At 39.6% G+C, this 1153433-nt stretch overlaps 7 protein-coding genes, 2 non-coding genes and 6 pseudogenes across 11 annotated transcripts; 11 read left to right on the top strand and 4 right to left on the bottom strand.

Annotated features, from left to right (window-relative positions):
* The first annotated feature begins 118657 nt into the window (after positions 1-118657).
* Positions 118658-118821, top strand: LOC128591600 (U1 spliceosomal RNA). Its single transcript, XR_008381591.1, has one exon. It is a non-coding gene; the product is annotated as a U1 spliceosomal RNA (small nuclear RNA).
* Positions 118822-207419: 88598 nt separating this feature from the next.
* CETN3 (centrin 3) lies at positions 207420-225020 on the bottom strand. Its single transcript, XM_053586737.1, has 5 exons — positions 224889-225020; positions 222281-222416; positions 220278-220392; positions 213968-214159; positions 207420-207800 (listed from the first exon to the last, which is right to left on the bottom strand). The coding sequence occupies exons 1-5, from the start codon at positions 224903-224905 to the stop codon at positions 207757-207759; spliced, it is 504 nt and encodes a 167-aa protein (XP_053442712.1). The 5' UTR covers positions 224906-225020; the 3' UTR covers positions 207420-207756.
* A 49191-nt stretch (positions 225021-274211) lies between these two features.
* Positions 274212-275438, top strand: LOC128589129 (S-methyl-5'-thioadenosine phosphorylase-like; annotated as a pseudogene).
* An 18638-nt stretch (positions 275439-294076) lies between these two features.
* LOC128582906 (ubiquitin-conjugating enzyme E2 E3-like) lies at positions 294077-294984 on the top strand. The gene has a single exon (XM_053586736.1). The coding sequence runs from the start codon at positions 294235-294237 to the stop codon at positions 294688-294690; it is 456 nt and encodes a 151-aa protein (XP_053442711.1). The 5' UTR covers positions 294077-294234; the 3' UTR covers positions 294691-294984.
* Positions 294985-295446: 462 nt separating this feature from the next.
* MBLAC2 (metallo-beta-lactamase domain containing 2) lies at positions 295447-317716 on the bottom strand. Its single transcript, XM_053586733.1, has 2 exons — positions 317205-317716; positions 295447-298744 (listed from the first exon to the last, which is right to left on the bottom strand). Exons 1-2 carry the CDS (start codon positions 317656-317658, stop codon positions 298359-298361), a joined length of 840 nt encoding a protein of 279 aa, XP_053442708.1. The 5' UTR covers positions 317659-317716; the 3' UTR covers positions 295447-298358.
* Positions 317717-318228: 512 nt separating this feature from the next.
* POLR3G (RNA polymerase III subunit G) lies at positions 318229-370418 on the top strand. 2 transcript variants are annotated; one of them, XM_053586734.1, is made up of 8 exons: positions 318229-318365; positions 331718-331876; positions 342231-342360; positions 350791-350847; positions 353096-353146; positions 357781-357863; positions 362907-363056; positions 366511-370418. In XM_053586734.1, the coding sequence occupies exons 2-8, from the start codon at positions 331760-331762 to the stop codon at positions 366595-366597; spliced, it is 675 nt and encodes a 224-aa protein (XP_053442709.1). In that variant the 5' UTR covers positions 318229-318365; positions 331718-331759; the 3' UTR covers positions 366598-370418. The 2 variants fall into 2 exon arrangements, with proteins under 2 accessions (XP_053442709.1, XP_053442710.1); XM_053586735.1 differs by lacking the exon at positions 353096-353146.
* Positions 370419-372338: 1920 nt separating this feature from the next.
* On the bottom strand, positions 372339-385256 carry LYSMD3 (LysM domain containing 3). The gene is made up of 3 exons (XM_053586731.1): positions 385097-385256; positions 379885-380150; positions 372339-374357 (listed from the first exon to the last, which is right to left on the bottom strand). The coding sequence occupies exons 2-3, from the start codon at positions 380137-380139 to the stop codon at positions 373689-373691; spliced, it is 924 nt and encodes a 307-aa protein (XP_053442706.1). The 5' UTR covers positions 380140-380150; positions 385097-385256; the 3' UTR covers positions 372339-373688.
* Positions 385257-399031: 13775 nt separating this feature from the next.
* Positions 399032-399652, top strand: LOC128582890 (60S ribosomal protein L9-like; annotated as a pseudogene).
* Positions 399653-419702: 20050 nt separating this feature from the next.
* Positions 419703-1088703, top strand: ADGRV1 (adhesion G protein-coupled receptor V1). The gene is made up of 90 exons (XM_053586729.1): positions 419703-419820; positions 466470-466654; positions 470067-470216; positions 473631-473726; positions 475839-475943; positions 478257-478370; positions 481467-482032; positions 482416-482686; positions 483132-483461; positions 493228-493404; positions 495766-495989; positions 501039-501165; positions 501261-501446; positions 502557-502737; positions 503470-503633; positions 504695-504818; positions 505983-506249; positions 516508-516634; positions 517273-517490; positions 518392-519135; positions 523470-523843; positions 537261-537437; positions 558126-558306; positions 560803-561005; positions 565046-565175; positions 568555-568635; positions 570141-570280; positions 572520-573129; positions 584712-584927; positions 586373-586588; positions 587268-587512; positions 588741-588922; positions 590239-591050; positions 593224-593433; positions 600197-600327; positions 600907-601006; positions 601590-601769; positions 603096-603259; positions 605476-605569; positions 607633-607711; positions 607822-607960; positions 608563-608704; positions 612975-613237; positions 615076-615251; positions 616068-616192; positions 619254-619411; positions 619506-619649; positions 619972-620079; positions 626103-626367; positions 627086-627208; positions 642536-642758; positions 643305-643509; positions 647320-647466; positions 651404-651659; positions 653034-653236; positions 654977-655153; positions 655530-655712; positions 659293-659472; positions 663260-663424; positions 672615-672732; positions 674706-674829; positions 675836-675974; positions 676142-676327; positions 676918-677150; positions 679964-680112; positions 681714-681915; positions 682427-682646; positions 685130-685369; positions 686702-686851; positions 688667-689140; positions 701304-701447; positions 703819-703993; positions 706442-706577; positions 708218-709314; positions 722583-722700; positions 723894-724065; positions 731810-732052; positions 736852-737259; positions 738864-739048; positions 750654-750903; positions 751410-751549; positions 753015-753175; positions 760930-761030; positions 884466-884582; positions 898631-898809; positions 1002004-1002161; positions 1030136-1030257; positions 1076242-1076433; positions 1078895-1079072; positions 1088285-1088703. The coding sequence occupies exons 1-90, from the start codon at positions 419799-419801 to the stop codon at positions 1088401-1088403; spliced, it is 18915 nt and encodes a 6304-aa protein (XP_053442704.1). The 5' UTR covers positions 419703-419798; the 3' UTR covers positions 1088404-1088703.
* Positions 894144-895639, top strand: LOC128582784 (splicing factor 3B subunit 4-like; annotated as a pseudogene). The gene has a single exon (XR_008379230.1). The product of XR_008379230.1 is annotated as a splicing factor 3B subunit 4-like (transcript).
* Positions 900481-900972, top strand: LOC128582816 (histone-lysine N-methyltransferase KMT5B-like). Its single transcript, XM_053586730.1, has one exon. It carries the CDS (start codon positions 900481-900483, stop codon positions 900970-900972), a length of 492 nt encoding a protein of 163 aa, XP_053442705.1.
* On the top strand, positions 900997-901653 carry LOC128582800 (histone-lysine N-methyltransferase KMT5B-like; annotated as a pseudogene).
* Positions 1088704-1134172: 45469 nt separating the features above from the next.
* Positions 1134173-1135109, top strand: LOC128591024 (complex I intermediate-associated protein 30, mitochondrial-like; annotated as a pseudogene).
* Positions 1135110-1139259: 4150 nt separating this feature from the next.
* On the top strand, positions 1139260-1139366 carry LOC128592305 (U6 spliceosomal RNA). Its single transcript, XR_008381836.1, has one exon. It is a non-coding gene; the product is annotated as a U6 spliceosomal RNA (small nuclear RNA).
* Positions 1139367-1142310: 2944 nt separating this feature from the next.
* LOC128591008 (40S ribosomal protein S7-like) lies at positions 1142311-1145503 on the bottom strand (annotated as a pseudogene).
* Between the last annotated feature and the right edge of the window lie 7930 nt (positions 1145504-1153433).

Raw genomic sequence — 1153433 nt, 5'->3', positions numbered from 1 at the left:
ATTTGATATTGGATATTTCTTTTCTTCTACTGAGTTTAGGCTTAGATTGTTCTTCTTTTTCCAATTCCATAAGATCTCTTGTGAGATTGTTGATGTGCTCTCTTTCTGTTTTTCGAATGTAGGCATCTAAAGAGATGAATTTTCCTCTTAAAACTGCTTTTGCAGTATCCCACAGATTTTGGTAGCTTGTGTCTTCATTGTTGTTATGCTCAAGGAAGTTAATGATTTCCTGTTTTATTTCTTCCTGCACCCATCTGTTATTCAACAGAAGATTGTTTAACTTCCATGTCTCTCGGTGGGGTTGAGCATTTTTGTTAGAGTTGAGTTCCACCTTTAGTGCCTTATGGTCCTAGAAGATACAAGGTAAAATTTCAATTCTTTTGATTCTGTTGATATTTGTTTTGTGTCCCAGGATATGATCAGTTTTGGAGAATGTTCCATGGGGTGATGAGAAGAATGTATATTCTTTATCTTTGGGGTGGAGTGTTCTATATGTGTCTATCAAGCACAGTTGTTCTAGGGTCTCATTTAAATCTCTTATATCTTTGTTTAATTTCTGTTTAGAGGATCTGTCCAGCTCTGTAAGACGAGTGTTAAAGTCCCCTGTTATTATGGTATTATCAGATATCATATTCCTTAGACTGAGTAAGGTCTGTTTCAAGAATCTGGGAGCATTTAAATTGGGTGCGTAGATATTTAGAATTGAAATGTCTTGTTGTATTTTTCCCTTGACCAATATAGAGTGACCATCTTTGTCTTTTTTGACTTCAGTTGCTTTAAATCCACTTGTATCTGAAAATAAGATTGCATCTCCTCTTTTCTTCTGAATTCCATTAGCCTGGAAAATTGTCTTCCAACCCTTGACTCAGAGCTTTAATTTGTCTTTTGAAGCCAGGTGTGTTTCTTGCAGACAGCAAATGGATGGCTTGTGTTTTTTAATCCAGTCAACCAATCTATGTCTCTTCAGTGGGGAATTCAAGCCATTAACATTTATTGAGATAATTGATAAGTGTGGTAGTATTCTATTCGTCTTATTTTGTGAGAGTCCATTGCTTAGTTTTATCTTTTGCATCAGTGTGGAGGTTTGGTTCTGTCCTTTAATTTCTGAGTTCTTACTTTGCTGCTGATCCATTGTGGTGGACAGTGTGCAGAACAGGTTGAAGTATTTCCTGTAGAGCTGGTCTTGTTGTGGCGAATTTCCTCAATGTTTGTATATCCGTAAATGATTTGATTTCTCCATCAATTTTGAAGCTTAGCTTAGCAGGGTACAGAATTCTGGGCTGGAAATTGTTCTGTTTAAGTAGATTAAAGGTAGATGACCATTGCCTTCTTGCTTGGAAAGTTTCATTAGAGAAGTCTGCGGTCACTCTGATAGATTTGCCCCTGTAGGTCAACTGGCACTTACTCCTGGCAGCTTGCAGAATCTTTTCTTTTGTCTTGACTTTGGACAGGTTTATCACCATGTGTCTTGGAGAAGCTCAGTTAGAGTTGAGGCGACCTCGGGTCCGATATCCCTCTGAAAGCAGTGTGTCAGAATCTTTGGTGATATTTGGGAAATTTTCTTATATAATATTCTCTAGTATGGCTTCCATTGCTCTGGGGCATTCTTCTTCCCCTTCTGGAATTCCTATAACTCGTATGTTGGAATGCTTCACAAAGTCCCATAATTCTGACAGTGAACGTTCTGCTTTCTCGCTCGTCTTTTCTGCCTCTTTTACTATCTGAGTTATCTCAAAAACTTTGTCTTCTACCTCTGAAATTCTTTCTTCTGCATGGTCTAACCTGTTGCTCATACTTTCCATTGCATCTTTAAGTTCTCTGATTGACTGTTTCATTTCCTTCAGCTCTGCTATATCCTTTTTATATTCTTCATATTGTTCATCTCCTATTTGATTCTGTTTTTGGATTTCCTTTTGGTTATTTTCCACTTTATTAGCAGTTTCCTTCATTGTTTCCATCATTTCTTTCATTGTTTTCAACATGTGTATTCTAAATTCCCTTTCTGTCATTCCTAACAATTCTTTATAGATGGAATCCTCTGCAGTAGCTACCTCGTGGTCCCTTGGCGGGGTTGTTCTGGACTGGTTCTTCATGTTGCCTGGAGTTTTCTGCTGATTCTTCCTCATGGGTGCTTTCTTTTATCTGTTCCTTGCCCTAATTTTCCTTTCACTTCCTCTTGCTCTTTAAGTTCTCGTGCCTGTGGACTAAAGGTTACAGGACCAGGTGTGGCAAGGTTTAAGAGCAAAAAAGGGGTGAAAGAAAGGAGAACCGAGTGATAAGAAAAAAAAAAGAAAAATAGAGAAAGGAGAGGGGGTGGGTAAAAGGAATATTGACAAAAAGAAGAGAGGCACAGAAAGAGGGAGACAGAGCAATATAGGTGTACAGTAGGGTACTTTGATACAACCTTAAAAAAAGAAAACACCTTCTGGGGGTGCCCAGTTGGGTGGTTCCCTTGAGGTCAGCAGCTCTTTGCTAACCTGATCAGACACAGTACCCCAACTCCACCAAGTAGAGAGGAAAGACAAAAATGCTATAAATCAAACCAAAACAAGCAAACAGAAAACTTTACGGGATAAAATTGGCTGGAAAAACCAAATAATAGCGGTAGAAACACTAACAAAAATGAAGTTCTAATTATTGAAATAGGCAGCAATCGGAAATTATAATTAAACTAGAAAAATTGAGAAAGAAAAAGGATCTGTATGGAAAAGGTTGAACTTCAAAAACAAAACAATAATCCACAACATCAAAATAAACAAAAAAAACAACCAAACCCAAAAAAAAAAAAAAAAAAACACAACCAAAAACAAAGCAGTATGTATATGTTATTGAATATTGTCTGGGCAACACGTGGTCTTCTGGGGTATTTGATGTTAATCACAGTTCTGATACGACTGGAGGCTGCTAGTTTCTCAAAGCACAGCAGGTAGACACCCTAAATCTCTCTTCAGCCCACTTGAAAGGCACTTTGAACTTGTTCACTTACTGAGCAGAAGCTTTCTCAGGGAAGTGCTTGTCGCTGGAATCACTGCTGAAGTGGCTATCCACTTACCCTGTGTGTCAAAACTGGTCTCCCTCTGCCCCCGAGGGTTAGGGCTGCAAGGCGGCTCAGACCCTGCCCTTAGGCTACTTGGTCACTGGGTTACCAGCTCCCACCCAATTCCAGCTCTGCGACCCTGAGGGCGGAGCTTCCCGGGGCAGATCACTCACAATGTCTGCCTGTGAGCCAGAGCCAAACACTATTAGCTCCGTCTGGCTCAGCGGCTCAGACTGGGGCCCTTTCTCTGCACTCCCGCTCAGGCTCTCCCCAAGGCAGTTCAGCTGAGTGCCAAGTCCAAAGACACCAAAACAGTTCACAGGTAAGGCCTTTCTGGTTTGCAGTCTCGCTGCTACTGAACTTACAGTTGCGGGCGGGTTTAGACGGATTGAACTCACACGACCACTTGCTGGTTTTCCACTGTTTTAGTCCTCCTCTTGGGGTCCAGAAGTCTCCCGCTGACTGTCTGTATCCTCTCAGGGGTGATGATAGGCAGATCCCACCAGCCAGAGATACCTGGAGTCCTATATCCCCAGACTCACGGTGCCCAGATACAAGGAAGCTGTTTCTCGGCTGCCATCTTGCTCCGCCTCCACGGTGATTTTCTTCTTAATCTCCTCTATAACCCGTGTATCCTTCAGCATAAGGTTGTTTAGCTTTCATGTTTTTGTTGGGTATGCAGGTTCCTGTTGTTATTTAGTTCAACTTTTATTCCATGATGGTCTGAGAAGATGCAAGGAATAATTTCTATTTTTTTAAATTTTCTGAGGTTAGATTTGTGGCCTAGGATATGGTCAATTTTGGAGTATGTTCTGTGGACTGATGAGAAGAATGTTTATTCAGTTTTGGGGGAATGAAATGTTCTGTAGAGGTCTGTTAAGTCCAGATGTTGAATGGTTGAGTTTAAATCTAAAATTTCTTTGCTTAGCTTCTTTTTGGAGGATCTATCCAGGACTGCTAAAGGGGTGTTAAAATCTCCAACTACTATGGAAGTGGAGGAAATCGAGTTGCTCATGTCTGTTAAAGTTTCTCTTATAAATTGAGGTGCATTGTGGTTGGGTGCATAAATATTAATAATTGAGATCTCACCATATAGAGAATTACCTTTAACAAATATGAAGTGTCCATCCTTATCCTTAATTATTTTGGTTGCTTGAAAGCCTACTGTGTCTGCAAACAGGATTGCAATGCCTGCTTTTTTCTGCTTTCCATTTGCCTGGAATATAGATGACCATCCCTTCACCTTGAGTCTATATCTGTCTTTTAATGTAAGATGCGATTCTTGGATGCAGTAGATATCTGGCTTGAGTTTTTGCATCCAGTCCACCAACCTATGCCTTTTTAGAGGACAATTTAAACCATTCACATTAATTGAGAGTATTGACAAGCCTTTGGAGAGACCGGTGGACATTTTTAATGCTTTTGTGACTGTGTAAATTGGAATTTGATCAAACATTTTTGGAGTGGGTTTACTTTTGTGGTGGAGAATTACGCTGGTCTTTATGGAGGATAGGTCTAAGAAGGTCCTGGAGAGCTGGTTTAGTTGTGGCAAATTTCTTCAACATGTGAATGTCATTGAAGCATTTAATTTCTCCATCATAAATGAAGCTCAGTTTAGCTGGGTACAGGATTCTGGGTTGAAAGGTATTTTGTTTTAGGAGATTAAAAATCAATGACCATCCTCTTCTAGCTTGAAAGGTTTCAGCAGAGAGATCTGCAGTTATTCTGATATTCTTCCCTTTGTAGATAATGGTTTTCTTTTGTCTGGCTGCTTTCAGAATTTTCTTTTTCATATTAACTTTAGTGAAATTCATTATGATGTGTCTGGGGGATGTCTTATTTGGGTTGAATTGTGCTGAAGTTCTAAAACTGTCTGCTATCTGAATTTTGGAATCTCTTGGCATGTCTGGAAAGTTCTCCTTCATAATCTCATGGAGAAGAGACTCTGTGCCTTGTGAAGCCACTTCATCACTTTCGGGGATCCCTATAAGACGATTATTGGTTTTCTTCAAATTATCCGAGAGCTCTCTGAGAGAGTGGTCTGTTTTTGCTCTCCATTTCTCTTCTTCTTTGAGGGTTTGCGAGTGTTCAAAAGCTTTGTCTTCAATGTCAGAATTCCTTTCTTCTGCTTGCTCCATTCTGTTACTGAGGGATTCTACTGTGTTTCTCAGATCCTTGAGGGATGAAACTTCTGTCTCAATGTGTTGAAATCTTTGGTCATTTGGTCTTTGAATCCGTTGAATTCTTGAGATAACTTTTGGAATTCTAATTCGATCTTATTTGCTATCCAGATCCTGAATCCAATTTCTGACATCTCAGCTATTTGTGCATGGGGTCTTGTGCTGTTTCTGCCCCATTGATCCTTGGGAGAGTTGATCTACTCTGATTATTCATATTGCCAGAGTTTTTCTGTTGATTTCACCTCATGATTATTTTTCACCATTGCCTCTTGCTGTCCTCAGAGTTGGGGAGGTGTCTCTCAAAGATTAGACCCCAGCAGGATCACTCTATTGTTGCTGGACCTTTGTAGGGAGTGACCCTGTGTAGTTCCTCTGGGGCTGCTCTAGCTATAGAGTTCTGGTTGTGGAAGCAGCTCCGGTTTGTGACACACCCAGATCCTGCAACAGGGCTGGGGCTGGTGCACACAGTTCTGGGAGTGCCAGGCGCCCAGTGCCTTTGGCACAGAGAGCCCAAGGCTCCAGCAGTCTCTGGCCAGGAGAAGAGCTCTGCGCAGAGTCAGGGAGGGCTCCAAAGGGCACACAGCTACCAGAGTCCCTGTCCAGATGAATGGGCTAGTGTGGAAGCTGGGAGGACACAGGAGGGAGGATGCAGTGTTGCGTGCCTCCTGCAGTTCCTGGTCAGGGAATGTGGAGGCCCAGTGGGTGCAAGTCACCGATCGGGGGTCGCTGTGTAGCTCTTGTGGAGTTCTGGGCAGTGCCTAGCCCACGGTTTGAGTTTTCTATGAGCTGTGAGCAGGGGTTTGAGGTTTCTATGAGCTGTGACGTCACAGCACTCTACCCAGGGCAACAGCCCAAGGATCCAGTGTGCCAAAACCATCTCATTCTGCCTCTAAGGATTAAGGCTGTAAGGCAGCTCATTCCCTGCCTTTAGGCTGCTCTGTCAGTAGGTTACTTTGTTCTGCCAAATCCTTGCTCTGAGACACTTAGGGCAGAGCTTGCTGGGGCAGTTCTTTCACAATGGCTTCCTGCGCCCAGCTCAGTGGCTCAGTCTGGGGCCCCAGACAATGCCCAAAGTTCTCCACACTCCTGCTCAAGCTCTCCCCAAGGCAGTTCAACTGAGTGCCAAGTACAAGAACACCGAAACAGTTCATAGGTAAGGCCTTTCCGGTTTGCAGTCTCACTGCTGCTTGTACTTATGGTTGCCAGCGTGATTAGGTCGATCGAACACATGCAACCACTTGCCAGTTTTCCACTGTTTTTGTCCTCTTCTTGGGTTCCAGAAGTCCCTTGCTGGCCCTGTATCCTCAAAGGGATGATTATAGGTGGATCCCACCGGCCAGAGATGCCTGGAGTCTTGTCTCCCCAGACTCACTGTTCCCAGTTGCAGGGAAGCTGTTACTCAGCCGCCATCTTTAATCTCTCAAGTTTGTTTGTTTTGTTGTTTAACTTCAAACTTTTCAGTACAGATTTTTTCTTTTCTTTTTTTTCTTTCTTTTCTTTCTCCATTTTGCTAGTTTAAATACAATTTCCCATTGCTGCCTTTTTCAATAATTAGAACTTCATTTTTGCTATTGTTTCTACCCCTATTATTTGGTTTTTCACTCAATTTTATCCCATAAAGTTTTCCGTTTGCTTGTTTTAGTTTGATTTATAGCATTTTTGTCTTTCCTCTCTACTTGGTGGAGGTGGGGTACTGTGTCCAATCAGGTTAACAAAGAGCTGCTGACCTCAAAGGAACCACCCAACCAGGCACCCCAGAGGTTGGGGATTTTTAAAGATTGTGTCAAAGTACCCTACTGTACACCTATATTGCTCTGTCTCCCTATTTATGTGCCTCTCTTCTTTTTGCCAATATTCCCTTTTACCCACACACTCTCCTTTCTCTATTTTCTTTTCATCCTTTCTTTCTTTTTCTTTCTTTTATCCCTTCTGCTCTTCAACCTTCTCATCCTTCTGGTCCTATACCAAAAGGACTCATCAACACCTTGGTACATAGGCATTGGAACTTAAAGAGCAAGAGGAAGTGAAAGGAAAATTAGGGCAAGGAAACAGATAAAAGAAATCACTCATGAGGAAGAATCAGCAGAAAACTCCAGGCAACATGAAGAACCAGTCCAGAGCAACCCCTCCAAGGGACCACGAGGTAGCTACTGCAGAGGATTCCACCTATAAAGAAATGTTAGGAATGACAGAAAGGGAATTTAGAATACACTTGATGAAAACAATGAAGGAAATGATGGAAACAATGAAGGAAACTACTAATAAAGTGGAAAATAACCAAAAGGAAATCCAAAAATAGAATCAAATAAGAGATATGAAGATATAGCAGAGCTGAAGGAACTGAAGCAGTCAATTAGGGAACTTAAAGATGCAATGGAAAGTATCCACAACAGGTTTGACCATGCAGAAGAATGATTTCAGAGGTAGAGGACAAAGTTCTTGAGATAACTCAGATAGTTAAAAAGTCAGAAAAGAAGAGAGAGAAAGCAAAACATTCACTGTCAGAATTATGGGACTTTATGAAGCATTCCAACATACGAGTTATAGGGATCCCAGAAAGGGAAGAAGAATGCCCCAGAGGAATAGAAGCCATATTAGAGAATAATATAAATGAAAATTTCCCAAATATCACCAAAGATTCTGACACACTGCTTTCAGAGGGATATCGGACCCCAGGTCGCCTCAACTCTAACCGAGCTTCTCCAAGACACATTGTGATGAACCTGTCCAAAGTCAAGACAAAAGAAATGATTCTGCAAGTTGCCAGGAGTAAGCGCCAGTTGACCTACAGGAGCAAATCCATCAGTGTGACTGCAGACTTCTCTAATGAAACTTTCCAAGCCAGACGACAGTGGTAACCTATCTTTAATCTACTTAAACAGAACAATTTCCAGCCCTGAATTCTGTACCCTGCTAAGCTAAGCTTTAAAATTGATGGAGAAATCAAATCATTTACGGATATACAAACTTTGAGGAAATTCGCCACAACAAGACCAGCTCTACAGGAAATACTTCAACCTGTTCTACACACTGACCATCACAATGGATCAGCAGCAAAGTGAGAACTCAGAAATTAAAGGTCAGAACCTAACCTCCACACTGATGCAAAAGATAAAACTAAGCAATGGACTCTCACAAAATAAGACGAATAGAATACTACCACACTTATCAATTATCTCAATAAATGTTAATGGCTTGAATTCCCCACTGAAGACACATGGATTGGCTGACTGGGGAAAAATACAACAAAAAGACGTTTCAATTCTAAATATTTATGCAACCAATTTAAATGCTCCCAGAAACAGACCTTACTCAGTCTGAGCAATATGATATCTGATAATACCATAATAACAGGGGACTTTAACACTCCTCTTAGAGGAGCTGGACAGATCCTCTAAACAGAAATTAAACAAAGATATAAGAGGTTTAAATGAGACCCTAGAACAACTGTGCTTGATAGATGCATATAGAACACTCCATCCCAAAGATAAAGAATATACATTCTTCTCATCACCCCATGGAACATTCTCCAAAATTGATCATATCCTGGGACACAAAACAAATATCAACAGAATCAAAAGAATTGAAATTTACCTTGTATCTTCTCAGAACACAAGGCACTAAAGGTGGAACTCAACACTAACAAAAATGTTCAACCCCACACAAAAGCATGGAAATTAAACAACCTTCTGTTGCATAATAGATGGGTGCAGGAAATAATAAAACAGGAAGTCATTAACTTCCTTGAGCATAACAACAATGAAGACACAAGCTACCAAAACCTGTGGGATACTGCAAAAGCAGTTTTGAGAGGAAAATTCATTGCTTTAGATGCCTACATTCGAACAAAAGAAAGAGAGCACATCAACAAATTCACAAGCCATCTTATGGAATTGAAAAAAGAAGAACATTCTAAGCCTAAACCCAGTAGAAGAAAAGAAATATCCAAAATCAAATCAGAGATCAATGAAATTGAAAACAAAAGAATCATTCAGAAAATTAATGAAACAAGGAGTTGGTTTTTTGAAAAAATAAATAAAATAGATAAACCATTGGCCAGACTAAAGAGAAATAGAAAAGTAAAATGTCTAGTAACCTCAATCAGAAATGATAAAGGGGAAATAACAACTGATCCCACAGAGATACAAGAGATCATCTCTGAATACTACCAGAAACTCTATGCCCAGAAATTTGACAATGTGAAGGAAATGGATCAATATTTGGAATCACACCCTCTCCCTAGACTTAGCCAGGAAGAAATAGAGCTCCTGAACAGACCAAATTCTAGCACCGAGATTAAAGAAACAATAAAAAACCTTCCAACCAAAAAATGCCCTGATCCAAATGACTTCACACTAGAATTCTATCAAACCTTCAAGGAAGAGCCTATTCCTGTACTGCAGAAATTATTCCAAAAAATTGAGGAAGAAGGAATCTTCCCCAACATGTTCTATGAAGCAAACATCACCCTGATATCAAAACCAGGAAAAGACCCAACCAAAAAGGAGAATTTCAGACCAATTTCACTCATGAATATAGATTCAAAAATTCTCAACAAAATCCTAGCCAATAGATTACAGCTTATCATCAAAAAAGTCATTCATCATGATCAAGTTAGGTTCATCCCAGGATGCAAGGCTGGTTTAATATACGCACGTCCATAAACATTATCCACCGTATCAACAGAGGCAAAAATAAAGGTCATATGATCCTTTCGATAGATGCAGAAAAAGCATTCAATAAAATCCAGCATCCTTTTCTAATTAGAACACTGAAGAGTATAGGCATAGGTGGCACATTTCTAAAACTGATTGAAGCTATCTATGACAAACCCACAGCTAATATTTTACTGAATGGAGTAAAACTGAAGGCTTTTCCTCTTAGAACTGGAACCAGACAAGGCTGTCCTCTATCACCTTTACTATTCAACATAGTGCTGGAAGTTCTAGCCAATACAATTAATTAGGCAAGACAAAGAAATAAAGGGAATCCAAATGGGAGCAGAGGAGGTCAAACTCTCCCTCTTTGCTGATGACGTGACTTAGAGAATCCCAAAAACTCAACCATAAGACTCCTGGAAATCATCAAAAAATACAGTAATGTCTCAGGATATAAAATCAATGTCCACAAGTCAGTAACCTTTGTATATACCAATAATAGCCAAGATTAGAAGCTAATTAAAGACACAACTCCTTTCACCATAGTTTCAAAGAAAATGAAATACATAGGAATATACCTAACAAAGGAGGTGAAGGACCTCTATAAAGAAAATTATGAAAACCTCAGTAAGTAAATAGCAGAAGACTTTAACAAATGGGAGAATTTTCCATGCTCGTGGCTGGGAAAAAATCAACATTGTTAAAATGTCTATACTTCCCAAAGCAATCTACCTATTCAATGCCATTCCTATTAAAATACCAACATCATAATTTCAAGATTTGGAAAAAATGATTCTGCATTTTGTATGGAACCAGAAAAAAAAACGTATAACTAAGGCAGTTCTTAGTAATAAAAATAAAGCTGGGGGCATCAGCATACTAGATTTTAGGCTATACTACAAAGCCATAGTGGTCAAGACAGCATGGTCTAACTGTCCATGTTTACATCATTTTGTAGGTGTGTCAATCTGGGTGGGAAATCCTTAATATTTTCATGAAGCACTCCTGGCCATTTCTCACATTTTATTCTCTACAGAGAACATATTCATCATGGTGTGAAAGAATCAGAACTACAACTTGGGGTTCATTTGCTGGAAGTCTTCAGTGACAGCCCTAACCATTCATTCCTCTTCACTCATGAAGTCTTTTTCCAGGCCAATATCTTCCAGTGTTTTTCCTATGCTTTCTTTGAGGATTTTTATTGTTTCATGCCTTAAATTTAAGTCCTTTATCCATCTTGAATCAATTTTTGTGAGTGGGGAAAGGTATGGGTCTAGTTTCAGTCTTTTACATGTGGATATCCAGTTCTCCCAGCACCAGTTATTGAATAGGGAGTCTTTCCCCCAAGGTATGTTCTTGTTTGATTTATCAAAGATTAGGTGGTAGTAAGATGTTAGTTTCATTTCCTGGTTTTCTATTCAATTCCGAGTGTCTATGTCTCTATTTTTCTGCCAGTACCATGTCTGCAGTTTTTCTCATGATTATATTGAGGCTATGGATTTTTAGGCAGAAGATGACAGAGTAGCTAAAGGGCCATTTTCTTCAAGTCATATCAAAACCATGTACTATCAAGATGACTTATGGCTGCTGAAATTAACCATAATCACCTGTCAGTATAGTATTTGTTAGATTTCTCCACAGTAAAATTATTTTCTCCCATTTTAATACTTATTCTATGGAAGAAGTCACTCTGTACATCAGCTTACATGTTAGAATGGAGAGTTGTGTCACACTTCTTGGATGTTAATGTAGCTACATAATTTACAGTAGAACCTCTATGAGTTGACCATCCAAAGTCCTAACAAACTGGTCAACATACAGAGGTGGTCAACGTAAGGAACTAGTCCTATTGTGCTGATATATACATGTCTGGTCTATGAAAATTAGGTCAACTTAAGTTAGTGATCAGTGTAGGTAGAAGGCCAACTACCTACCAACTACTTCTACTGTATTTGAGAAAACGTGAGATTTGTGTTTTTTCCTTATTTATTTACTTTACTTCACTTCATATTGCATTAATCTCATAAATCTCATTATAACATATTTTAACAAAATGATACATTCAGAATGTGATATTGGACTTGGTAGAAGTCTTTATCAAGATTAAATCAATGTATATTAAAAACACAAGGTTTTATAAATGCAATCAAATAATCAGTTACAAGGACGGGCAAATGCTTTTGTTTGTGAAACACTATTATAATGACAAAGTATTCAGGTGTGCATTTTCTATTGCACAAATATTTACTTACACCCATCAACTGAACTACCCACAACAAAAACATGAAATATTTGAACAAATGAGATAAAGCAAACAGCTTTTTCAGTTTCTTATGTGACTGTAAATCTACAAAGATGGGAAAAAAATAGTTGTTGTATTGTATTGGTTTAATTCATAAATTTAAGCACAAAGCCAAGTACTGAGGATAAAAGCAAGCCTAAGATAATTAGCCAGTTTTCTCTCCAGAACTGACTTCCCAGGTACCTTCATTAATGGCTACTTCTTATTGTGAAGGCTGTAGGTGAGGGTGTAGCTTTGTGGCAACCATCCCAAGATCCTATTTGAATAACATACCCCAAAACACCAGCATACAAAGCTATGTATGCTGGTGTTTTGGGGTATGTTATTCAAATAGGATCTTGGGATGGTTGCCACAAAGGCATAAATAGGCAATAAATAGGTATGTTATTCAAATAATTGCTACAGGGAAGAGAAGCATAATTATGCAGCAGATAAATATGCCTCAAACAACATGGTATCATAGGTCCCTATGCCAGCAGTTCTCAACATAAAGGGCAGTGGCATTAGGAAAGTTGAGAACCACTGCACTGTGTGCTTTTTAGGGGCTGATGGGCATCCGAATTATTAATCTCCATTATTATGATTATAGAGAAAAAGCAGCATAGAGTTAAGTGGTCCCATTGCTTACCACAGATCTTCAATCCTGGACAATGCCCCCAAAATTTGTTACCGTGATTTCTTTCTTCAGTGGGTCCTTGGTCTCAGGAATTCAAGAATGAACCCACAGACCACAGATCAGTGGTAAGATAGGATTTTATTAGACAGAAAGGAATACAGAAAGAGTAAAAAGCACTAGAGCTTCTGGCAGAGGGAAAGACCCAAGTGGGAAGACCCTATGTGGGCTTTTTGTCTAGAGGTATTAGGTCTTGAGAATTCCACTTGTCCAAGACTTGGCAAATGGAAACATGTTTTCAATGTTAATGAGTGTTATCGACAAATGAATGAATGCAGTCCCTCCAGCTCAGGGCAAAAGGTCAGGGCTTTCTCTTCCTTGAAATTGCCCAGGCCTAGGAAAACTGGAGTCCCCAGTCCAGCCTCGAATGGGGAAGCCCTGTATCACTGTGAAGATACTCAGATAGCTTTTTTCACTAGGGTGCTTGAAATATTAATTATTGATACAAAAGTATTCCAAAAGAAAAATATACCTGAGATGTGCTCCTGGATGTGTCAAGATAGTTGTCAATGGGCATATACATTCTCTTTATTGCATCCAGTTTAATTAATAGTGCACATGTCAAATACATATTCCTACTATTCCAAAGACTTTTGTAAGCATTAAACATTAACATTTTACATATGCGGATGGAGAGGTTAAATCATTTCCCCAAGGTCACTCAATGCATCAGTGACATAATTACTAACTAGACCCTAGGCTTTTGGTACCCTGGTCTTCCTGCCTCCTCCTCTCCTTGAGGAAACATTCACCCACAATGCTGTCTACTTGTCTTTTATTCTTATTTTAAGAAAGAACATTGAAAAAAAGTATTACTTGCATTTTCCTTCAAATCAGATTAATCAGAAAATAAAATTAAAGCACATTTATTTAGAGAAAGCTACTCTTTCCATTAATGAGAATTTTATTAAATATAATAAAATATTTCAGGCAATTTCTTTCTTCCCGGTGTTTTTTTTCCCCACTCTTCCTTTCTGAGATTTATTGAAAAGCATTTTTATTAGAGCAATAATAGGCTCCGGGACATGCAATTATATTGAGATGCTGACACTTTCCTGTTAGTTGCAGCCTTTGGCCTGAGGCCAAACACTGAACCTAAGCCTCTGAGTTTCTCTGCGAGCAGCCCTGGCCTGCCACTCCATGCGTTTGGCCTTACAACCTCCAATTTTCACCCACTAGAGAGAGAATTAAATAATTTTTCCCTTCCATTACAATTGATCCAAAGAGATACTTGCATCTCTTCTTTAAGGAGACCCAAAAATTCCTCTGAAACTTTTGTAGGTTAGAGAGCTGTGAACAGACCTGATTAATATGAAGCCTTTGACTTCAGTTTCATGTGGGGAAATACCATGAAGGGTTCATTACTCTGTGAGTCATTCACAAACAGGAAATGCAAACGCTGGTGCCTTTGTCCTGAGTTTTCTTTATAGCTTTCACTTCTGTGCAATTTTTATTGCAAATCCTCTTCTTTCCAAGCTTTGAGCCAAAGCCTTTCGGGGTAAAAGTGTACATATCAACTATAAATAAAATACAGATCCAGACCTCTGGAACTTTTTTAAATTTCTAAGACAGGAATAAACCATCCTTAAAAAAGAAAAAAGGAGCCGCGGGAGAATGCTTCTGAATTCACTCCTGCTTTCTGTTTAAAGACACTGAGCTCCAATAAGGAAGGTGTGAGATCTCTTTTCTGGACTCTGCCAGGGACCTTCAATGCAGATCTCAACCTCCTTCATGAAACATTGTGTGTGTTGTTTAAAAAACCTACATACAGGGATGATGCCTGTGGCTGAATGGAGTAGGGAGCAGGCCCTGTATGCCGGAGGTGGCGGGTTCAAACCTTGCCCCAGCCAAAAACCACAAAAAACATACAAACCTCAAATACACACAGACACAGGATTTACCTATGCCCTCAAAAAATGCCTCTGGCCTTTTTGTGAACAAAAACAACGGTTGGTTCCCACCATCGCTAGCTCTGCCCTTCATTGGGCTGGTGACCTTCTCTGCCCTTCAGATCCTGTGCTAGTTCTAGGCAGTGTTTCAGCATTACTTCCTCATCAGGAAAGTGAAATCTGGAAATACTAATCCTTCCCGCCTGCCCAGCACGGGATGACAGGCCTTCCCTCTGGAGCTCTGTCTCCTACCTTCTTCCTTCTATCACTAGCCACTGTATCACTCATCTGTCTTCCTAAACCAGTTTCCTAAACTCATTACACACCAATATTTTACCACTTTCTTTAAATATTCTACTCATGGGTAAGAAATAATCCCCATATAATTCTGCTCTTATAAATCTCATTCAAGTGCATCTAATTTCCTTTGTCCAATTACTTCTCTGTTTTAATTCAGAGCCCTGAAATAACATAGACAAAGACAAAATGTAAGCAAGTAGAAATAATAAATTCTCTGCTAAATTACTGTGTGAATAAATATGCGGATTATAATTACCTTTTTGTACCAATAACAGTATTAATATTGAAGCTGTAGTCAGAGAATCATTAGGGTCACACAAATGGTGAATTACCAGATTTGAAATGCTCATTTTATTGGAATCTAGTTATATAAAATAAGACAAGGAACTTGAACATCTAGAATATATTGTTTCTGTTTACCCTAATTTTTACGCTGCATAAGAAATATACATTGGCCACATTGTATGTACAGGATGAATGACACTTGCTTAATTCAATACTCACATAATTCACAACTTACAAAGGATGGGAGTATGACTATTTGTAGCTAAGAGGTCACCTCAGAAGTAAAAAAAAATACAATTTTCTTTTTTTTGCAGTTTTTGGCCAGGGCCGCGTTTGAACCCGCCACCTCCAGCAGATGGGGCTGGTGCCCTACTCCTGTGAGCCGCAGGTACTGCCCAGAAAATACAATTTTCAATACTTAGTCTACTTGACCCACTAGGTTATAACCATGGAATTGTTGGCAGTTTTATTTTTAATGCAAGAAGAATCGTTACTTTAAACTCAGAACATAATGCTAGATTTTACTGGTGTTCTGAATGTATTTAGTCTTTTCCCATAATCCCAAAATGAGCAACTAGGACTCAAAAGTAAGGAAAAGGAGGAACCAATACCTCCGAATTTTATTTTATTTTATTTTTATATTTCTCACTTGTCTTCTTTTTTTATTCATTTATTATTAAATCATAGCTGTGTATATTAATGCAATCATGGGGCACCATACACTGGTTTTATAGACCATTTGACACATTTTCATCACACTGGTTAACATAGCCTTCCTGGCATTTTCTTAGTTATTGTGTTAAGACATTTATATTCTACATTTAGTAAGTTTCACATGTACCCTTGTAAGACGCACCGTAGGTGTAATCCCACCAATTACCCTCCGTCTGCCCATCCTCCCCCTCACCTCCTCTCCCTTTCCCCTTTCTCCATATTCTGAGGTTATAATTAAGTTATAGCTTTCAAATAAAGCTATAAATTAGTTTCATAGTAGGGCTGAGTACATTGGATACTTTTTCTTCCATTTTTAAGATAATTTACTAAGAAGAATGTGTTCCAGCTCCATCCATGTAAACATGAAAGAGGTAAAGTCTCCATATTTCTTTAAGGCTGAATAATATTCCATGGTGTACATATACCACAATTTATTGATCCATTCATGGATCGATGGGCACTTGGGCTTTTTCCATGACTTAGCAATTATGAATTGGGCTACAATAAACATTCTGGTACAAATATCTATGTTATAATGTGATTTTTTGTCTTCTCGGTATATGCCTAGTAAAGGAATTGTAGGATGGAGTGGCAGGTCTATTTTTAGATCTCTAAGTGTTCTCCAAACATATTTCCAAACAGAATATATTAGTTTGCATTCCCACCAGCAGTGTAGAAGTGTTCCCTCTTCTCCACATCCACGCCAACATCTCTGGTCTTGGGATTTTGTGATATGGGCTAATCTACTGGAGTTAGATGATAGCTCAAAGTAGTTTTGATTTGCATTTCTCTGATGATTAAGGATGGGAGAAGATATTTGCAAGTTATGTCTCTGACAAAGGTTTAATAACCAGAATCCACAGGGAACTCAAACATATTAGCAAGAAAAGAACAAGTGATCCCATCTCAGGGTAGGCAAGGGACTGGAAGAGAAACTTCTCTAAAGAAGACAGACGCACGATCTGCAGACACATGAAAAAAAAGTTCATCATCCTTAATACTGATGAAAGCAAATGCTATGTTCTGACTGACTCTTCTGTGCTTGTGAAGAGTCAGAAACACACATTCCTTGAAATCGGAGTTTTTATTATTTTTATTATTTTCTCTAATATTAACTGCAGCCAGTTGTAGCAGGAACACAGCCCATCCAAGCCCTTCACTTCCAGGAGCCACATTAAAACAGTGCTGAGTCATATCAAGTGGCACATCGGACCACAGTACACAAAGTGCTTTCATCCAGGGCTAGTCTCAGAGATGAACTGAGTTAGAATGAACAAGTGTAAGCTGTGCTGCATTTGGAAACCAACTGATGAGCACACACGTGCACAGAAGGAAGTAAAAACTCAGTGGAAATCAAACCAACGTAACGGATACCATGAACACTACGTGTGTCACTGGCACAGCTGTAGATGGGACATACGCATTACAAAAATGATTCCTATAACCTAAAACATTTGTACTCCCTTAATATTTTGAAATTTCAAAAAAGCATCAGCCTATGTCCAAAGATTAAAATTGATATTCCGGGGCGACGCCTGTGGCTCAGTTGGTTAGGCGCCAGTCCCATATACCGAGGGTGGCGGGTTCAAACCCCGCCCTGGCTGAACTGCAACCAAAAAAAATAGCAGTTGTGGCGGGCGCCTGTAGTCCCAGCTACTCGGGAGGCTGAGGCAAGAGAATTGCTTAAGCCCAGGAGTTGGAGGTTGCTGTGAGCTGTGTGATGCCATGGCACTCTACTGAGGGCCATAAAGTGAGACTCTGTCTCCAAAAAAAAAAAAAAAAAATTGATATTCCAATCTGTTTTAAGATATTTCCTTTTATAATTACATTAATTCATGAAATCAAAATGTAGCCAGGCATGGTGGCTCCTGCCTGAAATCCTAGAACGCTGGGAGACAGAGGCAGATAGATTGCTTGAGCTCAAGAGTTCGGGACCAGCCTGAAAAAGAGCAAGACCCTGTCTCTGCTAAAAATAGAAAAACTAACTAGAAAATGTGACAGATGCCTATAGTCCCAGTTCCTCAGGAGGCTGAGGCAAGAAGATAGCTTGAGCCCAAGAGTTTGCTATGAGCTATGATACCACAGCACTCTACCCAGGGCAACTGAGTGAGACTCTGTCTCAAAAAAATACAGAAAAGAAAAGAAATCAAAGTCAAAATGCAAATATCTGAATTCATGTGCATGATGTTATCTATGTAGTTAGTAATAAATTTTGTTTATTGTTGATAATTTATAAAAATCAAAAACTTAGATATAATAAAATGTAAGCTATAAATCAATAACAGTTATGCTAGCAACACATAGTTTATGAAATGACTCTGCTTCTTTTTTCCTTACTTCATTCAAGTCGTTTAAATTTTTGCTATAAATTTATTACTTAGATTTATATAAACAACCAACTTACTCAGTTTGGCTTCTTTTGTCTTTACTTAGAGGGAAAGAAAGTAATTTAACTCCATTTTTTCCCCCAAATTACAAAATAAACCATTTTTCACCTACAGAATTCCAAGGAGATTCTACTTATAGTTAACTCATCCTAGGCGACTGCTCTCATCGACTTTGTAGCAGATGACAGTGTGACTGTCTCAGTATTCTAATGATTTGTGATGTGAACCAAATTTAGCTACAGTTTGACTTTTCACTGTACAGATGCTTTATTTTGAATTAATCAAAAATAAAAGTAAAATCTGTTGTGCTGACCTGAGCAGACACAAATAATTTATAAAGTTTAAGAAGCTAATTTTACATATATATATACACAATCAAGTTACCCTAAAAATAAAATGGAAACAATCTGTAAAAATTGTTTCTCATATCTGTTTTGATAAAGGTTGGAAATAAAAAAAATAAAAAATAAAAAACATGAGAAATTCCAATCTCATAAGGTTTCTAGTTCAATATTTAAGGGAAAGTACAGGCTCTACATTCTTTAATACTTAACTCAAAATTCCTTTCCACATTTCAAAGGAAAGGAAATAGAAAAGGAGGAAAGGAAAGAAAAAAAGATTGAAGGAGGGGAGGGAGGGAAAAAGAAAGGAAGGAAGCTAACATCTTACAAAGGCTATCACAGATTAGTAAGATATTTGTTTGTGCAGTATTTCTGAGAGTAAATAGATAATTGTACAAAAATGGAAAGGCTATTGTTCAAAAATTGGAGCCACAAAGAGGTTTACTTTCTTTGTCAACAAATATTTGTGAAATGCCTTCAGCGTGCAGATGTTGTTCTAAATGCTGGTGAAACAACAATGAACCACATAAATAAAACTTCTCTCATCATAGAGCTTACATCCTCATGGGAGAGGCAGATAATTAACTACACAAACCAGTACATACCTCACTGGCAAATAGTAGTAAGAGCTATGCAAAAATTAAGCCAGGTGTGGGGATAGTTCTGTGGATAGATTGGTCAGAGAGTTGTCTCTCAAGAGGTGATCGATTTTCAGAGACCCAGGGGAGAAGGAGAGAACCAGGAAAGGATCTTTGGGAAAGTTCGCACCAGGAGAAGGGAAGGAAAGAGCTCTTCTCCCGGCATTCACAACTTCTAATCCATGTGCCAGCCTTTCCACATCTTACTGATCTAGAATAAAATTTAGTGTAATTTTATCAGTTTTTCGATGATAATTTCTTACTAAACTGTGTTTGCAGTGCATTAAAATCTACATCGGATAAATGTGTCCTCTTTTTAATAAATGTAACAACTGGAAACACAGCCCTGCCTTGGTAAGAAATAGACCTTAACCTCATTTTCCTGATGTGGAAACTGAGTACACAAAGGCTACCTTCCCTCTCTTCTACTAGGAGGTCCAGAACTAAGGGCAAATCTTAGCCTTAATCGGGCTACCTGGCATTGTGGGTATATGTATTCATCTCATTTCCTCTACTACACTGAGTTCCTGAGAAGTAACAAGTATGTAAACACTCACCCTCATCAGAGTCTAGTTGGGTGCCTTGCATAGAACTGGTGATCAATAAATATTTCGTAAATGAACGATCAATCTTCTATGTCAGTGACTTTGTAAAACTCTCCAGATTCTTTCAACCCCTAACAATCTCTTCAGTAAAGTTGTCATTGTTTCTCTTCGGGGAATTCTTCACTAAATTGGCAGGGGTCCACTTTACTTATTACTCAATACATGGTGATACGATGAAGCATGGTTCTTGCCAAATAGTTCACGATTCTTTCTAATTAGAAAGAACATGGTACATAGAGGAATCCAGTACCATGTTCATTTCATGCCTGGATTGTCCTGCTGGATTATGATACATAATGCTTTCAACAGAAAGTATTTAAGGCAGAAAGTATTTAAGGAAGAAACTTATGTTTATGGAACATATCATTGGCATGAAACAAATAATCAATATTGAAAGCAGCCAAAATTTAGACAATGGGTTCTCAAGAAAATACGTTTGTCTCTGTTGATTCAGCACATATGATACATTATTAGTCTTATTGCATTGTTATACTTGTAACATGTATAAACCCAAGTTAGGGCTACAAAGTCCACTATCGTTTATTCCGTATAATTTGCCAATTAAAACAAGGTAGAAAGCTATAGAGCGTGGGAATATATAGCTGGAGTCATTGACAGTACTTAAAGAAAGTTAATTCTTCCTAAATTTGTTCTTGCCTTGTATAAACAATATAAAAATAATTAAATCCTAGCAGAAAGGCAGTAATAAAAAAAAAAAAATGACCTGGTTTTCTGTGCCCAAGTTCCCAGTACTGTGCAGAGCAGAAGTTAAATGTCTCAGCTTTTCCACCATGCAATTCAGAGAATGTGGTGGGAACAGAATGTGAAGGCAACTCAGCTGGAAAACATCTTAGATGAAATATTTTTGTCGAGCACTTTTCTCATGTGAATTTGCCTCTAGTTTGGTGTATACCAGTCACCAGAGCATGGCATTCATTTTACCTCATGTCTTGAAGATTTTTTTTTTTTCTTATCAACAAACTGCTACATAAGCCAACAAGACTAAGTGAAAACAAAGTGACTGTGTTAAACAGGAGCTGTGGGTCTTACGAGGCAGCCAGACAAGAGTCAGGTCTTAACATCCTCAGAGGTCCATTCCTGTGATAAAACGACACGGAGGAAATTCCTTGAGGCCTCTGCCTAGCTGGCTTTCTCCTTAAAATCAGATTCATGGTTACCCACTAGGATTCATTTCTATTTTTTAAAGATACATGTCAAGTTTGATAGCTTTTTGTTCAAATTGAATAACAACTGAAGTATCAAAAGTATGTTTTCCCCAGATGTGCTCACATCTCAATAGGTTCTTTTTTCTATCCAGGCACGTACAACTGTTTATCAGATTCACAACTTGTAAAACTGCTGTCCTGGATGAGACAGAAGCTCATCCAGTGGGTGTCATCGGGCCAAAAATAGTTCACATACACTCGAAAAGAGAAGGGAGGCGAATCATATGAAAATGTGATAGATGGAAAAATAACCATTCTAGAAATTAACAAACTCTTTAAATGATCAAAACTAAATCTTGACCCCATTAAAAGGTTACATTCCCGAGCAGTGGTTCTCAATTGCTCTCAAATTCAATTATTCTGGGATGGGGGCAGGCAGCAGGATTTTTTTAAGTTTCACAGGTGATTCTAATAGGCAGTCAGAGCTGGGAATCAATGTACTGTATTAACAAGAGAAACTAAAATGGCAAGTGAGATATAACTCCAAATAGTCTGAAAATATAATTCTCAGAATACACTAATAAACCAAAAAAGAAAAAATAAAAGACCTTTACAAATCTAACCCCGGTTATCCAAATAGTTATTTAACATCATTTAACATGGAGGCGAATCTTCCAAAATTCTGTCAGTCCCTTCCACACACTCTCCCGCCCTACACAGTCTGGTAACCCCCCTCCCACAGAATACTGAAGTCTGGTTTTCTTTCTCACACAGGACACAAAGGGAACAAGACATCCCAAGCAGGTTATGAAGATGCTGGTACAGTCCCAGAAGCCATTCCTAGCAGATCAGCCTACAAAAAGCGGAGACCGTCTCTGCTGAAAATTTGTTAAGTTTTTCACAATTAATTGAGGTAATGGACTCCTTTGTTTGTTCAAGGACCCAGAATTTCACGTTTTAGTAACAGTCACTAAGATCATAAGATATGTAGGCAAAGAATGAATTGGCCAAGATGTCTTCATTCAGGCTTCACCTCTGATACCAATAAACCTACAGTTTCTCTGTGCAGTCATAGAGAAAAAAGGAAAGTCGACTGGATCAGTATTAAAACCTTTAAACCTCATTTAGAGTGTGTAAACAATTCTCCTTCACCTTAGTCAGAAAACTCATCTGTCCACTGTTATCCCTATTCCACAAAGAAATAAGAATATCGCCTCTTTGTTATACCCCCTAGGGGAAACCAAGTGTCAAAATGTACCTTCCAGATGGTGCCTGTGCTCAGTGGGTAGGGTGCCAGCCACATACACTGAGGCTTGCCGGATTTGAACCCGGCCCGGGCCAGCTAAAAAACAACAATGACGACTGCAACAACAACAAAAAACAGCTGGGCGTTTTAGTGAGCGCCTGTAGTCCCAGCTACTTGGGAGGCTGAGGCAAGAGAATGGCTTAAGCCCAAGAGTTTGAGATTGCTGTGAGCTGTGACACCATGGCACTCTACCAAAGGCAACAAAGTGAGACTCTGTCTCAAAAAAAAATAAATGTACCTTCCAACAAAAATAACTAAAGTTGAATACAAAGGACACAAGGAGGGCATTAATTTTTAGTATTTGCCTCTTTTTCTGGTATAAACCCCAGCCTGGCAGGGTTCAGGCTACCAAAGTGATGTCAGCCAGCTGGCAAAATCCCTGCAAATGTAACTACTGCCTCTAGGGAGGCCAAAGGAGGCGCCTTCCCCACAGCCCTGCCTGTTAGCGTCCAGTCCACCCCACCAACTCATGGTCGCGTATGTGCTAAAAGCATGACTCCACAGAAGTAATCAATACATATTCAAAAATGCTACAATACATCGAGATTACATTTCATGGGGAGACACAACTACCCAGCTTTATGTGACCTTTACTTCACACTGCTTCTACCATTTCTACACTCTCACGGGAATCGCAGAGATTGACAATCTCATTCTCTCATTCTTTTTTTTTTTTATTAAATCATAGCTGTGTACATTGATATGATCATGGGGCATCATTCACTAGCTTCACAGACTGTTTGACACACTTTCATCACACTGTTTAACATAGCCTTCCTGGCATTCTCTCAGTTATTGTGCCAAGACACTTACATTCCACATTTACCAAGTTTCACATATACCCTTGTAAGATGCACCGCTGGTGTAATCCCAACAATCCCCTTCCTCTACCTACCTCCCCCCTCCCTCCCCTCCCTTTCCCCCTTCCCCCTATTCTTAGGGTGTAACTGGGTTATAGCTTTAATGTGAAAACCCTAAATTAGTTTCATAGTAGGGCTGAGTACATTCTCATTCTCTCATTCTTAAGATAAGTTTTGTCAGTCGTCTTAATTTGGTTTTGTGGTATTATCCTGTGCCAAATGTCAGATTTTATATCTACCTCTTCAGATCCAGGAATTTCACAGGCCTGGGGGAACAATCACAACGCCCTTCTGAGAGTGTACAGATCATGGTTAATAAACAAGGCATTCTCCATGGAGCAGGACTGGGGCTAGTGTCACAGTGCAGAGTGCTAGGATGACATTCCAAAATTTCTCCTTAGGAAATAAACAAGGTGGAGGATATTCTGCAACATACTTTTCTTTCTTTTTTTTTTTTTTATTGTTGGGGATTCATTGAGAGTACAAGCCAGGTTACACTGATTGCATTTGTTAGGTAAAGTCCTTCTTGCAATCATGTCTTGCTCTCAAAAGGTATGACACACACCAAGGCCCCACCCCTCCCCCTCCTTCCCTCTCTCTGTTTTTCCTCCCCTCCGACCTTAATTGTCATTAATTGTCCTCATGTCAAAATTGAGTACATAGGATTCATGCTTCTCCATTCTTGAGATGCTTTACTAAAAATAATGTCTTCTACTTCCATCCAGGTTAATACGAAGGATGTAAAGTCTCCATTTTTTTTAATGGCTGAATAGTATTCCATGGTGTACATATACCACAGCTTGTTAATCCATTCCTGGGTTGGTGGGCATTTAGGCTGTTTCCACATTTTAGCAATTATAAATTGAGCTGCAATAAACAGTCTAGTACAAGTGTCTTCATGATAAAAGGATTTTTTTTCCTTCTGGGTAGATGCCCAGTAATGGGATTGCAGGATCAAATGGGAGGTCTAGCTTGAGTGCTTTGAGGTTTCTCCATACTTCCTTCCAGAAAGGTTGTACTAGTTTGCAGTCCCACCAGCAGTGTAAAAGTGTTCCCTTCTCTCCACATCCATGCCAGCATCTGCAGTTTTGAGATTTTGTGATGTGGGCCATTCTCACTGGGGTTAGATGGTATCTCAGGGTGGTTTTGATTAGCATTTCTCTAATATATAGGGATCATGAACATTTTTTCATATGTTTATTAGCCATTCATCTGTCTTCTTTGGAGAAGGTTCTATTCATGTCCCTTGCCCATTGATATACGGGATTCTTGGCTTTTTTCATGTGGATTAATTTGAGTTCTCTATAGATCCTAGTTATCAAGCTTTTGTCTGATTCAAAATATGCAAATACCCTTTCCCATTTTGTAGGTTGTCTCTTTGCTTTGGTTGTTGTCTCCTTGGCTGTACAGAAGCTTTTCAATTTAATGATGTCCCATTTGTGTATTTTTGTTGTTGTTGCAATTGCCACGGCAGTCTTCTACATGAAGTCTTTTCCCAGGCCAATATCTTCTAGTGTTTTTCTTATACTTTCTTTGAGGATTTTTATTGTTTCATGCCTTAAATTTAAGTCCTTTACCATCTTGAATCAATTTTTGTGAGTGGGGAAAGGTGTGGGTCCAGTTTCAGTCTTTTACGTGGGGATATACAGTTCTCCCAACACCATTGATTGAATAGGGAGTCTTTCCCCCAAGGTACGTTCTTGTTTGGTTTATCGAAAATTAGGTGGTTGTAAGATGTTAGTTTCATTTCTTGGTTTTCCTTCGATTCCGAGTGTCTATGTCTCTGTTTTTGTGCCAGTACCATGCTGTCTTGACTACTATGGCTTTGTAGTACAGACTAAAATCTGGTATGCTGATGCCCCCAGCTTTATTTTTATTACTAAGAACTGCCTTAGTTATACGGGTTTTTTTCTGGTTCCATACAAAACGCAGAATCATTTTTTTCAAAACTTGAAAGTACGATGTAGGTACTTTGATAGGAATGGCATTGAATAGGTAGATTGCTTTGGGAAGTATAGACATTTTAACAATGTTGATTCTGCCCATCCATGGGCATGGTATGTTCTTCCATTTGTTAAAATACTTTGCTATTTCCTTTCTGAGGATTTCATAATTTTCTTTATAGAGGTCCTTCACCTCCTTCGTTAGGTATATTCCTAGGTATTTCATTTTCTTTGAAACTATGGTGAAGGGAGTTGTGTCCTTAATTAGCTTCTCATCTTCACTGTTATTGGCATATAAAGGCTACTGACTTGTGGGCATTGATTTTATATCCTGAAACATTACTGTATTTTTTGATGACTTCTAGGAGTCTTGTGGTTGAGTCTTTGGGATTCTCTAAGTATAAGATCATGTCATCAGCAAAGAGGGAGAGTTTGACCTCCTCTGCTCCCATTTGGATTCCCTTTATATCCTTGTCTTGCCTAATTGTATTGGCTAGAACTTCCAGCACTATGTTGAATAGTAAAGGTGACAGAGGACAACCTTGTCTGGATCCAGTTTTAAGAGGAAAAGCTTTGAGTTTTACTCCATTCAGTAAAATATTAGCTGTGGGTTTGTCAAAGATAGCTTCAATCAGTTTTAGAAATGTGCCACCTATGCCTATACTATTCAGTGTTCTAATTAGAAAAGGATGCTGGATTTTGTCAAATGCTTTTTCTGCATCTATTGAGAAGATCATATGATCTTTATTTTTGCCTCAGTTAATATGGTGGATAACGTTTATGGACTTGCGTATGTTAAACCAGCCTTGCATCCCTGGGATGAAACGTACTTGATCACGATGTATGACTTTTTTGATGATAAGCTTTAATCTATTGGCTAGGATTTTGCTGAGAATTTTTGCATCTATATTCATGAGTGAGATTGGTCTGAAATTCTCCTTTTTGGTTGGGTCTTTTCCTGGTTTTGGTATCAGGGTGATGTTTGCTTCATAGAATGTGTTGGGGAAGATTCCTTCTTCCTCAGTTTTTTGGAATAATTTCTGCAGTACAGGAATGAGCTTTTCCTTCAAGGTTTGATAGAATTCTGGAGTGAAGCCATCTGGACCAGGGCATTTTTTGGTTGGAAGATTTTTTATTGTTTCTTTAATCTCACTGCTTGAAATTTGTCTGTTCAGGAGCTCTATTTCTTCCTGGCTAAGTCTAGGGAGAGCGTGTGATTCCAAATATTGATCCATTTCATTCACATTGTCAAACTTCTGGGCATGGAGTTTCTGGTAGTATTCAGAGATGATCTCTTGTATCTCCGTGGGATCAGTTGTTATTTCCCCTTTATCATTTCCGATTGAGGTTACTAGAGATTTTACTTTTCTATTTCTCGTTAGTCTGGCCAGTGGTTTATCTATTTTATTTATTTTTTCAAAAAACCAACTCCTGTTTCATTAATTTTCTGAATGATTCTTTTGTTTTCAATTTCATTGATCTCTGATTTGATTTTGGAGATTTCTTTTCTTCTACTGACATTAGGCTTAGATTGTTCTTCTTTTTCCAATTCCATAAGATGGCTTGTGAGTTTGTTGATGTGTTCTCTTTCTGTTTTTCAAATGTAGGCATCTAAAGCGACAAATTTTCCTCTCAAAACTGCTTTTGCAGTATCCCACAGGTTTTGGTAGCTTGTGTCTTCATTGTTGTTATGCTCAAGGAAGTTAATGATTTCCTGTTTTATTTCTTCCTGAACCCATCTGTTATTCAACAGAATTGTTTAATTTCCATGTCTTTGTGTGAGGTCGAACATTTTTGTTAGAGTTGAGTTCCACCATTGGTGCCTTATGGTCTGAGAAGATACAAGGTAAGATTTCAATTCTTTTGATTCTGTTGATATTTTTTTTGTGTCCCAGGATATGATCGATTTTGGAGAATGTTCCATGGGTTAATGAGAAGAATGTATATTCTTTATCTTTGGGATGGAGTGTTCTATATGCATCTATCAAGCACAGTTGTTCTGGGGTCTCATTTAAATCTCATATCTTTGTTTAATTTCTGTTTAGAGGATCTGTCCAGCTCTATAAGAAAGGTATTAAAGTCCCATGTTATTATGGTATTATCGGATATCATATTGCTCAGACTGAGTAAGGTCTGTTTCAAGAATCTGGGAGCATTTAAATTGGTTGCATAAATATTTAGAATTGAAACGTCTTTTTGTTGTATTTTTCCCTTGACCAATATAAAGTGACCAGCTTTGTCTTTTTCTGACTTTAGTTGCTTTAAATCCACACGTATCTGAAAATAAGATCGCAACCCCTCTTTTCTTCTGAATTCCATTTGCCTGAAAAATTGTCTTCCAATCCTTGACTCGGAGCTTTAATTTGTCTTTTGAAGCCAGGTGTGTTTCTTGCAGACAGCAAATGGATGGCTTGTGTTTTTTAATTCAATCAGCCAATCCATGTCTCTTCAGTGGGAAATTCAAGCCATTAACATTTATTGAGATAATTGATAAGTGTGGTAGTATTCTATTCATCTTATTTTGTGAGAGTCCATTGCTTAGTTTTATCTTTTGCATCAGTGTGGAGGTTAAGTTCTGTCCTTTAATTTCTGAGTTTTTATTTTGCTGCTGATCCATTGTAATGGTCAGTGTGCAGAAGAGGTTGCAGTATTTCCTGTAGAGCTGGTCTTGTTGTGGCAAATTTCCTCAATGTTTGTATGTCCGTAAATGATTTGATTTCTCTGTCCATTTTAAAGCTTAGCTTAGCAGGGTACAAAATTCTGGGCTGGAAATTGTTCTGTTTAAGTAGATTAAAGGTAGATGACCATTGTCTTCTTGCTTGGAACGTTTCATTAGAGAAGTCCGCAAGTCACTCTGATGGATTTGCCCCTGTAGGTCAACTGGCACTTACTCCTGGCAGCTTGCAGAATCTTTTCTTTTGTCTTGACTTTGGACAGGCTCATCACAATGTGTCTTGGAGAAGCTCGGTTAGAGTTGAGGCGACCTGGGGTCCGATAGCCCTCTGAAAGCAGTGTGTCAGAATCTTTGGTGATATTTGGGAAATTTTCTTTTATAATATTCTCTAGTATGGCTTCCATTCCTCTGGGGCATTCTTCTTGCCCTTCTGGAATTCCTATAACTCGTATGTTGGAACGCTTCATAAAGTCCCATAATTCTGACAGTGAACGTTCTGCTTTCTCTCTCTTTTTTTCTGCCTCTTTTACTATCTGATTTATCTCAAAAACTTTGTCTTCTACCTCTGAAATTCTTTCTTCTGCATTGTCTAACCTGTTGCTGATACTTTCCATTGCATCTCTAAGTTCCCTAATTGCTTCATTTCTTTCAGCTCCGCTATATCCTTTCTATATTCTTCATAACATTCATCTCTTATTTGATTCTGTTTTTGGATTTCCTTTTGGTTATTTTCCACTTTATTAGCAGTTTCCTTCATTGTTTCCATCATTTCCTTCATTGTTTTCATCACGTGTATTCTAAATTCCCTTTCTGTCAGTCCTACCATTTCCTCTGCAGTAGCTACTTTGTGGTCCCTTGGAGGGGTTGTTCTCAACTGGTTCTTCATGTTGCCTGGAGTTTTCTGCTGATTCTTCCTCATGAGTGATTTCTTTTATCTGTTTCCTTGCCCTAATTTTCCGTTCACTTCCTTTTGCTCTTTAAGTTCCTGTGCCTGTGGACTAAGGTTTCAATGAGTCCTTTTGGTATAGGACCAGAAGAATGAGAAGGTTGAAAAGCAAGAAGTGATGAAAGAAAGAAAGAAAGAACAAAAAGAAAATAGAGAAAGGAGAGGGGGTTGGTAAAAGGAATATTGACAAAAAGAAGAGAGACACAGAAAGAGGGAGACAGAGCAATATAGGTGTACAGTATGGTACTTTGACACAACCTTAAAAAACCCCACCCTCTGGGGGTGCCCGGTTAGGTGGTTCCTTGAGGTCAGCAACTCTTTGCTAACTTGATCAGACACATTACCCCACCTCCACCAAGTAGAGAGGAAAGACAAAAATGCTATAAATGAAACCAAAACAAGCAAACAGAAAACTTTCTGGGATAAAATTGGGTGAAAAATCAAATAATAGGGGTAGAAACACTAGCAAAAATGAAGTTCTAGTTATTGGAAAAGGCAGGAATGGGCAATTGTATTTATACTAGAAAACTGGAGAAAGAAAAGAAAAAATCTGTATGGAAAAGGTTGAAATTAAAAAACAAAACAACAACAACATCAAAATAAACAAAAAAAAAGCAATATATATATCTTGTTGAATATTGTCTGGGCAACAGGTACTCTTCTGGGGTATGAGATGTTAATTACAATGCTCATACGACTGGAGGCCTCCGCTGATTTCTCAAACCCCACAGGGTAGACACGCTAAGTCTCTCTTCAGCCCTCTTAAAAAGCACTTTAAGCTTCTAAACTTGCTAAGCAGAAGCTCTCCCAGGAAAGTGCTTGTCGCTGGAATCACTGGTGAATTGGCTATCCACTTACCCAGTGTGCCAAAACCAGTCTCACTCTGCCCCTGAGGGTTAGGGCTGTAAGGCGGCTCAGACCCCACCTTTAGGCTGCTCTGTCACTAGGTTACTATGTCCTGCTCGATCCTTGCTCTGCAACCCCTAGGGCAGACCTTGTTGGGGCAGTTCTCTCACAATGGCTCCCTGTGGCCCACAGCCAAACACTATTAGCTCTGTCCGTCTGGCTCTGCTGTTCAGTCTGAGGTCACAGACAATGCCCAAAGTTCTCTGCACTCCCACTCAAGCTCTCCCCAAGGCAGTTCAACTGAGTGCCAAGTCCAAAAACACCAAAATAGTTCACAGGTAAGGCCTTTCCGGTTTGCAGTCTAGCTGCTACTGCACTTACAGCTGTCAGCAAGATTAGACCAAACGAACACACGCAATTACTTGCCAGTTTTCCACTGTTTTTGTCCTCATCTTGGGGTCCAGAAGTCTCTCGCTGACTCCCTGTATCCTCAAAGGGATGATTATAGGCAGATCCCACCAGCCAGAGATGCCTGGAGTCTTATCTCCCCAGACTCATGGTGCCCAGATGCAAGGAAGCTATTACTTGGCCACCATCTTGTTCTCCCTAGGCAACATACTTTTCAACAGTTTTACGGTCCTATGAAATTGTGTGCAATATCAATAGCCAGACATATTTATCCTAATTTATGCATTTTGTGTAATAAAAGAAATCCTATTTTTAACAAATTTTCTTGAAGTCAGGGGAAAACTCCCACTCTCATGGATCCATGTTCAGTGGATACCAGAAAAATGATGGGAGAGAAAGGAGATGGGGGTGAATGTTTAATATTTGCTGGTTTGGGGGGTTAGTTATAACTAGTCACTCAATTCAGCTGTTTTTCAGCAAGTCCGTCTGGGTCTCCCAGGCAAGGCACGAGGCCTGGGAGTTGATGAGAGGGAGGTTTTCACTGCGCTGTCGGATGGCTTCTTTGTCATTTGTCCCTTGCTGAATACATCTGGTAACAGACAGTAGGAGGGCTTCACACCTAGTAGAAGAATCAGAACATCATGAGAGAAGAAACCCCCACTCAGCTACACCTGAAACAGAGATGATCTACTGCAGACTGAAACAGTGCAAAACGCACTCTCTCCCACAAAGCAAAGACCAATCCATCCTGCATTGGGCTTGGGGAAAGATGAGTTCCGGGATTGGCTGATAGTTGGATCTGGAGTGTATACATATCGGCTGAATTTCCGTGTGGAGATCGGCATCTGGCTGACCTTTAGAAGCACAAGTCCCTGAGTGGGATGGCTGTCCAGTGTGTAGAAAGGGTCTACAACTACTTTTGTGGTTACTTGTCCACTATTTGCGACTAAAACCAAAGAATAGTCTTGTACTTCCCTTCATTAACTTGAAAAAAATAGGAACATCTAGGCTCAGAAAAAAAATCAATAACGGTGATTATTTCAATTAAAAGTAGAATTTCTTATAGACAGTAATATCCTATTAAATTTTATGAGAAAATACCTGTTATCTTTAAAAATTCAGATTTTTTACTTTATTAATAAACACTAAATGTTATTCACTAATATTCTAATAATGCATAATATTTTTACAATTAATCACCAAATCTCTAAAGATTCAAATGTAAGTCATTAAATACATTTTTAAAATAAATTTCATTGTACATATTACACTTGAGGTTGGTGAGAGTGTGCACCCGAGGTGAACAACCACAGTTAAAAGATTGAACATGGGCTATTGCACATGGCAGTCTAAGGACTTTTTATCCCATTTTTTATCTATTTCCAAAAATGGGAATTTGGAAATCAACTATATCTGTTCAAAATCAACTCTATTATTTACTAGGTATGTGACTATCTCCTCTTCATTAGAAAAGACAGTAACAATTTTCATTGTTTGAGAGGCAATGTAGACGTAGAGAAGAAATGTCTCCATTGGTCAACCACACATAGCTGAAATTATAAAAAGAAATGAAATGTAAGACTATTAAATTATACATTAAATTATAATATTCCATGTAAAGGGCTGTTGCTAAATAATAATTATGATGATAATGATTCTAAAAGGTTTTAAATCTCTTGCCATATATTTCAGTCATTTGTAAATGTGGTCTTTATTTTTATTTCTTCTCTTCACAATTGACATCACAGGTTAAGACAGAAGGGTTAGGTCAGGCTGGCAGCAGGAATAGAATCTGGTCTATTTCTCCTCTTTCTTTCTTTCCTTTATTTTTCTTTCTCCTTTAGTTAATAGCTGCTTATTTCTTAATCTTTTAGGACCAAATGTGTGGCAGGTGCGAGAAGAGACAAAAGAGGGAGGAAAGCTCTTGCTTGGCTGCTCTGTCATGACAAGGTGCCAAGTTCTTGAGGCTCCGTGGAGGATTCCTAGGCTTGTTGCCTCCCGGTGCTTTTCCACCTTCCATGGAAATGTTCATCCCAGCCCCTCCAGCTGCAATTCCCTTGACCGAGGTGGCGCCTACTTACAGCTGGCTGGTCCTAACCTCTGTGGCACACCCCTAAGCCACTTGCTCTGGGGATCCCAGATAAGATACATCATCTTCTCTTCTTCGTGTTTAAATGACTCCCAGCTAGTTCCTACTGAATTTTTCCTATGGCTGTGATTCACGTGCCTTTGGCTCCCAATCAGAGGCACACACAGAACCTTTCCAGATGCAGTCCTTTCCCTCAAAGTCTGCTCAAACTTATTCCAATGTGAATCAGACATCCATCCGCTCTGTTCCCCAGTGGTAAGGAGCACCCAGCAAGTTCTCTGAGCTTCTGAACCTCTGAACCTCCATCACAGCAGATGACTCCTGTGGTTCCCATAGGGGCAAGATCACAGCACCCAGAGTTCTCTCCAAAAATTCTTATCAAAAATTCCTGCTGTCCCCATTTCCTTGGTTCTCAACATAGGTTTAAACTGTATTTCTCTGGTTCTCAGACAAGGGATAAGTCTCCTAAGTCATTCTTGAATCTGGTCTCCAATGTCTTCACTCCACTGCCAAAACTGAGAGAAAGGTCTTGTTCAGCCGCCTGTTACACACATCAAAATGCAACTGCCTCAGCCATAGTGTCATCTCCGTTGCGGGCTGCAGACTGCCTTCACCACAAAGGGGCAAATGACTTCTCCGAAGTAGCCATCAACCATTCAGCGGCATTCCAGTTCCCAATTATTTTTTCATTCCTATAATCATATTTTTGTTTTTGTTTTTGTTTTAGAGACAGAGTCTCACTTTGTCACCCTTGGTAGAGTGCCGTGGCATCACAGCTCACAGCAACCTCCAGTTCTTAGGCTTAGGTGATTCTCTTGCCTCAGCCTCCCAAGTAGCTGGGACCACAGGCGCCCACCACAACTCCTGGCTATTTTTTTGTTGCAGTTTGGCTGGAGCTAGGGTTGAACAGCCACCCTTGGTATATGGGGCCGGCACCCTACTCACTGAGCCACAGGCACCACCCTTCCTATAATCATATTTTAAATCTTCCAACTACATTTTGTTTTAATTTTTCAACTCACTTTGACCTTCTTACTTTTTTTAATATTTTTCTTTTTACCTGGATAATGTTTTTCAGTAATATTCCTAATCTCTACCCATTTTGAGTTAGAAGAAGCAAAAAGTAGATGCTGTTTTTTCTCTGCCGCTAATTTCGGATAAATTGCTAGTCTCACTGCAAGTAGTAATCGTCACCCATCCAGTTGTCTTTCACAAATAGAGCAAAGCAGAATCTGCTTCTAAGTTAAACAAAAAGCAGAAATCATAATGTCAAATTATAATTGGCATATCCCAGACATAATCAATATTGCCTTTTGCAAGTTCCTCCCACAGCTAAAGCAAACCCTGGTTAGTGCTGGCCAAATCTTGACTAATTTGGCTTCAAGTTATTATCATACTTAATATCTCTGAATCAACACTGATGACTAAGATAAAGTGAACTACAAGAAATGATCAGTCTTCAATGCAAAACTTTTTCACTTTGTGCCAACTGTTACTGGTGCACCTGTTTTATGTTCAGAGTGGGAAGAGAATCAAAAAGGATGTGGCCAATTTTGAAAGAGAGGCAGTGCTTTCAGCATCTCAGAATAGCTCAGTACATAGCGTGGCTTCTACTACTTATTCAGACTGGTTAAGCATCGGGTAATGCGGGCATGCAAATTAAAAAATGACCTACTTTCAGCCCACCTCATTCCTCCGGTTCCAGTTTCTTGTATAAGAATTGGTACTGCATCAAGTAGAGACAGAAAGAAATCAGAAACTCAGGAGGTGCACATGAAAAAATAACATGAAAGGACTTTGCAAAGGACTCTAGAAATAATCCAGTCCAGGCCCTGTTTTTCAGATGTAGGCCTCCACCCTTGATCCAAGTAGGTTATACTGAATATGCCAATGTAAACCTTCTGAGATCTGAATCTTAGGAAATTGGGAATAAATGGGATTTATATTAACTAGCGATAAATTATTCCAAAGTTGTGGTTCTAGAATCATGCGAGGGTGATAAATTGGCGATAAAATAGTAATTTAAAGGATTATTAATTTGAATAAACCAATGTCATTTGCCTAAGGAGCCCACACTGGAAAAGTGGAAATATGGAGAGTCATGTTCTGGATTTTTTCCACCAACTAACTGCATGAGAGTCACTGCCCTCCAAGGCTCAGACAAAACACAGGCCTAGAGGCACAGGTGAGGACTGAGCTGTCTGTGCAGAGCAGGTACAGAGTGTGAGTGACAGGAGGAGGGGCGGGCCGAGCATCAGAGTATCGTCCATTAAGGGAGGGGCACACAGCAATAAAACTGCAGGTGATTCAAATGTGAGGATAAATCCTTAGGAGTAAAAAATACTCAGGATTTTTGTATACCCAAGAAATACAAAGTGGAAAGTGTCTAGAAATGCAGATAGGTAAGAATGCATATCCAAAGAAGATTCTAAGCACCTATTAGCAGGATAGTGGAGAATGCAGTGATGTAATAATTTAACTGGAGGGTGGATGTATGTTCTGTTCTGTGGGTTCTTTTTCTATTGATCAAAATTTCCACTTCATTTAACCTCCACAGATAAATGTTTTTATTGACACGCCACTTTAAATAATACACCAACATTTTCTAAAACTATTAGCTCACCTTTTTTTGGCAATTGATCAATAAACTCATTTCAAATCAATACAATTCAATTTAATTTAAAAACCTTTTTTCAACAATTTGAGACAAGGTAACCAGGATACAATAATGAATAAAACACGAGACCTGTCCTCACAGAACTTATAGCCCACCCGTGGGAATACCTACTAAGCATTAAAAATGGGGTGACACATGCTATGGAAGTCTACTACATGGAGAATTCAACCCATTCTGTGGAATCTTCTCCTTGGTAAAGTATTATGTAAACTGAGATTTGAGACATGGCAGAGTTAGCCAGGTGGAAATATAAAAGTTGGAGGGGAGTGTATTTTTGGCCGTCACCACTCCTGGCTCAACTGGCTTTCACAGGAGTGAACTGCCCAAACCGCCTACTGAATCATGGAAAATAATATTATTATTGCCTTAAGTCATCCCATTTCAAGGGCATTTTATTATGTAGCTTTCTCAGGGACCAAAGTAGTGATTAGCTGAAAATGTTACTCCGATCACCCTGAGACACAATTCACGTCAAAGCCTGTTTTTTTTTAATGCTTTCACAGACTGGACTAAAACCTATGATACTGAATATGGCACTGAATTATTTTGTTGCCCCAAAGATAGAGGGCATTGTTAACAGTTAGCGGATGGGGCCCAGGAATGCCAGACACCTTGCACCGCAAGAAATTATTCAGCATTCCTCTTGACTTGCAAATATCATGCCAGACAGAAAAAAGGTGAAAAAACTTGAGACTACAACTTCAGGTTCTTTTCCACATTAACACAAAGTGTGCTTTATGCAGTTTTGATGTCAATGACATTCCGAGAATGCTAGTATGGAAAGCGACAGAAAATCACATTCCATTTTGTTTGGCATTTTACCCACCGTTGTTCATTGTTCTGGAAAATCATGTCACTGACAGCAATACCACTCCTGGTGTTTTGGCTCAGGTATAACACACCTGTGTCATTTTGCATCGGTACCCTCAAATCCACAGGAATTCTTCAAATCGGAAGAGGCACTGACTGTCTCATGATGTCTTCCAGCATCTCTGCTACAATGTTAACATGTAGAAAAAATGCACACGCTTTAATAATAATCTTTTCATTTAGCTTTCCTTTATCTTATATTTTAGTTGTAGCATTATTAATTTTTATGTTATCTCTGGAGTTTATTTCAGGAAAGCAGAGGGAACATTACCAAATGTACACTGTATAAAAAGAACTTTGGGCTCAGCGCCTGTAGCACCCTGGTTACGGTGCCAGCCACACACACTGGGCTGGTGGGTTCGAACCCGGCCTGGGCCAGCCAAGCAACGACAACTGCAACAACAACAACAAAAAAAAAAAATAGTGGGGCATTGTGACAAGCTCCTGTAGTCCAAGCTTCTTGGGAGGCTGAGGCAAGAGAATCGCTTAAGCCCAAGAGTTAGAGGTTGCTGTGAACTGTGATGCCACAGCACTCTACCAAGGGCAAGATAGTGAAACTCTGTCTCAAAAACAGAACTTTGGACCTCAGAAGATTGAGGCATAGCTATGAAGGAAAAAAAAATCATGGTAGCCCATCAAATTCTTTTTTCTTTTTTGAGACAGAGACTCTGTTGCTCTGGGCAGAGTGCTGTGGCAACCTCAATCTCTTGGGCTCTAGGAGTCCTCTTGCCTTAGCCCCTTGAGTAGCTCAGTCTACAGGCACCTGCCACAACACCCAGCTAGTTTTTCTATTTTTAGTAGACATGTTGTCTCACTCTTGCTCAGGTTGGTTTCAAGCTCCTGAACTTAAGCAGTCAACCATCCTTGGCCTCCCAGAGTGCTAGACTTACAGGGCTGAGCCACCATGCCCAGACTTAAATCCTTATAAGCATTTTTAAAATGTTGACATTTTAATAAAAAGATATTATCTTTGCATCCAATCGGTCATGTCCCCATTCTCAGACAATTCCATTTGTATTGAGAGATGAGTTAAAAGGTGTGATGTTTCCAGCAGCCTTTGTGCATTCAGCTTCTGACTGCCATAAACACAGCTCACAGGTACACTTCTCAATAGTTCTCTTCTATTCTCCTAATACAAGGACACAATCTCTCGTATGGGACCTTTTCGGTCAATAGTAAAGTCCAATCTTTTTCAACCATGGTTTCAATCACTTCTTTTATAGAACATCAAAATTGCCTTTTTTGAAAAACTCAAGCATGAATCAGCAGCAGAGCTGTACTCTGCCCCACAAGTTCTCTAAATTAACTTTTCTTGCTTTTCTTCACATTGTTTACCTTTCCTCACTGCTTTACCTGCTGATTATTCTCATAAAGGGACAAAAGATCTGTCCCTCTATCTCGAATTTTTTGACACTCCTCTACCTGCTATACTGACCACAATAATGTCCATCATCCTTCTCTCCTGGACACTAAATTTCAACTCAAGTGGCCTCTAAATCGACTCACCCGTCTCCTGATTTCTGCCTCTTCCCACATAAACACCTATAAACATCAACGCACATAGAATTCAGTTGAATTTTGGGCGGCGCCTGTGGCTCAGTGAGAAGGGCCCTGGCCCCATATGCCGAGGGTGGCGGGTTCAAACCCAGCCCCGGCCAAACTGCAACAAAAAATAGCCGGGCGTTGTGGCGGGCGCCTGTAGTCCCAGCTGCTCGGGAGGCTGAGGCAAGAGAATCGCCTAAGCCCAGGAGTTGGAGGTTGCTGTGAGCCGTGTGACGCCACGGCACTCTACCCGAGGGCGGTACAGTGAGACTCTGTCTCTACAAAAAAAAAAAAAAAGAATTCAGTTGAATTTTATGTCAGACACTTCCAAGAAAAAAATGCTTTTGAATACCTGGAATTTTTGTATAATTTAGGCAAATCACTTACCCCACCACCTTTTGCCTTAATATTCTGATATGCAAATTAGGTTAATAAAGAAAATTAACCTTACAGAGTTATGAGGATTAAAGGAACTAACATAGGTTAAGCATTTAAAATAGTGTTTACACACAGTAAGCACTATGTTATTATTAATATATACATACAATTTTAGAGTTATATTTTACTTCCTTTCAGTTCAACATTTAAACCCAATAATTTGAACTATACTTAGCAAAACATACTAATTCCCATTTAATTAGAAAATGTGCTGATTATACAAATATAAATATGTAGTATACAACTCTAGAATGCCCAAGGAGACAGGGAATCTGGCCTGTTTCCAAATGGAATTTGCATTGAACAGTCAGTGCGCACTGTGCTGGCCCCTGGGCATTCACTGGGGGTTTGGCCTAACTAAGGCAGGATGAGGCCTCCAAGTTGGCAGCATCATCTGAAGTTCCCTCCAGATTACAAGATGTGAAAAGCCATCCAGTGTGCTTCCCATGAGAACCTTCGATCTCATGGGAAAATGCTCCCCCATCTACGCAGTGGTTCTATATGTGTCATATTATTGTGGACCTTACAGCCCAGAGAAGATAAAAAAATCACCTTAAGGTTTACCCGCACGAACATTAGTCAGGATGTTTAATTCTCTCCCCTAGCTCTCAAATAGACTGGGGAAGGAGGGCAGGCAGACTAATAAAGTGACACCAGTCATGAACCCTGGCAAGCTGCCTACCCAGCCTCCCCTTCTTGACTGATAAGCTCATCCACTTGTGCACATGTCCAAAATAGAGTTCTACTTGCCCAGTAGAAGACCATCCATCCTCCATTGTGTACAACCCTTTCTCAGAAAAGGGGCAGATATTTGCCAAGTAGACAGTTTCACCAGCTAAGTTGAGTGTGAAAAGAAAAAACAAAACTCTGGGACAGCAACAAGACTTAAGTCACAGAAAGTGATGATTTAAGGAGGTGCTGGATGTTCCCAGTACAGGCGTTCCCAGCACAGGCGTCACAGTTTAGGCAAATGATTCGCACCTGTGTAAGAGATAAGGCCAGGAGCAGAGCAAGTACAGTACCTAGACCTGTGCTTTATTATTCAAAGTACAGCTGTTCAAAACAAGGGACACAATTGCCCACTGTCTTTTGCTTAGAAGAAAAAACTAGAGTCTTATGTTCAATTCTAGAGACCAATTTTCAAGAGTCATGTTGGCAGAATAGAAGCAGTGCTTCTAGTCAGAGAATACAGAAAATATTAACAGAGAAGCAAAGTCCGACCATTGCTCTACTTCACACCACAGCATAACCCGTCATGTTCAGAGGCAGTCCTCGGCTGTCATGAGATTTCATTTTTTTGAAGCATGACCTTGTGTTCCCTCAAGTCTTGCAACTTTCTTGGGTCTCCCCTACATTTAATTTTTTTTTAATTGATCTCATCTTAAAAAATGTGAACTGAAAATCCGATGGTCCAATGTCAACCCCATACCCAAAGATCCTCACGGTTCTTTGTAAGGCATCATTATTCTCCGGCTCACCCAACTAGGAGATCTCTCCAAGGCACCCAAAACAAAAGGCAGTGAGTAAAGTAGATTGTAACTCCAGGTTAAATGTAATAGGTCTGGATAAAGACAGAAATGCAAGGAAGTGTTATGCAAACCAAGTAACTAAAAACATATTCCTTACGTCCCTGTTCACTGAGTGCTTTCCGCATTCCCAGTGCACAGACTTTTTTCTAGCCCACATTTACTCTTCAGGGCCTGGCCTCTAGCCCTCTCACTTCCCCTTCCCCTCTCCCTTCTCCCTTTCTAGCCACTGTTTCTCACCTGTCAGTTTCTCCTTTACCCTCTTCCTTTCAGGAAGCTGTTGTAAAAATATTTTCTCCTGCAGAATCCTCACCTCCCAGACCACATCCTGGAGCCTGTCTTTTCACACTCAAATGGCCCAATTATCTGCGTTGCTAAGAAAAGAATAATTCTCTTCCAAAGAGGAAGTGTGATTAAAACTTTTAGACTAGCCTAATTTTTCTCCCCATTGCAGAAATCCTAATTTTTATCTTAGAAATTCCAGAATTTCTAGTAGAAATATATTCTACTCTAGAGAATATCCACCTTTAATAAAAGGTATTATATGAAGGGACTGTTCGTCAAATGAAGACAACACTGTGAATGCATTCATAGAAGAAAATTGAGACAAGTAGAAGAGAATTACAAGAAAATAGTGTTTTGCTCAAAAGAAGTTAAAACATTCACGGAGAGCTATTTGAAGTCTCATGAGCCTGAGGTGTTGGTAACCAGAAACAGACAAAAAGATACTAGAAGACCTAAGGGCAGAGCTCAGAGAGAATCATCTGCTATGTGGAAAGTAGACTCAATGACGTTTAAGGTCCTTCCCAACCCTTTGAGCCTATTTGCCTCATTTCGATGTTCAAGGCTAGGTCTCTGCGCACGCGCAGTACTGCCTGCAGTTTACAGAATAGTTTACTGTTTGGCTCAAACTCTTTCTGTATCCAAACATTTACACTTAAAATCCAATTGATAACATCAAAGCATGTTATAAATTCCAGTTCCTGGATAAAGGAAACAACTACAACTCAGACTTTACCTTCCAAATGCAAACAATGTAACCTAATCTTGTGTGACCCCATATTAATCTGAAATTTTTTAAACGGTAAAAATAAAAATATATTTCAAACTAAAAAAAAATTCCAACAATAGACACATTTAAGGAAGAGTTGTTCACACCTCTAATCTGCTTTATTGATTTGTATTGGTGTGTATAACCAAGATTTAATTATATGTATTTATTATTATGTTGATGCTTGACAAGAAAACATTTTCACCTAAGTATAATCTTATCTTAAGGCATACTATGTATCATTACACATACAGAGTTAAGGGAAAAAGAAAGACAGCTTTCAAACATTCATTATCAGCTGATTCACACAGGAAAATAAATAACAATCTCTGTATAGGAATTGTATAGTGGAGAATTCATGACATGGAACCTTCAATCTAATAGAAAAATACACCACAAAAAAAATTTCCTCAGAAGTCTTTTTATATCATTCATAATTATATGATATATTAGAATTTTACAAGATGATACCAATAATTTAAATTAAATGAACACTTACAGTTTTTGTTTACTGATCCTGAAAATCAAGTGGCAATTATGAAATGTAGAGTATTCCATATTCACATCCTGGGAAATACAACATGAAAATGGTTGGGTATCCAAACTGCTTTCAATTTCAGATAGTTTTCTCATGTGAAATTCAAGTTATCCTCAATATTTTATAAGCCCTCTTTCCTTGATGTAGCCCTTTTCAACCAACTGTCTATTAAGTATTTCCTAAGGTTAAAAGATACTAATTTCTAAATGTAGAATATAAACGTCTTAACACAATAACTAAGAAAATGCCAGGAAGGCTATGTTAACAAGTTTGATGAAAATATTTCAAATTGTATATAAAACCAGTGCATGGTGCCCCATGATTGCATTAATGTACACAGCTATGATTTAATAAAAAAAAAAAAAAAAGAAAGAAATCAATAGTACAGATGGGGGGACAAAGATACTAATTTCTACTAATATTTAGTGATACTTCTATTAATATTTCTATTAATTAACAGTGATATGAATAGTAATAATGTTATTAAAGCAATTAACAACATTTATTACACACTTACAATGCACCAAGTACAGTTATGCATTTGATTTTTTTTAATCAGTTATCTGCCATAATAGACTTAGAAATCAGTTTGCCTTGGTCACACAATTGATTAGTATTAATAGACCTGCATGACGGCAAAGGCCACATTCTTGATCATTATCCTGTACACTTTAGCTACACAGAAAGGTGAGCGCACAAAGACAATCCAGTAAAATCCTAGGGTGGAGGAAAGCACAGAATGCAAGTAAACGCTCCTTCCTCCACCTGGGAAGGTGGCCCCCCAGTCAGGGACAGGGCTCACTGGGGATAATGTTTGATCCCCGTCATAAGGAGGGACTTGCGTTATCCAGAAGACTGAAGATGAAAGGGAGACTCAGGGAGCAGGAAGGATGTGAAAACTCACAGAGTCACACAGGAGAGAGGAGTGTGTGAGAATCTGTATTTCCATGGACCTGAAATGGGAATCGTGGGAGATGAATACACAGGGAAGAGGGAGGCATCGGTTATGACTGAAAACTTTGACTTGTCAATAAATTTGATTTGTATTTGGAGATAATAAAAGTCACTGAAGAATCTTACGCAGGGGAATGAAGTGAGCAAATATATATTTAAGAAAGACCATTCTAACTGCCTTCATTGGCAATAGATATGGTGGAAGGAAGATGGATTCAAGAGAAAGGTTGAGGGACCAGGGAGGATGCAGAGAGGGATCAGGAGTGAGGACACAGGACCGTGTCCAGCTCTCTGGCTTGGCTGACTCAGTGGACGGCCGAGCGTGCACTGCAGTGAGGACAAACCGCGGAGGAACTATGGGGTAGAACAGACATTCTAATCTGCTGCGGACTGTGGGTACCTACAGTGAACAGCTGAATTTCAAAGACCCAAGTGAGATTTCTTAGCTTTCTACTAAGAAGTCAATCAAATTCAGAAGTCAAAAGAGTAGAAACAATAGCATTTGGTGTGTGAATTTGATCCCTTTTAGACTTGGAGAACAAGGGAAGGAGGAGAAAAATCCTCTTGAGTTCTCTCTCTCTCTCCTGGTTTATTTCCTACTAGCGTAGGAAGCAGTCCCTTATACGTGGTAAGAATGGTCAGCACTATGAAACCGTGAGTGGACGCAGAAATCCTGGACGAAAGCAGTCTCTGTAATGCAGGTTTCTACCTACTCAAGTGAGTACAACTAGAATATAAAAATTATAGCCAGAAGCTTTGGATGCTCTAAATTTCCTACCTTGACAGAAGGCTATTTCTTCATACTACAGATAATTTCCCTGTGACATCTACGTCATCTCCAATGTACAAACATTTTGTAATGCCTGGTCTATTATCACCTGTAAGATTTGCTGGGGTTAGTTTGTGGTACATGGAGGGTACCTGGCTAAGGAAAAGAGGACTACTACCAGCACGTAACTAGAAGCTGATCATGTTTCCAGAAATACTAATTGTAAATCAGCGACACTTTGGACAGTGAATTATACATGTTCTGCTCGGGGTAGACCAACTAGTGAGAGGCAGCCCTTCCTCAGGACTGACGTGATTGAATAACAGAGCAGATTGCCCAGTCCTCACCCCGCCTCTCAAACCAACACAGCCAGGCCTAGTGGCCCACAACACAATTTCCTGTTTTACAGAATTTATACACAGCAGGGGTCATTCAATATTCTACAGCCCAGACCGATTGCATTGAAAAATCCAGGGGACACCAAGCACATGGAAAGGTTGTGATGGCCCCTGTGCAGGCCCAAGTGACACTCTGTACAGCATCTCCAAAACTCTGCACTATTGATTATCATATAATTCTATGGGTAGTAAGTGGGGAGGGACGTCTCTGACAAATGAGACTTTCCTCCCAAACTCTTCCCTAATACACTTCGTCCAACAGGCATCTGATACATCAATTGTAATTCCAAATTGTATTCTGTGTCCTTCCCTCCATGTCCAGCTTCTGTTCCAAAGCACCGTCCTCTCTCAGCTAACCCGGCATGCCTGTGTCCTCACCAGGCTCACTCCTCTAGTACACTGTCCCCAGGGAAGGAGAGTGATGTTACTTAAAGAAAACTCCGATCATTGCACTCCTCTTCAAACCCACCAAAGGTCCTCTGTTCCCCTCATTCCCATGGCCAGCAAAGTCTCTGAGTGGCCTCCAGCGTTCCTGTCCAGCTGTGTCACCCGTCACCTGTGGAGGGCCCTTATACAATGTATCAATCAGGCACAAAAACAGGATGGCGGAGGCGTACTTTAGGAAACCTGCTTGCAGGCTGCGCCCTGGCAACAACCTTGCCGCCCGTGCCCTTTGCGCTCATTGGAGAGATACCTAGGTCAAGAAACCGCAATAACAGGATGTGTCCTAGAGTATATATACAGAGTGCTGTAAACAAGGTTAGGGCTTTTCCATCCTGCTCTCCCCGGACAAGGTTAGGGCTTTTCCATCCTGCTCTCCCCGGACAAGTTTAGAGAGCTTTTTCATCCTGCTCTCCCTGGACAAGGTAGAGAGCTTTTTCATCCTGCTCTCCCTGGACAAGGTAGAGAGCTTTTCCATCCTGCTCTCCCCGGACAAGCTGCTTGCCCCTGATAATAAACTTGCTGAAAGCTGTCTGTGTTGGTGTGTTCGTCCCTGCTGGCCGGCGGCCGAGCGACACCGACAGTCACCCACCGTCTCCCACTGACGGTCCGGCAGAGGCACACACCTTCTTGCAGCTCTTCAGTCTGCCGAGCTCTTTCCTGTGTCAGGGCCTTTGCAGGTGCTACTGTCTTTGACAGGAATTCTCTCCCTCCCAGTCTTTCACCAAGCCACTCCTCATTCCTCACATAACTGCTACCTCCTCAGAGAAGCTTCCTATCAGGTCCTATCATCAGAGATGGTTATCTCTCACCTCCTGTGCTTTATTGAATATTAATCACAAATCATAATTAGTTATTTCTATTATTTACTGACTGCGTCTTCCCAGATGATAAGCATTGCCAGGACAGGGGCTGTGTTTGTTCCGTCGACCCCGGGACTGCCTGCACCAAGCATGCTGCCTGTTATATTTGATGGACAACAGGTCAGGTTACAGGCTTAGAGAGTACATGGCTAGAGACAAATTTTTATAAATTTTTAGCACGTAGTAGACAGATACAATTGCTAGAAAACATGCGTAGTAAGAAGAAAAGCGCCAGAAACATAACTCTAGAGAAACCCCTCTGGGTGGAGAGCCAATGCACAGACAGGCAAGTCAATTTCCAGCCACCCAGATAAAAAGGGAAAATCTAGTAGTGTTGGTGGCAGTGACATTGAAGGCAGCAATGATAAAGAGAATTTCCTGTTTTCTACTCACCATTTGCTGCACAATTTCACTAACTTATTTTGATGTCAAACTTTGTTGCAGCTGAGTTCTGCCTCCTGAGTTTGTGAGCTATAGAACGTATAATCCTCCCCGTAAAGCCACAGGCAGTTTTGACGGTGTATCTGAATTCATTAACCTCTTGACTCTGGTACGAGTCCATATTCGCAAGTATGACAATGATTAAGTTAATGAGTTAATCATTCCCTTCTAGTTATAGTCTTTCTTAATTAGTTGATTTAAATTGGGGAGTGAAGGAAGAAGGGAAAGAATCTTCTGTGAAATCTATTTTCCTAATGCCAGATAAGATTTCTAAGGGCTTTCTTTTTTTTGAAAGATGCAGAAATGTAGATATCTTTTCAATGCCATTTACGACTTTTTTAAGCTACCGAGTCCTAAGCCGATTACCATATTTTAGCAAAAGAAATCACTTGGCAAGTTCTTCCCAAGTGCCCGCCCTGCTAGGACCATACCCTTAAATTGGGCCCTACCGGGAACACCGGGAGGGGAGAATGTGTCTTGAATTTTGCAGGGCTGTGAGTCTGATGTTTGCTAGTCACCTAACCAAAAATTAAGAGTGATGCATTACATTTTCAAGATCAACTGCGTTCTTTTATAGGACTTTTATAGTCTTTTATAAGACTTACAAGTCTTCATTCCCATGTAACACTCTGCCCCTGGCCTTAATTTAAAAAGTGTCACAATTTCTCTAATGTCTCCACATGAACTAGACCAGGCCCTACAAATGTCCTATCATTACCTCACGCAGACATTGTTCAAATAATATTCTTAGCATTTTAGTATTTTCCATTCTTGTTTATGATTTTCAAAGCCCTCTCAAGCAACCTTAAATAAATGTTAGATGTTAATCGCAAATGCTCACACTTCAATAATTTCTCTCTTGTCAGGTCACTTGTAAGTGCAAAGATTTTGAAATATCTTTGTTCCTCCCTCCTTATACAGCACACATAATTGAAGTGGTGCAAATTCATTCCATACCTTTAGTGTTCAAGAGACTTTTTAATTTCACATCATTGCATCTGTAGCAGAAAGAAGCAGAAAGATGATTAATTCAGTAAAAGAGGACTCAGCTAAACAAGTTAGAAGATGATACCAGAGATTGGTTGAGACTCTTAAAAGACTGGACTTCGGTCAGCTTGGCGCTGGTAGCTCAGCAGTCAGGCACCAGCCACACTGGGGCTGTTGGGTTCAAACCCAGCCCAGCCAACAATGACAACTATAACAAAAAAGTAGCTGGGCATTGTGGCAGGCGCCTGTAGTCCCACCTACTTGGGAGGCTGAGGCAAAAGAATCGCTTAAGCACAAAAGTTGGATGTTACTGTGAGCTGTGATGCCACAGCACTCTACAAGGACAACATAGTGAGACTGCCTAAAAAAAAAGACTGGACTTCCGTTTCTTCTTCTACTCACTTCCTGCCACTCCTGAAACATTTCTCATTTACTTTTATTCTGTCTCCTTCTCTCACTCTCTTTCTTCCTTTACCTCCCCGCCCCCATCATCTTTTTCTTACCTGTATCTTCACATCCTAAAATAAAAATCTTTTTTTTTTTGAGACTGAGTCTCACTGTGTTGCCCTTGGTAGACTGCCGTGGTGTCACAGTTCAAAGCAACCTCAAATTCTTGGGCTTAAGCAATTCTCTTGCCTCAGCCTCCCAAATATTTGGGACTATAGGTGCTCGCCACAACACCCGGCTATTTTTTGGCTGTAGTTGTCATTGTTGTTTAGCAGGCCCAGGCCAGGCTCGAACCTGCCAGCTCCTGTGTATGTGACCAGCACCCAACCCACTGAGCTATAGGCACTGCCCCTAAAATAAAAATCTTACTGGTTTGAATTGATATTTTTCTTTCCACTATATTTTATTCAAACTCCGAACCATTTCAACTTAAATGTTTTAGGGATTTTAACTACACATTAGGTTCCAGGACCCCAAATTGTCAAAATCAGAACTCCATGATGCTATCTTTTGGAAATGTTCAAAAAAGCATTCTTCCTTTGGAAGAGTTCTTAGATTTTATCTAATTGCCTACAAATTTTTACAAATTTATCTTCACTGTACAAACAAATATTAAGACCTCACTGAGAGTGAATTGCCACAATTCTCTTCAGTAAACTTAAGCCCCTTGTAATAAAGGCAGCAAGCTTGAACAGGGCAGGGATGTACTGAAAACTGGACCCTTTTTGGAAAAAGGTCAGTGATCCTGAGACTTCCCCCAGGTCTACAAAGAGGCCTCTTCACTCAGTTTCTACTTGGCCCCAACACTGTCCTCGGCAATGGAGATGGGATCTCAGGGGAGTTCTTAGGTCTCTGACAGAACCAAGAGGAAGAAAAAAGAAATGGTGAGGGAAAGAAAAGCAAGCAAAGCCCCAACCTTGCAACCCAACCTGTTTCCTCAGTTAGTTTCTGGTCTACATATTTTCCCACATATTTTGAAAAAAAAATAATATAGGTAGTATTATATATTAGAAATCAAAAACATGATTCTGAAAGGTAAAGACTACCTAATACTTTTCATTTTAATACAAAATGATGATTTTATATTGTTTATGTCTTTTATATTTATTTCTGGTTATGTTATGTTGTTTGTATTGTATCTAATCTACCCTGAAGGCAGAGACCTTAATGCAAGGCTACGCTCCCTTCATAGGCGTCACCAGGCACCATGCACCTACGTACCCGAAGGTTAAGATGAAATAAAATTAATCATCACTTAAAATTTTAGTAACATAGAAGGAAATTAAATGTTTTAGATTGCTTAGGAAAGACAACATCCATCTGTATTTCAGTAATAATTTGAAAATGTATTGAGAAGGTTCTTTGATAACTTTATACAAGTGTTTCCTGGTTACCTGCTATTTTAATGATAATTCCAGTCTACCTTCAGAGATATAGGAGGGATATGTGCACACACAGAGACATAGGAGGGAATGTGTACGTGTGTACACAGAGAGGTATAGGAGGGAATGTGTACGTGTGCACAAGGAGAGAGGTATAGGAGGGAATGTGTACATGTGCACACATAGAAAGAGATATAGGAGGGAATGTGTACGTGTGCACACACAGAGAGATATAGGAGGGAATGTGTACATGTGCACACACAGAGAGGTATAGGAGGGAATGTGTACGTGTGCACACACAGAGAGGTATAGGAGGGAATGTGTACGTGTGCACACACAGAGAGATATAGGAGGGAATGTGTACGTGTGCACACAAAGAGGTATAGGAGGGAATATGTACATGTGCACACACAGAGAGAGATATAGGAGTGAATGTGTATGTGTGCACACACAGAGAGGTATAGGAGGGAATGTGTACGTGTGCACACACAGAGAGGTATAGGAGGGAATGTGTACATGTGCACACACAGAGAGGTATAGGAGGCAATGTGTACGTGTGCACACACAGAGAGGTATAGGAGGGAATCTGTACGTGTGCACACACAGAGAGGTATAGGAGGGAATGTGTACGTGTGCACACACAGAGAGAGATATAGGAGGGAATGTGTACGTGTGCACACACAGAGGTATAGGAGGGAATGTGTACGTGTGCACACACAGAGAAATATAGGAGTGAATGTGTACGTGTGCACACACAGATAGATATAGGAGTGAATGTGTATGTGTGCACACACAGAGAGAGATAGAAAGGAATGTGTACGTGTGCACACACAGAGAGAGATAGGAGGGAATGTGTACGTGTGCGCACACAGAGAGAGATAGGAGGGAATGTGTACATGTGTGCACACACAGATAGGTATAGGAGGGAATATGTACGTGTGTGCACACACAGATATAGGAGGGAATGTGTACATGTGCACACACAGAGAGATATAGGAGGGAATGTGTACGTGTGCACACACAGGTAGATGTAGGAGGGAATATGTACGTGTGCACACACACAGGAATGGGGGGCCAGGGGAGAGCAGCACCTCTGCAAGCCTGATCAGCTATTTAGCTAAGGAGCCAGTGTGGATTCTTGTCGTAAGACTTTGTACTTAATCAGTCCCCAACCTGACACTTGATAAGTAAACTCTGTACTGGTTTGTGGCACTCCCCACCTCAGAATATGCTGTTAGTTGATAGTGGCTGGCAAGTGGGAGAACTCAGGGCAGAAGGTGGCTCCATATGGAAACAGGTACCACAGGGCTTTCCTCTGTAAGGTGCATACAAGTGAGGATAAGACTCAGAAAGCAACAGTCTGAAAACAGAGAAGAGTAGCAAAATTCATCCGGGGTGATCGGACAAAGAAAAATAAGTCCCCTACAAATAACATATAACTCAAGAAGCTGAGTCTGTGTAGCAAGGAAAAAGGGAAAAGAAATAATCTTTGTAAGTTCACAGATCAATATATACAATCACCATTGTACTAAAATGGGTGTTTTTCACACTAGCTTTCACAGTCACCGATTTCACCATCAAAATCAATTGATTCAAGCAGATGGATTGATTTCACCACCTAGATCCTTTCCATATGGATATAGTTTAAGAACATTACAAGAATGTTAAAAATCACACACACAGTCATTTTATAGATGATTGATTAACAATGAGATTTCTATCACAAGACAAAATGATTAAAATGATGTGGGTGTTGGTAGAAGCCATAAACGTAGTTTAAATACTGCTCTACACATGTGATAGCTTAATTACATATCTGGGTCTGTAAAGCTGTCCCTGGCAGGCTGAGGGGCAGGTTATCAGTGACACATGGAAGATCTCTGGGCTGGGAAAAGAGACTTTCAGGACACCGTATTCTCACTAGTTCTAAGAAGTCATTCTCAGTGAGAGGGACCACATTGGAAGAGGATTGACAGTTTAGACTGAAAACAGCTTTCAAAGAGACTAATCTTATAAAGTATTGCAAATGTTAAGGCCAACAGGAGTAGGTGTTCACCTGCCAGTCTCCGCCGTGCAAGATGAGAGCCTGTCTGTACTCACACATGCGCCGACTTAAAAAAAAAAATCACATAAAAAACAACATCTTTGCTACAGAGTCGTTTTTAACAAGTATTACAGAAAGAGCACCAGCTACCAAAAAGAGTTGCCAGGGCCAGAAGGAGCCATCAATCGAAACAGTTTACATTTTAAAGTTTTTCCAGGAAGAGTGAAAATGTCTCCTCTCCTTAATGGGAAACGGAGGAGCTGAAGGAAAGAATCTATTTGCTGCCTTCTGGGGCAAGTTCCTTTCTCTGGAGTGGCCCTTTGTCCCCCTGGCTGGTGCCAACAGATAGAGATGAACAGAAATGTGTGCCCAGGCTGGTGCTCTGAGCGGCTTTCTAGGCTGTGGGGTCAGGATAAAAAATCCTCTTCCTTGGATGAGTTTTGTTGTTCAGAATGGAGCCCTTTTGCTCTTGGGCAGGACCAAGGATAAACAGGTCACTCTGACTTCTACACTCTGCACTTCCTGACATCACTTAACCAACAGTTCTACAGATCAGCCTGAGAAATGTTTACTCCCGGAGATAATTCAGGAATTGACTCTTGTCTCAGCTTCATTTACAGCCTAGGAAATGAATGTTTGACAATGCTACACTTTAACCAGAGTGTATATTTATTTATCCCTTTTTAAAATATTTCCTTTATTTGAAAGAAAGAGCTTTTTGTATTTTTTTTTTTGAGGAGGGGGGCCTCCAGGAAAAAAAAAATTCTTAAAATCAGTAACAATTTTGAAAAGAAGTATAATCTAGATGTATACTTTAGTTTTTAGCTTTTGATTTTCTGCTTAATTTTTCCGTGTCATTTCTAAACATCAAATCTGATTTCCTGAATCCATGAGAATAAACTCCACACCTTCACTGTAAGTTCCAGAAGCAGATCAACAGGCAGGGAGCGCTAGTGTAAGACATAATGTTCATTTCAGAATTAAGAGTTGGGGGAAGAAAACAACAGACCCTGAGAAACAGACCCTGAGACCCTTTTCTCACTGATTTCTGTCCCACAAAGATAGTTACTTGCTCATCTCCCTCCCACATACCCCCACCATGCCAACAGTCCCACCACCAGATTCAACTGTCACGGTATCTCCGGCCAGCAGACAATTGTACAACCGTAATGAAGACGGGAATGCCCTGATGGCCCAGACGCACTGCCAGGACCATTTTCCTACACTGCAGTGTGAGTGCGAAAGGAAAAACCTGAAAAGACCCTCTTCCATTTTTGCACACACATGTAAGTGCGGTTCATTAGAGCTGCAAGAATTACGGTCACTTTCTTGGATTGACCAATTGATATAAATTACACAATAGCACTGAAAAGTGTTGCCCATTTCCACACCAACATCCTTTGTAAATACCGTTGGTTCTCAATGAACTCCGTGTGACCTCCTGGTCGGAGGCTGTCACCGGGTGATGTACATAATTCTCTCAACACTGATCCGTTACTTCTGCTCAGTGTTAGGGGTCAGGCCAATAGTGTAAAGTCAAAGATAATTAGCAGCCCTATCAATAACCAGCTACAGGATCGCTGCCTAAGTGACAGGCCAGAACAGCCAAAAATAAAGGAGGTAGCAACGTGAAGTGGAAGGGAAGAGCTGGTACTTTCTGCGGCTCCAGCAGCTGCTGTGGACTATCAGCATCACCAGGAGACCTCATTGCATTAGCATAAATTCAAATGACAAATGCACAGTGTTATTCAGAGACTCATTAATTTGCAATGGGTGCAGTGCTCATGACATATTAGTGCAAAATTCAAATGTCTTTGTAGCAATGTGAATTTAGTTGTGAGACCAAAGTCGCTAAAATGAAAATGTGTGGGGTTTTTTAGCAGTTTATTAAATTATGAACTGTGATGACTATATCCGTGCATCTTTTTAAGCAGATGAGGTCCAGCGTGCTCCAGCGGCAAATCGCACGGTTTGTGTTGATATTTTCCTGTTAGACAATTTCCAAGCAGCAAAGACACCAGACCCGCTGCGGGGCTCCGCGGCGCGCGGACTGAGAGCTCCCCCTTCTGGAGAAATGGCGCTGCCACGCTAAAAGAAAATCTGGCCATTTATTGTCTTCTTTTTATATTTTTAACAGGTTTGGATGCAAAGAATTTCCATGTCCACCTAAAGACAAATGAAAATAATTTAGAATCATCGATTGTAAGTGAGAGTGCGTGGTAACTTTTCCACACCACCCAGAAAAGTCGCCCTCAATTGAAATTGGCCTTATGTAATTTTGCACGAAGCTTCTCCTAGACTTCATTTGCAAGTATGTTTTTTTAAAAATTGCCTGATTTATATATACCAAGAATATAGGCAACAAAATAGTAAAAAAGAAAAAGTTATATTCGCATTGCATTTGCAATAGCATAAACAAGCATACAATTACTAGCATCCTATTGTGTAAAGAAAAAAACAAGCGTCTACATATACAGAGCCTTTTAAACAAAGCAACCAACTGCACATTGTATTCAATTTGGTTGAATTAGATTATGAACAGACTCAGACAAGGAAAGTCGGATCATACTTATTTGACATGTGTGTGGAGGGCTAGTTTTCTCTTTAACATAAGGAATCGTCTGTCTAATTATTTCAAGTTAGTCAAAGCTTATTTATCACTCACTGGTGTGCCTTTGAAAAATTGGCATGCCCTATAAATAATAACTCAGATTAGTACAATAGTGGGATGAAGAAGGTTAATTTGAAAGATTAACATTATCAAGATATACAAAATGGGAAGACCTGCTCTTCTCAGTACCCAAGACCCTTAGCCTCTTACAGTAGACGAGCATATCATTTTATATGATCTAAATACTTATGTTCACATCTAATACTCAGAAAACATACATGGAGTATTTTTCAGTGGAAGCTATAGCTTGCCAAACCACGTAGCATACCTCTGAATAAACTGAAAAGCATGTTTCCTTTTGGAAGCTTTTAGAAGAATAGAAAAATCCAAAAGTAAGAAATTAGTTCTTTGGCCATTTAAGCTAACAAATCTTCAGCAGATCTTTATGAAAAATTATGATTATCACTTTTTAACTTTAAATAAATTTTACAATGTTAAAATGGGGGGGTTACATCACTCTATTATTTCTTATAGACTTAATTATTTACTTCTTTGAGCATTCATCTTAGGTTGAATTTGGGAGGAAGGCCTTCCAGTGAAATCTGTGTACTTTTAAAACACATTTTGTGATCTCATGGCTGCTTTGTGTCATTTTCCGCCATTAAAAATAAGCTTATTGTAATCGTCCTACTTACCCGCCATTGAATTGGTCTTGAGTTATTTAGCACGCTCATTTTATCTTACAGTAACTGCTACAAGAAAGACACAGAGCTAATGAGGACTGAGAAGGATCACTGTGCATTAAACACGTGCAAGTCATATGTAACTGAGCAATATCAAATTTATCACTGTAGCCAGATGTCTAGGCACTGTTTTTCCCTAATGACTTTTCTTTTATCAAGTAATTAGGATCCCAGATTCACAGAATGTTAGAGCCGGAAGGGCCACTATTGATCATCGCTCATTCTATAGATGCAAGAACCAGAGTCTCAGAAAAGTTCAGCAGATTCTCTGAACTCTAATAGGTGGGAAGAGACAGAATTAAGACAGGAACCCAGGTTCTAGATATCCTTTCTCAAACCATCATGCAGAAACCCAGAGGACTTGTTAAAACACAAACTGCTGAGCCTAAGTCCAGAGTTCCCAATTCCATACAGCCCAAGGATTTGCATTTCTAACAAGTTGCAGGTAACGCTGCCCTAGCTGGTCCAGGGACCACACTATCAGAACTATTGGTCTCCAAACCAGTTTTTGAAAAACTGCTGGTACTTAGGTCACTATGAAAGTTTTGAGATAGACTGTGTTATGGTCCATTATTTCACTTCCAAGGAATACAGTTGAGAGTTTCCTTTCTGATTCACCTGTGCAAGTTTCAATTTGCTCAGCTTATCTGTCTTGCTAGGAGGGCTTCGTTTGTTCCCATCCATACAGATTTTACTTTTCTCGGTCTTTGTATATCTCACAACTTTTGTAATGACCTGCATATTTCTTTCTAATAACTTTTCTCTTGATGCAAACTCAAATTAATACTTACCACATTACTTTGTTGACATCTCTCTAACAGAGGTTACGAAAAGTCTGGAAAGGCGCACCCATAGCTCAGCAGTTAGAGCACCAGCCACATGCTCCAGGGCTGGTGTGCTCGAACCTGGCCCAGGCCTGCTAAACAACAACAAAAATAATAGCTAGACATTGTGATGGGCACCTGTAGTCCCAGCTACCTGGGAGGCTGAGGCAAGAGAATAGCTTAAGCCCAAGACTTTGACTTTGCTGTGAGTTATGATGCCATGGCACTCTACCAATGATGACAAAGTGAGACTCCCTCTCAATAAAAAAAAAAAAAAACGGAATAAAAGTCTGAAAGGATGCACAAAAAGAAAATAAAAACCAATGCACCCAAATTAGGTATTTAGGGGCACTAAAAGTGAAATACTCTCCAAGCTTCTGTTTTTCTAAATCATCACAGAATCTAGTAAGAAGGCCATTGTAGGGAAGATGGCCTTCTCCTCTGCTGCCTTCCGCCAGTAGCTATCAACATTTACAACAACACGGAAGTTTATCTTTTCAGTCTCTAAAATAAAATAGCATTCCCAGATCTAATGAATCAAACTGCAATTCATCATTGCCTATACAATATTAACAAATTTAGATTCTGAGAGCCAGAAAGAACAAGCTGCAGTGAAAGTGAGCGTGAACTCACCTGTGCCTGTAGTACTGGCTCAGAAGAACAGCCGTGTGTTCAGGAGGAACTTCACCAGGGCACGTGCTGTTTCTAAAGCCACAACACAGAATTCAACAAACCTGTTCAGCAGTCTGGTTGCACAGTTGTAAAATTACTTTTTTTCCCTGGTGAATGACTGTGAAGAAGATAATGGCCAAATTACATATATACACGTATTCCTTTTAATTTTTTTAATAGCATCAGTTTGGAAAAATGGAAGTGACTGACGGGGAAAATATTTTAATTATACACAAAAGCCTTGATATTTTTGTGTTATTCCTCCATTTTTATTGACGTGCAGATTCAATGCATAAGGTTTAAAGTAAATTGTCTTTTATCACTTTTCTAGAAAAATTTGATTTCACAGTATAGGCTTGATCCCATTTTATACCTTCAATAAAATGGCATTTGGGGGGAATAGGGAGAGGGCTCCCCAAACAACATTCCTATTTCTGGGGTTCTCTAGTAAGCTATTGTAGTAAAATCTGATTTAATATATTATTTAAATTTCCACAGAAAATAACCTTTTCATTTTTAACTAATTTTCAAGTATAAATGGTTTCCAAGCTGATTTCACTGTTTTTGCCTTTTACTTTTATGTCATGATACCCCTTTTTCAGATAGGTGGACCAAGCCACAGAAACACTAATATATCTTTTGTCAAGGTTACTGGTGAATCCAGGATGTTCCTGAACTTACTGCAGACCTAAATCAATATTTTCTCTTCACCATTATTTCCCCTAAGCCTTCCATGAATAGACCTAATCCTAAAATCTTTTTCAACTCTGGGTGTTTCCTTTATCATTTCTTCTTCAGGTTGGATAAAACAGACCTTGCATGGCTTAACATTTCTGAATTGCAGCTTAAGTTTCATTTCTCTCTGTCCAAAACTGAATTATTTAGTGTTTCAATCATACAAAAATGTAAGTGGCAAACATAAAATTAGTTTAGTCAGACCAAAAGCCTATGAGAATAGGATTATTCTTTACAGGACAACAGAGTACGTATTTCTTTAAAAAAAAAAGAAAGAAAGAAAGAAACCTGAATTCTGCCCATTAAAAAAAATATTACGTGTGATCAAATATCACAACTCAGAGGTTATTTGGCCAAAAGTATATTAAAATACATTTAAATGACTAAAATCTAGCCTCCCATGAAGACTAAGGCCGATAAATACTAGTTAATTCAGGTTAGCAGCTTTACAACTGCATTTTTATTTTTACCTTTTCACTTGAAAATATATGCATCTATACTATTTTTATCCCCAAGTAAAAATAAAACTAGATAGTTTTTCGTATATTAAGCAAATCTGTTTTACCTGTTTCTAAAATCTCTCTGATGTTTTTAAGATACTTATCTTAAACAGACTCTAGAAATCCAAAGCCAGTACAAATGAACACATGGAAAAATCTTTATTAATGAATACGTGAACATTCTCTGTACTAATTTAATATTCTGTATCCACCCATAATATTCTACAAAGAAGTATAGTTCCGTGTGTGAGTCAATAGTAAATTTAATTTTAATAAGAAATTAGTAAAATATGCATATTGCAAATGAATAAAGTACAGGTTTCTGTCATTTATAGTAAGATCTTATATTTCAGAGCTTAATAATGAACCTCCCTGGGGAAGATTTAATAAGGCAGGTGCTCTGGCATTTCAGACAGTTTTGCTTTTCTGTTTCTTGCTCTCGCTTTTTTTTTTTTTTTTTTTTTTTTTTATTTTACACCCCGGGGGAGAGGGGAGAACATCTCAGTAAGATTCATGACCCTGTATCAAGGATAAATCCAGCATAGTCTGGACCACCTAATCTGATCCAAATCTCCAACCCAACCCACTGTTCGTTACTGAGATTATGAAGTACAACATGGCCGGTGAAATTATAGGTTGGTGCCTTCTCTATTTGTCCTTACCACAAGAAGCACAAAACCAGTTTAGAGTAACTGACAATTGCACAGTGTTTCAAATTTAAAGATACACAAGTAATGTAGGGGTGGGGTAGGGTGGGGGTAGCTCTTAACTGTTCTTTTCTCCTACAGAACACCGAGCATCTAAAACATGTTCAATCCTGTTAATGCTTGTCAAAAATTTCACAGTTCAGCTTTGTTCAGATTTTTTACTGACTATGAAAAATCAATTTGGTGGAATTCAGATTCATAGAGATGGAAGAGCTGCAAGAGACCTCAAATAACCTTGTTCTACTAAGTCTACAGGTAAAAACGAGACCCAAGGAAATTAAGGGACTTACCCAAGGTCTCATAAGAGCTCAAGTCTGCAGATGCCCAGTCCAGTGTCCTTCCTTCTGGCTCACTACATCTATCTTTTTCTTTAATAATTAAACAATTTAGAAAAGCTATACAGTGTGATTTCACAATTAAGATAAAGCAGTCATATTATATCCAGGGTTGCATAGAATTTCACTTGGTATTTAGTCATTACGGTCCAATTGTAACATTATCTTTCAATTACAGAGATCAATTTTAGTTCATTAGCAAAACAAAATGCTTGCAGAAGGTCCGCACAAATTCTTCAAAGCTGCAATCTTTTTAATGTCAGAAATGAAATACATTTCATAAAAAAACAAAATGTGACGAAAGTACTTGAGGTTAAACCACAGCTGTGCGAGACTTACTGCCCTGTGTGATCACAGATCTGCTAAAAAAAAAAAATCATGATTCAAAGTTCTGTATAGGAAAATATGCACCATTACCAACTAATAATTACCATTTTCCCTTATTTCTTTGGTTTTGCAGCTTTTCCAAGAGCAATTCAGGGTCATAGGAGATTGTGACACAAGTGAAGCGTGATGAGGATAGATTCAATCAAGACGCCCTAGAGAATGCATAAAGGGAGGACTAGATTAACGCCTAAGGCTTACGAGAGAATTACTATCTATAGACAAAAACAATGGCCTAAACAATATAGCTGTAGGAATGATGGTTACTTCATCAGGCTTTCTGAACTGAGAGCATTAATTTCTATCCAGCCAAATCCCAACCAGCTAAACAGAACTGAGGACAAAGGGGTGACAATGCTACCAAGTCCAAGTCGATGCTCATATCCCCTTCATAAAACCGTGTTGGTGTATTTTGGAAGAAGTTATTTCCAAAATATATATAAATTTCTTGCTCCTTAACATGTTCAGTTATTGTCAAGTTATTTATTAAGAGTTTTTAAAATGATATGGATTTTTCAGGGTGAAATTGTTAAAATTTGTCAACCAGAAATATGGACTTTGGTTTTCCAACATATTTTTAATTACAGTTGTACTTTTTTTCTAAAGAAGAAACTGGTAGTCTACTCACATTATGATGTGATCACATTAACATCACAACTAATGATTCTTATAGCATAAATTAGGTTTGCAATAAATGGAATTTTTTTCCTACTGATATTCTGATATGGTCAGAAATTTACAACCAGAAAGATTAAGGGTTTTAAATCAGGCTTTTACACATAACCCTTTTCAATATAAATAATTTTTTTATAGATTTGGTTGTACAATTTAAATAACACAATCTCATCCTTCTTTGTGATTATTTGTTTCATGGGACATTATTCCTGAAATTTTCAATTACTGGAAATTCAAGAGGTTTGCCAAATTAAGAAGTTTACTATAATAATATCATAGAAAGATTACAAAGATCATTTTGTGCCCTATTGGAGTAGGCAGTTGGGAGGGAGTCTGGGTAGTAAGAAACGCTGGCAAGACCAAGTAAATTGAAATTGGGCTAAATAAGAGCTGTCAGATAAACATGAGGGAAAGCCAGAAAAAAAGGTTAAGAGAATAGAAAAGAGCCTTAAAAAAAAACTGGACGCAAAGCCTGGCCTAGAGAGTAAACTCCTGGGGCAAAAGTGAAACACCCTTGTCTAGGGGGTGAGAAGAGTAGAGGACCAATTGTGGGATCCTCGATAAGCACACACTGAAACAACGCTGGGCCCAGCAAGAAAGCCTCCAAGGAGAAGAACAAGAACTGGGCACTAGGGACACCCTGGAGGATACCTGCCCGGAGGACCAGACACCTTCACTATTTGAAGGCAAGTGAGCCCAGGAAAGTTTGCAGCTCCAGAAACTGACAGACAGAGGAAGGCAGGAGCTCAGCAACGAGAACGGTCAGTGAAAAGCCAACTGATGGCCCCAGGGCAGGAAGTGACACAGGCCTCACCCGGGCTTCCTGCAGGTTTGTATAACCCCGAAACTCCCGGGCAGCCCTGGCCCCTCTGTACCTCGTCTCTGACCCATCTGGCATGTGGAGGTTTAAGCCAGTCCTACTCCAACCTAGCAGAGGAAAAGCTACATGACAGTCCTTGCCTGCAGAGCCCGGAAATTGGTTTATCCCAATTACATAAATAGCTATGCTGTCTCTTCTGTTTTACAGATACTTCTGCTCCTGGTAACTGCTGCTGAAAACCCCAAGCCATTCTGCACAGCTCTCAATCCGTTCTGCATTGTTTACCTGTAAACCTAGTCCTTTAGATTACAACGTTTATCCCTGAAAGCTTTGTACCAAAAACCCCTAATATTGTCGATACTCTTGATCTTACACTTTATTCCATAAACAAATCCTTGTAATTAGGGAAGCTGATGGTCAGATTGTCCTGAGTGCTGCTATTACTTCTCGGAAATTTTCCGCAATGCCCTATTGTTTCACGATGTGTTTCCCAGTGTTGCCCAGCATTCTCCTCTTTTATTCATCTTTTACAAAGAAAATAGAACTGAGGAAAATACTTAGAGACATTTGTGTTCTCTTAATTTAGCTTAGACATTAAAAAAAAAAAAAAATCAACCCTGGGGTTTTGAAAACACTGAAGTGATTAGGGATGACAAAAAACTTTGAGTAGAAAAATAACAGACTATTTACTATCTTGAATAGTTTAAATATTCTGTTCTGGGTCAAGAACCCAGAAAAGATAACTTCTTTCAAAATTATTCTGATTTTAATTTCTCAAATGAGACATTTATGCATTTGCAGTAAACTGAAGACATTACAAAGAACTCTGAAGTGTCCAGGGATCACCCCAATCCAAACCCAAATCAGCTCCCCAAAGGTAGCACTGTCACCAGTTGTTGGTGTAATCTCAACTATTTCCTGTGCACTTATAAAGACATATAGATAAGTGCATACTTGCCTTTATATATACATATGCATACATATACACACACGTTATAAGTGCATCTGAATTTAGTTTTATTTGTTTGCCCTTATATAAACAGAGGGACGATATCTTTTAATTCTAGGATTCTACAATTTAATTATTCTGAGCAAAATAAAACATGTTCTTGGGTCTGTGGGCCTGGAAGGTAGCACTGAATTTTGTTTTGAAATAGAACACAAGCAGGAGCCTCTCCTGCTTCAGGAGGAAAACCTGTTCTATAGCCCTATCAAGTCTTTTGCAGCCCCAGACAAACAGCGTATCTTTAACCTCAGGCTCATCTGCAAAACAGCAATGTTTTTCACACTTGGGTACCTTGTACCTGATGAACCTCAAAAGCAAGTTTCAGAATCACATACCAGTTTGGTCCAGCAACCCACTAACTCATCTTTTATTGTCATCACTTGTTAAATTTGCAACACACACACACTGGTGCGCACACGCACACACTCACACTCAGCCACAAAGAAAATTAAACCCTACCCTTTTCTTCCCTTAGGAGGATAAAAGGAAATAAAAACAGGGAAATCAATAGTCTATATTTGCTGTGGTTATGTGCGTGTGTGTGTGTGTGTGTGTATACATATATATGTTTCTCCTTGGAAATTGCTTAAAAGAGTGTGGGTTTACAGAAAGTGTAAATAAATGGTTAGTCTCTCTAACCCCTCTAGAGACTTCACTTTTTTCCATTCTAATATTTGGGGGCTGATCGATTTGATGTTTGATTTGAAATGAAAAGGTTTAAATAAATGCTTGGAAACTAGACTGGATGGCAGTATTTAGCAGTCTTGTTTTCTTTACATAATGTAACACACTAATGGACTACATTTTTCTTTGCTTTCTGCTGTTAACTTTGAAAATAAGCAAGTTACTGTCCAAATCAGAGCCAAAAACACCACAGGGTTTCTGGCTGCGAAGGGACACTTTATGCACAAATGTGGGGAAGGAAAAAGTTGACAAACAGCCAGTTGGGAAGTGTGAAGAGATTATTTTTATTTCATGGTGTTTTCAGTGTGTAGTATCTCAGATGTTCAAAAATATATCACTATGCCTGAAAGTTTACAGTCCCCATAGTAGATATTACCCAGTGGACTGGGGAAAGTGGAAGAGAGGGGAGACTGTACTGGGGACACTCACCCCACTCTCTCCCTCTCTTTCCCTCTCTCTACTCCAAATCCAACAGGGTTAAAAACTAATTTCCCGGAAGTCAAGTTTAGGCACATTGGGATTTTAATGAATGAGACCATGAGATGAAACCCTTTAAAAAGCAAAACAGAAAAAATTAAAATAAAAAGATTTTGCCCCCCCTGATGCTGCTCTCTCTTCCTGGTTACTTTTAATTTCTTTCCCAGTCAAAAGAATCTGGTACTTGAGGGTCATTTTCCTTTGCTAATCATCCTCTTTCCAACATTGGACACCAAGGTATTATGTCCAAATCCAAGTTTATAATGTTAGTGTTTGGCCAAAACTGGAGGGGGGGGGGCCTTGAACTTGAATAAATTACAATCTACATTTTATTGTTGATTCTGTAAAGTAAAAAAAAAAAAAAAATCTCTACATAAATACACAGACACATGAACACACACACACAATTAAACGACTCTGGATCTTTGAAATGATAACAATGAATTACCCGACTAAAGTGCTGCCCGCAACATCTCCGTGAGGTTTCCAGTGTGTGACACACATTCTCTTCCGTGTGACACAGCCCCACACTGGTTTTGTTCATTAGTTCATTCCTCTCGGCGTCATTGCCTGTGATCATTTTATCAGGTATGATCATGACTTTACATTGTTATTTAGTTTTATAACATAGGAAACATTTGATTGAATAAAGTAAAATTGTAATTCTCTTATTTAATCAATAAAGGTGATTTGTTTGGAAGCATAAAGGGGAAGTTAATTTGTTTTACAAAATAAATGCCACCATAATGGAAAGACAAAAATACTCAAAATTCTCTTAATAAAAGACAGAGTAAAGAATATTTTCCTCTGATGTCCTGTAATAAGGAAGTATGGAAATATATTCAGTTGACCTTTGGATAGTCATGATTATAAACTGTTATTTTAATTGTGTCCCAATATTTCGTATCTATCCAAACCCCCTATAAAAACTATTTAAAATTAAGCAAAGCAATTATCACATATGCACTCAAAAGTACTCACATCTGTAGAATAACTTTTTTGTTGATATATAATACATCTGTTGAGAGAATATGTTGAAAGGCAGAGAGAGTTTTTGTGAAGTTGAGAAGAAATTTTAAATCAGTAATTATAACAGGTGGTAACAACACAGGTAACTTCCTTAGGTATTCCGTGCCCACCCACTAGTTGAAAAGCAAGAAAACCCAAGCTACATCTTGCTTCTTGGACCCTCCATCCAAAAGAAACCAAAGCAAATTACAGTTTCGAAGCTAGTCAACCTTCTGTACAGACTTCTGAAATAATATTGGTAAAATAGAATCACAGACTCCTATCCATTAGCTTTCCAAAGACACATGGTTCTTCTGTTCCTATGCAAAGAAGAGATTTATTTCCGGTAAATAAACTATTTCATGAGGAAAAATAAAAATAATTTTAAAAGATATGAATAATGCTTCTAAGAAAAGAAAGAAATCAGTGTGCTCATATCATTTTTAAGTGATTTAAAGGTCTTTTTTCTATATTAACAGTTTTTTATCAAAAGAAATGGAATAACCTGCTCTTAAAATATTGAAAAATGAGCTTCCAAAGATTAGTAGTGTTTGACAAACAAAAATCTTAAAAAACATAATGATGTGTCCTTTTGTAAATTTTTAAAATGGGTAAATTCAATATAAACTTCAGATATTAGAGGCACTCACAAGCACTAAGAGAAGGATAGGACCCAGAAAAAATTCTTAACCAAAAATTCCTGCCAGAGCCTACTTAGTTTATTGAATAAATAAATCCATTAGTGGAATAAGGGGTGGGAATGCTTCTTTCTTGAATATTCTTAGTCTAAGAATAAACAGACAAGGCTCGGCACCAGTAGCACAGTGGTTATGGCACCAGCCACATATACCGAGGGTGGCGGTACAAACCCGACCAGGGCCAGCTAGACAACAATGACGGCTGCACCAAAAAATAGCCGCTCATTGTGGCAGGCGCCTGTAGTCCCAGCTACTTGGGAGGCTGAGGCAAGAGAATTGCTTAAGCCCAAGAGTTTGAAGTGGCTGTGAACCGTGATGCCATGGCACTCTACCGAGGGTGATATAGTGAGACTCTATCTCAAAAAAAATGGTGGTGCCTGTGACTCAAGGAGTAGGGCGCCGGCCCCATATGCCAGAGGTGGTGGGTTCAAACCCAGCCCTGCCCAAAAACTGCAAAAAAAAAAGAAACAAAGAAAAGAAAAAGAATAAACAGACAAATGTACCCTGACCAAGTGTTAAAAAATGATATACGCACACCTTTGTGCTGTAACTTTTTGAGGAGATAATTCGTACATAGAACACCCCCAACTCCCTCCCCTTCATGGCCTCATTAGAATATTCTAGAGCTGTCCTGCCCATAAAACTAATTCTATGGTTTCTGAAAAAGTTTAACGTAGAATTCTCATACGACCCAGCAATTCCACTCCTCCATATATAACCCCCAAACTTGAAAACAGATTTTAGAACAGAAATGTGTACATGAATGTTCAAATGCACTATTCAAAAGATGGAAACAGCCCAAAGGTCCTTCAGCAGATGAACGTATAAACACAATGTGGTCCGTCCACACCATGAAATAGTACTCACCTGTGAAAAGTGACGAAGGATTGATAAAGGACACGGCTGAATCCTGAAAGTGTGACACTAAGGAAAAGAAGTCAGACACAGAGGCCACGTATGATATGATCTCGTTTAATAGCTGCCCAGACCGGGCAGATTTGCAGGGACAGGAGGCACTTCAGTGCTTGCGAGGGGCTGAGGAGAGGGGGAAATGGGAACTGATGGCTACTGGGTATGAGATTTCTTTGCAGGCTAATGAAACATTCCAGGCCTGCGTTGGAGCTAATGGTTGCATAGTATTGAGACTGTGTGAATGTCCTAAAAAGACATTAGAAGTATACTTTAAACTGGTTAAAATGGTAAGTCTTATGATATGTAAATTTTACTTCAATTTAAAAAAGAAAGCAAAACAACTGTGACCTGGCCCAGAAAGCCTTCAAGTTGGTATGACTGGCTCAAGTGACAAGGGACCCTGGCGGTTGTTCTAAAAGGTGCATTGTTTCTAAGTTAGGTAAAGTTCCTGCAGCCTCCCCACAGTGCCCAAGTTCACTCTTTTAAAATGTGGCAGTCATGGCCCTAAAGATAAAACCCTGCTATGTTAACTTTATTCGTCATTTTAACAGCAAGTATTTTTAAGAGATCTGGATTTTAGAATATTCTTCTTCTCAAGTTCAAGACTTTCCACCTCTTAACTTTTTAGCCATTGGATGAAACAAATTTCACAGAGAAAATGGTCACTTGGCTTCTTTAGAGGGCAACCATCTGTCTAGTTTTCTGGAAGATTTTCAGTTTACATCTATCAACCTGGTGTGATAATTAACAGAGTCCTTTTCCTCTCAACATGTCCCAGTCTGTGGGATGAATTATTTGGTCTCCCTACTTCAAGGGACCACTGTGATGCTTCCCTCACTGGTCTGTCCAACAGGAGTCTTACTGGTGCCAGCTTTGATCCAGTTCTCTGGCAAGTGAGATGTGATTTGTCTTAATATGCACATTCTGTTTGCCAAGACATAACATAGCGTCTTTGGACACACGGTCTCGTTTTATAATCTTTTGCTCTTGTTTATTCTTGCTATTCTTTGCTCTTGCTAATCATGGGTAGGAACCAAAATGTGAAGGACAGACAGCGTGTCCAGTGATGCCATGGCAGACTTTTCTTTTTTTTTTTTTTTTGTGGTTTTTTTGGCCAGGGCTGGGTTTGAACCTGCCACCTCCGGCATATGGGACCGGCGCCCTACTCCTTGAACCACAGGCGCCGCCCAATGGCAGACTTTTCTGTAGGAGAATACTTTTAAAAACAAACCATTGAGAAGATGCCTTCAACTTAATTTTGATAGACATGGGTATTATTTAATGATAATGTGTGAAGTAAATCTGAGTGAAATTTCACTCACTTATATCTACTCTCTGGGCTCAAGCCCCATAGATAATTATAGTTGTTGCCCTACAATACTCAGGAACATTCCTCTGGGTAAAAAAAAAGAAAAGAAAAAAAAAGTAGTCATCTTTTTGCTGTTTTAACCTACACAGTCTCAAAACTTATACAAGATAAGATCAGAGAAATAAGTGGGCTGAGAAGCCTGAAATGGGCTGAGGCTTTGGTAATAGTTTTCCACTGAACAGGTCAAATATAATACATTATGGCTTTTAAATAGCACTATCTGCTTTTTACTTATTACATCTGGAAATTTCTTGCTTCTAGAAATTTAGTGGCAGAATAGTGGCATCGGTGTTAGGATTTGGCCGTCAGAGTTATCTCAGGCAAAAGCTAATCAGGCAGTACTTGAGTTGGACTGATTTTTTTTTTTAGACGGAGTCTCACTTGGTCGCCCTCATGCCATGATGTCATAGCTCGCAGCAACCTCCAACTCTTGGACTCAAGCGATTCTCTTGCCTCAGCCTCCCAAGTAGCTGGGACTACAGGTGCCCACCACAATGCCCGGCTGTTATATTTAGAGACACAGTCTTGCTCTGGCTCAGGCTGGTCTTGAACCTGTAAGCTCAGGCAATACGCCCGCCTCAGCCTCCCAGCCGGCTAGGATTACAGGCGTGAGCCACTGTGGCCGGCCAAGTTGAACGACTTTGATTACTATAGAGGCTCACATTAGCCATCTAAAGAGAAGGGAGGTTTGTTGTGAGGTCACTCCTAGGTTTGATGAATCATTTACTCATTGCATCAGCGTCACCAGAGTTAGGTGTTCATAATTACCACCCTCCTTTGCATATTCCAAATGTATGCTCCCTCGAAATGTTTATTTCCTGTGGCATACCATGGTGCCAACTTTACAGCAGAGCGTCCTTTCAGCTTTAGCTCCTGCTCTTTTCATTAATTTAGTTCCAATAACTAAAGGAGCATCTAATTGGTCTAACTCATCTTATTTCTGTGGGATAGCTATTCTCATTTCAGATTTATGAGCCCTTTTTTATCCCCTCCACCACTGAGACAAACTGTTTTGGACAGAGAGGAAAGGCTAGTCATATCAGTTAAAATCAGTAAAAACCCCTCTTCAGAAATGAGAGGGACCCAGTAGCACCAAGAGGAGGATAAGATCCAGAGAAAATTCCTAACCAAAATTCCTGCCGTATTTCCTACTTAGATTTATTGAATAAATAAATCCTTTGGTGGAGGGAGGTGAGAGAATAGGAGACTTGGTTTGCCTTCCTGGGGCACTTTTTCTTTTGTATTTTCCTCTCATTCATTTCAGTTCATCTCCGTGAAAAACTATGTCCATAAAACTATGTCCATATGTTCCTGCCTCCCCCTCCATCCCATTTCACTTCCATATCCCACCTGCTTAGAACCCATTCTCATTAATATTTGCTTGTACCTAGATATCAAATGTTCCTGACATCAATTGTTAATTAGCGACAACCTGACACTATTTCCAGGAGTTGCTTTTAAATTAACAACTTCTTACATCTAATGGCAACGTAATGGGAACCTATCTGTACTATTAGAGACACACTTAGGAACAGAAATGCCTGCCAAGTACCTCCCTGCCCTCAGTTACATCCTAATTTTATTGACCTGGCCAGCTGAGGATTTTCTTGCTTTTCTAATTAACACAAATCAATACCCAGTCAAAGCACACTTTGCTTTATGTTCGTGTTTTTATAACCCTTGTGTCAAAGCACAAAGTTCATGCAATGAAGTCTGGTTTTTGAAAGCAATTTTGGAATTATAAACCCGAAAGTGAATGCAAAAGTCCTTTCTGCAGAAATAAAGGCCCGCCAGCAGGATAAAGCATATTGCTCATCTGTGGTCTTTGCTGCACAGTCTGCAAAGTATTTTCTACAAAATTTTAAAAGTTGCATAATATTTACTGAATAACTACTTAGCATAATATAGCACTACAGAATAATATATTTCTTTAATAAAAGCTATCTCCTTGCCCTTAAAGTGCCTATATTCAGTCGATGGGTTCCTCGGTATTTCCATTCAGGGTCTTGGGGAAAGTAGCAAGTGAACAGCCCTAGAAAGCTTCTCTGGGCAGAAAAAAAGAATCCCATGAAATTTAATGAGTTAAGAAAATATATTTTCTTATCTCTCTGGTGCCCCGAGTGAGGCTGTCAAATTCTCCCCCTTGTCTGTGTGGGGCTGTGGAAGCAGCCAAAGTTCAGGGGAGCGATGTGTGATATGCATAGGACGGTTGGGAGTGAGCGCAGGAGATAAAGGCACACCTGTCATATGAGCAGCGTGCTTGGACCACCTTTTGTTCTCTTCCTTTGTTCCCAGTAAACATCATTTGGGAAGTTGAAGGTCTGAGAAACAGAAGTTGAAAGACACCAGACAAGGAAAATAAGGGGCAGCAGATAAACAGCCTGACATCCCAGAACGTGTGGATTTTCCCTTTTCTGGGAAGCAAAAAATGTCCTCTTAAGGAAATTTAACACCTTCGTGCATATGTTTAATTTATCAACACTTAAAAAGCATAGTGATTGGCTCCGGCCCATAATCCTACACCAGGATTGCTTGAGCTCAGGAGTTGGAGACCAGCCTAAGCCAGTGTGAGACTCTTCTACCAGAACAACCTGAGATGACCTTGTCCACTGTGTCCATCCGTATTCACCCAGAAGCAAAAATAATCACTGGAACGTAGCAAATGTTCAATAAGGATTTATGGAAATAGTTAATTAATTGTAATAAAGCAACCAAGAAATAAATACTTTGAAGAGTGCCAACAATTTGGGAAGTCTTCTCTCAGAAGATTGTATCAAGTCACTCTGAAAAGAGGCAGAGTGGGATGGACCCTTGGAGTCAGATCCAGCAGAGTTCAAATCCCAGGTCAACCCCTGACAAAGTGCAAAACGATTTCTAGCTCAGCATAGTGGCTCGTGCCTATAAACCCAGTGACTCAGAAAGCTGAGGTGGGAGGATCACTTGGGGCTGGGAGTTCAAGACCAACCTGGGCAATACAGCAAGACCCTGTCTCTAAAAACATAAAAATTAAAAATTAGCTGGGCAAAGGGATACGTGTCTTTATTCCTAGTGACTCAGGAGACTGATGGAGGAGGACCACTTCAGCCCAGTAGTTTGAGGTTGCAGTGAGCTATGGAGATGCCACAGCTTTCCAACCTGGGTAACAGAGCAAGATTTCTTTTTTTTTTTTAAGTTGTTCACCTTCTAAAAAAAATTCTATGTTTTGTTTTTAGCCTGTTTAATAACCTCCTCTTAGGGGTTTTTGCTAGGATTAACTAAAATGATGTAACAGAGAGCTTCCCACATGGTAAAGTCACACTGTAAATTGTGCTATGAAGCTTTACAGAAGATTTGGGGCTCCTCAAAAAATAGTTTACATACAGCATATGACAAGAGAAATGTAAATCAAAACAAAATAGAAAAAAAATCTATAATTTTGTTTCGTTCAAGAAAATAACTTTACCTTGTCAATTCCCTTTTATATACACACAATATTTTTATATAATGGAAATCCTAAATTAGGTTCAATTTTGTAATTTCTTGCCTTTTTGAAAACCCAATTCAGAGATGTCTCCTTTTCTGTCTCTCTTTTTAATTTTCCTCAAGAGAGAATTGATGAAGTTACTGGTCTCCCCGGGTGTCTTTGAAGCCAAAAGCCTTACTACCTTCTTGTACTGCAATCTCTACATTAGCAATTTCATCTTGCACTCTGATATTATGAATGTCATGCCTTTCAAATGCATGAACCAACCCATATTTACACTAAAAATGTCTAGCCTTTGATCATTCCCCTTCCTTTTGTCTTGGAAATAACTGCTTCAGGTTTTGACTTGAAGAGTGGCCAATTCAGAAGCACAAAACTTTTTGTTTGATCATAAATCTAAAAAATTAAAAGTCTATGTTCTCACTGGAATAATGCTGGTAGCAGGGAGAAGAGTGAACCCCAGAGGCACATGGAAGGTAGAAAGCACAGTAACGTGACCCCAGAGCAGTGTAAGTCCCCCGAGTGCTGTGGCCACTCTGAGTGCTATGAAGAGACAACACAGGTCTAGTAAGAGAAGCATTGTAAACGGATAGATTCTGAAAAGTAGACAGGAGAAAGTGAAACTCTCCAAGTTTGAGATCTATCCAACCAATGCTAATTGTTTTTTCTTTATTTTTTTATTCAATCATAAACACATAGATCATGTATACATGCATTTATGGGGTGTAATGTGCTGATTTCATATAGAACTAGGAATGCTTACATCACACTGGTTAATATATACCTCATCTCATTTACTTGATTATTTTGTTAAGACATTTATACGCTATACTAATAGATCTGACATGTACCCTTGCATTATGCACCATAAGTGTGATCCCACCATTCACCCTCACTCAATCTGACCTCCCCCCTCCCCCCATCCACCCCTCCTCCCTCCTTCATCATGGGCCACAGTTCTGATCTATTCTTCATATGAAAGTGTGAGTGATTATAAATTGGTTTCATAATAGTACTGAGTACATTGGATATTTTTTCTTCCACTATTGAGATACTTTACTAAGTAAGATACATTCCAGCTCCATCCATGTAAAAGTAAAAGAGGTAAAGTCTCCATCTTTTTTTAAGCCTGCATGATATTCCATGGTATACATATACCACAATTTATTAATCCGTTCATGGGTTGATGGGCACTTGGGCTTCTTCCATGACTTGGCTATTATGAATCGAGCTGCAATGAACAATCTGGTGCAAATATCTTTGTTATAAAGTGATTTTTTGTCTTTTGGATATATACCTAGTAGAGGAATTGTAAGATCAAATGGCAGGTCTACTTTGGATCCCTGAGGTATGGAGAAATACCTCTTCCCAAAAGGGACGTATTAGCTTGCACTCCCACCAGCAGTGCAGAAGTGTTCCCTTTTCTACACATCCATGCCAACATCTGTAGTTGTGGGATTTTGTTATGTGAGCCAGTCTTACAGGAGATGGATGATATCTCAAAGTGGTTTTAATTTGCATTTCTCTGATGATTAAAGATGATGAGCATTTTTTCATGTGTCTGTAAGCCATGTGCCTATCTTCTTCAGAGAAGCTTCATTGTGTCCCTTGCCTACAATGAAATGGGATTACTTGTTCTTTTCTTATTAATAAATTTGACTTCTCTGTGGATTCTGGTTATCAAATCTGTGTCAGAAGCATAACCTGCAAATATTCTTCTCCCATTCTGAGGGCTGTCTGCTTGATTTACTTACCGTGTTCTTGGCTGTGCAGAAGCTTTTTAGTTTAATCAGATCCTAGTAATGTATTTTTGGTGTTGCTTCGATTGCCCTGGGGGTCTTCCTCATAAAGTATTCTCCCAGGCTAATTTCTTCAAGTGTTTCCCTGTACTCTCTCCATGAATCTTTATAGTTTCATGTCTTAAGGTTAAATCTTTTATCCAGTGAGAGTCAATTTTTGTTAGAGGTGAAAGGTGAGGGTCCAGTTTCAGTGTTCTATATGTTGCCAGCCAATACTCCCGGCACCATTTGTTAAATAGGGAATCTTTCCCCCAATTTACATTTTTGATAGGCTTATCAAAGATCAAATGATGACAAGTGTCTGTGTTCATCTTTTGGTTCTCAATTCTATTCCATACATCTACCTCTCTATTTTTGTGCCAATACCATGCTGTTTTGATCATTATAGATTTATAGTATGGTTTGAAGTCTGGTAGTGTGATTCCTCCTGATTTGTTTTTATTTCTGAGTAATGTCTTGGCTATTTGAGGTTTTTTCTGGTTCCATATCAAATGAAGTACTATTTTTTTCTAGATCTCTATAGTATGATGGTGGTGCTTTGATAGGGATTTCATTAAATTTGTAAATTGCTTTGGATAGTATGGACATTCTAACAATGTTGATTCTTCCTAGCCATGAGCACAGTATGTTTTTCCATTTGTTAACATCTTCAGCTATTTCTTTTCTCAGAGTGTCATAATTCTCTTTGTAGAGATCTTTCACATCCTTTGTTAGGTAAATTCCACATATTTCATCTTCTTTGGCACAACTGTAAAGGGAATAGAGTCCTTGACTGTTTTTTCAACTTGACTATTATTGGTATATATTGGTATATATATTGGTATATATAATGTCCATATTACCCAAGTTGGTATATATATGTACTGATTTGTGAGTATTGATTTTGCATCCTGAGATGCTACTGTATTCCTTGATCACTTCTAAGAGTTTTGTAGTTGAGTCCCTGGGGTTTTCTGGGTATAAAATCATATCATCTGTGAAGAGTGAAAGTTTGATCTTTCCTGACCCTATTCGGATATCCTTGATCACCTTCTCTTGCCTGATTGTGACGGCTAAGACTTCCATTACAATGTTAAAAAGCAGAAGAGACAATGGGCAACCTTGCCTGTTTCCTGATCTAAGTGGAAATGTTTTCAATTTTACTTCATTCAATATGAAATTGGCTGTGGGTTTTCTTTAGATGGCCTCTATACCTATTTTCTTAAGTGTTCTGATTATGAAAGGATACTGGATATTTTCAAAAGCTTGAGAAAGCATTGAGAAAATCATATAGTCTTTATTTTTTAGTTTGTTTATGTGATGTATTATATTTATATATTTACATATATTGGACCAACCTTGATACCCTGAGATGTGATGTATTATATTTATAGATTTATAATTTATAAATTATAGATTTAAATTTATAATTTATATATTAAAAAACAATAATTTTGTTTATGCAATGTATTATATTTATAGATTTACATATATTGAACCAACCTTGAAACCCACTTGGTCATGGTGTATAATTCATTTGATGTGTTGCTGGATTCTGTTTGCTAGGATCTTATTGAATATTTTTGCATCTATCTTCATTAAAGATATTCGTCTATAGTTTTCTTGTTGGGTCTTTTCCTGGTTTGGGGATTGGGGTGATATTTACTTCTTAGAATGTGTTGGGAAGTATTCCTTCTTTTTCAATGTTTTGGAAAAGGTTAAGTAATATAGGTACTAGTTCCTCTTAAAGGTTTGGTAGAATTCTGATGTGAAGCCATCTGGTCCCAGATTCTTCTTTTTTGGGAGATATTGTATAATTGATTCCATTACAGTACTTGATATAGATATGTTCAGCATTTCCAATTCTTTCTGTTTAAGTCTAGGAAGTTGGCATGCTTCCAAGTATTGGTGAATTTCTTTCAGATTTTCATTCTGAAAATAAAGTTTTGTATAGTATTTATTAAGGATTTTTTTTTAACTTCTGAGGTATCTGTTGTTATTTCAGCTTTGTCATTTCTCATTGATGATACTATGGACTTTAATTTTCTATTTTTCGTTAGGTTGGCCAATGGTTTATCAATTTTGTTGAATTTATCAAAAAACCAACTTTTGGATTCATTGGTCTTTTGAATTATTCTTTTTTTTCTATTTCTTTTAATTCTGCTCTAATTTTAGTTATTTCTTTTCTTCTGCTGGGTTTGGGGTTGGAATGTTCTTCCTTTTCCAGTTGCTTAAGAGTCCCATTAAGTTATTGACTTCCTCTCTTTTCATTCTCTTGAGGAAGGCTTGCAACGCTATAAATTTTCCTCATAGGACTGCCTTTGCAGTGTCCCACAGGTCCTGATAATTTATGTCTTCATTATTGTTTTGTTCAAAAAAATTATTAATTTCCTTCTTAATCTCATCTACGAGCCAGCTATAACTCAGCATAAGTTTATTTAGTTTCCATGTCTTGATATGAGTATGCACATACCTGTTATTGGTGAGTTCAACCTTTATGATGATCTGATAAAATACAAGGAATAATTTCTATACTTTTAAATTTGCTGGTGTTAGACTTGTGATCTAAGATGTGATCAATTTTGGAGGATGTTCCATGGGCTGATGAGAAGAATGTGTATTCAGTTTTGTTAGGATGAAATGTTCTGTAGATGTCTGTTAAATTCAATTGTTGTATGGTGAAGTTTAAGTCCAAAATTTCTTTGCTTTGGAGAATCTATCCAACACTGCCAAAGGGTTGTTAAAATCTCCAACTATTATGGTGCTGGAAGATATTAAATTGTTCATGTCTGTTAGGGTCTCCCTTATAAATTGAGGAGCATTCTGGTGGGGCACATAAATGTTAATAATTGAAATCTCATCATTTTGAGTGTTTCCCTTAACAAATATGAAGTGACCATCCTTGTCTTTCCTTACTTTTGTTGGTTTAAAGCCTAGTGTATCTGCAAATAAAATTGCCACCCCTGCTTTTTTCTGATTTCCGTTTGCTTGTATTACAGATGTCCATCCCTTCCCCCTGAGTCTATATTTATCCTTTAAGGTCAGATGAGATTCTTGAATGCAGCATATATCTGGCCTGAGTTCTTGTATCTAGTCAGCCAACCTGTGCCTCTTTAATAGGACACTTTAAGCCATTCACGTTAATTGAGAGTATTGATAAACCTAGTAGTATTTGGGATTTGGGGTGTCAAGTTTTTCAAAAGTCCAATGGACTTTTGAATCTTTTCACCACTCTGGAAATTGGATTTTGGTCAAGAATTTCAAAGTGAGTTTACTTTGGTGGTAGAGCATTGTGCTGATCATTATGGAGGATGGGTCTGAAGATATCCTGAAGAGCTGGTTTGGTTATGGAAAATTTCTTCAATGTGTGTATGTCATTAAAGTATTTAACTTCTCCATCATAAACGAAGCTTAATTTAGCTGGATACAGGATCCTGGGCTGAAAGTTGTTTTCTTTTAGGAGATTGAAGGTTGATGACCATCCTTTTCTGGATTGAGAAGTATCAGCAGAGAGACCTGCTGTCATTCTAATATTCTTCCCCTTGTAGATTATGATTTTCTTACATCTGGCTGCTTGCAGGATTTTCTCCTTCATATTAACTTTGGCAAAGTTAATTAAATGTGTATAGAAGATGTTTTATTTGGGTTGAGTCATGCTGGGGTTCTGCAACTGTCTGCTAACTGAATTTCAGTATTTCTTGACATGCTTGGGGAGTTCTCCTCAATTATCTCTTGGAGCAGAGTATCTGTGCCTTTCAGACTATCCAGAGAAGACTATCCTCTTCTCCTTCAGGGATTCCTATGAGTTTAATGTTTGCTCATTTGGAGTGGTCCCACAATTCCCTCAGGGAAAGATCCATTTTTGCTCTCCACTTCTCTTCCTCTTTGAGCATTTGGGAACATTCAAAAGCTTTGTCTTCAATGTCAGAGATCCTTTCTTCTGCCTGCTCCATTCTGTTACTGAGGGATTCTACTGCATTTCTCAGATCTTTGAAGGGTGCAAGTTCTTTCATCAATGTGTCAAAATCTTTGGTGATTTTGTCTTTGAATTCATTGAATTCTTGAGACAACTTTTCAATTATTCCTTGAATTTCTAATTCCATCTTTACCTCCATTCTGTCAATCTTATTTGCAATCCAAATTCTGAATTCAATTTCTGACATCTCAGCCATTTGTTTATGAATGGGATAAACAAATCTCCTTTGTTATTCTTTGTGATTCTTTGGGGGAGTTGATCTACTCTGATTATTCATATTGCCAGAGTTCTTCTGCTGATTCCACCCCATGATTATTTTTCACCATTTGGCTGAAGAAGCTGGCAAGGTGAAATGGAATTGACATCTCCTGGAGTTGTATTTAACCAGCCCTTTACCAAAGCACTGGTGATTTCAGCTTTTCCCTTAGGGCTTTACAAAGGTCCCATTCAGAACTACTGCCTGAAACTCTGGGCACATGCTTAGAGTGGTGGGGCTAGATGGAGCTGACCGGTATTCAGCTAGTCTCTGTCCAATCCCAGTGAATCGGTGGCTTTGGGCTGAAATTTCAGCTGTGGAGCTATATAAGCAACTAAGACACCCCCGCCTCCTCACAAAGCAGTTATGTCCCATAGTCGACAACTGGAAGTGGAGAATCCCACACTCCCACAGCAACACAACCAGGGTACAAACTTGGTGGGTCCCTGGGTGATTGGCCCAGGTCAAGAGTTCTAAATCAATTGTCCCAGGGGACACAAACACTGATCTGGTGGGAGAGTTCAAAAGGTCTTCAGCATCTAGGCAGTGGGGGGTCCACTGGCAGCTCAATTTTACCCCAGTGGTAGGGACCGTGGAGCTGCCACCACTGTGAGGGGCAGTGCTGCCACTGTTGGGGGTGGTGCCACTGGTCTGGGGTATTGCTGTGTATAGGTCACAGGAGCCACGAGCTAGAGGGCATTGCCACTGGCTGCAAGGGTCATAGGAGCTGGGTGGGAACTGGAGGGCAGAGCCCTCAGTCCTCCTTATCAATACTAATTGAATACCTATTATATGCCATGCAATGTACTAAGTGCTAGGACTATAATGATGATCAAAAATAAAGAAATGCATAAAATTAAAACCTAGTTGTGGTTCCCATACCCATACAATTTATAATCTACTATCAGAAATAGCATTGAATTTTAAAAAGACACAAATATGCATAAATTAACAGCTGAGATTATCATTGGAAAAATATGTGTATAGTGATATAAGATCATCAAATAATTGGGAAGAGCTTCAAGATGGATGACTAGAAGCATTTCACACCCACTTTCTCAGAAAAAACAGAATAGTGATAGACAGTAACACTTCAAATACATTACCCAAGAAAGAACATTAGAATTCAACAGAGAAGTAACAAGAAACACCAAAAGCATGGAAGAAGGAAGAGAGGCAGCCTCTCTGGCCAGGAGTGACTTCCCAAAATACGAAAACGGCTAGTGAGAAACTTCCAGCAGCTCACATGCCCACTGTGGAATTGTGCAATGCTGGCCATGGGAGAGCCCTTAGAGCCCTACAAACCCTGAAACTAACATAGGGAACTGCAGGAGACTATGGGACATAACTGCTCCAGGGAAGGATCCTGCACTTAGTCTCACTTCCTTTCTAAGATCTAAGTGGCTATAGCAAGGTACCATCTGCAAAGCTAGACTTTGGCAGACTGCATGCTGTCCTAGACCCAGTGACACCAGGACTGAGGCATTATGGAAATTGGGATTATTGGTGTAATCCCAATTGATTGGGAGTGAGCTGGGAGTGATTCCTCAACTGGACTAAGAAGTAAGCAAGAAGTACAGCGTGGGCTGTAACTGTTGATGCTAGGAAGACAGCGCTGCCAGGTCAGGGATATAGACATGAGCAGGGTGAAAATTCTGGCTAGAATTTAGTTGTAAGCTGGGTGTGGCACCTCAACCCAAGGCAGGGGTGTGAGTTAGGCACAGGCCACTGATTTGGGGGAATGGGCAAGACCCACTGAAATTGAAGAGTGAAAAGGATTTACATTCTCCACCTGCAGGCTCAGGCTGTGGCTTCCAAGAACAGCTCCACTAGCACCAGTGGCAAGGACTCAGTGTAGCTTCTGTCACCCCTCATTTGAGCACTCCACCTAGTACCTGAGAATGACCCTTGCTCTCACCACTGAGAGGCTTGAGAACAAGTTCCACCCATTTAGTCTGGCTTTGGCACCCACTTGAAGACAGGACAGATAGTCCGTGGTCCGGGGGTGATTGGGTTGGGCACCTGTACACTCCTCCTGAGAGCCCAAAGCAGTGATTCCCAGCCACTGCTACCTCATATAGAACCTACCTGCAATCACCACATGCATGTCTGGAGATTGGTCTTCACAGGCAATTGTGGTCCTGCCAACATCAATGCATACCATTCAGGACACTGAGAATTATCCCACCACTGCCCTGACATACCAGCTTCTCAGGAGCTCAAACCACCTCCTCATCTTCTCAGTCCATCTTCTCCAGTGCTGCCACCTGGAGGCCTCTGATAACCACCAATAGAAATTCCTGTATATACCACCCAAGAGGCCAAGGATAGACACATTCAGCCTACTAATACCAAAACTGGGGCCTGAGAGTGGATCCACCTGGCATCCCAGTCCCCAGGACAACCTTACTACAGCCTCCACTAATCACTTCACTCTAACCAACCATGAAAATTACAGATAGCACTAACATTGTTTACATCCAAAGAAATCATACAGAGACTACTGTATGCACTCAGAATCAAACCCAAAGTACCCTACACAAACAATACCATAGATACTTCTTCAGGAAAAAGTCCTATTCAATGAACATGAATTCAAAAATAGGAAGAAGTGACTAAAGCTTATGTGCAGATATCAAAATAAGCATACAGAAAATATGAGAAAGTAAGGAAATATGACATCTCCAAAGGCACACAATAATTCTCCAGCAATAGATATATATTAAAAAGAAATCTTCAAAAATCTCAGAAAAGAATTCAAAATATTGATATTAAAGAAGCTAAATAAAATTTAAAAATTCTGAAAAACAATACAAAGGAAAATAAAACAGAAAAATAACTCAGGATAAAAATGAGAAATTTGTGAAAGAGGTATATATTTGAAAAAATAATAACCAAATAGAAAATCTGGAACTGAAGAATTTATTTATGGAATACAAAATACATTTTGGGTGGGTGTGGCACCTCAAACCAACTCAGGGGTGTGAGCTAGGCACAGGCCACTGATTTGGGGAATGGGCAAGACCCACTGAAACTGAATAGTGAAAAGGAAATCATTGAAATCTTCAACAATTTACTAGATCAGACAGAAGAAAGAATCTTGGAACTTAAGGACAGGTCTTAGGAAATAATCCAGTCATATGAAAATAAAGAGAAAAATAAGAATAAAAAAGAATGAGCAAAGCTATCACAATATCCAAGTGAATTTATGAATTATCAGTATTTTTAAGGGTGAAGACACAAAAAAGGATTAGAAACCTGTTTAATTAAATAATATAGAAAAGTGTCTCAAGTCTAGAAACTTCCCAATCTCTAGAAAGAGATTTAAATATTAAGTTACAGCACGCTCAACAATCCCCAGGCTCATACAATGCAAAAAGTCTTCTCCACATCATATTACAATTAGGCTGTCTAAAGTCAAAAAGAAAAGTATCTATTCACCTTTTCAAAGAAACTCATCAAAATAACAGCAGATTTCTGCAGGCCCAAAGAGAATGGGATGATATATTCAAAGTGCTGCAAGGAAAAAACCCTGCCAGCCAAGAATACTATATCTGGCAAAAAGTATCCTTCATAAATGGAAGAGAAATAAAGTCTTTCCCAGACAAACAAATGCTGAACAAATTTGTTACCACTACATCAGCTCTTCAAGAAATGCTCAATGGAGTTATAAATGTGAAAAGAATGACATTCAATGCCATGAAAACACATGAAAGTACAAAACTCACTTTTAAAGTGATTACACAAAGGAGGAAAGGAAAGGACTCAAATGGTACACTATAGAAACCCACCAAACCACAATGACAGAGAATAAGAGAAAAAGAAACAAAGAACATATAAAGCAACCAGAAAACAACTAACAATATGAAAAAGTCTCACATAATAATCTTTAACATAAACAGATTAAAATCTTCACTTAAAAAATATAGAATGGCTACATGGATTTAAACAAACAACAACAACAACAAAATCCAACTATACAATCAATAACAATAATTGTGGGGACTTCAATACCCCACTCTTTGCATTAGACAAATCATCTAGATAAAAAATCCAAATAGAAACATTGGATTTAAACTGGATATTAGACTAAATGGATCAAATAGACATTTGTAGAACATTCTAGTTAATATACAGTCTTTATCAGCACATTGAATATTCTCTAGGATAAACAATATGTTAGGCCACAAATCAAGTCTCAACAAATTTTTTAAAATCGAAATTATATCAAGTATCTTCTCAGAACACAATGAAATAAAATTAGAAGTCAATACAAAGAAGAACTTTGGAACCCATACACACATTTGAAAATGAAACAACAGGCATCTAAATGACCCCTGGGTCAATGAAGAAATTAAGATGGTAATTAAAAAATTTCTTGAAACAAATGAAAAAGGAAACACGCATACTGAAGCCTATGGGACACAATCAAAGCAGGACTAGAGGGAAGTTTCTAACAATAAATGTGCACAACAAAGAAGTAGAAAGATTATAAATTAACTATATAGAAAGGTACCTAAAAGAATTAGAAAAGAAAGAAAACCATCAAACCCAAAATTAGCAAAGAAAAAAAAATAATAAAGATTAGAGAAGTACTAACTGAAATAGAGAGTAAAGATTATAAAAGATCAAGAAAACAAAAAGTTTCTTTAAAAAGATAAACAAATTGATAAAATAGGCAAAAAAGAAGGAAGAAGACTCAAATAAACAAAATCACAAATGAAAAGGAGGACATTATAACTGATATACCATAGAAATACAAAAGATCATCAGAGACTATTATGAACAACTATATGCTGAGGAATTGAGAAACCTAAAGGAAACAGATAAATTTTTTTTTTTTTTTTTTTTTTTTTTTTTTTAATTTGGCCGGGGCTGGGTTTGAACCCGCCACCTCCGGCATATGGGACCAGCGCCCTACCCGCTGAGCCACAGGCACTGCCCCGGAAACAGATAAATTTTTAAAAGATACAACCTACCAAGATTGAATCAAGAAGAAACAGAAATGTGAACAGATCAATAATAAGAAGCAAGATTGAATCAGTTATAAAAAGTTTTCCAACAAAGAAAAGTCCAGGACCAGTTGGATTCACACAACTCAATAAACATGGAACATTACATCATCAGAACAAGGGCAAAAAACATACAATCATCTCAATAGACACAACATCTTTTCATGATTAAAAACTCTGAACAAACTGGAATGGCAGGAACAGAACCTCAAAATAGCCATATAGGACAAAGCCACAGGTCTTGTCATACTGAAATGGGAAAAGATGAAAGTTTTTCCTCTAAGAACTGTAACAAGATAAGGATCCCCACTGTCTCCACTCCTGTTCATAGTACTAGCAGTCTTGGCCAGTGAATCAGGCAAGAGAAAGAAATAAAAGGCATCCAAATTGGAAAACAGGAAGTCAAACTGTCCTTCTAGATATGACATATGTGATCTTATATCTAGAAATACCTAAAGACCACACCAAAAAAATTCTTAGATTCAATGAATGAATTCAGTAAAGTTAAAGGATACAAAGTCAACATACAAAATTTAGTAGAATTTCTATACACCAATAATAGTCTAGCCAAGAAAGAAATCAGGAAAGTAATCCCATTTACAATATCTACATACACACACACACCAAAAAAATACTAGGAATATATTTAACAAAGTAGGTGAAAGATCTCTGTAAGGAAGAATACAAAACAGGGATGTAAGAAATTGAAGATGACACTAATGGAAACACATCCCAGGCTCATGAAGTGCAAGAATTATTATCATTAAAATGATCGTATTGCCCAAGGCAATCTACAGATTTATTGCGATCCCTATCAAAATACCAACTTCATCTTAAAATTCATCTTTTATGAAACCAAAAAAGAGTCTAAATAGTGGAAACAACTCAGAGCACAAAGAAAAATGCTTGATGCAATTACATTACCTGACTTCAAAATATATCACAAGACTATAATAACCAAAGCAACGCAGTACGGGCATAAAAATAGATACACAGCCGAAGGAAACAGAACAGAGAACACAAAAATAAAGCCAAATATTTACAGTCAACGGATCTTTGACAAAGTTGACAAAGAACATACACTGGGAAAGGATGCTCTCTTTAAAAAATGATGCTAGGAAAATCAGATAGCCATAGACAAAAGAATGAATCTAGACCCCTATTCCTCACCATAACACCTGCAACTCTGAAAATACTAGAATAAAACCTAGGGGAAACTCTCCTGGACATTGATGTAGGCAAAGATTTTATAGTTAGGACCTAAAAAGCACAGGCAACAACAACAACAAAATAACCCAGACAAATTGGACTTAATTAAACTAAAAACCTTCTGCTTTTACAGCCAAAAAAATTTTCCCCTGTCAACTAGGGGAATAAGCTATTCATCTTATAGGGAACTAATATCCAGAGTATACAAGGAACTCAAACAACTCAACAGGACAAAAACAAATAATCCCAATAAAAAATGAGCAAAAGACATTAAGAGACATTTCTCAAAAAAAGATATACAACAACCAAGTATATTAAAAAATTCTCCATATAAGTATTCATCAGAGAAATGCAAATTAAATCCACAATGAGATATTCTTTCACCCCAATCAGAATGGCAGTTATTTAAAAAAATAAAAATGTTTGTTGGGTTGCCAGGAAAAGGTAACTCTTATACCCTGTTCTTGGGAACACAAACTAATACAGCCACATGGAAAACAGTACAGAAATTGCTCAAAAAGCAAAAAACAGAATTGCCACTTGATCCACCAATCCCACTACTGAGTATCAACCCAGAGGAAAAGAAATCAATATACCAAAGGGATACCTACACTTGTATGTTTATTACCACACTATTCACAACAACAAAGATATGAAAACAATCTAAGTGTTCATAAATGGATGAATGAATAAAGAAAATGTGGGATATATATACACAATGGAATATCATGCAGCCGTAAGAAAGAATAAAAGGGTAGACGGCACACCTCTTGGGTATGAGACACAACTATAAGGGGGACTTTACCTCACAAATGCAAACATTGTAACCTAATTGTTTGTATGTTCACATCAACTTGAAATAAAAAAAAAAGAAATCAAAAAATAAAATAAAGAAAGTGGATAAGATAATGCTGGCAAAGCATATAGTATAGTGCCTGGCACAAAACACAGCCATTTGTAAGTGTTCCCTATTATTTTTTTTTTTTCTCAAGTATTTTTAATCCACAGCTACTTGAACCACTGATATGGAACCTACAGATAAAGAAGGTTGGCTGTATTTTTTTTTTAGAAAGACTAGTCCCATTCCAAGCTTTAGTCTCACATTCAATTGACAGTTTTTCCCTTCCTCACAGCTCATTCTTGATGCGTAGTTCAGGGTCCTGCATTTTGAAGGATAGGGTATAGTTTACTACCTTCCCTTTACATTCTCCTCTGCTGTTTCTGGTTTCTCAAGGGCAGAAAGAAATAGGTATTAAAGGGAAAGAGATAAAGTGCTGCCATGTGAAATCTTGTCTGTTAGAGTCCTTTATGTCATGAATGTCCAGATACTATCTCTTCGATGAGACCTATTTGCAGGTTCTCTGGAGACTATATGGAAACTTCTATACTCCAAATTCCTTGACCAAGGGTATGACAATCTCTAACTGTTCCCTTGGGATCTCACCCCAAGCTCCTATCCCATACTTTATATTCTCCTTTTGCTTGATTCTCTCCCTCTCAGACTGTCTTTCTGTAAAGAATACCTTCAGAACAGTTCAAGGGGGTTATACACACACACGCAGACAAACATACATTAGCCCACAGAAAACTCATTCTTGCTCTGCCAAACAGTGAGATTACAAGCTACCCCATTGTCAGGATGTGTTATCACAAGCCTTCATAATTCTCTAGGGAGAATCATTTTACCAGGGGCTAAGGAGAAGAAGAAAACAAAGCACTCCCCTCTGACCTATGATTCATTACCTCAGTGACTCCTTTTTAAATATATATAAGATAGGGAGATAGATGATTCTAAGATTAGATTGGCCCCCTTTTCTTTTTTTTTTTTTGTTTTTTTTTTTTTTCTCTTTTTTTTTTATTGTTGGGGATTCATTGAGGGTACAATAAGCCAGTTACACTGATTGCAATTGTTAGGTAAAGTCCCTCTTGCAATCATGTCTTGCCCCCATAAAGTGTGACACACACTAAGGCCCCACCCCACTCCCTCCCTCTCTCTTTCTGCTTCCCCCCCCCATAACCTTAATTGTCATTAATTGTCCTCATATCAAGATTGAGTACATAGGATTCATGCTTCTCCATTCTTGTGATGCTTTACTAAGAATAATGTCTTCCACTTCCATCCAGGTTAATACGAAGGATGTAAAGTCTCCATTTTTTTTAATGGCTGAATAGTATTCCATGGTATACATATACCACAGCTTGTTAATCCATTCCTGGCTTGGTGGGCATTTAGGCTGTTTCCACATTTTGGCGATTGTAAATTGAGCTGCAATAAACAGTCTAGTACAAGTGTCCTTATGATAAAAGGATTTTTTTCCTTCTGGGTAGATGCCCAGTAATGGGATTGCAGGATCGAATGGGAGGTCTAGGTTGAGTGCTTTGAGGTTTCTCCATACTTCCTTCCAGAAAGGTTGTACTAGTTTGCAGTCCCACCAGCAGTGTAAAAGTGTTCCCTTCTCTCCACATCCACGCCAGCATCTGCAGTTTTGAGATTTTGTGATGTGGGCCATTCTCTCTGGGGTTAGATGATATCTCAGGGATGTTTTGATTTGCATTTCTCTAATATATAGAGATGATGAACATTTTTTCATGTGTTTGTTAGCCATTCGTCTGTCGTCTTTAGAGAAAGTTCTATTCATGTCTCTTGCCCATTGATATAGGGGATTGTTGGCTTTTTTCATGTGGATTAATTTGAGTTCTCTATAGATCCTGGTTATCAAGCTTTTGTCTGATTGAAAATATGCAAATATCCTTTCCCATTGTGTGGGTTGTCTCTTTGCTTTGGTTATCGTCACCTTAGCTGTACAGAAGCTTTTCAGTTTAATGAAGTCCCATTTGTTTATTTTTGTTGTTGTTGCAATTGCCATGGCAGTCTTCTTCATGAAGTCTTCCCCCAGGCCAATATCTTCCAGTGTTTTTCCTATGCTTTCTTTGAGGATTTTTATTGTTTCGTGCCTTAAATTTAAGTCCTTTATCCATCTTGAATCAATTTTTGTGAGTGGGGAAAGGTGTGGGTCCAGTTTCAGTCTTTTACACGCAGACATCCAATTCTCCCAACACCATTTATTGAATAGGGAGTCTTTCCCCCAAGGTAAGTTCTTGTTTGGTTTATCGAAGATTAGGTGGTTGTAAGATGTTAGTTTCATTTCTTGGTGTTCAATTCGATTCCAAGTGTCTATGTCTCTGTTTTTGTGCCAGTACCATGCTGTCTTGAGCACTATGGCTTTGTAGTACAGACTCAAATCTGGTATGCTGATGCCCCCAGCTTTATTTTTGTTACTAAGAACTGCCTTAGCTATACGGGGTTTTTTCCGGTTCCATACAAAACGCAGAATCATTTTTTCCAAATCTTGAAAGTACGATGTAGGTACTTTGATAGGAATGGCATTGAATAGGTAGATTGCTTTGGGAAGTATAGACATTTTAACAATGTTGATTCTTCCCATCCATGAGCATGGTATGTTCTTCCATTTGTTAATATCCTCTGCTATTTCCTTTCTGAGGAGTTCATAGTTTTCTTTATAGAGGTCCTTCACCTCCTTCGTTAGGTATATTCCTAGGTATTTCATTTTCTTTGAAACTATGGTGAAGGGAGTTGTGTCCTTAATTAGCTTCTCCTCTTGACTGTTATTGGTGTATACAAAGGCTACTGACTTGTGGACATTGATTTTATATCCTGAAACATTACTGTATTTTTTGATGACTTCTAGTAGTCTTGTGGTTGAGTCTTTGGGGTTCTCTAAGTATAAGATCATGTCGTCAGCAAAGAGGGAGAGTTTGACCTCCTCTGCTCCCATTTGGATTCCCTTTATTTCCTTGTCTTGCCTAATTGTATTGGCTAGAACTTCCAGCACTATGTTGAATAGTAAAGGTGACAGAGGACAACCTTGTCTGGTTCCAGTTCTAAGAGGAAAAGCTTTCAGTTTTACTCCATTCAGTAAAATATTGGCTGTGGGTTTGTCATAGATAGCTTCAATCAGTTTTAGAAATGTGCCACCTATGCCTATACTCTTCAGTGTTCTAATTAGAAAAGGATGCTGGATTTTATCAAATGCTTTTTCTGCATCTATTGAGAGGATCATGTGATCTTTATTTTTGCCTCTGTTAATATGGTGGATAACGTTTATGGACTTGCGTATGTTGAACCAGCCTTGCATCCCTGGGATGAAGCCTGCTTGATCATGATGAATGACTTTTTTGATGATAAGCTGTAATCTATTGGCTAGGATTTTGTTGAGAATTTTTCCATCTATATTCATGAGTGAGATTGGTCTGAAATTCTCCTTTTTGTTTGGGTCTTTTCCTGGTTTTGGTATCAGGGTGATGTTTGCTTCATAGAATGTGTTGGGGAAGATTCCTTCTTCCTCAATTTTTTGGAATAATTTCTGCAGTACAGGAATAAGCTCTTCCTTGAAGGTTTGATAGAATTCTGGAGTGAAGCCATGTGGACCAGGGCATTTTTTAGTTGGAAGCTTTTTTATTGTTTCTTTGATCTCAGTGCTTGAAATTGGTCTGTTCAGGAGGTCTATTTCTTCCTGGCCAAGTCTAGGGAGAGGGTGTGATTCCAAATATTGATCCATTTCCTTCACATTGTCAAATTTCTGGGCATAGAGTTTCTGGTAGTATTCAGAGATGATCTCTTGTATCTCTGTGGGATCAGTTGTTATTTCCCCTTTATCATTTCTGATTGAGGTTACTAGAGATTTTACTTTTCTATTTCTAGTTAGTCTGGCCAATGGTTTATCTATTTTATTTATTTTTTCAAAAAACCAACTCCTTGTTTCATTAATTTTCTGAATGATTCTTTTGTTTTCAATTTCATTGATCTCTGATTTGATTTTGGAGATTTCTTTTCTTCTACTGAGTTTAGGCTTAGATTGTTCTTCTTTTTCCAATTCCATAAGGTCTCTTGTGAGATTGTTGATGTGCTCTCTGTCTGTTTTTCGAATGTAGGCATCTAAAGCGATGAATTTTCCTCTCAAAACTGCTTTTGCAGTATCCCACAGGTTTTGGTAGCTTGTGTCTTCATTGTTGTTATGCTTAAGGAAGTTAGTGATTTCCTGTTTGATTTCTTCCTGCACCCATCTGTTATTCAACAGAAGATTGTTTAATTTCCATGCCTTTGGATGGGGTTGAGCATTTTTGTTAGAGTTGAGTTCCACCTTTAGTGCCTTATGGTCTGAAAAGATACAAGGTAAAATTTCAATTCTTTTGATTCTGTTGATATTTGTTTTGTGTCCCAGGATATGATCAATTTTGGAGAATGTTCCATGCGGTGATGAGAAGAATGTATATTCTTTATCTTTGGGGTGGAGTGTTCTATATGCGTCTATCAAGCATAATTGTTCTAGGGTCTCATTTAAATCTCTTATATCTTTGTTTAATTTCTGTTTAGAGGATCTGTCCAGCTCTGTAAGAGGTGTGTTAAAGTCCCCTGTTATGATGGTATTATCAGATATCATATTGCTCAGACTGAGTAAGGTCTGTTTCAAGAATCTGGGAGCATTTAAATTTGGTGCATAGATATTTAGAATTGAAATGTCTTCTTGTTGTAGTTTTCCCTTGACCAATATAAAGTGACCATCTTTGTCTTTTTTGACTTTAGTTGCTTTAAATCCACATGTATCTGAAAATAAGATTGCAACTCCTCTTTTCTTCTGAATTCCATTTGCCTGAAAAATTGTCTTCCAACCCTTGACTCGGAGCTTTAATTTGTCTTTTGAAGCCAGGTGTGTTTCTTGCAGACAGCAAATGGATGGCTTGTGTTTTTTAATCCAGTCAGCCAATCTATGTCTCTTCAGTGGGGAATTCAAGCCATTAACATTTATGGAGATAATTGATAAGTGTGGTAGTATTCTATTCGTCTTATTTGGTGAGAGTCCATTGCTTAGTTTTATCTTTTGCATCAGTGTGGAGGTTAGGTTCTGTCCTTTGATTTCTGAGTTCTTACTTTGCTGCTGATCCATTGTGGTGGTCAGTGTGCAGAACAGGTTGAAGTATTCCCTGTAGAGCTGGTCTTGTTGTGGTGAATTTCCTCAATGTTTGTATATCCGTAAATGATTTGATTTCTCCATCAATTTTGAAGCTTAGCTTAGCAGGGTACAGAATTCTTGGCTGAAAATTGTTCTGTTTAAGTAGATTAAAGGTAGATGACCATTGTCTTCTTGCTTGGAAAGTTTCATTAGAGAAGTCTGAGGTCACTCTGATGGATTTGCCCCTGTAGGTCAACTGGCGCTTACTCCTGGAAGCTTGCAGAATCTTTTCTTTTGTCTTGACTTTGGACAGGTTCATCACAATGTGTCTTGGAGAAGCTCGGTTAGAGTTGAGGCGACCTGGGGTCCGATAGCCCTCTGAAAGCAGTGTGTCAGAATCTTTGGTGATGTTTGGGAAATTTTCTTTTATAATATTCTCTAGTATGGCTTCCATTCCTCTGGGGCATTCTTCTTCCCCTTCTGGAATTCCTATAACTCGTATGTTGGAACGTTTCATAAAGTCCCATAATTCTGACAGTGAACGTTCTGCTTTCTCTCTCTTCTTTTCTGCCTCTTTTACTATCTGAGTTATCTCAAAAACTTTGTCTTCTACCTCTGAAATTCTTTCTTCTGCATGGTCTAACCTGTTGCTGATACTTTCCATTGCATCTTTAAGTTCCCTGATTGACTGTTTCATTTCCTTCAGCTCTGCTATATCCTTTTTATATTCTTCATATCGTTCATCTCTGATTTGATTCTGTTTTTGGATTTCCTTTTGGTTATTTTCCACTTTATTAGCAGTTTCCTTCATTGTTTCCATCATTTCTTTCATTGTTTTCAACATGTGTATTCTAAATTCCCTTTCTGTCATTCCTAACATTTCTGTATAGGTGGAATCCTCTGCAGTAGCTACCTCATGGTCCCTTGGCGGGGTTGTTCTGGACTGGTTCTTCATGTTGCCTGGAGTTTTCTGCTGATTCTTCCTCATGAGTGATTTCTTTTATCTGTTTCCTTGCCCTAATTTTCCTTTCACTTCCTCTTGCTCTTTAAGATCTTGTGCCTGTGGACTAAGGGTTACAGGACCAGAAAGGTGAGAAGGTTGAAGAGCAAAAAAGGGATGAAAGAAAGGAGGACCGAGTGATAAGAAAAAAAAGAAAGATAGAGAAAGGAGAGGGGGTAGGGATAAGGAATATTGACAAAAAGAAGAGAGGCACAGAAAGAGGGAGACAGGGCAATATAGGTGTACAGTAGGGTACTTTGACACAACCTTAAAAAACCCCACCTTCTGGGGGTTGGGTGCCCAGTTGGGTGGTTCCCTTGAGGTCAGCAGCTCTTTGCTAACCTGGTCAGACACAGTACCCCACCTCCACCAAGTAGAGAGGAAAGACAAAAATGCTATAAATCAAACTAAAACAAGCAAACAGAAAACTTTATGGCGATAAAATTGGGTGAAAAACCAAGTGATAGCGGTAGAAACACTAGCAAAAATGAAGTTGTAGTTATTAAAAAAGGCAGCAATGGGAAATTATAATTAAACTAGAAAAATTGAGAAAGAAAAAGGGATCTGTATGGAAAAGATTGAAATTAAGAAACAAAAGAACATCAACAACGTCAAAATAAACAAACAAAAAAACCCAACCAAACAAAAAAAAAAAGAAAAAAAAATACACAACCAAAAACAAAGCAGTTTGTATATGTTGTTGAATATTGTCTGGGCAACACGTGGTCTTTTGGGGTATGAGATGTTAGTCACAGTTCTGATACGACTGGAGGCTGCTGATTTCTCAAACCCCAGCAGGTAGACACCCTAAATCTCTCTTCAGCCCACTTAAAAGGCACTTTGAACTTGTAAACTTGCTGAGCAGAAGCTTTCCCAGCTTTCTCGCTGGAATCACTGCTGAAGTGGCTATCCACTTACTCAGTGTGCCAAAACCGGTCTCACTCTGCCCCTGAGGGTTAGGGCTGCAAGGTGGCTCAGACCCCACCCTTAGGCTAATTGGTTGCTGGGTTACCAGCTCCCACCCGTTTCTAGCTCTGCTACCCTGAGGGCGGAGCTTGCCGGGGCAGATCACTGACAATGGATCCGTGTGACCCACCGCCAAACACTATTAGCTCCGTCTGGCTCAGCGGCTCAGACTGGGGCCCTAGACAACGGCCAAAGTTCTCCGCACTCCCACTCAGGCCTTGCCCAAGGCAGTTCAACTCAGTGCCAAGTCCAAGGACATCAAAAGAGTTCACAGGTAAGGCCTTTCTGGTTTGCAGTCTCGCTGCTACTGAACTTACAGTTGTGGGCGGGTTTAGACGGGTTGAACACACGCGACCACTTGCCGGTTTTCCACTGTTTTAGTCCTCCTCTTGGGGTCCAGAAGTCTCTCGCTAACTCCCTGTATCCTCATAGGAGTGATGATAGGCAGTTCCCACCAGCCAGAGATGCCTGGAGTCCTATCTCCCCAGACTCACGGTGCCCAGATGCAAGGAAGCTGTTACTCGGCTGCCATCTTGCTCCGCCCCCCGTTCCCTATTATTTTTACCATCATTTCCATTACCATGTCTGCTGTCCATATGTTAGCTATTTTCTTCTTTTCTGTCATGATATCAAATCAGATCAGGCCACTTTCTTCTCTCACATGAATCACTACAATATCTTCTTTCAAATCCATTCTCTACGCTGAATTCTACCCTTCCCACATAAAAGCATTTAAGGACTCCACCTCTGGTTACTTGCATATAGTATTGGTTTTAGATATGGCTTATTATGTATAAAGGATATAAGATTAAAAGGTAGGTATTATTTATTAATACACCTATCAAATATATAGGAAATACACTGTCATTACCACTTATTTAAGGGATAGAGATGATCTACATATTATAAGTTTAAAATAAAGTGTGGAATTTAAAACATAAGGAGGAATTAAAACATCATCTAAAGTAATTGTTATAATCTTAACTAAGAGTTACTGGTCGGGTCAGATCTCCAAAATGCCAAAAGCTGTATTGATCTGGAAAGACGAGGCACCTGTTCAGTGGAAGATGTAGGAAGGGCCAGAAATGTTAGCTGGAGACTCTGGCCACTTCAAAGGACACCTTAAACCAAACCTCTCCAGAGTGAAGTTCCACGAAGAGTCTCAACTTTCTGCTCCTGTTAACACAAGTGTCTTCCTTTCTCCTGGATCCAGGACCACAAGTTGCTTTCCAATGGGGTAAGAAATAAAGAAGGGAGGAGATAGGGAAGCAATAAAACTTTTGATTAAAGACCCCCCAAATCCTCTTCTTTTTATTTGAACTTACTCTAGATAGTCCCTAGACAAATACTTTCAGCTACAAAAGAACCTAAATGGAGGACTCTTCAAAATGAAGAGAAGCGTGAATATGATGGAGGCACCTTCCAGATAAAGCCCTTCCAATGAATCCAGACAATTCAAACTTCTGAGCACTCCTTATAGAAGAGCCTTTTATGATCTTTATCCTCTCAAATTCTTCCACCCTCACATCTCATTACAACTCCCAGCCAGTGCTCCAAACTTTAACCATAGCTTTTTTTTTTTCTTAGACAAAGTCTCATTTTGTCACCCTGGGTAGAGTGCTGTAGCATCATAGCTTGCAGCAACCTCACATTCTTGGGCTCCAGCAGTCTGCCTCAGCTTCCCAAGTAGCTGGGACTACAGGTGCCTGCCACAACACCCAACTATTTTTATAGATGGGATCTCTGTCCTGCTCAGCTGGTCTGGAACTCCTGCACTCAAACAATCCACCCACCTGGACCTCTCAGAGTGCTAGGATAACAGGCCACTACACCCGGCTTAGCTTTTTTTTTTTTCCTCCCATTTTTTCAAGATTCCGGGAAATAATTATATTCAGATTAATTTAAGTATACAGATGATATGGTTACATTGTTTGTGTTTCTAAGGTAAAATTCGAGTTGTAGTTGAGCCCTTCATCCAGGGGTTGTGCTGTCCACAGGTGAGAGTGTACTTGTCTTATCCTCTTTCCCCTTTCCTTCCTCCCTGCTCCCTTCTACTTGAATATACTTATGTTATTTTCTCATATGGGCATATAGTTGTTTATCTATCTGTTTCGTATTAGTATCAAGTACATTGGGTACTTGCATTTTCATTTTTGTGATACTTTACTAAGAAGACTGTGTCTCAACTCCATTCAGGTAAATACAAAAGATGTGATGTCACCATCTTTTTTATGGCTGAGTAGTACTCCATGGTATACAGATAGCACAGTTTATGAAGACGTTAATGGGTTGATGGTCACTTGGGTTGCTTCCATGTCTTGGTAATTGTGAATTGAGCTGCAATAAACATACTAGTGCAAATGTCCTTATGATATAATGATTTATTTGCTTCTGGGTAGATACCTACCAATGGAATTGCAGGATCAAATGAAATGTCTACATTTAGCTCTTCAGGGATTCTCCATACTTCCTTCCATAAAGGCTATATTAGTTTGCAATCTCAACAACAGTGTAAAAGTGTTCCCTTCTCTCCATATCCATGCCAACATTTGCAGCTTTGAGATTTTGTGATGTGGGCTATTCTCACTGGGTTAGGTGATATCTTGGGGTGGTTTTGATTTGCATTTCTTTGATGATGAGCATTTTTTCTTTTGTTTGTTGGCCATTTGCCTGTCTTCGTCAGAGAAGGTTCTATCTCTTACCCAGTGATAGATGGGATTGTTTGCTCTTTTTTTTTTGGTTAATTTGAGCTCTCTGTAGATTCTAGTTATGAATCCTTTGTCAGATTAGTAACATGCAAATGTTTTTTCCCATTCCAAAAGTTGTCTCTTTGCTTTGATTGTCGTGTCTTCAGCTGTGCGGAAGCTTTTTAGCTTAATTAAGTCCTATTTATTTATTTTTGGTGATGTTGCCATTACCAATCCACCTTCTTCATAAAATCTTTCCCCAGGCAAATATCTTGAATAGACTATGTCCCTGTCCTTTTACAGGCCTTGGTATATAGGCTGGTGTCTTTGCCTAGAATTTCTTCACTCCTTCCTATCAACTCATTCTTCAAAATGCAGCTTATACATCTCCTGGAAGCCTGTCCTAAATGCCCTGTCCTGGGTTTTGCATCCCTCTTAAATGTTCCCACAGCACCCCATTTCTACATTTATTATGTTCATCCATTGCCTGTTTAACTTTTTCCCCTACATTGTGACCCACCTAAAGAAAAAACATTGATGTCTTCGTTCATTTCTTTTTTTTTTTTTTTTTTTTTCAGTTTTTAGCTGGGGCTAAGTTTGAATCCGCCACCTCCATATGGGACCGGCACCCTACTCCTTTGAGCCACAGGCACCGCCCCATTTCTTTTTTTAATTCATTCACCAAATTAAAAGTTTTCTTTTAATAGCAGTGAATAAAAATAAAGCCCCACCCTCACGAAGTTTATCTATTTCATTAAAAATCTGGCACATAGTAATACCTGAGTAAAGGGGAGAGTGGGGAGATGCAGTTGTTCTTGTCATGGCTATTAATTGGGAAACCTCTGAGAACAACCTTGCCCAGGGCCTGGGAGTTTAGATTATTTACATTTTTTATAATATATCTTCATCTTTTGTTTAATGAAAAGTATATTCGGTATAGAAAATTCAAACACATATAAAAATACCCAAAAGTGAACAAAAAATTTAAAAACTCACATGAAACACGTATTAACATTTTGATGTGTTTCTTTACAGTATGTTTATGTATGGATGGATGTGTAATTTTTTTTTTTTTTTTTTTTTTTTGAGACAGTCTCAAGCTGTCACCCTGAGTAGACTGCTGTGGCATCATAGCTCACAGCAACTTCCAACTCTTGGGCTCAAGCAATTCTCTTGCCTCAGTTTTTCTATTTTTAGTAGAGTCAGGGGTCTCACTTTTTGCTCAGGCTGGTCTTGAATCCGTGAGCTCAAGTCATCCACCTCCCTTGGCCTCCCAGAGTGCTAGGATTACAGGCGTGAGCCACCACACCCAGCCAGGATGTGTAATTTTTTTTGGGGGGGGGCCAGGGCTGGGTTTGAACCTGCCACCTCTGGTATATGGGGCCGGTGCCCTACTCCTTTGAGCCACAGGTGCCGCCCAGGATGTGTAATTTTTTAATGGTTTCATTGAGACATAATTAATGCACCATACAATTCACCTATTTGAAGGGTGCAATTCGTGTTTTATGGTATGTTCACATGGTGATGCAATAATCACCACAATCGAAATTTGGGTCCAGCCTTAGTTTTCTCTGCTGCACACTGAAGTAGTAAGAGTTGTATTGGACCACATATTAAACGCACAAACACTAATGAAAGCTGATTAGCAAAATAAAGGTCTGTGCATATTTTCATGATATCTGATGACACCGATAAGCAAAAAACGTCCTCACAAAAGTTAGCATGTGGCCCATGGGCTGCAGATTGGACACCTCTGTTTTTAGAACATTCTTATTCTCCCAGAAAGAAAATCTATACACCTTTTAATAAGTCATCACTCCTCAGTATCCCCCAAATGCAACCCCTAATCCCCTGTCTCCATGTACGGGATATCTGCCTATCCTGGCCATTTCATATCAATAGAATCATACAATTTGTAGACTTTATGTTTTGCTTCTTTCAAACTCACCATTAGATTTGCAAGCTTCGCCCATGTTGGGGTATATGTCAGTACTTCATTTCTTTTTGTCGTAAATATATATTTCATTGTGTGGATACACCGTATTTCAATGATCCACTAATCAGTTGATGGACATTTGGTTTGTTTCCGCTATTTGGCTATTAGGAATAATGTTGCCATGGCCGTTCACATACAAGTGTGTGTATGGATGTATGTTTTCACTTCTCTTGTCTATAAACCGAAGAGTAGAATTGCTGGGTCATATGGTAACTGCCTTCTGTCCTGCTTTACAAACTACACGAGTGCTTCTCTCTTCAATAACAGAAATACTTTTAATGGCTGTATTTGTCTTCTCAGGCTGCTGTAACAAAATGTCACAGTCCAGGGGGCTTACACAATACAAATTTTATTTTGTCTGAGTTGCGGAGGCTGAAAAGTGCAAGATCAGGTTTCTGGGAGGGCTGGGTTTCTGGGAGGGCTGTCTTCCTGGCTTGCAGATGGCCTGTTTGTCCTCAGATAACCTTTTCTCTGAGCACATGCTGAGACAGGAGAGAGAGCACTCTGGTCTCTCCTCCCCTTCTTATAAAGACTTTAATCCTATCAGATCAAGGTCCCGCCTTTATAATTTCATTTAACATTTATCACTTCCTTACAAGCCCTGTCTCCAGTCACATTAGGGGTTAGGGCTTCAATGTATAAATTTGAGAGGCACAAAATTTACACAGCAATGGCTAAGCTATGGCCTACTGCAAAATTCTATGTGAAAATAATGCTCCAGGAACAAGATACTAAAGTTTAAAAACTTTTTTCGTTAAAATACATTATTTGCAAATTTCCTTTAAAATTCATTTTGTTGTGTTAGCTACATACCCTTCATGTCCAAGTGTGGATAAAAGTGTCTCTCTGAAATTTCTCACCTGCATCTACTTGCAATCTGGAAGAACAGACTTCACACTCTTTTCAAAAGATATTTAAATTTTCTGTGTAGCTCAACTGTTGTTGTCTCTAACTCCATTTCTATGCTAGAGAAAATGATGCCTTTTACACCATCGAGAGCCAGTATAATCTTGAAAGTTTTCATTTGAACTGATGAAGAAAAAGAGGCCATCCTAGAGTAGCTTTATTGGAAGCTTTTACTAAGCACAAAACCTTCAGATTTCCAAAGCAAACTAATTGGAACCCTGAAGCAGATGGGAAAAGCAGAAATTTCTGAACACCTCGGTGACCTCATTACAAGCATAATGAAGGAGGCAACGATGGAGTTAATTAGAAGCGAGGCAAGAAAAAGATTAAATGAGAGTACAAAAAATCCAAAATGTAACTCAGAGAAAGGGAGGCATTCAGCAAGAAATAGAATATGCTGATCTCTGCAAAACTATTCAGAACTGAAGGAGATGGGAGCTAGAATCAAACAAAAGGAATATGAACCAGGTGGCCACTGAGGATGGAAAGTCTGTAGAAAACACAAAGAGCAGGCACCTGGGAAGGAATTACCAGATATCTGCATCAAGCAAAAATAGAGAGCTGGGAGCCAGAGGGATTCAGCTGGCTACACAGAGGAGTTGCTCTTCGTTGGGTTGTGTCTGTGAGTGCGATGACAAAAACTCATGGATTTCTTAATAGTCACAGACAGACATTAGTCCAGATTTGTTCTTTAATCCTTAAGACCACATTAAACTATTGACACCTTTACCACTTTCTAACCTAAGGGCTATTGCTCTATCTACTGTGTTTGGAGACCACAAAAGACCTCTGAGGGTCGTTATTTTCACAAGCAGTATTTGCCCTTCAGAGTTAGGCTACTGCAGACAGCACATTTTAAGACTTGTTCATAAATTGCATTTTAGACATGCAGTTTGTCCATTTCTTTATGGCTTACACTTATTTTGAGAACAACAAGAAGACAGTTTTGTAGCTCTAAAATTCACATGTGAAGACTTATGGCAAACAAAGAGAACCATGCTTTCTGATCCAAATATAATTTTGTCACTTGTATATAGACTGGTGGTTTAAACTATGAGAAATTAAGTGGAGAACAGATCCAGAAATTATGCAGTTGACACAAACTTATAGCAACTTTAGCTTAAATTTTTATTTCTGAATCATATAGATTAGCTGGTTATAAATCTTCCACATATTTTTAAGTTGTATTTGAATAATCTGTGTCTCCATGCAGTGGTTGAATTGAACATGAAACCATAAAGTATTATTTCCTGTGGTTCACCTTAATTCCAGAATGGGGATAAACTTAGGGCTCTGTGTTCTGACTTTTATGTACTTTCCCAGGATGTCATCTCACAAGTATCATATCAGACTGACCCATTGCTTTTGTTATTGTCATACAGCTTTCTGTGTATCAAAAAGATATGATTTCTTCTGGCTCATGATTATTATGGGAACAATATAGAAAGTACATTTCTCCCATGCACCATATCTTTAAACCTCTCACAGAGCCATATTACACTGTAAAACTAACTGAAAAGTTGATGCTTCCTACCTCCATTACAACATAAAGGAAGAAATAAAATTTCAAAATATAAAGAAAGAAAAGAGTCATATTATTTTGAATGCAATTTTCAAACGGTTGATTCCAAGTAAGAGAAAGGTAATATCTCGTCAAAACATTTTTAAGAGTTTATACTATAACAGCCTATATTGCATTGTGAAGATTATGTAGGTCCTCATTTGTTTAACCAAGATCTTCCTAGTTCACTAAGCTCTCTAGTTACTGTACCTCAAACCCTCCAATTATCTGACAACCCAATTCCAAAGCCCAAAACCCCTCATTTCTTTCCTTCTGTTTCTTCTTAATGAAGTCGGATAGCCATGTTGATTGGCTTCTACAAACTTCTACAATGTGACTTTCACCCAGTTGCTTTTAACTTCCAAGGTTGAAGTCAATGAATAGTATCTGGAGTCATCCCCCACAGCGCACGGCTCCTCCCCCAGCAGTCTTCATTATGATTACCTTTGTTAACAACCTCAGTTCCTTATGCAGATTTCTTCTTTTGCCTGTCCTCTTGGTCTTGAAACTCTGTTTTGAACTGTAGTTATTTGTGCTTGGCTTTGCTTCCTTAATGATGCTTACTCAGTTAAGAAAGCAACATTATTTACTCTTTGAGGATAGGTCTTTAGTTACCTTTGATTCCTACACTCAAAGATACAGCTGCAGCCACTGAATGGTATCCTGACCCTTCACCTGCCTGGAAGTTCAGACCTGATCAGGTGCTGCAGCTTCTTGGTTTCTTCCAGATAGGGATGAATTTCAAGCATTATTCAACCTTACTCAGGCCCCAGCACTGTCCAATAACCTTTCTACCAATTCCTGAATTTTACCAAAGTTTCCTTCTGTGTCTTCCCAATGCCTACCATTCCCTAGAAAACTGCCCAACACTCCCACCCCTCATTTGCAGTAGATATCCTACTTCATCAATCCATCCAAAGTCATTCAACAACAGTAAGGCTGTTAACTTCTTAACGTCTCAGGGACTGGTACCACTTTCTCAAGAGCTGAGTTTGGAAATGCCATTCATAGGATTCCAGCAAGTATGGCAGAAACAAGATGGGCTCCAAACCTAAGCTATTTTTCTGGAGATCTGTTGATTATATTGGTTTTGTTTGAAAACCAGATGGAAAAACTTAATAAAGGAAAAGGCATGGAAGATTAAAGGTGGGGGAAAGTGTTCTGATATCTAACCGAGTTCATGGGAATCCTGAAGCAGATTTTAAATACTGATTAAAGGTGTGAAAGCCTCAGTCAGTAGAGAAAGCATCAGAGTAGAGAAGCAACAGTGAGCAGATCACACACACCAGCACCACAGGCAGACAGAGTAGGTGGGAGGGAGGCATTCCTCTCCTTCTACGGATCTGGGATGTGGGTGACAGAGACATCATGTGATGAAGAGGGCAGAATGGATGGGACTGACTTAGCCAAGACCAGGATACCAAGGCCTTTGCTCTCACAGCAGAGAGGAAGAAGGGAAGTAAGACCAGACTATTAACAGATTGTGCTTTGCTTTTAAAATAAATCTAGGATTCCATTGTTGTAGATTGACACAATTGGCTCTGGTCTTATTTTAAATCAGAATTACATGCTTGGAGCAAATGTGTTTCTTGTACAGTGAGCACATTTGGCAGCAGGGAGACATAATAATAATACCACAGTTATATCTGCATAATATTTCATTATAATGCTTTTTGGCAAAATACTTATTTAATTGTATAAAACAAATAGTACTATATATATATGGAAGACTATAAAATATATAGCAAAACATAATAATCAATACTATAACAGCATTTACTTCCAAGTCTTCACCAATCACCTGCTCTCTTCCCTCCAGGTATGAAATAACACAATTCTGACTTTTTAAATGGCTTTATATTCCTGCTTCTGAGACTACAGGACATAATCTCAATTTTGCAAAATGTTTCCAGTATATGTATATTTATATACATACAAAGATGTATATGATACATCTTTTGAAATAAGATTGCTTGATATCTTAAGTTTTCTGACACTAAGCATGGGTTAGATTTGAATAATAAACTGTTCTTTCATTTCAGTAAATTCTGTGGTTCCAGAGTTTAGCACCTAAAAGCCACATGGTGAGCTAGCTAAGGCCATACAGTACAATATAACTTCCAAACATAGCAAGCCAGAGACCATGGGAAAGCAATGAAAAAAAAAAATGGTTCAATGTGATATTGATTTGTGGAATTCTTGAGTTCAGAGCCAGAGTACCCCACTTAATCTATAGATCCAATCTAGGCATTCCTGGAATACACAGTTCAGGGCAGAGCTCACTAGAAATCAAGCAACATAAACTTTGACCAAATTACCTGTAAGATAAACATTTAGATGCAGGTTCGCAAACAGTGGTACCCATGTGCTTCAGTGAACCCTTAGACCTTCCTATAACATCAGTCTGGCTGTGAAAGGCCCCAACATACTCCAGCTGCCAGGTGGAGAATGGATGGCATTTAATAAAAGCAAGTTAAAGTTAACATTTTAAATCACTTTTCTTCCCTCGCATAGCAGTAGAGAGTGATTTAAAGCAAATGTTTTCATTGTACATTTCCTCTGACCGATCCCATTCCAGCATTAAAACAGTGCCTCCTACCACTTTGTCACTCCCACCTGCCACTGGTAAAGCTGTAGTTGTGTAGGCATAACCTGTGTGCATTTAGGTCCAAATTTAAAATACTCTGGAAGTTAGTGTTCCTTTCCAATATACTTTTCTATATACAAACAGGAAGAAGTTAAATCAAGGCAAAATCTGTGACTCTGAGGACTTTCTGTCTGGAATCTTTTTCTCACCATTTTTAATCTTCTTCATAAAACAAACTGTTTTGTCAAATAACAGCAGTCAAATTTTTAAATAAAAATAGCAAAGAACTGTAAATAAAGAACAGAAAAAAACAGCTCCTTGCTCCAAATTAATGCATTTCATATTACATTCCATCAGTGTAGTTAGAGCTTAGAAACATAAAGGGAGTATCCAAAGTAGCATGTAAACAATAAATATTATCTAAAAATGAAACACACTTTATTAGCTACTAGGGCTTTCTATTTCTTCTGGCTAATAAAGTGAAATTCAAATATTACATTTGAAGCTGAATCATAAATCCATCAAAGAGCTTATTTTCCCCAAATCCCAACTTCAAAACATATGGAAAATTGCCTAAAGGTAGAGAAAGTTGTTGCTTTTATCACACTGTGCATCTAAATTCCCAAGATGATTGATTTAACGAGGTTTGCACATTAGAAGCCTTTTCCATTGTTACAATAAGAGGAAATCACAAGAAAGATTAATGCCCTCCACATGGTGCCTCTGTATTAAAATGTCTTTGAAATGTCTTCACTCCAGGAGCCCTTCCTACCCATGCCAGTACTTAGGAAAGTTGGTCTCAGTGTAAAGAATTTATTAGTTATGGCCGATGAGGCTGTCCTGCTGGAATAAATCCCTGAGATACACTGCCTTTCCAAGAGATGTATAGACTAGTCAGTCCTGAACAAAATCTGACATCATGGCTTGGTACCAGGAGAGCACATCTCCTGAGATGCTCGCAAGGCAGGCAACCCACAGGTCTGCCAGGGCATCTACCCTGTTTCCCCGAAAATAAGACAGTGTCTTATTTTAAGGTGTGCTCCCAAAGATGCGCTAGGTCTTATTTTCAGGGGACATCTTATCTTTCCTGTAAGTAGGTCTTATTTTCGGAGGATGTCTTATTTTTGGGGAAACAGAGTAGGATCCTGCCGCAACACCGCAGTGTCACCACATGGGAAGCAGAGCCAGGTGCCCTCCTTTCACTGGGAAAGCTTCTCACACTCAGATCCTCCCCAGTGCATCCCCTCCAGCGATAGAATGTTTTCTGGCCCTCACCTCACCTCATCTTCACATGCACAGGAGAAAAAAAGCTTTCAGTCCATGCTTACAGTCTCTGGGATGGTGACAAACACCTACCCCTGTCTCTTCTCACACCACTGATTACATAAAAGAGGGGACTTCAGAGAATGATTGTCTTAAAAAATGACTATGCCTCATATACTCACATGTAACAAATAGCATTACCTGTGCTCCATATTGGCTAAGTGCTGAGATACACATGTGGAACAATTTCCAAACCAAACATATTATTATTTCCTTACCATGAAGTAAAATAATAAAGTCCAAAGTATGTAATCCATACAACGTCAAAACAAATTATAAGAAGAAAGCTCATAGGGAAAGCAACAGAACTGTCCTTGACAGATATCAAAATATTCCTGATAGGGTGACTGTGGGTGCACATCAAAACCATCATGGAAACAGCAAGGTTTCCATTTATCACTTCAATATTATTCCCTGTATGAAGCAATTCTGCTTCTTTGCCTTTGCTCCGTTCCCCTGGTCAGGAATGTCTTGTCTCTTCTCCTTTCATTCAACTAACACTGTCCTTAAGGACTCAACTGAAATCACACTTCCTCACAGCAACTCCCAACCCCACCAATCTCCCACATCTGTAAATTCCTGCAGTTTTTCTAATCACCACCTCATATTTCAGCATATATTGGCCCATACTATTTGCAAGTGTTTTCTCTTAATTAATTTTGTAACCCTGTTTAGCTTGCAAGCTTCGTGAGAGTAGGAACCAAGTCTTCTAGATGTCTACTTCTCACAACACTTATTAAAGGAATGAGAACATTTCTGTTCACACTTAATACACTTGTGACAATTTGATTTGTTCTGATGGCCTGTTACCAAAAGTCTTCATGAGGTTACAAAAAGTTGTGAAATGCAGAATGGAAAAGTGTTTATTTACAACTTTAAAGTAAACAAATGAAAACAGCCAAAAAGGTATGGAAAACATATGAAAAGATATGGAAACAAATGAAAACAGCCAAAAGATATGGAAAACATAAGCAGTGAGGGACTAGGTCATGAGTTTGAAACCATAAAAATTAGAATCAGGAAAAAAATTAGTAAGCTAACAAAATAGGAACAAACATTAAGTATTAACTCGTGGCTGTTTTACCTTACTCCAAAAATTATAGAATTGTTTTCTGAGCTTCTCTCTCCCATGCACTGAAAAATTAAGGATTAAGTAGATCACAGGATGTGGGACAGGTAGGAAGAAGCAAAGAACTGTACAGATGAGGCATTAAGGAGCCAGTCAGAACCCGCCAGCCATCATGGTGGGCACCCTCAGTCCCTGCTACATGGGAGCCTGCAGCAAGGGAATCACTTGAGCCCAGGAACTTGAGGTTGGTGTGAGCTATGAGGCCACAGCCCTCTACCCAGGGCACAGAATGAGACTCTGTCTGAAGAAAATAAATAAATAAAATAAAATAAAAAGCCAGGAAGAGAATTTAAAAAGGATAAAGAGAAAAACCATTCGGGTAGTTTCTGTAGGAGTGAAAACAAAGATCTGGATTCCAGTTCTACTCAGCAGAAAGATTTGGGAGAGTTATTTATACTCTTTAAATTACAGATTCCATATCTATAAAATTAGAAGAATAAAACATACGACACTGGATTGTTGGAAGGATTATGTGAGTTTCTGAGCCCACAGTTAACACTCAGAAAATGGAGTAAATATAACTATATTATCATCAATTACAGGCTTTGAAATTTTGATAAAAATTGAGAGGGGGAAAATGTACTTCAGTTCCTACTTGAAAATGTATTCCCCTTAGAAGTTACTATGTCCATGGGCAAGTTTTAAGAACTGGACATTATCAGCAGAGATAACTACATCACAGACGTCACGAGGGCTGGCAGTGCAGAGAGAAGCCAGGTGGGCCTTGAAGACACTGAACTTCCCACATTTCTTTTCTTCAAGTTAGCACATCACCCTTCCCCCTTTTTTGGCTATTTCTTCAAGCACTCCTAGTGTCTTCCTACCTAATTCCTGTGTTCACCCTTTCCTCATAATATCATTTTCACTTTTCATCTATCAAGTTGCCTACATATATTTCCCCCTAGAACATAGAAGGCAAAGATGCAAATAAGAAAAAAAGTTAGATTCTTTTTCATGTGTAGTAAATTAAACCATATGAAATTGCCATTTTGTAGGACAATTTTATATATGCATAATATACACCACGTATAAAATGTGTTTATAACAGTATGTCCATCTATGAATACTACCTTCTAATGTTCTTACATTTTTTTCAATAACCTCACTTTGCTAACATTAAGAAGCATATTCAAAGTGTGTGGAAATTTCAAAATCAAGCCATAAAACATGAAAGAAGTATGTATGAATATGTAATTAAGTTTCTGTGGATGAAAGCAATAGAAGCCAACTCTGGCTAACTTAAGCATAAAAAGTAATTTATTGAACACTATAGGATAGTTCATAGGATTTTTTTAAAAATCTGAAAATTCAGGTCTTGGAAAATATACAAGTAGAATAATCATGGATCTCAAAGGCAAAAATTTGCATTCAGATTCCTTGGGAAACTCCCAAAGAATGAAAAAGCTTTACTTTTTCATTCCTGTGTTCAAAATTCAAAGTTTAAGTAGCATCTGACCGGCGTAGTTTATGGCAACACCAAGTTTCTATTTAGTCTCTGACTGAACCAGAGTGAATGATGTTCCTTGGAATTGTTCTATGTGGAAGCTGGTGTTAGGGCTTATTGACCAACTGTTCCAACAGGGCTGATGGAGTTAAGGAAGTGAGACTTCCTTCTTCCCCCCCACAAAAAAAAATGTCAGGTTTACTTCCCAAAGATGAAGCAGAAATAAGAGAGGTCCTCCAGAGTATGTCTGCCCAATGTTGTCAGTGAAAGACATTCCTCTAAGTTGAATAACCTAGCCAAAAAAAGAGGAATTAAAACACTTATTTTTTCAACAGAATCAAAAGAATTGAAATTTTACCTTGTATCTTCTCAGACCACAAGGCACTAAAGGTGGAGCTCAACTCCAACAGAAACATTGAACCCCACACAGAGGCATGAGAATTAAACAACCTTCTGTTGAATGACAGTTGGGTACAGGAAGAAATAAAAGAGGAGATCATTAACTTCCTTGAGCACAATAACAATGAAGACACAAGCTACCAAAACCTGTGGGATACTGCAAAAGCAGTTTTGAGAGGAAAATTTATCGCTTTAGATGCCTACATTCGAAAAACAGAAAGAGAACACATCAACAATCTCACAAGCCATCTTATGGAATTGGAAAAAGAAGAACAATCTAAGCCTAAACCCAGCAGAAGAAAAGAAATATCCAAAATTAAACTAAAGATCAATGGAATTGAAAACAAAAGAATCATTCAGAAAATTAATGAAACAAGGAGTTGGTTTTTTGAAAAAATTAATAAAATAGATAAACCATTGGCCAGACTAACCAGAAATAGAAAAGTAAAATCTCTAGTAACCTCAATCAGAAATGATAAAGGGGAAATAACAACTGATCCCACAGAGATACAAGAGATCATCTCTGTATACTACCAGAAACTCTATGCCCAGAAGTTTGACAATGTGAATGAAATTGATCAATATTTGGAATCACACCCTCTCCCTAGACTTAGCCAGGAACAAATAGAGCTCCTGAACAGACCAATTTCAAGCACTGAGATTAAAGAAACAATAAAAAACCTTCCAACAAAAAAATGCCCTGGTCTGGATGGCTTCACACCAGAATTCTATCAAACCTTCAAGGAAGAGCTTATTCCCATACTTCAGAAATTATTCCAAAAAACTGAAGAGGAAGGAATCTTCCCCCAACATGTTCTATGAAGCAAACATCACCCTGGTTTTGATACCAAAACCAGGAAAAGACCCAACTAAAAAGGAGAATTTCAGACAAATTTCACTCATGAATATAGATGCAAAAATTCTCAACAAAATCCTAGCTAATAGATTACAGCCTATCATCAAAAAAGCCATACATCATGATCAAGTAGGTTTCATCCCAGGGATGCAAGGCTGGTTTAACATATACAAGTCCATAAACGTTATCCACTGTATTAACAGAGGCAAAAATAAAGATCACATGATCCTCTCAATAGATGCAGAAAAAGAATTTGATAAAATCCAGCATCCTTTTCTAATTAGAACACTGAAGAGTATAGGCATAGGTGGCACATTTCTTAAATGGTTTGTAGCTATCTATTTCAAACCCACAGCTAATATTTTACTGAATGGAGTAAAACTGAAAGCTTTTCCTCTTAGAACTGGAATGAGACAAGGTTGTCCTCTGTCACCATTACTATTCAACATAGCGCCAGAAATTCTAGCTAATACAATTAGGCAAGACAAGGAAATAAAGGGCATCCAAATGGGAATGGAGGAGGTCAAACTCTTCCTCTTTGCTGATGATATGATCTTATACTTAGAGAATCCCAAAGACTCAACCACATGACTCCTGGAAGTCATCAAAAAATAAATACAGTAATGTCTCAGGATATAAAATCATTGTCCACAAGTCGGTTGCCTTTGTATAACAGTCAAGATGAGAGGCTAATTAAGAACACAACTTTCTTCACCATAGTTTCAAAGAAAATGAAATACCTAGGAATATACCTAACAAAGGAGGTAAAGGACCTCTATAAAGAAAATTATGAAACCCTAAGAAAGGAAATAACAGAGGACTTTAACAAATGAAAGAACATACCATGCTCATGGCTGGGAAGAATCAACATTGTTAAAATGTCTATACTTCCCAAAGCAATCTACAGATTCAATGCCTATCAAAATACCAACATTGTACTTTCAAGACTTGGAAAAAGTGATTCTGTGTTTTGTATGCAACCAGAAAAAAAAACCCGTATAGCTAAGGCAATTCTTAGTAATAAAAACAAAGCCGGGGGCACTAACATACCAGATTTTAGGCTGCCCTACAAAGCCATAGAATTTGATAAATTCTATTCTATGGTCAAGACAGCATGGTACTGGCACAAAAATAGAGACATAGACATTTGGAATCCAATAGAAAACCAGGAAATGAAACTAATATCTTACAACCACCTAATTTTCAATAAACCAAACAAGAACATACCTTGGGGGAAACTTCTAAGGCCATTACACATTGAAGACAGTACTAGAGTAAGGATTCATCCCTGAAGAATTATTATACAAATAATATATTTGGATAACATAGGATAAGCTAACACTGAAATCATTTTACATGAAATTCAAAAATGAAATATTTTTTATTTTATATGAAAAATTAGTGTTTCATTTTTATTTCCAATACTTACACAAAAGTAAAAATCATATATCATTTATTCTGTATACATTATAATGTTTTTTTACAATACAAAACATTACTCTACTTAACATTTTTCCAATATGACTACATTAAATTATTTAATTATTACTAAAGTATTATTTACAATATCAAGAAGTATAACTGTGCTATAAAAATGTCCTTCACAATGAATAATATAGGTGGGTTATATTGTCAGAACCAATATAATATCAATATTTTATATGTACCTTGCTTTAATGTTGTATTAGAAGCAAATTGGAATCTATGCCCCAATTTCATGTTTTGAATATTAACTGTAGAAACTTCATGGATTTTTCTTTCAGGAGTTTCCTACATCTTAAGTAATCATGATTAAATTCTAAAGGGTTAAAAATGCTTATTGAAAATTAGTATTCCATTAGGTCAATATAAGAAAGTAAAAATGCATGACATTAAATTGATCGAAAACTCGTGAAGCTTGTGGGAAAAAATAAGAACGATACTTTAGTTTTAGCCTCAAACTTAGAATCACGCTTTTCTGTTAGAGAATATTTTGGCTTTAATATAAATATTTTTGTTAGTAGGCAAGGGAGCCACATATTTGGTATTAAGTAATTCACATTTTTTTTGTTGTTGTTGTTGGCCGAGGCCAAGTTTGAACCCGCCACCTCCAGCATATGGGGCTGGTGCCCTACTCCTTTGAGCCACAGGCACCGCCCTAGACTCACATGTTATAATGAAATGTTTGAACATTTAACATTTTTCTTCTAGTATGATATGACTGCATAAATAAGTATCTTGACTATATCTGTAAGACTTGTCAGAAAAATAATCCTAGTAATCATATAGGCAAGCTTAAATGAGTATTCTTTTTTTTTTTTTTTTTTTTTTATTGTTGGGGATTCATTCAGGGTACAATAAGCCAGTTACACTGATTGGAATTGTTAGGTAAAGTCCCTCTTGCAATCACGTCTTGCCCCCATAGAGTGTGACACACACTAAGGCCCCACCCTCCTCCCTCCATCCCTCTTTCTGCTTCCCACCCCCCATAAACTTAATTGTCATTAATTGTCCTCATATCAAAATTGAGTACATAGGATTCATGCTTCTTCATTTTTGTGATGCTTTACTAAGAATAATGTCTTCCACTTCCATCCAGGTTAATACGAAGGATGTAAAGTCTCCATTTATTTAAATAGCTGAATAGTATTCCATGGTATACATATACCACAGCTTGTTAATCCATTCCTCGGTTGGTGGGCATTTAGGCTGTTTCCACATTTTGGCAATGGTAAATTGAGCTGCAATAAACAGTCTAGTACAAGTGTCCTTATGATAAAAGGATTTTTTTCCTTCTGGGTAGATGCCCAGTAATGGGATTGCAGGATCGAATGGGAGGTCTAGCTTGAGTGCTTTGAGGTTTCTCCATACTTCCTTCCAGAAAGGTTGTACTAGTTTGCAGTCCCACCAGCAGTGTAAAAGTGTTCCCTTCTCTCCACATCCACGCCAGCATCTGCAGTTTTGAGATTTTGTGATGTGGGCCATTCTCACTGGGGTTAGATGATATCTCAGGGTTGTTTTGATTTGCATTTCTCTAATATATAGAGATGATGAACATTTTTTCATGTGTCTGTTAGCCATTCGTCTGTCATCTTTAGAGAAAGTTCTATTCATGTCTCTTGCCCATCGATATAAGGGGTTGTTGGCTTTTTTCATGTGGATTAATTTGAGTTCTCTATAGATCCTGGTTATCAAGCTTTTGTCTGATTGAAAATATGCAAATATCCTTTCCCATTGTGTAGGTTGTCTCTTTGATTTGGTTATTGTGTCCTTAGCTGTACAGAAGCTTTTCAGTTTAATGAAGTCCCATTTGTTTATTTTTGTTGTTGTTGCAATTGCCATGGCAGTCTTCTTCATGAAGTCTTCCCCCAGGCCAATATCTTCCAGTGTTTTTCCTATGTTTTCTTTGAGGATTTTTATTGTTTCATGCCTTAAGTTTAAGTCCTTTATCCATCTTGAATCAATTTTTGTGAGTGGGGAAAGGTGTGGGTCCAGTTTCAGTCTTTTACATGTAGACATCCAGTTCTCCCAACACCATTTATTGAATAGGGAGTCTTTCCCCCAAGGTAAGTTCTTCTTTGGTTTATCAAGGATTAGGTGGTTGTAAGATGTTAGTTTCATTTCTTGGTGTTCAATTCGATTCCAAGTGTCTATGTCTCTGTTTTTGTGCCAGTACCATGCTGTCTTGACCACTATGGCTTTGTAGTACAGACTAAAATCTGGTATGCTGATGCCCCCAGCTTTATTTTTGTTACTAAGAACTGCCTTAGCTATACGGGGTTTTTTCCGGTTCCATACAAAATGCAGAATCATTTTTTCCAAGTCTTGAAAGTACGATGTAGGTACTTTGATAGGAATGGCATTGAATAGGTAGATAGCTTTGGGAAGTATAGACATTTTAACAATGTTGATTCTTCCCATCCATGAGCATGGTATGTTCTTCCATTTGTTAATATCCTCTGCTATTTCCTTTCTGAGGATTTCATAGTTTTCTTTATAGAGGTCCTTCACCTCCTTCGTTAGGTATATTCCTAGGTATTTCATTTTCTTTGAAACTATGGTGAAGGGAGTTGTGTCCTTAATTAGCTTCTCATCTTGACTGTTATTGGTGTATATAAAGGCTACTGACTTGTGGACATTGATTTTATATCCTGAAACATTACTGTATTTTTTGATGACTTCTAGGAGTCTTGTGGTTGAGTCTTTGGGATTCTCTAAGTATAAGATCATGTCATCAGCAAAGAGGGAGAGTTTGACCTCCTCTGCTCCCATTTGGATTCCCTTTATTTCCTTGTCTTGCCTAATTGTATTGGCTAGAACTTCCAGCACTATGTTGAATAGTAAAGGTGACAGAGGACAACCTTGTCTGGTTCCAGTTCTAAGAGGAAAAGCTTTCAGTATTACTCCATTCAGTAAAATATTAGCTGTGGGTTTGTCATAGATAGCTTCAATCAGTTTTAGAAATGTGCCACCTGTGCCTATACTCTTCAGTGTTCTAATTAGAAAAGGATGCTGGATTTTATCAAATGCTTTTTCTGCATCTATTGAGAGGATCATATGATCTTTATTTTTGCCTCTGTTAATATGGTGGATAACGTTTATGGACTTGTGTATGTTAAGCCAGCCTTGCATCCCTGGGATGAAGCCTACTTGATCATGATGAATGACTTTTTTGATGATAAGCTGTAATCTATTGGCTAGGATTTTGTTGAGAATTTTTCCATCTATATTCATGAGTGAGATTGCTCTGAAATTCTCCTTTTTGTTTGGGTCTTTTCCTGGTTTTGGTATCAGGGTGATGTTTGCTTCATAGAATGTGTTGGGGAAGATTCCTTCTTCCTCAGTTTTTTGGAATAATTTCTGCAGTACAGGAATAAGCTCTTCCTTGAAGGTTTGATAGAATTCTGGGGTGAAGCCATCTGGACCAGGGCATTTTTTAGTTGGAAGCTTTTTTATTGTTTCTTTGATCTCAGTGCTTGAAATTGGTCTGTTCAGGAGGTCTATTTCATCCTGGCTAAGTCTAGGGAGAGGGTGTGATTCCAAATATTGATCCATTTCCTTCACATTGTCAAATTTCTGGGCATAGAGTTTCTGGTAGTATTCAGAGATGATCTCTTGTGTCTCTGTGGGATCAGTTGTTATTTCCCCTTTATCGTTTCTGATTGAGGTTATTAGAGATTTTACTTTTCTATTTCTAGTTAGTCTGGCCAATGGTTTATCTATTTTATTTATTTTTTCAAAAAACCAACTCCTTGTTTCATTAATTTTCTGAATGATTCTTTTGTTTTCAATTTCATTGATCTCTGATTTGATTTTGGAGATTTCTTTTCTTCTACTGAGTTTAGGCTTAGATTGTTCTTCTTTTTCCAATTCCATAAGATCTCTTGTGAGATTGTTGATGTGCTCTCTTTCTGTTTTTCGAATGTAGGCATCTAAAGCGATGAATTTTCCTCTCAAAACTGCTTTTGCAGTATCCCACAGGTTTAGGTAGCTTGTGTCTTCATTGTTGTTATGCTCAAGGAAGTTAATGATTTCCTGTTTTATTTCTTCCTTCACCCATCTGTTATTCAACAGAAGATTGTTTAATTTCCATGCCTTTGGGTGGGGTTGAGCATTTTTGTTAGAGTTGAGTTCCACCTTTAGTGCCTTATGGTCTGAAAAGATACAAGGTAAAATTTCAATTCTTTGGATTCTGTTGATATTTGTTTTGTGTTCCAGGATATGATTAATTTTGGAGAATGTTCCATGGGGTGATGAGAAGAATGTATATTCTTTATCTTTGGGGTGGAGTGTTCTATATGCGTCTATCAAGCATAGTTGTTCTAGGGTCTCCTTTAAATCTCTTACATCTTTGTTTAATTTCTGTTTAGAGGATCTGTCTAGCTCTGTAAGAGGTGTGTTAAAGTCCCCTGTTATTATGGTATTATCAGATATCATATTGCTCAGACTGAGTAAGGTCTGCTTCAAGAATCTGGGAGCATTTAAATTGGGTGCATAAATATTTAGAATTGAAATGTCTTCTTGTTGTAGTTTTCCTTTGACCAATATAAAGTGACCATCCTTGTCTTTTTTGACTTTAGTTGCTTTAAATCCACATGTATCTGAAAATAAGATTGCAACTCCTCTTTTCTTCTGAATTCCATTTGCCTGAAAAATTGTCTTCCAACCCTTGACTCGGAGCTTTAATTTGTCTTTTGAAGCCAGGTGTGTTTCTTGCAGACAGCAAATGGATAGCTTGTGTTTTTTAATCCAGTCAGCCAATCTATGTCTCTTCAGTGGGGAATTCAAGCCATTAACATTTATTGAGATAATTGATAAGTGTGGTAGTATTCTATTCATCTTATTTGGTGAGAGTCCATTGCTTAGTTTTATCTTTTGCATCAGTGTGGAGGTTAGGTTCTGTCCTTTGATTTCTGAGTTCTTACTTTGCTGCTGATCCATTGTGGTGGTCAGTGTGCAGAACAGGTTGAAGTATTTCCTGTAGAGCTGGTCTTGTTGTGGCGAATTTCCTCAATGTTTGTATATCCGTAAATGATTTGATTTCTCCATCAATTTTGAAGCTTAGCTTAGCAGGGTACAGAATTCTGGGCTGAAAATTGTTCTGTTTAAGTAGATTAAAGGTAGATGACCATTGTCTTCTTGCTTGGAAAGTTTCATTAGAGAAGTCTGCGGTCACTCTGATGGATTTGCCCCTGTAGGTCAACTGGCGCTTACTCCTGGCAGCTTGCAGAATCTTTTCTTTTGTCTTGACTTTGGACAGGTTCATCACAATGTGTCTTGGAGAAGCTCGGTTAGAGTTGAGGCGACCCGGGGTCCGATATCCCTCTGAAAGCAGTGTGTCAGACTCTTTGGTGATGTTTGGGAAATTTTCTTTTATAATATTCTCTAGTATGGCTTCCATTCCTCTGGGGTATTCTTCTTCCCCTTCTGGAATTCCTATAACTCGTATGTTGGAACGCTTCATAAAGTCCCATAATTCTGACAGTGAACGTTCTGCTTTCTCTCTCTTCTTTTCTGCCTCTTTTACTGTCTGAGTTATCTCAAGAACTTTGTCTTCTACCTCTGAAATTCTTTCTTCTGCATGGTCTAACCTGTTGCTGATACTTTCCATTGTATCTTTAAGTTCTCTAATTGACTATTTCAGTTCCTTCAGGTCTGCTATATCCTTTTTATATTCTTCATATCGTTCATCTCTGATTTGATTCTGTTTTTGGATTTCCTTTTGGTTATTTTCCACTTTATTAGCAATTTCCTTCATTGTTTCCATCATTTCTTTCATTGTTTTCAACATGTGTATTCTAAATTCCCTTTCTGTCATTCCTAACATTTCTATACTGGTGGAATCATCTGCAGTAGCTACCTCATGGTCCCTTGGTGGGGTTGTTCTAGACTGGTTCTTCATGTTGCCTGGAGTTTTCTGCTGATTCTTCCTCATGAGTGATTTCTTTTATCTGTTTCCTTGCCCTAATTTTCCTTTCACTTCCTCTTGCTCTTTAAGTTCTTGTGCCTGTGGACTAAGGGTTACAGGACCAGAAGGGTGAGAAGGTTGAAGAGCAAAAAAAAGGGCATGAAAGAAAGGAGGACCGAGTGATAAGAAAAAAAGAAAGAGAAAGGAGAGGGGGTGGGTATAAGGAATATTGACAAAAAGAAGAGAGGCACAGAAAGAGGGAGACAGGGCAATATAGGTGTACAGTAGGGTACTTTGACACAACCTTAAAAAACCCCACCTTCTGGGGGTGCCCAGTTGCGTGGTTCCCTTGAGGTCAGCAGCTCTTTGCTAACCTGATCAGACACAGTACCCCACCTCCACCAAGTAGAGAGGAAAGACAAAAATGCTATAAATCAAACCAAAAGAAGCAAACAGAAAACTTTGCGGGGATAAAATTGGGTGAAAAACCAAATTATATCGGTAGAAACACTAGCAAAAATGAAGTTGAAGTTATTAAAAAAGGCAGCAATGGGAAATTATAATTAAACTCGGAAAATTGAGAAAGAAAAAGGGATCTGTGTGGAAAAGATTGAAATTAAAAAAACAAAAGAACATCAGCAACGTCAAAATAAACAAACAAAAAAAAACAACCAAACAAAAAAAAAAAGAAAAAAATACACAACCAAAAACAAAGCAGTTCGTATATGTTATTGAATTTTGTCTGGGCAACACGTGGTCTTCTGGGGTATGAGATGTTAGTCACAGTTCTGATATGACTGGAGGCTGCTGATTTCTCAAACCCCAGCAGGTAGACACCCTAAATCTCTCTTCAGCCTACTTAAAAGGCACTTTGAACTTGTAAACTTGCTGAGCAGAAGCTTTCCCAGCTTTCTCGCTGGAATCACTGCTGAAGTGGCTATCCACTTACCCAGTGTGCCAAAACCTGTCTCACTCTGCCCCTGAGGGTTAGGGCTGCAAGGCGGCTCAAACCCCACCCTTAGGCTACTTGGTTGCTGGGTTACCAGCTCCCACCCGTTTCTAGCTCTGCGACCCTGAGGGCGGAGCTCGCTGGGGCAGATCACTGACAATGGATCTGTGTGACCCACCGCCAAACACTATTAGCTCCGTCTGGCTCAGCGGCTCAGACTGGGGCCCTAGACAACGGCCAAAGTTCTCCGCACTCCCGCTCAGGCCTTCCCCAAGGCAGTTCAACTCAGTGCCAAGTCCAAGGACATCAAAACAGTTCACAGGTAAGGCCTTTCTGGTTTGCAGTCTCGCTGCTACTGAACTTACAGTTGTGGGCGGGTTTAGACGGATTGAACACACGCGACCACTTGCCGGTTTTCCACTGTTTTAGTCCTCCTCTTGGGGTCCAGAAGTCTCTCGCTGACTGCCTGTATCTTCATAGGAGTGATGATAGGCAGTTCCCACCAGCCAGAGATGCCTGGAGTCCTATCTCCCCAGACTCACGGTGCCCAGATGCAAGGAAGCTGTTACTCGGCTGCCATCTTGCTCCGCCTCCGCCAATTGTCTAAATGAGTATTCTTTAAAATTAGGGTCTTTTGTGTCAAGATAGGTTACAGTATTGATAAGCATATGCTTATAATTTGGATATCACATAATAATATAATTCTTTGTTTTTCAACTATAAAATATTACTTTATTTGCAAATATTTACTGCCAAATAATTCTCAATTTTCATCTTTAAATATATATTTTACTAAAAACTAAAATTTAAGGAGGATGCTAAGAATCTGATGCTTAAGTAGAATAACAGTTAAGCTTATAGTAAATGTCAAATCCTAACGTGATGACCAAAGTAAACTGTGTATTTCCACACATACAGACTGTTAATTAGGGTAGTATTGAAGAGCACAAGGATAAAGGTTTGGGATTCAGATAGACCTGAACTGAATCTAGATTTCATCTTTTACTAACTGAGTGGTTGTGGTGTAATTGCAAAAGCTTTTTCAATGTAAAAATTCTTCATCTGTAAAATGAATATGGATTTTAAAAAAAACTATCTAATAGAATTGTTGTAAGAAGTATATGAAAGTGTACAACATGCTCGGTTCAGGCTTAGACATTACAAACACCCTGTACTGGTAGCTATGATGCTAAATTCAAAGAAGACTTTTCTGTAGCTTTTAGAAAGCTACATCTTAAAATACAGAATTATAGGCAGCACCATATCAGATTTTAGGCTGTACTACAAAGCCATAGTGGTCAAGACAGCATGGTACTGGCACAAAAATAGAGACATAGACATTTGGAATCAAATAGAAAAACCAGGAAATGAAACTAACATCTTACAGCCACCTAATCTTTGATAAACCAAACAAGAACATATCTTGGGGGAAAGACTCCCTATTCAATAAATGATGCTGGGAGAACTGGATATTCACATGTAAAAGACTGAAACTGGACCCACACCTTTCTCCACTCACAAAAATTGATTCAAGATTCAAGATTAAGGACTTAAATTTAAGGCATGACATAATAAAAATCCTCAAAGAAAGCATAGGAAAAACACTGGAAGATATTGGCCTGGGGAAAGACTTCATGAAGAAGACTGCCATGGCAATTGCAACAACAACAAAAATAAACAAATGGGACTTCATTAAACTGAAAAGCTTCTGTACAGCTAGGGAGACACCAACCAAAGCAAAGAGACAACCTACACAATGGGAAAGGATACTTCCATATTTTGAATCAGACAAAAGCTTGATAACTAGGATCTATAGAGAATTCAAATTAATCCACATGAAAAAAAAGCCAACAATCCCATATATCAATGGGAAAGAGACATGAATAGAACCTTCTCTAAAGAAGACAGACGAATGGCTAACAAACATATGAAAAAATGTTCATCATCCCTATCTATCAGAGAAATGCAAATCAAAACCACCCTGAGATAACATCTAACCCCAGCAAGAATGGCTCACATCACAAAATCACAAAACTGCCGATGCTGGCGTGGATATGGAGAGAAAGGAACACTTTTACATTGCTGGTGGGACTGCAAACTAATACAACTTTTTTGGAAGGAAGTATGGAGAAACTTCAAAGAACTCAAGCTAGATCTCCCATTTGATTCTGCAATCCCATTACTGGGCATCTACCCAGAAGGAAAAAAAAATCCTTTCATCATAAGGACCCTTGCACCAGACTGTTTTTGCAGCTCAATTTACAATTGCCAAAATGTGGAAACAGCCTAAATGCCCACCAGGAATGGATTTACAAGCTGTATTATATGTACACCACGGAATACTATTCAGCCATTAAAAAAAATGGAGACTTTACATCCTTTGTATTAACTTGAATGGAAGTGGAACACATTATTCTTGGTAAAGCATCACAAGAATGGAGAAGCATGAATCCTATGTAGTCAATTTTGATATGAGGACAATTAATGACAATTAAGGACATGGTGGGGTGGGGGAAGGGGAGAGCAGAGAGAGAAAGAAGGAGGGAGGGGTGGGGAAAGGAAGAGCAGAGAGAGGGAAGGAGGGAAGGGGTGGGGCCTTGGTGTGTACCACACCTTTTGGGGGCAAGACACAATTGTAAAAGGGACTTTGCCTAACAAATGCAATCAGTGTAACCTGGTTGCTTGTACCCTCAATGAATCCCCAACAATAAAAAAAAAAAAAAGAAAAACATTTAAAATTAAACAAATTTGAAATTTTTTAAAAAATTAAAAATAAAGAATTATGTATGAATTTTACTGCTGTCCTGGCATCAAATGAGTTAGAACATGTCAAAATTATATGATACCTCTATCATGTAAGAAAAAGAACTTTTGGTTTGGGAGCTCTAGATTTAAGATTTTATTGTGGAATCAGTTCAATATTATATTATTATTAAGTATATTATGCATATGCTTCCATTCTCCAGCATACACAAGTCAAAATGTGTAATTGTGTATCTATATATTTATACAAATACTATGTATTATACCTTCAAATACTGTTGCGTATAGAGTTAAGTATATAGTTATATGAAAGTATGCATAGATGTATATATGCTATATATCATGACTATAAAAAACTGTCGGTGCCGCTGTGGCACCCCGGCACAAATAAAACAGCCAGGACCCTGATAGAAGTACAAATACTTGCAAGAGGTGGACTTCCCATAAGTGCAGGGAAGCCCAGAGTAACCTCTGCCATGGCCTTGAAGCATTATACAACTGGGGGTGGGGTGGGGGGGGTCGCACATACTAGGATCACGTGCTTAATGATCTCTACATGCTCTTTCCCCACAGGCTGGACTCTCACCCTGTCGCACCACACATATTCAAGGTCCAACACCTGCTTGCTAACAAGCAACCGATCTAATCTCATTAATGTACTAAGTTGCTTGAGGGCTTGTCTCAGAGCTGCAAAACATCTCCTTGCTGGCTCAGAGATTGTCCCACTCCCAGCTCCTCCCTCAAGAACCCGTAACGGCTCTTACAAGCCTGATGCTCAGTCTCCTACAGAAAACTATTAAAAATAATGAATTTGTTATAACTTTTATATGCGGTATAGTAATGAGATTCATTTTCTTGACAGTAATTCACCACGGCTGAAATATTGTCCCAGTCGTTGATTCTTTTGCACATTGAGAGAACCTTAAATCTAACAAATCTACATTCTTTCAGAATTTTTTTTTTATTGTTTGGGATACATTGAGGGTACAAAGAATTAGGTTACTCTGACTGTGGTTGTTCAATAAAGTCCCTCTTGTAATTGTGTCCCACCTCCAAGAGGTGTGCCATGTACCAGGACCCCCGTCCCTCTCCCTTCTCCTTCCTCCCCAGTCTATCATTCCCCTACCACATCCCTATTATTAAATCATCTACTGCCTTCATATTAGAATTGAGTACATTAGATTCTTGCTTCTCCATTCTTGTGATGCTTTACTAATTTAAGAATGTGTTCCACCCCTATGCAGGTTAATACAAAAGATGTAAAGTTTCCATCTTTTTTAATGGCTCAATATACATATACCATGGTATACATATACCACAGCTTGTTAATCCATTCCTGATTGGTGGGCATTTAGGTTGTTTCCACATTTTGGCAATTGTAAATTAAGCTGCAATAAACAGTCTGGTGCAAATGTCTTTATTATCAAATGATTTGTTTTTTTCTGGGTAGATGTGTAGTAATGGGATTGCAAGATCAAATGGGAGGTCTAATTTGAATTCTTTGAGGATTCTCCATACTTTCTTCCAAAAAGGTTGTATTAGTAAGCAGTCCCGCTGGCTGTGTAAAAGTGTTCCCTTTTCTCGACGTCCACGCCAGCATTTGCAGCTTTGAGATTTTGTGATGTGGGCTTTTCTCATTGAGATTAGGTGGTATCTCAGAGTGGTTTTGATTTGCATTTCTCTGATGATAGGGACAATAAGCATTTTTTTAAATGTTTGTTAGTCATTCATCTGTCTTTGTCACAGAAGTTTCTGTTCCTATCTCTTGCCCAGAAGTAGATGGGATTGTTTATTCTTTTTCTGTTGATTAATTTGAGTTCTCTGTAGATTCTAGTTATCAACTCTTTGTAAGATTGATACCCTGCAAATATCTTTTCCCATTCTGAAGGTTATCTTTTTGCTTTATTTGTTGTGTTCTTCACTGTGCAGAACTTTTTCAGCTTAATTAAGTCCCATTTGCTAATTTTTGTTGTTGTTGCAATGGCCACTGAAGTCTTTGTCATAAAATCTTTGCCCAGTCCAACATCATCAAGAGTTTACTCCACACCTTCTTCTAAGATTTTTATCATTTTGTGTCTTTAGTTTAAGTCTCTTATCCATCTTGAGTCGATTTTTGTAAGGGGTGAAAGGTGTGGGTCGAGTTTCAGTCTTTTACATGTGGTTATCTACTTCTCCCACCACCACTTGTCAAATAGGGATTCTTTTCCACACTGTGTGCTTTTGTTTGGTTTATCAAAGATCACATGGCAAGTAGAGACTGGTTTCATCTCTTGGTTTTCTAGTCTGTTTCATATGTCTATGTCTCTATTTGTGTGCCAATACCATGCTGTTTTGATTACTATAGATTTGTAATATAGCTTGAAGTCTGATAGGGTGATGTCTCTTTATTTTTATTACTAAGAATAGCCTTAGCTATCCAGGACTTTTTCTGATTCCATACAAAATGAAGTACCATTTTTCCAGTTCTTCAAAACATCATGTTGGTATTTTAATGAGAAGCACATTGAATCTGTAGATTGCTTTGGTTAGAATAGGTATTTTCACAATGTTGATTCTTCCTAGCCAAGAGCATGTATGTTCATCCATTTGTTAGTGTCTTCCGTAATTTCTTTTCTTAGGGTTTCATAATTCTCTTTGAAAAGATCTTTCACCTCTTTTGTTAGGTATATTCCTAAGTATTTCATTTTGTTTGAAGCTGCTGTGAAGAGAATCGTGTCCTTGATTTGTGCCCTTGGCTGTTATTGGCTACTGATTTGTGGGCATTGATTTTATACCCTGAGACATTACTGTATTTCCTGATGACTTCCAAGAGTTTTGTGGTTGACTCTCTGTGGTTTTCTAAGTATAAGATCATATCATCAGTAAAGAGGAAGAGTTTGACCTCCTCTGCCCCCATAGTCAATCTTTTAGTCTGATCTTTTGTGACTTTAAGTATGTGAGCAAACCAGTGAAAAACCTGACCCCAAGTATTCGTGACATAATTCTTATTTTGTGTTAGAAAAAAGATCAAAGAAATTAGGACGTTATCAAGTTGGTAGTGAAAACACCAGCCCTTTGAGGCTAGAATATAGCTAAGTTTGGACAAAATCCCACATTCTGGAAATTTGACTCATTTATGCTGAAAAACTATCTTTCTAGTGTTCTTCTATGCTCAAACCCTACAAAGAGAAATTTCAAATATTGCCAAGGTGTCTGAGTAGCCAGAATTCAATGTATGCAGTACTCAGATTGCTCCCAAGGAAGAAGTCAGGCCAAGAGATTACAAGGCAAGGGAGGCCATTGAAGCAGAAGGAAGTAAGTCATCAAAGCAGCTGTAACATTAGACTTGCAATGGGATTGGCTGAAATGTAATAATAAAAATTCCAAGAACCGAGAGAGTACTCAGAGTACAGGTAAAAGGCAGGGTTCATTTTAGTGAATTCAGTTAACTTGGTAATGATCAAAATCCAAGGAGACAATCACATTCAGGTGGGCAATAATGTTCTACCATGCATTTTGGTTCTTACCCCACTAGCAATTTCTCTGCCTCTTTGTAACTAAGAGCCCCCTAATTCATTCAAGTATCAGTCAGCCATATTCTTCCCAAGAGACAGCTTCTACTCAACCCTAAGAAATTAGGCTTGTTTCATCCAAGCCAATCATAGTAACTCCCTTTCTCTTGCAAATGATTATTTTAAGAATAGCCATATGACACAAAACTCACTAATAAGGGGAGACATCTATGTTGGAAAGATGGGCAAATTTTGTCATTTTTTTTAAAGGATGGAAGAAAATGATAAGGGAAAGGAAGAATGGAGCATTTATTCTCTCTTTCCTATAGTTCAAGTAACCAAGTACTTTATGAGGAAGAGTTTTTTTTCCAAAATTCCAACTAATAAATTCATCTCTTAAGAGAATAACGAAGCTAGACACCAGCCATCAATATACGCTAAACATTATGTGAAAGTTGTAACAGGTGGATCTTAACAGACAATGTCTAAATCTACGGATGACTCTTACCATCACTAAAAGTATAACAACAGGCATTACCTATCCTGAAATCTAAGTTTGAGGATGTACATAGTATCACTTATGAAATATTCTTACAAAACAAAAGTGAATCTAAGTCTCTTCAAATCTCTATATTTAAATCTCTAGTTTGGAAGAGGAGGAGAGATGATCAAGTTAAATGTAATACAAGGAGGCAATCAGCTAAATCCAGAATGTGAGGTAGTCTACAGGATCAACCAGTTTCTTCAACAAAAGGAAGGAAAAGTGATTGTTATACTTACCTGGCAGGGGAGATACCATGATCACCAAGGTGATTTTCCCAGGGTGAGGCTTATCCATTGCACTCCGGATGTGCTGACCCCTGCGATTTCCCCAAATGTGGGAAACTCAACTGCATAATTTGTGGTAGTGGGGAACTGCATGCGCGCTTTCCCCTGTTTAAAAAAGAAAAGAAAAGAAAGAAAGAAAAATGATCGTTATAAATTAAAAGGAGTTTAACAGGGAAGCATAACAGCCAGTGCAGTGTATGAACTTTATCTGGGTTCTTTTTTTAAAATTTAGATAATTGGGCAAAATTGAGCTCAGATTGGTTTGTAAGTAAGTTTAAGGAATTATTATTATTATTACATGTGATAACAGTATTGTGGTTAAGTTAAAAAAAAAAAGTCCCGAGTTGCTAAAAATGCATGCTGAAATATTTATAGATAAAATATATGATGCTTGCCTTAAGATACTCATGCAAAAAAAAAAAAGTGTGGAAAACAGATTGGCAAAATGTCAGTAATTGTTGAAGCTGCCTTGAAATTTTCCAAAAATTGAAAGATTTAGACACATGGGAAAAATCTGACATGAAAAATGATCTAGCCTGTTCCTATTGCCAACTTCAAACATTACTATGACCATGAGGGGACAGCCAAGCAAAGAAAAAGAAAGAAATTCAGTCCTTGATGACATCATTAAGTTAGTGGATTAGCCACCCTGGAAATCATTTCAGTCTGTGATTTTACTATGTCAAATAACAATTGCTTTATTTATTTTATCTAATTTCAAAATGAGCTTCTTGTTACTTGTAGCCACATTATCCTGAGAAAAATGTTATATAAAATTATTTTATTGCTATTTTTGCATTTATTTTTAATTAAATAAGTAATTACATGCTCATTGAAATAAGTTATTATATGCTTACTGAAACAAAAACAATGAAGAAGGGGGCAGCGCCTGTGGTTCAGGGAGCAGGGCGCCAGCCCCATATACCAAGGGTGGCAGGTTCAAACCCAGCCCCGGCCAAACTGCAACAAAAAAATAGCCCAGTGTTGTGGCGGGCGCCTGTAGTCCCAGCTACGCGGGAGGCTGAGGCAGGAGAATCACCTAAGCCCAGGAGTTGGAGGTTGCTGTGAGCTGTGTGACGCCACAGCACTCTACCTGAGGGCGGTACAGTGAGACTCTGTCTCTACAAAAAAAAAAAAAAAAAATGAAGAAGAATAAAGGACCCAGGTTATTATTTCCCCTCATGTCTCCATCTCCTATCAGATCAACCATCATTGACATATTTTGTTTTAAATGTTACTGGAAGATCTGCTCCTATGTTTGCCTAGACGAAACTGTCCGTGAGGACTCCTTTGTGAGCCTGTGTGCCTGTGCGTCTGTGTCTATTCTCATGTAAGCCCTAATCCTTTTGGGACAAGGAATTTGTCTTTTCACTCACTTCTAATTATCTCCCCAAGTGGTGGCTACTGCAGCACTAAGATTTCACCATGCACTCAGTAAACACTTATTTGTAGGTGATATTAATGTTGATAAGAATAGCCAGGCTCAGTAGAATTATTTCCAAAATGCACAGACTGCACTCTCCAAGACTGCAAAGGCAATATTGTACCTTCCCCACCCCCTGCAGAAAAATAACAATAGATCACAACCAAAGATACCAGCAGGTGTGTGCCCTGCAAATGGCAAGCACGAAAACTGAAGTGACTGACATTCTGAAGACATTTTCCAGCAAGATAAATTGTCAAAGCTGAGAACATTTGAACAGCAGGGCACAGCAAAGAGGCAGTACATCTTCACATTTCAAGTCATTTGGCTGTGCACGGCAGAGTTACTTATAAAACTTAGGAAAGAGAAATCTACATTAACTGTTGAGCCATCCATAGGACTGCATTTGGTAGGGAGAGAGGGCATATGTGCCCATCTGTTCCGGATCTAGCTACCTTCCCAACCTTCCCTCTCTTGTCATTTTTAGAATGTAAACATTTTGAATGTAGGGAGGAACTGGGTTCTGTGGTATGTTCTGAACAGTTTCCAGCACTTTGAGCACTTAGAACATTTTTAAGGAATAACAACATTTTGCATTGGACTGGAGGGAATAGAACTTCCCCTTCATTTGCTAAAATGAGAATATCTTTTATTCACCAAAAGCTGTTCTTTGGCTGACCAATTTAGCAAAAGAATAAAGAACTCCTCCTCTCGGGCTCAGAAGAGACCTGTTCCTAAACAATGAAATGGTAATTCAGGAGATATGTACCAGCAGACAGCCAGTTTGTAAAAGTACTTTTCCGGAGTGGAGAGAGAGTTTCAAATGTAGAAACTCAACTGGACCCAGCCAGGTTCTGCTTCAGGAGACTGTCCTTAATACAAATAGGAAGAAAAGTGTTCAGAATCAGAGTGGCATTTATAAAAGGGCACAGAAAAGTTTTTAATCCTAAGTGCCTATGTTTTAAAAATGGGGGGTGGGGGGGTTGGTGTCTATATTAGAACCTTTAAGAATAGTAACCTGTTTTTTAAAAGTTGTCAGTTTTAAAATCCTACTTGGCCAGCGGTGCATCTTACAAGGGTATATGTGAAACTTGGTAAATGTGGAATGTAAGTATCTTGGCATAGTAACTGAGAGAATGCCAGGAAGGCTATGTTAACCAGTGTGATGAGAGTGTGTCAAATGGTCTGTGAAGCTAGTGAATGATGCCCCATGATCATATCAATGTTCACAGCTGTGATTTAATAAAAAAGAAAAAAAAAATCCTACTTGGAATTTACCCTAATATCAATACCTGAGATTACCCTAGATATCATCTTAAGTGTGAAACAAATATGAAAATAAAGTGAGTCATTATGCATTGTAATAATACAAAATTAGAAACAAATACTCATCAGTAAGGGGTCCAGTTGAGTCATCGGTGTGTCAATAGAGTGAAATATTATGGACCCGTCAAAAGAATGAGAAATTCTCTACATGATGATGAAAAAAATCTCATCATTGAAACTTATTGCTAAGTTTAAAATAAAACATACAGAAGAATATAAATACTATGATAACAGTGTTATAATAAAGAAAAGATAAATATTTACATTCAGAAAAAGTATATGCATAAAGAAACTCTGTAAGGGCACTTTGTAAAACTTTGCAGTGGCAGCTGCAAAGGCTGGGAATGGGGAATATGCAAAATCAGACTCCGAGGACAGATTTTCATGGGGTAGGTTTTCATAGTTTCTCTTTGAATCACATGATTAAAAACATGTTTTTAATTATGTCTCGTTTAAGCCTTTATGAAAACTTAGGATCAATTAAACAGGCCAAATTTTATCTTTCGGATTTTTTTTTTTTTTAATGCCTTCTCCCAAGACTTGCAAAAGAAAGGCAACAATGCCTGCCTGGTGGACCCACAAAAAAAAAAAAAAGAAAGAAAGAAAGAAAAATAGAGCAGGTAAAAAGGAGGTAAACGTACAATACACTATTTTCCCCTAGACAGCTGGTAACCTGAATATATAAATATTTGAAATGGTGAGTTGCTAATGTAAAATGAAAGATGTAACCTCAGGGGTAGACTTGAATTCACAAGGGAACAACTACAATTTAGAGGAATAAAAATACATCCAGTCAGACCAACTCTGAAACCCTGATTGCGTCCGCAGAGACTGTAAACAAGAAGTCCAGGGGAGTGACAGACATTATCAGATCTTCAACAGGGAATGAGAGTTTATATGTTCCACTCTATTTACGTCAGTAACAGTTATATTTGTGGAAGGTATAGATGGTCTCACCCAAAGGCCCTATTACACAGAAAATAAAAGTGAGGCACAAAGGGCAGCTCTCCCCACTGCCCCTGGTTAAAATAAATTGCTAAGAATGCAACCCAATCCAACGGTGAATGCCTAAAGGCCCCTATTCAAAGTTTTAGCCTAATCCCTAAAATCTTTTGTTGTGTCTTTATTTTTTGTTATTTCTCAAATGTTTTGAAAATAAGCACTTATAGTAGTAGTTGGGGAAATAAAAGTTGTATTAAGTTTTCTGTCGAGACAATCTGGGTCCTTCTCCCTCCATAGTAACACAAAACAAAGCAAAGTATTAAGTATCATTGTTGCCTTTGTTTTATCCTTGTATTTAAAAAAAAAACAAAAACAAAATTAAAGAAAATGGCCACTGATCTTTGGGCTAAATGAGAAATAAGCCAATATTAAGCTTAAAAATGCAATGAACATAAATAGTAAGTAAGCTAGCATTATTATATTTGCTATTTAATTTATAGATGTCAATTATAAATGTAAATCAATATGATGTAGGCATATTTTCTTATAAAGATAAATAATCCCACATTGTGAGTCACACAAAAATCTTTCACTTGGAAATGAAGTCACTTTTTAAAATCAGGGAAAACACACTTGGGAAGATTGGAGCATTTCCAAATCAACCACAGAAGCATAAACGTGGGTTAATAACGTACGTGTCATTTCAACTACGTGTTTGTGAGGTATCAGATGCATGAAAAACTGCCAAAAAAAACAAGTCGGGAACATGTCTCAACAAATTATTATTATAAGATGATTTATTTCTATACATGATTTTTAGTTTTGTTTTCAATCTTTCCTAAAATCCAAACTACGGTATATCACAGATAACATTATTGCATTAGTCTAACATCATTAAGTTTTACACTAGCTACCAACTCTCAGTAGCTGCAACTTGAGAACATTATAAAAGACCCTTTTTAACAACTGGGTGTGCCCCACCCCTGCAAAAAAGAAATTCAAATGCAAAAGTGAAATCACAATCGCTCATCTTGATATTTTGCCACTAAATATCTGAGGGTAGAGTAAAATCTCTTGAACAACAGAAGGCTCTAGGAGGGTTTTAGTAACAGAGGGGATTTCTGCTATAGCAGCAATGACAGATGATCATTTGACCTGGATAATCGGGGGAACACTGGTGATGATGAGGAGTTACAGTAACAGCCCTCCCTTGTTGAACAGCTCTAACTGTTAGTGGAAAGGTTTTCTTGTTTCAACCGTTAGCTCCCATGCCTTCTACCAAATATTCCAGAGAACACACGCAAAACTCTGTTTCTCCAACATGACAGCCATTGAAATATCCAAATGCTACATCTATGTACCTAGGTCTTTTTGCTTCCAACCCAAACATCCCCATGTCTTTCAAGTATTTTCTTACAACATATTTTCCAGACTCTCTCCCTTCTCAGTTTTTCTTTGATATTCTCCTATGTCAAAGTCCCTTTAGAGTGTGACATCTAGAGCTAAGTATAGTACAAATGTGGTCTAACCATAGATAACAGCACACCTCACCTAATACAGCCTAAGACTGACGTAGCTTAACAGTCACGTTACTTCTGTTTTTTTTTAATCTCACAGCGGATTTAGAATTAACCATAATGCTAAGGTCTTTTCAATATTATGTTTTCTGACTTTTTATATTGTTTTAATGATCATAGGATTTGACATTAATATCTGAAAGTTTTTTGTTGTTGTTGTTGTTTTTTTTTTGAGACAGAGTCTCACTATGTCACCCTCAGTAGAGTGCCGTGGCGTCACAGCTCACAGCAACCTCAAACTCTTGGGCTTAAGCAATTCTCTTGCCTCCGCCTCCCAAGTCCCTGGGACTGCAGGTGCCTGCCACAATGCCCCGCTAATTATCTGAAAGTTTTTTTTTGTTTGTTTTGTTTTTACTGATGTCATTGTCCAAGTGATACATACCATCCCGGTTTGTAAAACTTTTTTTTTTTTTTTTTTATTGTTGGGGACTCATTGAGGGTACAATAAGCCAGGTAACACTGATTGCAATTGTTAGGTAAAGTCCCTCTTGCAATCATGTCTTGCCCCCATAAAGTGTGACACACACCAAGGCCCCACCCCTCTCCCTCCATCCCTCTTTCTAATTATCTGAAAGTCCCTCTTTCCATTGAGTATTGATCCTCTCCTGAGTATTGAGACATACTTACTCTACTTCAAAGTTTATGTTAAACGTAATTTTTATAATTTTGGGCTCTATTTCCAAGACAATAAAAAGAGATTTTGTAGGTTGACTAGAGGGCTATGAAACTTCACTAGAGAAAGTCTTAAAAATTGACATTGGTGCATTCATCAACCAATTTTCTTTGAATATGTTGTACAGCCATACAATTTCAGTTCACTGAAATTTCACATTTTATCACATATTCAAAAAGCACGTAAAGAGGGGTTGTCAAATAACCAAGCTACTCTATACCATGACATAATGCCTACCCATCACTTCAGCAACCCATAGAGAAATGGAAATGGCATTAGTTACAAAGGACTTTTTGCTGGTGATTGCATGCTGCCACCCAGAGATTACATCCCACATTTCCATGTGCGCTGTCCCAGTTCATTCCTTCACAGAAAAAAAAAAAGAATTCGGGAGGGAGGAGGGCAGGGCCTTGGTGTGTGCCACACCTTCTGGGGGCAAGACATGATTGCAAGAGGGACTTTACCTAACAAATGCAGTGTAATATGGCTTATTGTACACTCAATGAATCCCCAACAATAAAAAAAAAAAAAGAAAGAAAGAAAAGAATTCATTTTCCACACATATTGACCTTGGAACTTGGAATTTAGAATTCAACTCTTATCAAATGTGAAATTTTATAAAAGCTTAGACATTAATGAAATTGATCAAAGTAGTTAAAGCAAAAAGATAAATCTAGTATGGTTACCCAGTCCCAGTGGAATCTGGATGCTCCTTCAACGAATTTTATCCATGTTGTGGCAAAATGTAAGCTATTCTAGAGAAGACAGCCTTCTTTTCAATATGTATCTTATTAATCTTATCCAAAGTTACATGTGTGTTTGTTTTTAAATGGCTTCTCTTTCTGTCAATATTTGCTAACTTCCTGGCAAATAGAAGGAAGGATCTAGCAGCAAAGTCCTCTTCCTTAGTTAGAATACTATTTACAGTGAACAAGAAAATGAACAAATATTCATTTCTTCATCCTTCTTCAATTCACTTCTTATTCAAGAAAAACAGCCGAGGGGATAGGGGAGGGGGCAGGGAGAACTTTGTGAAGGAGTAGCTTGGTCTTGTAACCCCCTCTATTGGGTATAAATTCTTTCCTTGGGTGACTTACAATGGGAACACTAAGAGGAAGCCAAAAGCGCTGGGAAAGAGGCGGACATACAACTGGAGCCACCTCCACCCACATCTGTCACATAAATTCAAGGACGGCCTGGACTGGCTTTTTATAAAGCCATTTTTAATGTTCAAAAAAGAGACACAAACTTCTCAAAATCCTATCTGTACACTAACAGAAACATAGCAAGCCAGTTAAAAGTCAGTGGTCTGGGCGGTGCCTGTGACTCAAGGAGTAGGATGCCGGTCCCATATGCCAGAGGTTCAAACCTAGCCCCGGCCAAAAAAAAAAAAAAGTCAGTGGTCTGTCTACTTGCAACATTCTAGAAAGCTTAATAAAAATTGAGAGAATTCATGTAAGTTATTTATCCATTTATTTTAAAAATATGCTCTTAATAAAAAATTTTCTAACATAAAACACTTTTTTCTAAAGGATCAAAATAAACTTCAGATCAATAGATTTCTAGACAAAAATGAACTGATGCTGGACATGGTGGCTCACGTCTGTAATCTCAGCACTTTGGGAGGCTGAGTTAGGAGAATTACTTGAGGCCCAGAGTTAAGGTCACTTGAGGCCTGGAGTTCAAGACCAGCATGGGCAATATAGTGAGACCCTCTCTCTACACACACATACACACACACCCCAAATTAACCTAATACAAAATCATCAATTGTGGTACAAGTACACCATGTAGAAATTAGATGGTCTAAGATGCTTACCATGACATTGTGTAGGGGAAGATGGACTTGATTTGACAAAGCAAACCTGCCTGTCATTAAAAATTTCTACAATTTCAGGTTATGAGACAGTCTAAAACTTTCTTCAAATATTCCCAATTTTTGAGAAGGAGTTTAACCTATAAAATTTCTAATTAAGGTGCATTCTTTTCCTAGACCTTTTCTTTTCACGTTAAGAAAAGTCATTTGACTTTTTCTAACTTGCCCTGTTCTGCCAGCTATAAATTTAAATGGCAGTATTGCTGAGCACCCTTCCCTCTTATTGAAAATTATAAGCATTAAGAAATTTCATTTCTATTTTTGTTTTGAGTCACTTTAGGAAAAGTTGGTAAGATGCTAGCTGTGTAACAGGGAAGGGAGTCTCTTCATCTTGGCTTAACTCTGTCCTTGCTGTCATCTCAATATGCCATTTCTGTGGTCTGGGGAGGGCTAGGAAGGAGGGCGGGTGTGGGGGTACCCCGAGCTACACAGGCTCTAAGTTCCTTGGATCCTCAAAGCTGAAAAATCTGCCATTTCAAAACTGTAAGCAAGGTTAAGTCCTTCAAGATGTGAAAATCATCTGCCCTTTCTTCCTTTGTCCTTGGAAAAATACCAGAACAAGTGAGTCCCTTCTATGTGAAAATGTTAACTAGGGATGTTTGAGACACTGTGGCTGCAAAGAGCCAAAATGCTCCCTGAAATAACGTCAAAGGGTGAGTTCAACCTCTGTAGACCCTTTCAAGAAAAATCCCTTTTCCAGCTCTGCACGTCCACTGCAGCAAACCTGGCCATTGTCGCCTTCCTTGTGGATGAGGGTACATGGTCAGTCTAATTATTGTTCACAAATAGCAGGAACTAAGAACTACTGGAAAGGTACCTGGTATTATATTATAAGGTAATATGATAAACCTGATATTATACTGGTTTCAAGGATATAAGAGTCAGACTCTGTATATTTTTAGAAAGCGCCGTGCTTCTGACGCACAGCCAGGCTTGAAAAGTCTTTTACCACAGCGCATTGTAGGAAACTCCCTCGTGGTATAATTTGAGATGAAATAACCCAAACTTTAAAAACAATCTTCTTTTGGGCTTTTATACTCTGGTGTGATTGTTTGGAGCAAAGACACACCAGTAACTAAGACTGGGGGTTCCCTAAAAAGAAGTGGAACCCAGCAGAAGCAGGGACGAGAGGGAGAGGCTGTGACATGCCTGTGAGATGGGGATGGTGACGATTTCTCTGCTTGTCTTGGGTCTTACAGGTCAGAGTTCAAGACCTTGGAGCATCAACATACTAGAAGGTGATCTTGGCCGTGGAATGAACGGAACTACATTTGGGAAGCAAAGCAGGAGGCAGCCACCTGGCGGGCCTGTGGGGATGGTGAGTGCAGAGGCAGAGGGACACGGCCCTGACAGCTTCACCTACACCCTACAATTTGGGGGTAGCTAAACGTGCATGCAGCGTGCACAAAACTGTCATCACCCTTCTAGTTCTCATTTTTTGTGCGTTCACAAAACAATAGTATTTCACCAGCTATCCGGGCAGCCTATCATAGCCTAGTCAAACTGACACATAAAATGATCGCACTGTCCCTAAATTGACTTACGAATTTAATGCAATTTGAATACAAATAGCAGCACTGTTTTCTGGGAGTTTTTTTCTGAAACAAAACAAAAATTGCTAGGTTTTCTAGACACTTCTCATTTATTTTTGTCAACAAGAAACAACTCAAGTTACTTTAAATATATAGAACAATGTATAAGATTTGCATATGCCTTAAGTTTTGCCAATGTACCGTATATTTTTTACTATTATGAAAAGAGTCTTGTCTTCAATTCTATCTAACAAGTTTATTTTTGTGTCTGCTAAGGCTGTTTATTTGTGTGTGTTAATTTCATACCCTGCTACCTTTCTGAGCATTTGTAATTTTTTTGAATAGATGCTCTGAGAATTTTCTAGTTATTTACCCATAGATTGAGTTTTTCTTTCCTATTTTTATAATTTAATTTTTCTTTTATTTAATTGTGCTAATTAACACTGCCAGTATAATTTTAAGCAATTGTGTTAAAATTGAGTGTCATTGTGTTATTCCTGACTTATACTGTGAATGCCTGTAGCGCTGATTTATTCTGTAAGATGTTGTTTTGGAGATGACAGACAAACAGGCACATGTTTCAGTCTCTATTTATATATTTTCTATATATATAAATACATATTCTATGTCTATATATTAATACATATATAGAAAATATATATAGATATTCCCATTTCCCATTTCCCAATTCCCATTTTATTATTTTAATAAGTTAGAAGTGGAGATTGAATTTTGCCAAATGCCTTCTGAAACTTTAATAGTTTGGCTATCAGGGTTATACTCACTTCATAAAGTATTAGATTATTAAATATAAAATGTGTGATTTTGAGTCAAAAATTTAGTTTATTATATCTCAAACAAGAAGCCGTACAATGAATCAAAGCATGTGCCTAAACTATCGACACCGGACACAGTTTTTTCCTCTTAATGGTAGCTTGTTTAGGCCAAGAGTGAAGAAGCCTAGAGAGTGAGTGGTGATGAAATAAAAGGCATTTTCTACAGCTTGTTGAAAATCGAATATTTTTCCTCAAGAAAAGTGATCCAAAGCCAGAATGAAGTGGTAGGCAGTTGGCAGAGAATTTCCAAGTCCAGCTTCTGTAGTTTGGGCAGCGCTGTTTGTGTGACAACTGATCGAGTGTTGTCTTGCAAGAGGGTTCGTTGGTCTGTCTCCATTGGCCAATCTCAGCTGCTTAATCCCAAGCATCCTCGTCATTTCATCCAGTTGGTTGCAGTCAACATCCACTGTAAGTGACTGAACAGGATTCATGAAGCTGTAGTGACCACTACCAGCACTGGACACCATCAGCTTTTTTTGATGAATACTCAGTTCTGGACTGTGCTTCCACACTTCATCTCTGTCCAGTCATTGTGCCAGACACTTGGAAATTGCCAAAAAGAATCCACTTTTTCTTGCAAAGAATAATACAATGCAGAAATGGTTCACCTTTGTGTCGTGACAGCAAAGAAAGTCAAGCTTCCAGATGATTTCTCTTCTGATGCTCGTCTAATTCACGCAGAACCCATCTCTCCTGCTTCTTCACCTTATTGGTTTGTTTCAAATGATCCAATATTCTTGGGAAAGGAACATCAAACCTTGCTGCCAATTCACACATAGGTTAAATGGATTCACTTCTGCTACAGCTGTCAGCACTCCGTTGTCTACCTTAGTCTCAGGTTGTTCACGTGGCTCATTTTAAGTTTAAAATCACCAGAGTGGACTTTCTCCACCACTGACATACTGTATGTCCATGAGTCATGTCCTTCCCAGACACTTCATTGACATTTCAAGCTGTCTGGGGGGTGCATTGGCTCGACAAAGGAACTCATATATTTAAAAAAACAAAAAATTGCATTTTTGACTTATCCATAAATATTCACAAATATTGCTCTAAACAAACAAAAAAAGTTCAAAAGATAATCACAGCCAAAATACACATTTGAAAGAATGAGGATGTATATCTTCATAATAAAAACAAAACAATAGGGTCAAAGTGAAATGTTACAGATATCAACTGTCAAACCCAGACATTTTGCTATGTTTTCTTTATTAAACAGAGACATCTTGAAAAAGAAGTCTGTTTGGCGGCGCCTGTGGCTCAAAGGGGTAGGGCACCAGGCCCCTATGCTGGAGGTGGTGGGTTCAAACGCAGCCCCGGCCAAAGACTGCAAAAAAAAAAAAAAAAAAAAAGAATTCTGTTTTAAAAATATTGAAAGCACCTTCTTTTTAAGGATTTTATAGAAATATGCCCAGAAAACATCTGATCATAGTAATATGTTAAGGGGCAGCCCTTTGACCCCTTCTGTATTTTTCCTAAACTCTCCCCATGTGTATTACCTTCATCATCCACTTTCAATCCAATTTCTACAATGTTCTATAGGTATTATATATTGCAGTTGAAAAGTATGATGCAACTTGATTATTTTTCCTCAGAAGTGACTTGAATGCCTTGCCTACTTATCAAGAGAATTTTTTTATTCTTTAAAGTCCAATCATTTTATTATTTTATTTCTCTATATCTTAATATTGATTTTAGATTAATTTTCTTAGGTATGCGTTATGCTTTTTCAATGTGAGAATCAAGTCTTATGCTATTTTAGAGATATTCCCTTGAAGTATAATTTTAAATATCTGTTGCATTATTTGGAGGTTTTTTCCCCTAAAGAAGTTTAATAATATTTGTGTGGCTCTCCTTTATCTTACTTACCTACAATTTTTCTCTCTAGTCTCTTATTTTTGTCTTATTTTTTACGTTTTGTCATTTTCTTCTTTATATCCTTGTTGTGTTTTCATACCCAGCGTCTCTTGTGTTTTTTGTCATTTTCTCTGCATTTCTGAAATAATTTTATCTTCTCCTTTCATTTCTTTCCTAAATTCTGTCAATTCACATTTTCATCTTCCCATAATCTGGCCATCTTTTCTCTGAGTTCCTTTATTTCTATTTCACGATCTTTTATAGCTGTGACTGCTTTATATAAATAGCTTTTCTTTATAATATAAAAACATTGTTGCAATTTTCTTCTGATTATGGTGATGTTTTTCTGGATAATTTTCCTCCATTGCTGAGCTCTGATTTTTCTGTCTTTTTTTGTGCCATCTTTGTTTAGATGCAGCATTTTTACTTTTTGTTCATAGTTGTATGAGTTTCTTCTTCCTGGCTCACCTATTATCAAGAGAACCTGATATGATGAGAGAAGAGAGGTAGGAACTGTGTTATAGTTCACCTGTGCAGCTGTCACGGCACTGCGCGATTTACAAAGAACAGAAATTTCTTTCTCGAAATTCTGGAAGCTTGAAAGTCCAAGATCGAGGTGCTGCTAAGTTCAGTTGTCTGGTGAGGCTGCCCTGGTACCCCGAATGCTGCTTTCTGTGTTGGGGAGAAGCCCTGTGTCCTCGCGTGGCAGGAGACACAAGGGCAAGAAGAGGCAAACTCTCTCCATCCCTCCCTTTGGTTATGTAAAGCCACCTAACCCCATTCGTGAGGGTGGACCTCTCAGGACTCACTCATCTCCTAAGGGCCACATTGCCCAACATTTTGCACTGGGGAGTAGGTTTCAACATAAATTTTGGAGGGAATAAAATCATTAGAACCCTAACAAGTTGTTTTCTCAGTTTCTGAGGTGGAAAAAAAAATCTGCCTTCTGATGTTACTGTGTCTGAGCTGTTGTATTCAAACACTTCTAATATCAACTGGGGGGTTTCTTCATACCAACCAATTCTTCAGTTCTCTCATTGCAGACAAGGTGTCTCAGAGTTCAGTTCAGTTCTGACACTAACTACCCAGCATTGGCGCAGACCCCACAGGTTAAGGGCTCAGTCCCATGAGATTGTCCCCACTGAAGATGCCAGTCACAAGTCTCAGGTCACCACCCACACATCTGACCAAACAACTATCAATTCAGGGCACCCATGACGCTTGCTCGGTTCAAAAATCTGCTGCAATGACTCATAGAACTCCGAAAAACGTTTTACTAACATTTTAAGCTGACTATAAAGCCGAAGATTCAGAAACCATTCAAGACACAGGAAGTGAAATGGAAAGATGTGTAGAGCTAGATATGGAGGACAGGGGATGTGGAGCTCCCGTGCCTCCTCTGGCTAAGCCTCCATCCAGCACTTCAGTGTGTCACCAACCAGCAGCTCTCCAAGCCCTGTTGTTTGGGGGATTTTATGATGATTTAATTATGCAACCATTTTTGTTGCACAGTAACATCAGAAGGTAGTATTTTTTGAGCTACAAAACTGAGAAGCAACTTGTTATGGTTTTAATGTTTTTATCCTCTCCAGAATTTGTGTTGAAACCTAGTCACCAACCCTCTTATCATGCGTTGGTCTTTCTGGTGACTAGCCTTGATCCTGAAGCCATCGAGGGGCCCCCAGCCACCAATCTTCTCTTTTAAATACCAAAGACACTCTGAACACTCTAGAGATTCCAAGGGTTTTAGGAGTTATGTGCCTTGAACTGAGGCAAAGACCAAATATACACTATTAATAGATTCCTATTGCGTCACCGTGTGACATGTATTTTCTTTGCTGTCTCTCATCACCATCCTGTTACCTTTACACTTTCTGCAGTTTTTCTCTCTGCTTCTCGAGGCACTTCTCCAAGCCTGGTCACGCTCAGTTCTACTCACAGCTGTTGGCCCTCAGGTAGGGCCCCTTTCTGTGGAGGAAAGGGGGGATTCTCTGACACGGCTTGCGTTCTGTTTCTGTAAGAAAATCTCACTCCCGGGTCTTTTCCACAGCACCTGCCACCCCACAACACTATTTGGCTGACCATGCTACTCTTCTGGTTTCACATATTTCTCCCCCAATTTGCATTTTATTTAGTTTGTGTGTTTTTCTTAGTATCCTAGTTTTATTGGATGCTATGGAGGGTTATGTTTTTGTTACTGTTTTTGTTGTTTCTACTATCACCTGGGATTCCTCTAGCACTAATTTTAAGTTATTATCTCTGTTTTCGTACCATGTATCATCCAGGATCCTTAGTATAATTCGATGAAACTGATAGCCAGATCTCTGGCAGGCTGTAGAAAACTAAGGGAAGCTGCTGAGCCCGTGTAGGAGATTAAACAGAAGGAGCCCTGAGCAGCCTGAGGGAGGTCAGCCATCTGAGACTGGGGAAGGCACGCTGAGTGGGAGGAGATTAGACTCAGAGGGTTCATCTGCGGAGTGGAAACAGCTGAAAATAGCGCAGGATGTGTTATTTCTGAAACCGGTAGGCCCACTCAGGCCCTCCCAGGTTCCTGTGGAGGTAAATAATTGCGGCTGCAGCTAAGGCAGAGTGCCCTCCACCTGCCAGGCACCATCCTCAGTGCCCTCCCTATGTCGGCCATGGCCCCAAGTCCCCTACTCTTCACTGGTACGTGACCTGTATTTGTCTATCATTTTGAAAAAGACAGAAAAGCTGACTTTTAAGGTGTTCTCAACTCAGGACTCTGCTTTCTTTTGTCTCCAGGGACTCATACTCAAAGCCATCATCATTTGAGCAGCAATATTAGGGAGATGACACATGTGCCACAAATCAACAGGTCAGGAAGTTTCACTTTGCTCTCACATATGAAGAACAAATAACTCCCTGGCACTTTGGAAACAAATGGGTCAGAAATCCTACTGTGTGGGAAGATTTTCATTTCAGTGAGAGAGTAAATGAGCTACTTTAAGACAGCAATGACTTGATGTGATCCACATTTTACACAGAAAACCCGATTTTCTTTCTTTTAAAATCAAATTTATATTAAAAATGTAATGGCTATAAACTAAGAGCCATACCTGTTCTGTTTGCTAATATGATAACTTTCATTTGTGTTCTATAAGAGGCATAAAATCTTGCCTCCTTGAAATGACCCTATAATGAAGAAAATGAGAATTTTATTTTTATTTTTTTTTTTTGGAGATAGAGTCTTACTATGTTGCCCTTGGTAGAGTGTCGTGGCGTCACAGCTCACAGCAACCTCAAACTCCTGGGCGTAAGTGATTCTCTTGCCTCAGTCTCCCGAGCAGCTGAGACTACAGGCGCCCCCACAACGTCCGGCTATTTTTTGGTTGCAGTTGTCATTGTTGTTTAGCTGGCCTGGGCTGGACTCAAACCTGCCAGCCTCAGTGCATGTGACCGGGGCCGTAACCACTGTGGTACACTGAGCCAAAATGAGAATTTTTTAACAACCACTAGTATAATTAGTGCCACAATCACGGGAGATGTAGACAATGCAGAGAGAATTCATGTAATTGATAAGAAATTACTAATCTGTCTCTTCCCCCACCTCAAAAAAGCTGATTTTTTGTGGTGTCTGGAAACATTCTACTCAGAGATGCCTAAAAAATGATAAATGATTACTTTGGTTCATATAATAAAATGTCCTAAAATTTTTTGAGGAAAGCTAACAGTCTCAAAATTTTAAATTTCTGCTCATTAAAAAAAAAAAAAATCATTAAGAAAATGAATAAGCAGGCCAGGCATGATGGCTCATGCCTGTAATCCTAGCACTCTGGGAGGCCAAGGCAGGAGGATCCCTTGAGCTCAAGATTTCAAGAACAGCCTGAGCGAGAGTGAGGCCCAGTCTCTAAAAATTAGCCAGGCATTCTGGCAGGTGCCGGTGGTCCCAGCTACTTGAAAGGCTGAAGCAAGGGAATCACTTGAGTCCAAGAGTTTCAGGTTGCTGGAAGCTGATGCTATGACACTCTACTGAGGGCAACAAAGTGAGACTCTTGTCTCAAAAAAAAAATTAAGCGGAGCATCTTACAAGGGTATATGTGAAACTTAGTAAATGTAGAATGTAAATGTCTTAACACAATAACTAAGAAAATGCCAGGAAGGCTATGTTAACCAGTGTGATGAAAATGTGTCAAACGGTCTATAAAACCAGCGTATGGTGCCCCATGATTACATTAATGTACACATCTATAATTTAATTTAAAAAATTAATAAATAAATAAAACTTAAAAAATAAACAAAATGAATAAGCAAACCAAACACTGGGAAAAAAATTATATTTATAATATGTACATCTGATGAAAGTCTTAGGAAATATAAAAACTTTCAAATAAAAGATAAGTAAGCTAATAAAATGTGAGCAAAATCTTAAACACCTCAAAAAAGATTAACAAATAGATAATAAAAAAGGTTTAAATGTGTTCAATATTATTATTATTTAGGAAAATATAAATGAAAACGATAAGAAGGCATCATTCCAAACACACTAAGATAACCAAAATAAAAAAGAATGACAACACAAAATGTTGGCAAGGATATAGAGCAACTGGAATTCTTATACATTACTCATAGGTGTAAATAGCATGACCATCTTGAGAAATGCATTGACAGTTTCTTATGAAGGCAAATGTACATCTACACGCATACATTTTTATCCAGGAATTTGACCTGTATGTATTTACTGCCCCCAAATTAAAACACATGTCCACAAAAAGGCAGAAACATCCATAGCCACAGATGGAGAAACAGTCCAAATGTCTATCAACAGAAGAATAAACAAATTATGATGAACTTACACTATTCAGCAATAAAGAGGACTGATTTCTGAAGCACATACAGTGTGGATGAAGTTCAAGAGCCTTATGTGGAGCAAATGAAACAAGGTACAGCTAATTCTATGATATCATTTATCTAAAGTCCGAGAATAGGCTGATGACAGATTCCAGAAAGTGATCAGCTCGTTAGAGGTGGGAGAGAGTGACTAGACCGGGATGTGAGGGAACTTTGTGGGGTGGAAATGTTGTATATCTTGATTGTGGCGGGGCTTATGTACATGGACACCACTATCAGTCCTGATCAAACCGGACACTTAAAACACATGCATTGCATTGTATGAGAGCACCACCTCAATAGAGAAAAAGGAAACATCGGCAATGATCGCTTTCCATTTATTTATTTACATCGTTTTGGAATAAAAGGAAGCATTATGATATATTTTATTTTAACATTTTTACTCATTTGAATTCAATTTATATCCTGCTGGAAAGGATGTTAAAGTCAATTATTTTTTCCATCTATAACAAAAGGAAAGATTATAGCATCTGGAGTGATCCTCAAGCTGTTTGGCCGATTAGGAAACAAATCTTTGTTTGAATTTTTGAATGTTCAAATATTTTATGAGCATGCACATGGACCTAATTGCAATAAAACACACAAACAGTCACAGGCTGGATGGACCTCTGGAATTTGGGACAGGCCAGACAAGGAAGAACGCGGGTCTGGGAGCTGGTGAACCTGCCCTCCCTCAGCAGAGGGGCTGTGTCCACCCCCACCAGTTAGCAGCCCCTCCGCTCTGCACCAGCTGCCACCCAGCCAGCCCTCCCACGTTCTGTGCTCTGCGTCTTTTGCCTTCTGCTTGCTCGTGATTTCTGCTTGCTCATGGCTTCTGCTTGTAACTTCAGCTCACTCAGCCTTACTGTTGCTAATAAAATAACCCCCCTTTCTCCATATATCTTCAGTATAATGTCCCCAAATAGAATATCTGAATTGGCCTAAATAGTCAACATCATCTGTGCTTTGATAGAACTTTCACACAAAATCACCTCATTAGGCCCTTCACTAGACAGACTGTAGACTAGCTGCATGGAGGCCCCTGTCTGTCCTTGAGCAAACAAGCTGTGACTTACAAACAGGGTGAGGTGACCCATCATAGCAAGACCCAGGTTGAGAAGCAGAATTCGGCTTTTCTCTCAACAGAGGGCTCCCTACATAAGCAAAGCAGTCTTCTCTAGATGGTGCAACAATCAGTAACAACTGTGATTGGCCTCTCCTATGTTGTTATTGCTAAATAATAAAAAAATACATCTGAAGACCATCGTGGTTTTTTCGGAGGGTGTGGGGGGAGACTGGCAGGAAGGGACATTCCCTGGAGATGATATTGAGCTTGCATTGAATACCCTGAAATTCATGGAAGTGAAATGAAGGATTTTAGCACCCTAAAAATTTTAGGGTGCTAAATTCCTTCATTTCTTGGAGGGTGCTTACAAAAAGGAGACCGGAAACCAGACCTAGAGTGAGACCTTAGTCACCCCACTGGAGTGAGGGGTCGGTTAGAGTGATGATAGAGCCCAGAATTACATGGGACCCCCTCCGCATCAGAAACCACTGTAAGCACTCTGAGTTACGGAGAATGCTAAGTCTCACACACAGTGTGAGGAGGTGAAGACTAGGGTACACGTGGAGTGAGTATTTGATCACCACTGGCCTAGCTCTGGAGTCTCTTAATCACTTCATTATTTGGCCTGTTTGTAGTTATTCACCAAGTTCTCCAGATAGAATCTGGTTGGAAAAGGGAGAACTGATGTCTATTTTAAGGGAGAAAACAAACTCCTGCCCGCAGTGGGTATCCTACTTCCGCAAGGTGACATTAACTGAAACTAGTAAGAAGACACTGGGAGAATGTTCCCTAGTCATGCACCTTGGAAACGAAATTTAAGTGTCTCTGGATCTGAAGGGAAAAACACATTTCTGTTACTCCCTGGATGTCACTGGTGAACAGGGCAGCCCTCAGGGGTGAGATGGAGCACAGGTCTGCACCATGCACCCAGCTCAGCTCAGAACTACCTGGCAGAGGCGGCTCTGTCACCTGCCACACGTGTGCCCCAGGCACCTGCCTGTCCTCACCTGACTCCACCTGCATCGGCACACAGCACCTGCCGTGCTCAGCGTATGTGTCCACTTGACTGAACCGTGGAGCACCCAGACTAGACTTTATTTCTGGGTGTGACTGTGCGAGTGTTTCCGGATGACATTAACGCTTGAATCAGTCACCTCAGGAAAGTCTCTGGCCCTCCTCTGTGAGGGTGGGCACGGGGCCATCTGTTGAGGCCTCAAGAGAACACAGGGCCGGGGAAGGAGGGCTTCAGGCCTTTCACTGGCCTCACTGTCTGAGCTGCCACATCTCATCTCAGAGTATCCTGTCCTGGAGCTGAGTTTACACGACCGGCTGGTCCTCGGGGCTTCAGACTCGGACTGAATTACGCCACCAGTTTCCCTGGGTCTTTAGCCTGCACATGGCAGAGGATGAGTTCATGAGACTTCTCAGCCTCCATAACAGTGTTAGCCAATTACTATATATATTGGCTCACATGATTTTTATGTATATACAAATATCCTATTGGTTCTCTGAAGAATCCTGAGTAATACAAAACCTACTGTACACCATGTAAGGGTACGTAATGCACCCCGTGGGTGAGGGCTCAGCTGCAACTTGAACTTTACCTTAGAAACACAAACAATGTATCCTAATTATTTGTACCCTCATATCAATCTGAAAATGTTTTAAACAATTAACAGAAAATGACCTAGAAATGGTCAAAGCATCTCCACTCCTGTTTTGAGTTGACACCACTCTGGTAAGGTAGGTGAGCCTTTATCATCCTCCTTCCACAGATTAGAAGATGCAGGTTCTAGGAGGTTGAGCAATCATCCAAGGCCACTTGGGGGTGTAAATTGTGAGGAGGAACGTGAACCAGGTTTCTGCCCCCAGATGCAGTGTTCTCCCCGCAGCACCTCACCCACATGCCCAGTGGGAGACAACTCCAATGCTTGCAAATAACAGCAGGGGACACTCTGTAGGTCTTTCTGGGTAGGTCTAAGATCAATAAAAGGCAGATACCAAGAATGCTAACAAGTATATGGAGGCCCCTGACTTCTGATTTCTTGTCCAGCAAATAAATTATAATGCACTTGATTTTGTATATATTTGCCTTCTGAAATCATCCATCTATTCATTTGGTCAATAACAACTGAATGCTAAAAGAAAATGTTTCATGTCTGTTAATTAAACACATGCCTGCAATTTCATGGGGGCAAATAAGAGATGTGAATTAAAATTAAGTGTATTTCCATTTGCAAGAACATTCCAATGGATTAAAATCAGTTGACCTAAACCCACACGAATGATCCACCAAAGTGATTTCAGAGTAGAATACTACATGCAATTAATAGTTGATTTTTGTGAAAACTTATTCTAAAAGTAAATTAAATAACTATATGATTTTAAAATATGAACAAAAGCATTGTTTAAATTTCCCAAGGAAGTCATCACTAGGATCCCCAGTCCCAGGCAAAACACGATCCTTAGTCACTCTAAATCTAATTGACAGGCCAAAGAGGCACACTCTGAAGACATTAGTTGAGTGAAAAGAACATTCCCCGTGAAGGAGACAGTAAGTTCAAAGGCCCTGAGGCAGGAAGGTGCTCAGGGAAGTGAGAGGTGAGAGCAGTAGACCTGCGAAGGGGGAGGTGTGACCCAGCAAGGTGTGTCAGGGACACGCTGGTTGTCCTCAGGGGGAGGAGGAAGGATCTCTCAGTGCCGCTCCCCTTCCTGAGAAGAAACTCACTCTGGATTCAGGCTGCTCTCCAGTATGACTTGTGATACTTCCAGAGAAGCCAAAGAGCAAAAGGGGACAAGAAGACAAGTTGGGGAAGAGGAGGGACAAAAAATAAGCCCAGCCCCAAACAAAGGCTCCATCCTGCAAATCCATCTCCTTTAGGCGATTTTAGGCTGAATCCCTGGAAGCGCCTATGCATTTATCCCAGCCCTCCATTTTTTCTTCTCTGATCCTGCTCGACTAGGCTCCTTCTGTTTGTTGACAACTCAGGGTTTTAAAGTTAGTACTACCACCAGGCATCCCTGCTAATGGAAGAAGTCCAGATTCTATTTGGCCACGAATACAATTACTCCCACAGAAGTGTATTTTTGCTCCCAGCTTCAGTCTTCTTTTTGCCAGGTAGATAATTTATACAGAGCTAGAAAAAGATTGTTTGGGGGCAAATGACACAATACATTTGTGACAGATAGACACAGCCTCCTATGTGCCACCAAGACAATAGCAGTTCACGTAACTTTCCAGCTCCCATTTCAGCATCGTTTTTAATTTAAATGGATTGATATTTCTTTGCCACCTACTAGCACAAGAAGGGTGTCGTGAGGACACTTTTAAAATGCTTTCAACTACCCAGATGAAAGATATTTTATGAGTAGTGTGCAGTGCTGTCACGGAGCATTCATTCTTCCTGGCCCTGTTGATATGTCTTTCTTTTTATTTTGCGCAAACATAATCACGCCGTGTACCCATTGTCTGCATACTTGGCAAATTCGCGCAAAGGTGCCTGTGTGCTCCTTCAGGTGCATCATCCATATTTATTGATAGTCAGCCAATAAGCTGGGCAGGGAGGCAGCCTGTTTTCTGTTTTTATTTTCTGCTGCTTTAGTTGCAGATGAATTAAATTGTCTCTCAGATGTTATCAGCAGCTGTCAAAAGCATACCTTACTCAAAGATCTATTTTGCATTCAGAAAGCACAAAATCACATAACATAAGTACCTCCAGCAGCAAACTCAATAGCTATCTGTAGCTGTTCATTAAAGGCTAACTGGACAATCACCAAATTCTTAAGATAGTTTCTGGGGACATTCCAGGAATGCGGAACCAGCATGTGACATATATGATTCCAAACAAATTCCCTCTAAATAATGGAAGAGGTCCCATTACCGGTGCTCCAGGCCTTGGGTAGCATGAGTCCTAGACACTCTCATATGAGGAGAAAGTTTAGGTTGGGGAGGGGGTAAAAGTGCGAAAGTGTAACCAGAAGAAATACAATTGATGGAGATTGCACAGACCAACGCAGGATGGGTGAGCTCCTGCCGGACAGGAAAATGAAGAGCAAAAAGGTAAATACCATATTTCAAAGAGCATTTTTTAAAAATATTTTAAGTCATTCAATTTCTGCGGATTCACAATTGCTACCTTGTTAGAACTCACAATCTAGCAAATGGGTATTCTTTAGAAATCCATCAGTTGTGTGTTTAACATAATGGGGATTTTTTATTTCGTTATTCTTTTTTTTCTTTTGTTTTCTTTGTATTTTGTTCTCTTTCTTCCAAAACAAGAGAGAGAGAAATATTTTACTAGTAAAAAAAATAGACACATAGGGAATAAACAAAGTTTGAGTTCCTAAACCTGGTTGTTCCACTTGAGATTCAATTAACCTCTATGCTTCCTGATTTCCTCATCTGTCGAATGGTTATACTGTTAGCAGCCTTCCCTCAACCCAGGGTGACCCCTTCCTAGGAGACAATGGATACAAAAACACTTTGGAAAATACATTACAATGTAAATATTAGGTAGAAATTATTATTTTCTAGTATTTGAACTATTAATTTGATTCTCCTTTCTGTCCATCAATGGTCACCCTGAATAAACTTGCAAAAACAAACCTGTGCATTTGCTTATGCAGTTGCAACCTGCCGCGTCCATGGGGGATAGGTTTATCTTTGTCCAGCCTCTGGCAAGCACATCGGTCCACCCTGTGTAGCCAGAGGGAAAGAATAGTCCTGAATAAAAAATAAGGGTCAATCGTGCAATGGACATTCACTTCTTCTGGTTCAGCCATCTACTTTTCACGATGAAAAACCACAAAACTCTATTTACATAGGAAGTACAAAAATAAATAAATAAAGAGGAAAAAGAAAAGAGAAAAACCTGAGCAATCATCACAGATTTCCTTCAAGGGAATATTCCTTAGTCTGTGTTTCAAAAAGGTATTTTTTGTTAAGAATTTTTTTTTTTTTTTGCAGATTTCTCAATATATAACCTTTTAATGATGTAACCTGCATCTCTATAAATTATATACCTTGTGTCAGAATCAAATGCTCTTAAAATATTATCAAAAGTTGCTAAATATATTTTGCACATTCCTTCCTAACTCTGTTATATGGTAATTGATACACAGCCCACAAAACATCTAAAAATACTTTTACAGCAAAATAAATGCCTGCAATTTCTTTCTACTCCATGATAAATGTGGACCACAGAAACCAATGTAGAAATTCATAAGTATAATTCAGGAAGTGAAGGAAAGGAAAGATAAAACAGTGGTCTCCACAACTCAACATTTAGTTCATCTCTCCCCAATTATAACCCACACGTAGTTCAAAGAGTTAGAATCCATTAGAATCATGCCTTTTCCCCCAGTGATATGAAAGTTGTTGTTTTTTTTTTTTTCCTAGGTCAGGAGATTGCTTTCCGTCTGAATTCAACACATACAAAGAAGTGGCAAACAACTTGGCCTTGCACTATTATTTCCCTGCCCCACATCCAGTTTCCCTTCCTCCTTCCCAAGAGAACGATGATTTTCCCTGGGTCTCTGTGACTTCTCTCCATGACTCAGGGGAGGGGAACCTGACTTCTTGCCTCGCTAAGTGTCCCTCTCCACACAGCAAACAGAACATTGTGTGATTCTCGAAACTGCTTTTGGTCGGTAGGACCTGACCTTAGGTATACCAATCAGACTGAAGGGAACATCTTGATTCTGTACCTGAAGTAGAGGATCTCCTTTTCTCTGGTTTAATAAGAATATGACCTCACTTACGCATGCAATCTAAAATAGTCAAAGTCATAGACGTTGAGGGTTGTCGTTCTCAGAGACTGGGGAGGGGTAGATGGAGAAAGGGGAGAAGTTTATCATGGGTGCAAAGTCTGAGGAAGAATAAGTTTTCATGGTCTATTGCATGAGGTGATGACTTTAATTAATAATAATGCCTGGCATATTTTAAAAATGCTTAAAGATTAAATTTTAAATGTTCCTATCATAAAAACTTGGTAAACAATATGTTAATTCACTGATTTAATCATTCCATAATGTAAACATCTATCAAAACATCACATCATGCACCATAAATGTATATAATCATTATTTTTCAATTAAAAAGAAAAATTTTAAGAAAGAAAGAAAAAGACAAGAAAAAAAATCATATAACGTTGATGGCCCTACTGGTAACTATAAAAGAAAACAGACGCAGGGTGAACCTGATGCTGAGTACAGCAGAGCACAGAGGCAGAAGGAACCTGGGTCTCCACAGACTTCAGACCAGCAGTTGTATGACAAGAAATCTGCCTTACTCCTGCCAGTCGTGGGAAATAATTGTCATTATTGTTTAATCCTTTTAGATTTGTTGTTACTTGCAGCCAAAATCATCCTATTATCAACCATGTTCCTGCCAAATTTTCTTTTATTCTGTGCATTGATTAATGAGTACACCTGCTAGGTAGGTACAAGCAAGGTCATGCACGTAGGTTTGTGTTCTTTGTAGAGAATGGAGGTGGCTGGCTGAGTGTGTCCAAGCTGCTGTCATCAGAGGGACAGGTGGCCGTGAGAAAGCTCCGCACAGCTCCATCTGAAGGCTATCAGGGTTAGCACTTCCTTCATGAAGAGGAGAAACCTCGTTAGTTTAAGAGTGTTAGGCTGTTCCATCTTTTTGGAAGAATCTTGTCACTCTTCTTCTCCACCTAGTCTGGCTGTCTCCTCCCCACCCTTCAGGGTTCAATTCCACCACATCTTCTGGGAAGCCCATCATCCTTTTTGACCCATAAAGACTAGACTAGATGCCTTTTCTGTGTGTTCCCACCACACTTTCAATCTGGTAATTACTTTGTGTTGGTTTGTGTTCCCCGCTACCATACAAGTCACCGCGGGGTTGGGGCGGTGGCTAATTCACTGCTATGTCATAGTATTTGGCATACTGTCTGCTGATCATAGATGCTCAGTAAGTATTTGCAGAATGAACACTGGTCCAGAACACTTTTCACAGAATGAGACAGAGTTGCAGCCTAAAATAGCCATGTCTTTTAGAAAATTAAGTAGAAAACATTTTGGGAAAAAGCAAAATTTCCGAAAAGACTTCGTGTGAGGTAAACTTTGAGTATTTGTAATTGCATATTCTAAACATTTTAATAAAGCCTTTGATTCAAGAAACAAATATACTAGGAAGGATGCTGAAAGTTCGAGGGTTTTTTTGAAAGTTTTTTTTAATCAGTAAATTTAGAAAGAAAAAAAAATCTGGGCTTATGTAGATGCAGTATTGGTTGTTGCCCCACTGCCTAAAGAGTTATCATCAGTTCCTGAACAAGAAGCAACTGATAATGGAGAGAGGTCAGGACTCATCCAATATCCTATGTAGGAGACACAAAAATCAAGAAATGTAAAATCTGTGTGGACGGAAACAAACGGAGCCCTCCCAACAACACCAATAAACCGAGCAAGTTGAAACTTGCACTGGTGGATCAGACAGAAAGAAGTCAACTGTGTTTCTTGGAAGTGAAATCATGGACCAGAACACGGTCTGTCTCAGAACTTTCATAGCGACTTAGTCGTTCTCAACAATTCTGCGGTGTCCATAAAGCCCCAGAGAAAAGAATCCTTTCAGGTAGTTTGGTCACGTGTAAATCCTGCTTGAATGAATGCTTTATATTCCAGATTCTGTTGCCCACAAATGACAATTAATATCATGTATGTAACTTTTAGTAATTATCATCCTTTAAAATGTCAATCCCATTACTCTAGATGTATATTATTCTAGAGGTCAATTACTACTTAAAATGGAAACAGGGACTACCAAAATTATTTTATCATGCTATAATTTTTGGTTGAAAATAATAATTACAAAAACTTAAGCATCACTAGAACTTGGAAGTCTCTTCCAAGCATTATTCTAATATTGGACTTTGTTAAATATAGAACTTGTTTTATGCCATTAGGAAATGTCAAAATTTTAATAATATAAATTGTAACAGAAGGCTTTCATTTTGCCTAATTAGAGCAAAGACATTTTTGGTTTGTTTTTAAAGTAGTATTTGTATTCATACACACCAATGCCCCAAAGAGGCCATGAAGGGCATGAAGAGCAGATTTTGTGGGAAATAAAGCAGAATAGTCATACAATGTCTCCGGAGTATTTGCATTTGGTTTTTATTTGATGTCTATTTTCATTTATTTCAAGTTTACTGACGATAACAAGATTTTCCGATTTTATTTCCATTGAAAGATTATTTCAGTTGTACACCTCAAGAGAATGCCCTCAGAATTTTTAAAGGCCAGTAAAGGAGCCCATAATAAGGATTCTTGAGCAGAACCTACTAAAAACGAGCAAACAAACAAACCAGGTTGAATGAATTTCTTTTGCAAGCTACCATTCCTATCTATTAAGTTTTATTGAAAGTCTGTTGTTGTTAGGACTCTGCCCCTAGGGTTGAGGAAGTGACAGAGACCCGCGTTCTATCTCCTAGCATCTGGAGCCTTAGTTTGTGGCAACAGGAAAAAAGAACAACAGAAAATAAGAGAAAGAGGACAGAGTGAGGGAGCGAGGCTGGCCTGATAAAGTTGTAGGCCTTTTTGATTCTCTCATAACCTGCACAAAAAATCTTGGTTCACCTTTACTGAGCACTTAAATCTGAGTTCCCTTAACTGGAATAGGCTGTTCTGTTATGGCATAATTTGTTGGTTGACTTTTTTTGGTGGGGAAGTCGTTCCCCCACTCCCAACCATTCCCCCACTCCCAACCATTCCTTGGACTATCAGCACTTTACTAGTGTTTACTCTGAAATAGTGAGTATTCTATAGGCTGCCTTCCCGCCTCCCCGGGGTCCATCCCTTCGTCTGCCCCTCCGTCTCTGCCTCCCCTTTCCTCTCTATAGGTTAGCAACTTTAGGAATGTTAAATATGAAATGATTCACACTATAAATACATGCAACCTATTTTAGAAAATAAAAAGCATGGATAGGAAGGAAAGTCTGAAAGTAGCTAATAAATTGTACCCACGTAACAGAGCAGGAAGAAGAGATTTAAGATTATCTAATTGACCAATTTAAGAAACAGAGAGGATAACGCTCCAAGAACAACGGCATTGGGACCTAAATGTCTGTGAATGTACATTTCACGGCACACCACACACGCCGAAAGTTTCCTACAAAGGGAAAGAAATAGAAGGAGGAGAAATCTGACCTCGAAAAGGAGAAAGGTGAAAGTTGACTATAATCCAGAGACTAAATGAGAGGCAAGGATCATTGAGAATGGTGAAAAGGGAACGTGAGAAATTAGAAGCTTGGGTAAATCCTCATCTCTGCAGATTTATCTGCATGAAGCAGAAGTGGGTGGTCAAGTGAGAGCAGGAGAGAGGAATTTATCCCAGGAAAGAACAACATCGTCATCAAACATGGGGAGGAAACAAGGGGTAAAACTGAGTAGAATGGAAGTGTAACTTGTAAGAATAACTGAACGGAATTCTGCTTATACACACACGCGCAGGAAATGTCCATTTAACAAACTCAACACAGAGCAGCAGAGAAGAGGCTGACTGTGGAGCTCCTCTACTGCGTGGAAGGGAGTCTTAGGCTCACGTCTCCCTTTGCTTCCTCAGACATTAATGTCAAAACCTAATATTGATATTAAATAAATCACTAAATCTTTGCTAAATTCTGTAATATGTAACTAGAAATAATTCTCTAAAGATAGGTGGATAAATGTAAATGCTCATAATAGTTTGCTGTGAGTACTACCATAAGCACTTTTTCCTTTTCTGATATTTCAATATCCAGCAGTGTATAATTATATAATGTCAACCTGTTATGTTTGAAAATAATACCCCCACAGGGGTTGGCTTATATCACAAGATCTCTGAATATGAATGTGGTTATAAGAATTTTCCTTTTGATTATACGTATGTAAAGGTAGTTTGTTGCTATAAATTGTGGTAATAGTACTTCAAATTTTATAGTCTGAGGATTTGGGGAGATGTTACTAAAAATAGGAGAGCTAAAATTCAATAACTAGAAAGCCTAAAGTTGTGGCTCTTTCTCTACTTATTATGGAGTATTTTAAAGGTACACGGTTTTCTTTTTTTAGTACTTCTCAAATTTTCCTTTGGTAACACAGAGAAAGATTATGCTAATATAAATGAGGCAATTACAAGAAGCATACAGTTGCATAATGAACTACAGTATATATAATTGGGAAAAAAATTATATCTAGAGCAAAGAAAAGACGGCAGTTAAAGATTGCTTTGAACTCTAATGAAAACACGCTATATTTAAAAAGATGACACAAGTGAGCTTCTTTTTGAATTTCTTTCTCAGGATATAACTGGACTCGTGTTTGCAAAACAGCAAGCTGTGTCTGGAGTGCGAGGCTAACTCATGACTTGGAACTGAATCTACAAATAGTTCATAAACATAACCCACTGAGCTAATCTCTGACTCACAAAGGCAGCCCATCTCAATACAAAGGGTAGACCAAGGAGAAAGGAAGCCTTGAAAGCCAGCAGAAAGAGACTGGGAGCTAATCTGTCAAAACACAAAAACTGCTGTAGAAATGTTGGTCAGTGTATTGATTTGTAATGAAACTTATGATGCTGGAGTAGTACAGCCCTCATTTTAATGAAGAAAATATTTATGATATTTAATATAAACTTCGGTGCATGTCAGCTTGAAATTGCTAATATATTTTTTTCTCTCTCACTTGTCAACCTAAAACTTCTCATGTAACCCCGTATACTGATGGTTCTCTTTTGGTTGTTTTTATTTCGTTTTAATAATACATTCGAGTGGTAGAAAATTCAGAGTACCTCGGGCTGGTTCATTTTGAATGCAGGTTTCCGATTCCATGATGTAGTCATTCAATAAATATTTAGGGAGACCCAATGTGGCCCAGGCCTTGGAGGAAGGGCCAGGGGCAAAGCTGTGAGTTGGACAGATGCAGTCCCAGCCTGCAGGGAGCCTCCAGTGCAGAGCTGAAGACCACGTCCAGGAAGGCAGGGCTGCCAGCGCCAAAGGGGCCAGAGCGCACCTCTCAGCATGGCCGGGGGCAGTGGCGTGTGAATAAGTGCTGGGGGGGTTGCCTAGGCAGAGGGCAAGAAAAAGGGGGGCCAAGGGTCCTGAAGTGAGAAATAACACATGAATTAGAGCAAGGCCAGGAGGGCTGTTACAACGGGGTCGGCAGCACTGGGCAAGAGTGGAGTCTGCTTCTGTCATTCACTGAGATGTCCTCGGTGGCAGCACACAGGGGTCGTCTTTGTTCTATCATCAAATTTCATCCACTCTAAGATTCCATTGACTATAAAATACATCTTCATCTTATATGTGACTTATAAAAAACAAATGCTGTTAATTAAACCAGGATACAAAATAGATTATATGACATGTCCTGATTCCAGAGAAGTTGAAATGCAAAATAAAAAGTGCACATTAGAACTGATAAAATACAATACGCTTGGAAACAATGGATTAGAAGTGGGAGACTGGGTGCGGAGTGGCTAGCAAGAAAGCTGTTGTCAAGGCTGCCCTGGTGCTCGGTGTGGGGCAGAAGCCGGGACCCGAGCGGTGGCAGTTAGGACGGAGAGCAATGGCCAGAAGGGAGAGCGGGTCAGGAAGGAGAACTGCCAGAATTCGTAACTGGCATCCATTACAGTGAAAAAGTCAGAGGCACTGGGTGCATGGTGGGTACTGAGTGGGACAGATTAGTGCAGAAGTTCTGAGGAGAAATCTGGCTAGAGACGGAAGTCAGCCATCTCCGGGCTGCAGCTGGTGAATGAGGTCAGCGCCCCAAAAGAGGCTGCTTTTTCCTGTAGGGCAGCAGTTTTGTAACCAGGGCAATGACTCCAGCTGCACCACTGGGGTTGAGTTGGGGATAGCGACCGTAGAAGATGGTGACACAGGTCCAGAGCTTCCTGAAGGAGTAGGGCAGAGGGCAGGGAGGCCTGAGTCAGCGGCCGGGAGGAAAAGAGGGCTCAGATCCACGGACACGGTAGAGGTGAAAACTCAGGACTTGGTGACTACGTTGGCTGCGGAGGCTGTGAGAGCAGACTGATCCACAGGTTCCCGAGTAGGCCAAGGCGCCGTTAACCACAGTGGCGGGGAAGGAAAGAAAGAGCAGCAGAGAGGCCGTGTTTGCCAGCAGGACAATCAGCTCAGCTTCAGGCTCTTTGGTCATTCACTGTGTCCTATGGGACATGCAGCTGAAGATGTCCACAAGCAGACAGAACACGGATGGTTCAAGCACAAAACCTCACCGTAGTGTCCAGCCTGGTTTTTTTCTGCCACACGCTGAAAGAAAAGGAGTTGTCTTGAGCCACATGTTAAATACACAAACACTAATGGAAGCTAACAAGCAAAATAAAAAGAAAAACTATGCATAATTTTCACAATATCTGACACCACAGAGAAGCACAACAACCCTTAAAAAATCTACACATGGCCCATGGGCCACAGGTGGAACTCCCCTGCCTCCCACTCCCCACCCCCTGGCTGGGGAAATGAGTTCATCCTTGAAGCCGCAGGAGGGAAGTCCTGACCTTCTTCATTTAGTTCAGGGTGAAGAGGGGGCACCCCACTCCCTCACAGTCAGGCTCCATGGTTAGAAAGACTTGGATTCTAGTCTTGGTTCCGCTGGTTACTGGCTGAGACATTTTGAGCCAGACATTTAATGTCTTTGAGCCTTGTTGGGTTTTGTTAACAATAAATTGAGAAAAATAGTTTTCTAAAGGTGTTTTGCAAATTAAATAAGATATAAAAATGCCTAGAACAGTGTTTGGCATGTGGAAAGAACTTGATAAATAGTAGCAATTTTTATTATATATATATATATATTTTTTTTTTTTTTTTTTTGAGCCAGAGTCTCACTCTGCCACCCTGGGTAAAGTGCCATGGTGTCATCATAGCTCACGGCAACCTCCAACTCCTGGGCTCAAGAGATCCTCCCGCCTTGGCCTCCCAGAGTGCTGGGATTACAGGCTTGAGCCACAGCTTTCCTGCATGTTTTGAGGTGCCAGTCAACTTTGGGACAATTTCTTCCAGCATTAATAATTATATTCATGTGTTTCTTCTTTCATCAGATATTTACTGGACACTGCTGGGTAGGAGGTAATGTAACCATTTACTTGCACCATACCCTCCATGCCTCATTCTAATCATCTAAATTGCTGCTGCTATTTCTCAATTTTTCTATGTTCCCGTAATGTCTGATTTCTCACTCTCCAGTCCGGGCTAAAATATCAACAAGTCCTCACACCCACATCAGGTCAGAGACCTGAAAGGTCCTGAGACAAACACACATGGGGCAAGGTAGGGCAGAGCCAAGTTTGAACTAAGATCTTATATTTCTGCAGAACTTATATGTTTAAAAGGAAAACGTAATTGCTGCATCAGAGAGAGCCAATTCCTCAAAATGATTTAAATCTCTTTTCTCTTCTACACTTGGAGGAAAATTACACCATCGATTTGTGATTCTTTTTTTCTAAGATTTGTAATTTTAATCCTTATTTATACCTTTCTTCCTTCAGGGATTTATTCATCTTTGCTAATGTTTTGTTATCCTTAAAAGGCTTTGAAACAGAGTCATTTTAAAGCTATTCTTGCTTATGCTTTTAATTTTCTCCACTTGGCGCTAACACCAATTTCTAAATTTTTATCCAGAGTTGCCTGTTGGAAACTGCCCTTGTTATAGAAGAGGGCACCATGAATTATAGCATAGCTACATATGCATGTACGCTTTTGTGGTTTCAGATTTCCTTTTGCTTAATGTTTTTAGAAACTTCCTCATTCTGCCCCCTTCTACGGAGCGATTGCTTAATCAGCTACGATTATACTTCTCTACATTGAAACAGTTCCCTTATATTTATTTAATTTTTATCTTCATCTGGTCTTTATATCTCAACAGGAATTAAGCAAGAATATCCTAAAGGTCACTCTCCTCCTTTAAAGACTTCCAAAATGGAAGCTGACAAGCAAAATAAAAAGAAAAACCTATGCATAATTGTTTTTTTCAAATAGTTTCTTTACTCATAGCTGACCACCCAGGATCCCACATGGACACAGAGATCTTCCACCAGTTTCTTTATGAAGAAACACACATATAAAATTAAAACACAAGCATGCATTTTCTGTATTGAGGACAGCAACACTTTTTGAGCCTGTTTTCATGTAATGTCAACGTGACATTCCCTTTTTCCTTTTTGAGACAGAGTCTCAGTCTGTCACCCTGGGTAGAGTGCCCTGGCATCAGCTCATTCACAGCAACCCGACTCCTGGGCTAAGCGATCCTCCTGCCTCAACATCCTGAGTAGCGGGGACTATAGGCACCCACCACAACGTGTGGCTAATTTTTCTATTTCTAGTAGAGATGGGGTCTTACTGGTCTCCACCTCCTGAGCTCAAGCAATCTACCCACCTCAGCCTCCCACATGCTAGGATTACAGGCAGGAGCCACCGCACCCACCCAGCTCAACATGACATGCCTTTGTTAACTAAGAATTTGTGATCTAACTGGGAGAGACAGAACTAATGGAACAGTTCAGGGATGACTACAAATAAGTGAACTACAAGTTTGTGAGAAAAGTAGATGGAGTAAACAGAATATACAAATAACCTGGGGGCAGTGGGAGGGGCAGAGTAAGTGAGTGTTTCTGACCTAACAGGCTGAATGAGCGTTCCCAGGGAGTGGGAATTTGAAAAATATGTTTAAGTTCATTCAACGTTTAACAAAAGAAAGTCACTTGGAATCTTTTAAAACAGGCATGGGGCCAAGAGTGCTAAGGCCAACGAACTAATCTGACTGATATCTAATTTATTCTCAGTTCAAACAACTTTATACAACATCACATGCTTTCATGTTGGCTTCCATTCTCTGATTACTGGGTATTTCTCCTGTAAACATGTAGCAGCTATAAGCCACATCACCTCTTGAAAGGAGAGAGGGAAGAGCAGACAAGCAGGTTTTGCCTGAAAGTAGGTAACAGCTTCAACACAGGAACATGTTCTTTTAAAGCTCTTGTGGAACAAAAAAGTTTGGACGTGACAAAAGTCCATCATAACTTCATTTCCTCAAGTGGAATTGTCCAATCAGCAAGGCCTTCTCCTTCCTTCAGCAGAAACACGGAAGCACCAGCTGGCACCGTTTTCAGATGGAGATGTTCTACAGAAACTTTCCAAGCATTACGCGTTCCATTTGTTGCAAAACATACAAATTATATTTTTTAAAAAGTCTCTTACTAGTTTCACGCAGACAAACATTAACCGCATAAATCATTAATTGTGTGGTCGTAGGTGGGGAAATTTTTACCAACAATCACCTGAAACAGGAGCAAAGGAAACAAAAGAGAATTCTGGAATAGCCCAAAAGGAAACAGAATAAGAAATTTTCCATAAATGTTTCGATTTTTGGGAAGAATAATTCCAAGGTTAAACAAGAAACATTATTCTCCATAAGAGAAAAGAGAAGTAATCTATTGAGAAATATAATTGTGACTTACAGAAAGGTTTCAATTATAGAAATTTTTTTAGAATTTAGTTTTAATAATTTCAAGCACCAAACAAAAGCTACAGTGAAAATTGTATACTATAGTACAGCTAAAATAGATTTTTAAAAATATATAATTAATGAGAGTGTAATAAGCATGTAAGAATTTACTGTTCAGTAGAGAAGGTGAAGGTATATTGCAAAAATTCATGAATTGCTTGATTTTGGAAAGAATTGGATTTCTTCATAGCTGTGAAGAATTTGAAAAGTCCAAAGTTAAAAAAATTTCATTTCAAAATGAGGACTTTGATGCCACAGACTGAAGTTTAATTCTAACTTTGTTATTTCAGCATTTTCTTTATGTGTATTAATACCTGCTGTAATATATATATATAATGAACCTAAAACGTCCTGTTAAGTACGGTGAATTGAACGCACCTGTTCTTTGTTTCTTCCCCTAAAATTCTAGATTTAAAAAAGAAAGAAGAAATGCAAAGAAAATCAGGCATAAATCCACAAGAACAACAAAAATGAAAGAGAAGAACATGAGAAACAAGATGACAAGATGATTTTAACTTTAAAAGGCAGATGGATGAAGGTTAAATGTCTTGACACACCAGAGAAAGCTGAAACCTAAGTCTGCAATCTAGTTTTGCCATAGAACCTGGAAAGTCTCAAGACTGGCAGCAACAAGTATTTCTGAAGTCTGGATGCAGAGTGGGACTGCAGACAAAATTTTAGATAAATCTCTCTCCTCCATCTGTGCTGAAGACTGAGGTTTACTCTCTGGGGAAGATGAACAGGGATGCTCTGAATTCAGCAACAGAAGATACAGCTGAAGACATGGGCAAGGTACCATGGTGAACACAGGGGCGTTGAGAAGAAGTCTGCATTCTGAATAACCTTTCTCCCCACCCCGTCCCCTACATGCCTCCTTGAACACAGACAGCCATACTTAAGCCCCCAGGACAAAAGATGTGAAGATGCTTCTCTGAACAAACTGTGCAAAAAGAAGAGACAAAAACACAGAAATGAAAAAGAAATAAAGTTAAAAATTAAGGGATCCAGGGCAGCACCTGCGGCTCAAAGGGGTAGGGTGCTGGCCCCATATACTGGAGGTGGCAGGTTCAAACCTGGCCCCGGCCAAAAACGGCAAAAAAAAATAAATTAAGGGATCCTTCTGGGAGGTCCTATATCAAATATCAGGAATTGCAGAAAGAGAAAAAATGGAGGGGCACATATTATTATTATTTTTGTGTGTGTGTGTTTTTTTTGGCTGGGGATGGGTTTAAACCCGCCACCTCCGGCATATGGGACCGGCGCCCTACTCCTTGAGCCACAGGCACCACCCAGAGGGGCAAATATTATTAAAGAATTAATACAAGAAAAAATTTTCAAATCCTGAAAGTCTTGAGTTTCCAAAATGAAAAAGTCTGTTGAGTTTCCCAAGTGAGAAAAGACCTACACCCAAGTGCACCACATGAAAATTTAGTATACTGACTATATAAAAAGTAGATACTAATAGTTTCCAAAGAAAAGAAAAAAAAATCAAATACAATTCAAGTCCACTTCCATCTGTGTATCTCCCCATCTAAGCCTTCCACCTACACAACTATAAAAGCTGTTTGAAGGCATTAGAAATAACTGAGGCAGCCAGGACTTAAAGGCCCAAGACCACAGAGGAAACGGACATGCATTGAGGTGAGCTTTACACTCACCACTTTTTCCCCCTCAAAGAATTTGCTTATTTCCACTGAGGGGCATTGAAACTGAATCAAGAGGATGGCCTACAGTTTGTGTCAGTTCCACTGGTTTAACAGGTTCAGATCCAAAGTCAAGGATACCTGCTCATAAAGTATGAGGAGCCAAAATCCCAAAGAAATATGATGACAGAGAGACAAAGAAAGATGATGACAGATGACATGTGTGATAGTTAATTCTGTGTTTTAACTCATTTGGGCTACAGGATGCCCAGATGGCTGGCAAAACATGATTTCTGGGTGCATCTGTGAATGTGTTTCCAAAATGAATCAGTAGTCTGAGTAAAGAAGATCCACTCAAACCAATGTGGACAGGCATCTTCCAATCCATTGAGGGACCAAACAGAATTAAAAAGCAGAAGTAGGGTGAATTTTCTCTCTCCTAGAACTAGAATATTCATTGTCTCACACTCTTGGACATCAGAGCTCCTAGTTCTTGGGCCTTCGGACTCCAGGACTTAAACCAACACTCCCCCACCACCCCCAGTTCTCAGGTTCCCAACCTTCAAGTGGGAGTTATACCATCAGTTCCCCTGGTTTCCAAGCCTTTGTGTTTGGACCGAATTACACCACCAGCTCTCGTGGTTCTCCAGCTTGCAGAGGGCAGAGAGTGAGACTTCTAAGTCTCCCTAATCATGTGAGCCAGTTCCCATAATAAATCTCCTCACGCTCACGCATACATATCCTATGGTTCTGCCCCTCCAGGGTTCTCTGGAGAACCCTGACTGACACAAGCTGACATCTCTTAGAATTTTTCCCCTCAAGGCATTTGCAGGTTCTTAAGATGCACAGAATTAGAAGCCATGAAACCAAGTAGAAATCTACAGTTAGAAACTAAAAATGAAGCAGAGTCTTCAATTGACTACAGCATTAAGACAAAATTAGAGTGCAAAGCCCACAAAAGGCAAGAGGTCTTGGTAAATGTCTCCAGACTTTTAGCTTAGCTTCCCAAAGAGAAATTCCCTTGGAGTACAAACAAACTGGGAGTAGACTCTCTTCAGGTGGACCACGGCAAGCCTCCTCCAACTGCCTACAGGAGGAAAGAACATTCTCTACGGAAAATAATACATTCATGGCTTACTAGTTATGCATAATATTAATAGTTATATGGTCATAATGAAGCAAATAAATGTATTTCAATACAAATGATTATATAATATTTTAGCAGGATAAGGAAGGGCGAAATATTTCTGTATTAAACATATGAGGATGCAAGAAACCCAAATCATAACCTTCTATAGCAGAAAGTTCAGTAAATAATATTTAAAACTGAAAAAGCAAGATACAGCAGTCACAGCTTCTGTTTAGATATACGGAAGCAAATAAGGTAGAAGCTCTACAGTTGACACCTCCTACATTGGCCACCTCCTTAAGTTGACCAAATTTTCATAGACCAGACGTCCCAGCACATGGGCATGGCAGTACAGGGGGCCTAGTTCCTTAGGGCGACCACTTCTGTATGCTGACCAGTTTGTTATAGTCCCTTGGGTGGTTAAAAATAATTTACAGCAGTGGACTCTGGAGAGAAAACATTAGGAGAAGAGAGAAATAAAATAGGGCCAGATTTTTTTATGAGCTTTAAAGTATTATTTGATTTGTTAAGCATGTGCTTAACTTTTATAAGATCAATTTGCCTTAATTTAATAAAAATGTAAAGAAAATCACTGGCAAAGTAACTGGCACATGGTAGGTACTTCATAGATGTTTATTACGTAAATTATATGACCTCAGAAAACGTGGTGACAAGCAAGTGACCTACATTTGTGGGGCCCAGGGTCCTTCTGGAAGGAGGCATTGCCTCACATGTCCCCCGAATGTGTCTTCTGCCCTCATTGGCTAGAGTGTCTCCTGACAAGTATTCAGAAAAAACAGTCCCTTCCCATAGCAGAGGGAGAAGCTGCCTACATAAGGCGATTTGGTAACATGAAAACATTACCTGCCTATAGATAACATCCCCCAGCGATCTGCCATAGGCCTGGATTTTTTGCAATTCTTCCAAGTTCATAGAGTCTGGCTACAAGCCAAATTGTAAGGTCAACTGGCTTCTCGTTAGCTGATTATCAAACCCTAGAGAAACCTTAATCCTGGTTTGACTATGCTAAGGGGTTCAGAATTACAGGGGCAGGTAAGATATTCTGTGTCAAAAGATGGAAGAGTTTATAAAAAAAAAAATCCCATAACATTCACACTTCCCTACAAGGAACAATTAATTCTTCTTAGGTAATCATATATCTGAGAAATGACATTTTTTGTGTGACTATTTATAGTTTCAAATAACATGGCAAACATAATATGTACCTGGAGAAAAAGAGCCAGAGTATAGCAGAAGCTCGGTGTTTCTTATTAGGATGGACGGATAAAGGAATGAACGTGTACTAGGATGACTATCAACTCAGAGGACAAGATATAATCACAGCACATAGAGCAGAATCAAAGACACACAGTGTCTGAAAACACGAGTGTCCAGACCTCACATACTCCTTCCCCACAGTTTTGAGGCTAATTCGGTCCAATTGGTTTACTTTATTTGGTGACAGGTCTTAGAGTTGGAAGAGATACTAGATTACTTGGTTCTCCGTATTTAAACAGATGAGGAGACAAGCGCTTTAAGATGTCAAGGTTGGGGAATTTCTGGGAAGGTAGGGGTGGCAGGGAGCAGTTGGGAGTCTCCCAAAATTTCAACATAAAAACAGAAGACAATTATGACGATAAAGCCAAACACCCACAGACCGAAGTCCAGAACAAAATAAGCAAGTGAGGTATCCCATTGAACCCCCAAATCAAGTAGATGGGGACAAACAGCAGCAGCTCCAAGGCCTATTGGTGTGGCATGTGGAGTCTGACACACCTGGAGACAGCAGAGCCCCCCAAACATCAGAACTTGTTCCTGCTCTAACAGGTGTTCTTATTAATAAAAATAAAAGTGCTGCTTTAGAGGTATTTGTAGATTTGATGGCTATCACAAAAGAGTGGTGAGTTGTCCTTATGCCTAGTCTAAAGATAAGGCTACACAAAACTGGAGTGTCTGTAAATCACTGGGTTATTACTATCTGTTAGTTTCTAGTATTTTAAAAATTGGGAGGATAAATAACAATCTTAAGGACCCTGCATGTGTGTACGTAACTTTACCTATATCCATCTAGCAACAATTCCATATAATCCTTCCTACTCTTTTTTGGCACTAAAGTAAATGATTCTAAAACAAAAAAATCATTATATTTTAATTTTTTTTATTCGAAACTATAAAACTGACCCTTCAAAATATGAATCTTTCACCTAAGTGCTCAGGTGTCCTTTTAGCAGCAGGAATACTTTCTCTCATCCCAAGAACACTGAAATTCTGTTTTCCCGTCAAAATGCATGAGAAGACCCCACAGTGCACATTGATATGGTGCCCCAAGGACATCTCTATTTATAATGTGAAAAATCTCAGGAACAAGTCTGGTTCCAGGCCATAGCGCTCCAAGGCAGAGCAGAGTGGTCTGTCCCAGGTGATTTTCTTAGGTAGCCCCCTACAATGCAAATTGAGCTGCCCTCAAGGCACCCTATAAATTTATAATAAAAGTCTAAATTTTAAAAAAACCCACACAAAAAATAACAAAGAAGTTTACTTCACTAAAATTAAAACTGGTCCCCTCACTCAAAGTAAGAAACAACAGCTATCATAAGAAGCAATGGAAGAGGCCTTCGCACTCCACAACACATTTTCCTGTCTGAATGAAGAAAGAAATTCTGATCTGAAGGAGCAGAAGTGGTTATGGCATCCTACATGCTTTGCAATCATCACATTGCTTGGTGGGGAGACAATTTGCATTAACAATTGTGTCCAGAGTTTATTTTAATAACTTTCTTCATTTTCTTTTTTTTTTTTTTTTTTAGAGACAGAGTCTTACTTTATCACCCTCAGTAGAGTGCTGTGGTGTCATAGCTCACAGCAACCTCCAACTCCTGGGCTTAAGCAATTGTCTTGCCTCAGCCTCCCGAGTAGCTGAGACTACGGGCACCTGCCACAATGCCCAGCTATTTTTTTGTTGCAGTTTGGCCAGGGCTGGGTTTGAACCAGCCACCCTCAGTATATGGGGCTAGTGCCCTACTCACTGAGCCACAGGTGCCACCCTTTAATAACTTTCTTATTACTTACTTTGCTATCTCCGGAAACACATCCTGGCAAGAATGCCAAGTAAATAGTTAAATTTAAAATCTTAAACTACCTTTCAAATTCTAGTTATTTGACACATCAGCTTAGGCCATGATAGGATGACAGGGAGACTTCCACCTTAAGAAAACTTGATGAAAATACTGGGAACAATGGTTTTCAGATGTTCACCAACAGGCAGTCCAGGAACGTGATCTCCAAGAAAAGAATGATACACAATTTGAGCTTTACCATTGCCCTGCTTATTACCTAAGACAGTTTCCAGTCCTCAAGGAAGGGAAGAGAACCCACCCTGAGCCCTGCAGTCTCACAGAGTAGAAGAGAGCCAAGACAGCTAGTATTTGTGGTCAAAATACTAGAGAGGAAAGGGCTACACAGAGCTTTCCAGAGATCTGCAGAGTCGCCTCACATCTTTGGCTGAGCCAGATCTACTGGATCACATCCATATTCCAGCACTTTGTGAGGCTGAGGTGGAAGGATTGCTTGAGTTTGAGACCAGCCTAAGCAAGAGCAACCCCATCTCTACATAAAAAAAAATTAGCTAGGCAGGATGTCAGGCACCTGTAGTCACAGCTACTTGGGAGGCCGAGGCAGGAGGATCACTTGAGTCCAAGAATTGGAGGCTGCAGTGAGCTATGATTACACCACTGCACTCTAGCCAGGGCAACAGAGTGAGACCCTGTCTCAAAAATAAGTAAATAAATAAATCTTTGGCTGAGTGCTGATCTGAACATGCAAGAGAAGAAAGTAACTCTTGCCAAATAAGGAGGCAATAGAAAACAGTCGGCCAATCACTTCCCACAGCTCCTACAGGTCTGCAAGGAGTTCCCGTTCCTACCGCCAGCCGGAGTGGAAAGACCTCATCATGCACAGAGCATTCAGCTGGGTCTTCCCCACCACCTTAGTACTGAGGCCAAATTAACCCTAGGCTAAACACTGCTCTGGATATGTCTAAGAAAGTTTAAAACAAGCTTAAAAAAAAAAAATCTGATTCTTAAGAGCTTAACCATATCCCAGGACAAGATGCCAACAGTATTTTAAGGAATAGAAAATATTCCAACACTAAAAACCAAAAACACAATATCCAGTATGCAGGCAGTCATGACCAGGCAATACAAGATACACACTTAGCAAAGATGACAGAATTAGCAAGATTAGTGTAAGAAGGAGAGAAATGGAAGATATCTTTTCAAATAAAAATTTTCTAAGAAGAAAACTTAGTACCCGATATTAAAAATACGCTAGATATGATTAACAGCATATTAGAAACCTCCATGAAAATAATTAATGAATTTAAACTTGCAGAGGTCCTCAAACTTTTTAAATCGGGGGCCAGTTCACTGTCCCTCAGACCGTTGGAGGGCCAGACTATAGTTTAAAAAAAAAAAAACTATGAACAAATTCCTATGCACACTGCACATATCTTATTTTGAAGTAAAAAAACAAAACGGGAACAAATACAATCACATACCTCATGTGGCCCGCGGGCCGTAGTCTGAGGACCCTGATACATGCAATAGGCTTGGCGCCTGTAGCTCAGTGGGTAGGGCGCTGGTCACATACACTGAGGCTGGCCGGTTCGAACCTGGCCCGGGCCAGCTAAAACAACAATGACAACTACAACAAAAAAATAGCCAGGCGGTGTGGCGGGCACCTGTAGTCCCAGCTACTTGGGTGGCTGAGGCAGGAGAATCACTTAAGTCCAGGAGTTGGAGGTTGGTGTGAGCTGTGACACCTCTACCAAGGGCTACATAGTGAGACTCTGTCTCAAAAAAATAAAAAATAAATTAAAATAATAAAACTTTTAAAGACATGCAATAGAAATGATCCAAAATAAAAATAAAGGTGAAAAAAGACAGGAAGAAAGTATCAGTGAACTCCAGGACACTGTCAAGTTGTCTAATAAAATCCAGAGGAAAGCTGAGAGAAGGGAGAAGAAAAATAGTTAAAGAATTAATGGCTAAAAATCTCCAAAACTTTGATAAATTCTAGTTATTTTTCAATTTACAGTATCTCTGAGAATGTTTTACATTTGATGAGCCTAACCCTTCGCTAGGGCAGACAAAAGCCAAAATTTCAAAGCTGGTACTAGGAAATCCAATATGACATCTTAACTATTTTACCAAAAAAAAAGAGAGAGAGAGAAAGAAAAAGGAAAGAAATAACAGCCCTAAGAAGTGAATTAAGGCTGAAATGTCATGTGGTATTTTAACCTTAATTCTAAATTTCCTTGTTCTAATCAATCTAAATCAGGCCCTAATGATATTTAAATGTAGCTACTTATAATTCCCATAATAGGCAAACAAAAGGGAGGTTAAAATAATTCTATTATTTTGCAATGATGAAACAGACTGAATATTTCAATTATTCTACTTATTATAGTACACACAGAACAATGCTCTGTAATCTGCTTCGATATATATAGGCTCTTTAACCACACCACGGTGGGACTAATACAGTCGCTGTGGTTGAGCTGCGCTCGCTGATTCAATGTTGAAATAAAGTACTTCACAGATTAGCTTAGTCTGCAGCACTTAAAGGTCAGGATTTATTGTAATGTAAATCACAAAGCAATTTTATCTTGACAGAGATTACATACTGTTACAATATTTCTCGCTGAATCTAGTGATGCGTTTGCTTTTTCTTTGCAACTGCTGTGCAAATTGGACCGTAGCCCAGAAAAGAAAAAGAGATGGCAGGCTGCTTTGGCTTTTTAGAAACAACTTAATTCTCTTCATTTTTCAATGTTCCAAAAGAAAAAAAAAAAAAAACCCTGAAAATACACATGAAATCATACATAGATCCTTGTAAACCACAAACCCTGAGCTCTAGTGCACACAGATATCTGTAAATGACCCTCTCTCAAATATTTTAATGTGTTTAGGAAAGGGTATAATTGCTAATGACTAACTTCTGGTCATTCATACCAAGTATCTTGATCCATTATCTAAGTTACCTCCATTTTAAGCAAACAAAAACAGTAAGAAGTTCTCTTCTTTCCATTGACAGAAATCACACAAAAAGGAAATTCCACGGTCATTGTCTCTATAACCAAGTAACAGAGATGGAATAGTAGAACCTGGGAGATTGTTCTTAAAGAAGGGATTGGGGCTGGATATCAGGAAGAATTTTTTTATTATCAGAGTATCAGATAAACTACTCAAAGTTTCAGGAATCTCTTTAGTCCTGAAATTCTCAAGACAAGACAAGCTCACTCTCTGTCCTACATCTTGTGTCTCAAAGAATCGTCAACACATTTAGAATTTTGCCAGTTTTTATCACTTCTTTACACATAGATTAATAATATACAAAAACAGACGATGGTGGAGCTCAGAATTCAACAAGGAATATATCCAAGTCTCCATTTCTATTTCGCTCACTTGGGCCACAATTAGATACTTACCTTCAACGCTGCAAAGCACTGGCTTTTCCTCGAGTGACAGGTGACTCATTATTGTACGGTTGTTCAGACACCATGTAGCATATACTTTCCTTTGGCTGTATCTTGTCAGGCAATGCTTACTGCCTATCAGTCATTCCAAGTCAACCTTCATAGATCTGTAAGCCAATTACAGTATGATTTGCTTAATATATTCCTTTAAGTCAATTCAAAATTTTACCTAAATAAATTTATTTTAAAATGAAACCTTTTCACTTCCAAAATTATACATTTGACATGATGGATAAAAAATAATGTTTGCCTCATACCACTTAATATGGTCGGCTGTGCCACCAGCTGTACACGTGCCACAGTTAGGCGAATGCCAGCCAACCAAGAGCTGTGAAAATAGGATACACACACCACGGTTCAAGTGGCATGTGGGCAATAAACGATATTCATAAGATGCAGGCATTTTAACAAATTGAATTTATTCACAGAATGCAAACATCCCCGTCTACAATAGCAAAGGCACTTCCCATCAGGGTTTACCCCTACACGTAGGTCAAACATGCATCCCAGTGTCCCTGGGACTGTCCCGGTGTGCCTGTAGTTGTCCTACAGGAATTGTAATCTCTACTCTTTCACTCTCAGTAGTGTCCTGGTTTAGATGATACCCAAAGGCATAGAGTAAGTCTCACTTTTTTGTCCCCCCAAAATGGGCAGTCAAAATGTTTCTCATTGGCATTTTTCTTACCTGCTGGACAGCTCTCTAGTATTGAAAAAAAAATTAATTGCACCTTGATAACACTTTGGACTTTACAAGATACAGTTGCCTTACTCAATCTTCGCAACAGCCCTGTGAATTGGGTATAAGTTACCAGGGGAACAAAGGTTCCAGGAGGTTTGAGACCGGCTCAACAGCTGTTGTAGGACGGACCAGAACTCACATCTAGGTCTCTACTCCATATCAAGTGATCTTGTCTAGGGAATTGGAAGGAAAGAAAACTTGGAAGGAGAGGAGTGGAGTTTGGAAGGGAGGAGTATTCTGAGAATGAGCCTGTTCCTTTCACTGTGGATTTGGAGAGATTAGGGCAAGAAATGGCATGTCTGCACTGATAGCATTTTGATTCCCATTTTAAAAGAAGACATTTTCCATTACAACTATGATATAAATATTGGTTAGGGTGCCCAGAGTCTATTCAACATACTATTTGTCTTAAATGAACTTAATGAACTTTTTTTGTTCTGCCCTAAAAACCTGACTGGATTCTTGATTACAATTGAAATTTTGTGTTTTCTTTTTTGATGCTGTAGTAGAGGAAAGGAGATGGGGGAGCAGGAGGCAGGAGGGGCAGGAGGCCCAGGGAGGGCCCGGAGCAGCCCAGTCCACCTGCCTGCCCTGCCCGGCTGCCCCCCAGGGCCAGCATCCTGCCGGCGCGGCTCTGCTCCCCGCGCACGGAGAGGGCGCAGCTCACATCACACCTCTGGTTCACACCCTGAGAAACGTCTCCTGAGCTGCAAAATACACTTTGAAGCAACTTTCTAAAAGGCACATCTATATTTACCAATGTGTTCCACATGATTAAACTGTGAAATGTGTCTCCAGTTTGGCAACACCTTAGGGAGATGTTGTGAGGTTTAGAAAGAAAACGCCTGCGAAGTGCCTGAAGCCCCCAAGGGAAAGCGCGCAGCGTCCAAGGTGCCGTCAGCTCCCGGACGCCACCTCAGAGCGCAGCGAGTCCAACGGCGTCAGCCGTGATGTCACAATGTTGTCACGCGGCATCACCCGCGGGGAGAGCGAGAAAAAGCTGTTTGAAAAGGGCCTCTCTCCCCCCAACTTCAGCTTGGGAAAGCATATGGTCCCCCAAACTAGTTCACAGTGAACTTCATCTCTGCCACTGCTGTAAATGAAGTATCTTCCAGGCAGATGTCAGTGCTGAAAGTTTGGTGCTCTTAAATACCAAATTTACATAAAATCTATATAGCTTTTTTCAAAAGTCTTTCTTGGTTGATGTAGGCTGATTGGCTGGGACGCACACTTCACTTACTTATTCCTGTAACTATAATACACTTCCAGATCCACTAATTGGAAAAACAATAATTTAGACTGAACTATGAATGACATTCCTGGAGGCCTCCCTGGTGGTAAATGTCACTGTCAGACTGAAAAAAAAGAAAGTTAAAAAGCTAACATATTCTTGAACTGGTAATTTCAATCCACCTTTTTAAAGGATAGGTTACCATTGATGCAAAACGTGTCATTTATAAATGGAATAAGAAATGAATTTTATTTACTCCCTAAAAACAATAGCAAAATAACCTACTGATAAAGCAAACCTGAGTTTATTTCTGGCCCCAGTGAGAGAGGCCACTAACTGGAAGCGTCTTAGCGATGTCTCAAGAAGGAAAGGCAAGTAGGCTATTTATGAGATCTGGGGTTCATGGGATAAGATGACTCTTTTGCTGTGAGATATGCTGGCTTATTATGATTGTGCAAATTTGTGATATATTAGTTTAGTACTGGTAGGCTCAGAGATGGGCTGATTTTGAGAAAAAGAAGAATGGCCCACATCATAAGGTCCAAAGCAACAGACATTGTCATGGACTGAGAGAGAAAGAAACACGGGTGGTGGGACTGCAAACTCGAACAACCTCTGTAGCAATGCATACATAGATTCCACAAAGAACTAAAAGGATTTGATCCAGCAGTATTGGGTAAATACTACAGGTATTTATTTACCCAAAGGAAAAAAAAAAAAAAACATTTTTATCATAAGGACACTTGTACTTAAATGTTACAGCAGCATAATCACAACCACAAAGACGTAGAAACAACCCAAGTACCTGAATGGATTAACAAATTGTGGCACAAGTATACCATGGAATATTATTCAGCTATGAAAAAGAAGGTGATGTTGCATGTTTTGTAACAACCTGGATGGAATTGGAGACCATTCTGCTAAGCGAAGTATTACAAGAAGGTAAAAACAAACATCACATGCCCTCAGTACTAAATTGGAGCTAGTAGATCAACACCTACATGCTCACAGAGGAGAAAAACTCAATGAAATTCAAGTAGTGGGGAGAGGGAAAGGGGTTGGGTAAATTCCAAAGTGAAGGACACACCTACAACTCAGACTTTAACTTATGAAAGTAAACTATGTAACCTACTTGTACGTACTCCCGTGTTAATGTGAAATTTTAAATAAAGGGTTCAAAGCAACTCTTGAAAACAGCTGTTTAATGCTGCTTTCATTTGATCAGTCTACAAAAAATGTGCTACATACCTCACTGTTGAATATCACTATGGTCACCTCTGAAGTACACCCCATGGGAAGCTGTACACTGTCCCCAGCCCGTAGTCCACACTTCAAAGCACTTTTTCTAAGATGAGTTCATGAACTTAATTGTCAGTCCTCATCCTGTAACAGCTCTGATGGCCATTGTATAAAAAGAGTTCCATATTGCTTTGAGGGGTGGACTAGGTGCAGGTGACAAAGCATAGCTCCCCAAGGGCCATAATTTGAAAGTGCCCTTCATGATATTCAGCAAAGAGGTATGTAGCACTTTTTCTAGGATAAGTTTGCAAACTTAATTGTCCAATCTCATATGTTTATATTTTTAGAAACTTTCTGAAATGAACAATGATCAGCAACTTTATTTTTCTGGCCAAGAATTTTCTAAAATAATAAAATCACGTTGATGAAGACAGTGGGGTAACAAAGTCACTTAATGAAGTGTCTTAATAGTGAAGTCATATAAATGTAAACTGTGAGCTATATGGATATAGATGGCTGGCTGGGCATGGTGACTCACACCTATAATCCCAGCACTCTGGAAGGCTGAGGCAGGTGGATTGCTTGAACTCGGAAGTTTAAGACCAGCCTGAGCAAGAGTGAGGCCCCATCTTTACTAAAAATAGAAAAATTAGTGGCAGGTTTGTGGCAGGTGCCTGACATCCCAGCTATTCAGGAGGCTGAGGCAGGAGGATCACTTGAGCCCAAGAGTTTAAGGTTTAAGTTGCTATGAGCTATGACACCACACAACACGCTACCCAGGGTGACACAGTGAGATTCTATCTCAAAAAAAAAAAAAAAAGCCAGATGGCTTTGGAGCTCAACACAAATACCACTAGTATTCTTCAAATTCAATCAGAAAAGACTAGCATACCAAAGCAGCTCCTTTTCTCAGAAAAGGTCTCATTTTGAACACTGAAGCAGGTAAAGCCTTTCTGTGAGACACCCCCATTCTTACCTTGTCATTCTTGCCGACCACCTTCTTAAAGATCACTGTCAATTCTTGGCTTAGAGACCATTCCCCTCTGTCACTTGATTTAGCATGTTTCTATGTATACAACATAGTTTAACAATTTTAGGACAAACCTCAAATTCTTCAGAAACACTTCATTGCTACTCCCACAATAAAAATACTAATCGTGACTTAATTCTTGTTAATAGTCTCCTTTGGTCTCTGGATATGATCTAAACTTCTCCACATGTCCACTGAATTATATTGCCTTTCGCTCCTCTGTCACTTCACCACATACATGAGTGTAGACATGAGCTCCGGGCACCAGTCACACAAAATTCTCTGCAATTCCAGAACATACTTGTTTCTCTCTTCCATCACTTCAGGGTTGTTTCTATCTGGAAAGTTCACCAGCACTAACCACTTCCTTCTTCTTTCCTGTTAAAGATCCCAGAGCCAAGAAATCAATTTTTCCAGGAAGCCCTTTGCAAATAGGAGGAAATACTCCCATCTGTGCTCCTTCAGTGCTTTACAGTAATTGCAAACGTCTCACTCCTCCCCTAGGAAAATGATGCTCATTACTTTGTCTTGAGTTGTCCATTGATTTGCTTCCCTTATCCTTCCTCACAGTAAGCTCCCTGAGGGCAAGCATGTGGTCTGGGCTATCGAGAGCACTCAAATGTATTTGTGTGTGTGTGTGAATATCAATTTTTAAACTTTAGTATTTCATAAATACTCAAAATATTTAAGGGTTGCCTATGGCCTTGAGGCTGCAGGTTCCCCACCACTTATAACTTTACAATGCACATGATAAGTCCTAAATTATAAAAATTAAATTTTCAATACTTTCTTGGCTATTCAAAAATCTTATTCAAACGTATTTTTTTAAACAGACAGTGAGTGAAAGAATAGATAAAACCTTAAGACTGTGATCCAAAAAAGTCATAAAACTGGACAGCATCTCAAATAAATTATCTGATGGTTCCTAAAAAACAAAGAATTCTCAAAGTATTAGTTCCAAATCAATAATAACATCTAAAAGAATTAAACCTAACATTTGCACAAACCATATTAATGAAACTTTAAAAGTATGAGAAAATAGTCTGCTGGAAAGGCACTTTCAGAGATTATTGAGACTAGCCTTTTGGAGAAGAATTTTTCAATACCTAACAAAACTACATATGCACTTACTCTGCAACCCAGAGTACATATGCACTTACTCTGCAACCCAATTCCACTTCTAGGAAGTTACTCTGAAGATACACTTACAACAAAAGAAAAAATACCCATGCACAAGGTTATTTATTGCAACATCATTTATAACTGCAAAATATTAGAAGCATCCTAAATTCCCGTTAAAAGAACAGTAGGTGAATAAACCATGGTACATCCACATCTCTATTAACTAACATGAAGTAACTTCCAGCGTGCATTGCTACATGAAAACCAGCATAATGTGTTTATGGAGTCTGCCGTTCATGCAAGAAAAAAATGGGAACACAAGAAAACATACATTGAGGGAAAAAAGGACATAGAAAAGATTAACCAGAAGCTAATGAAATTCACAACGAGATGGGAAAAGAAAAGAAAGAATAGCGGAGCAAGAAGGAGTAGAAGGGATAAGAGGGAAACATCTCTACATATTCCTTTTTGTATAATTCTGATTTTCAAAGAAATGATGTTGTTTCACATGCCCCCCAAATAAATAACTGGTTAAAATCAATAAACACTTAGAGAAATCCCAAAATGGACTATAAACAGCAATAAGTGAATTTAGCTGTGTTAGAAAGAAATAACATAGCCCTATTTACAGAGATCAAGAACAAAACAAACCTAAGGAACTTTGGAAAACATTTTTAATATATATTTAAAGTCTAAAGAAAAAAATTATACCCTAATTAACAAATTATGCTGAAAGTGAAACTGTCCTTATAAAATTAATTAAAACTAAGTTGCTAGGGTTTTTACCAAGGTCCTAAGTCTTGAAAAAGCACAGCTAGACATGACCCAGGTCCTGCTGCTCTTGCCCACTCCCCTATAGCTGTTCACTGCTTAATGGTCATATAGACTTTTGTCACAAAGTCTTTTAACTCCACTAAATCATTCCCATAGAGTGAGAAATCTGTTTCCTAAGATACTTTCCATGTTAGGCAGGGTGGCTCGTGCCTATAAGCCTAGCACTTTGGGAGGCCAAGGCAGGAGGATCCCTTGAGCCTTGTAATTCAAGATCAGCCTGAACAACATGGAAGACACTGTCTCAACTAAAAGTAAAGGGAAAAAAGAAATTACCCAGATGTGACGGCCCGTGTCTGTATCCACAGCTTCTCAGGAAGCTGAGGCAGGAAGCTTGAGCCCAACAATCTGCAGTGAACTATAATGAAGTCATTGCACTCTAACTGAGGCAATAGAGTGAGACGTCTCCGCATTAAATCAGTTGATCAGCAATCAATAGATAGATAAACAGATAGAAAGATAAAAGATATTTTTCAGAACCTGCATTTCAATAGGCCCATTGACATTAGCCAGTCCTGTGACCTCTGCCAAGGAACTGACTCCATCCAAGAATGGAGCTTCCACATCCCTATAATTCATCCCCCACCTAGCCAATCAGCTATGCCAAGTCCCTAGCCCCTAGCCACCAAAATCCCCTTAAAAACTTCATCCTAGAACACTTTTAGGAGACAGATTTAAGAGATTCTTCCTGTCTCCTCAGGATTATTACACTCTTTCTTTGCTGCAATCTCCACTGTTGCATTACACTGGTTTTATACTGCACAATGGGCAAAAGAACCTGGTGGTCCTATAACAAAAGTAGGTACATTACAGATTAGAGCAAATTGATACCTGTGGACAAAGAAAGCCAGGTATCTATTTCACCCCTGGAGAAAGGACCCACAAATAATGATGAGAGGAAGGCTAGAATGGGTCCTGCGTTGTTGGACTGGAATTGGAGATATCAAGAAGAAATCATGGTTTTTATTAAACATACACAGCAGAAGAAGAGACAGATGAGGTATTAATATTTATATACAGTATTTATATTTTATATTTATAAGCATCCATGCTCTGCAGTAAGGCCTAGAAGAAATGACATCTCAGCAGCAATGAATACACCTAATGCCCCCAAATCCTGGATTCTAAAGGTATCAATAAAAGAACCGGGTCTCCTTAAAGAAATGACTGATTCCAAGGTCAGGGCAAAGAAAGTTCAATATGAGCCTGGAGCACCCAATAGAACCAGAAAATAACAAAATGCTTGAAAAAGATTAGGAGCATGTTGAGAGGATGCAGGCTTCAGCTGGAAGAAGCTCCCAATGGCCAAATCTGGGACAATCTGAACAGCAATTATGATAAGGATTATAATCTATAAAGTAAAGTAATTTGGAATCCATGATTCCATTCGGATATAATTAAATAATCAAGTCAATAAGGGAAATGGGACAACTCTTCTTATAATAGATTGCTAATAATTAATACAGAAGGCATGTATAATAACAAATAATTAATAAATATAGGAGTAGACTCACCCTTAGGCAAATGCCACAGTAATAATTCTTGCAGACAGGGATCAATGGTTGCTGAAATTGGCAAGCTAAAAATATGACAGGAAACAAGATACAGGCATGCTCTCAAAGCTTCTCTCCACACTGTACTTATTAATTATAGACGGAAAGATAGTAACTTTACATTGAAAAAACCTGGTGGACACCACCTTAACCAAATGATCAAATTTAATGTATGTCTAATGAGATACATTGGACTTCAATTTTTTTTTTTTTTTGGACAGAGTCTCACTATGTCACCCTGGGTAGAGTGCAGTGGCGTCACAGCTCACAGCACCTTTAACTCTTGGGCTTAAGAGATTCTTTTGCCTCAGCCTCCCAAGTAGCTGGGACTATAGGCACCTGCCACAATGCTTGGCTATTTTTTTCTTTTTTAATCAGCCGGAGGCCCCAGCTAGGATCAAACTCACAGCCCTGGTCTATAAGACCAGTCTAAACACTGAGCTATGGAACCCAGCTGGATCTCTTAATAGAATGCACTTACAAGGATATCACTTCTATAGCATTTGTGCCAAAGATACATAAACCAAATCTAGTCATGAGAAAACATCCAACAAAATGAAATTGAAGGCCGTTCTACAAAACACTGAGCCAGCAGTCTTGAAAAGGGCCAAAACCATGAAAGACAAAGACAGACTAGAAAACTTTCGTAAATTTGAGACATGATAACTAAATACAATATAGGATCCCAAAGAACATTATGGGATAATTGGGGAGTTTTTATTAAGCCTGTAAATTAGTTACTAGTATTTCTAGCATTTTATTAATGTACATTTTCTGAGTTTGATGATTATAGTATGATCATAAAAGATTTCAGGAGTTGGGCGGCGCCTGTGGCTCAGTCGGTAAGGCGCCAGCCCCATATACCGAGGGTGGCGGGTTCAAACCCGGCCCCGGCTGAACTGCAACCAAAAAATAGCTGGGCGTTGTGGCGGGCGCCTGTAGTCCCAGCTACTCGGGAGGCTGAGGCAAGAGAATCGCTTAAGCCCAGGAGTTGGAGGTTGCTGTGAGCTGTGTGATGCCACAGCACTCTACCGAGGGCCATAAAGTGAGACTCTGTCTCTACAAAAAAAAAAAAAAAAAAGAAAGAAAAAAAGAAAAAAAAAGATTTCAGGAGTTGAGGAAGTAGATACATGTCAAAGTGACTTGCACACAGTCTGTGAAAAGAGTACAATGATTTATTGAAAGTTAAAATGTAAATATTCACAAACCAAAGTTATAAAGCTATTATTTTATCCATTTTAGAGATTAGAAAAATGTGTCATATGGATAATAATAAGGAACCCAGGATTAAAGCAAGATCTTCTGATTTGGACTGATGTCTGATCTCCCCATGACAATTGTAAAGGTATCTATGAATTTTTCTTATACTTCACTTCTATGAATTTTTCTTAGGGTCTACCACATAGCAAATACCAACCAAGACTCTTGAAAAGATACAACTATAAATATGGATTAATTTTTTAGAAAGAAAAATATACGGCACCAAGAATAGAATAAAGGTTATTGGATTTCAAAGGTCACATGTCTCTTGTACGTATGACCAGCATCAGATTAATTTAAGAGAAAAATAGTAAACTATAAAATATTATTCCTAAGGTATAAAGAAGTAAAGAGTATTAACCAATAAACCAAAAGGTTTATTTGCTCTAAATCGTAGCTCATGACTTAATGTGGGACTAGGAAGTCAGTGGGAAAGTGTGGCAAGTGTGTGTGAGTCAGAATATCTTGGAGATCATTTTCAAGGTCATTTTCAAGATCATTTTCAAACCACTCTCCCAGGACCTGCCACAACCCAAAGGAGATATCCTCATAAGGTTAGTCCAGCCCTTCTGGGTTGTGGCAGGTCCTGTGAGATTATTTTGTCTATTTTGTTTGTTTCTGTGTTCCCTTTCTTTCACTTTTTCTTTCATTTAATTAAAAATAATCATATAAAATCTGCACTTCTTTTAACAGATTCAAAATAGAGAGCCTTAAAGTTAACAATTCTCTTCTCCTCCTCCTGAAAACCCTACCCACTTTGAGTTAATAAATGATTTTTTTGTTTTGTTTTGTTTTGTTTACAATGGAGTCTCAAGCTATCACCCTGGGTAGAGTGCTATGGTGTCATAGCTCACAGCAACTTCCAACTCTTGGGCTCAAGTGATCCTCTTTCCTCAATTTTTCTATTTTTAGTAGAGACAGGGCCTCACTCTTGCTCAGGCTGGTCTTGAACTCCTGAGCTCAAGCAATCCACGCTCATTCTTCCAGAGTGCTGGGATTACAGGCATGAGCCACCACGCTCGCCAAGTTAATAAATGTTAATACTTTTGTTAACCTTTCCTCATATCTCTCTGGTCTATATAGGTAATTTTGATATGTAGTTCTTACAAGCACACATCCACAAATCTCACAAAACCTAAGTGAAATAAACAAGGTGACAAATGTGTAAAATTAAAAAAAAAAAGAAAGAAAGAAAGAAATGCTGTGGCAAGAGACAGCATAGAGAAAAAATACCTGACATTCAAATTAGTATCTAAAAAAATTAAAGAAATTTTATTTGACTTTTGATTTATTTTGCCCAGGTAGATAGGTTCAGCTTCCCCACCTGTTTTTTGAAGAGTGTTCAGAATCAAAGCATAAGCCATTATTTTATACCATGTGCTCTGCTACTATTAAGTAGGAAAAGGGAACCATTCTACCCGCTTCCTTATTTTAATCCTCCTTCTCTGCCTATTGTGATCATTACAAATAAATACTAAATACTGCCTACTTCGATTATGTTATCAGGGATAATTTCCAACACTAAGAAGAAGGTCCAGTTTTATGTCTGATGACCTTGCAATAGAGATTGGTAAATAGCTAGAGATAGCATTCCTTTGCCTTCCACGGGTTACCCTGGAAACAGGAGGAGGAATATAATTCTGGTTGCCAGTATCAGCTTCAGGTGGATGCTTTTATTTCACATAAAAGTTGGCCATTCTTTACAGAATTACATTAGCACAGATTCTTGCTAATGGTGGTTTGACAATTACTCATGTCCTATCGGGGGCAGCCACTCTAAAGTGGCTGTGAATGTTATTTAAATCTTCCTTTTAATTTACTTTTCCGCTTGTTTATGATGCTCCCTGACTGATAAATCCAGGTTACTTGAAGGAGAAGATCATGTCTTATAATTCTCTTATTTGCACCTCCTAAAGGATGAACCGTAGCACTTGCCTAAAAAAGGAAATAGAGTTTATGTAAGAAGTGCTCATTACCTTGCAATTTTAATTCGTGTTTTCTTTACTAAGGAAGATTGATCAATATTACATACTATGAATAGAAAGGACAACCAATTAATTAGGAAAACACTTTTAATCTTCTTCAAACTGCCTATTAGAAAAATGTAAACACAAAAGGCAATTTGAAAATGATAAATACCTTTAGTCAAGTTAAATTAATCTGAACAAACAAAAATTAGCGAAAAGTTCCATAAGAAAAAAGTAAACAGGAATGTAAGCAAATGTTTGTTTTATCTTTGCAATTACTTTATAATATAGGCATTATCATCCCCATTTAGCAGATGAGAAAATTGAGGCTCCAGAACTTACTAACTTTGCTCAGTCATTCAGCTGGTAAGTGGCAGAACTAGAATTCACATTCAGTTTCATCTCAAAGCTAATGATCTTTCTATCATGCAACAAAAACAAATACCTCTAATAAACTTGTAAACAATAAAACCAAAAAAGTTGAAAGAAGTTTTAATCATCTTAGAACTAAGAACGGAGCATAAGAGACAAGAAGAAGTCTTAGAAAGCCAAAACCAACACAGACAGCCCTGGCCTGACGGTAGGAAGGCCTGGGCTCCAGACCAGATTGTCCACCCTACTAGTGCTCCGACCTTAAAGCTGGACTTACAAACATCATTCATGAAATACTCACTCTCACTCACTGTCCCACTAAAAGGCACAAAGAATCCTTAGAGCAGAATCAATTAACCAACGATATTATGATAAAGCTTCACTTAATCAGAACCTTTAGAAGATTGTTTTAATACAATCCTTGGTTAACTAACCATGAATGAGAATATCTTCTTCATAGTTTCAAGATTGGCACTGGAAATCTTTCTAATTCTGTTTTACTAAGCAGAGCAAATGTTTTTGTCTAGAAAATCACTTGGAGAACTTAATATTCCACTCCATTCAGAGATGGGCCCTGGCCACCATATGTTACTCAGTGGCCACAATTAACTGGGCAGCGTATAGATGCTAGACCAAAGATTTTCCCATCAGATTCTCTTTCCAGGAAGTTGTATTTAGGATAAAGAAACTCCAGTTTATCTCTGACTGTGGTAAGAAATGAGGCTGCAGATGCAAATCCTGGTAGATGTGCCTTTGGGAGTCTATGGAAGGCCTTGTTAATGTTGTTAGTAACGTGGAAAGAAAAGTCTTTACCTGAGCAAAACAATAGTGTTAGAAGTAGGACACGTGGTATGAGAGGGAAAAGCGTGAAATTATAATCCAGCCATTCTCCCATGCCCAATGGTACATGGCATGATCACTGGGCAAGCATTAGGGTCCTGCTTGAGGTCTGAGATCATGAATTGAAAACAAAACAAATCAGTAACATTGTGGGGTTTTCGGGGGGGGGTGTTGTTTTTTTTTTGGCTGGAGCTGGGTTTGAACCCGCCACCTCTGGCATATGGGACCAGCGCCCTACCCTTTGAGCCACAGATGCCGCCCAACATTGTGTGTTTTTCAGTAATTACACCCAGCTTCATGGGGCAGGCACGCTACACAGGTGGAAGGTTGAATTTAATCAGAAATGTGGTTTTGGATCATTGAGGGCAATGAATCAAGAAAGAGGAAATGATCTCTAGGGTGTGTGTAATCATAACTGATTTAGAGAAGACATGAAAGTGGTGAGAAGTGAAAAGGCAGAAGAATCAATGGAGTAGAGGTCCTAGGAGGGTTATAGAATTATTGGAAGGGAGAAAGATGGAAACATAGTATATAATGGTCAAAGAGCGGTGTACATGAAACTGAGATTATAGAAGGGTTGTAGTTATTAGTCACAAACCTAAGTTATGCCTGTGGAAATTAATGATTAAGGCAAGTTGGAAGGCAAATTCACTGAAGAAAACAAATCCAAAGAAGTAAAAGGATCAAAATGTTGAAAAAATACTTACATTATTGAAATTACAAAGAACTAAGATCAGAAATAGTACCAGTGAAAGGGAAGGAAGGGCACCTGTGAATCCTGTGTAATAAAAAGTTTGGTTGACATTTCTTCCTTGTTCCTTGGAGAATAGTCCTGGAAATTTCCCAAGTGGTAGGAGTGCCTTTGCTATTCATGATGGGCTCTGATACTTCATGCTAATGAGATGATTTACCCTAAATACAACTTCCTGGAAAGAGAATCTGATGGTGGGCCTCTAAATAATTTGTGCCAACGAAATGACCTAGGTTGGGCTGAGCACCTGTATCTCAGTGGTTAGAGCACCAGGCTGGTGCACCTGGGCTGTTGGTTTTGAACCTGACCTGGGGCCTGCTAAACAAAAAAAAAAAAAAGGAAGAAATGACCTAGGATGCAAGCTGAATATACCAGAAAGACCAACCATGTGGCCAGAGGGTTAGAGCCCTGAGCCATATGATTTCATCCTGACTGTATAGGGAAGGGGGGGATGGAGACTAAGTGTAAACAGGGACCAAGGATTCAATAATTGTGCCTACAAAATGAAACCCCAATAAAAACTCTGGACACCGGGCGGCGCCTGTGGCTCAGTCCGTAAGGCGCCGGCCCCATATACCAAGGGTGGCGGGTTCAAACCGGCCCTGGCCAAAATGCAAAACAACCAGAAAATAGCCGGGCGTTGTGGCGGGCGCCTGTAGTCCCAGCTACTCAGGAGGCTGAGGCAAGAGAATCGCTTAAGCCCATGAGTTGGAGGTTACTGTGAGCTGTGTGAGGCCACGGCACTCTACCGAGGGCCATAAAGTGAAACTCTGTCTCTACAAAAAAAAAAATAAAAATAAAAAAAACTCTGGACACCAAAGTTTGAATGAGCTTCCCTGGCTGGTGACACTCTGTGTGTTTTAACACACATTCATGTGCCAGGAAGATGATGTATCCTGACTCCACAGGGAGAAGACACCAGAAACGTCATATTTAGGAGCCTCTCAGACCTTATCCTGTGTGTTGCTTCCTTTGGCTGATCCTGACTTGTACCCTTTTGTAACTGTAATCATAAGAAAGAAAAAATGGAGGTCATACAAATTCTGGAACTTCGTAATGACTATTTACGTGGAAAAGAAAAAAATCAATATTCTGAGAAAAACAGTAAATCAGACACATCCGGGAAAGTGAGTCTGGTCTTACGAAGGTGCTTCATGATTCTCTGATTCTCTTTCTGTAAGAGCAAGATACTTCTTTATAAGGGTGCTTTATAGACTAGTAAAGAAGATCTCTTCAGTTTGTCACAACTTACCTGAAACAGAATAGTCGTAAAGAAGGAGCCACAAAATCATACTTCAAAACTTCTAGTAACAGAAGTATATAAAATAAAATTAAACAAATAAATAAAAACACTAAGCATTCCTCAGGCTCCAAGGTCAAGGTCTCAAAGATCCTTTACCAACTTCTAAAGCAATGGCCCTACTTGTCAATGGCTTTTTTTTTAGACAGAGTCTCACTGTGTCTCCCTGGGTAGAGTGCTGTGGCATCACCACTCACAGCAATCTCAAATTCTTGGGCTTAAGCCATCCTCTGGCCTCAGCTTTTTTTTTTTTTTTTCTTATGGCTAAGCCTTCTTGGCTGAATCACAAAAGAATTCACAGGCTGCTTTTTGTCCTTCTGTTGGCAGCTTTTAGTATAGCAATAGGTCCTGCTGAAACAAGTGGCCCCACCTTGCGAACAGACTATGACTGATAAGGTCCACAGAAAAAGCTACGTCAGGCCAAGCAAGGGCTGTGACTCAGGCCTCCATCCTAACACTCTGGAACACCAGCATGGGCAAATTGCTTGAGCTCAGGAGTTCCAGACCAGCCTGAACAAGAGCGAACCTCCATCTGTACTAAAAATAGAAAAAGAAAAAGGGTGATGTGTTGGTGCCCATAGTCTCAGCTACCTGGGAGACTGAGGCAGGAGGATTTCTTGAGCCCAAGAGTTTGAGGTGGCTGTGAGCAACGCTGACACCATGGCATTCTAGCCTGGACACCAGAGTAAGACTCTATCTTGAAAAGAACGGAAAAGGAAAAGAAAAAGGGAAAAGAAAAGGGGGGAGGGAAGGAAGGGGAAGGGAGAAGGGAAGACAAAAAAATAACTTTAAAGACATCCCCTGCCCTAGAAGAGGTAGATACTGAAAATATAAACTACTTGATGTCTGAGATTTTAAAAATTAACTCTACCTGACTTACTAATGTATGATAACTATTTGAGTTAAAAAAAACTGTTCATTTGAAAAATTAACTATTCAGTGAATGATCTGTAGAATGAAAATTTGTGCTGTTATAATACCTGAAGATCATAATTTTTGCTTTATTTTTTATATTGTTCAACATGACTAGACTATGATGTGATAATAGACTATGATGTGAGATTTCTGAAACAAACCAGTTTAACACAACTAATTTAATTCTCTCTGTGCTAACAACTAAAGGTGGATCACAGGAGATTTCAATCCAGAATCACTAAGCAATCCAGGCCGTGAGCGCTCTGAGCATCACAGCAAGGGAAGTTGCCAGACGACACACAGGCATCTCATACTCCCTCCCACCTTTGGTTAACACATAGCACTTCTGCTCAAATTTCATTAGCCAAAACATGTGACACAGTCACCTAACTTAAGAGGGGTGGGAATTCAGTCCTTCCACATGCCTGGAAGCAGAGTGGGATACTCACAGATACAAGATGACATATTTTGCACTTGAGCACCCAGCAGTTCACATTTCTCGGTAAGAAGTAAAGCTCCTGCTCTCTCTCCATCTCATCTCTCTTCAGGCTGAAGTCTGGCCCACACACAGCCAGCACATCCAACCTAGAAATATACACCAAGAGATTCTGCCGCAGGAACCCGCAACCTTTCATATATCAGGGGAAGACAATTTGCATAAGCAAGGGAAATAGTGAGCCCTGGCTTTTCACAAATATCTTCTACTGCCAAAGTCTATCAACTGTACATTTTTCAATCAAAAGTACCCTGAAAACATTTTTAAAAGCAATGATCAGAAATTTCAGGAAACAAAAAAAAAATCAAGACAAAAGTACTCAGATTTCCCTCCCTAAAGAAATCCATTTCTTGAAATGGAGAATTTCTAAATACAGTTGACCCTTGAGCAATGAGAGGGGTTAAGGATACCCGTCCACTGAGGAGTCAAAAATGCACATTCCCTCTTCAACTCCCCCCAAAATTAACCAATAGCCTACTGTAATTGGTGCCAAAAGCTTTACCAATTACATAAGCAGTTGATTAACACGTTTTGTCTTACATACATTACATTTCTTATATACAATAAAGCAAGCAAATCAAGAGAAAAGGAAACATAATGAAAGTCATAAGGGAATGTACTTTCAGTTTATTAAGTGGAGCTGGGTCATCATAAAGGTCTCCCCCTCCTCATCCTCCCGCTGAGCAGGCTGAGAGCAGGAGGCAGAGGAGGGTTTGGTCTGGATGCCTCAGGGAAGGCAGAAGTGGATGAGGAGGCCAAGGGGCAGCAGAAGAGGTGGGCACGCTCATTTATGTATTATGGAAATAAATACACAGTCATTTCTGCCTGATTTTTTTTTCACTTGTTCATATCTCTAAAAATGTTTCTACACCATCCCAATTCTTCCCACCGTTTGCTTCAGTTCCAGCGCCCACACATCATAGAGAGTTCAAACAAGTCGAAAGCCATCTTGAATAAGCAGGACCTTCAGCCACATTGTCTCCGTCAGGCCATCTTCTGTTAATTCCTCAGGTGTGGTGTCTGTCGTTCTTGAATTTCCCTCCAGATCCATTTCCTGAAACCCTTCATTCCCCTACCTTTTTTGCCACATTCGCAATCTCTTTCATGATTTCCTTGATTGGCTGTGTCATAAATCCTGTGAACTCGTGTGCAATATCTGGATGGTTTTCCCCAGTAGGAATTTATGATGCAGTCCTTCCAGACTTTCATGATGCTCTCTCTGTCAGGGTTCTTGTTCATAGCACTGACAAGCCTTTCCACAGAGTACCATGTGTAATGAGCCTTGACGGTCCTGGGACCCCTCATCTGGAGGCTGATTATAGATAGACATTTGGGGACAAGTGGAGCATTCAGTGCCTTTGGGATTGAATTCACAGTGTTCTGGGTGGCCAGGGGCATTGTCCAATGTCAAAAGAACTTTAATACAAAAACAGAAATAATCCCCAAAAAAGGGTTTTCATTATCCAGGCCTCCTCATTGTACATCCAAAAGTCCAGCAGCTGGTATTGACCTTCAGGGCTTGGAGATTCGCAGCTTTATAAACAAGGACAGTCCTGATATCCCACCTGACTGTATTCGCACAAAGGACGAGAGTTATCTTACCCTTCCTGCCTCAGATTTTATTGCACACTTCTCTTCCTTACGAATAAGCATCCTGTCGTTTGTGGTATTTTTTTCCAGAATAAAGCACTTTTAATCTGCATTAAACATCTGTTCAGGCAGATATACTTTCTCTTGAATAATTTTCTTAAATTGTTGGCATCTGGGAACTTGTCTGTTGTCTCTCGGTTGGCAGAAGCTTCTTCCATTATCCTGACCCTTTTTAAGCCAAACCTCTTTCTAAAATTATCAAACTGGAAGGAGACAAGATGGCTGACTGAAGCCAGCTTTCCACAGAGGCTCCCGTTCAGAAGGAGAGTTAAAGGACAAAAATTCAGCAAGTAACCTGGTGGATTTGAGCCGCACTAAGAGAAAAGGTTGTAGAACGCACGTCAACCCGCTGAGGCGAGCTGCGACCACAAGGATACAAACAAAAGGTACAAAATCCATCACCAAGTGGACAGGAGTCCCCTCCCCCATGAGAACACCTCAGAGTGCCCCACAAACAACCGGGCAGAGTTCAAAGGTCCTCCCACTACACTCCATGGGAGAGACCCTCTAAAAACTGGACCTACATCACCTACTAGGGTGCCACGGCATCCTTCTGCCAGGCATAAAACTGTATAAACTGTATATAGTCTCTACCTGGATTTCTGAGCTCCCAGTGCTCCCCTTCGCTCACACTGGGGTCTGGAGGCCAGTCCCAGTCGGTCGGCGGAGAGGGGACTGCACCGGAGTGGCAGTTCCCTGAGGTACAGTGCGACAGCCGTCTTTTGGTGACAATATGGCCAGGCATAAAACTGTGCAAAGCTGTTTGTGTTCTCTGCCTGCAACCCCAGGCTTCCAGCGCTCCCCGCGCTCCCCTCTGCTCTCGCTCCAAGGTCTAGAGGCCTGTCCACCAGGGGTCCAGACTCTTGGGCAATTGCTCGAGGGGTGTAGACAGTGCTGGGCTGCAGCCTGTCGGTGCAGACTCTGGGATACGGGAGCGGAGAGAGGACGGTTGGCCAGAGGGGAGCTACACTGGAGCAGCGGTTGCCTGAGCCATAAGGCAACAGCCCTCTTTTGCTAGCAATATGGCTCACTACAGAATATTCTGAAGCCACACCCCCTGTCTCCCTGGGCAACCAGAGACTCTGAGTTTGCCTGAGGCAACTCCAACTTGCAAACCAGGGAAACTCCCAGGGCGGGGCTGACCCAGAGGTCTGCTTTACTAAACCTAAGATGCACCTGGCCCTCAGGGGATCGTCAGCCTATAGACAATACAAGAGCAAAGACAAGCTGATTTGGAACTCAATTCAGCTTCTCTTCTGCAGGGGAAACGCAGAGTTGTTTTGTTCTGTTCTGTCAGGAACATTAATCAGGGGTGAGACTGGACCTGAGTGAAAACCCCTAAACCTTCATCTAGCACCTGAGGTTGTCAGGCCTCACCTCCTCCTGCTGGAGAGAGGCAGAGCGAAGCGGTCTGGCAGACTTCCTTGTGATTCAGGCAGGTACAAACTCCTGGAGTACCGATTCACTACAGGCAACTGGGTCAGCCAACTGCAGGGCTATCAGCGACTGGGTGTGAAGTGGTGCAAGGTGGGGAAGGCGGCAGCAATCTTCCCAGACTGATTTATAAGCTGGGTGGCTTCTCCTGACTCCATGCAGCACTGGAGCAAGCCACACCAGAGTAGTCACCAGACCCCTGTGATCCAGTTCCCAGAGACCTCTTAAACTCTCTCACCTGAGACAGATGCAGACTGAGACAATTGATTTGGACATTTTTGAACTGAATCAAACACCTGAGGACAAATCAGGTCGTGCCCCAGATGCACGGTGGTAGGAAGGTTTGATTTTTCTTTTCCAATTGTTTGCTGGTGGGGGGCGGGGTGACTTAATTGCTGATATTTCTCCACAGCTGAGACTTCAATCCAAAGTATCTGTTTCACTAGGGTGGAACAGAAACCAGCTGAAAACAAGGCCAAACCATTTACCCCACCACACCAGACAGGGCCCCAGTTTCTCAGGCCACAACAATGTACGGGCACTCGACAAAGCCCCAGGGGAAAAAAATCAGAGGGAGTAAAACAACCATGGGGCGGAATCAGCGGAAAAACTCTGGTAACATGAATAACCAGAATAGATCGACCCCCCCCCCAAGGAAAGATATGGCAGATGCAATTGAAGATCCCATTCATAAACAACTGGCTGAGATGTCAGAAATCGAATTCAGAAATTGGATTGCAGACAAGATTAACAAAGTGGAATTAGGAATTCGAGGAGAAATTCAAAAGTTGTCTCAAGAATTTAACAAATTTAAAGACAAAACCACCAAAGACTTAGACACACTGAAGCAAGAATTTGCAGCCCTCAAAGATATGAAAAATACAGTAGAATCCCTCAGTAACAGAATGGAGCAAGCAGAAGAAAGGATTTCTGACATTGAAGATAAAAGCCTTTGAACGCTCCCAAACTCTCAAAGAGGAAGAGAAATGGAGAGCAAAAATGGATCACTCTCTCAGAGAGCTCTGGGATAATTCAAAGAAGGCAAATATCCGAATTATAGGAGTTCAAGAAACAGATGAAGTGGCCTCGCTGGGCACAGAGGCCCTTCTGCATGAAATTATGAAAGAGAATTTTCCAGACATGCCTAGAGATTCTGAAATCAGATAGCAGACAGCTTCAGAACCCCAGCACGACTCAACCGCAATAAGACATCTCCCAGGCATATCATAATTAACTTCACTAAAGTTAATATGAAGGAGAAAATTCTCAAAGCTGCCAGGAGAAAGAAAACCATTACCTTCAAAGGCAAGAATATGAGAATGACTGCAGATCTCTCTGCTGAAACTTTTCAAGCCAGAAGGGGGTGGTCATTGACTTTTAATCTCCTAAAGCAAAATAACTTTCAACCCCAGATCTTATATCCAGCTAAACTGAGTTTCATTTATGATGGAGAAATTAAATACTTTAATGACATTCATATGTTGAAGAAATTTGCCATAACCAAACCAGCTCTTCAGGATATTCTCAGACCTATCCTCCATAATGACCAACCCAATCCTATACCACAAAAGTAAACTCACTCAGAAACCTCACATCAAACTCCAATTGGCACACAGGCGAAAGGATGAAAAATGGCCACTGGACTTTTGAAAAACTCAATACCCAAAACTTCGCCAGACTTATCAATATTCTCCATTAATGTGAACGGCTTAAACTGTCCTCTAAAGAGGCATAGGTTAGCTGAATGGATACAAAAACTCAGGCCAGATATCTGTTGCATACAAGACTGACATCTTAACCTAAAAGACAAATACAGACTCAGAGGGAAAGGATGGTCGTCCATATTTCAGGCAAATGGTAACCAGAAAAAAGCAGGTGTTGCAATTTTATTTGCAGATACAATAGGTTTTAAACCAACAAAAGTAAGGAAGGACAAGAATGGTCACTTCATATTTGTTAAGGGTAATACTCACTATGATGAGATCTCAATTATTAATATCTATGCACCCAACCAGAAGGCACCTCAATTTATAAGAGAAACTCTAACAGACATGAGCAACTTGATATCCTCCAGCTCCATAATCGTCAGAGATTTCAACACTCCTTTGGCAGTGTTGGATCGATCCTCCAACAAGAAGCTGAGCAAAGAAATCTTAGATTTAAACCTAACAATCCAACATTTGGATTTAGCAGACATCTACAGAACATTTCATCCCAACAAAACTGAATACACATACTTCTCATCAGCCCATGGAACTTACTCCAAAATCAATCACATCTTAGGTCACAAGTCTAACCTCAGTAAATTTAAAGGAATAGAAATTATTCCATGCATTTTCTCGGACCACCATGGAATAAAACTTGAGCTGAGTAACAACAGGAATCTGCATACTCATACAAAAACACGGAAGTTAAATAACCTTATGCTGAATGATAGCTGGGTCAGAGATGAGATTAAGAAAGAAATCGCCAATTTTTTGGAACAAAACAACAATGAAGACATGAGCTATCAGAACGTCTGGGACACCGCAAAGGCGGTTCTAAGAGGGAAATTTATAGCACTGCAAGACTTCCTCAAGAGAATGGAAAGAGAGGAAGTTAACAACTTAATGGGACATCTCAAGCAACTGGAAAAGGAAGAATATTCCAACCCCAAACCCAGTAGAAGAAAAGAAATAACCCAAATTAGAGCAGAATTAAATGAAATTGAAAACAAAAGAATAATACAACAGATCAATAAATCAAAAAGCTGGGTTTTTTGAAAAGGTCAATAAAATAGATAAACCTTTGGCCAACCTAATCAGGAAAAAAAGAGTAAAATCTCTAATCTCATCAATCAGAAACAACAAAGACGAAATAACAACAGACTCCTCAGAAATCCAAAAAATCCTTAATGAATATTACAAGACACTTTATTCTCAGAAATATGAAAATCTGAAGGAAATTGACCGATACTTGGAAGCACGTCACCTTCCAAGACTTAGCCAGAATCAAGTGGAAATGTGGAACAGGCCCATATCAAGTTCGGAAATAGCATCAACCATACAAAACCTCCCTAAAAAGAAAAGCCCGGGACAAGATGGTTTCACGTCTGAATTCTACCAAACCTTTAAAGAAGAATTAGTACCTATATAACTCAATTTGTTCCAAAAGGTGGAAAAAGAAGGAAGACTACCCAACACGTTCTATGAAGCAAACATCACCCTGATCCCCAACCCAGGGAAAGACCCAACAAGAAAAGAAAATTATAGACCGATATCACTAATGAATATAGATGCAAAAATATTCAACAAGATCCTAACAAACAGAATCCAGCAACACATCAAACAAATTATACATCATGACCAAGTCGGTTTTATCCCAGGATCTCAAGGCTGGTTCAATATACGTAAATCTACAAATGTAATCCAGCACATAAACAAATTAAAAAACAAATACCATATGATTCTCTCAATCTATGCAGAAAAAGCTTTGGATAATATCCAGCATCCCTTCATGATCAGAACACTTAAGAAAATCGGTATAGAAGGGACATTTCTAAAACTGATAGATACCATCTACAGCAAACCCACAGCCAATATCGTATTGAATAGAGTTAAATTGGAATCATTTCCACTCAGATCAGGAACCAGACAAGGCAGCCTATTGTCTCCATTGCTTTTCAACATTGTAATGGAAGTTTTAGCCACTGCAATTAGGGAAGAAAAGGCGATCAAGGGTATCCATATAGGATCAGAAGAGATCAAACTTTCACTCTTCGTGGATGATATGATAGTATATCTGGAAAACACTAGGGACTCTACTACAAAACTCTTAGAAGTGATCAAGGAATACAGCAGTGTCTCAGGTTACAAAATCAACATTCATAAATCGGTAGCCTTTATATATACCAACAACAATCAAGTTGAAAAAACAGTTAAGGACTCTATCCCATTCACAGTAGTGCCAAAGAAGATGAAATATTTGGGAATTTATCTAACAAAGGACGTGAAAGATCTCTATAAAGAGAACTATGAAACTCTAAGAAAAGAAATAGCTGAAAATATTAACAAATGGAAAAACAGGAGCATAGTGAGCTTCTTCGACCGGCGCTGTGGAAAGACCTTCTGGAGAACACAGTGGCATTGGCTGTCTGGCTAAGAAACTATTGAAAACCTGATCATAAAAGATAATTCACCTAATGTTCCCGAGATACTTGATAGACTCTTCATGGACATAGCAAATATTAACAGGGAGTCTATGGCTGAAATACAGGATGCTTAATCCATAGGCATGAGAACTTAAAGAGCAAGAGGAAGTGAAAGGAAAATTAGGGCAAGAAAACAGAAAAAAGAAACACCTCATGAGGAAGAATCAGCAGAAACCTCCAGGCAACATGAAGAACCAGTCCACAACAACCCTGCCAAGGGACCATGAGGTAGCTACTGCAGATGATTCCACCAATAAAGAAATGTTGGGAATGACAGAAAGGGAATTTAGAATACATATGTTGAAAACAATGAAAGAAATGATGGAAACAATGAAGGAAACTGCTAATAAAGTGGAAAATAACCAAAAGGAAATTCAAAAACAGAATCAAATAAGAGATAAACGATATGAAGAATATAAAAAGAATATAGCAGAGCTGAAGGAACTGAAACAGTCAATTAGGGAACTTAAAGATGTAATGGAAAGTATCAGCAACAGGTTAGACCATGCAGAAGAAAGAATTTCAGAGGTAGAAGACAAAGTTCTTGAGATAACTCAGATAGTAAAAGAGGCAGAAAAGAAGAGAGACAAAGCAGAACGTTCACTGTCAGAATTATGGGACTTTATGAAGCGTTCTAACATACGAGTTATAGGAATTCCAGAAGGGGAAGAAGAATGCCCCAGAGGAATGGAAGCCATACTAGAGAACATTGTAAAAGAAAATTTCCCAAATATCACCAAAGATTCTGACACACTGCTTTCAGAGGGATATCGGACCCCAGGTCGCCTCAACTCCAACTGAGCTTCTCCAAGACACATTGTGATGAACCTGTCCAAAGTCAAGACAAAAGAAAAGATTCTGCAAGCTGCCAGGAGTAAGCGCCAGTTGACCTACAGGGGCAAATGCATCAGAGTGACCGCAGACATCTCTAATGAAACTTTCCAAGCAAGAAGACAATGGTCATCTAACTTTAATCTTCTTAAACAGAACAAGTTCCAGCCCAGAATTCTGTACCCTGCTAAGCTAAGCTTCAAAATTGACGGAGAAATCAAATCATTTACGGATATACAAACATTGAGGAAATTCGCCAGAACAAGACCAGCTCTACAGGAAATACTTCAACCTGTTCTGCACACTGACCACCACAATGGATCAGCAGCAAAGTCAGAACTCAGAAATTAAAGGAAGAACCTAACCTCCACACTGATCCAAAAGATAAAACTAAGCAATGGACTCTCACCAAATAAGACGAATAGAATACTACCACACTTATCAATTATCTCAATAAATGTTAATGGCTTGAATTCCCCACTGTAGAGACATAGATTGGCTGACTGGATAAAAAAACACAAGCCATCCATTTGCTGTCTGCAAGAAACACACCTGGCTTCAAAAGACAAATTAAAGCTCCGAGTCAAGGGTTGGAAGACAATTTTTCAGGCAAATGGAATTCAGAAGAAAAGAGGAGTTGCAATCTTATTTTCAGATACATGTGGATTTAAAGCAACTAAAGTCAAAAAAGACAAAGATGGTCACTTTATATTGGTCAAGGGAAAAATACAACAAGACATTTCAATTCTAAATATTTATGCACCCAATTTAAATGCTCCCAGATTCTTGAAACAGACCTTACTCAGTCTGAGCAATATGATATCTGATAATACCATAATAACAGGGGACTTTAACACTCCTCTTACAGAGCTGGACAGATCCTCTAAACAGAAATTAAACAAAGATATAAGAGATTTAAATGAGACCCTAGAACAACTGTGCTTGATAGACACATATAGAACACTCCACCCCAAAGATAAAGAACATACATTCTTCTCATCACCCCATGGAACATTCTCCAAAATTGATCATATCCTGGGACACAAAACAAATATCAACAGAATCAAAAGAATTGAAATTTTACCTTGTATCTTCTAGGACCATAAGGCACTAAAGGTGGAACTCAACTCTAACAAAAATGCTAGACCCCACTGAAAGACATGGAAATTAAACAATCTTCTGTTGAATAACAGATGGGTGAAGGAAGAAATAAAACAGGAAATCATTAACTTCCTTCAGCATAACAACAATGAAGACACAAGCTACCAAAACCTGTGGGATACTGCAAAAGCAGTTTTGAGAGGAAAATTCATCGCTTTAGATGCCTACATTCGAAAAACAGAAAGAGAGCACTTCAACAATCTCACAAGAGATCTTATGGAATTGGAAAAAGAAGAACAATCTAAGCCTAAACTCAGTAGAAGAAAAGAAATATCCAATATCAAATCAGAGATCAATGAAATTGAAAACAAAAGAATCATTCAGAAAATTAATGAAACGAGGAGTTGGTTTTTTGAAAAAATAAATAAAATAGATAAACCATTGGCCAGACTAACCAGGAATAGAAAAGTAAAATTTCTAGTAACCTCAATCAGAAATGATAAAGGGGAAATAACAACTGATCCCACAGAGATACAAGAGATCATCTCTGAATACTACCAGAAACTCTATGCCCAGAAATTTGACAATGTGAAGGAAATGGATAAATATTTGGAATCACACCCTCTCCCTAGACTTAGCCAGGAAGAAATAGAGCTCCTGAACAGACCAATTTCAAGCACTGAGATCAAAGAAACAATAAAAAACCTTCCAACCAAAAAATGCCCTGGTCCAGATGGCTTCACTCCAGAATTCTATCAAACCTTCAAGGAAGAGCTTATTCCTGTACTGCAGAAATTATTCCAAAAAATAGAGGAAGAAGGAATCTTCCCCAACACATTCTATGAAGCAAACATCACCCTGATACCAAAAGAAGAAAAGACCCAAACAAAAAGGAGAATTTCAGACCAATCTCACTCATGAATATAGATGCAAAAATCCTCAACAAAATCCTAGCAAATAGATTACAGCTTATCATCAAAAAAGTCATTTATCATGATCAAGTAGGCTTCATCCCAGGGATGCAAGGCTGGTTTAACATACGCAAGCCCATAAACGTTATCCACCATATTAACAGAGGCAAAAATAAAGATCACATGATCCTCTCAATAGATGCTGAAAAAGCATTTGATAAAATCCAGCATCCTTTTCTAATTAGAACACTGAAGAGTATAGGCATAGGTGGCACATTTCTAAAACTGATTGAAGCTATTTATGACAAACCTACAGCCAATATTTTACTGAATGGAGTAAAACTGAAAGCTTTTCCTCTTAGAACTGGAACCAGACAAGGTTGTCCTCTGTCACCTTTACTATTCAACGTAGTGCTGGAAGTTCTAGCCAATACAATTAGGCAAGACAAGGAAATAAAGGGAATCCAAATGGGAGCAGAGGAGGTCAAACTCTCCCTCTTTGCTGACGACATGATCTTATACTTAGAGAACCCCAAAGACTCAACCACAAGACTCCTAGAAGCATCAAAAAATACAGTAATGTTTCAGGATATAAAATCAATGTCCACATGTCAGTAGCCTTTGTGTACACCAAAAACAGTCAAGATGAGAAGCTAATTAAGGACACAACTCCCTTCACCATAGTTTCAAAGAAAATGAAATACCTAGTAATATACCTAATGAAGGAGGTGAAGGACCTCTATAAAGAAAACTATGAACTCCTCAGAAAGGAAATACCAGAAGATATTAACAAATGGAAGAACATACCATGCTCATGGATGGGAAGAATCAACATTATTAAAATGTCTATACTTCCCAAAGCAATCTACCTATTCAATGCCATTCCTATCAAAATACGAACATCGTACTTTCAAAATTTGGAAAAAATGATTCTGCATTTTGTATGGAACCGGAAAAAAACCCATATAGCTAAGGGAGTTCTTAGTAACAAAAATAAAGCTGGGGGCATCAGCATACCAGATTTTAGTCTGTACTACAAAGCCATAGTGCTCAAGACAGCATGGTACTGGCACAAAAACAGAGACATAGACACTTGGAATCGAATTGAAAACCAAGAAATGAAACTAACATCTTATAACCACTTAATCTTCGATAAACCAAACAAGAACATACCTTGGGGGAAAGACTCCCTATTCAATAAATGGTGTTGGGAGAACTGGATGTCTACATGTAAAAGACTGAAACTGGACCCACACCTTTCCCCACTCACAAAAATTGATTCAAGATGGATAAAGGACTTAAACTTAAGGCATGAAACAATAAAAATCCTCCAAGAAAGCATAGGAAAAACACTGGAAGATATTGGCCTGGGGAAAGTCTTCATGAAGAAGACTGCCATGGCAATTGCAACAACAACAAAAATAAACAAATGGGACTTCATTAAACTGAAAAGCTTCTGTACAGCTAAGGACACAATAACCAAAGCAAAGAGACAACCTACACAATGGGAAAGGATATTTGCATATTTTCAATCAGACAAAAGCTTGATAACTAGGATCTATAGAGAACTCAAATTAATCCACATGAAAAAAGCCAACAATCCCATATATCAATGGGCAAGAGACATGAATAGAACTTTCTCTAAAGACGACAGACGAATGGCTCACAAACACATGAAAAAATGTTCATCATCTCTATATATTAGAGAAATGCAAATCAAAACAACCCTGAGATATCATTTAACCCCTGTGAGAATGGCCCACATCTCAAAATCTCAAAACTGCAGATGCTGGCGTGGATGTGGAGAGAAGGGAACACTTTTACACTGCTGGTGGGACTGCAAACTAGTATAACCTTTCTGGAAGGACGTATGGAGAAACCTCAAAGCACTCAAGCTAGACCTCCCATTTGATCCTGCAATCCCGTTACTGGGCATCTACCCAGAAGGAAAAAAATCCTTTTATCATAAGGACATTGTACTAGACTGTTTATTGCAGCTCAGTTTACAATCGCCAAAATGTGGAAACAGCCTAAATGCCCACCAACCCAGGAATTGATTAACAAGCTGTGGTATATGTATACCATGGAATACTATTCAGCCATTAAAAAAAATGGAGACTTTACATCCTTCGTATAAACCTGGATGGAAGTGGAAGACATTATTCTTAGTAAAGCATCACAAGAATGGAGAAGCATGAATCCTATGTACTCAATTTTGATATGAGGACAATTAATGACAATTAAGGTTATGGAGGGGGAAGCAGAAAGAGGGATGGAGGGAGGGGGGTGGGGCCTTGGTGTGTGTCACACTTTATGGCGGGCAAGACATGATTGCAAGAGGGACTTTACCTAACAATTGCAATCAGTCTAACCTGGCTTATTGTACCTTCAATGAATCCCCAACAATAAAAAAAAAAAAAAAAAAAAAATGGAAAAACATACCATGCTCATGGATGGGAAGAATCAACATAGTTAAAATGTCTATACTACTCAAAGCAATATATAATTTCAATGCAATCCCTATTAAAGCTCCACTGTCATACTTTAAAGATCTGGAAAAAACAATACTTCGTTTTATATGGAATCAGAAAAAACCTCGAATAGCCAAGACATTACTCAGAAATAAAAACAAAGCAGGAGGAATTACGCTACCAGACCTCAGACTATACTACAAATCAATAGTGATCAAAACAGCATGGTATTGGCACAAAAACAGAGAGGTAGATGTCTGGAATAGAATAGAGAATCAAGAGATGAATCCAGCTACTTACCGTTATTTAATCTTTGACAAGCCAATTAAAAAAAAACATTCAGTGGGGAAAAGATTCCCTATTTAACAAATGGTGCTGGGTGAACTGGCTGGCAACCTGTGAAAGACTGAAAGTGGACCCACACCTTTCACCATTAACGAAGATAAACTCTCACTGGATCAAAGATTTAAACTTAAGACATGAAACTATAAAAATACTAGAGGAGAGTGCAGGGAAAACCCTTGAAGAAATCGGCCTGGGCGAGTATTTTATGAGGAGGACCCCCCAGGCAATTGAAGCAGCTTCAAAAATACACTACTGGGACCTGATCAAACTAAAAAGCTTCTGCACAGCCAGGAACACAGTAAGTAAAGCAAGCAAACAGCCCTCAGAATGGGAGAAGATATTTGCAGGTTATGTCTCCGACAAAGGTTTAATAACCAGAATCCACAGAGAACTCAAACGCATTAGGAAGAATAGAACATGGGATCCCATCGCAGGCTGGGCAAGGGATTTGAAGAGAAACTTCTCTGAAGAAGACAGGCGTGCGGCCTTCAGACATATGAAAAAATGCTCATCATCTTTAATCATCAGAGAAATGCAAATCAAAACTACTTTGAGATACCATCTAACTCCAGTGAGACTAGCCTATATCACAAAATCCCAAGACCAGAGATGTTGGCGCGGATGTGGAGAAAAGGGAACACTTTTGCACTGCTGGTGGGAATGCAAATTAATACATTCCTTTTGGAAAGAGATATGGAGAACACTTAGAGATCTAAAAATAGATCTGCCATTCAATCCTGTAATTCCTCTACTGGGCATATACCCAGAAGACCAAAAATCACATCATAACAAAGATATTTGTACCAGAATGTTTATTGCAGCCCAATTCATAATTGCTAAGTCATGGAAGAAACCCAGGTGCCCATCGATCCATGAATGGATTAATAAATTGTGGTATATGTACACCATGGAATATTATGCAGCCTTAAAGAAAGATGAAGACTTTACCTCTTTCATGTTTACATGGATGGAGCTGGAACCTATTCTTCTTAGTAAAGTATCTCAAGAATGGAAGAGAAAGTACCCAATGTACTCAGCCCTACTATGAGACTAATTTAGTGTTTTCACATGAAAGCTATAACCCAGTTACAACCTAAGAATAGGGGGAAGGGGGAAAGGGAGGGGAGGGAGGAGGGAGGTGGGTAGAGGGAAGGGGATTGGTGGGATTACACCAGCGGTGCATCTTACAAGGTATATGTGAAACTTGGTAAACGGTCTATGAAGCTAGTGAATGATGCCCCATGATCATATCAATGTACACAGCTATGATTTAATTTAAAAAAAGAAAATAATAATAATAAAATTATCAAACCATCCTTTGCTAGTATTAAATTCTCCAACTTCACATCCTTCACATGTTTCTTCTGCTTCATTTTCATATAATAACTTTGCTTTTTCTCAAATCAGACTAAAGTCTAGAGGTATTCCTTTCTTGTAACAATCCTGCACCCTCATAAAAGCTGCATTTTCAAGACGAGATAAAATGGCAATTTGTAATAAGTGTAAAGTTTTTACACCTGCTGGAATAGCTGCAGCAACAGTTCATGAGTTTTTCTTCTTGTTTTACAATGGTCCTTACTGCATTCATTTCTCCTGAAGTTGCAGGGCACTGCAGCTATGCTCTGTATCAAACAATTTGACTTTGCAGCGTCATGACTTTCTCTGCTTCTTGGAAGCACTTCCAGCATCACTCCTGGCACTTTGTATGGGTCTCATGGTGTTAGTCAAGGTTTACAGTATTTCACCAAACATGATGAAAAATGCATGACAATTCCATAGATCAACTTTACTGTGATACACAATCTACTGGAGAACCGACCGGCTTGCTCTGAGTTGATTAGCATCACATGGTGTTTGAAGTGGATACTCGTAACACTTGAGCTCACTGCCATAGCAACAGGAGGTGACAACAAAATTATTCTAGTAGTGCAGTGTTACTACAAATTTCTACAGTTACGATTTAATATGCATCTTTATGTCCATTTACATTTCTCTGGACTGCCAATGGTGCCGGGTATGGTCTCTAAGTGTGTGCACAAATTTTAATTTATTATAATAGTTTTTGCCTATTTTATTGCAGTAAATGATAAAACAGACTAATACCAACATATATTTTATGCACGTAAACTTACTTTTTTTTTTTTTTTATTGTTGGGGATTCATTGAGGGTACAATAAGCCAGGTTACACTGATTGCAATTGTTAGGTAAAGTCCCTCTTGCAATCATGTCTTGCCCCCATAAAGTGTGACACACACCAAGGCCCCCCCCTCCCTCCATCCTTCTTTCTGCTTTTCCTCCCCCCCATAACCTTAATTGTCATTAATTGTCCTCATATCAAAATTGAGTACATAGGATTCATGCTTCTCCATTCTTGAGATGCTTTACTAAGAATAATGTCTTCCACTTCCATCCAGGTTAATACAAAGGATGTAAAGTCTCCATTTTTTTTAATGGCTGAATAGTATTCCATGGTATACATATACCACAGCTCGTTAATCCATTCCTGGGTTGGTGGGCATTTAGGCTGTTTCCACATTTTGGTGATTGTAAATTGAGCTGCAATAAACAGTCTAGTACAAGTGTCCTTATGATAAAAGGATTTTTTTCCTTCTGAGTAGATGCCCAGTAATGGGATTGTGGGATCAAATGGGAGGTCTAGCTTGAGTGCTTTGAGGTTTCTCCATACTTCCTTCCAGAAAGGTTGTACTAGTTGGCAGTCCCACCATCAGTGTAAAAGTGTTCAACTTACTTTTTCTTAATTTTTTTTTTTTATATTTCTAGGCCATGTGGTTCATCTCCAAGTTTATTCAAATTGTTGCAAACCTCCCCCAAATTTTCGAGCATATTTATTGAAAAAAGTCTGCATGTAAGTGCACCCACGAAGTTCAAACCCATGTTGTTCAAGGGGCAACTGTGTTTGGGGAAAATGTTCAGGCCTTTGTTACAATAGGCCTCCCCTAAGGTTGTCCATTTAAGATTACAGTTTTACTCTGTTATAGGTAATGACTTAATGGGAATTTGTATGTATCAGTCTTTATGTTTATATCCAAGTATTTATCAGATTATATTAACAAAAATATAATAAATAAGTCATGTTGCTCAATGTAAGAAACCTCAGGTCAGGAGCTTTTATCTTATTTGCCCGTGGGTCAGTAAAGCCATGGGCACACATCAAACAGTCATTAAGAAAGTGCTAAATCAAGGGCTTTCCAAAATAAATAGCACTTTCAAATACAATTATTCCCACCAAAAATTGTCTGTCACATGTTGCCGTCGTGGTCTGATTCATTATTTAGCTGATTGATTTCCTCCTGATGCTCACTAAAGAGACAGGAGTATTTAACAGGCACTGGTCCTAGGAAGGGGTAGATAGGAGGACACAACTACTTTTCTCTCCAATTCCCCAAAATCTTTCCTTGAAACTTTCGTAGTGAACAATTTATTTTATTATCTTGAAGCAAGAAAAATAAATACACTTAATCGGCTAAATATAATTGTGTTTTCCTAAAGACTGGGTAGAAACTAGATGCTTGCAGATGAGAATAAGTACAACTGTGTGTGTACACACACACACACGCCTGCTAAAAGCCACAAAAACATCAATTACAGTTTCTCCCAGATCAAAAATTATTTTTCTTCAAATTAATCCACATCCAAAATGTATATATTATTTCCCATTTCAACATAGTACCATAATCCCAGAACAGCCTTTGACAAATCCTTTAGCTTTTCTGGCTCACTTTTCTCTAATAATCCAGCAAAGTATACATGTAGTAGTTTAATATAAAGCTTCTATATCTCGGTTCCTAAATTAAGGCCCCTCGCAGAACTTTTAATAATACAGTCTCACCCTCCTGGAATTATAGGCAGAGTTAAAAATCATTTCTCCTTTGCCTTTCAACAAATTCCAGTTCTCTCCTCTAACTGTGTGCATGTAAATTCTATTAATGCTAATGGAGGCAACACACTTGCAGACGGAGTTGAATATATCTCTAAATCACACTTTAATCTTTAGCTCCATAACTCTGGCACCTGTTCAAATGATACATGTGCCTCAAATACACACTGCATGTCTGTTGTTTCCTGTCTGGGTATTAAAATTTATTCATGTATTTTTAGTAGCTATTACAATATTTTGGCCAACAAATTTTGTTATTATTGTTATACATGTGTTGAGTTTTAACTGGGTGCTAGATGTGACCATAAACATTCCTGATTTATTATAATGCAATTAGAATGTAAATTTGATTCCTGACCAGGTTATATTTATTTTAAAAAATGGAAACTTTCTGTTGTTTTCCACCTGGTTCAACATATGTAGTAAAGAGAAAACATAATGCAAACAAAATAAATATAAGTAACCTAGTAGCTGGTTTCTGTACTAAATCAAGGTTATGATTATATAATAATAAACATTTTAATGCACGTGTTTTTAGAAACCCAGTTAGATGAGATCATACTTGGTTTATTTTTACTAAAAATGTTTTATTACCCATACTAACTTTTTAGGAAAAGAGTAGTTAGTTAAATAATTTTACATTGTTCTGCATAATCTTAATTGACGTTCTCTGGACACAAGCAAATCCAGCATTCGCCATTTCTCAGAAAGACCAGATGGCCTTCTCTCTTCTCATTCCTTCTTTTCTTTTCCACTTTCCCGCCGTGTTCCCCCAAAGGTGTAAAGGAAGATAATACTAATATGTAAGATATAGATAGCAAGGCCAAAATTCTATACTTTGGGGTGAGAAAAAAAGGTGATTTTTCTTGGTGACTGATGGAGCCCATACAAGCACATGACAGAAGCTTACCAACTAAATGCAATTCAGTCTAATTTCATTTAGCCAGTGAAAAGTTCAAAATTCCTGCCAAGACTTTTTTCTCTATCCTTCCCCTTCTTCCCTTCCTGAGTGAGGTGGGATGAAGCGTTTATGTCATCAGGCAGACTATGGCAGCAGAGGACCCCCTGCACTGCCCCCGACTTGGTCAGTTGTTTCGAATGGCTGTGCCTCAGTCACCAGACATAAAGTCCACCTTCTGTGGAAATTTCTGATTACATGCAACCTGCACGTCTTCTTTCAGCCATCTTATCTCCTACACAGTGACAGGTTTAAATGTGGCTTTATTCCAATTTCAGGACTTCTCTAAAAAGACTCACAACTTTCTAGGATATGTCATAAGAAGCTAGGACTAAGGGTCCCCTCGCTAGGAATCCGGGGTGTTTCTATCAACTCCTGGCCTACAATGCTCCACCCCACGTTAAACCTGAAGTGAGGACCCAGGAAACTTGCCCTATGAAATCAACTCTGAAACTAACAGGTGAAATCTTTGCTAGAGGCCTAAGTTTTGCATGGTACAGCCATACTTAAGAATTAACCAGTTTCTGCCCCCTAGCCTGCTTCTCTGTAATTGCTTATGGCTTAGAATTCTGGTCAGAAGAGGCATAACTTCTCTCATGTGGGGAACACCTCTATTGTGAAACCTAAATCTGCCTTTTAAGATGTTTCCAGACCCTGCATTACTTTGGGTCCAGTGACACCAACCAGACAGGGTTCCATCCCATAGAACTGACTCAGGGCAAGAATGCGGTTTCTACATCCTTAACTCAACCCATCAGCCATGCCTGTTCCTCCTCCCACTGCCCACCCAATTCCCCTTAAAATCTCCCGTCTAGAGCTTCTCAGGGAGATGGATCTGAGAAATTCCTGTGCCCTCATTGCCCGTGGTTACTAAACTCTTTCTCTGCAGCAGCACGGGCTGTCTCAGCCCATTGACCCTTTACTGCACAGGAGCAAAAAGGACCCAGTTGGGCAATAACACCAGGACATTCATCTCTGATCCTTCCCTTTCTCTCTCTCTGTGACAATAAATTTTCTACTTTCCCTTCCTGTCTAACCAAAACTGTCTCTAAAATGTATTTCTTTGTCCCTATTTCATGGCATTTTTCCTAACTTTGTTCAAGTATGGATCAGAGAAGCCTGAGCCCCTCCCCAATTTCAGAGAGTGAAATATAATCTGTATTAAACCAAATATGGAATTCAATTACTCTGGCTATTGCAATTACCACTGAGATAAGAGAAACCTGCTGGGGGCTTCTGGCAAAGTAATCCTTTCTTAAACAGAGAGGGCAAATGCATGACCTCTTAGCCCTCATATCCTTTGGGTATTGTTTTTGAGGATGCAAGTTTGTACAGAGATTGCTTCGGGCTAGGAGCTTTAACCTTGGGCCAGGTAGCACCTTTTAGCTCTCAGCTGTGAGCCTTTGGCAGTGGGCAATACCAGCCCCTGGGGGAACAATGCCTCCATCCTTGAAGGTCAAATCTTAGTGGTGCAACACGGCATCTACTATAGTCATCATCTTCGGCATTAAAAGGTTTCCTCAGTTACTTGGTGATCTTAATTTTTTCATATTTAAGAGTAATATTTAAGAATGGGGTACTAAAAAGTGATTTAGAAGTTCTGAGTACAGGCTGGCTACTGTCAGCCGTGATCTCTAGGATAGGGTATTCTGATACCCTGTTTCCCCGAAAATAAGACAGTGTCTTATTTTAAGGTGTGCTCCCAAAGATGCGCTAGGTCTTATTTTCAGGGGACGTCTTATCTTTCCTGTAAGTAGGTCTTATTTTCAGAGGATGTCTTATTTTCGGGAAAACAGGGTAGCTCATTTCATTGGGTTCCCCAATTTTCTTTTCTCTTGACTAGTCAGATTTCATAAAGAAGCGTCTTCTGCCCAGATTGGATTGTTAAAAATTGGGAGCCAAGTAAGGAGAGAGATTAGAGGGAGGGTCTGGATATTCAGCATACAAATGCTCCGTAGATCGCTTTGTCTTCAGTAAGTTATTCCCCTTCTCCTACCTGCTTCCCGTATCTCTCAATCCAGAGAGGTTTTGTTTTGTTGTATCCACTTTGGAGACTAAACCTCCAACATTCTGTCAAGTTGGGGGAGGGAATTTGCCTGGCTGTGCAATTGGGGATTTATTTAACTGCTTCTTAAAGAGGCTTTCAATGCTTTCAACCAATCCTCCTATATTTAGCCCCACCTTCAATCTCATTTCCAGAGGCACCTGGAAATGCCAGCTCCTGAACATTTTGGATATCTTGCAGTACAAAAGCCTCTCAGCTTTTTCTGCCATCAGCAAAGAATGTGGCTTTCTAGTCCGCTGAGTCAGCACCATTCATTCATTGGCTTTCTAGTTTCCAAAATTTTGCTATTTCTTCCGCTTCCGTTCTTTTCATCCTTGTGGGCATATGCCTTCTAAAAATATCCCTTACTGTCATTTTAAGGAGCAAAAGTGTGTACAATTACTTAAACTCTGACTTTCGTGTTCTCTCTCTCTTTCCTTCTCTCACTCTTTCTGTCTCTCCTACACATGAGCTTTGAAACAGGTAGGCTGTTCTACCTAAAGGTTTTCGGTGCCTCCCCAGTCTCAGCTTTCAGCCACCCAGTTGCTTCTTTGGCCTCCCATCCCAAGAAGGCAATCATTTTTATTAGTCCTTTATGTAGCCATCAAGAGTTTATTTATATATAAAAGGAAATATGAATAGATATTATTGCCCTCCTCCTATGAAATATCTTACTATATCTATAGTAAGATATCTTACTAAATATGAATAGATATTATTGCCCTCCTCCTATGAAATAGCTTACTATGAGACTGGTCTACACTATACAGTTTTCATTTAATATTGCTTGAAGGTCTTTGCATATCAGTATAGAGATTTTGCTCATTCTTTTTAATAGCTGCATACTATTCCAATTAATCACCCTCCTATCAAGGAACATGAGATTCATTTCCAATTTTTACTATAACAAACCTATAATGAATAATCTAAACATAAATAATTTTGCATGTATATACATATATCCAGAAGCTAAATTCCAAAAACCATGTTGGGTCAATGTATTTATATAATACTGATAAATATTGCCAATTGTCCTTCATGGAGGTTGTACCAATTTTTAATCCCAAGAGTAGAAGAGCATCTGGTTCATTTATTTTCCCTACTTCCTAGCATTTGACAGAGTATATTATAAAAATAATTGAACTGGGCAGCACCTGTGGCTCAAGGAGTAGGGCGCTGGTCCCATATGCCAGAGGTGGCGGGTTCAAACCCAGCCCCGGCCAAAAACCACAAAAAAAAATAAAATAAAATAAAATAATTGAACTAGCAAAAGTGGTATCTTAGTGTACTTGAAGTTTGCATTTCTCTTAGTATGAATGAAACTTTTCATATGTCTAAGATACATTTTCATTTCATTATGTGTAAAGTGCTTTCTATTCTTTATAATATAGAGTTAATCCTTTTATTTGGGAAGAAAAGTAGTGCATGTGTTTATGTGTGTGTACATGTGATCAGAATTTCAAAGGCCTTGATTATGCCATTGATGAGCCAAATTTATAATTATGGTATATTAAAAAAACTCGTGCTACATCTAAAATACCATGAGTTGATATTTATTAAGGACAGTGGAAATTATTCACTAGGTTATCTAGCCATTTCTCATACAGGAGAACATGTCTGTGATAGAAGGTCTACTAACTCTCAAATTATGATTTCGCTAGTCTAGTCTAGGTTGAAGAAATCTTCTTAGAACAATGGCTAGTCCATATCTGGAATATGTTAAAATTAACTGTGTATTTTAGAATATTGAGCTTAGAATCCAGACAGAAAACATATCATTAGCCAAATAACATGGTCATTCTCTGCCTCAATTTCCTGATCTCAATAAAGGGGGATTAGTAATATTGGTCCCACAGTGTTTACAAACTGTGTTCATCACTGAGAACCATTAATGTTAACTACTTCTAATCAGTGAAGTCAGGAAGAAGGCGTTCATATGAGTCAGGAAAACACCTCGAGTGTGGAAAATTATTGAGCTCTCCAAAGAAAGGATATTTGAACCATAAAAAAACTGAAGAATATTAGGAGATGCAAGAGTATAAATAGGATAGTGGCTCATACTCAGAAAGAATAAAATACACCATCCTTGCACCTCAAAGCGAGGCACCAAGACTGATTTATCCATTTTGTGATTATAAATATTGTAGTATAAAAATGTTTCATAAAAATTGTAAGCCTTTAAATACCAGACAAAAGCCAGGTGGAGTAGGGAATAAAATGCAGTGAATTAATAAATTTTAGAAAGATGTGTTTCATGAAAAAAAGTTTTTCCCACTTTCTGTAGGTAATCCTATGGATATTGTAAATACAAATTGTCCTCAAATAAAGGCTGAATTTATATTTTCATCTCATAGTCATTCTATTAAAAAAGCTTAACTCTAACAAATGAAGAAAACCTTGTACCTTATTTCTCCAATTTTATATTTTCGTTATTACGTAATATAAAAATAAAATAACATGAGAAATACCATTATGTGGAATTTGAAAGTGTTCTGTTATCAGACAGGTGTATGTGCTTTAAAAAAATAAAAATTATAATATATAGCTGTTGTGTAAAAGGTTTTTTCCTCAGATTCAATTTTTTAGTTGCAACAATAGGTCCCCCTAGTGGAGATTGAAAATATATTTTGCCCTATTTTCTGTCTTTAATTTGAGCAGTTGAATTAAGCACCGTTTCTTTCTTGAAGAAATGCAGAAGGAAAGGTTTAAGAGAAAAACTGGCTGATTAAACAAAGAGGTTAAAAGGCCTGTGGGTTGACTGACATCTCCACATATGAATTTGTGCTTAATAACATACATATTGTAGAAACCAAACTCCTCCCCCACAAAGTACACCCATCAAAACATAAACTCTGCCGGGCGCGGTGGCTCACGCCTGTAATCCCAGCACTGTGGGAGGCTGAGGAGGGAGAATCGCTTGAGCTCAGGAGTTCGAGACTCGCCTGAGCGACAGTGAGACCCCGACTCGTGAAAAAAATGGAAAAACCCAGCCGGGCGCCGCGGCGAGCGCCTGTAATCCCAGCGGCTTCCGGAGGCTGAGGCAGCGGGGTGCCCGCAGCCCGAGTCTGAGGTTGTGGTGAGCTACCACGCCCACTGCACTCTGCTCAGGGGCATAGGGTGGGACCCTGTCTCAACAAAAAAAAAAAAAACATAAACTCTTAGTTGGAAGAGATCAACAAAACTGAATATGCAATACAGTGAATCTTTTAAAAGTCAGAGCCGGGCGGCGCCTGTGGCTCAGCGAGTAGGGCGCCGGCCCCATATGCCGAGGGTGGCGGGTTCAAACCCAGCCTCGGCCAAACTGCAACAAAAAATAGCCGGGCGTTGTGGCGGGCGCCTGTAGTCCCAGCTGCTCAGGAGGCTGAGGCAAGAGAATCACATAAGCCCAAGAGCTGGAGTTGCTGTGAGCTGTGTGACGCCACTGCACTCTACCGAGGGCGGTAAAGTGAGACTCTGTCTCTACAAAAATAAAAAATAAATTAAAAAAAAGTCAGAGCCATAGATTACATGAATCTACTCCTCATACAGGTCTGTATCTATTCATGCCTACAAGGCAAATGGCTCCTCAAATGAGAAAGAAAATTCATTGTTCATTGAAAACTCAAAGAAAATTACCAAGCTGACGTGCTATGAGACTCACTTTTCATCGTTAGGTTACATGAGATGATACCCAAACAAGGGATATACAATAGAAGATAATTATATATAATTAATTTGCACTTGAGAAAACGTCTAACATCCCATGAACAGCCGCGGGTCCTCAAACTATGGCCGGTGGGCCACATGAGGCGGTGTAATTGTATTTGTTCCCATTTTGTTTTTTTACTTCAAAATAAGATATGTGCAGTGTGCATAGGAATTTGTTCATAGTTTGTTTTTTTTGAACTATAGTCCGGCCTTCCAATGGTCTAAGGGACAGTGAACTGGCCCCCTGTTTCAAAAGTTTGAGGACCCCTGCAAGCCATTGTCTAAGTCAAGCTCTCTTTTACTCATAGGCCCAGAACAAGTTTCCCGATTACACAGCAGCAGTTTAACGGGTCTGTAGATCAACAGCACTAAGCCAGAGCAGAGGTCTAGCATTTGGCCTCCTCAACAAAAGCTGGAAGCATTTGGCCTCCTCAACAGAAGCTCATCCTACTTCTGCCAGAGCCTCTTCTCTAGTCCCATGGGAGATAAGAGGCAGCTGAGGACACCAGAAGGGGTAAAAGGTAGCTAGTATCACCTGGGAGATGCGCCTTGTCCCAGGTCTCTGCCAGGCCTAAGCGTGATCAGTGAGCACACTCTCCCTTATGACCCCAAACTACTGACGTTGACTGTATAATCTGGTTTGTGAACTATTATTTCTAATTTTATAATCTTTCTGTATTTGTGCTGGAGAAGTTTGCTATAAATCTTTTAGTTTTTATTTTGGAAGAATCTTTGATTCTATGAAATGCCAGTGTGGCCATAAAGTTCGTGTGCAATTAAAATAGTGTGCCCTTTAAAATTGCATACGAACTTTAAGATCACCCTGTATGTCATAAATAAAAAGAAACTAAGAGTTCCTTAAAAACAGATTCAACTTTTATTAATATATCTCTGTTCGTATGAATTATCTTTGTTCATATGAATCTCCTTTAGAAGTGGAGACCCAAATCGCTTCTAGGAATTAAGTTTAGCTTTTTGAAAATAATTTTTAAAAAATCTGTGACCTTAATAGGTAGAAATATAAATCCCGATTTTTAAACTGGTTCCAACCAAATGTTAACAGGCTCCCTAAGAATACATTTCCTCCAAATGGACAGAGCACTGGCTTGTTCACTTACTTATGAATAGTCCAAAGAAACTAAGCCGAGTTTAGAATTTCCCCGTAAGCGATATGCTAGCTTCCTGGGTCTGGGCACAGTCAAGAGTTCCTTTGAGGCCCTAGGATCCCCGAACTTCCAGGATCTGATTGTAGAACAGCAGGCACTTCGGCGCCTAGACCAGCAATTCAAAATAGAAAATGAGTCTAATTATAACAATTAGTATTTTAATAAAACTTTGCAATTCACAAAATATTTTCACAAGTATAATCTCACTTATTTTTTTTTCAAAACCAAATGATACAGTTAAAAGAGATTTTGAATTTTACTTTTTTTAAAAATATTTCCCAGTTTTGTTCTTTTTTGTTTTAATCTTTGCCATAGTAGTGAAACCAGATTCTATTTGAACAAAATTTACTACTTTTTTTTTTTTTTTTTTTGCAGTTTTTGGCCAGGGCTGGGTTTGAACCCACCACCTCCAGTATATGGGGCTGGCGCCTTACTCCACTGAGCCACAGGTGTCACTCAGAACAAAGTTTACTTTTACAAAGGAAATTCTTAGAATCCAAACCTTGCTTCTCCCTCCCACATCTACTTTGATGGAGTTATTTTGGTTTTTGGCCAATGTTGAAAAAATAATTCCACCATTCCTTTAGTTTAGCAACAATTATCTCCCAGCAAGACAGGTATAGAAAAAAAATTCTCCTGGAAAGCTTCGTTTTGGCCAGCTATTCAGATTTAACTGAACATGTTTAATCTTAATAGAAAATGAAAAAGGAAAATGTAGACCTAACTCAAAGTATGGTTACATCTACCTTTTTGGCAGGAACTTCAAACGCATTAACTTTCAAGACTATTCAAATGCATATTTTCTACAGACTGATGACTTCGCCCGAGATCACCTCCAAACCTATAACCTGCTACTGAATCTTAGGAGGCCCTCAAAAGTACAATATATGATTTGAAAACATTTTTATCATTTAGCATTTAGTTGATGTATATTGAGTGATTTTTACTCTAAAGAAAGTCCAATAAGTCATCAGAATTTATGTTCTACAACAGTCCAAGTTTCCCTGCTGTCGAGCTTACCCAGACCTTTTGGAAGACTCTGGGGATAGGCACTCGATGGTAATGCCACACCGTGAAAATGGTCACTCTTTTCAGAGAGCACAGTGGTGTGTTGGACAAATGTTACAAGCATATTAAAATCAGAAATGTTGAACTCCGGGGATTCCATTAAGTATCACCAATTTCTCTTATGGAATAAAGAAAACCTACTTTTAAATATTTTAATTAAGTACAAGGTGGAGGTAAGAGTGCTGATCTTTGATTCTATGAAATGTCAGTAATCTTTCCCAAATCATCATATAATGAAAAAATATTTTACATATTCTCAGAATAGCACAAGATGTATAGGTTTCCAAAATTCTAATGAAAAAGATCATTTGGATGTTTATAGACAATTAGGTAATAGTATTAATAATTACACCTAATATTTAGAGTACACCTCATAGAAATAACTTATACATTCATGCATCTCAGATAAACCAGAGGCTTGGTTTTATTAGTTTTAGACTTTACTTGGCAACTTTTCATAGCATCTAGAATTACATTTTCAATGAATGTTTTAACTATGGTATGTACTCAATTCAAAATCAGGAAATGTAAACAAATTTTCTATTCCAATTCAAAACAAATTTCAGTTGAACAGGTCAGCCCAGGCCATTTACCCAAAATCTCCCAGATTCAACTAAGTTATCATCCAGATAACTACCGTGTTTCATGCCGAGATTTCCTGCTTATGAACAAAATTCTGAATACTTCATAATTCTATATATAAAATGACCTTTCCTGGTACCCCACCACCACCAATGCACCTCCACTGACACCAGCATGGGAGACGTTGCTAGACCATCAGGTTTAGCTTCGGAAACCGTCCCTCCTCCCCTCAAAGACCCCCACACACACACTCTTTTATCCACCATGCTTCTAAACCCAAGGTTTCTTCCATTTTAAGCAGTCCCTGAGACAAAATCTCCATGAAGATTAATTGGAAAAAAGGTTTTCCTAAATTTTACCCTCAAAATGAAAACCTTTTATGAATCTTCACTATTCAATCATATGTACTTTCTCAATATATATTTGCTTCACACTGTATTTTAATGTATTTATTTTCCAAACTCATCCATTCTTTAATGTATTACCTTCATGACTATAAAAAAGACAAATCTGGGCGGCGCCTGTGGCTCAGCGGGTAGGGCGCCGGTCCCATATGCCGGAGGTGGTGGGTTCAAACCCAGCCCCGGCCAAATTAAAAAAAAAAAAAAAAAAGACAAATCTATCCAAGATTATAACCTTCCAGAGGTCTGACACCGAACACTAATTCACATGGAATGTACAGCATATAATTCAGTGCCATACTGAACATGGATGTTTAATGTTTTTCTTCTGAGCTTCTGAATCCCAAATTCTCTGTCTTACATTTTGTGATGTTAAAAGGTCTGATCCTTTATGTCTTGAGAGAGTGTATAGAAGTTGCTGTAAGGAGGCAGAATCACTGAAGGTTGTAAGTGGGCGCCAAAGTAAGAGCTTGGGATCCAATTCCAATTCAGTTCTGTTACCTTAAACATGTTACTTAAAGACTTCCAAACTCTGGTTATGCTGTTTGTGATGTAAAGCTAATCCAACAGCATCTACCCCACAAGGTTATTAAAATAGATTACTTCTCTAAAATAATAGTGATTACTATTCCCAGACATTAGGTGATCATATGACCTGATTTGCCTGGACAGATGGTTCTGGTTTACACTTGTCCCAGAGTAAATAACTGCTCCTTGCCATCCTCCAAGCCCCTTCATTCTCAAAAGTAACCTGGTTCAGTGGTAAAATAACCAGCTGTGCTAGTTACTGAACTATTTTTTCCAGTACAGCTCCAAACTATTATTCTATTCTGTACTCATCTGTGTAATACCAGCACTGGGACCCGTAAACTACCTTTCTCCTTTGCTTCTGGAATTTTTGTTAGGCCTCACTAGTAAGAGGACTAGAAGATAGAGGCGGGGAGGTAGGAAGGGAAAGCAATCTCGCTGTTTCCCATTGGCTGGTTGCTCCGGCCGGCATCCCCAGAGCAGCAGCTCTCCATTGCCCTAGCAGCACTCGGTTCCAGCAGTCAGCTTTTTCTCGGCATTCCCACCACCCTCATCATTTCCCATCAACACTAGCACCCCCTCCCAGAGCGTCCTCCTCAAAGCCTGAGTCCCTGCTCTGCTGAACCCCTGCAAGTTTCTAGTAACCACAAGCTCTAGACGTAGGGGTGGTAGCTGCTTCCTGAAGGTGACTACCTTAGTGAGTCCTTTCTGCTTTTTTTGCTTCTCCAACACCTATTGGACCTACTCTTTATATTGTTGAAATATTCAGTTGTGCTCTTCCTCCTGTCTGGACAGTGGTTCTGATATTATTCAGAGAAGAATGGGATTGGGAAGGAAAGTTGGGAAGAACTTTTGCTTTTACTTTATAGAATGTTTTTATGTATTATCTATGTAATTCAAATTTAAGTACATATTGTGGTTTTTGAAATAATTTTTTCTTCATATTGATCTTCAGAACATCGTTAATAACCTTTAAAGAACAGATCACTATTAAATTTCCGAAAAAAATTGACTTCCAGAGACTAGCAGTAGATGGCTTTGTAGAGCTGAGGTAATAGCCACCATGTACTCTCCAAGGGATGTTTGCTAATGTTAAGGTCATTAACACTGGCACATGGACTCAATTTGAAAGTCTCCCTTTGGAAGTGCTGTATAAATTTCTTGCAGTAAATGAGTACCTGTGATATGAAAAATAGATACATTTGGTCTCAGTCCTCGGTTCCCAGCTCATAGCTCCCAAAGCCCTTCTATGTGTATGGTAATGGCTGGAGGAGGGGAACTAGGTGCCAGAGGAATCACCTGTGTGATTAGAAGGTTGGAATTTATGTCCCACGGCCCCCAACCTCTAGGGAGGAGAGAGGGGCTTAAACTGATCACCAGTGACCAACAATCTAATCAATGGATACATAATGAAGCCTCCATAAACACCCGAAAGGACTGGGTTTGGAGAGCTTTCAATGCTGAACACACGAAGGTGGGGCGCCCTGGGGAGAGAGCAGGGAAGCCATGAGGCCCTTCCTGTGCTTCTTTTTCTTCATCTGCACCTTTTATAATATTTTTCCAAATAAACCAGTGTATCTGTCTGTCTGAATTCTGTAAGCCATCCTAGAAAATCAATCAAGCCTGATGGATAGCACAAAACCCCAATTTTTAGCCAATTGGTCAGGAGCACAGGTCACAAAGCTGGGCTTGCGATTGGCATCTGAAGTGGGGAAAACCTGGTGGGACTGAGCCTGTAATCCATGGGGTCTAACACTACCTCTAGGTAGACAGATTTCACATTCCTGGAAATCAATATATTTCACCAAGACAGAAGCAACTCTTCAGTAAGAGTGACAAAATTTTTTTAATATCAAGTTATATATGTTGCTTGAATATTATTACTGCGATCACTGATTTCATATTCAAAATTAAGTTTTATTCTAGATCAGTGATTTTCAACAGGTATGCCGCAACAGAAGCTTAGGTGTGCTGAAAAAAATTTTAAAGATCATCAATTAAATTATTTTTAAAAGAAGTTTAAAGCACAGTAAGTATATTCTTTACCTTTTTGGGGGGGGATCAACATAATTTAAGTGTGCCATGGAAGTTTAACTAGAGGATCAAGTATGCCATGAGATAAAAAAGATTGAAAAATACTGCTCTAGATGAACAATTAACTTGCTTTCTAGATAACTGTTTGAAATGTCACCAGTTGTATTTTTCCCTACGGACTTTTTGTTCAGTTTCTAGTGGATATCCCTTAATACTCTAAAAGGTTCACAACACTTAAAGTGCCTCAAATTATACTGTACTTTAAATCTAAAATATGAAGTCTAAGGAAAGATGGTTGAAATAGTTAACTTTTTCCTTGGAGAGCCCAGATTTGAGTGAAGGATTGGTAAGGTACCATTTTTCTATGACCCTTCTCCATTACTGCTTGTTTCCCCTCGACACACACTGCTACCAGGCAGAAGAGCGCACCAATACCCACAAAGCCTGTCTCTACTGTTTCCTGGTGAATCACAGGATGTTCTTTCTTATAAGCCTTAAATTGTTTCTATGGTTTAGTTTTCTATTTTCATCATCGTGACGTTTGAGTGATAATTATCTTAACAGATTAAAATTCTAAAATTTTAATCTTTCACATAGTCAAGAAGCTAGATGATTCAAATTGTATTGATTCAATTAGTTTAAGGAAAAATTCAGATCTGTCATACTTATATTAAGATGTCAAGAGTTAAAAAAATGCAATACACGAAGATAAACAGGTTTATCTGCACAATATTTATTCCCTCCAAACTGAAAAACATGACTTTTAAGAAGAGAATTAAGCATATATTGAATCATCTTGTATTGAAACATAGAGTCAAACTTGGTGAAATCTTAGGTGATAGAAAAATGTCCTACTCTATTGCTATTTGTATTTCAATTTCTTTTTCAGAAACTAGAAAAAGTATAAAGAGATTTAAGAAATATGCTCTTAAGGATTAACAGATATGAGGAATCAAAATAAAAATTTACCAAACTATAAAATGTTAATAAAAACTTTATTATGCAAGTCTGAAAAATGTGTGCACAAAAATAAAAATGACTACTGTTAAATAAAAAAAACCTTCAAAGAATGCACATCACAATTCAAGTTTTTAAAAACTTTATATAAAATCTATATTATCAATACAAGGCTAAACTATTTGAGTACTAATAATAACGGTTCATACAAAGAAACAACAGTGGTAAAATACAAATACACAAGATGCTTATTTTTGGTCCTTTTGGAAAAAAGAACTAAGTTTCCTTTTTTACATGGCTCCAGGCACAAAACTAGATTGTAAGATGGTAACTGCAACATTCTTAGTGTTTATCCTTGTAATTCTTTAAATGTCACCAGTCATAATAGCGATGAACTCCTCTTGATTAACTGTGGTAAGAAAGAAAGAAAATGAAATAATCAGAAATACAAATATCTTACAACTACCATTATACACTAAGTATTTCTGAAATTTTATATTACACAAAGTTCTTAATAAATCAAGACATAGTTTTTGCTTTTAATTCTTTGCTAAGAAACTGAACAAGTTTATTAAAGAGAACTTCTTTAATAATAATAATAATACTACAGAAATACATTAAATGTGATAAACATTATAAATGAGTACTCTATAATATTAAAAGATAAATAAGTTACAAAAAAGCCAGTCATTGTCTTAACATTTATACACACTTGCTAAAACAGTTTTAAAAGCTTGACATTTTAAATTTCTTAAGTGGCTCAATAACTCTCTTTATAATTTTTATTCTACTAGTTCATTTAGCAAAACCTTCCCTCATAAGTAAACATAATTATATTATGCATATAAATTATAATTCTAAAAAATATTAAAATTAGAAAAAATGTTAAATTGTTATTTAACTTTTATATATTTAAAAGCCGATTTTAACAACTAAAAAAAAAAAATTCAAATGAGGCCACCACACTTAAAAAGTTCAACAGAAGCTCAGTGCCTGTAGCTCAGTGGCGAAGGCACCAGCCACATACATAGGAGATGGCAGGTTCAAATCCACCCAGGCCTGCCAAACAACAACAACTACAACCAAAAAATAGCCAAGCGTTGTGGCAGGCTTCTGTAGTCCCAGCTACTTGAGAGGTTGAGGCAAGAGAATTGCTTAAGCCCATGAGTTTGAGGTTGCTGTGAGCTGTGATGGCACAGCACTCTACCAAGGGCAACAAAGTGAGATTCTGTCTCGAAAAAAGAAAAAAAAAAGTATCAACAGAAACGGCAACTTGAAAAGATACAGATTTAATTTTAATTACCAAGGTAATACAGCAATTATAAAGTATAGATGTAAATGCAGAAAATAATCCCTAGGGACTGTTAGTTCACCAAAATTATTGATAAAATTCAATAAGGACCTTCAACTTATAAAGCTTATTGTTTATTTATTTTTTTTTATAAGAGACAGAGTTTCACTTTGTTGCCTTCGGTAGAGTGCCGTGGCGTCACAGCTCACAGCAACCTCCAACTCTTGGGCTTAGGTGATTCTCTTGCCTCAGCCTCCCGAGTAGCTCGGACTACCAGTGCCCGCCACAACGCCCAGCTATTATTTTTGGTTGATGTTGCAGTTTCGTCAGGGCCAGGTTCGAACCTTCCACCCTAGGTTTATGGGGCTGGCGCCCTACCCACTGAGCCACAGGCTCTGCCCAAAGCTTAATATTTAAAACAGCAACCTAGAAATAGGAAATCAGATAATCTAACTAAATTTGAAAAACTAATACACTAAAACATACCAATTAATAAAAATGTTCAAAAATACTTCCTCTTCATAAACAGGTGAGTTCATGAGCCCTAAGTCTTAATACACACCTGAGCAAGGCAAAAGTGATGGATGATGATTTTGACAATGGTAAAAGAACCCTCCACTGAGACACAAAAGATCTGGATTCTAGTCACAGCTCTGCATTTCATTTTCTTCCTTGAAAAACACTCAATGAGATGGTGTTTTAGGTTTTATCTAACTCGTATGTACCCTACATGGTAATATATGAAAATATTCCCTTGAAAAAAATCATTTGTTAAGTGCCTGGTGAGTACCAACATCATACTTACCCAGGTGTTGTGTATATATCAAAACAGACACCAGGCTTCCTAATCTAGAATATATTAAAACTGAGGTGAGGAAGACATTATATGATATTATAAAATTATTGTTAATTTTCTTAAGTGTGATTAGGGTACCATAGTTATAAAAGGTAAATTCTGGTTCTTAGTAGACACATACTAAAATATTAGCAGATTGGCTGGGTGCCAGCCCCATACACCAAAGCTGGCGGGTTAGAACCCAGCCTGGGCCTGCCAAACAATGACCACTACAACCAAAAAATAGCTGGGCGTTGTGGCGGGTGCCTGTAGTCCCAGCTGCCTGGGAGGCTGAGGCAAGAGAATTGACTGAACCCAAGAGTTTGAGATTGCTGTGAGCTGTGACACACAGCACTCTACCATGGGTGACCAAGTGAGACTCTGTCTCAAAAAAAATAAAAAAATAAAAAACCTCTGGACGGTGCCTGTGGCTCAAGGAGTAGGGCGCCGGTCCCATATGCCGGAGGTGGCGGGTTCAAACACAGCCCCAGCCAAAAATCACAAAAAAAATAAATAAATAATAAAAATAAAAAACCTCCAGTTTAAGCAATCTAGACTGAGGTATCTAGAACAAAACAGGAAGCAATAGTGTGTTCTTAAGAACATAATGCCAACAACTTTACAATAACTTCCCTATAATTATTTTATCAGGCTCGACACCTGTAGCTCATGCAGCTAAGGTGCCAGCCACATACACCGGAGCTAGTGGGTTCTAATCCAGCCCAAGACTGCCAAACAACGACAACTGCAACCAAAAAATGGCTGGGCATTGTGGCAGGCGCCGGTGGTCCCAGCTACTTGGGAAGTGAGGCAAGAGAATCGCTTAAGCCCAGGAGTTGGAGGTTGCTGTGAGTTGTGATGCCACAGTACTCTACCCAGGGGGACAGCTTAAGGTTCTGTCTCAAAATAATAATAATAATAATAAATTATTTTAACAACATAATAGAACCATAATTAAAATATTCAAAATCTGAAAAGTCTTTCTTTTATTACTTAAAGATCCAGAACTTTTTCTCCATCTGTAAATTTCAATAATTAATTTTAAATTAAACTTCATACAAAAATTCAAAAGTCACAAAATAATTTTTTATTAGTTTTATATGTACACATTTTAAAGTATAATAGCATTTCAAAAGTCTCTTAAACTATAGTCAGCGCTCACATCTATGAGTTCCACATCCATGGTTTCAACCAACTGCATATCAAAAAAATTTGGGAGATGGCAGGGCATGGTGGCTCACGCCTGTAATCCTAACACTCTGGGAGGCCAAGGTGGGTAAATTGCTTGAGCTCATTAATTTCAGACCAACATGAGCTAGAGCAAGGCCCATCTCTAAAACAATAGCTGGGTGTTGTGGCAGGCGCCTATCATCCTAGCTACTAAAGAGGCTGAAGCAAGAGAATCACTTGAGCCCAGGAGTTGGAGGTTGCTGTGAGCTATGACACCATAGTACTCTACCAGGGGTGACAAAGTGAGATTGTCTCAAAAAAAAAGAAAGAAAGAAAGAAAAAGAAATTCGAGAGAAAAAATTATAAAAAATAACAATAATAAAATAATATAGTATCACAACTACTTACATAGCATTTATATTATATTTGGTATTATCATCTAGAGATAATTTAAAATATAGGACAAGCACATAGCTTATATGCAAATAAACACTCCTCTATTTTATACAAGGGATTTTAACATCCATGGCTTTTAGTATCCTTGGGAGGTCCTGGAAGCAATGTTCTCTAGATACCCAGGGATGACTGTATTCCATGATATCATGCCTAAAACATAATACTTAGAAGTAAAAGTAGCTAAGGAAATTAAAGTAGCTACTTTCCTACCAGAGAGCCTCTAAGAAAATTAAAAGGAATCTGTGATATCTTCACACATTTGGTTTTATTCAACAATATCTTATATCAAGTTCTTATGTCTAAAAAACCTAGCCCAACGCCTAGCTCAAAATATTTATTAACAAAATTTTTCATATATCAATCTTTTCATAAATCTTAATACAAGTTGCTAACAATAAGTACTTCATAGAATTAAGTAGGTTCAGTACCTTAGAGACCATCTAGCTTTGAAAGGGAAAACAAATTTTAGCACTGGGAATGTCAGTTGAATATGTTGCCTATACACTGCTTCCTATAACGGTAAGTACCTTTTTAAACTCCATAAACATACCAAGAGACAATACACTACACTTGAAAGTACTCGAAAGTGCTTTGTCATCATGGAGATCTGAGTTTGAGGTCTGACTCTGCCATTAGCTTGATGATACCTTTGGGCAGGTTATCTCTAAGTTTTAGTTTCCTCAGCTATACATGTATATATGCATCTACTCTATGCTTATATAGGTACAATATTGTACTACTTTACAAAACTCGTAAAAATTAAGTTACATAATTCACAAAGTAACATGCTAAGCATATGTCTAACATATAGTAACTATTAAATAAATGTTAATATCACTATTAAAAGATGAGCCATTGTTGGCTTTTTACATGTTGCTTTCATTTTTCAAAAACTTACTATTTTATTTTATGTATTTTGGGGAAGAGGGTGATTTTTCTATCACCCCCACAGCTTTATGTCTACCTTGTAGTATACAGAGTGGCCATAAAGTTAGTATGGAATTTGCACACTTTTTTTTTTTTTTTTTTTGAGACAAGACTCTCACTATATCACCCTCAGTAGAGTATGGTTACGTCACAGCTCACAGCAACCTCAAACCGTTGCGCTTAAGTGATTCTCTTGCCTCCGCCTCCCAAGTAGCTGGGACTACAGGCACTTGCCACAACGCCCGGCTATTTTTTTGTTGGAGTTGTCATTGTTGTTTAGCAGGCCCAGGCTGGGTTTGAACCAGCCAACCCCAGTGTATGTGGCCAGCACCCCAACCACTGAGTTACGGGCACGGAGCCATTGCACACTACTTTAAATTGCACACAAACATTATGGCCACCCTGTATATCATATTTACCTTTAACTCTACATTTATCATGTTTATTATTCTATACATACAGTAAAAAAATAAAACATTTTCATTGCTGTTAAGATACTGAAAAGTGTGATCGTAAAGACAGAAAAATTACTTAAGTCCACAAAAAAGGCAACAAAGTATAATCTTTAGCAATTTAATATAAAAAGAAACCAGCCAAAAGAATACATATTAAGTGTATGAAAGTATCAAAACAGTCTGTTTCTCTAAATGCTATGGGCCCTCAATGGAATTCTCATAATTCATACAGATACCATTAGGAGAGGCTTTTGAGGAAAAAGATGTTTCAGATGTAACTGGGAGAATGAATACCATTTTAGCAGACAGAAACCGGCAATTAGAGCATTTTAAGATTAAGAGACTGCATGACAAAAGGCACACCATAAAACAATGTGTTGCCAAGATATCTTGTGGAAGTATGTAAATACAGAAGATGAGAGTTAAAGTAGAAAAGTGGAAGAATATAGTGGGAAATTACTTGAGATGGGCTGGGCACCTATAGCTCAGTGGCTAAGGCACCAGCCACATACACCAGAGCTGGTGGGTTTGAGCCCAGCCCAGGTCTGCCAAACAACAATGACGACTACAACCAAAAAATAGCTGGGCATTATGGCAGGCACCTGTAGTCCCAGCTACTTGGGAGGTTGATGCAAGAGAATCACTTGAGCCCAAGAGTTTGAGGTTGCTGTGAGCTGTGATGCCCGAGCACTCTACCTAGAGCAATATAGTGAGACTTGGTCTCAAAGAAAAAAAAAAAGAAATTACTTGAGATGAGACAGATCACAGCTTTGAACTTTGTAGGCAGCTAAGAATCACTCTGTTTAAATACAGAATGACATCATCAAATCTGTATTTTAGGAAAAGAATACCATCAATAGACTGAAGAAGAAAGAGATTAAAGAGCTATTCACTTAGAGGGCCATTAGGAAGCTACGAAGATTGCAAAGTGAAAACAGGAATCACATTTGCCTTTTTCATTGTGTAGAACCAGTCAGCACACAGGACACTGTGACCAGTAGGCAGCCAAGGAAAGAATAAATAAGGCCATTATAACATTTCTAATCATTAATGAGGATTTGAACTAAGACAGCTGCCATGGACAAGGAGAAAATATTACAAACATGTGAAGGGTAAAATCAATAATATTCAGTAATAGTTTAGAATTTAGAAGTACGTGTAGGTTGAGAGAGAAAGCATTAAAGACTGAAATTTTACTGAGAGGCTGAAATTTTGGTGAGGTTTTATCTTTAGAGTAAAAGTAAAGTACCTTCTTGCAGTACAGAACTTCATATTATAACATGTATAATTGGTTTTAAACATCTACTTCTAAATTGAATATATAAAATATTTATGCAAAAAGCCCATTACAAGAAATGAAATGTTTAAAAAGGGTCTTAAAAGTCATTTAGTGTTAAATATACCATCAAATACTTGGCAAATATGGTTTACTCAAAACTTACTTTCTCCATCACCATCTTTATCAAATTCTTCTATCATAGCCCGGAGTTCTTCATCACTCATGTTTTCACCCAGTTCTCTAGCAACACGTCGCAAATTCCTCAAGCTTATTTTCCCTGAATCATCATCATCAAATAGCTTAAATGCCTTCAGTATTTCTTCATGTGGATCTCTTTCCAATATCCAGTCTGTCACTACAGTTAAAAAAAATTTTTTAAATAAACCTGAATAATCACAAAGGCATTCATTTATTTATTTATGAAATCAACTAAATACTAGGTAAGAATTAAAGCTATGAATCTGTAAACATTTAGTCTACAATAAAATGTCAAATTGTATCCATAAACCTCAAAGAAATAAACTTGAAATTAGAAAAGCCAAATCCATAAATTACAATCTTTTTTATTATCAGTGATTTGTCATATTGTAAGAGTGAGCAAAACTGTATCACAAAAAAGCAAAAAATGAAAGGATCATAATTAGAAACATATTTACTTAAAGAGTGCTATTTATCAAGACTGCAGTAGGCACTACTGACCTCAAGCACTCACATAACCTAGTTGCAGAGAGATTTACCAACAATTAGAGCTAACTAGATAAAAGCTGTTTGCTGGTTAAACTTAATACTAACACTGATTCATCCTCAAATACAACTGAAAAACAAACAAAAATTACACAAGCTGAGAATTTATCAAGAAGAACTACCATCACTTATACAGGCACAATCTCATACATAATATTTCACTGATTATCTTCAGGATTGTAAGAACATCTTGGTTTTCAAAATGCAGGAAATAGTAAAAAGTCTTATCTGATTATAGTAATAAAGCAAAAAAAACTCTAGAAAAGAGATCTCTCTAAAGTCTTATCCATTTTGTTCACAAAGATAACTCTCAGACCACTAACCAAAAATAAATATAATTTCGACCCTTAATAGGTAATACATTTTAATTCATATTTTGATATTATAAATATAATCATATATAACATATAGTAAGCTTATAGTATTTTTGATTTTTCCAGTCTTTAATAGCCAAACAAAGTAAAAATCTATGGTATTAGATTTTTTAACTTACTAGATAAAATTCTCAAATTATCAAAGTAAACACCTCCAAAGTAATATTACATGCTATCTGCCATCATATGAAAAGGTATTTATGACTTTCACTAGGCCATTAAAAATAACTCAGTCCTTTTCAGGGCTGCAGAATGATCAAGAAGTGGCAACTGCTTATAGATGGAAAGTACTAGAATGTTTAATGAACCCAGAATGAAAAAATAAAAACACAATCCAAGTCTCCCAACAAGTTATTGTTGCTTTGCTGCTGTATCATCCATAGTCAGTTAAATAAGCACCTATTCAAGCTAATATTAGACCATCTACTCATATATTCAACAGTTTTCTTTTACCCAAAAAGACTTCCAAGTAACTAATTGAAGTATATTACTATATGTATGCAAATCATCAAGGCTCATAAATATTCAGTCAAAAAGGAGCTGGCATATCTACAGCCATAACACCAAAATAAAATACCACACTTAACTCTATGGCTCATACTCAACTCATTTTGAATTTAATCCCAACAAAAAAGCAGGACAAGGAAAAAAAGTGTTAAGAAATTTTCTTCACCAATTAAATAATTTACATGACAGGTGAACCAAAAAGGCAGCTTGCTGAAGTATTAATGTACTTAAAGAAGCAACAGGGTGATCTGGGGAACAGATGGGGCTCCAAGATGCATGAATTCCTATCCCACTGGTGCTTTGTGTTAGTTATTGCAGATTTATGTGTCTATATAATCTTTTATCAATACTCTCCATTAAAATGCAGCTTTTCTTGGAAATTATAAGTGTTCATCAATCTATGACAGCTAAAGTTATAAACATACTTTACAACTTTATGGTGACCCTCCTTCAGGCCTTCATGTTCTACTAAGGTTCTACAAAGTAGAATTTAATTATAGGAAACAGATTTTCAATGATCATAAGTCAATTGACACAGCGGCAGTTACAGCGGGTTCATCTATTTCACAAAACTCCAAATTTCTGTCCATGTAACTATTTTCAAATGATTTAACTATCAGAAATGTACTTCACCAGACCTTTCATATATAAAATTTGCTTAAGAACATAGTAGATTCAAAAATATCACATTAAAAATAAATTAAAAATCTTTAAAGGTAATGCTAGAACTATGGCTTCAACTACATTTCTCACAGGCTTTTGGAAATTCCTTTTCTTTTTTTAGAGACAGAGTCTTACTTTATCGCCCTCAGTAGGGTGCCATAGTGTCACAGCTCACAGCAACCTCCAACTCCTGGGCTTAGGCGATTCTCTTGCCTCAGCCTCCCGAGTAGCTGGAACTACAAGCGCCCACCAGAATGCCTGGCTATTTTTTTGTTGCAGTTTGGCCGGGATGGGGTTCAAACCTGCCATCCTCGGTATATGAGGCTGGCGCCCTACCTACTGAGCTACAGGCGCCACCCAGCTTTTGAAAATTTCCATCCCAACATACCACAGCTACTTTAAACTCAGCATGTTAGACTACAAACTCTTTCCACCATTACCATTACATTAAAAAATGGAGCTGCTGCTTCTATCCTTACCATCCCCCAAAAGATAACATCATCAACAACTAGTATCCCATATTTGAAAAGTATGAATCATTCTTAATCCCATAAACCTAGTCAGTGATGAGGTCCTATAGTACTGAGAGCAGTATTTTTTTACTCTTAAAGGTATTCCTTTTCTTTTCATGGTACCATCCTCAGCATAAAAAGTCCAGTGTTTTTTGTCTTCAGTCTCTTCCACCCTCCACTCATCTTCAATACTCTCATCAGTTATCTTTCTAAACCATTATCGTATCGCCTTCCTTAAAAATTGTTTATGATCCTCTGTTAAATTATGTAAGATTAACCTTGCATACGTTATGCAAGATTTTACCAATCTGGCCCAATGCTTCCTACCTTTCTAATCGTATCTAGTCGTATCCCCATCACCTAGCCCAGAGGACTACCGGCAGTCTCCCAAACATCCTACACATCTTTGTTGTTGTTTTCTATGCCTGGAATGCCTTTTCTCCATTCCTGCAATTTCTCCTTGGAATGAAATCCTATTCACATTCCCAAAGGCCTAAATTTAAAATGTCCTCTACAAACAATCTTCAATCCTGCATCAGGGATTAACAAATCTTTCCTGTAAAAGGTCAGAGAGTAAATATTTTAGGCTTTACAGAGGTCTATATATGGTCTCAATCTAAACTCACTCTGCCACAGCAGCACAAAACTGGCCTTATAGAATGGGTGTGGTGATGTACAAGCAGCAGCCAAATTTGGCCCAAGGCTATAGTTTGCTGACTCCTGCCCCAGATAACAATTCATCACATGTACTACAGCATATTAAAACCATAAACTTTTTGAAAGAAAAATGTTAGTAACTTCTTTTTTTTTTTTTTTTTGTAGAAACAGTCTCACTTTATTGCCCTTGGTAGAGTCCTATGCCATCACAGCTCACAGCAACCTCCAGCGCCTGGGCTTCAGCGATTCTCTTGCCTCAGCCTCCCCAGTAGCTGGGACCACAGGCACCCGCCACAATGCCCAGCTATTTTTTGTTGCAGTTTGGCTGGGGCCGGGTTTGAACCCACCACCCTCGGTATATGGGGTCCGCGCCCTACTCACTAAGCCACAGGTGCCGCCCAGTAACTTCTAATTAATCCCCTTCCCCATGCCAACATAGTACTTAATTCCAAATTATATAGGAATTATATAGGAATTTGTTATATAGGAATTGTTATACAGGAATTTGTTCCTATATAACAAATTCCAAAAAATTTAGAATTTGTTATATAGGCAAAATGAAGAAAATAATACAATAGTCTATTCTAAATAGGTAATTAATAAGTAATACATGCCAAAAATAGAGGAAATACAAACATGTGACTTATCTTGGTCTGTCTTTAAAGAAAGTAATTCCTAAAGCACCTATGTTACTCCTTAGCCTCAGGCTGCCTTAACTCTAAATTTATGTTAAGTTTATCTTAATGCTTTGTCTAGTACTGGAAAGAATTAGTTAAGGGCCAAACTTCATCCAAATATATCTGTAGGACAGTATCTTTAAGCAATAAATAATAGACATCACATAAAACTAAGACTCAAAGGCTCTGATTTAGAGTCATTTGTCCCAAAGGATAAAATATATATTAATCTGTGATCTGTTATTGGTTAAAAATAATCAACAAATGGGGGAATACATAGCTCAGGAGGCATGGGACTCTGATCTCTAATAAAAATCACAGTTTTTAAATTGTACTCAACTATGATAAAATAATTCATTTTGTAAAATTATTAACTATGATAATATAGTGCTTAACGTGGCCTTTAACAATGAAAAAAAGACAATGACAAAAATATACACAGAGCAGAATACTTGCTACATCCCCGTGATGCACATGATCATCTCCACCCACTGAGACAAATCAAAGACCATTTTTCAGAGTAATAAATGACAGCACACTCAGCAGCACTGATAACACGCTAGGCCTTTTTCTAAGCACTTTACGTATCACTAACTTACTTAATCCTCACAAGTGCCCTGAGAGAGTAACATTACCCACATTTTATAGTTGAAAATGAGGCAGAAAGAAGTAAAATGGTAAAATGACCAAGCTACACAGCTATAAAGCGGCAAAACCAAGATCTGAACACAGGGAATCTGGCCGAGGCAGTCCATGCTGAACCACGACACAGTGAACTAAGAGCACCTGAATCACAGCTCTTTACAAATAGTATCATTTCTACTATATCCTAACAACACATTTCTATAAATAAACAATCTAAATACAAACTTGAACTATAAAGCCTCAAAAAAGTCAGCAAACTGGAAGAATAAGGTAGCTCTCTCCCTCTTATAATAACTCTGCAAACTAGAGGGAAAAAAGCCTATGTTCCCAGAAGGAACAAGTTGCCTTCTAACAGTTATCTTTTAGCTCCTAAGTTGAGAATCTTCTGTGCTGTGGTTTCTTTCTCTTAGGTTTATCATTACTTTCCATATCCCGTTTTTGGTTTGAACTTTCAAATTAAAAAAAAAGAAAAGACTAATGATACAAATATAATTTTTTTCTATCTACTAATTGCCATTTCTTTTTGCTTTCCATATTGTTTCTTGCTATTTAAAATGAGGGGTTTGTGTGTATATAATCGAATATGTTTCCAAATTTCTTTAATATCTTAAAGTAATTATATGCTTGTATCATGACCCAGGGGTTTAGAAAGGTAACTTAAAAATAAACCTGAATATTTATACCTACTGTATATAATATTGTAGACAATATGTTTAAGTTAGAATAGCAAAGTCCTTGCCTTCCAGAATCCTCTATTCTGAAAAAGCCTGATATATATATATATATATATACATGTGCTATAAATAAATCACTAAAATCAACTGTACAAAAATTTAACCATATTAAGCCTATGATACATTTTCAGTTGGTGGTTCTAAAATGTTTTCTCCTTCTTCTAGTCTGCCAACTGCCTCCTTCACTGCAGCCCTCTCCCCACTCCATCTCTTAAACAGATGACTTTATTCACTGAGATCAAGGTCAACCAGAGTATGTAGCCCCATGAACTTTGTCAACTTGAAGGCATGTGTTGCATCTACAGCCAATGATCCTAACTGCTACCAGTTCCTCCTCTCCCACTTTCCCACCAAAAATCACATGCCAGAAAAAGGTCTTGGGAAATATTTTCCCAACAGCAGTATACCAAATTCTCTGTTTTACTAAACAAAAATAAGTTTTTATCACCTTTCTAGTTTTATCATATAATATAAATACACATTACTTGGTAGGGCACCAGCCCCATATATCAAGGGTGGCAGGTTTGAACCTGGCCCCAGCCAAAACGCAACAAAAAAATAGCTGGGCGTTGTGGCGGGTACCTATAGTCTCAACTACTCAGGAGGCTGAGGCAAGAGAATTGCCTAAGCCCAGGAGTTGGAAGTTGCTATGAGCTGTGATGCCCCAGCACTCTACCAAGAGCAATAAAGTGAAACTGTCTCAAAAAAAAAACACAGTACTTCCCTGGTTAGAATCTTCAGAACAAAACAAAATATAAAACTATAAATTTGACAGCAAAGCTATAAATATTTTTTCTTTACATATAAGGGGGGGGAAGCACCAATACACCTAAATAAGTGCCACGTTATACATTTATGTTCAGTAACAAAATTCTACAACCCAGAGACTTTAAAAAAATTGATATTAATCAGATAAGTTTCCTAACAACTGCAGATTACAAAGACTATTAAAATACACACCAACTTCATTAAAATCTTCAAAGGTGATTTTCCCTGTGGCTTCTCTGTCATAATCTTTAAGAATCTTCAGTACATCAGCCTTTTTTACATCAAACCCCAAGGCTCTCATTGCCACCTTTTGGATTAAAAGGGAAAAGCAAATTATAAAGCACTTTGTACAAAAGAAGTGATTTCCAATTAAAAAACTTGAGATGACAAATACCTTAATATTAAAAATATAATTACTGTGCATGTTTTACCTCTCTAAAATAACAAAGTGATAATGTATTTGCTCTTCACTATTGCAATTAAATAAAAATTTTTTCATTTATATATTGCTTTTTTTATATGACAAACTAATCAAGTGTTTACAGAATACACTTATGCACAAATAATTTTAAACACGCTATGTGTTCTCAAGGGATTAATAACCATAATAAGAAAAACACATGGCATAAATATTAAAACATTTTATGACAGAAAGGATAAAAACATTAAAGAAAGTACTATAATCAGACTGCACATGATTAGTTATCAAGTAGTCTAAGGACCATTAAAAAAACAGAGATCTATCTTGTTACTAGTAACAGGGAAGGAGAGACATGTACAGTAACTGGCTAAAGTAGCCTTTCTAGGACAGATTCACCTTGTTATCTGATGGATAAAAGAGGAGTATTAGGGCATTTAAGGAGAAAGGACGATTGGTATAGACACTGAAAGAAAGAATAGATTTGAGGGACATTGAATAGAGCAGTTTACTTTATCTGAATGGGAAGAGTTCAGGTGGAAGAAAGCAATTAGCAAATGAAAAAAAAAGTAGAAGGTCCTGGGCAGTGCCTGTGGCTCAAAGGAGTAGGGCACCAGCCCCATATACCAGAGGTGGCGGGTTCAAACCTGGCCCTGGCCAAAAACTGAAAAGAAAAAAAAAAACAAGGAAAAAAAAAAAAAAAAAGTAGAAGGTAACAAAAGTTTAGAGACCATTCAATAGGAAACAAGGAATCTGAACTTTATGTAGTATGCAATGAAGAGTCATTAAAAATTTATGAGCAAGGAACAATGTAATATGGTGAAAAGAATTTTAGAAGAATCTAAATCTAATGGTACTGTACAGGGTAAACTAGATGTAGAGAAAATACGCAGAAAGCTCCAGATATGAAATAAGGGCCCAAACCAAGATAGTCAATGCCAACAAATGGAAGAGACATCACAAAGGAAGAACTGACCAAATCTATGTAACTAAGAAACACATGGGAACAAGCACTACAGAGAACTGGAAGATTGAGAAGGCTACGCTTAAAGGCCTATCATTGCTTTTCCACATTCTATCCCGTCATTGCATAATTCCTACCCCTACTAGAAATTCTTATGCTTAAAAATCCCTTATAAAGTCACCAAAATTAAAACCATCAAAGAAATATTTACATTCACCTATCTATTAAGGCTATAAAAATCTCAAAGCGCTATCTTTTCCACTATATTAAATCTAAGACCCTACATACCGGTTTCTCCTCATGTCTTTATAAATAATTCTAGGCCTTAAAGCTGACATTTTTACCCATTAGCATGTCAACATCAGACAGCACTTTCTGTTGTTTGTACTACAGAAAGTAGATTATGACTGTCTTACTAACACGTTCAAACTTAAAAATTTAAAGACAAACAACAATCTCCCAATCTGGATAAAGTATGAGTCACCAAAGAATAACAATAGTGGGAAGAATATGGTAAGAACAGTTTAAATTCCATAGTTTGAAATCCTTTAATTGTGTGAATGAAAAATAAGCACCTTCCGTAGGAATATGTTTTTACACTCAAAATACTATTCATTTTACCATGTGAAAAAGATTTTCTAAAAGCTATGTTAAGGCTTATATTCACTTTTATTATAGCATTTAACTGTGAATGCTTAAAATGGCTTCACAGTTCCAAAATCAGTTTAAAATAATTATTTAGAAATGTATTTTAAGTAACTGTCAAATTGCAAATCATTTTAACAGAGATGTATATATTCCAAAGTATATTACCTTTAATTCATGATAATCTATTGCTTCATCTTTGTCTGTATCAAACAGTTCAAAAGCATCTTTAATTTCTTGTTTCTGTTCCTCAGTGAGTTCTCTTCTTTTTTTCCTCTTACTTTTGTCTATTACGAGCTCGCTTCTATGAAATGTAAAGAAAAAAAAGACTTAATCCACTTTTATGCAAATTAGCCAATCAATGATTTTCTAAATTTCAAAAAAGGAAGTATTTTGGAGAAAAGACAGAAATTTTTCCCATATGAGTCAATACCCTGCTTATTCCATAATTGAAACTGCTATATATTTGCACCTCCCAAAACTGAAGAATTACAGGTTATTATTAAAAGAAATAAGGACCAAACTTTTTCTCTTCCTAGCTTTGTATTTATTCTTATTACTATTACTGTGGAAGAAACACATGTATGAATAAGAAACATTACTTTTATGTCAAAAACCTCAACCAAAAAACAAAGTATTCATACATTATTCATATTATTCTACTAAAGTGTTAAAAAAAAACCAAATGAAAGAATTCATAATTGATCATTATATATTTGCTTTACTTTTGAAAGTCTTTATAATTAAGTTCTCAAAGTTTCGGCAAAAAAGGAATCATGTAACTTAATTATAAAGTATCTTCACACTGTAGGTTCAAATGTTTTCAGATTACACATTTCTAACAGTTTGGCACTTTATTAATGACTCTGGCCAGGGTGGTGGCTCACGCTTGTAATCAGAGAGGCCAAGGCTAGTGGATCACTTGAGCTCAGGAGTTTGAGACCAGCTGGAACAAAAGGCAGACCCCATCTCTACTAAAAATAAAACAAACTAGCCAGGCATAGTGGAGGCCCTGTAGTCCCAGCTGCTAGGGAGGATGATGCTAGAGGAGTACTTAAGCCCAGGAGTTTAAGGTTACTGTAAGCTATGATGCCACAGCACTCAACTATGGTGACAGAGTGAGACCCTGTCTCAAAAAAATAAAATTTTTGACTCTGAACATACTTTTTTTTTTTTGAGACAGTCTCACTATGTGGTCCTAGGTAGAGTGCCGAAATGTCACAGCTCACAGCAACCTGAGACTCCTGGACTTAGGCGATTCTCTTGCCTCAGACTCCCGAATAGCTGGGACTACAGGTGCCCGCCACAACGCCCGGCTATTTTTGTTGCTGTTTTTGAAGTTGTCATTGTTTTTTTGTAGTTTGTTCGTGAATTATTTTTTATTAAATCATAACTTTGTACATTGATGCATTTATGGGGTTCAGGGTACTGCTTCGAGTCATTGTTTTAGCTGGCACGGGCGGGGTTCGAACCCGTCAGCCTTGGTGTATGTAGACAGCACCCTACCCACTGAGCTACCAGCACCGCCCGACACAATGAACTTTAAATGCTAACAACGGTACATTATATTTGTACTTAATTCTACATAATGTCAAGAGTCTAGTCTCACTTAACATGTACATTATATAACAAACCTACAATAAACTATGGAAAAGGTTCAAGTAAATATGCAAAAATATTATTTTAAATCCAGAAATGTCTTAAGAGCTCCCCATCTAAAAGTACTCCAAATTTTTATTTTGTTTTGTTTTTATTTTTTTTTTAAGTGCTCCAAATTTTTAAATGGGGGTGCAACACTTGTTTAAGAACCAGTTTTGAAATACCTGGTTCAGATATTTCAAAATATTTCTGGCTCAGAATCCTTTAAAATTTTTAAATGTAAAGACCAGTTAACTGTATTAAAACACATTATCTACTTGTATCTTAAAGTATTCCAAGTTTCTGAATCTACAAAAAAAGGAAGAAAACAAAGGGGTGGGGGAGGCGACCATACAGAGACCTGCAAATGAGGTATAATAAGCCAGAGGGCGCTCTTTCCTTCACAAGGGACAAGGCCTGACACAATCTTGGTACTTCCCTTTTCTAGGACTCCGAGAGGCCAAGGCCGGGACAGATCCACATCTGACCCTGTCCAGGGAGGACCATGATCATCCGATCATCCCTTAGCGGAGCACGGAATTTTAGAGCGGCGTAACTACATAGATATGTTTAAGGTACAACGTCTAGATAGGGGGATAGGGCATCTGGCGGTCAGAGGTTATAACTGAATGAAAGGTAAGGAAACTCAAAAACCAGGAAATCCAAGGGAGAGATTGCCAGTTGAAGTCAGTAAAACAGGTCTCCGGTTACACCGTAAAGCAGAGCCTCTGGAGAAGTGCATGGAGGAGTTTTGTGTTTTTCCAAAATTTACAGGTGAGTGATCAGCAGGGCCCGGCCCAGGCATGAGGAACCGAAGGATGCTCTGCTGCCCGACTTCTCTCCTTAGCGCTGAGTAGAAACCTCGCGCCCACCTGACTTTCCACTACACCATTTTTGGCGGTCCAAAGCCCAACGCGCTGACAGCAATGACCACCTCAGGAGGGTACTAGGGTCGTCACCTGCAGGGCACCGGGGCCCCCAGGGTGAAGGGCCCGGGCAGGTTGCCATGGGCTCCTTTCCCTCGTCCCAAACTGCACCCGCTTCCTCGCCTCGGCCCCAAATGGCCTCCCTTCCGCATACACCCGCCCTGGGTCCCGCTCCGGGGTGTGGAGAGCATTGCCGCCTCCTTATTACCGACCTCAGAGCTAAACTCATTTTCTCTTCGGACAACCACGTCTTCTCAAGAACAATTTTTAACCCCTACCCAAAGCAGCTAGACTTAGCAAACCGTTCAACAGACACAAACGACTTCAGCGGCCTCGAGGACCGCCCTCACGATAGGCACGTATAAGCTGGATTGGTTGAATCCACCTAAAGTTCTGCCCAGTAAGACGGAAGTTTCACCAGTTCTCTGCTTTCATTGGGTAGGCATGATGTCAATCAAGATAAACCTTTCTGCCCTCTTTTGCCCCTCCCGCTCTTTAGATTGGCCGGACGCCTTTTCCCCGAATCCTTTGCGCTGCCGGCCTCTGAGTCCCGTCCTGGCGCTTCCGGAGGCGAGTGCTGAAATTCGATTGGCGCGTAGGGACCTGCGGTCGTGGGCGTGTGTCCCGAAATTAGGCGACAGTCTTCTGGGTGGAAAGGGAAGGGACGCTCTGCAAGCTATCCTCTGGCTAGAAAGAGCAAGTAACAGAGGAACGAGGTCTGGGAAACGCCGACAGCCTGTGTACGTGGGGAATTTATTTGAAACACAAAAGTAAATGCCACTTTCTTCATCCTAATTTCAGTAAATGTGATCTACATCTCCCGCCCCCTTACTAGCGGTCCGAGTGATTCTGGGGCAGGAGCTTTGGATTATCCCGGGGTTAGGTTATTAGGCTGTTTGCAATGAACCTGCATCTAAAGCGCCCTTCCCTCTCCTTTTCCTCCTTCGAACTGTTCGGAACGGATTTGTTGGGTTGTCTCGTATTTCATGGTGTCATAAGCTGTTTCTACACATATCCTCGCTGCCAAACCAGGTCTCCTGGAGCCTGCTTGGATACTTAAAAGGTTTACTTATCTGTTTTACCAGGCTCACTTTCTTTCAGGCCCGGTTTATCCCTTCCATCCCTTCCCCACTCTGTGCCTAGTAAAACTTCCGGTGCAGAGGTGATCGATGCACGAAGGGAATCCTGCCATGAAAATTCGCTAAGTACTGATCTAAGCTGCAGGTCTCATAAACTTGAAGAAAATGGCCTGAGGACGGGAGTTGAAAGGGAGGAGGAGGTTGGTCCGAAGGTAGTGAGTTATCTCCCTTGATAGTACGCAGTTACAGACCGAATACCTCCTTTTTTCTGCGGTTCTCACTACTGCGCTTGACCAGTCTTTAAAAACAAAGGGGGGAAGGAGGAGGACGTATAAACGCCATATGTATAAGGATGTATATGAAGGTTTAAAGGAGGTCTTAAGAGAACACGGGAATGTAGAGGACTTCTTAAAGGAGGTGGCATATATGTTAGGCATAGAAGGATAAGCTAAATTTAGACAAGTAAAGATAGTATGATGGAATAAAGCTAAAAATAAGTAGTTAAGGGATAGCACTCCTAAAAAAAGTAGAAAACTCTAAATTTTAAAGTACCTTTGTAAAGGATTGTTGAGTAAAAGGAAAAAAAAATTCCAGTTACACATGAAACAGTAAAGACATTGAAAAAACTGTTAAAATTTTAACATACAGGCCAAGATATAGGGAAAATCATTTTAATTAAAATAGGGTGAAAATAAACCAAGCATTAATTTGAAGATGTTAGAAATTAAGAACATGAGTCCTCAACAATGAATAAAAGAAAGAACAAAATAAACTTTTTCTTTTGAAATTAGGAGGAGAAATTACCAATGATAAAAAAGAAAAGGAACAACAAAATAAAAAAGGAAATTGAGGGATTTTGCAGCAATAAGCAGCAATGTCTAGTGAAATTCACAGATTTATAGAAAGTGTAGCAAGGAAGGGAATGGTGTCAGTAATAATTGTGGTCGTTTAAAAGGTTTAAAAATTATTAAAATACTTTACACAACTTCATTTTGCCAATATTAATGAAATAGTCACATTTCAAAGAAAACAAAAATAATGCAAGAAAAGGTGGAAAACAATATAGGTCAACTAACTATACACACTTCCCGGGGGTGGGGGGCTGAATGCCAAAGTTCTATATCCTCAAAAAAAAAAAAAAAAATTTCAGCCCACTTGGATTTATTATTGAGCTTTAAAAATTCTTGAAGAGCTAATTTCTGTTTTTAACTCAAACCATAGAAAATGATGAACAGCTTTTTTAGCTTAATTTTCAAAGCTACCACAATCCTCAGGATCCTAAAAAACATTCAAAATCCCTCAATGTAAGCTCAGTGGTGACAGTCCATACATGTTGCTCATTATTGGATCCCCACTGCCACTTGTATTTGGTGTTCATTTGTGAACGTATGTGCAAAATCATAGACGTTAGCAAAATCAATTTGATACTGTTTTAAAGGAGCATTTATCTATAACCAAATACTTTATTTTTAATATGCAAAGATAATTGAAAATAGAAATCTGTGTTAAATGCAATGCTAGGTTAATGAGATCTCAACTTTAAAAAGGTACTGAATAATATTCAACACCCCTTCCTAAAAGGTATATATTAATAAAGCAGGTATGGAGAGTACTTCTTTTAGCATCATGAACAACATACTTAAAATGAAACCCTACCATTTCTCAAACCTCATCCCTGAAACACTAGAATTTTGTAGGATGTTTCAGTCATTTTATGGAGAATGAGTTTCATGGGCAAATAATTTGAAAAAATAGATTGCAAAGTGTATTCGACAGGATATTCTTTTAAAGGAATAACAGAAGAGTCACACACATCACATACATATGTATATATATATATATTTTTTTTTTTTTTTTTTGAGACAGAGTCTTACTCTGTCACCCAGGCTAGACTGCCATGGTGTCAGCCTAGCTCACAGCAACCTCAAGCTCTTGTGTTCGAGGAATCCACCTGCCTCACCCTCCTGAGTAGCTGGGACTATAGGTGCCTCACTAATTTTTCTAATTTTAGTGGATGATGGGGTCTTTTGTTCAGGCAGTTTTGAACTCCTGCGCTCAAGGGATCGCCTCTGGCCTTGGCCTCCCTGAGTGCTAAGATTACAGGTATGAGCCACCATGCCTGGCCTGCTTCTATTCATACATAATTAGTGAGAACTAATGACATGACCACTTCTTGCTGCAGGGGAAGCTGAGAAGAGAAATCTCTAGCTGAAAAAGTGCCTGGCTAAAACTTGGGGTCAGATCATGCATTACTAAAGATAACACAAGTTTTTAGCAGCTCTGCCACAGATGCCATTAAAAACAGTTACCATATTATCCTTGAAATTCCCATTGGTGATATTATTAATTAACATTATTACCTGGAAAAATCCAAGAGTGCCAAACCACTAAAATTGATAAAAGAATTCATTAAAGTAGCTTATTATCAGCAAATTTTCAAAATCAATAAACATCTATAAATTATAACAAAATGATTAACAATAGCAATATGAACTTCCTAGAAAATTTTTTGTTTTTTTGAGACAGAGTTTCACTATGTCTCCCTCAGTAGAGTGCTGTGGTGTCACAGCTCACAGCAACCTCAAACTCTTGGGCTTAAGCAATTCTCTTGCCTCAGCCTCCCAAGTAGCTGAGAATACAGGCCCCTGCCACAACACCCGGCTATTTTTTTTGTTGTTGCAGTTGTCGTTTAGCTGGCCCTGGCCGGGTTTGAACCTGGGTGTATGTGGCCAGAGTCCTACCCACTTAGCTATGGGCACTGCCCCCTAGAAATAAATTTAACAGGAAATCTGTAGAATCAGTATGTGGGAAAATCACAAAATTCTACTAAAGGACATAAGATTTGAAAAAAGTTGACAGAGAAGCTATGTTAGATGGCAAGATTTTGTATTGTAAAAATGCAGAAAATATTCTAAATGTAAATTCAATGCAATTAAAATTAAAATTCAACAAAATTATTCTTGACTTCAACAAAATTATTCTAAATATCCCAGAATAACTGCATAAAAATAACATAAAATGGTAAAAAAAAAAAAAAATGAAGAAGAAGAATACAAAAATTGCTCCATAGGACACTAAAATGTATTTGGTACAATGGTGACTAGAGTAGATAGCCCAGAGAGAGAGCCCAAGGAAAATAGAAATTTCTGCTTTAAGAAGATACTAACAGGGCAGTGCCTGTAGCTCAGTGAGTGGGGCACTGGCCCCATATACCAAGGGTGGCCGGTTCAAACCCGGCCCCAGCCAAACTGCAACCAAAAAAATAAGCAGCCGGGCATTGTGGTGGGTGCCTGTAGTCCCAGCTAACTGGGAGGCTGAGGCGGGAGAATCACCTAAGCCCAAGAACTGGAGGTTGCTATGAGCTGTGATGCCACAGCACTCTACTAAGTGAGACTCTGTCTCTAAAAAAAGAAGACAGTAACATGAGTATTTGTATAGTCTCCCTCTTGAGTTGAGAAATTAATTTCTAATACTGAAGCAACCTGGAAAGGGACCAGGGTCAGCAGACTAGGTATTTCAAGTAATATCTGAAAGTTCAAAAGAAACAGGGGAACCTGTTGACAAATGAGACAGATCATCAGAGTGATCTCTCAGAATTTGCAGGAGGTGACCAAAGCTTCAGAGAGAGTTATTCTGCCTGGCAGAGACCCCAGGCAGAACAGTACAGTGCCTGGTAGAGTACAGGGAAAAAAAATCAGGAGGAGGCTAAATACAAAATGTTAATTTTGAAAGCTCTTTAGGAAACCACTGCACTTCAGTCCCTTAAATTCCCTTCCCCAGTATTGTCTTCACATCCATCTAGAACTCCACTCTTAAAAATGAAGGAAGAATCAAAAACCATCAGATGAAGAAAATTAACAGTATGAAAGACAAAATTAGAAAAAGAAGTAACTGACTCTGAGCCAGTTGAGGAACAAAAAAAAAAAAAAAATTGTAAGAAATTAATAAGTTTCCTAGTAGGTAGTCAAGAAAATATTGTATCAAAGAACAGAATACTCAGAAAAGGAAACATTTCAAGAAAAAGAAAAGACTGTTGAAAATAAATATAGAATTGTAGAAATTAAAAATTTAATAGAATGGTAAGGCAATTTAATTGAGAAAACATTTCAGAACATATAGTTCAAATAAAAACATGGATATTATTGAAAGAAAAATAGGGAGGATGAATTCATCATGTGACTAATCGGAATTTCAGAAAGAGAGCAACAAATGGAGGAGGAAGAGAAAATTGTCAGAGAAATAATGGACAAGAAATTTGGAGGAATTAAAGATTAACACAAATCTTCCGGTTGATAGAGTACACTTAGTGCTGAGCAAAATAAATGGTAAAAGAGACACACCTACCCAAATCAAGACATTTCAGAGTATCAAAAACAAAAGAAAACTGTCTAAAAATCTAACCTCTTATACAAGAACAAGCGTTGAACTAACCGAGACCTGCCTGAGCCAGAGCGAGACCCCGTCTCTAACAATAGCTGGGCGCTGTGGAGGGCACCTGTAGTCCCAACTACTTGGGAGGCTGAGGCAAGAGAATCGCTTAAGCCCAAGAGTTTGAGGTTGCTGTGAACTATGACACTACGGCACTTTACCCAGGGTGACAAAGTGAGACTTTGTCTCAAAAAAAAAAAAGAATTGAACATCAGATTTCTCATCAGAAACTGGAGACATCAAGGGACACCACATTCAAAATTGTAAGTGGAAATTATTTTGAAATTAAAATTGTGTTTTCTGTCAAGAAATAAATCATGTGAGAACATCATAATGATTTCAGAAAGTTCAATCATCATAGATTCTGAGAGATGTGCTCCAGAAAATAAAAGCGAAATTTAAAAATAAGATAGAATCAGATACAATAGTGTGGCAGACAGAATGGCCCACCAAAGATGTCCCTGCCCTGATGCCTGAGATTTGTGAGTGTGTTATGTTGCATGGCAAAAGGAACTTGAAAGGTGTAATTAAGGCTACCAACCTTAAAATGGAGAGATTACCTGGATTATCCACGGACCCAATCTAATCACATGAGTCCTAAAATTCAGAGAACTATCTCCACTTTGAGGCAGGAGAAATAAACCAGGAGAGGTTAAAGAGTTTTGAAGTATAAGGGCTCCATCACAATTGCTGACATTGAAAATGAAGAAATGAGGTCCTGAGTCAAGGAACACAGACTGCTTCTAAAAATTGAGATGAACCCCACACCAAGCCAATAGCCAGAAAGAAAATGAGGAACTTATGGGATGGAACTGTCAACAACCGAAAGAAGCTGGGAAGCAAATTCGCTCCCAGAGCCTCCAGAAAGGAGCTCAGTCCTGCTGACACCTCAGTAGGCCTCCGGAGACCCCAAGCAGATGACTCAGGTGAACGACTCTGTACCTGAACCTCTGACCCATAGAACTGTGTCATAATAAGCAGGTGCTGTTTTAAGTCTCTAAAGTTGTGGTAATTTATGATTATAGCAATAAAAAACTAATAGACCTCATAAGCCAGTGAAAAGAGAGATACAAGACCCTTAGAATGCAATTGACCTCAAATTAATTGATGGATACATAGAATTTTTCAAGAAGAAAAATTGCATGAGTTCCAAGCAACACATAGAAATGGATAAAGAGAAGGTGAATGCTTTCATTGGCATGGTGAATATTTATTTTTCATTGTAAAAGAAAGAACATAATTAGAAAATCTTTGAAAAGATTAATAAGAAAATCATGGCTTAAAAGTAGCATAAATGAAAATAATGTACCATCAAGTAATAGTGAATGTTATGAAGTACAACCCACTCTTCTCTCTTCAGAACCAAGGAACATAATCCCCCAGCTTCCAGGAGTTTTGACTGTTAAAAACTCATACCTCAGTTCCTCCTGGAATTTGCCCTCCACAAAATTTGCAAAAAATTACATAACTTTCCTGGCGGAAGAACACATCCAAACCCTGGTCAGTATGGAAGACAAAAGGCTGGGCCCCTTCCCTCAGCTGGCAGGAACACCGAAGTTCCTTTCCAGCTTCACAGCTCCCCATACAGCAGTCTAAGATTTCTGTTTGGATGGTATCATAGTTCACCTTCTCCCTCTGCCCAGTTCTGCTTCTATCCGTCCCTTATTTCTGAGAGGCCTCCACAATAAACCTTGTTTATGCAACTATCTATCTCACTGTCTTCTCCCCATAGAACTCAACCTAAGATGCCACAACTGCCAGAACAAGAACAAGACAAATATTGGATCATCACAAATAGTGTTAGGCAGCCCAGCCTTACAAACTCGAATTTTAAACGTGAAATAGAGAACTTATTTTTTTAAAAAATGAACTTCTTAGAAAGATAAAAGATTAAAACAGCCATAGATGTTGAAAGCTTTATTCATAATTGCCAAAACTTGGAAACAACCAAGATGCCCAAGATGTAGGTGAATGGTTAAACAGTGGTACACCCAGACAATGGAATATTACTGAGTTCTAAAAAGAAAAAACGTTTTTATGTCAAGCCATTAAAAGATGTAAAGGAAACCTAAAAGCGTGTTACTAAGTAAAAGAAGCCAATCCGAAGAGGCCATATACTGTAGGATCCCGACTATGGGACATCCTGGAACGGGCAAAAACTGGAGGCAATAAAAAGATCAGTGGTTGCCAGGGGTTAGGGAGAGATAAACACAGAGTAATTTTTAAGGCAGAGAGACATCATTATACGTTTATCAAAAACCAAGAAATGTACAACACCAAGGGTGAATATTAGTGTAAACTAGGGACATTCGGTGACAATAATGCATCAGTGTGGGTTTGTCAGTCGTACTAAATGCACCTCTCTTGTGCAGGATGCCGATAACAGGAGCGGTCGGGCATGTGGAAGAGCAGGAGATATATGTGTGCCCTGCACTTTCTACCCAATTTTGCTGTGAATCTAAAACTGCTCTAAAAGAAATAAAGCCTACTTTTTTGTTACGTGTATCACTTTTATAATGCTTGAATCATGGTTGTAAGTGTGCCCACCACTCAGACAGTGTTGATTATACCTGTTGGGTAGGTTTGTCACACTTCCCATCCCTCTCCCTCCTGCTTGATTTCCACTGAGTTTTACTTCCCTCTATACACACATGTGTTCATAGGGTAGTTCCAATTTAATAGTGAATACATGTATGTTTGTTTTTCCACTCTTTAGATATTTCATTTGCCATAATGGTCTCTAGTTCCAACCAGATGGTTGCAGAAGGCATTAAATCATCCTTCATGGCTGAGTGGTATTCCGTGGTATACATATACCACATTTTGTCAATCTACTCATGAATTGATGGACACTTGTATCAATTCCACATCTTTGCATTATGGATTGTGCTTCTTCAATAAACATTCAAATACAAATGTCTTTTGATAAAATGGCCTCTTTTCCTTTGGGTAAATACCCAGTAGTGGGATTGCTGGACCAAATGGTAGGTCTACTCTTAGTGCTCCAAGTCATCTCCACCCTGTTTTCCACAGAGGTTATACTGATCTGCAGTCCACCAATGGTGTATAAGCAAGCATCCCTTTCTCTCTGCATCCACACCAATGTTTTTGGACATTTTAATAACAACCATTCTGACAGAGGTAAGGTGATATTTCGTTGTGGTTTTAGTTTGCATTTCTCTAATGGTTAGTGATGTTAAGTACTTTTTCATATGTTTATTGGCCGTTTGTCAATCTTCTTTTGAAAATCTTCTATTCATGTCTTCTGCCCATTTTTTCATAGGGTTGTTTGATTTTTTTCTAATTGATTTGATTGAGTTTGTTGTAGATGCTGCTTATTATCCTTTATTGGATGTATAGCTTGCAAATATTTTCTCCCATTCTGTAGATTGTCTGTTTGCTCTGTTGATTATTTCCTTAGCTATACAGAAGTTTTATAATGTAATCAAGCTTCATTTTTGTTGTTGTTGCTATAATTGCCATTGGGTTCCTCTTCATAAATTTTTGCCCTGGCTAATATCTAGAAGAGTTTTTTCAACATTTTCTTCTAGAATTCTTATGGTTTCATACCTGACATTAAGTCTTTCATCCATCTTGCATTGTTAGTGGTGAGAGATAGGGATCCTGTTTCGTTCTTCTGAATGTGACCATCTAATTTTCCTAGCACCATTTATGGAAGAGGGATTCTTTTCCTCTCTGTGTATTGTTGTCTACTTTGTCAAAGATCAGTTGACTGTATGTGGATGGCTTTATATGGAGTTTTCTATTCTGTTTCATTGGTTTATGTCTCTATTTTTGTGCAAATACCATACTATAGTTTGAAGTCTGGTGATATGCTACTTCCAGACTTGTTTCGTTTGCTTAATATTGCTTTGGCTATTTGGGCTCTTTTCTGGTTCCAAACAGTGTAGAATTGTTTTTTCTAGATCTGTGAAATGTGATGTTGGTATTTTGATTGGGATTGCATTGAATCAGTGACTCACTTTGGGTGATACCGACTTTTTAACAGTGTGGATTCTACTGATCCGTAAGCATGATCTGTTTTTCCATCTCTATGGGTTCTTTCCTCAATGTTTCAGAGTTCTCTTCATAGAGACATTTCTCCTCCCTGGCTGACTATTTTCCTAGGCATTTTATTTTCTTTGTAGCTATTGTGTATGGCATTGAGTCTTTGATTTGACTCTCAGCTTGACTGTTATTAGTTTGTAGGACTGCTACTAATTTGTGTACATTGATTGGTTAAGACTGTGCTGAATTATCAACTCCAGGAATCTTAAGATCTATTTTTTAAAAAAGTAAAAAGACTTATTAGAGTATTTAAAGTTGGTTACCTATGACAAATGGGACACTGAAATCCTATTCCAATCCACATGGGAAAACAAGAGAAAATATTTGGAAGTCATGTGTCTGATAAAGGACTAATATTCAGGATGTATAAAGAAGAACAAAATACCAAGCAACCCAATTTAAAAATAGGCAAAGGACTTAAATAGACATTTCTTCAAAGAAGATACACAAATGACCTGTAAGGACACGAAATGATGCTGAACATCACTAATCGCTAGGGAAATGCGAATCGCAACCGCGGTGAAGCACCACTGCAAGCTCCACACCCTTCAGAACGGCTGGTAAAACAAGAAACAAACTTAGTATTTAAAAACACTTAAAATGCTTTAAAATACTAAGTGTTGGCTCGGCGCCCGTCACATACACCAAGGCTGGTGAGTTCAAACCCAGACCGGGGCCTGCTACACAGCGTTGACAACTGCAACAAAAAAATAGCTGAGCGTTGTGGTGGCGCCTATAGTCCCAGCAACTTGGGAGGCTGAGGCCAGAGAATCACTCAAGCCCAAGAATTTGAGGTTGCTGGGAGCTGTGACACCAAATCACTCCACCAAGGGCCGCATAGTGAGACTCTGTCTCAAAAATAAATAAAATAACAGACTAAGTGTTCTCAAGGAAATGGAGAAATTAGAACCCTTGTACATTATAGGCTGGAATGTAAACTGGTTAAAAAAAAAAAATGTGATCCACATGATCCAGCAACTTCACTTCCAGGAATATGCCCTAAAGAAATGAAAACAGGGACTCAAACAGATAGTTGTCCACCCATTTGTCCCGCAGCATTATTCCCAATAGCCAAAAGGTGGAAACAGCCCAAATGGCCATTGATAGATGAATGGATAAACAAAATATGACACATGCTATGGCGCATTATTCCACCTCAAAAAGGAATGCAATCCTAATACAAGGATGAATCTTGAAAACAGTTAAAAAATGAAAAGGTACTACAAATTAGACAAAGAAAATAAGACAGAAGAATGAGATAGGAGGTGACCAGGGCTGAGCACTGTAGATTTGGGAAGGTCTCTGAGAAAGAGGTCATTCCACTGTTCAATGATTGCCAGCCACGTCAGTTCAGTTCCTGCAAGGTCTGCATGACCAGTAGGATTAGATTAAAGACAGACTGGGAAATATCTGTAAAGGTTAAAGATGTGGCAAGCAGGAGAAGGGAGGAGGATCTTCAAACCTCAACGCAGTTCTGACACCTGGGAAGGAAAGCTGGAAGGGCCGGGGATTGCTCAGGAAGAACCGAGGGCAGCTGTGATGAAGTCTCAGGCCGGTGAAGACCCCCAGAGCAAAAGTTGCCTTTTACAGGAGTCTCGCCCTGAGCAAGAATGGCCCAGATCTGTATCCCCCAACCAACCCCAGTCATGGTGCTCCGCCATTGGCTGGGGGCAGCGCAGCGGCAGATGTGTTGCAGGACAGAGGAATCTGCCCACCTGCCACACAAGCCAATCAACAGAGAAGCCGGTGAGAGATCAACAATTTCACTTTTATGTACAGAAAAGCCAGCAATTCCAGAGAGCAGGGATAACTCCCCCAAAGAACTGCTGTGCCATCCTCTTTCCCTTTGTTACTTTTTATTCTCACAGTAAAAGTAAACATCAGCAATGTTATTACTCATTAGAGTAAACCTCCAACAGATTCCTCCCCCATAGGTTACAAAGTTGCACAATATCTTCCTACTTTAAGGTGGTTATATCTTGAAAGCATTCTTACTCTAGATTGAATTTATAGTGCCCTGGGTCCTTGACCAGTCCTATGGAGCCCAGTTCCCCAACTTATCTGTGACAGTAGGCGTTGGAAGCCCATCAACAATCCTCAGATGTCTGCATGCAGGCTCATCCGGCCTTGGTTAGGCCCTGAGCCTCAGCTCCTGAAGTCATTCAGGTTAACAGTGGCTGGTCACAGGCGCAGCCTGGGCATGAATGCCTGGGGGTCTGAAGGCACAGCTGCTGGAGGGGGTAACTCTGCTGCTCACAGCACCCTCTCAAATGGAGAGCTGAGGGGTTCACTTCATGCTGTCCCTGCAGCCTTGCAAAACTCTGGAGAGACAGGGTATCAAGAGGAGGAAATGCAAAGGCCCAAAGATAGGGAAAGGTTGGCATATTTGAGGAAGAGAAAGAAGTAAGTCTGAAGCATGAGAGTAGTAAAATGGTACAAGAAGTCAGGCTGAACCACAGAGTGCTAATCATAGGGAGCCTAATAGACCATGATCAGGAGCTAAATTTGGTTCCAAGTGTAGCAGCAGGTTTTAAGCCATGAATTATTATGATCTGATTTAGGTTTTAGATTCAAACTTCCTGAAACATTGATCTATATTTATAGCATCCATTTTCTCCCAACCCACACCAATCTAATTTACATCCTTACCCCTCTATTGAAAATGTTTTCACTGGGTTACTACAGACTTACTAACTGCTAAATTCCATCACTTCTTTCCAGTCCCATCTGGTGGTTCTCTGCACACACGTGCACATTAACCACTCCCTCCTTGCTCTCCTGGCTGCTTTTTACTACTCCTTCCTAGTTTCTTCGGATGGCCTTTTTAAAAACTTCCCATTCATTTAGTTTTTATCTAAAATGAAATATTTATTTTTTTCAGAATTATGTCCATAACACTTTCATACTATCTATAGGCACTCTCACCTGCTGAATTTCACGAACATGCTGATTACTCCAAAATTTGTCTCTCTCTCTTTTTTTTTAATCTAGCCCTCTAATGTCACTCTTTAAATCTAGATTTCCACCTTTGAATCATGCATTTTCCACTTCTGGAGCATAATATACCAAAACAAAAATAATTAACCTTCTTTTCAAATGTCTTATGTATTATCTGTAATGGTATCACCAGTTACTCAATTCACATAACTCATTGGAATAACATTTAATTCCTCACTAATGGCCAAAGTATATTTTTCAAAATTCAAAGATATGATATGATACAAATACAGAATGAATATATTGCCAATATCTACATCTTTAATGAGGAAGCAAGCAAGAGGGTAATGCTGGTTTACAGAAAATTAAAGAAAGTAGGGACCTAGCCAGTCGCAAAAGGCATGCTGAAATAAGTTTGCTAATCCACAATAGCCTACAAGTTAATGTTCTATAAGTCAAAATAAAACATAATCTTTGGAGTTACCTTCTCTACTGGACAAAAATGCTTGGTATCTCTATGGGCAAAAAATCTACAAGTTAACATTTTGCACTACCTTATCCCTACTCAATAGCAAATAACAAATCTAAGGTATATCACCTAGAGAATTAAGGAATCATTGGGTATATTTATTTAGCAATGCTTCAGTATAACAAATATACTGTCATCCTTTGGCCATATTTCCAAGTTCTGGATATTTTTTTCCCTTATACTTGCCCTTGATCCTAAAACACTGTTATGTGGTATTGGGACTATACTTTAAAGACAAATCTGTCCAACTTCAAGGCCTATCTCTTTGCTTCACTATGCATGTGAGTGGTTGGCAAATTCAAGTCGTACACAGAAGATGAGCAGAAGAAAGAATTGAGGAAAGGTCTCTGATTTTCAAATACTTTTTTTTTTGAGACAGAGTCTCATTATATCACCCTCCGTAGAATGCTGTGGCGTCACAGCTCACAGCAACTGCAAACTCTTGGGCTTGAGCGACTCTCTTGCCTCAACCTCCCAAGTAGCTGGGACTACAGGCACCTGCCACAACGCCTGGCTATGTTGTTGTTGTTGTTGTTGTTGTTGTTGCAGTTGTTGTTGTTGTTTAGCTGGCTCTAGCCAGGTTCAAACTCATCAGCCTCGGTGCATGTGGCCAGGTGCCATAACCACTGTGCTACAGCGCCTAGCCAGCTTTTCAAATAATTTAAAGAGGATGGCATTGGACATGAATACAATTCAAGGGGAAAATTAGAAAAACTAGACGGGCATCGTGGAGGTTGCTTTGAGATCTGAGGAAACCACAGCACTCTACCCAGGGCAACAGAGTGAGGCTCTGACTCAAAAACAAACAAGATAAATAGTGCTGTAGCAACTGATATCACACAATAAAGAAATGAACCTTGATTTCTACCTCTAACCATACACAAAAATTAGCTTCAGATGGATCACGGATCAATATGTGAAAAAAAATAAACTATAAAGCTTCTGGAAAAAAAGAGAATATCTTTATAACTTTGGGGTAGATGAGATTGTGTAGACAGGACTTAAGAAAACACTAATCATAAAATTAAAAACTAATAAATTAGACATTATCAAAATTTAAAATGTCTGCTCATCAAAGACATCAATAGAAAAGTGAAAAGGCAAGTTACAGACAGGGAGGAAAAAATATCACAATACATATATCTGACAAAGCATTTCAAATCAGTTATAAAAAGACTAAAACTGTGGGCGGCGCTCATAGCCCAGTGGGTAGGGCACCAGCCACATACACCGTGGCTGGCAGGTTTGAACACAGGCTGGGCCAGCTAAACAACAATGACAACTGCAACAAAAATATAGCAGGGCATAGTGTTGGGCGCGTGTAGTCCCAGCTACTCAGGAGGCTGAGGCAAGAGAATCATCTAAGCTCAAGAGTTTGAGGTTGCTGTGAGTTGTGATGGCACAGCACTCTACTGAGGGTGACATAGTGAGACTCAGTCTCAAAAATAAGTAAATAAATTAATAAAAATTAAAATACAGTAAAAAATAATGGATAAAAGACATGAATAGGCACTGTAACAGGCTAGTACACACAGGAAAAAGTATTTAACACCAGTAGTAATCAGGAAATATAAGGTAAAACCACAAAAGAAGTGCTATGTCCTCCCAAAAAACCTTCACAAGGCTGTTCATTGCAGCTTTATTTGCAATAACCCCAAACTGGAAACAATCCAAATGTCCATTAACAAATAAAAAGATGGCTGAGAGCCCGGGCTCCAGCCACATGCTCCAGGGTTACTGGGTTGGAACCTGGCCTGGGCCTGCTAAACAACAACAAAAAAAATAGCCAGGCTTTCTAGTGGGTGCCTGTAAGTCCCAGCTACTAGGGAGGCTGAGGCAAGAGAATTGCTCGAGCCCAAGAGTTGGAGGTTGCTGTGAGCTGTAACGCAATAGCACTCTACAGCAGGTGACAAAGTGAAACTCTGTCTCCGTGAAAAAATAAAAAAGTAAAAAGACAAGCAAATTTTGGCAAATTCGTACAATGGATATCAGTGATAAAAAAAAAAAAAAAAAAGAACTGCTTTTAGTCTTCGATGAGGTTGACACTGATAGCTATTGCTGTGAGTGAACTGAGTCAGGCATAACACTACACAGCACACATAAATGAGCATGGAGTGTATGATTTAATTTATATCAAGTTCAACAACAGGGAAAACTAAACAGTGTGTAGAAATCGGAATACTAGTTACCTATGAACAGGCAGGGATGGAGGCAGGAGCGGTGGTGTGTTCTGAAAAGGAGCACGAAGGAGCTTTATGGGGTCTTGGAAATGTTCATGTCTCGATCTGCATGGTGGTTACCCAGGTGTGTACACGTGTGACAATCTTCTAGCTGTCCACTTAAGATTAGTGTACTTTATGCCTTTTACTATGTGTGGTATCCATCAAAAAATCGTAGTCACGGTCCCTTTGGTTGAAATTTTTTATAAAACTAGGGAAAATAGATTATAAAGGGTTAAGGAAAAATGAAGCAGAACAAACGAACTTCACTTTCAAGAAATATGACTTGACAAAAAGGTGAAAATTAAAGAAGAAATAAAAATATCAATAAGCCAAAGAAAGTTATTTTTTAATTCCTTTAGAACCAGGAGTGATTTATCAGAGAGAATCGCCAGTAAAGAGGGAGAGGTTGAAGATGGGAGCAGAGGAGAGGAAGAGAATGCTGACCAGCCTGTTCTGTTCTATCTAATTAAAGAGGAGGAAGACAGCTACCTCATAAACTAGAGCAAAGAAAGAGAAGCAAGCAAGGAAACCGTGAGATAAGAAGATAATCTGGGGACTTCACGGTACATAGCCTGAACCTTCTTAGTAAACATGAGGACATTCACTAAAATTCAAATGTGGGGTAAAGATGACTGCAGGTAGAGAGCTTGACGAAATCAATTACCTATCTCATTAGCTGTGGAATTCTGGGCATGTTACTTTTCTTTTTGAGATTTCTCACCCCTAAATGAGGAAATTACATCCACCTCACAGATTTAATGAACTAATGTATTCAAAGTGTATCTGTATAAGGTAAGGAGTAAATACTAGTTCCCCTTTAAAAAAGACCAGAGCTGGTGGCACCTGTAGCTCAGTGAGTAGGGTGCTGGCCACATACTCCCAGGCTGGTGAGTTTGAGCCTGGCCCGGGGCCTGCTAAACAGCAATGACAACTGCAACAAAAAATAGCTGGGCATTGTGGTGGGCACCTATAGCCCAGCTACTCGGGAGACTGAGGCAAGAGAATCACTTAAGCCCAAGAGTTTGACGTTGCTGTCAGCTGTGAGCTGTGACGTCACAGCACTCTACCAAGGGTGACATAGTGAGACTGTATCAAGGAAAAAAAAAAGACCAGAGCTGCTGAAAGTCACCCCTCATGGTGAAAACAATGACTAATCTGTAGTCTAGATTTTTAAAAATCCAACAGAGGATAAGGACCCTATTACAGAGCACTTCTCTGACTTACATGGGGTCTATTGCAAAAGAGGCCAAAAATAAGTTGTGTCTAAATATTTAAAAAGTATAAATCAAGCTAGAAAATTATTAAGTAAAATATATTCAATCCTCCTTTTTTAATGAATACAGCTGATAATGACTTGTAGTCCCCAGAGTTTCATGCTGAGTCTTGATGAAGTAGGCCGGGCCAGCCAACCCTGCCTTCCCACACTGTGGGGGGCCTCCCAAGTATGTATGTGGATAATCCGACCTCCACACTCACCATTGGCCCCTGCACACTCCTGGGAGCAGGGCTGCACAGTCCAACGGCATCCCCTCTGCCTTCCACAGCCCTTCAAGACGGGTTCAGAAAATCTGGGCAGGAAATCCTGAAGATCCACGTACTGGCAGTTTCCTCCAGAAAGGGGGAGTGTGAGCTTTGGGGAGATAGTATCTCCTTTCACCTGAGTCTTCTCACTTCATGTGTAGGGGTGCAGCTGAAGAAGGGCCAGAGAGGGTTCCCCAGCCTGGAGCCCTAGGTAGGGGCCCCTCATGCCCAGCCATTCACAGTCAGGTCTAGGATTACTCACACCTCAGGTTCCCACAGTAAGTGCAGGTGGACTCTAGGAACATTGACTAGAAAGAGTAAAAGACTTAAGACCAGAGTATGCTAAAAAATACAATGGAGATAAACTAGAACCTGGAAACCCTTAAGAGATTCTTTTCTATGTAAATACAGTAAACCTTTTCAGTTATCTTGATAGATTGAAATCTTCCCTATAAAACCCTGCATAAAACTGAAAATAATTTCTTAATCTTAGATACACTCTTCAAATCATAATTTGTAGCTAGCAGTAGTCTGGAACCTACTTTTGTGAGCCTTGGCTAAAGAAAAAGAAATTGCATGCCCTCTCTTCTCTGTCTGGATTTATATTTCTTAAAATTAAGTAAATTATATTTGGATATGCATATTTGTGTATTGATAGAAAGTTTTTTTTGTTTGTTTTTTTTTATTAAATCATAACTGTATACATTGATATGATCATGGGGCATCATACACTCGCTTCATAAACCATTTGACACATTTTTATCACAGTGGTTAACATAGCCTTTCTGGCGTTATCTCAGTTACTGTGCCAAAACATTTACATTCTACATTTACCAAGTTTCGCAAATACCCCTGTAAGATGCACCACAGGTGTGATCCCACGGATCCCCCTCCCTCTACTCACCCTCCCCTTCCCACTTCCCCCTATTGTTAAGTTGTAGCTGGGTTATAGCTTTCATGTGAGAGTCCCAAATTAGTTTCATAGTAGGGCTGTGTACATTGGGTACTTTTTCTTCCATTCTTGGGATACTTTACTAAGAAGAATATGTTCCAGCTCCATCCATGTAAACATGAAAGAGGTAAAGTCTCCATCTTTCTTTAAGGCTGCATAGTATTCCATGGTATACATATACCACAATTTATTAATCCATTCGTGGATTGATGGGCACTTGGGCTTTTTCCATGACTTAGCTATTATGAATTGGGCTGCAATAAACATTCTGGTACAAATATCTTTGTTATGTTGTGATTTTTGGTCTTCTGGGTATATGCCCAGCAGAGGAATTACAGGATTGAATGGCAGATCTTTTAGATCTCTGAGTGTTCTCCATATATCTTTCCAAAAGGAATGTATTAATTTGCATTCCCACCAGCAGTGCAGAAGTGTTCCCTTTTCTCCGTATCCACGCCAACATCTCTGGTCTTGAGATTTTGTGATATAGGCTAGTCTCATTGGAGTTAGATGATATCTCAAAGTAGTTTTGATTTGCATTTCTCTGATGATTAAAGATGATGAGCATTTTTTCATATGTCTGAAGGCCTTGTGCCTGTCTTCTTCAGAGAAGTTTCTCTTCAAATCCCTTGCCCAGCCTGCGATGGGATCCCTTGTTTTTTTCTTGCTCATGCGTTTGAGTTCTCTGTGGATTCTGGTTATTAAACCTTTGTCAGAGATATACCCTGCAAATATCTTCTCCCATTCTGAGGGCTGTCTGCTTGCTCTGCTTACTGTGTTCTTAGCTGTGCAGAAGCTTTTTAGTTTGATCAAGTCCCAGTAGTGTATTTTTGAAGCTGCTTCAATTGCCCGGGGGGTTCTCCTCATGAAATACTCACCCAGACCAATTTCTTCAAGGGTTTTCCCTGCATTCTCCTCTAGTATTTTTATAGTTTCATGTCTTAAGTTTAAATCTTTAATCCAATGAGAGTCTATCTTAGTTAATGGTGAAAGGTGTGGGTCCAATTTCAGTCTTCTGCAGGTTGCCAGCCAGTTCACCCAGCACCATTTGTTAAATAGGGAATCTTTTCCCCACTGAATGTTTTTAATTGGCTTGTCAAAAATCAAATAGCGGTAAGTAGCTGGATTCATCTCTTGGTTCTCTATTCTGTTTCAGACATCTGCTTCTCTGTTTTTGTGCCAATACCATGCTGTTTTGATCACTATTGATTTGTAGTAAAGTCTGAGGTCTGGTAGTGTGATTCCTCCTGTTTTGTTTTTATTTCTGAGTAATGTCTTGGCTATTCGAGGTTTTTTCTGATTCCATATAAAACGAAGTAATGTTTTTTCAAGATCTTTAAAATATGACAGTGGAGCTTTAATAGGGAGTGCGTTGAAATTATATATTGCTTTGGGTAGTATGGACATTTTGATAATGTTGATTCTTCCCAGCCATGAGCATGGTATGTTTTTCCATTTGTTAATATTTTCAGCTATTTCTTTTCTTAGAGTTTCATAGTTCTCTTTATAGAGATCTTTCACGTCTTTTGTTAGGTAAATTCCCAAATATTTCATCTTCTTTGGCACTACTGTGAATGGGATAGAGTCCTTAACTGCTTTTTCAATTTGACTGTTGTTGGTGTATATAAAGGCTACCGATTTATGAATGTTGATTTTGTAACCTGAGACGCTGCTGTATTCCTTGATCACTTCTAGGAGTTTTGTAGTAGAGTCCTTAGTGTTTTCCAGATACACAATCATATCATCTGCGAAGAGCGAGAGTTTGATCTCTTCTGACCCTATATGGATACCCTTGATCGCCTTTTCTTCCCTATTTGCGGTGGCTAAAACTTCCATTACAATGTTGAAAAGCAATGGAGACAATGGGCAGCCTTGTCTGGTTCCTGATCTGAGTGGAAATGATTCCAATTTAACTCCATTCAATATGATATTGGCTGTGGGTTTGCTGTAGATAGCCTCTATCAGTTTAAGAAAAGTCCCTTCTAGACCAATTTTCTTGAGTGTTCTGATCATGAAGGGATGCTGGATATTATCAAAAGCTTTTTCTGCATCGATTGAGAGAATCATATGGTCTTTGTTTTTTAATTTGTTTATGTGCTGGATTACATTTATAGATTTACATATATTGAACCAGCCTTGAGACCCTGGGATAAAACCGACTTGGTCATGATGTATAATTTTTTTGATGTGTTGCTGGATTCTGTTTGTTAGGATCTTGTTGAATATTTTTGCATCTATATTCATTAGTGATATTGGTCTATAATTTTCTTTTCTTGTTGGGTCTTTTCCTGGTTTGGGGATCAGGGTGATGTTTGCTTCATAGAACGTGTTGGGTAGTCTTCCTTCTTTTTCTACATTTTGGAACAGGTTGAGTAATATAGGTACTAATTCCTCTTTAAAGGTTTGGTAGAATTCTGACGTGAAACCATCTGGTCCCGGGCTTTTCTTTTTAGGGAGGTTTTGTATAGTTGATGCTATTTCTGAACTTGATATGGGTCTATTCAACATTTCCACTTGATTCTGGTTAAGTCTTGGAAGGTGGCGCGCTTCCAAGTATCGGTCTATTTCCTTCAGATTTTCATATTTCTGAGAATAAAGTTTCTTGTAATATTCATTAAGGATTTTTTGGATTTCTGATGAGTCTTTGGTTATTTCGTCTTTGTTGTTTCTGATTGATGATATTAGAGATTTTACTTTTTTTTTCCTGATTAGGTTGGCCAGAGGTTTATCTATTTTATTGACCTTTTCAAAAAACCAGCTTTTTGATTTATTGATCTGTTGTATTATTCTTTTGTTTTCAATTTCATTTAATTCTGCTCTAATTTTGGTTATTTCTTTTCTTCTACTGGGTTTGGGGTTGGAATGTTCTTCCTTTTCCAGTTGCGTGAGATGTCCCATTAAGTTGTTAACTTCCTCTCTTTCCGTTCTCTTGAGGAAGGCTTGCAGTGCTATAAATTTCCCTCTTAGAACTGCCTTTGCAGTGTCCCAGAGGTTCTGATAGTTTGTGTCTTCATTGTCGTTTTGTTCCAAAAAATTGGCGATTTCTTTCTTAATCTCATCTCTGACCCAGCTATCATTCAGCATAATGTTATTTAACTTCCATGTTTTTGTATGGGTATGCAGATTTCTGTTGTTACTCAATTCAAGTTTTATTCCATGATGGTCCAATAAGATGCATGGAATAATTTCTATTCCTTTAAATTTACTGAGGTTAGACTTGTGACCTAAAATGTGGTCAATTTTGGAGTAAGTTCCGTGGGCTGATGAGAAGTATGTGTATTCAGTTTTGTTGGGATGAAATGTTCTGTAGATGTCTGCTAAATCTAAATATTGGATGGTTAGGTTTAAATCTAAGATTTCTTTGCTCAGCTTCTTTCTGGAGGATCGATCCAACACTGCAAAGGGAGTGTTGAAATCTCCGACGATTATGGAGCTGGAGGAAATCAAGTTGCTCATGTCTGTTAGAGTTTCTCTTATAAATTGAGGTGCATTCTGGTTGGGTGCATAGATAATAATAATTGAGATCTCATCATATTGAGTATTACCCTTAACAAATATGAAGTGACCATTCTTGTCCTTCCTTACTTTTGATGGTTTAAAGCCTACTGTATCTGCAAATAAAATTGCAACACCTGCTTTTTTCTGATTACCATTTGCCTGAAATATGGATGACCATCCTTTCACCCTGAGTCTGTATTTGTCTTTTAAGTTGAGATGTGACTCTTGTATGCAACAAATATCTGGCTTGAGTTTTTGTATCCAGTCAGCTAACCTATGTCTCTTTAGAGGACAGTTTAAGCCATTCACATTGATGGAGAGTATTGATAAGTCTGGTGGAATTTTGGGTATCGAGTTTTTCAAAGGTCCAGTGGACATTTTTAATCCTTTCGCCAGTGTGGAAGTTGGAGTTTGATCCGAAGTTTCTGAGTGAGTTTACTTTTGTGGTATAGGATTGGGTTGGTCATTGTGGAGGATAGGTCTGAGAACATCCTGAAGAGCTGGTTTACTTATGGCAAATTTTTTCAACATATGAATGTCATTGAAGTATTTAATTTCTCCATCATAGATGAAACTCAGTTTAGCTGGATACAAGATCCTGGGTTGAAAGATTTTTGCCTTAGGAGATTAAAAGTTGATGACCAGCCTCTTCTGGCTTGAAAAGTTTCAGCAGAGAGATCTGCAGTTATTCTAATATTCTTACCTTTGTACGTTATAGTTTTCTTTCGCCGGGCTGCTTTGAGAATCTTCTCTTTCATGTTAACTTTAGTGAAGCTAATTATGATATGTCTGGGGGATGACTTATTGGGGTTGAATCATGCTGGGGTTCTGAAGCTGTCTGCAATCTGAATTTCAGATTCTCTAGGCATGTCTGGAAAATTTTCTTTCATAATTTCACGCAGAAGGGCCTCTGTGCCCTTGGAGGCAACTTCATCATTCTCAGAAATTCCTATAATCCTTATGTTGCTTTTTTTCGAATTATCTGAGAGTTCTCTGAGTGAGTGATCCGTTTTTGCTCTCCATTTCTCTTCCTCTTTGAGAGATTGGGAGCGTTCGAAGACTTTATCTTCAATGTCAGAAATCCTTTCTTCTGCTTGCTCCATTCTGTTACTGAGGGATTCTACTGTATTTTTCATATCTTTGAGGGCTGTAAGTTCTTGCTTCAGTGTGTCTAAGTCTTTGGTGGTTTTGTCTTTAAATTCGTTAAATTCTTGAGACAATTTTTGAATTTCTCCTCGAATTCCTAATTCCATTTTATTAATCTTGTCTGAAATCCAAATTCTGAATTCGATTTCTGACATTTCAGCCAGTTGTTTATGAATGGGATCTTCAATCATATCTGCCGCATCTTTTCTTGGGGGGGTTGATCTATTCTGGTTATTCATGTTACCAGAGTTTTTCTGCTGATTCCGCCCCATGGTTATTTTACTCCCTTTGGTTTTTCCCCTGGGGTTTTATCGAGGGCCCGTACAGTGTTGTGGCCTGAGAAACTAGGGCCCTGTCTGGTGTGGTGGAGCAAAGTGGTTCTGTCTTGCTTTCAGCTGGTTCTGTTCGATCCTATTGCAACTTCTACTCTGGCTTGAAGTCTCAGCTGTGTGGAAAAATCAGCAATTAAGTCACCCTGCCTGCCCACCTCTGGCCCCAGTTGGAAAAGGAGAATCAAACCTTCCTACAATCGCACACCCAGGGCACCACCTGAAAAGTCCTCAGTCTATTAGCCCAGTTCAAAAGGTCCAAATCCGCTGTCTCAATCGGCACTTGTCTCGGGTGGGAGAGTTCAAGAGGTCTCTGGGAACTGGATCACAGGGGCCTGGTGACTCCTCTGACACGGCTCACCCCAGTGCAGCGTGGAGTCAGGAGGAGCCACCCAGCAAACAGAGCAGTCTAGGAAGGTTGACGTCTCCTTCCCCACTTTGCCCCTCCGTCGGACCCAGTCACTGGTATCTCTGCAGATGGCTAACCCAGTTGCCTGCAGTGAACAGACACTCCAGGGGTTTGCACCTGCCTGAATCACAAGGAAGTCTGACAGGCCCCCGCAGACTGCCACTATCTAGCAGGAGGAGATGGGGCCTGACATCTTTGAGTGTTTGATGCAGGTGATGGGAAGGAGGTGTTCACTCAGGCTTAGCCCCGTCCCTGATGGATGCTGCTAACAGAACAGAACAGAACAGAACAGACAACTTTGCGGGGTTCTGTCTCTGTCGAAATCGCCTACAGAAGACGGGCTGTTTTGAGTTCAAACGTCTTTGCTGCTGGAGATTTGCGTTCGAACACCTCTCTGGGTCGGCCCCGCCCTGGAAGTTTCCCGGGTTTGTGAGCCATGTCAGGAAATCCCCCGCTCACCGGTGGCCTCCTCTGGTTGCCCAGGGAGACAGGGGGTGTGGCCTCAGAATATCCAGAAGTGAGCGTTCTGCCGTTAAAGAAAAAACGGCTGTTGATCTACCTCCAGGGAACTGCTGCTCTGGTGTGGGCACTCAGGCGACCCTTTTCTCCTCTGTCCCGCGCCCCAGAGTCAGCACTGAGCGGCCGCAGTTTGTGCTGGGTCCACACCCCTCAAGAGATCCCCCAAGAATCAGAACTGTTGGGGGATGGGCCCCCAGACCCCAATTGGGAGTGGGGGGGGGAAGCTAGAGTTTCATTCAGTTTTACGCAACACTACGGCCCGGGGAGGGCTCCTGCACTGCACCACAGGGAAGTGCCGCCAAGGCTTGATTTCCCCTCAGCAGAGTGCCCTCTCCTCGCTCACGTGTCCCAGAGTCAGCGCTGACCTGACACAGCTCAGGCACTGTGCACTCCCCTTGAGAAATCACCCAAGGATCCGAACTCTGGGGGGATAGGCCCTCAGACCCCGAGTGGGAAGCTAGAGTCTTATTCAGTCTTGTGCCCCGTAATGTTGCCCGGGGAGGGTTGGTGCACTGCACCGCAGGGAAGTGCCGACGAGGCGTGACTCCCCTTCAGCCCGGTGCCCTCTCCTCACTCGCACGCCTCAGAGTCAATGCTGACCAGTCGCAACTCGGGGACTGTCCACTCCCCTTGAGAAATCACCCAAGGATCCGAATTCCTGGGGGACAGGCCTCCAGACCTCAGTGGGCGGGAGGGGAGCGCCGGGGATTCAGGGTTGCCGGCAAAGGATTCCCAAAGTTTTATTCAGCCCTATGTCCGGCAGGAGAACGCCACGGCACCCCAGTAGGGGAGGTAGGTCCAGTTTTTAGAAGGTCTCTCCCTGGAGTGTAGTGGGAGGACCTTTAATTTCTGCCCGCTTGTTCAATTGTGGGGCTCTTGAGCCGGTCTCATGGGGGAGGGGGACTCCCGTCCGCCTGGTGGTGGATTTTGTACCTTTTGTTTGCGTCCTTGTGATCACAGCTTGCCTCAGCGGTGTTGATGTACATTCTTCAACCTTCTCTCTTGGTGAGGCTCAAGTCCACCAGGACACCTACTAAATTCCTGTCCCTTAACTCTCCTTCTGGACGGGAGCCTCTGTTGAAAGCTGGCTTCAGTCCGCCATCTTGTCTCCCTCGATAGAAAGTTTTTGAACTCAAATGGTGTTCTTATTACAGCAGTGAGAAAAAAGAATTTGGCATTATTTTTTGATGAAATCTCATTAGTAATGAGGCACTAAACACGCTGGTAAATTCAATATAAAGGAGAATGTTATTCGGGTTATTTTTAGCTACCACCTACATACAGCATCAAGACAACATCAAGCAGGAGGGAAATAATGGTTCTTTTAGTTTAATAAACCATAATGTTTCTGAAAAATTCTTCTCTTTTCTCCCCAAATTGCCGCATCTAATTATAAAGTGACTACTGTGGCAACATCTGAGATGTGAGGAAAAAGAGAGCAGAGTGAGGAGAAGAAAGAAGAGAGGGAGAGAGGGAAAGAAAGAGAGGATGGAAGGGAGAATTAGGCCACACACACATAACACACATTAAAAAAAGAAAAAAGTATTTTACTGAAGAGTAGAATGTGGGAACTAATAACTAGAAGAGAAAGGAAACATTAAAAAATGTTTAGGACTTAAACAGTCACTATCCAAACGTTTAAGTGAAGGCAAACTTTGAATATAGATAAAAGAAACCATGAATCATAGCAGAAGTTTTAAAAAGAGAGTGTTGGGGGCGGTGCCTGTGACTCAAAGGATAGGGCGCTGGCCCCATATACCAGAGGTGGTGGGTTCAAACCCAGCCCCAGCCAAAAACTGCAAAAAAAAAAAAAAAAGGAGGGTAAGGAAATCTATATCTCCAAACCATAATAAACCCTGTAAGTAAAATTCAACTTTTCTTATCTTATATTCAATGGAATGTAAGTTACTGTGTACAATAAGAAGATATAAAGATTGTGTGTTTCCTATAATGTATTATGTGTTATTTGTTATACATGTTTTTTCTGTATTACAACTGTTTGAGAAGACAGTTCACACAAAAAGAACTACAAATATATTTTACACATATGAATTGTCCAGTTTATCTAAAAATGAGATAAACACTCAAAATTCCAATGAGGTAGAAATTTTTACCCACTGGATTTGCAACAAGTCCGAGATCTCAGTTTGGTAATACAGATTTGATTTACTATGGGAAGTGTAGCAGGACAAGGCTTCCTTACACATTGTGGATGGTTAATTGGCACAGTGTTCCCAAAGAGGCTTGGAGACAGTACATATCAAAATTTTAAATGCACATAACCCTTAGACCAGGGGTGTACTTCTCAGAAATCGTTCTTTAGACACACCTGCACTGTGCATATAGCATATACAGACTTTATGTAGCTTATTGATAGGAAAGATTGGAGAAATATGTGGGTGTCCATGAATAGAAAGCAGGTCAAATAAATTCATCTACATTTATATCACGGAATTATTATGCACCTGTTAAAAGTAATAAGGTAGATCTTTATGTAGTAATGCACAATATGTTTAAAATATATCATTTAAGTGAAATGGTGTATGATATACTTCCATTCGAGTTTTAAAAAATTAGTAATAAAAAGAGGCTCTTTAGCCAAAGATCACCAAAAGTACTCAGAGTTGGACAAGTTAGGTTTATTATTTTTGCTACAAGGGAGAAAGTACACCATCAGGTACTTGTGTGATGTCTCAGTAAGATGTGTGGGAAAGGGCTTATTAAGAATTTGGCTTCGGTTGGGTAATTTTGAGGATGATTTAAGGAAGCAATGGCTATGACTGAACATCTTAAATTTATCTACAGGGAGGACAGACCAATAGGAGGATAAAACTGTAGTTGGGTAAAGTTCAAATCTCCCCACTTGGCCTTTGATATCAGGAGGGGGATGGAACCATAATATTTTTCTGTACTGTTTGGCAGTAAATTGGTTATTTTCTAAAAAGTTTTCTTTCTTGACAGCCTGGCCTTTTCTCAGGCCCTTTGGCCCAGCAGGCAGGCCTCTGCTGGTGCTTTTTTTGTTTGTATCCACTGGCATTTTCAGGCTGCTGGTCTCTCCAGCACCCTATCCGCATGGCCAAAGTTGAGAATTAGTGAAAACCATCTTAAAACGACAGGTTTACCTGGTAATTTGAGAAAGATTTCTTCATTTAAACTGACTTTTAGTCTATCTCTTCCTGCTGGGCTCTTTCCTCACGTACACTTTACAGCAATCACAGCAAACTTACAGCCTTAAGACCAGATTTTACCCATATATTTTGTTCAACCTGTATAGTGTTGGCTGATAAAAATTTCTAAAATTTTAAATCTTGGAAAGAAAAGGACACACTTCATTTAGGGATACATATTACTAGTCTGCCTGCCCTCCCCTCCCCATCTTCACTAATACACTTTCCAAAAAATAGTTTTGTTTCTCATACATTCCTTGGAAAACTGTAGCTATTGAAGTACAGTATTTACAAAGTAGGATGTCTTTAATTGTCTTCAAAGTATCAAAATAATCTAGTATGTGAGAAGAATGGTTACTGAGGGTTTAGATGAAATAAAATTGGCCAGGGTTATGCTATTCTTTCTATACTTCTATGTGATTGAAAACTTCCAGAATAAAAAGATTTTTTACATCAAACCAAGGTGGTTTTTGTTTGTTTGTTTTTGAGACAGGGTCTCACTTTGTCGCCCAGGTAGAGTGCGGTGGTATCATATCTCACAGCAACCTCAAAAGCTTGGGCTCAAATGGATCCTCTTGCCTCAGCCTCCTGAGTAGCTGGGATATTGTGGCGTCTGCCACAATGTCCGACTAGTTTCTATATTTAGTAGAAACAGGGTCTGGGCCTTCCTCAGGCTGGCCTGGAGCTCCTGAGCTCAGTTGATCCTCCCTCCTCGGCCTCCCAAAGTGCTAGGATTACGGGCATGAGCCACCGTGCCAGGCCCAGGATGGTCTTTACCATTAAGGAACTTAACATACAACTTGAAAAGGCACATTACTCAAGGAGTGCAAACGTGGAAGGCGAGGGGAGAAGAGTATTCAGTGGCCAGGGAGAGGTGGCAGGACACAGCTTAAAGGTGTGCCGTGTGGACTCAGGAGGAAGGCCAGACTGCGGCCACGGCAGGAAAAGCATTCGTGGAGCGCCTGGAGCTAACGTCTGTGTGCTATGTTGTAAAGGCATTTTCTCATTTGCTGCTCACAATACATCCTGTGAGGTTGATAACAGAGGCAAAAAAAAAAAAAAAAAAAAAAAAATGACCCTGCTACTCAGGCAGGTTAAATTACTCACCTTGGGTACCTCTCCGGAGAGCCATTGCACTGGAAAACCAGCCTGCAGGGGGCCGAGTTAGAGATGACCACCAGCCAGAGACTTAGAGACCACCTACAAGCTAAATAAGACGTACAAAAAGTATGTTTAAAATGTTTGATTTTGTTGCTAACTTTTAAAAATCAGGAACAGAGACTTTGGGTTTCTGACTTTTCTTGAAGAACGGAAGACCTGGCGGCACAGGTGCGGCACCTCGCAGACGGGATGCTGCTGCCCCCTGTGGGCAGGACCGACTCCCTGACGCCGGAGTCCCTTTCTCCCTATGTACTGCGGTACTTGCGTTATGGCCTACTTTGGTATTTGAATTCATTTATATACTAATTACATTCAGCCTGGAGTGTTATGACTTTCTAGCGTGGGTCTGATCCGCGAGAGAGTGGCATAGAGTCTTAGAAATTCAATGTGATTTGTCCACCACATGCTGAGAACCACGCTCCAAACCACTTCTTTAGCAATTAATCCCATACTCCAAGCCTACTGGAACGTCTCTTGCAGAGTTTCCTTGTGCTTTAAATGCTAAGTGCCATATGAATGAGTGGTGTGATAATAAGTGCTTAGAGATTCAGAGGAAGGTACAATTATTTCTGTAGCCATTAAGACAAATATGTTTAAAAGTCGGTTTGAAATTTTCTTAGAAAAGAGAAAGCATTCCAGATGGAAAGGAAATCAAAGGAAAAAGCATGGATTTAAAAAAGCTTGAATACTTGCAGGGAGTAGAAGATGAACAGGGTATTTAAAACTGAGGCCCCTTCACCCAAGTCCCTCTCACTCAGAACTAGATAGAACCACAGAAATGTTAAAACTAGAAAAGAGCTAATAGATCACGATTGTAAGAGGGTCTTTACCTAACAAATGCAATCAGTGTAACCTGGTTTCTTGTACCCTCAATGAATCTCCAACAATTAAAAAAAAAGTTAATAGATGGTCTGTATTTGAAACTACTTTTTTTATTTATTTATTTATTTATTTTTATTTTTATTTTTTGTAGAGACAGAGTCTCACTTTACTGCCCTCTGTAGAGTGCCATGATGTCACAGGACTCACAGCAACCTCCAGTTCTTGGGCTTCTGCGATTCTCCTGCCTCAGCCTCCCAACCAGCTGGGACTACAGGTGCCCGCCACAACGCCTGGCTATTTTTTTGTTGCAGTTCGGCCGGGGCCGAGTTTGAACCTGCCACCCTCATTTTATGGGGCCGGCGCCCTACTCACTGAGCCACAAGCGCCACCCTGAAACTACTTTTTACAAATGACAACCAAGATCTTTAGAAATTACCTGATTTGCTGACACGGTGCAGTGGCTCACACCTGTAATCCTAACACTCTGGGAGGCCAAGGCAGATGAGTTGCTTGAGCTCATGAGTTTGAGACCAGCCTGAGCAAAGCGAGACCTCGTCTCTACAAACAGAAAAACTAGCTGGGCTTTGTGGAGGGTGCCTGTAATCCCAGCTACTTGGGAGGCTGAGGCAAGAGGATCATTTGAGCTCAAGAGTTTAAGGTTGCTGTGAGCTATAACACAAGGTCACTCTACCCAGGGCAACTGAGTGAGACTCTGTAAATAAATAAATAAATAAATAAAAGCTGGTTTGCTTAATGTCACACAGTTAGTAAGTGAGCGTTTGAGATTAGATCTGCTTCCCACTGTTCCCCTCCCGATTTACCTTTCAACTGGGTCATTTCTGTTACAAACAAGGAGAGAAAAATCCAAGTTGCTGCTGAGTTCTGGATGTATTATTTTTCTTAACCTGAAGTAGCAGTTTCCTTTTTCCTTTCATCACTCAGTTTCACTCAGATTCTTAACCAAATCAGGAATGTGCTGGGAGAAGATTTGGCAAATGGACCAAAGGACTAAGAATAGCTGACCCTGGGCGGCGCCTGTGGCTCAGTCTGTAAGGCGCCGGCCCCATATACCGAGGGTGGCAGGTTCAAACCCAGCCCCGGCTGAACTACTACCAAAAAATAGCTGGGCGTTGTGGCGGACGCCTGTAGTCCCAGTTACTCGGGAGGCTGAGGCAAGAGAATCGCTTAAGCCCAGGAGTTGGAGGTTGCTGTGAGCTGTGTGAGGCCACGGCACTCTACCGAGGGCCAGAAAGTGAGACTCTGTCTCTACAAAAAAAAAAAAAAAGAATAGCTGACCCTTCACACCACCTTCGTCCATTGTGCGATTTCATTTGACCTCCTTCAAAACTGATCTGCTCAGAGTCTAAATTCTGTGTGACTATCATGTTCACTATGAGAAAGAAACGGCATGAAAAATGTGTCTAAAGTGGGCAGGAGAAAGGAAGATGTGCTAGCAGGCATGTCTCAGGCTCAGCATTCATAATAACCAGGACAGGAATCTGAAAATAGTAGTCCGTTTCAGTGTTGCCTAAAAGGCACTGACAGGCTTCCTCTGGCTTTCACCCTGCAGTTGGTGATGCCTCATTTGCATCTTGGAATTCAGGACTGGCAATATAGCACAGCATTAAGATCGCAGGTTTGGATTGGAAGCCACGTTTCAGTATTCGCCAGCTAAGTGATATGGACAATTGATTTTACCTCTCTCCAAGCATCAGTTTACACATATAAAAGTGGTGACAGGAAAAGATCCTACATCCTTATTGAGTCATTATGAGGATTGAGTACCTTAATTTAGGTTTTCCCCAAAGCATGCTCTGAAAATAGGATTTGGGTGCAAGTAATTTATTTGGGAGGTGATCCCAGGAAACATGGTGAAAGTGTGATGAAAGAAGGCAGGGAAGGGAGGAAAGCCAATAATGGCTGTTTTAACACGTGCATCACCATGGCAAGCAGAAGGCGCATAATCCTATCAGGGATTGATCTTCATCATAGAGCGAGGAATCCAGGAAGGGTAGCTGTCCCCAACCTCACAGTCCTCACTGGTTGAGGATTACTCCTGGGGCTGTTAACTCCCAGGTACTTCGGGCCTCCCCCTGAGCACAGGTCGGGAACAATGCAGAGTACAGAGAAAGCCCCCCACCAGAAAGATCCAGAGCTTGAGGTGAAAAGCATTTCATTTTTACAGGTACTGTCTACCAAGGTTGAGGTGACGTCTAGAGGGGTCCGAGGGGATATGGACAAGGCATTAATTGACAGCATCTCCTTTACTGAGATAATGTGTTTGTGACAGTAGCGCCCGGAACACAGAAAGCACTTGGCAAGTGAGAGAGCTATTTAAAGTACAAAGTACTCAGCACCAACAAGGCAAAGTCTTCCAGATTAGAAAAAGCAGAAAGACTAGTACAGAGATGAGATGAATGGAATCAAGCCAGGAACGTGGAAGTTGTCATTCCTCCCCACCTTCTCTTCAACCCTCAACCCTCTATGTCCCATCAATTTGATCACTTTAACATCTCCTCTTTCTCTTTTTTTATATTTATTTATTTATATTTATTTATTTGAGACAAAGTCTCACCTTTTCACCCTCAGGAAAGTTCCATGGCGTCACAGCTCACAGCAACCTCAAACTCTTGGGCTCAAGCAATTCTCTTGCCTCAGCCACCCAAGTAGCTGGGACTACAGGCACCCGCCATAATGCCTGGCTAGTTTTATTTTTTATTTATTTATATTTTTATTAAATCACAGCTGTGTACATTGATACGATCATGAGACATCATTCACTAGCTTCACAGACCGTTTGACACACTTTCATCACACTGGTTAACATAGCCTTCCTGGCATTCTCTCAGTTACTGTGCCAAGACACTTACATTCCACATTTACCAAGTTTCACATATACCCTTGTAAGATGCACCGCTGGTGTAATCCCACCAATCCCCCTTCCCTCTACCCACCTCCCTCCTCCCTCCCCTCCCTTTCCCCCTTCCCCCTATTCTTAGGTTGTAACTGGGTTATACCTTTCATGTGAAAGCCCTTAGTTTCATAGTAGGGCTGAGTACATTGGGTACTTTTTCTTCCATTCTTGAGATACCTTACTAAGAAGAATATGTTCCAGCTCCATCCATGTAAACATGAAAGAGGTAAAGTCTCCATCTTTCTTTAAGGCTGCATAATATTCCATGGTATACATATACCACAATTTATTAATCCATTCCTGGATTGATGGGCACTTGGGCTTTTTCCATGACTTAGCAATTATGAATAGGGCTGCAATAAACATTCTGGTACAAATATCTTTGTTATGATGTGATTTTTGGTCTTCTGGGTATATGCCTAGTAGAGGGATTACAGGATTGAATGGCAGATCTATTTTTAGATCTCTAAGTGTTCTCCATATCTCTTTCCAAAAGGAATGTATTAATTTGCATTCCCACCAGCAGTGCAAAAGTGTTCCCTTTTCTCCACATCTGCGCCAACATCTCTGGTCTTGGGATTTTGTGATATACGCTAGTCTCACAGGAGTTAGATGGTATCTCAAAGTAGTTTTGATTTGCATTTCTCTGATGATTAAAAATGATGAGCATTTTTTCATGTCTGAAGGCCTTGTGCCTGTCTTCTTCAGAGAAGTTTCTCTTCAAATCCCTTGCCCAGCCTGCGATGGGATCCCTTATTCTTTTCTTGCTAATGCGTTTGTGTTCTCTGTGGATTCTGGTTAATAAACCTTTGTTGGAGACATAACCTGAAAATATCTTCTCCCATTCTAAGGGCTGTCTGCTTGCTTTACTTACTGTGTTCTTGGCTGTGCAGAAGCTTTTTAGTTTGATCAAGCCCCACTAGTGTATCTTTGAAGCTGCTTCAATTGCCCAGGGGGTTCTCCTCATAAAATACTCACCCAGACCGATTTCTTCAAGGGTTTTTTCCCTGCACTCTCCTCTAGTATTTTTATAGTTTCATGTCTTAAGTTTAAATCTTTAATCCAGTGAGTAGTTAATGGTGAAAGGTGTGGGTCCAGTTTCAGTCTTCTGCAGGGTGCCAGCCAGTTCACCCAGCACCATTTCTTAAATAGGGAATCTTTTCCCCACTGAATGTTTTTGTTTGTTTGTTTGTTTGTTTGTAGAGACAGAGTTTCACTTTATGGCCCTAGATAGAGTGCCATGGCATCACACAGCTCACAGCAACCTCCAACTCCTGAGCTCAAGCGATTCTCTTGCCTCAGCCTCCCAAGTAGCTGGGACTACAGGTGCTCGCCAAAACACCTGGCTATTTTTTTGCCGCAGTTTGGCCGGGGCCAGGCTTGAACCCACCACCCTCGGTATTTGGGGCTGGCACCCCACCGACTGAGCCACAGGTGCCACTCTTCACTGAATGTTTTTAATTGGCCTGTCAAAGATCAAATAACAGTAAGTAGCTGGATTCATCTCTTGGTTCTCTATTCTGTTCCAGACATCTACTTCTCTGTTTTTGTGCCAATACCATGCTGTTTTGATCACTATCGATTTGCAGTATAGTCTGAGATCTGGTAGCGTAATTCCTCCTGCTTTGTTTTTATTTCTGAGTAATGTCTTGGCTATTCGAGGTTTTTTCTGATTCCATATAAAACGAAGTATTGTTTTTTCAAGATCTTTAAAGTATGACATTGGAGCTTTAATAGGGATTGCGTTGAAATTATATATTGCTTTGGGTAGTATGGACATTTTAACAATGTTCATTCTTCCCAGCCATGAGCATGATATGTTTTTCCATTTGTTAACATTTTCAGCTATTTCTTTTCTTAGAGTTTCATAGTTCTCTTTATAGAGATCTTTCACGTCCTTTGTTAGATAAATTCCCAAATATTTCATCTTCTTTGGCACTATTGTGAATGGGATAGAGTCCTTAACTGTTTTTTCAACTTGACTATTGTTGGTATATATAAAGGCTACCGATTTATGAATGTTGATTTTGTAACCTGAGACATTGCTGTATTCCTTGAACACTTCTAAGAGTTTTGTAGTAGAGTCCCTAGTGTTTTCAGGTATACAATCATATCATCTGCGAAGAGCTAAAGTTTGATCTCTTCTGACCCTATATGGATACCCTTGATCGCCTTTTCTTCCCCAATTGCGGTGGCTAAAACTTCCATTACAATGTTAAAAAGCAATGGAGACAATGGGCAGCCTTGTCTGGTTCCTGATCTGAGTGGAAATTATTCCAATTTAACTCCATTCAATATGATATTGGCTGTGGGTTGGCTGTAGATGGTCTCTATCAGTTTAAGAAATGTCCCTTCTATACCTATTTTCTTAAGTGTTCTGATCATGAAGGGATGCTAGATATTATCAAAAGCTTTTTCTGCCTCAATTGAGAGAATCATATGGTCTTTGTTTTTTAATTTGTTTATGTGCTGGATTACATTTATAGATTTACATATATTGAACCAGCCGTGAGACCCTGGGATAAAACCGACTTGGTCATGATGTATAATTTTTTTGATGTGTTGCTGGATTCTGTTTGTTAGGATCTTGTTGAATATTTTTGCATCTATATTCATTAGTGATATCGGTCTATAATTTTCTTTTCTTGTTGGATCTTTTCCTGGTTTGGGGATCAGGGTGATGTTTGCTTCATAGAACGTGTTGGGTAGTCTTCCTTCTTTTTCTACATTTTGGAACAGGTTGAGTAATATAGGCACTAATTCCTCTTTAAAGGTTTGGTAGAATTCTGACATGAAACCATCTGGTCCCGGGCTTTTCTTTTTAGGGAGGTTTTGTATGGTTGATGCTATTTCTGAACTTGATATGGGCCTGTTCAACATTTCCACTTGATTCTGGCTAAGTCTTGGAAGGTGGCGCACTTCCAAGTATCGGTCTATTTCCTTCAGATTTTCATATTTCTGAGAATAAAGTTTCTTGTAATATTCATTAAGGATTTTTTGGATTTCTGAGGAGTCTTGTTATTTTGTCTTTGTTGTTTCTGATTGATGAGATTAGAGATTTTATTCTTTTTTTTCCTGATTAGGTTGGCCAAAGGTTTATCTATTTTATTGACCTTTTCAAAAAAACCAGCTTTTTGATTTATTGATCTGTTGTATTATTCTTTTGTTTTCAATTTCATTTAATTCTGCTCTAATTTTGGTTATTTCTTTTCTTCTACTGGGTTTGGGGTTGGAATGTTTTTCCTTTTCCAGTTGCTTGAGATGTCCCATTAAGTTGTTAGCTTCCTCTCTTTCCATTCTCTTGAGGAAGGCTTGCAGTGCTATAAATTTCCCTCTTAGAACCGCCTTTGCGGTGTCCCAGAGGTTCTGATAGTTCATGTCTTTATTGTCATTTTGTTCCAAAAAATTGGCGATTTCTTTCTTAATCTCATCTCTGACCCAACTATCATTCAGCATAAGGTTATTTAACTTCCATGTTTTTGTATGAGTATACAGATTCCTGTTGTTACACAGCTCAAGTTTTATTCCATGGTGGTCCAAGAAGATGCATGGAATAATTTCTATTCCTTTAAATTTACTGAGGTAAGACCTGTGACCTAAGATGTGATCAATTTTGGAGTAAGTTCCATGAGCTGATGAGAAGTATGTGTATTCAGTTTTGTTGGGATGAAATGTTCTGTAGATGTCTGCTAAATCTAAATGTTGGATTGTTAGGTTTAAATCTAAGATTTCTTTGCTCAGCTTCTTGTTGGAGGATTGATCCAACACTGCCAAAGGAGTTTTGAAATCTCCGACTATTGTGGAGCTGGAGGAAATCAAGTTGTTCATGTCTGTTAGAGTTTCTCTTATAAATTGAGGTGCATTCTGGTTGGGTGCATAGATAGATATTAATAATTGAAATCTCATCATATTGAGTATTACCCTTAACAAATACGAAGTGACCATTCTTGTCCTTCCTTACTTTTGTTGGTTTAAAGCCTATTGTATCTGCAAATAAAATTGCAACACCTGCTTTTATCTGATTACCATTTGCCTGAAATATGGATGACTATCCTATCACCCTGAGTCTGTATTTGTCTTTTAAGTTAAGATGTGACTCTTGTATGCAACAAATATCTGGCCTGAGTTTTTGTATCCAGTCAGCTAACCTATGCCTCTTTAGAGGACAATTTAAGCTGTTCACATTAATGGAGAATATTGATAAGTCTGGTAAAATTTTGGGTATTGAGTTTAAGTCCAGTGGACATTTTTAACCCTTTCACCAGTGTGGAAATTGGAGTTTGATCCAAAGTTTCTGAGTGAGTTTACTTTTGTGGTAGAGGATTGGGTTGGTCATTATGGAGGATAGGTCTGAGAATACCCTGTAGAACTGGTTTGGTTATGGCAAATTTCTTCAACATATGAATGTCATTAAAGTATTTAATTTCTCCATCATAAATGAAACTCAGTTTAGCTGGATACAAGATCCAGGGTTGAAAGTTATTTTGCTTTAGGAGATTAAAAGTCGATGACCACCCTCTTCTGGCTTGAAAAGTTTCAGCAGAGAGATCTGCAGTCATTCTAATATTCTTCCCTTTGAAGGTAATGGTTTTCTTTCTCCTGGCAGCTTTGAGAATTTTCTCCTTCATATTAACTTTAGTGAAGTTAATTATGATATGCCTGGGAGATGTCTTATTGGGGTTGATTCGTGCTGGGGTTCTGAAGCTGTCTGCTCTCTGAATTTCAGAATCTCTAGGCATGTCTGGAAAATTCTCTTTCATAATTTCATGCAGAAGGGCCTCTGTGCCCAGCGAGGCCACTTCATCTGTTTCAGGAACTCCAATGATTTGGATATTGACCTTCTTCGAATTATCCCAGAGCTCTCGGAGAGAATGATCTGTTTTTGCTCTCCATTTCTCTTCCTTTTTGAGAGTTTGGGAGCATTCAAAGGCTTTACCTTCAATGTCAGAAGTCCTTTCTTCTGCTTGCTCCATTCTGTTGCTGAGGGATTCTACTATATTTTTCATATCTTTGAAGGCTGCAAATTCTTGCTTCAGTGTGTCTAAGTCTTTGGTGGTTTTGTCTTTAAATTCGTTAAGTTTTAGAGACAACTTTTGAATTTCTCCTTGAATTCCTAATTCCACTTTATTAATCTTGTCTGCAATCCAATTTCTGAATTCAATTTCTGTCATCTCAGCCAGTTGTTTATGAATGGCATCTTCAATTACATCTGCCATATCTTTCCTTGGTGTGGGGTTGATCTATTCTGGTTATTCATGTTACCAGAGCTTTTCCACTGAATCCGCCCCATGGTTGTTTTACTCCCTTTGATTTTTTCCCCTGGGACTTTGTCGAGGGCCTGTACAGTGTTGTGGCCTGAGAAACTGGGGCCCTGTCTGGTGTGGTGGGGCTAAGTGGTTCTGTCTTGTTTTCAGCTGGTTTCTGTTCCACCCTAGTGAAACAGATACTCTGGATTGAAGTCTCAGCTGTGGAGAAATATCAGCAATTAAGTCACCCCACCCCCCACTGGCAAACAATTGGAAAAGAAAAATCAAACCTTCCTACCACCGTGCACCCAGGGCACAACCTAATTTGTCCTCAGGCGATTGGTTCAGTTCAAAAGGTCCAAATCAATTGTCTCAGTCTGCACCTGTCTCTGGTGAAAGAGTTTAAGAGGTCTCTGGGAACTGGATCACAGGGGTCTGGTCACTACTCTGGTGTGGCTTGCTCCAGTGCTGCGTGGAGTCAGGAGGAGCCACCCAGCCAATAGATCAGTCTGGGAAGGTTAATGCCTCCTTCCCCACTTTGCACCACTGTCACACCCAGTCACTGATAGCCCTGCAGTTGGCTGACCCAGTTGCCTGTAGTGAACCGGTACTCCAGGAACTTGCACCTGCCTGAATCACAAGGAAGTCTGCCAGGCTGCTGCGCTCTGCCTCTCTCTAGCAGGAAGAGGTGAGCCCTAACAACCTCGGATGCTTGATGAAGGTCAGGGGGTTTTCACTCAGGTCCAGTCTCGCCCCTGATTAATGTTACTGACAGAACAGAACAGAACAACTTTGCATTTCCCCTGCAGAAGAGAAGCTGAATTGAGTTCCAAATCAGCTTGTCTTTGCTCTTGTATTGTCTATAGGCTGATGATCCCCTGAGGGCCAGGTGTGTCCTAGGTTCAGTAACGTGGACCTCTGGGTCAGCCCCGCCCTGGGAGTTTCCCCGGTTTGCAAGTTGGTGTTGCCTCGGGCAAATCCTATACTCACAGTCTCTGGTTACCCAGGGAGACAGGGGGTGTGGCTTCAGAATATTTGGTAGTGAGCCATATTGCTAGCAAAAGAGGGCTGCTGTTTTATGCCTCAGGGAACCGCTGCTCCAGTACAGCTCCGTTCCAGCCAACCATCCTCTCTCCGCTCCCGTGCCCCAGAGTCTGCACCAACCAGCTGCAGCCCCGGCACTGTCTACACCCCTTGAGAAATAGCCCAAGAGTCTGGACTCCTGGGGGACAGGCCTCCAGACCTTGGAGCGAGAGTGGAGGGGAGCACTGAGAGCCCGGGGTTGTGGGCAGAGAACACACACAGTTTTACACGGTTTTATGCCTGGCTGTATTGTCACCAAAAGACGGCTGTCGCACTCTGCCTCAGGGAATCGCTGCTCTGGTGCGGTCCCCTCTCCGCCGATTGTCCTCTCCTCACTCCCGTGCCCCGGAGCCAGAGCCAACCAGCTGCAGTCCAGGAACCATCCATACCCCTCGAGAAATCACCCAAGACTCTGAACTCCTGGGGGACTGGCCTCCAGACCTCAGTGTGAGTGGAGAGGAGCGCTCGGAGCTCAGAATTCCAGGTAGAGACTATATACAGTTTATACAGTTTTATGCCTGGCAGGAGGATGCTGTGGCACCCTAGTAGGGGAGGTAGGTCCGAATTTTAGAGGGTCTCTCCCATGGAGTGTAGTGGGAGGACCTTTGAACTCTGCCTGGTTGTTTGTGGGGCACTCCGAGCCATTCTCATGGGAGAGGAGGACTCCTGTCCCCTTGGTGATGGATTTTGTACCTTTTGTTTGTATCCTTGTGGTCGCAGCTCGCCTCCGTGGGGTTGATGTGCATTCTTCAACCTTCTCTCTTAGTGCAGCTCAAATCCACCAGGTTACTTGCTGAATTTTTGTCCTTTAACTCTCCTTCAGGACGGGAGCCTCTGTAGAAAGCTGGCTTCAGTCAGCCATCTTGTCTCCTCCCCACCTGGCTAGTTTTAGTGATGAAGTTTTGCTCTGGCTCAGGCTGGTCTCAAACTCATGAGCTCAGGCAATCCATCCACCTCGGCCTTCTTTCTCTCTTTTCACCCAAGCAAGACTACTTTAAAGCAGGAATTTTACATCTCTTGTTTTTAAATATATCAACCGTCATTCTCTCATTCTTGCCTCACCCAACACATTCATTCAGCACTGTCTGAACACTTTTCTACCGCCCAGTCCTGATGAGGTCACTCTTTTCTTCAAATACGTCAATGATTCACCACTTATTTCTGGGTGAAATTAAAACTCTTTTTCTTAGGATACAAGACTCCTCACAACCTAGTCCTGCTTATTTGTTCAATCTCATCTCCCTTGTACCTGACTGTCAATTTCTAAATCCCAGACATAAGACTTACTGCCTTATACCCATAGATGCCACACTTTCTCACCATTCAGTGCTATTGCCTCTTTCCCAAAGCTCCTAATTTTCATTCAGGAATTCAAGTTGGTATCATCTTCTATGAGAAACTATCCCTGATACGTCCCCTTCCTTCTTGGTGTGGATCAGTGATCAAATGACATCTCCATTTATGTCTTAAAACTTGCCATTTGGGCTCGGCGCCTCTAGCTCAAGCGGCTAAGGCTCCAGCCACATACACTGGAGCTGGCGTGTTGGAATCTGGCCCAGACCGCCAAACAACTACAACTATAACCAAAAAATGCGGCCTATAGTCCCAGCTACATAGGAGGCTGAGGCAAGAGGATCACTTAAGCCAAGAGTTTGAGGTTGCTGTGAGCTGTGATGTCACCCACTCTACCCAGGGAGACAGCTTGAGACTCTGTCTCAAAAAAATAAAACAAAAAACTTCCATTTGTATTATAGATGTCTGTTTATTTGTCTTACTAATCAGACCCTTATTCTTCATAATCGGATACTGAGCATCTTCATTATTAATATGTACTCAAGGAGGCGTCTCCTTCTCGGTTTGTAGAGGAAGTCGGGGCCCTTCGTCTGGGGTTTCCGAGCCCTGCCCCTTCCAGGGTCAGGGGTGAGGCTGCACGGCGCCCCCTGCCGGTCGCGTGGCTGCCCACGCCTCGCTCCCTCGGCCCCTCCCCCCTCCTCGGCCCCTCCCCCGGCCCTGCCCACCCCCAGCTGCCCACCGGGGGGCCTGTGGTGTTTTTCCACTGCACATTCTTCGAGTTCAGCCTGGCCTTCCAGCTTTCCTTAATCACTTTGGCTGGGGACCCCCTTCGTGTTATCATCCTGGGACCCCTGGGCCTGGGTGCCTTCCTGATCTCCTCACCCTGTATTCCTCCATGTCCAGTTCTGGGCAGGACAATGCCGGTTGCCAAGAAAAGGGACTTCATTTAGCCAGTTGCCCTGGAGTTGAAATTAGTGGAGGCTCAAGGGTAGATGAGCTCTGAGATTCCCAGAACCCCATCCCAAGACTTGACATCTTGGTCTTTTTCTCAGATCAGAGGAGAACCACTTTTGGTGTGATAAAGACCCCAAACTGCCTTTTTTTTCCTTTTTTGCATGGGGGGAGGCAGAGGTATGTTGGAACTCTTCTAACCTCCTTGGATATTACTTTCTCTCTTCAAATTGCTCCTCATGACTGGGCTCATTTCTATCCATTTCCCCTTGATCCCAGGGCCCAGGGGGAAAGGAAGGAAGTGCATGTTTGGGAACTGGCATTACTGGAACTAACAGTTTTAACCTCCTTGACCGCCAGCGTTCCTCCTCTCCCAAAGGTGAAGCGGAGGGTGAGCTGGCCTACTCCAGAGCTAAGCGCCACTGGAGGAGTCAGACTACCTTGACATTGTAGGGAAGGAGAACAGATGTTTTCTAGTTTTTAACGGGTGTGGGAGAGATGGGGAAATTTTCTATGAACTGTAACATTTTCTGCTGAGTATAGAGTGTCCCATCCTTTTAATCAAGGTGATTGTGATTTTGACTAATAAAAAGGAGTTTGTAAAAAAATATAAAAGTAAAAAAATAAGTATCAAAGTGATTTTTATCCACACTGAAGCTTAAAAATCATTTTTCATACTAAGAGTTTCCTAAAGGGAAGAACCTTTTTCTTTGCAATCCTAGTGCCTAACACAGTTCCATAGCATGTACTTGGGTGCTCAACAACTAGTACTTGAATTAATAAATAACATTATTTAAGTTTTGAATATTTCCACTCCTTCACAGAGATTTTATCAGGGTGCCACCTGTGGTGATAAGCCTCAGGTTTTCTGTACAGAAGGTGTTGTAAGCTGGGCATCTCACTGTTGATCAGCCTGTCCTCCAACGAAGCGACTATTAAATTTGACTGGTTCTCAAGGAATAGGGCTCCGGTCCCATATGCTGGAGGTGGGGGTTCAAACTCAGTCCCGGCCAAAAACCACAAAAGAAAAAAGAAAAAAAAATTGACTGGTTCTACTTTTTCACCCTTGATTGCTTTAAAATCTTTTCCAGAAAAAGTATTTAGTCTTACTGGTTTTATTAATGAAGTCTGAAGAGTGGCTCTCAAGCTCAGATGTAGCAGAATGGCCTGGGAAAGCTTGTTAATGATAGAGATGTCTGAGCCCCAGTCCCAAAGATTCCAGTTCATTATTTGAGAAAGGAGGGGCAAGGCTCTGTATTTTTAATAAGATCTTGGAGAAGAAAACATCCCCTATAATAAACAGATCTACATATGACATAGACAGTTTAGAGAAATGGAAGACATTTCTACAAACAGATACGTTCTTACGTTTGATTTTCTCCAAATACTGTGACCTGTTGCAAAAGATGTTATCAGAATGCTTTATACAAACAGTTCTAGAAATTTAGTAGTATTACAGTATCATGCCTTGATTAGTTTGCCTAGTGATTTAGTGACCCTAAAGAGGATTCATTCTCTAATATTTTTTATTCCTCTTGGTAGTTGTAAAGGTAGACTGCATACTCAGCAAAGCCAGCCACGAAACTGGAGTGTGGCCACCCAGCTTTGACTTGTGTGTGTGTCCACATGCTTTCCTTCCTATGTGTAGCCTTCTTAGTAGATGACAAAATCAAGCCTTACTCCAAACCTTGAATCTGCTCTGATTTTTCACAACTAGAGGAGGATCTGTAGTTCCCTAATCACTGATGACAATTAAAGGGCTGCAGGATGAGGACAAGTGTACATCTCCCCCCCTCCTCCCTCCCATAAACTATCCAGAGCTGTCATGGCAGTCTCTGCCCCTGGATCATTTTTAGAGTAGCAGGTTTTATAACTTTACAGAGAGACCATAAACTGAACCTATCTGTTCCTCTGTTTAGTTCTTTATCTCCCATCTAGACTTTTATAGCTGCCCCAGAAGGTGTCGTGAAAGACCAAGCATCTTCTTAGTCCCAGGAAACACATATTCCATCATGGTACTACCCTGTGGGGCAGGGGTAAGAATGGAACTCTGTTCTATTTAATTCATTTTAAGCTATTATGGACCCCTAAGTGTAAAGTTTGCTTTAAAAGAGGAATTAGAATACTCAGTAATTGAAAAAGAAAATAGTCTCCTCTTCTTTATTTCAGGTTAATACAAGGGTACAAATGATTAAGTTACATTGTTTGCATTTTTAAGGTAAAGTTCAAGTTGTAGTGAAGCCCTTCACCCAGGAGGTGTGCTGTATACCCTCACATTGTGCCCATTAGGTGAGAACTTGCCAATACCCTCCTTTCTCCCTCTCCTCCCCACCAACTCCTTTCGTGTGTACATGTAGTTGTTCATATAGGTTCCCTGGTTTCATATTAATATTGAGTACATTGGATACTGGTTTTTCCATTCTTGTGATACTTTACTAAGAAGAATGTGTTTCAACTCCATCCTGGCAAACACAGAAGATGTAAAGTCACCATCTTTTCTTAAGGCTGAATAGCATTCCATGATATACATACACCATAGTTTATTAATCCATTCATGGGTTGATGGGCAGTGGGCTGCTTCTGTATCTTGGCAATTGTGAACTGAGCTGCAATAAACATTCTAATGCAAATATCCTGTGGTAAAATTTTTTTTTTCTTCTTTTGGTGATATTTAGCAATGGGATTGCAGGATCAAATGGAAGGTCTACTTTTAGTTCTTTGAGAATTCTCCATACTTCTTTCTGTAGAAGTTGTATTAGTTTGTAATCCCACCAGCAGTACAAAAATTTTCCCTTCTCTCCACATCCACGCCAGCATCTGCATTCAGGATTTTGTGATGTGGGCTATTTTCACTGGGGTTAGGTGATACCTCAGTGTGGTTTTGATTTGCATTAATCTGATAATTAGGGACGACGAGCATTTGTTCATGTTTTTTGGCCATTCATTTGGCATCTTTAGAGAAGTTTCTGTTCAAATCTCTTGCCCACTTATAAATAGGGTTGTTTACTCTTTTCTTGTTTATTAATTTAAGTTCTCTGTAGATTCTAGTTATCAGCTCTTTGTCATATTTATAGCATGCAAATCTCTTCTCCCATTTTGAAGCTGTGTGTTTGCTTTAGTTGTTGTACCATTAACTGTGCAGAAGCTTTTTGGTTTGATCATGTCCCATTTATTTATTTTTGGTGTTGCTGCTATTGTCAAGAGGGTCTTCTTCATAAAATATTTTCCCAGGCCAATTTTGCCAAGAGTTTTTCCAACACTTTCTTCTAGGATTTTTATTGTTTCATATCTTACTTAAATTTAAATCTTTTATCCAGCAAGAGTCAATTTTTGTCCATAGTGAGAGGTGCGGGTCAGTCTTCTACATGTGACTAAGCAGTTCTCCTAGCACCATTTATTAAATAGGAATTCTTTTCCACAGCACATGCTTTTGTTTGGTTTATCAAAGATCAGATGGTGATATGTGGCTGGGTTCATCTCTAGATTCTCTATTCTATTCCATAGATCTGTATCTCTCTTTTTGTACCACTACTGTGCTGTTTTGATCATTGTAGACTTGTAGTATAACCCGAAGTCTGGTGACATTATGCCTCCAGATTTGTTTTTATTTCTTAAAATTGTATTGGCTATTCAGGCTTTTTTTCTGGTTCCATATGAGAAAAAGAAAATAGTTTCCTCTTGACGATACATGGGCTAATGCTGATCTGAAACAACCAAGAGGAAACTTGGAAAATCTCTTTTTTTTTTTTTTGTAGAGACAGAGTCTCACTTTACCACCCTCAGTAGAGTGCCATGATGTCACAGGACTCACAGCAACCTCCAGCTCTTGGGCTTTCGCGATTCTCCTGCCTCAGCCTCCCAAGCAGCTGGGACTACAGGTGCCCGCCACAACACCCGGCTATTTTTTGGTTGCAGTTCAGCCGGGGCTGGGTTTGAACCCGCCACCCTCGGTATATGGAGCTGGTGCCCTACTCACTGAGCCACAGGTGCCACCCGGAAAATCTCCATCATGGTCAGAGGGAGACAGAATATTTGTGGGGGCTTTCATCTTCCATGCTACTGTTAGTAGTAAAATGTTGATTGTTTTATATAAAACTACAAAAAAAAAATCCATGCAGAAGATAAACGATACTTGTGAATTTTTTCAGTTTACCTATAAATAAAATTTTTAGATTATAGATATAATTTTTATAGGTTTAAATGTCAAAGTTTTTGGAGGATTTTATCAAAATATATTTTTAAATACAAGTCAATGAAAAATTTATATTTTGCTTAGCAAAATATTCCTTTGTAGCCAATTTTGTTGTAATAGAGCTATTTAATAAAAGCAAGGGACCCTCGCTTTGACTATGCATTGAAAACATTGCTATAGGGTGGCGCCTGTGGCTCAAGGAGTAGGGCGCCGGTCCCATATGCCAGAGGTGGCGGGTTCAAACCTAGCCTGGCCAAAAAAAAAAAAAAAAAGAAAACATTGCTATATAACTATATCATATATATCTATTTATTTTATATAATTTCTTTTTGAAATTTGTCAGAAACTATTAATTTTGTCTTTAATTTAATTTTATTATTTAGGTTAGGCTGTTTAACATCTGACAAATTCTTCAGTAAAGCATCATCTTTTATTAATATTTTCTTAAATTATGAAAAGGGTTTTGTGTGTTCTAATTCACATCCTACTGAGCTTAGTAGATAGAGAAAGTTACGTGGAAATAAAAAGATAAGTGGCCAAGTTTGAAGCCTTAATTTGAAAAAGAGTATTAATAATTGCTTTCTAAAAATAAGTATATTTAAATTCAAAGCCCCATAAAGAAAAAAAGTGAAACTTTGTGAGAAAAATTGCTTTGCTGAATTTCTTCAATTAAACCACTAGATGGCAATATATTTGTTTCTTTGTGAATCAACTACATGAATGGCTCTTGAAAAAAACAACTTTTTTTTTTCAAAAAATAGCTCTTATCTCAGCTACCAAATTGCTATTCCTCTATTCTAAAAAAGGAAAACTACAGAGGAGAAAAATTGAGCATTTCATTGTGTTTGGGTTGTAGTAAATTAACCTTCCTCCTCAGTAATCACAGAAGTCTAAGTCACTGAGATGGAAAGGAATGGCTTCACTTTGGAGCATATAAACGTCCGAGGTTTTAGGTCTGTGATGAGAATTCATACAAAAGACAGAGCTGAAAAAGTACTTTGAATCTGGCTTCATTTCTTTCTGCTAATATTTTTCTTTACTCACTTAATTTCCCCCTCTTTAAAACTTTTTTCCTCTTTCTGTATTAAAAGCCACAGCCAAGTGAGGAAGAAAAGTTTTGAGAGCAGATAACTCTTTTTTTTTTTTTTTTTTGCAGATTTTGGCAGGGGCTGGGTTTGAACCCGCCACCTCTGGCATATGGGGCTGGCGCCGTTGAGCCACAGGGGCCACCCCAAGAGCAGATAACTCTTGTGATGGAGATTCCTCTACCAAAGGTAATTTTTCAGCCTGCATGGAGAAATTATAGTCACTATACCCAAACTGCTCTGCCTCAGAATCTCTACTGGTAATTTTTGTGTAATTCAGGTTTGCATATTTAGTAACCTGAGTTTCTTTTTGAATTGAACCTACTAAAATATGATCATTAAAATGTTAGGCGTTTTACTGCTAAACATTAATATTCAAAAAGTAAAAAGAGGCCCTGTACCTGTAGCTCAGTGAGCAGGGCGCCGGCTACATGCATGGATGCTGGTAGGTTTGAGCCTGGTCCCAGCCTGCTAAACAACAATGACAATAGCAAAAAAAAAAAAAATAGCGGGGCGTTGTGGTGGGCACCTGTAGTCCCAGCTACTTGGAAGGCTGAGGCAAGAGAATCCCTTAAGCCCAAGAGTTTGAGGTTGCATGTTAGCTGTGACACCATGGCACTCTACCAAGGGTGACGTAGTGAGACTCTGTCTCACAAAAAAAAGCTAAAAGATATATATAATTTTTACTCTCATGCAAATATAAAATGAACAAATATGAAAGATTTTATTCAACTCATTAATTAACTAAGAAATCAGTTAAGGAAGAATTTCAAAAACCCGTATACACACACAATCAGCAATGCTGAAAAGACTCACAAATAGATGCAAAACTGGTTAATCTTCTATAGAGCAATAAAATGTAATGTTTGTGGTAATCTTTTCTATAATGATCAATAAAAGGATTTCTTGCCTTATGGAAACTTGCATTACTATGTATAAGTATTACTTGCATCACTATTACTTTTGTGCAAGTTACTGTCTGCCCATATTGAGATGTAAAATAGCCTCCTTCTTAGAAAGTGGGTCAAAAATAACACAACCTTATATAATCAGATAACTTCCATAACGTCTGTTAAACTCAGTAATCTCTTTTGCCGATTTCCTAGTGGTGGACAATTTTTCCTAACATTACCAATTTTTTTTGCAGTTTTTGGCGGAGGCCGGGTTTGAACCTACCACCTCTGGTATATGGAGCTGGCACCCTACTCCTTTAACCAAACTCCAGAATGGAACTGGGAATGTAGTATCACCTCAGCCTGCTTTATTCCTTTACTCCCTAAGTGGATTTCACAAAAATTTCCATTTTCCGAGAATGGAAAGTGTATTTTAACTGGCCACGGCCTCTGTTAGGCGTATTGGAAGGGGTCCACCACCACAATTGCCTGTTGGCCCCTGTGGAGACACCTGACCTAAACTAAAACCAATCAGATTCCTTTTTCTGAGACTTCCGAACCCGACCTTGGTGTCTGATCTGAAAAGTCAGGGCGAAACCTGACAGAACAGCAGATCCAGGCCAAGTGTGAGATAATTTATGGGGGCACAGGGATGCAAGTAACCCCAGAAGCACAGAAGAAAGCAGAGGCCATGAGAAGAAAGGAAAGATGGATTGTTAACACTGTTTTTCCATTTTGCAGGTGGCTTAACTATTAATTATTTCTTTAAATTTTGTTTTTGAAATGATCGGTTTTGTCTTTTTCGATAAACCTCCCTTCTATGTTCTGACTTTGTATATTTGTTACTTGCAACCAAGCAGTTGGTAATCCCCGTCCCCTGGAGGCAGCAGTGCCAGACGCAGGGAATTCTTTGGCAGGATGGAGAGACACGTTTGTGTGTCCTGAGAACAAGCTGTGGTCTCCACGGTGACCCTCACAGCTGAGTCGTAGGTGCTTTTTATCATCATGACTATGAAGTTTAAATTAAAATATTCCTAAAAAGAAATGAAATAGAGCCTCAGGATCAAGCTGAGCCTTCCTTGGCATTTCCTGTATGTCACTCCTTGTCACATATTCCCACTAAAAATAACAAATTCTTCCCGGCTTCTAGGTCTACATTTAAAGGTTATAATTTTTTTCATTTTAGCCCTAAGAAACAATATCATCTTACTATTTTATTTATTAATATTATTTTTTTGTTTTAGAGACAGAGTCTCACTTTGTCACCCTTGGTAGAGTGCCATGGTGTCACAGCTCACAGCAACCTCCAGCTCTTGGGCTTAGGTGATTCTCTTGCCTCAGCCTCCTGAGTAGCTGGGACTACAGGTGCCCGCCACAACACCTGGCTATTTTTTTTATTATTATTAAATCATAGCTGTGTACACTAATGCGATCATGGGGCACCATACACTGGTTTTATAGACTGTTTGACACATTTTCATCACATTGGTTAACATAGCCTTCCTGGCATTTTCCCAGCCATTGTGTTAAGACATTTACATTCTACATTTACTAAGTTTCACATATACCCTTATAAGATGCACCGCAACACCTGGCTATTTTTTGTTGCAGTTCAGGCGGGGCCGGGTTTGAACCCACCACCCTCAGTATATGGGGCCGGTGCCCTACTCACTGAGCCACAGGTGCCGCCTTCATCTTACTATTTTAAAAGTATTCCATTGTATTGTCTATTTCATGGCCAGGATTTTTTTGTTTTTTGTTTTTAAGGCAGAATCTCACTGTGTCACCCTTGGTAGAGTGTCATGGCATCACAGCTCACAGCAACCTCAAACTCTTCGGCTTAAGTGATTCTCTTGCCTCAGCCTCACAAGTAGCTGGGACTACAGGTGCCTGCCACAAAGCCCGGCTATTTTTTGTTGCAGTTGTCATTGTTCAGCTGGCCCGGGCCAGGTTTGAACCCACCAGCCTCGGTGTATGTGGCTGGCGCTGTAACCACTGTGCTACCGGGGCTGAGCCAGGCTCAGGTATTTTTAAAAGCTTGAAACAATCTAACCAGCTCAATGGAAACAATTTACCTCAACATTATTTGGTCAATGATTCAATTACTTTTTTTTCTCTTTCCCTTGTGTCTCATTTTTCCCAATAGCTTATCAGAATCTTTCTTTGGCTTGATAATATGTAGGAACACATTACAAATTATGTTTTATTTGTATATTCATTTATTCCCACAGAATATAATTTAGTGCTATGTATCTTGTTAACTTTTAAATAAGAATTGAAATTGGTTATAGAAAATGTATATATTAAGCACAAAACGTATTTTTTTTTTTTTTTTTTTTGCAGTTTTTGGCCAGGGCTGCGTTTGAATCCACCACCTCCAGCATATGGGGCCAGCGCCTTACTCCTGTGAGCCACAAGCACTGCCCACAAAACAGATTTTTTAAAACATATTTTTTCATCAATTATTTTACTGCCAAGTAGCTTTATAATTATATCTAAGCATACCAACTATATGAACAAAATTATGTTACAAATAATTAAATTTCTTTTTTTTTTATTAAATCATAGCTGTGTAAATTAATGCGATCATGGGGCACCATACACTGGTTTTATAGACCGTTTGACACATTTTCATCACACTGGTTAACATAGCCTTCCTGGCATTTTCTTAGTTATTGTGTTAAGACATTTACATTCTACATTTACTGTTTCACAGTAAGATGCACCACAGGTGTAATCCCACCAATCACCCTCCCTCTGCTCATCCTCCCCTCCTTTCCCCCTTCCCCCTATTCTTGGGTTATAACTGGGTTATATCTTTCATGTGAAAGCCATAGATTAGTTTCACAGTAGGGCTGAGTACATTGGATACTTTTTCTTCCATTCTTGAGATACTTTACTAAGAAGAATATATTCCAGCTCCATCCATGTAAACATGAGAGAGGTAAAGTCTCCATCTTTCTTTAAGGCCGCATAATATTCCATGGTGTACATTCCATGGTGTTTTCCATGGTCTTCCCTGCTGCTGCTCTTTGCCGGCTCAGTCCCCTTGGCCCTGCCACTCGTCCACTGCAGTCTCCCCAGCTCAGACATGGCCTCAAGCACTGCCACCTTCACAGTGAAGATTAGAATAATTAGTGGAACAGGCCTGGATGATCCAGAAATTTTAGAAGAAAGAACTGAAAAATACGTGGATACTCCATTTGGCAAGCCATCTGATGCCTTGATTTGGGGAAGATTAAAAATGTTGATTGTGTTCTGCTTGCAAGGCACACCATCGTGCCTTCAAAAATCAACTACTGTCGGGGCTGATCCGGACATGCCCCAGGATGAGAGCCAGCATTGGCGATGAGAGGAAGTCACTCTGAACCTAACTGGTAAACAACTTTGAGGAAGTCCTCCTGATTGGCCTGTGTAGGTGCATGCTGCGCTCGTGCTGTATGCCTGCTCCCGCTTTGGACTGTAACATGTGCATTTCCCGAACACGTGTACTCTACTCTGATTGGCTTAGGAAAGGTATATAAGGCTGCACAACGGTTCCGTGCAGAGAGGTTCCTAGTTCCCATTCCCGTTCCTGTTCTGTCCTTTGAGCTTGCTGCATAAAAGTTACCTTTGACTCTTCTTTGGTGTCCTCGTCTCTGCTGGTCGGCGGCGCTGCGACACCGACAAACTACCAGGCAAACATCTGGGCTTTGAAGGAAGAAGGATGTTCACACGTCATAGTAACCATAGCTTGTGGCTCCTTGAGGGAGGTGATTCAGCCTGGTGATATAGTCATTATCGATCAGTTCATCGACAGGACCACCATGAGGCCTCAGACCTTCTATAATGGAAGTTATTCATGTACCAGAGGAGTGTGCCACATTCCCATGGCTGAGCCATTTTGCCCCAAAACGAGAGAGGTCCTCATCGAGGCTGCTAAGAAGCTTAGACTCCGGTGTCACTCAAAGGGGACAATGGTGACAATTGAAGTACCTTATTTTAGCTCCCGGGCAAAAAGCCTTGTGTTCCGCACCTAGGGGGGCTGGGGGGGGGGGGCAGATGTCATCAACATGACCACAATTCCAGAAGTGGTTCTTGCCAAGGAGGCTGGAATCTGCTATGCAAGTATCGCCATAGCAACAGATTATGATTGCTGGAAGGAGCAGGAGGAAGCAGTTTCCGTGGACCAGGTCTTAAAGACCCTGAAAGAAATGTCGATAAAGCCAAAAGTTTACTTCTCACCACCATTCCTCAGATAGGGTACATGGAATGGTCAGAAACCCTCCATAATCTGAAGAATATGGCCCAGTTTTCTGTTTTATTACCAAGACATTAAAATAGCATGGCTGCCCACAAGAAGGTTTTCTAACTCCAGTTGCTTTGGAAATTTTTGCTTACCTTAAAAAACATGGTAAAGACAAGCAGCTTTCATGCCCTTGCCTATGGTAAGAAAGACAACATGTTGTGTGTATGAGACACTTCTAAAGGACCTGAATGGCTTCAGAATACAGAAGAAAAGCAAATGACCAATAAATGTGGGGAAAATTTTTACATTTTAGAAAAAAAAAAAAACTCCAAGAAGATACCATTCTTCTATTAAATTTGCAACAATAAAAGTTTATTTATAAATTTCATTGTTTTCCTAAGAACTTAGAATGCAGCAGTAAAAGGAAAAAGTCTCCTTAACTTCTCAACCTCTAATGACAAATTTCCTTGAACATTAGTTTTTAACATTAGTAAATATGTATATAAGTGGTAAAGGATATTGAGCTGGAAAGTATCTGTTAAAACTGGTGTTTTAGGGAAATTGTTCAAATGGTAGTGCCCAAGATAAAAGGCTGGGAGAAGAGCCACAAAGGCTGTAGTAACTCCTGTGAGATGACAGAACTCGGGAACAAATGGAAGATAGGGTGAAGAAAAGGGTCAATTTTGAGAGACATCATGAAGATGATGGCATTTTAAATAGAAAAAACTTGGAGTAACTGAGCTTTTGGCTCTGGATGCCTGTGAGAAAAATGGGAAAATCAAGAAAGCTACACTGTAGACTGAATGTTTGTCTCCTTCCAAAATTCTTTTTTTTTTTTTTTTTTTTTTTCACTCAAAGTACTTTTATTGTTGGGAATTCATTGAGGGTACAATAAGCCAGGTTAGACTGACTGCAATTGTTAGGCAAAGTCCCTCTTGCAATCATGTCTTGCCCCCATAAAGTGTGACACACACCAAGGCCCCACCCCCCCATTCCTCTTTCTGCTTTTCCTCCCTCCCCAATAACCTTAATTGTCATTAGTTGTCCTCATATCAAAATTGAGTACATAGGATTCATGCTTATCCATTCTTGTGATGCTTTACTAGGAATAATGTCTTCCACTTCCATCCAGGTAAATACAAAGGATGTAAAGTCTCCATTTTTTTTAATAGCTGAATAGTATTCCATGGTATACATATACCACAGCTTGTTAATCCATTCTTGGGTTGGTGGGCATTTAGGCTGTTTCCACATTTTGGCGATTGTAAATTGAGCAGCAATAAACAGTCTAGTACAAGTGTCCTTATGATAAAAGGATTTCTTTCCTTCTGGGTAGATGCCCAGTAATGGGATTGCAGGATCAAATGGGAGGTCTAGCTTGAGTGCTTTGAGGTTTCTCCATACTTCCTTCCAGAAAGGTTGTACTAGTTTGCAGTCCCACCAGCAGTGTAAAAGTGTTCCCTTCTCTCCACATCCACGCCAGCATCTGCAGTTTTGAGATTTTGTGATGTGGGACATTCTCACTGGGGTTAGATGATATCTCAGGGTTGTTTTGATTTGCATTTCTCTAATATATAGAGATGATGAACATTTTTTCATGTTTGTTAGCCATTCGTCTCTCATCTTTAGAGAAAGTTCTATTCATGTCTCTTGCCCATTGATATATGGGATTGTTGGCTTTTTTCATGTGGATTAATTTGAGTTCTCTATGGATCATAGTTATCAAGCTTTTGTCTGATTGAAAATATGCAAATATCCTTTCCCATTGTGTATGTTGTCTCTTTGCTTTGGTTGTTGTCTCCTTAGCTGTACAGAAACTTTTCAGTTTAATGAAGTGCCATTTGTTTATTTTTGTTGTTGCAATTGCCATGGCAGTCTTCTTCATGAAGTCTTTCCCCAGGCCAATATCTTCCAGTGTTTTTCTTATGCTTTCTTGGAGGATTTTTATTGTTTCATGCCTTAAATTTAAGTCCTTTATCCATCTTGAATCAATTTTTGTCAGTGGGGAAAGGTGTGGGTCCAGTTTCAGTCTTTTACATGTAGACATCCAGTTCTCCCAGCACCATTTATTGAATAGGGAGTCTTTCCCCCAAGGTATGTTCTTGTTTGGTTTATTGAAGATTAGGTGGTTGTAAGATGTTAGTTTCATTTCTTGGTTTTCTATTCGATTCCAAGTGTCTATGTCTATTTTTGTGCCAGTACCATGCTGTCTTGAGCACTATGGCTTTGTAGTACAGACAAAAATCTGGTATGCTGATGCCCCCAGCTTTATTTTTATTACTAAGAACTGCCTTAGCTATATGGGGTTATTTCTGGTTCCATACAAAACGCAGAATCATTTTTTCCAAATCTTGAAAGTATGATGTTGGTATTTTAATAGGAATGGCATTGAATAGGTAGATTGCTTTGGGAAGTATAGACATTTTAACAATGTTGATTCTTCGCATCCATGAGCATGGTATGTTCTTCCATTTGTTAATATCCTCTGCTATTTCCTTTCTGAGGATTTCATAATTTTCTTTATAGAGGTCCTTCACCTCCTTTGTTAGGTATATTCCTAGGTATTTCATTTTCTTTGAAACTATGGTGAAGGGAGTTGTGTCCTTAATTAGCTTCACATTTTGACTGTTATTGGCACATACAAAGGCTATTGACTTGTGGACATTGATTTTATATCCTGAAACATTACTGTATTTTTTGATGACTTCTAGGAGTCTTGTGGTTGAGTCTTTGGTGTTCTCTAAGTATAAGATCATGTCATCAGCAAAGAGGGAGAGTTTGACCTCCTCTGCTCCCATTTGGATTCCCTTTATTTCCTTGTCTTGCCTAATTAATTGTATTGGCTAGAACTTCCAGCACTATGTTGAATAGTAAAGGTGACAGAGGACAACCTTGTCTGGTTCCAGTTCTAAGAGGAAAAGCCTTCAGTTTTACTCCATTCAGTAAAATATTGGCTGTGGGTTTGTCATAGATAGCTTCAATCAGTTTTAGAAATGTGCCACCTATGCCTATACTCTTCAGTGTTCTAATTAGAAAAGGATGCTGGATTTTATCAAATGCTTTTTCTGCATCTATTGAGAAGATAATATGATCTTTATTTTTGCCTCTGTTAATATGGTGGATAACGTTTATGGACTTGCGTATGTTAAACCAGCCTTGCATCCCTGGGATGAAGCCTACTTGATCATGATGAATGACTTTTTTGATGATAAGCTGTAATCTATTGGCTAGGATTTTGTTGAGAATTTTTGCATCTATATTCATGAGTGAGATTGGTCTGAAATTCTCCTTTTTGTTTGGGTCTTTTCCTGGTTTTGGTATCAGGGTGATGTTTGCTTCATAGAATGTGTTGGGGAAGATTCCTTCTTCCTCAATTTTTTGGAATAATTTCTGCAGTACAGGAATAAGCTCTTCCTTGAAGGTTTGATAGAATTCTGGAGTGAAGCCATCTGGACCAGGGCATTTTTTGGTTGGAAGATTTTTTATTGTTTCTTTGATCTCAGTGCTTGAAATTGGTCTGTTCAGGAGCTCTATTTCTTCCTGGCTAAGTCTAGCGAGAGGGTGTGATTACAAATATTGATCCATTTCCTTCACATTGTCAAATTTCTGGGCATAGAGTTTCTGGTAGTATTCAGAGATGATCTCTTGTATCTCTGTGGGATCAGTTGTTATTTCCCCTTTATCATTTCTGATTGAGGTTACTAGAGATTTTACTTTTCTATTCCTCGTTAGTCTTGCCAATGGTTATCTATTTATTTTTTCAAAAAACCAACTCCTTGTTTCATTAATTTTCTGAATGATTCTTTAGTTTTCCATTTAATTGATCTCTGATTTGATTTTGGATATTTCTTTTCTTCTACTGAGTTTAGGCTTAGATTTTTCTTCTTTTTCCAATTCCATAAGATCTCTTGTGAGATTGTTGAAGTGCTCTCTTTCTGTTTTTTGAATGTAGGCATCTAAGCGATGAATTTTCCTCTCAAAACTGCTTTTGCAGTATCCCACAGGTTTTGGTAGCTTGTGTCTTCATTGTTGTTATGCTCAAGGAAGTTAATGATTTCCTGTTTTATTTCTTCCTGCACCCATCTGTTATTCAACAGAAGATTGTTTAATTTCCATGCTTTTGTGTGGGGTCGAGTGTTTTTGTTAGAGTTGAGTTCCACCTTTAGTGCCTTATGGTCTGAGAAGATACAAGGTAAAATTTCAATTCTTTTGATTCTGTTGATATTTGTTTTGTGTCCCAGGATATGATCAGTTTTGGAGAATGTTCCATGGGGTGATGAGAAGAATGTATTTTCTTTATCTTTGGGATGGAGTGTTCTATATGCATCTATAAAGCACAGTTGTTCTAGGGTTTCATTTAAATCTCTTATATCTTTGTTTAATTTCTGTTTAGAGGATCTGTCCAGCTCTGTAAAAGAAGTGTTAAAGTCCCCTGTTATTATGGTATTATCAGATATCTTATTGCTCAGACTGAGTAAGGACTGTTTCAAGAATCTGGGAGCATTTAAATTGGGTGCATAAATATTTAGAATCGAAACATCTTCTTGTTGTATTTTTCCCTTGACCAATATAAAGTGACCATCTTTGTCTTTTTTGACTTTAGTTGCTTTAAATCCACATGTATCTGAAAATAAGATTGCAACTCCTCTTTTCTTCTGATTTCCATTTGCCTGAAAAAATTGTCTTCCAACCCTTGACTCGGAGTTTTAATTTGTCTTTTGAAGCCAGGTGTGTTTCTTGCAGACAGCAAATGGATGGCTTGTGTTTTTTAACCCAGTCAGCCAATCTATGTCTCTTCAGTGGGGAATTCAAGCCATTAACGTTTATTGAGATAATTGATAAGTGTGGTAGTATTCTATTCATCTTATTTTGTGAGAGTCCATTACTTAGTTTTATCTTTTGCATCAGTGTGGAGGTTAGGTTCTGTCCTTTAATTTCTGAGTTCTCACTTTGCTGCTGATCCATTGTGATGGTCAGTGTGTAGAACAGGTTGAAGTATTTCCTGTAGAGCTGGTCTTGTTGTGGCGAATTTCCTCAATGTTTGTATATCTGTAAATGATTTGATTTCTCCGTTAAATTTTAAAGCTTAGCTTAGCAGGGTACAGAATTCTGGGCTGAAAATTGTTCTGTTTAAGTAGATTAAAGGTAGATGACCATTGTCTTCTTGCTTGGAAAGTTTCATTAGAGAAGTCTGTGGTCACTCTGATGGATTTGCCCCTGTAGGTCAACTGGCGCTTACTCCTGGCAGCTTGCAGAATCTTTTCTTTTGTCTTGACTTTGGACAGGTTCATCACAATGTGTCTTGGAGAAGCTTGGTTAGAGTTAAGGCGACCTGGGGTCCGATATCCCTCTGAAAGCAGAGTGTCAGAATCTTTGGTGATATTTGGGAAATTTTCTTTTATAATATTCTCTAGTATGGCTTCCATTCCTCTGGGGCATTCTTCTTCCCCTTCTGGATTCCTATAACTCATATGGGGAACGCTTCATAAAGTCCCATAATTCTGACAGTGAACGTTCTGCTTTCTCTCTCTTCTTTTCTGCCTCTTTTACTATCTGAGTTATCTCAAGAACTTTGTCTTCTACCTCTGAAATTCTTTCTTCTGCATGGTCTAACCTGTTGCTGATACTTTCCATTGCATCTTTAAGTTCCCTGATTGACTGTTTCATTTCCTTCAGCTCTGCTATATCCTTTTTATATTCTTCATATCGTTCATCTCTGATTTGATTCTGTTTTTGGATTTCCTTTTGGTTATTTTCCACTTTATTGGCAGTTTCCTTCATTGTTTCCATCATTTCTTTCATTGTTTTCATCATGTGTATACTGAAGTCCCTTTCTGTCATTTCTAACATTTCTTTATAGGTGGAATCCTCTGCAGTAGCTACCTTGTGGTCCCTTGGAGGGGTTGTTCTGGACTGGTTCTTCATGTTGCCTGGAGTTTTCTGCTGATTCTTCCTCATGAGTGATTTCTTTTATCTGTTTCCTTGCCCTAATTTTCCTTTCACTTCCTCTTACTCTTGAAGTTCTCATGCCTGTGGACTAAGGTTTTGATGAGTCCTTTTGGTACAGGACCAGAAGAATGAGAAGGTGGAAGAGCAAGAAAGGAATGAAAGAAAGGAGGAATGAGCGAAAAGAAAAAAAAATAGGGAAAGGAGAGGGGGTGGGTAAAAGGAATATTGACAAAAAGAAGAGAAGCACAGAAAGAGGGAGACAGATCAATATAGGTGTACAGTAGGGTACTTTGACACAACCTTAAAAAAAACCCATCTTCTTTGGTGGGGTGGTTCCCTTGAGGTCAGCAGCTCTTTGCTAACCTCATCAGACACAGTACCCCACCACACCAAGTAGAGAGGAAAGACAAAAATGCTATAAATCAAACCAAAACAAGCAAACAGAAAACTTTACGGGATAAAATTGGGTGAAAAACCAAATAATAGCAGTAGAAACACTAGCAAAAAATGAAGTTCTAGTTATTGAAAAAGGCAGCAATGGGAAATTATAATTAAACTAGAAAAATTGAGAGAGAAGAAAACTCTGTACAGAAAGGTTGAAATTAAAAACCAAAACAACATCAACATCAAAATAAACTAAAAAAAACAACCAAAAAAAAAAAAAACACACAACCAAAAATAAAGCAGTATGTATATGTTGTTGAATATTGTCTGGGCAACACATGGTCTTCTGGGGTATGAGATGTTAATCACAGTGCCGATATGACTGGAGGCTGCTGATTTCTCAAACCCCAGCAGGTAGACACCCTAAATCTCTCTTCAGCCCTCTTAAAAGGCACTTTGAACTTGTAAGCTTGCTGAGCAGAAGCTTTCCCAGGAAAGTGCTTGTCGCTGGAATCACTGCTTAAGTGGGTATCCACTTACCCAGTGTGCCAAAACCAGTCTCACTCTGCCCCTGAGGGTTAGGGCTGTAAGGCGGCTCAGACCCCACCCTTAGGCTACTCAGTCACTAGGTTACCAGCTCCCACCCGATTCTTGCTCTGCGACCCTGAGGGCAGAGCTTGCCAGGGCAGATCACTCACAATGGCTCCCTGTGGCCCAGAGCCAAACACTATCAGCTCTGTCTGGCTCAGAGGCTCAGACTGGGGCCCTAGACAATGGCCAAAGTTCTCTGCACTCCCACTCAGGCTCTCCCCAAGGCAGTTCAACTGAGTGCCAAGTCCAAAGACACCAAAACAGTTCACAGGTAAGGCCTTTCCGGTTTGCAGTCTCGCTGCTACTGCACTCACTGTTGCTGGCGGGTTTAGACTTATTGAACACACGCGACCACTTGCCATTTTTCCACTGTTTTAGTCCTCCTCCTGGGGTCCAGAAGTCCCTCGCTGTCTCCCTGTATCCTCACAGGGATGATTATAGGCAGATCCCACCAGCCAGAGATGCCTGGAGTACTATCTCCCCAGACTCACAGTGCCCAGATGCAAGGAAGCTGTTACTCGGCCACCATCTTGCTCTCTCTCCTCACCTTCCAAAGTTCTGATGCTGAAACCTAATCCCCGCTGTGATGCTATTGGGAAGTGAAGACTTCGGGAAGTGATTAGGTCATGAGGATGGAGCCCTCTAGAATAGGATTAGTGCCCTTCTACACGGAGAGCTCTTTCATGTCTTTTACCCTGTGAGGTTATAGCAGGAAGCTCACATGAGCCGGGAAACAGGACCTCATCAGACACCAGATGTGTCAGCACTTTGATCATAGACTTTCCAGCCAGACTGTTTCACTAGTGATTTCTACCAAATATTTAAGAATTAATGTCCATCCCTCTGAAATTCTTCTAAAAAAAAAAAATGAAGAGAGGGGAACTGGAAGAGGAGTAACTTAAAGTCTAGACAGAGCAAGAAAAAGAAATAAAAGGAATTTATTTAATAAAAGGAAAGGAGAAACTAAAATTGTCTCTGTTTGCAGGTGACATGTTATAGAGATAACACGAAAGACTCCACCAAAATTGTTAAAACTAATAAGCAAATTTATGAAGGTTGCAAGATACAAAATCAATATACAAAAATCAGTTGCAGTTCTACATATTAGCAAACTGTGCAAAAGAGAAATAAAGTGATCACTTATAGAATAACATTGAAAAAATAAAATACTTAGGAATAAACTTAACAAAGAAGGTGAAAAATCAATAAACTGCAAATTAAAAAACATTGATAAAAGGAACTGAAGCAGACACAAATAAATGAAAGATATTCAGAATTCATGGATAATAACCATGAATATTGTAAGAAAGTTTATACCTCCTCTAAGTGATTTACAGATGCAATGTCAGGCACTGCCAATTCTATCAAAATTCCAATGGCATTTTTCATAGACATAGAAAAACAATCCTAAAATTCATATAAAACCCAAGTTGTTAAAGCAATCTTAAGCAAGAAGGACAAAATTGTTTTCAAATTATATTATAAAGCTCTAGTTTTTTGTTTTTTTTTTTAAAGTATTGTACAGGCATTAAAACAGATGCATATATCATGGAAAAGAATAAATAGCCAAGAAATAAACCCAGGAATATATGGTCAATTAGTCTTTGTCAAAGGCTCCAATAGTACGCAATGGAAAAAGAATAGTCTCTTCAACCAATGGTATTGGGAAAAGTGGGTATCTACATGCAAAAATTTTAAATAGTATCCTTATCTTACAGCATACACAATGCTCAACTCAAACTGCTTTAAAGATGCAAATGTAAGGACTGAAGCCATAACGTTCCTAAGGGAAAACTCCACAACATTGGTCTTGGGAATAATTTTTTTGGATATGATACTAAAAGCACAGGCAAAAAAAGGAAGAATGAACAAGTGGGACTACATTCAACTAAAAGTTTCTGCACAGCAAAGGAAACAATCTACAAGATGAAAATGCAACCAAGGGAACAGGAGAAAATGTTTGCATGTCACATAAACAATAAGGGGTTAATCTCCAAAATAAGTAAGGAACTCATAAAACTCAATAGTAGCAAAACTCCAGATTAAAAATTGGCCAGCCACAATGACTAATACCTATAATCCCAGCACTCTGGGAGGCCAAGGTGAGAGGATTTCTTGAACTCAGGAGATCAAGACCATCCTGAACAAGTGTGACTTGCCACTGTTAACTTGAAGCCTATTTCATGTAAGTCATCGCTAATCAAGTTTTAACAAAGTTCAATAAGTTTACATGTTGACATTTAGAAATTATTTCTTTCTAAGACCTACTGTCATAGATAAATTATAAAACTGGACTTCATAGTACTAGTTAAAAATATAGGGCACTTTATGCACTTGGTAAATGTTAACTACTTATAAATTTAATTTAAAGTAAAAATACTTCGAAAATATAATTAAGATAAAAATATTGTGTAACTTTGTAACTTATAAGGAGGAATTTATTTAATATATACTATAATGATTAATAACATTACTAATACTATAAAAACATTTTTAAAAAGAAATAAAAAGATAGAACAGTTCTATAAAAAAGATGTTTCCATTTTTCTCCAGAATTACTAGCTTTTCTGTAAATAAAAATGAAATTGTTGATCCTTCTCCACTTGTCTGTTGACTGGCTTGGGTGACAGGTGGGCAGATTCCTTGGTCTGGCAACATACTTTGGTGACCACGAAGGGACCATGGCTGGGTGGCAGAGTGAGTAGAGACTCCTCTAGGGCCCTGCTGACTCGCCTGTCCCAGTGAGACCAGGACATGCCTCCCTGCCACTCCTTGGAGTTCTCACCATCACTTCAGATTGACAGAGATCCTTTCTACTTTTATTCAGGGGGTAGGTTCCCCATCTGGCTGTGCACAGGGGTTACAGTCCCCGTCTGGTTGCAGCCCAACCATGGGGGCTCAGTCGTCTGTTCCAGACCATAGCCCTTTGGGTCATCTTATAGATAAGATTTTACTGTAACATGGCCTGCCTTGAAATCTTAATCTTAAAAGTGAAAAGTGAGAAAAAATGGCCATTAAATAGATCCTCAAATTACTGTACGATTCTACAGTTAAAACTCTTTTGTCAAAGATCAGGGAAATGGAACAAAATCCCCCTGTTCAACTTTTATTCCAGTTTGTATATACACCTTTCAAGACCGAGATTTGATATATAAAGAAATTAAAATATCAGTTTGTTTTCCTATTTATAAATACCTCTAGATTGTTTCATTTTTTTAAGTTGGAGGGCAGGTCTGGGATGGTCTAACATAAATTTTGAAGTTGATGGCATACTTATAATTCACTTTTGGGAGGCCTTAGGATTATCTGAGAAAGACTGGCATTCATTTGCTGAACAATATGTGAATGGCAAAAATAAACCTGCCAGTGGCACCTGAATCTCAGTGGGTAGGGTGCCAGCTACATCCACGGAGGCTGGCAGGCTCCATCCCAGCCTGGACCTGCTAAAAAACAACAATGACAATTGCAACAACAACAAAAATCAACCTTGATGATCTCTTTCACATGTTTGTGTGTTTGTTTGTTTGAGACAGTCTCACTTCCTTGCCCAGGTTAGAGTAGCCTGGTAACTCATAGCAACCGCAAGCTCCTGGGCTCAAGTGATCCTCCTGCATCAGCCTCCCCAGTAACTGGGACTACAGGTACCCACCATAATGCCCAGCCAACTTTTCTATTTTTAGTAGAGACAAAGTCTTGCTCTTGCTCGGGCTGGTCTCAAACTCCTGAGCTCAAGTCATTCACCGCCCTGGCCATCCAGAGTGCTGGGATTACAGGCATGAACCATTGCACATAGCCTATGCTTCACACAATTGCAAGCAAGTCTAGTGTGGTGTAGCATGCTCCAGTGTCAGGAGCAGCAGGATTTTATTCAATAATGGTGAATGGACTCCTGTGCAGTGCTGGGAAGCCCCCTAATTGATGCAATAGAAGTTCAGCTACATGGCTACCTTGAGAAGTACAGCATTCTGGGTAGTGGTTTTCTGGATAGCTCCATTATCCTTCCTTTAATCTTCAAAACTGGCTTTGGCCATGTGGTGGGCAACTTATTCTGGCTTGTTTTATAGACTTCTTGTTTTCCTAAGAACTTTATTAATCATAGTTTAATCTTTTCCTGATAACACAGAATCTTGTTACCAACTATCACAGGATCATCAGTCAAGAAATTGAAGTACTTAATACTAATATGAAACCAATATATAAACAATATACACCCACACGGATGATAAAACTCAAGAGGGCGGGGAGAGGAGGGAGAGACAAGGAGGGAGGGGTAGGCGATTGGCCGGATCTCACCTAATGTGCACAAAGTAAGGGTGTTCACCACATCCCCTGGGCTCAACTACAACTTGAACTTTACCTTGGAAATGAGAACAATGTAATCTAAATATTTGTACCCTCATATTAATTTGAAATAAAGAAAAATTTTAAAAATAAAAGAAATTGAAGTGGCTGGAAGCAATGACTCATGCCTGTAATCCTAGCACTCTAGGAGGCTAAGACAGGAGGATCACTTGAGGTTAGGAGATACAGACCAGCCTGAGCAAAAGCAAGACTTCATCTCTACCAAAAGTATAAAAATTAGCCAGGCATGGTGGTGGGTGCCTGTAGCCCCAGTTGCTTGGGAAGCTGAGGCAGGATGATGGCTTGAGCCCAGGAATTTGAATTTGCTATGAGCTAGGCTGATGCCATGGCACTCTAGCCCCAGTGACAGAGTGAGACTCTTGTCTGAAGAAGGGAAGGGAAGGGAAGGAGAGGAAAGGGGAGGGGAGGGGAGAGAAGGGAAGGCAAGGGAAATTGAAATGGAAACTGGAAGTGGTAAGGTGAGAAAAAAATAGCCAAGGACAACAGATCAGGAGAACCATCTTATCGTGGCCTCCATCTATGATTGTATAAGACTACACTCATAAAATACTCTCTAGGGGGCTGGAATGACAGATTTGTAACTCTATCTGCCCCACATTTTCCAATATCACTGCAAAAAGTCATATAATAACAATTAGCGCATTTTTCCTAGTTAAGAAGTCAAATCAAAATTAGAAACTAATTTATAGAATTATCTTGAAAAATCTCTCTCTGGGACTCAAGATTATGCCTCCAAATTAAAGCCTTCTCTGCTTATAAGGAGTGTATAGTGGGTACGAGCGTGGACTCTGACGCCAGACTGCCTGGATCTTAATCCTGGTTCATTTATCTGTTCCCAGTGTCTATAAAAGGGTGGGTAGAGGCAAGATATTAATAGCATCTTCTTTATGTTACCCTATTGTGATAAGCAAATAATGCAAGTGAAACAAAATGTGTAGAGAAGGGCTATGAGGCAGCAGGGGCCCCACAGTCTGGGGAACCTTCAGAGAATGACCCCCCAACTGTTTCTCCTCCTTTTCCAAAACAACCATATTCCTTTCTTCATGCTCCCTCTGCCAGAAGTCACGTAGCTCTTTGTCTAGTTAATCTCTAGGAACTATTCAGAAATCCTTGTGATCTTTCTTTTTTTACCTTTTAACATATGTTAACAAAATTAAGTAGAAACCGTTAACAGGATGATTTGTTTTTGATAAAGTTATTTACATTTTCCAATCGTAAGACAAAAAATATGTCTTTTGTCTATGCTACTTCCCCATAAACAACTCTGCCAGATACTATAAAATAAAGTTGATTGTTGGTGTGGTGGCTCACACCTAGCACTTGGGAGGCTGAGGCAGGTGGACTGCGAGTGCTCACGAGTTCCAGACCAGTCTGAGCCAGAGCAAGACCTCGTCTCGGGAAAATAATAGCTAAATGTTTTGGCGCCTGCAGTCCCAGTTACTCAGGAGGCTGAGGCAAGAGTATCACTTGAGCCCAAGAGTTTGAGGTTCCTATAAGCTATGACTCCACAGCACTCTACCCAGGGCGACAAAGTGAGACTCTATCTCAAAAATAAATAAATAAACAAAATAAAGCTGACTTTGAGTTTTGGTGCTGGCTGCAGTCATCAGCTGTGTCAGACCTGCCAACCCCGTCTTTCATTTCTTGTGGGAACTACAGGCGCTGGCCCCATATACCGAGGGTGGCGGGTTCAAGCCCGGCCCTGGCCAAACTGCAACCAAAAAATAGCCGGGCGTTGTGGCGGGCGCCTGTAGTCCCAGCTACTCGGGAGGCTGAGGCAAGAGAATCGCTTGAGCCCAGGAGTTGGAGGAGAAATTTTCATAAGAAATTTCAGACTGGGGCAGCGCCTGTGGCTCCCACAGGTTGCTGTGAGCTGTGTGAGGCCACACACTCTACCAAGGGCCATAAAGTGAGACTCTGTCTCTACAAAAAAAAAAAAAAAAAAAAAAGAAGAAATTTCAGACTGGATCTTTAAAAACCACTATTGTTTACTATACTCACATTCTTAATTCCTTGCTCCCCAAAAGCATCAACTTTCATTCCTTTAACTTTCAAATCTTCTGGTGTAATTGTCTGTTTTTATACTGCTATTTCTTAATTTTCTTTTCTTTTTTTTAGTTTGCCATTATCCATTGATCTTCCACTATGGAAATATGTATTTAACTAGTTTTCAATCTATTCTCTCTCACCCCACCACAGATGCACACTTCCCATTTCCCCAATATCCCTGTATAGTTATTTGTTGACAACCTTTCCTTTCTTAAAATCTTTCAGTTTTTCATGAAGGCAATAATCTTTTTATTTTCCTATTTTTTTTTTATGTATTTATCACTCATTACATCATTCGGATAGTCTTCAGGTATGTAAATCTCTTCTTAATATGCCTTTTGATGTATGTATTTAAATGTATCAGTGGAGGACTTAAAAATTCTGTAGGAGAGAGTGGCAAGAAATTAAAAATTACAATGCCCCCATGCCTGTAATCCCAGCACTTCAGAGGCCTAGGCTAGTGGATTGCCTGAACTCACAGGTTTGAGACCAGCCTGAGCCAGAGCGAGACCTCGTCCCTAAAAATAGCCGGGCAGTGTGGCCAGCACCTGTCATCGCAGCTACTTAGGAGGCTGAGGCAAGAGAATCACTGGAGCCCAGGAGTTTGAGGTTGCTGTGAGCTGTGATGCCACAGCACTCAACCAAGGGAGACATAGCAAGACTCTGTCTCAAAAAAAGAAAAATAAAAAAGAACAAAATGAATAGAAAATAGCAGAAAGATAATAAGAAAATTAGAGCATGGGTCCAGGATTCCCATGATTCAAATAGTAAGTATTCTAAAAAATAAGAGAAAACAAAGGGAACAATCTATCAGTGAAATGATTCAAAAGCATTTATGAAAGTACAGAATATTAACTTTTAGACTGAAAGGACTGCTTATCAAATGAAGAAAGTTCCACACCACTCTACAAGTCATAAAGGGTGGCTCACTCCTATAATCCCAGCACTGTGGGAGGCTGAGGAGGGAGACTTGCTTGACCTCAGGAGTTCGAGACTTGCCTGAGAGAGAGTGAGACCCGGACTCCTAAAAAAATGGAAAAACCCAGCCAGGAGCCTGTAATCACAGCAACTTCCAGAGGCTGAGGCAGCAGGATGCCCATAGCCTGAGTCTGAGGTTACAGTAAACTATTGGACTCTGCTCAGGGCATAGGGTGGGACTCTGTCTCAACAACAAAAACAAAAGCAAAGAAATAAAAACAAAAAATAAGCAATGGAATAAAAAAAAAAAGAATAGACCCAGCAAGTTTTTATCTGGGGGAGAGTTGTGGTTAGACCACATATAAAAGGTAAGAATGCTGGAGCTATCTGACAAACTTGTAGTCCCTGCTACCAGGAGGCTGAGACGGGAGGACCACGTTAGGCCAGAAGTTCTGGGCTGTAGTGTGCTATGTCGATTGGGTGTCCACACTAAGCTGGACATGAATATGATGATCTCCTGGGAGTAGGGGACTAGGTTGCTCAAGCAGAGATGAGCCAGCCCAGGTCAAAAACGGAGCAGGTCAAAAGACAAGAATGATGGGAGTCTTTAAAGTTTTCCCTGGGTTCTAGAAGACAAATGAGGAATACTTTTTAAAAAACTGATTCCTTCCAACTTTGAATTCTAATTTTATACCCAGCCAAACTATCGGTCAAATGTGAGGGTAGAATAAAAACACATTCATGTACTACTGTGGTTGCTTTCAGGTGAAATAAGAAAGTAAACCACTTAAAAGGTGAAGAACTATGACTTACGGCACATGGTTTCTTTTTTTTTCTTTTAATTAAATCAAAGCTGTGTACATTGATATGATCATGAGGCATCATACACCAGCTTCACAGACCGTTTGACACACTTTCATCACACTGGTTAACATAGCCTTCCTGGCTTTCTCTCAGTTACTGTGCCAAGACACTTACATTCCAATTTACCAAGTTTCACATATACCCTTGTAAGATGCACCGCAGGTGTAGTCCCACCAATCCCCCTCCCTCTACCCACCTCGCCTCCCCTTCCCCCTTCCCCCTATTCTTAGGTTGTAACTGTGTTATAGCTTTCATGTGAAAGCCCTAAATTAGTTTCATAGTAGGCTGAGTACATTGGGTACTTTTTCTTCCATTCTTGAGATACTTTACTAAGAAGAATATGTTCCAGCTCCATCCATGTAAACATAAAAGAGGTAAAGTCTCCATCTTTCTTTAAGGCTGCATAATATTCCATGCTATACATATACCACAATTTATTAATCCATTCGTGGATGGCACATGGTTTCAACACAAAGCAAGACAAAGGAATTCCCAAGACATCACTGAGAAAGTTCCTCAAACCATAGAAATCTAGCAAAACCATTAGTATTGGAGCAGATCAAAAGGATCTAGGAGAGACTTTTTCATGTTGATGAAACTGGGTGTGCGTCAGGGGCATCTTAACATTCAGTATATAAACTTTCACTGCACATTAAAAAAAATAGCAGTATAAAAACAGACAATTATACCAAAAGATTTGAAATTAAAGGAATCAAAAGTTGATACCTTTTGGGAGTGAGGTTAAATTATGTAATTGTAGTGAATAATAATGGTAACTTACTTTTGCAAATTAAACAAAAGTCAATTTGAACACCTATCAGGCCCCTCCCAGGGCTTTGGAAAAGGGCCATGAAACTACCCCCATTGCTTTATTTCATGGTAAATCTAAATTAGTCTCCAATTTTTCCTGAAATGGGTCAGATAAGATTACTTAATAGTTAGAAAGGACTTGGGAGGGCTAAATTACCAACAGAGTTTGAATCAAAAAGACTTTCACCCTAACTCCCAGAGTCACCTTTACCATCAATTTCTAAGCCTTTTACAGGGGTTATGCTATAAGATTGCCTCTCAGCTTTCTTAATTCCAGGCCCAGTTTTCAGCTTTCTTGGGTTTGTCAAATCAGTTTTCATCCATCCACCATCTTTTCAGGGTCCAAAAATGTTCTTGTTCCTTTATCATTCTTGTTCCTATGAGCTTGTGCCACATTAAAAAAAAAAAAAAAAAACCTCTCCTGTCATTAAGAGTTTCAAAAAGCAGTACAGGGTAAGATGTATACTCAAACTGTCATTTTTAACCCGAAGACTGAATGTGCCAAATCACAGCCAAACATTTCCCTGCAAAACGGCTGGGGCACTTTAAATGCTCTTGGCAGCAGTGTGAAATACCCACTTGCCCTTAGCTATTCTCAAAACGTCCCAGTCTGGTTAAATTATCTATTTTAATTTTCATTTCCCTGACTACTAGTGAGGTTCACCATTATTTTATACATGTTTCCTCTTCTATGAATAATCGGTTGCTACCCCCAAATATGCCACTTTGGCATATTGATTATTTTAAGCTGAAAGCGACTGAGAAAAAGCAGACGCGGGAAGGCCTCTCTGACCTCCCCCTTCTTTGTTTTTTGTTTTTTTTGTAGAGACAGAGTTTCATTTTATTGCCCTCGATAGAGTGCTGTGGCGTCACAGCTCACAGCAACCTCAACTCCTGGGCTTAGGTGATTCTCTTGCCTCAGCCTCCCAAGTAGCTGGGACTACAGGCGCCCGCCACAACACCCAGCTACTTTTTTGTTGAAGTTTGGCCGGGGCCGGGTTCAAACCGGCCACCCTCGGTATATGGGGCTGGTGCCCTACTCACTGAGCCACGGGCACTGCCCTCTCCCCACCTTTCTACCTATAAGCACCTTCCCCTCGAGAAAGGTGCCCTCCCTCACATTACCATGAAGAGAACATCATTGTAACTGGAGACACAGGGTCGATGCCAAGATGAATCTGTACAAACAAACCTCCTAAAATAACCCTTACCATCCACTGGCTCTTCCCCTATATGTTTTTCTAAGCACTTTCCTATAATTTACCACCTCTAATCAAAATTCTTTGTCCTTTGTCTTGTCACATCTCCACAACTTAACATTTTTTCTTAAATGAAATATAAGCTTTTTGGGGCGGCGCCTGTGGCTCAGTGAGTAGGGCGCCAGCCCCATATGCCGAGGGTGGTGGGTTCAAACCCAGCCCCGGCCAAACTGCAACAAAAAAATAGCCGGGCGTTGTGGCGGGCGCCTGTAGTCCCAGCTGCTCCGGAGGCTGAGGCAAGAGAATCGCGTAAGCCCAAGAGTTAGAGGTTGCTGTGAGCCGTGTGACGCCACGGCACTCTACCCGAGGGCGGTACAGTGAGACTCTGTCTCTACAAAAAAAAAAAAAAAAGAAAAGAAATATAAGCTTTTAGGCCTACCTGCTTCTGTGGGTCTTCATTTCTTACATACAAATGCCTCTGTGTATGTGTGAAAATGCTAACGTAAAATAAAATGTTTGCATTTCTCCACTTCAACTCTTGGTCTGTCCACAGAACTAAAGAGGGCCTTTCCCCCCTTGCAGTGGTTATCTCCTCCTTATTGACTGGTAGGCATTCTTTATATTTGCTAATTTTGTTTCCTGTTATTCAACTCATAAATATTTCCTTCTAATCTTTCTCCCTTTTTTTGTTTGTTTGTTTCACTATGTTACCCTGGGTAGAGTGCTGTGCTGTCACAGCTCACAGCAACCTCAAACTCTTGAGCTCAAGTGATTCTCTTGCCTCAGCCTCCCAAGTAGCTGGGACTACAGGCGCCCGCCACAGCACCTGGCTATTTTTTTTGTTGCAGTTGTTCATTGTTGTTTAGCTGGCCCGGGCGGACCTCAAACCCACCAGCCTCAGTGTATGTGGCCGGCACTGAAACCACATGCAACAGGCGCTGAGCCTAATCTTTCTCCCTTTAACTTTTATTGTGTTGTCTAACTTCTGAGACATTTAAAATTTTGATGTAATTTTGCTTTTTGTTTCTCTCTAAAGCATTAAACATGACTTAAATTATCTTTTGATACATGTGGTTCTGGTTTTCACATTTAGGTCTTTTAACCCATTGGCATTTGTTTTTATGATGGCAGGGGCCATTTTTCTCACATCAATACTTTTAATATTCATTGAATCGTCTTTTATTCATTGATTTGAAATGCCATATTTATTAACTTTACTAAAGGCTTACAACATGGGTGTTTTTCTGTTTCTGAGTTCCCTGATCTTTCCTACAAATCTAGTATCTTTCTCACCATGAGTTTTCAAAACCACACTTCATATAAGAAACATCCTTGCAAGAAATTAAAATTTTCTAATGTTATAAAAAATAGCAGTTCGCGCTGGGCGCCCGCAAGCCGCGGCGGGGCCGGCCACGCTGCTCGCATCACTTGGCGCCCGGCGCCGCCCTCCCCACAAAGGGCCGCGGAGCTGCGTGGCCGCCGGCCGCGGCTCACCTCCGCGGGCGCGTAAATGTGTTGTACTTCTTGGGGGCTTTGTTTTTCCTCTGGGTTTTTTTTTTTTCCTCGTTATTTTGGACAAAATGTCGGTCCTTGATGTAAAAATTGAGCGAGGAACCTTGGTGGCATTGGGAGCTTTGCAGAAGGTGCAGTTTGGATTTTGCTTTTCTCAGGGTGGCAGCTCGGTCTTGGCCGGATGAATCTTAACTGCTGGCCGTGGAAACAACTAGAGCAGCTTTTTTCCAAGAGGTAACTGCACCAAGATGTCAAGTGATAGGCAAAGGTCTGATGAGAGCCCCAGCACCAGCAGTGGCAGTTCGGATGCGGACCAGCGAGACCCAGCCGCTCCAGAGCCTGAAGAACAAGAACAAAGAAAGCCTTCTGCCACCCAACAGAAGAAAAACACCAAACTCTCTAGCAAAAACACTGCTAAGCTATCCACTAGTGCTAAAAGAATTCAGAAGGAGCTAGCTGAAATAACTCTTGATCCTCCTCCTAACTGCAGTGCTGGGCCTAAAGGAGATAACATTTATGAATGGAGATCGACTATTCTTGGTCCACCAGGTTCTGTATATGAAGGTGGTGTGTTTTCTCTGGATATCACATTTTCGTCGGATTATCCATTTAAGCCACCAAAGGTTACTTTCCGTACCAGAATCTATCACTGCAACATCAACAGTCAGGGAGTCATCTGTCTGGACATCCTTAAGGACAACTAGAGTCCTGCTTTGACTATTTCAAAGGTTTTGCTGTCTATTTGTTCTCTTTTGACAGACTGCAACCCTGCGGATCCTCCGGTTGGAAGCATAGCCACTCAGTATTTGACCAACAGAGCAGAACACGACAGGATAGCCAGACAGTGGACCAAGAGATATGCAACATAATTCATATTATTTGTATGCAGTGTGAAGGAGCAGAGGCATCTTCTCAATGTGCTGCAAATCTTTATAGCCTTTACAATACGGACTTCTGTGTATATGTTATACTGATTCTACTCTCTGCTTTTATCCTTTGGAGCCTGGGAGACTCCCCAAAAAGGTAAATGCTCTTAAGAGTAGAACTTTGTAGCTGTAGATTAGTTATGTTTAAAACACCTACTTGCAAGTCTGGCTTCTTTGGGATATCAAAATGTATTTTGTGATGTACTAAGGATACCGGTCCTGAAGTCTACCAAATATTATAGTGCATTTTAGTCTAATTCATTATCTGTATGAAGTTATAAAAGTAGCTGTAGATGACTAGGAATTATGTCATTTGTATTAAACTCAGATCTATTTCTGAGTACGTGGTTCATGCTGTTGTGAAAAATGTTTTACCTTTGACCTTTGTCAGTTTGTAATGAGAGGATTTCCTTTTACCCTTTGTAGCTCAGAGAGCACCTAATGTATCATCTCAAACATAATAAACATGCTCCTGAAGGAAAAAAATAAAATAAAATAAAAAATAGCAATTATAGATTGAAATAAAATGTCCACTTTGATGTTTATTACACAAATGTTTACTTACACTTATTTGCAAGTTATGACAATCTGTGCAGGTCACATTCATATTACTATTACAGAAGAACAAATACACATATTCATTTATTTGTTCAGCTATCTCAGGATAACACACACAGTTTTTGTTTGTTTTAGGTTTCTCAGTTAGAAGAAAACATCCAGAGAGAAAAATGAATTTCTAAAGATCAAGTATTAACAATATAAATAATAAAAAGTACTTCTAAATGTCTTACATTTTAACAACTTTGAATTATACTTACATACTAATATTTCCAAAAATCATAAATTACAAGGGGCACTGTCAGGGTGAAAATATATTTTTTAAAAGCTTTAAAAAGATGAGTTATATGGTTTAACCTCATTTGATTTAGTCTTGGCACATATGGCATCTCAGAAAGTGAAAATACATTTTGCCAATTTTATGTTATTGTGCAAGTATGAGAGAAAGAGCAGCCTGGGGGCGGGACGGGCCAGTGTTCGCTTCCCAGCTTTATCCAAAGTTGTGTTGTTTGATGCTGGTCAATTACATCTTGGTGCTAGGGGCTATGACTAATTAAAATGCATATTTAAAATGTTCATCACGGGTACTCAATAAATGGTATCCTTTCCCCAATTTATTCACATTGAAGCAGTAGCAAAATATCACAGTCTTATGTTGCGGTACAATTTGAAAAGCTGAAAAAAATGGGAAATTAAAAAACAATGTGTTCTGAAAAATTGCACTTTTAATATGGAAATCCTTCAGTACATTTAAGTATTTTCTAATAAAATCTAGTGCCTACTATACCCTGATTTTTTAAAAAAAAAAGCCTAACATGATAAAAATGGCAAATGGTTAAGGACTTTTGGTTTTCCTTTGTGCTACCGATATAAAAATAATGGCTATATTTAAGGCTTATTAAATGATTGTAGTTGCCCTGAACCTAAGCTATATTTTTGATGTTACACTCATTTGAAACAGACCTACTGCCTTGAATGATCATCAAAGAGAAACTTCAGAGAAATTCCACATTTCAACCAATGAGAGCCTCCTTTTTTATTCTAAGTAAAGGTTCATTTGGTGGCATATGGCAGTTTAGCTTGTCTTTCATTAAGAATGACTCATATACACAATCACAGTCCATTTTTCTAATGCTAAATACATGGTGTTTGGGACATATGGGATTCCTGAAAATGCAATTTATATTGTCACAAGAAATAGACTACTATAGACAGCAATGCTTACAATACTACCCCTGTATCCTTTTACTCCCCACCCCACCTATCTAACAAATCATCCTTCCAAAACCCCTTCTCAAGGAAACTTTCTCTAACAAAATTTCACACCCTTCATTTATATCCCTTACAGTCATGTGTAATTTATATTAACTTCAACTTGCATATGTTATTATTTATGTTTTGTGTGCTTTCTACTTCTGGCTATAATGCTGTCTCTGATTTTTTAAGTTTCCACAGTGTTTAGCGCAGAGGTGTACATGTATGTATGTGACTGCATCTGTATACATGTGGGGTTGTATGTTGTGTGTACGTCTGTGTGTTGAATGAATAAATAAAGAACCTGGGTGTCTGTAGGGTAGACAAAGTTTTATAATTTTTCAGAAATCAGAATTGCTGGACCTTTCTATTATTAAAAAATATGATTTTCAAAGTTATCGCAGTTTAGTTTTAGACATGTCAAAAAAACCTTTATGAAATATTCCAAAAGGCTTTTTAATAAATTATGATTATTAACAGCACCAAACCTAAACATTTTACCAAATAGTGGTATAACCTTTCCTATGACTCTATGAATGTAGACTTCTCGAGACAGAATACTGAACAGGGATAGGTGTTGTGAATCAGGATAAAAAAGGCAACTCACTCTAAGTCAATATCTAATACACATTTTACAATTAATTTGAAAACCCTTCTTAGTAGATACCCATGCTATGTTAAATAAAAGAATACTTTATATCAGGATGTTGTAGATCTCTATAGTTGTTTTGATACTGTAAAACATTAACACAATACTGAAATTGCTATTTAGCAAGAAAAATTTTGCTTATCATAGCTGTTAATATTAAAATAGGATATAATAAAAATTATTCTCAATGTGTATACTTTCAAATTTCCCTGACAGTGTCCTTTTGAGAAATCTGACAATTTGCAGTTAGATTACAGACATTTGAAATTCACTTTTATGATCGAAAATATTACTTACATAATAACAAACAACAATTTATAGTAGCCTTTTACTGAAACACGGTGCAATTGATATTTAAAGCTCTGCAAAAAACAAAATTCGTTTTACTTTTCTTAAGTTAAATTACAAACATCATGTGTGCTATAATTACATGAACAATAAATAACAGCATAAAAATTCAGATCAGAAAAATGGAATGTTTCAGCTGTCATTCTAAATGTTAGTTTATATGTTCGTATTAAGTTAAAATGTATTTTAAATTCAAGAATCTTTATCTTTAAATAATATTCTAAAAAATATCAATTTTGGAGTATAAACATAAAACTTCATATTCCCTTCTTCCTAGATCATCTAGGAAACAAAATAAAACAGATGGGAGGCAAAGACAGTTCTTTCTCTTGCTATAAAATACTTCCTTGCTTTCCCATATATTTTTATGTCATTTCTAGAGCAAATATTACAAGATGACAGCTTTGGCAAATTATAAGCTTACTTAAATGGCCTCTTACTTGGAAGAAAGAAAACAATTCAAACTAAAGCATTTCCTTTTTTGGCTTATTCATTCTCAATCTCTTTTTTCTAATATACAATAGTGGTATAAAGAATAGTGAGCATTGTTGAAATGCTCACTATTAACCATTTAAATAGCACAGAATGAACTGGATTAATTTATATACTTAATCAAAATAGATTACTGGTATAGATACTAGGGTGAGGTCCTAGAATTTGTTACTCGTAGAGCTAAACTTGCAAGAGAACGTACAGCAAAAGTAGAAACTTTGTGACATATCCCCGCTTTTGAAATATAGTTGGAAGCCAATCGAAAAAGCCTTTCAGCACCAAAAGTATTGAAGTGCCCAGGAAGCACCTTCTCTACCAGACCTCTGTCCACTAATTCTATCAGACGTTCGCATGTTCCAACATAGTCACTTATCCTGCTATACGGGAGCCAGTCAATCAGGGACCCGTCATACACCACATCTCCACTGAAGAGAATCTTGCGGTCCTTGTCATGCAAGCAAATACTGCCTCTGGAGTGACCAGGCATGTGCATGACAGTGAGCTGTCTGTCACCAAGGTTGATCACATCCCCTGCAAAACAAAGCAAAGTACAGATAAACACGCTGTATACTTGACTTCAATCATTTGAAGAAAAGAAAAACGCTAAGTGGTTTCAAAGAAATCAGGATAACGCTTATTTTACTTTTATTTCATAAGGACCATATTTCTTAATGATGATTTAAAAATAAGCTGCCTATATCTCATTCCTGGTGTTTGTTAGACCAGTGCTGGCAAAGTAAGTAATGTGAATGTGGAACACTTCCTCTGCACGTTATTATGATATAAAAAATGATGATTCTGCAGTCAAATAATTTAGGGAACTCTCACTTCAGAGAAAATTAAGTAGCTTTCTTTCCTGCAAAATTTCTACAGCTTTTAATATACTAGTGTGTATTGTGGGTATACACAAGGTAGATACAGTTATACAACTTCTCAAACCTTTTTGACTGTGAAACTTTTACTTTTTAGACAAGAACATTCTTGGCACCAGTATCCTGTTGACGCAATTCGTTGTTGTTGTTCTAGTGAACTGTGTTATAGTATTTTGCCCCTTGCTGTGTCACTTTGTTGGAATACAGTTGTGAGGAATTGGTACAAATGATGATGCTCTGGCTAACACAATTACTGTGAGTATTAAACTGACCTTTATCTCCGACCTAGGAAACTCATGTCTTTTGTCAGAATCTATTAAGCTGATACCTTGCTGAATTGCAAGTAGGGTAAAATCTTAGAATTTTCACAGTTATTGTCAGTGGGGAGAAAATGAAGCTATATTGGCAAAAAATGGCTGTGTTTCACTGAAATTAAATCAGTATTAATGTGATATAAATTATGATAAATTAAAATATTCATATTGCAATTACTCATGTAAGCACACATTAAAAAAAACAAAAAAATAGTGCTAAAAACTTAATAAAGGAATTAACATGGTATAGTAACCAAGATTTGTTAAATATAAAAAGGAAGAAATTGTCAGAATGGATTAAAAAGCAGTCCATAAGAAAGAAACTATGAGGTCAAAGGCAAAAACAGGTTGAAAAAGTTTTACTATCTAAAACTATTAATGATAAAAGAACTAGAGTTCTTTGACTGAGCATATTAATGTAAGACAAAATAGATTTTTACATAAGAAATATTACTAAAGAAAAGAGATATTTTATAAAGATATACATAAAAAAATATAATACATTATGGCTCGGCACCTGTAGCTCAAGCAGCTAGGGCGCTAGCCACCTACACCGGAGCTGGTAGGTTCGAATCCAGCCCAGGTCTGCCAAACAACAATGACAACTACAACCAAAAAATAGCTGGGTGTTGTGGCAGGTGCCTGTCGTCCCAGCTACTTGGGAGGCTGAGGCAAGAGAACTGCTTAAGCCCAAAAGTTGGAGGTTGCAATGAGCTGTGATGCCATAGCACTCTACCCAGGGGCAACAGCTTGAGACTCTGTGTCAAAAAAAAAAAAAAAAGAAAGAAAGAAAAAATACAATATATTAAAAAAAAATCCTAGCAATCTGGGAGGCTGAGGCAGGTGGACTGCTTAAGCTTGAGAGTTCAAGACCAGCCTGAGCAAGAGCAAGACCCCATCTCTATTAAAACAATTTAAAAATGAAATGAAGAGGGGAGGAGACAAGATGGCTGACTGAAGCCAGCTTTCCACAGAGGCTCCCGTTCAGAAGGAGAGTTAAAGGACAAAAATTCAGCAAGTAACCTGGTGGATTTGAGCTGCACTAAGAAAGAAGGTTGTAGAACGCACATCAACCCCGCTGAGGCGAGCTGCGAACACAAGGATACAAACAAAAGGTACAAAATCCATCACCAAGCAGACGGGAGTCCCCTCCCCCATGAGAACGGCTCAGAGTGCCCCACAAACAACCGGGCAGAGTTCAAAGGTCCTCCCACTACACTCCATGGCAGAGACCCTCTAAAAACTGGACCTACCCCCCCCACTAGGGTGCCACGGCGTCCTCCTGCCAGGCATAAAACTGTATAAACTGTATATAGTCTCTACCTGGAATTCTGAGCTCCCAGCACTCCCCTTTGCTCACAATGGGGTCTGGAGGCCAGTCCCGGTCGGTTGGCGGAGAGGGGACTGCACCAGAGTGGCAGTTCCCTGAGGCACAGTGCGACAGCCATCTTTTGGTGACAATACGGCCAGGCATAAAACTGTGTAAAGCTGTGTGTGTTCTCTGCCCGCAACCCCAGGCTTCCAGCGCTCCCCGCGCTCCCCTCTGCTCTCACTCCAAGGTCTGGAGGCCTGTTCCCCCAGGGGTCCAGACTCTTGGACAATTGCTTGAGGGGTGTAGACAGTGCTGGGCTGCAGCCGGTCGGTGCAGACTCTGGGATACGGGAGCGGAGAGAGGACGGTTGGCCAGAGGGGAGCTACACAGAGCAACGGTTGCCTGAGCCATAAGGCAACAACCCTCTTTTGCTAGCAATACGGCTCACTACAGAATATTCTGAAGCGACACCCCCTGTCTCCCTGGGTAACCATAGATTCTGAGTTTGCCTGAGGCAACTCCAACTTGCAAACCAGGGAAACTCCCAGGGCGGGGCTGACCCAGAGGTCTGCTTTACTAAACCTAAGACGCACCTGGCCCTCAGGAGATCGTCAGGCTATAGACAATACAAGAGCAAAGACAAGCTGATTTGGAACTCAATTCAGCTTCTCTTCTGCAGGGGAAAGGCAGAGTTGTTCTGTTCTGTTCTGTCAGTAACATTAATCAGGGGCGAGACTGGACCTGAGTGAAAACACCTCAACCTTCATCTAGTGCCTGAAGTTGTCAGGCCTCACCTCCTCCTGCTAGAGAGAGGCAGAGCACAGCGGCCTGGCAGACCTCCTTGTGACTCAGGCAGGTACAAACTCCTGGAGTACTGATTCACTACAGGCAACTGGGTCAGCCAACTGCAGGGCTATCAGTGACTGGGTGTGAAGTGGTGCAAGGTGGGGAAGGAGGCAACAACCTTCCCAGACTGATTTATAGGCTGGGTGGCTTCTCCTGACTCCACACAGCACTGGAGCAAGCCACATCAGAGTAGTCACCAGACCCCTGTGATCCAGTTCCCAGAGACCTCTTAAACTCTTTCACCCGAGACAGGTGCAGACTGAGACAATTGATTTGGACATTTTTGAACTGAACCAATCACCTGAGGACAAATCAGGTGCTGCCCTAGGTGCACGGTGGTAGGAAGGTTTGATTTTTCTTTTCCAATTGTTTACCGGTTGGGGGCAGGGTGACTTAATTGCTGATATTTCTCCACAGCTGAGACTTCAATCCAAAGTATCCTTTTCACTAGGGTGGAACAGAAACCAGCTGAAAACAAGGCAGAACCATTTAGCACCACCACACCAGACAGGGCCCCAGTTTCTCAGGCCACAACACTGTATGGGCCCTCGATAAAGCCCCAGGGGAAAAAAATCAGAGGGAATAAAACAACCATGGGGCGGAATCAGCGGAAAAACTCTGGTAACATGAATAACCAGAATAGATCAACCCCCCCCAAGGAAAGATATGGCAGATGCAATTGAAGATCCCATTCATAAACAACTGGCTGAGATGTCAGAAATCGAATTCAGAATTTGGATTGCAGACAAGATTAACAAAGTGGAATTAGGAATTCGAGGAGAAATTCAAAAGTTGTCTCAAGAATTTAACGAATTTAAAGACAAAACCACCAAAGACTTAGACACACTGAAGCAAGAATTTGCAGCCCTCAAAGATATGAAAAATACAGTAGAATCCCTCAGTAACAGAATGGAGCAAGCAGAAGAAAGGATTTCTGACATCGAAGATAAACTCTTTGAACGCTCCCAAACCCTCAAAGAGGAAGAGAAATGGAGAACAAAAATGGATTACTCTCTCAGAGAGCTCTGGGATAATTCGAAGAAGGCAAATATCCAAATCATAGGAGTTCCAGAAACAGATGAAGTGGCCTCGCTGGGCACAGAGGCCCTTCTGCATGAAATTATGAAAGAGAATTTTCCAGACATGCCTAGAGATTCTGAAATTCAGATAGCGGACAGCTTCAGAACCCCAGCCCGACTCAACCCCAGTAAGACATCCCCAAGACATATCATAATTAACTTCACTAAAGTTAATATGAAGGAGAAAATCCTCAAAGCTGCCAGGAGAAAGAAAACCATTACCTTCAAAGGGAAGAATTAGAATGACTGCACATCTCTCTGCTGAAACTTTTCAAGCCAGAAGAGGGTGGTCACCGACTTTTAATCTCCTAAAGCAAAATAACTTTCAACCCCGGATTTGTATCCAGCTAAACTGAGTTTCATTCATGATGGAGAAATTAAATACTTTAATGACATTCATATGTTGAAGAAATTTGCCATAACCAAGCCAGCTCTTCAGGCTATTCTCAGACCTATCCTCCATAATGACCAACCCAATCCTATACCACAAAAGTAAACTCACTCAGAAACTTCGGATCGAACTCCAATTTCCACACTGGCGAAGGATAAAAAATGGCCACTGGACTTTTGAAAAACTCGATACCCAAAACTTCACCAGACTTATCAATATTCTCCTTTAATGTGAATGGCTTAAACTATTCTCTAAAGACGCATAGGTTAGCTGACTGGATAAAAAAACTCAGGCCAGATATCTGTTGCATACAAGAGTCACATCTTAACCTAAAAGACAAATACAGACTCAGGGTAAAAGGATGGTCGTCCATATTTCAGGCAAATGGTAATCAGAAAAAAGCAGGTGTTGCAATTTTATTTGCAGATACAATAGGCTTTAAACCAACAAAAGTAAGGAAGGACAAGAATGGTCACTTCATATTTGTTAAGGGTATTACTCACTATGATGAAATCTCAATTATTAATATCTATGCACCCAACCAGAATGCACCTCAATTTATAAGAGAAACTCTAACAGACATGAACAACTTGATTTCCTCAGCTCCATAATCGTCAGAGATTTCAAAACTCCTTTGGCAGTGTTGGATCGATCCTCCAACAAGAAGCTGAGCAAAGAAATCTTAGATTTAAACCTAACCATCCAACATTTGGATTTAGCAGACATCTACAGAACATTTCATCCCAACAAAACTGAATATACATACTTCTCATCAGCCCATGGAACTTACTCCAAAATCGATCACATCTTAGGTCACAAGTCTAACCTCAGTAAATTTAAAGGAATAGAAATTATTCCATGCATCTTCTCGGACCACCATGGAATAAAACTTGAGCTGAGTAACAATAGGAATCTGCATACTCTTACAAAAACATGGAAGTTAAATAACCTTATGCTGAATGATAGCTGGGTCAGAGATGAGATTAAGAAAGAAATCACCAATTTTTTGGAACAAAACAACAATGAAGACACGAACTATCAGAACGTCTGGGACACTGCAAAGGCAGTTCTAAGAGGGAAATTTATAGCACTGCAAGCCTTCCTCAAGAGAACGGAAAGAGAGGAAGTTAACAACTTAATGGGACATCTCAAGCAACTGGAAAAGGAAGAATATTCCCACCCCAAACCCAGTAGAAGAAAAGAAATAACCAAAATTAGAGCAGAATTAAATGAAATTGAAAACAAAAGAATAATACAACAGATCAATAAATCAAAAAGCTGGTTTTTCGAAAAGGTCAATAAAATAGATAAACCTTTGGCCAACCTAATCAGGAAAAAAAGAGTAAAATCTCTAATCTCATCAATCAGAAACAACAAAGACGAAATAACAACAGACTCCTCAGAAATCCAAAAAATCCTTAATGAATATTACAAGAAACTTTATTCTCAGAAATATGAAAATCTGAAGGAAATTGACCGATACTTGGAAGCACGTCACCTTCCAAGACTTAGCCAGAATCAAGTGGAAATGTTGAACAGGCCCATATCAAGTTCGGAAATAGCATCAACCATACAAAACCTCCCTAAAAAGAAAAGCCCGGGACCAGATGGTTTCACGTCTGAATTCTACCAAACCTTTAAAGAGGAATTAGTACCTATATTACTTAACCTGTTCCAAAAGGTAGAAAAAGAAGGAAGACTACCCAACACGTTCTGTGAAGCAAACATCACCCTGATCCCCAAACCAGGGAAAGACCCAACAAGAAAAGAAAATTATAGACCGATATCACTAATGAATATAGATGCAAAAATATTCAACAAGATCCTAACAAACAGAATCCAGCAACACATCAAACAAATTATACATCATGACCAAGTCGGTTTTATCCCAGGATCTCAAGGCTGGTTCAATATACGTAAATCTACAAATGTAATCCAGCACATAAACAAATTAAAAAACAAAGACCATATGATTCTCTCAATTGATGCAGAAAAAGCTTTTGATAATATCCAGCATCCCTTCATGATCAGAACACTTAAGAAAATCAGTATAGAAGGGACATTTCTTAAACTGATAGAGACCATCTACAGCAAACCCACAGCCAATATCATATTGAATGGAGTTAAATTGGAATCATTTCCACTCAGATCAGGAACCAGACAAGGCTGCCCATTGTCTCCATTGCCTTTTAACATTGTAATGGAAGTTTTAGCCACTGCAATTAGGGAAGAAAAGGCGATCAAGGGTATCCATATAGGGACAGAAGAGATCAAACTTTCACTCTTCGCGGATGATATGTTAGTATATCTGGAAAACACTAGGGACTCTACCACAAAACTCTTAGAAGTGATCAAGGAATACAGCAGCGTCTCAGGTTACAAAATCAACATTCATAAATCATTAGCCTTTATATATACCAACAATAGTCAAGTTGAAAAAACAGTTAAGGACTCTATCCCATTCACAGTAGTGCCAAAGAAGATGAAATATTTGGGAATTTATCTAACAAAGGATGTGAAAGATCTCTATAAAGAGAACTATGAAACTCTAAGAAAAGAAATAGCTGAAAATATTAACAAATGGAAAAACATACCATGCTCATGGCTGGGAAGAATCAACATAGTTAAAATGTCCATACTACCCAAAGCAATATATAATTTCAATGCAATCCCTATTAAAGCTCCACTGTCATACTTTAAAGATCTGGAAAAAACAATACTTCGTTTTATATGGAATCAGAAAAAAACCTCGAATAGCCAAGACATTACTCAGAAATAAAAACAAAGCAGGAGGAATTACACTACCAAAGCTCAGACTATACTACAAATCAATAGTGATCAAAACAGCATGGTATTGGCACAAAAACAGAGAGGTAGATGTCTGGAATAGAATAGAGAATCAAGAGATGAATCCAGCTACTTACCGTTATTTGATCTTTGACAAGCCAATTAAAAACATTCAGTGGGGAAAAGATTCCCTATTTAACAAATGGTGCTGGGTGAACTGGCTGGCAACCTGTGAAAGACTGAAAGTGGACCCACACCTTTCACCATTAACTAAGATAGACTCTCACTGGATCAAAGATTTAAACTTAAGACATGAAACTATAAAAATACTAGAGGAGAGTGCAGGGAAAACCCTTGAAGAAATCGGGATGGGCGAGTATTTTATGAGGAGGACCCCCCGGACAATTGAAGCAGCTTCAAAAATACACTACTGGGACCTGATCAAACTAAAAAGCTTCTGCACAGCCAAGAACACACTAAGTAAAGCAAGCAAACACCCCTCAGAATGAGAGAAGATATTTGCAGGTTATGTCTCCGACAAAGGTTTAATAACCAGAATCCACAGAGAACTCAAACGCATTAGGAAGAATAGAACAAGGGATCCCATCGCAGGCTGGGCAAGGGATTTGAAGAGAAACTTCTCTGAAGAAGACAGGCGTGCGACCTTCAGACATATGAAAAAATGCTCATCATCTTTAATCAGAGAAATGCAAATCAAAACTACTTTGAGATACCATCTAACTCCAGTGAGACTAGCGTATATCACAAAATCCCAAGACCAGAGATGTTGGCGCGGATGTGGAGAAAAGGGAACACTTTTGTACTGCTGGTGGGAATGCAAATTAATACACTCCTTTTGGAAAGAGATATGGAGAATACTTAGAGATCTAAAAATAGATCTGCCATTCAATCCTGTAATTCCTCTACTGGGCATATACTCAGAAGACCAAAATTCACATCATAACAAAGATATTTGTACCAGAATGTTTATTGCAGCCCAATTCATAATTGCTAAGTCATGGAAGAAGCCCAGGTGCCCATCGATCCACGAGCGGATTAATAAATTGTGGCATATGTACACCATGGAATATTATGCAGCCTTAAAGAAAGATGGAGACTTTACCTCTTTCATGTTTACATGGATGGAGCTGGAACATATTCTTCTTAGTAAAGTATCTCAAGAATGGAAGAGAAAGTACCCAATGTAATCAGCCCTACTATGAGACTAATTTAGGGTTTTCACATGAAAGCTATAACTCAGTTACAACCTAAGAATAGGGGGAAGGGGGAAAGGGAGGGGAGGGAGGGGGGAGGTGGGTAGAGGGAAGGGGATTGGTGGGATTATAGCAGCGGTGCATCTTACAAGGGTATATGTGAAACTTGGTAAACAGTCTGTGAAGCTAGTGAATGATGCCCCATGATCATATCAATGTACACAGCTATGATTTAATAAAAAAATAAAATAAAAAAATAAAAATGAAATGAAATGAAGTAACTAGTTGGCCATGGCATTCTACCAGGGGTCACTGGTACTACAAATAAAAAAGATGATCCAAAATTTGGCCTGAAAAAAATTGAGAAGGAACTAAAATTTTATAGTAAACAGTGCAAAACGGTTTGGTTGGGATTTCATTTTAAAGAATTACTAAATTTAATCTTATCAGTAAAGAAACTTTTTTTTTGAAAAATAGTCTTAGTCGCACTAGGTAGAATGCCCTGGCATCATCACAGCTCACAGCAACCTCAAACTCTAGGATTCAAGAGATCCTCTTGCCACACCTTCCCAAGTAGCTGGGACTACGGGTGCCTGCCACAACACCTGGCTAGTTTCCCTATTTTTTATTTACTTATTTTTTTTGAGACAGAGTCTCAGTATGTTGCCCTAGGTAGAGTGTCATGGCATCCCAGCTCACAGCAACCTCCAACTCTTGGGCCCAAACGATTCTCTTGCCTCAGCCTCCCAAGTAGCTGGGACTACAGGTGCCCGCCACAATACTCGGCTATTTTTTTTTTTTTTTGGTGCAATTGTCATTGTTGCTTAGCTGGCCCAGGCCAGGTTCGAACCCACCACCCTCAGTGTATGTGCCTGGCACCATAACCACTGTGCTATGGGTGCCAAGCCAGTTTTTCTATTTTTAGTAGAGTCAGGGTCTTACTTTGGCTCAGACTGGTCTCAAACTCCTAAGCTCAAGGGACCCACCTGCCTCAGACTCCCATAGTGTCAGGATTACAGGCATGAGACACTGTGCCCAGACTAAATAGTTTTTCTGATAGTTTACTAGTCAACCTTGGCCACAATTCAAGGTAAAATTACATTTAATAATATCATGGCATGTAAAGTGATATTTTCTTCTCATATAGATGGTCCTTTGCACAAAAACACTTAAGGGCTCAATTTTCCCAAATTTCTTTCTTAATATTTTGATTTTTTTTTTTTTGAGACAGAGTCTCAAGCTGTCACCCTGGGTAGAGTGCCATGGCATCACAGCTCACAGCAACCTCCAACTCTTGGGCTCAAGGGATCCTCTTGCTTCAGATTTTCTATTTTTTAGTAGAGACAGGGTCTGGCTTTTGATCAGGCTGGTCTAGAACTCATGAACTCAAGCAATCCACCCACCTCGGCCTCCCAGAGTGCTTAGGATTATAGGCATGAGCCATGACACTGGGCTAATACTTTGAATTTCTAATTATTTGCTTTTGTAGTACCATCTGTGTCATTATCTGTACCATTTTCCCTTTGCTCTCCTGTTAATTGATCTGCCTCTACACCAGTGCAACTCCAAAGTATGATCTGAGGAACAGTGAGCCAATAGCAGAAGCAGCTTTCCAGGTGTTTTTTATGCATACTGAAAAACAAGTCAAATCAAGCTTATAGAATTTGTCTGATGGTAAACATCACCTGAAATGCTTATGAAAAACACATATACCTAGACCCATTCTAGTTTTCAATTGTAGGGAAGAGTCTCTGGAATCTGTATGCTGATCAAGAAACCAAGGTGATTCTCATTATCAGGCAAGTTCAGAGGAGCAATGAAGTACACCAGTAGTTTTTAACGTCGGTGGCATCAGAGTCACAGGCAGAGCTTGTTAAAACACAGACAGGACAGATCCACAGTGCCCAAGAATCTGCATTTCTAACAGGTTCTCAGGCAATGCTGAGACTGCTGGCCCAGGACTACCTTTTAAGAACTACTGTTTATTATGCCTAAATTATGGGTAAAGTCTCTGAAAGAATTTTGGTTCTGATTGTACTCCAAGGACACAAAGAACACGAAGCCAGAGCCCTGGCATCTATCCTAAGCAGGTGACACGCATTTCAGGGCTTGAAAATGACCCCAGGAGAGTCTTACTTGGAAGCTCATCTTCGTATCTGGTCTTGTCTTGAAACCCAGCAATGACACTAAGATGTTATCAGACACTCCCAAATTTCTCCACGGTTCAGTCATAAGGGGCCAGAATTCCTTTACAGAATAATTAACCAGATTTAAGGTGGCTCTAGGGAATACAAACCACTGCCATTTACTATATGACTGGCAGGTAAGGCAGAGAAATGATTGCTAAGTTGATTTAATAACAGAGCTGCCAGATACCGATTACTTAGTGCACAGAAAGGTTGGCTTGTAAGAGAAGTTTGATCTTCAAAAGCAGCTGCAAAAAATTATCAATTTAGAGATGAACTGGTATAGTCAGGTGATCAGCTGCAAAAAATTATCAATTTAGAGATGAACTGGTAAAGTCAAAATCTTTAGCAACAGATAAGACATAAGTACCCAACCATCAAAACAGATACCAAACATAGACAAATGATGAGGCCATAGTGGCCGAGCATATTTAATTCTGCCATTATCCTGTGGCTTTAAACATGCTTCCCATATGCTAATAGTGCTCAGATGCGGAACTGCATGAAAACGTCTCGGACAAGAACCAGAAATGCCCGTGAAACGTAGCATAAGCAAGGCACACACACACACACAATCCTTCCAAGGCTTGCCCTGAGCTAGCTGTCCAGACTCGTCATACTAGACTTCCGGCTTCTCAAATGCCCTTTCCAATATTGCAATCCTCCATTTTTTAATGTTTTAACTCAAAGAAAAATATGTATATATTTTAAATAAAACATTTCTGAAGGGCTGAAATTTTCTTTTTTTTTTGCAGTTTTTGGCTGGGGCTGGGGCCGGCACCCTACACCTTGAGCCACAGGCACCACCCAAAGGGCTGAAAATTTAAGAAAAATTTCTTGGTTCCTTCCTTGCCCTATCTCCAATCTTGCACCAAAGAGGCAACCACTTCCAACAACTTTAGTGATTCCTTTTTTTTTTTTAGATAGAGTCTCATTCTGTTGCTCAGGCTAGTGTGCCCTGGTGTCAGCCCAACCCACAGAAAACTCAAACTCCTGGGCTCCAGTGATCTTCTTGCTTCAGCCTCCCTAGCAGCTGTGACTACGGGCGTGGGCTACCACCCCCAGATTGTTTTTCTATTTTTAGTAGAGACAGTGACTTGCTCTTGCTCAGGCTGGTCTCAAATTCCTGAGTTCAAAGGATCGTCTCACCTTAGCCTCCCACAGTGGTGGGATTAAGGCGTGAGGCACCACGCCCAGCCTCACGGTAGCTATTTCTTTTGGTAGTTACCTCTACCAGATATAGTTACCCTTAAATAATGTTTATACGCCATTTCTTGATTTAACAATTAGATATACTCTAATAATTTCATTCATGTATTATTTTTTGGTCTTAAAATTTTGTTACCTGGCACAGCACCTCAGCAGCTAGAGCACCAGCCACATACACTGAAGTTGGCGGGTTCGAACCCAGCCCAGCCTGCCAAACAATGACCATAACAACCAAAATATAGCCGGGTATTGTGGCAGGCACCTGTAGTCCCAGCTACTTGGGAGGCTGAGGCAAGAGAATCACTTAAGCCCAAGAGTTGGAGGTTGCTGTGAGCTGTGATGCCACCAGCACTCTACCAAGGGTGACACAGTGAGACTGTCTCAAAAAATAAAACACTTTTTGTTACCTATTAGTTGTCTTTCACTGTAAAACAGGATTTTTACCTCTATTCCCTACTGTTCACATATCATCATTCCCTAAGCATGTATTTTTCATCCTTCACCCTTCACCCCCACCCTGGCAAAAGAATTATGATTCAACCACTTCAATCTGGAGCCCTCGCCTCCTTCTGACTTTTGTTTTCATTAGATTTCCTGTTTACGATACTCTAGGTGTTGTGTCCCCCTTTCTTTACTCGCTCCCTTATTTTGAAGCAGAATATCCTAGTTATTTTCCTAGGAAGGAAAGAATTTTTGTGGGAAATAATTTAATTGAAAAGTGAGATAGATGCTGAATTCTTGGTTGGAAATCATTTCCAGTCAAATTTGAAGGCAAGAGTTCTTCTTTTCTAGCTTTGAAGTCACTCTGAATACATGATCCTTTTGTTTAAATTTCTGGAAGCTTGTGGGTAATCACTTTGGTTTGGATGTCTTTTCATTCATTGTGCTGGGAACTCTGTGGGCCCTTTCAATCTGGAAATTTACACCCTTTTATTGTGGGATATATTCTTGGATTGCTTTTCATACTCCGGGATTGCGTCTACTTCTTCTTCTCTCTCACTTCCTTTATCCTGTCTCTGTACCTCTTACTCCAGGATTGGATTTTCCAAACTGGGCTTCTACCTACCTAGCCTTTCTCTCCCTCTTCTCACTTTGCCTATCTACGCTAAGTTTTCAACTTTATCTTCCAGACCGTCCACTAAATAAATTCTTATATTTCAACTTCCAAAAGCTTGGGAGGGTGGTGGAATTATTCTGTTGTTTATTTTCAAACCATACTTATTATCTCCTGGATATCCTGAATGCAACAGCATGTCTTATCCCTTGATGATGATGACAGTCTTCCACTCTAACGTTGCTTTATGCAGTTTGTTTTAATATTTGATCTTGTGTTAGATTGTCTCTGATTTTTTATATTGTTTGGCTAGCTGTTTATTTATTTATTTTTGAGATGGAGTCTCAAGCTGTTCCCCTGTGTAGAGTGCCATGGCGTCATCATAGTTCACAGCAACGTCCAACTCTTGGGTTCAAGTGATCCTCTTGCCTCAGTTTTTCTGTTTCTGGTAGACACAGGGGTCTTGCTCTTGCTCAGACTGGTCTTGAACTCGTGAGCTCAAGCAATCCACCTGCTTCAGCCCCCCAGAGTGCTACGATTACAGGTGTGAGCCACCGTGCCCAGCCTGGCCGGCCATTTAAAAGTGAGGGGCACCAGGTAAAATGGCTATTATAAAAACAACAAAAAAACCCAGAAAATAACAGATGCTGGCAAAGATGCAAAGAAAGGGGAGGGAATGCTCATATGCTGTAGGCAGGAACATAATTTAGTACAGCAACTGTGGAAAGCAGAATGGAGGTACCTCAAAACACTAAAGATAGAAATGCCACATGACCCAGCAATCTCACTGCTGGCTACACATCCAAAAGAAAGGAAATCAGCATGTCAGAGAGCTATCTGCACTCCTTGGTTTGCAGCACTATTCAGAACAGCCAAGATACAGAAAGCAACCTAAGTGTCTACCAGCAGATGGATGAATACATGAAGCATGCATACAGACACATGGACTATTGTTCAACCACAGAAGAGAATGAAATCCTGTCATGTGCAGCAACAAGGACGGAGCAGGGGAACCCTGTGTTAAAGTGAAATAACTCAGGCACTAAAATACCAAGACTGCATGTTATTACTGGTGTGTGGGAGCTAAGAAAGTGGACCTCCCGGATGTAAAGAGTACAACTGTGGTTATTAGAGACTGGGAAGAAAAGGAGAGGATGAAGAAAGGTTGGTTAATAGATATAAAGTTATGGAAAATAAGTTCTAGTGTTCAATAGCACAGTAGAGCAACTGTAATTAACAATAATTCAAAATAGCTGGAAGACTTAGAATGACAAAAAAATAAATGTTTGCGGTGATAGCCTAATGATTTATTACACATTATTTTATGCATGCTCAAATATCATCTATATTCCATAAATATTTACAACTACTATGTATTAGCAAAAAGTGCAGGAAAAGGCTGGGCGCAGTGGCTTATGCCTGTAGTCCTAGCACTCTGGGAGGCCAACGTGGGTGGACTGCCTGAGCTCTAGGGGTTTAAGATCTTATCTCTAAAAGAGTTGGACGCTGTGGCGAGTGCTTATAGTCTCAGCTACTCAGGAAGCTGAGGCAAGAGGATCACTTGAGCCCAAGAGATTGAGGTGGCTGTGAACTATGACACCACGGCACCCTACCTACCGAAGGTGACAAAGTGAGATTCTGTCTCAAAAAAAAAAAAAAAGAAAAAAGTGGGGGACAAAACACTCCCTGAAGCATGTGCATGGATGGATTGTACAGACGTAAGCTTGGCTGCAGACAAAGATAGGCCAAGGAGTTCTTAGGGGTTCCTCAGCTTTGGCATCTTAATGTTTTTTTCTCTAGGACGATTTTCAACTGGTGGCCATGTGAGAGGATGTTAGTGTGCCACAGATATTTTACCACTAATAAAATTATTTTCCAAAGAAATTCAAAGCATGGTAAGTGGCTTTTTACTTCTTTTGATCAACATAATTTAAGTGTGCCACGGAATTTAACTATGGGTTCAAGTGTGCTGTGAGATAAAAGATTGAAAATCACTGCTCTAGGGGGCAGATTCTCCAGATAAAATTTTTCTGATTTCCAACCAGAGGAGTAAAGATCTTGCTCTCATCCTTCTGGGAAAATAGTAGGAGATACACACACAAACACACATACACACACTTTATTCCTCTTAAACCCTTGAGCTCAACAGAGCTTGGCATTCTTCATCAAGAAAACTCCTGTTCACCATCCCCAGAGGAAAAACTAATGGAGGGGAAACGGAGGATTTCTTAGGGAGAAGGGTTCTAGAGTTTTAACAGATTCTTGAAAGGTCTTCAATCAATTCTATTTATTCTAGTATTTTTCCCTTTGCCACCAGTGAGGCAGCAGCTATTGCTAATCCCTCAGCCTTTCGAGGACTTCTTCAGTGCAGTTCCGCCAGCCAGGGAGGATTTATACTTAAATTAGAGTCCCTTTACAATGGGGCTGTAGGGCTTTGGGAGGGAGCCAAATTAGATGTGTCTTTTCAGTCTGCTACCTTTCTAGAACCTGTATTTGTTTGTTTTAACCTCCCCAAATAACTTAAGTCCACTTGAAAACACTCCTCTGAGAAGGTATCTTGCTGACTCTGGGCAAACTGTTTAAATGTGCATAATAGGAAAAGATAAAAATGCCAGAAATTCCTATCATTTGAACATTGTGAAATATAGGCAAAATGATGTGTGCCCATTCAAGAGGTAAAGGCTTTATCAATTTAAGTCTATTGCTATCTTCTTACAGGAAGATACTACTTCACTGTTAGTAGGGTAAGCTGCAGGAGAGTGCACTGGATGAAAGACTATTCTCCTTGTCCCTCATTCAGTGCACAGATTTATGCTTCTCCCTGACAGGTGATGATCAATTCACTAAATGAAATGTAACAAACAAATGATTTCCGCTTCCTTGTGTTCTAACCAAAACAAAGAAGGCTATGCTGTTTGGATATGTGCTGTTCATGTGTGTGATGGTATATGAATTTTTAATATAAGTATTTTGTTTCCTCACAGGCATCTAAATTATGTTAATAGCAGGTTGGCAGGCCCTATCATTCAGAAGATACAGGAAATTAATATTTCTGAGAAGACAGGAAATTAGATACTACTTCAGAGGGTGAAGCATTTGGCTCCTAATGAAAAATAACTTTTGATAGCACAGTACTATCACCTTCAAAGTGTTTGGTAAATATTAAGCTTTCTTTTCACACCTTTGAAGGCGTAAAGACACCACATAGGTAATTTGCAGGCCCTGGGCAGTTCCAAAAATGCTACCCTGCTTCCCCGAAAGTAAGACATCCTCTGAAAATAAGACCTATTTACAGGAAAGGTAAGACGTCCCCTGAAAATAAGACCTAGCGCATCTTTGGGAACACACCTTAAAATAAGACACTGTCTTATTTTCAGGGAAACAGGGTAGTAGGATTCTGCCATCAACTAGGATTCGGGAAACCTGGGTTTCTGTCCCAGCTTTTTCCCAAAGAGGCTGTACAACCTCAGACATGACGGTCAGGCCATGATGGATCCTTTCTTCATCTATAAAACAGTAATCTCTATCATTTTTTCACTCCTGATTTCTCCTTGCTTTCACAGAGTCAAAAGCAAATAAATCAAATGTAATTTATTCTTTTAAACAATTTAAATAGAGGCCAGGCATGGTGCCTCACGCCTGTAATCCTAGGGCTCTGGGAGGTCCAGGCAGGTGGACTGCCTGAATTTACTGGTTCGAGACCAGCCTGAGCCAGAGCAAGACTCCATCCCTAAAAATAGCCCAGCGTTGTGGTGGGCACCTGTAGTCCCAGCTACTTGGGAGGCTGAGGCAAGAGGATCACTTGAGCCCAAGAGTTTGAGGTTACTGTGAGCTATCATGCCACAGCACTCTACCAAGGTCGACAAAGTGAGACTCTTATCTCCAAAAGAATCTCCCCAAAACCCAATTTAAATATATTTTAATACTAATATAAGATGCCAGAATTTACTCTAAATACCATTAATGGCATTGAAATCTTACGTCTAAAAGTATTATTTTTTAATCAAGAAACACAGTAAAAGTAAATATACTTTTAACCTAATGTAAATTAAATTTTAAGGTAAATGTACTTTTCTTTCATCTCAAATTAATGTAAGACTATCATCTAAACCAGATTTTTTTAATCTTCAGATTTTTTTTTTTTTTTGTAGAGACAGAGTCTCACTTTATGGCCCTTGGTAGAGTGCCGTGGCCTCACACAGCTCACAGCAACCTCCAACTCCTGGGCTTAAGTGATTCTCTTGCCTCAGCCTCACCAGTAGTTGGGACTACAGGCACCCGCCACAACGCCCGGCTATTTTTTGCTGCAGTTTGGCCGGGGCAGGTTTGAACCCGCCACCCTCGGTATATGGGGCTGGCGCCCTACCAATTGAGCCACAGGCGCTGCCCTAATCTTCAGATTTAAAACTTCAATGAAGAGCTTTGTTGGGTGAGGGGATGAGATATAGAATCTTGCATTTTTTTTATATGTCGAATGATCAAGATCTCATTTGCAAGATGAACCAGTTTTTGTAAAATATTTCATGATTTGCCATATTGTTTGATCATAAAAAGTGAGCCTTGTTGCAGAGCAGCTACTTGATTTTTCTACCACATAGAGGGCTATTTTAATAAACTAAATTGGAAATTAAAATTATTTCAAGATAGAAATGAAGAAAGGAGTTTCACATTATACCCAGTATTAACAAATTTGTGGGGTAACATTTATCTATGTTCTGCATGCTTTGATTTATTGCACCTGGGTTCAAACCCTAGCTTTGACCATGATCTTGCTCAGCCAAATAACTGGGGGTCAGTGGTCCCACTTTCAATATGCTGAGACAGTAAAATGAAATCAGAAGTATTCTAAAAATAAGTAAAATATATGCCAAACACTGGGGCTGTGCCTAATTAGCTCAAATATTTAAGTGCCTGTGTGGGGACAATGGGTTGAGTTCCTGTTCTATATTGTTTTATTCCATGAACTTCTCTCAGAACCCCATCCTGTCTTCACAAAGCCAAAGGACTAAAGCTACCTATGCGTTGGTCCACGTAATTTACCTCCACTGAAAATAACCGTATTAATCTATCTCAGGTTTTGCTTTTAATCAAATCACATATCTGTCATAATGAAAGGCTCATACATGTTCTACTTTTACGTTTACTATGAAGCTTTTTCTCTCATGAGGTGACATCAAGAACAGAAACCTATCTGAAAGATAAGGATGCATAAGACGATTGGAACCATATTCTGACGGTTTCCCAAGCCTACAGGTAGGAATCACTCATACCCGATGGTGACTGAACTGATGAAGTCCGCAGCTCTCAAAAGCACAGAGCACTACACGCACTCCCCGGGAGGTGTCATCCCTTAAGAGTCTACTCGCTACTAAAGCGTCTGGAAATGTCAGGTGCTCGGATAAAAATAATGGGCAATCTCTAGTAACAAGTCTTGGTCGTTTTACTAATGTAGCAGACTCAAGAAACTGACTGGGGTGGTAGTGCTGGCTTTCAAAGGAGTATTAGGAATGGCTACACAGCGCCAGAGCTGTCTCTGCAGAGAGGGCTGCGACGGCCCTGGGTCTGGCTGCGTGGGCTTTTCCTCAGGAAAGGGTGAACCAAAGGGGTACTGCGAGGTGCCAAAATAATTCCCCTATGGCCATGCAGGTCTGCAACATGCAGCATTCGGATAGTTTCTTCCCAATCCCCTCCCTTAGGAGAGATCGCGCGCCCGCGGGGGCCCATTACCATCCTGCAGGATGAGGGTGGGCTGCACCGCCTGTACCCGGAACTGCCTGGCCCTCCAGCCGGGGCTGGGCGCCCGCACCACCTCGCTAGCGGACAGCCAGGTCACGGTCTCAAAGTTGTCCCCGCGAGCCAGCGCCTCGGCCTCGGCGTGGTGCACCGCTACGCGGTCGAACTGGTAGAGGCCGCCGGAGTGGTCGAAGTGCACGTGGGTAGCCACGGCCAGCAGTGGCCTGCGCGCCGCATCGTCTTTGGCCCCGCAGTCCTGCAGGAGGCCGGAGGAGTACAGGTACTCGGGGAGGCTGCGTAGCCCCAGGCCTGTATCAATCACCACGTCCTGCTCGGAACCGCGCACCAGCCAGATGTTGGCACGGTTGCCCGACTCGTAGAAGCGTTCTTGAATCCAGAAGATGCCATCGCCCAGAGACTTGTGGGCGTACCACTCGAGCGCCGACATGCTGGGCAGGGGTGCGGCCGGGCGGGGGTGGTTGTGGGCGTGCGTGTGTCCCGCGGGCCGTGCACACACCGGGCGCTGCGGCTGTGTGGAGCGGTCTGCCCGCAGCCAGGGAGGAGGCGCAGAGAAAGGAGGGGGCGGAGGATGCCGGGACGCGGGGGGGAGGACCCGGAGGAGGAAGGACACCAACAGATCCTGCCCGGAGGGTCCCAGAGAGCCGACGCAGCGCCGCCCGCACCCGGCACAGGACCTGACGCAGCCTCTGTAGCCGCAGCACCGGGGAGTGTTAACGCAGGGGACACTGCGGCAGAATGGAGACCCAGAAGGCGACACTTTCCTCACCCTGGGGGTCTGACTGCGGAGGCTGGTATAGAGGCGTGGGAAGGACTGCGCCCACCGACCCACTGGCTCGCCGCAGCGCGCACTTCCAGCCGGCGCCGAAAGAGTCGGCCCAAACCAGTTGGACGAAAACTACGGCGCCTGCCAAGGGCTAAAAAGCTCTCTGCCGAGGGGGTGGGGCCTTGCCGGGGACTGGGCGGGACTAGCGGGTCCGGACTGGAGCGCGGCTCCCGGGCAGCGTGGAGGGTGGTGCGCGCTTCTCCCGAGGTGGAGCTGGTGCTCTGCAGCGCGGCGTCCTCTACCCGCGCCTCTTCCTTGGCTGCCGGCACGTGGGCTGCAGTTTTGCCCAAGCCACGAGACTAAGTGAGCAGGTAACGGAGGAAGCAATCGAGGACTTGGGAAGGGGTGGAGAGGGTAGAGGGAAGTTAAAGGGGCACTTGGAGACGGTGGGGGAATCGGTTAGAGATTGTTCAAGAGCCTCTTGATTGAGGGGCATTGGGACATTAGCTCTACCTCTCCTTCTCCTTCCTTTAAAATGTTTTTAAATCTTCATTTCCAGATCTTACCTAGTCTCTTCCTCCTGGGACTGTTTGCAGTGAGTTAGAAGGGAGTTTTATGCTCTTACTGATAGTAGGTGATTTACCAAATCCGGAGACTATACTCTTGCTTAAGCACTAATCTTTGTAGCGTATTGCAGCTAAGGACAGTACCTGTTTTCTTAACTGTTGGCACTTTATCCCGGGGAAGGATAAAGTTTGTCTTTCTTCTAAAAAAAAATAAATAAATAACAGTCTATATCCCTCCTCCATTTTGGGGGGCTAGTTTATCCACTCTTGGAAGAGGGTGAAGAAAGTTGGTAGACAGACTCAACTGAGGAAAGGTGGTGCACGTTGTGGGGAGGATGGGAATAATGAATAATGACTGGGCGTGGCCCTGCCAGCCACACAACTCACCCCCACCATGAGCATAACTCCCTGTCCCTGCTCCCACCTCCCAGCTACGGAAGCATCTATGTAGGCTTTAGAAATTCCTTTGAGAACTTGACTAACCTGTGTAATTGACCAGGAAAAATCATGAAGAGACCCATGAGACAGTATTATTAAAGATAATTATGAAAACCTTATTGCAGCAACTACTAATAAGCCTTTGTGGAAGTAGAAGTATACTCTCCTTCTCCACCCTCCTAAACTCTTTGAGAGGGATTCAGCCTTTCTGAATATTTTGCTAATATGGGTAGAGGTTATTCATTTGTTCAGTTAGGGGCTATCCTTATTCACAAGTCCCTGAGCTAGATGATGTGTGAAAAACAGAATTGTGTAAAAAAAAATCATGATCTTAATTCTCAAGAGTTTGAGGGAAGGTATATCTATATGCAAATACGTGCTTGCACCACAAAGGAATATGGGCTACGTACCACAGAGGAAATAGAAACCAAACACAGTAAGAACACAGATGGAAGGGATTATGGAGGAGTGGCATTTAGTTGGCCTTGAAAGACCACTTGTAGGGCATTTCTTAGCAGAGAAATACAGTGTTCTCTATAATTTGGGTATTTTTCCTCTAGAGGAATCCCACTAGCAGTCAAATGGAGTGATGCCCTTACTAGGCCACGAGCTCAGCAATAATTTACCTAGTGATCACTGGACTTTTTCCAGGCTCTGGTTAGTGGTGGGGCACAAAAAGGTGAATAAGTCTGCAAGGAAGCTTTCACACTTAACAGGCTCCTCTTCAGGAATCCACATTCCCTGGACAGTCATTTCTGCTTCTCTACCTGGCTCTTTCCCTCACTTTTGTCAGATTCATGCACAGATAGTATCAAATAAGAGAGGTTTTCTTCAGCCATCCTTTGCACAGTAGCACCCATATTTCCTGCCTTGTTTTTGTTCATATTACTTATCACCTCCTGACATTGTCCATGAAGTATATTTTACTCATAGTAAAATACTTTTACTTTTCCCATAGTAGACAATGAATTTTGAGAGAGGAGAGATTTTGTTTTGTTCATTGCTGTATTCCCAATACATAGAAAATGGCCTGGCACAGAGGGTGCTTAATACTTGAATGGATGATTGAAGAGCTTTCCTGTGGAGACAGAAGAGCTAAGAGTTACAACATGATTGTACAAAAAAAGACATTCAGAATAGAGGGATGCCTACTTCCAGTAGGGTAGAAGAAATGGTCATGCAGAAAGTGTCATTTGCACGGCATCCTAAAAGATACCAGGGCTTGCTTAGGTCAGTGTGGTAGGAAGGGCACTCCAGGCAGATGGAACAGTGCAGGCAAGGGCAGGTGTGGCTATAGCGTATGAGGCAGAAAGTGAAGTCTCCAAAGCTCTGTTAGTTAGACAGGTGACTAGACAGTGGATAGAAAGGGGAAGTCTGGCCATGGGAAGTTTCTTTTTTCTTTTTTTTGTAGAGATAGAGTCTCACTTTACTGCCTTCAGTAGAGAGACATGATGTCACAGGACTCACAGCAACCTCTAGCTCTTGGGCTTCCGCGATTCTCCTGCCTCAGCCTCCCGAGCAGCTGGGACTACAGGCGCCAGCCACAACGCCCGGCTATTTTTTGGTTGCAGTTCAGCAGGGGCTAGGTTTGAACCCGCCACCCTCGGTATATGGGGCCAGCGCCCTACTCACTGAGCCACAGGCGCCACCCGGAAATTTATTTTTTCTATTACAGAGGTCCAGGTGAAAGACTTGAGGGTTTGAGCTGAAGCAGAGGCAAAGGAAGGGGAACATGGGAGAGAGAACAGAGTTGATAGTCTTCTACTTTTACATCAGAGGGAGAGGATCAAAGGGGACAGAGATGGGACACAGTGACTTTTAGGGTCCTGATTGACACAAATTAGGGGTCATTGATCAGGAAAGATACTGCAACTTGACTTTTACTGTCTTATTGTTGTGGGGTGAAATCTGGAAGATTTTAAGCTCTCCTGTTGATTCCAATGTTCAGCTATGTCTTAAATCTTATTTAATTAATTAATTTTTTTTTTCGAGACAGAGTTTCACTTTGTTGCCCTGGGTAGAATTCCCTGGTGTCATAGCTCATGGCAACCTCAAACTCCTGGACTCAAGCGATTCTCTTGCCTCAGCCTCCCAAGTAGCTGGGACTGTAGGCGCATGCCACAATGCCCAGCTATTTTTAGAGATGTGGGTCTCGATTTTTGTTCAGGCTGGTCTTGAACATGAGCTCAGACACCAGCCTTTGCCCCCCAGAGTGCTGGGATTACAGGTGTGACCCATCACGCCCAGGCACAGTTTATTTGTTTTAACAGGAATGTCTTTCCAAGAGTAAGTTAGGATGAAGTGATGGTTGTGGATGTTGATGGACTTATGAACTTAAATTGGATCTTAAGGTGAAGGGGATGCAGCCAGGCTGGGAGGAAGAGAAAGTGGTTGCAGTGGAGACCCTAGGAGTCACAGACCAGGGAGCTGAGAGAGGAGGCTGCAGCCATCTCAGAAGAGCTCTCAATAACTAGGTGGGGAGTGTGGATTTAATTCACTAGCTGAGAGGGAAGATATGAGTAGCATAATCAAAGTATAATGTGGAAGAATTAAACAAGAAAAGCAAGGGTTACCACAAAGTTTGCAGTGAATCAGAAATGAGGTGGAAAGGGCTGAGCTGGATTATGGTAGAGAAATTGCAGAGGAAGGGATATTTTAAAGGAAGAATTAGATGATCTGTTCATTGCTCTCAGGCTCCTAGCACAGTGCTTGGAATGGTCAGTTTTGGTTGAGTCAGTGACTCAATGAAGTTGGGCCATATAGAGTGGAGAAAGATTTGGAGAAGACAGTCCCATAACATAGGTTATGTGTGTTTGTTCTTTTTATTTTTTTCGAGAGTCTCACTCTGCCCTGGGTAGAGTGCCATGGTGTGCTAGCTCTCAGCAACCTCAAACTCTTTGGTTCAGGTGATCCTCTTGCCTCAGCCTCCTGAGTGGCTAGGACCATAGGTGTCCACCACCATGCCTGGCTAGTTTTTCTAGTTTTAGTAGAGACGGGGACTTTGTTGCTCAGGCTGGTTTCGAACTCCCGAGCTGAGGCAATCCACCGGCCTCGGCCTTCCACCATGCCGGCCTGTAGGTTTGTGTGTGTAAGTTAGAACAGGAACATTTCCCTAGCACCTGTAATAGTCTCTGTTCATAAGTGCAAGTGAGTTGTCAGTCAGATGTTTGTAACTTGGGAACTGACTGTAATAGCCTCCGTAATTTTGAGTTGTAGGTAAGTCGGATATTAGTAACTCAGGGACTGCTGTGTAGAGAAAACCTATAAAGTTTTCATTCAAGAAGTTTGGTGGAATGAAAAAGAACAAGACAGTGGTTGAAGCAACTCACGGGATTCCCAGAGTGATGCTTAGGTCTCACTTGCAAGCTGTTTCTCCCATGATACCGTTACCAGACTCCTGGCTTTTTATCTCTGCGAGGAAGAAAATGAATATACCAGCTCCTCTGGGCATGGGGAATGTACTCATGATAACCATACTTAAAGATGAGTTTGTAGGCTGGAATGCCATGTAAATATTGAGGTGTCTGAAAGCTAGGATTGATTTGTTTTTTTTTTTTTTTTCCTGCCAAGGTCAGTCAGTACATCCATTAATAGCAATTTATGCACCCAAAGATAAAAAAAGTGGAAAAGTGGAAATTTACAGTCAGCAAAGTTTGATATTTCTCAAGGAGTATTTCATGAAGCAATGCTAGCTGATATACTCTCTTTTAGGGTGAGTTTTTTTTATATTTTTATTTTTTTGAGACAGTCTCACTATGTCACCTTCGGTAGAGTGTTGTGGCGTCACAACTCACAACAATCTCAGACTTTTGGGCTTAAGTGATTCTCTTGCCTCAGCCTCCTGAATAGCTGGGACTGTAGGCTCCCAGCTATTTTTTGGTTGCAGTTGTCATTGTTGTTCAGCAGGTCCTGGGTCGGGCTCGAACCCGCCAGCTTTGGTGTATGTGGCTGGTGCCCTACTTACTGAGCCACAAGCGCCGAGCCTTAGGGCGAGTTTTTAAAAATTTCTCATGGCCACCTCCAAAGATTCTGTTGAAGTAGATTTGAGGACTTAAGAAACCCCATCTGGGACTCTGTGTATAACAAGTCCTCGTGCTCGGTCAATCCTCGTGACTGCCAGGCAAGTCTGCTGAACGTTACCTGAAATTGTTCATTAGTTTTAGTTAATGGCAAATCCTGGACCTGGAGTGCAGTGCAAGGGTCTTGCCTGTGCCTGCTGGGCTTCGGCGGTGGTTTTTGGAGTGAAGGTGTGAGCCCTTCTGTTCAGCAGTTTCCAAACTTGGGAGACGGGCTTCCAGTGAGCTCAGCAAATGCTTGAGTGACTCAGCAGTTGAAACAAGGCCATTTGGATGTTTTCCCTTGTCTTCTAGTGTGGACAGATGGGATGAACTTTGCTATTAAAACAAGTACCATTCCTATAGGTAACTAGTGGATGGGGGAAACTGATCACTGGTAGAATGTCAATTAATAAAACAGATAAAAATGGTAAAATTTGCATATCACCATTTTACCATCCATAATGGAATAATGGCTCTACCCAGCAATCATCAGTGACTGCTAAAATCATTACGCCTATGATCCTGGCACACTGGGAGGCTGGGGCGGGTGGACTGCTTAAGCTCAGGAGTTGGAGACCAGCCTGAGCAAGAGTGAGACCTTGTCTCTACTAAACAGACAAAAACCAGCCTGGCATTGTGGTGGGCACCTGTAGTCCCAGCTACTCAGGAAGCTGAGGAAGGAGGATTGCTTGAACCCAGGAGTTTGAGGTTGCTGTGAGCTATGCTGCCACAGCACTCTACCCAGGGCAACAGAGTGAGACTATCTCTAAATAAATGAATGAATAGAATAGAATAGAATTATCAGGTGAAAATTAAGGGGCACCTTCTGCCACATGAAACAGGGCAGCATCCCTGAACCCACCGACCAGCCTGATCACTCAGAAGGAGACTTCCATGTGCATCTTGATATGATGCAGAAGGAAAAAGAGCATCATCTTCTATTATTCTTGAAAAAGAATCAAGCCCAAATCTGAGTAAGCCTTTAGTTAATCTGTTTGTTGGAAATACATGCAGTGAACCAAGGAATTAGTTAAACCCTGCCTCAGTTATACAATTAGTCAAATACAGAATATGGGGAAATGTACAACCTCACTACTGAGAGTGTGGTCTGCAAACCAGCGGTTTTGATGCCTGCTGAGAGCTTTATACACATGCAGATCCTCAGACACCACCGTGGACAACTGAATCAGAATCTGCATTTTATCAATATTCCTAGGTAATTCACTTGGACCTTAAAGTTTGGGAGGCATCTTCTATGACAGTGACCTATTTTCTTCAAGAAATAAGTGATTAGAAAAAAAGGAAGGGAACTTATTGCAGTTTAAATTAGGTATACAAAAGCAATTCATATAACCAAAACGTATGTACCCTCATAATACTCTGGGGGAAAAAAATTTTTTTTTTTTTGAGACAGAATCTCACTCAGTTGCCGGGATTGAGTGCTCTGACATCGTAGCTTACAGCAACTTCAAAACTCTCAAGCTCAAGCAAATCTCTTGTCTCAGCCTCCCAAGTAGTTGGGACTACAGGCGCCCACCATGTGCCTGGCTATTTTTAGAGATGAGGTCTCTAAATGCAAATCGTTGGGCCCTACCATAGACCTAAAGAAAAATAAACTCTGGGTGGGTAAGGCCAGCAATCTGTGGTTTTAAGAAGGCCTCCAGGTAATTCCAATGCATGCTAAAGTTTGTGAATCACTGAACTGAACCAATCAAATTGTCAAATTAAGACCTCTTGGAGCAAGGGATTGGGCAAGAGTTCTTTAAAAAGCTTCCCAGGAGGGTGGCGCCTGTGGCTCAACGGAGTAGGGCTCCGGCCCCATATGCCGGAGGTGGTGGGTTCAAACCCAGCCCCAGCCAAAAACTGCAAAAAAAAAAAAAAGCTTCCCAAGAGATTCTAACACACAGCAAGTATGAGCAGTCATTGAGAGAACCTCCCTGGTGGAAGTCCTGGCTGCAAAGTAAGTAGTAGTTGGGTTAAAATACACACGTTCAATCTGGGGCTTCATAAATCTTATCTTGGAGGTTTGAAATTATACAAATTCTCCTCGATGATTTTTTTTTTTTTGAGACAGAGTCTCTGTCACCCTCAGTAGAGTGCTATAGTATCATTATAGTTCACAACAATCTCAAAGTCTTGGGCTTAAGCGATCCTCTTACCTCAGCCTCCCCAGTAGCTGGGACTAGGCACCTGCCACACTGGCTGGCTGGTTTTTCTATTTTTGGTAGAGATGGGGTCTCCCTCTGGTTCAGGCTGGTCTCACATACTGAGCTCAGGTGATCTACCTGCCTCGGCCTCCGGATTACAGGTGTGAGCCACCTGCCCAACCTGTACTCAGGGATTGAAGGAAAGGTGCCTTAAAGGTGAGATTATGTAACTCCTATAAAACTACAGTCAGGATGTGGCAGTCCCAGTGTAATTCACTTACACAGTAGATCAGGACAAAGGGTTGCACTGCTAGAGGTCCAACAACTGGCAGTTTTCATGGCCTTCTACACTTAAGGCTCTAGTTGCACACAAAGAATCAAATCATACATTCAGCATTTCCCTGTGATGGAGTGGTGTTTCCTCTTTTCTATGAATCATTCAAGTAGGATGACGTTTGATTTGATACAATGGCTATGAAATTGAGAATATTTTATGGTATGATTCTGCACCATGTATTTTGTAAGCTCATCCTTACAAGCCTCCATATTTGAACATTTTCCTTCATAACTACTTGGACATTAAAAGTTGATTTTGGGCAGTGCCTGTAGCTCAGTGAGTAGGGTGCCGGCCCCATATACTGAGGGTGGCAGATTCAAACCCGGCCCCCGCCAAACTGCAACAAAAAAATAGCCAGGCGTTGTGGTGGACGCCCGTAGTCCCAGCTACTTGGGAGGCTGACGCAAGAAAATCGCCTAAGCCTAAGAGCTAGAAGTTGCTGTGAGCTGTGATGCAATGGCACTCTACTGAGGGGGACAAAGAGAGAATGTCTCAAAAAAAAAAAAAAAAAAAAGTTGATTTTAAGGTAGGGCTTGGCAGCTCATCCTGGGAGGCTGAGGTCAGCTAATTGCTTCAGCTCAGGAGTTTGAGACCAGCCTGAGCCAGAGGGAGACCCTGTATCTGAAAAATAGCCAGGTGTTGTGGCGGGCACCTGTAGTCCCAGCTACTCGGGAGGCTGAGGCAAGAGAATCAATTTAGCCCAAGAGTTGGAGGTTGCTGTGAGCTAGGATGCCACAGCATTCTATTGAGGGCAACAAAATAAGACTCTGTCTCAAAAAAAAAAAAAAGTAGAAAGAACAGTGTAATAAACACCCATGTATGCACCACTCAGATCAAACAATTATCAACGATGACTAATCTCACTTTATCTACACTTCGCCACTCCCACACATCCACCATGTTAAACTCTTCAGTACGTATCTTCACCAAGAGTTAAGGGCTTTAAAAGAAAATCGCGCCTGTGGCTCAGTCGGTAGGGCGCCGGCCCCATATGCCGAGGGTGGCGGGTTCAAGCCCGCCCCGGCCAGACTGCAACAAAAAAATAGCCGGGCGTTGTGGCGGGCGCCTGTAGTCCCGGCTCCGGAGGCTGAGGCAAGAGAATCACTTAAGCCCAAGAGTTAGAGGTTGCTGTGAGCCGTGTGACGCCACGGCACTCTACCCGAGGGCGGTAAAGTGAGACTCTGTCTCTACAAAAAAAATAAAATAAAAAAAAGAAAATTGCAATAACATTGCATGTAAAATTTTAACAATTCTTTACTATCATCTAAACACAGTGTTCGAATTCCTTCAGATGTCACATAAATGTTTTCACAGTGAGTTTGTTCAAGTGAAGAGACAAAAAAAATCCACAAATTACATAAAAAATTTTGGGCGGTGCCTGTGGCTCAGTCGGTGGGGCGCCGGCCCCATATACCGAGGATGGTGGGTTCAAACCCGGCCCCGGCTGAATGGCAACCAAAAAATAGCTGGGTGTTGTGGCGGGCACCTGTAGTCCCAGCTACTCGGGAGGCTGACGCAAGAGAATCGCTTCAGCCCAGGAGTTGGAGGTTGCTGTGAGCTGTGTGACGCCACGGCACTCTACCAAGGGCCATAAAGTGAGACTCTGTCTCTACAAAAAAAAAAAAATTACAGAACATTGCTGGGCACAGTACCTCACACCTGTTAATCCTCTGGGAGGCGTAGGCGGGTGGATCGTCTGAGCTTAGGAGTTTCGAGACCAGCCTAAGCAAAGTGAGACCCTGTCTCTTCTAAAAATAGAAAACCAGCCCTGAAGGTTTTTAATCTACCCACGTGATTCTACTGGCAGCCAGAGGTGAGAACTGCTTGCTTTATAGTGTTGGCCCTGTGATTAAAGTGAGCTGGAGTTTTTCAGGTTTTTGGACCAAAGTACTTTGTATATTCAAATCCTACACTGTCGAAAGGATAATGAAGAAGAGCCCCTGTCTTCTTAGGAGGTTCCTTCACCATTAATGTGGTGGAAGTGGGGAGTAATGTTAATGACCTTTTGTCCTGGGGAGGAGTAGGCCGTTTTGTGCAGTGTTGTGGCTGTGTGATTCTGAAGGGAGGGCGAGTGACTAGATGGAGAGATGAGACTAAGCGGAGGGGCTGGAATCCAAGCCATTCTCCGACTTCTGTCACGTGGCCCAGAGGAGACAGCTTCGCTGTGTTGGGCTCACAGGGCTGCGTGAGCCTCAGTACTCCCAGCTGGAAAAGGTGTAAAGAATGTGCATTGTAGGCTGGGCGGACTGTAGCTCAAGCAGCTAGGGCGCCAGCCACATACACCAGAGCTGGCGAGTTCAAATCCAGCCCAGGCCTGCCAAACAAAAATGACAACTACAACCAAAACAAATAGCCGGATGTTGTGGCAGGTGCCTGTGGTTCCAGCTACTTGGGAGACTGAGGCAAGAGAATTGCTTAAGCCCACAAGTTGGAGGTTGCTGTGAGCTGTGACACCATGGCACTCTACCAAGGGTGACAGCTTGAGGCTCTGTCTCAAAAAAAAAAAAAAAAAAGAATGTGCATTGTAATGCAGAGTTCCACTACAAGAATCCCAGAGTGGTGATAATCCCTGTTAACACACTGCCAGCTCAGCTCTCATGTTACAGTGTAATCATGTGTCAGACAATTAGTACAAGACATAGTATGTGATACTGTCCCCAAAGTTGGAGACTTTAATCATTTCAGCTGTCTTTCTCTGAACTTTCATTTTTTTTTTCTTTTTTGTTTTTCTACTTGGGCACAGACCTCTTCAAAGCTTTACTGATCTCATTCCCGCTTTTTTTTTTTTTTTTTTTAGGTAGAGTCTCACTCTACCCTGGGTAGAGTGCTGTGGCATCATCATAGCTTACAGCAACTTCCATTTTTTGTAGAGATGGGGTCTCACTCTTGCTTAGGCTGGTCTCAAACTCCTGAGCTCAAGCAATCTACCTGCCTGAGCCTCCCAGAGTGCTAGGTGTGAGCCATAGCGCCTGGCCCCATTATCATTTCTGAAAGGAAGGATCTCAAGGATCCTTTCTAACATAGTCTGAGATGAATAGTTTTTTTTTTTTTTTTTGAGACAGAGTCTCACTATGTTGACAGGCCTCGGTAGAGTGCTATGGCGTCACAGCTCTCAGCAACCTCAAACTCTTGGGCATCAGCGATTCTCTTGCCTCAGCCTCCCAAGTAACTGGGACCAAAGGCTCGCACCACAATGCCCAGCTATTTTTTAGAGACAGGGTCTCACTCTTGCTCACATTGGTCTCCAAATCCTGAGCTCAACTAGTCCACCCACTTCAGCCTCCCAGAGTGCTAGGATTATAGGCATGAGCCACTGAGACTGGCCTTTGGGATTAATTAATTATTTAAACTTTTAAAATGTATATGACTAACACTTTTCAATTTGATATGGAAAAGCAAGATGTCTTCTCATCAGCCAGCCTTTTCTTGTCCTCATATTTTATGTGTATCCGAGAGCCTGTGGCCAAACCACAGAGTGGTGGAGAGAATTGCATCAGCTGGCTGTGCAGTGGTCAGCACAGCATCTCAAAGTAGACCCAGCTCAGGCCACCATCAGCCGCCGCCCCCCCCACCCCGGTCAAATGTGGCTGCATGGGAGGGCTTCAGCAATTAGTTGTCACGTGTTTCTTTCTTTCTTTTTTTTTTTTTTTTTTGAGAAGTCTCATTATGTCACCCTCAGGAGAGTGCCTTGGCTTCACAGCTCACAGCAACCTCAACTCTTAGGCTCAAGTGATTGTCTTGCCTCAACCTCCCAAGTAGCTGACTACAGGTGCCCACCACAACACCCGGCTATTTTTTGTTGCAGTTGTCATCATTGTTTTAGCTGGCCTCAGCCAGTTTTGAACCTGCCACCCTCCATATATGTGGCTGGCGCTGTAACCACTGTGCTACAGGCACCAAGCCCTTTTTTTTTTTTTTATTGTCAGGAATTCATTGAGGGTACAAAGAACCGGGTTACATTGATTGCATTTGTTAGATGAAGTCCCTCTTATAATTGTGTCCCGCCCCCAAAAGGGGTGTCACACATCGAGACACCCCTTTTGGGGGCGGGACACAATTATAAGAGGGACTTCATCTAACAAAGATAGAAACACGCTCCCTCCTTCCCTCTCTCTGCTCTCCCCCTCCTCTGCCCCCCACCATGTACTTGGTCCTTAATTGTCCTCACATCAGAATTGAGTACATGGGAGTCTTGCTTCTCCATTCTTGTGAGGCTTTACTAAGAATAATTTGTTCCATTTCCATCCAGGTTAATACAAAAGATGTAAAGTCTCCATCTTTTTTAATGGCTGAATAGTATTCCATGGTATACATATAGCTTGTTAATCTATTCCTGGGTTGGTGGGCATTTAGACGGTTTCCACATTTTGGCAATTGTAAATTGAGCTGCAATAAATAGTCTAGTGCAAGTGTCCTTATGGTAAAAGGATTTCTTTTTCTTCTGGGTAGATGCCCAGTAATGGGATTGCAGGATCAAATAGGTGGTCTAGTTTGAGTTCTTTGAGGGTTCTCCATACTTCCTTCCAAAAAAGTTTGTGTTAGTTTGCAGTCCCACCAGCAGTGTAAAAGTGTTCCCTTCTCTTCACATCCAGGCCAGCATCTGCAGTTTTGAGATTTTGTGATGTGGGCCATTCTCGCAGGGGTTAGATTATATCTCAGGGTGGTTTTGATTCGCATTTCTCTAATCAGGGATGATGAGCATTTTTTCATATGTTTCTAGCCATTCATCTGTCTTTTTTATTTTTTTATTTTTTTATTTTTTTTTTTTTTGGTTTTTGTCTGGAGCTGGGTTTGAACCCGCCACCTCCAGCATATGGGACTGGTGCCCTACTCCTTGAGCCACAGGCGCCGCCCCATCTGTCTTTTTTAGAGACGGTTCTATTCATCTCTCTTGCCCATTAATATAAGGGATTGTTGGCTTTTTTCGTGTTGATTAATTTGAGTTCTTTGTAGATCCTAGTTATCAATCTTTTGTCTGATTCAAAATAAGCAAATATCCTTTCCCATTGTGTAGATTGTTTGCTTTGGTTGTTGTCTTCTTAGCTGTACAGAAGTCTTTCCAGTTTAAGTCCTGTTGGTTTATTTTTGTTATTGCAGTTGCCACACAAGTCTTCTTCATAAAGTCTTTCCCCAGGCCAGTATCTTCAAGTGTTTTCCCCATGCTTTCTTTGAGGATTTTTGTTATTTCATGCCTTATATTTAGGTCTTTTATCCATCTTGAATCAATTTTTGTGAGTGGAGAAAGGTGTGGGTCCAGTTTCAGTCTTTTATATGTGGATATCCAGTTCTCCTAATACAATCAGGCAAGACAAGGAAATAAAGGGCATCCAGATGGGAGCAGAGAAGGTGAAACTCTTTGCTGACAATATGATCTTTTTAGGGAACCCCAAAGACTCAGCACAGACTCCTGGAAGTGATCAAAAAATACAGTAATATGGGGCAGCGTCTGTGGCTCAAGGAGTAGGGCGCTGACCCCCTATACTGGAGGTGGCGGGTTCAAACCTGGCCCAGGCCAAAAAAAAAAAGAGAGAAATAGATACAGTAATGTGGCAGGATATAAAATCAATGTCCGCAAGTCAGTAGCCTTTGAATATGCCAATAACAGCCAAGATGAGAAACTAATTAAGAACACAATGTCCCTCACAGTAGCTTCAAAGAAAATGAAATATGCCCTAGGAATATACCTAGCAAAAGAGGTGAAGGACCTCTATAAAGAAAATTACAAAACCTTAAGAAAAGAAATAGCAGAATATTTTAACAAATGGAAGAACATACCATGCTCATGGCTGGGAAGAATTAACATTGTTAAAATGTCTATACTTCCCAAAGCAATCTACAGATTCAGTGCCATCCCTATTAAAATACTAACATTATACTTTCAAGACTTGGAAAAAATGATTCTTCATTTTGTATGGAAACAGAAAAAACTCCATATAGCTAAGGCAGTTCTTACTAATAAAAACAAAGCCAGGGGCATCAGCCTAGCAGACTTTAGGCTGTACTAGGAGGTCACAGAGGTCAAACAGCATGGCATTGACACAAAAATAGAGACATAGACAAACATGTTTATTTCTTTGTTTTAAATTGGCGATGCTGCTTAAGGGGTGGGGTTTTATATTCTGCTTTTAAATGTTGGTTCCTTTTTTATGTGGTTCAGTAAATCTTAGTCATGAATAGTGTCTTTCAGAGTTGGCTGCTTTTCTGGTGTAACTAGTTCCGATGGCTGGGAATAAAGGAAGAGGACGTGCTGCTTTTACCTTTAATGTCGAGGCTGTTGGATTTACCAGAGGTGAAAAGTTACCTGATGTGGTATTGAAGCCACCCCCACTATTTCCTGTAAGTACGTTGACAGCTGAGTTCTCACAAGGTCTATTTTCATGTTTCAGAGAAAATGGAAATTCCTATAGGACTTGAATATATCATACCATTATGATATCCTCAAATACAGAAAATAAGAGAGTGTGTTTCACTTCCCTTTAATTAAATATTGCCACTGTTCACCTCTGAAATTTTCCCCGTTTTTACACTGCTTTCTTAAATTATGGAAAACAAAAGTGCATATGGGCTCGGCACCCATACCTCAGTGGTTAGGGCGCCCGCCATATGCACCAGGGTTGGTGGGTTCGAACCCTGCCCACGCCTGCTAAACAACAACAATGACAACAATAGCAAAAAAAATCTAGACATTGTGGAGGGCACCTGTAGTCCCAGCTACTTGGGAGGCTGAGGCAAGAGAATCACTTAAGCCCAAGAGTTCACGGTTGCTGTGAGCTGTGATGCCACAGCACTCTACTGAGGGCTACATGGTAAGACTCTGTCTCAAAAAAAAAAAAAAATTGCTGGCGGCACCTGTGGCTCAGTCGGTAGGGCGCCGGCCCCATATACCGAGGGTGGCGGGTTCAAACCCGGCCCTGGCCAAACTGCAACCAAAAAATACCCAGGCGTTGTGGCAGGCACCTGTAGTCCCAGCTACTCGGGAGGCTGAGGCAAGAGAATCGCTTAAGCCCAGGAGTTGGAGGTTGCTGTGAGCTGTGTGAGGCCATGGCAGTCTACCGAGGGCCATAAAGTGAGACTCTGTCTCTACAAAAAAAAAAAAAAAAGGAGGTGGAGCAAAATGGCAGCCGAGTAACAGCTTCCTTGCATCTGGGCACCGTGAGTCTGGGGATATAGGACTCCAGGCATCTCTGGCTTGTGGGATCTGCCTATCATCACCCCTGAGAGGATACAGGGAGTCAGCGAGAGACTTCTGGACACCAAGAGGAGGACTAAAACAGTGGAAAACCGGCAAGTGGTCGCGTGTGTTCAATCCGTCTAAACCCGCCCGCAACTGTTAAGTTCAGTAGCAGCGAGACTGCAAACCAGAAAGGCCTTACCTGTGAACTGTTTTGGTGTCTTTGGACTTGGCACTCAGCTGAACTGCCTTGGGGAGAGCCTGAGCAGGAGTGCGGAGAACTTTGGCCTTTGTCTAGGGCCCCAGTCTGAGCTGCTGAGCCAGACGGAGCTAATAGTGTTTGGCTCTGGGTCACAGGCAGACATTCTGAGCGATCTGCCCCAGCAAGCTCCGCCCTCAGGATCACAGAGCTAGAATTGGGTAGGAGCTGGTAACCCAGCGACCAAGTAGCCTAAGGGCGGGGTCTGAGCCACCTTGCAGCCCTAACCCTCAGGGGCAGAGTGAGACCGGTTTTGGCACACAGGGTAAGTGGATAGTCACTTCAGCAGTGATTCCAGCGACAAGCACTTCCCTGAGAAAGCTTCTGCTCAGTAAGTGAACAAGTTCAAAGTGCCTTTTAAGTGGGCTGAAGAGAGATTTAGGGTGTCTACCTGCTGGGGTTTGAGAAACTAGCAGCCTCCAGTCGTATTAGAACTGTGATTAACATCTCAGACCCCAGAAGACCACGTGTTGCCCAGACAATATTCAATAACATATACATACTGCTTTCTTTTTGGTTGTTTTTTTTTTTTTTTTGGTTTGGTTGTTTTTTTTGTTTATTTTGATCTTGTGGATTATTGTTTTGTTTTTTAAGTTCAACCTTTTCCATACAGATCCTTTTTCTTTCTCAATTTTTCTAGTTTAATTATAATTTCCAATTGCTGCCTATTTCAATAATTAGAACTTCATTTTTGTTAGTGTTTCTACCGCTATTATTTGGTTTTTCCAGCCAATTTTATCCCGTAAAGTTTTCTGTTTGCTTGTTTTGGTTTGATTTATAGCATTTTTGTCTTTCCTCTCTACTTGGTGGAGGTGGGGTACTGTGTCTGATCAGGTTAGCAAAGAGCTGCTGACCTCAAGGGAACCACCCAACTGGGCAACCCCAGAAGGTGTTTTTTTTTTTTAAGGTTGTATCAAAGTACCCTACTGTACACCTATATTGCTCTGTCTCCCTCTTTCTGTGCCTCTCTTCTTTTTGTCAATATTCCTTTTACCCACCCCCTCTCCTTTCTCTATTTTTCTTTTTTTTTCCTTATCACTCGGTCCTCCTTTCTTTCATCCCTTTTTTGCCCTTAAACCTTCTCACCCTTCTGGTCCTGTAACCCTTAGTCCACAGGCACGAAAACTTAAAGAGCAAGAGGAAGTGAAAGGAAAATTAGGGCAAGGAAACAGATAAAAGAAATCACCCATGAGGAAGAATCAGCAGAAAACTCCAGGCAACATGAAGAACCAGTCCAGAACAACCCCGCCAAGGGACCATGAGGTAGCTACTGCAGAGGATTCCACCTATACACAAATGTTAGGAATGACAGAAAGGGAATTTAGAATACACATGTTGAAAACAATGAAAGAAATGATGGAAACAATGAAGGAAACTGCTAATAAAGTGGAAAATAACCAAAAGGAAATCCAAAAACAGAATCAAATCAGAGATGAACGATATGAAGAATATAAAAAGGATATAGCAGAGCTAAAAGAAATGAAACAGTCAATCAGGGAACTTAAAGATGCAATGGAAAGTATCAGCAACAGGTTAGACCATGCAGAAGAAAGAATTTCAGAGGTAGAAGACAAAGTTCTTGAGATAACTCAGATAGTAAAAGAGGCAGAAAAGAAGAGAGAGAAAGCAGAACGTTCACTGTCAGAATTATGGGACTTTATGAAGCATTCCAACATACGAGTTACAGGAATTCCAGAAGGGGAAGAAGAATGCCCCAGAGGAATGGAAGCCATACTAGAGAATATTATAAAAGAAAATTTCCCAAATATCACCAAAGATTCTGACACACTGCTTTCAGAGGGCTATCGGACCCCAGGTCGCCTCAACTCTAACCGAGCTTCTCCAAGACACATTGTGATGAACCTGTCCAAAGTCAAGACAAAAGAAAAGATTCTGCAAGCTGCCAGGTAAGCGCCAGTTGACCTACAGGGGCAAATCCATCAGAGTGACCGCAGACTTCTCTAATGAAACTTTCCAAGCAAGAAGACAATGGTCATCTACCTTTAATCTACTTAAACAGAACAATTTCCAGCCCAGAATTCTGTACCCTGCTAAGCTAAGCTTCAAAATTGATGGAGAAATCAAATCATTTACGGATATACAAACATTGAGGAAATTCACCACAACAAGACCAGCTCTACAGGAAATACTTCAACCTGTTCTGCACACTGACCACCACAATGGATCAGCAGCAAAGTAAGAACTCAGAAATCAAAGGATAGAACCAAACCTCCACACTGATGCAAAAGATAAAACTAAGCAATGGACTCTCACCAAATAAGACGAATAGAATACTACCAAACTTATCAATTATCTCAATAAATGTTAATGGCTTGAATTCCCCACTGAAGAGACATAGATTGGTTGACTGGATTAAAAAACACAAGCCATCCATTTGCTGTCTGCAAGAAACACACCTGGCTTCAAAAGACAAATTAAAGCTCCGAGTCAAGGGTTGGAAGACAATTTTTCAGGCAAATGGAATTCAGAAGAAAAGAGGAGTTGCAATCTTATTTTCAGATACATGTGGATTTAAAGCAACTAAAGTCAAAAAAGACAAAGATGGTCACTTTATATTGGTCAAGGGAAAAATACAACAAGAAGACATTTCAATTCTAAATATCTATGCACCCAATTTAAATGCTCCCAGATTCTTGAAACAGACCTTACTCAGTCTGAGCAATATGATATCTGATAATACCATCATAACAGGGGACCTTAACACTCCTCTTACAGAGCTGGACAGATCCTCTAAACAGAAGTTAAACAAGGATATAAGAGACTTAAATGAGACCCTAAAACAACTGTGCTTGGTAGACGCATATAGAACACTCCATCCCAAAGATAAAGAATATACATTCTTCTCATCACCGCATGGAACATTCTCCAAAATTGATCATATCCTGGGACACAAAACAAATATCAACAGAATCAAAAGAATTGAAATTTTACCTTGTATCTTCTCAGACCATAAGGCACTAAAGGTGGAACTCAACTCTAACAAAAATGCTCGACCCCACCCAAAGGCATGGAAACTAAACAATCTTCTGTTGAATAACAGATGGGTGAAGGAAGAAATAAAACAGGAAATCATTAACTTCCTTGAGCATAACAACAATGAAGACACAAACTACCAAAACCTGTGGGATACTGCAAAAGCAGTTTTGAGAGGAAAATTCATCGCTTTAGATGCCTACATTCGAAAAACAGAAAGAGAGCACATCAACAATCTCACAAGAGATCTTATGGAATTGGAAAAAGAAGAACAATCTAAGCCTAAACTCAGTAGAAGAAAAGAAATATCCAAAATCAAATCAGAGATCAATGAAATTGAAAACAAAAGAATCATTCAGAAAATTAATGAAACAAGGAGTTGGTTTTTTGAAAAAATAAATAAAATAGATAAACCATTGGCCAGACTAACGAGGAATAGAAAAATAAAATCTCTAGTAACCTCAATCAGAAATGATAAAGGGGAAATAACAACTGATCCCACAGAGATACAAGAGATCATCTCTGAATACTATCAGAAACTCTATGCCCAGAAATTTGACAATGTGAAAGAAATGGATCAATATTTGGAGTCACACCCTCTCCCTAGACTCAGCCAGGAAGAAATAGAGCTCCTGAACAGACCAATTTCAAGCACTGAGATCAAAGAAACAATAAAAAATCTTCCAACCAAAAAATGCCCTGGTCCAGATGGCTTCACTCCAGAATTCTATCAAACCTTCAAGGAAGAGCTTATTCCTGTACTGCAGAAATTATTCCAAAAAATTGAGGAAGAAGGAATCTTCCCCAACACATTCTATGAAGCAAACATCACCCTGATACCAAAACCAGGAAAAGACCCAAACAAAAAGGAGAATTTCAGACTAATCTCACTCATGAACATAGACCCAAAAATTCTCAACAAAATCCTAGCCAATAGATTACAGCTTATCATCAAAAAAGCCATTCATCATGATCAAGTAGGCTTCATCCCAGGGATGCAAGGCTGGTTTAACATACGCAAGTCTATAAACGTTATCCACCATATTAACAGAGGCAAAAATAAAGATCACATGATCCTCTCAATAGATGCAGAAAAAGCATTTGATAAAATCCAGCATCCTTTTCTAATTAGAACACTGAAGAGTATAGGCATAGGTGGCACATTTCTAAAACTGATTGAAGTTATCTATGACAAACCCACAGCCAATATTTTACTGAATGGAGTAAAACTGAAAGCTTTTCCTCTTAGAACTGGAACCAGACAAGGTTGTCCTCTGTCACCTTTACTATTCAACGTAGTGCTGGAAGTTCTAGCCAATACAATTAGGCAAGACAAGGAAATAAAGGGAATCCAAATGGGAGCAGAGGAGGTCAAACTCTCCCTCTTTGCTGACGACATGATCTTATACTTAGAGAACCCCAAAGACTCAACCACAAGACTCCTAGAAGTCATCAAAAAATACAGTAATGTTTCAGGATATAAAATCAATGTCCACAAGTCAGTAGCCTTTGTGTACACCAATAACAGTTAAGATGAGAAGCTAATTAAGGACACAACTCCCTTCACCATAGTCTCAAAGAAAATGAAATACCTAGGAATATACCTAACGAAGGAGGTGAAGGACCTCTATAAAGAAAACTGTGAAACCCTCAGAAAGGAAATAGCAGAGGATATTAACAAATGGAAGAACATACCATGCTCATGGATGGGAAGAATCAACATTGTTAAAATGTCTATACTTCCCAAAGCAATCTACCTATTCAATGCCATTCCTATCAAAATACCAACATCGTACTTTCAAGATTTGGAAAAAATGATTCTGCGTTTTGTATGGAACCGGAAAAAACCCCGTATAGCTAAGGCAGTTCTCTGTAACAAAAATAAAGCTGGGGGCATCAGCATACCAGACTTTAGTCTGTACTACAAAGCCATAGTGCTCAAGACAGCATGGTACTGGCACAAAAACAGAGACATAGACACTTGGAATCGAATTGAAAACCAAGAAATGAAACTAACATTTTACAACCACCTAATCTTTGATAAACCAAACAAGAACATACCTTGGGGGAAAGACTCGCTATTCAATAAATGGTGTTGGGAGAACTGGATGTCTACATGTAAAAGACTGAAACTGGACCCACACCTTTCCCCACTCACAAAAATTGATTCAAGATGGATAAAGGACTTAAACTTAAGGCATGAAACAATAAAAATCCTCCAAGAAAGCATAGGAGAAACACTGGAAGATATTGGCCTGGGGAAGGACTTCATGAAGAAGACTGCCATGGCAATTGCAACAACAACAAAAATAAACAAATGGGACTTCATTAAACTGAAAAGCTTCTGTACAGCTAAGGAGACAATAACCAAAGCAAAGAGACAACCTACACAATGGGAAAGGATATTTGCATATTTTCAATCAGACAAAAGCTTGATAACTAGGATCTATAGAGAACTCAAATTAATCCACATGAAAAAAGCCAACAATCCCTTATATCAATGGGCAAGAGACATGAATAGAACTTTCTCTAAAGACGACAGACGAATGGCTAACAAACACATGAAAAAAAGTTCATCATCTCTATATATTAGAGAAATGCAAATCAAAACAACCCTGAGATATCATCTAACCCCAGTGAGAATGGCCCACATCACAAAATCTCAAAACTGTAGATGCTGGCGTGGATGTGGAGAGAAGGGAACACTTTTACACTGCTGGTGGGACTGCAAACTAGTACAACCTTTCTGGAAGGAAGTATGGAGAAACCTCAAAGCACTCAAGCTAGACCTCCCATTTGATCCTGCAATCCCATTACTGGGCATCTACCCAGAAGGAAAGAAATCCTTTTATCATAAGGACACTTGTACTAGACTGTTTATTGCAGCTCAATTTACAATCGCCAAAATGTGGAAACAGCCTAAATGCCCACCAACCCAGGAATGGATTAACAAGCTGTGGTATATGTATACCATGGAATACTATTCAGCCATTAAAAAAAATGGAGACTTTACATCCTTCGTATTAACCTGGATGGACGTGGAAGACATTATGCTTAGTAAAGCATCACAAGAATGGAGAAGCATGAATCCTATGTACTCAATTTTGATATGAGGACAATTAATGACAATTATGGTTATGGGGGGGGACAGAAAGAGGGAAGGAGGGAGGTGGGCGGGGCCTTGGTGTGTGTCACACTTTATGGGGGCAAGACATGATTGCAAGAGGGACTTTACCTAACAATTGCAATCAGTGTAACCTGGCTTATTGTACCCTCAATGAATCTCCAACAATAAAAAAAAAAAAAGAAAAAGAAAAAGAAAATTGCATATGCATTTTCATGAATATACTGAGTGCTCACAAACCAGGAAAGAATCAATTATTACATCTTCAATTGCTATTATTGATGTATTCTGATATCAAAGTAATATTTTAAAAAGTCAGTTAGGTATTACAGTGGTTCTCAGTTCCCTCTCTGCCACACTTTGACTTCATGATTTTCTTCTCATCTGTAGCTATAGAATTTAATTTTGGTCCTTAGTATGCTACCTGGTCTTTTCACACTGAACTGATTTTTTGTTGTTTTTTTTCACTTATTTCCTTGTTTCATCAAAGTCATTTTGAATTTTGTTACTGTTTCCCAAAATTTTATTAGTGTTTGTACTACATTTAGTGTTGTTTTAAAGTTAGTGAGTGTAATAGAAACATAATTGATGTAATGTTTAATGTTTTTATGCTTACTTTAAAATGTAAGCCTACATTTCCAAATGAACATGTGCTACAGTATAAAAAATGGAAATAACCAGATACCCTTCCCTTCAGGAATCTTTTCACCATTTCAGGAGGAAAAGTTTTTTGTTTGTTTGTTTTTGAGACAGAGTCTCGAGCTGTCTCCCTGGGTAGAGTGCTGTGGTGTCATAGCTCACAGCAACTTGCACTCCTGGGCTCAAGGATCCTCCTGTTTCAGTTTTTCTACTTTAGTAGAGATGGGGTCTCGCTTTTGCTCAGGCTGGTCTCCACCTATTGAGCTCAAGCTATTCATCCATTTCGGCCTCCCAGAGTGCTAAGATTCCCGGCCGGACCCACCGTGCCTGGTGAAAAGTCCTTGGTTGAAGGCTTTATGTCAGCAGAGGACTGTAACTTGTATCCGGGGATCAAGGCACCTCCCTTAGGGAGTCTGTGCCTCTTGCTCCTGGTGTTTCACCTTTGGGATATTCAGCCTGAAAACAAAGACCCTTCACTTGAAGTGGACGCATAATGTTACTTTGCAGCGATTTCTCTTACAGCAGGCTCTTCTCTGCATGTGAGGCGATTACCTCTCACCACAGGGAATGTCAGTATATAGTTTTCCTTAATATTTTGCATAAAATTTAAATGCCTTCCTACTGGCTCAAAGGCTCTGATTGGCCTTTCTGCTGTCTCTCCAACCCTTTTCCTACCACTGTCCTTCTCATTCCCCATCTATGCTGGTCTCCTTGTCCCTTAGACCTTTGCCCCTTCTGGTTCCTAGCTGGAACCATCTGTTCCAGGGATGACTCCCTGATTTTATGCAGATCTCTGTTCAAAAGTGACTTTCCCAAGAGCCCGGATGGAGCTGGATCAGCCACCTCCATCCTCCATGCACTCTGTCCGTCCCTCTTCCTCTCCCTGCCTTCGTTTTCTTCATGTCACCAATCACTACCTGAAATTGTGTATCACTCATTTACTACTTACTTGCTGTGTGTTTCTGCCCTACAGTGTAAGTTCTATGTAGGCAGGGGCTTTGTTGCATCATACGTATCTTCTGTTATCTGACCACGTCTGGGTTATGGTAGGCATTCAGTGAATCAATAAATTTTTGTAGCATGAACGGATACATTTTGAATTCAATTTTTAACTTTTTTTTTGAGACAGAGCCTCAAGCTATCGCCCTGGGTAGAGTGCTGTGGCATCACAGCTCACAGCAACCTTCAACTTCTGGGCTCAAGCGATTCTACTGCTTCTACCTCCCAAGTAGCTGGGACTACAGGCGCCCGCCACAAGGCCTGGCTATTTTTTTTTTTTTTTTGGTTGCAGCCAACATTGTTGTTTGTCGGGCCTGGGCTGGATTCGAACCCACCAGCTCAGGTGTATGTGGCTGGCGCCTTAGCCACTTGAGCCACAGGTGCCGAGCCTGAGTTGAATTTTAAAAGCACATGTTATCTTTATCCTATGAAACCAGCAGTATCTTTACCATGTCCCCTGAAGATCCATTTGTTTATAGTATACTGTATATATGTATGTATGTGCACATGCATATGTATATGTATAATTTTTTTTTCCTTCGGAGACAGAGTCTCAAGCTGTTTTCCTGGATAGAGTACTGTGGCATCGTAGCTCACGGCAACCTCCAACTCAGGCTCAGGCATCCTCTTGACTCACTTTTTCTGTTTTTAGTAGAGATGGGGTCTTGCTTTTGCTAACACTGCTCTTGAACTTGTGAGCTCAAACAATCCACTCACCTTGGCCTCCCAGAGTGCTAAGATTATAGGTGTGAGCCACCACACCCGGCTATATGTATAATTTTTAAAAATTGAAATGTAGCTTCAGGCTCTTGCTTTGCCATTTACTTTTTGTTTGTTTGTTTTTTGCAGTTTCTGGCTGGGGCTGGGCTTGAACCCACTGCCTCCGGCATATGGGGCTGGTGCCCTACTCCTTGGAGCCACAGGCACTGCCCTGCCATTTACTTTTTATACAGGATTACAAGTTGTTTACTTCTCAACTTCTTCACTGTAAAAGGAGAAATGATAGTTAGTGCTGTTAATGAGATAGTAGATGTTGGATATCAAGTACAACTTGGTCATAGTGACCAGTTGCTAAATGTTAGCTGTTGCTATTATTTTTTGGATGGTGCTGCTCCCACCAGTGGCATCAGCACTAGTTAAGATTAATGGAAAACTAAAGTAGTTCTTCTCCTGTGAATACCTTGATTTTTAAAAATATCTTCACAAAGCAAGACCATACAGAATTAGTCGATAGACTATATGGAAAAATGATTATTAGTGTAGTTTGTAGAGCCAGTAGGAAAATTATGCATATTTCCTGCCTCTAAAATAAGCAATAAGCAAGACAGGAAATGAGCTAAAATTTACAGATTACAGAAAGTCAGCATTTTTTAAGTTGATTGTAAAATTTAATGCCTGTAAAACATAGATGGTATTTGTATAAAATGACATTTTCTAGAATATAGATGAAAGGGATCTTAAAATATTTAATTTACTTAAAAAACCCTTGTCTCTAATTTAACAGGATACAGATTATAAGCCAGTGCCACTAAAAACAGGAGAAAGTGAAGATTACGTGCTGGCCTTGAAACAAGAGCTGAGAGAAACAATGAAAAGAATGCCTTATTTTTTTGAAACACCTGAAGAAAATCAAGGTGTGTATTAGACTCTTTAATTAGGTGGTTTAATTTTTTTTTTTTTTTTGAGACAGAGTCTTACTTTGTCACCCTGAGTAGAGTGTCATGGTATCAGCCTAGCTCACAGTAACCTCAAACTCTTCAGCTTAAGCAATCCTCCTGTCTCAGCCTCCCAAATAGCTGAGACTACAGGCACTTACCAGGATGCCTGGCTAGTTTTTCTCTTTTTAGTAAAGATGGGGTCTCACTCTTGCTCAGGTTGGTCTCAAACTCCAAAGCTCAAGCTATCCACCTGCCTTAGCCTCCCAGAGTGCTGGGGTTACAGGAGGGAGCCACTGTGCCCAGCCGATTATATACTTCAGTTCACACTGATGTTTAAGCACAAGGTGTGTGATCATTTGATGCTGATTGATTTGATTCAGTCATAAAGGATTGGCTAACAAAAAAATTTATGTTGATTTGACCAAAAAATACGTTCAAATTTGTGATACTTTTCTTTTTAAAACTGCCTTTTACAGTAGAAATTTTATATGTTCAGTGAAAAACAGGACAGTTTTTTAAAAGTAAAAATTACCCATGCTCTGTCAAGAGAATGACTAATATTTGATCATGTATTCCAGAGGTTTTCTCCTGTGTCTGTAGTCTCTTTAAAAAATTGAATTCATATTAGTTACTATCTTCATTTTTTTACTCTATGTATTGGCATTTTCACATACTATTTCTTAGAAAATATGGGTTTTAATAACCGGTGTTTCATTGTGTTGATATAACATTAATTTTAACTAATTCCCTACTATTATTTCCAGGATCTGGCTTATAAATGATGCTGTAATTACTGCCATTAACTATACATCTTTACACGTATCTCTGTTTAATATTTAAATTTATTTAAAACCTTGGCTTTTTTGGTCACCATGTAAGTATGTCTTTGATAGGATATAAAATATAAAATATATTATTCGTTGGTGATACTAAGGGCATACAGGAGAAATTACAGTTGGAGAAAGCTTGGCAGTCTCAGCCTGGAAGTGGGAAGTGATTTTATAGGAAGGGAAACCATTCCTGAGTAGCACTTTAGCACAGTAGAACCATATCGATTTTCAGTCTCTGCCCTTGAGTGTTGAAATTAAGGAGATCAATACCATCTTTGAGTTTTCAAAACATCATTAAAACATGAGAAATTCGTATAGTATCATCTCATTCCATTAAATACTAAAAGTATATTCCATTTTTCTGTCTCTAAAAGACTTAAAATTGGCAAAAAGTCAAAAAAGGAAGTTGTACGTAGTGATCTTACATGTGCTTATAAGAAGCATTTTAGACAAATTCATTTAATTTTCTAAACATCGCTGCTTGAAGTTTTATAACAGTTTGATGAGAGATACTGAATTTTTTATTATGTTGCATGCTTTCGTCTATTTGAGTTAAAAAACGCAATTAAAGTTCTCATTTTAAAGATGTTTTTAAAAGTAAAATCAACTGAACTAGTATATATTCTTGCTAGAAAAAAATAATAGTGCAGTCAGAGGTCCTCAAACTTTTTTAACAGGGGGCCGTTGGAGGGCCGGACTATAGTTTAAAAAAAAAAAAAAACTATGAACAAATTCCTGTGCACACTGCACATAATCTTATTTTGAAGTAAAAAAACAATATGGGAATAAATACAATCACACTGCCTCATGTGGCCCGCAGGCCGTAGTTTGAGGACCCCTGCGTCTTTTCTCTGGGTTTGGGGACAATATTACTTAACCAAATGGGTGGTTTCTAAAGCACATGTCTAACATAAAGGTGTATCAGGTCATTAAGTCATTTATTGAGTCTTTTGGACCGGGACAGTAAGAGCATAATTTTTTTTTTTTTTTTTTATAGAGACAGAGTCTTACTTTATGGCCCTCGGTAGAGTGCCATGGCCTCACACAGCTCACAGCAACCTCCAACTCCTGGGCTTAAGCGATTTTCTTGCCTCAGCCTCCCAAGTAGCTGGGACTACAGGCGCCCGCCACAACGCCAGCTATTTTTTGGTTGCAGTTTGGCCGGGGCCGGGTTTGAACCCACCACCCTCGGTATATGGGGCCGTGGCCTTACCAACTGAGCCACAGGCGTTTGATGTTGATCTGTGGGAGTAGTTGGCTTGTACTGGGATTAAAGGACTACTTTACTTTTTTTGTTTTGTTATTTCCAATTGAGCTGAGGGTGCAATCAGGTTATCTGTTTGCATCTGTAAGGTAAAGGCTAAGTCGTGGTTGTGTCCCTCACCCAGGAGGTGTGCCGCCGGACACCTGGGCCTTGTTCCCAGTGGGAAGAGCCCAGCACTTTATGTCTGATAACTATGCGATAAAGTATTTAGAAATATAAGGAATCTTTTGCTTTTCTTTCTTTCAGGAGAAAACTCTTGTGTAGAATTTTTTAAATGGATACAAAGTAAATTTTACTTGCAATCTTCGTTTTTAACCTCCTTTTCCTGGGGCAGTATATTTATTTATTTTCCTGAGGCAGTTTATTTTAAAGAAAAGAAAATGTTGAAAATACATGTTTTTAAACAAAATATATACATTTACCATGTGTGTATATAGGTTTATGCAATCAATGCATTTACATGTATACACATACATATTTATATAATACATACAGTATGAGTGAAAAACAGCTGGCCAGACTGAAGAGAAGTTCCCAGGAATCAGAGGGAGCCATGTTCCATATATAGGTGTTACCTGAGTGCACCTTCACCAGCTGTCTGTCACTTGTCACCTGTGTGCTTTAAGGACAGACAGACTTGAGGATTACTGTGAAACACTTAAGTCTCTGGAGACCAGGGCAAACAAGTAGGGTGGGAGACCCCCGGTTTTCGTAATAGCCACGTGGTTGGTGGCTCAGGGTATTGTGATCCCCGATGGAATAAACACATTTCATGTTGCAGTATCTTTCAAAGTTCATTTATTTATTTATTTTTTTTAATTTCAGATTAATGTGAGCATACAAACAACTAGGTTACAATGTTTGCATTTGTTAGGTAGAGTCCCTCTTGTTGTTTAAAGTGAGCCATATACCCTTACATTGTGCCCTCACTTAATGTTTATGTTTTCAGGTAGAATTATAGAAAGTATTTTCCTTGTAATGAAATTTATTATTTCTATAATAAAGGGAAAACACCTGTGAATATTATTTTAATGAAGTTTAGCCACAGGGAATATAGAGATCATCTGGTCCAGTGATTTCCAGCTTAGGTTCCTGAACCACAAGACCTTCAGAGGTGGAAGCTTTTTTTTTTTTTTGAGACAGAGTCTCAACCTGTTGCCCTGGGTAGATGCTGTGGCGTCACAGCTCACAGCAACCTCCAACTCTTGGGCTTAGGCGATTCTCTTGTCTCAGTTTCACATGTAGCTGGAACTACTGGCTATTTTTTATTGAAATTATCATTGTGGTTTAGCTGGCCCGGGCCGCGTTTGAACCCCCCAGCCTTGGTGTATGTGGCTGGTGCCCTAACCACAGAGCTACGAGCGCCAAGCCCAGAGGTGGAAGCTTAATGGGGAAAGTGAGGATGATTCTGTAAGCCATTTTACATTTATCTACAATACAGCCACTAATAACAAGTCTGTTATTGAATAAATGGAGTTTGGCCTATTAATTCTTTCTATAACCTCAGGGTACCTGAGATCCAGTTTTAATTTTTGATCTTCTTTTTGAGCAGCTCTTAGTATTTGTAATACTGTTATTTATAACGTTTGTTCTTCATAGGGGTCTTCCAAAGAAAAGAGAAGTTTAATTTAAAAAAGAAAAGAAAACTCATTTTATCTTAACATTACCATGTCAGCCCATTGGAACCATTTTTTCTTTTCTTTTTTTTTTTTTTATTGGAACCTTTTTTTCATGAGTTTTTTTGTTTGGTTGGTTTGGGTTTTTTTTTTTTTTGTGAGACAGAGTTTCACTTTGTCGCCCTCGGTAGAGTGCCATTGCGTCATAGCTTATAGCAACCTCAAACTCTTGGGTTCAAGCAATTTTCTTGCCTCCGTCTTCCGAGTAGCGGGGACTACAGGCGCCCCCCACAACACCTGACTATTTTTAGAGAGGCTCTGGCTCAAGCTGGTCTCAAACTTGGGAGCTCAGGCAATCCACCTGCCTCAGCCTCCCTGAGTGCCAGGATCACAGGTGTGAGCCACCACACCTGGCTCCACTGGAACCTTTTATAACGCTAAATTATTTTTCTTATGTCATGAACATCCTGCTATTTCAGCATTGTAGGTACTATTTCATCATTACTCATCAAATATTCTCCTGAGAAAAAAAAACAGTAAAATATTAAAAAATGGAAGAGTAATAAAATTACATAGAAGGATGGGGCAATATTTTAATAAATCATCACTATTACATTATCCTTTAACTTTTCTGTCTTGTTATCCAAAGTGTTAACACCAGAGTTTAAGAACATATAAAGTAAGTTTACTGAGACCCTCATCTTCGTAGTTGTGTTGTTTTAGCTTATGTTGAATACAATCGAGAATTCAGATTTTTTTTATTTTCTGCCCATATGGCAAAGAGAATAAAATTAGCAGAGCAAGATGTTTCATAGTTTTTAGAGAATCACAAGATGAAGACAAAGTGATAGCAGCTCTCGGGACTCTAATGATGATGGTTAAATTGATTGTGTAAGCAAAATCTCAGCTTGGGAGTTTTCAGTTGGCAGAATCTTAGATGAATATTCTCAAATTCAGGAATCAGTGAGTAAGCATTGTAACTCTAAGAATTAAAAAGGAAAGAGGCTGTTCACATGCAATTAATCTGTGAAAAAGGACCTCATTGCATAGTCTTTTATAATAAAAACGTGGAACATCCTGTTTTTAAGATAATATGTGACCATGTGTTTCTTCTTCAATTTATTTGATGTGGTTTGTAACTGGACAGATACTGGGTTTAAAGTCCAGGGCAAAGATCATTGAAAGAAAACGGAATATAGAGGCTTGGTGCCTGTAGCTCACTGGCTAGTGTGCTGGCCACATTCACCGGAGCTGGCGGGTTTGAATCCAGCCTGGGCCTGCCAAACAACAATGACAACTACAACAAAAAAATAGTCAGGCTTTGTGGCGGGCGCCTGTAGTCCCAGCTACTTGGGAGGCTGAGGCAAGAGAATCGCTTGAGCCCTAGAATATAGAGAAATGAAACAATTTATTAGATAATGTTTATCATTGACAAATTTTAAATGTTTTGCAAGTATAGGGCAAAGAAGTTGGCTGGGTCATCCTCTCTTTGAGAATATTATAAGCCATCAAAGTTTTTTTTAAAGTATGCATTTTATTAAAAACCTGTATTTTCAACATTAGTTTAGTTTTTTTTTTAAAAAACATACTACCTCAATAAGGACATAAAAAATTAAGATTATAAGGAAAATTTACTTGGTAAATCCATTTGGGCAATTCTACACAAAAGTTTTCTCCTGAAATAAACCAAAGCAAAAGATCCCTTGTATTTCTTTTTCTAAATGTAAGTACATGGGGGTGGTGCCTGTGGCTCAGTGGGTAGGGCGCCAGCCCCATATACCGGGGGTGGCAGGTTCATACCTGGCCCTGGCCAAACTGCAACAAAAAATAGCCAGGCATTGTGACAGGTGCTACTCAGGAGGGTGAGGCAAGGGAATTGCCTAAGCCCAAGAGCTGGCTGTTGCTGTGAGCTGTGACGCCACGGCACTCTATCAAGGGTGACAAAGTGAGACTCTGTCTCTAAAAAAATAATAATAAATAAATAAATGTAAATACAAGAAGAATTGGAAGTAATGATAAGCTAGAACCCATTAGAAGTGCATTTATAACCTGGAATCACTTAGATGATATAAGTATGAGAAGAAGAACCAGAAGAAATGGTAAGTTAGAACCTGTTAAAGATGTACTTGAAATCTGGAATCAGAATATGCAAAATGCAGGTTCATACCTGATGGCTGATGCACAAGTAGCTGCCTTCAAAGAACTTTGCCCATTTGGGGTAAATTTACCTTCAAAACCAAGTAAAATGTAGAATGTGAATTTTGATCTGCTATATACTTAATTATCTTAGTAAAATTTCCAATAGTTTTCTTTTTTGCTTTTTTTTTTTTTGTTTTTTTATTTTTTTTAAAAAAGAGACTCTCACTCTGTTGTCCCGGGCTACAGTGCCATGGCCTCAGCCTAGCTCACAGCAACCTCCAACTCCTGGGTTTAAGTGATCCTCCCACCTCAGCTTCCAGAGTAGCTGGAACTACAGGCGCCCAACACCATGCCCAGCTCATGTTTCTATTTTCAGTAGAGTCTCAGTCTTGCTTTGCTTAGGCTGGTCTCAAACTCCTGACCTCAAGCAGTCCTCCTGCTTCAGCCTCTCAGTGTGTTAGGATTACAGGCGTGAGCCACTAGACACAGCCTTTCTTTTCTTTTAAATAACAGCTTTGTTGTGATGTAATCCACATATGTAAAGTTTACTTTTTAAAGTGTTCTGTTTAGTTTCTTTTAATATAGCTGCAGAGTTGTGCAGCTACCACCACTATCTAATTTTTAGGGCCTTTCATCATCCTGGAAAGATGTATCTGTCATACTTATCAGTAGTCACTCCCCGTCTTCCCTTCCCACCAGCCCATGGCACCAGCAGGGGGATTTATCTCTAGGGATTTATCTGTCCTGAACATTCTGTGTAAATGGAATCAAATGATATGTGTCCTTTTTGACTGGCTTCTTTCACTTATCCTGGTGTTCATCCACAGTACAGGATGGATCAGTGCTTCATTCCTTTTTATGGCTGAATAATATTCCATTATAGGATATAATTACCACTTGATGGACATTTGGGTTAATAACCCTTAAGGGAACTCTGAATAGTGCTTCCATGAGCATTTGTGCACATGGGTTTTTTGGGAGGTTTTTTTGAGACAGTCTCACTCTATTGCTCTAGGCTAAAGTGCTGTGGTATCAGCTTAGCTCACAGCAACCTCAAACTCCTGGGTTCAATTGATCCTCTGCCTCCGCCTCCCAAGTAGCTGGGACTACAGGCATGCACCACCATGCTCAGCTAGTTTCTCTATTTTTAGTAGAGATGGGGTCTCCCTCTTGCTCAGGCTGGTCTCAAACCTATGTGTGAGCTCAAGTAATCCACCCACCTCGACCTCCCAGAGTGCTAGAATTACAGGCATGAGCCACCGTGCTCAGCCCTTAATTTGGGTTCTAATAGTTGTTTTTCACTATCTCTTTATTCTTCGGTAAATTATTTGAAAGTAACTTAAAAATTTTTTAAATATAAAATGTCCATTGGATCCAAATAATAAATGGTTAAAAACTCTTTTTCTTTATATACTGAGGATTAAAGTTTTTCAAAATGTAGAATGTTTTAAAGACAATACTAAAAATTATGTCATTATAGTGGAAATTCTGGGAATCTCTCGTTTCTGCTGACCTCTTTTTATGAAAAACTTGAGAGCAAGGTTAAACATTTCACCTTAAGCCAGACAGTTCAATACCGATCGAAACATGGTCTCATGGTCTCTTGGTCTCCTTACCTTAGTTATTGTCATCTAAAACATGGCTTCATTACGTGGAAGTGTTGTCTTGACATAGAAGAAAAATGAGTCCATACTGATCCTTGATTTTGAAATAATCATCTTTTTTACTGCCTTCCCTTTTTCATGGCTCAGCTTCTAAAGTCCTTTTGGTTTCAAGCTCTTGCGTCGCCTTGCTCCTTGCCGACCCATGCTTCTGTGAAAGGGACTTTCTTGGTGGACACGGGTGGACACATCAGAGGCAGGCGGCACAGCTGTAGTTCTGTGGGTTTGGGCAGCTCAGACCGTCCCTGCAGTGTTTTCAGTAGTTGGCCTGGGCGGCCTGTAATTTGCTCATCTGTCTCACACAGGTAGTGCCTCACCAAGTCCAGCCTTACTACCCCTAGGCTTTTCCCCATTCTCCTCTGCAATGGATTGTGAAAAGTGGCTTGTTGAGGAACCTTCTGGAATGGTTATGTGTGTATTAAGTGCTAGAGGTGAGCAAGCAGCTCTCTACTCACACTTAGGTACTTAACATATCCCATTTGTCCCAAATTTAAAGTTTGGGAGCTGGAGGTCAATGTCATAAGGTTAAAATAGGAGATGCTGACTAGACCCCTCCTCCCATCCCCCATTCCCCTTGACCTTATATGCAAGTGGCTTACACAGGTAGTGTAACTTTGGGCTTTTGTGAATATTGTTGTGGGTAAGTCAGATTGTCAGGTTCTAAGAACCAAACCAAGGTTTACCCCCAGCCCATCACATCCAGCTGCTGCTTGCCACTTTTTAAGCAGGTCATTCTCATTGAACTTTTCACTGTGTGCTCATAAACTCATTATGTACAAAGGTACGAAACTGCCCATGTGTGAAATAAAAGGTGTTTCAGTTATCTTAAAGGAATAGCTTAAGTTCAGGTTTATTCTTGATTTTCCTAATGAATTCTTTATCTCGTTGTCTCCTAGATATTGAAAGATACAGTAAAAGATATATGAAGGTATACAAAGAAGAATGGACACCAGGTAATTACAAAACAGACTTAAGTCTTTTTAAAGGCTTTCACCCTACTCCATATTTTTTTAAAAATATAAGTTTTCTATTTTCACCATAGGAAAACTGAGTCTGGTTCCTTTCTTCTAATTAATTAATAATATAAATCTTGGCTCTGCACCTGTAGCTCAGCTGCTAGGGCACCAGCCACATACACCGGAGCTGATGGGTTCAAATCCAGCCTGGGCCTGACAAACAACAGTGACAACTACAACCAAAAAATAGCCGGGCATTGTGGCAGGCACCTGAAGTTCCAGCTACTTGGGAGGCTGAGGCAAGAGAATCGCTTAAGCCCAAGGGTTTGAGGTTGCTATGAGCTGTGATGCCACAGCACTCTACCCAGGATGACAGCTTGAGACTCTGTCTCAAAAAAAAAAAAAAAAAATAGTCAAAAAAAGATAATATAAATCTTCGGGAAATGAAGATGAAAAGATTTTTACACTTTAACAAGGAGGGGTTAAAGTGTTTTTTGTGGTTCTTACAATACATTTTTTTATAGAAATAGGACTTACTAAACCCTAGTATGTGGGTTTGGTCACTTTCTATAGCCATATCACAATTTTAATTGGTAATACCAAAAGTCACTTGCTTTGGGCGACACCTTTGGCTCAAAGGAGTAGGGCGCCGGCCCCATATGCCAGAGGTGGTGGGTTCAAACCCAGCCCTGGCTAAAAACTGAAAAAAAAAAAAATCACTTGCTTCTTTGTTCCTGTGTGATATTAGAGCTTCTGAGGAGAAAGTAAAATAATCTAGTTTTAATGATCTTTTAAGCTAAGCTCATGGATCTCCCTTACTTTTTTTTATTTTTGAGACAGTTTCATTTTGGTGCCCTCAGTAGAGTGCCATGGCGTCACAGCAACCTCCAAGTCTTGGGCTTAAGCGATTCTCTTGCCTCAGCCTCAGGAGTAGCTGGGACTACAGACACCTGCCACAATGCCCGACTATATTTTGTTGCAGTTGTCCTTGTTTAGATGGCCTGGGCTGGGTTCGAACCCCTAGCCTCCGTGTACATGACTGGTGCCGTAACCACTGTGTACGGGCGCCAAGCCAGTCTCCCTTACTTTGAAACAGACATGGTCTTTTTTCATTTGTTAAGATGGCTTTTCAACAGAGCCATTCCTAAGGGAGCTTTGTTTTTGGCCTTCTCCCTTAGTTATAGACAAGGTGGAAGGGGCTATGGAGGAGATCTCATCCAGCTTATTCAATTTGTAAATAAAATAGTAGTCATGTTAGAATGCAGGGTCTCTCGTTTTTTAATTGATTTTCCTTTTATGGTTTTGTCCTTGGTGTTATGTAGAAACTACCCTTATGTAGCAGCACGCATGGCACTGATGGGATGTCGCTTCCATAGGTTGGACTCTGTCTTTCATTGTTGATCATTGATGAGTTTGGGGCCCCCTGAAAACATCCTTTAGTCTCTCATCTTTTCCACTTCATTAGTCTCTCAAATGATACTGTCACATAATCCTCAATGAGTAGTTTATAAAAAGTAAAATACAGGCAAAACAAAATTTATTAGTTCAGGTAAAATGACTTGAGGCGTAGATGTTTTGCACAGTTCTTTATTTAGGAGGCAGTATTTTTTAATCTAATTTTATGTTGCTTCAACTTTCTACTTAACTGCATAAAAATCAGAAGAAAGTGAACAATTAGAGAAATTACCTAGGTAATATAGGCAAAGCACATTAAGCAAAAATACAATTAATTCCCTATTGTAGGGAATTCATTTCTCCATAGCTATTTATGTTTTTAATTTTAAAGTTTCAGATAGTTATTAGGAATTTTTTTTTTCATGTTGAGTGTGTTGAGATTATGGTCACATACTTTACCCTTTGAAAAAAAATTCTTCATTGCAAAAGAAATATTTATCAACTCCAGAAACTTACATAATACAGAATAGTCATTAAGTAAATAATTAAAACCAGTTGTAATGCTAACACCCACAAAGAACTACCTAAGATTTTGTTCCCAACAAATTTTATAGCACTATTTGAAAGTTATTTTAATGAACTGTTTATCTTTGTAAGAGAAAATATATCACTATCGGGTTATATTTATATTTTCTTTTGTTATAGTTCAGGCTAAATCTGTACAGTCACATACTAAGAAATTTTACTGTCTTGCCTGGACTGCTGTCCTTGTGTTCTTCACAGAGTTATGTCCAGTGCCATTGATTCCTAGTGAAACTGCAATTTTTGTTTTTTTCTTTAATACACATAGATTGGAGAAGACTTCCAAGAGAGTTGATGCCAAGGAAAAAATGCAAAAAAGGTACATTGACTAATGTAATCATAATTCAGGTAGAAAAAGGTTATTGCTTACATTCTATTAATATGGAATTGGCAACCTGAAGTTACGCCGTTTGTTCTGAATGCTTTTTCTTAAACTATTTTGACATTTTGATTGTTTTGCTTAAAGCTTGGCAGGTTTTTTGTTGATTTTGGGGGGTTTTTTGTTTGCTCGTTTAGTTGTCCTTTCTTTAATTGTGAAATTGTGGATGTGCTAGGAAAGACTTTTCAATTATGTAGATCTTTTTATTTACATATCTGCCAACTTTTTATGATCATGCTGGCTATACTCTAAGTTGTTAATTAAAACATTTTAAAACTGGGAAACCGGTAAAACAGAGCTTTATGTTGTGTGGAAAGATGGCAAAGTGAATGTTTACATTTTGTTTTTCTTCATTAATTCCATTCAATAAATAGTTGAGTATAAACTATTGCTGGACGCTGTCCTGAGGGGAATAAAACTGTGAGCAGAGTCTGAATAATTCTTGCCTTCATGGAGCTTGTAGCCAGGTGGAGTAAAGACATTAAGCATAAACAGGGTTGTTCTCATTGTGAGGTCTGGGAAGGGTTCTTTTGAGGACTGAAATTGGAGTTGAGATTGAAGGATTAGTAAGAATTTATTAAAGTAAAGTGGGATGAGGGAAATTAGAGAAAGACCAGGTTTGTCAAGAAAAATCATAAGTGCAGTTCTAATGTCTTTAGGATTCCTTTGAAATTTACAAACATGAATATGTTGGGGGATACTGGGAAAGGACTTCATAATAGAAATGGTTGTCATTAGCAGAGAGGCGATCATTAAGATAGTGAGAAAGGGTGAGGCTGTCTAGGGTGGAGTTAGAGAAGTAGAAGAAAGGGCCTGGCTTGGAGGAATGCCAGCCAGAATTTAATGGACTGGTAGAGGAGACTGAATCGGTCTCAGCAAAAGAGAGGAAGGAGGAGAGCCAGGATGGGGACTTAGAAAAGGGATGTTCAGAAGGGAAGAGCATTTCAGAAGGCAGTCAGCAGCGTGCTGAGAGGTCAGGTAAGATGAAGATCGGAGAATGTTAACTAATTTTTTTTTTTTTTTTTTGTAGAGACAATAAAGTCTTACCTTATGCCCTTGGTACAGTGCTGTGGCATCACAGCTCACAGCAACCTCCAACTCCTGCCCTTAGGTGATTCTCTTGCCGCAGCCTCCCGAGTAGCTGGGACTCCAGGCGCCCGCCACAACGCCCGGCTATTTTTTGTTGCAGTTTGGCCGGGGCCGGGTTCGAACCTGCCACCCTCAGTATATGGGGCCGGCGCCTACTCACTGAGCCACAGGCCTGCCCTATTTAATTTTTTAACATGTCTGTAATTGGTGACCTCAGTGAGAGCTTGTCAAAAGATTTGTGGAAGTAGAATCCAGATTCAAGAAGGTTAAACAGTTATGGGAACTTAACTGGAGACAGCTGGCATAGATGTGTTCGTAGAGAATTTTGCTTTGAGAAATGAAGAGAGCAAAAGGGAAGTATCCAGAAAAGTTGAGAACAATGGGGTCGGCCACTAAGAGAAGAGAAGAAATTCCCATTTCCCTTTTTAGCTGCTTTATTGAAGTATAATTGATACATAGTAAAGTGCACATATTAGAGGTACATTATGTTTAAGTTTGAGCATATATATTTAATATATATGTATTTTTATATTAAAGATATAGTAAATACTAATATTTAGTATTATATATTATATATTTAATAATAATATATAATAATATATTAATATAATATAATATTTAGTAATACATATTTACTATATAATATAATATTTAGTAATATATTATATATTTAATATTTAGTAATATATTATATATTTAATATTTTTATATTAAAGATATAGTAAATAACTAATATTTAGCCTGAATATAGAATATTTTGAGATATGATGATTTATGTCTTTTTATACTCTTGGTTTGTATTGGGCAAATCTATTATTTTCATAATAAAATGCATGTATATGAATAATACTGGTCATACCGTAGGGCACTGTTTCTCAGCCTTTTTTATCTCAGGGCACACTTGAACCTGTAGTTAAACTTCCATGGCACACTTAACTTATGTTGATCATAAAAAAGAGTAAAGGAAAGAATATACTTACTGTACTTTGAACTTCTTTGGTAAATAATTTAATTAGCATCTTAAAAAAATATTTTCAAGGCTGGGCGCCTAAGATCCTCTAATGGCATTGAAAATCATTGTGCTAGGAGATCATAGATCTGTAGCTGATTTTAAAGGTAAAAGGAATGTATTTATTTTGGAAAAAGTAATGTTTTCAGATAGATCCCTCAGGCTACTCATCACTGAGGCTTCTTACGTACATTAGTAAAAGCTTCCATTCCATCAGGATTCCCATTTGTTAAAAAAAAAATAAAACAATAGGGCGGCGCCTGTGGCTCAGTGACTAGGGCATCGGCCCCATATACCAAGGGTGGCAGGTTCAAACCTGGCCCTGGCCAAACTGCAACGAAAAATAGCTAGGCATTGGGGCAGGTGCCCGTGGTCCCAGCTACTTGGGAGGCTGAGGCAAGAGAATCACCTAAGTCCAAGAGCTGGAGGTTGCTGTGAGCTGCGATGCCATGGCACTCTACCAAGGGTTACAAAGTGAGACTCTGTCTCTTAAAAAAAAAAAAAAAAAAAAAGCCTTTCTTTTTCCATTTTGCCCTGATGTTTTTTATTGCCTCTTTTGTAATTTTTGTGTTGCTGATAGTCTTGTTCTGTCCGTTTTGTTGAGAAGGCCTTCATTGGTTTTCATGACAGTAAATAATACCAAGAGAGTCGAAAGTTAAAGATGGTTGTTTCTTTCTTTCTTTCTTTCTTTTTTTTTTTGAGACAGATTCTCACTTTGTCACCCTGGGTAGAGTGCTATGGCGTCACAGCAACCTCAGCCTCAACAATCTCTTGGGCTCGAGTGATCCTCTTGCCTCAGCCTCCCAAGTAGCTGGGACTACAGGCACCTGCCACAATGCCTGACTGTTTTTTAGAGACTGGGTCTCATTCTTGCTCAGGCTGGTCTCAAACTCCTGAGCTCAGGCAGTGCACCTGCCTTCGCCTTCCAAAGTGCTAGGTTACAGCGTGAGCTATCACAACTAGTTGAAGAACTAGCTTTCAGCAGGTATTGAAGGAAAGAAACAAACAAAAATTTCAAATACAGTACATGCAAATATTTGGCTAAAGATGGGGAAAAAATTTATGTTAAAATGTTAAGTTTAGAACAAATCAATTTTGAGAATTTGACACCTCCCCTAATTATGTATATAAGGATTAGATACTATGTAAAACCAGAATGATCACTAGCAAATAATGCTGAGTGGACCTGAGTCTTCAACTGACCTTTTTGGCTGAAAGTTAGTAATTTTTAGTAAGTTTATTTACCTGACCAATTTTATAGTACCCACTTAACAGATTTATGTGTTATTAAGATATATAATTTGATAAAAAGTCCATTGAGAAAAAACTTCACAATGTGAGTAAAATACATTCTTCACTAATGTTTTTGGCATCCATATTACAGTATTTATCAAGATCTTATTCATATAGGATGCTTTATTTTATGTGCTACAGACCGTATTAACCAGTCTTTGCTCTCAAGGAGATCAGAAGAAGTTATCCATTATTAAATCTTTTATTTAAACAAAACCTCACTAATATATACCTTTGGAAGCTCTCAGTAAGCTCAGGGACTCTCCAAGGGGCAATTTGGTGTGACAGTTAATTGTAATTCCATCAGTTATGGGTCAGCCAGCACAATCTAAAAATTCCTCTTCTATAGTCAAATGTTAATCTTCAGCAAAATTACATCTTCTGAGCTGCATTTTCCTCTTACCGAGTAATTTCTAGGTATTTTGGTAAGAACTGTAATACCTTCTGATCACAATGGTACAATTTTGTAGCATATCACAGTCCTTTGGTAACTTACTAGCAGAAGCGGTATGTGAAATACTTTAGATCTTTCAGTTTCAGAAGAACCTTAAAATGTATTTTTTTATGTGAGTTTAAAAAATCATATATCTCAAAACTGTTAAAACATTGTTTTCTTTATATGTTTTGAGTTTTCAGGTTCATATGATGGATGTGTATAGTTTAACTCTTCTAATCATTTCAAAGACGATCTGTGTTGCTCTGGGTATGAGCTTTTTCTCATTTCTTTCACCACTGGCAAGTGCCTGTTTATCCTGCACTTCCCTTTTTATTTTCCAAATCTGGTAAAATTGCTTTGCTTAAAATGCAATTCAGTCATCAGTGACTAGGCAGCTAGTCACGTGGATTATGGGAGACTGTCCTGTATCCCAGTACTTCTTTCTACCTGAGGTAGCATTATAGCAATTTTGACCCTAATATGAATTGCCAAAATAAATTTTCAATACCAATAAAAATATAATCTGGTTACAGTCTTATAATGTTCTTGTAAGTGATTGTCATTGGTTCTTCATGGTGACCTGTGATGGTTTATTTTGTTTGTTCGTTGAGAAAATTAATTCACTCTGGAAATTATGTGACTGCCTACTATGATGTACCACTGTGCTAGACAGCGTATGAAAGACAAAGAAATATAGCACGCAGTTGTTGTTACAGAAAAATGTGTTAACTGGTACTTTTACTTCAGCAGGCCCAAACTCCAAACAGGCAAAAGATAGAGGCAGAGGCACTTCACTCATTAATCCTTCAGATGTGTTGAAAAAAATTGAGGTAAGGTTTTCTTCTATGTTTTGTTTTGTTTTTTTGTGTGTGTGGTTTTTTTGGCCAGGGCTAGGTTTGAACCCGCCACCTCCTGCATATGGGACTGGCGCCCTACTCCTTGAGCCACAGGTGCCGCCCGGTTTTCTTCTTATTACAAAAGTGAACTGATGCAAGATTTAAAAAAAGGCCATGCCTCCTTGTACCTTGTTTCAACTTTTTAGCCTTCTCGCTTTTTAATAACATGGATTTGGCAGAAGTGAGCCTAGCACGGAAGGTAACTGGGAAGGGTAGAACTTGGTTAGCTGGGAGATGGGAAGGTTCCATCCTGTCCTCCTTCAGCCCTCAACTGACAACTTGCCTCCCCTTTTATTACCTGCTTTCTTTTATACTATATCCTCATTTTCTTCTTATATTTGAATTATGCAGGGGCAAAGAAACATGAAACCTTTTATGTAACTCTTTTAAAACTAAATAGATAATTCTTTTAAAAACCTCTCATTTTTCTTCCTGTTGGCGTACATTTTTGTGTTTATTTAATGCTTTTATTTCTGTGTTTTATGTGATATATAGAAGGCTGTAGCGAGGGACAGCCTTATCTTAATGGAACTCATTTTTGTATCTTTCCTTATTTAAATATTCCAAAAATAAGAAGATATAAAATTCAGAAGTTAACACATTGAAAGTTTATCTGGGCATGGTGGCTCATGCCTGTAATCCTAGCACTCTGGGAGGCCAAGGCGGAAGGATTGCTTGAGCTCAGGAGTTCAAGACCAGCCTGGGCAAGAGCGAGACCCTGTCTCTACTAAAAATAGAAAAACTGAGGCAAGAGGATCCCTAGAGCCCAAGAGTTTGAGGTTGCCATGAACTATGATGGCACCGTGGCACTCTCCCCAGGGCAACAGAGTGAGGCTGTCTCAAAAAAAAAAAAAAAAAAGATACTGAAAATCTGACCTCCCATTCTTGTCTCCAGCCATCTACCCTGTTTCCCCAAAAATAAGACATCCTCAAAAAATAAGACCTACTTACAGGAAAGATAAGATGTCTCCTGAAAATAAGACCTAGCGCATCTTTGGGAGCACACCTTAAAATAAGACACTGTCTAGGAAACAGGGTAGTTCCCTTTCTGTAGACAACCGGTATTACCAGTTTCTTAGAAATCTTTTCAGAAATAATTGCATGAATAGCAAATATAGATTGCTTTTATCTTTTTAATGACAAAAGGTAGCATGTTATACTGTTTACATTTTATCACTTAACAAAATATCTTGGAAACAGTTCCATATCAGGGTGAATAAAATTACCTGATTCTTTTTTTAGCTGCACTATCAGAAGGAACTGTAATTTATTTAATGCCTTACCAATGGACATTATATTGCATCTAGTGTTTTGCTGTTATAAATGATGCTGCAATAAATTCATGTTAAATATGCCATCTTTTTTTTACATGTGTAGGGAAGATTTCTAGAGGTATTTGTTGGGTCAGTTGTTACATGCACTGAATAAAATGGATAATTGTTACTGCACTGCTCTCCATGGAGGTGATGGTCAGTTACTGTCACTATCAATGCGTGCATTGTCCTGCACTGATGATGATGATAACGGTGGTAATGATAGTGGCTAACACAGCAAATTTATTCTAAACCAGGCTCTTTGTCATGGCCTGAAGAGTTCATAACAACAAAGAGAGGTGGATATTACTCCTTACTTACCTATGAGCGAGCTAAGGGCTTTAAAACATTTACTTGTCTGGCCATGTTGGCACAGCTACTTCGTGGCAGAAACTTACGATTTTGTTATTTTATATTTTGGGTTGGTACTTGAACTAGAAATAACACTTCTAAAAAATAAGGTCAGAAGGTTGGTGAAGGAATAGTGATAACTGTCAGGTTTAACTGTGGTGGAATGACGGGGTTACAGCACAGCCAACTTGTGTCAATTGAACACAGGTTCTGGCCGTTCTTGAAACTTCCTGAAACAAAGTTCCTAAGATAACACGTCCTGTCGGAAGATTGACCTGGACCTCAAGATGAGGTTCCTCCTTAGAAGAAGTCATGTTTCCTTATTCCCTACATTTAAACACCTTTTTCAGGACACACTTCAAAAACAGTCACAAGGTTTATTAAAATAGAACATCTGTAGCTTCTTATTTCTGCATGACATCCTGGAGACTCTATATAGTGCCTGCATAAGAGTTAAACTAGAAGAACTGTTGCCTGTACATAAATGAACTGTTTCCAGAGTTTTCTGTAGCGTATTCATTTTTTTTTTTTTCTTGGAGACAGTCTCACTCAATTGCCCTGGGGTTGAGTGCTATAATGTCATAGCTCACAGCAACGTCAAACTCTTTGGGCTCATGCAGTCCTCTTGCGTCAGCCTCCCAAGTAACTGGGACTACAGGTGCCTGCCACAACACCTGGCTGTTTTTTAGAGCAAGGTCTCACTTTTGCTCAGGCTGGTCTCGAACTCCTGAGCTCAAGTGATCCTTTCAGAGTGCTGGGATTACAGGTGTCAGCCACTGTGCCTGGCCTCAGAAAAAAAATTTTTTTTTTTTTTTTTTTTTTTGTAGAGGCAGAGTCTCACTTTACTGCCTTCAGTAGAGAGACATGATGTCACAGGACTCACAGCAACCTCTACCTCTTGGGCTTCAGTGATTCTCCTGCCTCAGCCTCCCGAGCAGCTGGGACTACAGGCGCCCGCCACAACGCCCAGCTATTTTTTGGTTGCAGTTCAGCCGGGGCTAGGGTTTGAACCCGCCACCCTCGGTATATGGGGCCGGCGCCCTACTCACTGAGCCACAGGCGCCACCCAGAAAAAAATTTTTTACATAACTGAGTTAAATAATTTTGTTGTCAATTATGAAATAATAGTAGGCTGATTTTTCAGATAACTCTGTTGTACACATTTAAGTATATCACTGCAATTTCCTTTCAACTATACAAACTTAATGAGTTTTCATTATCTGGTTATAATAGAAAAGAAAAAAATACCATATATTAACATTAATGGCATCATATACATGTTTGTCTATCTAATTACAGATGCTTCACAAGATCCATAAAACACTATTTGTTTACTTGCAGTTTTCCACAGGAATTGCTAGTTGGAAAAATTGCACACATTATAGTAGTAACTCACATAAGGCAACTTTATATAGGTCGTTATCAATAAAAACCATCTGATGGGCCGGGCAGAGTGGCTCACGCCAGTAATCTCTGCACTCTCAGAGGCTCTGATGGACAGATCACCTGAGCTCACTAGTTCAAGACCAGCCTGAGCTAGAGCAAAACCTCGTCTCTAAAAAATAAAAATAGCCGGGCGTTGTGGCGGGCACCTGTAGTCACAGCTATTCGGGAGGCTGAGACAAGATAATCACTTGAGTCCTAGATTCTGAGGTCGCTGTGAGCTATGATGCCACGGCACTCTACCAGGGCAACAAAGTAAGACTCTGTCTCAAAAAATAAAAGAAAATCTTCTATTACTTTGGTCTTATTTATTTTGCCCAAGTGGGGAAAGCAGACAGGAAAGGTGGAGTTTGAATTTTGATTAGAAATTGAGTTGTCACCTTTGGTTTCCTTAAATTCAAATTTGCATGTAATTAAAGATAAATATTTAAGAACCACTGAAGGATTAGCTACCTTATGGTCACTCCAGATATAAAGTATCTCCTCTCCATTGTAATCTACAAAGTAAACACATCAGAGATAGAGTATTTGCAGATTCATAAATTAGTGTTCTGATTACTGTTTAGGAATAATCACATCTTAGCTAAAGTGATTTTCTGTCTTAAGTATGAATATTGTTAGTAATATGTGAAATTATTACTGTACCCACATCTTAGAAAACTTGTGAAAGTCTATTGTTTATAAATATTGACCATAATGCAATTTAGTGAACAGATGACAATAATGAAAATAGGTCACTTTTTTTTTTCTCTTTTTTTTTGGTTTTTTTTGGCCGAGGCTGGGTTTGAACCCGCCACCTCTGGCATATGGGACCGGCGCCCTACTCCTTGAGCCACAGGCGCCATCCGGTCACTTTTTATTAAATGAAAAAATTGTTAGTAGTCATAATAGAAATACAAAGATGTATTTGTGTGCTGTGAGAACGCATCATGATGATTTTGACAGCGTGGATAAGTGATCGTGGAACCGTGGTTTTTCTAACTCTACATTTCCCCTTTGCCTCCTCTCTCAGAGTTTGTAAAAGTGTTGACTGTGGTTTCAGTTTTGATTTTCTCTTTCTTCTCAACGTGGCAGATGTAGTAAGCTGCAAAAATTTCTGGGAGTGGAAAGTAAATAATGAGTGAGAAGGACATGGATAATCTACAGCTAGGCTACTTTATTCCAGGAGGACTTGATAGTAATACTTTTAAATGATCTCACTTATAAACTAAAATACAAACATTTTTAAATATTTCCATTACATTTCTTTTCTCCTTTTATGTTAGAAGGAAAACAGGGTGGCGCCTGTGGCTCAGTGAGCAGGACGCCGGCCCCATATGCCGAGGGTGGCGGGTTCAAACCCAGCCCCAGCCAAACTACAACCAAAAAATAGCCGGGCGTTGTGGCGGGTGCCTGTAGTCACAGCTACTTGGGAGGCTGAGGCAGGAGAATCGCCTAAGCCCAGGAGTTAGAGGTTGCTGTGAGCTGTGTGACGCCATGGCACTCTACCGAGGGCCATAAAGTGAAACTCTGTCTCTACAAAAAAAAAAAAAGGAAGACAAAATATCCTTCTGAAAGTTCTCCATAAACTAAATCACCTCATATATTTTATAAGGAGAGAAATTATAAAAATAAAACACTGTGCACTAGAGCTGAGTTACCCCAGCATTATCTGAGACCCAAGTATTAAGTAACACAAGCAAAGACAATAGCAACCTAATGATAACACGGTGAGTTTCTGCTTTCTGGAGTTGATTCCTGGTGTCGTAGGCCAGAGGTAGTGGTGAGGTGGGATTAGAGTAAGCATCAGGTAACTGGCTTCTCTTAAGGCTGGGCAGGGAGGTCAGAGTCCAGTGGTTTCCATATAAACTAATGAAACTTATTATACCAGGAATTGGAAAAGCGAGGTGATGGTGAAAAATCAGATGAGGAAAATGAAGAGAAAGAAGGAAGCAAAGACAAAAGCAAAGAAGGAGATGACGACGATGATGAGGACGGTGCCGCGGAGCAGGAGGACTATGACGAGGAGGAGCAGGAGGAGGTACCAGCCCCCTGGAGGGGTGGCAGGGTTGGTTCAGCCTCAGTGTTCTCCAGTAAGGAGCGAGGCCCATGGTGTGCAGTTAAACTCACCAAACCAAAACCGAGTTGCTGGAAACCAGGAGGCGATTATCGTCACTGGCGTTGCCCTCTGAGAAAGGTGACAGGGTTTCAGCTTAGGTGATATCTAATAAGGAGCGAGGCCCATGATATGCAGTGAAAATCACCAAACTAAAACCAAGTGGAGGAGACCAGGAGTAGATTATCATCACTGGCATTAATTCCTTGGTATCAAGAGAATTATTACAGCACTGAAATGATAATGTTGCCGTATTAAATATAGGAGGTAAAAGTAACTTGGTAGACAACTTTAACTTTGTACAGGACATCTACGACTTAATGAGATCGATCAGATGAATGCAGTCACGATTTGTCGGCATAAAATGTTAAGTCAGCGGTGAAAGTGACGGGGGGCTTAGTCTCTCAGGCCCGTAAGCCTTTCTGCTTCCAGTTCCGGGGTGCGTGTGGATGTGTCCGAGGACACTGATAATTTAACCGCAGGTACTGGCTGAGTCAGGATTCTGTTTTGGATTTGAAATTTCCAACTTTTACACACATGATACATTTCAAAATAACCCAGAGTCAATCAAGATATTTTTGAGCAGGGTAACTCTGTTGGTCACAACCCCCTTGGCACTTTGCAGACACCTGTCACAGTGGCCCTGGGCTGAGAGTTTTTTCTGTGTTCTGGTGACCTTGTCTTCACTTTATTTCAGTTTGTTGTACTGTACTCTAAATCTTTGCTTCTCCTAAAACTACTCCAACTGTCAAATTTTTATTATATGTTTTAGTTATTTTATAGTAAATGTTGTATTCTTTTGAACTTTTCATTAATATGAAGGGAGAGATAGTGATTATCTTTTTATCTGTTTCCAAATGGCTAGCCAGCTGCCAGCCTCATATATTAAATGATTTGCTTTCTTTATAATTTGAAATTCTTCTTTTATCAGCTGTTAGATTCCCATATCTACTTAGATATACTATTTCTGGACTCTGTTCCATTGATTTATTTCTGAACCAACACTGAGCTACTCCGGTTAATGTTAAGTGTCTGATTATTTTTATGGGCCATGTTTTTTCTGCTACCCTTCTTTTTTCAGAATTTTCCTGAGTATTCTGTTTAAGTCTAGATATTTGAAAATTAAATATATTAGCTCAGTGCCTGTAGCTCAGTGAGTAGGGTGCCAGCCACATACACCAAGGGTGGCGGATTCGAGCCTGGCCCGGGCGTGCTAAACAACGACAACTGGAACCAAAAATAGCTGGGCGTTGTGGCGGGTGCCTCCAGCTACTCGGGAGGTTGAGGCAAGAGAATCGCTTAAGCCCAATAGTTTGAAGTTGCTGTGAGCTGTGACGCCACGGTACTCTACCGAGGGTGATACAGTAAGACTCTTTCTCAAAAAAAAAAAAAAAAAGAGAAAATGAAATATATCACATTTGTCTCGAGCTGTCTCTTCTGATCATTTGCCTTTTTATCCCCATTGCCCTCTGACATGACTGAGATGTTACTCTTTCTGATCCCGTTTTCCCTGTCTTAATTTCCTTAGGAGCCGGCTGGACCCTTGCACACCTTTCATGCCCATTCTTATTTACCGTTGATCTTGTCCTCCCAGCACACACCACACCAAAACAAGCTTTGACCATTTCTACTGTTTGCTTCTTTTTCCTTTCAAACCTGCTTATGGAGTATTTCTGATGAATCACCAACATTGACGCTACTAAAAAAACACTGGACCGTTTTGCTAGCAAACAAGTTTTCTGTTTTTCTTGTTAGTTTTCCATGACAGTTGTTTTAGATCATCATCTTTCTTCTTAATCCTCCTTCCTTACTCCCTTTTCTTTCACTTTAGTAGGTGGTAACACCTTCATTCAGGAAATGAGGCATCCAGAGCAGACTCCCTTCCCTTCGTGTCCTGTGCCTTCACACTCACTGCCCCTCTGCGGCTCCTTCATCCTGTTTCAACATGCTGGGGAAGAGATGTTCATGTCTCAAACCCAGGTGGCACATGCTTGCTTTGGAATGCCAGAGTATCCCTTCATTTCCACGTTTATATACAGATTGGCTTGTATATCCCTACAAGTGTCCTTACCAAGGTCTTATTTACAAGGTGGCCTCATCTGAACTCTCAACCACACCATGTCTCCCCAGTACACAGGTCCCAGCGTCAGCCAGGTTTCCAACATGGCTGGATTTCTTGGTACCGAGGAAGCCAGGCCAACTTCCTGGGATTGGGGAGGGCCTTAGCTGGATGTAGAAACTCACAGTATTCGGGGAAGACAAAGTAATGAAATATTATCTGAATAATGTAAGTTATCTTTCTTACATTATTTATATGTCTTTGCTCATAAAATCCCACCATCCAGATATTATAAAAGAAAACCTTCAGGAAAATAAGGGTGATTCAGGAGACTTTCTTTTGAGAATAGTTTTTATTTTTTACTGTAGACAATACATATGTGAAGATAATTTTTTATTATGGGAGATCTCAATCATGTATAAAAATCTAATAACTAGTAAAATAAACACCTGTGGTCTTAATCACTGAGCTTTAACAATGATTAATCCATAGCCAATCTTTCAACCCCTCATTCATTCACCCAATCTCTGCCTAACTCCCCACCTCTACCTGCCATCTGCTTTGGATTATTTTAAGGCAAATCCTTTTTCACTGATGGAGTCAAAAATAAGGATTTTTTAATAGTCTCAAAGTATCATTTTTAGACCTTATACAATGAATTCCTTAATATTCCTTAATATTACCCAGCATTAAAATTTTCATGATTGTCTCAAATAAGTTTATTTTTTCCAATCAGAATTCAAATACAATCTATATACTGCAACTGGTTAGTAACTCTTACATTTAATTTATATCCAGAAGGGTTTTTTGAATTCTTGAGCACAGATATCTTCTCAGGCATTCCCATGGCTGAAAGTCATGTGAAACGTCAGTCACGAGAAAAGGAATCTGCGAGGTCCCAGATAGATGAGCATTCTCTAGGTTTGGTTTGGTATCATAAAGTTTTGTCTTTTTTTTGATGGAAAGCAAAGTCTCTCTGCTTATGGTCAACTGTGCTTTGTGACTGAAAGCCCCAGCTCTGGTGCCATTAATGAATGTCACTGTAATTATTTTGTTTCTTGGGTGTCTGTACATTTGGTAGAGTAGTGTTTGCACTAAGGTGTAATGTGGTAGGAAATAGGATGAGCATCCCTTCATGTTCTCTTAGTGAGTCGGGGCCTGAGCACAGCAGGAGATGGTGGCCTTGAAGAAAGTGGTGCCGGTAGACACGAAAGGCTTGTATTTTTTCAGCAGGTAAAAAAGCAGAGACTTTTGAGACTGGTGTATTTTCTTCTAATAATTCATTTTAATGTTTACGGAGGAATATATCATTTCATTTAGGAAAATGACTACATTAACTCATACTTTGAAGATGGAGATGATTTTGGTGCAGACAGTGACGACAACATGGATGAAGCCACCTATTAGACATTCAAGGTTCAAAACGTATGTTTATAATGCAGCTTCTGAGCATCTGGACAGACTTATTTTCTATTTTATTTCTGATAAGGAATGAGTATTATCTTTCTGTTCCTCTTTTGTTGGACAATTATTTGCAACCAAAACATTCAGAAAGAACCACTTTGAGTTTACATACTAGTTACCTTACGGATTAGTCTCTGACGCTGACATTCCTTCTAAACACCTTTGCTGCCCCTCTTAGGTACTTAGCGAATTTTTTTTTTCCTACGATTTGGATTTGAATGTGCCTAAAGAATTTTTGCATCTCAGTCCATCTATGTGTACTTGAAAAAATCATTCTTGTTTAACTGCTGATCTTTTGTAAAACTATTACTAGTCATAGTCATATATTTCTGTAATCGGAAAGTTGATTTAATACAGCACATAGAGCACTTTAAAAACAAAAAAACTTGAAAATGATTTTATATTTTACTTTTACATGGTATGTTCTGTGCTACTACATTGCAAATAGATAAACCTACCTGAGCTCTTACAAGTGCAAATGTATGAGACTAGAAATTTTGAGGTCAAAAACATATAGGGAAGAAGGCCTATCAAAGCAATATAAATCTCACCGGCCACATTTCATGTAGGATATTATCAATACTTGAATTTGGGGTTAATTTAGTACCATACAATATTGGAGTTAATCATTCCACTATAATAAATTTGACTTCTTCAAGTAGTTGGGATTATGAAAAATTAGGCTGAGAGGTCTTGTTTTTTTTTGTACTTCATGGAGTGTGGAGTAAGTTCTGGTCATATAAATACCACTGCAGAATATATGTGTGTGAATTCTGTGAGGTGTAGCAGCCTCTGTTTCAGACAGTTTATAAACTTTACAATTAATTTATAGAATCACATAGAATGAACTCAGGTCATTTGGAAATTAAGATTGATCTTTTTTGTTTGACTTAAAAGCTAGCTCCCTTACCTTTTTATATTTTGGGGAAAAAAATAACCAAAAACCTCAGCCTACAAGACTCTCACAGATGCCAAAGACTTTTTAAAGAAATTCATATTATGTATTTCACATTTTATTTATTAATATTTCCCACCAAAACAAATTTTCTTTTTCCCCTTGGGGAGGATAGCACCTTTTACCCACTAACCTGGGAAATCAGAGTCCTAGACTCTATTTCTGCCTTTACTATTTATTTTGTTGTTGCAGTTGTCATTGTTGTTTAGCAGGCCCAGGTTGGGTTCAAACCTGCCAGCCCTGGTGTATGTGGCCGGTGCCCTAACCACTGAGCTACAGGCACCGAGCCTACCTGTACTATTAAACGCAACCTTCAAACTAGCTTGGCTAAGTTTTTGTGCCTTAGTTTCTCCCCTTATAAACAACCTCCTATAAAAAATTGTTTACAGCTGGATGCAGTGGCTCACGCCTGTAATCCTAGCACTCTGGGAGGTTGAGGCAGGTGGATCGCTTGAGCTCAGGAGTTGGAGACCAGCCTGAGCAAGAGCAAGATCCCCGTCGCTACAAATAGCCAAGCTTTGTGGCAGGTGCCTGTAGTCCCAGTTACTAGGGAGGCTGAGGCAAGAGAATCGCTTGAGCCCAAGAGTTTGAGGTTGCTGTGAGCTGTAATGCCACAGCACTTAACTCCCAGCAACTGAGTGAGACTCTGTCTCAAAAAAAAAAAAAAAAAAATTGTTCAAACACCAACCAACATTTACCATATGTATTCATTGTGTTAAGAGAAAGGATCATTTCTTAACCAGTTCTCACTGTCTAAAAGCATATAGTTTGGAAAATAACTGACAATACAGTTTTGAGACATAAACATGTTTTCCTCACAAAATATATTGTAATCTGATTTTCCCATCCTATGTTTGTGCGTAAAATTGGAGGAAACTTTTATTGTCTTGTGCCATTTTATAAAATAACTTTCTCAGGAAAGATTTTTAATGGTAATAGTTCCTCATATCAAGGTGTCTGAAGACCCGTCTTACTAGTTTAGTGCTGTGCTGATCATATTTAATTACTTGTTTAAAGGAATTGAAAATTGTATTAAAGATTCTAAATGACAAGCATGTCTAAGTGTAAAGAATAAATCTACTATACTTAGAGTAAAAACCTCACATAAAGTTGTCATTTGAGATTGATAATTAATCATAGATGTTTTATCCTCTGACTTTAGTACCAAAACCAAATGCCATTTAGTTCTTAGAAACATTGTCTCCGCTGTTTTGTTTACTTCAGAGATAACCACTTGAATCAGGCAAATACACTGAAGGGTATTTCTTTTCCTAGCTTTCGATTTATCGTCACCATTTCCGTCCTGCAGATAGTAGAGCAGCCTTTTCCCGGAGGCCCCAGTCATCTCCTTTACTTTCTTTCCCCCTTTGGAAGATCTTCTTACAATTTTAAAAGTATGCTAAATTGTGAAGAATCAGGATCTACAGGTTGCTTTACTAGCATGAATCTTGTTTTTCTGGCTTAAAATCTGAGAGTCTGAAGTTATTCCATGGGAAGATAAATGTTATTTTGCAGAGATAGCCTCAGATATATATATATATATGTGTGTGTGTGTATATAATATACATAAGTATTTGAAGTGTCTTTAAAATTGCTGTAATAAGCAAAACTGGTTGCTATAATGCTTATTTTTCTGTATTTGTTTACACATTAAATTCTTAGAAAACAAATTGTATCCTTGTGTCTTATTTTAAGATGTTTTATTTTGAATTTACTTAAACATATTTATTTGGTAAACTAATTTTTTAATACAGATTTTACTTAATAAAGTCTTTGTATATTGAGCAGGGATGGCTGTATCAAATATTCTTGAACTACCACCACAAGTAACAAAACTCTAAGCATGTGATTATGAAAAAAGTGATAACTTAGAAGATTTGGCAGACAACGTAGTATTCATGTGATCACTGGAATCTTAATGCAGAGGATTCTTATTAACCTTTCTTTCCATCACCACCCTCAAACGCACAGTGTCAATGGCTTTGTTTTAATATAAAATCTCTGTAGTAAAAATTTCCTTTTGTTTTAATTATTAAATCATAGCTGTGTACATTATTGCAATCATGGGGCACCATACACTGGTTTTCTAAACAGTTTGACACATTTTCATCACACTGATTAACATAGCCTTCTTGGCATTTTCTTAGTTATTGTGTTAAGACAATTATATTCTACATTTACTTGGATTAATAAATTGTGGTATATGTATACCATGGAATATTATGCAGCCTTAAAGAAAATGGAGACTTTACCTCTTTCATATTTACATGGATGGAACTGGAACATATTCTTCTTAGTAAAGTATCTCAAGAATGGAAGAAAAAATATCCAATATACTCAGCCCTACTATGAAACTAATTTATGGCTTTCATATGAAAGCTATAACCCAGTTATAACCTAAGAATACGGGGAAGGGGGAAAGGAGGGGAGGATGGGCAGAGGGAGGGTGATTGGTGGGATTACACCTGTGGTGCATCTTACAAGGGTACATATGAAAAAATTTCCTTTTTAACAAAAAACGTTATAAACTTTTTAAGATCAAAATCCTTTAAAAAATGGAAAAACAGATTATACTGAAAATTCTATTAAATAAATAAAAATACTTTCTCAGCATTTCTGCTATACATAATTTTTTTGAATGAATATCCTTGAGGTAGAGATTGTATCCTTAAAATTCACATATACAGACTATATGACTGATCCACAACTTCACAGCAATTTTTAGACGTCTTACCAGGTCATCTTCCCTGAGGAAAATCCCCCAAACTACATACAAACAATCCCATTCGTTTCATCATAGCAAGTGGGAAATGTAAAGTGGTAAAAAAATCTTGGTAAAAATTAGTAATGTGGCTCTATTTTCCTTAGCATCTCTGTATCAAATGGTTTGAAAGCAGAAGGGAAAAATTTGCTTTATTTAATTAAATTCACGGGCTTCCATTTTAGATTGAATATTAAAATAGAAACTTTATTACATTGTGCAGATCTTTTAAAATCTGAAAAATAAGGGGCAAAAAGTTTTAAAAACCACTTGTACAGATGTTTACATGCTAACATAATGTTCTACAGTTACATTTAGCATTTGTATAAAATACATTATACAAAAGATTTGTAGATTTTGCATACATAAAAAGAATTAAATAAAGCATTCAGATGTTTCTGTGATCTAAGAGTGCAATATGCACATACTTGGAAGAAAAATACTGATTTCCTGAGCAACACTGTTATAATCCAAAACAAGAATGAATCCCATTACAATTTATCATTTAAATAAAGACTTCTAAAAATTCCACCTTTACCTGGTAACACTTTGACTAGATCCTTGCTTCATGATATTTCTAAAACAAACTCTATCCTTCATGTTTCCAACTAAATTATTAGGAATCGTATTACACATAACTATTACTATAATACTTATAATTACTTAGTGGTTCATTTAAAGAACTCCTCAGACCACTGAATAAGCAGAGTCCAGAAAAAGTTGTAAAAAGTTCTTTGGAGATAATACTGCAGTCAGTCTTCTAATTCTTAATGTGGACAGCAGACTCTAACCCATCTTAACTTGTCTTTTGAAGACATGAATTTGTTGATTTTCTTAGGAGACAGCAAATTTAAATGGCATCCATTAATCATGCTTACCCAGACTTAAAGAAAAAGAAATCTGCCTTAAATACACCAGATTTTTCTTCACTTGCAACTCTAAATTTTTAGGAGAACCGAATGCAGTGGTTCTCAATTACTTATGCATTTGCATACATGCAAACACACACAAATGTAAAGCCTCGGAGTAAATTCAAATAAGAATTTCAACACAAAATAATAACAATAACTGCTTGTTGTTTAGTTATACAAAGTAATTTGAATTTGCTATAAATGTAATGGATACTTGTGTTAGTACTTTCTAAAAGTTAAAATTATTCTAAATGTATTCCGTGCTTAGGAAATTCTTTTCAACGATTATTAGAACCTATAATTCTATGTAAAACATGTCATAATTATATATAACATATAGAATTATATATAACTCAAATTATATCAAATTAATTAAAAAATATGTAATTCAAACAGAAAAAGGAAACTGCCTGATTGTGTCATGTTATTCTTCCTTCAAAAAGGATACTCTATGCAGTATCAAAATGTTTTTTAACCAGTTATACAGTATGCTTCATTACTTTAAAATTAAGCTACACATTTTGGAAATCAGACACTTCCACCACCATTTTACAACTAGCAAAAAAGAATAACTGACTCTATAATTTCATCAATTTGATGTAAGCAAAGTTTTCCAGATACCTAGCCTGCTCTACCCTAAAGTAAAATCTGCAGTTTCTTCCTTAGAACTTGATTTTTCAATAGGCTTAATAAATATGATATAAAGTGACCAGTTAACACTAAGAATAAATTTTATCACATTGCTCTTTTCAAGATGCCTAAGTCCCATTAGAGCAAATTTAAAATGTTTAAGAAATTTACTAAAGGAATCAATTTGCAACTTCTATTAAACACTTTCTGATAATTGTCCAATTAATTTGTGCAAGGACTTTAATGTTTAACTTCTTGTCATATCTTTTGATGATGCTTTTCTCCAGAAAGTACATAAAACTCCACTTACCAAAAATATTTATTCACACAATTTTGTATCAAGATTGGAATTTGAAATATAATACAACTGATTAAAAGGCTGGAAACATTAAAAGTTAGGAAATAATGCCCAGAAAATAAGGTGGTATATCTTAAAGTATGTACTTTATTATGTACAAAACATTCCAGACTCCACCAAATCTCATTTCTATTGAATCATTTTGGTTACACTTTAAAAACACTTACTTTTAAAAATTAAACGATGGACTGAGTATGGAAATGCTTATTTAGCCAGACTCTGGCTGACTTAACAGATCTTAAACTGTGGTACTAGCAAGCCCTTCCAACAATCCACACCTCCTATGGCTTCTGTTTCCCCAATTTGATGGTATAACAGGAAAAAAAAAGTCTAAGCTTCCCCTATTTTTGCTCAATGAACCATTTTCTTCTATAGACCTCAGAGGCAGACAATAAAGATTTGTTTTTGACCCAAGTAACTTGTGCTTGATAGTGAAGGTGGAGATGAAGTGATACAGACTGGCGTGAGTCTAACTAGACCATCTGAAATAGTGCTTAACTTTAAAACTTATATTTACTTACAAGAAGTAATATTATAAGGCATTAAATGTAATTAAGGCATGTTACTATATGTAACACAGCAAGGATTTATCACAGTATTTAAGGAATTATCCCCTAAATAATGCTAATCTGTGTAACACTTTTTATCAAACTATAAAAGTGCTTTCAAATATCAGAGGCAAATATAATCACTTTAAAAACGGAAGCAGAAGTGAGGTTTTAAAAAAGGTCTATCTTAAAGCTTTCTTTAAGACACAAAAACTACCTTTAGATCTTGACCTGTTCCAGTGTTCTCATGACCAGACAGCACCTTCCCAACAACATGTTATCTGGGGAACTTAAAATCAATCTATTTCTGAGCCTCTATTTCAGAAATTATCTATTATGTTCCAATTTCTGTTTTTACTTATGCTTTCACAGCACGTACTAACACTTTCAAAATGGTGGGTTAAGTATGTGCTATCATAAGGAATTTTAGAATCAAACTTTTTTTCAACTAAGTATTTTGGTGGTTCACAGTAAATTTTGTTCAGTTGCAGACATCTGATGTTATTCTTCTGCTTTGTAAATTTAATCTTAATAACCTTAAACTAAAATCTTTAAAAAATAATTTCAACGTAACTAGTCTTAAGAAAAATGATACGTCTTCCAAGAACTCCCTAAACACACATTTAAATTCATTTCTGCTTTAAGCATTAATAAACCACATTCATGAAATGACTGCTCTTAATATCAAGCAGAAAATGTAGAGATTTTTATACACAATACTTGTTAAATGGCTCAAAAAAATCTTTAAAGGTGTGAAAAGCATCTTCAATCTCCCTAAATTCTGCCTTTGCAGTGGTTACCGGATACAAGTGATTTACCACAATGCAGATACACACAGGCGACCATGAACTCTGTGATCAGGAGCTCACTGCTATGTTTTGTGTTGAGCAGGAAGTGGCTGAGAATCTTGACGGTAGAGTTTATGATCCTCTTGTTGGCTAAAGGGTATTCCTTTAGTTGGAGCAATTCCATTTTCCACTTCTCTCTGCTGGGATGGGGGTGTGATCCCTGAATGTAAATGTGAAGAGTCCACTGTGGAATGGTGACTAACATCCACTCTAGCTAAAATTTCATAATACAGCAAGTAAAATACAGGCGTTATTATGCCTACTATCAGCATTATCACCACAGCTGCCCACCACCCTATTCCCCAGTCTGCTCCATAGTACGGATCCTTACGTTGTGGAGTGTTTTTGTTATCAGGTTCAAAACGTACTTGCTGTGCTGTCAAGGCAGACACCACCTCATCAAGGTTCTCTCTCTTGTTGTCTGTACACTTTACTATTTGTTCTATGTCTCGGTCTACTTCTTTTAAAAAGCTACCAGCTGACTCACTGGAAGAAAAGGAATCATTAGCTGGCAAAATTTCCTGTTGTTCTGGAGAGTACAGAAGAGATGAATGACGTGAAGCCTGTCTTCCTTTTGGAGGACAAAGTGTTTCAGTCAAGGAACTAAACTTTTTTACTGGAATTTTGATGGATCTAAGAGCAAAAAAGTCTTGATCGCTGATGAGATTGTTAACCCTCTTGATATCTGCTACCTGTATAAAAAAAAAAGCAACAATCAAAATAAAAGTAGCAATACTCATCTCAGTTACCTCTGAAGGAAAAAAAAAACGTTAAACTTAATAATTAGTAGGATTAAGCTACCTACCACCATCCAGAGATTTTAATTTTATTTGCAGATAAGAATTCTATGCTTCTGATCTACCTGTCCTAGGAAATAACTTTTTACTATCATCCAGGTATGAATACCAATGACCAGCTACTTAAGTACATTCCAGAACCTTCTGCTGCTTCCTTTGGCAAATGGCACACACATATATTACAATTGCACTGGTTGTAAACAATATGTGCAGGAAGGATTACAGATACTTACGTTTGCTATTCCAATTTGGCAATAGGAATATAGGCAAATATTAACTTACCCAACTAAAACTAATAGATCAAAACTAAGATGCCATCAACTCATATACTTGTAAGGGGAAAAAAACCCCAAATACTATCAAACATATTGAAGACGCCACCCTTCCAATTTCAAAAATGTTAAACTATATGGAAAAACATATCCCTTAGAATAAAATATGACAATTTATGCCCCTAACTTGTCTTCTAAAGCCACTTTTCTCCCCTAACTTCAGTGTAAAGACATTATTCAACTACCTTCAACATCAGTCATTTTTATAAGCTTTCCCTACAAATGTTACATGTTCTTTTTTTTTTTTTTTTGAGACAGAGTCTCATTATGTCACCCTGGGTAGAGAGCTGTGGCATCACAGCTCAGAGCAACCTCCAACTCTTGGGCTTACACGATTCTCTTGTCTCAGCCTCCCAAGTAGCTGGAACTACAGGCGCCCACCACAATACCCAGCTATTTTTTGGTTGTAGTTGTCATTGTTGTTTAGCAGGCCTGGGCTGTACTAGAACCCGCCAGTGCCAGTGTATATGGTTGGCACCCTAGCCGCTGAGCTACAGTTGCCAAGGCATGTTACATATTCTTCAACCTGTTTGTATACCCTTCCACTGTAGGATAGATATGTCTGTATCTCCTATGCCATTTTGATGGTAGAAGAAGACAGTATTTCTCAAGTTACCAGTCAGGCTCTACCACCACCTTCATTAGTCCCATTCATCACTTCCATTATGCTTTAATCAGAGCCCTCCCTAATCATGTATCGCCTACACTGATGTCAGGCAGGTTCAGTGCATTTAGGATCAAAGTTAGATCTCAGGTTTGAACAACTTCATGGACAATCACACCATTCACTGTGACATGGAAGCACGGAATACTGCAGAGGGTGCGAAGAGGATAAATGCAGATTTCAAACATGATGGCTTTGAGGTACAAGTGGAAGATGTTTAGTAAGCAGCTGTACATACATGTCTAGAACTCACAAACATGATCTTGGCTACAGATATGTACATAGATTTGTGGATTATCAGCAAAATGGAAGCTACAGAATAGACAGGTTTACTAGAAAAAGATCAGCAGAAAAAGGCAACAAGAAAGGTTCTTAAAACACACCAACATTAGAGGGGTATATTGAGAGAAATCCATAAAAAAAGATTAAGACAGCCAGGAAAGCAGTACAGAGTGGTGGTTAAAAGCATGGATAGCTGGGTCTGAAGCACAGCTCTGACACTGAGCTGCATCATGTGGGGCCAGCTGCTCCACACCTTTGAAGGGGCAGAATGAAACATATGCCTTATAGGGTCGATGAGATTATTAAAGAATTAAAGAGTATGTAAAACACAACAGTGACATATGACATGTCACATGAACTATTAATTATTAATAGGAGGAAAACCAGATACCTGCAGGGTCAAGGTCAAGCAAAGAGGGTTTGTAAGAAGGTGTAGTGAGTTGTAGATCAGCAATCAAATAGGCAAAATTCCCGTGGAGTGTACCTGTCGGGAGGTTGGGAGAGAGGACTGAAGAGTAAGATGAAACAGTAAGATAAAAGGTGCTTTGTAATCTTACTGTCTTGTAGATTCACTGATGAGCCCCAAAGCTTGATGCCACTCTGAATGCTCTTTTGCTTGGTATTCTTATACTCAAAATTGTTTCTGAATTAGGCTCCCAAGGTTTAATAGTGACCTAAGTTCTCTCTGAATACCCCTGTAATGTTTTCTATGTCATGCTAACTTCCTTGGTTGCATTCAGGATTCCATCCTTAAACTTTTCGCTTCTCTCATCACTGTTTTATAACAGGCATATTTTTGGTAATTCTTTTTTATAACAGGTAATATTTTTGGTAAGACTATTTACAAGTGGAATATAGCATTCACTGTATTTTAAAAATGATTATAAACTCTTTTGTAAGGGTACTCTTTTTTTTTTTTTTTTTTGCTAGTTGTGCACCCAGCAAAATAAATGTCTGTTGTATCAACTTTCCCACTACTGTGGCCAATGCCATCTCTTCTCTAACGTTAAGCTGACTACTTTTCATCATTCTTCATTTCAAATGAGAAGTCAATGGATATATACTGTGATTTCCCCCCAAATACATTTTTCTATCAACTTCTCTACTGTTATAACAAATGATCACAAAATGATCATTATCTGCTCATCTTCATTTGAATTCTTCCAATAATCTCTTTATCGGATCCTTTCCAACTCACCAGCAGGCCCCTCAGCCATTTTGCATTACTCCTGTTAAAAACTTCCAATAGTGACGCTCTCTTTTTCTTTGAGACAGAGTCTCACTGTGTCACCCTCAGTAGAATGCTGTGGCATCACAGCTCACAGCAATCTCAAACTGTTGGGCTTAAGAGATTCTCTTGCCTCAGCCTCCCAAGTAGCTGGGACCACAGGTGCCTGACACAACACCTGTCTATTTTTTGTTGCAGTTGTCATTGTTGTTTAGCTGGCCTGGGCCAGGCCAAACCTGCCAGCCTTGGTGCATATGGCTGGCGCCATAACCAATGTACTATGGGCGCTGAGCCAGTGATGCTCTCTTACTACATGGATCAAACCGTCCTCATCTGTCTCACACAGCATCCCAGCCACTCTGTGCTACTCATTTCTGAAACACCCATTAAAACTCCTTTGTTGTTCAACTTAATTTCCTCCTTGAAATCTTCACACCACTGTCACATACCTGAAAACACTTTTTTCTTTTCATTGGAAATATAACCTCTTTTTAATTCAGATGGCATTTCAAATTTCTCCAAGAGAATTTTCCAGGTTCATCTGAAAGGAAAGCTAATGTCTTTCTCTAATAAATCTGCTACACCACACCCTTCCCTTGGATCTCTATCTGGCTATTTTTAGCCTTCCCTCTGACTTTCAAGTCTTAATTCCATTATTGACCTTCAAAGACACATTGTGTAATTTATTTCTCAATGATCTTATTTCTTTCTTTCTTTTTTTTGGTAGTTTTTGGCCGAGGCTGGGTTGAACCTGCCACCTCCAGAATAGGGGGCTGGCGCCCTACTCCCTTGAGCCACAGGTGCCGCCCAGTGATCTTATTTCTATACAAAACATGTATTAATATATTTGTATTAAAAATGAAACCAAGTATTTTCTGATTTAATAACAGGAATAATGTTGCCATACATAAGCAATTTAGGGAGGAAACCCCAATTACCTATAGCTCTTCTTGCTACATCAAAAAACGAACTTTGGTAAAATATTTTATTAAGTTTTTAAAACCAGATTTGTAATATATTTGTTTTGATGTATTGTGAATAATTGCAATAATTACTTCACCCAGAAAAATATATATATATAGTATCTATGGCCATAAAAATTTTTTTTAAAACCTCAATTTAAAGTTGCATCACGATTCACCCTGGCAAGTTCCAACTTGCTTGACTTAACAGATGTTGCTGGGAGGGCTTCATTTGTTTCCCTGTGTGGATTTCACATTTCTTGATTTTATGTATCTCAATACTTTCATAATGACCCACATACATCATGAAAAATTGGGGAGGAGAAGGAGAAGGAATGATATAAAATTTCATGATATTAAGAAAAGCTCTAATATACCTATATACTTTTTTTTCTATCAAGACTTCAGGTAACAAATCCTAGTAGTATTAAAAATTCTGTAGATGTGATTTGGCACCTGTAGCTCAAGCGGCTACGGTGCCAGCCACATACATTGAAGCTGGTGGGTTCGAATCCAGCCCAGGCCGTCCAAAAAACAATGACAACTACAACCAAAAAATAGCTTGGCGTTGCTGCAGATGCCTGTAGTCCAGCTACTTGGGAGGCTGAGGCAAAAGAATCACTTAAGCCCAAGAGTTGGAGGTTGCTGTGAGCTGTGACACCACAGCACTCTACCCAAGGCAACAGCTTGAGACTCTGTCTCAAAAAAAAAAAGAATTCTGCAGATGCATTTAAAGAATATTCTAACAGTCTTATTTAACTGTTAATATTGACAACATTCTGGAAATTACATCCTTTGTAACTATTTTGAGTCCCAAGAAGAATTTAAGAAATTCACTTAAAAATGTGTAAGAAGGTACCACGCACAGTGGCTCACACCTATAATCCTAGCCCACTGGGAGGCTGAGGCAGGTCTCTACTGAAAATAGGAAAATTGAGGCAAGAGGATCACTTGAGCCCAGGAGTTTGAGGTTGGTGTGAGCTATGCATGATGCCATGGCACTCCACCCAGGGCAACAAAGTGAGACTGTATCACAAAAAAAAAAAAAAAAAAAGTGCAAGGAAATACAAAAAAAAAAAAGTGCAAGGAAATACACAGTACTTGTATTTCAAAATTCTACTGAGAGTATGGCAATAGTTCTAAACCAGTGTTCTAACCACTTTCTGTATCAATGTGTTTACACGAAAATATATACTGCTAAAGACACTAGATGGATATAATGACACAGATATAAAATGGGTTCAAACAAGGAGAATTCAATATCTATTAAATTTTTAAAGGTACCTTTCCTTTTATGTGGCAATCTGACTTTTGGGAATCCACCCCACAGATATAAAGGTACTTTTAAACATATAGTTGTGATGACATTTACTATGCAATGTAAAACACCAAGAAGACTCTGACTATCCACGAGTTAGAATTTAAAATAATGAGTTAGCTCTGTAAGATTATAAGAGATGGTAATGGGGAATATCCACAATTATTTTAAAAATGGGAAATGCAAGTAGTATTCATAATAGAAACGAATTTTAAAAACACAAAGATTACCAGCCTCCCAAACACACAAAATATCTATCTAAGCACAAAAAAAGATAATAGAAAGAAACCATATTGAAGTGTTAACTCTGGTTATCTAAGGAAACCAGAGCTGGGAAAAACTTTCCCTTAAATATTTCTACATTCTCTTACCACAGAGTAAGAAGGTAACATATTTGGGTGTTTCTCAATACTGAAGATAAAATTATGGATTTAGACATAAAGAGAAATTCCAGTGTTAACTTCAGATTTTAAAAAGTAAACACTAACCAACATGACAGATTTCCATGCAAAGAAAAAAAGAGCACAAAAAAGAAGAGAAATATAAACAAGCTAAAAGGATGTACAATTTATTACCATGAGGGATGGGCTAATAAATAATTTATTCTGGACTGCATTATATAAAATTAGAACTCACCGTACAACAGTACTGAAGGGCTATTGCATTTAAAGTATCTCCTTCTTGTATATCTTTCGTCAATACAATAATGTCATCGAGTCTATCTCTCGATGTACTTCTTCTGACTTTCTCTCTTCCTCTGGATCGAAGCTCATATACTTCAGCATCCTCTTCCAAGGTATCGCTGTCCATACAATTTCCAAATGCATGTATTTGACCACTCAACTGAACTCCTGGAAGAGGAAAACTATGATTCTGATGCCTTCCTGCCATAATGGTAAAGCCTGGAAAAAAAAGAGAGAGAGAAAACTTTGGAATGAAGCTGATCCATGACTGATTTACATGCATCTTACATTCAAGGCACTTAATCTTTTTGGATTTTTTTTAAAAGAATGGTTTTATTTAAAAATTTAGGGCTCAGTCGGTAAGGCGCTGGCCCCATATACCAAGGGTGGCAGGTTCAAACCCGGCCCCGGCTGAACTGCAACCAAAAAATAGCCGGGCGTTGTGGCGGACACCTGTAGTCCCAGCTACTTGGGAGGCTGAGGCAAGAGAATCGCTTAAGCCCAGGAGTTGGAGGTTGCTGTGAGCTGTGTGAGGCCACGGCACTCTACCGAGGGCCATAAAGTGAGACTCTGTCTCTACAAAAAAAAAAAAAAAGAATTTAGGTTCAATTTTTGTTAACTATTGAAGTACAATAACATTTGGCAGTGGAGGTAAAGGCATGGGAGGAAGAGATAATCTACTCTTGATAGAGCCTTTATCACAAAACATGTGGAAATAACTGCATTTTTACAAAGGCAAATTGCTAGTTTTTTTAGGTAAAAAAAATTAACTTCCCCTTAGTCTAAGTTATGTGAAGAAAATTGGAGAAATAATTTTATTATCTTAAAAATCTGTGACTATATGTACAACTTACAATTCTGATGTAATTAAAATATGTTTTAAACCCACACAATACTTTTCTTTATAAATTCAAAACTTTCTTGGTTGAGAAACTGACAATTGACTCAGTATTCATATTACAGTATGGGCCTCCAATAAAGGTTAATTTAACCAGGAATTTTTCTTCTGGGGAAGCTTTTTACCCAACTTAAGTTAATGAGTGAGCCCCCATCAAATTTAATTTATAGTCCATAAAGACTATGAACAAATTTTAGGTCACTTTCTTCATTTACTTCAGAAAAAAAACATTGTAAGGCTGAGAACTGACCTAAGTTAAAACCATACGTCAATGAATACCTCTTGTTTACTTGCATACTCACTCTCAACTCATCTAGTGCATGTATTCTCATTAAAAAGGAAAATAACCTAAAAAACTAACTCCACATTCACAGTTTTGGCTTCATCTTAATTATTCACACACAAAAAAAAATAGAATGCTTTTTTTTGAGACAGAGTCTCACTATGTCGCCCTTGGTAGAATGCCGTGGCATCACAGCTCACAGCAACCTCAAACTCTTGGGCTTAAGTGATTCTCTTGCCTAGTAGCTGGGACTGCAGGTGCCCGCCATAACGTCCGGCTATTTTTTTGTTGCCATTGTCACTGTCATTTAGCTGGCCTGGGCCAGGTTCGAACCTGGCTCCATTGGTGTATGTGGCTGGCGCCGTAACCACTGTGCTACAGGTGCCGACCTGGATAGAATGCTTTTACTTATTGATGTAAGATGGAGGACACTTTGCAGATAAAATACTCGGGGTGTCACGTGGATCAGACATGAAAAGAGGGATGCTGGGGTTTAGGAGAGTGACTATGATTATGAATTCCTCTAAGACACCAAAAAGGAACTTCAAATAGACAAGTGGGGTATGTAGTCAAATTCGAGAGGTTTGGGTTAGAAATATAATTTTATGACTAATTTGCACAACTAAAGCTGCACATGTAGATGAGATTACCTGGAGCGACAGTACAGATTAAGAAAAGAGGACCCAAATTCTTGAGCTTTCAAGAATTCCAACGTTTAGGGCGGTGCCTGTGGCTCAGTGAGCAGGGCACCAGCCCCATATGCTGAGGGGACGGGTTCAAACCCAGCCCCGACCAAACTGCAACAAAAAAATAGCCAGGCGTTGTGGCGGGCGCCTGAAGTCCCAGCTGCTTGGGAGGCTGAGGCAAGAGAATCGCGTAAGCCCAAGAGTTAGAGGTTGCTGTGAGACGTGTGACGTCATGGCAGTCTCCCCGAGGGCGGTACAGTGAGACTCTGTCTCTACAAAAAAAAAAAAAAAGAATTCCCACATTTAGTATCTTGAAGGGATGATCAGTCTGCAAGGATGGAAAAGCAATGTCCGGAGGAAGAAAGCATGCAAGTGTTTTGTCATGGAAGCCAAGGTAAAAAACAAGGTGTGGAAGAAAGACTCAGTTCTTTTTTGAGAACTAAGTAAAAAAGAAAAGAAAAAAATATCAAAAAGACCAGCTCCAAAGGTCTGAATTTGTAAAAAGGATGATAATAGATTACACACAGGGTAAGTATCCCTAAAGCAAAACCTCAAAATTTGAAATGCTCCAAAATCTGAAAGTTTTCCACACTATCATGATGCCACAAATGGAAAACTGAACACCTGGCATCTCAGATTTTGGATTAGAGATGCTAAATTTACATAGGTATTTACATGGTGATGCTACTGTGCTGAACACATTATTTTTTCACAAAATTAATGGTTACGTCATACTTTTTAGAGTTAATTATCATGTGTAAGTACAAGAAAATGACTGCTTATCTGCCAAACATAAATTCAGAGTTAGGAATGACAGTTGTTCCTTGTGGACAAATGCCATGTATTAAGTGATATATATTAAGTGGCTGTGATAGTGACAACTTTGTTTTCTGATGATTCAAGGTATACAAACTTTGTTTCATGCATGAAATTATCTAAAATATTGTATAGGCTCAGCGCCTGTAGCACAGTGGTTACAGCACCAGCCATATAAACCGAGCCTGGCAGGTTCGAACCCAGCCCCAGCTAGCTAAACAACAATGACAGAGCGTGTCTGTGGCTCAAGAAGTAGGGCACTGGCCCCATATGCCAGGGGTGGTGGGTTCAAACCCAGCCCCAGCCAAAAACTGCAAAAAAAAAAAAAAAAAAAAAATAAGTCAATTGCAACAAAAGATGGCCAGGTGTTGTGGCGGGCACCTGTAGTCCCAGCTACTTGGGAGGCTGAAGAAAGAGAATTGCTTAAGCCCAAGAGTTTGAGGTTGCTATGAGATCTGATGCCACAGCACTCTACCAAGGGTGACATAGTGAGACTCTGTCTCAAAAATAAAAAAAAATTTAAATATTGTATAAAATCACCTTTAAGCTGTGTGTATGAGGTGTATGTGAAACAAATGAATTTTGTGTTTAGACTTGGGTGTATGCAAATCTTCTAAATCCAAAAATATCTGAAATCTGAAACACTTCTGGTCCCAACCATTTTGGATAAGGAGTAGTCAACCTGTTCAATATAGACATATGTTTTAATACTAGTTCATACAAATGAAACCTCATTTATACTTGAATCCAACCCTGAAAACCAGTTTCTGACCCTGCTCTAGGACAATACTGTAATTGTTTTTTGAGACAAGAGTCTCAAGCTGTTGCCCTGGGTAGTGTCGTAGTGTCACAGCTTACAGCAACCTCAAACTCTTGGGCTTAAGCAATTCTCTTGTCTCAGCCTCCCAAGTAGGGCGCCCAACACAACACCCAACTATTTTTTTTGTTGCAATTCTCATTGTTGTTTTAGCTTGCTCGGGCCAGGTTCGAACCCCCCAGCTTCAGTGTATGTGGTCAGCACCCCACCCACTAAGCTATGGGCACTGCCCTACCGTAATGTTTTAAAAACTCAAGGTTCCCATTCAGATAACATTGATAACTATTATGGTAGCTATGTATTAAGTAGATTTCCACTGTTTCTCATGCTGCTACATTATTACCAATAAAGATTCCTAACTTCACAGCCACCAAGCCAAGTAAAGAAAGTGACCATATTCGGTATCTGAAAAGCAGTAAAGAAAGTGACCATATTCTGTATCTGAAAAGCAGTTCTGAAGTCATGATCACATCTATTTCTCTAAAGATAAGTTTTATTTCCACTTATTTGACCAAGTCTTTTTTATCCTGTGTCTTTAATCTAGGGAATATTTGTGAATCCTGTGGATTTATAGGCTTATGTACATTTTTCTGGGAAAATATTTATTGCCTCATATTCTCAAAAGGTGTATATGATCAAAAAAGAAAGAATCACTTAATATACAGCAATTTACTTCTGGCTATACTGACCCAGTTATGCTACCCTGTTAAGACTTTTTTTTTTTTTTTGAGACATAGTCTCATCCTGTCACCCTGGTACAGTGCCTTGGCATCACTGCTCACAACCTCAAACTCTTGGGCTTGAGCTATCCTCTTGCCTTAGCCTCCCAAGTAGCTGGGATTAACTACAGGCACCTGCCATAATGCCAGGCTAGTTTTTAGAGACAGTGTCTGGCTCTCAAACTCATGAGCTCAAGCAATTCACCTGCTTTGGCCTCCAAGAATGCTGTTAGACTTTCTCTCCCTGTCTGCTCTCAGAACCTCAAAAGTGGGATAGCACAGTTAACTGAGATTCATTAAGCAATGCCCAAAAGCCAATTTAGGTATTTTTATCGTCTCTTCATGATGTTGCTCAATAATACAAATAATAATAAAGACTAGAGCGTCACCGGTTTCATGAACTCTTCACTCTTTTTTGTAATTAAATGCAAGCAGCAGAACACTGTACCACAAACTGGGTATTCTACATAATCAAGAACTGGTTGTGTCTCTAATGGAAGGGAAAAGCTGGACTTTGGCCCAGGCAGACAATTACATGGGCCAATACAGATTAGAAAGTACATAATATTCAGTCATCTGGCTCAATTCGTTCCACCTCTCAACTTTCCCGGGGCAGGAAGAAGGGCATGCATCCCCTCTTCAGAAAAGTGGTATACAGACTACACGTGACCCCAAAGAGAAATTGCCAATGGATAGTTTTAAAACATTAAGGCTCAGGAGTCCTTCCCTTGAGCCTCAGTCTCCCCGACAGTGTGCCTACGGGCCTTGGCGGGGATGATCTCGAGGGTCTTTCCTGTCTCGACGCGCGTCGGGGACCGAACCGCGCCCCGGTGCTCCCACCACCTCCGCGGCCGAAGGCTCCGTACCGCCTCCAGCCGGGAAGCAGCTGGGGCCCGACTCCGCCTGCCCGGACCGGGGCACCCTCACTTCCCGCCGCCATCTTTACCTGTCCCGTTAGCAGGGGGCCCGTAGAAAGGAGACAGCTACCAGATCTACCGCCACTGCTGATGTCCCCGGCAAGTTCATAGCCGAGCCTCCGTTTTCGGTTGCCCCTATCCACCTCCACCGCCGCCAACGCCGCCGCCACGTCCGCAAACCTGCCGTGCGTCATCGCGTCAAGTGGGCGGAGGTGGGAAGGGGCGGGGGAGGAGACGGGGGTGGGGCAGAAGCGCGAGGGCTAGCCCAGAGCCCGGGGCGTCCAACCACAGGCCCACGCTCGGCGCGCAGGCGCACAGACGCCGCCGGGCAGGGGGCGGGGTCAGAGTCCCAGCCCGGCCCTCTCCTCTTCCACTTCGGCCCCGCCTGCTCATTCCCGGCGGAGTATTTCTGCGTGCCGAATCCGCTGGACAGCCCGGCGACCCCGGGTGACTTGCTGGCTTGCTAGCTTCTCTTTTGTCCAGTGTCCACACGTCGCTGGCAGATTCTGTCCCGAGCACACTGCGGGGGAAGGGAGCGGGGCTGAGGATTTGTCAAGGAGCTGTCTTGTACGTTTTCTTGCTCTGCACCTGGAGTTTTCTCTAGGGTTGGGTAGGACACCTCAAAAGCACCGTGTTGACATCCCTATTTTAGAAGATTACCCTATGCGTGTTACCCTTTTCATGTTGAAACTTCTAGACTGCGGTAGAGGCGAAATACAGCAGAAAATCCCCGAGGGTGGGGGATGACTGAGGGGGAGTTGTTGCAGCCTTTGGGTTTATAGGTAAGGAAAGTGAGCCACCTAGAGTCAAGCCCTGGGACCTCATTCTCAGCCTGGAGGCGTCAAGGCTCTCAACAGAGTAAGCTAACTTATTTTGATTTGAAAATTAACTGAAAGTCATTGGCAGTCACCGATAAACTGTATGATTTTGTTTGCTAAGTTACAAACTCATGACTTCCTGTGTGATTTTTCTCACGAATGTACTGAATGACTGTGATGTGTTTGTGCTTATGTAAATAAACGTTAATCATTTTAATGATGTGTCTAATGGCTCCACGACCATGCTAAAGCTTATGACAATGTCCATGTTAGGTACATATACCCGGGGTGCAGGGTGCAGAGCACTTCTTTTCAAAATGTTCAAGGGAATACTTACACATCATGAAGGCTTTGAAGCTTTATTTTAAATTGTCTCAAAGGACGTGTTTTTGGGTTTTCTGGTAAGTGCTTCAGCAAAGGTTAGAAATTATGCTTTAATTTGAGGGGATAGGCACTGTGCTCCACAATGCTACAAAAAGAACTGCAGGAGAAGAAGATGTAATAAAATAAAAAAAATTAAAAAGGCTGTCGGGGTTGTTCTTGTATTGTTGCCCTTGTGACACCCCTGTCTGTAACCATTTATCACCGAGACATTTTCTCATCAGTAGACAAAGGATATATTCCCTACTTGATATGTAGGGCTTCAGCTGCTTAGCTCTCATGAATGCTAATAGGAACACAACCTTCTTTCTGCATATAGGTTACTTTTCTTATTTTAATATCAATAGGCAGTGGAATCCCTGTGAGAGCCACAGTGATAGAATTTCAAGCACTTCCATACATCAGACTTCTACCTGTGTTCTCTGTATGAATACTTTCTCAATGAAATCTGCATGCATGTTCTTGAATCATTATTTGTGGTTAACAAATATGCAGTAATTAAATGTTTTACAAAAAGGCAATAATAGAATTATATTTTATTATTAGAATACACAAAAGAAGCAGTTAGCCATGGATTTTGGCTGAGTTCCAAAAAGCTGGTCAATAGGAACAAATACTTTGCAAAAAAAGATGTCCTCAGTGCTCAGCAAAGCCAAAAGGATTTTTAGTGTTTTGAGTTCTCATTTGACACAGGCTCCATTACTAGGCTGCAGATGAAAGAATATGCAGTTTCTGGGAATATGTGTTTTTGTCACTGATGTTTAGGTTTTGTGAGATGCTCCAGAGTAAAATTTGTCAATTGATGCAAACTATTAGGAGTGTCATTTGGCAATATCTATCACAATTAGAAATGCAATTGACTAAACTATTACATTGCTAAGTAATTACCTTCAATTTACTTACAGATACATATGTATAAGATTTAATAGATATGTTCAGGAATGTTTACTACAGTAATAGCCAAAATGTGAAAATATTAGAACTGTTCCTCAGTAGCTGACTAGAGCTTCTGGTGCTTATATTAAAACAATGTAATACTATACTTTGGATCAAAGCAATGAGGTTAGTCTGTATATGCTGATTTATTCATGCATTCACCTAAGAAATTTTTGTTGAAGGAAAAGTATATGCAAGGTCTTTATTCTAGGCATTGGGGATATAGTGCTTAAAAACACAAAGTCCACTTACTCATGGATCTTGCATGACTGTAAGCATGTAGAAAGATCTCTAAAATACATTTTAAAGAGAAAAATAGTAATTCCTATACAGAAGGTGTAATCTTATTCCTTTGAAATAAAATTTTAAATGTACATCTCCCACTCTATATCCTCCCCCGCACAGTACACACCCATTTATATATCTACATAGGGAGATGCATTAATTTTTTTTTGTCTGGAAAGTTAATCAAGGAATTTTTAGCAGTGGTTGAAAGAACTAGATGTGGCAGGGGAGTAAGCAGAAGTTTTTGTGTTTTTTTTTTAAACAGAGTCCCACTTTGTCACCTTTGGTAGAGTGCTGTGGCATCTAGCTCACAGCAACCTTCAGCTCTTGGGCTTAGGCGATTCTCTTGCCTCAGCTTCCCAAGTAGCTGTGACTACAGGCCCCGACCATAATGCCTGGCTACTTTTTGGTTGCAGTTTGGCTGGGGCCGGGTTCGAACCTGCCACCCTCAGTATGTGGGGCCAGCGCCCTACCTACTGAGCCACAGGCGCCGCCCTAAGCAGGAGATTTTTGCCTTTTCCTTTTTATGTACCTATATAGACTGAAATTTTATTATTACATGCTTTTATTATTTAAAAGATTGAACATACTCTATTTTTTAAATAACTAGACTTGTTTTATCTATCTTTTAATTATTCCTGAATCTGCAGTCAAGCAGCAACCAAAGGGAACAGAACAGTGAATTCTTTTTATGTTTCTCCTTGATTTCCCTCTGACTTCTTTCAGCCCTGCCCTTTCACTTTCTCCTGTCTCATTAGCCTTTTCTTCCTAATTCTGTTTCCCAGAAGCAAAGCTGTCAAGATCTGTTGTATCATAAGAAAATATTTAATCTCAAGTGAATTTAAAATTGGATTATAGGGTGAAACTTTTAAAAACTTCCCTTCTCTCTAATATTCAAGCAATCTATATAGAAAGAAAATTATTGTGTCTCTTCTCTAGATATCTTGAAAAATAACCAGACTACATGATTAGATGTACCAGATGACCCCCCTGGTTGCCTTTTACCCTGTGTTTTTTTTTAAACATAGTGATTATTATAATTACAGCTTTGCCATAACGTGGATAAAAGAAGAATCACATCTGGCGGCTCAGTGAGTAGGGTGCTGGCCCCATATACCCAGGGTGGGGGGTTCGAACCCGGCCCCAGCTGAACTGCAACAAAAAATAGCTGGGCGTTGTGGTGGGTGCCTGCAGTCCCAGCTACTTGGGAGGCTGAGGCAAGAGAATTGCCTAAGCCCAAAAGCTGGAGGTTGCTGTGACACCACGGCACTCTGCAGAGGGTGACAAAGTAACACTCTGTCTCTAAAAAAAAAAGAAGAAGAAGAATCACATCATGTGTACTTCAGGAATCCAGAGGTGCCTATTAATGCTACTAAGTAATTCATGGATATGACTTGAAAATAACCATCACAATGTCTTCCTCCAAACAGACATCATTAAATTCGCTGCACAAATATTAATTATCCTTAAGGGTCCTCAAACTTTTAAACAGAGGGCCAGTTCACTGTACCTCAGACCGTTGGAGGACCAGACTATAGTTAAAAAAAAAAAAAAACTATGAACAAATTCCTATGCACACTATACATATCTTATTTTGAAGTAAAAAAACAAAATGGAACCAAATACAATCACACCTCCGCAAGTGGCCCGCAGGCCGTAGTTTGAGGACCCCTGCCCGGAGAAAGGAATAGGTACGTGCTTGTAATTAAGTAGAATATAACTTGAAATGCCTTGTTTCCCATGGCTTTACAATCACTGTGACCACACAAACAAATCAGTGAAGTAGATGTTCCTGGACCTGCAACATGCTTGGGTTTGTGCCTACTCCTCCAAAGATCGAAGATGGTCAGACAGAATTCAGTTAAGTCCATGACTTCACCAGCAAAGGAAACCATGAGGCACGACCCAGTAAATGGAACTGGGTGAGAGTTGGTGTTCTTCTCCCAGAAGCAGAGAGCAAGTCAAAATGGAGTCCAGACTGGACATCCAGTGAGCTTTCTTAGGTGTTGAGTAGTGCAGTCAGGAGTCAGGGAAGGAAGGTAGTGAGGAGAGAGTGGAAGAGGCAATGGCATCTTCTCATTCTAGACTAGGTCTTTCCAGATAGTCAGAGATTGCTTCTGTGACAATCCTCGGCCTAACCAACAGTATCCGAAAAACCAAGCAAGAAGTTCAACAGTATCTGAAAAACGAAACAAGAAATTCAAAAACCAAGCAAGAAGTTCAAAAGCAGGCTCAGCACCCATAGTACAATGGTTATGGCACCAGCCACATACCCCAAGGCTGGTGGGTTTGAAACCAGCTTGGGCCTGCTAAACAACAATGACAATTGCAACAAAAAATAGTCATGCGTTGTGGCGGGTGCCTGTAGGCCCAGCTACTGGAAGGCTGAGACAAGAGAATGGCTTAAGCCCAAGAGTTTGAAGTTGCTTTGAGTTGTGACACCATGGCACTCTACTGTGGGTGACATAGTGAGACTCTGTCTCCATAATAAATAAATAAATAAATAAATAAAATAAAGTTCAAAAGCAAAACTTTTGCACTCAAATAAAGAATAATAGGGTAGTGAGATGTACTACCTGAAGTGAAGGCAGTGCTTACCTGATAATTACATCTATTCATTCAACAAATATTAATTAAGCAGCTACTGTTTTCAAGCCCTGCTTTAAGCACCAGAGATCGGTAGTGAACAAATAGGCCCGATCCTTTTCCCTTGTGGAGTTTATATTCTTGTGGTGGAAGTAAATAAATGAAACAATGTGTTAGGTGGTGGGAAGGGAGTGGAGAAAAATTTAGGAGGCCAGAGGGCTTCAGATTGGAGGAGGATCCCCACACAGTGACAATTCTTCTGGAGAGAGGGGAGTTCTGCCTGGTGAACTGGGCACACAGCATGGGTGCTGGCATGGCTGGAACCGATGGCACTTGGCGGGAGCCACACCACACAGGACTTTGTAGGCCAAGGACTCAGGCTTTCACTTTGAGCAAGATGGGAAACCACTGGAGGACTCTGAGCAGAGGACATGATCTACTATTTGAAAGTATCCAATAGGTGGCCTGGAGTGGAAATAGGGAGGTAAGTTAGGAGGCTTTTGAATTAACTCAGGCCAGAGGGAGATGGCTTGAATCAGAGAGTAACACCAAATACCACATCAATTTGGATTAAAAATTCTTGATTTAAAAATATTTTTTCAAAGTCCCCAATTCCATGAGGATTCTCAATTCTGGCCTTAGAAATATTTTTCACTGGTTCTTTCTTGCATATTTTGATTAGTGATGATGCACTTAGGGTCTCTTTTCCCCATTAATTCTAAATAAGCCAGATTTGCCACTGTAGCAATTGTTGGATCTAAGTAATGTTTCCTTTGTTATTTCTCACCATGCTTTCTTTATTTACAGTTAAGATTGAGTTGAATATTTCCCCCTTCTTTCCAAGCTTTAATCCTATCTGGCTTCTAATCTCTTTGGAATTATTTGAAGCAAAAAATGCCTGGTGACTTCAAAGACTATTTCACACTTGGACTTAGTGGGATAGATAGAAAGAGTGGGGGAACCTTCCATCCTTTTCATGCAGAATAATGTGTTTGGCAGTGATGCATGCTGATCAATGAGCAATCAGTTCAGAAGAAACATACAGAAACTCATTTCTTTGATTTGTTATTTAGAAAAGTACTTATTTTTCTTTGGAGTAGTTTTCCATTTTTAATCTAATCTGTTACTTTGCAGGAGAGTCAATTTGTATTAATTGAAGCTTGATTAACTTCCCTTTTCTTACGATGTCCTTAAGATCATATTACATATTTGGCTATAAATAGCATAACACAATATAAATGAGTACTTGGTTTATAAAGAGTTCTAAATCTTATTGTTTGCCATTTCACTGGAAAATAAATATTTTACACCAGTTTTCTAAAGAAAATTTATGTATTCTTGGCTTTGTAAAAGAAAATTTGTATAGGCTTACAAATTAGGCATTCTTTGCTTACATAATAATTAATGAAGATGCAAAAGAAAAATGATTTGTTTTGTATACAAATATTACAGTTGGTCATAAGACAAAGCCATGAACTTATATAATCTGTCCTAGTAAAATTGATATGCCCTCCCATCTACTTTATCAACTGGGTGAGATAGAGTTTGGAAGTGGATAGATGACAACATAGAAAAGGGTTCATAGCAAAGTCTTTCTCTCTCTCTGTGCTAATGTCCATGTTCACCTTTTTTTCGGTACCTGCCCTTTACTCATTAAAATTCTGGTTTCATAAAACTAGAGGTAGATGTATTCCTTGATCACTTCTAAGAGTTTTGTAGTAAAATAAATAAATAAATAAATAAATAAACTAGAGGTAGATTGCTCCTGCTAGTTGTATGTGTATAATGAGAGCACCCTTAGCATTGCCAAGGGACTGGAAGACTTCAGCAAAGAAACTATGATAATGGTAACATCTATCTCTTCCAACATTTAGGAAGTTAAGGCTGTCTGTGCAAAACTGACAATTTAATAACTACACCAGCTGTTGTCAAAATGTGATTTGAGGACCCCTGCGAATCCCCAGGATTCCTTCATAGAGCCCACAAGTATCTTCACAGTAATCTGAAGAAGTCATTTGCCTCCTTCACTGTGTTATCACTTGCACTCATACTGAACCCTTAGAGTGAACTGAGGCTGTGGCACCAAACTGTTAGTCGTCATAACATTCTCTACTACTGCACATGCATTTAAAAAAAAAGTTTACTTAAAAATGTTCCATGATTGGGCGGCGCCTGTGGCTCAGCAAGTAGGGCGCCAGCCCCATACACTGAGGGTGGAGGGTTCAAACCTGGCTCCGGCCAAACTGCAAAACATAAAAAAAATAGCTGGGCATTGTGGTGGGTGCCTGTGGTCCCAGCTACTCAGGAGGCTGAGGCAAGAGAATCGCCTAAGCCCAAGAGCTGGATGTTGCTGTGAGCTGTGTGATGCCACAGCACTCTACTGAGGGTGACAAAGTGAGACTCTGTCTCTACAAAAAAAAAAAAAGTTCCATGTTTAAGTAGTAAAAAGTATTCATTGCATTAAATCTAAACTCTCGAGTACATGACACTTCATTATTCTTTTTGATGAAACTGGACATATGCATAAAGCTCTTCAGCTGCGTATCAAATAACAATGGATATCTAGAGGAAAAGCTCCAATGTCTAAGTGGGAACCGAGCAATCCATTCTTATCAAAGGGCACCATTTTTAGTAGAAAGGATGACTGACAAAAAAAACTATGGTCAATCAAAGATATTTAGTGGACATTTTCTTTAAAATGGACAAAGTAAACCAGTTACTTCAAGGAAAATAAGACTGGTTGCTACTCTTGATAAAACTCAAGTTCTCAAGCAAAAATCAGACTTTCAAAAAATTTTATTGCCTCTGTGATATTGGCAGCTTCCCAAAACTAAAAGAAGATATTAATAACGTGGTTTTTCAAGTATAATATAATAAAGTTTGTCAATACTTGGAAAATCTGTATAATTCGAAAAATCGGTGTTTTCCAGATAAGTAATGTGCAATGCTATGAATCATGCACAAATAAAAAAATTCATTCAAAGTAATGAATGAAAGCCAAGAGATTTTAATGTGATTAAGTATAAAAACTTACCAATTTATTTTCAGATGCTACATTGCAACTAACCTTTAAGAAACTACCATTCGGTTTCAGGGGGTGGAGCAAGATGGTGACCGAGTAACAGCTTACCTGCAACTGGGCATGGTGAGTCTGAGGAGAAAAGACTCCAGGCAACTTTGGCTGGTGGGATCTGCCTATACTCATCCCTTTGAGGATATATGGAGTCACCAAGGGATTTCTGGACCCAAGAGGAGGACAAAAACAGTGGAAAACTGGAAAGTGGTTGCATGTGTTCCATCGACCTATTCCCGCCAGCAACTGTAAGTACAAGCAGCAGTGAGACTGCAAACCGGAAAGGCCTTACCTGTGAACTGTTTTCGTGGTTTTGGACTTGGCACTCAGTTGAACTGCCTTGGGGAGAGCTTGAGCAGGAGTGCAGAGAACTTTGGGCATTGTCTACGGCCCCAGACTGAGCCGCTGAGCTGGACGGAGCTAATAGTATTTGGCTGTGGGCCGCAGGGAGCCATTGTGAGAGAACTGCCTTGGCAAGCTCCGCCCTCAGAGTCGCAGAGCAAGGACTGGGTGGGAGCTAGTAACCTAGTGACTGAGCAGCCTAAAGGCAGGGACTGAGCTGCCTTACAGCCTTAACCCTCAGGGGCAGAGTGTGACGGATTTTGGCACACTGGAGCCTTGGGCTGTTGCCCTGGGTAGAGTGCCTTGGCGTCACAGCTCATAGGAACCTCAAACTCCTGGGCTTGGCACCACCTGGACCTCCATAAGAGCTGCGCCCGCCAGGCGTCCGCAAGCCCTGACCAGGAACTGCAGGAACCACACAACCCCGCGTCCTCCCTCCCTACTGTACCCTCTCTGCCTCCACACCAGCCCGCTTGTCTGGCCAGGGACACTGGTAGCCGCGTGCCCTCTGGAGCCCTCCCTGCCTCTGCGCAGAGCCCTTCTCCTGGCCAGAGACTGCTGGAGCCTTGGGCTCTCTGTGCCAAACTCACTGAGCACCAGGCACTCCCAGAACCATGCGCACCACCTCCCACCCTGTTGCTGGATCCGGATGTGTCACACTCTAGAGCTGCTTCCACAACCAGAACTCCCTAGCTGGGGCAGCCACTGAGGAACTACACAGGGTCACTCCCTACAAAGATCAAGCAACAATAGAGTGATCCTGCTGGTGTCCAATCTTGGAGAGACATCTCCCCTTCTCTGAGGATGGCCAGAGGCAACGGTGAAAAACAATCATGAGGCAAAATCAATAGAAAAACTCTGGCAATATGAATAATCAGAGTAGATCAACTCCCCCAAGGATCAATGGGACAGACACAGCACAAGATCCCATGCACAAACAAATAGCTGAGATGTTAGAAATCAAATTCAGAATCTGGATAGCAAATAATGTCGAATTACAATTCCAAGCAGTAACCCAAAAGATATCTCAAGAATTCAATGAATTCAAAGACCAAATGACCAAAGATATTGACACATTGAGACAAGAAGTTGCAGTGCTCAAAGATCTGAGAAACAGATCTTTGTAGAATCCCTCAACAACAGAATGGAGCAAGCAGAAGAAAGGATTTCTGACATTGAAGACAAAGCTTTCAAATGCTCCCAAACTCTCAAAGAGGAAGAGAAATGGAGGGCAAAAATAGATCACTCTCTCAGAGAGCTCTGGGATAATTTGAAGAAAACTAATATTCGTCTTATAGGGATCCCTGAAAGTGATGAAGTGACTTCACAAGGCATAGAGTCTCTTCTCCATGAGATTATGAAGGAGAACTTTCCAGACATGCCAAGAGATTCTGAAATTCAGATAGCAGACAGTTTCAGAACTTCAGCATGACTCAACCCAAATAAGACATCCCCCAGACACATCATAATCAATTTCACTAAAGTTAATATGAAGGAGAAAATTCTGAAAGCAGCCAGATGAAAGAAAAACAACACCTACAAGGGCAAGAATATTAGAATAACTGCAGATCTCTCTGCTGAAACCTTTCAAGCTGGAAGAGGATGGTCATCAACTTTTTTTTTTTTTTTTTTTTTTTTGGTTTTTGGCTGGGGCTGGGTTTGAACCCACCACCTCTGGCATATGGGACCAGCGCCCTACTCCTTGAGCCACAGGCACCGCCCTGGTCATCGACTTTTAATCTCCTAAAACAAAATAACTTTCAACCCAGGATCCTGTACCCATCTAAACTGAGTTTCATTTCTGACAGAGAAATTAAATACTTCAGTTACATTCACATGTTGAAGAAATTTGCCAGAACTAAACCAGTTCTCCAGTATATTCTCAGACGTATCCTCCATAAAGACCAGCATAATCCTCCACCACAAAAGTAAACCCACCAAGAAAATTTTGATCACATTTCAACTTCCACAGTTGCAAAAGGATTAAAAATGTCCACCGGACTCTTGAAAGGCTTATCAATATTCTCAATTAATGTGAATGGTTTGAATTGTCCTCTAAAGAGGCACAGGTTGGCGGACTGGATACAAAAACTCAAGCCAGATATCTGCTGCATACAAGAATCACATCTTACATTAAAAGACAAATATAGTCTCAAGGTGAAAGGATGGTCATCTATACTCTAGGAAAATGGAAAGCAGAAAAAAGCAGGTGTTGCTATCCTATGTGCAGACGCAATAGGCTTTAAACCAACTGAAATAAAGAAGGCTAAGGATGGACACTTCATATTTGTTAAAGGTAATACTCAATATGATGAGATTTCAATTATTAATATTTATGCACCCAACCAGAATGCCACAGCCAATATCGTATTGAATGGAGTTAAATTGAAATCATTTCCACTTAGATCAGGAACCAGGCAAGGTTGCCCACTGTGTCCATTGCTCTTTAACATTGTAATGGAAGTTTTAGCCATTGCAATTAGGGAAGAAAAGGCAATCAAGCGTATCCACATAGGGTCAGAAGAGATCAAACTTTTACTCTTTGCAGATGATATGATCGTATATCTGGAAAACACTAGGGATTCTACTACAAAACTTTTAGAAGTGATCAAGGAGTACAGCAATATCTCAGGCTACAAAATCAACACCCATAAATCTGTAGCCTTTATATATACCAACAATAACCAAGCTGAAAAAACAGTAAGGACTCTTCCTTTCACAGTAGTGCCAAAGAAGATGGAATATTTGGGAGTATACCTAACAAAGGACGTAAAAGATCTCTACAAAGAGAACTATGAACCTTTAAGAAAAGAAATAGCTGAAGATGTTAACAAATGGAAAAATATACCATGCTCATGGCTGGGAAGAATCAACATTGTTAAAATGTCTATACTACCCAAAGCAATATATAATTTTAATGCAATTCCTATTAAAGCTCCATTGTCATACTTTAAAGATGTTGAAAAAATAATACTTCGTTTTATATGGAATCAGAAAAAACCTCGAATAGCCAAAACATTACTGAGCAACAAAAACAAAGCAGGAGGAATCACGCTACCAGACTTGAGACTCTACTATAAATCAATAGTGATCAAAACAGCATGGTAATGGCACAAAAACAGAGAAGGAGATGTCTGGAAGAGAATAGAGAACCAAGAGATGGATCCAGCTACTTACTGTTATTTGATCTTTGTCAAGCCAATTAAAAACATTCAGTGGGCCGGGCGGCACCTGTGGCTCAAGGGAGTAGGGTGCCGGCCCCATATGCTGGAGGTGGCGGGTTCAGCCCCGGCTAACAACTGCAAAAAAAAAAAAAAACATTCAGTGGGGAAAAGACTCCCTATTTAACAAATGGTGCTGGGTAAACTGGCTGGCAACCTGTAGAAGATTGAAACTGGACCCATACCTTTCACCATTAACTAAGATAGACTCTCACTGGATAAAAGATTTAAACTTAAGACATGAAACTATAAAAATACTTGAAGAAAACTCTTGAAGGAATCAGCCTGGGTGAATATTTTATGAGGAGGACTCCCCAGGTAATTGAAGCAGTATCAAAAATACACTACTGGGACCTGATCAAACTAAAAAGCTTCTGCACAGCCAAGAACATAGTAAGTAAAGCAAGCAGACAGCCCTCAGAATGGGAGAAAATATTTGCAGGTTATACCTCCAATAAAAGTCTAATAAACAGAATCCACAGAGAACTCAAACGTGTTAGCAAGAAAAGAACACTTGACCCCATCTCAGGGTGGGCAAGGGACTTGAAGAGAAACTTCTCTAAAGAAGACAGACGCACAATCTACAAACACATGATTAAAAAACTCATCATCCTTAATCATCAGAGAAATGCAAATCAAAACTACTTTGAGATATCACCTAACCCCAGTAAGAGTAGCCCACGTAACAAAATCCCAAAAACAGAGATGTTGGCATGGATGTGGAGAAAAGGGCACACTTCTACACTGCTGGTGGGAATGCACACTAATACATTCCTTCTGGAAGGATGTTTGGAGAATACTTAGAGACCTAAAAATAGACCTGCCATTTGATCCTATAATTCCTTTACTAGGTTTATACCCAGAAGACCAAAAATCACAACATAACAAAGACATCTGTACCAGAATGTTTATTGCAGCCCAATTCATAATTGCTAAGTCATGGAAGAAGCCCAAGTGCCCATCGACCTACAAATGGACTAGCAAATTGTGGTACTTGTATACCATGGAATATTATGCAGCCTTAAAGAAAGATGGAGACTTTACCTCTTTCATGTTTACATGGATGGAGCTGGAACATATTCTTCTTAGCAAAGTATCTCAGGAATGGAAGAAAAAGTATACAATGTACTCAGCCCTACTATGAAGCTAAATTATAGCTTTCACATGAAGGCTATAGCACAAGACTATGGGGAAAGGGCCAAGGAAGGGGAAGGGAGGGAGGGTATTAGGTGGGGCCACACCTAGGTGCATCTTAGAATGGGTACAGGCGAAACTTACTAAATGCAGAATACAACTGTCTACATATAATAACTAAGAAAATGCCATGAAGGCTACGTTGAACAGTTTGATGACAATATTTCAGATTGTATATGAAACCAGCACATTGTACCCCTTGATTGCACTAATGTGCACAGCTATGATTTAACAATAAAAAATAAATAAATAAAATTAAAAAGCCAGACACACACACACACACACACACACACACACAAAAGAAACTACAATTCATTGAGTCTTGTTATAGTATCAAAAACTAATATTCACAATAATCTTAAAATCCTTCTCCTAATTCCAGCTCTGTATATAAGTGAGGCATGATTTTTTTATATACTTCAGCCAAAGCGGCGTATAGAAACAGATTAGATGCAGGGCAAATACAACAATCCACTTGTCATTAGAGCTAGTAAATGACATTAGCAAAATTGCAGGATTGAAGATCAACACATGAACATTACTGGTATTTCTCTACACTAAAAGTGAAAAACCTGAAAAGGAAATTTTTAAAAATTCCATTTTCAAGATGGGTGGGTGGTGGGGATTCATGCCACTAACTGTAACACTTTGGGAGGCTTTGAGACCAGCCTGAACAAAAGTGAGACCCTGTCTCTACCCAAAATAGAAAAATTAGCCAGGCAAGGTAGCCTCCACCCATAGGCTCAGCTACTCGGGAGGCTGAGGCAGGAGGATAGCTTGAGCCTAGAAGGTAGTTCCAGCTTGCAGTGAGCTAGGATCATCATCCCTGAGGCCCTGGCAGTAAAGTGTGCGCACATGCACACACATTCATTTTCAATAATATAAAAAAGAATAAAAATACTTGGGAGGAACAAAACTGGTTCCAACCAAGGAGGAACAAAACTGATATGCTGAAAGTTATAAAATAATGCAGAAGGAAATTAATAAACATCTAAATAAATGGAAAGACATAGTGTGATGATGGGTTAGAAGACTTAATTACTTAATATCATTGAGATGTCAATAGCCCCAAGTATCTATAGATTCAAAGAAATCTCTATCAAAGCTCTTTGCCGCATCTCCGCGAGAATGAAGACCATTCTCAGCTATCAGACTGTCGACATCACTCTGAAAGGACGCACAGTTATTGTGAAGGGTCCCAGAGGAACCCTGCGGAGGGACTTCAACCACATCAATGTGGAACTCAGTCTCCTCGGAAAGAAAAAGAAGAGGCTCCGGGTTGACAAATGATGGGGAAATAGAAAGGATCCGGCTACTGTTCACACTATTTGTAGTCACGTACAGAACATGATCAAGGGTGTTACACTGGGATTCCGTTACAAGATGAGGTCTGTGCATTCTCACTTCCCCATCAACGTTGTTATTCAGGAGAATGGGTCCCTTGTTGAAATAAGAAATTTCTTGGGTGAAAAATATATCCGCCGGGTTTGGATGAGGGCAGGGGTTGCTTGTTTGGTATCTCAAGCCCAGAAAGATGAGTTAATCCTCGAAGGAAACGACATTGGGCTTGTTTCAAATTCAGCTGCTTTGATTCAGCAAGCCACAACAATTGAAAAGGATATCAGAAAATTTTTGGATAGTATTTATGTCTCTGAAAAAGAAACAGTTCAGGAGGCTGATGAATAAGATCTAAGAGTTGCCCAGCTGCAGCAAGACACCACATGATATTCCTTAAGATCTCTTTGTAATTTTAGCAATGCAATAAAAAATGCATTAATTTGGAAAAAAAAAAAAGAAATCTCTATCAAAATCCCAAGGACCATTTATGAGAATTGAGAAAACTGATCCTAAAATTCCTATCAAATGTCAAGGATCCTGCATAGCTAAAACAATCTTGGGAAAAAAAAAAGAGCTAAGTTGGAGGACTCACACTTTTCAATTTCAATACTTACTACAAAACTACAGTCATCAAAACAGTGTAGTGCTGGCATGAGGACGCACATGCAGATCATTACTAAAGAATGGAGAGTTCAGAAATAAACTCATACAACTATGGTCAGTTGATTTTTGACAAAGATGCTATAACATCATGTAAGGAGAGAATAATCTGTTTAACAACTGGTGAGGGGACAGTTGGATATCCATGTACAAAAAGAATGAAGCTGGATCCCTATGTCATAGGACGTCCAAAAATTAATTCAACTTGGAAGAAAGACCTAAATATAAGAACAAAAACTATAAAACTTTTAGAAAATGGGGGTGGCACCTGTGGCTCAGTGAGTAGGGCGCTGGCCCCATATGCCGAGGGTGGCGGGTTCAAACCCAGCCCCGGCCAAACTGCAACAAAAAAATAGCCAGGTGTTGTGGCGGGCGCCTATAGTCCCAGCTGCTCGGGAGGCTGAGGCAAGAGAATCGCGTAAGCCCAAGAGTTAGAAGTTGCTGTGAGCCGTGTGACGCCACGGCACTCTACCCGAGGGTGGTACAATGAGACTCTGTCTCTACAAAAAAAAAAAAACTTTTAGAAAATTACATAAGCATAAACTCTCATAATCTTGGATTTGGAAACAGTGTTTTAGGTATGACACAAAAGCACGGGAACAAAAGAAAAATACATCAACTGGATTTCATTAATACAACTTTTGGGCATTAAGACCATTATTATAAGAGAGTGAAAAAACACTCCATAGAATAGGAAAAAAATTTGTAAATCATATGTCTGACCTAATATCCAGAAATAAAGAACACTTACAATTCAATAACGAATGACTCAATTGAAACATATGCCAAAGACTTGAACAGACATGTCTCCAAACAAGGTATACAAGTGTCCAACAAGTGTTTGAAAAGATGCTCAACATCATTAGTCATTAGGGAAATGCAAATCAAAACCTGAATGAAATAGCACCTCACACCTACTGAGATGGTTACAATGACAAAGACAGACTATAACAAATGTTGGTGAGAAACTGGAATATGAGAAATCGGAACGCTCAGACATTGTTGGTGGGAATGTAAAATGATACAGCTGCTACGAAAAACACTCTGGAAATTCTTCAAAAAGTAAAAAATGAAATTAGCATATGACCCAGGAGTTCTACTCCTAGGTCTATGTACAAGAGAATTGAAAACAGGAGTTCAAACATAAACTTGTATGTGAATATTCATCGCAGCACTATTCATAATAGCCAAACGGTAGAAACAATTCAAATGTCCATCAGCAGGTGAGTGGTAAGTAAAATATGATATGTACATATGGTTTGAATATTATTCACCCATAAGGAAAGAAGTACTTCTATATGGGATATCATGGATGAACCTTAAAAAGACTGGTGTAAGTGAAAGAAGCTGGGCACCAAAGGTCACATTGTGTAGGATTCCATTTACACGTAATGTTCAGAATAGGCAAATTCACAGAGACAGAGCACAGATCGGTTGTTGGCAGCAGGTACGGGAAGGAGGAATAGGAAGTACATACTCTATGGTTATAGGTTTTCCTATTGGGATGCTGGAAATGTTCTGGAACTAGACAGTGAGGATGGTTGCACAATATTGTTAAAGAGGGACATTTTATGTTACATGCATTTTACCACAATTTTTAAGAAAAGAAAGACCAGGGTGGCACCTGTGGCTCAAGGAGTAGGGCACCGGCCCCATGTACCGGACATGGTTGGGTTCAAGCACTGCCCCAGCCAAAAAAAAAAAAAAAGAAGAAAGAAAAGAAAGGCCGGGCACGGTGGCCCGCACCTGTAATCCTAGAAGGTAAAGAAGCCACTTACCTTCTATTAAGCCAGACATTAAAGAGATTTTTGAAATAATAAATGATGTCACTGATCTCACTAAATATTTTTGTTTTGGAAAATATGTTTTCATAAAAACATTATTTTTATATTAACATGAAATGGATTTTTTACTTGAATTAATAAATACGTTTTAAAATGTTTTTAGTTTTAATGTTAATATTGTAAATATTGATAGCTATTACTCACATAATCAAAAGCTTAGGTCCTCAATTTTAAAGAGAGTAAAGGAGTGGTGACTAAAACATTTGAGCACCACTAAGCTACACGTTATGAGTTGCAACTTTAACGTTACCTAAGCCAAGTTACTGTGTGGGTTTTAAGGTTCAAAATACTTTCTAATATTTATCAGTGGGGAATCTAAATGTGAGAGATTAAAAAGCAGAACTGGAAAATTGGCTACCAAAATGTAAATTAGAAAGGGAGAAACTATGTTACTCGTGGGAGTCATAGTTTGAAAGGAGGAGTGGAGAAGATGAAGAATGGTACTGCAGGGGATTAACAGAAGCTGAGTGGGTTCACAGGGAGAATACGTACAGGACCCGTCAGCACGAAGGAAGAAAGGTTTAGGAGCACAGGTGGAGTCAGCTGCTAAAGTCATGGGGCTGGGGTTTGGGGTTGGGACCAATGAACAGGGGGTAAGCGGGCGTTGGCCTAAGACATTTACGATTCAGAACATTAGGGCAATTTGACATATATATAGTAATTTTAACTGTCATATTTTTAAATGTGGTTTTTTCTGTTGTCTAGGTAGTTATGCTAATAATACATAGCTCACACTAACCAATTGTTTATTACATGTCAAGTATTATTCTAAGATATTTATTATGTGTATGGCATGATACTTGTTACTTTTTAATACAATACTTTGAGGAATGATTTGTGAATAAGTGACAGACATCATGATAATTTCACCTTAAATACTTCAGCAAATGTCTCCAAAGAACAAGGACATTTTTCTACACAACAACACAATTATTACTCAAGAAATATAATAGTGATGTAATATTACTCTCTAATATTCAGTTCATATTTAAATATACAAGATAGCCCTAAGTATGTCCTTTATCTGGTTTTCTTTTTGTGTTTATTTCAAAATGAGCTCTAGATTTAATCAAGGCTCATGCATTCCTTTTGCCACACTTCTTTAATTTCTTTTAATCCAGTGTGCTCCCCAGCTCCCCTTCTTCCATCTCAATTTATTTTTGGCTAATGTGACCTTGGTATTTTTAAAAAATCTAGGCTGGAGTTGTTTTGTAGACTATACCTCAATTAGGATTGCCTTGGTTGTTTCTTTTTGATTAGAGTCAGGTTAAATGTTGTATCCTAAGAATCGCGCAGCGCCTGTGGCTCAGTGGGTAGGGCGCCAGCCCCATATACCAAGGGTGGTGGGTTTGAGCCCAGCCCCAGCCAAACTGCAACAAAAAAATAGCCAGGTGTTGTGGCAGGCGCCTGTAGTCCCAGCTACTTGGGAGGCCAAAGCAAGAGAATTGCCTAAGCCCAGGAGTTGGAGGTTGCTGTGAGCTGTGTGACGCCACGGCACTCTACCAGGGCAATAAAGAGAAACTCTATCTCAAAAAAAAAAAAAGAAAAAAAGAATCCTATATTAGTGGTTAGTGGTGTTGGGTATTTCTCAGTGCGTCTTATAAGAAGGCACATGATGCCTCATTATTGGTGGCTAGGCACGCTTCTGAGTACTTTACTCACTTAATTTTTAAGACAAACTTATACTGTAGCTCTTACCTTTTTTTTTTTTTTCAAGAGACAGAGTCTTACTTTGTCACCCTCAGTAGAGTGCCGTGGCGTCACACAGCTCATAGCAATCTCCAACTCCTGGGCTTAGGTGATTCTCTTGCCTCAGACTACAGGCACCCACCACAATGCCCGCTATTTTTGTTGCAGTTTGGCTGGGGCTGGGTTTGAACCCACCACCCTCGGTATATGGGGCCAGCACCCTACCCACTGAGCCACAGGTGCTGCTCTGTAGTTCTTACTTTTATTTCTTGTAGAATTCAGTTACTTTATATATAAGGACACTGAGAGATTAAGTAACTTGTCCAAGGTCACAGAGCAGCATCCTAAACTCAAATAATTGTTCCAGAATCTACAAGATTAGCTAATAACTACATTGTGAAGAAACTGATAACTGATCCTATGATTTGTAGCTCACTCCCTCCCTGCAGAGTATATACATGTGAAGGCATTGATCTTGAAGCCTGCAGTAAGAGTTCCTTTAGAGATAACTGTCACTGTGCTGCGGGCCCCACCTCCAGGCAAAAGTGGAGGAGTGTCAGGGAATCTCTTGGAGAACTTGACATGGAGTTTGAGGAACCTGATTTGTCCTGAGAAAGCCAAAGGGTGAATTTGACCCTGCCCTACAGGCAAAATAAAGGCAAGTGACAGTGCAATGTTCTGAGGAGCAGCTGTGGACAGGACACATCAGTCTAAATTTCCAAAGATGCCTCACTCACAAGAGGGATAAATGGACTCCTGTGACAAGCACCCGGGATAGACTGCGGAAGGGAGGGGAGAGGGGTGACTGCAAGTGGCCTGCCCAGGAGGGACAAGATCATGTCAGGCAGATATCCCCACAGATGGAGTCCTTAAAGAATTCATTAGGGAAAGAACATTTCTTTTCTTTTTTTTTTTTGCTTTTCTTTCATGTTTTATTTGTAGCACCACAAGAACCAAATTCAGTTGTAAAGCCAATAAAAGGGGGATGAATTTTGGCACTCTGGCTAGAATCAAGGGTCTAGATTTACAGTGCATTATATTTTAAACACCCATTGTTAATTGGTATTTGTTTTTAATATCCAAATTAGAAAGAACATTTCTTTACCTCTCTTAGCTCTTTTTCTGCCATAAAAGAGCATAGCGAAAGGGAGACGTTTGAGAGTTGGGAGGCATGATGAAAAAGAATAACCATGCTCTCTTTCCCCGCTGTGGGTAGCTTTATAACCTGGGTCGGACTCACGCAAAGACTAATGACCAGTGCTCAATAGAGGCTAAATTTTGCCTTGTACTGCCTGAGAGATGAGACTACTTGTTAATTGAAAGTGACTGTAAAACTTGGGATCTACTCAAGGTTTCATCATGGGATGGAAAAGAATGATGTTAAAGTGAAGGTTAAATGGGTTAGTCACGAGAAGGAATAAAATTGAGTTAATGCAATAAATTGCCTATTTAGCTATTGAACCCCTTTCCAGTATTTTTTCTTCAGGTTAGTTTTATACTGACCTCTGTGAAAGAACTACTTTTTCAGTAACTGCCACACTGTCCCCAACCCTTGACTGTACTTTGGGAGGAGTTGTTTAAAGGTTATTCTTCTCCTAGGGAATTGTCCAGAAGATTGTGCGCTATGTTTGTGCACTATGTTGGCTTTTGTGTAAACTACAAGCAGAACTCTTCAGTTGTTGGGTGGAGAAGATTATTGCTGGCACCATGACATTTTTTTCAGGACTGCCACCTAAATTCTCCCCCTCCAATAAGAGCCAGCTGCCAACCTCATTCATCTGGGAATAGACCAAACCTTTTATGGATATTGATTCTGCTCTAGCTGCTGAGCTCCAGAATATGGCCCTGCTGGGTGGCGCCTGTGGCTCAAGGAGTAGGGCGCCGGTCCCATATGCCAGAGGTGGTGGGTTCAAACCTAGCCCTGGCCAAAAACCACAAATAAAAAAGAATTAAAAAAAAAGAATATGGCCCTGCTGCCAGGCCCAGGAATAAGTCTTTAAACTTAGTTGTAAAGGTTGTTCTCAGTATCAGAATTCTTTTTCTCTTTCTGCTCAGTCCCATTCTGGCCCTCTTTCCCACCCTTTCTTCTCCTCTGTTCCTAAAATGAGCCAGCATCAAATCTCCCAACTTTGCTTTCTATTTCAGGGCAAGGCTTCTCTCTACAATCTGCAGGAGACATAATTATTTCTTTTTTTTTGTAGAGACAGAGTCTCACTATACTACCCTCGGGTAGAGTGCTGTGGCATCACACGGCTCACAGCAACCTCTAACTCTTGGGCTTACGCGATTCTCTTGCCTCAGCCTCCTGAGACATGATATTTCTGATTACAGGTGGGATGATCACCCACAGACAGGGTTTGCCCTTGTCCTCTAGTTCTAGAAGTACAAAGTCTCACTCAATCTCACTCCAGAAAGCCTTACTCTTCCCTCTCAGATCTTCCAGTCTCCTCAATATGCCTGTAGTAACTGCCTCTGCATCCCCACTCCACCCCTTCACGTCCCCCTGTGACTAAAGGAAGGGTTTCTGGCACTTGGCTTAAATCAGCATTTTGTAGAAGGGGCAATCAGGCAGAGCTGATCTGGTTCTTCACATGGGAAGAGTATTCTCCTTTTATCATCACAGATGGAGAAGGACTTCCTTTAAAGTGCCTCATGACAGCTGAACATAGGCCCAAAGAGGACTGAGGAATAAGACATTTTGGTACGGCTTGGCACCCGTAGTACAGTGCTTACAGTGTCAGTCATATACACTGAGGCTGGAGGGTTCAAACTCGGCCTGGGCCAGCTAAACAACAATGACAACTGCAACCAAAAAATAGCCGGGCGTTGTGGCGGGCACCTGTAGTCCCAGGTACTTGGGAGGCTGAGGCAAGAGAATCTCTTAAGCCCAAGAGTTTGAGGTTGCTGTTAGCTGTGACCCCACAGCACTCTATCCAGGGTGACATAGTGAGATGCTGTCTAAAAAAAAAAAAAAGACATTTTGGTATAAGCAACTTAAAAGAAAATCTTATGTAAGGGTGGAGGAAAAAATAACATGAATTGATTCTTATATTTATGGAATTCCATATGAGGTGGCTTAAAAAGTTTAATAACTTAAAATTAAATAAAGTAAAATAAATTAAAATTAAGTCAATGTTGGACAGCACCTGTGGCTCAGTGAGTAGGGCGCCGGCCCCATATACTGAGGGTGACAGGTTCAAACCCGGCCCTGGCCAAACTGCAACAACAACAAGAAAAATAGCTGGATGCTGTGGTAGGCACCTGTAATCCCAGCTACTAGGGAGGCTGAGGCAAGAGAATCACCTAAGCCCAAGAACTGGAGGTTGCTGTGAGCTGTGATGCCACAGCACTCTACCAAGGGCAACAAAGTGCGACTCTGTCTCAAAAAATAAAAAAAATAAGTCAATGTCTTTCATCCTATTGCGTGATGATGACAAAGAACAGAACAGGCTGCCATTTTAAATTAGGAAGAAAATTATGTATTGGGTTGAAATGTATGAAATTGCAATTATTCAACCATTTTTTCAGTATTTGGCCATTTTAACATAAGGAAATATCAGTTTCATGTGGTTCAGCCTAATGATGATGTTTTAAAGACATTTCTGATAGTATTTCCTTGCCATATGTGCTTTTCTGTTTTTATGATAATGTATATTGAGTCTAAGTTTTTCTTTTACGTTATTTTCAATTGCTTCACACTGCCAGTAGAGTGCGTTGGCTGCCTGGTGATATCAATGAAAATTTCAGGAATAAAATGCAGGCATACACGCATATGGTTATGATTTGCCTTTCTTGTTTTCCAGTTGCATGATTCAACTTGATGCTGCGTGATTCTTTTTCCTTTTATTCCATTCCATATGGTGGCAGAACAACTACCAAAAGATGAATACTTTCAGTACCTTTCATATCAAAGCTGCGGCTTTCACATTTTGTTCTATTGATACTGCATTTTGGCAGTGGATAAAGGGACACAGTTAAAGTCTGCTTATAATTGGTTTTATTTGGGAAAGATTTTCTTTGAACTAGTGGCCACCCGGGATTTTATAATTATCAGAAATTAACTAGCTCAGCATTTCTAGTAGGAAATATTCACAATTCACTTCCTTGCTTTTAGAGAAAAAGAAAAGAACACAGAAAAAAAAAAGAAAAGAAAAAGAACTAAGGAGTGTTAGCTCTGCATGGGACTGCTCTAATGCACTGCTAAAGCCCTATGTGTCTGCCTGATGCTCTCTCAAGCACAATCTTAACAAACCTTTTTACTTTCTCAGAACCCTACCAAAAAGATAAATTTTTTTTATTTTTCTGAAAAGTAAGACAATTCCTGTGTAAGTTTTATGATAGGCTCTGCCTCATATACAAGCTACAGACCAAGCTTCCTGTAAAGTATTCATACACATTGCAATATGGATTGGAAAGGTAGAGCGCTCCAAACTTAAGTCTGAAACTGTAGGCAGAAATGTGTTAAGTGGACCGGGCACCCACACATCAGATACAAACTTTGCAAGGCCCTGTAGGATCCCCGGACACACCATCAGTCAACCCACTCTTCCCCTGGCTTCATTTCTTACCTGGGCAGGAATAGACTGTGGGAGCTTTGTTTGCTGGTCTTTGTTTGCCTTCAGCCACGGATAAAATAAACATTGCCTCAGATTGAAGAAGTCCTGGGAAGAGCTTGCGGGTCCTGGGAGAGCTCTTCCTATAACCCAGCACAGATGACTTCATGGGGATATCCAGGAGACTCGTCCCAGTTGGATAATTGGCCTGCAGCGTCCCGTGCAGGTCTGTACTGGGCTGGAGGTTGCTGAGAGATTCTGCACCCTTGAAAAGGGATCTGAACCAGGACTAGTGAAGAGAAACCTGCCCTCTTTCAAGTTAGCCCTCTATGGCCCTGTATGTCAGTGAAGCCCCGAAGGCGCGTCAAAGTCTTGTCACGCAGGTCTATAGTCGTGAAGCCTTCTTATAATTTCATCTTTGGACAGATTTGATGAGCTCTGCACTGAACTTAGCCCAGTGATAACTGACAATGTACACGGAGAGTGCTGGGACTGAGAAATCAGATTCATTCTGTGACCCAATCCACTAGAAACTTATGTGATTACAAAAAAGGCTTTGAAGGAATCTCAGTATTTTAAAATAGAAAAGATGAGTTTGATAATTTTAGATTTGTTGAATGGGGAAGGCATTAATGCATAGAGATAATTAAATAAAAATATTTATTAGACAACATGCTTGTCCTTGTTCTTATTAATTAAGCTTCCAAATGGGGTATATAAAAATGGAATTTAAACAATTTCATACTGAAGATTTAAAGATTGTCCCCTACTTCTATCTTCCCCTCTCCCACACCTACCCAGAAATTAATGATTTGAATTCAACATTTGGAAAGTTTACTGCAAAATACAGAATGTTGTGGATATGTTAAACTCTTTTTACTGTATTATCAGGAATGTAAATGCAAGCTTATTACAACATAATTATGCAAGGAGTGGAAACTTTATGTTCTATCCGTACAAAGTGTAGACAGAAATCATAATCTTGGCCCAACTAGAACTCGATGTTAAGAATGAAGGATTTGTATGCCTTGTCTCCTCCCAAACCTCAAGTAATAAATCTCAAAAGCTTCAATATTGATTCAACAAAATGAACGGCTGAGTCATTTCAGGAGGACTCTGACAAGTGGACAAAAGCTGCCATGGTGACATTCTGATATGCAGTGTGGTTCCTGAGACTTGCTGGCTTCCTCCCCCTGCCATTAAAGAGAATCACAAGCCCTGGGAAGTACCACACAGCAGCCTGAACCAGAGGCAACGGGGAAGAAGAAAAGATTTAATTAGCTGTTCTCAAAGAATTGAATATTCCATGTACATTCATATCTGATTTATAGGAAATCCTTTTGTAATATGAGAAAAACTGTTTTGAGACAAGCTTCTTGCTAAGAAATAGAAATCATAATTGATTTTAAAAAGTTTCAAACAGTATTCTCTGCTAATGTTTTATAAATAGACCTTTGAGAATAAAATACTTTTAGCTTGGGAAGATAAAGAATTAAAATATTTCCCACAGGACATTATATTGTCCTGAATTCATCTTTAACTAAATAATGTAATAAAATTGTGTACATGGCCAGCATAAAAATAATTATTTGATTAATGCGTAATCAAATACTGCTGCTATAGATGTGTAGATGTGCAAGGCAACCAGACTTGTTAGAAAGCAGTAGAGCTACATAGTAGATACATTTGCTTTTTCTTCTTAGTATAAAATATATCTAGATATAGTAAAAGCAGATGCAATTCACATCAATGAAAAGGTATTACTTTAAAATTTCTAAAGGGAAAATTCTTTTAAATACGTGATTAGGAATTTATTAAATTTACTTATGTACAATTAAATTATTTTTTCAATCTTGGAGTGATTAACTCAGAAGGAAAACTTTCTCATTTGCATCTATATCACGGCTTAGACTAAGAAACCAATGTTTTTATTTTATTTCATTGTTTTTGTCAGTTATTGAAGGTTTGACTTTGTAGAATACTTCATTATCTCATTCAATTCACACACAAGCCTGTATAGTATTATAAGAATCTTTATTTTGTATATTAGGAAACTAAAATGTGAAAGATTAATAAATTTATTTAAGTTTATTCAACTTATCTACTTTATACTATCTCTTGACATCATCTGGACCTAACCAAATGATGCTTTTATTGTTGCTGTTGTATGTTTTAAAAATAGAAACTATACCACTGACTGATTTTACAAAACCTCCGAACCTCATAATCTATAAGTAGGTTCCTTGGAAAAAAATATTTTTATCTTAGGAAGATAAAGATTTAAAATATTTGCAGTAGAATGTAAAAATCTTATTTTTCATTTGCTTTTTACTTATTAGTTTTAGAAAAATTAAATACTGAGAGGTTAAAATTTAGAAAAAAGGGACATAACAATGTACACAAAAAGTGAAATATTAATTTCACATGGAAAAGCAAGAGTGAAAGTCTTTTTTGTTGGATTGTTGCGTTGTCATCACATATTTGGTTTACAATTCTAAAAAGCCAACTCAATTTATGTTGTCTGTGATGGTCTGGGTTGACTGCTAGCTTGTCAAACATCTCAGCCTTAAATGAAAGAAAAACTATTCCTTGTATACTCTATCTATGTAGGGACCAAATTCTTTATAGGGAAGCTTCCAACATGGCAGATCCAGGTTTCAAAATAGCTGCGATAAATTATGATAAATTGTTCACCTCCAGATAACCTGCCTATCTAGATAAGTAAGATCCAAAGGTTTTGGCAAGGCAGGAAAATATGGAGACCAGATTCCCAGGAGGTCTTCAGCCTCCTCTCCACAACTATCTGAGAAGCAACGTTCAGTGGCCCCAACTTGGCCAGACAAAACCAACCAGGGCTTGAGATGCTTCTCCTGTTTTAACTCCTTTCTGGGAAGGTGGGAGCCGCGTCCAGCTGGATGTTTGTTTGAGGGCTTTCTGCCCTTCTTCGTCCTGGCTCTTCTCTTCCCTCACACAATCGTACATGTAGCCATCTCAATAATCTTCTAATCCTTCCAGGCTTGCAACTTTAAGTTATTTTTCTGGTAGAAGCCTATACCCTTACCCCAGAAGGATTTACTCTCCTTGGTTTTCTTTTTCTTTCTTTCTTTCTTTTTTTTTTTTTTTGAGACACAGTCTCAATATGTTGCCCTGGGTAGAGTGCTGTGGCATCACAGCTCACAGCAACCTCCAACTCCTGGGCTCAAGCGATTCTCCTGCCTCAGCTTCCCAAGTAGCTGGGACTACAGGTGCCCACCATAATACCCGGCTATTTTTTGGTTGTAGTTGTCATTGTTTTTTGGCAGGTCTGGGCTGGATTCAAACCCTCTAGCTCTGGTGTATGTGGCTGGTGCCTTAGCCGCTTGAGCTACAGGCACCAAGTCTCTCTTCAGTTTTCTAAGACCTTCCTCAGCTTTTCAGCCTCCTCATAAAGTATGTGTTTTCCAGGGATGTCACCCCTGTAAATTTCCATGTAAATGGCATTGCCAGAGTTGTACAACTTCTGTAGCCCTGAAGTGATTGACATAGACAGGCATGGCCCAAATCATTAAGGACGCCAAACCCCAAGAAAACTCAGTCTCTTTGCATTAACCACCTCACTGGAATTCATATTACTTTGATTTCAGACCCACAGTCAGTTATTAATACTTCTTTAAAACTGCATTTCCAAAAGTGTATTTTGAATATTGCTGTGAACAAGAGAGAATAAAAGGTTATGTGATCAAACAAATTTGTGAAATAGTGACTTAACCGGTTTATACTACAGTACTCAGATCTTTTAATATTTTATTAAATTTTTGTTAAACTCTAATTTTAGTGATTTTCTAAGAATGTTTCCCACATTTGTGGTTTGATTACTGTGGCTTTCATCCTTTATAAGACTAGGGAACTGACATCTATAGTAACATTTTTAGAAATGCTGAGATGATGGGCTTACTGAGACATTTTTTTCAGTGGGGTTCAGACATGAGTCAACAGTACTGTTCATGGCCCTTTCTTCCACTGGGTAGCAAATTTATTAGGCAGATTCCATAAATCTAAGATAGTTTAAGACACCAATCTCAAGTCATATTTAAAGCTTCCTCATCTTTACAAGTGGAGAGACCAATCTGAAGTGTATGAAGTGTGTGTGTGCATGATGGTGATTCTGGTTTTAGGAATTCTGGTGATTCTTTCTACCTGTTCCTTTTCAAAGCCTAACTATTCTGGGTACTGACGGGTGGGAGGTAAAATAGCAGAAGGACAAACATCTCTTTGTTTAACATGCTTATGGCTATAGTGCCCTCTTTACAAGTTGTGGATGCTTCTCTTACAACATAGACTAGCTCTTCTCTGTGTGACCAGCATGAATTTCTCAAGAGCACGTGGGCAAGTTCTGGTGGGTTCTGTGAGTCCACCCTATAGCATTGAAATAGGTTCTTCCTTACCACCTCCTACAGCTATTGTCCAGAAGCAGACAGCCTCTTGTTCCCAGGGTCTCTACAGCTGAGGTTGTTCTCTTGGGCCAGGTATTGGCAAGATGTAGTTCATGAGCAGCTTTCATGGTACTGTGACAATCCACAGGAGATGGCTACCTCTGTACAAAGGTGGAGGTGAGGCTGCTCCCTGTACTCCTCTCTGTTTGGCTGTCTTTCTTCTCCAGGCTCTTTCCTGTCAGTGGTAGGGTCACAGTAGACCAATTAAGTCACCAACCGCCAACCCGAGAATGAGCTCCAGTCCCTCTCTCTCTTCCATGGTCTCCAATTTCTACCACAGTTCTTCTGGATGAGGTAGAAAAGCCAGGATCCCCCTGCAGGCTAAGTAAGTACTTACGGCTGCTTCTTCCTTTTTCTTTCACCCTGGGAGTGAGGCTAGAGGCAGGCATCTGTCCTCCGTTCAGTATTTCTATCTCTTGAAAAGCTCTGGAAACACAGTGTGATCCAAATGATTGGAGCTTTCTTCAGAAGTCACGTATTTGTTGTTTTCTTTAGTCCCATCTTGTGCTTAATCACCAGTTCCAGGGGAGCAGAGAATGAATGGCCCATTCAGTACTGGCTTATAATATCGCACAAGGTCCACACAGGTGTACACAAGAAGCAGTAATTGGTGCAGATGTTGAGAATAGGTGTTAGAATTTTTTAGAGGTTAAGAATAAGGAACTGAGGCAAGTCTGTTAAGGGCCAAAACTTGGATCAGAGCAAGCAAGAAGTTAGCCAGAATCTGGATAGATAGCACTTGTGACAGTCAGATGAAGATATTGTTCAAGAACTAGGCAGAGACAAAAGAAAAGGCACACTACCAAAACAAGGACTGGGGCAGGAAAGAGTCCGTATTTCTTGAAAAGAACCAGGGTTAGAATACATATAATATGTAATGCAAAGAGGGACCTTGGGGAAAAGGATAACAAATTCTGCCGCAAAAAGCTTCTTGAGAGCTGGGACTACATCCTTGTTTATCTTTACACCTCTGAGCCATAATACATCACTGGCAGCCAACAAATAGCTGTTGAGTGAATTAATAAATTTAGGACAACAGTACTAAAAAGTAACTTGACCCCCAACAATCTTCTGAGACATTTGTAAAAAGGAACTTGGTAATTAAGTAATTTTTCTTTCTGCCTAGAGCAGTGGTTGGTGAACTGTGGCCCATGGGCTATTTCTGACTGCCATCCATTTTTGTGGGTCAGTTTTATTGTCACACAGTCATGCCCATCTGTTTAGATTTTGTCACTGGGTACATTCATACTACCCTGGCAGAAGTAAGTACTTGGGCCAGGGACTCCACGGCTGACGAACCTGAAATTTTTCCTGTCTGGATCTTTATAGTAAAGTTTTCAACACTTGGCATAGAGGTTTAAAACTGTTTTTACCTGTTTCCTGGTGACTCGTCACAACATGGCTAACCCGGGTCCTATGGGCAGAGGTGATTGGGACAACCTGGTTGTCCTGCCAGAAGGGACATAGCAAGTCCCAGAGCTGAGGCAGGGTGGTTGTGAGAGTTCTGTCTGACCCACCAGGAAAGCCAATGTGATTCAAACAAGCGTCACTTTCCTCCTTTTCTGCACCGTCTTTCTTCATGTCTCTCTGCCTGCGCTGGTCACACTGCACTTTGGATCTGTCTTCTTTCTGCTACACGATGTGGGCTAGCTAAGGCCAAAGACCATATTTTGCCTTTGGTCATAGTCTGAGTGTCTAGTGATGCCTGTGAAGAAATAGGTACTCATTTAAAGTATGCATTGCAGCTAGCAGGATTGTGGTACCGTCAGAAGAAGAAGAAAAGCAAGCTGTGGCAGCTCAGAGACAGTATGTTTTTAGGTATTATTACACAGAAAATCAGTTAAATGAAAAGCAGTGTAGAACAGAGTGTGTAAGTGGGAGCACCAGGAGGTTAGCTGTGTGTGGAAGACTGTTTAGGAACTTCCTCATGAGAAAAACAAGTGTATGATCCTTTTTATTTTTAAAAGGCCCAAATTCTCAGGCTTTAGGTATTCTCTGTTATATGGATTCTCTAATCCTTTTAGGACAGGAAATTACTTCCTTCAGCTCACAAATTCTTTTTTTTTTTTTTTTTTGTAGAGACAGGGTCTCACTTTATGGCCCTCGGTAGAGTGCCGTGGCCTCACATAGCTCACAGCAACCTCCAACTCCTGGGCTTAAGTGATTCTTTTGCCTCAGCCTCCCGAGTAGCTGGGACTACAGGCGCCCGCCACAACGCCCGGCTATTTTTTGGTTGCTGTTTGGCCGGGGCTGGGTTTGAACCCGTCACCCTCGGTATATGGGGTAGGCGCCTTACCAACTGAGCCACAGGCGCCGCCCAGCTCACAAATTCTTATTCTGAGTCTGGCAGTGGGGCCTCCTCACTTATTTGCCTGAGTACATCACCATTCAACAAATGTTTGAAAAGCTACTACTATGCACCTGTCTCTTTGATAACTTGGATTTAAGCTCTGTTTATTTTTCATTATTGCTATGGTTTGATTATTTAACCCCTCCAAACTTCACTTTGAAATTTGATCCCCGGTGTTGAAGGGAGGGCCTAGTGGGAGATGTCTGAATCTTAGCACAGATCCCCGTGGATGGCTTGGTGCTGTCCACTCAGTTTTCTCTTCAGTGCTCGTACAGCTGGTTGTTAACAAGGAGCTTGACACCTCTCACCTTGGCCTCTCTTGCTTCCTCTCTTGTCATGTGATCTCTGCACATGCTGGCTCTGGTTGGCCTTTTGCCTTAAGTGAAAGACCCCTGAGACTTCACCAGAAGGCAATGGTGGTGCCATGATTTTTGTACAGACTGCAGAACTGTGAGCCAAGTAAATATCTTTTCTTTTTTTTTTTTTTTTTGTAGAGATGGAGTCTCACTGTACTGCCCTTGGTAGAGTGCCATGGCGTCACACGGCTCACAGCAACCTCCAACTCCTGGGCTTACGCGATTCTCCTGCCTCAGCCTCCCGAGCAGCTGGGACTACAGGCGCCCGCCACAACGCCCGGCTATTTTTTTGGTGCAGTTTGGCCGGGGCTGGGTTTGAACCCGCCACCCTCGGCTTATGGGGCCGGCGCCCTACTCACTGAGCCACAGGTGCCGCCCGTAAATATCTTTTCTTTATAAATTACCGAGCCTCGGGTCTTCCTTTATAGGAACACAAAAATGGATTAAGAAATTACAGAATTCTGAAATGGCAAACACTAAAATTTATTGAGAACATTACTACATATTGCTGTGCAAGTGTGTATAGGGTGTTGAGGCCACTGGGTTCTTTACATTTAGATCCAGGGTTGGTTAGAACCTGGCAGCTGGGAGAGAGAGGAGTCCAAATCCATAGCAAGCTTCCGACAATCCTATTTTTTTTTTTTTCCTATCTGAAACCCACAGTCCTAATAGAAGAAGCTTTTTTGATTTTTTTTTTTTTTTTGATATAGTCTGCTTTGTTGCCCAGGCTAGAGTGCAGTGGCATCATCATAGTTCACTGCAACCTCAAACTCCTCAGCTCAACCAATCCTCCTGCCTCAGTCAGCAAGCTTTTGACAGACAGATTTGGGTACTCTTTTTTGGGGGAGTGGGAGACAGGGTCTTTCTCTGTCACATAGGCTAACATGTATTGGTATCATCATAGCTCACTGCAACTTTAAACTTCTAGGCTCAAGCAATCCTCCTGCCTCAGCCTCCCAAGTGGCTGAAATTACAGGAATATACCACCACACCCGGCTAATTTTAATTTAAAATTTTTTTTAGGGTTGGGTATGGTGGCTCACACCTATAATCCTCGCACTCTGAGAGGCTGAGGTGGGTGGATTGCCTGAGCTCACAGGTTCAAGACCAGCCTGAGCAAGGGAGAAATCTTGTCTCTAAAAAACTAGCTGGGTGTTGTGGCAGGTGCTTATAGTCCCAGCTACTTGGGAGGCTGAGACAAGTGAATCGCTTGAGCCCAAGAGTTTGAGATTGCTGTGAGCAATGATGCCACAGCACTCTACCAAGGGCAACAAAATGAGACTCTCTCTCTCTCAAAAAAAAAAAAAAGGAATAAATAAATGAAAAAAAAAATTTCTTTTTGAGACAGAGCCTCGAGCTTTTGCCTTGGGTAGAGGTAGCATCACAGCTCACATCAACCTCCAAGTCCTGGGCCTAAGCAATTCTCCTGCCTCTGCCTCCCAAGTAACTGGGACTACAGGTGCCTGCCACAGTGCCCAGCTATTTTTTGGTTGCGGCTGTTGTTGTTTGGCAGGCCCGGGCTGGATTCAAACCTGCGAGCTCAGTGTATATAGCTGGCGCCTCAGCCACTTGAGCCACAGGTGCCAAGCCGAAAAAAATTTTTTTTTTTTAGAGATGAATGTCTCCGGCCATTGCCCAGGTGATGCTCCCATGTTGGCCTCCCAAATTGCTAGGATGACTGGTGAGAGCTACTACACCTGGCCTGTGGACTCTTGAAGTAATATCCTATTTCTATTTTTGATGGTGTAAGAGGATGTAGGTACTGCCTAAGCTTGGTTTTGCTGCTTTGGTGAAATTACTTTAAGCATGCCTCAGCTTAAATATGTGAAGCCTCAATTTTAAGAAATACCTTTATCAAGGGAATAAAAAGATCATTTGAGAAGATTTACAAGGCTTACTTAGTATGAGAGACTAATTAACTTGGAGTAGGGAGGAAAATTACATGACATCAGCACTTTCCTTACTGGGTTTAACAAAATGAGTTACCCTATACTATATGAAATTTAAAGTTATTGAATTGATTTGATGAAAAGAATCACGGGGGAAAGGCTTATCTCCACTGACATTGCATTTAAGTAGGATTGGGAATTGGGCTAACTTTGTCTTCAGAACTTTCAGCTTTCCTTTCAAAACCCTTCTTTCTCAGTGGCACCTGCCACCTGCCACCTCCCACCTCCAGGTCCCTAGTAATCCTTTCCCATTCTTTCTGTTTTCCTTATCAAAGCATGACTTGAAGAACAAAATCTCTCTAAGTCATAAATGATAAATTAGGTTTAAAATATCTCTGATTCACATGTATTTCTATTTTGTGTGGGATCAATTTTTGTGTTTCCTAAGGTTAACTGTGAAATAAAAAGAAATGAGCTCTGTGAAACTTTTTGATATGACAGCTGTCCAGGTCCTTTATAGAATCTTGTTATACACGGTGGCCATAAAGTTGCACACTATCTTAAATTGCACCTGAACTTTATGCCACCCTATGTAGGTGGGCCTCCTTTCCCTCTCTCACTCCTTTCTTTTCTCCTTCCCTTCCTCCCTCCCCTCTCCCTTCTCCTCCCTTCCTTTTTTTCATCTTCCTGTACTACATCCCAGAGCCGATTCTAGCTACTGGGTACAGAGCAGTGAATGAGGGAGACATGGAACCTACCCCCCATGGAACTTTCATTCTTATGGGCAGATAAAAACACCTAAATAAGACATTTATTAGGGTTATATTACATCAATTAAATAGAACAGGTAATGGCTAACAACAGATGTGGAAGCTATAGGACAGGCACCTCTAAGGAAGAGATAGTTGAGGTGTTCCTCACATAAGAGGCATGACAGGACCCAGCCATAGGAGGAGCTCAGAAACAGAGAGCCAGGCAGAAGGAAAGCTTGTGGACAGGCCTTGAGGCTGGAATGATTTTGCTGTGTTTGAGCCAAAAACAAAGAAGAAAAGGTCAGTGTGAAAGGAATACAGTGAAATGGGGGGAGGACAAGACAAGGATAAACAGAATAATGAGGGATCTTTTGGTCCATGCTAGGAGTCTGGATTTAAATCAAATTAGCATTGGCTGAATAATTTCAGTACTTTATTTATTTATTTTTGAGACAGAGTCGTCCTGGGTAGAGGTCCATGGTATCATCTTACCTCATAGCAGCTTCAAACTCTTGGTTGGGCTCAAGCGATCCTCTTGCCTCACTCTCTAGTAGCTGGGGCTTTAGGCGCCCGCCACAACTCCTGGGTAATTTTTTCTATTTTTAGTAGAGACGGGGGTCTTGCTCTTGCTCAGGCTGGTCTCGAACTCCTGAGCTCAAGGAATCCACCCGCCTCAGCCTCCCGAAATGCTGAACTGCTAACTTTTTTTTTTTTTTTTTTTTAGAGACAGAGTCTCTCTTTGTGCTGTGGCATCACAGCTCACAGCAACCTCTAGCTCTTGGGCTTAGGCTCTTGCCTCAGCCTCCCGAGTAGCTGGAACCACAAACGCCCGGCTATTTTTTTGTTGCAGTTTAGCTGGGGCTGAGTTCGAACCTGCCACCCTCGGAAAAGGGGGGCAGCGCCCTACTCACTGAGCCACAGGAGCCGCCCTGAACTGCTAATCTTTAATCTTGCTCCTGGTTAGAAACTTCTGTGATTCTAATATGCTGCATTTGCTTTAAAAATCTCTGGTGCAGCCAGGGATTTGCACAGTGACGATGTTAGTAAAAGCCTGATTCTTGAGCTTTTACTTTGAAGCCCCGGAAAAAAAAAAAAAGTAACATTTGTTAAGAGTTTGCTAAGGGCTAGAGATACTCGACGGCACGGTACTCTAAAGTAGTGTACTTCACACACCGTCTCATTCATCTAATCCTAACAGATGTAAGGGGCAGGAATTAATAATCCTATTTTACAAATGAGGAGACTGATAACTTATCTCAGATGCTGACCTCAATCCCTGCTTTGTAAGTGTAGTTGGGGGTAGATCCTTCATGTCTGATATTTCATGAATTTATGCTCAAATTTTCATAAGGTGAAAATCTCAATGACTGTTGGGTCAACGTCAGAAGAAATTCCCTTTTAGTATCGGAATAAAGACTCAGTAGATGGGTTTTTTTTCAGGAAGGAAAACCAGGAACAGTGGCGTACCCAGGGCAAAGTACCCTGCTGTCTACAAGGGGAGTTCTTTGTGGCCAAGGGCAGCTAATAGATAGAGAGTTTACCCGAAGCGGACGACTAGACAGCGCAGACCAGTCACTCACGCTGGGACGCGCGGGCAGAAACAGGACCAGGGCGCTCCAAAGCCCAGGCAGGTCGGCTTAGCCCCGGCTGGTGGAAGAGTCCATTAGGATGGCCGAGGTAGGGTGTTCCCGGCGCTGGAGCGGGGCCTAACTGCCCGCTGCGCCGAGCAGGGTGCGCTGCCGTGCGCGGCCGCCACCCCTGCGTCGCAGGTCAGGTGAGCGCAGCCCCGGGAGCCGGGGGTCCTATTGGCTCAGAGGGAGTATGCCGGGGAGGAGTAGAGGGAGGGGGCGAAGGGGCGGAGAATGGAGCCCTCCTCCTGACGGGATAGCGGGAGAAAGAATCTGCTGCCCGGGCGAGGCGTGGGGACCGGAGTGAGAGGCAGAGCGAGGGCGTGCGCCGGGCAGACCGGCGGGGGCCGCGGGGGACGCGCGGATGTCGGTGTTCCTGGGGCCAGGTAGGCTAGGCGAGGGCTGGTGCTGTGAGCATCCCGCCGCCTCCGGAGCGCTGCGGCATCCGCACCTGTTGCTGGAGGTGGCAGGCGAGGGCGGCCGGAGGGCGGGCGCTGCGGCTGACCCGGCGGGACGCCTGGGTCGCTCCCGCCCCCGCGGAGCCTTTGCAGTCCGCGGCGCCGGCTCCCCGCTCCCGCCCCGCCCCACCGCCTTTCCCAAAGCCGCCTGCTCTCAAAGAAGGTGGGAAGTGAATGAGCAAAGGGAAAAGTTCCTTCCTTCTCTTTCTGCCTGTGTGAAACTCGAACCCCAGCTTTAATTTTCAAAGTCTGGCTGGAAAATAACCGATCAAGAATGGCGCGCCATAGGTAATAATTGATAAAGGGAAGGTTGAGGTAGACTTAAGGAGTTTTATGTTCTAAAATAACCACTGTAAGGAAGAATTTCAGTGAAATATATTGATTTTTAGGGAGTTTAGAATTAGCCCGAAGCTGTAGAATTGTGTATGTTTATAAATTTTTAATGTATATTTTGATATATAAATTTTAATATATGAATTCGAACATATATTAAGCTTAATATGTACACTTTTAAATATTTTAAACTATCTTAAATTGATTTTTTCCCTTTAAACTAATACTAACAAATCGTGACAATATTCATACCGGGAAAAACTGATTTTCAGATGCAGTTGTTAACTTGCAAGTAACTTTTGTTTTAAACCAACTTTTCACATTTCATGACATCCAGTATTGCTGCACACTCTTTTAGAAAGTGATATCAAATTTTAAGGATGCTTAATTACTGAGAATTGGGCTAAGGATCAAAGACCTTAACTAATACATCATTATTAAACATTTTTGCTGAGGGCGGCGCCTGTGGCTCCGTGAGTAGGACGCCGGCCCCATATACCGAGGGTGGAGGGTTCGAACCCAGCCCTGGCTAAACTGCAACAAAAAAAATAGCCCAGCCTTGTGGTAGGCACCTGTGGTCCCAGCTACTCAGGAGGCTGAGGCAAGAGAATCGCTTAAGCCCAAGAGCTGGAGGTTGCTGTGAGCAGTGATGCCAGGGTACTCTACTGAGGGTGACAAAGTCAGACTGTCTCTAAAAACAAACAAACAAAAAAATTCTTTTCTGAAGTTATGAGTACCTTAAATTTTGAAAGTGCTTTTTCCTCTCCTTGTGTCACAAGGAACACACAAAAGAACTAGATAACTCCCCCCCAAAAAAAAGGATTTTAAAGAAAAGAAAAATAATGTTTTAGTCAGTATACAAATGAACACCAGCAATTTATTTTTTAATAATTTCCTAGGCTAGGGCGGCGCCTGTGGCTCAAGGAGTAGGGCGCCGGTCCCATATGCCAGAGGTGGCGGGTTCAAAGCTAGCCCCGGCCAAAAACCACAAAAAAAAAAAAAAAAAAAAAAAAAATAAATAAATAATTTCCTAGGCTAAGTGGCAAACTCTTCTTAAGCATATATAATTTGAGAAAAATACAGGCTACAGGGGCTGAAAAATATACTCTGCATCATGTTATAATAAACTATATTAGACATCTGTGATTAAGAATAACATCCTGCTTCTACCATTAACTTACAATGACCTTGGACATTCGCCTATCCTTCTGGGCTTTAGTTTTTCATTTATAAAATGAAGAGATTGGGTTAGGTGACTGCAAAGACTTATTTCAGCTAAAAAAATTATATAATTATGTCTCTTGGGTTTATAAGTTTTATGTAATATATGTCTTTTATATGATACTATATACTTTTATAGTAACCAAAAAAAAAAAAAACATGATGAATGAAAATAGCAGTCACTCCTTAGTGAATTCTGAGAATCCCTTTATACAGATTATTTTATTTAACACAAAACGACCATAAATTGAATAGTATTATCTTAATTTACAGATAATAATACTGAGGCATGGAAAGTTTAAGCTCCTTGCCCAAAGTTCCCCAGTTAGTAAAAGCTGGATCAAAGATTTTTCCTGAGTGCTTTTAGCACCTACACTATACTGAATGTGATGACTAAAAGTTAAAACTGCCTATAAACTGAGATCATCTTAGACTGAAATGTGAATCCATAATGGGGCAGAGGTTACAGCACTGTGTCATGACACTGTTAGATATAGAAATGATGTATCAGTCAATATTATCTTTTAATAACAACTATCGATTTATGCAGTATGTTTATTAAATTGAATGCCTATTATATTCCTTGTCAGAAAATGATATGAGATAGGTTTGGAACATAAATACTTTTTTTTTTTTTTTCCTGCGATTTTTGGCTGAGGCTGGGTTTGAACCCACCACCTCCGGCATATGGGGCTGGCGCCCTACTCCTTTGAGCCAAATGCACCGCCCAGAACATAAATGCTTTTATGGTAATGAAATAACTATTAAAAATAACATAGAAGGGCAGAAGTTAGTTTTAAACTAAAGTGTGTTAGATGTGTTTCTACTTGAAGGTGTCTGTGTTCAAGACAATAATATTACACCCAGAGAGAAAAGGTATTCAGAGCAGAATTAGCTGTGGCTGAACTCTTTTGTGAATATTCCCATGATGAATGAGAGTGGTATGCCATAATTACTGAACGTGTGGCTATATGCCTGGAATTCTTTTACGCTCTTTAATAGAATAACTTTATATTTAACCTTGAATTAAATAGTATTCACCTGATTTGCAGATGAAGAAACTGAGGCAGAAAGATCTATATGCCTTGGGAAAACCCACAAAAAAATACCTTTTATCTTACATTAAGTGTGTGATCTTTCATAGTTCGGAAATTCGCAGGCTGTGATCACAAGAAATCGTGAAGCATAGGGAGGAGACTTGGAGCCAAATTAGACCAACCTTTTTATTTTATACTTGAAGAAACTGAGGCCTATAAAAGTTAAGAGACTCACATACAGTTACATATTCTGTTTTTCTAATTGTGACTTTAGCCCATTCTCAACCTTCCTATGCTGAGGCCCTATTAACAGTTCTTGTGGGTCTCGACCCACAGGTTGAGAACCACTGCTTAGCTGCTTATACGTTCTTATGAACTAAGTGAAAAGTATCCTAACAGTTTAACTTGGTCATTATCTGTTTTGTTTACTGCCACTCAAAGACAAATGCCACTTCATGCTGTTTCTTAAATTGCCGCTCCATTTTTATGGAAAAATTTAACGTTGTACCAATTAAAATGCAAAATCTTTGAGTGCATTATATATTTCTCTAGTGTTTCTCGAGTTTAGCCTGGTGGTTAAGCTATTGAATTAATGGCTTTTTACTTATTTGCCTGTGACAAGTCATTGTTTTTTTGCACTGGGTTCAAAGTCTACACAATGAAATCACCATTTGTACTCCACATAAAGAACAACTAGACAATTTACAGATCCATATGAAGTGTATTGATTTCTTTAGAGGATGGTTTAATTTGATTATAAAATGCAATGTGTTATCATGGAGAGATCTGGAAGGAAGCATCTGGGTGCTTCCTTGATTTTCTTGGGAAAAATCACACAGCTACATATATACACAGTTCAACCAACCAACCTTCCCCTTTCCTCTCTCTCCCTTTTTGATTTGGGAATAAGTTTTTTTCCTGAATGTGAAGATAATGCAGTCATGTAGGAAATTCAAAACACATAAAAGCAAGGAAAAAAAAAATCACCAAAAGCACTCCAGTCGTAAGGTTTTGGTGACCATCCAGCCAGAGAAATGTTTTCTTCCCTTAACTCCTGTGGAATCCAAGTGAAGAGCTGAATTATTTATTGAAACGGTTTATGGTTTAAAGCCCTATTAGACTTAGTATTCTGTCATTCCCAGGCAGTTCAGACTCTATGTAAAGATATTTGTTGAAAAATAAAGATAAACATACTACTAATAAACCAGAAGCTACTCCATGCAGAATGGAGGAGTATGAAAAGTTGATTTCCCCACGTTGGTGCCTACTTTTCTCCTTCACAAGGCAGTACTGAAGGCACGGGAGGCATTTTGCATGTACAGAGGGTTCTCCAAAGTGCCATGATGTCAGGCCACACAGGGAGCCAGGGCACCCCGCTCTGTTGCCCTGATGGAGGTGTGGCAGAGGAGGAACAGGGTGGGGCTGAGGCACAGGAGCCTGTGGCAGTACAAAGGCTGTGTTTCTTGACTCCACTGTGACACACTATACACTTCAGAATGTACCAGACAAGCCCCTCCCCCAGCTGCCCGGCAGGTGGTCAGGGAACCCTTCTCTAGTGCAGTCAGGCGTAAGTCTGGCTTCACCTCACAGTGAGGGCAGGGGGCTGGTAGGGCATTTCTCATTCATTTATTCAGGATTCTGAAAACCTAGTATGGATCCTCTTCTATATAAAGGGGAAACAGTGGCTGTTGGAATAATTGTCCATAAACGAGTTTTGAAATAATACAAAATTATAAAGCATAAAGAGAGGTGAGGGAGGAGGTCATCTCTTTAGAGAGGGAGTGATAGCTCTTTCTATATGCATTTCAATGTAATCACGTTGAAAATATTTGTTTTACATATTATGTTATTTGGTATTTTAATTTCATAAATTTATTTGTTATTCAAAACTGCTGTTCTCGTGGCATATTTTCTTGGTTTATGCTATATATTTGTGCATGGAGTTCTTTTATGCTTTACTTTATTAGGGGCTTAACATGGCTTTAATCCAACCATCTGTTCACGTCTTGACACATCAGCACATTGGAGGTGCTGGTAGGAGCTAGTAAATTTCCCACATTTAAAGGTTAGGGAAAGAGCTACCTTTATGAATAGATTTCAAATGATTCTCAGCAAGACAATGGTGCAGAAGTGGAGTAAAAATGCATTTCATTCTCTAAAGCACAAAGTCCCCTGTCTCTCTTTAGTATTGCTGAAAGGCTTATTAGCATTTCAACTAGCCAATTTGGTTACATGCAACGAAGTACTTGGGTTTATAATTTGCTGCTCTCTGTCTGAGGCTGTTGAGCGCTAGGTCTTGTGTAATGCTCTCCAAGTAGCCTTCTCTCCAGCATAGTTATTGTTGCTGGTCTTAAATAACTAATCAACAGAGCGTTTTCCTTTCCTTCAACTGTAGGGTACCATAGGGCAAGGAAAATGAAAAAACAGGCGAATAAGGGGATGATTGTAATTATAAATAGTCCTTATTGAAATGTGGCACAGGATAAAAGATACAGAATAGCTTCAAGTAAAATGCAGTCCAAAAAGGCATTCTGTGTCATTGTTAATGGTTTGTTTCTGCATGCAGTGTACACAGGAAACATAGGAGATATGTATAGTTACCTATGTGTGTATACATACTGGCATAAATTGAGTTAATATGATCTAAAATTAACAAAGAAGGAGCAAGTTTTAATTATTTATATTGACTTTCTTTATGCAAAAAGAATTGTGGGGAATTCTGTTATAATAACTGAACAAGTGCTCTGAGGCATATTGTAGAAATAATTCAAGGCTTTGTATCTGTGGCTAATTTAAAATAAGATTCTGTTGGCTTCTTTAGTCATGAATTTTGGTAATTAGGTAATATTAATATACTTCACATATACACTTACATGCCTCTGAAGGATCACTGTATGTTATGATAATACTTTTGTTAGGATAATTGAAATGACATCCTATAATCTTATGTCTTGGGGCAGTAATTCACTGTAGCTCATCTTTTAACACAGAACTGTTTTTGCATAGTTACAGATGCAAATGTAAATATTTGGAAGCGAAATATTTCTTATTCTTCAAATAATATTTAATGGAAAGAAGGCATAAAAGAAAAAAGTATTTTAGATACAGGCCTTGCAAATGATCAGTATAATTCTGAGAACATATGTGAATTAATTGGTTGTCTTCTTATATTTTCAACCTGTAGTTATAAAGCCCTATCTGTAGTTAGAGTCATTAGTATTCATTCAACTGAATTCAGCAGTTTCGAAGAGCACATATCACACAAAGACAGCCCACTGGTCCTCTGCCAACTAGTGAAAATGTTCTGGAAAAAGTAAGACTTTATCTGAACTTTGAAAACTAATGGCAAAGAGGGACAAGGAAGAGGTAGAGAGAAGAACCTGGGGAGTAGTTTCGATCAAAGGTGTAGAAGGCCGGGTGCGGTGGCTCATGCCTGTAATCCCAGCACTCTGGGAGGCCGGGGCCAGTGGATTGGGAGTTCAAGACCAGCCTGAGCAAGAGCTAGACCCCATTGTCGATTAATGTGGAAGAGCACAGCAGGTTGGAGTTTTTTTTTTTTTTTTTTGTAGAGACAGAGTCTCACTTTACTGCCCTCGGTAGACTGCCATGACGTCACAGCACTCACAGCAACCTCCAGCTTTTGGGCTTAAGTGATTCTCTTGCCTCAGCCTCCAGAGCAGCTGGGACTACAGGTGCCCGCCACAACGGCTGGCTATTTTTTGTTGCAGTTTGGCTGGGGCTGGGTTTGAACCCGCCATCCTTGGTATATGGGGCCAGCACCCTATTCACTGAGCCACAGATGCCGCCCCAGGTTGGAGTTTTTAAAGAAGTAATTTGAGATACAGTTCACATATGAAAAAGACCCCTTACCTTTCAAAGTATGTAATTCTTTATGTATATTAAATATATAATATATATTAATTATTATTGTAATATTTAAATATATTTACAAAGTTGTGCAACCAGTGCAACCACTGTCTATTCCAGAACATTTGTATAACCTTGCAAAGAAACCCTGTTTCCAGCAGCTGTCACCCCCCATCCCATCTTTCTCTGCCACTCCCCAGTCCCTGCCAACCAGTAATCTATTTTCTGTCTCATGGATGTGCCTTTCCTGGACATTTTATATAAATGGAATCATGTGATATGTGGCCTTTTGTGTTTGTCTTCTTTCACTTAGCATAATGTTTTTAAGATTTATCCATGTTATACTCTGTATCAGTGTTTCAATTCTTTTTTATTGCCAACTAATATTCTACTATTATGGATAGACAACATTTCATGTATTTTTCAACTGGTGGATATTTGGGTTGGTTCTGCTTTTTAACTTATGAATAAGGCTGCTGTGAACATTTGTGAATAAGTTTTGTGCAGACATGTTTTTAGTTTTCTTGGTTCTATCTCTGGGAATGGAACTGCTGGGTCATGTGGCTACTTTATGTTTTACTTTCTGAAGAATGGCCAACTGTTTTCCAAAATGTATGTTCATTTTACATCCCCACAAACTATGTACGAGTGATCCAGTTTCTCATATCCTCACCAACACTTGTTATTGTCTGTCATTTTTTTTTTTTTTTTTTGAGACAGAGTCTCGCTATGTTGCCCTTGGTAGAGTGTTCTGGTATCACAGCTCACAGCAACCTCAAACTCTTGGGCTTAAGCGATTCTCTTGCTTCAGCCTCCCAAGTATCTGGGACTACAGGCGCCCAACACAGTGCCCAGCTATTTTTTTGTTGCAGGTGTCCTTGTTTATCTGGCCCGGGCTGGGTTTGAACCTGCCAGCCTGGTTGTATGTGGCTGGCACCCTACCCACTGAGCTACAGGCACCGCCTGTCTGTCATTTCGATTCTAGCTTTCCGAATAGGTTGGAATGGTATCTTGTTCAGATTTTGATTTGCATTTCCATAATTAGTAGCATTGGATATCTTTTTATTTTTCTTGCTTGCCATTTGTATATTCTTTGGAGACATGCCTGTTGAAGTCTGTTGCTCATTTTTAAATTGGGCAAGAGATTTGAATAGACATTTATTTTTTATTGAGTTATAAGAATTCTTTGTATATTCTGGATATTAATCCCTTATGAGATATATCATTTGCAAATATTTTCTTTCATTGTTCAGATTATCTTTTTACTTTCTTGGTGGTGTCCTTTGAAGGAAAAATTTTATTTTTGATGAATTAATTTACTTAATTTTTCTTTGGTTACTTGTGCTTTTGGTGTCATGTCTAAGAAACCATTGCCTAATCCAAGAGCACAAGGATTTACACCTATGCTTTCTTGTTAGGGTTTTATAGGTTTACGTTTAGGTCTTTTTGACATCTTGTATTACTTTTTTATGTTATGTGAATTAGGAGTCCAACTTCCTTCATTTGCAGGTGGTTACTACAGGCACCTTTTGTTGAAGTAATTATTCTTTCCTCATTCAGTTGACTTAGCACCACTGTCAAAAATCAATGGACAATAAATATATGAGTTGGTAGTAATACTCTTCTTGAGTTTCTCATTTTAATAATTTGAATCTTCTTTCTTTGTCAGTCTAGCTAAAAAGTTTGTCACTTTTGTATATTTTTTTCAAAGAAACAATTTTGGTTTTGTGAATTTCTTTCTTTTTTTTTTTTTGAGACAGGGTCTCACTTTGTGACCCTCAGTAGAGTGCTGTGGCATCACAGCTCACAGCAACCTCAAACTCTTGGGCCCAAGCCATTCTCTTGCCTCAGCCTCAAGTAGCTGGGATTACAGGCGCCCACTGTAACGCTTGGCTATTTTTTTGTTGCTGTTGTCATTGTTGTTCAGCTGGCCCAGGCTGGGTTTGAACCCGCCAGCCTGGGAGTATGTGGCCGGTGCCCTACTCACTGAGCTATGGGCACTGCTCAATTTTTTTTTCTATTGTATTTCTAATTACCTATTTTATTTCCTCTCACATTTTATTATTTCTTTCTTTCTGCTTGATTTGGATTTAGTTTGCTCTTTTTTTCTACTTTCTTAACATTGGAAGAATATGTTATTTGAGATATTTCTTCTCTTATGAAATGTGCATTTATGCCTATACGTTTTCCTCCAAGCATTGCTTTAGCTGCACTCTGTAAGTTCTGGTATGATGTGTTTTTATCTCAAATTATTTTCTAATTTATATCATGATTTACTTTTTGACCCCTGGGTCATTTAGGGATGTGTTGTTTAATTTCCACACATATTTTTATTTCCTACAGTTTTTCCTGTTATTAATTTTTAATCTCGTTCTCTTGTGGTTGAAGACATACCTTGTAGGATTTAAGCATGCTAAATTTATTGAGACTAGTTTTATGGCCACTTGTTATATGTGGTCTATTCTGGAAGCTATTTCATGTGTACTTGACGTGGTATGTAGTCTACTGTGGTGGGGCAGGGTGTTCCATAGATGTGTGTTAGGTCTAGGTTATAGTATTGTTTAACTCTTCTCTTTCTTGTTCATCTACCATTTAGTTGTTCTGGTTCTATCCATTATTGAACATAAGGTATTGAGGTCATTAACTTTTGTTGTTGAATTGTCTGTTTCTTCTGTCAGTTTGATAAGTTTGATTCATGTGTTTTGAGATTCTCTTGTAATGTGCATGTATGTTTATAATTGTTATATCTTTCTGCTAAATTGAGCCTTTGGTCATTATAAAATGTCCTTCTTTGTCTCTAGTAACATTTTCAGTCCTGAAATCTATTCTATCTAATATTAATGTCTTAGTTCATTTTCTGCTGCTATAATCGAATATCAGAGGTGGGATAATTTACAGACCATAGAAACTTAGCCCCTTTGCCTATCTGTCCTGGCAGTGGAGGCCCATTCCCTGTCCATGGGGAGTGTCTCCTGCCTTGCAGCCTTTCCTGCTCTGTAAGTCTATCTTTTCTTCCTCTAGACTTATTTCCGTGTGTGCTTAAAAAAATATAGAATTTTATTTGGCTCATGATTTTGGAGACTGAGAAGTCCAAGAACTTGGTTCTGGCATCTGCAAAAGGCTTTTCTGCTGTGTTACTCCGTGGTGGAAGGTGAGAGGGCAAGTGAGCACATGAGACAGAGAGGAAGTCAGGTTAAACTCATCCTTTTATCAGGAATCCTCCTGTGATAACTAACCCATTCCTCCAATAATGGCTCTGCTCTCAAGATCTAATTACTTCTTAACACATTAACTGTCACGTGAGTTATATTTGATTTATGGTCTTGTGAAGCATATATAACTCATATGTCTGTTGATCTGTCTTGACCTAATGAAACACGGTGGCCCCAAGGAAAACATTTTTTTTTCTGGTGTGGCAGGCAGTATGTTAAAGGTCCTCTCTCTCAACCGTGTTGCAACGGCAGGCAGGTAAAGTTCAAAATGAGTTTTGGACTCCAAGTTCAAACCATGGCAATTAACATAGTTACTTTAGCTTTCCTTTGGTTACTACTTGCAGGATATATATTTTTTCTGTACTTTAATTTTCAATCTATGTGTAGCTTTGAATTTAAAGTACATCACTTGTAAAGAGGGAATAATTGGGTCATTTTTTAAAATCCATTTTGCCAACTTCTGCCTTTTAATTGGAGATTTGATGTCTGCCATTTTCCTAATTGTTTTTTATGTCTTTTTTTCTTTCTCTATTCCTCTTTTTCTGCCTCCTTTTATTTTAAGTAGGTATTTTCTAATGTATTATTTTAATGTCATGGTTATTTCTTGTAATACCTTTTTTTATTGGTTGCCAATTACAATTAGCATCATAACCCACAACAATCTAGTTCAGATTAATACCAACTTAATCTGAATAATATGCAAAAATTTTCTGCCATATAAATCCATGTTTTCCACTCCCTTGTGCCATTACCATTGTACAAATTCATCCTTATACATTGTATGCTCTTTAGTACTGTTACTGCTTTATATAGTTGTCTTTTTAATCAGACAGGATAAAAAAGACCATTAACAAAAATATATTTATGTCATCTTTTATATTTATTCTTCACATAACCTGTTGTCATGCTTTTAATTTTTCTCATGTGAATTCAGGTTACCATGTACTGTCCTTTTTCATTTTATCCTGAAAGACTTCTTTTTGTATTTCCTCAAAGGAAAGTTTCTAGCAACAAATTGTCTCAGATTTTGTTTCTCTTAGAATATCTTAATTTTTCTTTCTTTTTTTTTATTATTAAATCATAGCTGTGTATGTTAGTACGATCATGGGGCACCATACACTGGTTTTATAGACCGTTTGACACATTTTCATCACACTGGTTAATATAGCCTTCCTGGCATTTTCTTAGTTATTGTGTTAAGACATTTATATTCTACATTTACTAGTTTCACATGTACCCTTGTAAGATGCACTGCACCTCCGCCCATCCTCCTCCCTCCATCCCCTCCCTCTTACCCATATTTTTAGGTTATAACTGGGTTATAGCTTTCATGTGAAAGCCATAAATTAGTTTCATAGCAGGGCTGAGTACACTGGATACTTTTTCTTCCATTCTTGAGATACTTTACTAAGAAGAGTATGTTCCAGCTCCATCCATGTAAACATGAAAGAGGTTAACTCTCCATCTTTCTTTAAGGCTACATAATATTCCATGGTGTATATATACCACAATTTATTAATCCATTCGTGGATTGATGGGCACTTGGGCTTTTTACATGACTTAGCAATATGAATTGGTCTGCAATAAACATTCGGGTACAAATATCTTTGTTATAATGTGATTTTTGGTTTTCTGGGTATATACCTAGAGAGGATTTATAGGATTGAATGGCAGATCTATTTTTAGATCTCTAAGTGTTCTCCACATATCTTTCCAAAAGGAATGTATTAATTTGCATTCCCACTAGCAGTGTAGAACTATTCCCTTTTCTCCATGTCCACGCCAACATCTCTGGTCTTGGAATTTTGTGATATGGGCTAATCTTACTGGACTTAGATGATATCTCAAAGTAGTTTTGATTTGCATTTCTCTGATGATTAAAGATGATGAGCATTTTTTCATATGTCTGTAGGCTGTGCGCCTGTCTTCTTCAGAGAAGTTTCTCTTCAAGTCCCTTGCCCAGCCTGCGATGGGATCACTTGTTCTTTTCTTGCTTATGCGTTTGAGTTCTCTGTGGATTCTGGTTATTAAACCTTTGTTGGAGACATAACCTGCAAATATCTTCTCCCATTTCAAGGGCTGTTTGCTTGCTTTGTTTACTGTGTACTTGGCTGTGCAGAAGCTTTTTAGTTTGATCAGATCCCAGCAGTGTATTTTTTGAAGCTGCTTCAATTGCCTGGGAAGTCCTCCTCATAAAATACTCGCCCAGACCGATTTCTTCAAGGGTTTTCCCTGCACTCTCTTCTAGTATTTTTATAGTTTCATGTCTTAAGTTTAAATCTTTAATCCAGTGAGAGTCTATCTTAGTTTAATGGTGAAAGGTGTGGGTACAGTTTCAGTCTTCTACAGGTTGCCAGCCAATTCACCCAGCACCATTTGTTAAATAGGGAATCTTTTCCCCACTGAATGTTTTTAATTGGCTTGTCAAAGATCAAATAACAAAGATCAAATAACGGTAAGTAGCTGGATTCATCTCTTGGTTCTCTATTCTGTTCCAGACATCTACTTCTCTGTTTTTGTGCCAATACCATGCTGTTTTGATCACTGTCTATTTTTAGTATAGTCTGAGGTCTGGTAGCGTGATTCCTCCTGCTTTGTTTTTATTTCTGAGTAATGTCTTGGCTAGTCAAGGTTTTTTCTGATTCCATATAAAACGAAGTATTATTTTTTCAAGATCTTTAAAGTATGACAGTGGAGCTTTAATAGGGATTGCATTAAAATTGTATATTGCTTTGGGTAGTATGGACATTTTAACAATGATGATTCTTCCCAGCCATGAGCATGGTATGTTCTTCCATTTGTTAACATTTTCAGTTATTTCTTTTCTTAGAGTTTCATAGTTCTCTTTATAGAGATCCTTCACGTCCTTTGTTAGATAAAGTCCCAAATATTTCGTCTTCTTTGGCACTACTATGAATGGAATAGAGTCCTTAACTGTTTTTTCAGCTTGACTATTGTTGGTATATATAAAGGCTACCGATTTATGAATGTTGATTTTGTAACCTGAGATGCTGCTGTATTCCTTGATCACTTCTAAGAATTTTGTAGTAGAATCCCTGGTGTTTTCCAGATATACCATCATATCATCTGTGAAGAGTGAAAGTTTGATCTCTTCTGACCCTATATGGATACCCTTGATCGCCTTTTCTTCTCTATTGCGATGGCTAAAGCTTCCATTACAATGTTAAAGAGCAGTGGAGACAATGGGCAGCCTTGTCCGGTTCCTGATCTGAGTGGAAATGATTTCAATTTAACTCCATTCAGTACGATATTGGCTGTGGGTTTGCTGTAGATGGCCCCTCTCAGTTTAAGAAATGTCCCTTCTATACCAGTTTTCTTAAGTGTTCTGATCATGAAGGGATGCTGGATATTATCAAAAGCTTTTTCTGCATCAATTGAGAGAATTATATGGTCTTTGTTTTTTTTTTTTAGAGACAGAGTCTCACTGTACTGCCCTCGGGTAGAGTTCCGTGGCATCACACAGCTCACAGCAACCTCTAACTCTTGGGCTTACGTGATTCTCTTGCCTCAGCCTCCCGAGCAGCTGGGACTACAGGCGCCCGCCACAACGCCTGGCTATTGGTCTTTGTTTTTTAATTTGTTTATTCTCTTTAATTTTTGAATGATAATTTTGTTGTATATAGTATTCTTGGTTAATGGTCTTTTTTTGTTAGCACTTTAATCATCTTCTTCTTCTGCAGACTGGACACTTTCCGTTGTCTTTTGGTTTACTAATTCACTCTTCTGCCTGCTCAAATGAGTTCTCAACTCCAGAACTTCTCTTTTTTAAAAAAGTGGTTTCCAGCTTAGTGCCCATAGCTCAGTAGTTACAGTGTCAGCCACATGCACCCAGCCAATAGTGACAACTGCAACAACAACAACAAAAATAGCTGGGTGTTGTGGCACTGACTGGTTCAAACCTGGCCTGTGCCTGCCAAACAATAACAACTACAACAAAAAAGAAATAGCCGGGCATTGTGGCCGGCACCTGTAGTCCCAGCTACTTTGGGAGGCTGAGGCAAGAGAATCACTTAGACCCAAGAGTTTGAGGTTGCTGTGAGTTATGATGTCACAGCACTCTACCCAGGTTGACAGCTTAAGACTCTGTCTCAAAAAAAAAAAGAAAAGAAAAAATGGTTTCTATCTTTTAATTGATATTATCCTTTTCGTGAGAAGTCACTTTTATGCTTTTTATCTTTAGTTATATAGGTATGGTTTCCCTCAGTTCTCTGAAAATATTTACAAGAATTGATACAAAGTCTTTGTCTAGTAAGTCCAGCATCTAATATGTTTCCCCATATTAGGACAATTTCTATTGAATGGTTTTCCCTGTGTATTGGCCATACGTGTTTATTCTTTGCGTGTTTGGTAATTGCATTTTTTTTTTAATTAAACCTAATCATTTTAAGTAACATGTTGTTTTGAAAATCAGATTCTCTCTTCTCTTAGAGACTGTTGTTGCCACTGCTTTTGTTGATACGTGTTTGTTTTGTGAATTTTCTGAAGTCATTTTTAAAGCACATATACTCTGTAATATATAAACACTGTAATCTGTGCTTAGTTAGCTTACTTAGTTAATGATTAGAAAGAGATTCTTTCAGATCATGGCAAGCAGTAAATCTCCCAGTTTTTGGTGATGAGCTCAATATGCACATTGGAGTGTGCCTTCAGCACTCAGCCAGGAAATTTTCAATTCTCCCTTATTCTTTACTTCCTTTTTGCACACAGCCTCCAAGTCAGCAAGAGGTGGCAGTGTAGAACTTCCACAGGTTTTTCGTGAGCATGAGCACAGCCCTACACCTGTGTGTCATCTTCTAGATGCCAGAAATATGATAGAACTTTCCAAAACTCCTATAGAGTATTCATTGCCCAGATTTTTCTTTTAAGCATTTGGTTAGCTTATTATTTGCCCCAGCCCCTATCTACAACTCTGGCAGCTGCTAGGTTAAATAATTTTTTTTTTTAATTAAATCATAGTGTGTATGCTAGGTTAAATAATTGCCTTTAAATGTATTTGAGAAGCAAACTTTGAGTCAGGCCAAGTAAAGAAACCCTGGTGATTGGGGTCTTACAAGGATCGACGGTCAAACCATGATGATCCCTTCTAAGTAAGGCTTTCCCGATGTCCCGCTCCATCCTGCTCCCTTCAGGGGATGTCAGGCTGCTGCGTTTCTCTATGATTGCAGGCTGTTGGGTTTTAGGGCAACCTTGGAGTGTATGAGTGTATGAGGGAATAGATCAAGTTTAAATGCAACAAAATACACTGGTTTTTTAGGAGATGCAGCTAGTTTTTTTTTTTTTTTAAATAAATGCTCCTTGGAATTATTTATGCCTTTGATTGATTTCTGAAGTTCTGCAAACATTGATTCTGACAATTTTTGCCAGTGTTCTAATTATTTTTATAAAGGAGAGGATCTAAGAGGTCCCTGCTCTTGGATTTGTCCTGATTTGGATTTTCAGAAGCAAGGCTCAGAGCCCTCTCACCCACCCCACTAGGTATTAGGGGAATCACTGTCAGTTTTTGAACACTATATTGATACACAAACAGTCTGGAAGATCATTTTCTTGTTGACATATGGGAGGTTGATTGGAATGGGCAGAAGAAAGCAAATTGACCAGGTGGTAACAGTGGGTATATAGTGATAGCGTCTTATTTCTAATAAACAAGGAAAAACGAGGGGTACCTAGAGGCCCTTACAGAAGATGTCAGCAGTGCTTAGTGGCCATTTTTGTGATTCTTTGTTTAAGCAGACTTGACTTCTGTAAAATAAAATGGAGGGAAGTTCTTCTGAAGAATGTTATCTTTCCAGTCAACCACTCATTCACCAGATATGTGTGGGATGCTGTACTGGATGTCAGGAACAAGAATGAACAGTTTTCAACGTAAAGAGTCTGTGAATTTTGGGACCAGCTTTGGAAAAAGGAAGGATCTTTTGTTCATTGAGAGAACAGAAAAAAAACAATAATAGAAAGTGGAAGGTGAATGACTGAATAGGAAGGATGTTGCATCAGGGAATCTATCCATCCCCCACCACGCACCCCCAGGGACAGTGGACAAAACAGCTGGGAGGCGTTTAGAAGGAATTTATCTCTTTTCTTCTATACATTCAGTTAAACTCAGGGTCAGGTTACAGGGTGAATGGATCACATATGGCCTGCAGGTTTATCACTTAGAACCCTTTTTGCATAGGCAGTTAAGGCCACCAAATTGTGAGAATAAAAAATAAAGGAATACTTTTCAAGCCATGGCTTCTCCTGCGGTACTGTGTTGTAGGTATTCCTAAGAAGGAAAGTGTGGGAGTGGCTGACATAATGATCGACCTATTCAGGATATGCCAAAGTCAGAAATGTGTTTGGAGGCTGTGCAGGTGGCTCACACCGGTAATCCTACCATTCTGGGAGGCTGAGGCAGGTGAATTGCCTGAGATCAGGAGTTGGAGACCAGCCCGAGCAAGAGCGAGACCCCATCTCTACTAAAAATAGAATAATTAGCCAGGCATTGTGGCAGGCATGGATAATCCCAGCTACTTAGAAGGCTGAGGCTAAAAGATTGCTCAAGCCCAAGAGTTTGAGGTTGCCATGAGCTATGATGCCACTGCACTCTACCCAGGGTGACAAAGCAAATCTCTGTGTCAAAAAAAAAAAAAAGAAATGTGGTTGAATGTTGTCTGATGCCTATTGAATGAATCCACTTACCTGATGACTTCTGTCTTTTTGGTGGGGGCTTATCTAAATTACAGTCATGTATCACTTTATGGTGGAGGTATCTTCTGAGATATGTGTTAGGCACTTTTGTCCTTGTGGGAACATCCCTGGTGGACTTAGGCAAAGCTAGATGAGACAGACTACTAGGCTGTGTAATACAGCTTATTGCTCCAAGGATACAAACCTGTACTGCCTGTTACTGTACTCAATCCTGTGGGCAGTTGTAACACAATGGGAATATTTGTGTATCTAAACATAGAAGAGGCACGGTAGAATGCCCTATTATACTCTTACTTGATCACTGTTGTGTGTGCATTCTGTTGTGGATTGGAACGTCATTATGCAGGGTGTGACTGTATATCGGATGCCAAGATAAAAAGTAATTACTTTTTCTTCTAAGACAAATCACTGAAGTTTTAAAGTGTTTTTTTTTTTTTTTTTTTAAATGAGGGAAGTTCAATAAATCACTTGATTGAGAACTGGGCTGTAAGTCCATATAATAAAAAATAAGCCACATTCACTAATGTATTATTAGATATTGTTTGTCAATGTTGTATATGGTTGAGAACCCTCAAAGAACTCAAGCTAGACCTCCCATTTGATCCTGCAATCCCATTACTGGGCATCTACCCAGAAAGAAAAAAATCCTTTTACCATAAGGACACTTGCACTAGACTGTTTATTGCAGCTCAACTTACAATTGCCAAAATGTGGAAACAGCCTAAATGCCCCTCAACCCGGGAATGGATTAACAAGCTGTGGTATATGTATACCATGGAATACCATTCAGCCATTAAAAAGATGGAGACTTTACATCCTTTGTATTAACCTGGATGGAAGTGGAACACATTATTCTTAGTAAAGCATCATAAGAATGGAGAAGCATGAACCTTTATGTATTCAATTTTGATATGAAGACAATTAATGACCTAGTACATGGTGAGGGGTAGGGGAAGGGGAGGTCAGAGAGAGAGAGAAGGAGGGAGGAGGGTAGGGGAAAGGAAGAACAGAGCGAGGGAGGGGGGTGGGTCTCGGTGTGTGACTCACCTTTTGGGGGCAAGACACAATTGTAAGAGGGACTTTACCTAACAAATTCAATCAGTGTAACCTGGTTTATTGTACCCTCAATGAATCTGCAACAATAAAAAAAAATATATTGTATATAGTTGTTTCTCAGATGTTGTTAATTTCTGTGTGTATATGTGTGTGTTTGGGTGCATTTGTGTGTTTATTTATATGAAACTTTAATTTTTTAAAAAATTTTCTCTATACATATACATGTGTTTATTTGGTTCCCACTTTTTGCCTTCACAAAATTAAAAAGTCTTAAAATTTAATAATAATAACAATGTTTAAGATAAGGACTAGACACAAAAACCTTGTAAAGAACGAATGAAGATAAATACATTCGGAAAAGAAATCAGATGATTGCTGCAATGAAGTATTGAGCAATAATAATAATGCAAAAAAAGTAACATTCACATTGTCAGATAGAAGTATGTCTATCATAGAATGCTTTGACTCTGAGGTTCAATATGGAGTTACCAGTTAACTGATGGAGGGAGAGGGTGAGGGAAAGGAAAAGAAAAAAAAAGAAAAGAAAATAGTGACTAATTCTCACATAAATTTGATTTAATTTTGACCAAAGTACATTATTTGAACAATAATTTTTAATTCAACTTGTTATTGTTAATATGTTGTTTAGGATATTGCATCCTCATTTATAAGTGAAATATGTCTGTAATTTCCCTTTATAACAATATATTTTTTCCAATTTTAATAACAGGTATATCCAGATGAAGTAGAATGATTTTGAAGTATTTCTTCTTTTTTCTGTTGTCTGTAAGATTTGGCATGATCTGTTTTTTGAAATTATCTTCTGTTTTTATTTATAAATGTTAGTTGTCTATTTTTTGAGACTTTGAAACTTTAATTTTCTGAATTCATCTGATGTACTTTATAAAGCAAATTGTCATTTTACCAATTTGTCTAATTTTGGTGAAAGCAAAGTATTTTAAACTTTTTGGGAAAAACTGATAAAATGTATTTGCTTAGTGCCTTATGATAGGCAACCTGTGTTCACGTACATGGTGCAATATGAGTAACCACCTGAGAGTAAGTTGTTAACTGCTTTTACTTTATTGGTGAGGAAACTAAACTTCATAAAATTCAGAAAGATTAATTAAAAACAAGACTGACAAACTTCAGGTCCTCAAATCAGTGTCCGAAAGTTGCCCACTTGATAATGATCACAATAATTATCGTAATGTGATATTTTGTTATTTTGATGTCTCACAAAAACATTTCTATTAACTTTAAAATGAATTCAGTTCTTAAATTCCAAATATAAATAAATACGTAAATATAAGTAAATCTGTATTAGATCTTTTCATTGGGTACTGTTACATTGAAAATACTTCCAAACCTCATTCAGGGATTCACTGCTTTTCAATACTTGTTATCAAAGTTATAAACAATTGGAAACAATCTTTGACTATCAGTGTAAAGCCATTTGATGTTTGTGTAGCAGTGTTACAAAATATTTGCGAAAGTCAGGCAACTTTGGAAAGTGTTCATGTCTGTAAGGACTAGTGTACCATAGGTTCTAGTCAGTAGTAGACCTTAAAATAGTACCTGGTTGGGAGAATTTCCTGAAGCTCTTTTAGCCTGTAAGGGATTTTACTTCATCCTTTTTTATTTCTGACCGATATTCATGAGTGATAGTATATTGGGGGCTGGTCATTAAATCATTTGTTTATTGATGCACTCTAACACCGACTTGTGAAACACCTTGGTGGAGCTGGTGATTTCTATTTTCACAGTTTATTACAGCTGTTGGCCTCAAAACTAGTTGAGGTTTTATAATGACTTCTAGTGGTTCTAACACTCTTATGATTTCATGGCACCATACTTGGTGGAAATCCTGTTCTTCTTATTCTGCCCTCCCCACATCTTCCCCCCATCCCCGCACACTTCTTTCATCACAGGAGATGAATATAACCATGGGTAGAACAAGGGCCCCGTACTTGCCTTCTTTCATTGTTTTTACTCTATTAAAATATCACTCACAACAGCCATAAACAACATTTATCCCTATGGCTACTTACCTTGCCAAGTGGCAAATCACTGTGGGTTTGAAATTGTACAGAATATGTCCATTCCTGTTACATAGCTAATCATTTGGTGTGAGGGCTTTTCTATTTATTATCATTGGAAATAACAGACTATGCTGTTGGTAAGAGACTAAGTTTGATTCTAAAGAGAAGAAAATGTGCACTTTTCACTTAGGTATTTTTTACATGATAGGTGCTGAAGATACAGTGCCTTGTAAAATTATCTCCCGTATGTGACTGTTAGTAAGATTGTTTTGTTAATAAAGGATGTAAATTTATAATTTAGTTGAGCGTATGGGATCTGGACTTTGATGACTTCAGTTTGTATCTTCCAAGGTGTAATTTGGCAAACGCATTTAATCTCTCTGCATCTCAGGTTCCTCATCTGAAAATGGTCGTAGTGATAGGACCCGTCTTATAAAGTATTTCAGCTGGTTGCTATGACGATCAACTGAGTTAGTACATGGAAGGCAGTTAGAACCAGCACTTGGTAAGGTTAACCGCTATTAGCTAATATCGTGACACATAAAATTCAAATCTTTGATGATTAGCATAACTAAAAGATTTCTTCTAGTTGGTATGTAATTAACTTGCAGATATTCCATCACACAGTCTCTGTAAGTCTTCTTGCGTCTGCTGCTCCATACCAGCAATTTGTTGAAGAAACTTGGCAGTTTGTTCCGTAGAATGTCCATGTTCTCAATTTATTTGTTTCTTCCCTTTTATATCACTTAACAAGTTTTTTTAAACTTCATTTTCCTTAAATACTGGAAGTTAGCTGTAAAGCCTCAGTTAGATTCAGGTTCTGTTTCTTTGGGCAAGAAGGCTACACAGGTGGTGCTGAGAACTTCATGTTGCATCACATCAGGCCGGGTGCCGTGGGTCATGCCTGTAATCCTAGCACTCTGGGAGGCTGAGGTGGGTGGGTCACCTGAGCTCTCCAGTTCGAGAGCAGCCTGAGTCAGAGGGAGACCCCATTTCTAAAAATAGCCGGGCGTTGCAGCATCTTTAGTCCCAGCTATTTGGGAGGCTCAACCTCACATCACTTGAGCCCAAGAGTTTGAGGTTGCTGTGAGCTGTGACATGACAGCACTCTACCAAGGGAAACAAAGTGAGACTCTGTCTCAGAAAAAATTGCATCATATCAAGAGGCACCCTGTGTCTGGCTGTGTCACTGAAGTGTCCTGGTACCACTGATCCAGCAATGGGTTCAAGTGGTGACAGCCCAATCCCTTTATCGTCAGATTTCTCATCAACTTTCCTTTCCTTTCCTTTTGTCTTTTCTTTCCTCTTTCCTTTTCTTTTTCTATTCTATTCTATTCTTTTCTATTTCCTCCCTCCTCCCCTCTCCTCTCCCCTCCATACAATCAGCTGAACAAGAAGCCTAACGTGCACATGGGGAATTGGAGTTGATGGGCCCTGGCAGTTAAACTTTTGTGGATACTTCTGTTCTCCACTATTCCATGAGAACATAGCCATCAACTTGTTATCTAACTGTTTTGTCTCCCAGGGCTCACTTCCCTGATTAATTATTTTATTAGGAGTTATAAACGGGTGCTTCTGTAACTCTGTCCTTGCACATTCGCTGGAATTTTTCTGTAAGGAAAAATAGCCTGGGAATGAGGCTATTTGGTTACCATGAAAAGGAGTTTACCTGGACAGACAAGATAAATGTTTAATTCTTCCACTTTAAATGTTAATTTCAGAGTAAGGAGATGGTGCCCTAGTTACCTTCAGTGATGGGCATTGAACTAACTCCTGCTACCCTGGCCTTTGTTTCTTTCTTGGTATCCTTAAGAATATCTGAAGTTATATATTCAATGTGTTTCAAGCAGTTACTGTTCATTATCCTTGTAGATATCAAAATTTTTAATCTTTGGCTAATGGGAACCTCTTCATGTTGCTCCTGTGTGTTTTTTTCTCTTCTTTTTTTTTTTTTTTGTGGAGACAGAGTCTCACTTTATCGCCTTCGGTAGAGTGCCATGGCATCACAGCTCACAGCAACCTCCAACTCCTGGGATTAGGCAATTCTCTTGTCTTAGCCTCCCAAGTAGCTGGGACTATAGGTGCCCATCACAATGCCCGGCTATTTTTTGTTGCACTTCGGCCGGGGCTGGGTTTGAACCTGCCACCCTTGGTATATGGGGCTAGTGCCCTACTCACTGAGCCACAGATGCCACCCCTCCTGTGTGTTCTTGATGTCCCCTGTTACTGTTCTGTAGTGTCCCTGCCAGGACTTGGTGTTGAGGCTCAGCTCCCTCCCAGACACCAGTCATTCCTCCAAAGAGCCCACGTTCCTGGTGGGGAATGGTATGTTGAGCTGAAACTGTGGGTACTAGTGATGCTGTTGTTATTGAGTTGTAATTACCCATAAGCTTCTTTTTAATAGACAGACCCCAGGACATTTTATTTTTACAAAGAAAAAATTTCATGAGGTGATACTGATATTTCTGTATCTAATTTATGTATAACCTTACAGAGGCTTTATATATTTTTTTGATTTTGTTGACATTTCTTTCTTATGTAATTATTATTTGCTAGATCCTATTAATATAAATAGTTTCAAAATATATATTCTATCGTACATATATAGCATAAAAATTTAATTTCAACATAGTAATCCTGATGTTACCACTAAGAATGTTGAGTTTACTACAGGTTGCCATAAAGTTTGTGTGCAATTTGAGGGTAGGGGAGGGGAAGGAAGGTGAGGGGAGGAGAAAACATCTCTGGCAGAAGATTTTTTTTACCTCAGCCTCCCAAGTAGCTGGGTCTACAGGTGCCTGCCACACAACTGCGAGGTGAGGGGAGGAGAGAGGAGAGGAGGAAAAAGAAAAGAAAAAAGGAAAGGAAAGGAATTTGCACATGAACTTTATGGCCGCCCTGTATAATATTAGATTTTTTTGCAGCTAAATTTGTCCTTAGAATTTGTTCTATGGAGGATAGGCAGTCAAATACCATATTCTAAAGCAACTGAAAGAATTTTTTGACTATGTGATTATGCCTCCACTTGATATGCAATTGCTTGATTTGTTGAAGTTTGCTCATATGTATGTTTATATTTGTAAATGAAACATTGTCTAACTCAGACTGATGATGAAAGTAGTTATCTTTAGAGGAAGAAAGGGAGGAGACGAATGGAAGTGAGAATTCTCTGAATATACCTTGTTATATAGATTCATGTAAATGTGCTATGTATTCAGAAAATAAAATTAGATGAACAAATCTTCAGGTGGAGATGTTATAGTCCATTGGAGGATGAGTTTGGAATTTAGGGGAGAAGTTAGACTGGAGATGTAAATTTGGGAGATGGAATTTTATTTTACTTTTATTTTTTTTTTGAGACAGAGTCTCACTATGTCACCCTCAGTAGAGTGCTGTGGCGTCACAGCTCAGAGCTACCTCTTACTCTTGGGCTTAAGTGATTCTCTTGCCTCAGCCTCCCAAGTAGGTGGGTCTACAGCTGCCCGCCACACACCTGGCTATTTTTGTTGTTGTTGCAGTTGTCATTGTTGTTTAGCAGGCCCGGGCCAGGTTCGAACCCACCTGCCTCTGTGTATGTGGCTGGCGCCATAATCACTGTGCGACAGGTGCTGGGAATGGCATTTTAAACAGGGGGTTGAATGAGACCACAGTGAGAGTGAATGTGCATGAGAAGAGGTCTGGGCCTTGGAGCAGGGACGTTTTGTCATGGAGAGGTCAGGATGGAGGCAAGGACCCAGCAAAGGGGGCCGTGGGGCATCTAGTGAGATGAGGAGGAAAACCAGAGGACTGTGGCATCGGGGACCTGTGAAAAGTGACCTAGGAAGGAGGAAGTGACCACCTGCTCTTCCAGTCACTTTCACTTTGTGTATTGTTACCTTTCCCTGTATCCTAAGTGGCAAATAAATAGTTAAAGAGTTATAGGAGGCAGCTGAAGTTAGTTAAACAGGAGATGTTTAGAGAGCGAGGGCGTGACTCTGATAATGGGAACGTGAGTCCAAGTTAGAAGGGAAATTCAAGTGAGCCAGTGCTTGTACATGTTCACTCTTAGCCTAGCTGCCTTCTTGGGACCTCAAAATTCTCAGTTGATTATGTAAAACGTCAATGGAGCTCTGGAATTAAAAGAGGATCAAATTCAAATTTAAAGTGGAAATAATAAGAGACAAAAACAAGTACTGTCTTTCATGAATTGTAAGAAACAGAAAAATAAAGATTTTTTTTTTTAAAGCCCATTGATTAGCCTAAATTCCATGATTGAAGGGACAATTACCATGTTAGAAAGTGAGGGCAGAGTGGGTGTTATAACTTCAAAGTGTTCTGTGCCGTGGACACATTGATCAAAGGCAAAATAATAAAAGAAGCAAGTCTGAGGGAGTCATTACCTTATTAGAAAAAGACTCCCCGTACTGCCGTGTGTGACACCAGCGTTTCTAAGGCAAAGTCAAGAGATGGAAGGCGCCATAGTTGATGTCCTCGGTGACTTCTGTTAAAGCCTTCCCTTCCACTTGTGAATGTTCTTCAAAGGTGAGTTTTAGGTACGAAGGATTTCACAGAAGGATGTGAAATACGTCTGGGTGTAGAGAATCTCTGGCTTCTCTCTGTAGGTGATGCAATGCCCCTGAGAATGGAGGCTGAAGAAGGAGACAGTAGATGATCCAAAATTTGTTTTAATGTCCATGTTACTGTTTGGATTAAATAATATAACTGCCTTTTTATTTTATAAAGACACTTGTATATGAAACAGACCAAGAAATTCCCTTTATTGCTTATGTGTTGAGAATACATTCGTTTAATTCTAACTATAATGTTGTAATTAAGTCCTGAGTGTTAATACTCACAATTAAAGTGTTATCGATAAGATGGGGTGTGAAATGATTTAATTTTAAGAGGCTTGGATTCAGAGTTCTAATTTCTGGTATTTTGCTTTTCAAAAACAGCATCAGAAATGATGAAAATAAAACATTCAATGCAGAATCCGTGGAAAACATAGAAAAACACAAAGAAACACCAACATCACTGGAACATCTTTACTTAAAGTTTCCCACTATTCTTCCAATTTTCTATGTATATACTCACTGGTACATATAAAGGCCTGTATATATTTTAATGCACAGTGTTTTATTTTCAATTACTATATTGCATCATAAGATTTATTTAAAATATTCTCTCTGTTACTTCCTAATATGGGTGTCCTTATTACCATAAATAATTCATAAGAAGAGTTAGAATGGCACATTACATCGTATTTGGTTTGGGAATTAATGTATATTAACACAGCAGGATTAGAAACAGAGATGTTCCAGTTACTGTTGTGCATAATAAGCCATCTCGGAACTGAGTCAGTTATATTAAATTATGATGCTCTCTCACAGTTCTGGAGTTGGAAGGATTTAGCTGGGTTCCTCTTGGTTGGAGTCCGTGACAGGGTTGTAGTCAGATAATGGCTGAGGCTGAAGGCCTCTGACTGCTTTGTCACTGACAGGTCTGAAGTCGGGATTGTGACGTTGACTGGGATAGGACATATGGGCAGCTGGAGGCTGTCTAGGTATCTTTCTCACGTGTGACTAATTTGGGCTTCCTGAAAGCATGGCAGTCTCAGGTAGTCAGATTTCTTACTGTGGTGTCTTCTGCTGGGGCAGGCATTCCAAGAGGACTGGGCAGAAGCTTCCTAACTTCAGGAGACCCAGAATGTAATATTTTGTATGCATATTTGTGGTTAAGTAAGTCTCAAAGCCCAGATGCAAGGGGAGAGGAATTAGACTTTACACTTAAAGAGAGGATAGCAAAGAATTGTAGCTATCTAGATTCTATTACAAGTGCCTCATGCAGTGTGAAAATGTTATAATGCACTTTTATTCTAACTTTCTATAATAATATATTCATAACAGTCATGTTGTGTATTCATTTAAATGCTGCTACTGTAAAACGGGTACTGTGTGTTTATTATATTTTTAAAATAAAAATGCTATTATAGTACAATATTGTAACCTACTTGTTACCCTTGAACATTTTCCCATGGCTATACATATCATCTATAAAATATTTTAATGACTTCATATTGTTCTGATAATTACCTCCTCAAAATATATATTTGCACAAAGATTATCTACAGTTGGTACTATATTAATGTCAAAATAAATTAAATTGTTCACCTTGAATTAGAAAGGGGTTAAGTAAACCCATATAAGAGCTAAAATAAGTAGCGATCTGTCAACAGAAAAGCATAGCTGACGCTCAGTACCAGTAGTTCAGTGGCTAGGACGCCAGCCACATACACCAGAGTTGGCAGGTTCGGATCCAGCCTGGGCCTGCCAAACAACAATGACAACTACAACCAGAAAATAGCCGGGCGTTGTGGTGGGTGTCTCTAGTCCTAGCTACTTGGGAGGCTGAGGCAAGAGAATCGCTTAAGCCCAAGAGTTTGAGGTTGCTGTGAGCTGTGACAGCATGGCACTCTACGCAGGGCAACATAGTGAGACTGTCTCAAAAAAAGAAAAAAAAAGAAAAGCATAGTTGCTAATGGCTCAATGCTTAACTTGCCATTAGGGAATTGTAAATGATTGAAAAAGTTAGCTAATCTGGGACATTTAAAGTGAATTCCTGTTTTAGTTGCTAAAAATAATTTTAACCTAAAGTCCCAGTTCTTCAAACAGCCTTGGGCAAGCTATGGTTTTGTTCATGTAAATTGAGCAAATTTATGATAATGCACAATTATTGAATAGTTACCGAGTTAGGTACTGTGCTAACAGTGCTTCATACTTTATTTCATCCAATCCTCTCAACCCCCCTTTGAGGTAGATGATTTAATTCCACATTTTCAGATGAAAAAATATGTTCGAAGACACAACTGAGCGAAGGCACTTGCCTAAGTAAAACATACAGTAAGGATTGAGTCTGGATTTAATATAAGAAGGATGAACTCAAAACAACTGTAAATCTCATGGTCTGGTTCCTTCTTTAAAATTAGAAAAGTACTAGCTGGATGCAGTGGCTCCTGTCTATAATCTTGGCACTCTGGGAGGCTCAGGCAGGTGGATTGCTGGAGTTTAGGAGTTCAAGAACAGCCTGAGCAAGAGCATGACCCTGTCTCTACTAACAATAGAAAAACCAGCTGAGAGGTGTGGTAGGTGCCTGTTGTCCTGGCTACTGGGGAGGCTGAAGCAAGAGGATTGCCTGAGCCCAAGAGACTAAGGTTGCTGTGGACTATGATGATGCCTCAGCACTCTACCCACTCTACACAGAGTGATTGGGAATATGACTGGACTTATGGCCCAGGAGAATGCAAAGATAGATAAAACATGGCCCTCCTTCTTAATCAAACCAAAGTATAATGGATGATGTAGTTTCATGACAAGGAAGTATAGGTGATTTGGAAGAGAGAGATCATCAACTCGTCTTCGCCATGGCATTGGAGAGGCAGACAGCAGAAGGAGAGGGTAGGTTAGGAGTGTAATGCTTAGTTTGGGTTTGAGGCATGTTTGAGGGAATGCTGGGACCTCTGTATGGAGATACACAGCAGTTAGTGGAAAATGTGGGTCTTATGCTCAGTGTGTAGGATTTAATGAGAATTTATTTAACAAGAACTATTGCCTGTTATAATCAAAATAGCTTGGCAGAAACCGTGGGGGTAGCTTTATGGGAGTGTCTTCATAGCTGACAGTATGAATCTAGTTTTGCAGGCTCTAAATAAGTGTCAGTAGGGGTAAGTTGTTCTGTGGTTATTATAGAATTTAGAAATCATAGATTATATAAAGTCTGTGTCCCTTTAGGCTTTTTTAGAGCTTGTTACATGCTGTAAGTATTTTGAATGTTTGAGAGGTTTATTGATTATCTATACAAATTTATGTCCTAAATGTATTTCTGACAGAATCTTTAGTCTGATCAAAATGTGGGCATAACATTGCATAGACCACGCTTTAGGCAATATTGGTTGGAACTTATGGGAAAAGTTAGAGTTAAATCAGGACACTTTTGCAGGGATGAGGCATATGAGCAGAGGAAAGGTTTAAATCTGATACTAAAGGGAAGGAGAGTATTGGGGTGAAAGTTCAAGCTGAGAGGATGGCGAACTGTTTGTAGGTAAGAATAGTGCGTTTGGGGGACAGAGAGTGAAGGAGAAAGGGATGGAGGGAGGGAAAAGACAAGAAGAGAGAGGAAGAGAAGGGGAAGAGAGTAATAAGAGTAAAGTATTAAAGAGGGAAGAATGAGGTCAGCAGCATAGAGAGATGGTAGATTGTCCTTAGGAGTGTGAGTGTTCCATTTCTGGAGACGTATGGAGATGGAGGAAGGGAGAGAATTGGAGGAATATGAATTAAAATTCTTTAAGTGTTTGACCTATTATAAAAGTTTAAGGCTGGACAGTTAACATTGGTGGGGATTCTCATACAATAATGAAAGCAAAAGAATAAACATCCTGTTTCAAATGCACACAGTTTTAAATTCATGAACATGTCATTGTGCCCTTACATTGTAGCAGCAATGTATAAACAACTCAGTAAGGTTTCACAACCTTGGTGTATCAGGGTCTCACAGCTGTGTTCCTGTGGACCTGTGGTGCTGTCTTGCTGAGTGATGTACAGACAACTCAGTAAGGTTTCACAAGCTTGGTGTATCAGGGTCTCACAGCCGTGTTCCTGTGGACCTGTGGTGCTGTCTTGCTGAGTGGTGTTCATTGTTGCTGGATGTTTTTGTGTGCTGCCACAGCAATGTTGGAGCTTGAATTAGAGCAACAAACATACATTTGTAAATTGCTTTTTAAACTTGCCAAGAGTGGAAGTGAAACCAGGAACATGTTAGTTCAAGTTTATGGGGATAATGATGTGAAGAAAATGGTGGCATACAAATGGATTAAATGTTTTCCTGAGAGGAGAGAAAAGCATCACTGATACAGAGAAATCAGGGCAGCCGGTGACGAGTAGCACTGATGAAAACATTGCAAAAATTCTTTGACTTGTGCATCAGAGTCGTTGACTGCTGTGAGAACATTGATAGAGAAACAAGAAATCTTAACTGAAAATCTTGGCATGAGAAAGATGTGGTTCTTCCATCACCATACGGCACCAGCTCACACGGCACTATCTGTGAGGGAGTTTTGAGCCAGTTAACAAATAACTGCACTGCGACGCCTTCCTTATTCACCTGATCTGGCCTCTGTTGATGTTTTTCTTTACTTAAAGGAAATATTGATCGGAAGACATTTTGATGACATTCAGGACATCAGGGGTAGTATGGTGACAGCTCTGATGACTATTCCAGAGGGTGGCCTGGGTACTAATGTGGGTGCACAGCTTCCTCAGTGGGTACTTGGAAGCTGACTGTAGTGGCAGTCAGTACTGAGGCATGGAGCACTTTTTCCTAGGATGAATTCACAAATTTAATTGTCAGAACTCTTACTAAGATGCATAATTTATTTTATAGAAACCATTCACACAATAGTATGGAGGGTACAGTTGGGAGGTAAAAACCAGTCTAAAGAGGAGTTACCTTGTCTTTACTCAGGGAAAACTCACTCAAGATAGAATTCTGTTTAAATGTCTTGACTCATGGTGTTCACTGATGTGTACTCGGGCCTTAGACAATGCCTGGCAGATAGGAGAGACTCAGTATTTTTTGAATGCCATTGAGTGATGAATGAATGTTAGACTCAGCCACAGTACATTAGTAGTGCCCACATGCCACATATGGGTTTCCTTGAAGCTTTTTCAAACTTGTATGCATGAACAAAAAGACTAAGCTCTTGAAAGACTTGGCAGCAAGTTCTGTAGCTGAAGGGAGCTGCTTGGGGACCTTGTGGGCTAAAGACAGCACTAAAGAAGCGGCGTAGACAGTGGAGTGGTCCTCCTTTGAAAAATCTGCACCAGGCACTGGGGCCAGTGAGGCACAAGGCCTGAAGCAGCAGGCCTGGAGGATGGAAGAGGACAGGCTTTGGACAGGCCAGTTGGCTGGAGTGCTGTTGCCTGAGAGACACCAGATCTCCTTGAGGAATGCATAAGTCACTGGAATTCTTGGAGCGCACAAGTAGGGGAGCTTCAAGAGGTGTATTGTGGGCTAGCTCATACTTGTTACATACTAGGCATTCCAAGGAATAAATAATCTTTGTCACATAACAGCCATAAGAAAATTTTAATCAGATCTAACCCCATCATGCCCCTGATCCTCACCATAGTACCAAAACAGGGTTTGGACTGCTTTTAAAACAGCATTTAATAGAAACAAACACTGTATCCTAAGAGAAACATTTAATTTTGAATTATGGGTAGGCAGCGGATTGTGATTTCAAAAAAGCTACAAGAGTAGAAGTTTAAGGCAAGAAAAGTAAAAAAAAATCAAGTAAGTTATTAGAATGAATGCTTTGGGAAAAGCACAGGTATGTTTACAAATCCTGTTTATGAAAGTCAGAGAGAGTAAAGTCAGTATAGTACTAGGCATTTGCTTCTCTTAAAGATGGAATTTAAACCAAACCTGATAAATACGTTATGTAAAATAAAAAATGAGAAATCTCATGAAGTGTTTTATATAGCTCAGACTCACCTCAGTGATCTCTTATTGATAAACTCCTAGCAAATTCTCTGAACTGGGAAAATCCATACTTTGACATAGAATTTTCTAATGTCCTAACAGATGTTATTAACATTTTATCAGTAAAAACAATCTGAAATAAGTTTACTATGGTGTCACTTCCACTGGGAGCTTAACAATCTGTAACAGGTTCAGTGAAGAGTTATTTTAACATTTGGAAGATTTTTAACTGATTGACAAATACCTTTGTAATCTTATCAATTGTCATAGAAATTTGTGAAAGATGGACTGTAGGCTTTATCAGCATGTTTTTTTTTTTTTTATTAAATCATAACTGTATACAATGATATGATTATGGGGCATCATACACTCACTTCATAAACCATTTGACACATTTTTATCACAGTGGTTAACATAGCCTTTCCGGCGTTATCTCAGTTACTGTGCCAAAACATTTACATTCTACATTTACCAAGTTTCGCAAATACCCCTGTAATATGCACCACAGGTGTGATCCCACCGATTCCCCTCCCTCTACCCACCCCCCCCTTTCCCACTTCCCCCTATTGTTAAGTTGTAGCTGGGTTATAGCTTTCATGTGAGAGTCCCAAATTAGTTTCATAGTAGGGCTGTGTACATTGGGTATTTTTTCTTCCATTCTTGGGATACTTTACTAAGAAGAATATGTTCCAGCTCCATCCATGTAAACATGAAAGAGGTAAAGTCTCCATCTTTCTTTAAGGCTGCATAGTATTCCATGGTATACATATACCACAATTTATTAATCCATTCGTTTAAATTTAAATTTATAAACCACTGTAATTGGGAAGGCAGAGAAGCCCAGTCTGAGATAAAAGCAGACTGACAACCTTGTAGCATGCTAAGATGACATGAGTCCCGTCTCACAAGTTCCATGTGTATGAGACAGAAGGAGAAATAACATCAGAAGGTCATTGACTCCACACTTCATGAGATGTAATCCAGGCTCAGGTTTTCAAAGTTTCAAATTTGTTGAGGATTGTAGAAGTTGGGGGGTGAGTAGAACGAGTTCAGGTAGTTTGTTTTTAAAATTTGGCTCTTACTTTAATGGAATTGTGTGCTGTCCTTGAGACCCTGTGGAAAACTTGAAAATTGTAAATTGAAGGGAGCAAGTATCTAAAAAAGTATCTTCTTTAAGTTTAAAATGGCTCCTGGCAGTGACAGTAGGTAACATGACCCGCAAATACCTTATGAATGGGAAAGAATTATTACCTGGACTGTATGTGATCTTCCAGCGCTTTACTTGATTCATTTGAATATCACATTTTTTTTTTGAGACAGAGTCTCACTTTGTTGCCCTTGGCAGAGTGTTGTGACCTCACAGCTCACAGCAACCTCAAACTCTTGGGCTTAAATGAGATTGTCTTGCCACAGCCTCCCAAGTAGCTGGGACTACAGGTACCTGCCACAAGGCCTGGCTATTTTTTGTTGCAGTTGTCATTGTTGTTTAGCTGGCCCCGGCCGAGTTCAAACCCGCCACCCTTGGTGTATGTGGCTGGCGCCGTAACCACTGTGCTATAGGCGCCAAGCCAAATGTCACATATTTAGGTATTGTGAACACTTTAAAGAAGCTACTTTACTTTAACAAAATGTAGGGAAGAGTGAAGAACAAAAAGTATATTTTTTTCCGTATCATTGTTCACACAATTCTGTTTTCTGTTGAGTTAATAAATGAAAATGAGGACCAGATTTCAATGAGAGATTACTTCTTTTTTATGTTTTTTATTTTTATTTATTTATTTTTTTTGAGAGATTACTTCTTTAAAGCAAAAATAGAAAACAATGATAAATTTTAAAAAGGCCTCATTTTTCTCTAGTTTCCACTTAGAAACAAGGTAAAACTGAACTCTTAAATAATCTTTGTGTTAAAGAGGAACTAATATCTGCAGCAACAAACTTTAGAATTTAGGAATTCAGTTTATCAAGACCTGAGATGCAGCCAAAGCTATGCTTAGAATAAACACGTATCTCTAGGCCAGGGCTAAGCATTAATCAAAGCCAAATTGGTTTTTAATTTATAGATCTTAAAAAAAAACAAACAAAAACCAATAATAAACTAATCAGAATAGGGATAAAGATTTAAAAAGAAATCAATGAGTTAGAAAACAGACAAACCATGGACTTGCTAAGTAAATTCAAGATCAAAATAATTAGATAGAGTTAGCAGTCCTAGGACCTCATCTTACAGATGACAATGTAGACTCATGAGGGTAAGTGACTGTCTGAAGTTGTCCCCTTGGTAAATGTCAGAGTACTCCAAGGGCATAGCTCAGAGGTCCTCAGACTTTTTAAACAGGGGGCCTGTTCACTGTCCCTCAGACCGTTGGAGGGCCAGACTATAGTTCAAAAAATAAAACTATGAACAAATTCCTATGCACACTGCATGTATCTTATTTTGAAGTAAAGAAACAAACAGGAACAAATACAGTCACACCACCTCATGTGGCCCGCGGGCTGTAGTTTGAAGGACCCCTGGCTGATAAGCCAAGCTGCATTTTCTTCAGTGTGAATGTTGGGACTAACCAACTGTTCCAATAGTTTGAATTCTGGTGAACAGTTTAGACTCTTCATAGCTAGAAAATGGTTTGTAAGTGAAGTTGCTGGAGATTTTACAATTGCTTGAAGAAACTGAGGAAATATAGTAAAAATCAGCCGTCAGTTGGGAATCTGGGGAGGCTTGGACAGTAAGAAGGGCATGCAAGTATTAGTACAACCTGCAGCATTGTGTGTGATCAACAGTCTCACTAACACAAGAAATGACGGGCTTAGACACGGACAATTTCAGAAGAGCACAATCTGAAATTGCCAATTAACCTTTGTCAGCACATCTCCATAATCAAGTTATAATGAGCTGCCTTCCATTAATTCTATTAAACTCCCATTACGTGTAGCCCCTTCATTTTCCAATTAGATTCCATTACCATGTTATACACATTTACAATGCAATATTTAGATAATGTTTCGATGCCTGTATTGTTTTTAGTAGGTGGGTGATGGATGAAAGTGAGCTTGATTGATTTACAGGAAAGCAGTAAGACTCTCTGAAGAGAGGGGGGGAGAGGGATGCTGCACATAGCAACTTGTCTTCAAAGAGTATGGTATGGAAAAGGAGGGAAAAGAATGACGTGGCAGTGGGCAACCCTGACAGCTCCCACCTCGGGTGGCTCATCACCAGCCTCAGTAGTGGTAAGTCACACTGATAGGATGCACCTTTGACAGGATGTGGTAAGAACATCACTTCGCCTCTTTTGTCTTCCCCAAAAGCCACAACCCCAGTCTAAGTATGAGAAGGATATTAGACAAATCCCAATTACTGGACATGGTGAGAAATACCTGACTAGTATCCCTCAAAAGTTCTGAGGTCATGAAATTTAAGAAAAGTGAGAATGAGATCCTGGAACAGCAAACATGAGGTTAAAAACTAAGAAATTTGGAATAAAATTTTCTCCTTTATTATGAAGTGATTAATAAACTTTTATTTAAGAAATCAGGATAGAAAGTTACGCAGTGGCTTCAGCAAAAGATAGAGGATTAAAAGATTTGTGGTGTTTAAGTTGGAAGATGGTACTGCGCTTGGGCAGAGAACAGTTGAGATAGAGGTTTCCATCTCATAACACTTGGGGACTTTTGGTTTCTTGTTTTTCTACACTTTTTTTTTTTTTGAACTTGGAGGAGCCATATTCTATTGTAGATAGAATACAAACTTTTTTTCTAGCTCTGAAAAGTATCGTTCTCCCTTTCTGGGATGATAGGTGCAAAGTCTCCTGACCTCTTGTGCCGGTCATTATGTGTAAAGGTGGCTGATACTCTGGATGACCTTTTGGAGGACATCTGGGAATATCAGGAGTCCCATCATTTTGTTCTTTCAAATACAATCTAGTAGTTTATTCCCCTTCTGACCTTGAAGTCCATGAGAAGTCTTCTTGCTTCTGTCAGACGTCCCCAGGTTCTCAGTGTTTCCATCCCCCTCAAATATTCTTTCACTTTAATATGACTGTGAGGGGCGGAGAGGTGGGAAGTGGGCAGGTGGTCAGCTACGGAACGGTCCAGGATGCCTACTGCTGTTTTTTTCTTAGTTTCTTGACCGACTATGTGGAAAGTGAAGTCCAGAATTTGGCCTTTTATAGCATACCCGGATGAATTCCCTCCCCTGCACCTCACAACTACTCCAGTGCTGTAGCTGTTCCTTTTATTTCCTTTTAATGATTGAGTGAACTTGAGGCTGAGAGAATTGAAGTGACTTCTCTAAACTCACAGCTGGGAGATGGCAGAGCCTAGATTAGAGTCCAAGGTTGGCCGATGGTGCCTTCTGCTTTGTAGGTGACTGAGGGCTCAACACGTCAGGAGATGCTTGGAGAGTGTAGCCAGAGGCTGATGGCGTCTGTGGTAAGACCTTCACACAGGCACTGCCAGGAATGCTTCCCACTGACCTACAGTGGACAGCGGCAGGGGGTTGTTGTGTGCATGGACACGCTTGTGCCTGCTTTCCCACCTTTAACATGTACATAAGATGTTACTTTTCTCTTTGACGGTAGGCTGAGGAGATGTGGAGAGTGTGGAAGAGCAAATTCTTTGTCTAAAATACAGCTGCTGCTTAGCTCCAGAAAACTGATGCCATGTAGAAAAGTGGACCCAGATTGACCAGTCTCTTGCCTCAACCTCCCAAGTAGCAATGCCTGGCTGGTTTCTCTATTTTTCATAGAGATGGGGGTCTTGCTCTTGCTCAGGTTGGTCTCAAACTCAAGCAGCCCACCCACCTCAGCCCTCAGAGTGCTAGGATTTCAGGAGGGAGCCATTGTGCTCAGCTGAGAAATACATTTTTTTAAAATGTAAAATATTCAAAGTTTAAATCTTGGCAAAAGTTATCTTTTAGTATTATAAAATTTTCAGTATTTTGGACTGAAAACCACATGTCTGTAGGCCTGTGGGTTTAGAACCCGAAACTCTTCTCTTCTGCTCTCTTCCTTACCTGCCAGAAGTGCAAATAGTTCATTAAGAAAACACGGGCACCAAGACCTTTCAGTGACATCAGTCTGCCCTCTGTAAGGAAGCACAGAAGAGAAGGAAACCCAGAGAAGGGGTTTAAAAGGAATTTTTCCTGTTTTAGGTAAAATTGACTCTCAGGACCAAAGAAAAAGAAAAAACTTTGACCAGAATTAACTAAAGCTGCTTTTAGTGAGATCTCAATATCAATATCATCACTTTTTTATGATTTTTATCTCTGTTATCTGTGTATAATTATGAAATTGTATTTGTTTGTGAAAAATTATAGGTAGCAAAAAATCTATCTTTAAATTCCTAAGACTTCATAATCTGAGAAATTGTTCTTTGTTATTGTTTTTGCAGATAGAGGGGCGCCATCTAATGGTGGTCCAGGAAAACTTAGTTAAATATATAATCCTTAGTTTTCAAAGGAACAAAAAGACAAAGTCTTATTACTCCGTGCCAGAGACACTCATAGGCTCAGATTTATCAGCTGTATGAACAAATCTTAGCTTACTTTATTGCTTCTGAATTGGCCTCAAAAGATTTAGAGTAGTGGGGCTTACATTTTGTGCTTTGAAAAAGTGGAATAGAGAAAGCCTGGCCCAAGTCCATGACCTTCTGGAGCCTCACAGAGCTCTGGAACTGAAGCTTCTTTACCAAGTTCTTGCTGTCTCCTTGGTGGACGTCTGTAGTCCAAATCGGAGCAGGCTGAATGGCTTTTGTGATCTGTTTCTTGGTGATTTGTGTAAATGGTCTAATCTTCTGGAAAGAAGATAGAAATCATAAATCCAGCAATATGAGTTACATGACTCTATGTATTGGATCAAGTATTTATTTACCCCGTTTGTGTTACATGAAATCTCACTTTGGGAGTATTTATCCAAATTACACTATTGCTCACTGAACTTGCTTTTGTAGAACTGAAGTCCTAGGTATGTAACAGGGTGATTTGTCCTATCGTGGGTACTTTTCTTTCTTTTTTTTTTTATTGTTGGGGATTCATTGAGGGTACAATGAGCCAGGTTACACTGATTGCATTTGTTAGGTAAAGTCCCTCTTGCAATCATGTCTTGCCCCCAGAAGGTGTGGCACACACCAAGGCCCCACCCCTCTAAGGAAAAAGATTATTGTGTGAAAGTACACTTTGTGAAAGTTTACAAATATGAGTCTCACACAAATATAAAATGAACATGTCAAAGATTTTGTTCAACCCATTACTTAATGAGGAAATTAATAAAGTATTAATGGCTCAAAGAGCATATGGGGAACAAAGGATTTATAAGAAAATTAATAAAGTATTGTTAAAAATAAGAATTCTGGGTTAGAGATAAAACTGGTTAATGTTGTACTGGGCAATAAAACTGTACCTATGGATTATCTGTGTCACTGACAAAAATTACTTACACCTTTGTAGGGCAGTTTTTCCCAATATACATGTCACTTCACTAACTCTGCGATCTTTTATCAATAGTAAATAATTGTTGATTGACAATGTTCTTGTCTTATATTTTGGATGGATGTGTGCCCTGTATGATATTGAAAGTTCATTCCACCCACTGTTTTTTGCCTTATGTCCAAGTTTTGGGTACCTTTTCTTGAAGTGTTCTGTATCTGTGACACTCATGTCTGTGCCATACTGTGGGAATCAAGGTACAGAGTAAGATAATTGTGTTTGGCTCTGACAAAAGTAAGTGAGGCAAGTGAGGATGAAGGGGCTCTTGCTTTCTTTTCCTACATCACATTTTTCCCTACCTTCCCATTCATCTAAAGAAGGTGTGTTAATTTATTTCTTCACTTATTTTCTCATTAAATAAGCATCATGAGGGCTCATTATATACCAAGTACTGTGTGAGATGCTCGGTAGGTAACATGGGAAGGTTCAAGATGGGAAGGTCATTGTCTTGAAGGTGCTTTTATTCTAAGGAGAGTAACAAAATAAATGCAAAATGTGGGCAAGTGCAATGAAAGAAACAAAACTCTGTTGGTTAACGGAGGGATGCCAGGCTTCCATGCTTTCAGGTACCTCTAGAACTTTGGGTGGGTAAGAAATTAGGTGGAGAGAAAACTGCTTCAGGAGACCCTTAGAATCATCACTCGTTCCAGCTCACATGGCTGCAGGCTCCTTCCTTACCTGTCCAGCTCTGGTGTTCATTCTCTAGAAAAGGTAAAACACGATCTCTTGCCTGATGATGTTAAGTCATGTTTAAGCGTGAGGTTCCCCAAAGGAGACAGGATTCAGTGCCCATATGATGACTGAATATTGGGACTCCAGATTTTTCTCAGCTATTAGGTACCAGAAGTCTTGGTAACTGTAACTGTGCCCTGTATATAGGAGAATGGAAGAACCCCATCAACCTATAAATACAGTCTTTTCTAAAGGTATTAACTAAAACTGGAGCTTTCTTTTTTTGTTTTTGTTTTTTTTTAGACAGAGTTTCACTCCATTGCCCTGGGGTACAGTGCCATGGTGTCATCATAGTTCACAGCAACCTCAAACTCCTGTACTCAAGTGATCCTCCTGCCTCAGCCTCCAGAGTTGCTGTGTCTACAGGTGCCCACCATCACACCTGACTAATTTTTCTATTTTTAGTAGAGATGGGGTCTCGCTTTTTCTCAGGCTGGTCTTGAACTCCTGAGCTCAAGTGATCCATCTGCCTTGCCAGAGTGCTAGGATTATAGGCGTGGGCCATTGCACCTGGCTAAAACTGGGACTTTCTTTTTTTTTTTTTTATTGTTGGGGATTCATTGAGGGTACAATAAGCCAGGTTACACTGATTGCAATTGTTAGGTAAAGTCCCTCTTTGCAATCATGTCTTGCCCCCATAAAGTGTGACACACACCAAGGCCCCACCCCCCTCCTTCCGTCCCTCTTTCTGCTTCCCCCCCCATAACCTTAATTGTCATTAGTTGTCCTCATATCAAAATTGAGTACATAGGATTCATGCTTCTCCATTCTTGTGATGCTTTACTAAGAATAATGTCTTCCACTTTCATCCAGGTTAATACGAAGGATGTAAAGTCTCCATTTTTTTTAATAGCTGAATAGTATTCCATGGTATACATATACCACAGCTTGTTAATCCATTCCTGGGTTGGTGGGCATTTAGGCTGTTTCCACATTTTGGCGATTGTAAATTGAGCTGCAATAAACTGTCTAGTACAAGTGTCCTTATGATAAAAGGATTTCTTTCCTTCTGGGTAGATGCCCAGTAATGGGATTGCAGGATCGAATGGGAGGTCTAGGTTGAGTGCTTTGAGGTTTCTCCATACTTCCTTCCAGAAAGGTTGTACTAGTTTGCAGTCCCACCAGCAGTGTAAAAGTGTTCCCTTCCCTCCACATCCACGCCAGCATCTGCAGTTTTGAGATTTTGTGATGTGGGCCATTCTCACTGTATCTCAGGGTAAAATTGGGACTTTCTAATAAATAGTTCACCCATTTCACTAAAAGTTGACAACCCACACCTCCCGCACATGCTCAGAACTTCTAATTATCATTTTGGTCTCTTATTCTTTTTTTTTTTTTTGGGCCGGGGCAGGGTATGAACCCGCCACCTCCGGCATATAGGATCCGCGCCCTACTCCTTGAGCCACAGACGCCGCCCTGGTCTCTTATTCTTAATCATATGCAGATATGCATATTTTTACATTCAGGGCATCCAGTCATCATTTTAGTGTCTTATTTTTAAACATATGCACATATGCAGATGACCAAGAATTACCAAGTATCTAAAGAAATCTTTTTTTTGTTGTTTGTTTGTTTTGAGACAGAGTCTCATTTTGTTGTCCTCAGTAGAGTGCGGTGGCGGGTTCACAGCTCACAGCAACGTCAAACTCTTGGAGTTAAGTGATTCTCTTGCCTAGCCTCCCAAGTAGCTGGGACTACAGGTGCCCACCACACTGCCCGGCTATTTTTCTGTTGCAGTTGTCATTATTGCTTAGCTGGCCCAGGCTCGGTTTGAACCTGCCAGCCTTGGTGTATGTGGCTGATATGTTAACCATTGTGCTACAGGCCCTGAGACCTAAAGAAATCTTATACAGAAGATAGACTCCAGAATAAAAAACAAAGTAATTTAGAGGTAATAGAGATTACAAATACAAAAGAAAACTTAAAAAAAAAAAATCAGAGATTAAAAAAGGTATTAAATTAATGGAAAAATTCTTAAAAAATAAAAAGATGATAGGAGAATTTAAATTTAGTGATAAATTCAATTATCAGAAAACAGAACAAAACCCAGAACACTGGAAATGAGAGAATAAAAGATAAGAAAATGGGGGCGTCGCCTGTGGCTCAAGGAGTAGGGCGCTGGTCCCATATGCCGGAGGTGGCAGGTTCAAACCTAGCCCCGGCCAAAAACCACAAAAAACAAAAAAAAAGATAAGAAAATAAGAAAATCAATCTCAGAATATCAATATCAAATAATAAGAGTTCTAGCTAAGAGATCAATGAACATGGAGTGGGGGCAGAAATCGTTAGGAAGTAATATAAGAAAACTTTCCTGGTCTGAGGAATAGGAGTGTCAGATTGAGGGGAACTCACTGAGTGTTCAGACAATTGGTTAAAAACAAACTAATTCCAAGATCCATCCTTGTTGTATCCTTGGGTGCAATAAGAAGAACCTTCCAGAGGGGACAACTCAGGTAAGCAAAGCTGGTCACAGATGACAGTTCAGAATCAAGATGGTTTTGGATTTCTGAACAGCAACGCTGGAACTTGCAGACAATGAATTAAGACTTTCAGAATTCTGAAAGAAAATCATTGTCACCTGAAATTCTATACCAAATGAAACTATTAGTGAAGTAAAAGAGCAATGTCATGCTAATTTCCAACATACAAGCTCTAAAACATTTATTTCTACACACGCTTTCTCAGGATGTTACAGGAGTGTGTTCTCCACCTAAACAAGGGAATAAACCAAGCAAACCAAGAAAGAAGAAAACGGGTTGGAGAAAAGGAGATGCAACACAGGAAAGGGTCAAGGGAATTCCAGGATGACCGTGAGCCCCAGGCACAGGGAAACCACTTTTGATTGGTGTAGGATTGACAGAATGTGGTCTAAGAATATTCATGCCTTCCCTTCCCTGGTGTAGTGAAAGACAACAGAAGCTGTCACTGAGATTTACAGTGATGACGGTACGTGTCTGAGACAGTGACTGTGCTCCTAATGCGAAAGTCTATGTGGGAGCCTGTGTCCCTCTGTTAACATCTTGGAAAGATGTGTATGTGTGGCCTTCTGCAGGTGTCCATATACATCTATACATGTACATGCCCGGACTGCCTCTTGAGAGATACAGATGAATTTGTTATCTGGGGTTGCCTGTGGGTGGGAGCAGCAGATGGCTGGTGGGTATTACTGTGAGCCAGACTTACTTTTCTTTTCTTTTTTTTTTTTTGTAGAGACAGAGTTTCACTTTATGGCCCTAGGTAGAGGGCCATGGCATCGCATAGCTCACAGCAACCTCCAACTCCTGGGCTTAAGCGATTCTCTTGCCTCAGCCTCCCAAGTAGCTGGGACTACAGGCGCCTGCCACAACACCCGGCTATTTTTTTGTTGTAGTTCTGCCGGGGCCAGGTTTGAACCCACCACCCTCAGTATATGGGGCCGGCACCTTACCGACTGAGCCACAGGTGCCGCCCCTGAGCCAGACTTACTTTTCACTGTTTACTTTTTTGTTCCTTTTTAATATTGTGCCATCTTCATATATTATAAGCCGTTTAAAGATGTATAAAATAAAATGTATTCTTTAAAATTGAAAATAAATAACAATAAAGATAATAACATTGCCTATAGTCTGAAATAGAGACTCTCCCCTTCATATTTAGAGGAAATATTTGGCATTTCCTCTGGATTACTTTGTTTTTCTTGAAGTTTGCTAATTTAAATTCTGTTTCTTTATGGAAGAAGGACGAGATCAACTTTATTTTTTGAAGTACTTGCCAAATACAGATGACACAGATTAAGAATTCTTAGAGGCTGAATAATTGATGATAGGAATGATGAAACTTCTCTTGTTCCATGGGGGTAATTCTATAGTTTTAGAGCACCCCTTCGTAAAGATAATAGAATTCAAGTAATTCTAAACTTGAAAACCCTGCTCCATTAGATCATATTTTCCGTATTAGTTACCTGGTGGTCACACCGTGGAACACACTGGTTACAGCATTGACAAGGCAAAAGCTAAGCAGAATGGTCACTGCGTCCTTCCACACCGTGTCTGTCTTTTTAGTTCTTTGTTCCATTACTGATAGTTATTGTAAAATTGTTTATTCTGAAACTTAAAAAGACAGTTTCTTTTAAGTTGAAGAAACATTTTAAAGTAAACGAATTACTTCAAAATCAATTGCACTCTTGTATTTTCATTTCTTTTGTCATCTATTGGATCTTGATTCTCATGTGTATATTTTACTCTGGTCTTTATTCTACTCTGATTCCACATAGTTATTGAGACCTAAGGCAGAAGACTACTATTTGCACAGAATATGCCAGACTTGCTGCATGTCCTAAGGTAGCCATTAAAATGAGGCAAGATTGGAGGAAGGCAACTATCCTAGATAAATAGGAGTTAGAATTCAAGGTAACTACAACACATTCTTGTTGATGAGTGTTGTTTTAGGACATTTAATGCGTATATGGGTTCAGTAATCCAAGTGAGGAATAAAGTTAGAAAAAACCAGTAGGTTTTCGAAAAGGAAAAAAGGGGCATCCTGAAAAGAGCAATAGGAAGGAGTTAATGCCAGATTAATTTATAGAAGCATGATATTGGAGTTCCTTGGTGACAAATAGAAGGGCATTAGCTTTTTTAGGACAGTGAGTTAACATGGTGTGCTCCTGACTTGCTGTGTTCTATTCTGAAAACACCTGTGTTTGTCTCTGTGTCTTAAAATTCCTTAAGAATCATTGCCAGGTTTGAGGTTGAGGGAAAATATTAGACTGAGTGCGTATGGTGGTAATAATTGCATGGCAAAGGAAACATAGCCTGTGTGGTGTATACTTTCACAAATGCTTAGAGAAGGCTAATGCTATTTAATGTTAGAGTGGGAGGAGAGGCATCTTCTACTTGGTGTATCTAAACATGCATTCACAATGTAACAGAATGGGGATTGGTGGATAAATATTGATGTTGAAAGTGACAGAAAATCCAACCCAAACCAGATAAAGCACACAACATAATTTATTATTTCTGTAACTGAAAAGCTCAGGGTAAAGCTGGATTCAGAAACTTAAGCTTGATTATCAGGATGGGCCTCTTCACCACTGCTTGGCTCTGTCTTCCACTATGCTGGTGTAACTTCCATATTGGAGAGGAAACTGGTCCCAATCATCACAACCTTCAGTACAGTGTTGAGGGAGTCTACATCCCCAGGTGTAAGCAGAAGTCTCAGAGTTGTGTCTTTCTGACTCTGATGGGCCTGATCTGAATCATGTGCCCGTCCCTGTGAGTGTCTTGGAGACGATTCTATTTTAAGTATCTCTTGTCCTCAGTTATTAGCACAAGGTGTTTTATGATGTATAGTAGGTATTCAAAATACAAGTGTCAGATCATACTGTAAGCTTCTCCTCTGGAAGCAACCACTTTGCATTATACATGTAAGAGCTACTCTAGTATATTTCAGATTTTAAATCTGAATATTTGTGTGCACAATTTGGTGACTTGCTGGATGGACTTAATATGATTACTAGAATTCCGGGAACTTGAGACTTTGTGCCCGTATATTGTCAGGATTCTCTCTAAAACCTTAGAGTATAAGTAAGGAAATAAGAAGCATGAAAATTTTGTAACCTAAATCACTTATCTTCTTAATAAGAGATAAATTAAGAGATCCATTGGCCAAACAGTTTAATTTCCTTTGAATCATACTGAGCGAATGTGGGCGGCGTGAGCAGAAGATGGGTGATAGTTGGAAATGAGAGGGTTTGCATATCGGAGTATCATGCCGTTACAGAGAGGAGGAACCGTGTCAGGGATGCTGAAGTTGTTCTTTTGTGATGGTGGCGGAGTCTGAATTGTGCACATTATGATCTGTAAACATGTGTTGTTTGAAATTATTGTATAGATAGGTGTAAAATGAGTGTTCTGATGGGTTGTGTAAAATTTTTATTAAACTCATTAAGGCAAAAAGTTACCTGACATAGATTTAAGAGTTATATGTTGTATCAATGCCTCATCTTCTGAATTTAATAAAAAAAAGAAGGGAATTCCAAAGACTAGATTTTTAGTACCATAGAGGAAAGTGTACCTACTTTCTCTAAAAAAGAAACTATTCAGGGTGGCACCTGTGGCCCAAAGGAGTAGGGTGCCAGTCCCATATGCCGATGGTGGCGGGTTCAAACCCTGCCCCAGCCAAAAACTGCAAAAAAAAGAAAAAAAGAAACTATTCATATTCAGCGCTATTGTGTAATTACGCCGATCTTCAGTGAGAACTTCATTTTCAAAGCTTTTTTTATCTTTTAATTTCTGTTGAATGCCAACTTTGCCCCCAACAACTTTTCTTACAGTGTGAAAAGATGAAAACCAAGGAGAGATAATTATCAATGATGTCACAGAATCTCAGGCATTTCCAATCATGCTTGTTTGTTCATTTTGCGTAATCTCAAAACTCACTGATGTGGACCAATTTAAAATGAATTTACTGACTTAATGTAAGAGCTTGGAACTCTAATTGCCTGGGAGACTGTAAGAATGCAGCATTTGAATTCATTGGTCCTGACATTAAAGGATGCTGTTAAATATTTAAAGTAGTGAAGAGAACTGCAGTGCCATTTAAATTAATGTAATGTGTATCAGAATAATTAGGTGCAAACTTTTTGGAGGCTCATAATTATGCAGTTTATGGCAGTCTTGGTTCTTCTGCATGAATTTAAAATATCTGAATGCTTGGAAATATGCATTTAATGACCTATTATATTATTCAAGATGGAGATGTGTTTTTATAGGAAAAAAATGTAAGTGTAATGTGGTTAGTGGGTAGAAAGTCTGGGCTAGTCTCTGGGTTTCCAATCCTGCCTGGTCCCCTTTTTAGCTGAGTAACACTGCATGTGTTAACTAACCTGTCTGTACCTCACTTTCCTCAGCTATAGAATGGGGTTAATGGTAGGTACTCCCACCTTCTTCACAGACATATTGTGAAGATTAAATGTGTTAAATTGTATAAAGTACTTAAAACAGCTCTACATAAGCCTTTGATGTTATGATTACTTTCTAAAGGTCATTATGGGCTTTCTTTTTGATACATGGGATCTTGAAATACAATGTCAGAATATGTAGTAAAACATATGAGGAAATCACACACGTAACATTGAAAAGTTAAGTAGTGGGGCGGCGCCTGTGGCTCAGTGGGTAGGGGGCCGGCCCCATATACCGAGAGTGGCAGGTTCAAGCCCAGCCCCGGCCAAACTGCAACAAAAAAATAGCCGGGCGTTGTGGCGGGCGCCTGTAGTCCCAGCTGCTCGGGAGGCTGAGGCAAGAGAATCGCCTAAGCCCAGGAGTTGGAGGTTGCTATGAGCTGTGTGACGCCACGGCACTCTACCGAGGGCCATAAAGTGAGACTCTGTCTCTACAAAAAAAAAAAAAAAAGAAAAGTTCAGTAGTTAACTTACAACTACAAACGTGGCCTTTTGTATGTGCACTCTAGGCCACCCTTCCCATCCTGTTTCTCAGTCTAGGACTGTATTTTCCAAAGTGCATCAGGATCCACAGGGCTGCTTATTCAGTGTGTGATCCTGGGCCTCGCCCTAGACCCTCTGGATCTGAAATTCTGAAGGTGGGAATTAGCCTTTTCACAAAATGCTCGAGGAGATTGTTCCGCTGGACTGAGTTTGAGAATGCTTGTTAGTTGTTGATGATTCCGTCACCTCACTTTTCTCTTTCTCACCGTGGTATCTTATTTCGCTCAGCTCCAGGTCCTGTCGCATCTCTTGTTGAAGGACTTGAGACTTTTCTCTCAAAAATCGCAGTAGACCAGAGTCGACCTTTTTCTTTCCCGTCCAAGCCCTTGTTGCCACCTCCTCACTCCGGTCTTCTGTGCTGTCCTCTCGGTCCGCCTGCCTTTCTTTCCGTTATTTGTCTGACTGGGGCGTGAAGTCGTTCTGCCTTTAGAATCTCCCAGAGGTCTTCACTCAGCTTCCACGCAGCTCAGAGCTGCGCCCCGTTTTCTGTCTCACTCCTGCTTTGCTTTTCACCTTCTCTTTCTCTCATCTTTCCATTTCCTTTCTTTCTGTGAACACTTGTAGGTTAAAATGCAGAAAAGTGTGTGCAGCTGGTGAAGGAAAACTGTTTTATTTCTTCTTCTGAGTTCCTTAGCCTCATGGCAGCACTGCTTGGAGGAAAGGTACAGGTACAAAAATGTCCCGGTGGCCTTCAGAACCTCCGCCCTGTTGGCCTGCGCCTCCGTCCTGGACTGAGTGTGAACTCTGTGTCCCTGTTTGTGAATTTTGCAGTCACAGGCGTGTGAGACACTATTGAACAGTCTCAGACTGCATTGTTTAACATACAAGACTGAGATAATTGTGTTCAAACCCTAAAATATATCAAGAACTTGTCTATTTGGTGATTCTTAAATATAAAGCCAAGTGTAGCCATGTGGAAATACCAGGTCCATGAAAATTTTATCACTTCTTGGCCAAGGTAAAGATTAATAGGAAGCATTTTGGCTCATGGAGTGCGTACTGCAAGTCTCTTTTAAAACACATGAACTTGTTATGTTCGTGTGACTGATCCCATAAATCCACTGGAATCTTAATGATCCGTGAGAGAAATTGTTCACATTTTTAGAGGTGCATCTGCATTACAAAACAGCCACAGTTTTCAAGAGACCACTGCACTGTTGTGCTTTTGAAAGCGCTTGAACCCCACAGCGCTCAAAGTAGACTCATAAACTCACATACTGTAGTACGAAGAAAACAGATGTTATGGGAAAGAAGGAAGTATATGCTTTGCCACATTTTATTTTAAAGCAACGTGGACACTTTCTAAGAAGAGGTATTAGTATTTCAGCTAATAAAATGAAAGAAATTTTAAGTCCCAGAAATTTACCTCTTTGAAAAGATTAGCATTTTCTTGTAAGAATGAAAAATTAAAAGAAATTCTCAAATAAGACAAATTTAAGGAAAAAATAGATACCAATGAAGAAATCAATTTATTGCTAAAGCTTTAGCTTCAACTGTTACAGTTTTGGCTGGTATTTCATAGTTTCGTTTAGGGAAAGATAAGCCTTCGTTGAATTTCTGTGTTGATGCTTAAGTTTTTCTTAAAGGGTGGATATGTCAATAAATTCTTAGTAAACTAAATTTAATAAATTAATTTATAGCTATTATCTTGGTATAGAAGCTAAAGAAGAAAAAATAATTCTGAAAAATAAAAACAACTATAGGAATAGATAGTAATTGTTAACTTGCTTCTGTTATCACACATTTTGACTGGAATGGCTCCTTCATATTTGATGTATTTAGGTGTTAGTTGTTCTCTTTCTAACTTGTCATACTGTATTTATATCTATAAACAGCATAATATAATGGAAACATGCTAGGTTCATTTTGTGAATTAATTCTTTTCCCTTTTTCTTTTAGGGATGCCCTCTGCATCTTTATGGGTGAATCTTCTTTCAGTTTTTCTTATCCCTTTTGTATTTGGAGAAACAGAAATAAGGTTTGCTGGACAAACAGAATTTGTTGTTAATGAAACAAGTACAACAGTTATTCGTCTTATCATCGAAAGGATAGGAGAGCCAGCAAATGTTACTGCGATTGTGTCGGTAAGAAATGACCCTAGATCTATTTTTACTGAAATAGATATGGAATTTCTTACTTTGAATGACAAGGATTTTTTTTCTATTTGAGATTTTCAGTAGTTTTGCTAGTATAAATGATTTATGGATTACACCATTCCATTTATGTGTTACAGGTTTATAGAGTGCTCCAAGGCGGCCATTTGCCTGTGACAAGAGGTTCTTAAAGATATAGCCTGATTATTTCAAAGTGTTATATATTTATTTTAAAACAAGAATATTTTATTTTGGGTAATTTGCATTGTGGCTATATCTCTGCTCAGACATATTATCTATTGTAGGGTGGTATAGAGAAAATATATGGGACATTTAAAAGTAGAAAAATAGCAGTAGGAATAAAAAACCTTAGTTAAGTTGGAGAGCATAAGTATATATGGTGGGAGAAATTAAGTATATGAATTTTGGGGAGAAATTAATTATATAAATTTAAGGAGAAGTTAGGTTGATTGATCTGTTTTGCACATGGTTTAGTTATTGGATGGATTGTGTGGGCATATACATGTATATGAGTCTATTTTAACCAGAGAATAATGTCATATGACTACTAAAGATATCACTACATTTGAGGCTCAAAGTACTTGAATCTTTGTTTTTGCAAAAATAAAATTTTAAGCAATAGGTGAAATTGTTACATATTATGAAACGTTATGAAAACAGAAAACCTGCCTATGAAACAAATCTAATATTGTAATTTTGTGCATTCCTTTTATGTTTTTTTGAATTTATGACATATTTATTGTATTTATTTTTAGAGTATACATTATATTTGATAATCATTTTCATATAATTTTGATTGTAACCTAACAGCTTTTTCTTTCCTTTCCTTTTATTTATTTATTTTTTTTGGAGACAGTTTTGTACTTTGTTGCCCTGGGTATAGTGCCGTGGCATCATGGTACCTCATAGCAACCTCAAACTCTTGAGCTCAAGCGATTTGCTTGCCTCAACCTCCCAAGTAACTGGGGACTACAGGTGCCCGCCACAATGATTGGCTAGTTTTTTTATTTTTAGTGGAGATAGAGTCTCGCTCTTGCTTAGGCTGGTCTCCAACTCCTAGGCTCAAGTGATCTGCCTGCCTTGGCCCCCCAGGGTGCTAGGATTACAGATGTGAGACATCTTGCTGGCCCTAATAGTTTTTTTGTAATTGCTCTTTCATTTCACAACTTTTCTTGGCAATATTGCCATTGCTCCCTAATCATTTCTCATCTGGTTTCCACTGAGATGCTTTCTAATTTTTGCTGTTGTTAATGTTATTCTGATGTAACTGAAATATGCTAATTTTTGTGTATTTTGCATTTTAAATGATTTTCATAGGTTGGATTACATTGTTTCTGTTTTATTCAGTGGCTCTTGATAATGCTTTTCTAAAAGTCTTTTTTTTTTGGCCGGGGCTGGGTTTGAAACCGCCACCTCCGGCATATGGGACCGGCGCCCTACTCCTTGAGCCACAGGCGCCGTCTATGTCATTTTCTTCAGTAAGGTATAATAAGTTTTTCAACATCTTTGACAACTTACTTGGGTTTCTCAACTATTTAAAAATTTATTTTTATAAATAAAAACTAGAAATTGACTAAAATTTCCTTAAATGTGTTTTCTTTTGTACTAAATCATTATTTTTTTCCTAGTTGTTAAATTATTCATTTTGATGAAAGAGATCTCATTTGGATTTGTACAAGTTACTCTCTAAGAATCTTATTTGATGCTGATTTTACAGAATAATATCTTAAAAAGCTAAAGAAAAGTTTATAATGAATAAAATGTTTGGCATGCTAAAAGGATTTGGTCTTCATTGGAATTATGGGAGAACATAAATATAACTTCAGGTTGAAAATTTTGGAAAGATTGAAACTGCTCAAGAAAATAATTGGAATAACTGCTCAGTTTGAAACTGCTCAAGAAAATAATTGGAATAACTGGAAATCATTGGGAGTAAAACAGTTTTTGGCAGACTACTTCCACCTCTTTTTTGTTGATATGCAGTGGTTGTACATACTTTTTGGTATATGTGATATTTTGATACCTGTGTACAATGTGTAATGATCAAATCAGGGTAATTGGGATATCCATCATTTCAAACATTTATCTTACCTTTGTATTGAAATGTTACAATTAATCTCTTCTAGCTATTTGAAATATGCAATACATTCTTATTAAATATAAACTCCATGGTGTACTATTGACCACTAGAATGTGTTCCTTCTATCTAAATGCATTTTTGTATCCACTAACCAACATCTCTTCCTTTCTCCCTCTTTCCTTCCCAGCCTCTGTTAACCCCCATTCTCCTCTCCACGAGATCCATTTTTGTAATTCTCACGTATGAGTGAGAATGTGCAGCATTTGTCTTCTGTGCCTGGCTCATTTCACTTAACGTAACGTCCGCCAGATCCATCATGTTGCTGCAAATGACAAGATCTCATTATTTTTTATGGTTGAATAATATTCCGTTGTGTGTATGCACCACTCTTTTGTGAGCATTTTAGCTGCAATTTGTCTTGTTAGTTCACTCCAGACCAAACAAGAGGCAGAGCAAAAATTCACATCCTTACTTTCTTTCTTTCTGTTTTTTTTCTTTGAGACAGACTCTTACTTTATGGCCCTCGGTAGAGTGCTATGGTGTCGTAGCTCACAGCAACTTTAAACTCTTGGGCTCAAGTGATTCTCTTGCCTCAGTCTTCTGAGTAGTTGGGACTACAGGCGCGCACCAAAATGCCTGGCTATTTTTAGAAGTGGGGTCTTGCTCTAGCTCAGGCGATCTGGCCCACCTCAGACCCCCAGAGTGCTAGGATTACAGGCATGAGCCACGGCGCCCGGCCCTTACCTTCCTTACTTTCCCGAGTAATTGTTACTCACTTTGTCATATTTCTTTTCCTTCCACAGCATAAATAAATGCTTTTGTATAGAATAATTTTTATGCTTATTTCTGAAGATGGTTTTTCTTTTTTTTTTTTTTTTTTTTTGTAGAGACAGAGTCTCACTGTACTGCCCTCGGGTAGAGTGCCGTGGTGTCACACGGCTCACAGCAACCTCCAACTCCTGGGCTTAAGCGATTCTCTTGCCTCGGCCTCCGGAGTAGCTGGGACTACAGGCGCCTGCCACAACGCCCGGCTATTTTTTGGTTACAGTTTGGCCAGGGCTGAGGTTTGAACCCGCCACCCTTGGCATATGGGGCCGGCGCCCTACTCACTGAGCCACAGGCACCGCCCTGAAGATGGTTTTTACCAGTTTGATATTTATTGTTTGTATTTTTGTACATCCTATCTCTAAATGTCGGTGCTACTTGATCTATGATTTTTCTCTTGGTTGCCTCAATTAGTATTAGTTTTGCTTGTTCTAATACTGGGTTAAGTATTAACCATCTATATTTTGCATTTGACAGTTGTATGGAGAAGACACTGGAGACTTTTTTGACACATATGCTGCAACTTTTATACCTGCCGGAGAAACAAACAGAACAGTGTACATAGCGGTATGTGATGATGAGTTACCAGAGCCCGATGAAACTTTTATTTTTCACTTAACATTGCAGGTAAGTCCTTCTCCCTACTTTACTCTTATACAAATCTTGTAACACTTGAAACTCTATAAACTCAATAAAAATATTTTTATAGAAGCCAGAATTGACAGACTCTCAGACAATTCCACATTCTGATTGTTCCTCTCACAATCTCATTTAGAAGATTCTACAGCTAGTTTTTGGATACATTCATCTTACTTAGGAATTGCGATTACGGATGCTCTAGAAGAGCTTGTCTTCCCTCTGGCTCCTTTTTGTTTATCCCTCTCTGGTTACCAGATGCACAAAGAATGACCGTGACTTCTGAGTTTAAAGGAGAAGGATAAAAAAAGCAGCCATGAAAGTGGGAGGTCCCTGTGCTTTGGAATAATTTATGGTACCCCTGGGAAAAAAAACTTGAATAGCCTAAGATTTAATTGAAATTTTTTTTTTTTTTTTATTGTTGGGGATTCATTGAGGGTACAATAAGCCAGGTTACACTGATTGCAATTGTTAGGTAAAGTCCCTCTTGCAATCATGTCTTGCCCCCATAAAAGTGTGACGCACACCAAGGCCCCACCCACCTCCCTCCTTCCCTCTTTCTGTCCCCCCCCATAACCATAATTGTCATTAATTGTCCTCATATCAAAATTGAGTACATAGGATTCATGCTTCTCCATTCTTGTGATGCTTTACTAAGAATAATGTCTTCCACGTCCATCCAGGTTAATACGAAGGATGTAAAGTCTCCATTTTTTTTAATGGCTGAATAGTATTCCATGGTATACATATACCACAGCTTGTTAATCCATTCCTGGGTTGGTGGGCATTTAGGCTGTTTCCACATTTTGGCGATTGTAAATTGAGCTGCAATAAACAGTCTAGTACAAGTGTCCTTATGATAAAAGGATTTTTTTCCTTCTGGGTAGATGCCCAGTAATGGGATTGCAGGATCAAATGGGAGGTCTAGCTTGAGTGCTTTGAGGTTTCTCCATACTTCCTTCCAGAAAGGTTGTACTAGTTTGCAGTCCCACCAGCAGTGTAAAAGTGTTCCCTTCTCTCCACATCCACGCCAGCATCTGCAGTTTTGAGATTTTGTGATGTGGGCCATTCTCACTGGAGTTAGATGATATCTCAGTGTTGTTTTGATTTGCATTTCTCTAATATATAGAGACGATGAACATTTTTTCATGTGTTTGTTAGCCATTCGTCTGTCGTCTTTAGAGAAAGTTCTATTCATGTCTCTTGCCCATTGATATAAGGGATTGTTGGCTTTTTTCATGTGGATTAATTTGAGTTCTCTATAGATCCTAGTTATCAAGCTTTTGTCTGATTGAAAATATGCAAATATCCTTTCCCATTGTGTAGGTTGTCTCTTTGCTTTGGTTATTGTCTCCTTAGCTGTACAGAAGCTTTTCAGTTTAATGAAGTCCCATTTGTTTATTTTTGTTGTTGTTGCAATTGCCATGGCAGTCTTCTTCATGAAGTCTTTCCCCAGGCCAATATCTTCCAGTGTTTTTCCTATGCTTTCTTGGAGGATTTTTATTGTTTCATGCCTTAAGTTTAAGTCCTTTATCCATCTTGAATCAATTTTTGTGAGTGGGGAAAAGTGTGGGTCCAGTTTCAGTCTTCTACATGTAGACATCCAGTTCTCCCAACACCATTTATTGAATAGGGAGTCTTTCCCCCAAGGTATGTTCTTGTTTGGTTTATCAAAGATTAGGTGGTTGTAAAATGTTAGTTTCATTTCTTGGTTTTCAATTCGATTCCAAGTGTCTATGTCTCTGTTTTTGTGCCAGTACCATGCTGTCTTGAGCACTATGGCTTTGTAGTACAGACTAAAATCTGGTATGCTGATGCCCCCAGCTTTATTTTTGTTACTAAGAAGTGCCTTAGCTATATGGGGTTTTTTCCGGTTCCATACAAAACGCAGAATCATTTTTTCCAAATCTTGAAAGTACGATGTTGGTATTTTGATAGGAATGGCATTGAATAGGTAGATTGCTTTGGGAAGTATAGACATTTTAACCAATGTTGATTCTTCCCATCCATGAGCATGGTATGTTCTTCCATTTGTTAATATCCTCTGCTATTTCCTTTCTGAGGGTTTCATAGTTTTCTTTATAGAGGTCCTTCACCTCCTTCGTTAGGTATATTCCTAGGTATTTCATTTTCTTTGAGACTATGGTGAAGGGAGTTGTGTCCTTAATTAGCTTGTCATCTTGACTGTTATTGGTGTACACAAAGGCTACTGACTTGTGGACATTGATTTTATATCCTGAAACATTACTGTATTTTTTGATGACTTCTAGGAGTCTTGTGGTTGAGTCTTTGGGGTTCTCTAAGTATAAGATCATGTCGTCAGCAAAGAGGGAGAGTTTGACCTCCTCTGCTCCCATTTGGATTCCCTTTATTTCCTTGTCTTGACTAATTAATTGTATGGCTAGAACTTCCAGCACTATCTTGAACAGTAAAGGTGACAGAGGACAACCTTGTCTGGTTCCAGTTCTAAGAGGAAAAGCTTTCAGTTTTACTCCATTCAGTAAAATATTGGCTGTGGGTTTGTCATAGATAGCTTCAATCAGTTTTAGAAATGTGCTACCTATGCCTATACTCTTCAGTGTTCTAATTAGAAAAGGATGCTGGATTTTATCAAATGCTTTTTCTGCATCTATTGAGAGGATCATGTGATCTTTATTTTTGCCTCTGTTAATATGGTGGATAACGTTTATAGACTTGCGTATGTTAAACCAGCCTTGCATCCCTGGGATGAGATTTAATTGAAATTTATAGCTTGATTGATTAGGTTGAGGCAATGACTGCCGACACCATTCTAATCAATTTTTCTGATGAGCATTACTAATTTTTCAAAGATAATAGTGTCACTATGACACAATTTTTGTAAAAATACTTAAACAGTTATGTTTTGCTTTTGTAAATCACTCTTTTTTCCATATTCCTTTGTACTGTTGTTACATATCAATAGAAATGTTGCAGGAAACTCTCTCCATTTTAATAAAAAATGCTTTAATATTTAATATCTTTTATTTGGCTCTATGATTTGGATAACAACTAAGTTTCAGTACCTTTTATAAGAAAAAGTCACATTTGAATGGAATTTTATACTGTGTACTTAATTCTGTTACATTAGCAATATTATAACAATTATAATTTATAATATAGTATTACTAGCTGTTACTTAAAATAATACTATATATATATTATTAATAGTGATAAATAGTTTTCAAAACTTTTGTGAGAAATTTTCATTTGGAACTTCCTGACCAGGTTGACTTAATTTGAGTATGCTTCTTTAATCTGTGCAGTAAAAGTATGTATGTATTTTTATTCATATGCTGAATAATTTCTTGAAGACATTCTACTACAATGATTCTTTTTTTCCTCTAATTTTTAATTTATTATTTTATTTTTGGGGTTTTATTTCAGAAACCTTCAGCAAATGTGAAGCTTGGCTGGCCAAGGACTGTTACTGTGACAATATTATCAAATGACAATGCATTTGGAATTATTTCCTTTGATATGGTATGGTTACAATTTGACAATAATGGAGATTGTTAAATTTTGGGTTTTTTTCATGATAATACCTAGTGTTATCCATCTTTTGATATTTATATAAAAGTTGCTTTAAGTCCACCCCTGTTCCTTGTTCTGTAGATTGCCCATTTGTTCTACCTAGGATTTTTGCATTAATAAATTGAAGAGGCTTCTGTGACCACACGCATCACTTTCCTAATCTCTTTCTGCTAATTATTTCACTTGACTCCTTAGTTACCTCCCTTGGCTAGTCTCTAACTCAGATGTGCTAACCAGAGCCTTTTGTTTGATTTCCCCAAATGCCACAGAAAGAAAGTATTGTCTGTTAGACTCTCCTGAAAGTTTGGAGTGGTGGGGAGGTGAGAAAGTGTACTGAAAGAATACTGAAAACACCTGCGGTAAACTTAGAGTTGACTAGCAGACATCACAGCTCTTTAAAATTCTGCAGCTTATCTCACATCTCCCCATCTTCCATTAATTAATATTTCCGGAAGGTGGAAATTCCGTCTCTTCCACCTTAGTTTTACTCAGCAGTGTATTTTCTCTCCCTTAACACCAAACTCCCCTGGCTCTGGCCAATCCTATGGTTGGAAGATTTTATCTTTAGAAATGAGACACACAAGACAGGTCCCTCCCTGGCAGAAATGGTCTCTGTCTCTTAAAATAAAGCAAAATTTATCTTTAATCCAGTTGGGTTTGACCACTACATTTTAGAGTATGATAGCCTTCTTGATTTGGAGTCTTCTTGAATCATGTTACTAATTATCATTAATAAGGTACAACACAATCAGTTCTTCCCAACTTTTTACAATTTTAAAATTGCTACTACAGTTGGTTGTATTGTATGTCATTTTCTTAGTACCTTAAATTATCTTTGAAACAAAGGGAGCTATATAAGTAAATATGATCTTTATAGTTACAGTACCTTCATAAAAAGGGTATTTGATTGACCTCATTTTCGTAGATATTTGATAACCTCCATTATATTGTTATTTACAAACATTAATTAGTCATTGCTGTTTGAAGAATAGAGAATTATTGACTATGAACTAGGCTCCCTTCATTGCTTAATTTCTCCCCAAACTGCTTTCCTGCTACACTTACTCCAGCTTATCACCCCCGACCTTGTATTGACTAAAGTTTTTTCCACTTTTGTGATAGTCTATACATCTTAGCTTCTAGGAATGAATCCTTATCTCTGGCACTGGTCCTAGGTCCTGGACTGGTGGGGTCCCAGTGTTGTCAGGTAGCCTCTGACAGCTTCTGAATGGGGATGTGCCCCACATCTTTAAAATTAAACTAAGTAACTCTTGAGCTCACAGTAGGTGCTTAAGAGACTGGTTTTTGTTTCCAGCCTTGATGATGATTATATTGACAATGAAGTTGACATTGGTGATGGTAATAGCCAATGTTTACCAAGCCCTCTGTATGTGTTGGGGCCAGTTAAGCATTGGCATGATCCTTTGATCCAGGTTCCTAACCCCATTTATGGATAAGGGTGCTGAGAACTGATGTCATTTTGAGAGGTGGACCCTGCTGCCCCGCAGGTATGCACTTGGCTGTGTTCCTCCTCTTCTGCGCTGAGTGTGAGCCAGCCACACCAGTGCATTTCCTCTGCAGCCTCACCCTCTCTCCTCCTGCAGTGGGCAGGTCCTGAAAGTCATTAGCACTGTCTGATTTTCAGTGACAAGCTGGCTGAGGAGGAGGGAAGCGTGCTTGGGAGCAAGGCCAAGTGCTGGTCCCAGGGAACTACCACCTTGATGTGGGGGGCTGAACTGCTAATTCCCATGACCTTTTGGTCCTCTGTGAACATTTGAATTTGTCACAACCTTTAAATCCCTCAGCAGAATGGCTAGTAATGGTAGAACCAGGACAAGAACCCACATCTTTTGCCAGGGTAGTTTTACGTTCCCTTCACACTATTATTTTTAGCTTTTTCAGTGTGTGTATCAGCTGGATGGTGCTAGGAAGTAGCACATTCTTGAGGTACAGTGTGGATTGAGTGGTCTGGGCAATTTGCAGTTTTTAAGGTAACAGTTTTTACCGCTTCCTACTTCAGTTGCTTGGTGCTTGATTGTGTTTGCTCTTCCCAATGAATAGCCTTCCTCAGTCACAGTGAGTGAGCCCAGGGGCAGAAACGAGTCTGTGCCTCTTACTCTGGTCAGGGAGAAGGGGACCTACGGAATGGTCACTGTGACTTTTGAGGTAAGTTTATTCTGAACTCATTTTAAATGGTAACACTTTGGGGCACATACCAGGTAGCTATAATTTTACAAATCGAGGCCTTCGTATAATAAGTATGGCCCAATACCAATAAAATAAAGATCATTCCTTTGTTATCTGGTCAGTTTCTTGATTAATGTAAAAATGTCCTTGCTATTTGCTCATAAGGCCTACATGAAACAACACATCATTTTAGATATAGGGTAATATAAATCACAAAATAGAATAATAATGTTAATTCTATAAAATTCATAGAACCTTTATGATACTCCTTTTCAAGGACATACATTTTAAAAATACCCATGGGATTACTTCGGCTTAGATACAGTACTTTGGTGCGTACTCTTCCCCCATTTTTTTTAGCACCCTTACTGGGTGCTGTTAACAGCCACTGCACTCAACCACAGACACCACAGCTGTTGCATGAATAACCCAGGCTGTGGGAAGGAGTGGTTCTTAGGTGCTAGCTCCGCTCATTTCATCTGATTGCTTACTAACCATGTGCCTGCCAATATGGTAAGAGTACCCGTAAGGCACTGCTCTGTGGGACACATGTTTGAATCTTGAACTAATTTTTGGGTTTATAAGATCCAGAACATGATCATGTGCTATTGTCAAACATTCATGAAGTTTTAGAAATTTCTGATACCAGTTTCTATCTTAATTATTAACTTCAACACCAATACAACAGATACTTGGATTCATGTAACACAATTCTGTTGAAGCATAGAAGAGTCTTTTTTATGCCCATAGGCATCAAATTAATTACATAAGAACATAAAATAGTAAGTCGACAATACATTAAAAATATAGTGAGCACATATTAAATATGCAGTAGTCTTGTGAGTTCTACTCAGGAAGCCCCCAGCAATTTTTCATGTACTGAAGAATATGAATGTAGGTAGTAAGTTTTTGAAATACATATATGGATAGAGTGCCGTGGTGTCATAGCTCACAGTAACCTCAAACTCTTGGGCTCAAGTGATCCTCCTGCCTCAGCCACCTGAGTAGCTGGAACTACCGGCGCCTGCCACAACATCCTGCTAGTTTTTCTATTTTTTTTTTTTTTTTTTTTTTGAGACAGAGCCTCAAACTGTCACCCTGAGTAGAGTGCTGTGGCGTCACAGCTCACAGCAACCTCCAACTCTTGGGCTTAAGTGATTCTCTTGCCTCAGCCTCCAGAGTAGCTGGGACTACAGGTGCCCACCACAATGCCTGGCAATTTTTTGGTTGTAGTTGTCATTATGGTTTGGCAGGCCCAGGCTGGATTCGAACCTGCCAGCTCTGGTGTATATGGTTGGCTATTGAGCTAACCATGGCGTTAGCCTCTTGAGCTACTGGTGCCGAGCCTAGTTTTTCTATTTTTAGTAGAGAGATAGAGTCTCGCTCTTGTTCAGGTTGATCTCAAACTCCTGAACTCAAGTGATCCTCCCGCCTTGGCCTCCCTGAGTATGAAGATTACAGGCTGAGCTGTGGTGTCTGGCTTGAAAATATTTCTAATAATAAATATAGGAAAGATTAGAAAATAAGTGGCTGTAGAGAAGATAAGGCATCCAGGTTACAATGCTTTCAACTTACCTGTGGATGTCTAAAGTGTATTTTATTGAGTCTTGTAGCCTTTTTCTTGTTTCCATAAGCATGGGTAACATTCGTGGAGAAGTTAAGGTCGCCCTGTTCTGTTTGAGTGCTTTGTGATGACGTTCTTGCATGTGACTGGCCCTTCTGCAGCACTCAGTCTCTCTCTGCTCTTAATTTTTTTCTCTATTCTGTTGTATAAGCATTTATTTATTTATTACGTATTCCCTTCCATTAAATGTCAAGCCTACATGGAAGGGAGTTTGCTTTGTTCACTGCTGTATCCTTAGACCCTAAAAGAATTCGTAAGGCATGGAGTACTTAATACTTTAAAAAATAAATGACTGTATACATTCTTCACATCCAGTCTGCGAAGTAGAAAGTATTTGATTCTGTTACTTGAGGGAATTTACTAATTTTGGACTTTTCTTTCAAAAAGGAATATTTATAGAGTTTTTCCCTTCAGGTTTAATTATACAATAGTTGATAAAAAATAGAGAGCTCTTAAAAACCACACAGTTTAATGCAATTATAGTCAAGATCTATAATTACATTATAAGTTCTGACTGTTAATTAGAAGGGTAAACTTATGTACAAGTTAGTATAAATCTTGTAAAACATCTTTAAATAAATTTCTGATTTTTGTCAGCTGACATAAGAATGCTTTCTCAATATTGTGAAATATTTTGCATCCACTGATGGAACTGTATTTCTTTGCAGGTAGAGGGTGGCCCAAATCCCCCAGAAGAAGATTTGAGTCCAGTTAAAGGAAATATCACGTTTCTTCCTGGCAGAGCAACAGTAATTTATAATTTGACAGTACTTGATGATGAGGTGGGTTAATGTTAGATGCTTCAGTGCAACAAGGACTTTGTCTGGGTTACAGACATGTCAGAAAACTTTATGTCAAGTGTTCAATTGTGTTCAGCGTTTTAAAATATTCCAAAACATAGTGCTATGTAAAGTTAGCCGGTGGTGTCCAGTCATACTTTAGCTATAAACAGTTGACTATTTTGGAATGCGTATTATTATTTCCCTTACTTAACTCACATTAAATAACATGTCTAAGAACTGATAACCTATATGTAGCTGGAAACAACACATAATACAAAAAGTTAAGCATTTTGTTTACTCTGGTGATTGATTTTTGTTAGTAATTTCAGTTTTGAACAAGAACAGTACCAACTCAGAATAGATATTTTATTATAAGACCGAAGGAAATTCTCCTGCTATCAATACTCTTGTGTGGATATTTTAAATGTTCCCATTCATGACAAAGTTTTTATTATTTTCAAAAATTTCACATTGAAACTGCCAAGGGTTGAGATATATAGCATAGCTGGTTTAATCACTAAGGAAAGAATGAATCTGAGTAGTGGAGGACAAGGATACCTCCCCTCCCCCATGACCTAAGCAAGAGAAAACATGACTTTTATTTATTTATTGTTTTTTCTCACTTTGTTGCCCTCAGTAGAGTGTTGTGGTGTCACAGCTCACAGCAACCTCAAACTCTTGGGCTTAAGTGATTCTCTTGCCTCAGCTTCCCAAATAGCTGGGACTACAGGTGCCCACCACAACCCCTGGCTAATTTTTTTTTTTGCGTTTTTTTTTTTTTTTGGCCAAGGCTGCGTTTGAACCCACCACCTCCGGTACATAGGGCCAGTGCCCTACTCCTTTGAGCCACAGGCGCCGCCCCACCTGGCTATTTTTTGTTACAGTTGTCATTATTGTTCAGCAGGCCCGGGCTGGGTTGGAACTCGCCAGCCTCAGTGTATGTGGCTGGCACTGTAACCACTAAGCATGGACACAGAGCCAAAAACATGACTTTTTAATAGAAGAATCTAAGGGATTTATAGCTCTTCCTATACAATTTCTGAAATAAAATCAAAAGAAACCCCAAGAAAAGGAAAAATACACATTAGAAGACCTTACTAGAAAAGAATATTTATCAGGCAGTGCCTGTGACTCAAGGAGTAGGGTTGCCGGTCCCATATACTGGGGGTGGCAGGCTCAAACCCGGCCTGGCCAAAAACTACAAAAAAAGAGAGAAAAGAGTATTTATCTTGAAAAAGTAAAATATTTGGTAGTATTGATAACTCTAGTATCCTTGATTCTGGAAGCCTGCAGAAACGTTTAAGATATCAGAACATTGAAATAGCTATTATTTGGTGAGATGATTAGTTATACATTTTGATTATAAATATGAAAGATCATTAGTCAAATAATAGCATTTTAATTTTTGAGATAAACAGCTTTCTTTTTAATGTTGCTATTGATGGAGATAAACATATGTATTTTTTTCACTTTAATTATAAAATAGAATTTATGGGAATAAAAAGCTTAGACAGAACAGTGGAGATTAATTCCAGGATTTTTGTGCAGCTACCGAACAAACAAACAAAAAAGATTTTACTTTAATTTTGCCTAGTAGTGACTATAATTTTTTTCTTCATGTTTTTTCTTTTTTTTGAGACACAGACTTACTCTGCTGCCCAGGATAGAGTGCAGTTAACCAGTCCTTCTGCCTCAGCCTCCCCAGTAGCTAAGGACCACAGGTGTGCACCACCACGGCTGGCTAATTTTTATTTTTTAATTTTTTTTTTTTGAGACAGAGTCTCACTTTGTAGCCCTCGGTAGAGTGCAGTGATGTCATAGCTCACAGCAACCTTAAACTCTTGGGCTTAAGCAATCCCCTTGCCTCAGCCTCCCCAGTAGCTGGGACAACAGTAACCCGCCGCATTGCTCAGCTATTTTTAGAGATGAGGTCTTGCTCTGGCTCAGGCTGGTCACCCACCTCAGCATTCCAGAGTGCTAGGATTACAGGCATGAGCCACCTAACGTTTTTATTTGTTGTAGAGATGAGGTCTCACTATGCTGCTCAGGCTGGTCTTGGACTCCTGGGTTTAAGCAGTTCTCCCAACTCAGCCTCCCTAAGTGCTAGGAGTACAGGCCTGAGCCATCACACCCTGCCTAGTGGTGACTCTTAACACCATGTTTCCCAGGGAGGCAGGATGTGTGTGTTGGAAATCGCATGGCAGTGCCACCTGTTTAACTGCTGAATTAGAAACCCATTGAGGAGAAGCAGGAATAATTCACATGGTTAAAAACTAACAGTTTTGATGTGATGTTTAATATACTTTCCAGATTCTTAGATATGTAGGTTGCTATCGGTAAGGCGCCGGCCCCATATACCGAGGGTGGCGGGTTCAAACCCGGCCCCGGCTGAACTGCAACCAAAAAATAGCCGGGCGTTGTGGCGGGCGCCTGTAGTCCCAGCTACTCGGGAGGCTGAGGCAAGAGAATCGCTTAGGCCCAGGAGTTGGAGGTTGCTGTGAGCTGTATGATGCCACGGCACTCTACCCGAGGGCCATAAAGTGAGACTATGTCTCTACAAAAAAAAAAAAAAATTTTGAGACAGACTGTGTTATGGTCCATTATTTCATTTCCAGGAAACAGTCTACGGTGTCCTTTCTGATTCACCCGTGCAAGTTTCAGCTTACCGTGTTGCTGGGAGGGCTTCATTCATTTCATTTCTATCCATGTGGATTTTATGCTTTTTGACTTTTGTGTAACTCAAAACTTTTCGTGGGGATCCACGTATTATTGTACCTTGAATGGTGCTTCTGACTCTACCAAACCAATAAAATGGAAAGAATTCATGTCTATGTTTACTATTTAATTGGAGTTATCTAAAGACTGGTTTAGGGTGAAAGATGTGACTGTGGTTTATTACCTCAATATACCATTGCTTTGTTAACTTTCCCTTCCTTATCTAAAGTATGTTATTTACCCTTGGAAAGCATGTTAGTAATTAGAGACTAAACAAGCCTCTCCGTTTGCTTCCTTAGTTACAGAATTTTTATTACTATGTAATTGTACTGAGGTGTCACACTTTAGTGTGACATTGATGTTTTGCCACTGTGTTGACAGGTGCCAGAAAATGATGAGATATTTTTGGTTCAACTAAAACGTGTAGAAGGAGGAGCTGAGATCAACACCTCCAGGAATTCAGTTGAGATCATCATTAAGAAAAATGATAGTCCCGTGAGATTCATTCAGAATGTTTATTTGGTCCCTGAGGAAGACCACATACTGGTAATCCCGGTAGTCTGTGGGAAGGACAATAGTGGAAATCTGATCGGACCTGACGAATATGAAGTTTCGGTCAGTTATGCTGTTGTGACTGGGAATTCCACAGCCCATGCCCAACAGAACTCGGACTTCATTGATCTTCAGCCAAACACAACTATTGTTTTTCCACCTTTTGTTCATGAAACTCAGCTGAAATTTCAAATAGTTGATGACACCATACCAGAAATTGCTGAATCATTTCACATCATGTTACTGAAAGACACCTTACAGGGAGACGCCGTGCTCATAAGCCCGTCCACTGTGCAGGTCACCATTAAGCCCAATGATAAGCCCTATGGAGTCCTCTCATTCAACAGTCTCTTGTTTGAGAGGACAGTTATAATCGATGAAGATGCGGTGTCGAGGTATGATTTACTTTAAAGCTGCTGTCACATTACTTTGATATTACCATATCATTCCCAGAGTTAATGCTCGCAGTGTTGGGTACAATGACGGATGATGAGAGTAAGTATACGTGATTTTCCCTATCGTGGCTTCACTGCTTTCTTATTTTAAGTGTGATTCAGTCATCCAAGAGAATTCGCATCATGATAGTTTCATAGGACATGCTCACATACATCTCTCTTCATATTAAAAACAACGATTTGTTGTGATGTGGTTTTGCTTTTACAGGCGTCTGATGGCCAACTTGGCATTGGGAAAGCCTATCTAAGGGAAATGAGTGTATATATTGTTGTGTAACTTTCTTTATATTCTTTTTCTGTGTATTTCTTTTAAAAAATTCTAGATTTGAAGAAATTACAGTGGTTAGAAATGGCGGCACCCATGGGAATGTCTCTGTGAACTGGGTGTTGACACGGAACAGCAGTGATCCCTCCCCAGTAACTGCAGACATCAGACCGAGTTCTGGAGTTCTCCATTTTGCACAAGGGCAGATGTTGGCATCAATTCCTCTGACTGTTGTTAACGATGACCTTCCCGAGGAGGCAGAAGCTTATCTACTTCAAATTCTGCCTCATACAACACGAGGGGGTGCAGAAGTGAGCGAACCAGCAGAGGTAATCTCCCGTTGTGCATTACTTGTGAATGTTTCTTTTTTGTAAAGTTATTTTTGTAGAGCCGGAGGTCTCATTATGTTCCCCAGCCTGGTCTCAAACTACCGGCCTCAGGTGTTTGAGACCAGGTGCAAGCCACCATGCCTGGCTTTTTGTTTGTTCGTTTGAATGTTTCTGTGCTATAGAAGAGCCAAACAATTTGATTGTGCAAATCAAATTTATATCTAGTTGATGTGACAGGTTTCAGAAACGATGGTTTTCTTGCTTAATGCTGTGCCTTCTACAAAGAAATATTTATTAAAGACAAGAAATCATCATTTTAAGGCATGATTTATAATTAAATATTAAAATCAGAATAACATGAAAAATACAGAGTTTGACCATCTCTGATCAACCATTCTCAGGTGTGAGAATTCTGTGCTTTACAGTTTTATTCTTTTATCTGCAGCTTTTGTTCTACATTCAGGACAGTGATGATGTTTATGGCCTGATAACACTTTACCCCCTGGAACACCAGAAGATTGAAAGCAGTCCAGGTGAACGCTATCTGTCCTTGAGTTTTGCAAGACTAGGAGGAGCTAAAGGGGATGTGAGGATGCTTTACTCTGCACTCTATATTCCCCCCGGAGCTGTGGACCCCCTGCGAGCAAAGGATGGCATCTTAAATACATCCGGGAGAAACGGCCTCATTTTTCCAGAACAAAAAACTCAAGTCACTACAAAATTACCAATAAGAAACGATGCATTCCTTCAAAATGGAGCCCACTTTCTAGTACAGGTAATTTAATGATTGAAATAATAGCAATTTCAGCTATTTATCAAAGGGAGAGAGTTAACTGTTATTTTGCCTTTGTTTGAATTTTGGATTCTACTATTTGTTACTAAAAGCTGTTTAGGGAGGCTAAAGTGAAACTATGCCCACTTCCAAGGAATATAATGATGAACAAGGCCAGGGTTCTACCAAAGTTAGTCAGGTGATACTCCAAGTACACCGGACGTGGAATCTTAGACTGTGATGGATGACGTAATGGAGTTATTTGCAAAGTGTTATAGAGGCATTGGGAAAGAGAGAGGTTCTACATTTTTTTGAGTCGATTTGAGAAAATGTGACACAAGAATGGGTTTGTAGAATAAATATGTTTTGCACAACTGGTATTTCTGGGAGAATATTTCAGAGATAAAAGGGCAGTATAAAACATTTTATAGCTACTTTTAAATAATATACTCAAAATTGGTTTATTTGTCTACTAACTATAGATAGAATTTCAGAACTTTCTTTCTTTCTTTTTTTTTTTTAGACATTGTCACTATGTCGCCCTCAGTAGAGTGCTGTGGTGTCACAGCTCACAGCAACCTCTAACTCTTGGGCTTAAGTGATTCTCTTGCCTCAGCCTCCCAAGTAGCTGGGACTACAAGTGCCCACCACAACACCTGGATTTTTTTTATTGCAGTTGTCATTGTTTAGCAGGCCCAGGACAGGTTCGAACTTGCCTGCCTTGGTGTATGTGGTTGGTGCTCTAACCACTGTACTATGGCATGGAGCCGAATTTCAGAACTTTCAACTATTTAATGAGAAGTATGGGCCCCATAGCATGTCCTTCCATTTTATATCTTTTATTTCCTTACTTCTATTAACTGACACCTTATTTTTATTGTCAAATTTTAAAATGGCTGTCTTTATTTATGATGCTATTTTTCATGTGTTGATCAGCTGGTTCTGAAAATTAGAAAGCAAAATGGATACTTATCAAATTTTAATTACGTAAATAAAATTTAATATAGAGTGAACTAGTATAAGTGATCAATAGAGAGCCAAAATATTATATCACCATACATTTTGCCACCTGAAGGATATATTGTACGAAATATGCTATCCATTAATTTCTCTACCTCATGGCACATTTAAATTTGCTTCATATTTTTGCCTAGACTTCGTTTTATGATTTATTGTTTAATCTGAGTTGATAATTTACACCTTTCCATGTGTTACCTCTACTTCATGATCGAGATCTCCCAGCTGTCTTCCTGTACATGCTGAATGTTGAGTTTGGTTGTACGAACGGCTTTCTGTGCTGTTTGCATCTGTTGTTTGGGGCAGTTTTTACGTGAGCTCCTGAATATTCCTGATCTTTTGCTTTTCCTACCTTAGGTTCTGTTTCATTTTGTTGTAGTATATCTATCCTTAAAAGATGTGCAGACAGGGTATAGGCTCGGTCAATTGTTTAATTGTTTGAGCCTTTAAGCAACTGAAAATGTAAAATTTCATACTCACGTTGATAGTTTGACTTGGTAGATATTTCTAGATTAAAATAATTTCTTCTCTAGAGCTTGGAAGGTTATTGTCTTTAAGCTTCCAGAGTTGCTGACGAGAAATTTGAAGGGAAGGAAATGATTTGCCTTTCTGGTAACTTGCTCTTTATCTCTGAAAGCTTTTTACAAATGCTCCTTGGTGTTCTGAATTTCAGGGAACTGTCACGCCTAGCTCAGCACTTGGTGGGATTCCCTCTTTCGTCCTGAAGTCTTTTGGCTTTTTATTTTTAATTTTTTAAACTTAATTGTTATTAAATCATAACTGTATACATTTATGGGATACAATGTGATTATTTGATATACAAAGTGGAATGCTTAAATCAAACTAATTTACATAACCATCATCTCACTTATTTTTTTGTGGTAAGACATTTATAATATACTCTTTGTTGTTTTGAAATGTACCCTTGCATTGTGCACATTAAGTGAGATCCCGACAAATGCCACCCCCACTTCTTTCTGGACTATATTTGTGTTTTATCATTCATATGAATGTGTAAGTGTTTATGTATTGGTTTTATAATAGTAGTGAGTACATTGGATACTTTTTCTTCCATTCTTGAGATACTTTACTGAGAAGAGTATGTTTCAGCTCCATCCAGGTAAACATAAAAGATGTAAAGTCTCCCTCTTTTTTAGGGCTGCATAATATTTCGTGGTATACATATACTACAATTTGTTTATTCATTCATGGGTTGATGGGCATTTAGGCTGCTTTCATGACTTGGCTATTATGAATTGGGCTTCAGTAAACATTATGGTATAGATGTCTTTGTTGTAAAATTATTTTTGTTCATCTGGGTAGATACTTAGTAATGATATTGCAGACTCAAACAGTAGGTCAACTTTTTTTTTTGTTTGTTTTTTGTTTTTTGTAGAGACAGAGTTTCACTTTATTGCCCTCGGTAGAGTGCCGTGGCATCACACAGCTCACGCAACCTCCAACTCCTGGGCTTAGGCGATTCTCCTGCCTCAGCCTCCCAAGTAGCTGGGACTATAGGCGCCCGCCACAATGCCCGGCTATTTTTTTTGTTGCAGTTTGGCCGGGGCTGGGTTTGAACCCGCCACCCTCGGCATATGGGGCTGGCGCCCTGCTCACTGAGCCACTGGTGCTGCCCAGTAGGTCAACTTTTAATTCCTTGAGAATTGTCCATACTTCTTTCCAAAAAGGCCATATTAGTTTGCAATCCCACCAGCAGTGTAGAAGTGTTCCCTTCTTTCCACATCTATCCCCAGCATCTGTAGTTTTGGGATTTTGTGATGTGGGCTAATTTTACTGGAGTTAGGTGATATCTCAAAGTGATTTCGATTTGCATTTCTCTGATGATTAAAGACGATGAGCATTTTTTCATGTGTTTGTTGGCCATTCGCCTGTCGTTATCAGGTCTTTTCAAGTTTCTTGCCCACAAAGATTTTTTGTTCTTTTTTTTATTAATTTGAGTTCTTTGTAGATTCTAGCTATCAGACCTTTGTCGAAAACATAGCCTGCAAAGATCTTCTCCCATTCCCACTGAAGCAACACCAAAAATATATTACTGGGATCTGATCAAGCTAAAAAGCTTCTTGGCTTTTTTTTTAGCTGAGCCATAACTTGTGCTTGGGCTATTTGTGCAGCTTGTGTGGACTCTTGGCCCAGAGGCCTAGAGGGTGACCTCAAATAGGGACGTTGGGGTTGTCAGTATTTAGGGAATGCCTTTTTGTGATATGCCTACATGGAGGAGGCCTTTGCCATCTTCTCCAAAACCTTTGTCACTACTGCAGGAGACTCTGATCTTCATTTTTATTGTTATTAGTATCATAGTTTGAAGGGTGCGTGTGGGAATACTGAAGGGAGGAGTCATATCAATGTGCTTGCATTGCTAGTAATAATGATTTTATAAGTTTGAAACTAATACTCAATTATGAGTTGTTAGTAGATTAGAAATATTATTAGGAATAGGGAACAGAGTCTAGACCAGACCCTCAAACGGCGGCCTGCGGGCCACGTGAAGCGGTGTGAATTGTATTTGTTCCCATTTTGTTTTTTACTTCAAAATAAGATATGTGCAGTGTGCATAGGAATTTGTTCATAGTTTTGTTTTTTTTTTTAAACTATAGTCTGGCCCTCCAACAGTCTGAGGGACGGTGAATTGGCCCCCTGTTTAAAAAGTTTGAGGATGTCTGGTCTAGACAAAGGGAGACTGTTATGAGGAATCGATTCGGACCTATTTTCCTGGCTCTGAGCACAAAGTATGAGATCCTGTCACTTTACTGTTTCTGCAGCCTAGCGTTTATAGGTGCCCCCTCCCCTCACAGCTGTGGCTCAGCAGCTGGCTGGAGGCCTTGAAGCTGCTTTCTGCCAGGGCAAGGCTGTGTGCTCTGAGGGAGTGGTTTTTGGGAGTTAAGAATGGGAATTCTTTAAACTTTGTCCAATTCCAGGAAGACTTGCTCTAGACCAGATAAGGAGAAGAAAGATCTCCTTTCTTCTGTCACCTTGATTGGCCTGAGAGGAGTCTATCTGTTTGGACACAGGCTGTCAGGGTATTAAAACATCACAGCTGTGGTGTGTGACTGGGGGTCAGCTAGGATTTGGTCCTTCAGTCGGCCTCTGATTGGCTTCCTTATCAAGACTCTGTTTACATTAAGACCATAATACTTTGAAGCAGTAAAAGGTAACAAGTAAATCCATGCAACGAGTGAGTGTAGTTAGTAGGAATGCAAGCGCAGCAAGGACCATGACGGGACCATGCTAGCACAGCATGACAGGATTGTCTGCCTGGCTTTCGTGAGATTTATGACTGTAACACTGATGTATGAAATAAACACAGAGCTACCCTGATACTCAGGGCGGCATCCTGGAAATCTCACAAAGTGTGTGCTGCCTCCTGAGCCACGCTGCTTTTAAAACTATCTCTTTGTTTGTATCTATTATTTTTCTATATTAATCTTCTATAACTCCTACTAATAATTCTCCAGTCTCCTTGCACCACCAGACCACAAGGAATTAAACCCACTGCATGTTGTGGCTGGAGTGTGACAATTGTTATTTTGTTGTGTCTCCTCCAAGTGGCTGCAGATTTTCAAGTGATGCCTGCTTTTGTCTGTGACGTCAACCCAGTTTCTGGAGGACCCGTGAATTTTTCTTTGAGTGATGGACATGTACAGCCTGGCTTTACCCACTGTTGTGTCTGTTTCTTCCTGGGAGACGCATGCTTATGGCGTGCTCCTGGGAGATGCCTAGCTGTGCGGCTCGTGATCTGAATCTGTCCAGTGGAGCAGAGCAGATGCCCAGCCTGTGATCTGGGACCTTGTGAGCATGAAGTTAAAATAACTATAATGTTGCCAACAGAGCACATTTAGAGATATGTTCACAAATTAAAACAAAAGCCAAAATACTCTATTTGTTTGGCTTTATATCAGTGGTTCTCAACCTTCCTACTGTCTCCTAATGCCGCGACCCTTTAATACAGTTCCTCATGTTGTGGTGACCTCCAACCATAAAATTATTTTCTTTGCTACTTTTAACAGTAATTTTGCTACTGTTATGAATTGTAATGTAAATATCTGCTATGCAGGACGTATTTTCATTATTACAAAAGGGTTGTGACTCACAGGTTGAGAACCGCTGTTTTATATAAAAACATGTCATAACTTGTTGGCTTTTTTATTTTCATTTTTTGAGACAGGGTCTCACTCTGTTGCCCAGACTATAGTATAGTGGTGGCATCATAGCTCACTACAGCCTCTAACTGCTGGGCTCAATGATCCTCCTGCCTCAGCCTCCTGAGTAGCTGAGACTATAGCTACATGCCACTACTTCTGACTAAGGTTTCTATTTTCTGTAGAGACAGGGTCTTGCTCTTATTCATGCTGCTCTTGAACTCTTGTCTTCAAGTGATCGTCTTGCCTTGGCCTCACAAAGTGCTAGGTTTACAGATGTGAGCCCCCCGTACCCACCTGCTTGTTCACTTTTAAAAGTTGACACTGTCAGGAAGGAAATATGCCCTGATTTCATCAGTTCACACTCAGGGTAGCATTTCCCAAATTTCAAGGATCTCTGGGATGTAATTTGCTGAGTGGAGTTTCAGAATTTAACGGAGACCTTTTGTTTTGGTTGGTTTTGGTGTCAGTGCTCAATTGTCATCACTGCTCTGGTGCCCTCGGGGCTCAGAACCGTCCTCATTAATAGATGTTGAAGGCTTTTTTTTGTCCCTCATTAGGCATTATTCAGTTCTCCTTTCTTGCGTAGGCTACGGCAGGGATGCTATTTGAGATTGAGAGTTGATAGTGCAGGGAGGTACCTGTGGCTCAAAGGAGTAGGGCGCCAGCCCCATATGCCGGAGGTGGTGGGTTCAAACCTAGCCCTGGCCAAAAAACTGCAAAAAAAAAAAAACAAAAACCAGAGAGTTGATGGTGCAGAAGTGTTGTTTTGGACCTAAGAGATTTTTTCTGTTTTCATTTTAGTTTTCTAATTTCTTTTCTTATAATATCTCAAAAACCAATTTTTACTGCAGATAAGAGACCCTGTATCTATGGTAATATCAGTAATCTCTCTATTAAGCTTTTAGTCTTTGGAAAGGTCCACTATTTCTATCATAGTAGCGTCAGAGACTTCCTATATGAATGCATGCTATTGGTGTCACTGTGGCACCCTGTCACCGTGTGAATAAAACAGCCGGGACACGGATGAAGTACAAACACTTGCAAGATGTGGACTTCCCATAGGTGCAGGTAAGCCCCAAGTAACCTCTGCCGTGGCCTTTTATTGAAGCATTATACAACAGTTGTGGGGCCCACGTACAGGAGCTACATCCTTAATGATTACTATGTGTTCTTTCCCCACGTGCTCAACACCCACCCTGTTGCACCACAGATGTTCAAGGTCCAACACCTGCTTGCTAACAAGTGACTGATCTTATCTCATTAATGCACCAAGTTGTTTGAGGGCTTGTCTCCGGGCTGCAAAATGTCTCCATGGCTGGGAGATTGTCCCGTTCCCAATGCCTCCTTCAAGAACCGGGGACTGCTTCTACAAGCGTGGTGATTAGTCTTCTACAACATGCATATTCAAAACTTGCCGTATGTTTCATATTCTATATGGACATGATAGAATTTATTTTTGGTGACACTTAAAAACTAAGAAGAAACTAGAAGAAGGATGTAATATCTGATTTTTGGTAATCCTGAGTTAGAAGGTTCCACACTAATTCTAGACTCCTTTATGTATCTCTCTAGTAAAAAAAAATACCCAAAATAACAACAATGGCAACAACAACAAAAAAAAAACAAAGGTCCTACAATGTAGATGGTTAATTTGATACTTTCTTAGAAGGAAAAGGAGTTATTAGTCACTGCCACAATTCTTTGAGGTTCAAAATCGCTGTAGCCCATGGAAGGCTGGTTGGAACAGGAGGGTTGTGTACTACATACCATGAACAACTCCAGAACAGGAAGCATCGGCCTCTCTGCATGGAAAGTGGAACAAAACTAAAGAATAGAGAATCTGAGACATGAGCTCCTCGTTCCTCGGTAACCCTCTCAGCTGAATACTTCAGTCCAAGATTCAACTTTTGAAAATGTGGGGTTTCTAATTTGCTGTCTCAGTTGCAAACTGTCTGAAAGCAAAGAATTCTTTCTTTCTTTTTTTTTTTTAATTTCAGAATATCATGGTGCTTTGGTTATACATGTTTTGGTTATATGTTTTGCTTTTCTATATTTTAAGTCAAAGCTACAAGTGTGCCCTCATCCAGAAAGTGTGGGATGTTCCCTGTTGCACCTGTTAGCTGGGATTTGCCCATTCCCTTTTTCCCCCTTCCACCTACTTGAATTTCATTGAGTTTTGCATCTGTACAAACACAGAAGTGTTGATCCACTGGTTCCAACTTACTATTGAGTATGTGTGGTGTTTGTTTTTCCATTCTTGCTATACTTAGGGGAATGGTCTCCAATTCCATCCAGGTTGTTACAGAAGATACTAGATCATCATCTTTTTTTTTTAATGACTGAATAGCATTCCCAGGTCTATAAAGAATGATTCTTAATGCATAATTGGAGTTTGATTTAGTAGATGCTTAAGGAACCCAGGCAGAAAAGGTTTGGAGACTATGAAATAGGCCGTGGAAATTGGATTTCCTTTTTGATCCCTTCTTCTCCTAGCCTTCTATATTCTCTTTATGTTTTTCAAAAATACGATATATAGAATTAATTCTGTAACTGTTTTGATAAATGTAAGTGAAATATGACTGAGTTTTTCCTTTCCTTTTAAAGAGTTTTGAGTAATAAACATCTATTCGTTCCTTGATATTTTATACATTATCAGTTTGTTCTTAGTGAACGTATGAGCACAAGTCCATTCACAAAATGTGCTTACTTACACACGGCCAGTGTATTCTAGAAACATATTTGCCTTAACAGTTCACACTCTTGCATTTATATTTCGTTTAAATATATGTATTTTATTTATTTGTTTTTGTATTCTTTTGTAAGATAAATACACATATATGTATGTATGTTCCTTCTCTCTAGAAAGGATGACAATTATACTTAGGTGGTTTTAACTGTTTTATCTTTACATTGTATTTATTTTGTAAAGTAAACACAGTATACCAAAGAGTTGCATGTTTTATTTTACTTGACTTAGTCTGTGTACCAGTACTTGACAAAATTGGTCAGTCTAGTTTCACCAATGCTGGTGATGGGAGTCAGGAGAAGACCTGGAGCAAAGACACAACAAGACCTGGCTATTTTTTGGTTGAGCTGTCATTGTTGTTTGGCAGGCCCGGGCTGGAATCAAACCCACCAGCTCTAGTGTATGTGGCTGGCGCCCTAGCCTCTGAGCTATAGGCGCCAAGCCCATAAATGGAATTTTTAAATGTCTTTCTCCCATATATGATTTTCAAAGCAAAATGTATAACATTTTAAAAAAGCATTTAATTTTGCCCTTTAAAACATAAGTTTTCATCACAAAGTATGAAACTTGTCCATTTATGGAAAATCAACTTAAATTACAGGTCTCCTGGTGGTTCCTTAGTGGGGTCATCTCAAAGCCCTACAGGAGGCTCTGAAGAGGGGTAAACAACACGTTTCATTAAGTTCAAAATTGCATTTTAACTTAACATCAGTTTGGCTTTTACAATACTGTAATGATTATCCACTCCTATAGTCTTCAAGTGAATGTTATGTGGATTGATAAGTTGCATTTTGAAAAGTTAGACCATTTAAGATGTTGAAGCCTTGTGATATATCAGAATTCCTGTTAGAGCTCAGCGTGTGCTGGAGAGATGAATTAGCAAATCTTCATTGTGCAGCCGCTGCAGTTTCAAATGCGTCATGTGCTGGAAAAATGCTGAGATGGACACAGACCCACACGGGCTCCATGGGCCTGTTGTGAGGTAAAAGACTGCAACACACAACATAATGATGAATAAGGATATGTGAAAGTTATCATTAAGTCCTGAGGTTAATGAGAGTGGAAGTTCACATAGGAGTAAAATAAAGAGTCCTGGAGAATCCAAAACAAATCTTCATGGGAGAGGAGGGAACTTTAGCTGGTTTTAAAAAGTGAGGACATTTTAGACTTGTGAGATATGAAGGAAGGGCATTGTCAGTGGCAAGAATATCATGAAAAGTTACTCCGACAGTCATAGTCGTTAATTACAGGGACACTACATTGCATTTCTTTAAAGATAAAGATGCATTAAGTTATAAATGTCTGGAAGAGAAGGTAAGAGGGTGGAGGACTGGAAGTGTGGGCTAGCGGAAGAGGGAAAGGAGTTGTGGACAACTCTCTGATGTTTGACTTTGAAGTCAAGGTAGTTGGATGTAGGTGAAAAGGAGGAAGAGCTGGGAGTGATGCTGGTGATGGGAGTCAGGAGAAGACCTGGAGCAAAGACAGCGTCTTCTAGTCTGGACACTCTCTGTAAGTTGTCTGTGTGACGTTTACGTGATGTTCGGGGGCAGCTGGTTTAATGATTTGGAATTTGGAGGTGAGATCTAGACATTATGAAGGAGAGGGCATAAAATTATAAGACACAATGTTTAGGAAGATCCCTGGGGAATAATAATAATTGAGGAACAGAGGAACCCAAAAGCCAGTGTTGGGTATTGAAAAGGGATGGCGAATGAGGGGGCAGGAGAATGAAGTGACCGAGTTATTGGCAACCATTATGCTTGTTTGTTATTGCTCCAGCTGTTAAGGCTTTAAATTACTTTTCTATTCTATCACTTCCTATTATTTTTTTATTTGTTTATTATAGTTGGAAACCGTGAAGTTGGTGAACATAATTCCCCCAATACCACCCATAAGTCCTAGATTTGGGGAAATTCGAAATATTTCATTACTGGTTGCTCCAGCCATTGCAAATGGGGAAATTGGCTTTCTTAGCAATCTTCCCATCATTTTGCATGAACCAGAAGATTCTGCTGTTGAAGTGGTAAGTAGATTGACTGGGTCTAACGAGTCTGATGTAAGGCACAGGCACTGTTTAAAAAAAATAAGATTAGCATATAGAGTTAACAGGTCTTAAAAGGTGTCATCATTTTCATGTTTAATTTGACATAAATAACTGAAGTAACTGATGAGTGTGTATTTATCCCATCATCTTTTGCTATGGTGGATAGCATAGCATTAATTCTAGAATAATCAGAATTAATTGTTCTCAGTAAAAGTAGGATATTTTGCTTGGCTGCTATGGCATTTGACACCGTGATAGCCAAATGTAAACTTTTTTTTTTAATGGCTAAGTCATGGTCCCTCAGGGGTCCTTGGCTCGATTCATCTCAGCACTGCATGTGCTTGAATAGGACTGAAGGGGCTGCCTTATGGTTTATGATGGAGGTGGTGGTGCTAAAGTTATGGAATGCAAAATCTTAGAAATTTAAAAATTGCATATATATTGTATATGTAAATTTTTGCACACATGCACACACATAAAAGCATGGTCATATATACAGAACCCCTTTTGCTCCCCACACTCCTCCCCAGACATATCCTGCTTACATTTTTCGAAGCCTCTGTCTATGTAGGCCTGGCCCTGTCCTTTTAGCCTCACCCTTCCTCAAGTTACAGTCTGTCCCTGAGACCCTCTCCAAGTCCTTCACCCTTAGCTTTGATTTAAATTGCTTTGGACTTGAGATCAGGAATGAGGAAAATGGTTTTTGTTATCAAACCCTCTGTCAAAATACAGTGACTATAATTTCCTTTGTTTGTATTTTAGCTTCTATAAACAGAGGAACTTTATTTTTCAATATGGCTTTGATTGTATTTTCCTTAATACACTGTTTCCTTTTTTTTTTTTTTCCGTAGAGACAGAGTCTAACTTTATGGCCCTTGGTAGAATGCTGTGGCCTCACACAGCTCACAGCAACCTCCAACTCCTGGGCTTAAGCGGTTCTCTTGCCTCAGCCTCCCGAGTAGCTGGGACTACAGGTGCCCGCCACAACGCCCAGCTATTTTTTGGTTGCAGTTTGGCCGGGGCCGGGTTTGAACCCGCCACCCTCGGTATATGGGGCTGGCGCCTTACCGACTGAGCCACAGGCGCTGCCTGATACACTGTTTCCTTTTAAAAACTAACAAGCATTTAGCTCATTCTTAGAGAATGCATTGCTTCTATTTGTTTATCTTATAAAGCTATACATTTACCATTTCATATTACTCCCTTGAGGAAAATTCTATTTTTAGGAACAGGTTTGGGTCTTTGGACCTGCCTTCTTTTTTTCTTGGGAAACAGCGAAAAAGTAGGAGTTTCCTTTTGTTCTCTTTGAGCCGTGCACAGCCCAGGCTATGCCCACTACCTCAGAGTGATTTAGGGGCTCAGCTGTCTGTTACTTTTTTTGGTCTTCCTTAAGAGTCTTATTTTGCCCGCTGGTCTTGGGTTCTGACCTTTGCTAGCCAAAGTAACAACATGGTAAATAGTGAAAATACCTTTGTTTTTTTCAAGATGTTAAAGGACAAAGAAAAAAGAGAATATCCCTATTTTAGGAGCATAAAAGCATAGCCTACATTCCTTCACATTCTTTGTTTGAAAAAGCTTCATCACGATCCCATTATTAGTATATTTAAAGTGTGCTGCACTTGAGCAAAACTAACAAACGCTATTTGTTTCAGAATTATTATATTAATAATAGCTTCCATTTATTTAGCATATACTATGGAGAAGCACTGTTCTAGATGCTTTACCTAAATAATCTCTAATCCTCTCTACACATTTGCAAAATTGAGAATCATTAGCTTTATTTCACATGAGAAAAATTGAGATCAGAGGGGTTAAGTAACTTGCCCAAGGTAATCCAGGGTCATCATATGAGTATCTGATTTTATTTTTACTGTATTTATTGTATTAGTTAGAAACTTTTTTCTAAATTTTGCTCCTCATCACTTAGGATGCATTTTACATAAAATTCTTTATTTTTCAATTTATATTGTGATATTAAATTAATTTCTGTTTTCAGATAACTACTGTTGGAAATATATTCTTTAGGGAGATTAATCTATGTTTTTTGTAACCCTTTGGCTTTATTAAGACAAATCTTAGGTTAGATACATTTTTAGGTAAGAATAATCTTGTGAATTTCTTATAGTTTTATGTTTGATTAGCAAAGATTAATAAAAAAAGTTATATCTAAAATTATTTTCATGCTTAAAGAGAATGTTGTTCAATTGTGTTTTTAATGTAATTTAATAGTTTATTTTCTTATAGTCACATATTCATGTAGGTACCCATTAATAGCAATACTTATATAATTTGTGGACATATATTTTAGAATAAATTGATCTTTTTTTTTCTTTTTGTAAGGTTTACATTCCCTTACATCGTGATGGAACTGACGGCCAGGCTACTGTCTATTGGAGTTTGAAGCCCTCTGGCTTTAATTCAAAAGCAGTGACCCTGGATGATATAGGTCCCTTCAATGGCTCTGTTTTGTTTTTATCTGGGCAAAGTGACACCACAATCAACATTACTGTCAAAGCTGATGACGTACCGGAAATGAATGAAACTGTAACACTTTCTCTAGACAGGTAATAAACCAATCAGGTAATATTTAATAATAATTATGTTCGAGTTTTCTTAAATACTTTTGATTTTTGTTTTAATTCTTTTGTCCATATAAAACAAAAATAAATCAAGTAAATGGTGTTATGGAGGCCTTCAGACTTTTTTGTTATTTGTTAATAGCTTCTGGTTAGACTGTAAATATAAATTACATCTTCAGTGAAGCATTACTCTGCTGTTCATTGTGAAGAAGCATTTCAAAGAGAATTTATGGGAAGTATCAGATAAATCTGAAACATAGCCCGCTATATTAAAGAGAATGTAGGGGCGGCGCCTGTGGCTCAGTTGGTAAGGCGCCGGCCCTATATACTGAGGGTGGTGGGTTCAGGCCCGGCCCTGGCCAAACTGCAACCAAAAAACTGGCTGGGCGTTGTGGTGGGCACCTGTAGTCCCAGCTACTTGGGAGGCTGAGGCAGGAGAATCACCTAAGCCCAGGAGTTGGAGGTTGTTGTGAGCTGTGTGAGGCCACGGCACTCTACTGGGGGCCATACAGTAAGACTCTGTCTCTACAAAAAAAAAAAAGAGAATGTAGGCAGCAACAAATCTAAAATGTTGAATTAAGAAAATAGCTCTTCTGGCTTCATTTTCAATGGGGCAGACGATTAGAATTATTTTTTAGTGAGTAAAAAGAAAGCATTAATTGTCATATAATGAAATTTTCTTTTTTACATGGAATTTAATTATTAAAAAATACTTATTTTCTAGAGAGTTAAAAATCACATGCATTTAAGAGGTAACTTTTCAGTTAACAATTTACTTAGCATGGATAATTTATATTAAGAAAATATCACAATCTCTCAAAGAGTTTTTCTTCGGTAATTCAGAAATCCTTTCTAAAAATAAATTTATGTTAAGAAAATATAAATTTATATTTATAATAATTTATATAAGAAAATATGACAATCTCTCAATTTTTCTTTATTCAGAAATCTTTTCTAAAATAAATATGTTTACTTGATATTAATAATTTTTAAAAAACAAAACCAACCTTATGTATTATATATAGTTCTCTTTATATGGAGGTTGGTACCTATCAGAGAAGGTTACTGCGACTTGAAGTCTTTGTACAATTCAGAAGTAGTGATTTCATAGGTAAATTCAAGAGACATTTTGTAAATGTCTTTAGTAAAAGACATTTTACTAAATTAGTAAAAATTATTTTATTTAACCCGTTGAACTTCCTATATTTTATTATCCACTATCCACCCCATGTAGGTTTTTCTTTGTAGGTATTCGTGTAAACACATTTAAAAAACTTGATGAGTTTTTTATTTTTTCATAAAATAAAAATATAGACTGTAGAGGACAAATCTACTGAGAGTCTGTGGTTCCTTTTGTTTGCTTTCAGAGCCACGTTATGTTCATTTATAGAAAGTGAAACAAAACAACAACCAGGATATCAAGCAAAGCAAAAACCAAATAAAACACAAACATGTATACACACACAGTCTAGAAGACTTAAGGTTTTAATATATATTTTAGATTTTTAGATTCAATCCTAAGGAAAGATATTTTATATGATGAAAAAAATCAGTAAAATGTAATGAATTGTAAATTAGAAATTAATTTTTTCACTTATGTCCTTTTTTCCTTTAAATTAGGTATGAGGACCTATTAAATCAGTTGACAATCTTGAAAATAACTAAAGAAAAATGAATAGTGATTATAAATCTAACCTGCAGGAATCCATAGAAACTTTGTTAGTTATGCCGAGAGTCTGCTCTCAAATAAGTGTTGAAAGAATGATTTTGATTCTATTTCTGCAAATTCATAGTGACTATGTTCTTTCAAAATAGGAATTTTTAATCTTATATGTAAACATTTAAGGTTAAGTTTAATTCTTAATTATTTTGTTTTTATTTTATTTCTTTCCTATGAATAAAAAGCAGTACATAAAAAAGTACAAAATCATAGGGTAGAATCTTAGAAATTATTGGTTCTTTTCAAATTGAGGAAATTAGTTCAAATGTATATTAAAATGTTTTGATTTGATTAGTAACTAGTTCATACTTGTATAATGTCAGTTGTGCACGAACAGTAATGATCAAATGACATTTACATGTTCAAAGACATGTTCAGTTGAGTAAACATAAAAATGAAATCTGTAATTTGAAATAGTATATTTTATTAATATCTCTCAATTTTGAAAATTTTTGACAAAACTGAAGTGAAAGAATGAATGGATGGTGGTGAATGTGATTACAGTGAGTTACAATATAATAGTGCAACAAAAAGAATTAATACTTTATTGTGACAGAGTTTATAACTTTCTTTTGATGTCAATTCAAATTCTCTATATTTCAGTGAAACTAAGTGTAGAGAAAAGTTGTCCTGGTACTAAACAATTTGTGGTGCTTTCAAATATTGTGCTAGTTAAAAATATTCCCTTGTTTAATTTTCCTCAAATCAGAAACAATTTCATCATTCCAGTTTGCTTCAGAAAAATTCCGATCTGTGTGGCATATAACCCCATATTTATATATGGGGGAAAGTTTTGACTTTAAAAATGTAGCTCAGGGATTGTACATTTTGACATGTGCTTTTCAAGACTGAAAATGAAATACTTTAGGGATTTGAAAAAGTGTTTAGGTTTTCTTATATAAAGTTATGTTTAAGTGATATTTAGCATAATTTAAAGATATAATGGTAGGGCTTCTTGGGTATATTCCTGTGCAAATGATGAAAGGTATAGATTTCTCTGCTTATAGAGCTTTGTTTTTTCTTTTTCTTTTTTTAGAGCTTTGTTTTTTCTAACTCAAAGAACAACTGGCTTTAGATCTGAGGATGGAACTCTATTTTTTTTTTAAACCTAATTAAAGCTATGAAGTAATCATAAGTAGGGCTGAATGAAATTTGCTCAAGTGCTGCAGTCTGTGAGTGTGTACAGAGCTTGGCACACACAGGAGCCTTGGAGCAGGCCTGGAAAGGAATGTATTGAATGGGTCTTGACATGCTGGCTGGCCATGGGGTCATCTTCCATAAGTGGGAACCGTGGCACCTCTTGCTAGCATTTGTTAATAGCAAAGAGCCTGGCGTGCAGAGTTCCCATAAAGTGAACATTACTAGTTCTTGGGGGAAAAAAGACAGCCTTTCTTTAGCTTCATTTTTTCCCCTGCGATTCTCAGTTTGTAGTAGTATTAGTGAGATTTTGGCAGATGGTGCTCTGCCTCTTTTTCCCTCTCCCACACTTCTTTCTGTGTTGACAGGGTAGAAACCGAAAGGTTTGTCGTATATTTCGGGTAAGTATACAGAATAATGCCTTGTTTTTATTGATTCCACATTTTGCTTTGCGAGTGATTGTTTCTGGACAAGACTACCATTCTGCATGATAATGGGTCTTGAGAGACTGCCCTTGTCACCTAGCTGTGCATGCTTGTGTGTGGTTTCATTTTCTAGCGATTAGGGAAGCTTATATAAAGTTATTTGTTTATTTTTGGTCCCTAAGAGTTGAGTTTTAATTCATGAATGCATTTAAAGTATTTGTTAAAAAGTTTTAGAATTATTATAATCATGTTTTGAAGAACTTGAAATTTTTTACTTTCCTTATAGTTTATGTGTAACCTAGAGAACAATTATTGTGCTGTGCTTATGAAATTCTTACCCAGCTTTTATTTATGAATCTTGCAGCTTGTTTAACAGAGAGTTATCAATCAGTCATCTTAACTCTTCTATTGGTTTTCTGAGTGGATCTAAGCAGTTTCCTACTTATCGCAGTGTTATATATAGAATTTTTCAGAATTTGCATTTTAGATAAGGGTAGCATATTTTAAGAAAGTTTAAACATAAATTCATTTATTTAATGCTCAGAATAAAATTTGTATTTCACATTCTAATCTAGTTTTCTTGTCTCCTAGCTTATGTGGACATAGGAAGGTTTAATTAATGAAGATACTGATATAAGTGATGGGCAAATTTGCTATGAAAATCATATGACTATATTAGACTATAATAAATAACTCTTGTATTATTGGGACTCTGTCTTCTGTAGCCACTAGCTTGTTAGGTATTTATTGTCCCAAAATCTGGGGAAGGTTGTTAATTTAAATTCTCTATTATACAGGAAATGAACTGTCTTTCCTACATATTTCTACATTTTAATAATGGTTTCATTGTGATACTGAGCTCTGACTGTGAGTAATTTTTGGTTTGATAGGAAGTGACATTTGGAAAGGTTTAGAGCAGCTTGCAGGATTGAGAGTTCTTAAGAGTCTGCTGGCTTTTAAACCCTCAGAGCCTTGCAGCCCAAGTCCCTTTGATCATTCTAATTATTCACTAGTCAGTGAATTAAAACCACAAATAAAAAAATTTATTTTAATATGTTCTTTTGTGAGATATACAGGAATTGTTATAACATTTTATGCATCCATTGTATTTCTATTTTTCCTATATGTTCTACATTTTCTTTTATACTAAAAGAGAAAAGTTACATGAGTTAAAATTAAGGTGACTAGAAAGTACTGTAAGCCACAAAGTATCCCTGAAATCTAATCATAATTGTGTTTACTTTTTAATCAAGTAGCTTGCTTCAGTCCTTATAGCTCTCCAACTTCTACGTACCCTTATTCAGTTAGTATCATCTTATGTAACAAGTTTTCTTAAAGGAAATTCAAATGTATATATATTAAATGAATTTTTACATATTATTTTAAGATATTTCCTAACTACATGTTACAAGTTCTTCTAACATTGGAATCAAATCTGTACATTTTGATAATTTACATAAATAAAATATATTTACAGCCGTTGGTTACTATATTCTTGGTGTATACGGTTTTTGGTTTTAGTCAAATAAAAAGATATAATAAATTTGTAAATAGAAGTTTTCCATATCTGTTTTGAGTAAAACTGTTTTTACCTTACATTATTTGAATACATCTAAATTCATATTAAGGTCCAACTCCTAATAACTTTCCTTTTCATTATTTGGAAGAGTTGTAAATATTGCCTTAGATGCCTGCAAAATTCTAAAGTAAGACTACAAGTGGTGGGTGTCTTTTTCCCTCTGACTTCTCCAGGGTTAATGTGGAAAATCAAGTGCTGAAATCTGGATATACTAGCCGTGACCTAATCATTTTGGAAAATGATGATCCTGGGGGAGTGTTTGAATTTTCTCCTGCTTCCAGAGGACCCTACGTTATAAACGTGAGTTTGAAGGAAGTTCAGTTCATTCTGTGCTCAACTTTAGAAGAATGATCTCGAAGGGTTTGAACTTCTGGGAATTTTTTTTTTTCCTAAAGGAAGGAGAATCTGTAGAGCTCCACATCACCCGATCCAGGGGGGCTCTCGTTAAGCAGTTCCTACACTACCAAGTGGAACCCAGAGATAGCAATGAATTCTACGGAAACATAGGGGTGCTTGAATTTAAAACTGGAGAAAGGGAGATAGTGATCACCTTGCTGGCAAGACTGGATGGGATACCAGAGGTACGGGATTTCCCCGCCCTGTGTATGTGTGTGCGTGTGAGTGCGTGCCTGTGTGAGCGCGTGTATGCACGCATGTGTGTTAGGAAGTTGATAATATCTGATATAATGGATATAAATATTTTGAACCATTGACATGGAGACATAGAAAAGAAGTGGGCAAGAAAGGATTGATAAGTACTTAGCTTTGGAAAATTAGGAAAAAAACACGCTTAAAAAAATAAAGTAAGACTCATGTAAATTAGAATGGTGAATTTTTGTCCTACATAAGGCAACACCAAACAATCTGAGATTTCATGGCTCTGCGCCTGTAGCTCAGTGGCTAGGGCACCAGCCACATACACAGGAGCTGGCAGGTTTGAACCCAGCCTGAGCCTGCCAAACAACAACAAGAAAATAGCCAGGTGTTGTGGCAGGCACCTGTAGTCCCAGCTTCTTGGGAGGCTGAGGCAAGAGAATCGCTTAAGCCCAAGAGTTGGAGGTTGCTGTGAGCCATGATGCCACCACACTCTACCCAGGGCCACATAGAGTCACTCTGACTCAAAAAAAAAACAAACATCTGAGATTTCCGTGTGTGATCAATTTTTGTCTCCTTTTAGCTTTCTTTATGTTAAGCTTAATTTTATGTAATCTGCATTGACTAAACTTTTAATGATGTGGTTTTGAGCTGAAGAAGTTTTTCTAAAAAAATTACTTTTTTAAAGGAAATAAATTGAAGGTTTGCATTAATGGAGCCCAGGTATAGTTCTGTTGTGTTTACTTATCAGTACACTTGGTACTTTTACATTAATTTTATTTTATTTACTCTTGTAAGTTTAAATGCCTGGCTCATTCGTGCAGTGATAACATCCAGTCTTCTTATCAGTTTAGAGTAGTGTCATTATTTATTGTTTCCCTTTGGATACGAGATATATAAATATATATGTCTGGTGTCTGTTTTAATTGTTAGAATGTTAAAATATGTTTTTACAAATAATATCAGCTCTTTTGTCCTTTCAGGGAGTCTTATATTTCTGAAAGATGGACTATATTAATGTTCTAAAATATTTATAGATTTTATTTGCTGTGAAAATGTCAACTTTACATTTTCCTGATTTTACTTGTTCATTTTAGATGGATGAACACTACTGGGTGGTCCTCAGCAGCCACGGTGAACGGGAAAGCAAGTTGGGAAGTGCTACGGTTGTCAACATAACCATTCTAAAAAATGATGATCCTCATGGGATTGTAGAATTTGTTTCTGATGATTTAATTGTGATGATAAATGAAAGCAAAGGAGATGATATCTGTAGTGGTAATTTATCCTGCTTCTTATATTGTATTTCTGCTTATTGAAGAAGAAATATTGCCATGTTTTCGGTTTATTTCTTTACTAACTACTTAATTTCAGTTGCCCATTATTTCAGTTGCCTTAGAAATTACATGTAATACAGAAATTTTTCTTTTTTACAATCATATTTAGTATCACTATTTTTGTTTCATTACATAGTATTATGATAATATTGGTGACTTCACTCATATTTTGATTTCAATTCACTATATGCAATCCAACTCAAACACTTAAGAATGAGTCAGGTCAAATAGGGAAAATTTTGAAACTCACAATTCCTGCTAGGGAACCATCACAGTGGCAGGAGATAGGGCACATTTTACTTTTACAGAAGGGTCTTTCTGGGCCAGAAAATCACTCCCGAGGGTGCAGCCTCCTCTCCCTGCCTCTTGCAGCCGTCCTTACAGACTGTGTGATAGGGTCCTCTAATTAATCATCATTCCATTTCCTGTGCTGAATGACTTTGAAAGGTCCCAAACTGTGATAGAAAAGATTGAGTCCATTATGGACCTACAGAAGAATAGGCTAATATATTTTTATATGTACCTTGGAGGCAGCGCTAAACAAATAATTGGTTTTTACTAAAGAGAAGTATTATTTTTACTTTTGTTTATTTGAGCAGTTTGTTTACTCATTATTTAAAAGTTGTTTAGTATCTATTAATTTCTATATATTATATACATTTGTATTTCACAGCTGTTTATAGTGTGAGAAGAAATCGTGGCAACTTTGGTAATGTCAGCATATCATGGGTGGTTAGTCCAAACTTTACACAAGATGTGTCTCCTGTGCAAGGAACTATTTTCTTTGGAGACCAGGAATTCTTAAAAAATATCACCATTTACTCCCTTCCAGATGAGGTAAATATTGCATATGTAACACTTTGCTTTACTTGTAATTGATGGATAATTGTTTATTAAATAATTAAACATTGGTAATATATTTCATGATGGAAGTATGTGATAAAGGACTCAAGTGTGACAATGTCTGACTTTAAGCTGAGAGTGTAGTATCAGTTTTGGGTTCCTCTGAAGTCACGCTGACCAGGACTGACAGTGGTGAGGGACTCTGCTTGTGTGTCGGATGTCCGCGGTTCTCAGTCGTGGGAGAGGTGAAGCCCTGTGAAGGTGGGCCCTTCTGTGAGGTGCTCATTCAGTGGTGCACTTTTAGAATTGTGACACCTGATCAGAGGGTGGTGGATCCCACATGGTGTTGCTTCTTATTGATGGTAAAGAGAAAGATTAGTAGCAATAGAGAGTGAACCTTTGTGAGGGGAGCTGCTGTGAGGCCTGTCCTCCCACTCATCCCTTCAGAGACAAAATTCCAACATCTTTTGATTGTAGGGGCAGGAGAGCATCAGTTAATATGGATGGTGTGAAAGAGAAACCGTGTCTAGCTGGGGATTTACTTAAGCTCAGAGATACAGGAAATCTCATCTTGTTAGGACACAGAATGAGGTCTTTATGACCCACTCAGGTAAAACTTGAGTAAGATTGATAAGAGGCCTTTGAGAGCTAGCTGAGCTTTGGTTACTACTGTGTATTATGAGCTCTGTTCTAAATGTGTCAAGAAGTTATTTTTCTTTTCCATTTTTTAATAAACATATTTCCCATTTTCTTACAGAAATAATATGAGCTACATGGTATATCTATTTTTAGCTCATCTCAGGCAAAATATATATAATTTCATTAAATTTTATAGTTAGTCAAAATGTAGTGGCTCTTTGGATAAAGGTACATTAAAATAATTTTTTGAGAGGACTTAATTTTACCCTAATGCTTTAGGGAGGTTCTGCCTCAGAAATGGAAAGGAATATTACTATTATTAATAGAGCTTTAAAAAAAAGAAACAATAATTTAGGAGTGTGTAATACCATTATATTATAAATTACCCTATTCAAATTGTTAACATTTTTCAAAAGATTCCAGAGGAAATGGAAGAATTTACCATTATTCTATTTAATGTCACTGGCGGAGCTAAAGTGGGAAATAAAACAACTGCAACTCTGAGGATTAGAAGAAATGATGACCCCATTTATTTTGCAGGTGGTATTACTATCTTATTTTCATGAGTTTAAACAGTGTACATGAGTATATTTTAATAATATTCTTAGCTTAATACATTTTCAGTAAAGCATAACTGATCCTTGTTTTAATATAATTTCTTGATTTGTTTGATGACTGCTATTCAATCTGTTTAAGGTTTAATAAATAATTTTATAGATCTTCTGAAGCAGAAAGAAAATAAATCGAGTACTGTTTTGTTAGCTTTCTTTCCTCCTTTCAAATTGTCAGGTTATTTTCTTTTCTTTGTGCAGAAAAGAACACTCCTCCATGTGAGCTGTTTTAATGTGCAGTCCAGCCAGTTCAGGGAGGGCCTGGTTCTTGTTATCTAACGGATGGCTAGTTGTTAAAATAACTAATATTTGATGGAACTATTAACTAAGCTTTCTGCATTTTTGCCACCTTAATGTATTCGTTAGAACTGTCTTTTGTCACCTGAGGCATATTTTGGTTTTATCTGTGAGACTTAATAGATTTCTAATTCTCTCTTCAATCCTTTTTGTAAGATTTATATAGGAGTCAATTTACCTATGCAAGAATCTTTTAAACCTTTTGAATTTTATTGATTTGTATTAGTAACCTTCAGTTAATGAATGTAGTTAATGAATTATTATTATGTTCAACTTTCTCATAATTTCTCTTGCAATAGTAAAACGTAAGGTATCTAGTCCTGTTCATAAGGAACTTAATGGCCCCAGCTTGGACATGAAGTACGGTAGAACCTCCATAGTTGACCACCTCTCTACACTGACCACCTCTTTAAGTGGACCTGATTTTCATAGACCAGGCATGTACCACGTATCCTCGAGGGACGTTCCTTATGTTGATCAACTTGTATGTTGACCAGTTTGTTATAGTCCCTTGGGTGGCCAACTTACAGAGGTTCTACTGTATATGAAGTAGTAGGCAGAAGCTTTCAAATAATGTGTAATTTAATGACAGATTAGGTATTGAAGACAAGGGATCCTATAGGAATTAAGGCAAGAGAAGCTGTTAAAATTAACTGTTGAAATAATCAGAGGGGCCTCATGTCAGACACGGTAGAGGACATTCCTTGTGGAGTGCAGGGAGAAACACAATGCTATCTGAAAAGTATGTAAACGGGATCAGAAAAGCTCACCTCTTCTTTCTTTACGGATATTTCAGAACCTCGTGAGGTGAGGGTTCGAGAGGGTGAGATGGCTAACTTTACAGTTCTCAGAAACGGGTCTGTTGACGTAACCTGCACTGTCCAATACGCTACCTTGGATGGGAAGGCTACCGCAAGAGAAGGAGACTTTGTGGCTGTTGAACAAGGAGAAACACTTGTTTTTGAGGTTGGAAGTAGAGAGCAGAGCATATCTGTATTTGTTAATGAAGACGATGTACCAGAAACAGAAGAGTCCTTCTATATACTCCTCTTTAATTCAACAGGTAAATAAGTGAAACTTTTATGGCAGATAGATCTATCATTTCAGTGCTCTGTGAAGATGACTTTAAGCACTGCTCTCCCGTGGTGGTGAAAAGTGTCACTGTCTTCTGTGACTGTTCAAGAGCAAAACTGTTTGTTTCATTTCTGTCTTAAGGAATGAAGTGAAGAATATATATGTGTTGGACCTTCATATACCTTATATACTCTATGGCATTATTCTTAACATTTTCTTCACAATGTGGCACAAATAGAAAATTCCGTTATCGTATAAGGAAAGGGAGAGAAATCCGACAGCTAAAAGTAGCAGGCCTTGGGAATTTGGCTTTCTCAGGCCTTGCTTAGTTACCTGAGCATGCAAGGTTTAGCATCCTGTGACACTTTTTCCTTGGAGCAGTGCGTGGGCAGATTCGGCTGGATAGCGTAGTTCTGTAGGTACCTGGTTACATCTGGCTATTTGATAATTCTGTGGAGCTGGAGCCAAAATGAGTAAGAGGAAAAGATGTGCTCTTCCTCCTTCTCTGTACTATAAACGGAACAGGACGCTTTGAACCCACTGTTTGGTCCCTGAGAGTGTTTTGACCTGACCGTTAGTAAATTGGAAAGGCTATAGCGCTTCTTGATGTTTGTTTTATTGAGAGTACAAAGAGCTTTTTGCCCCTCTTTTGAGAGTAAGTTGAGGCATGATGCCCTTTACCCTGAATACATTCATGCGTATTTCCCACAAATAAGGACATTCTCCTCCATAACCACAATATAACCTACAAAGCCAGGAAGCAAACAATAACTGGCCCCATTCAAATTTTTCAGTTGTCTTTACAATGTCCTTGTCTTTCTTTCTGAATCATGCCCTGTGTTTAATTGTAATATCCTTTTATTCTCTTCAGTCTGGAGTAGTTCCTCTGTTGTTCCTTGACATTCATGACCTTGAAAATATGGACAATTTCCAGCTAGATTGTCCCTAGTTTGGGGTTTGTTTAATGTTTTCTCATTATTGGGTTCAGCTCTTGCCTTCTTGGCAGGAATTTCACAGAAGCGATTCTGTGTTATCATAGCCCTTCATTCATCACATGGTTTCTGATTTGTTCCCTTATGGTCATGGTCACCAAGACCACAGTTAACGGTGCCAGGTGCCAGCCTTATTACCATGCTTTTTTCCTATTGTAATTAATAAATGTTTTGTGGGTACATACTTTGAAACTCTGTAAATATTCTGTCTCATAAAACTTTTCAGTTTTTTCACCAATGTATTTATCAATATGGCCTCACGATCTTTATTTAATGCAGTGGTTTATATATTGCTACTATTATTATTTGGATGGTCAAATTTTCCCAGATCTGTGACCAGTGGTAATCCATTTAAGATGACTTCTTGGTCTTTTGACACGTCCCTATTATTCTATGAGTTTTTCTTACTTCCTGGCACAGCGGGCTATTTTGAACTCATTTTGTACTTTTCTTGTCATAATCCTGAAATCGACTGTTTCTCCAAGAGGCCTTGTTCTCTTCAGTGACGAATGTTGCTGAGTAACCAGGATCTGGGAAGTAGGACAGCTTATTGTTGTGGGGTTTTGCTCTTCCTTGCTTTTCTTAGTGACAGAGATAGAGAACATGTGTACACATCTGTGTGTGTGCAGGTGCAGTTCTCTATCTAACTACGGATGCTGAAGCCCTGAGTTCATGCCAGTACCACTTTTCAGTCTGGCATCACAGGTTCATTCTAGTTTCCCCCCTTTTTATATATTTTTTTTATCTCTTTTCTAACAGCGAGAAATAAGCTCCTATTTTCTTTAATATATTTGTGTATTTGACCAATTTCTCTTCTGTATATTGAGCAGTTTGTTATAGTCCCTTGGGTGGCCAGTTTACAGAGGTTACCCTTGCTTAGGTTGCCGGCTGCCTGCATGAAGTTGCTTTTCCCACTCTGACAGGGATCTAAGCTCCTGCCCAGGTCCAGCCCCAGCCCCACGTGGATGGCTTTTAACCCCTAGGCTTCAACGTCCAGGACATAGCTTCTCCTGGACTGACAGGATAGGGTGCCCTCCCTCCCCCACCTGAGTGCTTAGCCTTGCACCAGGCTGGCTGCTGTGGGCCTGCCCACCACCACTGGCAGGCTGGTGTTGTGTTCTGGTTCTCGCCTTTTTTTTTTTTTGAGACAGTCTCACTCTGTCACCGTTGGTAGAGTTCTGGGTTCAAGCGATCCTCTTGCCTCAGCCTCCTGAGTAGCTGGGACCTCAGGTGCCCACCACAAATCCCAGCTAGTTTTTCTGTTTTTAGTAGAGACAGGGTCTCGCTCTTGCTCAGGCTGGTCTCCAACTCCTGAACTCAGAAAATCCACCTGCCTTGGCCTCCTAAAGTGTTGAGATTCCAGGCCTGAGCCACCCTGCTGGGCCTGCCTCTGACTGAAAGATTTAGAAAAAGGAGGAGGAAAAGAAGAGATCTTTTAATTTGTGTGTGTGTGTGTCTGTCTTTCTCTCTCCCCACCTCTTTCTCCTCCTCCCTCCCTTTCTCTCTTTCTCTTTCTCCATTGCCTTCTCTTTTCTTATTCCCCTGCTCCTCTTTCTCTTTTTGTCTTTTTCTCCCCCTTCCTTCCTTCCTTCCTTCCTTCCTTCCTTCCTTCCTTCCTTCCTTCCTTCCTTCCTTCCTTCCTTCCTTCCTTCCTTCCTTCCTTCCTTCCTTCCTTCCTTCCTTCCTCCCTTCCTCCCTCCCTCCCTCCCTCCCTCCCTCCCTCCTTTTTTTTTTGAGACAGAGTCTCACTATGTCACCCTCGGTAGACTGCTGTGGTGTCACAGCTCACAGCAACCTCCAACTCTTGGGCTTAAGCAATTCTCTTGCCTCAGCCTCCCAAGTAGCTGGAATTTTAGGTGCCCGCCACAACGCCCGGCTATTTTTTTGTTGCAGTTGTCTTTGTTGTTTTAGCAGGTCTGGGCCAGGCTTGAACCCACCAGCTTCAGTGTATGTGGCTGGCGCCCTCCTCACTGAGCTATGGGCGCTGAGCCAGAATGACAGTTTCTTAATAGGATTTACGCTACAAACAAGTTCTTGATTACTTTTATTAATTTGGTGTAATTTTAGTGAAAATATTTATGTCTCAAACATTTTTGGATGACAAAATGTCACTGGGGTTAAACTGTAGGTCAGAGCATCCTGAACCTCTTGTAAAGAAAATGCAAAATTACTCTTCAAATAGAGGTATGGTTATTTTGTTATATGTATCATTGGTTTTGAAAGAAAGAGGCACAGAGAGAAAAAAAGAGGCAGAGAGCCCGCAGAGTGGGCCTGGTTGCTGGCCTGAGGTATGTGTGGTATCCCATGCTGCTGCGTTTGTCGCTAATATTTTTCCACAAATGGTGCCATGTGATAGTCTGATTACTTTAGCTTTCAAGGCTTGGAGAAGAAAATCCCTAAAATTTGGATATTTACACATCCTTCATTAGTTTTTTCCTCCCTTTTTTTCCCCTTTAATGGTGTCAGAGCATCAAGGAACTGAGGGGTCCATGAGGGCAGCCTATAGAGGCAACTTCTCTGATGTCCGCCAGTGGGTACCTGCCTGGTGTTTATGGCAGCACGGTATATGCTCTATATTGGATCCAAGCCCATGGCCACCCTGAGAGCCCTTGTGAAATATTATCAGTTCATCTTGTAGAGAAATGAATGGAATTTTAGCCTCACCTGTGACTAAAATGAATTCCAAAATGAACATGATAGCACATCTGTGCCAAAGTTAGGTTTTATTATTTGTACTTACCTTTGTTAGATTTTATATGATCTTCGTATTATTATTTATCATCAGTATTTTCTACACAGTGATTTGCTGTCTATTTTATGTCTTTTTTCTTTTTCCATTGTATAATTATCAAGTGAAGCAGGATATGTTTTTATATATAAATATATATATATAAATTATTTTCTGATGTTCTGGTTTGCTGGATATAATTTGCTTTTATAATTTTAGTTGTAGATGTTGTCCTCTTCTAATTTTCGAAGTTTTATTTGCATCAGTTCAGCAGTAAATAAATTATATGCACATAGGTCTATTTTTCTAGGGCATGAATTTGAGCAAGAATCCTTTGTCCAAGTAGCTTACAGTGAATTTGCATATGTGTGTGGGTACCTGTGTAATGTGATCATTGTTATGATGGATTGACAGTGCAAAGTGCTGTGGGGACACAGTGGAGAGGCACTTGGCTAAACTTAGGGATTCAAGGGAGAATTTCTGGAAGAGTTGTTGTCTGAGCTGGGTTCTCAGGAGTGATGAGAGTTAGGTGAGTGAAAATGGGAGGGACTGTTGCTCTTGTAGGGAACAACTGGAGTAAAGATGAAGTGATCAGGACCTCAGGGAAGTGATGAAGAGAAATCTAATGTGCAGCCGGATCAGTGCTGACATGCTGTGTGTTAAGAATTGGGTGAGAGGAATCAAGTTCAACACTGTGGAGGGTGCTCAGCTCAGCTCTGTGTACAGATAGATCACATCTCTGCCGGAAAGCAGAGATCTGAAGGGAAGCAATCAAAGCTAGCAATTCCAGTGGACGAGAGCAGTAGTATTTCTGTGTTGTGGAATAATCATTCACTATTTTTATGAAATAAAAAAAATCTACTTCAAAAATTTGATTTCATCTGGATAGCAAATAAGATCGAACAAGAACGTAACCCAAAAGATATTTCAAGAATTCAACAAATTCAAAGACCAAATGACCAAAGATTTTGACACATTGAGACAAGAAGTTGCATCCCACAAAGATCTGAAAAACACAGTAGAATCCCTCAGTAACAGAATGGAGCAAGCAGAAGAAAGGATTTCTGACATTGAAGACAAGTTTTTGAACACTCCCAAACTCTCAAAGAGGAAGAGAAATGGAGGGCAAAAACAGATCACTCTCTCAGAGAGCTCTGGGATAATTTGAAGAAAACCAATATTCGTCTTATAGGGATCCCTGAAAGCGATGAAGTGGCTTCATAAGGCACAGAGTCTCTTCTCCATGAGATTATGAAGGAGAACTTTCCAGACATGCCAAGAGATTCTGAAATTCAGATAGCAGACAGTTTCAGAACTCCAGCACAACTCAACCTGAATAAGACATCTCCCAGACACATCATAATCAATTTCACTAAAGTTAATATGAAGGAGAAAATTCTGAAAGCTGCCAGATGAAAGAAAACCATTACCTACAAGGGGAAGAATATTAGAATAACTGCAGATCTCTCTGCTGAAACCTTTCAAGCTAGAAGAGGATGGTCATCGACTTTTAATCTCCTAAAACAAAATAACTTTCAACCCAGGATCCTATACCCAGCTAAACTGAGTTTCATTTATGATGGAGAAATTAAATACATCAATGACATTCACATGTTGAAGAAATTTGCCATAACTAAACCAGCTCTCCAGGATATTCTCAGACCTATCCTCCATAAAGACCAGTGTAATCCTCCACCACAAAAGTAAACCCACCAAGAAAATTTTGATCACATTTCAACTTCCATAGTCGCAAAAGGATTAAAAATGTCCACCAGACTCTCGAAAGGCTTATCAATATTCTCAATTAATGTGAATGGTTTAAACTGTCCTTTAAAGAGGCATAGGTTGGCTGACTGGATACAAAAACTCAAGCCAGATATCTGCTGCATACAAGAATCACATCTTACATTAAAAGACAAATATAGTCTCAAGGTGAAGGGATGGTCATCTATATTCTAGGCAAATGGAAAGCATAAAAAAGCAGGCGTTGCAATCCTGTTCGCAGACGCAATTAGGCTTTAAACCAACCAAAATAGTTAAGGCTAAGGATGGACACTTCATATTTGTTAAAGATAATACTCAATATGATGAGATCTCAGTTATTAATATTTATGCACCCAACCAGAACACACTTCAATTTATAAGAGAAACTCTAACAGACATGAGCTACTTGATTTCCTCCAGTTCTATACTAGTTGGAGATTTCAACACCCCTTAAGCAGTGCTGGATAGATCCTCCAAAAAGAAGCTAAGCAAAGAAATTTTAGATTTAAATTCAACCATTCAACAACTGGACTTAACAGACATCTACAGAACATTTCATCCCAACAAAACTGAATACACATTCTTCTCATCAGCCCATGGAACATACTCCAAAATTGACCACATCCTAGGCCACAAATCTAACCTCTGCAAATTTAAAAAAATAGAAATTATTCCTTGCATCTTCTCAGACCATCATGGAATAAAAGTTGAACTCAATAACAACAGGAATCTGCATACCCATACAAAAACATGGAAGCTAAACAATGTTATGCTGAAGGATAGATGGGTTATAGACGAGATTAAGAAGGAAATCACCAAATTTTTGGAACAAAACAACAATCAAGACATGAATTACCAGAACCTCTGGGATACTGCAAAGGCAGTCCTAAGAGGGAAATTTATAGCACTGCAACCCTTCCTCAAGAAAACAGAAAGAGAGGAAGTTAATAACTTAATGGGACATCTCAAGCAACTGGAGAAGGAAGAACACTCCAACCCCAAACCCAGCAGAAGAAAAGAAATAACCAAAATCAGAGCAGAACTAAATGAAATTGAAAACAAAAGAATCATACGACAGATCAATAAATCCAAAAGTTGGTTTTTTGAAAAGATCAATAAAATAGATAAACCTTTGGCCAACCTAACCAGGAAAAAAAGAGTAAAATCTCTAATTTCATAAATCAGAAATGGTTATGATGAAATAACAACAGACCCCTGAGAAATTAAAAAAATCCTTAACGAATACTGCAAGAAACTATACTCTCAGAAATATGAAAATCTGAAAGAAACCGACCAATACCTGGAAGTATACCACCTACCAAGACTTAGTCAGAACGAAGTGGAAATGTTGAACAGGCCTATATCAAGTTCTGAAATAGCATCAACTATACAAAATCTCCCTAAAAAGAAAAGCCCAGGAACAGATGGCTTCACGTCAGAATACTACCAAACCTTTAAAGAAGGACTAGTACCTATACCACTAAACCTCTTCCAAAATATAGAAAAAGAAGGAATTACCCAACACATTCTACGAAGCAAACATCACCTTGATCCCCAAACCAGGGAAAGACCCAACAAGAAAAGAAAATTATAGACCCAATATCACTAGTGAATATTGATGAAAAAATACTCAATAAGATCCTAACAAACAGAATCCAACAACACATCAAAAAAATTATATACCATGACCAAGTCAGATTTATCCCAGGGTCTCAAGGCTGGTTCAATATACGTAAATCTATAAATGTAATTCAACACATAAACGAACTAAAAAATAAGGACCATATGATTCTTTCAATTGATGCAGAAAAAGCTTTTGATAATATCCAGCATCTCTTCATGATCAGAACACTTAAGAAAATTGGTATAGAAGGGACATTTCTTAAACTAATAGAGGCCATCTACAGCAAACCCACAGCCAATATCGTATTGAATGGAGTTAAATTGAAATCATTTCCACTTAGATCAGGAACCAGGCAAGGTTGCCCATTGTCTCCATTGCTCTTTAACATTGTAATGGAAGTTTTAGCCATTGCAATTGGGGAAGAAAAGGCGATCAAGGGTATCCACATAGGGTCAGAAGAGATCAAACTTTCACTCTTCGCAGATGATATGATCATATATTTGGAAAACACTAGAGATTCTACTATAAAACTTTTAGAAGTGATCAAGGAATATAGTAATGTCTCAGGCTACAAAATCAGTACCCATAAATCTGTAGCCTTTATATACACCAACAATAACCAAGCTGAAGAAACAGTCAAGGACTATATTCCTTTCATAGTAGTTCCAAAGAAGATGGAATATTTGGGAGTATACCTAACAAAGGATGCGAAAGATCTCTACAAAGCGAACTATGAAACTTTAAGAAAAGAAATAGCGGGCGGTGCCTGTGGCTCAAGGAATAGGGCGCCAACCCCATATGCCACAGGTGGTGGGTTCAAACCCAGCCCGGGCCAAAAACTGCAACAAAAAGAAAAGAAAAAAAAGAAAAGAAATACCTGAAGATGTTAACAGATGGAAAAACATACCATGCTCATGGCTGGGAAGAATCAACATTGTTAAAATGTCCATACTACCCAAAGCAATATATAGTTTTAATGCAATTCCTATTAAAGGTCCATTATCATATTTTAAAGATCCTGAAAAAGTAATACTTCATTTTATATGGAATCAGAAAGAACCTCAAATAGCCAAAACATTGCAATAAAAACAAAGCAGGAGGAATCACGCTACCAGACCTGAGACTGTACTATAAATTGATAGTGATCAAAACAGCATGGTATTGGCACAAAAGCAGAGAAATAGATGTCTGGAACAGAATAGAGAACCAAGAGATGAATCCAGCTACTTACCGTTATTTGATCTTTGACAAGTCAATTAAAGACATTCAGTGGGGAAAAGATTCCCTATTTAACAAATGGTGCTGGGTGAACTGGCAACCTATAGAAGATTGAAACTGGACCCACACCTTTCACCATTAACTAAGATAGACTCTCACTGGATAAAAGATTTAAACTTAAGACATGAAACTATAAAAATACTTAAAGAAAGTGCATGAAAACTCTTGAAGGAATTGGCCTGGGTGAATATGTTATGAGTAGGATGCCCCAGGCCATTGAAGCAGTATCAAAAATACACTACTGGGACCTGATCAAACTAAAAAGCTTCTGCACAGCCAAGAACATAGTAAGTAAAGCAAGCAGACAGCCCTCAGAATGGGAGAAAATATTTGCAGGTTATACCTCCGATAAAGGTCTAATAACCAGAATCCACAGAGAACTGAAACGTATTAGCAAGAAAAGAATACGTGACCCCATCTCAGGGTGGGCAATGGACTTGAAGAGAAACTTCTCTAAAGAAGACAGACGCATGATCTACAAACACATGAAAAAGAAGCTCATCATCCTTAATCATCATTCAGAAATGCAAATCAAAACTACTTTGAGATATCACCTAACCCCAGTAAGAGTAGCCCACATAACAAAATCCCCAAACCAGAGATGTTGGCGTGGATGTGGAGAAAAGGGCACACTTCTACACTGCTGGTAGGAATGCACACTAATCCATTCCTTCTGGAAGGATGTTTGGAGAATACTTAGAGACCTAAAAATAGACCTGCCATTTGATCCTATAATGCCTTTACTAGGTTTATATCCAGAAGACCAAAAGTTAGAATATGACAAAGACATCTGTACCAGAGTGTTTATTGTGGCCCAATTCATAATTGCTAAGTCATGGAAGAAGCCCAAGTCCCCATCGACCCACGAATGGACTAGCAAATTGTGATACATGTATACCATGGAATATTATGCAGCCTTAAAGAAAGATGGAGACTTTACCTCTTTCATGTTTACATGGATGGAGCTGGAACATATTCTTTTTAGCAAAGTATCTCAGGAATGGAAGAAAAAGTATCCAATGTACTCAGCTCTACTATGAAGCTAAATTATAGCTTTCACATGAAGGCTATAACCGAACTATAGAACAAGACTATGGGGAAAGGGAAGGGAGGGGGGAGGTTTTAGTGAAGGGAGGGTAATAGGTGGGGCCACACCTACGGTGCATCTTAGAATGGGTACAGGTGAAACTTACTAAATGCAGAATACAAATGCCTACATACAGTAACTAAGAAAGTGCCATGAAAGCTACGTTGAACAGTTTGATGAGAATATTTCAGACTGTATATGAAACCCACACATTGTACTCCTTGATTGCACCAATGTACACAGCTTTGATTTAACAATAAAAATAAAAAATTAAAAAAAAAATTTGATTTCAGAAGAAACTGTGTTTTTGATTTCTCATTAAGCTATCGAAACAATATTCATATTGTGAAGAAGAGTCTTTTTGTTTTTCAGTAAAGTAGTTCCTTCTTAACTAAACATTTCCTCAAGAAACAAATAGGAACTATTTCACATTGAGCTTATTTAGGCCTCTCTCTCTCAGTGCATATACATGTATAAGGGCTGTCTGGAAGTATCCAGCTTTTTTGGTACTATTTTTTCATATAACATGGCTGGATACTTTCCAGACAGCCTGTGTACATATAAGTGTGTGTACACCTATATAAATATGTACACACGTATATAAACATTTTTGAATAAAAGGAGCTGTATTTTGCATTTATCGTGTGACCTTCAGTGAGAAAATGCTTGCTGAGAATTTCAACCTAATTATATACTGTTTCTTAATTAAAACTGTAAATTTAATAGTAAGTTAGCAGCATTTTTGCTATTTTGACATTTCCATTTCTAATTTAGGTGATACAGTAGTATTTCAAGATGGAGTAGCTACCGTCATAATTGAAGCTAATGATGATCCAAATGGTGTTTTTTCTCTGGAGCCTGTAGACAAAGCAGTGGAGGAAGGAAAGACCAATGCATTTTGGTGAGCATATTTGGGTAAAGCAAATTCAAAATTGAGTGAAGCAAAATAAAATTGCTAAGTATGTAAAAATTTGAAATAATTGTTCATTTTTCACCCTTAAAAAAATTGGTCAAAAATTGAACAATTTGAAAATTGGCAGTCTGAATGGACGGCAAACTTTGTTTATGCTGTTGCCACTTATCTTTAGAAACCCATCCACCCTAGCTGGGAAGCAGAAATTACTCCCCACCGTCCTCACCCAAACTTCCATCCTTGTCAGAACCGAGAAACTGAATTATCCAGGGTCTGCAGGAACTCTTCTCTCACATGATATGTGATTACTCTCACCTGGGACTTTGCTTTATAAAAACCTCTTACCATTTATCATCTAGATATTTTTTGATTGAGCTTAGAATTTGTCTTTCAGCATGGCCTTTGAAGAGAAGACTTTTAAGAGTGCTTTTCTTATTAAATTTTTACCTCATTCTTCCCTTCCCATGAGATTCTTCATAGTTGCTCAGTAGTTCTGGCTGACTGGTTTATTTAAAGATAAACATAAATAGTACAGTTCTAGGGTAACACAGAAAGCTCTCACTAGGATTAGATTCACTACTTATAAATTTTTCATACAGATTAATTTTCTTTAATTTGTTATATAGGATTTTGAGGCACCGAGGACACTTTGGCAATGTTTCTGTGGCTTGGCAGCTGTTTCAGAATGATTCTGCTTTGCAGCCCGGACAAGAGTTCTATGAGACTTCAGGGACTGTGAACTTCATGGATGGAGAAATAGCAAAACCAATAATTCTCCATGCTTTTCCAGATGCAATTCCTGAGTTCAATGAATTTTTTATTCTAAAGCTTGTGAACATCTCAGGTGCTATGTTTTTCTAATTCTAATTTTGCCACAAAATTCTGCATTTTATACTAAACAATTACATTTGTATACATGCCATTGATGAAGAAGTGTGTCTTGATTATCTGATTTTCAGTGTCTAAGTGCCCTCCTTTATTGTTATTTGTTTGTTTGTTTTTTTAGAGACAGAGTCTCACTTTGTTGCTCTTGGTACAGTGCTGTGGCGTCACAACTCACAGCAACCTCCAGTTCTTGGGCTTAGGTGATTCTGTTGCCTCAGCCTCCCGAGTAGCTGGGACTACAGGTGCCCGCCATAACACCTGGCTGTTTTTTTTTGTTGTTGTTGCAGTTTGGACGGGGCTGAGTTTGAACTCAACACCCTCGGTATATGGGGCTGGCACCCTACTCACTGAGCCACAGGCGCTGCCCTTTATTGTTATTTTCAACATTTTTTTGGTGTACATGTCTTAGCTTAGTTCAGTTTTATGGATGGAAGTTTATCTTCATCATCAAACTTATAAACAGATTTTTCCCACATCAAATACGTTGTCTCCAACAAAACATAAATGGAAAGTAGAAAGTACAGATTCATGGGCACTTAAAGCTTAGTCTATGTGTCATAATTTAAGCATTCGATTTTCCCATCTGTTTTGATTTTAAGCACAGGAATTAAACCTCTCTAGTTCATATATATGTTCTCTTTTCATGCTTGACTGATTATTAATAAAGTTATGCTGAACCTATGTTTTTTGATATCACGCCACTAAGAATGTGGTGAAAGCCATTTGGTGACACTATTGTTCATTGATGAGTAAAATATTTAACCAAAAGTTTGTTTGCTAAACAAATTCCTTTTTCTTCATGTTATACCAGAAATGCTTGCAATTCGGGTTGCTCACTCGTTATGAATACTCTATTACAGGTGGATCTCCAGGTCCTGGGGGCCGACTAGCAGGAGCCAACCTCCGGGTGACGGTAATGATCCCATTCAGTGACGATCCGTTTGGAGTTTTCATCTTGGATCCAGCGTGTTTAGAGAGAGAAGTGGCAGAAGACGTACTCTCAGAGGACGATTTGTCTTACATTACCAACTTCACTGTTGTGAGGCAGCAAGGTGTCTTCGGTGATGCGCGAGTAGGCTGGGAAATACTGTCCAGTGAGTTCACTTCTGGTTTGCCACCAATGATAGATTTTTTACTGGTTGGAATTTTCCCCAGCACTGTGCATTTACAGCCACACATGCGACGTCACCACAGCGGAACAGATGCTTTATACTTCACTGGAGTAGAGGGTGCCTTTGGGACTGTTAATCCAAAATACCACACCTCCAGGAATAACACAATCACCAGCTTTACATTCTCAGCTTGGGTGATGCCTGATGCCAATGCGAATGGATTTGTTATAGCAAAGGATGATGGTAATGGAAGCATCTACTACGGGGTGAAAATTCAGACCAATGAGTCCCATGTGACACTTTCCCTTCATTACAAAACTTTGGGTTCCAATGCTACCTACATTGCCAAGACAACAGTCATGAAATATTTAGAAGAAAGTGTTTGGCTTCATCTTCTAATTATCCTGGATGATGGTATAATTGAATTCTACCTGGATGGAAATGTGATGCCCAGGGGAATCAGGAGTCTGAAGGGAGAAGCCATTATTGACGGTGAGTGTCATCATCATAACCGGGACAATTGAAAGCTGAAGTTTCTAAAATTTTGTATTTTTATAAATGCTAACAGGTATTTAAAAGTCCTGTTTCTGTATTTGTTGGGTTTTGTTAAACGAAACTACGTGCCTTCCAAAACCATGATAAATTCTGAGTGATGTAGAAATTAATCTGGCAAAGCCCTTGGAAATAGGCTCCCAGGGAGAGAGGCACAACAGATCAGTGCAATACATTATAGGAAGAAAGAAAAAAATTAGGAAGGAGGGACATTTGTCCCTCTGGTGGGTAGTAGGAGCGATGGTGATTGATATTGCAGGCAGAGTGAGTGACTATGTAGAAATGTGAAACAGAATATTGTATCTGGGGAACTGTTGCTGGTTCAGTATTGCTGAAGGCAGAAGGTCACATTAAAATGATTACAGGGTTTATAGTATCAGACATAAATTGGTGAATTCTGTGTAGTGCTTTGAAGAGATAATCTCTGTTGGCTTTAAGCTGGATGGTACGTTTCCTGCTTGGGAAACATACAAATATCCGTCGTCGTTGTTATAGTCACCATTCACTCCCAGATCTTCCATCCTGTGATTTAATTCTGCTTTGTGTTTGGTAGAGGTAGAGATAGAACTATAGCTTAAAGCAGGGGTCCTCAAACTTTTCAAACAGGGGGCCAGTTCACTGTCCCTCAGACCATTGGAGGGCCGGACTATAGTTTAAAAAAAAAAACAAAGTATGAACAAATTTCTATGCACACTGCACATATCTTATTTTGAAGTAAAAAAACAAAACGGGAACAAATACAATCACACTGCCTCATGTGGCCCGCGGGCCGCAGTTTGAGGACCCCTGGCATTGGAATATTTTCCTTCTGAATCTCCTGCATTAGATATTTGGTTATGTATATTTATTCCGCCTAAGAAATTGTAGGCAAAAGAAACAAGATGCACCAATTTCTATTCCAGCAACTGTGCTTACAGCACTTAGTGGCATTAAGTTCACCTTTTGATTGTGTGAACACATATATGTAATCTGTTAACCTTGGTTCCTTTGGTGATGGTTAATAATGGTGCAATGGGAATGGAAAAGACTTCAGGAAATGAGAGTTGGTGTTTCTTTTTTCTTTGTGGCTTACTGCAAATAGGTTGTTTTTATAATTTTTAACTTAGAAAGAAAATTTTATTTTTATTTATTTATTTTTAAAATTTGAGAAGAGTGTTACTCTGTCACCTTGGGTAGAGTGCTGTGGCATGATAGCTCACAGCAACCTCAAACAGGGCTTGCGCAATCCTTCTGTATCAGCCTCCTGAATAGCTGGAACTATAGGCGCCCCAATGGAACTATAGGCTGCCCCAATGCCCAGCTAGTTTTTCTATTTTTAGTAGAGATAGGGTCTCATTCTTTTTCTTTCCTTTTTTTTTTTGAGACAGAGCCTCAAGCTGTTGTCCTGAGTAGAGTGCTGTGGCGTCACAGCTCACAGCAACCTCCAACTCCTGGGCTTAAGCAATTCTTTTGCCTCAGCCTCCCAAGTAGCTGGGACCACAGGTACCTGCCACAACGCTCAGCTATTTTTTGGTTGTGTTTGTCATTGTTGTTTGGCAGGCCTGGCTGGATTTGAACTCGCCAGCTCTGGTGTATGTGGCTGGCGCCTTAGCCGCACAGGATCTTATTCTTACAGAGGCTGGTCTGGACCTCCTGAGCTCAAGCAAGGCCACTCTTCTTGACCTCCCAGAGAGCTAAGATTACAGGTGTGAGTCACTGCACTTGCTAGAAAATTTTAGATGTATATATTTTTAAAGTTATTGATGAAATGTGGTACCTTTTATATTCTAAAATATTTAAAACTATACATATCATAAATGTACAGGTAAATGAATTTTTTAAAACTTAAAATTCATTAGTTTTAGCATTCATGTAACCAGCCCCCCCATGACCCAGAGTATTCCAGAAGCCCCCTTTGGCTTTTCTACAATCATTGACTCACAACCCTGCCTCCATACTATTGTAAGAACCTCTTACATTTGTAAGAACATTAGATTAGCTTTTCCTGTTTTTAAATTTATGTAAAGAGAGTTGAGCAGTATGTACAGTTCAGTGTCTGGTTTCTTTTGCTAGGTATTGTCTAGGAGGTTTGCTCATATTTTTGTCTGTTTTAGATATTTTATGCTCGTAACTATATAGGGTTCCATTATGTAACTATAACACAATTTATTCATGCTGTTTTTAATTTCTGTTTGGGTGGTTTCCAGTTTGGGCCTATTATATATAGTATTTCTATGAATATTCTACATGTTTTTTTGATGAACATGTCTGCTGTATTCATTCCTATTGAATACATTTATTCCTAGGGATAGAATTGTTGAATTACAATGTGTATATGTTCATTTTTAGTAAGTAACTGCTCAACAGTTTTTCAAAATAGTTGAACCCATTTACACTCTTATGTCTGGTTATGAGAGTTCTATTTCATCAATACTTGCCTTTTCATATCTTTAATTTTAATCATTGCAGTAGGTTTATAATTGTATCTCATGGTTTCAAACAGAAATTTTTTTTTTTTTTGGTAGAGACAGACTCTCACTGTACCGCCCTCGGGTAGAGTGCCGTGGCGTCACACGGCTCACAGCAACCTCTAACTCCTGGGCTTACGCGATTCTCTTGCCTCAGCCTCCCGAGCAGCTGGGACTACAGGCGCCCGCCACAACGCCCGGCTATTTTTTTGTTGCAGTTTGGCCGGGACTGGGTTTGAACCTGCCACCCTCGGCATATGGGGCCAGCGCCCTACTCACTGAGCCACAGGCGCCGCCCTCAAACAGAAATATTTTTAAAGAAATAATTATATGGTCAATGTAGGAAAATTGAAAAGTACACATAGAAAACAAAAATAACAATTACTCAAATGCTATTATTCAATAACCACTATAAACATTAAGTGTACTAGTTTTAATATTTTCTATACACTATATATATATTTCAGTATTTTTCTCTTTTATTGTCAATGTAATACATGTCTATTACATAAAATTTGGAAAATATAGGATACTATTAAGATGCAAAGTGGGGCGGCGCCTGTGGCTCAGGGGGGTGGGGTGCAGGCCCCATATGCTGGAGGTGGCCGGTTCAAACCCAGCCCTGGCCAAAAAAACTGCAAAAAAAAAAAAAAAAAGGTGCAAAGTGAACATTACTATATTCCCTATATTGCGAAGGAACCACTCTTTTTTTTTTGAGACAGAGTCTCACTTTATGGCCCTCGGTAGAGTGCCGTGGCCTCACACAGCTTACAGCAACCTCCAACTCCTGTGCTTAAGCGATTCTCTTGCCTCAGCCTCCCGAGTAGCTGGGACTACAGGCGCCCGCCACAACGCCCGGCTATTTTTTGGTTGCAGTTTGGCCGGGGCCGGGTTTGAACCCGCCACCCTCGGTATATGGGACCGGCGTCCTACCGACTGAGCCACAGGCGCCGCCCAGGAACCACTCTTAATATATTGGCATCTTTGTAACTTTTTTAGTTTGAATGATGTGGCATTGTAATTTTAGTTGAAACTAAAATTAGAGATATAATGATCATGTTTGTTCCAGAGATTATTCACAGAAGCAAAGCGCCGATAATCCCCAAATTTCATAGTGCTTTACATTTATAAGGCATTTCCAATACACTGCCTAATTTGCACTTCACAGTAATTCAATATATTAAAGGGGTAAGGAAATAGAAGTCAGAATCAGTAAGTAAATTAGCCAGTGTCACACAGTGCAATAATAAAGGATACTTTTTTTTTTTTTTTATGAGAATCACTTCCAAGACTTAGATAAACATCTTAGTTGAGTTACTAGAGAAGGAACAAGTAAAGAAGTGAAAATCTGTGAAATTCTGAAAAGGGCTGTTATTGAGTTTATAGTGTCATTGTTGAGCTGTATGTTATTGTAAAAAAGATTCCCTATGATCCGCAAATAATGTTGTTTCTGAAAGAAATACTTCTATTTCTCTCTCTTTTCCATTAGTTGTTTGGATAAAGAGACATATTTAGCCCACAGAAACTTTTTTCCTGACTTCTCAAAACCGTAACTCAAGACAAGTTTTAACACATTATTTTTAAGTCTTTCTTCCCATTCGAATACATTTACTAATTTCTTTAATATGAAATATCATAAATCCCAACGATTATGGATTCTTTTTTTATCATAATAGAAGCTATCCTTTATCTGATTGTATATTAGTTACACAAAAGTTTTATTTATCCAAAAATATATTTCACTAAAATTGTTTTGCTTTCTGAATCACACAGTTTAGGACAGGATAGTTGTAGACACTGTGACATCTAAACCATCTCTAATTTCAGGTCCCGGAACCCTGCGCATTGGGGCAGGGGTTAACGGCAGTGACAGGTTTACAGGTCTGATGCAGGATGTGAGGTCCTATGAACGGAGACTGACCCTGGAAGAAATTTATGAACTTCATGCCATGCCTGCGAAGAGTGATTTGCACCTCATTTCTGGATATCTGGAGTTCAGACAGGGAGAAACCAACAAATCATTCATTGTTTCTGCAAGAGATGACAATGAAGAGGAAGGGGAAGAATCATTCATTCTGAAACTTGTCTCTGTGTACGGAGGAGCTCGTATTTCTGAAGAAAACTCTACAGCAAGATTGGTAATACAAAAAAGTGACAATGCCAATGGCTTGTTTGGTTTCACGGGAGCTTGTATACCAGAGGTACGTAGTGAGCTTGGAGAGTTTTAGAATTAAAAACATTCATTGTAGGTGGATTTATTTTTGGATATGGCTTGCTTTCATTTGGTAAGATTGCTTGAGTATCTACTCCAAGTCTAAAAATATGCTAGGGCCAGTGGCTGCAAAGATAAATTACAAGGTTCGTGCTCTTAGAAGTTGAATCAGCTTCATGAGCTGATAGAAATTAGCCAATGAAACTTCAGCAATTAGCTTTGAAGTTAATGGCTTTTCAAAGAGTATATAATTATTCTCCACATATAATTTACTTTTGGCTACTGTCTTGGACACTACATGTTTTAGTAAATTAAATAATACATATTGAAAGCTTGTATGAAGAATTATAATTGCAACCTTAGTAAATTTTTTTTTGGTATTTTTTTCATTTGTGAAATGTACTGAAATAACTATTACAGCCTTTTTCCATATTGGCTGTAAATGTCTTTCTCATCCACCCTCTTGGCCGGCTTAATTCATTAGGCTGTCTTACTGCGCTTATCAGTTCTTGCCAAGTTTTCAAAGACTCGTAATCATCTTAGTTTCCTGTGCAGTAATGTGAGATCTCTTAAAAGTACTTCACAGGTGTTGTGTGCGACAGCAACAGCTTGGCATCCATGAAAGTATGCCAAGGAACAAGAGAGTTGTTTTGCAAGTTGGTTTTAATTGGTTTAGGAAGGTGTATGTGTAAATTGATATGATTAAAAAAAAGGAGTGAGTAGAGCTTGCGAAGAACCTCAGTCATAGGCTTACGGCACCTTAAATGGAGATGCCTGGCTCTCTGGGGTTGAGCGTCGTAAGGGCTCTTCAAAGGTGGTCTTTTCATACATCAGAAATAGAACATCCTAGACTAGGAAAGACATAAATGCTGCATAAATTTACAACTTAAAAAAGAAATACGCTTACTTACATATAGAGATAATACACGTTTTCCCATACCTTAAATACACATTCAGCCATCAAACAACTTTTACACAATAACTCCTTTATATATTACCTTATATAACTCCTTATGTACTAACTTTCTGATAGTATATAATATAGTTGCAACAGGTGTTAATTATCACTTTATTTTATAGGGTGAGAAATGGGGGTTTAGAGGCCTGAGAAAATAACCCAAGGTGAATTAATGAAACAAGATCAAACTGAATGCCTGCCTCAGAGCATGGATGGCAGTGACTAATGCTTCATGAATATTAGTTTCCTGCTTTTGTTTTACTGCTAAGATACAACGGGAAGCAGTGGAATTTGATCCCTTATCTTGTGACTTCTAACCTGTTGTCCTTCCTTCTATATCTTTAATATCATCATCTCTGTTTTTAAAAAGACAGTTGACCTTTATTGAGCTGTGAGAACCATTTGGTGCCATGTCAAGTCAGATTCCCTCAGGTCCCTTCTGACCTGGTCTTCTCTCATTCTCCCCCTGGTCGGTGTGTTTTAGTCCAGCCTGCTTCATTTCAGCTCCAACTTCATGGCATCAGCCTGGACTACCCTCTTTATCAGAAACACCTTTATTCCAGATGTGAAGTCTCAGATCCAAAGGCATCTCCTCAGTGCGAATGTTCCTAGGTAGAGGAACTGATCACCTCTCTCAACTTCTCACTCTTCAGCCATTTGCCTAGTTTTAATTTTTTTGTAACATTGGTCATGTTCTTAAATTCCCTTTGGCATTTATGAGTCTACTTATTTGCCGGTCATCTTCCTCTATCACAAAAATACAAGTGCTCTAAGTAACTTTGGTGCCATCACCCAGTTGGTTAAAGTGCCTGTCTAATAGAAAAGAGTTCTGAGTGTAGAGGTCGTACTGTTCATGACTGAATCCGTAACACCAAGAATAGAGCACAGTAAGTGCTCACTAAAGTTATGTTGGAACTTAGGACCATACAAAGGGTGCTGAAAAATGTACACATAATTTAAGAAAGGAAAAAACTGTATTAAAATTGGTAGTACTGTGGCCAAGCACGGTGGCTCATGCCTATCTAATCCTAGCACTCTGGGAAGCTGAGGTGGGTGGATTGCTTGAGCTCAGCAGTTCAAGACCAGCCTGAGGAAGAGTCTTGTCTTTTTAGAGTCCCGTCTCTAAAAATAGCTGAGTGTTCTGGAAGTTGCCTCTACTGTCAGCTATTTGGGAGGCTGAGGCTGAGGCTTGAATTGCTTGAGCCCAAGAGTATGAGGTTGCTGTGAGCTATGATGCCACAGCACTCTACCAAGGGGGACAAAATGAGGCTCTGTCTCCAAAAATATAGGGACAGGAATTTAAGAAGATTACAGAATTTTCCTTTCTGAAAATGTTAAGAACAGGGGTGGCGCCTGTGACTCAGTGTAAGGCACCGGCCCCATATACCGAGGGTAGTGGGTTCAAACCCAGCCCCGGCTGAACTGCAACCAAAAAATAGCTGGGTGTTGTGGCGGGCGCCTGTAGTCCCAGCTACTTGGGAGGCTGAGGCAAGAGAATTGCTTAAGCCCAGGAGTTGGAGGTTGCTGTGAGCTGTGTGATGCCATGGCACTCTACCGAGGGCCATAAAGTGAGACTCTGTCTCTACAAAAAAAAAAAAAAAAAAAGAAAATGTTAAGAACAGAAGCAGAGAAGTCTTACTTTCGTCCTGATGTGATTTGAAGATAGGAGTCTTAAATATTTTTATTATCATAATCATCAACAACAATATTTGGTGATTACTTACCGAAGTCATTCTCAAAGAGCAGCCCAGGGACCTCTGGCATTTCTTGAGATCCTTTCAGTGTGTCTCTTAGATAATACCCGATTTTATAAAAATAAGAACACATAGTTTGAGTTTTTCATTTTATTGATATTTACACTACAAAAGCAATGGTTGCCCGAACTGCTGGATGCTAGCATCTTTGCACGAGTTAAGGTACTGGTGCCAACCTGTATCCGTGCCCATAGTTTAAAAAGTACTAATTTCATATAAGAATGTCTTTGATGAAACAGTTAAAAATACGAATTTTATAAAATCTCACCTCTTGAATACTTACTTTTTTAAGTCCATGTCACTAAATGAGCAACAGGAGTAAGCCCTTCTGCTAATTACCTCCATTGTTGTATTGAAGAAAAGTGCTTGTGCAGATTTTAAGTTGTGAATTGATCTTGTTCTTTTCATAGAATACCATTTTTACTTGAAAAAATGACAGTTTTGGTCATTGGGCTTAGGTATTTGGCAGATAATTTTCACAAAAAATGAATGGAGAGAGCCCGTGATTGCAAGGAAAACAATGACTGGTCTGGCCAATGATAAAAATTCAGTTTTCTGGCTGGGCCTGGTGGCTCATGCCTGTAATCCTAGCACTCTGGGAAGCTGAGGTGGGTAGATTGCTTGAGCTCAGGAGTTCAAGACCAGTGAACCCGTCTCTAAAATAGCTGAGTGTTGTGGCAGTTGCCTCTACTCTCAGCTACTTGGGAGGCTGAGGCAAGAGGAGTGCTTGAGCCCAAGAGTGTGAGGTTGCTGTGAGCTATGATGCCACAGTACTCTACAAAGTGAGAGGGTGACAACGTGAGACTCTCTCAAAAAAAAAAAAAAAAAACCAAAACAAACAAATAAACAAAAAACAGTTTTCAAGTGAACATTTTAATTTTGGAAAATGTTTTTCTGCTAAAGTGAGCTGGACTATTTCCCAGTATTTAAAGATTTTTCAGATAAGTTTGATACTGATACTAACCAATGTGGTGGTTAGTATCAGTGCTATTTTGTGTAATAAAATGTCAGCTCGGGGCGGCGCCTGTGGCTCAGTGAGCAGAGCGCCGGCCCCATATGCCGAGGGTGGCGGGTTCAAACCCAGCCCCGGCCAAACTGCAACAAAAAAAATAGCCGGGCGTTGTGGCGGGCGCCTGTAGTCCCAGCTACTCGGGAGGCTGAGGCAGGAGAATCGCCTAAGCCCAGGAGTTGGAGGTTGCTGTGAGCTGTGTGATGCCATGGCACTCTACTGAGGGCAATAAAGTGAAACTCTGTCTCTACAAAAAAAAAAAAAAAAAAAAAAGTCAGCTCAGTAGACCTGTATTTTCCAAATAATGTATGTTGTTGCAAAATCACGCACACTTGAAATATTTATTCGAAGAGCAGGGTAGGCCAGTGAATCTTAATATACTGGAATATGCTTTCACATTGCAACTAAACATTAAGAAATTGCTACTTGTCATATTTTGGTAAAGTATCAAGGAAGTATACCCACAATAATCTGAAAAGACTATTAAAATCTTGCTTTTCTGGTTATATATCTATGCGAGGCTGGATTTTCTGTCTACACTTCAATCAAGGTAACACATAGAAACAAACGGGATGGGAGAATTTTGCTGTCTTCTATTAAGCCAGACATTAAAGAGTCTTGTAAAAACATAAAGGAATGCTTCCTTATTGTTAGTTTTTTTAATTTGGAAAAATAGTTATTTCTCATAAATATGTTGCTTATGCTAGCATTGATGGATTTATTCTCACCATTTTATTTATTTATTTATTCTTTGAGACAGAGTCTCAAAGCGATTCTCTTGCCTCAGCCTCCCAAATAGCTGGGACTACAGGTATCCGTCCTCGCCCCCGGCTTCCCCCCCCCCCCCCCCCCCCCGTTGCAGTTGTCATTGTTGTTGGGCAGGTCTGGGATGGATTCAAACCTGCCAGCTCCCGTGTATGTGGTTGGTGCCCTTGGCTGCTGAGCTACAGGCACCAAGCCTATTATTTTAAATGAGTTATCAATAAATACTTATTTTTTTTTAATTTTTTATTTGTAATATGGTAACTGTTAACAGATTTCATCAACATAAACAAAAAGCACTTTGGGGGGCTCAATAATTTCTCTGAGTGTTCAGGCGTCCTGCAACTTAAGCATTTGAGAGCTACTGGTTTACTCTGTTTATGGGATTGTCTTCAGAGTTTAAATTTTATGATCTCTTGCTTCACTTTCAGAAGTAAAGGCCATAGTCATTTCCATAGATTCTTTGCCTTTACGTTATTGCAAAGAATTTAACTGTTTATACATTCCTTTGAAATTTCTGAAGACATTAGAGATCCTTTAAGGATTTCTGAGTTATGTCATGCTTTTATACTGTTGTGCCCAGATCTTGAAATCCCCACAAAGACCACCAAGGAGCCGAATCCGATGCAAAAGCAAAAGAAGCTGTTTTATTGCAAGTTCAAACTTGGACTCCTGGGGTCTCCGTTACAACGGATCTAAGCCAGGAGCCCCTGGCTCTGGAGTAGGGGGTATTTATGGTCCCACACAGCGGGTGTGCATGCACAGCTTGAAACAAAGGGGGCGCTTCTGGATTGGTCAGGTGGGGGGGGGGTCCCTGATTAGTGGCAGTTGTCTCATGATGCCTGGTCTTGCCTGAGCTTGCCCGGGCATGCCTGGAAGGTGAAACTAAATGGTGGTGGTGGTGGGGGGTGTGTGTGCGAAACTTAACTTCTAAGATGGCGCTGGTTTGGTTCTTTCAATACTTTTCATGATTCATATGACAAAGTCCTCTTAGGGTTAAAATGATATTTCTTTACATCTTAAATAAATGATGAAAATGTGTACACTATGATATAGTTCATTACTGGCATATTGAAAAAGATGGCCATCATTTTATGATTTGTTTCCCACAAACCAAGCACAGGATGTCTTGGCAAATAGCAAATTATAATAAATTATAATTGAAGAAAGCCTGGCCCTGTGTGCAGTTGTGAACCCTGATGAGGCAAGACAGATAAATAGGACTTTGCATTCCAAGTGGGATCTCTGTTGAACAGATGACAGATTTTCTAAGATCTATAGCCTAGATAGCACATTCTCATATTGCCTCTTCATGTTTTATTATTATGTATACTTTGTTATTTTATTTCCTTTTTATTTTAGCTCTGTTTCTGTGTGTACTCACAAAATTATACACCACAGAATTATAATGGGGTTGCTTTATCATAGTGACTCATAGAACTCATTATGTTAATTTTATAGCTAATGCTTGGATTGTGTTTTATATTTATAAACTCATGACTAAGAATCAATTTGGAGACAATTTTAGAAGATCTTTATGAAAATAAGAATATTATTTCAACTTGGGCTATTTGTTTTTAAGTGCCTGCCATATGCTATGTGAATAGATTGCTTTAGATATAAGTGATATTGATATAATCTGATATCACAGATCATTACCCAAGCATGAAACAAAATTAAAAATTCATTGGATTTGTAATTGTTCAGCTTTAATCTTCTATTTCAATGAAGAAGGCCAGTTCCTGGCTCAGAATACTGCATTGTTTTTTTTCCTAGGAAAATAGATTTCAAAGACAGTGTTTATTGTTTACCTTTATTACTACTCTTCTGCTGATCTGATTTGGAAAATGCCTAACTCAGAAGAGCAAGCGGCAGTGAGGACCATTGTTTCTAGTGAAGAGCTGAATAGTCTGGTTTTGATGATTATTAGGCTGTTAATATCTGTTTGTATTATGATTTGAAAGCCAATTAGATAAATGTTTTAAATTTTTTAGAAAACATTTTTATTTTTATTTATTTTTGAGACAGAGTCTCACTACGTTTCCCTTGGTAGAGTGCTGTGGCATCACAGCTCACAGCAACCTCAAACTTTTGGGCTTAAGTGATTCTCTTGCCTCAGCCTCCCAAGTAGCTGGGATCACAGGCACACCCCACAATGCTCAGCTATTTTTTGGTTGCAGTTGTTTAGCTGGCCCATGCCGGGTTCAAACCCACAACCCTGGGTGTATGTATGTGGCTGGCAACATAACCACTGTGCTACAGGTGCCAGGCCAGAAAAAAATTTTAGATATTTATTCTCTATGTTTAACCATCTTTTGTATTAATATTGACTTTATTAGTATTAATATCTCTTAGTCTAATATTTCTCAAAGTGTTGTCCTTGGATGACCCAGTTATAAATACCTAATGCATAGAACTGGACATCATTCTTGATTCAAGATCCTATTCTAAATCAGAATCTCTGGGTGGGGGAGGGAAAACACAAAAAGCTGAATTGAAAAATCTTTTTAAATGAAGATTTTTTTTCTATGCAGCATATGAACAAAAGTAGAGAAGATAAAGGAATGATTACTTGGGTGTTTATCACTTTTCTTCGATAATTGGCAGCCTTATTTAATCTTGTTTCTTCTTTTTTGGCTAAAGTTTTTTTTTTTTTTGAGACACAGTCTCACTTTGATGCCCTTAGTAGAGTGCTGTGGCGTCATAGCTCATAGCAGCCTCAAATTCTTGGGTTCAAGTGATTATCTTGCCTCAGCCTCCCAAGTAGCTGGGACTACAGGCACTGGCTGCAATGCCTGGCTATTTTTAGAGATGGCGGGGGCGGGGGGTGGGGAGGGGAGGTCTCACTCTTGGGCAGGCTGTTCTTGAACCTGTGAGCTCAGGCAATTCACCCGTTCGGCCTCCTAGAGTGGTAGGGTTACAGGCATGAGCCATTGTTCCCAGCCCTTGGCTAAAGTATTTTTTAAAGCAAACCTCAGCCGTTATGTTATTTCTCTGTAAATTGAGAATTATTAAAGGTGGATTTACACCCACCATCCTGGTGATACTGGAATTTCGTTCTTCAGTAGGTTCTTGGCCTCGGTGATTCGAAGAATGAATCCACAGACCACAGATCAGTGGTAAGACAGGATGTATTTACAGAAAAGAGTGCGGAAGCAGCAGAGCTCCTGGCAGAAAGAGAAAACCCAAGTCAGGAAAGAAAAGCTCTCTCTCTGTCCATCTGTAGGCTCTTTGTCTAGGGCTATATATAGTCACACGGGGCCCTCTGTAGTTACATTTAGCATGTCTGGGACAACTTGTCTGGGACAGCATGTCTGGGACAAGTCTGGGATGTGGATGAATGGCTATAATGCCTTTCATTCCCAGGCCTAGGAAATGTACATGAAATTGGCCAGGCCTAGAAAATGGGGGTTTCCTGTTCAGCCTAAGGTGCTGGTGTCTCCCCAGCAGTTGTCTGGCCCCCCTGGCTACTGGAGCCTTCTTCAGGGCCCCCGCTGCCTACCCTCCAGCCCGCTCTGCTCGCTGCCTGCTGCCACCGCATCACCGCCGCCAAGGCGGAGGCAGCCAGTCTGTGTCCCCCACCTCCAGCCTGTCCACGTCCTCCCCCTCCATGAGCTGGCTGGGACCACTTGTCCTGTATCACTAGGTGATTTCTATGGACCCTTGACGTTTGAAGGCTCTTTTTTAATTGATACTTTACACAGTTTATCTTATTGAACAAAGTATTAATTCATTAAATTCTTTATAATTTTGTGATATAGCATATATCTGCACACACTTTTGTGGGCTGTTGAAGTGTATTTTTTTGCTTTTTAAACTACAAATATTCATGAAGCTATGCATGTTGATGAAGGTGTTACTAAGTGAAAGGGTAGTTAGGTAACTTGTTCCCATGTGACTTTTGCAAACCATAAAGCTTCTCCAGGTCCTGGATGGTATGTGATAATGCAAACTGATGTGATAAAAATTTAAGTTTGTAAGGAACAGGCATGGCTTCCTGAGTGTATCTTTAGATCTGTTTAATCCATATCTGAAAAGGGATATGGATTTTCAGCCTGAAAAGGCTGAAAAGGGAAGTATTGAATATTTACATATTGAAATTAATGGTTTATCAATTTAACTCATTCCAAACATTCATTCTGAAAAAATTTGGGGTAGAGAAATAGAGCAAATCTATTCTCATTGTGACTGGAAATCATATGGAATACATGAGAATCACTTTGCTTTTTAAGTATACTGTATTTGCATATATATTTCTTCATATAAGGTAACAAATGTTGCAGCATTTGTTATTGTGTATACATATATATTTTATTTATTTATTTATTTTTTGAGACAGAATCTCATTATGTCGCCCTCAGTAGAGTGCTCTGGCATCACAGCTCACAGCAACCTCAAACTCTTGGGCTTAAGCAATTTTCTTGCCCCAGGCCCCCAAGTAACTGGGACTACAGGTGCTCACCACAAGGCTGGCTATTTTTCGTTGCAGTTGTCATTGTTGTTTAGTAGACCCAGGCCGGGTTTGAACCCATCAGCCTCCGTATATGTGGCCGGTGCCCGTAACCACTCAGCTATGGGCGCCAAGCCCATATCTATATTTTAATGAGAAAAATAATTTTTAGCCCTTTATTACTATTATAGATACCATGCAAGGTACTTGTTTAATGTGCACCGAAATCCATGGGGCATTATGTTCCCCATTTTCAGAAGAGGCTGAGAGTGCTTGGTAAGTCCAAGAGTGAGGAAGCTCAGGACTGTTTGGCCTTAAGACCATACTCTTTCCATCACGCGTTTGCTCACATGCCATTCTGCTGCCATGAAAATACAGATGCCTAGGTGGAAATTAAAACAGGTGCTGTATTTCTCTTCGCTGCTTCCTCTTCTTCCGTCCAGCCTCTTAAGGTTGGAGGGCCCCGACTTCAGAACAGTCAGTTCTGCTATAACACGGTGGATAGTTTCCTAAAAATCATTACACTCTACCAAATTGCACAATGAGAAACACAGAACTTATGGAAAAAGATGGTGCTAGAATGTTGTTCAAAAACCTGCTGACATTTAGAAAGATAGGGACCTAATTGAAAGTGTTTTTACACATTAAATGTTAATTACTTACGTACTCCAATAAATATGGCATATTACCTGAAAAAAGATCTTATGTTTACTTGTAGAAGTGGCACCAGAAGGGTTGCAGCTTGTGTGTTATTGTGAGTGATAGAATGAGGGTTATCTAAATCAGAGAAGTTTTGACACTAGATGTGGGTAAGTGTGGCTGGTAATACACATATGGAACTGAGGTAGCTGGAAGTTGTCTGAGGCGTGTGTATTCCTATGTGATTTGTTTAAGGTGAGTACAAATTTTTGTGCTTTCCGTGTTTCTTGTGGATGAAATCATATTTACAATCAACGCAAAATTCAGGCTGTATTCATATTGTTCTCTAATGTAGTATCAACTGCGTTGGAACAATTCCGTCATTTCAAAATAAGCATTATTAAGTCGTAGACACTTCAAACTGGACATGATCTTTACCTGAAACCTGTGACTTACTGGTAGAGGAGGAGCACCTCCCCCTCGCTTCAGAGGTGACTCTGCTTGGCATGTTGCTAGCTGGTGGACCCAAGCTGCTTCCTCTCTTGTGCCCTGTCCAGGGGTGTCTGACTACAAAGTGGGGGCTGTACACAACCACTTAGCCTTCCTCTTGCGTGGAGGAGAAGTGGCCTGCAGTATGAGGTGCATTCTCCCTGGGCTTGGCTTTTGGGCAGGGCCTGGGAAGAGTCGAGGCTAGAGACAAGGGCATGGGGGCAGAGGCCTGTGAACAGACCACAAGAGTCAGCACTGAGTACAAGGGGCATTTTCCAAAAGCCTTTCAGAGCCAGGAAGTCAGGGCAGGGCTCCTTCTATACTGGGCAGACTCTTCTGTCACCAGCGTGCATTTAACAGCACAGTGGCAGGAAAAAGGGCTGCTCTACATCCAGACAACCAGCAGCAGAGACACTGCCAACCACTTTCCAAAGGGGGAGATTGATCCCAAGTAGAATTTTCCTCTCCAGAGGAGCCAGCAGTTCACTCCTATTAGAATGAGTACTGAGTTTAGCTAATGCATTTACCTTCCAAGTACCTGTACCAGCACCATCCCCTGAAGGCTTAAAGAATGCCTGCCTTAAACACGTGGGAACCTGTGTCATGTGGCCTCAGAGGGACTCACGTGAAGGAAGTGTGACAGTGGGCACGCAGGCATCCGAGTCCGCAGCCTCACCATATACCACACCACCTGAAGCAGTTGCCCTATTACAGCAGGTGAATGGCCTGTTCAAAAAGACTCAGCCAAAGAGCTGGATTGGGGGCTACTTCCTGTAGGTTGGAATGTTGTCCTCTAAGATGCAGTGTGTGCATTTAATGGCTGATGACTAATTCTGTGCCCCCAGTAATGGGGCATATAGGCTCAGGAGGAAGGGTAGAGGTGGAACCTACCCTGATTTCCATGACTTTCACTAACCCATTCCCTGAACTTATTTCAAGTTCTGGTCCTGGCCCTGGAGGCAGGGAAAGACTGTGCCTGCCTGGAGCTATGCTGAGGGCTCCCCTGAGGTACCACCTGGGTATCTGAGCTCCTCATGTCCATGGACTAGAGGGCAAATACAAGAGTTAGAATATTGCCCAGGTGTGCTTGATCCTGTTTATTGTGGGGCACTGAGGCTCTGTGAAACTCACGGGATTTGCTGGAACATTTCTCGCTGATAAGTGATTTGATACGTGATAAGTGATTTGACTGTTACCAGTTTGTAGACAGATACCAGATATGTTCTCTACAGCCAGCATGCCTCTATCTAATGCTGTTGGGAGATGTTTACGATGCATGTGAAAAATAGAGAATGACATTGTATATCTTAAGATTTATATTTGTCTCTTTATTCAGTTGTAGGTTTTTCTCTGTGTTATGTATTTTCTTTTTTTTTTTTTTTTATTAAACCATAGCTGTGTACATTAGTATGATCGTGGGGCACCATACACTTGGTTCATATATCGTTTGACACATTTTCATCACATTAGTTAACATAGCTTTTGTAGCATTTTCTTAGTTATTTTGCTAAGACCTTTACATTCCACATTTACTAGGATTCACATATACCCTTGTAAGATGCACCGCAGGTGTAATCCCATTAGTCCCCCTTCTTCCGCCTCCCTCCCCCCTCCCTCCCCTCCCTTTCCCCTTTCTCCCTATTCTTAGGTTTTAACTGGGATATAGCTTTCATGTGAAGGTCCTACATTAGTTTCATAATAAGGGTGAGTACATTGGGTACTTTTTCTTTCATTCTTGAGACACTTTACTAAGAAGAATATGTTCCAGCTCCATCCATGTAAACATCAAAGAGGTAAAGTCTCCATCTTTCTTTAAGGCTGCATAATATTCCATGGTGTACATATACCACAATTTATTGATCCGTTCGTGGATCGATGGGCACTTGGGCTTTTTCCATGACTTAGCAATTATGAATAGGGCTGCAATAAATATTCTGATACAAATATCTTTGTTATGGTGTGATTTTTGGTCTTCTGGGTATATGCCCAGTAGGGGGATTACAGGATTGAATGGCAGATCTATTTTTAGATCTTTAAGTGTTCTCCATATCTCTTTCCAAAAGGAATGTATTAATTTGCATTCCCACCAGCAGTGCAAAAGTGTTCCCTTTTCTCCACATCCACGCCAACATCTCTGGTCTTGGGATTTTGTGATATAGGCTAGTCTCACTGGAGTTAGATGATATCTCAAAGTAGTTTTGATTTGCATTTCTCTGATGATTAAAGATGATGAGCATTTTTTCATATGTCTGAAGGCCATGCGCCTTTCTTCTTCAGAGAAGTTTCTCTTCAAGTCCCTTGCCCAGCCTGCAATGGGATCCCTTGTTCTTTTCTTGCTAATGCGTTTGAGTTCTCTGTGGATTCTGGTTATTAAACCCTTGTCGGAGACATAACCTGCAAATATCTTCTCCCATTCTGAAGGCTGTTTGCTTGCTTTACTTACTGTGTTCTTGGCTGTGCAGAAGCTTTTTAGTTTAATCAAGTCCCAATAGTGTATTTTTGAAGCAGCTTCAATTGCCCGGGGAGTCTTTCTCATAAAAAACTCGCCCAACCCAATTGAGTTGAGAAATTTAGAATTTGAGAGTATGAAGACCTTATTCAAGAAGATGTCCAATTCTTGCCTCATATCGTTTTTAAGCATTATCTTAAAGTGTTTGGATTAAAATATTTCCCACTTGAAAAAAATACATATATATGCACACATACGTGTGTATATACATATATGTATTTGACAGAAATACCAAAAAGATACTAAGCGTGACATAAAATGCCCTCTTGATCTGACTGTTGTTCCCCACACTAGGCAGTCTCAAGGCTCTCGACTGGGCACTTTATACCACCCCCAAAGTGGTGTTACCAAATGTCCCGTATTGTTTCATAGCCATGCCTTGAAAACTCTCTCTGATGTCATGTTTTGCCCTCTGTCCTCACCCCTGTCCCTATTTGGTCTGTCTGTGATGACCCATCATAAAATTGAAAGTTTTTTTTTTTTCTTCTTTAGACTTAGGCTTATCTAGAGAAAGTACTATGCATTTTTAAAAAAACCTTCTGTAGCTGTAGCGTCCAACCCAGTGTCTGACACACAGGAGGCATCAATGAATGAATTACATGCACAGTTAAGAGATTATAATTCTTTCAGCTTTATTAATCCCTATAAAAGAAATGACTTGTAAATACTTCTTAGTAATCAAAAATATATCTGTGGGAATGCAGAGGCCTCCTTGGTCCATCTCTCCAAAAGAGTACTGGAAAGACAGTTAAAATCAAAGTATTTCATGAAGCACTGTAGTTGTATCTCTGATGTGGACCAGTGTGTACCTGTAGATAATTTCTGTCCAATTTCAGATCGCAGAGGAAGGATCGACCATTTCCTGTGTGGTGGAGAGAACCAGAGGAGCTCTGGATTATGTGCACGTTTTTTACACCATCTCACAGATAGAATCTGACGGCATTAATTACCTTGTGGATGACTTTGCTAATGCCAGTGGGACTATCACGTTTCTTCCTTGGCAGAGATCAGAGGTAAGCCCTGCCTTCTTTGTTTCTTTCAAAGTCTCCTGGAAGGCATTTCGTGGTGTGTTTATTCTCTAATTTCTTTATGGCTTCTTGCTATGTAAGCAATTTAAAATATTTAGGAGATTAGGTATATATTGTGGTATAAAATATTTTTTATTTATTTATGCAAAAAAATTAGGAATTTTGAATCCTGTTGCTAGTTTTACCTATTTTTTAATCCACATTTAATTATCATTAAAAATGATAGACGGCCATGTGTTTTTTTATTATTACTGATACAATGGGAAACAACACAATTCTTAATGGTACTGTTCCAGTCAGCCAGTGAGAAATTATAATTATAATTTCATTTTATTTGCCTTAAAGTTGTAGAAACGAGGTTATTTTTCTGTATTTCAAAATTGCAAGCAACCTCCGGTTTCATCAAAAACTTTCCATGAAACATAATCTCATGTCTGAATAGATGCTCCATAAATAAGTGACACTTCCCACAAGTGGAATTGGAATGAGGCTTCCTCTTTTATCAGGATATTTAAATATTGACCATGTTGGAACATTCATAACAGTGTAATTTTTTGCATTAAAATGTAAATAGCTTATACGTCATCAGGGAAGTATAGGAAATTAACTTAAGCTTTGCAAAAAATACATAATTTTTGAGGACTCTTTGAGGGGTCTCTACAAAAAAAAAAAAAAAGAATTAATTTGATAAAAAAATAAAATTGAGGGATAGTTTAAAATATTCCCAAGATTCAAAAAATATGAACTAAGGGAGAGCGATCAAATCTCTATAATTTGGGGGGAAAAGGAAACGAAGTATGAGAAAACTGTACTTTACAACAAAAGTTCAGGTAAGTAGTCTGCAGACAGGTCTGTGATAAAAGCTTTTACTAATATTTGTAAAATGCAGAAAATTAGGACAACTAGGAAGTACTCATAAAGCTAAATTTCATTTATAGGGGTGAATTTTATTCTGATGGTATGATGGTTTTCTTTCTTGGACTTAAAGTGCTCTTTTTTTTTATCATCAATAATTATGATAGTATGTGGTAATTTTGATGCTCCTCCTTGGCAAAACAGACTTGATAACCCAGATTTTCTCCTGGAAAATTTACCAACTATGAAATTAAACATGTAACTGGAAACAATTATTTTATAAAATAGATTCATATACATCTTGAAAGAAATAAGAGTCAAATTTGGTAAGTAAAATACTTTCTTGACTTGCAACATTCGACTAGTCAAATGTTCTAGTCAAGAATTATTTAAGGAGGCGGAGCATGATGGCGGACAGGACGGACGTGTAGCCCACCTCTCCCAGGTCATCAGGTGAGAGGAAGCGGGGTCTGAACCTTTCCCTGCGTGGATTGTTGGTGTGGACAGACAGCTGGAGACGCGCAGCGAATTGGCAGATTGCTATATATGAGGTGTAATTCAAAACCACGGACTCTGTTGTAGAGATTTTCCCTGTGTGGCAGTGCTGGCCGGCAGGCCCCTCCCTCCCAGAGGACAGCAGCTTGCAATTCCTGGCAAAACCCAACTGACAAATATTTATTCCTGAGCTGAGTTTAACAACCCTAAAGGGGTCCCGCTCAGAGCCACAAGGGGCTAGGCAACCTGATGGAAAATCGAATGGAAGGGATCCTGCCCTGGGAAACAGACATTTTGAATTGTCCGAAATGGCAGACACCTTCCCCCAGAACAACAGAGTGATTAAATAGACTTGACTTGGTAGGGAATATTGGTGTGGGCTGGCAGTTCAGGCTGTGCGGTGAACTGGTGGGTGGCTGGACTCAAAAGTCCAGATTCAAAAGTGAGACTCTGAGCCACAAAAACTGAGGATACAGTGTCTGGGCGCTGCAGCCTCGGGAGCCTGCAGCAGCTAAAGCCAAAGGCAGCCAGCACCCTACCCCACAGCCAAATGCAGTTGCAAGTTTACAGGAGAATGTGGGAACAGAGTGGAAAGATTTGTGAAGCGTGGACTTCTGCACTGAGTTGGGAGGTCAGATAGGAGTGCTGTCTGGAACAGAGCAGCTGAGGTTGGACAATAATTAGGTAATAAACTTTCACAGAAACTCCAAAATGGTGATCAGCCAGGTAGGGTGGTTACCATGGTAACAGTGTAAACTGTGAACCAGGTATGTCTGAGAACCACTCACAGCGCCACCTGGTGTTCAGAAACTATATTGCATTATAAATATATTCCTACAAAAGTTGATCCCTAAGTCATACATATAGTTGTATATATCTACATATATACAAGAATACTACTTTTGTGGTTGGTGCCTTTTTCTTTTTCTTTTCCCCATCACTTTCTTGGAGGAGCTATTGTTAATTATTATTATATATATTTATTGTTTCTATTTTTAATACTTTCTTCTTTTTTAACTTTTTTGTGAACACAACTTTTTTCTTTGTTTTCCCCCTTTTTCCTTTCTCTCTTCTTCTTCTTCCCTTCTTATGGTTTCTGAGAGTGCTTACATCAGATTTTTAGAGATTTTTTTGTTTGTTCGTTTTGTTTGTTTTTTACCTTTTTTTCAATTATCTTACAATTATCATTATTTTTATTGTAGTTTTTTTGTTGTTGTCTGTATGTCTGTGTGTTTCTGATTGTTTGTGCATCTGTAGTCTTGTGTGTCTGGTAGCCTTTTTATCTGTCTATTTGCTCATTTGGCCTCAATGAGTTTGGTGTTTTGCTAAATCCTCAGGTTGGCTATTTTCCCTAACTTCAATTTTCACATTCAACAAGAACAAGTGGGAGGCTAGAGCTGACAGCTAACCGTGCTGAGAATAGAAACCTGCAGGAGTAAAGACAGGGCTTGAGGCACAGGTTCTGGGAACTCAAAACAGCTTCTCTTCTGCAGGGGAATTTAGCAGGGACAGAAACAAATTCCCATAAAGTTGTTTGGTTCTGTCAGTAACATCAATCAGGGGTGGGGCTGGAACTGAATGAACACCCCCCAGCCTCTATCAAGCGCCCGAGGTTGTCAGGCTTCATCTCCCCCTGCTGGATAGAGGCAGAGCGCAGTGGCCTGGCTGAGCAGGTATAGATTTCCCTGTGATTCAGGCAGGTGCAACCCCCTGGAGTGTCTGGTCACTGGAGGCAACTGAGTCACAGCCCTGCGGAGCTATCAGTGACTGGGTGTGACAGAAGTGCAAGGTGGGGAAGGAGGCATCAACCTTCCCAGACTAATCTATTTGCTGGGTGGGTCCTCCTGACTTCATGGAGCACCAGAACAAGTCATATTTGAGTTGTCAACAGACTCCGGTGATCCAGTTGCCAGAGATCTTTTAAGCTATCCCACTTGAGACAGGTGCTGACTGAGACAATTGATTTGGACCTTTGAACTTAATTGCTGGTATTTCTCCACAGCTGAGACTTCAACACAGAGTAACTGTTTCACTAGGACTGGACAGAGACCAACTGAAACCAAGATAGAACCACTTAGCCACACTACACCAAACAGGTACCAAGTTTCTCAGGCCGTAGCACTGTACGGGTCCTCGACAAAGCTCCAGGGGAAAAGTCAAATGGTGTAAAATAATCATGGGGCAGAATCAGCGGAAAAACTCTGGTAACATGAATAACTAGAATAGATCAAACCCACCAAGGAAAGATATAGCAGATGTAATTGAAGATCCCATTCATAAACAGCTGGCCGAGGTGTCAGAAGTAGAATTCAGAATTTGGATTGCAAACAAGGTTAATAGAATGGAGGAAAATTAGGAATTAGAATTCGAGCAGCAATTCAAAAGTCAGAATTAGAAATTTGAGGAGAAATTCAAAAGTTGTCTCAAGAATTTAAAGAATTTAAAGACAAAACCACCAACGATTTTGCGATTTTGATGCACCAAGCAACAATTTTCAGCCCTCAAAGATCTGAAAAATACAGTAGAATCCCTCAGGAACAGAGTGGAGCAAGCAGAAGAAAGGATCTCTGACACTGAAGACAGAGAAATCTGGGATAATTCAAAGAAGGCTAATATCCACCTCATTGGAATCCCTGAAAGTGATGAAGTGGCCTTGCAAGGCACAGAGGCCCTTCTCCATGAAATTATGAAAGAGAATTTTCCAGACATGCCAAGAGATTCTGAAATTCAGATAGCACACAGTTTCAGAAACCCAGCACAACACAATCCCAGTAAGACTTCCCACAGGCATATCATAATTAACTTCACTAATGTTAATATGAAGGAGAAAATTCTGAAAACAGCCAGACATAAGAAATCCATACCTACAAAGGGAAGAATATTAGAATGACTGCAGATCTCTCTGCTGAAACTTTTCAAGCCAGAATAGGGTGGTCATCGACTTTTAATCTCCTAAAACAAAATAACTTTCAACCCCGGATGCTGTATCTAGCTAAACTGAGTTTCATTTATGATGGAGAAATTAAATACTTTAATGACATTCATACGTTGAAGTAATTTGCCATAACGAAACCAGCTCTTTAGGATATTCTCAGACCTATCCTCCATAATGACCAGCCCAATCCTCTACCACAAAAGTAAACTCACTCAGAAACTTTTGATCAAACTCCAACTTCCACAATGGTGAAAAGATTAAAAATGTCCTTGGACTTACAAAAAACTCTATACCCAAAATTTTACCAGACTTATCAATATTCTTCGCTAATGTGAAGGGCATAAACTGACCTTTAAAGAGGCACAGGTTAGTTGACTGGATACAAAAACTCAGACCACATACTTGCTGCATATAAGAGTCACATCTTACCTTAAAAGACAAATAATAGACTCAGGGTGAAAGGATGGTCATCTATATTTCAGGCAAATGGTAATCAGAAAAAAGCAGGTGTTTCAATTCTGTTTGTAGACACAATAGGCTTTAAACCAACAAAAGTAAGGAAGGATAAAAATGGACACTTCATATTTCTTAAGCGTAATACTCAGTATCATGAGATTTCAATTATGAATATTTATGCAGTCGGAATGTGCCTCAATTTATAAGAGAAACTCTAACAGACATGAGCAACTTGATTTCCTCCACCTCCATAATAGTCGGAGATTTCAACACTCCTTTGGCAGTGTTGGATAGATCCTCCAATAAAAAACTGAGCAAAGAAATTTTAGATTTAAACCTAACCATCCAACATTTGGATTTAGCAGACATCTACAGAACATTTCATCCCAACAAAACTGAATACACATACTTCTCATCAACTCAAGGAACATACTCCAAAATCAATCATATCTTAGGTCACAAGTCTCACCTTAGTAAATTTAAAGGAATAGAAATTATTCCTTGCATCTTCTCGTACCACCATGGAATAAAAGTTGAACTAGGTAACAACAGAAATCTGCATACTCATACAAAAACATGGATGTTAAATAACCCTATGATGAATGATAGCCGGGTTAGAGATGAGATTAAGAAGGAAATTGCCAAATTTCTGGAACAAAATTACAATGAAGACACGAATTATTAGAACATCTGGGATACCACAAAGGGAGCCCTAAGAGGGAAATTTATAGCACTGCAAGCCTTCCTCAAGAGAACGGAAAGAGAGGAAGTTAACAACTTAATGGGACATCTCAAGCAACTGGAAAAGGAAGAACATTCCAACCCGAAACCCAGAAGAAGGATAGAAATTACCAAAATTAGAGTAGAATTAAATGAAATTGAAAACAAAAGCATTATACAACAGATCAATAAATCAAAAAGTTGGTTTTTTGAAAAGGTCAATAAAATAGATAAACCTCTGGCTAACCTAATCGGAAAAAAAATCTCTAATTTCATCAATCAGAAACGAGAAAGATGAAATAACAACAGACTCCCCAGAAATTCAAAAAATCCTTAATGAATATTACAAGAAATTTTATTGTCAGAAATATGAAAATCTGAAGGAAATTGACCAATACTTGGAAGCACGCCACCTCCCATGACTTAGCCAGAATCAAGTGGAAGTGTTGAACAGGCCTATCTCATGTTCTGAAATAGCATCAACCATACTTAATCTCCCTAAAAAGAAAAGCCTGGGACCAGATGGCTTCACGTCAGAATTCTACCAAACCTTTAACGAGGAACTAATATCTATATTACTCAACCTGTTCCAAAATGTAGCAAAAGAAGGAAGATTACCCAACATGTTCTATGAAGCAAACATCACTCTGATCCCCAAACCAGGAAAAGACCCAATAAGAAAAGAAAATTATAGACCAATATCACTAATGAATATAGATGCAAAAATATTCAACAAGTCCTAACAAACACAATCCAGCAACATTTCAAACAAATTATACATCATGACCAAGTCGGTTTTATCCCAGAGTCTCAAGGCTGGTTCAATATACGTAAATCTATAAGTATACTTCAGCACATAAACAGATTAAAAAATAAAGACCATATGATTCTCTCAATTGATGCAGAAAAAGATTTTCATAATATCTAGCATCCCTTCATGATCAGAACACTTAAGAAAACTGGAATAGAAGGGACATTTCTTAAACTGATAGAGGCTGTCTATAGCAAACCCACAGCCAATATCATATTGAATGGAGTTAAATTGAAATCATTTCCACTTAGATCATGAACCAGACAAGGCTGCCCATTGTCTCCACTGCTCTTTAACATTGTAATGGAAGTTTAAGCCATCGCTATTAGGGAAGAAATGGCGATCAAGGGTATCCATATAGGGTCAGATGAGATCAAACTTTTGCTCTTCGTAGATGATATGATTGTATATCTGGAAAACACCAGGGATTCTACTCAAAAACTCTTAGAAGTGATCAAAGAATACAGCAGCGTCTCAGGTTACAAAATCAACATTCATAAATCGGTAGCCTTTATATATACCAAAAATAGTCAAGCTGAAAAACAGTTAAGGACACTATTCCATTCACAGTAGTGCCAAAAAAGATGAAATATTTGGGAGTTTATCTAACAAAGGATGTGAAAGATGTCTATAAAAAGAACTATGAAACTCTAAGAAAAGATATAGCTGAAAATGTTAACAAATGGAAAAACATACCATGCTCATGGCTGGGAAGAATCAACATTGTTAAATTGTCCATACTACCCAAAGCAATATATAATTTTAATGCAATCCCTATTAAAGCTCAACTCTCATACTTTAATGATCTCGAAAAAATAATACTTCGTTTTATATGGAATTAGAAAAAAGCTCGAATAGCCAAGACATTTCTCAGAAATAAAAACAAAGCAGAAGGAATCACGCTCCTGACCTCAGACTATACTATAAATCAATAGTGATCAAAACAGTATGGTACAAAAACTGAGAAGTAGATGTCTGGAAGAGAGTAGAGAACTAAGAGATGAATCCAGCTACTTACTGTTATTTGATCTTTGACAAGCCAATTAAAAACATTTAGTGGGGAAAAGATTCCCTATTTAACAAATGGTGCTGCTTGAACTGGCTGGCAACCTGTAGAAGACTGAAACTGGACCCACACCCTTCACCATTAACTAAGATAGATTCTCACTGGATTAAAGATTTAAACTTCAAACATGGAAGTATAAAAATACTAGAAGAGAGTGCAGGGAAAACCTTTGAGGAAATCGGTCTGGTCAAGTATTTCATGAGGAGGATCCCGCAGGCAATTGAAGCAGCTTCAAAAATACACTACTGTGACCTGATCAAAATAAAAAGCATCTGCACAGCCAATAACACAGTAAATAAAGCAAGCAGGCAGCCCTCAGAATGGGAGAAGATATTTGCAGGTTATTTCTCTAACAAAGGCTTAATAACCAGAATCCACAGAGAACTCAAACGTATAAGCAGGAAAAGAACAAGTGATCCCATTGCAGGCTGGGCAAGGGACTTGAAGAGAAACTTCTCTGAAGAAGACAGGTGCACGGCCTACAGACATATGAAAAAGTGCTCAACATCTTTAATCATCAGAGAAATGCAAATCAAAAGTACCTTGAGATACCATCTAACTCCAGTAAGATTAGCCCAAATCACAAAGTCCCAAGACCAGAGATGTTGGTGTGGATGTGGAGAAAAGGAGTCACTTCTACACTGCTGGTGGGAATGCAAATTAATACATTCCTTTTAGAAAGATATTTGGAGAACACTTGGAGATCTAAAAATAGATCTGCCATTCAATCCTATAATTCCTCTACTAGATACATACCCTGAAGACCAAAAATCACATTATAATAAATATATTTGTACCAAAATGTTTATTGCAGCCCAATTCATAATTGCTAAGTCATGGAAAAAGCCCAAGTGCCCATTGATCCATGAATGGATTAATAAATTGTGGTATATGTATACCGTGGAATAGTATGCACCTTAAAGAAAGATGGAGACTTTACCTGTTTCATGTTTACATGGATGGAGCTGGAACATTACTATTTACTATTTTACTAAGAATATTTACTATTCTTCTTAGTAAAGTATCTCAAGAATGGAAGAAAAAGTATCCAATGTACTCAGCCCTACTATGAAAGTAATTTATGGCTTTCATATGAAAGCTATAACCCAGTTACAACCTAAGAATATGGGGATGGGGGAGAGGCAGGGGAGGGAGTGGGGAGGATGGATGGAGGGAGGGTCATTGGTGGGATTACACCTGTGGTGCATCTTACAAGGGTACATGTGAAACTTAGTAAATGTAGAATGTAAATGTCTTAATGCAATAACTAAGAAAATGCCAGGAAGGCTATGTTAACCAGTGTGATGAAAATGTGTCAAACTATTTATAAAACCAGTGTATGGCGCCCCATGATTGCATTAATGTACACAGCTATGATTTACTAATAATAATAATAAAAAACAAAAAACAAAAAAAAATCTTACTTGGCTACAGAACCAATGGGCAACTAAAAATAAAAGTTACATTTCAACAATAAAAAAAGAATTATTTAAAGTATTTTCTTGCCTAATTTTAAAATTTATTTTTTCTTTTTCTTTCAGAATTATGATGTGCTTATAAGGGGAACTGGTGTTATTTTTGCACTTCTCTGAGCACATCTGCCGTGGCCTGTATTACTCCTTAACATATGATTCAAATAAATAGTAAAAACCAAATTTAGATTGTATCTCAAGGCTTAGGGAATCAAACCCTTTAGAAAACTACATTCTAAAAATCAACTTCCCTAATGCTATAGGCACAATGATCATTGTTTTGGAGAGTGTATTCGGGTGCAGAGTTTGTACCTGACTGTTGTCATTCTCCTTTCTGGGGGAAGTCAGGATGTCACTATTTCTCTCTGTCACTCTCCCTGTGAAGTGAGTCATCTTCTGTTTCCAGACAAACCTCAGATCCATGGGCTTCTCCTCAGCTCTCTTGTTACTCCAGATACTTCCTTAACTCATCTTCTGGTGTTCTTTCTTGCTCAGTCTACTCCATTTACATTCTGCCATGGTACTTATTCTAAAACAGGATTCCTGTTTTGTCTGTTCCCCACTTAGAATTCTTCAGTGTATCTCCACTCTCTGTGACTTGATGTCCAGATTTTTTATGATAGCATGGAAGGTCCCTGTCATCTGACTCCCGAGTCTTCTCATTCAGCGCGATCTCTTCCTCCAGCCTGAGCCGTCTCATTGCAGTTCCCTGTATGTTCTATTAGTTTTTTATGTCCCTATGCCTTTACTAGTGCTTTGCCCTTTGCTTGGAATGTTCTTCCCATTATTATTATTATTGTTTTTGAGTCAGAGTTTCACTTTGTCACTCTGGATAGAGTGCCATGGTGTCATAGCTCTCAGCAACCTCAAACTCCTGGGCTCAAATGATCTTCTTGCCTCAGCATCCCAAGTAGCTGGGACTTTTGGAACCCCCCAAAATGCCGAGCTATTTGTTTAGAGATGGGTCTCGTTCTTGCTTGAGCTGATCTAGAACTCCTGAGCGCAGGCAATCCATCCACCTTGGCCTCACAGAGTGTTGGGATTACAGGTGTGAACCACTGTGCCCACCTCTTCTCCATTATTATTTGTAACTATAGCTAATCCATTAGAACTTGCCTCAAACATGTTGCAAACTTTTACCAGGGAGAGTTACTTGTTTCTTCATCACTTTCTTTTGCACAACTCTATTACAACATTTTTACATTGCATTTAAAATGTTTTCTATAAGAAAAGAACAAGTGATCCCATTTCATTGTGGGCAAGAGACTTGAACAGAAGCTTCTCTGCAGAAGACAGGTGCATGGCCTACAGACACATGAAAAAATGCTCATCATCCTTAATCATCAGAGAAATGCAAATCAAAACCACTATGAGATATCATCTAACTCCAATAAGATTAGTCCACATAACAAAATCCCCAAACTACAGATGTTGGCGTGGATGTGGAGAGAAGGGAACACTTTTGCACTGCTGGTGGGAATGCAAACTAATATATCCCTTCTGGAAAGAAGTTTGAAGAACACTTTGGGAAGTGAAAGTAGACCTGCTGTTCGATCCTGCAGTTCCTCTACTAGGTATATATTTAGATGACCAAAATCACTTTACAACAAAGACATTTGCATAAGTATGTTTAGTGAAGCCCAATTCATAACTGCCACGTCATGGAAGCAGCCCAAGTGCCCATCAACCCATGTGTGGATTAACAAATTGTGGCATATGGGGGGAGGAGACAAGATGGCTGACTGAAGCCAGCTTTCCAAAGAGGCTCCCATCCACTAGGAGAGTTAAAGGACAAAAATTCAGCAAGTAACCTGGTGGATTTGAGCTGCACTAAGAGAGAAGGTTGAAGAACGCACGTCAACCCCACTGAGGTGAGCTGTGAACACAAGGATACAAACAAAAGGTACAAAATCCATCACCAAGCGGACGGGAGTCCCCTCCCGCATGAGAACGGCTCAGAGTGCCCCACAAACACTCGGGCAGAGTTCAAATGTCCTCCCACTACACTCCATGCGAGAGACCCTCTAAAAAATGGACCTACCTACCCTACTAAGGTGCCACGGTGTCCTCCTGCCAGGCATAAAACTGTATAAACTGTATATAGTCTCCACCTGGAATTCTTTTTTTTTTTTTTTTTTGTAGAGACAGAGTCTCACACTATGGCCCTCGGTAGAGTGCCGTGGCATCACACAGCTCACAGCAACCTCCGACTCCTGGGCTTAAGCGATTCTCTTGCCTCAGCCTCCTGAGTAGTTGGAACTGCAGGCGCCCGCCACAACACCCGGCTATTTTTGGTTGCAGTTTGGCCGGGGCCGGGTTTGAACCCGTCACCCTCAGTATATGGGGCTGGCGCCTTACTGACTGAGCCACAGGCGCCCTCTACCTGGAATTCTGAGCTCCCAGCGCTCCCCTTCACTCACACTGAGGTCTGGAGGCCAGTCCTGGTCAGGGAGGGGACTGCACTGGAGTAGCAGTTCCCTGAGGCACAGTGCGACAGCGACTGGGTGTGACATTGGTGCAAGGTGGGGAAGGAGGCAGCAACCTTCCCAGACTGATCTATTGGCTGGGTGTCTCCTCCTGACTCCATGCAGCACTGGAGCAAGCCATATCAGAGTAGTCACCAGATCCCTGTGATCCAGTTCCCAGAGACTTCTGAAACTCTCTCTGTCTCACTGTCTTTTGTCTTTTGGTGACAACACGGCCAGGCATAAAACTGTGTAAAGCTGTGTGTGTTCTCTGCCCACAACCCCAGGCTCCTAGCGCTCCTCCCGCTCCCCTCTGCTCTGGCTCCAAGGTCTGGAGGCCTGTCCCCCAGGGTTCCAGATTCTTGGGCGATTACTTGAGGGGTGTAGACAGTGCTGGGCTGCAGCTGGTCGTTGCAGTCTCTGGGGTATGGGAGCAGAGAGAGGACAGTTCGCTGGAGGGGAGCTACACCGGAGCAGCGGTTGCCTGAGCCATAGAATGGCAGCCCTCTTTTGCTAGCAATACGGCTCACTAACGAATATTCTAAAGCCACACCCCCTGTTTCCCTGGGCAACCAGAGACTCTGAGTATAGGATTTGCCTGAGGCAACTCCAACTCGCAAACCGGGGAAACTCCCAGGGTGGGGCTGACCCAGAGGTCCGTTTTACTAAACCTAAGATGCACCTTGCCCTCAGGGGATTGTCAGCCTATAGACAATACAAGAGCAAAGACAAGCTGATTTGGAACTCAATTCAGCTTCTCTTCTGCAGGGGAACCGCAGAGTTGTTCTGTTCTGTTCTGTCAGGAACATTAATCAGGGGCGAGACTGGACCTGAGTGAAAACCTCCCAACCTTCATCAAGCGCCCGAGGTTGAGAGGCCTCACCTACTCCTGCTAGAGAGAGGCAGAGCGCAGCGGCCTGGCAGACTTCCTTGTGATTCAGGCAGGTGGAAACTCCTGGAGTTTCGGTAGATTCACTACAGACAACTGGGTCAGCCAACTGCAGGGGTATCAGTGACTGGGTGTGACATTGGTGCAAGGTGGGGAAGGAGGCAGCAACCTTCCCAGACTGATCTATTGGCTGGGTGTCTCCTCCTGACTCCATGCAGCACTGGAGCAAGCCATATCAGAGTAGTCACCAGATCCCTGTGATCCAGTTCCCAGAGACTTCTGAAACTCTCTCAATCGAGACAGGTGCAAACTAAGACAATTGATTTGGACTTTTTGAACTGAAGCAATCGCCTGAGGACAAATCAGGTGGTGCCTTGGGTGCACGGTGGTAGGAAGGTTTGATTTTTCTTTTCCAATTGTTTGCTGGTGGGGGGTGGGGTGACTTAATTGCTGATATTTCTCCACAGCTGAGACTTCAATCCAGAGTATCTGTTTCACTAGGGTGGAACAGAAACCAGCTGAAAACAAGACAGAACCACTTAGCCCCACCACACCAGACAGGGCCCCAGTTTCTCAGGCCGCAACACTGTACAGGCCCTCGACAAAGCCCTAGGGGAAAAAAATCAGAGGGAATAAAACAACCATGGGACGGAATCAGCAGATAAACTCTGGTAACATGAATAACCTGAATAGATCCACACCCCCCCCCAAGGAAAGATATGGCAGATGTAATTGAAGATCCTATTCATGAACAACTGGCTGAGATGTAAGAAATCGAATTCAGAAATTGGATTGCAGACAAGATTAACAAAGTGGAATTAGGAATTCGAGGAGAAATTCAAAAGTTGTCTCAAGAATTTAACAAATTTAAAGACAAAACCACCAAAGACTTAGACACACTGAAGCAAGAATTTGCAGCCCTCAAAGATATGAAAAATACAGTGGAATCCCTCAGCAACAGAATGGAGCAAGCAGAAGAAAGGATTTCTGACATTGAAGATAAAGCCTTTGAACGCTCCCAAACTCTCAAAGAGGAAGAGAAATGAACAGCAAAAACAGATCATTCTCTCCGAGAGCTCTGGGATAATTCGAAGAAGGCAAATATCCGAGTCATTGGAGTTCCAGAAACAGATGAAGTGGCCTCGCTGGGCACAGAGGCCCTTCTGCATGAAATTATGAAAGAGAATTTTCCAGACATGCCTAGAGATTCTGAAATTCAGATAGCGGACAGCTTCAGAACCCCAGCACGACTCAACCCCAATAAGACATCCCCCAGGCATATCATAATTAACTTCACTAAAATTAATATGAAGGAGAAAATCCTCAAAGCTGCCAGGAGAAAGAAAACCATTACTTTCAAAGGGAAGAATATTAGAATGACTGCAGATCTCTCTGTTGAAACTTTTCAAGCCAGAAGAGGGTGGTCACTGACTTATAATCTCCTAAAGCAAAATAACTTTCAACCCCAGTTTAGCTGGATCTTGTATTTTATATCTTGTATACAATTTATATCTTGTATCCAGCTAAACTGAGTTTCATTTATTATGGAGAAATTAAATACTTTAATGACATTCATATGTTGAAGAAATTTGCCATAACAAAACCAGCTCTTCAGGATATTCTCAGACCTATCCTCCATAATGACCAACCCAATCCTACACCACAAAAGTAAACTCACTCAGAAACTTGGGATCAAACTCCAATTTCCACACTGGAGAAAGGATTAAAAATGCCCACTGGACTTTTGAAAAAATCGATACCCAAAACTTCACCAGACTTATCAATATTCTCCATTAATGTGAATGGCTTAAACTGTCCTCTAAAGAGGCATAGGTTAGCCGAATGGATACAAAAACTCAGGCCAGATATTTGTTGCATACAAGAGTCACATCTTAACTTAAAAGACTAATACAGACTCAGGAAGAAAGAATGGTCATCCATATTTCAGGCAAATGGTAATCAGAAAAAAGCAGGTGTTGCAATTTTATTTGCAGATACAATAGGCTTTAAACCAACAAAAGTAAGGAAGGACAAGAATGGTCACTTCATATTTGTTAAGGGTAATACTCACTATGATGAGATCTCAATTATTAATATCTATGCACCCAACCAGAATGCACCTCAATTTATAAGAGAAACTCTAACAGACATGAGCAACTTGATTTCCTCCAGCTCCATAATAGTCGGAGATTTGAACACTCCTTTGGCAGTGTTGGATCGATCCTCCAACAAGACGCTGAGCAAAGAAATCTTACATTTAAACCTAACCATCCAACATTTGGATTTAACAGACATCTACAGAACAAAACTGAATACACATACTTCTGATCAGCCCATGGAACGTACTCCAAAATCGATCACATCTTAGGTCACAAGTCTAACCTCAGTAAATTTAAAGGAATAGAAAGTATTCCATGCATCTTCGCAGACCACCATGGAATAAAACTTGAGCTGAGTAACAACAGGAATCTGCATACTCATACAAAAACATGGAAGTTAAATAACCTTATGCTGAATGATAGCTGGGTCAGGGATGAGATTAAGAAAGAAATCGCCAACTTTTTGGAACAAAGCAACAATGAAGACACGAACTATCAGAACCTCTGGGACACTGCAAAGGCAGTTCTAAGGGAAATTTATAGCACTGCAAGCCTTCCTCAAGAGAACGGAAAGAGAGGAAGTTAACAACTTAATGGGACATCTCAAGCAACTGGAAAAGGAAGAACATTCCAACCCCAAACTCAGTAGAAGAAAAGAAATAACCAAAATTAGAGCAGAATTAAATGAAATTGAAAACATAAGAATAATACAACAGATCAATAAATCAAAAAGCTGGTTTTTTGAAAAGGTCAATAAAATAGATAAATCTTTGGCCAACCTAATCAGGAAAAAAGGAGTAAAATCTCGAATCTCATCAATCAGAAACAACAAAGACAATATAACAACAGACTCCTCAGAAATCAAAAAAATCCTTAATGAATATTACAAGAAACTGTATTCTCAGAAATATGAAAATCTGAAGGAAATTGGCCAATACTTGGAAGCTCGTCACCTTCCAAGACTTAGCCAGAATCAAGTGGAAATGTTGAACAATCCCATATCAAGTTCGGAAATAGCATCAACCATACAAACCTCCCTAAAAAGAAAAGCCCGGGACCAGATGGGTTCACGTCTGAATTCTACCAAACTTTTACAGAGGAATCAGTACCTGTATTACTCAACCTGTCCAAAAGGTAGAAAAAGAAGGAAGATTACCCAACACGTTCTATGAAGCAAACATCACCCTGATCCCCAAACCAGGAAAAGACCCAAAAAGAAAAGAAAATTATAGACCGATATCACTAATGAATATAGATGCAAAAATATTCAACAAGTTCCTAACAAACAGAATCCAGCAACACATCAAACAAATTATACATCATGACCAAGTCGGTTTTATCCCAGGGTCTCAAGGCTGGTTCAATATACATAAATCTATAAATGTAATCCAGCAGATAAACAAATTAAAAAACAAAGACGATATAATTCTCTCAATCGATGCAGAAAAAGCTTTTAATAATATACAGCATCCCTTCATGATCAGAACACTTAAGAAAATCGGTATAGAAGGGATATTTCTTAAACTCATAGAGACCATCTACAGCCAACCCACAGCCAATATCATATTGAATGCAGTGAAATTGGAATCATTTCCCCTTAGATCAGGAACCAGACAAGGCTGCCCATTGTCTCCATTGCGTTTTAACATTGTAATGGAAGTTTTAGCCTCCACAATTAGGGATGAAAAGGCGATCAAGGGTATGCATATAGGGTCAGAAGAGATCAAACTCTCGCTCTTAGCAGATGATATGATAGTATATCTGGAAAACACTTGGGACTCTACTACAAAACTCTTAGAAGTGATTAAGGAATACAGCAGCGTCTCAGGGTACAAAATCACCATTCATAAATCGGTAGCCTTTATATATACCACCTATAGTCAAGTTGAAAAAACAGTTAAGGACTCTATCCCATTCACAGTAGTGCCAAAGAAGATGAAATATTTCAGTAGTGCCAAAGAAGGTGAAATATTTGGAAATTTATCTAACAAAGGATGTGAAAAATCTCTATAAAGAGAACTATGAAACTCTAAGAAAAGAAATAGCTGAAAATATTAACAAATGGAAAAACATACCTTGCTCATGGCTGGGAAGAATCGACATTGTTAAAATGTCCATATTACCCAAAGCAATGTATAATTTCAATGCAATCCCTATAAAAGCTCCACTGTCATACTTTAAAGATCTTGAAAAAACGATACTTCGTTTTATATGGAAACAGAAAAAACCTCGAATAGCCAAGACATTACTCAGAAATAAAAACAAAGAAGGTGGGAATTATACTACCAGACCTCAGACTATACTACAAATCGATAGTGATCAAAACAGCATGGTATTGGCACAAAACAGAGAATTAGATGTCTGGAACAGAATAGAGAACCAAGAGATGAATCCAGCACTTACCATTATTTAATCTTTGACAAGCCAATTAAAAACATTCAGTGAGGAAAAGATTCCCTATTTAACAAATGGTGCTGGGTAAACTGGCTGGCAACCTGTAGAAGACCGAAACTGGACCCACACCTTTCACCATTAAGTAAGATAGACTCTTACTGGATCAAAGATTTAAACTTAAGACATGAAACTATAAAAATACTAGAAGAGAGTGCAGGGAAAACTTTGAAGAAATCAGTCTGGGCGAGTATTTTATGAGGAGGACCCCCCTGGGCAATTGAAGCAGCTTCAAAAATACACTACTGGGACCTGATCAAACTAAAAAGCTTCTGCACAGCCAAGAAAACAGTAAGTAAAGCTAGCAAACAGCCCTCAGTATGGGAGAAGATATTTGCAGGTTATGTCTCCGACAAAGGTTTAATAACCAGAATCCACAGAGAACTCAAACGCATTAGCAAGAATAGAACAAGGGATCCCATCGCAGGCTGGGCAAGGGATTTGAAGAGAAACTTCTCTGAAGAAGACAGGTGCACAGCCTTCAGACATATGAAAAAATGCTCAACATCTTTAATCATCAGAGAAATGCAAATCAAAACTACTTTGAGATACCATCTAACTCCAGCGAGAGTAGCCTATATCACAAAATCCCAAGACCAGAGATGTTGGCGCGGATGTGGAGAAAAGGGAACACTTTTGTACTGCTGGTGGGAATGCAAATTAATACATTCCTTTTGGAAAGAGATATGGAGAACACTTAGAGATCTAAAAATAAATCTGCCATTCAATCCTGTAATCCCTCTACTGGGCATATACCCAGAAGCCCAAAAACCACATCATAAGAAAGACATTTGTACCAGAATGTTTATTGCAGCCCAATTCATAATTGCTAAGTCATGGAAGAAGCCCAGGTGCCCATCGATCCACAAATGGATTAATAAATTGTGGTATATGTACACCATGGAATATTATGCAGCCTTAAAGAAAGATGGAGACTTTACCTCTTTCATGTTTACATGGATGGAGCTGGAACATATTCTTCTTATTAAAGTATGTCAAGAATGGAAGAAAAAGCACCCAGTGTACTCAGCCCTACTATGAAACTAATTTAGGGTTTTCACATGAAAGCTATAACCCAGTTTCCACCTAAGAATAGGGGGAAGGGGGTAAGGGAGGGGAGGGAGGGGGGACGTGGGTAGAAGGAATGGGATTGGTGGGATTACAGCAGCGGTGCATCTTACAGGGGTATATGTGAAACTTGGTAAACGGTCTGTGAATCTAGTGAATGATGCCCCATGATTATATCAATTTACACAGCCAAGATTTAATAAAAAAAAACAAACAAAAAGCAAATTGTGGCATATGTATACCATGGAGTATTATGCAGCCATACAAAGATGGCGACTTTACCTCTTTTATGTTTACATGGATGGAGTTAGATCATATTATTGTTAGTAGAGTATCTGAAGAATGGAAAGAATATCCAATGTACTGAATACTATTATGAAATAAATATATAATTACCTACACTTTCATATGAAAGATAAAACACAATTATAGCCCATAAAGGAGAGAGGAGGATAAGGAGAGGGGAGGCAGGTGAATGGGTGGAGGGAGGGTAATGGATGGGACTTCACCTACTGTGCATATTCCAAGGGTACATGTCAAATATACTAATAGTAGACTATAACTGTCTAAACACAATTTAATAAGTGAGGTGAATGCTATGTTAACCAGTTTCATGTAAACTTTCCGAATTGTATATAAAATCAGCACATTGTACCCCATAAATTTAGTAAGGTACAGTTATGATCTAATAAATAAAATAAAAAAATGTTTTCTATAAGTCTGTCTCTTATAGTAGACTGTGAGCTTCTTAGGGATCGGTGCCAGCGCAATGTATGCCAAAACTTGTTTGTTCAGTTAGTAAGGAAAGGAGAGGCCCCTTATATTGGGGGTGGCGAGTTCAAGCCCAGCCCCGGCCAAAACTCAAAAAGAAAAAAAAAAAGTCTATTTTAGAGGGTGGCACATGTGGCTCAAAGGAGTAAGACGTTGTCCCCATATGCCACAGGTGGCGGGTTCAAACCCAGGCCCAGGCAAAAACTGCAAACCAAAAAAAAAAAAAAAAAAAGGAAAGGAGAAATGCTGGGGATTTTTTTTAACTTTGACTTGCAATTTTGACTCCAGTTCTGTAGAGCATAGCTGAGTATTGCTACTTTGGACTAGTCGTGTATGCCAGACTTCTCAGGTCCATGTGAATTTACTTCTAATACTGATACTGAGGGTGTGAGGCTTTCTTAGGGAGGCACTAGGTGTGTGTACATTGCCTTTTCTACTACTCTGTCACATCTCAGAGTATATGCAGTTCTTTAATTGTAAATCTGTATCCTGAGGTTGGTAATACCATGGTCTTTGGTACAAAGAACACCAATATTATATTGATATGTCAATATGTCCTATGTAGTATGATATTAATGGGTGTGCAGGATTCTTTTAGACTCATAATGTCACTGCTCAGCGTGTGCTTTGGTCTGTTTGGACTGTTATGAGAAAACACCTTCGCTTGGGTAATTTATAAACAACAGGAAGTTATTGCTCACAGTTCTGGAGGCTGGGCAGTCCAAGTTCAAGGCACTTGTAGATTCTATGTCTATTGGGGGCTCACTTTTCTTTGTAGCTATGGTATCTTCTGAATGTGTCCTCATAGGGTGGCGGGGGCAAACCGGCTCCTCAGCACTAATCCCATTCATGACAGGTCAGCCCTCAAGCCCTAATCATCTTCCCCAAACCTCTTCTTCTTTTTTTTTTTTTAAATTTCAGAATATTACTTTCATTTCATTTACATACTTTGTTTTTATATAGGTTAAGTCAAAATTATATGTGTAAATGTGCTCTTCACCCCGGTCGTGTGCACTGTACCCCCTAGCTGTGAATCAACACATCCTCTTCCCCCCTCCCACCACCACCAGCTTGATTTCCTTGAAATTTACTTCCTTATACTTAAGTGGTGATTGATTAGTTCCAATTAGTTACTGAGTACGTGTGTTTGTTTCTCCATTCTTGTGATGTTTCACATAGAAGAATGGTTTCCAGTTCCCTCCAGGTTGTCCCAAAAGATATTAGATCACTATTTTTTTATGGCTAAGTAGTACACTATAGTTTGCATATACCGCATTTTGTTAATCCATTCATGTATTAGTGGGCATTTAGGTCGTTTCCACATCTTTGTAACTGTGAATTGTGCTGTTATAAACATTCAAGTATGGGTGTCCTTTTTTTAAAATTACCCTTTTTCCCTTTGGATATATATACACCCCGCAGTAGATGGATCAAATAGTAGGTTTACTTTGTGTTCTTGGAGGTATTTCCATACAGTTTTCCATAGAGGTTGTACTAAGCCCCACCTCTTTATATTACCTGGGGATTAGATTTCAGCATTTGAATTTTGGGAGACACAGGCATTCATACCATAGCAGCACCTGTTATTGTCTAAGGGATTAATCTCATTAGCTTTCTCTTTCTCACATTCTATGTTTTTACACATACATCCACACATGTTTTAATGTTTAAATTTGTGTAGAAATAAATTATGCTCAATGCTAACTTTATTTACATGTAATTTAATCTTGCTGGGTTTGGTGGCTCATACCTGGAATCCTAGCACTCTGGGAGGTCAAAGTGGGTGGATTGCTTGACTTCATGAGTTCAAGATCAGCCTGGGCAAGAGTGAGACCCCTGTCTCTACTAAAAATAGAAAACAGTAGCTGGGCATCCTGGCAGGTTCCTGTAGTCTCAGCTACTTGGGAGGCTGGGGCAAGAGGATTGCTTAACCCAGGAGTTTGAGGTTGCTGTGAGCTATGATGACGTAGGGCACTCTACCCAGAGGGACAGAGTTGAGACTCGGTCTCTAAAATTAAAAAATTTAAAAAATGTAATTTAATATGCTATTTAACTCTCCTCTGCAAAGTAATTGCTGCCTGCCTCTTTGCTTAGTGCCTCTGGATTTTTTTCATTTATAGGTCCTAAATTTGTATGTTCTTGATGACGATATTCCTGAACTTAATGAGTATTTCCGTGTAACATTGGTTTCTGCAATTCCTGGAGATGGGAAGCTAGGTTCAACTCCCACAAGTGGCGCAAGCATAGACCCTGAAAAGGAAATGACGGATATCACCATCAAAGCGAGTGATCATCCATATGGTAACCCACTCCTTTTGCAAGAATAATCCTCTCTTCTCTAGGTGTGGTTAGTTTTGTTAAAACTTTTTATTTGAAAGTGATTGAAATGGAACTCTAACAGATGTTCTAACTTCTAAACTCTTTAATTTCTAAGCTACCATTTAGATGGGCATTGTTTATGAAAGATACTATAAAGATCAATTTCTGAACTTCAATAATATATTTTGGAAAGTTTTTGCAAGATTAAGATGGAAAAATATTTCTACTTATGTCTCTGAAAGTTTCTTTAATTTAAAAATTATCTTATGATGATTTGTTAACACCTAAGTAAATTGAAGTACTTTGTAATTTATATTTTATTAAGTTTTAAGAAGTGAAGTTATTACTGTCTATTTATATTAATTTCTTTTTGTCTTATGCTAAAAGTGATAATTTTCTTAGTTGGGGAACTATCATAGACATCTGTCCTAATAAATTGAAAATGCTTTCTTTATTGAAAAGTAATATTTCTTGTGTGGGAATAAATACAGAACAGCTGTTAATAAAAGGTCTGAGTAGAAAATCTCAAGAGGTTCTTCAACTTTGGTTTTTCTTAGTTACATTTTTAAAAAAAGTGTTGCAGATCCTTTAATGTGCCATTGATCATGTTCTACTTTAAGTTCAAGAATGATTTCTGGGTTGGGTACAGGGGCTCACACCTATAATCCCAGCACTTTGTGTGGTGGAGGCAGGTAGATTGCTTGAGTTTAGGAGTTGGAGACCATCCTGAGTAAGAGCGAGACCCTGTCTCTACTAAAAATAGGAAAAACCAACCTTGCATTGTGGCGGGCACTGGTAGTCCCAGCTACTCTGGAGGCTGAGGCAGGAGGATTGCTTGAGCCCAGGAGTTTGTGAGCTATGATGCCACAGCTCTCTACCCAGGAAAACAGAGTGAGACTCTGTCTCCAAAAAAAAAAAAAAAATTATTTCTGGAGACTCTAGTAATACGTAAGTGAAGAGTGCATGTGGGAATACTTAAGGGAAAAGTCATATCTTGATGTGCTTGCATTACTAGTAATAATGATTTTATAAGTTTGAAACCAATGTTCAATTATTAACTCTTAGTAGATTAGAAATATTATTAGGAATAGGGAACGAAGTCTGAACAAAAGGAGACAGTATTTGGAGGATTGATTCGGATTCTATTTCCTGGCTTTGAGTGCAAAGCGTGAGACTCTGTCACTTGAAGATTCTGAAGCCTGGTGTGTTGAACATCCCGTCTACCCTCACAGCTGCGGAGATGCAGCTGGCTGGAGGCCTTGAAGCTGCTTTCTGCCAGGTTGGGGCTGTGTGCCCCAGGAGAGCACTTTTTGGGAGTTACGAATGTGGATTCTTTAAACTTTGTCCAACTCAGGAAGACTTGCTCTAGACCAGATAAGGAGAAGAAAGATCTCCTTTCTTCTGTCACCTTGATTGGGCCACAGGAGTCTATCTGTTTGGACACAGGCTGTCAGAGTATTAAAACATCACAGCTGTGGTGTGTGACTGTGGGTCACCTAGGACTTGGTCCTTGAGTCCGCCTTTAATTGGCTTCCTTAGCAAGACTTTGTTTACATTAAGACCACAATACTTTGAAACAGTAGAAAGTAGTAAGCAAATCCATGTAATTAATCAGTTGTAGAGTTAGTCTAGCTATAGAAATGCAAGCACAGCAAGAACCATGATGGGATTGCTTTCCTTGCTTTCATAAGATTTGTGATTATAACGCTGTGTATGAAATAAATACAGAGCCAGCCTGATACTCGGGGTGGCAACCTGGAAGCCTCATGAAGAAGGGTGTGCTGCCTCCAAGCCCCTTTTTTAATTTTCCTCAGTCTCTATGTATCACCAGGCCACAAGGAAGTAGACTCACAGTGTGTCAAGGCTGGGCCCTGACATGTAAGGAAATGTTTGAAGATGTGTATTTTAAAACTCCATAAGTTTTCCTTTTATTAATGTTTCTATAATAAGCAACAAAACTTTTTTTGAGTAAAGACCAGGAAATTAACAAGTTAACTTTTAAAATTACAAACATATTCCATGTCAAAAGCATGTTAATCAAACCTTCATTAAAGTCTTTCCTTTCTGGAGACCATCTTAGTGTGTTGCCCTGGGTAGAGTGCTGTGTGTGTCACAGCTCACAGCAACCTCAACTCTTGGGCTCAAGTGAGCCTCCTGCCTCAGCCTCCCAAGTAGGTGGGACTACAGGCACCCGCCACTTTGCTAGGCTAGTTTTTCTATTTTTAGTAGAGACGGGTCTCACTCTTGCTCAGGCTGGTCTTCAACTCCTGAGCTCAGGCAATCCACCTACCTCCCAGAGGGCTAGGATTATAGGCATGAGCCACTGTGCCTGTCATTAGAGTCTTTTCTTTATAAATGAAAGCCTTCAGAATTTTCCCCTCGTGATCAAAATAATGATGCAAGATTTCTTCAAATGAGCAAGAAGTTCTTCTGCAGGTAACTGGAAGAAGAATGCCCTATCCTCTTTGTCTCCACTAGGCTTGCTGCAGTTCTCTGTGGGGCTGCCACCTCAGCCAGAGGATGCCATGACTCTGCCCGCAAGCAGCGTCCCACACGTCACTGTTCAGGAGGAGGACGGAGAGGTCAGGCTGCTGGTGGTTCGAGCACAGGGACTCCTGGGGAGGGTGACTGCAGAATTTAGAACAGTGTCCTTGTCAGCAGTCAGTCCTGAGAACTACCAGGTAAGTCACTCAGAGTCACTTAGTCCTTTCCAAACAGTGCTTGCATTTATAAAACAGACTTCATCATTCTCTTGAATGACTGGAAGGGACTTACACTGTATCTGGAACATACTGAACAAAGAAAATAAGCACTGCTGGCTTTCTGGCCTTTTAAATTGATGTAAATTAAGGTGGCTTTGTGGCTTTGTGAATTGAAACCTGACACTTAAACAGTTACTAGACTGAGTTCCTTTGTAGCTTATATTTGTCCTCGACTTCCCTTGTATTATTTGTTTTAATGTTGTAAGCTTTGATGGGATGTATTGAAAATTATGTTCCTTACACATTTCAAATTCTCTTACCTACATCCAGGGACTGAAATAAAAATTGCAAATAAAGTAAGTGTTGCTGTCTTTTCAAATTTAAATTGCTTTTTAAATTTTTTTCAGTTAGGGAACAGTGTGGTACTGGCAGAGGGGGGGAAAAGCCAAGGATTTGGAACTGGACAGAACTGAGTTTTAACCAGTCCTCTACGTGTATGGACTTGGGAGACTTGTTTAGTCGTTTCTGAGCTCAGTTTTCCTATCTGCAAAAGAGAGAGAAGGGGAGCTGAGCAGGGTTGCCGTGAGAGTGACGGGAACGTGCTGTGTCTTGGAGTGGTCGCGGCACATACGGAATTGCTCTCAGCACTACCACCGTTCTTGCCGTCACTGATACTCAATACTTGTCATTTCTTCTCAGCAATTCTTTTTAGAAAGGTTTTATTGCTAATGTTTCTGTTTTCCTGAAGAATCTTTTTTCTTTAAACATCATATTCGTATTTTTCACCTTGCTGCGAAAAAGACCCCACACTATGGTATAGTGTTAGTAATTTGTACACAGTTTTCCTCCTAAACTGCAGAAACTGTGGGTAATTGTGTTACCCAGGGAAGAGGGTCCGGCCGCCTGTCACTGTCAGCCAATATGCAGAGACGGGACAGGTTCGCCAAAGTTTGTCAGAAGGCCAAGATTCTGGAGAACAGGGAGAGTCGCCTCTCCAGGACTGTTCTGTTCTTCCATTCCCCCAAACACAGCTTTATATATAAAAGTTAAAAGTATCTTATCTTAAGCAACAGTAATTAACACTTGTATTAAACAACAGTAATTGCTTATCTTAAGCAACAGTAATTAACACTTATATTAAACAACAGTAATTGTCATAACCTATGACCCATAAAACAACATTCTTATTCAAAAGTTAATCTCTTAAATCAATTACCCTAAGCTATTCAAATATACATCTTAAAGCTGAATTTATAAAACAACAAGAGTAGGAGACGCCAGGACCTAAACCGACCAGCCCCAGCCTGACTGACTCCATCTTATCCTCACCATCTGTGCCTTCAATTGAGTTTAAATAATTTTGGCTGTGGACCAGTTAGCCAAGTTTTCCTAGAATTTTTCTTCTCAGATTCTTTCTTGGGCAAGTTCCATTCTTCTTACCATTAACAACTGTATCTTCCCCTAAGTTTGTCTGGATCATACTCCTCAGAATCATCTTTTTGTGGTCTCTTAAGAGACACTTTTGTCCTTGTATCGATAGGCTTCAGTTTCTACGCAGTCTAAATATTTCCAGACTTCACTTAGATTATCATTTTCCTTAGTAACTAAAACCAAACCACACGAAACAAAAACCCTATGGCTGCATCCTTTGTGACTGTCAGAAAGCTCATACCCTTGGAGACATTTCTGAGGATTGTCGGGGTTGCTTAGATGTCCTGGCTGTTACTTGTCACCACTTTGAAAAAAATGACTTTGCTTGTCTTTGATAACCTGATAATTTTTGCCTTCAACCCTCTAAGATCTGTGTTAAGCATAAAAGTAGGACTTCTCAGGCAGTTTTTGTGAGTATTTGAGTAAGCAGATGTTAGGGGGAGGGAGAGGAGCCACTCGGAAGGGTCCTGTACAGAAGAGGAGGCAACTGGACAGTGGATGTCACTGTTCTCAACCTTATTCTAAAGGTGACCCCACCATCCCAAGGCTTATATTCCAGCAGCTCAGGGTGCTATTGAACAGGCAGTTGCTGAGCTACAGTTGTGGGGAATGTTCAAGGTGGGTGACCTAGGAGAGTGGTGGGTGTTGATGTAGGTGGGGTAGTCGGGGGTTTTCTTGCCTTTATGCTGAACTCTAAAGTTTAAGATGGAGGGGGAGGAATTACATGGCACTGGTAAAATGGCCTGAGAATGGAGTCTCATGCAGGGGAGTGCACAGGCTGTCAGAGAAAGTGAAGGAAAGCTGATGGGGAGCTAGGTATAGTGAGAAGGTAAAGTATGCAGAGATCATTTGAGGCCTCAGGGGTCATGCTGCACTGTTGCTTTAAAAACAACCAAGGAGAAGTAATTAAGGGGCATAATGTGTTTATACAAGATCCCTAGGCTGAGCCATGGAGAGTGGATTAGCAGATCCAGACACCACATGCAGAAAGACATGAGTATTTTGTGGAGGCAAGAGCGGAGAGTGCCCTGGACTAGGCCGATGACATTGTAGATGAAAAGTAGGTGGGCTCAGGAAATATTTGGAAGTTTAACCTGCAAGATCTTTTGAGGATTGTTTGGGGTGAAGGATAAACCAGAAAAGGGTTTCAGGAATGACTCTCCTTAGCTCCTAGTGTGAGCAGCTTGTACCCTACAGTTTAGTGTTGCTGGCAAGGTTTGCACAAAGCATTGTTTTTAAGAGAAGATTGTGAACTTAAGATTCAGGCATAAATTATTAAGAAAAATTTCAAGTAGGCGTTAAGATTTAAGTCTAGATATCAAGGTCAGCGGTACAAATTTGGGAGTAGGGACTTTATGAAATAGAGTCTTAAAAGCTTTAGGGTATGGTAGGGTTGTCTAGACAGAAAGTCTGATGTTTTTAAAGGTCACAAGCAGAATGTTAAGGTTCTTAAACACTGAAAGGGAGGAGCTAGGAAAAACAGGAGAGTGTGCTATCATGGAATACCAAAGAAGAGCATATTTCAGAGCAGAAGCAGGCAGTTGTATAGTGATTGCTGAGTTCAGCTGAGATGGTTTCCTAAGACAGGCAGATGTCAGTTCTACTGTTCAGACGTGTAGGATTACTCTTCTGACTACTAAAGTCCAGGCAGAGTTGGTTACTTCCTCTTTGAGTGAACTATATGCCTTTTACAGCATTTGTTATTCTATTTAAATTATTTTATTACATGGTTAACGCACCTTGAATGTTCTCTAAGGAGTCAAATGTTTGTCTTGTCTATTTTTGCGTCCCAAACATTTAAAATGGCACCATGCATATGCCGCGTGCTTGATAAATGCTGAAAAAGTGTATGAATGAGTGATCAAGTGAATTGGTATTTGGATTTCTCCATTTAGCTTTAAGATGTTTAATAGCACCACATGATGGAATATAGTTGTCTACATGAGCTGACACTAGAAAAATTTAAACAAATTTGAAAAATGTATTTTCATAACTTGCGAGGAAAATGCATATGTGAAATAATGGAAGAAAAATAACCTTAAGACCTTGATTTTGAATAACTTTGATTCTCTTAAATATATGAACTTTTCTGAAGGGAGAGCTGTGGTATGAATTGCAACTGCAATTCTAATCAAGAGAAAATTAATGCCCAAAGGACTGATACAGTTAAGGCTTGGAGAGAGTCTGAGGATGAAAATGCCATTAGTTTTAAACACTGAATATTTAGATTTCCTAGTGATATAATTGTTATATACTTGATCAGGAGAATTGCTGGCATCTCGTTGGATTAATTCTTTACGAATTTGTGGATGTCAGTCAATAAATATCTCATTTGCGTTGACTCCTTTTTTGATGAGCAGACAAATAAGAAAAATAAAAATCCATTTACTTGATTTAGTTAGAGAATATGTATTTAGAATTTACCTTCACTATTATTCACATCCACTGAAGTGTTTTCAGTTTTGTATTTTACTTATGCTTTTCCGTTCTAGGATTTATAATTGTTTGGGACATAGTAAACATTCTCATTTTATAAATTCATATACAAAATAATTAAAATTTAATGAGTCAATTTTTATTTATTTCAGAGTGTTGCTGGCACTTTAGAATTTCAACCAGGAGAAAGATATAAATATATTTCTGTCAACATCACTGACAATTCTATCCCTGAACTGGAAAAATCTTTTAAAGTTGAGTTGTTAAACTTGGAAGGAGGAGGTAAGACTGGTGATTCAAAAATATCAAATATTAAAAAAAAAAAATCAAATATTGGCTTGTCCACACACCATGATGATGGTAGATTCTATTAGGGAAATATGTTCCTTTGATTAATCTTACTTTTTTTTAAAAGAAAGAATGAATTACTAGTTTTGGAGAGAATGCATGAAGGTTAATAATTGCTTAATATATATAGTAATATATCATTTTATACATGGTAATATAATATGTACCAGTTCCTTCTGATTGATAGTCCCTTTCTTGGTAAAAAGAAAGTCCCATCTCTGTATGTAAAATTTAAGTATTTGTTTTATAAATTAATATTCAACTATAGTTTTATTTAAATATACATAAAACTGTGAGATTGCCTAATCTCAGTAATATCTCTGTTTATTGTGTGTATACCACTATTGTGTCCCCCCTTTTATTACCCACTGATCTTTTCCTAAAGTAGATGTGCTTTTAGAATGAGATAGTATGCTGTGCTCAATCTCCAAGTTATAGTTGTCATTCATAGCAGGTGCTCCTAAAATCACCGCTCTCCTTCTTTTTCCTAGCTTCTGTGGTATCTCTGTTAGTGCTATCTCCAGTTAAAACCTACGTTCAAAACTAGTCCTTTTGTGTAACCTATTATGAGATGATTATCAATAAAAGAAGTCAGTAATTCCCTATCCTCAATTCCGAGATTCAGAAAGCTCTGATTATCAAAAGATTTTTAGAGTTAAAACTCATTTCATTACAAAACTCATCTTCATTAAGTGAGGTTATTTATATTTGATAATTAGTCCATTTGGTGGACTAATTATAAATGTTTCTTTGCAGAAGTATTAATGTATTTTATTATCAGGTATTACTAGGAGTATGATAGAGTACATGTGATGTGTACTATATTACCTTTATAAGTATAAGAAATTGAGAGTTGGTATGGTATTCATCAGGGCAGTCTATTCCATTACAAAACCTGGTATCATCCTTATCATTTTGCTAAAGAAAGTCATAGTATATAAGTCATCCACAGGATAAACTGATAGGTCAGAAATATTAAACTTATCCTTTTATATAATGTGGGACTTTAGGGTAAATATGCAAAATGTTCCTTTTCCTGTGTTCCCAAGTTTACGTGAAAGTAAAGGAGACCAAGTTGGAGGAATGATTAAACAGTGTCCCAGCTTGGTTGAATGTAAAAAACAGAAAAAAATATGCCAGATAACCATCTGTCAGGTGTCATGTAATAATATGAGCTTTGCTTGTCGTCCAGAGACAAGTCCTCGCCTCTCCAAATCTTATTTTCATAATAGTATTTTCATTAATAAACAAGTTACTTACAAAATATTTGCAAAATTAGCTTTGTATGTTATAGCTAATAATACTTGCGTAATAGAAAGAGAAAATGTTAGTGACATTTTAAGATGATAGTGATACTTGTGATCATAGGATCCCTTGTGATAAGAGTGATACTTGTGATTTAATGTAGAAACTTTCCCCCGTATGTCTAGAATACTCATCATTATATATCAATTATAAGTGCTCGGTTCAAAAATCAGTCTTACAGTTTCTTAGGAAGCAATATTGGAAAAGAATCTCATTTTTCCTTTTATTGAGTTGGGATTGGAGAAAAAGGAATCTAGACAGTGCCCTTCACTCCTGGACTCACACATGGGGATTGCCAAATACATAATACGTCTTGTAGAGCAAACTCCTGTTGCTCAAGGAAGCACCTGGTATTCCATACTGTTGGTCTATAAAACTGATTCTACATAGGAAGCCACAGCCTGAACAGATGTTTTATGCTAGCCAAAGTATACATGGTGTCAAACTTTACATCTCTTTCTTACGACTCCTGGATAATATGGGAGCAAAGTCACATGCTGGATATTTGCTAGATATCCATTTTGTCTCTTAAGCCTCTAAAGTGATTTCAGGTTCTGTGTGCCATAAATTCTCCTGTCCTGTTGAAAAGAAAAGCAGAAGAGCAGGGCCGATACTAAACTAGCGTGCCAGTGAAGGATACTGGTAGAAGCACACGTGTAGATGAGTGGCTTGGCTTGTTTCCCCTCTCCTCCCTTTTCACTGCTGTCATCACCGCCCTTCTTGTGTTCTTTGTTTGCAAACAGTTCCTAAAATAATGCTTGGTGTGTGCAATGCGCTGGAGGGAAAGGTGTGACGCTTTCTCTCTACTGTCATCCTGATATATTGCCAAATGCTTTACATTTTTACAATTTCCCATTATTCTATTTGATTTTATGACTCTTAGTCTTATTTTGTGTTGTTATAACAAAACACCACAGAGTAGGTAATTTAGAAATAATATGAGTTGATTTGGCTCACAGTTCTGGAGGCTGCAAAGCGCAAGATTGAGGGGCTGCATCTGGCGAGGCTGCTTCTTGCTATGTCATAACTTGGCGGAAAACTTCGTGGAGAGAGCGCGGTGCAGCAGAGAAGTAGGGGGCTGGACTCTTACAAGGAACCCCTCTGACAATAATGAACTCACTTCCCAGATAACAAGATTAATTCACTCCTGAGGGCAGAGTTCCCACAACCCAATCACCTCTTAAAAGTTCTCTCCTCTCGGGAGGCGCCTGTGGCTCAAGGAGTAGGGCGCTGGTCCCATATGCCGGAGGTGGCAGATTCAAACCTAGCCCAGGCCAAAAACCAAAAAAAAAGTTCTCTCCTCTCCACACTTGCACTGGGGATTAAATTTCCAGCATGTGAACTTTGGGGGACACATTCAGACCATAGCAACAACATTTCTATAAAAGCGTCCACCTTTTATAGGTGAGAAAACTGAGATACCAAGAGATTTAGTGACTTGATGAGAGCTGTACAGTGCGTTTCTGCCAGGGCTAAAGCAGGATTTTTATTAGACTGGTAGTCTGGAGCTGTTTCCACAATGTTGGTGGCAGGAGGGTGATCACGTTTGAGGAGGGTAAATATGGTGGGTGCTTAAATATGCGATGGAGAGAAATGTTACATGCGTTTTCCTAATTTCAGATTGCTTGTTGTGAGTGGTAAGGTGACTACAGGCTATAGGCCTAAGTGTATGATTATATAGACACAAACATCTTAGAAAGTAATTTACGTTGCTGTAAATAAGTGAACATTTAAAAATAATATTAAATTGGTGGAAATGGGAAATTCCAATTACAACTTATGTGGAGTATTTCCTGAAAATATGAATGACATTTTGAGAATTTGATGGCTTGACTGGTGTTACAATTTTACCTTTTACAGTCATCTGTTTGTTAAGGAAGAGATGTATGTCATTGAGTGAATATTGTTGCATTTTCCTCTCTACTGGGCATGTTTTAAGAGCTCTCGCTTTTCTCCTTGTGTCGATGTGTACTCTGTGGATTGTGTCTCTGTGTGTCTCCTTACCAAGTAGCTGAGCTCTTTAGGTTTGATGGCAGTGGTAGTGGTGATGAGGACACGGAATTCTTCCTTCCAACTATTCACAAACGTGGTAAGCAGCTGTTCCAAGGTTTTTTACTGTTATACATTTTTATTTTAACTTCTCATTTTGGAGGCAGCAATGCTAATCACTTACCGACACCTACAATGTGTAGGTCCTTTATGTGCTCCATGTTATTAGCTGTCACAGGAACTTGAAGGAGCATCATTTGCTTCATGTTATAGTTACCCAGCTAGAAAGCGATCAAGTCAAAATGACATTCCTGTCTGCCTCTGAAATGCAGCCCCCTCCCTGCAGGAACCTAATGCAGATTGTAATTGGGATAGAAATTTTGCTTGAATGTCATTTATACACATGATTGTCGAAAAGCATTTTACATACTTTTGAATACCTGAAATGAGGTAAATAGAACATTTGTATTTCATGTTAAATGTATCATGCTTATGTTTTCTGTACACAGCAACCCACGAGTCTATATGTAAGCATTTAACCAAAATATATGGGAAGAATAAATAAGGAAGATATGGATGAGGTGATGATAGTTGCAGTTAGCGTGGGGAGTACTGAAGAGAGGATGCCTTTTGAAGTAGATTCATATAGAAGCATGGTCCAGCTTTTCATATCAAATACTTTTTCCTATGTGGAGAAATACTTAGAAAACGCATTTTTTTGAAGGAAAACAACTGTCTAATTTTCAAATGTCCTTTCTCAAAATGTCAGGTTTTCTTTTAGTGTCAGAACTTATGTTCCCGCCCCTCCCTCCTGATTTCCATGGGCGCCTCGTGCAGCCTCTGTACCTAATGACACTATTACTTTCAGGGTTGTTCATTTTCTTGTCTGCAGACATTAACGCCACATAAAGATGGAACCTACTTCTAATGAAAAATCAAATGCCTCTTTATGTCTTAGTATCTTTTTAGTTACGAGCTTAGATTCTTTTGGATTGGGAGAGATAGATCTATGCACAGGTACATTTCAAAACTATTAAGCAAAGCGTATAATTGTGATGGCTGTGTCAATCAGTTCATTGTAAGCATTTCACCTTGTACATCAGATCAGTATGCTGAGCCCCATAAATGCATCAGTGTACACAGTTATGATTTAATAAAAACAAAGAAACAAAAAAAATAGGTCTAGTTAGACTAAAATCAGAGAAATTTCTTACTACTTTATGAAGGTCAGAGTCATTTTGGCTCCAGTTCTGAGGTCAGTGAAGGCCGTGGGAGACGTCTTCATCTCCTGTGTGGAAGAGTGTTCTCTGTCACAGAGAGGAGAAAGAAGAACAAGCTTTCCTCATTCATCTCCAAGTGCTTATGCAGCACTTGTAACACCAGAGTTGGTGCCAAAGTCCAGAAAGGTCGTAAAAGCATGAATGTGTGTGGCAACCATTTGTGTCTGCCTTTCTTTCTAAAACAAATTAAAATGTACTCAGTGAATGGAAGGATTCTTTTCAAAAAGTTGTTTCTTGGCGTTTCCTTTGGTTTGTAAATTACTGATTAACATTTTTTCTTTTTCTTTTCTTTTTTTTTGCTGTTTGTTGGAACTTGCTCCTGCAGCCAGCCTAGGAGCAGCCTCTCAGATTCTGGTGACAATCGCAGCCTCTGACCACGCTCATGGAGTATTTGAATTTAGCCCCGAGTCACTCTTTGTCAGTGGAACTGAACCAGAAGATGGATACAGCACTGTCACATTCAGCGTGAGTATGGTTTTTCCTTACTTCCTATACACTTTCTGTTGTTTTAAAAACCATTGTTGTATTATGAAAATGTGTTTGCTGTTTTCTTTTTTCTGTATAGGTGGAGGAGAAGGAGTCTATTGGCACAGACAGTACAAACTGATAGTCAATAGTGATTTGGCATTTGTCTTTATGTTTAGTTTTGCATACAGATTTACTTCATTATTCTGGAATTTCTGAGTCTTTTAAGAATATAATGGAGCTTCACTGCAAGTATTTATCTTGCATAGTTTTTTTTTTTGTTAGTTCATGTGGGCTGTGGTAACAAACATTTCTAAAATATCAAAGGCTTAACACAACAAAGATTTATTTTTTATTCATGGTGTATGAATGTTCAACTTCCGTTGGCAAGGGGGTCTGATCATTCATCACTTTAGGGAACAAGGATCATAGAAGCTGTTATCACAACAAGGGCTTTTATCTTTGTGGGGTTGGGACAGAAGTGTTGTGGGGAACTGTGTACTATTATTTTCACTCAGACTATCTTGGTCAAATCAAGTCTCATGGCCACGCTGGATGTCAATAGGTAAAGTACAGTCCTGTCCTGTCTTTATCTCAGATAGAAAGAAAATCAAATAGCTGGGCGATGTGCCAGGGGCCTATAGTCCCAGCTATTTGACAGGCTGAGGCAAGAGGATCACTTGAGCCCAGCAGGTTGAAGTTGCTGTGAGCTGTGATGCTACTGCACTCTATTCTGGGGCAACAGAGTGAGAGTCTGTCTAAATAAAGAAAAATAAAGAAAATAAAAAACATTTGTGAACAGCAGAAATAATACCACCTTTATATGATTTATGTGTTTATTCTGTTTTGTTCCAGTAGAAATTAGGAAGGATTCTATTGCTCAAAGAACATAGAAGTTTGCTCAGCTTCTTCATTTTTATACAAACAACAAGGAAAGATCACTCACATACATCCTCCATCCAGGGGTTCTCAACCTGTGGGTTGCGACCCCTTTTTAATAATGAAAATACATTGCGGCATTAGGAAGGTTGAGAACCACTGCTCTATACAGGGATGGCAGATCTTCAGTAAACTGTGTGGAGATAACTCATTACTCAGGAAAGGAAAAAAATTAATGGAGAGAAAGGATTAAGTTGTATAAAATAACTGTCTCATTTTGAATTCACATTTAGGAATAAAGATTACTGTTGGTAGTCTCTCTTATCTTTTCTTCTTTATGAGAGAGACCCACTTCCAACTCACTGTGGAAGTGCCTAAACTTTCTCTTTGTTCTTCCTAAGTAACATTTTTCTTTGTTACTTTGAAAAACAAATTATTCTTAGTTGGGACTTTTTTGGAGTAATTTTTAAGCATTTTATCTCTTAATATATTATTGACAAAGGCATTTCTTCCTCCTTAAATATATTTTATTGTATAGTACCTTAGGTCATATATAGTTTTTGGTGAGTTTTATTTATTGTTCTTATATCTTCAAAGGTAAAAGGAAGTATGATTTGCTTTCAAAATTTGTTTTATGGCTGTCTTTCTAGAAAAATATCATGTATCTATTTCTTGTAATGAAGTATACACCATTTTTGCAATGCACGTAAAACTTTTCATGAGTATGCTTCCATGTAATTCATTGTTAATCACATTTGATTTATTACTGATATAATAACTGTACAAAAGATACAGGTATAATTTAGTTACAAGCTAAAAATTTCCATAGATTTCTTACAACTATCACTTTTTAAATAACTTGTACTCAGGCTCGGTGCCTGCAGCTCAATGGCTAGGGCGTTGGCCATGTACACTGGGGCTGGTGGGTTCGAACCTGGCCCAGGCCTGCCAAACAACAGTGACAACTACAATGAGAAAATAGCCGGGCTTTGTGGTGGGCACCCGTAGTCCCAGCTACTTGGGAGGCAGAGGCCAAAGAGTCACTCAAGCCCAAGAGTTTGAGGTTGCTGTGAGCTGTGACGCCACGGCACTCCACCAAGGGCGACATAGTGAGACTCTGTCTCAATAAATAAATAAATAAATAAATAAATAAATAAATACCTTATAATCATAAGACTCTTTCAGGGTCTTCAGAAATGGTAGTATATGACCCCTGTCTTCAATAATTTTATAGTCTTGAAAATAACTTATATGAAGTAAAATTAATATTTATTATTCTGCTATCATTATGTATTTGTAAGCCTCCAAGTCCTTGTTTTAGTGCCTCTTGTGATACAATTTATTATTAACTGTTTTATAGGTTATCAGACATCATGGAGCTCTATCTGCAGTGACTTTGTACTGGAACATAGACTCTGATCCTGATGGCGATCTCGCCTTGACCTCTGGCAACATTACGTTTGAGATTGGGCAGACAAGAGCCAACATCACTGTGGAAATACTGCCTGACGAAGATCCCGAATTGGATGAGACATTCTCTGTGGCCATCGTCTCCACCTCCAGGGGCTCTCTGGGAGTTCACACGAAGGCCACGTTAACAGTTCTGGCTAGTGATGATCCTCATGGGGTGTTCATCTTTTCTGAGAAAAACAGACCTATTCAGGTTGAGGAAGCAACGCAGAACATCACACTGTCAATCATAAGGTTGAAAGGCCTCATGGGCAAGGTCGTGGTCTCATACGCGACTCTAGATGACGTGGAAAAACCGCCTTATATTCCATCTAATTTAGCCAGAGCAACTCAAGGAAAAGACTATGTATCAGCTTCTGGTTTTGCTTTTTTTGGAGCTAATCAGAGTGAGGCAGCAATTGCTATTTCAATTTTGGATGATGATGAACCAGAAAGGTCGGAGTCTGTGTTTATTGAATTACTCAACTCCACTTTGGTAGAGAAAGTACAAGATCGCCCAAGTAAGTATCTACTAGTGTGCCATTATTGTTATTAGCAGTAAGAATTCCCAAATAGTAAATTTAGAATTGAGTGTAATAGAAAATGCTGCAACAATGGTAATCTCTAACTTTGAAATTATCATCTTATAAAAGTATACTTTTTTTTTTTTATTGTTGGGGATTCATTGAGGGTACAATAAGCCAGGTTATACTAATTGCATTTGTTAGGTAAAGTCCCTCTTGCAATCGTGTCTTGCCCCCAAAAGGTGTGGCACACACCCAGGCCCCAACCCCCTCTTTCCTTCCCTCTCTCTGCTCTTCCTTTTCCTACCCCTCCCTCCTTCTTTCTCTCTCTGCTCTCCCCTTCCCCTCCCCACTGTGTCATTAATCGTCATTAATGGTCCTCATATCAAAATTGCGTACATAGGATTCATACTTCTCCATTCTTGTGATGCTTTACTAAGAATAATGTCTTCCGTTTCCATTCAGGTTAATACAAAGGATATAAAGTCTCCATTTTTTTTTAATTTTTTTATTGTTGGGGATTCATTGAGGGTACAATAAGCCAGGTTACACGGATTGCAATTGTTAGGTAAAGTCCCTCTTGCAATCATGTCTTGCCCCCATAAAGTGTGACACACACCAAGGCCCCACCCCTCTCCCTCCGTCCCTCTTTCTGCTTCCCCCCCATAACCTTAATTGTCATTAATTGTCCTCATATCAAAATTGAGTACATAGGATTCATGCTTCTCCATTCTTGAGATGCTTTACTAGGAATAATGTCTTCCACTTCCATCCAGGTTAATACGAAGGATGTAAAGTCTCCATTTTTTCAAATGGCTGAATAGTATTCCATGGTGTACATTTACCACAGCTTGTTAATGCATTCCTGGGTTGGTGGGCATTTAGGCTGTTTCCACATTTTGGCGATTGTAAATTGAGCTGCAATAAACAGTCTAGTACAAGTGTCCTTATGATAAAAGGATTTTTTTTCTTCTGGATAGATGCCCAGTAATGGGATTGCAGGATCAAATGGGAGGTCTAGCTTGAGTGCTTTGAGGTTTCTCCATACTTCCTTCCAAAAGGGTTGTACTGGTTTGCAGTCCCACCTGCAGTGTAAAAGTGTTCCCTTCTCTCCACATCCACACCAGCATCTGCAGTTTTGAGATTTTATGATGTGGGCCATTCTCGCTGGGGTTAGATGGTATCTCAGGGTGGTTTTGATTTGCATTTTTCTAATAGATAGGGATGATGAACATTTTTTCATATGTTTGTTAGCCATTCGTCTGTTATTCGTCTGTCTTCTTTAGAGACGGTTCTATTCATGTCTCTTGCCCATTAATATATGGATGGATTAATCTTAGTTCTCTATAGATCCTAGTTATCAAGCTTTTGTCTGATTCAAAATATGCAAATATCCTTTCCCATTGCGTAGGTTGTCTCTTTGCTTTGGTTGTTATCTCCTTAGCTGTACAGAAGCTTTTCAGTTTAATGAAGTCCCATTTGTTTATTTTTGTTGTTGTTGCAATTGCCATGGCAGTCTTCTTCATGAAGTCTTTCCCCAGGCCAATATCTTCCAGTGTTTTCCTATGCTTTCTTTGAGGATTTTTATTGTTTCATGCCTTAAATTTAAGTCCTTTATCCATCTGGAATCAATTTTTGTGAGTGGGGAAAGGTGTGGGTCCAGTTTCAGTCTTTTACATGTGGATATCCAGTTCTCCCAACACCATTTATTGAATAGGGAGTCTTTCCTCCAAGGTATGTTCTTGTTTGGTTTATCAAAGATTAGGTGGTTGTAATGAAATGAAACCAGGTTTCATTTCCTGGTTTTCTGTTCAATTCCAAGTGTCTGTGTCTCTATTTTTGTGCCAGTACCATGCTGTCTTGACCACTATGGCTTTGTAGTACAGCCTAAAATCTGGTATGGTGATGCCACCAGCTTTATTTTTATTAATAAGAACTGCCTTAGCTATATGGGTTTTTTTCTGTTTCCATACAAAATGCAGAATCATTTTTTCCAAATCTTGAAAGTACAATGTTGGTATTTTAATAGGAATGGCATTGAATAGGTAGATTACTTTGGGAAGTATAGACATCTTAACAATGCTGATTCTTCCCATTCATGAGCATGGTATGTTCTTCCATTTGTTAATATCCTCTGCTATTTCCTTTCTGAGGATTTCATAATTTTCTTTATGAAGGTCCTTCACCTCCTTCGTTAGGTATATTCCTAGGTATTTCATTTTCTTTGAAACTATGGTGAAGGGAGTTGTGTCCTTAATTAGCTTCTCATCTTGACTGTTATTGGAGTATACAAAGGCTACTGACTTGTGGTCATTGATTTTATATTCTGAAACATTACTGTATTTTTTGATGACTTCCAGGAGTCTTGTGGTTGAGCTTTGGGATTCTCTAAGATCATGTTGTCAGCAAAGAGGGAGAGTTTGACCTCCTCTGCTCCCATTTGGATTCCCTTTATTTCCTTGTCTTGCCTAATTGTATTGGCTAGAACTTCCAGCACTACGTTGAATAGTAAAGGTGACAGAGGACAACCTTGTCTGGTTCCAGTTCTAAGAGGAAAAGCTTTCAGTTTTACTCCATTCAGTAAAATATTAGCTGTGGGTTTGTCATAGATAGCTTCAATCAGTTTTAGAAATGTGCCACCTATGCCTATACTCTTCAGTGTTCTAATTAGAAAAAGATGCTGGATTTTATCAAATGCTTTTTCTGCATCTATTGAGAGGATCATATGATCTTTATTTTTGCCTTTGTTAATATGGTAGATAACATTTATGGACTTGCGTATGTTAAACCAGCCTTGCATCCCTGGGATGAAGCCTACTTGATCATGATGTATGACTTTTTTGATGATAAGCTATAATCAATTGGCTAGGATTTTGTTGAGAATTTTTGCATCTATATTCATGAGTGAGATTGGTCTGAAATTCTTCTTTTTGGTTGGCTCTTTTCCTGGTTTAAGTATGAGGGTGATGTTTGCTTCATGGAATGTGTTGGGGAAGATTCCTTCCTCCTCAATTTTTTGAAATAATTTCTGCAGTACAGGAATAAGCTCTTCCTTGAAAGTTTGATAGAATTCTGGTGTGAAGCCATCCGGACCAGGGCATTTTTTTTGTTGGAAGCTTTTTTATTGTTTCTTTAATCTCAGTGCTTGAAATTGTTCTGTTCAGGAGCTCTATTTCTTCCTGGCTAAGTCTAGGGAGAGGGTGTGATTCCAAATATTGATCCATTTCCTTCACATTGTCAAATTTCTGGGCATAGAGTTTCTGGTAGTATTCAGAGATGATCTCTTGTATCTCTGTGGGATCAGTTGTTATTTCCCCTTTATCATTTCTGATTGAGGTTACTAGAGATTTTACTTTTCTATTCCTCGTTAGTCTGGCCAATGGTTTATCTATTTTATTTATTTTTTCAAAAAACCAACTCCTTGTTTCATTAATTTTCTTAATGATTCTTTTGTTTTCAACTTCATTGATCTCTGATTTGATTTTGGAGATTTCTTTTCTTCTACTGAGTTTAGGCTTAGATTGTTCTTCTTTTTCCAATTCCATAAGATGGCTTATGAGTTTGTTGATGCGTTCTCTTTCTGTTTTTCGAATGTAGGCACCTAAAGCGATAATTTTTCCTTTCAAAACTGCTTTTGCAGTATCCCACAGGTTTTGGTAGCTTGTGTCTTCATTGTTGTTATGCTCAAGGAAGTTAATGATTTCCTGTTTTATTTCTTCCTGCACCCATCTGTTATTCAACAGAAGGTTGTTTAATTTCCATGCCTTTGTGTGGGGTTGAACGTTTTTGTTAGAGTTGAGTTCCACCTTTAGTGCCTTATGGTCTGAGAAGATACAAGGTAAAATTTCAATTCTGTTAATGTTTGTTTTGTGTCCTAGGATATGATCAATTTTGGAGAATGTTCCATGGGGTGATGAGAAGAATGTATATTCTTTATCTTTGGGATGGAGTTTTCTGTATGTGTCTAACAAGCACAGTTGTTCTAAGGTCTCATTTAAATCTCTTGTATCTTTATTTAATCTGTTTAGGGGATCTGTGCAGCTCTGTAAGAGGAGTGTTAAAGTCTCCTGTTATTATGCTATTATCGGATATCATATTGCTCAGACTGAGTAGGGTCTGTTTCAAGAATCTAGGAGCTTTTAAATTGGGTACATAAATATTTAGAATTGAAACATGTTCTTGTTGTATTTTTCTCTTGACCAATATAAAGTGACCATCTTTGTCTTTTTTGACTTTAGTTGCTTTAAATCCACATGTATCTGAAAATAAGATTGCACCTCCTCTTTTCTTTGAATTCCATTGGACTGAAAAATTGTCTTCCAACCCTTGACTCAGAGCTTTAATTTGTCTTTTGAAGCCAGGTGTGTTTCTTGTAGAGAGCAAATGTATGGCTTGTGTTTTTTAATCCAGTCAGCCAATCTATGTCTCTTCAGTGGGGAATTCAAGCCATTAACATTTTTTGAGATAATTGATAAGTGTGGTAGTATTCTATTCATCTTATTTTGTGAGAGTCCATTAGTTTTATCCTTTCCGTCCATGTGGAAGTTAGGTTCTGTCCTTTAATTTCTGAGTTCTTACTTTGCTGCCGATCCGTTGTGATCGTCAGTGTGTAGAACAGGTTGAAGTATTTCCTGTAGAGCTGGTCTTGTTGTGGCGAATGTCCTCAAAGTATGTATATCCATAAATGATTTGATTTCTCCATCAATTTTAAAGCTTAGCTTAGCAGTTTATAGAACTCTGGGCTGGAAATTGTTCTGTTTAAGTAAATTAAAGGTAGATGACCATTGTCTTATTGCTTGGAAAGTTTCGTTAGAGAAGTCTGCAGTCACTCTGATGGATTTGCCCCTGTAGGGCAATTGGCGCTTACTCCTGGTAGCTTGCAGAATCTTTTGTTTTGTCTTGACTTTGGACAGGTTCATCACAATGTGTCTTGGTGAAGCTCGTTTAGAGTTGAGGCGACCCGGGGTCCGATATCCCTCTGAAAAGAGTGTGTGAGAATCTTTGGTGATATTTGGGAAATTTTCCTTTATAATATTCTCTAGTATGGGTTCCATTCTTCTGGGGCATTCTTCTTCCCCTTCTGGGATTCCTATAACTCGTATGTTGGAATGCTTCATAAAGTTCCGTAATTCTGTCAGTGAACGTTCTGCTTTCTCTCTCTTCTTTTCTGCCTCTTTAACTATTTAAGTTTTCTCAAGAACTTTGTCCTCTACCTCCAAAATTCTTTCTTCTGCATGGTTTAACCTCTTGGTGATACTTTCCATTGCATCTTTAAGTTCCCTAATTGACTGCTTCAGTTCCTTCAATTCTGCTATATCCTTTCTATATTCTTCATTTCGTTCATCTCTGATTTGATTCTGTTTTTGGATGTCCTTTTGGTTATTTTCCACTTTATTAGCCATTTCCTTCATTGTTTTCATCTTTTCTTTCATTGTTTTCATCATGTATTCTAAATTCCCTTTCTGTCATTCCTATCATTTCTTTATAGGTGCAATCCTCTGCAGTATCTATCTCATGGTGCCTTGGAGGGGTTGCTCTGGAGTTGTTCTTCGTGTTGCCAGAAGTTTTCTGCTGATTCTTTCTCATGAGTGATTTCTTTTATCTGTTTTCTTGCTCTAATTTTCCTTTCACTTTCTCCTGCTCTTTAAGTTCCCGTGCCTGTGGACTAAGGTTTCGATGAGTCCTTTTGGTACAGGACCAAAAGGATGAGAAGGTTGAAGAGCAAGAAGGGATAAAAGAAAGAAAAAGAGAGAAATAAAAGAAAATAGAGAAAGGAGAGGGTGGTAGGTAAAAAAGAATATTGACAAAGGGAAGAAAGGCACAGAAGGAGGGAGACAGAGCAATATCGGTGTACAGTAGGGTACTTTGACACAGCCTTAAAAAAACCCCAACCTCTGGGGGTGCCCGGTTGGGTGGTTCCCTTGAAGTCAGCAGCTGTTTGTAACCTGATCAGATCCAGTAACCCATCTCCACCAAGTAGGGAGGAAAGACAAAAGTGCTATAAATCAAACTAAAACAAGCAAACAAAACTTTATGGGATAAAATTGGGTGAAAAACCAAATAATAGGGGTAGAAACACGAGCAAAAATGAAGTTCTAATTATTGAAAAATGCAGCAATGGGAAATTGTATTTAAACTAGAAAAATGGAGAAAGAAAGGAAAGGAAAAAAAGAAAAATTCTGTACGGAAAAGGTTGAAATTAGAAAACGAAACGACGACAAATAAAAAACTAACAACAACAAAAAAAGAAACAAGCAAAAACAAAGCAGTATATATATCTTATGGAATATTGTCTGGGCAACCGGTGGTCTTCTGGGGTATGAGATGTTAATCACAATGTTGATATGAATGGAGGCCTCCACTGATTTCTCAAACCCCATAGGCTGGAGACCCTAAATCTCTCTTCAGCCCTCTTAAAGGGCACTTTAAACTTCTAAACGTGGCTAAGCAGAAGCTTTCCCAGGAAAGTGCTTGTGCTGGGATCACTGCCGAAGTGGCTATCCACTTATCCAGTGTGCCAAAACTGGTCTTACTCTGCCCCTGAGGGTTAAGCCTGTAAGGTGTCTCAGTCCCTGTCTTTAGGCTGCTCAATCACTGGATTACTAGCTCCTGCCCTATCCTTGCTCTGCGACCCTGAGGACCTAGCTTGCTGGGGCAGTTCTCTCACAATCACTCCCTGCGGCCCACAGCCAAACACCATTAGCTTTGTCTGGCTCAGTGGCTCAGTCTGGGACCTTAGACAATACCCAAAGTTCTCCACACTCCTGCTCAAGCTCTCCCCAGGGCATTTCAACTGAGTGCCAAGTCCAAAAACACCAAAACAGTTCACAGGTAAGGCCTTTCCGGTTTGCAGCCTCAGTGCTGCTGTACTTACAGCTGCCGGTGGGATTAGACCGATCGAACACACGTGACCACTTGCCAGTTTTCCACTGTTTTTGTCCTCCTCTTGCAATCCAGAAGTCTCTTGCTGACTCCCTGTATCCTCAAAGGGATGATTATGGGCAGATCCCACCAGCCAGAGATGCCTGGCGTCCTATCTCCCTGGACTCACAGTGCCCAGTTGCTGGAAGCTGTCACTCGCTGCCATCTTGCTCTCACCCCTCCAAAAGCAGGTTATTCTTCCCACTGATACCGGAATTTCACTCTTCAGTAAGTCCTTGGTCTCGGGGATTCTAAGAATGAACGCACGGACCACAGATCAGCGGTAAGATAGGACTTTTATTAGAAGTTACAAAGGAATACTGAAGAAGTAAAAAGCACCAGAGCTTCTGGAAGGGGGAAAGAACTGAAGAACTCCTTACAGAACTATACTTAAAGGCACCTGAAAAGACATTTTTTTTCTTAGAAATCATGTTTTAAAAGTCATGTATATTCCCAGACTAAATTTCACAAGGTTCTATGTAGTCTGTTCGTCACTGACCTCCAGTACTATAGAACCATAAATGGTAGTTTTCAAGACACTCTGGAATCAGTCTACACAGTCTAAAGGCCATTCTTGTAGCAAGAGCCTGAGGCTGTCTCATCTTGATACACTTCTGGAAGATTCCCTAACCAACAGAAGTGCTTTGTATTATCAATCTGTGGATTTGGCAATTGTGTGAGAAAAGGGGGACAGAGCTACAGAACAGTAAGAAACCATGAAAATTTGTGAGATTTGAGGGAAAGGCTCTGATTGCATTAAGGATAGGAATGAGGAGTGACTCACACTGGGCAGAGGACCTGGTTTCGTGACTGCTGCTGCTGGACACTAGTGGCCACTGTCCTTGGAGTGGGGGGTGGGCTGGGTACAAGACAGAGCAGGGCTTATGGCTAGGAGAGCTGAAAGCAGCTATTTATTGTGCCTTGTTCATTATTTACATCTTTCTAAAATGACTCTTATAACTCAAGAAAGATATTTTTAAATAAAGAAAATAATCTAGATTTCCTAGAATAAAGGAACAAGTAAAGGAAGGAAGATGAGTGATATTAGTTTAATATTAATTTTAAGACAGTATGTTTAGTAAAAAGTAAAACCTTGTTTAGGAAACTAGAGTTACACAGTTTTAAGATGTAAGATTCCAACACCTGAGTGTTGACTGTGTTCTGCCCTGTGGATTGAGGCATTACAGGTCAGTTTCTTTACCTTGTTGTAATACCTTAATGAATAAACTGCATTGGGTAAGCAACCTTCTTGCCTGTAGTGTAAATAATTGTAGTCCAGAGTTATAGAAGAAATGTATAGGACAACTGCTAATATTAAATCTTCAGATTACAGTCAAGCTTAAAAATTATTATACAATACCCCCTTCTTTTTAAAGTGAGATTAACATCAGTTATAATAACAAATTAAAATAAAACCCAATAATTAGTCATATTAAGTAAGAATTATAAAACACAGCTTGGTTTTTAAGTAATTCATACCTTATTGAAATAGATAGAAAACTATGAGAGAGTATCAGCCGTAACAGTGACTGGGAGTTGTGGTTGTTTCTATCAGATAAATTCTGTTACATGTGTCGTAATAAACTATCGGACATAATCTTTTTAACCCCCAGTTTCCTTCTATAATATGGGGATTAAACATGGCAATACTGTATATGTAAAAATTAATACAGTGTCTGACATGTGGTAAGCATTCAGTAAATAAAAGCAATTATTATTAATAAAGTTGTATATGCAGAGTATCTATGTGGTGTGGGATGGAAGAAACAGTCACCATATATCTCCTGCTTGCTGTGTTCCTGGAACTATGCAATAGAATTGGGATAGTTCAGAATAGGCATAAAGCTGTGATGGTAGTAACTAAAGAATAATTTAGTACAAATATGTGTGATACTGACTCAGTTTTTTTGGTTATGTAATTTGCCTTTGTACATTTTAAGTCAGAGTTGTAAGTGTACCCTTCACGCTGTGGCCTTGTACTAATTGGGTGTGAATTAACCCATCCTCTCCACCTCCCTCCCACCTACTTGAGGCCTGTTGAGTTTTACTTTCACATATGCACGTGTTGATCAACTAGTTCCAATTTAGAATTGAGTACAGGTGGCGTTTTTTTTCCCACTCTGTGATACATTTGACTTTGGAGAATGGTCTCCAGTTCCAACCAAGTTGTTACAAAAGATACTAGATCACCATTTGTTTTTGTGGCTGAGTAGTACTCCGTGGAGTACATACCCCACATTTTATTAATCCATGCACGTATTCATGGGCACTTGCCTTGTTTCCCTATCTTTGCGATTGACTCAACTTTTAATAGGCAGCATGGGTCTAGGGCCTGATGAGATCTTTATTACTGGGAGTGTAATCATCAATTTGCATGCACAAGAGCAACGTGAGAAGGTTGGCCCCTGGTAAGGTGATAGGGCGACTGAATAGTCATGGATAAATGGCCGGTTCTATCCTGGTCTGGTGAGGAATTGTAGACGGGAGTAGGAGATTAGGCAAACCCTCGTAGGATCCCTCCTGACTGTGCTAGACATGTACCACATAACACCTCAGGTGACTTCTGCAGCTTCTTTTTGTCTGATTCTGCACCCGTAGGCAGTCTTCCCTACTACCTGGAGGCGGTGTGGGAATTAAATGACTTAATGCACAAAAAATGTTTAGAACACTGCCTGGTTTGCAGTCCACACTCAAAAATTGTCACCTGCTGCTACAGCTGTCTGCGTTACTGCCATTATTTTTCCAATTTAGTAGAATTTAATTGTATTGATTAATGATTTTAACTATGATATAATTTGGGTTGGTCTAAGACCATATCACTGAAATTAAATTTTGTCATTTAATTGTAGGTTAAGTTATTCTGAAAATGTTACATTTTATTCATAAAAACATAACTTCTAAATGACACAATTGTTAGAGAGTATTTTAAATAGGAACTCAAAGTTGTTTACCTCTGATAGGAGTTTGTTTATGCTTCGTTTGTATTAAAAGGTCACTTTTTATATTGTTTTGGCAAGGGTGCTGGTTGGAATTACAGTTAGAAAGAAAATCAGGGAGAGTTTGTGGAGAGCCCTACATGCCTTCAAAATAAGCTTTCCTTTCTCTGAAATCAGTATAAAGTAAGACGGAAGCTTTTGGATCACTAAGGATGCCCTGTCATAGCAGGGGTTATGCGGCAGTGAGGGGGCCTGATTTCCAGACATTATCAGTCCTTGGGGCCACCACACACTGGGGAACTTATAAACAACGGAAATTCACTTTTGACAGTTCCATTGGCTGGGAAGTGCCAGGATCCAGGCTCTGGAGCTGGGTATCTGGTGAGGGGTGGCTTCTTGGTTCCTAGATCCTGCCTTCTTTCTGTGTCCTCTTGTGGTGAAGGGAGAAGGGGCCTCACTGTCTCAAGGCTCTTTTATCTGGGCACTGATCCCATGTGTGTGGGCGCCATTCCCCTAACCTGGTCACTTCCTGAAGTCTCCGGGCTTGAGATTTCAACATGAATTGTGGTGGAACAATACCTTCAGACCATAGCAACAAAGTAGTTGAGTGACTGTTAACATGAGGACAGTGAAGCGTTTAGAGAGGCAGTGATTTGGAGTCTGAGGGCTTGTTTTTTTTTTTTTTTTTTAGACAGAGTCTCATTATCTATATCGCCCTTGGTAGAGTACTGTGGCGTCACAGCTCACAGCAACCTCAAACTCTTGGGCTTAAGCAATTCTCTTGCCTCAGTCTCCCAAGGAGCTGGGACTATAGGCGCCTGTCACAACAGCTGGCTATTCTTTGGTTGTAGTTGTCATTGCCGTTTGGCAGGCCTGAGCTGGATTTGAACCCGCCATCTCCCATGTATGTGGGGGCATTCTAGCAGCTGAGCTACTGGTGCCCAGCCTGTTTTGTTTTTTTTTCCCCCTGAGACAGTCTCATTACGTTGCCCTCGGCGTCACAGCTCACAGCAACCTCCAACTCTTGGGCTCAAGCAATTCTCTTGCCTCAGCCTCGTAAGTAGCTGGGACTATAGGCACCCGCCACAACGCCCGGCTGTTTTTAGAGATGGGGGCGTTTTACTTTTGCTCAGGCTGTTCTGGAATCCGTGATATTGGGCAGTCCACCTGCCTTGGCCTCCCATAGTGCTGGGATTACAGGCGTGAGCCACCACGCCCAGCCTAGGAGTCTGATGACTTGTTAGCTGGCCTTTGAGGTGAAGGAATTAAGTTACTGTCCTAGTTAATTTTGTAATTGAAATGCTGTTTGAAGGCCACGGTGGTGAACTGATGACAAGAGTGTACTTCTATAGGTGCCCACTATCTGTTGTAATATATGTAAAGTGGTAAGTAATCATTTTTCCCTTTTGAGAAATTTCCAATACATATTAAAATATTCTTAGGGTAACTGTTCCTTTGCCTTAGAGTCTATAAAAATAAAATTTCCATAGAACATAAGCTACAAAAGAAAACAGAGACTTCTGTTTAATTATTTTTGTGTCCCCACTGTCTAGATTAATGTTGGTACATATTAGCCAATAAATAGCAGAGAGAAAACGCCAAGTGATAATCTCATCTGCCTGCTGAAATCTCGCTGAGGCTTGTTTTTTGATGACTTTTGGCCAGTTGTTGGAATTCTGATGCATTACCTTTTGTGTTCTATTTGGATCTTCTACCTTTCAGCTCCAAATTCTCCACGTCTGGGGCCTAAGGTCGAAACTATCGCGCATTTAATTATCTCTGCCAATGATGATGCATTTGGAACTCTTCAGCTCTCAGCACCAGTTGTTCGAGTGGCAGAAAATCATGTCGGACCTATTATCAATGTGACTAGAATGGGAGGAGCATTTGCAGATGTTTCTGTGAAGTTTAAAGCCGTGCCAATAACGGCAGTCGCTGGTAAGAAGGAATATCTCAGGAGCTGTACGAGTTGACCCACGTGTGTGCAGCAGGGCGTGTGTCCTTGATAAGCAAAGCCCCTTGAAGATCAAATTAGAAAAATCAACTAGAATACTAGAGATTCCCTGGTATCCTTCTAAAGGCACAAATCCAGAGCTCTTATATATTTCTGGTACTAAATTTGTAGAATTTGTGAAAACTTGTTTGCAGAATTACGTATGAATTCAAGTGCTATGATGCACAAACCAAAGACAAGTAGACCGAGGAAAGCCCCAGCTTTCTCTGTGGGTACCTTTTCACTTTTGAAAGGGATTCATGTGTCCGTGACTACTGGGGGATGCGAGAAAAAGCACTGGGTATGTTCCTGGGGCGTGGCAGCAGCATTGCCCCCCGGCCTTTTATTATGCTTGTTTATTTATGAAGAAGGTGGAAGAGGCAGTGGGCAGCATTAACTATTTTATATAGAAGCAAAAGGCTTTCATTGCCAAATTGCAGGCGTTAGGAGCCTGCCTACTTTGGGAGTAAAGTTCCAGCATCTGAGGGAGATTTGCCTAAGAGATATTCAATGAGAATCTTTCCATTGTCCACATGAAGGGCCAGAGATGGGATACTATGCCTGATAAAAATAAATCCTTTGGGCATACTGCTTGAAAAGACTAATCCAGGCTCACCTACTACCTACATGGAGTGTGTGTGTGTGTGTGTGTGTGTGCGCGCACCCATGACTGTTTTGGAGGCTGGGTACCTGCCTACCTCTAAGGGACTTCACGTCTTGCCAGAAGGTGGCGATTGGTAGATGTTTGGAGAAATTAGTCCTCAGGCTCCATAGGAAGCATCCTGCTTTTCCCACCTACAGTCTCAAAAGAAGGAAAAGCTCCTGCCACCCTGAGCAGTCCTCTCCAGCAGCTTTTAATGCAATTTGGTAGGAAAGTTCCAGCTGTATCCCTGATGATACTAACATGGCTGTATATGTGCAGTGGTATAATGTGTCTCTCCAGTGAGATTAGAATTCTAGTTCTGTTGTTTGTTCTGAAAGTATTATATGTATTCTCTTGGAAATAAGGGACCATTTTGTGGTAAAGAATGTTTCTCTTCCTCTCTCTCTCTATATATATATGTGTGTGTGCGCGCACGCGTGCACGCATATGTGTGTGTATATATATTTGTGTATAGAGACCAAATTATGTACACGTCTTTTTGAAGGTGAAAGAATGAACCTGACCACCCTTAGGATTTTTTTTCATTATTTTCTGTTATTATCAAACTAATTTTTCTGGTAAGAGATGCAAATATCTTCCTGTTCAGAAAAAAAAGTCAATATTCTCAGAAAATCACTTCTAAGGATATGCACAAAGTTTGATACGTATGACTATTTTTTTCGTACATGGAATGTTTACTATTATATTTCAGAATACATCTTAACGTTTTGCCATTTGTCTCTGCAGGTGAAGATTACAGTATAGCTTCATCAGATGTGGTCTTGCTAGAAGGGGAAACCAGTAAACCTGTGCCAATATATATCATTAATGACATCTACCCTGAGCTGGAAGAATCTTTTCTAGTGCAACTGCTGAATGAAACAACAGGAGGAGCCAGACTAGGGGTACTAACAGAGGCAGTCGTTATCATCGAGGCCTCTGATGACCCCTATGGATTATTTGGTATTCAGATGAGCTTTTGTCTCTCTGTCACTTGTTTGTGTAGATCATAGCTAATGACCTCTTCTTTGTGTTTGGAGACTCAGGATTGATCTGATCATTCTTTCTTTTCTAACCTACTATAACTGAAGTGTAGGACACCTGTGCATAGTGACTGGCAGTGATTAGTGGTTATTTAAAAAAGAAAGCAAATTGGCCTCTTGGCATATATATGGAAGGTGCAAACTTTTACATTAGATTTGAAAGTCTCGGGCAATCCTTTATAAAAGCAATTTAATTTATGGGAAATTACACAAAATCAGAGTTTCTTGGCTTTCTCGATAAATAGGAAAATCTCACAGCCTGGAGCTCTCTCTTCTGAATAGCATCAGTCATGGGAGCAATAGCAGCTGCCCCTCTGGACCAGACTTCACTGTGCAGCTAGCCACAGCACTCTCTGGGCCTGCTTCACTTACCTGACCCCTGGGACCATCTAAGTTTACCATATCTGCTTCTGGCACAAAGATAAACAGTGGAGAAATTTGGCAGTCCTGCCCAGTTTGTGTCAGAGCACGTTACTCTGGTTTTGCAGGTAGCTGCTTAGATTGTCTGGGGGAAAGGAATCCTGTATAGGATGGTTAGCTTTATGCTAATGCCATTTTGATCTGTACTTGAAATTAACTTGACTGTGTCTCCCCTTCAGGTTTTCAGATTACTAAACTTATTGTAGAGGAACCTGAGTTTAACTCAGTGAAGGTAAACCTGCCAATAATTCGCAATTCTGGGACACTCGGCAATGTTACTGTCCGGTGGGTTGCCACCACTAATGGACAGCTTGCTACCGGAGACCTGCGAGTTGTCTCAGGTAATGTGACCTTTGCCCCTGGGGAAACCATTCAAACCTTGTTGTTAGAGGTCCTGGCTGACGACGTTCCGGAGATTGAAGAGGTGAGAGGAATAGCTAGTATAGAATGACACTGTAAATTGTACCTTGTCTTATAGTGACTAGAACAGATGGCCGTTGTCGTAACACTTTGGAGAGATGTCAAATAAATTATTTCTGCAAGGATGTTGAAACTATGGTAGTGCGAAGTGGTTGTTAATTGATAAAAGCAGGAATAGTCTAGAAATAGGTCATGTACATTTGCCAGTTTGCTAGTATAAGAATTTTTTGGTATAGTTACATTGTTTGTTCAACATTTTGGTTACAGTTAAATGTATATGCATTTGTCCTAATTTTTACTACATTTGTTCCATATAAACTCTTAATTTGTATCCTTAGTCCCTTTTTGGCTTGGATGTGAGCCAGTCAATCTTAATTAAGTGTAGATTGTGGTTTTCTACACATTCATTTACTTACTCTTCAGCCATTGTTGAGAATTCACTGTGCGACAAATGCCATGCTAAATACATCTTCTTGATATATATATTTTTTACAATGAAGAATTAAGGTGGCAAATAAAAGTAGAGTCTTAGTGTGAAAGTTGATTCATCACTAACATATTGGCTGGAGATTATTTTATTTTATGAAATGCTAGTATTATTAAAGCCTAGATCTTAGAAAGTTACCTTGAATAGCATTTATTCCTTAATAGTATCACATCTTTATGGAAGAGAAGTCCATAAAATTTCTTTTGAATGCTAATTGTGTCATTTTTCACTTCCAATGTATTAGATTTTTATTAATACATATAAAATATTTCTCTACATATAAAATATTTCTCTTTCCTTTTCTCTAAATGTAAGTGGCATTACAATATGATGTTTTCTATTTTAAATTTTGTCAGAGATTTCCATTTGAGATAATGTGGAAAATAAAGCATAATATATTAACTATTTATTAAAGTGTATATGTAATATTTTTCCTAAATAAAAAGTATAAGATATGAAAGTTACATATATTATTGAAATCGTAAACATAAATATGTAACTGAATATTAAGGAATTTAACTAGTCTATATTTCTTATGTATAATTGTTCTCCATTATTAAAAGTTGATGATAGGTTATTCTGTGATACACTGGATTTGTAAACGTAATTGGGGGAGTTACTTTGAATCTGTTTATATTTTATTCCATTTTGTTCTTGTTTGTATATGTTTGATTTTTTTTCTCTGTATCATTATTCTAATTTCAGAACTGTGATGCTGTTAAGGAAGTTTTCACTGTGTTTTTAGGTTATCCAAGTGCAACTAACTGATGCCTCTGATGGAGGTACTATTGGGTTAGATCGAGTGGCAAGTATTATTATTCCTGCCAATGATAATCCTTATGGTACAGTAGCCTTTGTTCAGACGGTTTACCGTGTTCAAGAACCTCTGGAAAGAAGTTCCTGTGCTAACGTAACTGTCAGGAGAAGGTATCTGAGATGGCTGCGTGTGTGGGACTAATGGGAGTTGTAGGGTGGTGGGAAGGATCCCTTGCACTGTTAACCCATTTAGGTTTGGTGATTTTTCCTTTTGTAGGTTATTAATTAAATTATGCGTATTAGCATAAAGAGCCTGTCACATGTATCATACCTGTGTTAGTGAAATGGGGAATAGATTATATGTCATTGGACTTTCTAATCCCAGAAATTGATTGCTTTAAAGTGTGATTTGTTAGAGTTAGAATTTAGATATAACTAGTTTCTAAATGAAGGACCACTCACATGCCGTTTGAAGTGGTTGATTTTCAGGTTCTGTTTTTCTTGCATTTCTTTTGTGAGGCAGTATAGTATTCATTGAGACCTATGGTAAATACAGTTGCCCCTCTGATAACCATGGGGGATTGGTTCCAGGACTCCCAGGGATACCATAATCCTCGGATGCTCAAGGTCTCTATATAAAATGGCCGTAAAATAAATGTGCACATGACCTAGTACATCCTCTCATATACTGTAAATAATCTCTAGATTACTTACACTGCTTAATATAATGTAAATTCTATGTGTTTTTTTTAATTGTTATTTTCCATTTTTCCCCAAATACTTTCAAATCTGTGGTGTTTGAATCTGCAAGTGTAGAATCCATGGATATGGAGGGCCACCTGCAATTACATTTCCTCCAAATGTACTCAAACTGTTACCCTTGTTACTTCACTTCAGTGAAATCTAGTAATGAAAATTAATTCTGTAATTTTGTTAGGAAATCCTGAATTTGCATACATTGGAAGATACTTTCATAGCTTGGTTAAAAATAAGTATTGTTTGATTGAAAACTAGCAAGGTAGGCCGGCCCAGTAGCTCATGCCTGTAATCCTAGCACTCTGGGAGGCTGAAGTGGGTGGATTGCCTGAGCTCATGAGTTCAAGACCAGCCTGAGCCAGAGTGTGACCTAAAAATAGCCGGACATTGTGGCAGGCACCTGTAGTCCAGCTACTTGGGAGGCTAAGGCAAGAAAATCGCTTGAGCCCAAGAGTTTGAGGTTGCTGTGAGCTGTGATTTCGCAGCACTCTACAGAGGGCAACACAGTGAGACTTCGTCTCAAAAAAAAAAAAGGAAGTTAGCCAGGTGTCCTTCCATGAGAAAACAAAATGTTGAAAGACAATTGTAATTAAGAAACATGGCTGTGTTTTTACTAGTACTTTAACAGACCTTTTTGTTCTTTAAATTGAAAGCCACAACCAGCTTTCCTCTCCCCTATATGCATCTACTCTGAGTGCGTAACCTGTCTTTTAATTGTCACCCACGTTTAGCGGAGGGCTGTTTGGCCGCCTGCTGCTGTTCTACAGCACTTCCGACATTGATGTGGTGGCTCTTGCAATTGAGGAAGGTCAAGATCTACTGTCCTACTATGAATTGCCAATACAAGGGGTGCCCGACTCACTCTGGAGAGCACGGGTGAATGTCTCTGCGGAGGGGGATCCCCAGTACACCTGTGCCACTTCGTGCCTCAGAGAACATGCTTGCTCTGCATTCTCATTCCTCAGGACCTCTGAGGGTCCTCAGTGTTTTTGGATGACGTCATGGATCAGCCCAACTGTCAACACTTCAGACTTCTGGACCTACAGGAAAAACATGACCAGGGTCACATCTCTTTTTAGCAGTCAAGCCGTGGCTGGGAGTGACTACGAGCCTGTGACGAGGCAATGGGCCGTAATGCTGGAAGGTGACGAATTTGCAAATCTCACCGTTTCTATTCTTCCTGATGATTTCCCAGAGATGGATGAGAGTTTCCTGATCTCTCTCCTTGAAGTTCACCTCATGAACATCACAGCCAGTTTAGAAAATCAGCCAACCATAGGACAGCCAAATACCTCTACGGTTGTCATAGCCCTGAATGGTGACGCCTTTGGGGTGTTTGTGATCTATAGTATCAGCCCCAATACCTCAGAAGATGGCTTATTTGTCGAAGTTCCGGAGCAGCCCCACACTCTGGTGGAGCTGGTGATTCACAGGACTGGGGGCAGCTTAGGTCAGGTGACAGTTGAGTGGTGCATTGTTGGTGGAACGGCTACCGAAGGTTTAGATTTTATAGGTGCTGGAGACATTCTGACTTTTGCTGAAGGTGAGCGATGGTTCTAAATGAATTTCAGTCCCCTCCATCCTGTAAAGTTATCACAGTCAATTTTTATGATAAATTAAGGGTTCTGACTTACTGTATAGATTCTTGACAATAACCAGCATGGTTTTTGAAAAAAATAGAAATTAGCTGGCTTGTTAATGGTTGACATGACATGTGTATGCTGATATGACGTGTGTATCTTTTTAGCTCATTACAAATAAAGATGTTCTGTGAATATCTTTATTAAGTGAATTGCATTATGTATGATAGCAAGTGCCTTTAAGGAAACATAGAAGCAACTGTAAGGTAAGTTCAGTTTTGTAAGGGAATTTATAAGAATAAGCCATGTTCCTACAACCAAACATGTGATTAAGAAGCAGTGGTAGTTAGGAAAATGAGTATTAATTGGTAAGTATGTTCATATGCAAAATGTATCTTTGATTAAAATGATTTTTAAGTGAAAACAGTGTAAACTTTGGTGAGTGCATCTATATTAAATTGATCCTAGTGATAGATCATTTTATAATGCTATTCTTAGACTTATAATATTTTCATAAATTATATAATAATATTTTACATGCCAACAAATTATAGTTACAGTCAGATGCACTGATTCTTTTTCAGGACTGATTGAATCTTCTGATGTTTAAAATTGGAAAAGTTCGTATATTTAAAATAGTTTTCTTTGGGTGTGGAGAGATAATCTTTACCGAGATATTTAAATTTTGAGTTGTACATTTATAGATTCCACCAAGTTTTTTTTTAACAGTGCTTTTCTGATTGAAGAAGTAATGTATTCTCATAAAAACCTCAGGATATACACAAAATGAGGGAACTAAACATTATTTATAATTTGATTTCTTAGAGCAATCTGTTGTATCTGTTTAACATTTTAATGCATACACATTTTTGAGGGGGGGCACTAATTAAGACTCAGAGTATGATATTGTATACTTTTGAGACATCTAATAAGCGTTATGTTTTGGAGTAAATTTCTATAATGGTTATTTCTTAGTTGATGATTTGTTAAGCAGTGGAATAGTGGGATGTGACATGTGTGATGGAAGGGGGGCAGGTTCGTAATCGGTAACATTTCTCCTATTCCAAAGGGAACAATAAACGTGTAAGGAGGAGGGAGTGGAGATGAAATGTTTCCAGCGGAACATTCCAGGGACATTTCATGGGGCCCTAGATCAGATTGGGGAGCAGATTGCTTGGCCTATGTGGCTGTCCGTCATCCCTTTGAGTGCTTTTTTTTTTGCCTTTCTTCCTTGCATTACATCCTGTGAGCTGATACTTGATGCTGTCACCTCATCTAGTTACCCAAGATTCATTTCATTCCGGCTGCTTCTTTCACTCAGTTTGCCATCCTTTTTCTGTACCTCATTTTGACCATCATTTCCTAAGTATTCCTGATTTTCAAGGTTGAATAACTGATTTAAATTTTTCACAGTAATGCCAGAATGAGAATGCAACTACATTCTTCTAAGGTGCTATTTCTTTTTTTCCTTTATTTTTGAGACAGAGTCTTCCTCTGTCACCCTGGGTAGAGTGTTGTGGCGTCACCATGGCTCACAGCAACCTCAAACTCTTGGGCTGAAGCTGTCCTCCTGCCTCAGCCTCCTGAGTACCTAGGACTACAGGGGGCTGCCATAACGCCTGGCTAGTTTTCCTATTTTTAGTAGAACTAGAGTCTCCCTCTTGCTCAGGCTGGTCTCGAACTCCTGAGCTCAAGTTATCCACCTGTCTCACTTCACAGAGTGCTAGGATTACAGATGTGAGCCATCATGCCTGGCCTAAAGGTGCTGCTTCTGAAAAGAAGATGCTCTCTCAAGGTTCTTGCCTAGCTGACTCATTGTTCCTGACTAAAGACCAGAGCATAAAGTTAGGATCCTTTGAAATAATTCTACCCTTTAACTTTTCTATAACTCAAACCATTTGAAATGGGCCATTTCCCACAATCTGTCTACAGTGATGAAATTTTACAGTGTTTGATATGTGAAAGGATGTATAGACTCATGGGCACAGTTTGCTAGTCCTCTGCTCACCATATGGAACTATGAAAATCCACTCACATATTTTTAACTTTTGAAATAGAATTTACTTTGGGCCCCCTTTCTGAGTTTTCTCTTAGTGATTTTGTCACTTCAGTTTTTATTCCCTTGATTTTCTGTAGGTGAAATCAAGAAGACAGCCATTTTGACCATCTTGGACGATTCTGAACCAGAGGATGATGAGAGCATCGTAGTTGGGTTGGTGCACGCTGAAGGGGGGAGCCGAATCCTGCCCGGCTCGGACACGGTGAGGGTGAGCATTCTGGCCAATGACAACGTGGCAGGGATTGTCAGCTTTCAGACCACGTCCCGCTCTGTCATAGGTCATGAAGGTGGGTTCTGTTTCTTGTTGAGCACATTCATTCTCTTTTCCATGGATGTCATTCTTTGTCTAGTCTTCTAAAGGATCTGACTTTTTTCCCTTTCATTATTTTGCTGAGCTGTGTGTATTAATCTGCATAGAACGTCTCTGGGAGAGGAGCCTATGGGGGGCTGTTAACTCAATGTAGAAATCTGTACAGACTGTTTGTGTTTTCCAGCTTGCCATTCCCCATGGGTGTGATTTTTAAGGAATGTAGTCAAATGTAGAGATGCTCTGCTTTCTCATCTGCTACGTGACAGAAAAATATTATTTACTTTGTAGGTATTTTTGTGAGGATTAAGTGAGCTAATAGATGTAACCTGCTTAGCCTAGTTCCTGGCTGGTATAGTCTATGCAGTGAGATCTGTTGATATTGAACAGTGAAACACTAGCACCCAATTAAAAATAATTCATAGTTTATAATCCATGAATATTTAAAGCTGGATTTTATATTTTGTTTGTATGATTTATGAGCAAAAGTGCCAAACTAGAACATCTTATAAAATATCAGTTTTTCAAAAAACAACATTTTTCTTGAATCCTTGCTTTGTATTTCACATCCTATGTAGGGTTTGGCGAATCGTTGACTTGTCTCAAACTTATGTCAGTGCTTTTCTTTTTTTGAGTAAGCCTGTTTTCAGATAAAATGTTACTTATAGCTTATGTTTTACTACAGAATGTGTATTTGGAATTTTAAAAAACAATTTTACCTTTAAGAGTTAAGAAGCAAAAAGGATATAGATCATGTGTTGGGACCTCCATTTTACAGATGAGAAAACAAAACTGAAATACATTTTAGAAGACTTGCCGAGGTCAGACAGTTAGTGTCCTTGCTGGAGGCCAAAGTGTTTTAGCTTGTGTGGCCTTTCCCCTTACTTGCAAATTAATTTAACTAATCAATCCAAATATTTGAGACATTTTTCAACATTCTTTTTAATGAATGGTTTAGGATCATGTTGTTATAAGTGACTAACAAATTGTCATAATTCTAACCTAAAGAGTGGCAGCTGTCAAAAAGTTGTAACATAGTACAAATAAAAAGTCCCTGCTGGGGTCGTTAATCTTCCAAACAATGACAGCACTAACCACATTTATGGAGAGTTTTCTGAGTGCCGGACACTCCACGTCCCATTTCACTTAATTTCAACAGCCGTCCCATGAAGTGGGTATAATATTACAGCATACACCAGATTTTCACAGAAGGAAACTGAATTTGAGAGAGAATAAACAACACGTAATCGTTCAGTGGAGGGGCTTAGACCCAGTTGGGTTGAATCCAGAGCCCATTCTCTAGGGGACATTGTAAAGAGAGGTTGTTTGCTTAAAATTGTGTCCGCTTCAGAATCCGACAACGCAAGAACTTTCAAGAAATTCTTGAAGTGATTAGAGTTGGAAGAATGAGTTTGAGTAACACTGTCTATATGAGAGAAGTAAATTAGTAAGAGAACCTGACTCCATCTCAGGATAAAGTTGGAAATTGTATTTCCAGAGGTGATAGCTGAAATCAGGAAAATTAATATGGTCTTTGTGCGCAGAGGAGGAGAAGCAACTTAAGAAGAGGAAGCTGTTGGGAACACTAGACTAAGGGACTGGGAAAGGGAAAGGACCCGAGAGGAGACCTCTGACCTCTGCCAGAGACATGGCATTGTCACCAGTTACCAGAAGAAAGCAGTCAGCGAGTATCACACCAACGGTGGGATTAGAGTCCCAGAGGGGCCAGGGAAAACAGTAGCAACAGCAGAGGAATTTTAAAGCAGAATCAGGAAGGGGAAGCAAATGTCTGGTGATGACAAAGGACTTGGGGAGCGCGTCTGTGAGGGTGGTCGTCAGGAGGCTGCCGTCCACAGTGTGTTTGGTACTGGTCTGTGATGAGAAGACTAGGAACGGTTACAACAACTTCGTCTTGCGGTGATATCCAAAAGCCCTGTCTGTGGGCTTCTGTTTTGTATATGTATTCTTTTTGCTATTTAACTTGTCTGGTCATTTTTTTTTTTATTGTGTTTTACAAGATGGTCAGTCTATGATGGATGAAGGTAAACAAAACAAAAACAAACAAAATGAACTGTCTTTCATGGCAAAACATTTTGAGAAGCACTGCTCATTGCATATGACAGCAAGGAAAAGAGAAACATTGGATGAAAGAGAAGTATTTTGGATTTTTTGTTTTGTTTTGCTGAAAAAATACAAGAAGGAAAATCATGGCAAGAAGGGAATCAGGGTGTTAGTGGTTTGGAGGGTACAGAGAAGACCAGAGACCAGGAAAGGGTAGATGAGATTCAAGGAGGAACTTTGACTAAATTAGGCATGTGCTTTTTAGCAATATCATGGAAATTCTTTTTTAAAGTGCAAAAAAAAAAAAAAAAAAAATCTGAATGTCTAGGATCAATTTAAAGAGATTTTAATGGTGAGGTTTGGGTGGTGGTGCTGCTGGGCTGGAGCGCTCTGAAGGCACCGGTGCCCTCCTGGTGGGAACCATAGCGTCTTGGATAAACTTCAGACACAAGCATCCACATTCTCTTTGGCCTGAATGAACTTGAGCTGAAAACCATACTGTGGCCTCTTTAGTTTCCAATAGCTAGATATCTGCAGGAGATGCAAAGAAGAAAAAGGATTAGTAATTAAATCACATAGTCCAATATTGGTTAAAAATCTGCTTTGGCATATCAATCTGTATACATGAATTTGGTACAGGAAATAAAACACCAAATTTATTTTATTTCTAGAGTAAATGCTTTCTAGATTTTTTATATTTTCTAAATAAATATTGGGAGGAATTTCTATTTTTTTACTTACTTTTCTTTCCCTTTATTCATAAGGGCTTTCCTAGAGTCAAAATTAATTTTCATTTTTCAAAAACATATTTAAGCTCAAGAAGCTAGCATTTCGTGCTATCACGATGAGTTTACCAAAGTGAATTAATGAAAACTTCCTAGTGATTCTTCAAAGATAACTGCTAACAAATGGGATAAAAGTAACCATGTCATGTGGGCTTTTGACAATGTTAACATTGCTGTTGGCCTAGTGTTGGATTTTTATCTGTGTGACTAGATTTAGAACGTGGACTATGCTGAACTTCTGGATACAGAATGAGTTTTTGATTCATGGGGAGGAATTGCCTTCGTTTTTAACAATGTGTTGAATTTTATAGAATTCTATTTCTATATTTGGTCCTAATGCAATTGGAGAGATGCTCAGTGGTAAATATTGCTTTCTTTCAAATGTAATGGACAGCATTTAGAAATATGGGACAATGGATTCCACTGTGGCTGCACAGGGGGTGTAAATGTGCCTTTTATAAATCTGTGTTAGCTGCCGCGCCCAGTCACTCAGCTCAGTAGCCTCATCATCGTCATGTCCTGTTCAATGGATTTAAGATTTTTCCTTTTCTGAGAGACAGCATGATTTGAATCTTACACAAAGATTTGAAAAAGAAATGTGATTCTTAAAAAAAAACGGGAACTGCTATATTAGAAACACTCAACTTTTTCTTAACTGTCCATATTGACAGTCTGTGCTTTACGTTATTCATGTTCCTGTAATTGTTTTAATCCATTTTCTTTTTTTATTATAGGAAGCAATCAATTTGGATACTATCTATATGCCATACATACATGTGTCTGTTAAAGTATGTTTTCTGTATTTTGGTTTTCCATTATTGTTTATGTACATTATAATTGGTACCTATAACTGTTTATCTTTGTAAAAAAATTCTGCTTTTGAGAATAAGTGGATAAAACACTAGGGGTTATTTGATACTATATGATTGATCTGCTTTGGGCTGAAAATGTGTCCCCAGCTTTTGTTGGACTCTGTGGATTTTATTTCAAGGTGACCGTCCAGTCATGTAGTCAGATACCTTGGTAGGTGAGATCTTTCATCTTGGGCAAGAACTAGAAGGCAGGCTACTACCTAGTAAAATGTTTATCATCTGAAAATTAAAACATACTCTCTCTAAGACTTTCTTTCCTTCTCTTTAGATTGAAAAGAATAAGTACTTTTTTCTGATTATCTCTTTTTCTTATGATTATTCTCTGGCTCCCTACCAAGGTAGCTTTCTGGTTCACCAAGTCATTTTTCCAGGAGGCATTTGCTGTGGCCCTGCCTGCTGGGAGTGTCTGCTGTACAGAGTCAGACTTGGCACTTCCATTTTTACAATTGGGAAAATTTTCACACTGTTTTGCTGTTAACATAATAAATTTGCTATAGGCTCACAAGATTGTGTGTTTAAGAAATAATTGGTTTACCTTTTACTTATATGTGTTTCTTGGTGCGTGTCATGCTTCAAATTGTATTTTTTATAAGGTTTTCTTGCATGTTACTTCCATGGTAACTTGTTAAACTTTCAGAGGTGTTATTTATTAAAGAGTGTTAGACTCTGAGTATTCTTATGTAGGAAGTTTGTCAGAAGATTGTACTTTTTTCTATCCTTAGGATTTCATTTTTGTTTTTACCTTAAAATAGCATATTTATCTCCCAAGTCTCTATGTGCAGACTTGCAACTATAATTTTATTATGAATATAAATCCCTCTTTAGCACGGATCTGTATTGACCTCCACTTCATTTCTGTGTGTGTATGTTCTCTTTGCACTTTGAGCACCAGACCAAACTTCCAGAATTTTCTTTTTGAACTATTACCAGGTTTTGTGATTTAAAACATTTTATTTATGTCACCAGACAATACTGTAGGTGAAATAGCGTAATAACGTCAAAGATCTCTTTATGCTTTGCAATAATAAACTCTTGCTTTTCAATAGTACAAACTAGCTCTGTAAGAAATACTGTGTGTTATACAATGTAAAGAGCCTGTGGTAGTGTGTATATGTTGTTCATATGAGTTATGCAAGTATAAAAAGTTTAAATGTGTGCAAGCAATTATGGCTGATTATACATGTCTTCAGTTATATCGCAATCTTTGGACAGTCTATCTAGTAGTTCTATGTGTTTTAAAAATAAACCTAACTCATAGACTACTAATGGAATGGAGATGATTATTTTTGTATTGAAACACTTAAAAATGTATTATTTAAAAAGGCTTTCTGATGATTTTGCCATTTTATATTCTCCACTCTCCAAAATTAATCCATTGTACTAAAGCTATGTGTATTTAAATTTAGTATAAAATATTACTTTTACGTTTCAAATTAAAGTTAAGTTAGTCTCTAAATTATTTAATCCGGCTTGGCACCTGTAGCTCAGTGGCTAAAGGCGCCAGCCACATGCACCAGAGCTGGCAGGTTAGAATTCAGCCTGGGCCTGCCAAACAACAATAACAACTATAACCAAAAAAAAATAGCCGGGTATTGTGGCAGGCGCCTGTGGTCCCAGCTGCTTGGGAGGCTGAGGCAAGAGAATCACTTAAGCCCAGCAGTTGGAGGTTGCTGTGAGCTGTGAGGGCATGGCACTGTACCCAGGGCGACATAGTGAGACTTTGTCTCAAAAAAAAAAAAAAGGAAATAAATAAATAATTTAATCTATATTTTTATTTCAGAAAATTTTTTTGTTATAATCGATGTATTTGTGGAGGTATATTATCTTCAGAAATAAAAAAGTTGGGGTAGTTTAAAAATATTTGAAAGGGTGTTTATATTTTCTTGCTTTATTTCTGCTCTCCTTGTTTAAAAAGTGCTGGAAGATTTTACTTATAGACATGAAAGTTATTTGGATGACTAAGTTTTTATGTGAATATTCATGGTTTCGACTATCTGTGTATGCTACGCAGTTTGAATATGGATGTGTTCTTTTAAGGCTTTTTAAACACTACCATATTTATCTTTTCATCCTAGTAATTTTTCAGTGATATGTAGTTCATTGGTATTTCTTTTTTTTTTTTTTTGGCCGGGGCTGGGTTTGAACCTGCCACCGCTGGTATACGGGACCGGTGCCCTACTCCTTTGAGCCACAGGCGCCACCCTCATCGGTATTTCTTAAGCTCTGTTCATCATCATATAAAACTAGTGCAGGGAGCATATTTCCAACAAGCCACACACCATCAGCAGACTCCCTAGCAGCGTACTTTCCATTTTTAGCAATTTGGAAGAAATGAATATCATGATTTTCTTCAGTTTTACCAAATATTATGTGGGGATAAAATCCAAAAATGAAAAATATTCCAAATAGCTCAGTTGTCCAGGGAGGGTAACTGTGACTTTGGTGAAGTCACAGATGTTGATGTGCAGATTTGATACCTTTCCTTTGTATTTCTTTTTATAAAACAAATTCATTGATGGTCTATGTAAGTTACAATCTCAAGAAATGTGATTTTCAGGTATTTGCAGGCATTTTGATGCCAGCAGTCATGTAAAATCACATTGCGTATCAGTGTAAGGAATTTGTGTCCTTCTGAGAGGTGACGGAAGAATTTACTTGTGCTACTACTAGTTTCGACCATGAGGACTTTATAATTTTCTTTCATTTACAGAACACTTATGTTCTGGTGCATGTTTTGGAGTGTATAAAAGTTTGTGTTTCCCATTTTAGCATGAGTTTTTGTAACTTTTATATATTGAGTTTCCTGAAGTTCTACTAAATGAAAGTATTTAGAAGTGGGATCTCTATGTTAATAAACAATAAGCATGTATGAAGTTTCTAGAAAATTCAAAACAGAACAGTTTTGTAATGTTTTTGGCAAAGGTGCTGTAATAGTTGCATGCTTAGGATTTGGGTTTTGTTGAGTTCAAATGTTTGTTTTCCATTTAGCATTTAGCATTTATCAATGTGTCCATTTGATTTGCAGGAGAAATTTTGCAATTCCATGTGATAAGAACCCCCCCTGGTCGAGGAAATGTTACTGTTAACTGGAAAATTGTTGGACAAAATCTAGAATTCAATTTTGCTAACTTTAGTGGACAACTCTTCTTTGCTGAGGTAATACTGCAAAGAAAAGCTTCATAATGAATATCTAGGGGGAAAAGTGTTTTCTGAGGAAAATGGGATAGTAAAATCAGCACCACTGTCTGTGGTTATCATTGTTCTCTCTTCTCCACATCCACTTGCTGGGAATTCTTCTTTAGTAACGTATTTAGCTCTTTTGCTCTTCCACTGCCTCGATGTTAGGCCAAACCCTTATCACACTGGCTGCCTAACAACCGGTATCCCTGCAGACCTGGTCTTCTTGTCCCTGCTTGCATTTTTCCTGTTCACCGCTGCTGTAGAAATCTTCCCATCTTTTTGTTCTGTCTGAGATTTTGAACAGTGCTACGTTGCTCACTGAATGAGATTTACATTCATTAACTCAGCATTCAAGATTTTCCACCATTGGTCTTTATCTGCTTTGAGCCTCGGTTCCCATGAATCAATGGTTTTTATTTATTTTCTTTTTAAGCCATGGAACTCTTTGTTAACATGAAAATATGTTTGAGTGCACAATTTATAAGGCCAGTGAAAGCAGGAGATAATTTGTGTTCAGTGGCAATAGAGGCATGAGTTTCTCTCTGTCTGACCTAGGGCTCATTAAATAAAACAATATTTGTGCATTTATTGGATGACAACATTCCTGAGGAGAAAGAAGTCTACCAGGTCATTCTGTACGAGATCATGACACAAGGTAATTGAGAATTCAGTTCGAATATTTTTTGTATATTATTTTCAGAAAAGAAAGAAGCAATAATAGCTATGTCTATATTTAACAATTAGATGCATTCTAATTTAAAAATATTATTTTAAATATTGTCTGTCCATAGAAATATTGGATCTAAAAAGTATTAGCACAGTATGGGAGTACTTATCTTTATGATCTCAAGAAAAAGATCTCTGGAAAGTTTTGCTAAATAGTTATTTATGGAATAAATACATTTCTAGAGGTAGAATTTTTTGAAGTTAATTTTACACTAACAGATCCATTTGGATTTTGGACCGAAAATATGAACAAAGGTTCCTCAATTTTTACTCAATTTCTGTAATTCACATAACCAGTGTAGACAATAAAGACAACACAGGAAGTGAAAAAATTATTCTCTGTCTGGAAGAAAAATGGAGTGTGGGTTTTGTTTACCCAAAGATTTCTGGTGGAAGGGTGAACAAAACAGAACAACTTTTGGTTACTGTAATATGTTTCAGAGAGTGGGGTTGTAGGTTAAGTATTTAAAAGTTAATCCCAACTCACTGTCCGACGTCCCTGACATTTCTAGGAGTTCCGCCGGCAAGCGTCGCTCTGCTGGATGCTCAGGGGTATGCCGCCGTCCTGACAGTGGACGCCAGTGATGAGCCACATGGAGTTTTAAATTTTGCTCTTTCATCAAGATTTGTTTTACTGCAAGAGGCTAATGTGACGATTCAGCTTTTCATCAACAGAGAATTTGGGTCTCTAGGTTTGTGTTACTCTAGAATGAGGGAGGTTGCCAGGCAAGAGCTGTTTAATACTTGCCTTGTGTGGATTGTTGCTAAAAGAAATCAGGAATGCGGAAAAATGAATATTTCTTAATTCAGGACAAACCTTTAATAGCATTTTTGTGTTTGAAAAGATTTTTAAAAGTATCTATTTTCACAGAAATGCTGTGTAACAGTCAGCCATAAAATCTCAGCAGCATACAGTAAACAGGCTGGGGGGGGTCCGCTCCGTCTAGGCTGGGCTGGGCCGGCGGTGGCTCTTCTCCTAGGCCTGTCATGCTTCTGCTGAAAGCAGTAGAGTCATGAGAGTATAAGGGAAAACGTGTAAGGCCCCTGAGGTGAAGGCTTCCAACCAGCAAAGTCATCCTACAGCCCAGCTCAAAGTCGAGAGGCAGGGAGGTATTCTTTTTCCACACTGGGACATCAGTGAGTCAAAGATTTTGGATCTAGGAAGGAGTGAGGAATTGGGGCCAATAATACTAGCTACTGAACTGCTTTAAATGCATTGATTTAAATGCATTGATGTATTCAGTTATGATTCAGTACTAGCTACTGAACTGCTTTAAATGCATTGATGTATTCAGTTATGATTCAATACTAGCTACTGAATCGCTTTAAATGCATTGATGTATACAGTCATGATAAATTAAAAAAAAAGTAAGGAAAGTCTCTAGAGGCAAGTAGGGGAAGTAAGAAAAAAGAAAAAGAAAAATGTTCACAATGAGGTATTTTATTGATTTATTTAGTTTTGGGTCTCCCCTTAGTCCCTAATGCAGTAGAATTAAGAAGTGAGGCATGCCATCAACCGGTGGATGGATTAACACACTGTATATATACCATGGAGTACTTACTATTCAGCCATAAGAAAGGGTGGAGACTTTACATCTTTTATGTTTACCTGGATGGAGTTGAAACACATTCTTCTTAGTAAAAGTATCTCAAGCATGGGGGAAAAAGTATCTAATATGCTCGATACTAATATGAAACCAATATATAAACAATTACATGCCCACATGAAAGATAAAACACAAATATGGTCTAGCAAGGGGTAGAGGACAGGCAGGGAGGGGGGAAGGGAGGGTAATCGGTGGGATGTCACCTACTGTGCACAGTGTGAGGGTGTTCAGCACCCCCTCCCCCCACAAGGGCTCAACTACAACTTGAACTTTACTTTAGAAATGAAAACACTGTAACCTAAACATTTGTACCCTCACATTAATCTAAAATAAAAAAACGAGGCATGTAGTAGGTATTATTGTAAAAGTTTAAATAATTATAATTTTTTTCCTTGCAACCAATTGAATTAGGAGCTGTCAATGTCACATATACCACAGTTCCTGGAATGTTAAGTGTGAAGAACCAAACGGAAGGGAACCTAGCAGAACCCGAGGTTGATTTTGTCCCTATAACTGGCTTTCTGATTTTAGAACAAGGGGAAACAGCAGCTGCCATCAACATCACCATACTGGAGGTAGAATTCTTTTTTTTTTGCAGTTTTTGGCCGGGGCTGGGTTTGAACCCACCACCTCTGGTATATGGAGCTAGTGCCCTACTCCTTTGAGCCACAGGCGCCACCCTGGAGGTAGAACTCTTATGCTATTTTCTATGACATAGAAAGAAACAGATGGACTGTTCTCTCTGTAACATAGAAGTAGTAACATTTAGTAAGAGACTTGTAATAACTTCGTATTTGAAGGCATACAGCATCATGAAGACTAAATTTGCCTGATGGTCCTCTCTACTTGTAAAAAAGCTTACAACTACAATCTCCAGAAATTCACTGAATTCGTTTCTGTTTGGCTCCTTCCACTGCTGCCTTTACATCAGCTCATCTCTTCTTTTTGTTATTACTACTTTTTAATGACACATAGTTTTCTGATCTTGTGTAGATCGACTGGCCTGCTGTTGTTTACCTTATAGAAATAGTTTATAATAAAGAGAATTTCCTTAGGGCAGTCCCCTTTAAGATGGCTTTGGCCTAAGAGATTTCAAAGGAGTGTTTTGATTCCTCCTTGGGATTCATTGACCAGCAAATCCATGCCAGTGGCAATCTTTGTCAGTAGGACTGGTTAAATGAGACTGATGGCGTGGAATGTGATTATGGTTAAGCTTAAAGTAGTCATCAGTGACTGAAATTGCATTTTAAATAATTTTTCAGATTGTAGAGTCTTGTGCTGTTTTGGGATGTAGTGTTTCAGCTACCTAAGTACATTTCCAAGAGGTTTATTAAAATCGTACCTGTGGAGGGAATAAGAGATGGTATTTTAGGCTGGGAAGAGGGAAATAGAAAAAGAGAATGAATGCTGAATTTGAAAAGTATTTCTCAATTACAGAATTTTGGGAATTCGATTTTAAAATGTTCTTGTTCTCCTGGAGACTTTTACTTTTATAAAATTAGAAGTAGTATAAACCATCTAACATCTGAATTCAGTAACTCTTACTTTGTTACCATGGCCCTGTGACCTAATATAGTATTATGGGAACTCAAAAGCCGTAAAATAAAAGGTAATATTATGTTAGTATGCAGCATGGAATGCAAGATTTATACTTGCAGGTAAATCATCTTTCAAATGTGTACTCTATTAATGTAACTGAATATAAATAGATTGATTCTTTAGCTATGTTAGTTTCTGAAACCAAGAATACACAGTCACTCTTCTCACAGAGTCTAATTTTTTGAACATGAGGTTTTCAGTTCCCCCTTTCTCCCTAACACTTTGCAATCCTTTCTAAGGAGCCTTACGTTAAGAGACTCCTGGCCTGCGCATAGTAAAGTAAGCCCCTCGGCGAGTGGTAAGGAGGAGTTGTTGAATGGGGTGGGGGACAGAGAGGTAGTTGGGGACAGTCTTTCTGTAACACTGTGGTGTAGCTTGCATTGGTCCGTGTGTTACATGATCTTCACTTTCTTACGTTTTCACATGGAAACATATCTCTGTTAAATAAAATGAAAGTATGTGTTGGTGAGTATGTACCAGCGTAACATAAACGTATTTACACATCACACTTTGGGCTTCTGTGGGTCAGTGGCCGGCTGGTATCGCCCGACCCTCATGTTTTGGGCACCTGTTTTCATTGCTATTATGTGAACGAGTGAGTAGTAATAATTGCTATTATTTTTAAAGCCTTCTTTCTAGGTCAGGTAATCTATACACATTATTTTTAATCATTACTATAATACCCCCCCTTCAAAGTAGCTATTATTTTTCCCACTATAGAGATGGTAGAATTAAAGTCTTAAAATTTTAGTAACTCACCTAAAATGACAGAATTTGGTAGTAGATGTCTTTGACTCTAAAGCCCATTTTTTTTTCATGGTACCATTCTATTCCTCATCCTAAACATGGGATATTAAGGTCACTTTAAATCTTTTTCACATGTTAAAATAATTAGGCTCAGACATTTAGTTAATTGGCAGACATATTATATAAGTCTAGATTAAAATGTTATAATTTTTAAGTGATTTCATTTGGTTCAACCTGATACCTTTCTGTATAACCAGGTGTAAGTTGAATACTTTGTTTACTTCTTCTACTTTAAAGCTTTTTAGTTTTATGTTTGCACTTTTGTATTTTCTATATACTATTCAAGTATATATATATTTATGAGATCATTTAGAAAATAGCCTATTACAAGGTAATTACTTTAAAAGCATAATTAAAGGAATTTAATGGGTAATACATTTTTCAGGATGATATACCAGAGCTGGAAGAATATTTCTTGGTGAATTTAACTTACGTTGAACTTATCATGGCTCCTTTAACTTCATTTCCTCCCCGACTAGGTATGATGGTTCGTTTTCTTTTGTTGCTGTTGTTGTTTTTAGTTTGTTTCTGTTCACTTCAAATTAAGTAAAGGAACTTCATTTTAAGTGATCATTTTGATGTTAATTAAAACTGTGTGTCAAAATGGGATGGGATTTGAGATTTATTTATATTTAGAGACTATCATATATTGTAATTATTTTTGCACTGGACAGTATAAAGACATTAAGAATTATTGTGTGATGATCTTTACATTTTCTGACTATTTTAGTAACCAAATCTGTATCCTCAAAATAGAATGTACTGTTTGGTAGGCACATTGCTTTCATTGTCTTTTAATATTGGCTATTTCCACTAGGTCTCTGAACCACCGGGTGATCTTATTTTCTTTTAGTTTAAGCAGAGTTATTGTTTGTTCCTTGTGTTCTCTGCTTCTTTTTTGACCTTTTACCTTTTTCTTTTCATGCTTTTAGAACAGACTCAGTTTATTCATTACAGACTGAAAGGTAAAACTTCAACCTTGATACAAATTTATGTAGATTTCTTTTAAAAAATGAATTCCTACCTGTAAATACAAACTTCTGTGTGCTATTTAGATGTTTACTCCTGGGAAAGTTTGTGTGAAGCTTGTTAAGTGTGACAGCCCAGTGGAGGGTAGTGGTGAGTTGGTTAGACTGTGCGCATGACAGGGGGATTAATCGGAGCTAACGGAGGAGAAGCATGGCCCGAGGAGCAGATGGCCAGAAGAGTAGGCCTTCCTCATTCACTGCTGAGGCTCCGTGTGACAACTGTGAACATACTTTTAGGAAATAATCAGTTCCTAACATATTATCGTTTGAAAAGTTTCAGTTCTTTTGCAAAAGGAATAGATGATTCCAATGATTAGGCTGCTTACATCAAGTATTATCACAGGATAATCGTTGTTACTACTAAGAACAGAATACTTTCTATTTTCTTCATATTCACATTAGAGGTGATTTGAATAGTTGACTTTTGCTGAGGTTCTCTAAGGCCTCTGTTTCAAACGCTTTGTATGTCAGCACTGTCATTACATGGACCTCCCCATTTTACAGATGTGGTAGCTGAGGCTAAGAAAAGCTAAGTAACATGCCCAAATCACACAGTTAGGAAGTGGTGGAGCTGGGTTTAGTGGTATGGCTTGATACTAGAATCTCTGCTTTTTAGCCTTTAGTCTGATGGGCACAAACCCTGGTTTTATATTCTTTTCTTGGTGGACAAGAATGTTGTCTTTTTCCCTCTAGAGAAAATTCACTCTCTGCCCCTCTGCCCACCCAGCCAGTTGTCATAAGTTTCCTAGATCTCTGAAATTTAAAATATTAAGACTAAGTATTAGAACAAACAAATCAGTAGTGTAGTTGGTTACTATTTCAAGACTGAAGAGGTGGTATTGTTAAACACTGACCTTGGTGCTCAGTTTGCTTCCGTATTCCTCTCTCTCTACTGCACCACACCTTTCCGCAGCTTTCCCACTGTCTCCGCTTCTCTTAGTATCCTGGTCTCTCTCTGTCTCTTTTTCACACCTGTATTTTCTCTGCACCACTCCCTGCCTTTTTCTTCCCATTTCTTTTTTCTCTTTTTCTTGCTCTTTGAACTCCTTCCAGCTGTCCCCATTTTCCTTTCTTCCGGAAATGGTGATGTTGTAGAACAGAGGTGCTAAATATATTTTGTTTATTTATTTAGTTATTTATTTTTCTTTTTGTTTTGCAATTTTTGGCCGGGGTTGGGTTTGAACCCACCACCTCTGGTATATGGGGCCGGCGCCCTACTCCGTTGAGCCACAGGCACTACCCATCAAAATATATTTTAATTGATTAAAATAATAGAAATAAAACCATAGCCTCAATGGCTTATTATTTCATACAGCACTCAGTCAATTAAATTTCTGTAAGTCAGTGGCTCTTGTTCACAAAAAGTTTTCTTATTCAGATGTTACAAGAATGTGTGTCTTTATTTTCTTGTGGACAATACCGATACATTAGGAATTATATAATCTTGAAAGGACTGTCTTTGAATTTTATATCAAAAAGTGCTTGTTTTAAAAAATGTTTTAATATTTTTTCAGATTCAGAAGGCTTGACTGCACAAATTATTATTGATGCCAATGACGGTGCCCGAGGTGTTGTTGAATGGCAATATAGCAGGTGGGGCCAGGGCTGTGTGAGAACCTGTTCTGAGATTTGCATTCTTTACTTATCCATCACATAAAAACTTACAAAGGAAAAATGAATGCATTCTCTTTACTGCATTATAGGGTTGAAGTAAATGAAACCCATGGAAGTTTAAACCTGGTTGTGCAGAGGAGCGGGCCGGCTATTGGTCATGTTTCCTTGTTTGTGTATGCTCAGAACTTGGAAGCTCAGATGGGGCTGGATTACATCTTCACCCCAATGGTGGGTCTCGGAGTGCATCATAGATGACTGTTACGAATTAATTTGTACTCATTATTTATGTATTGAGAATTACAGTAATTTTGGTCCTGTATACATACATTAATCTTAATCAACTCTTATATATTTTACAGTAAACTAGAGTGGAAGATTTCCATATGATGAAATGGTTCCCTTCACTACTTCAGTAAATAAATAACTTTTTCATTTCAATATTTAATTGAGAACATGGGCTATTGTGTTAAAGAATTTATATCATTAGAGAACTTTCCCCAAATGTTACTTTTGCTTCTTGAAAATTTTAACTCTTTTCTTTATTTTAACTTATTGTAATACCTTCAATGTTTTAAAATACTTTTTTACTTTGTCTCTTCGTGCCTTTTGTTCCTTAATCAAATGTTTACTTTCTTCTTTTCCTACATAAGTTTTACATTTTTAACTTAATATTGCCACTTTAAAAAGATATTATGAAAACAATAAGAAGGAAAATTCAGTCTAAGGGTAACTTATTCTTCACACCCCAACTATATTGTTGGAGTACTTTCCAAACATTAAGTTCTATAAAAACCCACAGTTATTGAAGTATATTTTACCTTTTTGACCAGATTCTTCATTTTGCTGATGGAGGGAGGCATAAAAATGTTGACATCATGATTCTCGATGATGACATTCCAGAAGGAGATGAAAAATTTCAGCTGATCTTAACAAACCCTTCTCCTGGACTGGACCTGGGGGAAAATACAATAGGTAATGAGAATTTCTTGTGTACAGTTTCTTCTCCCTCATGCTGCTTTCTCTAACGTGGGGCAGGCAGAAAGGAATCAGGGATTCTTGATGGTTGACTACGCTTAGAATGAAAAATAGTGTAAGTTAACGCATTTCAGGATTTCTGTGTTAGGGCAATAGTGCCTCTAGCTTTGTGTGTGTGTGTGTGTGTGTGAGAAAAACAGAAAAAGTAGGTGGATGCTAAAGATAATTTAAATGATTTCCTCAGTTATTGTGTGATTTATTTAATTTGTAGATACCTTTCCTTTGTAATTTGAGTTCCGCTCTGGTTTCATGCTTGGCCCTGGAAGGAGTGACAGAGGAAGCTTTTTGGGTGTGATCTAACTGCTGTGCGTCACCATGTAGAGTAATGAAGTGGTGCCTCAAACACATGGTGGGAGCCATAATTCTTTGGTTGGAACAGTTGGATATTGTTGCCATTAGTTAGCCTATTTTACTGCTTGCTGACTGTTTAGAGAAAGGAAAAAAGAGAAAAAGGAAAGAAAAAAAAACCCCTCAGAAACATGCAGAACTTTAGAGTTAAAAGCATGCTTAAAAAGTCACTTTGTTCCCTTCTGATGATAGACAAACCAAGGAGATTCCAAGGACTGGAATTTACTGACTCTTTAAACTCTTATTGTAGATAGCAGTTGAATGTTCTTTGGTATTTTTAATTTAATTAACATATGTATTCCTAAATTACTGGCCTTTATGGAAAAATATGATTTGTAGTGAAAAATGTGGAAGAATTTTGAGTGAGTCAAGGACTGGTTTTTACTTTTGTTGTTGTATGATACAACAAATTAGTGTTTTTAAGTCTCCAGAAACTTTTTTGTGAGGCTGTGGCTATTGTTTCAAATTCAAAGAGAGTTATGTTTGAGATGAAATTGTTTTCTTGTAGAGCATGGTAGGTTGTATGTACAGGGTGGTAGAAATAGACACCATGTGTGGGTTAAGAATCATCTACACATATTTTGTGAAGTGGAAAGAGTGACAAAAAAATCGTCTATGTATATATGATGGAAAACCCAATGCAGATATATTTAAACGAAGTTAATTTATTGGTTCATTTAATTGGAGAGTGCCGAGATACATGGCTTTAGATGAGGAGGGACGAGGACTTCCTACTGCCCATGACCCTGTGGTTCCTGTCTCTTCCCTGTGCCTTTTGGAATATTGGCTTCCTCCCAAGGCTCCTGTTACTCGTTGGCACAGCATGGTGGTCAGGATCATTCTTCCATGTAGCAGGAAGGAGCGTTCATATCCACATACTCCCCAATGATCCTGATAGACTTCTGATTGGAATTATATACTTCTGTTCACTACCATGAGGAGGAGGAAGGAATATCTTATTGAGTTCTGTCATGTTTATTTTATACTTGTAATTTTCTATTTTTAAAAGTAAAAAATGCCTCAGAACAATGAGTATCTTGATAGGGGGTGATTTCTTATGCCCAAACTTTCTGTGAGGTTTCAGTAAATATCCTTATATATAAATCTTGGTATATGTGGATAATTAAGATTATCTGTTGCACACCAGAGGTGTTGAGTAGACAGGACCTCACGTCAGCTGCCCTCCACATTACCTGGACTCCAGAGTGAACATGTACAGTTGTTTTCCACACCCTCATTGGCAATTCTTTAGACTTAAATTTTGGGGTTTTTTGGTTTTTTTTTGCAGTTTTTGGCCGGAGCTGGGTTTGAACCCACCACCTCTGGCATATGGGGCTGGTGTCCTACTCCTTTGAGCCACAGGCGCCGCCCAAGTCTTAAACATTTTTAATATCAATTCTAATTAACAAAAACTATGTGTCTGGGCTCAGTGGCTAGGGCGCCAGCCACATACACCAGAGCTGGTGGGTTCAAATCCAGCCCAGGCCTGCCAAACAACAATGACAACTACAACCAAAAAATAACCAGGCATTGTGGCAGTGCCTGTAGTCCCAGCTTCTTGGGAGGCTGAGGCATGAGAATTGCTGAAGCCCAAGAGTTTGAGGTTACTGTGATGCTACAGCACTCTACCCAGGGCGACAGCTTGAGACTGTCTCAAAATAAATAAATAAATAAAATAAATAAATACTTGGCTTGGCACCTGTAGCTCAAGTGGTTAGGGTGCCAGCCACATACACTGGAGCTTATGGGTTTGAATCCAGCCCAGGGCTGCCAAACAACAATGACAATTACAACCAAAAAGTAGCTGGGCATTGTGCCTGTAGTCCTAGCTACTTGGGAGGCTGAGGCAGGACAATCACTTAAGCCCAGGAGTTTGAGGTTGCTGTGTGAGCTGTGACACAATGGCACTCTACCCAAGGTGACAGCTTGAGACTCTGCCCAAAAAAAAAAAAAAAAAAAGAAAGAAAGAAAACTATGTGGCTGTTTTGTGCATTATTGTGGATTTTCCCATTTATCAGTGAGTTTGACCTTGGCTAGTTGTTTTTTACTTTGTGTGATTTCTGTTTTTTATATGCTTTATGCACTTTACTGTGTTGTGTGCTTTTACTGGTTTGTAGGGATATTCATATATTCTGAATTCAGTGTTTTGCTTTTTAAATATATTGCAGACATTTATCCTAGTGTATAATTTGTCTTTGAAGTTTATGTGGCATCTTTCATTATATAAACATTCTTTAAAAATTAAAAAATCTTTACCTAGATGCTATATTTTAGTGTATTTTTTGTAATATTTTCATAGGTTTGATTTACATTTAATGATTCAACATACAAGGAATTTATTTGTTGGTAGTGAGCAAGGCAAGAATACGATAGTTCATTTTTCTCCTAGAATGTATCAGTCAGTACCCTGATATCATATAGAGCTGTGGTCCCCACCCCTCAGGCCATGAATGGCACTGGTCTGTGGTCTGTGGGAACCAGCCGGATGGCAGGAGGTGAGCAGCAGGCGAGGCTATGTCAGCTCCTGGGCTCCACCTCCCGTCAGGTCTGCGGCAGCGTTGATTCTCGGAGTGCAGCCTGACTGTAAACTGTGCATACGAGGGATCTAGAGCGTGTGGTCCTGTGGGAATGGAAGGCCTGACCATCTGAGGTGGAACTGAGCGCAGAAGCTACACACTTCGGGTGTTACTGTCTCCCATCACCCCGCTGGGACTGTCTAGTTGCAGGAAAGCAAGCTCAGGGTTTCCATTGATTCTGCACTATGGTGAGTTGTTAATGATTTCATTATACATTACAGTGTAACAATAATGTCAAGGACGGGCACAATAAATGTAATGCATTTGAATCATCCAGAAAGCATCACCCCCCGACACCCAATCCATGGAAAAATTGTCTTCCATGAAACTGGTCCTGGTGCCAGAAAGGTTGGGGGTGGGGACTGCTGATACAGATTAGCCATTAGTTTTCTTTTTTCTTTTCTTTTCTTTTCTTTTCTTTTATTAGAGACAGAATCTCACTATGTCGCCCTCCGTAGAGTGCAATGGCATTCCAGCTCACAGCAACCTCCTACTCTTGGGCTTAAGCAATTCTCTTATCTTAGCCTCCCTAGTAGCTGGGACTGCAGGCGCCGGCCACAATGCCTAGCTGTTTTTTTTGTTGCAGTTGTCATTGAAATTTTAGCTGGCCCAGGCTGGGTTTGAACCTGCCAGCCCTGGTGTATGTGGCTGGCACCCTCACCACTGAGCTACGGGCGCTGCCCAATGCCTGGCTATTTTTTAGAGACAGGGTCTCACTCTTGCTCAGGCTGGTCTTGAGCAATTGAGTTCTTAATGGTATTAGTTGTTGCAGTTACTATTATTGGTAATAGTAGAAAATAGAATGCTCTTGATTTTTGGAGGTTTCTCAGCTTACATTTTGAACTCCTATGGTTCTAGTGATTTTTTTCTTGCATTTTCTGTTTCCAATTATTGTGTCATCTAGAAAGTAGGGGCACTCTGATTCTTTCTGCCCATCACTCTTACATATGTTACTCCCAGATCAGTCTTGAAGAGTAGCAGTGAAGATAGCTGTCACTGTCTGCTTTTTTAGTGGGAATGCTTCTAATAATTCAACCTTGATATTTGCTGCTGGCTTTATCAGGTTGAAAAAGCTGCCATTATCTCGGGATTATTGAGTATTTTTATATTGTGAGGGAATATGGAAATTATGAAATGCTTTCAAATTTTTCTCTTCTTTTAAATGTAATCTTAAAATGATTGTCGTAGGTAAAGAGTTGATGTCATTAAACATCCACACTCTTTTCAGCATTTTTAACCCACTATATTTTCATTTTTTGCTTGAATATTTTTTATTTTGACAGCCTTAATTGTTGTCCTCGCTAATGATGATGGCCCTGGAGTTCTGTCGTTTAACAACAGTGAACACTTCTTCCTGAGAGAACCGACAGCTCTGTCCGTCCAGGAGAGCGTAGCTGTATTGTACATAGTTCGGGAGCCAGCACAAGGGCTGTTTGGAACCGTGACCGTTCAGTACATTGTGACAGAAATAAATTCTTCAACAGAATCTAAAGATTTGACTCCTTCCAAAGGCTATATTGTTTTAGAAGAAGGTGTTCAAGTCAAGGTACAGTAAGAACCTTTAGTGAGAATGTAAGAGTATCTTAAATATTTATAAAATAATTTTCTCTTAGAGGAGTGCCCTAAGTACCAGAAAGAAAAAAGATAGTGCTTCCAGCTTAGATGATAGGTAAAGACATGATTGTATTCTGATGTGACTAGCGCTGCAGTGCCGTACAGTCCCCATAGTCTGCGTCTGGAGAAATCTGCTGTCAGTAGGATAGAGAACTATGCAAATAATGAAGAGAATATATGTATTGCTATTTTAAATTTAAGCACTTTTAAATGGTATACTTTGTTTTATGTTGTCTATAAACCATAAACTAAAAGAAAACATCAAGCCATTCTTTGTATGCATTAAGCTGCAGCCAACCACTTCCCTCTGCCACATGTTGAACCAAATTTAACTGCTTACTCATTCAGACTTCTTATTTGAGAACAGAAATAGCTTCTTGGTGAAAAAATGTTGTGTTTGAGATGAATCATTCACAAACCTTATCTGTACCCACAGTTTATCTTCCCAAACCTCTTTTTCTATATAATAACTTTCTGTTCCTGCTCCTAAACTTTAACTTTAAAACAGAGTTTAGGTTGAAAATAGCTCACTGCAATAGCTTTGGACATTTTTTGAAGCCAGTTATATAAAATTTAGCAACTTTAAAATAATATATTTAATGTTATTTCATCTAAAACAGTCCATCCAAGGTTTAATTTTCTTAATGATGAGTTTGTAGAAATAAACTTCAGCACATTTATGAGGGCACATTCATTTCCATGTCCATTTTTTTCATGTTTTAGAAATTTAAAACCTTTAGTCGGTTTGTTCAAGGACACTTATAATTAAGTCTTAAAATGGATATTTGAAAAATCCAAATTTGAGGTATTTTATGACTATACCATTGCTTTATTTACACTTTTAAAATATTTTCCCTTTTTGTATATTTTATATTTTTTATTGTGGCTTTTTTCTTAAAAGACTCCTTTTCACAGTGTTTTTAAAAGCTTTTCTGTTCACTTGACAAATTAAATGTTATAGGAAACTGGATTTGATGCATTTGTAAACCCACGTAACTGCTTTTTTCCACATCTTTCTACTTAGAGGTATGAACAGTAAAGTATACTAATCATGCTCACATGTAATTACTGCTCAGATGAAGATGTTTAACTTTACTGTCACCCAGAAGATTTGCTCTTGGCCCTTGCTCGTCTCAGAGGAAACCACTGTCTGATTTCTACTCTCCACTTTCTGTCACTGAAGGCCCATTTTTCTGATTCTTGAGCTTCATACAAATAGAACCCCCCAATGCGTGCTCTGTGCCCGGCTTCTCGCACTTGTGTGCTTTCTGAGATCTGGATAGTTGCCACATCACTAGTTGGTTCTTTTTTTAAATCACTGGATAGCATTTGATTGAATAGACCACTGTTGATGAATTTGTCTATTCTGCTGATGAACATTTAGGTTATTTCTAATTTGGGCCTGCTCTGACTAGAACTGGCTTTTAACAGTGAATCCTGGACTAGAGTGAGATTAAGAAAGTTATGTGTTGGAACAAGATAAAAAGGTAGCAGAACTGAAAACATAAATTTAATTTTTCAATCAGTGTTATTCTTAAGTCATAAATATTTATTTTAGACACTTTTGTGCTGTATGTCACAATAGTAAAAATCCCAAAAGTAGTAACTTGAAACAGTTATAACCATTATAAGGATCAATAATTAAATAAAACAAGGTGATATTTTCTAAAATATATTATTTTGTCATTAAAAGTGTCTAGTAAATTGCTCCGTATGTGTGTCGTGAACATACTGTATTCTGGTAACTTTGTCTTTTGATTTCATTTTCAGGCCCTACACATATCTGCTATATTAGACACGGAACCAGAAATGGATGAGCATTTTGTGTGCACCTTGTTTAATCCAACGGGAGGCGCTAGACTAGGGGCGCATGTTCAAACCCTGATAACAGTTTTGCAAAACCAGGCCCCTTGGGGACTATTCAGTATCTCTGCAGTTGAAAATAGGTATAGTTTATTCATAAGGAAATTATCACTTCTCAAGCTAAGTAGAGAATATTTTTTGACATAGAAAATGCAGAAGGAAATTGATCTCTGATATTTTTAAAAGGACTTTTAAAATGAACTCTAGAAGATGGATCCAGAGAGGCCATTTGCTATCTCATTGCAGGGAGCCTCAAAAACCTCAGCACGTCCTGTGTAACGGTGTTATTAGAGTCCCTGTTTGCTCAGAGTTCACACTTTCAGGTCAACCTCTAAATGCTATTTTGTGTTTTTAAAATTCATACGAAGCAAGAAATAATGTAAAATATACTTGGCTGCTCAAGCCAAGTGAATGACTTTTCAAGCGTACATTAACATGATTGAAGTTTTAAAATTCCTCTGGAAGCCGACAAATATTTATTTTTTATATCTTTAAAAATGCTTTAATAGAGCTAGTTTTGTTAACATGGTAAGAATTTCCTGACTTATTTTTTTCCTCTATAAAATGTTCTTGATGTATGTGTGAAGAATCTTAGGAATGGCAATTGTGTTTCTTTCTTAGAGTCCACACACAGGGTGACATTACTGAAGTTACTGGGTCTCAGTCTCATCGCAGGATCAGGGTGTTGCATTTGTGCTCTTCAAAAATATGTCTTCATAAATGAATATTTTTGAGATTTACAGTCTAGTCTTTTTGATGTATAAAATCTGTGGATCTCACCATGGGTTGTATAAATTTAGAAGCACATTAAGTATTAATTCTAGCAATATGATTTGTATTTTAAATATATAGAAATTATACCCTTTTTCTGCTTTCCACAATCCATTTGTTTCTTTTAGAGCCACCTCCATACACATCGAAGAGGCCAGCAGGGTGGTGTATTTAAATGTGTCACGCACTAGTGGCATTGATCTGACCGTGAGTGTGCAGTGGGAGACAGTCTCTGAGACAGCCTTCGGCATGAGTACGTTTCATTTCTTATGAGAAAAAATTCTGTGACCAAGAAATACTGCATGTGTAAGATTTACATGTTTTCCATGAATTGTATCTTATGCATCTGTTGAAAACGCAGAACAGACATCTGATTATTTTACTGCATGTACAAATATTTATTGAGTGCTGGTCATGTGCCAGCTGTATATTGGGCTCATGGAACTTAGAATTCATGGGTAACAGAAATAAATCAAATGAGCTTAAAAACCAGTGTGTAGTTTAAACTATAAAAAATGTTTTAAAGAGAAGATTTTACGTGTTGAAGGAATGTAGGAGACTAGCTTCCAAGACGTATTGCTCTTTGAACTAAAACTGAATGATGAGTGATGATTGATTATGCAAAGGACTGGTTGGGGGGGAACGTGGAGGCAAGAGTGGGAGGCTGTTAAGGCAGAGCCCTGAGGCATAAATTTTGTAAATGGAGAACTTAGATGGGATGGTTGGCATGGAAAACTGTTGAGCTTGGATGGCTAGACAGGACCGGATCATCCATGAATACAGAGAGTATGTGGTGGGTGCCAGTCATTATCCTGCAGTTAAAGGAAGGCCTCCGGGTCGTTTGGGAATGGAAGAGGGTTACCATGGAAATATGTAGTAGGGTATAATCACGTTTGGATTTTGACATTGTTATTCACAGTGCCATGTAAAGAATGGGCTGCTATAGAATAGAAGAGGGGGAAAGGTTCTGGGGGTGACTTAGACGAGGTGACGGGTCAGATGTGGAGGTGAGAGAGGGGAGAGGCCAGGGCTGACTCCCAGGTCTCTCGCTTCTGCAGTTGGGTGAGGGATCGTGCTACCACTAAGAAAGGGTGCGAACAATCATTATTTTGGAAAGTTCTCACGCAAGACATTTTACTTCCGAAGGTCAAGATTATGTAATCATTGTGGGTCATAGAGATGATTCTGAATTAATTCAGGTTGAATTCTGAAAAAAAAAAGAAAGAAAGAAAGAAAAAGAAATAGGTATTGTATTATTTTGGTGAAGGGAGTAAAGTAAATATGGTTTATCACATGTTGAGTTTGATTTACTTTTTAAAATAAACTTCATTAGACTCAAAGGAAGATCTCTGCTGAAGAAAAAACATGGAGATCTTTAGCTATGTATATTGTATTTGAAGGTATGGAAATTGATACCGGAATCTGAAAAGAAAGACTGATGATAGAGAGGGGAGGAGACCCAGACTAAACTCCAAGGTGACTCAGATGGAATGGCTAGGGACAGACGATGACCCGCTGAGAAACCAAGGAGGATACGGGATGACAGGCACTGGAAGAAAAGTGATTTGAAATGGAAAGTGAAGTTAACCATGTCAGCTACTGATGAGATGTCCAGTAAAGTGAGAATCTGAAAAATAACCATTATAGTGAAGGCATAAAAATTATAGAAAGCATTAGTGACCATTGCAAGGGCTATTTGTATAGAGAGATGGAAATTAAATAACATCTTGAGTGGAGATTAAAGAATAGAGACTTCAAATTTATTTCAAGAAGTTTGGCTGGGAAGGTGGGACGTAGAAAAGGTAGTGATGGGGTATGGAATTCAAAAGACTCTTGTTTGTTTAGTTTGGAGAGATCCGTGTGTGTTTAGGTTGGATGGAAAAAGTATGGTGGGTAAAGAAAGATTGAATATTTAGAAAAGAAAAAAGATGATTAATAGTGCTGTGATTGCCTAAAAGACTGATCTAAAAAAATAAAGCTTACAGTTTCTAATTCAGAGTTCTTTCATTGTTTGGGTTTTGTGTGTGTGTGTTTTAAGTACTTCTGAATGTATGTGTTGGGGATTCTTAAATTTCCGCAATCATTGCTTAATCTTTATTCACTATCTTTGAATTATCGGAGGGAAGTATTTGTCTGTATGTTAGGACCATTCAGGACTCTTAATGAAAAATCTTTGGCATACCTTTAAAAAATAGGAATTGAAAATGCTAGATTTTTAGGAAAGGAAATTGCTAATGAGTCTTACCTATAAGGTGTGGACATCATGTCTTCTTGCATTAGTAATCTAAAAATGGTCAGTCATTTATAGGGAGCCTAGGTTTCAACCTTGGTATCTGTTGTTGCTGTGTCATGATCACCCTTTTAGCCAAAGTTAAAAAAAATACTTTCTTTGGTTAATAGGTTCATAAACCCTAGACACTTTTTTTCTGTAGTTATTCTTCATTAGAGAGAAGTTTCTCTCTCTCTCTCTCCAGTACAGAATTTTAGGACATGTACCAATTATAGCAGTTTGATAAAACCTTGACAGCCATTTTAAGTATCTGAGTCAGTGTTGACATTCTTATAATACATAAAAGGATTAGAGGGAGAGGGAGAAATTAGATGAGCATAATTTCAAATAAATAGCGTAAGTTTTAAAACTTAACATTTAGCATGTTTCTACAAAGGAACTTTATTGTTTTAAAATTTGTCAGTTGTATTTGTATCATCTTTATAAAAGTTGGTAAAAACTGGCTTGGTGCCTGTAGCACAAGCAGCTAGGGTGCCGGTCACATACACCAGAGCTGGTGGTTTCTAATCCAGCCCAGGCCTGCCAAACAACTATGACAACTGCAACCAAAAAATGGTGGGCATTGTGGTGGGTGCCTGTGGTTCCAGCTACTCGGGAGGCTGAGGCAAGAGAATTGCTTAAGCCCAGGAGTTGGAGGTTGCTGTGAGCTGTTATGCCACGGCACTCTACCCAGGGTGACAGCTTGAGGCTCTGTCTCAAAAAAAAAAAAAAAGTTGGTAAAAACCATATTCAGCTTATTCCCTTTAAAATATATGTATATATAGTGTTTATTTTTAAAATATTTCTTAGAAAAGTCTATGTGGGCATTGAGTGTTGGCAATTTTTCTTTTTCTAATCATTATGCGTAGTGATTTTTAAATTCCCAACTTGCCTCTTTTCTCTTCTTCATACTTGTGCACACACAGACATCGGGAAAGGATCTTCATTTGAAGTAACAAACTTGCTAGTCTTAGTGTGTGAACAATCAGAATAGATGAGGTCTGGATGGCATTGTACAACATTAAATCATGATTTATGTTTTCAGGGGGAATGGATCTTGTATTTTCCATATTTCAAACTGTTTTGGATGAATCAGCTTCTGGCTGGTGTTTTTTTACCTTGGAGAATTCAGTATATGGCATAATGTTAAGAAAATCATCTTTTACTGTTTATCGATGGCAAGGGATTTTTATTCCAGTGGAGGTAAACATCACTTACTTAGTACACAAAATAAATTGTGCGGGTAAGTTCTAGATGCAAATGCGATTTACTGTTATTCTTATTTTCCCTTTCCTAGGACTTCAGTGTAGAAAACCCTAAAACTTGTGAGGCCTTTGATATTGGTCTTTCTCCTTACTTTGTGATTACTCATGAAGAAAGAGAAGAAAAGCCTTCTGTTAACAGTGTATATACATTCACATCTGGATTTAAATTATTCCTGGTAAAAACAAAGTCTTCATTTTTTAATAGGTTACTTAATTTAAAAGCAATTAAGATTCATGAGATTGGTCAAAATGGAAGATAGCGTATGCTGTTTCTGAAGGTGAAAAAGGACTTTCTGCAAATTGATAAATACATTTTAGCAAGGTATCTTAATCCAGAGACATATTTGTCTTTTTGAAATGACACTTAGATATATACACCTAGGGATTAGAATATTCAAGTCTTGAGCTTCAGATACAAACTCGTACTATTAGTACATTCAATGCCTTTCTTAAAGTCTTCTTTAAATCTTTATTCCCATTCTTGTGTCTTCTCTGCAGGTACAAACAATCATTATTTCGGAAAGTTCTCAAGTAAGATATTTTAATTCAAATGGTCAAGATTATTTAATCATTGCAAGTCAAAGAGATGATTCTGAATTAACTCAGGTTTGATTCTTTTAAAATAAAGCCCTTTTTCCCTTTTCTTTTTAACATCATAATCAAAATTTATCAAAGACATGGTTTATAAGCAGGGTCTCCAACCTTTTTTTTTAATCTCTGCAACATATTGGAAGAATAAGAGTTGTCATGGGCCACATGTCAAATATACCAACACCAATGAAAGCTGATGAGCAAAAACAAGATCTGCGCATACTTCTCATGAGATCCAATGCCACAGATAAAAAAAAAAATAAATCCTCACAAAATCAGCATGGGCCCGTGGGCTGCAGTTTGAACACCCCTGGTCTGTAGGTTTAGTAGAAAAGAAAATAGTAATTTGATTGTGCTAAAATAGTAAAGTGGAATGTGAATGTTAGTTAATTATAGCTAATTTTTAAATAATAGGGTTATAAATATTATATTATCTTTATGACCCAAAGCAAATATAATAATAAAAATGAACTTTTCATTAGAGTTTAACTGAGTTGGAAAATATCATGGATAAAAATCATACATATACAGCCAGACAGGTATCACTAAAAATTCATAATTAACATTGCCACATGGACATTCAGCATCACGCCAGAAACCCCCCCATTGCTATAGTAAACAGGATCTTGTAATCCTGGTGATGCTTGTTTGATCATTTTTTTCACTCTTCAAACTTCTCATCTCATTTTTAGCTGACAATCTTGTTGAAATGAAAGCTATACCAAAAGGGAGATCACTCATCTTTCCCAGAGCAAATTCAAAAACCCACTTCAAAAATCCAGTCTTATAACTCACTTCTGCTGCAGTCTGTCTGTAAGCCTGTCCCAGAGGTACCCTCTTTGTAAGGCTTAGTCACTCCCCTTGTCTCTGACATCTCTCTGTTGACTCTGACAATCAGTACAGGAGTGCCCAGCTTAGAAAGAAACTCCTCCCTTTTTAGTTTTGTTTCACTTTTCTCCCTCCCCGCTATAGGACATTATTTGAAGGAATGAGCTCCTTGTTTCGCCTTTATTTCTTTGTGCTCACTGGTAACAACTAGGTTGCCAACCCCAGTGCATGTTTTTCTGTCATTACCATACATGCCATCAGCATGTGACAGTCACTGCAGCCTCAAGTTTATTATTATTATTTCAAAGTATTAAAGGGGTAGAAATGTTTTGGTTACATGTATTGCTTTTGTAACGCATGCGTCACTTCTGTAAGTGAATCACCCAAACAGTGTTCCTTGAACCCTTTCGGGAGGTTTCTGCCCCTCCCCTCCACACCCCTTCTGCCTGCTTGATTTCACTCAGTTTTACATTCCTCTGCGTGCTCATTGGTTAATTCCAGTTTAATAGCAAGTACACGTGGTGTTTGTTTTTCCATTCTTTAGATACATCACTTAGGATAACAGTCTCTAGTTCCATCCAAATTGTTGCAAAAGGCATCAATTCATTCTGTTTTATGGCTGAGTAGTTTTCCATAGTATGGATATATCACATATTGTTGATCCGCTCATGAATTGATGAGCACTTGGGTTGATTCTGTATCTTTGCGACTGTGACTTGTGTTGCAATCAACATTTAAATGGAGGTGTCTTTTTGATAAAGTGACTTCTTTTCCTTTCCGTGGATACCCAGTAGTGGGATTCTTGGATCTAACGTCAGGTCTACTTTTAGTTCTTTGAGGAATCTCCACACTGTCTTCCATAGAGGTTGTACAAATCTGTAGCTCCACCAACAGTGTATAAGCATTACTTTTTCTCTCCATCCATGCCAATGTCTGGGTTTTTTTTTTTTTTTTTTTTTTAAATAGAAGCCATTCTAACAAGGGAAAGGTGATATGTCATTGTGGTTTCAATTTGCGTTTCCCTGATGATTAGTGGCATCAAGCGTTTTTTCATCTGTTTATTGGCCATTTGTCTATCTTGTTTTGAAAATTTTCTTTCTGTTCGTGTCTTTTGCCACTTTTTGTTTTCTTTCTTGCCAATTTCCTGGAGTTCTTTTGCAGAATCTGGATGCAGATTCTGGATTCTGGATTTTATTGGATGTATAGCTTACAAAATTTCTCCCATTCTGTTTGATCATCTATTTGCTTTTTTTTCTTTTTCTGAGACAGTCTTACTTTGTTGCCCCCAGTAGAGTGTTGTGGCATCACAGCTTATGACAACTACAGGTGCCCACCACAACGCCCAGCTATTTTTTTAGAGATGGGGTCTCGCTCTTGCTCAGGCTGGTCTTGAATCCCTGCACTCAGGCATTTCACCCACCTTGGCTTCCCAGAGTGTTAGGATTACGGGCATGAGTCACCTGCCCAGCATTATTTGCTTTGTCGATTATTTCTTTAGCTGTGCAGAAGTTTTTTAGTTTAGTTAAACCTATTTATTTATTTTTGGATCTTTATTTATGGATCTTTTTCATAAATTCTTTGCATAGGCTGATAACCTAGAAGAGTTTTTCCTACATTTTTCTTTGGAGTTCTTAAGTTCTTATGGTTTTGTGCCTTATATCATCTTGCCTTAATTCTTGTAAGTCATAAGAGAGATGGGTCAGGTTTCCTTCTCCATGTGGCTATCCAGTTTTCCCAGCGCTCTTTATTGAATAGAGATTCATTTCCCTAGCATGCGTAGTTGTCTGCTTTGTTGAGGATCAGTTGGTAGGAGGTAGATGGTTTTCTGTCTGGGTTCTCTCTGCTGTTCCATTGGTCTATGTCTCTATCTTTGTACCAATACCACGCCGTTTTGGCTACTGTAGCCTTGTAGTAAGGTTTGAAAACTGGTAATGTGATGCCTGCACATTTGTTCTTTATGCTTAGGATTGCTTTGGCGACTTGGGCTCCTTTCTAGTTCTAAACAGCCAAGATCATGCTGAATAGGGAGGATTTGAAAACGTTTCCCCTGATAACTGGTGAAAGACAGTGTTACCACTTCCATTCAACGCAGTCCTGAAGTCCCAGCCAGAGTAGTCAGCACGAAAAATAATTAAAGTGTATCTAAATTGGAAAAGAGGAGGTCAAACTATTGCTTTCAGGAACTACATGATCTTGTAGCTAGAAAATCCCAAAGATACCAACAAGAGACTGGAATTGATAAATAAATTCAGCAAAGTCTTGGGTTAGAAAAATAAATGAACATAAATTGGTAGCGTTTCTAAATACCAAAACTGTCAAGTGAGTCAAATCAAAGACTCAATACTAGTCACAGTAGCTACAAAGAAAATAAAAGACCTATTTTTAACCAAAGAGGCGAAAGATCTCTACAAGGAGAACCACAAAACACTGAGGAGGGTGGGGCCTGTGGCTCAAAGGAGTAGGGTGCTGGCCCCAGATGCCAGAGGTGGCGGGTTCAAACCCAGCCCTGGCCAAAAACTGCAAAAACAAAACAAAACAAACAACAACAACAACAACAAAACAAAGAAACACTGAGGAAAGAAATCAGAGATGACTCAGACAAATGGAAAATCATAGCCTGCTCGTGGATTGATAGAATCACACTGTTAAAATGCCTGTGCTACCCAAAGTGATTTACAGATTCAGTGTAATCCCCACCAAAATACCAATGTCATATTTTACCAGTCTAGAAAAATTAATCATCCTTAAAATTTAACCATTTCTTCTCTTGCTTTCTGGGACTCTGGACAGATTTTCTTATTTTCTCTGTCTCTCGTCATCCATTGCCAGTTTCTCCTCCCTTTTCTGAACTCAGATACCTCCGAATTTTGAACTAGAAAGACTCACTTCTAGTTCAAATTTCCTCTTTCTCTTCACTCACTCTAGGTTATTTTATAATCCTCTGGCTTTAGCTATCTGCTATAGGTTAATGTCTTTCAAATGATACCTGCAGCCTTTCCTCTGTATTCTGGATTTCCAGATCTAGCTACCTAGTGACATGACAACTGAAATAAATATATTTCAGATATGTAATATTTAACATATCCCAAATGGAACTTTTCGTTTTCTCTGTGAAGCTTGTTCCTCTGATGCTTGCTTTCATCTTAGGAAGTAGCAACCCCATAAATGCAATTGTGTTGGAGAGAATCCTGGGAAAGTCCTTGCTTTCATGTCTATTTTATCACTAAGTGTTGTTGACTATATTTCTCAGTAGGTGCAGGAACTTCTTTCATCTCTTCTTTCCCTCCCTAGTCTGGGTTGCCTCATTTTTCACCCACCCTGTTAGAGTAGCCCCTTGCCTGGCCTCTGGTTGTCTCTAACTTCCTCTGATACTTTCTCCATTGAGTAGCTGTAGTAATCTTTTAAAAATATTGATTGAGGCCTCTTTGCCTACCTGCCCTTGCAGTGGAGGCCCGTTCACTGCCTGTGGCAGATGTATCCTGCTCTGTGGGCTTTCTTACTCTGTGAGCCTAGATTTCTCTTCCTCAATACACTTTGTTTCACATTTGCCTTAAAAAATATCGTTTCTGTTTATCGTGGCTCAGTTCATATTTGCCAAGTCATGGAAGCCACTTAAGTGCCCATCAACCCGTGAATGGATGAAGAAACTGTGGTATATGTATACCATGGAGTAGTATTCAGCCATTAAAAAAAGATGGGGCCTTTACATCTTTTACATTTACCTGATGGAGAGTTGAAATACATTCTTCTTAGTCAAGGTTCTCAAGAATGGAAAGATAAATATCCAATATACTCCATACTAATATGAAACCAATATATAAACAATTACATGCTCATATTAACAATAAAACACAAATGTAGTCTAGTATGAGGGGTAGAGGGAGGGGAATGCAGGAGAGGAAGGGAGGGAGGATGATTGGCAGAAGGAGGGAGGGCGTAAGGTGGGATCTCACCTGATGTGCACACTGTGAGGCTGTATAACACACCCCGGGGCGAGGGGCTCTTTTACAACTGGAACTTCACTATGGAAGTGAGAACAATGTAACCTAAAAATTTGTACCCTCATGTTAATTTGAAATAAAAAAAAATTGACTCATGTTATTCCTCATCTAAACTACTCAATGACTTCTAATTATACTTAGAATAAATGATAAATTATTTAATGTGGACTTAAGTAAGATAATTTCCTGATTTGTCTAGGACAGTATTATGCTGTTGACCTGTTAGAGATGTTAAATTGCTACTCTCCCTCTCTGAAGGGTCCTGTTGAGACAGATGATAGATTATATATCCCCCCCTCCATTGCCAGGTGCTCAATGATCTTCCCTCTCTAGTCCTGATTCTCCTTAGGCTCCCAGCACTGCAAATACATTCCAGTCTTTATTCATACCACGGTAAACTTTTTCTGTCTTAGAAACTTTTTCATGTCATTTCTTCTAACTCGATTTCCCTCATATCTTCATAATTCTCTCTATCAGACTACCCAAAAAGTCATCTTCAGTAATTGTCTTGTTTTATAATTATGCATTTATTCAATTATTGATGTGTTTATTACTTGGTTTTTCCTGATAGTTAAGATCCAAAAAGGGAGAGGCCACCGTATCCATAGCTCTTAGCATAAAGTCTGGCTCAGAGTTCCTAATTACTGACTGAATAAAGATAATTCTTCGTGAAATTGACCAGCAATGTTCTTGCTTGTATAAGAAACAAGCAAGAATATGAATTTCCTTTTAATTTTAAGCATACGAGCCCTTATCCTGAAAGCTTGTGCATTGCGAGCACTGACTGCCCCCAGGGGGACGGGAAAGGTTTAGGTGTTTCTCCTTATTTTATTGCTTGAACAGTTGGCAGTGATATTGCAGCTTTAGAAAGTTTTCTATCTGGTTATTAGTTTAAAGTTTACTCTCCGGAAATAAATTTAATTCTCTCCTGTTTTTGGTTTTGCCTTTCCCTTCTGTCATTAACCCCTGTCCAGGATTTGAAGCCGCCTCTCTTTCATTCATTCTGCTGTGTGCACTCGTGTGTGTGCACACATAGATAAAAAGGAGGGAGCGATGGGGGAGGATCAATTTTGGCATTTTCTCATTTATGAAAGTCTTCTCCTAACTAAATATAAGGGTTCAGGAGAGTAAACACATGATATTGGTTAAATTCTCACAAATGCTAAATCCCCAGTCATAAAACTTTTTATGTTTGAACATTTCCTACAGGTCTTCAGGTGGAACGGAGGAAGGTTTGTGTCGCATCAAACCCTCCCTGTCCGAGGAGTCCTGAGCGTTGCCTTATTTAACAGAGGAGGGTCTGTGTTCTTAGCCGTATCCCAGGCCAGTGCCACACTAGATTCCCTTTTATTCAGATGGTCTGGCAGTGGGTTTACTAACTTTCGAGAGGTGCCGGTCCGAGGGACAATGCAAGTCGAGGCTTTGTCTGCAGGCAATGACATTTACTTGATCTTTGCCAAAAATACCTTTCTAGGTGAGAAGATACAGTATTTGTAATGCATATATAACTACGGAAATAATTTAGCATTTAGATGGTGTGTTTTATATGAAATTGCTCTTGTAATAATTTTTTTGGCTGATCCATTGACTGTTCCTTGATAGATGATAAGTATTAACTGTCAGCTGTGAATGTTTTTGGAAAAAAGAAGATTTAAGCATTAGCCCACAATCTTATGGTGTTCTGACTACTACTTTAAAGTTATAGGAAAATAAAACTGGGAATGGGTAGGTAAATTTGAAAGAACTATAAAGATTTTATACCCCAAGTACAAATAAATAATTTTCATATGAATATACTTGGGGTGCCATGAATATTTTATAATACTAAAAAATGGTATTTAGCAGCTCTTGTTAAGACCATTCTTTATATCCTAGGAATAGCGATTTGCTTTATTTTGCTTTGTGCAACTTTCATAAAGTTCACACAAAGTTTCAGCATTCCTAAAAAATATTGTTTCTGTTCTTTCTTTAGCATTAGATCATGGTTAATGGTTAAAAGATCTATTCATTTCAAGTGGTAAATGCACTTTGTAATAGTTCTTACTAAGTTGTTTTTGTTAAACTAAATGAATTCTGAAGAAATGTGTTTTTAAATTAAATTTAATAATTTCATTGTAGTTTGCTGTGTAATTTTGTCAGTTTTTTTCCTGTGAATTTTGCCTTAAGATTTGACTTTTATTCCATTATTGTAGGAGATCAGAATTCAATTGATATTTTCATCTGGGAAACAGGACAGTCTTCTTTCAGATATTTTCAGTCCTTGGATTTTGCTTCTGTTAACAGGATCCACTCTTTCATACCAGCCTCAGGAATAGGTAAGGGTTTTTCAACTGCTAACCCACCTAAAGACCTTGTGGACAGCCAGAATGATTTTAATCTCATGTAATTAATATTTTTCCTTCAATGAATTGGATTTACTGTCATATTGCCAGACATTGAGTATTCTATAAAATGTAAAATCAAGATCTTTCTAAACATCCTTCCAAAAGTCCTAGAAATTTTGAAATTCTATGGGCATTGTGCCTGAGAATAATTGCAATGACTAAAATATGAAGGATAATGTTAGTAAAGGATAAAGATTTTTTTTTGTCTAGAGAAAAATGAAGAGTGGCAGTAAAGATATATTTTTTCTACATCAGAGTATGTATTACTATATGGGGATAGCAAGTGCTATCATTTAGATTTTTTTTTTTTTAAGGGAGAAAATCCCACTATCGTTATTTACTGGCTTAGCCTCCTCCATGGTGTGAAGTCCTTTCTTGGCCCCTGTATTTAACTCACACATCAGAAACATAAATGACATTTTTCATCACTGTGGTTTCAGAAACAAAGTCTGAGAACCCAAGATATGGCAACTGGGAGATATTTTAGGGTTGGCCTAGAGTCACTTGGGTGGGCCAGTGATAATAAGAGACAGCTGAGGCCACATGGCATGTGTGCTTGTCCGCCACCATGTGGGGTGAGTGGCAGCGGTGCAGGAAGGGGACACAGTCAGTGGGTCATCGTGCCTCCTGTCGAGGTGTCTAGAGGAAGTTAGAACCCACCCTGACTATATGAACCACAGCCCTGCTGTTAAATTGAGACAGAGTAATTCTATAAATTAAGCAGCACACAGTTATCATTTAGATATTATATCAAAAGGCTTAATATCTGGTTAGAGAAGCAAGAAAAAATACTAAGTTACTAATTCAAAGTAGGGACCCATACTGTTTGCTGTGCAAGGGGTTAAGAGATCTAAGAGGCAGCTTGAGCTATGGCTGGGTGGATTGGCAGGAAATATTTTGGGCAGGGGAAGAATCTGAGCAGAAGAGAAAGGCAGATGCGTTTACTGCATTGAGATCACCATTGGCAGATGGGAATGCTGGGGACAAAGGACATGATGGGAATGTTGTGGTGCTGAGGCTGGAGACACACTGGAGTCTGAAGAAGGGGACCTGGAATGCAGGTGCCTCAAAGTGCCCAGCAATATCCACATACAGTTTTGAGATTTTGTGATGTGGGCCATTCTCACTGGGGTTAGATGATATCTCAGGGATGTTTTGATTTGCATTTCTCTAATATATAGAGATGATGAACATTTTTTCATGTGTTTGTTAGCCATTCGTCTGTCATCTTTAGAGAAAGTTCTATTCACGTCTCTTGCCCATTGATATATGGGACTGTTGGCTTTTTTCATGTGGATTAATTTGAGTTCTCTATAGATCCTAGTTATCAAGCTTTTGTCTGATTGAAAATATGCAAATATCCTTTCCCATTGTGTAGGTTGTCTCTTTGCTTTGGTTATTGTCTCCTTAGCTGTACAGAAGCTTTTCAGTTTAATGAAGTCCCATTTGTTTATTTTTGTTGTTGTTGCAATTGCCATGGCACTCTTCTTCATGAAGTCTTTCCCCAGGCCAGTAACTTCCAGTGTTTTTCCTATGCTTTCTTGGAGGATTTTTATTGTTTCATGCCTTAAGTTTAAGTCCTTTATCCATCTTGAATCAATTTTTGTGAGTGGGGAAAGGTGTGGGTCCAGTTTCAGTCTTTTACATGTAGACATCCAGTTCTCCCAACACCATTTATTGAATAGGGACTCTTTCCCCCAAGGTATGTTCTTGTTTGGTTTATCGAAGATTAGGTGGTTGTAAGATGTTAGTTTCATTTCTTGGTTTTCAATTCGATTCCAAGTGTCTTATGTCTCTGTTTTTGTGCCAGTACCATGCTGTCTTGAGCACTATGGCTTTGTAGTACAGACTAAAATCTGGTATGCTGATGCCCCCAGCTTTATTTTTGTTACTAAGAACTGCCTTAGCTATATGGGGTTTTTTCCGGTTCCATACAAAACGCAGAATCATTTTTTCCAAATCTTGAAAGTACGATGTTGGTATTTTGATAGGAATGGCATTGAATAGGTAGATTGCTTTGGGAAGTATAGACATTTTAACAATGTTGATTCTTCCCATCCATGAGCATGGTATGTTCTTCCATTTGTTAATATCCTCTGCTATTTCCTTTCTGAGGATTTCATAGTTTTCTTTATAGAGGTCCTTCACCTCCTTTGTTAGGTATATTCCTAGGTATTTCATTTTCTTTGAGACTATGATGAAGGGAATTGTGTCCTTAATTAGCTTCTCATCTTGGCTGTTGTTGGTGTACACAAAGGCTACTGACTTGTGGACATTGATTTTATATCCTGAAACATTACTGTATTTTTTGATGACTTCTAGGAGTCTTGTGGTTGAGTCTTTGGGGTTGTCTAAATATAAGATCATGTCGTCAGCAAAGAGGGAGAGTTTGATCTCCTCTGCTCCCATTTGGATTCCCTTTATTTCCTTGTCTTGCCTAATTGTATTGGCTAGAACTTCCAGCACTACGTTGAATAGTAAAGGTGACAGGACAACCTTCTCTGGTTCCAGTTCTAAGAGGAAAAGCTTTCAGTTTTACTCCATTGAGTAAAATATTGGCTGTGGGTTTGTCATAGATAGCTTCAATCAGTTTTAGAAATGTGCCACCTATGCCTATACTCTTCAGTGTTCTAATTAGAAAAGGATGCTGGATTTTTTCAAATGCTTTTTCTGCATCTATTGAGAGGATCATATGATCTTTATTTTTGCCTCTGTTAATATGGTGGATAATGTTTATGGACTTGCGTATGTTAAACCAGCCTTGCATCCCTGGGATGAAGCCTACTTGATCATGATGAATGACTTTTTTGATGATAAGCTGTAATCTATTGGCTAGGATTTTGTTGAGGATTTTTGCATCTATATTCATGAGTGAGATTGGTCTGAAATTCTCCTTTTTGTTTGGGTCTTTTCCTGGTTTAAGTATGAGGGTGATGTTTGCATCATAGAATGTGTTGGGGAAGATTCCTTCTTCCTCAATTTTTTGGAATAATTTCTGCAGTACAGGAATAAGCTCTTCCTGGAAGGTTTGATAGAATTCTGGTGTGAAGCCATCTGGACCAGGGCATTTTTTTGTTGGAAGATTTTTTATTGTTTCTTTGATCTCAGTGCTTGAAATTGGTCTGTTCAGGAGCTCTATTTCTTCCTGGCTAAGTCTAGGGAGAGGATGTGATTCCAAATATTTATCCATTTCCTTCCCATTGTCAAATTTCTGGTAGTATTCAGAGATGATCTCTTGTATCTCTGTGGGATCAGTTGTTATTTCCCCTTCATCATTTCTGATTGAGATTACTAGAGATTTTACTTTTCTATTCCTCGTTAGTCTGGCCAATGGTTTATCTATTTTATTTATTTTTTCTTTTTTTTTTTTTTTCTGTAGAGACAGAGTCTCACTGTACTGCCCTCGGTAGAGTGCCGTGGCGTCACACGGCTCACAGCAACCTCTTAACTCTTGGGCTTACGCGATTCTCCTGCCTCAGCCTCCCGAGCAGCTGGGACTACAGGTGCCCACCACAATGCCCGGCTATTTTTTGGTTGCAGTTTGGCCGGGGCTGGGCCTGAACCTTCCACCCTTGGCATGCAGGGACGCCGCCCTACTCACTGAGCCACAGGCGCCGCCATATTTTATTTATTTTTTCAAAAAACCAACTCCTTGTTTCATTAATTTTCTGAATGATTCTTTTGTTTTCATCTTCATTGATCTCTGATTTGATTTTGGATATTTCTTTTCTTCTACTGAGTTTAGGCTTAGATTGTTCTTCTTTTTCCAATTCCATAAGATCTCTTGTGAGATTGTTGATGTGCTCTCTTTCTGTTTTTTGAATGTAGGCATCTAAAGCGATGAATTTTCCTCTCAAAACTGCTTTTGCAGTATCCTACAGGTTTTGATAGCTTGTGTCTTCATTGTTGTTATGCTCAAGGAAGTTAATGATTTCCTGTTTTATTTCTTCCTTCACCCATCTGTTATTCAACAGAAGATTGTTTAATTTCCATGCCTTCGGTGGGGTCGAGCATTTTTGTTAGAGTTGAGTTCCACCTTTAGTGCTTATGGTCCGAGAAGATACAAGGTAAAATTTCAATTCTTTTGATTCTGTTGATATTTGTTTTGTGTCCCAGGATATGATCAATTTTGGAGAATGTTCCATGGGGTGATGAGAAAAATGTATATTCTTTATCTTTGGGGTGGAGTGTTCTATATGCGTCTATCAAGCACAGTTGTTCTAGGGTCTCGTTTAAATCTCTTATATCTTTGTTTAATTTCTGTTTAGAGTATCTGTCCAGCTCTGTAAGAGGAGTGTTAAAGTCCCCTGTTATGATGGTATTATCAGATATCATATTGCTCAGACTGAGTAAGGTCTGTTTCAAGAATCTGGGAGCATTTAAATTGGGTGCATAGATATTTAGAATTGATATGTCTTGTTGTATTTTTCCCTTGACCAATATAAAGTGACCATCTTTGTCTTTTTTGACTTTAGTTGCTTTAAATCCACATGTATCTGAAAATAAGATTGCAACTCCTCTTTTCTTCTAAATTCCATTTGCCTGAAAAATTGTCTTCCAACCCTTGACTCGGAACTTTAATTTGTATTTTGAAGCCAGGTGTGTTTCTTGCGGACAGCAAATGGATGGTTTGTGTTTTTTAATCCAGTCAGCCAATCTATGTCTCTTCAGTGGGGAATTCAAGCCATTAACATTTATTGAGATAATTGATAAGTGCGGTAGTATTCTATTCGTCTTATTTGATGAGAGTCCATTGCTTAGTTTTATCTGTTGCGTCAGTGTGGAGGTTAGTTTCTGTCCTTTAATTTCTGAGTTTTTACTTTGCTGCTGATCCATTGTGGTGGTCAGTGTGCAGAACAGGTTGAAGTATTTCCTGTAGAGCTGGTCTTGTTCTGGCGAATTTCCTCAATGTTTGTATATCCGTAAATGATTTGATTTCTCCATCAATTTTGAAGCTTAGCTTAGCAGGGTACAGAATTCTGGGCTGGAAATTGTTCTGTTTAAGTAGATTAAAGGTAGATGACCATTGTCTTCTTGCTTGGAAAGTTTCATTAGAGAAGTCTGTGGTCACTCTGATGGATTTGCCCCTGTAGGTCAACTGGCGCTTACTCCTGGCAGCTTGCAGAATCTTTTCTTTTGTCTTGACTTTGGACAGGTTCATCACAATGTGTCTTGGAGAAGCTCAGTTAGAATTGAGGCGACCTGGGGTCCGATATCCCTCTGAAAGCAGTGTGTCAGAATCTTTGGTGATATTTGGGAAATTTTCTTTTATAATACTCTCTAGTATGGCTTCCATTCCTCTGGGGCATTCTTCTTCCCTTTCTGGAATTCCTATAACTCGTATGTTGGAACGCTTCATAAAGTCCCATAATTCTGACAGTGAACGTTCTGCTTTCTCTGTCTTCTTTTCTGCCTCTTTTACTATCTGAGTTATCTCAAGAACTTTGTCTTCTACCTCTGAAATTCTTTCTGCATGGTCTAACCTGTTGCTGATACTTTCCATTGCATCTTTAAGTTCCCTGATTGACTGTTTCAGTTCTTTCAGCTCTGCTATATCCTTTTTATATTCTTCATATCATTCATCTCTTATTTGATTCTGTTTTTGTATTTCCTTTTGGTTATTTTCCACTTTATTAGCAGTTTCCTTCATTGTTTCCATCATTTGTTTCATTGTTTTCAACATGTGTATTCTAAATTCCCTTTCTGTCATTCCTAACATTTCTTCATAGGTGGAATCATCTGCAGTAGCTACCTCATGGTCCCTTGGCGGGGTTGTTCTGGACTGGTTCTTCATGTTGCCTGGAGTTTTCTGCTGATTCTTCCTCATGAGTGATTTCTTTTATCTGTTTCCTTGCCCTAATTTTCCTTTCACTTCCTGTTGCTCTTTAAGTTCTCATGCCTGTGGAAGTTGCGGGCGGGTTTAGACCGATTGAACACACGCGACCACTTGCCGGTTTTCCACTGTTTTAGTCCTCTTCTTGGGGTCCAGAAGTCTCTCGCTGACTCCCTGTTTCCGCGCAGGGGTGATGCTAGGCAGATCCCACCAGCCAGAGATGCCTGGAGTTCTATCTCCCCAGACTCACGGTGCCCAGATGCAAGAAAGCTGTTACTGGGCTGCCATCTTGCTCCGCCTCCCATGTTTTTTTTTTTTTTTTTACCCCATATTTTCCAAAACATAAATCTTTGTAGGAAGAGTGGCATTGTTTTTTTTTTTTTTTTTTCCTGAGTTTTTACAAATTTCTTTAAGGTCTGGTTTAATACATGGCATCTGGATTCCCTTTTAAAATGTAAATTTATCTTTTGTAGCTTTATTAAGGTATGAGTGACAGGTCAATGTTGTATATATTTCAGGTGTATCATGGGATGTTTTTCTAGCTGTGTATATTATGACATGATTCCCTCCATCACGCTAATTAACCTATCACTTTCACATATTTACCTTTTTTTGGTAAAAAAACATTTAAGAAGTACTCTCAGTAAATTTTAAGTATATAATACATAATTCTTAGCTGTAGTTACCAAGCTGTAGATTAGATCTGCAGAAGTTACCTATCTTATGACTGAATGTTTACACCCTTTGACCAACATCTCTGATTTCCCCTAGTCTCCGGAAAACACCGTTCTACAGTCTGTTTCTGTGGATTTGACTTTTTTAGATTGTGTGGATAAGCGAGACCATGCAGTATTTGTCTTTCTGAGTCTAGACTCTCGTGTCTACATCTGCATTTAGTCTGCAGCATATTATTAGTCATGCAGCCTCTGGAAAACTCTGTGTATGCAGGAAAGGATGAGAATGAAGTAAACAATGCCTTAATTTCATTATGAAATTAGTTTTGACCTGTAAAAGTGTCTCAAAGACTCGTGGGAGTCCCTGGAACAGACTCTGGGCACTAATTAGGTACACAAACCCTCGAAGACATTTCAAAGCCCAGTGATGATCAAAGGAATGTTTTACTACTACTCCTAGCTTTGGCGAATGGAATATCCTGGATGCGGTAAATTGCCGCTGCCTAGGCAGGAGTTAAAGAAGGCCCTGAGTTGGGGTGAGAAATTAGAAATGAATATTACTGTGGGTAGAAGAAGTTTGAAATGAAGAGACATCAGAACTTGATGACGTTTCAAATGTGAGGAGCAAAAGTTATCATACCCGGGCGACTGGGAATTGGGAGGAAAGATTGGGATTGAAATTAGGAAAAGACATAGAAAAGATATCTTTGGTGCAAAACGTGACAAGCTTAGTTACAGGTGTCTTTAGTTTCAGATGATAGAGAAGCTTCTGCAGGGGATTAAGGATGTAGAACTGAGATCTGGAAGAAACAGAGCAGAGGTTTAAATTTCAGAAACACTGATGCATGAGGATTGTTGAACTCACAAATTTTGAAATGTACAAAGTAAATGGTAATTATTGAGATGACTAGAGGATTTAGTTTGTGCAGTTTTTTCCTGAGGTGCTTGACTGCCACTTTCTCCATCCAGCAGCGTAACCTTCAGGCACTGCTACCTTAAGTCTCTTCAGCCACCAGGGGTGATTTACCTCTGGACATCAAATTACTATCTTACATTTATAAATCATAACTGTATTACATTTATGAGGTACAGTATGATGTTTTGATATGTGTATATGATGTGGAATGATAAAATCAAGCTTATTAACATATCCATTCCCTTGGCTCAGCGCCCGTAGCTCAGTGAGTAGGGTGCCAGCCACGTACACTGAAGGTGGCGGGTTTGAGCCCAGCCTAGGCCAGCTCAACAACAATGACAACTGCAACCAGAAAATGGCCAAGTGTTGTGGTAGGTGCCTGTAGTCCCAGCTACTTGGGAGGCTCAGGCAAGAGAAACGCTTAGGCCCAGGAGTTTGAGGTTGCTGTGAGCTGTGACGCTACGGCACTTTACCAAGGGTGACATAGTGAGACGCTCTCTCAAAAAAACTCCCCCCAAAACAAGAAAAGCAAATACATATCCATCTCCTCACTCACTGAACATTTTTGTGATGATATATTTGAAATTTACTTTCTTAGTCATTTTTGAATATAGTATGTTATTATCAACGGTGGTCACCATGCTATGCAGTAGATCTCAAAATATATTACTCTTATCTGGCAAATCTCTGTACTCTTTGACCAGCAACCCCCCCATTCTCTGACTTTTTCTCCCTCTGACTACCATCATTCTACTCTCTACTTTTAGGAACTCAGCTTTACTTTTTTGAGACAAAGTCTCACTCTGTCATCCTGGGTAAAGTGATGTGGTATTGTAGTTCACAGCAATCTCAAACTCTCGGCCTCCTGAGGAGCTGGGACTACAGTTACTGGCCACAATGCCCAGTTAATTTTTCTATTTTTAATAGAAATGGGATCTCGCTTTTCTTCAGGCTGGTCTCAAACTCCTGTACTCAAGCAGTCCACCTGCCTTGGCCTCCCAGAGTGCTAGGATTGCAGACTGAGCCACGGCACCTGGGCCAGGAAATAGACTTTTTAAAGTTGCTGGGTGGTTGAGTGGAACTGTTGGCTGTGCTCTGAGGTCTGTTGAGACCCTGGCTGGAGTCTGGGTGAAGGCAGAACTGTTGGCTGTGCTCTGAGGTCTGTTGAGACCCTGGCTGGAGTCTGGGTGAAGGCAGAACTGTTGGCTTTTCTCTGAGATTCTGGTGAGACCCTGGCTGGAGTCTGGGTGAAGGCAGAACTGTTGGCTGTGCTTTGAGGTTCTGGTGAGACCCTGGCTGGAGTCTGGGTGAAGGCAGAACTGTTGGCTGTGCTCTGAGGTTCTGGTGAGACCCTGGCTGGAGTCTGGGGGAAGGCAGAACTGTTGGCTGTGCTTTGAGGTTCTGGTGAGACCCTGGCTGGAGTCTGGGGGAAGGCAGAACTGTTGGCTGTGCTCTAAGGTTCTGGTGGGACCCTGGCTGGAGTCTGGGTGAAGGCAGAACTGTTGGCTGTGCTCTGAGGTCTGTTGAGACCCTGGCTGGAGTCTGGGGGAAGGCAGAACTGTTGGCTGTGCTCTGAGGTCTGTTGAGACCCTGGCTGGAGTCTGGGTGAAGGCAGAACTGTTGGCTGTGCTCTGAGGTTCTGGTGAGACCCTGGCTGGAGTCTGGGTGAAGGCAGAACTGTTGGCTGTGCTCTGAGGTCTGTTGAGACCCTGGCTGGAGTCTGGGGGAAGGCAGAACTGTTGGCTGTGCTCTAAGGTTCTGGTGGGACCCTGGCTGGAGTCTGGGGGAAGGCAGAACTGTTGGCTGTGCTCTAAGGTTCTGGTGGGACCCTGGCTGGAGTCTGGGTGAAGGCAGAACTGTTGGCTGTGCTCTGAGGTCTGTTGAGACCCTGGCTGGAGTCTGGGGGAAGGCAGAACTGTTGGCTGTGCTCTGAGGTTCTGGTGAGACCCTGGCTGGAGTCTGGGGGAAGGCAGAACTGTTGGCTGTGCTCTGAGGTTCTGGTGAGACCCTGGCTGGAGTCTGGGTGAAGGCAGAACTGTTGGCTGTGCTCTGAGGTCTGTTGAGACCCTGGCTGGAGTCTGGGGGAAGGCAGAACTCTTGGCTGTGCTCTAAGGTTCTGGTGGGACCCTGGCTGGAGTCTGGGGGAAGGCAGAACTGTTGGCTGTGCTCTAAGGTTCTGGTGGGACCCTGGCTGGAGTCTGGGTGAAGGCAGAACTGTTGGCTGTGCTCTGAGGTCTGTTGAGACCCTGGCTGGAGTCTGGGGGAAGGCAGAACTGTTGGCTGTGCTCTGAGGTTCTGGTGAGACCCTGGCTGGAGTCTGGGGGAAGGCAGAACTGTTGGCTGTGCTCTGAGGTCTGTTGAGACCCTGGCTGGAGTCTGGGGGAAGGCAGAACTGTTGGCTGTGCTCTGAGGTTCTGGTGAGACCCTGGCTGGAGTCTGGGTGAAGGCAGAACTGTTGGCTGTGCTCTGAGGTCTGTTGAGACCCTGGCTGGAGTCTGGGGGAAGGCAGAACTGTTGGCTGTGCTCTGAGGTTCTGGTGAGACCCTGGCTGGAGTCTGGGGGAAGGCAGAACTGTTGGCTGTGCTCTGAGGTCTGTTGAGACCCTGGCTGGAGTCTGGGTGAAGGCAGAACTGTTGGCTGTGCTCTGAGGTCTGTTGAGACCCTGGCTGGAGTCTGGGGGAAGGCAGAACTGTTGGCTGTGCTCTGAGGTCTGTTGAGACCCTGGCTGGAGTCTGGGGGAAGGCAGAACTGTTGGCTGTGCTCTGAGGTTCTGGTGAGACCCTGGCTGGAGTCTGGGTGAAGGCAGAACTGTTGGCTGTGCTCTGAGGTTCTGGTGAGACCCTGGCTGGAGTCTGGGTGAAGGCAGAACTGTTGGCTGTGCTCTGAGGTCTGTTGAGACCCTGGCTGGAGTCTGGGGGAAGGCAGAACTGTTGGCTGTGCTCTGAGGTCTGTTGAGACCCTGGCTGGAGTCTGGGTGAAGGCAGAACTGTTGGCTGTGCTCTGAGGTCTGTTGAGACCCTGGCTGGAGTCTGGGTGAAGGCAGAACTGTTGGCTGTGCTCTGAGGTTCTGGTGAGACCCTGGCTGGAGTCTGGGGGAAGGCAGAACTGTTGGCTGTGCTCTGAGGTCTGTTGAGACCCTGGCTGGAGTCTGGGGGAAGGCAGAACTGTTGGCTGTGCTCTGAGGTCTGTTGAGACCCTGGCTGGAGTCTGGGGGAAGGCAGAACTGTTGGCTGTGCTCTGAGGTTCTGGTGAGACCCTGGCTGGAGTCTGGGTGAAGGCAGAACTGTTGACTGTGGTCTGAGGCCTGGTGAGACCCTGTCTGGTGAGCCCCTGGCTGGAGTCTGCATGAAGGCAGATCTGTTGTCTGGGCTCTTACTGCTTTGGAGCAGACAGTGTTACTGGTTGTTTTTCCAGTATGGTATTTTGGGATCTTTCTCTGGACAGGGCGAGGTCTCTGGCTTCGCTCCTCAGGACTCAGGGTAGGCAGGGTTAGAGACTGCGCTGCACAGACAGGCATGCGCTGACCCTTGGGGAGGCTTGGCCGGGGTTCGCAAAGTGGCTGCTCAGCTGCTGGGGGTGGGCGGGGTCGGATGTTCTCAGTAGGAGATTTTCCCTGGCCTGTTTCTGCCTGCTGGGTCAGCCAGGGCTTACGGAGCGCCTCGGGGCTCGCCTGGGTTGAAGCTCCTCAGCCCGGTTGGGCAGGGCCAGAGGCTCCCTCTGTGGATAAATCCTGCTTTGCGGCTCCTGCCCGCTGGCCTGGGGGCCCGGGTTAAAGAGTGACCGGTGCTCGTCTGGGTCGCTGCTCCGAGCCGGGGTCTCACGCTCTCTGTGTAGATCATCACTGACCCTGCCTCTCGGCGTCCGGGAGAGCGTTCAGGGAGAATCCGGGCTTGTGTGGGTTAGGCTGCTGGGACAGGCAAAGGCCCACGGGGGTCTGGCCGAGTGGCCGCACAGCACGCGGCCTGCGCCCAGCTTAGCGGGTAACAGCTGACCTGCCCCGGGGACGTTTCAGGGACTGCCGGGCGGAGGCTGGCCGGGCTTACGGGCGACCTGTTGGCGGTGCTCCCTGCAGAGGCCCCGGGGTGCGCCCTGCACCAGAGGCGGCGCCGTCCGCGGCTGCCAACCCCTGCCCTGCGCCGCGTTTCTGTTTCTAGCCTGGTTGGTACCACCCGTATTTCCCAGGGGACAAGATGAGCGACTGTGAAAGGCCCTGGAATGATGAGGAAGCTGAATGTCTGCCTCCTACTCTGCGGTCTGTAAAACATGCGGATCCTGGGGACACGGTCCGGGAGGCGCTGCTGGGCTGGGGGAGGGGCGGCGCGAAGTGAATCTGCTCCCGTCCCGGTCCGTGCACCTGCCTTTGGCCTGTGCCCCAGCCCAGCCCAGCCCCTAGGTCGTTGGCAGGGTGGTCTCTACCGATAGCTGCAGGTGGATTTCTGCTCGGAGCAGTGGAGCCGGAGAACTCCTGTCCGCTGTCCTGCTGACGCTACTCTGCTCGCCTCTCATTTTGGATGGAAAGTTCATCTCGTACTTGGTTCCCTTATGTTTCCTGTTCTTCCCTCGTTGGCCCCCCAAATGCGCCTACCACGTTCTCCCCACCCAGACACGGTTCCCACTGGGACTGTTACCTGTGCGGCCTCCTCTGTCTTTCCTTGGCCGTCAGAACCCAGTGCCCGCCTCTGTTCTGCTCATTCTCTCCCCCCCCCTTTTTTTGCAGTTTTTGGCCAGGGCTGGGCTTGAACCCACCATCTCCGGCATATGGGGCCAGCGCCCTACTCCTTTGAGCCACAGGCGCCTTCCGCTCATTCTCTCCCTAACTTCTCTTTACATCGCCAGCACTCCGACAGGTGGCGAGGCTGTGATGCTGCCTACGTACAGTTCAAGCGCCTTTCTTACCTTCACTCAAGTGATTCCTGAATAAATTCTGTACCTTTCATAGTGTATTTGTTTAGTTTTTGTCAACTTGTCTTTTAATTTTTTGCCTTCATTATTTTTGTCTCTGTTCTACCTCGAGTTATGTCTCTGAAGTTATTATTATTCAAAATAGTTGCCTAATGAGCATTTTTAAGGATGATGAGCGCTGTTTGAATGGGCCACTAATTAAGGTAATAGAATTCCTTAAAAGATTTTTTAAGAATATAATAGGTGTGCTTCCTAAAAGAATTTGTGAAAAATTCTGCCAGAAGCTTGTTAAGGGACCTATTGTGAGGTCTTTTTATTTCTTTTGTTTCTGTGACTTGAGGTTTTAGAAGTATGAAAAGATTGTAGGTAGTTTTTAGAGTGGCTTATTATACATGCCCAGAAAGCTGAATTATGCATTAAATAGTGTTCAAAGACTTTCTTATTTTGAATGTGTCAAATATTTTATTAAAAGTAACAGATTGGAGCTATGACTTAGGAGGATCCCATATTTATTCCTATTAATGACTTGCCAGAGATTGTGGAGTGGTGACTGAATTCTTTAAATAGAAGAGGAAGAATGAATATGAAAAAGAACACAAGGACATGTAAACTTACCATCCCCTTTACCCTTCTCTTCTTTATTAGCTTAATAGATACCTTTAAGTGCCAATCATGTGCCAAGCACAGTAGTAAAACCTGGGGGAAACAAAGGTAAGTAAAAACTCCTATAAGTTTAGAATGCAGTAGGGAAGAAACATTACCTGTCATCACACAAAGACGTTTCTAGTTATCCACAGATAACTGCCATGAAAAAAATAATGGAATAAACTACCCTCATGACACAAAATGGGAGGATTTGCCTTGGTCTAAGACATGCCCTGAAAACTTCCTTAAGGACTGAAGGTAGAGTAGGAGTTAACGAGGCAGAGAGCTGAGCACAGGGCGGGCTGGAAGCCAAGGGAACACCACGGCCGAGAAGTCTGACTGTGGCAGTGATGAGCCTGTGTTAGGGAAGGACCAAAAACCGGCCAGTGTGGCCAAAACACCGGCAAGGAGGAAGCAGTGGTACTGAGGGTAACCAAAGATGCAAGTACATAAATCGATAGGGGCTTAAAAGATTACAGTCTTTATCTTAAAAGTATGGGGGTGCCCTTTATGAAAAGGTGATGAAGAGATGGAGACAGAAAGGGGGGCAGGGAGACAGAGAGACTCTGTGTTTTTGTATGTATGCGTGTCTGTGTGTTTTAAAAGAGGAGCTTTCGCTGCCATGGTGGAAAAAGTAGAAGTTAGTAAGGCCAGATGTCTGAAAACAAATGGGAGGCTCATCCTTTGTATTGGAGATGTTGAATGATAGAGCTTGGCGAGAGGTAGGTGATGGTAGGCAGGTGGAAAGTCAGAAAGGTAGATTGATTCAGAAGATTTCTCACAAATAAAATCCATAGGAGTCAACGATAGATTAGATATGGGGGTAGGTAGGAGAGAAGATGTCATAGATAAGCCCTAATTTCTTGCCATTAATAGATAGAAGGCGATACTGTAGCTATTATGGTGATTGCTGGGGGAGGACCAGTTTTTTGGTGGAGATAACGAGTTGGGTTGGGATATGTTAAATTTGAGTTATACATTTTCAGAGTAACTATTGCTGGTTGTAGCTTAGCTGAGGAGAGAATGTGAGACTACTGATCCACAGTGGAAGAAGGTGCAGAAGGTCATTTCACTACCCGCAGAGATGATCTTGGTTGAGACGCTAGATTCAGCTAAACTGAAGGGCTGTTTAGATGCACCCAAGTTCTTTACTGTGTATGTCTCCAGTTTACAAAACTTTATAAAAAATATATGGCATTTTCTTAATGATCTTTACCTTTTATGCAACACTTACAAAAGTGCCCTAATACTTAAATTAATGACTATAAATAAACATCAGTAGTTCTTGATATGTAAGGGCAGGAAGTGGGGTATGAGCTAAATTTTGGAAGAGACTCATGCTTTCTTGTTCTTTGTGCTGTTTTAATATTTAATATTAATATCTTTATGTTCCAGTGTGTTTCTCCAAATACTGGAATGTGTGCGTGTTTCTCTATGGTTTCTTATTTCCCCAAAGTTTTATTATTACTAATATATACAATATAGTAAGCGTCCTTCTTTCCTAAGCTATGTAGATACAAATATATGCCAATGGTTTGAACGATTAAAAGCATGATTTCCTGATAACATTTCAAATAGGATTAACAGAGTGTACTCTAAGAGTCATACATTTGTTCATATCCTTTGGCCTAGTTAACTACCTTGAAAAATTGATCAAGTAAAGATAATTAACATGAATAATTCTGTCTCTACTTATTATAGAAAAATTAAATGTAAAACAACAAATGTACAAGGTAGGGAAATTATTCAATAAACTTTGGAGATCAACCCTATAAGTTATTGTCTATGCCTTAAAATATAAACTGGAATGCCATGAAGCAACATATAAAACTGTATGGTACTACACACACAGTATAAGATTTAAAAGTTTTTTGGTATTTACATGGTCTATAACTCTCAATTGTGCATTAATATGGATTATAACTGGAAAGGAAAATACACAAGAGAAACATTTAGTGGTGGGATTATGGGTAGTTTTTCACTTAAAAATATCCTACTATGCAATTCAATAAATAAATAAATAAATATTGAGATGAAAACAAAAGACTTCAAAATCTGTGTGGGTTTTACCAGATAATTTCTTTTGTCAGACTGGTTTGATGGTCCAATACCTTTTAAAAATTATAATTTATATTGTGTTATTTCAGAAATTGAATCATATTACAGTACTTCAGAAATCAAACTGGAACTTTGAGAGTTAGAAAGGTTTTGCTCTGGACCGGATACAGGAAGTGTGGCCAGTGATGCATTGCATTTCACCTGAGCTGTCCTTTCTTTCCTTCCTGTAGTCCACTTACTTCTTATTGGCCAAGATACATCTGCTCTTTACTGCTGGAATTCAGAACGGAATCAGTTCTCTTTTGTTCTGGAAGCTCCTTCTGCTTATGATGCAGCTTCTGTTACAGTGGAGTCCCTTAATTCAAGCAAGAATTTAATCACTCTAGTGGGAACTTCCCCCTCACATATGTACGAGCTAGCCTATGTGTCCAGCCAGTCTGATTTTATTCCTAGGTAGGTTCAGCATTTTACAGTATGTGTCTTTATGCTCGCTGTAATTTTGTATGGCACCTAATTTCTTTCTTTCTTTCTTTTTTTTTTTTTTTATGGAACTGGATTACACCTTTTACCTTTTTTGGTTTGACATAAGATATTCTTTTTTTTTTTAATTGTTAAATCATAGCTGTGTACATTAGTGCAGTCAAGGGGTACAATGTGCTGGTTTCATATACAATCTGAAATATTCTCATCAAACTGTTCAACGTAGTGTATGGCACCTAATTTCTAAGTTTTTATTTAGTGACTGAAAAAATATACAAAATATGAGAGCTATTTATCAGCCAGAAATTTGGTTATTATCCATACTTCTAATACCTGTTCTACCAAGTCAATTAGTATCATTTGAATATTTTGGATTAAAATGGGTTTATAAATAATATGATGTGATTTTTTTAAACCGTTAATATTAATCAATGTAATGATAATTTTGTGAGTAATCTACTACGTATGTGTCCTGAATTTGTTGTAGTTAACTTATTTTATATATACTTCTTATGCTAGTTCAGGTGAACTGATATTTGAACCTGGTGACAAAGAAGCTACAATAGTAGTAAATATCCTTGATGATATAGTTCCAGAGGAAGAAGAATCCTTCAAAGTGCAGCTCAAAAATCCCAAAGGAGGAGCAGAGATTGGTATTAATGGTTCGGTAATAATAACTATTCTGTCTAATGATGATGCCCATGGAGTCGTTGCATTTGCTCAGGTAATGACACCAAAGATCCCACACTTACCAGTCAAGATGATTTATTTATTGTGTGTGTGTATTAGCTGTTATTAGCACTCGGTGAGTCATACTCTGAGTATACCAAGACTTTCTCCCTTTCCTTTCCCCTGCCTCACCTGCTACTCTGCATCCTAAGGTGAATTCTACAACTTGTAATTTTCAGTCTAACACATTGGACTCTCCAAGTCAACTTGACCTAATCTATTCTTTTCTTTTCTTTTTGTGGTGGGGGGAGGGGTGTGTTTCTGCTCTCCTTTATAAAATTGAATTTGAAATGTTACCACTTGGTCTTGGTCCAAGAGTTTGGCTCTGCTGTTAGCCTTATTAATGAAGGTAATAATGAAATAGATTCTAAGTAAACTGTGCTATGTGGTGTCATGTACACAACATGCAAATATATTACTGTGCTATTATATACCTTCTTCTATGGGGAAGAAGAGAGGGAGAGAGAAAGAGAGAGAGAAGGGGGGCCTAGGATAGGGATTTGAAATCGTACATGTATTGCACACATGTAGATGCTTTTTCTTGAGGAAAGAGAATGATGCAAATCTTCCCGGGTCACCCCATGCTTACACTTCATTTTCCTTTATCTACAAGCAAAAGATACCCATTTATTTACATCATTTAGTCCTATTTGCAAAGTGTACTCTGAGCTCTTAACTTCAGTAATAGCTGCAGCTATCATGAATCTTTCTCTGCAATATTTTTCATGTAAGGAAAACCTAACTCGTGTCTCCCACACTAAGAACGCATCCACATGGCAGGAGGGCTTGGGGGTTGGTTGGACACTCCCTCGTGGGTCACCACACTCAAGATTCTCCTTGTCTCTCCACTCTGCCAATATGAGAAACAAATCCTTCATTTGGTTGCTTGTAGCTGGTGTTATTGGTAGGGCTATAGCTTTCTTATTTATGACCAGAGGGTGAGAGATGCTTTATGTAAGGAAAAAATTTCCAAAAAGCTCCTGTAAATCTCCTTTAGTCTCATTGGCCGGAACTGGGGTGCAAGCCCCCCCACTCAGGCGTTCATCATTTCACGCAGCAGCACGTACTCAATAAACACTATGTCTAGTCACTGCTTCAGATGCTGAGTCATGTTAGAAAATGAAACAGTAAAATTCTTTATTTTTATAGTCTTTAAATTTTTGAAAGGGCAAAGGGATATAGACAATAAACAAGGACAGGAGCAAGCGTGTCCTGCTCCTGATGGTGGTAAGTGCCAGGGAGAAAGGGTGGGCAGGGAAGGTGTATGGGGAGTGCAGGGAAGGATACAGGTTGTATGGGGGAAAATGGAAATAAGAAGCTCGGGAGGGCTGTGTGGAGTAAGTAGCAGAGGGGCCAAGGCCTGTAGGGAATGAGGGAGTGACTTTTGTGCCTCCCTGGGGAAGGAACATTTAAGGCAGAGGGCCCACCAGCAAGGGCAGAGCCCCTGCAGCAGGCCCTGCCCATCCCCATCTGGAGCAACAAGGAGGCCACTGTGTCCGAAGCCGCATCCAGGGCAGGTGGGGTCCAGCGGGTGAAGGGCCAGGGCTCTGTGTCGGGCACCCTCATGGTCACGTACAGTTTTGACGAGTCACTGCAGGAACTCACAGGAGTCAGCATTTCATCATACCCACAGCTATGATGTATCACAGCAAAGGATACAAAACAATGCCATTACTGTGGGAGGGGTGAGGGACAAAAATCTACCTATTGAATACAGTGTACACTGTTCTGGTGATGGGTACACCGAAAGCCCAGATTTCAGCACCGCAAAATTTAAACAGATAACGAAAAACACATGTACCCCTTACATTTTTTGAAACAAAAAAGAAAAGAAAAATAAAAAATAAAGTTGAAAAAGAAGAATACAGAACAAAATCATCTAAAGGAAAAAGCTCACAGGTGAAGTCCAGAGGAAGATAGGTGCCACCTTCCAAGAGTTCTCTCTGAGCAGGGTCTCTCTCTCTGAGCAGAGAGGTGTAAGAGCCAGGATACGGCTTCATTCACAGATTTGTCTTGCCCCTAGAAGAGTGCCTGGTACACACACACTAGGTGCTTAATATGAAGCTGTCATTAGGTTCAGAAGTTCATGGAGGAAACAGAAGCCTCATGAGGCCTTCGCCAGGTCCTGTGCGAGTGTGCAGGGCAGAGCCGGGGGGGGGGGGGCAGTGAGAAGCAGTGTGCATGCTGCATAATCCCTCTCTCACCTTGAAGCCTTGCTGCGGCGGAGATTGCACCACTCCTTGGCTGCCTACACATGGTGTATTACTCTTGATGAAGCACGCTCCAGAATTGTTCTAGGATCATAAAATCACTGTTGTTTAATTCTTCCCAGTAGAGAGTATCCAGGATTCCTTCAGTCCATTCACTAGAATTCTTCAATATAGGTCTTTGTGTCTTGACAGTCTCATTCCAAGGTGATGAGATTTAATGGATGATGAGAATTTCTTGAATATTTTCAGGCTGAGTTGTCTTCATTGTATCAAGCCTCCTTAATGGAGGGTGTGGTGCCAGAGAGAGGCTTCTTTTTTTTCCTGAGGCATTGTCTTTTGTGAATAAATTATATGCATATTTTAAAATCAAGGCATTTTACTCTGGAATGTTTGATTGTCTCCAGCAAGATTTTATTATTGTGTAACATCTGTAACAATATGTTAAAATGCTGTGTAAAATAACCACTGTAGGATAGTATCTCTACTTAAATTAGCATTCTAAATAGAAACTTTCATAAGCTTTAAGAAATTAATGGGGAGTCTCTTTTCAGATTATCATACTAAAAAGACAAGACAAATTTTAATGAGAAGATTTAAAAGAAACCTTTACACTCCATATGTTTGCTTTATTACCTTTCCCACAGGTAATAAAGGGATATTTTAAGAAGGGATCCTAGTGACATACTCACTTGGAGGAACAGTGTCTGTGTTTGGTGAAGAATGTTGGGGTCTCATGGAGGTAGATTAGTTTGGAACAAAGGAAACAGGTTAAGCATAGGTGAGAAGAAGAAAGAAAGTGAAGGAAAGGGGTATTTCTGACAGGAAAGACAGTTGTAAGGACCCAGAGCTAAGGGTAACACCGTCAATGCAGAGGTGATAGCCTACAGGAGCATTTCAGAGGATGTGAGTTTAAGGGTGAGAGACAGTTGCAGATGATCAGGAGTGCCTTAATTCTCATGATGTCATCACACTTGGAGACCTTGGACATCAAGACCATGAAGGTCACACTCTTATTTTACAAATAGGAAACAAATACTGAGAGAGACGGGGCGGTTCCACTGTGGGAACGTCTGTCCTGTTCTCCTGACTCTGCATGCGTTCTGTTCTACCAACTTTTTATTAACACATGGCTGTGAATTCTTTTAAGAAAATATAAGCTTTTTCCAGCTACCTGGGAGGCTGAGGCAAGAGAATCACTTAAGTTCAGGAGTTGGAGGTTGCTGTGAGCTGTGATACCACAACACTCTACCCAGGGTGACTGCTTGAAACTCTGTCTCAGAAAGAAAAATATATGCTTTTTGAGTATAAAAGTAATACATGTTCATGGAGAACAATTTGAAAAGTGTAGAAATAGGAAGACAAGAGTAAAAGGAATCCTATCAAAATGAACATTTTTGTTTAACTTAGTCTTTTACTTATTTAAACGTGTGTTTTAAATCTTGGTCACCCTGTATTATTGCTTTTTAATTGCTTTTCGATTACTATGTCATGTTGCTCATTACTGTGAAGTTTACAACTGCAAAACAACATGAAATAAACAAAAGTGTGACGGGTAATTTCAAGTAAGCTTTTGTGACATCTTGTGTATTTTTTAGAATTCATTATATAAGCAAGTGGAAGAAATGGAGCAAGATAGCCTAGTAACCTTGAACGTCGAGCGCTTGAAGGGAACACTCGGTCGGATAACCGTGGCATGGGAGGCTGACGGAAGTGTTAGTGATGTATTTCCTACCTCAGGAGTGGTATGTAATTTACGAAATTTTAGAACACACTTTTAAATTATGGTTACTCTTGATGTATGGGACCAAACCCTGCCTTATGGATGGAGTGTTTTCAGTTTGACTGTGTCAGCATGGATTCCTCCCAGTCAGCATAGAGAGGGATACAAGGTTAATTTTATTAGGTTAGTTTTATTGTTATTTTGGTGGCTACTCTTGTTCTCTACAAAACCGAAATTACCTGTCCCTTTGAAGGTTTAATATATCAATGGGCCAAATTGTGGTTGTATTACATTGTCAGAAAGATAATGTTACTGGAATTTCTTTTCTTCAGTAGGTCCTTGGTCCTGGGGATTTGAAGAATGAACTCACAGAACATAGGTCAGTGGTAAGATAGGATTTATTAGATAGAAAGGAATACAGAAGGAGTAAAAAGCACCAGAGCTTCTGGACAGAAGGCCTAAAAAACCCTAGAGCTTCTGGCAGAGACACAAGGCGGAAGAGTCCTTGTGGGTCCTTCATCTAGGGCAGCGGTTCTTAACCTGTGGGTTGTGACCCCTTTGGGGGTTGAATGACCCTTTCTCCTTTCACGGGGGTCACCTACGACCATCAGAAAACATATATTTCCCATGGTCTTAGGAACCGAGACACCGCTTCTCATGTGTGGGGCTCACCACAACTCAGGAACTGTATTAAAGGCATTAGGAAGGTTGAGAACCACTGGTCTAGGGGTATAAGGTCTTAAGAATTACATTTGGCCAGGACTTGGTGTTAATGAGCATTATTGACGAGTGAAGGAATATAGTCCCTTCATCTCTGGGCAAAAGGTCAGGGCATTCCCTCCATGAAATTGCCCAGGCCTAGGAAAACTGGGGTCCCTTGTCCAGCCTTGAATGGGGTAACCCTGTATCAATAAAACCAGTTTAACTGGGGATCAAAACGTGGTTTGAGGATTTATTCATTGCTTAGAGAGAGTCTTACTGTGTTGCCCAGGCTATAGTTCAGAGCAACCTCAAACCCCTGGGCTCAAACAATCCTCTTGCCTTAGCCTCTCGAGTAGCTGGGACTATAGGTGCCTGTCACCGCACCTAGCTAGTTTTTCTATTTTTATATAGAGATAGGGGTCTTATTCTTTTTCAGGCTATTCTCCAACTCCTGAGCTAAAGCAATCCACCTGCTTCAGCCTCCCAGAGAGATAGGATTACAGATGTGAGCCACTGTACAGGTTTTGGTTTCAGGAATTAAATAAAATGAAGGTAGTAAATAGGGAAGAAGTCTGTATGAAATAGCCAGACCTCTGAAAAAGTAGACCAGAGTCGTGCAGTGATATGCCATGGGCTTCCTTTAAACAGACTCTGAGATTAAGAGTTGTGGGCAGGAGGATTTAGGGAGACAGGTCTGTGAGGACGGCTGGTGAAGGCTGGTTCACAGGCCATTGCGCTGAGGCTGACCTGTGGGAGAGTCTGCAGCTGAGGCTGACCTGTGGAGTTGCTTCCAGTGCAGGGCTGGAGCTAGAACTGAGGACGTCCTCAGTTACCAGTCCTTGACTTCCTGCCACCCTCTAGTTGGGGTAGAGCCCTGGGTGAGACCGTGGGCTTCTGCTGAGGGTGTTTCCTAAAGAGGAAAATTGTAGCTGTTGTTTCTAGCAGGTGGGAGATAGGAACATCAGCCCAAGGAAAGCATCTGCCCAAGGTCTCGTTATTTGCTCCTGGAGTATAGCGTCCACTTGGAGGGCAGAGTCCACTTGGAGGGCAGATTCGACATGAAATCAGAATAGGCCAAAGAAGTAACTGTGACTCCCAAAGAGAAGTGTGGGGAGTCCTAGTTGGAAGAAGGACTGTCTCTTTGGCTCTGTGCATTTTGTCCAGTTGCTTCTCTGAAGGCATCTTTTAGAAGAACTCTCATGGAGTTGTTTCAAAAAAAGGCCAGATGTTTATCATGGTTCATTTGTAGCTTCCTGCATCATTTGAAAGATGATTAGAGCTATCATGTATTAAGACTGCTACAGCAAATTCAGTTGCATTTAATGTTTACTTAATCCAAACTACCAAAACTCTAAGTTGTGTCTTTCAGGTTCTATATGTTCTGAATTATATTTCCCCAATTAACATTTCTTATATAAACGTTATCGAAACTATTTCTAATTTAAATGTACAAGAGTACCTTAAAAGTAGGGCGGTGCCTGTGGCTCAAGAGTAGGGTGCCGGTCCCATATGCTGGAGGTGGTGGGTTCAAACCCAGGCCCGGCCAAAAAAAATAGAGTACCTTAAAAGTAGACTGTATTTTGGGAGGATTAATTATTTTATTTGGGGGTTGTCATTTTTTTCCGTAAAAGCCCAAATTGTAAATATTTTAGGTTCTGTGAGCCATGTGGTCCTTTCACAAGTGCCTTTGCACTACAGTTGTGCTACACCAGGGATTTTCAGCCTCTGTGCCTCAGCACATTGGTGAGCCGTGAAAGGGTCTTTGGTGTGCTATGAAAATTTTTAAAGATCATGAATTAAATTATTTTCTGAAGAAGTTCAGTGCACAGTAGATACATTCTTTTGCTTACTCTTTTATTCGATCAACGTAATTTAAGTGTGCCACAGAAGTGCAAGTATAGGTTAAAGTGTGTTGTGAGCTCAGAAAGGTTGAGAAGCACTGTGGTAGGCAGTGCAAGCCACGTGAGCGGACGGGACGGGCAGTGGCAGCTGTGTTCCAGTGAAACTTCATTTATGAAGAATGGATTTGGCCAGTGGGAGTTTTCTGACTGCTGATTTTATTGATAAAGCTCTTGAATTTTTTTCCTCTGTTGCCTTTGTGAGGTTGGGAGATGAGTGTTGGCCAGGACAGAGGCCTGGGCCTATGATGCTAACCCGAATCGCTATAAGTAGAATTGTAGTTGTGAGTAACTGCTGGAGAGTGGGAATGAGGCAGGAAACTGTGGGAAGCGACATTCAAGAAGCAGCAGAAACCCTGTGAGCAAGGACTTCCAGTGTCTGTTTAGCAAATTTGGATTTGACTCTTTTTATCTCACAGAACACTAAGTTATGTCGATCAAAAAAAAGAGTAGGGCGGCGCCTGTGGCTCAGTGAGTAGGGCGTCGGCCCCATATGCCGAGGGTGGCGGGTTCAAACCCAGCCCCGGCCAAACTGCAACAAAAAAATAGCCGGGCGTTGTGGCGGGCGCCTGTAGTCCCAGCTACTCGGGAGGCTGAGGCAAGAGAATCGCGTAAGCCCAAGAGCTAGAGGTTGCTGTGAGCCGTGTGACGCCACGGCACTCTACCAAGGGCGGTACAGTGAGACTCTGTCTCTACAAAAAAAAAAAAAAAAAAAAAAAAGAGTAAGAAAAAGAATATACTTCCTGTGCTTTGAACTTCAGAAGATAATTTTTTAATGATCTTTAAGAATTTTGGGGGCACACCTACAATCCCCTCTGCCCGGCACACCAGCTGAAAATCCTTGCTTCAGACAACAGAGACATAGAAGGAGGTGAGAGAGGCCACAGTCGGATCTCTCCCTGTCTTTCTCTGTCTACTTTCTTGGCTGATTTGTTATTAAGTGATACAACTTTTCAGAGTTTAGCTAAAGGAAATAACAATCTTGGCAAAAGTTTTGTAGAGAAAAATGTTTAAACTAGTAAATCACCTTCTTTTACTTTTATAGGTCTTTGTGTGTGGCAGCTAGGCTTTAGATTCCCAAACAGGCTACGTCCTCTGCATTTGAGTGGAGGGGAGTCTTCAGGACATGACAGTTTGGTTATGATATTAACTTCAGTTTTAGACATGGCTCACTTTTCCTTCTTCCTAAAAATCTTCTACTTTCAATGGGAAATGCATTTGGTTTGTGGGATCATGTCATGTTTCTTAAATATGTCTTTAAGTTGTGACCTTATGAAAAGAAAATAAACACTTTTTGGTGTTCTTACTGCACAGCGAACATTACAGAATAAACAAAATCTTTTTTCTTTAAAATTCTAGATCTCATTTACTGAAGGCCAGGCACTGTCAACAATCACTCTGACCGTCCTTGCTGATGATATTCCAGAGTTAGCAGAGGTTGTGACCGTAACGCTCACCAGCGTCACCACAGAAGGGGTTAGGAGCCCAGCCCAGGGTGCTACTATTGATGGGAAAAGAAACATGTCTGTCCTAACTGTTCTGCCCAGCGACTCACCCTACGGCTTGGTGGGCTGGCACGCGGAGTCTCTCTCTGTTAGAGTGGCAGAGCCCAAAGGTAAATCCTGCTAAATATTTTTCAGATTTTAATAGATGTTTCATTGGATAATTTAACTGTAATATTTATAAAAAATGTCCATCTTTCTCATCCTGTGACTTTCTGAGGTTGAAAGGTCATACCTAATCCTTTTTGTTGTTACTAAATTTGCTGATCACGTAACTACCTTGCAGTAATGCTGTAAGAGATGCTTTTACTTAAAGAAGAACTGTAATAGAAATGTGAATATTCTAGTTGAGTCAGAGCCTTGGAGGTGGCTGGTTTTTATTTTCTCTTTTTCATCCTTCTTTTATCCGTTCTCTTTCTTCATTCATATTTCCTCTCTATAGATTGTAAATTGTTACAGGAAACAAGGGGTAACACAGGGAAATGCACATGATACTAAAGGTATTAATTGCTTAACCTGAAACAGTAATTAGAAAAATTTTATCCTGTGAAGTGGACAGAAATCAGTCCTTACTTGCTTTGAGTGCCTAGATCTTCATCTAAATAACTGTTCATATCAGCTGTTGAATAAATAGAGATTTTTGTAGGTGAATGTCATTTGACTTAATTAAGTGAAAGTTTATATATAAACTTTTATATATAAAAGTATATATATGTGTTTATAATATGAGCCTATATGAAGGTTCTAAAATTCTCAGATAACACCAGGAACATCTAACTTTAAAGTGCTTTTCATTTTATAGTTGATTTAAAAAAATGCCAAGTAGTTACTTTTCTGGGCCTTTATGTATCTGTATGTATTAAGACAGAAGCAATGGATGTACAATAAAATGATCTGTTTCTTTTTTCATTCAACAAACATTTGTGAAGCATCTAGTAAGTGCCAGGAATCATACTATGTTTTCTGGGGACAAAGACATACTATTTGGTCATCAGGAACTCATAGAACAGTGGAGCTTTGTTTTTTTCATTGTATATGGTCAATTAAAAGTCTAAGAAATGGAATAAAAAATAGATGCTGTGAAATGCTCTGTGCCTGTGTTAGTCTCTTCACTGTTAAGAACACTGATGACTGTCTTTTTGAAGAATCGTTAGTGCATTTGTAATTCTCATCTCTGCTTATCCGCATCCCATACGCACTGACCTCCCTAAGACTTTGGCAGTTCCTGTTGGAGCGTGTGATGTGGGGAACACAGTGGGCGTTAGAGAATCAGAGTGAGGGAGGAGAACAGGGATACAGTGTGAGAAGCTTATCAGCTCAGCTTTGGGGACAAGGCACACGAAGCACAGAGTAATACATCGTCTTCGTTTTACTCCTCTGTCCTTCACTGTCTACGAGGGATAGAGCAGAACATTCTACCCCCATGCTCTGAACAACATGACAGTGAATAGAGACGCTGATTTACCTGGGGCATGTTTCTCTTGCAGAGAACATCACGGTTCTCCAGTTGCAAATAGTTCGAGATAAAGGACTGCTTGGGGATGTCGCCATTCACTTGATGGCTAAACCCGATTTCTCACTGCATGTCAGTAATCAAGCCACTGAGAGTGAAGATTATGTTCTGCAAGAAACAAGAATAATAATGAAAGAAAACGTAAAAGAAGCTTATGTTAAAGTTGCTATTTTGCCGGTAAGTCTAGGTTGCAAGTGATCTAAAGGAAAATGCTCTTCAAGGTAAAATTGTGATGTTCTTATAGGTAAAACTTCTTTTTTTTGTGAGCTAACTTTTAAAAAAAATTGGATTAGTATGAGGGTGCCTGTGATTAGGTTACATTTTTCTGTTTGTAAGGTAAGTTCAAAATTATAGTTGTCTCATTCACCTAAGAAGTATGCCATAGACCCCTGCGTAGCATCCGATAGGCGGGAACTTACGAACCCTCTTACCCTCACCCCTGGTAAAAACTTCACATGCTTTATAACTAGATGGCAAAAATGACAAATGCATTAACTATTTGTATTTATTTTTGAAGTGGAATATTATTTGAATGAACATCAAAGCACTGAATTTATATCGATTATGTGTCTGAATGGATCCACTATTATATTGGGTGGTTTGTTACTTTAAACCAAGGGCTGAGTGAGTGAAATACCAAATCAATCTGGTCATTTTTATTATTGGTTTGATAGGACAGTATTTTTATTTTATGATAAAATGACTTGAAGCAAGATTTGTCCAGACTGTTTACATCAGGTTTCAGCTGTCTATATTTAGATCTGTCTGTATAAATTACAGAAAAGGAGAGAAAAAGGAAGAAAATGTGTAGATACATCCATAATGATATTTAAGACACTAGAAGTGGTAATAGTGGTATTAGTGTTAATAATTATACAATATTGTATCTATATATTATATATAAAATATAAATTATTAAATATTAGTGTAATATACTAATATCAGTATAGTTTACATACTAATATTAGTGTTACTAATAGTGGTATTTGGTAAGAATGTCATCTGGAGAGAACAATCTAGGAAAAACGTAAGAGATGGAGGCGGCGCCCATAGCTCAGTGCATAGGGCACCAGTTACATACACTTAGTTTGGTGGGTTCGAACCCGGCTGAGGCCAGCTAAAACGACAATGACACCTACAACAAAAAATAGCCAAGTGTTGTGGTAGGGGCCTGTAGTCCCAGCTACTTGGGAGGCTGAGGCAAGAAAATCATTTAAGCCCAAGAGTTTGAGGTTGCTGTGAATTGTCACGCAACTGCACTCTACTGAGCGTGACATAGTGAGACTCTGTCGCAAAACAAAAAAAAAAAAAAAAAGAGAGAGTAGAATTTCTTTTCAATGTGTATTTTTTTTTCCTTTGGAAATTTGTTACTACTTATTCAATAATAAAAACATTTTATGGGCGGTGCCTGTGGCTCAAGGAGTAGGGTGCCGGTCCCATATGCTGGAGGTGGCGGGTTCAAACCCAGCCCCGGCCAAAAATCACAAAAAAAAAAAAAATTTTAAAAATTAACTAAAATATTGAATTACATCTAGATCTGTAAGTCGAGGGCTTTCACTTTTATAATATACATGGCATTTATCAGCGTCTCCTAAATTTCCTTTAGGATTTTTTGTATATATAAAACATTCTATAGAGTGTGGGCAGAATTTGAAGACATATTTTTGAAAATTATTTTATTTGCTGATGAGTAGGTGGATTCTATTAAAACATCACAAATAAGCTTGAATATCTCATAGATTCTAAAGCTGTCAGGGATAATGTATTAAAATATACAGAAATCTTCTTTATGTGTGGTAGAGCTGCCCACCCCTGTGGACAAAGTTGTTTACTTTTTATTAAAAACTATCAAGTTTCTAATGCAAATCAAGTATCTTAAAAAAAGCATAAAACCCCATGTCCTTCCCTCACCTCCAGGATGACATTCCGGAGTTGGAGGAAGGATTTATGGTCGTTATCACTGAGGTGAACACAGTGAACTCGGACTTCTCTGCAGGACGGCCAAGTGTGAAGAGGCCTGGAGTGGAAATAGCTGAGATAACTATCGAAGAAAATGATGACCCCCGAGGAATCTTTGTGTTTCATGTTACCAGAGTGAGATGAACTTTCATGTGTTTATAGTAGCATAGAAGCTTACTTCTGCTGATTGACCAGTGCTCTACAATGTATTTTCTGCAAAATATTTGGCTTTGCTTGCGGATATTTAAAAATACACAAGTAACCAAATTTGTCCGAAAAACTAATTCTTAATTTTCTTTGAGTTAGACCAAAGGATTAAACAAGTTTATTTTCATTAAATTTAAGTGTAAGAGTTCTGAAGATCTATTATGCATTCTTATATCCAACTACTAATTTCCACTTTGAAGGAGAGGTATGAGAGGTTAGGCAGAAATTACAACATTTAGAAAGTGATGACTTGTGAGAGTTATCCCTGATGTTTTGCCTTTCAACTTTCCTTCTTTGCTTCCAGGATGTTGGCAGAGTTATTACCGCCTACGAGGTGTCTCCACCCTTGAATGTTCTTCAAGTTCCTGTAGTCCGGCTGGCTGGAAACTTTGCTGCAGTAAACGTTTCTTGGAAAGCAACACCAGACAGTGCGGGCCTGGAAGACTTTAAGCCATCCCACGGGATTCTTGAATTTGCAGATGGCCAAGTATGCTCATCATGAACATATTAGCATTTTGTAGGCGACAAATGATTGTGCATTAGCGATTGCTAAGTATAGGGTGCTCTAAACGTTTCTATGTGAAGGAAGAGAAATAATATGAATTAACGTAAGTTATTAATGGGCTTAGGAAGAGAACAGTAAGAGACAAGACTCTCACCCTTTTCTGAATGACCTCACCTGATTCTGTAGAAGTTACAAAATAGGATAATAATTGATATAGAGTTGACTAACCATGTATGAGAAACTGCTTGATGAACTAGGGTATTGCTGTGTTTAATTTCTTTTACCTTTTATTCTACTTATCTTTTTTATTTATTTTTTTGAGACAGAGTCTCAAGCTGTTACCCTGGGTGGAGTGACGTGGTGTCATAACTCACAGCAACCTCCAGCTCGGGCTTAAGCGATTCTCTTCCTCAGTTTTTCTATTTTTAGTGGAGATGAGGTCTCGCTCTTTTTTTGTTGTTGTTGTTTGTTTGTTTGTTTTTTTGAAATGGAGTCTCAAGCTGTTGTTCTGGGTAGAGTGCCATGGTGTCATAACTCACAGCAACCTCCAACTCGGTCTCAAGCAATCCTCTTGCTTCAGTTTTTCTATTTTTAGTGGAGACGAGGTCTGGCTCTTTTTTCTTTCTTTTTTTTTTGTTTTTTTGAGACATAGTCTCAAGCTGTTGCCCTGGATAGAGTGCCATGATGTCATAGCTCACAGCAACCTCCGACTTGGGCTTAAGCCATCCTCTTGCCTCAGTATTTCTATTTTTAGTGGAGATGAGGTCTGACTCTTTTTTTTTTTTTTTGAGACAGAGTCTCAAACTGTTGCCCTGGGTAGAATCCCGTGGCCTCATAGCTCACAGCAATCTCCAATTTGGTCTCAAGCAACCTCTTTGCCTCAGTTTTTCTATTTTTAGTAGAGATAGAGTCTCACTCTTGCCCAGGCTAGTTTCAAATTCGTGAGCTCAAGCAATCCACCCTCCTCAGCCTCCCAGAGTGCTAGGATTATAGGCGTGAGCTACGGAGCCTGGTCTCTACTTATCTCTTAAAGCTAGTAAATACGGATATTTATTTAGAATTTCCACTAAAAGCATGCACATGTTTTACTTCATATGCAAAACATCCTTTACAATTTAAAAAATGATTAAAATGATAGAAAAGGAACAAAATAGTTAAAACTTGAAAAATTGTTTGTATAATTCTTGTAGCTTCCCCTAAATCAGAACTCATGTCAATATTTAAAAAAAATTAAAGAGACAAATGCAAACAAAAAAAAATTACACTTAGACCAGGGAGTGTTAAAAATTATAAAATAATCCTCAAGAGTTGTTGGTTTTGTAAACTGGGCATTTTGTGATGTGTAAGAATAAGGTGTTGCATAAAGTATTTTTTACCAATAAGTGGAAAAGAACAACCATGAAAATGTTAGTAACTCCAAACAGAAGCATCTATCTGTAGGTCTATAGGTTGCCTGGTTTTCCTTAGGCAAATTTGCATCGTGTATGTCAACTTATTAATAGCTGCCCACGGGGTGGGGGGGCAGTAAATGCTGGTAACAGATAAACATACTGATGTGGATTTATCTACGACGCAGAAGGCCTATTATTAATATTTTTGAAATCATGTTTTTTTAAAGGATGTAGAACTTTGAAACATTTCCTATTAAAAAGACGGAATGCAAAAATCAGATTTTTACATTAAAAACGGAAATAAACAATTGATTTTTCATTGAAGCAGGCTCCCAACTTCAGTTATACTATTAGCACTTTATTCTGCACATGAAGTTGAAGTCTCGTCATTTATTAGCATCTTAGGATCATGATTAAGTCTCCAGCCTGTAGGAAGGTAGTCTGTGTTTCCTAGTACAGATGTGAGGTGTGGACGTTTCAGTTTGCTTCCACTTGAACATTGATTTTATTCAGGTCCCTCCTCGTCTGAGTGCGATGTCCACGTTCCTCACGTTTCCCCATTGTTGAAACTTTTGGGTGGATTCAGGTAGAAACACAACATTTTCTGGTAAATGCCTATGTCAAAGTATAGAAATTTCTTACTTGGATACAGAAAAAGATTTTAAATATACCTGGGATATTTTTATGACCAATAGTGAAATCACAAGCTGGACCAAGTTTTGTTTATTTGTAAGTTTATAAAAACCTTTGTAACATGGATCCGGAGAGACGAACTAAATTTGGGTTTTCTTCCTGCCTTTCTTTTTACCTACAAGAACAATATTAGAAATCAGTGAGATGTATTTTAATTGCAGAAGACTGATAATTTTTATGGCTCCATTTCATATCGTGTTCAATATTAATACCATGCATTCTACATTTTATGTTGTGCAATGGTTGTTAAAGCCTGCGTGGCACTTATAAAATTTTTATTCAAGAATAAGGATTCATCGTTTTTTGTATCTATAAATAATACCATGTTTTATTGCATAATAATTTTCTTCATCTTGAAAATAATAGGCTTTGTAAATTTCTTTCTTTGAAAGGCCATAAATATAAATGACTTTAAAAGTACAGGCAGGCCCCAATTTACATGTTCCATACTTAGGAACAGGCTCCCAGGGCTCCCCACAAGGATAAATTATAATGAAATAATTAAATTAATAATTTGGTAACTAGTTTTTTCAGTGCATATAAACAAACCCATGGTTTCTTGGCACACCATCTTTATGTTAACAGCTACGCTCGACATCATTTTGGTCTTACCTTTCTTATTTGGTTTGTGAATCTGTGTTTACCCTTACGACTATGCCTCCAAAGCCAAGGTCCACTTCATGGAATCCGGATGAGCCTGCAGAGAAGAAAGAAGTGATTACAATGGAAATGAAAGTAGCAATAATTAAGTGTTTTGAGAAAGTCCAGATGCCAACATTCATGGAAAGCACTAGGCTTCAGTTGCTGGACTGTTGGAACGATTACAAAGGATTAAGTGAGAATGTTGTAACATGGGAGGGCCGGCGCTCCAATGAAAGTATCCATTACACTGGATTAATTATTGAAATGGAAAGTTAATACTGATTTGGTTAGACTATTAGAAATTTCTCTTATTTAAAATTTTTTATTTTATTTTTATTAAGTCATTTTTACATAGATCATAAATACATTTATGCCATTATGGGATTTGATGTGTTGATTATTTGTCGACCCATGAATGGATTATTTAAAATTTTTATATGAATTTGCTTTTATGTTCTGTTTCCTTGACTTGAAAGAAAGAGCACAGTGGTTTCTGTAACTTATTACAGTACAGGGGTATTATTATTGTTATTACAGTATTACATTGTATTATATTGCTATGTATGACTCAGTAGAGTATTATTTTTGTTACTATTACCATATATGCACTGTTATCAAGGATCTGGGTTACAAACAAATCTGAACTAAAGCTGTCTCAGAACGTATCTCATCTGCAAACCCGAGTGCTGACTGTGTGATGAATACAAGATGCAAAAAAGTCTACTTCTTGGTACCATGTTTCTAGGTTTCAGCCAAAAAATTAAAATACATATAAGCAAAAATTGTTACTACATTATTTCTTTCCCCTTTCTTCCCTCCCCCGTTTTCTTTCACAGGTGACTGCGATGATAGAAATCACGGTCGTTGATGATGCTGAATTTGAATTGATGGAGATATTCAGTGTTTCCTTAGTCAGTGTGGCTGGAGGAGGCAGACTTGGTGATGATGTCGTGGTAACTGTTGTTATTCCACAAAACGATTCTCCATTTGGAGTATTTGGATTTGAAGAAAAGACCGTAAGTTAAATATATCAGGGGAGTGCCTTGCCCTCGTGTAATTCTGAGTAGAAAGATGTCTTTCATTTTTGTTTTGAAACTCTTCATTACCCTATACTCATGTGTCTCTCTCAAGGATGTTTTGAGTGGGTTATTGACTCAGAGGCCAAGCCTCCAGCCCGTGCTCACAGTGAGACAGCAGTGAGAGAGCTCTTACCATCAGGCGGTCATCAAGGGGAACAGCTTTCCCATTTATTGTGTGTAGCAGACCAAGATGTACTTTTTGCTGTGTCTTCTATTCTTTGCCTGCCCCATTTCCAGACCACCATCCTGGTCACAGAGAGGCTTTTGTCTTGGGTCTGGGTGTTACTTCTCAGAATGGGTTTTGTTGGTGAGTATTTATATCATCCATGGCTTGTGGTACTCTGTCATGACCTGTATTGAACAAAACACCAACGTCACCCCCAGTTCATGTGTTTCTTTTTATTTCTTCCGCTTAATTCTCATTGGATGTTTATTTCCAAAACCTTAAGGAGGGAACGAAATTATTATTGGTTCAACCACAAAGGGAGGGAAAAATAGCTTAATTAATCATGATAATGAAATATTTATGTGTCCAGGTATGGTGATTAGTATTCAGTTATAGCAATATCTTAAAAATATAAAGCACTATAAATTCTATCCTAATTATCACATGGTGATTATGTCATAATTATTATGAGTTTCTCCTTCAAAGGAAATTCCAAGGTGAAATAATCACAAAAATATTTAGATAATTCCAATATATTCAGCAACTTTTTCTGGTTCACTTTGTCACTACACTCTTAATTTAATCACTTATAGAAAATCAATCATTTGCCATAGATCATTTTTTAATTTTTTTTTTATTTTGGCCGGGGCTAGGTTTGAACCCACCACCTCCAGCATATGGGACCGGTGCCCTACTCCTCGAGCCACAGGCGCTGCCCATAGATCATTTTTTAATTAACAAACTAATTGCTCTAATGCCCATTGTCTTCTGACCTGTGGGTGCAAGGCTAGACCTACAACTGGACTAGCAGAGCTGGGCTTCCCAGAGGCTCCCTAGTAAGTACCTCGTAATTTGGTCATTAAAACTTCAATTTCAGGGCGGCACCTGTGGCTCAGTGGGTAGGGCGCTGGCCCCGTATACCAAGGGTGGCAGGTTTGAACCTGGTCCCAGCCAAACTGCAACAAAAAATAGCCAGGCATTGTGTCAGGTACCTATAGTCCCAGCTACCTGGGAGGCTGAGGTAAGAGAATTGCTTAAGCCCAGGAGTTGGAGGTTGCTATGAACTGTGACGTCACAGCACTCTACTGAGGGTGATAAAGTGAGACTATGTCTCTAAATAAATAAATAAAAACCAAAAAAACCCCAAAACTTCAATTTCATAAGAAAATGGAACTATAAGGTGTAACATAATTTTTCTGTAGCCTAATGAGACTTATTTTTCTTCCTTGAGAAATAAATTAGCAGAAGATGTTGTAAGGAGTGGTGGATTGGCAAAAGACTAGCTGTGAACATCTCCCAGGGAGCATAAAAAGTCTGGGAAATGCAAAGAAAATATAAATAAGAGTAGAAGTATCCACAATATTAGGACTGTGATATGGGTATCAGAAACATTTTGTTGCATTTCCAAGTAGGCTTGCTTTCTTTGCATATGTGCAAAGAAAAGCTTTAATACATATGAAAATATAATTTAATTTTTATAAAATTTTTCTATTAGCTTCAGAGTTTAGATGAAAATTTCAGGGTTTGGTGTTCAAATCTTCAATTGGTGAAACTTTTGTAATAATGCTTTTGCTATTAACTTCAACATATTTTTGGACTTGAGCGTTGGAAAATATGTTTATGAGCTTCTCTTATTAGAGAAAATGAAGAGTTACACTACTGTTCATAAATGATTTTTGTTTATTTCTTTTATCTTAACTGCTGTCTTAAACTTCAGTGCTCTAACCCTAGTTTAAGCATGCTTGGTCTGGAAAATAATGTCTTATTGTAATAGCCTCAAATTTCTGATTTGTCTTATGAGCATAAAATTAAGATTTAGGTTACCCAACTCTAGTCTGTTATTCCTCATAACCCTTGTTATGAGCAGCACAAGTTGATAGATGTTAAACACCCACACTCAGTAGGTGTCACTTGCTGTTTTCATTGCTTTCATTGGGTTAGAGGTTGCTTGCTGCTCAGCCTGTCTTAACCATCAAAGTGTCTTGATAACATGAAGTTTATCTTTTAGATATGTGTATATAAGATACACAATACTGTACACACAGTGAACATTCTACTAGAATTATTTGGTTATACAGATTTAGATTCAGAAATGAAGAGTTGAAAGAAGATGGTTACTCTAAATATATCACAAGTAATAAGCTGCTCCCAAGGGCAACGTGGCTAAGTCTATCAAAGCACTGGAATAGCAGAGTCCCACAGACATCTGCTCATGGAGCCTAAACTGAAGTGTTTTATCTAGAGAATCTAAAAAGAATTATATGTGCAGTTTGTTTATAATGGATTTTTTCTATTTTTCTTTCTTATTAAGTATCTCTGTTCTCCGAGGAGTGGTATGAACAGCACTGAGCATGAAGTCAAAACATTTGAATTAGATTCCAGGCTCCTCATCTCCAAATATGTGTATATATTTGGCCCTCAGATTTCTAAGAATTTCTGTGAAGCTTCCATAAGATAGAGTATATATAAGAACTGACATATAATAGAGGCTCAATAACTATCAGTTGACTCCAAATCTCCGCTCTTGGTATGAATGCACAGTCTCAGAAAAACAAACAACATTGCATTGCGTGTTTAGTAGGCTTCTGTCTTGAAAATGGAAAGCATTGTGTTATATTTTGTATTTCCATAACAGATGGATGATAGAGTTTCCCTTTGGACTTTGCTTCAGAGTCAACATATGTAATTAGCTTGAATAAGGTCCTTTAATATAGACTTGTATAAAAAATAGTGCTGAGGCGGGTGGATTGCTTGAGCGTAGGAGTTTGAGACCAGGCCAAGCAAGAGCGAGACCCTGTCTCTACTGAAAACAGAAAAACTGAGGCAAGAGGATCACTTGAGCCCAAGAGTTTGAGGTTGCTATGAGCTATGCTGATGCCATAGCACTCTACCCAGGGCGACAAAGTAAGACTCTGTCTTAAAAAAAAAAAAAAATAGTCCCGGTACTTTTAACATATTGAATCTCCTCTCTTCATGTTAATAAAACCTTTCTTCAATCTAGACTTACTAAAGTTGGTAAACTGCAGTTAATGCAGAGACAATTTAGGTCTGTTTGTTGGGGGAAGCCTGATTGCTACAACAAAGCACCCCTGAGTCTCAGTTCCTTCTCAGAGTCAGGGTTCATTTCTTTGTCATGCGAGAGCACTGCTCCTATACTAGTTGGCTGATCCTCTTGAACTCCTGGTCTTCACTGGGTTGCTCTCAGGCACCAGACTCCACCCTCTGCAGCTCCTCTTCCAGAGGTCCTGGGCATCCCTCTCTATTGTGGGGTATTGTGGGAGTTTAAGTCCAGCATGAGTCACTTTTTCTGTTCTGCTGGCCAGAATTCAGTCACAGGTTTCACCTCGTAGAGAGGACAGGAACTGTCAAGTAGTTGAGTGTTCAGGAAAAAGAGAATTGGAATTCAGAAAACATTTTTTTCTGCCACATGATTGTAACATGGTATGAATAGTGTTCTAAATTCAAAACTTGTCTTCATTGTGAAGAGATAAAGGATTTTGTTTGTTTATCCTGCACTTTTTTTTTTTTTTTGCCTTACTGAATTTTTCTTTCTTTCAGGTAATGGTTGAAGAATCCCTTTTGTCTGATGACCCTGATTCTTATGTGACATTGACAGTTGTCCGGTCTCCAGGGGGGAAAGGAGCTGTCCGACTTCAGTGGGCTGTAGAGGAGAAGGCTAAACACCAACTCAGTCCTTTGAATGGGACACTTCATTTTGACGAGGTATAGTCAGTATCAAGACTCTTGTGCTTTTTCTCTAATTTGTCTTTGATTTTCTTTCACAAATATTACTTCTAGATTCATGAGATAGCATTTAATATGCCTGGATTGGGATGTTTTTCAAATACATATACAAGAAATCATGCACACACATATTACTCCCCCAACACTATATCTCTGAAATCAAATTCTTTTTCTATTTTTGAATTTTTTTTCTTTTTTAAATTTTTTAAAATTTATGTGTTATAGATGTACACATTTTGGGGGTATAAATAATACTTTAATACATATAATCAAATTAGGGTAATTAGAATATTCATCACCTTAAATGTTTATCTTTATTTTATGCTGGGATCTCTTAAATTTTTCTTCTCTGGCTATTTTGAAATGTCTAACAGATTATTGCTAACTGTAGTCAGATTCTTTAATTAAGATGCTGCCTGCTTTTCACCATCACAATTACCCTTCTCTCACATTTTCTCTTCTGATTGAGGGCAAAGCCAGCCAGTGAAGGTAGATACCTGGGTGTCATCTCTAGCTCCACTCTTTCTCTAACCCTTACATATGTTCTATCATCAAGTCTGGTTATTTTTGTCTTTTAAATGTGCTTTCTGACTATATAGAACTTCTATACTGAGTGAAAATATTGAACGTATACCATAATAACAGAAATACAATCTCAAACTTAGAGAATTTTTTTTTTTGAGACAGAATCTCACTCCCTCGCCCTGGGTAGAGTGCAGTGGCGTCATAGCTCACAGCAACCTCAAACTCTTAGACTACAGTGATCCTCATGCCCCAGCCTCCTAATAGTTGGGGCTATACACAGTGCTGCCATGCTCAGCTATGTTTTTCTATTGTTAGTAGAGACTGGATCTAGCAATTGTTCAAGCTGGTCTCGAACTCCTGAGCTCAAGCGATCCACCGGCCTTTGCCTCCCAGAGTGCTAGGATTATAGGCATGAGCTACTGCCTCTGGCCTAGACTCACAATTTTTAATGTTTGTGTGCTCTTTGATGAAAATAATTGAGGAAGTATTATAGCCAGTCCAAAAATAAAAAAGAATCACAATAAATGGTATAAGAATGGCAAGCACTCTGAAATCTACCGGTGTGTGTCCCAGCCTCCGAAGTGAAGGCAAAAATCCTTCTCTATCCTGAGGGGCAACAATATGTCACTGCCTGTGCAATTCATTCCTTTCCTGCAGCTCCCGAGAGCGACTCATTTCCAAAGTCTTGTACAGCACTTGCAGCTGCTGTATTGGTTTATGTCCTTTTAAACTAGCCAGGATAATGTTGATTAGAGACGCAAGTAGCCCTTTCTGGGGTGTGATTTTGCTGGTTTCCTATGTCCACTCAGTTTCTTCCGTCTCTTTCCCTTCCTTGGCCAGCTTTCACGATGGAAAGAAGTTGGGGAAGTAGCATATGGTGCCCATTAAGTTGAACACATAGCTTCATTGTAAATAATTCCAGCCTAACACAACAAAGCAGTATTAACCAGACTCCCAACTCTTTTTCTGGAAGGAGGGAATAAGAAGGTGAAGAGAACTACGCTAAGAGTAGCCAGAAGCTCACAAGAAGATCATGAAGGGTGGCCCTTCTTAACCTATGTTTAAGGCAATCAGCAGTGAATTAGACAGTGTGATACTGCCTCTGAGACAGGCAACGAGGCCGAAGAGGAGAAAATGGAGAGTCCAGATTTGTCAATCTTTTTATAGTTTTTACTTTTAGAATCACAATTGATTCTAAACATCTTTCCTAAATTAATAAAGATGAAAGCAGAGGGCAATTAGTTAAAAAGCAACAAAACAAAACAAAAAATGCCCCCCAAAACATAGAACTTATGAATAAGTTAAAAAGCAACGACAAAAAAAACCCCATACAATTTAAGAATTGACAAGAAGGAAATAACCATTAAAATAAAAAGAACATTGAAAATTATAAGAAACTACTTCATTACTTTATACAAATCTAGGCACATATATTTAAAAACCTATTTGATATTAGGTCTAGTAGGCATATAGCAGATACAGAAACTCTGATCATGAATTTCCACAAGTGAATAGAAAACAATGTCTAGAAGCTCCCTAGGTAATTTTTCAAAGGAATTGTATGAAAATTTAAAGATCACAGTGCTACGTGGTCCATTTCTACATTTGGGGGGAATCTATTGACCTTTCTTCAGAGCTTTCAACACCAGACAGTACAGAAGGAAATACTTTTTTCCCTTTAAATTTGCCAATATGTGCTCAAGAAATGAATGAGCAAGACATGAATTGCCCTCTGGCAATCTGTTCTTGAAGTGTTGTTCACTCTGATGGCATTAAACTTCTCAGATTCTAATACACAATGACTAAAGAAGTGTCTAGCTTATAAGGGCCCTAGCCATGAACTGAAAACTTTTCAGCTGGCATGAGAAGAATTTTGAATTTTGCAATTAGTCTCAAATTTTAATAAAGATGTTTCTCATTGATAATGAGCAATAATTTCCTAGTTACCAGATTCCCATTGCTAGAGAATTTGATAAGATAAAATAAGATTAGATTAGATTAGGTTAGATTAGATTAGATTTTCATTGGCAGGTAATTAGAAAGATTTTCTGGTTTTGAGCATGCAAAATCTACATGGGTTGTTTTGAAGATATCTGGGACAGCCTGGATGTAATTTGGAAAATGGTTTTAACAGCGTCCAAATACTTTCTGGGACACCAAGATGGCAAATATTCTGATGTTTCCCCCAGTGAATAAGGCCATCCTCTTCAGCATACTGCCTCAGTAGAATGGGTTCATCTCTGGGCTCTACCCTCTCCATCTCCATTGTTGGTCACCTACCTGATATATTTCCTGCATAACTGCATAACAGTTCCATCTGTTTTGTGTATCCAGGTCTGATGCTTCCACGTCTCCACAGGTCCTACGTTTTTTTTCCATGACACCTGGGTCTTCCCTGAGTCCTGCTGATGGCTGCTGGTGGCCGTCCTGCAATACCACACAGGTGGATTTCTGTTCCCACAAATTATTCTGATGGCAGCTGAGTGCTCACATTGGCAGTAGAGGTACTAGTCTACAGAAGTTACTATACCTGGGATACATCTCAGGTGTCAAGATTTACTGAATAATAGTTTCCTGGCCTGCCTCAAAATAGACCAGTGAGTGTGGGGTCACCATACCACAGTCACAGGGAAATTCTCATAATAGTCCTGTTCAATCCTGCCTTGAAGGTGAAGTCGTTCTTTTTGTTCTTCTTTTCTATTTGCCAGCAGGACATCTAAGTTTCATACTCTCTGTTCATAGAAATTTGCAAATCTCTGGGACCTGTGGAATGATCCACTGGTGCTAAATCAGTGAAAATGTTGCCTTGTATCTTCACCGGGGAGAAGATTATAAGATGGAGATGAGTATCATGAGGCTCGTGGAGAGTGCTGTTGACAGAAACAGCTGTGGAAGGGAAGGAAGCAGGACTGGGCAGGGTGCAGGCCAGTGTGAAGTGGTTTAAACTGACAAGTAGTTTGTTGTGAAGACAGACTACGCCTTCAGAGCTGTCTGAGTTGGTGTATGGGTGAGTTTTATTCGAGGAAGGACATTGGATCCTGCAGGAAGGGGGTTTTTGTGACAGTTTCCAAAGGGGTGGACAGACAGGACCCGTATGCTGGAAACACTCCCATCAGACGGTCCCTTCCTGGAGAGGGATCTTAGCACCCACCAAGGCTCCATCACAGGAATTTAGGGTAGGGCCATGCACACAAGAACCTGGCTCTGACAGTCTTCCCACTCTTTCCCTCGGTCTTTCCTGAATAAACATTATCTTTCTACTTCCCACTTGGGCTCTGCCCTCTACCCGTTCCTTCTTTCTTTCCTATCCCATCCACGATGTAGATCCCAAGGTATTCACTATTATTTCTTTCTTCCCTCACCTTTCCCTTAGCTCAGAAATTTCTTAGAAACTTTTGGTTTTCAGTGTAAGCTGGTAGAGGTAAAATGATCTGAGGGGAGAGAAAGAATAGAGAAAAAGGAGATCAGCATGCAGGGAACAGCTACATTCATACTCTGGGACATAATTATCACACACATGATTTTTATCTCTGCCTTTTCTTCTGCTTCTCAAACATCTCCAGTGTGTTCTTAGCATCACTGATTAAATTTTCTGCAGTTTGAATTCTGCTGTTTATTGTTTCTCATAAAACAATGGTTTTGCAATTGCATTTTTTCTTTGAGATTTTTGTTATTAAGTGTTATTTTAAACCCTTCACTCAAGCTGCAGTCTTTTCATAGTTCCCTGTTGCCATTTTACAATATATGCATTATTTATTTATTTATTTTTACACTATATACATTTAGAAAAATTATAACGGCTTCTAGGAAAATGTATACTTCTAGCCTGAGACCTTATAAACGTACTCATGGAAAATCTGTAAGTCTATATTGCTCCGCTCACATCCCTTCCTGTCTCCATACCTTGTGAAGTTGAGGCTCAGAATGGATAAAGAGGAGAGAGCTGGTGAGAGCGGGGGCACATCGGGTGGCAGGGGTGCGGGGTGGCAGCTACCTGGTCCGGGTCAGGGCGTTTGCTGTGGCCGGAAGTTCACAGAGGTCAGGAGTGGCCTTGTCACCTCTGTGATTGTCCCTGTTGACTCAGGTTCCTGGAGTGGAATGTGTAGGTGTGAACTAGTAAGTCCCAGAGTGATCCTCCATTAGTGAAAATTCTGCCTGCATTTCAGGAACTATTTTCAATCTTTACTTTCTTTTGTTGTCAGCCCAGGTGCTTTGTGGTGTCCATACGTGCATTTCAAGAAGCGATAACCCACCCAGCCAGTGTGCTGCCAATTTAACTCAGAAGTCTTTACTCCACTTTCTATGTTATGAAAGTATCTATGTTCATGGTAAAAACCTTAGACAATTCAGAGCAATATAGAAAACAAGTAAAATTCCCATGAATTCTCCTGGATCTTGTATTCCTACTTCTTAGAGGAATCCACAGTTGACAGTTTCTTATACATCTTTATAAGAGTTTTCTATGCATATTCAAGCATATGTATCTTATTCTTACACAAGTGGAATTTTACTCTGCAATCTGTTCAGCAGCTTGCTCATTTTACTTTACAATTTATCTTAAACATTTATTTTTCATGCTAGCCAAAATCCATTGCATTAAAAAAAAAGCTACATATTTTCCTTGCAAAGATTCCCCTCCATATTAGATACTGTCAGCATTTCTTCCTGAGGCCCCTGTTTCAGGGTAGTTTCTGTAGTTCGGACTCATCTTTCTTCCCTTTCTGGGGTTCACACTTCTTGCTCCGTGAACCGCTCTCTCCAGCTCCCCTCTCTGGAGTACCCACTGAGGCAGACTTCTTCTCCACCTCTGTTTGTATCATTTTCATCTATTTTCCTTTATTTCCTTGTGATACTGGAAGTAGCCACTGAAGAGTGAAAGGACACAGCTTTTCTAGCCGGCTGGAGGTCAGTGCACAACTTCACTCCACCATTTAATGCTGTGTGACTTCAGGAGGATTCAGTAATTCCTCTGACATTCAGTTTCCTGGCTGCAAAATGAGGATAATAATGCCTTGACCTGATCAAGGGCTGTGAGGATACGTGAGAGGATGTTTGTGATGAGACTAACAAACACCCTGTCACTTAGAACAGGCCTTGTACCACAGGTGTCACTTAGAGACATTGGAATGGGGGAGCAGGCTGCTGCCTCCTCAGGGGAGAGGAGTGAAACTCATCTCCTTTTCTACACTGGGTGGTTAAAAACTTAATTGAATTGAATTGCAAAAAGCTAAGAAACAATTTGTATTTCTATTTTCCTGTAATGGGCTGTGTGGCATTCCCTAAACTGCTGCTGTGCAGTGCTGTGTAGCAGAATAGTAATAAGTGTTCTAAACTTTGAAGAAAAAAGGAGCCATGTTCAAATGGACTTGGTAAGACATTGCTGGAGATAAACTGTTCTGGCTATTACTGTGCTGGGATTATTTAAGAGAATATACTTAACTCCATTTTGAATCTCTAATAGAAGACATGTTCTGAATTTATTCCCCTTTGAAGCTTTCTCATAACCTTTTAATCCCAGAACGCTTATTGCTGTCATTTATAAACATTGATCAAGAATGTCCACGTGAAATCACCCTTTTTTCTCATAACTGGTTGTAGACATTCGAGAAGTGGAGGTCAGATGATATGAAATGCTGTCTCACACAGTAGGAAGGGGGCGATATACACGGGAGTGGAGGTCAGATAATATGAAATGTTGTCTCACACAGTAGGAAGGGGGTGATATACATGGAAGTGGAGGTCAGATGATATGAAATGCTGTCTCACACAGTAGGAAGGGCGACGTACACGGAAGTGGAGGTCTGATGATACGAAATGCTGCCTCACACAGTAGGAAGGGGAGATACACAGGGAGGTGGAGGTCAGATGATACGAAATGCTGCCTCACACTGTAGGAAGGGGAGATATACATGGAAGTGGAGGTCAGATGATACGAAATGCTGCCTCACACAGTAGGAAGGGGCGATATACATGGAAGTGGAGGTCAGATGATACAAAATACTGTCTCACACAGTAGGAAGGGGGCAATATACACGTACAAATTAGTCGATTCTTGTGATTCATGGTACAGATCCTTAATGCTCATTTGTAATTTTGCCTACTCATGAATGTTTTTTGGACAGGAGCAGTAGCTCACACCTAATCCCAGTAGTGTGCCAGGTCGAGGCAGGAGGATTGCTGAAGACCGGGAGTTCAGGACAAGCCTGGGCAACAAAGAAAGATTCCCGTCTCTCCAAAAAGTTAAAATTAAAAAATCAGCCAAGCTGGGCGCCCATATCTCAGTGGTTAGGGCACCGGCCATAAGCTTCAGGGCTAGTCGGTATGAACCCGACTGGGGCCTGCTAAACAAAAAAAAAAAAAAAAGGAAAAGAAAAATAGCGAGGCGTTGTGGCAGGCGCCTGTAGTCCCAGAGCCTGAGGCCAGAGAATCGCTTGAGCCCATGAGTTTGAGGTTGCTGTGAGCTATGACACAACAGCACTCTACTGAGGGTGACAAAGTAAGACTTTGTCTCCAAAAAAAAAAAACTAAAAACTGAAACAAAAACAAAATCAGCCTGACACGGTGGCACATGCCTGTAGTCTTAGCTATTTGGGGATTGAGGCAGGAGGATCCCTTGAGCCCAGGAATTTGAAGTTACGGTGACCTACAGTTGTACCACTGCATTCCAGCATGGGTGACAGAGCAAGATCCTGTTTCAAAAACAAATGCAAAACAAATGTGTTCCTGGTGTTTTCCTGGTCACTCAGGGACATATAAAGAGTGGTGAAAAATTTGATTCACCCTGTTTGCACATTCCCAGGTTCAATAAGGCAACACCTTGACTTTCTCCTACAGCTGTCACTCTGGAAACAGATGTCCTTTTTAGTGTCTGTATAGTGTCACTTTTTAAATTCTGGTTCTTTTTGCTGATAATTTCACTGTTTAAAATGGCTTCCAAGGATAGCACTAAAATCTGGTATCTCTAAGCAGAAGAAAGCTGTGATGGACCATAAGGAGAAAATGTATGTGTTAGATAAGCTTCATTCAGGCATGAGTTATAATGCTTATTTAACGTGAAAACATACTAGACTCCAAGTTTTTGCCAGTATGCACAAGCCTGCAAATGACCACAGAAGCACCTGAGTAATGATTTAGGGGTTACAAATAAAGTTTTGTAAGCAGACACATTCACAGCTAGGGACTCCAAGGATAATGAGAATCAGCTGTACATAAAATCAATAGCACCTTGGGGAAATCACTGTACATCCAAAGAAGTCTGCACAAAAAGTTCGACAGTGAGACCCCGACTCATGAAAAAAATGGAAAAACCCAGCCGGGCGCTGCGGTGAGCGCCTGTAATCCCAGCAGCTTCCGGAGGCTGAGGCAGCAGGGTGCCTGCAGCCCGAGTCTGAGGTTGTGGTTAGCTACCACGCCCACTGCACTCTGCTCAGTGGCATAGGGTGGGACCCTGTCTCAACAAAAAAAAAAAAAAAAAAAAAGAAGTTCAGGACAATGTTAATTGAGATAGTAAATAACCATTGTTAGATAAATATTGCAAATCGTAGAAACACAAACCATGGAATCCCCACAGCAGTGAAAAGAATAAATTAAATCTGCATTCAGAAACATGGATAAGCTCAGTAGTGTTTGCTGAAGAAAAAATTAAGAAGCAGACATGCATTTTAGAGCGCAAGTCGAAAAGCAAAGACTTTTGAAGAGTGAGATTGAAATGGGCAGATATTCCAGCTTACTGATGGACTAAGAAAAATTCTTTAAAAGTTTAAGAAACAAGAAATGTTTGAAAAAGAAGTGGGTGGATAAAGGGGACAAAAAAAATAACTGAAAATAAAAGACTACCTACTGTCCAGTGGAAACAATGCCATGTTCAGGAGCAGGACTGAGTCAGACTGTGCACCTGAGATCCTTGAAAAAAGAATTTAATGAAAAATAAAATCAAGCACACTTTTTTTTGTTTCAGTAGTAATGAGAACAAATGAAAAGTAGGAAAAAAATGTATAAAGTAACCAGAAATAAATTCAGCAAGAAACAAGTTGGGCCTATATGAAAACAAAGAAAAACAAAATCTCAAAGGTGAAGGTAAAAGAAAACTGAAATGTATAAAAAAACTTACCAAAAAAGCAGGTTCCTGAATGGAAACACTACATTTTCTTATGAATTGCTGCCTTCAGATGCTTTGTTACCTAGAAGGTGCCTTTGCTAACTGCACCCTCGGTAAGACCTGCCGTGAGTTAAATGTCCATGAGGATGAGCAGCTCGAGCCTTCTGGGGCCTGGTGGTTGCCCCCACCACTGTAATTCAGGGTCATCCATACTTTGTTTTTTACCTGTTCTTTATAAGGATTAAACCTGTATATCTGTCTGTTGACATTTTGGTGTGACCATTTAGCAATCTTTAAAAGATTTTATTTTAAATGATTAAACATTTTTAGTAAATTTAGGGGTTATACTAAACTTTTTTTCAGTTTTCCCATCAAGAAACCTGAGTGGAATTGTAATTTTGGGTAGGTGCAATCCATAGTTCTAGGAAACAAAAAGGACACACTTAAAAAATGCTCATGGATGTAGACTGTAGTCTGCTAATGAGGTCTTTCCAAAATCTGGCTGTGCTGGTCTGGACTATTTGCTGTTCCTCTCATCTGATGCAGACTGAAGCCCAGAAGACCATTGTTCTGCGTGCTCATCAGGACGCCCTGCTGGAGGAGGACAGGCGTTTCACCATCCAGCTGATGTCAGCGGATGAGGGAGAAGTATCTCCAGTAAAAGGTAAGAGAAATTAACATTTCTGGAATTTCAAAAGTAGATCATCACCAAAATGTAACCAGTGACTCGGTGGTTATAGAGGATAGGCAATGTAAGGATTTGTAATTCCTAAAATATTTGTTATAACATGTGTTGAAGGTAAAGAATTTTTATAATTAAATTATAATACCCAACATTGGTAAGGTTGGGGGTCAAAATTCCCCACTGCTTAGCTGTGTTTTTTTTTTTCAAACGAAGATGTTCATGGTAGTAATATTTATAAAATATAAAAGCAAAGATAGAAACTTCCTAAATTAACAGTAGGAGGCTGATGAAAGTGATAGAATACTATGTCACTATTCTAAATAATGTAGCAGCAAAACTCTCAATGACATTAAAAGTTAATATTGCCATAACAGGCTTCACAACATGTGCTCAGTGTAATTCCACTTTTGTCATTACAAGTCTTACCTGAGTTTACGTGTAAATAATTACATTATATTACATTACATGTAATGCTAATAGTGGTTTTCTTTCTTCTTTTTTTTTTTTTTTTAGAGACAGTCTTACTTTGTCGCCCATGGTAGAGTGCCGTGGTGTTACAGCTCACAGCAACCTCCAGCTCTTGGGCTTAGGTGATTCTCTTGCCTTAGCCTCCCAAGTAGCTATGACTACAGGCACCCACCACAATACCCGGCTGTGTTTTTTTGCAGTTTGGCCGGGGCCGGGTTTGAACCCACCACCCTGTATATGGGGCCGGCGACCTACTCACTGAGCCACAGGCACCGTCCTAATAGTGGTTTTTGATTACCTGTATTTTCTATATGTGTTGACAATGATCACATATTACTTTGGTAAATACACATTATTTTTAAGCTTCCTACATTAATGTGTTTGGTATTGCAGCCTACCTGTGCCTGTCTTTGTCTGAAAGTCATTATTTAGTTCTTTCCACATTTCAGAAACAAGCATCGTGATTCTCATTTGCTAAAGGTCCACGTGATGATTTGTTTCTTGGATTTATAGAGAAAAAAGTAAATATTCTGAAGAGTTTTTATGGTGCTGTACACAGTAATAACCATGCAAATGGTTCAGAAACTTGAGTATGAAAGCTTGGTTATTGTTACCTTTCTTTCTTTGCCATCAAGAACTCCCATCCAGTGAGGTCTGTGGCTAACAGCAGATTCCATGGCAAGGAAATTCCAAAAATTGTAGACAGTATCACTGTAGGCACTTAAGGTAGTTATTCTTTCTGCATTTTTATCTAGAATACTTTGCCAGCAAGTGTGACAAGGAATCGTATCATGGTACCAGATTCTTCCCTAAGTCTTGTGTCCCGCAGTTTCCTACATCACGTTACAATGACAGGGTTGATGTCACATAGGCTAACTAGACACAAGGAGAATAGTCGGTGGATCAGGGTAAATCATTTATCAATATAAAAAAAATCCTTACCCTTTCTGTCTAACTGTGATGTTTGCATATGACCAAGTCCTCTCGGTTCCATTAATCCCTTGCCAAAGAAAGTGAGAGCATAGCAATCCAGCTGTTTGTTTCGTGAAACCCTGTGCTTCTGGAAACAATTTTCTTAAAGTTATTTTTAAATCATTATGTGGATTGCCAAATACTTGATAACTTTTTAAATTTCCATTTTTAGAAATGTTTGACACAGTTTTATAAATACAGTGAATTGGTAGAATCAGAAAATTAAAAATAATAAGGTGACCCCAAGAATTCTTGCTTTTACCACATAGCCAATTGCAATGAGCTGCAAAATTGTTATCAGAGAAGCAAATTAATGCAAATGGAAGAGGGCCATTCGCTTTGCACAGGAGTGGCAGTGAAATTATTGAGCACTTTCTCCTGCCTCTTCCGTTAAAGTGTGATACTGGGCGAGTTCTTTGCTTCATGTCTTCAGCACCTCCCTATGGGTGGCCAGGCATATGCTTAGCACCTACACGTGTTTGCCACACAGTGGTGTACATCATTTCACGTAGGTAGCGCATCCATAATCATTCGAGGAGATACAGGAGCATCCGGAGAAGTTGGGATAGCTCCATCATCAAGGCACGTCCTCATTGGGGAACCCTCAGCAAATTATAATGGTACTGCTATCATCAGGTAAGGGCTTCATGATTTTTCTTTGCTTATGTGAGGGTTCTGGAGTTTTATTTAAATAATTCGTCTTAAATATATCATTCTCAGTACATACATAGTCTTCAAGCATTATCTTTTTATATATGGCAACTTCCTCATGGAGTGTAGACAAATTTGGGGGAGAAGGTGATAATCTCTGGCTATCTTGAAGTTAGATGGCGAGGAAGTTTCTGACTCTTAGGGGTTTTTGCGGCCTGTGTCGGGGAACACCTATAGACTGAAGATCAGAAGATCCACTCTTTCCCTTCTGTTTTGTCACCACACATGTGATAGCAGAGAGTTACGTCATCTCTGTAAGCTTGTGTGCCTTAGCTACAAAGTTGTTTCTTAGAAAACCGTCAAGGTCAAACATTTTGCTTCTAAGTGTTCTAAAATCAGGACCCACCACACAGACAGATTTCTTTCTCCCAGATTTTCTTCCTATTCCTGGGAAAGGGAATGAGAAGTAAAGATGATGCTTTGCTTTTTTATCCAAAAGTAAGAACTTTGTCCTTTTCCATTAGCACGTGCAGGTATGAAATGTTTTCTCTTCTTTAAGGAACTTCGTTAAGCTGTTTATATTTTGTACCTTATGTGTTAAGTGAAAAATCTATAAATACTGTTATTCCTTTAAACCTTATACTTTTGGTGATCAATGTTTGTCACTGTTCTTATCAAGATAGATTTACATTAGCTCTGGGCTTCTATCTTAGGATTATTAATATTATTTTTTTTGTTTTTTGCAGTTTTGGCCGGGGCTGAGCTTCAACCTACCACCCCTGGTATTTGGGGCCGGCACCTTACTCCTTGAGCCACAGGCGCCGCCCCTATCTTAGGATTTTAAAGCTTTCTTTACGTTTATAAATGGTAGATGAGGTTATTTAAAAGCACAATTTTCTTGAAATAAATGAAAAAATAAAGATACAGCAAATGTTTAGGAAAAGTACCTTCAGTAAAAATGTACTGAGTCTACATTTGTGTATTGTTATAGCCTTGTTCGTGGCCCAGGGATCTGGGGGGAGATCACAGTGTTCTGGGGGATATTCCCTCCTTCCACGGGAGAGTTTGCCGAGACCTCAGGGAAACTGACAATGCGAGATGGACAGTCTGCGGCCATTGTAGTGATACAGGTACTGGGCTCAGCTGGTTTCTTTTATGCCCTTTGAGCTGTGTGCATGTGTGTGGGGTGGGGTAGGGAGGAGGTTAATATTATGGTCTGCTGTTGTTTAGGTGACAGGTGTTTTTCTTTAAGTTTTACAGATTCTACCATTAATTGACCCTCTTTGTCTTTCTCTAGGCATTGAATGATGATATACCAGAGGAAAAGTGTTTCTACGCGTTTCAGCTGACTGCAGTCACCGAGGGAGGTGTTCTGAGGGAGTCCGGCAGAGCTGCCAACATCACCATGGTGGCCAGTGACTCTCCTTATGGCCGATTTGCCTTTTCACAGGAGCAAATTCGAGTGTCAGAAGAAGCACAGAGGGTATAGCATGAAATGCTTAAAAATTTTAGTATCATTTGTCTTTTAGGCTTTTTGTTTGTTTGTTTTTGAGACAGAATCTCACTCTTTTGCCCAGGCTGCAGTGCCTCATGGTGGCCTCATCATAGCTTATAGCAACCTCAAACTCTTGGGCTCACGTGATCCTCCTGCCTCCAGAGTAGCTGGAGAATGCAGGGTCCTGCCATGACGCCCAGCTAGTTTTTACATTTTTAGTAGAGGCAGGGTCTCGTTCTTGCTCAAGTTGGTCTTGAACTTCTCAGCTCAAGCTATCGATACCCGTCTTGACTTCCCAGAGTGCTAGGATTATAGGCGTGAGTCACTACTCGCGACCTATCATTTTTTTTTGTTTTTGGTAGGGATCTTCAAAATGTTCCTTTGTTTCTATTCCAGAGTTTCCCCCTACAAACTAATTAATTAACTTCTAACATCATTATTTTAACATATAATCTATACAATGTTTTAAAACTAATACATAATTTTAACATAATCCTGATATACAGAATCTTTAATTAGCGACAATACTGTCTGCTAGATGAGACATCCAAATCAAATAGAAAATGCTTTCCGCGTAGGTTAATGTCACGGTCGTTCGTTCCGGCGGCTACTCTGGCCTGGTGAGACTCTGGTATGAGACCCTGAGCCGAACGGCAGAAGCAGGCTTGGATTTTGTTTCTGCTGCTGGGGAGCTCCTCTTTGAAGCAGGGGAGATGGGGAAGAGTCTGCACGTGGAAATCCTTAATGATGACCATCCTGAAGGCCCTGAGGAATTTTCTGTAGCAATTACAAAGGTGGAACTCCAGGGAAGGTAAAGGGAAAAAGGAAATTAGAAAAAAAAAAAAAAAGAGAGAAAAAGTGAGAGAGAAAGCAAAGCTACATTGTATAGAGATTAATAATAAAGTTCTTTCCCTACTTTTTCTCAGATTTAAGGGAATTAAAACAGGGCATACAAGGGAAATTATGAAAAGGACTGGGGTTTTTTGTTGTTCGTTTGTTTGTTTTGCAGTTTTCTAAAATACAACTTTTCCTCCTGAAAGTTAAAAGCAGAAAGCATGTTTCTGGGCAGCCAGGAAACTGAACATGATGCGGGCTTCTAAGCAAGGAAATAGCCTGACAGTTCTCTAAGTCAAAGTTAGCTAATGTGTCTGAATTTGCTTTTCCTTATTTCCATACCCGTGGAAGGGCTGGAACAGAGGGTTCCTTTCCTTGGTACCTGTGAAAGCTGAAAGAGATGGGTACTTGCCCAGTAGCAGTTTTACATGGTGGGGGCGGGGAGGAGTAGTTGGTGGAGTTGAGTCAAAGACATTTGGCCATTAATGTGCAGGGAGTTTTCAGTGAAGATCAAGACTTCACCATAGTGAGTCCCTGTGGAACAGATGTGATAAGGCAGAAAACAATAGAGCACATCCAAATACCCACAGCCGACAGGCACCTCTGCGCAGACAGCAGATACGGGGGAACTTCAGCTAGAATAGGGTTTGCATTTATAGAAGTGTTAAAGATTTAACTTTAACAATTTTTCTGGTGAAAAAATGTTTTTGCATTTGTATTGTAAATATCATACCTTAAAAGCTTTTTAAACTAAATACTTCACTCGTTGCTGGACCAGTGAATCCCAATTCTCTGTTGAATTCAAGCCAATCAACAGAGAAGCGGTTGAGAGAATAACAGTTTCACGTCTGTTTACAGAAGACTCAGCAATTCCAGAGAACAGCGGGGACAGCTCCTCACAGAGCCGTTGTTCTCCTGTTTCCTTTGTTACCTTGATATTCTCACAGTAAGAGCAAGCTGCAGCATTGTCACTGATCATCTTCGTATACACTGAGCATGTTCACAAAGTTACAGAATATTCCCCTTCGTAAGGGTTGGAATGTTATTACTCATACAGTATTCCTACTCTACATAAATTTATAGGTCGTCAGTGCTTTCCTAAGTGCACTGCTAAGGGTATAACTCAGCACACTCATACACAGGGTCCTTGACTGACACCGCGGTCCTTGGAGCATCCTGTTCCCTAACATTATCTGTAACAGAAGGCCTAGACGTGAATAAACAGTTCTAGGTGGCTCACCCAGGCCATCTGGACCTGCCTGTAATGGCTATTTTGGGTAACAGTGGCCGCCAGCACCGTGACTTAGGTAGCATGCATATCATACTGAGAAAAAAATATTGTGGGGCTCATATATACGCCAAACTTCAAGTTTCTCATAAATACGCCTGTGTCTGGCAATAAGGATGAATTTGTGCTCAGTAAATACGTTAAAATTTGGGCTGGTCACTGACTATTTTAATTAAATAAGTGCAATTTGATAAAAGTAGCTCATGAAACGTGAGATCATATGTGTGTTTTTGACTAACTAGGGCCTGGAGATTGTCGGAAAAGACATTTTTACTTCCAGACATATATCTAGGCTTCTTTTGATTTGAAAACAATAGTAGTATAATTCAGTATGTTTCTCCTTTATCCTAGTTGTTAGAAAAGTGCTTTGGTGTTCAGTTACGGTGACTAGCTGATCTACAGCCCACCTCAGACGACTGATAACAGTTGCCTTCATTATTTACTGTATCAATCCTAAACATTCTAATTTTGTCTTATATATAATTAACTAGTGCGCTACCCTTCAACACTAGGTAGGGTATGAATACCAGGTAAATATAATTTGGGAACTGAAGGAAGGGTGAAAATGTTTTCGTACCCTTTTTCAGCTTCAGGAATGATAGTCATGGAAAGCCCTGGAAGTCAAAAGTTTTGTTTGATGGGAACGATATCTATATATATTTTTTTTTTTTTTTTTTTTTAGAGACAGAGTCTCACTTTGTCGCCCTCAGTAGAGTGCTCTGACGTCACAGCTCACAGCAACCTCTAGCTCCTGGGCTTAGGCGATTCTCTTGCCTTAGTGCCTCCCGAGTAGCTGGGACTACAGGCACCTGCCACAACGCCCAGCTATTTTTTTTGTTGCAGTTTGGCTGGGGCCAGGTTTGAACCCACCACCCTCGGTATATGGGGCTGGCACCTTACCCACTGAGCTACAGGTGCTGCCCGATGGGAATGATATTAATCTATAAAAACTGCTTTTGCAGGAATATGTCATTACATATGTAAACTACCATCTATATTAAAGAATAGAGGCATTGATTATAATTGGTTTCCATAGAAATGATTCTCTTGAATCTTAATTTAGCTTGAAATTTTAGGGGTGACAGTCACTGTTTCTTTAAAGTAACCCTCTTAACCTAACGCTGCAAATCTCTAGCCCTGCTGATTTACCATCTCCAAGTACATTGAACCCATCACTAAGCTATTTCTTCAGCATGATCTCCAAAGCACATTTTATAGTAGCTTCTTCCCAATTTCCTATCCCATTGTCCAAGTTTAGTAACTTTTTATTATTTTTGGATTTATGCGGGGACTGATAATTAAGAGTGGCACAGTAATCTGTTTCAAAACATCATTTCAGAAAATAGTGTCTTAGTGTTGAGAATCTTCAAAAGTATTAAATACTTACTAGAATGAAGTTACAGGAGCTAAAAGAACCTTTCGATTCATGCTAAGCAATTGTGTATTTCTTCATCCTGTTTTATTATTTTATTTTAACTTTTTATTTTGTATGACTTTGCCAGAGGGTATGATTTTACCATCCGAGAAAATGGACTTCAAATAGATCAACCTCCTGAAATAGGAAACATCTCTGTTGTTCGAATCATAATAATGAAAAGTGATAACGCAGAGGGCATCATTGAATTTGACCCAAAGTATACTGCTCTTGAAGGTATGTTCAGTTACTTCCTTCTAAGTTAGTTTACCAGAATTACAGAGTACTGAAGCATGGTGTCCAGTTTGAATTCCCATATGTAAATTTTCCTGGTTTGCTTTGTGTGTTCGTGTGTTTCCACACCTATACACCTTTATATTTATTTATTTGCTTATCTTGGAAATAGATTTTTGGTTATCTTTGGGTAGCCTTGAACCTTGCTGTGATTGGCAAAACTAAATGATTAGGAACAAAGCAATCTGGAAAAATTACGTTTGAACTTAAGATTATTAAAATGTTTCTGTTCCAAACATTTTAATGAAAATCTTTCTAATTTATGCATACTTAATTTCACATTAGAAATCAGTGAACATTCACTTTCTGATGAATAATCATCTTTGGAGTGAATATTTTACTGGACTGCAGATACAGGTTGTATCTAGATCTTTGATCTTGCTTTCTTAAAACAATTCCTAGTAGGAACTTAGCCAGTTTTGCCAATTCTTTCCTCTGGTAGAAGCTAAATACAGGATAGTGTGTATTTAAAATAAATACAGAATAAGGTTTTATTCCTTCCTGGGTAGGAAGAGATAGCTGCCTTTCTAGGAAATGATTTTATTCAAAGGCAGACTATGAATATAACTTTAAAAATAAACGTGTTGTCTTGTTGCTACAATTAGCTTATTGGCTTCATTACCTGTATCAATATGCTTTGGTTATCTAGCCATTTTAACATTTATCAAAAATTGCTTTAGGAGTTGGTGTGTAATGACTCTATCAGGAAGACGTCACTCACTATAGTGTGAGCTTTAGTCTACAGCTGGTAAAAGTCATATTGCATTTTGGCATCGAGAAATAAATGAGACTTTGAATTTTTTCTGTTTACTGTTCTCTGATTTGCTATCTGTGGGGAATTTTTGGCCAATACATTTTTACTGTTAATAAGTTCAGCATTATTTATAGCTATGCCTGATGTGAGTCCTACTAAATGATATTTTCATATGCAGAGGTTATCAGAGCTTAAGAATAAAGTTATTTTTGAAAATAATTTTTAAGTTAAAATGAAACATTAAGGGTCCATTTTCAGATTCACAAGAAGATTCCACAGGAATTGAAAATATAATTGCATTGTATTTATATCTTGACTTTTAAAACATTCATATGATACAAATAACCTAAGTCTCCTTTACTTACAATACTGTATTTATATTTCAACTAAATGTATAGAAGCGATCCAGAATAGTTTCCTTTTAGCACAAATATTGCAAGTGGTTTTGTTCTTGTATGTTTTGTGTCTAACGTCTTAGAAGGCAAACCCAAGGGGCGTTTGTTGTGTGCAGCACATAGGAAGAATGCCTGTGTTAATAACTAGTTTATTTAAATTCTAACTTTTACTGCTCACTGTAACTTTCAGCATCTGATAAATTCTATTCTTCCTTTAAAGAAGTCATGAATTTTTACTAACCACTTTTTAAAATCATAAATGAGTCCTAGTGAATTTTGTCATTGAATGCTTACGTTGTACCAGTTCTATTTAATTGCCAGATTTAATTTGGCCAAATCTTATAAAAAGTAGTTGGTTTATCTGTTGACCAGTTAATTCTGAATTCCCATTACAGTGGAGGAAGATGTTGGGATGATCATGCTTCCAGTGGTGAGGCTACGTGGAACTCATGGCCAGGTGACAGCTGATTTCATCTCGCAGAGCTCCTCTGCCCTTCCCGGAGGCGTCGATTACATCCTACACGGCAGCTCGGTCACCTTTCAGCATGGCCAGAACTTAAGTTTTATAAATATCTCCATCATTGATGACAATGAAAGGTTAGTAATATGGGAAATAACATGGGAATACATAAATCATGACTGTTGTGTTCTAACCTTGCGTGTGTTTTGAATTGATAATAGAGCTTTAGGTCATGCAGGTGTCCACTGAGAAAACAGGTGAGGGGGGTGGGTAATGAGGAGAGGGGGCTGGGAGACCCCTGTGTTTGCCTGTGTTACTTCATTGTAAATAGAGGCAAGAATAGTTTCTGTTTCTCTAGACTTAGAAAGTCTAATCAGAATGTGGGAACATCCTTCAGTTTGCTCCCTGAATACATTATGCATAATTAAATTCCCTTAAAGAGGGCAGGAAAGTCTAATAACTGCCCTTGGTTATATAATATTGGTGTTGATCATTCACGCCTTTAGCTGAGCAGCCTCTTCTTGCCACTTGGTGTGTGACTACGGTGCCTGAATATGTATGACCAATTTGGAAAATGACTAGTTATTTGGATTTTACAAGTACTCTAATATGTGTAGTCTCACAGAATGGCTCCTTCTTGCTCTGCAGTGAATTTGAGGAGCCCATTGAGATTCTGCTCACCGGAGCTACTGGCGGAGCGGTCCTTGGGCACCACCTAGTGAGCAGAATCACAATCGCCAAGAACGACTCTCCCTTTGGCGTTGTAAGATTTCTCAATCAAAGCAAAATTTCTGTTCCTAACCCCAATTCCACAATGATTTTATCCTTGGTGCTGGAGCGGGCCGGAGGACTCATGGGAGAGATTCAGGTACAGTTCTTTTCTTTTCTTTTCTTTTTTTCAGGTACAGTTATTTTCCCCACAATTTTAAAAGTAATTTTTGATAGACTAAGTATGCTGTTGGATTTTCTTAGTCCCCAATATGTTTATTTATTTACAATCAATAAATATTTATTAATTACCTTGTAAGTGGAAAGCAACTTCTGAGTCCAGTGAGGTACATAAAAATGTACAAGGCATGTACATGTCTTCAGAAAACTCTTGAGGGCTTGTTAGAAATTATGTCAATGATTCTGATAAAATTTATCAATCTGAAAGTATTTGTTGAGTGCTTTCTGTTAATATGTGCCAGGCCCTTCTCTAGGCCTGGGAGCATGCTGGGGTATCAGATGGACCTTATCTCTTGTCTCATAGAGTTTTCATTTCAGTATGCAGAGTTGAACAATAAACAGTTTAGTAAATACAAAGAAGATTACCTGATAACAGTAAGGGCTCTGCTTATAAAATTGTGAGTGGTCTGGTGGGTGTTGAGGGTGTGATATTTAAGCTGAAAGGTGAAGTTTGAGAAAGTGGTCAGAGGGGTGAGCACTGAAGAGTGTTTCAGGCATGGAGAGGCCCATGCGGTCAGGGCTTCAGTGGGGTTTGACCACACAGAACCTCCTACTCCAGTTTAAAGTCATTCTCAGTGCAAATAGGACGCTATTAGAGAGTCGTAAGATGGGGAGTAGAGTCACAAGATTGTCATTTGAAGCAGCTCGTTTGTGTCTGCTTTGAGGAAAATGGATCGTGGAGAATCCATTGCCAGTAGCACTGCAGCAGAGAGGGCAGCTGGGAGGCTGTGTCCCCTGCTGTAGAGGGGTTGCTGACTGAGACTCAGGCACAGTGCTGGACATAGAGATGGCAGGGAGTGGGCTGACACGGAGTGGTTTTGGAGGAAAAAATAATCAGGCTAAGTGGAGGCTGAGGAACAGAGGAATCAAGGGTAACTCCTAGAATTTTAGTTTGAGCAGCTGGATAAATGGTAGTGCTGTTTTGCAGAATTGCAGAAGCTTGGGGAGGATCAAGCAGTCTGTTTTGGTCACATGCATTTGCAGTGCTACCGGATGTCCCAGGGGAGGGGTCAAGTAGGCAGGGGAGTGTCAGAGTACGTACTGTGGGTGGTCAGGGCTGCAGACACAGCTGTGGAAGGTGTTGTCACATGGGGAAGCCTCTGAAACTGTGGACCCACAGAGGATGGATAGAGATGTGAGGTTGCAGCATTTAGAGACCGACGGAGGGAGAGCCAGTGAAGAAGACTGAGAAGTAAAGGAGGAGGAAAACTGGGGACAGCGGGTATCACGTGGGTGTCATGTAAGCCCAGAAAGACAGGATGGTGTTTTAAGAGGGGTGTCATCAGGGTCCCAGGCAGGGGAAAGATCAAGAAAGAAGCTGAAACAAGTGCTCAGTGTTTTTTCTTCATAGATGATAGAAGAGGGATTCAATGTCAAGTGATAGTAATTAAAACTTCCTTTAGTATAATACATGCAGTAGAACCTCTGTGAGTTGACCACCCAAGGGACTGTAACAAACTGACCAGCACACAGAGGAGGCCAACACAGGGACCTGGGCCTTAGGATGCACGGTGCGTGTCTGGTCAACTTGAGGGGGTGGTCAGTGTAAGGTGCATAACAGGGGAGGTCCTACTATATTAACATTTCTTTATTATAACAACTTAGGAAGATTTCTGTTCATTTTATACTAGCATTTAAGTATGTTTAGGAGAGGCTGCAACACCAGCAGACTTTTCACGTGGTTTTATTGTCTTATATATAAGGTTTGATTGGCAGAACCTGTGTACCCAGTAGTAGGACGGTATATATTTTTAAATGTCCATATTTCCCTCTATATATTTTTTTTTTTTTTTTGTAGAGACAGAGTCTCACTTTATGGCCCTCGGTAGAGTGCCGTGGCCTCACACAGCTCACAGCAACCTCCAACTCCTGGGCTTAAGCGATTCTCTTGCCTCAGCCTCCCGAGTAGCTGGGACCACAGGCGCCTGCCACAACGCCCGGCTATTTTTTGGTTGCAGTTTGGCCGGGGCCGGGTTTGAACCCGCCACCCTCGGTATATGGGGCCGGCGCCTTACCGACTGAGCCACAGGCACCGCCCTTCCCTCCATATTTTTAATACCTATTTTTACAGCTTGTTTGTCCTGTGGTAATGATAAATGACTAGATATTCATATTTAGTGAAATATGAATCAATTTAGATTTCATATTTCAAAATATGAAAAATATTCATATTTTTTTCTCATTAGACAGTTTTATCTTTGGAAACTGATATTCTATGGGCATGTACTTTAGGTTTGCAAATATTGTTTATAACTCCCCAAAAGAGTTTATGAAACAAGGATTTGCTGGAGAATAGTTGCCTTACGTACGTACATGTTTTCTTAGTACTACATACACTGCAATGATTCTTTGCTTAAAACTGATCATCTCTATTAAAAAATCAAAAACAAAACCACCCTGCAGGTGAACTGGGAGATAGTAGGACCCAATTCTCAGGAAGCCCTACCGCCACAGAACCGAGACATCGCAGACCCTGTGAGCGGGTTCTTCCATTTCGGAGCAGGAGAAAGTGGACAAAGAACTATAATTCTGACCATCTACCCCCATGAAGACATCGAAGTTGAAGAGACTTTCATTGTTAAACTTAAACTTGTGAAAGGGGAAGCTACATTAGACTCCAGGGCCAAAGATGTTACATTAACAGTAAGTCTGAATGAATGTTTCTCACAAAGTTTTAGATTTAATAGATTTATCAGAAAGTACATTTACACTTGCTGAAATGCTGTATGCTCACGAACATTACAAAACCAAATGAAGTCATAATAATTCTGATGGATCAACTTTTCTGGTTTCTATGTCAGTTCACTACACGGCCGGATTGTTGGTAATACTTTTCAAAAACATTGTAATATGGTAACAAATACTTATTTTACAATCTTTGAGAAGACTTGGTATTTTAGGAATATTTGGTGGGTTTAGAGAGGAGGTATTTGTTATATCATCCTAAACCACTGGATATCTGTGTCATCAAAACATAAAAATTATTAACTAGTTGTGAGTCAGATTATTCGAAGGAAAATTATTATTTGTTCAAATAGCACAGTGGTGTGGGTGGATCAGACCTGAGTTCAGTGTATTTAATATCAACTACCCAGTCTACCAGGGCCAGAGAGGGCTGAGGGTCAAGGCTACTGGAAAATACTCATGTTTGGAGTCTTTAGCAGTCAGAGCTTTCTGGAAAAACAGAATCAGTAGGAGAGGGAGATAAAGAGCTACCAGGCAGACAGAATTTAAGGAATCAAATCAACTCACATGATTATGGGGTCTGGCAAGTCCAAATCCATGGAATAGGCTGTCAGGCAAGAGACTCGGGAGAGAGTTGAAGTTGTGGTCTTGAGTTTGAATTTTGTAGGACTGCCAAATAGAATGGAAACTCAAGCAGGATTTCTAAGTTACTGTCTTGAGGTAAAATTCCTTTTTCTCCAGGCCTTCAGCTGTTTAGATGAGGTCCACCTGCATTCTCAGGGCTAATCTCTGTTACATAGAGTCAACTGATTGTAAACATTAACCATGTCTACCAGACATCACAGTAACACCTAGACTACTGTTTGACCAAACAACTGGGCACCATGTCCTTGCCAATTTGCATAAAATTAACACCACGTGGCTATTTTGCTTCTCCATATTAATAGAAGGAAATTAGCAAAAATTAACTGGTTAAATGTAGCAAATGTGAGATGAATAAGGCAAAACTCAGGCATCCGTGTACTATCCTTTTGTATTCTACAGACTGTAGTTGACTTAATATTTATTCTCATTATATTTGGGGAATGAGGACCTACTTCTTCTAGATAATAGTCAATGTAGTGAAGATGTTTTTCAAAAATGGGGTAGCTGGGTAGATGACATTGAGGTGTCATTTCCATGTTTCTTTCATTTCCTTACTTTATATGTGTATCAATTTGTTGGATACTGTAATCTCTTCCATGGTTGTTCTATATATTATTTACTCTGCTCCCTGTTTATACTTTTTAGATACAAAAGTTTGGTGATCCAAATGGAGTTGTTCAGTTTGCTCCCGAGTCTCTCGCTAGGAAGACGTATTCAGAGCCACCCGCTCTGGAGGGGCCCCTCCTCATCACATTCTTTGTCAACAGAGTCAAGGGCACCTTTGGAGAAATTAAGGTATTATATTTCATTTGGTTTTTCTCCGTAGAGTACCAATTTGCCAAAATGTGGTTAAGAGGGACAGAGAAATTGTTGAAGTTTTGATAAACTGAAGTTGTGTGAGTTTTCAGAGAAACTGGAGGGCTTCATTTAAGCACCTTAATGCTCTTCAGCTGGCATTGGCCTCTGGCTGTCTCCCTGAATTAAATTTGGTAATGATTACTCTAGCACAGTGGTTCTCAACCTTCCTAATGCTGCGAACCTTTAATACAGTTCCTCATGTCCTGGTGACCCCTAACCATAAAATTATTTTCGTTGCAACTTCATAACTGTAATTTTGCTACTGTTACGAATCGTAATGTAAATATCTGATATGCAGGATGGTCTTAGGCAACCCCTGTGAAAGGGTTGTTCGACCCCCAAAGGCATCGCCTCCCACAGATTGAGAAACACTGTGCAAGACAGTCCTCACACTTCTTCATGAAGGACTGAAATATTTTACATTGTGTTGTTTGCCTTAGCATGAAGTCTTCCAACTTAAGCCTTTTAATAATTTTTATGAGCCAGGTGCAGTGGCTCATCCCTATAATCCCAGCACTCTGGTAGGGTGAGGCGAGAGGATCCTTCAGCTCAGGAGTTCCAGAACAGCCTGAATGAGAGCGAGACCCCGTCTCTACTAAAGATAGAAAAACTTGCCAGGTGTTGTGGTGGGCGCCTGTAGTCCCAGCTGCTTGGGAGACTGATGTAGGAGCATTGCTTGAGACTGAGATTTTCAGGCTACTGTGAGCTGTGACGCATAATAAAATAATAAAATAAATAATAAAAAATAAAAATAATAACAAAAGGTAAAAATGATAATTTTTGTGAATTCTTAACAATATTCTACAGGGCTTTTCTTTCTTTTTTTTTAAATTAATTAACTAATTAATTTATTTTTATTGTTGGGGATTCATTGAGGGTACAATAAACTGGGTTACAATGATTACATTTGTTAGGCAAAGTCCCTCTTGCAATTCTGTCTTGCCCCACTGGGCTTTTATTTCTTTTTTTTTTTTTTTTTTTTATTTTGGCCAGGGCTAGGTTTGAACCCGCCACCTCTGGCATATGGGACTGGTGCCCTACTCCTTGAGCCACAGGCGCTGCCCAGGGCTTTTATTTCTTGACATACTTTTTCTATTTAGCAGCTGTTTTTAAGAGGTTGCATTTATGTATGCATCGACGGAGAATGTTTGGGATGACTTTGTAATCCTCATGATGTTTGGCTAACATCAGTGTAATTTGTGTACTAGAAAAACATTTTTAAAAACTTGCTTTTCTGGAATTTCTCCATACACTTAAAACTTACCTCTCCTTCTGTATTGGAGATTAATTGGTACTTCCTCAGTTGAGACTTCATGGTTTGGAGGCCAAGAATTCTTGGAAAAGAATGATAAATCCTTGATGTCTTATAGATATTATCTTTTAATTAAAAACAAAAACAAATTCTGATTTGAATTGTTAAATTATCTGCTGACTTTCAGATATGGTTCAGTGACATATTTGCGTAACTGGCTGTTTAAAGTTGACTCGCTTTTCTGTGTATCTTCAAATTGTGTCATGATTTTAGAAGCAGGGAAATAATGTGACTTTGCGATCATGTCCTGCAAATTGCATTGCATATAACAACCTGAAAGAGTTAATATACTTTCCACACTGACATATATATTGGAGAGTTTGGCTTTGGATATGACGATGCACAATTAGAAAACATAATTTAAAGGATTTTGGTTCAAGGAACTTATTTAAATCACTTTGTTGTATTTTTCCCCTGTGATTTTTACTGGGTTTTTACAGGTTTGCTGGGAATTAAGTAGTGACTCGGATATTACTGATGACTTTTCTTCCACATCTGGATTTTTCACCATTGCTGATGGAGAGAGTGAAGCTAGCTTTGATGTTCATTTGCTACCAGATAATGTGCCCGAGGTAGAGGAAGAATATTCCATCCAGCTTGTGGCTGCGGAAGGGGGAGCAGTGCTGGATCCTGAGAGGTGCATCACATGGTTCTCGGTGTATGCGAATGAGGACCCCCATGGCGTGTTTGCCCTGTACGCCGATCGCCAGTCAGTTCTTATTGGTCAGAACCTAATTAGATCCATCCAAATCAACATAACCCGGCTTGCTGGCACGTTCGGAGACGTGGCTGTTGGATTTCGAATATCGTCTGATCATAAAGAACAGCCGATCGTGGCTGAAAATGCAGCGAGGCAGCTGGTGATCAGAGACGGTGCCAGGTACAGGGTGGACACAGTTCCAATAAAGAATCAGGTTCGTGGCGTCTCTTCAGTCTCCTCGCCTGTCCAAGAAAACTCCTTCGAGCGGAGGAGTAAACCCCATCACCGTTTAAATGTTTATTCAGATATGTAGAAGTTAACTATGAAAAATGCCTTAGAACATACATAATATTGGATAATACATTTGTTGATTACAAATAAATAATTATATTCCTATTTGGAAATAATATACAGGGTGGCCATAAGGTTCATGTGCAATTTTAAATTGCTCACTGACTTATGGCCACATTGTATTTTTGTCTAGACTGCAGCAGATACTCGCATTCATATATACCCACATACTCACCAGTGCACACATGGGCATGCACGTGTAGAGATGCATATACAATTGTTGGGGGGGGGAAATTTGGGGGTCTCCACGAGCTTCCCCCAAAATGCAGTGGAGGAGATGGCTGGCTACTGACTGGGCTGGAGGGGCTCCATGAGCACAGAGACTGGGACCTGCTCCTCTTTTTAAAAATTTGGAACACGGGAAATTGGCTGTGATTTTCTGTGATGGTAATGAGGAGAAAGAGTACAGACTATTCTACCTCCATTTGGAGTGAGAATGATAAGAATGCACGGATTCCTGGGCGGTGCCCGTGGCTCAGTGGGAAGGGTGCCGGCCCCATATACCAAAGGTGGCAGGTTCAAACCCGGGGGTAGGGCACCGGTCCCATGTACCAAGGGTGGTGGGTTTGAACCCAGCCCTGGCCAGCTAAAATAGCAATGAGAACTGCAACAAAAAATAGCCGGGCATTGTGGTGGGCACCTGTAGCCCCAGCTACTTGGGAGGCTGAGGCAAGAGAAGCACTTAAGCCCAAGAGTTGGAGGGTTGCTATGAACCATGATGCCGCAGCACTCTACTGAGGGCAACAAAGTGAGACTTGGTCTCAAAAAAAAAAAAAAAAGAAAGAAAGAATGCATGGATTCCTGTGGGCCCAGTGGATGTCCCAGCAGTCCTTCTCAATCTGAACCACAGAAAGCAATGCCTATTTTTTTTTTTTTTTTTTTTTTTTTTTTTATTGTTGGGGATTCATTGAGGGTACAATAAGCCAGTTACACTGATTGCAATTGTTAGGCAAAGTCCCTCTTGCAATCATGTCTTGCCCCCATAAAATGTGACACACACTAAGGCCCCACCCTCCTCCCTCCATCCCTCTTTCTGCTTCCCCCCCCATAACCTTAATTGTCATTAATTGTCCTCATATCAAGATTGAGTACATAGGATTCATGCTTCTCCATTTTTGTGATGCTTTACTAAGAATAATGTCTTCCACTTCCATCCAGGTTAATACGAAGGATGTAAAGTCTCCATTTTTTTTAATGGCTGAATAGTATTCCATGGTATACATATACCACAGCTTGTTAATCCATTCCTGGGTTGGTGGGCATTTAGGCTGTTTCCACATTTTGGCAACGGTAAATTGAGCTGCAATAAACAGTCTAGTACAAGTGTCCTTACGATAAAAGGATTTTTTTCCTTCTGGGTAGATGCCCAGTAATGGGATTGCAGGATCGAATGGGAGGTCTAGGTTGAGTGCTTTGAGGTTTCTCCATACTTCCTTCCAGAAAGGTTGTACTAGTTTGCAGTCCCACCAGCAGTGTAAAAGTGTTCCCTTCTCTCCACATCCACGCCAGCATCTGCAGTTTTGAGATTTTGTGATGTGGGCCATTCTCACTGGGGTTAAATGATATCTCAGGGTTGTTTTGATTTAGCAATGCCTATTTTTAATCCTCCCACGGATGGTCTATTCTCTGTGTGTAGGAGAGACGTTGTTTTTCAGGTTAACTTTGGATGTGTGTGGTATCCATTGCCATTCTGTCATGGTTTAGGAAAGGCTGCCCAAAAGCCAGATTGGAGTCATCTTGAGAAGCATTTGTAGGACTAGCTGTGAGGCTAGGAAAGAATTTAAAAAGTCATCAGGAGAGTGTATTTTCTCTGTTGAAAAATAGTTAAGGGTGGAATTCTGAAGCTTTTGAGTAACACCCAAGTCGATTTCATGGAAACTCAAGTGTCTGAGTACAGCTTTCATGGTGTTCAGCCAGTGTGAGCTGAGAAAGGGTTAACACAGCCAGCGAGGCAAGACTCTCCTGATATCTCAAAGCAGCCCTCCCTGGGCCCCAACTGGAAGTGCCAGAAATTGATGGAAAGGTTGAAGGGGAGGTGGAAGGACTGTTGAAAGATTATAGCATGACTTCTCTCCCAGGGTAGCTCCCCAGGCTATAGATAAGCAAGAACTTGGAGAAATAGACAAACTTTGCCTGAGTGTGCAGTTTTACTTCAGGTAGGTCTGGTGCTTTATGTTCCTGAAAATGGCAAAGTGTTGAACTCTACTTGTGTCCTTGTTAAAGGGTAGTGGAAAGAAACCCCACAAAGCACCAACAGAAGAAAAACGTAGCAGTTTTCTATGGGTTTTATCTAAGTTTATAGGTAGTGGGCTGTCATTCAGAATAAGCCTTTTGCACTAATTCATACTTAGTATGTAACCTTTTGATCTTTTAGGGAGCTGGGAACCTCTGAAAACAAATAGAGGCTTCTCGATGAGACATGGGTTTCTTACATTCCAGTACAGTAAGTCCCCTCTCAGCATGTTGATAGGTTCTTGGAAACTGCAACTTTGACCAAAAGGACTCAGAACAAAACCAGTTATAGGAGAAGCTAATTGATATAAACAAGAATGAAGCTTCTCTTGTGTATTTCTGGTTACAGAAACATCACCAGACTTCCAAATAAAGACCAAAATATTTAAATTTTTTTTTTTTTTCAGAGTTTACAGAAGAGACTTTATTCCACATAGCACTAAGTGGGGAGATGGGAAGAATTTCTTGAATTTACCTCCCTGAGAATTTGGGAGACAAGGTTTTTAAAGATAGTTTGACAAGCAGGAGATTAATCAATTAGGTTTGCTAAAAATATTTAAATTTTAAACATTGAAATAAAGTGAGCTATGCATACATTTTTAAAAGATTAATAAAAAACTAGTTAGATAATTATTTACTGGCTTATTATACTCTAGGGTTGTGGGTGGCCAGAGCCTGGCTCAGGGCACACTCGCTCACACTGGGACCTCAGAGACACCTCGAGTCACCTGATGGGCCCATCTTTGAGACATAGGAGGAGACTGAGTCATCAGGGAAACGTGGGGAGAATGTGCTAACTCCACCCGGTGGCCCAGGCTGGGAATTCAAGGAGCTGCTGTAGTTTCTTGAGAGATGGACTCAACGTTGTGGCTTTGCTTTATCAATTTCTAACCCTTTCCTATATCCAGAAATGCTTAAGCCTGGAATAGAGGGCACAAAGCTGGGAAAAAGAGAAGTGGCTTCAGTTAACCAGAATCTCATTGTATTAAGTTGCATTTGCAAATTAGAAGATGTTAAAAAAACACAGCATGCTTAAATTATGTAACTTGAAATATTTCCCCATATGTTCATAGCATTACATTCTGAACATATTCAAATTATGTGGATTTTTTTTTGGTTTGTTTGTTTTTTTTGAGACAGAGTCTCACTTTGTCGTCTTGGGTAGAGTGCTGTTGCATCACAGCTCACAGCAACCTCAAACTCTAGGGCTCAAGCGATCCTTTTGCCTCAGCCTCCCCAGTAGTTGGGACTATAGGTGCCCGCCACAATGCCCAGCTAGTTTTTCTATTTTTAGTAAAGTTGGGATCTCACTCTTGCTCAGGCTTGTCTCGCAACTTCTGAGATGAACCAATCTGCCCTCCTTGGCCTCCCCGAGTGAGCCACCATGCCTGGCCCCATATTCAAATTGTAATCTGCTAATGGATGCTAGGAAACATTCCTTTAACTTTTCTAGGAATAGCTTTGTATCATTTTATAATAAGATTTCATTTGGCAGAAAGATTTACCACGAAGAAGATTAGATTATCTGTTTTTTACCAGGCACTGTGTGTAGTACACAACGGCTCTCAGAATATTGGTAAGAAAACCAAAATCTGTGACAAATGATACGTGGACTGAGGCCCTAGCCCGGCTCCCAGGTTGTTTCTCACAGTAACTGGAACATTTTGAAGGACAGTAGTCCTCTTTTCGTTTCACTTTGAAAGCTTAGCTGTATCGTTTATAAAGAGTCTCCCTTTCCTAGTACCACACATGAATTACCATCTATGACTTTCTCAAGAGCTTCTTTGAACCCATTTAAATTATTTTTATGATTTCTGTTTCCAATAAAGAGTGACGACAATTTACTAGCTTATTCATGCTTAAAAGCACCCTCTTTTTCTGCTTACTTAAATGTCTTTCATTAACCTGTTTCAAACTGAATGCTTCCTTCTCTCAGATTCCTTAATATAAGTATCAGACTGGACCGAGCATGTAGATGAGGCACTGTAGGTCAGTCTCCCTGTCCACATGTGGGACAACACGTAGCATTTGAAAAACCAAGGGCGTGATTGTTTTCAGTGGTCCCCTCTTCCCTCTTACCTGGGATATAATACATTGCTCTTTGGAGTTTGGAAAATCAGTTACAAGGGTTTACATATGGTTCTCCCTGCCCAACCTCTCGGGTAAAATTGGAACTTTGGACAGGTCAGCAATAGAAAAGAACACCTGAGGCCACCCTGTGTCCAGCCCTGTGCTGTGCCTTCCCCACCTTCCAGTGGGTCTCCTTCAGCTGGGCTCTAAAAACAATAGACTCTTTTTGTTTAATACTAGGACATTGGAATGTGAACTGTTAATGCCCCGTAAGTTAGCAACGGGCTTTCACTGACAGTGAAGACTCACCCACACACTAAAGGGACAAGTGTTTAAGACTAGAGAGTTCTGGTCAGAATGCAAGAGGAATTTCACGTTTGTGGTTGGGTCATTTTTTTGTGCACTTACTGTATGTCAATCATTGTGAAAAGTTCAGCAGAATCAAAGACGGCTGACACGTACTTCTGTCATCACGTCACTCCCCGTGTGGGAGAAGGCCCTTAACAGCCAGTCAATAAAGCATGTGAACACACAACGTTGCAGGTGTGCACTGGATATTGTGGGACCAGGAATTCCTTATATTTGTGCCCAAATGCCATCGAGAAGGGTGGGAAATACATGAAGGGATATTGGTGAGGCTGTCCTGCATCAAGGAAGTGGAAGGGCCTACTGGCTAAACATCATTAGTCTATAAATACTTATCAAAAATATTAAGATAGTGCACCGTGATCGTTACCAATTTTGAGTAAGTACTGTTAGAGTTATTAGTTACTATACTCACTGAAGAGGAAGGAAGTCAGTTTGCCAGGTTCCAGGGGCTGGTGCTTTGACTTGTGGTTCCAGCACGAATTCTGCTACTGTGATTCCTGTCAATATTGAGGCCATTTGGGCACATGGAAAATTTGCAAGTTTGTGTTTTTTGTACTCTGTAAGTACTACTCCCCACTCCACACTCAAGGAAAGGGTGAATATTGATGAAACTTTGTGATAAAAGTGGCCTCAGGCAGTATGTTAATGGCTCAGGTCAAAAGTCAGTATTTTCTTCTTTGCTGTCAAAACTTTTATTTATTTATTTTTATTTTTTTTTATTGTTGGGGATTCATTGAGGGTACAATAAGCCAGGTTACACTGATTGCAATTGTTAGGTAAAGTCCCTCTTGCAATCATGTCTTGCCCCCATAAAGTGTGACACACACCAAGGCCCCACCCCCTCCCTCCTTCCCTCTTTCTGTTTCCCCCCCATAACCATAATTGTCATTAATTGTCCTCATATCAAAATTGAGTACATAGGATTCATGCTTCTCCATTCTTGTGATGCTTTACAAAGAATAATGTCTTCCACTTCCATCCAGGTTAATACGAAGGATGTAAAGTCTCCATTTTTTTTTAATGGCTGAATAGTATTCCATGGTATACGTATACCAAGCTTGTTAATCCCATTCCTGGGTTGGTGGGCATATAGACTGTTACCATAAACAGTCTAGTACAAGTGTCCTTATGATAAAAGAATTTTTTTCCTTCTGGGTAGATGCCCAGTAATGGGATTGCAGGATCAAATTGGAGGTCTAGCTTGAGTGCTTTGAGGTTTCTCCATGCTTCTTCCAGAAAGGTTGTACTAGTTTGCAGTCCCACCAGCAGTGTAAAAGTGTTCCCTTCTCTCCACATCCACGCCAGCATCTGCAGTTTTGAGATTTTGTGATGTGGGCCATTCTCACTGGGGTTAGATGATATCTCAGGGTTGTTTTGATTTGCATTTCTCTAATATATAGAGATGATGAACATTTTTTCATGTGTTTGTCAGCCATTCGTCTGTCGTCTTTAGAGAAAGTTCTATTCATGTCTCTTGCCCATTGATATATGGGATTGTTGGCTTTTTTCATGTGGATTAATTTGAGTTCTCTATAGATCCTAGTTATCAAGCTTTTGTCTGATTGAAAATATGCAAATATCCTTTCCCATTGTGTAGGTTGTTTCTTTGCTTTGGTTATTGTCTCCTTAGCTGCACAGAAGCTTTTCAGTTTAATAAAGTCCCATTTGTTTATTTTTGTTGTTGTTGCAATTGCCATGGCAGTCTTCTTCATGAAGTCTTTCCCCAGGCCAATATCTTCCAGTGTTTTTCCTATGCTTTCTTGGAGGATTTTTATTGTTTCATGCCTTAAGTTTAAGTCCTTTATCCATCTTGAATCAATTTTTGTGAGTGGGGAAAGGTGTGGGTCCAGTTTCAGTCTTTTACATGTAGACATCCAGTTCTCCCAACACCATTTATTGAATAGGGAGTCTTTCCCCCAAGGTATGTTCTTGTTTGGTTTATCAAAGATTAGGTGGTTGTAAGATGTTAGTTTCATTTCTTGGTTTTCAATTCTATTCCAAGTGTCTATGTCTCTGTTTTTGTGCCAGTACCATGCTGTCTTGAGCACTATGGCTTTGTAGTACAGACTAAAATCTGGTATGCTGATGCCCCCAGCTTTATTTTTGTTATAGAGGACTGCCTTAGCTATATGGGGTTTTTTCCGGTTCCATACAAAACGCAGAATCATTTTTTCCAAATCTTGAAAGTACGATGTTGGTATTTTGATAGGAATGGCATTGAATAGGTAGATTGCTTTGGGAAGTATAGACATTTTAACAATGTTGATTCTTCCCATCCGTGAGCATGGTATGTTCTTCCATTTGTTAATATCCTCTGCTATTTCCTTTCTGAGGATTTCATAGTTTTCTTTATAGAGGTCCTTTACCTCCTTCGTTAGGTATATTCCTAGGTATGTCATTTTCTTTGAAACTATGGTGAAGGGAGTTGTGTCCTTAATTAGCTTGTCATCTTGACTGTTATTGGTGTACACAAAGGCTACTGACTTGTGGACATTGATTTTATATCCTGAAACATTACTGTATTTTTTGATGACTTCTAGGAGTCTTGTGGTTGAGTCTTTGGGGTTGTCTAAGTATAAGATCATGTCGTCAGCAAAGAGGGAGAGTTTGACCTCCTCTGCTCCCATTTGGATTCCCTTTATTTCCTTGTCTTGCCTAATTGTATTGGCTAGAACTTCCAGCACTACGTTGAATAGTAAAGGTGACAGAGGACAACCTTGTCTGGTTCCAGTTCTAAGAGGAAAAGCTTTCAGTTTTAATCCATTGAGTAAAATATTGGCTGTGGGTTTGTCATAGATAGCTTCAATCAGTTTTAGAAATGTGCCACCTATGCCTATACTCTTCAGTGTTCTAATTAGAAAAGGATGCTGGATTTTATCAAATGCTTTTTCTGCATCTATTGAGAGGATCATATGATCTTTATTTTTGCCTCTGTTAATATGGTGGATAACGTTTATAGACTTGCATATGTTAAACCAGCCTTGCATCCCTGGGATGAAGCCTACTTGATCATGATGAATGACTTTTTTGATGAAAAGCTGTAATCTATTGGCTAGGATTTTGTTGAGAATTTTTGCATCTATGTTCATGAGTGAGATTGGTCTGAAATTCTCCTTTTTGTTTGGGTCTTTTCCTGGTTTTGGTATCAGGGTGATGTTTGCTTCATAGAATGTGTTGGGGAAGATTCCTTCTTCCTCAATTTTTTTGGAATAATTTCTGCAGTACAGGAATAAGCTCTTCCTTGAAGGTTTGATAGAATTCTGGGGTGAAGCCATCTGGACCAGGGCATTTTTTGGTTGGAAGATTTTTTATTGTTTCTTTGATCTCAGTGCTTGAAATTGGTCTGTTCAGGAGGTCTATTTCTTCCTGGCTGAGTCTAGGGAGAGGGTGTGATTCCAAATATTGATCCATTTCTTTCACATTGTCAAATTTCTGGGCATAGAGTTTCTGGTAGTATTCAGAGATGATCTCTTGTATCTCTGTGGGATCAGTTGTTATTTCCCCTTTATCATTTCTGATTAGGTTACTAGAGATTTTACTTTTCTATTCCTCGTTAGTCTGGCCAATGGTTTATCTATTTTATTTATTTTTTCAAAAAACCAACTCCTTGTTTCATTAATTTTCTGAATGATTCTTCTGTTTTCAATTTCATTGATCTCTGATTTGATTTTGGATATTTCTTTTCTTCTACTGAGTTTAGGCTTAGATTGTTCTTCTTTTTCCAATTCCATAAGATCTCTTGTGAGATTGTTGATGTGCTCTCTTTCTGTTTTTCGAATGTAGGCATCTAAAGCGATGAATTTTCCTCTCAAAACTGCTTTTGCAGTATCCCACAGGTTTTGGTAGCTTGTGTCTTCATTGTTGTTATGCTCAAGGAAGTTAATGATTTCCTGTTTTATTTCTTCCTGCACCCATCTGTTATTCAACAGAAGATTGTTTAATTTCCATGCCTTTGGGTGGGGTCGAGCATTTTTGTTAGAGTGGAGTTCCACCTTTAGTGCCTTATGGTCTGAGAAGATACAAGGTAAAATTTCAATTCTTTTGATTCTGTTGATATTTGTTTAGTGTCCCAGGATATGATCAATTTTGGAGAATGTTCCATAGGGTGATGAGAAGAATGTATATTCTTTATCTTTGGGATGGAGTGTTCTGTATGCGTCTATCAAGCACAGTTGTTCTAGGGTCTCATTTAAATCTCTTATACCCTTGTTTAATTTCTGTTTAGAGGATCTGTCCAGCTCTGTAAGAGGAGTGTTAAGGTCCCCTGTTATTATGGTATTATCAGATATCATATTGCTCAGACTGAGTAAGGTCTGTTTCAAGAATCTGAGAGCATTTAAATTGGGTGTATAATATTTAGAATTGAAATGTCTTCTTGTTGTATTTTTCCCTTGACCAATATAAAGTGACCGTCTTTGTCTTTTTTGACTTTAGTTGCTTTAAATCCACATGTATCTGAAAATAAGATTGCAACTCTTCTTTTCTTCTGAATTCCATTTGCCTGAAAAATTGTCTTCCAACCCTTGACTCGGAGCTTGAATTTGTCTTTTGAAGCCAGGTGTGTTTCTTGCAGACAGCAAATGGGTGGCTTGTGTTTTTTAATCCAGTCAACCAATCTATGTCTCTTCAGTGGGGAATTCAAGCCATTAACATTTATAGAGATAATCTATAAGTGTGGTAGTATTGTATTCGTCTTATTTTGTGAGAGTCCATTGCTTAGTTTTATCTTTTGCATCAGTGTGGAGGTTAGGTTCTGTCCTTTAATTTCTGAGTTCTTACTTTGCTGCTGATCCATTGTGGTGGTCAGTGTGCAGAACAGGTTGAAGTATTTCCTGTAGAGCTGGTCTTGTTGTGGCGAATTTCCTCAATGTTTGTATATCCGTAAATGATTTGATTTCTCCATCAATTTTGAAGCTTAGCTTAGCAGGGTACAGAATTCTGGGCTGGAATTGTTCTGTTTAAGTAGATTAAAGGTAGATGACCATTGTCTTCTTGCTTGGAAAGTTTCATTAGAGAAGTCTGCGGTCACTCTGATGGATTTGCCCCTGTAGGTCAACTGGCGCTTACTCCTGGCAGCTTGCAGAATCTTTTCTTTTGTCTTGACTTTGGACAGGTTCATCACAATGTGTCTTGGAGAAGCTCGGTTAGAGTTGAGGCGACCTGGGGTCCGATATCCCTCTGAAAGCAGTGTGTCAGAATCTTTGGTGATATTTGGGAAATATTATAATATTTATAATATTCTCTAGTATGGCTTCCATTCCTCTGGGGCATTCTTCTTTGCCTTCTGGAATTCCCATAACTCGTATGTTGGAACGCTTCATAAAGTCCCATAATTCTGACAGTGAACGTTCTGCTTTCTCTCTCTTCTTTTCTGCCTCTTTTACTATCTGAGTTATCTCAAAAACTTTGTCTTCTACCTCTGAAATTCTTTCTTCTGCAAGGTCTAACCTGTTGCTCATACTTTCCATTGCATCTTTAAGTTCCCTAATTGACTGTTTCATTTCCTTCAGCTCTACTATATCCTTTTTATATTCTTCATATCGTTCATCTGTTATTTGATTCTGTTTTTGAATTTCCTTTTGGTTATTTTCCACTTTATTAGCAGTTTCCTTCATTGTTTCCATCATTTCTTTCATTGTTTTCAACATGTGTATTCTAAATTCCCTTTCTGTCATTCTTAACATTTCTTTATAGGTGGAATCCTCTGCAGTAGCTACCTCATGGTCCCTTGATGGGGTTGTTCTGGACTGGTTCTTCATGTTGCCTGGAGTTTTCTGCTGATTCTTCCTCATGAGTGATTTCTTTTATCTGTTTCCTTGCCCTAATTGTCCTTTCACTTCCTCTTGCTCTTTAAGTTCTCGTGCCTGTGGACTAAGGGTAACAGGACCAGAAGGGTGAGAAGATTGAAGAGCAAAAAAGGGATGAAAGAAAGGAGGACCGAGTGATAAGAAAAAGAAGAAAAATAGAGAAGGAGGGTGAAAGGAATATTGACAAAAAGAAGAGAGGCACAGAAAGAGGGAGACAGAACAATATAGGTGTACAGTAGGGTACTGTGATACAACCTTAAAAAAAAAACCACCTTCTGGGGGTGCCCAGTTGGGTGGTTCCCTTGAGGTCAGCAGCTCTTTGCTAACCTGATCAGACACAGTACCCCACCTCCACCAAGTAGAGAGGAAAGACAAAAATGCTATAAATCAAACCAAAACAGCAAACAGAAAACTTTACAGGATAAAATTGGGTGGATAACCAAATATAACGGTATAAACACTAACAAAAATGAAGTTCTAATTATTGAAATAGGCAGCAATGGGAAATTATAATTAAACTAGAAAAATTGAGAAAGAAAAAGGATCTGTATGGAAAAGGTTGAACTTCAAAAACAAAACAACATCAACAACATCAAAATAAACAAAAAAAAACCAACCAAACCAAAAAAAAAAAAAAAAAAACAGAACCAAAAACAAAGCAGTATGTATATGTTATTGAATATTGTCTGGGCAACACGTGGTCTTCTGGGGTATGAGATGTTAATCACAGTGCTGATACGACTGGAGGCTGCTAGTTTCTCAAACCCCAGCAGGTAGACACCCTAAATCTCTCTTCAGCCCACTTAAAAGGCACTTTGAACTTGTTCACTTGCTGAGCAGAAGCTTTCCCAGGGAAGTGCTTGTCGCTGGAATCACTGCTGAGTGGCTATCCGCTTACCCTGTGTGTCAAAACTGGTCTCCCTCTGCCCCTGAGGGTTAGGGCTGCAAGGCGGCTCAGACCCCGCCCTTAGGCTACTTGGTCGCTGGGTTACCAGCTCCCACCCAATTCTAGCTCTGCGACCTGAGGGCGGAGCTTGCCGGGGCAGATCGCTCACAATGGCTGCCTGTGACCCAGAGCCAAACACTATTAGCTCCGTCTGGCTCAGCGGCTCAGACTGGGGCCCTAGACAAAGGCCAAAGTTCTCCGCACTCCCGCTCAGGCTCTCCCCAAGGCAGTTCAGCTGAGTGCCAAGTCCAAAGACACCAAAACAGTTCACAGGTAAGGCCTTTCTGGTTTGCAGTCTCACTGCTACTGAACTTACAGTTGCGGGCGGGTTTAGACGGATTGAACACACGCGACCACTTGCCGGTTTTCCACTGTTTTAGTCCTCCTCTTGGGGTCCAGAAGTCTCTCGCTGACTCCCTGTATCCTCTCAGGGGTGATGATAGGCAGATCCCACCAGCCAGAGATGCCTGGAGTCCTATCTCCCCAGACTGACAGTGCCCAGATGCAAGGAAGCTGTTACTCGGCTGCCATCTTGCTCCACCCAAAGGTCAGTATTTTCCTCTGAAAATTATTTCTAAATCATTGACACTGTTTGTTTATAGGTCTTCCTGGCACTGGGCTCTAATTTCACCTTGCAGCTGGTGACTGTCATGCTTGTTGATGGACGTTTCTATGGAATGCCGACAATTCTTCAGCGCGCAAAACACGCCATCCTTCCTGTCCCTGAGAAGGCTGCCAATTCCGAGGTGAGGGGCCTTGGGTGTGGTGCTCCCAGGGAACCACCAGAGGGCAGCTTTCCCCAGGAATGATTGAGAGTCTTCCAGATAGAATTAACTATTTTCTTAAATCTAATCCTCTGAATAACAAAGTACGCGTAATGGATACATTCCTTAAAAACAGTTTGCCAATTTTCACCATTAGGTAGGAAGATATATTTTCTTTTTGGAGTTTTAGAACGTTTTTATCTTTTGGGATTTCAATGTAAGATATAGAATGTTTTAAATAGCAGTCACCTAAAGTCAAAATTTCCATGTCTTTTCTGGATACTGAATATTTAATATTGAGGTATTTTATGCTAAATAATCGAAATTATAATGAAACGGTGATTGACATGTCAGACTTTTTCATTTGCTAACATTGTGAATATTTGTCTTTAATATTTGGACTTTGGTTCACTGTGGCAAGCGTGTGGAGACAGAGGTAAATACTGATGGCCAGGTCCTGTGATGTGGTGACAGCTAAGTAGTTGAATCTTCTACCTAAATTCATTGCAGGAAAGATTGTTTTCCAATCACTCATAAATTCACTTGAGAACAAACAACAACTTGAAGGCTTTCCATGTGTGTTAGTCTGATTCTATCTGTAAAAGAAAGAGGCAAGGCTGTTGTCTGTGATGGTGCTAATGTGTATTTTTGAATCCCTTATGAAGTATAACCCCATCCTACTTCTTCAGGTGAGGACTCAATGGACTAAAGCAAGCCAGGCTCAAGATTTTGAAAGGAATCTATAAGATGAGAGGGCAGGAATGTAGGCAGGAGGGGTCTCTGGCCAATAAAGGATGCTCTTCATCTCCCCTCCTTGTCATCTCCTCCAAGGAGAACGAGTTGGTTTTGCTCCTTGAAGTGGATCCCCTAACATTAAAAATAACAGAGAGGAGTGTTTTTCTTCACCTCCTCTTCCTGAAGAGTGAATGAGGGAATAGAATTTAGTAATGTTCTGAAGTTATGCTGTCTTCTCTTTGCTCACAGGTTGTTATAAAAAATATTTCAACTAAACAATTCATTTGGAGTAGTAAAATACTTCCTCCTCCTTGTTCATGCATATTGTTACAACTCTGTATCTCTGCAAAAGGCAAGGTTGAGGCCTTATGTACATTTGTGGTTTTGGTGTCTCTACATGCCTGCTAGTGTTTGTACAGGGTGTGTGTGTGTTTGTATTTGTGATGTGGCTGGGGTGTTTCTAACCAGCCTTCTAGCCATGTAACTAACACGATCTCTCTCAAAGCTTTGGCAGGTGATAAGCAGAAACCTCACTGTAATAGATAATCTAGGTTGGTGTTGTTGTTTTTCTCCTCTATGACTCCAGAAGCTATCCTATGGAATCCTTACACATGTTTCAGTTTCAAAAGGGAAGAATGAGTTTGAATATGTAACTGTTGATCAAACAGTATCCCACATTTTTAGCTATTGAGACTTAAAGAGGTGAACTGGGGCAGCGCCTGTGGCTCAAAGGAGTAGGGCGCTGGCCCCATATACCAGAGGTGGTGGGTTCAAACCCAGCCCCGCCTGCCCAAAAAAGAGGTAAACTAAGTCATCTGAATTACCGTGTGAAGCCAGGGGTGTGTTTTTATTCTTACTCACTGACCAGAACTTATTTCATCTACAAATCACATACCCTAAGAAGATTGACCTTAGGGTGGCGCCTGTGGCTCAAGGAGTAGGGGACTAGCCCCATATACCAGAGGTGGCGGGTTCAAACCCAGCCCCGCCCCCTCCAAAAGAGGTAAACTGAGTCATCTGAATTACCATGTGAAGCCAGGGGTGTGTGTTTATTCTTACTCACTGACCCAGAACTTATTTCATCTACAAATCACATACCCTAAGAAGATTGACCTTAAAACAGGGTCTTTCTTGATCTTATGAAAAAGATACTTATTTTTAAAAAAATCTTAGAAACTTTCTGATCCTCAGGAAAAGCTATCACATCAAATTAAAGAACTGATAAAAACTGAACAGAAGGTCTAGTACCTGGTGCTCATTTTATAAATGTGTTATTATCAAATTTTAGTTTTAGACAAATCAGGAAAGACCCATTAATAAGTAATTTTAAAATGCCATTTTTATGTCTTTGCTATCCATAACCATATTATTACATTTATCTTTTCCTGGATATTGTTCATTCGAAGGATTATATTTTAATAAAAGAAAGTTGTATCACCTGAGCTATAAAGTAGAATAAATTTAAATCTGAGATGTCATTTCTTAAACATTTTTTTTAACTTAAAATATCGTAAGACAAGGAAATATATTGTGTAAACAAAGGAGAAGTTGACATTTATCTCACTCTTCAGACAATAGGACACTTTGAAGAGAAATGATGTTAGTATGTTTTCCTCAGGTTAGATTTGAATCCCCTGCGTTTCGTCTCACGGACTTGGCCGCTGGCATGAGCCGAGTCACCATCTCCAGGAGAGGCACATTCGGCTCTCTCTCCATTGCCTGGACTACGGGATATGCTCCGGGGATAGAGATCCCTGAACTTATTTTTGTTGGCAACATGACCCCGACACTGGGTGAGTTGTAGATTTTCTAAGATCAGCCCTGTAGAGCATGAAGGAGTGTAATTGACCACTCATTTTTGGGGGTCATCCTTACTCTGAAGACTAAACTCTTAGTTTTCTAATACAGTTTTTCTGTATTTAAGTGATCAGTGTTGTTCAGGCTTGGTGAGAAAAGAGGTATATTTTTCAGCAAACTAAAATCCTCTTACCTCACTTCAAAACAGTGGTCACTAAGCAGACTAATCTGTCCTAGGAGGGAGATTAGGTATTCAAAAACCCAATTTGACATATACGGGAATAAAAAGATAAAACTTTGTATTCAATTACATGTTCACCTGAATATTTCTGACAGTAGGGCAGCTGCTACTTCAAATGTTTTTATTTTAAATTATACAATAAGTTCTTAGAGAGTTAGTGAGATGCAAATGTTAGAACACTCCCTGCAAATTCATATGATGACAGTGTAGAAAGGATTCCATGGAGGGCCCAGAATGTTTGTGATTCACCCTCTTTTGTTCACTGTGTCCTGCTGCCACAGGCAGACGCCATTTACCCTCAGTAATCGGGCTACTGAATCCTGCACATGGACTGAGACTGTCAGTCTCTCCGGGAGAGTGGAATGGTTTTCACCTGCCCAAGCTCTTGGCATCACTGAGAGAGAAGGAGGAGAGTAAACCAGGGTCCTTTTGAAGGTGGGGGTCAGAGCTGGGACAGTGAAAATCACAACATTGTCATGCCAGGTTCCATCCTGGTGAGAATCTGAGTGAATAGAAAGAGAATTTAGATGCTTGATTGAGAGAGAGCATGGCACCAGAACTGCCTTGTACACTGCGTCTCATTAGCCTCTGAGTGGGTACCTTGGTCTGACGTATCAAACAGTGACTCCAGGCTAGAGTGCCACCCTGCCATCACAGCTCACAACAAACTCACACTGCTGGGCACAGGTGATCCTCTTGCTTCAGCCTCCCAAGTAGCTGGGACTGCAAGTGTCTGCTACAACATCTGGTTAGTTTTTCTGTTGTTTTTCTTTTTTAGTAGAGATGAAGGCTCACTCTTGCCTAGGTTGGTCTCAAACTCCTGAGCTCAGGCAATCCACCTCCTCAGGCTCCCAGAGTGCTGGGGTTACAGGCATGAGCCACTGTGCTGACCTTAACTAACTATTCTTTATTTCCCCTAAATTAAAGATATTGAATTATATTTCTTTTTTATTTTCTACCCCCTCCCCCTCTTTTTTGCAGAAATCCTTCTCTTTTTCTCCCCTACCTCTTCTTTTTGTTTGGGTGATAGGCACAGCTCTATAGAATTTAGTGGGTTTTTTTTTTTTTTTTTTGTATTAGAACCAACTTACTAGGTACAAAAAGATTTATGTGTATGGATATTATTTATGAAGGGTGTGTATGTGTGACTTGTGTTTATAGGTAAAATTAATCTTCACAAGCGTTTGTGAGTTTCTCATAATATGATTAAGCTAAAATACCAGTTCTCAGACAATAGATCTATATTGTCAAACAGGTTTGTTCAATTTCTTGATCTTTTATAATGTTCGACCACAATGAAAAAGTGAAGTAAAATGAACATGCATAAACTCACTGATTAGGTGTAATGTTGTTACCTTCCACTGTATTTGTGACATTTCTGAGGCAATTTAAAATAAAATTCATAGATTATGATACTTAATTCTAAACTACTTTAATATGCATCTCTAAAAATATGCTGGGGTCAGAATGCAAAACAAAGCCTAATACCAAACACACTGCACATCAAAGCCTCCCATCCACCCTTCTCTTTTTACTGCTAGATTTTGTAATTGAGCCAGGAAAGGAAAAGAGGTAATTGAGAACAGTAGATACGGATTGAAAACAACATTTGGGTGATCTGTGGGGTTTCTTATCAGTTTATATATCTCTCACTCCTTTTTTTTTTTTTTTTTTTTTTTTCAGTTTCTGGCCAGGGCTGGGTTTGAACCCACCAGCTCCGGTGTATGGGGCCCGCGCCTTATCCCTTTGAGCCACAGGCACCGCCCTTGCTCCTTTTTTTTTAAGAGACAAGGTCTCACTCTGTTTCCCAGGCTGGACTGTGGTAGTGCAGTCATAGGTCACTATAACCTGGAACCCCTGGGTTCTCCTACCTGAGCCTCCGCAGTAGCTGGGTCTATAATGTATACCACCACGCACAACTAATTTTTTAAAACATTTTTTAAGAGGCAGGGTCTTGCTATGTTGCCCAGGTTGGTCTCAAACTCCTGGCCTCAAGTGAAGCTGCTGCCTCAGCTTCCCAAAGTGCTGGTATTATAGACACAAGCCACCATGCCCGGCCCTCCTCCCTTTTAAAGTATTTTACTTTTTGTGGACCGTAATCAAATTTTGGAAAAGAAAGTATTTCACTACATTTTTAAGAGTCAAATCCCAATTAAAGAACTGAGAAATGATGCTCACATTTTCTTTTCATGTTTCCTTCCAGGGAGCCTTTCATTTGCCCACGGGGAACAAAGGAAAGAGGTTTCACTGCGGATGTTTCCCAGGCCTGGTCGGCCAGAGGCCTTCGTTATTCACCTGTCAGGAGTGCAGAGCAGTGCACCTGGTGGAGCTCGACTTCGGTAGGACAGCCTAAGTCCTAATAATCTACAATTTATCAGTCAGAACACAAATGAGATAAAAAATACTTTTTTTGAAGCAGATGCAGAAGTAGTTTTGGTGTAGAGCAGCGTGTGGCTCACATGTGAAGGTGCTGAGAGGGAGCCTGGCTTTCAGGAGCGTGCTCCCTGCTGCGTGCCTTGAAGAGGGTTCATCATGGGGTCTCATTTGAGAATGCTGGCCTGGGGTGACAAGCTCAGGAAGAACCAGGATGGCAGTTCACCTGTTTTTAAAGGGAGCTGTCCTCTGAGAAGCAGCGGAAAAGACCTGATTCGCCCAAGTGATCAAGAGTAAGAATAAGGCATTACAGTGGGTAATGATACTCATTTAAACCAGTGGCTCTTTTGAGTTTAATTTTATTTAATACTTTTATTTATCTATAACAGTAGTTTATCCACACCCAGTATATTTGCAGATACGTGTGTCCCAGTCAAAAGCCAACCACTCTCCTCCTATTTGGGATGGGCTTGTCCAGGGGGAATGAGACTTGGTTTAGTCCTGGCTCTGCCACTTATTTGTGGTGCCACTTTGGGAAAGTTACTTGGTCTATTTGTTGTTTGTTCACTTATTTATAAAACGAGGAAAATGTGTGGCCAAAACTCGTGTGTGTTGAGGTATATTTACATGTGTGGGATATCGTTGGTAGAGTCAAGTATGGTTTTCAATAAGAGAATGTATTTCAGAGTTACAAATTCACATGGTCTTAACACAGCCACAGTTTATAGTGCTTACCGGCCCTTGTAGACACACGCTCTTTACTCTTCACCACCACAACTCTATGAGGTAGATATTATGATTGTCCTATTTTACAGATAAAGGAAGAGATTCGTGGATAAATTATGTGAAGAGTCCAGCTTCATGTAGCTATTAAGTGTTGGAACCATCATGGCCCCAGGCTGTCTGGCCGTTGCTCTGGGTTAACAGGTGCTTGACAATAGTGATGGGACCTAGACAGCCCTAAAGGCATTCAAATTTATATTTAAAAAAAAAATACAAAGTTAGTAAAAGAAAACATGTCTGTGATTTAATTTAGGCTAAGGAGCCATCAGTTGTAACCTGTGATATAACTATTAACTCACAGAAAAACTACAGGAAAAAGCTAAGGATAAATCATTCAGTCATAGATGTTTCTTCCAATCCATACATAAAGTTTTAGTTAAATTCATATGTGAGAATAATCCCATTTATTACTGGCAGCTGGAAGAACCATGGATTTTGCTCCCAGTGCTGGTAACTGTTTCTCTTTGGTAGCTGGGAAAGCAGGCTGGTGCCCAGAGCATGGCGGCATACTGACCGTAAGAGAGGGCTTGCCACGTCAGACCCCTCCGATAGCTGCTCTGGGGTGATGGGGAGAAATGCGGGACCTCGGAGCTCCTCCTAAAGTTCAGACTTGTTAGGTCTTGTCTCTGCTGCTGCAGCTTGTATACTTACTTGTTAGGTACTCTCACTCATCAGTTGGCAGGTAGGGTTTGATGGAATTGAAAGGCTGTGTCATTGTCAAGACCCCACCACCCTGAGCAGCATCTTAAATACATGAAAGAGGAATCCATGAGTGGTTTTTCTATTTTTTATCAATTCCCTCATGGTTTAATTTGTTTTCCAGATCAGGTTTCACCACTGCTGAAATTGAACCAATGGGAGTCTTCCAGTTTTCCCCTAGTTCTAGACATATAGTCGTGTCGGAGAATACGCAGGTGGTCACACTGCGTGTGCAAAGACTGTTTGGGTTCCGCGGCGATCTCCTTAGAGTTTCCTATCAGACAACTGCAGGAAGCGCCGAGCCACTAGAAGACTTTGAGCCTGTTCACAATGGGGAACTGTATTTTCAGAAATTCCAAGCCGAGGTTGATATTGAAATAACCATTATTAATGATGAGCTGCCTGAGATGGAAGAAATTTTCTACATTAACCTTACTTCAGTAGAAATTAGAGGACTACAAAAGCTTGATGTTAATTGGAGACCACGCCTGAATCTAGATTTTAGTGTTGCAATGATCACAATATTAGATGACGATGACCTGGCAGGGATGGATGTTTCTTTCCCCATAACAACTGTGGATGGAGCAGCTGATACAACTCTTGTGTCTGTAGAAAGTGACTCCATCATGCACCCTGGCACGAGCAACATTCCACAGCCAACTGAAAAGGCCACCACTGTCACCGAGGCAGCTGGTGTATCTGTTGTCCCTGAGAAACTTGCCACCCTTCACAGTGCACCTGCCATGGCAGAAAAGCCTGATGTGGACACTGTGACTTCCAGTGTTCCCATTCATGGAACATTTAGTCTTGGGCCACCTGTTGTTTATGTTGAAGAGGAGATGAGGAATGGCACATTCAATACCGCAGACGTTCTTATCCGAAGAACTGGTGGGTTTACTGGCAATGTCAGTGTAACAGTTAGAACTTTTGGTGAAAGGTGTGCTCAGAAGGAACCAAATGCATTGCCCTTCCATGAGACCTTTGGAATTTCCAACCTAACATGGGCAATGGAAGAAGAAGACTTTGAAGAACAAACTCTTGTCCTTACATTTCTAGATGGAGAAAGAGAACGTAGGGTATCAGTTCAGATTTTGGATGATGATGAGCCTGAGGGGCAAGAATTCTTCTATGTGTTTCTCACAGACCCTCAAGGAGGAGCCCAGATTGTGAAGGGGAAGGATGACGCTGGATTTGCAGCTTTTGCCGTAGTCATCATTACAGGTATGTCTTTGAGGTGATGGAGACAAAAGTGCATTTTTATGGTACAGAATTGGTGTTAACATCAATCTAGCTTAATTGAAGAGGGGGAATCATTGAAGTGATTCATCAAGACAGTGAGTTTTTATAGCATGGACCACGACGTGAATCGTGGTATTCTTCTGAATTCTAGGCTTCAGTGTAATGGACTGTAGATGTTACTTAGATTGAGACAGATATACAATCTATACTTTCACAATATAGGGGGCATATTTAATTTAACCATCCAAATATATGATTGTCTATTCTGTTTTGAAAATTCATTTTAGATTTGCCAACTATGTTCGGTAATCTATCCTAAAGTCAAAGATCTCATTATGAGAAAATTCTTTGTGTCTGTTGTGGAATAGATTAAAACTATTTCCTTTTGTTTTCCTTTTGACCTAATGCAGTTGATCTATCCATTGTATTGGGTATATTCATATATTCTATTGGGTATATTCATATATTCATATATTCTAATACCTTCAAATTTCAATAATATTTGAGTACCTCATACATCTTCGAGAATCTCTTGGTGATAATTTGCAGCTTGCCTCTGAAATCATACTATAATCCTTTGAGTGATGTACATAAATTTGTGAATACCTGACACTACTGAGAGTAATGACAGGCCATCCCATGATTCTTTTCTTTTTAAAAATTTTAATTATAAATCAACAATTTATAAGTAGATACACTTGTATGGTACATATTGATGTTATGATACATAAATATTACACAATGTAGAATAATTAAATCCAGCGAGTTAACTTATCCTTCACCTCAAATGCTTAACATTTTTTTTGTGCTGAGAACATTTGAAATGTACTGTATTAGAAATCCGAAAGTGTACATTATTATTAACTATGTTCATCATTCAATAGATATGAATTTGTCTATTCATCATAGATCTCAAAACCTACCTTTAGGATTTGATGCTTCTTAGAGTTTTTATTATTTTCAGCCATTCAGTTATAATCAGTCGTAATTTTATAAATGTTTTAACTTCCTTTCATCCCGTTTATGTTACCCTGCAAATTTATACCAATTAGGATTAATATATTTTATTCTTATTTCTACAGTGTAGTAAGAGTGTTTTAAGTACTACTTCTAAAAGTTATTTACTGAGCATCATTGGCCTAATGCCATCTACATGTTTCTATTAAAATTAGTTCAGCAGTCAACATTCTCCTCCTCATTCTATGACACAGACTTTTTATTACAGTTATTGGACTATGCTCGGGGCTGATAGTCAAAATATTTAGCAATTAGTTTGGTACAAGGCAAACAGATCAGAATGGTTCCTGGAGGCTCACTGTTGCTCTAAGCAGTATGCCATTAGTTACTGGATCATGCAAAGATCGTATAGTCCCAATTTGGAAGGTGACAAAAGGCTCTGGGGGCTCAGGATGGCAACTGGTACCAGCTGGGATGAAGGTGCTTCCATATTTTATCAGTCAGTATGGCCTGCTAGTGCCTACCCATACGTTAGCTCTGAGCCTAACTCACCGGACAAACAGCAAGTCAGCTGAGCGCTCTGAGATTCTCTAATGTTTTCTGTCCCTACATGAGGGACACAGATCATATTACATGGCAAATGATCAACTCCTCATCATACCTACTTCTTAATGCCATCTGATGTATTTGACCTGACAGCATCACCATGCACATTCACATGGTCATGGTACCTGGAGTTCTTCTTACTCTGCCTGCAAATGTTCCCCTTGTTTTTTCCCCATGTGACTTTTAAAATTATTATTATTATTATTATTATTATTTGGGATTCATTGAGGGTACAAAGAATTAGGTTATACTGATTGCATTTGTTAGATAAAGTGCCTTTTATAATTGTGTCCTGTCCCCAAGAGGTGTGCCTGACGCTGTGACACCCCGGCCCCTCCCTCTTACCCTCTCCTCCCTTGCTCGTCTCCTACCCGCCCTTGTATTAGCTCATCTCCTGCCTTCAAATGAGAAAAGAGTGCATTGGATTCCTGCTTCTCCATTCTTGTGATGCTTTACTAAGAAGAATGTACTCCACCACCATCCAGGTTGATACACAAGATACAAAGTCTCCATCTTTTTAGTGGCTGAATAGTATTCCATGGTATTGTACATATACCACAGCTTGTTAATCCATTCCTGGGGTGTGGGCATTTAGGTTGTTTCCACAATTTGGTGATTATAAATTAAGCAGCGATAAACTAAACAGTCTAGTGCAAATGTCCTTATGATAAAAGGATTCTTTTTTCTGGGTAGATGCCTAGGACTGGGATTGCAGAATCAAATGGAAGATCTAATCTGAGTTCTTTGAGGATTCTCCATACTTCCTTCCAAAAAGTTTGTGTTAGTCCCACCAGAAGTGTAAAAGTGTTCCCTTCTCACCACATCCACTCCAGCACCTTCAGCTTTGAGACTTTGTGATGTGGGCCATTCTCACTGGGGTTAGCTGATATCTCAGGGTAGTTTTGATTTGCATTTTTCTGGTGATTAGGGATGATGAGCATTTTTTCATATGTTTGTTAGTCATTCCTCTGTCTTCCTTAGAGAAAGTTCTGTTCATGTCTCTTGCCCAGTAATAGACAGGGTTGTTGGGTCTTTTTTGTTGATTAATTTGAGTTCTCTCTTTTTTTTTTGCAGTTTCTGGCCAGGGCTGTTGAGTTCTCTATAAAGCTTTTATCTGATACATCATACACAAATATCTTTTCTCATTCTGAAGATTGTATGTTTGCTTTGGTTGTTTCCTTAACAGTATAGAAACTTTTCAGTATAATTAAGTCCCATTTGTTTATTTTGTTGTTGTTGCAATTACCAGGGAAGTCTTCTTCATAAAATCCTTCCCCAGGCCAATGTCTTCAAGTGTTTCCCATACATTCTTCAGAGATTTTTATTGTTTTTTGCCTTAGATTTAAATCTTTTATCCATCTTGAATCAATTTTGTAAGTGGTTGGAGAGGTGCGGGTCCAGTTTTAGTCTTTTTCATGTCATTATACAGTTCTCCCAACACCATTTATTGAATAGGGATTTTTTTTATTGATTTATTATTAAAGCATAGCTGTGTACATGAATGCAATCATGGGGTACCATACACTGGTTTTATAGACCATTTGACATATTTTCATCATACTGGTTAGCATAGCCTTCCTGGCATTTTCTTAGTTATTGTGTTGAGACATTTACACTCTATATCCAGTAAGTTTCACATGTACTCTTGTAAGATGCACCATAGGTGTAATCCCACCAATCACCCTCCCTCTGCCCATCCTCCTCCCCTCCCTCTCCCCTTCCCCCTATTCTTAGGTTATAACTGGGTTATAGCTTTCATATGAAATCCATAAATTAGTTTCATGGTAGGGCTGAGTACATTGGATACTTTTTCTTCCATTTTTGAGATACTTTACTAAGAAGAATTTGTTCCAGCTCCATCCATGTAAACATGAAAGAGGTAAAGTCTCCATCTTTCTTTAAGGCTGCATAGTATTCCATAGTGTACATATACCACAATTTATTAATCCATTCGTGGATCGATGGGCACTTGGGCTTTTTCCATGACTTAGCGATTATGAATTGGGCTGCAATAAACATTCTGGTACAAATATCTTTGCTCTTCCTTTCTCCACACCTCCCTCCTTCTTTCTCTCTCTGCTCTCCCCTTCCCTCATCCCCACCGTGTCCTTCAGCAGTGTAAAAGTGTTCCCTTCTCTCCACATCCACGCCAGCATCTGCAGTGTTGAGATTTTGTGATGTGGGACATTCTCGCTGGGGTTAGATGGTATCTCAGGGTGGTTTTGATTTGCATTTCGCTAACAGATAGGGATGATGAAAATTTTTTTCATATGTTTGTTAGCCATTCGTCTGTCTTCTTTTAAAGGTTCTATTCATGTCTCTTGCCCATTGATATATGGGATTGTTGGCTTTTTTCATGTGGAATAATTTGAGTTCTCTATAGATCCTAGTTATCAAGCTTTTGTCTGATTCAAAATATGCAAATATTCTTTCCCATTGTATAGGTTGTCTGTGTGCTTTGGTCTTTGTCTCCTGAGCTGTACAGATTTTCAGTTTAATGAAGTCCCATTTGTAAAACTTGAGAAGTTTTTGTTGTTGAAATTGCCATGGCAGTCTTCTTCATGAAGTCTTTCCTCAGGCCATTATCTTCCAGTGTTTTTCCTAAGCTTTCTTTAAGGATTTTTATTGTTTAATGCCTTAAATTTAAGTCCTTTATCCATCTTGAATCAATTTTTGTAAGTGGGGAAAGGTGTGGGTCCAGTTTCAGTCTTTTATATGTGGATATTCATTTCTCCCAACACCATTTATTGAATAGGGTTTCTTTCCCCCAAGGTATGTTCTTGTTTGGTTTATCAAATATTAGGTGGTCGTAAGATGTTAGTTTCATTTCTTGGTTTTCTATTTGATTCCAAGTGTCTATGTCTCTATTTTTGTGCCAGTAGAATGCTGTTTTGACCACTATGGCTTTGTAGTACAGCCTAAAATCTGGTATGCTGATGCCCCCAGCTTTATTTTTATTACTAAGAACTGCCTTAGCTATATGGGTTTTTTTCTGGTTCCATACAAAACGCAGAATAATTTTTTCCAAATCTTGAAAGTACGATGTTGGTATTTTAATAGGAATGGCATTGAATAGGTAGATCGCTTTGGGAAGTATAGACATTTTAATAATGTTGATTTTTTTTCCCAGCCATGAGCATGGAATGTTCTTCCATTTCTTAAAGTCCTCTTCTATGTCCTTTCTGGGGATTTCATAATTTTCTTTATAGAGGTCCTTCCCCTCCTTTGTTAGGTATATTCCTACGTATTTCATTTTCTTCGAAACTATGGTGAAGGGAGTTGTGTCTTTAATTAGCTTCTCATCTTGGCTATTATTGGCGTATACAAAGGTTACTGACTTGCGGCATTGATTTTATATCCTGAGACATTACTGTATTTTTTGATGACTTCCAGGAATCTTGTGGTTGAGTCTTTGGGATTCTCTAAGTATAGGATCATGTTGTCAGCAAAGAGGGAGAGTTTGACCTCCTCTGCTCCCATTTGGATTCCCTTTATTTCCTTGTCTTGACTAATTAATTGTATTGGCTAGACCTTCCAGCACTATGTTGAATAGTAAAGGTGACAGAGGACAACCTTGTCTGGTTCCAGTTTTAAGAGGAAAAGCTTTTAGTTTTACTCCATTCAGTAAAATATTAGCTGTGGGTTTGTCATAGATAGCTTCAATCAGTTTTAGAAGTGTGCCACGTATGCCTATATTCTTCAGTGTTCTAATTAGAAAAGGATGCTGAATTTTGTCAAATGCTTTTTCTGCATCTATTGAGAGGATCATATGATCTTTATTTTTGCCTCTGTTAATATGGTGGATAATGTTTATGGGTATATGTATGTTAAACCAGCCTTGTATCCCTGGGATGAAACCTACTTGATCATGATGTATTACTTTTTTGATGTTAAGCTGTAATCTATTGGCTAGGATTTTGTTGAGAATTTTTGCATCTATATTCATGAGTGAAATTGGGCTGGAATTATCCTTTTTAGTTGGGTCTTTTCCTGGTTTTGGTATCAGGGTGATGTTCGCTTCATAGAACATGTTGGGGAAGATTCCTTCCTCCTCAATTTTTTGGAATAATTTCTGCAGTATAGGAATAAGCTCTTCCTTGAAGATTTGATATAATTCTGGTGTGAAGCCATAGGACCAGGGCATTTTTTTTTTGTTGGAAGCTTTTTTATTGTTTCTTTAATCTCAGTGCTTGAAATTGGTCTGTTCAGGAGCTCTATTTCTTCCTGGCTAAGTCTAGGGAGAGGGTGTGATTCCAAATATTGATCCATTTCCTTCACATTGTCAAATTTCTGGGCATAGAGTTTCTGGTTGTATTCAGAGATGATCTCTAATATCTCTGTCGGATCAGTTGTTATTTCCCCTTTATCATTTCTGATTGAGGTTACTAGAGATTTTACTTTTCTATTTCTAGTTAATCGGGCCAAAAGTTTATCTATTTTATTTTTTCAAAAAACTATCTCGTTTCATTAATTTTCTGAATGATTCTTTTGTTTTCAATTTCATTGATCTCTGATTTAATTTTGGATATTTCTTTTCTTCTACTGGGTTTAAGCTTACATTGTTCTTCTTTTTCCAATTCCATAAGATGTCTTGTGAGTTTGTTGATGTGTTCTTTTTCTGTTTTTTGAATGTAGGCATCTAAAGCGATAAATTTTTCTCTCAGAACTGCTTTTGTAGTATCCCACAGGTTTTGGTAGCTTGTGTCTTCATTGTTGTTATGCTCAAAGAAGTTAATGATTTCCTGTTTTATTTCTTCCTGCACTCATCTGTCATTCAACAGAAGGTTGCTTAATTTCCATGCCTTTGTGTGGGGTCGAACATTTTTGTTAGAGTTGAGTTCCACCTTTAGTGCCTTATGGTCTTAGAAGATACAAGGTAAATTTTCGATTCTTTTTATTCTATTGATATTTGTTTTGTGCCCCAGGATATAATCAATTTTGGAGAATGTTCTATGGGGTGATGAGAAGAATATATATTCCTTATCTTTGGGATGGAATGTTCTATATGCGTCCATCAAGCACAGTCATTCTAGGGTCTCATTTAAATCTCTTATATCTTTGTTTAATTTCTGTTTAGAGGATCTGTCCAGCTCTGTAAGAGGAGTGTTAAAGTCCCCTGTTATTATGGTATTACCGGATATCATATTGCTCAGACTGAGTAAGGTCTGTTTCATGAATCTGGGAGCATTTAAATTGGGTGCATAAATATTTAGAATTGAAATGTCTTCTTGTTGTATTTTCCTCTTGACCAATATAAAGTGACCGTCTTTGTCTTTTTTGACTTTAGTTGCTTTAAATCCACATGTATCTGAAGATAAAAATGCAACTCCTCTTTTCTTCTGAATTCCATTTGCCCGAAAAATGGTCTTCCAACCCTTGACTCGGAGTTTTAATTTGTCTTTTGAAGCCAGGTGTGTTTCTTGCAGACAGCAAATGGATGGCTTGTGTTTTTTAATCCAGTCAGCCAATCTATGCCTCTCCAGTGGGGAATTCAAGCCATTAACATTCATTGAGATAATTAATCAGTGTGGTAGTATTCTATTCGTCTTATTTTGTGAGAGTCCATTGCTTAGTTTCCTCTTGCATCAGTGTGGTGGTTAGGTTCTGTCCTTTAGTTTCTGAGTTCTTACTTTGCTGCTGATCCATTGTGATGGTCAGTGTGTAGAACAGGTTGAAGTATTTCCTGTAGAGCTGGTCTTGTTGTGGCGTATTACCTCAATGTTTGTATATCTGTAAATTATTTGATTTCTCTGTGAATGTTAAAGCTTAGCTTAGCAGGATATAGAATTCTGGGCTAGAAATTGTTCTGTTTAAGTAGATTAAAGGTAGATGACCATTGTCTTCTTGCTTGGAAAGTTTCATTAGAGAAGTCTGCAGTCACTCTGATGGATTTGCCCCTGCAGGGCAATTGGGGCTTACTCCTGGCATCTTGCAGAATCTTTTCTTTTGTCTTGACTTTGGACAGGTTCATCGCAATGTCTTGGAGTAGCTCGGTTAGAGTTGAGGCGACCTTGGAGTCTGATATCCCTCTCAAAGGAGTGTGTGAGAATCTTTGGTGATATTTGGGAAATTTTCATTTATTATATTCTCTGGTATGGCTTCCATTCCTCTGGGGAATTCTTCTTCCCCTCCTGGGATTCCTATAACTTGTGTGTTGGAACGCTTCATAAAGTCCTGTAATTCTGTCAGTGAACGTTCTGCTTTCTCTGTCTTCTTTTCTGCCTCTTTAACTATTTGAGTTATCTCAAGAACTTTGTCCTCTCCTCTGAGATTCTTTCTTCTGCATGGTCTAACCTGTTGCTGATACTTTCTATTGCATCTTTAAGTTCCCTAATTGACTGCTTCAGTTCCTTCAGCTCTGCTATATCCTTTCTATATTCTTCATTTCGTTCATCTCTTATTTGATTCTGTTTTAGATTTCCTTTTGGTTATTTTCCACTTTATCAGCAGTTTCCTTCATTGTTTCCATCATTTCCTTCATTGTTTTCATTATGTGTATTCTAAATTCCCTTTCTGTGATTCCTAACATGTCTCTATGGGTGGAATCCTCCGTACTAGCTACCTCATGGTCCCTTGGAGGGGTTGCTCTGGACTGGTTCTTCATGTTGCCAGGAATTTTCTGCTGATTCTTCCTCATGAGTGATTTCTTTTATCAGTTTTCTTGCCCTAATTTTCCTTTTACTTCCTCTTGCTCTTTAAGTTGCCATGCCTGTGGACTAGGGTTTCAATGAGTCCTTTTGGTACAGGGCCAGAAGGACGAGAAGGTGGAAGAGCAAGAAGGGATAAAAGAAAGAAAAGAAAAAGGAAAGAAAGAAAGAAAAGAAAAAAGAGAAAGGAAAGGGTGTGGGTAAAAGGGAATATTGACAAAGAGAAGAGAGGCAAAGAAAGAGGGAGACAGAACAATATAGGTGTATAGCAAGGTACTTTGACACGACCTTAAAAAAAAACCCAACCTCTGGGGGTGCCGGGTTGGGTGGTTTCCTTGAGGTCAGAAGTTCTTTGCTAGCCTGATAGGACACAGTACCCCACCTCCACCAAGTAGAGAGGAAAGACAAAAATGCTATAAGTCAAACCAAAACAAGCAAACAGAAAACTTTATGGGATAAAATTGGGGGCAAAACCAAATAATAGGGGTAGAAACATTATCAAAAAGAAGTTCTAATTATCGAACAAGGCAAAAATGGGAAATTGTATTTAAACTAGAAAAATGGAGAAAGAAAAAAGAAAAGAAAAATCTATAGGGAAAAAGGTTGAAATTTAAAAACAAAACAATAACAACAACAAAAACAATAAAAAAGCAAGACCAAAAACAAAGCAGTATATATATCTTGTTGAATATTGTCTGGGCAACAGGTGGTCTTCTGAGGTATGAGATGTTAATCACAATCCTGATATGGCTGGTGGCCTCTGCTGATTTCTCAAACCCACAGGGTGGAGACCCTAAATCTCTCTTTAGCCCTCTTAAAAGGCATTTTAAACTTCTAAACTTGGCTAAGCAGAAGCTTTCCCAGGAAAGTGCTTATTGCTGCGATCACTGCTGTAGTGGCTATTAACTTCAACCCAGTATTCCAAAACCAGTCTCACTCTGCCCCTGCAGGTTAAGACTGTAAGGCAGCTCAGTCCCAGCCTTTAGGCTGCTCATTCACTAGATTACTAGCTCCTGCCTGAGCCTTGCTATGTGACCTTGAGGGCGGAGCTTTCCAGGGCAGTTCTCTCACAATGGCTCCGTGCTGCCCACAGCCGAACACTATTAGCTCCTTCCGGCTCAGCAACTAAGTCTGGGGCCCTAGACAATGCCCAAAGTTCTCTGCACTCCTGCCCAAGCTCTCCCAAAGCAGTTCAACTGAGTGCCAAGTCCCAAAACACCAAAACAGCTCACAGATAAAGCCTTTCCAGTTTGCAATCTCACTTCAGCTGTACTTACAGCTGCTGGCGGTATTAGACTGAATGAACACACGCAACTTCTTGCCATTTTTCCACTGCTTTTGTCCTCCTTTTGGGGTCCAGAAGTCTGTCGCTGACTCCCTGTGTCCTCAAAGTGATGATTATAGGCAGATCCCACCAGCCAGAGATGCCTGGAGTCTTATCTCCACAGACTCACCGTGCCAAGTTGCAAGGAAGCTGTTACTCGGCCGCCATCTTAATCCAACCTATTGTTATTATTATTAACCTTAAGGGTAGCCTTCAGAATTCTGAAATCTGGGAGATTTGTATTGGGAGAGCCTCCTGGTTGACTTGAGGTCACACACACAGATTTCTAGGGAGGTGTGAAGCTCCGCTCGTTCTCTGTGGAGTAAAACACCATCTGAGTTAATCTTCTCTGAGGGATGGGTGGGAGGGAAGCATTTTCCTCCCATCTCCACACAGAGGATTTTTCTCTGCCCATAAGGCATATAAGCTCTTCAGCCCGTATCTTGAAGCTTGAGCTACTCCCTTGGTCTCTGCCCCAGGTAAATGCAGATCTCCACAATGGGTATCTGCTTTGCCTGTTTAATGGGCAGGAAAAGCCCTAGAAGATGTATCTTTTCCTAGGACTTGCCACAGTCTCTTCTATGGCCATTACTCTCCTCAGAGTGCTCACAGACCCAGCAGCGTGTCTGTAAGCTGTATCCCCAATAGACTAGAATTTCAGAAAAGGCAAGACACTTGCTAGCAATGGCTGGCTTAAATGTAAACTAGCTGACTTGTCTTTGTTCTGACTCACTCAGCTTACTTTTTAATTTTCCTCTTTTTCTGGGGATGCTTTTCTTTGCCAACAATGGGGTCCTTGGTCCCCATTCTCCCAGCTACTAGGGCTTCCATTCCTTTGGGACAATCTTCTTCACCTTAGGAATCCTTATTATTTGCATGTTTGAATAAGGAATCCTCACTATTTGTATGTTTGAAGTCTTATAGTTCCCTAAGTGCCTGTTTTGCTTTCTGTCTCTTCTTTGCTGCCTCTTTCTCTACCTGGGTTAACATGAAAACTTCATCCTCTAGCTCTGAGGTTCTTTCTTCTCCGTGATCTAACCTATTTTTTAATACTTTCTATTGCACGTTTATATTCCCTGGTTGTCTCCTTCATTTCCTTAAGCTCCGCCATATCCTCTCTTTATTCTACATATCTCTTGTCCAACTTTTGGTTCTCTTTCCATTTTCTTATCCATTCCTTTTATTGTCTTTATCATCCATATTTTAAATTCCTTTTCTGTCAAGTCCATTAGTTCTTTATAGGTGGAATCTTCTGTAGTAGCTACCTCATGGTCCCTTCGGGGAGTTCCTCTGTTTTGGTTTTTCATGTTGCCTGAATTTTTCTGTTGGTTCCTCCTCATGTGTTCTTTCTTCTTCTTCTTCTTCGCCTCCTTGTCCTCCTTTTTGCTTCTCACTGCCTCCTTTGCTTCAAACAGAAGTCCTTGCTTTTGATGACAGTATATTGCAATATGTCACTGGGACACCATGTGGTGCTGTCATTTTTTTTAGGAGACAGAATGCACATCCAGCAACCTCTGTGGTCCTTATTGCTAACTTAGTTGCCTTTGGTGATTGCTTGATTATTTCTGTAGCATTCAGATTCTGCTGGGTTGGGATCTTAAAGCTCATAAGAATCCTTCAGGGCAGGTTTCACAGTGCCCCCTGACTCCAGTTCTCATGGTGTACAGGAGTCCCTCAGCCTTTCCAAAGAGTGGAGTCCAGATCCCGGTAGGCGCAATTAAGACGGTTATGCTTCAGGCCCCTGCTAAGACCTTCTCCCAACCTTCTCACAATTGCAGCTCCCTGGCCACCAAAACATTATTATTTGTATGTTTGAATGCTTCATGGAGTCTTGTCATTCTTGCCAGCCACCAAACCTATGGCAAGTCCATTCCAACTGGCATTCAGATCTGGTTGCTGTATACTGCTTGAGTCTGCCTACTTTTCGAAGATACCCACTCATTGTGCAGTTACCCCCAACAACTGAAAACTCCAGAAAGGCTTCTTCTCATCCTGGACCTCTGTTGAGGACTAGCCAATCCCAGCGGATGACCATCACTTGCCTAATTCTTCAGATTTCCACTGCTCTGGATCATAGGCTGTATCCACCTGACTACCTCCTCACTGTGCTCCCAGAGCTATGAATCTGGGTAAGGTTTCTGCCCCAGGTTTGGCTGGTTTCTCTCTTTTTCTCCACTTGTTCTAGGAGAGCTCAGCTGAATGATCCTTCTGGTCCACCATCTTGTTCCACCCTCCTCCTTTTTTCTTAATAATATTTCTTTATTAATAAGATCATTAATTTTGCTGATTCTTTTTCTATTTAATCTTTATAATCTTTTCACATTTTAAGAGTAACTTTCAAAATAAATGAGGGGGAAAAAGTTTATTTACTTTTGGTTTTGATCATTGTCGCATTAGAATTCTGGAATCATTCTTTAGAAATTTGGTATCAAATTTGTTATTGTAGATGTGGCAAGGGAAATAATATTTTTACTAGAACCATGACAGTTGCTTATTGCTTTGGAAAGAAAATGAAGATTCTGCTCGTGAGTAGCTTATAATCTACTTACAGAGATCAAATTCCCACCCAAAGTAACAAGAATTGCTGACAAAGAGGAAAAATCAGTGTTGGGTTCTGATGCAGGCTAAGGAGTTATTGAGGGAATGATTGTGAGGATGAGGGCTGGCAGTCTGACTGAGACAACGTGAGCATTAACAGTAGGATAGATGTGCTCCATGACTTGCATGTCCTTAAATAGTGGGCTCCACATTTACTGACCCTACCAACCGGGGACATAGAACAGAGGCTGGTGGTTACTAATGCTCCCCCATCAGGGCAGGTAAGTGGTTTTCTGTTTTCTTTGCCCAACTTGGTCCCTAACTTCAAAAGTTGTGTCTCATTGGAATGTCAGGATCAGGTTTCAGGGTGATCGTTACAAGTGACTTTTGAGGACGATTGCTTTAGGGTCTTCGCATCTGGATCCACTTTGTAAAACTGAGCTGCTGAGAGATAGAACACAGCTAGTTTAGGTAGAGGCTAGGATTTGAGGATTTGAAGTTGAGTATTTCAGTGTAGTATGTGCCCTGGGTTTGTTCCAGTCTAAACTTTTTTTTTTTCATGTAATGGTATCTGTAATCTCAAGTGTTGCTCAGAGAAGTTTCTGATATTCAGAGATTTCAGGAGTTCCTTAATAGTTCTGTTATTTTCTGGAGCAAATAGCTGTGTGTGTAGCCTACATGGTCTTGTGATCATCCCTTTCTATGTGAAGGTAAATCAGTTGAATGGAGTTCATTTATTCAGCAAATAATTATTAAATATTTACCTTACCATATGCTCAGCACTGTTCCTGGTGCAGGGGACACAGCAGCAAATAAAACAGTTGCTGCTCTGGCAGAGCTTACAGTCTGAGGGGACATACAGACTTTAATCAGATAAACACATATAAAATGTCAAATGCTGTCACATATAAAGTAGGCTCTTGGCAGGGAGAGGTGAGTTTGTGTGTGTCGGGGCAGTTTGATGCTTTCTTTCTTCTATTCTTCTGTTCTCAAATTGTCAGCCACCTTGGTGTTATGATATTTTAGTCTATTTTTAGTTAAGATCTTTAAAAATTGTAGCTTCTCCCACTCACTTGTGAATGTCTCACTTTTATACCATCTGAGCTGGCAAGATTAGTGAAGCATTGGGGATCTTTTAAGTTTTTAAATATGTTATAGCCCATCATTTTTCTTTTCAGGGAGTGATCTTCACAATGGCATCCTAGGATTCAGTGAGGAGTCCCAGAAGGGACTGGAGCTCTGGAAAGGAGCTGATAGGAGAAGTCTCCGTCTCACTGTCACAAGGCAGCCAGACAGGTACGTGTGTGGATAACAGCACATGGGAGGTGAGAAGGTCCCACGTGTCTGTGCAGTGTCTTAATTTGAATTCATGCAATGGTGGAGGAAGAAAGAAATGTGGATCTGTACAGATGTCCTAGTTCTTAATCTGTGACTAAACATATTTGGTTCATTATTATAATTTAGTGCTACTTTGAATGTTTATGCATCATAAAGTACCGTACAGATGATAAATTACGTAGGTCATCACCTCATCACATTACTACTATCTGGTCACTTGTACACACATAACCGTTTTACTATGAGGGAGACTTTGAGTACCAAAATTTTGCTTGTAACTCAATAACGCAAATGTATAGTTTTTTGAATACTCATCACATACATGTACTTAGAATGCACATATATTTTCCATTTTGGGCCAAAATATTCTGTGAAATATATTGGTCCCTTTTGCCCTTTATTTTTATGATAGCAACCATTTTTTCAGCTCAACTGTTTTTCCTTTAGAGAAATTCTTATTATTATTCTTTTTTATTTAATTTCATTTAATTTTTTTTATTTTTTGCAATGCTCTGTTGCCCCAAGCTAGAGTGCCATGGCATCATAGCTCACAGCAACCTCAAATTCTTGGGCTCAAGCCATTTTCTTGCCTCATCATCTTGAGTAGTGGGACTACAGGTGCCTGTCACAACACCAAGCTAGTTTTTTAGTTTTAGTAGAGATGGGGTCTTCTCTTGTTCGTTCTGGTCTTGAACTTCTGAGCCCAAGTGATCCATCTGCCCCAGCCTCCCAGAATACTAGGATTATAGGTGTGAGCGCCCATGCCCAACCGGAAAAATGCTTGTTAAAAGACAAATAAGGAGCATTTACTTAAAGGTAGAGATACTATATAATTTTTATTTTCACATTTTTTGGCACATAACAGGCAGAAAATTGTTATTTGTTTTCACATTCCTGATATATAGTAGTTCAATGAATACTTATTCATTATTGAATTGAGTGTGGTCAAAGAATAATACTGTGTAAACCCTGAACCTTAATTTTCTTATCTATAATGAGGAGAATTGGTCATTTTCAGCATTAGCAGTGGCTAAGTAAGTGCTATTCTTTAAGTAAGAGATTAGACACAGTGAAAACATGTTACGTTAGACACCGGGGCGATGGGGAGCGCACTCTGTAACTGTGTTTGTGTGGGTTTTCTTTGTTCATAGGGCCTTTGGGGATGTCAAGGTCTCTTGGCGAGTCACACTTAATAAAACAGCTACCGTGCTCCATAAAGATGGAGTAAACCTGATGGATGACCTCCTGTCTGTGTCAGGGACCACGACGTGTACTATGGGTCAGACAAAATGCTTTATCAGCATTGAACTCAACCCAGAGAAGGTAGGAAGTGAAGAGGCACGGCACTGCTAACTTCTAATTATATTTCCTTGGACTTAACCATTCTAAAGTTACTTTATTTAAACACACACATTGTTTATGTGGAGATTCTTTGTGTCTTGCTAGCTGTACTGTCTAAATCTCTTTACTGGACAATAGACTTTAGACATAGAATTTATTACACTATGAATTTTTGTAAATAAGCTTGTTGTTCTTCTCCTTTTTGTTTCTCGCCCTTTCCAGGAGTCTTTTCCTGGCCTGGCCTTCCACCGTGTGAATGAGCCTTTGAGTCATTTTCAGTCAGATTAGTAATTCTGATTACTCTGAATGTTCGGTCTTTTGTTTTTATTATATCAATAAGTTTGAAAGACCTTTTATTCTGTGTTGATGTGTAGTGCGGGAGTTCAGTTTTGATTACCAAAAGGGCACATAGGCCCTGTTTGGTCAGCCTGTGGATAAATTCCTATTGGTTCACATTGCGCATGGAGGGGCGGCGCCTGTGGCTCAAGGAGTAGGGCGCCGGTCCCATATGCTGGAGGTGGCAGGTTCAAACCCAGCCCTGGCCAAAAACCACACACACAAAAAAATATAGTCAAAAAACACATTGCACATGGCGCTAGGAGACAGGCAATCCCCACTCTGTCCAGGGGAATCAGTATTCCTCAATGGTATTGATCACTAATGACCTCACAGAGCTTTGCAGGCCATTTAATGATTATGTATGGCTTTTTAAAAATGACTGTCTATGATGCTTTGATACTTTAAGGTCCAAGGAACACTCAGTGGTATTTGTTCTTTGTTTGCTACTTTTTTATTAAACTTGAATGATTAAAACAAAAACTAGCCACCGTATTATGAATATTCACAAGTATAAAGGATTCTTTTAAATAGCAGAGAAAGCAAGCACTGATACAGTTACTTCAAAACATAACTATGCACATCTACCTAATCCCATTCTAAAATAATTCTGTAAATTTGATTTTTTTTTTCATTTTTTTCTCTACTTGTTTTTTCACCTGAGAATTACTGCAATAATTACATTGATCTTTTCTAAGATTACAGTAACATATATTTTCTTATCTTCCTGAGATCTTGATAATTTTCCTGGTTTTATAAGAGAAAGGATACTTGGTTAGATCACCAAAGATGGTGGGATCTTGGTCAATCCCCTCTGTGTTCTTTGTTGGGCCGTGGGTTCTGGCTCCTGTCTGAGCTGTTTCAAAGGGACAGTGCTGGACATCTGGTTGGAATCTGTTTGTGACTTCACTTGCTTGATTGCTGTGATTTGTAAACTCATACCTTCCAGGTCAGTGTTTTCAGTGCTTTGTGTTTTCTCCAGAATGATTTGTTCTTTAAATTTTTCAGAGCCAGTTTTACATTAACTGTTTCCCCATCACTACTGAATGGCGAGCCAGTCTAGAGCTATTGGGAATATATGCCTCCCTTGTTAATGTCTTGTTCTAGTTAGGAAGCAACTGGGAGGCTTTATCTCCTAGAAAGTAGGATTGGGGGGGGGGGGTCTCTTTAGCACATTTGTTCTGTCTCCCTGGAAGGGACAGGCACCTGTGTGTGAGCACCAGTGCTCTTTAACTTCCACATTTGCTTTCTCCTTGGTATGTGTTTCTCAGGTACTGATCATTTATTTCTATTTTTTGAGACAATTTTTACTTTTTTGAGAAGTCATTGTCTTATGCACAATTCTTTTTATGAACTCCTTTCTTCTTATATACACAGAGAAAAATGTTTATTGGTGCTTAATAAATGAACACGTGCATAAAAAAGATGAAAGTGTCTTGATACATTAACACTCTTCTCCACATTAAAATTAATAAAATATTAAGTACACACAAACATTTACACGTATGTTGTATTTTAACTACTTTTCTCTACTGCAGTAACTTTTCTCCTTCTAATATCATTAGAGATTCAAATTCAGCTCATTTAATTGCTTCTTAATACTAAATGGTTTTCTATTTGGTACTCAAATAATCATGTCATAGCCATTGAGAGTCTCATTATGCTGGTCTTTTGTCTTTTCTGTATTTTGGAAGTGTATTTGCTTTATAGAAATAACATATTCTGGAGCTGTCGTGATTTTTTGTAATTAATAAGACATCCAATCAACTACTGTCCAAAAAGGACTTGATTTCTTTGAGCAGAAAGTACTTAAGTGTTCTATGTCTACAGGTGTGTGTGAGAGTTGGCAGTGGGCAAATGCCCTGCCGTTGTGGCTGCCATGGTATTGTTAAAGCTAAAAATGACGTTTTTTTCTTTAAAGTTTAAAACCTCCATTGGTTGTTTTTTTTCCTAGTTCAACATATCATATTATTTTGCTTTTCTTGAATGAGGTTTTCATGAGCTGCTAAAATTTTCCATCATGCTTACCATGAGGAATGGGTATTTCAGTATTAAAAATATTTGCTCAGACTACAGCCAGTAACTTCTCTCTTAGCATCGTCCATAGGTTCTGAGAACCATAAGTTTTGGCAAAATGACATGCATATAAATTATTTACCAGGGTCTAATGGATATAAACAAGCGGGAAGTTTCTACAGCATCTAGGATGTTGTTTTTCTGGAAGAAACAGTTTCCAAAAACCTGTTGATGATGATATTAAGTGAGGATTTCCTGTATTTTACTTGAACACATTTAATCCTCCTCTGTGCACATGTTCCAAATATTTTCATATCTTCTCAACTGTATATTTTCTATTATTGTTCTTCTTTAACAGTTATTCAAAATACTGCTCCCTCCGTGATCCCTCCTATGAAATCTCCAGGTAGAATTCTTAATCTTCTAATCTTACCAAACACTATCAGTACCTTTCTTATGGAAGTTATCACTTATATGCGTACTTATATATTATTATACGTAATTTAACTAGACTAGTAGACACTTAGCTGCTCAAACATTAGGGCATTGTTTTAATCTTCTTTGCATCTCTCCCACCGTCTTCCATAAATATGTGTTGAATACATAAGTCTTCAAAAATTCTCTATGCATTTTATTGTGAATAGGAGTTTCGGTGAATTAGAATCCTGGAAAGTTCTCACAAGAGTTCAAATATCTGTCTCCTGCAGTAGATGTTAACTTTATCATAGTAAGTAAAAGTCTTTTGAGATCAGTCAGTTCACACCTGTGTTGTTACTGGGATAAATGGCTTTATCAGTCTCTTGTTGATTTGATTCTGGTAGTGAGACTTGTTTGTTATAAGAAATAAAAACAATTTTTGCGGAGGGGAAACTTCCTTGTTGGTGACAGCAGTCAGGTAAAATAGGTAAAGGTTCTGGAAGACAGAGAAATTGCACTTTAATAAAGTTTAAAAGGAATAGTTTCTACAGCAGAGAGAGAGGAGCCAACAGGTCTTGGGCAAGCTTCAAGGAAGAGGAACAGGAGAGTTAGAGTTGGGAAGAGACTGCTTCCTCTGTGCTTACCCTCCTGCAAGACAGCATTCAAGATTGCTAAAGATGTTATAAGTAAGAGGTCAGAGAGTGTGATGGGCAGCAGCTAGGACACTAACTATGTAAATGCCTTTTCTAAAAGGAGAAACTCCACTGAGTCCATAATCACAGGGTTTCATTTATTTATTTTTTTTATTAAACCATAGTTGTGTACATTAGTATGATCGTGGGGCACCATACACTTGGTTCATAGATCATTTGACACATTTTCATCACATTAGTTAACATAGCTTTTGTAGCATTTTCTTAGTTATTTTGCTAAGACCTTTACATTCCACATTTACTAGGATTCACATATACCCTTGTAAGATGCACTGCAGGTGTAATCCCATTAATCCCCCTCCTTCCCTCTCCCTCCCCCCTCCTCCCCTCCCTTTCCCCTTTCTCCCTATTCTTAGGTTATAACTGGGATATAGCTTTCATGTGAAGGTCCTACGTTAGTTTCATAATAAGGGTGAGTACATTGGGTACTTTTTCTTCCATTCTTGAGACACTTTACTAAGAAGAATATGTTCCAGCTCCATCCATGTAAACATGAAAGAGGTGAAGTCTCCATCTTTCTTTAAGGCTGCATAATATTCCATGGTGTACATATACCACAATTTATTGATCCATTCGTGGATCGATGGGCACTTGGGCTTTTTCCATGACTTAGCAATTATGAATAGGGCTGCAATAAATATTCTGATACAAATATCTTTGTTATGGTGTGATTTTTGGTCATCTGGGTATATGCCCAGTAGGGGGATTACAGGATTGAATGGCAGATCTATTTTTAGATCTCTAAGTGTTCTCCATATCTCTTTCCAAAAGGAATGTATTAATTTGCATTCCCACCAGCAGTGCAAAAGTGTTCCCTTTTCTCCACATCCACGCCAACATCTCTGGTCTTGGGATTTTGTGATATAGGCTAGTCTCACTGGAGTTAGATGGTATCTCAAAGTAGTTTTGATTTGCATTTCTCTGATGATTAAAGATGATGAACAGGGTTTCATTTAGAGGAGAGAAGGAACTCAGTCTTCACCTGTTACTTCTCTTTCAAATGTAATGTTCCAGTCATAGAGTTGAGTTTTCTTCTACTTCTAAGAATTAGGTAATTTTTAAGGTGTTTTGCCCCCAGCGTCTTTCCAGCTATTGAAAGGCAAGGTATAAGCAAGGACAATATGCATTCTACTTTCAGTAAGAGGAAATTTAAAAAGAGAAAAGAAAGAAGATTATGTTTTTACAAAAATGAAAAAGTATTCTTTAAAAAGTGCTATGAACTTCTAATATACATTTTAATGCCTTACATTTTAGGGCTAGAAGGGATCTTAATGCTCAACTAGTTCAAATTCTTCCTTTTATGTCTGATAAATAGTTCTGTGGGCTTAATCTTCATAGTGGGCCTAGAGAGATTATTTGAAGGTGCTAGCTGGGCAACACAATTGTTCCTAGAACCATTTTCTTCATTTATTTATCAAAGGAAGGATGTCAATTATACTGAACTTATTCTTGGAATCAGTATAGGGGTTAAGAGTTTGGGCTCTGGGGGCGGCGCCTGTGGCTCAGTGAGTAGGGCGCCGGCCCCATATGCCGAGGGTGGTGGGTTCAAACCCAGCCCTGGCCAAACTGCAACAAAAAAATAGCCTGGTGTTGTGGCGGGCGCCTGTAGTCCCAGCTGCTTGGGAGGCTGAGACAAGAGAATCGCGTAAGCCCAAGAGTTAGAGGTTGCTGTGAGCCATGTGACACCATGGCACTCTACCCGAGGGCGGTACAGTGAGACTCTGTCTCTACAAAAAAAAAAAAAAGAGTTTGGGCTCTGATGATAGAAGGCCCTCGTTCAAATCTCAGTTATTTTATTAATTTTGTGGGTGACATTGGACACGTTTCCTCACCTTCCTGAGTCTCCCTCCCGGGGTTAATGGGGTTAGAAATAGGGCTGTGAGACAGATTAAATGAGGTCATGAATGAGAGTTTTTCTTGGTAAGGAGGTGGCCCTTCATGAGTGGTATCTGCTATTTAGAATCGTGGAATGGAGACCTAAGGAATCCAGTGACTGGAGTAGTAGCTACATCAACACTAGTGGTAGTGGGCTTGCAGACACAACAAAGCCATCCGCAGAATTACACCTTCTGACTAATGGTGCTGTGTCCTCACCTTAGTCCAGTCTCCTGACCCTGAACTTCACATTTGTCTAATGTATCCTACCTCTGCTTATCATCTCTGTAGTTACTCAGTACTTTCATTTTCAAGTTATGAAGAATTTAAGTAACCTGCTTATTCAGTTATTGGGACAAGATTAGAACTTGTCTCTTGAACTGCAGCCCATTTCACTTCTCCCTGTGATTTATCTTGTGGTTCTGTATCAGCAAAATGTATAAATTATAATTACCTTTGGAAGTGTACTCTTAACACACAAAATCTGTTTAAACCGATCAGCATTTAAATATTTTTTGCAACTGCTTTAAAAGTATCTTAAGTAAGTATGATATTGTGTAACTATTACTTTGGTTTTTTGTTTCTATGCGGTTCTGGGCCCAGGAAAAATCACATTGTGCTGGTCGTGACAAAAGATCATCCTGGAAAACTTCTGACCTATCTAGGACAGGGACCTGCTGGCAGTTACGCATGAATGGGTTCTTGGGAGGTCTCCAGTGGTGTTTAGGAGTCTGGAGAGATTCAGATGTGATCTGTGAATCTTGGCTTCTCGGGAAACTTCAGGAATGTTGTTTGAATGTGATATTTCTTTGTAAGTCCAGAAGATCCCGTTTATCTGTAGTCTACATGATGCATAGGCACTCATCTGTGTAATGTTCAGTTTTAGATGGTTCTTCACTTAGATTATAACATATTCTGTTGATTGTTAAGTGGTTGTAAGTAATGATCGAGTCACCATCACAAATGAAAAAGAATATTTCACTGGAAAATAACGATAAGAGTCTCTAGTGGCTGTAATGTGCTGAAATTCTTTGTTCAAAAAATCTATTCTGAATTCGAGTTCACTTGCATCAGGGAATGATAGCTCTTGATGATAGTTACCCATGCTAGTGCTTTAGTTTATTGCATTTGCCAAATTTAGTTTCTCCAAAGTGAGAATACAATTATTTCCGTATTTCAATATTTACTGACAGTTGATCAGCGAAAGAGAAGAATGATATGTGCCATAGGAAAGCTAAGCATACTTCTTCAGACAGCAAAAACAGATTAAGTTTATTTATTGTGTTACTAAGCTATGGCTTATTCTTGAATATTATTGAAGGGTTTGTTGCATCATTTCATAATTTGATGATTATCATTAAAATGATTATAAAACAAATGATGGATGAAGCTCTTGCTGATATATAAAAATGATATACCATATCGAATTTGGGAATGACACACAGGAAGTTGGAAAATGCATCAGCCTAGCCTCCTTTGGGTTATGCCAGGAAACTAACAATATTGCTAAGATTTTTAGACTATTGTGCATGAGTGAATCATTACTAAAAATAGGCAATTGACAATATGTTGTAAAACTGAATTCAGGTGTTAGAAAATAAATTATTTGAGATTATTGAGAAGGATCCGATGTTAAATATAAGGAAACTATAACCAGCAGACTAAATGTAAGCTTGATTTGATACTAAATTTTGAAAAATGCACTTATTTTCAGAATTGACTGCTATCAGTATTTATTTCAAAACTTTTAAAAATAAAAGAAATAAAAATAAAACCTCCCAAGGCAAAATTGAAGCTCCCCATTTCCCTTCTCCCAGTCCTTACACCCTGCCCTGCCCTCATCTGACCCCCTATGCAAGGCAACTGCTATGTGGCAGTTTTTTTTTAAAATATTACATAAATATGTGTCCATTAACAATATTTGGGTAATTTTTAACCTTGTAATTATAATATCATGCTATACATATCATTATGCAACTTAATGCTCATCGTGTTTTTGAGATCAATCTATATTAAAAAATATTGAACTAGTTCATTTTTTAACCACTTTGTAATGTTTTATTACCTGAATACCTTCTAGTTATCCTTTTTCTTATTTAAGTATACATAGGTTGTCTTCTGACATTGATTTTCAGCGAGAAATTCACCCTGAGAAGGTATACATAATTTTAAAGAAAGACCAAAAAAAAAAAAAAAAAATCCTACGGGAATCTAACATTGAGACTTTAATACTGTTATTATGTAGGATGTGTTTCTAGATGTCTATTTATTTCTATAATGATATATATGAATTTATTATTTCATATCAGAATTGTCTAAAAATAGAAATATACCAGTACTAGCCTTTTTTCCCCTTTTCTCATTCTCAGATATCACAAATTGAAATGCACTTTTTTGTGGAACTCTATGAAGTGACTACTGGAGCAGCAATAAACAGCAGTGCCAAATTTGCACAGATTAAAATATCGCAGCGTGACGCCCCTCAAAACCTCCTGTATTTCTCTGTGGGTTCTCGGCTGGCAGTGGCTCACAGGAAGGCCACTTTAGTTAGTTTGGAGGTGGCCCGAGATTCTGGGACAGGGCTAATGATGTCTGTTAACTTTAGTACCCAGGTAAGTGTGGACTGTCTGTTCATGCACATTAAGGTTTTCTTCTGAATTTAGCAAGTGTAATGAAACAGAGAATAATTCATTCCTTACTTCTGGAGGATACCATCATAATTCATGTTTTTTTTATTACGTTAAACTTTATCCTTGAAATAGCTCAGTTTTTCACTCATTAGTAATGGGTAGATCATGTTTTAAAATATAAACGTTTCTGTTTTTCTTTATTTGCAAAAGGTTGATTACACGACCTTACATAAATCTTTTCTGTGAAATCTTTAGGGGGTTAAAGTTTCTTCAGAATGTAGCAGTATAAGACCAGAAGTAGAATGTAAGAGTCTAGCTATGGTTTATGTCTGAACCAGTTGAAAATTTTCTTCTTTAGAAGATCTAGTACCATCTGATCTTTATGTTTCTTCAAATCTATGAGTTCATGAGGCCTCATTACCACGTTTTCACATGCATCCTATTAGGTGACATCAGATCAAAGACAGGGAGAAAGGGAGTATCTGGGGAGTCAGAGAACAGATAAGAGCACCGAGTGAGCGATGGTGGCTCGGCCCACACAATACTGTTTATCTTTTCAGCATTATTTTCTGCTTTGCTTTTGCAGTAAAAATCTAACACAGTAAAACAAAAAGGTATCTTTACTCTGCTTAAAGCCCAGTTTGGAAGATTGTAGCTTGCCCACCTTCACCCTCTCTTTCCCCCCTCAGCTCCTGCACTGCGTTTTGCCAGGTATGATGTGTTCCTGTGTATGATGTGCACCCATGTTGTTGACCCAAACAGTGCAGCCACTTCTGTCCTCCTTAAAACATTAAGAAGAAAGATTGTTTTCCTGAAAGTTTGGGTCAACAACATGGGTACAGAGCCAGCCGCCATGGAGAGGACTGAGTGAGCCCAGGTGGCAAGTGAGAGGGTCCAGGAGACCTGAGTGCCCGGTCTCCCCCAACCATCCCCTCTCACGTGATCCTCCTGCCTCAGCCTCCCAGGTAGCGGGGACTATTGTCACCCACCACAACACTCAGCTAGTTTTTCTATTTTTAGTAGAGACAGGGTCTATTTTGCTCAGGCTGGTTTCAAACTCCTGAGCTCAAGCAATCCCCCTATCTGGGCCTCTCAGAGTGTTGCCTCTCATTTCCTATTCCCATCCATGTCTGTCAGTGGGAACGTGGCCACGGCTGTTCCACTGAGAACCCCAACGGGCTTATTTCCTGGGAAGCTGGTGCGAGGGGCCAGGACTGACCCTTTCAGGCCCAGGCTCCTGATGGCAGATTCTGCCCTTTCTGGGGTGCCCTGTCTCGTATAGCTGGCCCCATTCTGAGGCCCTAGGACACAGCACTGAGGAGGAAGATGAGATGCCCCAGTGAGTACTCTGCATTCACATTTCTGTTTAGGGACCAGACTGTGACCTCCTTTGGGCACTCAGTAACTTCAGAATCAGTGATACCAGCCTTTTGCAAACTTGCAAATCCCACAAATCATCAGGGGTCTGGTAAAATGAGACTCCTGAACCACATCCAAATACACTGAGTCAGCTCTCCAGCTCTCCGGGTATGCTTTTCATTAACAAGCATTCTAGGTGTTTCTTTCTATTGGCGAGGTTGGGAAATTATACCAACTCAATGCCTTTGGGGTCCAGACAAGTCATAGGCTCAAAACTACAATCTATGGGCTCAGGCACTCCCGAACTTTTGTGCTTTACTGCCACGTACCCTCACAATAGCGAGCTACTAGTAAAACCAGGTCTCAGAAGCTGGTCCCAGCCCGGGAGGCTTCCTCCTCAGCAGGGTATCCTGGCAGCCTCAGGGTGGGGCCAGTTGTGCAAGAAATGAGGCAGTATGGAAAGGGCAGGGGTCTACAGTCAGGAGCTGGGCAGGCAGGGCCAGCCCGGCCCCTCACAGCAGCTTCTCAGGAAACTAGCCCTTTAGAGTTCCCATTGATGGACTTGAGTGGGATTAGGAAATGAGAACATGTGGAGATGAGGGTGGGCCCGTTGAAGGAGGTCAGGAGCTCAGGGTATTCAGAGCACACTCATCTGCCGCCTGGCTCACTCCCAGCTTCTTGTCAGGGGCCAGCTTTGCACCTCAAGCCTCTGGGGACAGGAGGAGGCGCCACTGTGTGGCCGGCACGTCCTCCTTTTGCTGAGGCCCCAACACTGCCACTGTGGTGCCTGCCTGGTGGTGGGGTGACTGGGAGTGGGTAGCATGGAAGGGGCATGATTACCATATTCCAGGGTATTATTTTGGATACAGATATCATTATTGGTTTCTAGAGTTATTATTTTAACATATAAATAAAAGAATTAAAGCTGGCAGGTCAAGGTAGCTCATGCCTATAATCCCAGCACTCTGGGAGGCCAAGGTGGGAATTTGCTTGCACTCAGGAGTTAAAGGCCAGCCCGAGCAAGAGTGGACCCCATCTCTACTAAAACTGGAAAAATTAGCTGGGCAATGTGGTGTACACCTGTAGTCCTAGCTACTTGGGTGCTTGAAGCAGGAGGATCTCTTGAGCCCAGGAGTTTGAGGTTTCGTGAGCGAGGCTGATACGATGGCAGTCTAGCTTGGGCAACAGAGTGAAACTGTCTTAAAAAAAAAAGAATTAAAGGCATTTATATAGATATGGAATTAGTACTATGTCGGTGTATTTGTACCATGTCTAACGTGCGTCCTTATTTTTTCCCTCAAAAATTTGGGCAAAAACGTGTTCATTATACATGGAAAAATACAGTAACTTCAGAAAACCCACAAATTGAAAACCAGCATCTGGACAGGGCTGCCATTTCCCCTATTTCACAATTCCAAGGCTTATGACTCTTTAGATGTCAAGGTTACAAAGTTTTATTTAAAGTCCTGTTTAGTATGTGCTTTGTTACGTTACTGTTAGGTGGCTCAAAAAAATAGAACTTTGGATGCACAAAATATAGTATATGTATATGCAGGGTGCTGTAGCAATCATGTGAACCAGAGATGCGAGGGAGAGTCCCAGGGGTCCTCAAACTGCGGCCTGCGGGCCACATGAGGCGGTGTGATTGTATTTGTTCCTGTTTTGTTTTTTTTTTACTTCAAAATAAGATATGTGCAGTGTACATAGGAATTTGTTCATATATATATTTTTTAAACTATAGTCCGGCCCTCCAACGGTCTGAGGGACAGTGAACTGGCCCCCTGTTTAAAAAGTTTGAGGACCCCTGGCTGTGGGCAGGAAACTGTGCTGGGGTCTGCCAGGCAAAAATGTATCTTAACGACAGAGTCCACAGCTCAGCAACAAGACAAAACTCTCTATTACATGAGACCCAGAAATCAACCACATTCTGAATAGCCTTGAAGGGGTATGAACACAAAAAGAAGCATGTTGATTCAGGGTGAGATTTTATCACTTCTGCTGAGACGCTAAGAGACATGTCAGACTTAATATGTGTACTAAATAATTCTTAATTTCTCCCTTAACAATGTTTCCCCCTATTTTTCACCACTCCTCCAGTTACTCATCCAGGCCAACGTCTAGGAGTTGTCCTCAGTTCTTGTTTCCTTCCCCTGGAACCCCCAGCAGCAGATTTATCAGAGTGTCCTTTGACTCCACATTCAGAAGATATTCCCAGTCTCTACTCTTGCTACTGATGCACCCAGTTCTACCACTGTTAGTTGCAGAAACTAAACAAAAACCTCCCATCTTCTCTCACTGCCTCCATGCTCATCCCTGCTATACCCTAATACATAAGAAGCCCGAATACTCATGAAAAGTTACACAAAACATGCCACCCTCCTGCTTAAATTCTCCAGGGTCTCCTTGCCACATTTGTGTAATGGACCTACATGATGTGACCCCTTCCACCTGTCTATGTCGGCGTCCAGCACGCTCCTCCCCTCCCAGTGCAGTAGCCGTCTGGTTCTTTTTCTAACATAGTGAGCTGGTTCCCACCTCAGGGCCTTTGTGATTGCTGTTCTTTTTCCCTAGAATATTTCCCCAACATCCCTATGTAGCCTGTCCCTTTAATTCACCAAGGTCTTTGTTTAAATATCACATCAAGAGCTTCTATAACCAGGTTTATCTACAGTAATACCCTCACCACCACCACCCTGCATTCCTTCACCTACTTCATTTGTCTTCATACTTACCTTCATGCAAAAAATAATCTGCAATTCCATAGCCCTTGTGCAGTCTATAACTCTGCTAGAACAGTCGGTCCCATGGGTGTGATTACTCTGCTATTCAAATCTGCATCCACGGTGTGCCATTTGCCACATACTGGGAGTTTAGTAGTTGTGGGCTCAGCCGTAAATAAATGCATGTTCCATTGGTTCTTCCTTGACTAAATGTTCATACTTCACTTTCCAAAACACTTTTCAAAAAAAATTTTAACAACTGTAACTTGAGAAAATCAGAGATGTTTATGTCTGGGACCTTATCTCCCCCAGCCTCAAGTTCTAGGTGAGAATGAAAATGTAAATATTCCCTTTTTGCCTCCAGACTTACATTTTGCGGCATGTGTTATTTAAAGCACAATTCTTACTGTGTTCACAACTGGAGAAATCCTATGAAATCCACTTCTGTCCTACTTCTCTGCCTTGACCCATTCTAAGACACCTCTTTCCTAACCTCATCATCACATGGTATGTCTGTATTTATTGCTGTAGCTTACCTTAGAAGATTGGAAAAAATATACAACCCCATGTTTTGGTAGTACTGCTGTGCTGCCCATCAGTTTGTTTAAAGGACAGAATTTGTTCAAGAAATAAGAATGTGTTCAGGGCAAAAGCAGAGACAGACGTACCAGTTTCACTTAAATTGTATTATTTAATTTGTAGGAGTTGAGGAGTGCTGAGGCAATAGGTCGCACGCTTGTATCTCCAGCTATTTCCGGGAAGGATTTTGTGAGAACTGAAGGCATGTTGGTGTTTGAACCTGGCCAGAGAAACACTGTATTGGATGTCATCCTAACACCAGAGACAGGGTCTTTAAATCCATTTCCTAAACGCTTCCAGATTGTGCTTTTTGACCCAAAAGGAGGTGCCAAGGTTGATAAAATGTATGGGACTGCCAACGTCACCCTGGTCTCGGACGCAGAGTCACAGGCCATTTGGGGGCTTGCCGATCAGCTGCACCAGCCCCTGGGCGACGACATTCTCAACAGGGTGCTCCACAGCATCAACATGAAAGTAGCCACAGAGGGCACAGATGAGCAACTCAGTGCCGTGATGCATTTAGCTCAGAAGGTGAGAAGCCCGTGCAAACATTAGCACCTTTGCTTGTGAAAGTGGTTAGTAAAAATTCATAAATAAAAAAAGGAAAAGCAAACCAAACAAAGATCTCATTCTAACATCAGTTAGCATGAAATGATGACAATTTTTTCCTTTCTTTTCTTTCTTTCTTTCTTTTTTTTTTTTTTTTTTGAGACAAAATCTTATTTTGTCATCCTTGGTAGAGTGCTGTGGCATCACAGCTCACAGCAACCTCCAACTTTTGGGCTCATGTGATCCTCTTGTGTCAGCCTCCCGAGTAGCTGGGACTATAGGTGCCTGACACAATGCCTGGCTAGTTTTAGAGACAGGGTACCACTCTGGCTCAGGCTGGTCTTGAGCTCCTGAGCTCAGGCAATCCACCCATCTTGGCCTCCCAGACTGCTAGGATAACAGGTGTGAGCCATCGTGCCCAGCCCACAGTGAGCACACTGACTGGGAGAAACAGACAAATCATTTCAAGTTTGTCATAAGTTCTTTAATAAAGGTACATGCAAGTTATAAAAAGTGATAATGTGGCAGTTGAGGCACATTGTAACAATTATCTAGAAAGTCACGACTTAAGGTTTGAAGAAGTACTAGGGACTTACCAAATCCGTTAGAATGTGTGGAATAGCAAGCCATTGGCTTCATATTCGTTCTTAGTCAGAGAGTAAAGATGCCGTCCCCTTCATTCTGACAAGGAGAAATCATGAAGACGATTTCTCCTCCTGTTTTCTTTCTTTGTCTCCCAAACAATAAATAGCCCAGTTTTTTATTAAGGAGGAACGTTGGTGCTTACTCTAGAAGGCAAGAGCCCCCTGAGCTACTCTTGGAAAGGATTTTCTCATTTGATCCTGTAGAAATTTAGTGATTTGTGGTGGCTTCTGTTCACTGGAAAACAGATAATTTAGAATAAACCTTTCTTCTATTGTAAACACATATTCTTGAGATATTTATTTCCTTATTTGTTGTTCAAATGAATAAGAATCCCTGGGGGTACATGCAAAAATGAGGTTAATTTTAACTCATGATGTAATTTTTTAAAATTTTTTATTTTTACATATACATGTGTTTATTAGGTTTCCATTTTTTTGCCTTCACAAAATTAAAAAGGCTTAAATTTTAATAACAATAACAATGTTTAAAATAAGGACTAGAAACAAAAACCTCGTAAAGAACAAAGGAGCACAAATACATTCAGAAAATGACAGACAATTGCTACATTGAAATGTTAAACAATAATAATAATGCCAAGAAAGTAACATTCACATTGTCATGATGTTAATTTTTTATCGCTAAAATTAAGTGATCCATGCAGCCACAATGACTAGATAGAAAATACTTTGGTGATTATATCTTTTCCTTGTAAATGTTTATTTGTGCCTTTTAAAGTATAAGTGGATGTAATTTTAATATATAATTTGAAATATAATTTTAATTAATTAATATTTAAAATTAATTAATAATTTTAATAGCTATTCTTAAATTCTTCGTAAGTTCATCATAGTTCTTAATGTAAATAACTATTAATAAAGAAAATGTGTTATACATTACATATTTATTTAAGGCATATTTTCATCTTTGGATTATTTTTCTAGATAACTGCTGAAGGAAAAAATCAAGCTTTCAGTGTTAAAAGCCGAACTCTTTTCTATGAGATTCTTTGTGCTCTTATTAACCCAAAGCGTAAGGACACTAGGGGATTCAGTCACTTTTCAGAGTTGACTGAGAATTTTGCCTTTTCTCTGCTGACTGATGTTACCTGTGGTTCTCCTGGTGAAAAGTAAGTATCTTTTAATATGTTAGCATTAATCTTTTATGTATGTATTTTCCCCACTGTTTACAAAGCAATGTATAATACAAATGGACTTATATGATCCATTCATTGTACCTATTGGGCAAACGAAGTTATTTGAAGAAAACGTAGCAGATACATTAAGAAAAATAAATTTATAGGCCAGGTGTGGTGACTCACTCCTGTAATCTTAGCACTCTGGGAGACTTAGGTGGGTGGACCACCTGAGCTTAGGAGTTTGAGACCAGCCTGAGCAACAGTGAGATCCCTGTCTCTACTAACAATAGAAAAACTAGCTGGGCTTGGTGGCACATGCTGGTAGTCCCACCTACCCAGGAAGCCAAAGAGTTAGGTGTTGCTGGGAGCTGTCACACCACAGCACTCTACTGAGGGCTACACTGTGAGACTCTGTCTCAAAAAAAAAAAAAAATTTATGTTGTCAACAATATATTTCAGTATTTTGAAGTATCATTTAAAAACATGAAAAGTCTTATTGCTTCTCTTATCTATTTAATGAGTAGAAGATAATTCCGAATAGAAAAAAAAAAAGGAAGCTGATCCCAGTCTTTGCGAGTGTCTTGATGTGCTGCTAGTTGTGCTTCCTCTAGAGCTGTGATGTTTCCATCCACTTGGTGACAGTTTTATAAATGTTGTTGAACTTCAAACTCTTTTGTTTTGTGGCTGGAGTTTCACAGAGGAAAATATAGCTCATGTTAGTTATATAATTAATTCCTTCACTATATGTTAACATAGTTTAGATGCTGTAGTATTAAAAATTATATTCTTAAGATAAATTGGATCGGGTGGTACAAAGACTTCTAAAAATTTTATTTCTATTTGACTTAACATAAAACTGGTTGATAATTGGACATTGAAACTGAGATTCCTCCCAATTCTCACAGAATAACATATGTTATCTTAAAAAGAGTCGTTATTAACTATTATTTAAAGGAATCTGTTTAATTAAGATTATTATATAAACTCTACAAATTTTATTATTTATTCTCCATGAATGCTGTCTTCAGTGCTCAAAGCACTATTGAAATGCAGAATCATTTTGAAGACTACCTTTAAAAAGTCTTCATAATTATTTATTATTTATTATTATTATTTTTTGCTGCTACATATCTACTTTTTTTTTAAGTCGTAAACACATAGATCATTTATACATTAATGCATTTATGGGGTACAATGTGCTGATTTCATATAGAATTAGGAACGCTTTCATCACACTGGTTCATATGTAGCTCATCTCGCTTACTTAATTATTATGTTAACACATTTATACTCTATACTACCCTGGCATTATGCACCATAGGTGTGATCCCACCATTCACCCTCCCTAGATCTGACTTCCCTCCTCCCCTCTCATCCCTCTCGCCTTCATCTTGGGCCATAGTTGTAATCAATTCTTCATATGAAAGTGTGAGTGCTTATAAATTGGTTTCATAATAGTACTGAGTACATTGGTTATTTTTCTTCCATTCTTGAGATACTTTACTAAGTAGGATATGTTCCAGCTCTATCCATGTAAACATGAAAGAGGTAAAGTCTCTATCTTTTTTAAGGCTACATAATATTCCATGGTATACATATATCACAATTCATTTATTTATTTGTTTTTATCTTTTTTTATTATACCACAATTTATTAATCCATTCATGGGTCAATGGGCACTTGGGCTTCTTCCATGACTTGGCTATTATGAATTGAGCTGCAGTGAACAATCTGGTGCAAATATCTTTGTTATAAAGTGATTTTTGGTCTTTTAAATACATACCTAATAGAGGAATGGCAGGGTCAAACAGCAGATCTACTTTTAGATCCCTGAGTATTCTCCATACTTCTTTCCAAAAGGACATATTAGCTTGCACTCCCACCAGCAGTGCAGAAGTGTTCCCTTTTCTCCACATCCATGCCAACATCTGTAGTTTTGGGATTTTGTTATGTGAGCCACTCTTACTGGAGTTAGATGGTATCTCAAAGTGGTTTTGATTTGCATTTCTCTGATGATTAAAGATGATGAGCACTTTTTTTCAGTTTCTGGCCAGAGCTGGGTTTGAACCCGCCACCTCCGGCATATGGGGCCCATGCCCTACCCCTTTGAGCCACAGGCACCGCCCGATGAGCACTTTTTCATGTGTCTGTAGGCCATGTGCCTATCTTCTTCAGAGAAGCTTCTGTTCAAGTCCCTTGCCCACCATGAAATAGGATTACTTGTTCTTTTCTTATTACTAGGTTTGAGTTCTCTGTGGAATCTGGTTATCAAACCTTTGTCAGAAGCATAACCTGCAAGTATCCTCTCCCATTCTGAGGGCTGTCCGTTTGCTTTACTGACTGTGCTCTTGGCTGTGCAGAAGCTTTTTAGTTTGGTCAGATCCCAGTAATGTATTTTTGGTGTTGCTTTAATTGCCCGGGGAGGGGGGGTCCTCCTCATAAAGTATTCTCCCAGGCCAGTTTCTTCAAGTGTTTCTCCTACACTCTCTCCAAGAATCTTTATAGTTTCATCTCTTTTTTAAGTTTACATCTTTTATCCAGGGAGAGTCAATTTTTGTTAATGATGAAAGGTGCGGGTCCAGTTTCAGTCTTCTACAAGTCACCAGCCAGGTCTCCCAGTACCATTTGTTAAATAGGGAATCTTTCCCCCAATTTATATTTTTAATGGACTTATCAAAGATCAAATGACAGTAAGTGTGTGGGTTCATCTCTTGGTTTTCAATTCTATTCCAGACATCTACCTCTCTATTTTTGTGCCAATACCATGCTGTTTTGATCACTATAGATTTATAGTATAGTTTTAAGTCTGGTGGCATGATTCCTCCTGATTTGTTTTTATTTCTGAGTAATGTCTTGGCTATTCAAGGTTTTTTTCTGGTTCCATATAAAACAAAGTACTATTTTTTCCAGATCTTTAAAGTATGGTGGAAGTGCTGCTTTGATAGGGATGGCATTCAATTTGTAAATTGCTTTGGGTAATATGGACATTTTAACAATGTTGATTCTTCCTAGCCATGAGCATGGTATGTTTTTTCATTTGTTAACATCTTCAGCCATTTCTTTTCTCAGAGTTTCATAATTCTCTGTATAGAGAGCTTTCATGTCCTTTGTTAGGTAAATTCCAAAATATTTCATCTTTTTTGGCACAACTATAATGGAATTAGAGTCCTTGACTTTTTTTGGCTTGACTGTTATTGGTATATATAAAAGATGCTGATTTGTGAGTATTGATTTTATATCCTGAGATGCTACTGTTTTCCTTGATCACTTCTAAGAGTTTTGTGGTTGAGTCTCTGGGGTTTTCCAGGTAAAACATCATATCATCTCTGAAGAGTGAAAGTTTGATCTCCTCTGACCTTATTTTGTATACCCTTGATCGCCTTCTCTTGCTGATTGTGATGGCTAAGACTTCCATTACAATGTTAAAAAGCAGGGAAGACAGTGGGCAACCTTGCCTACTTCCTGATCTGAATGGAAATGTTTTCAATTTTACTACATTCAATATGATATTGGCGGTGGGTTCACTGTAGATGGTCTCTATCAGTTTAAGAAAAGTCTCTTCTATAACTATTTTCTTAAGTGTTCTGATCACGAAAGGATGCTGGATATTGTTAAAAGCTTTTCCTGCATCTATTGAGAGAATCATATGGTCTTTGTTTTTTAGTTTGTTTGTGTGATGTATTATATTTATAGATTTACATATATTGAACCATCCTTGAGACCCTGGGATAAAACCCACTTGGTCATGCTGTATAATTCATTTGATGTGTTGCTGGATTCTGTTTGCTAGGATCTTTATAGTTTTCTTTTCTTGTTGGGTCTTTTCATGGTTTGGGGATCAGGGTGATATTTGCTTCATAGAATGTGTTGGGGAGTATTCCTTCTTTTTCAATGTTTTGGAAAAGGTTAAGTAATATAGGTATTAGTTTCTCTTTAAAGGTTTGGTAGAATTCTGACGTGAAGCCATCTGGTCCCAGACTTTTCCTTTTTGGGAGATTTTGTATAGTTGATTCTATTTCAGTATTTGATATAAGTCTGTTCAGCATTTCCAATTCTTTCTGATTAAGTCTAAGAATTCGGCATGCTTCCAAGTATTGGTCACTTGCTTGTAGATTTTCATGTTTCTGCAAATAGAGTTTCTTGTAGTATTCATTAAGGATTTTTTGAATTTCTGAGGTGTTGTTATTTTGCCTTTGTCCTTTCTGATTGATGATATTAGGGACTTCAGTTTTCCATTTTTGTTTAGGTTGGCCAAAGGTTTATCAATTTTGTTGAATTTTTCAAAAAAACAACTTTTTGATTCATTGATGTTTTGAATAATTCTTTTGTTTTTCAATTTCATTTAATTCTGCTCTAATTTTAGTTATTTCTTCTGCTAGGTTTGGGGTTGGAATGTTCTTCCCTTTCCAGTTGCTTAAGATGTCCCGTTAAGTTATTGACTTCCTTTCTTTCCATTCTCTTGAGGAAGTCTTGCAATGCTATAAATTTCCTTCTTAGGACTGACTTGGCAGCATCCCACAGGTTCTGATAATTTGTGTCTGCATTATTTTTCTGTTCCAAAAATTTGGCAATTTCCTTCTTAATCTCCTCTATGACCCAGCTATCATTCAGCAAAAGGCTGTTTAGTTTCCATGTCTTTGTATGAGTATGCAGATACTTGTTATTGGTGAGTTCTATTTTTATTGTGTGATGATCCAAGAAAATACAAGGAATAATTTCTATACTTTTAAATTTGCTGAGGTTAGACTTGTGACCTAAGATGTGATCAATTTTGGAGGATTTTCCATGGGCTGATGAGAAGAATGTGTATTCAGTTTTGTTAGGATGAAATGTTCTGTAGATGTCTGTTAAATTCGATTGTTGTATGATGAAGTTTAAGACCAAAATTTCCTTGCTTAGTTTCTAATTAGAGGATCTATCTGACACTGGCAAAGGTGTGTTAAAATCTCTAGCTATTATGATACTGGAAGATACTTAATTGCTCATGTCTGTTAGGGTCTCCCTTATAAATTGAGGAGCATTCTGATTGGGCACATAAATGTTAATAATTGACATCTCATCATGTTGAGTGTTTCCCTTAACAAATACGAAGTGACCATCCTTATCTTTCCTTAATTTTGTTGGTTTAAAGCCTGTTGTATCTGTAAATAAAATTGCCACCCCTGCTTTTTTCTGATTTCTGTTTGCCTGGATTACAGCTGTCCATCACTTCACCTTGAGTCTGTATTTATCCTTTAAGGTTAGATGAGATTCTTGAATGCAGCAGATATCTGGCCCGATTTTTGTATCCAGTCAGCCAACCTGTGCCTCTTAAGAGGACAGTTTAAGCCATTCACATTAATTGAGAGTATTGATAAGCCTGGTAATATGTTGGGTGTCAAGTTTTTTGAAATTCCAGTGGACATTTTGAATCTTTTCACCAGTGTGGAAATTGGATTTTGGTCAAGATTTTCAGAGTGAGTTTACATTGGTGGTAGAGCATTCTGCTGGTCATTATGGAGGATGAGTTGAGGATATCCTGAAGAGCTGGTTTGGTTATGGAAAATTTCTTTAACGTGTGTATGTCATTAAAGTATTTAATTTCTCTGTCATAAATGAAGCTCAGTTTAGCTGGATACAGGATCCTGTGCTGAAAGTTGTTTTCTTTTAGGAGTTTGAAGGTTGATGACCATCCTCTTCTGTCTTGAAAAGTTTCAACAGAGAGATCTGCAGTTATTTTAATATTCTTCCCCTTGTAGGTTATGACTTTCTTCCATCTGGGTGCTTACAGGGTTTTCTCCTTCATATTAACTTTGGAGAAGTTAATTACAATGTGTGTAGAAGATGCTTTATTCAGGTTGGTTGTGCTGGTTTTCTGAAACTGTCTGCTATCTGAATTTCAGTATCTCTTACCATGCTTGGGAAGTTCTCCATTATCTTTTGGAGTAGAGGGAGCATTTGGGCCTTTTGAAGCAACCTCTTCTCCTTCAGGGATTCTTATAAGGCAAATTTTTTGCTCTTTTGGAGTGGTCCCGTAATTCTTTCAGGGAATGATCTGTTTTTGTTCTCCACTTCTCTTTTGAGCATTTGGGAGCGTTCAAAAGCTTTGTCTTCAATGTCAGAGATCCTTTCTTCTGCCTGCTCCATTCTGTTACTGAGGGATTCTACTGTGTCGCTCAGATCTTTGAGGGCTGCAAGTTCTTGCCTCAATGTGTCAAAATTGTTGGTGATTTTTGTTTTTGAATTCATTGAATTCTTGAGACAACTTGTGAATTGCTCCTTGAATTTCTAATTCCATCTTTACCTCCATTCTGTTAATCTTATTTGCAATCCAAATTCTGAATTCAATTTCTGACATCTCAGCCATTTGTTTATGAATGGGATCTTCTGTTGTGTCTCCTTTGTCATTCCTTGGGGGAGTTGATCTACTCTGATTATTCATGTTGCCAGAGTTTTTCCACTGATTCCGTCCCATGATTATTATTCACTGTTTAGGTAGAGAAGCTGGCAAGGTGAAATTGAATCGAGAGCTTCTGGAGTTGTAATTAATCACCCCTTTACCAAAAAACTGGGATTGGTGATTGAGGCTTTTCCCTTAGAGCTTTACAAAGTTCCCATTCAGTACTACAGTCTGAAACTCTGGGGAACTGCTTGGTGTGATGAGGTTAGATGGCTCTGATCTGTATTCATCCAGTCTCTGTCCAATTCTAGTGAATTTGGACTGAATTTGGCTTTGGACTGAAATCTCACCTATAGAGATATATAAGCAACTAAGACACCCCACACCCCCACAGGCGACAACTGGAAGGGGAGAATTTCACACTTCCATAACAACACAACCAGGGTACAACCTTGGTGGGTCCCTGGGTGATCAGCCCCAGTCAAGAGTTCCTAACCAATTGTCCTGGTCAACACAAATACCAATCAGGTAGGCGAGTTCATAAGATCTTCAGCATCTATACAGTGGGGTCTACTGGCAGCTTAAGTGTAACTCACTCAGGTGGTCTGTGGAGTCAGAAAGGCCCGCCCAGCAAAACAGTCCAGGAGGGCTGTTGCCTCTATCCTCACCTTGCACCTCTGTCACACCCAGGCACTGGTAGCCCCATTGGGCTGTGGCCTAGTTCCCTACAATGAGCAAATGCACCAGAGATTTGGGCCTGCTAAAGTCAATGCCTCGTTGACCAAGTGACCACACTCTGCCACCAGCTGGCTGGGGGAGTTGAAGTCTGATTACCTCGGGTGCTCAATGGAAACAGGGGACTCTTCCACCTGAGCTCATTCCAAAGAAGAGGTTAACAAGGCACCAAATGTTTTTCACCCTCAGAGACCATGCCTCTGCCCCAGCTGCTCTGCTCCTCTGGTATCCCTGCAATGCGAGGTCTAGCTCCCTTTGGCAGTCCACAGAATTGGGGAGGTGTCTCTCTGAAATTTGACCCCAGTGGGATCGCTTTGTTAATGCTGCTGCTAGGTGGAAGATGTCTCCATTCGGGTTCCCACACCTCAGTGGTTCCCAAGCCTCCACCTGTTGTATGGAGAAACAAGCTTCCACCCGCTGCTTAGTTGCTCTTTCTCAGAACCAAGCCAGATACCTTTCCCTCCCGTGTGCCTTTCTGCACTGTTACCAGATTCACAGGTACAGCATACCTGTGCTCCTTCAGAGTATGCAATGCCCAGTCTTAATAAAGATCAGCAAATGTTCTGTTCTCTGCAGGGTTTGGGCTTCTAGACCACCAGGCCAGGGGAAGGGTGGACTAGGAGTTCAAAGCAACAGCGAAAATATTTGTTCAACCTTCATGCCAGACAAGGAATGCCCAATCTCACAGCAGGGACTATCTGGAGAAGGAGCCCCAACTTCTAGCAACTCACTCCCGTAGGGTGATAGAAGAGGACCCCAGTTCACTGCTCACTAGTAGAGATCTCACAGCAAGCAAGCCGTCCCCTCCTCTTGGGGGAGGGGACAGACGTGCGTCCTCTTTGGGGTGGGTTCTGTACCTGAAATTTGTTTCCTTGGAGTTGCAGCTTGCCTTGCAGAGAAGATGTGCAATTATCTATCTCTTCTCAAGCTCAGCTCCCACCCATCAGCTTTGTTGGTTTCTTTCTGGCCGTTATCTCTCCCTCTGGACAGGAGCTTCTGTTGAAAGCTGGCTTCAGTTGGCTATCATCCCCCGCTCCTCTTTGCTCTTGTTGAATGTAAAAATTGAAGTTAGGGAAAATAGCCAACCTGAGGTTTTAGCAGGACACGAGGCACACTGAAATAAAACGAACAAACAAATAAAAAAAAAAATCTTTTGTTCCAGGAGAGCTGAGCTAAATGTCTTTACCGTCCACTATCTTGCACTGCCTTTTGCATAATTAATCAACTCATCTATCTATGGGGCTGTTTATGAACTGTGACAGGTTATAAAAAACCGGTTAGCTTTGTAAAACTTGAAATGTTAGTTCTCTAGTCACAAGACACTTGAAGTTCAGGGGTGGGGCAGTGGAGCAGGATAGAAGACCAGAAGAATTGTTAAGCTAAGCACTCCTAGAATGACTGGAGAAAAAGAGAGAACCCAGCCATACTTGGCACATGGGCGTTACCCAGAGTCATGGCTCAGGGAGCACAGCGAAGAGTTGGTGAGCTGGATACAGCCAGCGTATGATCTGGAGCAGTGGAAATCTGATGAATTGGGCAAGTGATTGTGACTGGGTGGTATTGGCTGGCTTCCCACAGAGGTGTGGGATGGGAGGAAGCCTTTCTGGAATTTTCAATTCTTGGGAAAATCTGCTCATTGAATGTAAAGCTTGGAAAAGTGAGCAGACTTGCACAGCATACATCAACCAGATCTGAATGCCAGTTTGAGGGGACTTGCCATAGGTTTGGTGGCTGGTGTGGCAGCAATACTGAGAAGGTCTCGTAGGCCAGTGGGCTGCCACTGTGGGAAGGTCGTGAGAAGGTCTTAGCAGTGGCCTAAAGCACGGGGGTCTTAGCAGGAGCCTACAGCTCTTAATCCCTCCTGCTGAGATCAGAACTCCACTCCTGGGACACACTGAAGGACTCTGCACCCCATGGGAACTGTAGTCAGGGGGCACTGTGAGACCTGCCCTGAAGGATTCTTGTGGGCTTTAAGATCCCAACTTGGCAGGGTCTGAATGCTGAGGAAACAATCAGGTGGTCACTGAAGGCAACTAAGTTAGGAATAAGGACCACAGAGGTCCTGGTTGTGTTGTCTCCTAAAAAACCCACCTTGCCACTTGGTGTCCTACAACATATTGCAACATACTGTCATCAAGAGCAAGGACTACTGTGTGAAACAAAGGAGGCAGTGAGAAGGAAAAAGGAGGACAAGGAGGTGAAGAAGAAGAAAGACACATGAGGAAGAACCAACAGAAAAATTCAGGCAACATGAAAAACCAAAACAGAGAAACTCCTCCAAGGGACCATGGGCAGCTACTGCAGAAGACTCCACTTATAAAGAATTAATGGACTTGACTGAAAGGGAATTTAAAATATGGATGATAAAGACAATAAAAGGACTGGATGAGAAAATGGAAAGACAGAACCTAAAGATGGATGAGAGATACGTAGAATATAGAAAGGATATGGCGGAGCTTAAGGAAATGAAGGAGACAATCAGGGAATGTAAAGATGCAGTGGAAAGTATTAAAAATAGGTTAGATCATGGAGAAGAAAGAACCTCAGAGCTAGAGGACAAAGTTTTCGAGTTAACCCAGGTAGATAAAGAGCTAGAGAAGAGACAGAAAGCAGAACTGGCACTTAAAGAACTATGAGACTCCATGAAGCATTCAAACATACAAATAATAAGGATTCTAAGGTGAAGAAGATTTTCCCAAAGGAATGGAAGCCCTACTGGATACTATCATAAACAAAACCTTCTCAAGTTTTACTAAAAACAATGCCAGGTGTCACTGAGAGTCTGAGGTTAGTCACTATGGATTTGAAGTGGCACCAACCTGCGTGTTAATGTGGGGGGTTTTCTCCCCCGTCGCTTCAGCCTAGATGTGAAGCAGACTGTGGGATTGATCCAGGTGAATTCATTCAGAGGATATGAATAGAGGAGGTTAAGGTGACAGGAAGAGTGTGGTTATCAGCAGGAAAGAAGGACCAGGAACTTGGCACATGGGTGTCAAGGCTAGGTAGAGTCACCACGCTTGTTGTATTGGCCTCAGCTCACCAAGACTGCCGAGTCTGGTGTGGTGCTGATGGACTGGATCTCAGTAGATTCTAGGTGGCAGAACAGAAAGGAGTGTGGAGCCTTGTGGCTGAGGGTCACTAGTTTCAGCACATTGTGTCTCACCAGGGGGTCTGCGGTGGCAGTGTTCAGTCTGAGAGTTGGGAGTGAAGATGTTAGAGCCTAGGGGAGAGATTAAAACACAAGTTTTTGACAAGCCGTGGCAGAGATGTGTGGGGCCAATACAAATTGAAGCCATTGGATAGGAAAGTTGGACACCAGGACGTAGAACCTGGGGGAGTGGGTAGATTAAAGATAGATCTTTGACGGCGCCAATTCAAGTGTGGTAGTTAAAATTATGGAAGTTTTTTTTTTTTTATTTTAGCTAAAGGAAAAAGTTGGCCTTTTCTTTCACTCTTTCTTTTACTTTCTCAAATTAAAGTTCTCTACTCCATTTCCGAGGTCAGACGGTCTTGACAAGGCATCTTTTAGATTCGTGATCTAATTATACATACTCTTTATCTATCATGACCCATAAACATTTAACATTTAGTGCATAAATCTTATCCTGATACCATAATATTCTCTACATTTTTCCGGGCAGGTTTCAGAGCCAGTTTATGTGTGTGTCACCTCATTGTTAGCGCTCCATTTCATGGACATGTTGGGCTCGTGAAAAGGTTGTATCAGATTCTCTGGGGGACTGGTTACAAATATAAATTCCTAGAACTTCCAACCCTCTCCCTGGGTAAGGAATCTGATTTAGTAAGTCTGGGGTGTAAGCTAGAAGTCTTTACTTTAAAACAAACTTCCAAGTGATTTCACCACACCCCGAGGCTTAGAAGCAATTTTACTGATTACAGGACCTTATTCTGCCTACGGGAGCTTTAAAAAATTGTTAAATGAATGAAGTTCACTAGCCAGAGCATGTTTTCTTACTGGGTAAATGGTTATATTTAACAATACTCCGATGGGTTAGAAAGGTGTGAGGTGAACTCTGGATGAAAATGTGGTTCTAGATGCATAGGTTTATGATATTCGTAAGTAAAACAGAACATTTCAGGTCAACAAGGACACCCTTTCCTCAATCTTCTTCTCCAACACTGATGTGATTAACACAGAAAAGTGCATTTTATACCCTTTATAGAAGAGTGTATGTTGGTATCTGTACGACAGCTTTCAAAAACCCACGTCACTTGCGTGATCCTTCAAGGAGGATCACGCAAGAAGATACAGAAAGTTATGTAAAAAAAAAAAAAATCATGACAGTTAACCATAAAGGAAGTGAAGGCACATTTTATTTACTGCTTCTGGGTTGGTAGAGTCATTGCTGTACTTGAAGAATAAAGTCCCAGTCCCATTGAAACAAATACACCGGTTAAGTGTGTGCAAATGGCAAGCGTGTGGTCTGCCATTTTAGCGGGCCCTTTGCTTTTCTGTTGTAGAAGCAAAACCATCCTTGACAGCTGCCCATACTTGTCAATACTGGCTCTTCACTGGTATCCTCAGCAAATCAATGGGCACAAATTTGAAGGAAAGGAAGGAGATTATATTCGAATTCCAGAGAGATTATTGGATGTCCCGGATGCAGTAATAATGGCTGAGAAAAGTACATGTAAATTAGTCCAGTTCACAGAGTATAGCAGCCAGCAGTGGTTTATAACTGGAAACAATCTTCATGCACTGAAAAATAAGGTAATCTATCATTTAAAAAGTTCTGTGTTTGGAATCTGAGGTTTTTTGTTTTTTTTTTTTTAGGAGAAACAATGCATTTTGCTTGAACAGATTTTTTTGTAAGTGCTACACATGGTGAACTATTATGAAATGTGTCCCATCTTTATGAACTATTTGTGGAATATTTAGTTTCAAAAGCAGTTGGAAATATTTCCTTCGTGTTCTATTGAGTAAAACGTATCTAAAAGTGGAGAAAGTAAAAAAGCATAGCTTTCACTAATGTAATACCTTATTGTATAATTAACTCCTGAGGAAGTCAGCCAGAGTCAAAGTGAATTGTCAGCTGAAGACTCGTGGGATGAAGTGCATAGGAAAGCCAAGCAGGCACCCTGCGTTCCTGAGTAAGCTGACGCTGACAGTGGGGGCTATAGTCACCACAAACACAAAGTGGAGCTCAGAATGGGAGACTTGGTCGTTACACTAATTGGAAAATGTCTTTAAGTTTTCTATTCCTTTTGACCTTACAGGTATTGTCTTTGAGTGTGAAAGGTCAGAGTCCACAACTCCTGACTAACAACAATGAGGTCCTCTACAGGATCTACGCTACGGAGTCTAGAATTGTTCCTCAGACGGCTTTGTGTCTCCTTTGGAATCAGGCTGCTGCAAGGTACTTACTAATTTTTAAAATCAGAATTTGGTCCTTCCCCATTCCAGGCCCACTGAGCCTAGTGTTTTATACCGAGCACAGATGGCGGCCTCAGGTGAGACCTCTGCAATGAATGAGGTGAAGCAGCTCAGGGAGTGGCCCAGCCTTTCTCTGATGGCAAATGCAGCCAACAATTTCATTATGTGTGGAGCACATTACTTACATCTTCGTTACTGATTCTTTCATCCCTGTGTTCTGCACAATGCAGATAACCTTCCTGAGCTCATCTATCAGTCCATCTGTTGGGTAGGAAAGGAAGTTTCTTCTTTTTGTCCCTCCCACCCCGCCTGGGCTTGTGGTTTCAGAGCTGATGCTCTGTGGCTAAAGGGAGCAATAGGATTTTTAATGCTGGTTCATAAATGGCATGGATTACATTTTCAGGTTAAAGCCCTGCACAGGAATGGGAAGAAAAGAGTTATTTTTTTCTTCAGAGTCTCCTCGGCCTAAGACCTAAGTTTCAGAACAGTGGCTGTCAGGTGGAGCCTCAGGGACAGACTGTGCTGGCTGGGAGAGTCTAGTGTCTGTGTTGGTCATTCAATTGCATTTATTGACTGAATTTCATTCACACAAACTAAAATATGAAATAGGTCTCATAGCTTAATTGGGTAACCAACTGTTGTTCAGAACACTGAAATTCTGATTAGTTTGTTTCTTTGTAGAAAAATAAATTCTATTGAGATCCCTAATGCCTGATGACAGATCTAAAATCTAATGTGTAGGTGTCTATAATCCTCAATGTGTCATTAATAATCATTGTTTCCAGCTTGAATCTGCACTGTGGGTTAGGAAGTTTTATGTCCTTAGAAAAGTAAAGAAATCAAGAGGCCCTGAATGGGAAGACACACATCCAGCCATCCCTGAGGACTGCCCAGAAGGCTTGGCCTGTGACGCTGGGTTTGCTAAAATCGTGACAAAATTTTGCTGCTAAATTAGCCAGACTTTATAGATAGAAATACTTGAAAGAAACTGGGAAAACATATACATAATATAAGTGACTCCAAAGTAGGAAAAAGATGACAAAGGAATCTTAGAAAAACAAACAAGTAATTTATACGGTTCAAAACACAAGGACCTGGGGGAAAAATTGCAAAGTGAACACCATGAAACCACAGTTTTGTTGATCTTTTGGGAGTTCTGAATGGTAGAGGAAGTGCCCTTCCTTAAAAACCTAGGGTGTGTTTAGTTCAGTTTAGGTAGGGACATTAGGCACTGCTGTGTTGGGAGGACCAGTTTCCAGAATGCTTTGTCAGGGCTGGTGTTATATCTTGTCCTGGACAAGATGTTCCCTTCTGTATTTCTTCTTGAAAATCTGGTTTGCTTAAGTTTCAAGTAAAGAACACTTAAGTTCAGCAAGTCATTTTTGTCTTTAAAAGCCGTACCTTAAGTATGGATGAAAGGAATAGTGACTATCGTGTTTTTGTCCTAGCTGGTTGTCTGACAGTCAGTTTTGCAAAGTGGTTGAGGACGCTTCAGACTACGTGGAATGTGCCTGCTCACACTTATCCGTGTACGCTGTCTATGCCGAGACCGACAGCTTGTCTTCATACAATGAAGCTTTTTTCTCTTCTGGATTTATATGTATCTCAGGTCAGTGACAGTATTTTTGAGTCAATAATTTTAAAATTTATGAGAATGAAAGTTTCCATGGTCCTATTGTATGTGCTAGATGTAGACATGCTGTGACATTCACAAGTCCTAGGAGAAAATAAACTTTCTTGTTCTCTGATCCATTAATGCACATAACAGATATCAGTGGGGGCACGTCTGTATGGAGGATGCAGTAAAGAATAAGATGTAGTTCCAGCCCATGAGGCATGTGCTGTACACAGCGTGGGACAGAGCCACACAGGAGAGGAAAGGCCATAGTGTCCAGGGCTGTGGTTTCCAGGGCAGGTGCTGCAGCTAGAAAGACTGTGTGAGATAATGCCTACAGAGACCCTTGTACTTTCTATAATGTAGGAGTTTTAAATAAGCCAAACACTGGGTTAAAAAAGAAGTCATCTGTCACATTCCACATGTAGGTCCCATTTGGGGCAATAATAGGAACTTATATTGTACAGTGTTAATGCCTGTCAAACCATTTACCTACAACTATAGAATTATTCTCATTTTCTGTATTCATCTTACGGTTGGGTATCTGAGAATTCCTTAATCTGTATTTCTATCCTTATGTCTACCCATTCTGTGCCCTGATTCACCTTCTGCAGCCATATCTGTTTCCTGAATGAGGCATCATGCAGAGAACTTTGTACAGGGTAATGGTCCAGACTACTGAGTTTAAATCCTGGTTCTGCCATTAGCTAGTTGTGAGACCTGGATCAAATAACTTAGTTTCTTTTATAACTCATTTTTCCCATCCATAGTATATGATTATTAACTGTATATCTAACAATATACTAACAAGGTAGTAGATATACTAACTCAGAAATTTTTAATATTCTACTGTAATAGGATGTTTTTTGTGTAAACGGGATTATCATTGAATGCACGTCTTTTCTATTTGGTATGCAGACAGTCCCCCTATCTATTAGGAAGTTTTTCTGGAGATAGAAGAAACTAATTACTGTTCTTTGTTCTAGTTGCTAAAATCTTTCCTATATAACTTCATTTTATATATTTATAAATTTTCATTAATATATCTTAATTCTGAACCTAACTTAGATTCAGAAGCAGAAGTTAATAATTACTTATTCCTAATAATATTTTTCATAAAGGATGATATTTCTTAATAGAGTATTTTAAGTTCAAAATCAGATGAGGTATCCTGTTTTACTTCAATGCTAATATATTTGAAAAGCAAAGAAATTTCATAGAATGATGAAATAAAGCCAAAAGATACAACATTAAAATAAAATTGAGATGTCATTTTGCAGGTTTCCATAGATTCAAATGTTGCTAAAACCCACAAAAAAAAAAAAAAAAAGAAATTCCTTGCTTGTTCTAAATACTGAACATGAAAACAAAGAGTTTTAAGAACTAAAGAGAGAATGTTATCCTTATTTTATAAATAACTAACAGGACTGTAAGTTGTTTCATGGGAGAATCATTAAGAAATACGCATGTATCCTTTCTGTAACTTACTCTAGAAAAGGCTACTTAGATTTGCTCATGTATTTGAGAATTGACACCTAAATGTTAGTATCTGTATTACTTTTGACTCTGAGTCATATTTGAAATTACTGAGGTGTTTATTTCCCACTCTGCCCATGTCATCTGTTATGTAAATGCACATTCTGTGGATAAGGAGACATTAAATCCTGTCTTTGTTCCTCAGACTCAGCTCGCCCCTCACAGATGGATGAATGCCTCTCTCTCTGATGGAACCCCAGGAAACAGAAAGAGAATTTTGCATATCTTTTATACATATGCTATAATTTAGATAGGTCACACAGCTTATCCCTCTGAATTTGAGAGCAGGTGACTAGTTCTTTTCATGAAATATGGTAATACACAGTGAGACAGGAATTTAATTTTTTTAGAAGAGTATATCTCTATCAATTTTGTAGTTTGCAGTTCTGTTTACGATACCAGAGCAGAACAACCAAAATTATCAAAGTGTATGAAATAGGTATAGAGGCCAGAAAAGTTTGCTAATTCTCAGCTGAAAAAGATCAAAGAAGAGTGTTTATTCCTGTGGCTTAAAATTGTAAACAGGTTTACCAATATGCTATAAAATTACTAAGGGCATTCCTTGAGTTTTGAAAATAGAAAGAGGGGGCCAGGAAAACATTACTGTGTGCATTAAAGTATGGCATAATAGAATTTATTGGAAAGATTACTTGGGAGAAATATAACTTAAAATGACTTCAGGGGATAATGCCATAATTTTGTAGTGTAATTATAAAGGACTTTCAGCATGATTTGAAGTACACATGAGTATTTGGAGGGTGACAAAGAAGCCTACTGCACTTTCCCATAACTTTTTTGATATTGGTATAGGATAATGATTCAAAACACAAGCCTTGGAGTGGATTATTAACAAACTATTGGTTTGCATTTATCCCAAGTTTGATTCTGAATACTCATTAAGTAATCTTTTTTTTTCTGAGACAGAGTCTCACTATGTTGCCCTTGGTAGAGTGCAGTGGCATCATAGCTCACAGCAGCCTCAAATTCTTGGGCTTAAGTGATTCTCTTGCCTCAGCCTCCCAAGCAGCTGGAACTATAGGTGCCCGCCACAACACCCGGCTATTTTTTTATTGCAGTTGTCATTGTTGTCCAGCAGGTCCTGGCTCAAACCTGCCTACCTCCGTGTATGTGGCTGGTGCCTTACTCACTGAGCCATGGGTGCAGACCCTGTGACCCCTGTAATTAAGATTACTTAAGTAATTAAGATTACTTAATGGGACTCTGTGTTATGACTGTGATTAGGTAATGAGACCCTGTGACAGTCATATTCCATTTCAGTTTCAGCATCAATGAATGACTAGATTATGTCTGATGCACTTGTGAGTCTCCTCTGTCTAAGTGAGTTTAAGCTGGGGTTAGAGCTGGGTTGCAGAACTCACATTTGTTTCACTTCTTTTTTATTTACTCATGGTCAGGAAATCCTTTAACCTGTTATCCAAATCAAAGTTTTCCTTTAAATGGCTATTAGTTTTATTTATTTTTTATAGACTGCTTAGTAGATAAATGCCAACACATTGTCAATTTAAAAATAAGTGCTAGCAAATAATTGTTTATAAATTGCTAAATCCTAATGCTGACAGGTGAAAGTAAATTAATACAATCTAGAGTTCTTTGAAGCATGATTATTTTTTGTTCAGTGTTTATTAAACTGCCAAGAATATCAGGTTGTGCCTTTTGTGTTTTACAAGCTGAGATTCTGATAGTTTTCAAAAAAACCAATAACTTTGCCAGATGCTACCCATTCATTTCAAAATTACTATTAAAAATAAAAGATATTTTATAAAATTTTGTGTCAAGTTCTTCCAAAAACATCAAGTTCATATTCCCTGTAATTGTTGTCTCAAGACAGCCATTGTGACTATTGAGCTGTGTATAGCAAAGCTTCATCCTGATTATCGAATGATAGTTATTGATGAGAAGAACAGGAAAAAATGTTTAAAACTTAACAAAGAATGGGTGAAGGGGTAACTGCGGATAACAGTGGAGTCAGAGTTTAGTTTTACTTCTGACTTGATAAAGATGTCGGATGTCTTTAGGCATGTTACATGCAAGGGTATTACTTAGGATGAAATTGGCTGCAAGTAACAGAAGGTAACTCCAAGATACCTTAAACAAGTAGATTTAGTTTTTAGGCTTTTTAATTCAGCCCCTTTATGGTGTCGGCCAGCACTCAGCTTCTTCTCATCTTTATCCTCAAAGCTTGTTCCCCCCAGTTTTGTGCATACATGGCCCTGCACTGGCTGCAGCAGCTCAAAGCGGAGCACTAACGATGTCCGGACTTGCCAAGGGAAGGGCACTTATTTGGGTCCAGTTTTAAGAGCAATGAGATCTTTCCTAAAAGCCACCCAGAGTGTTGGTCTCTCCTCATGTCTTTTGACCAGAACTTTTCATAAACCTGTCTCTGTGTGCGAGAGGATCCAGCTAGAAACTGAGACAAATATGGGGAGAGCAGTGAGTGTTTATCTTTTTGAATGTTGCCCAAAACAGTCCCTGACATGTAATAGTTTTAGTATCTATTAAAACTGTTACATGAATAAATAAATGAGTATACAATGTTGATCTGAGATTCTTCAATAATAAGATGTCTTTTTTGGCTGTGCATCAAACTCACACTGTCAAGTGTCAAACCATATCATTTTAGTCATTTTTCATGAAAATTCTTCTGAAATATGGTACACTCTCTTGCTTTCACTCAAACTAGTTTACACAGCACTCTCCAATGGAGCTTTCTGGGGTAATGGAAACGCTTTTCACGGTCCCATATGATAGCCGCTAGCTGCAGGTGGTTCTCGAGCCCTTGAAATATGGCTGACACACTGAAAAGGGGAAGTTTTAATTCCATTTCATTTTAATTAGTGAAAACTTAATTTAAATAGCCGCATCTGACCAGTAACTACTGTACTGAATAGCTGTAGCACCTGTTCACCTGGGTCCAGTCTCCCGGCAAGCACATCCCTCTGGAATTCATCTTCTCCCCTAACACACAGAACTCATGCACTCGAAGGGGCTTCACGCTACCTTTTGTTCCTACTAGGGATCTTTTCAGGGCTGGCCTGTGGCTTCTTAGTAGTAGTCGCCAAGAGGCCCTGTGCCGAGGAGAGAGATGCGGGAACCTGGAACCAATAGATGTGAGCAAGAAGTAGGAAAAGTGACAAGTACAGCTGACATTAAGTGGGAAAATCGGAAAAAGCTGATCTGAAAAGCTAACAGCTGATTGAATAGTGAAATAATGATAATTTGGATTTGTCTGCAGAGAAGGCAAATACATATACACAATTTATAAGTATGTTAGAGAAAATTTCATGGGAAATGTACTAACACTTGTCCTCTGAAGGGGTTAACCTCTGGTATTTAGAAATTATATCGCATTCTTAAGTGAAGCCCAGTAATTCGGATGTTTACTGGGTATTCATATTCAGACATTATATATGTTTATATATGTGCATACAAACATTTAAATATTGTAAAAGGAATCATTAGTCAAGTGTGATTACAGCAATGACTTTAGCCGTTCTTTAGAGTTTTTCATATCTAAATCAAATATTATCATGCTATTTTATTGGGGGCTATTTATCTTCCTCCTCTTTGAATCATATAGAGAATTCATTTGTATAAGTGAACTAATTAAATGATCTTTCCCAACTTTGGTCTGTAATCTATGTAATGCTAGGAAAAAAAAGGGTAAAGGAAAATTATTTAATTAGTTGCTTGTTTTGTCTACATAGTTACCAAGAAGTCAAGTTTCAAAACACTATTTAGAGTATACCTTGAAGTAATACCAGGAATTGTTATACTTACTTTATTTTTTGATCATTTTATGGTTATAGCAGTTTATGCTTTGTGTATATTTATATTAAGAAATTTAGACCAAAAAAAATATTTTTTTTTTATTGTTTGTGATTCATTGAGGGTACAAAGACTTAGGTTACACTGGTTGTGTTTGTTAGGTAGAGTTCCTCTTGTACCTGTAGCTTACCCCCAAGAGGTGTGCCCTACACTGTGATCCGCTCCCTGCTCCTCCCCTCTCCCCACCTTGTATTAGATCAAAAACCAAAAAATTTCTACAATTGCTTCTTAAAAACTGACTTGTAGATTTAAAGCATATATGCTAAATATAGCTATTTAATTTCAGATAAGAAAATAAAAGATAAATATTTAGTTTACAATGTTTTAGAAACCTGGTAAGTGAAGTATTTATTTCTTTAGATCTTGGGTATTTAATATCCAGACCAAAAACCAGGAGTTTCCCTAGGCTAAGACTCACCTTGCTTGAGGTTGTTAGCAAAATTCTTCTCCACCAAATAAAAAAGTACATCTAGATACCCATGATACATTATGGTGATAGGCTTAGAGACTAATAGAATCTAGCGATTTTCGTGCCACTGACTTTGAATCCTGGGCTGCCACCAGGTGTCATGGTATTTTAAGTGAATGTTAATATATTTAATGAAATATTTCTAAACTAGTGAAGTTTAACTATACTAAATTTGAAACGGGTAAAATGGGGGCATCATCACACTAAGGGAAAAGGTTACAAATAAGCTCTTCTTGTTAACTAGAAAAAACAGTTGACTTGTCTGTTTCTCCTTTGTTCTTCACTAATCCCCTGGCCTCACATTGTTGTTATTTACCACAATAAAGTTATAGTAAAGTGCACATTTGTCTTCATGTGGCTTATAATGAAAAAACACATGCCACGGCCTTCTTTAAAGTTAGTATATTGCACGTACACACACATTCACACATTCAACCCAGGCTTTGAACTTAAGCTGGCTTTCATCATCCCAGGGAATTCAAAGTACGTATTAGTTGAGTTCTGGGCGTCAGCTCCAGTATCATTACAACTACCTAAGTCAAGGTGCAACATAGACCCAGCTCTACAGTTTCTGAAGATACACTGTGTACCTGTGTGGGTGGATCTTGGAGGCAGCCCCAGGACCTGCACACCTGTTCTAGAACACTCCATCGCAGCCTGCCTAAAAACAGATTGCTCCAGATTTCTTGGACAAATGTCTAAGCTGAAAGCCTTGACTAATATGAAGCCTCCCTTCCTGTGGGGAGCTTTGTTTACCTTATTAAAATGTAAAAATGTAATTAAAAGCTCCCCCCTAAAAAATCATGAGAGTCATTTCTGAACAGAAAATGAGTCTGGAGACCCCATGTGGCACTTTGCCAGTGCCCAGTCCATCTGTGCCAATGTGGGGTGTGCTCTGACTTTGTTCCACAGCTTCAGAAGAAAACAAAATGCTAATTGAGTGCAGTGTCTCCTGTTTGTCCAAGAGGTAACTGAGATAATTAAATGAGGTAGTGTGTGCAAATACGCCAAAAAGCAGGAGACACAGGCCTGTCATTATGTTTCAGGAATTCTCAGGCAAAATAACCCTACTGAGGTAGTAAAAGGCTTAATGAAAAAGCAAATCAAACACAATTGTCAAACACAGCACATTTAAAATGTAAAAGGCAGAAAATACTTTTAAATATGTGTATGCTCTGTCTTTAAAACCTAGCATAAAAGAAAATTTGCAAGATAAAAAATGAGTGCTGAGGTTCCAACCACCCTCTTGAAGTTGGCTAAATAGGTGGAGTCAAGTAGACTTAAAGATAATAAGAATGATTTTCTTCCACCATTTAGAAATTTAGATATTTAGGTTGAAAGTCACTGGGAAGGAAAGAGCACGTTTGTTCCTGGTTTGGGCACCCAGTAGCGTAAATGATCTAACTACCGCTGATGTAGTTACATAACTGTTCCTAGTAGACAAAAGGGGGTAATTACCAAACCGGAGTTTGAGGTATACCATTCACAATTTTATGCCTGAAAAATTCTTTTCACTTCTCTAAGTATCTCTATTTTGTCTACCCACCTGTTCTTAAAAATTAGATGGGAGATGGATTTCTTTTTTTCAAACTGTAAACCTACAGATGTAAACATGACAAACCATCTGCTCAATAAAATTATTAATCTGTTCAATTTGTGATTTCCTGTTAGCAGAGAAGTGCACATATAGATATTTCAAAATTAAAGTTATCTGGGCTAAACTGATAAATGTGAATGAAGATTTTATATGTCATACAAAATGTAGTAGATTAAAATTGCAAAGCAGTCTTTTCTAGAAGTATTGTGCATAGACAGGCCCCAGGCCTTGTGTGCTATCCCAGAAGTTTTCGCTCTTCATGAATGATAAAACCCTTCTGTGGGCTTTTTATTCCTGCAGGTCTTTGCTTGGCTGTTCTGTCCCATATCTTCTGTGCCAGGTGCTCCATGTTTGCAGCTAAACTTCTGACTCACATGATGGCGGCCAGCTTAGGTACACAGGTAGGAGAGGCCTGGCATTTCTGATTTATCATGAGATGTTTGCATGTCTTCTTTGATCCTTGAGTGAAGTTTAACCTCACCTTAACTGCAGTGCAGGAAGATGGGAGAAGGAGAGTGGTATGAGGAAATCAGGATATCAAGCCTGAAATGAATATTTTGTGAACTTGTTTTTACAAAAAAGTACCTTAATATCATTTGCAGGAAAACATGTTCTTACAGGAAGCATCCTATTGTCAACTAATGTATGTTAAACATATTACTTATTTACATGTATATTTAAAGTATATTAATACTTAATCTCTTTAAAATATGCTATATTATAAATTTATATGGAGGATTTTAAGATATTTAATTTAATATAATGGCATGCAATTTGATAGAACATTCTCTTTTGAAAACCCATTCAATAGTCTATGGTGGAATGGGTGTGAAAACCATTCAGTTCATTCACATGCAGTTTAAAGCCTTCAGTTTAAAGTACCGTGTAAGGCACAGAAGTCGGATGAAAGATGAAATTAAATGAATTTTATATCCACAATGTGTTCACAGTCTAGAAAATGCATAGAAGTAATTATAATCCAGTGTGATGTGTGAACAGACTGCTTATAAACTACTGTGATACAGATGAATACAGATGAGGACTTAATTCATTTCTCTGTGAAGGTCAAGGAAGTCTTCATGGAGGAGGTGGTATCTGAGCTGAGAGTCAAATGGGTAAAAGTTTGTGCAATTCATTAATAAGAAGTAAGAGGAGCATAGACATTTATTTAGACAGAGGGCCAAAAAAGCATAATCAATTACTTTTACATTACGGCTGAAACTATAGATTCAGATAATAAGAATATAATGTTCTTATTGAGAGAAATAATTTTAATATTATTTTGTAAAATAAAAAATACTGCTGGTGGTGCCTGTGACTCAGTGAGCAGGGCACTGGCCGCCCCATATACTGAGGGTGGCAGGTTCGAATTCTGTCCTGGCCAAACTGCAACAAAAAATAGCCTGGTGTTGTGGCAAATGCCTGTAGTCCCAGCTACTTGGAAGGCTGAGGCCAGAGAATCACCTAACCCCAAGAGCTGGATGTTACTGTAAGCTGTGATGCCATAGCACTCTACTGAGGGCAACAAAATGAGACTGTCTCTAAAAAAAAAAAAAATACTGCTTTTCTGAATGTAGGGGGCCAAGTTTCTTGACTAGCGCTGGTTAGATGCACAGATTCAATTTGTGTAAATGTATGGTGCTGTACACTTGTGCTTAAGTGAATTGTTTTGGACTCTGAACAGAACTTGAATAAATAACATTAGTGGAGGGGCTGAAATATACAATGGGAGTTTATCTGGGAAACGGAAATGTTTAGTGCCAGGAGGGAAAATGACCTGTAAATTTCATAATTCTGTTTCTCAGGGAACAACTAAGTGCTGTATTTTAAAGAGACGGTCCCAAATTGTGTTTTTCAAGTACCTAAGAACAATGGAAGGCATCAGTGGGTACTATAAAGGGCTTACCTTGACTTTGACAAGGCTATTTATATTGCTTTCATAACTGCCGTAGCTGTCTGATCTTGCCTTTACTTCTTGTATGTAAGATCTTAGAAAACCCGCCTTCCATAATTAGAGTTTACTTGGCTCTATTCACCACCCACTCTGGTGATTTTTTGGCAGCAGAATTTGTACAAGACTTAATTATAGCACAGTAGAATTGCAGACAACTCTTCAGTGTCCCAGCAGACAAATTTGCTCATGTCTAAGGATGTAAAGGAAAATCCAGGGTTTCTATGCCGGGGCATTGCCTTTCAATTTGGATTGTACTTAACATTGTTTTTGAAAGAGATGGTTAGTCAAATTCAGGTTTTTCAGTATATTTTTAGAATAGAATAAACATGGTATGTAAAATCATGTTATGTATGATTCAAGATCTAAAATAACTAAAAAATTATTTTCAAAGCTTATTTTTGGCAGTAAGATTGGTATATTATTAATACAAAGTACTGTTTTCTCAAAGTGGTTTTTTTCTCTACTTTGATTTAGAAAATACCTTCTAAGTTAAAGAGAAGAATTATATGTACCTTAAAACCTTTTCGCTAAGGATTTCCTAAAATCCTTAGACCCTCCAAAACAAGAAATGAAATTGACTGGAGTAACCTTTTAAATTTTAACATTTACAGACTCTTGCTAGTGGCTGTTCCAGCCTCAGATCTCTCATTTGGGAGCCTACATCAATGTTGTATGGACATCCTTAGAGTTTAAATTTACTAAAGAGAAGTCTTAAAACATACAGGGTTGGCCTTTGGTTCTTTGGTGAAGCTGACCTAAAGAGTTTGACCTTTGAACACTTTGCAGACAGGTTTGTCAAGACCATTCCATTTCAGTTCTTTACTACTGACCAAGGACTAAGTAGAATGGCTTTTGTGGGGAAGGAAAGCATGGGAATGCGATTGTTCTTGACTTGGTTTTGGAGCAATGTGGTATAATAGTTCCATGAATCAGACAGTCAGGAATACATGCTTATCTGGCTCTACTTGCTACTTTAGAAATATATGTAATATTTTATACATAATGTATTATATGACTTATATTCATATACATACATATGTCCATAACTGGAGGAAGCTAGATTAGAATCCAAAGATTATTTCTGCTTTGCAGGTCAAAAATTCTGCTTTCATCTGGAGTTTGTCATTCTAGAACTATTAAGAGTCATTGCCCATGAAATACCAGCAGGTGGCAGTAGAAGATTTTCTTTTTATTTTATATATTTTCTTTTCTTACAAAATTATTTGCCAGTCTTCCTTCAGTAGTGATGGGGTTCAGTAAAACTCTGAGAGATGCTCTCAGAGTACTTCTTTGACTGAACTAGAGATCATTAGTCTGCAACATAACAAATACACATCTGTGGTTTCCTGTCCTTGCTTTTTAATTCCCTTTATTCAGAATTTAATTCAATGTGTTAGTAAGTTACCGTAAGAAAGCCTATACATCACTAGGTTTGATACATTTTTCTACCATTTATCACTTACATTTAAATTCAGGCATATATAATTTATTTTAATCATTATATTCATCAACATTAAGAAATGTGTTACTGATGTAGAAAAATATGTTTATTGGAATGTCACAGAAGTTTTGAGACAAGGTCTGTATTTTCAGTTTATCCAAAATTATGTATTTTTTTTTCAGTGCCAACATAATCTTTTTCTCAGTTATCAAAATGAAAATGATTGAATGGGAAAAAAGCGTGGGATCATTCGCTTCAAGTATAATGTGAAAAACATCAAACACATTTTCATGACATTGGGTGATATTTCTGGGAAAACATCTAATTATATCTTTGGGATTTTTATCTTCGAATCACATTGCCAGCCCATGTGTGCCCTGATAAGGCTGGTAAACAACTGGGACAAAGGACAAGTTTGCAGTTCAGGGTTCTCCGTTCTAGGGGTTCTTTCAGGAAAAGCAATTCTCTAAATCTAAAAAAAGAACAGAAGTTCTCTCATAGAAAACACGATGATAAGATAGAACTGCATTTACTCTGATTAATATAATTAACAAAGGGGAAATACTTGTTTTTATCGGCTTTTTTGTTTGTTTGTTAGTATAGGGCTTAAGCACATTTTCTGAAACTGAAGAGCAAATTTGTCTGGAAAAATTCATGTAAGTATGGCTACATGTCCACTGTCTGAATTCAGATGATAGTGTGAATATTTGCGAATCTGAAGTTTTTGGTAGCCACTGGATGTGCAGGAATTTTAGCTACATATGTCCTCTCCTCAAGAAGGGAGAAGGGAATAGCCTTTTAAAATTCAGGGGACTGTGCTCCGGAACTTCCCAGCAGATGGGCTGTCCGCGTCTTTCGTCCATTTTCTCACTCTGCAGCATTTTGGGATGTCATGTTTCAAAGTCTTGTTTCCCAGGGAGGATCCTGTTCAAATACCACTGCTAAAAGATTCTACTTTAACCCCGTGTTTGTGTCATTCAAGCTTTGAGTATCTAGCACCTTAGTGAATCTCCCAGAGTCCCTGCCTGCGTGACTGCGGCCGGAAGCCCTGTGTGACCTCCCGGAGGCCCTTCTGGAGACGACAGGCCCTGATTTCTGTCCCAGCAGCTGGTGCTGTTTTGTTGAGACTGCCAATTCAAGAAGGTCATTGTGTGATTGGGCCCTGAAAACACATATCTAACAAGCATATTTCTATCCTTTGAAGCAGACTGAGATAGACATCGTAAAATATTCATTCATCACAATAAAATTTTCCTTAGTTGGAAATTTTGGTTACTCACTTATTAACCACAATATCCTTTGTTAGTTCTAATACTTTTGTTACGAAAAAAAAAAAAGAAGAAGAAGAAGTATTTAGGAGTTTAAGTAAAAGATCAAATTCGGATCTTGCTTTGAATAATGTCTGGAACCTGAGATGCGCAGAGGGTCTAGTGGTGCAGATGCGATGGATCCCAAAGGTGTTTCCTACACTTCAGAGCAGGCTTCTGTTAAAATTCACAGACTCCATCAGTAAAGGGGAAGAACTCCATCTGTTAAAATTCACGGACTCCATCATTAAGTTGAGGGTGTGTTTTCAGATCCTGCCTGCTGAGAGATTAAGTTAGCTGTGTTAGGACACAAGACCATCTCTGGTTATTGTTGCTGCTGCTGTTGCTGTTAATATTATTGTCACCCACCTCCCAATTTTGTTGTTTAAGAAATACCATTTTAATTGTTTTACTTTCATTTAAAATGTCATTGCCTGGAAAACTACTGACAGACATTTGTCTTTCCCTCTTAAAGGAAAAGCCACGACTGCTGCTTCCTTCTGGTTTTCTTTCATTTTTTTTTCTAGGCCTAAGAAAGGGAACAAAATTGTACACTAGCAAGCTAATCTACAATTCAGAGTACAGACAAGGGTTTTATTTTGGTTTTTCTCATAGGAGTTCACACTTTGCAGAACTCCTCAGTGTTATTTTAGACATAAAATAAGCCACTAGAAAGAAGGTATAACCAGTTACCCAGCCCTAAATTCTTTTTTTATAAAGCACTTCTTGTGAAGAGCTTGCAAGTACCCCCCACCTTGCTTTAATAGTATTCAGTATAAGCCTTTTTTTGTGTGTGTGTGCAAAACATTTCTGAGGTATTTAACTATATCTTTTATTCATGTAGAGATTAGTTTGGCAAATATCAAGAAAGAACATTCTGCCCACATATGTAAGCATACATGTAAGTTATATTATTGAACTATTTCACTCTTAATGTGGGTATAGGAGGTCTGACAATTCATGAACTTTCTACCTGCACTTACTTTGGCAGCTTGAACAAACAACTTGGTAAGGTTTCATAACCTTGGTACGTCAGCATCTCATAGCTGTGGTGCACGTCAGAGCGTGGTGGTGTCTTGCTGCATGGTGTTCATTGTTGTTGCAGGTTTTTGTGTGCCGTCACAAGAATGTTGGAGCTTGAATTAAAACAGCCAACATTCATACATTTCTTATTAAACTTGGCAAGAGTGAAAATAAAATCAGGGACATATTTAGTCCAACTTTATGGGGATAATGCCATGAAGAGAACAGCAGTCTATAAGTGGCTTACACATTTTTCTGAGGGGAGAGAAAGCATCGCAGATGAAGAGAAGTCAGGTGACCAGTAACAAACAACTGACAAAAACATTGCACATTTTTTCGAAATATGCATCAAAATTGTTGGCTGACTATGAGAAGCACAGCAGACCAAGGAAACGTTGATAGAGAAACAGCTAGGAAAGTCTTAACTGAAAATCTTGACCAGTAACTCATGGCTCTTGCATCGTGACAGTGCACCAGCTTACATGGCCCTGTCTGTGAGGGAGTTATTAGCAGTAAACAAATAACTGTATTGAAACACCCTTCCTGCTTACCTGATCTGACCTCTAATGACTTTTTTCTTTACTTGAAGATAAAGGAAAGACCAAAAGGAAGACATTTAGGACAAGAAGGGTAACATAACAATAGCTCTGATGGCCATTCCAGAAAAAAAGAGTTCCAAAATTGCTTTGAAGGGTGGACTGGGCACTGGCATCAGTGCACAGCTTCCCAGGGAGAGTACTTCAGAGGTGGCTATAGGGACCTTCAGCAGGGATGAGTTTGTGATCTTAATTGTCAGACCTCGTCTCTTCAATAAGTAGAAAATTCATTACTATCAATGCCCATTTCATCCAGTAATGAAACTGAAATTAAAAAAAGCAAACCCTTATCCAGGTCAGTATTGTCACCCGTGGACTTGACCCCTTCCATGCCACCTACCATATGCACAATATTAAGACTGAACAATGAGATATACCAAGCAAGATTGGTACTCAGGAAGCATATAGATTATTATTTAAATAGTCTAGAACAGTAACCTCATGGTCAGATCCAAGTCTGTACAGAGAATATTGGTTCTTCTATAGTGTACTATAAAGTACTATATAGGCTTACTGCAGTGGGCCTCAGTTTGGAAAGGCTTTGTGGAAGAAACGGAATCTGACCTGGTTGTTGAAGAATGTATGAGATTTGAAGAGTTAGAATGTGCCATGTTCTAGACAAAGAAGAGAACCAGAACAAAAGCATGGAGGTTATAGTGAACCTGGCTAGTTTCACTTGGGTAAGACTTGCAGATCCCACCAAGAAACAAATACACTTTGATTATAGGTGAGACAATCCATATTGCCTGAGAATTATTGGGATTTACAGAGTCATCAACAGAGTTAATCCAAGACACAATATGAAAGGAATGTTTTTAAGAATTACTCCAGTAATGAGGAATTAAGTGAAAAATTAACTAAAAGAAATGAGAGGCCAGGGAGAGGTGGGTGGCCTGCGTTCACATAGTCTGTGTATGATGGGTTGTGGACAATGATGACAGCAATGAGAATTCAAAGGAAGGAATAAAAACTAATAATAATACCCTATTTTGCTTTATGAAAATCTTAGCAGTTTCTTGTTTCTTGTCTTAAAGGAAATGAAAAGGCTACATTACAAATTTTAATTTATTTAATAAATATTAATGTAATGCTTACTAAATAATATATGATGTAGGTAATAATATTATTCTTGTTTTATAAAGAATTTTGTCACCTGTCTTAGATCAAATAGTGGTAATAGAACTGGTTGGTATTTGAAGACAGCAGCTGACCTCCTATCCTTGCTTTAAACCACTGTGCTAATGTGGCTTTATAAATGAGGAAATAGAATTTTCTCTTATCACCAAAGGAAGTAGAAGATTTAATGGTGATTGTGAAACTGGTGATTTCCTTTGACTTCAGTAGGAAAGGCCAAACAGTTTGGACAGCTTGAGAGGGATACGTCTGACTCTGGGCATCGAGAGTTGAACGTTTCCATTGCACATTTGAGCTAGGGATTTCGGTCTCTGAGACAGGTTGTGCAGAGAACCTCTGAATGTGGACTATACGCAGCTAATCTCAGGAAGGGCTGGTCTTCATGGCCCTGAACGAAGGGATTTACATGTATTGCCTTATTTACTCCTTGTAACAACCGGACCAGGTGGGTGCTGTGATCATCCATCCCTATGTTACTGATGGGAGAAAGACTGGGAGTAAGAGATTCAGCGACCTGACCTCACGCTCACAGAACATTAAGGGAAGAGGATTCTAAATGAAGGCTGACTGACTCCAAACCCCGGGTGTTTAAACACCATGCTATGTGGAATGAAAAGGTTCCTTAGAAGAGAATTAAAGAAGGGTAACGTTTTTGAAGTCAAGGAAGGAAAAAAGATTTCAGATGGAAGGACTGGGCATCAATGAGGCCTCAAATTTGGCAAGAACAAGGTCCCTGGAAACTTGCAGAAAGATGATGAAAATTAGAAAAGGTTAAAGAGGAAACAGGTAGGGAGAAAATGGACTAGGCTCTGAAACTACACATCCAAGAAGTCTAGCAGTGAAAAGAGAGGTGATGGGGCAGGAAGGGGTCACAGAAGGCTAGCGAGAGGGAAGCTGGCCTGTGGTTGTCACCGAAAGGGCAGCCCCTCCAACCCCATTTGCCTCCCTTAGTATTTTCTTTCCTTGAAAAGAGAGATGCCTGTAGAAGTGGGATCATAGGGTAATTGGAATCAGTAAATTTCTCTTTAGTGCATATTGTCAGTATGTTTTGAGTACTTTAGTGCATATTGTCAGTATGTTTTGAAATGTTTTATGTCTTAGGCAAGCGACACCCCCCTGGTGTGCCTAACCAGATCATGTTATATCTAGGAGGAAACTGGAGTTCTTGTGTGAGCTTTTCCCCTCCCTGTTTCTTGAATCCAAATTTCTGTGGAGTCTTTATATTTTTGGTGTTATCATTATTATTGATCTTCATGTGAACTTGAAGTCAATCATGGAATAAATTGGTGACTAATAATTATTAAATAATTTTATAATTCCTTCTACAATCAAAAGGATTAACTCTATCTGCTTTGGGAGATTAAGATGATTTTGGTTTAGAAAATGGTGTGAAACTTGACCACTGATAAAGTTTTGAATTCCATAAAACTTTATTTTGTTTTCTTCTTATTTGAGTATACCTTTCCCTTTATATAGTCAATTTGCCTTTCTTAAATTATTTTAATGATATACTCCAGCTCTTTTTCCTCCGCAAACTTTCAAAATTCAGCTCCAATAGACTGGTCTCACTAAAATGATAATAAGCGGACGTTGATAATATAAAAATAGTACCATGGTCACATTGCTGGGAAATCCAGACTTTCCCAAGTGCTGAAGTGGCAGAGTAGCAGAAAGAGTGAGTAATATTCTGAATGAGGCTGCAGTGACATTACCATGTTTGTAACATGTCTTTTGTTACTAGGAAAATTTGTGAGGCAAATCCAGACTTTACCAGAAAATGCCAGTTTGGAATCTTCTATTAGAGGCTCAGAAACATAAACTATCCTTGACTTTTAAAAGACTTCCTTTGATGTCTCTAACTAGGGAAAATCAGCGTCTATGAAACATTGTTTTTATGAATATTTAATGATAGCTCTACAGAACTTTAATAAATATGGAGTATATGGGGAAAAGTCCCAGTTTTAGAGTTAGAAAAACAAATGGGGTAGCAGTCTTAGTTACACTGGAAAAAAAAAAATCAGTGGAAAAATAATAATAAAACCCGCCTTGCAGAGTTGTTGAGAAGATAATAGATCTTACTCAAAAAGCATGAACTGCAGGGCCTGGGCAAGGAGAGCTCAGAGGACGAGGTCAAAGGTGGTTACTCAGGCCACAGCACACACAGGCCCCTGAAGTGAAAACTCTGAATCCCTCTGGAGAAACTCAGCCTGATTTTCTGTGCTTGAGGTTTTCTTAAATCAACTGCAGGAGAGGAGACAGTGTTCAGGCCCCACCCTCTTTAAATAGCTGGCTTTACTAAGCCTGTTACCACACCCCTGTCGGTACCATCTCAGGCTTTATTGTCTGTAGGAGACACTGTCAGTAATTTTGGTTTGTTTATATTTTTTCAATGACATTTTTTTCCTAATGTGAGTAGCCTCCAAGTGTTTGTGCTTTTATTGCTTATGCAGAATGGTTAGAGCCTTAAAAATTGGATATGTATATTATACATGCTTACTTTAAAAATATACATAAAGTACCAAAATATGTATACACATTTTAAGCAAGGAAAAAACTGTATTAAATTTGCAGTACTCGAGTTACATTTGACTTATGCAGTTTATAAGAGGGGCTCAGTGTGACTGGTATTCATCTTTTGTTATCGGTACATATTGAGTATTATAATTTTAATACGTGTTTTTAATTTCTTAAAACATGTACACGCACTCTGTGTGTGTGTGTGTGTGTTTGTATATGTGTGTATAGATTTGAAATTTGAAATAGGCATATATTTTAAATATACAGAGAAGTTCATTAAATGAAACACTCAGTACTGTGAAGGATTATGATAAGCCCTTGGTCTGCAAAATTCCATAGAATCTTTACAAGGCTTTATGATTATGAGTGACCAGGGGGTCAATATTAGTATTATTGCCTCTGTATTGCATGTGAGAAATCTGAGACCCCAAAAGGTTATATTACTTGCCCTAGGTCCCAAATCAAGTAAGTCTGTTAAGTCCAAAGCCCTTTCCCAAAACTCTCTCCCCACCACTCTGCTGAGGAGCTCTCAGGGTCCTCGCTGGTGGTTCCCCCTGCATGTCCAGGAAGGACAGCAGCCTGTCTTGAAGGTGCTTTGTCTGATGCTAATCATGCTGGGGGTCTTCTCTTGAGTTTCCTAAACTCTGTGAAATCCGGCTTCCTTCTGTGAAGCTTTTCCATGAGTGACCCTCACCAAGTTGTATTTGTTTATTTATTCATTCATTTATTTTGAGACAGAGTCTTACTCTGTCATCCTGGGTAGAGTGCTGTGGCATTATTATCGTAGCTCACAACCTCAAACTCTTGGGCTCAAGCGATCCTTTTGTCTCAGTTTCCTCAGTAGCTGGTGCCCACCACAATACTCGGCTAGTTTTTCTATTTTTAGTAGAGACAGGGTCTCTCTCTTGCTTAGGCTTATCCTGAACTCCTGACCTCCAGCAATCTTCCTGCCTCAGCCTCCCAGAGAGTTAGGATTTCAGGCGTGAGCCACTGTGCCCAGCCTGAATAATTGGTTTTTAGATTTACACTGATCTGAGCTCCAGGAGGTTGTGTCTCTTGAGCTGTTCGCTGTTTTGTGTCTGTCTAGCTGAGCTTTAAGTGCCTGAGGGAAGAGACTAAAATAACAATGTTCAGAAAAACAAAGCAGTGTTTCCTATAGGCTTGGAAATGTGTGTGTTCTAGAACTACCTTCTGGCAGCGCCCCATTTGGACACCATCTTCCAGAGACATGCACTCTGTGTTCTGCCAGGAGTGGGGAGGAACTTGGTTTCAGGCATCGTGTTTTGGTTGTAAGGGTAGATGTTAATGCCAGACTAAAACATTTACATGTCACCTATCAACAACCAAGTGGGCTCTGTAGTCAAATTTCATTTGCAAAAGATGGTGCATGCAAGTGACTTTTTTTTTAGGGTTTGGGATGGAAACTGTTACAAGTTGTATAGCAGCCCCAGAGCTTACTTCTAAACTTCCCACCCCATTTATCCTCCTATTCTCCTCCAATATAGAGAGCAAGGTTGGGTGAAATCATCCTCAATTTTTGCAAATTTTAAAAACTTTTCAGTGTAGATTTCCTTTTTATTTTATTTTTATTTTTTAATTTTACTTTTTTTGTTAACAATTTAAAAAATAAAATGAGGGTACAGGGAACCAGGTTACATTGATTGCATTTGTTAAGTATAGATTTCCTTTTTTAAAAAAAATACTTGGTTAACTAAACTATATATTTTTTCCCTTCACTTTTTTTTTAATTGTTGGGGAGTCATTGAGAGTACAGAGAACCAGGTTACATTGGTCGCATTTGTAAGGTAAAGACCCTCCTATGACTGTGTCCTGCCCCCCAAGGCATATTTTGTATGAACACATTTTTTGGTCCTCTCTGCTTCCAGAGTATGTGGCGTCTGTGTCTCTTTCTCTCAGTCTTTGTTGTTGTCACGCTCACCTAAGCCCCCTTTCTTCTGTTACAGCTATTCCCCCATGGTTTTATTCTGGCCCTTTCTCTATCATCTGTTCTCTTCTCAGCAGCTGGAGTGTTCCTTCTAGAGACTAAATCGGCTCAGACCATTCAGTGGTGTTCTTTAGCACATAACCGAGGAGCTCATCCTCGTCCTCCATCCAATTCAGGATCAGTCTCTGCCTGTTCTCTGTCCTCGAACACCTGCCCTGTTCACCCAGCACCTTAAATATGCCCGCCTTCCTCTCATCCTAGGTTCTGTGTTCTCATTTGCCCAAGCTCTGTCCCAGTGATTTGCTCATTCACATTTTCATTCATTCGCCCTCAGCTCCCTCCGAGTAGCTCCCAGCCCCCCGTCAGTGTCACATCACTGTTGGGTTTATTCATATCACTGTGAAAATCTGAATTTTCTCCTTCGTGCATTGCGTTCTGTGCCTGCTTCGTTTCCCTGCTCCCACCTTCTAGAATATCAGCTCCATCAGATCAGGAGTTGCCTGTCTTGTTCATTGATGTATTTCCAACACCCACAGAGAGCTTTTTTGGTACATACTAGATTTTTGATAGAACTGGTTTAAATAAATGAGAAAAATATTTTATTAAATAAAAAATTTAATAAAATAATGAGGTTAAAGGAAATTGTAGGATTTCCCCTCAAGAATGAACATTTTCAGGATCTGAAACCAACCTGTCACCATATTCTCATGAAGATAAGCATTTCCCAATTCCTAAAAGGAAAACAAAACCAGAATTTTAAAAAAAGAGATTATTCATATTCTTAATGTAACATTGTAGTGATCTACATCTTATAAACAAAATGTACTGTAAATCTCAGTTTATAATTAAAATGTGTTCAATTCAGAATTTGTTTTTCCAGGAAAAAAAATAGTTATAATGAGAAATTGATAACACAAGCCAGCCACCAAATTACTTATATCAATCTGACTATTGTGGGTCCTAATTGCACTTTGTAACTTTTCTTCATGTTAAAACACGTTCTGATTTCAGACCGGGCACTTCAGGAAGACCCTTAATGCCCCCACAGCCTCTGCTGTATGCCTCTCTGTCCTTCAAAAGTCTGTTGAAGCAGAAGATAAGAGCATGGGTTGATGGTGGGGCGGGGAGAGGTGAGAGGGAGAGGAAGAGGCAGACTTCTGGAAACCAGCTGTCTGGTTCAGCTAGGCGCTGCTGCAAGTGAGTTGGACAGCAAATACCAAGGTTTCTGAAGGTTACTGACATAGCTTGTACACAGATATTTGGCTCTTAAAGCAACTTTGGTAACTTCTTACCGAGAAGCAAGAAGACAGAGGGCGGCGCCTGTGGCTCAGTCGGTAAGGCGCCGGCCCCATATACCGAGGGTGGCGGGTTCAAACCCGGCCCCGGCCAAACTGCAACCAAAAAATAGCCGGGCGTTGTGGCGGGCACCTGTAGTCCCAGCTACTCGGGAGGCTGAGGCAAGAGAATCGCTTCAGCCCAAGAGTTGGAGGTTGCTGTGAGCTGTGTGAGGCCACGGCACTCTACTGAGGGCCATAAAGTGAGACTCTGTCTCTACAAAAAAAAAAAAAGAAAAAAAAAACTTCTTACCGAGAAGCAAGAAGACAGAACAACTATTGGAATGTGTGCATACTGAAGAAGTTTTCCTGAGTGAGGTCTTTCTATACTCCATAGAAATAAAAGTTTTTGTTAAGATGGAGGGCAGGTACTCCAAGATAGAAAACAACTTAGTTATAATGGTTAATTCTAAAAAAATAGTGAACTAGTAAGTGTTTAGAGTGTCAAAGTAATAAATATGAGCCACTGAAATAAGGATAAAGGCAACAAGGTTGTCATTTTGGTAGTTTGTTGGAATTGTTACTGAGATGAAATTCTCCATCTTACGGTGCCGTGTCCAGACATACTGAGCAGTCCTGTCATGTTTAGGTCATGTTTATAATGGTGATGAATCTACTCTTAGTTTGTTGTATTTAATACCACACTCAAAAACCTTTTAACCTATGAGTAACTGGAAGTATTCCTTAAAATGACTGGTATTTTGAAAACAAGTGAATTAATAAGATACCAGATACAACAATCACAAATCCTTATTCTCCTCCCCCCAAAATGTTTTTTTTTAACCAAAATCTTTTCATGTAAGGATTATGGCTTTGTACCTTTTATCTTTAGATAAAAAGTGAAAGTGATAATTTCACTTTTTTTTTTTTTTTTTTTGCTAATTTCAATCTGCCTAGAGAAGTGTTCAACAAATATTTACTTAAAAGGCAATATAAGCATTTGCAAGTATATAAACATAGGTGTGGAGGTGCTGCAAACAGTTTCTTTAGTCCATAAAGGTACAAAGGCTGCAGGAGTCTTAGAAATTAACCCCAGAAAGTCAGGGCAGCTGAAATGCTGGTGTTTTTACTCAGGTTGTGGTTGTCATTACCCATTAACTATGAGGTACTCGTGAAACTCCATTAAAAAATGACCTTCATCACACAAACAGTTCACACTTGAGCAACCTTTCACTCCAAGGATTAGGAATTGCTCTTTTCAAAACCTTTCTCAGAGTTAATTATTGAAGACTGTTGTGTGAATATAGAAAAGTTGGATGAAGTCAAGAAAGTCTGCCTACCACCTTCTGTTTGGGTCCCAGTCAAAGTAACAGAAAAATCTATTTATTCTCTGGGTAACAAAAAGAAGATACTCTCTGAATTCTTTGTGGAAACACAATTTAAATTTATCTCACTAGTTCTTCACTACTGTCCAGTTGTTATTTAGTGTCATATGTAATATGTCACAGTAATTCCTTACTATGTAATACGTAATAATAACACAGTAAGTAGTACGACATAGTTTAGACCCTCTAGGAATTTAGAGTCTACTGGCAAGGCAGTAAGTAAATAAATGAATACAATGGAGTGGTAAAGCATATGATAGGAGTTTGCATAGCACACAGTGGGAGCAAAAAGGGGGGAGTTATTAATTCTATCCAGGTTGAAGGTTGGGGGTGAGGAAAATCCTACAGAGATAAACATGCTTAGCTCCCTTGAAAAGTACAATGTCTTCACCAGGTAGAATCTACATATAATTAAAACTCAGACATTAATGAGGGCAGAGGAATGGGCAGTGTCTGGCAGGATTCATGATGCAGAAAGGATTGCCCAGCCTTGGATCATTTAGTTTGCAAGGAGTCAGGGTTGGTTCAACCAGCGAAGAGTTGACAAGGAAAGAAGAGCTACTTCTGGTGCAGACCAGGTAGAGATGGAGAATGATCTCCAGACACGAGCAGAAGAAAGTAACAGGACATGAAGATGTCTTATATGTTTTTAGGATAAGAATTTGGGTCCTATAGATAACATTTTTGTGTTTCACAAGCATTTTACTTAAAACTCTGTTAACTGGTCCAATTTGAAAAGTCTGAAGAACCCAGTTCTATACTGTGGTCATGGAAAAATTAGAAGTTTCTGTTCTGTAGGGCATTAGGGTTCCAGAGTTTGTTTGCTTCTGTGGTTTTCCTACTGATGCATTGAGGTAATGATTCTCAGAAATAGAACTATTTAGTTAAGTGTTGGGATAAAAAGCTACTCATTAATTCTTCACAATAGCCCCAATGAACCTTTTGCTATCAGTTCAAGTAACCAAAAAAAAATACAAAAAAAAGCTCATCAAGTATAAAGTATATTTTTTCAATGTTACTTCAAATACAGTATACTGCTATCAGACATTAAAGACTCATAAAGGCATAAATCAATATCACTTCATCTACCGTGATATTTAAATTTATATACATACAAATATTAATTCCATGCTACTTTTTATATGCCCTTTCTGTAAGCCATAAGGGTGAAATTTAGAGAAAAAATTACAACGAAATGGGAAAACTCCCACTTTATAACTATTGAAAATATATCCTATGTGTATTTGCCATGATATTACCCTTTGTGAATTTACTGTTGAATTCATATTCTTGACATAAAGACAGAATTCAGAACACAGGAAAATATTTGTGTTGTTTAGAATTTGGTGTGTGTAACTCTTTTCTAAGTTATTAATAGGCTTGGGAAAAACAATATAAGCAATTTCTCCTAAATGAAGCACATTGGAGAGAATAGACTTCCGTCAGAGTTGGCTGCTGTTGGGGAGAAGGGAAGCTGAATTCAAACAGTTTTGTGAGAAACTGGAAAAAAGGAAGCAATTCAGCTTCACAAGCGGTCACTGGTTCTTGATTTACTCTCTGTGGAGTTTACCAGTGGCTGCCAAGTTACATGTCATGCACGCTGCCTAATCCTTGGAGGCTCCCTCGCAGCTGGTGTCTGCGTCAGCAGCGTCCAGGAGAGAGGAAGCCACTGGAAGGAAGGATTGTTTACCACTTGGTTAAACATGAAACTTGAAGGCTAACGTAAAAAGCTGTAGAACGCCACTGGAATGCTGTTTTGTATAAGCTCAGGATTCCCAAAAGAGTTACCTAGCATCTAGTCCTAAATGTTAATGAAGATCTCACTTAGAAGGGCATCTTCTTATCACTTCCTTTAAGATAATTATGAAAAGTAAAGGGCGAGATTTAAAAAAATACCCTTGTTCACAGTCATCTATCGATTCCATCTGAGATTAAACAAATGAACTGATGGAAAAAAAAAAAAGAAGCTTTTCTAGGACTTTCAATGAAGATTTATGATCAGACAACCCTATTAATGGTAGTACATTTAATAAGTACTTATCTGATATTATTAATAGGTCAATAATTAGAGCCCTTTCCAAAAAAGCACGACGTAGTGTAGTATAGTTGGCATACCATCCGTGTTGCTGCACATTTATGCTCTTTTCCCATTTACAGATTATAATTTACTTGAGGGTAAAAACTATGGACGTATTTGTTAATCTCCTTCTATGCACAGACTGGAACAAATGGGAAGAGCAACCATTGACCAGCTACACGCGAGTCACTCTTTCTCTAGGATAAGGCTGCATTAGCTTTTAGTGGAGAATGGCTTCAGGAAGGTGTTGAGGGGTGTTGAGGAAGGAAGGCCGCGGAGTCTCAGCCATGTGTGAAACAAAGGCTTTGTTGCTGCCCTCCCAGTCTGCAGGCAAAGGGAAGGGAGAGAGGCATCTGGTAGAAAAACTAGGTAAGGCCTTCCATTGAGTACACAGGGATGGAGCCCAAGGTTCCCACCTACTACCATCTTTCCAGAAATTATTCTAATTTCCAGAAATTAGAATTGAGATAACACCCATGAGAAAAGCCCTTATGCTCGACAAGTAAACTCAGTAATCACATCCATTGGAAAAGTGACCCCTGTGCACATTTTGAAAACAATAGAAGTATCAGTTACAAGGTGAGATAGAAACTTGGAAGGAAACTTGGAAGGGAAAGAACAAGCAATATTCATCCACAGACTATCACGTCACATAGCGGCGCAGAGAAGGGCCTCTCACAACCTGGTGCCAGGAGGGAGAGTTGACCCGGAAAGGTGGGAAATGAAGAAGAGGGACACGCACGAGAGAAGAGTTAGGCTGGCGTCGGAGCACAGCCAGCCCCTGAACCCCGAAACAGCTTTATTTACACAGTATCTTAACAAGGTTACATAAATCTTAACACATGGGGTAGACTAAGCTTGAGGAGAAACTGTGCTTGCCAATAACAGCGACAGTATGCGTGGGCTACGTGACTTCTGGCAGGTGGAAAGAATGTTGTTACAGGAGGAGTGGTTGGGTGTTGCTCCCTGAGCATTTCCCCGGCTGTGGGGGCCCTGCCGGCCACAGCCTGCTCCCCACACAAGACAAAGTATGGGGTGGTGCTCAGTAGCTCAGTGGTTAGGGTACTGGCCACATACCCCGGGGCTGGCGGGTTCAAACCCGGCCCAGGTCTGCTAAACAACAATGACAACTACAACCAAAAAATAGCCGAGTGTTGGGCGCCTGTAGTCCCAGCTACTTGGGAGCCTGAGGCAAGAGAATCACTTAAGCCTTGGAGTTTGAGGTTGTTGTGAGCTGTGACGCTATGGCACTCTATCCAGGGTGACATAGTGAGACTCTGTCTCAAAAAAAAAAAAAAAGACAAAGTACGATGTTATAGGAGTAAAACAGTTAAAATATTTTGTTTGGTTAAGTTTAATTTTTTTTTTTTACTTTTAAAATTTGTGATATAAAGTTATTGTGATTATGAGAAGCACCAATCCCGTTATCAGAGGAAGAATGCCTTTTTCCCAAAGCCCAAGTGCCCATCGATCCACGAATGGATCAATAAATTGTGGTATATGTACACCATGGAATATTATGCAGCCTTAAAGAAAGATGGAGACTTTACCTCTTTCATGTTTACATGGATGGAGCTGGAACATATTCTTCTTAGTAAAGTATCTCAAGAATGGAAGAAGAAGTATCCAATGTACTCAGCCCTACTATGAAGCTAAATTATAGCTTTCACATGAAAGCTATAACCCAGTTACAACCTAAGAATAGGGGGAAGGGGGAAAGGGAGGGGAGAGAGGGGGGAGGTGGTCAGAGGGAGAGGGATTGGTGGGATTACACCAGTGGTGCATCTTACAAGGTATATGTGAAACTTAGTAAATGTGGAAAGTAAATGTCTTAGCACAATAACTAAGAAAATGCCAGGAAGGCTATGTTAACCAGTGTGATGAAAATGTGTAGAACTGTTTATAAAACCAGTGCATGGTGCCCCATGATCGCATTACTGTACACAGCTATGATCTAATACTAATAAAAAAAAAAATCTAAAAAAAAAATTATAACTAAAAAAAAAAAAGAAAAAAATGCCTTTTTCCCAATTCCTTCTGAGTTTCCCAGAATTTAAATTTTCTTCTTAATTATGCTGCTTTAATTTCTTTGATTTTTTTTCCTTCATTTTTCCAGATGTTAAGGGGTATGTATTTAACTTAAAATTTTAATTCAATTACAGTAAATTATTTCATGAGGTTATTTTCAGGTTTTTTTTTTTTTTTACTGTTTTTTTCATTTTATTTATATAGTTCTCAGAGAGCTATTTCATTTTTTCTCGCAATAGTACTATCAATAGTGTCTAATTTTATAGTTGAGTAAAATGAGTCTCACAAAATGTATTTAAATCTGCTCGGAGTCCTGTAATGAGGAAGGAGGACTAAGATTTGAAGCTGCAAGTGTCTCACGCTCTCTTAACCACTACATTGCAAGCTTTCCTGTGTGTATCGTGTAAATGTGTCTGCACATGTGTACATACGTGTATCACATGGATGTGGATGGAGGTCACACAGAACATCTACTGTTTCCTTTTCCTGGAAATGATTGAGATTTTAATCAGATGGAACTCGAGCAATCAGAGTTGGGGGGCACCTGTCAGTGGGGAGAAAGCATTTTGAGCAAAGATGTCATCAGTGACACAGCTTTGGTTTAGGAAAGTGCAAGACATGTTTAACACCCTGGGAGTAGGACATTGTGACTGACGTGCATTGACTTTGAATGAGACGTTGGAGGAGAATCTTCGAGAGGCAGATTCAGATTAGCCTGTGGGAAATCAGGAAAGCCTAAGTTAGATGTTGGGGGTTTACAAGGTTTGTATCAGGGAAGTAACATCAGAAGGTGCATCCTGGAACCATCTCCTCAGCTCAGCTTCTCTGGATATTGTGGAATTAGTAAGTTGGACAGTGTGTTAGCTCACAACATCAAGCAGCGTCCCAACATGTCAGTTTCATGGAGAGGATCCTCCGTGTGTCAGGATATGTCGTAATCTCAAATTTCTCATTCCTTTGTCGTCTCTCATCCTTACAAGGAAGCCTGTACTGAATAGTGAACAGATGTTAACCATGCCCTTTCCTATTCAGTGACTCAGTGTGGTAACACCTCTGTTTTTGCCCTTTGGGGAAACTTACCCTCTGTCTGCTCAGTGAAGCATCCTTGTCTTCATAGCTGGGGAGCTAGATAATGTTTTGGGCTACATTTTAATAAAACCAGACCATGAGGGCAAATACCTGGGTGAGAAGTCCCATTGTGCATCTCATCCTTAGTTGATAATTGATGGAATATTTTGTATTCTTCCGTCTTACCTCAGTATATTGCCAAGAAACTGCTGGTATCCACTGTGCAATTTGTGAAAAAAAAAAATTAAATGATGCCTTCCAGGAAGGTTTCACTTTGCTCATTATTTTTGGCTTAATGAAGTTAAAAGGGAAGAATGAAAAAAAAAAAAAACTAAGACCAGAGCACCTGTACCCAGCATTGCCAGGAATTATAACCCTGTTAGTTTGACCTTTTTGTGTGTGTGTGGAAAAGGGGTCTAATTATTGAGCTGTCAATAATATCAGTTAAGTATTCATTAAATTTGCTATCATTTAATAGGCTTGTCTGATCACAAATCTTCACTAAAAGTCTTAGAAAGTTTCCTTTTTTTTTTTTAATCTTGTATTTTTCCATGAATTCATTCAATTGAGTACCTCAAGGGAGGTGTACTTTGGCCAGTAGATTATAGGGAAAAATGAAGATTGGGGGTGGCGCCTGTGGCTCAGTGATTAGGGCGCCGGCCCCATACACCAAGGGTGGGAGGTTCAAACCCGGCCCTGGCCAAACTGCAAGAAAAAAATAGCTGTGCATTGTGGCGGGTGCCTATGGTCCCAGCTATTCGGGACTCTGAGGCAAGAGAATTGGGTAAGCCCAAGAGCTGGAGGTTGCTGTGAGCTGTGATGCCACAGCACTCTCCTGAGGGCAATAAAGTGAGACTCTGTCTATAAAAGAATGAAGATTGGGTGCTGTCTGCGAGAGATGCTCAGAATTTATAATAGTTCTCAGCTGTCTCTGCAATATTAATGCAAATATTGGAAAATAAATTTGGAAAAATGATAGAGACTGGAAAGAAGAGGCATCAAGTATAGAATAAGGGGCATTTTCATCTTCAATTTTTGAAGATAAACCAACTTTTAAGGACTAAGCCAATGGAAAAACTTCTAAGCTTCATATACAGTAGAAAATTGTAAATGTCCTCGCTGATGTAAAGAGATTAACTTTTACATTATACTCACCTCAAACCAGAAGTTGCCTATAGATTTTAAAATTGAATTTGAGATTTTGCTTTAGTATAATTGTTTTGAAGGAGAACTTTCCTCCTTTCTGAAAGTAGTGATCACCAAGCTTTTCAGTGCTTCTTTTTGTATCTTTCTCATTCACTTTGGAGAGAAAGGAAAGAAATACAATGAACAAGCCCCATTTTACAAATGTGGTACAAATATACTTTCCTCCAGTTTCCTGCCTAGTAATTAGTTGTTGGAGCTGTAAATATAACCCATATCCAGATCATTTCAAAGCCTATTTTTCCACTATATGTATGCCTGGATATATTTTTATTATTATAGAGATTTAAGAATTTCAAAAACTATTGTTGTGGGTGGGAAAGCTCTACCTGAGGGCCTTTGGGCACACGCATTCCCCCTGCCTGACCATGATGAAGTCCTTACTGTGCTTGTATTTCATACTTAGAACACGAATATGTTTCCTTTCCCTAAAGGAATGTGGGCATATGGGGAGTAAGGTTGTAGAAGACGAAAGACAACATCCGGGGCGGCGCCTGTGGCTCAAAGGAGTAGGGTGCTGGCCCCATATGCCGGAGATGACAGGTTCAAACCCAGCCCCGGCCAAAAACTGCAAAAGACCCCACAAAAAACAGAGACAACATCCAAAAATACACTGATAATTAACAAATTATTAACCAATTGATAAGTCTATGCTTAATACATATAAAAATAATAAACAATTTTAAACATGAATTTTAACATGAATTATGATTTTAAAGTTCCAAAAATTATAGATAGCAATGTCTTTAAAATAGTGTTGGATTAAAAACTTTTAACTTTGTAAAATGTCTGTGACCATCTTATCTGTTATGCTGTTAGTAATCAAGGTGTTTAAATTAAGGTAGATTTTGTTTTGAGGTAGTAATATTTGTATCAAAATTGCAGTGAAGTGTAAGGAAAGCAAACTCCATATCTAGCTTGCAAATGTAGGCTTTGCATATTATCTTAGTGGGTCTGTCTCATAAAACTGTTGGCCTCAGTTATTTCTTAATTGATTTTGTTTGTCCAAATATGTGATTGTGAAGAATCATTCTTTCTCAGGTATTTTCAGAGAGGCCATAACAGATCTCTCAGATAGAGATATTCTAAAAATTACATGTTCGTCTTTGGGAACCAGCACAAAGGCCATCTCTTGCATCTGTCCCATAGAATGGTATTTCAGGGCCTTGAAGAAGGTTGGAGTGCTGGAGAGGCAGCAAATCTGCCCTGATTCTTAAATATCTAATTTTTCTCTCATTATTATTTTAATAGATATAACATCTAGTATTGAGGTATGCAGAAACATTTTCATTTTAAATAATGATCCCCTTACAAAATAATCATCCCTGTGATACATGTTTCCCTTTCACAGCTGCTGAATATAAGTGGGGGAAATATTGGTACAGCACTGGCTTTCTCCCCAGTCCCAGAGAGATGTGCACATGCACAGAAAGACACCCCCTAACGGCGACTTCCCTGGCTTTTACTTAGGCAGCATTTCACCTTGTCACTCCCTATTGCAAAACTCCCCACCGCAGGGTCACTGTTGCTCTCCCAGAGGTGGTGGCTGCAATGTCTGCCCTAGTGCACGTCATCCTTCCACACTCACAGGGCTATTGTAGAAGATGAAAGATGAAAGCTATTGCCCTGTGAGTGAGCTGTAGCCACTACTCCATTTTGCTGTGTATAACATGCAATTTTTGCCCAAATTTTTGAGGGAAAACAGGATGCACATTCTACTTGAGTGGTACCATTTGTTACCAGCACATAAAATTTCTCGTACCTTGTATCTGCTCTGGTGTTTTATAATTATTTGTTATATAAAATTTCTTATACAATAATATATTTAAAAATAAATGCTAAAATTCATTTATGATACAGAAAATGAGGACCTAAATATATACAAATAAAAATTTGAATTAAGCAAGAGGGACTTTACCTAACAATTGCAATCAGTGTAACCTGGCTTATTGTACCCTCAATGAATCCCCAACAATAAAAAAAAAAAAAAAAAATTTGAATTAAAAAAAGTGAAAGTTGTTTTTTTTTTTCCCCCTGGAAGTTTGGGCCATAAACGTGGGTGCGTGCTGTTCATGGAAGCATGTTGGGACACAGCTGATGGCTGCATTCCTGTGTGGACTGAGTTCCAGACTTCTGTGGGGGTTGGGAGGGGCTGAGGTTATTGGGAGCCCCTCCCCCGTGTGAGCAGCCCCTGTCTCCTGCATCATATTTAGCACCCCTGAGTCCACATTGCTCCCCTCCTGGTGTCCTTTTCTTGTCCTGTGTCAACCTAGGATTCACACTCATAGAATTAAATTACTTTCCTGCACTTTAACCTCACTGGCATTAGCCAAGTGGTTTTTATAAAAGTCTTTGGGAGGCGAGGTAATTTGTTGCAGAACCCCGTCCTGTGCGCTGCAGAATGTTTAGCAGTATCCTTGGCCCAATACCCGCTAAATGCCAAGAGCGCGTTTCCCCCACTTGTGAAAACTAAACATGTCTCCAGTTGTTACCAAATGTCTCCTGGAGGTCAAAATCGCCCCCAGGTGAGAACCACTACTCTAGACAACCAATCTATTCTTTTCATCGTTTTTTTCCCTGTGCACTTAGTTAAATGTATCCTGTTGTTCTTTTTAATTACAGGACAATTACTTCCTTTGATTTTAGGATATTGGTTTTAACACAACAGGGTGGTTAAATTGCCTCTAATGGCTTTTATTTCATATCATGGTCTCTTCATATTTTACAGTATTGTTTTTTGTGAGAGAGATTGAAAAGCTGGTGTTAGTGTGTGCGAGGTGCCTGTGCACAGTTAATTTCCTTATGACCTCTCTGCTCTTTGAAGACTGTGTTGGTGACTACTCTGACTTCTTTCTTACTTGCTTCCTGACTATTTTTCTCAAACCAAACTACAAATTTCTACTTTTTGCTAAAAATATACTCCACATTCTTAATGTTTTGTTCCCCCAGTCTGAAGCACAGCATGATAATTATCTTGATTTAAGACAACCAGATGCCCAGGTCTGTCCTGATTTAAGCACTGAAAGTTCCACATCCCAGTAATTCCTTCAGTCCTGGACAGTCCTGGACAGCTGAAAACCCCAAATGATAGATCCTTTATTTCTTGGCAATTGGAGAGACTCTGTCCCACTGTAGTTTCTGTTCTACAATGGCATGGGGGTTCAGGGCAGGGGCCTGGAGGGCCGGTGGGTTGAGTAGGGCTCGTACTTGTGGTGGGTGTGGTCTCACAGTGAAATCCAAAAATTGAATTTGACGCTCACGACGGACCTGCTCACCCAGTTGTTTATATCTGGCCCCTCCACACATTTATGTTAATTGCATTTTTCCTCATGGTCTTTGATTTGCAACCCTTCCTTTAAAGACACTTCCAGCTGTATTTGGTGAGGAAAATCTTCAGCTCTGTGTAGGTTTTTCACAAGGACAACCCACAGATGTACTGGTTGTTCAATATTTCTTTCCACCATCACCATAACATGAAATCAGCTTTCTAAAGTAGTAAATAATCCCTTTCAGTCTGTTTTAAATGTTTGCTTGCTCTCTAGCGATTAATTCAAAGACTTTCTAAACTGTAAAAATGGGGCTTTACAGGTTAAAATAGATAACAATCTGGGTCGTTGATTAAGGATTGTGAAAATGATCTCTTCTGTACTTAGTCTATCTCCTGTGTGATGATATAGGAATGCGCCAACATTAGCTTAACTCCTTCAAGTTAAAGTTTGTCTCTACAAAAACTGTTGTTAAAATGCAAATCTTCAGGAGATAAAATCCATCAGTATGTAACAGCTTTATGCATCAAATGGTCATGACACAAGTTAGGTGAAACGTGACAAGCGTTGAGAGGAGATGGAAGGGGAGCTTCTGAAGCTACATGGGAAAGAAGGACTATGTGGTTGGAAGCAGATGAAATAGAATGAAGAGCTGGGAAAGAGCAGTGATAGATTATGAGTTTAGAGCAAAAGATAGAAATGAATCTACTTCCTAATTTATCCCTTCTTTTCTTAGCCTGTGGTTTAAGGAACCACCTAATACTCAGGTCTTGAGGCTGCTGAATATAACATGACGGAAAAGAGGAGGGAAGGTGGTGGTGTTGCTCATTCCCATCCTCAGCAATATTAAAGTGGGTTGGTGGGAATGAACTGTATTAACTGTAACATAGCCAGTACTAAGCTCGTGACGTGATGCCCACTCCTGATTTTAACATAGCAATAAAAGTGTTATGCTTAGAAGGCACCAGCAGTTGCTGGTTGCTGGTATTATGCAGACTTTTTCTTCTAGTGACAATGCACACAGTCGTTGAACATCACTGACTGTTTGCACCAAACTTGTTCTGAAGGCCTGTTCTAGGCACAGTTTTATAGGAACTACGGATCAGATTCTTACTATTAGTACCCAATTGTCAGGTTTCTTTATTTTCCCTTTGAAGGTGGTTCAAGTTGCACTCTCTCCTGGTTGGCATCTGGCTGCATATTCTCAAGTCTTCCCCTTTTACCCTGCTACCAACTACTAGAGGTTGTCAGCTCACTACTGGCTCACGTATGTTCTATCTCTATAGGAGTAGTTAGCAAAATGATACTGGGATGAGACTCGCCTGGAGAGTTTAATTAAAATTCAGACCACAATCTCCACCCCAAACTTACTGAATCAGAATCTCCCCAGGAAATTTTTCTGCTTACTAAAATTATAGAAGTATTACTCCATACTCTATAAGTGATTTCATCATTAGCCATTGCTTTAAGCTTTAACTATTTTTGAAGCTTCATGACTCACGAATTTATAGCTCCACTATAAGCCACTCTTTGAAGCTCTAGTTTACATGCTTTGTTGACCTGTAGTGACTTGGCTGTCGTCCAGATATCTCTAACTTAACACGCCCACACACAATGTTTACTATCCCCCCGAAACCCCCTCCTCCTGGTTTCTCATATCTTCATAGTTGGGACCATCCTTCATGGAATTTTTCAAGCACCATTCTTTCCTTCCGCTTTGCACATCCAGTCTACCAGCAAGACTTGGTCTGGTCTACCTGCCTGCAAGTTCTGTTGATCCTATGTCTAGATGATACCATGACTTGGTCTACTTTTATCCAGATCCATGTACTACCTTTTGCCAAACCAATAGACTTCTAATTGCTCTGCCTGCTTCATCTCTTCTCCCTACTAGTTCTCTTCAGGAGCCAGTGTCATCTTTTTAAAATCCTATGCATGTCCTCCGTTGAAACCCTGTGATAGCTTCCCATTGCCCTTCAGATTCAATTCCATATCACTATATGGCTGGTAAGATTGTGCCCAGCCAGCTCCAGTCCCCTCCCCAATCTACTGCCCCTACGTATACACCTTACCCTCGCTCGCTCTTGCTCACCGAGCCACCCTGGCCTCCCTGGTTCCTGGAAGGCCCCTGCCCTGGCCCTTGTGGGCTGATGCCTCTGCGTTCATGGTGCTCTTCTCCATGATTCTTGATTCTGCACACTGCAGAGTCTCTCACTTCAAGGATCAGATTAAATATCTCCTTTTGAGGGAGGCCTTGTTCATCACTCTATTTAATCCTTCCTCCCCTCCAGCACACAATTTTTCCTTGGTCCATTTTTCCATTTTTCCTGTCCTCGGTAGCACTCAGGGTGCTGTGGTTAACTCATTTCTGTTCTCCCAGGAGACGACACACCACCTGAGGGCAGGGACCACAGCTGTTTACATCACGGTGGCGCACTCACGGGCCATCACAGTGCCTGGCTGATGGCAAGCCCTGTGTGCATATGTATTAAGTGAATTAGTTAAGGTTGAGGTTTTGTTCGTTTGCCTTTAACGTGGGGCTGAGAAGTGTTAGATGAGGAATAGAATTTAAGAGAGATTTCCAAAAAATGACTAATTTGATACTGAAAGTGTAAACATAAAAACTAAAATCTAGCATGGAATTGTAATAATTGACTTTACCCCACACTTCCTTCATCGTGCTGTTATACAGATGACAGAATGTCTTTAACAACACTCACTACCAAGGACTGCTTCCTTTAGTTATATAAGTCACCATAGGATTTTTGTACCACAATTTTGAGAAAAGAAATTCAGCATTCCAGACATAGAAACTAATGTTTTTAATGTGGAAAAAGAATAGCACAGAGTTGATCTTAGATATGGAGATAAAATAGGCATTTCCCTACGTGATCTGACTTGAGGGAGGTTATAAAAGCAAATAAAGCTAAATATTATTCTTTCGCTCCTGATTTTTGGGGCCAAAATTTCACCATTTTGAGTACTGTCCGTTCCCTGGAGTTCTGTTAACATCATGCATGCATGAAAGTGTCCTTACATTATCAAGCTACCATGTGTGTAAGTTCCATTTGTTTATGTTGACAAGTGGAACTGGATAGCATTATAATTGTTTTATACTCTCTGAAAGGAACAGTGCACTTCGAGTGGAAACTGACCCCCGTGCAATTATGTGATAGCATAATTTCACTGTTAAACAGAATTATTTCTGTAGATTTCTGCCTCATTACTGTCCTGTGAGCTCTTAAAGAGCAAAAAGGTTCTTATATTTGCATCAAGACATAAAATCATATGTATTCATAAATGTATGAATGAAAAATGGGTAACTACATCAAATATAAAATAGCAATGCCTTGTGACTTGGTAAAGTGTTCAAAAAAATAATATAATGTTGCCAAAATTGGAATGCTACCTTGCCTCATGCATGTGTGCGTATGGACTTAGGAGGGAGAAGGGTCTCCAACAGGCCTTTGTTCTTCGCAAATGAATAAGGTATCTGGTGTTGGACATCATGTATGAGTTGGTAAAATCACTTTTTACTATTGTCACACACGTTTGCCCAGTCAGCTTTGACATGAGTTGTCTTTGTTATCTCCTTTCTTATCTAGCCGTTTTCACCTTTTAGGCTTGGCTTATTTTGGTTAAGTGGTACAAATATTGGGTAACATCTATTGATATTGGCACACTTGTCACAAACCCTGTGTGGCCTTTCTCCTCATTACCTTATCTGACCCTCCCCTTTCATTGTGTTTTTACTATTCCTGCAAAACTGAAGCCAGTGAAATATAGGAGTCATACTGTTGAATCCCCTGTCTACTCTTTTCCTCATGGTAGAAGCTGTGGCTATGTCTGGGACATCATTAGCAAGTTAAATGCTGACTATCACATTTTGGATTGTGGCCTTATATGAGTCATTTGTCTTTTGAACAAGGTGTGTCCAATGTTGGAAAGAAATCACAGCAAGGTCTATGCTGGAGTGCCAACAGATTTTTCAAAAGGAATCACCACACCCAAACTAAAGCATTTTTTCAACAGCTAAACTTAAGAGTAATTAACATTTAATATCCCCTCACCTATTTGTCCATTCAGTTGCCATGAAAACTGACACTAGTTGTGTGTGTTAGTGCTCCGTTTGACCTCTTCATCTTTCAATGATTTGTCTTCATTAGATTTGTCTTTTCTCAACAGAGATTTTTTTTTTTTTAATATTAACTGATTTTCCATGAAAAGTAATCTCACTCCATGGAGGCTGATGGCCTAGATGAACTGACGCCAGCCCTGTGATGAGAAGGCTTACGTGGGGCCTGAGGAAGAGCTCATTGCTATTGTTTTGTACAGAGCATTGTTTTTGGTACTGGAACATACCCTTAAGTACATATTCTTAAATGGAGTACTGTAATTTTTATTGATATTCTATTTCAATAGAAGAGAATTTCTTTGGTAGATCTATCATCTAAGACAGTGCAGTACAAAAACTATGCAATCTTATTTTTTCATTGTTCACCTTTTCTTGGTAAGGTAAAAATAGCCAGGTATCTAAATTATTATGTACTTTTCTGCGAACATTTTTGGCACACAATTTCTTGTTAACACCCTTCCGTGTACTCGAGAAAATCCTATCTAATGTATATAAAGTTAAGTTGTAGTACTACTTATGCATGTTTCTTATGATGATAATTGAACCCAGCCAAAAAAATAAGCCTTATCACAAGTGTGTGCCAACATATTGGATCAGAAGTCTATGGAGAAAGAGAGAGAGAATGGAGACCATGTTCTTGCATGTAAACAGATTTATTCTGTTATCTGCAAGGCTGTATACATGTGCGTCAGTTTACCCACCTGTAAAATGGGATGTGTTTTCTTCTCCTTCTTTTTTTTTTTTTCTTTTTTGGAGACAGAGTCTCCCTCTGTCACCCTAGGTAGAATGTCGTGGCGTCATAGGTCACAGCAATCACAAACTCCTGGGCTCAGCAATCTTCATGCCTCAGCCTCTGAGTAGCTTCAACTACAGGCACCTGTCACAATGCCTGGCTAATTTTTTTCTATTTTTATTAAAGGCGGGTCTTACTTTTGCTCGAGCTAGTCTTAAACTCCTGAGCTCAAGCAATTCACCAACTATGGCCTCCCAGAGTGTTAGGATTACAGGTGTGAGTCATGTGCCTGGCCCTGGGATGTGTTTTCTATGAGGTAGGCATATTGTTTTTATTCTATTAAAAGTAAAAACATGAAAAACTTAAGCAGTACTTGTCACATAAGAGGCACTACATAAGTGTTAACTATTTCATGTATTAACATGACCCTTTTACATGCCTCTTCACATATAAATGTGACACATTTTCATGAATAAATTTCTAGAGAAATAATTTCTGGGCCATGACATGGGAATATCTCCCGCTTTGTCACAAAATTGTTAAATTGTTCTCTAAGGACATTGTACTGACTGACTCTTCTGCCAGTGGTGTGTAAATTACTGTTTCTCCTTATCGTCTCCAACACTTTGTGTTATTAGACTTTTAATTTTTCTAATGTCTGTTGGGGTAATGGGTATTTCTGTTATTTTTGTTTGCATTGCCTGATAAAGAGTGAAGTTGAAAATCTTTCTTTGATTGCTTTTTCTTAGTTTGCACAAAATAAAAGGTATAATACTGAGTACAAGCATATGGAATGACAATGTAAAGAAACCCACTTTTTACCTCTAGGAGAAAGAGGCAAGAATGGAATAGGAGAATAGCTTTTCGGTATCTGTAACACTTATTTCTTTAAACAACAAAAATTTGAAGAAAATTTGGATAATTGTCATTGGTTAAATTTGGGTGATTAGTAGCTGCTTATATTTTACATTATTTTGTCCTTTACATAATACTTCAATATTTTATAATTTTAAAGAAAAATTAAATTTACGTTTTATCATTAAGCCAATATTTAGATGAGTTTTTTCTCTTAAAATAGGCTTTTATATGATACCACCCTCCCATGGATAACTGGTAAATATAGCAATATTCTAAGTATCATTGATTAAGAAAATCAGTATGTGCAGGAAACAAAGTAAAGTCTTAATTATGAAAGTACAAGTGGTAAAGTTAAAATAATAGTAATGACATCCAATTTATAAGAAAAATATGCAAAATATATTTGGAGAGTGGTAGAAGCAACAGAGGAAAGCAATCACCAGTTTCCTGACAGGAGAGGGGATCGTGGTGTGATAAAATAGTAAAATAGTCTATAGAATATTATATTTAAAATAGTGTACTAAATATGTTACTAAAATTAGCTGTATAAATATAATTTTACTTGGATATAGGATAAAAGTACTTCGTTTCTCACTTTTAGAATGATTTTTATCTGAGGTAATATTGAAATTGGTTACATGTTATTGGCAATGAAGGGAAGCAAATACCATAAACTTACTTGCTTATCAGTGTGGACATGTAGTATTTAATTTGGGCAAGAGTAATATATTTATAATATTTAATTAACATAATTAATATGGAAACTTTGATATTAACATGGGAAAATTATATATGGGATGTCCTCAAGGTAATGTTTTCTCAAACTATATTGAAAAGTTATGAGTTTAGAGTAGAAAATGCAACTTAAATTTTATCCAGTGGGATTTCAAACGTGAATTTTTCTGAAAACGAGACTCTAGTTTCTAGTTTTGAGAGAGAGGGTCATAGAATCCTTTGAAGACTTAGAAAGTCATTAGTCGTACATTTGCCCATTTCTTTTGCTTTGATAAACTCACTCCTCTCAATATTACACGACTCCACGTGGATGTGAAATCACCTTTCCATCATATTTCTTAACATGTTTCATAAATAAGCTTCTTCTATTTTGAAAATATTTCCAACTTTACCACTCTAGCATTCTGTGATTCAGAATTGTCAAGACAGTGCTACAAAGAGAGAACAGTATTTTATAAAAGTATTGGTCTCTTAATTTTCCAGATCCCAAAGTAACAAAGTCTATCATCACTCAAACCTGCAACTTTGAAAATCCTAGCAATTTGAAAATTAGGTAAATTATGGATGCAGTAATCAGATTTTTTTTAACAATTTTTTTTTTATTTTTTTTATTTTTTGTGTGTGTGTGATTTTTGGCCGGGGCTGGGTTTGAACCCGCCACCTCTGGCATATGGGACCGGCACCCTACTCCTTGAGCCACAGGCGCCGCCCAATCAGATTTTTTTTAAAAAAATAGCTTAACTGAAGTATAAGAGAAAAACACAGTAGATATATTGAAACTGTACAATTTCATAAGTTTTGACGTGTGTATACACCTGTAAAAATAATTAGCACTATCAACGTAATGAACATACCCATCATCCCCAGAAGCCTTCGCTCACCCCCAACTTCCCCATCTCCAGTCAACCAGTGGTCTGCTTTCTCTCACAAAAGATGAGTTTGCATTTTCTAGAATTGTACGTGTGTGTGTGTGTGTGTGTGTGTGTGTGTGTATATATATATAAAATGTGTGTGTATATAAAAAGTATATTCATTAATACTGTAAACGCAAATTCAACTCATTGTATAAAAAGTGGTATACTCATTTAAATGAGGTCCTTGAGAAATGTCCAAAATGTAGCTCATTTCTTACCATAATCTTCAATCAAACCTCACCCAACTGACTTTGGCTCTCCCCAAAATGAGCAACAGGTGCAGGTGGCTTATAAGAGAGTGTGTATATTCGTTATTTATTGCTGCATGACAAATTATGCCAAAATTTATCAGCTTAAATAACAAATATTTATTATCTCCTGAAATTTCTGAGGGTCGAGAAACCAGGAATATCTTAGCTGGGCAGTTTTGGCCTGTCACTCCATCAGTAAGGGCTGCAGTTACCTCAGTGCTCCACTGGGGGTAGAAATTCTGTTTCCAAGATGGCTTACTCGTAAGTCCATTGGCCAAAGACCCCAGCTTCCCTCTGGCCCTGCTGCCACAAGGCCTCAGCTTATTGCTCTTTGGCCTTTTTAGAAAACTGTTCAACATAATGCCAGGCTTTACCGGAAGTGAATGCTACGAGAGAGAGAGAGAGAGAGAATGAATGAGCCTAAGATAAAAGCCGTATTTTGTTTGATACACTAGTCTTAGAAGTCACATACCATCTCTTCTCCCATGTTCTATTGGGCTCAGCGACCATCCCTAGTCCACTGTGGGGAGGACCCCCCGGGGGTGCAGCAGGAGGGACTTGTTGGGGCCCTGGTGAAAGCTCGCTACCAAACATCTGCTTAGCTATATAAAGTTAAACTATTCAACAAGTTTTAAGACTCTTGTGCAATCAGCCCATAAAATCCACTTTAGCAAAATCCATTTGCCTATAATTTATGGGCTGATTACATAACACTTTTATAACTTAATAATAATTTTTAAAAGCACACATTTATTTAATACCTTTCTGCCAGCAACTGGAAATAATCTTATTGGATTTCCTTTAACAGTACTCTCCATCTCAAGCGCTTTTTTTGTTAAATTCTTTTTATTTCATCCCTTAGAAAACATAGACTTTGTTTTTTAGTCTCTATTTTTAAGTCCTTATGAGATTTTTCAGAACAAAAGAGAACCATCTTTATTGGTTAAACCTTCAACATGTTATAAAAAGAATCTGATTCTATTATTTACTCATAGGATTATTCATAAGAATTAATAATAAACATTAAATTAAGAAAGATTAGCTAATTCAATACTTGTTTTTCCTAAGCCCTGCAATAGCAAAAAGTTGTTCATTTTGAAGGCTGTTACTATGTTGTTCATACTGTTCAATGAATTTCCAGTATTTTAGGGATAAAAATATTTTTTTATTAATGTTGCTTTAAAAACTGATGTGAAGAGACATAGAGAGGGTGATTTGGTACAAAATTAAATCCCATCATGACATTTTAAAAAATCATCTAAAACTGCATTATAGATTGTGCAGCAATTAAACTCTAATAAAGACTCCAAATACTAATATTCTCACATAGTAACAGGAACAAAGTAAGTCACTCAAAATAAGCCCCCAAATGCAGACAGTGAAACCAAAATTGGGCACCGCATCAAAAAACCTGCAGTGATATCGCTGTGCCCCTCCCTGCAGCAGTGCTGTTCCCAGGATAGGGCAGCAAGTTATAAAGCCGACATTTTGGCAAAGTTTTCATCATTCTCAAATTTCCTTCAAATTTCCAGATTCAATTCCATTATTATTTTTATGCCCATACTCTGCCTCCTCATCTTCTGGCTCTTACTGATCACTCTGAAACACTAGGACTGCCTGTACAATTTGATGTATTTTTTTTTTTTTTTTTTTTTTACAATTTGATGTATTTTAACTGTACCCAAAACCAGAGGAGCAGATAAAATGAATAGGTATATAGCTTGCCTTTGTTTAGTGAATTGTGGGGATGGGGGTTGGGGGGGTAGAGACTGTATTTGTCTGCTAGCTGGAAAAACTGGGCAACTTGATAAAATTTTGACGAGGATATTTTATGTCAGCTGATATTTCATGATAGTCACTGCCTCTGCAAAGCAGCATGGTGTCGTCCCACACCCCAGCGGATTCCCTGAGGTCGACTGGCACAGATTCACCCAGGCAGTAGCACAGCAAACAGCAGTGCACTGTGGCCCTGTTTCTAAGAATGAATGTGGAACTTGGTGCGTTCCTTACCCTGGGTTTCTTCAAGGTAAATTGATTCAGTGAAGAATTCAGTATTAAGGAGCCATGTCTCATTTCTAAGTATGGTCATTAAGTCATTCATTAAATTAATCAGTATTTATTGTGTTTCTCATGTGGGCCAAGCAACCATGTTCACAGTGGTAAACAAAAAGGGACAGGTGTTTACTGTCTGGGAATACATACCTGAGATTTGAGACAGACAGGAAGGATCAAACAAGCACACTTTAGATAGAAGTAAGCATGACAGTGAAGATTAGAGAGTAATTGGAAGGATGTAGGGTCAGATAAGCATCAGCATGGAAGTGACTCGGGAACTGAGAGGAAATGCAAAGTTCTGAGACAAGAGAACAGTGTAGGCTGAGAAAACATCAAGAGCAAAGGCCTAGAGGCTCCAACAAGCTCGGCACACCTGAGCAGCAGAATGGACCTTGTAGCTGGAGCTTGGGGGATGAGATGGGTTGACTTAGAAATGGTGTCTAGAGGTGGGTAGGTCTTGGCATAGCCTATCTTTAAAACTTACCTCTTTTCTCTTTTTCTCAGTTTAGTAAAGAGAAGGAATATTGCCTCTTTTCTAGCAAATTTCAAGACAGAAAACTAATACCAAATTTTAAAATATATAAATCTGATATCACAGTGAATTATTTGCCGTGGCACTATGTACCTCATCAGACAGGTAGACATCCATTCAATGGTCTCTGCTATGTTTTACTCATGGTTTAAAGATCCATGTATTAGAAGTGAAACATACATAAGAAGATAAATATTTCATGGAAGTGAAAAAGTAAGTACTGTGATTTCTCATGAAAAACTCTATTGAAAAGGTAGTCATGAAAAGGTATTGTCATGAACTCCTTCGTTACTGCACTGCACAAAGGAGTGTTAAGTGGGGACAGTGGAGCCCACCATGTCTGGACAAGGGGCTCCAGTGGAGCCCACCATGTCTGGACAAGGGGCAGGTCAGGTGGCAAGCTGACCTCGCAAGGCACTGATGACCTAATGTGTGGACAGACTAGGAAATTTGCTTTAAGGACTGATGTTTTTCATATGTATTTGCTCTGAAATAACTACTTATTAAGGCTCCTTACTGCATATTGTTTATATACATGTTTTAAAAAGAAAAATGTCTTAACCTTAGAGAAATAGAATTGAGCACAGAATTTCATTAAACTAGCACAAAGTTTAACACATGGAATATATATTTATATAAATATGCATAAAGCATTAATGAAATGTTAATTATTTAAATTAATTTAGTTCAGACTAAATTGACCTCTTGACGGAAGGGCAGGATAATGATTGGTAGACACTACTTGCGTGGAATTCAGACAGTCTGGAGTTTTATACCCTTACCTGCCAATTTGGAAATTCTGTGCTTGTTTCACCAGCTACAAAATTTGAATACTAGAGTGACAAGTATTTGGAGTAATAAAGGTAGATGTCTGCGTGTATGTATATAATGTACATGTGTTACAGAATGAAATTTATTATATGGGAGACCATGAGGTACTATGAGCTTTAGCATAATGCCTAACAAAACATCAGCTTGCAATAAATATTAATATCATTAGTATGAGGTTTTTCTTTTTTTGGCCCCCCCCAAAAGTAGTTGGACATTTTGCATTTTACTATTTTAACATCAACTAAATCAACTGGAAAAATAAGTTTTTAAGATCTGTATGTTTTATCATTAATGAGTGCTATTGTTTTGCCTATGAGGCCTTCTTTGGCTTGTGTTTGTTTAAAGTTAAGAAGATAAGAAAATGTTTTCCTTTGCTGTTCCTTTACAGCAACAGTGACTCCCCATAACTTACCTACCTCCATGAAAGAAGCAGGTAGATGAGGGTTGGGGGCGGGGTGTCATGGCCTGTCCACCTAGGCCTTGCTGACTTTAACCTAACTTCTCCAGGCTTAATTGCCTTTCCCTTTATCTAGCTATTTCCAGGCCCAGCAGGATCTTTAAAGTAAGATAGAGGTTTTCTAGTGAACAAAGTGACTTGGTGTGTCCCCTAAGAAACACTCCTCTTCTGTGTAAGCCTGTGTGGTATGTGTTGAGAGGCCCATTCTTACCTCGGTACATTTATATGCATTAATCCCTGTAGACACTATAAAGAGTAATGAGTTTCAAGTTCATTACTTTCTATCATGTTTCACTATTTGGTGCTGAAAATCTTTTGCACATGAACAGAACATGATGGGTAACACTTTCTGTCCAGAACTAGAATGTGCATCTCCAATGACCTTAATTATTATGCTTAGGATAGAAAGTAGAGGATCTTGGCTACTTAATCATCTTTGTTTTTTTTGTTTATTGGGGGTTTTGGGGGAGGTCTTCAGTGATCATACTATTGCCTTACCTTATGTGGTTAACACATTTTAGTTTAGCTCCTACATTTTAAACTTGGTCATAGAGATTAGATTTTAAGACTCGATAAGCAGACACGTTTCAAGCTTAATTCCCTCATTCAGTCCTGAGTCATTGCTCTATCTTCACCTTCATTGAAAATATGTTTGAAAATAGGATTTGATATTCTGCAATTCTTTCTGAATAAAAAGTTTCACAGCTTAATGTAGGTTAGTTTTTCAACATGGTTGATTTTCAAGCATGCTTGAATACATTTAAATGCTAGAACTGGTTGACAGTAACTGAAGAGGAGGAACTGAAGATAGTGTGACTGATTCTTGGCAATCAGTTACCGTTAAAGATTAAAACAGACTGCTGCTGCCTGTCATTCTTATGTAAACATAAAGTCCAGGGGCCACCCATGAGATAGGAAAAAAATGACTTGGCTTCTGCAAAATTAAAAAAAAATCATTTCTTCACATTTTCTTGATAATACATTGTTGGCAAAGTAAATGAAAACCTTTGAACTTCTGGGTGATTAGTTTCAGCAGAAGTATATCAGCTGACCAACTCATTGGCAGATGGATCACAGCTTCGCCCACTGTAACCTGGAATGAAGGTACATTCTGGGCCTGGGGTCAGTCTGTGCAGGGAACAGATCACTCTACATACCTCCCAGGGGTTATGTTCTTTCCCCTGTCTGGCCCTCAATGGGTAAACATCTCCACCTGGCCAAAAGCAACAAAGTTGGAAAACTTGGCCAAATCTGGAAACCTGTAGTCAGTCTGTTCTTCCTGAAGCAATTATTTCCTGGGGTCTGACTTCAGGCCACCGTTCTTTGCTGCCCTTGACCTCAGCACCTAATAAGTGAATTTGGCTTTCCTTTCTCTGCCTCATCTCACCCACTTTCTTTGTATCCTGCCACTTATCTTTATTCTCCAAGCGCTTTTGGTTTTCTGTTTATTTTGAATATGTTTGGGGGTTTTCTCTAGGCTTTGCTCGCAACCTTCTACACATATCAGAGTCTCATCCCTCATTATTCCCACACCCAACCCAATCTGTTCTAACTCAACTAAACGCTCTGGTAACAAGAGCGAACGTCTTCCACCTGACCCTGGTGGGGTTTCGACCAGTTAACGTTCCTCCACCACCTGATGGGCCTCAGCAGCCTCCTGTCCCTGGGAGGAGACGCCCAGGCCTCTGGCTCTTCAGGAGAGCAAGTCCTCCTGTCTCACTAAGGATTTGTCCAAGCTGATCCCTCTGAGTTCCTTTTTGTGACTAACCTAGTCTTTGTATTTTTTTCTCACCCCCAAATTATTAGATATACAATATAGGAAAAAAAGCATATACTTATTTTATTTACTATTTCAGGAAAGTTATACTAATTACACCCTGTTTTAGATGTCACTCTGCTATCTTTTTAAATCTGTTAACATGCAATAGAGACTTAATAGAATGGAATAAGTGTTACCAGCAGAAAGTAACATTTTAGGATTTTACCCATCCTTCATATAAATAGGTGTTTGGCTGCCAGACTTCTGCATATAAACCATTATAATACTAATTATTATTATCATCACCTAGATCCGTGCTCCTGAATGTTTATGTGTGATGTGGGTTTGTGTATCAAAACAAGTAAACAAATATGTACCTTGTACTCCACGGGTGAAATCACCCTTCTGTTTTGTTTGGTACTGTGCTTTTTTGTTTGTTTTATTTTTTACTTTGTTTTAAATTTAAATCATTTGCCACAATTTAAAAACCAGAGAATTTTTTTTTTCTTTCTTTCTCTCTTTTTTTATTGTTAAATCATAGCTGTGTACATTAGTGCAATCAAGAGGTACAATGTGCTGGGTTTCATATACAATCTGAAATATTCTCATCAAACTGTTCAATGTAGCCTTCATGGCATTTTCTTAGTTATTGTATGTAGACATTTGTATTCTGCCTTTAGTAAGTTTCGCCTGTACCCATTCTAAGATGCACTGTAGGTGTGCCCCCACTCATTACCCTCCCTCCACCTTAACCTCCCCCCTCTCTTCCCCTTCCTTGGCCCTTTCCTCATAGTCTTGTGCTATAGTTGGGTTATAGCCTTCATGTGAAAGCTATAATTTAGCTTCATAGTAGGGCTGAGTACATTGGATACTTTTTCTTCCATTCCTGAGATACTTTGCTAAGAAGAATATGTTCCAGCTCCATCCATTTAAACATGAAAGAGGTAAAGTCTCCATCTTTCTTTAAGGCTGCATAATATTCCATGGTATACATGTACCACAATTTGCTAGTCCATTCGTGGGTCGATGGGCACTTGGGCTTCTTCCATGATTTAGCAATTATGAATTTGGCTGCAACAAACATTCTGGTACAGATGTCTTTGTTATATTGTGATTTTTGGTCTTCTGGGTATAAATCTAGTAAAGGAATTATAGGATCGAATGGCAGGTCTATTTTTATGTCTCTAAGTATTCTCCAAACATCCTTTCTGAAGGAACGTATTAGTGTGCATTCCCACCAGCAGTGTAGAAGTGTTCCCTTTTCTCCACATCCACACCAACATCTCTGGTTTGGGGTTTTGTTATGTGGGCTGCTCTTACTGGGGTTCAGTGATATCTCAGAGTAGTTTTGATTTGCATTTCTCTGATGATTAAGGATGATGAGCTTTTTTTCATGTGTTTGTAGATCGTGCATCTGTCTGCTTTAGAGAAGTTTCTCTTCAAGTCCCTTGCCCACCCTGAGATGGGATCACATGTTCTTTTCTTGCTAATGCATTTGAGTTCTCTGTGGATTCTGGTTATTAGACCTTTATCGGAGGTATAACCTGCAAATATTTTCTCCCATTCTGAGGGCTGTCTGCCTGCTTTACTTACTATGTTCTTGGCTGTGCAGAAGCTTTTTAGTTTGATCAGGTCCCAGTGTATTTTTTATACTGCTTCAATTGCCTGGGGAGTCCTCCTCATAAAATACTCACCCAGGCCTATTCCTTCAAGAGTTTTCCCGGCACTCTCTTCTAGTATTTTTATAGTTTCATGTCTTAAGTTTAAATCTTTAACCAAGTGAGAGTCTATCTTAGTTAATGGTGAAAGGTGTGCGTCCAGTTTCAGTCTTTTACAGGTTGCCAGCCAGTTCACCCAGCACCATTTGTTAAATAGGGAATCTTTTCCCCACTGAATGTTTTTAATTGGCTTATCAAAGATCAAATAACGGTAAGTAGCTGGATTCATCTCTTGGTTCTCTATTCTGTTCTAGACATCTACTTCTCTGTTTTTGTGCCAATACCATGCTATTTTGATCATTATCAATTTATAGTACAGTCTCAGGTCTGGTAGCGTGATTCCTCCTGCTGTGTTTTTTATTGCTGAGTAATGTTTTAGCTATTCAGGGTTTTTTATGATTCCTTATAAAACGAAGTATTATTTTTTCAAGATCTTTAAAATATGACAATGGAGCTTTAATAGGAATTGCATTAAAATTATATATTGCTTTGGGTAGTATGGACATTTTAACAATGTTGATTTTTCCCAGCCATGAGCATGGTATGTTTTTCCATTTGTTAACATCTAAGCTATTTCTTTTCTTAAAGTTTCATAGTTTGTAGAGATCTTTCACGTCCTTTGTTAGGTATACTCCCAAATATTTCATCTTCTTTGGCACTACTGTGAAAGGAAAAGAGTCCTTGACTGTTTTTTCAGCTTGGTTATTATTGGTATATATAAAGGTTACAGATTTATGGGTGTTGATTTTGTAGCCTGAAACATTGCTGTATTCCTTGATCCCTTCTAAACATTTTGTAGTAGAATCCCTAGTGTTTTCCACATCTACGATCATATCATCTACGAAGAGTGAAAGTTTGATCTCTTCTGACCCTATGTGGATACCCTTGATCACCTTTTCTTCCCTAATTGCAATAAAACTTCCATTACAGTGTTAAAGAGCAATGGAGACAATGGGCAACCTTACCTGGTTCCTGATCTAAGTGGAAATGATTTCAATTTAACTCCATTCAGTACGATATTAGCTGTGGGTTTGCTGTAGATGGCCTCTATTAGTTTAAGAAATGTCCCTTCTATACCAATTTTCTTAAGTGTTCTGATCATGATGGGATGCTGGATATTATCAAAAGCTTTTTCTGCATCAATTGAAAGAATCATATGGTCCTTATTTTTTAGTTTGTTTATGTGCTGAATTACATTTATAGATTTACGTATATTGAACCAGCCTTGAGACCCTGGGATAAATCCCACTTGGTCGTGGTGTATAATTTTTTTGATGTGTTGTTGGATTCTGTTTGTTAGGATCTTATTGAGTATTTTAGCATCAATATTCATTAGTGATTTTGGTCTATAATTTTCTTTTCTTGTTGGATCTTTCCCTGGTTTGGGGATCAAGGTGATGTTTGCTCCATAGAATGTGTTGGGTAATATTTCTTCTTTTTCTATATTTTGGAAAAGGTTTAGTAATATAGGTACTAGTTCTTCTTTAAAGGTTTGTTAGAATTCTGACGTAAAGCCATCTGGTCCTGGGGTTTTCTTTTTAGGGAGGTTTTGTATAGTTGATGCTATTTCAGAACTTGATACAGGCCTGTTCAACATGTCCACTTCATTCTGGCTAAGTCTTGGTAGGTGGCATACTTCCAGGTATTGGTCGATTTCTTTCAGATTTTCATATTTCTGAGAGTAGAGTTTCTTGTAGTATTTGTTAAGGATTTTTTGAATTTCTGAGGGGTCTGTTGTTATTTCATCGTTACCATTTCTGATTGATGAAATTAGAGATTTTAGTCTTTTTTTTCCTGGTTAGGTTGGCCAAAGATTTATATATTTTATTGATCTTTTCAAAAAACCAACTTTTGGATTTATTGATCTGTTGTATAGTCTTTTGTTTTTAATTTCATTTAATTCTGCTCTGATTTTGGTTATTTCTTTTCTTCCTCTGGGTTTGGGGTTGGAGTGTTTGTCCTTCTCCAGTTGCTTGAGATGTCCCATTAAGTTATTAACTTCCTCTCTTTCTATTTTCTTGAGGAAGGCTTGCAGTGCTATAAATTTCCCTCTTAGGACTGCCTTTGAAGTATCCCAGAGGTTGTTCATGTCTTGATTGTTGTTTTGTTCCAATAATTTGGTGATTTCCTTCTTAATCTTGTCTATAACCCATCTATCCTTCAGCATAAGGTTGTTTAGCTTCCATGTTTTTGTATGGGTATGCAGGTTCCTGTTGTTATTGAGTTCAACTTTTATTCCATGATGGTCTGAGAAGTCTGCAAAGAATAATTTCTATTTTTTTAAATTTTGTGAGTTTAGATTTGTGGTTTAGGATGTGGTCGATTTTGGAGTATGTTCTGTGGGCTGATGAGAAGAATGTGTATTCAGTTTTGTTGGGATGAAATGTTCTGTAGATGTCTGTTAAGTCCAGATGTTGAATGGTTAAGTTTAAATCTAAAATTTCTTTGCTTAGCTTCTCTTTGGAGGATCTATCCAGCACTGCTAAAGGGGTATTAAAATCTCCAACTACTATGGAACTGGAGGAAATCAAGTTGCTCACGTCTTTTAGAGTTTCTCTTATAAACTGAGGTGCATTCTGGTTGGGTACATAAATATTAATAATTGAAATCTCATCATATTGAGTATTACCTTTAACAAATCTGAAGTGTCCATCCTTATCCTTCCTTATTTCAGTTGGTTTAAACCCTATTGGGTCTGTGAATAGGATTGCGATGCCTGCTTTTTTTTGCTTTCCATTTGCCTGGAGTATAGATGACCACCCCTTCACCTTGAGTCTATATTTGTCTTTTAATGTAAGATGCGATTCTTGTATGCAACAGATACCTGGCTTGAGTTTTTGTATCCAGTCCGCCAACCTGTGCCTCTTTAGAGGACAATTTAAACCATTTTGCGACTGTGGAAGTTGGAATTTGATCAGAATTTTCTGGGTGGGTTTACTTTTGTGGTGTAGGATTACACTGGTCTTTATGGAGGATAGGTCTGAGAATATCCTGGAGAGCTGGTTTAGTTATGGCAAATTTCTTCAACATGTGAATATCATTGAAGTATTTAATTTCTCTGTCATAAAGGAAACTCAGTTTAGCTGGGTACAGGATCCTGGGTTGAAAGTTATTTTGTTTTAGGAGATTAAAAGTCGATGACCATCCTCTTCTAGCTTGAAAGGTTTCAGTAGAGAGATCTGCAGTTATTCTAATATTCTTCCCCTTGTAGGTGATGGGTTTTTTTTCATCTGACTGCTTTCAGAATTTTCTCCTTCATATTAACTTTAGTGAAGTTGATTATGATGTGTCTGGGGGATGTCTTATTTGGGTTGAGTTGTGTTGGAGTTCTGAAACTGTCTGCTATCTGAATTTCAGAATCTCTAGGCATGTCTGGAAAGTTTTCCTTCATAATCTCATGGAGAAGAGACTCTCTGTCTTGTGAAGCCACTTCTTCACTTTCGGGGATCCCTATAAGATGAATATTGGTTTTCTTCCAATTATCCCAGAGCTCTCTGAGAGAGTTATCTATTTTTGCCCTCCATTTCTCTTCCTCTTTGAGAGTTTGGGAGCATTCGAAACCTTTGTCTTCGCTGTCAGAAATCCTTTCTTCTGCTAGCTCCATTCTGTTACTGAGGGATTCTACTGTGTTTCTCAGATCTTTGAGGGCTGCCACTTCTTGGCTCAATGTGTCAAAATCTTTGGTCATTTGGTCTTTGAATTTGTTGAATTCTTGAGATATTTTTTGGGTTACTGCTTGGAATTCTAATTTGATCTCATTTGCTATCCAGATTCTGAATTCGATTTCTGACATCTCATCTATTTGTTTGTGCATGGAATCTTGTGCTGTGGCCGCGCCATTGATCCTTGGGGGAGTTGATCTACTCTGATTATTCATATTGCCAGAGTTTTTCTGTTGATTTTTGCCTCATGATTGTTTTTCACAGTTGCTTCTGGCCATCCTCAGAGTTGGGGAGGTGTCTCTCCAAGATTAGACCCCAGCGGGATCAGTCTATTGTGGCTGGATTTTTGTAGGGAGTGACCCTGTGTAGTTCCTCTGGGCCTGCCCCAGCCAGGGAGTACTGGTTGTGGAAGTAGCTCTGGAGTATGACACCAAAACCAGAGAATTTTAACAATAATCCAGATTTCCATTCTCAAAGGTTTTAAGATCTGGCCACACAGCCACATACATTCTTGGCAGTAGCGCTGTGCTGTGCTGAAAGTGGCTGTCTCCTTGAGGCAAGAATGTGCTCACCAGTTGGACACAGCTCCTCACTCACTGACCTGGGTTTTAATGGCATTTTAGTTTGTAATTCTTGTCTGAAAAAGAGACTTATAGCTTTTACCTCATTTACCCAATTACAACGTTAAGGCATTTGTGTTCTACACCTGATAGAAAAAAAAAGAGAGAAGAATTGAAAGCCAGCAACACTTTTAAAAGAAAGTAAAAGATTCCCCCACAAAATACAAAGAAAAAGGAACAGTTTCCATATTACCATCACCTGAATAGATCATTGTTAAAGTTTTAGCATATTTGCTTTCAGGATTTTTCTCCCTAATACCATTTTTTATATTGTAGAATTTTATTTCTATATGCCAGGGTTAATTTCTCCATCAATAAGTCTCCCCTGTTCTTAAAGATTTTACTACCCTTTTCGTCACGCGATGTAATGATCTCAAGTTTGTGAATTCCAGTCACTGAGGGATTGGGCATTAGACTGGGCACAAAGATGGACTCTCCCCTCCAGTCAGGATTCTCTCTGGCCACTAGGCCCAGGGAAAACACTGGTTATCAGCCAATTTCATAGTAGTTTAAATGGGTCAAAGACACAGCTCTGAGTCCTCATGCAGGTTAATCAGTAAGTATATAGTACAGAAATGTGGAGCCTTTCAAGGCAATTAGATGCATTATACTTGGTGTTGAACTTACTCACACAGTTAGGAAGTGTTTAAGGCCAGCTTCCAGAGAGTGGAAGTGAGAAGTGACTACAGTCATATCTTCATCTGGACCAAAGTTGGGAGGTCCAGTGCCACCTCCATTGCCCCCAGACCTTTGTACCCAAGAGCCCTCCCCTTAGGGAGAGTGTGAATCCATTTGACTTTTGCTCAGACTGTTTACATAATCATCCACCTCCAATTTGTAACTGCTGTGCATGCTACCAGTCCAGGCATACTTGGGTGCAAATAATTTGTTTAAACTTGGTATTCAGGCTCCTTTGGTTGTTTGCAGGAAAGAATTTCATCCATATATATATCGATGTGTGTGTGTGTGTTTGTGTATATATATACGTATATAAAGTAGATTATTTCAGTAAGATAAAGCCTAGGGCTCAACACTTTTGTTTATAATTGGTATTGAATTGATGTCAGTTTCTTCCTTGCTAAAAATATGTGCTATAAGCCAGGCACAGTGGCACACACCTGAAGTCCCACCTACTCAGGATACTAAGATAAGAGGATCACTTGAGCCCAAGAGTTCAAGTTCAGCTTGGGCAACAGAGAGAGACCCCAATCTCTACAAAACAAATAAATATAATTAACTGAAAAGTTATTCCAGAGTTCCAGCTAGTAGTCATGTAAATAAGGGATATACCCAATCATCTTTTTAAATAAAAAATGTATTATCCCAGCAATATTATAGATTAAATATAATTCTGTGATCTATTCTGGAAACTGTATAATCTTAGATTATTTTTTGTTGAAGTGCACTCTGTGATATACATGTTAGGAAGGAATGCAGAGATGCTAGGAATCTTTCTTACCTGGCTGTAAGCCCTGGTATGGTGGAAAGAGTAGATGTGGCAATTGTTTTTGCAGGTGGGACACTGCTTACCCCCTAGGATTAGGACTGGATTTATGGTCCTTTCTTCTCCACTCACCTCACCTCCACGTGGTCCACATGGCATATTTTGCACCTATAACCCATCTTGCTCCATGTTTCTCTTTTCCTGCCATTTGCTCCTGTTTTTTCCCCGTATGTGTAATGTTGGTGAACACATCTCCTGTTTATATATTCACCTATACAAAACAAATTCAGAGAAGTGGGGCCAGATAATGTAAAGTCCAGTACCTTCTTCTTTTTTTTTTTTTTTTTTTTTGAGACAGAGTCTCACTCTCACTCAGGGTAGAGTGCTGTGGTATCCTAGCTCACAGTAAATTCAAACTCTTGGGCTCAAGCAATCCTCTTGCCTCAGCTTCCTGAGTAGCTGGAACTACAGGAATCTGCCACAATGCCTGGCTAGTTTTTCTATTTTTAATACAGACGGGGTCTCACTCTTGTCCAGGCTGGTCTCGAACACCTCAGACGATCCACCTGCCGTGACCTCCCAGAGTGCTAGTATTACAGGCGTGAGCCACTGCACTTGGCTAGGTCCAGTAATTTCTGATTACTAGTTTCCGTTTTATTCTGAGGGTGCTAAGTCATTATAAAATTTTGGCTTCTGGCAGGAGGATTGACTGTAATGAATAGTGATGCTTGGGGAGAATGGAAACAGAGAGGACAGTTAATTAAGAGCCTTTGCTGAAGTCCAGGTAAAAGATGGTGGTGGTTTGAATTAGGGGATTAGTAGTGGGGAGAAGAGGTTTCAGCTTCATCCTCCTTTTTGAAGGTAAAGCTAACAGGATTTGCTGCTGGGTTGCATGATGTGTGTTAGGGAAAGTGAGCAGTTGGGGTAGGGCCCTTGTTTGAGTCTTTCAGTCTGTATTGATTCCTTTCCCTCCATTCACCAATTATCCAAATTATTTATCCCATTAAGAAATCAACTTTGAACCCTTCTCTATTATTCAGTTTCTCATGCCTGTCTTTTTTTTGTCTCCATCCACCTGTGGAAACTTACCACAAGTATCTGTTTTCTGAACTTTCTAACAGATTTTGAAATCCTTGCTCTTTCATCAAACTCCTCTGATCTGCCAAAGACCAGAGTGTTTCCACATAGTTTATTCAGTTCTACAGAAGGGTTTCCACAGCTGTTCTGTTCTCAGGCCAGTTCCATACATTGCTTTCTTGGTGCAGCGCACTTCACTTTTTATCCAAGAAATACTAATGCCTCCGCATCTGGCTGTGTACTTGCTCTGCAGGTCTTAATTCTATGTTTCAGAATCTGTGCAGTTGTTTAAGTGTCTATCTTTGACTTTTAGCACCCAGAGGGCAATTGTGCCTTACCTGTGCCATTACATTATAAATAAATATTTTCTAAATGATTATAACATTTTGGTTTCAATATAGAAGCTACATTTGATAAGAATTTTAATCACATTTTCACATAATAAGGCTCTTTCCCACTCACATTTGAAGTGAGGATGTGGTAGCTTTTTAAACACCTGGGTTTTTCAGCCTCAGGCTTCCCAGTGCTGGCCTCTTCACCACCTGAGTTTATCAGCTTTCCATTATGCTAACATCAGACCGTGGCCATTCTCACAGGTACCATATTTTTACTAATACTGGAAAGTCACCTTTTCATTTGAAATTCTTTGGAAAAGGATAGGAAAGTCTTTTATTTTAAGAAAAGTTGACATCCCATTGCTGCAATAAATCTAGAATTTTCATTGATTTGACTGCAATAATGTTTTTTTATGTACCATATGTAGCAAAAGGAACTAATTTCCTTTGAGTATCACCGGGGCCTTTTAGAAAACTCAGAATAATTTATTTGCTTTGTGTCTAAGATTAACCAACTTTAGAATGGAAAAATCCTATTAGATCATGAGAGACTGTTCCCCTCCCACTGCAGGATTATGTACTACAGTATATTTCCTAATCTTTGTTCTTTTTAATAACATTCTTAAGTTACTGCTCCAAAATAATTCCATGAAATTACTATATCATGATGACTTCAGATGGAGATAAATTCTTTATGTGTGTTCATAATACACACCAAAGATTTTTTTTTATTGTATACAGAGTAATATTTATCTCTTTAAAATGGGACAATTATACTAGTTCTCTGCAAGTTTAAAGAATAGCAGTCCAACACCAGGGATTCTACTACAAAACTCTTAGAAGTGATCAAGGAATACAGCAGTGTCTCAGGTTACAAAATCAACATTCATAAATTGGTAGCCTTTATATATACCAACAATAGTCAAGACTGAAAAAAAGTTAAGGACTGTATTCCATTCACAGTAGTGCCAAAAAAGATGAAATATTTGGGACTTGATCTAACCAAGGACGTGAAAGATCTCTATAAAGAGAACTATGAAACTCTAAGAAAAGAAATAGCTGAAAATGTTAACAAATGGAAAAACATACCATGCTCATGGCTGAGAAGAATCAACATTGTTAAAATGTCCAAACTACCCAAAGCAATATATAATTTTAATGCAATCCCTATTAAAGCTCCACTGTCATACTTTAAAGATCTTGAAAAAATAATACTTCGTTTTGTATGGAATCAGAAAAAAACCTCGAATAGCCAAGACATTGCTCAGAATTAAAAACAAAGCAGGAGGAATCACGCTACCAGACCACAGACTATACTATAAATCAATAGTGATCAAACCAGCATGGTACTGGCACAAAAACAGAGAAGTAGATGTCTGGAACAGAATAGAGAACCAAGAGATGAATCCAGCTACTTACCATTATTTGATCTTTGACAAGCCAATTAAAAACATTCAGTGGGGAAAAGATTCCCTCTTTAACAAATGGTGCTGGGTGAACTGGCTGGCAACTTGTAGAAGACTGAAACTGGACCCACACCTTTCACCATTAACCAAGATAGACTCTCACTGGATTAAAGATTTAAACTTAAGACATGAAACTATAAAAATACTAGAAGAGAGTGCAGGGAAAACCCTTGAAGAAATCGGTCTGGGCGAGTATTTTATGAGGAGGACCCCCCTGGGCAATTGAAGCAGCTTCAAAAATACACTACTGGGACCTGATCAAACTAAAAAGCTTCTGCACAGCCAAGAACACAGTAAGTAAAGCAAGCAGACAGCCCTCAGACAGGGAGAAGATATTTGCAGGTTATGTCTCCGACAAAGGTTTAATAACCAGAATCCACAGAGAACTCAAACGTATAAGCAAGAAAAGAACAAGTGATCCCATCGCAGGCTGGGCAAGGGATTTGAAGAGAAACTTCTCTGAAGAAGACAGGTGCACAGCCTACAGACATATGAAAAAATGCTCATCATCTTTAATCATCAGAGAAATGCAAATCAAAAGTACTTTGAGATATCATCTAACTCCAGTAAGATTAGCCTATATCACAAAATCTCAAGACCAGAGATGTTGGCGTGGATGTGGAGAAAAGGGAACACTTCTATACTGCTGGTGGGAATGCAAGTTTATACATTCCTTTTGGAAAGATGTTTGGAGAACACTTAGAGATCTAAAAATAGATCTGCCATTCTATCCTATAATTCCTCTACTAGGTATATACCCAGAAGACCAAAAATCACATCATAACAAAGATATTTGTACCAGAATGTTTATTGCAGCCCAATTCATAATTGCTAAGTCATGGAAAAAGCCCAAGTGCCCATCAATCCACAAATAGATTAATAAATTGTGGTATATATACACCATGGAATATTACGCAGCCTTAAGGAAAGATGGAGACTTTACCTCTTTCATGTTTACATGGATGGAGCTGGAACATATTCTTCTTAGTAAAGTATCTCAAGAATGGAAGAAAAAGTATCCAATGTACTCAGCCCTAGTATGAAACTAATTTATGGCTTTCACATGAAAGCTATAGCCCAGTTATAACTAAGAATAGGGGGAAGGGGGAGATGGAGGGGAGGGAGGGGGGAGGATGGGCAGAGGGTGAGTGATTGGTGGGATTACACCTGCAGTGCATCTTACAGGGGTACATGTGAAACTTAGTAAATGCAGAATATAAATGTCTTAACACAATAACTAAGAAAATGCCAGGAAGGCTATGTTAACAAGTGTGATGAAAATGTGTCAAACGGTCCATAAAACCAGTGTATGGTGCCCCACGATTGCATTAATGTACACAGCTATGATTTAATAATAAAAAAAAAAAGAATAGCAGTCCAGTAGAACCTCTCTCTGTAAGTTGACCAGCCAAGGGACTGTAACAAAGGGGTCAGCATATGGAGGTGGCCAACATGAGCTAGGCCTGCTGTACTGAAACATTCATGTGGTGCTTGTCTGGTCTGTGAGTACCAGGTCAACCCGAGGCAGTTGATGTAGGGAGGTGGTCAACTATGGGGGCTCTGCTGTATTTTTCTTTTACTTGAGTAACTTTCACTATTATTTTTGGAATGGTGATATTTTGTTTGGAATGTACTATGGACTATGGATTAATTCTCAGATGTACTTTAGAAAGAAATTAGAATGGATCTTAAACTGACAAGCAGATTAGGGAATGTTTTCTTTTTTGTTTTCCATTATTTTAATGTAAGAAAAGGCAGAATTAATAGACATGTGGTACATGGGGATATTAATAATTTTAATAATGATATAAGTAGTTTACAGTAGAACCTCTGTAAGTTGACCTTCCAAGGGACTGTAACAAGCTGGTTGAAATACGGAGGTGGTCAACATGAGGAACTAGGCCTGCATGCACATATGTGGTACATGTCCAGTCAATGGACATTAGGTTACCTTGAAGACATGGTCATGTAGGGAGGCAGGCAGCCATGGAGGCTCTACTGCACATTGTCTGTGTTGTTTGGAAATGCACGTCTAGACCTGCCATGACTCAGAGGGTGACTTCTGCTTGGGACACGTGATTTCAACAAGATGGTAAAGCTAACACTGGATTGCTAACTTTTTCAGATTTGAGATACACCCACAAAATAAAATTAGGGACTAGTCTAAATTAAATATCAGCACATTAGTTATTTTGTGCACCATTAATATATTAAATGATGCCATTATTGACGTTTCTCTTTTCAACCTAATGACATGCATGTTTTGTATTCTTCTCAAAGATAGTTTGGAAATCAGATGAGTTTTTAAAAGTAAAATAGCTGACCTTGGACGAAAGAATAAGCCCTGATGTTATGTATGACTTTGGATACACACATTGTCTAAATAACAGTCTGCAATTAGTCACTTAAATTAATAAATATTAACTTTTGTCCAGCAACCCAGAGGAAGTCTACTAATTTGCTTCCTAAAAATCAGCCATGGCTCATCACTGCCTCCAAGATGAAGTTGAAACTCCTTAGCCCAGTGTGTGCCTTGGCACCAGGCTACATTTCAGCTCTGCCTTCCATCCTTCCCTTGCTTACACTTCCTTCTTGACGACGTTGTCTCATGTCTTTCCCCCATGGATCTTGCAATCCAGATTTTTCTGCCTGCCAACCTCCCCTTCCCCCTTGCCTGTAACTGGTGAGTTGCTATTCATCCTGCATACCTGATCTCAAATGGCTGGGCAGCCTTCCTGGGCTTCATTAGGCAGCACTGAAGTGTTTTTATATAGTCTCTACAGGAGGCATGTTACAGGGGTGTATGGAAGTTTTCGGTAGATCCATAAGTGAATGTTAACGGCAGTCCATTCAGGGAGAGATCATAATTAGTTTTAATGGCTAGTGTCTAGTATTTCCTATTCTGATTCTTCATATTTCACACAAATAAAGAAATCTATACCTGTTGTATTTTGGTACAGAAGCCTTGTATTTGCTCACTTTTACTTTGTATTCAGTGTAAAATTTTATCATGATAATCTAAGGTAAACCACCTGATCTCATGTAATTACACACTAAATATTGTATACATCCCCTTCTGTGCATATGTCTGGGTAAAGAGTGATATCATATCATTCAAGGGATTCAGAAACAATTAAGAAGCATTGATTACTAGAAAACAAAATGTAACATAAATTCATAGCTCTCCAAGTGTTTGGAATCTCTTTGGGGAAGTTGATACATGAAACAAACAAAAAAGCAAGCCAGGGCGCAGTTGTGTGAAAATGTTCAGGAGATAAATAATCACTATAGGAATTCAGAGGATGGTGTGTTGAGATTGTTAAGAAGGACTGAGGCAGGGAGGTAGGATTCGAGTGTGATTTTAAGGATGAGTAGCAGAGGAGAATATTCTGGAAGGATTAGAGCATCATAACAGAAGTACAGGCTGTGGACAGCCTGGTTCTTCAAAGTCAGGAGTATTTCCTTCTCCTGTCTTCTGCCTTTCCTCCAGACTCTGCTGTGTGCCTGCTGCCTTGCACGGGGTCACACTAGCCAGTTCTGGGAAAGGATCCAGTAGGAAACGTCTAAGAAACTTCCTGGCCGTAACAGAAAATTGCTGTAGTATCACATTGCTTTGTTGCTCAGGCCTCCCATCTGTTTCCTTGTCCTTGTACCAAAACCTGTGCTAGTTAAAGTCGATCTCCCGATTCCTGACTTCGTGACCTTTTGACCTTTCCCAGAGTCTGGCTGTGGTGTCTTAGGGCTCTCCTCTGCCTGTCTGATTTCTCTCCTACCTGTGGTGTCCGAACAACTCACATGACCTGTGTGTTCTGATTTCTGCCTGGCATAGGTTCCAGACTCCCTGCTCCTCTCAGACTCTTGGCCTGCAGGCACAGCTGGCTTCCTATCCATCTACCTTCTACCCCACAGATGAGGCTCCCAGCCCGAGGGTACTGCAGGCCCAGTCTCCTGCCCAGCTTCTTTGGCCATCAAAACAACCACCTTGCATAGTGTGAAGGGTTCATTAGTGGGAATACTGAAAAATTAAGGCCGTAAAATCAGTATGGCTCTATTTTTAAGTGAAGTTCTTCAGGAAAAGGGGGTAAGCAACATAATGAGAGTTCTATTTTTAACTTAGGTCATTTTTTTCATGTATTGACAGTGCCGTGACTTTTTTAGACCAGTAGGCATGTGATGTTTGAACTCTTTCAAATTCTGTAAACGTTAGGAAGCACTAACATGTCTCCTGGTCCAAACGCTCACCCAGGGCTCGCGTGCTGAGTCCATGGGCATTGACCTTCATTAAAAGTTCAAAGTTTGCTAAAGGGGTAATCTAGATTTGTTCTCTTAATATTTCCGTGGAAACTAAAATAAATAAATAAATAAAATCAAAAAATAAATAAATAAAATCAATCTACAATATTGTTTTGCATAACTGGCTTACTTGAAAGGAAAGGAAATGTATTTTAGTTTATGGTAATTTTTATTAAAATAAAACATACAAAATGAGTCCCACAAAATTTGACCTTGAAATTTCTCATTTCTTTACATGGGTGGTTTGAATACTATTGCAGTTGAATTTAAAATGAAAAATTTTAAACTTTAAATATATAATTAATTATTGGGTTTTAAAAATCTGTTCATTCCTCCTTTATTTGCTATTTTATTTTGGCCTCTGCTATCTTCCTGAATCTTTATAAAAATTATAAGCTTTTGAAATCAGAAGCAATAAAGTTACAGACTGTTTTTTCCTTTGTCCTCCCAGGAAATTAATTAAAATGGGAATTGTCTCAGTCCCACAGTTCCTTCCAGTAGCTCGGGTTGAGGACAGATTTACACAGGACATACAGGGGCAGCAGTGTCATGGCTGGTGTGTCCAGTCCGCAGACCTGGCTCAAACTTGGGCTCTGCCAATTCTAAGCTTCATGGTGTGGGTGGTGGCTCAATGAGTGAATCTCACAGAGTTGTCATGAGCATAGAATATAAAAAAGCATGTGAGTTTGTCAGCAAGGTGCCTAATACTTGGTAGGCACTTCATAAATACACTAAGTTGTTATTGTCATTATGATTATGTGGAAGTGAGAGCCTTAACAGGGTGTTGAAGGAAGTATGTGAGTTCTTGGAAAAGACCAGGGGTGAAAGCAGAAAGCCTGTTGCAGTGTGGATGCCAAGTGCCCTGTAATGAGACAGAGAGAAAGGAGACATAGCAACAATTAGGACCTGCCCCCTCCGCCAGGGTCATCTTTGGCTCCAGGTTGATTAAGTCCATTTCTCAAACCTGTATTTTCCACCTTTACATCTCTGTGGTAGAAATGTTGGGTTTTGATGTTGGCATTGGAGACTGCACAGTATATAGCATGGGAAAAACAAGACTAGGTAAGTCTTGAGTAACTATGTTCTAGATTGAGTTGAATGAGAAGAACTGTTCAGAAGCAAACCCTAAAACCGAAGGGGGGCATTCCTACATTTGCCAGAGAGGGTCAGAATATTCATGAATGTATGATATTATTAGAGGCACATTTTAATTGTTTATTAATGAGGCACTGTTCAAAGCCCTTTGTATGTACTTTATAGTAATTTATTTTATTCTCACAACTCCCCTACAAGAAAGTAGTTGTTTTGGCACCTTTACAGATGAAGTCACGAGGCGCAACAAATTTAATTTCCCTGAAGTCAAATACCTGATAATCTGCTGAGCAGGTAGTTCTGCCCCAGACCCCAGGCCTGAGCAGCTTCTCCTGCCAACCTGTCTTCACCTCTGTTCTATGTTAATAAAATTCACATGTGTTTCTGATTAGCAAGAAGGTCACTACATAAATGCTGTACCACACTTAAGCAGGGGTTTCGTGTTCCCATGAGTAATTCAGGGCCCCAGGCAAATTATGTGGGTTATAAACTGTGGACGCGCAGCCAGTACCTTTTCAGTAACCCGTTAGTACTGAGGGCGGAAAGAGGCCATGCTCTGTATTTATCCCAGTCCAGCTTTGCGATGGAAATGTCATCTCCTACCCATAGCAGCAGTTAGGAAACCAACCAACCCTTTTGTGAATCTCACTCTTGGCCTAGAGGGTAAACCTTTATTTTTAGACTTTTGATTATAAGTATCTTGTTATATCATTATTTCCCATTTTCTTAGTGAGAATTCTTATTTTTATGGTTTGTTAGAAGTTATCTGACCAATTCTAGGAGAAGTTTTACTTTTAAAAGGGGTAACAGTGAAAACAGTGTCTGAGGTAAGAGGTGGGGCTGTCATAATGAATCCAGGTTTAGCTCTTGGCAGGAAGGGCGTGGGCAATTGGCGGGATCCCACCTAATGTGCACAGTGTGAACGTGTTCAGCCAGACCCGTGGGTAGAGGCTCAACTGCAACTTGAACTTGACCTTAGAATTGAAAACAATGTAACCTAAACATTTGTACCCTCATACTAATTTGAAATTTAAGGAAAGAGCAGTATAGATTGAGTATCCCATATCCAAAATGTATGGGATCGGGAGGTTTTGATGTTGATTTTTTTTCAGATTTTGGAATGTTTGTTTTATACTTCTTAAGTATCCCTAGTCTGAAAATTTGAAAGTTTCCGATGAGTATTTCTTTTGAATGTCATGTAGGTGCTCAAACAGTTTTGGAGCATTTCAGATTGCAGATTTTTTGATGAGGGATACTCAACCTGAAACACTATTCTTAACTGAAACTTCACTTTGAGCCATGGCACTCTCTACTAAAGACTGGCTTATTTAAACCTCACAACCCGTCTGTGAATGAGGTGCTATTATTGTCTCTGTTTAAAAATGATAAAACTGAATTTAAATAAAACGGAGTTTATTTAAGTTTTCTAAGATCACACAACTATTAAGTGGAGATAAATTGCTTTGTCCTTACCACCAGTCCAAAGTTTGAATATTATAATGAGTAAAATGTAACCATGTAACAATATATTACTAAAAATCACCTAAGTCAAAATTTTGTAAATTTGATTATTTTATCCAATGACTTTTACCAAGAGAGATATTTCTCCTATTTCTGGTTGATTTTTCACTTAGCAGCAATTGCTAGATCCTTTTCATGTAGTCTCTAGGTCAAGTAGTTAATAATCTTTAAACAGAAGTTTAAATCGACCTGGTGAGTTTATTTATTAACAACAATAAAAACAAAACAACCTGTTTTTCAGGAACCCCTTTCTAATTAACAGTTGACATATGATCACAGTGGACTATATTTCAGTTACGCCCAAGACCTTTTAAAAGACTGATTGCTGAGTAACTATTGGAATATTTGTGAAAAAAGAGACTTTATGATTTCTGCCTAAGTACCCTCTTCAAAACTAGATGATTGGTGTTGTTTGTAACTTCTTTCCTTTTCTTTTTTATAACTTTGAGAAATGTAACAGTTACAGAGAATTACAAAGCATGTAGCAAATATCTCCAGAATAAAATATTGTTGTGTTACATTTTCTTTCAATTGTTTTGCTAAGAAAAATTTGCAAACATAAACATTTTTAATATTCATTATTATTAATTGGTGGGAATTTTTATTTAAAAAGTGCTAGCTTATCAAAACAGCATTTTAAAGGTCATCATAGAAAAGGTAGTATATTGAAACATAGTTTAGGATAACTTATTAGTAATTATCATTTGTATAGGGCATAAGTTATTACTTTAAAACGGCAAGTAAAATTCAAGTGTCTAGTTTAAAGGACATTGATGCTAAAGTATTTTGAGATTTGTTGTGGGGAATGACGGTAGATTTTGCCTTAGGGCTGTTTAATCCCCTGACTTTAGTATTACTTATTAATCTCTGTGCCCTTGGTCAGGAATTTGGGGAAGAACCACATGAACTGAGCATGACTAAGTCCACAGTCTTGTTTGTTTGTTTTTCCATTGTGACTGAAGACTAAGCTTGTTTCGAAACACTAAAGCATTCTGCAAAAATTAACATTGGTTTTGAGATTGGTAGAAAAGGGGGTGGGAACAAAGTAAAAAATACACATCAAGTTCTAAAATTAGCCTCTGTGATCAAAGTGCTATAGGTGGGGGCTGTTGGCCGGCCTGTGCCAGAGGACCCTGCCCTGCCCACCCCTTCCTCCCCCAGGCATGGTCTGGGAGGAGGAGTCCAGCCGGTGTACTAAGTGGGCATGCTCCATCCTTAGACAAAGCACCAAAATTACTAACTTAAAAAGAGCAGGTTGATTGATTTTACTTATAAATATACATATGCTAAATAGTTCAGCATTTCATAACGCATATGTGTAAACATTTATACTCTCAGAGTAAGGCCTCTAGCCACGAATTATTTGTTCATGCTGTCAAGCCCTTGAAAGTTTTTGATCCTCTTGTATTTGGGATCATAGGCTTTGGTTTGGACGGGTATGGGCAGAGCTTTGCCTTTCTGTGGTATTTCCAGGAGGTTCACTTTGGGTGTGGACTACTGCCAGGGCTTGGGGAGCTGGAGAGGTGTGAGGGACATTGGGGTGGAGGAAGCCAGTGGCCTCCCACTGAGTATGCAGTGTCACTGTAATCTTGCCTTAATTATGTTTTTTATGGTATATTTTCTAGAACTCCATTCCAGTGAGTTATTTGGAAGCAGGATTATATTTAATAAGGCAATGGCAGTTTTTTAAAACAGGGATTTAATATAACAATTTTCATTTCATTTGAAATGACACTTTAATAACTGTGACTTAATACTTAAGTACATAAAGACCAGTTTTAATTGGCAACACCACTGCAGTGTTTCTTAAATCTAAAATAAATTTAACTTTTCAACAGTTCCACCACCAACACGAGGGGACATTTCTAGGTCAATTGATTGGGCCTCTTTCGTGGAGAGGCATTTGAATTTCGACGAAGCCTTGCTGGTGTCCTTGTGTGCACCCTAGGTAAAGAACCAACGTTTTATATTCTTTCAACCGCAGTGTACATATTATTTTATATTCAACTTATATATTCTACTTTACTCCATCAGATAGCAAATATTTTCAGTATTTCCTCATAGTTCACAGATTTTTTATATTATAAGGATTTATAATTTATTAAATCCTTAATATAAAGTTGTATGTTTCATTTATAAGTCAGTAGAGAGCACTGGTGCAGGGCATTTGATTTCTCCTGAGTGATTTTCACCAAATCAAAGAGAACGAACAAATCGGGCTGTCCCTGGTTGCCACACTGCATCCATAAAAGATGTAGCAATCACAGTACTATCAGTTGCAAGGGCTTGTTTCACCAACTTTCCTGGAATTGGGAGTTATCATTTACTAAAAACATTTTTAAATATGCATTATGTTGAGGAATCCAAAAATGAGAAGGGGAGGAAACGCTAGAAATAACTACATTTGTAAATGGAGCCTTGGGCAGTTCTGTGGAGAGAGAGAGACATGTATAGCAAGGTGCCTGTAATTCGGTCCAAGTAGATTATTTTAATTTAAGTGATTTTCTGAGTCGTTACCTACAAAATTTTTAAAATGTGATTATCTACAAAAACCTGGAATGGATAAACATTAACTACTATGGCCTATTTTTTATGTGCTGGTAGTTGGAATACTCAAAATAAGCAAACAAAAATTCAGTGAGTCAAAACAAAACCAACAGAAGACCTGCTTCGCATTCTTCAAGTTTCTACCCAGCTCTGAATCTGATATACTGCTGAGGAAAAGTTTTCTGTAAAACGGAGAGACAAGCTCTGTTACTGAGAGAAGCATCTCCTTTCCTTCAAAGAAGAGCCCCCGTCACAGAGTCTCATTTTGTGTTGTTGAATTTTCCTTGACTCCAGAAAGCATGTTACCAGACGGAAAGCAGGCTGCTGGCTCACAAGCCTCCAGAAATCCAGATGCTCAAAGAGTGGCTCTGAGTTTCTAAATTGCATTTTTCTTCTCTTCCTCCTCCTCTTCGTCTTTCGTTTCCATCACCACCATCATTTCTGTAGAGGAAGCATTTGCAAAGCACTGATTTTGTGGGCTACTTTATCTGCCTTATTTAATCTCTACTGATAATACCTCTCAGTGAGATGTATTTCACTATTCCATTTTTTCAGATGAGGAAACTGAGCTTGGAGGAGGTAAACACCTAATTCAAGTTCACACACAGAGAGTAAGAGCGAAAACTGAAATTTGACAGAGGCATAGCAGAGCCTGGAGTGAGCAAGCTTGCGAAGGTTATCCGGCTCTCCCAGCGAGACCAGTTCAGAGTGCTGGATAAGTCCAGTTGGGAAGTTTGGGACCAGCTCTGGTTTTAATGATCTCACAAGAAGCTTTCCTTGACTTTCAGGAAGCCTGCAGTGGATTTATGATAGGCCACTGGACTGAGTGAAAGGCCAGTCCTGGGAGAAATGATCTGAATGTCTATTTCCCAGTAGCCAGATGTAGTCTGTTAATAACCTCAGTAGGTTCCAATCTTCAGGCCATTTTCAATTATTTTATTTCTTGCATTTTCCACATCCCTGAGTCAGCAAGTTTTGTACGAAAGGTCGACAGCAAAGAGTAGGGGAATAGTTACAGATTTTCAGGGTAGATACAGGATGTCCTTAACATTCATGTACAATTTAAAACAACTATTTTAATTATAGACGGACCTTATGGACACCCTGTGTATCTGCATTGGAAACCCACCTACTAGCTATTGTTTTTGTAACTTTAGACGCTAAGTTTCTTAATGTCTGTGTGCCTCTGTGTTCTTGTCTTTAGGATGTATGTAATAATAATAAGTTTGTGGGCTGTTGTGCAGATTAAATGAGATATCTGTGTATAGATATTCGATACAGTGTCTGGCGTGTGGTATGCTCTTATCACTGGGGTTTTTCACTTCACAATGATTATTTAAACCATTATTTTATATTTCCATTTCTACTATAGTCAAGGCCTCCCTTGAGTCACTTCTTAGTGGAAACAATATGCACCAGCCACAGGAGCCATCTTCAAATGGTTCTTTAATTTTGTCTGTGCTCAGTTGAAGAATTCATGGTGTTCCTAACCTAAGAACCTAATCAGTGTGGCCCTGGGTTGTATCCCGGAACTGCCCTCCCTAACGTGTGTCTCTCTAATCCTGATCCTGGGTATATATTGTGTTTAAACATACTAACCCAAGCCATTTCGCCAGTTTTACGAAATAAAACACATTTCCCAACATAATCACCACCCTCATTGTCCATCCCATTAATTTCTAATGATACTATTTTTTTTGCCTATAACTACTTTTTCTGTGCCATAGTATAAGCTTCTCTAAAAGTGTGTCATCTTTGTTTATTTACAAAATAAGCCATATTTATTTTGAAGTGGATCCTTAAGACTTCACAGACTTAGGCCTGAGTCTGTTTGTTTAGCCTTTCCATATTTATGGTTTCATAGACTTTGATGTCTGCTCTCAGCGCTTTCCTCCTGCATTTCAGGCAGTGACATTAGCATCTCTTGCATTTCCTTGACTGTTGTATTTGATTCATCCCAGGGGTTACTGCACACAGACCCTGTACAAGCTTTAGAACCCTTTCTGTCGGAGTGGGGTCCAGCGCAGAGACCTTTGCTCACGCTTTCAGCTGTAGCAGCAAAGGGCTCTGAGGAAGCAACCGACAAGATCCACACAATTTTTTATTTACCTTTTAAAATTAGCTGAAAGCTCCTCATTTTTTACATAGAGTTTGGGTTGTATTTCTCTAAAAGCATTTTTTGCTTGGTTTTCTGGCTATACGTAAGGCATTGCAAACCTGCAACCTCAGACATCAAACCTCACCTTTGGTTTTTCTAAGTTCTCATATTTTCTAGCTACTGATAGCTTCCTGTCATCCATATAAGAACCACAGATTTATAAAGGACCATTGAACACATTTGGTTCAATCACTTCCTTTTAGCCCAAATCTGTGCTCTGTTTCCTTCTTATCTGATACCGATGTCATCCCAAATAAGAGCTGAAATCAAAAGTCTTACCCAATCATAATCGCAGCAGAGAGATGAGATTAAGATGTGACTGGAGATTCCACAGGGACGTTGAGGAGAGAAAATAGTGTTGAGAATTATAATCCAGACATAGGAAATTCAAATTACTTCACTTCATTTTACTGGGATCTTGTAATGATTACTATTATGTTAAATGAAAAGAGAAAGAACTGGAGTTTGGAAAATTCAGGTTTGTCTTCGTGGCTATTTTTCTTGCTAAAATGTACTGCAGTTATTTCATGTATTTATCTGTAATTCAGGTGAGGTTTAGTTTAAGCTTTGAGTGTAGTTTCATTATTGGAAATATATCAAGATCTCTCCAAGTGTTTTCACTATTAGAATAAATAAGAAAAGTATTTTGGAAGAGGAATATTTGGCAATACTCTCTTAGATTATGTAGGTATTTCTATAACAAATAATATAGACTGTGTGGCATTTAAATAACAAACATTTATTTCTCTCAGCCTGGGAGCCGGGGAGGTCCTAGATCCACTTGCTGGCAGGGTCAGTGTCCGCTGAGTGCCCACTTCCTGACATCTTCTAGTGGTGACTTTGGGGGGGGGGGGTTGGGAGAGCAGGGTGCCTCTCAGGCCTCTTTTATAAGGGCACTAGTCCCCTCAGTGAAGGAGGAGCCCTCAGGACCTTTCACCTCCTGGAGCCTCCACCTCCTAAGACCATCACTTTGGGCTTAGGGTTTCAACAAACATAGGAATTAGCAGGGTCACAAACATTCAGACCATAGCAAATGTTTTTTTGAAAATGATTTATTGGCTTCCTAAATTAAAAAAAAAAGTGTCATTTCAATTCTAAATTCAGGTACCCGCTTGAAATGATATACATTTATCAGATTAAAGTTATTTTTAAATGCTAGTGAGGAATGATTAACATTTTATAGTTTTTTTCCTAACTAAGCCAATTAAGAAATATATATTTTATTATATGAATTAGAGCAGTTATAATCTCATTAGGATCTCTTCCTCTAATTACTACAGAATATAGAATTTATTTTTCTTCATTATAAAGCCATTTCCTAGACAGCAAATAGCTCAACAAAAATAATGTAATGTTTAGAAAGTAAATGAGAAATTTTATACCTTCAATTTTTAAAATGTTCCCTGTACTTACTAAAATTTCTCTTATAAATGACATTAAAAAACTGATGGCTTCCAAATCCAATTGTCATTTTCCATATTTTATAGTCACTTGTTATTATTTATCACATCTTCTTTTTGTGACACTTACTTTTTTTTTAACATTTTAATTAGTTTTACCTTTTTATTATGAAAAGTGAGCACTCATGTGCCCCTCCCAATTTAACAAGGAAAACAGTGTGCAGGTTCCCTGTGTGCAGGTTCCCAGTGTGCAGGTTCCCTGTGTGTTCCTCCCCGACAGCATGTCCCTTCCTGCCCAGCTGGAAATGGATCATTATTCAAAATTGGGTAATTATAATTCCCACAGATTTTGAATATAATTTTTCTATGTATATGTGTACCCTTAGGTAGTATGTTGTATGTCATATTTCTGTATATTTTTAACCTTTATATAAATGATATTATTGTGTGTGAGTGTGTGTTCTTCATCACCTATTTGGTTTTTTTCATTAAACATTGTTTATTGAGATTCTTTCGCCCACACCTTTCTTTTTATTTCATTTTTCTTTTTTTGGTTCCATGAGATCCTGTACGTGGCAGCCCTCTCTCCTAACTGCACAACCTCCCCCCATGCACTCCCCATCTCCTGTGGCTTCTACAACCCTTTCATATTCTCCTGAGAGCCAGACCTGCTTGTCTAAAAACCTACTGAGTATCTTTAGCAGATTATCCCACAAGTATCATAGACTTTATTCTTCCAAACATGAGCTCATGATCATCTCCCAGACCTGCAATTTCTTTGGCTTTTTCTTTAACTCAAGTAACAGCACACCATCAACTCTGTGGTCACTCTGAAATCTCCAATGTTCTTTACCCTTCACAGCTACTTAAAATGCTAAATTTTCTAGAGGCTAAAAGAAAAAACCAAGGTCCTGAAACAAGACATGTAACAGTGTGTATACACAGGGCTCCACAGCTGACCACCTCCCTGTATTGGCCTCCTCCTTAAATTGACCTAATTGTCATAGACCAGACATGCCTCACATGTGTTGACCAGTACAGTAGGCCTAGTTACTATTGACCACCTCGGTATGTGACCAGCTTGTTACAGTCGCTGGGGTTGGCTGACCTACAGAGGTTCTACTCTCTATATAATAATTAAGTCTTAAACCAGTAGAGTTTTGTCACGGTTGGTTTTTCTCCTACGAGAGTCACAGGAGAGGGCCCCAGGTCAGTGGACAGCTGTACTCCCTGCAGCATTGTAATGTCTGAGACTACAGCAGCTCCTCCATCTTCCCCATCCTCTTCCAGCCAGTGGGAAAGGGGAGACTGCTAGTCCAGGGTCAAAAATGGACGCTTCTGCAAGGCCTAAGCTGCTCAAATCAATTCGTCCACGTTCTACTAGGTTCATGGGGTCCAAGAAACACAGTCCCTAAATGGGCAGCTGCCCCCTAACCATAACTCTCTATATGAAAGGACAGGAGAATGCACTTTGCTGGACAGTCCGTGTCTGTGGGACACATGACTTCGTAAAATGCTTTTCAGGGCCTTTCTCTGCTTACCTTACTTAATTGTCACAGCTGAAGGTCTAGATGTCAATATCTCGTGTTTGAACTGTTTCAAAGAGCCTTTTGCCTGGTTACATTTACTTCTTCCAATCTTTCAGAATTATCTTTTGAAAATATGAGTGCTTCATTATCACCCTTCAGGGAAGAAAAAAAGAATCAGGATCTGGGGTCTCAGAAGTGTTAATGGGATGAACTCTATGCTGTGTGACTGATATGTGGAGCCTCAGAACAGTGCCTCAGGTCACTTCTCTGCCTTCGGGCACTCACTTCTATACTTTGAGCACTTTTGTTAGTTCATTGTCACTTTGCCATGTCATGTGTTGTCACAGCTGTATGTTTTTATTTCTGGAGTTTCCTATGTCATGAGAGCTGTTTCTTCCCTTACCTGCTACCGTGGTCATCTATCAGTAGCTTTCCTAGATAACCTTTCAGGGAAACAGTTAATTGCTGCTTACCTGGGTTGCCATGTATTTAAAATTTCACTTCTCAGAATGTGATCTGCAGACCACTAGCACTGGCCTCACTTGGAAACATGTCTCAAAACAAAAACAAAGAAAACAAAAGATGGTAAAAGAAATCCGGAATAATGGGCCCAGCCTGACCTGAATTAACAACTACGTGTGATCTGGCACTGGTGGTGTGCAGGCTTTAGAATCAGCATTTATCCTATTAACGATAGTTGGTCCCTGAGACATTGCCTCTTCTAGTCCTTAAGTTCCCCATGCAGGAACTGTTACCGTGCTTACAACTAGGAGTCCTCAGAACAGTCCACAGAGTGCTACACTGTGGATCTCGGTGCTTTTTTTTTTTTGCAGTTTTTGGCCAGGGCCGTGATTGAACCCGCCACCTTCAGTATATGGGGCCAGCACCCTACTCCTTGAGTCACAGGCGCTGCCCATCTCCATGCATTTTTACTGAGTTACCTGATTGGTGTTTTGTCTTGTCTTCTCTGTGGGTTAGTGGTCTTAAACAGGGTTCTCAACCTTCCTAATGGCGCAACCGTTTAATACAGTTCCTCATGTTGTGGTGACCCCCAACCATAAAATTATTTTCATTGCTACTTCATAACTGTAATTTTGCTACTGTTATGAATCATAATGTAAATATCTGATATGCAGGATGTATTTAGACGACCCCTGTGAAAGGGTCATTCAACCCCCAAAGGGGTCGCAACCCACAGGTTGAGAACCTGCTGGTCTTAAAAGAAGCCATGCTTGGAATTGGGTTGTTTTCAGCCCTAAACCAACCAAATTATTTGTGAAAAATAGAACCATTTTTACCCTTTCCAAGCCATGTCCTTTGAAACTTGTAAGTATTACACACATGTGTCACATCAGTTGAATAGAATCGCAGTTTATGATCTAAGTTTTTGTTATGCCTATAAAGAAAGCCGTTAGCTAAAAGGACACTTTCATGAACAAGGCTACACTGAGTGCCAGCCCAGTGTTTGTAAGGAATAATATATCTTTAACAACGGGAACTGCCTCTGATTTTTAATACGTACTATAAAATTATATCAAAATGTAGGGATTTTCTATGAAATCGATTTTATAAGAATTGTGGTTTTTTAAGAGTATGTAAAGATTTAAATATGGGCTGGGCCTGGTGGCTCACACCTGTAATCCTAGCACTCTGGAAGGCGGGAGGATCCCTTGAGCTTAGGAGTTACAGAACAGCCTGAGAAAGAGCAAGACCCCATCTCTACTAAAAATAGAAAAAATTAGCCAGGCAGTTGTGGTAAGTACCTGTAGTCTCAGCTACTTGGGAGGCTGAGGCAGGAGCATTCCTTGAGCCCACCACACTCTAGCCTGGGCTAAAGAGTGAGACTGTGTCTCCAAACAAAGCCCCAAAGATTTAAATATGGACTAGAACATAAACCTAAAATTTAAATATATTCCAAAACATATACATAAAATAACTTAGAAGTTAAATGACCTTAGTGCTGTTCTTTTTATGTTTCTATTTATGATTAGGTGGGTCTTCCCTGAGCAGCTTCTGGTCATTAACTGGTCCAATGTGGATTGTTCTGTGCTAATATACTAAATCTTTAGTAAATTTTTAAGTTGTTGATTGATACACAGATTTATGTGTATATATTTTTTGTGCAATGGTAAGGAAGAGTAGTTTGATGACTGTGGGCTAAAACCACTTAGTTATTTTTTTTAAAGGGTTTATATTTCTGATTATATTTTCATTTATTTGCTCATCCATATCCTGCTTTATAATAGAGGACCTTAAAGAGGTCAAACTATATTTAAAATATGCATTAATTTCAGCCACGGGTGTTAGCTTTCCATTTGAATAGCCTGATCTGTAAACGTCTTCTTTTGTTTGTTTCTTTTTTAAAAAATATGGTTTGTAAAGCAAGTATCCAGTGTACTCAATGTTATTATGAAGCCAGAAGACAATTTAACACACCCCCATGTAGGGGAGAAAAACTTAATTCCTTTCAAGTTGGGGGAAAATGTCCGAGGGAGGGGGGATTGGTGTGCTCCCATTTAAAAGGCACAAGGTTGGGGGTGTATGGCACACCTTTTGGGTGCAGGACACCACTACAAGAGACACTCTACCTAACAAATTCAAAAATTGTGACCTCATTGTTTGTACCCTCACAGTAACCTGAAGTGAAAAAAAAATGTGGTTTGTCTAGCAAATCTTTGGTAAAGAAATGTTTTTATTAACAGTACTATTTTAAGGACAGGTCATGGTATGATTTTTGCTGCAGTATCTTCCTGAGCTATAAGGTCAGGTGTTCAATTTTGTCATTAAAACCACTAATGCCAATATTTACTTTCGATCTGGTCTAACAAAATGAATCTGTTGCCAGTGGCATGTCATGGGTCCTTCTGGCAAACTGTGAATAAAAACAAACAGATACCGTGAATGAGAAGGCCGACTTTTTAGAAAAATATTTTCATTATGGACTTAATTTTCCACATCTCTATACAATCTTCTAAATCTACAGTGACCAAATGGTAACTCTCTTTTATTGCCTGGGTGGTTTTGTACACTGGTTTTCATAACTCAGTATTCAATGTATGGTTTTAGTCCAGTGTAGGGATACTGAGTTATGAAATACTATTCTATACTATTGTCAGTGAAATAGTATTGTTTTGTGTCCACTTGTTTTAAGCTTTTTAAACAAATAAAAAGGGACCAAATGTTTATGTTAGCCAAAATTTTAATTTTTAAATATTAGAAAATTATTTCTAAATTTACCTGAGTCCAAATTTTAAGTAGGAACTATAATTCTCCTTTGCTTACATGATAATTTTTTATTGCCCTAATCAACTTGATCTGGCACTACTATAAATTACTGAATTTAATGGAAATGAGAAAATATTGTGATTTTAAATCCAATAACAATAATTTCACCTGGGATTCAATGAAATGTCTCTCACAAGCTAGGAACAGGTACAATGCAGTCTATTCAACTCAGCACTTGCGGAGGATTCCCCTGTCCATGCTGAGAGCTAAAGATGACCATTGTCTGGCTTTGAAAAGCAGAAAGCTAAACAGAACATTTTATTGTAGGCTGTTGATGCTAAGATAAAACTTGGAACTTGTGCATGAAAGCTCAGAGAAGAGGCCAGTTCATAATCATCTGAAGGTGACTTGGAATGGGTGATACTCAAGCTGAATACTGAAGAATTCACAGATTTTTTGATGGGTGAAGAGAGAAAGAAGGGGCGAAGAGATCCTTGCTGGAAGTGTGTCCAGGTAGAACAATCAGCCTTGGTAAAGGCAGCAGCACTCACAGAAGGTCATGTGTGGATGGAGAAAAAGAATCCAATGGCAGCTGCAGGTGACTGGAGGGAAAAGCAAAATTAGCTACCCAGTTTCCCCGAAAATAAGACATTCTCTGAAAATAAGACCTACTTACAGGAAAGATAAGACGTCCCCTGAAAATAAGACCTAGCACATCTTTGGGAGCACACCTTAAAATAAGACACTGTCTTATTTTCGGGGAAACAGGGTAGTAGTGGGAGATGGGGCTGGACTGGTAAGCCGGAGCTATGTCAGCAAGGTCCAGGCATCAGAGAAGCTTGCAGATTTATCACTGCCAGGGAGAGTGAAGATCAGAGCCCAGGAGTGATACAGAAGGGATCAGTTATCTAAAAAGTTAATCACTTTTACAAGAATATATCCAGGTCGCTTCATGGAGCTACATACATGTAAATAGTTCCTATAAATCCAATTTCTTTCCTTAGGACACTAATATTGTTGCCTAACTTGATAAATTTCACTAGGAAAAATGTTTGCTTTTTTCATATAATTCTGCTTAGAAATCAGCAATTTTTTAAGCATCACAATTGTAAGAAAAAATAACATTTTTCTAGAGTGCTAAATTTTATACAAACAATTCGATTTGAAGAATGGAAGGTAGAATATGATTCAGCAAACATACAGTTGACAATACAATTCCGCAAGTGAAATATTTTAATAATTATTCGTACTTCTTTTATTAGTCCATAATTTGCGTGTTTCCTGGCTGATGGATGGAAAGGAAACCACTTTCTCTGCAGAGGCGTATGCTTAAAAGTCCCTTGCTATATATTGACAGAAAAAAAATAATGCCAACTTGCTGCTTATATAAATTTGGGCACCTAAAATCTTAAACCTTAATTGAGTATTTAGGGGACATAAGATAAATGTTAGGAGGGAACAGAGGCACAAAGTTGAAACAGCAAAGAGAACCTTAAAGAATTCTAGTTTTAGATTTTTATTTTACTCTTTGTTTTATTTTCCTTCCCCACATTAGTTGTTATAAATTTTCCACTCACTAGAAGGGTTTTTTTCAAGCATTGCAGGGCAGTTTAGCTTATTTTCCTCGGATAAATCCTTATGTAATCATTTTAGCAGGTGATAGAATTCAAGGAAATGGTAACTTGCTAGGAAATGAGTTTGCAAGGCTGTGAACTTTCTTTCATTAGTGGTATGATTTCCCAAATACCTCATTTCGTTTTCATTTGAAAAGGTACTTTTCCATCTTGTCGTGTCGGCACTGCGCAAGTCTGCCCACTAGGAGGCGCTCTTTCCAAGCTCTAGTCCTCAGGGTGTCCAGATGACTTTCCCCAACAAATTGGGCATTTATTTATCTTTTGTGTGTTTGTTCCTAAGCTAAAGATTTTTGTGCCCAGCCTCTATTTGCTAGTGGAAATGGCCATTTTTGCTGTCTAAAAACAACTTCCAAATGGTATGATTGGCACTTATTCTTCAAGGTACTGTTTTGTGGAGAGGCACTTATTTTGTTAAAAAAGCACATGTATTTGATATCAATGTTCACTGGAAGTTCTACTATTATTGTTAGAATAGTGATCTTCACCCTGACATTTTTCTCATATAGATCCTACGTATATCTCAGTTATGAACAGCTGAGAATATGCCAAAAACAGTGATTTGTGTCAGGAAGAACTTTCAGGTTAAAAAAACAAGAGACTGCTGGATTGCTATGTGCTGTACGTGTGTGTGTACCTATACGTGTGTGTGTGTGTGTGTGTGTACCTATACATCTGTGTATGTGTACCTACACAAACTACAGAGGTGGCCACGACGGGACTAAAAGGGACACTTGCTCAGTGGCATGCGAGAGTTAGTCTCGTTGTTGCTGGTCACACACCGATAGACAGATCCCCTGTGTGTAATTATGCATATGAGATTAAAGCAGAGTTATCAATTTAATGTGCCAGAAATAATCATACTCTGAGCACCTAAAGTACATTTCAACTTGAAATTGTTTGGTTTACTTACTTTAAAAACGTGGTTTTTCAAACGTGTTATATCAATGTTTGAGACCTGGCCCTGCAGGCCGTTCACTTGTTGAGTGCCTGCAGCGTGTCAGACCTTGCTCTGTATTTCGTTTATGGCAGTGAACGTGCAGAAAAAATTCCTTCACTCGTGGTGTTTATATTTGGTGGTGGAAGTGGCAACGCAAGGGTGCGCAGCAGTTAGGATTAAGTGCAATGAAAAAGAGTAATGTTGTAAAAAAATTAGGAGTGTTAGAAGCAAAGCTATTTAATATAAAAAGTCCAAGAAAGGGCTCTCTGAGGTGTTTGAGCAGCGATCTGAAGAAAATGAGGAAGAAGGCCATGCGTATAACTGGAGGAGAATATTCCAGATAAGTGGAAAGCAAGTGCAGTCTTGAGATTTACTCTCAAATTAGTTAGAATCTAGTTCTAGAATGTGAGAGAGTGGTGGGAGATGAAGTCGGTGAGATGTGTGAGGACCTCATAGGATTTCTCTCCAGATGAGATAGGAGTTCACCAGCTTGCTTTGTGCAGAAGAGTGGAGTGATTAGCCTCAACTTTCAGAGCATCACTCAAACTTCTGAGATGATTCTAGACTGTATGGGGCTGGGATGAAAGTAGAGAGACTTGTTTAAGTAGTTTTGCAGTTGTCTAGGCAAGAGTTGGTGGTTCTGTATAAACCTGAGAGACACCCTTTGTTAAGGCTGTTTTCTCATCTTCATGTGGGGAGGATGAGATAGATCTGTGCATCAACTCATTTTGAGGATTAAGTGACAGAACATGCTAGGTCCATTTGGCCAAAGCTTTGTGGAGCTAATTCATATATATGATATATTTCAGAAGCTCATATATGAGGTCTGACTATCAAGTTTGTGAACTGATCATAGAAAAACTGCTACGTACCTCATTGCCGACTATCACTGTTGTCACCAGGTAGCCCACGGGAGCACTTCAAAGGTGACCATAGTGATATTCAGCAATGACGTGCATAGCACTTTCTCTAGGATGAGTTTGTGAACTTGATTGTCATGCCTCATCTGATGACAGGTCTAATGGCCATTCTAGAAAACGAGTTACAAAATTGCTTTGAAGGGTGGACTAGTCGCTGGAGTTGGTGCAACGCTTCCCAAGGGGAGCTCTTCAAAGGTGACCATAGTGATATTTGGCAGTGAGGTATGTAGCACCTTTTCTGGAATGAGTTTGCGAACTTAATTGTCTGGCTTTGACTATGATATATTCAGAAGATCATATATGTGAAGATTATATATGAAGTATTTCACTAAAGTCATGCGTTTGATTATTGCGAGAGTCAGTCTACTTTATTATTCTGAGTCTTCCACTTCTCTGTCAAGTTCTCTGTCACATATATTGTCCACAAATCTTTCTCCACACAGATGTATGTATTGCTTTGCCTGCACGCCTGACCCAGATTTACAAACCTGGGATGTGTCCCTGTATCTTTGACTCAGTATCAGAACTTTTGCATTTGGTATTGGAAAGGTTTCACTCTTAGGCCTCTGCTTGCTTCTCCCTGAAAATGCCCCGCCCTTCACTCTGCTCATGTTTTATTTAGATTCTCATTGCCTGGAATGCCTCCTTTCTTGTAAAGGGCATGAATCTCAGTCCACACACACAGCTATGTGAGGAATATATTTGATTATGGGGGAACTGAGCCCCATTCTGCTGGGTGCTGGAAGCAGTCTGTCAATTCTCATCTCCTTTGGCCTTTTCCTGTGGCTGCGCTTAGGTTCCTGGGCTGCAATAGTGACCCATCTGCAGGAGGTGGACACAGCTGCCTACACAATGACTGTAGCATTTTCCACTTCAGAAACTATCCCTCCAAAAGTAGCCTTAGGTTCCCACTGATCTCAGATCCACACACCTGCTTGGAGTTTTTGTCTGTTTTTCTCCCAGGAAGTTGCATAGCCTCCTCTCCCCTTGCCCCTTCCCATTCTCCGGGTCTGGAGATCTGTTCCAGTCGAGCGTGGGAGGTTTTGCCCTTACTCAGTATTGCCCCAGACCTTTGATCTCTTGTTTATCTCCATTCTCCCTGATGATTAATGCCTTCTCTGGGCAGTTAATGCTGCTCAGTCTTGCTGTTGCTTGAATGGCTGGGGGTGATCAGAGATGACAAGGAAATTCAGAGGGAGAAAAAAGCTTGGTTATTTCTGAACATTATTTTGCCACATACCCTTCTGAGTCTGATAAAATCCTACTTGTCTTTTCAGGCCCATCTCATTTATCAGCTCCGCTTAGCAACCTGCCCACAGCTCCTGATGTCTGGACTCACACAAGATAAGCCCTTCTCTGGTGCACCCCTGGGGCATTTTATGTGGGTCCTCTAATCTGACTCCTGTCTGTTGGAATCAGATCACCTTCTGAATTGTCAGTCCAGTCTTTCAGTTGTTGAGTCTTTGAGATCACAGGGACCACTACCAAAATGAGAAATATGTGCCTTACCTTCCATTTCCCACCAGAAAATGAAAAAATAAATTTAAGAAATAGAAAGATGTACATGGCTTTTACCAAATGTATGTCCAGAAGTCTTAGAACTCAAAGCAGTTTCTCCAAACCTGGCGTGAAGCCCAATCCCAGTTACCTGGAGTACTTGTTGAAAATGAAGTTTTTCCCTTTGGATGTGGTGGCACATGTGTGTAGTACCAGCTACTCAGGAGATGGAGGCAGGAGGATTGGTTGAGCCCAGGAGTTCAAGACCATGGTGGGCCATAGCCATACCCACGAGTGGGCACTGCATTCCAGCTTGCACAGCAGAGCCAGACCAAGTTTCCTTAAAAACATTTTTTCCCAAAGTTTTTGAATTAGAATCTTCCATAATGTGTCCCATAGACTTTGGGAATCATTGGTCCATGGGGTGGGGGAAAGACACTGGTAATATTCTGCAGTGTTCTTCCACATAATCTGTTTTATTTCTTCTGGGCCAAGACATTTTGGATTATGGATCTATCTTAGTTAATTTTTTCTATGTTTTTATTTTCTGTGCATTTCACAGTATTTATGGTGTTCTCTCCCATACACACATGCATGCACACACTTATATTCTGTCGATATCGAAAAATATCTCTGCAACTTTCAAATAAATTAATCTGTATCACTATGATTCTTAAACTTATTTAAATTCAAGTTGGGGGAGGGGTAATGTGGGAGGTGAGGCGGTCAGAGTGCTCTGAAGTTCAAAATCCACTCTGTGGAATGTAATAAGTTGAAATGAATTATTTTCATTTATCCTAAAAAATAAAAGTAAAAAAATGACATCAATTGCATCTTAAAATCTGCTTTTTCTAAATTTGTGCCCTTTTTTGATCAGCTTTTCTCAAGGTTTATCTCTTCTACTGAAGAAGAAACTTATGGTGGACTATCTTTTTTTCTAGTAAATAATTTATCTTTTCTTTACTCTTTATTTTCTTCTGCCTAATATATTTACTTTTTTATCTTCACCTGGCTTTTGACTTTATCTCTTTTATGTTTAGTTTAGTTTTGTAAGTACAATTAAGTCTATAAATTTACCTTTCAGTAACAGTGTAGCTGCTTTCCAGGAAATTTTGGAATCTAGTACTTTTCACTGTCATGTAGTTATTTTCCATTTTAATTTCTTGAATTTTTAGGAGTTCACTTAAATTGTTTTTTTTTATTAAATCATAGCTGTGTACATTAATGCGATCATGGGGCACCATACACTGGTTTTATAGACCGTTTGACACATTTTCATCACACTGGTTAACATAGCCTTCCTGGCATTTTCTCAGTTATTGTTTTAAGACATTTACATTCTACATTTACTAAGTTTCACGTATACCCTTGTAAGATGCACTGCAGGTGTAATCCGACCAATCACCCTCCCTCCGCCTTCCCCCCTCCCTCCCTCCCTTTCCCACTTCCCCCTATTCTTGGGTTATAACTGCGTTATAGCTTTCATGTGAAAGCCATAAATTAGTTTCATACTAGGGCTGAGTACATTGGATACTTTCTCTTCCATTCTTGAGATACTTTACTAAGAAGAATATGTTCCAGCTCCATGAAAGAGGTAAAGTCTCCATCTTTCTTTAAGGCTGCATAGTATTCCATGGTGTACATAATACCACAATTTATTAATCCATTTGTGGATCGATGGACACTTGGGCCTTTTCCATGACTTAGCAATTATGAATTGGGCTGCAATAAACATTCTGGTACAAATATCTTTGTTATGATGTGATTTTTGGTCTTCTGGGTATATGCCTAGTATAGGAATTATAGGATTGAATAGCAGATCAATTTTTAGATCTCTAAGTGTTCTCTAAACATCTTTCCAAAAGGAATGTATTAATTTGCATTCCCACCAGCAGTATAGAAGTGTTCCCTTTTCTCCACATCCACGCCAACATCTCTGGTCTTGGGATTTTGTGATATAGGTTAATCTTACTGGAGTTAGATGGTATCTCAAAGTACTTTTGATTTGCATTTCTCTGATGATTAAAGATGATGAGCATTTTTTCATATGTCTGTAGGCTGTGCACCTGTCTTCTTCAGAGAAGTTTCTCTTCAAGTCCCTTGCCCAGCCTGCGATGGGATCACTTGTTCTTTTCTTGCTTATACGTTTGAGTTCTCTGTGGATTCTGGTTATTAAACCTTTGTTGGAGACATAACCTGCAAATATCTTCTCCCAGTCTGAGGGCTGTCTGCTTATTTTACTTACTGTGTTCTTGACTGTGCAGAAGCTTTTTAGTTTGATCAGGTCCCAGTAGTGCTTCAATTGCCCGGGGGGGTCCTCGTCATAAAATACTCGCCCAGACCGATTTCTTCAAGGGTTTTCCCTGCACTCTCTTCTAGTATTTTTATAGTTTTATGTCTTAAGTTTAAATCTTTAATCCAGTGAGAATCTATCTTAGTTAATGGTGAAAGGTGTGGGTCCAGTTTCAGTCTTCTACAGGTTGCCAGCCAGTTCACCCAGCACCATTTGTTAAATAGGGAATCTTTTCCCCCTGAATGTTTTTAATTGGCTTGTCAAAGATCAAATAACAGTAAGTAGCTGGGTTCATCTCTTGGTTCTCTATTCTGTTCCATACATCTACTTCTCTGTTTTTGTGCCAGTACCATGCTGTTTTGATCACTATCGATTTATACTATAGTCTGAGATCTGGTAGCATGATTCCTCCTGCTTTGTTTTTATTTCTGAGTAATGTCTTGGCTATTTGAGTTTTTTTTTTCTGATTCCATATAAAACGAAGTATTTTTTTTTTCAAGATCTTTAAAGTATGACAGCAGAGCCATAATAGGGATTGCATTAAAATTATATATTGCTTTGGGTAGTATGGACATTTTAACAATGTTGATTCTTCCCAGCCATGAGCATGGTATGTTTTTCCATTTGTTAACATTTTCAGCTATTTCTTTTCTTAGAGTTTCATAGTTCTCTTTATAGAGATCTTTCACGTCCTTTGTTACATAAACTCTCAAATATTTCATCTTTTTTGGCACTACTGTGAATGGAATAGAGTCCTTAACTGTTTTTTCAGCTTGACTATTGTTGGTATATATAAAGGCTACCGATTTATGAATGTTGATTTTGTAACCTGAGACGCTGCTGTATTCCTTGATCACTTCTAAGAGTTTTGTAGTAGAATCCCTGGTGTTTTCCAGATATACAATCATATCATCTGCGAAGAGCAAAAGTTTGATCTCTTCTTTTTTTTTTTTTCCTCTTTTTTTTTTTTTATATTGTTGGGGATTCATTGAGGGTACAATAAGCCAGGTTACACTGATTGCAATTGTTAGGTAAAGTCCCTCTTGCAATCATGTCTTGCCCCCATAAAGTGTGACACACACCAAGGCCCCACCCCCCCCTCCGTCCCTCTTTCTGCTTCCCCCCCCATAACCTTAATTGTCATTAATTGTCCTCATATCAAAATTGAGTACATAGGATTCATGCTTCTCCATTCTTGTGATGCTTTACTAAGAATAATGTCTTCTACTTCCATCCAGGTTAATACGAAGGATGATCTCTTCTGACCCTATATGGATACCCTTGATCGCCTTTCCTTCCCTAATTGTGATGGCTAAAACTTCCATTACAATGTTAAAGAGCAGTGGAGACAATGGGCAGCCTTGTCTGGTTCCTGATCTGAGTGGAAATGATTTCAGTTTAACTCCATTCAATACGATATTAGCTGTGGGTTTGCTGTAGATGGCCTCTATCAGTTTAAGAAATGTCCCTTCTAAACCAGTTTTCTTAAGTGTTCTGATCATGAAGGGATGTTGTATATTATCAAAAGATGTTGTATATTATCAAAAGCTTTTTCTGCATCAATTGAGAGAATCATATGGTCTTTGTTTTTTAATTTGTTTATGTGCTGAATTATACTTATAGATTTACCGATACTGAACCAGCCTTGAGACCCTGGGATAAAACTGACTTGGTCATTATGTGTAATTTGTTTGATGTGTTGCTGTATTCTGTTTGTTAGAATCTTGTTGAATATTTTGCATCTATATTCATTAGTGATATTGGTCTATAATTTTCTTTTCTTGTTGGGTCTTTTCCTGGTTTGGGGATCAGGGTGATGTTTGCTTCATAGAACGTGTTGGGTAATCTTCCTTCTTTTTCTACCTTTTGGAACAGGTTGAGCAATATAGGTACTAATTCCTCTTTAAAGGTTTGGTAGAATTCTGACGTGAAGCCATCTGGTCCCGGGCTTTTCTTTTTAGGGAGGTTTCGTATGGTTGATGCTATTTCAGAACTTGATATGGGCCTGTTCAACATTTCCACTTGATTCTGGCTAAGTCTTGGAAGGTGACGTGCTTCCAAGTATTGGTCAATATCCTTCAGATTTTCATATTTCTGAGAATAAAGTTTCTTGTAATATTCATTAAGAATTTTTTGAATTTCTGAGGAGTCTGTTGTTATTTCGTCTTTGTCGTTTCTGATTAATGAGATTAGAGATTTTACTCTTTTTTTCCTGGTTAGGTTAGCCAAAGGTTTCAAAAAACCAACTTTTTGATTAATTCTTTTGTTTTCAATTTCATTTAATTCTGCTCTAATTTTGGTTATTTATTTTCTTCTCCTGGGTTTGGGGTTGAAATGTTCTTCCTTTTCCAGTTGCTTGAGATGTCCCATTAAGTTGTTAACTTCCTCTCTTTCCGTTCTCTTGAGGAAGGCTTGCAGTGCTATAAATTTCCCTTTTAGGACTGCCTTTGCGGTATCCCAGAGGTTCTGATAATTTTTGTCTTCATTGTCGTTTTATTCCAAAAATTTGGCAATTTCCTTCTTAATCTCATCTCTGACCCAGCTATCATTCAGCATAAGGTTATTTAACTTCCATGTTTTTGTATGAGTATGCATGCAGATTTCTGTTGTTACTGAGCTCAACTTTTATTCCATGGTGGTCCGAGAAGATGCAAGAAATAATTTCTATTCCTTTATTAAAAATTTTAACACATTTTATTTTTATACTTTTTTATTGTTGATTTTCAGTGTAATAGTATTGAATCAAAAATGTGTGTCATGAGATTTAAGTATACATGAGGGAAAATGTAGTATGTCTGATGCCAGTTTTTAAAATATTTGTTGAAATTTTATGTGGAACCTAGCACAGGTCAACTTTTATAAATATTTCCTGGTAATTTCTCAAACCTATTGCTTATTCCAACCATTTATTTCATTACTGTACACATTATCTTCTTGATCTATGAGTATGTGGTAGAAGTGTTTTAAACCTTTGTTTTGATTGGGTAATTGTCACTATTCCCTTTCACTTTTGTAAGATTTTGCCAAATATGTTTTAATGATACACTGACATTTTTCATATATTTTTGGTAGTTTTTTTCTATTATAAAGTACCTCTTATATCTTTTTAATGTTTTTTCTTTTAAATTATGTTTGGACTGGTATTCTCATTGCTAAGGTATCCTTTTGTTGCTCTTTTCAGTATATTTGTATGGTATATCTTTTTTCATACTTTATTTTTAACCTTTGTATGTTTTCATTTTAGATGTGACTCTTGTAAACAATTTATAGGCTGACTTTGTTTTCGCTTTTGGTTTTACTCAGTCAGGTTTCCTCTCTCTTTATAAGTGAGTTAAATATGTGGACATTTATTGTGATAACTAATATATTGGATGACATCTATATTATTTTGTGTTTTCTATTGGTCATCTTTTTGTTAGTCTTTTTTTTTTCTTTCCTATGCTCTGTTGAATTGATAATGTTTTTAGCTTCTTATTTTTCTATGGTAGTCTGGAAATTGTGGATTACATTGATGGTTACTCATAAATTTTAGCATACATTTAATTATAAAAATATTAACAAAGTCTATAATTATTTAATATTTTTATCTCCTAGCTGTAACAAGGATCTTAACAATTTTATTTTTGTTGTTCATAGATTTTTTTCAATGAAAATTTATTACCCTTTTTAATCAATTGATAAAGGTGTTGATGTATACAGTTATGTGCTGTGTTTTACCATTGTTTCTTACATCTTATTCCTTCCTGCTGGGTTTAGTTTTTCTTTTCCAGAAGAATTTCTTTTAATGGGTCTTTTGATGTGCTAGTTATCTTAGTCTTTGTATGTCTAAAATGTTTTTACTCTGTCTGCTAATGAACGTAGCATGTGGAATAATAAGACAATGGAGAGTCAGAGGAGTGGAAGGGTTGAGAGCAGGTTGAGGGATGAGAAATTACTCAGTGCATACCACGTACATTAGTCAGATGATGGTTACACTAAAAACCCAGACTTCACCACTGGGCAGTATAGCCATGGACCAGACCTGCATGTGTACTTCTTAAATTATATAAATAAAAAAATTACCTTTGTAAGCCAACCTTGAGAATAAAAAAAAAAGAAATTAATGTCTGTATTCTTCCTTCAATCTTGCATAGTAGTTTAGCAGGGTATAAAATTCTGGGTTAATATTTCCTCAGCACCTTGAAATTACACTTCATTGGCTCTTGCCGTCTGTTATACCCAGTGAGAAGTCTGTTGTCAGTGTAGCTCTTATCCCACACTGTTGATAATTTGTATTTTTTCTCTGTGATAGTTTTCAAGATTCTGTGGTTTTATTATAGTATACCTAGATCTAGATTTATCCTTATATATTCTATCCTTAGTTTTTCTACCTACTACTTTGTACTTTTAACTTAATGATACGTTTTCCTTTACTTCTGGAGATTCTCAGCAATTATTCCTCATCTACTTTTACCACTTCCTCCATTCTCTTTTTCTGGAAAGTTTCTTGGGGTACTTCACTTCATTGTGAATATTATGTCATAATTTTTAGCCATTTCTTTCTGTGCTATATTCTGAGTGAGTTCTTCAATATCCACTACCCTTTTGTTAATTTACTCTTTGATCCTAATCTATAGTTAATGCCATTTGTTGCAATTTTTACTTTTAATAGCTGTATTTTTATGTTTTAAAATTTGTGCTTTTTTTAATAGAGCGAATCTATATAAGTTGAACACTCAAGAGACTGTAACAAACTGGTCAGCATACAGAGGTGGTTAACATAAGGAACTAGGGGAACTAGGCCTATTGTTGTGAGGGTACTTGGGGTACATGTCCAGTCTGTGAAAATTAGGTCAATGTATGGAGGTGGTCAGTGCTGGGAGGTGCTCAGCTGTGGAGGTTCTACTGTATTTACCTATTCTCATTTCACTTCTGATTATGTTTATTTTATAGACTCATTCTTTTTTTTTTTTTTTTTTTTTTTTTTTTTATTGTTGGGGATTCATTGAGGGTACAATAAGCCAGGTTACACTGATTGCAATTGTTAGGTAAAGTCCCTCTTGCAATCATGTCTTGCCCCCATAAAGTGTGACACACACCAAGGCCCCACCCACCTCCCTCCTTCCCTCTTTCTGTTTCCCCCCCCATAACCATAATTGTCATTAATTGTCCTCATATCAAAATTGAGTACATAGGATTCATGCTTCTCCATTCTTGTGATGCTTTACTAAGAATAATATCTTCCACGTCCATCCAGGTTAATACGAAGGATGTAAAGTCTCCATTTTTTTTAATGGCTGAATAGTATTCCATGGTATACATATACCACAGCTTGTTAATCCATTCCTGGGTTGGTGGGCATTTAGGCTGTTTCCACATTTTGGCGACTGTAAATTGAGCTGCAATAAACAGTCTAGTACAAGTGTCCTTATGATAAAAGGATTTCTTTCCTTCTGGGTAGATGCCCAGTAATGGGATTGCAGGATCAAATGGGAGGTCTAGCTTGAGTGCTTTGAGGATTCTCCATACTTCCTTCCAGAAAGGTTGTACTAGTTTGCAGTCCCACCAGCAGTGTAAAAGTGTTCCCTTCTCTCCACATCCACGCCTGCATCTGCAGTTTTGAGATTTTGTGATGTGGGCCATTCTCACTGGGGTTAGATGATATCTCAGGGTTGTTTTGATTTGCATTTCTCTAATATATAGAAATGATGAACATTTTTTCATGTGTTTGTTAGCCATTCGTCTGTCATCTTTAGAGAAAGTTCTATTCATGTCTCTTGCCCATTGATATAAGGGATTGTTGGCTTTTTTCATGTGGATTAATTTGAGTTCTCTATAGATCCTAGTTATCAAGCTTTTGTCTGATTGAAAATATGCAAATATCCTTTCCCATTGTGTAGGTTGTCTCTTTGCTTTGGTTATTGTCTCCTTAGCTGTACAGAAGCTTTTCAGTTTAATGAAGTCCCATTTGTTTATTTTTGTTGTTGTTGCAATTGCCATGGCAGTCTTCTTCATGAAGTCTTTCCCCAGGCCAATATCTTCCAGTGTTTTTCCTATGCTTTCTTGGAGGGTTTTTATTGTTTCATGCCTTAAGTTTAAGTCCTTTATCCATCTTGAATCAATTTTTGTGAGTGGGGAAAGGTGTGGGTCCAGTTTCAGTCTTTTACATGTAAACATCCAGTTCTCCCAACACCATTTATTGAATAGGGAGTCTTTCCCCCAGGGTATGTTCTTGTTTGGTTTATCAAAGATTAGGTGGTTGTAAGATGTTAGTTTCATTTCTTGGTTTTCCATTCGATTCCAAGTGTCTATGTCTCTGTTTTTGTGCCAGTACCATGCTGTCTTGAGCACTATGGCTTTGTAGTACAGACTAAAATCTGGTATGCTGATGCCCCCAGCTTTATTTTTATTACAGAGAACTGCCTTAGCTATACGGGGTTTTTTCCAGTTCCATACAAAACGCAGAATCATTTTTTCCAAATCTTGAAAGTATGATGTTGGTATTTTGATAGGAATGGCATTGAATAGGTAGATTGCTTTGGGAAGTATGGACATTTTAACAATGTTGATTCTTCCCATCCATGAGCATGGTATGTTCTTCCATTTGTTAATATCCTCTGCTATTTCCTTTCTGAGGATTTCATAGTTTTCTTTATACATGTCCTTCACCTCCTTCGTTAGGTATATTCCTAGGTATTTGATTTTCTTTGAGACTATGGTGAAGGGAGTTGTGTCCTTAATTAGCTTCTCATCTTGACTGTTATTGGTGTACACAAAGGCTACTGACTTGTGGACATTGATTTTATATCCTGAAACATTACTGTATTTTTTGATGACTTCTAGGAGTCTTGTGGTTGAGTCTTTGGGGTTCTCTAAGTATAAGATCATGTTGTCAGCAAAGAGGGAGAGTTTGACCTCCTCTGCTCCCATTTGGATTCCCTTTATTTCCTTGTCTTGCCTAATTGTATTGGCTAGAACTTCGAGCACTATGTTGAATAGTAAAGGTGACAGAGGACAACCTTGTCTGGTTCCAGTTCTAAGAGGAAGAGCTTTCAGTTTTACTCCATTCAGTAAAATATTGGCTGTGGGTTTGTCATAGATAGCTTCAATCAGTTTTAGAAATATGCCACCTATGCCTATACTCTTCAGAGTTCTAATTAGAAAAGGATGCTGGATTTTATCAAATGCTTTTTCTGCATCTATTGAGAGGATCATGTGATCTTTATTTTTGCCTCTGTTAATATGGTGGATAACGTTTATAGACTTGCGTATGTTAAACCAGCCTTGCATCCCTGGGATGAAGCCTACTTGATCATGATGAATGACTTTTTTGATGATAAGCTGTAATCTATTGGCTAGGATTTTGTTGAGAATTTTTGCGTCTATGTTCATGAGTGAGATTGGTCTGAAATTCTCCTTTTTGTTTGGGTCTTTTCCTGGTTTTGGTATCAGGGTGATGTTTGCTTCATAGAATGTGTTGGGGAAGATTCCTTCTTCCTCAATTTTTTGGAATAGTTTCTGCAGTACAGGAATAAGCTCTTCCTTGAAGGTTTGATAGAATTCTGGAGTGAAGCCATCTGGACCAGGGCATTTTTTGGTTGGAAGATTTTTTATTGTTTCTTTGATCTCAGTGCTTGAAATTGGTCTGTTCAGGAGCTCTATTTCTTCCTGGCTGAGTCTAGGGAGAGGGTGTGATTCCAAATATTGATCCATTTCTTTCACATTGTCAAATTTCTGGGCATAGAGTTTCTGGTAGTATTCAGAGATGATCTCTTGTATCTCTGTGGGATCAGTTGTTATTTCCCCTTTATCATTTCTGATTGAGGTTACTAGAGATTTTACTTTTCTATTCCTTGTTAGTCTGGCCAATGGTTTATCTATTTTATTTATTTTTTCAAAAAACCAACTCCTTGTTTCATTAATTTTCTGAATGATTCTTTTGTTTTCAATTTCATTGATCTCTGATTTGATTTTGGATATTTCTTTTCTTCTACTGAGTTTAGGCTTAGATTGTTCTTCTTTTTCCAATTCCATAAGATCTCTTGTGAGATTGTTGATGTGCTCTCTTTCAGTTTTTCGAATGTAGGCATCTAAAGCGATGAATTTTCCTCTCAAAACTGCTTTTGCAGTATCCCACAGGTTTTGGTAGCTTGTGTCTTCATTGTTGTTATGCTCAAGGAAGTTAATGATTTCCTGTTTTATTTCTTCCTTCACCCATCTGTTATTCAACAGAAGATTGTTTAATTTCCATGCCTTTGTGTGGGGTCGAGCATTTTTGTTAGAGTTGAGTTCCACCTTTAGTGCCTTATGGTCTGAGAAGATACAAGGTAAAATTTCAATTCTTTTGATTCTGTTGATATTTGTTTTGTGTCCCAGGATATGATCAATTTTGGAGAATGTTCCATGGGGTGATGAGAAGAATGTATATTCTTTATCTTTGGGATGGAGTGTTCTATATGCGTCTATCAGGCACAGTTGTTCTAGAGTCTCATTTAAGTCTTTTATATCCTTGTTTAATTTCTGTTTAGAGGATCTGTCCAGCTCTGTAAGAGGAGTGTTAAAGTCCCCTGTTATGATGGTATTATCAGATATCATATTGCTCAGACTGAGTAAGGTCTGCTTCAAGAATCTGGGAGCATTTAAATTGGGTGCATAAATATTTAGAATTGAAATGTCTTCTTGTTGTATTTTTCCCTTGACCAATATAAAGTGACCATCTTTGTCTTTTTTGACTTTAGTTGCTTTAAATCCACATGTGTCTGAAAATAAGATTGCAACTCCTCTTTTCTTCTGAATTCCATTTGCCTGAAAAATTGTCTTCCAACCCTTGACTCGGAGCTTTAATTTGTCTTTTGAAGCCAGGTGTGTTTCTTGCAGACAGCAAATGGATGGCTTGTGTTTTTTAATCCAGTCAACCAATCTATGTCTCTTCAGTGGGGAATTCAAGCCATTAACATTTATTGAGATAATTGACAAGTGTGGTAGTATTCTATTCATCTTATTTTGTGAGAGTCCATTGCTTAGTTTTATCTTTTGCATCAGTGTGGAGGTTAGGTTCTGTCCTTTAATTTCTGAGTTCTTACTTTGCTGCTGATCCATTGTGGTGGTCAGTGTGCAGAACAGGTTGAAGTATTTCCTGTAGAGCTGGTCTTGTTGTGGCGAATTTCCTCAATGTTTGTATATCCGTAAATGATTTGATTTCTCCGTCAATTTTGAAGGTTAGCTTAGCAGGGTACAGAATTCTGGGCTGAAAATTGTTCTGTTTAAGTAGATTAAAGGTAGATGACCATTGTCTTCTTGCTTGGAAAGTTTCATTAGAGAAGTCTGCGGTCACTCTGATGGATTTGCCCCTGTAGGTCAACTGGCGCTTACTCCTGGCAGCTTGCAGAATCTTTTCTTTGGTCTTGACTTTGGACAGGTTCATCACAATGTGTCTTGGAGAAGCTCGGTTAGAGTTGAGGCGACCTGGGGTCCGATATCCCTCTGAAAGCAGTGTGTCAGAATCTTTGGTGATACTTGGGAAATTTTCTTTTATAATATTCTCTAGTATGGCTTCCATTCCTCTGGGGCATTCTTCTTCCCCTTCTGGAATTCCTATAACTCGTATGTTGGAACGCTTCATAAAGTCCCATAATTCTGACAGTGAACGTTCTGCTTTCTCTCTCTTCTTTTCTGCCTCTTTTACTATCTGAGTTATCTCAAAAACTTTGTCTTCTACCTCTGAAATTCTTTCTTCTGCATGGTCTAACCTGTTGCTGATACTTTCCATTGCATCTTTAAGTTCCCTGATTGACTGTTTCATTTCCTTCAGCTCTGCTATATCCTTTTTATATTCTTCATATCGTTCATCTCTTATTTGATTCTGTTTTTGTATTTCCTTTTGGTTATTTTCCACTTTATTAACAGTTTCCTTCATTGTTTCCATCATTTCCTTCATTGTTTTCAACATGTGTATTCTAAATTCCCTTTCTGTCATTCCTAACATTTCTGTATAGGTGGAATCCTCTGCAGTAGCTACCTCATGGTCCCTTGGCGGGGTAGTTCTGGACTGGTTCTTCATGTTGCCTGGAGTTTTCTGCTGATTCTTCCTCATGGGTGATTTCTTTTATCTGTTTACTTGCCCTAATTTTCCTTTCAATTCCTCTTGCTCTTTAAGTTCTTGTGCCTGTGGACTAAGGGTTACAGGACCAGAAGGGTGAGAAGGTTTAAGAGCAAAAAAGCGATGAAAGAAATGAGGACCGAGTGATAAGAAAAAAAAAAGAAAAATAGAGAAAGGAGAGTGGTTGGGTGAAAGGAATATTGACAAAAAGAAGAGAGGCACAGAAAGAGGAAGACAGAGCAATATAGGTGTACAGTAGGGTACTTTGATACAACCTTAAAAAAAAAAAAAAAACACCTTCTGGGGGTGCCAAGTGGGGTGGTTCCCTTGAGGTCAGCAGCTCTTTGCTAACCTGATCAGACACAGTACCCCACCTCCACCAAGTAGAGAGGAAAGACAAAAATGCTATAAATCAAACCAAAACAAGCAAACAGAAAACTTTACGGGATAAAATTGGCTGGAAAAACCAAATAATAGTGGTAGAAACACTAACAAAAATGAAGTTCTGATTATTGAAATAGGCAGCAATGGGAAATTATAATTAAACTAGAAAAATTGAGAAAGAAAAAGGATGTGTATGGAAAAGGTTGAACTTAAAAAACAAAACAACAATCTAGAACGTCAAAATAAACAAAAAAAACAACCAAACCAAAAAAAAAACCAAACAAACAAACAAAAAAAAAAACACACACGCAACCAAAAACAAAGCAGTATGTATATGGAATTGAATATTGTCTGGGCAACACGTGGTCTTCTGGGGTATGAGATGTTAATCACAGTTCTGATACGACTGGAGGCTGCTAGTTTCTCGAACCCCAGCAGGTAGACACCCTAAATCTCTCTTCAGCCCACTTAAAAGGCACTTTGAACTTGTTCACTTACTGAGCAGAAGCTTTCTCAGGGAAGTGCTTGTTGCTGGAGTCACTGCTGAAGTGGCTATCCACTTACCCTGTGTGTCAAAACTGGTCTCCCTCTGCCCCCGAGGGTTAGGGCTGCAAGGCGGCTCAGACCCCGCCCTTAGGCTACTTGGTCGCTGGGTTACCAGCTCCCACCCAATTCCAGCTCTGCGACCCTGAGGGCGGAGCTTGCCAGGGCAGATCGCTCACAATGTCTGCCTGTGACCCAGAGCCAAACTCTATTAGCTCCGTCTGGCTCAGCGGCTCAGACTGGGGCCCTAGACAAAGGCCAAAGTTCTCCGCACTCCCGCTCAGGCTCTCCCCAAGGCAGTTCAGCTGAGTGCCAAGTCCAAAGACACCAGAACAGTTCACAGGTAAGGCCTTTCTGGTTTGCAGTCTTGCTGCTACTGAACTTACAGTTGCGGGTGGGTTTAGGCGGATTGAACACATGCGACCACTTGCCGGTTTTCCACTGTTTTAGTCCTCCTCTTGGGGTCCAGAAGTCTCTCGCTGACTCCCTGTATCCTCTCAGGGGTGATGATAGGCAGATCCCACCAGCCAGAGATGCCTGGAGTCCTATATCCCCAGACTCACGGTGCCCAGATGCAAGGAAGCTGTTACTCGGCTGCCATCTTGCTCCTCCTCCGACTCATTCTTTTTATTGATAATTTTGTCTTCTTTAATCTTTGGCCATTGTTAGATGTTTTATGTTAATATTTATGTCAGATTGTGCCATGAAATTAATTTCATCCTCAGTGACTTTATGTTCAAATAGTTGATTTTATTGATTACCTTTTATTTGTACCTGGCAAGTGTCTTGATTTTAATTCCATTTCTACTTTACAAAAATGTTTGATTGTATTTTGCCTTGGCTGTCATTATTACTCTCGAACTCCCTTTTTTAAACATCCATTGTTGGTATGTATTTAGAGTGGACTTTCCTGTGTGAACCTATTGTGCATGTTAAACAGCCTGTTTGAGTAAGAGAAATAAAAAATAGTTTTATGGCTGGGAGAGGAGGCTCAGGCCTGTAATCCTAGTACTGTGGGAGGCTGAGGCAGGAGAATCTTTTGAGCTCAGAAGTTTGAGACCAGCATGAACAAGAGCAAGAGCCATTTCTACAAAAAAAATAGAAAAATTAGCCAGTTGTCTGTTGTGGCACTCACTTGTAGTTCCAGCTACGTGGGAGGCTGAAGAAGGAGGATCTTGAGCCCAGGAGTTTGAGGTTGCTGGGAGCCACAGCACTCTACCCAGGGTGACAGAGTAAGAGTCTGTCTAAAGTAAAATGAAATTAAATATAAAATAAAAGAATTTTATTGGAGTTGTCATTCAACTTTTTAATGTTAATTAGGACAAAGCAACTTTTTCTTTCCTTGTATCTATTCCAGTTGTGGCAGTTAATTGCTCTGAAAAATTCACTTTGATTAACTTGAAAGTATTTATATTGCCTCTATTTTAGAATTGTTTGTCTTGGGCAGCGCCTGTGGCTCAGCTGGTAAGGTGCCAGCCCCATATACCCAGGGTTGCCAGTTCGAACCCGGCCCTGGGAAACTGCAACAAAAAAATGGCCAGGTGTTATGGTGGCACCTGTGGTCCCAGCTACTTGGGAGGCTGAGGCAAGAGAATAGCTTAAGCCCCCAAAAAGCTGGAGGTTGCTGTGAGCTGTGGTGCCACAGCACTCTACCAAGGGCAACAAAGTGAGACTCTGTCTCTAAAAAAAAAAAAAAAGAATAGAATTTTTTGTCTTGTCATTTATTTCCTGATTTAATATATTACCATACGGAGTATACTTTTTGAAGGGCAAAGTGTGGCTGATAATGTTCTAGTGTTAAAAGAAATATTAATTAAAGACTTCCCTATTGGATAATTCCATGAAAACTTCCTGTGATCTACTTGGGTACGACTCTGCTCCCTTAGTCAGAACCTCTGCTTAGTTTCCCACTCCCTGTCACTCAACAGATAATTAATTGAACACCTGTTACATGCCAGGCACTGTTGTGTGCATAGGACATATGACAGCAGACAAATCACATCCAAATCTCTGCCTCTTGGGGCCTATATTCCAATTTACCATTAATAATAGCTTTGATCAGATAGTGTTCTTATTAATCATTGAAACACTGAAGTAAGTTATAATTCTGGGATTTTTATTATGCACCAGTAAGAATTTTTTTTTTTTTATTGTTGGGGATTCATTGAGGGTACAAAGAATCAGGTTACACTGATTGCATTTATTATGTAAAGTCCCTGTTATAATTGTGTCCTGCCCCCAAGAGGTGTGTCACACACCATGACTCCCCACCCCCCTCCTTCCTTCCCTCCAGCCTCTCCCCCATCCCCCCCTCCTCACCATGTCCTAGGTCATCAATCGTGCTCATAATCAGAATTGAGTACATTGGATTCTTGCTTCTCCATTTTTCTGATGCTTTACTAAGATGAATGCGTTCTACCTTCATCCAGGTTACTACAAAAGATGTAAAGTCTCCATCTTTTTAGTGGCTGAATAGTATTCCATGGTATGCATATACCACAGCTTGTTGATCCGTTCCTGGGTTGGTGGGCATTTAGGTTGTTTCCACAATTTGGCAATTATAAAACACCAGTAAGAATTGAAGTGTTGAGTCTAGGATCCACTTTTTTTATCTTTCAACCCAGGAACTAATATGTCCGGAGGAACTCATTTTCATGCTTCTTGTCACATGTCTAGGAAACTGCCACAAGTAATACTAACCATGTATGTATTTGCTCCAGTTTCTCTCACTATTGTCTGTACTTCCAAACTGGTGGGAGGCTACAGTTATGAAATTAAAAATAAAATAAATCCAGAAGATTGATCATCTGCTTTGTTTATCAGAAGTGGCAGTTTAAGCAAATCCATTCAAATCTTCCAGCTTGGAAAGCAAGTTAAACTAAAGCAATGAACAAACAGCATACTGTCCGTTCAAACCTCCGAATTGCGTCCTAAAACATCATAAGGGGCCCATTTTTAATTAGGTACAAGGTGCAGATTAGAGTTTCTCTCATTAATTAGGTAGCTGGGTGAGGAATGACTCTTAAAAGCAGTTTTAGAGTAATCGTTTTCATTGTCTTACTCATTCTGTTCTGATCTGTTGCTGTGATTGATGAATATTTGAGCAACGAGGAATAGGTTAATTTGAGTTCATTATTCGAATACCAGGGCCTAACAGATGGAGCACCAACCTGAAGGTCAGAAAATGTGGACCCTATTCTGGGTTCACTGCTTACCCTCCATGCAATTTGAATTTCTTCTGCTTTGTGGGGATATTTGTGGATTAATGTCACTGTGAATAAAATGCTCTGAACAACAAGGATATAAAGTATTGTGAAAGTAGATGCAGAGGAAAATGATAATAATTTAGGGGAAAAAATCTCTTGTTCACCTGGGAATAACATTTAGAATTCATAAACAGCTTTTCAGTGGAAATGTAGAACTGTGCAGGTGGTAGGATTGCCTTTTCTTTTCCTTGATTTTAAAATAATAGTACCAGACACTTGAATAGTTATTTCCAGATTTTTAAGGACTTTCTCATTCTGCTGCTTTGTGCACCTTACCAAAGCCCCATAAGTTGTCAGGTTATTTCTGTGTGGCCTCAGGAGAAACAGGCAATAGTCCTTTCCCAGACAGCCTCAGAAAGATTAGACACATTGGTCATCTTCTCCAAAACTAAACTGAGGCCGCTTTAGATCTGCACACCAGCTACAAGCAGGGCTCTGTTGTTCTCACCTCGCCTCAGCTCTCCACGTTTCCCAGCCGTACATCTTGTTGTTCTTATTTTCCTTAGGCCTTCCAGATGCCATACTCTGCTTGCTTTCTTCTGAAAACAAACCTATTCCTGTAAATAGGTCCTAGCATTTTTTGCAGACTGGTAGAACAATGAAGGAACTGCAGTTATTTTGCGGAAGGAATGTAAATAAATCTACAACCCCTCCCTGACTGTCCTTTAAGGACTTAGATGTAAATCTGATTCTGTTTTATCTGAAATATGAGCTGCTTTGATTTTTGAAATACAAGCATGCACTCAATATTCAAAGAAAGAGAAAAATGCACTATCTGTGTCATTTCTTAGTTGTCTTCAAGAATCTAAACTAAGTCAAAAGGCAGGGTGCAGTGGCATTGACTTTGAGTTTGTGAGTCATCGGTGATTTTCATGGTGCTGCTACTTAGTGCAAGATTGGCCCTTGCTGGCAAAGGGATGACACACAGGTGGGTTGGCTGCATTTCCATACAATGTTCTGTTTAATTGTAAACCCAAACACCCGGGTAAAGATAGGACGGTATTTTGTCCACACTGCCGTGTCTGTGGTCAATGTAAATTTGTTTCTAACACAGAATTTTTACAAAAAGAAAAGAAAGTGAGACCTGGCTTGGTGGCTTATGCCTGTAATCCATCCTTGCACTTTGGGAGGCCAAAACAGGTGGATTGCCTCAGGTGCCTATAGTCCCAACTACTTGAGAAGCTGAAACAAGAGGATCCCTTGAGCCTAAGAGTTTGAGCTTGCAGTGACCTGTGATGCCATGGCACTCTGCCTGGGATGGCAGAGTGAAACTTTATCTCAGGAAAAAAAGGAAAATAAACATGTATTAGGAGCTAGGAAGCAGTCTTTAGGCTGTAGCCAGCTCTCAAAGGCCTCCGGGATAGTCACATCCTGAATGTTTGCAAGAAGACTGGTGTAAGGCAGTGGGCAGTGGTGATGGTGGGAACAGGCGGAGTGCGTGCCCTGCCTGAGGACATTCTCAGTCAGATTATTACAACAGGTAGCTAGCCAAACAAAACACACGAGGACAAAAGTTCACTCCCAGGTGTAATGTCTGCTCTGAGGCCTAGCCCAGTTCTCTTCAGCTGGGTCATTTGGGGGAGCCCATTAGATCTGGGAACTATCTGCATGTAAGAGGGTTCTAAATCCTTAACTGAAAAACTGTCACCTATCCTATCCATTACCTTTATCTTCTGTTTTACCTTCTCCAACACACACACACACACACACACACACACACTCTCTCTCTCTCTCTCTCTCTCTCTCCTCTCTTCCCACAGGCCTAGAAATTCAAAGACCAAAATTCCACCTACAACAGGTGTCACTTGGCTCTCCAATACTAGAAGGCAAATTCCAGTTAATAGAGTGCAGCTGCTCTTTGGTGTGACTAAGTGATTTTTATTCATCAGAATATAATATTTCTACGCTTTAAGTTACATTTTTTTCCATTGAACTTTCATAATAATGTGTGCTTATTCTGAAGACAAAAGCTGCTTTGAAATAGTTTCCCATGACAGAAGAGGTCTATCCAGTGCTTAAAATAATTCCAAAACCCAAGTATGCTTTAAATAATGCCACTGCCTCTGTGACACTTTCCAGTTTTCCCTTTGTTAGGTAACTCAAGGCTACACTGTTTGCTCTTCCTGTCTTTCCAGTGAAAAAAACAGAAAAAGTCAGGGTATTTGAATGAACTTTTCCCTGGGTTTTTTTCACATCCTTTATGTAAATATTTCTGTCAGGACCTCATAAATAGCAAACAGAACAACGACACAGACTGACTTGCAGTCAGCCAGAGGAGAAAAGCTATCAAACTGCCAGAACTAGGAGAATGGATGGCATACAAATATAAAGGATACGAAATTGTAAACTTGCGGCCATGTTTGCTTTAGATTAATATTATCTTTTCAGATAACTAGGTCAATACTAGGTTATTGAATGATAGGCTGTGACGTTTTTCAGCACAAGCTGCGTGGCAGCAAAGAAGCCGGGCTCTGTTCTAACAGAACAAAAGCCCAGAGAAAGAGAGGAAGATGCTGCAAAGACTGGAGCCAGCCAGTTTGAGCCGGCACCAGTTAGCAACGCAGGCCGAGGAGAGTGGGACTGGCAGAGGGGAGGGGCTCGCAGACTGAGACTGGGATCACACACAGCCGGCGCAGTCCAGTGCTGGGAGGGCTGGTCAGAGGCTCTCATTTGAATGTGTGGGGATGGGCCTGATGCTCTCACAAACTTCTCACTGGGCTGTGAACGCTGGGACGCCTGGGAGCTGTCTGTGGCCAGTTTCCTCCCTCAGGGATTTGCCTCTTCCCCTCCCCTTTAGAAAAGAATGTGGATCCTGGTAAAAGAGCATCCTTAGTTTTAAATATATACTAAGAAAAAATAACAGCACAACCTACTTCTAGAGAATTCCTAATAAGATGGTGTCAAGTAAAAGTACTTCTTTTAAGTAGTCTAAGAAGAGATCACTATCAAAAGCAAATAAAACTACTTCAAAATGATGTCTTGTTACACTGTTATAGAATGTGCATAAAGAAACAGCTCTAAATCAACAGAGAAAGGACGTCACTTATAACCTTTTGTGAGGATGAAAGTTACAAAAAATTTTCAAATTGGTTGATATTACAGTAGAACCTCGCAGCTGACCACATCCCTACCTTGATCACCGCCTTAAGTTGACCCAATTTTCACAGGCTAGACATGCACCATGTCCATATGTTGACCAGTTTGTTATAGTCCTGCAGTGGTCAACTTACAGCAGTTCTACCGTATATGATCAGTCTTGTAAAAATTTACAATACAAATAGCCATTTTAAAAACTGAGAATGACTTTCAGGAATGAGTTAAATGGACAAGAGCTTCTGGTGTGCTCCAAACTCATCATTCTCAAATCGGTTCTGTCTCATTAATTTCAGGTTTCACTACTAGTAGGCAGCAATCCAAAACCACTTAAAACCTGCGAGATGGTTTCCACTGTAGGAATCCCTGCCAGACCATTCCCCAAATGAAAATACAGGGATTTGGAGACAAAACTCAGAGAAATGTCTACCCCAAGCACTCTTCCATACAGATATCCTTAGGAATTTAAAGATTTAGCAACTTTGGGGTAGACTGTCATTCAAAACAGGGGTAATCTAAATTCAGGAGCACATGAAATAAAGTCGGTAGCTAATCCAGTATAGTATCTTGACATATCCTTTAGTTAACTGATATGTAGCGACTTTCGGAGTCAAAATGTGGTGATGTAATTGATTTTAGTTTTCCATGGTAATTGTGATCACAGAAAGTCTGAATACTGTAATAATCTTATTTTAGCTGTTGGTTTCAACCTTTCTCACAAAACCGTATATCGGAATGCATCATATCCTCTTTTTTCTCCCCACTCTTTGCTAGATACCTATTGAGTAAGAAATAGTCCAGAAATTTAAAAAAAAATGCACTTAATTATATTACTCAGAAAATGGACAGTCCAATTAATTAAAACATGATTTTTGTTTTCATTAAATTCAAGAATGTTTATTTTTAAGATGAAATTTCAAAATTTTCGAGCACTTAATAATAAATTTTTGATGACCATGTCAAATGAGAAATAACTGACCATATTATATTAATATTTTCGAGACTGTTGCTCTTGGTAAGCATAAAACTTGTTCATAAACATCTGTTGTCTTGCTAGAAATACCACCAACACAGGCGTGGTTGTCGTGTTGATTAAAAATCAGATGCTTCAGTTCAACTTAACACGTATTTTTAGATCCAGACTCTGTTTAAATGCTGCACTAAAAAAGCAAAACAGTACAGGGTACTTCCTAGCCAATAATCACTGAATTTCTTTCTATTTCCCAAAATCGATTTTCCTTTTTCTTCTTTTTGTTCTCTTTAATATTCTAAACTGATTATTACTCCAGTAGGGAGAGAGCTTCCAAACCCTCTGCAGCTAGGAGGCTCCAGAGCTGGAGTCGGATGTCCCCTGCAACCACTATTCCCACCTTTCCAATCCAGTAGAATTCAGGGATCCTCAAACTTTTTAAACAGGGGGTCAGTTCACTGTCCCTCAGACCGTTGGACTGGACTATAGTTTAAAAAAAAAAAAACTATGAACAAATTCCTATGCACACTGCACATACCTTATTTTGAAGTAAAAAAACAAAATGGAAACAAATACAATCACACTGCCACATGTGGCCCGCGGGCCATAGTTTGAGGACCCCTGCTAAATGATGAGGTTCAAGGCAGGGCCTTGGAGCCTGCGGGGCCTGGGTCTCTAAGGGCTGCACCCTCATTTGGACTTCATTAAGCACTGAGGTGCTGCTGAGAGACTCACGTGGCCGGGCATTGGCCGCCCATGGCTTGCTTTCAGCATAGCAGATAGTAGGTGTGGGTCCCAAAGGCTAAAATTAAACTCCCACTTAGGGATGGCGCTGGGTGAGTGGCAGTGGGTGCTATTAACGCCTTCATCCTGCCACTATTTACTGAGCACCTATTCTGGTGCAGATGTGCTTGGTGCTGAGGTCACCATAAATGAATACCACAGTTTCAGATTATGGCAAAGGCCAAAAGGGAAATGAGTAGACTGATAGAATAAGAAGTATGATACTAGAAATGTAGTCAAGGATGGTCTCCCTGAGAAATTGACGTTTGAATGGAGACGTATATGAAGGAAAAGAGCCACCGAGAAGGGAAATATTTCAGAAAAAGGAAATAACATGCAAAGAAAGGACTTGCTTGGTTTGCTCAAGAAACCAAGGAGACTACAGGGCTGCAGCGGAGTGAATAAAGGGCAGAGCGTGATTTAGAGCTGCTGGCCCGTGGTCTCTTAGCAACACCACCAGACAGCAGCAGGTGAGTGGAGAGCAGGGGAGCAAAGCCTCATCGGAATTTATCGCCACTCCCCTTCGCTCGCATCAGCAGCTGACCGCCGCTTCCTGTCACATCAACCGCAACATTGGATTCTCCTAGGAGAGCAAACCCTGCTGTGAACTGCGCTTGTGAGGGATCTAGGCTGCATGCCCCTTGTCACCCATCCCCCACTGCAGGAAAATTGTCTTCCATGAAACCGGTGCCTCGTGCCAAAAATGTTGGGGACCCCTGGTTCAGATGATTTGATAACAGAAGGTAGGACAGAAATCAGACAGAACCTCAGAAGACCATGGTAAGGATTTTGGATCACATTGTAAGAATCACTGCATTGGCAGAGATGGAGAGCAGAGCTTTGATAGGAGAGAAGAAAATGAACTGAAATCTGGACATCTGCATGGCTGTGTATATTGAGTGAGTTATTTTAAGTGCTGGAGTAATTCTCAGGAGAGAAGAAGTTGGAGTGCAAGTAGACATTTAGGAGGCAGCAAAGTACTGGTGGCTAAAAATGGGGATAAAAAGATACACATAAGGGGAACTAGAACACCAATATTTAAGAGAGATAAAAGATGGAGAAGGTAGATCCCGAAATAGGATAAGATGAGGCGGTTCTGACTGCAGGTCCTCTTTATATAAGTTTATATAAATAGTTACTTCTTGTCAAAGAAAGGTGTATTATCAGCCAGGCATAGAGGCAGTGTGTTTCAGTGTGAGTGAGGACCCACGTGTTCTCTCTTTATACATCATCAATCATTTATGTTATTTTATGGAGTGATAAAATTAATGTGTAGTCTAATTTACATAAACATGATGATATTGGACAAGTAGAATTCACAACATTTTTATTTTTTTACTTCAAAGCATTACGGGGAACAAGTATTTTTGGTTACATGGATCATTTTAATCATGCAAGAGTCATGCCTGCCACCTAGATAGTGTTCACTGTGCCCGTTAGGTAGGTCTGCACCCGTCCTCTCCTCCGGCCTCCTTCCTGTTTGATTTGTTTGGTTTTACTCCTTTCTGTGTGCATGCATGCTCCTCAGTGAGTTCCAATTTAAGAGTGAATGCATGTGGTGTTTGTTTTCCATTCTTAAGATACTTCACATAGGGTAGTGGTGTCCAGTTCCATGCAAATTATTGCAAAGTCATCCTTCTTCATGGCTGAGTAATTTTCCATGATATACATACACTACATTTTGTTAACCCACTTTTGAATTGATGGGCCCTGGGATTGATTCCACATCTTTGCAATTGTGATTTGTGCTGCCGTAAACATTTGAGTGTAGGTTTCTTTTTGATAAACTAACTTCTTTTCCTTGGGGGTAACTATCTAGTAGTGAGATTTGCTAGATCAAATAGTAGATCTGCTTTTACTTCTTTGCGGTCTCTTCATGCTGTTTTCCAAAGAAGTTATACTATTCATATTCGTAATTTATAGTTCTGGAAACAGCGTATGAGCATTCCTTTCTCTCTGCATCCATGCTAGCTCTACGATTTTAGAACTTTTTAATAAAAGCTAACTGGGATAAGGTGATACCTCATTGTTGTTTTAATTTACATTTCTCTGATGATTAGTGACCTTGTGCATTTTTTCCATATGTTTGTTGGCCATTCGTCTTAACTTCTTTTGATAAGCTTCTGTTCCTGTCTTTTGCCCACTTTTTTTTTCTTGCCAATACTTTGAGTTCTTTGTAGATTCTAGATGTTAGCCCTTTATCAGATGTATGTATAGCTTTCAAATATTTCCTCTCATTCTGGAGGTTGTCTATTTGCTCTGCTGATATTTCCTTAGCTGTGCGGAAGCCTTTTAATTTAATCAAGTCCCATTTATTTATTTTTGTTGTTGCTGTGATTTCCATTGAGATCTTCATGAATTTCTTTGCCTAGGCTGATATCGAGAACAGGTTTTTCCAAAATTTTCATCTAGAATTCTTACAGTTTCATGCCGTAAACTTAAGTCTTTTATCCATCTTGAATTAGTTTTTCTGAGTGGTGAGAGATATGGATCCTGTTTCATTCTATGCATGTGGCTATCCAATTTCTCAGCACCATTTGTTGAATGCACTTCTTTTCCTCAATGTATATGTTGTGTGCTTTGTCAAAAATCAGTTGGCTGAACCACAGGCGCCAGTGAGTAGGACGCCGGCCCCATATGCCGAGGGTGGCGGGTTCAAACCCAACCCCTGCCAAACTGCAACAAAAAAATAGCCGGGCGTTGTGGCGGGCGCCTGTAGTCCCAGCTGCTCGGGAGGCTGAGGCAAGAGAATCGCGGAAGCCCAAGAGCTAGAGGTTGCTGTGAGCCGTGTGACACCATGGCACTCTACCCGAGGGTGGTACAGTGAGACTCTGTCTCTACAAAAAAAAAAAAAAAAAAAAAAATCAGTTGGCTGTATGTGGATGGTTTGATATCTGGAATTTCTGTTCTGTTCCATTGGTCTATGTCTCTATTTTTCTCCCAGTACCATTCTGTTTTGATTACTATAGCCATGTAGTGTAGGTTAAAGTCTGTAATGTGATGCCTCCAGATTTGTTTCTTTTGCTTAAGATTGCTTTCTGTATTTGGGTTATTTTCTGGTTCTAAACGAAGTGCTGGTAAAATTATTTTTTCTAGAATTGTAACATGATTATGGCATTTTGATGGGAATTGCATTGAATCTGTAAATCAGTTTGGGTTTATAGATTCTACTGATCAACATATGATATTTTCCATTTATTTGTGTCACCTGTGATTTCTTTCTTTACCCAGTGTTTCATAGTTCCCTTTATAGGAACTTTCACCTCCTTGGTCAGTATATTCCTACGTATTTTATTTTCTTTGCATCTATTGTGAATCATATAGAGTCTGTGGTTTGACTCTCAGCTTGACTGTTATTGGTGCATGGGAATTCTACTAATTTGTGTACATTGATTTTGTACCTTGAGGCTTTGTTGAATTTATTCATCAATTCCAGAAGTCTCTTGGTAGAATCTTTGGGGTTTTCTAGATATAAGGTCACAATATCATAAGATCATATCAAAAGTTTGACATTCTTTTTCTTTTTTTTTTTTTTATTAAATCATAGCTGTGTACATTGATATAATCATGGGGCATCATTCACTAGCTTCACAGACCATTTACCAAGTTTCACATATACCCTTGTAAGATGCACCGCTGGTGTAATCCCACCAATCCCCTTCCTTCTACCCTCCTCCCCCCTCCCTCCCTTCCCTTTCCACCTTCCCCCTATTCGTAGGTTGTAACTGGGTTATAGCTTTCACATGAAAACCCTAACTTAGTTTCATAGTAGGGCTGAATACATTGGGTACTTTCTCTTCCATTCTTGAGATACTTTACTAAGAAGAATTTGTTCCAGCTCCATCCATATAAACATGAAAGAGGTAAAGTCTCCATCTTTCTTTAAGGCTGCATAATATTCCATGGTGTACATATACCACAATTTATTAATCCATTCGTGGATCGATGGGCACTTGGGATTCTTCCATGACTTAGCAATTATGAATTGGGCTACAATAAACATTCTGGTACAAATATCTTTGTTATGATGTGATTTTTGGTCTTCTGGGTATATGCCTAGTAGAGGGATTACAGGATTGAATGGCAGATCTATTTTTAGATCTCTAAGTGTTCTCCATATCTCTTTCCAAAAGGAATGTATTAATTTGCATTCCCACCAGCAGTGCAAAAGTGTTCCCTTTTCTCCACATCCACACCAACATCTCTGGTCTTGGGATTTTTGTGATATAGGCTAGTCTCACTGGAGTTAGATGGTATCTCAAAGTAGTTTTGATTTGCATTTCTCTGATGATTAAAGATGATGAGCATTTTTTTAAATGTCTGAAGGCCGCGTGCCTGTCTTCTTCAGAGAAGTTTCTCTTCAAATCCCTTGCCCAGCCTGCGATGGGATCCCTTGTTCTATTCTTGCTAATGCGTTTGAGTTCTCTGTGGATTCTGGTTATTAAATCTTTGTCGGAGACATAACCTGCAAATATCTTCTCCCATTCTGAGGGCTGTTTGCTTGCTTTACTTACTGTGTTCTTGGCTGTGCAGAAGCTTTTTAGTTTGAGCAGGTCCCAGTAGTGTATTTTTGAAGCTGCTTCAATTGCCCGGGGGGGTCCTCCACATAAAATACTCGCCCAGACCGATTTCTTCAAGGGTTTTCCCTGCACTCTCCTCTAGTATTTTTATAGTTTCATGTCTTAAGTTTAAATCTTTAATCCAGTGAGAGTCTATCTTGGTTAATGGTGAAAGGTGTGGGTCCAGTTTCAGTCTTCTACAGGTTGCCAGCTAGTTGACCTAGCACCATTTGTTAAATAGGGAATCTTTTCCCCCTGAATGTTTTTAATTGGCTTGTCAAAGATTAAATAACGGTAAGTAGCTGGATTCATCTCTTGGTTCTCTATTCTGTTCCAGACATCTACTTCTCTGTTTTTGTGCTAATACCATGCTGTTTTGATCACTATCGATTTGTAGTATTGTCTGAGGTCTGGTAGCATAATTCCTCCTGCTTTGTTTTTATTTCTGAATAATGTCTTGGGGTATTCGAGGTTTTTTCTGATTCCATATAAAACGAAGTATTGTTTTTTTTCAAGATCTTTAATGTATGACAGTGGAGCTTTAATAGGGATTGCATTGAAATTATATATTGCTTTGGGTAGTATGGACATTTTAACAATGTTGATTCTTCCCAGACATGAGCATGGTATATTTTTCCATTTGTTAACATTTTCATCTATTTCTTTTCTTAGAGTTTCATAGTTCTCTTTATAGAGATCTTTCACATCCTTTGTTAGATAAATTCCCAAATATTTTATCTTCTTTGGCACTACTGTGAATGGGATAGAGTCCTTAACTGTTTTTTCAACTTGACTGTTGTTGGTATATATAAAGGCTATCGATTTATGAATGTTGATTTTGTAACCTGGGACACTGTATTCCTTGATCACTTCTAAGAGTTTTGTAGTAGAGTCCCTAGTGTTTTCCAGATATACTATCATATCATCTGCGAAGAGCGAAAGTTTGATCTCTTCTGACCCTATATGGATACCCTTGATCGCCTTTTCTTCCCTAATTGCGGTGGCTAAAATTTCCATTACAATGTTAAAAAGCAATGGAGACGGTCGGCGGAGCAAGATGGCAGCCGAGTAACAGCTTCCTTGCATCTGGGTACCGTGAGTCTGGGGAGATAGGATTCCAGGCATCTCTGGCTGGTGGGAACTGCCTATCATCACTCCTATGAGGATACAGGGAGTCAGCCCTCCCAAGAGGAGGACTAAAACAGTGGAAAACTGGCAAGTGGTCGCGTGTGTTCAATCCATCTAAACCCGCCCACAACTGTAAGTTCAGTAGCAGCGAGACTGCAAACCAGAAAGGCCTTACCTGTGAACTGTTTTGATGTCCTTGGGCTTGGCACTGAGTTGAACTGCCCTGGGGAAGGCCTGAGTGGGAGTGCGGAGAACTTTGGCCGTTGTCTGGGGCCCCAGTCTGAGCTGCTGAGCCAGACGGAGCTAATAGTGTTTGGTGGTGGGTCACACGGAACCATTGTCAGTGATCTGCCCCGGCAAGCTCCGCCCTCAGGGTTGCAGAGCTAGAAATGGGTGGGAGCTTGTAATCCAGCAACCAAGCAGCCTAAGGGTGGGTCTGAGCCGCCTTGCAGCCCTAACCCTCAGGGGCAGAGTGAGACCGGTTTTGGCACACTGGGTAAGTGGATAGCCACTTCAGCAGTGATTCCAGCGAGAAAGCTGAGAAAGCTTCTGCTCAGCAAGTTTACAAGTTCAAAGTGCCTTTTAAGTGGGCTGAAGAGAGATTTAGGGTGTCTACCTGCTGGGGTTTGAGAAATCAGCAGCCTCCAGTCGTATCAGAACTGTGACTAACATCTCATACCCCAGAAGACCACGTGTTGCCCAGACAATATTCAATAACATGTACAAACTGCTTTGTTTTTGGTTGTGTATTTTTTTCTTTTTTTTTGTTTGGTTGTTTTTTTGTTTTTTTTTTTTTTTGTTTATTTTGACGTTGTGGATGTTCTTTTGTTTTTTAATTTCAATCTTTTCCATACAGATCCCTTTTTCTTTCTCAATTTTTCTAGTTTAATTATAATTTCCCATTGCTGCCTTTTTTAATAACTACAACTTCATTTTTGCTAGTGTTTCTACCGCTATCATTTGGTTTTTCACCCAATTGTATCCCCGTAAAGTTTTCTGTTTGCTTGTTTTGGTTTGATTTATAGCATTTTTGTCTTTCCTCTCTACTTGGTGGAGGTGGGGTACTGTGTCTGATCAGGTTAGCAAAGAGCTGCTGACCTCAAGGGAACCACCCAACTGGGCACTCCCAGAAGGTGGGGTTTTTTAAGGTTGTGTCAAAGTACCCTACTGTACACCTATATTGCCCTGTCTCCCTCTTTCTGTACCTCTCTTCTTTTTGTCAATATTCCTTATCCCCACCCGCTCTCCTTTCTCTATCTTTCTTTTTTTTCTTATCACTCGGTCCTCCTTTCTTTCATCCCTTTTTTGCTCCTCAACCTTCTCACCCTTCTGGTCCTGTAACCCTTAGTCCACAGGCACAAGAACTTAAAGAGCAAGAGGAAGTGAAAGGAAAATTAGGGCAAGGAAACAGATAAAAGAAATCAATCATGAGGAAGAATCAGCAGAAAACTCCAGGCAACATGAAGAACCAGTCCAGAACAACCCCGCCAAGGGACCATGAGGTAGCTACTGCAGAGGATTCCACCTATACACAAATGTTAGGAATGACAGAAAGGGAATTTCGAATACACATGTTGAAAACAATGAAAGAAATGATGGAAACAATGAAGGAAACTGCTAATAAAGTGGAAAATAACCAAAAGGAAATCCAAAAATAGAATCAAATCAGAGATGAACGATATGAAGAATATAAAAAGGATATAGCAGAGCTGAAGGAAATGAAACAGTCAATCAGGGAACTTAAAGATGCAATGGAAAGTATCAGCAACAGGTTAGACCATGCAGAAGAAAGAATTTCAGAGGTAGAAGACAAAGTTTTTGAGATAACTCAGATAGTAAAAGAGGCAGAAAAGAAGAGAGAGAAAGCAGAACGTTCACTGTCAGAATTATGGGACTTTATGAAGCGTTCCAACATACGAGTTATAGGAATTCCAGAAGGGGAAGAAGAATGCCCCAGAGGAATGGAAGCCATACTAGAGAATATTATAAAAGAAAATTTCCGAAACATCACCAAAGATTCTGACACACTGCTTTCAGAGGGATATCGGACCCCAGGTCGCCTCAACTCTAACCGAGCTTCTCCAAGACACATTGTGATGAACCTGTCCAAAGTCAAGACCAAAGAAAAGATTCTGCAAGCTGCCAGGAGTAAGCGCCAGTTGACCTACAGGGGCAAATCCATCAGAGTGACCGCAGACTTCTCTAATGAAACTTTCCAAGCAAGAAGACAATGGTCATCTACCTTTAATCTACTTAAACAAAACAATTTTCAGCCCAGAATTCTGTACCCTGCTAAGCTAACCTTCAAAATTGACGGAGAAATCAAATCATTTACGGATATACAAACATTGAGGAAATTCGCCACAACAAGACCAGCTCTACAGGAAATACTTCAACCTGTTCTGCACACTGACCACCACAATGGATCAGCAGCAAAGTAAGAACTCAGAAATCAAAGGACAGAACCTAACCTCACACTGATGCAAAAGATAAAACTAAGCAATGGACTCTCACCAAATAAGACGAATAGAATACTACCACACTTATCAATTATCTCCATAAATGTTAATGGCTTGAATTCCCCACTGAAGAGACATAGATTGGCTGACTGGATTAAAAAACGCAAGCCATCCATTTGCTGTCTGCAAGAAACACACCTAGCTTCAAAAAACAAATTAAAGCTCCGAGTCAAGGGTTGGAAGACAATTTTTCAGGCAAATGGAATTCAGAAGAAAAGAGGAGTTGCGATCTTATTTTCAGATACATGTGGATTTAAAGCAACTAAAGTCAAAAAAGACAAAGATGGTCACTTTATATTGGTCAAGGGAAAACTACAACAAGAAGACATTTCAATTCTAAATATTTATGTACCCAATTTAAATGCTCCCAGATTCTTGAAGCAGACCTTACTCAGTCTGAGCAATATGATATCTGATAATACCATCATAACAGGGGACTTTAACACACCTCTTACAGAGCTGGACAGATCCTCTAAACAGAAATTAAACAAAGATATAAGAGATTTATATGAGACCTTAGACCACCTATGCTTGATAGACGCATATAGAACACTCCACCCCAAAGACAAAGAATATACATTCTTCTCATCACCCCACGGAACATTTTCCAAAATTGATCATATCCTGGGACACAAAACAAATATCAACAGAATCAAAAGAATTGAAATTTTACCTTGTATCTTTTCAGACCATAAGGCAATAAAGGTGGAACTCAACTCTAACAAAAATGCTCAACCCCACCCAAAGGCATGGAAATTAAACAATCTTCTGTTGAATAACAGATGGGTGCAGGAAGAAATAAAACAGGAAATCATTAACTTCCTTGAGCATAACAACAATGAAGTCACAAGCTACCAAAACCTGTGGGATACTGCAAAAGCAGTTTTGAGAGGAAAATTCATCGCTTTAGAAGCCTACATTCGAAAAACAGAAAGAGAGCACATCAACAATCTCACAAGAGATCTTATGGAATTGGAAAAAGAAGAACAATCTAAGCCTAAACTCAGTAGAAGAAAAGAAATATCCAAAATCAAATCAGAGATTAATGAAATTGAAAACAAAAGAATCATTCAGAAAATTAATGAAACAAGGAGTTGGTTTTTTGAAAAATAAATAAAATAGATAAACCATTGGCCAGAGTAACTAGAAATAGAGAAGTAAAATCTCTAGTAACCTCAATCAGAAACGATAAAGGGGAAATAACAACTGATCCCACAGAGATAAAAGAGATCATCTCTGAATACTACCAGAAACTCTATGCCCAGAAATTTGACAATGTGAAGGAAATGGATCAATATTTGGAATCACACCCTCTCCCTAGACTTAGCCAGGAAGAAATAGACCTCCTGAACAAACCAATTTCAAGCACTGAGATCAAAGAAACAATAAAAAAGCTTCCAACTAAAAAATGCCCTGGTGCAGATGGCTTCACTCCAGAATTCTATCAAACCTTCAAGGAAGAGCTTATTCCAGTACTGCAGAAATTATTCCAAAAAACTGAGGAAGAAGGAATCTTCCCCCAACACATTCTATGAAGCAAACATCACCCTGATACCAAAACCAGGAAAAGACCCAAATAAAAAGGAGAATTTCAGACCAATCTCACTCATGAATATAGATGGAAAAATTCTCAACAAAATCCTAGCAAACAGATTACAGCTTATCATCAAAAAAGTCATTCATCATGATCAAGTAGGCTTCATCCCAGGGATGCAAGGCTGGTTTAACATACGCAAGTCCATAAACGTTATCCACCACATTAACAGAGGCAAAAATAAAGATCACATGATCCTCTCAATAGATGCAGAAAAAGCATTTGATAAAATCCAGCATCCTTTTCTAATTAGAACACTGAAGAGTATAGGCATAGGTGGCACATTTCTAAAACTGATTGAAGCTATCTATGACAAACCCACAGCCAATATTTTACTGAATGGAATAAAACTGAAAGCTTTTCCTCTTAGAACTGGAACCAGACAAGGTTGTCCTCTGTCACCTTTACTATTCAACATAGTGCTGGAAGTTCTAGCCAATACAATTAATTAGTCAAGACAAGGAAATAAAGGGAATCCAAATGGAAGCAGAGGAGGTCAAACTCTCCCTCTTTACTGACAACATGATCTCATACTTAGAGAACCCCAAAGACTCAACCACAAGACTCCTAGAAGTCATCAAAAAATATAGTAATGTTTCAGGATATAAAATCAATGTCCACAAGTCAGTAGCCTTTGTCTACACCAATAACAGTCAAGATGAGAAGCTAATTAAGGACACAACTCCCTTCACCATAGTTTCAAAGAAAATGAAATACCTAGGAATATACCTAACGAAGGAGGTGAAGGACCTCTATAAAGAAAACTATGAACTCCTCAGAAAGGAAATAGCAGAGGATATTAACAAATGGAAGAACATACCATGCTCATGGATGGGAAGAATCAACATTGTTAAAATGTCTATACTTCCCAAAGCAATCTACCTATTCAATGCCATTCCTATCAAAGTACCTACATCATACTTTCAAGATTTGGATAAAATGATTCTGCATTTTGTATGGAACCGGAAAAAACCCCGTATAGCTAAGGCAGTTCTTAGTAACAAAAATAAAACTGGGGCATCAGCATACCAGATTTTAGTCTGTACTACAAAGCCATAGTGGTCAAGACAGCATGGTACTGGCACAAAAACAGAGACATAGACACTTGGAATCGAATTGAACACCAAGAAATGAAACTAACATCTTACAACCACCTAATCCTTGATAAACCAAACAAGAACTTACCTTGGGGGAAAGACTCCCTATTCAATAAATGGTGTTGGGAGAATTGGATGTCTACATGTAAAAGACTGAAACTGGACCCACACCTTTCCCCACTCACAAAAATTGATTCAAGATGGGTAAAGGACTTAAATTTAAGGCATGAAACAATAAAAATCCTCAAAGAAAGCATAGGAAAAACACTGGAAGATATTGGCCTGGGGGAAGACTTCATGAAGAAGACTGCCATGGCAATTGCAACAACAACAAAAATAAACAAATGGGACTTCATTGAACTGAAAAGCTTCTGTACAGCTAAGGAGACAATAACCAAAGCAAAGAGACAACCCACACAATGGGAAAGGATATTTGCATATTTTCCATCAGACAAAAGCTTGATAACCAGGATCTATAGAGAACTCAAATTAATCCACATGAAAAAGCCAACAATCCCTTATATCAATGGGCAAGAGACATGAATAGAACTTTCTCTAAAGACGACAGACGAATGGCTAACAAACACATGAAAAAATGTTCATCATCTCTATATATTAGAGAAATGCAAATCAAAACATCCCTGAGATATCATCTAACCCCAGTGAGAATGACCCACATCACAAAATCTCAAAACTGCAGATGCTGGCGTGGATGTGGAGAGAAGGGAACACTTTTACACTGCTGGTGGGACTGCAAAGTAGTACAACCTTTCTGGAAGGAAGTATGGAGAAACCTCAAAGCACTCAACCTAGACCTCCCATTCGATCCTGCAATCCCATTACTGGGCATCTACCCAGAAGGAAAAAAATCCTTTTATCATAAGGACACTTGTACTAGACTGTTTATTGTAGCTCAATTTACAATCGCCAAAATGTGGAAAGAGCCTAAATGCCCACCAACCCAGGAATGGATTAACAAGCTGTGGTATATGTATACCATGGAATACTATTCAGCCATTAAAAAAAATGGAGACTTTACATCCTTCGTATTAACCTGGATGGAAGTGGAAGACGTTATTCTTAGTAAAGCATCACAAGAATGGAGAAGCATGAATCCTATGTACTCAATCTTGATAGGAGGACAATTAATGACAATTAAGGTTATGGGGGGGGAGCAGAAAGAGGGATGGAGGGAGGGGGGTGGGGCCTTAGTGTGTGTCACACTTTATGGGGGCAAGACATGATTGCAAGAGGGACTTTACCTAACAATTGCAATCAGTGTAACTGGCTTATTGTACCCTCAATGAATCCCCAACAATAAAAAAAAAATAAAATAAAATAAAAAAAGGCAATGGAGACAATGGGCAGCCTTGTCTGGTTCCTGATCTGAGTGGAAATGATTCCATTTTAACTCCATTCAATACGATATTGGCTGTGGGTTTGCTGTAGATGGTCTCTATCAGTTTAAGAAATGTACCTTCTATACCGAATTTCTTAAGTGTTCTGATCATGAAGGGATGCTGGATATTATCAAAAGCTTTTTCTGCATCAATTGAGAGAATCATATGGTCTTTGTTTTTTAATTTGTTTATGTGCTGGATTACATTTATAGATTTACGTATATTGAACCAGCCCTGAGACCCTGGGATAAAACCGACTTGGTCATGATGTATAATTTGTTTGATGTGTTGCTGGATTCTGTTTGTTAGGATCTTGTTGAATATTTTTGCATCTATATTCATTAGTGATATCGGTCTATAATTTTCTTTTCTTGTTGGGTCTTTTCCTGGTTTGGGGATCAGGGTGATGTTTGCTTCATAGAATGTGTTGGGTAGTCTTCCTTCTTTTTCTACCTTTTGGAACAGGTTGAGTAATATAGGTACTAATTCCTCTTTAAAAGTTTGGTAGAATTGTGACATGAAACCATCTGGTCTCGGGCTTTTCTTTTTAGGGAGGATTTGTATGGGTGATGCTATTTCCCAACTTGATATGGGCCTGTTCAACATTTCCACTTGATTCTGGCTAAGTCTTGGAAAGTGACGTGCTTCCAAGTATCGGTCAATTTCTTTCAGATTTTCATATTTCTGAGAATTAAGTTTCTTGTAATATTCATTAAGGATTTTTTTGATTTCTGAGGAGTCTGTTGTTATTTCGTCTTTGTCGTTTCTGATTGATGAGATTAGAGATTTTGCTCTTTTTTTCCTGATTAGGTTGGCCAAAGGTTTATCTATTTTATTGACCTTTTTGAAAAACCAGCTTTTTGATTTATTGATCTCTTGTATTATTCTTTTGTTTTCAATTTCATTTAATTCTGCTCTAATTTGGGTTATTTCTTTTCTTCTACTGGGTTTGGTGTTGGAATGTTCTTCCTTTTCCAGTTGCTTGAGATGTCCCATTAAGTTGTTAACTTCCTCTCTTTCCGTTCTCTTGAGGAAGGCTTGCAGTGCTATAAATTTCCCTCTTAGAACTTCCTTTGCGGTGTCCCAGAGGTTCTGATAATTTGTGTCTTCATTGTCGTTTTGTTCCAAAAAGTTGGCGATTTCTTCCTTAATCTCATCTCTGACCCAGCTGTCATTCAGCATAAGGTTATTTAACTTCCATGTTTTTGTATGAGTATGCAGATTCCTGTTGTTACTCAGGTCAAGTTTTATTCCATGGTGGTCCGAGAAGATGCATGGAATAATTTCTATTCCTTTAAATTTATTGAGGTTAGACTTGTGACCTAAGATGTGATCGATTTTGGAGTAAGTTCCATGGGCTGATGAGAAGTATGTGTATGCAGTTTTGTTTGGATGAAATGTTCTGTAGATTTCTGCTAAATCCAAATGTTGGATGGTTAGGTTTAAATCTAAGATTTCTTTGCTCAGCTTCTTGTTGGAGGATCGATCCAACACTGCCAAAGGAGTGTTGAAATCTCCAACTACTATGGAGCTGGAGGAAATCAAGTTGCTCATGTCTGTTAGAGTTTCTCTTATAAATTGAGGTGCATTCTGTTTGGGTGCATAGATATTAATAATTGAGATCTCATCATAGTGAGTATTACCCTTAACAAATATGAAGTGACCATTCTTGTCCTTCCTTACTTTTGTTGGTTTAAAGCCTATTGTATCTGCAAATAAAATTGCAACACCTGCTTTTTTCTGATTACCATTTACCTGAAATATGGACGACCATCCTTTCACCCTGAGTCTGTATTTGTCTTTTAGGTTAAGATGTGACTCTTGTATGCAACAGATATCTGGCCTGAGTTTTTGTATCCAGTCAGCTAACCTATGTCTCTTTAGAGGACAGTTTAAGCCGTTCACATTAATGGAGAATATTGATAAGTCTGGTGAAGTTTTGGGTATCGAGTTTTTCAAAAGTCCAGTGGGTATTTTTAATCCTTTCGCCACTGTGGAAATTGGAGTTCGATCCAAAGTTTCTGAGTGAGTTTACTTTTGTGGTATAGGATTGGGTTGGTCATTATGGAGAATAGATCTGAGAATATCCTGAAGAGCTGGTTTGGTTATGGCAAATTTCTTCAACATATGAATGTCATTAAAGTATTTAATTTCTCCATCATAAATGAAACTCAGTTTAGCTGGATACAAGATCCGGGGTTGAAAGTTATTTTGCTTTAGGAGATTAAAAGTCGGTGACCAACCTCTTCTGGCTTGAAAAGTTTCAGCAGAGAGATCTGCAGTTATTCTAATATTCTTCCCTTTTAAGGTAATGGTTTTCTTTCTCCTGGCAGCTTTGAGAATTTTCTCCTTCATATTAACTTTAGTGAAGTTAATTACGATATGCCTTGGTGATGTATTTTTGGGGTTGAGTCGTGTTGGGGTTCTGAAGCTGTCCGCTCTCTGAATTTCAGAATCTCTAGGCATGTCTGGAAAATTCTCTTTCATAATTTCATGCAGAACGGCCTCTGTGCCCAGCAAGGCCACTTCATCTGTTTCTGGAACTCCAATGATTCTGATATTCGCCTTCTTCAAATTATGCCAGAGCTCTCGGAGAGAATGACCCGTTTTTGCTCTCCATTTCTCTTCCTCTTTGAGAGTTTGGGAGCGTTCAAAGGCTTTATCTTCAATGTCAGAAATCCTTTCTTCTGCTTGCTCCATTCTGTTGCTGAGGGATTCTACTGTATTTTTCATATCTTTGAGGGCTGCAAATTCTTGCTTCAGTGTGTCTAAGTCTTTGGTTGTTTTGTCTTTAAATTCGTTAAATTCTTGAGACAACTTTTGAATTTCTACTTGAATTCCTAATTCCACTTTGTTAATCTTTTCTGCAATCCAAATTCTGAATTCGATTTCTGACATCTCAGCCAGTTGTTTATGGATGGGATCTTCAATTACATCTGCCATATCTTTCCTTAGGGGGCTTGATCTATTCTGGTTATTCATGTTACCAGAGTTTTTCCACTGATTCCGCCCCATGGTTGTTTTACTCCCTTTGATTTTTTCCCCTGGGGTTTTGTCTAGGGCCTGTACAGTGTTGTGGCCTGAGAAACTGGGGCCCTGTCTGGTGTGGTGGGGATAAGTGCTTCTGTCTTGTTTTCAGCTGGTTTCTGTTCCACCCTAGTGAAACAGATACTCTGGATTGAAGTCTCAGCTGTGGAGAAATATCAGCAATTAAGTCACCCCATCCCCTATAGGCAAACAATTGGAAAAGAAAAATCAAACCTTCCTACCACCGTGCACCCATGGCACCACCTGATTTGTCCTCAGGCGATTGGTTCAGTTCAAAAAGTCCAAATCAATTGTCTCAGTCTGCACCTGTCTTGGGCGAGAGATTTTAAGAGATCTCTGGGAATTTGATCACAGGGGTGTGGTGACTATTCTGGTGTGACTTGCTCCAGTGCTGCGTGGAGTCAGGAGGAGCCACCCAGCCAATAGATCAGTCTGGGAAGGTTGCTGCCTCCTTCCCCACTTTGCAGCACTGTCACACCCAGTCACTGATTGCCCTGCAGTTGGCTGACCGAGTTGCCTATAGTGAATCGGTACTCCAGGAGTTTCTACCTGCCTGAATCACAAGGAAGTCTGCCATGCTGCTGCGCTCTGCCTCTCTCTAACAGGAGCAGGTGAGGCCTGACAACCTCGGGCGCTTGATGAAGGTTGGGGGGTTTTCACTCAGGTCCCGTCTCGCCCCTGATTAATGTTACTGACAGAACAGAACAGAACAACTCTGCGGTTCCCCTGCAGAAGAGAAGCTGAATTGAGTTCCAAATCAGCTTGTCTTTGCTGTTATATTGTCTATAGGCTGACGATCCCCTGAGGTCCAGGTGCATCTTAGGTTTAGTAAAGCGGACCTCTGGGTCAGCCCGCCCTGGGAGTTTTCCCGATTTGCAAGTTGGAGTTGCCTCAGGCAAATCCTATACTCAGAGTCTCTGGTTGCCCAGGGAGACAGGGGGTGTGGCTTCAGAATATTTGTTGGTGAGCCGTATTGCTAGCAAAAGAGGGCTGCTGTTTTATGGCTCAGGCAACCGCTGCTCTGGTGTAGCTCCCCTCTGGCCAACCATCCTCTCTTCACTCCCATACCCCAGAGTCTGCACTGACCGGCTGCAGCCCAGCACTGTCTACACCCCTCAAGCAACTGCCCACAAGTCTGGACCCCTGTGGGACAGGCCTCCAGACCTTGGAGCGAGAGCAGAGGGGAGCATGGGGAGCGCTGGGAGCCTGGGGTTGTGGGCAGAGAACACACACAGCTTTACACAGTTTTATGCCTGGCCGTATTGTCACCAAAAGTCGGCTGTCGCACTGTGCCTCAGGGAACCACCACTCCGGTGCGGTCCCCTCTCTGCCGACTGGGACTGGCTTCCAGACCTCAGTGTGAGTGAAGGGGAGCGCTGGGAGCTCAGAATTCCAGGTAGAGACTATATACAGTTTATACAGTTTTATGCCTGGCAGGAGGGCGCTGTGGCACCCTAGTAGGGGAGGTAGGTCCAGTTTTTAGAGGGTCTCTCCCGTGGAGTGTAGTGGGAGGAACTTTGAACTCTGCCCAATTGTTTGTGGGGCACTCTGAGCCATTCTCATGGGGGAGGGGACTCCCTTCTGCTTGGTGATGGATTTTGTACCTTTTGTTTGTATCCTTGTGGTCGCAGCTCGCCTCAGCGGGGTTGACATGCGTTCTTCAACCTTCTCTCTTCGTGCAGCTCAAATCCACCAGGTTACTTGCTGAATTTTTGTCCTTTAACTCTCCTACTGGACGGGAGCCTCTGTGGAAAGCTGGCTTGAGTCAGCCATCTTGTCTCCTCCCCACTCTGACCTTACTTTTCCAAGTCTATATATCTTAATTTCTTTCTCTTGCCTCATTGCTCTGCTAGGACTTCTAGCATGATATTGAATAGAAGTGGTGACAGTAGACATCCCTGTGTTCTTCCAGTTCTTCAGAAATGTTTTCACCTTTTCCCCATTCAATATGATGTTGGCTGTGAGCTTGTCATATTTGGCTTTTATAATTTTGAGATGTGTTCTTTCTGTGCCTCATTTGTTGAGGGTTTTTAATCATGTAAGATGTGCATAGAGATTTTCGTAGTATTCACAGATGATATTTTGTATTTCAGTGGTTTCAGGTGTAGTATCTTCTTTTTCATTGCTGACTGAGCTTATCTGGGTCCTTTCTCTTCCATTCTTGGTTAATCTAGTAAGCAGTCTATCAATTTTATTTATCTTTTCAAAGAACCACCTTTTTGTTTCATTGATCTTCTGTATTATTTTCCTGTTTTTTTTTTTTTTTTAAATTTCATTTAGTTCTCCTCTGACTTCAGTTATGTCTTTTGCTGGCTGAGTTTGGTTTACTCTTCATTTTCTAGTTCCTCGAGATATTGTTAATTTGTGATCTGTCTTTTTGATATAGCTATTTAAGGCCATGAATTTTCCCCTTATGACTTCTTTTCTAAATCCTATAGATTTTGATAGCTTGTGTCTCCTTCATCATTCAGATTAAGGGATATTTTTATTTCCGTATTAAAATCATCATTGATTCGATAATCATTCAGCAGTAAGTTGTTTAATTTCCATGACTTTGTGTAGAATTGGATGTTTCTCTTGGAGCTGCTTTCTAGTTTTATTCTACTATGATCTGAGAAGATACATGGTATGATGTTTTTTGAACTTTTTGAACCATATTTTGTTGCCTAGAATATGATCAATCTTGAAGAATGTTCCATATGTTAATGATAAGAATATATATTCAGTGGTTTGGGGGTAAAATGTTCTATAAATCTCTGTTAGGCCTATTTGTCCTAGAGTACGATCTAATTTCATTATTTATTTTCCACTTGGATGATCTGTCCAGTTCTGTCAGTAGGGTGTTGAAGTCCCCAGCAATCATAATGTTTCTGTTTATCTCTTTGCTTAAATCTGGTTCTGCTTTATGAATCTCAGCACTCCTGTGATGAGTGCATAAATATTTAGGAATGTTATATCTTCTTGTCAAATTGATCCCTTTACCATTGTATAATGACCATCTTTATCTTTATTTATTATTGAGTTAAAGTCTATTTTATCTCTTAAGAGAAGAGTTACACCTGCTTTCATTTGGTTTCCATTTCCATGGAATATTTTCTTCCATCCCTTAACCTTGAGTCTGTAAGAGTCCTTGTGGTTTAGATGTGTTTCTTATATTTTTTATCCATTCAGCCAGCCTATTCTCTCAAGTGGGGAATTCAAACCATTCATACTGATTGATAGAATTGATACGTGGGATGCTGTTCTACACACCCTGTTGGTTAGTACCTAAGTGCTTTGTTTTACCTCGTGTACTCTTGTTATATATGTCTGAGATCTGAGCTTCAGCTTTTGGGTGGTTTGACGCTGGTGGGTGACCATTATGTTGGTCTATGTATAATGCAGTTCAGAGTATTTCCTGCAGAGCAGGTTTGGTCTTGACAAATGCTCTCAGTGTTTGCTTGTCTATAAAAGTTTTTATTTCCCCTTTGTTTATGAAACTTAGTTTTGTAGGATACAAAATTCTAGGTTGGCAGTTGTTCTGTTGATAAAGATTTGAGATGGAGTCCCAATTTTTCTGGCTTGTAAATTCTCTATTGAGAAGTCTGCATTTAGCCTGATGGGTTTTCCTTTGTACGTTACTTGATGTTTTTGCCTTGTGGCTCACAGACTTCCTCCTTCATTTTAACTTTGGCCAGTCTGATGACTATGTGTCTCGGCGATTGCCTTTTTGCAATGAATTTCCCAGGTGTTCATTGAGCTTCTTATACTGAGTATATACATATGCAAAGTTTTAACTGTAAGATTAGTGTACCCTGATAGAGGGAGGGTAAATGGGGGACCACACCTATGGAGCATATTGCAAGGGTACAAGTCAGATCTATCAAGAATAGAACATGAATGTCTTAACACAATAATTAAGTAAATGAGGTGAAAGCCACATTGATTAGTTTGATGTAAGCACTCCAAATTTTATTAAAAAATCAACACATTGTACCCAACAAATGTATTCATGATCTGTGTGTATGTGACTTAATAAAAGGAAAAAAAAAAGATTAGTGCACTTGTGTGTTTGTTAGGCTTAAATTAAAAAAAAAAAAAAATGAACATTTTCCTTAGGTGTCCTAGGATGGGGAACTAGGAGATAGTAAATAAAAGAGAAGATATATTTTTAAAATGAAAGAATCAGACCAAGAGATCCAACAACTGAATAATAGAAAATGTAGTCAGTAAGTATGGAGAAAATAAAAGGGAAGAAATTATTATAGAAATAATACAATAAAATTTCCCAGAATTAAAGAATGTGACTCATAAAAGCCCTTCAAATGCTTAATAAAACAAGGCACATCATTGTCGAGGCATTTCAGAGCACTGTGAAGAAAAAGAGCTGAGAGTGTCTAGGGCACCTCCTCCCTCCACACACCAAAATTTCACATATCAGGAATCAGATGAGAGTTGGACTCCTTAGCAGAAATACTGAAGGTCAATGAAACACTGACTTCAGAATTCTGACCATAAGTTATTTCTATCCCAGAATTCTTTTCCCTGATAAATTTCCATTTAGTTGACAGAAAAGTAAAACATTTTCAGTTATTCAGGGCCTCAAAAGATGACCTCCCTGTACTGTCTCAGGTAGTTAAAAGAGATGTGCTTCACTAGAAGAAGGGGGAATAACAGGGGAAGAAGAAAAACCAGGAGACATACGAATATGGACAGTGTAGGGGAGACACCAAGTAATTCTTCAGATAATAGTCCCTGATGACAGTTGCTCAGACTTTAGCCACTGGTCTGTTATAACCTTAGAAAACCATTTGATCTTAAGAACAATGTAGTGCATGTATTCCTTTTGATGAATGTAAAAATTAAATAGGAAATTAGTAAAAAGTATTATAGACATAGATATAGGGTAATAAATAGGGGAGCAGAGCTGTAGACTAGATTATCAGAACAGGTGTGATGAAGTCATGAGCACAGGAGAGGGCATCGCCTCCCCTGTTACAGGGGAACTCTCGGGGTTCTCTGCATAACAAGGTGAGTCTGACCAAGTGTTCTGAGAAGCTTTTGAATGAAATAAGTGAGAAGGAAGCAAAAAAAATAATCTTGCAGTATGATAAGGTATACTACCTTTCATCCAGCCCAGCTCTCTTGCTTCAAAATGGATTGAGTTCCATTGACTGTTTGGAAGTAACTCAGTAGCATAGGGTGCTCTGATGTGGAGTTTCTTTGACAAAAGAGGGATGCCTTTACTGAAGTTTCATTAATCATTTCCAGAGTAATGCATTGTTAAACATGAACCTTGTACCAAGATCACTCCATGGTCTCTATCAACATCTTAACAGTTGAGTATACCTGAATGTAGGAAAGCTGAGTGTGGAAGCATTTGTTAAAATGTTAGCCATTTCAGGGCAGCACCTGTGGCTCAAAAGAGTAGGGCGCCGGCCCCATATACCGGAAGGGGTGGGTTCAAACCCGGCCCCAACCAAAAACCGCAACAACAACAAAAAATGTGGTAGCCATTTCAATGGAAAATGCAGTGATTAATAGATTAAAGCATCCTGTGCTACATTTTAAACTGTGTTTATCTCCCAGATTAAAAGGAGCATCTTATCATTCCTATCTTTAAGATGCATTAGTAATCTGTCTCTTTGTGTGTGTGGTGGGAGACTGTGTATTAAGGTAATTACTTCACACTGTCCAGCATGGAAAGGAAATAGTCCAGGTGAGAGATTATATAGTGCAAATGAGAGAGGGATGGACATATTGAGAAGATTTTTACAAAGTACAGCTGATAGAATTTGGAAACTAATCACACAAGAGGAGAAAAAAAGGAGTTAATGGCTTGAGTAACTTGAGCCAGAGAGTAATACCCAGAGCACTGGAATAGTGGGAGTCCTTTAAGCGAAGAGAAACAAAAATTCAGTTTGAAGACTTGTAGAGAGCGTTTATGGTTGAATTCCTATCAATTCTCAAATATAAATAATTTAGGAATAATGTTGTTCTGTTACCTATATCTTTCTTTCTTTCTGTAGATATATGGCTAATTGAGAAAATAGTCCATGATGAAAATTTCACATTTCTGGTACACCTCATTCTTCTTTTATATCCTCATCCTCATTTGCAGAATAAGCAATAATCATATTGTAAAGTGTGTGATTAAAATATAAAAACCGCAGGAGAGAAGGCAGCGGGTTTGTGGTAAGGAAACAAGGAAGTAACACACCTAATGATCTAATAGTAATATTTGGCATGAGGAGATCTGTGCCCTTTGTTATTTACAACAGCAGAGACAAGGATTCACTCAGGACAGGATATATAAAGAATGTGCCATCTGAAAACTGTAAATATGCTGATTAATTTTTGTACTGTATTTTCACCATGGCAACTATTAAAAAAATTGTAAAAACCTGTTCAGGCGAGTTTCAGCCATTAGTAATTGTCAGAAACTACTGCATTGCATAAAATACCTCCTTGACACACCTAACATATAATATTCATAGACATTTTAATTTTATCATTCAAGGGTCTTTCCTTTGGTTCCATACATTTTATATAACGGTCTGAGTATAAAAATATAGAAAGTTGGGGTTTGTTTAAGATGAAAGAAAGAAAAGAAAGATAGATAAACAAAAGTGAGCATAAAAGATTTTACACTCCCTGAAGACCAAAGTAAGAACAACCAACATTATTTAAAGTCTTCTAGCCTAAGTGGGGAAAAAATAGCTTTGTAAAGTCAGTGCAAACAGCTATATTGTTAAGTAAGATGTATCGTGAAAGTTAAGATTTGGTGTTGACAGAATCTGTCTGATGGTTACTCTGAGTGTTCTCTTAAGGGATGGAGTAAAAACACCAGTGAAAAAGGTTCTAGCCCAGGAAAAAAATTACAGTAGTAAACATGCCATCTGATCGGAAGTTAATGAAGAAAAAACGCGAGAAACTAAGTACGATGTTCTTCCTACTGAACCTGCTCAAGGCAATCTCTGCTGAGCGCAGTTAAAAACAAAATGACAGCCTTTCTTTACTTTCCCATTTCTAGGTCGTATGCTGTTACATGGAGATTTAGAAATAACACTTAATTCTATTGATGTTCTATGTTTAATATTTTGTTAAAGTCTTCAGATCTTATGTCATGTTTTTTCAAATGGTTTTAAAAGTTGCACAGGTAAAATACTGATTAAAAAGTTGATCAAAGGGGAATCTGTCACCGCAGAATACATTAGTGTTATGGAAATGTCATTATGCATGATCATTGGCAATGAGACAATGGCCAGTGAATCATCAGGATGCAAAGTTTCTTGTTTTCAGTATCAGATTAAAGTGGTACACAGTTTTTTATTGAAATGGATATTGCATTCATACATGATTCACAAGTAGCAAAGCTAATTTAGAGCTCAGTATTTTGTGATTTTTTTAACTTAAAATATCCTTCTTTTATCACTGATACTAATGTTTAAGTAACTTACTCATCAACTATTTGAAGGAAGAGATATAAAACCTTTTGTAGTCAAGAAAAGCCAAGTTTTTTAGAAAATTTAAGCTACAAAAATTCACAAAACAATAGGTGAGTATATAGATAATTTAGATTTCAGTCATTTTTACTCAAAGCACCACGAGAATGATGAATGTTTTATTAAAGAAATGTATACAGTGATACAATAACAATGTCCCAAACATATTAAATACCCGTGAGACTCCTGCTTGAAACCCAGATGATCCTAGATTTGTCTTCGAACTTGAAACATAAAATGGAAAGCTACCTAGGGTTCCTAAAAATGTATACACGTTTTAAGAGAGGAAAAAATTATCACAAAATTATAATGCTCAAGTCATATTTGACTTCTGCAATTACAAGAAATACAAGATAACAATGCATAAGATAACAAACATTCTCAGGATATATTGAGTATTGCAATTTTAAGATAATTTTTTTCTTTCTTAAAATGTATATACTTTTTTTGGCACCCTCTGTACATGACACTAGACATCAAGTAATGAGGAATGGCTGGGTGTGGCATCTCACACCTATAATCCCAGCACTCTGGGAGGCTAAGGTGAGTGAATCGCCTGAGCTTGTGAGTTCGAGACCAGCCTGAGCCAGAGCAAGACCCTGTCTCTAAAAATAGCCCAGTGTTGTGGCAGGTGCCTATAGTCCCAGCTACTTGGGAGGCCGAGGCAAGAGGATTGCGTGAGTCCAAGAGTTTGAGGTTGCTGTGAGGTATGATGCCATGGCACTCTACGGAGGGCAACAAAATGAGACTGTATTAAAAAAAAAAAAAAAGAAATGAAGAATGGTAATCCCTGAGATACTACTGGAAATAAACAAGTTCGTAACAACGTTCCTGGAATACTGCCTCGAACGATTTTCCAAGATGTGGCAAAGGAGGAAGAACTCAGGTGAATGCTCACAGGCCCACAAAATTGAAGTGATGAGGCGAGAGCCTGGGGAAACCAGGATAGCTAGAGTTTTCAGGACAAGGTTCTGGGAAAGAAAGAACTTTACACAGAGAAAATCCCTGTAGATGAGCAGAGGGTCCCCACTTTTCAGCTGAGGAGTGATTAGCACATTTGTGTGGAAACTATCAGGGCGAGAGAAAGAATCACCAAAAAGGAGAAGAAGGAAGAGTGTTAGGTATTTACACAGGGCCGAGAGTAGTGCCTGCTCATACCTATCAGACTGAAAAACTTCAAGATTCATAAGCAGCTGGGTGGAGCACACAGAAATTGTCTCGTCTTAGTCAAGGGGAGTAATTGGCTTTAGACAGAGTTCTGTAGCCCTGACTAACAAATATTAACAAGAGTTGAAAACATCCAATGGCTTCCAACTATATCCCAAGACAAAGATCAAAAATATTTATAGGAAATACAAATTTCTGACACCCAAAGGGGTAAAATTGCAATGTCTGTTACTCCATCAAAAGTTATAAAACATGGCAAAAAGCAGAAAAATATGACCTATAGTTAGGTGATAAATCAGCAATGTAACTGATGCTAATTATGCAGTTGTTAAAACTTACGCAGATGTTAGAATCGCTAGTAGGAGGAACACAATTAGGATAGCTGAATTCCACCTTCAGTTAGGAGGACACTAACACAATGAGGATGGCTGAATCCCACCTTCAGTTAGGAGGACACTAACACAATGAGGATAGCTGAATTACACCTTCAGTTAGGAGGACACTACCACAATGAGGATAGCTGAATTCCACCTTCAGTTAGGAGGACACTAACACAATGAGGATAGCTGAATGCCACCTTCAGTTAGGAGGACACTAACACAATGAGGATAGCTGAATTCCACCTTCAGTTAGGAGGACACTAACACAATGAGGATAGCTGAATTCCACCTTCAGTTAGGAGGACACTACCACAATGAGGATAGCTGAATTACACCTTCAGTTAGGAGGACACTAACACAATGAGGATAGCTGAATGCCACCTTCAGTTAGGAGGACACTAACACAATGAGGATGGCTGAATTACACCTTCAGTTAGGAGGACACTAACACAATGAGGATGGCTGAATTCCACCTTCAGTTAGGAGGACACTAACACAATGAGGATGGCTGAATTCCACCTTCAGTTAGGAGGACACTAACACAATGAGGATAGCTGAATCCCACCTTCAGTTAGGAGGACACTACCACAATGAGGATAGCTGAATCCCACCTTCAGTTAGGAGGACACTACCACAATGAGGATAGCTGAATCCCACCTTCAGTTAGGAGGACACTACCACAATGAGGATAGCTGAATTCCACCTTCAGTTAGGACACTACCACAATGAGGATAGCTGAATTCCACCTTCAGTTAGGAGGACACTAACACAATGAGGATGGCTGAATCCCACCTTCAGTTAGGAGGACACTACCACAATGAGGATAGCTGAATTCCACCTTCAGTTAGGACACTGCCACAATGAGGATAGCTGAATTCCACCTTCAGTTAGGAGGACACTAACACAATGAGGATAGCTGAATCCCACCTTCAGTTAGGAGGACACTAACACAATGAGGATAGCTGAATTACACCTTCAGTTAGGAGGACACTAACACAATTAGGATGGCTGAATCCCACCTTCAGTTAGGAGAACACTAACACAATTAGGATGCCTGAATCCCACCTTCAGTTAGGAGAACACTAACACAATTAGGATGGCTGAATCCCACCTTCAGTTAGGAGGACACTAACACAATTAGGATGGCTGAATCCCACCTTCAGTTAGGAGAACACTAACACAATTAGGATGGCTGAATCCCACCTTCAGTTAGGAGGACATTACCACAATGAGGATAGCTGAATTCCACCTTCAGTTAGGAGGACACTAACACAATTAGGATAGCTGAATCCCACCTTTGGTTAGGACACTACCACAATTAGGATAGCTGAATTCCACATTCAGTTAGGAGGACACTACCACAATGAGGATAGCTGAATTCCACCTTCAGTTAGGAGGACACTAACACAATGAGCATAGCTGAATTCTACATTTGGAAAAAGTTAAGTAGAGACATGGAAGGTATTAAAAATGAAACCAAACTTTTAGAAATAAAAACTTCAATGTGTGAGATGAAAAGTACATTGGGTAGGGTTAACAACAGATTAGCTTAGTGGAAGAAAATATTCATGAATTTGAAAACAGAAATACAAATTATTTAAAATGCAATTCTGAAAGAAAACCAAAATAAACCAATAGAATTATAAGTTGTGTGTGTAGGGTGGTGATTCAAGGTTTAAAATGTGTGTAATTGAGGTCCTGGAAGGGCAAGTGAAAAAAAGTATAGATAAAGTATTTGGGAAAAAAAATGATTTAAAAATTGTCAAATTTGTTGAAATTATAAAGTCACAGATCCAAGAAGCTTGATGACCCTGAAGAAGGACAAGCAGGAGAAACATGAGAAATGATACAAAGACACGTTGTGATCCAACTGCTCAAAACCAGTGATAAAGAGTAAATCTTAAAAGAAAAACGTCACATACAGAGGAAGAAAGATGTTCAGAAATAATGCAAGTGAGAAGACAGTGCAGGCGAGAGAACTAAAGGCAAAAGACTTGTCAACCGAAGTATTTTTCAAAATGTATGATAAATAAAGATGTTTTCAAACATACAAAAGCTGGAAGAATTATAACAAGCAGACCTGTGCTACAATAAACATTAAAGAAAGGCCTTCAAGGCAGAGGGAAAATGACATCAGATGGAATATCAGTCTAAACAAACAAATGAAGAGTCCCATAAGAAGTATATGGCAAACTTTTCCTATCTAAATCTGTTTTAATTAACTATTGAAAAAAATAATAACAAAGTAGCATGAGGTTTATCACATATGTAAAAGTAAAATGTAGCCAGGAGAGTAGGAGAGAAAATGTTCAGCTATTCTGAGTTTCTTATGCTATATGTAAAGTGTTACACTATCAACCGATGTCTCTCATAAGCATAAATGGAAACATTCTTAATACAATTTTAGCAAATCAAAAAGGATGATACATAACTGACAAAGTAGTAGCTACACTGGTAATATAAGCTTGATTTAACATTCAAAACTTAACCAATATAATTTAGCATGTTAACAAACTGAAATAGAAAAATATTTTTAATAATTTCAGTAGAGAAATAGCATTTGATAAATTTCAATATCCACTCCCAATGAAAACTTGCAACGAAGTAGAAATAAAACTTTTTTAACATGATAAAGGGCATCATATACAAAGATCATATAACTAATATCACACTTGTTTGAGTTTGCTAGGGTGGCTGTAAAAATTAGCCAGATGATGTAAATAATATAAATTTATCTTCTCAAAGTTCTGGAGGCTACAATCTGAGTTCAAGGTGTCTTTAGAGTTGACTTCATTCTGAGGCCCTTCCCCGGGTGTTTAGACGGCCACCATCTCCCTTTGTCTTCTGTACGTGAGCAAGTCTGTGTCCAAAATTTTCCTTTCTTGTAAGGATACCAGTCACTAGATTAGGACCCACACTAAAGACCCATCTTAACTTTATTACCTTTTTATAGACCTTAAAAAGGGCTTCATCATACGAGTTTAAAGGAAGATACAGTTCAGCACACAACAGTTCTTAATGGTGAAACACTGAATGCTTTCTCCCTACAATTGGAAACAAAACAAGGTGTTTATTTTCCCCATCTTCATTTAATAGTATGTGGGGAGGGTCAGCAGGGTATATGTATTTTTCCCAGCAAGTATAATAAGACAAGATAAAGCAATTAAAACATTTCTGATTAGAAAATAAGTAAAAGTATTTTTGTACAAAGATGCCATGATTCTCTGTACAAAAACTACTATGATTCTCTCTACTCAAACTAATATGATCTCTATAAGTTTTCAGGATACAGATCAGTATCCAAAAATCAGTTCTATTTCTATATGCCAGGGATGAATAATTGAAAACTAAAATTTAACAAAATGTAAAGTACAATAACACCAAGATATTCAAATGTATGAAGCACCTGTACATGGACAGCTACAAAATGCTGCTGAGGGGAATGAGAGAAGGATTGTATAAATGGAGAAAGAACCTACATTGAGAGGCAAGAGTCGATATTGTTAATATGCAAGTCTCCCCAGATTGGATTTAATGCAATCCCAATCGAAGAAGGCTTTTTGGGGGGTAAAACTTTACTACCTTTTTGTAAAATTTATGCAGAAATGGCAAGTAACTTAGAATAACCAAAGCAACTTAGAAAAAGAACAAATTGGAATCTAACACTACCTTTTCCCAAGAAATATAGCTGCAGTAATCAAGATGTGGTGTTGGTGTAAGCACAGACAGATAGCTCAGTGGACCAGATCAGAGTCCAGAAATAGAGCTCAACATGTGTAGGCAAGTGTGCAAACGCAATTCACTGGAGAAAAATAATCTTTCAACAAATGGTGCTGGGAACATTGAGTAACTCTGTGCAAAACAATCAAAAAGCTTTGGACCATACTTTGCATCATGTTCAGAATCACTCAAAGTCTATCAAAGACTTAATTTTAAATCCTAAAACTATAAAACTTCTAGAAGAACATATGATAAAACATATGAATTTGGGTTAGGCAAAATTTTCTTAGATGTGACACCAAAAATATGACCTGCAAAAGGTCTAAAAAACTATGATCCAATGCATGCTTGGATTTCATCGGTGTTGAAAATCTTTCATTCTTCAAAAGACACGATTAAGAGAATGGGAAGATAAGTTGCCAACTGGGAGAAAATATTGCAAATCAGTTATCTGATGAGAGGCTGTATCACGACTACAGAAGTAACTCATTAGACTCAGTCAGAAAACAAGCAATCTAATATTTTAAATATTCAAAAGAGTAAACAGGCTTTTTCTTAAATAAGTAATATGGATTGCAAGTAAATTCATGAAAAGATGATCAGCATCATTAGTGATTTAGGGAAATGCAGACTAAAACGACAGTGACAGACCACTAAACATCTATTAGAATGGCAAATACAGTATTTTAAAACTCTGATAACATTGCTAGCAATATACAACCACTTTGAAAAATAATTCAGCAATTTCTGAAAATGATAAATACCTACTTACTATATGGTCCAACCATTACACGCCTAGGTATTTGTATTTTCCCAAGAGAAATGGAAGCTGACATCTCTGAAGCCACACAGACACTTCTACAAAGATGTTCATAGCACCTTTAGTTGGAATAGCTAAAAACTAGAAAAAAATTCGAATATCTATTGGCAGGTGAATGGATAAGTAAATGGAAAACTATTTGGTGGTTAAAAATAAAATGAGATATTGATACATTATTTGGGGTTAATCTCAAAATAATTATGCTGAATGAAATAAACTAGACACAAAAGAGTGCATAAGATAGCCGGGCGTTGTGTCAGGCGCCCGGAGTCCCAGCTTGGGAGGCTGAGGCAAGAGAATCGCTGGTGCCAATGGAACGTTTATTTCCTTTGAAAATTCCTTTGAACTCCCACAAACAGAGCTGAGCATTCTCAACTCTGAATTCCTCAAATTTTTACTCCATATCCTTGTGATAATATTGTCGTATTTTATTGTATCGTGTGTGTGTCTGGCACCCTTCTGTTAGAAAAGACAACATGTGGTGGTACATTATAATGCTCAGAAACAGGAGATGTCCCACTTCCAAAAACAGGAAAGTCTCAGAGCCTACTGTAATTAGAGTAGGCAGGTGGATTCTGGGCTGGACTGAGTAGGTTTTGCATAAGACGGAGAGTACAGAAAGGTCATTTCAAAAATATGTTTAGAAAAAAAAAAATATGTTTAGAGAGAGAGGAGTGACAGTGCCCATAGTAAAGTGGGCAGGAGGGAGCACAGACTAAATAAACAGAACGCTGAATCAAGTACACGTATCGTTATGAAAATAATTCTGGAATCTTAGAGTTGGAGTTTGTCTTTGGACTTGGGAGTTTGTCTTTTTCAACTTCCTACTTCTACTTATAAAGGAATTAAGCCCAGAAATGGAAAGCGACTTGTTCAGTGTCCACAGTGCAGGAAAGACTCAATAAACAATTCCCAAGAAGGAAGAGTCGCTTCAGCATAGTATGAAATGCAGATCATAATTAATAAATATTTGTAGCAAGTTAGTAGTAATTATAATTCTTAATAAATTGTCATTTCATTATTAATTAGTATGTTTGGACTTATGTATTTGACTAAGGATATGGGTTAAGGTGTGTCTTTCATTGTGAAACTGAGATGTTAGGAACATGCAAGGTCTCACCACAGTTCCTGACAAATGCATCACAAGGAGGCTGCCCTCCGAGCCGCCTGAGCAGGAATTTTCAAGGGGAGCTGATGGACTCACCCTTGGATAGGAGGATTGAAGAAGGATCTATTTAATATGAAAATCAATAGAACATTTTGTGCCATTGGTCTAATTTGCTTTTGAGCACATTATTCATTTTTTAAAAGAAATTCAAACTGTCATTCCTGTTTTATTTCATTCATTCATTCATTCATTTAGAGATCAGCCTGCACTCTGTCTCCCTGGCTGGAGTGCAATGGCACAATCACAGCTCACTATAGCCTTTAACTCCCAACCTCAAGGGAGCCTTCTGCCTTGACTTCCCAAAGTGCTGGGATTACAGGCGTGAACTACCACACCACTCTTGTGTTTTCTTTTAAAAAGTTGAGGGGGTTTGAACATAAGGCATCTACTTTTCTCCTTGCTACACCTCTCTGACTTCTTGAAATCACTCACTCAACCTTTTAATGACATGTATTGATTACTTCTGTATTTCAGGTAGTGGTAGTCTCTGAATATATAATAAAAACCCTGATTCTTGTCTTTAAAGGGGAGAGAGTTTACTGATTGAGAGATTATAGTACAGTAATATTATTCCAAATTTTCCCTTGTCATCTGCACTCTTTATTGCAATATTTGACATGGCAGTCATTTATTGGAGAAAATATAAAATGATAGAAATCACCTCATTTGCTCATTTATCCTGGAAGTACTTTTTGAGGACCTACCGTGTGCTAGACACTGAGCTGGTCCTTGGGATACAATAGCGTGTGAAACAGTCAATCATCCTGTGTCTGGGGGGATTACCTTTGAGTGGGTGAACTAACACCAACCAGAAAGCATAATAAATCAGCAAATTATAGAGGGTGTGAGAAGGTCATGTATGCTGGTTAAAAATAAAGTCCTGTGGGAAAGAAAGAAAAAAGGAGAGAGAAATTTTAAATAGTGTAGTCAAGAGAGGCCATATTTTGAAGGTGACTTTTTTTTTTTTTAGAGATAGATTCTTACTTTATCGCACTTGGTAGAGAGGTGTGGTGTCACAGCTCACAGCAAACTCTACCTCCTGGGCTTAGGCCATTCTCTTGCCTCAGCCTCCCAAGTAGCTGGGACTACAGGTGCCCACCACAACGCCCGGCTATATTTTTGTTGCAGTTCGGCTGCCAAGTTCAAACCTGCCACCCTGGGTATGTGGGACCAGTGCCCTACTCACTGAGTCACAGGTACCGCACTTGAAGGTGACTTTTGAACAAAGACTTGAAGTCAGTTGGAAATAAGAATCCAAAGTTAAATATAATCACAGGATCTGAAATTTTAAACTTAAGTTCTGTTATATATGTTATATATATACTTAAATTCTGTTATATATGTTATAAATTTTAAACTTAAGTTCTGTTATATATGTTAACCTCCTGGCAAGAGGCTGCAGATTATGGTAAAGGCAAAAATTGTAATTCTTTTTCTTTTCTCTCTCATTCTCTGACTTAGGCAAGGAGTGGTGTTTCTCTTTTCAGTCAAAATAAATGTATTTCATAGGATTTTTGTCTGTCAATGGTAAGAACAAGATATGTTCTAAGAATTTCTTCTGAAGAGCCTGGAGCAACGTGCAGCATAATTCCAGGCCATTCATTGTTCTTAGAAGTATAAAAATCCATACGTTGCTGTTGTAGAATGCATCTTAGTCAGATCAGTTTGGGCAACAAATCAGCTTATGTTCCCATTGAATCACAGGTTTATATAAGAAAGCAGTTCACTTTCTTAATATTCATCATTGATTTTAGCATGGTTTAAAAGCAGATTTATGTGTTTCTTCCAGATTGTGTTTCTGGTTTCCGCGTATGTGAGCCCCCGGCTCACCGAGGAGGGTTGTGCCGCCATGGCCGCTGTCACTCATTACCTGTATCTCTGCCAGTTTGGCTGGATGCTCACTCAGGTCAGTGCCTCAGCCCCTTCCCTCGTCCCTGCAGCCCTTTAAGGAATCTGGGTAGAGTGTTCTTAGTATTCCTGGTACTAAGGGGAGGCGATTCCACATGTCCCTCACTGCATTCTGGATGTGCGTTCCAGATAAGAGACATCTAGCAGGGTTGGAAGCAAGCCAGTGGTTGGAGCCGAGGGTTGCCACGTAGCCTTACAAGGCGCAGTAAGAAAACTTTTTTCCAGGGGAAGTAATAGAATGAATTTAAGCAAAGGAGTGACGTGGTAAGATTTGGATTTTGGAAAGATGTCTGTGTTTGTAGCATATCAGTGATAGGGGAAAAGGGTGAATGGGGATACTGATTAAGTAACAGTAGCCTTACTCAGGGCAGAAACAAGGTCATGTGAACTAGAGGGGAAGTGGGGAGGTAAACAGGAAGTGGGCACTTTAGAGGTTTTTTTTTCTTAAGTAGAATTACAGGATGTTGAGACTGGTTATAAGGAGTGCGGAAAGTAGAAACCACGATGTTTCCCAGGCTTCTGATGTGGGTATCTGGTGCATGATGCTGACCAGAAATGTGAATACCAGGGAACTGGGTGGGGTGGGGGCTGGGGAGAGCGAGCTTAGCTTAGGTCATGCCAAGCGTGATGTGCTTGTCAGAGAGCTCCAGTAGAGTTTTGAGGGCAGGGGGCTACATGGAACCAAAGCTCAGAAGGAAAACCCATGAGATAGAAATGTATTAGAAAGTCAGTGGCTTAGAGTTGGAGAACAGAGCCGTTGCTTTGGAGGCGCTCATTTGGGGAGCCCGCTCAGGGTGAGACTGAAAAGACATAGTCCGGCTCTCCTGAGCAGCCAATAAATGTTGGAAGAGAAATTCCATTCTCCTTTTCTGACTAAAATTCCAAATTCTCTCAATCATCCTATGCTAATTTGCTGGGTAAAGGGGTTAAAGTGAGAGTTAGACTGCTAGCAATATTAATGCCACCAATTAAATGGCCCGACGTAAATGGGGCTTTTGATGACAGGCCCTGCACAATAGGCTGTTAGATGTTTCATATGCATTTCTGAGAATGCATGTGAGCTGTTTCATGTAAACAGATGCATCCTCTCATTCTCCCTTCATGTTGAACAAGGATATGGGACTTGATTGTATAGCAATGTTGCAATGGTAGTAAAAGCAGAAGGAAGTGGATGGTGTCATTCTGAGAGAACACCAGATAGGGTCAAAGAAGGGATATTCTGCCTGGTCTGATATGACAGTGATGGGGCTGGAGATGAGACAAGGAAGGGATATTCTCCCTGATCTGATATGACAGTGATGGGCTGGAGACGAGACAGGGAAGGGATATTCTCCCTGGTATGATATGAAAGTGATGGGACTGGAGATGAGACAAGGAAGGGATATTCTCCCTGATCTGATATGACAGTGATGGGCTGGAGACGAGACAGGGAAGGGATATTGTCCCTGGTATGATATGACAGTGATGGGGCTGGAGACGAGACAAGAAGGGATATTCTCCCTGGTCTGATGTGACGGTAATGGGGCTGGAGACAAGAACTGAACTCTTTAGCTGACAGACGTATTTGGAACAAGTGGAGCCATGGATCTGGGTTCGAATTATGGCTCTGCTAACATCTGTGTAGGCTTAATCAAGCTGCTGATGCTCTCCAAGATTTGTTTCTAAATTTTCATATGGGGATAATGATCTTTAACTTATAGAATTGTTATTTTATAGTTTTTTGAGCAGTTCTAATCATGGAAAATTTTTAGCACTTCCAAACTTTCCCCCCGAAAAACAATTACAAATTAAAAGTAAATCTAAACCATATAACACGAAATCTTAACATCTGCAGGTATTAGAATAACCTTTGTTAAATTTTCTGCTTGCAAACTTGTTTAGAAGTTTATCTAAGCTGCACTTTTTAGTATGTGTCCTGTGTACACTGTGGTCTGTCTTCCTGGACTGAAGTCCCCAGTGGCGTGCCGAAGGTCTATGTCCATGTCCCTGACTTATTCAGAGTTTTTGATTCACGAACTTGAATGAAAACACAAGAAACTAATTATTAGATATGCATGTGATTCAGAGCTGGAAGGACAGCCACAATAGTGAGCTGCCTGAGTTAAGACTGTGCGTAGGGCCAGTGTAGAGAAACTATACCATGATAAATTGAAATCTGGAGTGAAGGACTTAATCTGATGGAAGTTATTGTAAATGACTTGAAATTGTAATTTAACATAAACTCAGTAGTAATCAAACGTACAATCAGAATGCCCACAAGCAGCATATACAGTAACTACAAAAACAACACACACTGGTTTCATTAATAATGGTGTGGAGGCAGCCATGGTTAGTTGGAATCTACAATCTTCAGACTGTTTTGGGACACAGTAACCACTTTTGTAGATGAAATTTCAGCAGAAACTTTAACCATCCAATAAGAAGTCAAAAACCACTATTATAGGAAACTTTGAGACAATTGGAGACGGCTGACCTGGAAAGAATTCAGGGAGATGTGATGGCTGTCTGCAAATAAGGGCAGGGCTGATGATACAGGAAGGTGCAGTCTGTAGCTCTACTTGGCAGAACCAAAGCAAATTTTGATTCAGATTAAGAATTTCTGCAGTCAGTAAAACTGTCAAAGATAAAGAGACTATTTTTAAAAGTAGAGTGAACCCAGCTTTAAACAACCAACCTTAAAATGTTTCCGATGGATTTCCTGCTTCACAGGGGCATTGGGCGAGACGGCGTTTAAGACTCACCCACTCCAGGGCAGTTGGTGTATCCCGTGTCTCTTCTTTCAGCCTTAAGTAAACACAATTGTGGCTGATGCACATTCAGTAAACTAATTAGATTTCTGTATGGCTAATGGGTTAGGAAAACTATTTTAAGTACCAGGGAAGTTTAATGTATTTCAGATGGTACACCACACATTTTTCATGGTTTGTGGTGCGGCCATAAGGGAAAAATTCAATAACTTCTAAGTTCTAGGTAGGTTACTTCTAATGAGTTACTTTGTGGTCAGAGCTTGTCACTTCGCCAACCTACTTTTTCCTATTTTTAAAATACTGTCTGCCAAATTTTTTTAAAACTAGAATCCATGTTTAAGACATTACATAGAAGGTTAGACTACTCTTAGTTCAATTCTGTTAGGCAAATTGGATTAAAAAACTGACATGATTTGTCATTTTACTGTTTCTGTTTTGTATTTTTTATCAGTATAGAAGAAAACCTGATACTATGGATGTGTGCGCATAGCTTATCATGGCAATAAATTAATCATTACTTTATAATCATTGAGCTAAGCGTGTTAGAATTGTTACCTTTTCTTGATCTGCATCATAGCTTCAACCTTAGAATAAATGAATTTAAATTACCACATTTTGCAAAGTTATTTTACTTTTAATATGTTAAAGTTGGACTATATTTTAGAGTAAAGAAGGAATTTATTATTAAAAAGTTACATAACCTCTCTGAGCTTAGGTTTTCTTATCTGAAAAATTAGGTTGCTCTTTGAAACACTACCTTTCTTTGTGGACTGTGAAAAAACAAAATTAATTGACGTATAGAAAGAGCTTGGAATTATGTCTGTCACAAACTACGTATTCTATACCTATTTACTCATATTACTTGTTAAGCAAATAGGTTGTAGCTAAAATTTCATTGATTACAAACCATCTTGACTACTCTGCTTTTCCAATATAATTTTTTTTTAACAAAACAGAATCAACTTGACATAGTGGAAAGAGAGGCCTGACTTTGAGTGAGGTGGACACGGACTGGCTGCAAAGCCTTAGCAGTAGCTCACCCCCAATCTCCTCCATAAAGGAGCCGAGCGGCTCATCGCAGCCTGCCTAACGGCCTCGACTGTTTCCTTAGGCTTCCCTTGTCTTTGACAAGTCAGACAGCACCAGGTGGGAACATAGTCACAAATTATTTTGCTTGTCTTTTTAAAGCATACAATTCTCAAATTCTTTTTTGGCCATGTATATGGAGTTGAATTATCCTTCTGTTTGTGCTTCATGTACAATCACTCAGTGAAATTACTGAACGATAGCAGGGTCATGTCTACTTTAAGAAAGACTGACAGTGGCCATTGTGGCAGCTCCCACCTGTAATCCTAGCACTCTGGGAGACCAAGGCAGGTGGATTGCTTGAGCTCCAGAGTTAGACCAGTCTGACCAAGAGCAAGACCCCATCTCTACTAAAAATAGAACAAATAGGGCGGCGCCTGTGGCTCAAGGAGTAGGGCGCCAGTCCCATATGCAGGAGGTGGCGGGTTCAAACCCAGCCCCGGCCAAAAACCACAAAAAAAAAAAGTAAAAATAGAACAAATAGCCAGGCGTGGTGGTGCATGTCTGTAGTCCCAGCTACTTGGGAGGCTGAGGCAAGAGGATTGCTCAAGCCCAAGAGTTTGAGTTTGCTGTGAGCTGTGATGCCTCAGCACTCTAGGCTGGGGCAACAGAGTAAGGCTGTGTCTCAAAAAAGAAAGGAAGAGAGTGAGGGAGAAAGGTAAAGAAAGAGAAAATTTAGAATCTTATAATAGCTTTACTCTATTTGGCTGTTTTCATTTCCATTTTCTGTTTTGATTTGCTTTCATTTTAGAGATAGCATATACTAATGGTACAAAACATAGTCAAATACTGCATATAAATATAAATATAAATATATATAAAATATTTAATATATTTAAAGAGAAATATAATGTGAAGAATACAACTCCTCACTATTTCATACACTCTCCATTCTCTGCTCTACCCTTAACACTAACCCCAAAGGTAAACACTGCTAATGGTTTCCTGTGTATACTTCCCAAAATATTCCACGAATAGAATAAACATATAAATAAAATGCACATGTGTGTTCTCACATGTGTATATATATATTTACATATAGCATATATATTTGTATATATGGATTTGTGTATATATTTTGTATGTAAATTTAGACATGTTTAAGTTTACCACGTTTAGGTATACTTTGTTGTTGTTTTTTGTTCGGTAACATGATTATTTCATAGTTTATTTTTCGGTCTTTAGTTGATTAAATTTTGGTTATTGCTGGTTATTTTTTGCTATTGTAACCAATGTGTCTTTGAACATCCTTTTACTTTGAATATTTATTTGCTTAGGGAGTATCCACAGAATAAAATCCTAGAAGTTTGTCTTTACCTGTTAATGTCTACATGAAATACCCTCCCCCGTTGGATTGCCAGATTGTGAGTTAATCCAAGAAGGAAAATAAACCTCAAATAAATTATTTCAGATATTAGTATACAATAGTGGTAAACAGCAACATAACTTTTGCCTCTTTATTCATTTGGCCCGGTTTTATGATCCTCTCTGTCACCAAGTTGAATCGCTATATAACAATGTGCTTCTGTTGTGAAAATACCCAAACTCTGGATTGCTCCTACAGTCTATTCATCCCATGCCTAGGGACACAGCTTAATTTGAGAATAAAATTGTATTTTGAAACCAAAAGTATATTTTTAAATGATAGAATAAGCTTAGAAACCATTTTACAATTGTACCTGAGCATTCGCATCTTGTGCCTTAATTTCTCCGTCCAGCCAGGTTAGGAAGAAGCAAATATATGTATTTATTACTTATCCCTTGTCAGAAAGGCTACTTGGTGCCAGAGCTCAGCAAAACAGGAAGGGACATGCTAAAATTAGCCCTGTTTTTCCTTCAACATTGATTTAATTTGGGGGGACATCAAAGTATTAAGGACAACAGACTGGTAATTACCAAGATAAAAATGACATACCCAGGAAATACCAAATTCTCCAGGCCTCAGAAAGTCTTGCAGTTTATTTGCAATAAATGTTAAGAAAGAGGGAGGAGAACTAGGGCAAGGATGTGTGGTGACATTTGTTCAACTCCCATCAGAAGTGAATGATTAAGAACATATGGAGATGGACAGAATGAATAGCATCTCTGATCTCTAACTTGATACCGTAAATTAGTTCAAGGATTCTGGTGACACAATTAATAATCCAATATTGAACAACAGCCTGGATACAATCTTTATTCCACATGCCATGAAAATTTACAAGTTCAAATAGCCTGTTCTTAACTTAAAAAAAAAAAAAAGAAGAAGAAAGCCTTTTTTGCTATTATCTAATATGCATTCTATGGAGAAACGTGAGTAAATAATGAATTTGTGCTTATGGGACATAATGAAAGCATAATTACGACCTGTGATAATTAAAACACTTAACAAAGTATGTCTTCAATTTTCCTGTGTGAACACTTTGGAAAAATAATAGTCACCAGAAAGTGAATAGATATGTCTGTGTAGGAATGTGAGTAAACATGTCTGTAGTCACATAGTCTTTTAGTTTCTTTCCTATCTATATTTGACCTAAATTATATTTGAGTATTTTAATTTGTCATTTACATCTTAAACAGAATTGGTTTAAATTCTAACAGCTTCAGTGACTAATTCTGGGACATATACTTCTCTCCCATCCTCAGTTTTCTCCTGTGTAAACAGAGCATAATAAAACTCAGGAGAGATGTTATCTTGATTAAGTGAGATAATAGCTTAATGTGGGGTCTACATTTCTTACCCAATTAATAAATACTGGCTTCATTCTTCCTTTGTTAAACTATTGCATTTAGCATTTTTCAGTTTCCACCAGTTAACTTGGGTCCTTCTTCTTCTTTTTTTTTTTTTTTTGAGACAGTGTCTCATTTTGTCCCTTTTGGTAGAGTCCCCTGGTGTCACAGGTCAGAGCAACCTCAAATTCTTGATTGGGCTCAATGATTCTCTTGCCTCAGCTGCCCAAGTAGCTGGGACTACAGGCCTGTGTCCTCCTTCAGGAGTTCAATCAACTCAATTAAAATCATGAAGCCCTCCAGGCAGGGAAGCTCACACTTAGAATCCTAGCACTCAGGGAAAACAAGTGGATCACCTGAGCTCAGGAGTTCTGCACATGTAGTTCATGTGCAGAACCATGTCACAGACCTAAATCAAGTTGCTGATCACCATTTTTTTTATCCAATTTTTATACATTTAAGAAAACATATTATTTATCATTCCCATATTTCATTATTCATCTGGATATTTATATTTGGCAAGGGGAAGCATTGCAAATCTTTCTTTTCTGTATTTCTACATATTGTGTTTATGACAGGAAATTTCTAAAAATATCATTCCCTAGTTTGCTTTTCTTAAAATGCGTTTTCAATTAAAGTCTGCCAAGTGTAAGATTCCCCAGGTAATCTTGATAAACTGGAAATTGTGATACGTAAGTGTGCAAATTCAAATACATCCTCTCTTACTGATAAACAGCAATAAAAATAAGAAGATGGTAGGTAGTTCCTTAGAGTTGATATTAAAGATGTTACTACCTAGGTCTGGGCACGGTGGTTTACACCTGTAATCCTAGCACATGGGAGGCCGAGTTGGGTGGATTGCCTGAGCTCAGCCTGAGCCAGAGCGAGACCCTGTCTCTAAAAATAACCAGGCTAGCGCCGGAAGTCCCAGCTCGTCGGGAGGCTGAGATAAGACAGTAGCTTGAGCCCAGGAGTCTGACATTGCCACGAGCTATGACACCACGGCACTCTACTGGGGGTGACAAAGTGAGACTCTTGTCTCTCCTCCCCCCCAAAAAGAAAGATCTACTAACATGACTGATTTCTAAACTACTAAACCTTTTATTTCATGGTCTTTTTCAAAGTGGCCCATTTGATGGTTTGTAATGGTGAATCTTCTCCGACTTGGCTTCAGAGATTCTATCACATCAGTTTAAAAGACTTCAGTGTGAGGAAACCGAATTCTGTGTGTGTGTTTGAAGTACTGAAACAGTCAAATAGAATTAATATAGTTGGTTAAATTTGGGGATAATAACATTTTGGCTAAAAATATATCCCGAGTGCATGGTGATGATGTCTGGCCTTGAGATGTTTCATATGATGATTCCAACAACATTTTTAAAGCTTAGAAATAGAACTGTAAAAAGGGACCTAGGTATTGAAATTTTCAGTACAGTCTTTAGCCAAGAAAAAAAGTAGGATAGGGAAATTTAGTTAGCCTAAACATGTTTGGGTGAAGGTGACACCCTTTAACTTGCATTCTGTCAGTTCCAATATCTGATAAACACAAAAAATAAGGCAAACAGACCACATTTGTTCCATATCTGTGAATACAAAATTATTGTGTAAGCATAATGATATCCTTTCTTTTTTATTTTTTTGAAATTGTCTCTCTCTCTATCAGCTGAGCTAGAGTGCAGTGGGGTAATCATAGCTCACCACGACCTCAAATTCCTGGTCTCGGGCAATGCCCCTGCCTCAGCCTCCTATGTAGCTGGGACTGGGTGCAGGTCATCACACCCAGCTAATTTTTTAGTTTTTTTGTAGAGATATGAGTCTCTCTGTGTTGCTCAGGCTGGTCTTGAATTCCTTACTTCAAACAATCCTCCAGCCTCAGTCTCTCAAAGTACTAGGATTAGAGGCATGAGCCATTGGGCTGGGCCTGTCATGATCTCTTAGTACTCTGAAATTAGATTATGAAGGAAGAACCTTGATTTCAGGGAAAACAATACAGCAGTTCTTTGAATAATGTCATTTTGTTCCAGGTCATTTCATTATAACATTGATGATGAAAAAACAATTAATTCCTGGCAGACCCCAGCCTGTGGAGTTTGACATCCCCCCGTGTCTGTGTGGGTTTCTCTGGGAACTCTGGTTTCCTCCCACATGCCAGAGATGCACATAACAGGTGGCAGGTCTGCCTGGTCCTGGTGTGAGTATGGTGGGGGGTGGCTGTGCCCTGAGCGAGTTCCTACCTGGCCTCCTGAGCTGCCAGATGGGCTCTGGCCACCTGCAACGCTGGATTGTAAAATGAACAAATGCATGAATACAAATTATTAATCATACGAGTGCACAGCAGTACGCAGTGCTCCAGGAGAGCACCCAGAGAGCACGCCATGTCCATTACTGTTTGTTTTTGAACTACAGGGTGGCAGAAGGTGCGCTTGACAATTTCCACTTTGCAGACATCTATTCCTTGATTTACCCACTGTGGCAACCACTGTCACTCACAGTCGTACCAAAACCTGAGTGAATAATTCTCTCCGTGTTTATCAAATGTTTCTAAAAACACATGGATAGCCCACACTTATATCGGCGTTCAGTGTTAGAAGTGTTTGGGTCTTTATTTAGGAGGTTAGTGATGTTTTTGTGGCCAGACATAAACCATGGGAACTTAACTTCTGTTAATTTTAATCATTTTATGTTAAAATTCTGTGTGTGTGTCTATGTGTTAAAATTCGTCTTGTTATACATTTTTTTGCTTAAAGTAGGATTTAACAACAGCCTGCCAGTGAGATTAAGTGAGAGCTTACCCTATGATCAAAGCCCCACTGTTTTCTTTTCGTTTAAGAACGGCAATAACTGGAGGTTTTCACCCCACTTCTTGAGGGTCGCTATATGTGTGTATATGTGTGTGTGCGTGTGCCTGTGTGCGCTCTGTGTGTGTGTCTCAGCCAAGCTGTTTTGTTTTTTGGAACAAGAAAGAAAAAACTAAGTTGAGCTAATTTAAACAAACACATTGAGGGGAGCTCTTTCGCCATGGCTGCTGGGCCAATCTCTGAGCAGAACCAGGATGCCACCGTATACGTGGGGGGTCTGGATGAGAAGGTTAGCGAACCACTGCTGTGGGAACTGTTTCTCCAGGCAGGACCAGTAGTCAACACCCACATGCCAAAGGATAGAGTCACAGGCCAGCACCAAGGGTATGGTTTTGTGGAATTCTTGAGTGAGGAGGATGCTGACTATGCCATTAAGATCATGAACATGATGAAACTCTATGGGAAACCAATAGTTGTGAACAAGGCATCAGCTCACAACAAAAACCTGGATGTAGGGGCCAACACTTTCATTGGGAACCTGGACCCAGAGATTGATGAGAAGCTGCTTTATGATACTTTCAGAGCCTTTGGAGTCATCTTGCAAACCCCCAAGATTATGCGGGACCCTGACACAGGCAACTCCAAAGGTTATGCTTTTATTAATTTTGCTTCGTTTGATGCTCCGGATGCAGCAATTGAGGCTACGAATGGGCAGTACCTTTGTAACTGCCCTATCACTGTGTCTTATGCCTTCAAGAGGGACTCTAAGGGGGAGCGCCATGGCTCAGCAGCTGAACGACTTCTGGCAGCTCAGAACCCACTCTCCAGGCTGACCGCCCCCATTAGCTGTTTGCAGATGCCCCTCCTCCACCTTCTGCCCCCAATCCTGTGGTATCATCATTGGGATCTGGGCTTCCACTGCCAGGCATGCCTCCTCCTGGCTCCTTCCCACCCCCAGTGCCACCTCGTGGAGCCCTCCCACCTGGGATACCCCCAGCCATGCCTCCGCCACCTATGCCTCCTGGGGCTGGAGGACATGCCCCCCATCAGCAGGAACCCCAGGAGCAGGACATCCTGGCCATGGACACTCACATCCTCACCCATTTCCTCCAGGCGGGATGCCCCATCCAGGGATGTCTCAGATGCAGCTGGCACACCATGGCCCTCATGGCTTAGGACACCCCCATGCCGGGCCCCCAGGCTCTGGGGGACAGCCACCACCTCAACTACAACCTGGAATGCCTCATCCTGGACCTCCTCCAATGGGCATGCCCCCCCGAGGGCCTCCATTTGGGTCTCCAATGGGTCACCCTGGTCCTATGCCCCCACATGGTATGCGTGGACCTCCTCCACTGATGCCCCCTCATGGATACACTGGCCCTCCATGCCCCCCACCCTATGGCTACCAGAGGGGACCTCTCCCTCCACCCAGACCAACTCCCCGGCCTCCAGTTCCCCCTCGTGGCCCGCTCCGGGGGCCCTCTCCCTCAGTAAACTTGCATTCTCCTTCCTCTTGTTATACCCTCCCAATATCTTTTCGAGTCCTTGGACCAGTCAGAGTTGCTGTAGCTTCTTGGGGCTAAGGCACTAATCCCTTTGAACCCTACCCCCATGTAATGTAATTTTTTCCCACTGGAGGTATTCCCTTTTTTATGTTGGTCCTAAGTGTTTTGCAAATGCACAGATAAAATAAAACTAAAGTCCTTGTTAAAAAAAAAAAAAAAAGAAACACTTTGAAATCATGAAAGGAATAATAACTCACTGAACTGTAGAACCGTAAATACAGTTGGACCTCGCAGAGACTCTGAGCAGAGTGGAAGGCTTTGGCCTTTCTTCTTCCAAACAAACACGTTTTCTCTCTTCACTGTGTTTACAGCCATCCCCACCACTAAAATGCCTATGTGGCATTTTGGTTGACTGGCTTAGATGGAATTTCAAGGAATTCATCCATAGATGACTGGCTTGTCCTGGGCCAGGCTGGCCGCTGATCAGGGCAGCTGTGGCCAGGGGCCTGGGGTCCAGAGCACAGAGAGCTGTTGCTGAACCCACTCCACATGTGTGGGGGGAAGGTGGGAGGGGCAGCAATTAGAGAAGGGGACCTGGCGAGCAAGGTGTGCCTCCCATTAGGATGCCTCCCACGCTATTAAAATAAAACCCAGGTAAAACTTGAAATGAGCTAGTTAACACGAATTTTATGCTTGGACTATGTGATGTTTCTTTCTAGAATAATTAATGTTTCATTACATAATCTTTTCATTCTATAGCTTACAAAATGATATACAGGGTGGCCATAAAGTCCCTATGCAATTTCCTAATGTTATACTATTTTAAATTGCACATGAACTTTATGTCCACCCTATATAACAGGACATGCTATCTTTAGAGTGTCTTTTAGTGATTGAATTCGCTTAAGAAGGAATTTGAATTTTTATTATTATTTCTTTTAAATTAACCAAAGCTTGTAACATTTGGAGCTGGTTTTGCTTAACCGACATTCAAGGGTTCAGCAACCCACTTGAGCTCTTTGGAGAAGAGCATTCCATGAGTCCATGTGTGAATCTAATGGTTACCCTTGTCTCGGTCTCACCTGAGCCTGCAGTGAAGGTCAGATAGCTGCTGAAAGGTTCAGTGGTTCTAACTGATGGAATTCATGTATGTCTGTGTAGAAGCAGACGTTTTGGAAATGTCCCCATCTTCATCATGGTGAGTCAACTCCAGTCTGTACTCTCCTTACTGACTCTTCACAGCTGCACCACTAAGTTAGCAGGGGTGCACTCAAACATCTACCTTATCACCCTTATTTTTAAGGTGGATTAATCCATGATCCATACTCCTTGTGAAGTCTGTTCTCTCACAGGCGGTATTGATTTCCTCAGCACCAGATACTTTGTTTTTTTCTAAGTCCACTTTCTATCTTGGCAAATAAGAGACCCTTGACACAACCCCACTTATTGGAGTTCACATCCCTATTCTAATTACAGACAGAGGGGGTAAAACACTCTTGGACCTAATAATTTTTCTAAGAGGTAGAACAAATTTACATAAGCTACAACTCAAAACATGCTTCATAATTACAGATATGTGCTGATGTACATAAAGATATGGAGTGCTGACAGGAAATAAAATTCACAGACAGAAATCTCCAAGTAACCAAACATTTTTATCCTTCCTTGGTTTAGCCTAGTTTTAATCCCTTAAGGCTAACTTGGTCCAGATAGAATCTTGCTCAGAAGCCTCAGTAAACAGGAGCTGAAAGCCTTCCCACGAACATTAGGCGTGCTTGTTTTTCACACAGAGTGGAGAAGTTATTTGTCTTTTGTCTTTCACACTGTCTGACACCCTAATAGGAGATTTAAGGGAGGTGGCATGTTTTTCCAGTGGCGAGTATGTACAGGCTCAGCACTCTGCATGTATTAAATAATACCTCATTTAATCTGTACAATCACCTCATTGTACACACAGGCAAACGGAGCCTCTGAAAATGTTACTTGTCCAAGATTAGCCCCCTGATGTGTAAAATTACATATGTCAAATTCATTTGTACTCATGATCTTTTTACCATATGAAATGGCATCAAGGGATTTGTCCGGTCAATAGGTATTATTGTTTGAAATGTGTATGATATGCCATTTGTTGTTATTACTGTACTAAATGATAATTAAATAATAGTATTGATCATGGAAAGGGAATACTAGCAGACAGACTATTTGAGTTCCTGATTTGGCTTGGATACATGCTGCATGTGGCATTTGGGGCCAATGATAGTTACAGGCCTGTTGTCTTACTCCATTGATCCAGGGTGTCCTCTCATCCCCTCTCACTCTCTAGACACTTGTCCCTTTTATTTTTTATCTTAATAGATAAGAAATAAAAGATGTAATACAATAAATACTGCTGTTCATTATTTGTTTCCTGTTTGTTTGGAAACTGAAAGTCAGGAAGGTAACTACCTCTCCACTCCCCCGTGACTATCAAGAAAGTAACTACCTCCCCCTCCCGCATCTCTGCCACATCCCTGACGCCTCTACTGGTCTCTGACATTTCATAAGCACTCAGTAAATATGTGTGGACTGAATGAACAAAAAGGACAGAGTATAAACTGAGGAAAAAAGATGGGCCACAGGGCCTACCCAATTATGGCACTTTTCTCTCTGTGTAATCATTTTCTGTTTATTTGTCTGTATCTCCCCCTGCTACTTGTGGAGATTAAGTGGACTAAGACTGGGGTTGTCTGCACAATTATATCCCCTTTGGAGCAATGTTTGGCCTTGCCATATGATAGGTCCTCAATAAATAAAAATGGTCAGAAAATCTGAAAACTTTGGGCTATTTACTTGATTATCTCTGAAAGCTGTTCGTGTGGGAAGTAGGTTTGAATATCGGTGTATGTTTCTTCAAAGACACTTTATAAAACAATTACTTGGAGATTATAACTGAGATTAAATTAAAGTAAATTTTGGAAAATTAAAAGGATGATTAAACTAAAAATTTCCTTGTGTTTCCAGACTTTTGAGGTATCCTGAATTTCTCAGATGCATAAAAGAATAAATGCATGCACCAATGTTAAAAATAAAATTAAAAACTTTTATTATTAAGTAGACCCCAGCCCTTCATTGGTCAGTAACTCTTAATACGTAAGCCAGGGGAATTTGTGTTCTTCACTGTTAAAGCAGAGCCTGTTCATTTTATGTTGTTTCCTTCCTCAGTCTGTGAATTTCTGGTACGTGCTGGTGATGAATGATGAACACACAGAGAGGCGATATCTGCTGTTTTTCCTTCTGAGTTGGGGACTTCCAGCTTTTGTGGTGATTCTCCTCCTAGTTATTTTGAGAGGAATCTATCATCAGAGCACGCCACAGATATACGGACTCATTCATGGTGACCTGTAAGTATATCCTGGCAACATGTTGCCTCCTTGGCTTCCTTGTACCTATGCGGTCTCATTAGTAGTGATGGAAGCAATTGCCTAAGAGATATTATTGAAAGAGTAGCAGAAAGGTCGTAGCTCTCCTGACACTGTGTGAAGCTCATCTACTTCCTCTAATTATTCCTTTAAGTAAGAAACTATTGTCTCTCAAGTTCCTTTGATAGATGCAATTTTCTTAAGTAGATGTATCAAACAGTACGCAGTAATTTGTATCTTAGCATACTTTATTGGATAAAGGCAAATAATATTATCTAGTGAAATAAGGGCATTGATAAAGAATCACTGAAAAAATTGAAGAGTGACAATTTTCTAAGGGGTATATTTTTGGTAAGAGTTGGGGGTTGACAAGTACCATCACCCATAAAAGACCCCATAATATTAAAAGACTATATCAGAGTAAATGAGAGTGTCTACAAACATGGGAACTAGACAAGGTAAGCTTTGTTTTTCATAAATATTCTTGTTGAAATATCCTTCTAATCTTGAAATTTAGCACTTCTTTAGCACATACACATACAAGGTCAGACATTTAAGTTTGCAAACTTGTTACCATGCACTTACCTTGCCAGCACTGTACAGACAACTCAGGTTTCATCACCTTGGTATATCAGTGTCTCACAGTTGTGTTTGTGTCGAGGCATGGCAGTGTCTTGCTGAGTGATGTTCATTATTGTTGTTGCATGTTCATATTGCCATTGCAAGAATGCTGGAGCTTGCATTAGAGCAATAAACTAACATTAAATTTCTTGTGAAACTTGGTAAGAGTAGAAGTGAAATGTTCGTAGTCCAAGTTTATGAGGATACTGTCATGAAGAATACAGCAGTGTACAAATATATTAAATGTTTTTCTGAGGGGAGAGAAAATGTCACTGATGAAGAGAAGTCAAGGCGGCCAGTACCAAGCAGAACTGTTGAAAATATTGCAAAAATTCGTCAAATTGTACATCATATTCATCAGCTGACTATGAGAAGCATAGCAAACTAAGTAAACATCAATAGAGAAACAGTTAAGAAAATCTTTTTTAAAATTTTTATTAATAATTCTTCTTTTTTGACAAATTCATTATAGGATCAGTTAGGAAAATCTTAACTGAAAATCTTGGCATGAGAAATGTGTGTGCAAAAATGGCTCCAAAGGAGCTCCCCAGTAAACAAAGGCAAAGGCCTTTTGGAGAGGCAAGATGATGTTCGGGCCTTGTTATCGCTGGTGATGAAACACAGGTATGCCATATGACACTGAAGCAAAGCATCTAAGTACACAATGGAAGTCAGCCAATTCTCCAAGACCACAAAATTTTCACAGTCCAAATCAAGCTTTAAAATGATGCTGCTAACCTTTTTGTTATTAGGGGGGTTGTTCTGTATGAATTTGTATCAAATGAATACTCAGTTAACCAAGTTTGCTGTTTAGAAGTTCTGAAAGGGAGCGAGGCTCCAGGACTATGAGGTGAGGACACTCGAGACCCAAGGCAACACCACGTGGCACGAGCACCCAGGAGTGAAGCCCCAAAGCCAGTGGATGCTTTCCAGACCCCACAGCTGTATGTGAGGTGAAGGAGAGAACATTGCAATTCTCTGAGCTATTAGAAGAAAGTGACTAAATGCACCTAGGTCAGGCTGTCTGTGGGTATGAAGTGGTTGGGAGAATCTAAGAACATGGTGGTGAATGGCAGGAGAAATGGAGGCAAGTTGTCTGACGACCATCAGCAGAATCAGTCAGACTTACAGCCTACAGGGAAGGACACCCTGAAGGCTGGCAGAAATGCCGTCAAGAGGAGGTCGAGCAGATGTAATGGTAATTCAGGATTTGAAGGCATATTCGTCATGTACCATCTTCTAGGAATGTCTGCCAAAGAACTCTGTGAAAATGAGGACCTAGCAACCAGTTTGGCTCTTGATCCCTATTTAGGTTTTCAAACGCATAAAATGAATACTAGTGCCTTTCCTTCGAGGAGCTCAAGGCATTTTTCAAAATCTGACCGTTTTCCTCACAACAACCCCGGGAGATTTTGGCCTATTAAAGGAAGGCAAGAAGAAATAAAGGAAGAAATTGAATGTTCTAAAAAAGATAAACATTTGGAGAAAGTCTTCACATGTTTAACTTCAGGTGAATGGGCATGACGTTATTTTCTCAACAAGAACAAAATGCAAGAGAAATTATTCAAGGAACATGTATTTATTTACTAGTGAATGTTTGCAACTGGATTTGAAATATTGCCATGTAATAGGTATTCATAAGAACAAAATGAAGCCAAAATAGTTGCCATGAAAGAGTGGAAACAAAATGGCAAAATAGAATTACTGGTGGATTGTATTGCTGAACTTTCAGAAATTGAGAACATGCTACTTAAACATGGAATAAACAGCTTCAGTGTCATGTATTCCACAAGGAAAAACTGTGCTCAACTCTGGCTGGGCCCTGCTGTGTTTATGAACCATGATTACAGACCTAATTGTACATTTGTGTCAACTGGTCGAGATACAGCATGTGTGAAGGCTCTCAGAGATATTGAACCTGGAGAAGAAATTTCTTGTTACTATGGAGATGGGTTTTTTGGAAAAAATAATGAGGTCTGCAAGTGTTACACTTGTAAAAGACAGGGAACTGGTGCTTTTAAATCCAGAGTTGGACTGCCTGTGCCTGCTCCTGTTGTCAATAGCAAATATGGACTCAGAGAAACAGATAAACATTTAAATAGGTTTAAAAAGTTAGGTGACAGCAGCAAAAATTCAGACAGTCAATCTGTTAGCTCTAACACTGAGGCAGATACTCAGGGGAAAAAACAATGCAAAAAATCCTGAAGAAAAGGAACAGTGTCACTGCCATGAATTCTTGAATCTACTGCTGCTGGGAGGCAGAGGCCAGGTGTAACCGGTGTAGTGGAAATCAATACTGTAGTCCTATTCCAGTCTTCTTAGTGTTCAAAGTGAACAAAAAAAGAAGAGTTAGTCAATCATTCACTGTTGACTGATGAATTCTAATAATAAACACAATGTAATAAAAAAAAAAAAAGAAAAAGAAGAAGTTCTGAAAGGCTGCATGAAAAAGTTAAATGAAAACAACCTGAACCTTTTACCAGTAATTCATGGCTCTTGCATCACAACACTGCACCAGCTCACAGCACTGTCTGTGGGGGAGTTTTTGTCCAGGAAACAAATAACACCCTCCCTACTCAACTGATCTCTCCTCCAGTGACTTTTTTCTTTACCCAAAGATAAAGGAAATGTTAAAAGGAACACATTTTGACAACATTCAGGGCATCGAGGGTAATAATAAGAGCTCTAATGGCCATTCCACCAAAAGAGTTCCAAAATTGCTTTAATGGGTGGACTAGTTCTGTTGTCAGGGCATAGCTTCCCAAAGGGAGTACTTCAGAGGTGACCATAGGGATATTCAGCAATGAGGTATGGAGCACTTTTTCTAGGATGAGTTCACAAACTTAATTATCAGACCTCATATACACATGATTTAATCTGAATCTGATAGCTTGTAGCTTAGAGGACCACTCAGCCCCTTTAACTAAAGCCATATGCAGGAGTAAGAAAAAACTCTGTAGTAATAAAGCTTAACCAGCTCCCTTGGTCAAATAAAGGTAAGAAAAAAATTAAAATTCTGAAAAAGAATAGCCTTGTCGCAGATTTTGTGGTATTCTGAAGACCGTGTTACCTAGTTATCTCGCAGGTTATTTATTGTGAAGATAAAAGTTAGTTAATAGATATGGGCGGTGTCTATGGCTAGTGAGTGGGGCACAGGCCCCATATACCAAGGGTGGCGGGTGCCAACCTGGCCGCAGCCAAACTGCAACAAAAAATAGCCAGGCGTGGTGGCAGGCGCCTGTAGTCCCAGCTACTCTGGAGGCTGAGGCAAGAGAATCGCCTAAGCCCAGGAGCTGGAGGTTGCTGTAAGCTGTGACACCACAGCACTCTACTGAGGGCGACAAAGTAAGACTCTGTCTCTAAAAAAAATTAGTTAATGGGTATGAAAAAATCTCTGAAAGTATCATATAAGCAGAAGTCTTTTTAATAGCATTATAGCTTCTGGTCAATTATATACTTAAAAAATACTTGTTATTCATGTATGCAAATGTGCTTCACACATGGGCAATCACAGGCACATGCCTGTACCACATTTTGCCAGAGATCAGCTGTGTAACGCAACATGCTCAAACACGCAAACACACGCATGTATTGGTATTACAGAGGTATCAGGAATTATCTAGCCATCATTAATACTACTTTCATATTGCATGCCTGAATCCTTTCTGGACAGCCTATGGACTATATATAGTCATTTTCACCTTTTATTGAGATTCTAGAAGATTTCCTCATATTGATATTAATTATAGTATTATTATGGAGTTCGTCCATATAAAAGAACATACTGTAATACTCCAGGAGGAATTACGGTTTCTTTCCAGAATTATATTATGATTTTTCACATTTTACTACCTCTAGCATTTAATTTTAATTTGGGGATGCCAGGATTAATTTCAGAAAATTCTGCATCATTCTTGGTTAAACGCAAAGTAGCCATGAAGTGAGCCCCTATGGCCAATTGCCCATTCCTTTCTTGAGCTCCCTGGTAAGACAGGACTTGACTTGGTGGCAGTTTCCCCATTACATGCTCACCCACCTCGCCTTATTAAATAGGACCTGACAAAAGTAATGTTAATTAGAAGAAACTCTCTATTGCTGCTTCCAAAAGGACTTTTAAAGGGAGAAATAAACCATTACACAAGAATGTCCAGATGAACTTTTATAAATTTGCTGCCGTAAGCTTTTGTAAAATGTTTTCTTTGACCGGCTAAATTAGGTTAAGCAAAATTTCGGTTTTTAAAAATTCTGTATTTTTATAGCTCTTTAATCTCAATATAAAGATATAGATTAGTATGATATTTATTTTAAAATATATGTATACCTGTATCATTTCAAAACATGCCATTTCTCTAGTGATCCTGATAGGATTCATGGTTGGGTGAAATAACAGCTCACCTGTTGTGTAGTGGTAACTTCTTTCTGTGAAGAGTTTTCTCTAAATCTCAAATGCATTAACATACATGAATTGTTATGTTTAAAATGTTTCTGTCAAATTTTGGAACCATGGGTATGCTAATTTCATAAAAAGAAGTAGGAAATGATTTCTCTTTTCCTATTAGCTGAAAACATTTCCAAGTTTGGTGTTATTTCTTCGTTAGTGTTCTAGAAGACTGCACACTGAAGCTAGCTAATGTCAGGTTTCTTTGCAAAAAGGCTTTTAATTAAAGTTTTATTTTCTTTAAAACATAGAAAACCATTCATATTTTCTGTTTCTAGTTCCGTGTCAACTGTTACGTTTCTTGCAAATTTTCCATTTCATTCAATATTTTAAGCATTTGTCAAGTCAATAGTGATGTACCCTTTTTCATTCTTTTTTTTTTTTTTTTTTGTAGAGACAGAGTCTCACTGTACCGCCCTCGGGTAGAGTGCCGTGGCGTCACACGGCTCACAGCAACCTCTAACTCTTGGGCTTACACGATTCTCTTGCCTCAGCCTCCTGAGCAGCTGGGACTACAGGCGCCCGCCACAACGCCTGGCTATTTTTTTGTTGCAGTTTGGCCAGGGCTGGGTTTGAACCCGCCACCCTCGGCATATGGGGCCGGCGCCCTACTCACTGAGCCACAGGCGCCGCCCCCTTTTTCATTCTTAATATTCATAATATGTGTTTTCTCTTACTTTTTTCTTTCTCTCCATCTGTCTTTGCCAGGGGTTTATCAATATTACTACTTTTTCCTAAACTTAACTTTTGACTTCTTGATGTTTCCAATTTCGTCGATGTCCACACATAGCTTTTTTCTTTTTCTTTTTTTTTTTGCAGTTTCTGTCTGAGGCTGGGTTTGAACCCGCCACCTCTGGCATATGGGGCCGGCGCCCTACCCCTTTGAACTGCAGGTGCTGCTCCACACATAGCTTTTTAATTATAGTTCTCACTGAGTTTCATTTATTTATAGATACTGAAATAATTGATTTTTAGCATGTTCTAAAATATAGAGTCCTATAAACACTATTTTCATGATTATTCTGTTAAAAATATTTTTTGATTTTCATTGTGATTTCTTCTTTGACTCACAGATTACATGGAACTATATTGTTTAATTTTAAAACCTTTTTGAATTCTTAATTTATCTTTTGATATAAATTCTGACTACTTGGGTCAGAGCACCTTGTCTGTGTGATTTCAGTCTTTAAAATTTGTTAAGGCTTGCGTTTTGGCCCAGCATACGATGAATCTTGGCCTATGTTCCACACACATTTAACAAATTCTGCAGGTGTTGGATTCGATGGTCTGGACAGGTGAGGTGGTCACGCTCAGTGAGTGCTGCTCGGAGCTCGTGTACCTCCACCGCTTTGTCTCTGCCTGTGCTATCGGTTACTGAGAGGTGTGCGCGTGGACTGCTCTATTCTTTTTTCATTATGTATTTTGAAGCTGTCTTTTTAAGATATATGAATTTACAATTGGCGTCTTTTCCTTATTAATTGACTTAGTTATTATAAAAGGCTATTTTTTTAATCCCTAGTAATTCTTCTTGCCTTAAAGTTAAAGTCTTTTCATCTGATATAAATATAGCTATACCCTCTTTCTTTTGGTTAGTGTTTGTATGATATATTTACTATGTCCTTATTTTCAGATATTTTATACATTTAAGTTGGGTTTCTTGTATAAAGTAGGTAATTGTAGTTTTTTTTTTTAATCCAATATGATAATCTTAGACTTTATTTGGAGTCATGAGCCAATTTACAGTGCGATGTAATTATTAAATGGCTAATATGTTTGGGTTTATATTACAAATACAGCTTTCTATTTGTTTTCTCTGTGTTCTTGCTGTATACAGAAGTTGCAAAAAATTAGACATTTTAAAAAAGGAAAAAAAACTATATTAAAATTGTAATACTCAAGTCATGTGTGACTTCTGCAATTACCAGAGATATAAGATATAACATATACAAGATAACAAATGTTATCAGTATATAATATTATAATCTTAATACAGTTCTTTCCTTTCTTAAAATGTGTATACATTTTTTGGCATCCTCTGTATTTTATTTTCTTTTATTCTTTTCTTCATTTGAATGTATTTATGACTTTTTAGCACTTTTATTAGTTCCTAAACAGTGATAGAAACCTAATATGCTTTATTCACCCCCTTTCTTTCCATTATCATGTATGTATTTTAAATACCACAAAGAATTGTTACCACTTTTTTGTACCGTAAATATTCATTTAGATTTATACTACTTTGTTCCTCTTTATTTCATCCAGTTTTTTTTGCCTGCATGTGAGATCCTATTTTTTCTGTCCAAAATATTCCCTTTTAATGTGAGTCTCCTTCTGAGAAATTTTTCAATTTTTGTCCATCTGGAAATATCTTTACCTTGCTTTCACTTTTCTTGCTACATGTAACATCAGGTACTGTGATTATCTCACCTGATATTTTGGTTCTTATGAAGGTACTTTCTTGCTCAGTTAGATGTTCCTGCTGGGGTGGTGATCATTGCAGGGTTCTATCTGGCCATCTTGCTCCTCCCCTCTTTCACTTTGGTAAGATATTTTTGCTGAGCATAGAATTATATTTGACAGTGTATTTGTTTCATTTACAAAATATTGTTCTTATCTTCTGGCTTTCGTTGTTCCTTTTAGGAAGTTAGTTGTCATTCTTATTGTTACTCCTTTTAAATTAAGGTAACTTTTTTTCCCCATCTGCTGTCAAGGTATTTTTTTTATTTCACACAGCATATATGATACAGTTTCCTGTGTCATCCTGGGGATTTATAATGCTTCATAAATTTGTGGCTTGATGTCTGTCATTAGTTTTAGAAAATTCTTGATGATTATTTTTAAATAGTACTTCATTCTTCTTTCTTCCCTTTTCATAATTCTAATTCAATGATAATTTCACCGTTCTGTGTATCTTACATGTTTTTCCATACTCTTAACCATATTTTTCTCTCATAAAATCTAAACTTTTTTCCTGCTTGCTTATTTTCTAGCATCGTAATCTTTTTTTCAACTTTTCTCATTGTCTTAACCCTGTCTCTTTTAATTTCGGGTATCATATTTTTATAATCTAGAATTCCAACTTGTTTTTTTTTAATCAGTTTTCTAGTAAAAATCATGTAGTCATCTATTTTATTGAAAACATTAGTCATAATTATTTTGATCTCCATGTATCATTTGGGGGCTTATTTGTACTGTATTATTTTTCTCTGATTGATATTTGTAGTGCTTTTATAGTGAGGGTGGAAATTGCATATGTAAGGCAATATAGTGGCATGGGATAATGTTACACCCTCTGGCAAGGGGATCGAATGGAAAGTGCTTATTTGAGCTGACGAGGCTCTGTCTGTGTCTGGCTTTGTATATTTCTCCTTCACCATCACTCACAGGACTTGTACCACCAAGAACCCAAAATGAGAATGGAGGTATTTACTAGGACCTCTCCTCCTGTTTGGATCTCCATATGTGTGGGGTTTTTTTTTAGATTAGTTTTACTTGTCTTGTTAAGCTCTTCTCCTATGAAGCCAACAGTCAGAAAATGCCTTGAGGGGAAACATCTCTAGGTCTCCTGTTTCCTTTTGATGGAGTATGTTCTCTCAAGCTCTCTCCCCAGCAGCCCTGAAGTCTGATTTTTGTCTCCTTAGCTCTTTGAGATTGCCAAATGCTCTGCTCATTTCTCTGACTCTTAGCATCTGTTCTCCTCCCACATTTGCAGTCTCTCTTCTCCAAGAATTGGCAAATACCCTGAAGGGAAAAGTGGTGCAGAATGAAGGGCTTATCTCAATACACTGGTTAGGAGCTCAGCCCTCTAACTTTGGCTGTCTCCACAGCTTGTAGCATCTTCACACAAATGGTTTTGTCTGTTTTGGCTTTAATTTTATTTCTTTTCTAGCTCTTCTAGTTGGGAGCATAAATCTGGTGCAAGCTATTTGATTAAAGCTATTTCAGTATTTGAAGATGGATTTTATAGATAGTGTTCTTATCTGCATGAAGAGTAAATAACACAGTGGTTGAGCACAATGATTAAGTATAGACAAAGTAAAAAATTTTATCAAATAATCTATATAAGCTAGGATTAAATTTTGTATAGAAAATAATAACAGTGAATAGCAATGAAAAGACTCTCCATACTGGTGTTCTCTAAATGCTGACGTTTTTCTCCTTCTCTTCCCTGTATTTTTTTATCGATTATCATTGTTAACCATTTTCTGCACGATAACCCCCTGAAATTGTCTCTAGCCTAAAACCCTTTCCTGAGCTCCATACCTACATTATATATTCAGATGTCTAATCAACATCTTTATGTTTATGTCCAATAAACATCACTATCTCGTATTTAGCATTTTTAGAACTGATCTAAAATGCTCTAACCTATGAAAGGTCCACTATCCAACCAGGTACACAAGCTATGAACTTGAGAGGCATTACCCTTACACTCAGCATCCTATAATCACAATTTATTTTCCACCTTAACTCCTAAGCATCCTCCTACACTTTTTTTTTTAATGTTGGGGATTCATTGAGGATACACAGAACCGGGTTACACTGATTGCTTTTGTTAGATAAGGACCCTCTTTTTTTTTTTTTTTTTAGGACCCTCTTATAATTGTGTCCTGCCCCTAAAAGGTGAACCACACCCTTTGTCTTCCCACCACTCGCTCCTTCCCTTTCTCAGCTCTTCCCATCCCTCACCCTCCACCGTGTAGTAGGACCTTAATTGTCTTCATATCAGAATGGAGTACATTGGATTCTTGTTTCTCCATTCTTGCTTTACTAAGAATAATGTGTTCCATATCCATCCAGGTTAGCACAAAAGATGTGAAGTCTCCATCTTTTTTAGTGGCTGAATCATAGTCCGTGGCATACATATACCATGGCTGTTTTGATCGTCAGCCCTCTTCAGTGCACCCTTGTCAGTTTTGGGCTGTTGGGTTGCCTCCTAACTTGGATCCCTATTTCTAATTTCTTCCTTTTATTCACTGTCCATTAAATTCTAAAATACAGAAAAGATCGTATTAGTCTGGTGTGCAAAACCCAACAGTTGCTTCCTGTTACCCTTAAGGTCATGGTTTAGTGTCTCACCTTGGTTCGACACTGAAGGGCTGAAGCGGCTTCTTTATCCCTCCTCCCACCCGTCTTCTCTCCTTACCGTGGGTAACTGAACTGCTGCTCACTGCTTCCCATGGTCTCTCACACCTGACCTTTTGAATGTACCCTCTAGGTCTCAAACACCTTTTTCCCATTATCTCTACCTAGAAAATCCCTATTTTTCCTCTAAGTTTCAACTTAAATATTACCTTTACAAAATATCTATTTTCAGATTAAAATACTACATCTTATAGACAGCCTTGGAAAACTCATAACCTTTCATAAAGCCTATGATTGTATCAGTTATACTTTATTGAAAATATTTGTTTATGTCAGCCATGTAACTTAAAATTCAGACTGGAGATCAGTGATTTAAGTACAGATATCTGGTGAGAGTTAATCAGTTTATGAAGGATGTGGGGCTTCATTTATCCCTTAGTAGAAATATCTGAAGTAGAAAAAAGGACCAAATTCCAGGCTGAGCCACCTGTAATCCTAGCACTCTGGGAGGTCGAGGCGAGTGGATTGCTTGAGCTCATGAGTTTGAGACTGGCCTTAGCAAGACTGAGACCCTGCCTCTTCTAAAAATAGAAAAACCAAGCAAAAGGATCCTTGAGCCCAAGAGTTGGAGGTTGCTGTGAGCTATGATGACGCCATGGCACTCTACCCAGGGCAACAGCTTGAGACTCTGTTTCCAAAAAAAGCAAAGACTAAATTCTAATTTACCATGCCATGCAGAGGTGAGAACAGTAAAGACATTACTTATCTTGATGTCAATATTCTTGCCTCTAAGCATCAAGAACCCAACATGTTAATAAATGTCACTAACACTAAAAATGACATAATGATAATAGGTTGCTTTGCATTTCCAAAATGACTACTTTTTTCCTCTTTCTTGCTGAGTCATATGAATTCAAATTTAAGAAAAATCAGCAAATTCTTACTGGATAATGATGACATGCAAAGGCCTAAGTGAATTTCCTTTTGTCTATTTAAGTTTGAAATGTATTTCATCATAATGAAAATATTACAAAACTTCACAACTTAAATTTTAAAATTGATAACAGTTTGGTCTTATAATATTTCAGCTTCTTACTCTTTCAGTATCATGTTTTACTTTAGATACTCTGGACAAATCTTTATCATAATCTACTCTGATTATGCTGCTCCTGAACTGAATTACCAATTTTACTGACTCCTCTGAAAACAATCTGATTTTCCAAGCTATATTAGGAGAAATGTTGTTAATACAGAGGACAAGTCTCTGTGTCCTGAACTGGAACTAAGTAGAAGTTATTGTACAGTAGGGGAAATATAATACATGTGAGCATCTTTATTCTCATTGAATTACTTTAAAAGAGAATCATAAAAAAATGTTTATAGGTGTAGAGTGCTTGTTTCCCGGTTGTCTGAGAGGTGAAGGAGTTGCCATCGTCTGTGGAAGAGAATGTTGTCGGGATCGTTCATGGATTTGCTCAGTTGGGGGTAGATTATTGCCCCTGGGGAGGGGGTCCATGTGCACAGAGACAGGAATGCATACACAGCCACTTTAGATACCATTTTCCATCTATTCAGACCCTCACAAAAGAAGTCTGGAAAGTAGGTCCCCATAAGGTCTTAGACTCATAGAATCTAAGGGTTGGAGCGTTTCTAGCTTCCTTTAATAAAGTCTCAGAAATGTCCTCAAAGGTTTATCATGATTCCAATTCCTGTTCAGAGACCTGTTAGCCTCTTGAACATCTTGTTCTAAACATATGCGGTTTATATGGCTTTTATGGAGACTGATTATCCAGCTCCTTTTGAGAACACTCACCTCTTCCCCTTACCTCGGTTTACAGTATTATCTTTTGTAGCAACAACCTTAGCTTGTCTCACTATGTACTGGCTTTATCTCTCTGAGAAAAATTCCAAGTGGTGTTTCAAGTTACATTCACGGCTTCTCTTAGGCGGGCTCCTCCTCTTCACACACAAGGTGTACCAGAGAAAAGGAGAACTTCAAATGTCGAATCTGATCTCTGCACAGACTTGGGCAACCTACAGATGGTTGCTGACAAATGTTCTTTCTTTATGTTTGAACTCCTCATGAGAAAGAAAATATTCCTCCCAGGATTTCCTCATACAGAGTGGAAATTATCTCTTAGTTTCTGACTTAATATCTAATTACTAGGTTCATACCAAAGAAACAAAATAACATAACATTTTCCACATCATAATCTTTTAAGTATTTGCTCTCTTTTTTCCTAGCTAAACACTTCTGATTTGTTCAAATCATTTCTCATGTGACACCTTTCCACTGTTTTAGTAGCTCTTGTCTAAACTTGTTCTATGTCAGTACTTCAGTTTTGTTTTACATTTCATTTCACAAGAATTTAAAATTTATAGGAAAGTTCCAAAACTTTTACAGAGAGTTCACAAATACTGCTTTTCCAGAGTATATTCTATTTACGTAGTTGTAGTACAATGATCAAAACCAGGAAATTAACAATGATAAAATACTATTCACTATACTACAGATCTTGTTCTTTTTTCAGTGTTTTCCCTGATGTCCTTTTTTCTGTTCTGAAATCCAATGCAGTGTCACCTTGCCTCGGTCGCTGCATGTCCAGTGCAGTGTGTCACTGTCCCTCGGGCACTGTGTGTCCAGTGCAGTGTGTCGCTGTCCCTCGGGTGCTGCATGTCCAGTGCAGTGTGTCGCTGTGCCTCGGGTGCTGCGTGTCGGTGCAGTGTGTGGCTGTCCCTCGGGCACTGTGTGTCGGGTACAGTGTGTCACTGTCCCTCGGGCGCTGCGTGTCCAGTGCAGTGTGTCGCTGCGCCTTGGGCGCTGCGTGTCCGGTGCAGTGTGTCGCTGCGCCTCGGGCGCTGCGTGTCCTGTGCAGTGTGTCACTGTCCCTCGGGCGCTGCGTGTCCGGTGCAGTGTGTCACATTGCCTCAGGCATTGCGTGTCTTTTTTCTCTTCCAATCTGACAATTTCTCTGTCTTCCTTTAGTTTTTCACTTTTAATACATACCTGTCAATTATATTATAGAGCATCTCCAAACTTGGGATTTTTAAAATGTTTTCTTGTAACTAGACAGATGTTATGCATCCTGGGCTAGAAGGATACAGAGTGTTAAATTACAAGTTTTTCATTTGAACATATGTTTTCAATTCTCTTGAGTATATGGGTAGGAATAGAGGTCTTGGCCGTCTGATTTAACTTGCTCCTTTCAAGATTGTCTCTTTGTCTTTGAACAATTATTTGTCTAGGTGTGGATCTCTGTGAGTTTACCTTAATTGGAGTTGATTAAGCTTCTTGGATGTGAAGATTATTGGTTTTCATTAATTGGAGACGTTTGAGGCCACAGTTCTGAGAAATTTGATTCTGAAAACTTTTGCCAGCCTTCTCATTGTATATATGGAGCAAAGAATTTTCAGAGATCTTAGTTCTGCTGTTTTCAACTGTTGACAGTGTCTCTTAGTGTTGAAGAGTTTATATGCCTCACAGATATCACGCTTTATCCATGGTACAAGTTAACAAGATTTTTATCACATTTTATTTATTCTGTTTTATGCCATGCAATTAAAAAAAATTGTTTTTCTTAGTGTAGTTAATCAATTTCTCTTTTATTATTTCTGGATTTTCAGTCATAGTTAATGACACAAAGTTAATGAGGAATTTATCCATGCTTTCTTCTGGTCCTTGCATGGTTTAATTTTTTTTTTTAGTTGAAATCTCTAATGCATTTAGAATTTATTCTTATCTCTGGTATGATGAATTTTTTTTCCAAGTGGCTACCTACTTGACCATTATTACTTATTTGAAATATTTATTTAGAATATTACCTTTATACCAGTGTTGACATGTCACTTTCATCATATAGTAAATTTCTAAATGTATTTGGGTCAACGTCTGGACTTTCTGCTTCATTTTACTGATCTTTTTGTCTATTAATGCAACAATTTCATAGTTTTAATTATCAAGGCTTCTTAGTATATTTTAAATGCAGTGGTTCTCAACCTTCCTAATGCTGTGACCCTTTAATACAGTTCCTCATGTTGTGGTGACCCCCAACCATAAAATTATTTTCTTTGCTACTTCATAACTTTAATTTTGCTACTGTGATGAATTGTAATGTAAATATCTGATATGCCGGATTGTCTTAGGTGACTGACCCCTGTGAAAGGGTCATTCAACCCCCAAGGGGGTCATGACCCACAGGTTGAGAAATGCTGTCTTAATGTCTAGTGCGGTTAGTTTTCCTCTACCCTTATGACATTTTTTTTCATTTTCAATGTTTTTCTATGTATTTTTGTATATTGACCTTATAATAATAAACTTTGTGTCTAAGTTTTATAACTCTATAAAATAGTTTCTTAGTATTATTCAGATTGCATGAAATTTGTAATTTAACTTAGAACTGCCATTTTTATAATGTTAAGTCATTCTATCCAAGAATAAGGGATATATTTTCATTTATTCATGCCTAATTTTGTATCTTTTAGGAGCATTTTATAATTTTCATTCTACATATTTTGAACATTTCTTATTAAACATCTAAGTAAGTTCTCCTTTGTTGTTGTTATCAGTAGGAATTTTCTGATTACTTTGTTTATTATGGGTAAAACAAAGGTTTTAGTTTTTTTATGAAAATTTTATCTTCTTTATACTTTACTGAGATATTTTATTGAGTTCATTTTATCATTGATTTTTCTTGGAATTTCCAGTGGTGCTATAATATTATCTTCGATGAGGCATATCTTTGTTTTTTTAAGCTATTCTTATTCCATTAATTAATTTCTCCTACGTAATTTCATTGGCTAATACCTCTAGTACAATAGTGAAAAGTAGTGGAGATATTGGGCATCCTTGCCTTGAAACTGATTTGGTGGATATAGCTCTATTGCTTTCCATTTAATAAGATGCTGGCCTTAAGAATAAGATATATGTATTTTCATACAATGAAAAAGTACCTCTGAATTCCCATTTCCTTGAATGTTTTTATTGTGAGTAGGTATTAAATTTCGTCAAAGGCTTTTGAAAGCAATCATATGATTTTCCTGATATATGATTATGGTGTGTGATATTTTTGAATGGAACTAGCAAAGCCCTCTTGGAAGAAAGTCTTCTTTGTTGTTGTGTTATTTTCTTAGTATGGAGTTCGGTTCTCTTTATTTATATTTCATTCGTATTGCTTCAGTATTTATGAATGATGTGGGCCTGTAGTTTTCTCTCTTTGTACTGCCTGTCACTGGTTTAAGAAGTAACATTTACTTGCTTTGCAAAATTAATCAGGACATCTCTTTTATAAAGCATGAGACAATTTGATCTCTGAAGATTTTATAGAATTCCCCTATGAAACCATCTGGTCCTGCGGCTTTCTCTGTGGAGTGGTTTCTTAATAACTTGGTCTAGTTCTATTATAGGTTTGTTTAAGGTTTCTAAATTGAATAGCAACAATTCTATTTGTCTATATGTATTTACCTAGGAATTGATGTCATCAGGTTTTCAAATTCAAATGGAGGACTGGAAATTCTCATTTCTTTATAACACACCGACCAACAGGAAATTCAGTTCCCAACAGGTGATCTCACCTGAGTGACCTGGTTTGGCCAATGTCAAAGCAGTATGTTCCTTATTAGCTGTTTGCAGTTGTGGATAATGAATGGAAGGGACATAATAGCCTCAAAATTATGAATTTGTCAGCATTCAGTTTTAATAATAATAACAGTCTTTGTCTGCTAGAGTTGGTGTTCCAATGGTAGTGTGATACTTAAAACACACTAGCAAAACATTCATTTTAAAAAAAGATGAGAATTTTCTGTGGTCAGTTTAACATTCTATGTTTTGTAGGGATTGTTAAGTTTTTAAGAGATGGGGTCTCACTCTGTCACCCAGGCTGGGAGTACAGTGGCATAATCAACTCACCACAGCCTTGAATTCCTGGGCTCAAATGATCATTCCACTTTAGCCTCTCAGGTAGCTGGGACTATGACACATGCCATCATGTCTGGCTAATTTTTTTCAATTTAGAATGCCATAGTGTCAGCCCATCTCACAGCAACCTCAAACTCCTGGGCCCAAGTGAGCCTTCTGTCTCACCTTCCCAAGTAGCTGGGAGTACAGGTGTCCACCACAATGCCTAGCTAATTTTCTTTTTTGTTTGTTTTTGTTTTTGTTTTTAGAGACAGAGTCTTGCTATCACTCAGGCTAGTCTCCAATTCCTGGGCTCAAGTGATCCTCCTGCCTCAGCCTCCCAGAGTGCTAGGATTACAGGCGTTAGCCGCCATGTCCAGCCCTTCGATCTTTTCCTTTTTTTTGAAAGATGGAGGTCTCACTCTCACTCAGCCTGCTCTCAAACACCTGGCCTCAATCAATCCTCTGGCATCGCTGAGGCTCTGGGCAGCTCACTCTAAGTTTAAAAAGCTCTAACTGTCAGGCTAGGTACCGTGGCTTATACCTGTAATCCTAACACTTTGGGAGGCCAAGGTGGGAGGATTGCTTTAGGCAAGGTGAGATTGCAATGAATTATAATGATACCACTGAACTGTAGCCTGGGCAACAGAATGAAACCTTGTCATTGTACCTGCCATAATTACTGAAGAAATTTGTAAATACATTACCTCCCTCACTGTTGTCTCCATAGAGCATTCAGTGAGTAGTATTTATATGGGATGTTAGATAAGCCAATACCAAAATATGTCCTGTATTGAGGTAAACATTGCACATTATTAAACACTTGTCCACTCCACCTCCTAAATTCCTCTGTGTAAAGGATAGAGCATGATCAAATAGCATCATTTAATAAAATGAATATTCATTCTGTCCTAGCCAGGTGACATTTGTAAATCAGCACCCAAGGCCAGCTGAAAGCCCACAACTCCCTCTAATTCCTAGTATACGAAAGCATCCAACTCCTAAGTACATGTGTTTCATATACCTAGAACACTCAGGTACCAAAATACAGAGACCTAACGGTACACACTAGCAAACTCATTACCCTAAATGTATCTTGAGATGTGCCTCTAAAATTTCCCTTGTTTGGAGTGCTGTGGAAAGAGCAGGGGCTTTGTCAGTGGACAGACAAGGAGTCAAATCCTGGCTCAGCTACATTCAGTTGTGTGACTCTGAGCAAGTCAGTTGCCCTCTGTGAGGTTGGAGTTCCCTGTCCATGGAAGGGACACCTGTGTCATGGGGCTGTGATGTGGCTTAACTAAGATGATGACCGAAGGGCAGACGAACTCCAGTGCCCAGCACAGGGGAGGGAACAGTACATGACAGTCCACTGTAGGGCTGTGAATATGCGTCTCACGGAACATAGTAGTTGTGGGGAACCTTTTGAACAACCTGGTTAAACATTATGGTTGAACAAATCCACTTCACTACCGCCATTGCTTCTGACACTATTATTTAAATCATCTCTATCCTTTTCTTTGCCACTCATCTTTGATGTTAGGATTGCAAACAATACGCTTTGTAATATTTCAGAAAGCAGAAGCTTCTATCAACCTAATTTAAGAGCTTGCTTTGTAGTCATCATAAATGAAGAAAAAAATGCTTTTAAAGCTTGTGATCTTCTCATATCAAAATTGAGTACATAGGATTCATGCTTCTCCATTCTTGTGATGCTTTACTAAGAATAATGTCTTCCACTTCCATCCAGGTTAATACAAAGGATGTAAAGTCTCCATTTTTTTTTATTCTTTATTTTTTTTTTTATTTTTTATTGTTAAATCATAGCTGTGTACATTAGTGCAATCAAGGGGTACACTGTGCTGGTTTCATATACAATCTGAAATATTCTCATCAAACTGTTCAACGTAGCCTTCATGGCATTTTCTTAGTTATTGTATGTAGACATTTGTATTCTGCATTTAGTAAGTTTCACCTGTAACCATTCTAAGATGTATCACAGGTGTGGCCCCACCCATTACTCTCCCTCTACCCTAACTGCCCTCCTCCCTTCCCCTCCCTTGGCCCTTTACTCATATTCTTGTGCTATAGTTAGGTTATAGCCTTCATGTGAAAGCTATAAATTAGCTTCATAATAGGGCTGAGTACATTGGATACTTTTTCTTCCATTCCTGAGATACTTTGCTAAGAAGAATATGTCCCAGCACCATCCATGTAAACATGAAAGAGGTAAAGTCTCCATCTTTCTTTAAGGCTACATAATATTCCATGGTATACATGTACCACAATTTGCTAGTCCATTCGTGGGTCGATGGACACTTGGGCTTCTTCCATGACTTAGAAATTGTGAATTGGGCTGCAATAAACATTCTGTACAGATGTCTTTGTTATATTGTGATTTTTGGTCTTCTGAGTATAAACCTAGTAAAGGAATTACGGGATCAAATAGCAGGTCCCTAAGTATTTAGGTTCCTAAGTATTCTCCAAACATCCTTCCAGAAGGAAGGTATTAGTGTGCATTGACACCAGCAGTGTAGAAGCATGCCCTTTCCTCCACATCCACGCCAACATCCCTGGTTTGGGGATTTTGTTAAGTGGGCTGCTCTTACTGTGGTTAGGTGATATCTCAAAGTAGTTTTGATTTGCATTTCTCTGACGATTAAGAATGATGAGCTTTTTTTCATGAGTTTGTAGATCGTGCATCTGTCTTCTTTAGAGAAGTTTCTCTTCAAGTCCTTTGCCCACCCTGAGATGAGATCACTTGTTCTTTTCTTGTTTGAGTTCTCTGTGGATTCTGGTTATTAAACCTTTATCAGATGTACAACCTGCAAATATTTTCTCCCATTCGAAGGGCTGTCTGCTTGCTTTCCTTAGTATGTTCTTGACTGTGCAGAAGCTTTTTAGTTTGATCAAGTCCCAGTAATGTATTTTTGATACTGCTTTGATTGCCTGGGGAGTCCTCCTCATAAAATATTCACCCAGGCCAATTCCTTCAAGAACTTCCCCTGTACTTTCTTCAAGTATTTTTATAGTTTCATGTCTTAAGTTTAAATCTTTTATTCAGTGAGAGTCTATCTTAGTTAATGATGAAAGGTGTGGGTCCAGTTTCAGTCTTTTACAGATCACCAGCCAGTTAACCCAGCACCATTTGTTTTTGTTTTGTTTTTTCATTATTATTTTTTTTTTATTGTTGGGGATTCATTGAGGGTACAATAAGCCAGGTTACACTGATTGCAATTGTTAGGTAAAGTCCCTCTTGCAATCATGTCTTGCTCCCATAAAGTGTGACACATACCAAGACCCCACCCTCCTCCCTCCGTCCCTCTTTCTGCTTCCCCCCCATAACCTTAATTGTCATTAATTGTCCTCATATCAAAATTGAGTACATAGGATTCATGCTTCTCCATTCTTGTGATGCTTTACTAAGAATAATGTCTTCCACTTCCATCCAGGTTAATACGAAGGATGTAAAGTCTCCATTTTTTTTAATGGCTGAATAGTATTCCATGGTATACATATACCACAGCTTGTTAATCCATTCCTGGGTTGGTGGGCATTTAGGCTGTTTCCACATTTTGGCGATTGTAAATTGAGCTGCAATAAACAGTCTAGTGCAAGTGTCCTCATGATAAAAGGACTTTTTTTCTTCTGGGTAGATGCCCAGTAATGGGATTGCAGGATCAAATGAGAGGTCTAGCTGGAGTGCTTTGAAGGTTCTCCATACTTCCTTCCAAAAGGGTTGTACTAGTTTGCAGTCCCACCAGCAGTGTAAAAGTGTTCCCTTCTCTCCACACCACACCAGCATCTGCAGTTTTGAGATTTTGTGATGTGGGCCATTCTCACTGGGGTTAGATGGTATCTCAGGGTGGTTTTGATTTGCATTTCTTTAATATATAGAGATGATGAACATTTTTTCATGTGTTTGTTAGCCATTCATTTGTCTTCTTTAGAGAAGGTTCTATTCATGTCTCTTGCCCATTGATATATGGGATTGTTGGCTTTTTTCATGTGGATTAATTTGAGTTCTCTATAGATCCTAGTTATCAAGCTTTTGTCTGATTGAAAATATGCAAATATCCTTTCCCATTGTGTAGGTTGTCTCTTTGCTTTGGTTGTTGTCTCCTTGGCTATACAGAAGCTTTTCAGTTTAATGAAGTCCCATTTGTTTATTTTTGTTGTTGTTGCAATTGCCATGGCAGTCTTCTGCATGAAGTCTTTCCCCAGGCCAATATCTTCCAGTGTTTTTCCTATGCTTTCTTGGAGGATTTTTATTGTTTCATGCCTTAAATTTAAGTCCTTTATCCATCTGGAATCAATTTTTGTGAGTGGGGAAAGGTGTGGGTCCAGTTTCAGTCTTTTACATGTGGATATCCAGTTCTCCCAACCATTTATTGAATAGGGAGTCTTTCCCCCAAGGTATGTTCTTATTTGGTTTATTGAAGATTAGGTGGTTATAAGATGTTAGTTTCATTTCTTGGTTTTCTATTCGATTCCAAGTGTCTATGTCTCTATTTTTGTGCCAGTACCATGCTGTCTTGAGCACTATGGCTTTGTAGTACAGACTAAAATCTGGTATGCTGATGCCCCCAGCTTTATTTTTATTACTAAGAACTGCCTTAGCTATACGGAGTTTTTTCTGGTTTCATACAAAACGCAGAATCATTTTTTCCAAATCTTGAAAGTACGATGTTGGTATTTTGATAGGAATGGCATTTTTAACAATGTTGATTCTGCCCATCCATGAGCATGGTATGTTCTTCCATTTGTTAAAATCCTCTGCTATTTCCTTTCTGAGGATTTCATAATTTTCTTTATAGAGGTCCTTCACCTCCTTCGTTGGTATTTTCCTAGGTATTTCATTTTCTTTGAAACTATGGTGAAGGGAGTTGTGTCCTTAATTAGCTTCTCATCTTGACTGTTATTGGCGTATACAAAGGCTTGTGGACATTGATTTTATATCCTGAAACATTACTGTATTTTTTGATGACTTCTAGGAGTCTTGTGGTTGAGTCTTTGGGATTCTCTAAGTATAAGATCATGTCATCAGCAAAGAGGGAGCGTTTGACCTCCTCTGCTCCCATTTGGATTCCCTTTATTTCCTTGTCTTGCCTAATTGTATTGGCTAGAACTTCCAGCACTATGTTGAATAGTAAAGGTGACAGAGGACAACCTTGTCTGGTTCCAGTTCTAAGAGGAAAAGCTTTCAGTTTTACTCCATTCAGTAAAATATTAGCTGTGGGTTTGTCATAGATGAAGACAATTAATGACAATTAAGGTCATGGGGGGTGGGGAAAGCAGAGAGAGGGAAGGAGGGAGAAGGGTGGGGCCTTGGTGTGTGCCACACCTTCTGGGGGCAAGACATGATTACAAGAGGGACTTTACCTAACAAATGCAATCAGTGTAACCTGGCTTATTCTACCCTCAATGAATCCCCAACAATAAAAAAAAAAAAAAACCTGCTTAAGGAAACCTCAGATCTTTTGATTGAATTATGATACCAAAAGCAAGTGGTAATTTTATTGAATAAATAATATATTCCATTTTTAGTAGGGATAGTCTTAACTATATTAAAAATATTTTGTTTATTATACTGTGAAGTATAAATTATGTTCACTTTTCTGAAAAAAAATGAATCTTGACTTGTTATTGACTATAATAAACTATTGGTTTTCTATACTAAAAAAAAAAAAAAGCTTGTGATCTTCTGTGGTGCAGGCAGGACTGCTGTGACAGGGCACCACAGACTAGGTGCCTTAAACAGCAAATGTTTATTTTTTTGCACACAATCCCAACAAAAATGCAACACCATTTGTACTGCTTTGCAGTTTGCTTTTGGTTTACTGGAATGTCTTCTGTATCAGCGTGCATATTTATCATGTTTTCTGTTAGGCTATTGTGCTTATTTAATCAACCCCGTCTGCAGACATTTGGGCTATCTCCAGTTTTTCTTTATAACATCGTTGTAATGAATATTCACATATAGGTATCTTTGTACATGTGTGTTAATTATCTGTAGGCGAAATTTTGAGCAGTGGAATGGCTCAAAGATACATATGTGAAATATACATATCTCAGAAAATATTGTCAAAATATTTTCCAGAAACGATACGTCTTTTACAGTCAAGTTGCAAATTCTGACAGAACCTGTTTCCTCACATGCTTGCCAACTCTGGGCATCAAAAATTATTTTTCATGTTTGCCAGGATATATGTATATATGTGTATGTGTATGCGTATACCTACATTAATGTGTATATATACATTTAAATGTATATTACTTAAATTTCATTTCTCTAATTATGAGTTATGTTTTAATAGCTTCATTTACCACATCCCAGTGCATTGTCTCAATTATTCTTATGCAACCCGAAGAGCTGGAATATCTTTGCATAGATTTATTTAGCACTTTTGTTTCTTTTCATAAAATTCCTTGTTCATCTCCGTGCATTAATTTCTATGATTGTTTGCCCGTGTTTTTCAATGGTTTGGAGTGTGCTTTGTTCTGCTTCTTTTCTCCTTTCCTCCTTTTGCGGGTAAGGTGGGCTGTATCGAGCTTCTTAGCCTTTGTCTCTCTTGAATTTGTATTTCTCTATTAACATGTCTTTCTTCTATTTTTAAGGAAATTTACATTTTAATATGTGAAACGAGCTTTTGTGTGATCTCACATTGTTTCAGAGAGAATTATTTTAAATGTTTTGTGTGCTAATTAAAATTTCCAACTACAATAACAGTATACCTAACATGTTGAGAACATTTTGAGTGATTTACTCAGGGTCAAAACCGTGAAAATGTATGTTGCCTACAAGTACCTCAGTCTGTGTTCATCTTAATTTATTAACTAGAGGCAGAATCAGGAAGATTAGTGATTACCTTTTAAGGCAACATGCTAAGAACTTAGGCCTTTGAAATATCAAGTGGAATGAAGCATTAGGAAATCAGTAGTTGTAAAACTGTAAGAGGTGGAGCTGTAAAGCTAGAGATGTTTGTACGATTACATTCCGTCTTTCTTATTTTCTTTAAAAATTTTAGGGATTAAATCTCTAAATGTTTTCCAAACATCTTTCCAAAAGAAATTATATTAATTTGCATTCCCACCAGCAGTGTAGAAGTGTTCCCTTTTCTCCACATCCACGCCAACATCTCTGGTCTTGGGATTTTGTGATATAGGCTAATCTTACTGGAGTTAGATGATATCTCAAAGTAGTTTTGATTTGCATTTCTCTGATGATTAAAGATGATGAGCATTTTTTGTAGGCCGTGCACCTGTCTTCTTCAGAGAAGTTTCTCTTCAAGTCCCTTGCCCAGCCTGCAATGGGATCACTGGTTCTTTTCTTGCTTATACGTTTGAGTTCTCTGTGAATTCTGGTTATTAAACCTTTGTCAGAAACATAACCTGCAAATACCTTTTCCCATTCTGATGGCTGTTTGCTTGCTTTACTTACTGTGTTCTTGGCTGTGCAGAAGCTTTTTAGTTTGATCAGGTCCCAGTAGTGTATCAATCCTATAATTCCTCTACTAGGCATATTCCCAGAAGACCAAAAATCACATCATAACAAAGATTTTTGTACCAGAATGTTTATTGCAGCCCAATTCATAATTGCTAAGTCATAGAAAAAGCCCAAGTGCCCATCGATCCACAGATGGATTAATAAATTGTGGTATATGTACACCATGGAATATTATGCAGCCTTAAAGAAAGATGGAGACTTTACCTCTTTCATGTTTACATGGATGGAGCTGGAACATATTCTTCTTAGTAAAGTATCTCAAGAATGGAAGAAAAAGTACCCAGTATACTTAGCCCTACTATGAAAATAATTTATGGCTTTCATGTGAAAGCTATAACCCAGTTATAACCCAAGAATATGGGGAAGGAGGAGAAGGCTGGGAGGGAGAGAAAAAGGGGGCGGAGGGAGGGTGATTGGTGGGATTACACCTGCAGTGCATCTTACAAGGGTATATGTGAAACTTAGTAAATGTAGAATATAAATGTCTTAACACAATAACTAAGAAAATGCCAGGAAGGCTATGTTAACCAGTGTGATGAAAATGTGTCAAACGGTCTATAAAACCAGTGTATGGTGCCCCATGATCGCATTAATGTACACAGCTATGATTTAATAAAAAAAGTAAAAAAGAAAAATTTTAGGGGTTAAAATGAAAAACTTGGGCACCTATTATATTAAAAAGTATTTTGCAGTCTCTGAAACACTACCATTTAGAAAACTGAAAAAACTCATATAACCACAGACAATCAAGTGCATATTATTCAGGAAAGAAATCAGTTATTTAGATAAAGCTAAACATCTCTAACAAAAAAGGAAATACCCACAAAATATAAATAGTTTGTTTAACAGGATACTTAACACAACTTAAGAAAACCATTCTTGGCTCAAAAAGATTTTCTGAGAGTTGATTTTGCACTTGTACTGCCTACTTGGTCTACTTCTCAGCAGCAGGGATCTGCCTGCTGTTTCTTTGTCCTAAAATAATAGTATTTTCTTTCTTATAAAATGAATTAATCAATATTTATTTCAGAAATTATGGAGAGCAGAGAAAATATAATTTTAAAAATAAAAAGCAGATGTATCCTCATCATTCAACAAAAAACACTTGCATTTCTGTTTATTTCTCGATTTACAAATTTTTGTCTTTCCAATACAATATCATCACACAGTTTTATCTCCTGCTTGTCTCACTTGGTGTTGTTGCGTTAGAATTCCCTGTGCCATTAGTTACACCTCAGCATTTTTAATGGATTCACAATGTCTGTCTCATGATGGAATTTATCAAACATGTTTACCATTCCTCAGCATTGAACATACAGATTCTTCCCTATCCTCACTTTGAATATTTCAACTCTGCAGTGAATGTGTTATGTAATATTTCTACTTCACAGATACTTTGAAATGAAATTTACTGGATTAAAGATGTGATATTTTTAGAAGTATTGAAATTAACAAACTATCCTCCAGACTGTATGTTAAAAATTTACATACAGTCTTAGCAACATGTTTGAGAGCACCAGAGCCAGTCTTGATTGAGAGTTAATTAGCTTTATGATTTTATTTTTCTGTTTGGTTATTGATTTGGCAGAGCTTTGCTCCTATTAAAGATATTACTACTTTTGTAGTATTTGATTAAAATATTTGTCACAGTTTGTGACTTACATGTTTAAATTGTAGTAAAACCTATCCATCTTTTCCTATTTTTTGGTTTTATTAGTACACTGTAGAAAAATTTTCTTCAATTATGTCTTTAAACACCTTTTTATTCCTTTTATTTTGGAAAGCTCTTGATTTCCTGAATACCAGTTCACTTACTTGGTCTTCTTACCATCTCCCACATTTGCATTATATTCTCTCTAACTTCTTTTCTCTTTATGTTTTTTTTCTCTCTATTATTGTTAATTCCATTGCTAGCTACATTATTTTATTTCTTATGATATTAAATAATTTATTAATTTTATCGAGATTATTTTTCACATCAGAACTCAGGAAATATGATAGTATTATTATTGTCTCACATTTTGTATTACAGAGATTAGCCTGATATTATTCTTCCATTTAGAAGAAATTTTCTTTCATCTTCTTGAATGCTTATAAATCTCTAAATGTTTTTTTCTATAATGTGAATAATGTGAATGCTTGGGCTACATGTGTGTAATTGGTTTTGGTGTGTAATTGGCTTTTTTGGTTTACAGCAAGCTTATAAGTCCACAGATAAGTTTGTCAGGGAAGTTTTTCCATCTTCCACATTTTATTTGCTATTTTCCCATTGTTCTGGAATCAGAGATGAAAGGGGTTTGGTGGTGTATCCAGAGATGCAACTCAGAGAGGTTCAGGCCGTGTTTAATGAAAGGAGACAGAGGCACGCCTGGGCAAATATGGCTTCTGCACAGAGGATGGTTGGAGGCTTGTTTTCATACTGGGTGTAGGGGGAAGAAGATTCCACAGCTTACTGGAAGGTTCTGGTGGGGTAAAGTCTTTCCCAGGGAACTCTTGGGGTGGGGCCAGGTGGGACTTTTGTTTTTGGAGGAGAGGGGATGGGGGGAGATTAGGAGGAAAAGGGAGAAAGGTTAAGCCCCCCAACAAGCGATAACCAAAGTATTGTGAGTACTTTGTCCTTCATGTTCATAATAATCAGGCTCCTTAAATCAGTTTTCAACTCTGACTTTTTCCCATGTGTCTGTCACAGCTTCTCTGGGTTTCTGCATTGCTGTTCTGCACATTACTGCCTCCATGAAGATGTTAGGTCAACTGTTCCTGCATTTTCCCTGATTCCTTTTGCTCCTTTGTGATATACTTCAGGCAAGTTTTACTGGGCCTGATTTTGCTTCTTTTTATTAGGCCTTATCTTCTTGTATCTAAAGGTCTAAGCAGTTTTCTAAATTTTTTTCTAGCTCCTGTAATAATTTTTAAAATCATTATTTTTTCACCAAGTTTAGGGGGTTTCATTTTTCTCTTCACGTACTCACATTGTATTTTTTGTTAAATTCATTTACTTATTCTAGAGTGAGATCTTGATGGAGCCTTGTAATGTCCAATACTTGAAGTTGTATTGGCTCTGCTCACTTAGTTCTTAATTAGAATCTCCATTTTCTTTTCTTTTCTTTTTTTTTCTGTTTTTTTTTTTTTTAGAGACAGAGTCTCACTTTGTCACCCTGGGTAGAGTACTGTGGCATCACAGCTAACAACAACCTCCAGCTCTTGGGCTTAGGCGATTCTCTTGCCTCAGCCTCCCAAGTAGCTGGGACTACAGGTGCCCGCCACAACGCCCAGCTATTTTTTGTTTGCAGTTTGGCTGAGGCTGGTTTCGAACCCACCACCCGGTATATGGGGCCAGTGCCCTACTCACTGAGCCATAGGCACTGCCCCAGAATCTCCACTTTCAAATATAAAGCTTGATTTAAGATATATGTTATACATCATAATTGTCTAATTAACAGTGATTAGTAAGTATTCATCTACTATAGGTCTGCAGGGTGGAAGTAGCATTTACCTGCCATTACCTACTTAGCCTAATTATCTGACATCTTGGGAACCAATGGAATACCTGAAAAACATCAGCCCCCAGTAGACACTGCTCCCAGGGTTTTTCCCATCACTGTGCCTATATGATGGGTGGCCACACCTCCCAGGGCACCACACCCTAACACAGTCCATTTTATTCCTGCCACTCCTGTGTATTTGGTGATCTGCAGCCTCTAAAACAAAATATAAACATTATTAAAAGCAATAGACTGCTAGCAGAGGAAAAGTACTCAACCGGCTGATGAAGGAATTCTTTGCGCTACCTGGATTTCTAGTTGATAAAGCTCCTGGCCCTTTTAATCAAGTGAATACCATGTAAAACATTAGGTAACTTGTTTCTTCATGGAAAATTAAAGTATGAAGAGGTACACAGAATAATTATAGATAGCACAGCTAGAATGAAATCCAGTGTGTCTGAACAGGTCCATAGCTGTTCTCAGACACACACAGGAAATCCTGTCGTGCTTAAAACAGAGTAACGGATGATATTTTATGTGAATATCTGACAGTTCTTCCAAAGGTAGAGGAAGCAGTAAGGCAAAGTACTTGACATAATTCTCTTCAATTCTAGAAATAGAAATGACAAGTCCCAGGAGAAAAAGCCCTCACCACATGGTATCTTTCCTAAACAGGAAGGGAAATTCTGAACATAATTAGAGATGCATGCATACTCTGAAGTTTAGGAAGATCAATTCTGAAATGCTCAGAAAACAATTGGATAGTATTTATGAACAGAGGCTGTAAAAGGAAAGAATACCAGAAGAATGAATGTTTCAAAAATTAAATTCAAATGGAATGGTTGGAAATAATTTTAGAGAGAAAGAAAAAGGGCAATAGTCATCAAAATTGGAGGAGGAAGAAAGATGGACAACAAGCGGCAGCTTTCGCCATAGGCTCCTACCCAGAGACAGAGATACTGGACAGAAGTGGACTCAGTGAAGCTGAAGGTGATGGAGCTGAGCTAAGAAAGATAATAGACAAGTGCACATCATCTCTGCTGAGGCAAGCTACAACTCTTAAGAAAGAAGATACAAATAAATTCCAGGTACAAAGCCCATCACCAAGAGGACAAGAGACCCCTCCCCCAAGTAGGAGGTTCACTGTGGGCTCCCTATAAGCCAGCAGGGAACAAAAGACCTCTCATTTTACCCCAAGGGAGAGAGCCACTAAACACCATGCCACCTTCTCCAGGGAGGTCCCACTTGTGAGCCTAGGCATCATCCTGCCAGGCGTAAAATTGAACAGATATTTTCCACCCAATTCTTAACTCCCAGTCCACCCTTTTGCCCTTGCCTGGAGGTCTGAAAGTCTGCCCCCTGCAGAGCCCAGAGTGTTTGGCAATTCCCTGAGAGGCCTGGGCATTGTATGGGCCTTTTGACAGCAGTGTGGAAATAGTGACTTGAGTGGAAGCAGGGGTCACCGGGAGAGAGGGACATGCCACAATAGTGCGCAGCAGGTGGAGGCACAGATGCCCCTGTTCTGACTTTGGCAGGTGAATTTTTCTGATTCTGATGCTCACTGGAGTGGGCTAGGCTCCAGCCTCTCGGGCTTGCCAGTGATGCGGTGTGGTGGGGCAGAGGCATTGATGCCCCTGTTCTGACTTTGGCAATGAACTTTTCTGACTTGATTGCTCACCAGAGGGGACCAGGCTTCATCTCTCGGGTTTGCAGGATGGAAATGCCCATGGATTTCTACTATCGGGCCACTGGAGACCCTTTGAACTCTCCCTGTTGAGCAGTGATTGTACTGCCCAGAACAACCTGATTAGAACTCTCGACCTGGGCTTTCCACCTGGGACCCTCCAAGGTGGACAGGCAGTTGTTTTGTAGCAGGGAAGGACTGATTCTCTTCCTCCAGCTGTTGCTGGTGGGGCTGGGGCATTGCAGTTGCTTGTATCTCTGTCCAGCTGAGATTAGGACTCATTAGGATTAGGTAAAGGCTGACTGACTTCAAGACTGAGCCAACTTGCACCATCTCACCAAGCAGGTCCTCAGAGTTTCTGGCTCAGCTCTGGAAAGGGACCTTTGTAAGGCTGTGGCAGAAAAGCCCTAGCTCATTGGTAAAGGGCTGATTAACTCCACTTCCTGGGGCTCCAATCCAGTCTCACTGTACCAGTTTTAATTGTCAAATTGCAGAAAATACTCATGGGTTAGAACCAGTGGACAAAATCTGGCAACATGAATAATCAGAGTAGATTGACTCCCCCATTGAATGACAAAGGAGATAGAGCAGAAGATGCCATTCATAGACAAATAGCTGAAATGTCAGAAATAGAATTCAGAATATGAATGGCAAATAAGATGACTAGAATGGAGGAAAAGATGGAAATAGAAATCCAAAGAGTAAGTTAAAAATTATATCAAGAAATTAATAAATTCAAAGACAAAGTAACCAAGGATATGGACATAATGAGAAAAAATATAGCAGAGCTCAAGAAAGTGAAAAGTTATTCAAGCAGCCTCAAAATACAATAGAGTCCCTCAGTAATAGAGTTGAACAGGCAAAAGAAAAGATCGTAAAGATTGAAAACAAGGCTTTTGAATGATTCCAAGCATTAAAAGGCAGAAAAATGGAAATGTTTCAAACCAGAAGAGGATATGGTCATTGACCTTCAATCTTCTAAAACAAAGGAATTTTCAGCCCAGGATCCTGTATCCACCTAAACTGAGTTTCATTTATGATGGACAAAATCAAATACTTTACTGACAACCACATGTTAAGGAAATTTTCCATAACTAAACCAGCTCTCCAGGAAATACTCAGACCCATTTTCCATAATATCAGCACATGAAAAAAATGCTCATCGTCTTTAATCATCAGAGAAATGCAAATCAAAAGCACTTTGAGATACCACCTAATTCCAATAAGATTAGCCCACATCACAAAATCCCAAAATTGCAGATGGTGGTGTGGATTTGGAGAGAAGGAAACACTACACTGATAGTGGAATTGCAAACTAATATAGACTTTTTGGAAAGAAGTATAGAGAACTCTCAAGGAAGTAAAAGTTGACCTACCATTTGATCCTGCAGTTCCATTACTAGGTATCTACCTAGATGAACAAACATAATTTTACCAAAAGACATTTGCACCAGAATGTTTGCAGCCCAATTCATAATTGCCAAGTCATGGAAGCAGCCCAAATGCTCATCAACCCATGAATAGATTAACAATTGTAGCATATGTATACCATGGAATACTATGCAGCCATAAAAATGGAGACTTTACATCTTTTATGTTTACTTGGTTGGAGTTGGAACATATTCTTCTTAGTAAAGTATCTCAAGAATGGAACAAAATTTATCCAATGTACTCAATACTATTATGAAACCAATCTATAATCACTTACACATTCATATGAATGATAAAACACAAATATAGTCCAGAATGAAGGAAGGGAGAAAAGGGAGAGTGGAGGGAGGGTATTTGGTGAGATCTCACCTAAGGTACACAATTCAAGAGTACATTTCAAAACAACTAAGAGTATACTATAAATGTCTTACCATAAAAAATAAGTAAGTGAGGTGATGGTTATGTTAATCCATTTCACTTAAGTATTCCACATTTTATATCAAACCATCACATTGTACCCCATAAATGTAAACAGTTATGATTTAATAAAAATTAAATTTTTAAAAAGTAGTCATCAAAATCCATATGAAGGTCATGTATTAGTTCATCTACTTGCTTCATATTAGTATTGAGTACATTGGATAGTAGCTTTTCTATTCTTGTGATACTTTGCTAAACAGAATGTTCTCCAACTCTATCCAAGTTATTATAAAAAATGTAAAGTCTCCGTGTTTTTATGATGAATAGTAATCCATAGTATTCATATAACACAATTTATTAATCCTTTATGGGTTGATGGATACAGATACCTGGGTTCATTCCACATCTTGGCGATTGTAAATTGAGCTGTGATAAACAATCTAGTGCAAATGTCCTTATGATAAAATGAGTTTTTTTTTTTTTCCTTTTGGGTAGATATCTAGTATGGGATTGTGGGATCAAATGCAACATCTGTTTTGAGTTCTTTAAGGATTCTCCATTCTTCTTTCTAAAAAGGCTGTATTAGTTTGAAATCCCAACAACAGTGTAAAAGTGTTCCCTTCTCTCCACAACCATGCCAACATCTGCAGCTTTGGAATTTTGTGATGTGGGATATTTTCACTGGAGTTAGGTGATACCTCGGGTGGTTTTTATTTCCCTTCTCTGATGATTAGGGACAATGAGGTTTTTTTTTTTATGTGTTTGTTGACCATCTGTTTTCTTCAGAGAAGGTTCTGGTCCTGTATTTTGCCCAATGATAGATGGGATTCCTTGCTCTTTTTTTGTTCATTAATTTGAGTTCTCTATAGATACTAGTTATCAGCCCTTTGTTGTAATATGCAAATATCTTTTCCCATTCTGAAGGTTGTCTATTTGCTTTAATTATGTGTTTTTATTTGTGCAGAAGGGGAAGCAGGAGGAGAGAAGGATATGAGGGGAAAAAAGAGGGGGACTGGTGTGCTGTCACCTAACAGGCACAATGTAAGGGTACATGGCACACCTCCTGGGTGAGGGGCCTACAACAGGGACTTGAGGTAACAAATGCAAACACTGTAACTAATTGTCTGTACCCTCATACTAATCTGAAATTAAAAAAAAAATCCATATGATATAGTACATGTATTCTTTCTGGGGGACTCAGATGTAAAAATGACAGGTATAACGAAAGAAGGAAAGCAGGAAAATTAAAAGACCAGCAAATGTATGAAAAAGGAAGCCTAAACCTAAAATGAAGAGAGATTTGCTAAATATGGTAAATTGATAACTGGAAGAAAGGAGAGGCCATTTAAAATTTATGTTTGGATTCAAAATGCAGACAACAGTGGAGAAAATTTCTACTACAAGAAGGCATTATGTTGGCATAGCATCCGTTTGCTCAGTGGTTAGGGCGCCAGCCTCATGCACTGGGGCTGGTGGGTTCGAACCTGGCCAGGGCTTGCTAAAACAACAATGACAAGAATAACAAAAAATATATAGCCAGGTGTTGTGGCGGGCACCTGTATTCCCGGGTACTGGGAGGCTGAGGCAAGAGAATGCTTAAGCCCAAGAGTTTGAGGTTGCTGTGAGCTGTGATGCCATAGCACTCTACCGAGGGAAACATAGTGAGACTCTGTCTCAAAAAAAAAGGCATTATAGTATTAGAAAAAGAAAAGACGCAGAAGTCCTCTATTGCTTTAATGTTCTCTGTCAAATAGGGAGAATCTCTGGGGCAGGGGGAAGGCTACCTATGAACAACTTGAAATTTCAGAGAAGTGACCTAATGGAGAAAGAAGCAGGTCTTCTGAATAACTTTGCATTTCTCTCCCTGCATGAATGATAGTTTCAAATAGGAGTGAACTTGATGAACTGATGGAAAAGAGTGTGGAATACGGGACAGTCTGGGAATAGGGAAGAAATGGAAAATTGAGCAAATCTTGTCCTCAGTTTCATAAACTGGATTCTGAGTCCTCCTAGTCCTGAAAAAAAATCCCCAAAATATCTTATTAAGTTGATTCCTTAAGAGCACTTAAAAAAAGGAAATAGTGATAAACTAAAAGGTCACGTATGCTATTAGACCAATGTCCTTTATAGGGGTTACACCGTAGTTAGGAGGATGCCACAGACTTTGTAATCTTTCCCTGTACCATCACAGAGGTTCTTTTTAAAACACAGATCCACTTACAACCTTTCAGGGGGTATATTTCAACCTTTGAATATATATATATTCAAACTCTTATACACTGTAACAATGCTTTAATTCATTGGTTCCAACCCTTAATTTCCCAGCCCTTGATAACCACTCATGGCTGCTAAGCCCCAGGTCTATACCTTCCAAACTAAGATAGTGGCCACAGGATAGACATTAGGTAGACACAGGTGGACACTGCCTATGTTCCTGGAAGTTGAATTTATTTCAGTATCTAAGATTTTTTAAAAGTAGTTTAGCTGGTAAGTTGAAATGTTGTTTTTATGCTAAATCCATAATATTATGCCTTGTGATATTTGAATCAGAATTACCTATATAAAGCCCTACTGGACAGATAGATGTATGTTTTGAAGGAAATGAAGGTGTTATGATTTGGAGGACCCATGATAAGAAAAAGTATACATTCGGGCGCCTGTAGTCCCAGCTACTCGGGAGGCTGAGGCAAGAGAATTGCTTAAGCCCAGGAGTTGGAGGTTGCTGTGAGCTGTGTGAGGCCACGGCACTCTACCGAGGGCCATAAAGTGAGACTCTGTCTCTACAAAAAAAGAAAAAGTATACAAAATTGCAAATCTAAACTTAGGTACAAAAGTGAACATTTATTTGTAAACAGAAAAAAACCCAACAAATACCATAAACTTACAAAATTCAGAGGTAACATAAGTTTATGATTAGTTGTCAGATGCAGGTCCATAATTTTTCACAAAATTGTGATCACCTCTTTGCATGGTGTCTGTTAGCAGCATGTTCTTCAGGGAACGTGAATAGTAGATGAGTATTTCCTCTGGGTGGCTAATTGGAATGCGTTCCCACAGATCTTCTCACTGTTTTTAGTGTTGCTGCAGATTTTTGCACAATGATAGAATTCTTATAAATTTTACTTTATGTAATTTTTTGTTAAAAATATACTAAGCATTTATAATTTTATACACTGGATACCTTTCTGACAGAAGAGAAATAGGGATCTGATAATTTGGGGATCAGCTTCAGCTATGGACACTTTAAGCCTTGTTCTTCCTCCATGTTCTTCTGTGGCTGGACTCAGTTGGGCACTTCTATATTTCGGTATAACCTCTGATCCCGCCTGCCCGGGTCCCTGGGCCATGGGAGCTGGTGCGGTGAGTGATGGCTAACAGTGACTTCATGATAGATGGGAGTGAAAATTTTTCTAGATGCTCCAGAAAAATTAATCCCTGGCTAACAGTGACTTCATGATAGATGGGAGTGATTAATTTTTCTAGATGCTCCAGAAAAATTAATCCCTGTTTGCACTTCCTCTTAACCACATCCCAAATTACCAGTCATTCCAACAGCATCTACTGCAAAAGGAAATGGGGAGGGGGGGTGGAACTAAAAAGACAGTGGCCTTAAATGGTTGCAATCGAAATAGTTTTGCAAATTTAAGGAAGACCCTTGACCAGTTGAGAATATTGTGGGGCTACGTGGGGCCTCGGAAGGGAATGAGGAAGTAAGTGGCCCTGAAACATCAGCTAGTTAGCTTCAGGGTATGTCCCCCTCAGGTTCATCATGAGGAAGGCTGCACTTCCCTAGTACCTGGTCATGAACTTTTTAATCTGTATGTATCGTGTAGGCTTCAGTGCTTAGAGTCACTTCAGGAAGTTTTCCCTCTTGACCTTCCGACACATTTCCTTTTCTCTTCATCGGCCCTGCTGCATCCTGCTACCGGCCTTGTGCTGGTGGCCAAAGATGCCCATTTTTCTCTGCATCCTGGGAGGTGACTCCTTATATCTGCATTTCATATGTAAGATATGCAAATATTTTTCTTGATAATATTGATTTTCACTTCTGGGCATGGTAGCTCACACCTGTAATCCTGGCACACTGGGAAGCCAAGGTGGGTGGATTGTCAGGAGTTCCAGAGCAGCCTGACCGTGTCAGAAGAGCAAGACCCTGTCTCTATTAAAACAGAAAAACTAATCAACTCGGGAAGCTGAGGCAAGAAGATTGCTGGAGCCAAGAGTTTGGGGTTGCTGTGAGCTGTGATGCCACAGTACTCTACCCAGCGGGACAAAGTGAGAGTCTGTCAGAAAGAAAGAAGGAAGGAAGGAAGATAATACTGATTTTCCCTTGTAGCTTTAAATGCTTTGATGGAAAAGAAAATGGAACCTTATTCTGAGTAAAAATACTGAAGAAGGATAATTGAAAATTCCAATGCATTTTTAGGATGAAATAGAATAAATTAAAGAAATTCTATCTTAACACTGAGCCTTTTCAAGCTTCAACTTCAGAACACCAAAATTCATTTGCCCCTTTTCCTAGTGGAAAAATTGAGAAACACTGCTTTAGACATACTCAATTGTACTAATAACAATTAGTATTATCTTATGCTTCATCCTTTGCTCTTTTTCAGAAGAGCATTTCCCTTCTCTGCCAAATGAATTTTTACTCAACTTTCAACAACTAGTTCAAAGGTTGTTTATTCTATGAGACTTCAGAATACCTCTGGCAAAATTAATTGCGTTTCTTCTTCCGTAATCCTTTCAACCCCTGCTTTATCATTTATATGACATCTTATAGTCAAATGTTTAGCTAGCTTCCAGGTAGATCCTAATTTTTGTAAAGGCAATGTCTTATTTTAGGATGAAATAGAATAAATTAAAGAAATTCCATCTTAACACTGAGCCTTTTCAAGCTTCAACTTCAGAACACCAAAATTCATTTGCCCCTTTTCCTAGTGGAAAAATTGAGAAACACTGCTTTAGACATACTCAATTGTACTAATAACAGAACCTCCTCTGCCAGTATTGTGCTGGTGAAGTTTACCAGCTGACTCCTGGGGGAGGAGAGGACTGATTTGTAGATTAGGTGAAGTCCCTAATCAGGTCAGTGCTCCACTGTGGCCGGTGTCAGGCCGCTGAGTGGAACCACTGAACACAAAACTGGAACGTGATGCCTCACAGAGCGCCGTTCTGGGGCTTTTCCACCAGACTTCCAGTAGATGCCTGAGCAATGATAAAATGTGGTAAAATAATTAAAAGTGATGAGTTTTGAGTATTTATGACCTTTGCTTTTAATACAATTAATTTTGTGTGTATAATTTCCTTTTTAATAATGGCTACAACTGGTTAACCAAAGTCTTAAAGTTTTAACAGTTGTTACTCACGAGCCCCAGCATAGCATTGTTTGTGGCTCATTGGAGGTGAAATTGACAAATCATAACAATCATTTTCAGAGGATTTTTTATTTTTTTTGAGAGTCTCATTCTCTTGCTCATGCTAGAGTGCTGTGGCATCTGCGTAGCTTTCTGTAACCTCAAACTCCTGGGCTCAAGCGATCCTCCTGTCTCAGCTTCCCAGGTAGCTGGGACTACAGGCACCTGCCACAATACCTGGCTAATGTTTCTGTTTTTAATAGAGATGGGGACTCAACCTTGCTCTGGCTGGTCTCCAACTCAGGCGGGAGGATCGCCTGAGCTCAGGCAAACCTCCCACCACAGGAAGACGTTCGAAAATAATTGTACATATTTATAGTAGACTAGGGTATCCTTAAAGTGATTCTGAGGCTATCCTCAGATAATCTCCTGCATTTGTATGCAAATGACTATCTCTTCAATTCATAAAAATCCTCAAAATGTACAGTTCATAGGAGCACTTCACAGAGTAACACAAAGACCATTGACTATTTCCTGAGTTTTCTTCAAGCACGACTTTTCTCCTTGTATCCGGATGAGGTGAAAGAGAGTGACTCTAACTTTCCTTCCACTCTGAAAATTTCTGCAAAAATGATCTTTCATCAAGCAGACAAGGAGCTGATGGAGAGAACAGAAGACACAGTATCCAGAACTGTCAGGGCGTCCTCTGATGAAGTGTTTGCTAGCCAATCATTGCAGTCGGGCTGCAAGTTCTCAGATTGTTCTCACTGGTCCCGCTGGAGAGAAGTGAAATCAGACAAGGCAAATCAGACAGGTCTGGCATGTCCCAAGAATGACTGACTGACTGTTATCTTTCTCTTGATTTGAAATTAGATATTCCTAGGAGGTTTCAGAACAAATTTTATTTTTACTCTAAATGCTCATACCTCTAGGGCTTGCTCTGTGACACATAATTAGAACCAGATAATAAAAAATAATTGGAAATTTCTTTTGTAAAATCTATCTTTTGAGTATAATTTCAATAAAAAAACTCTTTAAAGTTTTTTTTCCATTTTACAATTGCAAAAGAGATGATAATCAGTCATGTCATGAACCAAAGTTATGTGTGTGTATAAAGCTGTGCTACCGTGCCTACCCCACTAAACTGGGTGGATATCAAAACACATTATCACAGCCCTTCAGGTGTTGAGAGTCATGCATAATAAGAGATGAAAAGCATCAGAAAATCAAGGATATACATTTAAATATGTTCAGATAAACTAAGGATAGTTGTATAAATTATAAATACATATTTCATGTGTTTCTAAAATACAGGTTGCTTTAATTAATTTCTGTGTTCCAAGAAGGAATTGCAGAAACAAAGGATGTTGACTAGATCAGGGTCACCCTAGTGCTATTCTCATCATCTTAGCATCCCATTCATAAAAATTGGCCTGAGATAGATCACAGACAAAATAAGCTTTAGATGTGAGTTACTAAAAGTTGGCCAGGTGAGGAAGGCTGTGTTAGAGGGAAACAAAATAGATGAAGATGAATAAATACAGCATGACACACGGGCTTCCTAAGTAATGAATAATGATCTCATTCACCGTTTGTGAGAAGCAGTGGTTTCATACATAGTTCCTGGGGTAGATCAAAAGAACCATCAAAATATGACTGCTCAACTATCCATCTTCTGGAAGAAGGGGAAATGCTTGACTGTACACAAAGGCTGTGTTAAAACACCAGTCTTGTTCCCAGAAATCACATGATGTTTGAAGCACTTTTCATTGATTCTTGTTTAACCTGTGCAGACATATTTATGAATTGCAGAAAAACTTAGTTTTTCTCTGAGTCCTAAAATATTTCAAATAAATCTATCAAGCTCACATTTGTTCAAATGGATTTGTGGTGTGCCACAAATAAAATGAAAGATTTTAGGGTACAGATATTTTCAGACATCAAAACCACTAGAAAATGAATACCTAAAGTGATGGTCACTCATGATACAAAGAAACTTTATCTGATATCGGAAAATGCCTGGTTCACTAGTACCCTGCTCGCATTGGAAACCTTCTGTAAATCTTTTGTATAGCAACCGAGATTTGCATCCTAGGAATCGCTTTTCATTCAGTTAGACTATCTTAACCTTAATTTCTGAAAATGCTCTAAAAGTTCAAAATTATTTAGTCATCATTAGAGTAATGACTCTCCTAGTGCTTTGTGCTGTTTTACAATAATTTATTTACTGCTTTCTCTTTTCTATAGACTTTAAGTTCTCTGAAAATAAGATCCAGACATTATTTGACTTTGGGTTTTCAGCATCTGATGAATGAATGCTTTCTTAGAGATAGCAGCACATTTTACTGAATTCAACTTATGTTACAAATATTAATATGCCCAGAAAGATTCTGGAACAATATACATCAAACTGCTAACTATTTTTCTCTAGGGAATAAGATGGGGAAGGTTTGCCAGGAAGATTTTCTTTCTACTTTGGATTCTTTGGGTTGTATCCATCACAGATTTCCTTTGCTACTTTCATGCTAAAAATGTTTAAGGCCCTAAACCTTAAAGTTTGGAATAATTTAGCAATCTAACTTTTTGTTATATTCATCATGGAGTCATCACTAAGTATTACCACTTATTTTGTTTTCTGAGGAAGATAAATTGTATTTGAATATTTTTTTCATTAAGAATATGTCATTTCTCTTTCTCTGATTGATTCATCGTCTCTTCACAGTTCTGTGTCTGTCTGTCTGTCATCATCACCCTAATAAGTGGCAAAAAAAAAAAAAAGTACTGCGTAGATTCTAGGAAATGTCACTCCACATTCTGCCTCACCTATTTAGAGCACTATCATGTTTGGAATATTTGCTTTTGAAGACCTTCTATTTGTATTTCTATGTGTACTGGCATCTGTGCTATTTATTGTATATTACTATATTAGATATTATATGTGCATAAATATACATTATATATAAAACATTCCTAATCTATAAAAGTAGAAAATGGTGAATTTACAGTTTCTCTGTTCTTCCTCTCACTAGCCTTATTGGTTACCACATGACTCGTGCTTTTCGTTCACTAAGGCTTTTCCTGTTTAGAAGAATAAAGAGCAGGGCTAACAAATGGTTCCATGGATAATATAGCTATTTTATTAGCTTGGAATTGCACTTCATTGATAGTAGCAGCAATTAGCTGATTTACCCATTTACACTAAAACACTTTCTTCCCTGGGAAATGAGCCTCAATCTCATCAACACTGAGAATTCTCCCAGCGTCTGAATTTGCCTGGACCCCATTCCCCACCCTGTGCTCACTTACCTGGAGTACCACGGCCCCTTCTTTTCAGTTCTTCCATCACAGAATATCTCACATCTGAGATCTTTTCTAATCACACTACTACCACTTAAATCCAGGACCTGAAATATTGAAATACAAACACCTTCATTTGTTCTTTACATTGGGGCCAGCTTGATCTGCCTTCCCCGTTGCCGTTCACCTGGTCACTGGTTTGCTACTTACTCCTAAACAAAATTTGATTGTCCTTAAACTAACTTTCAAGGTCCCTGGGTACCTTTCCGCTTGGTCTATAACTGTTAAACATTCCATTTGTTCCAGCCTAGTTGGAATAGTTGTTATTATCCCCCTTTGAACAACTTGTACTTCCCTTTCCATACCCATTTACTTACACCATTTGTTTTAATAAATTGCCATCAGTCCTTTCTGACCTGTCCATTACATATTCTTTGGAGTTAAATCCCAGAACCGTCTGGATGCTTTGCTTCGTTTCGTGTAGATGGTTCTCTCCCTATGAGCACTTTTCTGTCTGTTTAACACTCCTGCTACAGTGACCAGACATTTTCTTGTATCACCATTTCTGTACCTCATCTCTCCTCACTGTATTCACTTACTGCCTGGTGAGTAATGTGTGTGATGCTGCGGTAATGACAGAAACCAAGCAGCTTGCTCCAGACCGAGACTGGGTCTGTGGCAATGTATATGCACAGACGTTTAAAATACATAATCATGTGTGTTTTTAATTGTTAATCAGCCTTCAGTTGGTTGATTTTGGCCATGCCTTGCCAACAAAGATAACAAAAAAATTTTATTTATTCTGAGATTTATTGACTATCTATCTTGTTTCAGGGACTGAGTGATGGGAAGTTCTTCAGAAATTACCAGAGCCTGCAGGGTCCTTGTTCTTGGGCACTCCAGCCTCACACCTTGGCTCCCAGCCCTGTGAGCGTCACACATGCACACATAAGCTCAGAAAATAATTACCACGCTTGTGACCCAGGTCTTTCTCTAGGTCTCTTTTTTGTTTCTTAATTATCTTAATTTGATCATTGATTAAAGAAAAGAAAACCTCTGAACTTTGGAAGAAAAGGAAATGCAGGCTGGTGTTCCATAAAAAGCATTCTTTGTCCCCTGCTGCATTATAGAAGAAAGACACTGTACTCCCAGAAGCCCGCCAAGGGCCAGGCAGATGAATTTTAGGTGTCCTGTGGGAAAGGGTGAAAATGGGAGATTGCTCTTTCTCAGCCCAGCTGGAGTGGACAGACTGAGCAGAGTTAAAATGGAATAAAAGGTAATGTGACCAAAGGAAAGAAAACCTCTTAGTTGCTTGACTTGTTCCCTTATTTGTTTGTTCATTCAATAAATATTTATCAAGCACCGTCTGTGTACAAGGCTCCTTAGTGAACACTGGAGATACGTAAACGAACGTGGTCCCCATCCCTACACAGTAGCTCATCCTTCCACTCTCAGCTACTCTGAGGCTGAAGCAGGATTGCTTGAGGCCAGGAGTTCAAGGCTGCAGTGAGCTATGATCTCACTGCTGTACTCAGTCTGGACACACAGTGAGACCTTGTCTCTAAAACAATTAAATTAAAAAAAATTTTAAAGTTGCCCAGACATTCATCCCTGATGATCGTAAAAAGAGAAAGTACAGGAGTGAAAACAACAAGCTCAGAGAGAAGCAAGGAGCCAACAGAGGACTCTGACATTAGAGCCTGGGTATGATTGTTAAACCTAAGGAGATACAGGATGCAAGCTGAGCTCCCGTGAGGGAACCATCTAGGAAGCTGATGTTCCACTGCACTTAAGGGGACCACAGGAACTCGTAGCCTTTCAAACATGACCTACTGCAAGTATGACTTTCCAAATGGACATGCGAGTCATAAAGAGCCTGTTCCATCTGTCACGGCTTAACTTTCGACTTTGACACACATACGTATTTTTTCCCATTAAGAGTTCTCTCTTGCAATGCTGACTGACCAGCTACCAAACCACATAAACACATTTAGACCACAACTGGCACATTATGTTCTAGTATTAAGGATAATTCTCTGTAATTCCATGTTAAAAATTAGAGTTAAAAATAAGCACCACCAAATATCATAAATGTTCAATTAAAATGTGTCGGTGGATCATGGGGTCCGTGGCTGTGCTGTCTGAGGGGAGCTGAAGCTGTTCTGCGCTGCCAGTGACTCTGCAGAGGGAAAGCTGAAGCTGTACTGGGCTGCCACTTCTGCAGAGAGTCGGGAACAGTCTGTCGTCCTGTGGCATGGATACAGGGGGTGGTAGCACACAGAACAACAGTCACAGCAATTATTCTATACTCTTTAACTCTTGATAAATAATATTTTATGATAAAAGCATAAAAATGTAGACATGTCCCCAGTGGTGTGAATTGTGAATTAGATTTACAAAGTATAAGTAGATATGTGTGCTTGGCTGTCAGTTTACTCCCAGGACAAGGTTTACCAGTTGGTTTTCAGGTGACTTAATCTGGTTTCTAGGCTCCTCCTACAGAGACTCTGATTTCTCAGGTTTGGGGTGTCAGGCCGTAACTATCAGGGCTTTGAACAGATCCTCAGACAATTCTAACGCAGACTGAAGTTTAAACCTATAGACCCAGAAGAAAAAGAATCTCCTCCTCTCAGTCAGTCTCACTCCATTTTTGATAGAATTAAAACTAGAAGTGTTACATGTTCGATAGTACAGAATACGTATGATGCATATGTGTTACACTGCGAGTGTTCACAATCTGCCCTGCCAAGTTTTTACCAAGTGCATGCTGGGTCTTCCATATCCACTTAGAAGATGAAAACATTATATAAAGACCTAATAATGAACCTTGTTCTGAAAGGGAAAGCTTTTCTGCAGCCTCTGTGCATCCCCCTTGTCTTCTGACCTCATCTGTCCCGACAGCTGCACACCTGGAGGAGGTCCGGAAAGGCATCCTGGAAGGCCGTTCTCCTTGCCCTTAAATATTTAGAGTTAATCCAAGTCCAGACAGGTCAGCTCCAGCTAAGTTTCTCAAACAATTCCCTCTGCTGTCCCAGGGTCTGGCCAGAGATCCCGTGGGTGATGCCATTACTGAACTGGTTATTGGAGGTTTATGCAGCAGCAGAGTAGGACAGAGTTTTTGGCAGAGCCGCTTCCAGAGAGGTGTTGAAAGAAACTTTGAGATTTATGTTCCTCAGGATCTTGACTCAAATAGTGTTTGTTTGGAGTCTTAGGCGTGAAAGGCAACTTTTGCCCTTCTAAAAAACACGAAACTTATAAATCTTATCGTATTTTCTCTAAACCAGCTAAAAAGGAAAATGTAACTATGCATTCATGTCACAGCATTCTGGCTGCCACCACCCAGATGCTGAGCCAATGACAGACATCAGTCATTTTATCACTGCAAGATGCTTCCCTCAAGGTGGGATGGTGACGTGTGGTGGCTTCAGTCTCTCATCCTACCAGTCTGATGAAAGGGACTTTCTCTTAGTTCCATTCCTATGCATGTGTAGGTGACTATATACTGATGTCATAGTAGTATTGAATACATTGGATTTTTTTTTTCCATTCTTGAGATACTTCACTAAGAAGAGTATGTTCCAGCACCATCCAGGTAAACATAAAAGATGTGAGGAGGGAGGGTTTTGGGGGGCTTCAACCTAATGTGCATAAAGCAATGATACATTTCTAAACTCTTAAGAATAGAGTATGAATGTTTTTGCCACAACAAATAAGTAAGCAAGGAGACGGTTATGTTAATCAGTTAGACGTAAGCATTCCACATTGTCTATCAAATCAGCACATTGTACCCCATAAAGGCATTAATGTACCCAGTTATGATTTAATAAAGAATTTAAAGAAAAGTTCCAGCAAAAGTTCTGAACAGTAGTCTCACTGGCTTCTTCGAGTCAATACCCATCCCTAAACTTACCACTGGGGATAGGAGAGTGGATAACAGTGATTTCCAGGTCATATGTCCACCTCTAGGGCAAAGAAGGGTGAGGTCAGCTGAGGTCAGATCACATGGATCTCAAAGGAAACTCTGAGATGCTGCAACCAGAACAAGAGGGAGCAAACACTGCTCAGACACGTGTGTCTGTGCCTGTCCCCCAGAAACCCCATGACAGGTGGGCAGCCCACCAGGCAGCAGTGGGAGTGTGGCATTCACCTTTCTGACCGCTGTCTCCTCTGAGCTGCTGTGGATGACCACTGGTAACTAGGACACTTCTAGCCATCTCTTTTTGTCTTGTACTATTTGTTAAGTGTGTTACATTTTAGTGCAAAATGAGACCAACAAACATCAAGGCAGTTTTATGCCGTTGGGTAACAGTAAAGTGTAGTAGCTGAAGCATCACTACACCATTAATTACCTAGGTTATTTCTCTTCTGCGGCGGGGGTGGTGATTGGATATGATGCCACTTGACTTCTCCTTTTTTAAAAGGAGTCTGATGACTGGGAAACTACTTTATGACTTTTCTTAATCATTAAATTGCTGGGATTCCCACTGTTAGATTCAAACAAATTGGTCATTGATGAAAATACTTTTATCCAGGCTTATGGCCCTTAAGAAAACAAACATTTTTTTAGTTTTTCACATTTTTGTAAACTCTTCAGATTTGCCTGTTTAAATACATACAGGGAAAGCCCCTCTTCTGGCTCCGAGCTTTTGTTCATTTGTCTACCTAGCTGTTTCTCTGTCCTTCCACCCCCAGATCTCTGACACTTTCTCCCTCCCTGGAGCATTAAAATTCTTACAAATAATTGGGCCTGTCTAAGCCTTGGTGATCAAAGTGAGTCATGTTGAAGAAAGTTTTAGAAGAAATATGATAGTGTTTCTATCATTTTTATGGCTTACAGTTATGGCAGGATGGCTATGATTTTTTTCCCTATAGAGTGCAAATGATGTTTCTATCTGTGTAAAGTTGTCTGGTTTATATTGTTTCTGGGAAACTCCCAGTAATTGTTCTTGTCAGGCTACCACAGATGTATGCCTTTGTAAGCTGGCCTTGATCCTAAAGGACTAGGAATCCAACATGCGCATAGTTATTCTCAGCTCACTCAACTATGCAGCTTTCTTAGTCCTGATGTACTCACTGGCCTGCACTATTTAATCAGCTGATCGCAGAAAAAAGAAGCTTCTATTTGTATTAACATATAATTTTCAATTTTAGATGGTACTCCGGCGTGCATTACCCCATTTGATTCTCACAATAGATGAGGTCTTCTTATCCCAAATTTGCGGGTCAAAAAATAGAGAGTGGGGACCTTAGTGACTCTTACCGGGTTATATAACCTGGAAACACCAGAGTCAGGTCTTCACTCTGAACTGAGTCTGTGTTCTTTCCATGACACCATTGCTTGGAATCCGTTCCGGCATTTGCGGACTGTGAGACAGAGCTAAGCAAATGTGAAGGACCCAGTGCCATCATGCTTGTCTGTCAAGAAGGCTGTGAGGCTGCGGAATGTGCAGGCACTCAGCTGGAAGGCATAGGAGCTAGACGGAAATGGAGGAACTAGGAAGACAGACACTCAGAAGAGAAATAAACCTGTAGGAGTCATATTAAAGGCTATTTAACCTACTAAACACTACTTTTTGAGAGCTAAATCTCTGAAATATTATTTAATAGGTACTGACTTTAAGTACAATTCTTGCAGCACTTTGTATCACAGTTCAAATAAAAGAAATATTTTCATTGAATATCATCTCATTTGAAACATGTTTACCTTTGAATACTTTCAAGCTTATTTATCCCCAGTTAATAGTTTTTACTATTACTGAGAATTACTAGTATGTAAATGAGTTTGCTTTTTCTTCTAGGTCCTTTTTATAGTTTTTCAAGTTTCAGTGGAAACTTAAAGCATATCTTTCCCTATCAGAAACAGATACAAAGCAATGGTTTGCATCCCTGAGAGGAATTATTTAAAATCATTTAACTTGTTGGGATTTTGAATTGCTAAAGACAAATATTTCATCTAACTTTATTTTTGTCATTTCAAGAATGTCAATAGCAACTGTCACAACTAATGTTTTTGAAGTGCTCTAATGTAAAATGGCATAAAGTTGTTGGTTTCACTTATTGATGAGTAAGATACAACTTGACTTCTCACTGAGACCTACTGTTTTTTCCTTGGTGGTATTATTTCTCTGCTTCCTCATGATGTTCTATTTACAAAGCTAAGTACAGAAAATCCAATTTGAGAGGCTAGAAGTAGATCAAATGGTTTAATGAAGTCAGCTTTATTCATATTAGGTGGAAAAATTAAAACTGAGACTAATAATTTTTGTGTCCATAAAAGGAGACCTAATTAAGCCCCCGCCAAGAACCAGGTCAGAGACTGCCTACCTTCCCTGTTTCCTGAGTGGAATAGTCCTGTCCTGTCTCTTCAGCTTTCATGGGAATCTTTACCAAGGAAGAGCACACAGCGGTAAGTCACTCTGGCTCTCCTGAAAGGGCAGCAGCAGGTAGACATGATGTGGTTGCACCCCCAAGTCCTTGAATCTCATGTGCATAGACCTGCGGTGATCTTTGTCCTGGCTTCTCAGAAAATACCTAGGCAGATATGAATTCTATTTTAAAAGAAGATTAGCATCTAGGTAGAAAACATAATGGTATGTGCAACAGCTAAAATCTTTGAAATTCAGATTTAGCTGTTTCCTTTGTGTAGCAGCCCATATAGCCTATGGCTAGGAGGAGTGAGAGTTATAAGAAATATCTGTATAGCTCAATAAGGGAACACCTTGGTGGAAAGGGCATGGAGAGGGATTTAGCGCTCCTAAAAAGCATGAGAGCTCGTGAGATGAGAGCAGTGGTGAATTGGCAGTCTCTACACCTGTGGTGTTGAGAGGCACAAGATCAGCCTTATATTAGGCTGGAGGAGAAGGCAGTCGGGGGCATGCACATTCTATCAGACCCGCTTACTCTGACACTGTCTCCTCTCCTGCCTGCAGAACGCCAGCATGGCGTGTCTCTGCTGAAGATCACTAAGCTCTGCTAAAGACTAAGATCTATCTATTCTAAGAAGACTGTTTTACTCTCTCTAAGACACTCTCTCTCTCCAGCTAAAGTAGATAGCCCTCAGGCACCTAAGAGAACTGAGCCCCTGAGCAAGTTAACTTAGCCGTCTGCGTCCGGAACCTAGTTAAGCCGGGCGAGACCTGGCCAGTTCTGGGCCCTGACAAGTGGTGTCAGGAATGAGATGTGACACCTCTGAGCTGAGCTATCACCTATCCACCTGTAAGAATGGGTCAGTACCATTACTAGTGTACTTCTCAGTCAACAGAGATGGCACTGGGAAGTATGAAGATAGTGACAGGAATTCTGAAATCATGCAAACCACTAGTATGGCATGCAACTCAAAAACCTTTTAAAATGGAAATAAACTATGGAATAGTTCACAGCCCTCAAAACAATTCCACTTTGAGCTAAAGTATAATAATCAGGCTTTATCTGCCTGATTCAATCACAGTGTCTGTATCAATGCAACCTGCGCTCTTTGATGTCAGGTCTTTGTAAGTAGAATTTATAACAATGTAAACATATTATTTGTGCTACATCTGTAGTTAGGCTTAGGTACATCCAACTGCCTGCAGAGTGTCCCCAGGGTCCAGGTAGGGAGATGGCTAAATTTACCATCAGGGAAGATTTGAATAATTGAGCTACAAAAACGCTCTACAGATTTTTGCAGTCATGAAAGTAGGCAGTGAAAAAATATTTGACTACAATATTTGATTCAGAGGTTCAATATAAGTAACCCCCTGTGATTAAGATTTATGGGGGGGAAGCCTCTAAGCAATTTTCTAAGTCCTAGATACATTTGTCTTATGTGTGTTACCCCTGTAATCAAGGCTAAGTATAGACAGTAAAAGTTTGCCTTGACCTGTATTTACTTGAAGTGGCTAACACCCGTGTGCAGGTTCATAAATCCTTCCACTGTTGGGGGTTTGCAGAACCCCACCCCCACTCAGGAGCAACTAAAATCGGGTCACAGATAAGCCTGATTACTTGCGGGGAAACAATTTTGGGGAGATGAATACAGTAATTTAGTTTGCCTTAATGTGTGCGATAAACTTGTTCCAACAGGTTTACAGGCTATAGTTTTACCCTGCAACTTTTTATGTTTCATTTTAAAATGTCACATTTAAAACAGACCCAAGAGCTAAAAATAAATAAATTTAAGTGTGAAGTCCTGGGACCTTTGAAAGGAAATTGGGGATTCTATGGATATTTCTATAGTTTTTAAGCCCCCAATTGTCTGCAATCTTATTTCCTTTTTTTGGTGGATTAAAATAGAAATGATTGCTATTTCCCCATTTAAGATACTTTAAATTTAGGAACTAACAATTTTAAAGGAGAATCGATACTTGGAAAGCATCAATCCTTTTATTTATTTGCTCATTTTTTGGAGACAGGGTCTGCTTTGTCTCCCAGAGGGGCAGGGGTGCTGTCACAGCTCTCTGCAGCCTCCAGCTCCTGGGCTCCAGGGACCTCCTGCCTCAGCCTCTGGAGTAGCTGGGAATGCAGGCACACACCACCACAGCTGGCCCCAGAAACCTTTCTTTATAGTCAGACTTATATATTGAAGTCATACAGTTAATAAACACCATAGCACATGGCTAAACAAGGACTTTAATATAAGCACTATGTACTCTCAGCGTGAAGATTAGTCTGTAGCTGTTCACAATCTGAACTGGCGGAGAGATACCAGAGCCCAGGTGAAAGAGATCCTTGTCACAATGTAAGGAAGCAATAAAGGTGAGGTGATAATGTTGGAACGGAATAGGAAGCAAAGGCCTCATACTGATGGCAGCCAGAACGCCTTAGGCAGGGAGTGGGAAGCTGGCTGGGGAAGGGGAAGGGACCTGTGTGGCCCCTGGTCACCGGCTGTTGCTGGGCAGGGCCGCCAGAGGGCGGGACTCCCCGTAGGGGATTGGTCAGGGGAGTGAGCTGGTGGAATAGAGGGCCAATCAACAGAGGCCCAGTGGCTAAGGTTTAAAGAAACCAATCACTGTAAGCCGCTTAGGTTTGAAGGACTCAATCAGTGTTTGCCGGCAGGACTTGGGGGGCAGACTTAGGCTAAAAGCCCCCAAGCAGCCCCTGCAGCGGCAGCCTGTTTGGGGCCCTTTCTGTCGTGTTGGGAGCTTTCTCGTCCTCGGTAAACTATTGCATTGTTGCTTTTTCTTTTCTGTGATCCATGAATTCATTCTTTGGTTCCTGAGACCGAGAGCCTGATGAGGATAAAAATTAGTATCAATACCAGAGGTGCAGTTATTGCCGTAACATTAAGTAATTAAAAGGCATATGGGCGCTCCTCATATCTTTGATTTGGTTTTGGAGTTGGGAATAATTTTGCTGAATCGTTTCACATTTAGTCACCAAAATACTGAGTAAAAGACATTTGGTATCTGGTTTGGAAATATAAGTCATACGCCACCCATTCTCTCAATGCCATGCAGATCCCACCCCAAGGTCTGTGGGTGGCTTGGTGGACCTTGGGGACCCGGGAACTCAGCAATGCTTCCTCCTGAAGCCGCGAGCAAGGCTGTCAGCCAGGGTTCTTCAACCTTCTGTATCTCACGACACACTCGACCCTATGGTTAAACTTCCATGGCACACTTAAATTACGTTGATTTTTAAAAAGTAGTAACAAAAGAATATACTTACTGTGAACTTATTTCAAAAATCATTTAATCAATGATCTTTAAAGTTTTTGTGGCAAGATCCTCTCACTGCACACAGGTTGAAAATCATAAGAGCTTCTTCCTTTTTTTTTTTTGTGAAGATTTAAATGACCGTGCTGATAGAGATAGAATGAAAAACAAGGAATATCACCAAAATGCTTTAAGAATATTATTTAGTTTAGTTTTATGACTTAACTGTAATAATTAATATCTAGTCACTAGTAACTACCCAGAATGGAACTTGGCAAATTCAACTTTATCATACACATTGACTACTTATTAGAATCCCATGGAAAGCTTTTAAAAACTAGTGCTGATGCGGCCAACCCCAAACCAGTCTCTGCAGGTAGGGCTCAAGTATAGGTAGTTCTTAAAACCCCTCAGGGGACTCAAGGTAGCAGTACTCTATTCCAACTTTGTAGATACCAGGTCTGTAACATCTCTCTGTCTGGGACAATTGTTATTCTCTTAGTGATCTTAGCCATTTCTTTCATTGTATGGCCAGACTTGTCTAGTGTTGGACAATTCTGAGACAGAGAAGAATGGCAAAGAGATTGAAGATTGGAGCTTGCTCAGCCTAAGAGAAGAAAGGAAATGCATGTTAATGTCATAATATCCTGTTTGGGAAAGGGAGGTAACCTTCTTATTCCTGAATTATTTTAGTAGGTTAATAAACCTTAAGGCATTCCTCTATTAACTACTCTCCTTACGCTGCCAACAATTAGGATTTGAAAACATTAGACCCTTGTTTACATCCTCTGTAAATCAGCACTGATTTGTTTGTGTCCTGGGATTTAACTAAAATCAGTGGCACACACATTTTAAAAAACTAAACTACACAAATTGATTAAAAGATAGAAAGTAAAATTTCTAACCCCTAGGAAATACCTCTGAATGTGTACATAGTTCATTATGAAGGGTAATAGATTCCACCAAAATTTTTCCTTTTTGGTTAAAAATAATAATTGATTTGTTCTCCCCACCTACAACTTGAGTGTTTTCCATACTTATTGCATAATGGGCAAAGGAGATTAAATCTTTTCTTTCAGTAGAAGACATGCCCTTTAAATTTCTTGCCAGGCAAAGTGACATATGAGATAATGCACATCCTCTAAGATTTCTATAACTGGATGCAATATCCTTGGCAACAAAATTCCACCAAATGAAAAACGTCAAATTACACAGAATGATGTTCATAGCCAGTGGGTCTCCCCACCGACTTCCCTGGGAATGATGCCAAGATAAAAGGCTTAGAGTTTCCATTGCTACTTCTTGGGTATAAACTGCAGCTTTTTCAGCTCTCTCATTAGACTAGGAAAGTTGATTGCTTATAGTAAGCTTCTCTGACCAACGCTGGCAGCCTTGAGCCCATTCCCGGTCCATCAACATGGAAGTCCTACTACAAGTTAATGAACTGGTATTCTTGATGATTCTGTCTCTCTTTAACTTTCCTTTGTTTTTCTCTGTGTTCTGTTTTTCCATTTACTTGTTCTCCCATTCATAGCTTTCCTACCTCCTCCCCCAGGCAGAAAATAAGCTACATCTAAATCATGCATTTAGGGGCAAAGTCGGGAGATAGCGAACCACAGAAGCAATAATATTGAGTAGGGGCAGAAGGAAGATTTTTAAGACCATGTTAATTAAGCATTAAACACAAATTATCAAAATGGATGCATAAATGCCAAAAAGTATACGGGATTTAGTGTAAAAATCAGTGACTTTGTGGACATAGAGCTGAAACAATGGATATAATTCCTTTATAATAGGTAGGATCTCTTTTTTGTTTTTGTTTTTTTTGTCTTAAGAGACAGTGAGGAAGGGCAGCCGTCAGATAAGCTGGCTTGTTTCAGCTGCTCTCTCAGGAAACTCAGTAGAGGCAAAACACACAGCCAGTAGCGTACTCTCTCTCCCACCTTTCTGCTGCACCTTCAGAATTGCAACCTGAGAACCAGGGGGATCACTAGTCAGAGATCAAAAGACCACAAAACCCACACATGTTCATTTTCCTTGCCTTTGTTCTATTTACCTTCACTGATAACCCAAACAGGAAGTTTAAAAAAGCAATTTTTTTTCAACTGTGATCAGTCCAGAAGCGATTTATGTGCTGTTAAGAATACAGCACGGAACATAGAAAATCTTGGCAGTCCAGCTTCAGCATTCAAAAGCACCTCAGTTCTCCACCAGGCAGAGCTGACAGATTTAAAGAGTTAAGTACAATATATTGATGAGATAATAACCAGGAACATGGCATCTAATAATAATAGCAATTATACTTTAAGTACTTGCTAAAGTGCTACTGTGAAGTAGACAGTACTATTATTTTCACCACTCCCATTTTAGAAATGAGAAGATTAAGGTACAAAGTAATTATATAAAATTTGTGGCCAAATACAGTGGCTCATGCCTATAATCCTTGTACACTGGGAGGCTGAGGCAGGTGGATTGCCTGAGCTCAGGTGTTTGAGACCAGCCTGATCAAGAGTGAGACCTGTCTCTACTACAAACAGAAAAACTAGCCTGGTGTTGTGGTGGGTGCCTATAGTCCCATCTACTTGGGAGGCTAAGGTAGGAGGATCGCTTGAGCCCAGGAGTTTGAGGTTGCTGTGAGAGCTATGATGCCATGGCACTCTACACAGGGCACAGAGTGAGACTCTGTCTCAAAAAAGTTAAAATAAAATTTGCGCAGAGTCATATAGCTAGCAAGTGGCTTAGCTGGAATTTGAACCTGCTCTGGGGACAATGCTTTAAATCTTTAACCTATGATTCTGTTAACCTTTCAGGAAATTCTATGCCTTACAAAAAAAGATTAAACACTTGCAAATTCTTTAAAGAAGAATAGTGTAATGGGGCCAGTAAATGAAATATTTCATTTGGGCAGGGCATAAAATAATCCTTTAAAAACATAAATCAGTCAAAGATCATTTGGGTTGTTTTGTTGCTTTGTAAATATTAATTAAACTTCTATTTTAAAATCCTGTCTTTTAATTATGAAATAATACATATTTGTTCTATCATGATACCATTCTCTTTTCCCTCATTCCAATAGAGATCCTGAAAAATGGAAAAATTCAATATTTTGAATTTTTTAAGATCTCTGTTCTTGATATCAAGGAATAGAGGGAAATAAGTACACACTATTAACTAAGCACGGATTTGCATTGGTACCTCTTTGGAGTTCAGTTATGGAAGGAAAATGTTTAATGTTGAGGCTCTCAGGGAGGCTTCCAGAACGTTCCAGCATGAACATTCCAGAACTCATAGGCGACACAGCCATTTGGGCTGTGAGTGAATTTTGGAGGAATCCTGAAAGGACTTTGCCAGTAACACTGTCCATGTGACACTGAAGCTCTCAGAATATATTCGGTGAAGTGAGAATTAATGTTTTCATAAAGACAAGTTAACCTCAGCTCTTTTTATGTGATGAGAATACCACTCGAAGTTCACAGCACCAGAAACTGGTCCTTACTCCTCCATTAAGGGCTGTCTACCTGGAGAAAAGGAAAAATCTTGTTCTTCATTTTCCGATCTGTAAAAACAATCAATGGAATAAATAATGCTTGCTAACCCCTTTGATAATCGGCTGTAAGCTCAAAATCTTTCTCTTGAGAAATGTGCAGACATAAATTCAATGGAGTTCCTAGACCTCCAAACCAGAATCCAGACAAAAAAAAAATTGTTAATTAGGACCCTCAAATTCTTTGCAATACCTAGTCTGGTGATTCTGTTAATTGCAATGCTGAGAAGTTGAGATACAGTGGGTCTATTTCCTTGTCTGGGAGCATGGCAAGGCCAGCGCAGAACACAGAAAGATGTGAGAACATCCCCAGACAGTGTCAAGGAGGCTATTGGGCTCGGTAGGGCAGGCACTCCGTGGAGATAGGAGGTCACTGGAGAGAGGCTATTTTCTGTGCTGAGGACAATTCTGCTTGCAGGGGAGGGGCGTGGAGAGTTTAGGTTTGCTCTCCAGCTTTAGTATACTGTGCCGTGTGCATCGGTCCAGCCTGTCTAATCAGGATCGCATTAAAGAAAAGCTTAGCATTGTTCAAGTTCTCTTTCCCACAACAGAGCTAAAGGTAAACAGCAGCCAAAGATAAACAAGGAACATTGCTTTTTCCCGTGTTGTACAATAGGAAGTATAATTTATTGACAATATTGTTGGTGGTGTAAATACTGAAATCATACAGTGACCTTTTTTTTAAAGGATATGCTGACTTCTAAGCTTTATCAAGCCAACCAACAGACTTTTTTTTTGTTACTAAAACAAAATTTATTTTCCAAATCGGGGTTCTTAAATAGCAGGCTTTGAGGCCTTGGAGGACAACAAGTGACCCACTTGCTATTCAAGGCCAGTTTTCTTTTGTTGTGTTTTTACTTTTAATTCTTTAAACCAATGAATGGCTGAATCTCAACTTTTCTCTGCTTTCATTTCTTGCAAAAGTAGAAAAGATAGACTTGTGAGTAAAGAAAAGAAGAGCTCTACGTCCCTGCCCCTGCCTCTCCTCTGAGGTCATCTAGGTAATGCTTTAGGGCAGAGATTGCTACCAAAATCCCCAAAACTGTGAACCAATTCCAATGTTCCCTTCTCTCTCTCATATCCAACTATCTCTGTAAACCCAGATGGAGAACCTGACTTCACAGAACCAAGGCTGACCTGCATTGCAGTCCTGATTTGTGCAAGAAAAGTAGATTTATCTGCGTCTAGTTCCTTCTTGATTGATTGCTTATCTACTTGTGGCTGTATTTAGAAATGGCTTTAAACTGGCTTTGATATCCTTAAAGTTGGTCTTGAAATCATTTTGCTACTTCTCCGGCTCAGTCCACACCCTGCTTCTAAGCTAATTTTTCCCGTTAACAGTGCCAGGGTATGTGTAGTATTATACGTGCCCAGCCTTACTAACACACTAGATCTACCTTGACCATCCTGTGACATCCTCCCCTGCTCCAGTTTAAGACATCTCTGCCTTCAAGGACCAGCCTCTTTAAATGTAGCCTGTTCTAGGAGGGCTTACCATGTCACCAAACATGACTGAGCCAAAGTCCATCAAATGGAAAATTTGAAACTTTTTTCTTTAGTTTATTTTTTTTTTCAGAAATATACCATAAGTACATCAGCTCCCCTTTCTAATTCATCATTTATAAAAATTGGAATATATTCTTTCCATTCATGTTTTTATATTCTTCATGAACTATATAGAGTATTAATTTATGTAAGTATACCTATCTGTCTTTAATTTACTTGTTTAACATATATATGTTTTAGAGGTCATTCCAAATGACACACATACCTTTAGTTTAATCATTTAAACTGTTCTTCTTTATACCAAGGCATGAATATAATATAATTATTTCTCCAATTTATCAAAAGACCAGTAGATTTTTCTGAATTTTTCATTGTTATAAAGTGTGGTTCAATGTACACATTTCCATATGCATGTGTGCAGAAGTTTCTCAGGAACATATAGCTAAAAGTGAAATTACTGGAATTTATGTAGATATATGTCAAATACTAGTAGACATTGAAAACTTACTCTCAAAAATTCTTGCGACACTTTCTACCCCACCAGCCATGCCTGGCCCTTTCAAATATGGTAGTTGCCCATTTCTCTCATTATTTTTTTCTTATTGATTTGTGGTTTTATGTAACTTTTTTCATGAATATAATCATTTGTCAATTAAATATGTTATAAATGTCTGTTTTTTCGTTTTCCTCTTTTAAATTCCATGTATCAATGACGTATTCAAGTTTGATGCAGTAATATAAACCAATATTTTTCTTCAACACTTGTATTGGAAATCATCTACAGCATTTTAATATCATAACCTTTTACACTGTCTTCTAAAATATTTAAAGTTTTATAGTTTACACTTAGATATTATACATCTGAAATGTATTTTGTGAATGGTGTCAGGTAAGCATTATTTATTGAGTAATATCTCTTCCTCTATTTATTTGTCATGTACTAAAATTCCCGTTCCCGTGGTGGTGGGCGCTCTCTCCTGTTCCATTTGCTTATCCTGTACTAACACCTGGTATTTTAATGCTGTATGTTATTTCTCCTTTAATCTTTTAATGATGAGATTATATTGATAAATACCTATCCAAATGTTAAACAATCTTTGAAATCCTTGGATAACCATTTATTTTAGTACACTCATGATTCAAATTGTTAATGTTTAAATTTTTTGCTGTGTTCATAAGCAAGACTGGTTTATGATGGTTCTTTTCAGATATATTTGGTCTCTATATCACCATAGCATCAAAAAATGAGGTGGTGAGAACTGGTACAATTTGTATGAGACTGGGTTGTCTGTTGCATAAAGGTAACATTTGCCTGCAAAACCTTATCTATCTTAGAGGTATGGGGAAAATTTTGACTCTAATTTCTTTAACAGTTTCATCTAGTCAAATTTCTATCTTTACTGAGTCACTTTTTAGACTTTTTTTCTAGAAAATAGTTTAAGTACTCAAATTTATTGGCATCAGAGGATTCATATTCTCTTACATCTAAGGTTATTTCCCCCTTCTTGTTCTTGATGTTGTTTTTGAGACTCCCTTCTTTGTATGTTTATTAAGATTATTTATTCATTACGAAGTGTTTACTGGCTACTGTTCTAGTTATTGAGGAGACAGCAGTGAACAAAAGAGGGATTAGGAAAAGACAGACAAATGCAGAATTATCAGACAGGGACAGGATCCATGAAGAAAATCAACCCATGTAACAGGGTCAGGTCTGACCAGGACACGGTGGGCTTTTTTAGATAAGTAGTGCTTTGGTTAAAATTTAATCTCCAGTGTGGCAGTATCCACAGGTGGGCCCTTTAAGAGGTGACTGGGGGGAGGTGGAGCAAGATGGCGGCCAAAACAGCTTCCCTGCAACTGGGCATGGTGAGTCTGGGGAGATAAGACTACAGGCGTCTCTGGCTGGTGGGATCTGCCTATAATCATCACTTTGAGGATACAGGGAGTCAGCAAGGGACTTCTGGACCCCAAGAGGAGAACAAAAACAGTGGAAAACTGGCAAGTGGTTGCGTGTGTTCGTTCAACCTAATCCCACCGGCAGCTGTAAGTACAAACAGCAGTGAGACTGCAAACCCGGAAAGGCCTTACCTGTGAACTTTTTCAGTGTTTTTGTACTTGGCACTCAGTTGAACTACCTTGGGGAGAGCTTGAACAGGAGTGCGGAGAACTTTGGGCATTGTCTAGGGCCCCAGACTGAGCCGCTGAGCCAGATGGAGCTAATAGTGTTCGGCTGTGGGCCACAGGGAGCCATTGTGAGAAAACTGCCCCGGCAAGCTCCACCCTCAGGGTCCCAGAGCAAGGATCAGGCGGGAGCTAGTAACCTAGTGACTGAGTAGCCTAAAGGCGGGGACTGAGCTGCCTTACAGCCTTAACCCTCAGGGGCAGAGTGAGACCAGTTTTGGCACACTGGAGCCTAGGGCTGTTGCCCTGGTTAGAGTGCCGTGGCGTCACAGCTCATAGCAACCTCAAACTCCTGGGCTTGGACCTCCATAAGAGCTGCACCGCAACCCCCAACCTGTGACCCGCGCCCGCCAGGCCTCCACATGCCCTGATCAGGAACTGCAGAGCCACGCAACCCTGCGTCCTCCCTCCTGTACCCTCCTTGCCTCCACACCAGCCCGCTTGTCTGGCCAGGGACTCTGGTAGCCACGTGTGCTCTGGAGCCCTTCCTGCCTCTGCACAGAGCCCTTCTGGCCAGAGACTGCTGGAGCCTTGGGCTTTCTGTGCCAAAGTCACTGGGTGCCAGGCACTCCCAGAACCGTGCACACCACCTCCCACCCTGTTGCTGGATCTGGGTGTGCCACACTCCAGAGCTGCTTCCACAACCAGAATTCCCCGGCTGGGGCAGCCACAGAGGAACTACAAAGGGTCACTCCAGCAACAAAAGAGTGATCCCGCTGGGGTCTAATCTTGGAGAGACACCTCCTCAACTCTGAGAACAGCAAGATGCAATGGTGAAAAACAATCATGAGGTGAAATCAACAGAAAAACTCTGGAAATATGAATAATCAGAGTAGATCAACTCCCCCAAGGATCAAAGGGGCAGACAGCACAAGACCCATACACAAACAAATGGCTGAGATGTCAGAAATCAAATTCAGAATCTGGATAGCAAATGAGATCGAATTAGAATTCCAAGCAGTAACCCAAAAGATATCTCAAGAATTCAAAAACTTCAAAGACCAAATGACCAAAGATTTTGACACATTGAGACAAGAAGTGGCAGCCCTCGAAGATCTGAGAAACACAGTAGAATCCCTCAGTAACAGAATGGAGCTAGCAGAAGAAAGGATTTCTGACATTGAAGACGAAGCTTTCGAACACTCCCAAACTCTCAAAGAAGAAGAGAAATGGAGGGCAAAAACAGATCACTCTCTCAGAGAGCTCTGGGATAATTCAAAGAAAATCAATATTCATCTTATAGGGATCCCCAAAAGCGATGAAGTGGCTACACAAGGCACAGAGTCTCTTCTCCATGAGATTATGAAGGAGAACTTTCCAGACATGCCACGAGATTCTGACATTCAGATAGCAGACAGTTTCAGAACTCCAGCACGACTCAACCCGAAAAGACATCCCCCAGACACATCATAATCAATTTCATTAAAGTTAATCAAAGGAGAAAATTCTGAAGGCAGCCAGATGAAATAAAACCATTACCTATAAGGGGAAGAATATTAGAATAACTGCAGATCTCTCTGCTGAAACCTTTCAAGCTAGAAGAGGATGGTCATCGACTTTTAATCTCCTAAAACAAAATAACTTTCAACCCAGGATCCTGTACCCAGCTAAACTGAGTTTCATTTATGACAGATAAATTAAATACTTCAATGACATTCACATGTTGAATAAATTTGCCATAACTAAACCAGCTCTCCAGGATATTCTCAGACCTATCCTCCATAAAGACCAGTGTAATCCTCCACCACAAAAGTAAACCCACCCAGAAAATTTTGATCAAATTCCAACTTCCACAGTCACAAAAGGATTAAAAATGTCCACCAGACTCTCGAAAGGCTTATGAATATTCTCAATTAAGGAGAATGGTTTAAATTGACGTATAAAGAGACACAGGTTGGCTGACTGGATACAAAAACTCAAGCCAGATATCTGCTGCATACAAGAATCGCATCTTACATTAAAAGACAAATACAGACTCAAGGTGAAGGGATGGTCATCTATACTCCAGGCAAATGGAAAGCAGAAAAAAGCAGACATTGCAAGCCTATTCTCAGACACGATAGGCTTTAAACCAACCGAAAAAAGGAAGGATAAGGGTGGACAGTTCATAGTTGTTAAAGATAATACTCAATATGATGAGATTTCAATTATTAATATTCATGCACCCAACCAGAACACACCTCAATTTATAAGAGAAACTCTAACAGACCTGAGCAACTTGATTTCCTCCAGTTCCATAGTAGTTGGAGATTTTAAAACCCCTTTAGCAGTGCTGGATAGATCCTCCATAAAGAAGCTAAGCAAAGAAATTTTAGATTTAAACTTAATCATTGAATATCTGGACGTAACAGACATCTAGAGAACATTTCATCCCAACAAAACTGAATACACATTCTTCTCATCAGCCCACGGAACATACTCCAAAATCGACCACATCCTGCGCCACAACTCTAAACTCAGCAAATTAAAAAAAAAATAGAAATTATGCCTTGCATCTTCTCAGACCAGCATGGAATAAAAGTCGAACTCAATAACAACAGGAACCAACATACCCATACAAAAACATGGAAGCTATACAACCTTACGCTGAAGGATAGATGGGTTATAGACGAGATTAAGAAGGAAATCACCAACTTTTTGGAACAAAACAACAATCAAGACACGAATTACCAGAACCTCTAGGATACTGCAAAGGCAGTCCTAAGAGGGAAATTTATAGCACTGCAAGCCTTCCTCAACAAAATGGAAAGAGAGGAAGTTAATAACTTAATGGGACATCTCAAGCAACTAGAGAAGGAAGAACACTCCAACCCCAAACCCAGCAGAAGATAAGAAATAACCAAAATCAGAGCACAATTGAATGAAATTGAAAACAAAAGAATTACACAACAGATCAATAAATCCAAAAGTTGGTTTTTTGAAAAGATCGATAAAATAGACAAACCTTTGGCCAACCTAACCAGGGAAAAAAGAGTAAAATCTCTAATTTCATCAATCAGAAATGGTAATGATGAAATAACAACAGACCCCCCCAGAGATTCAAAAAATCGTTAATCAATACTATAAGAAAATCTACTCCCAGAAACATGAAAAGCTGAAAGAAATCGACTAATACCTGGAAGTACGCCACCTACCAAGACTTAGCCAGAATGAAGTGGAAATGTTGAATAGGCCTATATCAAGTTCTGAAATAGCATCGACTACACAAAATCTCCCTAAAAAGAAAAGCCCAGGACCAGATGGTTTTACGTCAGAATTCTACCAAACCTTTAAGAAGAACTAGTACCTATATTACTAAACCTCTTCCAAAATATAGAAAAAGAAGGAATACTACCCAACACATTCTACGAAGCAAACATCACCTTAACCCCTATACCAGGGAAAGACCCAACAAGAAAAGAAAATTATAGACCAATATCACTAATGAATATTGATGCTAAAATACTCAATAAGATCCTAACAAACAGAATCCAACAACACATCAAAAAAATTATACACCACAACCAAGTGGGATTTATCCCAGGGTCTCATGCTGGTTCAATATACGAAATCTATAAATGTAATTCAGCACATAAACAAACTAAAAAATAAGGACCATATGATTCTTTCAATTGATGCAGAAAAAGGTTTTGATAATATCCAACATCCCTTCATGATCAGAACACTTAAAGAAAATTGGTATAGAAGGGACATTTCTTAAACTGATAGAGGCCATCTACAGCAAACCCACAGCCAATATCGTATTAGATGGAGTTAAATTGAAATCATTTCCACTTAGATCAGGAACCAGGCAAGGTTGCCCATTGTCTCCATTGCTCCTTAACATTGTAATGGAAGTTTTAGCCATTGCAATTAGGGAAGAAAAGGCAATCAAGGGTATCCACATAGGGTCAGAAGAGATCAAACTTTCACTCTTCGCAGATGATATAATCGTATATCTGGAAAACACTAGGGATTCTACTACAAAACTTTTAGAAGTGATCAAGGAATACAGCTGTCTCAGGCTACAAAATCAACACCCATAAATCTGTAGCCTTTATATATACCAACAATAACCAAGCCGAAAAAACAGTCAAAGACTCTATTCCTTTCACAGAAGTGCCAAAGAAGATGAAATATTTGGGAATATACCTAACAAAGGACGTGAAAGATCTCTACGAAGAGAACTATGAAACTTTAAGAAAAGAAATAGCTGAAGATGTTAACAAATGGAAAAACATATCATGCTTATGGCTGGGAAGGATCAACATTGTTAAAATGTCTATACTACCCAAAGCAATATATAATTTTAATGCAATTCCTATTAAAGCTCCATTGTCATATTTTAAAGATCTTGAGAAAATAATACTTCATTTTATATGGAATCAGAAAAAAACTCAAATTTCCAAAACATTAGCAATAAAAACAAAGCTGGAGGACTCATGCTACCAGACCTGAGACTGTACTATAAATCAATATTGATCAAAACAGCATGGTACTAGCACAAAAACAGAGAAATAGCTATCTGGAACAGAATAGAGAACCAAGAGATGAATCTAGCTACTTACCGTTACTTGATCTTTGACAAGCCAATTAAAAACATTCAGTGGGGAAAAGATTCCCTATTTAACAAATGGTGCTGGGTGAACTGGCTGGCAACCTGTAGAAGATTGAAACTGGACCTATACCTTTCACCATTAACTAAGATAGACTCTCACTGGATAAAAGATTTAAACTTAAGATATGAAACTGTAAAAATACTTGAAGAAAGGGCATGGAAAACTCTTGAAGGAATTGGCCTGGGTGAATATTTTATGAGAAGGACTCCCCAGGTAATTGAAGCAGTATAAAAAATACACTACTGGGACCTGATCAAACTAAAAAGCTTCTGCACAGCCAAGAACATAGTGAGTAAAGCAAGCAGACAGCCCTCAGAATGGGAGAAAATATTTGCAGGTTATACCTCCAATAAAGGTTTAATAACCAGAATCCACAGAGAACTGAAACGTATTAGCAACAAAAGAACACGTGATCCCATCTCAGGGTGGGCAAGGGACTTGAAGAGAAACTTCTCTAAAGAAGACAGACACACGATCTACAAACACAGGGAAAAAAGTTCATCATCCTTAATCATCAGAGAAATGCACATCCAAACTACTTTGAGACATCACCTAACCCCAGTAAGACTAGCCCACATAACAACATCCCAAAACTATAGATGTTGGCGTGGATGTGGAGAAAAGGGCACACTTCTACACTGCTGGTGGGAATGCACACTAATACGTTCCGTCTGGAAGGATGTTTGGAGAATACTTAGAGACCTAAAAATAGACCTGCCATTCGATCCTATAATTCCTTTACTGGGTTTATACCCGGAAGACCAAAAATCACAATATAACAAAGTCATCTGTACCAGAATGTTTATTGCAGCCCAATTCATAATTGCTAAGTCACGGAAGAAGCCCAAGTGCCCATTAACCCACGAATGGACTAGCAAATTGTGGTATGTGTATACCATGGAATATTATGCAGCCTTAAAGAAAGATGGAGACTTTACCTCTTTCATGGTTACATGGATGGAGCTGGAACATATTCTTCTTAGCAAAGTATCTCAGGAATGGAAGAAAAAGTATCCAATGCACTCAGCCCTATTATGAAGCTAAATTATAGCTTTCACATGAAGGCTATAACCCAACTCTAGCACAAGACTATGAGGAAAGGGCCAAGGAAGGGGAAGGGAGGGGGGAGGTTAGGAGGGGAGGGAGGGTAATGAATGGGGGCACACCTACAGTGCATCTTAGAATGGGTACAGGCGAAACTTACTAAAGGTAGAATACAAATGTCTACATATAATAACTAAGAAAATGCCATGAAGGCTACGTTGAACAGTTTGATGAGAATATTTCAGATTGTATATGAAACCAGCACATTGTACCCCTTGATTGCACTAATATACACAGTTATGATTTAACAATTTAAAAAAAAAAGGAGGTGACTAGATCATAAGGGCTCTCCTTTCATGAATGGATTCTTTTTTTTTTGTTGTTTAATGATCAGTGATGCCAAAGATAGTATCTTTTCAAAGAAGTAGCTCTTTAAACAATTATATTTTACTCAAGTAATCAATGAATTTCATTGAGCAATTACTGTATGCCAGACTCTGTTCTGATTGAATGGTATTAAAACATACAAACACAAAACCATGCAAAATAAACAGATCTGAGATACTTGCTCTTGTGAAGTTTATGAGGCAGAGATGAATTTTTAAAAACCACCAGAAACATAATTATATGAGATATTAGAATAGTAGCTATAAAGAAAATGGGGCAGGGCATGTAGGATTAGAAGTGCTGAGAAGTGGGAGAGGCACAAGGGTTGAGACTTTAAAGAAGATGCACAGGAGAAATATCATTGAGAGGATGAGATCTGAGCAAAGGTTTAAAGGGAAGGACGCTGGCCACGTGAGTGTCGGGAAAGTAACATTCCTGGCTGGGGGAAAGGCCAGTGCACGGCCCTAACACAGCAGCACTCTGGGCATGTGTGGAGACTGCAGGGATGTCAGAGTAACCCAGGCAGAGTGAGCGAAAGGAAACAGGGGAGGAGAAATCAAAGAAGTGGTTAGTGTGATGATTCTGAGTTCACACGGAGACGACCGTGGGAGGAAAGACGTAATCTGACTTGTAGTTTCAAATGCCAGTGGAAGCGGGGTAGAGAAGTTAGGAGGCTGTTGCCTTAGTAGAGGCGAATGATAGTCCCCTGGGGCAAGGTGAAGGCCGTGAAGGTGTAGGGGAGCTTAGCCATCCGCCTCTGCCGTTTGTTTTTGTTTCACTGATGTTGGCTTATATCTTTATTATTGTCTTCTTCCTACATTCAGTACTTGAATATGTCACCACTTTGCTCATCTTTTTGTTCTATGAATTATAATTCAATATATTTGATTAAGTCTCTTAATTATGTAGTCTATTCTTTCATTGTCTTACTAAGTTTTGAAGGAAAAATCTCCCATTATGATGGCAGATTTGTAAATGTTACTTTATATCATTGTTTGTATTATATATTGAGTCTATCTTCCTTTCTTCTCTTTTCTTTTTTCTTTTATTTTTTTAAGATAGTGGTCCAGATAGTGGTCCTCTTTTGCCTGGACCCAGTGCAGTGGCGTCATCATAGCTCACTGGAGCCTCAGACTCCTAGGCTCAAGAAATCCTCCCACCTCAGCCTCTGAGTAGCAGGGACTACAGGCTCGTGCCACCATACCCAGCTAGTTTTTCTTTGTTGTTTTTTGGTAGAGACGGGTCTGGGGTTCCATACCTGGCCTACGACTATCTTCTTAGGTGCATTTAGATCCCACATTGTTTTATTTCCCGCATAATTGTTCTTTGACCCATTTTTTTAAATATCTATTAATGCTTAACATTTTTACTTTTTATTTGGTTTCTTATTAGTATTTCTATTCTGCCATGGTATTTTCTGAGCCTTTAAACTTTGTAGGTCATTATTGTAGGTAAATAGCAAATGGCATAGGTCTGCATATGTTTAAAGCAAAACGAGAGCCCTTATTAGCTAGTGGGTTTAATATGTTTTACATGCATTGTCATTGCTGATAGACTTTGAGTTATTTCTACTAACTCATTTTGTTTGTTTTTTCTATGAATCGAACTTTTTGTAGCTTCCTTTCTGCTTTTCTTCCGTTGGTATGTGTAAACACTCCACTTTCCTGCTACTGGTTTGTTCTGGTCTTTAAAATACTTACACTTAGCCAAGATTTTTTTTCTTAATCCTCAGCATCACCCAGTAATTTATCTGGAATCAGAACTCAAAGAATATTTAAGAGCTGTAAAATGTATGTCTGTTCTGAAACTTCTGATTAGTTGTACAACTAATCCATGGCAAATTGCCAAAGTAATTTTACTTTATTTCTTCAGGCCTAGGGTTTCTCTATGGCCTCAAATTTAGGATCTTCAAATTTGAAATTAGGGAATGTATTCACATCTGCTTTACTATGCGTTTGCTTAAGTTTAAAAACCTCCTGTCCAGGTCTTGCTGATATGCTGGGCCAGAATCAACAGGTCCTCCAGAAGCCTATAACTTAAATCTGTATTCTCTAATTGTGTTCACAAAGAGTTTCTGCGAAGGACCACGTTCCTTATTAAATGTCACTGCTGTAACACCATTGTTCCTCCGCAAATGGACTAGGACTGCCAGGGGAATGACAGGGGAGAAGCTGCAGAGCTCTGAAGAATCATGGTGATTCTGTTACCTACACTTAGTCCTGAGCTGCCAAAGCCACCGCCGCCGCCACCACCGTTCTACTTCCAGCCCTTACTTAGCCAAGATTTTAAAATTAACAGTGTCTTTATCTTCTTCATGGATAAGACAAGAGCTTTTATTTCTTTGTGTGATTTGTAATTTTATTTGATTTTTTTTAATTTTAGAGAAGCATTGTTTTTATAGGAATTTCTCATGCTCTTTTTTGGTATCCTACATCACTTATAAATTCCAGGAAAATTATCTTAATTTCTCAGTTAGATGTTCCTGATCGAATAGTGTGAATTTGCCCCTACATGAAGCAAGATTTGGAGTTCACCTTTCTAACTGGTAACTATTTGCCACTTCTCCGGAGTAGTAAGCAAAGATTTTTCTGGTTCCTCCTTGGCAGCCATCCATGGCTCCTAGATTTCTGCATGTAATCCAATTCCAGTAACCTGCAGGCAGGGCCCCAACACCTCAACCAGGCAGTAAACTCTGTCCTCCAGTTTCTGATTGCTCTGTGAGCCACAAGGCTGTGACCTCTAGTGACCAATGTGACATTTTGTTGTGGCTTTATTTTGGCACAGGAGGATTTACGGTTTCAAATTTTGAGTGAGAGTATGAATTTAAAATTTATTATTTTCCTTTTTTTCAAGCAATTTGTTTGTAGCAGAAGGGAAATCCTCATATAATTGGTATTGTGAATCATATTGACTTAAAGTCCATCCTTCCCATTTTTACTTTAAACTAATACTCAAATATCAGTGATATTTTTTACTTTCCTAATGCTGCCTTTAGAAACATTGTTCATTTCAAATTTCTTTTTCTTTCATTTCAAATTGCTAAATGTTTAATTCCTTTATACAAAGATAATAAAGTTTAGTGTGCAGAAATTCCTAACCAACTGCAGTTTTGTGATGACTTGATTTTATATGTAAATACCAAATTTTTTAAATTGTAAACTTTGTAGTTAACATATGGTCGAGTGTTTCCAATAACATGGGAACAGTGATCGCTTTCTGTCCTCTAAACCTTCCACAATGTGTCTACAAGGCCCAGTCTAGAGTAGTCCAAGAGGTTACGCAATTTTAAAAATCTTAGCATTTTGCTGAGACTTTCGAGAACCAGTCAAGGTTAGTCTAAGTATAGATACAGCACATTTCAATACAAGGCGCTCTGGTTTACAAACTTGCAGCAGGTTGAACGTGTGCCGAACACGAAGCCTGTAGAAGAATCCACCTCCGCGCACACATTCACCTTTCCCACATCTCTCGTCAGCATCTGAACAGTTTCAAGGAGGGTGACGTGCTATCGTAGATTAGGAACATAATTAATCTGTTTTGTTTTGGGAAAGGATGCTTTTCAGAACTTTCTTTATCAAGTGCAGCATTTTCCCACGGTCATCCTTGCAAAGTTTTGAAAGCTTGGCCTCATACCCCATCACAGAGAGGTGGGGACAAGGTCCTCCCAGTATCTCCACAGACACGTGTGCTCCAGACGCTGCCTTCCCCACACCCTCCCTCTCCACTATCCATGGACACGTGTGCTCCGGACCCTGCCTTCCCCACATCCTCCCTCTCCACGGACACGTGTGCTCCGGACCCTGCCTTCCCCACATCCTCCCTCTCCACTCTCCACGGACACGTGTGATCCGGACCCTGCCTTCCCCACTTCCTCCCTCTCCACTCTCCACGGACACGTGTGCTCCGGACCCTGCCTTCCCCACATCCTCCCTCTCCACGGACACGTGTGCTCCGGACCCTGCCTTCCCCACATCCTCCCTCTCCACTCTCCACGGACACGTGTGATCCGGACCCTGCCTTCCCCACTTCCTCCCTCTCCACTCTCCACGGACACGTGTGCTCCGGACCCTGCCTTCCCCACATCCTCCCTCTCCACTCTCCACGGACACGTGTGATCGGACCCTGCCTTCCCAAATCCTCCCTCTCCACTCTCCACGGACACGTGTGCTCCGGACCCTGCCTTCCCCACATCCTCCCTCTCCACTCTCCACGGACACGTGTGCTCCGGACCCTGCCTTCCCCACATCCTCCCTCTCCACGGACACGTGTGCTCCGGACCCTGCCTTCCCCACATCCTCCCTCCCCATCTCCACGGACACGTGTGCTCCGGACCCTGCTTTCCCCACATCCTCCCTCTCCACTCTCCACGGACACGTGTGCTCCGGACCCTGCTTTCCCCACATCCTCCCTCTCCACTCTGCATTTAGTTTCTTTCAGGTGTCATCTGTCTCTTTTTGGTCAATACAGAATGTTCTGGTTCACAAACTTTGAGCAGGCTGAACACAGGCATGACATGAAACTTGTAGAGGGATCTGGGAAACACAGACCCTTTTTACATCCTTCCCGGATCTGCAGGTACAGGGCAGGGTGAGGAGCAAGCAGAGCAGTGTGACGGGAGTTTTGTTTGAATCCTCATTTTTTCCCTTATTTTTAAAGCTTCCCCGTCGTCTGCAGCACCCAGACCTTCTCAGTGGCTTCCTCCAGCCCTGACCTCCTTCTACCCCCTGTCTCTGCCATTCATTCCATGCCTCCCCTCTTATGTCCTCAACTCTCACTGCCACTCTCACGGGCTAGCCCTAAGAAGGAACCAAATTTTCCTCAATTTCTTTTTTTTTTTTTTTGTAGAGACAGAGTCTCACTGTACCGCCCTTGGGTAGAGTGCCGTGGCGTCACACGGCTCACAGCAACCTCCAACTCCTGGGCTTAAGGCGATTCTCTTGCCTCAGCCTCCCAAGTAGCTGGGACTACAGGCACCCGCCACAACGCCCGGCTATTTTTTGGTTGCAGCTTTGGCCGGGGCTGGATTTGAACCCGCCACCCTCGGCATATGGGGCCGGCGCCCTACTCACTGAGCCACAGGCGCCACCCTCCTCAATTTCTTTTTAAGAGCAAATCGACTCGCCCTGGGTCTGGCCTTTTCTTTCTCTTGCAGTCCATGCATTTGCCTCCCAACGACTTATTAAGAAGTTCTGCTAAACGTGTTATTTCCCTAAGAAGAATTCTATCAGATTTGAAAATAAGATTTTTCTCTTTCCCAACATATGTTTTAGATCCACTTTATAACTCTTTGCTTAACCCCAATTTTGTGAAATGCTTTAATATTACTAGCTTTGGTTTTGTTAAATAATGAAAATTTCTAGAATGTAATTCTTGGTAAGCTGTCATTATTTAATATTTATATTAGTTACCAGTGCAATTAAAATCAAATAAAGTAACACACCTAGATCAGTGTGAAATGGCAAAAGGAATTTAAAAAACTTGACATTTTTAATCAAGTTGTGAAGCCCAGGTCGCTGAGCATCCCTGTCATAGATTACTCCACATGTTTGCCTGCCTAGTTTTAAATCTTCCTCCTTCACTTACTAGCTGTGTGACCTTAGGCAAGTTAGTTAACCTCTCTGTTCTTAAGTTTCCTCATCTGTCGCATTCAGTAATAATAACTAATAATAATTTTGCCTCATACAGATATTATAAGTGATAAAAGTAATAAATGAGTTAACAGGTGTAAAACTTGTGAAACAATGTCTGGCATGAGTAGCCACCCTGTAAATATGCACATGTGCACATGCGTGTGTTAAAATTCACATACTTATACCACACACATATCTCAAAGAGTTAGAACAAATCATGAGATAAATAAGGCTGACAGGTGAGGATTTTAAATGAAGTATTATAGAAATCTGGCATAAAAATATGCTTAATGAAGAAATCGCACTCTAATATACATTGGGCAAATTTACAGTATTCATAAGAAGGTAAAGCATGTACTGTTAGGTGTTTCTTAATGTTCCTTTCTAAAATCTGATAAAACCAATTTACTTAATTTAAGAACCACGTGAAAACAGTGCTTCCAGGGTAGGGGATTCACAAGGCTATGAAGCTTCATCCTGGTACCTTAGCCTAGGGATTCCTGGCTTAAGAGTTTCTAGTTGGAAATTAGATGCAAAAAATTAAAATAATTCCTTTTTTCACAGTTTTTGGCTGAGGCTGGGCTTGAACCTGCCACCTCTGGTATATGGGACCCACACCCCACTCCTTGAGCCACAGGCGCTGCCCCAAAATTAAAATATTTCTAAATGTTAAAAATTATAAAACATAGGTGACCTTCTTTATCAGGGACTCTATTAGTCTTAAATTTTACCCTACTTGCTTGCTTGGTCCCACGAAGACTAGCAGTTATGAGACTATAGGGTCAGAGACACAGCAATTTTCTTACTCAAGGCACAGCTCCACATTCACATCAGTTGTCCTGGCCCTGAACACCCAGGGGGAGCAACACGGAGCAGCCCAGAGGGGTGCCGGGCACACTGGATTCACAGCCGTTTATAATGAGTACAAGCAAATCTGCCTGACCTTTGCACTGAAGGTCACATCTTTTTTTTCTTTTAACACTAGACAGAACAAATCTGCCCTCTGCTCTAAGAAAAAAGCACTATTTCTGTCTTCCAGAGTAGCTTGTATTTTCTTGAAAAGATGGTCCAGAACAAACGTTATCCATTCCTCTGCTTTCTAAGCCATTCAAAAACAAAAGACACCCATGGGGAATTGTCCTTCAACATTAGGCCCATCAAGTCAGGGAGAAAAAATATTGTCATACCTTAGTTGGAGGAAGGATAAGGTTAGTTGTATGGATGAATAGATAGTTAATGATCTTTTCGCTGTAATCAGGGGAAGAAGAAAGGTGCTCGCCTGCAGGAAGCTCACAGTCTAGTGATAATGGCAGATTTTAAATGGATAAGCCTTAAAATGATTAATTATAATTTGAATAAATTCACCCAAAGGAGATGAAACAAATTTATGAAATTGTATATGGGGAGACTCAATCAAGGTCTCAATGTCAAAGAAAGTGACATTTAAAAACAAGGCCTAACAGAGTACAGGATAAATATTCCTAATCTGAAATTCAAAATCTGAAATCCTCTGAAAGTTGAAACCGCCATAGAAGGAAAATTCCACACCTGACCTTGTATGACAGGTCATAGTCAAAATGCACTCAACCTTTGTTTCATACACAAAACTATTTAAAATACTGTATAAAGTCACCTTCAGGCTATGTGTGTAAAGTAGATATGAGAAACATAAATGAATTTCATATTTAGATGTGGGTCCTAGCCCGAGATATTTTATTATGTGTGTGCACTATTCCAAAATCTGCAAAAATCCAAAATCTGAAACATTGCTGGTTCAAAGAATTTTGGGTAATGGATACTCGACCTGTAGTTGGAATGATCAGGTTGAGAGCAGGTAACTCGATGTTCTGGGGTGAAGGGAGCGCCTGTGGAATGAAGGAACTCTGTGTTGCTGAGGGAACTGCAGGAAGGCCAGGTTACCAGAGCAGGGTGGGTTAAGCAGGAGCCCGACTGCATCTGGGACTCCATCATGAGGGCAATGCAAAGACACTGAAGAATGTAAGAAAAGAATGACCTTATTATTTTTGCATTTTAAAAGCCCCCGCCCCCTCCCATTGGATAAGGGACCCATTGGGGAATGGGTGAAAATGCAGGCCCTGGGGTTGAGAGCTTATAGCCCTAACCCAGGCAGGAGATTACACTGTAAACTCTGTAGGCACCCACCTACAGACCGTGGCATTGTAGATGAAGAGAAATTAATGGATTCAAAAAATACTGTTACCAAGCGTAGTTGTCAGACTATGGTGATTGATTTGATTTAGAGGGAGAAAAAGAAAGTGGTAGATGATTCTCAGGTTTCTGGCCTGGGCAACTGCTCAGGCAGAGTGCCTAGAAAGAATTAACTAGCCTGGTAGGGATTTATCTCATAAAGTCACTTCTATTTCAGCGGCAGCAAGCATTTTAGATATACACACGTAGGGAACTTGATCCTCTCCAGAGCCCTAAGAACTAACTTTGGCGCAGATGAAAAACGAGCTGCAAGGAATTAAGATGTCATGCGTGTCTTCTAGCCTTAATGTACAGGTCTTTTGTGCTTGAATTCACAGAAGAAAGAATATTTTTGTGCTATCAGTTGGTTAAAAATTACATCTTGGATTTTCCCAGCAGGATGACCCTTTGAAACTGCATAATTGAAATTAGGATATAAAGTCCCCCCTGACTCACCTGTTGATTCTCATGGGGCGACGTCCTTCACTCATGCTGCATTACTGCCCGCAGACATTCTGAATTTATAGTTGATATTCAACCACATCAAATATTGAGCCTGAGGTTCCCAATGTGCAAGTTATTCTTGGCATTAAGGAACTCTAATTAGCATCTTCTGGGAGTATTTAAGCGAGACCCCATCTCTACTAAAAATAGAATAACCAGCCAGACTTGGTAGTGCACGCCTACAGTCCCACCTACTAGAGAGGCTAAAGCTGGAGGACCACTTGAGGCCAGGAATTTGGGGTTACTGTGAGCTGTAATGATGCCATGGCATTCTACCCAGGGTAGCAGAGTGGGTACTAGAGCATAACAGACTCTATCTCAAAACACAGTAAAATGCAGTTGACAGAAATCTAACTCAAGCCGGCATAAGAAAACAGGTAGCTCATGCAGGTAAACACTTTCTGAGCAAGGTGGGATTCAGGCAGCTCTGGATACAAAAGGTGCCTCTGGGGTGCTACCTCGCACTACAGATCCCTTCTAGAGTCCTTTCTTACTTTCATTTTTGGGTAGACTTTCTCCAAGGAGCAGAAAAGGAAGTCACTGGTGGCTGTAGGTCTACACGGTCATCTGATTTCTCCATGGAGAATTGTGTTACTTTCCCACCATGAAAATGGGAAGACTGTCTGGGTCATGTGCTCACCTCTGAACTGCTGTGACTGTCCAACCTGGGTCACCATTTGCCTCGACCAATCTAACCTGAATTATATTTGGTTCTGGCTCTAATCTGTTCTCCAGAACAAGAGAGGATATTGTGCCAGGATAGGGGGAAGGAAAGTAGATGGATATTCAACCTAACATGTAGACAGTGAATGTCTACTGCAGTAAGTAAATTGGGAAAGTGCTGTACCTTTACATCAGAATGATTCTAATAAGAGAAATGTCGAATTATAAACCTAGAAAATTAAAACAAGGCAAAGAGAAGTAAAATTAATAAATGGTAATTAAACAATATACACAAAAATTTGGAAAGACTGTATTATTTTGATTGTGAATCAATAGGCATCAACGTTTTTAAAATAAGAAAATACAAGGATGAATTAAAACTATGTATAGAGATTTGGAATGACGATTTGATTTTGCTAATTTACTATCCTTAAATTACATCCTGTAATCTGAGGTAGGACTCCTCAGCTAAAGAAAAAGACTAAAAACAACTTGAAAAGGTCCAGAAAAGTTCTGTGAAGATTAATAGTGGGTAGAAAATAAAATTTAAAAATCGATAACTATGGGCAGCACCTGTGGCTCAAGGAGTAGGGCGCCGGTCCCATATGCCGGAGGTGGCGGGTTCAAACCCAGCCCCGGCCAAAAGAGACAAAAAAAAAAAAAAAAAAAAAAAATCGATAACTATGTTTACAGTGCGTTGTCTATGCAAAATAAGGCCCTTTGAGGGGGGTAAAAGATGTGAAAGTATTGCAGTAGTAAAAGAGAAATGTAATGCTGTCATGTATGTGGTCCTAACTCAGGGAAGAAGTGGCTATTTTAAGTTCAAAGTGACACATGAAGCATTTATATCAGAGGTAAAGATTATTTTTCTAAACTAGGAGTTAATAGATGCTGGGCTATTTTAAGGTAGAGTTCCTTCTCAGGTGTTTGGCTGTGGGGCACTGTACTGCTCAAAGGCAGAGCCACCTGGTAGATGACTGTAGACTTTCTGAGGACAGTCATCTTGGGTTGTGCAGATTTGCATCTGGGAACTACAGCATAATAGACTCAAATAATTCACTCACTTGTTAATTCTCTGTGTGTGGAGCCTATTTTTGAGGCTATATCAAACAAGTGTCGTATGTATTTGTTTATATTTATACTGGACTTGTCATCATACACGTAGCTGACTCCCTGGCGGCCAACTTTCCAGCGGCTGTGTTTCACTGAATAGAAGCTAGGTGTGCTAGTGGAAGATCATGACAATGTGATAAAGGGATCATTTTCATTTACCTGCAGTTTTGAATCATATGATCCATTGTCTCCATCTGTTTTCATTAACCAAGAGCTAATTTTAGCAATGATTATGAAGGATGGAGTTTATTAATATTATTAAGTAATACTGAATCAGAAGCACATTGTCATAGCATGTTTATGGATTCATAGGCTCAATTTTGAGTCCAGGTCAAAATGGAATTGAGCCATAGAATTTGGGTTCAGCAAAGAAATGTGAGGCCCGTCTTCAACCCAATATTCTCTCTGCTCCAGTCATTTCATTGTTTAAGTGATAACAGGACTGAGGCCCAGCTGTGTGAAGTGACTTGCTCAACGTGAAGGAGCAGACTCTGACTAGAACCTACTTGGAAGAAGAAAACTTACTGAATCTAGACGGAAGTTTCCAGAAATCACATCCTAACATACATGTTGATTTCAATTGGTCAATACATCTCTATCTTCTTACCCTTGCAACAGCAATTCATTAGCCATGTTCATGACATTAAACACACGCTTAATATATTTGCTTTATGTATAAGGAAAATACCAGACTTGAAAATAACTTAGGCGAGGTGACTGAAATGAGCTCTCCAATTTGGAGGTAGTTTTAAAGATGAAGAAATTTCAAAGTTGTTAAACTTCTTTACAGATTGTAAGACTGAGGCTCTTAGTTTTAGCGATTTACCTGTTACCTAATTACGCTAATCCACATGCCACTGACCCAGGAAGACGTGCTCATTTTGTTAAAAGATTTCCCAAGCCCAAGCTGAACTTCTCTGAAATCAATTGAGTAGTTAATGCATTATGAAAGGATTGTGCTTTACTACAGAAAATATTTTTAATAATAATAACAATCAAAAAGTCATACTTTGAGGAGTAATTATGAATGACAGTGAATTATTCTGACGATCACTGTATACTCAACATATTAAAAATATCACCTTTCTTCTAGTTACCTTTCACATTAGGGCCAGAACTGTCCATTTTGACATGAGGAGACAGACATGCCCACCATGTTGGAGATTCAAACAAATGTTACGTTGCTTAAGCAGGATAAAATTCTGAGTTTTAGCCAATCACATTACAGAGAGCTGTCTTTAAATATTAAATCAGGATAGCTTTGTCTGAATAAAATTTCGGTATTAGAAAATACAGCCGTCTTTATAAAATAATAGCCTATACGTTAGCAGACAGTCTCTGTCCTGTTTCCTTTATGTAGTTGTAAAATAATGTATGTCAGGGCTTCAACAAACTTGTGCTTGTAGTTTGTAAGTAGGAGTCGCCTTAGACAGCGACCTCCATTACACTTGAACATGTGATTCACGTGCTGAAAGGGCTCACTGTTTTCCTCCAACTCTTTATTGAGATTCTTAAAATCTGATTTCTGGATTTTTTTTTTTCCTTCCCAAGAGAACAAACAAGCTATAGTGTGAGTCAATAGCAGCCCCAAGGATTTTTATTAATGTTTGCTCACCAACAGCCTGGGCTTTGTGTGGTTGCTTTGTCCCTGGTCAGTGTATATTTGCAATTTCCTGTTCACCATCTGGGAAAGCCAGATGTAACTTATGAGCATAGCTACCGAAGTTCCATCTCTACTTCATTATCAGATGTAATCAAAGAAGTAAATCTCTAACATTGCTGGCTGTAATAGTGTAGAGGTGTCCAATGTCTGGACACATCCATGTGTGTTCATTTTCTTCTAGAGGAATTATTATTCCAGTTGTAGTTCTATGAAGTATAATATTGGTTCCAACTGATGAACCTTAGTTGTTTTTAAAGCTAATATCGTTGTATCTTGATGGTGGTACTCTTTTCAGGCTATAGAAGTTCTTGCTAGTACTTTTATAAGGAGACATTGCCCAGCGTCCAGCCCCAGAAACCTCCTCGTTTAGAGAGGCAGCATAGCCCTGTGTTTGGAGAAGGGACTCTGGAGCCAGACGGCCTGCTCAGGTTCAAATTCTGGTTCCACTTCCTCCTAGGTTAACCATGAGAGACTAAATAACATCTCTTTCCCTTAGTTCCCCCACTTGTAAAATGGGGATTTTAATGCTAGTAATTATCTTCTAGGATTATTGTGAGAATTAAATGAGTTATTCCAAGTGATTCCTGAGACGAGTGCTTACTTAGCACATAGCGAGCAACACTCGCAGTAGGTATCTTAGAGCTGCTCCTGTCTCAATGCCTTCGCATCTGCTGTCTCCTCTCTCTGGAATGTTCTTTCAGATATTCACACGGCATGCCGTCTCCAAATGTCACACTCCTCAGAGAGGCCTTCTTTTTCACTCTCTATTCCTGCTTTCTGTTTTATTTTTTATAAAGCCCCTGATGACCACACAATATTATATTTGGTAGTTAGTTCATATTTCTAAATCTCTATTTCTTGGAAAAGAATACAACCTTAGTGAGGTCTTTTCTGTGGTACTGACCCCTCTAGTGTAGAACAGTGTCTGGTGTATACATTGTAGGCGCTCAAGAAATATTTGGTGAATGAACAAATGAATGAAGAAATTGTTATGGAAAGATATTTACAAACAGAAATATATTATATACAGAAAGATATCACCTACAGAATGCATTTCTGTAGGTGCATGAATTAGATCCTGGTGTTAAAGTCTGCTGAGAATGTATTGATGACTGTCAAGCTCATAAGTCACTTCAGAGTATCTGCAATGATAAGCCTGATCCTTTAGTTTGACTTCTCAAAGTCAATTTTGTTTTCAGTATAAATGAGGTTAAGCATATACTTGAAACAGAAAAAGAAAAATGGTACAAATTTAAAAGACTTAGATATCTCGTCACACAGATTGTATCTTCTATCACTGGTAAAGAAAATGTCAGGGTTTTTTTAACAGTAATCACTAAATATGCATTTTTCAGTATTACTATTAAAAAGTACTTTCTCATTTTCAATTTTTAATCATTCAACAATGAATAGTTGCCAGGGCTGTTGCTTTGCTTTGGAATATATCACAGGGTAAAATGGCCAAAGAGTCTTTAATCTAAGAAGATTAAGTAAAAAGGGGGAATGTCATAAAAAATGGAAGACCTTCTAACCCGCACCCAGAACCGCATTTGCTTTGATATTACTATTTAATTATTGTCAGATGAAAATAAATTGACTTTGCCTTTTGGAATTTTATCTAGGTACAGACTGACAGTACGTTAAAGATAAAAGAATAAGTATTTCTTCTTTCATGTACACAGGGCACAGTGCCCCATAATTATACCACTTTGGGAGGCCAAGCTGGAAGGATAACTTGAGGTCAGGAATTCGAGACATGAACTACATAGAGAGACCCCATCTCTACCAAAAATAGAAAAATGAGCCAGACACAGTGGTACGTACCTGTAGTCTTAGCTTCTTGGGAGACTGAGGCAGGAGGATCACTTGAGCACAGGCGGTTGAGGTTGCAGTGAGCTATGGTCATGTCACCACCCTGGTCCCTGGGAAACAAAGCAAGACCCTATCTCAAAAAAAAAAAGCAGAAGTAGTCTTCTGCCCTGGATAAATCTAGTAATTATTCTTAGGAAATAAAAAGTCCATCACAAAGACCATCCTGATTTAACTAATTTAAAAATCCAATCCCATGGAATTGTCAATGTTGCTAATTTAATTCAGTCAAGGCTATTTTCCTTCCAACAGAGCAGCTTGCTAACAATAAAGCTTGCAGATCGGGAGGTGGGCATAGTCAGCTTCTGTTGCTCTGCTCCTCTTCACCTTTGCTAACTAATCTTATTTCTGGCTCTCCAGGGTCCTTCAGACATAGGGAGAGAGCATAAGGAAGGGAGACAGGAAAACACTGGCATATTTATTTAATTGGTACTGGCAGAAGTTGACTGCTGTCCTCTAGACACCTGCTGACTAGCTGCCAGTCTCTAGCAACTCCGTACACCTTCCGTCTCTCTCCACTGAGACCTACTGGCCCTTCCAGGAGGATCCACTGGACAAGAGCTGGAATTATCTCATTCTGTCTCTGCTGCCATTTGAGGACTAGCATTAATTTAGAATAAAATCATTCTGGTAACAACTCTGGAATATTAATTTGGCATACTTTTCTGTTGTTCTGAAAGAGACATCTGTGATGCAGTTTACTGATTCATTAGTAGAAAATCTCAAATCTGTTTGGCTTCTAAATAGTGAACTTTATACCTCTCTGATCGTATCACATAAAGTCAGCAATTCCCAGCCCTTTATCAAAAGCATATCCTATTTTATTTAACATCACGGCGTCATCCATATCCGGTGTAGCAGATACTTATTGATTTGTACGCTTTTTGTATTTTCTCTCAGGTAGCTGTGTCAGGTTCCAGCTGTTGTTTCAATAAACTCTTTTACTTTATGGAAGTCTTTATAATAACTTAAGACAAAGTTAGATTAAAAATAATTATAATAGTTTACGACAAAGTTAGATTAAAAATAATTAAGAAAAAGTCATGTCGACTAGATGTAAACTCCAGGACGGCAAGGACTTTTTGTTGCTGTGTCTGCTCACTGCTCTACCCCTGCAGCCTTGGACACTCTCGGGCCTATTATGGTGCTCAAAAAAAATTCATTAAATGAAAGAATGAAGATTATAATGCTTGTCCTATGGATTTATCATGAGAATTAAACTAAAGATTACGTGCAAACCTAACACAAGATCCAGCATGAGACAGAGAATCCAAAAAAACCCTGCAAGTCCCTAAAATGTCAAACTTGACTTTATTATGTAAACTGCAACCCATGAGCTGAAAAATTACACGGATGTTTTAAATATATTTAACTTCTAAAAATTATGCAAATGGGCTCAGCGCCTGTGGTTCAAGTGGCTAAGGTGCCAGCCACATACACCTGAGCTGGTGGGTTCAAATCCAGCCTGGGCCTGCCAAACAACAATGATGGCTGCAACAAAAAATAGCCGGGTGTTGTGGCGGGCATCTGTAGTCCCAGCTACTTGGGAGGCAAGAGGCAGGAAATCACTTGAGCCCAGGAGTTGAAGGTTACTGTGAGCTGTGATGCTACGGCACTCTACCCAGGGCAACAGCTTGAGGCTCTGTCTCAAAAAAAAAAAAAAAAAGTTATACAAATGGTCCTCGACTTACAATGGTCCCACTTACAGGTTTTGATTTCATTTTGGCCCCAGAGCAACATGCGTCCAGTATAAACTACGGTGAGTGCCCACATACCCACTCTGTCTTTCACTTTTAGTATAGCAGTCAATAAATTACATGAGATATTGATCACCTTATTTTAAAATACAGTTTGTATTAGATGATTTTGTCAAACTGTAGGCTAATGTAAGTGTTCTGAGCAAATTGAAGGTAAGGTCGGTCAAGCTGTGATGTTTGATAGGTTAGGTATATTAAATGCATTTCAACTTAACCATATTTCCCTCTTACAATGGAGTTACATCTCAGTAAGCGTCTGCATTCAGCATCCTTGTGAACCTTTTTACAGTGATGAGAACCTCATTTTGATTTCATTAACAATTGACCTTAGGTTTGGCTTATAAACACTTCTTTCACATAAAAAATGGAAGCACAGCCTAAACATTTCACCCAGCCATAGACTGGAGCCACTAGGTGACCTTTAGTTTATCAGTGTCTTGTCATTATTTATTGGATGATAATTATATCTGATCTGTGGAATAAGCTTGCTGGCTTTTCTTTTTCTTTTCTCTTTTTAAAATGAATCTCAAGGAAGGCCAGAGGCAATGCTCACTTGGAGCATGGAGCAAATACAAATGTTAACATCAGTCTCTCTGTGGGATTGAAGAAAGGTAATCATACAGCACAAGACATCTGATGTTAGCTTGTGTGACAGCCGATGGCTTCTGTATTTTCTTGAACCTTTCTACTAAATAAGATGTCTTTCAGAGGCTAACTTTTGAAAATTGAATTGTAGTACCATTTATTGAATAGGCAGTTGTGTTTTGTGGTCTGTTTTGTGGATAGCATTGAAACAAAGGAGACATTCTGTCATAATTCTTCAGAAGATATCACAAGGTGGCTACGTTGTTGTGGGGCCGGCAGGGGAGTCAGCTTTTAGACCTAGCATTTCAAGTGTCTTGTGTCTTGTTAAAGATGTCTATGTCAGACTCAAAGCTAAAGTTTAAGGAAAACTTGTATTCATCAATAGAGGACAAATTTAGATCGAAAAGACCGGGGGAGATAGTATCAAAGGCCTCTTCTCCCCCCAGAAATATTGTTTCTTCAATAGCAGTTTACTGCTCTGGCCAATATCAGTGCTTTCTTAAGTTGTTAAGTTTTAATTGATTACCAACTAATCAAGGGAAGTGGAAATTTTGAGGAGGTAGTGAATTTTTTTGCCTCTGCTATGCATCCCAAGGCCCCACCACTCAGCTCTGATCTCCAGGTTCCTATCTGGTCATTTTCATCGGATTGAAGGGTGCTGAGACGGGAACGTTGGTTCAGTGACAGCTTCCTTCCCACCACAGCTTTGATTTCTCAGATTGTCTGGGGTTCTTCTGAAATTCTTTCTTGGTAGCTCTTTGGGCTTAACCATAGTCCTTCATGCAGTTTACATCAGAGAGGACTGAAGTGTGAGAAAGAGTGTGTGTGTGTATGTGTGTGTGTGTGTGCCCTTTTTCTAAAATTAGTAAAATATACAGTCCTTGTTTGTTTGAACCAATCAAGCCTGTATGTTAATTCCATGTGTTTGTTAATGCCGGTCCCTGCCCCCCAAAATGAGTGCACATCCACAAACCGTTGGCCTTGAAAGTTTTATGGCCCCCGAGGAACAGAGATTAATCACAATTGTGTTCTCTTCCTGAAAATCTCAAGCCCTGCTTCCCTCTGTAAGTGCACAGATGATTCCTGCACCAACAGGAAACAATGCTGAGAAATTTCTTGAGCACTGCTTTGCTTTGCCGTTGTCGAGGAAAGAGAATATGACTTTCCCAAACTATCCAGTTCCTTTTCACATCAGGGTGTTAAAGTAGCAGATGTCCTTCTTGGTTCCAGTCTCATTACCTTGTTGGCAAATATGATTTTAACATCTAACTTCCCTGCACATAAACACTCACCCTTTCCTGAGCTCCCCCCACTCTCCGAGTAGCACAAGGCCCTGAGTTACTGCACAGTGTGAGCCTCCCCTCCACACTGGACTCTGATTTTCCCCAGGTCAGCAAGCATGTCTTATTCACCGCCGTATGCCCAGAGCATAGCAAATAACAAGCACATAGTTGTTGCTTAATAAATGCATGCAAAATAAATGAATGGCAGTCATGTGGGAGTCAGTGCCGGGTTTTCCATTAATATAAGATCAAGAACTTAGTCTGTTATATTACTCAACAGCCATTCTGCTCTCATATGGGAGAGAGTTGTGCTTCTCTTGAACTACCGTGTGTGTGTGTCTGGGAGACAGAGACCAAGACCCAGACTCTGAAACAGCTGCTGCAGAGAACAAACTGGGCCGACTGTGCAGCCCATTGTTAGCAAATAATATTCCAGTACCACACTCCTAGCTCAGTCTTAGCTTCTTTTTTCTTTAACTTCTTTCTCTCATTTTTAATTTGTGGTTTCATGTTAAGTGTCTTTCTAAGGAACTTAAAATCTTTTAGGACCATCAGTTAAACTTTACTATTTTTTGGAGTGATAAGGAAGATGCAGTTCCTCCTCGCTAACAAGGGAAGTGGGGGGACCACGAGGGTACTGTCTGCTGCAGCAACTGAAGTGGCGGGAACCTGTGTCAGTCCCTTGTGCTGCTGTCACCAATTACCATGGACTGGGTGGCTTGCAAACAGCAGAAACTTATTTCTCACAGTTTTGGAGACTGGAAAGTCACAGATCAAGGTCCGGACAGATTAAGCATCTGGTGAAGGCCTCCTTGGTTTACAGACAGCTGTCTTCCTGCTGGAGCCTCATGTGGCAGAAGGGGTGAGGGTCTCTCTGGGGCCTCTTTGCTAAGGCCACCAATCACCTCCCAAGGCCACTTCTCCTAATACAATCATCATCTTGTGGGTTGGGGTTTCAGTGTATGAATCTGAGGAATATAGAAACATTCAGACCGTAGCAGAACCTTTAAGAAAGCCGCCCCATCTCCTAAGAATTACAAGAACAGCAACAAACCTGTGAGAGAACACCTTAGTCACAGATCAGGTCATTACCAAAGTTCTGAGACACACAAAACCAAGAAAGACAATATCCACGCAGACGGAAACAAATGCAACCCTCCCTGCAACACCCATCTGCTGGGCAAGAGGAAGCTTGCACGGGTGAATCAGAGCACTGTCAGGTGTGCTTCTGGGAGGTGAAAGAATGGATCATAACACAGTCTGTCTTAAAACTTTCATAGTGACCCTCCGAGCAGAGCCCACTGAAACGGTGTGCACCCTCCGGCCCTTCAAAGCAGCAACTGTTGTGAACACTCCCTGAGCAGCTGAGTAACCCATATCCCAACATGAAGAGCTGCTCACCGCATCGCCTTGCTATGATTTTAAATTTACTGTTTACTAAAGCCAGGCGCAGTGGCTGACGTCTGTAATCCCAGCACTCTGGGAGGCTGAGCCGGGTGGATTGCCTGAGCTCACGAGTTCAAGGCCAGCCTGAGCCAGAGCGAGACCTCGTCTCTGAAAAAAACAGTCGGGCGTTATGGTGGGCACCTGTTGTTCCAGCTACTTGGGAGAATGAGGCAAGAGGATCGCTTGAGCCCAAGAGTCTGAAGTTGCTGTGAGTTATGACACCTGGCACTCTACCAGGGCAACAAAGTGAGACTCTTGCCTCAAAAAAAAGAAAAAGAAAAAAAATTTACAGTTTACTGTAGACAATTTTGAATTACCATGGCAGAACTGAATAGAGATTTATATTTTATAAAGATTGTGTGTTTTTCTTGCTTTCAAATGGCTGAGCACTGACCCAGGGCCTCACATGTAAGTCTCTGGTATGGGTTGTCATGAAAATATTTGCTCTTCAGAGAGATGGTCTTAGACACTAGGGTAGTAAAAGTTTTATTTATATTTTACAAGCAAGTCTTCTGAAGCTCAGAGAGGGGGCTTCACTCACCTGTGGTCACACAGCCATTAGTAGTGCCAGTGTTCAAAGGCCTGTCTGATTCAGACTTCAAAACACTTCACTTTCTCACTATCTGTTTTGTGAAATCATCATATTCTTCCTGTCTTCAGCTCAGAATGGCCCAGACAGTGGTGAATTTTGGTCTATTTCTACAAATAATAAAACCCTGTTCAATTCTCTGTCTTGGTGATAGAAGGCAGCAAAATCTTTGAGCAAGTCTTTGACTCAGAGATGATTTCTCCTGACTTCCCTCCATAGACCTCAGTAATAGGCCCCCTGTGAATCAGGAAGAGCAGCCCTGACATTTGGCAAGATTTTACCATTTAGAAGTATTTATCATACGATTCCTTCCCAGACGCCTTACATATCACACACTTGAATTTCCAGCATGTTTAAAAAATTATTTCCATTTCGTGGCACATGCAACTTTTTTTAAAGAGAAAGAGAGAAATAAAAGAACAAACTAGTGTACCATCGTAAAGGATGTTTTTGAAAACATGAGCTTTAAATTATAATGAGTTAACAACTCAGAAGTTAGGAATATCAGACAAAAATACTGACTGAAGATTAGATCACAATTTTTTTAACGAGAATAAATGAAGAAAGTTCATAAAGAGACAGCCTTAATTTATTAAAGCAAGTTTTGGACCAGTTGGATTTTTCTTACATATTAAGTTTGCCCAGAAATAAATATTACTCTACCATTACCATTTTATTTCACTGTTGTTGAAAGTACAGGACTTCAAAATAATAGGAACATCCTGTTGACAAAAAATAAATTTCTCATGATAAAGTATTGGTCAACTAAAGCCAATTTTTTCTTTTTTGGAGGGGGAAAGGGCTTCTGCAGGTGAGGAGCTTATGAGAGACAGAATGTCAGTTTTGATTCATCGCTTTGACCTCCTATCTTTGCCCTATCTCTAACTGAATGAATTGGGTTATTTTGTATGCTAAAAACCTCCCTTTAAAACTCCCTTCCTTCCTTCCTTCCCTCCTTCCTTCCTTCCTTCCTTCCTTCCTTCCTTCCTTCCTTCCTTCCTTCCTTCCTTCCTTCCTTCCTTCCTTCCTTCTAGGGTCTCACTCAGATGTGTAGTGGTGCAATCATAGCTCACTATAATCTTGAATTCCTGTGTTCCAGTTATCCTCCTGCTTCAGCTTCCCAAATAGCTGGGACTGCAGGCATGGACCACTGCACCTGGTTAGTTTTTCTTTTTTGAGAGGGGGCCGTACTGTGTTATCCAAGCTGTTCCCAAACTCCTGGCCTCAAGCAGTCCTCCCACCTTAGCTTCCCAGAGTGCTGAGATTATAGGCATGAGCTACCTCTCCTGGCTCTACAAACCATTTCATAGAACAAATAAGTATGTGTGAAATGCCTAGGCATTCCTCGTGAGTGTTATACGCAGCAATGTGCGTGTTTACTGTTGCTGAACGCTTGATATGTTCAATCATCCCTAACCCCTGGGGACACATATGCAAAGTAAAATGAAAAAACGTGGGATGCTTACTTTGAAAGGTTTCTAGATTATTAGCAGAATACGTCCTTGAAAACCTTTCAGTTTATCTTCCCACTGTCTGATTTATGCTTCAGAGCCCCGGTACAGCACTGAGGAGTTCAGACAGCCGGCTGCTGGGCAAGCCTCAGAAATCCTGCAGCTGGGGTTTTTTCACCCATAAAGCTAGAGGAAGGATACGATGACTTCTCCTGCCCCTTCTAATTCTAAGATCCTATGAAGAAATTTTGTCTTAATGAAAGGAGGAAGTGCTTTCCAGTGGGCAGCTCAGAATGGCAGGGGTGTTCCCAGGGGCCTGCCTTCTAGAAGCCAGCACTGGGCTCCTCCCACAGTCACCCCACCCAGAAGGCAAGCTCTGAAGGGCTGGAAATGCTTCTTCTAGAAAACCATTAGGTAACTTGCCTCTTCCTTTCAGACATCCCCTGCTCTCCTGTTGGAGGCTTTGGAGGCAGGAGGAAGAGACAAGGGGACAAGTAGGTGGCAGCTGAGAACCCGAAGTTCCAATCCCTAGAGCAGCCCCTGACGGAACTGACAGCTCCCTCTGGGGGCGCTGGGCCAGACTGGCTCTTCAGCCACGGGCGGTGCAACCATGTTACACCAGACTGCCTGGGTATTACCTGCCCCCTTCTGAATGGCCCATAATTACCTTGATTTTTCAGATTGGAACCAAATGTCAACACTGGTTTTTCAGAAACACATGAGTCATGGGGAAAAACAGCAAAGGGAAAGTTTTTCTCCTTCCCCTTATGCAGAGGTGTTGTGGACACAGGCTGATAATCCTAACTGCATGAGTGAGTCACACTAAACCTCTGCTGATTGTGGAGGAATTCAAGAGGGGAAAACCTGGTTTCACTCACCTCTTGCACGGACCTCCCTGGATTACCCCAGGTGAACTCACACTGCTTAGTGCTTTTCCCCAACACCTAAAGAAATGTGATGAATGCTCACACTTACTTCTTCTGTACTACCTGTATCTTCTTTCCCTTTCAATACAGCCTGTCTTATATTGTATACACACAAGGAGTTTTAGTTGTAGATGAACAGTCAGCATAGCTGTCTTTTATTCCTTACAGCATGCTGGGCTCTGATGAAGACCCCCTACAAGTCCTGACACATTTAGTTCTAGCTGCACTCCTATGAGGTTTTATTTTTTTGGAAACTGAGGTATGGAGAAGCTAAATACTGGCCAAAATCACAAAGTCAGTAAGAAGCGTACATGGGATTGTTGCACACAGTCTGACCCTGAGCCTTCATTCACAGCACTGTTTGGGGGAATCAGAAGTGTTCGGCTCTATCACTAACAGCCGTCGCCCAGAGTACACCCTCAACAGCAAGATCATTTTTCTTTTGAGAAACTTCTCTGCATAAATCGTAAGGAGATCACTTGATATCTGTCTATCTGATGTCTAGTTTAGGGCTGTCCAACTTGGGACTTTTAAAACATTGCTTCTAGGAGTGAGGTATGAAAAATTACCTATAGAATACAATGGACGCTACTCAGGGTGATGGGTACACCAAAGCCCAGCCTCCACCAGGATTCAACTCGTACCCCCTAAATCTATAAAAATTTTTAAAGGTGAAAAAACAAAGTGAAGAGAAAAAAAAGTTCTATTACATTTGTAGAATCCAATCCTTAGGATTTCAAAGCTTCAGAGAAAATGTGTCCTTTCTCCCTCAGTAATGGCAGTCCCCACAAAGTGGATACAAGTTGGGCTCCTGTCTCCTTTACCTCTTGTTTTACTTTCCTCATCTGAAGTTAACCTATGACCTCTATCTCAAATGTGCTCCAGGTTGGGGCCCACATTTGCTAACTTTTCTGACAGTGATTAGATATTCTTCATATGTTGGCAGTATATGGTGGCAAAATGTTCTCTTATGTTACAATGTGTTGTTTTTTTTTTCTCTCCAAGATCCTTCAGGAAAGTAGTTAATGCCTTTTATATTTCTCAAGTTTACAGCTTTATCATTGCAGGGCATATAAAAATGACAAATATTAATAGTAGCATCACAGATCAACTCTACAAACACCATGAGCACAAGTGTTTAGCCATCTTAGAACACACTGTGTGTGCTAACCCATTATGCAGTGAAGACCAACATCCTGAAATGTTCGTTCAGTATGAAATTTCGGATGTGAAGACTGAAATAGTTTCTGCAACACAGCTGAGTGTTAGAGATGAGACATAACTATATTATCTACAACTTGAAATAATCTTAAAGTAACAGACATATAACCTCACATATTCACAACTATCACTGTTTTCTATTTATTTATTTTATTGTTAAATCATAGCTGTGTATATTAGTGCAATCAAGGGGTACAATGTGCGGGTTTCATATACAATCTGAAATATTCTCATCAAACTGTTTAACGTAGCCTTCATGGCATTTTCTTGGTTATGTATATAGACATTTGTATTCTGCATTTAGTACGTTTCACCTGTACTCATTATAACATGCACCATAGGTGTGGCCCCACCCATTGCCCTACCTCCACCTTAACCTCCCCACTCCTTTCCCCTCCATTGGCCCTTTCCCCATATTCTTGTGCTATAGTTGGGTTATAGCCTTCATATGAAAGCTATAAATTAGCTTCATAGTAGGGCTGAGTACATTGGATACTTTTTCTTTCACTCCTGAGATACTTTGCTAAGAAGAATATGTTCAAGCTCCATCCATGTAAACATGAAAGAGGTAAAGTATCCACCTTTCTTTAAGGCTGCATAATATTCCATGGTATACATGTACCACAATTTGCTAGTTCATTCGTGGGTCCATGGGCACTTTGGGCTTCTTCCATGACTTAGCAATTATGAATTGGGCTACAATAAACATTCTGGTACAGATGTCTTTGTTATATTGTGATTTTTGGTCTTCTGGGTGTATACCTAGTAAAGGAATTATAGGATCGAATGGCAGGTCTATTTCTAGATCTCTAAGTATTCTCCAAACATCCTTCCAAAAGGAACGTATTAGTGTGCATTCCCACCAGCAGTGTAGAAGTGTGCCCTTTTCTTCACATCCACGCCAACATCTCTAGTTTTGGGATTTTGTTATGTGCGCTACTCTTCCTGGGGTTAGGTGATATCTCAGAGTAGTTTTGATTTGCATTTCTCTGATGATTAAGGAAGATGAGCTTTTTTTCATGTGTTTATAGATCGTGCGTCTGTCTTCTTTAGAGAAGTTTCTCTTCAAGTCCCTTGCCCACTCGGAGATGAGATCATGTGTTCTTTTCTTGCTAATACGTTTCAGTTCTCTGTGGATTCTGGCTATTAAACCTTTATCGGAGGTATAACCTGCAAATATTTTCTCCCATTTTGAGGGCTGTCTGCTTGCTTTACTTACTATGTTCTTGGCTGTGCAGAAGCTTTTTAGTTTGATCAGGTCCCAGCAGTGTATTTTTGATACTGCTTCAAATGCCTGGGGAGTCCTCCTCATAAAATATTCACCCAGGCCGATTCCTTCAAGAGTTTTCCCTGCACTTTCTTCAAGTATTTTTATAGTTTCATGTCTTAAGTTTACATCTTTTATCCAGTGAGAGTCTATCTTAGTGAATGGTGAAAGGTCTGGCTCCAGTTTCAGTCTTTTACAGATCGCCAGCCAGTTCAACCAGCACCATTTGTTAAATAGGGAATCTTTTCCCCACTGAATGTTTTTAATTGGCTTGTCAAAGATCAAATAACAGTAAGTAGCTGAATTCATCTCCTGGTTCTCTACTCTGTTCCAGACATCTACTTCTCTGTTTTAGTGCCAGTACCATGCTGTTTTGATCACTATGGATTTATAGTACAGTCTCAGGTCTGGTAGCGTGATTCCTCCTGCTTTGTTTTTATTTCTGAGTAATGTCTTGGCTATTCAAGATTTTTTCTGATTCCATATAAAACAAAGTATTATTTTTTTAAGATCTTTAAAATATGACAGTGGAGCTTTAATAGGAATTGCATTAAAATTATATATTGCTTTGGGTAGTAAGGACATTTTAACAATGTTGATTCTTCCCAGCCATGAGCATGGTATGTTTTTCTATTTGTTAACATCTTCAGCTATTTCTTTTCCTAATTTTCATAGTTCTCTTTATAGAGATATTTCACGTCCTTTGTTTGATAAACTCCCAAATATTTCATCTTCTTTGGCACTACTGTGAAAGGAATAGAGTCCTTGACTGTTTGTTCGGCTTGGCTATTGTTGGTATATATAAAGGCTACAGATTTATGGGTGTTGATTTTGTAGCCTGAGACATTGCTGTATTCCTTGATCACTTCTAAAAGTTTTGTAGTAGAATCCCTAGTGTTTTCCAGATATATGATCATGTCCTCTGCGAAGAGTGAAAGTTTGATCTCTTCTAACCCTATGTGGATACCTTTGATCACCTTTTCTTCCCTAATTGCGATGTCTAAAACTTCCATTACAATGTTAAAGAGCAATGGAGACAATGGGCAACCTTGCCTGGTTCCTGATCTAAGTGGAAATGATTCATTCAATACGATAATGGCTGTGGGTTTGCTGTAGATGGTCTCTATCAGTTTAAGAAATGTCCCTTCTATACTAATTTTCTTAAGTGTTCTGATCATGAAGGGATGCAGAATATTTCCAAAAGCTTTTTCTGCATCAATTGAGAGAATATATGGTCTTTATTTTTTAGTTTGTTTGTATACTGAATTACATTTATAGATTTATGTATATTGAACCAGCATTGAGACCCTGGGATAAATCCCACTTGGTCATGGTGTATAATTTTTTGATGTGTTGTTGGATTCTGTTTGTTAGGATCTTATTGACTATTTTTGCATCAATATTCATTAGTGATATTGGTCTATAATTTTCTTTTCTTGTTTGGTCTTTCCCTGGTTTAGGGATCAAGGTGATGTTTGCTTCATAGAATGTGTTGGGTAATATTCTTTATATATTTTGGAAGAGGTTTAGTAATATAGGTACTAGTTCTTCTTTAAAGGTTTGGTAGAATTCTGACTGAAAGCCATCTGGTCCTGGGCTTTTCTTTTTAGGGAGATTTTGTATAGTTGATGCTATTTCAGAACTTGATATAGGCCTGTTCAACATATCCACTTCATTCTGGCTAAGTCTTGGTAGGTGGCATACTTCTAAGGATTGGTCGATTTCTTTCAGATTTTCATATTTCTGAGAGTAAAATTTCTTGTAATATTCGTTAAGGATTTTTTGAATTTCTGAGGGGTCTGTTGTTATTTCATCTTACCATTTCTGATTGATGAAATTAGAGATTTTAGTCTTTTTTTCCAGGTTAGGTTGGCCAAAGGTTTATCTATTTTATTGATCTTTTCAAAAAACCAACTTTTGGATTTATTGATCTGTTGTATAATTCTTTTGTTTTCAATTTCATTTAATTATGCTCTGATTTTGGTTATTTCTTTTCTTCTGCTGGGTTTGGGGTTGGAGTGTTCTTCCTTCTCCAGTTGCTTGAGATGTCCCTTTAAGTTATTAACTTCCTCTCTTTCCGTTTTCTTGAGGAAGGCTTGCAGGGCTATAAATTTTCCTCTTAAGACTGCCTTTGCAGTATCCCAGAGGTTCTGATAGTTCGTGTCTTCATTGTTGTTTTGTTCCAAAAATTTGGTGATTGCCTTCTTAATCTCATCTATTACCCATCTATCCTTCAGCATAAAGTTATTTAGCTTCCATGTTTTTGTATGGGTATGCAGATTCCTATAGTTATTGAGTTCAACTTTTATTCCATGATGGTCTGAGAAGATGCAAGGAATAATTTCTATTTTTTTAAATTTGCTGAGGTTAGAGTTGTGGCCTAGGATGTGGTCGATTTTGGAGTATGTTCCGTGGGCTGATGAGAAGAATGTGTATTCAGTTTAGTTGGGATGAAGTGTTCTGTAGATATCTGTTACGTCCAGATGTTGTATGGTTAAGTTTAAATCTAAAATTTCTTTGCTTAGCTTCTTTTTGGAGGATCTATCCAGCACTGCTAAAGGGGTGTTAAAATCTTCAACTACTATAGAACTGGAAGAAATCAAGCTGCTCATGTCTGTTAGAGTTTCTCTCATAAATTGAGGTGCATTCTGGTTGGGTGCATAAATATTAATAATTGAAAGCTCATCATATTGAGCATTACCTTTAACAAATATGAAGTGTCCATCCTTATCCTTCCTTATTTCGGTTGTTTTAAAGCCTATTGCATCTGCGAATAGGATTGCAATGCCTGCTTTTTTCTGCTTTCCATTTGCCTGGAGTATAGATGACCATCCCTTCACCTTGAGTCTATATTTGTCTTTCAATGTAAGATGTGATTCTTGTATGCAGCAGATATCTGGCTTGAGTTTTTGCATCCAGTCAGCCAACCTGTGCCTCTTTAGAGGACAATTTAAACCATTCACATTAATTGAGAATATTGATAAGCCTTTCGAGAGTCCAGTGGACATTTTTAATCCTTTTGCGACTGTGGAAGTTGAAATTTCATCGAAATTTTCTGGGTGGGTTTACTTTTGTGGTTGAGGATTACACTGGTCTTTGTAGAGGATAGGTCTGAGAATATCCTGGAGAGCTGGTTTAGTTATGGCAAATTTCTTCAACATGTGAATGTCATTGAAGTATTTAATTTATCTGTCATAAATGAAACTCAGTTTAGCTGGGTACAGGATCCTGGGTTGAAAGTTATTTTGTTTTAGGAGATTAAAAGTCGATGACCATCCTCTTCTAGCTTGAAAGGTTTCAGCAGAGAGATCTGCAGTTATTCTAATATTCTTCCCCTTATAGGTAATGGTTTTCTTTCATCTGGCTGCCTTCAGAATTTTCTCCTTCGATTAACTTTAATGAAATTGATTATTATGTGTCTGGGGGATGTCTTTTCGGGTTGAGTCGTGCTGGAGTTCTGAAACTGTCTGCTATCTGAATTTCCGAATCTCTTGGCATGTCTGGAAAGTTCTCTTTCATAACCTCATGGAGAAGAGACTCCGTGCCTTGTGAAGCCACTTCATCGCTTTCGGGGATCCCTATAAGATGAATATTGGTTTTCTTCGAATTATCCCAGAGCTCTCTGAGAGAGTGATCTGTTTTTACCCTCCATTTCTCTTCCTCTCTAGAGTTTGGGAGCATTTGAAAGTTTTGTCTTCAAAGTCAGAAATCCTTTCTTCTGCTAGCTGCATTCTGTTACTGAGGGATTCTACTGTGTTTCTCAGATCTTTGAGGGCTGCCACTTCTTATCTCAATGTGTCAAAATCTTTGGTCATTTGGTATTTGAATTCGTTAAATTCTTGAGACATCTTTTGGGTTACTGCTTGGAATTCTAATTTGATCTTATTTGCTATCCAGATTCTGAATTCGAGTTTTGACATCTCAGCTATTTGTTTGTGCATGGGATCTTGTGTTGTGTCTGCCCCATTGTTCCTTGGGGGAGTTGATCTACTCTGATTATTTATATTGCCAGATTATTTCTGTTGATTTCGCCTCATGATTGTTTTTCACCTTGCCTCTGGCCATCCTCAGAGTTGGGGAGGTGTCTCTCCAAGATTAAACCCCAGCGAGATCACTCTATTGTTGCTGTATTTTTATAGGGAGTGACCCTGTGTAGATCCTCTGGGGCTGCCCCAGCCAGGGAGTTCTGGTTATGGGAGCAGCTCCGGAGTGTGACACACCTGGATCCAGCAATAGAGTGGGAGGTGGTGCACACAGTTCTGGGAGTGCCTGGCACCCAGTTACTTTGGCACAGAGAGCCCAAGGCTCCAGCAGTCTCTGGCCAGGACAAGGGCTCCACATAGAGGCATGTGGGAGAGCTCCAGAGGGCATGCGGCCACCAGAGTCCCTGGCCAGAGGAGCAGGCCTGTGTGGAGGTGGGAGGTACAGGAGGGAGGACACGGGGTTGCCTGGCTCCTGGAGTTCCTGTTCAGAGCGTGGGGCTCCCGGAGTTCCTGTTCAGAGTAGAAGTCCAGGCGGGTGGGCGTGGGTGCTGGTCGCTGTGCAGCTCATACTGGGGTCCAGGTGGGTGCCCATCGCAGGTCGTGGCGCAGCTCTTTCAGAGGTCCGGGCCGGTGCTGATCACTGTTCGCGGGTTGTGGCTTAGCTCTTTCGAGGTCTGGCGGGTGCACGATCGTGGGTTGTGGTGCAGCTCTTATGGAGGTCCGATCGCGGGTCGCCACTGTTTTCTTAATAGTTAAAAATTGCCATTATTTCCAGAATTTTGTGATTACAATTTTAATGATTGTGCAAGGAAGTATCAAATGTATTTTAAAGAATATTAGTAATTCAGTCAATTATTAACTTCAGTCATTATTCAGTAACTTCAGTCAATGATTTCTTACTGATTGTAAGTCATCATTTAGAAGCATCTGTAGTTATTGCAATGTGCTGTAAATGTTATAGCCTGACTGCATGTTCACTTCTGCAGGGAATATTTTAGAAAGTTTTTCTTGGAATATTTGCAACTGTCACATAAAGTCACATATGAACCTAATTTCCAGGTAAAATGTGGTGGGTGATTAAAAGTTGGATTGTCCTTCTACAAAATGATTTTTTTCCCCTTCAAGAAATTGTCACCATTGCAGTGAGGATTTTTTCCTGTTCAGACATCTACATAATTAATAGAGTGGCTAATAGTGCCACTCTCTCGAGCACAGACCCACACTTCCATGGGCTGTAAAGGAAACATATACAAGGGCATTGTACGAGTACTCGGAAAGGACCACTTCAGAGCCTGCAAACTTTTCATCCAGAAAAGGAAATAAGATTTCTGTTAACATGTCATGTGGCCTGCAGTTTCTTCCAAGCTGTTACTAAATGTTTTCAGTTTTTTTATGGACATGAATATACTTTTGAACATTAATCTTGTATTCCCATAGTCATCTCTATAAATCTATTTTATATAAAATTAGAAAGACCTTTAAATTTTTTATTCTCGGATTCAAGAAGATGATATGATTAGTTGGAAAAACATTTTAGCCATCGATTCAAAAGCTTAGGAAGCAAGAAGTAAGAGCAGGATACTTTAAATGCTGCAGGACAACGATATGTTCCAGGACCAATTTTGTTTCATGAGGAACGTAGAATATTAGTACATACAAGAAATAACAAGTCAGCCTGACCTTACTCTGACAGAATTCTGACAGGGCGTGACTCACCTGGGGTGAAGCTGGCAAGCACTGTCCAGTAGATTGGCTGCAACAGGGAACAGACTGATCAGACTTTAATTTCTTGGGGAAAGCAACAAAAAAGTCATTTGGGGTATCACAGTTTTCAGACTGTTTTCACCATCTCTAACCTATTAATTTCGAATCCAATTTTTCTGCCACCTGCATGCTCCCCAGCTCATATTTATTTGGAATGGGGAAAAGGTTGGTGTATTACTTGTAATTACCCTACAGTTTCAAAAGAGAAAAACATATATGTGAACTCACCTAATGATTTCAGTATCTATTTTAGGTTATATAAAATAATTCAAGTTGTTTTGTTTCTTTTGGTTTATAATTTCGTGTGTGTGATACTTCTTGAAGCCATCTCCAGGATGAAGTCCCGGCTTCCTCTTGCATGTCTCACAGTGGAAAATGATTTCTCTCCTTCCTGCTTTCTCATTTCTTCTGCTGCAGACCACTCAGTCCTTTGTGAATTTTTTTCTCATTTTGCATTATAAAATGCATCTTACCTTCAGCATGTCGTCAGGGTCAGAAGATGACGGTCTCCCCTCTTTCTCGAACTGCTGTTGTTCACAGCGTTCACAAGCTCAGTGATGAGATTTCTCCAGTAAGAAAGACATGTCTGCACTTTTTCTCCAATTTCCTTCTTATCTAATGAGTAAGAAGCTGTTCTCAGCTGCAACTTCCATCAGCCAGAAGAATAACATTTTCTGGCACTTGTAGGACCTCCTTGTAAATCTGTAACATCCACTCTTCTCATAAACTTTGTGTATTCTAAAATTACTGTCAAAAAAAAAAAAAGAAAAACAAAGACCTTACCTTTCTAAAAATAAATAAATAAATAAATAAATAAAATTACTGTCAGTTTTTCAAATCGAAGAGGCAGTTTCCTCCTAAAACCAGTGATCAGCCGTGTCTGAGGGCCAGAGAAGGTCCTCAGCATGGTCACTAACCTCTTGTCATGGACTGAGGGGCACCTCATTTTCATATTACATGGATGGGCACGTCATTCATATTCCTGAAGTTTCTTCTCTTTCAGATCATTTAGAATCTTTCCTAGAAGCCATAACTGTTCCTGTTATATATATTTTCATTTTATGCACTGCCCGAACTCTGGACATCTTCCAACATCAGAGAGGAACAGAAAAATTACTATGTCAGATGACAAGGTTCAACATAGGACCGGAAACAGTTTTGATATTTTGAGTCCTTTATTCATCTTCAGAATTATCTATAAATATATTTTACTTTTTGAGTGAGAGAGATGTAGGCAATTCTGTCTTATTCGCCAATAGCTGGTATTTTAATCTATATAGTTTATCTGAGTACCTCAGAGTTTTAGACGATTTAATACTAAATTAATTAAAATATCTGCTCTTTTTGAAATAGATGAAACAATAGTGCTCTGATGTGTCCATTTTTTTATTCAGTCTTCTTAAGAACGTAAGAATATGACTAAGCTTCAGGTCAGTGGCAAGTAAAAACAAAAAATTAAAACTATATATATGTATACATATACTCACTGTTAAACTGGAACTAACTGAAAAGTATGCATGTACTTAGAGGGAAATAAAACTTAACAGAAATCAGACATATATATATATATCTAGTATATATATACATACACATATATGTATATAAGTATTTAAAAATAACCTGATTCTTATTCTGTGGTCCCTTGGCCTCTTTCTGAGGCATTTGTCGAGGCCAGGCTAGCGACATAAGCCAGTGTGTAGAGTGTGCTCTAAAACAGGGACATGGGCTAGGGATATCCCACGGCATTTTCAAGAGCAATGTTTTCTGTTTTTTTCTTTTCCTTTTTCTTTGTTTTTGTGTCAAAGTTTTTATTTTAATTAGAGTATTTCAGGGGCACAAATATTTTCAGTTACATGGATCACTTTCATAATGCTTGAGTCATTTTTTATAAGTGTGTCCATCACCCAGATGGTGTCCACTGGACCCCGTAGGCAGGTTTCACCCATCCTCTCCTCCCTCACCCCCTGCCTGATTTCTATTAAGTTTTATTTCCCTCTAAGTGCAGCACACTTTTCATTTAGCTCCAGTTTAACAGTGAATACGTGTGGTGTTTGTTTTTTCACTTAGGACAGTGGTCTCCAGCTTCACCCAAATTGTTGCAGAAGTCACCTTTCTTCACCTCTGAGTAGTGGTCCATGGTACACTTACACCACATTTTGTTCATCTACTCATGAATTAATGGGCATTTAGGTTGATTCCACATTTTCGCAATTGTGAATTGTGCTGCAATAAACTTTCGAGTATAAAAGCAGACCTACCATGTGATCCAGCAATCCCCTACTGGGTATTCACCCAAAGGAAAAGAAGTCATTTTATCAAAAAGCAATGTTCATTAAAGAACAGTAGAGTGTTCCCTCCCTTTTTCTCTCTTTATCATTTGCTAACTAGCTACTCTTTACGGCCGTTATAGTTGGCATGTAAAAACCCACTAAATACTTCAAGTAAAGAGGCAATGACGGTGGTTATAGGAATGTACTGCAGACTTTGCCACGGTGTTCAGAAGTCGGATATCTGGCACAGTCAGTCCTGGGAGCAGCATGCTGGAAACCAGTGTCTCAGGAACCACAGAGTCTCTCGTTTCTGTGCGTAGTGAGCGTCTGTTGTGAGCATTCTCCCCCTTGCCCCACCTCTCCTCCACCCTCCCCCACTTTCTCTATTTCTTCTGGACATCTATTTACTCTCACATGGCCATTTGTCCTGACATTGACTGCGGGAGGCAGACAGGCTGATCTCTGTGGTCCTTCAATCCAAGGTAAAGCACACAGGTGGGCTGTCCCTGGAGGCTCCTCGTCTAGACCACTGAAAATGAAGGGAGTTTGGAGGCTTCCAGACAGGGTAAAGTCACCAAGACCATCCCTGGGCAGAGAATCAGCTGTGGGCGGAGCTGAGGCCTTTGAATTCCCAGTGGGCAGTACATTAGGAAGCTGCTTGTTTGCCCTATGGCGACGAAACTCTTTTCCCTTCCCCCTTTTTAAGTGTGTTATTGGCCATTGTTGGCAACTCACTACTCTATGTTCCCTGTTACCCAGATGTTTTGTTTTTACCCAGTCTTCCTGGGGGCTTGGGATCCTTCTAACCCTATTTTTGAATTTTGACAATTCTGTGTCTTTTCACAAGTGCTTTGTCTTAGAGATCAATAAAACGTTTCTGAGGAGTTGGAGGGCTGCTGCACTGCCTCAGTCTGCTACGTGGCCTGTGAGTCAGCATACACCACCCCAGGCTACCCAGACTTTATACATTAAGTTGGTGTAAAGTCTCCTTATTTCCCCAGCATTGTCACCCCTATTGGCCACCAAACCAGGTCAACTAGCCACAGCACACACTGCCAACTTGCAGCTCTTCATGTCTGATTCTCAAAAGCAGAAAACTGGCTCAGCTCAACTTTTAGAGCAGCCTCATCAAGTTATAAGTTGGATGGCTCAGCACCTGTAGCTCAGCAGCCAGGGCGCCAGCCACATACACCGGAGCTGGCGGGTTCAAATCCAGCCCAGGCCTGCCAAACAACAATAACAACTACAACCAAAAAATAGCTGGGCGTTGTGGTAGGCACCTGTAGTCCCAGCTGCTTGGGTGGCTGAGGCAAGACAATTGCTTAAGCCCAAGAGTTTGAGGTTGCTGTGAGCTGTGACACAACGGCGCGCTACCCAGGGCAACATCCTGAGATGCTGTCTCAAAAAAAAAAAAAGTTATAAGTTGCAGCAAGAAGAATAGCTGTCTCTGGGGCAGGTACCCAACTCAGAGCAAGCCTTCTGTGGCTGGGGGTGTGAGTATAGAGGAACATTGCACAGGGATCACCCTTTCCAGAATCCTTAAGCAAGGAAAGTAATTGTGGAATATGTCTCTTGCACTTAACATTCACAACAACCTTATTTCTTCAAGTATTGTTTAGATGCAGCAGGACTGTGTTTACTTCTAACCCACCCAGCACTCCCTTCCCGTCTCTCTCCCCCACTCTGCAGAACTCTCCTGTCCTCACTCACTTTGTTCTTCCTCTCCCTTTCTGCAGTCAGAATGCTCAGATTGCTTACCCCAAACTTCTAAATACCTCAGATTCTGTTTCTTTCTCTTTTGCTTCCTGATGCTTTTCTTTCTGACTGGCTCTTTAGGCTGCCATGGCCACCATGTGTGTGAAACCTCTAGTCCGATTCTCCTTGGGGTCCCATAGCCCCTCTGCTTTACAGCCAAAGAGCTGTGAAAATGAGTTAATTTATTAATTACATCAATCTACTCTGTGTATAAAGAGTGCTAGTAGAGTGTTTCTCAAACTTTTAGTGTGCATTTGAAACACCTGGGGGTCTTGTGAAACTGCAGTTCCAGGAGCTCTGCAGTGAGGCGTGAGCTTCTGCGCGTTTAGTAATTTCCCAGGTGGTGCTAATCAGTGAACAACACGCCTTCCAGTAGAAGAGGCAACCGGACCACCATGCAGTGTGAATGTAATCTCCGAGATGCATCCGGAACCACCATGCCCTCAGCGTGAATGTAACCTCCGTGGTCCCAGGAGGGGCCATGCCCTGAGCATCTTCAGGAGCCCTTCCTTGGTCAGCATTGTACCTGGTATGCAACTGATACTTAAATATTGGTTGGATTCGGATGGAGCTGAGCACACATGAAATACAGGATTTTCTACACCATTTTTTTTAAGTGAGTGGTTTTCAAAAACTGGTAAGAACAAGTTAAATCAATAAAGATTTCTTAAGGATCTGATGATGCAAAGCTCTAAAAGAAATACCAAGAGAACGATACAGTCTCTGTCCTCAAGAATGACACTGGCCTGTTCACCACTACTAGGCCAATTCTGGAATTGTGGAAATAATTTTAGAATTGCAGAGGCAGCAGTGAAAGCAAATGAGCCTGTGTATGGTGCTGGCAGTTTGACCTTTTGTAACTTGCGTCATTTTCCCCATATACACAATAAATCTGATAAGAGTATTGTTATGATTATGTGTGATAACGTATGGAAGGACAGAGTTTCACACCTCACACAGAGAAAATGATTTCTAGCCATAGTAGAAGTAGTGGTAGGACTAGAATTTAAAATACTCTTTATTATAGCTAATTTAGTTTAGGAAAATATTTTGTTCCCCTCTCCCTCTCTGAAGTCCACAGTCCACATATCTTATTGTTCCATTTCACTTTACAGGCCTTATCTGCAATTTGATCTTAATATTATTATTCCTGTTTAAAGTATAAACTTAAAGAGAAAAATGCATTTCAGAATGTAGTTAATTCCCCTTGGCATGAAAATTGCTGTATGCTCTACAACAGAAAGACAGAAAATTGCTATCTTGCAGATGGTTTAACCCCAAACTGTATTTCCCCTTTTCTCCAAAGTCTTCATAAATTCATTCCTTTAAAAAAAATTAATGCATTTACAGTATTTCTCTAAACCTTTCTGTCCATTTTGGATCAATCTTGAAATACATACATATCGCATAGTATGTCCTTATATACATATATGAATTCACAGGTGAATAAAGACATGAGTTACATAACAGCATCATCTTTATGCTAAAGAAACTAACACAGGAAAGGAATATTGAAATTGTAAGTACTGGCTTAGATTTCATTTATAAATTATAAGCTGCTACATGATGAGTAACATCTGTATTCTTCAACTGTTAAAGCCAATAAACAGACCCGTGGTATCACAGATTTTACTATCGATACAAAGTGGAAACCAGTTTGCAGTAAATGATGAACAACTCTCAATGGACCATACATAGACCATCTCTTTTCCTCAGATAAAAAGTATAGCATCACTGTCCATTTCCACATGGAGAAGAAAAAATTGGTTGATGCAACAAATGTAGCTTTTGATGTAAATGCCATCATTAAAGGAATACTCCAGAAACCTACCCAGGGAAGGCTGGAACCAAGATCATCACCTTACTGAGAAATACTTCCAAAGACGGCCTTGAAAACAAATATTTATTGCTTTTACCCATTCCGTTACCTGAGTAACCCAGGGGTCAGTTGCTTGGATTTCTTCAGGTCTACTTGCCAGGGTCAACTCGATCTTCAAAAATCTAATTTAAATGGACTCAAATCACAGTCTCACACACAGGGAGTTCCCAGCATCCGGCACAGTATTTTCGGTGGTTGTCAGTGGAATTCCTGTCTCTCCTATACACCTCTCTGCTGTGAGCTCCTTCTTAAGCGGAGTTCAGACAGGAATGAAGAAGCTGAAATAGCCCATACCACCTACACACATTTTTTTCAAATCAAGTTAGGCAATGCAAGTGGAAACATTTCAGTAAGTATAAAGTGCTACCAAGGAGAGGTAATAATCGTACTAAATTAGAAAGGGACGTCAGGCATTTTGAATGTTGCAGGGATAGACTTGGAAGATGAGGAACTGAATATCGTGAAACGGCATCGACTAGTTTCATCAGCTAAAAACAGAAAAGAATGAAGTCCTGACAAGATTTCGAAATAAATTATGCTTCTCTGTGGATTAACAAAAGAAAATTTACTTATGAAAGTTTAAAGAAGAATAGCGAAAAAGTTAATCATGTGATCTCAAGAACCCAAGAGGACATTCCACACCCAAAGTGAGCAAGGCCCCCAAGCACCTTGCACTGCGACGACCTGGTGATTTCTCCCCCTTCTTGAGGAAGCAAATCCCCTCAGCCCTTGTCTCCTTTTCTGGTGTCTGCCACTTCTGTTCTTGAAGCAACAGGTGCGAGCACGTTCATCTCCTGCCTCCCAGCCCTGGTGTGTGCAGAGCCTTCTGCTTGCTCATTTCTGACATTATGTTCACTTTTCCCAAGAATTTGTTCCAGCCTTATTTCAGAAACTCTTCTAACATGATCGTCACAGTTTCCTAACACCTCCCAACACTATTATGCGTCACTTAATACTTACTATTAAGCCTCTTATTTGGTTGGACGGGGGAAATTCTGGTATGTGAGGTTTCTTTTTCTTTTTTCTTTCATGGATAGACTATAATTCGTTTATCTTGGGCACTTCTAAATAAATGGGGAAAATTTTATTCTACACCAGTAAAAATCCCGTTCAGACAATATTGTTCAGAAAATTAGAATACCGTGTGTACTGATTAGCTTTAAAGGCAAAATTAAATGAGGATTTCATAAAGAAGGTGTAAAGTATACGAGACATAACTTGGGGATGAGGAAGGACATGGCTCGTCCCCGGGAACAGTCACAGGAGTAGGAGCCCTGTCTGTGATCTGCACTGCGGGTCACCCTTGCAGCCCTATCTCTTTTGCAGGCGTTAGTGTTTCAGAAGCGCTGTCTGACTCTAATCCCTGAGAGGTGGCACACGGGGCAGGGAGTTTTTGTTTGCCGGAGACTGGGATGCACAGCTAGAGAGAAGTAGCAAGGGGAGGGTCCTGCAGTGCTGCCAGGCCCTAGGTACAGAGGCAGGAGGACGAGGTCAGGACTAGAGGACTGGCTGTGACCGTGGGCCTGCTCCTCAGTGATCTGACCCCACATGGCCATGTGGGAGGTAAATGCGGGGGAGGCAGTGTTGGGGCGCCCACTAGATATGAGCAGTCATGACTTGTGGGGTTCTGAAGAAAAGGAGAAAAGAGGGTAGCTTCAGGATTGGGTACTTTTCCTGCCCCTTTTTCTGAAAAAAGGAGGCATCATGGCCAAGTTGTCACACAAGCAAGGAGAATTTCAAAGGAGGCTTAAGATCAACAGCACAGGGCGGCGCCTGTGGCTCAGTTGGTAAGGCGCCGGCCCCATATACCGAGGGTGGCGGGTTCAAACCCGGCCCTGGCCAAACTGCAACCAAAAAATAGCCGGGCGTTGTGGCGAGCGCCTGTAGTCCCAGCTACTCGGGAGGCTGAGGCAAGAGAATCGCTTAAGCCCAGGAGTTGGAGGTTGCTGTGAGCTGTGTGAGGCCACGGCACTCTACCGAGGGCCATAAAGTGGGACTCTGTCTCTACAAAAAAAAAAAAAAAAAAGATCAACAGCACAAAGAGAATTCCTTTCTGAGAGGCACGGTGGCCTCTGAGGCCTACAGTCTCCCGGAGGTTCACTTGTCTGCTTTATTTTTTAACCAAGATGATGCATCATTAGCTGGGGGTTGTCTTGCAAAGACTGTTCTCGAAAGTAAAAGAGAGGTTAGGAAAATTCTTCAAATAAATAAAGAGCTGAGCACCAGACATAGTGAGCCCCAGGAGAGTTTAGGAGCTGGACAGTCACACCTCCAGTGTGGCACTGGGCACAGAGTCCTTTATACTCCTGGAGGAACTCACAGTGGGCTTAGTAATTATCCCTATTGAACTGTGATTAAATTTTTCAAGACAAATATAAGGCTGTAAAACATGTGAGTATTATCTCAAGAATGGAAGAAAAAGTACCCAATGTACTCAGCCCTACTATGAAACTAATTTAGGGTTTTCACATGAAAGCTATAACCCAGTTACAACCTAAGAATAGGGGGAAGGGGGAAAGGGAGGTGAGGGAGGGGGGAGGTGGGTAGAGGGAAGGGGATTGGTGGGATTACACCAGGGGTGCATCTTACAAGGGTATATGTGAAACTTGGCAAATGGTCTGTAAAGCTAGTGAATGATGCCCCATGATCATATCAATGTACACAGCTATGATTTAATAAAAAAAAAATTAAAAAAACATGTGAGTATTCCTTCATCAGTATCTGAACTTGTCTAAGCATCTTTAGGCCACTTTGCCTCAATGGACCCCTAATTTAGATTTTAAAAATTAAGTAACCATTTGAAGGTGTTACATAATAATGAGTAACCAACATGACCACTATTTTTAGTGCAGAAATATATTCAATACCAAGGCCGTTAATGTTTGCCTGATTTATTTAATCATGTGCCTTTTACCTGAAAGAAACACATCTTACTGCATACAGATGAGCGTTCAGGGAAGGAGTCAAGCTCTGTGCTATCCAAATTAAATTCTAAAAGCTCGGAAATTTGTCATTCAGACATCCCTTTGCAAATGCAGACTGTGTGTTGAAATATCTCTGGAGATGTGTCTTGTTTACATGAGGAATACATTTTGCAGACCATGTTAATTATAAGTACTATCTGAGTAAGGCCTTTAATAATGTATCTCTCTTTAATATAAAATTGAGGCACTATTTTCCCAAGTTGCAAGAATGGTGCTTCCTCTGAATACCTACTATTTTTAATTTAAAGTTTCCTTGCAAACAGGTTGTACAGTTTTTATTTTCCCTTGAGTTTTCTTTAAAGTCTGGTAATTATGTTGGTATTATTAATCTAAAGTTACATATATTTAAAAAAATAGAGAAGTTGACAAAAATGTATGAACAAAAACCTTCTCACTATTAAGAGTTCTTGTGATTAAAAGTAGTCTTATAGGCTCAGTGCCTATAGTTCAGCAGCTAGGGCGCTGGCCTCATACACCGGGGTTGGCGGATTCAAACCCAGCCTGGGACTGCCAAACAACAATGACAACTACAACAAAAAAATAGCCGGGTGTTGTGGCGGGCGCCTGTAGTCCCAGGTACTTTGGAGGCTGAGGCAAGAGAATCAAATAAGCTCAAGCGTTTGAGGTTTCTGTGAGCTGTGACACCACAGCACTCTACCACGGGTGACATAGTGAAACTCTATCTCAAAAAAAAAAAAAAGTAGTCTTATAACTTGTAGAAGGTATGTCCCTTTATAAGGATATCTCAAAACACCATTTTAGATACAACTCTCCCTTCTGAGATTTTTCCGAAAGCTTTCATGTATTTCATGTAAACCAGGAGACATTATGAACCATAAGTAAAAATGCCTAGTTATGTCTCTAAAAACCGTTTTCCTGGTAATTTTAGTGTTACATGCATACACACATAATGTGTGTTTATCTTGGACCCCATTCTTCTATATAAACTCCAGAAACAGTACATACAGTTGTACAGTATACCTTCTAAGGGGAAAATTATCTATACTTTCAAGAGAGTAAATGGCTCTTGGGGAAATGTATAGCTTAGGAATGACAAAATTGTCGTCTATTCAAAATAAAAGAGAGGACTGCTTGGGGCCATGAGAATACTCAGGTTTGTCTTTAAATCTGGTCCCCAAGGAACGTTTAGTTCTAAGACGATAAAGCTGGAAGTGGGGGGCAAAGTCTGCTCTGTTGTTGGCTCCGTGACTGTGACATGATACCCCTTCCTTTGTTCCCTCTGTGAGGTTCATCCCAGGAAGAAAACTCCGGATAACGAGAGAGGGAAAGAACAAGAGAAGGGAAAGGGAGGGAAGGAGAGGGGTGACATGGCCTCCTCTTATTCAGCAGCACTGCAGCCTTGGTGACCCTTCACCTTGAGGAGCCAGAGAGCTCAAGAGAGTTCCATGCAGGCATGAGCAAGGGCTGACAGGACACAGTGACTCCACCGTCAGCCCTTGACCATGACCTTGACAGAGTTCTCCTTGTGAGGTTCAAAGGAGGAAGAAGCCTTAGCCTCCCCCATAATCCACCAACAATTTGAAACATAAGCTGGGCGTGACTAAATTGGTGATCCCTGGAGCGTGTTCAGAGAACTTTAGCCCATAGCATGACCCTGCGTGTCTGTGTGTGCGTGAAAAAAGAGGAGGATCTGATTGTGATTTTAAGTCTAGAGAAGGTGGGTTAAACAAAATTTACTTAGGTTCTTTATGGGAATTATGTCTGTTAATCCTTACAACTAACTTTTGTTGCAGTTACTATTACGATTAATACTTACTTTAAAGATAAGTGAGAGTTCAGAGAGGTTAAGAAATACGAGGGCTGTCCAGAAAGTATTCAGCCATGTAATAAGAAAACTAGTAGTAAACAGTGGCCGGATACTTTCTGGACAGCCCTTATATGCCTAAAGTCACTACTTTTTACGATGTGCTACTGGGATTCAATGCCAGTCTGATTCCAGAGCTGAGACCTATTAACTCCACATGACTTTCTGTAGCCTTTTTAAATGACAGGTACCCTGAGTCTCTAAGACATGTATACAGTATGGATTTCTTGAAGTTTTCTGAGCTTCCCGAAAGATGAGTGTTCCAGGGAACCTGCATGGCAAAGCAGTGGCCTCTCCTCAACAAAGCTTCACCTTGGCAAGCCCGAAATTTGCTTCTGCTGACATCTAGACTCAACGAGTTAGCATGAAGTGGGGATGCAATATGGTCTGAATTTGGAGTTCCTTGAATTGAGGTTGTCTGAGTTCTCCCTTTGCTCTTCCAGATGTTTTATCCCGAACATCTACGCAGCCTTGTTCACGGCCGCCCTGGTGCCCTTGATGTGTCTCGTGGTGGTGTTTGTGGTGTTCATCCACGCCTACCAGGTGAAGCCGCAGTGGAAGGCCTACGACGACGTCTTCAGAGGAAGAACCAACGGGGCAGGTGTGAAAGGGGCTCTGTCTGCCCTTTGGAGATGGGAACTTTTTAATGCTGGGAAAATGTCACTGAACTTTTTATCAAAGAAAAGAAGTAGAGTTAGGCTCAGCTCCCAGTCCCGAGGCCGTAAGTGAAGCCGTAGCTCCCTAGTTTCTCCTGCTTCTTGGTTCTCCCAACATCTCTTTCTTCATTGCTGATTTCCAGTTTTGTCCTTAAGATATTGATGTCCAAGCAAATGAATCACAGCCTTTCGGAGCTGCCTCCCAAGCTTTCATCAACTCAAGCAATGATACCCTGTATTCAACCTGGGAAATCGATTCATTTGTCTGACTCTGAGACCTCTCACACTTGACCAAACCTCAGCAGGGCTCCTGAGTCTGTGTTTTGCATGTGGTTCTGATGGTGCCTACAGATGCTGAAAAACATGTGATCAGACAGCTTCGTAAGTGGCTACACATGTCTGGTTCCTTAAGCGTGCGAGTCTTTCCAGCTCAAATTGGCTTTCACTGCAGCTCATTTTTTCCCTTTGAATCATACTTAGCACAGGTTTTTGTGATCTGATTCTTTTTATTGTTGTTTTTAGTTTAGAGTCTCTTAGGAATTTTCTTAACTTGGAGTAGTAACCACACACCTCTAGACAGAAAACTCTCTCTAAAATGTTGTGTGAGTAACATGGGATAATTAGGGAGAATCTTATTTATAGACTGGGGATGGAGGATTCCTCTCCAGCCAAGGAAGAAGAGAAGTCTCCTTTCTAAGCTTTTACAAATCTAAAATCAGATGAATGGCAGTCTTGGAGGAATTTTCCACATTTTAAGTATCTGTCAGAGTTTAAGCAAGATAATATGTATGACATTCCTAAAATGGTTTCTAAGACATTATTAGGGGTATAATAGATATTGTCATTTTGAAATGTCACTCTTGTAATAAAAGCCTTCTAGTTCCCGGACTATATCAGCGGAGATGCATAAAGAGGAGAGACTCTTTTGTATTGGTTGTGGGGTAGCTTATAGGATGGCAGCATCTAGCCAGCTCTTCCCTATTCATTTTCATTTCACATGCAGTCAAAGCTGGCTGCCTTCTCAGTGGTTAGCGCACCGGCCCTGCACACCAGAGGCGAACCTCCCCTGGACCTGATTAACAAAAAAAATAATAATAATAATTTAAAAATGCAGTCATTGCATCAGAATAATATTATTTAAGGTCATGAATAATCTTAAATTCTTTAATAAAAAAATAATACTAATTGTAGAAATCCTACTTTTCCTTGAGACATAGAATTTATCCGGAAGCTATGCTTGGGATCCATTTTATTAAAATGCATATTCTATTTTGGAGGGAAGATTGTTCCTTTCCCTAACTGGTAAGCTTCTTTGTTTCATTCTACATATTATATAGAAGTGTCAGTATTTGCATATTTTTAGCAGTAATAACATCAGGGCCTAAGAGAGTGAGTTATTCCTTTGAATGCCTACATCACCCTGTACACCTCTTGGACATTGCCCAGTATGGATACAGTAGATAAAACTGTGCTCCAGTTACCTGAGAAACATACACCTCAGGCGCTGAATATAATGCGATAGTTCCAGGACAGTTCTATCTCAGCTAGGGAACTCTCTCTTGCAATGCATTATTAATAGAAGCACTGTCCCATTGAGGCTTTTCATATAAAAAAATATTTATGATATTTCTTTTTTTTTTTTTTTTTTTTTTTTTTTGTAGAGACAGAGTCTCACTTTATGGCCCTCGGTTGAGTGCCATGGCCTCACACAGCTCACAGCAACCTCCAACTCCTGGGCTTAAGCGATTCTCTTGCCTCAGCCTCCCAAGTAGCTGGGACTACAGGCGCCCGCCACAACGCCTGGCTATTTTTTGGTTGCAGTTTGGCCGGGGCCAGGTTTGAACCCGCCACCCTCGGTATATGGGGCCGGCGCCTTACCGACTGAGCCACAGGCGCCGCCCTATTTATGATATTTCTAATCACCTTATTCCCAAGACAGTTCAGTCATTATCTCATACTTGGATGCCTACAGCATCTTCCTCATCAGTCTCTCTGGTTCTAGTTTTTCCTTCTCTTTTTCATTATCTCAGATGTCTCTGTTTCAAAAATGTAAAGCACATTCGCTCGCTTCTCCAGCATTATAGTCATTTGAGATCTTTCTCATTGCCCCCCTCCAAAAACTCCAGTCTCTTTGGCTTGTGAGAGTTCCCACAGGTCACCCCAGGGCATCTGTCCATTCCCAAGTAGGTTATTATTTATCTTATACTCTGACCATGCCAATTTATTTACTCTTCCCTAAAATTGCGATACTGCCACCTTTGCTCATGTGAGAAAACCTCTACATTGAGTTCCTCATCATTAGTGGGTAAAATCCTAAATCAGTAAATGATGTGGGAAAATGTGGGTGAAAGAGGTGAAAGGGTTGTCACCTTCCCATAATCTTCATCAGCTCCCAAAGCTGTCCAAGACAACGTCATAACCTAAGTAAAAATGGTGCATTCAATAAACACAAGTTAATTTCTATAGATCTCATTTTACTCCTTTATAGAAATTCTGGAAGCTCCCAATATGCTACCCCTTCTGTGAAGCCTTTCAAATTGCCTCTTTACAGACTCATACCAAATAAGAATTACTCATCCTCCCCCATCGATGCCTTTGAAGTCGTACAATCACTGTAGCACTTTAGGATGGAGTGATGACTTATTTAGAATGGAATGATGACTTACTTTAGAATGGAGTGATGACTTACTTTAGAATGGAGTTGATGGCTTACTTTAGAATGGAGTGATGACTTATTTTGGTCTGTGTGATTGTTTGATTTCCTTACTAAATTCTTAATTCCTTGGGGACTAGAACCATTTGATATTCTAATATTTCTCTCTATATCCCAGGGCCTTGCAGAGTGCTCAGTGCATAGCAGAAGCATAATTAATATGTGTTGAATCAATAAATAATCATCAGTGTACCACAAAATTCTGTAACTTATAGGAATGAGTACCCAACCTAAATATACCATTAAGAAGAATAAAACTGTAAAATTATCAAAAATAGAAGTTAATGATTTATCTCATTGATCTGTTTGTAGGTGTCCCTTTGAAGGTCATTATTAATTGGGCTATGTTTTGTCTTTTTTCCTTGACTTGTGTGTCATTCTTAGAGCTGCATCTTCAGCTGTAACCTTGCCTTCATCTTTTACAGTTTTATTTGCAACCTATGGTAACTCCCCTCCACTTGAATGTGTTCCATTTACCTCAAATTCAACATTCCTAGAAATATAATTTTAGCTACTCTACCAAGGACATTTGACACTTCCTTTGAGTCTTTCTGCTAAAATTCCATTGCAATGCCCTGTGAATACCCAGTCAAGATGGCACTGTAAGTTCATGTTCTGTCCTCTTCTGTGCTCCACGTAGAGAGCAGTTGAGGACAATATATAACTAAAGAACATTAAAAAGACAATGTGCATCCCTATAGATCATTAGTGGAACAGAAACACAAAGCAGGTCAGCTATCCAGAAGCCATGGACCCATTGTGCCCCCAGTCCAGAAGCAGGGGGATGTGGGAGTATTTCAGCAGCTGCGGTGGTCAACTGGGGACTAGAAAGTCCCAACCCAAGGTAGGTAGACAGAGCAATGGGTCCTGCATGAAAGGAGCCTGAAAAATAGCTGATTCAGTAGCTTGGACTTTGGTTCACAGGAATCTGGGAGTCAAAGGAGAAAGCAGACAGTACCTCCTGTGAAGTACCTGGGCCAAGCTCTTCAGAGTTCACGGACTATAGCACCACAGGCCACCATGTAGACAGAAAGCCTGAGATACCAAAATAGCCCTCTGTGGGGGCTGAGAGCCACAGGACGTGTGAGTGGAAGCAACAGCAGAGCCAACTGAAAAGGTGGCTGGCGAGCGAGACAGACAGAGAAAGAGAACAGCAAAGAAGTAAATGCTTTCTACTCAAGTTGCAATATAGATGTCCCCAAAGCAGAAGGAAAACTAACGAAGACAGACCTTAAAATCAACATTCAAAATAATAATAATTAATAATAATGTAATCCAGAAATTTTTTGAAAAAATAGAATGATCTCTTAATAACTTTGAAAGTATCTTAGGATCCTTGAAGACATAAATCAGGAAGGAGTAAGCTGTGGCCCTATGGGCCACTGACATGTTTGTTTCCTCATTTTATCTATTGATTTTTTAACAGCTTTATGGAGATATAATTTAAATACCAGAAAGTTTGTCTATTTAACCTATTTCAGTGGCTTTTATTGCATTTTACTATATTCATAGCATCAGAATCTAATCTTACATCATTTTCACAATCCTGGAATGAAGCCCCGCACTCACTGGCAGTCACTCCCCTGAGCTTTGAGTGACCATGAATCAACTTTCTGTCTCTACAGATTCGTCTGCTCTGGAAATTTCATAGGCTAGAATCATAGAGAAGCTGTCTTGTTTCTCGTAGCCAGTGTCCCCAGGCTCTTGGGTATTTCAGTGTGCACCTCGTTCCTTCTGAATGATAAGTGCCAGTGCACAGTTTGCACGGCACACTCCACGTCGCTTCTCCATTCATTGGCTGCTGGACGTGTGGGTTGTTGCCATCTTTTGGCTGTTGTGAAATGATGCTGCTAGGGACATTAGTGTGCAAGTTTCTGTATAAATGTATTATTTTCATTTCCTTTGGGTATCTGTCTCGGGGTAGAATTGCTAGGGCATACATAGTAACTCTATCTTTTACATATTGAAGAATTGCTAAACTGTTTTTCCAAAGTGGCTGCAGTAGCCTGTTTTTGTTCCAAATCAAGCTTTTTTTGGAACCCAGCCACACGTTTGTGTTTACATATAGTCAAAGGCTACTTTCACTCCACAGAGCTGAGAACCTGTAGCCGCAAGAGACCATGGTGCCTTCGAAGCCAAACGTATTTAATATCTCAACCTTTGCAGAAAAAGTTTGACATCTGACCCCTGATAAAAAGGATGATATATCCATTAATAGCACTTAAACATAAAAAGCAAAACTAAATCTAAGCAAGTAAACTAAAGATAGGCAGATATGAATGTGAAATAATTTCAGAAATCATGCCATGCAAAATATACTAGTTGAGGCTGGGCGTGGTGGCTCACGTCTGTAATCCTAGCACTCTGGGAGGCCAAGGCAGGTGGATTGCCTGAGCTCACAGGTTGGAGACCAACCTGAGCTAGAGTGAGACCTTGTCTCTAAAAATAGCCAGTGTTGTGGCAGGTGCCTGTAGTTCCAGCTACTTGGGAGGTTGAGGCAAGAGAATCACTTGAGCCCAAGAGTTTAAGGTTGCTGTGAGCTGTGACACCTCCGCATTCTACCCAGGGCAAAAAAGTGAGACTCTATCTCAAAAAAAATAAAAATAAATAAGTAAATAAAGTATATATATATAGCTGGAATTTTTAAATATCTTACTATTTGAGATAAACCCTGGAATAGACGCAGAGGAGAGGGAATTAATGAATTAGATTCTGAAGCTAGGATTGAGAAATTCATGAAGAAAACATACCTAAAAAAAGAAAACATGAAAGCAAACCTAAGATATATGAGAAGAAAATAGTAGGGAGAGATGGAGGAAAAACAAGATTTGAATACATAATGGTTGAAAATTTTTCAGAATTAAAGAAAAGCAACACACCTATACATAAAATAAATATCTACATTTTAAAAGGAGGCAGGTGCTGGAAAGTATACTATATTAAGAAAATATTAAGTATATTTTGGAGTTCTTATGTCTGTATTTTTGCTGGGTAGTGGGCACTTTTCTTTGCTCCTAATACCCTGTGTATTTATTAAAAATGGCAAAAGCCCCACTCAAGTGTTTAGATTCCATGATGCAGACAGATACAGCTAGGTTCTTGGAAAAACCATGCTTCAAAGGCAGCACTCAGACTGGTACCCAGCCTCTTCACCTCTTTCCTCTGAGGGACCTGTCCTTTTTACACCCCAAGTACTCTTAATACCCAAGAAAGAGGGTGGTTCTAATTAGTCTCAAGATTAGCTCTCTGCAGTTCTGAGGGCGCAAAAGCAGCCCTTTCTTCTAAGCCTCTTTAGCTGGTTTGTGTTTCATTTATGTTTTGCCTGCATTTTTTCACTAGATGGGCATTTTTAGGACATTAGATAGTATTATGAAAAATATATTCTTTAGTAATAAATCATGAGTAGAAAATAAATCCCTTTCTTACAAAAGTGCGATTTCTTAGTTACAAATTATGCCAAATTTTGAGTGTTTGTTTAAATGTTGTCAAGGGTTTTATTTGCTTATAAATCACTTGTAAGGATGAATCAGGAGACGGAAAGTTCAATTTATAATCTCTTTATAGGGAAGCTGTGCTTAAAAAAAAAAAAAGAGAGAGAAAAGAAAACAGGAGGACGCTGATGATTTTTAGGCTTGATGAGCAAATACGTTAGTTAACACCCACATCTCTCAAATTTGAATAACTGAGAAGCTGGCCTCAATCATTTTCCTAGGCCCAGAATCTTCCATGGTTTCTATGGAACTATTCTCCAGGCTAATCAATCATTCTCTTAAACGTGCCTGACACCAGGAACAACTTCACACCAACATTTATCTGGTCATAATGAACACGTGATGGAGGCCTTACACCCTGCGTTTTGAGTGACTGTTTGCTCTTGACATTGCTTAATTTCAAACAGAATTCTGACAAACTCAAAGAAACCCAAAGGAAAAGAGAGAACAAAGAAAAAACTCCTAGTAAATGACATACATTCCAGCTATAGGTGGCCCCTGTCAACTCCTTCCCTCCCTGAGTGCAGCCTGGGGCAGGATGACCACTTGGCTTTGACTGCTCTGAACCAAACTTTTGAAGGTCAGTGTCTCCTAGTGCAGTCCTCCAGCCTCCTCCTCCACTCAGTGGGGTGGGTGTGCAGTGAGAGTGAGTCATGGTAAAGGTACGTCCCTCAGCTAAATGTCATGTCTCAAACAGCATTTTAAAACAAAGCCTGTAATTTTCGGGTTTGGTTTTGATCTCTGGCAATGATAAGCTTGTCTCTCTTTTTGGATTCACTAGAATTTACTGACTCCTTTCTGATTCATCATTCAGTTCTTATGTGAGGAATGATTCATGGATTATGAAAGGAAAATTAATTTGAATAAAAAGGGAAATAGATGATTGCAAATCTCTTTCTTCTAAAAATCCCACACATAGATTTCAGTAGCCACCTGATGAGAACCTGAGCTATTTGGAATCTCCTGGTGCGTGCTGGGTGCTTTTCTTACCTGGGAGTGTTATTTGAGACTGAATGCTATCACTTCTTGTCAGGCTCCATTTCTTCATCCTTAGCGTGAACAACAATAGTAATGTAAATCAAGAGTCCATTGCTATTATGAGAATCATTAAAGTCTTGTTATAATGAACATTACAAGGTTTCATCCCTTACATCTGACATTTTTACTACTGACATTTTAAAAATTTCAAATAGAGTTCAAAGAAATTCAATGAAATCTAAAGGAAAAAAGAGGGAAAGGAAGTAGGAATTCCTGGTAAATGAAATACGTTCTGTATTGCAGTCTCCAAAGATGGCTGCCACCAGCCACCTCTCTCCTTCTCACGTCAAAGGGGAGTCTGGGAATCTGCTTTCTTTTATTTTACATCTGGGTCAACTTTGGACTTGCTTAGACCAATATAATGTGATAAAAAGGACGCTTTCCTATAATGGTCTAGCCTTTAAGAGGACTAGTATTTTCAGCTTCTTTTCTATTGGAAGCCAGCCACCATGTAAGTCCAGTTACCCTGCGACACCATGATGTTGGAAACCCCTGGCTGGTCACATGGAGCGGACACGCAGGTTATATGGCCTCCAGGTATTCAGGCATCCCCTCTCTGACTTCAGACGTGTGGGCCAAGAACCCTTCCTGTGAGTTCTGGCCCCAGTAGACACGACACAGAGTCAGAAAACTGCCCACTCCAGATTGCAGAACTGTGAGAAATAATAAATCACTTTCAGCCACTAAGCTTTGTGCTGGATTATTACAAAGCAATCAGTAAGCTGAAACGAACTGGTTCCAGAATTCTCGTAATTCTCACATCCAAATTAAACTATGTCATTATTATTTTAAATGTTATTGCTTACATAAAAAATTATGATTTATAAACAAAAATGGACAAATATGATATTTTTTTCCTAAAGCAAAATTGGGGCTTCTGCTCAAATGAAGTAAAAGTGATCTTTCTCAGTAACAGAACATGCTTGAATCAGATCCAGAATGACCAACATAACAGGTTTCACATGTCCTTGGCAGTGAGCTGCTTGTTTGCAGCCTACTCCCAGTCCCATGGCTGAAAGAAAATAAAAAAACAATGCCTGGGGACTTAGGGAAAACTTCAGAGCTCTTCACTCTGCAGTGAACAGATTCTTCCACACAAGCTCAAAAAATCTTTGTGAACAGAGGGCGGTCTTCCCACATTCTGCCAATAGTGGTGAAGAAAGTCCCAAGTACTTTTTAAACAAATTATGCATGCTCTGCTTGGATTTATATTTATGACTTCAGTCTTCAAAGATGCAGATCAGAAATCTTTAAGCCTGAAAGACGATGTGTAGTCATTCAATGTTTGTTCATTTTCTTCATTATTGTTTTTAGAAACACTGAGATTTAATACTGCTCATTAAATGACACCAGGAGTTTTCTAAGGCATCCACGTGAAAAGTAAATAATAAAATTGTATGACTGAAAAAAAACTTAAATTTCTGTTGAAACACCCCTGATTTGTACATGTGACCAATGAAGAAAAGGGACCAATCACTTGTAGAAGACCTGGGTCTTTCTACAACTCAAGTTTCCTGGATCTCTTACTTCAGTGAGCTGCCTTTACTCAGTCTCTGCCAGTGAGGACAAACAGAGTTTCCTATTCAGGCTATTTCAGTAATGAACTGTTAAGTTTAATTTACATTAGTTTTCTAGGTGGGCAGGCTTAGATCTGGATACTATAGGATTCTCAGTGAAAGAGAGAAAGGGCTGGAACTGCATGTAAGTGGCAGGTGTGAGCTTCCTCGGGCCTTGGTGTTCCCCAATGTGGTCATTGTCATCATCATCATCATCATCATCACCATCACTGCTACCCATTAAGATTCCCGTACTTCATCAATGGTGCTGGGAGAACTGGATATCCACATGTAAAAGACTAAAACTGGACCCGCACCTTTCTCCACTCACAAAAATTGATTCAAGATGGATAAAGGACTTAAATTTAAGAAATGAAATGATAAAAATCCTCTAAGAAAGCATAGGAAATACACTTGAAGATATTGGCCTGGGGAAAGACTTTATGAAGAAGACATCTGTGGCAATTGCAACAACAACAAAAATAAACAAATGGGATTTAATTAAACTGAAAAGCTTCTGTACAGCTAAGGAAACAACAACCAAAGCAAATAGACAACCTACCTAGTGGGAAAGGATGTTTGCATATTTCGAATTGGACAAAAGCTTGATAACTAGAATCTATAGAGAAACCAAATTAATCAACATGAAAAAGCCAACAATCCCTTATATCAATGGATAAGAGAATGAATAGAACCTTCTCTAAAGAAGACAGACAAATGGCTAACAAACATGAAAAAATGCTAAACATCCCTAATTATTAGAGAAATGCAAATCAAAAACCACCCTGAGATATCATCTAACCCCAACAAAAATGGCCCACATCACAAAATCTCAAAACTGCAGATGCTGGCGTGGACGTGGAGAGAAGGGAACACTTTCACACTGCTGCTGGGACTGCAAACTCGTACAACCTTTTTGGAAGGAAGTATGGAGAATCCTCACAGAACTCAAACTAGACCACCCATTTGATCCTGCAATCCCATTACTAGACATCTACCCAGAAGAAAAACAATACTTTTACTATAAGGACACTTGCACTAGACTGTTTATTGCAGCTCAATTTACAATTGCCAAAATGTGGAAACAGCCTAAATGCCCACCAACCTAGGAATGGATTAACAAGTTGTGGTATATGTATACCATGGAATACTATTCAGCCACTAAAAAGATGGAGACTTTACATCTTTTGTATTAATCTGGACGGAAGTGGAAGACATTATTCTTAGTAAAGCATCACAAGAATGGAGAAGCATGAATCCTATGTACGAGCAGTGCCTGTGGCTCAAAGGAGTAGGGCGCAGACCCCATATGCCGGAGGTGGCAGGTTCAAACCCAGCCCTGGCCAAAAACTGCAAAAAAAAAAAAAGAATTCTATGTACTCAATTTTGATATGAGGACATTTACTGACCTAGTACATGGTAAGGGGTGGGGCAAGGGGAGAGGAGAGAGAGGGAAGGAAGGAGGTGTGGGAGGGTCACGGTTTGGGGGAGGGACACAATTATAAGAAGGACTTTACCTAACAAATGCAATTAATGATCAGTGTAATCTGGCTTATTGTACCCTCAATGAATCCCCAACAATAAAAAAAAAAAATGCAATTAATGTAATCTGGTTCTTTGTACCCTCAGTGAGTCCCCAAAATTAAAAAAAAGATTCCTATACTTCAGGCACTATGCTAAGAATTTGCTACATTTTTATCTCGAATTTTTACATTTTTAAAATTTTTTATTGATACGTATCAACATGTTCTGGGGTACATGTGACATTTTGTCACATGTACAAATTGTAATGCTCAAGTCAGGATATTTGGGGTGTCCGTCACCTCAATTATTTATCATTCCTGTATGTTGAGATCATTTCAAGGTCTCTCTTCTAGCTATTTTGAAGTACACAATGTGTAGCCCAGTGTGGTGGTGACCTCTGTAGTTCCAGGTACTCAGGAGGCTGAGGCAGGAGGATGACTTGAGCCCAGGAGTTTGAGGTTGCTGTGAGCTAGGCTGAGGCCATGCACTTAGCCCAATGACAGAGCAAGACTCTGTATTAAGAAAAAGGAAAAAGGAAACACACAATACTTTTTTGTTCACTATGGTTACCCTACTCTGCTGTTGAGCATTTTGTCTCAAGTTTTATATGAAGCCTGTGACGCAGGTATTATCTTGCCTATCTTCAGACAAGAAAATCAAGGAACTAAGGGGCTTAGAAAAGTGTCCGTGTTTGTAAAGCTGTTAAATGGTGGAGTTAGAATTAGAGCTTCAGGTGACACACAAGCTTCCACTGCTGCTAGCAACAATACCTCAGCCCTTTCCATTTTCTTATCAAATTCTCACTGACAATAATGACACGTAAACATTAAATAGTTAAACTTAGAGGATTCGAATCCCATAAAAATAATTATTAGACTTCATTCCCCGAACAGAACTTGAAGTGATCAGGGCTAGAAAATTACTCCTTTGTCTTCTACTTCATCTTATTTCCAAGAAAAATTGCCACCCTCCCCTGGTACTGAAACAGCCCTTGTTTTCCTCACTGTTCTCAAATGTAATGCAGATATGCTGATACTGCTTAACTTGATAGAGTTGCTTAAATGATGAAATGTGAATTCATATGAAGCATTTAGTATGCTCCCTGGAACATACTATGTCTTCAACAACAGATACTTATTCCTCACGATTCCGGAGGTCAGAAGTCCAGGATCCAGTTGTGGACTGATGTGGGTTCTGGCGGGGGCCTCTTCCTGGCTTACATGGTTTAGCTTTCTTTTTGCTGTGCCCTCTCATGGCAGAGAGAGAAAGATTATTCTGATGTCTCTTGTCATAGGGCACTAATCCCATCATAAGGGCTCCACCCTCATAACCTAATCACTTCCTAAAGGCCCCATTTCTAAATACCATCACAATGGAAATTGGGACTGCAACATATAACTTTGAGAGCTGGGGAGGGGATAAAATTCAAGAAGTGACAGCCACATCAACCACAGGCTCTCTCTGGTCTGCCAAATCTCAGCTTCTTAGGTGTAAGAAATCTAAAGGAAAAAGAAATCTAAAGGGAGTCTGCTTTCCTTTCTTTTACATCTCGGTTAACTTTGGACTTGCTTAGACCAATATAATGTTATGAAAAGGATGCTTTCCTACAAGAATCTAGCCTTAAAGAGGACCATCAATTTCAGCTGGTCCATTTTGGGTTTCCAACTATATTCATATATTATGTATTGCCATTTTCATTAGTGCCTATGCATTTTTTTAGAGATGTATAATACAGCTTGTATGATCATACCTGAACCAATTCAGTCCCTTGCATCTGGATTGTATCCCTTATCTCAGACCATTACACGTATCTGGAGACTGATATTCCTTGATTCTTATCTGTCTATCCCCATTCCACTCTGAAGTATCCTAAAAGGCAAAATTGATCATTTCATTAAAGTTATCTAGTTAAAATTAGGCTATAGAATAAAAGAAAAATTCCACTACTCCCTCACATAAAATCTCTATATGCCCTAGCCATACTTAATTACTGCTACTACCTGGAAGTGATGTAGCTTCTGATAAGTCTGGACTTAACAACTGAATTCACCCTCACTTTCTGAGTTCATTATTTATGTTAGTAGGAAAAGAGAAGGAATAGGACTGAAACCAATTTACATCTTGATCCCCATCATAAATAGGCTTCGGGAGTGTGTTGGTGGAAGGCCCGTTCAATGTGATATATATTTAGGGCCAATGTCTTGAAAGTGGCATTGTTGCTCAGGTGCATAAAACACTCTTTGAGCCTTTATATGGTTGATGTGGTGGTCATTTCTTATTGGGTTGTTTTTGCTCTTTTTTTTTTTTTTTTTTTTTTTTGGTTTTTTGTTTTGTTTTGTTTGAGACAAGAGTCTCACTGTATTGACCCAGGCTAGAGTGCCATGGTGTCATCATAACTCACAGCAACCTCAAACTTTTGGGCTCAAGCGATTCTCTTGCTTCAGCTTCCCAAGTAGCTGGGACTACCTTGACACTCAGATAGCTTTTCTATTTTTATTAGGGTCTTGCTCTTGCTCAGGCTGATCTCCAACTCCAGAGTTTAAGCAGTTCACCTGCCTCCGCCTCCCTGAGCAAGAGGATTACGGGTGAGCCACCTCATCGGCCATCATTTCTTATTAACACATGCATATTATTACCATGCTATGCCATGTTTGACCCAGAGAATCAATGAAACATTCCAACTGTTTATAATTTGGTACCTAAGCTAAGTGTCTTTCCCATATATTTCTTTGCCATTTTCTTCCAAATTAATAAAAACTTTAGATTTTAATTCTCCTAGCATACCTTACTTTTTAAAGGAACTTACCTTCAATTGTTCTTTATTTATACTGAAAAAAAAATCACCAGTGAGCCTTTACTTTATACTCCTTTGAAAGCTGCATAAGACAGTTATTCATGTTTATTGCTTTGATGTCAGAGCACTTTTTTAAAGTGGATGGCTGAGGTCTTCCATTCAACTCTTGGCTCATGAAAATACTGTTTCTAATTTGGTTTTTAATGTATTTCTCTAAAATTTATATTCAAACCATTGCCAAAGAATACATATGAAATTCACCTGAAGAGCAGAAAAATCAGTTTTTTAAGACTATTTTATCTTGTAATACTTATGGCATTGAAAATACTGTCTTTCTCCCCTTACCTGGTCTATCTATGAGCCGCCTCAGTTACATCAACATGATGATCCAGTAACAGACGCCCTGGCTCTCTCTGGTCTGCCAAATCCCAGCCTGTTAGTTGTAAGTTCCATTTTGGGTTTGCAGCTTTTTCCATCTATTATTTATTGCCATTTTCATTAATGCCTATGCAGCTTTTTAAAAGAAGTATATAGTATACAAAATAATAGCTTGTATGATCACACCTGAACCGAATTAAGGGAGTTTCCTATTCAGGCTATTTCAGTACTAAAACTGGTAGAGTATTAAAGAGAAGATCCTGAAATAAAAGGAAATAGAATTGTAATCCTAGAGAAATAGGAAGTGGGGACGGGTAATCGGGGGAATTAGCAAGTGAGCCATAAATTTCTTTAAAAATGTTTGGTTAACACAATACCTATGGTCATAATGCCATGCTTAATAGTTTACATATTATAAAACTCAGAGAGATAAAAGGAGGAAAATGACATTTACAATATGTTGTTTTCTTTCAGAAGAAAAGTATCCCATATTAAAGGCAAAGTGTGAATGTCACTGGGCCACAAACTTTGACTCTTACAAACATACTCTCTCACTTGCTCTGTCAGACCTGAGATAGCCTACTTCATAAACTGACCCTTCCCTTGAACCCAATTACAAAGATAATTCCTTCCAACTAATAAGATATCAAAAATATTTTTATTCTTTTCTGGCCTTCAAGGCCACTATGCCCCTGCGTAATGATTTTTCCTGCCAGGCGTGATAACATATCCTGTAGTCCCAGTTACTCAGGAGTGTGGGCAAGAAAATCATTGGAACACAGGAATTTTGTGGCTGTGGTGCTCACTGGTAGTACCTGTGAATAACCACTGCACTCCAGCCTGGGCAACATAGTAAGACCCTATCTCCAAAATAAATTAAAAAATACTTTTTAAAAATAATAACTTGCCTTATTGTTACATATGTGCTTTTGCTTATACCACCATTTTTCTAGTCACGTTACCGTGGTTACCCTTTTCCCTGATATCCTTTCTTCCTAGGTCACCCAGGTCCTCTCCACATCTCCCTGAACACCGCTGTCTGTCCCCCTCCTCCAGTTCTGACTCCTTGTTATGAACCCTCATTGTGACCTCCCTTCCTGTGGTCCTTCACTGTTTTTGCAGAATCAACCTGGAACCTGAGCTTGGAGATTTTAAGGACATTTTCAGCAGCTCCCTTGATTTCCTCACCTGCTTGGTGCCCATCACCAGTCTGATCGGGGCCACACACTTCTCCTCTGTTAGCAGCCAATTCGTGCCACTTTGTAGTGGATACTGATTCACTCTAAATACCCTTCTCTGAGCCAGCTCTGCTTCTCAGAAATCCTTTGGATTTTAATTGATTTCTAAGTAATTTTTGAAACAGATCCCACAGCCCTGAAGTTCTCTGTTTTAGATCTTCTCTTCTCTCTCTCACTCGACTTTCCGAATCTTCGTCGGATCCTTTCTCTTTTCGCCTCTCTTCTTTGCCACTGTTTCTTTCATCCCAGATGAGAAGGTAAGCAGCTCATTCTCACCAAAGCCAGCCTTCCCCATTGTGCCTTTCATCTGTTTTTCCTTCTCTTGGAAACTGTTTCATTGAACTTTCCAGAGCTGCCTTACATCTTCAGTATTCCTCTGTCCTCTGCGTCTCAGAGCTGACTCATGGTGCTGCCGCTCTGTCAGTTACTGCTCTGCCTCTCTCCTTCCCTCACCAACACACTTCTTAAAGAGTAGGTAATGCCTGGGTCATTATGGAAGTATTGAGATACACAAAATTCCAAGAAGTGTAAAATCTGTGCAAGTGGACACACCTGAAGCCCTCCCAGCAACACCAGTAACCCAAGCAAGTTGAAACTCAACTCACCTGGGTGAACCAGGAAGGACGTTGTGAACTGTGTTTCCTGAAGTGAAATAATGAACAGTAACACAGTCTGTCTCAAAACCTTCATCATGACCTTGTGTAGGAGCCACCTATGATATTCTCGTCACTGCTAAGCCTCCAGAGTACTTTGTTTATTCGCCTTCATTCATCACCCATAACCCTGGACACCAGATCCACTGACCTCTCTCCCAAGGCTCTTACCTTAAATTTGTCTGTGTAAATCGTTACAGAGGATCATGCTTTCTTGGGAAGTCCATCTCCCTTGGTTTTCATTTCTATTTCTTTCGTAGGTGTTTTCCTGCTGATTGCCAGGCCATTGCTCTTTCTTGTGACTCATAACTCTGAAGTGTGTATGTTTTTTGGGAATGACATCCACCTTCTCTCCCCATTTGTGGGCTCACGTTTTCAAATGGCTTTTGGACATATCCAGTTGGGTTTCTCTCTGATATCTCATACACAAGAAATACAAAAACTGTCATCAACTTTGCTCCTCTGCCAGGCCCTGATGGCTCTGATTTCAGGGTTACTCTTTCACCCCAACCTCCCATTCTTTCCCTTCTTCCTCTTGATCTTTTTCTTACTTTCCAGCCTAGAGGTCAGTGTGATTTCTTTATTCCACAGTCACAGGCTAAGTTAAGCTTTGATGAGTCTTACTGCAGATTTGGTGAACTAGACTCCCTGGTGATAAAGTCCCACAATCCGTATGTTTGTGAATATGCCCATTGCTTTCTAACTGAGGCCTCTACTGTGGATTTACCTCTATAACGTGGCTCTGCCCGTCCCCTCTTCTCATGGCCACTCTTTTTTCTCAGGCCTTCAATGTCAGGCACTAGACCCTGCTGAGTCACCTGCCTGGTGTCCCTGCTTCCAGCACTCTCTCTGTCGACCTATTTTCTTTCCTATGAGATCAAGCTCTGTTTGAATCATGCCACACCTCTTCTTAAAAATTTTAAATGACCTCTACATTTTCTATAAAATAATTCTGTGTTGTTTGCCCCGGGCCTCAGGATTCCTGGATGACCTAATGCTATAATCACTTTCTCATTGTTTACCTTCCGAGACCTTTAACTACAGCCCAAAGGACCAATTTATAGTAACTTGTGCTTTTGCCTTTTGTCTCTTTATGATGGTCTCACACCTTTACCTTTGCATTTGCATGTTTAAGTATGACTCATCTTCAGGGCCCAGTTGAAATTCCTTCTTCACAAAGGCCTCCCTGGTACCATCAACAGGAAGAATTTCCTGCTTTCCTTGAGCTTTTGTATAACTTGGTCTTTCTCAAACTTACCTCCTCTTTCCTTATAGGGTGTGTATATGTACATAAATATCTACATGGATATTTATTAGATAGATGTATATATACACATGCGCGTATAGAAACACACACTGTGTACTATAGATAACTATTTATCAAGATATGTTAATACAATCTTTGAAATTGGATCCATGATGTGATTAACCAAAGGATGTAACTCCTCCTTTTATTAAGCACGTTTTATCTAATGCATACCAATGTTAAGAAAGACATTTCTTGAATAACAAGCAATAGCCAGCGTTTATTTAGAACACTATTTTTCAACCTTTTTTACCTCACGGCACACTTGAACCAATAGTTAAACTTCCACCATACACTTAAATTGTGTTAATCCAAATAAAAGAGAAATAAAAAAGAATATATTTATGTGCTTTGAATTTCTTTTGAAAATAATTTCATTAATATTCTTTAAAATTTTTCATGGCACACCTAAGATCCTCTCACAGCACACGAGTCGGGCTGGCACAGCAGGTGAAAATCACTGAGCTAGAACTGTCCTAAGTGTTCTGCTCTGTAACCCCTCAATTCTCACAATTTTTTGCCTAACACAATTGTTTTTCTTTCTCTTTTCGGTAAGGGCTTGGTCCAGTGTTGTTAGGAAGAATGAGCAATAACGTGTTAGTTTGCTCAGATGTGCATGAGAACCCTGCCACACCTGTGGGTACTGTGCCATCATGTAAATGAATAATAATAAGCCCTATATAACTCAAATATCAGGCTGCTTTGTGGTCAGTTATTATTGTATATACCCGAAAACAGTTCTGTGTATGGGTTTGGTATTCATTTTCTTGGTTTAAATATGTAGTCATTTAAAACAATAGAGAGTAAATGATATACCCAAAGCTTTCTGGAAATATAATTATTTCTAAGACCAGACAGTGCCCTAGTAATCTGATAGCTGTTGGAAGAAAAGATGCAATCGGTCACATTGACAGAAAACCGAAGGACTGAACTCAAGTAGACCTTTTAAAATAGTCACCTGGCAAAGGAAGAAAATAATAATCAAATACAATTTTAAATGTGTTACAGTTTGTGTTGTGATCATGAGAGAACCAAATTAAAGAAAGGAAGTCAGCTTTGAAGTAAACCAGCATTTATCCAGATCCAGGCTCTACCAGGCAACAGTCCAGGGAGCTGACATGTATGATGCACCATAAAATATGTTCTTGCAAAATTAGAGTTATCCATAGGGTTAGTTTTCCCAAGATGTTGTGTTAGATTTGACTTAAGACTTCAGCATTGAATTTGAGCCTATTAAATCTTAATGAGTACTCTGTCATGTCCTCTCAAACTATGTATAAAACATAACTGGCTGTTCATGGCCAAATACATAGCCAGCTAATTTCCAGAAATTATAAGGCCATTTAAAATCTAGTAAGATTCAAAATACAAGAGGCAGCTTTAAAGAGGGGCTGTGCATTTTCATTGTATTATAAAAGTTAAATTTGGCGGAAAATTGTTGGTGGTGCCTGAGTGTGCCTATATTTGAGTTTTGAGGTCTTTAACAGCTGAGTAACTGGTACATAGTTAGAAAACTAGGTTAAGCCAGTCTTCAGTAGTTAGTTGGCTGACTTCATGTTTGTTTTATAACTCCAATCTTCTAAAACAGTGGTTCTCAACCTTCCTAATGCCACGACCCTTTAATACAGTTCCTCATGTTGTGGTGACCCCCAACCATAAAATTATTTTCATTGCTACTTCATAACCGTAATTTTGCTACTGTTATGAATTGTAATGTAAATATCTGATATGTAGGAGACTCCCAAAGGGGTCACGACCCACAGGTTGAGAACTACTGTTCTAAAAGCTTTTGTTATAAATCCATCTTTTGAAACATTTATCAAATGTATAGAGAATTACTGTGAGGGCTGTGAACCCAAATAGTGATTCCTTGTCCCTGAGAAGAAAGTAGAACACTTAACCTTCTCCTTAAAAAATCACAAACCTATTTAACTCCCATCATCAGAATATTATCTGGCAGCTTTGAAGCACATGGTTCAAATAGAATTACTTGCAAGGTCCATGTGGATATGTTTCATCTAATTTGGTTATTCTCCTTAGATTCAAAATTATAGCCTGCAAATTGAAAATTATATATAGCTTTTACAAGCCAAGACCATAATTCTAGGCTTGCACTATTTTTTTTTAATACCAATAAATCACACTCCAAGTAGGTCTGACCCAGGACTATCTTTTAGGGGCTGGGAGAGCCTAAGTCAGCCGTGGACAAAGTGCTGCTATTTAGATTCTCAGCAGACCTGGAGACTCCACTTAGAATTTGTTCAAATTCTTCTTCTTTATCACTGGAAAATATATGCTAGGCCAACACTGACCCTCTTCTCTGCCTGCATGTCCAGTTTCTCTCCTGCTCAGAGCCATTATCCCTGCATCCTCCATATATCAGTAAAGGTCAGGATACATTCATGTCAGCAGGGGGTAGACCTCCACTACAGTTGTTTGCTGTGCCTACCTTTTCATCCAAGATATCCTACAACCCATTTAAATTACCTGCTAGAGCAGAAGTTTAAAAATTGTGGGCCACAGTACACCGGTGAGCCCCACTGCCAACGTATTTTAAGCAGGATAGGATGGGATTGAGGGGATGGAATCCAATAGTTCAAAGTGTGTCATAAAGCTTTAAGTTTCATAAAGCTTTTTAGGAGATATTGTAGTTCACATGTTAAATGCATTTCTTACCTTAGTTTGTTGTCAAAGAATTTGGAAATCAATGTTCTAGAGTGGATCTGACTTCTCCCTGATCCTGGAAGTGACGTACATTCGGGGTCTGGCAATTAAGTTTGCGAACTCATCCTAGAACAAGTTCTACATACCCCATTGCTGAAATCACCACGGTTTCCTTGAAGCACTCCCCTTTGCCATCTGGTGACTCTAGGGATATTCAGCAATGAAGTATGTGGCGCTTTTTCTAGGAAGAACTTGATTGTCAGACTCATATGCTCATATGTCCTTGGAAATCTTAGATTAGCTGGGCTGTTTCTGGGAAACGGTCCATATCTCCATCACACTTTTTCTCCTTCCTTCTTCTTTTTCCCCCCCATTAAAAATCAATCCCATTAAAGATCTTTGACTGTGGGAATGTCACTCATAGGCAGCTTTGCGCACAAGCCGGAAACCTAAATTCTTTTTGACGCCCCTGCAGCAGCCTGGCAAGCCTTTTCTCCCCTCCCGTGAAGTCTGCACCTCTCCCTTCACCTCCACTACTCTGTAGGTAGAGAGTACAGGAGCTGGCAGGAGTGTGGTTTTCTTTCAATTTCACTTTTCACTGTAGCACACGCTCTTAGCCCATCCCCCATGGACCTGAACCAGAATTTGGCTTTTATTTCTTCATTAACTAATTTATTGAGCCTGTATTGTGATGAGCCAAGCTTGATTCTATGTGCTTGGGATAATGCTTTCCTATGCTCACATTCTAGCAGAGTATCAAACAATGAACAAATACGTAAACTGGATTAGGGTTCTCCAGAGAAACAGAACCAATAGGAGGTATATGTATGTGTATGTGTGTATGTATACCTGTATCAGTCTATCTAGAAAGAGAGAGATCGGGGAAGAGAAAGAGAGAAACAGAGGGAGTGAGAGAGAAAGAGAGGAGAGAGAGCATTACTGCAAGGTGTTGGCTCATGTGGGAGGCTGAGAAGTCTCATAATCCTCTACCTGCAAACTGGAGACCCAAGAAGGCTGGTGGTGTAGCTCAAATGCCTGAGAGCCAGAGGACGAATGGTATAGATTCCAGTCCCCAATCTGAAGGCCTGAAAACTAGGAATGCTGAGGGTAGAAGAAGACTCATGTTCCAGCTCAAGCAGGCAGGCAGAGGGAAGGTGATACCCTTTTTTTCCACCCTTTTTTCCATTCAGCCCCTTAAGGGGTTGGGTGATGCCCACCCACAGTGGGACATGCATCTGCTTTACACAGCCCACCAACTCACATACTAATCCCTTCTGGAAACATCCTCACATATACACTCAGAAATAATGCTTAATCAGACATCTGGGCATCCCTTAGCCCAAGTAATTTGACACAGAAAATTAACTATCCTGGGGCGGCGCCTGTGGCTCAAAGGAGTAGGACGCCGGCCCCATATGCCGGAGGTGGCGGGTTCAAACCGAGCCCAGCCATAAAAAACTGAAAAAAAAAAAAAAAAAATTAACAATCCTGTAAATTATATAGTAGATTAGATATTGATTACCAATAAATATTGGTAATAGTTATCAATAAACTGATATTGATAAATGCTGTGAAGAAACTACAGTAGGAAAGCAGGATAAGGAAGGAACTAGAAGATGCTGAGAGGCCCATTCTAAATGGGTTGGTTGGGAAGGTTTCAGTGACAGTTTGAGTGGAACTTTAGGTCTGCACACTGGAAGCAACCCTCCTCAGAATAAGGTCTGCACATTACATCAGATAAAAGAAAAGTTCTGTCTAGCCATATAAGATTGGGAGATTCTGATATTTTAAAAACAACTTAAATACATTCCTTTACTATGTGATACTTTAGAACTTCAAGTTTGCATGGAGGCAGCTATCACTAACCATGTCCTAATGTGGCTAAAACTCCCCACGTAGTCAGGATGAGGGTGATGGCAGGCAGTGCTCACTGAGCCCGCATGCTGTGCCAGGCTCTCTGCTGAGGGCTGAAGGTGCAGCTTCCCCTCCTGGAGTGCAGGTCTCCACCAGCAGAGCCCTGTGGGCTGTGGTTCACCTTTCTACTGCAGCATGTAGGCATTCACTAGGATCATGGCCTTTGTCCCATCAACATCAACTGATACTTGTCAGATTGATGCATGAAATTTCTCATTAAATTTCTACAATTACTGAATTATGGCCCAGAGAGGTTAAGGAGTTCAGCAAAGGTCACCTATAAGGGTCAAAAGCAATGGAATTGGAAGCTGGGGGCAAATCTAATGCTCGGGCTCAGCCTTATTCAGGATATTGCCACAGGGCAGTTATTTTCCTGCAGGGCTCTCATCTCAAAGGACTAGTATATCTTAGACATATCGCTCTAAAGCAAATTATCTTCCCCCTGAAATGCATTCTCTTCCCTTGTGGACTTGGAATGCCAGCGGCAGTGATATTGAACCCGTGCACTGTGGCACACTGGTGGCCGTGAGAACATCTTAGGTGTCTCGTGAAAATTTGTAAAGCTTGTTAATTAAATTAGTTTTGAAAGAAGTTCAAAGCACAGTAGGTATATTCTTTTTTTACTCTTTTTTAAAAATCAACATAATGTAAGTGTGTCACAGAACCTTAACTACAGGCTGTGAGATAAAAAAGGTCTCAAAACACTGGCCTAGGACTTCTTTAAAAAGAAATCCAAAGCATGAGACAAAAAGAGCATCAGTAAAAGGGCTAGAAGTCACATCAACAATCCTTTTATTGAACAAACACTAAGTAAGGGGCCTTATTTATGCTAAGACACTGGGGATATAAAGACAGATTAGACAGACTGGAGGAAGTACACTCACTAACCTCTAAGGAAATCAACAGGCGTGTTGCAAGTACACATAGTAACAAAGACCCAGATGCATGAAAGAATACCGTGTGCTCAGGCTGCCTGGAAGCACAGAGGTCATTTGCCGGAAGTTAGGCAGAGGAAATGTGGTGAGGTTTAACTTAGAAGGTGTGGAAGCTAGTTGAAGGATTTTTAGCCTTTACATGTCATGATTACATATAAAAATACATAACACACATGTGTGCATACGTATATATATCCATATGTGCGTATACATATACAGATTTCTTTTTAAATTTCAGGATTTCCAAGTAGACATATTTTTTAATATATATGTCAGAATGGGGGATGAATTGGAGCAGAGAGCTGCACTTATCAAGCTGTCAAAATAGGCTCACTAACAGAGGTGACATCCTCTACAGAGGCAGCAGCCTGGAAAGGACTGTAGGAAATAAATTTGAAAGCAGTTTAGAAGATAAAACAAACGAGATTTGTTGACCTATTTGGTGTAGTGGTGTGTGAGGGAAAATGAGGCATCGGATAAATCTATGCGGATGGGTGTACTGGCAAGTCAGAAAGAAAAGACAGCTTGAGAGAAAGTGTACTAAATTCAGCTTCGGATGAACCGAGTTTGAGAATCTTTTGGGATCTTGAGGCCTGGAGCACAGGAGGGATGGAGACACAGATTTGGAAATTGTTGACCCTAAAGGGCTTGAAAGAGGGTGACATTGAAGATTATGAATTTAGGAAGGCTGTGTACATAAATGAAAAACCTGGTGCATAATCAGGTGTAGAGACAGTCCAGCCTCCTGCAACAAACAATTGCAACTGTATCTGGAGACAGCAGCCACTGGACTGAGTACCCTGTTCCCTGAATGGGGTTCCATAAGCTCTGTGTGGAATGTGTTCAACAAGTACTGAAGAGAAAAGGAAATTATAAAATCAGATCCAAGGGGCGGTGGCTGTGGCTCAGTGAGTAGGGCACTGGCCCCATATACCGAGGATGGCAGGTTCGAACCCAGTCCCCGCCAAACTGCAAAAATAAATAAAAATATAAATAAATAATAAAATAAAATCAGATGCAAGTGTAAGAGTAGTGACCTAAGGTTAGGAACGTGCGCACTGGGCACTGAGGGTTAGCCCAGTCCCTAAGCTTTGCTATTACCTGTTCCACCCACAGAATCCTAACCTGCTCTGGCAGTTCAGTAATATAGGAGCCTTGTCTTCTCATAAGACTCTGGGTATATTTGCTGAGAACACTGGTGGGTGACTGTGCGTGTGGAATTAAGTGTAAACTCGTGTTACCAAAGCTCAAGAACACACCAATATTTTCTCAACAAGAATATAGTCAGGTCACTGAAATGTCTCTGCACCTAGGCATCTGTTAATTTCATGATACAGGCCCGTGTTTTAGAACTAAGGACTTTTCATTCCTTTTTTTTACATTTATTTTCTTCTAATTTAAAAATAACATGTGCCTCCTGAAACAGACCCATAAATATCTTTAATCCACACTATTTCACAGTTGTGTTCCTTGTTTCACATTGATGAGTTTGTTTTAGTAGCACATCCCAAATTGTTAGAATCAGAAGGTCAGTGAGGTAAAATTAAAACAAGTACTTTGGAAGATTGTAAACACAGAATAAATTTCAGTTTTGTGCAAATGGGGTGTGATTTCCATAATGAAGCCATTATTGTTGTCACTGGTGCATAGCAATAAAGCCAAGGCTGCAATTACAAAGAAAACAGATAATACGGCTCGAAACTTGCTTAAAAATAGCAGTTAAATTCATTGAAATCATATTTTCCACTAAAAAAAGAAAAATAGAGATTTGGTGCATTCACAATAGAATCTGTAATATTAACTCCCATGAGTAGACTTTCTTGATGTTTTTTGTCCTTCCCATAAGTAATTTTTTTCCCTAAAACCTTTTCAAACTACTTTGTTTTTCACATTAGTGACTCCTTGTTAATTAAAGCATATAAATTAAGTACTTTGAGTTTTCTCCCTCCTTATAGGAGGAAACTTCCTCTTGACACAAGCCTGACTGCCTTAGTGCGGCTTCTGTTCTTTGTGTCTTAACTGTAGCAAAATAGACAATATTCTAACCCTCCGAAGTGTGCAGTTCCATTTCATTAAGTCTGTTCTCGACATTATGCAGCCATCACCACTGTCAGTATTTCCAGAACTTTTTCCTGATCCCAAACAGAAACTCTGTATTCATGAAAGAATAACTCGGTAGTCTTCCCTCCTCCGAGCCCCTGGCAGCTTCTATTCTACTTTCTTTCTCTGTGAACTTGACCATTCTAAGCACCTCATGAAAGTGGAATTACGCAATATTTATGCTTTTCATGTCTGGTTTATTTCACTCACATGTGTTTTCAGAGGTCATCCGTGTTAGCACTTACATCAGAATCTCATCCTGTCTCAGTCCCTGTAACAAAATACTCTAGGCGGGCTGGCTTATGAACAACAGAAACGTATTACTCACAGTTATGGAGGCTGAGAAGCCCCAGAACAAGGTTCCAGCCCACTGGGTGTCTGACGAGGGCCCCATTTTCTAGTTTGTGGATGACACATAGTGGAGGGGGAAAGGCAGCTCTCCGGAGCCTCTTATAAGGACACGGACCCTTTCACGAGGGCTCTGCTATCAGGACCTAATCACCTTGCGATGGCCCCACTTTCCTAATACTGTCACATGGGTGATGACCTTTCAGCATATGAGTTGGGGGGGGACGCAGACACTTAGAACATGGCACTGAGTGGTGTCACGCATGGGAGTACCACGTTGGACTCACCTGTTCATTTCTTGGTGAGCATTTGGGTTGTTTACACTTGCTGGCCATTGTGAATGATGTGGCCGTGAACACTGGGGTACAAGCATCTGTTTGATCCTTCCTTTCCATTGTTTGGGGTCTATATCTAGAAATGGGATCGTTGTATCATGTAATTCTATGCTTAACTTTTGGAGGTGCCAGAAATTGTTTTCCACAGCAGCTGCACCATTTCACATCCCGCCAGTAAGATGCAGGGGTTCCCATTTCTCCACATCTGAGAAGTTAGTAGTAGTTCACCGAATGTGGAGTGACAGCTTAGGAAATACAAAACTGAAGTGATTTTCTTTAAATGAAACATTGATTTTTTTTTTTATTTTTTTGTAGGCAGAGTCTCATCATGTTGCCCTTGGTAGAGTGCCATGGTGTCACAGCTCACAGCGGTGACATGAAATTGCTTATCTTGGGCATAAGCCGATCCTCTTGCCTCCCAAGTAGCTGGGACTGTAGGGTGCCTGCTGCTCCAGATTTTATAAGCTTCAGGCCCACAAAATCAGGATATGCCTCTGGATATGTTTCTTCTACCTGAAATCATGTCTTAATCTTTGTTGTACTGCTGGAAAACTAGGCTGGGATCTATTGTTAAGTACCCTGAGTTATTTATGAGTAGCTTTTTCCTTGCAGGGTTCCTGGTCTGGGGTGCCAAGTTACCACACTGTTCTGGGTAATTCCAGAAAGACGTGGGCACAGGGAGTTTCCTGCCAGCCCTGGGAGGATCCTGTGGCTCCCCGTGGAGCTCTGTCCACACACAGTGCTTGCTCTGCTCTGGGCTCACAGAGGAACATGCAGGCCAGGTTTTAAAAATTGGGTTCCTAGTTGTTCATACAAAATATGCAGGTCCCTTTGTACTCTGCACAGAGCCATAAGTAGAATTTTGTTCTTACACAATAGAAGCAAAGAATGCAATTGCAAGACTTGATACCTAATCTTTGAGGAATTTTTGAGCATAGCTTAAGCAGTTTTCTGAAACTTAGGGTGTCTTTTCAGAAGTAAAAATTAGCCTCTTGGCCCTTTATCAAATTGCATGATTTCACTGAACAAAAATGAAATTTTATAACAACTAAATAAATTTTAATAGATTCTCCCCTGTCCTGCAGCAAAGCATTAATGACAAAGAAATTACTCATCTGTATAAGCCTTTTCTTATATTAGTCTTACTTTCCTCATGCTGTTATAATAAAAACTCAAGACAATTTGTATACATTTTGATTAAGGGTATATCTGAGCAGGATATCAGCACAATCGCCTTCTCCCTCTTTCCTTTGCCTTTTTTCTTTTCTTTTCCTTTCTCAAACACTTCCATCCTAAAGCCATTAATTGGTACAAAGCAAGGTAGGCTCCGAGGTAGGGGTGTGTGAGCCCCATCTGTGAGGCTGCCATGTGAGGGTGAGCTACAGACGCGGAGTGAGTTTGGGAGCCCATCTGGGCAAGGGAAGGGATGACAGCGGTGGGTGTGATTACACAGGTAAGTATATTAGGAATAATGAGAGATAGATTCCTCACCAGCAGAGAAGGATTACAAATATGCAAAGGGAGAGAACTAGAATTAACCCTGTGGCACTGGGGCAGAATTAGAAGTGGTGGTGTGAACTAATGATTTTCATTATGTGGCGATAGATACAGAAAAATAGATGACAGTATGTTTGTGTGTTCACGCATGTGTGCGCATGTGTGTATGTGTGCACATGCAAACATGTATATTCCAATTCTACCAATTCTACCTATTGGGAGCAATAGCAATGGCCATACCTAAGCCGAGATCTGGTTTCTAAACACCACTCTCCTCTAAAAGAAACCAGGCCTGGAGCAGAGAAAGTTTGAAACATCTTGGGCCAAAAAGCAAGTAGATGCTAACAGAATTATAAGGATGTAACAAAAGGCACAGAAACCATCTTGAAGAGGTTCCCAGGAAGGACAGTTTGGACCTACAAATAAATAATCATAGTAATGGAGAAGAACCCACTAAATAAAGTAGGAAGCTGTAAGGCCCTAGAATAAAAGAAAACAAATGGATAAATCAGACATTTGATAAGGAAAATATATTTGCATAGTATCAAAGTAGTGCCACACAAGATACTTAGCAACTACAAAAAAAGGAAAAGGGTAACTTTACGGGGGTGGGGTGGGGGTGGTAATCTGTGCAGCCTCTTCTTAATCAAGTGACCACACCAAGCATCTTCACTAATAGGACAGAATGAATTCTGTCCTGATGTCTTTCAGCCGCTTGAAAGTGTATTTACTTGTGGCTGCAAAGATCTGATTCACTTTCTGAATCTTAAATAACTTGTCATTTAAATATTAAAATTGCTTCTATAAGGTTATTAGTCTGAAATCCAAACAGCAAAGAAAATTCAAAATAGACGAGCGGAAAGGGTAATGACCCTTGACCCTGAAGAAATCCATTGACACAATCGCATGAGAACATTAGGGGTGAAATAAGCTTTGTTGATCAAAGTCAGTCAGTCACTTACTCTTTGCTGTTAAGCTTGGCAATAAATTTTGGTGTCTTCTTAGAAAAGGGAGGTGAGCACATGTTTTTCCATCACACAGAGAAAATTGTATACACTTTATATTTTTTAAGTGCCTTGTCCAAATACATTAAATTCTGGAGCACACTACTGCCTACCATTTTCTGGTGGAACACGCTCACGGTTTATGCAACCCCATGGTTGTTTGTGGTACTTTCTGAACATTCCAGCAGGTGGCAGTGGAGGAGAGGAAAGTCCTCCATCCCCATCCCAGGCCTACCAGCAGCTCCATTTGCAAAGCAGAAAAGAAGATGGACTCAGCAATGTGCCTTCTCTTCTCTGTGACATAAGAATGTGATTTCCAAGGTTGTTCTTTTCAAAATGGGTATTTAGAGCACCACACAAATGAGCCAGAAGTAATTTGTGACTATATAGTATTCTGAAGCTCAAAAAGTATTGTTTTTTTTAATCTCTAGAAATTCCTCTGATTTTGTATCTGTTTGCCCTGATTTCTATGACGTGGCTTTGGGGAGGACTGCACATGGCCTACAGACACTTCTGGATGTTGGTGCTCTTTGTCATTTTCAACAGTCTGCAGGTAAGCCTTCCAGTTTGCTTGTGACAAACACACATTATCCTAATGAGTACAAAGAATGGGATTTCAATATTAAAGATTCAAGCATCCCTGTACACACAGGTGAACTAGTGCACACTATGTTATCAGAGTTGTGAAATAAAATGATAGGGGGCTAAATCTTTGACATTTGAAATACAGCTGAGAATCTAACTTGTTTATTATACAGATGAGGAAGACAAAATGTTTACTTGCCTTCATTTTAAAAACTACCGAAACCATAATTTTTTTTTTTCAGCAGGAAGGACATTTACAAAATTTGTGAAAGCCAGACATGTATGATCTATGCACATATTTGGGCCATGGCTCTATCTAGAAATTAGATCAATTGAGGAGTGAAAGAGATATCAATTCAAGTAGTCCCCTCTTCAGCCTGATCCTTTGTGAAAGGAGAGTGTTTGGTTCACTGAAAATGATTGACATCCCCCACGCCCAGCAGTGCCCAGCTTAAATTAGTTTTGTGAGCATGCTTGGAGAGCCTAACTAGAAATTATATAACTGTAGCAAAAACTAAAGCTGACACTTTTAGTGCTTTTGTTAAGCGGAAAAACGTTGCCCTCTGAAATTAACAAATGGAACAAATGAACACATTTTCCTTATTTCCTAAAGTGAAAACGTCTGTCCTAGACTAAAATTACTTCTTAAATTTACCAAAAGTATCTCTAAATAGTCCTTATTTTGGACTATCATCTCGCGAGGAGCACATGTGTACAACATGCGCATGTGTATATGTATGTGTGCGCATATACAGACACATATATTTAGGATCGTAGAGTACAACTGAAGTAGACGCGAAGCCTTTTTAGGTTTGCACTTTAGAAGGCATTTTTTTTTTTAACCATAAACAACTGTTTATCTACACTCTGGGGTTGGTTTTTGGTTTGTTTAGTTCACAGCACTTCTTCAAGTTGCTCCTTTTGTTGTTGTTGTTTCCTCTCTGCAAGCCACCGTTGGATTTTTTCTTTTAGTTCTGTATTTGGCCGTATCTGGTCCACGGTGAGGGGACTACGATTAAAGGGATCTGTTTGGTCACTGAGCAAATGTCTTGCAATAGTGGATGTATCCACAGTGACTCTGGAAGATGGCAGCACCACAGGGTCACACATGAGTGTGCTCGTGATGGGATCCAGTAACCCATCACAAGCATCTGCATAGGTCTCCTCTTCCTGTTGCTGGAGAATCTAACTTGTTTATTATACAGAGACTTGATTTTCTCTGCTAAGTTACTGAAAGCCACGATCATATTTCCAGGCTTATTTATTTTCTTCAAGACTCGAACTGTCTGTGCAAAGAGAGTTGGGGAGTAGGAACGTCCATCTTTGGACACAGTGGCAAGAGGTATTTTTTAGTTAGATCATCGCTTGCTCACATGGTGCTGCCTAATCAAAGGGTGTTATCAATTTAGACAGAGGAAAATACAAAATAACTAAAGCTTTAGAATCAAGTTGACACAAGCTGATATATAGACACCTCTCTACGGATATGGTTAAAATCAAACACCTAATAGCAGAGTGATAGCACTGCCAACACCAGGGTGGAAAAAGAACAGCCCTGCCCCTCCAGGATCTGATGATTTAAGGAGTAAACAATTAGCTCTAAGAAAATTCTGTGGCAGGTGCCATGTAAACAGCATTCTGAGAGTGAGGTAAGGTCCTGTTTACTCCTGCCTTTGAGCTGAGCCCAAAGGTGAGCCATCAGGTCACAGACCCTGTCTTGGTCACCTTTGGATCCCCAGGGCCTTAGTGGAACTAAGATCAAGGTCCAGACTGACAGCCTACAAGTGTATTTTATTTGGCAGATACACATTAGTACACAAAAGAGCATTTTAGATTTCTTAAGATTTGCTGCAAACTTTTAACATGGAGAAAATTCTCATTAAAAACTTGAATTTCTGATTTTTCTTTGAAGGCAGTATTGGCATGGCAGCAATTTTCAAACCATGAGCAGACCTGATATATACTCCATTCATTCATTTTACCCGTCCCTGAGTTTGTGATACCATCCATGTATATCTAATAAACTACGAGGGTATGGTTAGAGATGGGTATCTCAGGTGAGAAAACTGTTAACCAAAAAAGGAAAGTGATTGATTCTGCCTAGGATTAAGCAAAGGGAAGTAGAAAAGTCCCACAATCAGAAAAGAGTGGTGGGAGAAGAGATGGAGAAGGTAGTTTGCTTAAGTGCCAACTTCCCATGCTCAGAAAGCGAAACTTCAGCCACTAAGCAATGGAAAGCAAGCAAAGTTGTGTTTCTTGTTTGTTTTGTTCTGATTTGTTTTTAAAAATTTTGTTAGTTTTTAATTTTTTTTTATCTTGAATGAGGTTGGCATACTGGTACCTACTCTTTAGCAGGATAACTGGAAATGTTTAGCAGTAGATATTGAAAAAGGTAGTGTTGTTACATTCCAAACTATAGATATTCTGGCAGTGTGCCTGGGAATAAAGAGTAGGTGACAGGCAGGCACAGTGGCTCACGCTTGTAATCGTAGCACTCCAGGAGGCTAAGGCAGGGAGATTGATCGACCTTAAGAGTTTCATGCCAGGCTTGGCGCCTGTAGCTCAGCGGCTAGGGGGCCAGCCACATACACCAGGGCTGGTGGGTTCAAACCCAGCCCGAGCGAGCCAAACAACAATGACAACTATAGCCAAAAAAAATAGCTGGCATTGTGGCGGGTGCCTGTAGTCCCAGCTACGCAGGAGGCTGAGGCAGGAGAATTGTTTAAGCCTAAGAGTTTGAGGTTGCTGTGATCTGTGATGCCACTAAACTCTACAGAGGGTGACGTAGTAAGACTCTGTCTCAAAAAAAATCAGTTGGATTAATTTCTGAGTTCTTTGTTCTGTTCCATTGGTCTGTATTTCTGGGTTTTTTTGCTAGTACCGTGCTGTTTCGGTGGTACCATGCTGCTAGAGCTTTGCGGTACATTTTGAAGTCTGGTATATGCTTTCAGCTTTGTTCTTCTTTTTTTTTTCTTTCTTTCTCTTCTTTTCTTTTTTTTTATTAAATCATAGCTGTGTACATTAATGTGATCATGGGGCACCATACACTGGTATCATAGACCATTTGACATATTTTTATCACACTGGTTAACATAGCCTTCCTGGCATTAGTTACTGTGTTAAGACATTTATATTCTACATTTACAAAGTTTCACATGTACCCTTGTAAGATGCACCGCAGGTGTAATCCCACCAATCACCTTCCCTCCGCCCATCCTCCCCCCTCCCTCCCATCCTTCTCCCCCTTCCCCATATTCTTGGGTTATAACTGGGTTATAGCTTTCGCATGAAAGCCATAAATTAATTTCATAGTACGGCTAAGTATACTGGGTACTTTCTTTTCCATTCTTGAGATACTTTACTAAGAAGAATATGTTCCAGCTCCATCCATGTAAACATGAAAGAGGTAAAGTCTACATCTTTCTTTAAGGCTGCATAATATTCCATGGTGTACATGTACCACAATTTATTAATCCCTTCGTGGATCGATGGGCACTTGGGCTTTTTCCATGACTTAACAATTATGACTTGGGCTGCAATAAACATTCTGGTACAAAAATCTTTGTTATAATGTGATTTTTGGTCTTCTGGGTATATACCTAGTAGAGGAATTATAGGATCGAATGGCAGATCTATTTGTAGATCTCTAAGTGTTCTCCAAACATCTTTCCAAAAGGAATGTATTAATTTGCATTCCCACCAGCAGTGTAGAAGTGTTCCCTTTTCTCCACATCCACGCCAACATCTCTGTTCTTGGAATTTTGTGATATGAGCTAATCTTACTGGAGTTAGATGATATCTCAAAGTAGTTTTGATTTGCATTTCTCTAATGATTAAGGATGATGAGCATTTTTTCATATGTCTGTAGGCCATGCGCCTGTCTTCTTCAGAGAAGTTTTTCCTCAAGTCCCTTGCCCAGCCTACGATGGGATCACTTGTTCTTTTCTTGCTTATACGTTTGAGTTCTCTGTGGATTCTGGTTATTAAACCTTTGTCGGAGACATAAACTGCAAATATCTTCTCCCAGTATGAGGGCTGTCTGCTTTCTTTACTTACTGTGTTCTTGCCTGTGCAGAAGCTTCTTACTTTGGTCAGGTCTCAATAGTGTATTTTTGAAGCTACTTAAATTGCCCGGGGGGTCCTCCTTATAAAATATTCACCCAGACCAATTTCTTCAAGAGTTCTTCCTGCACTCTCTTCTAATATTTTTATAGTTTCATGTCTTAAGTTTAAATCTTTAATCCATTGAGAGTCTATCTTAGTTAATGGTGAAAGGTGTGGTATCAATCTTCTACAGGTCGCCAGCCAGTTCACCCAGCACCGTTTGTTAAATAGGGAATCTTTTCCCCACTGAATGTTTTTAATTGGCTTGTCAAACATCAAATAACAGTAAGTAGCTAGACTCATCTCTTGGTTCTTTATTCTGTTCCATACATCTACCTCTCTGTTTTTGCACCAGTACCATGCTGTTTTGATCACTATCGATTTATAGTATAGTCAAGGTCTGGTAGTGTGATTCCTCCTGCTTTGTTTTTAATTCTGAGTAATGTCTTGGCTATTCGAGGTTTTTTTCTGATTCCATATAAAACGAAGTATTATTTTTTTAAGATCTTTAAAGTATGACAGTGGAGCTTTAATAGGGATTGCATTAAAATTGGATATTGCTTTGGGTAGTATGGACATTTTAACAATGTTGATTCTTCCCAGCCATGAGGATGGTATGTTTTTCTATTTGTTAACATCTTCAGCTATTTCTTTTCTTAGAGTTTCATAGCTCTCCCTACAGAGATCTTTCACGTCCTTTGTTAGATAAACTCCCAAATATTTCATCTTCTTTGGCACTACTGTGAATGGAATAGAGTCCTTAACTGTTTTTTCAGCTTGACTATTGTTGGTATATATAAAGGCTACCGATTTATGAATGTTGATTTTGTAACCTGAGACGCTGCTGTATTCCTTGATCACTTCTAAGAGTTTTGTAGTAGAATCCCTGCTGTTTTCCAGATATACAATCATATCATCTGTGAAGAGCGAAGTTTGATCTCTTCTGACCCTATATGGATACCCTTTATCGCCTTTTCTTCCCTAATTGTGATGGCTAAAACTTCCATTACAATGTTAAAGAACAGTGGAGACAATGGTCAACCTTATCTGGTTCCTGATCTGAGTGGAAATGATTTCAATTTAACTCCATTCAATACGATATTGGCTGTGGGTTTGCTGTAGATGGCCTCTATCAGTTTAAGAAATATATATATATATATATATATAGAGAGAGAGAGAGAGAGAGAAGGAAGACTACCCAACACGTTCTATGAAGCAAACATCACCCTGATCCCCAAACCAGGAAAAGACCCAACAAGAAAAGAAAATTTTAGACCAATATCACTAATGAATATAGATGCAAAAACGTTGAACAAGATCCTAACAAACACAATCCAGCAACACATCTAACAAATTATATATTATTACCAAGTGGGTTTTATCCCAGGGTCTCAAGGCTGGTTCAATATACATAAATCTATAAATATAATTCAACACATAAGCAAATTAAAAAACAAAGACCATATGATTCTCTCAATTGATGCAGAAAAAACTTTTGATAATATCCAACATCCCTTCATGATCAGAACACTTAAGAAAATTGGTATAGAAGAGTCTTTCTCTTCTTTTCTTTTCTTTGAGATGGGGTGTCAGGCTGTCCTCCAACTCCTTGGCTCTAGTGATCCTCCTACCTCAGCCTCCCCAGTAGCTGGGACCACAGGCGTGTGCCTAGCTTCCAGTTTTGTTCTCTTTGCTCAGGAATGCTTTAGGTATTGCAAGCCTTTTGTAGCTCCTTATGAATTTTAGGATTTTTTTCCATTTCCATGAAAAATTGTATTGGCATTTTGATAGCAGTTGCTTTGAACCTGTAGACTGCATTGGGCAGTATCATCATTTTAATACTATTAATTCATTTTATTCAAGAGCATGAGATAATATTAATGAAATCTGGTTACCCAGTTGAGTATAGGAATGTAGAATACAAGAAAGGAACCTTTAGAAATTCCTGGGTTGAATAAATGGCTGAAAACTGATAACCTTTAGTCAAAACGGAGATCAAAGTCTTCACATGCCGTGAAGTTGGTGACATTTGAGAGGCGCTGGTAAACACTATATACCAATGTTTTAGTAAATGGGTGTAGAGATAGGGATAGTGCAGGGGATTATTGACGACTTATCAGAGAGCTGGGAAGAGGACCAGGATAGTGTTTGCAGTTGCAGGTAGAAAGGAAAGCTTCAAAAGGAAGCGATGCCTAAGTCTGTCAAGTGCTTAGAATAGTTCAGAAGGGTGAGAACCCAGGAGCTACGCAGCCCAGTGCAGCCTCTCCCAAATCAACTGCGGGCTCACTGAAGCGGAGATCGTTAGGCCCTGACAAAACCCAGAGTTTCCAATACAGCAAGTCAGGATGGAATCTGATGTACATTTCTAGGAAGTTTCCAGGTGACTCAGATTTAGCTGGCCTAGGGGTCACTGGGAAAAAAAGAAGTAAAATGGAGAATGGAAAGAGAAAGAAAGAAATAGCGAAGCAAGTGAGGTTTACTGGTTCAAAGGAGTTTTTTTTTTTTTTGCTTTTGTTTTCTTTACTTGTGACAAGAATCAGCAAAGGAGAAATGGCAACTGCAGGAAAGATTCATTGTCACGGTGAGATCAAGGACTAGGCGGGAAGAATGGAAGTGAGGGAGGGCTTCTCTGAGGGAAGAGGTGTTTCTTTCTCTGGGGCTCTGGAAAGAAGAAATGATTGGTGGATATGAAAAACTACTCTGGAGCTGGAAGTATGGCAAAATTGGCGTTTGCACGCTTGCAGGTTAGCAGTGCCCTCTCTTTTCTCTCAAAGGCAAGAAGCAAGGTCAATTGTTCCCAGTAATACGAAAGCTAGAGGTAAAAAGTAATAATAGGTATGGAGCAGTTTCTAGGCAGAAGGTAAATAAACTATGTTGGAAGATGGTCAAGAAACACCTGGCTCAGAGAGAAATCAGTGGGGCTCGATGGAAGCTGGACAGCTTACACGTGTGACGGAGCCAGGCGGCAGGAACTCGACAAATGTAAACCTTCAGATATAGTGGCAGCCTGCATAACCTATCAAACCAGAGACACAGAAAAAAGTCATTGCACTCATATGGAGGTTTGAAAATAAAGGGGCACTGTTGAGTATTGTGTCATATGTCATTGGGAGATATAAAAGAAATCTTGGTCTCTTTCGCTGAGGAATTGAAGCAGCCATCACTACGTGTATCCCTCTGGTTAAGAACCCAGCACCCGGGCATGTTCCTGGTACCAGGTGCTCAGAGCACCAGTCCTGAAAGCAATGCCTAATAAGAAAAGCTGGAGGAATATCATTTCTCTACGGTTTATTTGAGTTCACAAAGTATAAATTGCCTCAGGCCGTCAATGTAGGCATTTCTGTGCAATAGGCTATACAGTCATAACCTCTTCCAAGTATATTCCATGCAGACTTCATGGTTATTTTTATTTCCATTGGCCTTTGTATTTCTTTATTTGCTTTTGTCAACACCCATGACCACTTCAAAAAATAAAAAAAGTAGTTTTATATTTACTTGGCTGGTGAACCGAAATTCCCACATTGAAGGCCCTGGAGATCTGTCTCTCTTTGGGGCGTTACAGATGCATGGAGCACCAGCATCAGAGCCAGGAACTCGTCCCTCAGGAAGAAAGTCCTATGGAAGACTCAATGGCTCCACCTGGGGTCCCGTCCCAGCCAGGAACCTGTTACCTGACGACAGGTATTCTGGCCAGTTTGGATGATAAACAGAGGGCAGGAGTGGAGTTAATCTCATAAAGACCCATGGAATGGGATTCCCACCAGGAGAAAGGATGTTCTTCCAAACAGAAGTGGGCAGTAGTGCTTGGCAGGCCACAGTAACAAATGTCCACTGTGCAAACTTTCGAAATCTTTTTGTTCATCAGACAAAGCTGAGAATAGCTATTCTCCAAAGACCAGGAATCTTCATCAGTGTGAGCTTAGTCTGTTATAGCTGTGCTTGGGACACATCATCTAACTAAACATCTCTGAATTGCCCACAGAAAGTCATAATACATTATGTTTAATGTTCTTTTAATTCCTATTCCATTGATCCATTCGCCTCTATTTTTTAAAAAATGAGTTGTGTTTGTCATTTGTAAGTGGATCTGTGCTAATTCTCATAGATAGTTAAGTTTCTTAAACTGTTCAGTCCAAGATATATTAAAAATTTGTATGAGAATAATCACCAGGCTGATAATCAGCTAGAAAACACTGGTAGAACCCTATTAATCATTGAAATATTGAAAATTGCGACTGTTCAACTCCTTGTATGTGTCCAGGTTTCCAGCCCTTACAGATGTCCAGCAGCTAAAAGGCTTACACCTGGCTAGACAGGGAGCCTGGGGATCCACCGCATCCCAGATCTGACGGGTGCGTCTGCACCACACTCATTAGTAAATATTTCCCATGTCACTCCTAGCTGTAATTGTGTGGAAAAGCATTTTTCTATTTTTAACCTAATCCACTCAGATTCAGACTGACATATAGCATTTATTTCAAGTTTTCTGTTAGGAGTCTCTCACATTGACTATGTCAGAATTTCACTCACTGACGATTTTCCCGCAGTAGAGAATCCCACACAACATTACAAGGGTAGCCAGCAGTAACAGGCAGGAGCTTCTTGGAGCAGCTAGAAAATACATTTTTGAAGAGGGTTCAGATACATAGAAGTAGCATTCCAAAAGCTGAAGTGTTTTCTTCTTGGAATGCCTAGGCTGGCAAGGGAGCAGAACTTTGCACAGTATTGGGATGGGATACATCTCAGTATGTTGGTTACAAGACTGTATTCTCCAGAGTCTTTTTTGACTGTCACTCTGTAGCTGACTTACAACATGTTCGTTTGTGCAAGCATCTGGTCTCGAGATGTTCCTTGGCTGTCTTTGAATCATCCCCTACTTCAGAGAAGCGAGTTACAACATGGAATTTGTAGCTAAAAATATACGGCCCGTATTCATACTTAAGGATTGGTTGGTCAAAATCATTTTCATTTGTAGTTTCATGTCTCAAACTGCTAAACGGTTGGGAATAAGTGACTCAAAGGTGGGAACAGTGTCTTCCACTTATTTTTTTATCATCCCTTGGTGGCCCTGAACACAAAGCATTTTTCTGCGAAAACACAGTGTTTTCTTTCCATGCCTCTCTCTGGCTTGCTGTCTCCCTCGCTCCCACCCTTTCACTCTCCTTTCTTTTTCCTTGTTTTCCATGTATCTCTTGCTGGTGAATGTTGAATTTCAGTTTTATAACTACAGCTATCTTTTAGGAAGAGATTTTCCCAAATAAAAACAGTCCTTGGGGTATCATAAGAAATGGAACATATTTCTCTGCTCATGAAAAAGTACAGATTCCTTCCCAAAGGGAGGACAGAAACAAATTAATAACCCTTCCTTAATTTTCTTGTATGAGCATTCCCACTTAGCAGCCAGAGGGGTTCCGTGCAGGTGTCTGCTTAGATACAGTATATATTTAGTCTTGGCTGCTTCCTTTTGAAGATAAACAGCTCTTGGGAAATACACATTGTTAAATAATCGGTTACAGAGGACTAATTGTTTCAAGGCACTCCCTTTGCATTGCTTTCCAACAGCCAACAGTAATAAGAAATGTCACTTTGTTTCCACTGGAGACTAGCACATGAACTATTCATGAAGAATGGAAAAGCAGTCTTCCCAGAAAACCCTGGACTAAACATGTAGAAGCCAGGGGAGGTTGGGACGCTCCTATTGATTTGTCCCAGAGCCATGTCAAGTTTAGTGAAAAAAAGAAAATCACCACATTTGTTTTGTAGAGTGAGATTCAGAGAGACTAATGAACGCCTCGTGTGCTCTTCAAACCCTCCCTGGACAATTTATGTAACTTCACAGTTAAACACACAGAAGCTTAGACAGGAGGTACGCGGAGATTTTCTCTACTGGCTCACGCCACTCTGCCCTGTGCTCAGCAGCATCTGGTGAAGATGTTTGCGTTTCTGAGCAATAAACTTCTTACTCCATGGACAATGAATGACAGTGTCTAACGGTGCCTCCTCGGACTGACTGTAATTTCACGTTTGCTTGATCTGGGTTTTATAATTAAAAGTGTCAGGGTCCGATCTGCCAGTCAACACCTTCCACTGATACAGTTTTAGTTATGAGGAGCTTCAACAGTAGTCCTTTTGCAACTGGCCCCATCCTTCCAAAACAGGTGCCTCGGTCTCCTGCTCTAATCTATCCTGTCTTTGGTTTCTTCCCCCATGTTTTGTTTTGTTTTTTCCTATTTCAGAGTTTTTTCCTGGGCCCTCCATGACCACATTTGTTTCATGTTTGAATATGTACCCTGTTTCCCTGAAAATAAGACAGTGTCTTATATTAAGGTTTGCTCCCAAAGATGCGCTAGGTCTTATTTTCAGGGGACATCTTATCTTTCCTGTAAGTAGGTCTTATTTTTGGAGGATGTCTTATTTTTGGGGAAACAGGGTACTATGCCTTTCCTGGGCTCAGTGGGCCTTTACCTTATCTGGGGAAAGAGGTAGCAATAAAACACTTGAATTGGGAAACCTACGAGAGTTTGAGCAAGCAAGATGCAGACGTCCTTTTCAAATAGTTTTGGGAGAGCAAAATAAGCAGTAACATTTAGGACTGGTTTTTAACCCAGCCGTTTAGATTCTTTGCTTTGACCAGGGTAGCGTCTCATGTCTATAATCCCAGCACTCTGGGAGGCCAGGGAAAGTGGATTACCTGAGCTCAGAAGTTGGAGACCAGCCTGAGCAAGAGTGAGACTCCATCACTACTAAAAAAGTAGAAAAAGTAGCTGAGTGTTGTGGCAGGCACCTATAGTCCCAGTTACTTAAGAGGCAAGAGGATCTCTTGAATCCAAGACTTTTGAGATTGTTGTGAGCTATGACGCCACGGCCCTCTACCCAGGGTGACAGAGTGAGACTCTGTCTCAAATAAGTTAATTAATACAATTAAATAGATTTTTTGCCTTAGTGTTAATTTATCGTTTTTCCAGGATCAAATTTTATTCTTATCCCTTGCATTACTCAAATGTTGGAGAGGGAAGAGTACGTTTTTTATAAATACTCTTAAGCATGTTTTACAGTCACATTCTTTAATGTTGAGCTTTCAGGTTCAATGGAATGAACACACAATTAAGTGTCCAGCAACTTCTATTCTACCAAGCAGCTGGAGTTACCTATATTTTCCAGAGGTGCTTAATCTGGCCCTAAGTTTTGTCCTAAGAATTGTATAAAAACATATGTATAAAATTTGTAACCTATGCAATGTTTTATAAATGCAAAGTATTATAAATGAATAAATGAACGAAAACAAATGTTTGTCTCAGTAGCTGTATAAAGCAAAGTAGGAGGCCAAAGAGATGAGATTGTAAACATAGTCTTAAGATCTTCTCTTATGCCAGGGTCTCCCAGCAGCAACCCCAATCACTGAGAGCTGTTTCCTTCATGCAGATCTTCTGGCTCCTCCATGTCTACCATCTCAGTCCTTGGTTTATAATTTCAAATATTCAGCAAATGCCTTCTGGCTCAAGCAGATAGCTTACAGGGCTGAAATGGGGTTGTTGTGAGGCAGTAGGGATCAGTGGGGACTGTGGAATCTGACAGCACAGACTCCTCCTGAAAGCATTCAAGTGCAAATGAATAAGCAAACCCTGTGAGCAGGAAACAAAAGCCTTGCAGGGGAAGGCTGATTGCCCTATTTGGCAGTCATGTGCAAGCTCTGGATAGAAATAAATTCAAATTTCTTCCTCTAAATAGAATTTAATTTTCTTTTGGAAGACAAATGGAATATGGGCAGATAACCTTGATCCAATAGAAGCTGAGTTTCAGGATTTGTGGAGAATAATCTATTTATAGTTTGCCCTCTCTTTTGGGAAAAACTGAAAGTTTGTTCAGGGGACCCAAGTGAAGGGAGTAGAAGTCTGTTGTGTTTTCTGGAGGCCCCGCGGCCTCCTCTGGGCTGAGCACCATGAGATTTGGATTCTCTGCTCAGCTGTCAGCCTCAGATCAACCGCGTTCTACTTAGTTTTCTCGGCCTTTCGTCTCATGCACAGGCAGCTTCAAAAACGGCAAATGCCTCCACACTTCCCTTCACTTTAGAGTCTTGGCCCCTCAAGTCCTGGTTGCCTTGGTCTCTTGAACCCTGTTTTTGGTCTCCCCAACCTAGCCAGGTTGCTGCAAGTCCCAGGCTGCAATTTTCTGTTCAGCCTCTAGGCATCTCAAGGGGAACTGGAAAATTGCCCCAAAGAGGAAGAGATTTAAAAACAAAACAAAGGCTCGGCGCCTGTGGCTCAAGCAGCTAAGGCACCAGCCACATACACCTGAGCTGGCAGGTTCAAATCCAGCCCGGGCCGCCAAACAACAATGACGGCTGCAACCAAAAAATAGCCAGTTGCTGTGGCAGGTGCCTGTAGTCCCAGCTACTGGGAGGCGGAGGCAGGAGAATCACTTGAGCCTAGAAGTTGGAGGTTGCTGTGAACTGTGATACAATGCAATGGCACTTTACCCAGGGCAACAGCTTGAGGCTCTGTCTCAAAAAAAAAAAAAAAACATCAAACATAGTGGTTCCCACAAAAAGGGTTTTGCTCCTCTCCTGGATCTTGGCATGTCAGGTACGGGCTGTTCTGATGCTCTCTGATGCCTTTCACCCACTGCTTTGTTCTTGTTCTTGTTTTGGTCTTGTTATTGTTTTGTTACTATGTACATGTGTCTGAAAGTATTTTTTCTATTCCTTACACAGTTGTTCTTAAGATTAATCTAAAGTATCCATCAGGGCCAGCAACAAAAGTCTCAATAATTTCTATAAATATCTAACACATTTTAACATAAACTGAATCATATTAATAAATGAAGATATTTAGAACCACTGCAATTCATCAGATACTTAGTGGATGTCTTTTAAGACGTCCTCACTAGGCACCCTGAAAGCTCTGTGATGAGGAAGCCGGTGCACACATCTTTGGTCAGCTGATGAGGTACACTTTGTATCTTGTATACCAAAATTGTAAAAAGGTGAGAAGAGTTGAGTAAGAGAATCTGTAATGCATCAATTGAAAATTGAAATTCATGGCTGGGTGCAGTGGCTCACACCTGTAATCCCTGCACTCTAGGAAGCCGAGGCAGGTAGATCGCCTGAGCTCAGGAGTTTGAGACCAGCCTGAGCAAGAGTGAGACCCCATCTCTACCAAAAAAAGAAACTCTAGCTGGATACAGTGGTGGGCACCTGTAGTCCCAACTACTTGGGAGGCTGAGGCAAGAGGATCACTTGAGCCCAAGTGTTTGAGCCAGCAACACTCTACCAGGGCACTCTACCCAGTGTGACAGAATGAGACTCTGTCTCAAAAAAAAAAAAAAAAAAGAAAAGAAAAGAGAGAGAAAATTGTGATTCATAAATGGTATTCTAGCTACAGAATGACCATATGAGCATTTCGCAAAACTGGAATAAACCAATAGGAGAAGCAGACTCTCAGCACAGATGGGCTAATAAAGGTAGTGCTCCACAAAACAGGTCTGCCTTCTCAGAATACACATGGAGACGAGTCGGTTAGGGTTCTACTGAAGAAAACTTAAATGGCCTGAATTCAAATGTAAACTGAGCTTTTTTTAAAACTTCTGTAGGTAGATAGATCTGGGAAGTACTATCTTAATTCTCCAGAATAAATCAATTCTATGTCACAATTTCTTCCAGCAAATATTTTAAATAATGCTCTTTTTAGTGTGAGAAATACCATCAAATAGTGAGTCAAAAATGCCTGCAAATATAAATCTTGTCCTACTGATTTTTAGTTTTCTGATTATAGGTAAATTATTTAATTTCTCTAAAATGGGGGCAGTACTATTTACTTCACGAGGCATCTATAGAAATCAGTGACAAAAGAGGAAAATTAAAATTTTCAGCACATAATACATGTATAGTAATACTAACTGCCTTTCTACATTCCCTAATACAATACCATAATTGGCCGGGCGTGGTGTCTCATGACTGTAATCCCAGCACTTTAGGAGGCCGAAGTGAGAGGATCACTTGAGCCCAGGAGTTTGCAACCAGCCTGAGCAACACAGCAAGACCCTATATCTACACAAAGAAAAAGTAGCCAGATATGGTGGCATATGCCTACAGTCCTAGCTACTTGGAGGCTGAGGCAGGAGGGTCCAGGAATCTGACATTACAGTCAGCTATGAGGACTTCACTGCATGTGGCCAGGCAACAGAGACCCTGTCAAAATAAAGCAAAAATACCATTATTGCATATGATTTAAGATTATTTTACACAAACACTCTTAGATTTAGATCTTCATAGCAGGTCCCTGAAATTAGCAGTTTGTCTCTAATCGCTAATTATTCCATCTGTTCAGAAGGAAGATCATGCCACAGGCCGCATTTACTGAGCTACCAACTGAATTATCTAATTAGGCAACAAGACCTCAAATATATAGATGGCATATAAATGTGATGTATACATAAAATCGATCAGTTACATTTTGTTGAATAGCTCAGCTATGTTTTGGAACACTTTGGGGGCAACACCAAACTCCCATTATAACGTGGTAATATAGTCAAGCATTGCAAAAAGGGGGCCACTGCCATAGATAGATAGTATTTAATTTGACATGTGATACTTAGGGAGAAAATTGGTAAAAAGCATGACCAGTTTATTACCTCCATAAAGACTTTTCAGGAAATTTTTGTTTCAACAATGACTGCTAGAATAGAGTATCCCAGTGCCAGGGTTACGACATAGTATCAACTATTCCAGGAGTAAAATTAACTGCTAAGATTCTACACACATGCTTATCAAGGTGGTTATTTGAAAATGTTCACAAGAAAAATCTTATATCAAGAAATTTAGATATAAAAAAGAATTTGATTTCATCAGAATATACCTCCTTATATAATTGATTATATATATACCAAAAATTGTAATAAAAATTTTATTTAGAAAATTTATAATATCAAAAATATTTCATTATTTGAGCCCACCTCATGACATTGGAAGTCTTACATTCATTTATTCGGCATTCAAGAGCATCCATCTATCCAGAATGTGTGTCTCCTTGCGCATCACAATAAAACTCACAGCAGGAACTCTGATGTTCCACGAAGTGTTGACCATGTGGGATTGTTTTATTTCATTGTATCCTTACAACAACCCTGCAAGGTAGGGACTGTTATTCTTGCTATTTTACATTTAGAGAAACAAAGGCTTAAAGAAGGTGATTTAGGCCGGGTTACGTAGCCAGTAGTAACAAATGAGCTGAGATTCTAATCAGTTTCCTCATTTAGACTATGCAATGCTGAAAGAAAGATACATTTTGTATTTAAAACTTCAATTTTGCTTTTTACTGAAACCACTTGCCCAAATGCTACATTTAAATTATTTGAATAACTGTGTGATAAATAGCAGTTCAAGAGACACAAATGATCACTTCATGATTAAAAGCTAAACTGACAGTAACTCTTGGTCTCTTACCAGATGTCACTAGGAAAGATGCTGAATCTCCGTCAGCCTTTCCCTCTCTGGAAAATGAGGATGATAATGGCACCGGCCTTAGGGTTGTTGAGAGGATGGTGTAGCAGTGGATGTGAAGCGGGGCTGAGTGCAGGAAGCTGAATAGTGCTCAGAAAATAGTGGTTGCTCTTACTGTGAGGGTGGTGGTTGTTATCTACTGTTATTTGTGATGATTTTTAGCAATAATAATAACTTAAAAAGTTCATAGGAATACCCTTGTAAGTCAGGTATTTAGCAATAATAAGAACTTAAAAGTTCATAGGAAAACCTGGGAAAGTCAGATATGGCTTTAGGAAGACTGGGCTGCCAGGGGAACAGAATTGGATGAGTCTGGGGGATCCAAGTCTCTTTGGGTTCTTCAGGCAGAAGAAAAGGGTAAGCAAATGCACAGGGTGGGGGTCGTAGTTACCACAGGTTCGTGTGTAGCTGGAGCAAAGTTTACGTAGGAGAATGAAAGGAAATAAGGTTGGAAGCTCCTGGGAGAGGGGGTGGTGACATGAGCAAAGCCTTTGTGCCACACTGTTACGGAATCTATTAAAACAGTTTAAGGGAAAAAAAAACAGTTTAAGGAACTTAAACAAAAGAAATACTTCTAAAAACATCATTCCTTTGTAAATACCTTAACCACTGCAGACATGGAATCTTGACCTCTCTCCTTTCATTTGTTCAAGACAGCCACCAGGGTGCTCATTCTGCTAGAAGCCAGAGCCGTGGTCGTGGGCACTCTTGCCCTCCCCACCGATCCTGACAGAAGAGTGAGCTTAGGGCAGCATGAACAGATTTACCACATACATAATATATAAACTCATGGAAAATTTGTAACCAGGAGTGTTATCTTCTTGAGGCCAGGGGCCATGACTTAAAATTTCCTCTTGAATCTCATGATCGTAACACTTTGAGGAGTGCTACCAAATTGAATTCCCAGAGCAAGGCCAGGCACAGTGGCTCACACCTGTGATGCCAACACTGTGGGAGACTGAGGCAGGAGGATTCCTCCAGCCCAGGCATTCAAGACCAGCAAGGCAACATAGCGAGAACCTTCTCTTAAATAAAATAAAATTGAATTTCAGGAGCGCTTGCAGTTTAGAACATCGTACAAAAGGGGAATGAAGTGAAAGAACCTTGTCTAATCCTGAACGCATAGGGATGGCACCAGGGAAGGGCCTCTGAACTTGGCACTGTGGGTATCTCTCTAAAATCACAGACAATTCTCCTTTTTCCTATCTCCACCGCAATTTCATCAGCTGGAATTTCTTATCATTTTCTCTTCTTTTTGCCATCTGTTTTCTGTTACCTTCCATTGTTTTCATTTTTTTATCTGTCTTGATCATCATCACACTGTTGCGACTCTCTTAGTAATCCTAAAGGTAACTGTGTAGGACTTGTTCTCTGAGAGAGCAAACCTTCAACACACAAGGCCCGCCTCTGCATGAAAAAGTCAAACAAAATCAAAAAATTCATCTCATAGTGTTCAGCAGGAAATTTCTTTTGGTTTTGATAGAAGACGTGGTCAATTTTCCAATTTAGCAAAGGGCAAAAAGATAGAACATCCAGATTGGTGCCATTTCAGAATGCCAGAGCACACTCCTGGTGTCAGTTAATAATGTCAGGCGCTGTGCAGAACCACAGATAGGCAACTGGATTCCTCAAGTCAGCCAAGAGGTGATTGCTTATATTTTTAGAGCTGTGTGAAGGAGAGAAATGCAGGCACAACACCGCTGTGCTGTCCACGGGAGTCTTACAGCTGCAGGCCCCAAAGCACTCTGAAAATCCTCCCTAATTGTCTTTTGCCTCTGTGTTACCAACTTATCGCCTGAGCCCGTGGTTGGCTTTCATGCTGTGTGTCACCAAAAGCTGGCCTCTGCGGTTTTACAGAGAGAGAGCTGGAAACCGGCCTGAGGCTGGAGTCTAAGGGTATCTCCATAGTCTCAGGTGGAAGCAAAAATGTCTTAGAACTCTTGTTTTCCTGACTTCAGGCACCATCCTTTAAGCTTATCAACTTTGCAGCCTACTTTTGGGCTGGCATTAAAAATAAAACCACGGGATGGTGCCTGTGGCTCAAAGAGTAGGGCACCAGCCCCATATACCGGAGGTGGTGGGTTCAAACCTGGCCCGGGCCAAAAAAGTAAAAAATAAAACCATGCACCCCCACTCCTCCTTGGGCCCTCGGAACTCTCTCGGTTGGGATGAGTTTGTATCTTTTTAGTGGCACATACTTGGCTCAGTTACCTGAGTTATGTGTCTTGCTCACTCACAAAAGTCTTTTCCAGCCAAAACAGCAATTGGATTCACAGACACAAGGACAGCAGGGAGCGGTGACACTTTGGCTTCGCATGGCCCTTCTGCCTTTCTGGCAGAGGAGGATGGTTCTTACCAATAAGGGCCTTTCCAGCCCCAAGGCAGCTCAAAGGCAAGGAGAAAGAGGGGAGAAAGGGGACAGAACAGCAGAAACAAATCCTGCCAGGCAGCTGTTGACAGGCATGCTTACACCTGGTGCTTTCTTAGGCCCTTAGGGTGATTACAGCTGAGGCTGCAACTCCCTGTCTGCAGGAGCTAGTAGCAGACGGCCTGGGGCCTGTGGTCCTGGGCAAGTGTGCCTTGTCCAAAGGGGGCAGCAGCTACTTGGCTCCATGTAAATGTTTGCTGGACAGCAATCAGATCCAGTGTCTGCCAGATCTTCTGATTTTTCTAGAGAAGCCAGAAACAAGATTTTTATGTGAAAGCTCCTAATTTGTTAATGTTGGCAAGTATTGAAAGACAACCTTTAAACACTCTATGGGCCAATCAAAACCTGTTGGCAGGCAGCGTTCAGGCTGCCCGTCTGTAGCCTCTGGCTCACCTAGTGGGCATTCCCTCTCAGTCTGTGCGGAACAGGGAGAAAAGGCTTTTCCAGCTTTTGCCTGTCTTTTACAAATTTTCTACACTGAACTTAAAAAAAAAAAATGAAAGTTGTTTTTAGAGCTTTTGGACCCCTTTTCTGCACATAGTCTGGAACAAACTGCAGCTCCCAGGGTGGCCTCCGGATGATCCATCCCCTCAAGTGACCTCAAGTCCATGGATCTGAGAGGGTGGGAGGGAGAGGCTGGACATTCTGGGCCTGTTCTGGATTAGTACAAAAGCACTGGGCTCCACCTCACTCAGAGCCACAGCCCCAGGGAACGGACACATCCACGTATCCTTGACGGACGAGGAGCAAAGGCACATGTCAGGCCTGAGTCCAGCCAGACCTTCCTCAGCTGTGCTTCCTCTGTCCGTGCAGAAAGGAATGAGGTGCTGGGGGACACAGGAGATAAAGAAAGCATAGGATGGGGAGCACAGGGGACACCATGTATGCCTAATCCTCAACTATACATAAGATAAAGCCACAGAAATCAAAAGCAGAGGGACTGAATAACCAGACCACCGAAGATGCTCTGCGCCCCTTCCTAACTTGTCCAATGACCACACCCATCCCTACACTAGGCTATTGGAAACTTTCACCAGAAACAGAAGCAGTACCAGTGGTCTAGTGCCTGGGATGGAAGCAACGGACTTAATTTTGTTCCAAGAGGAAGAGTAGGCCAAGGGTGCAGATAAAAGCGTGGTGCAGATCAAAAGAAGCGCCAGCCCCCAGCTCCTTACTGTATGAGAGTCAGGCCAGAACTCCGGGTAACCCAGTCAGGAACTGGAGTTTGGGCTTGATCCAAACTGGAGTTCAGGAACGGGCACAGCATTCTGGGACAAAGGCGAGGTCTGCATGTCATCTGTGTCTCCTGGGTTTTTTTCTTTTTCCTTTCTAACTTTTTTTTTCCCCCCCAGAGAGGAGAGGATGACATCAGCCAAATATGAGATACAGGCTCAACTAATTAAATTTTTTGTTTATTTGCCTGTGATTTTAAAAGGAATACGAAGCATGTTTGGGAGACGTTTGTGTCTGGAAAGAGTTGAGCAACTCTAGAGCCGTAGCGTGTGGCAACTGGTTAAAAATTGCTAAATTATGTTTCTTTATTTTCTGCAAAATGTCAAATGTTGTTCTTTTGCTTCTATAAAGGTCAGAATTGTTTAAAAAGAAAAAAAATCCCCTCCACTTGGACCATTAACTTGTTATCGAACTTCAGAAGTGTTTTATTTACCAGTAAAATTAAGTCTAAGAATGTTTTGGTGGCTGTGAGACAAGAGAGGCTAGATTGCATAAAATTAGTGACTGTTACTTTCCTCTTCTTTCTGGGCCTTTCAGTAAAAAACAACAAGGAGAAAACTGGTTTGGCAGCAAAAGTTACTTATAATTACTCTATATGCGTACGTGTATGTGGAGTGTGAATTACCACATTAGATGGGTGGACTGTTTAAACAAAATTCTTTTACCCCTGATAACCAGGGACTTACTCTTCCAGCAGAAAAGTCACGCACTTTTTGTAACTGACGATGAGTGTGTGGCACATTGACACACACACAGAGAAAAAGAGAGAGTCCTGCTGGCTCAGAGTTATTTCCTAATAATCACTTTATTTATTATCACTGTTTGCTCTCGTAATACCACGTTAGATCTCTTCTTTCTTATGCCTCTTCCTTAAAATGAAGATGATAAAATACTATTATTTAACAGTGTGAAAACATGAACTTCTGTTGAATTGCATCTTCTAATTCTACTACCCAGGCTCCCAGGAAGCAATGATTATTGTCACTGACAAAACACACACTCATAACTCATGCTGAAGTTAGGCCGTGGTGGCTCACACCAGTAATCCCAGCACTCTGGGAGGCTGAGACAGGTGGATTGCCTGAGCTTAGGAGTTGGAGACCAGCTGCAGCCAGAGTGAGACCCCATTCCTACTACAAATAGAAAAACTAGCTGGAAGTTGTGGTGGGTGCCTATAGTCCCAGCTACGCTACGGGAGGCCGAGGCGAGAGGATTGGTTCAGCCCAAGAGCTTTAGGTTACTGTGAGCTCTGACATCACGGCACTCTACCCAGGGTGACAGAGTGAGACTTTGTCTCAAAAAAAAAAGAAAAATGCAAACGTTTATCTTCTGCAGCTTCGTACCCAACCCCCCAGGGCTTTTCTCTCCTTTTGCCCCCCACCCACCCTGCTCCCGGGCTTGTGTTCTTTTGCTGAGTTTGGCTCACTCTCAGTTAATCCTGCTGAAGGTTTCACAGGGTAGATCAGGTGTGCTTCTTGCCAAGATATTGGCATTTTAAAGAGGGACTCTCAGACTGTCTGCCTGTTTCTCTTCCTCCTGGAGAGAAAGTGAACAAGCCCAAACTCATTCTTCTTGGCCGTCCACCTTCGGGCTGTGGGAACAGCCAGAGCGCTCCCCCACACTTGGGCTCAGACCCGCCTCCGCTGCCTGCTCGCTGGGTACTCATGGATGGGCTCCGTCACCTCCCTGTGCCTCAGTTTCCTCATCTGTAAAGGGAGAGTGATAAGGAGGCGCTGGCTCCCAGGGCTGCTGCGGGAACTGAAGGAGACGACTCGTGGAACTTTTAAAGGCTGGCTGTACATGATGAGCCCATGATAAATGTTAATTATTGCTATTGGATGTAGTTTGGATGTTTGTCCTCAAACCTCATGTTGATGTTCAGTGTCCGGTGTTGGAGGTGGGGCTGAGTGGGAGACGTTTTTGGTCATGGGCAGATCCCGTGGGAATACTGAGTGAGATCTTGCTCTGTAGGGTCACGTGAGAGCTGTTCATCTGAACCAGCGTGGGCATCCCTGGTCTCTCCCTTGCCCTCACTTGCCGTGTGACACACCTGCTCCACTTGGCCTTTCTCCGTGATAGGAAGCCGCCTGAAGCCCTGGCAGAAGCACACGCCGGGCCACGCTCTTGTACAGCCTGCAGAATTGGGAGCCAAGTACACCTCTGTTCTTTATAAAGTTCCCAGCCTGGGGCGTCCCTTTATAGCAACATGAAGCAGACTAATACACTGTTATTTCTGTCTTAATCCATTCAGGCCGCTGTGACAAAAACATTCTTAGACTGGGTGATTTATAAAACAACAGAGATTTTTGTTCACAGTACATTATTAGTATACCAAAGATAATCTCTTTTAGAATCTGTTTGTTTATATTTTGCCTTTTCCTTCATATTTTCTATTGCATTTAGTGTCTAGTCTATTCTGAGTTTACCCCTCTCAAAATCACCACAAAATTAAATTTTTTAAATGTTTATGTTGCTTTTCTCTCAGGGGCAAGTGGGGTTAATATTAAGTTCATTAGGGAAGGTTTCATTTTAAATTTTGGCTATTCTGGCAATTTCCTTGCCTAGCATCATTTACCAAAGGAGAAGTAATATGAGCAAAAAATAGGACCAAAATACATGATGTAGAGACTGAACAGTCCGCATGATGATTTTATCATGACTGGAAAAAAGTTTGAACCCTCTATTGAAGATACCTGAAGTTCATCTAATGAAGGGTTGAAAAGATGACAGATGGGACGAAAACAAACTGCATGGTAGAACGTGGACATTTTCCTCCAAAAATTTGCTCATAACAAACTTTGGCATTTGAGTTACAGGGCCAGGAAGAAAAAATTTAGATTTGTTTAGTTTAGAGAAATTATGTGAAAACACGTGACTGTAAAATGTTCTGTAATGCTCTTATCTTTGCATTTGCACAAGTTTTTGCAATTCGCTTCTAAAGACATGTTTTTTGTTTGTTTGTTTGTTTGTTTTTGTAGAGACAGAGTCTCACTTTATTGCCCTTGGTAGAGTGTCATGGCATCACAGCTCACAGCAACCTCCAGCTCCTAGGCTTAGGCGATTCTCTTGTGTCAGCTTCCTGAGTAGCTGGAACTACAGGCGCCCGCCACAACGCCTGGCTATTTTTTGTTGCAGTTTGGCTGGGGCCGGGTTTGAACCTGCCACCCTCGGTATATGGGGTCAGCTCCCTACTCGCTGAGCCACAGTTGTAATTAAGATTAGAATGAACTGTCACTTCCAAAGTGAGGTTTACCAATCTCTAGAACGACACTGTCCCTGTTTGTGAGAGGCACAGGGAGACAAGGGAGAGCTGGACTCAGTGCCCTCGAGCCTTGGGGTTTTGGTTGCTGTGCCAGTGGGCAGTGTGGACCTCCCAGGACCAGCTTCAGTCCAGGGTCCACAAGACTATCTAGAATGGAACCAGCAGAGTCCACAGAGGGGAAGTCGACACTACATTTCTTTGTGATTCCTTTTGAGGGTATTCTGAACACTCAGGACTCGTCTCTCTTGAGTGTATGCGAGCAGATAGGCTCAGGCCTGATGTCCCCTAGACTTGGGTGAGAGTCTTTTAACCGTGGGCTGCTGACATGAACAGACACTTTGGGTGAATCATGCATTATAATACCACTGCCAGGCCGGGTGTGGTGGCTCACACCTGTCATCCTAACACTCTAGGAGGCTGAGGAGAGAGGATCGCTTGAGCTCAGAAGTTCAAGACCAGCCTGAGCAAGAGCGAGACCCCCATCTCTACTAAAAATAGAAAAACCAGCCAGGTGTTGTGACATGCACCTGTAGTCCCAGATGCTCGGGAGGCTGAGGCAGGAGGATCACTTGAGCCCTGGAATTTGTGGTCGCTGTGAGCTATGACACCATGGCACTCTAACCTGGGTAATAGACTGACACTCTGTCTCAAAAACAAACACACAATATAATAATACCATTTGCCCAAAAAGATAGCTGTTAATAACCTCCCTGAAAATACCAGGAGCACAGTGAGAAGACCCAGCAAAAGTATGTCTTCAGAACTCCCTGAGAGTCTCGAAGACTCAGGAGAACCCAGGCAACACTTGTCTTAATAAATTACATCGTGGAGTTAAAGATTTGGAAACAGATAGACCTGAGTTTGAATCCCAGGTACTGTGCCATCATTAAATCCCAAGATAGAAAACGACACATAATTTGCTTATCCCAGAGCTTACCACACTCTATAAAGGATTTATTTAAAAAAAAAAAGGAATGAAGAGAAGAGTTGAATGGCCTTAAATAATTCTCCAAATTCATTTTGAGAAGGTGCATTTTATGCTTTGTGTGGAAGGGCTACGGGGAGGTGCTGGCTGGAATGACAGAGGGTAACAATCCTATGTGACACAGGGTGGCAATCCCGTATGACACAGAGGGATCTGACTTCAGAGCCATTTCCCTTCTATCATGCTGTTATTTCCATCTGCAGTTCTGTTTCTCTTTTAAAAATCTTTCCAGACCTGAAGGGTGCAGGTGAAGTTTACTAAGTGTAGAGTATAAGGGTTTGAACACAATAATTAAGAAAATGCCATGAGGCTATGTTAACCCGTTCGGTGAAAATATTTCAGACTGTATATGGAACCAGCACATTGTACCTCATGATTGCATTATTGTACACAGCTATGATTTAATTAAAAAAAAAAAAATCTTTCCAGACCTTACCTGTCTGGAGGATCCAGCTTTACACAACACTACTTCCTTGAAGCCTCACAGCCCTCGCTGGTTTACAGTAATCCCGTCAGCGGCCAGCCCCCACATCACAGTGCTCCACAATTTTACTCTCTTGGCACCTCACCCCACAGCCTGGGGCTGCTCCCTGACCAGTTCCCTGAAGGCCCACTCTCCGGTTCTTTTGTACTGCCCGTAAAGCTTAATGACAGGGCTGGCCAGAGCTCCTCAGTAAATTCTTGCTGAATTAAATCTCTTATTTGAAATTTCCAGTGCCTCTACTCCTCTCCCACAAATCCCTCAATTTAGGGAAATCTCTTAAAAAGACTAGCAACTGTTAGCACCTCATCCCAAATGGACATGTTCAGATTACTTAAATGCTTCATAATTTTCCAGTGTGTACGACCAAAACAATGTTTATATTAAAAGAACAGAACCATCTAACATATTTCCTAAGAACTGTGGTGAAAGCCAACAACGTTGTCCCCCTTAGAGGAGCCAAAATAGCTAAAGGTTACGTGCTTTGCCTCAAATGATAGACTTAGCGGTGGAGTTAGGAGCAGGAACGAGGTCAGCCCCCCAGAACAGGCTGGTGGCCTTGACAACCAGGAAGGTGAAGTCGGCGCCTCAGTTAACACACTAATTTTACTGGAAGTGCATATTTTCCATGTGCCAAACTCAGTAAGTCATGGAGCAAATGTTTATTTTGCTATGCTTTGAAAAGTTGCTTTGCTTCTTGTAAGTTTTCTCCGGTGGAAGAATTCCAAGATATGACTTAATCTACGTTTGCGGCATTGAACTGGAAACAGGATCTGTTCTGTGACTTGGCTGTGTCCTTTCTGGACCACTTCTGTGGGGAGGGTGTGCGTTTAGGAAGGGTGGAAGCCACAGCACAAGCGCCTGGGGTTTGAATGGCTGTGCCTCTCAGCGAAGCAGCACACCCAGGTTATAATTTTTTTTATCTTCTGATACCTTGAAGACAGGCGTCCAACCTTGCGGAACAGCAAGGTGTCTGTTCTATAAATTACAGTTCCTTGTTTCCAGAATTACAGTAAGCAGATCATAGAGATCATCTGATTGTCTTCCCACTAACCTGGACAGAGAGAATCTTGGCTCTTGCCTGTAGGTGCTGTAGTTTCACTCTTTTTGTAAACTCCCTCAGGTAAAGAAGAACTAGCCCTTCCAGCTGGAAGGCCTTCCTCAGCGGGGCTGTTTGTTACTATCTCCTGAATACTCTGCAGGCATTGTACAAAGCATTTGAGACCTCATGCTTGTTCAATAATAAAAACTGTATTAGAGAGTTGAGTTACTTCAACAGGGATTACTTAAAGACTTTATGCCTTGGAAAAATATTTTTTCAGCTAGATAAACGGCGCATATACTCATATAGCAGACAAAGCAAATCCTGGATCTCATTGAGAATCCGGGTAAGAAATTAGGAAGCTGACTTCACAGGAGATGCCAATCAGTACTTGCCCTGAACCATTTTGGTTCTTTTCTCTTTCCATAACACAAATTTGGGATGCTTTCAAATCCAACAGACCCGCGGTGCTGTTGGTTCACAACCTGCACAACCTTGTGAACTCTTTCCTAAATAAAGTTACTCTGACTTTTGAACTCACTAAGTATGCTAGCTTTACAGGTCTTCGCACGGTTCCTTAAGCACTCCAGAAGTATTACTCTACAACTTCATTTAAATTTAAGAACACTACTTAGTATAATAAATTCGAACAATCAACAGGATTGCCCTCAAACAATAAACAGAAGAACATGAGTCTTTGGGCATGTTGGTCTGTTTGAAACCTTACCTTTCCTCCCTCCTCCTCCCTATGGCCTGGCTTTTTACTCCTCTTTTTAGAACTCGCCCCAAAGTGAAATCCTTCAAGGGATCTTCTCTGTTGGGCCCCAGCCACCCTTAGATGTATTTTCTCTGAGCTCCTGCAATACGATTTTTTCCCCTTACCCTGGCATTTATATACATGCAGTCCCCGAGACTTAATGATGGTTCAACGTAGAACTTTACAGTGAATTTATTGGCATACAGACTCTTTGTAAGTCGAGGAACATCTGTGGTCTAACATGAATATTTTTGTCTTTCTCTCACTCACCTGCTAACAGCCACTTGAAGACAGGTGCCATGTGTTTTATCTAAGTTCCAAACAAGAACAATGCCTGTTCTCAGGAAATGTTGAATGAATGTATGGATCCAGGAATGAATAAATACTTGAATGAATGCTGAGAATAAAGGCTAATTGTACCTTTCAGACACGTTGACTTATGTTGACATATCCCAAAATTAGATGGTTCTTCTTCACCACCCCCACTCACCGCCAACACTCTCCAGAAAAAATAGTCCAAACATGGAGGCGTAATTCTATTTTGGCAGAAAGCCGCTAAGGGCCACACGAATTCCTGGATGGTCCAGCCTGTGTCCCCACGCTCAGCACTTGAAACATTAGTATTGTTCACTCTCAGGCAAATTGGAAAAGACAGATTCACTGGGAAATAAATGTTCTCTGTGAGTTCTTGGAGGATTAGTATAAAAACAGTGAGGCAAAGATTCTTTAATGTTGGAAGGATAAAACCAAACTTCTGTAATCAAAACCAGAAGCCACAGTATAGACAAGGGAAAATCAGCCTAAAAGAGGAAAAGCCTAGGCTTAAAATACTTAATTTTCTCTGGACTAAGAAATTGATGCAGACTGTTGTGGGTGTTTTAAGATCAAAATGATTTAGAATGTTTTGCTGTTGGATTTATAGCCAGGGGTCCTCAAACTTTTTAAACAGGGGGCCAGTTCACTGTCCCTCAGACCACTGGAGGGCCGGACTATAGTTAAAAAAAAAACAAAACTATGCTATGCACACTGCACATATCTTATTTTGAAGTAAAAAAAAACAAAACGGGAACAAATACAATCATACCGCCGCATGTGGTAGTTTGAGGACCCCTGGCTTAGACTATCTCTGAAATTCGTTTCCTTTCTTTGTGAATAACTATGGTTGACATTTCTAGAGGTGTTTTATTCTCTAACATAGTTTTGATGTTTGTAGCAAAAAGAGCAAAAATCTTTAAAAATCTCTTTTTACATTTTCTCCCTGCTCCTCTTCTCTGTCGTGTGGGCCGTGAGCCACACTGAATTAGAAAGCACTTTGAAAGAGGCGGTGTCCACGTGTCCCTGTTGTACTCACCACTGTTTTGCTGAGGGCTAGGCCATGGGACTGTTTGTTTGTTTTCTTTCAAGTGTATTTTAGAGGTTGCCTTTATCTTTGGGGACATCTTAGATCAAAGTTTGATCCTAAACTTTGCAGGCTCAAAAACAACTCAATTTTGAAAACCCTCCAGAAAGCTGATTCACTATTCAGGTATCCCGATGTGTTAATTACAGTGGGATTTGTACATGGCTGAGGAAGTGAACCAGTTGTCTGCAGAAAGTAAAATTCAGACTTAGCCTTCTTTGTGATACGCCACAAGACAAAATGATAAGTTCTTCTACTATGTTACATTCTTTGGCTACTAAAAAAAATCAAACTTTAATTCTAGAAAACTTTCTTCATCTACAGCACACCTTGACTTTGCAAATGAGGATATTGGGACCCTGCGTTTTCAGTGCTGTTTAGTGGCAGAGCTGAGCCTAGAATCCAGGCCTCTGGGGCATGGGTCTGTCTGTTCTGCACAATTCCTGCTTCCTCCCTGGTCTGGAAGTGGGCTGACTGGTCAGAAGTTGATGATCCAGATTCTTTAGTGACTATGAAAGTAAACAGGGAAAAAATGCTAAAAGGAATATTTCCATTAAGTCTTATGATAAAGCTCCTTTCTCTCCACTTTGGAGTAGGGGGGATTGGTATATTTCTAAATTAAAAATAACAAAATTGGACTTCAAAAAGTAAAACACCTCTCAGATTCTTGATATTCACTGACTACCTAAGTGATCATTTGCCTTTGTTTTACTAGATGTTTTTTCCTTTTATAGAACAAGTTGTTGAATTTATTTTAAGTATTTCCATCGAAAATTAACATGACTTTAATGACAAGCCCCTTGGGTATTGCTGATAAATTTGAATTTCGTTGTTATCTTCCTCGGTAACACATTTACAAATCATACGTTAGGTTATTTCTTAAAAGATTTCAATAGGTAGCTTCTTTCATTGTTTTTTCCATTCAAAGGTCTTCATTAAGTAGGTGATGACTTTAGGTCCTGCGGGTACAGTGGAGAATCAAGACTGGTCCCAAGCAGAGGCAGCATTCTGCTGTGGGAGGGAAAATTTTAATAAAGCTATCACACAGATATTCTTACAAACTGCAGTAAGTCCTACAAGAGAACAGTCTCGGGTCTGCAGACAGGTAAACAGGAGATGCTATCTAATCGGGAGATAGCTGAGAAAGTGCAGTGAGAAGGCTGCCGAGTGGCTCCATGCCCAGAAGGGGGTTCCAGCCAGAGGGAGCAGCACAGCCAACCTGTGGGCTGAGCCGTCCTGGAGCAGTTGAGTAAGGTTGAGTAAAGAGTGTGCAAAGGTGTTGCGGTGGGGGACTTGAAATTCCTATAGATGGACGAGGATAGTGAAAAGGGAGTGACAGGGATCACCTTGTGAAAGTGGACAGGAGCTGGGTCAGGCCCAGGCCTGTAAGGCGCAATCTTCAAAGTAGTGGTGGCCCTCACGCCTGCAATCCCAGCACTTGGGAGGCTGAGGCAAGAGAATCGCTTAAGTCCAGGAGTTTAAGGTTGCTGTGAGCTATGATACCACGGCATTCTACCGGGGGCGACAAAGTCAGACTCTGTCTCAAGGAAAAGAAAAGAGAAAGAAAGTAGTGATAACTATTAAAGGGTTATCAGTAGTGAATTCTGCATAACAATTTTGTCTGGGTAAAGGTGGAAGATTGTGGTGATTTTTGACCAATAGGTTTGTAGTGCATTTGAAAAGAAGTTGAAGATTCGAAAGGTATTTTGGAGGTGAAATTGATGGGTTGGACTTGGGACTGGGGGAGGACATAGAAGGGGTCATCCCAGATGTCCTAGACCATCCTGGTGACATCAGTATCTGTAGATGATCCATCTTGTGCCCTTCTGCTCCACGAATGCCACCCCAACCACCATACCCCTGGTCCCACCCTGGTTTTCACCATTATCCTGAAATACCTCACTGCTCACCCAGAAGGAAGGCACACAGGTGTCCCTGTGCTTCAAGTTCCTTCTCACCCATGTGTGTGAGCCTGCTAAGGTCAACTGTGTACTTGAGGACATGATTGAACCTCTCTGGAGGCTCACAGGATGAAAGTTGATGATACCAACTTCATAGGATTGCTGGGAGATTTGAACAACACTGTTTGCAAAGACCCTGACATAGTGTGGGGCACATAGAGAAATGCAGGGAGATAGAAGTGACCTTTTCTGTTCTGTGTGCTGGATCTTGTATCTTAAACTTCTGGGAGTCTGGATGACTTTGATTCGCTACTCCATTAAGTGAGTATGTTTTCAATTCAGCATTTGATTGGTCAGGTTTTTGTACAGAGGGTTACCCAATCACACATCATATTTAAGGTATTTGCTTATCATCAATTAAACAATAACTCTTCTTGTGGTGCCAAAAGGGTGCCCCTTTCCAAAAGTATAGCTACCCTGAAAAAAAAGTTAAATGTTCAGTATGCCACTGACCCCAGCTTCATAGATGAATGGATTAAAGAAATGAAAACAGAACAACTACTTATATGTCCTGCCTGTTAATTCCACACATACATAAAATCTGTAGAGAAGAGGAAACCATCTGTGAACTGATAAGTGTCTGTGATTCTTCAGAAGAAAGTAAGACCACGGAGAATCTGCTTGTCTCTGTGCGGAAGACCTGGCTGTTGCTTGGTGTCGACCCTTTGCTTTACTAACAAATCACATAAAAGATCACAGTCATCCTCTTGCCAGGGGGCAGAATACGTAAATTCACCATTTTCACCAATAAAATATAAGCAAATATTAATATATTATTTTATTATTAATTGTGGGTTTTTTTGAGACAGTCTCACTATGTCTCCCTTGGTAGGGCACTGTGGCATCACAGCTCACAGCAACCTCAAACTCTTGGGCTTAAGATTCTCTTGCCTCAGCCTCCCAAGTAACTGGCACTACAGGCACCCACCACAACACCCGGCTATTTTTTGGTTGTAGTTGTCATTGCTGTTTAGCAGGCCCAGGCCGGGTTCGAGCCCACCAGCCCCAGTGTATGCGGCTGACACCCTACCCACTGAGCTACAGGTGCCAAGCCGTAATTATTAATAAATTATACAGGCATTTCCTCATGCAAACCTAAAATGTTTCCTTATATTTTTAAGATTATTTTTTCAGGGAATATGGGGATTTGTTTTATTTACCTTATATATTCCACATTTTTATCATTCTAAAAATGTCAGTCTGTGTGAGAATGATTTTGTATGATGTGCATTGTTTTTAGAAGGGTTGTGAACATTAAATTCAAGGTACCAATCCCTTGGGGAAGATTCGCAGAACCTCCCAGAGAAACCCAGAATTAGGTATTTGGGGTTTAGTTCCTTAATTTTAGAAAATTTTCTTTTTAAACATAGGTATTTACCCATACACTACATTCAAAATTATTTTTAAACAAAGAAAATAGTAAAATGTGACACGATTTTACATATACTCCCAAGAGCTGGAAACATGCACCACTCACACACACAAACGCACACAGAGGTCAACTTTCATGCCTTTCCTATAACTTGCCTCCAACTACAGGTGTTTTTTTGGTTCAACTTAACAGCCTATAAAAATCTGTGACTATGTACTTCATTTCCTTACTTGCGGGGATCTGAGTCATGGGAGCAGTTTCCAAAGAGAACACCGCAATTTAAGTTTCCCCAAATCTCTAGGAAGATACATTAAGGACAGGGCAAACGTGACATAATTTGATCCATTTCTTACTTAAAGTGAGTTTTTAAGGCATAGAAAGTGTTCATGTAAGGAACCTGGTTTTTCTTCTCCTTATTTTTCTAAACCCCAGGTAATAGGAGCTTTTTTGGCTATTTACTCACCTACCCAACAAATTGGAGTTTTTTGGGAGCTATTTGGGGAGCACTGCGCTGGGTTTATGACAGTGCAAAATCCAGTTTTCTTGCTTTAAGAAGTTGACAAACTGTGGTGTGATGTAGCAGACCAACCAAGACACTGGCGGTGAACATACATCAGGAGAAGCTCTGTAAAGGGTGCGTGCAGGGCACAGTGTAGGGTGGAGTGGGCTCCGTGGAGGGTGCGTGCAGGGCACGGTGTAGGGTGGAGTGGGCTCCGTGGAGGGTGCGTGCAGGGCACGGTGTAGGGTGGAGTGGGCTCCGTGGAGGGTGCGTGCAGGACACGGTGTAGGGTGGAGTGGGCTCCGTGGAGGCTGCGTGCAGGGCACGGTGTAGGGTGGAGTGGGCTCCGTGGAGGCTGCGTGCAGGGCACGGTGTAGGGTGGAGTGGGCTCCGTGGAGGCTGCGTGCAGGGCACGGTGTAGGGTGGAGTGGGCTCCGTGGAGGCTGCGTGCAGGGCACGGTGTAGGGTGGAGTGGGCTCCGTGGAGGCTGCGTGCAGGGCACGGTGTAGGGTGGAGTGGGCTCCGTGGAGGCTGCGTGCAGGGCACGGTGTAGGGTGGAGTGGGCTCCGTGGAGGCTGCGTGCAGGGCACGGTGTAGGGTGGAGTGGGCTCCGTGGAGGTTGCGTGCAGGGCACGGTGTAGGGTGGAGTGGGCTCCGTGGAGGTTGCGTGCAGGGCACGGTGTAGGGTGGAGTGGGCTCCGTGGAGGCTGCGTGCAGGGCACGGTGTAGGGTGGAGTGGGCTCCGTGGAGGTTGCGTGCAGGGCACGGTGTAGGGTGGAGTGGGCTCCGTGGAGGTTGCGTGCAGGGCACGGTGTAGGGTGGAGTGGGCTCCGTGGAGGCTGCGTGCAGGGCACGGTGTAGGGTGGAGTGGGCTCCGTGGAGGGTGCGTGCAGGGCACGGTGTAGGGTGGAGTGGGCTCCGTGGAGGGTGCGTGCAGGGCACGGTGTAGGGTGGAGTGGGCTCTGTAAAGGGTGCGTGCAGGGCACAGTGTAGGGGTGGAGTGGGCTCTGTAAAGGGTGCGTGCAGGGCACAGTGTAGGGTGGAGTGGGCTCCGTGGAGGGTGCGTGCAGGGCACAGTGTAGGGGTGGAGTGGGCTCTGTAAAGGGTGCGTGCAGGGCACAGTGTAGGGTGGAGTGGGCTCCGTGGAGGTTGCGTGCAGGGCACAGTGTAGGGTGGAGTGAGCTCCGTGGAGGGTGCGTGCAGGGCACAGTGTAGGGTGGAGTGGGCTCTGTAAAGGGTGCGTGCAGGGCACAGTGTAGGGTGGAGTGGGCTCCGTGGAGGGTGCGTGCAGGGCACAGTGTAGGGGTGGAGTGGGCTCTGTAAAGGGTGCGTGCAGGGCACAGTGTAGGGTGGAGTGAGCTCCGTGGAGGGTGCGTGCAGGGCACAGTGTAGGGTGGAGTGGGCTCTGTAAAGGGTGCGTGCAGGGCACAGTGTAGGGTGGAGTGGGCTCCGTGGAGGGTGCGTGCAGGGCACAGTGTAGGGTGGAGTGGGCTCCGTGGAGGTTGTGTGCAGGGCAGTGTGTAGGGGTGGAGTGGGCTCCGTGGAGGTTGCGTGCAGGGCACGGTGTAGGGGTGGAGTGGGCTCCGTGGAGGTTGCGTGCAGGGCACGGTGTAGGGTGGAGTGGGCTCCGTGGAGGTTGCGTGCAGGGCACGGTGTAGGGTGGAGTGGGCTCCGTGGAGGCTGCGTGCAGGGCACGGTGTAGGGTGGAGTGGGCTCCGTGGAGGGTGCGTGCAGGGCACGGTGTAGGGTGGAGTGGGCTCCGTGGAGGGTGCGTGCAGGGCACGGTGTAGGGTGGAGTGGGCTCTGTAAAGGGTGCGTGCAGGGCACAGTGTAGGGGTGGAGTGGGCTCTGTAAAGGGTGCGTGCAGGGCACAGTGTAGGGTGGAGTGGGCTCCGTGGAGGGTGCGTGCAGGGCACAGTGTAGGGGTGGAGTGGGCTCTGTAAAGGGTGCGTGCAGGGCACAGTGTAGGGTGGAGTGGGCTCCGTGGAGGTTGCGTGCAGGGCACAGTGTAGGGTGGAGTGAGCTCCGTGGAGGGTGCGTGCAGGGCACAGTGTAGGGTGGAGTGGGCTCTGTAAAGGGTGCGTGCAGGGCACAGTGTAGGGTGGAGTGGGCTCCGTGGAGGGTGCGTGCAGGGCACAGTGTAGGGGTGGAGTGGGCTCTGTAAAGGGTGCGTGCAGGGCACAGTGTAGGGTGGAGTGAGCTCCGTGGAGGGTGCGTGCAGGGCACAGTGTAGGGTGGAGTGGGCTCTGTAAAGGGTGCGTGCAGGGCACAGTGTAGGGTGGAGTGGGCTCCGTGGAGGGTGCGTGCAGGGCACAGTGTAGGGTGGAGTGGGCTCCGTGGAGGTTGTGTGCAGGGCAGTGTGTAGGGGTGGAGTGGGCTCCGTGGAGGTTGCGTGCAGGGCACGGTGTAGGGGTGGAGTGGGCTCCGTGGAGGTTGCGTGCAGGGCACGGTGTAGGGTGGAGTGGGCTCCGTGGAGGTTGCGTGCAGGGCACGGTGTAGGGTGGAGTGGGCTCCGTGGAGGTTGCGTGCAGGGCACGGTGTAGGGTGGAGTGGGCTCCGTGGAGGTTGTGTGCAGGGCACAGTGTAGGGTGGAGTGGGCTCCATGGAGGGTGCGTGCAGGGCACAGTGTAGGGTGGAGTGGGCTCTGTGGATGATGCGTGCAGGGCACAGTCAGTCTACCTCACAGCAACCTCAAACTCCTGGGTTCAAGTGATCCTTCTACCTCAGCCTCCCAAGTACCCTGGACTAAAGGTGCCCATCACAACACCCAGCTAGTCTTTCCATTTTTAGTAAAGACAGGATCTCATCCTTGCTCAGGCTACTTTGTCAACCTCCCACAGTTCTGGATTATAAGCCTGTGCCTCTGTGACCAGCCTTGTACTGGCTTTTCAATGAAGAAAATTATTTAGTTTAGGGCTAGTCTAAAATCTTCATTTAGATTTTTGTTCAGTTATCAATTCAAAGAATTGATCGTTCCATTTCCATAAAGAAGAAAAGATAGTGAGTAGTGTCTTTAGACTCCAAATATAAAATAATACCCAGAGCCCTGATTTTATGTTGTTTTGGTCTAAGAAAAAGAAGCTCTCTATTTAAAAAAAATTTTTTTTAAATGTTAAGGGAAAACAATTAATTTGAAGTCATAGTAGTTGAAAGTGGGTCTCCCAGAAATGTTTTCATTTATTACCAGTATAATATGTAGAAAAGTCAAATTCTAAAAAATGACTATGGAATAAGCACATACGTGAAGTTAAATCTTGTCTTCCCTTTGACTTTCATCACAAGTTGGGCGTTCTAAGCCCACATGAAATCTAACCACTCTTGACAAAATTGAAAATGTCTGTCGAGAAGTAATTTGAGAGTGTAGACCCACATCACGGCTGGACTCTGGGCCACAGGAACTAATTATATTCACATGCCTCATGCTTTTAACTTCATTGTAAGCTCTTTGAAGCAGGTACCGTATCGTTTACATCATTTTTTTTTTTTGGATCATGGGATTTCCCATTTCATACACACTTGAAGATTCCTAAAGGGAACAACATTATTTTGTTGAAGACAGATTAAAATGTTTGGAAGGGCTTCACAGTATCTTCCCTGCAGGCAGCGGTCTAGGTGCAGGGAGCAGAGGAGCTGGTACAACTGAGACCACCGGAGCCCAGCAGAGCCGGGCCTGCGCCACTCACTGCCTGCGCAGAGCCAACAGTGCACTGCCGGGGGCACGCTGACGGTCAGGAGACAGCCGGCTACAAGCTGAATTTTTTTTTTTTTTTTTAGACAGAGTCTCCGGCTGTCGCCTTGGGTAGAGTGCCATAGTGTCACAGCTCACAGCAACCTCCAACCTCCAACTCTTGGGCTTAAGTGATTCTCTTGCCTCAGCCTCTCAAGTAGCTGGGACTACAGGTGCCGGCCAAAAGCCCGGCTATTTTTTGGTTGTAATTGTCATTGTTGTTTGGCAGGGCCTGGGCTGGATTCGAACCCACCAGCTCCAGTGTATGTGGCTGGTGCCCTAACTGCTTGAACTACAGGCCCCGAGCCGACAATATAAATTTTTATAAGGATAAATCTGATAGTTCCACTGCACGTAGCAGATAGGAAGGAAAGCTTCCACGATGCTGGGCCCTGGACAAACAACTACTAGTTTGCCAAATAATTCCCTGTCATTGCCAGTTGAGTGAAAGGATGTTCATAAAAATGCTAAGACAACAGACCAGACCAAGAATCCCAAGCAAACCAGGAATGTTATGGGCACATCAGGATCTGAGGTTACCCTAGCAATTGCCCAACTAATCCAACCTTCAGCTCTTATTCCAAAAAAGTGCTTACATATGAAAACATCCATACATAATTAACGGGTAGTGAGGAAAAACCTTTTCTAGAAATTATAGTTTTACAAAAGTTTATATCCAAAATTGAGAGGTTACTTCTGAGTGTTAAGATTTGATATACATTCTGAGAGGGCTCCTGTAGGCTTTGTTTTTTTCTCTCTCCTTCTGTAAGAAATATGAACTTGATTTGCTTTTAAATTTCTCTCTTTTTAAATTAAGATATTGTGCTAGCACAATAATTATTTTATAAAGCATCCCCAGAGAAATACTGGTGTCCTTATTTTACTGATAAAAAATTGCAACAGAACTATATTAAATGACTTATCTCTACTAAATAGCTGTTTAGTCACCAGAAAAGAGTATTTGAAAATAATAACAGCTAGGCAAGAAGAATTAGGTCCAGCGCTCTGCAGCACTGTATCGTGACTATAGTTAACAATAGTATGTTGTAGTTTCAAACAGCTGGAAGTAGGATATAGGATGTTCCAAAACAAGGAAATAGGAAACATTTGAGATAATGGATATGCTAATTACCCCAGTCTGATCACTACACATTATATGTATCAGCACATCACTGTCTACCCCATAAAATACTGAGCACATTATTCTGGCGTCAATTAAAAAATAAAATAAAAAGCATTAAAAAAGAAAAGAATGACAAATGTTTTGACAATACGTATCCTGATTCTTAATATCTGGAATTGTTACAGTATTTATTTTTGGTTAGATGCTATGTTATCTCAAATCTATAAATGCAAAAATTTCACAAAGTATGATACCTCAAAGAATATTTATCTGCTGATGAGAGTTCCCAGAATTTACTCATTTTCCCAGTTGCATTGATCAACTTATCTCCTCAGGGCATAATTTATACCTGTCTGTTTCAGGACAGCACAGCGTAGTATGTGGAGTTCCACATTTCCATAAAATTCCACCTGGACTATATCATTGTTTTGGAATTGATTCATCTAAATGTAACCTTTGATATTAAATTAATTACATTACAATGAAATCAATAATTCCTTAAAAGTTTATAAGATTTTTGTTGTTTTTGAAAGCAATAAAAAAGATTTAGAAGACCAGTATATAGATGTCTTTATTCTTTAATTAAATTATGTATTATTTTTTAATTGTATGTTTAGACAAGGTCTCACTTTGTCCCCCTGGGTAGCTGGGACTACAGGCACTCACCACAATGCCCAGCTAGTTTTTCTATTTTCAGTAGACATGAGGTTTTGCACTTGCTCAGGGTGGTCTCGAACTCCTGATCTCAAACAGTCCACCCACCTCAGCCTCCTAGAGTGCTAGGATTACAGGTATGAGCTACCATGCCCACGTCTTTAGCCTACTGACTACCTTCAGCTACTTGTGGGACAGAAATAAACCGGAATACAAAAACTGGGCATCTTGAAGTAAAAACAAAGACCATACGATCTTCTCAATAGATGTAGACAAAGCATTCAATAAAATCCAACATCCTTTTCTAATTAGAACACTGAAGAGTATAGGCATATGTGTCAAATTTCTTGAACTGATCAAAGCTATCTATGACACACCCACAGCTAATATTTTACTGAATGGAGTAAAACTGAAAGCTTTTCCTCTTAGAACTGGAACCAGACAAGGTTGTCCTCTGTCACCTTTACTATTCAACATAGTGCTGGAAGTTCTAGCCAATACAATTAGGCAAGACAAGGAAATAAAGGGAATCCAAATGGGAGCAGAGGAGGTCAAACTCTCCCTCTTTGCTGACGACATGATCTTATACTTAGAGAGCCCCAAAGACTCAACCACAAGACTCCTGGAAGTCATCAAAAAATACGGTAATGTCTCAGGATATAAAATCAATGTCCACAAGTCAGTGGCCTTTGTATACGGCAATAACAGTCAAGATGAGAGGCTAATTAAAGACACAACTCCCTTCACCATAGCTTCAAAGAAAATGAAATACCTAGAAATATACCTAACAAAAGTGGTGAAGGACCTCTATAAAGAAAACTATGAAATCCTCAGAAAGGAAATAGCAGAGAACGTTAATAAATAGAAGAACATACCATGCTCATGGCTGGGAAGAATCAACATTGTTAAAATGTCTATACTTCCCAAAGCAATCCACTGATTCAATGCCATTCCTATTAAAATATTAACATCGTACTTTCAAGACTTGGAAAAAATGATTCTGCGTTTTATATGGAACCAGAAAAAAAAAACATATAGCTAAGATGGTTATGGGCAGTGCCTGTGGCTCAGTGAGTAGGGCTCCCACCCCATATACTGAGGGTGGAGGGTTCAAACCCGGCCCCGGCCAAATGGCAACAGCAACAACAAAAAATAGCCAGGTGTTGTGGCAGGCACCTGTACTCAGGAGGCTGAGGCAAGAGAATTGCCTAAGCCCAAGAGCTGGAGGTTGCTGTGAGCTGTGTGATGCCACGGCACTCTAGCGAGAGTGGCAAAGTAAGATTCTGTCTCTAAAAAAAAATTAAAAAAAAAAAAAAAAAGACAGTGATTAGTAATAAAAACAAAGCCAGGGGCATCACCATACCAGATTTTAGGCTGTACTACAAAGCCGTAGTGGTCAAGACAGCATGGTACTGGCACAAAAATAGAGACATAGACATTTGGAATCAAATAGAAAACCAGGAAATGAAACTAACATCTTAAAACCACCTAATCTTCGATAAACCAAACAAGAACATACCTTGGGGGAAAGACTCTCTATTCAATAAATGGTGCTGGGAGAACTGGATATCCACATGTAAAAGACTGAAACTGGACCCCCACCTTTCTCCACTCACAAAAGTTGATTCAAGATGGATAAAGGACTTAAATTTAAGCCATGAAACAATAAAAATCCTCAAAGAAAGTATAGGAAAAACACTGGAAGATATTGGCCTGGGGAAAGACTTCATGAAGAAGACTGCCATGTCAATTGCAAAACAACAAAAATAAACAAATGGGACTTAATTAAACTGAAAAGCTTCTGTACAGCTAAGGAAACAACAACCAAAGCAAATAGACAACCTACACAATGGGAAAGGATATTTGCATATTTCAAATTGGACAAAAGCTTGATAACTAGGATCTATAGAGAACTCAAATTAATCCACAAGAAAAAAGCCAACAATCCCATATATCAATGGATAAGAGACACGAATAGAAGCTTCTCTAAAGAAGACAGATGGATGGCTAACAGACATATGAAAAAATGCTCATCATCCCTAATTATTAGAGAAATGCAAATCAAAACCACCTTGAAATACCATCTAACCCCAGCAAGAATGGCTCACATCACAAAATCTCAAAACTGCAGATGCTGGTGTGGATGTGGAGAGAAAGGAACACTTTTACACTGCTGGTGGGACTGCAAACTAATACAACCTTTTTGGAAGGAAGTATGGAGAAACCTCAAAAGAACTCATGCTAGACCTCCCATTTGATCAGGCAATCCCATTACTGGATTCTACCCAAAAGGAAAAAAATCCTTTTATCATAAAGTCACTTGTACTAGACTGTTTATTGCAGCTCAATTTACAATCGCCAAAACATGGCAACAGCCTGAATGCCCACCAACCCAGGAATGGATTAACAAGCTGTGGTATATATACACCATGGAATACTATTCAGCCATTAAAAAAATGGAGACTTTAAAGCCTTTGTATTAACCTGGATGGAAGTGGAAGACATTATTCTTAGTAAAGCATCACAAGAATGGAGAAGCATGAATCCTATGTACTCAATCTTGATAGGAGGACAATTAATGACAATGACACGGTGGGAGAGGGGAGAGCAGAGTGAGCAGAGTGAGAGAAGGGGGTGGGGGTCTTGGTGTGAGACACATCTTTAAGGGGCAAGACACAATTGTAAGAGGGACTTTACCTAACAAATGCAATCAGTGTAACCTGAAAAAAAAAAATTGGGCATCTCGAGAAGAGACGTTGGTGTCAGATAAGACGTCTCATTTATCGAAAGGCACACACACCCTAGTCCTGCGCCGCAGAGTGCGTGAGATGTGCAGTGTGCGCTCAGGACTCGCCTTCAGATGGAACACCTGCTTCAGTTGACGTTTTAAGAAATTTAACTCCGGGTATATAATGTTTTGCTCTGAATAAGAAAAACAATGATTGCAGTGGGTGGGGTGGTAGGAGTAAAACACTCTCATTAAGTGTTAACATATATTATAGTTATCAAACTGGCTGAGCTCTTGGAATGAGTCAGATTAATTCCCTACCCTTAGCATATCTTTGTGTTCACACTATTGTAGATAACACGTTTCAGTCTGTTCTCACCAGCCTCACTATTGTAATTGTGGGGTTTTTCCCAAAGACATGAGTTACAATTGAAATGAACAAATGCCTCTTTCTCTTCCTCCTTGGCGTCTGACTTTGACAGCGTGACCACCTCATTCTCCTTTTCTCGGCTTCCCTGATACTGCTGTGGCTGACCATCCTCATGTCCTCCAGCTGGGTCTAATCCTGAGCACCTGTCTTTTTTTCTCTGTATAGGAGCTTCCTTTTTTTTTTTTTTTTTTTTTTTGAGACAGCCTCACTGCCCTGGGTAGAGTGCCATGGTATAATAGCTCACAGCGACCTCAGACCCCTGGGCTCAAGCAGTCTCTTGCCTCAGCCTCCCGAGTAGCTGGGACTACAGGCACCCACCATGACACCTGGCTAGTTTTATATTTTCACTAGAGATGAGGTCTCACTCTTGCTCAGGCTGGTCTCAAACTCCTGAGTTCAAGCAATCCACCAGCTATGGTCTCCCACAGTGCTAGGATTATAGGCGTGAGCCGCCGGACCAGCTCTATAGTGTCTTTCTTAAAAAACTCACCACGTGTGTGACTTTAGCTCTCACCCCTGTCCAGCTATTTCACACTTATCTCTGACCCTGCCTTCTCTCCTCATCTCCAGTCTGATACTTAAAATGTTTCAGATGTTTTCACTTCAAACATGCATTAAATTTAATTTAACTTCCACAGCAAGGCAGTTCCTTGTCCTCCCTTACTTCTGTTGGCCCTGGGGCATCTGATTTTTCCCTTTCATCCTCATCAACACTATGCTTTGATCGCCTATCATTGTCTAAACAACTGTGCTCCATCCATAGGGTAGGGTACCTGAATGCTAAAGTTTGAAGGCTTTGTTTTCCAAAGGGAAATTTAAAGGATGCTAATGAAAGCTATGTTTAAGACATGTACTACTTATAGCAAGATTTAAATAATAACAGTACAATTTGTTTTTTTTATAAGTTTTAAATAAAAAATATTCTTCTCATTCAGAGCTCATACCAACTCAATGTTTTTCTCCTTCATTTTATCAATACTTAAAAAATGATCCTGAGGGCTGGGTGTGGTGCCTCACTCCTATAATCCTAGCGCTCTGGTAGGCTGAGGCATGTGGATTGCTTAAGCTCAGGAGTTCAAGGCCAGCCTGAGCCAAAGCAAGACCCCCGTCTCTAAAAAATAACCAGACATTGTGGCAGGCACCTGTAATCCCAGCTACTTGGGAGGCTGAGGCAAGAGGATCGCCTGAGCCCCAGAGACTGAGGTTGCTGTGAGCTATGATGCTACAGGACTCTACGACCAGGGTGGCAGAGTGAGACTGTCTCAAAAAAAAAAAAAAAAAAAAAAGATCCTCAGATTCCGAAACTGTCTCCTCCCAGTACTATTTGACCACTGCCAGTCTTCTCTGCCCCTCAATCCTGCCACCCAACTTGATTTGTGCTTTGAGAAATGTTTTAATCTGGAAATTCTCAAAGTAGGATTGGTTGGGCCAAGAGGTTTGTATTATAATTTTTAAAAGACAAACTTACTTTGAGGTTCCTGCTACCTTGTCAGCAATAGCCTGGCTCCTAATAAGTTGGTAGCTAGCATCGTGACTGATTCATGGTCCTGGCCTAGAAACTTAACAGAAACAAGAAGGGCTCTGGCAGTCTCAGAGAGGAAGCATGGTAAAATAGGCTCAGAAGGAAAGTCTGAAGTGTGCGGAGTTACAGCACTGGGGATGAGATTACCAAAGCAGGTCCCAATAACTATCTTTTCAGATAAGAGACTCTGACCTAACATTTATGTCTGTAAGTGACACACAGAGAAACAACTGCAGATGGAAATTTGGGTATCCAAGGAAGGATATCTTGTCTTTACACTGGATGTTTATGATTAAAAAAACCCATAAAATTGTTGTTCCTGGGAATTGCAAAATTTAGAATAGACATCTATATAAACCTGAAAAATGAAGGCCTGCTGCTACCCACTTCGTCCCAGACATGTCTGAGCCAGCGACCGCTTTTATTGACTTTACTAGTTTTGAATAAAGGATGCTGACAAAAACCATGTCCCTAAATTAGTGAGGAATTATAGGATAAATGGACAAAGCCATGGTGAGTACTAAGTAATTGCTTATTCAATCCAAATATTTTAAAAGGCATTTGAGTGATAATTGCTCCTAGATTCTGAGCGTCTGGATTCGTGCCAATTAACCTGCAGCTATCAAGTTATACTCGCTTGTTTCCTTTCCCTGTGTAACCGAGGCACGATTAGATGTGGATTCTTATTCTAAATAAAATAATTAGCAAGAGCAACTTCAAATATAAAAAATAAAAACTGTTTTACAAAACAAGTAATTAAAGGTGACATTCCTACTTTTCTCACATCTGAAAAACACGTACAAATGTAGAAACCCCAAGCCTGTTTGCCTCTTCAGTTCTGGCACCGGCATGAAATCCAGTGTCTTTACTGCTAAGCCACTGGTGATGCAGCCCAAGAACAGTCCGAAGCCAGAAACAAAACAGCTCAGAGACTTCCCAGGGGCGGCTGCCAAGGGGAGAGCAGAGCAGAAAGCCCGTTCAGGAGAAGTAGCCCCGGGAGGGAGCCCGGGCGACATGCAAACACAGTAGAAAAGCCACAGCTGGGAGTCACCTGAGAGCTCAGCACAGGGGAGCTCTCCACCAGGAGACACCCACCCAGAAGCGAGACACCCAGCCAGGGTGGGATCTTCTAGAGTCTTGGCACACATGACCCGTGAAACAGATGAACGAAGCTGAAACAAAATTGTATTAAGCTACGGAAGCACCTGACTACAGGAGTGTGAGTTAAGAATCAAAACCACACAGGGCCTCAGATCTGAGTCGGTCCTACCCCTTCCTGCTCTCTCCCTCTGGTGAAATTTAAAAAGCATAATCTCTTATTTAACAAGTATTTCTGAAGCTGCCCCTGCATCCTGGGAGCCACACTACAAACAACAGAAAAATGAAACGGTGGGCCCGGCATTGGCTCTTCCGTTCTGGGGGTCATACTCAGCAGTCGGTGTCCCACAGAGGGGCCCGTCCCTGACCTCCACTCCCTTGGGGTGTCACTGTGCATGGAAGTTACTCTCTTTTTCTAATCCTAAATCAGTCATTTTTGAGATGAAGAAACCCTAATTTTAATGGAAATTTCATTCCCTGCATTGTTTCTGGAGGAAGTCAAGTCTCGGGGCTTCCTGCTGATTTGGGGAACTCGTCTGGAACCTGAGGGTGGCCCTCGTCTAGGAGCTGTTAAGCCTTGGAGAACTTGTAAAAAGATCTCAGAAGAATGTCAAACCCAGTTTAATCACCTTTCTGTTCCAACCCTGTCTCCCCACCACCCTTCTTAGTTAAGTTTGTGAAATGGTATTATTCTTTCTTATCTCACGTGTCAGGATAAAGAGTCAAAATCTGCTATCCTCACTTCTTGGAGATGTTACGAGCATGGCAGGCTAACTCCTTTAGGCTGTTACAGTTTCATTTGTGTCTCACTGAATCTTTGCTAATAAGCTTAAATTCCCGAATCAAGAGATATACAGAATTAGCCATATTGGGTATGGTCAATCCAGATATAATCTAACCAAAGACTTTGCAAAACATTTTTCATGATTTTAATAGATCTAACAAAATAATCAAAAATAGCAATGCATAGAAAGAAGTCCACTCCCTGCAAGGCTTCACTAGGTAGAGCAGAGGAAGAGCAGGTACCTCCTACTTCTGGTCGGCACAGTGGCTGGATTCTGTAATCCCTGCACCCTGGGAGACTGAGGTGAGTGGATCACCTGAGCTCAGGAGTTCAAGACCAGCCTGAGCAAGAGCAAGGCCCCATCTCTAAAAAACAGCCAGGCATTATGGCAGCCACCTGTAGTCCCAGGTACTTGGGAGGCTGAGGCAAGAGGATCACTTGAGCTAAGAGTTTGAGGTTGCTGTGAGCGCTGATGTCACGGCACTGTACCCAGGGTAGCAAAGTGAGACTCTGTCTCAAAAACACACACACACACACACATATATACACACATACACAATGTCCTGCTTCTAACACAATTAACCTGTTGTCTTGTAGCAACTTGAGAATAGGAGCCGAGTGTTTCATCCGCACATCTCAGTGCCTAGCAATGCACACAGGGGTGATGAGCAGCCCTGGCTTGGATAATTGAGGGTCTAGATTCTCTCTTCAGTTTCCATCACAGACTGATCCACAAAGGGAGCCTGCAGTTTTACGTGCAGTGTTGGACTGGGGACTTGTTTTCACTCTGAGGTCAGAAACCTCCACAGCTGAGTACTTTGGATAATGAAGGTCCCCTTTCTATATTTGCCAGCCTGGGCTGGACACAGGCAAATGTCATTCAATCTGCATTTAAACATTCTTTCCTTTCCATTTTAACAGTGTTTATATTTCCTAGGGTACATCTGAAAGATTTGCAATATTTATTGTATGTTTCTCTGCTCTTAAGGAAAAAAAAAAGTCATGCAATGTTCACATGCAAGTTATTTTCAGCAAGCAGTTCCTTTCCTGGAGCACAAAAGGCTAGATATAAAAACAAACAAGAGAGAGAATGTGCTGTTTTAACAAATGGGTCCTTAGAGATGGATTTTAAAGCATGAGTTGTTTTTTTTTTTTTTTTATCTAGCTTTTACCCTATCACTTCACAACACTTAAGAGAAATCCTGAAATAAATCAGTGGCATTTACACAATTTTTAAGGCTGACAGTTTTATTTTTTTCCTGTTTTGTCTATTACTGTGGCCTAATTAGGTCATACTCATGTGAAAAGTTAGTTATACAAGAAAAAATTTTGGATGCGATTTGCCTCTGCTGGTGTTCACAGTATCACTTACACATGAAACAAATTCTCTTACCCTACGCAATTTAGAATGGTAGTGCTGTTTCAATAAAAACCAAACAACTCTCATTCAAAGGGAAATAAATGTTTCCGTTTACTTTTACATCATGGTTAAACCACACTTAAAAATATTTTTAGCAGATAAATCACTGATTTTAAAGCACATTTTTAATTATACAGACTAGATGGCAACCTGAGAAGGGATCATTCCAGTAGAAACAGGAGAAAGACCCAAATTATAAGAGTATTCCAGCAATGGCAGCAAAGATCCAATGTTAGCATGTGTCCTTGCACATTGCCCTCTAATTTCATTTTATATAAAAGTTGTTTGTAAGTCTTAGGCCTTTGGTATTTTCCAGTAGACCTTTACAATTTAAGCAGATGTAAGTTTCAGGCCCACTACTATAGTGTTGCTTCTATTCTCACACAAAGGTTAGGAAGCATGGGAGAACGCAAAAATGAATGTCTTCTAAAAAATCTTGATGTTAACTCCTTTTCTTCTTTAATAAACCTTTTTTTTTTTCATTTTTGTGGATTAATTTAAGAATTCTGGTAACTATTTAACTGAGGTTCTTATTTGCTTCCAAAACTTAAACACCAAGGTGAACAGATACAAAAGGCACAGTTTAACATATTTTATTGGCAGAGTATAAAGGTCAACATTACCAACCTTTAAATGGTAGAAACCTTTAAATGGTAGAAACACCATTAGAAGTATACAGTGGATCCCTTGTAGAGATCAGAAAGCAGAGCCAGTGTAGGCCATGTTCATAACACAAACACAGATTTTGAATTCCTATCTGTGCTGGAAGTAGAGCCATTGACAAGAGTTTGACTAGGTTGCAAAAGAATTTAAAGGGCCAGCAGAGTTTTAAGAAAGCACAAGATGATAGCTTTACTGTTCTTACATAACATTTACTGAGCCCAAAGCACGCCAAATATTAAGCAATCCACAGAATTCCTCTGAGGCCCTACCCAGAGATTCTATTTCCAAAAGAGATAAGAAGGTGAGCTGCCTCAGTGACATCGGGCGACTTGGCTAATGCAGCCCTTCTAGAAATTTACACTGGGAACTGGAGCATCAGTACCCTGCTTCTACCAATTTGGTAAGAAAAAGTGAGAATGAGTGAGATAGTAATTTGGAAAGCAAAAGGTTTGCTTTCTAAAACACATATACACAGCTAATAGACAGAATTCTGTGTTCCTATTTTAGGAAAGCTAGATTTCAGAGTTACTTAAGTTTTAACCGCCCCTCCCCCACAAAGATTGCTGAGCGAGAGGTCAGTTTTCCTAAAGGACAGGGACTGGCAAATTTTATATGGCACTGAAAATCTGCCGTCATCTCCTGCTGACTCCTATCGTGCTCCCTAACTCCCAGCTTTTGGTCCAACCTGAAGAGCACGTGCAGAAAGCCACTGTGCTGGCAGCCTGCCTGCCTCCCACTGGGCTCCAGGACTTCCTCTGACCTGCTGCTGTGCTTCTCTTGCAGGGACTTTACGTTTTTGTGGTTTATTTCATTTTACACAACCAAATGTGTTGCCCTATGAAGGCCAGCTACACGGTGGAAATGAACGGGCACCCTGGCCCCAGCACAGCCTTCTTCACACCAGGGAGTGGAATGCCTCCTGCAGGAGGGGAGATCAGCAAGTCCACCCAGAATCTCATCAGTGCCATGGAGGAGGTGCCCGCCACACCCCGCTCTCTGCCTCTGTCTCTGTCCGCTCTGTAACTGACTGCGTCTCCATCTCACATGCCCATTGCATATAGTGTTGTCCTGCACCAGGCCGCTTTACATCCTCACTCTTCTGGCCTGTGCCACCCGATTTCCTTACTGTGTGGTCTCCCCCTGTTATCTAACACTCTTTTTCCTCCCTGCGCTGTGAGCTCTACTGGCCAGTGGTTTGTTGTGAGAAATCAGATAAAGTATAATTTGACATCCCCCTTTTCAAAATCCTCCTGACTTGACATGGCAATGACAGGGTCTGCCTACGAAGTGTTTTTTAAACTATTTTTCCTCCTAAAAATACTTCCATAGCTCTTCTTTGCCCCTCCCCACTCAGTACTTCAAGCCCAGCAAAACACTTAGTGAAAAGATAATAAGTCAAAACTCCTTTTAGTTTAAATACCAGAATATATTCTAGAACAAAAGTTCAGAAGAGTGCTTCTGCTGCATTGTTGGAAAATTCAGCCAGGATTTCCTCTATAAAAATCGACCTCCCACTGCTCTCTGCATTCTGTCCACATTATTTTGATTTCCTGTGTATGAATCATGTTGTCACCAACCTGTCAGTAATGCTGCCCTTAGCCCTGGGGCCACTGCTCAGATTTGGCCATGAAGAGATGGTATCTGAGGCCCTGCTGATTGCTGCGGTGTCTCAGATACATTGGCCACCGTTTTCTATGAGCTTGTGTCTCCCTCTCTGTATGAAAAACCACGGGGAACAATATTTGTGTTGGCATCCTGGAAAACGGCAGGAAAGTTAGGGAGACAACAGACAGATAAATAACCTACCTGCCCCAAGAGATTACTTTGCCCTCCATGGAAGTATAAAAAGTAATTTTATTTATATCAGGTTAAAATTGAGGCAAATGACCACAGATCAAGAACTATATATATTTTTTCATTTGAAAAGATAAAATTTAATATAAAGAATTATTAACTGGCAACAGGAAAAAGAGAGTAGAAAGGTGGTTTTCAGGGACTGCGGGGGTAGGGGAAATGAGGGATTTTGGCCAAAACTACAAAATTTCAGTTGTAAGATGAATAAGTATGATACTTAAAAATTGGGATATTTCTTTGGTACCCTCAAATGTTTGTAAATACCATTTATATATCCCAAAAGTTCTTAAAACTGAATTATTTTATCTCAAAATATACCTATAGAAACAGGGATATTTTTAGGATCATCAATTCAAAAATGAATCTTTAAAAATAATTTTGTTCTAGGGTGGCGCCTGTGGCTCAAAGGAGCAGGGCGCTGGCCCCATATGCCAGAGGTGGCAGGTTCAAACCCAGCCCTGGCCAAAAACTGCAAAAAAAAACAAAAATCGTTCTGAATGTCTGCTCAAGCTGGCATTTGTTTAGATATGAACTGTCCAATGCAATAACCATTAGCTTCGTGTGGCTATTTGAATTTAAAGTAACTAAAATTAAATAGTATCAAAAATTCAGTTTGTCATTCACCCTGGCTTCATTTTAAGTGCTCAGCAGCCACATGTGTTTGGTAGAACCCAGGCTTAAAACATTTATATTACTGCAGAAAGTTTTATTGGACAGTGCTGGTCTACATACTTCACTCAGTGAAATTTTCTAAGATTTCATCTTCTCTCAAATTTATTTTCAAAGTCCTTGGGTCCCTTTTCTTGGTATGAGGTGCCTTTTCCGCCTCCCAGAAGACCTTATATTGGTAGACAGCAGCTGTGACAGTTCGATTCTTGGGCCTCGACCGTTGCTTGAGTGTTCATCTGGGGTGGCCCAGAGCACCAGAGCCTGAAGTGTGCTCACATTCCTCAGAGCTTGGAGTTGGCCTTCATTCAGCTGTCAGTGAGGCTGTCAGAGACATTCAAAAAGCTATGCAAAGAAGGAAAAGCATAGGAAAGGAAGGATTAAGGGGTTGTTTACCAATAACCCAGAAGAAAGTGAATATATACAATTGTTTCAGGAAATAACTATCTTTATAATCATCCAATCAAAAATGAGGGATTTACAGTGCAGTGAAATATTTTTTTCAGTTTATCACATCGTTATACACACCTACTATATTTAAAATCTTGTGTAGTATTTCAGACTGAGGATTAGGAGGATTCTTCTTCAGTTCTTATACTTTTTTGTAACAGTTTTATTTGCTCACATCTTACAAAAAAAAAAGGATATGTATTCATGGGCTTAAAAAAGAATAGCTTTCTGTTCCCACACATGACAGCATAGAAATCTACAGGTAATTCTAATAAAGAAATGATTAAGAATCACCAGATTAGGTTGGTTCATAATTTTCTGAGGAGCAAAGATAAAATTAAAGCTCTAATTTTAAAACAATTCAACAGTCCTCTCACAAAATCTTTGTCATGAGACACAAAGATAAATTGTTCACGGTATGCATTCTAATTATGGTTTTCTTTTCTTCCTACCTGGTCCCCAAAAGGTGCCGCCGGACTGGGAGCGAGCCTCCTTCCAGCAAGCCAGTCAGGCCAGCCCTGAGTTGAAGCCAAGTCCACAAAATGGCGCCACATTCCCTTCCCCTGGTGGGTATGGCCAGGGGTCACTGATAGCTGATGAGGAGTCCCAGGAATTTGATGACTTGATATTTGCCTTAAAAACTGGTACGTACGCACCCATAGTGGACGTTAGAAGTCGGCACTCCTGCTATGCTACGGTTTGTGTTTTCTTCCCATGGAGCTGCAGAAGTACAATCAGGCACCCTTAGCACATCCTGATTCTCATGACCCATCCCTAATCCCAGCCAAACTCTAGGATATTTTGTTCTTGGCACCAAACATAACACAACCTAAAAATAATTTACAATTTGCCTTTAATAAGAAGGCATAACCTAACTAAATGTAAATATCCGTGTCCTGCTATCTTGCGAGAACACCAAGATACTATTGAGACAGGTTCGTTACGAGACAGTTGGTAGGGATATCACTGTGTGAGTTTTGCCTCTGACCTGCCAAGGAGTCCTTCTAATGGAATGTCTTTGAAGCAGAACGTTTCAGAGGCAACATAATGAACATTATCTGGTTCTATAGTTCCCAAAGTGCCATCACATGCAGTAAGTCAGTGACTCTTCCTACATATTTAGTCCCTCTCAACTTGTGAGCCTACTGGATGGCTCTCACAGAATAAGTGCTACGGCACAAAAAAGACCACGGAAAGCCCTGATTGAAAGTCACATGCTCCCAGGGGAAATAGTTAATGGATACCATTCTTTCTAGGGCATCTAAATGATATCCACATTCACAGTATATAGTGTTTTATCAGAAATGCTACTTTGAACATGAAAAGTAATTTTAGTTATTTTCAAATCAAATATGCAATTAGAAAAAATGTTTTTCCTCAGAAACATGTTGAACTGTCACCGTTGTAAAAATTCTGGAGAACCTTTCGTTTCTAGATACCCACACCAGCAAGAAGACGTGTCCAGGCCCAAGTGAAGTTATTAAAACACGTGTCCAAAAGTGCATTTCACTGTCCCAGTTTGCCTGTATGTTCCTTTGCTAAAACAATTTTTAATCATTGTAAAGTAAAAATTTTGTATCTTAAGGATTCTTCCAAACTTCCTAGGAATAAAGTCACACATTCATGTTTCACATTTTACAACTTGTCCAAGATCACACGGTTAAGAAACAGGGGTGGCACAAAGCTAACCAAGGTCTCCCGGCCCCTGGGTCTCTGCCCTCAGCCAGTGTGCCCTGCCCCTGGGTCTGTGCTTTCAAGGCCACACAGCCTCGCAAGTGCCTCACTAGGGACTAGGGGCCGCAAGTCTACTGAAGTGAGTAAGAACGCAACCTTATATTCAGAATAGTGCTTAGTATTCAATAACCCTGTGGTAGACATTATGGAGTAGCGGAGGAATGAATGAAAACAATGAAATTTACGTTGACTGGGAGGAATAGACATTCGTCCAGACGTGATGTAAGAAGGAATAACGTAAGTGATAGAGTTGTAATGAATTACTCTGGGGATCAAGGGGGGAACCCCTTTCTATTGATTCTTGAAGAATGTGTAGGTTTTACACAGGTAAAGACCAGAGGAAAGGGAGTTATGAACTAAGGGAATAGAATTTGCCCAAGCCCAGAGGCCTTCCCTTGTGTGGCCTATTTGGAGAGAGCCAGCGGGGCAGGCTCCCCAGGGCAGAGGGTGAGCAAGCCGGCCTGGAGGAAGGCCTGGCAGGGAGCTTCCTGCACGGTAAGTAATCCGCGGTTCCCGGCTGGCTTTCAGCAAATGCCCTCCTTGAGCCATTCATTGTCATTCCTCAAGTGGAGAATCCCCTGACCAAATATTTTTGGAAAATTACCGAGATTCACTATTCACATTAGCGTTTTAGCAGCCCTAAAATGTCCTAGAGTAAGGAAATAGACTTGGTTTAATTTAACCTGCTGTTTCCAGGGCACATTTAGTGATAGATTCATTTTGGGGGAGCAGTGCATTTACTGGTATTTTGTATAATATGAAAAGGCTGTTTGGATGCTGTGGTAAAGAGTGCGATTTCTATATAATGAGCTATAGGGCTCTTTGAAGAGAAAATATGTCCCATTGATTTTTTGAGGCAAAATATTGCTTATAAAAGTATGAGGACAAAATTTTGAAGCAAGATCAGCAAGGCTGGGAGGTTTAAAAGAACAAAGGGAAGGCCTGGAGGAATATACTATACAGAACATTCGTTTATTAATTTATTTGCAGGGGAAAACTGATGAGTTCAGAGTTGGGCATTAGGCCTGGTAGATCCTAAATACTCAGGTTTGGATCTTGGGCAAGGGCCCGAGGTGGAGGTAAATGACTTGAAATGCATCAACACAGAGATGGGGGTGAGTAAGTTTGATCTGGGAAAATGGAAAGAGAGAGAAGAAAAGCGAAGGGAGGTGGAGCGACAGAAAGGAAGGAAGGGCAACAAGAACATCCTAGAGAAGAGTCCCACAGAGAAACCGTAGCAAGGTCAAAAAGGAAAGTAAAGAGGGCAGAGAGTTTCCGGAGGGAAGAGGAGATTAGCTGCCTGAAACGCTCCTGAGAGCTGGGCGGGGGCTTTCAGACGACAGACAGTTCTCAGGGTATTTTATGTCCTCAGGACCCATGTCATCAGTGGTTGATGCTGCAGCATTGGAAACGTGACAGGAATTCTTGGAGCATAATTAAATTAGATCTGTGTTACTATAGATATAACAACGGTTAACGTGTTCAGTCCAGGAATGTGTGGAATGACTTGCTTACTTATAGTCTAGTGTAACATTCTGTAGAGTTCCCTAAACTCATTAGGAAATAAATACTTCACAAGACCAAAATAACAATCTCTAACATTGCTTCTCTGTATTTTTAGAAAAGGTACCATAATAATCAGGCCCCACTCCCTGGACGTATTCCATCAGAGAATGTGGTCAAATAAAGGAGCAGTGCAGTGGCCTTCCAGGCCCGACAGGTGCAGCTGGCCCACAGGCCAGGCACAGCCCCATTCATAAGGTGTTTTGTGTGACTCACATAATATTTTCACATTTTGGAGCCAATATTGAAAATTTAGAGCTATCCCATAAAAATCTAGTTTCGGCTCCTGTAGCACAGTGGTTATGGTGCCAGCCACATACACCCTAGCCAGCTAAACAACGACAACTGCAACAAAAAATAGCCAAGCGTTGTGGCGGGCGCCCATAGTCCCACCTACTCAGGAGGCTGAGGCAAGAGAATAGCTTAAGCCCAAGAGTTTGAGGTTGCTTTGAGCTGTGACGCCATGGCACCTCTACTGAGGGTGACATAATGAGGCTCTGTCTCAAAAAAAAAAAAAATCTAGAATTTCTAGAAAAATGTAATAGCAATGTAACAGTGCCCAGCACAGCTCCGTCAGATGGGAGCTGAGCCCTCTGCCCTTTGGACATGAGCTGTTCAGTTTGCCCAGTACCCCCAAGACCCTGGTTCTTGCCAGTTGCCCTAGCCTCTAACATGAGCTTGCAAACCTTGATCTGTCTCAGAGCCACCTTCACTGTGGGCAGCCCCACGTCACGTGCTAGGAACAGGAGGTCTTCCAATTCTTTTAGTGGAACCCTGAACAACTTTTGTTTCTTTTTTTTTTTTTTTTTTTGAGACAAAGCCCTGGCATCACAGCTCACAGCACCCTCAAATTCTTGGGCTTAAGTGATTCTCTTGCCTCAGCCTCCCAAGTTGCTGGGACTACAGTCACCTACCACAATGCCAGACTGTTTTTAAAGATGGGGTTTCACTTTGTCTCAGGCTGGTCTCAAACTCGTGAGCTCAGGCAGCCCACCCGTCTCGGCCTCCCAGAGTGCTAGGATTACAGGCGTGAGCCACTGCACCCAGCGTATTTAATGTAGTGGGCCAGGTATAGTGGCAAGAGCAAGACCCTGTCTGTACTAAAAATAGAAAAACTAGCCAGGTGTTGTGGTGGGCACCTGTAGTCCTAGCTACGTGAGAGAGTGAAGCAAGAGGATAGCTTAAGCCCAGGAATTTGAGGTTACTGTGAGCTATGATGCTACGACACTCTACCCAAGGTGACAAACTGAGACTCTGTCTCAAAAAAAATAAAATCAAAGATAATGTAGTAACCCTTTATATGTATTTAAATAAATATCTGACGTATTTTTCCGTAATAAATTTAAATAGTATCAAATAGTGTAATTTTTACTGTATTATAAGTTTTGGTATTTTTAAATAAAAAAATTTATATTATTCTTTTAAACTAACCCAAAGACATCTCAATACCTTAGCAATTTGGTACCCACTATTATTCATTTTAAAAAATATATGAACAGCCTTTTCTTTTACAGTTGGAAATTTTACATCATTCCCTGTTCTCCTTGAACTTGAATTTTCATTCTACTTTGTCCAGAGAATTTTATCCTACTGTAAAATACGTTATGCTTCACCCACTCATACTTCCTTCCAACAAAACATGTTTATAAATTTAAACTTAAATACCATAATATTCTAAAGTGTCCAAAATTTCTTTTATACCTTTATTATTACAATAATTATTACTCTATAGTTCAACAAATCAAAATGAATAACAAAAACATTAAATGTTTTGATAACTGGGTATCAAAAACAAAAATGAATCTCATCGGAAGAATGCAAGTGGAATTTAGAGAGCTAGGAATGTGCCTCTATTGTCCTTTCTACTTAAAAATCCCACATTACAAAGATTTTTCTTATTCTCAATGAACAGTTTTTCTAGTGTACCTGAGAATTTTCCACTAGAGATTACACGTAACAGTCAGCCACCGACTTCTTGCTGTGGTCCAGGCTTTGGGCATCTGCGTCTGACCTCAGAGAACATTAGAAATTTAAGGCAGAAATGGGCCATTGGCATTCAACAGCCATTCTTTTTAACCTTCTCCTTCCTTAACTTTAGGAGCACTCATAATAAAGTATTCTGTAAACACAGATGTAGGACAAAAGCTTTCACTGTGGTTTTTATTAAGGGCCCAAATATTCAAAGTGAAAGAAATGTGTGCTTATTTGTGGGACTTCAGTCAGTATGATAGGATCATACAGGAAGAGATTTGTTTGTCCTTCTTGCGTGTTAATTGGGTTTATCCTGTGTACTTTTCTTCCCCTAATTCCCGTACTAAAATATGTATATAATATATATGTAATAGTGAGGATGGAGGTCACTAAGTCACATGTCAGCAGATAGGTCACAAGAGTAGGAAGCATGATCCATCCAAGCACAGATTCCCTCTTAGAACCAGGAAGGGTGGGCAGAGGAACGTGTTGAAATAAGAATCAGGATGAGTCCTGGGCCAAAGCTTTTAAGGTTGGGTTTCATATCAGTGACCCTGGATACACAGCAGTGCTGGGCTTCTCAGGAATGCCCCCCACGCAGGACCCACGGCTGGCTGGGTTGGTTTTAGGAAGGGGGACTGACTAAGGAGGCCTTTCGGTAGCCTTGACACCATCATCCGTGCCCTGTGAATCTCTCTTAGAACTCATGGTCCTCAGAGTAGGAGAAATCAGGATACCTTCCCTGGATGCTGCAGAATTTTGTGTCAGAATGTCATTTTTCTAAGAAGCAAGCAGGAGACCTCACATTCTTTAGCAAAGACATTCTCCTTCTAATTACATTAACCTTGAAAAAAATTAGACCCTCTGAGAGAAAAGAAAGCTCAGATAACCAGTTTCCAAACTAGAAAACACCGTCACTTCTTTATAAGCATTTACAAATATGTTAGCAGGCTCCAAGTTCATGTTTAGCAGCTATAATTGAATTCTGAAGTGAGCAAGGTAATGTTTTTGAGGATAATACATTAGCATATACTTTTTTGCCTATTTTAAAATTGCAATAAAGACATATATATTAAAATTGATTTTGAATGGAATCCTTGGCCTCAAAGCCAGCCATGGACTTATTTTTCCATCTCAATTGTAACTGTACTGAATTATTTTGAAAAAGTAAAAGAAAACCCTATCAACATCTTTAATTTTGTTAAAATAATTTGTCTTTCTTTGAAAAATCCACATTTTACTATGCAAAAAGAAGACATAATGCCCTTCAATTAGTTGTTCCTGAAGTACAGTAGCCTTTCCACAGGCAAACGAGGCACTCGGTGCTAAACTAGAGGCATCTTGGTTAATATTAGTTTTTATTTTTCTTTTTTTAATAAAATTGTCTAATGTATCCTCAGTGTCCCCAACCAGCACTTGAGAAGAACGGGAACAGCCCCTCTGGGACAGCCGCATTTTAGGGAGGAGGAGAAGGTCCCACATCAGCCAGAGCAGAGACTCAGTCTCCATGGTGGGTCAGGGGAGGCGCTCTTTACATCCCAACAAGAAGTGGCATTTTTTATGTTGATCCAAAGCTGAGAAGATTACTGAAAAATGTCCATCCTGGAGCATATTTGGCTCAGAAACAGGATCTTTCTTCACAAGGGCTTCTCCCAGTCATGAGCCTGATTCCCCACCTCTTCCTGTCAGGGTAAACGTTTATTTCTCTATCAGAAACCTAGAAATGATTTATTTTCCAGTTAGAAGAAAATAAATGACCAGTCCTTGGCCACAAATAAAAACATTCAGAATCAAGGTTCAAAAAACTCAAACTCCTCAAAGAACTCATCAGTAAACTTCTCTTTGAGAGACATCACATCAAACCGCACTGTGCTCTGGGGCTACTCGTGGGTCCCTCTGTCTCTTCCTTGCCCCCTTATCATGTCACTGAGCCCTTCAGCTCCTCCTTGCCTGCATCTTTCTACTGCAGGGGTCAGAGCCACACTTGCCTTGTCCTTATGGACCAGACACTATCTTACCGATTCACTGATTCCGTCAAACTGGACTGTTCTCCTGTCCCCATGGCAGAGAAGCATTGGTCCTTTGTCTTTTTAAGGCAGAGAGGCAGGTGCAAATGTTACCTCCATGAGTCAGGCAAATACCATGGGATGATTGAAGAGGGCTGGGTAAAAGCAGGGCCAAACTGTAGTGGAGTGCCTGGCCCATGTTCATGCAAGTCCAGTGTTGTCTGATCTTTGGGGGGGTGGGTGGGTTCAAGAGAAAATAGATATCTGATGTTTTTTAATGTTCAGTGCATTTAATTTTTAAATGTTAGCAGCTTACTAAGTTTTTAGAGAAATATTGTCATTAGAAGTACTCTAGTTCTTAACTTGAAAGAGTTCACAGAAGTTTGTTAAAGTTTTGCTTTACAACTTCACAAATATATTTTATATAGGAATACAATTAAATTTATCATTGAAAACCAAGCCAGGGTAATTTGAAAGGGATGTGATTAATAATTTTGCCAGGTAGAAGAACCTTTATTTTCAAATATTACATCCTCCAGCTCCCTATTTTGAAGGAATGGTCAAAGAAGTGTTTGTAAAAGTATATGGATCTGGGCCTTGGTAAATGGACAGGAAGACACGCGGCCCAGAATTAACATGGTACATTCAGGACCAGTCGGAGACCTGATCAGTTCAGAGAAATCTCTCAAATCAGCAAAGGTTGGAATAAATCTATGCAGCAGGGAAGAGCCAGATTACAGGGTGTTTTGAAAGCCAGTGCAAGGGGTCCCAGACTTGATACAACTGGAAATAGTAATTTGATGTTTTCTCTTAAGGAAAGGGCAGTGGATGCAAAAAGGACCTTAGGGACAAAATGAGTGACAGGATGGAAGAGGCAGATCGTGCACTGGACGCAGAGCATAGTTTGTTAATACACTCAGCAAACATTTACTGAACCCCCACATGAGTTAGGAAATAGAAAGACAGGTCAGACAGAATCCACGGGGGCAGGCAGAATTGTTAAAAGACAATTACTATGTTTCCTTGGGAGCAAAGGTGATCCCTGCCTAGACTTTTGTAGCAGGAGTGGAGGGAGCCAGATTAAAGGGGTGGGGAATGAAAGGGGCATTCCAAGCAGAGGCACTGGGGATGGTGTGACACGGTGTGAAGAGGGAGGGACCTGAGCTTGAAGATTCTGATGGGAAATCAGGCCAGAGCACAGGCAAGGGTGGGACAGATCATTTGGTCAAAGCCCCAAGGGTACAACCTCAGGGGAGATTTGAGAGAAAACAGAGATGCTCTGGGAAGAGCCCACAGATCAGAGGTTGAGATGGGCAAGTTTTGTGTCACAGAAGCAAAGGGGGGAAAATGGAGTTTCAACAGCAGCCTTTAACCAAGAGGGTATGAAGGGCTCAGGCCCAGAAGATGGAAAGCTTGGATAGAAAAAGGCTCCAGCTTGCTTCTCCAAGTAAGTGAGGAGGACGCTAATCCACCACCTTCCCCCAGCTGCCAGCTCTGCAGAATCACCTTTCCTCAGTCTCAAACAGAAAGGGCATTCGGTTTTTTACTTTCTTCCTTGTTTGCAGAGTCTAGTGGCCAGCAGAGGGGGAGGAGCTGGGAGCTGCAACCTCTGGTGATTCATGAGCGTGCCCTGTGACCACATCCGTTCTCTCTCTCTCACACACACACACAGGGAGAGCAGAATAGTTGGTGTGTTCCTGTGCACTACAGAAGAAAACAAGGTGTTACTGTAACATAGTTTTAAGTCTTCTGTATTATTCTGAGTTGTGAAAAAAAAAGTAGCAAACAGTGGAGCTTCTTCAAAACGGAGATTCTGGGCACGGTCTGTGGTTAACAGCAGCCAGCGCCTGGGGTTCCCGTGTGGGTCTGTCTCAGCACTGTCTTACACAAGAATGTTTACCTCAGGATCACATCTGAATCATTCTGAGCCCAGGTCATCAGCGCACTGATGCAACTCTCAGTGCATGTGGAGTGGGTAGTTGTATGTTTGATAATAGCAAATCCTACCCCTCACTGAAAAAGTCGAATAACCTGCCTGATTTTCTATTCTGATGAGCCCTCAGTTCACAAATGCTCTTCTTGGTAGTAGATTACACCTGTCCACCAGGTGCAAACAAAGATTGAGAACCCAAAAATGTATCTCTTTAGAAATTAATTTCTACTTCAAAATACTACCAAAGGAAATATAAAATACAATTCCATAATTGTTAGGTATTAATAATATATATTCTAAATGGATAGCTTATTTATTATGAATATAAAAAATGAGAAGAGTGAGACCCCAACCCCTAAAAAAAAATGGAAAAACCCAGCCGAGCGCAGCTGTGAGCTCCTGTAATCCCAGCAGCTTCTGGAGGCCGAGGCAGCAGGATTCCCACAGCCTGAGTCTGAGGTTGCAGTGAGCTATGACAACATTGCACTCTGCTCAGGGCATAGGGTGGGACTCTGTCTCAAAAAAAATTATTTTTAATTAAAAAAATATATATATATAAACAAATATGTTTGAAATACTGTGACTTGATCCTTCAGAGTTCCCAGCACTAATACTTTGAGGTTTTACATTCATTCTGTTTCAACTGCAGGTGCTGGTCTCAGTGTCAGCGATAATGAATCTGGTCAAGGCAGCCAGGAGGGAGGCACCTTGACTGACTCACAGATCGTAGAACTCCGGAGGATACCCATCGCTGACACTCACCTCTAGCGCCCCCTTAACCATTAGGCTGTGGAGACCACATTTGTATTGGCTTTTGTGCTGAAATTCTATAAGTACATGCAGCTGAGCGGTAGGAATCTGTGACATGAACTGGATGACTAACATGGAAGTGATTGCTGTATTTGAAACATAAATTACTTATTTTGTGCAACCTAAAAATTTACTGCTGTAATGAAAAACTGGGTTAGTTTTTATCAGCTAATAGAATGTACACATTTGAGTAATATCAGTTGTTTTTTAATCACCCTACATGGCTAACATTGTTTAATGAAAGTAATAATCAATAAAAGGAATAAACCCCATTTAGTATCATCCAGGCTCATTATTCATAAAGAAACATTGTGAATGGACAAAAAAGCTAATACTGTATGAATGTTGTCAAGCACCTGGTGCTGTGTGGCCTTGATCCAGGTGAGCTGGATTCACAATTTCACTGCAACTACAAGACTTTAACTCCTAAAACCACAGAACTGATTGTCTGTCGATCCCCCCCACACCTCAGCATTGATAGGACACCGAGGTTGGCATAGTCTTCCATCAATAGTACCTATTTCCACTCATTATAAAATTAGGATCTGGACATTTTCCAGAATGAATGTTCTGTCCCCAATTAAAAATAACTCCATCATGCATTTTCACACAGCTAAAAAAAGGATTATTCGAACAATACAGAATTTGGGAGAAAAATCTCTTGGTTTGGACTTTTCAGTCTTTTTTTGTCTTGGAATGAGAAGTCAGAGGGTTCATACAAAAACAAAGGCTGTTGTGTTACAATTTCACTGATTGCAGTTACAGAAGAAGCATTAAGAAGAGAACAAGTTTGTCCTGGGGAAGCATTTTGACCTTTTGTGTTAGAATTATTAAGTATTTTTCAGAAAATCAGTATCATCACAAGAAAAATTTAAATTAAAAAAAATTAAGAGAAAATTTTATTTCATTGATGATTTCATCTGGAACCATAATTAAAATGTCCAAGTGCTGGCTCAGTGCCGGTAGCACAGTGGTTATGGTGCCGGCCACATGCACCAAGGGTGGCAGATTCGAACCTGTCCTGGGCCAGCTAAGCAACAATGGCAACTGCAACAAAAAAAATAGACGAGCGTTGTGGCAGGCACCTGTGGTCCAGCTACTTGGGAGGCTGAGGCAAGAGAATCACTTAAGCCCAACAGTTGGTTGCTGTGAGCTGTGATGCCATGGCACTCTACCGAAGGTGACATAGAGAGATTCTATCTTAAAAAAAAAAGTCGAGGGGAGACAAGATGGCGGACTGAAGCCAGCTTTCAACAAAGGCTCCCGTCCAGAAGGAGAGTTAAGGGACAGGAATTTAGTAAGTATCCTGGTGGACTTGAGCCTCACCAAGAGAGAAGGCTGAAGAACGCACATCAACACCGCTGAGGCAAGTTGTGATCACAAGGACGCAAACAAAAGGTACAAAATCCACCACCAAGCGGACGGGAGTCCACCTCCCCCATGAGACCGGCTCTGTAGCCCCACAATTGAACAAGTGGGCAGAAATTAAAGGCCCTCCCACTACACTCCACGGGAGAGACCTTCTAAAAACTGGACCTACCTCCCCTACTGGGGTGCCGTGGCGTTCTCCTGCCGGACATAGGGCTGAATAAAACTTTGGGAATCCTTTGCCGGCAACCCTGAATCCCCGGCGCTCCCCTCCCGCCCACTGAGGTCTGGAGGCCTGTCCCCCAGGACTTCGGATCCTTGGGTGATTTCTCAAGGGGAGTGGACAGTCCCCGAGTTGCGACTGGTCAGCATTGACTCTGAGGCGCGCCGAGTGAGGAGAGGGCACCGGGCTGAGGGGGAGTCACACCTCGCGGCACTTCCCTGCGGTGCAGTGCAGCAACCCTCCCCGGGCATAGGGGACCCAAGACTGAATCAGACTCTGGCCTCCCCGCTGAGAGCTGAGAACCCCTACTCTCACTTGGGTCTGAGTGCCTATCCCCCAGGAGTTCGGCTCCTTGGGTGATTTCTCGAGGGGAGTGCACAGTGCCTGAGCTGCGTCAGGTCAGCGCTGACTCTGGGACACGTGAGCGAGGAGAGGGCACTCCGCTGAGGGGAAATCAAGCCTTGGCGGCACTTCCCTGCAGTGCAGTACAGGAGCCCTCCCCGGGCACAAGACTGAATAAGACTCTGGCCTCCCCGCTGAGAGCTGAGAGCCCCTACTCTCACTCGGGGTGTGAGGGCCTATCCCTCCGGAGTTCGGCTCCTTGGGTGATTTCTCGAGGGGAGTGCACAGTGCCTGAGCTGCGTCAGGTCAGCGCTGACTCTGGGACACGTGAGCGAGGAGAGGGCACTCTGCTGAGGGAAAATCAAGCCTTGGCGGCACTTCCCTGCGGTGCAGTGCAGGAGCCCTCCCCGGACCGTAGTATTGCGTGAAAATGAATGAAACTCTAGCTTCCCCCCGCCCCACTCCCAATCCGGGTCTGGGGGCCCATCCCCCAAGAGTTCTGATTCTTGGGGGATCTCTTAAGGGGTGTGGACCCAGCACAAACTGCGGCCGCTCAGTGCTGACTCTGGGGCGCGGGACAGAGGAGAAAAGGGTCGCCTGAGTGCCCACACCAGAGCAGCAGTTCCCTGGAGGTAGATCAACAGCCGTTTTTTCTTTAACGGCAGAACGCTCACTTCTGGATATTCTGAGGCCACACCCCCTGTCTCCCTGGGCAACCAGAGGAGGCCACCGGTGACACGGCTCACAAACCCGGAAGCCTCCAGGGCGGGGCCGACCCAGAGAGGTGTTCAGACGCAATTCTCCAGCAGCAAAGACGTTTGAACTCAAAACAGCCCGTCTCCTGTAGGCGACGACAGGAACAGAGACAGAACCTCACAAAGTTGTCTGTTCTGTTCTGTTCTGTTAGCAGCATCCATCAGGGATGGGGCTAAGCCTGAGTGAACACCTCCTTCCCATCACCTGCATCAAACACTCAAAGATGTCAGGCCCCATCGCCTCCTGCTAGATAGCGGCAGTCTGCGGGGGCCTGGCAGACTTCCTCGCGATTCAGGCAGGTGCAAACCCCTGGAGTGTCTGTTCACTGCAGGCAACTGGGTTAGCCATCTGCAGAGATACCAGTGACTGGGTCCGACGGAGGGGCAAAGTGGGGAAGGAGACGTCAACCTTCCCAGACTGCTCTGTTTGCGGGGTGGCTCCTCCTGACTCCACGCTGCACTGGGGTGAGCTGTCTCAGAGGAGTCACCAGGCCCCTGTGATCCAGTTCCCAGAGACCTCTTGAACCCTTCCACCTGAGACAAGTGCCGATTGAGACAGTTGATTCGGACCTTTTGAACTGGGCTAATAGACTGAGGACTTTTCAGGTGGTGCCCTGGGTGTGCGATTGTAGGAAGGTTTGATTCTCCTTTTCCAACTGGGGCCAGAGGTGGGCAGGCGGGGTGACTTAATTGCTGATTTTTCCACACAGCTGAGACTTCAAGCCAGAGTAGAAGTTGCAATAGGATCGAACAGAAACCAGCTGAAAACAAGACAGAACCACTTTGCTCCACCACACCAGACAGGGCCCCAGTTTCTCAGGCCACAACACTGTACGGGCCCTCGATAAAACCCCAGGGGAAAAACCAAAGGGAGTAAACCATGGGGCGGAATCAGCGGAAAAACTCTGGTAACATGAATAACCAGAATAGATCAACCCCCCCAAGAAAAGATACGGCAGATGTGATTGAAGATCCCATTCATAAACAACTGGCTGAGATGTCAGAAGTCGAATTCAGAATTTGGTTTGCAGACAAGATTAATAAAATGGAATTAGGAATTAGAGGAGAAATTCAAAAACTGTCTCAAGAATTTAACGAATTTAAAGACAAAACCACCAAAGACTTAGACACACTGAAACAAGAACTTACAGCCCTCAAAGATATGAAAAATACAGTAGAATCCCTCAGTAACAGAATGGAGCAAGCAGAAGAAAGGATTTCTGACATTGAAGATAAAGTCTTCGAACGCTCCCAATCTCTCAAAGAGGAAGAGAAATGGAGAGCAAAAACGGATCACTCACTCAGAGAGCTCTCAGATAATTCGAAAAAAAATAACATAAGGGTTATAGGAATTTCGGAGGCTGATGACGTGGCAGCCAAGGGCACAGAGGCCCTTCTACATGAAATTATGAAAGAAAATTTTCCAGACATGCCTAGAGAATCTGAAATTCAGATAGCAGACAGCTTCAGAACCCCAGCACGATTCAACCCCAAAAAGCCATCTCCCAGACATATCATAATTAGCTTCACTAAAGTTAACATGAAAGAGAAGATTCTCAAAGCAGCCAGGCGAAAGAAAACTATAACGTACAAAGGTAAGAATATTAGAATAACTGCAGATCTCTCTGCTGAAACTTTTCAAGCAAGAAGAGGCTGGTCATCAACTTTTAATCTCCTAAAGCAAAAAAACTTTCAACCCAGGATCTTGTATCCAGCTAAACTGAGTTTCATCTATGATGGAGAAATTAAATACTTCAATGACATTCATATGTTGAAAAAATTTGCCATAAGTAAACCAGCTCTTCAGGATGTTCTCAGACCTATCCTCCACAATGACCAACCCAATCCTATACAACAAAAGTAAACTCACTCAGAAACTTCGGATCAAACTCCAACTTCCACACTGGCGAAAGGATTAAAAATGTCCACTGGACCTTTGAAAAACTCGATACCCAAAATTCCACCAGACTTATCCTTACTCTCCATCAATGTGAATGGCTTAAACTGTCCTCTAAAGAGGCATAGGTTAGCTGACTGGATACAAAAACTTAAGCCAGATATTTGTTGCATACAAGAGTCACATCTCAACTTAAAAGACAAATACAGACTCAGGGTGAAAGGATGGTCATCCATATTTCAGGCAAATGGTAATCAGAAAAAAGCAGGTGTTGCAATTTTATTTGCAGATACAGTAGGCTTTAAACCATCAAAAGTAAGGAAGGACAAGAATGGTCACTTCATATTTGTTAAGGGTAATACTCAATATGACGAGATCTCAATTATTAATATCTATGCACCCAACCAGAATGCACCTCAATTTATAAGAGAAACTCTAACAGACATGAGTAACTTGATTTCCTCCAGCTCCATAATCGTTGGAGATTTCAACACTCCCTTGGCAGTGTTGGATCGATCCTCCAGAAAGAAGCTGAGCAAAGAAATCTTAGATTTAAACCTAACCATCCAGTATTTAGATTTAGCAGACATCTACAGAACATTTCATCCCAACAAAACTGAATACACATACTTCTCATCAGCCTACGGAACTTACTCCAAAATTGATCACATTTTAGGTCACAAGTCTAACCTCAGTCAATTTAAAGGAATAGAAATTATTCCATGCATCTTCTCGGACCATCATGGAATAAAACTTGAATTGAGTAACAACAGGAATCTGCATACCCATACAAAAACATGGAAGTTAAATAACCTTATGCTGAATGATAGCTGGGTCAGAGATGAGATTAAGAAAGAAATCACCAATTTTTTGGAACAAAATGACAATGAAGACACAAGCTATCAGAACCTCTGGGACACTGCAAAGGCAGTTCTAAGAGGGAAATTTATAGCACTGCAAGCCTTCCTCAAGAGAACGGAAAGAGAGGAAGTTAACAACTTAATGGGACATCTCACGCAACTGGAAAAGGAAGAACATTCCAACCCCAAACCCAGTAGAAGAAAAGAAATAACCAAAATTAGAGCAGAATTAAATGAAATTGAAAACAAAAGAATAATACAACAGATCAATAAATCAAAAAGCTGGTTTTTTGAAAAGGTCAATAAAATAGATAAACATCTGGCCAACCTAATCAGGAAAAAAAGAGTAAAATCTCTAATATCATCAATCAGAAACAACAAAGACAAAATAACCACAGACTCATCAGAAATCCAAAAAATCCTTAATGAATATTACAAGAAACTTTATTCTCAGAAATATGAAAATCTGAAGGAAATAGACTGATACTTGGAAGCACGCCACCTTCCAAGACTTAACCAGAATCAAGTGGAAATGTTGAACAGACCCATATCAAGTTCAGAAATAGCATCAACTATACAAAACCTCCCTAAAAAGAAAAGCCCGGGACCAGATGGTTTCACGTCAGAATTCTACCAAACCTTTAAAGAGGAATTAGTACCTATATTACTCAACCTGTTCCAAAATGTAGAAAAAGAAGGAAGACTACCCAACACGTTCTATGAAGCAAATATCACCCTGATCCCCAAACCAGGAAAAGACCCAACAAGAAAAGAGAATTATAGACCAATATCACTAATGAATATAGATGCAAAAATATTCAACAAGATCCTAACAAACAGAATCCAGCAACACATCAAACAAATTATACATCATGACCAAGTTGGTTTTATCCCAGGGTCTCAAGGCTGGTTCAATATACGTAAATCTATAAATGTAATTCAGCACATAAACAAATTAAAAAACAAAGACCATATGATTCTCTCAATTGATGCAGAAAAAGCTTTTGATAATATCCAGCATCCCTTCATGATCAGAACACTCAAGAAAATTGGTCTAGAAGGGACTTTTCTTAAACTGATAGAGGCTATCTACAGCAAACCCACAGCCAGTATCATATTGAATGGAGTTAAATTGGAATCATTTCCACTCAGATCAGGAACCAGACAAGGCTGCCCATTGTCTCCATTGCTTTTCAACATTGTAATGGAAGTTTTAGCCACCGCAATTAGGGAAGAAAAGGCGATCAAGGGTATCCATATAGGGTCAGAAGAGATCAAACTCTCGCTCTTCGCAGATGATATGATTGTGTATCTGGAAAACACTAGGGACTCTACTACAAAACTCCTAGAAGTGATCAAGGAATACAGCAGCGTCTCAGGTTACAAAATCAACATTCATAAATCGGTAGCCTTTATATACACCAACAACAGTCAAATTGAAAAAGCAGTTAAGGACTCTATCCCATTCACAGTAGTGCCAAAGAAGATGAAATATTTGGGAATTTACCTAACAAAAGACGTGAAAGATCTCTATAAAGAGAACTATGAAACTCTAAGAAAAGAAATAGCTGAAAATGTTAACAAATGGAAAAACATACCATGCTCATGGCTAGGAAGAATCAACATTATCAAAATGTCCATACTACCCAAAGCAATATATACTTTCAACGCACTCCCTATTAAAGCTCCACTGTCATATTTTAAAGATCTTGAAAAAACATTACTTCGTTTTATATGGAATCAGAAAAAACCTCGAATAGCCAAGACATTACTCAGAAATAAAAACAAAACAGGAGGAATCACACTACCAGACCTCAGAATTTACTACAAATCGATAGTGATCAAAACAGCATGGTATTGGCACAAAAACAGAGAAGTAGATATCTGGAATAGAATAGAGAACCAAGAGATGAATCCAGCTACTTACCGCTATTTGATTTTTGACAAGCCAATTAAAAACATTCAGTGGGGAAAAGATTCCCTATTTAACAAATGGTGCTGGGTGAACTGGCTGGCAACCTGCAGAAGACTGAAATTGGACCCACACCTTTCACCATTAACTAAGATAGACTCTCATTGGATTAAAGATTTAAACTTAAGACATGAAACTATAAAAATACTAGAGGAGAATGCAGGGAAAACCCTTGAAGAAATTGGTCTGGGTGAGTATTTCATGAGGAGAACCCCCCGGGCAATTGAAGCAGCTTCAAAAATACACTACTGGGACTTGATCAAACTAAAAAGCTTCTGCACAGCTAAGAACACAGTAAGCAGAGCAAGCAGACAGCCCTCAGAATGGGAGAAGATATTTGCAGGGTATAACTCTGACAAAGGTTTAATAACCAGAATCCACAGAGAACTCAAACGCATCAGCAAGAAAAAAACAAGGGATCCCATCGCAGGCTGGGCAAGGGATTTGAAGAGAAACTTCTCTGAAGAAGACAGGCGCACGGCCTTCAGACATATGAAAAAATGCTCATCATCTTTAATCATCAGAGAAATGCAAATCAAAACTACTTTGAGATATCATCTAACTCCAATGAGACTAGCCTATATCACAAAATCTCAAGACCAGAGATGTTGGCGTGGATGCGGAGAAAAGGGAACACTTCTGCACTGCTGGTGGGAATGCAAATTAATACATTCCTTTTGGAGGGTTATATGGAGAACACTCAGAGATCTAAAAATAGATCTGCCATTCAATCCTGTAATTCCTCTGCTGGGCATATACCCAGAAGACCAAAAATCACAACATAACAAAGATATTTGTACCAGAATGTTTATTGCAGCCCAATTCATAATTGCTAAGTCATGGAAAAAGCCGAAGTGCCCATCGATCCACGAATGGATTAATAAATTGTGGTATATGTATACCATGGAATACTATGCAGCCTTAAAGAAAGATGGAGACTTTACCTCTTTCATGTTTACATGGATGGAGCTGGAACATATTCTTCTTAGTAAAGTATCCCAAGAATGGAAGAAAAAATACCCAATGTACACAGCCCTACTATGAAACTAATTTGGGACTCTCACATGAAAGCTATAACCCAGCTACAACTTAACAATAGGGGGAAGTGGGAAAGGGGGGGTGGGTAGAGGGAGGGGAATCGGTGGGATCACACCTGTGGTGCATATTACAGGGGTATTTGCGAAACTTGGTAAATGTAGAATATAAATGTTTTGGCACAGTAACTGAGATAACGCCGGAAAGGCTATGTTAACCACTGGGATAAAAATGTGTCAAATGGTTTATGAAGTGAGTGTATGATGCCCCATAATCATATCATTGTATACACTTATGATTTAATAAAAAAATTAAAAAAAAAAAAGTCCAAGTGCCTCTAAGCTCTTTACAAGTCCAAGTGCTCTGTCATCAACATTAAGTATGACTTTGCTTGTTGTAAAGCCTGAGGCAGCATTATTTATCTTGATAAATTATAATATGACTCTCTTCTTCCTATCAGTTCACCCTTTCCCTAGCACTTCCCCTTACATGGAGTTTTGATGAGTAGATTGTTATTATAAGCAGACAACAAAGGCTGCAAAACAAAGTCAATAGCATAAAACACAAAGGCTGCATCATTGATGGAGTCAGAATCTTTTTTTAGGAACTTTAGAAAAAATCATGGGGGGTGGAGACAAAATGGCCGACTGGAGCCAGCTTTCCACAGAGGCTCCCATCCAGAAGGAGAGTTAAAGGACAGAAGTTTAGCAAGTAAACTCATGGTTTAGAGCTGAGCCAAGAGAGAAGGTTGAAGAACACACATCAACCCTTCTGAGGTGAGCTGTGACCCCAAAGATACAAACAATAGGTACAAAATCCATCCCCAAGTGGACAGGAGTCCCCTCCCCCATGAGAACGGCTCACACTATACTTTCTACAAACAAGCAGAGTTCAAACATCCTCCCATTTTATCCCACAGAAGAGACCCTCTAAAATCCAGACCTCCTCCTCCTACTAGGGTGCCATGGCACTCTCCTGCCAGGCATAAAACTGTATATATTCTCTACCTACAATTCTGAACTCCCAGCACTCCCCTCCATTCTCACCCCAAGGTCTGGAAGCTCTCAAGAGGTATGGACAGGGTGTGGGCTGTTGCAGGTCTGTGCTGATTCTGCGGCAGCGGGGTAAGGAGAAGACCGGTGGACTGAAGGAACCATATGGGAGAGGGAGAGGCAGTGCCCCCCAGCACAGAGCAGCAGCAGTACCATAGGGAACAATAGGGCTCACACCCCTGGGGATATTTTGGAAAGACACTCCCTGTCTCTCTGGGCAACCAGAGAAAGCCAGGCATCTTCTCTGGTGGCAGACACTGGCAGAATAGATCTGGGAAGGTAATGCAGGCCCCTGTGAGCAAAGGGTATGCCTGAGGCAGTACCTGCCTGGGCGGGGCATGGCAGGGACGGAGAATAAAAGACGCACATGCAGAGACGACATACTCCTAGAACAGGGCTGAGCCAGAGGATTGCTTTAGTGAGCCTAAGAAGCACCCAGCCCTCAGGGGATCATAGCTGAGACAAAGGCAGGCAGGCAGAGGCTGGAACTCTGAGCCAAGTGTCAGCTGTAACCTCACCCGCCCCAACACAGACTGCAGTGGAGACAGACACACCTGCTCTAGGCAGCAGCATAGACTGGGGCTGAGTCACAGTTTCTGTGAACTCAAACAGCACTTGATCTACAGGGGACTATAGCCAGGACAAAATCACAAATTCTGTGAAAATATAAGTGTCAGCAACATCAATCAGGGGCAGGGCTGGAACTGAGTGAACCACCCCAGCTTCCATTAACCACCCAAGGTTGACAGGCTTCAGCTCACCCTGCCGGATGGTGGCAGAGTGCGGAGGCCCAGCCAAGGAGACATAGATCTCACTGTGACTCAGGCAGGCACAAACCCCTTGGAGCATCTGCTCATTGGAGGGAACTGAGTCACAGCCCTGTGGGGTTACCAGTGACTGGGTGTGACAGAGGTGCAAGGTGGGGAAGGAGGCATCGACCTTCCCAGACTAATTCATTTGCTGGTGGGGGGGGGTCCTTCTGACTCCACGAACCACTAGAATGAGTCATACTCGAGCTACCAGCAGACCCCTGCTATCTAGTTGCCGGAGACCTTTTGAACTCTCCCACTTGAGACCGGGTACTGACTGGGACAATTGATTTGGATCTCTCGGACTGGACCAATCATCCAAGGACTATCCAAAGTGGTGCCCTGGGTGTGTGGTTGTGGGAAGGTTTGATTTTTCTTTTCCAGTTGTTACACATGGGGGGGAAGGGTGACTTAATTGCTGGTATTTCTCCACAGTTGAGACTTCAACCCAGAGTAACTGATTCACTAGAGTAGGACAGAGACAAGCTGAAAACAAGACAGAGCCACTTAGCCCCACCACAGTGTCTCAGGTTGTAGTATGTCCCCGGTGTCTCAGGTTGTAGCATTGTATAGGTCCTTTGAAAAGCTCTAGGAGAAAAAGTACAGACACCAGTCACAGCTCTTGGGCAAAGGGCTGGTTAATCACTATACCAGGAGCCCCCAACCCAACTTCACTTTATCTGCTCATCTGACCAAATGGTGTAAAATAATCATGGGGCAGAATCAGCAGAAAAACTCTGGTAACATGAATAAACAGAGCAGATCAACTCCCCCAAGGAAGACACAACTGAAGATCCCATTCATAGAGAAATGGCTGAGATGTCAGAAATCGAATTCAGAGTTTGGATTACAAATAAGATTAACAGAATGGAGGTAAAGTGGGAATTAGAAATTCAAGGAGAATTTCAAAAGTTGTCTCAAGAATTCAATGAATTCAAAGACAAAATCACCAAATATTTTGACACATTGAGACAAGAATTTGCAGCCTTGAAAGATCTGAGAAATACAGTAAAATCCCTCAGTAAAAGAATGGAGCAAGCAGAAGAAAGGATTTCTGACATTGAGGACAAAGCTTTTGAACACTCCCAAGTGCTCAAAGAAGAAGAGAAATGGAGAGCAAAAACAGATCATTCTCTCAGAGGGCTCTGGGATAATTCGAAGAAAACTAATATTCGCCTTATAGGAATTCCTGAAGGTGAAGAGGTTGCTTCTCAAGGCACAGAGGCTCTTCTTCATGAGATTATGAAGAATAACTTTCCAGACATGCTAAGAGATTCTGAAATTCAGGTAGCAGACAGTTTCAGAACCCCAGCATTAACTGCAGTTTATTCTGTGGTAGGGTTGATGTAATTAATGAAATTGGTTATGATACATAAAATGGAAGGTGGAAATTCTGAAATTGATAAGCATTCTAAAATTGTTAATGAATTTTAATAAATTTGAAGCTTAGGCAATAATTACAAAAATAGGAGATTTCATTGTATGGAACCACAAGTAATAATCACTGGTAACATTTTTAGCAAATAACTAATTCTCTAACAAAGACAATTGTCAATAGCTATTTTCTTTTCTACTTGTTAGAATTTGGGAAAACCTGACAAAAAAACATGACCAATCAGGGACACCTTTCTTACCTCAGATCACTGGATTTCTATTGGTATCTGAATTGCCATCTTAATACGGAAGCAAAAGAACTTCCTGCCACTGACGAGCATGATTCTTTTAAATACTGGAAGGAAAGGCAAAAGTTTCTAGAAGCCACAAAGCTAAACACAAGTAAGACTCATATGTCAGTAGCAGTAATAGCCATCCTGTTTTCTCCCAATATAGATTAAAATGAGACATCTTCCAGGGAAGGGTAGGAGTGAAGGAAGAAGCAAATAGAATCAAATTCTCAAAAATGAAAACTGCAATGAGAACCCTGGAGTGTGATCCTGGCCCCTCACCTCAGCTTCCTGGGAAACGAGCCTGCAGGTGTTCTCATCTGAGTGACCATCGTCCCACTGACGGACATGGGTAAAAATAGGAAATGAGAAGATACAGGCACGAGGGTGGGCTGAGAGGGGACAGGTGGGGGAAATCAGGCACTCAAATTTTCCAGACCACTCTTACCTGCCACCTGGGCTCACTCCTGGATTTTCTACAGCTACAGGCTCTGCACCCCACACCTCATGTGAGAGAAGGAGATGGCACTGTGGGTCCACTTCTGCCCTCTTTTAAAAAATTAAAAACAATTTGGGGGCCAAAAAATGTGGATGCATATTATACACTGGGGTGCATTATACACAGCAAAGTACTGTAATTTAAATTTCAGCAGGGTCAAACTATACTTTTTGTTCATAAACTTTTATGAGTTTACAAGCGAAATCACAAATTTGATTTTTTTTAATGTACAATGTACTGCTAGCTTTTATTTCTAACATTAATGATGGAAAAAGATGATACAAATCACTTCAACATCACTTGGGGTTTGGAGTATGATTATATGTGCATGTAATATTTATTCAAAGGTAAAAGTGTGCGAGGGACAGAAAGAGTGTGTGTGTGTGAGAGAGAGAAACTGAAAAAATTTCTGGGAATTCAGAGCAAGATAGGCAAGTAAAATCATAGTAATAATTTTCATTACAGTTTATAATTGAAGATTAAAAGATAATTTTGAAAATCTGATTTGGGAAGTTTATGAAACTGCCCATCATCCTGGCCCATATTATACAACCTTACTCTACAGTCACCAAAATCATTCTGTTGATGTTTAGACATTAGAGAAGGGCGGTGGTAGTCATTTAATGAAAGAATCTGAAGAGTACATAAGAAAACTAACATAAACTAGAAAGGTGCTTAAGAACTATCTAGGACACCATGTTCTTTTCCTAAATATTGTAAGAAATGACACAAGTATCTTACAGTAGTTTCTCCTTTAAAAAGATCATCTTTGTTCCCAAGTTTCATCTGTCCTGTCACATATTCCAGAATTTTCTTTTTTATAGCTAAGTAGTATTCCATTGTATGAGTATGCTGAGAGAATGGAGACCAAAGACCCCATTCTTGGCAAGGGAAAGCACCTCCAGAAAAAGAGGAAAATTAAAAAATAAGCTGAGTGAGTCGGAACAAGGAAAAGTCAGCTAGTTTACATTTAAGCCAGTCATTGCTAGCAAGCTTTCTGCCTTTTCTGAAATTCTAGCCTGTTGGGGATACTGTTTACAAACACGCTGCTGGGTCTGTGAGCACTCTGAGGAAAATATTGGCCATAGAAGAGACTGCAGCAAATCCTAGGAAAAGATACATCTTCTAGGGCATTTCCTGCCCATTAAACAGGCAAAGCAGATACTCATCTTTAGCCCATTTTCAATTGGGTTATTGGTGGGGATTTGTTTGTTTGTTTGTTTGTTTGTTTGTTTGTTTGTTTGTTTTGCTATTGAGTTGTGGAAGTTCCTCGTATATTTTGGAGATCAACCCTTTATCAGATACAGAGTTTGAAATATTTTCTCTCATTCCACAGATTGCCTTTTCACTCTGTTGATAAGTAAAATAATCCATAAAGACAATACTCCAGAAATACTCCAATAATCCAGAAAGACAAATACTACATAATTCCATTTATTTTCTTATTCTATGAATTTGTCAAATTCATAGACTCAAAGAGCGAAATAGTAGTTGCCAGGGGATGGGGGAAAGAAGAATTAGGAATTACCAATCAATGGGCATAAGGTTTCCATTAAGAAAAAGGAATAAGCCATACACATTTGTTATATACTATAGTATATCTATAGTCAACAATAATCTATTGCACACTTAAAAAATTTGGTAAGAGTGTTGGTCCTATTTCAGTTGTTCTTAACACAATAAAATAATTATTTTAACTGCCAATGAAGTGGCTTGATCACTGTTAATCACTGAAAGTGCTAGCATTGCATGGAGAAGGGAGTTCAAAAATGTTTTTAAATGCTCTTCAATATCTCTCTCTCTCTCTCTCTTTCCTTTTTCCTTGAGAGAGGGTCTCACTCTATCATTCTGTCATCTGGGCTAGAGTACAGTGGTGTCATCATAACTCACTGCAACCTCAAACTCGTGGGCTCAAGTTATCCTCCTGCCTCAGCCTACAAGGTTCTTAAACCCATTTGTAACCACTAGTAAACTCTTGCAGAATCCCCAGTGATATCTGTGAAACCCCAGTTAAGCAAACTGTGCTAAACTGTAAGCTCCTTAAGAGTGTTCCTACTCTTATTTGTCTATGTCTCACGTGTTTTGGTAGCCTAAGCACCTAACCCAGTGCCTGAAACAGAAATAATGCCAAATAAATATTTGTTGAACTGAAAAAATTGTTACCTTTATCCTAAAACTAAATTAGAGCATCATTTTTCTTGATTTTTTATAGATTTAGTTGCAGATGTTTTGCCTTAAAAATACCCAACTAGATGGCAATTATTAAACAAATCAGATGCTATGTCATCTCCATGTTACCCAACAGCTTTCATTTTCAAAGCTATAATTTGATGAATTATATCTATAATTCACTCTGCTTCCTAGTTATCCAAGGAATCTTGAAACCACTAAAGACATAAGGAAAACTTGTTTTCATTTTGGCAATAGTCTCTAAAACAGTTTTCAAACTAGAATAGATTCTTAGGGATTACTGGGGTCAAGGGGAAGACCAAGCAAAAGGTGATATGTGTTCTCAGATCTCCTTCCTGCTTTACAGCCTCTTAGTAGTAGGGGCTTACTTCAGAAAATACATATGCATGAATCTTTTGTAACCAAATGGTTATAATCCATAATATCTCTCTCCTACTCACCTAATTCCACAGTAGGAAGTCAAAGAAGTGTGCATTTGTCATTTAATGGTTGACTCATTATGTCTGTGCTAATATGTTTGAAATGATGGTCTACACAGTGATACTCAAGATAACATGTAACTTCAAATCTTGGTAAACTAAGGGAATGAGACTACTTGTACTCTGAAAGCAATGTTATCAGACTATTATTGTCTATGTTTTGTGCTGTTAGGAAAGAGTTATTGGTAAGAGTCAAGACTTTCCCATGTCTGGCCACATCACAATTCCTTGAGACAACCCTAAGGATTATGAGTCAAAAGTTATTACTTCCTGCTGATCACCAAGACAAAGACTGAACTGAGAAAAGTAGATATTTTATTCTGGCAGAGCACCAAAAATATGTTTGAAAATAAAATAATTTTGTATAGAATAAACATTTTAAAGCAAGCAAAAATAAATTTTGGTAAAATGCACAAAATTGCAATTTGCTAATGTAGACCTTATATCAAGCACAACAGAATTGAAAAACAGGAAGAATGAACTAAAAGAACAGATTTTATTTGAATTTATCTTTGGTGCAGATATTTAAAACCCCTATAAACTAGAACAGTATAGAGTATTTTGAAAGAGAGAAAAAGTATATTTTAATCCTACAAAATTTCCTTTGGAAGACTTCACATAGTAAAGAAAGTTTTGGATCTCTGTTCTTTCTTATTTACCCTTTCTTCTTTTTCTCATACAAGGCATGCTTATTTTATAGAAGAAAGAAATTTGGGGGAAAAAATAATGCTATATTTCAAAATAAAGTATATTATACTTTTTATACCATGAGAGGGCATCAAATTATTATTTTTCTAAAAGCAAAATTTCAACAAATTTAACTTAATGATCTAATTTGTTTTTATTAGCAATTCATGAATTGGGCAGCATTCCATCTACATAATAAAAGAAGGTCTCTTTTGAGCACAGTAGAACAGTTGCTTTGGGGCAGAACAAGGAAGCAGCATTATACCAAAAAACAGTGAATTGATTAATATCAGGTTACTTTCTTTGTAAAGGTCAAAGTAAAAGGGCCTATCACTCCAGCTCAGGTTAAATGGACCCTTGTTGATTGTTTGCTGTGAATTTCCTGTGTTTTTAGAAAAACTTCCCTGTTTAGGGATTCTCCTGTTTTTTAAAATTTCTGTTTGATCATGTGGCACTTAACACAAGTGACTCCATTTGAGTTTGTTCTGTTGGACCTTTGTACAGATGCTCAGTCCAAAATAGTGGCCATCTATAAATTTTATTTAACATTATGATAAATAAGGATTCTAAGAAAATATTAATTTATGTTAAGATGAAATTCATCTGCCTGCTCATCAGAGGGAAAAAAGCAAATTTTAAAAACTTGAGTAATGTTCAGCCAGCTATCCCCTGAGCCTAAGTCACTGCCCAATAATGATTTAGCTGCTGGAGATAACATGTAAACTTAGGGGCCAAAGCATGGGTTAGATTAGGCTGAGGGCAAGCTGTGCAATGAGAAGGAAGTTTCTTTTTCTATTTTTATCTCATAACCTAGGGTTTATTTAAGACTGATAGCAGTTCTAAAATGTTTTAGTTACTCTTTAACCCAGAGATGTTGACACTGAGATTGGATTAGCCACTGGAGTAGAGGTACTGTTAGAGTATTCAGTGGCAATAAAATATTTATGAAGGGCCTGGTCTTCTATCCCCAGAACACATGAGTTTGCAGATCCACCTCACAGAGTGAGAGTGAGAACCTCACTCCTTCCTGCTCCAGCCCTGACCCATGCCAGCACCTGCATATCTGCATCAGGCTCCTGGGGACACTAGGAGGACGTCCCATTTCAGAGTCCTGACCTTGGTTGGAATATTAGTAAAAACCCATAGTGATTGGCATATTCTTACCACACTGAGGTTGTTATCAAACACAACTCTTTCACTTTCAAGCCAGAAATGCAAGATTATCTTTTACTCATGCAATTTCCTCTCTATCAGGTATTGAAATTTTTAGAAAATAATTTCATAAACACCAGGTCTGTTCCTGACTCAGGAGAAATGGAGAGCCATTGGCATTTTCTGCCTTCTAGTATTTTCACCAACAAAATAAATACATTTTCATCGTAGATGAGTTAGAAAGACACTCACTTGTAAGCATTCTCAAAATAATTTGTATTTGTAACAAAAGCACAGACAGGGGAAATTTTTCTTCTGTACACAGGTGAATTTGTTTTCTTGAGACAAGGTCTCACTCTGTGGCCCTGGGTAGAGTACCATGGTCATAGCACATAGCAATCTCAAACTCCTGGGCTCAAGTGATCCTCTTGCCTCAGCCTCCTACGTGCTGGGACTAGAAGTGCCCATCACAATGTCCAGCTAATTTTTCTATTTTTAGTAGAGGTGAAATCTCACTCTTACTCAGGCTGGTATGGAACTTCTGAGCTCAAGCAATCCATCCGCCTCAGCTCCCAGAGTGCTTGTACTTACAGGTGTAAACCACCATGCCCTGCCTGCAGGTGACTTATTTTGATGTAAGACAGAGGCAGAAGCAGAATGAGATGGCCTTTTTTGCTGTCCCCTAAGTCCAAGAGGACTATGTGATCTGGTCCTCTCTCTCATAAAAACTAAGTAGTCTAAAGTAGCTGTTAGGAGTTAATGAGCGCAAATAATCATCCATGATAGGGTTAATTCATTTTCTTTACTTATGCTCAGTTTCCTTTGAATATCAGACTAAGGGACTATACTTGCCATAGTTAGGAAATTTTATAAAGTAAATCTCTTTCTTAGATATGAACCAAAGGAATTTATACAAATAAATATGACCAATTCTGTACTCCAAACTAAAGAAAAATATATAAAACATATAATTGATTTTTATAATGGATATAATAATAACAGCGAATAGTAAAAGAAATAAATCCTATTCAGGTTGATGGACTTTTTCTTTTTTTAAAACAGCATCTGTTGCCCTGACTATTATTCAGTGACATCACCATAGCTCACTGCACCCTCAAACTCCTGGGCTCAAGCAACCCTCCTACCTCAAGCTGCTGAATAGCTGGAACTACAGGCTCATGCCATTCTGCCCAGCTTATTAAAAGAAAAAAAATTTTTTTTTGTGCAGACTTGTCTTTAACTCCTGGCCTCAAACGATGTCCCTGCCTTAGCCTCCCGAAGTGCTGGGATTACAGATTCAAGTGACTGCGCCCAACTTGATTGAGAAATTATTTTTCGAAGTGTTGTATAAGTATATGCTATTATTGGAAAGAGAGTAGGAACTGGACAAGCCTCAAAAACAAAAGAGAAATTGGACTTGTTTGGCAACACAAATACTTGAGTCAAGAAGAGAGGGATACAAGCATGATAAAATCCTTGACAAATGTGGAACACGAAAGAGTTGCTAAGAGATTGGAAAATTGAAGTGCAACTCTATAGACTAATGTCTTCTTAGTTTACTGAAAGATAGAATTACTTAATGATCACTCTGGAAGCCTTCCTTTGCAAGCCCCTAACTTTTGTCTAATAATGCATTAAACTTTGCATGTTGTGATTCTATGTAAGCAAACTCAGATACTGTTTCGTTGCTACAGAGAGAGTACTTCATATTGTCTATTAATAAAATGAGTACTGCTCCATACTTTTCTTGGTTTCTGAGTACTGGGCTTGTGATTATCTGGTTCTATACCATCCAACCTATAGAAGTCTTCAGGCAAGGTTCAGTGGATTTCATATTTTTCTCAAATACTATGTACAGAATACAGGTTGCCTGTTTGGAATAGTAGGGATCCTTTGTTTTAGGCTGGCATGGTGACTCATTTGGAATAATAAGAATCCTTCATTTTAGGCCGGGCATGGTGACTCATTTGGAATAGTAGGAATCCTTCATGTTAGCCAGTATGGTGACTCGTGCCTGTAATCCTAGCTCTCTGGGGGACCGAGGAGGCTGGATTGATTGCCTGAGCTCATGAGTTCCAGACCCTGAGCCACAGCAAGACTCCGTCTCTAAAAATAGCCAGGTGTTGTGGCAGGTGTCTGTCATCTCAGCTACATGGGAGGCTGAGGTAAGTGGATCACTTGAGCCCAAGAGTTTGATGTTGCTCTGAGCTATGATGCCATGGCACTCTAACGAGGGCAACAAAGTGAGACTCTGTCTCAAAAAAAGAAAGAAAGAAAAGAAAAGGAAAGGAAAGAATCCTTCATTTTGCAGCATTTAAACTATTTGACCAGTTTTCCTCTGCTTGGAAAATAACCATTCTTCACAGGATTTTGATTGTAATAAATAAAACTGTGGCCGCAATTTAGAAACTCTCTAGAAGATGACAAGCCATTTAACTTCAGTGATTTGTACTTTTCCTAACATCCACACTTTCTCCTAAGCATGGTTGCAGAACACTCAGACCTTCAGACTAGACAGACACCAATAAAAAATATAATGCATTTTATCAACTTGGTTCCAGGTGTCTTATGGAACCCAGGGCCCTGTGTGGCTCTTGGAATAAACAATAATTGCTTTCTGTTTTAGATCTAAACTGTGTAAAATGAAGCAAAAAGAAGAATTGCTCACTCTGCCTGCCTCAAGGCAGAGTAAAAATTGAACTCAGCGTGGTATCACATACCTACAAGTGACATGTGAATGTTCCTTAGAAATTGATTTTGAGAGTGCCAAGATTTCCAATGGATTAGGAAAACTCTCAAATGGCTTCTCATTTGCCATTTTGGGAAAAACAGAGAGACCACTGAATCAACTCACACAGTCACTGACCCTTCAAGGACTGTAAAAGAATCATAGACAGTGGCCAAAACTATTAAATTCATTACCAACCTGGAGAGGCGTTTATAGTTTCTGTATTTCTGTGTGTACTGCCACCCTCCATGGTACAGGTAAGACCTCAGTGCTTTAATTTAATAAGCCTCCTTCTGATGGTAGTGATGAGTTAGGGTTTATAGTTCTTCCTAATAACTCTAAAACTTTATCTCAAAGAGAATATCGTATCGGGCAGCACCTGTGGCTCAGTGGGTAGGGCGCTGGCCCCATATACCGAGGGTGATGGGTTCAAACCTGGCCCTGGCCAAACTGCAACAAAAAAAATAGCCAGGTGTTGTGGTGGGCGCCTGTAGTCCCAGCTACTATAGGGACTGAGGCAAGAGACTCGCCTAAGCCTGGGAGTTGGAGGTTGCTGTGAGCTGTGTGACGCCACGGCACTCTTCTGAGGGTGATAAAGTGAGACTCTGTCTGTACAAAAAAAAAAAAAAAAGAGAGAGAGAATATCATATGTACTAAAGAAAAAAGTATTAAAATAATAAAAATAGCAAAAAAAAGAAAGAAAGAAAAATGTAACAGTGGTAAAATAATACATGCTTATCCAGCATACAAATTTTTTAGAGAATGGAACAAATGTAGGAAGACAACTCCCATATAGTCACTTGAGAAAGAATGTTTTTAGAAGTTTTTAAAAATATTAGAAATTGAAGTAAGATCACTTTTATAATGCAACCCAAAGTATAATAAAAAAAGTATAAATTAAATTCTAAATATATATACATTATGGACGTATATATCAATATGCATATTTAAATATTATACTAAAGATATAAATATATTTATACACACATATATAAAACAAGTTATTAATAGTGTAATTAAAGAGATGTTTAATTTCATCTTTGACTTCTCTGTATATTTCAAGTTTTCGGTAAGATTGTGTGTTTATCTTTGAAATCAGAAAAAAGTATATAAGGTTTGTTGGGTATTATTTAAGGCCTGGGTTTAGCAAAAGTGATGTTTAAGGCATCTCTTCTCTATTGTAGCTGCTGAGATTTTGTATGGTCCACAGACCACGGGCAGAAATGACACACTGTGTGATGGGCTTCGCGGGTGCTGGTAGCTGACCACACCAGTCAGTGCACTGTGAAGCTCAGAACCACAACAGCCTGCGAGACCTCTGTTCATGAACTCCTATTAGACTTGCTTCCCAGTCCAAAGAACTATCGAACTTGGGCACAGAAAGAAGTAGGAAAAGGAAGGGAAACCCCAGTCAAAGGAAATGTCCATCGCTGACAGCTACGGAAGCCCAGAGGAGTGTGTTCATCCTAATCAATGAGCACCAGGAGGTCAGCATTCGGAAAAGGCACTGACACGTACTAGATGGTCACAAAGGAATCATCCAGGAAAGGGGGAACATTCAGGGGATTATTTCAGACTTTTGGATTTGTTTCATGTTGCAGGAAAAAAAAAAAACAACTATGCTGTATTTTAAAGGAAAGTTTAGCTTGAGGTTTTTTTTTTTCCCTTCAAATATTCTGTAATTGCAAATAACTGCTCCAAATCCAATCACTAAATTTTTCTTTTGTCCAATAGAGACGGACTTTTAAGTTACTGTATTTAAATACTAAAAGGCAAAGGGAAAATCTGGTTCTCTCCTGCCACCCTCTCCAGGCTCCCAGGCTCAGCATGCTGCATATTTAAAGACACTCGATCCAAACATTCTCCACATACAGCACCCATCCTCACAACATTCCTCCACCCGGAAAGCTCAGGACATTAAACCTTCCCTGTTTCCCCCCATATAGCATTCTTGAGCAGTTTTAAAAGTCTATATATGTGTGCATATATATATATATATATGAACTTGATATTTGACATCTGCTTTTCCTACTTTGTATTCTCCATAAACTTAATTTATTGTGCCTCCATTTATACTTGTGTAAAATAGAGGCTGCCCTGTCCTGTTAATCGTAGTTGCCGAAAATAAGTCACTCTGCTGTACACCAATAAAGACATATTTAGAAGCGTCCTGCTCAGTTCCAAACTTAGGTCAATACGTCCACAGAATGTTTTGTATCTCATGAGGCCCTCCAGGCACAGTGCCTTCTGGTTTCGCTGGCCCTACCTACCCCTATACCTTCTGGCTGAGTAATATTTCCCTGCTTCTGTATTCCTTTCTTTATTCTCTTTCTGTGGCAATGTCAAAGACAACGGCAGAACCAAAGAGACACTGTATTAGTCAAGATAATTAAAGCTAGCTGTCATACACAAATCCAATCATCAGGCCGGGCACGGTGGCTCACGCCTGTGATCCCAGCACTCTAGGATGTCAAGATGGGTGGATTGCTTGGCTCAGGAGTTTGAGACCGGCCTGAGCAAGACCAGCCCAGTTGTAGACCAGCTGGGAATCCTGGCAGTGCCTACAGTCCCAGCTACTCAGGAGGATCACTTGAGCCCAGAAGTTTGAAGCTGCTGTGAGCCACAATGCCAAGGCACTCTACCCAGGGTGACAGAGTGAGACTTTGTCTAAAAAAAAAAAAAGAAAGAAAAGAAAGAAAGAAAGAAAAAACTAGCTGGGTTTGTGGTGGGTACCTGTAGTCTCAGCCATTTAGGCAGCTGAGGCAAGGGAGGATCATTTGAACCCAGGAGCTTGAAGTTACTATGAAGTATAATGCTATGGCACCTCTACCCAGTGGGACAGAGTGAGACCATCTCAATAAATAAATAAAGAACAAAAAATTAGCATCAAGTTATTTCTTGCTTATGTAAAGTCCAATATCCCTCTTTTCTAAGCAATGGCTCAGGAGTCCCTGCTCCTCCCACCCCACGGTGGCACACCATTTAGGTACTCAGAATCCTTCATTGCTATCAAGGTAGACTGGGAAAGGGGGAAAGAAGGGGTGCTTTCTGCCCCATAGTGTGGGCAGAACCAGAAGATGCTTGGCCAGCGCTTAGTCTCATGACTCTTTCTAGATGCTGGAGGGGCTGGGGAGTGTATGGAGCTGTGGGTGGGGACAGAGCAGATGTGGGTGGCACCAACTCACTCTGCCACCTAGAGAGAGCCTCTCTCAATTCTGTCTACAATCACACCATCCAGGTGAACCACCCTGACTGGTGTGTGTTTTTATGTGCATCCTCCTCTTACCACCCCAGCCACCCCGCCGCCTCTGTGCCTCACCACCCTGGCATCTAGCTTTGCCATTTTATAATAACTCACCGAGAGCTGCTCTTGCCACAGTCCCAGTATATTACTCCGTGTCTACGCTCACGGCTCTACCTCAAGTTCCAGGCAGGAATCAAATGCTCCTCAAGCTAAACCCTTATCTCAGATTCTGCTAATTCCTTCAATCTTTGTGAGGACTAAAATCTGAGGGGACCTAAGTTGATATAATCATCACTGGGTCTCACAAAAAAAACATTCATACCAAATGTAAGAAACAATATAAATGGCTGTGGAAAATAAAATTATAGAGGAGATAGAAACTGAATGTGAACATTTTTTCACAAAATACTAATACAAAATTTTTTTGCTACTTTAATACATGTTTAAAATCCTTCAAGATTACCCCCAGATGAAGCGGTTAATCCTCCTAACCAGGACAGCTAGCCTGAGAGTTCACAGAGAAGAGTGCTCCACAGAACGGGCCACGTGGGGACACATCTTGCAATTTTCAGACCTCAGAGCAGTGACCCAGAAGATGAGTTAAAATATTCTGAAAAATAACCTCTCGTACTAGAGATGATAACCTCCCATACCGGATGTCAATAAATCAGATATTGTGCTTCCCTAGAAACAAAAGGAAAATCCAAAGGAAAAGACTTTACTGTTTCCTCTGAATTCAGAATCATCCAAAACATTGCTGGGGGGAAAAAAATAAAGGGAAGTGTTGTTGAATCTCTTAGTTTTTGCTTATACCCATCCAATTAATTATATCTAGTAAAATTAACTGCTCCTATCAGACTTAATAAAAAGGATACATTATGTTTCTAGAGCATGTTACGGTTTTTCAAACCTTTTAGGGTTTACCATATTAATTTCATTATCTGTATGTCTTTGGGGGAGCATAGCAGAATTTTTTATTTAAATTTTACCGTTACTAACTATTGAGACTTTTTAAAAATCAAAATTATTCTAAAACTTTACATCAGGTCAGATTTTTCAGGCTATATGGGGCAACTACAATAGTAGGTGTAAGAATTAAAAATGAAGAAACAGATCAGAATAAGAAAAATTCTCCTGGATTTTATACTTACAGGAAATCATAAATTATTCTTTGCCAAAGGGTAAGAAAAAAATCTTATGTGAGTAAAAATATTTTCACACAAATAACCAATAACAGTAGCTGCACACATGTTGTTTATAAATTCTTTTCCTGGTGTCATTTCTCTTGGAAGTTAGGAAAAACAAAATCTTTTAAAGTGCAAAAGAATCAATGCTTTGCCATGAGGACCTTATTAGAATCCACGAAAGAAAAAAGTCCAAATCATTGTTAATAGTCTAAACTGTTAAATCATGAATGGTGTCTTATGGAGATTCTTTTGGTTGCAGGAAGACCCATTTGTAACTAGCTTCAGTGATGTGGAGCAATTGAAAATTTATTATAAAGTTACATGGTGGCTCACACTTGTAATCCTAGCACTCTGGGAGGTCAAGGAGGTGGGGATTGCTTGGCTCAGGAGTTGGAGAACAGCCTGAGCAAGAGTGAGACCCAGTCTCTACTATAAATAGAAAAATCAGTCAGGTGTTGTGGCAGGTGCCTATGTCCCAGCTACTCAAGAAGCTGAGGCAAAAGGATTGCTCAAGCCCAAGTGTTTGAGGTTGCTGTGAGCTATGAAGATGTCACTCTAGGCTGGGTCACAGAGTGAGACTCTGTCTCAAAAAAAAAAAAAACGCAAAAAAAAAACAGTAATGGAAGCAATGGAAAACTCTTCTTTCTCTCTCTCTCCCCCTAGATCTCTGTGGTTCCCAGTTGATATAGAAGAAAATGGCTAACAACGTAACGACACATCCCAACTTGTCCTCCATTTAAGAAAGCACCTCAATGATGTCCCAATTCTAAATTCCTGCAAATGAATCTCAGGTTGTTCTAGATTGAATCAGGGTTTCAACCTCTAATCCAATCAACTTTGACAGTGCTGAGTCATTTCACACAAATGGTGATCAGAGGCCCATTTCTGGTCCAGTTCATAGAAAGAAAATGTTGATTCAGCAATAAAAGACAGCAAGAACAATGTTAACATTGAAGTCAAGAGAAGCAAGCTGGCACAATGATCAATCAACTACTTTGACTACAACTTTTTATTGATCTAAAGGACTATCTGCCCACCTTGGTAGCATGTGATATGCAACCCCCATGACCTCCCTACAGATTAGTTCCAGCATTGGCTTCCACAGACATCTCACAACTATGAGGAAGATTCCCAAAGATCTGTCTTGAAACTTGTATAGACTTCTCTCTGTTTCTGCCGACCCAAATCTTATCAATTCTTCAAGCTTTTATAACTCTGATTTCTACATTTAAATCCACAGTGCTATTTTTGGGAGGGGTGGATACGTAAAAACCATCCACAGTTCTGCACTGTCACATAGGCTGTGCACTGCTCACATTGGGGCACTCAATTCATAAGGACCATGACATGGGTGTCATCCCTGAAGTTCTGCTACACAGCCATCCTGTTCATAGATAGAATGAATAGAACATTTAGAGGCTTTCATGACTTCTTGTTTTTTTGTGCATGTAACCTACTTCCTCAACTATACTGCAAGGTTGTGTCAGCCAGGGATGATGGGTTACTGTCTAAGTTACCTATCACTGCATAACTAATTATGCCAAAGTTTAGCAGCTTAGTAAAACACTCATTAATTATCTCACACAATTTCAAACACGTTTATCATCTCACACGGCTTCTGAAGGTCAGGAATCTGGAAGTAGCTTGGCGGTATCAAGCTTGTGAGAAGATCCGATGGCTTGGCTGGGCCTATGGTTTCCACTTGCAAGATGACTCAACAGGTAGCTGTTGCAGGGGCCTCAGTCCATCCCAGTGTGGGCTATCTGAGCCTCCTCATGCTATGTCAGCTGCTTTTCCCTGAGCAAATGACCAGAGAAAGAGAGAAAGAGAGAGAGCACACCATGGGGCCTTTGTGTGACTTAGTCTTCAAAGTCACACACCCAACTTCTACATTATTCTATTGATTAGAAGCAAGTCATTAAATTCAACCCACATTCAGGGAAGGGAAATATCAACAAATGTGTGGATTTTTTTTTAAAGCTACCACATCTTTTCAATGACATCTTTGAGCAAGTACTCAATTTTTATTTATTTTTTGGTTGATTGCATTGTACATTACTGAAAAAAATTCACCAAAGTGAGGTACAAGATCAAATTAAGCTCACACTACATACCTCAAAATATTTGCTTTTGTTTCCAACTTTCTAGAAAAAGGTTTAATTTACATGTTAATCAATTAATTAGTACTTTTAGCCTTTCCTCTAATAAAGATTATTTGAGCTTTATCATATGTTAGACACAGTTTCAATAGTAAAGGGACCCAAATAACCTGGTATAGTCTCCGCTCCTACTGTACATTTGAAGTGCCACAGAGAGATTTTTTAACTGTTTTTATCCAACACCAATTAAATCAGAATCTCTCGGAGAGCGGGGCTTGATATTGGTATTTTGCACAATTCTCCATATGATACAAACATAGGGCAAGGGGAGAGAACCACTAAACTGGGTAATTTTGGATGTCTTTTTCCATGAGTTGGTCTCTGTCATGATGGTCTTCTGACATATAGCAGTTCCCCTTTGTAGGACCTGTACAATTATAGATATATGTTGCACCCAAGGAGGTCCAGGAGACAGTCTAGAAAAAGTATATATGTGTTTCCTGATTCCCTGACATACGGTGTATGTTCAGATGTTTGTGTTTACAGAAATTATATTCCAAATTGCTGACTCTTTTCCTTAATGGACAGAAATACTCTGGAAACCACGCTTACTGGCTTCCACAGCTAGATGTGACTAAGATTGTAATGAAATGGGGTATGGAATTTCAGCTAGAGTCAGAATAGGAATTCAACAGAGAGAGATTTGTCAAAAGGGAGGCCCTGATGTGCCTGGGATGCAAGCTTTCGTAGACTTTGCTAGGCACGACTTGGTGCTTGCCTGCTTCATGTAAATACCCCACCGCAGTGTAAAGATAGACTTCTCAGCTTCCCCCCAGCTTCCTTCTTCCTCATTTCCATATCCGGAGCTGTACCAAAATCATTTCTCTGTAGCCAGCTACAACTTCTCAAGCCTCTGGGTGGAGCTGAGCTCAGTGAAAAACAGGGTAATTTTGAAAACACTGCACCTATAATTGAAAGGATTTCTTAAGTCCTTTTACAATCTATCCTTTTCTAGTTATTGCTGCTTACTCTGTCCAAAATCAAACCAGCTGCATCTGGAACCCAGGTAGCAGCTGTTCAGGCTTGGCAGCAAAAAACCCTTGGGACTCAGGGTGTGACCCTTCAGTGAGATCAGGCCCAGCCCATGAGGCATCCCTGGCTACTTTCTAATTATTTCTATTGCAAAAGGTACTGAGTTATTTGATGAATCATGCCATTTTCATTGAAAAGTAAACCAAGCATGATAACAGATGTGTGGCCACACGTGTAAGAATCACAGGTTTATAACTTCAGTCTGGAAGAAGCACATATATGCATATTCACTGCAGAGTTGGGTTTTACTTTTAGATAAAGGAGGGATTGTGGTTTGGTTTTCACTAAAAAAGAATTAAAAAATTGGAGGTATCTTTGGTCAAATATTGATTAATAATAATAATATACAATGTAATTCTTTTCCATTTTCTTTCTTTTTTTTTTTTTTTTTGCAGAGACAGAGTTTCAGTTTATTGCCCTCAGTAGAGTGCCGTGGCGTCACACAGCTCACAGCAACCTCCAACGCCTGGGCTTAGGCGATTCTCCTGCCTCAGCCTCCTGAGTAGCTGGGACTACAGGCGCCCGCCACAACACCCGGCTATTTTTTTGTTGCAGTTTGGCCGGGGCTGGGTTTGAACCCGCCACCCTCGGTGTATGGGGCTGGTGCCCTGCTCACTGAGCCACAGGCGCCGCCCTTCCATTTTCTTTAGAGGGTCTTGCTCTGTTGCCCAGACTGGCCTAGAATCCCCCTGAGCAGTGATCCTCTTGCCTCAGCTTCCCAAGTAGTGAAGACCACAGGTGCAGGCTACTGTGCCTGTCTAAGGATGTAATTCTTTTTTCTTTCTCTTTGGTGAAGTTCGCTAGTATTTTTTTTTCAGACTAATTAATATATGGGCACATACCTAATTGTACCCTTATGTTATTCACTAGTAACATACCAAGCACTGTATCATGTCCTTCATACACTTTGTATTGTAGAACCATCCCTTGAACTTTCCTAAAAGCTATTTACTATGATTATGTTACAGAAAAAGAAACTGAAACCAAGAAAAAAATAAGATGTTTGTGCAATAAGTTCCACTTTAGCCTCTTCCTCTCTTTCCTCTTGCTCTGCTTGCTTTCTAGCCACTTTCATTTTTCTCTATTTCTTTTTCTTGATTTTTCTTTATTCCATTTGCCTCCTTGAACCTGAGGAACAAGAAGTTCAAAGTCTTAGAAGCATAAATGTTGAACTCAAGAAAAGACAAGTACAACCTGAATCAACTTGAAATTGCTGTTCGTAGAGGGAAGAAAAGCCAGAACAAGGCTTTATTCCTGACCCAACCCCTCTACCCACCTACTGCTGCGGGAAAGTTGGCTGCTCACTGGACTGCCGAAACAAGTTTGAGAAGGAAGAAGAAATGAGCACATCGGCCTTGCAACATTTGCCCCACCTCCCACCCACTTGCTTGTAGGGAGGTTAGCAAACTTCAATTCCAGACTCCAGGCGGTCTAGTTGCAATTCAGCTCTCAGCCAAACAGCCCATGGATCTGAAGGATTCAGACCTGTGAGATGGTGACCACAGTATTGCCTTCCATTTGTGTAATCCCTTTACAAAGAGTCTTCTCGTGTGTCATCTCATATAATTACTTATCTCGCTCATTACAGCGTGAGGTCTAACATATAAGTGAGGATGGGCTGACCCTAAATTAGCTTGAAAGATTGATTTTATTTATATTTTTTGTTTGTTTTTATTTATTTATTTTTTTTTTTTGAGACAGAGTCTCACTGTATTGTCCTTGGTAGAGTGCTATGGCATCACAGCTCACACCAACCTCCAACTCCTGGGCTTAAGCAATTCTCTTGCCTCAGTCTCCCAAGTAGCTGGGACTACAGGTGCACGCCACAACACCCGGCTATTTTTTTCTTGCAGTTGTTTAGCTGGCCTGGGCCGGGTTCGAACCCATTACCCTCAGTGTATGTGGCTGGCACCGTAACCACTGTGCTCCGGGCACCGAACCTATTTCAACACTTATTCAAAGACATTTAGCTTTATTTTGAGGAACCTTGAAGTTTATTTTTGAAGTGTCAGTTTATTCCAAATATCTTCCAAATATCTTTAGTAGAACAATGGATTCACCTTTAGGAAGAACTTTGAATGTTTAAATATATTAGCCATTTACTGTTTATTAACAGATGTCATAAACTGACTTAGCTCCAGCCCCCACCTCTTGAGTCATTGTCTGCCTAATTTATAGATAAATTAGATAGATGATGAAAGAAAAAGGAAGGGAAGGGGGAAGGGAAGTGAAGGGAAGGGGGAAGGGAAGGGAAGGAAAGGGAAGGGAAGGGAAGGGAAAGGAAGAAGGAAGGAAAGATAGACAGCGTTGGGGCTCAGAATACAATCCTCCAAACAGAGCACTTTGGCATGCTGAGTTATTTGAACAGAAGGAGGGTGGAAGGGCCTCAGAAGCAAGTTCTCTGGGGCCTTCTCTTTCTCATCTTCCTCTCTTCCAGGCAGGTTGCAGAAACTCAGCAGTCCGTATAACCTAGACTGTCACTCTCTGGCCTTCTCCCTTCTCTGTTGATCATCTTCATGTGACAGGTGTCTTACCCTATACCCAAAAGAAGAAATGCCAACAGAAAGGCCAGGAAGAATCCAAACAAGCAAGCCTTGTCAAATTCATTGATTACCGTTTAGAGGTGTCAAGCCTGCAGCCCATGGGCCATATGTAGGTTATTTGAGGACTGTTTTCTTGTCTGTGGTGTCAGATATCACAGAAAGTAGGCATGGACTATTTTTGTGCTCATCAGCTTTCACCAGTTTGAGTACTTAATGGGTGGCCCCAAGAAAAAAGGTTGGACATCCCTGCTAGATCATACCTTTTTGTTTAATTACATTTTTACATGGTTGTCCATTTTTAATTAAACCTAAACATAAAAATACACAGTTTTCCCTGGGTCTTTGGGTCTTTTTTTTTTGACGGTTGCTGTGTTATGTAAAATTTTAATTGAATAAAGTTTTTATGCTCTTCTTTTGTTAATCTATCTTTTGTATTGGTGTGTCAGCCATGAGCCTTCTCATGGGTGGCTAAAAGGCATTACCTGTTCACTTTCTATCCTTACAGTTTCTGCCACCCAACCAAAGCAGGAGGGAGTCTGAGACCCCTGATTCACTCCGGATCCTACATATAAAAACATAAAATTCCTACTTTTTTACCAAAGTTACCTGTTGCAGATCTCTGCCTAGGTAAGGGAGACTGGAAAGTAAACATTTATCTTTATTTGTTCCTTTATAAATTCAGACAGCAGAAGCACTGCTTGAATTGTAATTCATGCATAAATTTGTTTTGGGGGTACTTTTATGTTATCGATTCTTTAATAAATGTGTTATGCTTTTCTCTTGTTAATTAGCCTTTTGTTACAGGGATATTGGCTATGGACCTTGAAAAGGGTGAGAGGAAAGTATTACATTTTTTTCTCTACTTTTATTGATAAATGCATTTTTATTGAGCCCAATTCAAACATACACATATGGAGAAAACTGATTTGAACACTTCAGATTTCAGTAGGGTTCATTTGGCTTTGTTTTAAAATTTAATTATATTTAACATGATGTTATATATTTATTTTTACCCTGCTGTACAAATTTTTATAAGATTTCTGAAATTCTTTGGAACTGGGTGAAGTACAAACAAATGACGCTGACAAGGTTGAGATAGGAGGAAGGAACCACGGGAATTCAGAACTTGGAAATGTGGAGGTTTAAGCAATGTGAACTGGGATAAAGATGGTGCAGCTCTTGCAGAAGTGGAGGGATTTCTGGCACAGGATTCTCCAGGCTGAGTTGGGAGATCTTGATTTCCCTATTTTTCCCTCCATATTTGGGTCCAAGTATTAGCTTCCCTTTCTGTGCTAGTTGACATGGTTGCTTAAGGTAAGGACACTAAGAAACCTCTGGAATACCTGTTCTTCAATAAAGTTCTCAGCAATTTGTAAACATTCTGGTCTGGAATCTAACTTGTTAGCATGCTGATTCGGGATTTTTGAGCATCCCATGACATGATAAAATACCCTATTTCGCCATGTAAAATGGGCTCCCATATATAATGTGCACTTATGTTTTGGGCCCAAACTTTTGGAAAAACATGCCTCAAGAAAGTGGCCAGCTCTTGGACAAGAAAGACTCATCTGCTGCCCTGGTAAACGTGCAGATTGCTCTGCCCTCCCCAGCCATCTGCCCCGTGAAGCTGCACCTTCCCTCTGTCCCAGGAGCCCTTCTCTCCCTGCCTCATTAGGGCCAGGTCAAGATGGCCACACATGTGGCCAGCTGGATGGGAACTTCTGACACCACTTGGCCCCCGTGAGCAGCCAGGTGGCTTCCTGGGGCCTCCCCAGGGCTCCTGCTCCCTCCATATGGCCAGGCCTTGGGCCCCAGGCCTCCCTCACATGGCTGCAGCCATGTCCCACCACCATCCCTTCCCCTGACTGTGGCATTTGGTGGAGACCTCTCCAGGGCATTCCCGCCAGATCCTGAATCCTCCCAGACTGGAACCCCATGTGCCCGGAGGGTCCAGGTGGGGGGACACAGGGACCAGAAGGGCTGCTAGGCTCCCCTGCTCCAAAGCTATGCTACCCATGTATAATATGCACTTTTATTTTTCCTTAAAAATTTGGGCAAAATAGTAGACATTATACACAGCAAAATATGGTATGGTTTAAACAGAGTAAGTTGGCAATGAATAAAATAACCGCTAACATTTTAAGCACTGCTTGCACATGCTGGGTACTATAAGTATTTCCTGTCCACTGTATCATTGAATCTTCAAAAGAACCATATGTGAAATAGACACTTTTATCACCTCCATTTTCCAAAGAAATGGAGCTATTTGTGCTGAAATAACTTGCCAAGTTCATGTAAATAGGAAGGAAGGGAGTGAAGAGAGAAACCCGTGCAGTATGGCTCTAAAACTTGTTGAATTTTCTACTTCACAATAGAAACTAGATTGACTAGAAGGAGACACCGAAAGCAGGGAATCTGTAACACACTGCTGCAATGGCTTAGACGTAAGAGGATGAAACGAGGGGAAAGGGAAAGCAAGGGAGACGCTACAGAAGAAGAAACAGCAGCGATGTGGTCTTCTTTGGCTTTGTTAGGTTATGGAGAAGACATGGATTAATAGCAATAGTGTGGCTGGTAAACATTGATCAAGAGACTTTGTTGAGTGGGGAAATAATTTCTTTTTGGACATTTTGAATTTCAAAGATAAGCCAGCATGAACAAAGAAATTTGGCATATTGATACTGTTTACAAAGCAAGATGAGATGCCCAAACACACGTTCTCCGTGTTTCTCCCTTATGTTCCACTTCGTTGAGAGGTCATCACATGAGGGGAATATAGAGAATGTCTACTAACAAGAACCATAATAAAAGAAGTACAATTTTGTTGCAAAAATGAAAAGAATAGGCTCTAGAGAACTAACTTGTTGAAAGTCACACCGTTTGTAAATAGTTAGGTCTTTTGTGTTTTCTTGATATTCAATAATTAGAAATCAAGGCCAGGTGTGGTGGCTCACGTCTATAATCCCAGCACTATGGGAGGCCCAGGCAGGTGGATCTCCTAAACTCAGAAGTTTAAGACCAGCTTAAGCAAGAGTGAGACCCCATTTCGACTAAAAAGAAAAACTAGTCAGGTGTTGGGCTGTAGTAGACTGAGGCAGGAGGATTGCTTGAGCCCAGGAGTTTGAGGTTGCTGTGAGCTATGAAGCAACAGCACTCTACCCAGGGTAGACTCTGTCTCAAAAAAAAGTCAGAATACTCATCACTAATGATGGTTCCCGATTCCTTACACAAGAGAGCTCAGAGCGAGGGGGTGGAGAGGAGGAATGAACTAGTGACAGCGTAAAGGAATGAAGAGCGGAGAGTATGCAAATTTTAGAAATTAAGAAAAAACCTCTTCGCCTGGAATTTTCTTTTCCTAATTTTTCTTTAAATGATGTAGGTTCTTTACATTAAAACATTACTCAAAACTTATCTTCTGGATGATAACTAGAACATACAGAGAACTCAAATTAGTAAACAAGAAAAGAGCAAACAACCCCATTTTATATGTGGGCAAGAGACTTAAACTGAAACTTCCCTGAAGATGACAGGTGAATGGCCTACAAACATGAGAAAAAATGCTCATTGTCCCTAATCATCAGAGAAATGCAAATCAAAACCACTCTGAGATACCGCCTAACTCCAGTGAGATTAGTCCACATCACAAAGTCCCAAAGCTGCAGTTGCTGGCATGGACGTGGAGGGAAGGGAACATTTCGCATTGCTGGTGGGATTGCAAACTAAAACAACTTTTATGGAAAGAAGAATGGAGAATTCTCAAAGAAAGAAAAGTCAACCTTCCATTTGATCCCCCAATTCCATTACCAGATATCAGACCAAAAGAACAAAAATCATTTTACCACAAAGACATTTGCACCAGAATGTTATTGCAGCTCAATTCACAATTGCTAAGTCATGGAAGCAACCCAAATGCCCATTAACCCATGACTGGGTCAAAAAACTGTGGCATATGTATACCATGGAGTACCATTCAGCCATAAGAAAAGACAGAGGGCTTTACATCTTTGCTGGAGGCCAGGAATTTACATCTCTTGCTGGAGGCCAGAAGTTCAAGACCAGCCTGGGCAATAAAGCAAGACCCCCTACATCTCAAGGATGGGGCAAAGAGTATGTACTCCATGCTAGTATGAAACCAATATATAGACACCTACACACCCACACAAATGATAAAACACAAATATAGTCTACCAAGGGGGAGGGGAAAACTAGGGAGAGGGGAAGAGAAAAAAGGGAGAGGGAAGGGGAGGAGAGAGGGTGATTGGTGGGAGGAGGGAGAACAGCGGTGGGATCTCACCTAAAGTGCACAATATGAGGGTGTTTAGCAAGCCCCCTGGGTGAAGGGCTCAGCTACAACTTGAACTTTACCCTAGAAATGAAAACATTGTAACCTAAAAATTTGTATGCTATATTAATTTGAAATTTAAAAAAAACTTACCTTTTATTTTTTATTTATTTATTTTGTAAGTGTGTTGTGAGGGTTATAACCAAAATAATTTTTTTTCGCATTTCAGACAGACCATTACGTTACAACATCTGTGTTTGTTAGTGAAGTCCCTCACCCTGGAGGTGTGCCATATACCCTTACACTGCGTCCATTAGGTGAGAGCTCACCGATCCCCCTCAATTCTCTCCTGCCCCCCTTTTATGTTTTTTTAAAAAAGCTTCTAAGTGGAAAATAATTTGCCACCAATTCCCTTGATTTGAGGTTTTCTTGTTTTGTTTTTGTTCTTTCAAGCAACTCTTAAAGCACATTAGTGTAACCTCAAGATATTTCTACTAAGTACCCGTGTGTGTTGGGCTTAGGCTCTCTAAGGAGCCACAGCTGTTCCGGAGAACTGGGCAGCAACTTTCAGTCTCGCTTTTTGGGGAAATCCCTGCTAGGCCATAATTATGGTTCATTGGACAAATGTATCTTCCACACTGAAGTTCTTTACATTTGTGTGAATGTTGGCTCGTTCTAAGGCACTAGTCTCTTCCTACTAACTGAATCTTGACAGGTGAACTTCACATCGTTTGGGGACATTTCAGTTCTTTCCATATAGAGATCAATTTATATAGTTTATTGACTAGAAGTCATAATTCTGCTTCAAAATGAGAGCAGCACGTTCTTTTCCTTCTGACAGAGCTACATCCTCTTCAACAATGGGAGACCATCCTGCTAAGGTACTGTGAGGACTAGAGAGGCTTGGCAATGTTCTTAGGTTTGGTTTTGTTTGTTTTGAGACTGTGCCCCACTTTGTTGCCCAGGCTACAGTGCAGTGGCATTATCATAGCTCACTGCTACCTCAAATCCCTGGGTTCAAGTGATCCTCCTGCCTCAGCCTCCCAAGTACCTGAGAATGGCTACAGACACACATCACCGCAGGCGGCTAGTGTTTTTACTTCTTGTTTCTTATTTTTGAGACAGAGTCTCACTCTGTCACCCTGGGTAGAGTGCCGTGGCATCACAGGTCACAGCAACCTCAAACTCTTTGGCTCAAGTGATACTCTTACCTCAGCTTCCCAGGCACCAGCCACAATTCCTGGGAGTTTTTTTCTAATTATAATAGAGACAGAGTCTTGCTCTTGCTCAAGCTGGTCTCAAACTCCTGAGCTCAGGAGATCTACCTGCCTCAGCTTCCCAGAATACTAAGCATGAGCCACTGCAACAGCCTGTTTTTACTTTTTGTACAGATAGTGGGGTCTTGTTATGTTGCCCAGGCTGTCTTGAACTCCTGGCCTCCAGCAATCTTCTCACATTAGCCTCCTAAAGTGCTAAAATTATAGGCGTGAGCCACAGTGGCTGGTCTTATATGAATTTTTTAAGCTCTAATTGGATAAGTGCTGTGGTGGCCATAAAAAGTCAGTCTTAATCTCTGTATGATCAGGCTAAGAATTCACTTTTATAAACCAAACTTTTCTTCAAAGATAGTGTGGGGAAGTAACTACCTGTTTTCTAAGGCTGGTGTATCTTTGAGAGCAGTTTAAATTATAACTAATGTGACTGGAGCAAATGTCCTCAAATTTTAGCGTGACTCAGAGTCACGTAGGAACCGGACCCAATCCCCAGGGTTTCTGACTTAGTAGGTCTGGGATGGAGTCTGAGAAAGTGCATTTCTCACAAGTGCCCAGGTGAAGGGGATTCTCCTGGCCAGGGTCACACACTGTGAGAACCATGGTGCTAGGCAGTATGCTGTCGTACCCGTAAGACCTCCAGAGCAGAGACCTCTGAGAGACAGGGCAAGATGCGGTCATTTTAAATTAGATCTGGTTTTCTTACCGTTTGTTTGTTTCCTTATAGGGAACCTGTGAAGGAAAAAAAAAGTAAGAAATGGCTTCTAACATTCTTATCTGGATCTAGTGTTGTGTGATTAAATTTCTATCAGTGTCTGCTTCTAAACCCAGTATCTCCGCTCTCCCATCCTTTCCTTCTACCAAAAACAAAAACAAAACAAAGCGAAAATTGAAACCTAATGTTGTGGTCTCTCACCAGCACTTAAAAAGGTAAGAGTGTCGAACAGAATCGCTCAAGTCAGTGGAGGGTAAAACCAGCCTCAGAAATGCTGGGAGAACACAAATAGTTTCAACTGTAGAAGAGGCTGAAGGAAATGACAGAGGGAAAAGTTTCCACCCAAGGTTCCAGTTGCCAAGGAGTTTGTGTAGGTTGCTGGAGACCTCACCCCTCAGTGGCAACTCTCTGTGACTCACTGTGTCCCTGGGAAGCCTCCGACTCAGCAAGCAGAGAAAACTCAGAAACTTTGCCTTTGATCTCACCGGGATGATATGCTCCAGATACTTTGGTTTCTAAAACATGGATGTTTCTGATCCAGTGACAGTCGAGAGCCTGTGCTCGGATTCCTAGAAGTCAGTGTGGCTCTGGGCCCAAGTGGAAAGTCGCGATTAGAGAGAAGTGTGTAATGGTCCCCTGGAGCAGCGGGAGAGAGGGAGGAAAGGCCCACACCCCCACAGCCAGCAGCCTCTTGCCTGCTATGTTGCCAAAACCTGAGTCCTTTTTACTCTCCTTTTTTAGGGCAGCATGGTTCCTTCGGGTAGAAACTGACATACAGAAGATGAGGCTTTTAGCTCTGGATACATTTTATCCTTTGCCACTTGACATTTTGTTCTTGTAGGTCCAAAGTCAAGTCTAACCAGAGGCAAGTTATGTCAATAAGCCTCTCCCCAACCAAAGGGGATCCCTAATGCTGCCATGCTCAGCCCAGCTTGTGTTTGGTTTAGATCAGTTCCTCTCCCACTCCAGTGTGCGTACACATGGATTAACCAGGGATCTTACTGAAAAGAAGAATCTGATTCTGTAGGTCTACGTGGGGCTTGGGATTCTGCATTTTTTTTTTTTGAGACAGAGTATGACTCTGCTGCCCTGGGTCAAGTGCTCTGGCATCATCATACCTCACAGCAACCTCAAACTCCTGGGATTAAGGCCTGTCTCAGCCTCCCCAGAAGCTGTCACTACAGGCACCCACCACAACACCTGGCTAATTTTTTCTTAGTAGACACAGGACCTTACTCTTGGTCAGGCTGTTCTTGAACTCCTGAGCTCAAGCCATCCACACGCCTTAGCCTCCCAGAATGCTAGGATTACAGGCCACACCCCACCAATATTCTATATTTCTAAGGAGCTCCCAGGTGACGGTAGAGCCTGCTGCTCCGAGGACCAGGCTTTGCAGTAAGCGGATTAGTTTTCAACTTTGGATGCTCAACAAGATCACCTCAAGAGGCCAATTTTTGTTTGCCCAGGTGTCCAGAGATTGTGACTTGACTGGCCTGGAGTGGGGGGGCTAGTATTTTTTTTTTAAACTCCTAGGTGATTTTATTATGGGACCAGAATTAAGGAAACATTTCAAAATTCATGTTTTTCAAACCATAAGTAGCGATTGTTAGTAGGTCAGAATAAAAAATAACATGTAAAATATTATTTAAATGAAATAAAGTATAGCACGTTGTAATAGTGTCAGTAAGCCTTGCTTTGTGAAACGTTTCACTTACGTATCTGTGTAGCTATAAAGCTTTTAATGTAAAATAAATTACTGAGGGTTATGGTTGGAAAGCCTGTTGCAACTACTTAACTCTGCTATTGAAGTACCAACGGAGACCCAGACAATATGGAGCTGAGGGAGCATGGCTGTGTGAAATTTCTACTTCATGTGATTTCACACACCACAAAACGTTTCCTATTCTCTGCTTTGGAGCCATTTAGAAATGTAAAGCCATCCGGTCTCTACAACAAAACAGAAGCCCAGCCACTTTGGCCTTTGAGGCCTATATCGGTTGTTGACCCCTGATCTAGATTGCTATCTTCTTTGTTGTGACTGCCAACTTTGTTAGGTCAGTTGTAACCAACGGCCTCAAGCTTGGTTCCAAAATAGTCTCCCATTATGATTCTCACCTTCTCCTTTGTATTTTGATTATAAACCCCTGGGTTTAGAGGCAAGTCCTTCTGTGGTTGTAGGTAATAATAATTGCTGTTTAAACAATAATATTTTGAGTTTTAAAAATCTATGTCAAAGTCCTGTGTTAAATATAGCAAAGTAGTTTCGACTGATAATAACTGAATAATGGGGCAGACACTTGTGTCTTCACACCTTTTTCTGTAGCAGCATTTCACTTTGATAATGAAATCTTATTACCTCCATTAATAAATTGACAGTTTATCCTAGAGAGTAGACTTTTTAAAGGTGTGCTTTGCAAAGCAATTGACAACAAATTGTTAGCAAATACAAATAAATTGCTTACAGGAAAACATGATTCTTCCTCACTATTTACAGACAACTTCTGTTCTTCAAGAGAAAACTAAACAATTTCAATGAAAACCATGATTAAAAGAAGCCTCCCTTTTCTCTATTACTTGGCACTTCATACATTTTGTAGGAACATGGTAGAGCCTTCTACTTTATGCTGCTCAAGGGACCAGAGTTAAAAGCCTGTTGGGTAATTTTTGGAGGGTAAAGGAGAGTGCGCCACTCATTTTGGCTATAATAATAAATATTTACTGGCAACCTGGGCAACCGTAGCTCAGTGAGTAGGGTGCCAGCCACATACACCGAAGCTGGCGGGTTCGAGCCCAGCCCAGGCCTGCTAAACAACAATGACAACTGCAACCAAAAAATAGGCAGGTGTTGTGGCGAGCGCCTGTAGTGCCAGCTACTTGGGAGGCTGAGGCAAGAGAATCGCTTAAGCCCAAGAGTTTGAGGTTGCTGTGAGCTGTGATATCACAGCACTCTACTGAGGGCGACATAGTAAGACTCTGTCTCAAAAAAAGAAAAAAATAAATAAATATAAATAAATAAATAAATATTTACTGAATAGCCACTGTATACCTAGTACTTGGCTCAGCCCTTGAAGAGAAATAACAGTTAAAAATATAAACCATGTGGGCAGCGCCTGTGGCTTAAACAAGTAGGGCACTGGCCCCATATACTAGAGGTGGCGGGTTCAAACCTGGCTCCAGCCAAAAATCACAAAAAAATATACACACACATATATATATATATATATAAACCACAACTTCTGAAGTTACAAGATAATAGCAGGGCCAGCTCTTAGGCGGTCGCAGATAAATCTGTAACTACCAACTATTATGAAATCAAATGTAAGAGTGAAGAGTGTATTGAGAGACTCAGTATTTAACTAGGTGTTTCATGTGAGTCGTCTTTGGGGGGTCTTTGAGGACAACATTTTAGCTGAGGCCTAAAAGAAGCAGGAATTATTCAGGACAAGAAAGGAGGAAACATCTTCCCAGATGGAACCATTGCAACCAGAACTCAAGAAGCGGGAGGAGAGCGGCATTAGCTGAGACCAAAGACGTGGGCCAGGGCCACATCACCCAGGTGAGGATGCTAGATTTTATTTTAAGGGCAGTGACAATTAATTTTTAAGTATTTTTTATAGGGTAGTTACATGAACAGATTTTTCCTTTTAATCTCCAAGGGGATCAAAACTCACATTCAGTTTGGTCATATTCAAGTGGCAACAGAGTACTGGCACAGAATTAGAACCCCATAATGGTCACTATTGCTATTAAACTAAACACCTACTGTCACTCTGGCTACTGCATAGAAAGCAGATGAGGAGGGGAGGCAGCAGGAAGATTGCAAGATGCTGCTCCAGGCAAAAGGGGTCGGTATTTTGGACAAGAGTGGTAGTAGAGATGATGGGAAGAACACAGACATCACAATTTTAGAGATAGAATAAATGGGATTTGGCTGGGTGCGGTGGCTCACACCTGTAATCCTAGCACTTTGGAAGGCCAAGGTAGGAGGATCACTTGAGGCTAGGAGTTTGAGACCAGCCTGAGCAAATGTGAGACCATGTCTCTACAAAAAGTAGAAAAATTAAACAGTGTGATGGTGTGTGCCTGGAGCACCAGCTACTGAGGACGCTGAGGATTACTGGAGTCCAGGAGTTTGAGGATGCTGTAAGCTACATTGTCTGATAAATAAGTGCACGAACTTGCCACCGGGAGCTTATATTGGCAGCCCTGTATAAACAACTCAGTTAGGCTTCGTGACCTTAGTTTATCAGTGTCCCCCAGCTGTCTCCTTCAGCATGAAGCAGTGTCTTGCTGAGTAGCCTTCGTTACTGTTGCTGCCTGCTTCTGGGTGCTGTCACGAGAATGACGAGAATGCCGGAACTTGAATTGCAGCAACAAACAGATGGAAGCCAGCCAATTCTCCACAACCAAGAAAGGTTCCCACAGTCCCCATCAAGAGTCAAAGTGATATTGTTAACCTTTTTTGATATCAGAAGGATTGTTTATTATGAATTTGTACCCAGTGGACAAACAGTTAACCAAATTTACTATTTGGAAGTGCTGAAAAGACTGAAAAAGTTAGATGAAAAGGATCTAAACTTTTTGCTGACAACTCAGCTCATTTTGCTGGCAACTCAATGCATTACAGCAATGCACCCACTCACAGGATACTGTGTGTGAGGGAGCTGTTAGCCAGTAAATAAATAACTATACTGGAACACTCTCCCTACTCACCTGATTTGACCCCCAATGACATTTTTCTTCACCTGAAAATAAAGAAATATTGTAAGGAAGACATTCTGATGACATTTAGGGCATCAAAGGTAATACAATGATAGCTTTGCTTTGAAGGGTGGACTGAGTACTGGAGTCAGTGCATAACTTTCCAAGGGGGCTACTTTGAAAGTGACCACAGTGATATCCAGCAGTGAAGTAAGCAGTGTTTTTTGTTGAATGATTTGCAAACTTAATTGTCAGACCTTGTATGTTGATACCACTGCACTCTGGCCTGGCCAACACAGTGAGACTCTGTCTCAAAAAAAAAAAAGAAAAGAAAAAGAATTTATAGGATTTCATTATTATGAAGAGGTAGAAGAGGAAAAAAATTAAAAGTGATTCCCAGATCTCACTTGAACCACTACGTGAAGGGGAACAGGAGAGAAGATATAGGTTTCACGGGGTAGATTAATCAACTTTGAAAACTTTTTGTTTGTGATGTCTATGAAATAGTCAACCAAGGACAGTCAAATAGACAGGGGAGTATGAAGACCTGGAAATCAGAAGAGAGGACTAGGATAGAAATATAAATGGAAATATAAATATAAAGTCCATAATATTTCATGTTTTGTAATAAATGCTAATTTAGTACTGACTATGTATCAGTCACCAGTCCAGACTCTAGGAATATATAGAGAAAAAAAAAACAACAACCAAGTTTCATATATGAAGTTTGTTGAAACTACTTACATTAATCGGAACATATGGTTAGAGAGGACCAGTGAAAAAGAGCATATCAAGAAGTAGACAATTAAGAAGGTGAAATGGACTCAGAGAGCCAGCCAGTCAAGGTCTGGAAAAGTGTTCTCTAGATTAAGGGTACAGGAATGAGAAAGACCCTGAAGGACAAGTGCCCTGGACTGCCCGAGGAACAGCAGGAGACGGGAGCGGCTGGAGTGGAGTGAGTGGGAAGGAAGAGTCTGAATCATGTGGATTGTTATAGTCCCTGGGATATTCTCAGGACGAGGTGGGAAATTGTTACAGGACTTTGAACTTGGGAGTGATATAATCTGGCTTATATATTACCTCTGTTAATAATAGATCTAAGGGTCCAGCAAGGAGCAGGGAGAAACATTAAGAAGCTCCTAGTACTCCTCTTCATAGGTTAGCACCCTGGGCTGAATAGTGTCCCCCCAAATTCATATGTCAAAGACCTCACTCCCTATCTAATGCATTCACACGTGGGCCCTTTGGGAGGTAATTAGGTTTAGATGAGATCATTGGATAAGACCTCAAGATCGGATTGGTGCCCTTAGGGGAAGAGACATCAAAGAACTTTCTCTCCCTCTACCTGGTGAGGACACAGTCAGAGGGCAGCTGTCTCTGAGCTGGTGAGGAAAGTCTTCACTGGAATCTGACCTTGGACTTTAAGACTCCAAAACTGTGAGAAAATACATTTTTGTTGTTCTAGCCACCTGATTAGGTATTTTGTTATGGGAGCCTGAGCAGATTAATATAATTAGAAAGAAAGAATAAAAAAGGTCTGTGAAGTGTGGTAGGGACCAGAAATCCACCCTTCCTGTGCCAGGTAGTCCGAAAACCGGGCAAAGCCCTGACTTCTAATGTGAACAAAAGCAGTGAGTCTGCTTGGCACAGAAAAAAAAAATGACTTGTGGAATGGAACAAGATTCAGCTCCTACCCAGGACCCACACCTGGGTCGCTGCTGAGCGAGCGGCAGCTTGCAGATCATAGGCGTGCGAGGCATGCGCTCCCCCAGGGGACCCAGCAACACCGGTTACTAGTTGTTGCCCTTCTGTGCCGTGAAGCCGGGGAGAGTGGGAGCCGATGGGCAGCCCTTACAGCAACTGGAGCGCTGCCCCGTGTGAAAGGTTACCCTCATCACGGTCACGGCTCACTTGCTCCTCAGGGCTCTGGGCGCATTAAAGGACTGTATTCCACCCACCAAACAGTTCTGGGGCTGGAGCTCCTGGAGAAACCTGCTGTGAATGGAAGGTAATAATGTGACAGTTATGACTGCTTGGAGAGTGATTGCAGACACGTGCCAACCGCCCGTTCTGCTCTGGCCCACGTAACAGAGTGGGTCCAAATCAATCTGGAAAGGAAATTGGTTCATTTTAAATTATTTAAATTTCCCAAACCAGCAAAATTGCAAGTAGGCTGACTTACCCTGTTTAATTGTCTGGCCTCAGTGAGGCATACACATACATTCATATTCCAGACTATACTGGGGGTACCTGTTTCTCAGCAGCACATTCAATATCTATTTTTCCTTCTGAGGAGCCTGAAAAATATCTTTTTTCCCCCCTGTATGTTTGTACCTGTCCAGTCTTAGCTCATAGTCAGATCACTAAAGAAAAGCGTCTTCCACCCCCCACAGTGTTAAGTGAATTGCACTGATTCTAATAATTTTCCAGGACTGAGCTAAAAGTGAAAGGTTATCAAATCGGGAGCCCAGACTGAGGACAATTCGCTCCCAAATCTAGGATTCTGTCACAGCCTTGATAGTCCCAGCACAACTTCCACAAACCCCAAGGAGACCTAAGCCACGCAGCTCCCGAGGGATCCAGGCAGCCCTGAACCCAGGACCACGCCTTCCTGCTCAGGGAACCCCTGAAAGGGAAAGCAGCCTTTCCCAACGCCGCTCAGTCCTACAGGCACTACAGAGAGAAAGTCCAGCGTTTTCCAAAATACTTGTTTTTTTAAAAATGGATGAGATTTGAATTAAAGGACAGAGACTGTTAGTGCCTGACAAATACCTGTGTGTTTTCCACATCCAGCAGCCTCCCTCATGGTGATATCCGGGCTGGGTGACTAGCTCTGCAAATGGGACAGTGGCAGGAGGAGAGCAGACCCGCCCAGGTCTGGCCCCTCCACCCGTCCTCCCTGCCTTCCCACTTGGAGAGTGGTCCAGTTGTGTATCTGCACAATGATGGAAGCGGCCTGGTCTGCATCAGTCCAGAACGTGAGGGAGAAATACATGTATCTTTGTTGTATGAAACCCCTGAGGCTCAAGGGGTGTGTTTGTTGTCACTGCTGGCACTGATAACCTCGATTAACACTGACTTCTGGCGTATTACCTCGTGAATTGGTAATGAGGTGCCACACCCCATAGTCTGGCTCATCTGATCACAGATGCCAAGTGGTGGAAGTGACCATCTTACATGCTCAGGTAGCAGCATTGAGGATTGGACTGAAGGGAGGGAAAAGTCAACTAAATGCTTGGAGTATAAAGTGGGGAGCTGAAAATTGTGGGGAGTGCCATAAAATACAACTGTGTTCAAGGAGATGATGTGAAAGGCAAGGTGCATTGTCAGAGTAAAGCAGTTAAATAACAGTGATTCTTACGAAGAAATTCAAATTATGGGAAGGCGCATGTGGGTTGAACTTATCAGGATTCTTCAGGCGTGGAGGGAGGGTTTTGGAGGTCAGAGTGATGGATGGAATCGTGCCCCCCACAAATGCGTGTATTAAAGGCTTCATCTCCGTCTGGGACTGTCTTTGGAAACAGGACATTTAAAGGGTTATTTAGTCAAAATTAGGTCATTTGGGCGAGTCCTAGTCCAACATGGCTGATGTCCTTATCAGGACAAGGAATTAGGACATGACACTCACAGAGAGAAGGTGATGTGAAAACACAGGAGAAGGTGGCTCGTAAAACAGACGAAACACAGGCCAAGCAGGGAGGCCTCAGAACAAACTAACTCTGCTGACTCCTTGATCTCAGGCTTCTAGTCTCCAGAACCGTGAGAAATAAATTCCTGTTGTTTATTCCCCAGTCTGTGCTACTTTGTCAGGGTGTCCCTAGCAAGCTGATACAGGAAAAAATCTCCCCAAGCCCAGAAAAGAGTGGGACAAAGTATGTGTGATATTGTTTGACTGAACTAAAGCCCCCTGGGGAGAATGAGCATCGTATGTTTGGAAGAAAGTGGGGAGAGTAAACTTCCCTGCAGATACTGGGACTCAAACACTTGGGGGGATAAGTTGGAGTAATATTGGCAAGGGTCTTTGATTGAGAAATTGTAATATTACTGTGCCAGTGATTTGCAGACTATATGTAGTACATAACACTTAAAAAGTAATAAATCAAAATCCCTACTTGGGGTAAAGATATTGCCATTTTAAACAAAATTCCAGGTAATTCTGATAGACCCCTGGTAAGTTTGAGAACCACTGCTATGAACATCTCTAGTCTTAGGAATTTCTAAAAGTTTCGGATAATCCTTTTGCTGTGTAGATGACAGAAGATGAAGTAGGGGGCAGCCAGATACTCCAGGTGGAGCCCTTCTTTACTTCTTCATCTCTGACCCAGCCCTACCCCCAAATGGAAGGGATTCAAAAGAAAGAAACCAATATTAACTCCATGGCTTCCTGGCATTTGAAAGTTCACTCCCACTTAGTTAACACACATTCTTATTAAAAACAGCAAGCATTTTATTCTTCTAAATTGTTTTATTGTTTTTAAATATATGTACAAAAAGTACTAAAAAATAAGTAAAAAATCACTTCAATTCTTACATCCCGTCATAGCATTTTTTTTTTTCCAAGACAAAGTCCCAGGCGGCACCTGTAGCTCAGTGGGTAGGGCACCGGCCCCATATACCAAGGGTGGAGGGTTTAAACCCACCCCCCCCCCGCCAAACTGCAACAACAAAAAATAGCCAGGAAGCTGAAGTCACAGACCGTGGGAAGCTATGGTATAGAAGTTTACATTGCTAAGGTGGAGAGCAACATCACACAGTACAAGGACTTCAAGGCCAGAGTTCTATTCCAGCTTTAATCTTAGAATTGGGCTATTGGCTGAAGATTTTTTCCCTGGTGATTCAGGGAGAAATTTACATTTTGACTTTTTTTTTTTTTTTTAAACCATGGCTTTTGTTCACAAATTGCTGACTAGCACTTATATTCTCAGAAAATGCCCAAAGTCAAGTATTGGCTTGCATCCTTTTTGGGGGTATTCTCTATTGTTCCAATAGTTCCCAGAAACCAGTGGTGGCTCCTGGCAAAACCTCCTCACAGAAGAGGAGTCTAGGGGGGTTGCAGGAACATCACCAGCAAGAAGTTGCCTTGGATACAACTTCTCCTGAGGAGAAGCCAGAACTTAGTTTTAATAAAGCAATTAGAGATGAAACAAAGAACCATTTTAGGCGTTTGATGGATGAACTTGTGAATCTTTGGCTAGGGCCAGAAGGCAGTCCTCTGCATGAGGTCTTGGAACAAGCCAAGGTCGTCTGGCAGTTCCATGGGAAAGAAGATTTAGATAAGTGGATAGATACTTCTGATAAGACAATTGGAGGCAGAAGTAAAGTATTCTTAAAAATGGATAACAATAACCAAAGTGCACTGCTCTGTGGAACTCTGAGCTCTGAAGGACCTTATGAGGAGATAGTAGCCAAAGTGGATACTGTGCAATGATATCCAGGATACCAAGGGGCTCTTTTGAGAGGAAGAAGTCTTATGATTGGTCCCTGTTTAACACTGTGTATCTCCGGGTCCATGGGGATGGTCGACCGTGGATGGTGAATATCGAGGAGGACTCAGATTTTATCCAGAGAAAGAATCAGATACTTCATGTTCACCTGTGGGGGGCCCTACTGGCAGGATGTCAAGGTTCCTTTTTCCAAATTTTTCTTCTCGAATCAAGGAAGAATGCGGGATGTTCAGGTTCAGCTTCTGCTTGACAAGATCTCTTTTATAGGATTTACCTTGGCTGATAAAGTGGATGGTCCATTCTTCCTGGAAATTGATTTTATTGGAGTGTTTACCAAAAATTCTCCAGAGATTAGCCCAAGACTTTTCAATTAAATAACATGTAGTAGTTTTGTATTGCTAAACTAACAGTAATGGCATCTTCAGTGATACAGACAAAATAAAATATTTCTTTAATGGCAAAAAAAAAAAAAAAGAAAGAAAAAAAGCCCGGTGTTGTGGCGAGCACCTGTAGTCCCAGCTACTTGGGAGGCTGAGGCAAGACAATCGCCTAAGCCCAGGAGTTGGAGGTTGCTGTGAGCTGTGTAACACCACGGCACTAAAGTGAAGGTGATAAAGTGAGACTCTGGCTCTAAAAAAAAAAAAACTAAAACAAAAACAAAGTCCCACTCTGTCACTCTGGGTGGGGTGCAGTGGTATCAGCCTAGCTCACAGCAAACTCAGACTCCTGGATTCAAGCGATCCTCTTGCCTCAGCCTCCCGAGTAGCTGAGACAACAAGTGTCTGCTCTGACGCCCAGCTAATTTTTCTATTTTTAGTAGAGACAGGATCTTGTTCTTGCTCAGGCTGGTCTTGAACTCCTGAGCTCAAGTGATCCTCCAGCCACGGCCTCCCAGAATGCTAGGATCACAGGCAGGAGCCACCACCCCTGGCCATGTCATAAGCATTCAGAAACCTATTTGTGTATCTATTTGCATACACATATAATGATATAGTTCTACATAAATGTGATAATGCTATTTGTGCTCTTTCATCTATAAACCACTCAAAAATAGATTGCAGAAGTACTCCCAAATCTTTATCTATACCAAAATTTTTCATTATTTAAGTGTTTTCTAATTATTTATTTATTTATTTAGAGACAGAGTTCGAACCCACCACCCTCGGTATATGGGGCCAGTGCCCTACCCATTGAGCCACAGGTGCCTCCTGTTTTCTAATTATTTGCCCAGACCTATCTAATAGGTCCTAAAATAATTTCTAGTTTTTAACTCTTAAAAACAAGACTGACTGCAGATCACAGGGAGAGGCGTAGTAGCTATGAAATGTATAGGGCTTCTTTCTGGGGTGATGAAAATATTCTAAGGTTGACTATGGTGATGGTTGCACATATCACCATATATACCGAATTACTTTAAATGGCTGAATTGTATGGTATGTGAACTATATCTCAATATAATTGTTAAAAAAAATAGACATCCTTAACTACATCTATTCCTCCTCTGCAGTCATTATCCTAATAGTAAATTATGAATTATGTTACCACTAAGAGGATTGGCAATTGGAATTCCTGAGTGCAATCACTAAGGAACTGTATATTATACATGTGGATACATGCTTCAAAAGTACGCACCTAAACTATATTAATATGAGAATACATATTTCCTGTCATAATTACCCACCTAGGCATTAATGATCTTTTTTCATTTTGTAAATCTAAATTATAAAAAAGTTTTTTGTTATTTTAAAATTTTCATTTGTATCTTTGCTTATGTTTATTAGTTATCCGTATTTCTTCTTTGTGTATTACCTGCTTATATATTTTGCCTACATTTTTAAAAATTTAAATATTGTTTTCTAAGTTTTTTGAAGTTTATGCAAATGTCCTCATGTCTTCAAACCAATGAAGATGCAATATTTTTCTTTTTTTTTTTTTTTTTTTTGTAGAGACAGAGTCTCACTTTATGGCCCTTGGTAGAGTGCCGTGGCAATCACACAGCTCACAGCAACCTCCAACTCCTGGGCTTAAGCGATTCTCTTGCCTCAGCCTCCCGAGTAGCTGGGACTACAGGTGCCCACCACAATGCCCAGCTATTTTTTGGTTGCAGTTCAGCCAGGGCCGGGTTTGAACCCGCCACCCTCAGTATATGGGGCTGACGCCTTACCGACTGAGCCACAGGCGCCGCCCAAAGATGCAATATTTTTCAAGAGTATCTCCGTAGGCAGGGCACAGTGGCTCACACCTGAAATCCTAGCACTCTGGGAGGCCGAGGCAGGTGGATTGCTTGAGCTCACAAGTTTGAGACCAGCCTGAGCAAGAGCGAGACCTCATCTCTACCAAATATAGAAAAAACTAGCCAGGTGTCATGGTGGTCACCTATAGTCCCAGCTATTCCGGAGGCTGAGGTAGGAAGAGCTCTTAAGCCTAGGAGTTTGATGTTGCTATGAGCTACAATGATGCCAGAGCACTCTACGCAGGGTGACAGAGTGAGACTCTGTCTCAAAATAAAAAAAAAAAATGAAAACATACAACAATAATAATGAACGCCACTCAGCAGGACACCACCACATAACGACAGGAACACGGCTGTGAGACACTGATATGTCAAGCCTATGAAACTTTACCAGGTTTTTTGTACAGTGGGGCAACATCAGCGCACAATTAAACTTAATTGTCAGACCTGGTATGTATGGCGACTTTAGGAGTGATTTTGGAACACGCTGTACTTGTTTTAAATAACAAGAGTCCATCCCCCAACCAAACAGCCTTACATTATAACACAAGCTCTTAAAGATAAAGATATACAAATAGCACATAACTTTTAACTTTAAGAGAGCATAATACTACATAATAAGAGGTAAATGAAAAGAAACGAAACACAAACGCTGGATGAGACCCCTTTGGAAAAGCAAACAGGCAACCAGCTCAGGAAGAAGAATATGACTACAGTGCCTGATAGAGACTGGAAAAGGTGACAGGCACTAGTTATTACTCCAATAAAAACACAAATCTCCTGGGAAACTTGAGCAAGCTTCTGGAACAAATACAGGTCTGGTTTAAAAAAAAAAATAGAGTAAGTACATTAAAAGTGCAGGAAAGCCCCACTATCAGGACTGTGTGTCAGTATGAACTCATTTCGGTTTAAGAATAGATTGTTTCAAAACATAAACCTGAAGAGATGCCCTATGTACTGTTCTAATTTTATATTATAATAATAATCAGAATCATTACATAGTCAAGCAGCAAATGTAAACTTTTCTAAAAGAGCAAGTGAAATTGATCACAGTGTGTGTAATAAGGCCCTATAATACTTGTCAAACTGCTTAAGACACAGGTAGTGTCACCTTGCCCCCTGAGAAAATAAAAACATAGACTACAGGCAGTGAGAGAATAAATAGTAAGTAGGTGAGAATAAGCATAGCTACTGCTTAAAGCTTAAGTGAACTCACAGACAGCAGGTGTAAAAGTCAAATGTTGAGTTTATGTGGGGATAAAAGAAGGCATAAAAAACAGGATGAAAATTAAATGATCATTTACATAAAAGGACAATCCACAGAGATGCTTAATTTCTTTGGATCAATGTGTCTTGGTTTTGTCTTTATGTTTTAAATACTCGCTGGAGTCAGTAATTGACCCCAAAGGACAGAAGTTTGTCCAAATCATACTTTTTGTATAAAGCAACCCCCACTGAGAACATACAAAGAAGTTGCCTTGAAAACACTTAACTTTGCTGGCTGGTTTTTGTTGTTTACCTGGTGAACTACGACAGTAGGGATACTTCCTAAGAAATGCATCATTGGCAGCCTCATCACTGTGCAACCGTCACAGAGTGAACTCACACAAACCCAGGGTGTACCGGCCACTACGCACCAAGGCTACAAACTCGTGCACAACATTATTGTACTGAACACTGTAGGTGGTTGTAACATAATGGTAAGTATCTGTGTATCTAAACATAGAAAAATATGACATAAAAGTTAAAAAAAAAAATAGTGCACGTGTTTAGGGCACTTACCAGGAGTGGGGCTTGCAGGACTGGAAGTTGCTCTGGGTGCGTCAGTGAGTGTGACCAAGTGTAAGCCTGAAGGCGTAAGAACGCTGCCCGTACACAACTGTGGACTTTCTATACACAGTATGCTTATGCTATGCTGAATTTATAAAAACATGTTTCTTTCATTAATAATAAATTAAGCTTGGCTTACTGTAACTTTTTTACTCCATATACTTTTTTTTTCGAGACATAGTCTCGCTCTGTTGCCCAGGCTAGAGTGCCGTGGTGTCAGGCTAATTCATAGTGGCCTCACACTCCTGAGTTCAAGCCATCCTCCTCTTTACCTCTTTAGTATCTGGGACTACAGGTGTGTGCACCACCACATCCAGGTATTTTTTTCTGTTTTTAGTAGAGACAAGGTCTCACTCTTGCTCAGGCTGGTCTCAACTTCCTGAGCTCAAGCAATCCTCCCACCTCAGTCTCCCAGAGTGCTAGGATAAACTTTCTTAATTTTAAAAAATTTTTGACTTTCTGTGCTCGCTTTGGCAGCATATACACTAAAATTGGAACAATACATAGAAGATTAGCCTGGCCCCTGCACAAGGATGACACGCAAATTTGTAAAGCGTTCCATATTTTTGCCATTCGATCCTTCAATTCCTCTACTAGATATATATCCAGAAGACCAAAAATCACTTTATAACAAAGATATTTCCAGAATGTTTACTGCAGCCCAATTCACAATTGCTAAGTCATAGAAGAAGCCCAAGTGTCCATCGACCCACAAATTAATAAATTGTGGTATTTGTGCACCATGGAATATTACGCAGCCTTTAAAAAGATGGAGACTTTATCTCTTTTTTTACCTGGATGGAGCTGGAATGTATTCTCCTTAGCAAAGTATCTCAAGAATGGAAGAAAAATTATGCAATGTACTCAGCCCTACTATGAAACCAATTATAAACACCCCCACTTCCATATGAATGCTAAAAGCCGATTACAGCCCAAGATGAAGGAGAAAGAGGAGGTGGAGGGGAGGGAAGAGGGGAGAATGGGTGGAGGAAGAGTAATTGGTGGGACCACACCTATGGTGGATTTTACAAGAGTACATGTTAAATCTAAGTGTAGAATATAAATGTCTTAACACAATAACTAAGAAAATGTGGTGAAGGCTATGTTAACCAGTTTCATGAAAGTATTTCAAATTGTATATAAAACCAGCACGTTGTACCCCATAATTGCATTATGTACACAACTATGATTTAATAAAAAAAATTCTTTTTACTTTCTTATAACTTTTTACTTAAAATATAAACACAAATATTGTCTTTCTTTATATCCTTATTCTATAAGTATTTTTTCTATTTAAATTTTGTGTTTTTACTTTATACACTTTTTTGTTAAAAACAAAGGTGCATGACGGACATGGTGGCTCACGCTTGTAATCCCAGCACTTGGGAGGCTGAGGCAGTTGGATTGCTTTAGCTCACAGGTTCAAGACCAACCTAAGCCAGAGCGAGACCTTGTCTCTGAAAACAGCCAGGCATTGTGGTGGCCGCCTGTTGTCCCAGCTACTTGGGAGACTGAGGCAAGAGAATTGCTTAAACCCAGGAGTTTGAGGTTGCTATGAAGTATGTAAGCTATGACGCCATTGCACTCTACCAAGAGTTACAAAGTGAGACTCTGTTTCAAAAATAATAATAATAAAATAAAATAAAAATAAAAAATAAATAAAAACAAAGGCACAAACATACACTTCAGCCTACACCTAAACAGGGTTAGGGTAGCTGATATCACTGTCTTCTACCTCCATATGTTGTTCTACTGGAAAGTCTTCCAGGGCAATGACACATGTGGAGCTGTCACCTCTGACGACACTGCTTCTTCTGAAACACAGACTGCCTGACTTTGCAGGCTTGGTCTGGACCACCACAATAAAGCCAGTATCACAATAAATACAGACATACAACGTTTTGGTTTCCCAGTGTATGTAAAAATTATGTTTACACTATACTGTAGTGTGCCATAGCATTATATCTTTCAAAAAAAACAAATGTGCATACTTTAATTTATTTTTGTGCATACCTTAATTTAAAAATTATTGCTTAAAAATGTTACCGATCATCAGCCTTTACCAAGTTGTAATCTTTCTGCTGGTGGAGGGATCTTACCCTCAGGTTGATGGCCTCTGATTAATGAGGGGCTGGTTGCTGAAGGCTGGGGTGGCCACAGCAATTCCTTAAAATAAGACAGCAGAGAAGTTTGCCACCTCAACTGACTCTTCCTTTCATAAAAGATTTCTCTGTAGCATGTGATGCTGTTTGATAAACCACAGTAGTAAAACTTCTTTCAAAATTGGAGTAACCTTGCTTTATCTGCTAAGTTGATGTAAAATTCTAAATCCTTTATTATCATTTTAACAATGTTCACAGCCTTTTCACCAGAAGTAGATTCCATCTCAAGAAACCACTTTCTTTGCTCCTCCCTAAGAAGCAACTCCTGGCACCTTGGAAGTTCTAGCTACTGAAATTGTAGCAATTCAGTCACACCTCAGGCTCCACTTCTGATTCTAGTCCTCTTCCTGTTTTCACCTCATCTGCTCATTCACTCAAGTCTTAAACCCCTCAATGGCACCATGAGGGTCGGAATCAGCTTCTTCCAAACTCCTTAAGGCTGGTATTTTGACCTTTACCCATGAAAGATGAATGTTCTTAATGATATCTAGAGTGGTGAATCATTTCCAGAAGGTTTTCAATTTACTTTGCCCAGGTCCATCAGAGAAAGCACTTTCTATGGCAGCTGTAACTTTATGAAATGTGCTTCTGAAATAGTAGCACTTGAAATTTGAGACTACTCCTTGATCCATAGGCTTCAGAAGAGATAACTATGTTAGCATGGAAATAACATTAATCTCCTTGTATACTTTCATTAGAGACCTTGGGTGACCAGTCGCATTGTCAGTGAGCAGTAATACATGAAAAGAATCTTTTTTCCTGAGCAGTAGCTCTCAATAATGGGCTTAAAATATTCTGTAAACTGTGCTGTAAACACAGATGTGCTGTCATCCAAGCTTTGTTGTTCCATTTATAGAGGACAGGCAGAGTAGATGTAGCATGCTTCTTTTTTTTAGGATATAAAAGTACAAGTTTATTTTATATTAGAGAGAGGGAAGAGAGTGGGGGTAAAGAGATAAGTGAGGGAGAGAAAAGAGAGCAGACAGCAGGGAGTCGGAGATGGAAAGATGGGGGGAGCAAAGGAGAGAGAGAATGGCGCGGCATCCCAAAGAAAGAAAGGAAGAATGCCGGCCTAGCACAACTCTTAAGGGCCCTAGGATTTTCGGAATGGTAAATGAGCATTGGCTCCAAGTTAAAGTCATCAGCTGCATTAGCCCCTAACAAGAGAATCAGCCCATTCTTTGAAGCTTTGAAGCCAGACACTGACTTCTCTCTAGCTATGAAAGTCCCAGAAGGGCATCTTCTTCCAATAGAAGACAATTTCATCTATAGTTTTGCTTTCTCTTCATTCATGAGCACATGCTTTTATTATTTTATTTCATTTCATTTTTAAGCGTGAATATACTTTAGTCATTTTGTTTTCACCCGAAACTCTGGGAATTCAAAATTAACACCCTTGCCTGAGTGCTTCTTGTAGACAGCAGAAAAGGTTTCGGCCTTGTGCTCCACATGGTTCTGCTGGGCCTTGTCCAAGTGCACCTTTAAGAGCCGACTGCCGTCCAGCTTCACATGGACTCTCTTGCCCACAATTTCACGCTGAAGATGAAGCCCTCAAGGATCGCATCATGCACAGCTGTCAGAATGCAGGTCCTGGGATGCTTTTGCTTATTTTTTGTGTATGGCTTTTTCAAATTGGCTTAGGCAGAATTCTCCTCTGGCAATGAAGGCTTTCCCACTGAACATTTTCTCCAATTCTCTACTAGCCAGACTTGAATTTTCTGGAAAGATTTTAGTTGAGGAATGGGAACAAAGATTATAATAGCTTTCCAACCACCACCAACTTCAGTTTCCTTGGCTGCCATTATATTCAGCTCCCAGAGCTGAGCCTTGAGGTCCGAGTTCATCTTTAGCTCCAACAATGCCTGGGAAATGCTGACTTGAACTCATCTGGCTTCTCACCATTGGGCTTCACAATCTTGGCACTGAATGTGGCCTTCTCCTTGCTGAGTGCTGGCTGAGGAAGGGGGCCCAAGTCTCAACACATGCTTTTAGAAAAATGGCACTAATAGACTTTCTTGATGTAGTATTGCCACAAGTGTTCAGTTTATTTAAAAAATGCAATTATCTTTGAAGTACAATAAAGCAAAGCACAATAAAATGAGGTATGCCAGTACCTCCTGAATAACCCACCTGATGCATTATTATTATTATTATTTTTATTATTGGTAAGTAGGGGTACACTCTAAAGTAATGATAAAAGTATAGTACAATAAATACATAAACCAGTAACATAGTCATTATTACCATCAAGTACTATGTACTCTGCACAACTGTATGTGCTATCCTATAGTTTTACACGACTGGCAGTGCAATAGCTGTGTCTACACCAGCGTCACCACACACATAGTAATGTACTACACCACAACTATGACAGCTGTGACAGCATAGGCAATGGGGATTTTTCAGCTCCATTGCAATCATACGGAACTATTATTGTACATGCAACCCATCATTGACCAAAATGTCATTATGTGGCATAGTACTGTATTTATTATCTGTAGAAATGAGACTATTTGAGGTCAATTAAGGCTATTTCCCTATTCCTTTTTTTTTGGAACTGTAAGTTAACTAATAAATCTAAATTAACTAATATTCATGTAAGCCTCTTTCACAGATATTTTCTCCTAAAAATCCAGTAAGAAAGGGCGGCGCCTGTGGCTCAGCCAGTAGGGCGCCGGCCCCATATGCCGAGGGTGTTGGGTTCAAACCCAGCCCCGGCCAAACTGCAACAACAAAAAAATAGCCAGGCGTTGTGGCGGGCGCCTGTAGTCCCAGCTGCTTGGGAGGCTGAGGCAAGAGAATCACATAAGCCCAAGAGCTGGAGGTTGCTGTGAGCCGTGGTGTGGCACTCTACCAAGGGCAGTAAAGTGAGACTCTGTCTCTATAAAAAAAAAAAAAAATCCAGTAAGAAAGTATAGTTATTATCCCTATGATACAAATAGGGAACCTATATTTTAGTGTAAGATAAAGCTGGGACTTGAACTTGAATTTTCTTACTCTAAATCTCTTATTGCCTTTTGCTTCCTTGAAGCATTTAAAACAACAGTAAGTTTGTCTTATTGAATGTCTATTCCTGGAAAGCGAGTTGGTAGCAGATAATCTATTTTTAAAATAAAGAAATAGAGCCTGAGCTAGATTGAAGCCTCCTCTCTACTAAAAATAGAAAAACTAGGCAGGCCTTATGGTAGGGCATTCTGTAGTCCCAGGTAGTTGAGAGGCTGAGGCAAGAGAATCACTTGAGCCCAAGATTTTGAGGTTGCTGCAAGCTGTGATGCCGTAGCACTCTACCAAGGGTAGCAAAATGAAATTCTGTCTAAAAATAAAAAAGAAGAAGAAGAAGAACAAACAAAATAGAAAAAAAAATTAGATTTTCATTGAATTAACTGAAATGACTCAAAAAATTACTGGTAGTAAAATATTTTCTTTCAATTTTGAATTTTAAAAATAAAAAGTTGTTAGAAACAAGTTGAAAAGTAGGAATGAAGTGACATATTTACAGATAGTCTAAAAGAATTAGTTTTTCCTTGAGAAGTGCCTTGTTTTCTTCACTGTTAATTAAAAAAAAAAAAACAAAGAAGCAGGTGGCACCTATGGCTCAGTGAGTAGGGTGCTGGCCCCATATACTGAGGGTGGCAGGTTCAAACCTGGCATGGCCAAACTGCAACAACAACAAAAAACAGCCGGGCATTGTGGCTGATGCCGTAGTGCCAGCTACTCAGGAGGCTGAGACAAGAGAATCAATTGCCTAACCAGGGGTCCTCAAACTTTGTAAACAGGGGGCCAGTTCACTGTCCCTCAGACCGCTGGAGGGCCAGACTATAGTTTAAAAAAAAACTATGAACAAATTCCTATGCACACTGCACATATCTTATTTTGAAGTAAAAAAAAAAAAAAAAAGGAAACAAATACAATCACACTGCCTCATGCGGCCATGAGCTGCAGTTTGAGGACCCCTTTTGGAAGCCCAAAAGCTGGAGATTGTTATGAGCTGTGACATAAAAGCACTCTACCCAGGGTGACAAAGTGAGACTCTGTCTCAAAAAAAAAAGAAGAAGCAAATGAAAATATACTTGTTCTACACCTCAGATACACATCTTTGGAGATTTTCATGGAGTTAAAGAAAACAGAAAAAGGGAATGGGATATCTGGCTTCCAAAACAGTCCTTTTGACATTAATTTCCCCATATTAAGTTCTGTTAACATCACATTTTCGAAATTGTGTTCCTTTTCAGACAAACAGAGTGTAGTTAATAAATCAATTTTGTTTGCTTAAAAAATTTTTTTTTCTTTAAACAGGGTCTCACTCTGTTGCCAGGTTAGAGTAGGGACAGCATCAGCCTGGCTCATAGTAACCGCCAACTCCTGAGTTTAATCGATCCTCCTGCCTCAGCCTCCCGAACCTCTTCTATTTTTGAAAGAGACAGGGCCTCGCTCTTGCTCAGGCTGGTTTCCAGCTCCTGAGCTCAGGTGATCCCCCCACGTCGGCTTCCCAGAGTGCAGGGGTCACAGGCCTGAGCGAAGGCACCCGGCCCAGCAAATCCATTTTAAGGGCACGTGTTGGTCTTCATCTTTCTTGGGGTGGGTGCTTCCTCTCTTAGTGTAATGACAGGGGTCCCACTGGCTCCAGATTCACGGAGAGATGAGCACAGAGGAGACTTTCTCTGCCGAGCCGTTGGTTAAGAATGGATTCCTCAGAGCCAAAGTGCCATAGCTGCCAAAATGATTCTGAGCAATGGAAAGAGTCCTCCTCATCATGTTGATGAATTTGCCTCAACCCTTCCCCAGGCTGTCCCGTCCAACGCCTTCTCATCAGCTGTACCCACCCCAAGCCTGGTAGACATTCTCAAATGTTTCTTCTTTCTAAGAGAATCTGTCCTCTATCCTACATTTCTTGCGATCTGCAGCCACTTCGCAACATTTCTGGGAAGAGGAGGGTTAGATGTTTCCACTTCTGTCCACCCCCTGGGGCACCATCACTGGCCTCCACTCTCCTCCTCTGTGGGACCCTCCACAAAGACGCGCGGCTTCCGGATCCGCTCTGCGAAGACCCCTCCCACCTCCCACGAGGCCGCGCTCGCTCTGGGGTGATGCTCCTCCCACCTCATCTAAGGCTCCTCCCCCTCCCGCAGCGCAGCCCTCGCTCGGGGGTGGGGGGGTCCTCCTTCCACCTCACTGAAGGCTCCTCCCTGTGCTGCACTCGCTGGAGGGGAGAAGGGGGCGGTGTCCGCCTGTTCGTCTCAAGTGCTCAGTGCTGGGATGTAAGCGGCCCAGAAGCCTCCATCCTTGGTGCCCACCCTGGACAATCGCTCTTCCTGTCACTCAGGCTTCTCCTGGGATCTCTCCCCACCCAGGACTCTCCACAATTTATCTTCCCCTCTTCTAGTCTTTAAGAGCCGAATCTCTGCGTTTTCCCAAATGAAAGCTCAACATGTTCATGGGGATATGCCGCAGAACTAGCATTCCGAAAACCAACTTTTCTTTCTTCTGCCAATTTTTCTTCTCCCTCTGCCTTGCTCAGGCTCTTCTTGGGTACACGGCGTCACCATCTTCCTGTTCAGCCAGGAGAACTGAAGACATCTCTGATGTTCGCTTCCACCCAAGCCCCCGCTTTGAGTTGTTTAGTCTGTTTCTAAAATTCATCCCTTCTCTCACTCCTCCGACCCGCCCTAGCTCAGGGCCATCGGGGTTCTGGGTAATACTAGTAGCACCTAACGTGTCCCCTCACCTCCCAGTCATTCCTAATCAAATATATCCCGATGATCTGTATGCCTTGGAACTGTTACTCTTATCAACCATGAGGTAGAATTCAATAGAAAACATTACATAACATTTTTGGTAGAAAAAACCCAAACACTTCTGTGTTGAGATTACATAAACCCTAATCTGTCCTCTGTATGATTTTCAGCCACAAGAGTATTTCTTTTTTTTTTTTTTGTAGAGACAGAGTCTCACTGTACCGCCCTCGGGTAGAGTGCCGTGGCGTCACACGGCTCACAGCAACCTCTAACTCTTGGGCTTATGCAATTCTCTTGCCTCAGCCTCCCGAGCAGCTGGGACTACAGGCGCCCGCCACAACGCCCGGCTATTTTTTTTGTGTTGTTGTTGCAGTTTGGCCGGGGCCAGGTTTGAACCCACCACCCTCGGCACATGGGGCCGGCGCCCCACTCACTGAGCCACAGGCGCCGCCCCACAAGAGTATTTCTTTTTTTTTAGAGACAGAGTCTCACTTTGTCACCCTAGGGTTCGAATTCGCCACCCTCGGTATATGGGGCTGGCACTTTACTCACTGAGTCACAGGCACAGCCCCACAAGAGTATTACTTTTTTCTTCTTCTTCTTCTTCTTATTTCTTTCTCTTTTTTTGCAGTTTTTCGAACCCGCTACCCCCACTATGTGGGGCCTGCGCCCTACTCCTTGAGCCCCAGGCACTGCCCCCCCTCCACCCTCTTCCCCACCCCCCACAAGGGTATTTCTAAAGTGAAAAAATGTTGGACAGGGGTCTGTGGCTCACACCTGTAATCCCAGCACTCCGGAAGGCCCAGGTGGGTGGATCTCTTGAGCTCAGGAGTTTGAGACCAGCCTAACCAAGAGTAAGACCCCATCTCTACCAAAAATAGAAAAAAGAAAAAAAAAAGCTACCTGGGCATATTGGTGGGTGCTTGTAGTAGTCCCAGCTACTTGGGAGACTGAGGCAAAAGGATTGTTTGAACCCAAGAGTTTGAGGTTGCTGTGAGCTATGGCACCACTGCTCTGTACCCAGGGGAAAAGAAAAAAAAAAGACAGAAAAAAGTAAAGAAAAAATGTTCCATTATTCTCCTGCTTCAAACTTCTCAATAGTCCTTTGTTGTCTTCAGAATCAAGACAGGGAGAGCAGGTCTTCCACTCAGCCCCATCCTCCTACCTACCTCATTTTCCACTCCTGCCTCATTCCAGCTATGCTAATTCATGTTTGTTTAATTTCCAGGGATCACCATGCTCTTCAATAACGCTGGGCTTTGTACATTCAGGTTGTTTTTCTGCCCAGAACACCCTCTCCCTATCCGTTCCTTGCCTGCCAGAGGCCTCTTCACCCTTCATTATTTTGCTCCTCTCCCCCTCTAGGCTCCTATGCTACCAGTCTCCTCAAACTAAGACAACCCTTCCCAAACTCCTTTTAATCCTTTGAAATTGTTCTCTCTTGCCTGGCTGGGTGGGAGGAGGGGGTGTCTTTGGAGACACAGTTCTCTCTGTCTTGAATGCTTCTTCCCTGCTAAGCTTGCCTTGACACTCACCTAACCCTCCACATTCAGCTTAGATATCCGCTGCTCTGTACTCAGAGCATGCTGACCACTTTCAAAGCACTGTACTATACATTGGTTTCGTTTAAATCAATTTTCTTATTTGATTTGAATGCAGTATTCACTGGGGCAATGCTGCCTATTGTAGGAGATAAACTCCTACATCAGAGCAGCTCAGTACAATAGAGGTTTCTTTCTTTCCCATAAGATGTACAAAACAGATGTTCCTAATTGTCAGGTGGCTCAACTCCAAGCATGAGTCAGGGTCCTAAATTCCATCGTGTAGTTCAACCAGTTTCAATACATGTTCATTTTGAAAAGAAGAAAGATTGGGGCGGTGCCTGTGGCTCAGTGAATAGGGCTCCAGCCCGTATGCCGAGGGTGGCGGGTTCGGACCCAGCCCCCGCCAAACTGCAGCAGAAAAATAGCCGGGCGTTGTGGCGCGCGCCTGTAATCCCAGCTGCTCGGGAGGCTGAGGCAAGAGAATCGCGTAAGCCCAAGAGCTGGAGGTTGCTGTGAGCCGTGTGACGCCACAGCACTCTACCCAGGGCGGTACAGTGAGACTCTATCTCTACAAAAAAAAGAAAAGAAGGAACATTTATAGGTCAAGCCTGCTGGTGCCACACAAGAACTCTGCCCACAAGTCACTGGCCTCAGCCACATGGCCACACCTAATTATAAAAGGAACTGGAAAAGTCGTCACACAGTGCACCTAGCAGGGAAAGGAAATGGTTTAGCACTCAGTCGTCTAGACCCTGCTAGAGCTAGGCTGTTTTTTTTTTTTTCTATCACCAAAGCCTAGTATGGATGTGACCCATAACTGTTGGCTGAAGGAGTGAGTGGAAAGTGATGGATTTTATAATCTTTAGCGTGGAGCAGATTAGTTGGATAATGCATAAAATAGAAGCCCAGGAAGAATCCAGGCAGATTCAGAGAACCAGAACAGATTATTAAGGAATTGAAAATTCAGTCTCCATGGAAAGGTTCTAGATTGTTCTTCATGGAGTAATATAACTTGAGGGGAAAAAAGCCATGCTCTTAAAAGTTTTCAAAGTCCATAAAGTACTTCAAATATTATACTTACTCTACCACTAAACTTTACTTGTTAGCTGTTAAAGATTCTTTTCTTTAGTACAACTAAAATTGCAAATAAGAATAGTACTTATAATGACTTGCTTTTTAATTTAAATTTTTTTTAAAAAAGAGATTTGCTAGAGATGGTCATGATAAATAGATCTCAACTAACATCTGCTCTATGGATCTGTGAAAATTCCAGGTAGGAAGAGATTTATCTTTTTTTTTGTTTGTTTGTTTTCTATTGTAGAAGAGGAAGTTAAATTTTAAGGTAAAAAAATAAAATAAAATAAAATGTATCCTAGGACAGTGGGAGGCCAGAGGATCCTTGAGCTCAGGAGTTCAACCTAAGCAACAGCTAAACCCTGTCTCTTCTAAACATAGAAAAATTAGCCAGGCCTGGTAGCAGGTGCCTGTAGTCCCATACTTGGGAGGCTGAGGCAGGACGATCTCTTAAACCTAGGAGTTTGATGTTGTTGTGACTGAGGCTGATACTACAGCACTCTAGCCTGGGCCACACACTTGGACTTTGTCTTGAAAGAAAGTAATATAGGAATTCACTTGCAATGCTAGTAATGAGGTCTTTTTCTGCCCACTTTTACCACATCCAATAAAGAGGAGAGGAGTTAGGTGTGTAGAACTAGGGTAGAATTTCTATGTCATTCAATTCCTCCCAAATAGGTCTTTCTCTGACATGAAAGACTTAGAAAAAAATAAAAATAATAAAATCAAAGTGCTCAATACCTTGTTGGTTTAAAAATTGTGGGGTTGGGTCTTAATCCCAGAAGATGTATTCCATGATCACGGTCAGAGTTTTAGAAAGAAGGACTCATTTTAAATCTGGCCTTAGGTTAATGATGTTAATGACAAGTAAAAATATAAGAGAAAGTCACCAAACTTTAACTTGACTTTGAACATACTTTTCAAAATTTCTGGTATGTACACCTTTTGTAAACAGAGAGCACAATAATATTGCTTTGGTTTATCTTGTATAAAGGTATGTGAGTAAGCTCTGTACTTGGAAATAGTGTAGTACGATGAGAAAATCGCTGGGATGGGGATCGGGACACCTGGCTTCTCCTGCCAGTTCTGGCACAAGCCGTGTAATCCTAACAAGTTTACAATTGAGTAAATCTAAAGGTTCATGGTTACAAATCCTTTGTACCTGAATTATAAGTGATGAAAGAATTTCATATATGAGCATTACAGCATTGTGGTTATAATTGAAGTTTTGGGATCAGATAAAATTGAGTTTGCTTCCTGATCTTAACATAATAAATGGAAAGTAAATCTCTCTGAATTTTAGAAAATGAGGATAATGGCGGTGTAATAAAGTGACTTCACATATCCTGACCCCTTGCACTGCAAATGGTTGATTGAGAGTAAGATGAGATCGTTTATATAAAGCTCTATGCCCTTATTTGGCTATGTGATATACTTACAGATTATTATCATGTGCATTTTTAAAAATTTTCATTTATCTGGTGGCCCAAGCTAATCTGTGAGTAAAATACTTAGCATTAAAAAATTAGTCCCCCACAGGCTGTGGGTAGTGGCTCTGCCTGTTATCCTAGCACTCTGGGAAGCTAGTGGGTTGGATCGCCTGAGCTCAGGAGTTCAAGACCAGCCTGAGCGAAGTGAGACCCCATCTCTGCAAATTGAAAAACTACTGGAGGATTGTGGCAAGTGCCTATAGTCCCAGCTCTTGGGAGGCTGAGACAGAGGATTGTTTGAGCCCAAGAGTTTAAGGTTGCTGTGAGCTATGATGCCACAGCACTCTACCCGGGAGACAGAGTGAGACTCTGTCTCAAAAAAAGAAAAAAAAAAATAGTCCCCATGAATGCTGAACTTGCCAACAGACTCATAAAATAATCATAAGAATATTGCATAGCATATTTGACTTGATTCTCACTTTCTCAAGGAAAAAATTATTACCTTGAGAAAACGGATTATGTATATGTTAAAGCGTGTCTCAGGCATGAGATAGAGTTATTTGTTCCCAAGTGGCTTTGAAATGAAATAAATCATTATCTTGTTTCAAAGTAAAAGTTTCTTGTTTCTGTACCATAGTTTCTTTATTGTCTACAGTTTTAAACATGTCCATCTGTATCTGAATTAATAGAATAAAAGAACTGTAGGCACAGAAATCTTTAGAAGTCAGACTGTGCTAGATTGAGGAGCTGGTCAGACACATGACTTACTTACGATGCAAAAATCAGACATTTCAATTACAGCCGTACACTCGCTTTGGTTATAATATAAAATCAATTGTATCAACCACGACCACTGGCCAGAGAAAAACCCAAGTAATTAAACTTACCAATTTATTTCTACCGATGTTTGCTCAATAATTTTAAATAAAACCTTAAAAATAATAAATGTCTTGCAACAATTGGGAGTATATTGCTAAGAAATTTACTCAAATAAATCAAAGGAATTTGTTATTTACTAATGTCTTTTCAATTTTACTCTTGGCTATTTCCTTCAAATTGCAGCAGAATGATAGAAGTTTGTTAGTGCAATTAAAGCATCTTTATGCAGTATGTGCCTTATAAGAAAGGCTAAAAGGAAATTTTTAACAGACTAATATTGCTCTTAAAGTATTTACTTTATTGGCCAGACATGGTGGCTCACACCTGTAGTCCTAGCACTCTGGGAAGCTAAGATGGGTGGATTGCCTGAGCTCAGAAGTTTAAGACCAACCTGAGCAAAAGCAAGACCCTACCTCTACTAAAAATAGAAAACTAACTGGGCGTTATGGCAGGTGCCAATAGTCCCAGCTACTCTGGAGGCTGAGGCAAGAGAATTGCTCAAGCCTAAGAGTTGAAGTTGCTGTGAACTATGATGCCACAACACTTGACCCAGGGTGATGGAGTCTCAAAAAAAGAAAAAAATTACTTTCTTTAAATAAATGTTTACCTTATAACAGAGTAATTGAGGAACAAAAGGGTTGAGGTGAAGAAAAATGACTATGAATTCTAGCCACACGTGCATACAGAGGAGCCACGCTCCTCAATGCATGGAGCACATAGCATGCTTAGTACTGGGAATAATGTGGAAAACAAGGCACATACCACATCTCCCTTCCTGGAGCTTAAATTCAAGTAGGAGCAATGTTTGTGAAACCGATCCTAGGTTGTTTGATTGGAATTATGAAAATGTTAGGAAGGAGTCCAGAGAACTATGGTGGAGTATAATCAAGACAAAATTGGTTTGGGGGAGGAGGGCGGACTCTAAATGAAGTAGCACTGAGCAGTTTTGAAGGCTGATTTGGAATTAACTCAGAGAGAGGCAGGGCAGGAGGGAGCCGAGTGGGGGCCTGTGTCAAGCAGGGAAGTTAATGATCAGATCTGCATTTTAAAAATTTAGCCCACTCTGGCCGTCACTAGAAGAATGGTTTGGAGGAGAATTGTCTAGGGGAGACCAGACAGACTACTTTACAGTGGCCCAAAGGGAATGAGGGTAGTGGCTTGACCAGGACAGGGAAGGGGGATAGAAAGTAGTAGATGGATCCACAGCTTCTTTCCGAACCCTGGAAATTTCCCTTATTTCCTATGAAGTCAGTTATCTGTTGTAAAGAATAGTTACCACATTTTAACTCAACACTTCTAGTGGTTTTTTAAGAGCACTTAGATTCCTAAGTCCACTTAAAAGTCTTGTCTTTTCATTGACTAAGTTAACTAAAAAATATGTTTTTAAAGAAAAAAATATAAAACAAGTAGTAAATGGTGACATGTTCTACCATAGGAAAAGTAAAGAAAATGTGATTCAAATAACTGACATTTAGAAATCACCCCTCTAGAAAATTAATGATGACGGCAGCTGTGTTCACATCCTGTGTTCACTGTCACAAAGTGCTGGAGACTGTGTGGCTCAAACAAAAGAATCTAGTGTCTCACAGTCCTGAAAACTAGAAGTGTGCGCAGGGGCCCTGCTGTCCACAGGCCTGGTCTCCGGGCCCTGTGGGAGTGGCCAGCCTCCCCTGCTGTGCACAGGCCTGGTCTCCAGGCCCCGCGGGAGTGGCCAGCGTCTCCTGCTGTCCCGTGCCTGCTGGGCATCTTTGGCACTCCCTGACTTCTGCCTCACCTCAGGCCCAGCCCTCATCTTCACGTGGTGCTCTCCC

The sequence above is a fragment of the Nycticebus coucang genome, chromosome 1, assembly GCF_027406575.1.
Source record: "Nycticebus coucang isolate mNycCou1 chromosome 1, mNycCou1.pri, whole genome shotgun sequence".
NCBI classification, from domain to species: Eukaryota; Metazoa; Chordata; class Mammalia; order Primates; family Lorisidae; genus Nycticebus; species Nycticebus coucang.
Note: the sequence above shows the minus strand (reverse complement) of the source record. Positions and strands in the feature narration are given on the sequence as shown.

What these genes read in the sequence shown, in the direction of transcription:
- CETN3 (XM_053586737.1), bottom strand. An exon ending in TGAAGATTTTAATGAAGTTG is followed by an intron (nt 214,160 to 220,277) that starts GTGTGTATTTTA and finishes TTTTAACTGTAG; the next exon opens with TGACAGACTGGATATTGGAA. An exon ending in TAAAGATGGTGATGGAGAAA is followed by an intron (nt 207,801 to 213,967) that starts GTAAGTTTTGAG and finishes TTCTTACCACAG; the next exon opens with TTAATCAAGAGGAGTTCATC.
- LOC128582906 (XM_053586736.1), top strand. Translation starts at nt 294,235, where the DNA reads ATGTCAAGTGATAGGCAAAGGTCTGATGAGAGCCCCAGCACCAGCAGT.
- MBLAC2 (XM_053586733.1), bottom strand. Translation starts at nt 317,658, where the DNA reads ATGTCGGCGCTCGAGTGGTACGCCCACAAGTCTCTGGGCGATGGCATC. An exon ending in CACCCTCATCCTGCAGGATG is followed by an intron (nt 298,745 to 317,204) that starts GTAATGGGCCCC and finishes TTTGTTTTGCAG; the next exon opens with GGGATGTGATCAACCTTGGT.
- POLR3G (XM_053586734.1), top strand. Translation starts at nt 331,760, where the DNA reads ATGGCTGGGAATAAAGGAAGAGGACGTGCTGCTTTTACCTTTAATGTC. An exon ending in AACACCTGAAGAAAATCAAG is followed by an intron (nt 342,361 to 350,790) that starts GTGTGTATTAGA and finishes GTTGTCTCCTAG; the next exon opens with ATATTGAAAGATACAGTAAA. An exon ending in CAAAGAAGAATGGACACCAG is followed by an intron (nt 350,848 to 353,095) that starts GTAATTACAAAA and finishes TAATACACATAG; the next exon opens with ATTGGAGAAGACTTCCAAGA.
- LYSMD3 (XM_053586731.1), bottom strand. Translation starts at nt 380,139, where the DNA reads ATGGCAGGAAGGCATCAGAATCATAGTTTTCCTCTTCCAGGAGTTCAG. An exon ending in CCCTTCAGTACTGTTGTACG is followed by an intron (nt 374,358 to 379,884) that starts GTGAGTTCTAAT and finishes TTTTTTATACAG; the next exon opens with GTAGCAGATATCAAGAGGGT.
- ADGRV1 (XM_053586729.1), top strand. Translation starts at nt 419,799, where the DNA reads ATGTCGGTGTTCCTGGGGCCAG. An exon ending in GAAAGTACAAGATCGCCCAA is followed by an intron (nt 573,130 to 584,711) that starts GTAAGTATCTAC and finishes TCTACCTTTCAG; the next exon opens with CTCCAAATTCTCCACGTCTG. An exon ending in TCATTTTCAACAGTCTGCAG is followed by an intron (nt 1,030,258 to 1,076,241) that starts GTAAGCCTTCCA and finishes CTTCTCTTGCAG; the next exon opens with GGACTTTACGTTTTTGTGGT.
- LOC128582816 (XM_053586730.1), top strand. Translation starts at nt 900,481, where the DNA reads ATGAAGTGGTTGGGAGAATCTAAGAACATGGTGGTGAATGGCAGGAGA.